This window comes from Balaenoptera musculus, chromosome 11 (assembly GCF_009873245.2).
Source record: "Balaenoptera musculus isolate JJ_BM4_2016_0621 chromosome 11, mBalMus1.pri.v3, whole genome shotgun sequence".
NCBI classification, from domain to species: Eukaryota; Metazoa; Chordata; class Mammalia; order Artiodactyla; family Balaenopteridae; genus Balaenoptera; species Balaenoptera musculus.
This window is the reverse complement of record NC_045795.1, coordinates 49,236,563-50,330,294: the sequence shown is the minus strand read 5'-3', so window position 1 is coordinate 50,330,294 and position 1,093,732 is coordinate 49,236,563. Positions and strand designations below refer to the sequence as shown.

At 38.8% G+C, this 1,093,732-nt stretch overlaps 1 protein-coding gene, 1 non-coding gene and 4 pseudogenes across 11 annotated transcripts; 1 reads left to right on the top strand and 5 right to left on the bottom strand.

The window, feature by feature from the left end:
• The first annotated feature begins 6,398 nt into the window (after nt 1-6,398).
• Nucleotides 6,399-7,771, top strand: LOC118903137 (annotated as a pseudogene).
• Nucleotides 7,772-76,058: 68,287 nt separating this feature from the next.
• On the bottom strand, nt 76,059-76,131 carry TRNAR-UCU. The gene has a single exon. It is a non-coding gene; the product is annotated as a tRNA-Arg (tRNA).
• A 243,391-nt stretch (nt 76,132-319,522) lies between these two features.
• On the bottom strand, nt 319,523-319,885 carry LOC118904251 (annotated as a pseudogene).
• Nucleotides 319,886-357,805: 37,920 nt separating this feature from the next.
• Nucleotides 357,806-1,071,181, bottom strand: RBMS3 (RNA binding motif single stranded interacting protein 3). 10 transcript variants are annotated; one of them, XM_036869064.1, is made up of 15 exons: nt 1,070,641-1,071,181; nt 910,422-910,594; nt 836,883-836,941; nt 748,582-748,673; nt 592,067-592,224; nt 577,066-577,145; nt 494,916-495,022; nt 477,484-477,530; nt 464,664-464,760; nt 462,394-462,444; nt 428,978-429,088; nt 421,950-421,997; nt 386,277-386,357; nt 383,396-383,523; nt 357,806-364,382 (listed from the first exon to the last, which is right to left on the bottom strand). In XM_036869064.1, exons 1-15 carry the CDS (start codon nt 1,070,713-1,070,715, stop codon nt 364,376-364,378), a joined length of 1,314 nt encoding a protein of 437 aa, XP_036724959.1. In that variant the 5' UTR covers nt 1,070,716-1,071,181; the 3' UTR covers nt 357,806-364,375. The 10 variants fall into 10 exon arrangements, with proteins under 10 accessions (XP_036724959.1, XP_036724965.1, XP_036724961.1 ...); XM_036869062.1 differs by lacking the exon at nt 357,806-364,382 and adding an exon at nt 372,972-373,139; XM_036869063.1 differs by lacking the exon at nt 357,806-364,382 and adding an exon at nt 372,972-373,139 and having other exon boundaries at nt 910,422-910,591.
• On the bottom strand, nt 831,348-832,869 carry LOC118903713 (annotated as a pseudogene).
• LOC118903716 lies at nt 927,901-928,226 on the bottom strand (annotated as a pseudogene).
• Nucleotides 1,071,182-1,093,732: the final 22,551 nt, after the last annotated feature.

The following is a 1,093,732-nucleotide window of genomic DNA, read 5'->3' as shown; positions in this document are numbered from 1 at the left end:
TACCCTGACTTTAGACTTCCAGCCTCTAGAACTGTGAGAAGCAGATTTCTGTTGTTTAAGCCACCGAGTCTGTGGTATTTTGCAATGGCAGCCCTAGCAAACTAGCCCACCCCATTTCCTACATGCTTATCCAGATGTTCCTTCTCAGTATCTTTACAGGTTTGTTTTCTTCCACTCATTGGTCAGTGCTAGTTCTTACCAAGTTTGTTCTTTGCCCCTTCTCTCATTCCTCCTGGGGAACACAGCTATTTCTATGGCTTCACTAATCTATGATCATTTCCAAATCTAATTATCAAGCTCTGGTTTCTCACCTAAGCTACCATTATTCCAACTGCCTACTCAGCTCTCTTCATGGGTGTTCCACTGGTACCACATGCTCATTATTCTAAAATTGGATTCCAGAATACCCGCCCCTTGGTACATTCCTGACATCAAGAAAAGGCTCTATCTTCAATGGGTAACCCAAGGCAGAAACATAAAAATCAGCTAAGAGTTTGCCTCTATTTTACCCTCCAGAACTAACTGGGAATTAGGATCTATCTCTTTACTCTCTAAATATCGCTTGAGTCTGCTCTGTTCTCATCCTCAACACTGACATTATTTTAGTTCTAGCTCTTGTTATTTCATATAGTCTTATGTCAGTTTCCTGATCTTCTTGCCTCTCTAGTCTCACCCCTTCTACTACACCCTTCACTGCTACCAAAATGTTCCCCTCCAAAAATACAAAAATAACAATCACATTTAAAATTATCCAGTGGCTTCCCATTGCCTTCAGGATAGAATGTCAAGCTACTGCCCAGCCATTTATTTAGTCAACCAGCATTTGATTCTCTACTGTGACCCAAATACTCTTTAAGTGCTGAAGATATGAGGACTCAGAAAATGTACTCCTAGCCTTAATTGCAGGGCATTAGGCTGTCCTTATGATCTGATGTGAAACATATATAAGTAAACAAATAATATTAACAAATCTGATAATACAATTATCACAGTAGTGATGAGCTCAGAGTACCACGCGAGAAGGCAGGCAACAGAGGCCATGAACCCAGCCTGAGAATAAGAGAAGGCCCAGGGGAAGAAATGCCTTTTGAGCTGAATCTTGAAGGATGGTCAGGTGAAGGCATGAGGAAGGATGCTACAGGTACACAGATCAGCAGTTTAAAGACAAGACGTGCGAGCTTGAAGTGGGTAAGGAAATGCAAAGGTTTCAGAATGCCTGGAGTATAAATTTGAGGGGATTTTAGATGGAATGTTTTGGCCCCAATTCTGCACCCCTCCCTGAATTCACGCTCTTTGCCTCATGTCTATGTAGTTTCTCCCACTAGAGGCAAAGGGTTCTCATGGTCAAATACTAGCATGGGGTTTGTTATGCGGACAGTAGATGGTAAATATCTAATTTGGATATTTCAGTGTTATCTGAAATTATATACAATTACATAATTGTTCTACAATTTTGGTTATATATGCAGTTACAGAACATGGCCAGCATCGTTACTTGCTTGCACAAAATCTATTCTCCCCTTTCCATATTGCTCTCAGAAGTCCAATTTTGTTTAGGATGTAAATTTAACTACATCTTAGGGAAAGGACCCATCCTTTTAAGGGTAGATATACGATCCAATTCTGCACAAAGAAATATAAGAAGAAATCTGATCGGGGCTCGTGAGAAAGATTTTTTTCTCTACGTGGTTAGAAAGAAGCGACCAAGGAAAGCCACTGTGCCCCTCACTACTTCTGTTTCCTACCTTTGAACATGATTAGGGGAGGCTGAAACAGAGGAGATGCAATAAACTTTCAACAACGAGAGGGAAGCCAAAAGTATCAGAGTAGACCCACTGAATCAGTACAGTAACTATCTCCATGCGGACGTTATCTGGGGTAGAAAGTCCTCAAAGATGGCTGCGATCCCTTCCTCCCCTCACCGTACTCACACGTTGCTTCCCGCATCCAGAGGTGGGATGGGATCTATTTTCTATTTTCCCTCTCCTTGAACGGGCTGGCTTTGTAACTTACTTTCACCAACAGAATATGATGGAAATGACACAGCGCCCGTTCTAGGACTAGTCTCAAAGAGTGACTTCCTCTGTCAGAAACCAGTTACCAGGTAAGAAGTCTACATGCCCTGAGATCTTCATGCTGTGAGGGAGCCCAAGCTAGCCACATGAAACCACATGGAGAAGGAGACAGCTGGTCAGCCACCAGATACCCCAGCCCCCCAGCTGAAGAACCAAACATGTGAGTAACGAAGCTATCTTGGATGTTCCAGCCCCAGCAAATGCAGAGGGAAAAGATTCAGCAAGGTGAGTCCAATCCAGATGGCAGAATCAAGGGACGTAATAAACTGATACTGCGCAACTCATTAGTTCCAGTCAAAAATCATTTCTAACTAATACAAAGAAGTTCACCGATCATATGGAAAGAGGAAGGTGCTCCAGTCACCAATGGCTGTCAACCTGTGTACCAAATATGAACCACATCAACTATCAATTAAGATCTGTAAGGTTTTTCCAATTATCTTGTGAATTACACAATTGTATGTTTATGCATTTGTTGTCATAAATAAATAGATATTCATTTGTATTTGTTTACTATATGTTGCAAACATGTAAATGTACCAAAATTTTGAGATTTTATTTTAGCAGTTCTCCATTTTTACACATGAATAAGGCATCTCAAAACCCAAGAGGGACCCAGGATAACTTGAGCTCTGGGAGGCCCTGTTTTTCATGTCAGACTGAAGAGTCTGTATTTTATACTCAAGATGATGACAGACATTGAAGGAGATTTTGATCAGGGGAGGGAGATGATCAGAGATAATCATATAAGATTTTCAAATAAGTGACTGGGAAGTCTGAAAGATACATCTGAGGGCATAAGACTCTGTGAGGAAAAGAAGTGTGAAATAACAACTCTTACCAGAGTCATGACCAGGAATGAAGGGAAATCCTAGATAAGAAAGGTAATGAGTTCAGTTTGGAGGGAATTGGTGTCTGAATTGACTTGGATGAACCAAAGGGACTCTTGCGGAAGCAGATCCCCAAGTACCCTACACTTAATAATAACCGTAGCCAACACGTGTTGTCCACACATTCATTATTATGTGACAGATCCTGTTCTGAGTTTTTAACATGAATAACTGCCTTTAGTCCTGACAACAGCCCTATGCAGGTGATAGTATTATCATACCCAGTTTACAGGTGGGGATACTGAACCCCAGGGAGGTTAGGTCATGACAGAGTCAGAATTCCAGCCCAGCAAGAGGGCTGCAGAGCCCAGGCTCTTAGCAACTTTGTCATCTACTGCCATCACACCAGCTACCTCCCAGTCTCCCCACTAGACTGTGACATTCTTGAGGCAGGGACTGTGTTTCACATAGCTTTATCTTCCTGTGCCTGATCCATATTTGTTGCTTAATAAATACCTGTGAATGAGAGGATGATTCATTGAATAAACTCCATAATATATAATATTCAAGAACTGAGAGTCTGCAGATTGTGAATTTGGGAAATAAAATCTGTGGTGCCCTCAATGCCTGATGACCAAATGAGGCCAGAAATGCTTGTCAAGGGATCTAAACACCAGCATAAACTTCCTCTTAAAATGCTGAAAAATGCTTCCCAAAGTAAAAATGGTACAAATGAGGATAGATTTCACCCAGGGAAAGGATTTATGTGTTTGACAATTATGTTAATCAGTTTTATCCTAGTAAAACATCCATCTCTAATTCTTAAGTTTTTGAGAAGGTAAAATTAAAACAAAACGGCTTTAAATCTTTTTGTCTAACAATACAGTTGTCTTTGGTATCCACAGGGGATTGGTTCCAGGACCCCCTCAGATACAAAATCCTCAGATGCTCAAGTCCCTTATATAATATGGCTTAATATTTGCTTATAACCTGTGCACATCATCCCTTATACTTTAAATCATATTTAGATTACTTATAATACCTAATATGATGTAAATGCTATGTAAATGGCTGTAAATACAATGTAAATGCTATGTAAATAGTTGTCCACAGCTCAGGAAAATCAAGTTTTGCTTTTTAGAACTTTCAGGAATTTTTTTTCAAGTCTCTTTCATCTGTGGTTGGTTGAAATCTGTAGATTTGGAACCTGTGGATACAGAGGGCTGACTATACTTGCTTCCTAAGAAATGCTGGACAACTTCCCTCTCATTTTGACATTATTTTCCAATCTTCAAAATCACTCAACTGAATAGTTATTAACTAAAATACATTGCAAGACTTGAAAGTTGGAAACTTAATCAAACAAAAGTTATTACTTTAATTACAACAAACTGTTCTAACTGTTCATTTCACAAAAGTACAAAATCACTTCACAGTACAGGTTCAATGACTTAAAAAATATAAGTATCCTAAGGTGGATTTATTTAGCTGGTGTCAGAGAAATGATTAGTAACCATTTTAAGAGCTACATTTAATTTGTACTTCAAATTCATGCTATTACACAGCTCAGAGCATAAAACATGCATGTGTGCTAATTAGATTCAATGACTATTTGAGATTTTCTGGTAAAAATTTTGTACCCTAGTTAAAGATAAGTATTTGGAGGGTAATGGTAGCTTTTAGGAAGCCCTTATCAAAAGACTGTACCCCCTAAGCAGCTTCTGCCATTATTTAAGCCATCTTTTTTTTTTTTTGCTGCACCACATGGCTTGTGGGATCTTAGTTCCCAGGCCCCCAGCAATGGAAGCACAGAGTCCTAACCACTGGATGGCCAGGGAATTCCCAAGCCATCTTTATCTCTGATTAACTCCAGAGGGTTTGTCAATTGACAAAAAGAAGATCAGAAGTGAATTTTCATTGGTGAAATAATTGGTGCTCAGGATATGGAGATTGGCTTAAAGGAGTGGTGCCCTGGACCTCACCCAGTATCCTGTGTTCAGCCGCTTTGGGGAGAGTCTGACCCCTGATCTCAGATTAACTGAATTCCACTGCTAGAAAATGGTCACATTTTCCTGGAGTGACCATTTCCTGCAAAATACTTTCAGAATATATGAAAGGACTGAGAGCAGAGTCTTCGCCTTCCCACAGAGGAAGCCAATGCTGATTTGCTGACAAATATTTGTACACGTAGCAGAATTCAGTCTGAGACCCACTTTTATTGTGAAGCGTTACCTGGTAGTGAGGACGTGGCAAGACCTGGAGTTCTGATCCATTTCCAACTTCTCTCATCAACCGAAGGTAACCAAATATTTGTCAATGACAAATTGGTCCGTTCACAGCAGTTCTACAAACACAGAAACTTTAGATTAATGGCTAAGAATGATTGCAGAGAGTATTTGGTAACAAAACACTCGGCCCGAGTGTATCAGGGGTGAAGAATTCATAGTGGGACGCAGTGCTCTTGTGTAATCATTTGCACAAGACTCAGATGTTATTAATTATTAACCTGCTGAATCATTGGGAAAGCATGGGTCACTTGCGCTGCAGGCATTTCAAAGGGCTGCCTCCTTCCTGAAGTTGACAGCAGACTCATTGGTTCTTGTTTAGAGTTGCCAAGGCATATGCTTATCTCCAAGTCATAATAACATTCAACCACCTGCTCTGCGTCCTCATTTCTCACCTAGAGACTATCAGAATGCTACCAGTTCTGTAGGATTTCAGAGGAAGTCGTTCAGAGAGGCTGCCTTTGAAATTTGCCGTTATCATTTTGCCTGCACACCCAGAACAAACTCCTGAAAGACAATTAAAACGCTGAGCTCTTTTTCCAGCACTTGATGTTTTACTTGACTGATTTTATAGGCACCTTTTATTATGCTTGCCTTTCTTCCATCTCAGCCAACTGCTCCAACGAAACATATTGCTTCTCTTATAGGGAACACCCATAAGACATTTTTCTCCAGCTAGAGAAAATGAGATTATCGTTTTACCACAGAACTTTTTAAAGTTTTCAAATCACATCTTCTACATGAATATTTTACAGAAAAATAACAATTCTGTACATAAAATTCTACTTCTGGGCGAAGTGTACAATCTTTAGTCAGACCTCAAAATAAAATTGGGGTAGCATTCGCCAATTTGCCAAGAGTCTCTACACACGTGATCTTATTTCTCATCAAAACCACATGATGCTGGGGGGAGGGATAAATCAGGAGTTTGGGATTAACATATACACACTACGATATATAAAATAATCAACAGGGACCTACTGTATGGCACAGGAAACTATACTCAATATCTTGTAATAACCTAAATAGGAAAAAAATTTGAAAAAGAACATAAATATATATGCATAACTGAATCACTCTGCTGTACACCTGAAACTAACACAACGTTGTACATCAACTATACTCCAATATAAGATAAAAATTAACAAACAGAAAAAAACAAAAAATAAACCCACATGAGGCAGCATTTCCTTCCTGCTGCGGCCAGGATGGCGACGCCCCTGTTGCGGTGCATTTCCTGGGGCCGGTGGTTTGGGAGCCCAGGCCGGTCAGGGGTCTTGCCCCGGGGCTGTGTAAAGCCCACTTGGGCGCCCAGGGGTTGCTGGCGGTGCAGAAGGCTCGGGGTCGGTTCAAGGAATTCTCCCCAGAGAGAGAGAAACGAAGACAGAGCTCCCCCAGCTTTTTGACCGCGGCCTGGCAAGCAGTTTTCCCCAGGCCATCCACGGCGGCTTCGACCCCGCGGCGGACTGGCTTCCTGTAGGGCACCTGCTGGCGCTTTGGGGCCTCCCTTCCAGCGAGCGCGCACCCACGTGACCACGCTGGTGGGAGGAGCCATGGCGCGCCCGCGAGACCAAAGCTGCGGCACCGCAGAGCACTAGGCGCTGGACGCGGAGCCTGTGTGAAGCGGTGCGCGCGCGCCTGCTCCGAGGACTAGAGGCTCATCCCCAGCGGCTGTTCACTAATGGGCAGACCTGGGGCAGCTTCATGGTGCTGCACAACCCCGCCTGGTACCGGAAGCAGCCCCTGGTGGACTCCCTAGCGGCATTGCGCGGCCACTTCCGCATGGGCGCGCGGCTGAACCTCAAGCGCCTCGAAGGCAGGAGTTTGGCCGAGTTTTAATACCAGGTGCTACAGGCCTCTGATTTCTACTACATGTTCCATCGTTATGGATGCCGGGTCCAGCTGGGTGGATCTGATCAACTAAACAATATCATGTCCGAATCTGAGTTCATCCACAAGTTGACTGGAGAAGATGTATTATATTTGGAATCTCTGTTCCTCTAATTACAGCTGGAGCAAAACTGGGAAAGTCTGCTGGTAACGCTGTTTTTGGCTCATGGTATCGATTTTTTGTCAGGCAGCAAGATGATTGGGTAGAAAGGTCCCTGAAGCTCTTCACTTTTCTGCCCCTTGCAGAGATTGACCACATAATGCAGCTACATGTCAAAGAGCCAGAAAAGCGGGGTCCTCAAAAACGACTTGCTGCATAAGTCACAAAGCTCGTTGAGGAACGAGAAGGGCTGGACTCTGCTAAAAGGTGCACACAAACCCTTTAGCAGCATAGATGCACTGGAGGTCATGTGCGATCGAGGGTTATAAGAGTTGTTGAAAGAAGCTTCGTTTCTGAATTACTTCTTGACCCTGGAACAAGCATCCTAGATTTGCTGCAAAGTAAATGCCATTCCAGATGGTCCCTGAGGGTATCAGGTGATCACAGAAGGCAGAGTCAGTATAAATCACAGACAAGTAACAAATCCTGAGAGTGTGTTAGTTGTCGGACCACGTATTCTTAAGAATGGCCTTTCGTTACGTAAAATAGGAAAAAGGGAATTTCTACATGATAAAATGGCTTCAGCTATGATGAAAAACCCTTCTGATGGTTCAAACTTATGCATCATTCATTCCCAAGACACACGAACTTATACCTTCGCTTTTGCAAATCCAAAACAGAGAATGGAGTATGCTCTCGGCCTCACAGTGTGAGTAATTTCATTATTTATATAGGTTGGTTATGTTTGTGGAGTAGTGGGCTCTTTTATTTCCTGATCCATAAACATTAAGGACTACCATAGAAAAGCATAATTTCCAGGATTAATCTCTTTTAATAATTACACTTCATGAAAAACTAAATGCTGTCTTTCCTATCCTGTCCTTGCTCTTTTGGAGATGAGTAGGAACACTGAAAAAGAGGTACTGTAAGGACTTGTGGATACTTTTATATCAGGTGTGTATCTCACTGGATTTTTTTGTTGTTTGGGAAGCAAATACAGTTCTCTGTAAAAAAGGAGAAAAGTTAGAGGAAGCCATAGTTGGCATTAGAAATTGCAGTAGAAATAGTTTATTTATTTATTTATTTATTGGTTGTGTTGGGTCTTCCTTGCTGCGGGCGGGCTTTCTCTAGTTGCGGCGAGTGGGGACTACTCTTCGTTGCGGTGCACGGGCTTCTCATTGTGGTGGCTTCTCTTGTTGCGGAGCACGGGCTCTAGGCGCGCCAGCTTAAGTAGTCATGGCACGTGGGCTCAGTAATTGTGGCTCGTGGGCTCTAGAGCGCACGCTCAGTAGCTGTGGCGCACGGCATGTGGGATCTTCCTGGACCAGGGCTCGAACCCGTGTTCCCTGCATTGGCAGGCGGATTCTTAAGCACTGCGCCACCAGGGAAGTCCCCGAAATAGTTTCTTTTCAAGGAAAAGAAAAATCAGTACTTGACTTTTCGGAAAGTTTCTAATCAATTTTCCAGTCCCTTGCCTGTGTTTCCATATAATTAAATTTACTCAGTCTTGTTTTTATACTCAGTAAAAAGGTAGCAATGTCTTAAAACTGATTTAAAAGTTGATAAATGTACAAGTTCCAGCTTCTGTCCCCAATCAGATTGCAACTTGAGATGAACCAAAAAGTTAAGTAACCAACAAAATGAAATAGAGGCAAATATTATACTAAATATGCAACCATATGAGAATACCAAAAGATATTCCAGTAAGGGAAGTTTTCAGGTCAAATTTAAAGGATTTGGAATCAAGACAGTTCAATTAAGCTCTGCATTCATCAGGCAAGTTGATTCTCCAGAATTATTTCCAACATCTGAAAAATCAAAGTATTAACACCCTTATTTCCCCTGAGGATCAAGTAAAACACAAACATACACACAAAATAGTCTACAATCAGATTTGTTCTAGAAGAATCTTACAGGCAGTAAAGCATGGATTTAACAGTTCAAATTCTAGCCATTTACTACCTGCGTTACTTGGAGCAAGTCATTTATCTTCATATGCAAAAATGGAGATGTAATAATTCTTCAGTCAATTACAAAAATCTAAAAGGAAAAAAGTCATAAGACTTTCATACAGTATAAGCTGTATTGCTATGTTCCAAAGTAGATTTATATGTTAAAAAGCTATAGCTTATCTAAACTTCCTTCTGGGAGTAAAGTTAGGAAGAATTCATTTACTTACAAACTTTAATGTCACTTCATACCAGCAATTTTATTTACATAGTAAGAACATGCAGGTATCCATTAGAAATGTCAGAGATCATCTCTACATTTCAAAACTTCACTCATCCTAAGGGCCAACAAAAGGAGGTTTTCGGCTGTTGAAAGTCATCTGTGTTATTTCCAGTTTGGGGCTTATGATGAGTAAATCTATACATTCTTGTTCATTTTTTGATGTGAACAAGTATCTTCATTTTTCTGGGATAAAATGTCTAGGAGTTGAATTGCTCAGTTATATGATAGTTGTATGTTTAGTTATTTAACAAACTGCCAAACTTTTCTAAAGTGGCCACACCATTTTATATTTTTACCAGTAACGTATGAGTGACCCAAGTTCTCTACATCGTCACCAGGATTTGGTGTTGTCATTATTTTTTATTTTAACCCCACTCATAGGTATGCAGTGATATCTCTTTGTGGCTTTACTTTAATTCTCCAATGAACATTGATGTTGGACATCTTTTATGTGCTTATTTGCCACCCGTATGTCTTCCTTCGTGAAACATCTTCTCATATTGTTGGCCCATGTCCTAATTGCTTTGTACTGTTGAATTTTGTGAATTCTTTATGTGATCTAGACACTAGTTCTTTATCAGATATGTGGATTGCAAATAATTTTACTCACCTGTAGCTTGTCTTTTCATCTTCTTAAAGTGTCTTTCACAGAGCAAAGATTTTAATTTTGATGAAGTCTAATTTATCAATTTTTTCTTCTGTTGACTTTCTCAAGACTAAGAACTCTAATCTACAGCTAGATCCCAAAGATTTCTCCTCCTAGGTTTACTTTTCTAAAATCCTTGTAGTTTTGCTTTCTACATTTAAGTTTGTGATCCATTTTGAGTTAATTTTCTTATAAAATAAGAGAATTAGGTCAAAGTTTTGTTTTGTTTTTGTTTTTTGCATGTGGAAGTCCAAATGCTTTTGCACCATTTTTTGAAAAGGCTATGTTCCCTGTGTCTGGGAACATCTGTGCTTTATCTCAATTTATTTAGTGCATCGTTATCAAGATGTGTCCTCAGGTAATCACTTCTTTGCTTCACACCATTTCGGCTTATGAAGGTTTCATAGGAACGCTCTACTTTCGGAGAACGGGAAACCTGTCAATAACATGCCTAAAACGACAGAAGTATTAAAATGGAGAACAGATTAGTGGTTGCCAGGTGTCAAGGAGGGCGGAAGGCAGTGGGGAATGGGTGTGGCTACAGGAGAAGGCAACATGAATGTCAATGTCATGGTTGAAATATTGTACTATAGTTTTGCAGTGTTACCACTAATGGAAAAGTGGGTTTGGAGTACATGGAATCTCTCTGCTTTATTTCTTGTATCTGTATGTGAATCTATAATTACCTTAAAACCAGAGTTTAATTAAAAATCATGTATAACTATATTTCCTTGAGAATCGAACGTGCTCGTGTTTATGAAAGCTCTTTATAACATATATATATATATACATATGTACAGGTGTGTGTGTGTATATATATATATAATTTATTATCAAAGTAGCATCAATATTAAGTGTTTCTTTACAGGCATATGAATGTGGTATTTCGTCAGTGTATTGCACTCAGTGCATTTTCAAGCATTTAACTTTCAGGTTCTTGAGGGTATATGAAATGAGAAATAGTTAATGAGCATGCAGGTCAGATTCTAATGATAATTAGAGATAGATAACCTCACTCCTGAGTTTGCATGCACGTGTCTTTTTAGCGCTTGAGGATGCTGCTACCAATGGTGTAATTAACTACCAATGATGTACCAGTGATCCTGGGGAACTGATTCAACTTCTCTGAATGTTACTTCCAATATATGAAAAAATATTTCTCCTGCTAAGATAGGGATAATGTAACATAATGAATCAATGGATATAAAAGTGCCTTATGAAGTATATGCTCACATATTTTATGATTTATTTATTATAGTATGATTACAACAGGGAATTGATTTGGGGGATTCTGATCTACAATATTTCTGGAGATTAATATTACAGGTGTGAGGCTGATGCTTTTAAATATAGCATGTTTTAAGTACAGTACCTATGTGTCCTCCCCTTGAGTCTGAGAGAGCAGGGCATGTTCCGACCCACAGAGCTCAGTGAAAATAACACTGTGTGATTTCCAAGGCTAGGTCCTAAAAGACCATCCAGCTTCCACCTTGTTTGCTGGAACACTTGCTGTTGGAATTCTGAGCTGCCGTGTGGGAAATCTGACCATCCTAAGGTCGCCATGGTGATAAGGCCTTTTGGAGAAATCACTTGGAGAGGCCCTAGTGCTACACCGAGAGAGATCCGGTGAGCCCCAGCCATCCATATCATCTCAGCTCAGGCACCAAACATGCAAGGGAACAAGTCTTAGGTAATCCCAGGCCTCATCTGCTCAAGTCAGCCCCAGCCATTTGAGTCTCCCCAGCCGAGTCTCCAGGCAGAACAGTGCAGACAAGCCACATTGGCTATTCCCTGTCCAAATTCCTGAGCCACAAAGTTCATAAGCAAAATAACATGGTCATTGATATATCACGAAATTCTGGAGTGGTGCATTATACAGTAATAAATAATCAGAACAGTTTGTTAATCAGTTTCCACAAAACCTTGCATAATCCCCATTTTTATAAAATGGAAACTGAGAGTCAGAGATCTTAAGTTACTTGCAGATCTACCTTTGATAATGGCAGATCTAGGATTGGAACCCAGATCTGCCTGAAGGCAGATTCTTTGTTCTTCTACCCACAATCAGGCTGACCTCCGAGTGCACATGTATGACCAGCTTGCTAAGTCCAAAGGATGAATGGGCAGGAGGAGAAACATGTATTCTTGCTCTGGTGCTTGTTTGTTTCTGGGATGTCTGCAGGGTGATCATTTGAGGAACCAAGTCCTTCATATTTGTTATTATCTGCCTCAGACATCTTAATTAAATGCTTTGGAGGCCAGTACTATACAATCAAAACTCGAAGCACTTTTCTCTCTCAGGGAAAAAAAAAATGTAAACTAAAATTTCTGTTCACTGTTCAGATTCCAGCTATTGATTTCTGCTCTTGTTTTTAATCTATTTTCTCTCTGAGAGTGCAAGTCCCCCAACACGATAAGAATAAATAAAAGCAAGTTGGTGTCATTTGGGTGAAAGGTGTGGGTGTGGGGGGGTGGATCAGACACCTGATAAGAGCTTGGGCTGATGGTTCAATAGCAGAAGGGTTAAGAGACCTTCAGTTAAAACTTGTTTGAACTTGAAAAATCCTTTCCTGAAACCCCAGTACAAGATCTTTTCACTTTCATAGTCGCGTTCGCTCTACATATGCTCTCACAATGAGAATAAGAAAAAGGCAAACCAAGAAAGCAAAGGGATGGTGTATCAGTGAACATTTCACCAACTAATGTTTTACATGGAAAAAGAATTCACTCCCTCAGTTTTATTAGATAAAGAGCCCAAGGTCTGGAGGGCCACAGGCTGTTTCCGAGGTGGCAGAGAAACATGGAAGCACTGTCTGGAGGAGAATTCTCCATTCTCCACTCTTGCTCCCTGAGAGCTGTCCATATTTATTTTTATATTGTTCATATTTATTTTTATTCGATGCAGTTGCTATGACTGATGCTTGTTTTGCGTAAAATTGGGCATGTTGGTTCTATGAGGCTGTATTTAGAATAAGAATGGTCAACAGATTTTTAGAGAGAGTGAGAAGTGCAGAAAGAAAGAATAGGGTTTGTTTAAAAAGTGAAACCATCAACACCATTGTAGCAGCTGACTGAGCACCTAAATAATTTATGGAAGGCTCCTACTGGGAGATCTGCATATGTTTTTCATTTAATCGTCACAATTCTGTGAGGTTAGTTTCCTTACTCCGTATGTATGTGAGGAATTACCTTTTAATGACATTAAGTTACCTTGGAAATGGCAAAGCTATGTCTTGAACACCCGTTCATCTTATCCCAAAGCCTATGTTCATTCTGCTGTGCTGGTATCTAGATCTTAGTTCTAAGATGGACAGGATATGTTTCGATATTTATGTGCTTATTTAAGAGTGCATTAGAAAAATAACATAAGAGGCACATAAAGCTGAAATATACATGGGTATTATTTCTTATAACAGAATTAAAGTATTAAGATAAGTTTTAAAAAAGCAAAAAGCAGAACTAAACAAAAATATTTACTAAATAATCACATAAAATAGTTTGGGCAAAAAGATGAAGTAGTATGCAATAAAGTTGAAGTCTGAGAAACTCTGCGCTATGTTAGGCTGCCATATCATTGATTGGCTATGGGCTTTTAAGGATTTCAAAGAATTTGTTCAGATTTACTGATACTTAACACAAGTGAGGTGTAGTTTTAAAGTGATATCAATGATATTAGGGTTAGCGTATGCTCTTAAAGAAAAAGTATCACTCCTTTCAGAAGTATCTGTTTAATTTAGTAGGAATGTAAATCTCATATATTTGCAAAGTGTTGTTCTTCAATGAGATAGTACTCATCTATCCATCCATCCATCCATCCTTCCATCCATCCATCCATCCATCCATCCTTCCATCCATCCATCCATCCTTCCATCCTTCCATCCTTCCATCCTTCCATCCATCCATCCATCCATCCATTCATCCATCCATCCATCCTTCTGTCCATCGATCCATTCATCTGTCTACTCATTCAGTGGAGTTTATTAGGTGCCTGAAATGTCATAGAAATAGTATAATTAATGCATGTTCCCTTTGTTATAAGAGCTCATGTCTGCTGGGGGAGATGGTCACGCAAACATTTATTCATGACATATATATTTGTGAGCAAAGTGCTGTGGAATCAACTGAGGAGTAAACTGCTCTCCAAGTCTCCAGATCTCTGAGAAAATTTCACATTGCAGCGAATTCTACTGTAGATAATAAGCTGGCACTAAATCCAGTCCACATGCAGGACAGGTGAAAACCTGCCACCTACATCTGAGAAGTCATGGGAATCTAGTTTGGGGTAAAGGTGGAACATGGCACTTCAAAATGGGAAAACTCTGGCATAGTCATGACCCAGAGTTCATGCTATTTGAACACTACCCTTCTTTATTAGATAAAATTATGATCAGTAATAATACTCATAATAATAATGGTCAGAAAAGAAACACAGAGTAATGGTTTAAAACTTTTAATTATATTAATGTATTCTTTGAACAAAGGGGAAGATGTAAGCCATCATATTGTTCACTCATAGTAATGAATAATAACATTACAGTTGGCTTTTGAGGCTTCATTTCTGCCAATTTGTTGATAACCTCATCAAAATTAATCTTAACACATTCCTTAAAAAAAGAAGATAGCTAGATTTTTAAAATCAGTTTCACTCACAGTTGATCAGAGAACATGTTTTATTCATTTTAATTTCAAAATGTTTCACATTAAGCAACGTATACAAAATAGTTATGCAAAATCTTAAACATGAGGATAAATTTGGCAGAGATTATAAAAATTCCATTTTATAATGAATCTCCCCAAACGCAACTACCCATGTATTTGTTTCTTCAAGATAGTGTGATTGATTGTAGGGGCTTTAAATAAAGGTTTTTGCAGTTAAAGGATTGTAAACACAAATTAAAACACCATACAATGACAGAATTCATTACTCAGGTTCTGTTTCTTGTCTCTGCAATCACTGTGCCATCATTGTTTATTTCCAAGCTACTGTTTAAACACAGGAAGATGTAGTACAGCAGGGGTTAGAAACAGAAACTTAGCCTGAAGTCAGCTCAAAGGATTTCAAACTGTCACAAAACTTACTGTCAAAGTGAATTCACATAGCTGGGTCTAGGTGTTCTGGGCCAGGATGTCTAACTGAGGATTTTATGAGTTTCATGTAGAAATAATATGCTATTTTTCTGCTTCTGTATTTAAAAAAAATTCAGTTATAACCACAGCAATTGCTTAGAACTTAACAACATACTTTTTTAGAGAGGAGCATCTCAGTATCACTGGCATCATTCAGATTTGCTAGCATGTGCTATTAATAAAAAGTAGGCTGACTTTTAGTCAGTTTTATTACTGTTTTAGCATTGTCTACATGCACTACTTCCCTGTCTTACTGACTGCAGTGGGGGCCAGCCACTCCTGGGCTTCCCTTGGTATGCCCTGGGTCTTGGGCAATCTTTGCTAGATGGTAGAACTAAATCATGTCTAATCAGGTCCCAGGAATTGGGCCTCGCCTTTCCAGCAAGGTTAATGTTGTTAGTAACAGTAACAATAAACCTCTAATCCCTGGTATGAGACTCTAAGTTTACTGGGAGAAAGCAGAAGCATATCCAGGTGTAAGGAATTCTGCCCACACACCTGTCCTCTGGGGTTCCCACTCACTGGTGTCTGGAATGACGCTCCATCACCTGCTCAGCACAGGGGAGTTTGACTCACTGTGTTCTGCTCCTCTTTACCCCACTGAGGGATAAGCTGGCTTCAACTGAACTTGCAACTTCAGTCAAGGCTTTCAATTCTTACGATCGTGTCTCCTCACCTGGAAAAGTGCAGATGCTGAGCTGAATCAGGAGACTCAAATTCAGATGTCAATAGAGGCCAGGCAGACAGTAGCTGTGGGTGAAGTGGGCAGGCCATGGGCAAGAGGTGGGGGTGGAGACTGAAAACTGGAAGGAGGGCACCCCTTCTGTCCAAAGGGGGGAGTAGCATCTACTTTGTTCTTGCCAATCACTGCCACGCACAGGCTTGGTGCTGCCAGATATCTTAGTTTTTCAAAAAATATCAATTATCTTGCTTTTCTATGTTAAATCTCATGTTTTTAAATGCTGGCAATGAATTTAAAATATTAAAAACCTATATGAGCCAAACAACATATATCTGCAGGCCAGTTGATGGTCTCCAAACTTGGTGAGCTTTCTGATCCTTGGGTTTCCTTAATGATTCCACCTTGCCAGAGAAGAAGAGGAGTGACTGTATTTCCTGGGTCGGGCATCCAAAGAATGGTTTCTGGTGTGATACCAAGGTCACAGCTTGGACTTTCATAAATCAGGGAGTGCACTGTTGGTTTGGTCCAAATCTGTTTAATCTATCCAGATCTCATCCACCAGGCTGGGAGCAAAGGGGATTACCTTTTATCAGTGATCTCTATTCTACATCATGGCTGTGAGCTCCATTTGGGATCAGGTTGACTTTTGCTATTAAGACATAAATACAAATAGAAATGGAAATGAAGCAAATGGAAACTCCCAAAGTAGACAGAATGAAGGGACAGAATCATTTCATGCTAATAAGGCTCTTTATTTTCATGATGAAAGGTAGGGTCATACCCTTTTTAAAAGGGCACATTAAGTAAGAACTATCTTTACTCTTTGCTTTTAATATACTCGTGTGTGTGCGTGTGCTTTTGTGTGTGCGCATTGTGTGTGAGCGCGCTTGTGTGTGTGCGCATTGTGTGCGTTAACATTTCCAACTTGAGCAGTCAATTATTAGGGACCCTTTTTTGAACTTGCGATTTACTGCAGCTCACTCTCCCTGCTCATTTCAGTTCTTCATCTTCTCTTATTGCCTTGGTATTTTTCTAAAATATACAAAATATAATTTTGAAGAAACCCTACAAAGAACTTTTAAAGATGAACAAGAGATGAGTAGTCACTGAAATTAAGAAGGGGAAAAGGGAAGCAGGGAATCAGAAGGCAAAGGCAAGGAAATAAAGCCTGGACAGAATTATTACTCATTTTAGTCATTAATCAAAGCTGTCACTCTTTATTACTGTGCTGGGTCCTGGTGTGCTTGCCTTTGCGACACAAACCTGTGCTCTCTCTCGTTCTTTGGGTCCATGTTTCCATTGTGATTGAAGAGGGCACTTATTCAAATATAATGCCATTTCTGGAGAAATTAGAAAAACATATTGAAAGTCAACATGTGAGAATTCTCTTATCCCCCATTTTCCATGCTGTAAAGGACATTTCCATTTGCATTGTTGTGAACAATTAAAGTGGAGGAGAGAGCATGCTCAATTGTAAATTAAACCTTTTCAGAAGAGGATTAAAAATGATCCTATAAACAGGCTTTTAAGTGTGAAAGCATAAGCTTAACTCTGAATTGAAAACCACCGTACAGAAACTGAAGCAAGAGCATTTAAGTAGTCTACAGTTGATCCTGTCATACTGGGATAAACAAAAAGAAACTAATTTTCTTAGGACCTTTCTGTTTGATTTTTAGGAACAATTGCATTAACTGAGAAGGGTAATTATTAGTGCAAAGGAATGCCTGTGGACGCTTTGCAATCACAAGAACAATATTGAAAGTCTCCATACTTGAAATTTAATCTGTCTCTTGCTGCTGTGATGTAATGAAAGGGTACCTGAATTTCAGCCATTCACAAAGCACTGCTTGCATTTGTCTGTACTTGCCTGTTTTGATTTAACTCCTGGAAAAGAAAAAGTCTGCATTTAAAACAATTACTCTAAAATATTGCCTCATTGATGAAATGAACAAAGCATTCCTGGCAGGAGCCAAAAAGTGACTTATATATAACACTTTCAATGAATATTTCACTTTTTAATTTGCATACATAGACACAAGCCAAGAGAAACCAGGAATGTAATTTCAGAATCTGTATGAGAATTTCAAGGCTGAATGTCAAACACAAGAATTTAGGAAAGAAGAAAAAAAAAAATCAACTTCAAAGACAAGGGGATCATCATCTTTGTAACTTAATCTTTGCTCACATCCCTAATTATTGAAATAGGTGTCTTTTTAGGGCATTATTGGTTATAGGGAATCTCGGTGGGTTTCCAACTTTAGATTTTGCTTGAAATACAGAAACTTTGTCCCTGCCCCAAATCAGTGAATCAGAATATCTAATTTATGGGCCTGGAATAGGATCTGGGAAACTGAATTTTAGACAAGCAGGCCTAGGGGATTCTGGTGCAGACCACATTTTGAGAAACCCTAGTCTACAGCTGCAACAAATTACCCGTGTTTATCAGACATTTTGTGAGCCTCTAAATGCTTTTTAAACTCTGTGTAGAAAGATAACAAATACAGAGCTGCTCTGACAAAGGCAGGTGGTCATTCTAAGAACCCGCAGCCTTGACCTGCCCTTCAACCTCCAGAGGTGACCCAGGAAGCATCCCCGGGGCTGCTGACAACCAGCTTACCTCTCTCCTCAAGCTTGATTCCACAAAAGCCCTTCTAGCTCTTTCCTGGGAAGAACTACACAGTTAACACGAACATTCTTGTGAGAATTTCGCTAATGTTTTGGGGGACTTGTATCTAGTCGAGACTAATATGTAAAGGGCAACCCCATTTCAGTCTAACCTGCTGTTCAAGGCCACCTCTGTTCTGATCACTCATTGCCCAAGGCCATCCCCTTTAGTAAATATTCTATATAATCAGTGTTTTTTATTGAATTCTTGTGGCAGACAGCAATGTTTGGCTTCTGAACAACTGTTCCCAGCCCCATTTCTGCTTTCTTGCTTTCCACTCTGAAGGATGGAAAGCTCCACATTGCCTTTCCCAGCTTCCCTCGCAGCTGAGAATGCCCGTGTCAGATAGTTTTGAACAAGGAGATGGAAGAGGCCGTCTTCTGGAGTCCTTCTTAGAAGCGTTGCTCCTCCGTGATGAAAACAGGAGGGTATCCAAGGAGAGGTTTCTTGCCATCCTGGCTTGCCCTGAGAAGCAGTCACCCGAGGAAGTGATGGAGGAAGTGACAGAAGCCACCTTGCCACCTCAGGGCAGAGTCCAAGAGAACATCCGACACCAGTCCCCCACGCATTCATGGAGGAGCTGATGAAATGACTCTGGAAGGGCTGCTCCAGACTTCTTGGTAAATAAAAATCAATGGGCTTCAACTTTGTGTCTCCTTGTAGTTTAGGATTTTCGTTTCGTTTACCTGAGAGCATTCTAACTGATGTCTGCAGCAAACCTCTTTCTTCTTCTCTGGCCCAGAACTTTTTTTTTTAGTAATATTCCAGAGTTTCTAACTGGGTGACGTATGGTATAATTTATACACACACACACACACACACACTTCAGATTCAAGATGAAAATATTAGAGCATCCTAAGTTAAATTCTGTAACTTACACAAGTACTCAAAACTGTCCTCTCACCCATCATTTTATTAATGGATTGATATCTACCTTGTCTTACTCTAAAATGTGTTTAGAAAAACTTACAAGCATTCACAAATTGCAGACACATGAAATAAAAAGAATTAGGACGAAATCTAACCAGAAACAAGGGTTAGGGCATCCAACAGAGCCTGGAGAGAGGAAGAGAGAAAATGCATAGCCTGAGATCCTCTATTGTCGGGACGTATATTTGTTTTTAAACCAAGTAGTCGTTATTCAAAGCCAACCAATTGTTCAGAACAATTGTAACTATTCCTGATCCTAATGTCAGGAAGAATATTGTTTTCAAGGATCTTTGTAAATGGAGCATTGTAATGGGGTCAGGCTGTTCGCAGAGGCTCCCTTTGACAGTGGCCATCGCACCAGCCTGCCCAGTCCTTCCTGGAGCTGGTCAGCTTGGCCCAAAGCAAAGTAGAGGGGAACAGATGGTCTGCCTACACAGACCGCCTAAGAAGGATTTAGGGCGTACATTCCCATAGTCCTTGCTTAGCTCAAATAAATGGAATCTAATTTTCAAAAAAGAAGTGTTGTGATTTTAGTATAAATGTTAAGAGCACAAACTCTGAAGCCAGGCTGCCTGGCTTTGAACCCTCGCCTTGCTGCTCTTAGCGGAGTAACCACGGACAAGTCCTGTAATCCTTCTGTGTCTCAGTTTCCTCGTAGGGGTGATAACACTTGGTTCATAAGGTTTTTTGAGAACGGCATGTGTTACAGTGCCAGGCACATAGTAAGTATTATGTAAATGTCATTATCCTATGTAGGGCTTTGAACTAAACCATCTAAAATGTTCTACACCCAATTCCAGTGTAGATGGGTAGGGGGAAGGTGTTTCCCACCCTAAGCAGTTGTCCTACAGCAGCCAGGTGTCCTAAAATTCACCTCAATTCCGACACTATCTACCTGGAGGTAATGTCAGATCCCACAGGTGAAGGGCTCAGTCCTCCAAGACTGCCCTCAGCATCAGGTACCAACTGCAAGTCCAGGTTGTCACCTGTGCTTCTGACTCTTGGCGAGAGATCAGAGGTTCCCATGACCCCCTCCTCGGGTTCAATTAATTTGCTAGTGGCTCAGAGAACTCAAAGGAACATTTTACTTACTGGATCACCAGGTTATTATGAAAAAGATAGGACTCAGGAACAGCCAGATGGAAGAGATGCGTAGGGCACAGTATGGGAAAGAGCTGGGAGCTTCCCTGCCCTCTGCGAGTCACTCTCCCAGAATCTCCATGTGTTCACCCACCTGGAAGTTCTCCAAACCCTGTCCTTTTGGGTTTTTGTGGAGGCCTCATTACATAGGCATGGCTGATTAAATCACTGGCCACTGATAATTTATTCAACCTCCAACCCCCATTCCCCTCCTCAGAGATCAGGGGATTTCAACCCTCTCCTCATTGTTCGTTCCCCTGGAAACCAGCCCCCATCCTCAGGTGCTTTCCTAAAGTCACCTCATTAGCATAAACCCCGTCTTCATGGAAAGGGCTTGTTATGAATAATAAGATACCCACTTTGCCTTTATGGCTGTGAAAAGATTTCAGGAACTAAGGACAAGACACCAAATATTATAATGAAAGATGTTCCCATAGTTCTCATTGGTAAGGAAATTGCAAGGGTGTGGGGAACTCTGATCCAGGAAACATGGATGAAGACCAAATATATGAGAAATATATTTGGTCGTCTAAATGATCAAATATATTTCTTATCAATTACAATATCACACCATGGTACGTATTTTTTTAGGGTTCAGTTTATCTATTCCTCATAAAAAAATTCACCCAAAAGTTAGTGACTTTAAAAAGCAAACATTTTAAGTTGGGAGATTGGGATCGACATATATACACTATTGATACTATGTATAAAATAGACAACTAGTGAGAACCTACTATATAGCACAGGGAACTCTATTCAATGCTCTGTGGTGACCTAAATGGGAAGGAAATCCAGAAAAGAGGGGATATATGTATACGTATAGCTGATTCACTTTTCAATACAGTAGAAACTAACACAACATTGTAAAGCAACTATACTCCAATAAAAATTTTCTAAAAAGCATTTTATTACGTCTCACAATTATATAGGACAGAAGTTTGGTAGGGCTCACATGGGTAATTTCTCTGCTGCTCTAGGCATTGACTGAGATCACTCAGTGGGACTCAACTGGTGGCTGTGCTAAGTTGACCAAGGGCCCAGGATGGCTTTATTCATGTGTTTTGCACCTGGGGGTAGTGACTGGAAGTCTGGGACTGTCCTGCAGAGAGCTTACACGTGACTTATCCAAATTAGCAGCCCCTGTACAATCAGAGTCCTCACATGGTGGCCCAAGTTTCTCAGAGCGGGTAGTCCAAGAGACCCAGGTGGAAGCTGCAAGACATCTTAAGAACGTGCCTTACAAGTTCCAGAATATAACTTCCACTGCATTCTGTTGTTCAAGCAAACAGAGAGACCAATGGAGATTCAAGGGGAAAAGGATCAGACTCCATGTCCCAATGGGAAAAAAGTAAAGAATTTGCTGTCATCTTTATCTCATCAAGTACCTACCCTCCTGCTCCAGCCCAGGACATGTCCGCTTCATCACTGCCTGGAAACACATTTCCACTTCAGCCTCACCAGTGCTGCTGATGCAACACAGTTTAAACAGCGTTAGGAAAAATTTGTGTTTGGGGACTTTTAAAGGCCACACAAACCATTGAGCTGTTAATCCTTTAATATTTTTGTAGTATCAATAAAGCTATTATATTTTGTACTATAAAGCATGTGCAGGATTTCTTGATTTTAAGGTGGGCTATCTCGACTTTGTCTTCTGTGAATTGAGCCACAAGAGAATTCAAGCCCTTAGAACTTGGCAGTTATGTGCTTAGACATCTGTCACGTCCGTGAAGCTATTGGATGCTGCCGGAGGTCCTCGCTCAGCATCCAAACTGCAAGACTCATCCATCAGCCAATTTTCAGGCTGAGTAGGTCAATTGAAAGGTGAATCAACTGCCTTAGAGATGAATAATCAAATATCGAGGTTTAACTTATTGCAAAATGCTTATGAATGGAAGAAACCATGAGGAAGGCAGAAAATTGGCTTTCAGCTTTGCAATAAAGGAAAAGTGGAGAGTGTTGGAAGAACACAACTGGTCTCATATTTGCCTTTTACTCAGAAGTCTCATAGTGGAGCACCCCAGATTGAATTTGTCCCTCACTATCCAGGGAGCATATCATTGTGCTTGTGTTTGTTTTCTTTGTTTGTTGTATTTTTATTGTGTTTTTGAACGTGCCCTGGTAGGGTATCCATGCTACCTTTAGGCACGGTCCTCACTACTCCTTATGGGAATGCACTGATCTGCTTCCCTTGGGGATGTTACTTGTGTAGGGGCTGAAACCTGAGAAGGCATTATTAGCTCTATGGCCTTCTCTGGTCTTTCAAGTCTTTTGGTTCAGAAGGTCACCTCTATCATGAAGGGAAATGAGTACATAAAATATGTATCACCCACCCTTAGCTGCTAATGGTAAGTCCTAGAACTGAGGCCCAGGTGAGCTGGGGGAGGGTTGAATGCCACAGGCATCACTCCATCTTGAGGGAGCTGCCACATAACAATGGTATCACCCTCTGGTTACTCTCGCTGGCTCTCTGGTAGTTTGAACACTAAGGTTTCAACCCAGTATTGAGTCGATTGACCCTTATTTTCTCACTGCTTACTCTGATGTCTTACATCATCCATCTAAACCTCCATCACAACCTCAAAAATGGTGGAAAAGGCAGCATTTTAAGAGGATGTGCTCAGGAGAGTAAACTGCTTTCCCCGTTGCTCTTTCTTTACTTGGGTGGGGTCATTCTCCTCAGAGTCTGAGCAGCCTGTTGCTAATTATATTAGCTGTGGTTGCAGCAGACCCCTCATAGCTAATAGTTACAGGGAGGACAAGTCTTGTCTAAGTCATTAGAATGTCCCCAAGTTGCCTTTGTTTGTCACCAATCAACCACATCACATCAAGCTTGCCCTTGTTTTGACGAAGCAAGTGCAATCAAAGTGCACTCAATAAACGATCCTATTTTATTAGATACATTTGTACTTTCTGGAAGATAATTTTTTCCTACTATGAATGTGCAAATTCTCTACATGTTTCTTCATATTCTATCCTCATTATTGGCACTTTAAGAACTTGCATGTTAGTCAACAAGATTGAATGTTCCTCAGGTCCCGTGATAATCAAATTGCTGGATTTCACTTAGGAAATTCTGGAATTGAACAGCAAATAATGGTTGGTTCTCTAGTTAAGAGGTCACCCTTACTCCCAGCTCCCTGTCCAAACATAATGCAATTTGAGAACCTATTGGTTTTTCATTTCCCTATACTTGTTGCCTTTTGGTCTTGTGTCAAGGAATTATTCTCATTAGAACAATAACAACAAAAACCCTTTGTACTTTCATTGGTCTCTTGGGTGGTTTTAGTGGTATTGAACTCAGACATATATTTTCTGTTTCTTGAAACCATGAATTCCACATCTCAATGGGGTCATTACAGCCCTACAGCATGAGATAAATCAAATTGAATGGCATTTGTTTGAGAGATTTCTAAAGAACAAAAGGAGTGTATGTGTCAGGAGGAAGGATGGGGGTGGACAGAATCTATTCATACCTCCAAGATCATGGAAAACTCCATCTGCTTAAAATAGCTGCCCTTTGTGGCAGGTATTGCTTGCTGCCTACCCCAAATCCATTTCCCTTCTTCCTTCCTAGCAGGATCCCTGATTTTGTTCAGGGCTGCAATGTATGTAGTTTAAAAGACCCATCTCCTGGAGTTCCTTTGTGTTTGGGAACTTTTCCATATCTTGATTGTGACCATAGTTAATATGAGTCTACACAGGTGATAACATGTCACAGAACTACATACACAGACAGAAAAAACAAAAACAGAGTTCATGAAAAAAACTGGTGAAACCTTAATGGGGTCAGTAGTCTAGTCTCATTAATTGCAATCTGTCAATGTAAATTTCTTAACTTTGATAACGTACTATAGTCATGGAAGGTGTTAACACTGGGGGAAGCAGTGTAATGGCTACACGGGATCTCTTGGTAAGATTTTTGCGACTTCTTGAGACTATACTTCCAGATAGAAACTTAAAAAAATAAAGATACTGACCCAGACTTCTTTGCAAATATGAATAACTCTGTGACCCAATTTTGACCAATGACATATAAGCAGAATTGCACAGGTCAAGTTACACAGTTGTCGTCTCCAAAATAGGATAATAAACAGGATTGAACTCATTGGTTGGTATACAAGGCTGCTTGATTAAATGTATGAAATGTATGAATACACAGTACTTCAGTGTTTTGTCTCTATTACACATTCAATATTTAGCTGGTATTAATGTGAGAACCCAGCCACCCACCCATTAGGCCACATTACTCTGCTTTTGGCGAAGACAGTAAGAAAATTACCAGAGCTGTGAACATAAGCACAGACCAATAAATGAAGGTCTAGAAGGAATTGGGGCAAGACAAATGAAATCAGAAAAATGAGTTCAATGGGAAATGCTTTATCTTTCTCTCCATTCATCTATCTGCCTACTCTTCCTTTCTGTTTCCCTGTGGATTGGCCTCTAATTAAAAATGTATTTACCAAAGGCAAAGGCAGACTTTTGTTTTTTAGCTGAATGCTATTATTTTATTACTGGAAAAATTTAAGCATACATAAAACCGGGGAGAAATATACAAAAGCCCCCATGGATCCAGCACCTAAGTATAAAAATCATCAACTCGTGACCATTCTTGGTTCATCTCTGCCCTCTCTTCCCCTGCCCCACTAGATTATTACGAAGAGAATCCCAGATGTCATAAGCATTTGGTGGAATAACTTTGAGAAATCGTTTGCAATTAATCTTTTTCTAATAAAGCATGGCCTGTTTGGGCTGTTAGAGTATTCTCATTCTGAGTTACGTAGCATCAGAAAATTAGAGTATAATAATTAACTGGTGGGTGGTTTATCAGCTCGTTAAAATACAAAGTGTGGGCTGTGATCATGGTCTGGAGCCAAGAGTCTGCCGAACATGCTTCCCACATGGTTTCAGGGCACTTCTTTTTGTAGGGCAGTGGTCTGAGAGAGATTTGTAAAAGTGGTGCTTTATAAACCTTAAGAACAAATCAATGCAAAACATCAATTCACTTTATTGCGATATATATTTAAAGACCACCAAGAATGCAATATGCTTTAGTATTTAGGAAAATAGGTGATTCAAGAAGAGCCCTGCCATTCCAATTTAGTGAGGATTAGACACATGTATAGTAAATTGTAACCCAAGGCCACTTGGGGAGGGAGTGCGAGTAATGTTGTATTTGAGGAGATGAGACCAAGAGGGACAGTTTCATAGAGGAAGCAAATTTTAAATTTAGCTTTTAAAGAAAAAAAATTAGCATTTTGACAAGTGGACTAGGAGGTGGGTAGGTGAAAGCCACTCCCCCCAAAAAAAAGTAAGAAAAGAAAGAAATTTTTAAAAGAAAATTTAAAAGGTGTGAAAATATACACATGCCTTAACCCAGAGGCATGTGACATTTGGGATCCCAATTCTGGAACTCTCCTTCCAGCATTACATAAGTCCAGTCAGTATTCTAGAAATTTGTTTTTTAATAGATGTCATTTGCTGACATAAAACATTTTCTGCATACTGATGAAATTTAATGGGCAAATCACATAATATAACATTTATATTAATTTTAAATTTTCCCATAAAACTGCAGTCAGCAAACTAGAGCCCTCAGGTCAGATCTGGTCCAGTGCCTGTTTTTGTCAATAAAGTTTAATTGGAACGCAGCCACGCCCATTCATGTGGCATTGTCTATGGTGTGATGGTGGGACAATGGCAGAGTTGGGTAGATGCAGGAGCCCATCTGGCCTGCAAAGCATAACAGATTGACTTGGGATCAGGACGAGGGTGAGGTGAGGAGGGGGCCTGGGGTGTAAAATTTAAGTAGGTACTCATTCCCAGGGGCACCTGCATGACCCTGAATGAGAGAGAGCTTCCTTAAATTTGTGCCTTAGAAGCCTCACTTGCCTTACCCTAGTCCTGGCTGTGTATTTACGCTCTACAGCAAAGTTTTTCCAATCCTTGTTATAAAATAAAAGGCTTTGCAGCACACTATATTCTTAAATTATTTAGCAGTTTTCCTGGGATGAAATGAAGTCTGTTCATTCTCCAATAGACATGAAGAGTGGGAAGTGATGGATTTCACCTTCATTAATTTGTGGTAATATGTCCCTGAAGGGAACCAGAATAGGGCACCCCGAAATATGCCACTTTGCTGTTAGGAATATTTTGAGCAAAAGGCAATTGAGAGCCAGCAGACACTGGGAAAGCTCTTCACCTCCCCCTAATTGTCTACAAATAAAGTAAATATAAATGTCCCTTTTTATAAATTAAATAAATTTACTTATTATAAATGGAAATTTCCATTGTAGAGATGTCTCTGTATCAGAGAAAAGACTCTTATCACCTGAAAGACTCTAGTCTACATAGCAAGACTACCCTTACTGATCATGCTTTTCTTCCCGTGGACGTCCCAAAACTTGCCTCCCCTGCCCAGGAGCCCAGAGGCCCTTCTCCTTTGTTTAGCCTGACATGGTATATGGCAAACCTCAATCACCTGGCTGCCTCCTAGAGCCTCATTTTGCATTGTGAAGTCTAGTGCACACATTTATAATTAGAACTGTGTTTTCTCTTGTTAGTCTGTCTGTTACCAGTTTAATTTGCAGGCCACAGTCACTGAACCTAGAAATGCAGAAGGAAAAAGATTTTTCTTCCACTACGTTACTACATGGAAACTATTCCACCATTTCTGCAAAGTTTCCTGGGGCCAGGACTGTTGATTGGAGCATGGATGATTCAGTTAAACAGGATTCATTTGTTGGTCTTTTCCTTTTCTTGTTTATCTCATCTGTTATAATTTTCTTTTCTGGATATTTCCCCAAGTTGTTTGCATTATTATAAATTTCAGGTTATATGGGAAGATTACTTTGTATTTTATGCATTTTGAATCAGTGCATGCATTGAGTTTAATAAAATTACTTCTCATAAAATGAAAATAATAAAATTTTTTAAAAACAAATTTATAGAACCAGACAATAGGAGATGGGTCAGAATAAGTGAAAGCTCAATGGAATGTGAATGGCTCTTGCCCTTTCATCCTCTACTGATTTTTCATCTACCCCGTGGGCTGCTCGGAATACACCCCAGTTCCTAGTGCTTCTAATGGAGCATTTTCCCATATGAGTTCTATTGTCGCTTTGGTGAGGGCATTCCTTTCAGAGCAAATTGCTTTCGAATAATGTTTCCTGTGAGTTTTTATCCATCTTCTTGTAGCTCTTACCATATAAAAAAGATTTCAAGTTGTATAGTTTGAGGGCATCACATCACTAGTGCTACAGTGGACAGAACCAGGGACCCTGATATAATGAGGATGTATTCTGAGACTTTTATGTTTCTTGTTATAAGAATACACAGCTACTCAGTTAAGAAATGAAAATTGTTGGCATATTTTGAAACTTCATGAATAGATATAAAATATTATATAATAAAAAATTCACTGAGTAAACATTAGATTCTAAAAAAATAAGGCAAGTAGTAGGAAATGCAAGGATGCATTTGGGATTTTCAAAGCATTCCAGAGTGAAAACAGTATTTTTTTAACAGCTGTGTAAATAAACAAACATCGAGTAGAGATAAATAGAATAATTGTCTTGATGCTCCAGGTAAAGTTAGAGATCATACATTTTTAATGGATCTAATCAATATGGATTTCTAGAAGTTATTAGTATTCCATAGGCAAGAGTGGAAAATTGAATATGTAACATTTACCCAAGGTCAAAATAAAAAGCTTAGAAAAGGTGGCAGTGTGACCCTCTTAGAGATCAAAGAAGGTGAGGCACGGAGAAACCAAGGAGTGATTGAAAAGAATAAAATATATAGTGGTGTGTGTGTTATCACTATTCATAGTATATTTCTTGCAGCTCAGAAATCCTGCTCACCAAGGTCCCTAGAAATCCAAACTAGGAGGACAGATGATTGGATACTGTTTATACATCCCATATATGCTTCAGGAAGAAAACCACCCTTCACATACTCCCCAGAACGCCCCTCCGCACTCGAGCAAGTGGTACACACTACGTGCTTATGCGGTGTTTAGCCTTTCCTCAAAACAACCTGGCATAAGTCTCAGTAGGAGACAGGATATCAGAATAAATAAGTCATTGTTCTGTTCCATTAGGGTAATTCTGGTGTTCCTGTCGCTTGACAAAGACTCAAGTGCCGGGAAGCAGGTTGATTATTCCATGGAGCTCACATTTTAAAGTTCTCAGTTGCTTGTTTGGAATAGTTCCTCTGCTACAAACCCATCTAGGAAAAAGGTCTTGGTAACAGTGCCATGGGGAGATAGCTTTTTCTTTTATTCTACTTCTCCTATTCACCATCTGTTATTAATTACTTAGTCCATTTGCTAAGCATTTTAAAAGTAGAAAAATGAGCACGCAGCCTCAGGTTTGGGGAGGATCTGTGTTTAAAAGTGGAGTGAGAAAGTCTTGGCTTCAGCACCAGTAGACCAGTAGAAGTCAGATCTTGGGTTGATGGTATTTCTTCTTTTCCTAGCGTGAATGAAAAACATTGTCTGCCATATCAGCAAACAAAGGATACAGCGGCCATCAGCCCATCAGCCACTATAGCCACCCTGATGAGCCCTGAGGGGATTCAGGATGGGAATGAACAGGACACTGGATGTAGGTAGCTAAGGTGCATATCTAAGGAAAGATTTCAGTGAGCTCAGATTTTTGCATCTTCTCATACATAGAGAAGTGCTAAAATTCATTAACTTGAGATGTCTGGTTTTCTTTAGTTAACAGTTTTGATGTTCAGACTACTGGTTTTTGTTGCAAAACCCCCTGTATATCCCAGCTCCTCCCTTACCTCTTCAGAGCTGTCCCTCAGAGCTGAGAGCCTGCCTCCTGCCTGGGCTTGAGTCCTCAGAAAGTCCAAGGAATAAAACATAATTCTCAACTTGAAGGTTGTGCTTTTTTTTAAATTTTTTCAGTCGACAGTGATAAGGAAACATTTTAACTACTCTTCTATGTGTAATCTGATCTAGGCACCAACTGGATTTAGAAATTTTGAAAAGGTGCCTATATAGTTTGCCAGGGCTGCCGTAACAGATTGGGTGGCTTAAACAGCAGAAATTTATTTTCTCACAGTCTGGAGGCTAGAAGTCCAAGATCAAGGTGTTGGCAGGTTTGGTTTCTTCTAAGGCCTCTCTCCTTGGTTTGTGTCCTCAAACGGTCTTCATTCGGTATCTTCATTTTGTGTCTTCAAACGGTCTTCCCTCCATGTGTGTTTGTGTCCTAATCTCCTTTTCCTATAAGGATACCAGTCATGTTAGATAAGGGCTCACCCTAGTGACCAAAATCCACAGGCCCAAAATGGTGTCGCTTGGGCTAAAAGCAAACCTAGATTTAATACCTTACTTAATTGCAGTTTCGACCTTCCCTAGAAATGTAATCTTAATCAAACAGTTTGGAATTTTCTGGCCCAGAACAATGCCTTTTCCACTTCTTACTGGCAGAGAGTCCCTTTTTGGCTCTGATTAGACGAACATGTATCTGGTTTGTAAATCTCACCTATGCTGCTGAGGGCTCACCTCATGCAAGAGAAACATGGTTAACTTGGAGGTCAGAGGTTTCCTTCCTCCTGAGATCAAGGCTCTAAAATGGAATTTTTCCAAGTTCCCTCAGAATGAGGTTGGGGCCTGAAGGGTTGGTCTCTGTGTAAAGTGCTAGTGAGACTGGACAATTTTTTATGTTAAAAATTGAAAAAGTTGGCACATAGCTTACAATCTTACGTATACTTTACTTTTTTGACATCATCATTTTCTACTTCCCCCTCCCTACGTAACTTGTCCCTTTTCATCTTTCTTTTGACATCAATTTAGAAAAAAAGATTTAATTGCACTTCTTGCTATCTTTTATTATATCACCTCAATCTAATTAAGGCAGTGACTTGTATCAAAATTCATTTCTCTGTTAATATTAAGTTTATCAAAATGTGGCCTTCATTTTAATTCTCACTGTTGGTGTCCCATGAATATTAAAAGGGATTTAAAATATCCCTCTCAGGTGTATATATCAAGCATTAATTTTCTATTAATCCTAAGAATTTTATTTAAAAATTTTAAGTACATAAGTTTGAAAAGAATTTAGAATACAGACAACTGATAGTATAACATGGCAGCCAGTGAGTGGCAGCAAGGTGTCTGAGTTATAGCTACCCTGGGAGTTAAGCCAGGTCTGGTGGGAGCCACAGAGAATGCTCCTTATTCTTTGATAAAGGCATGCAGCTCCCTCTCTCCCCAGGCTGGACTCTGGCTGGAGAAGTCACTTTCCCACGTCAGGCTGTGATGACTCTGTGTAGGGTCTACCTGTAGGAAAAGCAGTGATGTAGCTAAGAAGGGCGTTGAAGGAGGTGGGCCAGTTCTTTCCAATTCCTTCTTGAAATATAACAGTCTCTCTAAAACATAAATGTGATCACCGGATGAAAATCAATGCTACGTGGTGGACAGCACATTCTACTCTTTAAAACTCTTTAGAAGACAGTCATCTTTTCCTCTTGATGCCAAAAACTCAGCCTCTGTACACCGGTGTTGGTGCCGAATTGAATCTCAGAGATGGAGCTTTGAGTGAAGTAGAAAGTAATAGCTTTATTGCTTTGCCAGGCAAAGGCGGACACAGCGAGCTAATGCCCTCCAAACTGTGTGTCCCAACCCAGGGCGACTTGGTGAGGAGTTTTATAGCAACGGTTCAAGTGCCGGGTTGCTGATAAGGATCAGGGTGTGCCAAGGCCTGCGCTCCTTTAATCTGGCCTCAGGTGGTCTCCTGATGAGCTTTGAGGTTATCAAACTGTGACCCTCTCTCTGCAAGGGTTTTAGTTCTGTAAAGAGCTCAAAGATATTGTTAATGTTTATCCCTTGAGGGGGAACCAGGACGCTGCCCCAAGGCTGCTCTATTGTTTCCTGGCTGCTCCTCCCTTGTCTCTGCATCCCCTCCCTTCCCTGATTAGCAGCTGTTTGAAAGTCTTTTGTGCCCAGGAGCCTACAGTATCCTGCTCGCTTTCATTCTCACAACTGCCCAGTGACACCAGGCAGTGTATCCCCTGAGTTCTGAGTCATGGGGACGCCCCTCACATGTTTTATCTCCATTGGAGAGGAGGAAACTAAAACTCAGAAAACAAAAGAAAATAATTTCCTCATGTATGAGTCAGGAAACTCATTGACAAGATTTTGTTTTGGTGGCCGATTTGTGAGATTTACTCACTTTAGTCATTGATGGAGTTGACGTGATTTTTTCTCGCATTATCCCAATAGATAGGCACAGGCCTTTACTTAAGAAAAGTTAAAAAAAGTCCAGGGTTATATAAATCTTTCCATTTTACAGATTTTCTAGAAAGTCCTTTTATTAGAGAGTCAGTCTTGTCTTGCTACTTTTTTGTCTGCTTTTATAGAATAACACTTTCATTGTGTCTAATAACTTGGACATCTAAGGATTATACACATGAAACCGTGCAACTCAGATTGGGACTTGAACCCATGTGCCGGGACTCAAACCCAGCCAAAACCCAGTTTGGGACTTGAACCCATGTTCTTTTAACTGAGATCACACACCTGGTCTCAGGACTTAATGAAGCTCAGGTTCTTGATGTCTTATCGAAGAAAGTATTCAGTGAGAGACAAAGTGATAGGTAAGAAGTGGATTTATTTAGAGAGAAACACACTCCACAGACAGAGTGTGGGCCATCTCAGAAGGTGAGAGAGGCCCCAGGCTATGGGGTTGTCAGTTTTTATACGGATGGGTAATTTCATAGGCTAATGAGTGGGAGGAGTATTCCAGCTATTCTGGGAAAAGGGTGGGGATTTCCAGAAATTGGGTCACCCCCCACTTTTTGACCTTTATGGTCGGCCTTGGAACTATCATGGCGCCTGTGGGTATGTCATTTAGCTGATGTGTTACAATGAGTGTATACTGAGGCTCAAGGTCTAGTGGAAGTGGACTCGTCCACCATCTTGGACCTATTTGGTTCTAATCAGTTTATGTCGTGTCCTCGGGCTATGTCATTCTTTTGAAGGTTGTGCCCTGCCCCCTTCCCTCCTGTTTCACATGTACACAAACAAAATTGGAATCATGCTAGATAATCAGATATTTACCAAGATGATGTTATAAGGATTTCCCACAATTTCTAAGTGAATTTTTCAATCTTAACCTTAATGATTAATTTTTTTCTTAAAAATTTGTAGTATTTATCTCTGGACAAAACTGACTAAAAAAGTCTTTGGGGGGAAGACACTGTATCAGTACTTTCTGCTTTGTAATTTTTTGCTGAGTTAATGAATTAGAGAAGTGATTGGAAGAAAAGAATTTCAGAAATGGGACACGGGATAAGTATGTTTTGAAGGATGAGAGGTAGTGAGAGGTACAGAATGTAGTGGATCATATCCGGCAGGTTTCCTACAATGTTAGGAAACATCTTCTAGCTATAATCCATCAATGTCACTTACAGAAAACATCCCCAGCCTTCCTCTTTGCTCTGAAGATAATCTGAAACCTATTTGATATAGAACCTGTGATTCCAGTGTGGTAACTGTTAGCCACGTGTGGTTATGTAAACATAAATTTAAATTAATTTAGATGGAACAAAATAAAAAATTCAGTTCCTCAGTGCATTAGCCACCTTCCAAGCCCTCAGGAACCACGGGTGGCAAGGGGCGACCATGTGGGCAGTGCAGATATGGGACATTTCCAACATCGCAGTACTGGCCTTGGCCAGGGGAGGAAAGAACTCCACAAGAAGGTAGATAGGTGCTAAAAGAGGAGCAGGACCGGGATTGAAAACAGCCTATGACTGCTTCAAATCTGACCTTGGCCAAGGCCTGAGATTTTATGGGACATGAACTTCTCTGCCCCTCCAGGATGCTAAGGATTGAACACAACACGCCCAGACTTCCCCAAATGAGTCATTTCCTTTCCCATCACTACCTGCGCTCAACTCGAAGTCTCCTTGCAGGGGGGCCCAGCAGTTACTACCTTTCATTTTACGAGTCACTTTTTAGTATTTCTTTATAAGGTGTCAACTCAGTCCACCTCTTCTCAAATTACATTTTATAGACGATTGCAATTAAATTTAATCAAATATATTAACTAGGTATATTTCCCATATTCTATAGAAGGAATTTCTTTCCACTAAACTCTGAATATCATTTGGGTTAACATTTAGTGTATTACCGTATCACAGCATTTTAGTTTCAAGGCTGAAATCTTTTAACCATGTGCTTAAAGTAAATGGAAAATAGGTTATAGGATACGTGAGTCTCATTTTGTTTTGCTTTGCTCTTCTCGCACATTATTAATTTTCATATGTGACAACCATGAATATTACACATTAATTGAATCGCATTTTTACTTCCCTTTTTATCGTCAATGTTAGTGATTAAAAGACCCTTGAATTTACTTGTCCTGGCATCCAAAAGTAGGACATTTTAGTTCTCATAATAATTGCATATATAAGAGATGAAATCATCTGTTGGTTTTAATGCTTTTAAGTTGAAAATAATTTCCATGTGGTTGAATTAGGCACAGTCTCCACACTCGTAAAGATCCATATGGCTGAAATGATATATCCATGCCTTTAGAGAAAATGGAGAAATAGGTAAATTTTACCACCACCAACATGTAAATTAGCAAGGATGGATTGCTCTTCCAGAGCATCTAAAAGCAAGCTGCCAATCACAAAGACATTAGTAATCCAGATTTGGCCTTTAGAGGTAAAAATAAAAACATCTATAAATCATCAGCACTAACTATGTGCTAGATTACTGTATTAAGTGCTTTGTATATATTATCAGATTAGGGCTTGGCCAACCTTCTCTGTAAATAGCCAGGTAATAAACATTTTAGACTGTGCAGGCCATACGGTCTGCATCACAACTACTCAGCTCTGCTGCTGTAGCACCCAAGTAGTCAGAGATAATCCTAAAGGAAGGGCATGTTTTAGTGAAACTTTGTTAAAAAAAGGGGAAGTGGGTCCGTTCTGGCCCCTTGGGCTCCAGTTTACCAACGTTTGATCTAAACGGGTCCTCATAAGTAACTGGTTTATCTACTGAGGACATATCTCCAAGCCACTGAAGGTGGCTGCTCATGGGATAGAGAAATTAGAAGATCCCTCCCTCTACCCCCTGGACAGGTAGGATGCACCCCTGCAAACATTTCCACATCTTAGGAAGTCTCAGACTTACCCCTTGTCCTGGCTTCCCTTGAAGCACTGAGCACAGGCAGAAGACTGTGGTCCAGGACCTCAGACTGTGGGGTCCTTAGGCCTCTGCTGCTGCTTGGATTTAGGACACAGGTTTACCTATGCAAAAGCCATGGTTTGAGAAATCACTGGAGAAAACCCTTTTCCTAAAGCATTAGCAGCTGCCAGGACTCAGGGAAGAGACAAGGCCTCCCGCCATGACATCTGAGCCTCTGTCCTCAGCTGCCCATCATCATGTGGCCTATCCAGCCACCTCTTCTGAATAAACCCTTCTTCACCCACAGACTCCATAGAATCTCTTTTCTACCTGTTCTTTTTTTAAAATTATGCAACATGCTTTTATTTGTCTGTCTTTACTATGCTTCCTGTTTCCATACGTGTCCTTCCCAGCTTGTGTGAGGGTCTAGAGTCATCCCAGCGCTCAGAGTGGCCACGTGGGGTCTGTCACAGCCGGAGCCTTTACCAGCCACATCCCTCATCCTTCGAGGCCATAATTAGGGAAGGAAGGTGGAGCCCATGCTGTCTCACCCACTATCTTGTCCTTAACCACCTTCTATACCAATGACTCTGTATGACCAGCTGGAATGAATCCTCCGAGCTCCTCAAATTTCAATACAACTGTTCAGATATATTTTCCATTTGGTTGTCCCACAAATATCTCAAGCTTAATATGCTCAAAGATGAATACATGATTTTCCGTACAAACTAGTTTTTCCTTAGATCAGTGGATTTTCCTATCTATCCTTTCACAAAACCCAGAAACCTGGGGCACTGCTGACTGTGCCCATTACACGAAGCTGGTCCTATAAGATCTAGCTTTCTGACATCCCCAATAGCTATTGCCAAATGGTGGTAGCTGCTAATTGTCCCCTAAAGTTACCTTTCTCTTTTCACCCAATAATAAGATATTTTAAATTACATGTTCACTTGGAATTAAGATCACATTTCCCAGACTCCTTTGCAGCTCGGGAAACCACGTGACTGAGCTCAGCTAAAGGAAGTAAGCAGAAGTCTCATGTGTAACTTCCAGGGAGTATTCTTAAAGGAAGAATGCACAGCCTTCCTTTCTTTGTCCTTTCCTGATGCCTGGAATGAAGACATAATGCCTGCGTCTTGAATACTCATCCTGAATCTCGAAGTGCAGTCCACATTTTTGAGGATGGAGAGGAAGCAGGACAGAGCAGTCTTGGTCATAGATGAGTTTGAGAATTTGCCTTACCAGCCTCCAGCTTGGGACTGGGCACATCTCATTCGCATGGAAAAAAGGAGAGAAAGAGAGGGAGAAAGAGAGGAAGGGAGGAAGAGAAAGAACTATACACACACCCACACATCCCAGAACACACACACAAACTTTTATCTTGTTTAGGCCACTCTTAGTTTGTGTTTTTTCTCTCGCTTTAACAAATCTCTATCTACAAAAAATCCTTCTAAAAGCCAACTCTAGTCATTTTATTCTTCTCATTACAACCTTCCAGTGGTTCTGTTTGTCTCTGGGATAAAGTTCCAACTCCTTAGTGAAGCATACAAGGCTGGTTCATTCTGACCATGTCTACCATGTTGCCCCTGGCATCTTCCACTAGGAATGGGGTCAGGAAGAATTATGGTGGTAATGGCTCCTTTCGGTGTGAATTTCCTGTCAAATCTCCTAATAAAGAATGCAGGTAAATCTGTGTCTCAAGGCATCATCCAGAGAGGAGTTAAAATCAAGCCTAACATTTATTAAACTTGTGTTATTGTCCAGGTCTCTATAGATTAACTCCTTTGACCCTCAAAACAAATCTGTGAGATAGGATTACTATCCTCACTCTACAGAAAGAGAGACTGAGGCACATAGAGACTAAGTTGAATACCCAAATGTTGCTACTAATATGTAATAGGGCCAGGGTTTAGCTCTGAGCAATCTGATGCCACAGCCTGCTTAACTACTATGTGATGTGTCACCCACCAGTGCGGTGGAAGGCTAATTCTAACAGCCCCAGAGATTTTCCAGCGCTCCATCTTTCCTTTCCATATCTGTTATCGGAAGCAGAGGCCTGTGCTGTTTCCATCTTTCCCAAGATGACATCAGTAAAAGTGGGGGAGGGGGTTGTTTCATGATCCACTCGTTAACTCCTAAGTCATTAGAATTATGAGCTCATCTCTGGCAGACTCAGATACTTTATATAGTTCTAGGAAATATCCAGCACTAATTATAATATACTCTTACAGTTAATACCTACTACAAAATGCAAATTCATCTGTAGTGTATTAACTCCAAGCTTCTAAATATTTTCAGTTTAACTTTTACTTTCCCAAGGTGAACGAAGACATGGCAACAAACATGTATTGGGAATTTCCTCATGCCATAGCAGAGTGTAATACATGCATTTCAGCTAGGTGAAAAGAGGGAATTTGCTCTGTGTAAAACCTCAGAGAACCAGAAATATTTTACTCAAATCTTGGGGTTCTGTAACCTTTGTATTATTTTTATGCCTACACGTGCATAAGCAAACAAGATTGGGGTGAAGGAAAGAGAATTAAAATTGTAGGACATTTTCTAAATTCCTTCCTCAGTAATTCTTTGGAAATGTACAAGGTGTATTATTTCTATGTCCCCTGATGTACCAAGTCGCAGAATGTTGTTAGACCAGTTCTTGGTGTCAAAAGTTGAAATTCTATTCAATTAATTGGCTACAGCTTTACTAGAATAACTTCACACAGTTTTCTGTGCAGAAACACTTAGAATATACTGGCAGGGAATACTTTACTGTTAAGATGTTTCACTGATGTATTGGATTTGTCCAGTGTGTGTCCAACTGTTAATAATTGGAAAACATTTGATTATTTATACCCATCCTTTTTCCAGAAAGGATTTAAAACAACTTACTAAGATACATATGAAATAGCAAATAAATGAGAAAAATGAATCAGGAAAGTCCAGTAGAAGCAGAGGTGAGTCAGGACACAAAAATCACACTATGAAGTCATGCATATTTTCTAGAAGTGTGTCAAAAACTTGATTTTAAGTTTCTGCTAGCCAACGAAAGGAAGGAAACATTATAAATGTGTGATTCACACCATTTATAATGTCAAAACTATCTAGTTTCTCAAGAGATGACCAATTCTGTCTGATTCTGAGATCAGAATTTTCTCCCATGAGTCTTTATAGAGAGGGCACCATGAAATGTCATAAACGTCATCTCATCAGTAAACACAGACATAGTTGTACAGAGGAGTTTCATACAACACGCCATACTACGGGCTTCTGGTGAAACAGAGCAGGACCCTGGGGGCCCTGGTACAAATCCTTTCCATGTCCCCTGTTTCTTATTTGTAGGAAATAGGCTTCATTCAGCTTCCTTGGCCTTCCCTGAGATCCAAGGGCAGATTCAAACAGTTGCTAATCAGGGAGGGAAAGGAATGCAGAAACAAAGGAGGAACAGGCAAGAACCACTAGTGCAGCCACCCTGGGGCAGGGTCCTGGTTCCTCCTCAAGGGATATACAGAACAACATATCTCTGGAGTTCTTCTGCAGAAACTAAGGCTCCCACCCAGGTGGAGGACGGTAACTTCAGGCTGAACACAGATTCCTGTTACCTCACCACCAACCTGTCAGAAGAAATTCTCCACACCGTAGAAGGTAACGAAGACTCTGACCCCCTCCCCAAATGATTCTCCCTTTAAAAACTTTCGTGGTTGAGCAGTCTTTTGAGTTGGTTTTTGGACATGAGTCCACCTTCTCCCCCAGTTGCTGGCCTCCTGAATAAAGTAGCCTTTCCTTTCCAGCCAACACTCAACTTTCCAGCAGCGAGCAGCCCAACCTGAGTTTGGTAACCCTGGCATCTGGCCAAAGTGCAATTAAGTAAAAGGAGGGCTACTGAAGCCAATATGATGGACCATAAGCCCATGACTCCCTAATTATCTGCTTAAACTAGGATAGGTTTGAGAACTCCTAAGAGCAGTTCTCCAATGTTTATATCCACAAGAATCATAAAGTACAAAAGATGGATTGCTGTGCTTCTTCCGCGGAGATTCTGGTACAGATCATCTGGAGGGGCACCAGAAATCTCTAGTTTTAGCTATTGCCCCTCACCCCTTTGAAATGACTCCACTGTAGAAGGTGGGCTTGTTACGGAGCCCAGGCTCGCTCTGCGCGCCACACGACAGACCAGTAAATTGGGAGACGAGGTGTTGAGGCAAGAAATATGACTTTATTCGGAAAGCGGGCGGACAGAGAAGATGGCAGACTAATGTCTCAAAATACCCATCTTATTGGAGTCTGGATGCCAGTTTCTTTTATAGAACAGAGAGGGAGAAGAGGTGAGGAAGTAAAGTAAAGAGGCCATTAGTTTTGCCTGGCTTGGCCAGCATCCCGGAAGGGATGTGTTAATTTCTTCTTTTCTGCAGCCATTCACAAGTGGGCAGGGTCAGATTATCTCCCTGTGGGCTGAACAAAGGCACTTTAGTTTAACATTCAGGCAGAGGGGCAGGGTTCCCTGAGGCAGGCCATTATGTATGATTATAATAACAAAAGCAACGAAAAGCAAAGGTTAAAGTCAAAGAAACAGATCCAACGTGGAGTCAAAATTGGCTCTTCCCTGTTAACAGGCTAACTCCAATGGAAGGAGCAGGGACCAAAAGCAAGTAGTGGCATTATTTGATGTAAATTAATGAAACTTCTGGGGATAGCAGCAAGAAACAATCATTTCAATTTGAGGATGATTAATCTGTAACAACTCTTTCTGAAGTAATGTTAATGCAAACTCTGTGGGCTAACTTTCTAGAGAGGGTTTCTCCTAGAAAGTAGACTTGTATTTTTCCTTTTCTTCACAAAGTGAAAACGCCTGCTGAATCAGAGTGCATGGGGATAGGAAATCTCTCAGTATCACTGAGTGCAGATTTCCTGAAGGTGATGTTCCTTTGATGTGTGAGTGTGGGAAGAGGTCTTACTGGAATGACCTCTGTGGGGTGTTGGGCACTTTTCAGAAAATCGCGGCCTAGGGTAGAGGATGCTCTGGTGTGGCCTCCCGATCCCCACTTCAGCACAGAGATATTGATCACCCAGCTTCCAGGAGCATTTCCTTCCTTTGGCTTACAGACAAGTCTGTCTGCAGGGGTTGTCCTCCTCAATCAAGGTTGCACATCTGGGGCAGCCAGCACCCCACGCTCGCTGGTGCAGAGGACCGGGGGCCGTGGACCACTCTCAAGGACAGGCAGCTCCAGGCTTCCTGCGGGATTGGCTAACATCTTTCTTGAGCCTGCATCGCAGCTCAGCTTCCTCCTCCATCCATCGTTTGTTCCGCACCCCTTACAGATGTGAATCCCTGGGGATTTCTGCCTGCAAATCTCATCTCTGAGTCTACTTCCCAGAGAACCCGACCTAAGACACATGAGTACAAGTCTCCTGGTCCCCATCTCATTAAATCATCCGTGTTACTTTGCAATTGAATTTTAGTCACCTACCCACCACTCCTTCCTGCATCTTTTGTCTTTTTCTCCTCTTGGTCTGTCCTTGATATTTAAGGGCTGCCTACTGTGGACTTTGCTGTCTCTCTCTTTGAGACTGGTTGAACGTACACACATACACATACAAAGCACTGAGTTTTCTGTGCTGCAAGGCACTTGAGAAATTCTCAGTTAAATCTAAGTCATTGCAGGAGTTCTCAGAGTCTTTAAAATGCTCACATAACATACAATTAATCATTTTAAACCATACAGCCCAGTGGCATTTAGTATATTTATAGTGTTGTCCAACCACCACCATTATCTAGTTGCACGTAGTTTTCATCACCCCAAAAGGAAATCCTGTATCCATTAAGCTATCACTTCCATTGCCCCTCCTCCCAGCCCCTGGCAACCACCAATCTGCTTTCTGTCTCTATGGATTTACCTAATTTAGATATTTCATATAAATGTAATCACACAATATAATACACAACATAATATGTAAACTTTTGTGTCTGGTTTTCACTTAGCATAATGTTTTTGAGGTTCAACCACATTGTAGCATGTATCAGTACTTCATTACTTTTTATGGCTCAGTAATATTCCATTGTATGGATAATACCACATTTTGTTTATCTATTCATCAGTTGACGGACATTTCAAGTTTTCATCTTTTGGTTATTGTGAAAAAACAAAAAAGCACAAAATATTGTGCTGTTTTGAACATGTGTGTACTAGTTTTTATTTGACTGCCTCATGCCTTTTGGGTGTATACCTAGGAGTAGAATTGCTGAATCAGATGATAATTCTATGTTTAATTTTTTGAGAAACCAAAACCCCTTTTAAAAATCATATTGATACTAGGACACTTAAGGATAATACAGTCTGAAAAGTGTATTCTGGACTAATTCACTTTGAGGTGTTAATGGTTAGTTGTGAGTTAATGTGTTAACCTTCCGAATTATTTGACGCTTCAGAAAATTTTAACCAAAAGCCTTGAATTTGCAATAATAGAATTTTAGGGCCTAGATCTGCAAAGGGGAGATAGTTTTGAGAAAAGATGTCTTTCATCAGTCCTTCTCGTATAATTTCATGCCAAGGACGACTTATTCCTCCTATGTTTTGTAATACTTTTCCTTTAAGAAGTTAAAGTGAGTCTGATGGTGGTCACTTGAGTAACATCTGTGTCATTCATATCTATTGAATAAGGGGTGACTGTTCTGATGTGACTAATTCAGCCTCGAAGAGGGGTTATTAAAACCAAATAGAAATAAAAGAATCAGAAATTTAATTTAAATTTTATCCATTTCTGAACTCTTAATTTTTCTTTATCTTATCCTTATTATGATAAAAATTTGTAGAGGGCGAGAAGACAATTTTGGCTTTATATTTTTCTGTAGTGTTTAGACATTGGTAGTAGTCTTTTGGGTACTTTAGAGGAACAAAAATATAAATATTGCCATGATACACAAAATTAGCTCTAATAACATAATAATATTTGTGTTTATTATTGAAATAATTTTATTATATATGTAACATATAACACATGTGGATATCCTGGCCTAGGCAAGCCTCTTGCAGGATAATGTGAGGATTAGGTGGACCTGAGCTGACATTGTCATGCGTGAATTTTCCCAGTGGTCGCTGTTCCGTAACCTATGCCGTGTGTGTCGTGCAATGTGACTTGAACTCTAGAATACAACAGTGGAGACCTGGATGGTCCCCAGCTTGCATCATGTGGGGAGGCATTGAAAGAGAGAGTATCCATGAACTATAAACGTACCACGTATTTTCAGTTTGTAAGAAATATAAGGAAATCAAGGAAAACATTAGTACTTGAGCAGAACACTTCACAGAGTAATGTGGACAAAAAATGTCACCTTCCATATCAGCTAACAAAGGATGTTGGGGCCATCAAGCCATCAGCCACTGCAGCTGCCTCTGGCTGTGCACCCTGAGGGGATTCAGGATGGAGAAAAAACGGGATACTGACCCTGGATAGTTAAGGTGCATATCAAAGGGGTGATTTCAATAAGCCCAGACTCTTGCATCTTCCCATACATAGAAAAGCACTAAATTCATTAACTTGAGATGTCTGGTTTTCTTTAATTAACAGTAATCTTTCGATGTTCAGATCACCTGGGTTTTTTGTTTCAAAACCCCCCATATATCCTGGCTCCTCTGTTACTTCTTCGGAGCTCTCCCTCAGAGCTATCTGAGAGGCTGCATCTCGGGTTCAAGAACTCAGAAAGTCCCTGGAGTAAAATATAACTCTCAACTTTTAGGTTGTGCTTATTTTTTTTTTTTAGTCAACCGTAAGATATTTTTTGATGTTCATGACAGCACAGCAGCCCTAGTGACCTGGCCATTTTGCTCCTCGGAAGTGTTTCCTTTGAGGCTCATACTTTATTGTCTCTGCCATTCCCCTGCCTCCCTCTGCTCTCGCTGTGACTAGATCTCAAGCTCAGAACTCCTGGAAAAGATGATCAATTAACTGCCATCCAATTAAAAACCCCTTGGGTGGTGTTCTCTCACCTGACCTGTGGGGATTCTCTGGGAGTGATTTCTAGTCCAAATAACTATTGTTAGAATCAAATGGCCTCAAGTATGGCAATTTTATACAAGGAGCAAGACTGGTTTTCTAGTAAAACCGATGGGTGTGGCAGCCTCTTCCAGTGTCATGTGTTCTACTCTAGTACAGGCAGCACGAGAGGGTTCAGATGCTATATTATCCAAACCAGGATGCATTTGAGAGTGAAAGGAGGGAGATATTAAGAATAGACTGAAGACAGACATAGAAAAAAAACGTGTGGTTACCAAAGGGAGGAGGGAAGGGAACAGAGACAAATTAGGGGTATGGGATTAACACACACTACTATATATAAAATAGATAAGCAACAAGGACCTACTGTATAGCACAGTGTTTCATAATAACCTGTAATGGAATATAATCTGCAAAAATACTGAATCACTTTGCTGTGCACCTGAAACTAACACACTATTGTAAACCAACTATACTTCAATTTAAAAACAAAAACAGAAACAATAGAGTGAAGGGATAAGCCAGCACTGTCCTGGCCAAACTGGGTTGTATGTCACCTTATCTACAGCAAAAACTTGATAAATAGCGGATTGAGGTTCGTATACTGAGGCCACCATAAACCAGTGGTGTGCTTGGAGTTAGCCATATTTTCTCTGTAAGGTGCATTCTCCTGTCTATAAACATGAGTGTCATGGTCTCCTCTAGTATTCTACGGTTCTAACATTTTTCTGCATCTTTATAATTATTTCTTCAATGTCTGGCTTCCCCGTTAGCAGCGTGAGGGCAGGATTCTGCCTGTCTTTTCAGCCATGTGTCTTTGTATTTATCTCAGTGTTTGGCTTATGGTAGGCACTCAGTCACTCTTTTTGCATGAGAGAATAAAGGGATATACCCAAGAGCATCCGGTAATGCCAGTATCTGCTTTATAGTTAGAATATTCTGGAGAAAGTCATTCCATATTTAGCTTGCTCTTATTGACGGCCAGTAGTAATAACATCCAGCCCATGTTTGGAAGAGACAGTGTCTCTAAACTTATGACGTTAATTCTCAGATTGCTGGAAATGTTGAGATCAATCATTTCTGTGCTTTAGCTTCAGGAAACACACCCACACACATATTGCTTATCTTACACAAATTGGGACTTAAAAAAATTATTTACTAGGGAGGTTGAATCTTATAGACACATTCATTCATTAACTCATTCATCAAGTATTTATATAGTGCCCACTACAATACTATATCAGGCACTTTTCAAGCACTGAGGATACATAGGTGATACAAAAATGCTCCCTACTAACACGGTGGGGAGAAACAAGAATAATAGTAAACTAATGAAAATTGGTATATATCATTTTTGTAGTGATAGCGTTTTCAAGAAAAATAGAGCAGATTATAGAAGGCAAAAAGTTTGGGTGGTGAGGAAAGGCCTCTTTGAGGAAGTAACATTTAATTCAAAACCTGAGGGACGATAACAACTAAGCTTTGTAAAGAATTTCAGGAAGAGAATGAATACCAGGGAGAGGAGTGGCATGTGCAAAGGCCCTGGGTGGGACGTGCTCGGATACGGATATGCAGGAACTGCAAGAAAGTGGGTGTGTTCAGAGCAGAGCAAGAAACATAGGGTGTCAAGAGGTAAGATCAGAGGAGAACTTGTGACGATCATGGCGTGGAGTTTGGATTTTATTCTAAGAGGAGTCACATGATTTCATTTCGATTTTTAACAGGTAACTTTTTCAGGAGGAGGGGTGATAGACTTAGGGAGACAAGAGAGGAAGCAGGGAATCAGTTGCAAAGTGACTGCAACAATTCATGTGAGAGATGATGGAGCTCAGGAGGAGAGGTTGGCTTTGGGATGTCTCATGAAAGGAGAGCAGGGGTGGGGGGGGTTTGCCGATGGGTTGGGTGTGGGATGATAGAGAATTAGGTGAATCAAGGGTGATTCCGAGGGTTTTGCCCTAAACCACTGGAAGACGGCGATGTGGTGACATCGCTTGCAGAGGTGGGGAGGCAGGGGATGTGAGGGGACGTGAGCTTCAGGGTAAGAGTGAGTGGGTGATCAAAGTCTGTCTGTGCGTGAGTTTAAGATGCTGGTAGATGCCAAAGTGCAGATGTCAGGTTGCCTGTTGGTTATACCAATATAGATTTTATAGGAAAGATCAGGGCCAGTGAAGTGATTTGGGAATTCATCAGGATAGAGGTTACAAAGCATGGAATTGGATAAGGTCACTGGGGTCTGAGTAGGAAAGAGAGGAAAGAAAGACAGAGTTGTGAGACTTGCTAGCAACAACAGGAGGAGGGGCAGGACCCAATAAAGGCTTTTTACAAGGGGCACGCAGGAAAGAGGAAAACCTGGAGGAGGTGGTGTCCAGGATATCAAGAGAAAAAAGCACTTAGGAAGGAGGGGTCCGGCTCAGTTGTGTCAAATGCTGAACTTGACACAACTCAATTTCAAATGCTTCAGTTTGAAATTGAAGATGTATTGAATGACAACACCTGCTCCCAAGGCTAAGCTTAACTGTGCAAATAAATCAGAGTATTTTTCTCTTTTCAATGAGAGAAGAATCATGATACATTTTTCTCCACCTGTTTGAATACTGTGTGAGGAGACATTTCCCTCAATTCTAGCCAATAAGCATAGGAGGAAGATGTGGATTCATGAAATTTACGAAAGCTAAGCTAACATTTATAGATTTTCCAACTGTGTGCAGCGCTGTCTTCTGAGAAGCTGCAAAGGACATTGCATTCTGCGCTGTCTAATTTATAATTGAGTTTTTAAGTAACTTTATTTTCTCTTCCAGAGCCCTATTTAGAGTACTAAGAAAAGCTGTCCTTTGTCTAGGCAAGAGAGAGTTTGATATCCCTAATTTGGCTTCTTTTCTTCAGGCTTCCGTCATTCTCTGTTTATTTTGGAGCTTTCTGAATCGAATGTCCAGGGTCAGTGTCTGTCACTTGACCTGAGGGCAACAGCAGCTTTTCTGTGTTTTGCTTTCCGCTTTCCACAGAAAAGGAAAAGATGACAATAGATTTGCCTCTTCCTCTTCAGCTTCAGGTCTTAGGATGACAAATGGGGGGGGCAATATTTCAGATACTTCTAAGGTAATGGGTCATGCGAGCCTCAGGAATGTCAAGGCCTTACTAGCTGAACATCATTTCAGGCAACTCAAATAAGACCTTCAAGTTTCCACTGATGTGGCCTGGGGACCTGATGGGGAAACTGCCCGACAAAACTAGAGGCTGGAGGCAGCTCTCCCAGTGTCAATGGCAGGAATATCTCTAGAGGAAAAGGAAAATGCTCTATAGGTGTTCAGTCTGTCCTTCCATTTTTGCTCTAGGACTGAGAGACAATTTGACTCTTTGTCCCACCTCTGCTGCAGCTGTGTGACCTCGAACATGCCCCTCCATCCCTCTGAATTCCATTTACTGTATTTGTAACACCAGGTTTGTATGTGCATGTAAGGGTCAGCATCAAAGTGAGGTTTTGTAAACTGATAATTACTGCAAGAATACATGATGTTATTTTTGATCACATCCTAAATCCTAGACGTCTCAACATACTTTATAAAGTAATCCTTGCTGCTGTTGTACTTTGCTCATTATGTTTCCCAGGGTTTAGTTAAATTTAATTAACTTTCTTACAGTTCTGACTCTCTACTCAAGCCACTGCCCCCTTCATCACTGTTCAGTAAGTACCTGCCCTGCCCCTCACCCCTAACAAGACAACTGGGAGGCAACTTAAACCGTTCTTCACCCTACATCAAAATGGTGACAAAGTGCAGATAATTCTATCATCTCCTTACAATTTTTTAGTTCCTTCCCCTGCTTTGTCCATCCGCATTATTAGGATGACTCCAAGGTCAATGGCATCATCAGAGCCCACTACTCTGTTTTTCTAACTGCCTTTATCACCCCGGCTTCTTATCTCCAGATCCGTTCTTCATACAGCAACCTTAGAGTGAGCCTTCAAACCAAACCCAAACAGAATCCAGGAATGATCCACGCACTCCCCAGTTAAACACCCACAAGTGGCTCCTCAACCCCAACACCCTGGCACGCTCTTCCAGATTTTCCATGGGAAGTTTTCTCCCAGCATCTTCACACATGGCATGCCCTTTCAACTCTCGTCCCAGATCTCCAGGCAGGCTCAGGGCCTTGCGCCGCCTTGACCAACACGTGGGTTTCCGCCTGTCCCCGCTCACACCGTCTACACACTGCCCTGCACCCCTGGTCATCAGGCTTCTCCCCTTTTGAGTTTCTGTGTTATGACTCTACACAATCTGGTTTTTTTTTTTTTTTTAAATGAAGTATAGTTGATATACAATGTTGTTAGTTTCAGGTGTACAGCAAAGTGATTCAGTTATACATACATATATATATACACACATATATATTCTTTTTCAGATACTTTTCCATTATAGGTTGTTGTAAGATATTGAGTGTAGCTTCCTGTGCTAAACAGTAGATCCTTGTTGTTTATCTATTTTATGTACAGTAGCGTGTATCTGCTAATCCCAAACTCCCAATACACAATCTGCTTTGATTGCCCTTCTCTGGCCCCTTGCTCCAGCCAGAATTTACGCTTCTTCCATGGTTGTATCTGGCTCACCCTTCTCTCTCAGCCCCTGAAACATAGCACTTCAGGTAAGTGTTCACGTGAGTGTCTCCTTCAATGTAGACACCACGTCCTATTTGTCTGATTCATTGTTTTATGCAAGCATCTAGTGTAGAACCTTGTGATCACTCAGTGTGAAGGAAGGAAGGAAGAGAGGGAGGGAGGGAGGGAGGGAGAGAAGGGGGGGAGGGAGGGAGGAAGGAAATTTCTTAAAAACATTTATATTGCAAGTTACATGTACTCCTGATATATAAATAAATGAAGTCTACCCATCAATCAACCAACATTTTTTCTTCGAAACATTTATTTAACCATATTCTACCCAAATTCAACTATATTTGAAGCAGCCCTTGGTAAAGGTGGCACCATTCTTGTAATGTCTGTGCTTTTCCCCGAGCTTGAGCCTCTGCCTCCGGAACCACTGCTTCTGAGGCTGCAGCTGCTGAGAGCAGAGCTTGATAAGCAGGATGCCAGGACCCCATCTGGAGTCCACAAAACCCAGGCCAGCCCTGCTCCCAGGTCTGCCTCTCCTTTAGTCCAGCAGCATTCACTCAAGAGCGTGTGGGCCCCGACATCCTCACTCTGTGTATTATTGCAGGTGCTGGAGGCAAAGCCGAGCACCTGCTTCTCACATTTGAGAGGATTTGAAATAAAAGGTCTGTTCTGGGAGTGCCCCCAGGAAGCCTCAACCAGACCACAGAAAATTTACATCCAGAGATCTCTCTTGCCGTGGGTCTCAGTGACCTGCAGGAACTGGTTGGACCCGTATCTTCCCAGCTCCGCATCAGTGATGGCAGATCAGTGGACTGGAATGGGCCATAGTGAGAGTGTTTTTAGCACAGACACTGCATAGACATCGGGGCTTTTCTCTTTTCTGCAGAGTGAGTTTGACAGTACAGCACATTCCTGACCCCATCGTTCCCTTCCAACGCCCCTCCGCACTCCCACCCCCCTCCCCCGTCCACTCTTGAAGAGCTGTGTTCCAAACGAAACACTTGTGAGAAACACAGAGAACGTGTGTGTCCACAGGAAGATTTATTTTTTCCTTCACCTTCATGCAGGAAGTTCCTCAGCAGAGTTTTTTAGACAGAAGTGCTGAAAGACCACATCCTCCTGGCTGCTCACTTCAGGTTTACATGGCCATTGTTTGCTAAGAAGGTGTTGAAATCTTCCTAGAACACAGTCTATTAAAAGTGATCATGAAAAAAATCTCCCTTAGCAGACCACAGTTATAAGAACACACACACACACACACACACACACACACACAGAGTCTTTACCTCTTTCCTCTTCTCTCTTTCCCATCTATGAACTCCCTGAGACCACTCAAATAGGAAAAGTTTTGAAATTAAGAACATAAGTAGTTCACAGGCCTGCAACCCAGCCCTGTGTTTGAGGAGTTTTATGATTGCTTTAGGCTCTCTTCTCTCTCTGAAGTGGTGCCTTTAGAAGGGGCTTTATTAAGATGCTAATGAGGCTTAAACTTAAAGACCCTTCATTTTCACAAGACCCATCCCAAATTACAGTGTGTTCACGTACTCACAGGTCTTTCAAAAAAGTACAAAGGTAAGATTTTTTTTGCGACATTTTTCTTAAAAAATGTCTGCCATGTTATATGAATTTCAGCCCCCCCAAAACTGGAGCCACCCCTGAGGGTTATTTGACATTGGTTTTGCCTAATTTATTTGAAGTCACAATCTCGCTTCCAACCCCATCCTTCTCATTAATTAATTTCCCGTCCTCTGTCCCTCCTTCAAATAAATTCACACGGAAACCTCTATGTTATAAAGTTGCTGTTTTTAAAGGTCTGTGTTATTATCAAGAAAAAGAAAATGGATATTTATTTAACTTCTAAAGGAAAAACATAAACTTAGTGGCAAAAAAGCTTAGAGCTCAGCCATCTACGGGTTTCACTGGATCTAAAACCTACCTCCCCAACCTCCCCAGCCCATCGCCTACAAGTCAGTCTCCTTCCTTAGCCTGGGTACCTTTTCCTTGTCCTGAAGTTCATCTCATCTCAGGGGCCATTCGCAGATTAAGGGCCCCTCCTGTGAACTACCACTGAACTTGAGTTTCACCCTACACAGCACTTACCACCCATTAGAAATGGACTTTTCACACCATTAGGGCATGAGTTCTAAGGACCAGCACAGGTTGTGTACATCCCTCCTGTGTGGCTGGCACAAAACCAGCCCTCCGTACATGTTTATTGAATAGATACACGAATGAACAAAATAATACTTTTCTGAATTAGGAGTCAGGGTATCCAAACTCTGGTTGCACCTCTGCTGCTAAAAACCTTGAGAACACTGAACAAACCCATAATTTCCCTGGACCACATTTTCCACATACAGATGTCAAAAGCAGGGATCCCAGGTGGGCTCCAAACTGAGATTATCTTTAGCATCTCATATATCTGGAGCCAGTCCTCAGAAGAAGGAATGAGATTCCTCCTAAGAAAGACCACATCCTAGGGAAAGACAAGGTAGCTGCAGACAACTCGGTTCAGTGGTGGGCTGGTGTTGAGGAGGGCTGGGGGTCTTGAGCATCCTTGGGGCCTGTCTCTCCAATGATTCTCTAGCCCAGGCCCCGTGGACGTGCATTATGAACAAGTAAAGAAAGTTTGTTTTCCATTTTTTAAATACTAATTGCTTCAGTGGGCTTTGGGGTCTCAATGTCTTGGCAGCATTAATATCAGGAGTTTGGGCAGAGACAGAGTCTGGCACTGGTGGCCTTGGGAGGTGATGGCTTGGCAGCATTAACAGCAATGAGGGCATCTTGGTGGGCACTGGAGTCGGGCAGCCTCTCTTGATAATGTAAAGAGCCAAAGACACAGTCACAGTGAGATGGAGCAAAAGAGAAGGAAAACAGCAGACACTTAGTATCATAAGAAGACAATTCACAGAGTGTGTATCTCAAACACCCTAGACATTCGCAGAACTCTACGGAAGGAATGTAAAGAGGGCTCTGTGTCTCCCCAAAGCAGAGACATGTGCATTTATTGTTATTGTGTGAACCTCTTTTTACTCCAAGGTTTGGACTGGAATATGATTGGGGCCTTTATCTGGAATTCACAATTATAAAATATTATCGTGACCCAAAGAATGTGATACATGTTCACTCCTCAGATATTAGTAAACTGAACAAAATTAATAAGTCTCATCATGGCTGTGAAATTGGGAAGTTAAGTTCAGGCCTATTTTTTCTTTTCCCAATGCAGTAGAAAGGCTTTGGAATTGTCTGGCATCCTAACTCTCATACATGGTTGAATGAGTCAAGTTACCTAGCTTATCTGATCCTCAGTTTCTTCACCTGGAAGATGGGATAATAACATCTACTCTGCAGGGGTGTTGGGGAAGGGACTCGATATACAGACCACCTGGGTGAGTGCCTGACCCTCAGTGGGTGCTTAATAAACATTACTTCTCTCTCTCTGGCTTCATCTTCATTCATTCATAAAGCTTCTTCCCCAATTCCAAGCTAATAGAGGTTCAAAAGAGAGAGGACATAAGGGCAAAAGGAAATAAACTTCATGTGGTTCCAGAAGTTTTCTTTTGATGCCCATGACATTTTAAGGGACTGAAGAGCCTATGAAGTGTAGAAGAAAAGGAAAGGTTTGGCTTCTGCTTACTGAAAACAATTCTGTGTTCCGTTTAACTTCAACCTCATTCTACCTCCCTTTCCATCAAGACCTTGTGCTCACCCTTCAGTTGCTGGCAGTTTGAGCCTGTGGTCATCTTCGCCAACATATCAAGACTATAGGTCCTACCAGAATCATCTCAGAGCCTGTGAAGAGCTCACTGGTGTCTTTTCTTTCTTTTTCTGGGTTTTGGAAGTATAATATTCATGTATATGTATAGGCTCTTGACTATCAGTTGATTTTATTGACTTATTAAAATTAGTAACTGTGCCACACACATACCAGAGAAGTTCCCAATAGAAGTATAAGTCTAGGGCCATAGTGTTCCATTTCCAGTGAACCCTTGCAAAGCATATTCCTACATGCAAATATTTCTATAATTATGCACATCTTCCTTTATCAGCAGTTGCTTGATTGTGTCCTGGTGAGTGGTCTGGAGCAGGTATGAGCTTGTGTGTGTACACACACAATAAGGTATATAACACATTGTAGTGAATAGAATATGATTTTTGGACTGTGGGAGACCTGTGTTTAAATTCCATGTCCACTACTCACTAACTCTGTGACCTTGATCAATTTACTTAACTGCTCTAAGCTTCAGTATTTTTAATTTAAAAATGGGATTTGGAGGATTTATGCACAAACAGAGCACCCCAAAGATGGTAGCTATGCTATTAATATTCCAAATATAATGAATAATGAAGCAGTATATAAATATTACATACAACATTGTTAACAAACAGGTTTTATGAGAAACTTTTCAAAAATACTTGTTGAGATCTGTTGATAATAAAGGCCACAGAGACAGCCAAAAAGTTTTCACAAACTTTCCAATTATCAAGGGAAAAGTGAGGCAGCTCAGTAAAAAAGTTATTGCTTTATCAGTCCTTTCCAATTCAGTCATTGGGAGTTAACAGTTAAAACAATATTGATTCATCATATTTACTGAAACTCACCAGCAGAGATCCTCCTGGGCCTTTTATCTTTCCAGGAGGAGCTCTGTCTTAGCACTGTTGCCTCTTCCAAAAAAATGATCTGGCAAAAAAACAATAGCCTACCTAGAATTCACAACATTTCTTCATTTGTGAAAACAAATAAACAAAAATGTTCATTTCCTCCCAAATTTTCTTAGGATGCTTTCTCCTGATTTATCTCCTAGGAGTCAATTTTCCCATGCCTTCTCTACTCTTCCACGAGGGAGCTGGCCAATCCTTCCCCAGATGGGAGTGAAGCCTTTGAGGGGCATTGTAATGTCACCTGGATGTCTCATGATCAAGTCTGAAAGGATTTGATCAAACTCTCCATGGGAATTATTTCTGGAAGATGATTCTATAAGTGATTAAACAATTCTCATTAAAAAAAAAGTATCTATATTTTCCAGTTTTTTTACAACAAATATTTATTACTCATGAGATAAAACACAATGAAAGTTAAAACAAAAAGTGTGGTGATGTCAAGGTTGCAGCCAGATACACTTTTCTCAAAGTTTGTTACTGTTTTCATCTTGAGTTGCTCTTATGGGCTTTTCACTTGCCATATACTTAATTTTCCCAAGCATATCCACTCATTCTGCCCATTTACCATTGAGAAAGCAAAGTCCAGAGAGTTTAACAAGCTGACCTAAGTCTCAGAGCTAGGAAGAAGCAGTGCCATGATTTGACTGTTATTGAATTAAGAGCCTTATCATTTTTTTTTTTGGCTGAGCCACACGACACGTAGGATCTTAGCTCCCCGACCAGAGATCAAACCTGCGCCCCCTGCATTGGCAGTGCGGAGTCTTAACCACTGGACCACCAGGGAAGTCCCAAGATCCTTATCTTTTAACATCTACAAGTAGGTAGCAATGCAGGAATTTGAACTCGGGTCTGTCTGAACAAAGTCTATATTTTTCACTACTATTACTCCTTCAGACATCTTCCCAAGGTGAAAAACCCAGAGTCTGATCAATGTGGTTTCTTTTTGTAGACACAGTTAACAGGAAAACAAAAATGGATTTTTTCCCTGACAATCGAACGTCCATTTCTTTTTCCCGAAACTGATGGATTTATAAGATCCTTGGCTATGTTCATGACTCTTTACTGAAAGGGCCCATTCTAAACCCAGAACATCGATAAAGTGTATCTTCATTTTGAAATTTGTAAGGAAGCTTCCAAAGATACTAAATGACAAGATAATATGAGGGAGATGTGGCAGACAGGTAACACAGAGAGGCAAAAATAAGGCAAATTAACACAAGCATGAAATAATACATTTGCCACTAGCAAGTAACTAAAGAAGAAATGACTTAAAATAACTTTTAGTAGTGCTTAATATTCTAAATTTTTGTAAGCAGAATTTGAAACTCCTAATTTTCATTGGGTTACAATTTAATGACCATTAAGTACCTTCTAAGTCAGTTACATTTTGACTTCCTTTGAGTTTTAAAAACTTGTCCCCCAAACCTTTCCTTTCCATGCTTGTATTTCCCCTCCTCAAACTTTGGTTTTGCATTAAAAAAAATCTTCTGTTTATTTTCATTCAGTTCAGGGTGAGAGACAAGGGATTATTTCTGTCTCGTGAGGTTACAGCACCAGTGTCAAGTTTAATTGAATGACTGAGGAATGAATCGAATGGCAGCAAATATGAATTAGCCCAACTGCCAAGGAGCAGATTATAAAACTAGTCATGTGATTTTAAAGCAGTCCCAGGTTTCAATTTTGGAAAGCTGGATTTAAGAGTAACTGAAATCAATGCCTAAGGACAGATGGAGGAAGAATAAAGTCTTACCTGTTCTGCCTTCATCATATTAAATTTCAAACCCACCAGCCCCAGCCTCAATTTCAGGCAAAATTAGCTAGAAAGCTTGAGAATGCGACATTCAGGGGTCTGGAGGAATTGACAAAGAAGGGAGAACCAAACTCATTGGGTCAAACTGTGCAGAGATGGATGGAGAGTCCACACCGCCAACTTGAGGAGTGTCCCTGTTCCCCTCTGAAACCCATCAGACCTTGACAGAGAGATGCTGGATTTTATTATTGTTTATTCCTGACCTAGAGCCAAAATAAGCCCCCAAACTGAATATCCAGCTTTGCATCTAAGGCATTTTGGTGTCTCCACTGTGGCAAAGGAAAACACGTTTTTTTCCCGTTGCTATGTATATTGGCAATTATCCTATCCAAAGAATTGTGCTCCAAGAACTCTGGAAACACCTGCCAGCAGAAAACTTGGGAGCTTTGTTTAAACAAGTGGACCTGCCAACTTTCCAGTACTGTTGACTTTGCAGGACTGAAAAACGTGGACTATTTTAAAACCTACTTGATGGATAACAGGAACTGGGTCATGGAGATGAGGCACGGAATGTGCCTAGAATGATGTTTATCTTTTTTTTTTTTTTTAATTTAAATATTGCGTAGTCTGAGCCTTCTGCAAGGACACACAGAGTTCATCTCCCTTCAGAACTGAACCCACCATATGCCTGTGAATGGGAAGAATGCTTGGGCCGAATTCAAGATACTTGGCAAAACAGAGTTTCCAGGAAACACTGTGGTAATCCAAAGCACCAGGCTCTCTGACATGTACAGGCATCAAAATGATGTCCTTTAGGTTATCATGAATTTGTAGATTTCTTTTGTAGTATCTTCTGTAACGTATTATCAGTCACCCAGTGTGGACACTCTTAAGTCTTAGTGAGCAATTTAATTCCAAGTCTGAGTCCTAATTGGACTCTCATATGACAAACGGTTCCACTCTCCTCTCCCCCTGTCAAGTTGACTACTATAGGTGCTTGCCCAGTAGGCAAGATGCTTTCTTGAGTAGAAGATAAAGGCATTTGGATGTATGCATCTTAATGGTTGGCAAAAAAATGCCATGCTCAGGACAATAGCATTTAGTGGCATTTGTTTTCATTCCAACAGGCAGTGCATGATTGTTTGAGAGTAACCGAGGTGAGCAGAAGAGGTGGAAAGGATGCCAAGTCCTCACCTTGCAGGGTGTAAGGTGGTCCCATTGAACTTCAGCTGTTTCCCTGGCTAAGCATGACATGGTGAAGTTTTTTGGAGGGACCAATGCTGCTACTCCAAAGGTTCATCGACCTGAGGATTCTGGTCTGCCTTTGTGTAATTGGAAGAGTGTTGAAAACCTTCTTCTCAATGTGTCCATCTTCTGACCTGCCATGAAAGTCCTACCATTTTGAGTTATTCCTTCAGATTAAGTTTCCTTAGGAAAGTCACTTTGCATCTTAGATCCTCAGTTTTCTCATCTACAAAATTAGGGAATGAGACTATGTATCATTTAGCTATCACCATGGTAAGACTTTATACCGAGGGTCCACAGGTCAATTCTGCCCCACCTGCCATTGGCTAAAGCAAGTCACATAAGCAACCCCAGAGTCATGGAGTGTGGAAATATGCCCCATCCATGAAGAGGCCATGGCAAGGGTATGGGACACGGAGGGAATTGGGGTCAATAATTCAACCTACCACAGACTGGCTTGGTGGGTTCTAAACGTTTGGGTTCTTATAGCTGTAAAAGAGAGTTCTCAAATACATTCTGTTACAGGATCCCCGAATTTAAAACATAAAGCTACAACCATTCTGCATGGCCTCTAGGGAATTCCTCGGGCATTGGATTTAAAACTTAGTTCATATAAGGCTCATGTTATGAGCTTGTACAAATTAAGGTCCTGTGGCCTCCTATAAGATATTCTGATATAGGAGAACTGAGATGGGGGTCTAGGAAATTTCATTTTTAATTAAAAAACTCCAGATGATTTGGATGCCAGGGCTTTGTGGAACCTGACTACTTGAGGATCCCAGGGTTCTAAGTAGCACCTCTGTTTTGACAGCACATGTGAGTATCAAGTACCAGCACTAATTTACTGACTACCAGCAATGCTTTACTGAATCGGGTGATATATGTCAGTGAAATATATTGCTGTTCCAATCCCAGTTGATGCATTTGGCAGGGACAACAGGTCCACAAGCCAGTAGAGGATGTGGAAGTGGAAAAGGAGCAAAGGCATCTTGTCAAGGTATGAATGTCTCAGATTTTGTTTTCAACAACAATCCTAAACAGTAAAGGCAAGTGAGGGTCTTAAGCATTGTTTCCAGAAGGTCAGAGTTAATATGCAGTTATCCCTGGCAGTGGGAAACTCAAGTAAAAACTCAGTCATTTGATGTATCATTCAGCATCCCACCAGAGAACAGGAAAACAGAACCAGTAGGATGGGATCCTTTTCTTTTTTCTCTCTCTTTATCACTCTATCTTTCTATCTATCTATCTCTGTCTATTTCTATCTCTATCTACTTTCCCAATTGGCAGATGTGGGGCTTGGCTATACATATCTGAAATCCATAGGGCAGGCTGGAACTCGGGCAGGATCTGACACTGTAGTGTACAGGCAGAATTTCTTCCCTGCCAGGGCAACCTCACTTCTGCCCTTAGAGCCTTTCAACTGATTGAATCAGGCCCAACCAGATTATGGAGGATGATCTCCTTTACTTAAGTCAACTGATTGTAGATGTGAATCATATCTACAAAACACCCTCATAGCAACACCTGGATTTGTGTTTGATTGAAAACTGGGTACAGTAGCTGATCCAGACTGATACTTAATATGGACCATCAAGGTTGAGGATTCTTCTTGATTTTTGTCACATTTTTATGTTACTTATATTCCTACTTAATATTTTTTATTAAGGTAACTCATTTCCTTCTAATTTTAGCCTCCTCCTAAGCAATAATAACTATGAAATTCCTGATGTGATCTGCTAGTTACGTAGATTATAAAAATACTAAAATTAATTATAACTATTAAAATGCCACCTTAAATAATTCACCATACCCTCTTGGAAATGCTAGACTAGTTCATCAAATCACCTGCCACAGAGCTGGGTTGAAGAGTTTGCTACGAAAAAAGAAGGAATTTTGATGAGCAAAGGAAAGTCTTCAGTCAGTTGCTCAACCTTGGCATGCATGGCAAAGTCCAAGAAGATATTTTCTGTTAGAGAAAGCCTTGGTCAAAGCGCATGTGTGAGTGTCTGGGGAGTGGGACTGAGACACCTCTGCTGAGGAAGAAGGATAGAAGGATGCTGAGGGCTTTCTGACAGTTTCATAGATTTTTGAAGAATGACTTTAGCTACTTAGTATAACTTTTAGAAAGGCTATGTCGCAGAGAGCTTGAAATAATTTATTTCATCAAGCTGAAGTGACAGAAGATGAAAAAGAAATAATCCTTGCCCTTAAAACCCTTATAATCTAGTGGTAAAGAGGAATATCAAAAGGTGACTGCAGACCAGTGTAGAATATGCTGCTGGAGGCCTGCAGGGGTGATGAGGAAGGGGGTGAGGCAGTCAGGAGGGCTGCCTGGAGGAGAGGCTGTCTAGTTGAGGCTCAAAGAATGACTGGAATTAGCCTGGTGAACAGGACCTGGGTGTTGGGGGTGGGAGGAGCATTCCACATAATGTGGAAGCATGAACAGAATCACAGACTTGAACTTGAATAGTATTTGTGTGTGTGTGTGTGTGTGTGTGTTTGTGTATTTAGAGGATAGGGCTAGGGGTGGATACGATACAGAATCTGCATGACCACTGGTGCCTGAAGCACAAAGCATGGGGGTGGGATGGTGGGAGGGGAGGGTAGAGAGGTAGGTGGAAACCAGGTCTTCATGAGGAAGTCCATGATGAAGAGCTTTCTCTTTAGCTGCAGGGAAGTGCTAGATTTCCCAATGGTCAGATCAGGCACATGCTTTAGATACCAAGGAGTCAGAAGAAGGACAATTATTTTATTTTGAAACAGTTTGTACATTTTTAAAGTAAAAAGTAGTTATTTTAGGAAAAAATATAAAACATTGGATTTTCTTATACTTTACTATTCTGGCATTGCTTTTGTTTTTGAATTACATCTGGCAGAATGGGAGTAGGTGGGAGAGTGTAAGTCGGCTGTCACGACTGCAACGTTATAGCTTTCCTGGACGGGTTTTATGTATTTATTTATTTTGAAAATTTTAATTGAAGTATAGTTAATTTACAATGTTATGTTAGTTTCAAGTGTACAGCAAAGTGATTCAGTTATACATATATATGTGTGTATATATGTACACATTCAGATTTGGATGTGTTTTCTCATATAGTGAACAAAGCCATCCTATTTTAGCAACCTCTCCCATTGTCTTAAGGTTTTTGTTTGCTTTTATTTAGTGGATCTCTGCTGAGAGCATTAGGAAATGTGTGTCAGTGTTTCAGTTTGTCACAGTGATTGGGATTACTGATGGTTTTTAGTGGGTGCAAACCAGGGGTGTTCCTATGGACTCAATTCTGTGCCCCCCCATTCATATGTTGAAGCCCTAGTCTTCAGTGTGAGGGTATTTGGAGATGGGGCCTTTGGGAGAGAACTGGGTTTAGGAAAGGTCTGAGCCCCCATGTGGATTAGCGTCCTTATAAGAAGAGGAAGACACCAGATCTTACTCTCGCCCCCGTGTGAGGACACAGCAAGAAGGCAGCTGTCTACAAGCGAGGAAGACGCCTCTTACCAGATGCTGACATCTTGGTCTTGGACCTCCCAGCCTCCAGAGCTATGAGAAATAAATGTTTGTTATTTAAGCCACCCAGTCTGTAGCATTTTGCTGGAACAGCCCAAGTAGACTAAGACAGGTGTTATAATCTTCCAGTGTAATGTGCAGGACAGTCCCACATGACTGAGACTTTTTCTGCCCCAAATGCCCGAAGTGAGCCCATTTAAACACTGGTTGTTGGATCTGTACATTTGAACCTGGGGAATGGTCCCACAGGTCAAAGTGTCCGATAAAGCTGAGATCCTTCAGTGCTTGTGGAAGGCTTCTGAAAAATCTTAAGGTTCTACAAGGAAGGAAGAGATGGATAAGGGGTAAGTCTGAGACAGAGGTCAGAGCTCACAGCACCTTGCTGAGTATCTTTACTACCCTCTCACATAGGATGGATATGGAGTTGTTGTGGGAGGACCTGGTATTAGAATACTGGGCAGAGCTGGCTTGAGAAAAGTGATTTTTTTAGGCTCATATAAGTTGCAGTCAAAAAAGAAAACAAAACACCTTGGAGATAAGATGGATGCACTGTCCCACATGTGCCCCATATACTCATAGTGTCCCAAGGATACTGAAATCTTCCTGGTTACAGTTGGTCACATTTGTCTTCAGGAAACTGGGACCTCCAAGTGGTTCCAGTGCAGGAAAGAGGGTCCTTGTAATGGTAACAGAATATCTGTGAATGGGTGGGTGAGAGGAGGGAGGCCAGAGTCCACGCCGGGGGACGTGGTGGGTCCAGTGAACTCTGTCCCCTTTGTGCCCTCAGCCAGGCTTCCTCAGGTCTGCACACACTGTAGGCCTCGCTGGACAGGAGGTATTTTGATTCCCTTGGGTAAATCATGTGTTTTAAAGCAAGGAGGGGAGACACTGTCCCTTTGTCAGTCACGCCCTTTCCTTTGGTGACTCAACACGTTACTGAGCAAGGGAGATGGGAAAGGTCCCAAGACATGCGTGCCTTCAGGAGTAGTGATCCTGGCTGACACCCTGCCCCTAGAAACAGCCCCTGGAATTTACAGACCAGAGACTAAAGAAGGGGGCAGAGCAATGGAAGTTTCTTTAAAGTTGCTCTCACCGCGTACACCTCGGGGAAAGTAGAAACGTTTTCTAAGGTAAAAAGAGGGAAAAAGGGACTACGCATCATCAGGCGTGTTGCTAGAGAACTCCACATCCTGCCGGCCCCAGTTGCCCCCTTGTCAGTGCTGATAAGAGTAACCCATGCTTTTATTTTCTCAAATATCCACAGTAGTTCAAGTGCCCCAGCATCACGTCAAGTTTATTTTGAAAATGCCGCGGTCTCCACGGAGACTTGGGGCAAAGAAACATAATTAAAGGCCTTTATCAATTTTCATATCATCTTGTCCTGGTTTTACATAATGCTCTTGATGAAAGTAGAAAATAGCAGCAAGTAATTAGTTTCTTCACATAGAGAATTCTGTGGGGCTAGGAAATTGCACGGCAGCAAGTTTGAGGAGCCATCTGTCCTATGGTCTCTAAGTCCTGAAAGCTCAGAGAAGAGGTTGGCCACTCAGTCCTTTTCCGGTATGTCTCTGCTTGTGGAGGGGGAGGAATGAGGCCAGTTATGCTGTAAAAGGGCCACATCAGTCCTTGCCACTTTTTTCTGCTTCCAGCCCATGTACACTTCTGGTGTTTCTTGGCTTCGTTATTCGGATGAGGTACCAGCATCCAAGTGAGCTGAGGGCATCATTTTCAAAGCTGCCCTTTGAGAACAGGGAGGGGGGGATGGTGGCCCAGCCCACAGGAAATGAAGAAACTGATAGGCCAGGTCTTTGGGCTCCACGCTGAGGCCGAAATCAGGACACTTGTTCTTGAGGACAAGAACTACTTTGTAAAGAATAACCAATGTACCCGCAGCCCACAAGGTCTGTGCTTGAGCACAGCCAAGCCCCGAAACTCATTTTTCCATAAATAAGCCTCGGCCTCAAACATAACTCTCTTTCGACGCTCTGGTGACTTCATGGACCAGGCATGCGGGGCGCCCAGATGTATGACTCGCTCAGCCTCATTCACTGGAGAAACTGACCTTGTCCTTTGATTTCGTCTTAGCACAGATGTCATTTGTCAAAGATGCTCAAGGAGGTTGCTTGTCTGTAATTTATCTCTTAGGACCCTGGCTCATTTTGGGGGTGACTGTCCCTTCCCCCCATCACAGTCACACCCTCTCGGGCTCCTTCTCAGGAACCGGGTGTTTCTTTAATAAAAACTCAGACTGCCCCTTCGGGCTCTTGGATATTTCCATACCTAAATGGCTTGGGGGTTTTTATGACTTGTTATGAAAAAAAAAAAAAGGAAAAGACTTGCTGTCTTCACTGTAATCTTTTTAATGGAAGATAATTCCAAAGACACACAGCAGTAAAACAAGCTTATTTTCCTGCCAAACATGATTCACGTTTGACGGGCATGTCTCATCTCTCCTGCTGTTTGAGAGAAAATGGGGTGGCCGCTCAGGAGAAAAGCTGGATCTGAGAAGAAGTGCTTCATGAAATTCAAGGAGTGGAGGGAGGTGCTGAGGCAAGACAGATGTGAGGAAACGACACACTTCCCTAAATTTGACTTGGCTCAGCTCTTTTTGCAGTGGTTTCAGACAGATGGCAGAGGTCAGTCTCATCTTCCATCAGCTGTCAGCCTCTGAGACCATCGTGAATTCCCTTCTAGATGGTCTGCTAGGTTTTCTATAACTCTGGGCACCAGATCTTTTGAATTTTTTTAGGCCATCCTAATTCTCAGTTGCTCTATCCCGTAGTTTCTGTAAATATCTTGACTTTTTATGTTTCAATGTTTGTTCAGTTCCGATTCTTTATTAAAGGAAAACGTGCATCTAAGAACACAAACCTTAAGTGTACATCTTGAGATTTGTACACACGTACACACATACACAGAACATTTTAAGCCTTCAGTGAGGTTCCCTTTTGCCTCTTCCCAGTTCCAGAAACAGCCATACTTCTGGCTTTTATTATCATCATTTTGCTTAGCCTGTTTTGAACTTCATATAAATGGGACCACACAGTGTGGAGTCTTTTGGATCTGGCTTCTTTCACCATGAGACTCACCCATTGTGTTGGAAGCAGCAGTAGCTTGTTCCCTTTGACATCAGTGTAGTATCCTAATTTATAAATATGCCAGGACTTTTGATGGGGAAACACCTTGGCTTTAATGATGGACAGTTTGGTCACCATACCTACAGGATATCAGACATTATCAAAGAGTGGGACGAAAAGAACAGGGGCATTCAAATATGATAGCGGGGTTCAAACACCCATTGTCTCTGCCATATATTACCTTTGAGCCCTTGGCAAGTTATTTAATTTATCTGAGCTTGCCTTACATGGCAGGGTATGTTTAGTATCTGCTATTACAGAGAATACTCTGAATGGGATTCTGGGAATTGATTCCAAGGATAAGGGCCCCAAAGATTTCTTATTTCCAGAGACACATACTAATTATTCACTGTTCATCCAACAAATGATTGTGAAGCAACCACCATATTCCAGGTGCTGTTCTAGAAGCGGATCGGACAGTTTGTCCTCATGACAATTAAGGAAGCTAGATACCAAAGAAGTAGACATTTAATGAACAAGATCATTTTGCTATCAATAAATGTCAGTGTAGAAAATAAAGCAGACAAAGAGGTAGTGTAGTGGGTGTCAGGTGCTGTTCTAGATCAGGAGGCTGAGGAGACCATGTGGAGGAAGTCATATTTAAGTAAAGAGCTGACAGTGTATATAATTCACTTATCTAAGTCTCTGGGAAAAGAGACTTGCTGAGGGAAAAGCAAGTAAAAGTCCTCGAGGCAAAAATGAGTTTGGCATATTTGAGGAACAGCCCAGGAACCCCAAGTGCCTAAAGAGAATGGGAGTGGGGTAGGGGGAGTGAAATTGCTTGAGATGAGAGAGGTAGGCAGGGACCAGACCCTGTGGATCTCCCCCCTCACCGGTAGTGTCTGAAGCTTCTGTAGGTGCCTTCTGGGCTGCTGGGGTGTTAAATGATGTCATCAGGGTCACTCAGAACCAGAACTGAACACAAGTCCAGGTCTTCTGTGACCTAACTAAATAATATATGTCTCCACTCCATTACCAAAGCTGGGAAATGAATGATTACATGTGAATGACATTTGACAGCATGCACGTGAATGATTTCTGAGGCTAAAGTTAGTGTGGCCTGTTCTTTGCAGCAGGGGAAGCCATATCAGCCCCTGGGCCGGATCTGGCCTGCTGCCTGTTTTTATAAGGTCCACGAGCTAAAATAGTTTTTACATATTTATATATTTGAAAACATATCAAAAGAGGAATAATATTTTGAGACATGTAAAATTATATGAAATTCAAGCTTGTGTCCACACAGTTTTATTGGAATACAGCTATGCTCACGTGTTTATGAACTTTCTCCGGCTGCTTTAGGTGCTCTGATGGTGGAGTTGAGTAGTTGTAACGAAGACCGTTGACCCCAGAAGCCTAAAATTTTTACTATCTGGCCCTTTACAGAAAGTTTCCTGACCTGTTCTCTGTAGTATAAAACCTGACAGTTCAATAACTGACATACCTACCCTCAAAATATCCAACTTTAAATAATGCAAGGTTTTTGGAAAAATCTTCGGGACAAATAAGTTGCAAAATATACTCCTAGACACCCGAGTTCACCTTCTTTGTAGCTTGGCTGGCTTTAAGGCATTATAGGCACAATAACGATTTTGATTATAGAATATTTGATCTGCACGCCTTCTCTCTATGGGCAATTAGACAGCAGGTCCAGACTCCTGTAGTTTATTAAGGCTACTACTCATATATCACAAAAAATTCCTGTTAGTCTATACAATCTTGCTCATCTTTCTTTTTTCTATAACAATGGTATTTGCTAGCTAAATGGATCTCAAACGTTGAGAAAGACCAAGCAAGGGTGGATGGTGGGGGAGGAAAGAGGGTGCCATGGACCGAATGTTTTGTGTCCCCTGTCAGTTCAGAAGCCCTAACCCCCATGTGGTGGTATTAGGAGATGGGGCCTTTGGAGGCAGTTGTGTTTAGAGGTCATGAAGGTGGGGCCCCATGAGGGGATTAGTGCCCTTACAAGAAGAGTCGGGGACCAAAGCTTGCTGTCTCTGTCGTGTGAGGATACAGCAAAAAGGTGGCCTAGAGATGATCACACTAAGCAAAGTAAGTTAGAGAAAGACGAATGGTATATGATATCACTTATATGTGGAATCTAAAAAATTATACAAATGAACTTACAAAACAGAAATGGACTCACAGACATAGAGGACAAACTTATGGTTACCAAAGGGAAAGCAAGGGAGGGATAAATTAGGAGTTTGGGATTAGCAGATACACACTACTATATAAAATAGATAATCAAGAAGGACCTACTGTATAGCACAGGGAACTATACTCAGTATCTTGTAATAGCCTACAATGGAATAGAATTTGAAAAAGAAAATACATACATACATACACATATATATATATATACACACACACACACACACATATATATATATACACACACATATATATATATGTAACTGAAATCACTTTGGTGTATGCCTGAAACTAATGCAATATTATAACTCAGTTATAGTTCAATTAAAAAAAAAACAAAGGTGGCCTATCCACAAGCCAAGAAGAGGGCCCTCACCAAGAACCACATCTGTCGGCACCTTGATCTTGGGCTTCCCAGCCTCTAGAAGTGTGAGATATAAATGTTTGTTGTTTACGCCACCCAGTGTATGGTATTTTGTTAAAGCAGCCTGAGCTAGCAAAGACAGAGGAAGAGTAGGAGAAAGAAACTAAAGAGAAACAGACAGAACCCATTCCTATTAACTCACTGGTAATTATTTCTAATCTTTCAAGAGACTTCTCACCAACCTTGACTCTTTGATAGTATTCATATGTAGGTTTTATATAAACATTACTGCCCTAAGTCCATATTGACTCCTTATGGTTCATCCTTTTACTCGTATCTGTTAAATAAATCCTGAGAACCATCTCATATATTCCTGACAGATGATAGAGTTTGACAAAGTATCCTCATCCACAGAGAAAGGAAGAAATAAGTAATTTATTGAGAGCCTGAACTGGGCTTATCTTTTTCATACGTTATCTCTGTAATGTCATTAACAATATTATAAGGTTGGTACCATTATGATTCTCATTTTACACCAAATGGAATTGAGGCGTGAGTACACTAGATAAGTGATGCTCAAGGTCACATAGCTAGTAGGTAGCGGCACTGAACTGGCAGCTCAGCTCCCCCTAAAATGAGAGATGCCACCTTCGAGCAGTCCCTGGGTCCTCAAGAAAATCTTTCTGCTTTAAGTGCCAGGGAAGAGAAGAGACTTCCCTAAAGTATGCAAGTGCATCTGCTACAAGAAAGACTAAAAAACTTTAGACTGAGGGCAAGAAATCCCCTACAGAAACAACAACTTTATTTTAGGATCCTAAAAGTCCCTCCTTTGTCTGGAACACTAATGCGTCAGAACAATGGGATGCCTGCAGGGGTCCCTCGAACTGGAGAAAGAACTGAAGGACCAGACTTTCTCCAATGCCTGGACCCCGCTGCTGGTGGGCACCAACTCTGTATACTTCAGAGTCTGTCGTACAACTGAAAGTCAATGTGAAAGGACCATTTTCTGATCTTTTATTCATCTTCTTTTTTTTTTTGAATTTTATTTAATTAATTTTTTTATATAGCAGGTTATTCATCTTCTTTAGGGGACATCTTCTTTAAGAAATGAGTTATTCTCAAAGCTCTGCCACAATCCTTCTTTGTAAGGCATTGGGAAATCTATCTGCAGTTTGTCTCTCTAGAGAGTAAAGTGTTTTAAGTTCTTTTTTTTTTTAAATGTCTTCCCCCTTAACTCCTGACCCTTGTCATATTTTTCAGCTGTTTTTTGTCGAGCGCCTATTAAGTACATGGCATTGTACTTTGTGCATCACTAAAAACATGAATGTGAATTAACGAATGGCCACTCCCACCCTCCAACCCCAGTCAGGAGTTGATAATGCAGTGAAATAATCTGACCACAGTATAAGTCTCTTACCAATGTCCTCTCCTCTTCCTTAAACTTATTACCCATCTTGAATCTTAGTCCTAGCTTTCCAAGTTGGGTAAGTTGCTGCATTAATCACTGAGCTTGGAGTTCATCTGTCAAATATAGCAGAGACCTAGAAATTACTTACAGACCTAGTGTCTGCCTGGCTGCAGAGCTGGATGTGGCTTTTCTGTTTCTCTGCATATGGCTTACTTTACCTAGTTATTTACTCTGTAGTGAGGTGGTCCCTTTGACTATATTTTGCTCGGAATGCATTGTATCAGTGATCCACTGACCGCATGCATCAGTGTGTCTTGATCAGGAGCTGCAGGTTCTTGTCTAACTTCCATATCTGATGAAGTGGGGGATGGGCAGGGATTGCTATTTAAAAATGGAAGGATTGTGAATAATCACCTGATTTTGTATGAATGTGTCTTGGGAGACACTTCATGACTGGAGCATCTGAAGAGCAAGGCTACATTCTTTCCCTTAAGAAGTTCACATGCTCTCCTTTTTACAGAGGGAGAGTAGTTTATCAGGAGGATAAGCGTCAGCATTGGAGCAACTCTGACTTGGGTTCAGATGATCCCATGTATTACTGTGTCACTTTGGACAGGGCATTTAAGCTCCGTGAGTCTAAAATACCTCTTTTAAAATGAACACGTGGAACCTAACTACTTTACAGAATCGCCATGAGCTGAGATGATATCTGTGTTTGGTGCTCGGTGAAGAGTAAGTGCTGAGTAAGTGTTGTCAGCAATCTCTATCTTTCTAAACTTTTCTTTCTTTTTTTTTAATTTTAATTTTTGGCTGCACTGGGTCTTCGTTGCTGCACGCGGGCTTTCTCTAGTTGTGGAGAGTGGGGGCTACTCTTCACTGCGGTGTGTGGGCTTCTCATTGCGGTGGCTTCTCTTGTTGTGAAGCACGGGCTCTAAGCACTCGGGCTTCAGTAGTTGTGGCACATGGGCTCAGTAGTTGTGGCTCACGGGCTCTTGAGCAGAGGCTCAGTAGTTGTGGCTCACAGGCCTAGTTGCTCCGTGGCATGTTGGACCTTCCCAGACCAGGGCTCGAACCCGTGTCCCCTGCATTGGCAGGAGGATTCTTTTTTTTTTTTTTGAACTTTATTTAATTTATTTTTTTATACAGCAAGCTCTTATTAGTCGTCCTTACACTTATTACATCAGTGTATACATGTCAATCCCAATCTCCCAATTCATCACACCACCACCCACACCCGCCGCGGCAGGCAGATTCTTAACCTCTGCGCCACCAGGGAAGTCCCTGTCTTTCTAATCTTGATGTGAGTTAATTAACTCCTCCAGCAAAGCATGTGTACTCCTCAGTGAAAGATCCATTTGGTGTTATTTCCCTCTTCTCTTTCCTTTGTGGAAGAATGCCTAATGCTAAACTTGGTGGAATTCTGGCTGGGTTTTGTGTTCTTCCTTAAACTTTCTTACCTTTTCTAAAAACCCAAACTTTTAGAAAAATAACCCATGAATTTGCCTTTCTGACCCTGAATTATATCCTGAATGGTAAGGAAGGAAGCAGGAATCTCCCAAACACCCCACAAATGCCTGACAGTCCACTTACACATATAGTGGACTGATTGATAAGCAAATAAAATGTCTTTTCCAAGCTCAGCTAGTCAGCTGATAAATAAGTTCCTATCTTGGGTTATGAGAACCATCTAGAGAAGAACGGGGAATGAAGGAAAGAGACAAGGAAAGGAAAGTTGTGATTCTGGGCATCCCAAGAACTAGGGTTACCACGGAGGATGCAGAATGCTGGCGAGCATACGTGCTATAAATTCAAAGAACTATCCTGACACTCCTGTGATGAGAACCATCCGCTATCATTCTTCCTGGCAAAACAGGAACTAGCCAAAGTCACAATGTACTGGGGCGTTTGGGTTATGCTAATGAATTTTATAAATAATGAGCTTTAATCTGTAATGATAACCCCACATCAAGCCCATGATATTTAACAGGTGCCTAGACTATTCACGTTTCTGCTCTGGATCCCATATAAGTAGAACATAGAAATTGCAAACACTCACTGAGCTCCTTTCATAGGTACAGGGCGTGAACACCAAAAACCTATCCTTCTAGTGTTTCAAATTGTGGGTTTTGTTTTTGTTTTTATTTGTTCATTTTGCAATGCATTCTGCCAAGACATGAGTACTCCATTAGAATTAAATATATATAAGGTAAATCAAGCCGTTATAAAAACAGGCAACATCCTGGTAACTTTCTTATCCTTTCTCTGTCCTGGATGTTTCTGGGGCAGCCCAGTATCTCCTGAGTCTACTCTGTGTGTTTCTCTCTGCCTCTGGGTCTTGTCAAGGGGACAGAACTTCTGGAGGACATTTATCTGGCTTTCTCTACATTCCACGAGCCATCCTCCTCTCTGAGAACCACCTCCTTCCGTACAGGCCTGTGCCCCAGGCAGCCATGATTCTACTATATGCCCCCAGCCTTTTCCTATAACGTCCTGGGGGGGTGAGGGGGTGGGGAGATCTGACCCCAAGTGAGCCAAAGAGAATCTCCCACCTGGGAAATTGAAACTAAGACCTAGAGACAGGGAATCTGCTGGAACAGTTAACAGGGAAACTCAGATGCTAAGAGGCCACACAGACAAGAAAGCAGAGAAGGCCAATTTGTAATTCGAAAGTAGAATGAAGTTTTTGAGAGGAAAAAAAGACAGAAATGAGAAACTTTCTGGATTTTTGCAACGTTCCCTCTCTTAATTTCAGTTCCTTCTTAAAACTTAGCTGTAGTTTGACTTTGGGGTTCTGTGAAGTACCCCTGCATATTTTTGAGAGGTAATCCTACCCTTCTTCCATTTTTTTTTTTTTTTTAAATAAAGGGAGTTTAAATTAACTCCAGTTATTTGGCAGCCAGGAGGCTTAACTAATATAAACTTTTACCAAAGACATTTTATTCATCTTATCTCCTTTAGGCCGCCCTGACAAACCTGCCCTCCTTTGGGGCTGCTTCCTTGATTAACTTAAACTTGCACTGTATTGACATCATTTATAACATGCTCTTGTATCAGGTTGTTTGAGCTCCTCTGGAGTAGTATCGGTCTATTGTGTAAACACAGCGTCGATGTGATTTATACAACTTGCATTATTTACCCAGCAGACTGTGTAACTGCTCTGAATGAACCATTATGACTGTCATGGGGCGTAAATCCATCTTCAGGCACTTTTGAAAGCATGACTCACTGTGGTCTTTTGTGTAAGAGAATTTATGAAATGTGCATTATCCATTCGGTAGGCTCTAATGTCTGCTTGGTGAGGTGTAAAGCTAAATTAATCTACTGGAAAAAAAATGAAACCTGTGAATAAAGAAGAAATAGTCCCTTATATGAACTGATTCTAGCACCCCTACACTAAGAAAGAGGGAACCTCGAATATTAGCATCTACTTCATCTCTTGACAAACAATTCTTGAGCAGGTGTTCATTAATGTCTCATATATTCAAAAGATCATGTTTATTTATCTGTTTCCTTCACTAGGTTAAAACCTAGGGCCATCTTGGTTTCCTCTGCAGCCCTGGCAATAGATAGGCACTCAATACACTTCGCTGAATGAATGCCCAAGTAAACTCGTATAAATTATCTCATTTAATTCCAGAAACAACCCGATTTTACAGAGGAGGATCTATGACTCAGGGGTGGTAAATAATTTCTTCAAAGTTGCATACATTTGTACGTGGTAAAACTGGAATCCAGTCTGTCCAACCCCAAAGCCATAGTTATTTCAACTAAGTCAGAAAGCAGAAAAATATGCAGAGATAATAACACACTGCTGCAGTAACCCACATAAAATAATATTGTGGATTCCAAATAAGTCAAAAACAAGCAGGTAAAGCCCTCCAGCCTGGAAGTCAGGAGATCTGTGTTTTATACCATCTCTCCTTTCAGTCTGCTGCATGCATCACATAAATCCCTTTATTTTTCTCATGGTTCCTTTCCTACCTGGTATCTCAATTCATTTTCTAAAAAGTGCTGTTTTGGATGTTTATTCTCTCTTCCTCAGTCAGCCTCCTTAAATTTTACCCCGTGGGCCCCTGGCTTGCCTCATGCCGTCCCTGGCTCTGCTCCCTCCGGAAGACCAGGAATCTCCTATCCCTGATTCTAACTGAGTAAATCAGTCATTAACCAAATCTACCAGAGGACATAGCCTACCTCTCCAAGGAGGCTGAGAACTGGAAGGAATACATTTTATTAGTGAAATTTCAGAGGTCTTTACTTAATACTCTTTCATTAGTGAAATTTTAGAGGTCTTTAATTAATGCTCTTTTCCTCTGTTTTTCCTTTCTTTTTCAGTTTTGCTGCGTGTGGGAATCTTCCCAGGCCTTTGACATCATATCAGGTTGATATCCATTAGGATGCCCTTGCATGGCCCATGGTAAGAACAAGAATACCATCTCTCCTCTCACATGACATTCTCAGATGTGACCACTTTACCCTCCATGAACACTGCTCTGATGAGCATTCCCACCCTTGATCTGACCTTTGTATCCTCTCCAGTGATTTTCGTGTGATCTTCCATTCATATCACCTTCTCCTGAGAACAAAAATGTGTAATGGCCACAGTTTGGGGAAATTTGGGCCTGTGGCATGCAGAGGGTATGGCCATGTGACACACATCTTTTGTTCTTGAATCCACCCGGGTCTGGGACCAGCATAGCTGACTGATTGCTCACAGCTTTTGGTTACAAGAGCAGGGGAAACCCACAGCTGCTGGAGATGGAGGCTCTTTGTGGCTAAGCTGGGATGGGTTGAACTCAAAGCCCCACTTGGGGTCACAAGAAATGTCTCCCAAGCATTTGAATTGCCCTCCAGAGAGTTTTAAGGTAGTCAGGTGGGACAACTCTGGGGAAGAAAACCTGGGGGCAAACCCAATAGCTTTCCTCTCCCTGAAGAGCTGGTGGGTTCCATTATTAGCTATCAAGCAGTGTTCTGAATTTCAAGACTAAAAGTTGAGTATATGTGCTGTGTCTTAAAGTCAACTCTGAGTAGACTAATCAGCTATTGAGAGGTGTGAGTTATTTTTGGATGAATACAAACCCTGGGTATTATTCAGGGAAAAAAAACACCTTGAAGATTAAATTGAAAAAAAAAAAAAAAAAAAGGAAACAACCAAACAAATGAAACATAACAGCAGCAAAAACAAATTCTACACAAAGGAACTCAGAAAAGAAACAAAATGAAAGCCCCTGAATGGCATTTGAGTAATGGTGAAAGACAGACTCAACACATTGCCTTGTCCTTATAATTCATTGAAATAGCAGAGAATGATGAATAATACACACGCAGGGAGGAAAACAAAAATCACTTGCATTGCCATGCTCTCTGGAGTTTAACTGAAATAAGTCCCCGTTCCTATTTGAATGTGGCCTTGCAGGACTTTGAAATCAGCAGAACAATCCCTGCACGTGGAATTGGATGCTCCCTAGCTAGAATTTAAAAATAGGAAATGAAATGAGTGACAAACTAGGCCACTGCAGAAGATGGGTGGAAAAAATATCACTTTCCTATCCTGCTCCTTCACGATCCGTTCCATCCCACAGGCATGGGGGAAATGCCTTTGCTTATGGGTTTCCACTACCAGTTACTGAAAAGTCAAATCAAGGTTTTTAGATCCTTGTAATTACAGAGCTAAAACGCAATTGGAAAAATATATTCTGTGCCTTCAGAGGTTTGACATGACTTTCTGGTGACAGAGAGCAGGGCTGCTCTGCTGAGGGATGATTTTCCTATTCAGTTCCTCAACCCTTTCTGAAAGCAAAAGAAGTCCTAGCACCATCTTTCGATTAAGTGAATTCAGTTAATTAGCTTCACAAACAGAGCCCATGCATTATTTAGCAGCAGCCAGTTCCTCAAAATTGTCTCTCTGTGAATCTCAGCCAGCCCTTCCCATCACCTCCCCAGGGAAGAAGGACTGGTGCCTTCCTGTAGGATCAGCATTTGAGTCAAAGCTTGTCCTGGGGTAGGGGTTTGGGTGGGAAGACAAAGGACATCTTGACCTGTATTGGGGGAGGGGGATGAGTTGGAGGGTGGATGAGTGCATCAGTTATGAAAAAGGGTAAAAGAATCTGCCCGTATAATGATCTCATTATTTGGAAAAAAAATAAAAATGAAGTGGTTCATTTGTGGCCTCTCTGAAGTATGTGCCTGGAGAGATGTTCCTGCCTCATCACATTCGCTTCCTTGCAACCCAGTCACCCTGGTTCATAGTTTTATCACAGCGGGGCTGCATTACTGGCCCCACACATGCAAGCGAAGTAAGTCAGAAAGAGAAAGACAAATACTATATGATATCACTTATATGTGGAATCTAAAATACGACACAAATGAACCTATCTAGGAAACAGAAAGAGACTCACAGACTTAGAAAACAAACATATTTACCAAAGCGGAAAGGGCATGGGGGAGGGATAAATTAGGAGTTTGGGATTCGCAGACACAAACTAGTATATATAAAAGAGATAAACAACAAGGTCCTACTGAATAGCACAGGGAACTGTATTCAATATCCTGTAATAAACCATACCAGAAAAGAATATGAAAAAGAATATATATATATATATATGTATATATGTATAACTGAATCACTTTGCTGTACAGCAGAAATTAAACACAACATTTTAAATCAACTATACCCAATAAAAAATACCCCCAAATTGAATACCCTTTACTACCTCCCTTTGGGTGACCTTGGTCCAAATTACCATCATTTCTCATCTGTGCCCCTACTTCTAACTGGTCCCCCTACTTCCTCCCTTGCCCTATATTCTCTTCTTACACAGCAGACACAAAGATTTCTACAAACGTAATTCAGATTATGAAGCCCTTGGATGATCTCCCTCTCACTCAGGCAAATCTGCACAATTTTAACAGGTCTCTATATTATTTTTTCTCCCTCACACCTCCCCTACCTCTCCAACACTCTCTCCTCTTTGCTCACTCTGTCCTGGCGTCACTGGCCTCCTTGCAATACATTATTTTTTTTTTAAGCCATTTCCTATGGCTGAAATGCTCTTCTATTCCCCTTCCCTCATAGCTACCTGGCTGAATCCATCACTTCCCTCAAGTCTCTAATATAATCTTTTAATGTCGCCTAGCCTGACCAAGTCGTTTTACATTGGAAACCCTCCTCCAACCCTTGGAATTCCTAATCCCCCCATCTTCCTTTATTCTTTGTTCTCTGGTGGATTCCAACAATTTAGTGTTTGGTTTTTTTTTTTTTTTTTTTTTTTTTAAACATAGAATGGCTTTTGGGCAGGTCACTACCATTTCTTTTCTTTTTTTCTTTTTAATTAATTAATTAATTTTATTTTTGTTTGCATTGGGTCTTCATTGCTGCATGCGGACTTTCTCTAGTCGCAGCGAGCAGGGGCTACTTTTCACTGTGGTGCGCACGCTTCTCATTGCGGTGGCTTCTCTTGTTGCGGAGCACGGGCTCTAGGTGCGCGGGCTTCAGTAGTTGTGGCTCATGGGCTCTAGAGCGCAGGCTCAGTAGTTGTGGCTCATGGGATTAGTTGCTCTGTGACATGTGGGATCTTCCTGGACCAGGGCTCAAACCCATGTCCCCTGCATTGGCAGGTGGATAGTTAACCACTGCGCCACCAGGGAAGTCCTGAATGAAAAAATGTTGTTATAATCCCTGCTAAAGACAATCTGTGCCCATGAGAACAATTCAAGGTAATTTGCAGAGGCCCCCACAGCCCATGCCTGTTAAAAAGTAGCTGTATAATCACCATAAAAACTGCCACAAATTACCACCATCAAAAACCAGAAAGCCTTCCGTTTATGAAACACTGAAGCTTGAAGCCTCATCTTCCTGCCCTGATTGAGCCAGTAACATTTGTGTCTCCATGGATTTCATGGATTATTTCTGCCTCTGAATATCAGTGCTTAAAACTATCTATCAAAGTTCCCAGTTGATTCACTAATTGGGAGTTTTATAAAATAATAAATGGCATTTCTCTCTTGCCTTTCTGAGTTCAGGAATAAGGAATAGAGAAATGAATTAATTAGATGAACATCAAAATATCAACTTTATTTATGGTGGAGGAGAAAGCACCTTAGATCTATGGCCACAATCACATTCCCTGAGATAGATATATATGTATATACATATGTATATATATATATATATGTGTGTGTGTGTATATATATATATATATATATATGTCCTTCTTTCCTTTCTGTTTGTTCATGAATACACCCACCACATCTCTGTGTGGCAGTTTAAGACTCTAAAGGACTGAATCCTGGGAAAACAGGTTTTATGTCCGGGTGTGTGGTGAGGGAGAGTGGTTGAAAATAAAGATACATTTTATCTATTACCAGCTTTCACTATGGGGGCCATTGTAGGTAAAGAATGGGTCCTTCAGAATTCAAGTTGCCATCATTTCCTCGGATGGCATGAGCCAGCATATTCCATCCAATAAGAGAAGCTTGTAAAAACTCTCTGTGGTCTTGATTTCTTATTTTTCTACTTTTATTTAGCCTCCAAAAGGGAGAGGAGGAAAGAAAAGATAGAAATCCTGGCAGTTCTACTAGTTAATTACTCTCTCCTCCTCCTCCATCTTTCTCTCCTTCTCCTCCTCCAGCTTTTCATTCCCTTTTCCGATTGCAGTCATCTTCTTTCATGACTAGCAGAGAAGAAAAGGGAGGCTGAAACTTCTTGAGTTTCTCTTCCTCTCCCTCCTCTTCCCTCCCCTCCCCTCTTCTCTCCTCTTCCCTTTCTTTCTTTTTTTTGGGGAGGGGTTCTTTTTCTTTTTGAATTTTTGAATTTTATTCCCTTTCTTTCCATTCCTTTCCCCTCCCTCTCTTTCCCTCTCCTCTTATCCTCCCCCCCCCCGCCACCTCTTTCTCTCTTTGAATTTTGGGTAGCTTTCTTTCATTTATTCCACACCCCATGAGCCAGATGTTTTAAAGTTAGTTGCAAAAGATTATGTTTTCTTGTTTCCCATCATCCTTTCCTAGGACGATAAATCCTGAAATTCTCAAGCCCACAAACCACTAACTTACGTAAACAAAGACTAGGGAAAGCACACCATGATGGAGGAGTTTTAATGGCCGTGGTTATCCCAGCAACAAATGTTTTCTGTCATCTTCTTGGTAGCTGACTGTTGCTTCAGATGCCATTGGTCCATGAAATCATTTAAGATTCAGTTCCAAAGCACAAGCCCAGCAGATGTTTCCAGACATGTTCCTAATATAAAACATTCAAGGTTATTCATTTAAATGTTCATGAAATTTCCAAACATGTTGGCATTTTTATGGTATGAGTGGTGATAGCTATAATGTTACCAATGTTCACAGATTGAGGAAATGTGTATCATAAAATGTAAAGCACTCTATTGAATATCTATATGACTTAGCAAGAGAAATGATTCTTACCCCTTCTTCCACCTTTTCCTCAGCCTGAGTTTACATCCCCATTCCCACCACAGGCTTAAAGGTATGCATTAAACCACCCCTTTCTCAATAACCTTTTAAAACTATGGGACAGGACTGATAAACTCAACTACCTACAGAAATCAGGGAAGTAAATGAGAGAGGTGTTTGGAGATAAGAAAACCAGTAGAGCAAAGTTGATGGTACATAGTAAGTCAGCTGCAGTGTCAGAGATACAATAGGGAGATGTAGAGATTGCGGCCCATTGGAATGCATGCCCTGTCTAAGGGAACAGATGCTCTGTTCATTGTTGCCTGGTGAGAATATAGCCATGCATTGCCAGATCTTCCAAATTTCTGGAGAAGCTGGAATTTGGATATTGATACGGCATCTTCAGTTACCCCAAATGCTAGCAACTTATTCAGATCTCTTTAGCACTATGTGGAACAAAGATCATCTGGAAAGTAGAATTGACTCAAAACAGCTACAGTTTTCTTATGGAACTATTGAAGCCCAGCATCTCTGACAATTCTGTTACTTTGCCATGGATTCCAAGTCATCAGTTAGCTAATGAAGGAGAAACACAAAATGAAGGAAATAAGATTAAATGGTTCAGACAGAGTGCAAATAACTTCAATACTATTTAACAAATATTGGTTGACTACCTGCTTCATGCCAGACACTGGGTGAAGTGCTTGGGTCATACCAGTGAACAGCACAGACAAAATCTCTAATCTCATTGAACTCATTAACCCTGGAGGGAAGATGTATCATTAATGTTAATTTTAGATGAGCCCCCAAATTATGGAAAACATGTTTGAACCCAAGTCTGTGGGATTCCAAATCCTCATCTATTCCCACTGTGCCATATTCCATGCTAGTTCCCAGGAGAAATGGAATGAGGAGATGAAGAGGTGGCCTTCACGGTAAGGTCGTTGTGTGTGTATTAAGGGAATGCGGTCTGACTGAGTGACAAATCACATCTCACAGTTGTAATATTCATAGCAATATCATCGCACAGCCATTAGGTTTATTCTTTGTTGTTTGTTTTGGCCATGTAGCATGCGGGATCTTAGTTTCCTGACCAGGGATCGAACCCGTGCCCCCTGCAGTAGAAGCACAGAGTCCTAACCACTGGACCACCAGGGAATTCCCTAGGTTTATTCTTAACTAGGCACTGTGCTAAGTACTTTTCATATATTGAGTCTAACTATAGTGGTATTGTTAGGTAACAGCTAGTATTCTCATTTTAAAGGTAAGGTGACTGAGGTTTAAAAAGGAGTAAAATATATACGCTACCGAATGTAAAATAGATAGCTAGTGGGAAGCAGCCACGTAGCACAGGGAGATCAGCTCCATGCTTTGTGACCACCTAGAGGGGTGGGATGGGGAGGGTGGGAGGGAGACGCAAGAGGGAGGAGATATGGGGATATATGTATATGTATAGCTGATTCACTTTGTTATAAAGCAGAAACTAACACACCATTGTAAAGCAGTTATACTCCAATAAAGATGTTAAAAAATATTTTAAAAATTTAAAAAAATAAAAAGGAGTTAAAAAGTAACTCAAGATCACACAGATAATCAGTGGTAGATACACAATTCAAGGTCAGTCTGTCCTAATTTAAAGCTTGTGCTCTAAAGCCCAGCCCTGCTCCGAGTCCCACACTTCAGTTCTTTCGAGATCAGCAGAGACAAGGGAGTGAAAAGCTAGACACCAGGCAGCATGTTTGATACCCTGGTTCCATCATTGCCCGTTGGCAGGAAGCCCACGGCAAAGGTCCTTTCTGCAGGAGTGTGGTCAGGGGTTTGAACTCAACCCTGCTCAGATATGAAAAGCATAACAGAAGGAAAACAAAACCCTTCATACCCCTACTCCCAGTCCTTAGCTGACAGGCAGCTGCAGGGGATTTGGCTGTTGTCCACCACTGCATTCTCTTACTGATGGAGCCAGCTGTCTAAGGAAATTCAGTAGCCCACGTAGATATCAAAATAAGAAACCCACTAAACCATTGTACGTGGAAGAAGTCATGTTCTAGGCTAGTCACATTAGAGCCATCTGTTCTTAGTATAATATACACTGCAGTAATAATTATTAACAAATACTTTATCTCTCTAATTTGAGGTAAACTGAAAAAATATTAGGGCTATTTATAAATAAATGTCTTCTCCTATTCAAGTATTTATGCACAAGTATTGAGTTCTATAGTTTATATAATAAACTATCTTCTCCCACAAATCTGTTCCTTGTTTTCTGTTTTTTCCTTGGTAAATTCATCTAGTGACACAAGTTAGAAATTTGAATTGTTTTAACTTTTCCCTCTATTTTAGTCTTTATATTAATCATCAAGGCCTATCTATTTGCACCTCTGAAATTTCTCAGAATCTCTTGTTCTTCATTTCTGCTGCCTTTGCTAAGATTATTCTTGTAATCAACTGCTTGGTCAGTTATGATTGCCTCCATACTTGTTTTCCGGCTTTCTTTTTTTTTTTTTTAACATTGTTGGTTTTAAAACATCTTAGAATATGATTCTGTTCTATCAACATCCTTCATGAGTGCTTTATTATGGTCTACAGAGTAAAGTTTGAACTCTTTTGTCATGCATAATGTTTAAGGCCTTTATTCATTCAAAGTTTTCATTAAGCTTCTACTGTTTATTCCCTGGCAGTAAAATAATAAACAAGGACCATTTCCTATCGTTGAAGGAAACTACCTAGAATCTAGTGGAGGAGTTGTAGGTGTGAAGACAAATACAATAAGTATAATAGGTGTTAGTTAGAAGTTCATTTGAGATGGTATGTGTTCAGTGAAGGAGTGGTTAATTAATTCCTGTGGGTATATCTGTTGGTTGACTTCTTAGCATGTGTGCTGTACTTTCCCATAATCCCAGATTGTGCCATTCTTGGTTTTGGGCACAAAAGGTATGACATAGGCTAAGCTAATTAATGTTTTCCTCGCCCCTGGTCTCAATCAGTGGTTGAGGGATGGATTTGTGAATGAGGCAGGTCAATCAAAAAGAAGTCTCAGGACTTCTGCAGGGACATCTGGGTCAGGGATGCTCCCAATTTCTTTCTGGACAAGGAAACCCAGGAGCTGGTGGCAGCCCTTTGAAAAATAAGAGGAAAGGCAAGGTCAGGATGAAGCCAGCACTATGAAAAACAAGGCAAAAAGATGACAGGAAATGCATCTTTGCTGTATTGAGCTGAGGGATCAAGTCTTGCTTAAATTTTGCCCTAATTCTGACCTTTTTATTTAGGTGAGCCAAAGTATCCTCTATTGTTTCAGCAAGATTGTATGTGGTTTTGGTCCCAATCTTCATTCCTCTTCTCTTAGAAGCTGCTGGGAACCTTACTTCTGGGGGCTAAAGAAAGGCCTCTTCCTTGGTCTAGAGTCGTCCTTGTGGGACCTACATTACTTTTGTCAACTGTATTCTTCTGAGTTGAAATGTCTGCTTTTTGCTTCAGGACTCTCATTATTAAGTCTTGCTCTCTCTCTCTCTCTCTTTTTTTTTTTTTTTTTTGCTTAAGCACATACTCTTTCAGATGGACTGTGCCGTTGGTGCCTCCCCCAAATCCATTCCTGACAATTTATCTTAAGGAAACCATCCTGCTCCTACTCCCAGCCCCTGTGGTGTAGGAGTCTCTGACTGTGGCCCATGGATCTAGGAGAGGATGCAGACCCATGCTTGGCTAATGAGCTCCCTGGATTTCTCTGGTAATAAGTATGAGGTTAGCCGTTGATCTGTGGCCAAGCCTGGTCAATGTCAGTGCCTAAGCACCATCTCTGGGATATTGATCAGGGTCCAATCAGGAAACAGATCTACATGGTAATTTGAACAGGAAGATTTACTATAAAAGATTATTGATGATTTACAGGGAATTAACTAAAAATGGATAAAAGAGAAATCTAAAGAATATTCTAGGGCTGAGGGAGGATACCCAAGGAAGGACCAAACTTAGGTGGGACATTCTCCCTCAGGCCATGATTCAGACCCCATGGGAGAGGATATGATTGTAGCCAATAGATGGTGGGGAGGTTTCTGGGGATGCTCAGACCAGAGCTGGTCCAACATCAGTGGGACATGGCCAGTAAGCAGAGAACCACCTGCTGGGGTGCTTATCAGATTCCCCAGAAAGCTGCCTATAGGAGTCACCATGGAAACTGCTGGGAATCAAGTTGGAGTTGAGTGGGGGTGGGGTTTTGGAGCCTGTGGTGGGGACACTGGGAAGCTATCACCAGGAAGCAGATGATAAGTGAGCGATGGCCCTTGTGGAACCCACTCCTAGGAAGCCTGCTGTATTACCCCCAGAGCTTGCCAGGAAGCTGACCACAGGGGTTTGTTCTATGGATCTCACTGCTGGGAAGCCACTTGAGGGGGTGATCTCCACTGAGTGTCCTGTGTGTCAGCCCAACACAACAGGAGCCAGGAAAAGCCAAGCATGCTGGAACCAGGAAGAGAAGCCCTTTACCTCTCCGGGTCCCCCGGCACCTTCTGCTGACAAAGCTTCACATCATTCCAGCTGGCAAGAGGAACGTGTTCCAACATCACAAGAACAGCAGTGGAGGCTGGACTTGTAGCTGAGAGGCAATAAATTGCTAACCGGCACATTTGAGATTTTTATTATAATACTAAGAAAGAGACGCTCTCGGGAATCTACTGATGAGGTCTCAGAGCGAGATGGTGGCTATCTTACCAACAGGAGGGGAAAGGCTACCATAGAATCAAGCCAGCGCAGAAGAAAACAGGGCTCGCAGATGGAGAGAGGCAAGGTGCTGACAACATTGTTAGGGTTCTTGGATCCAGCCATTTCTTCAACCCAGACACGCTTGGACTTTTTAGTATAAAAGCCAGTAAGTCCCTTCTCCTCCCTGACTAAACCAGTTTGAGCTGTATTTAAGGGTCTTAACAGTCTAAAGAGTGCTGATCAAATCTTAATAAACCTTTAGGTGTTAAGCTGAGGTCAGTGTTCTTTATCTAATCTGCATGTACTGTTTCCCAGTCTTTGACCCTGGTTCCTGGATACATCACCCCAGGTGATCTGGGATCTGAAAGCTCCATTAGTGCAGGAAGTTTTCTTGAACTTGAAATGGAGGCCACCTTTGCACAGTCCCATAAAACTTCTTATGGAACATCCTTAGGCTTCCTGTGTAATTCCCTTTGCAGGTGTACTGTAGGCTGTTATGGTTTAATCATTTCATTCTCAGTAACATATTAGTTACAGTGAAACTAAAGAGATTGGGAGGGGCAGTGATGGGCAGAGTTCTTAATGAGAGAATCCAGGTTTGGGAGCCTTAGCATTTGCTTCCCAGATTTAAGGTAATTCCTGACTGGATGAAGTCTTTACAGTGAGCCAAGATACTAAACAAAACCCAAGGTATTACCTGCCCTTTTTTGAACTGAACGATTTCAACGTGAAAGACGAATGAATAGCTGTAATATGGTCCTGTAAACTTAAATGGTAGCAATTTAAGAAATTGAATTGGTTTTGATGGGTACTTTTTCCTCCTGCTGTTGAAAGGTAATTTGCCTGAAAGTCAAAGACAAGAGGAGAGCATTTTGTTGAAGGCACAGTAGAATGGTTTCCAGGTGAACCATTTGCTGCTCCATGATCTCAGGGCCCTCGACTGAGGCCAAGTTGTATCCAGAGCAGTCACTCAAGCAACCTGACAGGGGAGAACATTTCCAAACACGTGATAGCCCAGAAACTGCTGTCAAATAAACTGGCACTGTTCCCAGAGATGACAGCCTCTTTTATATATATATCTTGGTAAAAAAAGATTTCTGCATTTCCTGTATTCCCACAAATTTCGTCCAAGTTAGAAGGTTTGCAGCAGAACAGAGCTTGATTGGAAAAAGAGATAGAATCAATATACCCATCTCATTGATCTTGACAATTTTTAACCTTCTTCATCTTATTCTAAAGGAAACTTCGACCCAAAGTAGAGTTTAAATGTAAAAAAGGAGTATGAAAAAGAGAAAAAAAGAAGAGGTGTGGCAGAAATGAGGAAGAGCTATTAGATCATCTTCATTCAAAGTGGGGAATTTGACACAGTAAAGATAATTGGAGAATCTCTTCTTCCCTAATATCCTTCTACTTTTAGAGGGAGAATCAGGGTATGGATCTAAGCTAAATATTTACCTGGAGATTCTGAAACATCCAGGTAGGTTATTGGGAATCCCTTCATGAAGGGACCATAGACCTTCAAGGACAAACAATGAGTATTCTAAGATTTGAGCCCAAAACTCTCTAGTAGGGGAAACATGGTTTCTCCAATCTTTGGGAAGAGAAAGTTCACATTTTCTTAGTGGGCAGAGAATCTTCCTGAGGAGAGAGTGGTTTAAAGATATGCAGTGAACAACACTTCAGTGCTGTGCTAGCTGATGTTTCATATAAGCACAGGCCTTTGGGGCACTTACTATAAGTTCTTGTGAAAGGAGGATCTTTAAAGGAATCAGTGGGCCCTAGGAAGACCTCAGAGAACCATAATCATTGATAAGCCTATCCATCTAAGATAGATTTAAAAAAACTCTGCTCACTTGTTTTTTTTTTTTTTTTGGTAACATTCAAAATGTGGGAGCAGCCCAATTGTCTAGACTAGATGCGTGGTTAAAAAATTATGGTATATCCATCTAATAGAATACTATCCAGCAACAAAACAAATGAGATAGTGACAGATATAACAATATGGATGAACTTCTGAATAATTATTCTGAGTGGAAGAAGGCAGACAAAAAGAGAGTACATACTACATGATTCCACTTATATAAAGCTCTACAAATGCGAATAAAACTATAGTGACAGAAAGCAGATTGAGTGGCTTGAGTATTTGGGGAGGGCAAGGAAGGATGGGAAGGAGGAATTACAAACGGACACAAGGAAATTTGGAGGGATGATGCATATTTTTGCTCTCCTGATTGTGGTGATTGCTTTATAGGTATACATATGTCAGACATATCAAATTGTACACTTTAAATATCATGTGCCAATTATGCCTTGGTGACACTGTTAAACAAACATAGAAAGAAACAACTCTGCCCAATCAGTGGCCAGAACAATTAAGTTTGACCTTGAGACCTTCTGGAAAAGAAAACTGCCTTCCAACTTGAGGAACAGGATGTGTTTCATGGAGATGCTGAGAACGTCGTTGTGATATGTCAACCATGCGATAGCCATGGGAAAGGTACAATAGTTTCCAAGGTGTCAGAACTACTGGATTTGGAATCTTCATAGTGAGACCAAATGAGAGGTCGGAGTGAAATGAATTAGCTTTGCTATGGACATCCAAGTCCTTGGTTATAATAAATAAGACTTGAATTGCAGTCAGGAGTAGGAAAAGACTACACAGTGAATACTTCAAAGGGTGAATGTGGACTTGGCATTTATCACCATGAGACCGGGATGCTGGTAAGAGCCTGGAAGGCAGGAAGATCAGTCTCATCAGCCTGGACCAATACCTAAGCTTGTTCTGGTTCAGTCCACAAACAGCAATACCTACCTCTTTGTATTCATTTTTATCAAGAAGGCGTTTACCAACTAGGGTTGTATTGGCCCAGGATAGAGAAAGCAAATAAAGTGGTTCCATGATGGTTTTCATACCATGCTATGTGCAGAAGAAACACGACTTTTCTGTAGTTCCAGAGGACTGATCTTAGAGTCAATGGGTAAAATTTATTGAGGGGTAGCCTTGATTTAATATGAAGAAGTCATTAATAATATTGGGTAATGTTTTAAAAATGAAAAGGGCCGCTTTGTGAGACAGCAGTCTCCTTGTCAGCAAGAGCACTGGAGCGGAAGCTAATTACAGATATTGTTTCTACAGTTTGTGCTCCCTTAAGCTAAATTATGTGTAATTTAATTGATTAATTCAGGAACACAATTTTTATTATGCAGACCACTATTAGTTATAACATGATACCATAGGGAAAACAATGTTGCAGGAAGCATAGTAATACACAGATGTTTCAAGTGGCTGCTTGCTTACTTTGCATCCATTCCTTTGTTCAGTATCAGCAGTCATGAACTGTGTTGCAATTTTGTGCATTTTTGCAATCTAATTTGATTTATGTCCATTTAAAAAATAGTATGCAATATAGGTGACATGGAGGTATATGTGAAACTGTGGTTTGCTTAGTTAATCACTTCTGTGACACGATTTTGTTTTAGTAAAGTGAGATTTCTTATGTTCACAGCTCTAACAACTATAGGGTCACAGCCCCTATGGAAGGGCTGATTACAATGGGCAATATTAGACTAGAACTTCTAAGGCAATTGTCAGTTCTCCATTGTCTGATTCTAATAATCCTAGAAAGGTTAACTGATCCATTTTTGTCTGGATTCCTCCTTCTTATTGTTCAGGTCTCAACTCAGAGTCTCTGGTAGTAAATTTTGGAGCGAAAGGGTCAATAGTTTGGTTTCAGCCCTCTTTCAATTTTAGATGCTTTGACATCCAAAGAAAGATGTGAGTTGGAGGTTGGGTACATGAGTCTGGAGCATAGGGAAGAGAGAGCATAGTCTGGGTGGTACCTAGCTCCATGAGATTAGAGAAGACAACCCAGAGAGGGTGTGGATGGAGGAGGGAGGGGAACAGAGGGCACACTCGGGCTTCTCTGCCATTTTGGGATCTAATAGAGAAGACAGGGATGGAACAGCAAGTGAGACAGGAGGAAATTCAGGTGAGCATCGTGTCACAAAAGCCTGGGGAATAACGTATTTCCAAAGGGAGGGAAGGCTACAACATCATTTCTGTGCTCTTTTTACCAGAGATGCATAACTGAACCAAATCATGGAGACACATCAGACAAAGTCAAATTGAGGGACTGTTTAAAAACTAATAAGTGGCCCAGAGTGTTCAACTATATCAAGGACCCTGTGTGATAAGAAAGAACGAGAAACTATTCCAGATTTAAAAAGACTGAAGAGGCACAATAATGAAATGCAATGTGTAACTTTGGATTGGACCCTGATATAGAAATAACTATTTTTTCTTTTTGCTATTAAAGACATTATTAGGACAATCAGTGAAATTCGGGTAAGGTCTGTAGATTTGCTAATATTATTATATCAATATTTTTTTTTAATTTTATTTATTTATTTATTTTATTTTTGGCTGTGTTGGGTCTTCGTTTCTGTGCGAGGGCTTTCTCTAGTTGCGGCAAGCGGGGGCCACTCTTCATCGCGGTGCGTGGGCCTGTCACTATCGTGGCCTCTCTTGTTGCGGAACACAGGCTCCAGACTCGCAGGCTCAGTTAAGTTGTGGCTCACGGGCCTAGTTGCTCCGTGGCATGTGGGATCCTCCCACACCAGGGCTCAAACCCGTGTCCCCTGCATTAGCAGGCAGACTCTCAACCACTGCGCCACCAGGGAAGCCCCTATATCAATATTAATTTCATGATTTTGATACCTCTGCTGCAGTTATGTAAGATAATGTCTTCTGCTGTAAAGAAATTCACAGGGAAGTTTTTAAAGATAAAAGGACCTAATGTCTGCAGTGTGTTCCCAGATAGTTCAGGAAAATATCTGTTAATCTATCTATCACCTATTTATCTCTATCATCTCTCTTATCTATGTATCTGTCTAATTATCTATCATCTGTCTATATCTATCTCTAGAGAAAGATAAAGCTAATGTTAATTTTGGGGGGAGAATATGAGTGAAGGATATATGAGAATTATTTGCACTATTTTTACAACTTTAAAATTATTTCCAAAAAAATCTGAAAACTTTAGAAAACTAGAGGAGAAAATGAAAATAGAGGCACATGTTTCTGTCAATCATCATTTTATAGATTGAAAAATGTGGCCCTCTTGGCCCCTAAAACCCACCATATGTTGTATAGGGGGCTTTTAACCTCACACCTGACTTTTAATATTCTTTCTGCTTCAGAAATTTAGAACAAGTTCTCCAGATTCAAGGTGTCTTTGACCATTTTTTCCCATGGAAAGATTTCTGATGATCTTGGCTAGAATTAAGCCCTGATGAAAGAGGGCTTCAGTACAGTTTATGGGCCTATTCTGCTTGACGTGTAAGTCTATTGAAATGGCTTTTCTCATGAAGGGATGCTTTGATACATTAGAACAACAATGATATTATTGTCACCCAACCATCTTATTCCAAGAGCTAGAGCTATATATAAGTCATAAGAATGCATTCTTAAGAGTTGGAAAACACAGCTTTATGAGATTGACAAGAAGACGTTTTAGTATCAGAACAAGCGAGCTTTCTGAAGGGCATTTCCTTGGGGTCAAGAAAATGGCAGCTGGGTTGGCAGGACATTCACATCAGCACTTTTCCCCTTTAACATTTGTAGCTCCATGGAGGCCAAAAACTCTATCTTTGTTTCCCTCAGATTTTCTTGGCTTCTCAGACATCTGAATGATTCCTTAGTTTTCACTCACCAACAAAGACTTAACATTCACCAGAGGACTTAAGAGCAAATTCCTCAGACCTTCAAACGATGGATGATTAGAAAAGCCAGCACTTAGTAATTAAGCCATCAGATGAACTTGAACCGTGAAATATTTGGAAGGTTATCACAGAATGTGCCCAGCAGCTGTCGAACATGAAGGACTTCTCTTCCAGGAGAAGCCCTTCCGTCTTCAAGATGTCCAGGGGACCCCTCAAGCTATGGTACAGTTTTTCCCTAGCTGGAGATTTTCTAGTACTTCTTAATAGCTAATATAAATCACAAAATTTCATAATGGTAGACAGGCCTCTTAGGGTTGGATTAATATGTATCATCCAGCAATTTGCAGTACAACCTACTGGGTAACTCTGCATACATTATTTTGATCAGTTTATGCAGCATAATGATAATGGCTTTTGCAAATTGCTTGTTTTTCCTTTTGTGTGATAGATTTACTGCTCAGGATTGGGAGGGGGCTCAGGGACCCATAAATTTGGAGAAATAGCAAGGCTTCACCCCTCTGTGTTAAAAGGTGAAAAATCTCACGAATCAAGGAAATGTTCTTTCTTTCTTTCTTCCTTCCTTCCTTCCCTCCTTCCTTCTGAACTGAGTGGCTTGTGGGTTGTCAGTTCCCTGACCAGGGACTGAACCCAGGCCACGGCAGTGAAAGCCCAGAATCCTAACCATTAGGCCACCAAGGAACTCCCAAGAAAATGTACTTTATATTTCCAGAGTTTACACAATCACAGGACACCCATCAAAATATCTGTCTGCTGAGCATATTGACTAGTATTTGCTTCCTTAGTGGCGTTTCCTAACAGGGTCCCCATGTTGAATGATTATCAGTTTCGTTTGTGAAGAGTAATTTTTTTTCAGTCAAATTAGTGATCAGATTTTTCTAGATGGGTGCTCTTCTATCAACTCAGAAAACATGTACCAAAATTAAAGGAAAAATAAATGAAAATAACAGTATGGTAAGCCTTTGTTTAACCTTGCCCAGGGCAAATGAATGAAAAGTATTCCACTTAACTCTGCTTTCCTCAAAGGTATCAATAAATATTCAGCAGATAGTCCCTACACAGAGGAAAGCTGACACCCAAGTAGCTTAATTCTATCACCCAAGTCAGGATTCCATGAATAACAGAGCAAGAATTTGGACTCTGGTGTTTCTACTCTGAAGAACGTCCGGCTCCCTTTTGTGGCTGATTTCATCAGTGTTGAGTTTTAGAAAGTTAAATGCAAGAGAGTTGATGAAGCGGGTTGAGGCTGCTTCCTGTCAATTGGAAGCCACCCCTTGTGCTCTTGTGAGGACGGAGTGAGATGGTTTAGGGGCCGAGTGCTGTACCACAGGCAGGATCTTGGGAGATTACATGTTATCCTTGGTAGCTGAGCCTTAGAATCTTCGTTGCCCTCATCTCTGCAGCCTGTGCTTACGTAACCCAGTGTCTCTATGGGCTCTTTTCCCTTCTAATACTCAAATATCAGCTATGTGAGTTGTCATCCTGACAGACTGCGGAAAGTCTGGTCTGTTATTTTATCCCCTCTCCAAGCATATCTGAGAATGCAAGGGGATTGTTTACAGGTTGGACAATTTCCACATGGTTTTCACTTGTCAATTTCACCAGCCATCTGTTTCATATCTCCTTCCTCAGTGCTGTTTCGCCTTAACAATGGGGACCAGCATCTCTACTAATTTCCCAAAAGGACAGTTAAGGTCAAGGTTTGGGAACAAGAGCAGGAAAGTACAGTGCAGAAAATATCATTGGATCCTGAACAACTTTTTGGTTTCTGCCACGAGGAGCTTTCCTTGGTTTCAGTTTGCCTTGGTGTATCGGGGCCAACCTCACTTCTCTCTACAAAGGTATTTTGGTCAGTCCTACTCTGCCTTGAAGACAGGCTCCCAGCTTTCCCTTAGGCTCAGCAAGAGGGAAAGAGGTTCTTACCTCCCTCAATTCAAGATATCAACATTTGTGGGTGCTTTTCTTCCCCAGGATTTGTGAAAATGGGAATGTTCACTTCCTTTAGAGGAAATATCCATCTCTACCCCAAGGGGGTAAATTGGCCTCTGTGTCTAAATTAGGCAGTTGCAGTCCTCAGCATTTCATTTCCTGTTTGGCTGATTCAAGTTAAAATAACACCATGGGGAGATACCAAACTATGAAGATACTAACCCTCCAGCATTTCATTCCTCCTGATGAGCCTTGGTATCCCAATTATTAAGAAGATACTTTTCAAAACACACATACATATTAAGAACAGTCAGTTTTCTTGCAAAGAGAAGTCTAAAGTCTAAACAACATTTAATAGCTTGGGCTGCATTAGGCCTTCCCAAGGACAATGTGTATATATTTAAATGACATCTGCATTGCTCCATGGGCTTGGTAAGCCCATCCTACCCTATCCAGTAGGACTGGCATGTGTTTATGAGTGTGTGTGTGTGTGTGTGTGTGTGTGTGTGTGTGAGTGAAGGAGGAACTATAAGATTATAGAAAAAGCAAATTCATCCAACTACTACATTCTTTGACACCAAGTTGACACAATCTATCACAGAAACTGGCAGTATCCCCAAACACTTATTCATAGCTCTTGCTGGATTTAAAGGTCATTTAATTAGAAGCACTCTATATTAAGGCTTGGAGAGTGGTCTCCAAAGAGGGTGCACATACCCCAAAGACAAATTTCTCATCTACCTCAAAAGCAAAAACTTTCGGCAATCCATCAAATGGTATTACAAGCTTCAACAGTTTCAATTTTTTTCCTCCATGCCCAGTTGTTTGCCTTGGACACAAGATGAAGACTTTGCATTTATACCTCTGAATATTATTTGGGTCAGGTTTCACCACAGAATAAGCTTTGCTGCCTCCACTCGATAGAGATTGAAGGAGCAGGGAGAAAGAAGAAAATGCTACATTATTGAGCATGCTGCTTTTGAAGACACACACCCTTATGATGTACCTTGAAGCTCTGGGCCTTAGACCAAGAAGTGCACTCACAGATAACATTGAGAATAGAATTTAAAAGTCTGATGTATTATGTCAAAGCTTTCAAGGACCCCCTCTGTGAAGACTCTTGGTTTAAGATTATTTTAGAGAAACAGGGATGGGTAATATCTTGGTGTCTTTCAGTGGAGGAAAATGTTAATACCTTTTAGAAAGAGGAAGATTTTATACCTGTAAAGAGTAATCTCAGCATCATCTTCTTGCTTCATTCTGAAGCTCCCATGATGGTTTTCCTGAGGCCAACCAAGTTGTTGACCAGATTTATCCCTGCAGTAGTAAATGCTGTACGCCTGCCGCTTGAATGGCTTTGGAAAGTGGGTAGGAGCTATAAATCAGTGGTTGGATATTGCTAGCTCCTGTGGTTTATTCTTCAAAATGGAGCCAAAGACAGTAGCAATTTAGAGGATTTAGTTTCTTTAGTGACCAGGTATTTCCTTTTTCACACATGCACTTACAGGCTGTGCGATAGTGTGTGACAGTCACTCCTGCGCTTTGAACACTTGCAAAGTGTTCTGTCACAGTAACCGACGGAGGTTCTTTAGTGGACCTTTCCTCATGATGGATCTTTTTTCTCCTGGAGAAGGGGTCTTTTGTGGATGTTTTCCAAACCAGAGAGAGACAGAGACAAAGAGAGAATATCACGTACATGAGTCAAACTAGGATTGTTGATTTGTGGCTTGTAGGAGATTCTGTGTTTCTCAAAGTGAGGAAAGGCAGGCAGGACGAGATTAGCATCATTTAGATGTTCAATATAAGACAAAAACAATGCTAAATCTTAGTGCCTAAGAAGCTTAGATTGCAAAAGGTGCTTCTCCGAGGTGTAGGTTTTTGGGGAGTAAAATTTTAAGAATCTCGAAGGGCATTTAACTCTTGATTACATATCACCTCATTTCAAACCTTGAAGACTCCAGTATCACTTTATCTTTGATGTAGAAATACCACTCTATACATTATTCAAGTAAAGTCTCAAATGTTAAATGTTAATGCAAGGTAATTGCTTTCATTCACTGAAAACTTGAAAACTCGGCTATTCCGGTCCAAGTCCCCGGCGTGTCTAACCAGGACTATCTCAGCCACCTCCCAGCTGGGTCTTCCTTTTTCTACTCTTGCCCTTCTGTAGCCCATTCTCCACAAAGCAGTCAAGACAACTTTAAAAAATGTGATTCTCATCAAGCTTAAACGTTTCCAGGACGTTGCATTACACTTGGGATAAACTCCAGTCTTTCTCCTGGGGCCCGAATGACCCTTCTCAGTGGAGCTCATACTTCCTGCGAATCTCATTGGGTACCACTGTCTCACCAGCTCATGATGTCCCCACCCCACAAGCGGCACACTGTCCCTTGAACAAGCCAAGTTCGTATTTCTGTGCATCTGCTATTTCCTTTTTTGAGGACGGCTTGCTCTCTACAAATGTAAGTGTCTGGTTCCATTGTCTCATTTAAGTCTCTGTTCAAAGTCATCCCCTCTGAGAGACCTTTTCAGTAACGCCCCCACCCTCACTCTGCATCTTGTCATCCTGCTTTATGTTATTTATAGCACCATTCCACACTTTAAAATACGGAATAGGGACTTCCCTGGTGGCACAATGGTTAAGAGTCCGCCTGCCAATGCAAGGGACACAGGTTCGAGCCCTAGTCCGGGAAGATCCCACATGCCGCAAAGCAACTAAGCCCGCGTGCCACAACTACTGAGCCTGTGTTCTATAGCCCATGAGCCACAACTATTGAGCCTGTGAGCCACAACTACTGAAGCCCGTGCGCCTACAGCCCATGCTCCACAACAAGAGAAACCACCGCAATGAGAAGCCCGTGCTCAGAGTAGCCCCAGCTCCCTGCAGCTAGAGAAAGCCCATGTACAGCAACGAAGACCCAACACAGCCATAAATAAATTTATATTAAAAAAATACAGAATAGATTTGTTTACATGTTCATGTTTTACCACCTCAATAGGAACTAAGCTCCCCAAGGGCAAGGGCTTTATCTTACTCGGAGTCCACGATCTTTAACAGTGCCTGTCACAAAAGTTAAGTCCTCAAAGAAAGCTGTGTGGACTAATGAATGAATGAAAGAACTCTTTTTCAGTGAGATTTCACATGCCCAGTCTCATTACGGACTAAGGAATGTGGACGGAGGAAAGAAACACTTGCTGTTCTGACTCACCAGATCTGCCCTAGACACAATCTCAAATCTTGCTCTTTTGCGAGCAGATGAAGACATAGTCTGTAATATTTGGGAACTCCTGTAGCCCCCGAGAAGCTTCCACACCAATGATAAATGCAGAGAGAAAACTCTGGAGCACAGCAATGCGTCTCTCCGGATAGAGCAATTGATTGAGTCACTTTAATCTTCCTCTTCATCGTGCACAGGGAAGGGCTTTGGGCTCAGAATCACATATGAACTCAAGTCCGGTTCTTGCTACCCATAGTCCCCTGCGCAGGCTGGGCCTGTTTTCTCATCTGTGAAGTGGGGATGGTAATAGAAAGAGCTAATGATTTTGTTGAGTCCTTACTGTTGCAAGCCCTATGTAAACATTGGCAGGTACTATTTTGCTTTGTTCTTACAATCACCTCCATGACATAGGTGTTATTGCTACACCCTTCTCCACCCCCATATCACAGACACAGATACTGAAGATCAAGAGGGATTTGGTAATTAAGGAAGGGCACACATGTATCCAGTGTCAGGGCCAGGACGGAGGCCTTATGAACTTGAAACTCAGGGTCTTAATGGATAGATGGTGTTTCCAATATGACTGGGAGGACAGAATGAAGTCACTATGTAGCTCTAACTGAATTGATCACGCTCTTGTAATTGTCATGAACATGTATTGCCTCCACCATTAGACTGGAGGGTAGATCTCAAGGTTATACACATGCCTTTTTTCCATCTTTGTGTGTCTCTAGGATCTAACATGGAGCCTGGCTGATGAAAGATTTCTTTAAATAGCTCTCTCTTCTTGCTCCCTCCCTTCCTCGCTTTCTTTCTCCTCTGACGATAGAAGTTACTTTTGACCCACAGGGTCATAACAAAGACATGCCTGTGGAAGGAGTGAGAAGCAGGGCATGTCCTGGGCACACTCTCCACTTTTCCCTCTCTCAACCTGCTGATAATCCACACTGCTGCTCTGACTCCCACAAACCAGTTCTGCCAAGGACTCTGTGTGATTCCTAGGCATGTTAGGGTGAGTGCTATGTTTAGAACAAACTGCAAGTAGGCAGGAGTTTTAAAATTCTAAGAAGTATCATTAGCTCTGTCTGAAGCCTAGGGCTTGGCCTCATTAACTGCACAGACAAGGGACCAAGACCCCTGTCCCTTGTTGTATTTAGTCAATGGTGTTAATTTCACATAAGGAGGCGATGGCTCTGTGATTCAGGACCAAGCGGTGGCGTTGCAACAAATCCTATAGAATACACAAGGTTTAGAAAACATAGATTTTTTAGTGCCTCCTACTGTTGAAGTTATGGAGAAATCATTGAGTTCTTATTTATTTGCTGGGTTCAATGTCAGGGCCCCAAAGGGAATTGTAAACAGCTGCTCTCAGCTGTGTGCTTTTTGTTTATTAACGTTGCAAGTTTATGATTTGTGCAATATGTAATTTCTCTTTGGACACTTTTATTTATATAGACGGTAAATAATAATGCAAGAGTCCACATACCAGGATGTGTTCATCCTTCTTGGCAGATAGAGAATTGCTACTCATTTTGCAGATAGAAGGGAATAACATTTCAAGAACATTAAATGGCATGCCTTGGACCAGAGGATCGGACAGTCCTGAGCAAGATTGATGAACAAAGGCCAAACCTCAAAACTCCCTCATTAATTTAGTAATCAGAATCAGATTATGTGGACGCACATTGGAAAGAAAACAAGAAAGTAGGCTGATACTTCAAACTAAAAATAAGCTTAGGGAGTTTTGAATTGTTTACCTTGGCTGGCCTCTGCCCTTTCAATGACCTTGACTGGATAGCCAGTTGGGATCCTTAAGGCTGATCTCCTAATCCCTAAGCAAATATGACTTTCACTGCCGTTAGCGGAAGTTGAGTATTAGGAAAAGAGAGAGTGTGCCAAACTATCTGCTTTTTTGCTCATTTCACTTCTTGATCTATAAATGGCCATTACTTGGGAAATGAAAATGGAGACACTCCATTGTGAACAGGTACAGATGATAGGAAGAAGTAAATGGATTCACTTTTTATGTTGAGAGTTGCTTAGGTGATTTAAGATGCTTAAAATGCCACAAATCAATATGGAGGGGACCTCTCCCCCTCAATACTCTGCACAGAATCCTAGGGACACACAGAGTGCTAGATTACCCAGAACTGTGTTCTAACTGAAAGGACAAGGAAATGGGCCTCTTGAAAGATAAAAAGAAGAGCTTTAGGTAACATTCCTAACCAGTAGCACTACTGTGACTTGAACCCACTTCCCTTGGTTCTTTTTTTTTTTTTTTCCCCTTGGTTCTTAGTATTCTTCTCAAGTCTTCTCCTCCACTTCCACCACCACCACCATTGATGTTCAATTCCGCACATGGAGTCCTTCGACCAGCGTATTGCAGAACACAGATTTTTGGGCTCTTAATCCACTGGTCTTTCCACCTTCCACCATCATACTTTGTGTTGGACTTTTTTTTAAAACAATAAATAAGGAAATGTATGAAGTAAAATTGTGCTATTATACCTTCTTGCCTCTAGACGCTATTCTACAAAATGACATCCTAATTTCTGGCCGTAGAATGGAAATATTTCATGGAAATAGTAAGATGCAAGGTGAACTACAGTAAGATTCCCAAGGCATTCCACTGATGGAATTTATTTTTCAGTATTTTTTTTTTTTTCTGAAAGAAAACAATTGGGCAACAGTCCCATTGGACCATATTAACTATTAAGTTATAACCATTTACACAAAGAAGTAACAAAAGCAGGTTTGGACATGTTTATTAATTGCCAAAACTATTTTTTAGTACCTGACTTATTATTATCCTATAGTCACTGTAGGAAATCAGAGAAAAAAATACTTCCCTTCAAGATATACTCAGAAAGTGTTGTTTTAAAATATCTACCAATTCAGAAAGATAACAATAGTATTTTATTTTAAAATCACATCTAGATCTCTTGGCATTTTTTTCTTAATTGTTCTTTAGTGACAACAACTAGAATATTGAAGAAAGGAAAGCAGAGGGAGATTCCTGGGGGGAAAAGAAACAGGAAGTTGTTTCTAAAATGAAGCTTCCTTTTTATTGCAAGAGAGAACATCATTGGTGGTGTGAAACTTTTTCTTATAGTTTTGTTGAACTCTCTGTGCTCCAGAAAGTGACCAGCACTCTGCAAGGACCCATGGGGTCATTACCAAGTAGGGAAGAGCTGGTCACACGGCTGTGAGGTCAAGAGGCACCCATGCTGAGTTGAGTTGGTGATATTAGGGTGTAATAATTGAATCTGTTGACTTATGATCTTCCTATTTTCAAAAGGAATGTGAGGTGACATGTAATAAAAGACAGATTCATTAAGAGAATCATACAAGAAACAAAGTTAAACCTCATGTGGAGGGTTCTCTGCGGACAGGCTCCCTGGCTGACAGTGCCTGAGGCTGCCTCTCCCATCTGGTCCCTGTGATGACTCTGAAGAAAGTTCCTGATTCTCTATCTCAGTAAATGGCAACTGTTGTTCATGCCAGAACTGGAGTCTTTTTTCCTTCCCTCCCCTCACCTCCTTTTAAATTCGAAGTACAATTTATATACAGTGAAATGTACAGATCATAAGTATAGAATTTGATGAGCTTGGACAAATGTATGCAGCCGTTTTGACCCACACCCCAATTAAAATATAGACCATTTCCAGAAAATTCTCTTGTACCCCCTGCCTCCTAAGGGATAAATTGTGGCTGTAAAAATAATTTATTTGCTTTCCTTCGTTACATGACAACAGTTTTGTGGCCTCCTTTGACAGATACCAGAGTCAAGAGTACGGAAACCATAGCGCTTTCCGTAACCTTGGCTGATTGAGTGTTCAGTGAATTTCTAGGTGGTAATTATCACTGATCATATTATATAAGCTCTGAAAATAAGATGACATGGTCAGAATACCTAGGTTCTCAACATAAAACCTTTGTTTGGCTTGCTGTAGGAGCGATGGGTTGCTATCCATTAAACAGAATGGATTCTAATGCCAGGGGAGTTCCCAGGCTGTAGGGCAGGAAGTATTGGGATGTGCCTTTTTATGACTCTCCTGCTGGTTAAGCAAATTCCAGTATCTCTCAAAGGAGTGAACTTAATTTCAGGAAGAAAAAGCACTGGGGAAATAAAGTTTCACATGGGTAACCAGGCAGAATTCTGCGAGCTTTTATAGCTGGCCCTTGAAAAGTCTTTGAGCTGAATATATCATTCACACCCTGGGGTAGCCTGGTCACGTGATGGCCAGGCTGAAAGTCGCTCAACCAACGTTCTGTTGAGAGGCTCCCAAATGCCTGGTAGAGCCTGTGTGGACTTATCAGCAAACAGTTACTGAATACGCTTAGACTTTGGGGACCAAAGCCATGTGCAGACACTGCCTACAGAATTCCACTCCCACCACCAGGTTTGTGGAAGCACTTGTTAAGGAAAGGGAGAGATAGAGATTTATCCTCCTTTTTAAAATTAAAGATGCCTTTCCTATACTAGGGCCTCCTGAGGAACATGAACTTCCTTTAACTGCAGTTAGTGCTAGCAGCAGAAGTAGCAGCAGGGGAGTTGTTTAGCTGACACTGGGCTGAGGTGCTACAGTTTATTTTAGATTAATGGGCTTCTCTGGTTTCATTCCCAAAGTCCCCACCAATAGATGTGGATGTTTCTCCAGCCCTGGAACCATTCTACCTGCCCTGGGTTGCTAGCATGATTCTGCTTACAGATGTCATCATTTATTTACCTGGGGCACAGGGGGTGTTTTTATTTAGGGCTAAAACCTGAAGGATGAAAGCATGATCATTTCCTACTGGGAGACTGGTCTGACTAAAATTTGTCAGTATATTTGTAGAAACTCCTTGTATAACTTCAAGAATACATTTATTCTCAAGTCACTGCAACTTAACCCTGCCGAAGGAATTTTGAAAGGATGTAGTTATGAGGATGTAGTTATTGAGAATGTGCTGGCATTATTCATGAGGCACTGTGGTATAGGAACCCATACTGGACTCAGAGGCTGGGGACCAGTGTTCTAGCCCCAACTTCATCACTAAGTTGATAGGTTGCTTGCAAAACAGGGAAATTATAAAGAGATATGTTCTTAGGCCTTTTCCAGCTATAAATTTCCATGTAGATAGATAGCATCAAATCAGATTCAGTTTTATGGGGGTCAAGTTAAAATTTCAGGATGGGCAATAATGATGACCTGAAACTCATCTAAAATTTTCCATCAGCAAATGTTTAATAGATAATACTTCTGATTTTTGTAATGATCAAGTAGCTTATACAGGTGAATCACTCTGCTTAGAAATCTCTAAAAGCTGGGTAAACTACAAACAAAACAAAACAACACCCCCCCCCCCCCCACCCCAGCTGCTTGAAGGCCTTGGGAAGCAACCGTGATTTTGAAGAAAAATGCATCATGGTGAGCCCAGTACTCCTGGTTACTTTTCTCCTTGACATATTTACTAATTTGTAAGAGGTGTAGGGCTAAGAACCAAGCAGAAAAATGACAGCTCAAGCCTACTGTAGTCTCACTAGCTTGAGGAGACAACATTGGTGCTCAAGGTTATTAAATAGCTGGAATTTGGGGGTCTGTTGTCTCAGAGGAAAGGGAAATAGAGAGAAGCTGTTCTAAAATTTTATTCAGGTTTTACCCTCAAAGCACTTGCAGAATCGTAAACTGCACGTAGTAAAATCATGCAAGGAAAGCAGAGAACAGCAGCGAAAAGCTAAATGTTAATTAAGCACAGCATTGTAGCAAACCCATGGTGCTGGTGAGACAGAATTTGAATTTCAGGGCACTTCAAAAAGAGTTCCTGGTGTATATGCTGGGATCTCATTTCAGAGGCCTGGGAAGCAATATCCTAGGAGTAAATAAAAAATTAGAACTAGACCAGCCCTCACACAGACAAAATCTCAAGCTGGAAACATTTCAGTTCTTGATTGGATCAGGTGATCTGTCCCTAATCTACCTGCCTGTCAGAAGAAAATGAAATTTTCTCTGAAAAAAATAACTTCCCACAAAGCCTCTGTAGTATTTCATTCACAATGCCCAGCATTTATTCAAAGCTACCAGATATGTCAGGAGACAGGGCAAAATAAATGTAACTTAAAAAGAAAAAATAAAAACAGTCAAGAGAAACAGGCCCATAGGTGATCCATGTATCAAAATTATTAGTCATGAAATTTAAAATAAATGCAGTTTATTCTTGGAGTGATAAAAATGTTCAGGGGCTTCCCTGGTGGCGCAGTGGTTGAGAATCTGCCTGCCAATGCAGGGGACACGGGTTCGAGCCCTGGTCTGGGAGGATCCCACATGCCGCGGAGCAACTAGGCCCGTGAGCCACAATTACTGAGCCTGCGCGTCTGGAGCCTCTGCTCCACAACAAGAGAGGCCACGATAGTGAGAGGCCCGCGCACTGCGATGAAGAGTGGCCCCCGCTTGCCACAACTGGAGAAAGCCCTCGCACAGAAACGAGGACCCAACACAGCCAAAAATAAATAAATAAATAAATAAATAATTTTTTAAAAAGTTCAAAAATTGATTGTAGTGACATTGTACAATATGAATATACTTAAATCCATTGTATTTTACATTTTAAATGAGTGAATTATACTATCTGTACATATCCTCAATAAAGCTGGCAAAAAAACCCTAAAAAAACTGACACCAGAAAAATATAACTATACTGAATTTGCATAACACAAAAAGAAAACATCAAAATACAGAATGCAAAAATTAAGAAAATTTAAAAAAAATAGACAAATCATAATGACAGACTAATAAACAGATAAAAAGTAAAATTTAAAAAGTTGATTTATTAATTGACCTAATTGACACATATATAAAACCAGCCAAAACTAAGCTACAGTGTTAGAAGTCAGAAGAGTTGTGTTCTTTGGTTGGTGATGATGGGAGGGCACCATGAAGGTGGCTTTGGGGTGCTGCAATATTCTATTTCCTGTTCTGGGCAGTGGTTGCACAAGTGAGTTCATTTTTTGAAAAATCACTGAGCTCTATTGATTCATGCACTTCTCTTAATCTGTGCTATACTTCTGTAAAATGTTGACTAAGAACATTCTTCTTAAATCTCATAATTTTTCTTGTCAAGGTACATATATTAAGCCCAGAGACAGTAAGCTCAGAATGCACTGTGCCAAGCTGGTAAAATGAAGAAACAAGTGGGCAGGGAGCTCTGTCCAGGGCTAGTCACTCCAGCTCAGCCCATGGTGACCATCTGGGAACAAGGCTTGCCTTGACACACACCTTCTGTTTTTTTCAAGGAAAGTCAGAAATTCACCTTCATATGTGAAATCTCCTGACATTTAATGTTGGCATCAAGTTAGAATTCTTTAAACCACTGCAGACTAAATAAGACATCTTTAAACTAGATCTAGTCAGTTTGCAAACTCTGATCTATAGTGTCAGCATAAAATTGTGGAATTGGAAAGCAAATATTATCATCTCCAATATCAGGTTATATCAAATAATTGCTCATTCTCATCCCTGATATGACTCATTGTTCTTAGAAAATTCCACACACGTTCACATCAGCTAACTTTTCAAGCAGTTTCCACTTTAGAAATGTCCTGCTTCCCTCTCTGGTTGTCACTGTTATCTGTCAAAGCCTTACCCAAGTGTCACCGCTCTGCTACTTTCTTTGCTGCCTTACTCTCACGAGAATGAATTGCCCCATAATCTGGAGAGAGGGCCTCTATGAAGGTAATTAAGGTTAAACAAGATCATAAGGGTGGGTCCCTATCCCAATGGGGCTGTTGTCCTTGCAAGAAGAGAGAGAGACACAAACACAGTGGATGCACATGCTCAGGGGAAAGACCAGGTGAGGACACAGTGAGAAGGCCACCATCTACCAGGAGTGAGGCCTCGGGAGAAACTAAACCTGCCTGTACCTCGAGTGGGGGTTAGGAACGCAACCTGTGAATGGGGTCGGGGGAGGTGCAATTCAGTCCCTAACACCCGCGTTTACCTCTGGCACGTCCATCCTCTCGTTGTGTGAGTCTCTGGCTCAGTTCCACAGTGAGATAGAGCATCATTTATATTCTACGTGGATTGGCCGCACCAGGGCACTAAAGAGGAGGTGGGCAGAATGTTTAGTTAGATGTAAATGGCTCTGCAAAGACTCTATGCTGAATCCAGAGGACGGAAATGGGTAATATGTTCTTTTCTTGAAAAACAACAATTATATCAGGAAACACTTTGATATTCCCACCATCCACTCCAGAACATTGGCTTTTTCTCCAAAGATGTGAAAATTCAAACATGAAATTCTGTGATTAAAGACCACATTGTACCTCTTCAAATAGTACATAAGACCTGGAAATATAGTTTAGTTATTTAAAGGGGCCATGTTATAAGTAATGATTGGTACATTCCCTGGTTAGAAAATGAAATCCTATAGGTGTGTTTAATTCTGTGGTGTAGTGAGCAGTGACTGCATTTTGATTAATGGTTTCACGTGACACACTTTTAATTTTGGTCTCTGAAACAATAAAGATTAGGTACAATTAGAATAACCTTAACATTTTAACTTGGAGAACACTCTTGGCCTGCTTGTAGCTTCATTATTTAACTGAAAAAAACGCGTCAAACAAAGGCATGACATTGAAAAAACAAGACACTGCAATTTTGCCAGGGATTCTTGGATGAAAACAGAAATGATGCATTTTCCTTTTAGCACCATGCAAGGATTGATCATGAAACAGAAGTTCCTGGCATTGCCTGAAACTACTGGTTACAACAAAATGCACCAGCCTTATGGGAGAACCAACAGTGTCTTGAATACCACAAACTTGAAGTGTCCATGCTGGCTCTGGGGTGGGGATTTTAGGTTGTGTTGGTCTGGGGCCTCTCAATGTGCTGTTCAGAGAGGATGTTGGACCAAGTTTGAGACTCACTGTGAAAAAACAAAAATTTTTAAAGCATCGAATTGATTTTTGCAGAAGTTTTCTCATCAGACTTAGACTGTTGAAAGGACACTCTGCTTCTAGAAAGTCATAAAGTCATCCTTGCCTCAGTCCCTGGTGACACACCAATATCCTTCCGATCTGGGGTCCTGAGCTTTCCTTGTGAGCTCAAGTTCATCTGGGTGTAATGGGCTTTCCTGCTGCCATCTGACTCTAGTGTCGCTTCGAAGACATCCAGACCTGAAAGGGAAATTTTTAAAGAAGGCAGAATATATTTTTGCTCCTTTGGAGTTGGTTTTCAGCTTCTCCTGCCACAGAACTTTGGTCTGAATAGCTAGTTTTCTATGGGAAGGTGGGGATTTCTTCATTAACAGCAGAGTCAGGAAGACCAGGCAGCAGAAAGAATTCATCCAATGTCCCTTGAATTCACATAATCAGTAGAATCCTCCCGATCCTTCAATTCTCAGATCACTCCAGCTGTCTCTCTTATCTCTAGGTCAGCCATGACTCAAAGCTCAATTTTCCAACTGTTTTCAAGATACCCCACTCATGAACACTGTGGAGTCTGCAGAAGACTTTAGACGTTTCCTTCTCACCCTCCTGCATTCTCCCTCCCAGAATCAAGACAGATCCCTTTTCTTGTTCATCATGTCCTTGGCATCCCATCATGAACCAAGGGTCCTATTAGAAAACAGGGTGGGGGGGGGGGGCTTATCAAAGAATTTCTCCCATGTGAACACAGTGTTCTCTCTTTCCAAGAATACTTCTGATGAGTAGAATTTTGGCTGATCCTAGCCCAAATATTTATTTCCTCTGAGTCATCTCAAACTTTAGGATAGCGGAAAAATCATGAGCTTTAGAATTAAACATATCTGCATTCCAATTCCAAAGTACTAGCTGGTAAAAATTAGTTGTCCCCTGTAACTCAGTTTAGCGGAGAGTAAATGGTACACCAACAAAGTAAGATATACAGCTCCCAGAAAGAGGCTGGTAGTTTCCCCTTCCCCTTTCCCTTGTTTATATTACGTGCAGTGCTCAGCATATCTCCTGGCGCCTAGGACATGTTTACACTGAAACCAGTTCGCAGTGAACTTCAGAAGAGTGACTTCTTTATCCTGGAAGGGCTTTACAGAAAGACAAGTCTGGTATGCAAAAGGAGTTAACTTGAGTTTTAAGTGGCCATTTCAGTGCTGTTTTTTAGAGATAAGATTCTGCAGTGCTTGGGTACACTTATGATTATATCATATTTGCTGCTTCTGGACATTCGGCAGTAGCCTTAACATCATCAGGCTGCAGAGTGAGATATTTTGAAAAGCCAGCTCTTTAGAGAAGAGCTATGAAACTGAGGGGGAATCAGGTGGGGGATGGAGTCTATTAGTGGTGGGGAGACAGGATGCGGTGATGGTGAGATCACATTAAGGTTATTATTTGGGGGTTTGAAGAAAATAAAATATCTGTCTAACCTCAGTCTTCTCAGATAAATATGCTCATCTCTCTATAGATGCAGAGTCTCTCCAAAGTCCAGTCACACCAGGGTACTTTCTATACTTAGCTCCTGTTTGCCTTAATGTCTACAAGCTTGGAGTGCTCCCTATTGTAAAATCCAATGAAAACAAAGGGCTTGTTTTCCATCTAGGTTGTTTTCCTAAAGAAATTTCTCCCAGTGAGTTTAATGAGTGTTGATTGAATTTATAGACAGTGTGATGTCTTCAACAGCCCCCAAGTCTATAAAGACCATGAGAGGAAAACATGCTTACTCCAGGTGGTAAAATGTAAATGCAGCTCCCTATCCCACCTGTTTTCATTTAATCTTAGATTGTTTGCCTCATTTTGTTCTTCCCATGTGGAATGGAAGTGCCTGGTTGTGTGGAGAGGAGCCAGCCAAATTGCAACATTTCAACTTCAAAATCTCTCCTGAGTCAGTTAGAAAATAAATTCAAACTTATTTTTCTCTTGTTTGGAATTAGATTCATTCCTGCCACTCCCCACCCTGCTCCACCCTGGTCTATGCCAAATATATTTTGCAGGTCGAATTTTGCAGTTCTTGACCTCTTCTTTGGCTGTGTAGAATGTGATTTGTATGATAATTTTTCTTTCTCTGAGGTTTTCCAGCTCTAAGTCCAAAGATTGCCATTCCCCACCCCACTCCCACCCCCCTGGTGTCAGGAGTTTCAAAGCTTGAAAGGAAGCAGTGCGAGAAAGGAAAAGGGTGATGATTTAGAAGCAGAACCCAGGGCATCTTAAGACTCTTGCTCTGGGTTTCTCTGGCCCTGCCCATCCTAGTCCATTTTTTGTTGAGCACATAAGGCTTTTCAAATAAATGAAGCAGACATCTAAATCCAGAAGATGCTTCTGATATGATTCCAGAACTGATGGAACGTGGATCAAATAGGAAAGGGGACAACTATAAGTAAAAGCGCAATGAGAAGGGAGAGTGGAAGCTGGGGGCAGCTGCTCCCCTCTCCTCTCTGGTTCTCTGACAGCAGGTGGGCACACTGGGGGTCCTCTGCACCATCTCCTGTGAGATACTGTCCATTATTCCCTGTAACACTATTATACAATGAAGCGGAAGTTCAGAAAACTTGAGTAAATTGCCCCAAATCACATGCTCCTTAGGAGGTAGATGGATTTCAACCCGAGTCTGCTGTTTCCATGGCAATGTCCTGTTTCTTGGGTAGGATTAAAAAGGATTAAAAGATAAAGGGGAACAAAGACTAAAAAAATAAAATTCCACCAGATAATTACTATATTTGAGATACTTAACACTTGAAAAAATGTGTCTGTATGTATAGGGTCAAAAAATTGGAAAATCCAGTAAGGTATAAAAGAGGAACTAGAAGTGATCTGTAATCTCAGTACCCCAAAATAATCTCTGATAGTTTTCAGTACATTTCCTTCCAAGACTTAAACATTTCTTTTGGTATTCAGCTATGTGTTTATATATATAAAACAAAATTGAGATCATCTATCTGTAATCTGCTTTTTTTCACTTAATATATCATGAACATTTCCCTTTTTCTATACATACTCTCCTTAAATATGATTTTTAAATAATTGAGTAATTCATTCAATTGGAAAAGTTTTATCAAACACATCTTATGTCCCAGGCACCATGCTAGGAAATAGGGATTCACAAAATTAAAAAAAAAAAAACTAATGATGTCCAGGCCCAGGAAGTTCTCATTCAGTGAGAAGAGGCACATGATGAACAGTGAACAAGTAAAGATGATAAATACAGAATTTGATTTACAAAGTATGAAGAAAGTACATTAGGGATATAATAGAAAAAAACTCTATCTTAGGAAAGTCAGAACATTCTGAGGATGTGACATTGGAATTGAGAATTCAAGAATAAAAAGGAAGTTAAAAGAAAATTGCGTTCCAAGCAATGGAATAGCAGTCCAGACAAAGGACCCAGAAGGTAAAAAGACTTCAGATGGGAGAGGTCTTGCTCTGTTCAAGGGGAGGAAAGGTCTGTGCTGCTGGGATGTCTGGAAGGAAGGGAGGGCGATGGTGAGATGAGCCAGGAGGGGGAAGCAAGCAGGGAGGGGCTCACTGGGGTCTGGTGGCCACCAACTTGGGTTTCATTCCCAGCACACCTGGGAAGCTGTCGAGGATTGCCAAGCCAGGAGAGACCCGACTTGATGAAGGTATCACAGGCATGAATGTCTCAGTCACAGGCATGTAAAAATAGAATCTATTTCATAACCCTCTTTAATTTCTGATTTTTAGCTTCAAGCTGCCCAGCAGCAGACATTCAAATCTCTCCAACTGCATGTTTCTCTCGCTTCAATCCAGTGATTTTTCAGTAAATCCAGAGGTATAATTCAATCTCATTCTGCCCTTCACCCCTTCCTTTTCCAGGAAGTAGGGCCTTGGGTGCGCCCTGCTGAGATGTGCCTGGTGTGTATGCAGGGGTGATGTCGTCTGTGATGGTGGTGGGATGGTTGGACCATTGCTCCTTCTATGGCCTTTGCCGCCAGTGCTCAGGCACGCTCCCCATCCCCGTGGACCCCTGGGAATTGTCCAGTCGTCTTGTGCTGGATGTGGGTCCTCAGTTCTGGCCCCACTGACGTGGCTCTGGCCCCACCAGACCTCCAGCTGCCAGGCCCAGGCAGGCTGCCCCTCTCAGCAGTAGGCAAAGGCCACCGAGCTGGCCTCCCTCGAACATTCCACGGCCTCCTTCTGGGATAGGACAGGGTTGGGGATTCTCCTGTGCCTTTGTGAAGCTGGGGGAGGGGCTGTAAAGCTGCTCTCAGGCCCTCAGAAGACAACCAATCCTCTCAGTCTCTTTTCCAGGCGTCTAGTGACCTAGAGTTCCGACAAGCAGGGGTACAAGTTCGCTCTGTCCTCGGATCCCAAATGTAAAGGAAGATTTCCACTGAACACGGGCCCCAGGACAGAGGTGACTAGACATTAGGGGATTGTCTGTTGCCCTTGTTTCATCTTTCTGTCCCTGCTGGAGCACTTTTGTCTGTGGAGAGTGTGGGAAGGTGGCAGAGTGATAGCCAGAACCCTCGACTTCACCGTGGACCCACATTCAGCACTGAGGGCAGCTTCCAGGGTATGGGGCAGTGGTGCCCACCATGGACCTTTTCACAAATCTTTCAGGGCTGCCCCCCAGCCAGTCCTTCTACCCAGCTCTTACTCCGAGCTTAGGGAAGTAAGAATTCTGTAGAATGTGTTTCCTTAGGTGTGTCCCCCAGTTACTCTTTAGGTGACTTTAGCTTTGCTCGCTGGGAAATGAAAATTTTGTTGCCCTTCCTGTAATCTATTCTCACGTACACTTAAAGTTTTGGGTGTATGGTTATACATTTTCCTTGTTTCCAGCACTGATCTATTTCTGTTATTTTTTAACTATTTATTTTCTTTTTATATATTTTTGACCATTTCAGTTAGAATTTGTAAGAGAAGGGCTTAAATATCTACTCTTTGATCAACCTGCTTATCTGTAGGCTTTGATTGAAGATGTTTACCTACTTAATATATCTGGAATCCATTTAGATGTTTTGTATAAGGTAGGCATCAAAAATTTCCCCCCCAAATAATTCACCAATGGTCCAATTACTATTTATTGGTACAAAAATGTCACCTTTGAAATTCTTCTTTTAGTATATATAAAAAACATTTTTTTCTGGGATTTAAATTACTTTCACTTAATTACTGTCTATGTGTATTTTCATATTTGGTTGGGAAGTTTCTTTTTAATACTCCATGTTTATTCAAAATATTCTTGGCAAGTATCATCCCTATATTTTTCAAAATGAACTTTCATCATCAATTTGCCAGATTTAAAAAAAACAAACACCTTGAGATTTTTTTAAGGACATGTTGTATTGATTTTTAAATTTACTTGGTGAGAGTTTATTTTCATTCCAGAATATTGTACAAATCAACATATTTTATTTCTCTTATAGAATCGTTTTACACATTCTTTTCTATTGAGCATATTCCTAGATATTAAATATTTTATTTTCTATTGTGAAAGTAATCATTTTTCCACTGCAGCTATTGGTTTTTACATATTTTTCTTTGGGCATTTTATTAGTTGTATAAAATTTTCCATCCGATTCTCTTCAGTTTTCAAGTCAAATGATAGCAACTACAAATAGTAATTGTATCTCCTCCTCTGCAATTGTTAAATATCTTACTTACACCTTTTTTATGTTATTGATTGAATCTTTCAAAACAAGGTTTAAGAAAAGGTAGTGGCAATGGTTCAAATCTTTGTCTCTTATTTTACTTTTACATGCTAAACTAGCCTTAGATATTTTTTTTTTACCATGTTAACTGTTCTTTCTATTTCTATTTCAAGATTTTGTGTATATTTATATTCACTAAGTGACTTTTTAACTTACTATGTGTTTTTTTATTTGATGTGATAAATTATATTATTATATATTTTTTACTAAGAAATCATAATGTGAGGATAAGATTTTTAGGCAATGTCCCACTTGCTCCTGATGTATCCCTTTTTAATAAACTACTGAATTCAACTGTTACTTAAAAGCTTAAGGTTTATATCATTAAGGGAGATTTATATTTTTATATTTTATTGAAGTATAGCATTTATTTAGAAAAGTTCACATCATAAATTATTGTGAAACAATCACATGAAATTTGTTTTTATTTTGTATTTTACTTCAACTTTAAATTTTATGTTTTGGTCTTCTCTGTTAGATTTCAGCCTTAGCATTAGGCTCATTACATAAATGAACTGTGAAGCTTTCCATCATTTTCAGTGATGGAAAAGTTTATATGATATGAGAATTTTCTGTCCCTTCATACTTTGAAATAACTAATCTATAAAACCATATCTGAGCATTGGTCTTTCTCATGAACCTTATTCTTTGGTTAACATTTTCCATTTCTTCCATAGCTATTCATTTCCTATTTTATCTGTGTACAATTTTGTACTATTTTGTGTAAGAGTTGGTGATATAATTTTTTTAAACTTTGAAAACAATATCCATTTCTCTGGTTATATGATATTTTTCAATTTAATTTTGTGAATTTACATTCTCTAATTTGTTTTTGAGATTACATTTGCCAGAAAAATTCATTGTCTTCCTCAAGAACGTGTCCTTTGATTTATGCAGTCTGTTTCTCTTAACTATTTATTTTCTGCTTTTAACTTTATTAATTCCCTACATTTCATTAGATTTGCTTTATTCTCTTCATATAACTTCTTGAATTGAATTCTTACTCATGTGTGCTATTTTTCTTGTTTAATAGTTATAGCATTTATAACAATGAAATACTTTTTAGAACAGGCCACAAGTTCACATATGAATTTTCTACAATTGCTTTTGATATTCTCTCTGAATCAAGAGTGCAGTAAGCTTTAAAGTGTCTAAGTTGGATTTTAGTTGTCTTTAAACATTAAAAAAAAAAAAGGTAGAAGTGTAATTCCATTCCACATAATAAGAGTTCTAAGATGATCCATAGTCAGTAAGGTGGTTCCTCCCATGGTTGTCCAAGGTCCCAAGATTCATCTCAGGTTTTGCACCAACATCCCTTGGACTTGACCTTTGTCCACGTAATTACTACAAAGGTGATGATGAGTCTTTCTCAGGGCATCACATCTGCAAGCACATTGATGTCTGAGATTAATTGTGATCACCTGCTTGAGGGCTTGTCCAATTTCTCTACTGTATATTTAGGATTTTTTTCTTCTGGCAACTAAGAAATCCTCTATGTGGAGACACTGTGAGACCGTGCAAATATCTTCTTCTGCATCATAAATTTCCTTCTAGATTTAGTATCCATTGATGATTCTTGCCTGGGAACCAATCTTTACTACAGTCATCACAAGCTGACTTTTAACCTGCACATTAAAGGGAACACATGAGCCAGAGTCTAGGCCTCAATGTCTCCTTTGCTCTGCTTCCAGAAGAATCTTATAACCTGACCCTTTCCATTGCTTTGCTCCAACCCAACATGACATAAATTCCTCTTCCGTTGTAGTCTTTCCTTTTAAGTACTAATTTAACATTTTAGTAGGATCATATTTCAGTCTCAAATTTAGAGAGGATCATACAATGAGCTCCATTTACCTGTCACTTCAACAGTTACTGTGATTTTGCCACATTTGCCTCATTTATTTTATCTGGCTGAAGTACTTTAATGCAAATTCTAGCCCTCCTGTCGCTTTCCCTCCTACACACTTTAGTACATATTACTTAAAAATGTGGACATTTTCTTAAAGGAGAAAAGCAAAAAATTACCTTGATGAAAAGAATGAGCAAAGTCCCTTGTTTTCCTGATGAAAACTCTTTCAAGAGTTCCTTTACCAGACTCATTAAACTGGGCATAGATGATACACATTGTATCCTCCCAAGGAAGGTGCTTGACCAGATAGCCATTCCCCCTACATTTGGCTCAGGTTCTTTTGATGGAGAAAAGACCAGCTGTATTTTAAACACATGTTCTGCATGGGAAAGGAAATAGTCAATCAAGTCCAGGAAGTGCAGAGAGTCCCACACAGGATAAACCCAAGGAGAAACATGCCAAGACACATATTAATCAAACTATCAAAAATTAAATACAAAGAAAAATATTAAAAGCAGCAAGGGAAAAGCAATAAATAACATACAAGGGAATCCCCATAAGGTTATCAGCTTATTTTTCAGCAGAAACTTTGTAGGCCAGAAGGGAGTGGCAGGATATAATTAAAGTGATGAAAGGGAAAAACCTACACCAGGATTACTCTGCCCAGCAAGGATCTTATTCAGATTCCACAGAGAAATCAAAAGCTTTACAGACAAGCAAAAGCCAAGAGAATTCAGCACCACCACACCAGCTCTACAACAAATGCTAAAGGAACTTCTCTAAGCGGGAAACACAAGAGAAGAAAAGGACGTACAATAACAAACCCAAAACAATTTAAGAAAATGGTAATAGGGACATACATATTGATAATTACCTTAAATGTGAATGGATTAGATGCTCCAACCAAAAGACACAGACTGGCTGAGTGGATACAAAAACAAGACATGTATATATGCTGTCTACAAGAGACCCACTTCAGACCTAGGGACACATACAGACTGAAAGTGAGGGGATGGAAAAAGTTATTCCATGCAAATGGAAATCAAAAGAAAGCTGGAGTAACAATATTCATATCAGATAAAATCGACTTTAAAATAAAAACTATTACAAGAGACAAAGAAGGACACTACATAATGATCAAGGGATCAATCCAAGAAGAAGATATAACAATTGTAAATATTTATGCACCCAACATAGGAGCACCTCAATACATAAGGCAAATGCTAACAGCCATAAAAAGGGAAATCGACAGTAACACAATAATAGTAGGGGACTTTAACACCCCACTTACACCAATGGACAGATCATCTAGACAGAAAATAAGGAGACACAAGCTTTAAATGACACAATAGACCAGAAAGATTTAATCAATATTTATAGGACATTCCATCCAAAAACAAGAGAATACACTTTCTTCTCAAGTGCACACGGAACTTTCTCCAGGATAGATCACATCTTGGGTCAAAAATCAAGCCTCAGTAAATTTAAGAAAATTGAAATCGTATCAAGCATCTTTTCAGACCACAATGCTGTGAGATTAGAAATCAATTACAGGAAAGAAACTGTAAAAAACACAAACACAAATGGAGGCTAAGCAATACGCTACTGAATAACCAAGAGATCACTGAAGAAATCAAAGAGGAAATCAAAAAATACTGAGAGACAAATAACAATGAAAACACAACGATCCAAAACCTATGGGATGCAGCAAAAGCAGTTCTAAGAGGGAAGTATATAGCTATACAAGCCTACCAAAAGAAACAAGAAAAATCTCAAGTAAACAATCTAACCTTACACCTAAAGGAACCAGAGAAAGAAGAACAAAGAAAACCCAAAGTTAGTGGAAGGAGAGAAATCATAAAGATCAGAGCAGAAATAAATGAAACAGAAACAAAGAAAACAATAGCAAAGATCAATAAAACTAAAAGCTGGTTCTTTGAGAAAATAAACAAAATTTATAAACCTTTAGCCAGACTCACCAAAAAGAGGGAGAGGGCTCAAAGCAATAAAATTAGAAATTAAAAAGCAGAAGTTACAATGGACACCACAGAAATACAAAGCATCAAAAGAGAATACTACAAGCAACTATATGCCAATAAAATGGACAACCTCAAAAAAATGGACAAATTCTTGGAAAGGTACAATTTCCCAAGACTGAACCAGGAAGAAATAGAAAATATGAACAGACCATCCAAGGAATGAAATTGAAACTGTGATTAAAAATCTTCCAACAAACAGAAGTCCAGTACCAGATGGCTTCACGGGTGAATTCTATCAAACATTTAGAGGACAGCTAACACCCATTCTCAAACTCTTCCAAAAAGTCTCAAAGGAACACTCCCAAACTCATTCTATGAGGCTACCATCACCCTGATACCAAAACCAGACAAAGACATCACAAAAAAAGAAAATTGCAGACCAATATCAGTGATGAAAATAGACACAAAAATCCTCAACAAAATACTAACAAACAGAATCCAACAACACATTAAAAACACGATACACCATGATCAAGTGGGATTTGTTCCAAGGATGCAAGGATTCTTTGATATATGCAAATCAATTAATGTGATACACCATATTAACAAATTGAAGAATAAAAACCATATGATCATCTCAATAGATGCAGAAAAAGCTTTTGACAAAATTCAACACCCATTTATGATAAAAACTCTCCAGAAAGTGGGCATAGAGGGAACCTACCTCAACATAATAAAGGCCATATATGACAAACCCACAGCAAACATCAATCTCAATGGTGCAAAACTGAAAGGATTTCCTCTGTGATGAGGAACAAGACACAGATGTCCACTCTTGCCACTATTAAACATAGTTTTGGAAGTCCTAGCCATGGCAATCAGAGAAGGAAAAGAAATAAAAGGAATACAAATTGGAAAAGAAGAAGTAAAACTGTCACTGTTTGCAGATGACATTATACTATACATAGAAAATCCTAGATGCCACCAGAAAACTACTAGAGCTAATCAATGTATTTGGTAAGGTTGCAGGGAAAACAAAATTAATGCACAGAAATCTCTTGCATTCCTATACACTAACAACGAAAGATCAGAAAGAGAAATTAAGGAAACAATCCCATTTACCATTGCAACAAAAAGAATAAAATACCTAGGAATAAACCTACCTAAGGAGGTAAAAACCTGTACTCAGAAAACTATAAGACACTGATGAAAGAAATCAAAGATGACACAAACAGATGGAGAGATATACCATGTTCTTGGATTGGAAGAAACAATATTGTGAAAATGACTATACTACCCAAAGCAATCTACAAGTTCAATGGAATCCCTGTCAAATTACCAATGACATTTTTCACAGAACTAGAACAAAAAATCTTAAAGTTTGTATGGAGACACAAAAGAACCCAAATAGCTGAAGCAATCTTGAGAAAGAAAAATGGAGCTGGAGGAATCAAGCGCCCTGACTTCAGACTATACTACAAAGCTACAGTAATCAAGACAGTATGGTACTGGCACCAAAACAGAAATATAGATCAGTAGAACAGGATAGAAAGCCCAGAGATAAACCCATGCACCTATGGTCAACTAATCTATGACAAAGGAGGTAAGGATATACAATGGAGAAAAGACAGTCTCTTCAGTAAGTGGTGCTGGGAAAACTGAACAGCTACATGTAAAAGAATGAAATTAGAACACTAACACCATACACAAAAATAACTCAAATGGATTAAAGACATAAATGTAAGACCAGACACTATAAAACTCTTAGAGGAAAAAATAGGAAAAACACTCTTTGACATAAACCACAGCAAGATCTTTTTTGACCCACCTCCTAGAGTAATGAAAATAAAAACAAAAATAAACAAATGGGACCTAATTAAACTTAAAATCTTTTGCACAGCAAAGGAAACCATAAACAAGACGATCAGACAACCCTCAGAATGGGAGAAAATATTTGCAAATGAAACGACAGACAAAAGAGTAATCTCCAAAATATACAAACAGCTCATGGAGCTCAATGTCAAAAAAACAAGCAACCCAATTAAAACATGGGCAGAAGACCCAAATAGACATTTCACCAAAGAAGACATACAGATGGCCAAGAGGCACGTGAAAAGATGCTCAACATCACTAATTATTAGAGAAATGCAAATCAAAACTACAATGAGGTATCACCTTACACCAGTTAGAATGGCCATTATCAAAAAGTCTAGAAACAATAAATGCAGGAGAAGGTGTGGAGTAAAGGGAACCCTCTTGCACTGTTGGTAGGAATGTAAATTGATACATCCACTGTGAAGAACAGTATGGAGGTTCCTTAAAAAACTAAAAATAGAATTCCCATATGACCCAGCAATCCCACTACTGGGCATATACCCAGAGAAAACCATAATTCAAAAAGACACACATACCCCATTTTTCATTGCAGCACTGTTTACAATAGCCAGGTCATGGAAACAACCTAAATGTCTATAGACAGATGAATGGATAAAGAAGATATGGTACATATATACAATGGAATATCACTCAACCATAAAAAGGAATGAAATTGGGTCATTTGTCGAGACGTGGATGGACCTAGAGACTGTCCTACAGAGTGAAGTAAGTCAGAAAGAAAAAAACAAATATCGTATATTAACACATATTTGTGGAATCTAGAAAGATGGTACAGATGAACAAGTTTGCAAGGCAGAAATAGAGATACATGTAGAGAACAGATGTATGGACACCAAGGAGGGAAAGGGGGCGGTGGGATGAATTGGGGAGATTGGGATTAATATATATACACTAATATGTATAAAATAGAGAACTAATGAGAACCTGTTGTATAGCACAGGGAACTCCACTTCGCCGTACAGTAGAAACTAACACAACATTGTAAAACAACACCGCAATAAAAATAAATAAATAAATACATACATGTTCTGCTTAGCAGAGAGATAAAGAAACACTTTTAAAAATATGGGCCAATAATTTATCTGAATTACTGTAATTGTTTATAGTAAGACACTTGGCCCAATAAATGTGTTTTAGCTCATTCTTGTGCACCCACGTGTACAAACCTGTCAACCTGATAATTCAAGAATTACACAAAGTGTCATTAGAACATGAATTCTTATAAACCTATCAGGGGAGACCATTGCCAAACTATTTAGCTACTTAAAAAATTTATGCAATTCAGATACAAACCAGAAGCTTCAGTGCTCAAAATTGCAACATCTGAAGCCTGTCAAGATTCCTGCCCAGGAGACAAAAGCTCTTCCAGGGGGATCCCTGAAATGTTTTTTCCCTAATATCCATACTCGGAATAGAGTGGGACCAGCATGGAGCTTTCCCAAGCCTGGAGATGTCAACCTGGAGGAGAATTAGAACCATGTTGATCAGTTCTTATAAACCAACATATAGTCAGTTGGAAGGAGAGATTCAAATGTCCTTCCTTTTGAAAATAGTGACACTAACAAGTCACTGATAAGTGGTATTTGTTTGTAGGTTGGGTTTTCATAATCTGTTCACTAGGTGAAATTAAAAGGTTGCAAGTCTTATGCCACATCACCCAGTTTTTAATTGTTAACTTTCCCTCTCTTAGATTCCTAGTCTGGGAGCCTCCATGTCAGGGATGTGTCTGTTTCAGTGTCTAGATTCTGGCTCTGTGGCACCAACCCACAAATGTCTCTTGTGTGTCACTCTATTGACTTTTCCTCTCTGAGGACATCTCCACGGAAATGATCACGGCTTCGTCAAAGGTCACACACAGATGGAAGTACAGGTCCCCCCCCCTGCGCCCCTGGGCTTGTCCTGCCAGGAGGGGTCTGAGTCCTTGTACTGCTCCCCTTGCCTTCAGGACCACACCTGGAAAACTGACAGTGGATCAGCAATGCATCAATGACAGGAGGCCAGAGAGAAGTGAGGACACTTAGGATACAAAGAAGTGAAAATATAAGACAACTAAAATATGACACAAAAAACTGAGAACTTTTTTTTCCTTTGGACGTAAATGTGTGTGTCTTTTCACTAGAAAATAAGATCACTCTCACTCTCCCGCGTGTGTTACGACTACAGCCTGTGGGCTGCTCTGCAGTGATGACAGTTAACACAGGTCCCCTGCTCTCCTTCTCACAGTCCCCCTGGCATCATTCTTATCTAAGGTTTGGTTTGATTTCTGACTTTTACAATAATAAGCCACATCAATCCTCTTAAATGAAAGGGCTTTAAAATATTTTATAACCGAGTTCTGGTTTCTGGACAGGATTGAATAGGAATTCTTTTACTCTTGTTCTGGTTTTCCTTTTAAAATCTCTTTATATTTACTTTCTTCCTAAAGGGAAGAAAACATTTTGTCCATAAGGAGTGAATTTAGTTGTATTTTACATTGTCCTATAAAATATATGCTACCGAATTGTGGGCTCTCACACTTCCTAGTGTCAAAATATTTCCAGTGGTTGGGACTTCCCTGGTGGTTCAGTGGTTAAAGAATCCACCTGCCAATGCAGGGGACATAGGTACGAGCCCTGGTCCGGGAAGATCCCACATGCTGCAGAGCAACTAAGCCCGTGTGCCACAACTGCTGAGCCCGCGTGCCACAACTACAGAAGCCCATGTGCCTAGAGCCTGTGCTCCGCAACAAGAGGAGCCACCGCGATGAGAAGCCCGTGCACCACAACAAAGTGTAGCCCCTGCTCCCCAAAACTAGAGAAAGCCCGCTCACAACAATGAAGACCCAACGCAGCCAAACATAAATAAGTTAAATAAATAAATTTATATTAAAAAAAATATTTCCAGCGGTAGAATGATGGGTATCAAACTGGCTCCTGGGGGGGGCGGGGTTGCAATTTAGAAAGATCCTGTTTTAGTCTTTTTCTGGTTTTTTTTTTTTTTTTAATTTTTGGTCCAAAAAAAGAAAACTAAATTATCTTGTCTCTGCTTTAGTTTGTATGCATGGAGAGAGTTTTTTGTGTATGCATGAGACCTATTAGATGCAGGACAGCACTGGTGAGGTGATTTTTGGGGACGGGGAATGCTTTGTGATATGGGGCAGGGGGAAGCGGGGAGGGAGAGACACAGAGAAGGTCGGGGATGCACCTGCTTTCAGCATCTCCGTGTGGTACAGATGGCCTCAGAGCTGCAGGCAGGGAGCATATGTGCCTATAAAGGAATTCCCGTGTAAACACCCTGAGGCCCTGTGACAGGCAGGTAGTAAAATCTGTTTAGAGTAAACAACCGCTCTTGCTTCCTGTGGTCCAGAAGTGGAAGAAAATAGTCTATTACAGGAGTCCTTATCACTTCTGGGAAACAGTGTTCCTGGTTGAGCAAGAGATGAACAGATCTGCGGACAGACACGTGGAGACGACGGGCGGGTCCATTGTCAGGCTGGAATTTCTGGCAGAGACAGCTAACTACCGCCCAAAGCCATTCTTCTCTTCTGGGCAGATTGTATCATTGCTCTAAATATTTTCTGTCCTTCTATCCTAGTTTGGATTCCCAGAAGGCGACCTCGAAGCAAGGATTCAAGTGCAAGTAGTTTATTTGGGAAGCAATCACAGGAAAAACAAACTTGGGAATGAAAAGCAAGACAGAAACAGGACAGACGCCAACAAAGGGCATGTTATAAAGCAGGTTACCACGGAGGGCAACTGGACTCCATCCCACTCCCATGTATCTGAGGGATGAGGGAACTGGAATGGTCATTGGTGGAGGGCTGCCCAAGGGGGCAGTGGGAAGAGGCATTGATTTCCTGGCATTATGGGCCTGTTCTAAACATGGACGAGGAAGGCTCCGTGCTAGCAGCTGGACATGAGGCTGATTTGTACCGAAATAGCCAGGCCAAGGGGAATATTCATGGGGGGCTCACTGCATCTGCCTTACCCTCCTCCATGGGAAGGGAGTGCACATCTGCCCCATTGGCTTTAAGCTTGAATATGTAATGCATCATCTTCTCTATCAGAGTATTATGTTTCTCTACTCCACTGCCATGGGAATTTGGCCAACGAAATGTGAGCAGAAATAATGAGTTCAGCTTTTTCTAACAAAAGCTTTAAGAACTGTCACCTTCTCTTTTTTTCTTTTACCTTGTACCCAGCAACATCCGGAAGAAGTGCTCACTTAGTCTGAGTCTTGAGATGCAGAAAATATGTAGCTGAATCTCAGCAAGGTGAGAATGAAAAAGAAATAAAATCTGTGATTATACGCCTCAGAATCTTTGAGGTTGTTTATGACAGAAGCACAGCCAGCCCATCTCAACAAATACCTGTGTCTAAAAGTAAGTTGTTGAGGGAAAACAAACAATATATGTGGTATTGACTCTGGGTCTGGCCAGAGAACGACAAGGAAACATATGAGACCAGAAAGATGGCATCCCGTTTATGCTGTAGTGAAATGTTTGATAAAACTCTCAGCGCTAATTTGGAAGCCAGATAATGAGCTAAATGAGCTTGTGGTCTTAGGAGTTGCAAACAGAATATCAGTGCTATTGGCTGAATTTCACATTAAAGAGGTGAACTCAGAAAAATCATTGGGCTTTTTGCAAGTAGGAATAGAAGGGAAAAGAGAAAATCCAGAAATTTGGGGACTTGCAGTGCTGAAAAACTTTGGTTTATAATGACAGAAAGTCAGGAGGGCCCTGGTCCTCCAATGGGATGCTGAAGCCACTGTTACTTCCTAATATACTCTCTCATTCAGAGTTATTTTACACCGAAAAGAAAAGCAAACTTTTATCTTTTTAAAGCCACTGGAATTTCTGGCCTCGATTACAAATATGTGAATGCAATTTTAAGCTGATGTGATATAGTCATAAGACTCAGAGGAGTGTTTGCTCCAGGAAACTCTGATGACTCTGGGAAGCATGGTCTGGTTTGGTCAATGTGTAGTCACCTGGAAGGGCCTAGCTTTGGGGACCGCACTGGGGCGAGAGGGGAAGAGCATGCACACGAGGGTTGTGGATGGAGGAGAATGGGCACCACGGTTGTGCATGGAGGAGCAGGGACAGTAAGCTGCCAGCTCAGCTGCTGATGGCCTGACACGTCCGCCGTTCGTTGCCTGAGAGCGTCACGTAGTAGGGCTCTGGCAGAGGAAGCCTAAAGTGTCTGCCAGATCCTTCAGGACTAAAGGGTCATGCTCCTCATTATTTGTATAGCAGCCCTCCCCGTAATTATCTGCAGCAAAATGTGAGCTAAAAGCTCCCTTTTGTCATTATCTACTCCTTCCTCCTGGTCTCCCCCACATGGATGGAGTCATCTTGAGTGCATTGTACAGAATTCTGATGGAAAGCCCGGAACCCCAGGGCCTGAAGAACTTGGGGACAATTAGCTTCATGTTCTTGACAAACAAAGGAATGCTTGTTCAGCAAACAGATGGGCTGATCCAGGGCAGGTATGGATTCTTTGTTGATGCTGGACTTCACCTTTCCTTTCCTGAACACAGCCTGCAGCTGTTGGGCTGCCAGGACTGTAAAAGCCTTAACATGATTGTCCAAATGTAAAATAAACCTCCTTTTCCAGGGCCTATTAATCATTTGCCAAAAATGACCATGTTTGGCTAGTAAAGAAAACCTCAATAATTCCAAAAAGTGGATATTATGAAATCTAGCTTGTCTGACTGTTCAGCAGTCAGACTTTAAAATGTTTGAATTCAATTTTTGCAACAAGTAAATGTCATGGAAAAAAAAGTGAGGGATCTACTTCTTTAGATTAAAAAGACTTAAGTGACTTAATATATAAAATGTTGCTCTTATTTAGATTCTGATTCAAACAAACCAACTGGAAAATATTTTTGAAACAGTTGGGTCAAATAAATTATGGACTAAGTATTAGATGACACCAGGGAATTGTCGATTTTGTTAGGGTAATGATGGCACTAATTATTTCTCCCATAACTTCAGTGCTCCTAATAAAAGAAAGCTCGTTGAGTGAGAATATTCGGCCACCGTAGACAACGGTCTGGCCCTGTCATGACTCCAGTGCCACCTGTAACCGTCATGATAGTATATGTTCCAGCCAGGCAGCTGTACTTGAAATTCCTCAAACACACTTTCCTCTTTCAGAATTCAGTGCCTTTCAGAAGCTGTTCCCAGGGGTTTGCCCGCAACCCTTCAACCCTTCCCCTAGCAAAACTATCCTGGAAGACTCAGCTCAAAACTGCCTGCCTGTATCCCTTCTTCAGCAAATGTGGCACACAAGTCCTGTGTTATCATGTTTTTGTAACACTTACTTCATTAGACTGTATTTATTTCTTAGAACATCTGTCTTTTCCCACTGTGCCCAGTATATCCCTCCAGCTGTCACCCCAGTCTGCCTGTTTCCTTCAAAATAGAGTAGTCTCCATTTACTGACTCCATTTTCTTACCTTCCTTTACTCTGTAATCTATTTTATTTTATTTTTTCAAAATAATGAAGTATAGTTGACTTACAATGTTGTGTTAGTTTTAGGTGTACAGCAGAGTGATTCAGTTATACATATATACATATTCTTTTTCATAATCTTTTCCATTATGGTTTATTACAGGGTATTGAATCTAGTTCCCTGTGCTAACAGTAGGTCCTTGTTGTTTATCTACTTTATATATAATAGTGTGTATCTGTTAATCCCAAACTCCTAATTTATCCCTCCCCTTTGGTAACCATAAGTTTGTTTTCTATGTCTGTGAGTCTGTTTCTGTTTCATAAATAAATTCATTTGTGTCATATGTTAGATTCCACACATAAGTGATATCATATGGTTTTGTCTGTCTCTGTCTGACTTCACTTAGTATGATCATCTCTAGGTCCATCCATGTTGCTGCAAATAGCATTATTTCATTCTTTTTGTTGGCTGAGTAATATTCCATTGTATATATGTACCACATCTTCTTTATCCATTCATCTGTCGATGGACATTCAGGTTGCTTCTGTGTCTTGGTTATTGTAAATAGTGCTGCTATGAACATTGGCGTGTGTGTATCTTTTTGAATTAGAGTTTTCTCTGGATATATGCCCAGGAGTGGGATTGCTGGATCATATGGTAATTCTATTTTTAGTTTTTTGAGGAACCTCCATAGTGGCTGCACCAACTTACATTCCCACCAACAGTGTAGGAGGGTTCTCTTTTCTCCACACCCTCTCCAGCATTTATTGTTTGTAGACTTTTTGATGGTGGCCATTCTGACCAGTGTGAGGTGGTACCTCATTGTAGTCTTTTACTACTGCTTCCCCACCCAGCTCTCTGGTGCACTAAGAGTGTTCTCCAAATTCCACTTGATCTTAGCCAAAAGGCCGAGGAGCAATGGTCTGCAAATTTCCTAATCTCACTTGACTCTGTGTAGCATTTGAAAGTGTTTTCATCAACACTTTTTGATTATCTGTGGGTTCATTTTTTATTAATGGTCTCACTTTGACATGTCTCAACATAGCTTTCTCCTGAAAGCAGATGACGAAACAAAGGCTGTGTGCCAGGAGTTCATTTTTGAAAGTGATTTCTGTCTAAACATGAGTTCAGAGGTAGTTGGAACTGTAAAGCAGGGAAGGAGAACAAGCTGGTCTGAGGGCATGTCCCTTGGCTAACTAAGAACATCACCACTGCGTCCATGGGACTCCGTCTTGCTAGGCACTGTGTAGGGAGGTATGAAGATGCACCTGAGAATGTTCCCCCTGAGGTTCAGAGGAGGGGAGTATTCACCCACCAGTTCCCATCCCCCACTGGTCAAGGGTTGCTCTCCAGGCTGTTAAAAGCATTTCACTCCAACCTTTGCATGAGCGGGAGAAGAGTCCACTGGGTTCCTACAGGTGCCCTTCCTGCCGATGGCAGCAAATCCCTGTAGCAAAAATTCCCAGTCACTTGGTATAGCTGAGACAAGATACTTTCAGATTACAGTTGAGCTCAGCTGGTTGCTCTTCCAAAAACGGCAAGATTAAGAAAGTGGGCCAGTAGGATGTGAAGTAGGGCACAGGAGATATTAAGTACTCCATTTTTTTTTTCTGGATCCTTTTCCTCTAGCAGTCACTTAAATATGGAGTTCCCTAAGGCTGGTCCTCAGCCATCTTCTACATATTCATTTATTCATTTAGGAAGTATTTCTTGAGCACCAGTTATTTTCCAAGCACTTGGGATTCAACAAGAAACAACAGATAAAAGATTTTTGCCCTTATGGGTTCAACATTATGTGTTATGTAATAAATAAGTAATTTAACTAGTATATTAGAACTGTTATAGAAAAACAAATAAAATAAGATAAAAGAAATCAGGAGTTCTGGGGACAGGGGTGGTTTTGCCAGGGTAGAATGCATTAAGGACGTGATATTTGAGTGAAGTCTTAAAGGAAGTTAGTGCATCAACAATACAGAAATCTGGAGGAAGAACTTTCCCGACGGAAGGAAGAGCCAGTTCAAAGGCCCTGGGGCAGCAGCATGACCAGCATGTTTAAAGAACAGAGAGGAGGCCAGTGTGTCTGGAGTAGATTGGGGAACGCAGCAGACACCCAGAACACATGACAGATTCTAAAGTAGAGGAGCCTGCTAAGCCACACCTGGATTCCTGATCTACAGAAGCTGTGAGGTAATGAATGTTGCTGTTTCAAGCCACTAAGGTTTGGGAGAAACGTGATATACAGCAATAGATAACTAATACAGAGGTTATTGCTATGTTCTAAGAGACGATCATGGCTTAAATCAGGGGGTAGCAGTGGAGGTGATGGGAAGTGGTCAGCTACGACTTTGAAAAAAGGGTCAGGAGGATATGAGATATGAGAATAAGAAAGGGCCAAGGGTGATGTGCATATGGCTCAAGTGGCATCAGTGACAGATGGCCATTGGGTGTGCAGTTCCCTGTTGTCTGTGAAGGAATGTGCTTGGATCAGGAAGCAGCTGGATTAGCTCTAAGGGAAGGACTTGGTCCCCTCTTGCTCTCCCTTTTACAGGCAAGAGTGAGAACAATCTTGCCAGAGAGGATAAACAGATCTCTTAGGCATCAGGCAGTCTGAGCCTAGGACAGAGATGTTTACAAAAACTCACTAGGAGGCCAGCAGCCAATGCCTGACAACGTAAAGGGGAGCTTTGTTTTGGTGCAATCCCTCTTACTCTAAGAAAGTGGATGAGGAGGAGTTATTTTTAAGATGGAAGAAATGGCAACAGGTTTTTATGCCAATGGGAATGATCCAGTAGAGAGGGAAAATCCAACGAGAAAAGGGAGAATTGTTGGAATGAGGTCTGCGACTAGGGCATGGAATGGAATCTGGCACACGAGTTTGGTTTAAGCCGGGCACGCACCATGTTCCCTCATTCTCGGTCTGCATGATCTCCCGTTAAGGCAGGAGCAATAAAACCAAACTAAGTGTTTCCATTAGACTGTGGGACGCAGGGGAGCACCCACCTTGTCCAGAAAGAGTCACTTTTCAGACAGCTCATGCTCTAGCCAATTGTTGATGGGTCAGGAATATGTACCGAGCATTGCCACATCTCCTAATTTTCAGAAGAAGCCTGTAACCCTGATTTTACGTGAGAGCTCCCAATTTTTAGACGCCCACAATTAATTCAGAATGAAATTTTAAAAAGCAGTCTGCAGGCCAAAGCACATCATCAGGTTGAATGGAACTGTTGTCTGTACCCTGGGTAATCACATCCAGGCTCTGTACTGTAATTAATCCCTCATTCTCCACACAGTGGGTGGAGTGAGTTTTTAAAATACAAATCTGATTGTCTCAGTGCCCTGCTAAAATTCCTCGAGTGGCTTTCTCTTGCACAGTGGATGCAGTTTCAGCTCTGCAAAGGAGCTTTGCCACCTCTTGCCTGAGCTAACTTTCCCAGCCTCCCCCAGGGCCGTTCCCCTCTGAGGCTGGATGCTCCAGCCAGTGGGACTGCTCCCTGTCCTCAAGAGGGCCACCTTCATGCTTGCTTCCTGGTCACTGTGCCTGCAGCCTCCCCCACTTGGCAAGGTCTTTGCTTCCTCCTTTCCACCGACTCTTCAATTTCTAGTAACTCTTGGGGTTTCTTCTGCATTTTCTTTTTTTCCTAGGCAGCCTGTCCCACTCCCCTCCCCCCACAGCACCCAAGGCCAAGTCTCTGCTGTGAACCCTCTGTATGTTCTCATCAACCCTTGTCTTTCCTCTAACAATGCTGGGTACCCTCTGCTACACCCGCCTTCTTTGTAAAGCCCCTAGACAGGGGGACTGCATTTGGGGCCAGAGGCATTTTCCATTTGCCCACTGAGTCCAGCTTAGTGGCTCCTATGTGACAGGCATCATCAGGTCACAAGTGATAACAGGTGGTGTTCTCCAGAGCTTGACACCAGCCTTCTCTCTTGAGCTCCTTACAGCTCTTTCCGATCATCTCCTGATATCTGGATCGACATTTGGCCCCTGAAATTAATTCCACATGCCCCCTTCTCATTTTCCTTCTCAATCGATGACCCCAAACCCCACTCAGTTATGTGCGCTAGAGGATTGAGGTCACTCTCAGCCCTCGCATCAGGCATCAGATTCTATTGAGTGTTTCATGACCATCTCCCAAGTTAAGCTGTTGTTTTCCTTCCCATTACTACTGTCTTAGATAAAGCCCTCTTTACATCTCACTTGTACTATTTCTGTACACTCAAAAACATCCCCCTGAGGCTACCTTTCACTGCCTTCCAGTCTACTTCCAACCCTGCCGGCAAACCCAGTCCTGTTTTCCTCTGCTTCAAAGGCTTCACCGACTCCTCACGAGCATGTAGGTCTAGCTCAAATGCCATAACATATTCCTGCCCTTCAATTCCTACCCATTCACGATCTACCTGAGCTTACATTTCTTCTGGCCTCCCACGGCACTGCCCCATCGTACATCTTGTGCTCTAAAAATATCAAGACTCTAGAGTATCTAAGAGTCTACACTATCTTCTAAATATATTCACACATACTGTTATGTCTCCCAAAATGTGTAATATCACCAGAGGAAGTGCTCTTCACCCTTGGAATTCAGCTCAAATCTCCCCTTATGCAGGAATCACTTCTTCAATATTTCCCTCTAAGAGTTACTCACTTGCTCTGAGCTGATGCATATTTCTCCTTCTGTTGTACTTACTTATACAGCTGTTCCTTCCTCTAGACTCTGAGGTCTCTGAGAACAGAGATGGGACTTCAATAATCTCTGTTGTCCCACTGATGGACACAGCACGTGAGGCACCGTAGTTGTTTGTAGACATCGTTCCACTGAATGAATCGTGTCCATTCTTTGTCACACGCAGCTTGAATATACCAGCGATTCTGAGAGCACTCCGTACCCCCATTTGTATTTAAAGCATGTACCAAAACATTTAGTTTCTAACTAACAAGGAAATGATTACACAGAAAGGACGTATTGCCCCAGTCTTGAAGTCAACAAGCTCATGTCTGCTGCAGGGTAGCCAGGAAAGTCTGAGCAAAATTGTGAGGAAATTGAAGTAGCCTTGGTACATTCCCAGCTTCCCATTCTGAGCTCACTGCTTCCCTCCTGAAATGTTTCGCCTTCCAGCTTTTTCCCTTACTCACTCTATTTCCTTCTCCCAAGGCATTTTATTTTCCGTTCTCTAACAGAATCATAGAAACTTTGATCAGCTATAATCTTGAAAGTAAATTGAGATGCTTTTTTGAACTCTGGGTCTAAAAGGAATGAACCTACTGATGAGAACAAAGGGAAAGAATCTTTGAAATTGAATATGTTTCAAAAATGTATGATATATGCTCCATGTAACCAGAGGTGACTTAACTTCACACTTCTTTTTATCAATGAGAAAGACAAAGCCCTCAGACACGGCCCAAGGCCCCAGTGCTGGGCAGTTCTGGAACAGTCTTCCAGGCTGCCACTCACAAATCACCATAAGATGTGAGGCAAGGAAGAGCAGATAGTTATTCCACCACCTTTCAAGAGGGAACTCTTGACATTGGAAGACCATATAGGACTTAGAAGAATAAATCTCTAATGATGACATTTTGAACACAAAGTGAGGGAAAATTACATGATGTTTAACTACAGGCACATTATTGAATCAGGAAGGCCATTTGGTAGGCAGAAGAAAACAAAGTCAGGCTGACTGCCCATACATTTTTCTGTTCAGAATCTCATAAGGACTAAAAGAATGAGCACACAAAACCAGTTCTTGTTTTCACATGGGTTAATACATGGTGGAGCATTGTGGGAAATACCTGTTATCACAGGGTAGACATGGGAGGTTTTCTTCTTCCCTTCAGATGAACAACACATATTGTGGGTGTCCTTTGGAGGAGATCACCAGGGTACGGTCTTGCACAGCTGATGCCCAGGGTGCTGCAAATGGGGATGAAAAAGGCTGATAAGAGCTTGGACTCCTGGCTAATCAACAGGCCTGGCCTTGCTAACTGGAGTGAGACCCAAACTGCAAATTTTGCTGTTCATGGTCCCTGTCCGGGAGCTGCACACCCAGTCTCATAATTAGTAGTAACAGCATTAATAATCTTCCAACAGACCTTCCCCCAGTTCTTTGTTTTCTTTTTAATATCTGTAGCCACCTTCCCCATGTTTTCTCCCTGGAGTTAGAGTTAGGAAATGAAACGATCAACACTGAATACTAATTAGGTGCTCGGCGCTGGGAAACACACAGTATTTCATTTCATTATCAAACAAGCTGCAATAAAGTCCGCACTCCCATCTACAAATATGGAGACTGAGGCAAAGAGAGTTTGAATCATTTGCCAGAGGTCATAACAATTGGTATGTTCCAACATAACACATTGCCACATCTTCAACAAGCATTGTTTTCAATTGGGAGATGCAGGTGTGTAGTAGGTAGAAAGTTCATTTCACAAACCCGGGTATGCAAGAAACGTGACTTCAGGATTCCATAGAGAACACAATTTCCACTATAAACCCTCCATCTGGCCAGTTGGTGAAAACTTTCGGACAGTCAGTTCTACATTCCTCCTTCTTGCCCATTTCTTGGCGTGGCATCTGAGTTCTGGTGGGCTTTATGGTCATGTCAGGGCCCTGGGGGAAGCAGGCAAGCCTGGGCCATCAGCTCTCCATGCTGGACCCACCGAGGTGTCCTCATTCCTTTCTGTCTTTAGGTGGTGATCCAGGCTGTTCCTTCCTGAGTTGGTCCCAGTAACCAGGCTCCAACCCCACAACTAGTTCTCTCTCACTTAACTCTCGGGCAACTCCTAGGATTTGGAGTCATTCTCCAAATCTGGGCCACACTGTGACTGGAAAAGTTCGCTTGACCCCTTGTGACCCTCTGTTGGTCATTTTCCAGGCTCATCTTGTATGCACACTGTACCACATCGATGCCACCCTGGGGCAGTGGGCAATGAGAGGCTCTCTCAATGCCATCTGCCTGAACAGACCACACATGCACTTCTGATTGGACATCTTGCCATTTCCCTGGGGTCTGTCTGCAAAAGAGAGCATAGGTTTCCCCTGCACTGGAATCTCCAGAATTATCTAAGTTTCCTGTTATATCTGTATCCCCAAAGTATCCCAGAGGAGGGGCACATTTCAGCCTATTCCTCCTCGAAGTGTCTACACTGCCTCTCCACCACATCATGGTTGATATGAACCATATCAACTTATGAACCATATCACTGTTCAGTGTTTCAACCCTGTCTTCCACCTTATCGAGGTGGTTTGCGTTTGGGGAGGATAGTGTGTCTTGAGTCTTATTCTAACAAAATCTATCTTTTTTCCCAATTCTGGTGTATATTTTATGCTTATAACTATTTTTTCCTCTTGAAAATGTAGATTTTTGAAAGAAAAAAGTAATATACTCATTTATTTAAATACACTTTATTTATTAAAAAAAGTAATATACTCATTTACTTCTTTCAGCATTTCCGTTCCTTCCTGGATGTCAGGATCATGGAGCTCTCTGAACATCTGCCCAAAGTGGAGAAGGATCATGAGGTAACAGGAGATAAATGAGATGGGGAGGACATTGTTAATTTTTCAAAAACGTCATTCTGCCGCGTTCCAACGTAAAGGAGTTAGCCACAAGGAGTCGAGAATGGGCTGTGGCTGACAAGGAAGGGAGCGACAGGTGTAGTGACACAAATGAAATGGAAGTAAATGCTGGAGAAGTAGCAACAGCATAATGTAAACCTTGAGTGTAGTGGTGGAGGGGGGGCAGGTCCACAAAGGCAAGGAAGCCCAAGGAAGTTGGGTCAAGCTCAATGCTTTGTACTTTAACAGCGTTACCATTTATCCTCTCCACAAACCTGCCAGACAGGTTTCATTATCTCCATTTCACAAAGGAGGAAAACTGAAGTCTAGAGAGTTAAAATGACTTGTTCAAACTCACCCCACATAATGTGTTTCAGAGCTAGAAAGATTTACAGGGGTAGATACCCATCCTATACAAATCCTTCCAAAAAGTTAGAATCAAAGGGAAATTATCCCTTTCCTTTTCAGAAGCTAGAATTCCAGAACTGGATGAGGGCTATAAAAGAAAGAAAATGATCAGCTCACTTAACTGATGATAATAGATGCAAAAATTTTAAATACCATATTAACTAACTGAATCTAAAAGAGTATTAAAAATGCATCATGATCAATTAGGGCTTCTTCAAGGAATGGAAAGAAAGTTTAACATTAGAAGATCTATCTATGTTAATCACTTCTAGGGGTGGCATCTAGGGTATAATATTTCAGAGGCATGCAAGTTAGGGCTGAGTGCCTCCTTACATTTTGTGCCATAAATGCCTCACTTGCCTTCCTTAGTCCTGGCTCTGAGGACCCCATTAGGAATTAAAGAAAAAATTCACATGAATATCTCATCTGCTTTATAAACAGACTTAAACTTCAACACCTATTTATAGGAGAAACTCTCAGAAAATTATGATCAAAAGGGAAGTATTTTTCATTCATAAGAACATTTCCAAACCTTGACAAACATAAAACATAAGAGAAAAAATTTAGATGTATTTTCCTTTAGACCAGAAAAAGACAAGAAACCCTTTCATTGCCGCTACTGTTCAACATAAGTTTGGAGATTCTGTCCAATTAAAGTACTAATGTTATAAGCATAGGAGAAGGAAAGACAAAAATATTATTATTTTCAGATGACTTAACCATCTGCATAGAACTGTACAAAATCAAGAAATTATTAGAATTAATAAGAGAGTTAGCATGGTTGAAGATAGCTAGAAACTAATAGTGTTCGTCTCACAATGATAATCAAGAAATTATAAGCAAAAGTAAGATATTCTCAGTACTAACAAAAGTGCTACAATATTCAGGAAATAACAAAGACAATAAAAGAACCATTCATGGAATAGTATAGAAAGCCCAGAGATAAACCCACGCACATATGGTCACCTTATTTTTGATAAAGGAGGCAAGAATATACAATGGAGAAAAGACAGCCTCTTCAATAAGTGGTGCTGGGAAAACTGGACAGCTACATGTAAAAGAATGAAATTAGAACACTCCCTAACACCATACACAAAAATAAACTCAAAATGGATTAAAGACCTAAATGTAAGGCCAGACACTATAAAACTCTTAGAGGAAAACATAGGCAGAACACTCTATGACATAAATCACAGCAAGATCCTTTTTGACCCACATCCTAGAGAAATGGAAATAAAAACAAAAATAAACAAATGGGACCTATTAAAAGCTTTTGCACAGCAAAGGAAACCATAAACAAGACAAAAAGACATCCCTCAGAATGGGAGAAAATATTTGCAAATGAAGCAACTGACAGAGGATTAATCTCCAAAATTTACAAGCAGCTCATGCAGCTCAATATAAAAAAAACAAACAAAGCAATCCAAAAATGGGCAGAAGACCTAAACAGACATTTCTCCAAAGAAGATATACAGATTGCCAACAAACACATGAAAGAATGCTCAACATCACTAATCATTAGAGAAATGAAAATCAAAACTACAATGAGGTATCACCTCACACCAGTCAGAATGGCCATCATCAAAAAATCTACAAACAATAAATGCTGGAGAGGGTGTGGAGGAAAGGGAACCCTCTTGCACTGTTGGTGGGAATGTAAATTGATACAGCCACTATGGAGAACAGTATGGAGGTTCCTTAAAAAACTAAAATAGAACTACCATATGACCCAGCAATCCCACTACTGAGCATATACCCTGAGAGAACCATCATTCAAAAAGAGTCATGTACCACAATGTTCATTGCACCTCTACTTAAAATAGCCAGGACATGGAAGCAACCTAAGTGTCCATTGACAGATGAATGGATAAAGAAGATGTGGCACATATATACAATGGAATATTACTCAGCCATAAAAAGAAATGAAATTGAGTTATTTGTAGTGAGGTGGATGGACCTAGAGACTGTCATAGAGAGTGAAGTAAGTCATAAAGAGAAAAACAAATACCGAATGTTAAAACATATATATGGAATCTAAAAACAAAACCAAAAAAAATGGTCATGAAGAACCTAAGGGCAGGATGGGAATAAAGACGCAGACCTACTAGAGAATGGACTTGAGGACACGGGGAGGGGGAAGGGTAAGCTGGGACAAAGTGAGAGAGTGGCATGTACCTATATACACTACCAAATGTAAAACCGATAGCTAGTGGGAAGCAGCCTCATAGCACAGGGAGATCAGCTCGGTGCTTTGTGACTGCCTAGAGGGGTGGGATGGGGAGGGTGGGAGGGAGGGAGACGCAAGAGGGAAGAGATATGGGGATATATGTATATGTATAGCTGATTCACTTTGTTATAAAGCAGAAACTAACACACCATTGTAAAGCAATTATACTCCAATAAAGAAAAAAAAAAAGAACCATTGGTAGGACATTTGTAAGCTCTATTGTAGGATACTGATGAGGAATTGAATGAATGGAGAGCTAAATATTGTTTATATTTGCAATGATCTAACACTTTAAAGATGTCAGTGCTCCCCAAATTAGTCTATAAATTCAGTAAAATTCCAGGAAGATTTTTTTGAAGAAAATGACAAGCTTATTTTGCATTCATACCGAAGAATTGAGGCCTAGCTAATTTGAAAAATAAGAACAAAGAATATGGATTTGTCTTTGTGACAATGTGGTGGGAAGGATTTTATAAATAAGCTCTGTTCCCTCTATCACAAACCAGATGGGAAATGTCAGTGAACTTGACTACATCAGAATTCAAAGTTTATGTTCAATGAGGGGCACCATAAACAAAGTTGACAGACAGATGACACACTGGGTGATATTTGCAAAAAATGGCAGTTAATAGCCAGAATATTTCAAGGATGTCTCTAATAAACAGGAGGAAGAAAAGAAACACTGGTAGAGATCTGAGCAAAAAATTAGAATCGTCAAGTGCCCAGAGGGTCAATAAGGATACAGTATTGGAAGAGAGCTTTGCATTTGGAGCAAAAGCCAAGGATAGTAGGATCTAGAGGGACAAATGTAATTTGTCTTGAAACTCTGACATGTCGCTGGCATGTCAATGTTTTAATGATGAATGTTTGCAGCTGTTTCCCCATGGCATGTGCTACTGGGACAGAATTTGAAAGCAACCCCACCACGACAGGAGGGTCTAACTTGAAATGCATAGACCGGGCACTCAGCAGCCAGCACTCTTCACCACCTGGGGTCCACTTAGATTCTGCTTACATTTGTGCTTCCCATTTGGATGAAGGATTTCATTAGGGTGGGGACTACCAATTGCCATTATAATTCTCATAAGAACCTGGCTTAGCATTTGGCACTTTATGTTTGTGTTTGTAATAATCATTTGAAAAACAACAAAATTCAGTATTGGCTAAAGATGAAGAAAGGAGCTCTTTAGAGTGCCCTTTGATTCTGTGATTATTCTATACCACTTATCAACAAAAGAAATAATTTTGCAATTTGCCCTTAAGTCAAAACATTCCCTAGTCCACTGTTTTTTTGAATTGACATATACAAGGTTAAAAACTATATGAAATAGGCATGTAACACATTCTCTAAATAATCTAACAGTACCACCTGCCTCATATTTATTTAGTGTCCAAAGCTGTGTAAGAGTGTGTTAATATTACCGGGGCTATTTTAAATAAAAATGTAAGCAAAATGTACCTGCATTTAAAATAGTTTTATATTTTTTTATTTCATCAACTTTTTTTATAAATTGTAAACCGCCTGAAGATAGAATGTCACATTAATATGTATGTGTACATATATGTTAACATATATAATATAAATTATTAAATTATAAGAATTGTTATATATAATAATATATATTACTAAATAGTAAACTATATATAAATACATATGTATTTTTCTCTTTTTTTCCTTCAGCTCCCAACATAATAATGATCTTGGAATTGGTGAATATATTGACTGATTTCCTCTGGTGGGAAGCAGTAACCAAGTAGAAACTCCTTTTATGGCCTAAGTCTTTTATTTTTATTTTATTTTTATTTTATTTATTTATTTTTTAAAAATTATTTATTTATTTATTTTTGGCTGTGTTGGGTCTTCGTTTCTGTGCAAGGGCTTTCTCCAGTTGCGGCAAGTGGGGGCCACTCTTCATCGTGGTGCGCAGGCCTCTCACTGTCGTGGCCTCTCTTGTTGCGGAGCACAGGCTCCAGACGCGAAGGCTCAGTAGTTGTGGCTCACGGGCCTAGTTGCTCCGTGGCATGTGGGATCTTCCCAGACCAGGGCTCGAACCCGTGTCCCCTGCATTAGCAGGCAGATTCTCAACCACTGCGCCACCAGGGAAGCCCCTATTTTTATTTTTTAAGGTTAAGTGCCTGATATTCTCTGCCCATGAAACTATAGAATGTCTAGAGTAAAAGGTGAAGCCATGCTCACAGGAAATATTTTTATGTTCAAGTCTAAGCCAGTTCATGTGATAAACAGTGTGAGGAGAACATAATTAACATTCTTGGTTAAGGTCTGAGTCATTGTCCTGGGAAGGAAGATGGTATATGTGGCAAGATCTTTATGCAAGTACTTTTGAAAAGTTGAAAAGACTAAGAAGTAATATCACAAGGAGGAAAAAGCAATATTTCAGTGGTTAGCAGGGTTTGAAAATGAATTTGCGTCAGCACAGCCCCATGTGGCTTGCTGAATAGTGAACATCTGAAGAATGATATTAACACTTTCCCATCTATATTAACCAAATAGCCTAACAAATGCAAATTTATAACTGAAATAGCTAAAGCCATACCAAGGTGTGAAGCAAACAAGCATCTCATCTTAAAAGAATCTTGTGATTTTTAGAGACAATCAAGGCCTAGTTCCAGCCCTGCAATCTGAAAGGGCTGGAACCCCTTAGATGTGGCTTATACCCTTCCATATTAGAGAAAACAAAAACTTAAAATATAATTTAAAACAAATAGGCCATCTTTTCTCCTCACATGTAATTCATCAACCTCATTTCATATTATTTGCAAATGGTTTCACTTTTCTTCAAAGACAAATTGCATTTAATGTCAACTTGGGATATCACGAACCAAGTGAGAAGTATTTCCTAACAATTCTGCATTTTTTGTTTCCCAAATAATTTTTAAAAAATATTTCTTGGGGGACTTCCCTGGTGGTGCAGTGGTTGGGAATCCGCCTGCCAATGCAGGGGACACGGGTACAATCCCTGGTCCGGGAGGATCCTGCATGCCGCGGAGCAACTAGGCCCGTGAGCCACAACTACTGAGCCTGCGCGTCTGGAGCCCGTGCTCTGCAACAAGAGAAGCCACCGCAATGAGAAGTGCGCACACCGCAACGAAGAGTAGCCCCCGCTCGCCGCAACTAGAGAAAGCCTGTGCGCAGCAACAAAGACCCAATGCAGCCAAAAATAAATAAATAAATAAATTTATTTAAAAAAACTTTATAAAATAAAGTTTTTTTAATAAAAAAAAGACTTCTCTCTGGAAAACCACACTGAGAATAAACATGTAGAAAGCTTGGTACAATCCAAACCAAAACAGAGGGATCCTGACTCTCCACAAATTTATTGCACTAAATGACATTTGTCACTTGTTATCCAGAAATAATTTTAAATCATGTCCCTTTGTGGTCATTGGATTGTCCAAGATAAAGTGATTGGCTTACTTGCTGCATCTTTATGATGAATATTTTTGCCAGAATCATAATGAGAAATCCGATACTGGGTAATGCTTTTCTATTTGTAGTACAGGATTTCCAGTCAATTTCCAAAAAACAAATTCCTTATCAAATAATGCAAATAGTTCTTCTACCTTTTCACTCGTTGTACCTGTAAGTAAAAAAGCATCATTTTGATTTGTAGCCCAAATATCAGTGCTACAAAATCGGGCTTTTCTCATGGGGAAAAGAAGAGTAATTTGGATAATTAGACTTGAATGTTACCCTGGCTTGGCCCCTTGGTAGCTGTGTGAACTTGACCCAAACAGTTACCTCTGTGAGCCTTCTCTGTATGATGCCCATGTCATGGGGAATTTGTGAGGAGCGAATAAAATCACGCTTGTGGAAGGCTCACACTGGCTATGCCTGAGCTGAGTCCCATCGTAGATATGGTTTGCTTGGCTTATACCAAATGAAATTTTCAAAATTTGTTGACAACATTTAAAAATTGGACAATTCAGATTTCTGACTTTCTGTTTTTACTGCAAAACTTACAACTGGCTGTAACAGTATCGGCTTAGACACATCCTGAACCATCACCATTGTCTTCACGCATCCTGCCCAGTAGATTTTGTACTTGTAATCCCCATTATAAAAAAAACATTTGTTGACTTGATTACCTTGGTGACATCTTGTTAAAGGAAATTTTCTTAGACAAAGTGATTCTGAGCACAAATCAAAATTCAGTGCTCATCAACAGGGAACTAGAGACTATTCAAAAAAAGGAGAGGAAATGGATCTAGATAATATGTAGTGTATCTAGATGATAGAAAGTTTATCCCAGTAACTGGACAGTTAAACACAGATCCTGGTTTATTTCACAGAGCTGTGAAACTACCGTCTCTTTTACAATGGACATGGATGAATATTTAGGACATGGGTGTTTGGATCCATCCACAGATATGCATGAACCATTAATCAGAAGAAATACTTAATCTGTGTGAGAAGTAATGGTAAGTCAATTTATCTGTGGCCAGTGATTAGTAATTGCAAGCAACAAGGATTTATCCCTGACACAGTGAGTGAGCATGTGAGGGCCAAGTGGCATTAAATAAAGCTCAGCTGACAACAGCATGGGGCCCTGATTCTTCTCAACCAGCTATCAAATTTTTCTCCAGCAGCCAATTAAAGATGCTGAGCCCAGTTTGATTAATTCTCAGTTTAGATTCAAATGTTATTTTTTTAACACCTCCTATCACCCCAGAGATCCATCTATATTTCTACTTTTTTCATATTTTTATTAAAGTTATTATTATTCAGCAAAGTGCACAAATAAATATAGAATTCTCGAATACACTCATGTAACCAGTACCTGGATTAAAAGACAGGTTACTTGTACTGTCTTAGAAGCCCTGCTACCTCTGTGTTCCCCTTCCGACAACATCCACCCACCCCCTGCCAGGGTAACAGCTGTCATGACTTTTAACACTTTTGATTGCTTATGCTTGTTTTTGAACTTCATATATGGAATCATAAAATATGTGCTTTTTTATGTCTTGTTTCCCTCACGTATCATTATGTTTATAAGATTCAACCATCTTTTCAAGTGTAGTTGGAAGTCTTCTGTTTACATTGGTGAATAGTACTTCACTGTGTAAAAGTGCCATCATTTATTTATATATCCTGATGTTAATGGACGTTTGGGTAGTTTGCAGTGTAGAGCTCTTATTAAGTTTCTATAAATATTCTTGGAATTGCTTTTGGTGCACAGTTGAATGCTGCATATCTATTGAGTTTCCTGTATTCCGAAGGTCCACACTGAGAGATTCCCCAGATGCTAGAGTTACGGATCCAATCACAGGGGCTGCCCTGATGATCCTGTTTGAGGCAGAGCTTGGCCTGGGCTTCACGCATCCTTCCCTCCAGCTGTGCTCCTGCTCTTCTGAGCCCCCGCCCCCACCTCCCACCGCTCAGGCCCTCTTCACTGTCTTCATCTCTGTCATCTGACTCGTATGACCTCTCTCATCAGACTGCCTCTTGGCTCTGATGGACTGATGACATTCCTTGGGTCCAGATTACTCCTGCTATTGTCTTGCCCTTCTTGTCTCTCCTACCCGTGTTTACCATCTTTAGCTAAAGCACTCCTGTGCAGTCAGTGGTCCCCTACACAGTTCTTTAGTCTTTGATGTGTTGGAAGAACTTGCGCATCCAAACAATTGTGGGTCATGTCACAGCCATATGGGACACTGGAGAGCAAAGAGGCTAAGAGCACAGGCTGGGACGCTGGACTTCCTGGGTGCAAATTCTGGTTGCCATTTACCACCTGTGTAATGGCACGTTTTCTCTGCACCTCAAATTTTCATATTGGGACAGTCTGAGAACTTTTTTGTTTTTAATTGGAGTATAATTGCTTTACAATGTTGTGTTAGTTTCTGCCATACATTGAAGTGAATCAGCTATATGTATACATTTATCCCCTCCCTTGTGGACCTCCCTCCCCCCCATCCCACCCATCTAGGTCGTCACAGAGCACCAAGCTGAGCTCCCTGTGCTATACAGCAGGTTCCCACTAGCTATCTATTTTACACATGGTAGCATATTTATGTCAAACCTAATCTCCCATTTCATCCCATGCTCCCTTTCCCCTGCTGTGTCCACACGTCTGTTCTCTACATCTGCATTTCTATTCCTGCCCTGCAAATAGGTTCATTTGTACCATTTCCCTAGATTCCACATATATGCGTTAATATACGATATTTGTTTTCCTCTTTCTGACTTACTTCACTCTGTGTGACAGACTGTAGGTCCATCCACATCTCTATAATTGACCCAATTTCATTTCTTTTTATGGCTGAGTAATATTCCATTATATATATGTACCACATCTTCTTTATCCATTTATCTGTTGATGGACATTTAGGTTGTTTCCATGTCCTGGCTATTGTAAATAGTGTTGCAGTGAATATTGGTGTACGTGTGTCTTTTTGAATTATGGTTTTCTCAGGGTATATGCCCAGTAGTGGGATTGCTGGGTCATATGGTAGTTCTATTTATAGTTTTTTAAGGAATCTCCATACTGTTCTCCACAGTGGCTGTAATCAATTTACATTCCTACCAACAGTGCAAGAGGGTTCCCTTTTCTCCACACCCTCTCCAACATTTGTTGTTTGTAGATTTTCTGATGATGCCCATTCTAACTGGTGTGAGGTGATACCTCATTGTAGTTTTGATTTGCATTTCTCTAATAATTAGTGATGTTAAGCAGCTTTTCATGTGCCTCTTGGCCATCTGTATGTCTTCTTTAGAGAAATGTCTCATTAGGTCTTCCGCTCATTTTTTGATTGCATTGTTTGTTTTTTTGATATTGAGCTGCCTGAGCTGTTTGTATATTTTGGAGATTAATCCTTTGTCCATTGCTTCATTTGCAAATATTTCCTCCCATTCTGATGGTTGTCTTTTCGTCTTGTTTATGGTTTCCTTTGCTGTGCAAAAGCTTTTAAGTTTAATTAGGTCCCATTTGCTTATTTTTGTTTTTATTTTCATTACTCTAGGAGGTAGGTCATAAAAGATCTTGCTGTGACTTATGTCAAAGAGTGTTTTTCCTATGTTTTCCTCTAAGAGTTTTATAGTGTCTGGTCTTACATTTAGGTCTTTAATCTATTCTGAGCTTATTTTTGTGTATGGTGTTAGGGAGTGCTCTAACTTCATTCTTTTACATGTAGTTGTCCAGTTTTCTCAGCACCACTTATTGAAGAGGCTGTCTTTTCTCCACTGTATATTCTTGCCTCCTTTGTCATAGATTAGGTGACCATATGTGCGTGGGTTTATCTCTGGGCTTTCTATCCTGTACCATTGATCTATATTTCTGTTTTTGTGCCAGTACCATACTCTCTTGATTACTGTAGCTTTGTAGTATAGTCTGAAGTCGGGGAGCTTGATTCCTCCAGCTCCGTTTTTCTTTCTCAAGATTGCTTTGGCTATTTGGGGTCTTTTTTGTCTCCATACAAATTTTAAGATTTTTTTGTTCTAGTTCTGTGAAAAATGCCATTGGTAATTTGATAGGGATTGCATTAAATGTGTAGATTGCTTTGGGTAGTGTAGTCATTTTCACAATATTGATTCTTCCAGTGCAGGAGCATGGTATGTCTCTCTATCTGTTTGTGTCATCTTTGATTTCTTCCATCAGTGTGTTATAGTTTTTTGAGTACAGGTCTTTTGCCTCCTTAGGTAGGTTTATTCCTAGGTATTTTATTCTTTTCGTTGCAATGGTAAGTGGGATTGTTTCCTTAATTTCTCTTTCTGATCTTTCGTTGTTAGTGTATAGGAATGCAAGAGATTTCTGTGCATTAATTTTGTTTCCTGCAACCTTACCAAATACATTGATTAGTTATAGTAGTTTTTTGTTGGCATCTTTAGGATTTTCTATATATAGTATCATGTCATCTGCTAACAGTGACAGTTTTACTTCTTCTTTTCCAATTTGTATTCCTTTTATTTCTTTTCCTTCTCTGATTGCCGTGGCTAGGACTTCCAATACTATGTTGAATAATAGTGGCAAGAGTGGACATCCTTTTCTTGTTCCTGATCATAGAGGAAATCCCTTCAGTTTTTTTTACCGTTATGCTCTTTATGCCCACTTTCTGGAGAGTTTTTTTCATAAATGGATGTTGAATTTTGCCAGAAGCTTTTTCTGCATCTATTGAGATGATCGTATGGTTTTTATTCTTCAATTTGTTAATATGGTGTATCACATTGATTGATTTGCCTGTATTGAAGAATTCTTGCATCCCTGGGATAAATCCCACTTGATCATGGTGAATGATCTTTTTAATTTGCTGCTGGGTTCTGTTTGCTAGTATTTTGTTGAGGATTTTTGCATCTATCTTCATCAGTGATATTAGTCTGTGATTTTCTTTTTTTGTTATATCTTTGTCTCGTTTTGGTATCAGGGTGATGGTGGCCACATAGAATGAGTTTGGGAATGTTCCTCCCTCTGCAATTTTTTGGAAAAGTTTGAGAAGGGTAGTGTTAACTCTTCTCTAGGGCTTCCCTGGTGGCGCAGTGGTTGAGAGTCTGCCTGCTAATGCAGGGGACACGGGGCTAATGCAGGGGACACGGGTTCGAGCCCTGGTCTGGGAAGATCCCACATGCTGCGGAGCGGCTAGGCCCGTGAGCCACGACTGCTGAGCCTGCGCGTCTGGAGCCTGTGCCCCGCGGCGGGAGGGGCCGCGGTGGTGAGGGGCCCGCGCACCGCGATGAAGAGTGGCCCCCGCACCGCGATGAGGAGTGGCCCCTGCTTGCCGTGGCTGGAGAAGGCCCTCGCACGAAAACTAAGAGACCCAACACAGTCATAAATAAATGGATAAAATAAATAAATAAAGTATTAAAAAAAAAAAACCAAAACAAAACTCTTCTCTAAATGTTTGATAGAATTCACCTGTGAAGCCATCTGGTCCTGGTCTTTTGTTTGTTGGACGATTTTTAAGTACAGTTTCAATTTCATTACTTGTAACTGGTCTGTTTATATTTTCTGATTCTTCATGGTTCAGTCTTGGAAAGTTGTACCTTTCCAAAAATTTGTCAATTTCTTCCAGGTTGTCCATTTTATTGGCATATTGTTGCTTGTAGTAGTCTCTTATGATCCTTTCTATTTCTGCGCTGTCTGTTGTAATTTCTCCTTTTTCATTTCTTTTTTTTTTTTCTTTATTTATTTTTGGCTCTGTTGGGTCTTCGTTGCTGCACACGGGCTTTCTCTTGTTGTGCTGAGCAGGGGCTACTCTTTGTTGCGGTGCACGGGCTTCTCATTGCAGTGGCTTCTCGTTGTGGAGCACAGGCTCTTTGCGCGCTGGCTTCAGTAGTTGCAGCCTGCTGGCCGTAGAGCACATGGGCTTCAGTAGTTGCGGTGTGTGGGCTCAGTAATGGCAGCGCATGGGCTCTAGGGCACGCGGGCCTCAGCAGTCGTGGCACGCAGGCTCAGTAGTTGTGGCTCGTGAGCTCTAGAGCACAGGCTAAGTAATTGTGGCGTATGGGCTTAGTTGCTTTTTAGCATGTGGGATCTTCCCGGATCAGGATTCGAACCTGTGTCCCCTGCGTTGGCAGGCGGATTCTTAACCACTGCACCACCAGGGAAGTCCCGCCTTTTTCATTTCTAATTTTATTGATTTGAGTCCTCTACCTTCTTTTCCTTGATGAGTCTGGCTAAAGGTTTATCAGTTTTGTTTATCTTCTCAAAGAACCAAGTTTTAGTTTTATTGATCTTTGCTATTGTTTTCTTCATTTGTATTTCATTTATTTCTGCTCTGATCTTTATGATATCTTACCTTCTACTAACTTTGGGTTTTCTTTGTTCTTCTATCTCTAGTTGCTTTAGGTGTAAAGTTACATTGTTTATTTTAGATTTTTCTTGTTTTTTGAGGTGAGATTGAATTGTTGTAAACTTCCCTCTTAGAACTGCTTTTGCTGTATCCTATAGGTTTTGGGTCATTGTGTTTTAGTTGTCATTTTTTTCTAGGTATTTTTTAATTTCCTCTTTGATTTCTTCAGTGATCTCTTGGTTATTTAGCAGTGCACTGTTTAGCCTCCATGTGTTTGTGTTTTTTACAGTTTTTTCCCCATAATTGATTTCTAATCACAGAACGTTGTGGTTGGGAAAGATGCTTGATATGATTTCAATTTTCTTAAATTTACCGAGGCTTGATTTGTGACCCAAGATGTGATCCATCCTGGAAAGTGTTACATGTGCACTTGAGAAGAAAGTGTATTCTGCTTTCGGGTGGAACGTCCTATAAATATCAATTAAATCTGTCTTGTCTATTGTGTCATTTAAAGCTTTTGTTTCCTTATTTATTTTCTGTCTGGATGATCTGTCCATTGGGGTAAGTGGTGTGTTAAAGTCCCCCACTATTATTGTGTTACTGTCAATTTCCCCTTTTATGGCTTTTAATATTTGCCTTATGTATTGAGGTGCTCCTATGTTGGGTGCATAAATATTTATAATTGCTATGTTTTCTTCTTGGATTGATCCGTTGATCATTATGTAGTGTCCTTCCTTATATCTTGTCACAGTCTTTATTTTGAAGTCTGTTTTACCTGATATGAGTACTGCTACTTCAGCTTTCTTTTGATTTCCATTTGCATGGAATATCTTTTTCCATCCCCTCACTTTCAGTCTGTATGTGTCCCTAGGTCTGATCTGAGTTTCTTGTAGACCACATATATACAGGTCTTGTTTTTGTATCCATTCACCAGTCTGTGTCTTTTGGTTGGAGCATTTAATCCATTTACATTCGAGGTGATTATTGATATGTCTGTTCCTATTACCATTTTCTTAATTGATTTGGGTTTGTCTTTGTAAGTCTTTTTCTTCTCTTGTGTTTCCTGCCTAGAGAAGTTCCTTTAGCATTTGCTGTAAAGCTGGTTTGGTGGTGCTGAATTCTCTTAGCTTTTGCTTGTCTGTAAAGCTTTTGATTTCTCTGTCGAATCTGAATGAGATCCTTGCTGGGTAGAGTAATCTTGGTTGTAGGTTTTTCCCTTTCATCACTTTAAATATATCCTGCCACTCCCTTCTGGCCTGCAAAGTTTCTGCTGAAAAATCAGCTGATAACCTTATGCGGATTCTCTTGTATGTTATTTGTTGCTTTTTCCTTGCTGCTTTCAATATTTTTTCTTTGAATTTAATTTTTGTTTGATTAGTATGTGTCTTGGTGTGTTTCTCCTAGGGTTTATCCTGTGTGGGACGCTCTGCGCTTCCTGGACTTGGATGGCTATTTCCTTTCCCATGTTAGGGAAGTTTTCAACTATAATCTCTTCAAATATTTTCTCAGACCCTTTCTCTTTCTCTTCTTCTGGGACCCCAGTAATTCGAATGTTGGTGCATTTAATGTTGTCCCAGAGGTCTCTGAGACTCTCCTCAATTCTTTACATTCTTTTTTCTTTATTCTGCTCCTCAGCAGTTATTTCCACCATTCTATCTTCCAGGTCACTTATTCACTCTCCTGCCTCAGTTATTCTACTGTTGATTCCTTCTAGTGTATTTTTCATTTCAGTTATTGTGTTGTTCATCACTGTTTGTTCTTTAGTTCTTCTAGGTCTTTGTTAAACACTTCTTGTATTTTCTCGATCTGTGCCTCCATTCTGTTTCCGAGACTTTGGATCATCTTTACTATCATTACTCTGAATTCTTTTTCAGAGTAGTTTGCCTATTTCCTCTTCATTTATTTGGTCTTGTAGGTTTTAACCTTGCTCCTTTGTCTGTAACATAATTTTTGTGGTCTCATTTTTTTCATGGGTGGGGCTGTATTCCTGTCTTACTGGTTATTTGGCCTGAAGTGTCCAGCACTGGAGTTTGCAGGCAGTTGGGTAGAGCCAGGTGTTGGTGCCGAGATGAGGGCCTCACTCTGATTAATAATCTCTAGGGTCTGAGGTTCTCTGTTAGTCCAGCGGTTTGGACTCAGCACTCCTACCACAGGAGCTCAGGCCCAACCCCCAGCCTGGGAACCAAGATCCCTCAAGCCACACGGTACAACAAAGAAAAGAAAAAAAAAAAGGAGCAGTACAATAACAAAGAATAAAATAAAATTAGAAAAGTAAAAAATATATTAGGAAAAATAAAAATATAAGTGAAACAACTACAACAAGATGAAACAGAACCACAACCTAAAAATAAAAAAGCTCTTGGCTGTGGGGGGCGGGGCTTAGGCTGGGGGCGGGGTTTAGCGTGGGAAGCGGAGCCTAGGCTTAGGACCCGCATGGCCGGAAAAGGCCTTGGGGGATGGGGCCTAGGTAGGGGCGGGGTTTAGACGTGGCTGGCAAAGGCAGCACGGCCGGAGGGGGACCTTGGAGTGCAGAGTGCGGAGGTAAGGCCCTGGGTGGGAGTGTGCGGGCGGGGTTTAGGCCCAGCGCAGTGGAGGGGTCCTTGGAGTGCAAAGTGTAGCAGTGAGGCCCTGGGTGGGGGTGTGGGGGCAGGGCTTAGGCTCAGTGTAGGGAGCCTCGCAGGGTGGAGGATTAGGCCTGGGACCTCAGCAGGCTCTCCAGGGTTCCCAGGTGGGCAGGGGAAATGCTGGCTGTGTTCCCTTCCAACCACCTGCTCTCCCGAGGTCCCCACTGATCCCCTAACCATGGGTGGGCCACTCTGGGCATGGGAACCCCTCCCCAACCCCAGCTGCCCCTCAGGGGCACTGGTCCCATCTGTCTGGCCTCTACTTTTCCTCCCCGCTCCCTGCCTCCCACTCTCTCAGGACCCACGCAGCAGGAGGGAGCCTCGGTAGGCAGGGGGTCAGGCTCAGGACCTCAGCAGGCTCCCCGGGCCAAAGTGGGCAGGGGAAACACTGGCCGCATTCCGTTCCAATCCTCTGTTCTCCCAAGGGTCTCCCCCCCGTCCCTGTTGATCCCCTAACTGTGTGTGGGCACCTCCGGGTGTGGGAACCCCTCCCCTCCCCCAGCCACCCCCAGGGGCACCGGTCCCGTCCCACCTCCACTTCTCCTCCCCCCTCCTCTCCCCCACGTCCTACCTGGTCGCTTGAGGGTTCCTCCCATCCCCTTAGGTGTCCGTGGTCCCCCACCAGTGCCTGGTGGTTGCCCTAGTTGTGAGGAGATGCAAACTCCGCGTCCCCCTAGTTCGCCATCTTGACTCCACCCCCTGGCACAGTTTGAGAACTTCTATCCAATAATGCTTGTAATAAACTTTTCTCTAACCTACTTTTATCCTTGTTGGCCCTTTCTTGTCTTTCTGGTTGTTGTATGTTAATAACTCTTCCTCTGTTTGCTTACCTAGTGCTGTGTTCACCTCACTTCTTTCTACAAGCATACCTCAGTTATCATCACCTGCAGAACAATGATTCTTTTTTTTTTTTTTTTAGAACAATGATTCTTTCTAAGACTTGTAAACCAAAACAGCATCTGTCTTGTGAACAATAACATGCCACACCATGTGCTTCTCAATTTAAGGCACGTTGGCTATATTAGTTTCCTGTTGCTGCTGTAGCAAATTCCCACAAATGTGATGGCTTAAAACTATGTAATTTATGATCTGATAGTTTGGGAGGTAAGATGTTCAAATTAGGTACGCTGGCCCTAAAATCAAGGTGTCAGCAGGGGTGTATTCCTTCTGGAATCTCTTGGGAGGAATCTATTTCCTTGCCTTTTCCAGCTTTTAGAGGCATCCCGTATTCTTTGGCTTGTGATCTTTCCCTTCATCTTCAAATGTTCATCATTCTAACCTCTACTTTGGGCATTAAGTCTCTTCTCTATGACCTTGATACTCTTGACTCCCTCTTATAAGGACCCATGTGATTACATTAGCCCCACCTGAATCATGCAGGGTACTCTCACATGTTATGTTTTTAACTTAATCATGTAGGCAAAGTCCTATTCACAGGTTTTGGAGACTAGAACATGACATCTTTAGGGGACCATTCTTCAGTCTATTATGGTGGCCAGACCATTTGCTTTACTTCCCTAAGGCGGTCTCTATGTTATATCCTGTCCCTTAGGACAGTCTTAGATTTACAGCAAATGATTTGCTTTCCAAAGGACCAAAACCCAGAAACCGTGATAGTATTCCAATGAATAAAGTGCTTGCAAGGTACTAAAATTTTAACTACTGCTACACTCTGACAGGTAAATATCAGGAGAATGTGGGTTAGCTCCAGGCCTGGCTGTGCCGACCACTCGAATAATACCAAGGATGCCCAGATGATAAGCCATCAGCCAACAAGCACCTAATTATATTTGTAATAGAGCCAGCATGTAGGAATGCATCTATATAAGGATTACATCATAATTGCTCTTATAATCTTCCTTCAGTCAGCCCTGAACAAGTCCCCAGGGCTGCATGAGATGGGCCTGTGTCTTTTTGTTCCAACCTGTTTACTATATACGATCATAACTCTTAGGAACATGACTCAGGACACCTGACTGCCCTCGGAGACCAGGGTGAGGTCTTCTCCCCACGTTTTCCCATTTGTGCTGTCTGCCCCTTTCCAGATTTTAAACCATCTTTTTGACTGCAGCACCAAAAAAGAAGAATACATTTAATTCCTTCCTAAATTCATCTCTGCTTCACCTAAGACTAGGCTTTTGCTTGGTTCCTACTATTCAGTAAAGCTCCAGACAATCCCTGAGGTCCCTGACCTGACCCAGGTACTGGATGGATATCTGGTGGCCTCCAGGGAATGTATTATCATAGATAAAGTGTCCAACAAATTCATTAATTATTGAAATATGGGCTGTGGACACACAGTAACCTCTTGCTCCATTTTTCTCCTTGGACTTATTTGCTGCCTGAGCATACAAATTTTCTCTGAATTTGTGGAGACAATTTTTTTTCAGGTTCTGACACAGAGAAGCCCATCTCATGGAAAATGGTGCTAGGTTATGGATAGTGACCTGGTTCTGGGTTTGGAGTTTGAGACATGCGATTGGGATGTAAGAGAACATGTAGAAATGGCAGTTATTGAGAAATGGCAATTATTGTTCATGACAGGGACTGTGCTTCTGACCCATGACTTAGATATGAAACAAGTCCAGGGAGGTCATAGCAATACATTGTTTGAATTACAAATGGCTTGTTTAACTAAGGAAGTCTGGGAAGCAACAAAATACCTCCTTCTGCCATAGGCCAACCAGCTTATCTACATGGACAAGAACAAAATAGAAAGACTTCAGCAGTTAATAAGATAATTCAGTTGCAAAACTTGATGATCAAAACTCTAAAAAATGTGCATAGATACAGAGAACAGATTGGTGGTTGCCAGAGGTGGGGTGGGGAGTGGACAAAACAGATGAAGGGGGAAAAAATGTACAAACCTCCAGTTATAAATTAAATGTCATTGGATGTAATGCACAGCACGGTGACTTTAGTTAATAAAACTGTAGTGTGTATTTGAAAGTTGCTAAGAGAGGCGATCTTAAAAATTCTCACCACAAGAAAAATATTTGTAACTATGGATGGTGATAGATATTAACTAGACTTACTGTGGTGATCATTTCACTATATATAAATATATATAACTGTATATTGTATAACTGAAACTAATATGTCAATTATATCTCAATTTTTAAAAACTGAATTTTTTAGATTTGTTTTTCTGCTCTTTCCTCTTCAGAATAATTGTTGTGAAGTTTGAGGTCTGGGCAGCTCCATAATAAGAACGATATGGGGGTACTTGTTAAAAATGCAGACTCTTGGCTCATGACACACCTCTAGGGGGCAGGTTCTGGCAATCTTAGGTTATCCGGATGCAAACTGAAGCTTGAGATTCATTGGTTTAGGGGAAGGTGTATAGTTGTGAAGGTGGACAACTGAGTTTGAACTTTTCATTAAATGATGATTTCCTCACTTGTAGTTTCAATGAAATATTTGTGAAATGCCTACACAGAAGACAGCTGTTAAAATAATGGTACAGTTTCCACTTCAGGTAAAATCTTTGATGGCAACAGTTTGTGTCAGCATCACAGATTATTTTCCCAGTTTGAAACGCCCTCACTAACTCTCTGCGAACATATCAAATCAAGCTACTTGTTTCTACTGAATGTGTACCCTGTAGGTGGTATGTGATAACCACTATGGGAATTATAAAGAAACATAAGATAATTTAAAAAGCACTTTATTATAATTCATTATTATTTATACAGTACGACCATTAATGATAACAGTAACGTTAATAATGGTATCTATTTGCCTGTAGACTAATCATCTTCTATCTTTATCTTATTTAGTTCTGTCAAGCCCAGGAGTTATATCGATATCAACATTTTATGAGGAAATTAAATCTAAAGAATTGCAACTAAACTTGTAAATGTCACATAACTGGTGATTCATGGAACTGATATTGAAATCCAGTATATCTGCCTCTGGAGTCTACAGTGTAAAGCAGTGCCTTATACTGTTTCCAGAAAAATTTCCACTTTGGGGTCTGCACAACAAATATTAAGTCTCTACCCTTGGCTGGGGCAGTTTTAGGAACAGTAGTCCTGGTGGTCAAATAATGAGGACCCAAAGTAGCCTGAGGCCACATGCTTTGGAACGGAGAATGGTATATTTGATAGTGATTAAGCCAAACCTATAGTTATGATGTCTTTATAATATGTCAAGTTGAAAGCTTGAGGTAAGGACAGAAACAGGAGCAAAGACGAGATCAGAAGTCAGGAGGATAAAAATAACAATAGGGTGGTAGTCAGATGTGAGGGATGGGTGAGTGAGTGCTAAGGGCTCAGATCAGAGGCTGTGATGGAGGGAAAGTGTGGAAGGGAGTGGAAGGGAATAGCCCTGGGCTGGACCATTGGGCCCACGTAACTGATGAAAAATCTTTAGCTTCAGAGCTATTACAGAAAGAGGATGGTTCTATCTGGGCGTTTACTGGTTCTCACTGTACTTGCTGGGGTGATTGATAAAAGGAGAAGAGAGATCTTTTTTGAAAACCCTGATTATTGTCAAATTGTATCTTTCCTTCTCATTTTAAACCTTCCTGCTTTTCAAGTGATCCCTTGAGCATGAATGTCCTGCAGTTTGGAGGGCTCTCTCCACATAACTGGAAAGAAACAAGCCAGTTTGGAGAAATTTATTAAGTATGGCAAATAGCGAATCCATCTGCACGTAAGTGATTGAACTATGCAGGGAGACAAAGCCCAGTTCATGAAGGCTGCATTTGAAAAGTGAAGACAATTAGCAAACTTGCCATTGTTCACATTACCAACAAATATGTTATTCAGTAGATTATCAGCTGAAAATTAAACAGCTCTGTGTCTGTTCTGCTGCAAATGCATGTGAAGCGGTTGGAAGTGATGGATAACTCAGAGTGCTCAGGGCCTGGGATCTGCCTCGGGAGGCGTGGCCAAAGGCACATCTTAGATCATCAGTGAGCGTCAGGTTGATTGCCAGTAAAAAGCATCACTGGAAATAAAGAGGGATAAAATGAATTTTTCCTGGGTTATATAAGTAGTGCAAAACAAGTAAAAAGGACACAATATGGAAATGGCACATATCCAGATGCAGAAAAATAGAGATTTGTAGCGCTTATACCCAGCAGCTTATTCCAAATTACTTGCCACTTTTATGCAAAGATTTAAGAATTTGTCTTTACATCTTAAACCTGTACACAAGCAGGTAGAGAATCCAATAACAAATAGAAACAACAACAGTGTTGGACCTGAAAAGGGGACTTCATCCACTCTGCTTTCTTGGCTTGGAAAAACCCCCTCCTCGCTTTACCCCAACTGTGTCCACCAGGCGCTCGCTCTCCATTTAGATGTCTCTTCCTCCAGGAAGGCTTCTGGACCTTAAGCATTGATGGGTTCTTCCGTCATTTATAACCCATGTAATTATATACTTATGGATATATATAATGTATATATATGTAATATAAACATAAGTTGGGCTTATCTCCCTCCCACTAGACCATGTGAGGCAGGCGGCCCCAGGGGCTTCTGCAGTGAGTTTGGGTCTGTCTGTCACTACCTCACTCTTTAACACTCAGTGCAGAACCTGGAATATAGGAGCTGCTCCAGAAATATCTGATGAACGTGGGAATGAAACCAGGTCATTCCCCTCTTATCAACTGAAGAAGATGCAATAAGAAGTCAAGTGCTTTAACCGAAGACAGTAGAAAAGACTCGGAGCTGATAAAGGAACAGAAGTACACATTTTTGAGAAAAGAGTAAAAGGAAACCAACTAATAGGATAACCTGTTGGTGCCATTAGTGCTTTTCCCATCGTGCAAAACCCGTCAGCTCACTCAGTGACACCGCTGCCGCCAATGGCTGCTGCCACACATGTCACCCTGGGTCAGGGGACCATCTTGAGAGAGACTCTGTCCTTGCTCCTGCCATTCCTCAGCGTGGAGGGACAGAGGAAACTGTCCACAGCTCCCGGGCATGCTGAGGTCCAGCAGGGCTCCTCTGAGCCCAGAACATCCTCCCCGTCTTCCAGGGATACTGTTTTCCTCCCCTGGAGCTTACAAACATGCTCTAGATTTCAGGCAGGTCAGTTTGAAAATTGTTTAAATATAACCACACTAACATCTAAAAATAATACGTCTAAAGCTGGGCAATATTGGAATGACTGAAAGGAAGTAGAAACCTGAGACTTAAGAGCACAGAATGGCTTGGGGACATCACATTATGCATCTGATATCTGGCCCTCGGCTTGCCTGCTTGACTATGTGACTGGATCTAGGAATTTACATTTACATTTCATGGTTTTGAACCATTACAGCTTTTATTTTCTCTAACTTACCTCCCATGAATTCAGTTACTAGAAGACTTGGTATTTGATTTAGAAAAAACGTAAACTAACAACTTTGTGGTAGTTTGTTTTAAACTGTCTGCAATTTTTTTCACTCTTCTCTCATCAAGAATTAGGATGCATGTTCCCTCTCCTTAAATCTGCCAGCCTTGGCTGGGTCTCTTAACCTCGGCACTGTTGATGTTTTGGGCCACAGAGTCTTTGCTGCGGGGGTGCTGCCCTGTGCATTGCTGAATATTTACCAGCATCCCTGGGCCGGAGCCGCTCAGTCCCAGTCGTGCAAACCAGAAGTATATTCAGACATTGCCGAAAGTTCTCTGGGGGCAAATGCAGCCCTGGTTTGAGAACCACTGCAATGGCAGAAATAAGGTTATGGGACTTCTGAAGCCAGGCCATAAAAGGCCACGAAGAATTCTGGTTCTCTTGGGACACTCATTCTGGGAGAAACCAACCACAACGGAAATCCAACTTCCCTGAAGCTGCCATTTGGAGAGGCTACGTGTATACATTGTAGGTGACAATCCCAGCTGAGCCCAGGTGACTGCCCTGGCTGAGCCCTACCCAAAATCTTGGCCCAGAAATCTGTGAAATAAGAAGATTGTTGTTGTATTACCTAAGTTTGGTGTGGCATGTTAATCAGCACTGGTAATTGAAACAGAATCACTGGAAAATGGGAAGAATTTAGTTTACTAAAGAAACAGGCTTTCCTTCAGTTCTGCGTGTCGCTTATCAGAGCAGTAGCAGGTACACGAGCACCCACAGCCTGAATTCTCCTCTCGGTCATCTGGGCGTGCGCTCATGGTATGCTGAGAAAATAAGAATTGGCATCCCAAGTTTGTTCTAATCCTTTTTTTTTTTTTTTCTCAAGAGAAAATATTTTAAAGATACAAGAGTTAAAGAAAACATCTGGTTTATGGGAAAATTATAAGAACATGCTTCTCCCTCCCCCTTCCACTCCCACAGGGGAGCATCAGGGATTCTCAGACCTTAGCAACAGAATCAATAACAACAGCTAACAAGATTACTCCCTGGAGAGGGCGGGCAGTGTCGGCTCTGACTTTATTAAGAACGAACAACACGTGTGAAAGGATGGAGTCCTGCAAGGACGCAAGAATTGGGAGAATGCAGGAAAGAGGGCAAGGCAGCTCACAAATATGCTGAATTGAAGGAATTAGGATCACACCCTGAAATGGCAGGAAAATGAATGTTTGCTTTTTCTGGCTTATTATTTGCTTAGTGATACTTCAGCATTTCTAAAAGATAAATGCCTTGGCTGGGCTTCTATCCATCTCTCTGCTCTATTTAATTTTACAGAGAGGAATGCTCAGATGTTAACATATTTGTTCTCTTTTCACTTATGATTGACTTCATTTTCTACTCAAAATGGAATGACCCACTAAGGTAAGATTTGAAGCCCAGAAATTACTCCATGTTTATCTGGCACGGATTCTGTGATAAGTTCTTGGCAGATTTTCATTATTTTACGAAACACCCCTGGGAGGTGTTTTGAAACCAAATGATTCGTCCCCATTCACCTTGCTCAGGAAGGCCAGAATATAAAATTTAGAACCTCAGACCTTCCACACCAGCCCATTTGCCCTTCAGTTTTCCACAGCTGAAGGCAAAGAAGCATCTCATACTGGGACTGGTCATTTACCTGTTTGCCCTGAGGTCCACCTCCTGGCCTTCCCTGGCCTTCCCCGAAGGGGCTGAGCCTGCCCGGCTGCCTGGCACTGGAGAGGTGGCAGCTGGGAGAATCTTCCCCAGGTCTGTGCTTGAGCAGCATCTCCTGCCTGGTCCCGACCTTCCCCTGCAACTCTAGCCCTGGATCCAGTTTCAATCTAGCTCTGCTACGGCCTCTCCCCCTGCTGTCCTTCCCGCCCTAGGGCTAGTAACAGCTAATATTTCCAATGTTAAATTTCATCTAATAAACAACATGACACAGACTGCATTTTTCTCCCCGGACCCTGAATACATACAGGGAGGATCTAGTTCCAAATGAAGCCCAGCTTGAGACCAAGATATTACATGCGATGGTTTCATACGTTGGTGTTTTTTCTTTAGAGTGTGTTGATTGACTGTACAGTCCAGGTCAGAAAGCTTTTAGAATAATATGATACAAAATTCTAGAAAAAGCAACACTAATTTACATAGTGAAAGAAAGCCAACAGTGGATATCTTTGGCCATGAATGAGAGAGGTTAACTGCCCAGGGGCAGGCAGGAACTTTTTCATGTGATAGAAATACTCCAGATCATGAGTTTTGTGATGGCCACATAGGGGTATATATTTGTCAAAAGCCATCGAACTGTGTACATAGAATAGGGCATTTTATTGTATGCAAATTACACTAGGGCTCACAGCAGCTAATATTTACAAGATCTTGCCGCATCCTTTACTTCTATGGTATTTCCCTAATGATGATTCTTTCCTTCTTCCCTTCTACGTTTATTAATATGAATACAGCTCTGCAGAAGAACTATCTTTTCTCCTGTATGTATATATTTATTTATTCCATTATTTATCTACATCAGTTTGGACTCATGGATGTTTATTCCCGAGTTAAAGTCCAATCTTGTTGTTACAGTTCTGTTGCTTACACTTTTCCAGTTTGGCCATGAAGTGCTCCATCGGGTGGGCTCCTGTGTTCTTTTACCAAGACTCCCCTGACTTTTTGAGCATCCCCTTACTTTCTGGCACCGCATGATGTTTGTGGCTCATTTTATATTTATGTTGGCCCAGCCCTGGAATTAGTCACTTCTCCGAGGAGCCCTGGTTCCTTTCATTTGAATACAGAATCTAGGTGTTAGCTGTTCTCATGGTTACTGGGGCATCATCCCTCTGACCTCCAAGCAAGCAGAGCTAGTTACTTCATGCCTGTATACTAATCCACACTTATGCACATATCTACGTGGATTAGAGGAAAACTCTTGAATTCATACTGCTCTCTCTGGTTCTAATGTGATACCATGTGGTTTATTTTAGGCTTCCCTTTTTCCTTACTTATAAATTCTTCTTCTAACACTAAGAAACCCTGACTCTCATTGTCAATGATCTATTCACTTTTTTGTTCAAGTCTAGTATAAACAGAAAGTAGTTTCACGATTGCTAGACTTAACCACTGTGTAAAAACAAACCCAAAAGCTTTTACTAACTGGATTATAATTTTTACAGTTTTTGTTGTTAGCCTACAGTATCCAGTCAAGGTACAGTTTTCCAAAGTTCCATGGATAGTTCTTTTCCTCTCATACCCTTCAGTGTAGTCATTATTTATTTGTAATACAGTTAAGTTCCTTTGCTAGTGTTTGTATTCCATTTTGAGTTACCCTCATGTTCAGGGTGTGTTTAATTCTTTGTTTAATTTGGGGTTATGGGAAGGATGTGTGAACAGTACTATGGTTCTGAGAGTCAGTTATATGGAAATTGGGGTTATGGGAAGGATGTGTGAACAGTACTATGGTTCTAAGAGTCAGTTATATGGAAAGTTACGTTCAAGGAAGTGCCCCCGCTTTTCATGCCTGCTGCCCTATCCCCTCATCCCGTTACTCCTAACCCTTTCCCACAGACCCCTGGAGGTAATCAACCTCTTTAGTTTCTAGTTTCTCTCTGCTGAATTCCTTCTTCAGGAACAAAGAAAAATAGAGAATCATTATTAGGCAAATGATCAGATACTGGTATATTATATTATTTTCTTATATAAAACGTTAACACACTATGGACAATTTCTGTGAGCTTTGCATTTTTTCACTTAAGAGTATGTCCTGGAAATCAACCCCATATTAGTTCGATGATATCTTCCTTACCTTACATCTTTTCCATAGCTGCATAGTACTCCATTATGGCACACCTGGCAAATTTTTTTCTTTAACTTTCAGCTGCTGTGAAATTTACCTTTTTAGAGCTGGATATTTTTGCATCTCTATAAATATTCTTAAGCTTTGTATTGGGGGCAGTTAAATGTCTTGGAAACAGTTTGGTCCTTTGGAATCTTGACTTCAAGTTTTGCTGGGCAGGGAGACTAAAGGCACAGCTGGGACCAGACCCCCTGGGCATCCACCCAATGCCCTGGGAATCATAAGGTTTTTCCACTCTGGTGGGTGGGGACTGGCACCTCCCTAAACCTGCGTGGGAGCTGGGAACTCTTATCTCTAATTCTTCCTGTGGTTCTTTCCTGGGTTCTGGTAGTTTCCTCACAAGCACACACTGACCAGGATTCTACTGTGTGCCCAGGGGAGCCCTCTGCAGGAATCCTGTGCTCTGTCTTTGTGTGGTCACCTCCTCTCCAGTACGCGGTCCCGAAGAGTCTGTCTGCCTCGGTGTTCCGAGATGCCTATACCCATCCTCTCAGCTCAGGGAGTCACCAAGCTTCGCCTGGGTTTCCTCTCCCTTACCACAGCCTGCAAACTCTCTCTTGGCAGTAAGATGAAGCCATTGTATGGCTCACCTCCTTTGTTCCACCTCTCAGGAATCCTCGTCCTTATTTAGCTGATGTCTAATATCTTGAAAACTTTTGTTTCATATTTTGTCCATTTAAAAAAAATTTTTCAGGCAGGTCAAATCTGGTTCCTGTTATTCCATCTTGGCTGAAACTAAATGCCTCTGCTATTAGAAATGGATTCGCTTTGTTTTTCAGTGTCAATTTCCAGTTGTTATTTCTAATATATATAAATACATAAATATATAAAATGTATTAATCTGTGAATTAACTTTTTATTTTGAAAACTTGCTAAACTCAGTTAGTTGTAGCAGCTTTTTTTTTTTTTTGTAGATTTTGGGGGCTTTCTATCCGGACCACTTATTGTCTCTGAATAAAGACAATCTTCCTTATTCCTTTTGTTTCTTTTTCTTGCCTTATCTATGATCTCTAGTACAATAAGGAATAGACATGGCGAGAGAAGATATCCTTGCCTTGTTCTTGATCTTAGAAAGAAGGCATTCTGCATTTTACCGTCAAGTACAATATTATCTGTAGTTTCTTTTCTTAGATTTTCTTTATCAGGTTGAGCTTCTAATTGTAGTTTTCTGAGATTTTTCATGAGATGAACTTCGTTAAATAATTCTTATTCATCTTTTATGATAATCACTTGAATTTTCTTTCTTTTTCAGTTAATTTGATGATTTACACCAGTTGAACTTTTTATAATAGCTTTATTGAGGTATAATTCACATACCATTAAAGTTCATCATTTTCAAGTATACAATTCAGTGGTACAACCATTACCAAAATCTAATTCTAAAACATTTTCCGTTAATTGGTTTTGGAATGTTAATCCAACTTTGCATTCCTGAGAAAAATTCCCTCCGTCATGATACATTATTCTATTTATAAATTGATTCAATATATTAATATTTTCTTAAGAGTATCTGAATTTCTGTTCATGAGGGAAAGTTTGTGGCTTTCTTTTCTTTTACTGTCTTTCCTGGATGTGGTATCTGAGTTATGCTGACCTTGTCAAGTGAGTTTGGAAGTGTTTATTCCTCCTCTTTTTCTGAAAGAGAGTTTGTGGAAATGGTATAATTTTTTAAACTTTGAGAGAATTCAACAGTTAAGTAAGTCATCAGAGCCTGGAATTTCTTTGTGGGAACATTTTAATTACACATTCAATTTCTTTAATAAATCACAGGCTCTTCAGGTATCCAGTCTTTCTTGCGTCAGTTGTGATTATTTGTATTTTTTATTTTTTAAAATATTTATTTATTTATTTGGCTGCGTCAGGTCTTAGTTGGCATGTGGGATCTTCGTTGCAGCATGCAGGATCTTTAGTTGCGGCATGTGAGATCTTTTAGTTGCGGCATGGGGGATCTAGTTCCCTGACCAGGGATCGAACCCCAGGCCCCCTGCATTGGGAGTGCAGAGTCTTAGCCATTGGACCACCAGGGAAGTCTCTATTTGTATTTTTTAAGGAATTTGTGTTTTTAGATTTAGGTTGTCAAATTTGTTGTCGTAAAATAATTCCTAATTGTGTTAGTTAATGAATACTGTGATTAAAAAAATTACCTCAAAACACGTTGGCTTTAAATAATAGCAATAATATATTATTTACACCTCTCGTGGCTTCTGTGGTCCAGGGATTCAGGAGTGGCATGGCTGTTTCTGGTTCAGGGTTTCACCAGGCTGCGGTTGGTTGTGGCTGGTGCTGCAGTCGCGTGATGGCACAGCTGGGCTTGGAGGATCTATTGCCCACAAGCTTGCCCTCAGGACTGACCAGCTGGGGCTGGCTTTTGTGGGAGGCCTCAGTTACTTTCCAGCTCAGCCTCTTCACAGGGTGGCTCGAGAGTTACCCAGCCTTGAATCTGGCTTCTCTTAGAGAAGTTCAAGGGACTAAGGAGGCAGCTCCAATGCCTTTTTGGTCCAGCCTTGGAGGTCAAACACCGTCACTGGCACAGTCTGCTGTTGGTCATAGGGAAGCCTTGATTTCATATTTATTATGTTTGTTTAAGGAGTGTTAGACTTTATTCTCAAAGGTAATTGAGTTACTTTAGAATCAGCTTGATCCTTTTGAAGTTTGTTTTCAAGTTTTTTAAAGTTGCTATGGTGAGTCTGAAGCTAACATGTGGCCATTTCAATTTAAGTTAGTTAACATTAAATACAATGAAAAATTAACTTCCTCAGTCACACTAGCCATACTCTGAGTACTCGAAAGGCATATGCTGCTCGTGGCTACTGTATTGCACGACACAAATGTAAGGCATTTCCGTAATTGCAGCGAGTTCTGTTGGACAGAGCTGACCTAAAGTAGCCTTTACTCTAGGACTAGTTTGGTCTTGTTACTACACCATCACCCTCACCCTTCTTGGGCATCTATGGAACGCCCTGCACTCATTTAGGACTCTCCCCCCTGGCTCACACCTCTCCCAGCTCTGTTAGATCTCTGGAAATGGGTCAGGTGACAGACCTCCCATCTTTCTTGCCTGGCCTCATGGATTTCAGCCTATATATATATGGCTTAGAATTCAGCCACAGACTCCTGACCCTAACGTAGATCTGGAGCGATTTCTCTGCATAGCTTCCTCCTTTGTAGAATTCTGCTCCCAAATTCCAGCTGCCTCAGCCTCCCTGAGCTCTGAGCTCTGTTTCCTTAGCTCAGCCCAAATGCCATGATACACTTGTATTTCCCTCCTCTGCACTGTGGTCTGGAATGTGCTTTTAGGCAGAAAGTGGGGTGATTCTAGGGCTTCCGTCGTTAGTTCCCTTATCTCAAAAATCATGACCTGTTTTTTCCCGTTGCCCAATGTTTGAAAGAAGTTTTATGTATATTTTCCAGTTTTCTAGTTTTTATGGTGAGCAGACAAGTCCAGCCCCACTTCCTCCATTGCAGTCAACAGCAAAAGTTTGTTCCCTTTTGAAGATTATGGTAAAATAATCTATTTATTTTATTTACTCTATTTTTAGATTTTTGGCATGTTGACATAATTGTACCTGGTTTATTTCTCAACTCTCATAGTGTGACTATATAAAAATACTACTATATAAAAATACACTTAATGGTAATTGTTTTTGTTTTATTGGGGTAAAGGTTCTTTCATTTTGAGGACTTTTTAATGTGTGATTTGTTTGTTTGTTTGTTTGTTTATTTAAGTTTTGGAATTTGTGACATGTTAACCTGTGCCAAACCTGATACATTTTAAAAGGAATTCAGTGAAATCTTTACCTTATGTGCTGGCCATTCATCCCCATCCACCAACCCCCAACCAAGTAACCACTGTTACTTTCTAGAGATACTTTATGTTTATTCAAGGCAACAAAAATATAGGGTCCTATTTTTCCTTTTTAAATGGAATATCTTGGAGACCTTTCTGTATCAGACAATATTATGGGATGATAGTCAGAAGCATTAAAATGTTTCTAGGAAAAATGGTTTTCAGTCATTTTTCCTATGTTATTCAAGTCATCCCTAAAAGGGGAAAAATGGAATTTTAAAACTTGAAAGATTGTGATAAATTCAGGAAATAATGATAGCATCTTTTAAACTCAGAAGACCATGATAAGTTTGACGAATAGAATGTGTTCTCCCTTCCTCACTTGTGCTGTTGTTTTAACATGCTGCCAGCTACAGCGATCTGCCACTCAGCAAGGGCAGCAGGGCTCTAAAACAGAGGGCAAGAGTGGATGACATTTGGAAACCACAGATGCGACCCCTTTTCAGGTGGAAGCATGTTTCAAATCAACCTGAACTATTCCCTATGGCATAGGAAGAGGCTATTGAGAAGTGTGGGATGAGGTGGTGAAGGGGGTTTACTGTGTTTAGGGAAAATGATTGATTATCTAGGGTAGTTAAAACGCAGACACACAAACACACCATGCTTTCATGAATTCGGCCTAAGCACAGAGGCATAATTGACACTCTAGAGTCCAGAGGCTCACTCTTCGATTGAGGTAATCAGGAGACCAGAATATGAGTGAAATAATGAAACCTTGTCTTCATGTAGATAGTGAGTTTGAAGGAGGAATTAATTCTATATGATTAGTGTCAGGGTGAAGCAGAAAATTTCAGTAAGAGTAGAATCAATAAATTAATTGTGATATATTCATACAATGGCACACTGTACAGCTACATACCACTATATGGACAAATATCTCAAACACCATGTTCAGTGAAAGAAAGCCAGACATGAAAGAACACAGATTTTTAAATTCCGTTTATATGAAGTTCAAAAAATAAGTAAAACTAAACAAGGGTACTAGAAGTTAGGATCATGGCTCTCTGTGGGAAGAAGGATAGGTGTTTTGACTGATAAATGCATAAGCAGTATTTTGGGGGTTATCGGTATATTCTTTTTCTGTATCTGGGTGGTGGTTACACAGGTGTTTGCTTTGGGAAATTCACTATGCGATTCATTGAACGGCATAATTATGTTTTGTGTACTTTTCTGTATGTGCATTTTATTAACAGACTAACAAGAAAACTTTAAAAAATTGAGTGGTCAAAAATATTCTAAAACTTAGTTTTTTTAATCAAAACATTTTTTTTTAGTTAAAAATAATGTGTACAATTATCCTAGAGACAATGGGAAGCAATATTAACCGCTCCACTAGAACTGTGAGGAATGTTCTACACCTTCTTCCCTTAAAAAAGACATTCTGAACAGAATGACAACTACAAATGGTTTCTGGCTTTTTTTTTTTTTTTTTTAAAGGAATTCCTTTTTTTTTTTTTAATTATTTATTTATATTTATTTATTTATTTATTTTTGGCTGTGTTGGGTCTTCGTTTCCGTGCGAGGGCCCTCTCCAGTTGCGGCAAGCGGGGGCCACTCTTCATTGCGTTGCACGGGCCTCCCACTATCGCGGCCTCTCTTGTTGCGGAGCACAGGCTCCAGAAGCGCAGGCTCAGTAGCTGTGGCTCACGGGCCCAGCCGCTCCGCGGCACGTGGGATCCTCCCAGACCAGGGCTTGAACCCGCGTCCCCTGCATTGGCAGGCAGACTCCCAACCACTGCGCCACCAGGGAAGTCCCTGGTTTCTGGCTATTGAGTAATTTCAGGTTAATTGTGTAATTTTATACATTTTTAGTGTTATAATGGGAAATCTGATGCCTTTCTCAGAGTAAAACAGTAAGAAATTTATTTAGGATCCTTAGGGGTTTTAGGTTTTTGTTTACTGCCCTGTCTCTAGTGCTTAGAACAATGCCTAGAACATAACAGATGCTATGTAGATATATGTTGGTGACTGTCTGGGAGAAATATTTGGCTCTCTGAGAAGGTGATGATCTTATTAGGGTGCGGCCAACATTCTTACTTCATGTCTATTAAATGCAGCGTTACAATTGTAAATAAGTCTTAGGCTATTTGGTATTTTTGTCACTCTAGTTGCCTTGGGAACTGAGATGAGGCAGGAAAAATAATACGGCCAAAGGCAAGGGAGTGGGACAGCCTGGGAATGTGTGGGGAAGAGTGAGTAAGGGGCTCCCTTGGCTGAAGGGGGTGGGGACGGAGTTAATGATGGACCAGGGTAGAAATCACGGAGTTGGGGTAAGACAGACGGTTGATATGGAACATCAACTATGACTACAGCCTTCCATCAGCTCCCCCGGCCTGCGTTTCATAGTACCACTTCATAAGGCCACAGTGAAGGCCATTGAAATGATCTGGCCCCATGGCAGTGCCTATACAGTTTTCCCCAAACCTGCAAAGTTTTCTCTAAAATGTATCTGAGTATCTAGAGAACATCAATATATCTGGGGAAAGCAGGATCCAGTTGCTATTGTGTGGTCAAGCCTGAGGTCATACATGCTTGAAAGCATGGTCCAGTCATTTTCATTCAAAGTGGATCTCCTTTTCATGGGTTGTGGGCGCCCTGGAGCTTCAGCCTTAGCCTGGTCATTACTCCACATGCCAAGGCTTTAGAGGCAGCCCGGCCGAGTGCTGGCTGGCTTGGCACAGCCTTCTCCGTGAGTTGCAACAATGATCAAAAACAGCACGTAATCATACAGTGCCTCCTGGAACGCCTTGATTGTATGCAGCATAAAGAAATGAATTCTGTACGCTTAAGCAAAGGATTTTCAAAATGTAAAGCAAACAGTACAAGCTCACATGGTCTCCCTTCCATCGAGCAGTGGTGAACGTGCAGTTACCTTTTGAACAACAGGTATTCATGGATCAGGCAGCGTGCTCATGAGACAACAGTCCTCTAATTAAATAAAAGGAGAATCAGTGTTCCTCCCTGCAGGGCTTGTTGGTGGGATTAAAGGATTGTTCTGGAGCCCAGCACACATAATGAGAGCCCTGGCTGCCTGCCTTAAAGTTCTGCAGACCCCACCTGCTAAGACGACCCAAACCCTGGGGCCAGCTCAGTTTCACAAAGTGAGAGGATTAAGGCAGACCTAGACCATCACACTCCCTCTGGTGCAACTCTCATCCTCGGGGCCACTGTGTAGGCTGTGCAGCTTGAGTGCTGGACAAAGGTTCCAGGCTGGGAGAGTGGGCGGGGGCAGAAATCCAATCCACCAGCTGGTGCCAAGCTGCACCCCTTGGTGCAGGGCTGTCTGTCAAAGGAGTGCCTTCTGCTAATTCACTTAAACATGCTCTCTGGACCCACAGGGGCCTGCTCACCTCTCCTGCCATTGTCCTCTGAGGTTAAGGACCCTCCCACTCTACCCTGGTCCCTGCGTCACAGCTTCTAATAGCCAGTTCCAGATCCTCTGAGAGATAATGTGTGCTCCCTGGAAGCTTGAGCCAAGCGCCCATCACTGATTAGCTCCTGCCTGAAACCTCCTTTGTCCTGCTCTTGGAACCTACCTCACTGTGAAGGTTCCACCCCCTGCACACATCACCTTCCATGTATCGACCCTGGTTAAGCTGGATGTTGGTTTTCCATAGGTGCCGGGGAGTGCCATAATGTGAACATTTACCACAAAAATCTAACTCTCAGTGGTCAGCAAAGAAAAAGAAAAAATGAGGAAAACAGCTTATTTTTCACTTGCTATTCCACTGACTACGCGTAAGACTCAGGGTGGGCACACTTCCCGTAGTGGAATATCTTGTGGTGCTAATTATGATTCTGGTTTTAAAAATAATATACATATTTATATATAATGTGGTCCACTAAATGTAAGCCAGTTATCTCCTCTGGCATTTAACTAAAGAAAGAATGATTTTTTCCAAAGCTGAGGGAAAAAAATGGCAGGGGAGGGGCATCTGTTGAATATATACCATACTAGAAGTTTGGAGTGTTTTCTAATGTTGTTTTGACTGCATATGATTTTTTTGGTCTTACAGTTTAGAGCCTACTCCTTGGTATAAAGCATGAATCTGTTGTAAATATTTCTAGGTTTTTACTGACCCATCCTTCCTGAAGGTTCTTATGCAGACCATGCCCCTAACGGTTGTAGGTGTGATGTGGGCAGAGACTCACACTCCCATCCTCCTCCCAGGACCCTCTAGGTTGCCAGTTGTTTGTGTGATGCAGCTCTGCACAGCAGGGCATGGAGTGTGTGTGTAGGTTCCTTGTAAGAGGCTGGGGAGTGATTTCCTCAATGCACTTTCTTTAGGCTCGAGATTGTGGCCTCTGCAATGGGTCAGAAGCCAACCACAGAGGGGCAAGTAAGCCAGAGAAGCAGAGAGTTGACTGCAGCAGGCCATGCATGGTGGTTAGCTAAGAGGAAGTCTAGTTTAGCCTAAGTTATTCTGGGTGCAAATAAATGACCAATCATAGAAAATTAGAGGTGGATTAAATTCAACAAACTAAATTGACAGTCCATGAAATGTAATAGTTGAGTGCCTCCTGTATACCCGGTACTCTTCTAGCTTCCAGAAACTTGTCCACTAAAGACCAAAGTGGCCAGAACTTACCCAATAATTACACACAGGACACCAGTGTACAATTGAAGACAAAGACTTTGTTTCCTAGAGAGATTTTTTTATACTTCTATCTGGAAGCATCTTTTTATATTTCTTCAGTTCAGTATCATCAGGTGTTCTCCCTTACCCCCATTTTTTACCTTTTCCTTTTTTTTTTTTAAACAGAAGCTTTAGGTTCACAGCATAATGGAGAGGAAGGTACAGAGATTTCCCATATGCCTCCTGCCCCAACACATGCACAGCCCCCCCCCACTAGGAACATCTCCCACCAGAGTGGTCCATGTGTTATCACTGATGAACCTACATTGACTCACCACTATCACCCGAGTCCACAGTCGACGTGACGATTCACTCTTGGTGTTGTATTTACAATCTATGGTCCTGAAGAAATGTAAAATGACACCTCTCCACCATTATAGTGTCATGCAGATTTTTTCACTGCCCTAAAAATATTCTGTACTCTGCCTATTCATCTTTCTCTCCTCCCTAACCCTGGCAACCACTGATCTTTTTATTGTCTCCATAGTTTTCTAAAATGTCACGACCACATCTTTTTAAAAATTCTTAAGTAAGATAAAATGCTTCCAGTATTTTGAAGGATATTCAAGTGACAGAATTCTTACTCCAGTTCACCAGAAATACAGCTTTCCTGCACCTTTAGAGCAGAGCTCTGCGAATCAGGTTTCAGGTTTAATAGCCAAAAATGGTGGAAAGTAATCAAAGAACATTTACGTGAGTTCTGGTACACCATGCTGCCTCATATGGAACTACTTTTTTCTTTCTTTGTTTTTTAAAACACTATTCCTTAGGAGGCACTATTGAGAACATTTGTGATATACACAGAGTGTCATCAGTGGCTGTTTCGGAGACCACTCCTCATGCCTAGTGAGTCCTATCAGAAAGGAATCAAACTCCAGCTTCGTGTCCCAAGATCCCCTAAGACACCCAAGGAAAATACACTTTTAGACAGATCGGAGGAATGCTTGGTTCTCACAAAGTAGGTCAGCAGCTGAGTGGCAGAGAGGCTGCTTCCATAGCTGTGCAGAGGAGGTGTCCTGATGCCCTGGGGCCTGGGCTGGGTCCTCTCTTGGGAAAGCAGGCCCTGCACATGCTTGACTCAGAGGCACATGTGCTGGGGCAGGCTGGCATGTTCTTCAGCTGCCACGAAAGGCCTGGGAAGTGGAGCCAAGAATAGTTAGATGCTGTTCCCCTGGGAGCCCAGGTCCCCAGAGAAGGCTATTCTGGGAGGGAATGCATAGCTGACAGCATCCAGGCAATGGGGGCCAGAGTGTTGGCTGACGAGATCGCAAGTGCCAGGGCAGGATCTGTGTCCTATTTATCTCAGTATTCTCAGCGTCTCACCGAGCACCTAGTACGGTTAGGCTCTCAGTGGATGCTTTTTGAGTGAATGAATAAATAGAACTTAGTTAATGTCCAAATAAAAGATATCCTCGAAATGCTCAAAATCTTTGTTCATACAGCGTTCTTAATATAGTCAGTCACAGAGATTACTTCTCTGCTCTAGCTGTCAGCAAAACTGGCCTATTATTAGCGTGGCTTTGTATGGTTTCACCTGGCCCGGAGTTGGCTCACTGCGAGCCTTTAACTCACGTCAGATGATAGCCACAGGAAACGTGCCCCTGGGGCACACAGAAGGCTGCTCAGGGCTGTGGTTGCTGTGTGTGTGCACATGGGGGTTTTTTCCCATGTAGAATTTTAAAATTCAAAAAACATGTGACTTGAATTAGAAACATAATAAATAATATTAGCTCTCTTTCTTGCCCTGTTGCATTTAAGGATGATGCTCTGGGATTATTTTCAGCTGGGAATAGAGTTACTATATTGCTATTGGAGTTAAAGCCAAAAAAGCTATTTTGTGTTTTTGTAGGTAATTCCACAAATAGATGACAGGGCATTAAGCATGGAAGCCTCTTCCAGTCGCTCACAGACTGCAGTTACATTTACAATTATGAGGTCATTTTTAGCTCACAGCTCTACAAAAAACAGGTGGCAGCTTGACTGAGCCCCTGCATTAGACCCCCTCAACCTCACTTCCAATGACTCTCATTCACTTGCTTTTTGTCCGTGGCTGACATTCCATTCAGACCATGGCGAGTCCCACCACTGGGGTCAAGCACCTATTCTGCTGCCCTTGGCTGCCAGCACACAGCCAGCCCCACCAGTCGCACACCTGGGATTTCTGTCTCCTCTTCCCATTTTTAGAAGTAGGGTAGAACCACCACACCTTGGGGCATGAGTCTGGCATCATAAAGCCCGTCAAGGGGACCAGGTCATACAATCCAGAAGCATAGAGAGATTAATTTCCAATGAGGCAAACTTGGACCAATGGGAAAAGGTAGATCGGAGGGAGCACATCCCTCTCTTCGTCCTGTCCATGGTAACAAAGTTTCTTGTACAAACTGTTCTGAGACATCCCACCTGGCTGAATGTTTGCACCTATTAAGTGGGATGCAATGCCCAGAAATGTTATACAGATCCCGACAGTTGCTTCCTATGATTTCCTGTCTCACTTTCCTTTTTCTGTACTCTTGTTGCCCTAGGTTTGGACTTCCCTCATAATGCACTTAATCCTTTCCTCAGGCTCTATTCTCTGGGGAACCCGGCTAAGACATTCTTAAGAAGATAAATACTAAAACTTTCCCAGTCCAACAAAATAAAAGTAAAAAGTCTACCATACAGGGATTCCACATTCAGCCAGGGCCAGTCAGCTCGTGTAAACATATGAGCCAATGAGGAGGGGTGCCTACTGGGGACGAGGCTTCATCTAAAGAGGGGTTCAATCTAGCTTTGGCAATGACAGTACCGAGCAGGAAAGTGGGCTCAGGAGTTCCAGATCTTTCTATTCTTCAAGACTAGTTGCCAATCTCAAATTCTGTGTGAATTTTCCTTAGTTTTAAATGTGGAAACTAATTTTAAAACTTTAAACTCCACGTAGGCTTACGCCTGTGGGCTGGAAGTGGTCCACGCAACCTCTGGCTTATAGTCTAGCCAGGGAGAGCCTGCATTGGAAGGGTTATAAAGTGTGGGAGGAGCAACCAAGGAGAACCGGGAGGGCATCACTGAGTAACAGGTGTGTCTCAGGTGTGGCCACTTTTCTGGGGAAATAGTCAGTTCCCCAGGAAGAAGGACAAAGCTCTCACCTGTCACATTTAGGGCTCTGTTCTGTTTCTTAAACTGCAAGGATTTGGCCTATGATTTTTGGGAAAAGCATGTACTACCAGTCCTGGGGTAGTGTTTATGATAGGGATCAAGACAGGAAATGACAGCTGACAGCTTTTTTCAGTCTCACACCCGGGTTTGCCTCTTCTTTGTGACATCCCTGGCAAGGAGGAGTCTTACTTGCTTGAAGACCTCTGCTCAAAACCCTCAAAGCCTTTGATTTCATGTTTACGTTTGTGTAAATGTGAATACTGCATTCAGCTTATGTTTATTTCCTTTACCCTTAGCCTGACTTTATATTTATCTCCAGGTAATACATTCACATTTGTCCTGTTCTACTGAGGAGTCCTTTACACTGAAAGCAGTTATTCTATCTCATAAAAACTTCCTTCTTTCAGGTTAAACCTGTCAGCTCCTTCAGCCACTCTTCCCAGGGCATTATTTCAAGTCTTTTCACTATTTTCTTAGTCTTGACTGAACATGTTTCTGATTGCCTAAATCTTTTAGGACCTGGAACCATAAATTGAATAAACCTTATAGGAAAGACCTGATCAGTATAGAGTAAAATTAAATGATCAGTTTCCACACACAGGATACTAAATCTTGATTGACTTAGTCTAATATTGCCTTCGTTTTTCAGGTCTCTGGGCCCCACTGCAGATACGTATTATACTCAACTGCACAGGAATTAATTATATGCATTCTTTTGAATTTGTACATGTTTCTGAATTCATTTCAAACCTGCTCTGTTGTATATTTATAGCCATAGTTTTCCTTTGCTCCACTTTCATCATCGACTTATTTTTCTTTAGTGTACATATTTCGCAAGCTGCCTCAAATACTTTTGGAAATGAGATGGAGTATAAGGAAGTAATATAGAAGACACTATAACCAATCATTTTTATTTCTCAAACTTACAGAAAGCAATGTTATTTTCTCCAAACCAGCCTGAATTAAGGATTCACATTTCAGTATTCCTTTGGCAGCCTGTCAATTCATATTTGTTTACAGAAATGAGTCCCATGGAGATGTGTGCTGGGTAACATGTTGTTTGTCTTAACTCTGTGTGTGTGTGTGTGTGTGTATGTATATATACACACATATATGTGTATATATTTATATATAGGTCTGTACATATAAAATGCACATACATTTATTGAAATATTCTCTAATTCAGAATTCTCAAGATTTCCAACCGTCATTTTCGTTGCTTTAGAATGGGCGTTTATTGCCATCTGCTCCTGTCCCATTTTTCAGTTCCACAATTATATTTTCATGACTTAATTTTATCAGAAATCTCAAGAGCTCCGGCTTGCCTATATCAAATCATCTGCTTAATAACAAGGTTAACCCCAGCACCAAGGACATGGGCAGACTGTCTTCTGGACTTTAGATAGTACCAGGCGAGGTTTGACCAGTGAAACAGAATCACTAGGAATGGTATAGAATAAACTATTTTTTCACTGAGATTCGACCATTCACAGTTAAGGGAGGTAAGAAGTTATGTATGGGTGTTGATTCTAACTCTGGCACAGGAGTCTGAAGTCAGCAGGGCAGGCAGGCAAGAAGGAAAGATAGATGTGAAGTGGGAGAGAAAAAAGACAAGCAAATCCAGGAGGAGGGGCTGGAAGCCCCATCAGCCTCCGTCTGGAAGCTTCCAACCTCAGTGATGCGAGTGGCCTGCAGGAGAAAGCGCTGCTTCACAGGGTGGCTGAGCCTGCACCTGGCGTGGGAGCTGGACCCTGAAGGAGGGCACCTGGGGGAGAGGAGGAGCCGAGTGCCTGGCTCCGCCCACACCCACCAGGTGAGTCCGGAGCAGCCATCACACAGGTGAGCCGTGATGGCGCCCGGGTGCCTGCACTGGCCTTCAGAACTTGAGAAGAGTATGGTTTAAGCCTAACTTCCAAATCCCACCATATATGTTTCTTATGGCCCAGGATAAGCTGGAATTACGCAGTGGAGGGAATCCTGACAAACAATGCTCCGCTCGGCTAAATTGACACGGCAGCGATCTGCCATACAGATTATCCACTCGAACCCATTTTTCCCTGGAGACAATCTGAATGAATAGTTTTGTGGGTTTCCTTCCTGTCCTTGTCAGGTACCTCCGGCCCACTTCCCTGTCGTGCCCTGGGCAGGGCAGGTGTGACGGCCGATCCCCTGGCTTTGTGGTCTCAGGCTCAGAAGCAGATCACGCTCTGGGGGTTGGAGAAGGACGCTGTGTGGGAATCACGGCCTTTCCCAGGTTCGGTTGTTTCTCCCCCGCCCTCCTCGGGGTCGGGGCTGCTGCACGGTTCTCATGGTGGTTCCCAAATAAACAGCCTACTTCCTGGCTTTCTGTAATCAGGGTGGCAGGGGGATGTAGCCACCTCTGCGGCAGCCTTCCTGTGCTGACAACACTGTTTGTTCTTCCCATCTCCCTGGGGAGAAGTCCTCTTATCTTTTCTGTGCAACATATTTGGGAAAAACATATTTTTCTCTCTTATAGGGATGGATTATTGTGTTTCTTGAGACTAAAAAGGAAAGCCTTTCTGGACCCGAACACTGACTTAAAAAATCATCTGAATTCCTCTTACATAGCAGGAGAAAGGGCTATTTTAGTGGTGATGGGTGGTACTTTTTTTTTTTTTTAATTTATTTATTTATGGCTGTGTTGGGTCTTCGTTTCTGTGCGAGGGCTTTCTCTAGTTGCGGCGAGCGGGGGCCACTCTTCATCGCGGTGCGCGGGCCTCTCACTATCGCGGCCTCTCTTGTTGCGGAGCACAGGCTCCAGACGCGCAGGCTCAGCAATTGTGGCTCACGGGCCCAGTTGCTCCGCGGCATGTGGGATCTTCCCAGACCAGGGCTCGAACCCGCGTCCCCTGCATTGGCAGGCAGACTCTCAACCACTGCGCCACCAGGGAAGCCCGGGTGGTACATTTTGAGTCACTCTGTGCATTCAAAATATTTTGTGTGTGTGTATGTGTGTGAAAGCGAGAGAGAGAATTTGAACTATTTTCCAAGCACCTGCCCTACATTGATTGTTTTAAATAGCCTGGGAATTTGTAGGTATTGGTTGAGGTGTGCAGGGTTTTGATGATAAACTTGAATGGGCAGTTAAATGCAATTTAATTAAAAATTATCTCTGCACAGGAATTATTTGTGTGAGGGGGCCCTAGGCTCAGGCAATGACCTTTGTGAGAAAGAAGTTTACATATATATATGCAATTGCAAGGAAATTTGTCATTAACTCTGTGTTTCAACTGTCTTTTTCAGGCCTTTAGATGGCTTCCCATCTTCCCTTTCATTCATAACAGAGGGCAACAAAGAGCTGTGGGCATTTCCTCTCAATAATACAATTCTATATTCAGGACTATGGGTCTCTTTCCTTCCTTGATCTTTTCTGTGAGGCTAATGAAGGCTACAAAATTGTGGAGAGGGTGGAGCTGCTCTGTGTCTTTCACTGATTAGAATCATGTATTGTTTCTTTCCAAAAATTGCATTGTACAGTGAGGCTATGTGTACATTTTCATTTTTAAGACAAAGTTGGTGAACCACAATCAGTTGTGTGTGTGTGTTTTCAGTGTCTTATTGTCCATGAAAATATTTTCTGGTATTAATAGAATTATTTCCTATGCTGAAAGCATGAGGCTCTATTTGGAATCAGAAATGAGTCCTCAAGAATTTGCTAAATTAGCTGGTGAGAGGGACATGCAATTACCAGGGTACCAAACAGAAAGAACTAACTGCAACAAGTAAGAGTCAATACAGTGAGTTTTGGGAATTTAAAGAAAGGAGGAATTAATGCTCTAATTTTGGGGATTGGAGATTTATAGAGGTCAAGTTGAGTTGAACTGAGCCTTGAAGGATAAATAGAAAGGAGATAAGAGATGAAAAAACTGGTTTAGAGAAACATATTAGCATTGACTGGACTGAGAGCTCTCATTTCATTTTTTATAGACATTCCATCATCTTTTTCTTGTATTGGAACATGTTAGAACACTGCTTCAGGGTGTATTTATAAGCCAAGTTATATAGATCAGAGTGTAGGGTGATAATGATGTCCACGATCTATTACACAGAGCTAACGTTTACAACCAACCTGCAAAGGAGATACTGTTACTATATCTACTTGAAGCTTCAAGGGATCAGATAATTTGCAAAAGACATGATGGTCAGTAGGTGATGCAACAAGGATTAAAATGCTGGCAGTCTTAAGTCTGGAGACTGAACTCTTTTTAAAATTAAAAAAAAAATTTATACAATCCTTAAAGGTTACTTTCCGTTTACAGTTAGTACAAAATATTGGCTCTATTCCCCGTGTTGTACAATACATCCTTGAGCCTGTCTTACATCCAATAGTTTCTGCCTCCCACTCCCCCACCCCTATACTGCCCCTCCTGCCTCCCACCACTGGTAACCACTAGTTCTCTATATCTGTGAGTCACATCTTGTACAATATGTTATATATACTAGCTTGTTGTATTTTTTAGATTCTGCATGTAAGCGATATCATACAGTATTTATCTCTCTCCGACTTATTTCACTTAGCATAATGCCCTCTAGGTCCATCCATGTTGCTGCAAATGGCAAAATTTCATCCTTTTTTATGGCTGAGTAATATTCCATTGTCTATATATCCCACATCTTCTTTATCCATTCATCTGTCGACGGACACTAAGGTTGCTTCTATGTCTTGGCTATTGTAAATAATGCTGCTATGTATAGACTGAACTCTTAAATATGCTCCTCTCCTGCCTTAACAGAGCATGCAATGCCTGCCATTCCATTGCAGGTAGATCTGAAATTTGCTCTGGCCAAGCTATGGCTTCTCATTTATCCTCTAGAACACTCATGTTTCCTGGGTGTGGAATCGAGTGACTCACTTTATCGTCTCTCCTCCCTCCATGCTCCTCATCAGCACCAGACCCCCTTTCTCCCCTCTTGCTACTACACCATAAGAACTTAATTCTTGCCCCATCTCTTCACCTCAAGGCCTCCTGCTTTTTTATTTACCTGATTCACATTAGGAATCATCTGAGATTAATATTCCAGTGATTTTTAGTTCAAGTTTGATTTTCCAACTAACAGAAGCATGAACTTTCACAAGCCACAAGTCATAATGGACATGCTTCATGTGGCACCTGAGATTGATGTCTCAGGGTACATCCTAATCCCAGAAAGATCTCCTAAGATGCTATTTCAAAATAACATAACCTGCCTTTATAAACCTGTGTTTTCTAAAAGGTTAATTGAAACCGGCCAAGGTCTCAATTATTAATTTCCTGGGACATGACATTTACTCATTTCATTGTGTGTCCTGGATCCTGAGTTACACTAAAAAAAAAAAAGAAAGGGATTAGCATCAAGCAATCCATGTCCAAATCCTGACTCAGCTACTCATTGGTGGGCTAACACCTTCAAGATATGATTAGAATGTAGGTCAGTCTTACTCCAAAGCCTGTGTTCTTTCCACTAAACTGCAAACACGTTTCTTTGGAAGGACCACTCACTGTATTTTTCAGAAGTTTCAAGGAAGAATAGGGGTTTCTCTTTCTGTTGAGAAAAAGCTTTGTTAATGAGTCCAGGATGATCCAACTCCATCTAAACGTAGTGGACTGAGGCTTGAATACTTTTCTGTACAAACTAGCATTGGCTGCATGGCCTAGGCTGACCATACATTTCACTTCCTTTGGCATAAGTTGTCCATTTTTCTTGCAGGTAAAAAGCCACTAGTATTAATACCATCTTGGACGAGCTAATGAGGTGCACTTGATCCCTCCCAGGGAGAACAGGGCCTAATTGCATTTGCAGGCAGCCACCTGTAGGCATAAATTGTCAGTTCAGCACTGCACACGGAGCGGGTCAGCAGAGCTTCTAATACTGCTCATCTGTCCCTGTGGACATGCAATTCAGTTCAGAATGTTAAACATGTGTAGGGGTGTGTGTGAGCACTTGATTTGTACGTACAAGACGGGGATTGGGGAAGAATAGAAGGCAAAGAAAGGCAGAGAAGGGCAATCATCCTTACCGCGGCCTTGCCAGAACATTCAAAACCTTTGAATATATATCTTTAAAGCCATTACCAATGTACACTCCCACTATATATCCTAGTTATAATCTCTTCCTTGGAGAAGTCTGGACCAAGTTAGACAGCTAAAGATTGCCGCAGGCTCACACAGGCCTGGACACGCCAGGGCTGGTCTAAGCAGTGTGCTTGCCTGTTTAGTTTCTTGGGAAGTCATTCAAAATGAAGCTAGTTTAGTAAATATGAAATGAGACTAAATAAAGCAACTGGTAAGATTGTTCCTTTATTTGGATATCTTCCTGTGCTCTACCTTTTAAAAAAAATTGCCCCACTTTGTAAAAAAGAAAAAAGTGAACCTTCCTTGATTTTATTTTTATGAACTGAATTGTAATACTAACTAGAGATTTTAGGAGTTTTTTTGTTTGTTTTGTTTTTTGTTTGTTTTTTTGGGGGGGGGGTAAAACATCTTGGGAAAGAACAGAACTGGAATTATAAATGAGCAGGGTGAAATAATGGTGACCCAATTAGCTGAACACGTTAGAAGTGATCTATAACCCTAAGAATAGAAACTCATCTCCTATCAGAATTGACTTACTTGTAAATAATAATTTTAAAAATTCTCTAGCAACCTGAACTTGGCATGAGAAGTTATTTATTACAATGCACGGAGAAAGAGAGAGAGTCTGTTTCATAATTTTAGTTTGGTTTGATAGTAATTGAATTCTACTGGGTCTCCAGGGAGGAGAAAGCATTTTATAAGGGCTCATCGCAGGAAATCAATACCATTCTTTTCTACCTTTGCCCTTTTCTTCCTTTCTTGGTTTACATTTTAATAACCTTCCGCTACCTAACAGTTCCGTCTTCTTGCTTTTGGCAAGATAGGCATCCTGCAGAACTCTGAACACAGTCCAAGGAAACCTCCTTCACCTGCCATGTAGGCTGGAACTTGCTGGAATTAAACAAAAACCCCTGGGTCTGTGGCTGACACTGCAGCTGGCTAGGCTGTGACACTGGGCAGAATATGCCCCCTTATTGATGGACACTTGAGTTATTTCTATTGCTGTTTGTACTTTAAAGCACTTCAATCGAGGTGGCATGGTAGATATACATTTACATTAGTGGGGTTTATTCTACACCTTAGAGTACGTGGCATTCTAAAGGCTTTTGCAACCTTATGTGAACAGGGAACAAGAATCCAATAAATCTAGATTGTATGCTTCAGAATGGAACTTTAGATTCTAAAAGATAGATGGATAGATAGATAGATAGATAGATAGATAGATAGATAGATAGATAGATAGACAGACAAACAGGTAGAAAACAAAACAGTCTATGTACAGACACAGATTTCTGGGGTTCTTTGTTGCCTTATTCCTGCCAGTAAAACCTCATTGCATTTGTCCTGAGCAGACCTTTCCTGGAGTGAGCTGTCAGAGCACTTAGAAGAACAGAGAGCTGGTGTTTCTTGAGTTTACTTGCTAGTTTATAAACTGTTGTCATACCTGTTTGGTAATAAATGTTTGTACGTGCAAAAAAACTTGGTTTCAGACTTGTTTTCATTGCAACCTAGTCATGATAGTAGGGAAGAGAGGCCAATAGCCCACATGTACCACCAACAAATGGAAGTTACTTTATTTACTAAAAAGGTAGGGTGGTTGTGAATGACACAATTGACTTAACACAAAAACAATCTATTTCAGGAAATTTAACTGTAAAGCAGAATGATAAAGCAAATGCCGCTTTTCCATTGACCTGAGCATCTTCCAATGGTGTGAGGTGAGAGTTTTTATTTTTTAGCAAGTGTTTGTGGTTTATACTAATGGATGTACACTGAAATTCAACTTCCCCTTTCCGATTCAAAGGAATCCGATAGAGTCACGGTCAGTATGTATCCAGCGAGGCTCGCATCTTGCTGATGCTCTTACAGATCTGATCTTGTAGGTCTCAGACCTCTTTCCTGCTTCCAGGTACTTGTTTCTTCATTTCCTGCCTGAAGAAAGTCTTGAGGGTTATTTGATCCTGCTGTGTTTAGTAGCATGCCCTTACAAGGTTTGTTTTGTTTTTTGTTTGTTTGGTGGGTATTTTGCTTGCTTATTTTTACTGTTTCATTTCTTTGAACATTTAAGAACCAGGGGGATTGTAGGTTGAATTATATGGGGCTTCCCTGGCCCACCCCTTCCCTACCTTTCCTTCAAATGAAAGTTTGCCATTCCTATGCCCTTACTGCCCAGTGAGCTCATTCAGACCAAAATTGGAGTTGGAATCTGAGGCCTGGAGTTTTCTCTGACTCAGTTTCCTGTGTTCTGAAAGAAACTCCTTTTCCCTATATTAATTGTCATTCTTCTTTTGTTAAGACTTAAGTGGTGTGAAGGTAAATTCTCATGTTCTCTTCGAATGCCAACTTGAGCCTTTTAAAATACTGGAAGCACTCCCAACCAATGAATTGTGTCCTGGCCATTTCCGAGCATCATTCACTGCTCTCATTTCACAGATGGCAAACACAAAAACACATCCTTTTGTACATAGCACTCATAAATACTTTCCCAAGGTCAGGAATATTTGTGTCAGGAAAGCCTTATTTTACCAAAGAACAGGATGTTCTGATAAACTCAGTATTCTGAGAATTATCATATGTACCTATCAAGGTTCCCACTGTGAAGCCTTCTACCCTCCACTGAGAAAGGAGTAAACCCTTCATCTGTCCTCACTGCTTTCTAAACTGTCCTCATCCAAGGGATCCAAGTATTGGCTCGATGTTTCACAAATTGTGAGAGATGGAGATTTAAATTATAAGGGAGAAGAAGGAAGCTTTCATGAATGAGAATTTTCCAAGTTGTTCCAGTGTATTCGTCGTAGGGCTGTTTCTGCATTGAGCCTAGTCTTGTTTTGTTTTTGCTTTTGACTTTCATCTTGACGTCAACTTCTGGCAGCTCTAGAATTTCTGGTTTTCATTACTGGCTGGACTCCTGTGCTAGTCAGGTTTTGGTTGGCCTCATTGTCATTATTATATTTTTGGTGGGGAGCAAGGTGTACTGCCTTGTTTCAGCCAAAAGCTGATCCTGACCCAAAGAATTGATCTCGGGAGCCTGAGTCTAGGTCACTTTATTTGCATATGTTTAACTAAGAGTGCTCTTACTTTGTGAGATGTTAATAGATATTCTGTGAACAAAAAACAATGGCTTTTATTCTACTACAGTAATCTAAATATATATATACACACACACACACACACACACACACACACACACACCACATATATGAGAAAAATATTACGCACATGTGTATGGTTATTATTACATAGTAATTTGACTTTCAAAATGATAAGAAAACCAGGAAGTTGCAAACAGTTGATGCAGTTATGACAGTATTATTCCATTATGCCCAGGAGAGACTGCCTGTAAAAGGCTGGATTTTCCATAATTCAGAATCTGGTTCAGATACCTGGTCTTTTCACCTCTCAAGAGTGACCCTTTAGTGGCTTTTAGACTCAGAAGACTCTAGCACGCAAGGGTTGAGCACCACAGACTTTGGAGTCAAACATATTCTTTCTTCGGTTTTTGTCCAGCTGAGGTCTCCGGAGCTGAACGTATTCCTTACATATTTGAGATCTGGTTATTTCCTCTATAAATGAGGATCCAAATATCTACCTCATAACATTGTTGTAAAGATCTAAGAGTCTCATGTATATACACACACATATAGCAGGTAAGATGGAGTAAAAATGATAATTATGATTATTCTAAGAATGATTATAAAGCAGAGTTTATAGAAAGAGATATATTTGCTAAGAGGCTCAGATACTTGTAGCTCACAGAAGTTTCTAAATTATATTTAGAAACTTTCTTGTGCAAACCCAGAAGACGAGGAGAGACGGTCAAATCTAGTGTGGAAATTTTAAATGAGCCAGGTTATGACAACCTAATGTTCCCGTCTCAGGAGATGAACATAGCTGCCTCCAGGCCCACGCAGGTGGATTTAGGAAGAAAGGCATCCGTGATCTGAGGTGAGCATCATTAGTAATTCCTTTCAGATCCCTCAGCACCCCTTCTCCCTGACACAGTCTTTAATTACTCTAAGACCTTCAGTCTGCATTTAGGCATGTCTTCCTGGTCTTTGAATTATGCTCTCTCATTAAGATAGTGGTATATTTCTTTTCAATCTATTTTTGGGGACGAACAGCTCTGTTCGCTTGTATGTGCTAAGATAGTTGGGAGACTCGGGTTGGCAATTAGATTTCCCTTTACTCACATACCCAAAAGTGCACTGACCTTGGGGTGACTGAGAAGGTTCTAGTCACATCCACTGAAGAAGGGAGCAGCAGCATGGTTGATAAGTGAAGGATGGGTGAGGAGGGGGCAGGGCTCAGGGACAAATATTTGTTGACATTGCTTTAGACCCTACACAATAGCCAGGGCTCTTAAAGTAAAGGATTGTATATACCTGATCAATGTTTGTCTAAACCTTTTTCTTATGGAAGTAGGAAGCAGAATACGAAACCTCTCCAGTTTTTAGATCCTCCCTCCTAACTCATCCATCATCAGCTTTCTTTGCACGTCCAGAAGCAGGCCAGCTCCTAGAAGCTGACTGACTGATTGCATGGTTGATTGATTGATTGATTTTTTTAATTAGTTCTCAAAAAAAATTTTTTTTATTGACATGTAGTTGATTTACAATATCGTGTAAGTCTCAGGTGTACAGCACAGCGATTCAGGTATATATATATTCTAGAAGCTGATTTATTAAATGACCATTTTGCCAAAGGCAAGTGTGTTCAATGACCAATTTACCTAACTTACGTTTTAAAAAACTCTTTTCATTTTTGCATGGGTAACAGCATGCTAAGAATCTTCAGTACGTTTCTGCCCCCACTTCCTGTTACTGCCAGCTGGAGAGTGAGAGAATGAGGGTCAGAGACCCTAGAGATGGGGACACAAGGAAGATGTTTCCCATGGATAATTACTGAATATGAAAATTGAGTATAAGAATGTATTATTATGCATGAGGAGATTATATTGATAAGAATTCTTCACATAGTCAATTAATATGCATTCTGGAGTACTTTCTCGAATATCAGGAACTATTACAATTGTCTGCTTGCATGACCAATAATCATCTTGAAAAATGCATTGCTAAGACTGCTCCCTATTTGAGATCATAGTTTGTCCTCACACTCTTCTCACCCTCTGTGGTGTCTCTCTCCTCTCCACCCCGCAGCTTCCCCTTTTCAGGTCTCCTTTCTCTGCTCTTTCTTCAACCTCTTCCTCTCTTGGCCCTTTTGCTTCAGCTGGAACAGTAGGGGACTCTGACAGAAACAAATTAAACGTTCCTTAAAATGCTGTAATGAGGACATGATCACAACCCACGAACGACAACGAAATAGTCAAAATAAATAAATGTGATGAATCAGTGGTTTGGTGAATTGGCCTTTCCACTAATTGGCTTTAGGCAAATTGCCCACTCAGCGAATTGACTTCTGGAGAATTCACCTGACCCAGTGTATTCTGGGAAGAGGTGGACCAGTGAAAACATGGAGCTCGGAAGAGATACATTTTTTGTATATACATTATTTTGGGAACCTGCAGTAAAATGTAGTTCTGTGCGAGCAACACTGACATGAATCAGCTGACCTGCAAGTGTAGGTTCCGTAATTCCATCCAACACTGATGACTGAATGTGACTTCATGTCTTTAGGCTCACTGGGAACCTCATCAATTTTATTGAATTTAGAAAATTAGGAGAATGAGTTGGTTTATGTGATGTGTAAGACCAACATCCGTTTTAAAGTATTGATAGTTGGCAACAAAGATTATTAAAGTGCCTGATTACTATGCCTGGCATATTTTTAAAATATGAGGCATCAAATGATTTTTGTTTAGTGGTCCTTGTTGAAATCCCAGTGCTATAGTTCAGCTTCAAAGAGTTACCATGTGTTAAGTGCTTTATTTTCTTTCTCTTATTTAATCATCACAACAACCCTAGGAAGGGAACACTTTCATTAACCCCAGTTTACAAGGGAAGACTGAACTTAATGAAGTTAATTTACCCATTGTCTTTCTGCTAGTAAGTGGGGATTCAGGATTTAAACTAAGTAACATCACTTAATCTAGACCAGCATTGTCCAATAAAAATATAATGTGAGGGGGGACCTTCAAGATGGCAGAGGAGTAAGATGTGGAGATCACCTTCCTTCCCACAAGTACATCAAAAATACATATATATGTGGAACAACTCCTACAGAACACCTACTGAATGCTGGCAGAAGACCTCAGACTTCCCAAAAGGCAAGAAACTCCCCACATACCTGGGTAGGGCAAAAGAAAAAAGAAAAAACAGAGACAAAAGAATAGGGATGGGACCTGCACCTCTGGGAGGAAGCTGTGAAGGAGGAAAAGCTTCCACACACTAGGAAGCCCCTTCACTGGTGGAGATGGGGGGTGGCGGGGGGGAAGCTTTGGAGCCACGGAGGAGAGTGCAGCAACAGTGGTGCAGAGGGCAAAGCGGAGAGATTCCCTCAGAGGATTGGTGCTGACAAGCTCTCACCAGCCCGAGAGGCTTGTCTGCTCACCCGCCGGGATGGGTGGAGGCTGGGAGTTGAGGCTCAGACTTCGGAGGTCAGATCCCAGGGAGAGGACTGGGGTTGGCTGCATGAACACAGCCTGAAGGGGCTAGTGAGCCACAGCTAGCCGGGAGGGAGTCCGGGAAAAAGTCTGGACCTTCCTAAGAGGCAAGAGACCATTGTTTCGGGGTCCGTGAGGAGAGGGGATTCAGAGCACCGCCTAAACAAGATCCAGAGACAGGCGCGAGCTGTGGCTATCAGTGTAGACACCAGAGACACTAAGGCTGCTGCTGCAGCCACCAAGAAGCCTGTGTGCGAGCACAGATCACTCTCCACACCTCCCCTCCTGGTAGCCTGTGCAGCCCGCCACTGCCAGGGTCTCGAGATCCAGTGACAACTTGCCCGGGAGAACACACGGCGCGCCTCAGGCTGGTGCAACGTCACACTGGGCTCTGCCGCTGCAGGCCTGCCCGGCATTCTGTACCCCTCCCTCCTCCCGGCCTGAGTGAGCCAGAGCCCCCAAATCAGCTGCTCCTTTAACCCCATCCTGTCTGCGTGAAGAACAGATGCCCTCAGGCGACCTACGTACAGAGGCGGGGCCAGATCCAAACCTGAACACCAGGAGCTGTGCGAACAAAGAAGAGAAAGGGAAATCTCTCCCAGCAGCCTCAGGGGCAGCAGATTAAATCTCCACAATCAACTTGATGTACCCTGCATCTGTGGAATACCTGAGTAGACAACGAATCATCCCAAAATTGAGGTGGTGGACTTTGGGAGCAACTGTAGACTTGGGGTTTGCTTTCTGCATCTAATTTGTTCCGGGCTTTATGTTTATCTTAGTTTAGTATCTAGAGCTTATTATCATTGGTAGATTTGGTTATTGATTTGGTTGCTCTCTTCCTTTTTTTTTTAAGATATGTATATATTTTCCTTTTCCTCTTTTTGTGAGTGTGTATGTGTATGCTGCTTTGTGTGATTTCATCTGTATAGGTTTGCTTTTACCATTTGTCCTAGGGTTCTGTCTGTCCTTCTTTTTTCTTTTTTTAGTATAGTTTTTACTGCTTGTTATCATTAGTGGATTTGTTTATTGGTTTGGTTTGGTTGCTCTTTTCTTTCATTTTTTTAAATTATTTTTTATTTTTTTATTTTTAATAATTAAAATTTTTTTATTTTAAAAACTTTACTTTACTTTCTTTTCTTTTCTTTTTTATCTTTCTTTCTTTTCTTTCCCTCCCTGTTCTTTTCTTTTTTTCACAAAGCTGTTAATATTCTTATCAGTCCAACTTCTCTTTCTGTACAACAATTTTTAACTTTTTTTTAAAAAAAGTCTTCATTTTCCTATCTTTGCTTTTCTTTTTTAACATCCTTATTGAAGTATAATTGCTTTACAATGGTGTGTTAGTTTCTGCTGTATAACAAAGTGACTCAGCTATACATACACATGCATACCCATATCACCTCCCTCTTACGTCTCCCTCCACCTTGCCTAGCCCACCCCTCTAGGTGGACACAAAGCACCAAGCTGATCTCATTCTGCTATGCGGCTGCTTCCAAGTACCTATCTGTTTTACATTTGGTAGTGTATATATGTCCATGCCACTCTATCACTTCATCCCAGCTTACCTTTCCCCTTCCCCATGTCCTCAAGTCCATTCTCTCTGTCTGCGTCTTTATTCCTGTCCTGCCCCTTGGTTCTTCAGACACTTTTTTTTTTTAGATTCCATATATATGTGTTAGCATATGCTATTTATTTTTCTCTTTCTGACTTACATCACTCTATATGATAGTCTCTAGGTCCATCCACCTCCCTACAAATAACTCAGTTTTGTTTCTTTCTATGGCTGAGTAATATTCCATTGTATATATGTGCCACATCTTCTTTATCCATTCATCTGTCGATGGACACTGAGGTTGCTTCCATGTCCTGGCTATTGTAAATAGACATGCAATGAACATAGTGGTACATGACTCTTTTTGAATGATGGTTTTCTCAGGGTATATGACCAGTAGTGGGATTGCTGGGTCATACGGTAGTTCTATTTTTAGTTTTTTAAGGAACCTCCATACTGTTCTCCATAGTGGCTGTATCAATTTACATTCCCACCAACAGTGCAAGAGGGCTCCCTTTTCTCCACACCCTCTCCAGCATTTATTGTTTATAGATTTTTTGATGGTGGCCATTCTGACCGGTGTGAGGTGATAACTCATTGTAGTTTTGATTTGCATTTCTCTAATAATTAGTGATGCTGAGCATCCTTTCATGTGTTTGTTGGCCATCTGTATGTCTTCTATGGAGAAATGTCTATTTAGGTCTTCTGCCCAATTTGGATTAGGTGGTTTGTTTTTTTGATATTGAGCTGCATAAGCTGTTTGTATATTTTGGAGATTAATACTTTGTCAGTTGCTTCACTTGCAAATATTTTCTCCCGTTCTGAGGGTTGCCTTTTCGTCTTGTTTATGGTTTCCTTTGCTGTGTAAAAGCTTTTAAGTTTCATTAGGTCCCATTTGTTTATTTTGGTTTTTATTTCCATTTCTCTAGGAGGTGGGTCAAAAAGGATTTTGCTGTGGTTTATGTCATAGAGTGTTCTGCCTAGGTTTTCCTCTAAGAGTTTTATAGTGTCTGGCCTTACATTTAGATCTTTAATTCATTTTGAGCTTATTTTTGTTCATGGTGTTAGGGAGTGTTCTAATTTCATCCTTTACATGTAGCTGTCCAGTTTTCCCAGCACCACTTATTTAAGAGGCTGTCTTTTCTCCATTGTATATAGTCTTGCCTCCTTTATCAGTGATAAGGTGACCATATGTGCGTGTGTTTATCTCTGGGCTTTATATCCGGTTCCATTGATCTATATTTCTGTTCTTGTGCCAGTACCATACTGTCTTGATTACTTAGCTTTGTAGTATAGTCTGAAGTTAGGGAGCCTGATTTCTCCAGCTCCATTTTTCTTTCTCAAGATTGCTTTGGCTATTCAGGGTCTTTTGTGTTTCCATACAAATTTTTTGTTCTAGTTCTGTGAAAAATGCCATTGGTAGTTTTATAGGGATTTCACTGATTCTGTAGATTGCTTTGGGTAGTATAGTCATTTTCACAATGTTGATTCTTCCAATCGACGAACCTGGTATAACTCTCCATCTGTTTGTATCATCTTTAATTTCCTTCATCAGTGTCTTATAGTTTTCTGCATACAGGTCTTTTGCTTCCTTAGGTAGGTTTATTCCAAGGTATTGTATTTTTTTTGTTGTGGTGGTAAATGGGAGTGTTTCCTTAATTTCGCTTTCAGATTTTTCATCATTAGTGTATAGGAATGCAAGAGATTTCTGTGCATTAATTTTGTATCCTACTACCGTACCAAATTCATTGACTAGCTCTAGTAGTTTTCTGGTAGCGTCTTCAGGATTCTCTACGTATAGCATCATGTCATCTGCAAACAGTGACAGCTTTACTTCTTCTTTTCAATTTGGATTCCTTTTATTTCTTTTTCTTCTCTGAATGCTGTGGCTAAAACTTCCAAAACTATGTTGAATAATAGTGGTGAGAATGGGCAATCTTGTCTTGTTCCTGATGTTAGTGGAAACGTTTTCAGTATTTCACCATTGAGAACAATTTTGGCTGTGGGTATGTCATATATGGCCTTTATTATGTTGAGGTAAGTTCCTTCTATGCCTACTTTCTGGAGGGTTTTTATCATAAATGGGTGTTGAATTTGTCGAAAGCTTTTTCTGCATCTATTGAGATGATCACATGGATTTTCTCCTTCAGTTTGTAAATATGGTTTATCACATTGATTGATTTGCGTATATTGAAGAATCCTTGCATTCCTGGGATAAACCCCACTTGATCATGGCGTATGATCCTTTTAATGTGCTGTTGGATTCTGTTTGCTGGTATATTGTTGAGGATTTTTGCATCTATGCTCATCAGTGATATTGGCCTGTAGTTTTCTTTTTTCGTGGCATCTTTCTCTGGCTTTGGTAGCAGGGTGATGGTGGCCTCGTAGAATGACTTTGGGAGTGTTCCTCCCTCTGCTATATTTTGGAAGAGTTTGAGAAGGATAGACGTTAGCTCTTCTCTAAATGTTTGATAGAATTCACCTGTGAAGCCATCTGGTCCTGGGCCTTTGTTTGTTGGAAGATTTTAAATCACAGTTTCAATTTCAGTTCTTGTGATTGGTCTGTTTATATTTTCTATTTCTTCCTGGTTCAGTCTCGGGAGGTTGTGCTTTTCTAAGAATTTGTCCATTTCTTCCAGGTTGTCCATTTTATTAGCATATGGTTGCTTGTAGTAATCTCTCATGATCCTTTGTATTTCTGCAGTGTCAGTTGTTACTTCTCCTTTTTCATTTCTAATTCTATTGATTTGAGTCTTCTCACTTTTTTTCTTGATGAGTCTGGCTAATGGTTTATCAACTTTGTTTATCTTCTCAAAGAACCAGCTTTTAGTTTTATTGATCTTTGCTATTGTTTCTTCCATTTTTTTCCATTTATTTCTGATCTGATCTTTATGATTTCTTTCCTTCTGCTGACTTTGGGGGTTTTTTTGTTGTTGTTCTTCTTTCTCTAATTGCTTTAGGTGTAAGGTTAGGTTGTTTATTTGAGATTTTTCTTGTGTCTTGAGGTAGGACTGTATTGCTATAAACTTCCCTCTTAGAATTGCTTTTGCTGCATCCCATAGGTTTTGGGTTGTCGTGTTTTCATTGTCATTTGTTTGTAGGTATTTTTTGATTTCTGCTTTGATTTCTTCAGTGATCTCTCGGTTATTTAGTAGTATATTGTTTAACCTCAATGTGTTTGTATTTTTTACAGATTTTTTCCTGTAATTGATATCTAGTCTCACAGTGTTGTGGTCGGAAAGGATACTTGATACGATTTCAATTTTCTTAAATTTACCAAGGCTTGATTTGTGACCCAAAATGTGAGCTATCCTGGAGAATGTTCCGTGCGCACTTGAGAAGAAAGTGTAATCTGCTCTTTTAGGATGGAATGTCCTATAAATATCAATTAAGTCCATCTTTTTTAATGTATCATTTAAAGCTTGTGTTTCCTTATTTATTTTCATTTGGAAGATCTGTCCATTGCTGAAAGTGGGGTGTTAAAGTCCCCTACTATTATTGTGTTACTGTCGATTTCCCTTTTCATGGCTGTTAGCATTTGCCTTATGTATTGAGGTGCTCCTATGTTGGGTGCCAAAATACTTACAATTGTTATGTCTTCTTCTTGGATTGATCCCTTGATCATTATGTAGTGTCCTTCTTTGTCTCTTGTAATAGTCTTTATTGTAAAGTCTATTTTGTCTGATATGAGGATTGGTACTCCAGCTTTCTTTTGATTTCCATTTGCATGGAATATCTTTTTCCATCCCCTCACTTTCAGTCTGTATGTGTCCCTAGGTCTGAAGTGGGTCTCTTGTAGATAGCATATGTATGGGTCTTGTTTTTGTATCCATTCAGCCAGTCTATGTCTTTTGGTTGGAGCATTTAATCCATTTACATTTAAGGTAGTTATCGATATGTATATTCCTATTACCATTTTCTTAATTGTTTTGGGTTTGCAATTGTAAGGGTTTTCCTTCTCTTGTGTTTCCAGCCTAGAGAAGTTCCTTTAGCATTTGTTGTAAAGCTGGTTTGGTGGTGCTGAATTTTCTTAGCTTTTGCTTATCTGTAAAGTTTTTAATTTCTCCACTGAATCTGAATGAGATCATTGCTGGACAGAGTAATCTTGGTTGTCGGTTTTTCTCTTTCATCACTTGAAATAGTTCCTGCCACTCGCTTCTGGCTTGCAGAGTTTCTGCTGAAAGATCAGCTGTTAACTTTATGGGGATTCCCTTGTTTGTTAATTGTTGCTTTTCCCCTGCTGCTTTTAATATTTTTTCTTTGTCTTTAATTTTTGATAGTTTGATTAATATGTGTCTTGGCGTGTCTCTCCTTGGATTTATCCTGTACGGGACTCTCTGTGCTTCCTGGAGTTGACTGACTATTTCCTTACCCATATTAGGGAAGTTTTCAACTATAATCTCTTCAAATATTTTCTCAGCCCCATTTTTTTTTTCTCTTCTTCTTCTGGGACTCCTATAATTCTAATGTTGGTGCATTTAATGTTGTCCCAGAGGTCTCTGAGACTGTCCTCAATTCTTTTCATTCTTTTTTCTTTATTCTGCTCTGCAGTAGTTATTTCCACTATTTCATCTTCCAGGTCACTTATCCGTTCTTCTGCCTCAGTTATTCTGGTATTGATTCCTTCTAGAGAATTTTTAATTTCATTTATTGTGTTGTTCATCATTGTTTGTTTGCTCTTTCGTTCTTCTAGGTCCTTGTTAAACCTTTCTTTTATTTTCTCCATTCTATTTCCAAGATTTTGGATCATCTTTACTATCATTACTCTGAATTCTTTTTCAGGTAGACTGCCTATTTCCTCTTCATTTGTTTGGTCTGGTGGGTTTTTAACTTGCTCCTTCATCTGCGGTATATTTCTCTCTGTATTCTCATTTTGCTTAACTTACTGTGTTTGGGGTCTCCGTTTCGCAGGCTGCAGGTTCATAGTTGCTGTTGTTTTCGGTGTCTGCTCCCAGTGGGTAAGGGTGGTTCAGTGGGTTGTGTAGGCTTCCTGGTGGAGGGGACTGGTCCCTGTGTTCTGGTGGATGAGGCTGGATCTTGTCTTTCTGGTGGGCAGGACCATGTCTGGTGATGTGTTTTGGGGTGTCTGTGAACTTATTATTATTTCAGGCAGCCTCTCTGCTAATGGGTGGGGTTGTGTTCCTGTCTTGCTAGTTGTCTGGCATAGTGTGTCCAGCACTGTAGCTTGCTGGTCGTTGAGTGGAGCTTGGTCTTAGCGTTCGGAAGGAGATTTCTGGGTGAGCTTTTGCCGTTAGATATTACGTGGGGCCGGGAGGTCTCTGGTGGACCAATGTCCTGAACTTGGCTCTCCCACCTCAGAAGCTCAAACCTGACACCCGGCCAGAGCACCAAGACCCTGTCAGCCACACAGCTCAGAAGACAAGGGAGGAAAAAAGGAAAGAAAGAAAGAAAGAGAGAAAGAAAGAAAGAAGGAAGGAAGGAAAATTAAAAAGTTATTAAAATATAAAAAATTATTAAAAATTGAAAAATTTAAAAGTACTAAACAAAAAAAAGGAAGAGAAATAAAGAAGAGAGCAACCAAACCAAAAAACAAATCCACCCATGATAAGAAGTGCTAAAAATTATACTAAAAAAAAAGAAAAAAATTGGCAGTCAGCACCCTATGACAAATGGCAAAAGCAAAGTTATACAGAAAAAACTCACACAAAGAGGCATACACATGAATACTCACAAAAAGAGAAAAGGGGGAAAAATATATATATATATATATATTTTTTTTTAATTTAAAAGAAGAGAGCAACCAAATCAATAAACAAATCTACCAATGATCTTAAGCTCTAAATACTAAACTAAGATAAACATTAAATCAGAAACAAATTAGATGCAGAAAGCAAACCTCAATTCTACATTTGCTCCCAAAGTCCACCACCTCAATTTTGGGATGATTCGTTGACTATTCAGGTATTCCACAGATACAGGTGCATCAAGTTGATTGTGGAGATTTAATCCGCTGCTCCTGAGGCGGCTCGGAGAAATTTCCCTTTCTCTTCTTTGTTCTCACAGCTCCTGGGGTTCAGCTTTGGATTTGGCCTCACCTCTGCGTTTAGGTCACCTGAGGGCATCTGTTCTTCCCTCAGACAGGAGGGGGTTAAAGTAACAGCTGATTCGAGGGCTCTGGCTCACTTAGACTGGGGGGGAGGGAGGGGTACGGAATGTGGGGCAAGCCTGCGGCGGCAGAGGCCACTGTGACATTGCAACAGCCTGAGGCGCACCGTGTGTTCTCCTGGGGAAGCTGTCCCTGGATTATGGCACCCTGGCAGTGGTGGGCTGCACAGGCTACCAGGAGGGGCAGTGTGGATAGTGACCTGTGCTTTCAGACAGGCTTCTTGGTGGCTGCAGTAGCAGCCTTAGCGTTTTATGCTGTCTCTGGTGTCTGCGCTGATCGCCGCGGCTCGCGCCCGTCTCTGGAGCTCGTTTAGGCGGTGCTCTGAATCCCCTCTCCTCACGCACCCCGAAACAATGGTCTCTTGCTTCTTAGGCAGGTCCAGAGTTTTTCCCAGACTCTCTCTTGGCTAGCCGTGGTGCACTAGCCCCATTCAGGCTGTGTTCACACAGGCAACCCCAGTCCTCTCCCTGTGAGCAAATGTAGAATTGAGGTTTGCTTTCTGCATCTAATTTGTTTCTGATTTAATGTTTATCTTAGTTTAGTATTTAGAGCTTAAGATCATTGGTAGATTTGTTTATTGATTTGGTTGCTCTCTTCTTTTTTTTTTTTTTTTTTTTTTTTTTTAATATATTTATTTATTTAGTTTTGGCTGTGTTGGGTCCTCGTTTCTGTGCGAGGGCTTTCTCCAGCTGTGGCAAGCGGGGGCCACTCTTCATCGCGGTGCGCGGGCCTCTCACTATCGCGGCCTCTCCTGCTGCGGAGCACAGGCTCCAGACGCGCAGGCTCAGTAGTTGTGGCTCACGGGCCCAGTTGCTCCGCGGCATGTGGGATCTTCCCAGACCAGGGCTCGAACCCGTGTCCCCTGCATTGGCAGGCAGATTCTCAACCACTGTGCCACCAGGGAAGCCCCATCTTCTTTTAAATTAAAAAAATATATATATATATATATATTTTTTCCCCCTTTTCTCTTTTTGTGAGTATTCATGTGTATGCCTCTTTGTGTGAGTTTTTTCTGTATAACTTTGCTTTTGCCATTTGTCATAGGGTGCTGACTGCCAATTTTTTTCTTTTTTTTTAGTATAATTTTTAGCACTTCTTATCATGGGTGGATTTGTTTTTTGGTTTGGTTGCTCTCTTCTTTATTTCTCTTCCTTTTTTTTGTTTAGTACTTTTAAATTTTTCAATTTTTAATAATTTTTTATATTTTAATAACTTTTTAATTTTCCTTCCTTCCTTCTTTCTTTCTTTCTCTCTTTCTTTCTTTCTTTCCTTTTTTCCTCCCTTGTCTTCTGAGCTGTGTGGCTGACAGGGTCTTGGTGCTCTGGCCGGGTGTCAGGTTTGAGCTTCTGAGGTGGGAGAGCCAAGTTCAGGACATTGGTCCACCAGAGACCTCCCGGCCCCACGTAATATCTAACGGCAAAAGCTCACCCAGAAATCTCCTTCCGAACGCTAAGACCAAGCTCCACTCAACGACCAGCAAGCTACAGTGCTGGACACACTATGCCAGACAACTAGCAAGACAGGAACACAACCCCACCCATTAGCAGAGAGGCTGCCTGAAATAATAATAAGTTCACAGACACCCCAAAACACATCACCGGACATGGTCCTGCCCACCAGAAAGACAAGATCCAGCCTCATCCACCAGAACACAGGGACCAGTCCCCTCCACCAGGAAGCCTACACAACCCACTGAACCACCCTTACCCACTGGGAGCAGACACCGAAAACAACAGCAACTATGAACCTGCAGCCTGCGAAACGGAGACCCCAAACACAGTAAGTTAAGCAAAATGAGAATACAGAGAGAAATATACCGCAGATGAAGGAGCAAGTTAAAAACCCACCAGACCAAACAAATGAAGAGGAAATAGGCAGTCTACCTGAAAAAGAATTCAGAGTAATGATAGTAAAGATGATCCAAAATCTTGGAAATAGAATGGAGAAAATAAAAGAAAGGTTTAACAAGGACCTAGAAGAACGAAAGAGCAAACAAACAATGATGAACAACACAATAAATGAAATTAAAAATTCTCTAGAAGGAATCAATACCAGAATAACTGAGGCAGAAGAACGGATAAGTGACCTGGAAGATGAAATAGTGGAAATAACTACTGCAGAGCAGAATAAAGAAAAAAGAATGAAAAGAATTGAGGACAGTCTCAGAGACCTCTGGGACAACATTAAATGCACCAACATTAGAATTATAGGAGTCCCAGAAGAAGAAGAGAAAAAAAAAATGGGGCTGAGAAAATATTTGAAGAGATTATAGTTGAAAACTTCCCTAATATGGGTAAGGAAATAGTCAGTCAACTCCAGGAAGCACAGAGAGTCCCGTACAGGATAAATCCAAGGAGAGACACGCCAAGACACATATTAATCAAACTATCAAAAATTAAAGACAAAGAAAAAATATTAAAAGCAGCAGGGGAAAAGCAACAATTAACAAACAAGGGAATCCCCATAAAGTTAACAGCTGATCTTTCAGCAGAAACTCTGCAAGCCAGAAGCGAGTGGCAGGAACTATTTCAAGTGATGAAAGAGAAAAACCGACAACCAAGATTACTCTGTCCAGCAATGATCTCATTCAGATTCAGTGGAGAAATTAAAAACTTTACAGATAAGCAAAAGCTAAGAAAATTCAGCACCACCAAACCAGCTTTACAACAAATGCTAAAGGAACTTCTCTAGGCTGGAAACACAAGAGAAGGAAAACCCTTACAATTGCAAACCCAAAACAATTAAGAAAATGGTAATAGGAATATACATATCGATAACTACCTTAAATGTAAATGGATTAAATGCTCCAACCAAAAGACATAGACTGGCTGAATGGATACAAAAACAAGACCCATACATATGCTATCTACAAGAGACCCACTTCAGACCTAGGGACACATACAGACTGAAAGTGAGGGGATGGAAAAAGATACTCCATGCAAATGGAAATCAAAAGAAAGCTGGAGTACCAATCCTCATATCAGACAAAATAGACTTTACAATAAAGACTATTACAAGAGACAAAGAAGGACACTACATAATGATCAAGGGATCAATCCAAGAAGAAGACATAACAATTGTAAGTATTTTGGCACCCAACATAGGAGCACCTCAATACATAAGGCAAATGCTAACAGCCATGAAAAGGGAAGTCGACAGTAACACAATAATAGTAGGGGACTTTAACACCCCACTTTCAGCAATGGACAGATCTTCCAAATGAAAATAAATAAGGAAACACAAGCTTTAAATGATACATTAAAAAAGATGGACTTAATTGATATTTATAGGACATTCCATCCTAAAAGAGCAGATTACACTTTCTTCTCAAGTGCGCACGGAACATTCTCCAGGATAGCTCATATTTTGGGTCACAAATCAAGCCTTGGTAAATTTAAGAAAATTGAAATCGTATCAAGTATCCTTTCCGACCACAACACTGTGAAACTAGATATCAATTACAGGAAAAAATCTGTAAAAAATACAAACACATTGAGGTTAAACAATATACTACTAAATAACCGAGAGATCACTGAAGAAATCAAAGCAGAAATCAAAAAATACCTACAAACAAATGACAATGAAAACACGACAACCCAAAACCTATGGGATGCAGCAAAAGCAATTCTAAGAGGGAAGTTTATAGCAATACAGTCCTACCTCAAGACACAAGAAAAATCTCAAATAAACAACCTAACCTTACACCTAAAGCAATTAGAGAAAGAAGAACAACAACAAAAAAACCCCCAAAGTCAGCAGAAGGAAAGAAATCATAAAGATCAGATCAGAAATAAATGGAAAAAAATGGAAGAAACAATAGCAAAGATCAATAAAACTAAAAGCTGGTTCTTTGAGAAGATAAACAAAGTTGATAAACCATTAGCCAGACTCATCAAGAAAAAAAGTGAGAAGACTCAAATCAATAGAATTAGAAATGAAAAAGGAGAAGTAACAACTGACACTGCAGAAATACAAAGGATCATGAGAGATTACTACAAGCAACCATATGCTAATAAAATGGACAACCTGGAAGAAATGGACAAATTCTTAGAAAAGCACAACCTCCCGAGACTGAACCAGGAAGAAATAGAAAATATAAACAGACCAATCACAAGAACTGAAATTGAAACTGTGATTTAAAATCTTCCAACAAACAAAGGCCCAGGACCAGATGGCTTCACAGGTGAATTCTATCAAACATTTAGAGAAGAGCTAACGTCTATCCTTCTCAAACTCTTCCAAAATATAGCAGAGGGAGGAACACTCCCAAAGTCATTCTACGAGGCCACCATCACCCTGCTACCAAAGCCAGAGAAAGATGCCACGAAAAAAGAAAACTACAGGCCAATATCACTGATGAGCATAGATGCAAAAATCCTCAACAATATACCAGCAAACAGAATCCAACAGCACATTAAAAGGATCATATGCCATGATCAAGTGGGGTTTATCCCAGGAATGCACGGATTCTTCAATATACGCAAATCAATCAATGTGATAAACCATATTTACAAACTGAAGGAGAAAATCCATGTGATCATCTCAATAGATGCAGAAAAAGCTTTCGACAAATTCAACACCCATTTATGATAAAAAACCCTCCAGAAAGTAGGCATAGAAGGAACTTACCTCAACATAATAAAGGCCATATATGACATACCCACAGCCAAAATTGTTCTCAATGGTGAAATACTGAAAACGTTTCCACTAACATCAGGAACAAGACAAGATTGCCCATTCTCACCACTACTATTCAACATAGTTTTGGAAGTTTTAGCCACAGCATTCAGAGAAGAAAAAGAAATAAAAGGAATCCAAATTGAAAAGAAGAAGTAAAGCTGTCACTGTTTGCAGATGACATGATGCTATACGTAGAGAATCCTGAAGACGCTACCAGAAAACTACTAGAGCTAGTCAATGAATTTGGTACGGTAGTAGGATACAAAATTAATGCACAGAAATCTCTTGCATTCCTATACACTAATGATGAAAAATCTGAAAGCGAAATTAAGGAAACACTCCCATTTACCATCACAACAAAAAAAATACAATACCTTGGAATAAACCTACCTAAGGAGGCAAAAGACCTGTATGCAGAAAACTATAAGACACTGATGAAGGAAATTAAAGATGATACAAACAGATGGAGAGATATACCAGGTTCGTCGATTGGAAGAATCAACATTGTGAAAATGACTATACTACCCAAAGCAATCTACAGAAGCAGTGAAATCCCTATAAAACTACCAATGGCATTTTTCACAGAACTAGAACAAAAAATTTGTATGGAAACACAAAAGACCCTGAATAGCCAAAGCAATCTTGAGAGAGAAAAACGGAGCTGGAGAAATCAGGCTCCCTAACTTCAGACTATACTACAAAGCTAAGTAATCAAGACAGTATGGTACTGGCACAAGAACAGAAATATAGATCAATGGAACCGGATATAAAGCCCAGAGATAAACACACGCACATACGGTCACCTTATCACTGATAAAGGAGGCAAGACTATATACAATGGAGAAAAGACAGCCTCTTAAATAAGTGGTGCTGGGAAAACTGGACAGCTACATGTAAAGGATGAAATTAGAACACTCCCTAACACCATGCACAAAAATAAGCTCAAAATGAATTAAAGATCTAAATGTAAGGCCAGACACTATAAAACTCTTAGAGGAAAACCTAGGCAGAACACTCTATGACATAAACCACAGCAAAATCCTTTTTGACCCACCTCCTAGAGAAATGGAAATAAAAACCAAAATAAACAAATGGGACCTAATGAAACTTAAAAGCTTTTACACAGCAAAGGAAACCATAAACAAGACGAAAAGGCAACCCTCAGAATGGGAGAAAATACTTGCAAATGAAGCAACTGACAAAGGATTAATCTCCAAAATATACAAGCAGCTTATGCAGCTCAATATCAAAAAGCAAACCACCTAATCCAAATTGGGCAGAAGACCTAAATAGAGATTTCTCCAAAGAAGATATACAGATTGCCAACAAACACATGAAAGGATGCTCAACATCACTAATCATTAGAGAAATGCAAATCAAAGCTACAACGAGGTATCACCTCACACTGGTTAGAATGGCCACCATCAAAAAATCTATAAACAATAAATGCTGGAGAGGGTGTGGAGAAAAGGGAGCCCTCTTGCACTGTTGGTGGGAATGTAAATTGATACAGCCACTGTGGAGAACAGTATGGAGGTTCCTTAAAAAACTAAAAATAGAACTACCGTATGACCCAGCAATCCCACTACTGGTCATATACCCTGAGAAAACCATCATTCAAAAAGAGTCATGTACCACTATGTTCATTGCATGTCTATTTACAATAGCCAGGACATGGAAGCAACCTCAGTGTCCATCGACAGATGAATGGATAAAGAAGATGTGGCACATATATGCAATGGAATATTACTCAGCCATAGAAAGAAACAAAATTGAGTTATTTGTAGTGAGGTGGATGGATCTAGAGATTGTCATACAGAGTGAAGTAAGTCAGAAAGAGAAAAACAAATACTGTATGCTAACATATATGCAATTAAAAAAAAAAAAAGAAATGGTTCTGAAGAACCTAGGGGCAGGACAGGAATAAAGACGTAGATGTAGAGAATGGACTTGAGGACACAGGGAGGGGGAAGGATAAGCGGGACGAAGTGAAATTGGCATGGAGATATATACTGTACCAAATGTAAAACAGATAGCTACTGGGAAGCAGCCGCATAGCACAGGGAGATCAGCTCGGTGCTTTGTGTCCACCTAGTGGGGTTGGATAGGGAGTGTGGGTGGGAGATGCAAGAGGGAGGAGATATGGAGTTGTATGTATATGTATAGCTGAGTCACTTTGTTATGCAGCAGAAACTAACACACCATTGTAAAGCAATTATACTCCAATAAAGATGTTAAAAAAAATAATGTGAGCAGTTTAAAATTTTCTACTAACCATATTTTAAAATTAAAAAGAAATAGGTGAAATTAATTTAATTTTAATAGTATATCTTATTTAATCAAGTATAACCGAAATACTATAATTTCAATATGAAATCTATGTAAAATATTAATGAGATACTTTGTATTTTTCTTCTTACTAAATCACTGAAATCCACTATGTATTTTATACGTACTACACAGTACATCTCAGTTCAGGAAAGCTACATTTCAAGTGCCCAAGAGCCATCCATGGTAATTGCCTATTTTATTGGATGGTGTGCTTCTCAAAGAGTGGTCCATGGTCCAGCAGCATAACTATTCCCTGCAAGTTTGTTGGAAATTCAGGCTCTCAGACCCACCCCATTTCTACTGAATCAGAATCTTCATTTTAACTAGATGCATAGGGGAATCACGTGCACATTAAAATTTGAGAAGCACTGCTCAAGAGCCCATGTTCTTCACCATTTTACTGCTGCTGGTCCAGGGTGCCCATTTGCTGTCTCACTGCAGGAAACTGGTATGGATGCCTGTTACGTGGCAGCCCTCTGTGAGGTAACACTGATGGCAGTACTACATCGTGAAGAGTTCACACTTTGGGATGAGGTAGGTGACTGACTGTAATATCTTATGATTGCGCACATCCTTGACCAAAATCAGCCTTAATGTCTGCATCTGTAACATGGAGTTGACAGCTGTATAAATTGCCTATTAAATATTCTTCCCTTCCTTGGTTACAGACTCCGAACGTTTAGGTGAGGACATTGTCTCCAGAAATACATGTGATGCTCAGTCTTCTTGTGATTAAGTTCTCACCAGTGAGAGGTTAGACTAAGTGTTCTTTCTAACTTCTAAATAAATGTTGTGGTTTTTTATTATAGATATCAGAGACATGGCACTGGCCCTCAACTTAAAATAGAGTGTAGACAATAAAGGAAATAAAAATGTATAATAAACATTTATCTGGCTTGCTGTGAATTATTTCTTGCCTTGGGCATACACATAACAAGTGCACATCTTCTGACCTAAAATTCATAATAGTATAATGCTGTAGCTAATGCTAAATATGTTTATGTCTAGGTGAGACTGCTTCCTTGAATTGGTAATGCGATGTCACCAGTGACAATGATGCTTCTTAGTTAAATCTGTCTCTGTTGAGTTGCTTTAAAGTTTTTGTGTAGTGTCTGCTACCTTGAAAACACTGCCAAGATCTTAAGACTTTGGAATCACTCACTCTGGATTGTTTCTGGTCATTTAGGAGGAATGTTAATATATATGTATATATATCTATATCTGTCTATCTATCTATCTATGTATGTTTGTATATTTTTTTAATGGTGTTTGGCCATAGAACAGGCATGCAGAGAATTTACTCAGGTATACATGTCATTGAGTTGTTTATTTTGAGATGAAGGATAGAACTGGGAAGAAATCAACATTTGCATTTATAAAAAACATTAAAAAAGGCTTTTAGGTCATGAAGGAACCATATATTAAGCTTACCAACCATGTTGTATTATGGATGAGGAAACCGAGATCCACAGATGAAAAAGGGCTTATTTGTGTCCATGGCAAGCTGCTTACAAGGAGTAGAGCTGGCAGTATATTGGTCCCTAGAGCAACGTGCTTTCCAGTGCACTAGACTCTACATACATGCGTACATGCATACATACATGCATGCGGTGGTGATGATTATTATTATTATTATTTTTTTAAAGGTCAAGTTTTTTGTTTTTTGTTTTTTTTAAATTTATTTATGGCTGTGTCGGGTCTTCGTTTCTATGCGAGGGCTTTCTCTAGTTGTGGCAAGCGGGAGCCACTCTTCATTGCGGTGCGCGGGCCTCTCACCATCGCGGCCTCTCTTGTTGCGGAGCACAGGCTCCAGACGCGCAGGCTCAGTAATTGTGGCTCACGGGCCCAGTTGCTCCGCGGCATGTGGGATCTTCCCAGACCAGGGCTCGAACCCGTGTCCCCTGCATTGGCAGGCAGACTCTCAACCACTGCGCCACCAGGGAAGCCCTGGTGATGATTATTTTAAATGAAGGCAGTGAATTACAGTATAACAATGTGCTTTCACCAGCATGATCTCATGGAGCTCTTTCAAGAATCCTGAGACATAGACATTATTTCCTCATTCTACAAATAAGGAAACTAAGATATAGGTCATTTGAATATGAAAGTACATTTATTATTTCAAGCATAAAATACTACAGTAATTAACAATGGTTTTTGAAATTGTTAATGTTGTATAACAAATATTAAGAACCTTTAAATAATTAAATGAAGGGGAAGCGATTGACAGAAAATACGAGAGAATGTTTTAGCAAGATAACATAGAAAGAATATTATATTCTTGTATCAACATATATTTACAAAAGTTAAATAATAATACAAGGCAGAAAAATACAGTTTAAATTATGTCATACTTCTAATCCTTATAGGATTATTTGGCATACTAGTATTCTCAACATAAAACAAGATAGCTTTTAAGAACTATGTTTAATTTTCACTTATTTAATTCCAGTGAAGCCATGAATCTGTCAAGGAAAGGTCCCATTAAGGAATTCTTCCCATTTTGTGAGCATGAGTCAAAAGAAGAATGTCAACTTTCCCAACTTTGTATAGAATGGAAAATCAGAAAAAATGTCAGGCAATTGTCCTTGTCAATGGAACAAACAGGACGGCTCTGAATGATTCAGGCATCACAGCATTCAATTTCTTCACACTCTCAGCTGTGTTGTTTGGAAAGTAATTATAGCAATGGGAAATATAGCAGATTTACTGGATGTGAGCAGAAAAATAGTCACCATTTTCCTTATTCTCTTTAAGCCATAGAAAAGCTCCATGACATGCTAGAAATGTTGAAACTTCTTGTCTGCACTTTTATAAACTGCTCAAACAAGATGGAATAACAACTACTGCATGTTTAAAACAAAAACTGCTTGAAATAAAGAAAACCTTAATACTGAACTTGGGAAATAAAAAAACAAATTAACAACAGATGACTGCTTGACAAGAGCGTAGTTTATTGATTGGAATCTACTAAAGAATAAAACCAACTCGTGTTTCCTCAGAGTGGAAGCATTTCTTACGTGTATCACATAAGAATAAAGAAAAGTCACTCCATTTTTCTGTTGAAAGAATGACTTCATGGAGAACAAGTGTAGTTTTTACCAAGCAATATGGTGGGCTTGACTCCATCACCTCCCTGAAAGCACAGCAGCTTCCGGCCAGCTTTCATCCCTCCAGCCTCACAAAGCTACCCCTTATCATCATCTATGTATTGACCTGTCCAATTAGTTATTCTGCATGGGAATAAACTTATTTCTGATTGAGCAACAGTAATTATTTTAGCTCATTAGGAAGGGACACTGGGAAATTTTAGAGCAGGCAACAGTGTTATTTGCATAAATAGGTTCTTACCATAAAAGATGTTTCCACAAGGGTCCAGAAATGCCCTGCACCTATTTCTTCACTGACACTGCTTCCGAGAAGCTTCACAAGACAACAGAGACCCCAAGGAAAGTCAGTTACCTGAAGTTCTCATTTTTAGTCAAATGAAAAGAATTTCTTCTTCTTAAACATCCTGAATTTTAGCAAATTTCAACTGGTTACAGTTGAACCCTTCCCTTTCAGAATGAGCAAGAACAGAAAAGCAAGGAATGGGGTGTCCACAGGGATATATGGTGAAACATGTCAGATTTTGAATTCTTAGACATTTGGGTTTGGAATCCTAGCTCTGCTACTTCAGGGCTCTGTGACCTTAAAACTCTCTAAACCTCAGTTTTCTCTTCTATAAAATGGTAATAGTAATAGAATCTACTAAGATTATTATGAGGATTAAATAAACTATTCTTTACAAAATGTTTGTCCAGTTAGTTATTATTGCATGACACACACCCCAATACTCATGGCTTAAAATGAAAACCAACTATTATTTCTCCAGTGTCTGTGGGTGGCTCGACATTGCTGTGCCTGTCACTTGGTTCACTCACATCTCTGCAGTCAGATGTGGGCTGGCTGGTCTAGGACGGTCTCCCCCACAAGCCTGGGGATTTACCAGATGTTGGCTGGTGTTAAGGTAACTCCGGTAACGCGGCCACATTCTCTCACTTTCCAGGTGTCTAATTCAGGCTTGCACTCAGAGCAGAGACAGAGGTCCAAGAGGCAAAGTGAATATATTCAAGCCTTCTTGAAGCCTAGGCTTGAAAATGGCCCGTCATTACTTATACCATATACTTGTAGCTGAAGCAAATAACATGACCAAGCTCAATATCAATGGAGCAGGAAGTAGGAAGTAGGAAGTTCTGCCTCCATGAGAGGAACTGCAAAGTCACATGGCAAGGATCATGGAAACCTGGAGGTGTGAACAGCTGTGATTGTTTATGCAACCTACCACCATGGACCAACAATGGGTCAACAGTGGACCAACAATGGACTACCATGGACCAACAATGCACGTGGTAAGCATTCAATAAGAGATGACCCGTATTTTTATCGTGGAGTAGGCTGGAGGGATGGGGGAGAGGGGAGTGGTCCATGGGATGCTGACTTTGGAGAGGACCACTTTGGAGTGGTCCGTGGGATGCTGACTTTGGAGAGGACCACTTCGGAGTGGTCCGTGGGATGCTGACTTTGGAGAGGACCACTTTGGAGTGGTCCGTGGGATGCTGACTTTGGAGAGGACCACTTTGGAGTGGTCCGTGGGATGCTGACTTTGGAATGAGGGGGCAGTTGAGGACACATGATGGGGTCCTGATCTTTTAGGGGACGCTCTGAGCTCTGAGGGGGTGCTGAACACTGGCTTCCCCTGTGTCTCTAACCAATTAAGGTCACCAAAGAGGTTGTTTTTATCATTCTTTTCAACTACAGGGCATTGTTCATATATCAAGAAATCATCAAATTCTCACTTTGCAGCTGAGCAGAGAATGAATATTCCCATATTCCCTGAGGAGCCTTCTTTGTCACAGTGGCAAAGCAATTCATCCACCCAAGGTCACTGGTAAATTGAAATCTGAGCCAGGACTTTGCAGGAGTTATTAAGTGTTTTGACAAGGTGGGATGAGCCAGGTTAATAGAAGAAGCCACTTAGAAAGGGGATATTTTTTATTCACACTTTGCTGGAAACCTTACATGAAGATTGATAGTAAGTTAGAAAAATTGCAGAGGAAAAGAGAGAAGCATTACTGAATGTAAGGGGTATGATTTGGTTTTAAAACACCTCATAAGCTACCAATGGGAGCTACTGAAAAGGCCAGAGGGCAGTGGAGTGGAATTGAAAACATGGAAGAGTTATTTCAGGAAAAGGGGAACAGGGACCAAAATTTGGGCTAGGAAAATTCATTACAAACATGTCAGTTGTTATAAATGAAGAGAAATATTGCAGTCTTCCACCAGCCAAGCCCAAAGCAGGCTTGTCTTTAACCTCTGGTCACACACACATAAGGGACATGCCCAGGTTTATCTTTTAATGCCAAACAGACCCTTCCTCTCTCCATCATATCCCTTGAAGACTTATTTTACGGACCTTTATTTTCTTGCCCATAATTATATTGTATTTAACAAGGCAGAGGAGGGTCCCTTTATAGGGGCAGGTCAAAGTCTTGGGAATAGAAACCCAAAGCACAGGTAATACAAATGGTAAACAGATCTCGGTGGCCATTTATGATCTGAAAGCTTAGGTTAAAAATCGTTAGCAACACCTAGAAACAAAATGCTGTGGGGAGCCTGATTCTGGGTGGTGGTGGACAGTCAGAGAAAGGAAATCTTCTACATCCTGTCCATTCAGGGGCAGCGTGTCTGAGCCCTTCAGCACGTGAGAAATGAAAAAGGGGCCTGGCTGTGGAAAGGGACAGGTTTCAGTGGCTTACAGGTGTGTCCTGACATCTTGAAACCCTTAGAAGAAGGGCTATTGGAACCAACAGTTTATTCCCTGTGGCTTTAAATGACTAAACCATTCTACCTGCAATGCCAAGCTGACTGATTACACAGAAGTAGTAATGATGGGTGATATAACTCTGATTATTAGGGAAATTTTTTAATTTACTAGTCTCATAATTTCTCCTAGTTGTTACTTTTCTGGATGAGAAGAAATGCTTCAAAATTAAAATAGAGCTTTCCTCACCCAGTGAAGGGTTTACCATGGCCGGGTCATAAGGGCAAGTGTCAACAGAGTGAGCAAGGGACAAAGGATGAACACAGCTGGTGCCCTAGCTCTGATTCTAATGATTTACTCAGCATTTGAAACATCCAGCTCTCTGTTCAAATATTCATTCCAATTCCTGGTTGCTTTCAGGCCTTTAATAGGTCTGAATAAATCTGTAAGTACTGAAAATTTGTCAACAAAAAGTCAACTTTATTTTGGCTCAAGCAAAATATTGCAATCTCATCAGCAGTTTAAAAGAGTTTGCCTCTCAATTTAATTAGAGGATCCCTCTTTAATTACGTGATAAAATCAGTTGCTGAGATGGTCCTGCTGTCAACTCAGCAAAGTACCAGAGACAGTTGTTTCATCCTTTCTTCTGAATTCTTCAGGTGTGTTTTGCATATTTAATTGCTTAGGACGGTAATTCAAAATTAAGATTGTAGACAGGATATTTGGACATTTGAACCTTCTTATACCAATGAACACAAAATGAGCCCTGCAAACAAGCAACATATATAATGCATCCCCACGCTGCACTTCCAGCAGGAATACGTTCCTTCCCTGAGTGCCTCCTGGATTCACCGCTCTGGGGCTGTGCTGCTTCTCTTCATGCCTGGAGACCCTTCCCAGTACCCTCCATCTGCTGATCCTATTTTCCCTTCTAGAGGAGCAGGAGTGCAGCATTGCATTCTCTAGTGCTTATTTCCTGACCACTTTTCTTCCCCCCATGAGCTGAGTTAGATCCCTCTAAGGTTCCCCAGCACCTGAGACACATTTCTATCTCACTATTTCCTAAGCTGTGTCCTCTCCAAATATTTAGCCATCTGTTTCCTGGCGCACTCCCTAAGGACGGAAATAAATCAACCTTGTATATAAAATCCTTCCGCATAGTGGGCCCTGAATTAGTGTGCTCAGTGAGTGAAGAAATGATGACTAGATCCCTGGGATGACCACTTCCTACCTTGTCAAAGCTCTTCGAACTCAAACTCCCTTTTCTTCATCACAAAATGATGAATCCATGTCTTTGGTGCCCTCTCCCCAAGCCACATTTTAATTTTTAAAAAATATTTTAAGTGATATTTTGAGAGAGTTCATAAATGTCCAGAAATAATTTCAAAGGCTATCAGTTTATGGAAAAATAAAAGGTTTATGGTACTGCTTCGATTTTGAACATTTCTATGGGGAAATACATTGCATTCATACTCATCCTATTGTCCTCACCTGATCACTTTATACTGTTCCTTCTCTGAACAAGGCAGCCTTTTATGTCCATCATAACAGATAATTTTTAGTTCTTTAAATTCCAATGTAAACTTAAGATTTTAAATATGGGGGATTTTCAGGGGTTTTTTTTTTGTCATGTTTACAATTTACAGAAATATAGGGTAGCTTCAATCTTCAATGCAATCTCATTTTGATCTTTCAGGTATTATAGAACATGGAATGTCCAAGAAAATATAACTCACCAAACTTGAGATTTGCCTTTCTCTTGATACATAAGACACAGTTTTTGTTGGTTGGAGTTGACCAGAAATCACTTACAGTAATTTGTTCATGGTCTAAAATTTTTGAGTAGACAGTGAGAGTGATAATTCATAGTGAATAAATCCAGCCAAGACATATTTTACTCTCAGCAAGTGCCTCAAGCCAGTTTGAGGATGTGGCCTGTCTCAGAATGTCCCAGGCACAGTTAGATCGCCACCTTCCTGCATTCTGAAGCCCAGGTGTGGTCCAGGGATATTCAGGACATACAATTCAGTTGTTTTTACACTGAAATAACAAACATGTCACTTGAGAACGTGTTCTCCAAAACTAGGATCGTTCATGAGGAAGTTCTGAGATGATTTCATGCCCTTTGTTAAAATAGGAAGTAATGATTTCTTTAAAGAGTAAGGAAAAAAAAAAAAAACTCGAGGCGGAGTATTGGGTTGAAACTTAGAACCTGTACAGTTACCATGGGGTAGGAATTTGAAATCTGGAAACGCCGTCTGCTGTTGCCAAGATGTTTGAAAGAGAAGACCATGCTTTCTTTGTGCCCTCAAAAATGCAATTCGAGTGCCGGGTCTCCTGAAAAGTCTCCAGTAGAATTTGTCATGTACTCCTATGGACTTCTGGAGCCCTGATAGTAAGAACAAACCCTACTTGATGCAGATGTTCTTCTAAGCATTTTACATGTATTACCTCATTTAATCATCAAAGCAGTCCTTTGAGGTAGATACAGTATTATCATCATCCTTATTTTTCAGATGAGGAAACTGAGGCCCAGAGAGGGTAAGTCACTTGTCCAAGGTCACACAACTAGTAAGTGATAGAATAGGACCAAACACAGGAATTGTGGCCCCAGAACACCTGTTCTTAACCACCATGTTATGCTGCTTCCCATTCCAACATGTGCCTCTACCAGAGTGCTGAATCTGCTAGATTATAGTTCAGGTCTGTGGCTATCTCCTTTGCTATCTGCAAAGCCTTTATCCTGCTAATTCCTATATTCCAAATGCCAACAAAATACTGCCCCTTATTGGCCACATAAGGAGTTGTTGAATTAATAAATGCCCTTTTTGTTGATTCAATTTTTTGAATCATCAGTAAGACTTAAATACAGGTACAGTAAAAGAAATTAGGAAAAAATGAATAAAGCATTATTGTGTGCAACAGAGAACAGCATATGCAAAGGTCCTGTGGCAGAAAGGAGCAAGAAGAAAGGAGTAAAAGGAGGATTCAGATTAACCTTGGAATTTCACTGGCTCTGTCCTCTCTGTCCCTGATGTTCATGGATAATTTGGAATTGACTGCAATTGATAGGTTTTTGGGTGAATGTATTCTTTGGAATAAATTGCATTCTCTTCATGACACTAAAATTGTATTCCAAATGATACCAGCTTCCCTCCTCAAAAGGCGTCCCTTCCATACAGTCAGGCAATGAAGAGAGTTTGAAAGGTCATATATCCTGTCTTTTTTATTTTCAAAACTTTCAGAAAATTAAGGAATCTCAGAAATATAGTGATTCTACCAATAGTATTCCAGTCCAAGGTATGACAGCTGCTGTCAACACTGAGCTAATGAAAGAGAATATTTTTTGAGAGGTAAAGAACAATTTTAATCTTTTCTTTTGGAAATTTAAAAAGCTGAACTTCCCTTCCAGGAATAGAGAGAGTTGCTCTACATTACCACTGCACTGAGAGAATTCCCATGGAGCTACTTAGGAGGAGAAACAGAATTTGTTCTTTCCTTAGCTTTTGAAAATAGGTCAGGATATCAGAATTGAAGTACATGTTTATCTCAGCATCCCAATTTATCCTATGCTATTTTACAGTCTTCCTGTTTGTGTGTGGAAAATACGTGGAAAACAAATGTCTAGTTAGTAGTGTCTCCTCAGAAATAAAAATGTAAAGGTAAAATATATTCCTCAGTAAGCCTATTGCCAGGGGACATGGGGGAGGAAAGCAACTTGCAAACAGATTTTTCCAGAAACTTAGATAAACTGTGAGAATAATTGGGATTGTCTCTCGAGGGAAGTCATAAAGCGCCATGATGTTGAAATGAGTGAAGGACCAAGAGACTTAGCAGAGGTCACACTCATATCCCCTGCACGTCCCTGTGTGATGCCATGTTCACAGTTGCAAATGACCCTGGTGACCAGGGAGAGTTGTGAGTGGACGGCTGAGCTGCTGGTGGGTGGTGGATGCCTGATGGGTTTCCCCTCTACAGCTGACCTCACGAAAATGCCCAGTAACTAGGAAAAAATCATTGATCATGAGTATGACATGGATGAGACTGCCAATTTGTGGCTTGCAAATTGGGTTGCTTTTCTTTGATTTGCTCTTTTGATAATGGTAAGCAAGAATATTTGATACTGGCTGGAATTGTGTTCAAAGCAAAATTCATTTGAAAGCCTACCTATTTTATTTTCTTTTGCATTTTCTTTTATTTTGCTGGTGATGACTTGGAAGATGGGTGTTGGATTTTGGAGTTATTTGGATCTTAACCAGGATTTACTCCTCAGAGATAAGTGTGTTTTACAGTTGGCTGAGCTTTGGTCTGGGATGTTGTCTAATGGGTTTGTATTGGGCACTTTATCTGGGGGTCTCATTAATCACCCCCTGTTCCTCAAAAATCACACCACGTAGTCACCATCTTAAATGGCCTGGGATCATCGTCATTTAAAATCTTACCCGTTTTTAAAAAAAACTTTCTATATTTTAAAATAATTTCAGACAAGCCACAAAATGTCAATAATCGCACAAAGAATTACTGTTTCCTCTTTAATCAGGCTCCCAAATGTCAACCTTTTTCACATTTACTACTTATTTTCCCTCTTTCTTTGAATTATAGACACATTGTTGATCTCTCATGACACATTAATATTAGCTTTTTAAACTGCTTCTAAAAATCTTAGTTGCCATTTAATTTTCATGGTCTAAAGTGTCATGACAAGAATGATGTAATTTATCTATGTTCAGAGAACTAAATATAATGCAATCATCATTTGCTTATACCACAAAGGTAAATTAAGAACTAGGGTAGATCCAAGAATTTCAGGAGCAGGTCTAATGAGAAACAGGGACAAGAAAAATGAGCCTATTTCCTGCTGCTTTGTGTTTGGGTTTCACAGACATTTTATTTCAAAGGGGAGCCCTGAGCATACAGGTACACACGCTCTCTTAGCCCAAGGAAGTGAGAGGCAGGCAAGTATAGAGGCAGAAGATAAATTTGATAAGTGTAGGTGAAATCAATAACGGTGTAGGAGAATAAATATTGTTTTGATTAATGTAATTATTTTTTGAAATCCATTTGCAAAATAACCTCTTGTGAAGCTAGGGCTAAAATATGAAGTCCCAGCCCCACACCCTGCCACCTTTGTGTTTTGTGTGTTCTGATACGTTTAGACAAGCGTGTGTTTGTGTGTGTGTATGTGTGTGTGTGAAACAAACTTCTTCATTTCATGGAAAGAATGGAGACGTGAGGAAATATATTTTTAAATAAAAGCAGTTGTAGTATTTGCTGAAGTGTAAAAAGATGGGTGGACATTTCTATGTGCATGGTCTATATCAACTTCTGGATTGAGTATATTTTGCATTTTTTATGACCAGTCCAGGTCACTTCATGAATAGGGACAATTTGTTATATCTTTTGGTGTTGTCAAAGTTCAGTAAAGAGCTGCCATTCATTGTGTCAAGATTATTTGTTCATAATTAAGTATTCAAGAAAGTGTTTTAACTTAATTATTTGAAAAGTTGATGTACTGCCACCAATTGTTAGAGTTGTGTGGGGCATGGCTTGATCTGTGTGGTTTTACTCAGATTGAGATAAGCATCCTTCCTTTTAAAAAGCCTCCTTGTTGACCCTCCTACACTGTTGGTGGGAATGCAAATTGGTGCAGCCACTATGGAGAATAGTATAGAGATTCCCTAAAAAACTAAAAATAGACCTACCATATTATGTAACAATCCCACTCCTGGGCATATATCCAGACAAAACCATAATTCAGAAAGATATTATACATGCACCCCAATGTTCATTGCAGCACTGTTTACAATAGCCAAGACATGGAAGCAACCTAAATGTCCATTGAGAGATGAATGGATAAAGAAGATGTGACATACACACACACACACACACACACACACACACACACACAATGGTATAGTGCTCAGCCATAAAAAGAATGAAATAATGCCATTGGCAGCAACGTGGATGGACCTAGAGATGATCATACTAAGTGAAGTAAGTCGGACAGGGAAAGACCAATATCATATGATATTGCTTACGTGTGGAATCGAAAAAATGATACAAATGAATTTCTTTACAAAACAGAAACAGACTTACAGACTCAGAAAACAAATTTATGGTTACCAAAGCAGAAAGGGGGGGGTGGGGAGGATAAATAAGGAGTTTGGGATTAACATATACACAAATAGATAACCAACAAAGACCTACTGTATAGCACAGGGAACTATACTCAATAGTTTGTAATAACTTAGAAAAGAATCTGAAAAGGAATATACATATATAAATATACACACACAATACATATATATATATATACATACGTACATATATATATATATGCAAGACAGTACCAAACCTCATGAAATGTACAGACTACTAGGAGGAAACAACATCAAACAAATAATTAGAAAACTAAATAATTAAAATAATTAATGATCGTGATGCTGCTACTAAGGAAAGTACGAGTTGTGTGGTAGGTAGGAAATTGTATTCAGTTTGAGGTCAGTCTTCCACACAGCAGTGGCTTCCTCACAGGTGTTTGGAGTATACCCAGTTATATTTCAGAAAGTTCAGAAATGAAGTGAAAATGTCATTTGTGAGTATGGAATATTGTGCATGAAAATTAGAAAGCTGAAGTATGTTTGTAGTCATCAGAATAACACACCCTGCACACACAATCATTTCTGTAAACTATTTAGAGTAATGACAGGAGGGCATTGACTCAGAATGCTGGGCATACGTGCCCCGGGTGTCACTGCTCACAGAAGGAGCCCAGCACACAGAGCCCTGCGGGGAGACCTTGCGGGCAGCAGGGGCCGGTGTTGCCTGAATGGAGGAGTCTCATGGACCACTTCCCTGCTGTGGTTCATGGAGAGCACCTCAGTCATCCGCAGACAAGCCCAGGAAAATTGTTGGATTTGCTGACTCGTCTGTGGCCGGCTCCATCCTTGGAGGCTTTGGCTCTTTCAGTACTTGTTTCTTTGAGTTCATTCTCTGGGGACCCAGAATTGGGAAAAGGACACAAAAAACATCTAAGGAATCCAAATGTTTCTGCTCTTCTGCTCTTTATTCTTGGTTCCCACCAGCCTGGGGACAGAACTGTCCATGGCTAAGGGAAAAATTAGAATCCTTAATTAGACTTTCAGAATTTAAACCTAAAATACATGGCCCTTTGGAAAATACACATGTGTTCTGGGAGGTCGGGATGAAATGCTACTTAAGTAGAAACTTATGAGCTGGTGGGCATCAGCCAGGTGAAGGAGGGGAGGGGAAAGAATTCCAGGCAGGAGGAATAGATGCGTGAACATACTGTGTGCTAAATAGTGGGAAGCAGGGTGTGTTCATTAGAGAAACTGGCAGGTGTGGCTGCAGCGTGGCAGGGATGGGGGAGAGGGATGCAGATGTGTCCCTGGAGTTAGGCAGAGGCTGGAATCTGCAGGTCCTTGAGGGCAACCTTAAGCAGATTGGACTATATTCTAGAGTAACTGGAAGCTCTACAAAGGCTTTACTAAAAAAGTAATCAGAAGAAAAGCAACAGACTAATTAGAGCATGATTTGCAATGCATGACAGGAGAGTCATGCCTCCCATTTCATACAAAAGAAATTCTGACATCCCAATGAATGTTTCAGCACATTTAGCCCTTGAACTTCCTACACTCACGTACAGATAAACCCTGGGTATCTTTAAATCACCTATGTGTCCTCATTACTCATCCACAATTCATGGCATTCCTGGAAGACAGTTTTCAACCCACCGGCAAAAGGACAAGAAACAGAAACTCAGGTTCCAAGCCATGAATAATTGGGTGAGACACCCCGTAATTTCAGCCAAAATAATGATGTGCTTATTTCTTGTGGGGCAAAATATAAAATTCAGTTAGAATTTCAAAATCAGACTCTATTTACAGAAAAGTCTTCAACAGTCATTACGAATCTCCTCTAGATAGGGAAATGTAAATTGGCATTGAGATTGAAGTGATTTTCCATCAAAATATATAATGACCTTGACTGAGGTTATTTCAGACATCAGTTTGAACATAATTAATACATGGAAATATATGAGAAATGATCATGAGAAGAATAGAATTAAATAATGGAAACTCATGCAAGGCAGGTTGCAAGAGCTTAACATTCATAATATTCCTCATTTTCAAGGCAACAATATCATTAAATATGAAAACGATTTAATATAACCTTGCAACTTTAGATGAAAAAACTGAGAAAATGTCATCATTTGCACATTTTAAATAAAGTGAATACCTATTCTCAGAATACTCATCTGCACAGGACTTAGAACACTAACACAAGCAGTGCTAAATCTGAGTATGGACTCCAAATGTGATTAGTCTGTAAATCTTTTCAATGATATACGTTAACAAGTACTTTTTATTTTTTATTTTATTTTTTTTACAGGTACTTTTTAAACAAGTGCTGTTGACACAGGACTATGCCCAGCCCTTTGCTAGGTGCCCTGAGAACACAAAAGATGCAGAAAATACTGTTCTTCCTTTCCAGGAGCTTACATTCCATTTGAAAACAGTGCCTGGGGAAAGTGGCCACAGTGTTTGTGTGTGTGTGTGTGTGTGTGTTGGGGGGTGTGGAGTTCTAAAATCACAAGCCCTGGTAAGGAAAATGTTAAAGATCAAAGTTATATTAATATTAGGAGGATGGAGGTAAGAAAGAAGTACAGGCAACCCAACAGCATATATATATATATATATATATTATATATATATATATATATACTAGATATATATATATATATATATATATATGAATTGGAGCTAGTTGTTTCTGGGACTAGTTCTTTCTACTCTTCCCCATGACTTGCTTATGGGAATTAATACATTCCCTATTTTTGCTTAAACTAATTTGAATTATACATCCTGGCTCATGTATCATTGGGAATCAGCAGGTAACATGGACAGCCTTTGGAGCCCCCAGACTGGGTTAGAATTCTGGCCTAGATGCTTACCAGCTGATTAAACTTGGGGAAGTTAACTTAGATTCTGAGAACCTCAGTTTTCTCCTCTGCTAGCAGGGTTAAAATGTTTCTGTCCTATGTTATTGAAAAGATCACACAGTGTAATACTCATGATATATTTGGTAAAATGCCTAGCAAAAAAAAGAATACTTAAATCAATGATCTCTTTTTTTTTCTTTGTAACTGTGTCTTTTTTTCTGTATCCCTCAGAGCCTTCTATAATCATTGTCAGCTGGCACTCTTGAGAAATGTCTGTTCGGCTAGACCTTGCCTTGAGTGACTTTAAAAGTTTCTGTTCCAGTGGTACTGGGTTGCTTTCCTTAATTCAGACCACAAGCAGCAGTAGTGAGCTGTACACATGAAACCACACCATGGTATTTCCTCCACGCCATTTTTCCTGTTTGCCTCTACTCTCTGATTACCTGTGAAAATTTTACAGGAAAACCAACTGAGTATTACAAAAATATTTCTTACAAGGGGAATTAACTACCACAGAACTAAAGGTTGGAAGAAAACTTAGAGAAAACATTGACAACCAAAGAAGAAAGGACAAGAATGAAGGGGGGAAAAATTAAGCTGAACATATATATGCTTCCTCATTCAACTCATTGCTGCCTTTAGAAGTAAATATTACGACCTGATTTGGTAGGTGTGGAAACTGAGGGTCAGAGAAGGTGAGTGACCTGCCTGAGAACACAGTAGTATATCTTGCTCCAGAGACCATACCTTCAACTAGACTATGTGCTTTTCCAATAACAAAATAGCTGATGAGTAGGAGTAAATCAGCATCAGTGGTAAGTCTTAGGAAAAAAAATTTTGCTCACAAAAAAGGGCTTCTTGGGAAGTTTTCAGGGCAAGAATAAAATCTGAAATTTCATTTGGGATAAATTTCTTAGCTAAAGAATTGAATTCTATTTTGCCCTTGTTACAATTTCCCCTCTGTTTTAAGGCTATACTTTAAAAAAAAAATCCACTTAAGTTTAAAGAATACTACTCTCTCAGTATTCTTGTAAAGACCTTAAAATGTGTCTGGATCTTTCAAGGGTGCCAAGTGAAATGTTGCCACACAGGGAATGTCACGTCTCCTAGAAATGGAAAAGATCTGTGCTAAGTTCATGCTTTCTGAACCATGGACTTGCTTTCCACATTCAGGAGTTTCTTTTCTTCTCTTTTTCTGTTTTAGTTGCTGATGTCCTATTGTAATGCCAACTTTCTATGAAAAGAATTCCTTCATGCTGTCAGTTGGAACGGAGGAGGGAAGTGGAGATGCTTACAACACAGAACCTGAATTTTCTCTTTTAGTCTTTCCAGTTTCTCCCTTTTTTGTCTCCTTTCACCACCCCCATTACCCCCCAACACATACTCACACTTTTCTATCAATGATAACTTCTAACAACAAGTGTGGTATGCAAATTCTCCAACATGTCTCAATATTTTCCTTGGAATCTATTTTTCAACTTTGTACTATCTGGAGACAGTCCATTTTCCATATATAGACCCATAGCTGGGATTGCTATGCATGTATCCCAAGTGGAAATTGCATCTTGATTTGCAAACTTAAATGCCCAGTCCATTTATTTAATCTTGTTAACAGCAATCGTGATCATCACCATTTAGATGCTTTTAGAATGCATATGATATATTTGGTAAAGTGCCTACCAATAAAAAGAATAGTTAAATCAATGATCTTTTTTTTCCTATTTTGTTTATGTACTTTTGGAACAGATTTTTTTTTAACTGGCATAGTACTTTAAAAGCTTTGGCTCTAGAGTTAGATTTTCCTGGGTTTAAATCCTAGCTTTCCCTCTTCTAGCTGTGAGTCCTCGAGCTAATTTCTTAACTGCTTTAATCATCAGTTTCCTCATCTGTAAATCAGAAAAACAATAATACTTATCTCATAGGACTATTGGGAGAGTTCAATGTATGGAAAATACTTAGCAAAACAGATAGAACATCGTACACACTCAATAAAGTTAGCTATCCCCTGTCATCTTCTCCGTCTTCATTATAAGGTGGGATATTAATACAAGAGCCAGATAAAATAGAAGAATGACAGGTACAATTCATTTTAAGGACAGTTTTCTGATATTGACTTTTCAAGGAATTTGAAGTCGTCCCAGGGATCTGTGCCACTACAAAAAGCTGCAAACATGTCTGCAAACTGTCACCCAGTACTTCTGATTCAACTGACGTCACAGTGAAAATGCCCTCCTTGATGGAAACCTTTGGAAATAGAGCATGTCAAACAATGGCTGAGCCAACACATTCCTTGGACATTTGAACAGGACATATCCACACTGTAAGTTCAACTTGGAATCATCCTTTTTTTTTTTTAAGATTACAAGAAATTTTTATTTCCTTTTTTTTTTTTCAAACAAATTAGTCTTTATTTGGCTATTTTGGTAGAAATAAGGGTGATTTTGGAGAGAAAAATTGTTTCAATAGAAACTAGAATACACACTTGTAGATACTAGATTGGAGTCATCCCTTCTTTGGTTGTTGCAGATGGAATCAAAATTCATGAAACACCATCTCATCAAATATAGGTGCTGAAAGAGTGGGAAGGAATCAAAGCTTCTTTGTATGGCACAACGGGTGTAAAAGTTGTGAGTAGGGCTGAGAGGCCATGATCTCCTCAAAGCTGTTGAACAAACTTCTTAGCGTCCACTGCGTTGCAGTACTGCGCCTGGTCCTAAGGGGGCGGTGGAGAGCAAGACAGTTGTCCCAGCTCTTAAGATGCTTTTAGCCACGACTGGAGTGGGAGAAGGGTTTACAAAGGGGGATGAGTCAGCTCTTGCTGCAATAATGCTGGGCAGCAAACTATTCTAAATCAGTGATTTGAAACAAGCTAAATAGTAGGCATAGGGGTAGTCAAAGGAGCACGTAGCCTGGGGTTTCTCAAAATTATTTTCACTAATACCCACTTAAGGAGACTTTTAAATATTTTCTTCTAATCACTGCCCCTGAAGTGAAAATTTCATATTACAGATACATTGTATGTCTATATATGTACTATATTAACGTCTGTGTTTTATACATAAAAAGAGTAAGAATTTTTTTGCCTTCCAAGAGCCAATTTTCATCCCCTTGTGGGCAATATCCCCCCATTAAGAATGAGGATCTAATCCACCTTGGAGGGTTTATGAGAAGCTTCTAGGGACGTAATACTTGGGTTGCACGTTGGAGAAAAGAGGAGGTTCTCAAACAAAGAAGAGGGAAGAGCATTCCAGCCAGTGGCAATAGCAGTGGGACCAGTGGGTGAAAGAAACTTCCGTATTTTGGAAACTGGCAGAGTGTTTGGAACGTGGGGCTCACGTCTGGGTGTGGTGGGAGAGAAAGCTGGGAGGGGGGCAGGTTATGATTCAGAGCCATGGGGGAGCATCTCACCCTAAAATCAACATTTCACTTTCTTCTGGACCTTTCTTGCCTGGTTACACTCTCAGCATGGAAACGACTTTGTTTCCCAGGACGACCGACCCTCAACTGTAGCCTTTAAAATGCTCCCACAGTTGAAGGGGAGGGAGGTCCTTGCAACCATGAGGCTGGTAACTAGGGCTTAAAGCCTGCTATTCTCCCGAATGGGTCAGCTGGGAAATCAGGGGAAATGAATCACTGAAAACAGCTGCGTGGATTGACCCTGCTTTTTGGCAGTTGGCCACTGTTTGCCAGTAAAAACAGCAGCAGAAACCAACCTGTACTGATTGTTACTCACATTTGACTCATCTTATGGTGAATTTATTAAAAGCCAATTTAAAGATTCTTCCTGAATTTCACTATTAACAAGAATGCTTTTGGTACATACTTGGAATTCTATTTTTTAGTTGTTACTAATAAAAGTATGTGTTCCCCAGTTAGAATTATGAATGGAATAAGGCATACATTACAATGATATATGCGATTCTTACCTCCTTGAAACTTATGGTTTAGTAGGAAAATCAGACAATTAAGCAACAAAACTAATAAAGGTTAATAAATATTGTGATAGACCAAGTATAGATTTCCTTGAAAATAAATAACAGAAGCAAGCTATCCAACATAATGGCTACTTCTCTTTTTGTACTGAAGTTCTTGTATGCACACAGTTTAAGTGCCATAAGAGAGATACTGGGATGCCTATAAGTTTGCAGTATTGATGTCAACTTTTCTGTCTTTCACCTTTGCAGCTTTAGCAATTAAGAAAATGAAGTAAAGCAAGATTCTCTTTTGCCTAATATTTTCTAAACCAAGGATACGGTCACCATGAAGTGACAATCATGAGCCTCCCTAGTGGGGAAATAACACAGTAAATTTGAAACCAGGACTGTTGAAAAAACTTCTGGTCACCACATTTTAGGCTAACGTGGGACTTAGTAAAACCAATCGTGCTACAAAATATTGAAGTAATTCCCTGACCTACACCTAATTTTGTTGGTTTCCACTGAGCTATTTTTTTAACCTCCGTGAACAGAAAAAAATCTCTCCACTGAATATTTGCAGAATTGAATTCCAAAGCCTGCCTTTAGGTTTGGTTCCTATAATCTAACATGGATTGGAGTTGTGACTCTATCTCTATACTGTATGGAGAAACAGGAAGCCCAGGACTGCTAAGTGCAGGCATTGTGCAGATGTTATTGTGCTCAGATGTGATATGTGGTCTTCTGGGTCTTATTAGGGGCATTCTCATTAATTAAAGTATGAAAGATGTCATTGCTGAATTCTTTGTCCTTTACAGTTAAGGCTTCGTTTGGGGAGCATGGTACCATCTGAGTGAAAATGATCCACGCACACCATGTTAAACAGAGATAAATAATCCAAATCAAATTAAGCAGGAAGAACTGAGTCCAGCTATGATTCAGAGCAGAAACTAAGTCCGCTATAGTTTGTGATGCACAAGTTTCCCTGTGTGGGAGGCCCCCTCTGGGTGGGCACACCAGCTTTCCCCTCCCAGGCGCCCCCTCCCCAGCCCCCACCACTATCCTTGCTTTGTTATCAGCACTGGAGCCAACTTCCCTTTCTCTATCAATGATCTTTTAACAGTGGGAACCTTCCTCCAGTTCTGGCTCAAGTGGGCAATCTGTCTCCACTAGCCTTTCTGAGACACTGGATGCGCCAAAGATACTTTCAAAGACAGTCACAGAATCCCGGGAACTGGAGGAGACTGGAGAACAGGCTGATCCAGATCCTAGTTCTTTCCCTCAGAAAAGATGAGGCCACCCAGTGACAACATTTTTAATCAAGAATAACTTCAATATCTATTGAAATCTGAAAATGGAAAGATCTGCTCTGTATAGAACTACATATACTACATGTGGGCTTTTCCCCCCTTTGGCTTGTTTTTGTCGATAAATGAGGTGGATTTATGAAGAAACCGATGAAGACTTTTTAAAAAGACTTTGTTCAAAACAATGGAAAAGGCTTTGGAGAAGCCATGTATTCATCATAGTTGGGGTTTTGTCACATGGCTCTGAAAGTACTCTATTTTCCCTAGAGCTAGACCATGGTCTCTTTCCACTCTGAGGTCCCCTCCATCATACTGTCCCTTATATCAAGTGGCCACATATATTTTGGGGTTTCAGCAGAAAGGTAGTTTAGTAAAGCATATTTATATAATTTGCTGACACTGCTGTGTGTTTACTGATTGTTGTCTCCTTGTAGGAATAGCTTCTAGAAATACTCCTACTTCAACTGTGCCAACTCCCCCAGAGCTGGGGCACACAGGTGCCTGGGATCCAGAGGTTGTATTACAAAATAAAGGTATCTCACAGCACCTGACACAAGGAGTACATAAGTAGTGGAGGAGAAACAGGCTCAAAATATCCAGAGACAGAAATTAGTCCTTATAAAGAAAAGTCCTACAAATTTTACAGCTCATACAAGAAAGAACCTCCATGGACATTTTCTCAAATTTGACATCCTAAAATGTTATGAGGTTCCCAATAAAATTTTATAAAGCAGGAAAAAAACTTTTCTAAACTATATAAGTATATGCAATAGTATGAATTATATATGTCTCTATTTGATCATTCACTTAAATATGGCTAGCCCATCAACACAACACCCAGAAACACACTTAATAATTAAATCAGTAATGTTTGGTATTTTCTGTCATATAAAAGCCATAACTTTATACATAATTTTCAAGTTTGTCATTATGAAGATATATGTCAAGCTAAGAGAACAGAATGTATTCTAATTAGCAGTATTTTTTATTTATAATTTTAGAATATTTAGTATGTGGACCCCACTGGTATTCTTGATCCAGGTCCTGCAAATATTAGGGGCAATTGTGCCTTTTCTGATAACCCTATTTAAAATTTCAACATCATTGTTTTGTCAATGGTTTCCTTTGCTGTGCAGAGGCTTTAAACTGTCCCATTTGTTTATTTTCGCTTTTATTTCCTTTGCCTTAGGAGACAGACCCAAAAAAATATTGCTACCAGTACGTAAAAGAATGTTCTGCCTGTTTTCTTCTAAGAGTCTTATTGTTTCCATAGGCCATTTTACATTTAGGTCTTTATTCCATTTTGAGTTTATTTTTGTGTATGGTGATAGAACATGTTCTAATTTCATTTTTAACATGTCCAGTCTTCCCAAAACCACTTATTGAAGAGACTATCTTTTTCCCACTGTATATTCTTGTCTCTTTTGTCGTATATTAATTAACCATAAGTGTGTAGGTTTATTTCTGGGCTCTCTATTCTGTTCCATTGATCTATATGTCTGTTTTTGTGCCAGTACTATACTGTTTTGATTACTGTAGCTTTTTAGTATAGTATGAAGTCAGGGAGCTTGATATGTCCAGCTTTATTCTTCTTTCTCAAAATTGTTTTAGCTATTTGGGGTCTTTCATGTTTCCATACAAATTTTAAAATTATTTGTACATGAAAAGACAACCTACTGAATGGGGGAAAATATTTGCAAATGATATGACTGATAAGGGGTTGATATCCAAAACAGCTCATACAACTCAACATCACAAAAACCAAACAACTCAATTAAAAAAGGGCAGAAAATCTGAATAGACATTTTTCCAAAGAAGACATACAGATGGCCAACAGGCACATGAAAAGATGCTCAACATCGTTAATCATCAGAGAAATGCAAGTTAAAACTACAATGAGATATCACCTCACACCTGTCAGAATGGTTATCATCAAAAAGACCACAAATAATAAATGTTGGCGAGGATGTGGAGAAAAGGGAACCTCCTACACTGTTGGTGGGAATGTAAATTGGTGCAGCCACTGTGGAAAACAGTATGGAGGTTCCTCAAAAAACTAAAAATAGAACTACCAAATGATCCAGCATTTCCACTCTTGGGTATATATCCGAAGAAAACAAAAACATTAATTTGAAAAGATATATGTACCCCAATGTTCACAGCAGCATTATTTCCAGTAGCCAAGACGTGGAAGCAACCTAAGTGTCCATCAGTAGATGAATGGATAAAGAAGATGCGGTATATATGTACAATAGAATACTACTCAGACATAAAAAGAATGAAATTTTGCCATTTGCAGCAACATGGATGGACTCGGGGGGGTATTATGCCTAGTGAAATAAGTCAGACAGAGAAAGACAAATACTGTATGATATCACCTATATGTGGAATCTAAAAAATACAACAAACAAGCGAATATAACAAAAAAGAAGAAGATTCACAGATATAGAGAAAAAACTAGTGGTTACCAGTGAGGAGAGTAGAGGGGTAATATAGGGGTAGGGGATGTATAAACTACTATGTATAAAATGAATAAGCCACAGGGATATATTGTATACCACAGGGAATATAACCAATATTTTATGATACTATAAATGGAGTATAACCTTTACAAATTGTGAATCACTATGTTGTACACCTGAAACGTATATAATATTGTAAATCAACTATACCTCAATTAAAAGAAAAGATTAAATTTTTTAAAATAAATAAATAAAATTTCAACTTCATCACCACCTTCCATACACGTCTTCCCCTTCCCAGGCTTTTCTTTAAAGCCCTTATCCATATACATTTTGCTATACATTTTACTTTTTATTCATGTATAGCCCTTTTTTCTTTACTAGGATGTCAGCTTACTAAGAGCAGGGATTGTTGTTTGTTCTTTTCACTGTTGTGTTCCCAGTGCCTAAGACAATGTCTGCAAACACTTGGTACTCAATAATTCATTTATTCATTCATTCTTCAATCACAGAAATATTTATTGAACACCTCTTATGTTCCAGATAGTGTAGAATTCTATAAATTGGTACTTAAATAGTAAAGATTAAAAAAGGAAATGAGAAGGTCAACCAGATTTTCAATTAGAGAAAGAAATTAATGAGTTCATGGCATCCTAGGTCCACGGAGTTTCCTGAAAGGGGAGTGACAGAATGCAAGTCACCAGCTCCTCCCACTTCCCTCCAGGGGAGTCCATTCAACCACTGGTTTCAATTAAAAAATCACATTACTTCTTTGTCACCTATTTTAGGATACTTTTTTATGACCCGTAACTTCTTTAATCCCTCCTGGCAGCAAGGTTAACTCTGGGTTTACATAGTGAGTTGTTGCCTCGGGAATCATCCCAGAATAAAGATATTTATAATTTATATTGCATATGTCATATATTTAAGACGTTATAATTCAATATATTTATAATTTATACTCAATATATTTATTTTACATAGATATTTACTTTTGTTGGATTTTTATGCGGAGAAAGGTTGAGAGAGAATACATAAAGAAAGCAAAGTCTGCCTAAAAATGAGAATCGACTGTTTAATCCACATTGATTGATAGTAAATCAAACAGATGAGAGGAAAAAGGCAATCTAATTCTGAATTTAATTGGCCATTTGGTTTAGTCAAATACCATGTGACCGCACGTGTGGACACGTAAAAGACATCTGCTCTGTCTGCTGGATTCCCTGATTGCCAGCAGTGCCAGGCAACAGCCTCTGTCTGAGGGCAGAAATACATGCAAAGAAGAGCCCCAAAATGCTGATATTTAATCAAAGGCCCAGGTGGGTGTGCAAAGGTTTTCAATCCAGAAAGGATTTGAAACAGGAAATAAACTAAATAACCTATTGAAAAGAATTAGTTAAATACAACGTGATAATAAGATCCATTCATATTAGGTGACTATTAAAATGATGTGGTAGAAATAAATGTGTTTATGTGGAAAGATGCCTATGACATATCAGATGAAAATTAATGTTAACGAGTATAGCTGACATGATCCAGTCTTCATAGTAAAATAGATGATATATGAATACAAGCAGATGTATTTCCTTTCTCTCTTCTCTCTCTCTCTCCACCCCTCCCCCTTGTGTGTACATATGGGCACACATACACATCTATACAGATACACCAAAATCTTTATAGCAGTTATCTTTGGGTGGTAGGATTATGGGTGATTTTAATAATCTTCCTTATGCCTATGCTTATTTTAAGACTTTTATGTAATAAACATTATCATTTATGCACTAATATTTAAATAATAAACAATTAAATAGTTAAAGGAGTCAATTGCTCTGCACTTAAGCTTTGAAACTTAAGAGATCTTTAGAGTTTTCTAGGTCACAACTTGCACCCCTAACAGAAAATAGATGATTCTCCCTTTTTGCCAACAGGTTTGACTTAGGGAATCTCCTGGCAGTCTAGTTATTGGAGCCATTCCATACTGGCTTATATACTAATTATCTCTTAGCTTGATGTCTTGCTGAATAATTCAAAATACTCATTCATGCCTCATTCCCTGAACCAGCCAACAAATATTATTAAACACCAAGCATATATTTTACTTACTATTAATAATTATATGTTATACATTAATAGTATGTTCTAATTATTATTCTATTATTATATATGAAACACCTAGCATTTATTAAACACAAGTGTGGCTCTGTGGTATGCAACAGGGTTACAAGGGGGAAGAAGAAGAAGAAGAAGAAGAGGAAGAAAGAAGAAGAAGAAGAAGAAGAAGAAGAAGAAGAAGGAGAGGAGGAGGAGGAGGGGGAGGAGGGGGAGGGGGGGGAGGGGGAGGGGGAGGGGAGGAGGGGGGGGGGGGGGGGGGGGGGGGGGGGGGGGGGGGGGGAGGGGGAGGAGGGGGAGGGGGAGGGAGAGGAGAGGAGGACTCGAGTCCTCCTTTCCTTTCCATGGGAAGCTATAATAAAATAAAATGTCATTTCTCCATTTGGAAAATGATTAAACTCCAGCACAGAGCATTTATATGACTTGCCCCTGAGTTGCTGAGCAGTGACTGGATTCCTCTTCCCAATCTTATGCAAGGGCATTTTCCCATACACGACACTTAACACAAACACAACCAAAATAAAACTCCAATGTTAATTTTCTCCTACTGTAAACTGGAATGAAATTAAGAAAATACAAAAAAGAAGAATTCTCATGCAGATGTTCACCTCCTAAGATAACTACTGGTAGCAAGGTAGCATTTCAGAGATATTCTGTACTTCTACATGGACAGTGGTCTTTTGTAAAAAACAATCAATATAAATGATAAATAAAATGTACACTCATTCACCCTGTTCCCATTAATATGCTGTTTTTATCACAGACAATCCACTTAATTTTAAAAACTTAATAACTTATTAATAGTTTAATGAGCAGTGATACTTAGTGCTCAGACATAATGGGACTTCATATATAAGCTAGTAAATATGCAATCACAGCACTCATATTTTTATAAGATGAAACAGGTAAGTATTACCTGTAAGCAATACAACATCTTCATGAAAATTGGCATCATACTGGCAACTAGGTTTCTCTCTAGACTCTTAATGTTGACAGGGTCATGGTGTCTTCATTCGTTATGGGAATAAGGAACCCACAACAGTTTAAAAAGTTAAAGCAGACCAGGGGCCATCTCCTCTCTTCCTCCTCTTATCCAGTGTTACCCCAGTGCTGTTGATCGACAAATGAGTTTGCCTCACATCAAATACTAAAAGCCAAAGGTAGATGCATGATAATTCAAGAAAAGAGACAAAAATACAACCTTGACTATACAGGAGTGTATAAAATACATATGTATTTAAATGCAATCAATATATGGTATGAATTTTTGCAGAGGTTTCTTAAAGATAAAGGAAGACTGGCCATGATGTTCTAAGATGTCTGGTAAGCAGCACACACACGTACAAACACGCATGTCAGATTTCAGTTGAGGGTCACTTGGACCTTTAATTAGTAGGTGTGACTAGCTTAACCCCATCCCGTTGCCTTGGTTGAGAAGGTAGAGTCCTCACGGCATTGTTGCTGCAGGCTCCTAGGGTGGGCTTATGTTCTCAGAGCAACTAGAGCCTTCAGGTCCTTGGACCTCTTATGGAGTCTCTGCCCCCGCCACATGCATCTTGACTCAAATCCCAGTTCAGTTCATTTTTTTTCCGTCTTGAAAAAATTATACACATCAATTTATTCATGAGAGTAATGGACTTTCCTAAACCAGGAAAGAAGAAGAAAGTGTAGAACAGAAGAGTAGGAATTTGCTTTTCATAGACAAAAACAACTTTTCAAGGAACAAGTAGGCATTGCTCCTCCGCAGTGGAATTTTACTGGCCACACCCAGTCCTAGCGTCTGTTCATCCCTTTGCTTCCTCTCTTTCTTTCTGCTCCTTTTGGCTTTGCTCCTCAGCCCCTCCTTTCTGCGTTGCTAAGGAGATCACATTTCACCTGCCGTTATACACAGCATCCCCAGCCCCAGCCCACCGCTGTGGTCTTGGTATCTGGATATAATCCACACCCACACCCAGTCTCCTACTTCACTCAGGGTTATCAAAGCATTTCCCAGATGAAGACAATTCTCTCCCAAAAGACTTCTGCTGTGCACTATTAAAAAATTATTTATCTCTCTGCGTAGCTTCCCCCCCCCCCTTTTTATTCTAAGATGTACATCTCTCCTCATATTTTAGCATTCCTGAAACCCAACTGAGTGTGTATATACAGTAATAGTGAACTATTTTGACAATCAAACAAATATGGGTCTGGGGCTGGAAGGTAGCCAGGCTAGTTTCCTCCTATACAGAAGGGTAGTTACCTCTGGTTTGGGAGGGTTCTCAATGACCGTCTTGTCAACTGCTGGGTTTGTAGTTCTGAGTCTTACGCGGCATTGCATCTGCACATACGCTCCCAGACACTACAGCTCGATGAAAATACGGCACCACTGCTGAAGCGTTCCAGCTGCCTGATAACACAGGTTTTGACACTCACCTCAACGTGGCAGTTTCAGAGAAGAAAAGTCAATCCACATGTGGATGAATCTTCTGTGAAACAACCAGAAATCAGTGTTGCAGAAACTCATGTTGAAAATGCCGAAGTGGAACGCGCAATTCTTTTGGGGCAGGTCGTGGAGAGAACATGACCACTGGTTGACTTGAGAGCTGACCCAGGACACCTGGATGCTCCTCACCACCTGCCCTGACCTTGGAATGTACATTTCATCCATTGTTCTCACTAAGGGAGCCAGTCTCAAGGGCGCAGCCTTGAGAGAGTAATGCGGTGTTGAGACCTCGTGGACAGCTTATGTGACTGAACCCCATTAAGGCATCCATATAACTGTTTGAGATTCTGGCAAGCAGGTGTGGGGATCCGCTTGGCTTGCGGCACTCCAGACCAGCCTGGTATGTGAGTTCCCTTGCTTGTGACGCCTGCCACCTACCCATCTGGAGTGGTCTGCCGCTTTCTCTGCTTCCTCTTTGCCCTCTGTGTATGGGGCCAGTTTGTACACCAACAAATCCAAATCTGTCAGAGCTGCTACAAGGAGAATTTGAATCTTTATTTCCAGAAGTGGCTTCCAGGATACTGACTAGGGATACTGACTAGTGGTGATGTGACTGTTTGGAGTAAGGAGATGGAAGACCTAGAGATGAAGGCTGTAAGAAATGTATACACTGTGACAAGAAACTTGACTATATTCCAGGAGCTGAGGGTGAAGGAACTGACCTTATGGACCTGCCATGGGAAAGGCTCTCAGGGCTGCGGCCACATCCCTCAGACCGTTCAGTCTGCTCCTGCCCTCAGCCATCAGCTGGTCTCTGCACATTGTGCCTCAAAACCACAGAAGACTGCTGCTCTCTCCAGAAGCCTGAGGAGCAAGCCTGAAATGCCAGGAAATTAACAAGGCCTGGGAGCAGGGCTCAACCAGTAGCTGAGTAAATGGACAAATACACAAGCTCTCTCACCCTCACCCATCGGATGGGCTCATTCCAAGGTACGTGCTCTCTGCTCCTCAATATTTCCCCATGGACTTGAGCTCCACCCGCCCACAGGAGAGGTGTCTCAATACACACCCCTTCCTCTCTCACTGCCCCCCTCCCACTAACATTCCCTGCAACTCCCAGGTAATTGCTTGCCCCGAATCATTGTCTCAAGTCTGCTTCTGGGGAGCCAAACTAGGGCACCCACCACCAGACTTTGCAAATTTTCATCTCTGTCCATAAAATACTCTTTTTTTTTAAAAAAAAAAAAGCACACATGAACATTATCATTATTGAGATCCTTTGTCGATGGTTTTGGCTACTAAAAGTGATTTGTCATTAGTTTTTGCAATACCCATGTACAATACCCAACAGCCACGTTTTGAAGCAGTACAGTGGAAAGTAGCTTAGCAGGTCATTTTTCGGTTGTTTCATTATTTGTACTTGACATTTGGTTTGGTTTGTAACATTGCTGAGAAACTTCAGTGCTTAAACCATACTCATTTTTTGGTTATTTATTTCAGTGTCTGTGAAGTTACAACTTTGGCAAGGGATTTGTGTTTACTTTTAATGGCAGATGTCCATCTCAGTGTTAAAATTTTTAAATGTTGACACATCCATGTTGTGTATAATATAAAGGGTAACCAAGGTATGATCTAATATTATTACTTTTCCCTTTTATTGAAAAAAAAGCTAAGTTTTTATTATTTCCCTCCATGAACAAGTCAGACATTTCGTTGAGATAAAAAATAATGTATAGTAATAAGGTAATAGTGAATTTTTAAACTGAAAAGCTGTTAATTCTATGGTACTTTTATAATCAATTGTCTTAAAACTAAGGAAATGCGTGCATCATTATACTAGCAAGATGTGCTTATTATAAAGTTTCCTTTTAAAAAAATCAAAAAAGTATAAAGAAAAAATCAACCATAATCCTAACATTCAAATACAAGTACTATTAATATTTTAACACATTTCCAAACATCTCTTTCTCTGTATACTCATATACATATTGGCATAAATAAGATCATATAATACATTTTGTTTTATAAGCTACTATTTTTACATGGTAATGCTTCATGAATATATTTTCCATATTGCCTTCTCTTATTCAGAACACCAGCATCTTCCTTGACTAGAGCAGATGCTGTGCAGAGGTTGGGCAGATGTTCAGTGTATTATACTGATCAAAAGTACCTCCTGCTTTAAAGTAGCATCTTCTGCCAACAGCATCTGAAATGTCCACTATGGTATTAATTATTTTTAGTTGCTACCTTTTTGGAGAAGGAGAATATCCATGGATGTTTATGCAAATAGTACCCCGAAAGGTGTATTAAATTAATTCTCTAATGCACCTACTCGGAAGAACAGAGGAAGATTGCAGAGAGATGAAACAAACTAGTTCTGAACTTTGAGGTTTGTCTTAGTAAGACAGGCTCAGGTAGGTCCCCTAAAGTGGAGGACCTAGAACAGTTACAGAGCATGAAAAATACAAACGTGGGAGCATTCTTCCTCTAACTTACTGTGCAAACCTGGGCAAGTTTCTTAAGTTCTCTGTGCATTAGTTTCATTCACTGCACCTAGAAGAGGCTGTGTCTTCTTCAGGATCATTTTGCTTGTCAAGATCTTATAGGTGGGCTTCTCTGGTGGCGCAGTGGTTAAGAATCCGCCTGCCAATGCAGGGGACACGGGTTCGAGCCCTGGTCCAGGAAGATCCCACATGCTGCAGAGCAACTAAGCCCGTGCACCACAACTACTGAGCCTGCGCTCCAGAGCCCGCAAGTCACAACTAGTGAGCCTGCATGCCTAGAGCCCATGCTCCACAACAAGAGAAGCCAATGCAACGAGCAGCCCGTGCACCACTAGGAAGAGTAGCCCCGGCTTGCCACAACTAGAGAAAGCCCGCGTGTAACAACGAAGACCCAACACAGCCAAAAATAAATAAATAAAACAAATACATTTATTAAGAAAAAAAAAAAAAGATCTTATAGGTGACCCATCTATGAGTTCTGGCACCCTGCAATGGGCATGCGTGCTTTCTCTCTGCCCATACAGCCCATCTCTTCCTTTTGAGGAAACTACACCTTTCTCACTGTCCACCAGGCAACGTGTGTGGGGCTGTCCCACTTCTAGTCCCAGGGCTGGGCGTGTCAACCAGGACTGGCCAATCAGAACACCAAATCCCTTTGATCACATTGATTGGTTCAGGGTTGACATGTGACTCAAGGCAGCCAATGAGAACCCTGTTTGGGAAAAAGTCTCTTTCCACTCAGGCTGCAAACTGGTAGAAAGTCAGTCTGGATTTGCAGAATGGCTCTCTTTGCCATCACTTGGGGAGAGTTAGTGGAGAATAAAGTAAACAGTAAGTTAAACACGCAGGAAAGCAGAGCCCCATAGATTCAGATCCTTTCTGTCTGTAGTTATTTATGGTAGTTTTTCAACAGAAAGAAATTGAGGGGCTCCAAGAGCAACAGTGGCTCATGAAGGCTGGCTGCAGGGGGCGAGACCCTGGGTGTGAAGTTTCCAGACTAAGCAATGATTCCTTTGGTTCCAGCCTGTGGTGGAAGCAGAGATCCACCACTGTGCGCTTGGAGGATGAGATTGTCAGCGCACTTGGGAACTGTCCATTACAAGCCCTGCCTTGCTTTCCAGTCGCTACCTGAACCTCCTGGATTCTGGTGTGAGCCTGAGACGAGGGGACAGCTCTCAAGTGACTTCATTTACATTTCCTACCAGCCTAATTCAGTAAAGGCCTGGCGTTAGACTTCAATTAACATGTAAAAGCAGAAATGTGATATTTCCTGCACACCTGAATTATTCAACAGAGACCATGCCAACGGCAGAGCAGACTCCTTGCTCTTTTCCCTCCATGGCTTTTTCACCGCCACATGGCCTGACACGTTGTCCCACATAAAGTAGGCATCCATGCAGGTGGTGCGGTTTTGTTAATTAAATGAGAAGAGCTTTGCTATAGGTAGGAGCCAACTGCTAAGAGAGTAGGGTCACGAGGGTGACAAAACCAGGGTTTCTGCTGGGTAGGGAAAGAGGTGGGGTGCTGAATCTCTTTGTAAATGCATTTGTAGGACTCAGCTCAGACAAAGGTGGTGGAAGAAGATGCTGCATGAAAGGTCCCAATGTTCTGGGGGACAGAGAGTAGCCTTGTAACTGAGTGTGAGTGAAGCTTGGAAAGAAGTGGTGGGAAATGGGTCTATTTTGAAGAGTCTTGAAAGTTGGACTGAGATTATGAACTTTATTCAACAGGTAAATGGGGTCCAGGGAAGGTTCCTAAGGTGGGGGGGATGTTACATGAATAATAATCTTTTTAAACCAATTAAACCATTAACTCTGATCATACTGTTTAGGATAAAGGTTCTTTTACTTTTCCCCTTATTTATTTATTTTTAATTGAACTAGATTTGGTTTATAATGTTGTGTTAGTTTCAGGTGTACAGCAAAGTGATTCAGATATATACATATATGTATATATCTATGTTCTTTATATATACATATATTCTTTTTCAGATTCTTTTCCATTATAGATTATTGCAAGATATTGAATATTGAATATAGTTCCCTGTGCTATACAGTGGGCCCTTGTTGATTATCTATTTTTTATGTAGTATAATGGTTCTTAAAGAGGGATCATCCCAGGCCAGCGGCGTCAGCATCACCTGGGAACACGTGTGAAATGCAGATTCCGGGGCTCCACCCAGACCTATGAAGTGAGAAACACAGCGTCCGTGTAATCCACCCTCCAGGTGATTAAGATGATCACTCAGGAACTAGTGGGGGTGAAGGGAAGGGGGTTGTGCTTTTCCTATGAGTCACCTGATGAAGCCTGGATGTTTTATGGCCTTCAGATGCTTTAAGCCAAAGGTCATGCAGCCTGCACTGTGTTAACAGGTTGCCCACCTCGTAAACAGAGAAAGCAGAATTTATTCCTTTGTGTAAGGAACATATTAAAACACTGCCTTTTTCCCTTCTTTGCTGAATTCCACATGATCTATACAAAACACACCCCAACCTCAACTATTTTCCAGAGAAATGAGCTAGAGGAAAGTGGCAGAGGGCTGAAATTAAGCCACGGGCTCCTCCCAACAGCCAGACTCCTGATTTCTAACTGGCAAAGGCTTTCATTCCAATAGCCCCTGTGCTGGAGGCAGGAAGAGACCTTCAGGAGAGAGTTTCTTCGTGTGACTGTCACACTCAGAGACACGTCGACTTTACTTTGGATTTCTTCGGGGCTGGTTTCAAAGCTATGTCTCAAACATTCTTGATTTAATACCCAAGCGATATTGGCCAGGAGTGAGGGTGGGATGTACAGGAATGTCGGGGTGGGCAGGGTTAGCAGACAACTGTTCCTTTAGTCCTGCCAAGCCTTACACGTGCTCACGGGGGCACAGTGCTGCAGCTTTAGACCCAGGAGCCCAGAAACCCTCCCAGGACTAGGGGGCCCTAGGGGAACAGCCCACATGGTGAGGGCAGGTCTGAGGGAGTGAGAGGCTCTATGGCCCCAGCAAGAGCCACCAACACTCTGGTCTCAGTAAAAAAATACTGCCAGCAACCACTGGTTTTCCAGCTCATGGACTGACTCACATTTTGTTCCAGAGACCTCTTCTGAGTGCAGTCAGATATCCCTGGGGTTTGGAGGGAACCCTCTAGGCTGCAAAGAGCTCCCCTCACTTTCTTCCCTGACAGATGCTCCTGGGGTCTCTTGAACATTTCCAGAGATGGACCACGCATCATTTTGAAGACTGTAAAGCATCAGAGTATGAACCTGTCAGATAACGCCCATGTTCCAAGAGTAGGGTTAGACACCAAAGCAGAACTGCAACCAAGTTACCTCTGATCCAGTCTTGAGACAGAATCTCAAGACTCTCACCCTATAAACGGGATCAGTCATGGCAAGAATGAGGTTAGCATGATGGGAAACGTTTCTGTTTTTTTAAATAAATTTATTTATTTATTTGTTTGTTTGTTTTTGGCTGCGTTGGGTCTTCGTTGCTGCATGTGGGCTTTCTCTAGTTGCAGCGGGCAGGGCTACTCTTCGTTGTGGGTGCGTGGTCCTTCTTCATTGCAGTGGCTTCTCTTGTTGCAGAGCACGGGCTTTAGGCACATGGGGCTCAGTAGTTGTGGTTCGTGGGCTCCAGAGCACAGGCTCAGTAATTGCGGCGTACGGGCTTAGTTGCTCCGTGGCATGTGGGATCTTCCCAGACCAGGGCTCGAACCCATGTTCCCTGCATTGGCAGGTGGATTCTTAACCACTGCGCCACCAGGGAAGTGCTGGGGGAACATTTCTTTAGAGAGGATTTGGTGTGGCTATGCTGTAAGGCCCAGGCTCCTTCTGTGAAATAAAATAAAACCCTGGTGTCATTGTGGAGAGTCGATTCTATGATGTATCTAGACCTCAAACATTAATGACATTTGGGCTGAATAATTCCTTGTTGTTTGGGCCTGTGGGTGCATTGTGGGATGTCTAACATCATCCCTGGCCTCTGCTCTAGAGGCCAATATCACCTGTCCTCCACTGTGATGGTGAAAAATATCTCTGGACATTGCCTTATTATATGTGAAACTTTTGTGTGTGTGTGTGTGGTGTGGTGTGTTGTGTACTGGTATAAAATGCTTTTTCAAAAATTGTGGGTCTGGAATAAAAGAAAAGAGCAGGAAAAGGGAGGCCTGCCATTAGGGATTCATGTAAAACATGAGACGTGTGTGTTTTTTAATTCCAAGAAGATTGATCTGGCAAACGTCTATACAATTACTCAGTCTTAAGGGCTCTTCATTCATGGAAAGGGCTCCCAGTAGGAAAAATCCTAGGGCTCCCTCAAACCTGAGAAAATGGAGGGTCCAGGAAGGTGTGAGCACCCATGACCAGGCAGCGGCCCCCTGAACCCTGCCTGCCGTCTGTTACAGGCGTTGCCGGCTTTACTGTTCTCTCCCATTCTTGCTCTACATTGGAACACTCATGCCTTCATCCCTCCCTGCTCACTAAAATGCATGTGGGGTCAGAATCTACCACCTCACTTGAAGCAAAATTATACCAGCTTTTCAACTTAGAAACATGTCATTAAAATGTATTAGGCCCTTTGTTAATTATTTTAGGACTTGACTCAATGCAATGTTTCCTGGACTTCGGGGATTAGTTTTCTCTTTCTAAAATTCTCTCTATCCCTACTAACCACACATACACACACACACACACACACACACACACACACACACACACACACACACACACACACACACACACACACACCCTTAATTACAATCCCAGGTGACCGGGGTCTGAGGTTAGGAGGCTGGTGACCTCAGACACCAGCCCCAGCTGGGCAGCATCCCCTCATCCCAGGAATCTGTGTCTCATCTAAAATGTCTGCTCATGGACTAGCCATGTTTGCACAGGAAACTGAGAGGGAAATCCTTGATTAAGAACAAAAGGGCCTAGATCACCTTGAACATTGAAAATGAGCCATTCTTCCGGAGGTTATTTTAAAAGAATATTCCTATTACAAAAAGGAGTATTATCTACTTCTCAGGATCCAGGTTCTGCTGTTGTGCAATTTTTCACCAAAAATCTCCTCCCCTGGGCCACTTACCGTAGCTTTCCAGCATCTGGCCCTGTGATTATACTACGAATTCCTTGGAGTGCTTCAGCAACTCCTCAGCATTCAATCACGCAGATTTCATTTGAGGTCCAAGCTCTACATTGCTGAGATTTTAGAAGCTCTCTCCTGCTAGGGAAAAGAAAGGAAATGGTTGCCTTAAGTGTAATTAATGAAGGGCCTAGGAGATTCCATTCACGAAAGAATGCAGGAGGGGAAAGATATTATTTGGCTGTGAATTCGCTTTGTTCTTCCAGACTCTATAAATCTTCGGTACCATTTAAAATTCCAAGTCTGTGCTTGGATGAGATGCATAGAGATTACTTGATCTAACATTGCAGGCAAGAAAAATAAGCACCAAGGAATTTAAATAACTTATCTGAGCTCCTTTAACCTGTTATCAGAAAAGTTATTGGACATGGCATTGATTTCCAATAGATAATTTGTCTTAGGAACATCAAATACAATCCATTATGAAGCAGCACACTTTATGTCAGGAGGACTACAATTTCACAAGCCTTTACTTGGCATTGATCTTTTAATTTAAAAGTGTGCATCAAGTAGAAAGCCCATAATGGAATATCTGGTTCAATTTTCATGTGGCTTACCCCCATATTATACCAGGCTAATGCCAAGGGGCGCTGTTACCCAAGCAGGGAGAGACACATAGCATCATTCCCTTGCTTACGTGGGTACACAGGCAATTGTTGATACAATTGTATTTGTACCAAAACTGGGATTTTCAAGAAGTGAAGATAAAATTATAGCCCTTAAGCCTGTATAATATCTTAAGGAATGGCATAATGTCAGCTTCCCTGTTGGTATTCAATACACATGATTTCAAATGCCATCACGTGGTAATATATTGTTCAGTTGGAGACAGGACATGCTGTACTTGTGAGTCACTTGTAGGATGATTAGGCACTTGTAGGATGATTAGACCTAACAAGGTCTCCAGTTGAACCTTAATGTCAACTGGAGACCTTGTTCGAAATTCAGGTTCAGATTCAGTAGGTCTGGATGGGGCCTGGGACTCTGCCTTTCTAACAAGTGCCCAGGTGATGGGGATGCTGCTGGTCCACAGACTACACTTTGAGTAGCAAAGGTCTAGTGGGTTTGTATATGGAGATGAGGAGTGGAAAGATGGAGGCAGAACTACAGACACCCTGATTCCCCCACTCACTAGATGACAAATCTTAGCAAAATCCTCGAACCATGTTGAGCAGTAGTTTTCTAATAAATAAAATGAGATAATAATGAGACTTGTTCCAAGCAAATGAAAAAATACATGGGCAAGTGATTTTGAAAAGCCAGGCCGTGTAAATAATTGCTAGCTATGGATATAAGAGATATATATATATATATATATATATATATATATATATATACACACATGTATGTAGGATATATATACACATACACAGGATATATACATAGGCTATATTGTATACATGTACACACACACACATACATAGGATTACTATGTACCCTAATCTGAATTCTTATGGGAAAATATTTTACGGTTACTAGTTAGGGAAAAGTTCCTCAATAAAGCTCAGAGAGTGAATTTCTCCCTATCTGCAGTTTATAATCAAATTTCCAGTAGCCTGGTGGAGAGGAAATATTTTGCAGGAAGTAGCTAAGGTGCCCACAGGTATGAGAACATATTTACCTATCATGCATGGTGTTTGGTCTTGAGATTTAGTTCAACCAGTGATATTCAGAGGCTGTGCAATAAAACCAGAGCCTGACAGTAATGACTGTGCAAGCTGTTTGCTTTATTACAGACTCAGGACTTTGGAAGGCTCTCCAGACAACAGTGGGTCTTGAGAAGATGCCACCATGGGCTGAGCAAATACACGGTGTGCCCAGACGAACTTTTGGGTGGTTAATGGAAATCTCACAGCTGAGCAAACCCAAGGGCTCTGTTTGTAAGGCCCTCCTTCTCTTCCATGGCAAACTGAGCAGGAAAGTGAATTCCTCTGGGATGACCACAAGATGCTTCTCTCAGGTAAACAGCAGAATTGTAAAAAGTCTTCTGTCCAAACCTAGTCCAACCTAGATGGCTTTCCTGCAGTGCTTTCAGCCGCCAGCGTTGCGAAAATAAGGGATAGATTTATCTGTTAGACTATGGCTCCCTTTCTCTCCCTCTTCCTTCCCCACCCTATCACCCAACCCCCACTAAACACTGGGATATTGTCTAAGTAGAGACAGTGAGATCACTCAAATTTACAGTCTGTCCTATTTAAATGGAGTGGGGATGATTTCATAATAACAGCTTCCAACAATCCATATAACTAATGGAAATAGGGCCATACTTTATTCTGAGTGTCCAGGTAATAGTTTTTCACTCATATGATAATATCTCAGTGATATGAGATAATACTCAGTGTTTATTTTATAGAACTACATTAAGACTAAAAGCAAGAATAATAATCTCTCTTGAATTAGTAACGAGAGATTACATCTAGCAAATGCTTTACAAGTGTTTGTTCTTATACCTCATTGGTGAAGAGGTCAGCCACAGAGTTAGACCTTTGTTCAGATCTGAGCTCCACCTCTTTCTAGTCCTGTGATCTTGGGCAATTTACTTAATTTATTATACCTCAGTCTCATTACCTGTGAAGCGGGATAACACTAGCACTCCTGGGGTCATTGGGAGGCACATGTGCAGCCACTATGGAGAACAGTATGGAGCTTCCTTAAAAAAACTAAAAATAGAGTTACCAAATGATCCAGCAATCCCGCTCCTAGGCGTATCTTCAGAAAAGATGAAAACTTTACTTTGAAAAGATACATGCACCCCGATGTTCAGAGCAGCACTATATACAACAGCCAAGACATGGAAACAACCTAAATGTCCATCGACAGATGATTGGCTTAAGAAGATGTGATATATGTGTGTGTGTGTGTGTGTGTGTGTGTGTGTGTGTGTTGTGTGTATAATATATAAAATGGAATAATACTCATCCATAAAAAAGAACGAAATATTGCCATTTGCAGCAACATGGATGGACGTAGAGATTATCATACTAAGTGAAGTAAGTCAGATAAAGAAAGACATATATTAGATGATATCACTTATATGTGGAATCTAAAGAACAGTACAAATGAATCTATATACAGAACAGAAACAAACTCACTGACATAGATAACAAACATTGTTACCAAAGGGGAAGTGTTGGGGAGGGATAAATTAGGAGTTTGAGATTAACAAACTACTATACATAAAATAGATAAGCAACAAGTATTTACTGTACAGAACAGGGAAACTATATTCACATCCTGTAATAACCTACAGTGGAAATAATGTGAAAAAATGTGTGTATGTAACTGAATCCCTTTGCTGTACACCTGAAACTAACACAATATGGTCAATCAACTATACTTCAATGAAAAAGATATTGCACATGTGTAATGTTTAGCACAGGACTTGGTACTTAGTAAATGCTCTAAAAACCCTAATAATTCTTACTATTATTGTCTCCATGCTAACCTACTGACATCACAGTATTACCTACCATCTAGTAGGACACATTTTCTGGTCCAAGAGTTTATAGAAGTGATTTCTAGGATCTTGTAGATGCCTGGGTTCAGTAGATATTGATATTCATAATCTTAGCAGCTACCATTAATTGGACAAGACAGAAACAAGTGTTTAACATGTGTGAATTCTCAGGGCCACCCTAAAATATATTATCTCTATATAAATGAGGCAACCATATATAATGGTAGGTTGTAGAATTGGGATTTGAACCTGTGAATGGCTCATCCTTGTGCCCCATGATCTAACATGCTAATTAGCACACACGCTAAAGCCCAGGTAGTTCATCTGTGTAGACTGACTCACACCCCACAGCTGTATACTGCTGGAGAATTTGGGAGCTTTCTGGGGGAGGCACCCTTTTTTCTAGAAAACAGTAGAATTGTGGGGAGGTTACAACACTTAGATTTATGCAAACAATTCCTTCTTTCTAAAAGGGAGGTTTCTAGCAGTTTCTCAGGTACACTTTTGAAACGGAGCAGGACCCTATGGTCCTTGCCCCCCCGTGTCCTCAGCCTGCCTTTTTGTCTGTAGAAAAACTTTAGCCAAATACTAAGTTTACAGAGAAGTGAGAAAATGCAGAAACAAAATGGTCAAACAGGACACAACAATAACAGTTTAGTCAGTAAGCAAAGTCAAGGACTTTTAGTTCCTCTTCATGGGCTATAGATATTCTGAGCCATATCCTGTGAGCTGTCTTGTAGATATTGAAACCCACACCAGGTGGAAGAAGTTAACTCCATGATGACCAGACTGTAGCCATGACATAAGCTGCCACAATTCCAAGAACTGGCCTCAGAGAAATGGGACCAAACCAACCCTGGAACTGAAGATTAACTGTACTTAAAACAATCAAGATGATGGTGGTCAGACCATTGGTGGATGACCAGTTTCAGGATGAGCGTCAGAGCTGACTGTGCTGTTTCTGCATGTAGCCCCCCCTCTCCGTCTATAAAAGCTCCTGCCCACTGATTGTCAGTGTGTGTGTGGGAGTCGGCCTTTGGACAGGAGTCTGCCCTCCCCTCCAGGTTGCTGGCCTTTGAAATAAAGCAAGCTTTCCTTTCCACCAAACTTGCCTCTTTATTGGCTTTTGAGCGGCGAGCAGCTGGACCCACTTTCGCTAACAGATTTAGGCTCCCAACGTGAGGCTGGGCTCTCGCGATATCTGGCTCCCCGGGGTTTTCCAAGCAGAGCCGCTGTCTTGACGACACACCGCCGGGATGGCTGCGAGAAGCTTGCTGCAGTGGCTTGCTGGCCCCGAGAGGGGGATTTAGGGGGATGTTCCTAGGAGCTGCCGAAACCATTTGTTTCGGGGCTCCTCCCTGTTTCTCCCCGGCTCGACACTGGCTGCCAACGTATGCTTTCCTTGGTGGAACGGAAAGTTGCCTCTGGAAGAGCTGACGAGCTCCAAGACCAAGTAAGTCCACCGGTGTGCGCCCGGCAAATTTCTCTTTAGAGCACGAAGTTCTGTTTGGACATTTTGCCAATTGGTTCTGATGTGTGTCTGATGTTCAGGACACTTTGTGAGTACTGAGTGCATTTGGGCATTTTGCCAGTTGGTTCTGACATGTGTCTGACGTTGAGGATCCTTCGTTCGTTTGGGGCTCCATATCAGTCATCCTCTGGAGGGTTTGTAACAGTTCTGTCTTCTGGTGTGTGTGTATATTCCATTTGTGTGATTGGTATTCTTGTTGCCTTTTGTAAAATGGGAAATTCAGGTTCAATTCATTAAGAAAACTTTTAGCTTTAAAACTATGACTAAAGAAAAAGAAAGACGATTTTAAAAAAACAAAACCAAAAACACTGTGTGGCCACCAATAATATTCTTCACACTCCAGAGAAAATTGGTTAAGATGAAACTCTTTTGAAACTCCAAAACTAGTTCTTTTTACATATGCAGTTAGAGAAAGCTAGCTTGATAAAATACTGTTTTCAGAATTCTGACCCTGAGAGAACAAAAAAAACACCTAGGAGAAAGCTTGAAGTTAACTTATCATGTCCGTGAAATACAAACACAGCCCACTTTGCTTGAGACTTCAGCCTTGGGTTAATTAGTAAAACTTCAAGTGTGGGGGGGGGGAAGGGGGAAGAGGGTTTGGGTTTATTAAACCTGTGAATGTGATCTTATTTGGAAAAAGGATCTTTGCAGATATAGTTAAGGGTTTTTGAGATGAGATCACCCTGGATTACTGAGTGGGCCCTGAATCTGATGACAAGTGTCCCAATAAAAGCCCAAATTAAAAAAAGAAATACAGAGAGAAAAGACATGTGAAGACAGAGGCAGAGTCTGGAGTGATGTGGCCACAAGCCAAGGAATGCCTAGAGCCACCAGAAGCTGGAAGAGGCAGAGGACAGATTCTCCCCTAGGGTCCTAGAGAGAGTGCAGCCTTATTGACACCTTAATTTTGGACTTCATAAATCTCTGTTGTTTGAAGCCACCCATCTGTGGTAATTTGCTATGGCAGTCCTAGAAACTGATATACCTAGTGTATACAGATTTCACCTGGTAGCTTGTTAATGATCTGAAAGCAAAGAGGAAGAGGCAAGATACTGTAAGAATACCTTCTCTAAAGATCAGGAGAGGGTAAGAGTGGAAATGAGAGAAAGACACTCTTTCATCCTCAAAGCAATCCTGGCTTGAGGTATATCACCTCTGTATGTCTATGACCTATCTCTGCTCTGCACCACAGACAGTATTTGTGTATTATTATGGGTAATCCCTCCAGGAATAATCTTAGCTTTTAACTTTTAAACTAGAATAAAACGTACATTGAAGGACTAACTCCACCGTAAAGACCATCGGTATTATTTATCCCTAAAGAGTACAAATCACGGTGGAAGACACTACATAAACATCATGCCTGTGAGGTGGCCCCAGTGAACGAGGACATTGCCTGCCAAGTCTCACAAGAATTAGTTTTTGTCAATAAGTATTAAAATTGTTAGTCCACATGTCACTTCTATAGGGTTATCACTGCAATTGTGCTTTCACACCAGCTGTCTGATTTGGTCCTCACAACAGCCCTGTGTGGTGGTTAGGGTATTAGGATTCCTACTTTTTTTCCTTTTGATCCCTACTTCTTAAAGGAAGAATCTGGGCATTGAGTGACTTCCCCAGGTCATAAACATGGTCATGGATGGAGGATTGCTGATGTTAATTCTATATTGATCATTCATCAACTGTATTTATTTATAAACGGACACTTATTGAGTATCTACTATAATTAATGCTATATTTAATGCATTGGGAAGAAGAGGCCAGGTAGAATCCCTGATCTCAGACACTTCATAGTCTCAGAAAGACAGCACAAGGGCAACTTAACTTCTAAAGGAACATGATATATATATAGCAAAGTCCTGTGAGAATGCCCCATAATAACAAAATTTGTATACAATATAACTGATGATTGGCCTCTTTTCTCCAAGTAGCACCTATTCTCACACCTGGGGATGGGCAAAAGTGGACATAGAGGGGCAGGTAAGTCTGGGCAAGGAAATGGTCAGGCGGGTATGGAAGTGCTGGTAACTCCTGCATCCCAGGTATTCTTCCAGGTGATAACTGGGAGCTATTAATTGGAAATTTGTAGTACTGCTGTTAACTGTCCTGGATGTGCCAGTCTGCTGTATGACCCAGAATTTTCCCCATTGAGATTTAGGCCGGAACCTACAGCCACACTCACAGGCACCCAGGCCCAGGATGGATCCCGGCCTCACACTAGGACTCCTATTCCAACTCTGCCCACACCTAGGCAAATTCTGTCTTTTTTTTTTACTACTTAAAGCAAAATGATTCTGTAGTCCAAATAAGATGTATGACAGATGAAAGAAAATGAAATTAAAATGCAAACAAATGCTGTTAGATGATTGAATGTCCTTTATTAACATGGTTTTAAGATTGTTTTCCAGTTAATGAATTTTTGAGTTAAAATAATTCAAAATGTACTACACTTGAATTATTCATCTTGAAATTTGAGTTCAAGCCAAGTTTTCTTGTATCTGTGTACGAGAGGCAGATGTTTCTCAGAGATATAGTGGAGCGTGATTGCTTTCTTCTCTCGTGGGATTTGGATCTAGATGACAGGAAGCCAAAGTAGATCCCATCAGTGAGACACATTAGGGACCATTTCCTCTATTTTATTCACTTTAAAGTTAACATCGTTATCCTGTTTTTCTTTTAACACATTGAACCTGTGTGCATTAATACTCTTTCTACTCTATAGTTATTGTTTACATGCAGGTCACACACAAAAAGCTTTTTAGGGTTCAGAAAAGTAAAAGAAATGAGAGATAAACCAGGGTAAAAATTGTAGAAAACAGTAGACTTTTGGCTAATTGAAGATCAAATGTCCTTCCAAAAGCACTCAAATCTAAATTACAAAACAGTGTGTATGCCAAAAAAAACCCCAAAACATAGGCAAAGACAAATAAGTCTGTTAATTCAGTTGCCAGCTTGCAACCCCTGCTTTACTTATCCTGACTACCCCAAAAGCCCTTAGATACACCAACTATGTGTTACTTGTAGTGGGATAGCCAGAAATTAGCCTCGAACCTGGCAAGAATTGGTCTTTAATAAATATCCAAGGAATGAGTGAATGAATAATGAATAAATGAATGAATGAATGAATGAATAAACTGTCAAACTTTTAGGGCAGGGAAAGTGTTTTGGGGAAAGTATTTAGGGGAAAGTAAAATAAGTTGTACTGTGTTCTTATCAATATTATGTAAAAATGGATATATTTTTATTTATTTATATTACTTAATTCTTACAATTCTTATGTGAATGTACATAAGCATTTCCATTTGTCGACTGAGGAAACTGATCCTCAGAGATGCTAAATGATATGGCCAAGGTCATATCGTTATCAGTGAGTGAAAACAGATTTCTTTTGGAGTCCAAAGTCCTCCCGTGCTCATTTTACGATATCAGTGTACTTTTTCTTGACTCAGCTAAAATGCCACATATAGCCTGACAGTTAAAAAATAGGAAATTTTGATTCTTTTGACAGACTGTCAATATTTTATTTCATGGCCAGAGTGTTTATGGCACCACACACTAAATGGAAGCCTCATTCTCCTGGGTATTGGACTGTGCCAGAAAGCTTAGCCCTGGGATGCTAATAATCTTGGAAAGGTGGAGGTGCGGGTACAGTGTCCTTAATTCAGTGCCGACCGGATTTTGGAATATGCTTCATTGCTCTTTGATACACACCCTATCACCGGTGCCATATTTTCCATCTCTTTCTCTTTCAGCTCTTAGACATGTCTTGGCAAATTATCAGTGCTCCAGAGGAAAGAGGAGATTCAAGTACAATGATGAATATTTAAGGAATCTAAAATGGCAACCACAGAGAACATTCTTCTGATAGTTTTTGAAGCTCTGTAGTTCTTTAGCAAAATGTCCTTCTTGTAGCCTTTGAGAGACTTAAAGAAGTATTAAAATCAAAGAGGCTTCCTTGATTTTGATAGGCACTTATGTAGAATGTGTTTTTAGAATGGTAGTGATGGACTTTTCCATTGGTTCAAAGGAAATGAGATATTCCCATGTCACATGGGAAGCTGGGAAGACAAATTAGAGCAGGCAGCAAACTCACTCTCCGCCTCCTCTACAAGCCTGAGCAGTGCTGAGCTAGATGGGCAGGAAGTCATGGTAGAAACTCCAGAAGGCCCCTGTCATACCTTTTCTTCCTACCTGTTATCAATGAATAGGACACATTTTATCAATTCAGACTAAAGAGAACATTACTTTCCCCCCAAACTTCAGATAATGTTTTCATCTTTTTTCTGCATAGTTCTCTGCAAATGATAGTATATTCTAAAGACACACTTGTTCACCACTCCTCATCCAATGCTAAAAAACCTCAGTGCCCTTAAATGACCAGGGAGGTGATCTAAATCCTTCTACTGCAGCACAAGTGAGATTCTTCTCATCTGATCTTTCGTGAAAACAGAGACTAGCTGGCCCACCACGCCTCTCTAATCTGGCACCCCCCTGGTCCCCACACCTCTCTGACCTGGCATTCCCTCTAGTCTCCATGCCTTTCTAACAGTGCAGCTCCTCTGGTTCCCACGCCTCTCTGACCCAGCACCCCCTCTGGTCCCCACGCCTCTCTGACCTAGCATCTCCTCTGGTCCCCATGCCTCTCTAACATAACACCCCATTTAAGTAAATGAAATATTATCTGTCAAGTCTCTGTTTTTCTTCAGTGTATTCTAGATAAGTTACCTAATTTCCCCCCTACCATGGTTCTAAAATCCCAAGAAGTCTTTTAGCTACTTTGAAAGGTCTTCCTGCTCTCCCATGTCTCCCAATCAGATAAAGGAACTGCAGTTGCTTTGATCTTCCTTTCTACTTTCTGCTTTCTAGCACTTTCATGGTCACCATTGCCTCCCTCCTGAACCCACTCTAGTATTTCTGTTCTGAATATCTAACCAATTTAAAAATCTGATGTTGGTCTCTCTCATGGAGGATCATTCAATGCCAATAAATTTAAATGTTACCTTCCTGAGGAGATGATTAAGTAACAATTTAATTACCACTCTTGTCCTCCAACCAGAAAATATTTCAACTCTGAGGAGAAACTGTGGGAGAAATATGCATGTAATCACCATCGTTTAAAAAATATATTGAGTAACAAAACTAGCACAGTGTTCATAGAGGTTCAAACTCTTTAGGGCATTTGCAAAATCACCTACAGAGAAAACTCCTTAAGATAACTGACTTTATAGCATGTTTCTCTTGTTGTATGGGTGGCTTTTTTTCCTGCCACCCAGTAATTTGATTCTGACAGTTAAGTGACATACTTTACAGAGTTGGTTTGTGGAAATAAATGAATAGGAGTGGAGAAGGAAAGAAATAGCAACACAGGAAGATCCCAGAATGTCGTATGTATGGAGGTAGGTTTGGTGTGGGTCACGTAACCATGTGATGTCTGTAGATTAGTCAACAGGATGGAGTACTCATATCACAACACGTGATTATAAAATTTCCAAGCTTTCTTACTGAGATGAAGATAAAATAGGAAGGGACACCCCTTACTCAGTTTTCTTTTCTTCTTTCTGTGAACTCTGGGTTAACAAGAGTTAAACCAGGGGCTTCAAATATGGAAATTCCATGAACTGTCCCCACTAGGAGAGAAATTTGTGACAAACACAGGACACTGTAAATCCAAAATGGGTGCTTTAGTTTCTTTGTCTCAAGTAAGTTCGTCCCTCATCTATGGGACTCTTATCTATGACTACAGAGAAAAATAATAAGCAAAACCATCCAGGTAATAATAATCTGATCATGTTTTTGTCTCCAAAATTCTCCATGCCTATCTACACATGGAGCCCAGCCATCTTTGGGGAAAATAAATCATGTTTGAGGGTCCAGCAAAATTTTTTTATCTAGCAATGTCAGGCAGAGAATGAAAAATCACTGCTCAGATGTCCTTGTACAGGCACATACTTTCACACATTTTCATTATGTTAATAATGATACAGATCTTTATTTCACGTAGCTGTGGGCATGCCAACATTGTCGCATTCTATTCTAAGCCATCTTTTTCAGTTAGTTAAAAAAGAGAGAGAGAAAATAAATTAAAATATCAATCAGCCACTTAAGGGACATTGAGAGGTGCCTCATATGTTCCAGGCACTGTGCTAGAATCTGAGAATGAGCTGAATAGAACCCAATCCAGGTGCTTCAGTGGCTTAGGGTTTAGAGGAGGGGTCCCATAGACAGGGAAAGCCCACGTAGCATCGTGATAAGAGTTACAGGGATGTTTTGAACAAGACCTGAACATGAGGGAAAAAACACAATTTTCCTTTGCAAAAAGAGCCAAGCCTTTTTACCAAGAATCTCTTAACACAGAGATTTGAATTTTAAGCAGATGAGGGGGGTGGGCGACATTCCAGGCAAAGGGAATAGTCTGGGCAAAGGTATAAATGATCATAAGGACACAGGGCACCTGGGGAAATGTGAGCAGTTTGAGCTGAGAGAGGAAGACATGATGAGAAAGGCCAGATTACCAGGGGTTTTAGATGCTCCATTAAGGGAGGGTCTTTAACTGCAGGCCATAGAGAACCATGAAAGATTTTAGCAGCGTTCTGCCCCAATCGGAGAATATAGTGTAGAGGACCTTGGGCCCACCTGCAGGGTGGCAGGACATGATGCTTGGATTGAGGCTGTGGTAAAAGAGATTTGAGTTACTAAGGATCTGGCCACTGGATGAGAGGAGAAGGCATGGATGAATCATTTTAATTGTTGAAAACAGGTACCCTTACCCAGGCACTCCTAAATTGATTATAGCTGAAAACTTCCCTAACATGTGAAAGGAAACAGTCACCCAAGTCCAGGAAACACAGAGAGTCCCATATAGGACAAACCCATAGAGGAACGTGCAGAGACACACGGTAATCAAACTGACAAAAATTAAATACAAAGAAAAATATTAAAAACAGCAAGGGGAAAGCAACAAATAACATACAAGGGAATCCCCATAAGGTTATCAGCTGATTTTTCAGTAGAAACTCTGCAGGCCAGAAGGGAGTGGCACAATATATTCAAAGTGATAAAAGGGAAAAACCTACAACCAAGAATACTCTACCCAGCAAGGCTCTCATTCAGATTTGACAGAGAAATCAAAAGCTTTACAGACAAGCAAAAGTTAAGAGAATTCAGCACCACCAAACCAGCTCTACAACAAATCCTAAAGGAACTTCTCTAGGTGTTGGGGGTGGGGAAGAAGAGGCCACAGCTAGAAACAAGAAAATCTCAAATGGGAAATCTCACTGGGAAAGGCAAACATACAGTAAAAGTAGGAAATAATCCACACACAAATATGATATCAAAACCAGCAATCATGAGGAGAGTACAAAAGCAGGAAATGGAAATTGCTTTTGAAATTAAGAGACCAGCAACTTTTTAACACCTTTATTAGAATATAATTGCTTTACAATGGTGTGTTAGTTTCTGCTTTATAACAAAGAGAATCAGCTATACATATACATATATCCCCATTATCTCCTCCCTCTTGCGTCTCCCCCCCACCCTCCCTATGCCACCCCTCTAGGTGGTCACAAAGCACTGAGCTGATCTAAGAGACCAGCAACTTAAAACAACCTTGTATATTATAGAGACGGCTATATCAAAACCTCATGGGAACTACAAACCAAAAAACTACAATAGAAACACGCACACAAAAGAAAAAGCAACCCAAACACAACACTAAAGACAGTCATCAAACCATAAGAGAAAAGAACAAAAGAGGAAGGGAAGAAAAAAGACCTACAGAAACAAATCTAAAACAATTAAGAAAATGGTAATAGAAACATACATATAGATAATTACGTTAAATGTAAATGGATTAAGTGCTCCAACCAAAAGATGTAGACTGGCTGAATGGATACAAAAATAAGACCCATTTATATGCTGTCTACAAGAGACTCACTCAGACCTAGGGACACATACAGACTGAAAGTAAGGGGATGGAAAAACATATTCCATGCAAGTGGAAATCAAAAGAAAGCTGGAGTAACAATACTCATATCAGACAAAGTAGACTTTAAAACAAAGACTGTTACAAGAGACGAGGAAGGACACTACATAATGATCAAGGCATTAATCCAAGAAGAAGATATAACAATTATAAATATACATGCACCCAACATAGGAGCACCTCAATATATAAGGCAAATGCTAACAGCCATAAAAGAGGAAATCAACAGTAACACAATAATAGTTGGGTACTTTAACACCCCATTTACACCAATGGACAGATCATACAGACAGAAAATCAGTAAGGAAATGCAGGTCTAAAATGACACATTAGACCAGATGGACTTAATTGACATTTATAGGGCATTCCATCCAAAAGCAGCAGAATGCACTTTCTTCTAAGGTGCACATGGAACATTCTCCAGGATAGATCACATCTTGGGTCACAAATCAAACCTCAATAAATTTAAGAAAATTGAAGTCATATCAAGCATCTTTTCTGACCACAATGCTATGAGATTAGAAATAAATTACAGGAAAAAATAAACTATAAAAAACCACAAACACATGGAGGCTAAACAATATGTTACTAAACAACCAATGGATGACTGAAGAAATCAAAGAGGAAATCAAAAAATACCTAGAGACAAATGACAATGAAAACAAGGGTCAAGGGTAAAGGCTAGACCTCTCTTTGGCTAGGGGAAATTCTTTCCTACACAGTCATGATTTATTACACTTTTCATATTTTTCAGTTTGATTTGCTAAATCGTTTTTAACAGTTTTTGTATTTATGGTAGCAAGTGCTATTTGTCTATATTTTTCTTTTCCTGTAATATCTTTGCCTAGTTTGGATATCAGAGTAATATTTTTATTCTCAGTAAAATGAGTTGGGAAGAATGCTCAACTCCCCAATTTTCTGGGAGGAATTTGTGCACGATTGATATCATTTCTTCATTAAATATTTGAAAGAATTCCCAGGGAAGCCATCTGGGCCTGAAGTTTTCTTTGTGAGAAGTTTTTAATGTACAAATTCAATTCTTTATATAGTACATTCCAGGTGTCTGTTTTTTATTAAGTGTGCTTGGTAGTTTTTGCCTTGTATGGAATCCACCCATTTCACCAAAGATGTTGAGTGTATTGGCATAAAGGTGCTCACAATATTTCTTTATTATCCTTTTTAATAGTTGTAGAATCTATCTGGTAATTTTACCTCTCTCATTCCTGATGCTTATAAGTTGTGTTTGCTGTCTTTTTTCCTAATCAATTTGCCTAGAATTTTGTTAAAAAATAAATTTATTTATTTATTTATTTTTGGCTGTGTTGGGTCTTCGTTGCTGTGTGTGGGCTTTCTCTAGTCATGGCTAGTGGAGGCTACTCTTTGTTGTGGTGCGCGGGCTTCTCATTGAGGTGGCTTTTCTTGTTGCAGAGCATGGGCTCTAGGCACACGGGCTTCAGTAGTTGTGGTGCACAGGCCTAGTTGCTCCGTGGCATGAGGGATCCTCCCGGACCAGGGCTTGAACCTGTGTCCCCTGCTCTGGCAGGCAGACTCTTAACCACTGTGCCAGCAGGGAAGCCCTGCCTAGAATTTTTTAAAATCAATTTTATTGATGCTCTCAGAGAAACTGCTGTTCTTTTCATTGATTTACTCTACTATTTTTCTGTTTTCTATTTCAGTGATATATTCTCTGCTCTTTCTTACTTCCTTTCTTTTCCTTACTTTGGGTTTAATTTGTTTTTCTTATTCCTTGTTCTTAAGGTAGAAAATAGGTCATTGATTTGAGGCTTTCTTATTTTCAAATATAGGAATTTAGTGCTATCAACTTCTTTCTATTACTGCCTTTACTACAGCCCACATATTTGGAAATGTCTTGTTTTTATTTGCATTCAGTTCATTTATCTTCTAATTTCTTTTATTGACTTCTTATTTGACCTGTGAGTTAATTAGTATTTTGTTGTTTTGTTTCAAAATATTTGAAGATTTTTCCAAGATCCTCCATTATTTATTTCTTTTATTTTTATGGTTATGCAAGAAAATGTCTTCGTTCTTGGGAGAGGCATGCCAAAGTCTTTAAGAGTAAAATGTTATGATGTTTGCAATTTACTTTTTTTAACCTATAAATTTTTTTAATTAATTTTTATTGGAGTATGGTTTCTTTACAATGTTGTGTTAGCCTCCACTGCACAACAAAATTAATCAGCCATACACATACAGATATCCCCTCCCTTTTGGACTTTCCTCCCATTTAGGTTACCACAGTGCTTTGGGTAGAGTTCCCTGTGCTATACAGAATGTTCCCATCAGTTGTCTATTTTATACATAGTATCAATAATGTATATGTGTCAATCTCAGTCTCCCAATTCCTCCCACCCAACCCATTTTCCCCTTGGTATCCATATATTTGTTTTCTACGTCTGTGTCTCTATTTCTGCTTTGCAAATAAGGTCATCTATACCATTTTTCTAGATTCCACATATATACATTATTGTGTCAATATTTGCTTTTCTCTTTCTAACTTCACTCTGTATGACACTCTGTAGGTCCATTCACGTCTCTACAAATGACCCAATTTCATTCCTTTTTATCGCTGAGTAATATTCCATTGTATATGTGTACCACATCTTCTTTATCCATTCCTCTGTTGATGGACATCTAGGTTGCTTCCATGTCCTGGCTATTGTAAATAGTGCTGCAATGAATATTGGGGTGCATGTGTTTTTTTGAATTATGGTCTTCTCTGGGTATATGCCCAGTAGTGGGATTGTTGGGTCATATGGTAATTCTGTTTTTAGTTTTCTAAGGAACCTCCATACTGTTCTCCACAGTGGCTGTATCAAATTACATTCCCACCAACAGTGTATGAGGGTTCCCTTTTCTCCACACCCTCTCCAGCATTTATTGTTTGTAGATTTTTTATGATGGCCATTTTGACTGGTATGAGGTGGTACCTCACTGTGGTTTTGATTTGCATTTCTCTAATAAGTAGTGATGTTGAGCATCTTTTCATGTGCCTCTTGGCCATCTGTATGTCTTCTTTGGAGAAATGTCTATTTAGGTCTTCCACCCATTTTTTGATTGGGTGGTTTGTTTTTTTGATATTGAGCTGTATGAGCTGTTTATATATTTTGGAGATTAATCCTTTGGTAGTTGCTTCATTTGCAAATATTTTCTCCCATTCTGAGGGATGTCTTTTCGTCTTGTTTATGGTTTCCTTTGCTGTGCAGAAGGTTTTAAGTTTAATTGGGTCCCATTTGTTTATTTTTGTTTTAATTTACATTACTCTAGGAGGAGGGTCAAAAAAGATGTTGCTGTGATTTATGTCAAAGATTGTTCTGCCTACGTTTTCCTCTAAGAGTTTTATAGTGTCTGGCCTTACATTTAGGTCTTTAATCCATGTGGAGTTTATTTTTGTGTATGGTGTTAGGGAGTGTTCTAATTTCATTCTTTTACATGTAGCTGTCCAGTTTTCCCAGCACTGCTTATTGAAGAGGCTGTCTTTTCTCCATGTATATTTTTGCCTCCTTTGTCATAGATTAGGTGACCATAGGTTTGTGGGCTATTATTTATTCTAATTTAAATCTACTGCAGTAAAGAGTACACTTTGTATGGTTAGAATACTTTTACATTTATTGAGACTCTTTTTATGACCTAGAATATGGTCTGTCATGGTAAATATTTGACGTACAGTTGCAAAAAATGTGTATTTTGTGGTTTCAGGGTGGAGTGATCTATAATATCAAATAGGTCATGATGGTTGGTAATTTTATTAACATCTCTAGTCTTGCTGATTTTCTGACTACTTTTTCTATCAGTAGTCGAGAAAGTGTTTTTGAAATTGCCAACTACAATTACGGATTTATCTATATATCTGCAGTTTTGTCAGTTTCTGTTTCATGTATGTAGAAATAGCTCTGATATTAATTGCATAAACATCTAAGATTTTTATGTTCTATTCATGAATTGATACCTTTAACATGTGAAATGAATCTCTTTATCCTTATAATATCCTTTGTTCTGAAATATTCATCGATATTAATGTAGAAGCTACTCCTGGTTTCTTCTGAAAGTGCGGTCTATCTTTTTTCCATCATTTTATTGGAGAATTGCTGTGTCTTTTTATTTAATGTGAAGTTCATGTGGCAGCATAGAGTTGAATCTTGCTTTTTATCCAATCTGACAATTTCCACCTTTAATTGAGATACTTAGACCATTTGTATTTAATGTTATCATTGATGTGAATGCATTAAAATATATCAACTTTTTATTCATTTTCTTTTGGTCCAACCTATTCTTTGTCAATTTTTAAAAAATGTTCTGACTTCTTTTTGATTAATTATGTTTCTATTTCATCTCTGGCTTATTGATTTCAGTTTATGTTATTATAGTGTTTGCTTCAGGGTTTACAATATCCATCCTTAACTTATCAGGGTCTGTCTTTATGTAATATTACAACACATCATCTTTTGTACTAGAACCTTTTATACCTATTTTTCCTTTCCTGGATTTTGTGCTATTGTTGTCAGACATTTTACTTTTACAAATATTATAAACCCTACAATACATTATTATTTTGCTTCAACAGTTGATTATCTTTTACAGAAAATTAAATAACAACAAAAAATATTTGTATTTACCCACATAGTTGACATTTATGGTGCTCTGTATTCTTTTATACAGATCCAGATTTCTGTCTGGTATCACTTTTCTTCTGCTTGAAGGGCTTCCTTTAGCATTTTTTATAGTTTAGATCTGCTAGAAATAAATTTTTTCAGCTTTGATATGTTTGAAAAAGTCCTTAATTTCACTTTCATTTTTGAAACGTATTTTTGGTGGGAAAAGATTTCAAAATTGGCGTTTTTTTCTTTCAGTACTTTAAAAATGTTGCTAAAACAAAGTCTTCTATCTTGCATTGTCTTCAACAGGAAAGTTGCTGTCATTCTTATCTTTATTTTTCCCTCTGTATATAGTGTTTCTTTATTCTACAGCAACTTTTAAGAGTTTTCTCTTTAGCACTGGTCGTAAGCAAATAAATCATGATATGCCTTGATGAAGTTTTCTTCAGATTTCTTGTCCTGGTAGTTCATTGAGCTTCTTGGCTCTGTGGATTTATAATTTTTTTCAAATTTAGAATGTTTTCAGTCTCTATGTCATCAACTGTTTTTTCTGTCCCTCTCCCATTGTGAACACAAATTACATGTATGTTAGGCCACTGAGGTTTTCCCACAGCTCACTGATACTCTATTCATTCTTTTTTCAGTACTTTTTTCTTAGAGTTTCATTGTGGATAGTTTCTGAGTCTAGGTTCTCATGTTCACTAATATATTCTTTCATAATTTCTAATCTGCCTTTAATGCAACTTTCATCTTTAGAAGTTTGATTTTGGGTCTTTAAAAAAATACATATTCTAATGTCTCTACTTAACATATTAAATTCTTCCTCTAGTTCTTGAACATATGGATTATAGTTATAATGACTGTTTTAATGTTCTTGTTGATTATCATCTGTGTCATCTCTGTTAGTTTTAATTGATTTATTTTTCCCCTCATTACAGTTGCATTATTGTTTCTTTACATACATGGTAAGTTTTTGTTAGATGCAGACATTGTGAGTTTTACCTTTATAGGTGTTGGATATTTTTGTATTCGTATAAATATTTCAGGACTTGTTCTTGGATGCAATTAAGTTACTTAAAAACAGTTTGATCTATTTAGGTCTTGCTTTCAAGCCTTGGTAGGCAAAATTAGAGGCAAAACTTTTCTTGGTATTCTACCCAATGCTTCATTAACTATGAATTCTATACTCCAGTTGGGGGTAACAGGCGGGGAATTCAGAAGTTTAGGAATTTCAACAAAGCCACCCTCAATTACTCATTTGCCTATGGCACTAGTGGGTAATTTCTTGTAAGACGTCTGAAAGCCACAGGCAAATCCCCTTCTGTTTTTGCATCTCATGTAAGTGCCTCTCACTGGTGGAATCTAACCAGACTCACGCTGGCAGGGGACATCCGAAAAATGTAGTTTCCATTCTTTATACCTACACACAACAGGGGCAGCCCAGAAAAACAGTGATGGTTTTAAGAATCAGCAAATAGTATAACCTTAAAGTCAACAGTTTTTTTTTAATTGAAGTATAGTTGATTTACAATGTTGTATTAATTTCTGCTATACGGCAAAGTGATTCAGTTATACATACAGATACTCCCACTCCATTCTTCCCCCAACCCCCTTCCCCTTGGCAACCACAAGAAAGTCCACAGTATTAACTGCCAAGTGCAATGGATACTCATGGGAGGAAGATCAGGAACTCAAATTTACACATATGCCCATCATCCCAGTAGCTCATCCGTTAACTCATCTGTCCATGCATCCATCCAACCAATCTTTACTCATACCACAAACATGTCATGAGAATTCAGTGGTTGTCAAGCCCTGGTATACGGCACAGGGGTAACAATGATGTCATCTGTTCTATCCAGGGACCAGAGCACTGGTAAGAGCTAAAATTGCACGTATTACGTGTGATATGTCTCACCACTGATTTTGGTGTACCAGAGAATCACCACATTGCAGAGGAGTTTAGCCAGTGTAGAGCACGCAAAATTTTTCTCTGCTTTCCAACTGTTTGTATACTTAGGATGCAAAGGAGACAGGCCTTGAGTGAAATTACAGTGGACACCATTTATGGCTAATCTTTGCATCTCTAGTATTTAGTGCAGTGGTAGATTCATGGTTAACCTTCAGTGAACATTTGTGGAACTGTACCTGATAAGAATTTGAACTGCTAAAAAAAATCTATCAGGATCTTTCTATTAGAAACTCACTGTCTATGTAAGGAAGACTAATGTGCTAGTGGGGTTATAACACAGTGAACTTCAGGCTATAATACATATAAGTAATAAGGAAACAGAGTACGAGGACACAGGGCAGAGAAGCACCCTGCCTGAAAACTTTAGAGAAGGCTCTTCAGTGGCAGTGATAATAGAAATGGACCTTGAAGGATGAGTAGGAATTTGCCCAGTGATGAGAGTGAAAGACATGACAGGCTGGAGGAGTGGACTGTCAATACAGACAGAGATGCTGGATTCAGACAATTGTGTGGCAAAAGGGAGCTGAATTTTTTAGGGAAAATTGGAGGTGTTGAGCCAGAAAATAAGATTGAACAGAAAGTTTGAGCCAAACTGGGAAGTCTTATATGCCGTGTTAAGAAGCTTGAATTTTGGGACTACCCTGGTAGTCCAGCGGCTAAGACTCTGCCCTCCCAATGCAGGGGGTCTGGGTTCGATCCCTGGTCAAGTAACTAGATCCCACATGCTGCAACTAAGAGTTTGCATGCTGCAACTAAAGATTCTGCATGCCGCAACTAAAGATCGAAGATCCTGCATGCCGCAACTAAGACCTGGCACAGCCAAATAAATATTAAAAAAGAAAAAAGAAGAAGAAGAAGCTTGAATTTTGTCCCTGCTCAATGGCTTCAAGTAAGGAGAGACTAGATTCAATTTGCATTTCAGATGGATTAGCTGGTGACAGTATGGAAAATGGAGTTGAGGGGAAGGGGATTAGTTTGGAGGGAGCTGCAGGGCAATATGTCACAGGTGCCAAGGAGTGATGGTGCGAATGGAGGGGGAGGGGCAGATTCAGATATTTTGGAAGTGGTGCGAATGATAAAGGTTCAAGGGGAGGGAAGATTATTGACAACCCTCAGCCTTCTGGTTTGGGCAATGAACCGAATGGGGAATAGCTTGGGAATCCATACATGTTTCCAATATCAAGTCCTTAGGGCCACTTTGCAGGCCCTAAGGCAGCATTCAGCTGATCCAATTTGATGCAATCTGCTTTCCTCTCCTCCCTAAAGCCTCCCTCCTCATCACCATGTACCCTCAAAACCGACCAGGAAGCAAGACCTCGTCTCGCAAGGTCTCTTCCTCCCTGCTGCTCTCAGGAAGGGAGTGTAAGCATTATTTCTCTTTAAGGAATGTGCTGTTAATTACTAATTATTTTTTTTTGAATAAGGAATAGAGGTAACTTTCTTTACATTTGGAAGACTACAAAGTCCTAAAAATTAGAGATCCTGGTAGATATTTCCTGACTTCTGTCCAAGATGGTGCTTATGAGACCTTACTGGTCTTTGATCACCGAGGATGGCATTCACTAACCTTTCTCCCTGATGCATCCTGTCAGTGCTTTGATGACCCATTTCCCAATTGAGTTTCCATCCCCTTTGGATGGACCTGAAGATGTGGTCGCGATAGGAGAGTAAGGAGAGAATTGTCTCGTCATTGGACTTGGTTGTCTCAAGTGAGTCATTAGCATCCCAGGGAAACACAACCTAGGAGTCATAAGTCTCATGGGAAACACAGCCCCTCATCAGGCACCATAAACTCAGTGGGAAGAAAATGAATGTATTGCTGAGAAGGATGAAGGAGAAGGAAAGAAGTTGTTCCGTGGTAAGTTTTGATTCTGTAAGCACCACAATACATAGTGGATGTTTTTGACCAGGAGCTTGAAATAGGGGTTATTATTGAGATTGCTTCCTGAATGGTGTAAATTTAAGTAAGTAAGTAATATTGTGAGAACTGCCTCTGGTTCTCAATAGCATGCTATTAAAAATAGAGAATATAAAGATCTCTAAAAATGAATTTTCTTTTTTTAAAGGTAAAATTAAAACATTTTTCTTTAGTTGATATAAAAATAATAATTTGTCCACAATGTATTTATGTATGCTTATGTGTAAGTGAAATAAATGACAGCAATGATAAAAGAGACTGGAGGGAGAAATTAGGATTATTTTGTTATTATAAAGTACTACCCATGAAGTAACATAGTGTTATTTGAAAGTGGACTTGGATTATGAAAATGAATTTTCTTAAAGAAAGTCAACCATAAAGAACTAAACATCTGAAGAGTGAGTTCTGGTCCTGGTACCCACACTCCTGAGCTCTGTGGCTCTGAAATATATAATGTCCTAGAAGCTTCGTTTTCTCATCTCCACAATGAATAGGTTACACTATTATTTAAAGGCTTATCCAGTTCTGAAATCCTATCATTCTATCTCTTCATTTTTCTCTAGTGCTTCATCAAAAATAAAGTGAATGAAAATCAGCAGTTATCACATGGCCATCTAGAATTAAGATGCGCCACCCATTTTCTAGGGACATGCTTTTTCTTTTCAACTGTAAGTGAGTTTAACTAGTATTTGACCTTCACATAACCTGCCCCCTTGTTTTGTATTTTGGAGATCAGTTCTGTTTCTCTTCTGAAAGTTTAGGACTCTGTGGTGATTTTAACACAGCAGCCAACAGGTGGGGCTGCAGGCCTGTGCAATTTAACTCCAGTCGCTGACTTTCCTGCTCTTTTTATGATAATAGAATATCTGCACCTCTGCATATTTTCAATTTGAAATACGAAGTGCCCAGTGAAATAGCCTAATAGGCTCCAATCTTTATAAACCCTAAGGATCAATAATATGTGTTAGCTGCTTGCAAATGAATCTGACTGTGTTGGAGAAGATGTTTCCCACTACCCCACACCCACAAGAAGTTCTACAGCAAGTTTGACTTATATGCATCATGTGTGTATTGAAAGGCAAAATCTGTGTACCTGAAAAGGCAGCATCCCAACCCCAGAACATAGAGCATGATTCCATACATGACATGATGGGGATCAGGAAAGGTGTTACGACTATGTAATCATCACCATTCACCCAACTTTGCAAAGCTACCATTAAAAAAAATTTTTTTATTGCAATATAGTTGATTTACAATGTTGTGTTAATTTCTGCTGTACAGAAAAGTGATTCAGTTATACATATATATACACTGTTTTGTGTTTTTTCTAACAAACCAAAATTTTTGTTAGATTCTGCAGATATATAATTACCCTATCAAATTACTATGAAAATTTCTTACCTCTTACTCTCAATTTCTTATCTCATTGCAGACCAGTAACAAACAGTTCAGGAACTAGCACTGGCTCATGAAACACACACATTACATTGAGTAATACACAGAAAAAATTTAAATCTATGTCAGATTCTTAGAATTAATAAGAGGATTTAGTATACACTCTTTTTAAAATATTCTTTTCCATTATGGTTTATCATAGAATATTGAATATAGTTCCTTGTGCTATATAGTCGGTAAAGCTACCAGTTTTAATCAAAGCTACCATTTGCATCTGGCAAATGGCATCCATTTTTGCATCTGGCAAAGCTACCATTTTTAATCAAAGAATCATGATATTTAGATCTGGTACTGTCCTTGGTGATGTGTGAATCCAGATAAACTAATATGACACATGGGGTAGCAAAGACTTAGAAATGCAGTGGGACCTCCAGGGAGCCATGACTATTTAATAGCAGATCCCAAATTATAACTGAGGTCTGGCCCAAGTCCATGTGATCTCTGGAGAACATTAGCTCTTTCAAGGGTAAGTTCTGGACTCAGGCAAATCCCCAAACCTCAGTTTTCCCACCCATTGAAATAAATAAATAAATCTATCTATCTGTCTTTCTGTCTATCTATCTGTGTCTGTCTGTTTGTAATTTACGTGACTCTTGCATTTCATATTCACTGGGATAGGTTTCAAGCATTGGAAACTCTTATTCTATAGTTGTCAGAATAAGAAATCAGCTTGGTTTACAATTCAGTGAAACAATCTGGCAGACACCCTTTTATGACATACCGTATACCTCTTGGACAAGTTGTACTGAATAAAGAACTTGTCTAGAATTCCTTTATTCAAGATCAGTAAACTAACAAAGAGTGCAGCTGTGTAAGCCTTTAATCTACAGAGGAGCTAGCAGTGCGGGGAGAGGATGAATGAACATCTGCTTTCCCTCTCTGTGTCATTGCGAATAGGGCCTCTTTAGGGAACTGCTGGGCTTTTACTTACTCCAGTGGATCTGTAGCCCAGACTTCCAAACAGGACTGGTTCTGACCTCCCATCTACCTCTGACTTTCAGCCTTGCCAACAGTGAGGGCCTTGGAGAGAGGGTAACACAGACCATCTTCACTCAGATGAATCTGTCTGTTTATTAAGGTGAACTTGGTCTACATGGCTTAAGCAGCTGCTCAGGAATGTTGCAGAGCATGAACTGAACATCTAAGTAGTGGGTCAGGTTATCAAAGCGACTCTGTGGGAAGTTCCTGCAGAGGGTTGTACCAGGGGGGAGGATCTTTACCCGTCACGTGCTGGTTTATAATCATAATAGCTGATACTGTAGGTCAGGTGTATTTCTTCACTTCTTCCCACAACCTGGGTGACAGGTAGTAATAATTTCTTTTCCAGGTGAGAACACTGAGATTCAGGTAGACTAAATGACTTGTCCAAAGTGATAATCTTAATAAGTAAATAGTGTGCTAACTGCAGGTCCCTCTACCACTATAGATGGTGGAACTAGGATTCAAGTTCAAGTTCATTTGACTCCAGTGCTGGTGTTCTTTGCTTGTAAGCTGACTCAAATATATAACCACAGCCTGGAAGCGTAATGATCTAGAAGAATATGAAAATTTTTAATGCTAAGCCCAGCTGTCTTAGGCTAAGCCATAACTCCTTAAGATGTATTCTTTCATTAATGTATTTCTTTTTTGGTAAATTTCTTGTGTTCTTACTGAAGACATATATAACAATTTAAACACATTAAAGAGGTAGCATGCATAGCTCTATTGTTCCAACACAAAGAGGCTTTTCAAAATCAGGCATGTGGGCTTATGAAACCTGAGTGGGGAGTCCAGCTTCAGGCTTGGGGTACTGGGTACAGAGGAAAGTCGGCACTGGAAATTTGAATCCTGGCTCTTTCTTCTCTATGGAGAGTCATTTTTCTATATTTGTTCCCAAACACAAGTAAAAAACCAGAGCAACCTGCCTTTCCATCTTCCCTGCCTTGTGCACCTGGGGAAAGTATCACGCAGATGTGGATCGTAAATGTTTATACCGCAAAAAGAAAAATGGTGATTATTTTTCAACTCAGATGTGAATTTCCATTTAGGTGATTTCGTTTCAAGATTTTTTTCTGCTTTCTTACCAGATACATTCTGTAACAGTCAAGGATGTTCATGGCCCCATGTGATTGAAAACTCCTATTAACTTAAGCTACAAGGGGTTTATTTTTCTCATGTGGCATGTGGGTTAGGTGCAGGCAGTTGCTGGTATGGGTTCAGTGGCTTGAAGGTGCCAGTGCTGACTGTTGTCACTCTCTCAGCCTCGTCTTCAGATTTGCGCATTAGATGGCTGCCCACGTACTAGACTAATGTCTGCATTCAGGGCAGGAAGAAGTGGAGGGACTTATGCTTGTCCTTTTTATTAGTAGAGTAAAAACTTTTCAGAATGATGGCAGCAGTCTTCTGCTTACCCCGTCTTTGTACTGGTGTTTGGAAGAGAAACAGATTTCCCATTAGTCAACTGAAGAATAGATTTAAAGAAATCTGGATTGTCCCCACCTTCACTAAAATTACCTTCCTTCTCTTAGAGTAAAGGAGAATATGAAGATGATTTAAAGAAATCAGCAGCCTATCTTACTAATCACCCCAAAGAGAAATGGACAAAGCCTCCTTTGACCTTTTGGGAGCTTTGAATTTTAGTTCAGTAGATCTTATAGACAGGGTCCTGACAAAAGGAGAAAGTCACCTCCCTTTAAGGCAGGCCTTCTCAACCTTAGGACTATTGGCAGTTCACGCTAGAAAGCTCTTTGTTGCAGGAGGCCGTCCTGTGCACTGGAGGCTGTGTAGCATCTTTGTCCTCTACCCACTAGATGCCAGCAGCACCCCCTTCCCCTTCTGTGACAATCAAAGATGTCTTCAGACGTTACCAAATGTCTGCAGCCAAAACACCCCTGGTGGAAAACCACTGCTTTACTATGTCATGCTGGGATTTCGCAGATTCACTCTGCTTCTTCATCTCAGTAGATAGTCCAGCATTTGAAAAGGCAGTGAGACCTGTGCATTGTGACCATTTACAACTGTAGAACATTGGTTTTCAGTAGCTCTGGGCTCAGTCTCGAAGATTCTGACTTAACTGATCTACGATGTCACCTAGGCAGGATTTTATTGTTCTTATTGTTATTGTTGTTTGCTGTCTTGTTTTTAGCTGCCGAGGTGAGTCTAATACTCCACCAGAGATAAGAAACCTTTCTTTAGAAAAAAGTGAGCCTCTCACTCTGAGCCCACCTAGGTTGGTGGGCATGTGACAGCCACCAAGGTCCTGAGCAAGGGCAGGATTTAACAGACTTCTAGTCTTTTCAGACCAGCAATAGTCACTCCCAGCCAGTTTTAGGAGTCATCTGGCCAATGTTCCCAACAGGGAAGGGTACAACTAGAAAGACAGAATCTGTGGATTCAGAGATCAAACCCTAGATCTGGGGCAGAAAAATGGAAAGAGATCTTTATAATTAATCTGACAGAAAGAACTAATGAATGGATTGAAATGCGTGACAAGTAAATGACGAAGATAAATGCTTGCAATGGTTGTTCTTTGTGTGAGAAGCTGCTGTTACTGACAGTGATGCTATTATCTATTGTTATGGGCAAAGTGAAGAAGGCAGGTGCAGTGTGTGCTTAGTAGCAGGGATTACTTTCAGTGATGCTAGTAATACCCTGGGCGTCTGTATGCCCATTATAAGCAGGTAAGACTAACATGGATTTGACAAGAAATGGCCTGGGAAAACCTCACAGCTTTCCTAGTATTTAACTTTCAAAACAAGCACTGTATTGGTCGTAGATACTGGTAAGAATTTTTCAAGTGCAAATCCACAAAAGGACATGTCTTTCACCATGTTCTATGTGACTATGCCAGTTCTCCCACCAGGTGGAAAATTCTAAGAACTGGCTGGATTCCAGCTCCCAGGAGCCATGAAGAAGGGGGCATTTTTGACATTTAGAATTCCAGAAATCCTTGGGTTGAGAAGTGGATTGTTTACCAAAAGTTATGGAGGGAAATGGATCACAGTGGCAGGAATAGCAGCGTTCCAGAGGGAGAAAGGAGCCAGGGCTTTCTTTAAAATAAGTTGCTTCGTATTGGCCTTACGCTATCTGAAGTTCAAGGGGATGGGTCTGTCCTAAGCAGCAATCCCATATTCTCCTCGACACTCTCCCCAGCCTCTTACTGCATCCGTTCCCACACAGTGACAGCAACACCAGATACATTTTTTCAGAAAACCCTGAAATTCTTCCATTCCTCAAAGAAACAGAAATCTGTGTGGTAATGAAGCAGGTGGAAACATCTCACCTCTCCACACTTCCCTAAAGCAACACCCGGCTCAGACCCCATCATCATCCCTGACCAGAACAAGTAAGTACCTTCATGTTTGTGTCATGGGGAAGACCAATAAGGCAGACAAAGGCTATCCCTGAAGTGAGGATTCTAAAAATCCCACTAGTTATTGTAAACGGTATACTTTAGTTACTATTAGGTAGACATCAAAATTAAATGGCATGAGAAAATGGAGACAGAAGTTGTATGGAGTTCAAGTTGGTCCTCCAAAAATGGCAGGGTCACAATTTTTGTACCAAACTCAAGGAATGCTCTACCTCTTGGTGAAAGAAATTGCACAGACCTGAAGAGGAACTTCTCTGCCCTGTATCAAGTTGATTTGTTCTATGAACTGCCCTTCCCACTGCCCTGAGATGGAGAAAAGTGTGATCCTTCAACACTGTGGTCTGGAAAGCAGAAAACACTTCCTCCTCATCCTGCCTGGCGCTGGTTGTCTGCATGCCATCATCTAATTAGCTTCATCTCAACACCCTTCAGTTACTAAACTGGGATTGGCAAGACCCTCAGCGATGTGCTGTCTCTAAGGGTATTGAGTTTCTAGGGCTGGAAGGAGTATTTTTAAATTCAAAAGGCTATACATCCAGGTTATAATGAGAGTTGAAAATCCTGATGGTAGTAAATATGTTCCAAGGAATTTTTGCCACAGTAGGTGTGATTTCACTACTCTAATCAGATTGTAGTGTTAAATGATGCTTTGGATGGCAACTAGTTATCATTTCTGATAGGGCATTTTAATAATAGCTAATATTCAGATGGTCATTTCTGTACACAAAGCACTTTTAGAGCTATCTGATCCTTGAAGTCACATATAAGAGGGCAAGAACAGACTTTATGGTAAATCACATCTGTGGTATTTGCCAGCTGGGGACCTCTACCTGAGAATAAGGCATCACAGGGGAAAATTAGAGCCAATAAATCAAGAGATTGATATCATTTGTTTACCCAAATCCAGCTGTACCTGAAGGTGTACTTATTTTGTTACTCTTTAAATTAGATGAGATTAAAAAGTCCCTTTCTGCTTAATCCAAAGTAAATCATATTTCTGTGCATTGCAACCCAAAGTATCGTGACCAATTCATTATTATTTTTATCTAAAATATAAAGAGGAAACTGGAGGTCAGAAAGGTGTAATAATTTAAACACCACCACGAAAACAGAGGACGAGACAAGACTTGAATATACTGACTTGTGTTCTTTTCACACTACCCACCTGAACTAATAATATCTGATAGTTCTTCCATCCTCTTGCTGTTGTAACAAATTAACACAAAAAGAATTACTTGAAACAACACTGTTATCTTACAGTTCAGGAGGTCAGGATTCTGAACTGTGTCAGCCGGGTTGCATTTTTTTCTGGAGTTTCTAGGGAACATTTCCTTGTCTTTTCTAGTGTCTAGAGGCTGCCTGTATCCCTTGGCTCATGGCCCCAGCATCTTCAATCTCTCCTCTGACCTCTGCTTCTTGCACTTCCTTCTCTGAATCTGGTCCTCCTCCTCCCCTTTCCCTTATAATGACCCTTGTATACATTGGACCCACGTGGATAATCTAGGATAATCTCCCCATCTCAAGATCCTTAATTTAATGACATCTGCTAAGTTCCTTTTGCCATATAGGTAAAATATTCACCTGTTCTGAAGATTAGGATATGAACATCTTTGGGGAGGACATTGGTCTTTCTACCATGCCATTCAATTTTTTTAAAGTGCCTATTCTACTTATTCCAGTGAAGAGACCTATAGTTTCATTAATTAAAAAAAAAATCCATGTGATTAAAGAAAGTTTGTTATGATACTGGGAAGGTCCTGCATTCTCATAAGCTGCTGGTTTGGGGTCATGACTCTGAGGAGAGGGTGGAGTTGGGGGGATGTCTAGAGGTATTGGTTCTGTTTTGCTGGGGTTTCCTAGATCAGAATGAAGGAGGGAAGAGACTCCTTTTTCTTCCTGTCTCCCTCCCATCTTGGAGGGGCCCCTGATAGTGCCCTTGCATTTCTTCATCCCCATACAATAAAGCTGAATTTTTTTTAACATCTTTATTGAAGTATAATTGCTTTACAATGGTGTGTTAGTTTCTGCTTTAAAACAAAGTGAATCAGTTATACATATACATATGTTCCCATATCTCTTCCCTCTTGCATCTCCCTCCCTCCCACCCTCCCTATCCCACCCCTCTAGGCGGTCACAAAGCACCGAGCTGATCTCCCTGTGCTATGCGGCTGCTTCCCACTAGCTATCTATTTTACATTTGGTAGTGTATATATGTCCATGACACTCTCTCACCCTGTCACATCTCACCCCTCCCCCTCCCCATATCCTCAAGTCCATTCTTTAGTAGGTCTGTGTCTTTATTCCCATCTTGCCACTAGGTTCCTCATGTCCTTTTGTTTTTTTTTTTCTCCTTAGATTCCATATATATGTGTTAGCATACTGTATTTGTTTTTCTCTTTCTGACTTACTTCACTCTGTATGACAGACTCTAACTCCATCCACCTCATTACAAATACCTCCATTTCATTTCTTTTTATGGCTGAGTAATATTCCATTGTATATATGTGCCACATCTTCTTTATCCATTCATCCGATGATGGACACTTTGGTTGCTTCCATGTCCTGGCTATTGTAAATAGAGCTGCAATGAATATTTTGGTACATGACTCTTTTTGAATTATGGTTTTCTCAGGGTATATGCCCAGTAGTGGGATTGCTGGGTCATATGGTAGTTCTATTTTTAGTTTTTTAAGGAACCTCCATACTGTTCTCCATAGTGGCTGTATCAATTTACGTTCCCACCAACAGTGCAAGAGTGTTCCCTTTTCTCCACACCCTCTCCAGCATTTATTGTTTCTAGATTTTTTGATGATGGCCATTCTGACCGGTGTGAGATGATACCTCATTGTAGTTTTGATTTGCATTTCTCTAATGATTAAGGATGTTGAGCATTCTTTCATGTGTCTGTTGGTCATCTGTATATCTTCTTTGGAGAAATGTCTGTTTAGGTCTTCTGCCCATTTTTGGATTGGGTTATTTGTTTTTTTGTTATTGAGCTGCATGAGCTGCTTGTAAATCTTGGAGATTAATCCTTTGACAGTTGCTTCATTTGCAAATATTTTCTCCCATTCTGAGGGCTGTCTTTTGGTCTTGTTTATGGTTTCCTTTGCTGTGCAAAAGCTTTTAAGTTTCATTAGGTCCCATTTGTTTATTTGTGTTTTTCTTTCCATTTCTCTAGGAGCTGGGTCAAAAAGGATCTTGCTGCGATTTATGTCATAGAGTGTTCTGCCTATGTTTTCCTCTAAGAGTTTGATAGTGTCTGGCTTAACATTTAGGTCTTTAATCCATTTTGAGTTTATTTTTGTGTATGGTGTCAGGGAGTGTTCTAATTTCATACTTTTACATGTACCTGTCCAATTTTCCCAGCACCACTTATTGAAGAGACTGTCTTTTCTCCACTGTATATGCTTGCCTCCTTTATCAAAGATAAGGTGACCATATGTGTGTGGGTTTATCTCTGGGCTTTCTATCCTGCTCCATTGATCTATATTTCTGTTTTTGTGCCAGTACCAAACTGTCTTGATTACTGTAGCTTTGTAATATAGTCTGAAGTCAGGGAGCCTGATTCCTCCAGCTCCATTTTTCGTTCTCAAGATTGCTTTGGCTATTCGGGGTCTTTTGTGTCTCCATACAAATTGTGAAATTTTTTGTTCTAGTTCTGTGAAAAATGCCTGTGGTAGTTTGATGGGGATTGCATTGAATCTGTAGATTGCTTTGGGTAGTAGAGTCATTTTCACAATGTTGATTCTTCCAATCCAAGAACATGGTATATCTCTCCATCTATTTGTATCATCTTTAATTTCTTTCATCAGTGTCCTATAATTTTCTGCATACAGGTCTTTTGTCTCCTTAAGTAGGTTTATTCCTAGATATTTTATTCTTTTTGTTGCAGTGGTAAACGGGAGTGTTTTCTTAATTTCACTTTCATATTTTTCATCATTAGTATATAGGAATGCAAGAGATTTCTGTGCATTAATTTTGTATCCTGCTACTTTACCAAATTCATTGATTAGCTCTAGTAGTTTTCTAGTGGCAGTTTTAGGATTCTCTATGTATAGTATCATGCCATCTGCAAACAGTGACAGCTTTACTTCTTCTTTTCCGATTTGGATTCCTTTTATTTCTTTGTCTTCTCTGATTGCTGTGGCTAACACTTCCAAAACTATGTTGAATAATAGTGGTGAGAGTGGGCAACCTTGTCTTGTTCCTGATCTTAGTGGAAATGGTTTCAGTTTTTCACCATTGAGGACAATGTTGGCTGTGGGTTTGTCATATATGGCCTTTATTATGTTGAGGAAAGTTCCCTCTATGCCTACTTTCTGCAGGGCTTTTATCATAAATGGGTGTTGAATTTTGTCGAAAGCTTTCTCTGCATCTATTGAGATGATCATATGGTTTTTCTCCTTCAGTTTGTTAATATGATGTATCACGTTGATTGATTTGCGTATATTGAAGAATCCTTGCATTCCTGGAATAAACCCCACTTGATCATGGTGTATGATCCTTTTAATGTGCTGTTGGATTCTGTTTGGTAGTATTTTGTTGAGGATTTTTGCATCTATGTTCATCAGTGATATTGGCCTGTAGTTTTCTTTCTTTGTGACATCTTTGTCTGGTTTTGGTATCAGGGTGATGGTGGCCTCGTAGAATGAGTTGGGAAGTGTTCCTCCCTCTGCAATATTTTGGAAGAATTTGAGAAGGATAGGTGTTAGCTCTTCTCTAAATGTTTGATAGAATTCGCCTGTGAAGCCATCTGGTCCTGGGCTTTTGTTTGTTGGAAGATTTTTAATCACAGTTTCAATTTCAGTGCTTGTGATTGGTCTGTTCATATTTTCTATTTCTTCCTGGTTCAGTCTCGGTAGGTTGTGCATTTATAAGAATCTGTCCATTTCTTCCAAGTTGTCCATTTTATTGGCATAGAGTTGCTTGTAGTAATCTCTCATGATCGTTTGTATTTCTGCAGTGTCAGTGGTTACTTCTCCTTTTTCATTTCTAATTCTATTGATTTGAGTCTTCTCCCTTTTTCTCTTGATGAGTCTGGCTAATGGTTTGTCAATTTTGTTTATCTTCTCAAAGAACCAGCTTTTAGTTTCATTGATTTTTGCTATTGTTTCCTTCATTTCTTTTTCATTTATTTCTGATCTGATCTTTATGATTTCTTTCCTTCTGCTAGCTTTGGGGTTTTTTTGCTCTTCTTTCTCTAATTGCTTTAGGTGCAAGGTTAGGTTGTTTATTCGAGATATTTCCTGTTCTTGAGGTAGGCTTGTATTGCTATAAACTTCCTTCTTAGAACTGCTTTTGCTGCATCCCATAGGTTTTGGGTCGTCGTGTCTCCATTGTCATTTGTTTCTAGGTATTTTTTGATTTCCCCTTTGATTTCTTCAATGATCACTTCGTTATTAAGTAGTGTATTGCGTAGCCTCCATGTGTTTGTATTTTTTACAGATCTTTTCCTGTAATTGATATCTAGTCTCATAGCGTTGTGGTCGGAAAAGATACTTGATACGATTTCAATTTTCTTAAATTTACCAAGGCTTGATTTGTGACCCAAGATATGATCTATCCTGGAGAATGTTCCATGAGCACTTGAGAAAAATGTGTATTCTGTTGTTTTGGGGTGGAATGTCCTATAAATATCAATTAAGTCCATCTTGTTTAATGTATCATTTAAAGCTTGTGTTTCCTTATTTATTTTCATTTTGGATGATCTGTCCATTGGTGAAAGTGGGGTGTTAAAGTCCCCTACTATGATTGTGTTGCTGTCGATTTTCCCTTTTATGGCTGTTAGTGTTTGCCTTATGTATTGCGGTGCTCCTATGTTGGGTGCATAAATATTTACAATTGTTATACCTTCCTCTTGGATCGATCCCTTGATCATTATATAGTGTCCTTCTTTGTCTCTTGTAATAGTCTTTATTTTAAAGTCTATTTTGTCTGATATGAGAATTGCGACTCCAGCTTTCTTTTGATTTCCATTTGCATGGAATATCTTTTTCCATCCCCTCACTTTCAGTCTGTATGTGTCTCTAGGTCTGAAGTGGGTCTCTTGTAGACAGCATATATATGGGTCTTGTTTTTGTATCCATTCAGCCAGCCTGTGTCTTTTGGTGGGAGCATTTAATCCATTTACATTCAAGGTAATTATCGATATGTATGTTCCTATTCCCATTTTCTTAAATGTTTTGGGTTTGTTATTGTAGGTGTTTTCCTTCTCTTGTGTTTCTTGCCTAGAGAAGTTCCTTTAGCATTTGTTGTAAAGCTGGTTTGGTGGTGCTGAACTCTCTCAGCTTTTGCTTGTCTGTAAAGGTTTTAATTTCTCCATCACATCTGAATGAGATCCTTGCTGGGTAGAGTAATCTTGGTTGTAGGTTTTTCTCCTTCATCACTTTAAGTATATCCTGCCACTCCCTTCTGGCTTGCAGAGTTTCTGCTGAAAGGTCAGCTGTTAACCTTATGGGGATTCCCTTGTGTGTTATTTGTTGTTTTTCCCTTGCTGCTTTTAATATGTTTTCTTTATATTTAAGTTTTGATAGTTTGATTAATATGTGTCTTGGTGTGTTTCTCCTTGGATTTATCCTGTATGGGACTCTCTGTGCTTCCAGGACTTGATTAACTATTTCCTTTCCCACATTAGGGAAGTTTTCAACTATAATCTCTTCAAATATTTTCTCAGTCCCTTTCTTTTTCTCTTCTTCTTCTGGGACCCCTATAATTCGAATGTTGGTGCGTTTAATGTTGTCCCAGAGGTCTCTGAGACTGTCCTCAGCTCTTTTCATTCTTTTTTCTTTATTCTGCTCTGCAGTAGTTATTTCCACTATTTTATCTTCCAGGTCACTTATCCGTTCTTCTGCCTCAGTTATTCTGCTATTGATTCCTTCTAGAGAATTTTAAATTTCATTTATTGTGTTTTTCATCGTTGCTTGGTTCCTCTTTAGTTCTTCTACATCCTTGTTAAATGTTTCTTGCATTTTGTCTATTCTATTTCCAAGATTTTGGATCATCTTTACTATCATTATTCTTAATTCTTTTTCAGGTAGATTGCCTGTTTCCTCTTCATTTGTTAGGTCTGGTGTGTTTTGACCCTGCTCCTTCACCTGCTGTGTGTTTTTTTGTTTTCTCATTTTGCTTATCTTACTGTGTTTGGGGTCTCCTTTTCACAGGCTGCAGGTTCGTAGTTCCCGTTGTTTTTGGTATCTGTCCCCAGTGGCTAAGGTTGGTTCAGTGGGTTGTGTAGGCTTCTTGGTGGAGGGGACTAGTGCCTGTGTTCTGGTGGATGAGGTTGGATCTTGTCTTTCTGGTGGGCACGTCCACGTCTGGTGGTGTGTTTTGGGGTGTCTGTGGCCTTATTATGATTTTAGGCAGCCTCTCTGCTAATGGATGGGGCTATGTTCCTGTCTTGCTAGTTGTTTGGCATAGGGTGTCCAGCACTGTAGCTTGCTGGTCGTTGAGTGAAGCTGGGTCTTGATGTTGAGATGGAGATCTCTGAGAGATTTTTGCCGTTTGGTATTACGTGGAGCTGGGAATTCTCTTGTGGACCAGTGTCCTGAAGTTGGCTCTCCCACCTCAGAGGCACAGCCCTGATGCCTAGCTGGAGCACCAAGAGCCTTTTGGGAGGTCTGACGTCTTCTGCCAGCGTTCAGTAGGTGTTCTGTAGGAGCAGTTCCACGTGTAGATGTGTTTCTACTGTATCTGTGGGAAGGAAGGTGATCTCCGCGTCTTACTCTTCCGCCATCTTGCTCCTCCCCACAAGCTGAATTTTTAAAGTGATTTCTTTGGATAGTTTCAATCAGCACTTAAAATTCACTAGGGCAGGAATCAGTTGGGTTTCTGCTTTTATGACTGAAAGTGTGTGCTGAATTTCTTAAGAGACACAAACTTGGCAGTGTCTAAGCCAGTATAATTCCACAGTGAAAGAAGGAAATGTATTAACCAACAGGAGTGGGAAAAAATGCTCACACCTCTCTGCATCTATAGGCAACTGATTACTCCATGTTGGAAATTCAGAGCCTGGGTCAATTGGTGGGCCTCTGCATGCCTCAGGTTCTGTACCATCAGGAGGTCAATGTGGTGATCATTGTTTAATATTTCTTGCCTAAGGAACATTTAAAAAACACAGTCCTAGTGCTAACAGGAGCTCAAATGCTTCCTCTACAGCTGTTGACCTTGAGCAAGATACTGCAATCGTGCATCTGCTTTCCTATCTGCAGAAAATGGCAATGCTCACTGCCCGTGCCCCTGGAGCCCTCTGAAACTCTTACACTTAAATCACCAGTATTTTTGTTGCTCTCACAATAAATAGAATCATCTTAGAGTCCCAAAGTCCTGTGCTAGGTGTTACAACAACAAATATTAACAAATAATTGGTTTTCATAGTTAGTTTTCACCTGCCTAGGTGGATAGTTTAAAACAAACAAGTCTCATGATTAGCTGGGGAAGCCAAGTACCTCTGGTAGTGTGATGAGGACAGCAAAGCCCATCATTCAGCAGCCCTGGAGGAATTAAAACCTATTTGATGAGGGCTTATAGGTAATTATGGCAAGTTGAGGTCAGATCTGAGACTCCCCCCACCCAAAATTATCTAATGAAATGAATAAAAATAAAAATAAATTTTTAAGAAAGAAAGGAAGGCAAAAATTCAACCATGGTCACCGCCCCATATTGTAAACATCAAAAAGTTTGGCAAGGAAAGAAAAAGATTCTGAAATGATTCAGCCTTGTTCGTAAAACTCCACTGGAAGTGGTGTTAAGGGCCAGACAAACCTCGACAGTATCATTGATGTCCCAGGATTGGAAGTGAAGGTGAGATGAGGTGATGTCCATCATTCTCTCTATTATGATATGAGGAATGGCAAAGGAAATAGCAATGTCTACTGGATAAAAGTGGGATAAAATTAGAAAACAAATAACCACAGAGGACTCTGACGTAAGTACAGACTCTGGAATTCCATGTTCAGTTGGTCGAATCATCTGAATCTTCAGATAACTATCAACTATGGAAATGAGACCTTTTACTTCACCTCCATTATTGTTGGGTAGAAAACTAGTTAACTTTTCATTAAAGCAGACTAGTTCTAGCTGATCTTCTCTTTTTACTCCTGTATCTTCAGAATATGACCGATGAACTGAAACCCAACCTAACACCCAACCTTCCAGCTATAGATTAGAGGAGAAGATAAACATGTCTTGATAAGGAATAAAGGAGGGCCAAGAAAATCCAAGCACACTGCATAAAAACAAATAAAATACCTGGAGAGCAGAGTCTGTATTAAATTGGAAAGATGAAAAGTGACCTAATAGCAACCTTACAAGTATTTAGCAGAAATATTGAAGAAAGGGAGAAAAAACAGAAGAGAAGAAGGAATAAATGGATAAAGAAATTATTCTAGAAGGAAAAAGAAATCCAAAGAACAGAAGTAAATTTTCCATGAAGGTTTTCTGGTTTAGAATAATAAGAACATGAATTCAATAAAGACTTAGATGACAAAACAACGGAATGAAATAAAAATGAAGGTTGCAGAATTGAGGCAATTCATTGGGAAGAAAAATGATTATACTATAGATACAATAAATTAATCAAACATAACAGGAAACACAATAGACATAATCAACAATAGAATTACTGACGTAAGAAAAGTATTGAGATAATCACATAAAAAATGACAGAATGAGTAAACCAATTCTAGAAAGAAAATATTGTGTAAAAGTGGAGAAACTAACTCAACACAAGGAAAATTGCTACCCCTGAATGTTCTCAGTAAGGTTAGGAACATAATAAATGAAAAAGTGAGGCATTCAAAGAACTGCCTTGAAAAGTGAGGAGAACTTGATTTGTAAATTGGGAAAAAGCAATTTGTTTTAGAAAAACCAGATTCAGAGTGATTGACACTCAGACTCACCTAAGCTTTGAAAATTCATTGAAAAAAATAAATTCTTCAGGCATTCAGACAGCAAGGAGGGAGATGTTATTCTGGCTGTAAACTTTTCAACATCAACATTCAAAGCTAGAATACAGGAGCAAAGTCTGAGAGGAAAAAAATGCAAGCCATGAATACGATACCCAATCACATTGTCATTGTACAGTAAAGGTCATATGAATACATTCTTAAACATGCAAGAACTATAGCCACACAGTACTCATGAATTCTTTATGGAATAAAAGTACTTTCCAGTCACTAAGAAAAAAATTTTAATGAACTTGGAAATACAGAAGATGAAAGAAAAAGACTGTTGGTAAATATTAAATTCACAGAAAAATGGAACTAAGAAACAGTGGGAATTATGGTCCAGGAATGGAATGCATATGTAATTCTCACTGCGAGAACTCACGAATCTGTGTACGCATATGCCCATAACAAAAATTAAGTGTTGAGAACAGGAATTAAGAGGAATTATAAGAGCCTAATCTCATCATCATTCATAACAAGGAATCTAAAAGAGAAGCATGAATTGTAAAAATACAATAATGACACCAAAATTTTAATTGTTTTTATAATCTAAATTTTTTATAAAGTTTAAGAAATATTTTAGGAAATAATATATGTTGAGTTTAAGCAATATCGATTCTAAGTTTTAAATGAGTTTATTGCGTTTATGGTTTTTTTCTGCTACATTAAGTATAGTATAATTGCATCATTTAATTTATGGATGACTATAAAACTTCACATCTTTGTAAAATCCCATTCCATTAGACCAATGCCTTGGGGCATAAGAGAGACAGTTATTCAATAAGACTCCAATGCAAAATGCCAAATTGGGAAGACAGGTGGCCATTCTTCTGTGATTTTTCAAAAAACAATATACTTGTGGCTCTGATTAAGTAAAATTTAGATTTACTTCAACAAATATTTAGTGAGTATCCACTCTGAGTAGCTATTATAGTTCTCTGCTAGGTGCTGTCATATATATTATTTGGTTTAATAATCAAAACAATAAACCAACTTATAAACTTGTAGAGACCATATTAAACAGGCAGAAATGACCCTTGCAAGCAAGTAGGAGCGCTTCATAATTTTTCACCCTTTCTTTTACATCTATTGAATGGCTTAAATGACTAAGTATACACAATAGGTTTTCCTTTTTTTTTCTTTCCTTTAGTCTAGCTTAAAGGATCTCAAGTATAATGTTCCTAGGAAGTAGCAAACAGCATGTAGACACGAAAAGTATACTGTATAGGTGATTTAAAAATCTATAGGAAAAATAGTAACCTTATGCACTAGTTTTAGAATCAACTGCAAGGTAAAATATCGCACCACTAAAAATTCAAATTATTTAATTAAAACAAAGTTATATACTATGAATCCATTTACATAGATTGGAATCTATTCACCTCATTTTCAGTCTGTCAAGCTAGTGATTCATCCAAATGATTGGAGAGATGTGTGTAATAATGTTTACCTAAAGCTAAAGTTGTTATTTTTGAGTGATGTTTAAAAATTCACTCTCTTTTTCATACTTTGATATTTGTTGGAGTGCTCTATCATGATCAAGCATTGTTATGGACTGAACTGTGTTCTCCCAAAATTTATATGTTGAAGCCCTAACCCCCAATGTGGCTGTATTTGAAGATAGAGACTTTAAAGAAGTAATTAGGGGTAAATGAGGTCATAAGAATGGGCCTTAATCCTATGAGAACAGGAAGAGACACCAGAGATGCGTGTGCACAGGGCAAAGACCACATGAAGACACAGAAAGAAGGCAGCCATCTCCAAGGAGAGGCCTCAGGAGAAACCAACCCTGCCGGCACCTTGATCATGGACTTCCAGACTCCAGAATTGTGCTAAAATTAATTCCTGTTGTTTAAGCCACCCAGGCTGTGGTGTTTTGTTATGGCGGCCCTAATGGACTAATACATGTATTATGTTTACAAAAGCTCATTTTCTCTCTCTCTCAGAATTGATAAAAATGCCTGAAGCCCTTTAAAAATGCTCTATAAATGTACAGACATAACCATGAGAAAGCCCTAAAAGGTCTGAAAGGGACTTGACTTTATCCACACTTAGGAAGACTGCACAATTCATCTCGAAGTTTCATAAGAACAGGCTCTCTCCCGAGTTCCAGTCACGTCAGAGAATCACCAGAAGAGCTTCTTCTTCTACAGGAGGGCGGCACCTGGCTTTTGTCCTCTCAGGACCCAGAGTGTGCAGTGATCTGTTTCTTACTTTTCAAACTTAAAAATGTTTTGGGCTGTGTGAAGGTGGTGGTCCAGCTTTGTATGGAACTGGCTTTCCCCCAGACCTTGAGAAAACAACCCCAGGCCAGGCTGCTTCTCCAGTTAGCTGTTCTATCATGGGAGTGACACCAATGAACAGAATTTGACTCTTCCATGAATCCCATCCTATACAAAATGCGTTTCTACTGCATTTGCTCCGCAAATACATGGTTTTAAAGTCAAATGCATTTCTGGAATTCCCCGGCGGTCCAGTGGTTAGGACTTTCACTGCCAAGGGCTCCGGTTCAATCCCTGGTCGGGGAACTAACATCTCGCAAGACATGCAGCACAGCCAAAAATAAAATAAATAAAGTCAAATGCATTTGAAAAATATTGCCTATTGACTCTTTTCAAATGGATTCCTCAGCATCCTTGGACATAATCTCAGTGCTCTGGGAGTTCTCTGTAAGACTTTTTAAAGTTTCTGTTTCTGTATTTTTAGTTTAATAATCATCAAAAAATTCACATTTCCTGGATCGTGTATATGACCTCCTTATAATGAAACTGTGTCACAGTATTCCAGTGTCGAAGTTTCCATTTGTGTTTATTAATTCAGGCCTCTGCTAAAATTACATGATACTCTGGAATCAAAACAAATTACGTTTCAGCAGCATTTCCAAAACAGAAAAATGATCAGAGAATTGAGGCATGATGAGACACAGGGTAGACGTGCTAACCTCAGAAGTAGATGATCCTAACCTCAGAAGAACTGGCTTTGCAGCAAAGTGTCCAGTACTCACCCTGAGAGGCGATTTGGTTGGCTTCTCATTTTAGTGTACCACCCTTGAACAGTTTATTAGCTGTATAAATATGGTTTGGTTCATATTAAATATGCTGCATAGTAATGATATTAAATACGCAATGAAGAATTTTCCGTTCCTGATTCCAGCAATAATTGGATTGGATACCCAGAATAGAAATAAGTAATTAAGGCCTTGCATTTTGAGAATAACCTTGTCAGTTTTCCCCTATAATGTCATTGATCTTTTTAAGACATCTGCTATTTTTGCTGCTCACACATGCCCTCATTTGCTCTTGCACTCTTCTTTTATTTATTTTTTTCTTGTCTGGGCATTATAAACTTCGAAAAAGAACTGCAGAAATATGACTTGCAGCCATCTTTGAAACCTAAGTCCTTTGCACTTCAGAAGAGAAAAGGTGAATTTTTGGAGAGGACACTCTTTGGTGATTGCTTCATGCTTCTGCTTCTGGCCGTTGCTCAATTCATTCATGCTATGAAACTCAGATGCTGATGTAATGAAATTATAGGCAGGGGCACCACTGGTGCCCTTCCAGGGTTGGCTTGGTTCCTCTTCAACATCTCTTTCCATTGGTAATTTCTTTTTAATCAGAATCTAGGGAAAATACAATGAATATCTTCTGCTGGGACCAAAGGTTCTGCCTCATTCCTTTAAATTCCAAGATTCTTACTTGGATCAACCCAACGTGTTTTACCCACCTTTGTTGTTGTTCTGAAGGTGTCCTAAGATCTCTTTTCTCAAAACAGCTTCTCATCTTTGTGAAAGGCCTGATTTCTTTCCCTGAAAATACAGATTTCTTTCATTTATTTAGGCCAAGTGTTGGCAAACCCTTTCTCTAAATAGGCAGATAGTAAATATTTTCAAGTCTGTGGGCCATAGGGCCTCAGTCACAGCTGTTTAACTCCGATGTAGCATAAAATCAGATAATCTGTAAATATTATAGACATAGATACATATAAATAATATAGACATTGAGACTATGTAAGTGAATAGGCCTGGCTGTGTTCCAAAAAAACTTTGTTTACAAAAATGGGTAGAGGGAGATTTGGCCCAAGGGTCATAGTTTTCAATCCCTGTTCTGAACTTAAGAAAGTAATGAAGAAAATGTTGGTAATGCAGACGATACTTAAAAGTGTGCTGTGTCTATAGCTGCTACATTATCAATAACAGAGAAACTGAGTAAATATTTTTCTAATATTTGAAAATTATTATCCAGTTTGGCAACGAAGTCACATTATTGATGAGTAAATAAGGTTCCATCACTTTTATTGTTTTGCTACCATCTCAGTGGTTAACAGAAATGAAAATATCAGCTTGCATTCATGTCAGAGCTACTCGTTTGTCAGTTACAACTGTAGTCTGGTTATGAATACGGGAGTTTGGTAAAAATCAAAGGAAGCAATCAGTGGGAATCAATTGGCTGTGTAGAATTTACAATAAAGAGAACTATATATTTATTATTTGACAACTGTGTGCTATTCTTCCTTTTTATTAGTAAATTTTATTGTAAATATATGTATATATAGATTAGATATAGTTATGTATATGTTCTCTTTTTTTTCTGAGGAGCCATATTAGTGACATGAGATCTACCTGTTTTAGAAATCTGTAAGAGTCCAATGGTTGACCTCATGTGAATTTTATGCTCAAGATTTTGGTCTATGGGCTGGCAAAATCTTGGTAAAAATCATGTCTTATAGAGTGCTCCGGGGTGGGCAGTATTACAAGGCCATTAAGCTCATGGTTCTAATCTGAGTTCAAATCCTATCTCTACCTCATAGCTGTGTAATCTAGCAACATTCATTTTACCTATTTTTGCCTACATTTCCCCATATATCAAATACAGAATAATGATAATATCTAACTCACGTATTTTTGGAAGGATTACATGAGAAAATTTATAAGAAGGATTTGGCACAGTGCCTGATAAATAAAGGCAGCCCAACAATATTAGCTATGAATTTATAACAACTATACTTATCTAAATGTTTCAGAGAGTTCTAGTTGTCTCCCAATATCCATTCCTTATTTCTTCATTAGTAATAAATTTCCCTATATTTAGCTGGGCATCTGACTTCCAGGAATAACGACTATGTTTTCCAGCCTCTCCTGTGTGTAGGTATGGCGACATACCAGCAGAATTGAGGTATGCAACTTTGAGGAAGAGTCATTATGGGATAAGGATGCTCCCCTTTTCACCTCTTCTTCCCTTCTGTTGACTTTAATGTGACTGTGATGGCTGGAGCTCAAGCAGCCACCTTGGTCCAGAAAGTTCTAGCAACATTTTGAGGATGGTAATACAATCGAGTAGAAGGAGTCTAGGTCCCTGATGATCAAGAGGCTGTCGTACAAGTCCCGAACTACTTACCTCTCATCTTCTTTTGCCTTTCTGTGTTTTCTGTCACTCACAGCTGAACTTAATCCTAACTGATAGACTGGGCATGTTACATATTTCATAAACCAAACTCACCCTGTGAACTTTGACCATGATGGTTCTTCAAATGTTCATACTTGATTTCATCTCCAAATGGGGCTTTATGTCTCTGTTCTCAAGTTTCTGACTTGCTTTCTCATGACTTTGCTCTGATCATTATGCAGATTAGGGTGATCAACTGTCCCAGTTTGCACAGGACTAAAGGATTTCCTGGAACATGGGATATTCAGTGCTAAAACCAAGAAAAATCTGGGCAAACCAGGATGATTGGGTCATGCTTGCTCATACTGAGTAGACTAGCAAAACCTCCTTTCTTCCTCTGTACTTTCACAAGTCTGGGATCTAGATTTTTCTCACTAATAGTGCTAGCCAACCTAAAATAACTAAGAATATCTTCTTCTAGAGTAGGCTGGCAAAGTTTTTCTGTCAAGGGTTAGATAGTAAATATTTTAGGCTTACGGACCATATGGTCTCTAAAGCAACTACTCGCCTCTGCATTTAGAAAGATCCATCTTTCTAAAGTATAGCTGGAATTAGGTCACTATTCTATCAAAAAAAAAAAATCTTTGATGAATCACCCACTATCTATAAAATAAAGCATGTGGCTCTCAGATAGATCATACCTATCTTGCCACATAATCTCCCTCATCACTCTCACGGTCTCACACTGTACCAAGTCAAACTTCCTGCATTTCTCAAACATACTGTGGGTTTCCATACCTCTGTGCACAGGGAGGTGAGCCTGTGCTGTGAGGAGGCAAGACTCAGAACAATGGTTCCACTACTTAGAAGTGGATGGAGTTCGGGAAGTTTGCTTCACTGCTGTAGTGTCAGTTTCCTAACCTATAAATTGGTGATGATATCTCACAGGGTGGTGGTAAGGATGAAATGCTGTCACTGATTGATTCATACATTCAGTCATACAGTTACTTATTAGTTAATTCAACAAATAAGGGATGGGCATCCCCTGTGTGACACAGTGCAAAGTTCAGGGCTACAACGTCCAATTTACCAAGGTCCCTGGGGCCAGGTTCAAGATATGTATTGTTTTCATGAAAATAGTTTAGCATAGAAAGAATGATATTCTCTGAATGTTGGTTGGATAAAACTACAACCCAGGTACAGACTGCATAGTACTCAAGAATGCTTACCCCAGGGCTGTTCAGCTAGCAGGCTAATCTGAGAGCCTATCAGCAGAAGCCATTAGTTCACATGTTTCTGCTATCTTTACCTCAACCAACACCAAAGGTTTTGAAATTTGCGTGTAACTATGGCAAGTTCGTTTTTATTTGTGAAACTGGTATCTTGATGCCATGAGAAATGCTGGGAATAGGTTTGCATTGGTGAAATAAAAGGTATTCGGGATCAATGGATTGGCTGTTGAGAGCTGGTCCCTCCCCATCCTTATGTGAACAGGATATAGGAATACAGTGAGGTGTGTAGCCTTTACAGGAGGGATGATGCCATGAGTTAACCTCTAAATGGTTCTGTGAAATTGGAGGATTCAAGTTGCCAGACATCCTTGAAAAGGATAACACCCCCTTGTGTGAGACACGTTGGCAGAGCTGCCTCATTTGAATCTTACCACATCTTCTTTATCCATTCATCTGTTGATGGAAAAAAAGTAAAAATTCTTTTTAAAAAAATTTTATTTTATGTTGGAGCATAGTTGACTAACAATGTTGTGGTTGTTTCAGGTGCACAGCAAAGTGATTCAGTTATACGTATACATGTGTCTATTCTTTTTCAAATTCTTTTCCCATTTAGGTTATTACAGAATACTAAGCAGCGTTCCCTGTGCTATACAGTAGGTCCTTGTTGGTTATCTATTTTAAATATAGCAGTGCTTAATGATACCAAGTTAACTACTTTAAAAGTGAAGAGAAATGGGGCAGTGCTGCGTGTTTATTCTGTGGTTTTGTGCACCTGAGAAGCAAGAACGTGGGTTCATGAAACATGACTTAGGGTAGTCCCTGCTTAAATACCCTGGTTCTCATGGTATCATCTTTTAAAGTCAACTGAGGCATCTGTTTAAAATTAAAGTTTCAGGCAGGGCCCCACCTTTGACATTCTAATTCAGGATGTCTGAAGGGGGCCCCTTAATTTGTACTTACAATACACAATTTAGGTGATTCTGGTATAAGTTTATGTTTTTACATGTGTCTTTCTGCAAAGGGAGACTCCCAGTCAATTAACACACAAATTATCAGGCATAGATTGAATGATTTTTTCGTACGTGTTTGGCTCTTTGAGAAATAGACCCCAAGGTGTAATTTTGCAGTGAGCTTTAAGTAATTTTGCACAGACTCATGTCTTCTCGGAAACACATGGGTCTTAAAACTTTGATGAAATCAAACATATACTCTGAGCTCAGGTAGATTACAAATGTTATGGCTCAAATTTCTCTAAAAATTCTAAATAATTGTCCATTTAAGTCACTTTCTTCTCATTTTTTATGATGAAAAAATGACTCCAAGAAGTTGTGACATTTGCCCAGTGTAACACTGTGTGTCAGGGTGAGAGCACAGATAGGTCAGAGAACTAATTATACTCTTTCCGGGAATCCCCTCACTGCCCTCTCACCAAAGGACTGTCATCTATACAATTTCAATGACTCACTGCCCTAGAAGCTGCCCCTCTGTGGCCAGTCAAGCTCCTTTATCCCTGCACTTTATTCAACCTTGGTTCTGACACCGTAAATCCCATAGGATCTTACTGGGACTGTGGCAGCTTTTCTATTTAAAATCACCCTGAGACCACCGGCTCATTTCAGCATTTGAAGAACTCTCATCCCCTCTGTACACGTCTGAAACTGCCAGTGAACTGAATTTGTGCCTTCTCCTGCTTATTACAAATCTCCTAAACCACTCGGCAGGCAAAGCCACTGCAAGAAATCAAGGGGAGGCTTTTGTTCCATTTATAGAACAATATGGGCTTCCTCTAGAGCCAAAGTCACACCTGGGTACTTGCTTGATGAAAATGGCTTATAACCAAAGAGTCAGTGGTGCCTAAAAATGCATCGTGATTTCACATGTTTTCTCCATTATGTTGAACAGTAAGTAGAGAGAGACATAATTAGCCTTATAAGATGATTAAAAAGTCAAGGCCTAGAGAGATCAAGAGATTTGCAAAGCTCACACAGTAAGTGCCAGGGAAATGATTAGGGTATATTATTCTACCTCCTCATCCGCTGTTCTTTGCATTATTTGTGATCCTTCTCCTTCCACCTATTTTCAGAAGATATTTGCGAATCTTGCAACAAAAAGCATGAAGAGAATAAGGTGGATACATATAAAGATGTAAAAAAAGCTGTAGTCCTGCAGAGAGAGGATAAACATGGAAGGAACCTGGAATAGCATGGTTGTCTCCACCGAGCAATACTGTTGGCATCAAGCTTCCTGGTTACCAACGTGAAAAGACATCAAGGTGAATCACGGATTTCTGATGGTCTGATGAAATCAACTACACTTTTTTTTTTTTTCCCAGAAAACAGAGTGTGAATGTCTGGTCTAAATTCTAAGAATTTATAGTGAGGATCCTCATAATTGAAACACTAAATTAAAAAACAAATCTTCAACATAAATAATGCAGAAAAAGTAAAAATGATCTTCATATGACCGCTGCTTCTTACCACCCTTAAAGAAGCAAGGGGCATGCATTCAATTGTAGCTCAGTAAAGAGCCTTCTGTAAGGTTGGATTATTGTTCCAACACTTCACTTCTGCATTTTCCAGATAGTTCTTCCCACTTGCGGTGTTTTCTTCCCGATGCCTTGAATCTGGGCTGTCACATGACTTGCTTTTCCCAAAGGCATTTTAGCAGATGGAACACAGGCAAATACTTGGAATGTCCTTCTGTGTTTGGACTTGCTCTGTTGCGCCTCCATTATCAGCACGAGAAGAATGTGGCCCAGCCATCCTGCAGGCTCCAGGGAGACGAGAAGCTTGTAGGTCAGACCCAGACCTATAGGCCTCCAGAAAGCAGAGCTCTGCCAGAGCTGTGTCCAGCCAGGTCAACTGTCCACCCCCACAGACAACCCACAGAGCCTTGACCATGAATGGTATTTTTAAGCCACTGAGTCTTAGAGTGGTTTGCTGTATAGCACTTTAAGATGGACATTTATTGAGATATAATTTCCATGCAATGCCAGTCAACCTTTCTAGGTCTGGCATTCTGTGAATTCTGAAAAACGCACACAGGCATGAAACCGTGACCACAGTCGAGACATAAGACATTTTCGTCTCCCCCAAAGTTCCTTCATTCCTCTTGGCAGTCATCCCCCTCCAACCCTCCCTGCTCCTGTTAATCACCGGTCTGTTCTGTCTCTGTAGTTTTGCCATTTCCAGATTGTCATATAAACAGAGTCACAGAGTACATAGTAGTTTGTGTCTGTCCCTGCTTAGCACAGAGCATTTGAGATCCATCCATGGTGTTGCCTATATCAGTAATTTGTCCTCAGACCTCCAGGACCCATGGCATGAAACCTGAGGTGGGGTGGAGGGCATCTTCTCTGTTCCAGTATTAATTTCTCCTTCACCATTCCAGGGAAAAAAGGTTTCAGAAATGTGTTCTTTTCAGCTAAAACTGTCATACAGGTAAGGTAGGTGGTGTTTCAGTAGCCTCTCTGCTGCATGTATTGTTTTAAATGAAAACTCTAAGTACCAACCACAGGATACCATTTAACATAGTGTCTGTTTTAATTATCATCAATTCTAAAGGAAATCAACCTAGGAAAAAATGAAATGGGATGTATGTGCTACCAATGCTTTTCTGGTTTAGTAATTGCAGAAGTCAGGTTACCAGTCCCGGGAATCACAGCTGTGCCGTGAAGCTACACATCCTTCCTGCTGAAAGTCTGTCCCAGACACGTGATCTTTTCTTTTTCATTCATGTGATAGACTCCGACAAGCCTTGCCACTTTTTAACACGGCATTAGTCTGACTTTAAGCAAACATTCTTTCTACCAACCCTGTTGACTCTCGAGTATCCTAAAGTTTCTCTCTCGGTACTGTTTAATGGAATGTTTCTGGTAGACATGTCTGTCCCAAGAAAGAAAAGACTTACAAGGAAATAAAAACTGTTCAAATATTTTAATCCTCTCCTGTGAATAGGAAGGAGACTAGTAGTTTTCCTGAGGGAAGGACTAGAAATGATGAGGGAACACTTTGCTAAGTCAGATTTGCTCAAATAACTGTCTTCATCAGTAGAGCTATTGCCCAACTCAGAAGAAATGGCTTCCCAGTGTTCAACAGGCAAAGTCTGAAACCATATCATCTGAATAAAATCTGGGAGGCAATTCTCAGCTCTGGGACTCTGTGATTCTGTGATCTGCATGCTTGGGCTGTAGAAATAACCCTAGGTGTCTTTTTAAAATGACTCTTCAGGTGTCTTTTTAAAATGACTCTTTATCATCCCCATACCTCACGATATCTCTTTCTCTTTCTCTCTCTCTCTCTCTCTCTCTCTCTCTCTCCATATATATATATATATGGAGAGGGGAAGTGTAGAAGCACAGAGAATTGTATTTTCCGGTAAATGTTGGTCTTTATCCACTAAATTTTGGTTTGTTGTTGTTGTGACAGAAGCCCAATTTGAAGTGATTATTCCCTTCCTCCTGTCCCAGAAAAGGGAACATCTTGATTCATGTAAGCAAACTGCAGGAAGGCATGTGTATGGCTGGCTTAGAAACCAATGAACCTGGGACTGGACACAGCTTAGGACTCTCCATCTCTTGTCTCTGCTTCCCTCTGTGCTGGATTCATCTCTCTTATTGCTAATCAGCTTTGTCAACAGAGTAGGTCACAAGGCCTCTGGAAGCATCTAGATTTATAACTCAGAGCCTTACCCTTAATAGAGAAACTGACCATCTTTCCTTTGTACCCATTAAAAAAATCCTCAGGAAGAATATGGACTGGATATGCATCCATTCCTGTGGCCTGAGGGGGAAGAAAGTTCCCATAATTGGCAACCCCAATGAACAACCTGGGAAGACAAATCAATTCTTGTCTACTGCTGGCTTGAGTTTCTTTATATAAAAACTTATAGCACTTATTATATGGTAGGCACTGTCACAAATATTAATTCATTTAATGCTCATATCAATCCTAGGCCATCCTCTTATTATTTTTATTTTAGAGATGAGGAAACTGAGGCATAGATCGTTTAAGGAATTGCCCAGGGAGGAACTGGACAGAATAGAAATATGTTCACAGGGCATAGTCTCCTCCACACTCACAAATCTGAGATCACTGGACTCAGTGCTACTTTCTCAATCCTTTCCCCACCTCCCCCCTCTTTCCCTTCATGTATGTTTATACTTTTACTGTGTATTTCCCATATAATGTCTAGCCTGGCAGTCTGTTGGCCTGTTTTCCTGTCCTCCCCCAACTGACAGAGGAATACTATCTATCTGGCTGAGATGTCAAGCACTGAAAAATATTGGCATTTCTTAAAGAATCAATTTGTTTTCTCTTCTCAAACGTATCACATGCAGTTAAGTGGCACTGACTTGTGCCCCCACTGGCCAAATCTCACAGAGATGGCCTGTCAGAGGCTAGAGAATCTTTTGAGGAATGGGTATCTTCTCTATGGAAATATCCCAATTACCATTTCTTGTGGGAAACACAGCATCACCCTCAGAGATCGCAGCCATCAGGAAAAGTAACGAGGCTGAAGGGACATCCATCTCCATTCCCAGTGGGGACACCACCATCTCTAACTTGCTCATCTCGAGCGGTAGAAAACTCTAACTAAATAAATGAAAAAGGATGGCAGAAAATAATCCACGGTGACTTATGTATCTTTCTCCATCCATAAATAACTTTATACTTCACTTCTGGCAACAGAGCCGAGCCAGGAGGTAATGAGCCATTGTGAAAAACCCATCTGTTGCTCATAAGGGGAAAGGCCGGATTTATTGAGGAAGAATCTGGAGCCCAAGTCCTGTTATTGTTCATGGGAGTTGCACATCTAATTGGTCATGCTGAAAATATGCCCTATTATATTCTTTCACCAGCCAGATGGGTGTGCTCAGCTTCAACGCTGAGAAGAAAAATGTACCTAAAGAATCTGAGAGCTACAGTGGACACCATGGCCAGCAGGAAACAGACAGTTCTAATGAGGATAGATGGTGCTTGTATGCGGGCCTGATTTAAAGATGTTTTCAAAAGAACCCATAAGGCCCAATACAGGTATTTCTAAATGGTGGTCACACAGTCCAGTCCCCTGGAGTGAATGTTGTGGAATCACTTCAACTCAGCCCCACCAGCCCCATCATGTGAAACACCTCTGCCTCTCATTCCTTTGTAACTTGGCCCATTGATACTTAATCATTGCTTTGAGACTTCCTTACAATGGCACTGGGTGATGGCAATTGAAAGCCATTCCTCCCAGGGTCCTCTTTACCACTGTGGTGAGAAGAAAGATGGAGAAATCAAAGGCAGGTTATGCTTTGCACACTGAGTCCCCCACAATCATGTTTGAATTAGGTTTGGGGCTGAGGCTCCTGACAGAGACAAGGAACTAGATCATAACACGATTTCTGGTACATCACAGGTGCTTAATAAATGCTGAATAAAGGAGAATAAAATAAACTAACAATGATCAGGAAAATCTTAGCACATTGTGGCTGAAGGGGTCTGCGAGATTTTATTAGCCAGGGTAGGTAACTGCAGTAACTATCAATCCCCAATTCTCAGTCACGTGATGAAGGTTCAGTGTGTTCATGTCCTTGTTCAGGTAGAGGATGTGAGGAAGGTGGAAGCGTAATGCTCTGCAGGGTCATTCTCCTTCTTGTAAGCCCATCAACATACGTGGGGGCCTCAAGGTCACCACAAAGTGGAAGAAGAGTGATGAGGGGGATCTTGACCAAGGTTGGAGTGAGACACCCCACTTCCAACCCTTCGTGAACTCAGTCCTCTGTTCAAAATGATGGAGCAGAGGCCGGAAAACGTAGTCTTCCCCTATGCCCAGAAGGAAAACAAGCTGGATTTGGTGAACACATGGGATTGTCACGAGGCCCTTTAATCGGATCCTTCATTTCACAGATGGGCGAACAGAAGGCCTGGGGCTGGGTGGTTTTCAGCAAGTCATATGGTGGTTTGGTGACAGGACAAGAACTCTGATTTCCCACTTTGTGACACCATTGCTTGGGGGAGAGAAGGGAGCAGAGGGGAGAAGGCAGCGGGACACCCTACGAAGAGCCCTGGAGAGGGGACAGGATGCCCAGACTCCTGCTCCTGGCTCTGTCATCAGCTCCACTAGTCACTCACATGCCTCAGTTTCCCCGTCTATAAAGTGAGAAATTGGCAGAGATGGTTGCTGAAATCCTTTCAAACTCTAACAATCTCTACTTCTATTGAGATCTTAGGAAGGAGAAGTAAAAATTATACGAAGAGAAAGGTTGTCCAAGACCAGGAAACCAGTGTGGATGAGGGGTGATGATAAAGTAGAAGAAAGACAGGGAGATGCAGCCTCCTAGGCACCTCAGCTCATGAGACTGCAGACATGAGCGTCCTCTGCAGTGATCGGGGATCGGGAGCATCTTCCTGGAGTCCATTCTCCCTCCTGTTGCCTCTCCCCGCCCCCACCCAAGCTAAACGAGTCTCCATCCCATCTGAGCCCCAGGGTGCGGGCACTCACCCTGATTATCTCAGTCTGGAAAGCAGCCTGACCAAAGGTGGGGCAGAGGAGCTGACAGTGGGCAGCTGGGCAGGTGCCCCCTTTCCTCCTGTTCAGGAGCTCTTCTCTCACCCACCTTCAAGTGTGCCAGCTGCAGAAGCAAAGAGACTGAGGTGACTCTCCAGGGGCCTTCATTAACTGCTGGAGGCCAGCCAAGCCCCGGAGACTGTCCCCACAAGGGGGTGATAACAGCCTCCACAGCAAAGCCACCAGCAGCAGCCTGAAATCCCTTTTCAATTCTGCCCACTTCGGCTTGCTCAAAGGGTAAAGAGATCAATTTCTGAAATCAGTCTTTCTCTTCAACACGACCAAGTGGCAGCCAAAACATAAACAGAGGTAATCCTTCAAGGAGCGGCACTTCAGGCTCACGGAGCGCTTTCATCTCAGGATGCTCAAGTCCTTTTCAATCATGAAGCGCTTTCTCTAAGCCCCCTGCTCTCAGCACCGGGCAGAAACAACGTGAGAGCTCTGCACGGAAGGGCGGGGGCCGGGCTCTAAAAGGCACCCGGGAGGCACCCTTGCATTTCTATCTTCCACCTGGTTTCCATAAATATCACAAGCAGAAATAAAATCTTGCTTGAAATAATGGATATCGTATTGAGACAGCATTCCTCAAACCTGAAGAGGGAGCAATTAGGAGCTAGGAAATCGAGAATTATGGATTTCCCTCACCTGGACCCATCTGGATCAATCACTTAATACTCTGAGGTTCCCTTGGTCCTCACCTTTGACTGGGTTAATGAGGCAACACTTTCTAATCATAATGAGAGACCCAGATGCTATGACCTTAGATTGAAACTCTCAAACGGCTTTATTTTTGTGGAAGGTTAAACTTGCCCTACAAAATCAGTTGTGGCGGAAATAATCACAATTCCTTCCTTTTTACGGATCAACCTAAATCAGACTCCAGACTCCCGAGGCTGATGGAAGATTTGCTCTCTGCCCTTCTGGCTGCTGCCCTCCCCACATTAGTGTTCAGGAATTTCCAGGGAGGCAGGGCTGGGTCCTGGGTCACTGGCTCTCCCCAGTTCACAGTGAGATGCCCACTGCCTTGGTTCCTCTGGCCTGCTGACTGCTGCATCTGCTCATGGTGACGTCGGCTGATTTAGGAAACCTCAGCTCCCCACGTTCTCTGCGTCCACCAGGCAGTACCCTCTGAGGTCTCACTGTCTCCCCAGGGCTGCTCCCAGCAGAGGGGCTGGTATGTCTTCCCTGCTCACAGGATGGAGGGCTTCGAACCCCTTCCTGGACTGAGACACATCGTTCTTCTTTCCTTTATTACCTCCAAAACCATTCCACCAGGTCCCTCCCTCCTTCACGTTACCTTTGCTCAGCAAAAGTCAAAGGAAAGAAAAGGTAAAGGCCCTGGCTCCTGGTTTGAAAAGGAGAAAGGAAAGTTTTAGAATGAACAGAAGGTCTTAAAAATTATTTTAATAAAGCATCATCCTCAATGCTGTCATGGAGAAAACCAACACAAACCACCACCACCTCAAACTGCAGAGGAAACAAGGCTTTGCCAGAAGCACACCAGTGAGCAGGACCTGTGAGGCTCTGATGCATCTTCCCATCGCTGTTGTTGGCCGTAAACAAGCTTAACGGATCCTAAGATTTACTAAGATCTGTTTGTGGCGTGAGTGTTCTCAAGGGAATTTTCTGAAAGGCTGTGTGAACATTTTCTTGGTTCCATAGTAGTTGAAGGACTAAAGGTCAAATAGTTCACTAGCCCACCCCTCTTCTGAAATACTTAGCAACTTCCACTGCGAGCCAGCACTTTCTCTTGAGGAAGCCCATTTAGATAATGATTTTTGGACCACATCGAAACTTCCTCTGGTAGATCACAATTCCATCCTCTAGTCTTGAGTCACAGAGGTTGTTGAGAAGAAAATTAACCTCTGCAAGGTTTCCATTATGTGCCAGACATCTTTAGGGCACTTTTTACCTGTCTTTCATAAGAATTCTGAAAGGTAGTAATTATTGTCTCCATCACTGACATGCAGAAAGAGATTCAGGGTGGTTAAGTGATTTGCCAAAAGTCAGTTATAAAAAGAAACAGCAGTGCCCTGGTTCTAAAGCAATGAATGCCCTTCCCAAGATGCCATGCTGTCTGCCATCTTACACATCACCACCCACAGGAAGTTACTTCTAAGACCACTGCCGTGTCCTCACTAAATTCTCCAGGTTAATCACTCTTTCACTACCATTCTGTTCATAGTAATAGTAGCCAACATTTATGGAGGGCTTTATTACGGTCAAGACCTCAGGTGAGCCCTGTACATGGTCATCTCGCTTAAATGGCTCACGGACCCTATGAGGCAGGGGTGAGCCTATCCCCTCTGCGTGCCATAGGGTCCTTTAGTGACAAGTCACGTGGTGTGCTGCTCTGAGCACTGACCCTGGAGTCAGACCACTTAAGGTTCAAAGCCAGCTCTACCGGCTCTGTGACTCTGGCAGATCTCTCTGAGTCTCATTTTCCTGGGTGTGAAAATGCAGGCATAGTAGTAGTGACCACCCTGGGGGCTCTCGGGAGGTTCAGATGCCATCGCATCCGTGGAGAAGTTCTGGCATGCTGAGTGCATGATAAATGCTAATGGCCATTATTGAGTGCCTCAAGGCCTCTCACTGTTGTGGTTGGTTACTCATAAAGCTACTCAGTTTAACTGTCTTACAAAGGGCACCAACAATGAAACCCAGTGTACCAGGGGCAGTTTGACCAACACGAAAAGGAGCAGTTCAGTCCCCTCCTTGCCTTATAGCTCCCGCTGTTAAACTAGCCCCAGCATGCTCTAGCTTTTCAGAACCTCATAGCAGACTCTAGATACATACAGAGGCTACAGTTGTCTGGGGTGTCCTTGCAAAAACAATTTAGGAATGCAGGGAGACAAGAAACATGGCCCGAGCTGTTGGCCTGTGCTCTTACCCATTTGTTATTAAACTAAGGTCTTGCTCACACCTCATGGGTGACGGTTACCCACTTCCTGGAGGAATTGCTTTTGCAATTTCAATTGTCTGCGCATTTTAAATAGTTTATTTCCTCTTTGGAGGCATGTGCAACCCAGCATGCTGCTGCTCTCTGAGCAAGGAAGATGAAGGTTCTACAGTTTTACTGCAGTGTCGTAGAACTTAGCAATAAAATCACTAGGTTAAGATTATCTTTCTATATATATATATATATATATATATATATATATATATATATATATATATATATATATATAATTTATACATATATACTTTTTTAGGCACTGACATGTTTCATACTAGAAAGGAATTTTCCCATACTTTTGGCTCCAAATTGCCAGCCCTAAAAGAGACAGTGAACCCAAACTATGATAATGTAAGCAAATAAATATCACTGGTGACACTTTGAACTTAAAATGTAACTTTTACACTTGTAATATGGAGTCATGCACAGAGAGCGTGTAACAGCATTAATCCTACCTTACAATGGGAATTGTTCAACCTCCAAATCAGGACATCTGAGGACAAAATCCTCTGAATGACTAATATAGTCCGCTTCCCACGCCCTTGCCAAACTTTCAGAGGAAACACTAACTCATGCAGTGTGTTTCAGAAAGTTCTTTTTTCTATTTTTTTCTTGCTAATAAAGGCTTTCCTCAGTTGGAAGCAGAATGTCAGGATGTCAGATGATAACCATGAACCTCCTGTTTTTTTTTTCCAGTAACAGAAAAATTTAACAAATAGCAGTTAAAATCAAACAATCAAAATAAACAACTATACAAAAGATAGATGAATTTCACTAAAGTAATGCTGAGTCAAAAAGAAGGGCGACCCAGGCCAGTACACACAGTATGATTCCTTCCATAAAGCGCTTAAAGCAGGGAAAACTAGTCTGTGTCAGAAATTAGGGGAGTGATTACCTCTGGGGGCATTGTTTCTGGAGGTGCTGGGTTATATTCTGTTTATTCTTACTCACCTGGGTGTTGGTTACATGAGTGTGTACATTTGTAAAAGTCATCGAGCTAAAATGATTTGTGTACTTCTCTGTATGTTATACTCAAATGAAAAGTTCACTAAGAGTCAAGAAATCAAAAACACTAGGAAATGTATTCACACAGAGATGACACAGAGAAGGGTTTGTTCAGCATCATGGAAATTGTCAGAAAAATTGGGTGAGTAGGGGGTCAGACATTTAGTTTAAAAAAGCAGTGTTTAACAAAGCCATCATATTCAGATGGAAAGCCAAAGGATAATGATATTTTAAAATTTCCCCTTCTCTATCTTCATTTTGGAAAATGATATCTTCTTGAATTAAGTAGGAATTTACAGAATATCAATATGAAAGAGCATATTTTCTTCACTTACCGAAACAGCAAAGGTATCCCTCCCGGTCTTAAGGATAGGCAGGTCATTAAATCAGTTTTGTCCACCCTGAGACCTTATTCTCTTAGAAAGGGAAGCCAACAGTGATCATATATTTAATTGTAACCTACGAGGGTTTCAGTTTTTGGCCAACACAATGCTATCCCCCCAAACAGATGTCTTTGTAAATGTTTTTCTCCAGAGAGTTTTGTCATATTGGAGAGGTTTCCAATTTTTAGCCTTGGAGGCTAAACTGCTCACTTAACTGTTCTTCTGGGAAACCTTCCTGGTCCTCAGTGGCCTGGAGTAGAGGGTCTCCTTGGAGCTGCAGAGCGCCCTGCGCTAACTCTGTCATTGGATTTAGCATATTCCAGCCTTTCAGCTTACCTGTTCATCTTTCACCTGCTGTGTGAGCCATTTGACCAGAGGTGGTGTTGCTCAGCCCCTGAGCCCTGGGTCCACTCAGCACTCACCTGTAACTGCAGGGGCAGGGACAGTACAGCTAGCAGCTCCCACTTTGAGTGTCATTCTCTGCCTGTGGGCTTTCCACAAGGCTGCAGGAACTTGCTTGGCCATGCAGGGCAGCCTGAGTGTGTTGGGGACCTAGCGCATCACATCTGACAAGGGCTGGATGTTGATGGATGAGTGCCCCAGTGTCTGGTTATCAACCGCCGCATAGCACACCACCCCAAACTCAGAGCCAAAGGACCACATGGATCTTACCTGGGAGCTCACCAGTCTGGGCATGAGGGGTTGGAAAGAGCATAGAGCATCTGCTCTATGATGTTTGGGCCACATTTGGGAAGATGCAAAGGCTCAGAGTGACTTGACTGAAGTTGGGAACCATCAGAAGAACTGCCCACTCCCATTTCTGGCAGTAGGTGCTGGCTGTAGCTGGGTCCTCAGCTGGGTCTGATGGCTGGAACACCATATAATTTCTCTGTGAGGGCTCTTTAGGGCTTCCCACAAGCATGAGTATCCCAAGAGAAACAGGAAGAAACTGTATCGCCCTTTAAGTCCAAGCTTCTGGTATCATACAGAACCACCTCCACCAAAGTCACAAATCCACCCAAGCCCTTGAATAAAGGAACCTCAAGGTCACATTGCAAGAAGAGGTTATGGCCCGGGGGATATTGTTGTGGGCATATTTGGAAGGGAAATATGCCACACCCCACTTCCTTGTCCCTCACTGGGACAATTTGAGGTGTGTTCTACATGATTCTTTTAAGTGTCCCCAGTAGGACTGAGTCCTGGCTACCCACAGCAAGGACCCGTTCATAAATATGCATGTACAAATTCCTCACCTCACTTCCCCCACCCCTCTGCTTGTGCTTCCTGGGATCACCTTCAAAATATTGCCTGCACCCAAATCCTTTCCTTACAGACTGTTTCTGGGAAAATTCAAGTAAAAGGCATTGAGTGTTTTTACTCTGTATAGCTGGAGCCTAACACTGACTACGATTACGTAGTTAGTGCTTAATAAAAGCAGATTGGATGAATGGATATTCTCAGTTCATGGATTGGGATAGTGATGCAGGGAAAACAGTGAAAAAGGGAAGCTTCCATAAACAAGAGTCATGTGTGGACCCAGGTGCCTGTAAGAGTCAAGCACAATATGGAACATTGGAAGGGAGAACAGAGACAATCTTCTAAATGTGGTTTCTCTGCACTATAAACATACATTCTTGAGCAGCTTGAATGCAAAGGCTGAAAAGAAAATCGTTTGGCCTAGGACCTGGCCAATTTGAATTTCCCCCAAATGCCTCATTCAGATATATGAAAGTAATAAATTTAAACATTACTTGAAAAAAATGTCTATTTATCCAATCCTCAGGTAGTTCTCAAGTTAAATTTTACTATTAACATCTTTTCAAAGCCTTTGACTGATTTCTCTTTATTTTCTCTATTAATGTGAGTCACATATAACCTGAAATGTGCGGCAAAGAGGACAGAAAAAAGAGAAAGCGAGGATAGAGATACAGGAAGTAAGAAAGAAACAAGAAACTGACTTGGGCCTAGGTGGTTGAGTCAAAGCATCACTAATTACATAGGAGGGTACATCTCAGAAAAGGGCCAGACCAAGCATGAACTTCCCTGTTCCAAGGGGATGAAACATTTAGCAGGTCATTAATGACCATGGTATTTGCATTTCATTGTTTAAACAGAAAAAAAAAAATACTGAAATAAAAAAAATTTTTAATGGATAGCTAAGACTCCCTCAATCAGACTAAGAAAGGATTGTGCAAATTCTGAATTTGCTTTGTTCTTTATCGCTAGATAATTTTCTAAGCATTGATTTGTGAATTCAACTTGCTTTTGTGTTCCGGGATCAGGTAGTAAGTATTACAGGAAAAGAATAAACCACTTGAGGATGGCTTAGGTTAAGAAGTTTCCTGGAGGGCTGTATGAGCATTTTAATGAATTCATAGATGCAGTAATTTGTCATCATGACCTTGGGATAACAGACTAAGCTTGAAGGTCACTCCAGAAAATTAGAATACTCCAAGCTTTGTTCTTTCCTCTTTTATTTCTCTCTTCAAGGACTTAGAGTTGCAGCCTTCCAAGAAGTGATCTCCAAAAATTTCTGTTCATGTATTTCTGTCTATTAAAAAAAGTCTATAAATATAACCCCAATAATAATAGATATGTACTACTATAATGATATAATAAGTTATAAAATATATACATATTATTGAATTGGTAAGAGTATGAGATAAACAACAATAAATAAAAGTTCTATTATTTTAATTTTGTACTCCACTTTGGAGGCCATTTCTTACACTTTAATGTGTACACAGATTATCTGGGGATATTATTAAAATGCATATTTTGATCCAGTGGGCCAGAGATGTGGCCTGAGAACTTGCATTTTTAACAAGCAAGCAAGAGATGTTGAAGATGTCGATCCACAGACCACATTTTTAGTAGCAAGGCTCAAAATCCAATATCACATTTTATAAACTATTAACACATTTCAGAAAATTTAAGAGCACATTTTTGGCCCAGGGAAACCTACCGAAAGCTTCATAGACATGCCGCTGTCGTTAGGTGGGCTTTGTTTGAAAGATGATGTCCCAAAATAGGTCTGTGGTTCTTCTGACACTCTGCAAGTGAGTCTGGCTCCCCCAAATCTGGGCTTATAGGCTGATCAGCAGATGGAGAAACTCTTTTTTTTCCCTCAATCTTCCTGCCCATAGTTTCCCTCCTGAATCCAATGCTCTGAGCTTGTATTTGGTAACAAACTCCTGTTGGCTTAGTACCATCTAAATGGGACTAAATTGAGGCATTATCCTTGGGCCAAACAAAAAAAAACTTAAGAAGGTGACAAAAAACTCAGGAATCTAGATAGATGTTATAATTTAATATTAAAAAATGACTACATCTGCCCATCTGTTTTTGTAAATAAAGTTTTATTGGCCCCAGTATTCTTCCTTGCCTACCCTGTGGGCACTGCAGCACCTGTGGGCTCTATCTGTCACTTCCTACGTGCCCTCTTCCAGGTAATTGTTAAAAGCAGCCTTCAATAAACTAACATTAAAAGATCTTTAAATCATAGTATATATTATTTTGAGAAAAATCAAATATTTATAACATCAATACTGTGAATTACTAAAAGCTGAAAAGTAATATTTAAACTTTGATTACTTTTAGTAGAATTAGCGTGAAGAATTGACTAAATGGCCCTGCTGATAAAAACATTACCCTAGTTTCAATCTTGAACGTTGCCTAAAATCTGTTCACAATTTCTCTGCTATGAGTGGAATGCAAGAGGTATTAGATTTGTTGGTATTTCTACCTAGGGGATAGAAAAACTACTTTAAAATATCTGCAAGGAAAGAACGCATTCAAACTCACTACTTTGAGCTGTCTCAGCATATCAGTGAATGACCTTAAAATCCACTCTGTCTTCCAAACTGGAAACATCTGTGCTGTCTTTCACTTTTCCTTTTTCTTCATTTGTCCACATTCAGTTGGTTGCTAAGTTATTCCAATTATATTCCTCAGAGGCCTTTGCGATCTGCTTTTTATCCTTTCTAATGCTTCTGCCAGTACCCCCTCACCTTCTGCTGCCTGCACTCCTTTTCTAGAATCTAGTTTTCTCCAATTCTGAGTCATTTCTCACATTGGTGACAGAGCAATCCTTCTAAAACAAAGATTTGGTCTTTTATTTTCCAGCTTTAAAACTTTAGCAAACTTCCGGTTGTAGGCTAAATGCAAGGCATTCAGTCTGGCTCCAATCAGAGTGCCTAGTCACAATTTCCTCCACATATACCACTTTGTACTAAGTTTGCTAAAATCACTGTGAAAGATATACTCTCCTCCACTGGGAAATCATGGATCCCAAGGAATATATATGTCTGGAGCCACTGGGGCTTTGTTTTTATAGAAAGAGAACATAACTGAGAATAAAACCAAGGAAAAAAGTAGAATCAAGAGATATAGGTAAGGAAGGCCGCGATAGTGAGAGGCCCGTGCACCGCGATGAAGAGTGGCCCCCACTTGCCACAACTAGAGAAAGCCCTCGCACAGAAACGAAGACCCAACACAGCCAAAAATAAAAATAAATAAATAAATTAATTAATTAAAAAAAAGAGATATAGGTAGGGAGAAAGAGAGAGAGAATATAGGAGAGGACTATTTGAGACTTGGATGCAGTCTTGCCTGAACCAGTGCATAGATAGATAGATAGATAGATAGATAGATAGATAGATAGATAGATAGATAGATAGATAGATAGATAGACAGACAGATGCCTGGGTAGATAGATAGATAGCTGGATGGATAGATAATAGGTAGATAATAATAGATAATAGGTAGATGACTAGATAGGATAGATAGATACATACATACATACATACATAGATGGATGGATGGATAGATAGATAGGTAGATAGATAGATTTACATAAGACAATAAATTTCTTCTCTTTACATAGACTAGTTTGAGTTGGGTTTCTGAGGTTTGCAATTAAAAGACTTCTGGCCAATTAAATAAATTTAATTGATAAATTTATAAAATAGATAAAATGATAAAATAGAATTCTAATGCTGCTCATTGTCATAACATTGTTGTATGTATGTGGTTCCTGGTTTCTGGTTGAGTTTGGCCAAAATGAAGAACAGGAAACAAACATTTTTGGGGGGTAGGAGATGGGGGAAAGGAAGTCATTAAAGACAGGTAAATAGTATTTATTCCTATGAAGGTTTTTCATTTTTTTGGTTTGCCCACACTTTAGAACTGTCTAAAACCAACCACATTCCTATACTTACAAATATCTGGGTTCAGTATATACACATTATATGGACACAGTACAATTGGGAATGAAACAAAAGAATAAACATTTTTCAGAACTGGTGGCTTTTCTTGCTCTACTGTTCCTGATATTATTCAGAGGGGGAAAAAAAGGACAAGAAAGAATTTATCTTCATTATCGTCTTCTACTAGGCATCTCTGCTGAGCGGCCCCGTGACCGTCCTCCTGCAGATGCTCACAAGCCACCAGCCTCCCAACATCTGCTACTGTTGCCACTTGAAAGCTCAGAGACTCAACGTACAGCTGGACTTTCCATTTATTATGGTCACAAATGGAATATCCAAAGCCATGAGATTTATCATCTCAAATGATTCGGCTGAAAGAAGTATTAAATGCCCTTCAGCCATTTGCTCCAGCCTGAGCTCTTAGGGAGTCTGGGATCATCTTTGAGTTTTGACCCCCTCCAACTTACAGGCCACAGCAAAAGCACTTATAGAAATCAGTGGTCACCATTTAAACAATACATTTGTCTTTATCCTAATTACTTTACTCTTTTATATGCATCATAGCCACTGCTTTAAAACCATACCTTGTCCTCTGAAAAACCCTTTCCAAATATAACCTGTAAATTAACCACAGCTTACTTACTAAGTCAGAGACCATGGTGTACTCTTTAATTCTCCAAACACTAAGCCTTGAAGACTGTTTGATTTTGTGCTATTGTTTAAGACTTCCATTGTGTTTATAAACTTTCTATCCCTAGTAACATTTCATCAGGAAAGGAAATAAAGTATTGCATGTTGGACATCCCCAAATCAAAACAGAGATCCTTGAAAAGCAGTATGTGGTTCCTTTCATGAACAGAACATTCTTCCCTCATCAGCAAATGGATAACGCATCATCGTGTAGGCTGTCCTTGTTCTGTTGAGACATGGAATTTGGTGGCAGTTGTCAGCAAGCGAGCCTGCAGACTTGCTGGGGGTCACCTCCTACAGGTCTTCTCTTAATTTCATTCCTATATCTCTCACTAAGATGAGAAGTCTCACCTCCCCTACGCTTGGCTTTCTCAGCAGCTTGCTGGCCTGTTCACTAGTTGGGTTGATTTATGATTTAATTTTATGCATGATATCACACAATTATCTCCAGATGGAATAATCAGGATGAAGAGCTGCCAACCAACATTAGGAATGAAGTGGGTTCATCCAGCACCAGCCATTTCTGCACTGTAATTATTTTTTGTTTTGACTTCATAAATTTGTTCAGAGACCCTGGGTGTTCCTTTCCAGCAGGGCCTCATTTGTCTAATTCAAATGAGATTATCACACCCTGGTTCCCATATTTCCCTATTTCTCTCCTCACTCTGCATCCAACAGTGGGAGTCATAAATGATGATTTGTGGAGCTAAAGATACATAAAATCTAATCTGCCCAATTTATCATGCACTCAGAGTCATCTTGATGAATTGTGAATCTTAAAGTTTTGATTTAGGCCAGCACTTGGATGAGGGGAAGAAGCAGGGAACAAGCAGAGGTGGTGATCTGCAGATTCTCTCATCACTGAAATCACCTAAATAACCATTACCATGTCAAAGCCAGACATATGATACCAGCTGGAGTTATTGTGTCTACTGAATTCACCGAGCCTTCCATTGTTATGTGATCCTGTGATCCTAAAAGACTTTTTAAAAAAAAATCCTACACTGCAGAATTCTGAGGGGTCAGTAGAGCCAGATGTCCTTCATCTTCCCTATTTGTCCCCAAGCATAAGAACATTACATGTTTATTCTATCCAAAGAGCATCACAGTAGCCCATAAGAGCAAGAGGTCCAACTTAGTCTCGGGAGGAGTAGAGCATCCTTGCGTTAATCCATCTTCTCAGGTTTGAACATCATTGCCTTTCTTGCTGTTTCTTGGTGACTAGATACAGATGAGGGTAAAGGAGAAGGAGAAAAAGAAAACAATGTCAGTGGATATAAATGATAGAAGTTAAGCTTCAAGTGACGCATCGTCTTAAAAAAAAAACCTGACCTAACTCAGTTTTAATATTCCTTATCACTAAATAAGGCATTTAAAAATTCACTTCAATAATTAATTGGTTTAATAAATTCATGTCCAGTACATTTGTGGGCAAAAAGAATGGGCTTATTTGTCCTTTATCTTTAAAGGAAGAAACATTTGACATATGGAATTAGTTTCTGCCTTCTGCATTTTGTGAGAACAGAATAGCAGAAATGTTTCCATTCTGCTAATAGTAAAGTGGAAAGTTCCCTGGTCTAGTATGTTCATCACAGGTAGGGCCAACCGGCCTGATGGGATCATTAGTGAAACATCCTCTAGCTAACTGTTCAGAGTAGCTGGTACAAGAAAATTAGCTGTTGCAGAAATGACTTTGTAGGCCCAACCAGAAAAAAAAAAAAAAGTTACATCTCCTCATTCCCAAATCACAAAACTGTGAGGCAAATTCATGCCATTACGGTCAGTAGAATTTCTCAACCTCAGTTCTTGGGCTAGATCATTCTCTGTTCTGGAGGAGGGGGACCGTTCTGTGCACTGTAGGATGTCTCACAGTATCCATAGCCTCTATTCACTATATGTCAGTAGACCCTGCCCCCACCCCCCCATGTGACAATCAAAATGTCCCCAGACATTGCCCAATGTCCCTTAGGGGGCGAAGAATTTCCTGTTTGAGAACAACTTTTCTATACCAAGAGGAGCATCAAACTTATTTGTTTAAATTACACATTTCACTTTTTTCTCCCTGTATTAGTTTGCTCGGGCTGCCATAACAAAATACCACAGAAGGGGTGGTTTAAACAACTACTTATTTATTTCTCATACTTCTGGAGGCCAAATCTAAGATCACAGTGTTGGCAGGCTTGGATTCTCCTGAAAGCTCTCTCCTTGGTTTGCAGATGGTGTCATTCCCACTGTGTTCTCACTTGGCCTTCTCTGTACATAAGCCTCCCTGGAGGCTGACTCTGCTTCCTAATCTCTTCTTTTTTTTTTCATTTTTTATTTTTATTTATTTATTTTTAACATCTTTATTGGAGTTTAATTGCTTTACAATGGTGTGTTAGTTTCTGCTTTATAACAAAGTGAATCAGTTATACATATACATATGTTCCCATATCTCTTCCCTCTTGCATCTTCCTAATCTCTTCTTATAAGGGCAGCAGTCATATTGGATTAGGGCCCAGCCTAACAACCTCATTTCAACTTAATTACATCTTTAAAGGCCCCATCTCCAAATATAGTCACATTCTAAGGTCCTGGGGTTTAGAATTTCAACATACAAATTTGGAGGGTGTAGGGGCACAAGTTTCAGTCCCTAACACTCCCCTACCCTGAAAAACCAAGTATTGTTTGGGGATTCTGGTGACAAGCAGTTCCATTCCTGGAAAAAACAAAAAACAAAAAACACCTATCCTGAGAGAGTTTGAGAGAGCTGGTATCACAGGCTCGGCTTTCTCAGCCCACCCCACCGCCTCCACCCTACCCCTCTGCCCCTGTGGTACAGCCAGCTAATGAATGTTTCATTGTGTCAATGCATTTTAATTATAGATCAGATTTTTCTCATTGATTATGGCAGAATCACTGTGAGACTTGATTATCCAGAGGTATTACCTCATGCTAGGTTCTTTACAAATATTCTTTCTCTTGCAGTTCATACTGGTGAAATAGGAACATTTATTTGTTTTCACAAATATTTGCAGCAAGTTTGGAATATCAATCAAAAGTTTAGGAGGTTGGGTTTGGTTATGATGAAATTCTTGAATTCTACTTTTTACAGTTTATTTTAATCACCTCTCCTTTAGGCAACAGACTTTTATTATTTTTTTCAATATGTCACACACTGTTCATTATATATGTTAATCAAAATATACAATACTATATAGATCATTTAATATTTTTCTGTATTTTGTAGCACTTTGCAAAGCAAATTTAAAGTGTTAGGTTATGAATCTAATCCACTGTGGAAATAAAAGTAGTTGATGACCATTTGGGTATAGTTGCTCTGACTTACATCAGAGACTCCAGGTGAATTGAAAATTGAAGTTTTTTTTCTAAGTGACATTTTGAAATACAATGTGGATTGATTGGAAATAGGCACTAAAATCATTTTTCCCTCCGTAACAGAAATCCCCAAAAGGCAAAGGCCTTAAAAACAACAAATAAATATAAGAGCCTTTAATGACAAAGTTTTAGAAAAATTCTACATGAAAAAATATATATTAACATGTTCTCAGTATAAGTAGAGATTTATTTTTTCTTCTTTATACTTTTCTCAGTTTATCATTGTTAAATAAGACCGTATTACTTTTGCAATCAGGAAAAAAATGTCCTCCATAAATGCTTGTGATGGCTATGGTGGATTAGCTTTCAACAAGAATCTTATCCTCCTTCTAGAATGCCCCAGTGTACTACAGAGCCTGACTAGCCAATAATTACATTTCTCTGCTCCTTTATAGCTAGAGTTCCAAATCTTTAGTTTCAATGAATCAGACTCACTTCCATGAGATTTGGAACACAAAAAGTGAGGCTGAGATGTAGCTGGAATGAGGTATTTTTTCCTGTAACAGCATTGAAATTCACCATTGTTATGCATGCCAAGAGGCCAGGTGGCATCCATTATTTTCCCAGTAGATATCTAGTAGGCATGACATGGCTCTAGGGACATGGCAGGGGATTTGCTTTTGGAGCTCACACTCCCATGAGTGCCTTCCTGGTAGAAGTTACAGCTGCCCTAATGAACTAATTCCACAATGTTTTTCTGAGAGAGATTAATGGCACAGCCCAAGATCCAAGTCCTTCTACTAATTTCTGATTCAACGTAATTCTCTGTATTAAATTTCTTTCTGCTTAACATATCTACAGAGGCTTGTGCTTTGTGTAATTGAAGCCTGACATGACCAAAGCTATAGGATACCACTTAAACTCAGCAGTTTATAACTTCTTGTTGGGTTTCTGATTCATAAGTAAACTATACTGAAGAGGAAAAAATACATATAAGTCCCTATTTTTTTTTTTTTTTGACCCACAGAGCTAATAATCTAGCTGTCTTCTAAGTAGCTAAAATGCAAGGAATGATGTATGTCCGCAGTTAGAACAAATCAGATTCTGACCACAGTTATCAAGAGGGCTGCACTGGTCTAAGTGGAATATAAGGTCAACACTTAGCAATTTTCATAGTTGGAAGTGGGGATAGAGGGCATCAGAAGTTAGAAAAATAACAGTTTTACATACCGCTTAATGTCAGAGGACATTCTCAACTGAGAGAATTCTTGTTTTTCTTTCACTATTTAAGATTTACTCTCAGAATTTACTGCCCAGCATGCAGTTCAGTGAAAGGGTTAGCGGTTTCAATGCAACTTGCCCTGGCCATGGAGAAAATCAGTGTGGTTTCTTATTGTTGCTGTTTTTCCAACTGGATTAAAGTCATGCTGATGAAGAAAATACATGTAGATCCATAGAACAGTAGAGCTAAAATGGTTAATAGAACTTCCATTTGGGGGATTTGGAAACACAGTCAATGCAAAGGGATTTTGCCAAAGTTACTTAGTGGGAACACACAAAAAACTATCATCATAATTAAGATGTCCTCATAACAACCCTACTATGTGCATACTATTATTCTATGCTTTCTACAGACAGAGAGGTTAAGTAACTTAGCAAAGACATACAATGAGTAAGTGCTTTAGGTAACATTTAAGCCTTGGCAGTCTGCTCTGAAGTTTCCAGACTTAACCATTATGCTATTCCTGAGAGGCAGGTTCCAGAAAGGTTTCTTTTCACTATTTCCCCTGACTTTTCTGAACACTAAGTCAAAATAATAATCTACATTCACTTAGTGGAATCACCACTTTAGCTTAAGTTCTGCCCAAGGGTGGGATGGACGTGTCTAACCACACAGTGCAACTGATGCAGATCCTCTGAGTACAGTCACCATGCATGGTAGCTTCCAAGAGTAGAGGAATCGCGTGGGGGGAGATCTGCTCAAGAGAGAGGGTCGAGAATACAGTGTTGGGTTTCCATACATGTTGAGCCCACAAAAGTGATGAACAGCAGACAGAAGTCGAAGTTGATATTATCATGAGTGACTCTAAGAAACACTGGACATAGGCAGGGTTTAGGAGTTGATGTTTGATGTTGAATTGGATGTTTGTGTTGAAGTTTGACCCTAAATGGGGGAACCGTGGCATTCTCCCACTTCTACCCAAATTGTGATTTAACTTGGGCATTCCTTAGATTTTCAGGATGTCATTCTCAGCAGTTTAGAGCTATCTGGAGATGGTCAACTTTGCATGGGCATCATTGGGGTCCAGGGACATACTCATGGGCACTGGCAATCTTGGACGTGATGGAGTAATCTTAAGAGAAGAGCAACATGGCAGGTGCCATGTGGCAGAGAATATTTTTCAGTGAATTCAGTTGGAGTACTTGATGAGGACTTGTGGATATATTTGGGATACTATTTTCAAGGTGTTGAAAGTCTTTGTATCAGTTAGGGTTCAGTCAAGAAAACAGAATGACTCTATGTATTCCAGGCATAGCAGATTTAATACAGAATGAGGGATTTATGTGGCAGTTAGAAGAGTGACAGCAAAGCTGCTATAGAAGGACAGGGGAGCTACTAACAGAAGTCAGAGGAATTGATGCTGAAGATTTCAGCATGAAAGACCGAATTTGGTGATTTTTCAACATTTTCCTGGAGGCTGTTATAACTTTTGAGAATCACTGAGAAGCTCCCACCATTTGCTTTATCTGAAAAGTGGGTCATGTTCTGGAGTCAGCAGGAAGCTGCTGTAAACTCTCATCTCTCTGCACATCTGGCCGTACCAGCCTCCAGAGGCAGAGAAGGCAATGCCTTCTGCTTTGCTTCTACCTTTCAAATCAGACATGAGTTCCTTTCATTGGCAAATGCCAGCCTGGAACCGTATGTTGAAGAGGATTCCAGGAAATATATTTCCTACCCTTAGAGTGTAGTGGTGATAGTACCAAATTGACAATAGATAATCTAGTTTAGTCTTGGAATTCTAATTGGAGCAAGAATCTACAAAATGGTTAATTGTTGTTAACATCATGCCAATTCTAAAATGTGTTCTTACCTAGCAATGATAGCAGTATAGATGAGTAGGATATAAAGTTTATAAGTTGGGAAAATTCACAGATAATTTTGAAATTGATCAGCATTTTAGAAAAAGAAATGCCATGTTAAAACCAAAAAGACCACCAAGGATTAGGCATGAGGTTCATTATGTAAAATACAAGTAGAAATTTACCTTTAATTTTCAAAATATGCATGAAATCAGGGCATACATTTGACTGGACAGATGCCAAAGAAAATATAAAATAAAATCTTTAAATTCATTGACTGAACCATGTGATGAGAATAAACTACATTTTTTCATAGTTTTTGATGGATACTGAAAAGAACAACTTATTTTGGGGAAACAAATCCCGAATTTAAAAACAAAACTTCTCAGAACCAGGAGGGAAATATTTAATTTGGGGGCTACATGTCTTGCATTATAAACTTTAGGAATTCCAATATGAGTGGGAAAATCCATATTTTGAGGCACCATTGTTGTTGGTATTGTTCTCATCCTAGCTCATAATAGTATCTATATTTAATCTTTTACTAACTTTATATCTCCACTCTGATTTCTATTGCAAACCAATTCTACTTTTTGTACCAAGCTGAGATCTCAGATAGGTGTCTATTACATCGTTCTAATAAGCCAAAAATGGTATTTCATGGGCAAAATAAGATTGGAAACAAGCTTCCCTTGGAAAAAAATACAAAAAGCATCCAACTATATTGCATCACTTCCCTGTGTATAAAAGTGATCGAAATTCCGGGTTCTGATTTCTCTTAATCGATAGACCTTTAACATGTGGATTTGGGAAACATCTTCCTAATGATAATTGTAAGAGAATATTCAGAATTAAATATTAGAAAACCCCTAGTACGTTTAGACTTCTTACCAGGTATTAGGAACTGTTCCTCAGGCTCCCATGTTGATTGACTTAATCCTTCTAACTTCCGTTTGAGTTGGGGGCTGTTATTATTATTCCCATTCAGACTCTATCCTGCTTCTCAAAAGAAATGAAATCAAATAAACTGTTGTCAAGAGACAGGGAAGTGACGTACATTACACAACATAAAATAGAAGAATAATTTTGCTTTTCCCAAGGACTGATATGTTTACATTTTGCCTTTAAGTTCATGATCTTTTTTTTTTTTTTTTTTGCCTATGGATGTTTGATTGTTCCTGCATCATTTGTTGAAAAGGGTATTCTTTCTTCACTTAATTTCTCTTTCACTTTGGTATAAAATCAACTGGGCATTTTTGTTTGGGTCTATTTCTGGGTTCTCTCTTTGGTTCTATACGTCTATATGCCTGTTCCTCCACCAATACCACACACTCTTGGTTACTTTAGCTGTACAGTAAGCCTTAACATCAGGGAAAGGGATTCCTTCCACTGTATTCTTCTTTGTCAAGATTGTTTCAGCTACTCTAAGACCTGTGCCTTTCTGTATAAATTGTACAATAACGTTGACTATCTCTAGAAAAAAATTTCGCTAGGATGTTGAGAGGAATTGTACTTAATCTACAGATCACCTTGGAGAATTAACATCTTTGATACGTTGGGTCTTTCTATCCATGAACAGTTATGTTCTCTTCTTTGACTTAACAGCATTTTGTAATGTTCAACATACAAAACCTGGACTTTTTTTAAGGTATACACTTTTTAGAGTGTATATCTAAGTATTAAAATAATTGTAATGATAATTGTGTTTTAATTTCAACTCCTGCATTTCATCGTTAGTATATGGAATGATTATTTTTTGTGATATTAGCAATTATGCCTCATAAAAAACACTGGGAAATGTTTCCTCCTCATCTGTTTTCTGGAGGACATCGTGTAAAATTGTTTTTAGTACTTCTTTAAATGTGTTCTAGAATTCTCCAGTGAAAACAACTGACCTGGAGACTTATTTTTCAGGGGGTTATGAATTAATTTTTTCCAGCTTTATTGAGCTATAACTGACTATTGAATTTTAGTTTGGGGACTTGATATAAATGTAGGCATGAACATGGATTGTGATATATGAGTAGCAATTTTTTGCTAATAGGTGGGCATAACAGGCAGATCAGTCCTCCACCCCTTTCATTTTGGGTCTTCTTACCATTTCTGTGCTTGGCAGAAGAAATGGCCAGAACTTGCATCTTTGTTGGAGGGCTTCACATGCAAGGCTTATGGGAAGGGCTGAGAATTAAGAATTAAGATCGCACAGGACTAAGCTCCAGTCTATATGGGAGCCTACTTTATAATATACACTTTATTGTCTGCTTATCTTCACTGTATTTCTTTGCCCCTCACCTACCCATGTTACCTGTACTTCCCGAGAAGGTGCTTGCACTCAAATCTTCGTCTCAGAGTCTGTTTGGGGGGAAAGCCCCTTATAAGACATTTAATATATATGAATGTCTTATGCTTATGGAATGTAGTGATTGCAAATTGACACTATAAATTGAGAATCAGAAAATTTTATAAGGGAAAAGTATGGAATTTACACTTACATTTAGGCCCTAGATGCCTGTGTGTGTGTGTGTGTATTATGCAAAAATGATCACTCTGTGAGATGCACTTAAAGTAAATTTAGTGGAAATAAGTGTGCTATTTCAAACCACATTTAAATGGAATAACATTTCAGGGATCCAGCTATGCTCTTGGATGCCTATAGAAACCTCAAGTCCTAGAGCGGAAATTTACTGAACATAAACTAAAATTTTTCCTGGCTTTTTCCCTCCTTAAATAACATAGGAAAACAAAAACAGCAACAAAAATGCCTGCAAGGAACACTAGTGGAAAGGCAAATGGGACTACTTTTTAAAAGTATGAGATAATTTTTTTTTTTTTTTACAATACAATTACATGAATTACAGGTTAAAAATTTGGTATGGAACTTGGTTATTTTCCATCACGGAAAGAATAAAATTTGCACTGTAAGTGAAAGTGTGTGTAAAAATGAAAACTCTTTGGATGATTCTTTCCAGAATATCCTTATATACACAGAGATCATGAGGTACTTGTTGGAATAGTATGGGTTATTGAATGTTGGGTTAGGGATATAGGTGTAGCTGCAATTTTTGGAGCCAATGAGATAATTCTTAGGAAGATACCAATCAGTAGCATGGATTAACATTGCAAATAGTTGTTCATCTGAAGGGTCAGTGCTGGGAAGGTAAAAATAGGTATGAAAGCAAATGAAAAGAGACTTTGGAAACAAGGTGAGGAGAGATGAGGAGTGTAAGGCAGGAAATATGGAGGTTGGAGTAATACCTGGCCTATGTGCAGGGCACCACAGTGCCTTCACCTAGAAAGATAACCTCATCCCCTTGCAAACCTGATTCTTTCTCAAGAATCTTTTGGACTTCTCAACTTATTTATTTAAAGGCAGAAATTTATATCCTCAATATAAAAAGAACTTACTTGTAGAGAACTTAGAGTTCACACATGATTGCACATGTATTAACTAAATGATCCTCCCAACAGTTTTGTGAAGTAAGTCCAATGGGTTCCCATTACTACTATATTAGACTGAAGAAAGGTAACGTATCAAGGGAGTTCGTGTCAAAATGCAAATGTCCATGGGAATCAGTAGCTATATAATACCTCAGAAGAAAAAAAAAAATACTGAGCAGGTGCCTGCTTGAAATGCAAGTGAGAAGAGATTAAGGCCTTGGACCATCCCTGGGTAAAATCTAGTGCCTCGAGGCAGGACCACACTCAAAACTCAAACATTTCATTGTGAACTGCTCAAGAATTCTCCAGACATCTCTCCAGATACCCTGTTCATGCTGTCTGAAGTTCTAAAGAAGAGGAAGGAAAAACAAAAACTTTCCCTTAAATGTCTGCAGTATTTTGGTCAGGATGATTTGGCCTTGTGTTTAATTCAAATACTGTAGAAAGCTTGCTTTCTCCACCTAGTGGCCAAGAAAAGAAGATTTTCATCTCTACAGAGACAGAAAATGGCAGGAAAGAAAGGGCAACAGAACACATGGAGTAACAACTATGAATTGTTGAGTGTGCAGATACTGTGCTAAGTGCTTCACATGCATTGCCAATCCCCACACCTGGGAGGCAGGAATTATCATTCCCATCATCCCCATTTTACTGAAGCAAAGAGAAGTTAAGTCACGTATCTAAACTATGTGACTTGACCAAGCTCACATAGTGAGTGTGGCATAGCCAGAATTTTAACCCAAGTGTGTGACTCCATAGCCAGCACTCTCCTCCCTTAATACATTTGCTTCTTGAACACATGGATGCCAGACATTCTGGGATCTTTTTTGAAATCAAGTCATATGATACATTGTCAGCCACCAAGCTTAACAATAAGACCAAGTAAAGTGAAAAGAGGACCTGGGAGTCAGCACTGAGGAACTCTGATGTGTGTGTGTGTGTGTGTGTGTGTGTGTGTTTGTGTGTGTGCACGTGCGCACGTGCTTGTGCATGTGTGCGTGATGGTCTAAGGGGAGTCTAACTCTTTATTTCAGAAAGACCCTATGTCGATTTTCATTATCAAGCAGGTATGGTATTGGTTCCTCTTTCTTTTATTTGTCTCCCAAACAGAATACCTTAAAAGTGAGTTTATTTCAAGCCAGTAAACTACATGACACACACCTAACAGATTCCATAGAAATCTCACCAAATAAAAGGGTTGGATGTGAAGAAAGGAATTATAAAATATGCAGCCTGTAGACTGCAGAGAATGAGAGAGACAGACAGGGAGAGCGAGAGAGCACTCATAGCCAAATGGGGTGGCCAGTATTCCCCACCTTGAAAGAAGCAAAGTTCCAAAAGTATATGTAATTAAAAATGATTTTGTTCCTAGACTGTTCAAGATTTCTCCAGCAGTTGCATATACAAAGCAAAATGAGATGACACATTTGGTGGTGGTTGTTTCAGATTCAGGAAAGGGTAATGAGATGGATTTCATTTATTCAAATCATTGGAAAAACCTATATTTTTTCTTAATGGGATGGGACATGTGATCCATCCTGTGAGTAGGGAGATAGAGAGAAAAGCTTTGTTTCTCTTTGTCTATCCAGGTCACATTTTAATTTTTTGTTTGATAGCTTCTGAAACTAATATATAGCAAATGATTGAAAGAATGAAAGAATAAATGACAAGGTTTATTAAAGCTAAAATCCTGAAATGCACTTACCCCTCTCTCTGAAATCCTTCTGGAATCACCTTTCGCATTTGGTTGGTGTGTGATACAGAGCAATGGGGTTTCTTGTAGAGAAGGCTTTCCTAAGATAAGTTAGGCTCTCAGTAAAGTAGGCAGATCTGACTTTTTCATCTTAAGGTCAGTGGACATCAAAGTGTAGTCCAGAATCACTAGCATCAGCATCCTCTGGAAACTTATTAGAAAGGCAAATCCTCAGGCCATGCAGATCTATTGAATCAGAAATTCTGGGGGTGGGCCCCAAGGATCTGTGTCTTAACAAGCTTCCAGGTGATTCTGATGCCCACTAAAGTTTAAGAATCACTGCATTTTAGGCAGTAAAGTCACTTTCCAAAAGTGAGATACAAGGTCTATCAACCACAGATGACATAAAGGAACACATTACTCTCCCAGTATTTTAAGATGACAGAAGTAATACAGAAATTAGATGCAATCCTGAATGGGGGGAAAGCACAAACTGACTGTGATTAACTTTCCACCATCACATGCAGGGTAGAATGAGGGCTCAAAATAAAAATTAAATTGAGTGAGAGAAAAAGAAAAGACTGCTTCTTGCACATCTAATTTTGTAGATTGAGATTAAACCTGCCACACTATATTTTTAACTCCTATTTATTGGTCACTAAGGCTGCTGAGCCCTGTAAATTGTTCTTAAATTGTTGCTTATCCCTTCTTCTACTTAAAAAAAATAAAAAATAAAAGCAATGTATGAATGTGATGGCAAGTGATCTGATCATTAAGAATGAATATCATTGTGACATGCTGATATTCCATGAAAAACACATCCAATCTTCAATCACGAATCTTTGCTGGGCTCCCAATACAAATGAAGTTACATGCCCCTATCTTTCCACTCCTACATGTTACTGACATTTTCCTTAGTATGGAGATTGTGATTTTACACGCCATTGCATTTATTTAGAAAAAAACACTTAAATACAATAAAATATTAAGATATTAATTTGATTACATGGACAGAAGTATCTGCCCTTCCCGCAAACCTCAACTACCCAACAGAGATAGCCTCGGCCAAGTTTTTGAAAACCCCTCAGCAAACTCACTCATGGGAAATGCTACTCATCATGAAAATTTCACTAACAACTCACAACTTTATGTTGTGTTTTGCAGTACCTAGAGCTCCCCCAGATTTTTTCTCACTTAACAGGAAAGCCCTGCTTACAGGGTATCGTCATTCACATTTTACAAATGGGAAATCTGAGATTTGAAGAATTTGTTAAAGTATCTTCCCTAAGATTGAGAAGTTAATGGGGGCAGAGCCAAGACCTCCTTACAGAGAACTAATTTCCATGGCTATGTCTTCACAGGTTGAGTACTTGGACCAACACTGTAAGTGTTCTAGTTACCTACTATTACGTAACAAACCACCCCCAACTTAGTGCCGCAAAACAGCCTCAATTATTAGTATTATTTCTCAGGTTTCTGGAGGTTGCTTTGGCTCAGATAGGAGGATCTACTTAAAGTCTTGTGTTTGCCACACAGCTGCTGGTGCTGGAGTAATCTTGAAGGCTTCCTCACTTGGATATCACCAGAGAGGTACACACATACATAGTGCCTGAGCTGAGAAGTCATAAAGAGATGGAGCCCCAGTAGCTGGGGCTCCTTCAGAATCTCTCTTTATCTCTATTTTGTCTTCCCTTGTGATCTGTTACACATGGCTTCTTCAGGGTAGCCAGACTTCTTACACGATAGTTCCACACTCCAAATGTGCATGTCCCAGTGAGAAAGTGAGTCAGGCAGACCAAGAATCACCTTTTATAACCCAGCCTCTGAAGTCACCGTGTGTCATTTCTTCCATCTTACATTTGTTAGAAGCATGTCAGAAATGTCAATCTATATTCAAGGGGAGGATAATTATATACCACCTCTCAATGGGATGAGTGTCAAAGACTTCACAAACAAATAAAACCACCATAACACAAAATTCACCCAAGTAAAGGACCACCATAAAGAGGTCTCTGACTTCCCTGGTGGCCCAGTGGTTAAGAATCCGTCTGCCAATGCAGGGGACACGGGTTCGAGCCCTGGTCCGGGAAGATCCCACATGCCGCAGAGCAACTAAGCCCTCGTGCCACAACTACTGAGCCCTCGCACCACAACTACTGAAGCCTGCATGCCTAGAGCCCATGCTCCACAACAAGGGAAGCCACCTCAATGAGAAGCCCGTGCACCACAATGAAGAGTAGGCCCCGCTCACCGTGACTAGAGAAAGCCCGCGTGCAGCAACGAAGACCCAACGCAGCCAAAATTAAATAAATAAATAAATTTATAAAAAAAAAAGAGGTCTCTTCATGAAAAAACATAATAATAATGGATTTTGAGAGTGCATCTACTTAGATCCTGGCCTAAAGTAAAAACACTTTCCAAATTTCTACACATGTTTTTGAGCTAATCTCTAATTCTTTTTATTTTTCCATAGATACTGGAAATCATGCTTCCTCTCACCTCCCCCATACCAAAATTATAAAAATTATATGCAATTATGAGAATCTAGACCAGAATTTTCTTAAAATAGTAAATATGAGGAAAATAATAATTATAGCATTTCCCACGTGTGAAAGCAAGCTAGTTGAATGCCTGAATCAAAATTGGACCAAATCATTAGCTAAGACTTTATATAAATTATTTATAAACTTGGGTACATTTCTGACCCCAGTTAGCCAGATTATCACTCTTCTTTTCCCCCAAAAGAGACCCCAAATTTGTTCTCTGGAGCAGATGCCCTGAAGTTGAGAAATATGGAAAAATGGAGGATGGACATGGAACCTAAGATGAAAAACATGAGGATTAAGTCTCCTGAGCCCACATTACTAGCTGCTAGGCATCTGCCACCTCCCACTCTGATTCAGGCAGGACCTTTGAGCGTCTCTCAGCCAAAAGATGGTCCAAAGCTATCACCTTGTTCTGAAGCCAGCTTTGCACACAGTGCTTTCAGGCAGTACCTTTGAGCGTCTCTCGGCCAAAAGATGGTCCAAAGCTATCACCTTGTTCTGAAGCCAGCTTTGCACACAGTGTTTCCAGACAGCTTTTGGGTGTCTGGGTCTGAAATAGAAATGACAATCAACCATTTGAATAAAGTCTTTGACAGAGAATAAAGAATCCAAAGCAAACAGAGATGGAGAACTATAAACAAACCAGAACTCAAATCTCCTACATGCTAGACAGTTTTCAAAGTACTATCAAAAGCTGTGTATATCTTATTTTTGTGATAAACCTGAAAGTGGTCACTATACCATCCCTATCTAGAAATAAGGAGACTGAGCCACAGAGTTTTAAATGACTTGCCCATAGTCACCCAGCCAGGAAAGGGGCAAAGTCATTTCTGACACTTACAGTTCCCTTGCCCAATGCTCAATGAATTCTAGCTTTATGACTCTATCCCATGCCCACCCCGCCTTCACGAATTTTCTTGTAAAGATTATATTTTTGAAAGAATTAACACATTATGGAGTGTCCTGTCTCTTAATTGCCTGTGCAGAACTATTTAGTACTTTGTCATGTCTGCAAACAATGTTGGGGTGCAAGTAGTGTATTTCCAGTTTAATTAGCTCTTCTGTTGCAATAGAGTCCATCACTTTACTTCTTTAACTGATGATCCAGGTTGCAAAAGATATCATTTTCTCAGCTTTCCAGGGAAATCTGGCCATGAAGTTTTATTTAATAAAACTCAGCCATTATATGCAGATTAAACCTCCCACTTTTCTAAGATTATATCAAGAAAAGTTCTCTTGGGGGTTTTTGAAGATAGGTAAGGGGCTTTTATTGTTTCAGAGGCAAAGCAAGTGTAATTTTTTCCCCCTAGAAAGAAAACAGACCTTATTCTTCACTGGTTGGAGGGAAAAAATAAAATGAGAGAGAAAAAAATCTTTGTGGCTGCAAGTTCATTTTGGTTTAGCAGCGAGCAGATGTCTCTCTTCTGAATAATCTCAGAGACTAAGAGGAGAAGGACCCCCTGCAGGAAGTAATTAAAACTTGGCAGTAGGGACATGAGCAGACTTTTAAAACTCCAGACCAGAATTATGGGCCAAATCTCTTGGAAATAATTTGAGACAGAGTTTAAGATTCACTACAAGTTGGAGACAGTCAATAATGCACTTGATTCTCTATGGAATTACTAAGAAAAGATATACATGTGTCTTTGAGAAATTTTAATTATTTTATTAGCTCTGAGGAAAAGTCACTTCAGTTATGATGATTTTAAATCTTATATGTGTGCTCAATTCTATTTATCTCCTAATTCTCAGGAAAAGGAAGTGCCTTCCAGTTTAGAATTGTGTGATCATGGTACATGATTGTCTCACAGTAGCACCAAGATTGAAATAAAAACCTTAGGAGTCTAGCCCAGAGAAAATAATAATTTCTTATGCTTCTATAGCACTTTAAAATTTACTAAATGCTTTGCCACTATTACCTTGATTGAATAGCAAAAGAATCTAGTAAGCTTGATCTAGAATGATGCCAAATTAGGTTGGAATCAATGAAGAGAGCTTTGAGCTGGTTTGGCATTGACAGTGAAATACAGGAAGGAAAATAAAGCAAATGCAGTAACCAAGATGGCAGAGTAGGAAGACTCTGAGCTCATCTCCACCCATGGGCACACCAAAATTACAACTGTCTACAGAGGAATTATCAATGAGAACTATCTGAAGACCAGCAGAGAAGAGTTTCCAAAACTAAATATATAAAGAAGGAACCACACGAGTTGGGTGGAAAGGCAGCAACACAGTAGATTCAAGACCCACACCCCTGGGAAGGTGACCCACAAATGAGAGGATAATCACAATGGCAGAGGTTCTCCCCAAGAAGCAAATGGTCCAAGCCCCACATCAGGATCCCCAGCCTGGGGGTCCAGCACTGGGAAGATAAGCCCCCAGAATATCTGGTTTTGAACACCAGCACGGCTTGTGTACAGAAGAGCTGGAGAACTGTAGGACACAGAGTATCTGTTCTTAAAGGGCTCACACAAAATCTCACACATTTCAAGTTCCAGCATAGCAGGCAGTACTTTGAAAGAACCCTGGGTCAGACCCACTTACTGATCTTGGAGAGACTCCCAGAGAGGCAGGAGGCAACTGGGACACAGACACTGGCAGTAGCCATTTGGGGAAGCTTTCTGCCACAAGAACACTGGTGCAGGCAAGCATTACTTTGCATTCCTTTCTCCAGGCTATTAGCAAGAGGGGCTCACCAGCCAACACAAACTCAAGCTCCCCTGGACTTACAGCCAGTTGCACCAGGACCTGGCCCTACGCACCAGCAGGCTGGCAGCTAACCAGGCCAGGGGCTGGCCCCTCCCACCAGAACACCCACAGGAGTTGGCCTCATCACAACACAAAGGCCCACACAGACTACATGGAGGGCTCCCCTAAGGCATGTAGCTGTGGTGACAAGAGGAAAGCATGCTGCTGAATTCCACAGAACATCTCCTCCATAAGGCCCCTTCTCTGAGGTTGAGAAATGTAACTGACCTCCCCAATACATAGAAATAAACAAGAGAATTAGGCACAAAGTAACAGAGGACTATTTTCCAAATGAAGGAACAAACAAAACCCCAGAAAAGCTAAGTGAAGTGGAGATAAGCCATCTATCCAATAAAGAGTTCAAAATCATAATCATAAATCAAAATCGAATCATAACCAGTAGCTCAATGAACTTGGGAGAATAATGGATGAACACAGTCAGAAGTTTCACAAGGAGCTGGAAAATATAAAGAAGAACTAAACAGAGCTGGAACAAAAAATACACTAGAAGGAATCAACAGTAGATTAGATGATTCCGAGGAACAGATCAGCAAACTGGAGTAAAAATTAGTAGAAATTACCCAAGCAGAACAAAAAATTTTTTAAATGAATTTTAAAAATGAGGCTAGGGCTTCCCTGATGGCGCAGTGGTTTAGAGTCTGCCTGCTAATGCAGGGGACACGGGTTCGAGCCCTGGTCTGGGAAGATCCCACATGCCACGGAGCAACTAGGCCCGTGCGCCACAACTACTGAGCCTGCGCGTCTGGAGCCTGTGCTCCGCAACAAGAGAGGCCGCGATAGTGAAGAGGCCCGCGCACCGCGATGAAGAGTGGCCCCCACTTGCCGCAACTAGAGGAAGCCCTCGCACAGAAACGAAGACCCAACACAGCCAAAAATAAATATAAATAAATATATAAAAGATTACTATTAAAAAAAAATACTGTGCAGCTATTAAAAAAGTTAAAAAAAAAATGAGGCTAGTTTAAGAAGCTCTAGGACAATATTAAGAACATTAATATTCATATTATATGGGTCCCAGAAGGAGAAGAGAGAAAAAGGTCGAGAACATATTTGAATACAATAGCTGAAAACATTTCTAACCTGGGAAAAGCAACAGACACCCAGATCCAGGAAGCACCTGTTTGCATAGTACTCCTATTTGCTTGAACTTCCTGATAAATTAGGGGCGAATATTTCAATAGAGAAAAGGAAGTTGTAATTCTACTTTACTGTAGTTCCTATAATTTCTGCTAGAAACAGGCTGTCCCTTTGCTGGAAAGGATGACTCTATGGGGTTCCATAGTCTGCTTTGGGCACAGTCTCATGATTTCTGTTCCTGATCACAGAATGGGAAGTGCCAGCCCTGGGCTTTAGGTCACATAGAGAGTTGAAGCGACCCCCTTGAAGCCAAGTGCTGCAGGCAGAACAACTAATATATGGATATTGCTTTTCACTGCATTTAATAGGAACTAAAAGCCATGGGAAAGACTGCTCTCTGCTCTTTGTTTTCCCACAATTTCCATCTTATTAAGATTAAAGGAAACAAAGCACAGTCCAAAAGCATCCTATTTGGCAACTGCTAACTGCTAAATCTCTCATGAGAGCATGGCTAGTACTTTGCATAGGAGAAGCCATATCCTGTCTCTGCAGTTTACAAATCTCATTAGGATGTCAGCATTTAAAGTCTCTCCATATGGAGTCGACCCTTACTCATTTGTGGTCTGTTGGAGAAGCACCAACACGCCTTGTGTAGACAATAGGAATTATCCACAGCCCATTAGGGGCACTGGAGGTATCACCATTAGCTAGTGGAAACCTCTTGGGTCTCTTTTAAGTTTTCTTCTTCCCTCTCACTCTAGCACTGACATTTTCAGCTTCTCCTCACTTTATGTTGAACTTTCATGTTCTCTTCTCTCAAAGGGACTATAGCAGACTGAGAACTATTCATAGAAAGTGGGTTGAGAAAACAGACTTGTACAGAGAGGGGCAGGCATATGAAATCAGATCATGTCTTATCTCTAAAAGAAGGGCATTTTCTTAAGACGAAGACTGTGAACACGTCCAAAGCTGCTCCTCTCTGAGGACCTATTTTAAGATTTGTAGTTAGCATTTCCTCATTGAGCATAAATAAACACGGCTGTATAGAAATCAACATAGGGTCACATACAAGCTCTATCAGATTTCTTGTAAAGTCTGGCTTATAGATTTACTCAATGCAAAGTCTTGCATCTTGATGAAATTTAGAATTGATAGACTGGATTACAACTCAGAAAAATATTCTAATAAAAAAGCCTCTTGCCAGTTAATTTCAGATTTGACAAGTGTGAACTTGTCTAGAACTTCCCCGATTCCTGTCTATTTTTATTAACTCTTGATACGGTATTGCCTGAGCCAGGATTTTAGAGAAAAAGAGCGTGGATGAAGGTATAAAATGATCTTTTCTGAAGGTTCCCAACTGTCCAATCTTCTCTGATATAAAGACTTCAGGAGTCGAGGGTCCAGATCAATTTTGTAAATTCACAACCTATATGATATGATTTATAGGAGACCAAAGCCCTCCCTCTTCCCAGGACCAAAGCTGTTTCCCTGACAATATTACCAAACTACTCCATTGGACATATCTTGTGGTCCAAGCATTACACCCAGGGAGTTCTTATATGCAAATTGTCACTTGGGAGGCATGAGGGACTGTGGAAAAATTCTTTAAAAATTTTTGAAAAGAGAAGTAGAGAGAAATCTAAAATTTGGGAAGCAGTCAGGAAGCAGCGTGAGGTCAAAAGGGGACTTGGTCAGGGTTTAGGTGAAAGTGGAATGCAAAAATTGGTTAGAGGTGTTGAAAACATACTCTACTCAAATTTTGCTTAAGGTCCCTTCTTACTTGGGTTGTTAATTAGAACCAGCAAGGGAAGGATACCGCTGGGTCTCCTAGGTCTAAATTAACATTAAGGCAGTTCTAGTGTTCTGCCTAAGGGCATACAAACCTTGGAGATTCCCTATGGAATTGTTTCTCCAGTCCTTTCTGGGCAGGACTGAGCTGGGATACAGACGACTCCATACCAGATAACAGGCTTACATTGCCTCATTTAGTGGTGTCTTGTTTAGAGGCCGCCTGGTGACAAAGGCTCTCCTTGATCAAACTTCAGTCAGGTTCTGGGCCCTCTTTTCAACTTGGCCCGACCTTGCCTCTGTCCTGCCTTTGGTCTGTCCAGCACAGTCTTTGCAAAGAGTCCCCTAAGTCTTCCCCACCCTTGTCACTGGATCAAGTTCTTCTTCTATGGCAGTTGTCCCCAACTTTTTTGGCACCAGGGACTGGCTTCATGGAAGACAATTTTTCCACGGACCGGGGAGTAGGGGTGTGGGGGATGGGACAGTTCAGGCGGTAACACAAGCGATGGGTAGCGGCAGATGAAGCTTAGCTCCCTTGCCCACCACTCACATCCTGCTGTGCAGCCCGGTTCCTAACAGGCCAGGACCAGCACAGGTCCGCGGCCCGGGGTGTTGTGGACCTCTGTGCTATGGGATCTCCCTCATTAGATGTCTATGTCCTTGACCTGTCAGGACAAGGTCAGAATCCTGTGAGGTCAGTTTAACAGGGACCCCCCACCACCACCACCACCAACACTTACATCTCTTCTTAGTAATTTTCCATCCACTGATCCCCTCACCCTTCTTCTCGGCTATAAACACCCATCTGTCTTTGTTGTATTCAGAGTTGAACTCGGTTTCTCTCCTCTAATGCAATACTCTTATCACAATAGTTTTGGACAAAGTCTTACTTACTGCTTTAACAAGAGTCTGTGATTTTTCTTTGACACTTGAATCAGGTATCCCAGCAAACAAACAGAAACCAGCATGAAAGGTAAATAAAAGAGTGAATTTTAGGGCCACAACCCAGGATGGACAGACTACCCTCTATCACACTCTGTGCCCTCTGCTGTCGCTTGAAAATAACACACTTTCCTTGGGATCTATCCTTGGGAGGTTGCTCATCTATGCCGCAATTTTATAGTACACTAATTTATTTTAATAGTCAGTCTAAAGTGACTATTAAAACACAGTAGCACATTAAGATTATTGCTGCACTGCTACAGGAAAAACAAAGAAAAAGAAAGAAGATAAAGAGAAACATCTCTGGCAGCTGGCACAAAAGTGGGTCAACCCAGTAACAGAAGCCATGACCTGGCACAAGTGAAATAATATCTGCTTAAATCAAGGGATAACAGGTAAAAAGAGTGGTCTTCTAAAGCATACACATCAAGAAACAGATGGCTCTGGTCCCACCAGAAAAATTTCACCTAGATACTCACACTTAGAACTGAAATACCAAGAAATGTTTAGGGGGAAGAAATACATGAGAGAAAGATAAAAATAAAACAAACTGATAACAAAATTCTCCCCTGCTCATTCTATTATTAGATCTGATTTCAGGAAAACCCCTCAATATTCAGCTTTGGTTCCTGTAGTCCTTCATTCCAGTTTGAATACATGCTCTGAAAGCGATGCCTTCTGTTAGGAACAAACCACTCATCTGCCCAGAAACGCCAACCCCTTTCACAAATCTCTAAGTTTTGATAACTTAGGATAACTAGGCCTTCTCTAGTCTACACCACAACCCCCGCTGGAACAGCACATACAAAGAAAGGAACTAGGGCGAGAGAAAACAGGTCTGTTCATGGGATTGAACAGGCAGGAGCCCAGAGAGTCAGCAAGTCCCAGAGATAAGATTGCAGCCTGCTTCCTCCTGCACTTGCTTCTCTGAATCCTTACAGACCTCTTTAGGCCACATTAAGGCTTTAGGTATTCCTCCTAATACAGTGAGAAGTTATTGAAGATTTTAAGTAGTGACAATGGCTTCATTCCATATGTCTTTAAAAGTCTGGAGTGAAGGACAGGACTTCAGAAGAGGAGAGAGGAGTTTAGGAAAACAATAATAGTGACTACCTCGTACTTAACATTTCAGGCATTTTTCTGAGAGCTTTTCACATATTACTTTCTTCAGTCATTGTCAAGCTATGTGATCGGAACTATGAAGCTTCTCTACATAGGGCAACTGAGAGGTACTGAGTTCTATTTAATATTTCAGGTCTAATTATGAGTGAAGACAGAGAGTAGCAACAAAGATAATTAAGCTTCACTGAGCATACTTCTGGTTGGATGTTATGATCTCATGTAATTGGACATAAACTCTCTGAGTTAAGTACTAGCACCACCGTGACACAGATGAGGAAACAGTAGTTCTGAGAACTTAAATGACTTCTGGATCACTTACCTCTTAACTGGCAGTGCCAACATTTTTGTGTTCTCTCTGAAACCAGGGCACATGTTTTGGGGGCAATCTTTTATCACCATGAAAACATATGGCTTGGGACTTCCCTGGTGGTCCAGTGGTAAAGAATCCGCCTTCCAATGCAGGGGACTCAGGTTCAGTCCCTGGTCAGGGAACTAAGATCCCACATGCCGCAGGGCAACTAATCCCATGTGCCGCAACTACTGAGCTCGTGGGCCTCAGATAGGGAGTCCGTGTGTCACAACTACAGAGCCCATGCTCTCTGGAGCCCATGTGCCACAACTAGAGAAGAGAAAAACCTCATGCCACAACTAGAGAGAAGCCCGTGCACTGCAACGAGGAGCCCACGCACTGCAACAAAACATCCCACATGCCTCAACAAAAATCCCGAGTACCACAACTAAGACCTGATGCAACCATAAAAAAAAAATTAAAATAAATAAATAAAATAAATATTAAAAAAACATGGTTTAAGTAAACAAGGAAAACTATTGACTCATATAACCGTACAGTCTGGGGGTTTTACTGGTTTTAGCTGTGGTTTAAGGGGCGCTGTCTTTCCTCTTGTTCAATGCTACTTTCACCATCAGAACTTTTGATCTCACCCCCTCCTATATTTTCTGGAAATTTAATCCACAAAATTTCCTTAAACTGTATTGTAACTACTAGTTTTTTTTTTTCCCAGAAACTTAAAAATCCATGCAAATATATTTTACTATGAATGATAAAAATAATAATAAAATAATAGATAGTTCACAATTCCATGCTGTCTGCTTGTTTCTGCCTCTATCATGACAAAATTGCCATGTTCAACTTTGAACTTACCTCCGATTTCCCATGGTTCCAAAATGTTTTAACTCTTCTATTTCTAAATTCATTTTATGTCATCATCATCTAACAATCGCCCAACTTGAAAAACATCATTGGCTTTTTCTTCTAGCCCACCTATGTCTTCCAATCATGAAATCTGGCAGATTTTACCATCCAAATATATCTTTATCATATTTCCTACTCTCTTGCTCAGTTTCCACAACCCCATTTCAAGCCTTAATCATCTCCCTCTGAGGCTATGGGAATATCTTCTGGGTAAGACCTTGTTGTATGGCTAATCCAACAGCCATTTCCAACCTTTTCTACTGTACCCAATGCCTATGACCTGTGTTTTAAAAAAAAGCCAGATATTCACTTTCCCACTTCTACTTGCAATTATAGGGTGATCTCAGGATGAGAGCTGAGCAGTGGTCATCATGGGGGCTTCTGAGAAATATGTTTGTCTCTCTGAATTCTTAGTCTTTTTCTTACATAATTGGGAGAACTAATTTGGCATAACTGGATCTTTAAAAATACAACTTTATTAAGGTATATTTTACATACCATAGAATGTGCCCATTTGAAGGTACCCATTCTAGAAAATTTTATGTATGTGGAATCAAGGATATATATTCTTTCGAGTCTGTCTTCATTACCTTAACAAAATCATATATACTTTGTTGCATTTTTCAGTGGTTTGTTCATCTTTATTACTGAGTAGTGCTCCATGTATGGATATACTATCATTTGTTTATCCATCCACATGTGGTGGATATTTGAGTTGTTTTCATTTTTTCAGGCTATTATGAATAAACCTGCTATGAACATTCGGGCACAAGTCTTTATATGGGCATATGTTTTCATTTCTTTTGGATAAATAACTAGGAGAGGAATTTCTGGATCATAGGGTAAGTGTATGTTTAACTTTCAAAGAAATGGCTAATTTTCCAAACACTGGCAGAGATGGTCTTGTAAGTTACTTTATAATGGGTTGCTTAGCTCCTATGACTCTTACTTTGGGGGCTCTTAGCTGATACTCTGAAACAACAGGAACATTCATATATTTTTTTTAAATTTTATTTTATTTATTTATTTTTTAACATCTTTATTGGAGTATAATTGCTTTACAATGGTGTGTTAGTTTCTGCTTTATAACAAAGTGAATCAGCTATACATATACATATATCCCCATATCTCCTCCCTCTTGCGTCTCCCTCCCACCCTTCCTGTCCCACCCCTCTAGGTGGTCACAAAGCACCAAGCTGATCTCCCTGTGCTATGAGGCTGCTTCCCACTAGCTATCTATTTTACATTTGGTAGTGTATATATGGAACATTCATATTTAACTAACATATAAGATACTCAATTTAACATTCTTCCCTTAACTACCAGACTGAAATATTTGAGAGGACAGGAACCGTGTCTCATTTATCCTTCTTTCCTCCAGGTATAGTATTTGGCCATATGTTAGTACTCAAAAAAAAAAAAAAAAAAAAAAAGACCAATCTAACGAAAATTTAGTACCTTTAAAAGCACTGCCTATATACTACAAATGTAATTATTCTAATTATTTCTTCGGTTGTCTAAAATTTAATCATTGAAACTTGAAGTAGCAAAATCCATAAACACAAATAAATGGTAACACTATATATTCACCATTTCCTCTGTGGTTAGTTGTAAGAAATCATTTCCTAAATAGAATAAAATAATAAGGAAAAAAGGAAAAAGAAGAACAGTCATCAAAAGTACTTTTTTTTTCTTTCTATCTTCTGGCCCTCTGAGGCTGCACCTTGAGTCTCAACGTGTATTAGGATTGGTGAGAAGCCATTTTCCTCCCAGGCTATAATTTCAGAAAGCCTTGTGTAGGAAGAAATAACCTTTCAGCTACTTCAAGAGCACCTCCTCCCTCATACCCTGTGATGTCAGGACTTACTGGGACTATGGCAGGGCTCTCAGTTAGAAGGATGACTTCCAAATGGTGTCTCATCAGGTCACCTCAGACTTATGTGGGTGACCTCTGTGACCAGAGGGAGAATTGTAGCCACACAAGAATCAAAAGTTAAGAGTCATAAGGCTGGACATGAACAGAAAAATGAAAATGAGAATTCCACCGCTTTTTAGAGAACATTTTCTGACTAACAAGGAGAGGCAGCTCTGAGTATACCTGGAGTGGTCCACCTGGTCCCACACCAGTGGCAGCTGGTTTGTCTGGGCTTTGTTTCTGAAGCCTTGCCCTCCAGCTCTCTGATCCAGAGGACACTTAAGCTTCTCAAACATCAAAGGCATCCTTGGGAATATGTCTTAATTTTTCCCCTCAGCCTACCTTCCCTCAATTTTTCTTCCTTGATTATTTCCCATCCACCAATCTAATGCATCCCTTGGGCTTTAGAATGGAGGAAAGAAAGGTAGTTAATGGGGAGACAGGAAATCTTACCACAGTTTGATCTGTCCAAATAAGCCATCCATTATCTTGTTTTGACAGTTCTAGTCAAATGCAGCTAGTGTTCTATTTCATGTAACCTTGACAGATAAAAAAGCAAGGGATGTTTTTAATCTTACAAATGTGGAATGGAGGATCCTGAGCAGTGATATACCTGCCTAAAGTCCCTTAGGAGAAACACTGGAAGGTTATATTACTCTACTTGGATTTCTGATTTCCAAATGTATGGCCAATTTAATATATGTCCATACAAAGACATGTACAAAAAATATTTCATTCAGAAAATTGAGTAAGGACAGTTGGCTGATAAATTAATTTTTTAAATCTTAATTTTTACCTTGCACCATGCTCTACATTCTAGAAGTATGAAAGGATTAGGGGTCAAAAATGAAACTGTTTTAAAAGGAATAAAATACAGTTGTGTATCTAACCTCAGGATGGGGAGGGGGAAGTAAAATTAAAAGCAATAGAAATAAGCACAGAAAAACAGATTAATGTATACGTATGGCTTTCACTTTGCTGTACAGCAGAAATTAACACAACATTGTAAATCAACTATACTCCAATAAAAAATTAATTTAAAAAGCAGATTAAATAAGATAAACAACTGTAAAACTTCTCTTCATGAAAAACTGTAAGGAATTCTAGGAAAAACTGTAAGGAATTCTATTAGGAAAGAATGTGGTAAATGTAAATGTACTAAATGACAGAGTATCCTATTTAATTTTAAAAAACAATTTACATATAGTATGATTGTACTCTAAAAATTACATACATGCCTAAGTGTGTGTGTTATTGGTGATATATGCCACTTACAGCCTGGACTTTTGTATGTTAATGCAAACACAGTAGTTGTAACTTTTCCTAATTTAATTATTTATATGTAAGATTCTAGAATAAATTTAAATTGATAAAATGATTCTGATTGATTTAACAGACCTCGATTTTTGCCAAATTTATCTTAAGATTTTCATTATTATAATAAAGACCTTCAGGACATTCTCTTCACACTTATCCCAAGTATTTTCATAGAATAAATTTCTAGAAGTGAAATTGCTTGTCAGAAACTTATGCAGATTATAAAAAGCTTCCATGTACTCCCCAAAACAATTTTCACCAACATTAAACCAAATTATATTCCCAACACAGGCATGGCTATAATTCTCCAAGACACACCCCAACTATCAATACATCAATACAGGCTATTTTCTCATTTTATTATAAATTTGAATTTGTCTTTATGAAGACAAATGTGTCTACTGATACACTTCACCCACTTTAGCTTAGTGTTTTAAATTTCTTTCTTTCTGACGTGTGTATCTGTTAAGAATTATATTTGGCTTCTTTTATTTTTATTTTTTTAGCATTACAAACACACACTTGATATTTTATTTAATTTGGGGTGAAATTATACTTACAACATCTACAAGAATTCTTTCAAAAGTAGACATTATAGAGATATTAAGAAAGATTGGTTGAAAATGAATAGCACAACATTCTGTAATAAGAACTAGGAATAATTTACTCCAAAATTTATGTAAACATAACTATAGGAAATGACTTATAAAGGATAAATAGTGGGGTCCTCATATAAACTTCTAGTTTAAGCTCCTTTAAGGACCAGAGAAACACCTTTGACAGTTATAACTTGGCTTCTTTTGAAAGACTATTTATCATACAGCACCTTTAGTAATGAGAGATTTTATTTTAATCACCTAAAAAGAAGTCCACATCTAGGCTCCTTCTGTCTTTCCACCCATTCATCCTTAACTCACAGCTTTTAGCCTCTTGCTTATTTCCCTATTGTCACAAATGGCTGTGCCATCTCCAGCATCATAGATATGCTCCAGGTAAGAGGAAGGGAAAGGACAAAAAGCAAAAAGCTTGTGTCTGCTGGAGTTTGTGCCATTCTCCTGAGGCCCCCCCCCCAGTGACTTCCAGTCACTTCCTATTGGTCAGAACTATGTCACATGGCAACTTTTGCCTGAAAAAGGGGCTGGGAAATAAAACTAGATGTACACATTTCCCAGGACCCCCAAAATAAACAAATAAAGAAAACCAAGTTTCTTATAAGGAAGAACAATTGATACAGGATGGCCATCAGTAATGGCCATAATTTCAAAATGTTTTTACATATTGAAGATAATTAGCTTTTATCTTTTATAAATGTTATTTATAGTTTTATTAAAATATATTTATTAATAATTAGGCTTCTACTTTTTTAACTTTTACTATTGCTATCAAATTTATAAACCTTTTCATTTAGACATTTATTTTCTTTTCCTCTGCATCCTTTTATCTCTGTGTAGGTATATTAGTATTTTTCACCTCCTTACTGGTTCTCCCCACTTTCAGGGGCATAGTAGGATTGTACCTCCTGTTACTCCTGAGTGGGGCCTGTGACTAGGTCTGCTTAATAAATTGTGGGTGGAAGTGTGTTTGCAATGTTAATTATATGTCTGTCTATTTTCCCAACTGTATCATTACTTATGTATTCAGTCATAATCTATCTGGTATGCTAGACTAGATTATGCTGCAGTAACAAATAATCCCCAGATTTTAGTGGTTTAAATCCACAAAAGTTTATTTCCTCCTCATACTAATTGTTTTAGGCGGGTTCATTGGGGTTTCTACTCTGTCAGATTGTTCACTGGCTCTTAGCACTTTCCCACTGGAAGTGACTCAGATCCCTGCCACTGTCATTTTCTTAGCCAAAGCAGGCAGCATGGTCACACCCAGCTTCTTCAGTAGGTAGGGAACCACAATCCTATCATACCCCAAAGACAGAGTAGGGTTGCCAGAAATTAACAAATAAACCAACAGAATGCCCAGTTAAATATGAATTTCATATAAGTAGATAAACTTTAATATAAATATGCCCCCATGCGATATTTCAGACATATTTATATTTTTAAAAGTTCATCATTTAACTGTAATTCAAGTTTAACTGGCTGTTCTTGATTTTATCTTGGAACCCGAGCACCATTGGAGCAAAGAATTAAATATTTAGAAAAGAGCACTAATGACTGCTATAGGCTCCCTTTCTCCTTATGACTTAGAGAAGAGGTGTTGTGCTTTTTTTCTTCTTCACTGATTCAAATTTCTAAATATTCCAATATGTTTTCCTTTGCCTCCATCATAGTTTTTAATTTGTCAGTCATATTCATGTAGCAGTTATCACCATGAACATTTTTAACTCCTTTTTTTTCCCTTTTTGTGTTCAAATTTCATAGATATAATATCTATGAATACTTATTAGAGATTTTTCTCAAATTTGTCTCATTTTTCTTACAGTACTTTTTAAAAAATTTTATTGAACTATAGTTGATTTACAATGTTGTGTTTATTTCTGCTGTATAGCAAAGTAACTCAGTTATACATATATATCCTTTTACATATTCTTTTCCATTATGGTTTATTATAGGATATTGAATATACTTCCCTGTGCTATACAGTAGGACCTTGTTGTTTATCCATCCTATGTATAATAGTTTGCATCTGCTAATCCCAAACTCCCAACCCATCCCTTCCCCACCCCCTCCCCCTTGGCAACCACAAGTCTGTTCTCTATATCTTCTTCAGTACTTCTTAATGATAGTAATAAATTTGCTTTGATTCATTATCTTAATTAATTATCATTAATTAAAGTATTTATTAATTTAAGCATAGTTTTTAAATGTCTGACCTTTCCTTCTATTTGTTCATTTTTACTGAGAGAGATTTTTTTCAGCACTGGGATTAGAGATGGATTCTAGGAAAGGTGATAAATGATGGGGGCCATTTGTTCAATCATTGCCTAAATGTGGAGGAAGAAGAGAAAGTTTATTTTTACTGGACTTTTTGATTTGGTTCAGCAGCCAGAAAGCAGAGGAAAGGATAAGAGAGGTATTTTGTTTTTGTTTGCTTGAATTGTTTTGGTTTGGTCGTAGGAAATTTTTTTGTGTCTGTAAAAGACTTTTCCATTGTGTGTTGGCAGCCTTGAGGTAGGTAGGCAGGGCAACCCCTTTCGCCTGCATGCTGTCCTTTCCTGGAGGCTGTCTAGGCAGCTCCTATGGTGCCATATGCAAATGCACAGTGTGTGACACACCAGGTCCCAACTTCCTCCAGCCCTAAGGCACCTGTAATATGTCCCCAGGACCTGGTGCGATTGAAAGGCGCCTCACTGTCCTCCCCTTCATGCTCCGCCTCACTTCCACGCATGTTTGCCTCAAATTAGGAAAGACAAGAGCTTTTAGATGAGTAATTTTCCAATTGCTTGCTGTTGGCAAGCAGCGAGATGGGGCACAGATGGTATTTTCTTTCAAATTAGTGTCCTTTGGATCAGAGGTGGATTGAGGGAATCACCAAGCTCAGAAAAGAGCTGGGGGTGCATCACTGTGGAAGAAAAATATTACTGGAAACATGAAAAAGAAGAAAACTGTATTTACCCACGCTCCTTTGGGGAGACAGTACTGCTCACCAGAAATGTAGTAAACAGTACTAATCTAACTACTCAGAGATAGAAGGATACAGCAGGAAAGACCAACTCTATGTGGTGAGAAGGAATACTTGGCTTGAAGTGGGGTTAAACCCATGAGAAACCTGCTTGTGTAACAAGAGATTATCATTGAAGAGCTTTGGGGAGGGGAAGGCTTTGGGGGGAGGCTCCTATTAATTGCTGAGTGGGAAGCACAAGTTAGGGAACATTAAGACCCTGCATGGGCACTGATTAGCCCCCCCTGCCCCCAGCTCAGGCAATCCTTCATGTCATGTATGAATAAATGCTTACCAGAAGGTAGAGAACATGCATTTGAAGGGGCACCAAATTACCAGCCTGTCCATGGTTATCATGTGCCCAGGTCTGCCCTTGATCTGTGTTCTGTGTTGTAGAAATTCCTTGAAGTTTCTATTCTGTGGCTGAGATCACTTTTCTAGATTCCAGGGCTGATTAAATACCTCTCCTCTTCCATGTTTATATTCACTTGGACTTTTCAGTGGCTAGCTAAAGAATTAATCATATGATTTTTCAAGTTGCCACGCTATTTGGATCTATCTATTTACAGGCTTGAAAAATCTTGGCTTTCAAAAAAAAAAAACCCTGGCTTTCATATATAAACCTTGACATACATTTCCGACCCCAAGATGAATTTGTTTCCCAAGTTGATTAAGCTATGCTGTTAAAGGTGTGATGTTATATCTGAAAACTTTCATGCAGGTTCTCAGCATCCCAGGAAGAAGTTCTAAGCGTGGCTTGACTTTGATGTTCCCAGGTGTTTTATGCTCACTACAAAGGTTAAAATCACCCAAACTTGTTTTTTTTAGAAATGTAAGAATCAGGAAGACAAATCAAAGAACAATTGTAGCCAGACAATAAGTCCCAGCTCCAGTATTTTATTGTATGATAGAAACAGAACACTTGGACAACTTCCTCATCCTCTAGCAGCTCCATTTTCTAATTTTCAAAACTGTTGTAACCATACATAACTTACAGTATTCTTAGGTGAATTAATTAGAATCTGACATGTAATAACTCCCTGTAAGTGGAAACGATCATTCTCATCAGAATTTTCATGTAGTGGTAGATTTCCAAGTTGGTTTTAGAACATCAGATGCACGCAAAGTCACCCAGAAAGCATAAATGCTATAAATAGCAACAATAACACAAAACTCCATTGGAATGGATCTGTGACAATTACATGATTAATACAAATGCTGGAGGTTTTCCATCCTTATAGCATTTAACCAATTTTCAAATCAAACAAACCAAACCATGTTCAAATTTTCCCAGATGTTGCAGAAATCTAAGAGCTGCACTGCTTGAATTTTTGTCAGAGCTTTTAATTCTCAGAACTGCACTCAGAAGAGCTTCTTCTGTGGCTTCATTCCGTCACCCCTCTTTAAGTTGCTGTCACTCTTCTGTCATGCTGACCCTATCACCGTTTTCCTCGACATCCTCTCTTCTTCTGGGGAGTGATGCTCTGCCTTGGGTACCAGGGGCCCAGCAGGCTCAGCCTCACCACTGCTTCCCAGGCAGTCTGCTCCCCGTGATGCTGGATGGTGACTTCACACTGCCTGCTCCTCTGCTTGCAAGAGGCTGCTGTTTCTTTCACATCTGAGCGCTTGCATAATGGGGGTCACTGATTCAACCCAGTGGGAAGACACAGAGAACAGCCTTGGGGGGAGGTCAATGAGATAGAACACAAGAGGCTTCTGGCTTCATTTAACCTTCTCTCAAAAGCCAGGGGCAAGTGTCTTCCTACTAGAAGCAAGGTGATTGAGGTGATACTTTTAGATCTGATAAGTTTGCCTTTTGAAGGATAACACATCAAATGGTCATGGTTGAAGGTTTCCTAAAACAGGAAGATGTGTGTGTGTGTGTGTGTGTGACAGAGATAATGAAAGAAACACATATTCTAGCCAAGTTAAAAGACATATGACTAATAGAGTCTTTAAGAAGTTATTTAACTGCTCTCGTCAATATTTCTAGCATTAAAGACCTGGAATTATCAGATTATTAGCACCTCATGGGAATGAGTTATGCCTCAGGAAATTCAATTAATAAGCAAGCCCTCTGGATATATTTAGAATTTAATACAAATATACGTACATATATTAGGTGTCAAGTACAAAATAAAATAGTTGCTCAGATCTAATATATTAGGGAAAATGTACACTGCTTTTGGAGAAAAGGAATTAAAACACACATGCACACACGCACACACACACACACAGCTCATTTGGGAGCTTTCATTTGACATTAAGTCCTTGATGGGTGTGCTTGTTTTCTTTACCATCTCCCCTAACCCGCCTCTTTTCCAGCATTCCTCATCTTGGAGGGAAACCATCCTGGAATGCAACCATTTTACCCAATCATACAACCCAGGAATGTAGGAATTGTTCTAGATTCCAAGCTCTCACTTCCTTCTCTATCCAAGAGAAGATGTCACATCCATCATTTTAGTCCCTGAACTGCCCTCAGTTCCTCCCATCCTGCTCTCTTCCTTCTCTCTCACTTTGTCTGGTTCTGTCTCAGCCTTTGCCTGAATGATCAACAGAACCCTAACTGACAACCTTGCTTTCAGTGTTTTCATCCAAACTCAACATCATTTACACATGATATCTAGTCACTTTTCTAAACCAAAATGTGGTCAAGTCTTTTCCCTGCTTTAAGCCCTTAAATAGCATATTAATGACAAATTGAGGTAACAGACTGCCTAGGATGGTAGCATAAGATTTGGCACATAAGGGGGTATGTATAAAGATTTTCTTTTTAGGATTATTGGTCGTCATGGAGAACTGGAAGCAATCTGAGCCTCCATCCTTGGGAGAAAGGAAACAAACCCAATGGTGGATACAAACCTCTAAGTACTATATAGCAATGAGAAGCAATGGATAATAGGTATGCACGGTAACATGAATGAGTGTAATTAGAGAATTAATGAGTGCAAAAATAAGGAATAAAATGAGATCTATAACACAGTACTACTTACATAATTTAAAAATACAATAGCACAAAACTATCAATACACACTTTGAAAGAACACATACAAACAGAAAGATACACGGTTGCCCCTCTGTATCCAGGGGTTCCACATCCAAGTGTTCAACCGACAATCAAAAATATTCAGGAAAAAAAAAATTCAGAAAGCTCCAAAAAGCAAAACTTGAATTTGCCATTCACTGGCAACTACTTACATAGCATTTACACTGTATTAGCTATTATAGGAAATCTAGAGATGATTTAAAGTATTCAGGAGGATGTGCCTAGGTTATATATAAATACTGTGCCATTTTATATAAGGGACTTGAGCATCCTCAGAATTTAGTATCTGAAGGGGGCTCCTGGAACCTGCAGATACCAAAGGACAACTACACATTTAAAGATTCAGAATTACTGCCAAAGGTAGAGAAGGGGAACAGAAGCAGACTAGGTTATGAGGATTAAAGAGAAAAAATTTTTTAAAAAATACGAAAAAAAGGGACTTACATGGACTCATGATAAATATGTGGCCCAAACTGAGGATAATCACTAACTCAACTCTGAACCCAAGGTTTGAAAAAGGAAAAAAGTGGGCCAAATCACATTCCAGCCATCTTAACCACCCCCCCCAACACACACATAAAAAATTACAGTGGATACAATGAAGACACAGTAAAATCAGATGATCACTTGGTGTGATGCTTCATTTTAGGTGTTAACTTGAGTGGGCTAAGGGATGCCCATATAGCTGGAAAAACATTGTGGGTGTGTCTGTGTTTTGGAAGACATTAGCGTTTGATTTCATAGACTAAGGAAGATCACCCTCACCAATGCAGGTGGGCATCATCCAATCCACTGAGGGCCTGGATAGAACAAAAAGGCAAAGGAAGGGCAAATTTGCTCTCTGCTTGAGCTGGGACACCATCTTTTCCTGTCCTTGGACTTTGGGGCTCCTGGTCCTTGGGCCTTTGGACTCTGACTCGTTCTACCATTGGCTCTCCCAGGTCCTCAGGCCTTTTGGTTTGGACTGGATGTACACCACTTGGTTTCCTGGACCTCCAGCTTGTAGACAGCCAACTGTGGGACTTCTCATCCTCCATAATTGTGTGAGCCAATCCCTTGTAATGACTCTCCTTCTATATATCTATATATGGTCTATTGGTTCTATCTCTGGAAAACCCTGACTTGTATACTTGGCTGACATGAAATTAATAATAGTAGATTGAGTAGAAGTTCAATATATAGAAAAGTTAACTTTAAGAAAGAAAGAAAACCATTGATTTCCTCTGGTGGCAAAAATATATACTCTCCACTTTTTTTTTTTTTTTTTTTGACACAAAGATTTTTAATCCAGTTTAAAAAAAGAAATAAAGTAAACTGCCCTTCAAATATGAGGTTATTTTAGGGTTTTTCTATGATTATAACGAATTAGGTATAATTGAATCTCAGAATTGTTAACTAAAAAAAACAATGTACAAGTTTTTCTGTTAAAATTCAAAGTCTTGATTGTAACTGTCCTCTTTATCCCTCACATCGAAGTACCCACTGCCGTCCAGGATGTAGCGAATCTCGTCATCCAGGTGTAAATACTCCTCATAAAACATCTTAATCTTTTCTTCGTAATTTGGTAGTTTGTCGTGGCATATGGTTATTATGTCCATCCAGGACTAGTTTCTCTCTTTTCGGATCTTTTCTAATTCTGGATCATTCTCGTACTTGTCAGCATCCAGCTTCCAGTAAAGGACCCCAAGCCCGTGCAGCTGCTGCAGGGCGACCGGGCGCCCGGGCTCCCCGCGGTGGGGCCGCTGCGGGTTGTCGCCCGACTTGTCCGTGTACCAGGCCTGCACCATGGCCTGGCCCAGGGGCACCGCCGCCTGACCCCGGACCTGCTCCGGCCGGTCTGCTCACCACTCTTAAAACTTTTCACAATATTTGGTGCTTCTCCTTTAGAATCACCTGGGAACGCACTTTTTTTTTTTTTGGCTGCCTTGGGTCTTCGTTGCTGTGTGCAGTCTTTCTCTAGTTGCGGCGAGCAGGGGCTACTCTTCGTTGCAGTGCACGGGCTTCTAATTGCGGTGGCTTCTCTTGTTGCGGAGCACCGGCTCTAGGCGCACGGGCTTCAGTAGTTGTGGCTCGCGGGCTCTCAAGTGCAGGCTCAGTAGTTGTGATGCAGGGCTTAGTTGCTCCGTTGCACGTGGGATCTTCCTGGGCCAGGGATCAAACCCGTGTCCCCTGCATTGGCAGGCGGATTCCTACCCACGGGGCCACCAGGGAAGCCCTGGGAATGCACTTTTAAAATATACTTTCTAAAAATAAACTTTTAGCTCTGGACTCAATGGTGGATTGGATTATTGTCTAGAACTATTCATTCACTCCACCCCACACCATCTCCATGAGAGGGACATTCTTCTTCACACTTTGATTTTGGGCTTGGCCATTTTTCTGCTAATGGATGCCAGCAAACATGACACAAAAGATTAAAACTTGCTTACATGATTGGGCATGTTCTCTCACATCTCCACCTGTGTCATGAGCAGAGGTTCCCTTCTGTGGCTGCTGTCTCCTCAGCTTGGGCCCCAAGATGAATACACATAAAGCTGTCTGAGCCAAGTGGCAGTAAGAAGCCAAGCCCAGCTGCATCCTTTGCTTGAAATACCCCTATACAATCAAGGGCATTGCAAATCAGCAAAACCCCACCAATCAGGATGCACATGCTACTTTAAATCATTGAATTGATTTGTCACACAGCAGTAGCTAGCTGGTACAGTGAACTGACATTCATTGGCCTTTAATGAACGTACTTCCTCTGAAATTAATTCAAGTTTCTCACAGTTCAGAGTATGAGTCCCAAAATTAGATGACTCCCAGAAAGAAAACCAAGAGCATGTACACACATTTAGGAACTGACTCTCAGAATTAACCAATTTCTGACTTAAATAACCTTAGAATCTTCCACAAGGAAAACTTCCGGAAGTACATATCCCCATTCATTAAAACAAACACAACCCTCTATTATACAATTCTCTCATGGCCTCATCAGGTAGGTTTCCTTTTTGCACATTTAATGTTTTATAATTATTGGTTAATTAGTCATACCATTTCTTTTTCTCCTTTCTGTAATTCAAAAGCCTAACACAGCCCACATCTTAGAGAAGGAATGACTCACCGGCATTGCTCATAGGCTCCTTGAGGCAAATTCCAAAACTGAGAGCACAGAGAACCTCCCTGTGTCCCGCTCCCAAATCTTATGGATATCACAGTGTCATCTGACAAACACCAACATACATATGCTTCCAACCAGTAGATTAAATCATATATATTAGAGAAGAGAAGGGGTTGGGAGATAAAGTCCAGATTCAAGTCATAGTTCCTCCACTTAGGAGTTGCATGACCTTGAACAAATCACTGCCCTGCTCTAAATCTGTTTTATCACCTACATATTGCAAATGTTAAAGGATTCAATGAGATTTCACTGTGGACACCTTTTGTTTTGTCTGCTCCAAACCCTATTTCTTCTGAGAACAGCACTCAGTCTCTGTACAGTAACTATCTGATTCTCATGGGAGTGCTGGGTTTTCTTACTCTTCCCATCTTCCTTCTCACCCTAACCATATCAAAGCCCCTCTCCTGGATCTATTAGGTGTTTTTTTTTTTTTTTAAATTAGGAATTAGACATAAGTCAGCAGTGTAGCAGTGTGGCCTAAAAGGAGAGAAAATGAAATTGGAACTCAAAGAAAAGCTAAAATGAGAGGCAGAGTGAAAGACCTGTTGGCTTTCAAGTTCCTAGTTTCAGATGTTTCTGAGCTCAGTTACATCTTTTCCCTGCCTGCAGCTTGATTTTAACCCAACTATATCCCTCCCTTTGCACTTAAGCCATATAAAATTGACTTTCATTCATTGGAATCAAAATAATACAGGTCTCAAACAAGACTTCTTCAAATTTTCTAGATTTTCCACTCCTTAATGTTTTAAAAGATGAACCTAAGACTTGGAGAGCCCTAGATGGTTCTTAGCATACAGAAGTCACTTTGAAAAAAAAAAACACAAATATACCTTTATCTGGAAAAACTGCTGTAAAAAATGGGTCTTTGGTCTCTGACTTTGGAATCAGCAGAGTATGAAAACATTTCTAAGTGTAAAGGGTAAGCATTTTCTGGTTTACCTAGCAGCTATAGTCAATCACTGAAATGCATTATTTTTTCTAGTGCTCTTAAGTTGCTTCCTATAATTGGTAAGGCAGGCTGTAGTTAACTCATCTAGACATAAGAAAGAGAAAAATGCTCTAAAACAAAGTCATAGTTTTGGGGGGGGTGGGCGGTGGGTACCAGCATGATCAGGGTTAGGGAGGCCCCCAGGACTGTTGCCTCAGTGCCCTGGCACTGTCTACAGACTTTAGGTAATAGCTCTAAAGATGTTGGGGAGTGATGCTTTGAAATCTGGGTGCAGTGTTTCATTCTTTTCCAAGTCCTTAACCATTCTTTTCTTTACCAAAGGGCAGATTTTATACATCTTCCTGAGTCACTAGAATATTTCTAGGGCAGACTAACTATGGTTCTGGAAATTGTCTTTTCTAGATACAAATTAGCTAATAAAGAAACTTATCATTCTCCTTAGTCACAACTCACATGACATCCTGGGGATCCATCCTGAAACTTCAGATGTATCAATGTTTCTTTATGTGGGTTGTAGATAGTACCTGTTTCCAGTCCCACCAGTGAAATAGCTAAAAATCTGCTACAGTAATGACTTGAAGGTTTTATCATGCTATTCATCGTGTGTACAGTTCACTGCCAACAATGATTATGCCTCACAATTCCTTCCCCAGAATTTCAAAACTCAGTAAAAACATTCATCATCTAACACTTAATAAGCAGACAGCACCTAATTAGTTTTAGAATCTGGAATGCTTTGGAAGAAGGGCAGCTTATTAGTAGAAATTTCTAAACATCTAGTAAGACTTACTCTACTTTGTGAGTGCTGTAAATCTTTTAGCAGTTTAGTATGTAAAGCCAAGAGATTCGGAGTTACTTACCACAAGACAGTGAGTTAGTAAAACCTGGAGTGAATTCAAGACCTCTAATTTCAGCGCATTGCTTTCACTGCAGAACTGCATAGAATCCCTTTTAATGGTGGACAGAGTAACACACAGGAACCCCTAGCATTGTGATGAGATCTGGAGCTTGACATACTCCCTTTAATCTTGTGTGCCTGTTGCCCTTCTTCTATCATCACAGTGGAAATATTGACAGTCCAAGGCAGAGATGTGTTCAATCCAAAATGAAACACACGCAGAAAAATCAGGACTGAATTAGAAATTATGTTAATAAACATCACTGGCAGAGTACCTTAGCTTAATTAGCAAGTCAAACTCCTACAACATTAAAGTGGGTGCAAATCTGGAAAAGCTTTCAGCATTTCCATACAAGTCTGCAAGATTTGCTGTCACAGAAGGCTGAAATGTTCTGAAGGTATTTCCCAGTTATAATGACAGAATAACATATTCAAAGCTCATTTTTCTAGTCAAGTATTTAATTGCTGTTTCATGTACTTTTAGGCATAAAGTTCCCTTGAGTCAAAATGAAATTGCCTATTAGCCAGGAGACGCAGTCCCAAAATACCACTCAAACGCAGCACCTCTAATCTCTAAGAGAAGTTTAGAGAGAAGGAAGAAAATCAAGCCCTTTCCTTTCTGTTCTGTCAAATAACATTATTTTTACGATCCTGTTTCTGGAAAATCATTCAACGGGGACCCTACAACTTATGAATCATCCACTTTCTACACACTCAAAAGTCAAAACAAATATGCTCTCCTACAACTTATTTGACTCCAGTTTTTTCATGTATTATGAAACATTTCAGATAAAGAGGAATAAATAGTATAAAGTAGTCACCATGCTCATTTCAGAAGAAAATGCTAATACGGTGATAGTCCTCTGTGTATTCCTACCCCATCACTTCCCCAACACTTTCTCCCAGGAATAATTAGTATATTGAAATTGACGTTTTATCATTTCCTGGCATCTGTTATATGAGATTCATCCATATAGATAAGCACTTTGATAATCTCACTGCAGTACTGCAGTCCACTGCATGAATACATGATAATTCATGTATCCATTGTCCTCTTGATGTACATCAGAACTATTGCCCTCAGGAGCTATTAAGAACAGTGCTGCAGGGCTTCCGTGGTGGCGCAGTGGTTGAGAGTCTGCCTGCCAATGCAGGGGACACGGGTTCGAGCCCCGGTCTGGGAAGATCCCACATGCCGCGGAGCGGCTGGGCCCGTGCACCACAATTACTGAGCCTGCGCGTCTGGAGCCTGTGCTCCGCAACAGGAGAGGCCGCGAGAGTGGGAGGCCCGCGCACCGCGATGAAGAGTGGCCCCCGCTCGCCGCAGCTGGAGAAAGCCCTCGCACAGAAACGAAGACCCAACACGGCCAAAAATAAATAAATAAATAATATAAAAAAAAAAAAAAAAAAAAAAAAAAGAACAGTGCTGCAAAATGCATAAGTGTACACATCCACTCATGTATGTGAGTAAAAGTTACTTTAGGGTATGTGACTTCTAGTGAACTGCTGTGTTGTATGTCACGCATGTCTGCAACTTCATTAGATTATGACACACTTTCCCAAAAGGTACCATTTTAACTTTTTAATAAACTTAGAATCATCAAGCATTTTAATTTTGCCAGTACCCATGATATGGAACCACTTTTCACATGTTTAATGGCCATTGTTTTCCTCATTCGTGACTAGCCTTTTCGCATCTTTTTTCCCCATTTTTTCTCATTTTTAAAATTTTTTTGACTTTTAAGCATTATTTATATATTTTGGTTACTAAAATATAGTCCAGATTGGAACATGAATGTGGAGAGCTTTCATGGGGAAAGTGACCCCAGATGTATTTAACTGAATGTCTAATGTGTTTTTATGTAGGAAAAAGCATATTGGATTCTTTTGAGAATATGAAGATATATTTGTGATAGATAGAGAAAACTAAGAAGACAATAAATAAAGGCAATTACTAAACTCCAGAAAAAAGGAACTTGAACAGGAAAAGAAATACGAGGTTTAATTTTAAATAATATTTGCAGAGTAATAATTATGTAAATACCATTATTGTTTAACCAAAAGGGTGGCATAATTTTATTATCAAATAGAAAGTTTGTGTGGATGTAAAACTTAATCTTCATTTTCGATAGTACCAAAGTCAGTTGATAACATATATAATTTAGAAATCAAGGAATAGCAGTACAACAATGTCATTTAAAATTATGGAGAAAAACCCCTGAATAAATCACTAAACTATTTGAAAGCATTTTCTTCTGAGGGGTGGAGTTGGAAATTGAGAGGATGGAGACAGGGAGCTGCTGTTTTTCACTATATATGTATGTGCGGGAAGAAAAACAATTTTCTCTTTACCCTTCTAGGCTCTTGACTGAGACCACCCTATAATAATTCCCCTTATAAATGTAAATGTCTCTTACAAAAGGGCAACTTCTCCTTGGTTCTCAGAGCTTCTCCTGTGTCTTCTGTTGCATAAAAATAATTAGCCTAAAATAATTCTATGCCAAAGAGGTAAATTTTGGGTTGATATATTCTGCTCCCCTTCATGTAGTATTAGTAAGCAACCTTTAAAATGCATATATGTACTGCTTTGATAAAGATAAAAATTAAGTTTAAAATACTATGGATAATAATTATAAACACACACATAAAAAATGACATAGGAAACCTGTGAACCAAATGTTTAACAGTGTTTGTATTGGGGTAATGAAATTGTAATTGACATTTATTTTCTATTTAATACTTTTCTGAGTTTTCCAAAATTTCTAAAAAAATATATATATATTCATTTATGAGCAGAAAATTGGTGTCATTCATTTTTAAGATGAAAAAGATCATCCTTCAAAGGGTGTGGGCAACCAGCTGGAAAGGATGGGAGGAGACAAACAGAGAACAATTAGGAGACAGTTGTAATTGTGTGCACTGGGAGCCACGAGGGGCTGAACCAGAGTGTCTAGTCCATGGATATGTGAAAGAGGTCAAGTGAACAAGGCCTGGGGAGAGACTGGATGTGGGATAAGGTCGGAGGATAACTTCTGGGAGACTTAAAATTCCTGGTTTGGGTGAGATGGGGTCCCATTTACTGAGATGGGGAATTTGTTTTGTGGAACAAGCTGAGTTTCCTTTTGGAGGTACCAAGGAGATACCGGTGTACCTTCATTACACCATAATAACCAGGACAACCTAACTGCTGTAACTGACAACCCCAATTCTCAGGGGTCTAAGACAACAGTATTCTTCATTTCAGCAAAACATGGATTGAATGTTCTTGGCTGGTGGACCTCATGCCCTACCATCCTCCAACATTGTCAGGGAAGAGAAAGAGCTTAGAGGACCATGCAGGGCATCACAGGGACCAGAAATGGAAGCGATGTGTGTCAAGTTCACCCATATTCCATTGGCCATAAGCCTATCGCATGGCCCCACATAAATGCAGAGAAGGCTGGCAACTATGTGGCTGGTAACACAAAAAAAGAAAGCAACAGTTTGGGTGGACACGTAGTACTGTCTCCATGCCAGTCACCCAGGTGGGGAAGCTCAGGAGACAGAAATGAGAGGCTGGATCTTAGAAGTCTAAACCAGAGAAAAGACTAAAAAATTATCATTGTATAAATGGTAGTTGAATTCAGGATGAGGAGACTTAGGGGAAGTAGAGACCAAGAAAGAAGGAAGATGAATGAAAACTGAGAGAGTGTGTAAGGGGAGACAGAAGAACAGGATAGAGGCAGAGAGGAAATGGCTAGAGATGGAGTTAAATCAGACAGGAGACCATGTGAGTAAAGAAGGAAGTCAGAAAGGGGAATCACTTAAGGGCATTAAAGCTTCTGTTGACTAGGCAAAGAGAAAGACATCAATAAATTTAACACAAGCAGTTTCTGTAAAGGTTTGAAGGCAGGAAACAATAATTGGGGGTTGTGGAGGAAATGGGAAATGAGAAGAATGAATAACAATATCTCTTTGGATTCCTTAAGTGCTTTGAAGGGAAGGAGAGAAAGGAGGCAGTGATTGGAGCAGGGGTACTGGGTGATGGAGAACTCCATGTCTTTATTCAGAAACCATTTTATTTCCTATTTTTATTAGTCAGAAATACCAAATTGCCAAATAAGTTCTGGTTCATGTAACCACACTGGGTTGGTGTAATTCCGGTGAAAAAGAATATACTGCTTTACTCAGACTGAATGTCCCTAGCAAGAGTTTTAAACGATTGATTACAATTTGTCCATTCTCCTTACTATTTATATTAAACTGTGTTAAAGTGGGGCCCCCAGTTTGAAAGTCCACATTTCCCAGTAAATTGCTCAAACCTGTGGCTGTAATGAATTCTCCTAATTAAATTCTGTAGGGGGACGATTTATGCTTTGCAGGGGACATAAAATAGTCTAGGATTAGAAAAAGGAAACCATGATATTATGGGGTAGGGGAAGGAAGCTACAAGAAAAGTTACATTTGCTAACAAAATGATTCATGCTATGTGAAATTATTTATTTAAAAAATTTTAGTTTTTAAATGGTTTAGTAATGCCTTAATTCCTATATGAAAATAGAAACAATTACAGTCACTATCCAGAGTCCTGGGAAGGTAGGCATGTCCTTTAGGCCTCAAATGCCCGCTCAGCTGTCATGCTGTGCTATCTCCATCAGGTACAATTGTCAGATACAAAGTGATTGTGGAAACTGTACTAAAATCGGGAAGTGGCTTAAGCTGTTCAGAAACATCTGCTTTTTCCCCATTTAGGAGTCATCATTCCATAAGCCTAAAAGCCATCCCCTTGTCAGTCTAAGTTTCTGGAAACCTGGTGCCTTTGTTACTCTGAATTGTGCCCCCCAAGCAATGCTGTGGCAGAAGTCCCTTGTCACAGGCTGGGAAACTCATTTAAAGCTTCTCAGCAGAGTAACCAGAGGAAACAGGGGTAGGGAAATCACATTTTCACATGAGGAATTATGATGGGCTGTGATCTCGGCCAGCCCATGAATTTCCAATGGTTCTCCATTTCCACATGCACTATTTCAGTCCTAATCAGCTGATAGAACGCAGCCATGGGGGTGATACTTCACAAGCACTTTGCCTTATTGAACACTCACAGGAGACTGCCAGTCAGCTTTCAGCTTATAAAATTTGCCCCTCAAAGTACAAAAGGAGTACAAGTAAATCTGTCTTTACAGGCCCAGCATTTGAAGCAACTAGAGGGCAGCTTGCAAGCATGAGAGTGTCAGAGACTCAGGACAAAGCTTGGGTTTTCAATAGATGGTAAATCAGAGCTGGAGCATCTTCTATGTGGAGCAGGGCGGGGATTGCACTACTGGGCTGGAAGTGAATGGACGCACACAACTGCAAGAACTAGAGAAACACCTGGAGGCCAGGGCCTTGCATCCTTGTAGCTTTCTTGGAAATCAGAACCTAGGACAATTCCACAGGATGCACAAATTCCAAGTACTTGTCCCAGATGAATCCCAACAGGCAAAATGTAGGTGGACTTCATCCTTAGGTTCCTGAAGCAAAAAGTTTTCCATCAGCCAATTTCTAAGTAAATAAACCTGTGGAAGTACATAAAAGATGAAGCCTCTGCTTTTTTTTTTTTTTCATTCTGGAGGGTAAAAATGTCAGAAGGGTATAGAGTCAAATCATAAATCCTACCTTATTGAAAATTAATAGTGATTATTTGATCTTAAAAAAACCTTTCTATGATAATAAAATATGAAACCTAAAAGGAACTACTTTATTTTTTTCTCCAATTAAAAAAAAATTTTTTCTTGTAGTATAGTTGATTTACGATGTTGTGTTAGTTTCAGGTGTATAGTTATACACACACACATGCACACACACACATATATATATATCTCCATTCTTTTTCAGATTCTCTTCCCATATAGGTTATCACAGAATACTGAGTAGAGCATCCTGTGCTATACAGTAGGTCCTTATTAATTATCTATCTTGTATATAGTAGTGTGTATATGTTAATGCCAATCTCCTAATTGATCACTTCCCCCGACATTTCCCCTTTGGTAACCATAAGTTTGATTTCAAGATCTGTGAGACGTTTACTGTTTTGTAAACAAGTTGATTTTTATTATATTCCACATATAAGTGATATCATATGATATTTGTCTTTCTCCATCTGACTTACTTCACTTAGTATGATAATCTCTAGGTCCATCCATGTTGCTACAAATGGCATTATTTGGTACTTTTTATGGCTGAATAGTATTCCATTGTATATATGTACCACATCTGCTATATCCATTCATCTGTTGATGGACATTTAGGTTGCTCCCATGTCTTGGCAATTGTAAATAGTGCTGCAATCAACATTGGGGTGCATGTATTGTTAGAAATTATGGTTTTCTCTGAATATATGCCCAGGAGTGGGATTGCTGGATCATACGGTAGCTCTATTTTTTAAGGAGCCTCCATATGATTCTCCATAATGGTTTACCAATTTACATTCCCACCAACAGTGTGGGAGGGTTCCCTTTTCTCCACACCCTCTCCAGCATTTATTGTTTGTAAATTTTTAGATGATGGTCATTCTGACTGGTGTGAGGTGATACCTCATGGCAGTTTTGATTTGCATTTCTCTGATAATTAGTGATGTGGAGCATCTTTTCATGTGCTTTTTGGCCATCTGTATGTCTTCTTTGGAGAAATGTCTATTTAGGTCTTCTGCCCATTTTTGGATTGGGTTGTTCAGTATTCACAGCACCACTAATTGAAGAAACAGTCTTCTCCATTGTATATCCTTGCCTCCGTTGCCATAGATTAGTTGACCATATGTGCATGGGTTTATCTCTGGACTTTCTATCCTGTTCCACTGATCTATACTTCTGTTTTTGTGCCAGTACCATACTGTTTTGATTACTGTAGCTTTGTAGTATAGTCTGAGGTCAGGGAGTCTAATTCCTCCAGCTTCATTTTTTTTTTTTCTTCTCAAGATTACTTTGGCTATTCTGGGTCTTTTGTGTTTCAATACAAATTGTTTTATTGAAAAATTTTGTGTTCTACTTCTAAATGCCATTGGTAATTTGATAGGGATTGCATTGAATCTGTAGATTGCTTTGGGTAGTATAGTCATTTTGACAATATTGATTCTTCCAATCCAAGAACATGGTATATCTTTCCATCTGTTTGTGTCATCTTTGATTTCTTATCAGCATCTTATTGTTTTCTGAGTACAGATCTTTTGCCTCCTTAGGTAGGTTTATTCCTAGGTGTTTTATTCTTTTGGATGAGATGGTAAATGGGATCATTTCCTTAATTACTCTTTCTGATCTTTTATTGTTAGTGTATAAGGATGCAAGACATTTCTGTGTATTAATTTTGTGTCCTGTAACTTTACCGAATTCATTCATGAGCTCTAGTAGTTTTCTGGTAGCATCTTTAGAATTTTCTATGTCTAGTATCATGTCATCTGCAAACAGTAACAATTTTACTTCTTTTCCAATTTGGATTCCATTTGTTTCCTTTTCTTCTCTGATTGCTGTGGCTAGGACTTCCAAAACTATGTTGAATAATAGTGGCGAGAGTGGACATCCTTGTCTTATTCCTGATCATAGAGGAAATGCTTTCAGTTTTATACCATTGAGAATGATGTTTACTGTGGGTTCGTCATATATGGCCTTTATTATGTTGAGGTAGGTTCCCTCTATGCCCACTTTTTGGAGAGTTTTTATCATAAATGGGTGTTGAATTTTGTCAAAAGCTATTTCTGAATCTATTGAGATGATCATAGAGTTTTTATTCTTCAACTTGTTAATGTGTATCATATTGATTGATTTGCATATATTGAAGAATCCTTGCATCCCTGGGTAAATCCCAGTTGATCATCATGTATGATCCTTTAATGTGTTTTTGGATTCAGTTTGCTAGTATTTTTTTGAGGATTTTTGCATCTGTATTCATCAGTGATACTGGTCTGTAATTTTCCTTTTTTTGTGGTATCTTTGTCTGGTTTTGGTATCAGGGTGATGGTGGCCTTGTAGAATGAGCTTGGGAGTTTTCCTTCCTCTGCAATTTTTTGGCATAGTTTCAGAAGGATTGGTGTTGACTCTTCTTAGATGTTTCATAGCATTTGCCTGTGAAGCCATCTGGTCCTGGACTTCTGTTTGATGCAAGTTTTAAAGTCACAGTTTCAATTTCAGTACTTGTGATTGGTCTGCTCATATTTTCTATTTGTTTTTGGTTCAGTCTTGGGAGATTGTACCTTTCTAAGAATTTGTCCATTTCTTCTACGTTATCCATTTTATTGGTGTATAGTTGGTTGTAGTTGTCTCTTATGATCCTTTGTATTTCTGTGGTGTCCATTGTAACTTCTCCTTTTTCATTTCTAATGTTACTGATTTTAGTCCTCTCCCTTTTTTTCTTGATGAGTCTGGCTAAAGGTTTGTCAATTTTGTTTATCTTTTCAAAGAACCAGCTTTTAGTTTCATTGATCTTTGCTATTGTTTTCCTCATCTCTATTTCATTTATTATTGTTCTGATCTTTATAATTCCTTTCCTTCTACTACCTTTTTGGTTTTTTTGTTCTCTTTTCTCTAGTTGCTTTAAGTGTAAGGTTAATTTGTTTATTTGAGATTTTTTAGTCATCCATTGATTGTTTAGTAACATACTGTTTAGTCTCCAAGTGATTGGGTTTTTGCCTTTTTTTCCTCAGTAATTTATAATCTCATAGCATTGTGCTCAGAAAAGATGTTTGATATAATTTTAATTTTCTGAAATTTACTGAGGTGGGCTTCCATGGTGGCGCTAGTGGTTAAGAATCTGCCTGTCAATGCAGGGGACACGGGTTCAAGCCCTGGTCTGGGAAGAACCCACATGCCGCGGAGCCCCTAAGCCCGTGCACCACAACTACTGAGCCTGCGCTCTAGAGCCCACGAGCCACAGCTACTGAGCCCGTGTGCCACAACTACTGAAGCCGTGCACCTAGAGTCCATGCTCCACAACAAGAGGAGCCACTGCAACGAGAAGCCCATGCACCACAACAAAGAGTAGCCCCTGCTCGCCGCAACTAGAGAAAGCCCACACGCAGCAACGAGGACCCCATGCAGCCAAAAAGAATAAATTAATTAATTAAAATAAATAAATTTTCAAAAAATTTACTGAGGCTTAATTTTTGGCACAGTATGTGACCTATCCTGGAGAATGTTCCATGTGCACTTGAGAAGAATGTGTATTCTGCTGCTTTTGAATGGAATGCTCTAAAAATATCAATTAAGTCCGTCTGGTCTAACGTATAATTTAAGGCCTGTGTTTCCTTACTGATTTTCTGTCTGGATGATCTGTCCATTGGTTTAAGTGGGGTGTTAAAGTCCCCCACTATTATTGTGTTACTGTTGATTTCCCCTTTTATAGCTGTTAGCATTTGCCTTATATATTGAGGTGCTCCTATGTTTGGTGCATATATTTTTTACAGTTGCTATATTTCCTTCTTGGATTGATCCCTTGATCATCATGTAGTGTCATCCCTCGTCTCTTGCAACAGTCTTTATTTTAAAGTCTATTTTGGGGACTTCCCCGGTGGTCCAGTGGTAAAGAATCCGCCTTCCAATATAGGGGATGTGGGTTCGATCCCTGGTTGGGGAACTAAGATCTCACATGCTGCGAGGCCACTAAGCCCATGTGCCACAACTACTGAGCCCGTGCGCCTCAACTAGAGAGCCACGTGCCACCAACTACAGAGCCCACACACTCTGGAGCCCACGTGCCACAAGTAGAAAGAGAAAACCCACATGCCACAACTAGAAAGAAGCCTGCGCTCCACAACTAGAGAGAAGCCTGCATGCCACAATGAAAGATCCCACATGCCGCAATGAAGATCCCGCGTACCGCAGCTATGACCCAACGCAGCCAAAATATAGAAAAATAAAATAGATATTAAAAAAAAAATCTATTTTGTCTGATATGAGAATTGCTACTCCAGCTTTCTTTTGATTTCCATTTGCATGGAATAACTTTTCCATCCCCTCACTTTCAGTCTGTATGTGTCCCTACGTCTGAAGTAGGTCTCTTGTAGACAGAATATATATGGGTCTTGTTTTTGTATCCATTCAGCCAGTCTGTGTCTTTTGGTTGGAGCATTTAATCCATTTATTTTTAAGGTAATTATTGATATGTATATTCTTATTGTCATTTTCTTAATTGTTTTGACTTTGTTTTTGTAGGTCTTTTTCTTCCCTTTTTTGTTCTCTTCTCTTGTGATTTGATGACTATACTTAGCATTGTGTTTGGTTTGCTTTTTCTTTTGTGTGTGTGTTTCTATTGTAGTTTTTTGGTTTTGCAGTTCCCATGAGGTTTTGATATAGCAGTCTATACACACACAAACACACACACACACACACAAACACACAAGGTTGTTTTAAGTTGCTTGTCTCTTTCCCACCTAGAGAAGTTCCTTTAGTATTTGTTGTAAAGCTCATTTGGTGGTGCTGAATTCTCTTAGCTTTTGCTTGTCTGTAAAGCTTTTGATTTCTCTGTCAAATCTGAATGGAAGCCTTGCTGGTTAGAGTATTCTTGGTTGTAGGTCTTTCCCTTTCATTACTTTAAATATATCATTGCCACTCCCTTCTGGCCTGCAGAGTTTCTGCTGAGAAATAAGCTGATAACCTTATGGGGATTCTCTTGTATGTTATTTGTTGCTTTTCCCTTGTTGCTTTTAATATTTTTTCTTTGTCTTTAATTTTTATCAGTTTGATTACTATGTGTCTCTGAGTGTTCCTCCTTGGGTTTATTCTGTGTGGGACTCTCTGTGCTTCCTGGACTTGAGTGTTTCCTTTCACAAAATTTAGGAAAGTTTTCAGCTATAATCTCTTCAAATATTTTCTCAGGCCCTTTCTCTTTCTTTTTTAATCAGTCATCAATTTTATACACATCAGTGTATACATGTCAATCCCAATCGCCCAATTCAGCACACCACCATTCTCACCCCACCATGGTTTCCCCCCCTTTCTCTTTCCTTTCTCCTTCTGGGACCCCTATAATGCAAATATTGGTGCATTTAATGCTGTCCTAGAGATCTCTGAGACTGTCTTCTTTTCATTCTTTTTTCTTTATTCTGTTCTGTGGCAGTGATTTCCTTCACTTTGTCTTCCAGCTCACTTATTCATTCTTCTGCCTCAGTTATTCTGCTATTGATTTTTTTGAGTGTCCTTTTCATTTCAGTTATTGTATTGTCCCTCTCTGGTTGTTTGTTCTCTAAATATTCTAGCTCCTTGTTAAACATTTCTTATATTTTCTCAGTCTGTGCCTCCATTCTTTTTCTGAGATTTTGCATCATCTTTACTTTTATTACTCTGAATTCTTTTTTGGGTAGATTGCCTATCTCCTCTTCACTTAGTTGTTCTCATCTTGTTCCTTCATTTGCAGCATATTACTCTGTCATCTCATTTGTCTAACTTTCTGTGTTTGTGGTCTCCTTTCCTCAGGCTGAAGGACTGTAGTCCCTCTTGCTTCTGGTGTCTGCCCCATGGTGTGTGAGTTTGGTCCAGGGGCTTGTGTAAGGCTTCCTGGTGGAATGGACTGGTTCCTGCCCTCTGGTAGGTGGCATTGGGTCTGGTGGACAAGGCCATGTCAAAGGGTGTGTTTTGATGTGGCTATGAGCTCAGCATGACTTTAGGCAGCCTGTCTGCTGATGGGTGAGGCTGTGTTCCTGTCCGGCTGGTTTTTGGCCTGAGGTGTTCTAGCTCTGGAGCCTGTAGGCTGTTGGTTGGGGCCAGGTCTTGGTGCCCAAATGGGGACCTCCAGCAGGGGTCACGCTGATCCCTAGGGCCTCTGCTACCAGTGTCTTTGCCCCCACAGTGAGCTACAGCTGACCCCTCGCCTCCCCACAAGAACCTCCAAGACCCTTAGGTTGGTCTAGCCCAGGTTTCTATAGAGGTACTGCTATGTTTTGGGTCCCAGTGCTTATGAGAACATATGTGCACCCTCCAAGAGTAAAGTCTCTGTTTCCCTTATCCTGTGGAGCTCCTGCCCTCAAGCCCCACTGGCCTTCGAAGCTAAATGCTCTGGGGGTTCTTCCTTCTGATGCCAGACCCTCAGACTATCTTGGAGGGCTGTGCTATGTGGGAATTTCCCTGTGTAGCCTGCATGGGTTTAATTTTCTTTTTTTCTTGGTGCATGGGCTGCCACCTCTTTCCTCAGTGTATGGTGGCCATTATCACCTTGATAGGAGGTTTAACTGGTGTTGTGATGACCAGAGCCTGCCCTGGATATTGAACAGGGGGCCCCCCCTTTGCTCTATGGTTGTCACTGCCCTGTCAGGTATAGGGTCTGCTCCCTAGTTGTTGGAGTAGAGGCCCCCAGATCTGTTTCTTAGCTGTGTTTCGGATCTGTGGTGTGAGGTAGGCAGGATTGGAGCATTCCCACTGGGAGAGAAGCCACTGAGTATTCCTCCTCTGGAGTTGTTCACCTGGTAATGTGCTCAGTTGTGTCCCCTTTCACCCATTGTGCAGGCTCACAAAGTGCACTGTTGTTGGAACTTCTCTCAGTACCGCCTAAACTGTGGGTATACTGGCAGTTGGCCCTGGTGTCTCTCAGGCATTGTTTTCACCAGGTCACCAGCACAGATCCACTGAAATCAGGTTCCAGGACTGCAGTAGTCACGCACCTGGACCTGCCGTGGGTGTTATGGAGGCAGCTCAGATTCTGGCCCAGCCCAGTCCCTGTGTGTACATGCCCACAAAGCCCACAGCTGCTGGAGCCAGACCCACTCCAGCTGCGGGGGCACTCATCTGTTCAGATATTCCACAGACACTGAGTTTACAAAGCCAGCAGCGGGAGTGTAAATCCGTGGTTCCCGCAGCCATGAGGAGAGATTTCAGCTCTTCTTCCTTAGTCCACGGTCCCTGGGGCTCAACTGTGGTTTCAGCCCCATTTCCATGTGTGGGCCACTCACAGGCGTTTGCTCCTGAAGCTGCCCTGGAGCACACACACCAGCCCAAGTGGGAGGAGTGGAGGCAGTGGTGGGCAGGGTGCAGGAGCTTGCTCAGGTAGGAGCCCCTCCTAGTGCCTGCGGATGCAGGGGCCAGAGTGTGGGGAGAGAGGCTGCAATGGCGGGCCCACCCCTCATGCGTCACTCAACAATGGCACTTTGCTTCTATGGTGGCCCAGGCTTGTTCTACAAACATTCCCGGTTGTGGAGCTCCTCACTCCCATCCCCTCAGGCTGATTGCTCATAGCCAACAGCAGTCCCTTCCCCGGATCTGCTCTTCAAACCCCACATTCCAGCACCCAGCCCCCATCTGCACCAGCAGACACACGTCTCAGGCTGGGGCGTGCAGGGCTGTGGCTCAGACCATCTGTGTAGGTCTCACTCTATCCGACCTGCCACAGACCAGTTGCTGTGCTCTCCTCTGAGCCCCTGAAACTCCCCTTCTGTCCCACCGGTGAGGGGGCTTCCCTGAGTGCGAGAACCTCTCATCTCCTTCGGCTCCCCCCAAGGGGTGCACATCCCACCCCACTTCCTTTTTTCTTTTTTTTTTTCTTTCTTTCATCTACCCAGTTGCGAGGGGATTTTTCTTGTCCTTTAACTTGTCCAAGATCCTCTGCTAGAGTTCAGCAGGTGCTCTGTGAGAACTGTTCCACTTGTAGATGTATTCTTGATGGATTTGTGGAGGGAGGTGAACTCCACATCTTCCTACTCCTCCACCATCTTGACTTAAAAGGAGCTGCTTTAGATTATTGTTTTTGTGTGCCCAGAAGCACAGGCACGGTTGCTGAGTCATAGTCTGTGGCTCCCTCTGGTGGAAAGAAATCAATATCATGATCCCTAGTTCTTAAAATCAAGTGTGTTTTCATGAAAGTTTAGATTCAGGTCACATGCCTGCCCCATGATTTGAAAGACTGCCAGGAGGTAGAAAGCAAACGGTTTTTGGTTCCTTTCTTTTTTTCTCCAATGGCCAGAAAGTCCCTTACTTTTTTAATTTTAATTGGGGTATAGTTGTTTTACAATGTTGTGTTAGTTTCTACTGTACAGTGAAGTGGAGTTCCCTGTGCTATACAGCAGGTTCTCATTAGTTATCTGTTTTATACATATTAGTGTATATATGTAGAAAGTACCTTACTTTTGAATACACTTTTCTTTTTCTATGTTGATTTGTGTAGAATTCAAGACAGATTGATTGTTCTGTCATAGAAAGATTGTTGAGATGCTCCCCCCTTTTTTATTCCATTGAAAAGAATTCCCATAATCTCAAATATCATAGTTTGAAAAGTGATTTTTGGTAATTTAGCCTTATGATTTCTTTTGGTACATTAACCAGCTAACTAAAATCACTACCAATAAAAGAAATGTTTAATTAAATGGAACCTTAAGAAATGATGGTGTACAAGGAAACAAATAGAACAGTGACAACAAAAGCATGCCCATGAGTGTTTGCAGCCTTGATTTGCAATGTGTTTTCCCATGTTCACGGTAATTGTAGGTTTGGGGTCCATCAATAAATAATACTTTCTTTTTCTTTCTCCCTTTCTTTCTTCCTTTCCTTCTTTCTCCCTTTCTTTCTTTCTTTCTTTCTTTCTTTCTTTCTTTCTTTCTTTCTTTCTTTCTTTCTTTCTTTCTTTCCTTCCTTCCTTCCTTCCTTCCTTCCTTCCTTCCTTCCTTCCTTCCTTCTTTCTTTCTTTCTTTCTTTCTTTCTTTCTTTCTTTCTTTCTTTCTTTCTTTCTTTCTTTCTTTCTTTCTTTCTTTCTTTCTTGTCTTTCTCTCTTACTCTCTTTCTCTCTTTCTTTCTAACTTTTATTTTCAGGAGCAAAGACATGCTTTAGAAAAATAGAATACTCATTTATTCACCCCAAACCAGCCATTTTTCTTTACAGAATGACACCTCTGAAACACTATTAAAGAAAACATACTCCATTATACTGCCTAGCTTAAGAGAAAATTGTCTACTTTCTAAAATCTTTCAATCTGATCAGAAAGGATTCAACAGAATATGACATCCTGAATGACCTCAGAAATGCAAATGTCTTTGAGAGTTTATGAGAATAAGGAAGTTTGACCAAACACACTTGGAAATATTTGAAGTCAATAATACAAAAAACGGTCACCTCCTAAAACAAAGGTGTTAATAAGAAAATGTTGAAAGAAAAATTCAGAATTGTCATAAGGGTCTGGACAAATAACTTGAGATTCAGAGAAGTAAAGATCTTGGGGAAGGTCTCTCTGCAGAGAGCCCACTGTGGGATACAGCACCCAGGGGTGATACTGATGTTTGAGTACTCCTCACTTTGCCAGTATTCCTCTCAATAAGACCCCAGGCTGAGCATATTTGAATAAGCAGGTGCATAAGCCTCTCTCTGCAAGGGTGAATATATATCTCGGCAGACATGTGCTCCATCTCCATTGTTTATTTCCTGGTGTGTGTGCGTGAAAAGACAATCATACTTCTAACTAATATGAGCGTTTGAGATTGTATAACACAATGCAGAGAAGGCTGAGGACACTGGCTTACTCACTCAACAAGCTATAGTTTTACTTGCTTACAAGCCCACCATGCCAGGCTGCCATCATGCCAACCACAGGTCACAGGAGGTCGTATGCCACTAAACTTTCCAGTTTTACAACTGATTCCACTTTTACACATTCTGTTCTTACCCAAGAACACTTCAGTTATAACACCAGCCCCTATTTTCTCCAGAAACAAAATAGTCTGACAATATGGTCATGAAAATCCAGTCTCCATGATGGATGATCAGTGTCATTTCATTCAATAAATCAGCCCTCTGGTTTCATATCAATTTATTCATTCATTCTCACATTCAAAAATTATTTATTGGGAAATTTCCTGTTTCCTTTAGGATAATGCTGCCTGAATACAAATTGTTCTACTTTACCTCCAAAATCCATATAGATCATCTAGGAAGGAAAAAAGAAAAAGCAAAATTATAATGCATCCCTATAGTATCATATAACTTCATAAGGAGATTAAAAGAAATTACAACTTTCAATTTACATATAAGTACTTCAGGAGCAGTTATTACAAAGAAAAGAGGAGGATGCAGTGGGAAAGCAATGGTTTTAGAACAAGGTAACATCCTCCTTTCCTTGTCTCTCTCTCTCTCTCTCTCAGATCACTCTGAGAAAGCCAGCTGCCATGCTGTGAGGATACTCAAGCAGCTCTGCAAAGAGGTGAGGGCTCCAGTCAATACCAGGAGAGGAACAGAAGCCTCCTGCCAATGGCCACAATAATGAGCTGCAATCAAGGCTTCAGGCCCCTGCAGCCCTACCTGACACCACTGCCACCTTTTGAAAGGCCCTGCGCAAGAATAACCCAAGTAAGCCACTCGAATCCCTGACGCACTGGAACAGTAATATAATACATGTTTGTTGTTTTAAGCCATTAAGTTTTGAGCAATTTGTTATATAGAAATAAGCAACAAATATATGGCAGATCAATTGGAAAGGATTTGAGAGTGCATGTAATCAAAAGTATCAGTCTTGAGAAGTACTGCTTCTGGAAGGCAGAGCTGTGACAGGGAAAGCTTGATGGTGAAGGGAAACAAGGAAACACGTTTATAAATTTTCTTACTGAAACAAAGGAGAAGTACAGAATCTACTCTTTGGTTTACAAAACTTAAATAATGTGCTTTGGCTCCCACATGTTACCCATTAGCAATCAAGACATTTATTCAAATTTTCCCTTCTTTCTTCTTTTAGTTTGTTTTTTCTATGTCATTGTGACAAATAATGTTTATGCACTATTCTTTCATCCTTGTCCCCAACCCTTTCTTTATTCTTTAGAAATATTTTTTTAAGAGGGAATGGGGGAGGGGCAAGATAGAGCTGGGGGATTAAGAGGTACAAACTACTATGTATAAAATAAATTAGCTACAAGGATATATTGTACAGCACAGAGAATATAACCAATATTTTATAATAACTATAAACAGAGTATAATCTTTCCAGATTGTGAAACACTATGTTGTACATCTGAAACTTATATAATATCATAAATCAACCATATCTCAATAAAAATATTGTGATAAATACAGATAAGATTTACCCTCTTAACTATTTTAAGAATATAGTTCAGTGTTATTAAATACATTCATAGCATTGTGCAGCCATCATAATTCTTTTCATCATATAAAGCTAGCCCCCCACCCCAGCCTCTCCCAGCCCTGGAAACCACCATTCCACTTTCTGTCTCTATGATTTTGGCTACTCATATAAATGCCTCATATAAGTCGAATCATACAGTATTTGTCTTTCTGTGTCTGGCTTATTTCACTCCACATGAGGTTCTTTTATGTTATAGCAGAATTTCCTAACTCTTTAAGACTAAAAAATATTCCATTGTATTTTGGTTATCCATTTTTTTCATTCTGTGAGTTGCCTTTTTATTCTTTTATTTCTAGTGTATTTTGATGCACATATTTTAAAATATTTCATGAAATCCAATTTGTCTATTTTTTTGGTTGTTGCTTTCTGATGGCAAAAGAGAGTAACAAAATCATGATAAATCATTTTTTAAGCAAAAAATTATAGACGACCTAACCCATTACTTAAAAAAGGAAAACATGCTAAAGTCTATACATCAGCGCAAATAACAGGTTAAATGGAACATGCACCAACCAGAGAAATATGTGATTTGCTTTGAGAGGAGGGTGACGATGTGTGCTGCAAATAAGTTGAATAAGTTTAAATAGTTCATTAAAAGGAATCTTGCTGCCGAATGTGTCAGCTTCCTCCTGCATCCCTTCCATGCCCACTCTCAGCCTCTCTCTGATTCCAGTTGTGGCCTTTACCCCAGTTGCATATGAAATTCAACTAAACTTGGTTCTGCCGCTAGCTCAGCCCAAGTATGTAAACACATATTTCACTTTCTGCCCCAGGATTTCTCTGTTTGGCATGTCTGAAAGGAGGTAACATGCCCTAGGGCCAACTTCAACCCCTGGCATACAGGAGCTGAGAAATGCGTCTCCTTGGAGGTCATCTGGAGGGCATTTATGAAAGTTGTCTTAGGGGCTCCTCAGAATGTCTGGTTGGATGGAGTTGACATGCTGGTTATCAACTCAACTGCACACTTTTTCTTTCCTTCCTTTTTTGTACTTTTCCCGGTCCATAGCTTCCTGGAATCAACTCCAAATAAACTACCTGCACAAAAGGCTTTTCTACAGATTCTGTTTTAGGTGTGGGGGGCAGGCAACCTAGATTAGAACAGTCATCTATCAGAAAGTCCCATCCCTCCTTTTAAATGGTGGAGAAGAGTGTCCTTTGCTTTGCTCCGGTGGTATCTCTGCTGAAACCCCTAGGGTTTTTTTTTTTTTTTGCTTAATTCTTTTTTTTTTTTTTTAAAGATTATTATTAGTTTCTTTTAAATGGTGGAGGAGAGCTTCCTTTGCTTTGCTCTGGTAGTATCTCTGCTGAAAACCCCTAGGGTTTTTTTTTGCTTAATTCTTTTTTTTTTTTTTTAAGATTATTATTAGTTTCTTTATTGAATAAGGTAAAAGCAATGGAAAATTCATTGTTTACTTAAAATTTTTATTTTATATTAGAGTATAGTTGATTAACAATGTTGTATTAGTTTCAGGTATACAGTAGAGTGATTCAGTTATATATATACATGTATCTATTCTCTTTCAAATTCTTTTCCCATTTAGGATATTACAGAGTATTGAGGAGAGTTCCCTATGCTATACAGTAGGTCCTTGTTGGTTATCTGTTTTAAATATAGCAGTGTGTATAGTCTGTCTCTCCCCCCAAATCTTCTCCCCTGGTAACTATTTTGTTCTCTAAGTCTGTGAGTCTATTTCTATTTTGTAATTAAGTTCATTTCTATCTTTTTTTTTTTTAAAGATTTTGCACGTAAGCGATATCATATGATATTGTCTTTCTCTGTCTGACTTACTTCACTTAGTATGATAATCTCCAGGTCCATCCATATTGCTGCAAATGGCATTATTTCATTCTATTTAATGACTGAATAATATTCCATTGTATAACATGTACCACATCTTTTTATCCATTCATCTGTCAATGGACATTTAGGTTGCTTCCATATCTTGGCTATTGTAAACAGCATTGCAATGAATATTGGGGGGCATGTATCCTTTTGAACCATGATTTTCTCTGGATATATGCCCAGGAGTGGGATTGTTGGATCATATGGTAGCTCTATTTTTAGTTTCTTAAGGAACCTCCGTAGTGGCTGCACCAATTTACATTCCCACCAACAGTGTAGGAAGGTTCCCTTTTCTCCACACCCTCTCCAGCATTTATTATTTGTAATAAATCATCATCTTTTTGATGATGGCCATTCTGACTGGTGTGAGGTGATATCTCATTGTAGTTTTGATTTGCATTTCTCTAATGATTAGAGCATCTTTTGGTGTTGAGCATCTTTTCATGTGGTTTTTGGCCATCTGTATGTCTTTTTTGAAGAAATGTCTATTTAGGTCTTCTGCCCATTTTTTGATTGGGTTGTTGCTTTTTTGATATTGAGCCACATGAGCTCTTTGTAAATTTTGGAGATTAATCCCTTCTTGGTTGCATTGTTTGCAAATATTTTCTCCCATTCTGTGGGTTGTCTTTTCATTTTGATTATGGTTTCCTTTGCTGTGCAAAAGCTTTTGAGTTTAATGAGACCCATTTGTTTATTTTTATTTTTATTGCCATTACTCTAGGAGACAAATTGAAAAAGGTATTGCTGTGATTTATGTCAGAGAGTGTTCTGCCTATATTTTCCTCTAAGACTTTTATAGTATATGGTCTTACATTTAGGTCTTTAAGCCCTTTTTAGTTTATTTTTGTGTATGGTGTTAAAGAATGTTCAAATTCCTTTTTTTTTTTTTACATGTATCTGTCCAGTTTTCCCACCATCAGTTATTTAAGAGACTGTCTTTTTTCCATTGTATACTCTTGCTTCCTTTGTTGTAGATTAATTGACCATAGGTGTGTGGGTTTATTTCTGGGCTTTCTATCCTGTTCCATTGATCTATATTTCTGTTTTGGGGCCAGTACCATACTGTTTTGATGACTGTAGCTTTATAGTATAGTCTGAAGTCAGGGAGCCTGATTCCTCCAGCTCCATTTTTCTTACTCAAGATTGGAAATATTGGATATGGTTTGCTGGTATTTTGTTGAGGATTTTTGCGTCTATATTCATCAGTGTGTATTGGCCTGTAATTTTCTTTTTTTGTGGTATCTTTGTCTGGTTTTGGTATCAGGGTGATGGGGGCCTCATAGAATGAGTTTGATAGTATTCCTTCCTCTGTGATTTTTTGGCATAGTCTCAGAAGGATGGGTGTTGACTCTTCTTAAATGTTTGATAGCATTAGCCTCTGAAGCCAGCTGGTCCTGGACTTGTGTTTGATGGAAGTTTTTAAATCGCAGTTTCAATTTCAGTACTTGTGATTGGTCTGTTCATATTTTCTATTTCTTCCTGGTTCAGTCTTGGGAGATTGTACCTTTCTAAGAATTTGTCCATTTTTTTCTAGGTTGTCCATTTTATTAGCATATAGTTTGCTTGCTGTGCACTCTTATGATCCTTTGTATTTCTGTGGTGTCTGTTGTAACTTCTCTTTTTTCATTTCTAATCTTATTGATTTGAGCCCTCTCCCTTTTTTTCTTGATGAGTCTGGCTAAAGGTTTATCAATTTTGTTTATCTTTTCAAAGAACCAGATTTTAGTTTCATTGATCTTTTCTAATGTTTTCTTTGTGTCTAATTCATTTATTTCTGCTCTGATCTTTATGATTTCTTTCCTTCTACTGACTGGGTTGTTTGTTCTTCTTTCTCTAGTTGTGTTAGGTTTAAGGTTAGATTGTTTATTTGAGATTTTTCTTGTTTCCTGAGGTAAGATTCATTGCTATAGACTTCCCTCTTAGAACTGCTTTTGCTACATCCCATAAGTCTTGGATTGTCGTGTTTTCATTGTCATTTTTAGGTATTTTAGGTATTTTTTGATTTCCCCTTTGATTTTTTTAGTGATCCATTGGTTGTTTAGTAGCATATTGTTAAGTCTCCATGTATTTGTGTTTTTTACACGTTTTTTCCTTGTAGTCAGTTTCTAATCTCATAGCATAGTGGTCAGAAAAGATGCTTCACCTGAGTTCAATTTTCTTAAATTTACTGAGGCTCGCTTTGTGGCCCAGCATGTGATTGACCCCGGAGAATGTTCCATGTGCACTTCAGAAGAATGTGTATTCTGCTGCTTTTGGATGGAAAGTCCTATTAATATCAAATATGTCCGTCTGGTCTAATGTGTCATTTAAGGCTTGTGTTTCCTTATTGATTTTCTGTCTCAATGATCTGTCCATTAGTGCAAGTGGGGTGTAGAAGTCCACCACTATTGTTGTGTTACTGTCGATTTCCCCTTTTATGGCTGTTAGTATTTGCCTTATATATTTAGGTGCTCCTATGTTGGGTGCATATATATTTACAATTGTTATATCTTCTTCTTGGATTGATCCCTTTATCATTATGTAGTGTCCTTCCTTGTCTCTTGTAGCAGACTTTATTTTGAAGTCTATTTTGTCTGAGATGAGAATTGCTACTCCCACTTTTTTTGATTTCCATTTGCATGGAATACATTTTTCCATCCCCTCACTTTCAGTCTGTATGTGTCCCTGGGTCTGAAGTGGGTCTCTTGTAGACAGCATATATACCATTCTTCTTTTTGGTATCCATTTAGCCAGTCTATGTCTTTTAGTTGGAGCATTTAATCCATTTATGTTTAAGGTAATTATCTATATGTATTTTCTTACTGCCATTTTGTTTATTGTTTTTGTAGATCTTTTTTCTTCCCTTCCTTTTTTTGTTCTCTTCTCTTGCAATTTGTTGATTAACTTAGTGTTGTGTTTGGATTCCTTTTTCTTTTTTGTGTGTGTATCTATTGTAGATTTTTGGTTTGCACTTACCATGAGGTTTTGATATAGCAGTCTATATATAAACTAGATTGTTTTAAGTTGCTGGTCTCATAATTTCAAATGCATTTCCAATATCCTGCATTTATGCTCTCCTCTTCTCACAATTGCTGGTTTTGATATCATATTTGTGTGCAGATGATTTCCTACTTTTACTGTATGTTTGCCTTTCCTGGTGAGCCTTTCCATTTGTAATTTTCTTGCTTCTAGTTGTGGCCTTTTCTTTTCCACCTAGAGAAATTCCTTTAGCATTTGTTGCAAAGTTGGTCTGGTGGTGCTGAATTCTCTTAGCTTTTGCTTGTCTGTAAAGCTTTTGATTTCTCTGTCAAATCTGAATGAGAGCCTTGTTGGGTAAAATATCATTGGTTGTAGGTTCTTCCCTTTCATTACTTTAAATATATAGTGCTACTCCCTTCTGGCCTGCAGAGGTTCTGCTGAGAAATCAGCTGATAACTTTATGGGAGTTCCCTTGTACCTCAGTTTTTGCTTTTCCCTTGTTGCTTTTAATAATTTTGTCTTTATCTTTAATATTTGTCAATTTTATTATTATGTGTTTTGGCGTACTCCACCTTGGGTTTATCCTGCTTGGGACTCTCTGTGCTTCCTGGACTTGGGTAACTGTTTCCTTTCCCATGTTAGGGAAATTTCAGCTATAATCTCTTCAAATATTTTCTCAGGTCCTTCCTCTTTCTCTTCTGCTTCTGCAGCCCTGCAATGCAAACATTGGTGCCAAGGTTGCCCCAGAGGTCTCTTAGACTGTCCTCATTTCTTTTCATTCTTTTTTCTTTATTCTGTTCCATGGCAGTGATTTCCACCATTCTGTCTTACAGCTCACTTGTCCTTTCTTCTGCCTCACTTATTCTGCTATTGTTTCCTTCTAGTGTATTTTTCATTTCTGTTATTGTATTGTTCACTCTGTTTGTTTGTTCTTTACATCTTCTAGGTCTTTGTTAAACATTTCTTGTATCTTCTTGACTTGTGTGTCCATTCTTTTTCTGAGATCATGGATCATTTTTACTATCATGACTCTGAATTATTTTTCAGGTAGATTGCCTATCTCCACTTCACTTAGTTGTTCTTCTGGGGTTTTATCTTGTTCCTTCATCTGGGACATATTCCTCTGCCATCTCATTTTGTCTACCTTTCTGTGATTGCAGTTTCCATTCTGCAGGCTACAGGGTTGTAGTTCTTCTTGCTTCTGCTGTCTGCCCCCTGGTCGATGAGACTGTCTAAGAGGCTTGTGCAGGCTTCCTGGTGGGAGGGACTGGTACCTGACCACTGCTGGGTGGAGCTGGATATTTCCATCTGGTGAGCAGGGCCGTGTCAAGGAGTGTATTTACAAGTGGCTGTGTGCTCAGGCAGACTTTAAGCAGTCTGTTTGCTGATGGGTGGGGCATCAGCAAATGAGAGAGCAAACAAACAACAGGTGTTTTCCCACCCTGTTGTTTGTTTATCCTGAGGCATCCCAACACTGGAACCTACAGGCTGTTGGGTGGGGCCAGGTCTTGGTGAGAAAATGGCAGCCTCCAAGAGGGCTCATGCCAATGAGCACTCCCCAGAACTACCACCACCAGTGTCCTTGTCCCCACAGTGAGCCACAGCTGCCCCCCACCTCCACAGGAGACCCTCCAACACCAGCAGGTAAGTACGGCCCAATCTCTTACGAGGTCACCGCTTTTTTCTCTGAGTACTGGTATGCACGAGACCCTGTGTGTGCCCTCCAAGAGTGGAGTTTGTGTTTACCCCAGGCCTGTGGAATTCCTGCAATCAAACCCTGCTGACCTTCAAAGCCATACTCCCTGGGGGCTCCTCCTCCGGTTGCCAGACCCGCAGGCTCTGGATCTTGATGTAAGGCTCAGAACTCTCACTCCTGTGGGAGAACTTCTGTGGTACAATTGCTCTCCAGTTTGCAGCTTGCCCACCTGGCGGGTATGGGATTTGATTTTATTGCAGTTGCACCCCTTCTATCATCTCATTGTGGCTTCTTCTTTGTCTTTCTATGTAGCGTTTCATTTTTGATACATTCCTGCTTTTTTTTTTTTTTTTGTCGGTGGTTGTTCAGCAGTTAGTTGTGATTTTGGTGTTTCTGTAAGAAGGGATGAGCTCACATCCTTCTACTCCGCCATCTTGGCTTCTCCTTACTTATGTCTTAATTATCTGCTGATAACAAGCCATCTTGTGTTACTGGGCCTCAACACATACAATCCCCCCTTTCAAACATGGATAACAGAATTGTTTGTGAAGATTTATAAAAATGAATTGTCCCTTACCCCATCCGCAAAGTATGGTGTCAGAAACTCCTGTGGTCATTCTATTTTTTTTTTTTTTGCCACACTGTGTGGCATGTGGGATCTGAGTTCCCAGACCAGGGATCAAACCCACACCTCCTGCATTGGAAGCATGGAGTCTTGACCACTGGACCACCAGGGAAGTCCCTCCTATGGTCATTCTAATGCTCAACCATGATTGAAAACGTTGTTCTCAAGAGTTCAATTTCCTCTCCTGTCCTTGCCCTCCACCTTCATGTATCCATTTATTCTCAAATTTATTAACTATGAACTACATACCAGGCAATGTGCTAGATACTGGGGATGTGACAATGAACAGGATGAGGTCCATTTGGAGGTCCTAAATTTATCTTGAATGCCCCTGCCTCTAGAGAGCCCTTCTTGACTACTTCTATTGCCATTAGCTTTAACATTGCATTTTCTTGCCCAGAATTAAGAGTCACCATTGATTCTCCTCCAATAACTTGGACTTACCCTTGACACAGAACTTATCACATTGCACTGAAATGGTTTACAATTCTTTTTCTTCTTCTCCACTATGAGCTCTTCAAGCCCAGGAATTATGTTCATTATTGTGATTTGCTCAATAATGTTGCAAGCAAAGGGAAAGAGGGAGGGAGGGACCTAGCAAAGCAGATGGACCACCTTGAATGTCTCAGACATCATCCTTAACTGTGGCCTTCTGCAGCATGCTTATTTCAGGTAGAAAGAAAGAAAAACAAGTATTATATATTTATGAGGTGGGCATTCTCATATTTAATTCTCCCAACATCCTTCACTTATACATATTATCATTTCCATTTTGAAGGCCAATAACGAGTGGTTCAAAGAAGTGAAGTATCTGGCCAAAGGTCATGCTTTTTTCTCCTAAGTAGAGCATCTGGAGTCAAAACTCAGAGGTCTTGATGAGAAAAAGGCCCAGAGGTTTTCTGAAGTTGTATACACAACTGCTGGAGTGTGTGCTCATGTGTGTGTAGACTTTCCATTCTATGGAAACTTCTCAAAGGCAGAAATAATCTTTGTTTCATCATTTCTAGTGAAAGAGTCAGTGTTTAACAAAGTTACCATCAGGAGAGGAATATATTCTTCAAGGGACTCTTCATCTGTTCCTTTTGATTTTGGGCATTAAAGGTCTCTGTAGTGCTGCTAGAAATTTTCCATCAAGGTTATTCTACAAGTTCTTGTGGGTGACTTTGAAATTTAAATTTTTTCGTTACCTTCCAGAATGAAGGCTGAGGTTAAAAAGGCATATTTCACTTTTTTCTCCTTTTCCCCATGGCCTCCAGTGTCTCCTTTTTCTCACCATTGTCTTTTCCTTTGCCTGTGATATATCTGAAAAATATTTTCCTTGTATCTTCAGCTGACTCTCTTCCTCTAATTTCTCAGTTCTTTTTGTTTCTAAAGCTGCATCTTCCCCGTGGAACTTATGCCAGATATAATTGCCCTGCACCATTTGGGAAAGGCTTAGATTTGTTTCATAGGTGGTTTCTTTAGCCTTAATAAGTACTGACACTTATTAGCGGTCCACAATTTTATTCTCTCCTTTGTGGGTTGCATTGCCTTGTTTGTTAATGTGTAAATCATAGATTTCTCTAATTACATACTGTTGCCTTTTCCTTTCCCCTAAGAGGTTGAAAATTAGCAAAGCGCTGGGACTCTGATAGAAATGTCTACAACGGTTTCTTCACACACGTTTGGGGATGCTGTTGGCTCAGAGTAAATTTACTTCAGTGTGTGTGTGTGTGTGTGTGTGTGTGTGTGTGTGTTTCTGTGTGGTTGGCTGCTCTGAATGTTCAGTTTGTCTCTGATTCTAAGGTTAAGAACATGCCGGCCAGTGTGTAAGGAGAAGACATAGATCAGGAAACTTAGACTTGCCAACTCGTAACTATGCATTCAAATGAAAGAATCAAATATTGGTAAACGCTATACTCAGTGTGCCACTTCTCATTAATTTCACTTACCCCACATCTCCTTGTAATCTCTCTCAATATTGTCAATCTTTGTGTTTCTAGTAAAAGACTGGAAGGTTTTAACTTGATCATAAATTGACTTTATTTGAATTGACTGATAGTAGTTATCTGAACAAATTTGTGTGTGGAAAAACATTATGTAAAGCCAATTATAATTAGTAACTTTTTAAAAAAATTCTTCCTATGAATATATTGTGTCTTCCTGTCCTGGCACTGCAAAGTGTACTCCTGGGACCAGCAGTGTTGATGTCAGAGTCTCAGGCCACCCTCAACCCACACCCTAATCTGGACCCACTGAATAAAGTACAGATAGTACATTTTATTAAGAGCTCCTGGGGTGGTTCCTGGTCTTCAAATCCTCTTGGCCCAGGTGCTTGACATCTTCGAGTTCCCAGAAAATGAGAGAGCAAGACAAACCATTCCTGCTGGGCTTGCTGAATTCCCAACCCACGTGACTGTGACCACGAGCAAAATAAAGTGGTTGCTCTAGGCCACTAATTTTAAGGTGGTTTGTTTTACAACAATAGTAAGCCAAGCCCTGTCTCTTTTGTGTTTCTACTCATTTTCCCATGGCCCAGCATTCTTCTATGATATATATTATGCTCCAAAACAATTGCTGAAAATATACAGAATTTTGACAGAGAATAAATTATATTGAAATTAAATTAAATTATATTGAATCCAGAGTTCTCCCAGATTGAGTGGTGTCCCTAGAGCTATATTTGCAAAGCATCTATGCAGTTATTAATTATTTTCTTTCAACTCTCTTTACTACATAGCCTTAAGTGATGCTAGTCATGATTTCAGAATTTTGATGCTTAGTTTGATTTTTCTAATATCATGAATATTCATACATATAAAAATAAAAACATACTTATCTAAGTATCACCAAATAACATGTTGCTTACTATCAGTGTTACATGTTGGAAAACATGCTACAGTTTGGAAAACAATGATTGGGTGAAAACGTTTTATGAAATAGACAACTCTCTCTGGTCATAGACTGTGTTCTTGGCCCTTCTCATTTCTGAGTTCGAAGAATGGAAACCATTATACTCTTTTGCCAGCTTCTCCTCCTTGTTTTGGCTGTCTCTCCAAAAGCACCCATTGATTTTGACACTTTGTCCAAATTTCTGTATTTTACTTATTTTATTTCTACTAACTAAATCTCATACCTTGCCCACCTCCAATGTAATAGAGTCCATCTCCAATGATAACTGCTCCCTTGACTCCGGTCTTTACAAAACTTGTCCCTGCCTAGAGCCAATAAGAAGGAAATAAGGCAAAAGTGACAAGTGAAACAAATTTTGATAACTATGAACAGTGGAATAAGGTATATCAAATGTCGTACATGATGTTGTAAAGTCAGGCTACTCAGAGTGTGGTCTAGGGATATGCACCAGCTGATGAACTGTTTATTACTGGCTTATCATAAGTACAAAATGTGAGAATCAGATTTTAAAACTTTTGTAGTAATTTGAGGGTAATTTAATATCAGTTGAATTAACAATTTAAAATTAGGATTGGCATTTTGTGTGTCCTTTTAATCTTATTTCTTCTTATAATAAGTCTTTCTTGTGTTTTTTAAAGTATTGATTTTCAGTAGACTAAAAAATTTTTAAAAACCAAAAATTTGGTTCTTTGCTGCAGATAATTTGAGAAGCACTTGTGTAAAAACACTAAATAGAGTAGAAAATGTTCTCTTAAATGTAACTCAGAAAATAAATTTTCTGTATTAAAATTTTTTATTATATATGAATATTCTAAAAAAAAAAAAAGGAAAGGACATACACCAACATGTACCAGTATTTTAGCATTAGTTGTCATAGAGTGGTGGGTCATGACCAGAAAATAATGTCATAACCAGAAAGTTATTAGAAAAAGAAGTGAAAATATTCCTTTTCCTACTCTGGACTTTCCTACTCTTTGCTCTCCAAACTCTCTGTCAGAATTTCGGCACTTATAAATGCAAACACCATGGTCTCTCAACAACTTTTACAAATTGTTTTTGACTGGATTAATTTTATTAGAGAATTTTCAATTAGAGCCAATGTTGCCAGAACATCACATTTTTCAACATTTAGGCAAAGCATAAGAAAGCTTCACACAGAGTTGGAAACACGTTTTGCCATGCGTCAATACTGAATTACCTAAACTTCAGCTTAACAGACGCCATAAAAGAGAGTTACTGCCAAGAGTCTCTTATTTTCCTTCAATAACATCTGAAGTGATTCTCATAGATCAAATGGGCTCATTTGATACTGAGACATGGAAACACATTCACACATAATTGATATTCTGCTTTGTAGCTGTTACCAATATGATGTAACGTAGCTAAAGGAATGATAGGATTTGATGCCAAATTTGAAGTCGGAGCTTGAAGGCCAATTCATCTGCTTCTATGTTCATGACTGTTTTAAGAATGAGATATTAGGTATGTAAGGGGATCTGAAAACAGACTTTATTTCATATATAGGGTGTTAAAGTAATCTATAAGATTTTGTTTAAAGAAAATTATAAATGACTCTAATAGAGGAAACTAATCTCCATTATACATGCTACTCCATTAATTAGGAAACTAATCTTCATTAAGTATGCATTAAGGCCTGCATATTCCATTAAGGTCTGCTCGTGGTTGAGATACATGAATGTAATTATTAGCTTAAGGATAAATTTCTGACAAAAATAAGAGTTTCCTCTCAAATTCACCACTCAACTGGCTTGCAACCCAGCTTGGACACCACCCACCCTCCCCCACTCCCCGCCACAGCAGTATTCATTAGCATCGTTCTGTCTCTTCTTGAAACTCATTTCTCTCTTATTGTCTCAATACATGTTTCTCCATCTAGCCACACGTAATTTCTTCTCTGCTTCCTTACTTGCTCCTTTCATTCTGTCTGGACTTTGTGTGAGTGACCACTGTTCTTTCTTTGCCCAGGTTTATGTTCGTTACTCATCCTCTCCTGAGCCATCTCATCCACTCCCATGCTCTTAGCTGCCAATTGCCACCTCATGAGTTACTCTGTTCTACCTTCAGCTTTGATATCCTCTCAAGCTTTGAGCTGTGTGGAAGTTGACCTTGTTTTTTTGTGCTTCACATTTATTGCATTTTTACAAACTGAAGCTTTGTGGCAACTTTGATTAGAGCAAGTCTGTCAGCTCCACTTTTCCAGCAGTGTCTCTGTGTCACATTTTGGTAGTAATTTTTGCATTTCTATTTTTTTCATTATTATTATATTTATTATGGTGGTCTGTGATCCATGATCTTTGCAGTTCTATTGTAATTGTTTTGGGCATCACAAACCATGCCCATATAAGATGGCAAAATTTAAATGTTGTGTGTGCTCTGACTACTCCACCAGCCAGCTATTCCCCCATCTCTCAAACTCTCCTTGGGCCTCCCTATTCCCTGAGACACAACAATAAAAATATTAGGCTGATTAATAATCCCACAAGGCCTCTAGTGTACAAGTGAAATGAAGAGTTGCATGCCTCTCATTTTAAATCAAAAGCTAGAAATGATTAAGCTTAGTGAGGAAGCTAGGTCAAAAGCCATAACAGGCTGAAAGCTAGCCCTCTTGGGCCAAACAGTTTGCCAAGTTGTAAATGCAAAGGAAAAGTACTTGAAGAAAATTAAAAGTGCTAAGCCAGTGAACACAAGAATGATAAGAAAGCCAAACAGCCTTATTGCTGATACGACATGGAGAAAGTTTTAATGGTTTGGATAGATAGAAGATCAAACCAGCCACAATAGTCCCTTAGCCAAAATGTAATCCAGAGCCAGTCCCTAACTCTCTTCAATTCTGTGAAGGCTGAGAGGGCTGAAGAAGATGTAGAAGAAAAGTTTGAAGCTAGCAAAGATTGGTTCATGAGATTTAAGGAAAGAAGCCATCTCCATAACATCAAAGTGCAAGGTGAAGCAGCAAGTGCTTATGTAGAAGCTGCAGCAAGTTCTCCAGAAGGTCTAGCTAAGATAATTCATGAAGATGTCTACACTAAACAACAGATTTTTCAGTGTAGACAAAACAGCCTTCTATTGGAAGAAGATGCCATCTGGGACTTCCATAGCTAGAGAGGAGAAGTCAATGCCTGGCTTCAAAGCTTCAAACGAAAGGCTCTCTTGTTAGGGACTAATGTAGCTGGTGACTTCAAGTTGAATCCAATGCTCATTTAACATCTGAAAATTCTAGGGCCCTTAAGAGCTATGCTAAATGTACCCTTCCTGTGCTCTATAAATGGAACAACAAAGTCTAAATGACAGCACATCTGTTGACAACATGATTTACTGAACATTTTAAGCCCACTGTTGAGACCTACTGCTCAGGAAAAAAAAAAAAAAAGATTCCTTACAAAATACTACTGCTCATTGACAAGGCACCTCTTACCCAAGAGCTGTGATAGAGATGTACAAAAAATGTGAATGATGTTTTCATGCCTGGTAATACAAAATCCATTCTGCAGCCCATGGATGGAGCCATTTTGACTTTCAAGTTTTATTATTTAAGAAATATATTTTTGTAAGGCTATAGCTGCCATAGATAGTGATTCCTCTGATGGATCTGGGCAAAGTCAATTGAAAACATTTTGGAAAGGATTCATCATTCTAGATGTCATGAAGAATATTTGTGATTCATGGGAAGAGGTCAAAATATCATCATTAACAGGAGTTGGGAAGAAACAGATTCCATCTCTCATGGATGACTTGGAGGGGTTCAATACTTCAGTGGAGGAAGTCACTGCAGATGTGGTGGAAATAGAACTAGAATTAGAAATGGAGCCTGAAGATGGGAATGAATTGCTGCAATCTCATGATAAACTAACAGATAAGGAGTTGCTTCTTATGAGGTTTTAATATGGCAGTCAATATATAAAGATTTAAGTTGTTGATCTTTTATTTTCAAATGCATTTCCAATATCCTGTACTTGTACTATCTTCTCATGATTGCTGCTACCTTTACTGTATGTTTGCCTTTACTGGTGAGCTTTTCCATTCATAATTTTCTTGTTTCTAATTATGGCCTTTTCCTTTCCGCCTAGAGAAATTCCTTTAGCATTTGTTGCAAAGCTGGTCTGGTGGTGCTGAATTCTCTTAGCTTTTGCTTGTATGTAAAGCTTTTGATTTCTCTGTTGAATCTGAATGAGAGCCTTGCTGGGTAGAAAGTTCTTGGTTGTAGGTTCTTCCCTTTCATCACTTTAAATATATTGTGGAACTCCCTTCTGGCCTGCAGAGTTTCTGCTGAGAAATCAGCTGATAACCTTATGGGAGTTCCCTTGTACCTCATTTGTTGCTTTTCCCTTGTTGTTTTTAATATTTTTTCTTTGTCTTTAATTTCTGTCAATTTAAGTACTATGTGTCTCTGTGTGTTCCTCCTTGGGTTTATCCTGCCTGAGGCTCTTTGTGCTTCCTGGACTTGGGTGACAGTTTCCTTTCCCATGTTAAGGAAGTTTTCAGCTATTATCTCTTCAAATATTTTCTCAGGTCCTTTCTCTCTCTCTTCTCCTTCTGAGACCCCTATAATGTGAATGTTGGTGCCTTTAATGTTGCCCCAGAGGTCTCTGAGACTGTCCTCATTTCTTTTCATTCTTTTTTCTTTATTCTGTTCCACAGCAGTGATTTCCACCATTCTGTCTTCCAGCTCACTTATCTGTTCTTCTGCCTCACTTATTCTGCTATTGATTCCATCTAACGTATTTTTCATTTCAGTTATTGTATTGTTCATCTCTGTTTGTTCCTTTTTTCTTCTAGGTCTTTGTTAAACATTTCTTCTGTCTTCTTGATCTGTGCCTCTATCCTTTTTCTAAGATCATGGATCATCTTTACTATCATTACTCTGAATTCTTTTTCAGGTGGATTGCCTATCTCCACTTCATTTAGTTGTTCTTCTAGGGTTTTGTCTTGTTTCTTCATCAGGGACATATTCCTCTGCTGTCTCATTTTGTCTACCTTTCTGTGATTGTGGTTTCTGTTCTACAGGCTGCAGGGTTGTAGTTCTTCTTGCTTCTGCTGTCTTCCCCCTGGTCGATGAGACTGTCTAAGAGGCTTGTGCAGGCTTCCTGGTGGGAGGGACTGGTACCTGCCCACTGGTGGGTGGAGCTGGGTCTTGTCCCTCTGGTGGGCAGGGCCATGTCAAGGGGTGTGTTTAGTGGGGAGCCGTGTGCTCAGGAAGACTTTAAGCTGCCTGTTTGTTGATGGGTGGGGCTGTGTTCCCACCCTGTTGGTTGTTTGACCTGAAGTGTCCCAGCACTGGAGCCTACAGGCTGTTGGGAGGGGCCAGGTCTTGGTGAGAAAATGGTGGCCTCCGAAAGGGCACATGCCCCTGAGTACTCCCCAGAACTACTCCTGCCAGTGTCTTTGGCTCAGCAGTGAGCCCCAGCCATCCCCCGCCTCCACAGGAGATGCTCCAATACCAGCAGGTAGGTCTGGCCCAGGCTCTCATGAGGCCATTGCTTTTTTCCCCTGGGTCCTGGTACACACGGGTAGAGTGGAGTTACTGTTTCCCCCAGTCATATGGGGTTCCTGGGATCAAACCCCATGGGCCTTCAAAGCTAGATTCTCTGGGGGCTCCTCCTTTTGTTGCCAGGCCCCCAGGCTGGGGAGCCTGATGTGGGGCTCAGAACTGTCCCTCCTGTGGGAGAACCTCTGTGATATAATTATTTTCCAGTTTGTGGGTTGCCCACCTGGCAGGTATGGGATTTGATTTTATCATGATTACTCCCCTCCTACCATCTCATTGTGGCGTCTTTGTTTTTGGATGTGGAGTATCTTTTTTGGTAGGTTCCAGTGGTGTGTTTTTTGTTTTTGTTTTGTCAATGTTTGTTCAGCAGTTAGTTGTGATTTTGGTGTTTTTGTAAGAAGAGGTGAGGTCACGTCCTTCTACTCTGCCATCTCAGGAGTTGCTTCTTATGATGCGTGAAGAAAGTGGTTTCTTGAGATGGAATCTATTCCTTGTGAAGATGCTGTGAAGATTGCTGAAATGGCAACACAGGATTTAGACTACTAACAGCTGCTACTAGAATTAGAACAATTTCAGAATGGCCAATCCCACCCTCCTTGCTGTCAATAGAGTTAAATGTCCCAGATGATTTGGGGAAAGGGTGACAGTGAAATATCCGGCTGCTCTGCTAAGGTTCTGAATTAGGAAAAGGCGACATTGAAGGGTCTGAAGGTCCTCCCTGTGTGTGGATGAGAGAAGACATGATTGCATTCAGACCAGGTAGTCTCTCCATCCACTTTGCATCAAGCCATGGAAGGGTTAAGTGTATTGCTCACAAAATCTCCTGATCTTATTTCATGCTAAAATGTTATAAACCAGTGCTGACTAGAATATGACATCCTTGTAAATGAGAAGCGTCTATCTTTCTATCATTAGAATGTTTACAGGGTGTCCATGTGCTGGGCACTGTTAAATGAAATAGTCAATGAAAAGTCATGCTTATTTGGTAAATAGGTCCTTTCCTTCCAGAACAAATCACAGGGGTGATGGAAACAGCAAGTTATTTCTGGGATGGAAAATGTGAATTGTGACCAAGTGATCAGAATGACTGTCCAGTGCCCTCTTCTACAGAAACCACAAAATCTCAGGCCAAATGAACTTTTGGAAAAAAAAATATTGAAAAAAAAAAAAAGGTGCCTTCCACATTGGCATTTCTCAAAGCCCTCGCAGAAGAAAAAACCTTAGAATCTAGGGGTTGAGATTTTGAATCTGTTTTGAGAAGCATACTCTAGCCCTTCTAAGAAGTAGGTCCATGGGTGGGTAGCCGTACTTTCCAAGCCTCATCTGGAAAATGTGGGCAATGGCAGGACCCACCTGAGAGCATGTGTGTGGGGGTTGTGTGAACTCAAGTGTGGGGGCACCTGACACACTTTCTGGCAAAGGCTCAGCTCCGTTAGTTGTGACTCTTGCTATTACAGCCATCCCTCACACTACTGCTTCTGTTTAAGACCTGGGATTTGGGTTTGGAATCATCTGGAGACTAATACAGCAGTGCCACCTGGTGACCACTTTGTAACAGAAGTAACCTGCAACTTCCTAAGGGCAGGAGAAAGAACCTGGGAGAGAAGACTGCTCCATTTCTAAGGATTTAAACGAAAAGACAGCCTTTTTGATAGCTGAGAGACTTTTTCATCTTTATTGTAAATGACGCTCCTTTATAAAAAATCCAGAATAAAAACCCTCTGAGATTAAGTTTGAGCTATATTACTTTTCACTTTACTAATGTTGGACTGCAGCTAAAAGAGTTATCTTTGTCAGCACCCCTTTAAATACAGCATTATTGGTAGATGTTGGGCGTGTTTGTTAGACAGGAGGTGGATGATCTCTGAATCCTTAAGCATAAAAATTGGGAAGAGTATGTGAGGTCGTAGGGACACCTAAGTGGTCCATACCCCCAAAGCTCCTAAACAATGGCTTTTCCAGGCCCCCTTGCATGAATACAGTGGTCCCTCCTCTCTCACGTTTTGTTATCAGGGATGGTTCTTTTTTTGAGAAATTTTGTAGGAAGTCAATTAAATACAGACACTGTTCCTTCCACTATGCCCTCCCTCAATCCATCTCTGGTAGAGTGAAGAAAAACACAACGGCCCTACTTGGTTGATTTTATTTTCATTTTTTATTGAAAGCTTCATCAAAGAAAACAGAAGTTTAAACCTAACATCCACTGATCTACAGAAAGCCCAAGGAATGGGGAAAATGGTAGCTAATTTGACTGTGGTACAGATGAAAAAATTAAAAATAAAGCCAGAAACACTGTAGAATTACAGAATTTTCCATGACAGAGACAGCAGTACAAAATGCTCTTAAATAAAATTCAAAATTGAATGATGTTTTGGAAATTGTATGAAGTCATATATGACCTGAAACAAGGGTTTTAAAAGAAGCTGTGTCCCTTTTTCTTTTTTAGAAACTATTTCATAGCAAGTACACTTTTATATATATATTTTTAAAATTAAGATTCCAATTACATTCTTCTTTTTAAATAAATGGAAGCAATAATTCCCAGAATGGTGAAAACTTTTTCAAGTGTCTCTTTTGAAATAGTTTTTATAGTTCTTGAAAACTATGGAATAACTCCTTTTTTATATATGAGGAAATAACATATTTTGGGGAGGAGGACAGAGCATCTTTCTTAATAATGTAAGACCAGAGAGTTTAAAATATACGGTATAATCCTAAAATTACACTTTGGATACTATTTAAACTTGAAATAATTATTAAAAAAAAAAATCCACCGGAGTGTCAAGGTCATTAAAGCCTTAATACAGTAATGCAAAGTCAAAAAATAAACAATGCAATTTTTTGGTCCAAGATTTAAGATAGGGATAAGAGTGCATATTTAGCCAAGGGCTGTTACTATATTCCCATAACTCAATTTTGAGTTGACCTGTTCTACTGGTTCAAATTTCAATAGTGAACAAATCCAAAATACCTTTCTTTTGAGGGAAGCCAAATTCTTTGCTACAGTTTTTTCCTTTATATTCTGCAAGAATACAGCCAACTCTCAACTGTTTGTGGTGGATGGGAAAGGGACATTATGGATATTAAAATCCCACAGAATATAATGCACTGACATTAATTTTACCAATGATTTCAAACTGCTTCAATAAGTGAATACCTAAGGAACAAAACAGACAGATTTGAATATTATTTCGAAATGTTTCTTTTTCCATACTCAGGGTGAAATGCTAATAGGAGGAAATAGAGCCCAAGTCCTAATAGTTGAAAAGAGAAGACAAAACAGGTGCACAAAGTAGATGATTAGCCCTTCAAAATTTGGGAGTATTGTATTTCTGCAGGACTGGGGCTTCAGGGCAGTCACTAACTGGAGGGAATACAGTGGAAGAAAAGCATGACCCAGTGGCCTAGTGGTTCTTCCTGCAGACTCCAAGATCCATCTCACCCCTGCTTCAACTTTAGAGCTTCTGTGTAGAAGATGCTTTTCTAAAAAGTTTATTTTCCCTCCCAGAAATATAAAGAAATAAATATGGAGAAGCCACCCATCCTTTTTTATGTGACAGCATAGGTAATGAGGTATAAAACCAGAGATAAAAGAAATCACCAATCTGGGCTGAGCTACCCTGCCTTATATCAACATAGATCATTTGGGGCACTCACGGATTTTGTTCTTAGCTTTTGTACTTTCCTGAACTCTATGTTCTCCACAGAGGAGAGTCATGAACAAGAGCATTTGGATTAAGGGACCAATTTCAAATTTCAGAATATTTTGTAAGAAATGTTCAACGGAAGTCAGACTCAGCTGTCTTCCAATGCCACAGTAGGTGCCATTTGCAAAACAAATTGATTCACTAATGAAATCCCATTATTACTCTGTCACAGAAGGGGTATCATACACAGAATCAACGAGCCTGTTTCAAGCCCGTCAGTCCTCAAATTGGAATGAGGGGAGGTCAGTCCCAGCAAGCTCAGAAGTTTGAAGCATGCCAGTCACAATAACATGAAAAACAAAATCTCATCCTTACTCCCTACTGTGGACAAGAGAATATAGATCAAGGCTCTATGACATGTTTAAACTTGATTATGAAGTGTGATTCTTCCAATGTGCTGAATGTTGTTATATACCTACATAAATATTATACTTTCATTTGGTTTTATATCATATAAAAACATTTATCACTGAAACCCACTTAAAAATTTCTCTCGGCTGATCAGCTCATCTTGCAGTGGTTCCTGCACTCAGATTAAGTATGAGACTGAATTGTCAAATGTATTTTCAGTCTCCTACTAAGATTATCATCTGTCTAGACAGTCCATTGAAACGTTTCCTCAAGCTTAAAGAAGACTGCAAAGGTCGTAATCACATCTCAACTTTCATTAATTGGAATTTTAGGCCACTGTGAAAGACTCATAGGTGGGCATGGGTGTGTGTGTATGTGTGTGTGTGTGTGTGTGTGTGTGTGTGTATATATATATATATATAATAGACACCCCAATTATTCAAAGTTAAAAAAACTAAGTACTTTTAGTACTTTTATTTTCTCATACATGGATTGAAAATGATTATAAAACAGTTTTGCAAGGGGTTGATGGACTCTGTAGGTACAGCAAACCTCCTGCTCCACCTAGCCTTCTCCTGCCCTGGGCTTTCCATCTCTGATACAGACGCTTTTAACACCATATAGTTTTTCATTAGTAGGGATGGAAGTGAGTCTCATATGCTGTCAAATGTGGCAGATGTTAAGGTCACAGGAGAATTGATTCAAGTGAAGCATGGCAACAACATCTGAATGATTGAAATCTACCAAGGAAACAAACTAACCCTGACCAAACTGCAGTCAGGTAGATTATTTTTAGAATAGCATGTGACTTGCAATATTCAAGACATGCCCGTGTTGAAGGACAAACAGGCGCCCACCCTGCAAGTATTACCTTTAGTTCACCTAGGTTCCGTGATGTCTTCAGAAGACATGGCCATGCTCTGAGGAGCTCCCAGTCACTATACAGACTTCCTTCCTGACAATACCTCCTCGTTATTAAGAATACCTACTCCTCCACTGACCATGGAACTAGAGTTTGGAGGAGATGATTTTTATCCCATTTGGATTGTGGTTTTAGTTTGTTTCCTGACATTTAGGCTAAGTCTTGGCAATTACAATTGAAAGGAAAAATGGAAACATCTGAATAAATGCTCGAAGTATTGTGAAACGAAAAATGATTGTAGTCCTAAATTGGGTTAAAGTCACCATAATCTATATTGCTGATTAAATTAGGACTCTGATGTCTGTATGTACTGAACACACGTTTTGGTTTGTTTTACTTTTCATACAATGTAAAATATGAAAAGTAAAGTTTGTTTTACTTTTCATACAATGCTTACCTGTTGATGCTTTTATTTTTTCCCCAGACTTGATTCTTAAAAACAATTTTTAGGTGAGATGATGTGTAAATTTGAACATGTGCCACTTTGCCACTTTTTCCTTCTTTTTTTTTCCTTTTAGATTTAAAATATTTTATAGAATGGCCTAATATAAAAAAATCCAAACACAAAGCACACATGGACACATAAAATGACACAGGCAAAATGATAAAATTTGCCTGAAGTGGTTTAAAAAAATTGAGATTATTGAAATTTTATAGTTGAAAAAAATGTTGCTGAACATATAAATAAAGCAGTAGTTTTGAATAGAAACAGGAAGTTACCTAGGCACATTCATCAGCCACATGGTAGCTACCTCTTAGTCTCATTGTTGATTGTGTAAATGAGACTTTCTTTGTATCACATTGTTTTGTTTTGTTTTCTTTTTTTACAGAAGAAAAAGAAAGCATGTTGATTTCATATTCAAATGAATTATGCCCAGGATAATCCTTATTTATACAAAGAGTTCAGAGACTGAAAAAGAGAAACAAAAAGCACAGTTCCTATACAGGTGTGTTCATCCCCCAGTAACTTGGGGGCCCATTTCTCAAAGAGAAAACTTAAGTGCCACCCTTAAAATACATGAGAAGCTGAAAAATGGAACAGAAGAAAGCTGAAAAATGGAACAGAAGAAAGTATAAATTTAGGATTCTCTCTAAAGTATGGAAAACCATAAGGATGGCTGTGACCAGTTGAAACTTTTTTGTAGCACATGCTACATTGCCTTAGCTATATTTTTGCCTCTAATTGGACCACAAAGATATGGAATCACTCTCTAGATAATGAGCTTTCAATTCATGGGGTTTTTCAAATAAGAGAATTGGATTTATTTCAACACTAGGCCTTTGTTTACAGGTCATAAATAGTAGAATATTGATTATTTTTTTATGAGTCAAACTCATTACTCATGTTGACCTAATGGGAATATGCTTTACTTTTTAATATTTCAGTTTTTAAACACCTACCCTGTTTTCTTTTACAGTGCACTGTATGCATTACCCTCTTCCTTCTGGACTAAGACAGGTTCCTGTGACTTTGTGAGAAGAATTTCACCTATTGATTCTAATGATACATTAGAAAGCCATTCCAGCACATGGTTCAATTGACAAAGTTCCACTGTCCTTCATTTCAGGTAAAACTGTATAGGCTGAACATGGATTTCATGACTCAAATGTGCAGAGATGTTTGGTTAAGTCAATTTAATTCATTTTAGACAATGTTTTGCATCATTCTCAATGCAAATATATCGCCTTTGGCTTTAATAATTGATCAAATCTAATTATTTGGGTTCTTATTCATATAAATCATACAATTTCTTGATTGTCAACTAGCATTAAAAGCTTACCTAAATTCCACTAATAGAATCCTCAATCTTATTGGTCCTATTTGCCTCAGGGAGCTACACTGAAATTAAAAAGTCTGTTTTCTCTTTCTTCTGACACCACCAGGATATGAAAATACAATGAAAAGAGGCAAAAAAGATTAAAAAAAAAAAAGATATCCCCTCCCCAATTGCGGAGTCAAGGTGGCTATTCACGGTAGATGATGACAAAGACTGAGGCGAGAAGACAAAATCTAGAAGTGCGGGTATTTAGAAGGAAGACTATTGTTACAAGTACAGTGAGACCTTTTCAGGAGACCACTCACCACTCAACAGAGCATCACTGAGCTTTTCTGACAAGTGATCTTTCAGACCAGTTCAGGGAGTATCTTGAGTTCAAAATTCATATGAAGAAGTTTCAACCTGTTAAACAAGTGTTTTAGCTCATTGGTGGCCATCAATACAGGCTTCACAATTCAAGAGAGCTAGGAAGGAACCAGAAAAGCACATGGAATTTAAAGCCATTTGGCTGTATTGGTTGGAATCCAGAACTCTTGGTGCTGAAATTGCTGACCACACAGGAACAAGCTTCTACTATCAACAAAAATACATTTAAAATAAAAACAACTTTTTTTTTTTTTTGCAGTATGTAAAACACCAGTGGAAGGTAGTTTAAACAAACAACAAAGTAAGAACTGGTCCGGCCATGTAGGTCAAATAAAATTTTAAAAAAGAAAAGAGAAGAAAAGAAAAACAACCTCTATCTTCTGGACTGCAATAGGGTGCCACTTCATCTTTGGTATAAAATAGGCCATCCATAGGCTGAATTTGATCACAACTAGGAAAGACTACAGAAATTGTCAACAATTTCTCTATCTATTGCTTTTTTTGTTTTTTTGTGGTTTTTTTTTTTTTTCACTTTTTGACCATAAGCTCCTATCTACTTTTTTTTTTTTAAATGCTCTTAAGCTAGGTTTTGCAATGTGACAAGCAAAGCTGACTAAAAAGTTTGTAAAGCTCATAAAAAAGACTGCAGATAAAAAGCACTAAAGCTTTTGCTAGCCATCACGCTTCAGAAATAAAAAAAATCTGCATTCTGCCCCCCAAACACGCATTATTTCTAATGCAGTTGTTTTGAAACCAACGTTAATAACTTTACTGTAAAATGTTTTAGCCTTCTAGAATGATTCAACACTTAAGACAAAGTTCATGAGAAGTCCCAGCATTTTCCCAATTCTTGCAGTTGCCATGGTTTCTTTTATCAACAAATTTTCTTCAAATGAAGAAAAACATTTTCTTTTAAACTGTACAGTTTTTTTTCACCCTAAAAACTCATAGTCTTAAACTTCTGTACCAGTGAGAGCTGGCACAATATTTCAATTCTTTCTTTTTTTAAACAAGACGTTGAGAGCTTGCCTCGAGAGCCTTTGACGTCCTTAAAATTAAGGCAATTAAGATTCAAGATAAACCTTACCTAAATATTTCTAAGAAAAAATAAAAAATAAAAAAACCAACCCACTAGATTTAAACAAGAAGGGAAAAAGAAAGAGTAGCTTAATGACTGAGGAAGACAATTTGTTTCCATTTCTGCTTGCCCACCTCTTGACATCAGATTTTCCGTTTAAAAAAAAAAATCTATCTACACCTTCAGATAAATTCTGAATTCAAATGTTCTTCCAGATAAATGTCAACCTTCCATGTTTTGCTTTGTTTGCTTCTTGTTGTCCTCTTCTGGGATATTTTATTTCTTTAAAAAGAATGATGGCAAAAATTAACTGTCAGACCACATGAAGGAACCACTTGCACAGCACATAAAAACATGTTGTTTTCATTGGGTAAAGTAGAAAATTAAAAAAAAAAAAAAAGCATTCCATTGACGCCTGTGCAAAACTGGAAGCCAACTTCTTGTTCAATGAAGTTTCTTCATTCAAGGCAGAGTTTCAGACGGACATTCTTCGTTCGGTCTTGTTTATGGTCTGTGAAAACAATGGAATAAGAGGGGTCATTACACCAGAACAACTTTGAAATCACCTTCTGTGCTCTTTTCCAGTGAGCGCTCTTTAAAAGCTACCAAGCTCTTTCAGTATAACAGTTGTAAAAGCACATTGGGCTTAGGAGAGTGTCAAATTCTGCCACTTTCACACAAATATATATTTGAGCTGGAGTTTGTTTATATTAAATAGCATGGCTAATGGATCAAGAATATCTTTCAATCATAAAGTTGTAAATATACAAATATATCTAGACAAGCAATATTTCCTATGTTCATGGAATATGTTCTTCAATGCTTGGCTTATGTTTTAGCTCCCCCAGAAATTCCTTGAGTAATTCTGTCCTTTCAGAACTCCCATGAGATTCATCACAAACTCAGTCAAACATTCTGTGATTCCCTGCTATGTACCCAGGATATAGCAATGGGTTGTATGTTTTTTTTTTTTAATTGAAGTATAGTTGATTTAGAATGTTGTGTTGATTTCTGCACAGCAGAAATCAAAGTGATTCAGTTATACATATACACATACTTCTTTTTAATATTCTTTTCCATTGTGCTTTATCACAGGATATTGAATATACTTCCCTGTGCTATACAGTAGGACCCTGTTGTTTATCCATCCTATATATAAGAGCTTACATCTGCAGCAATTGATTCTTTGTTACCTCACGGAGCTCACCAAGTGTACCCACATAGGCAGAAGGCTTATGTAAATAGGACAGGTAAGAGGGCAATGCAGTTTTGTTCACTTTCCAATTTCTTTTCTTCTTCCTTGCTTCTCTATCTCAACAAGGTTTTAAATTCTTGAGAGCAGGGACTATATTCTACTTCTACTTTTTACTCTCCAGGAGTCTGGCAGACTGGTAGGCATATTGTAGGTGTTTAGCAAGACAAATGCTATTTTTATTATATGTCACTTTGCCAGCCCAGCCCACATAATCTCTTCTGATTCTGCCCCATCTATATGGCAGGGCTGAGCTAATAGTGGGTTGATCTTTACTCTTATCTCTTCCACCCACAGATCAGAATTTAGCTCAAGAATTTCAGGGGTATCTTTTAAAATGAAGATGCTTCAAACTATCTGTAGGTCCTATTTAGATGAAGCCTTCTTCCCTCAGTGTTCCGTGGGTTCTTCTGATGCCCAGTTGCTTAATTTAGTAAAGAAACCTCCGTGTTGCTGGGTAGAGTTTTCCAGGTGTTTCACTGCACAGGATGCTTGGCCGAAGGAGTGCCTGGGGACTAATTTTAGCCCATGGTCTATTCCCCAAACTGTGTACTCTGGTGCAGGGCTGCATTTGCCCTGAGCAAGTGGCCCTTATTCAAATTCACAAAAAGCCCTCAACAATGTTTTGAACGAGCCTGGGATGTTTTGACAGTTAGCCTGAGGGTTTCCTTTTCCTAATTTGCAAAAAGCCCTCATATGTCTCAGCTATAGCTGTTAGAAACCTGGGTAATTTGTTCCTAGAATCATGTAAGGAAAGCAACTCATTGATAGAGTGAATATTTCCATTTTTAACCAAGAGTTTAAGTCTCTAGAAATACATATTATTTCTGTGTTATGCAAGAAAGTGGGGTTCCTTTTAAGAACAAAAGCAATCAAAATTTTCATAATAGCAGCAACAGTAAGGGAGATTTTAGTAGTAGTAGTCATGGGAACCATGGTATATATTTGATCTCTCTGTACATCTTTGCAAAATTTAGGTTTACTCCATTTACTTCTAAAAATCTATCTTGTTATGGGAACAACATTTTGTGTGTGTTTTTATGTTTGTTTTTTTGTGGTCTATTCTTTGCTCCCACTCCCATCTTCTACCCTGGTATTATTGTGCCTTGAACAGAAAATGCCTAATACAGTATGAATCTCCAACAGAGCTGCTCAGTGAATGCTGTCTCAGTCAATGGACACAGAACCCCCTCACTGCTCAGGTGTGTCACATGGGCTGGTATCTAAGCATCCTTATTTATGAGTGAGGCTGGAGCTACTTTCAAGTTTTATAACCTTACACAAATGTTTGCAATATCCTCCTACCATCACTTGCTTCATCCTTCAAGTGGTCTCGTTGCTACATGAAAACAAATGAGGAGAAATAAATGGTTGTACTTTACATTTTCATGATGGCTAGCTGAAGTTTGAAGGGAAAAGGTGTTGCTATTTAATAGAACTGAATTCACTCCTGTGCACCTTCTCTGTCCTAATGAAGTGTGAAAGTGCACATTTACATAATGCTTATGTCATGCACTGGCATTCATAAAAACAGTAGGCTTTCAAAGTGTCAAGGCTGTGATCAGGAGCAACAAGAACATTTTAAGTTGTGCAGTGAGATGATTTTAAAAATAAAATGAATTGCAACGTAAAAAGAGAAATTTGTGTGAATGAGAGCATGATTATGAAAATCATTTGCAAACTGTAAAGTACTGTGCAAATAGAAATATTATTATTCACAAGCTTAAAGGGCATGTAAGGATGGTAATCAAGGGCATATAATTTGCTCATTACCGTACTGACGATTTATAGGCAATTGGTGTCATGACAGTTCAGTTAGACAGAGAAGACCTGAAGAATTAAAAAGACCAGCAATATTGGGGTTGAGATAAAGGCCTTCTAAGGTCAGCGTGAAGGTTAGAAGACCGAGAGTTTGACCGAATTTAAGATCAGAGTCATTCTGAATACTCTCATCCTCCATTCTCCCCGTGCCTACTCCCCCCAAAAGCAGAGTGAATATATTAAAAAGTAGCAAATCATCATCTTAGAATTCTAGACTTTTAGGCTAGAAGAAGTCTTAAAGATGATCTAAGTGTGCAATATTCCCCAGAGTCATTTCTAACAGATTAGCTTCACAAATTTTCATGTGAAAAGAGGGATTCTGTGATCCAGAGTGTGGAAAACCTGCACACTATACTCCCACTACTGGATTACCCATAGGAAACTAAACGTGCGGTTAGGGCACCAACAAGGAAAGGTATCAGTAGAAAAAACATTGTTTCTGAAAAAATGTAATCTTTTAAATTAGTATCAAAATAATCATCATGCTGACAATAAACATTTTGTTATAGTTCTTTGTTAATTTTTTGTTTGTTTGTTTAGCATTCCAAAGGAGGAGGGCAGCACACACTCAAATCTTTCAGGAAGTAAGTATCTATCTATCTGGCCCTCTAGGAGGTCACGGCCACTAGCATATTAACGGCTTTGAAGAGAGCTGCAATTAAGCAAGCATTTCACTTAGCTTAAAGCAGTGTTTCTTAAAACCACTTTTGACCACCCTCCCCACCCCAACTCCAGGGCAGGGTGGTAAATCCTAGCTCAGCACTGGAGACCTAATTTATACTTTCTGGAGAACACTGATCTAATCTCTCACTTTAAAGATGTGAGGGAGGCTCCTTGAGGGACAAGTAAGTGGCAAAGATGGAATTTGAACCAAGGACTTCTGATTTTGCTTATTAGAATGTAACTTTGCTTGAAGACTCATGCTTTTAAAGTCCTAGTTATTTTTAAGATCTCCTAAATAGCACAAAGAAAAACTGAGAATAACCTGAGCAGGAACAGGAATTTCCAAAGAACTTCCAAAATAAAACACAGGTATCATTTCCCCCATTTGGGCTAAGAGTAATCAGAGTCTCTTGCATTAATAGCCTCTTTTAACAATAGGAGGAAAAAAAAGCATGAATACAAAATGGGAAGTAATGTTTTTTTAGCTTGGAAAGTGTAATTTGGAATATTAAAATTATGCTGACCCATGATTCCAAATATAACCTTTCTGTTCATATGCACATTTTAAATATTTCTCTAACTTTTGTCCTATAACCTTCTGTTGTGTTGTCTGTAATTTATTGATTTATTTATTTTTTATTGGAGTATAGTTGATTTATATTGTTGTGTTAGTTTCAGGTGTAAAGTGAATCAGTTATACGTATACATATACCCACTTTTTTTTAGATTCTTTTCCCATATAGGCCATTACAGAGTAGAGAGTAGAGTTCCCTGTGCTACACAGTAGGTCCTTATTAGTTATCTATTTTATATATAGTAGTGTGTATGCGCCAATCGTGTTCTCCCAATTTATCTCCTCCCTCTTTCCCCCCTGGTAACCATAAGTTTATTTTCTACATCTGTGACTTCATTCTTGTTTTGTAAATAAGTTCATTTGTACCATTTTTTTAGATTCCACACATAAGAGATATCATGATAGCTGTCTTTCTCAGTCTGACTTACTTCACTCAGTATGACAATCTCTAGGTCCATCCATGTTGCTGCAAATGGAATTATTTTGTTCTTTTTTATGGCTGAGTGATATTCCATTGTATATATATGTACCACTTCTTTATCCACTCCTCTGTTGATGGACATTTAGGTTGCTTTGATGTCTTGGCTATTGTAAGTAGTGCAGCGATGAACATTGGGGTGCATGTATCTTTTTGAATTATGGTTTTCACAAGATATGTGCCCAAGAGTGGGACTGCTGGATAATATGGCAACTCTACTTTTAGTTTTTTGAGGAACCTCCATACTATTTTCCATAGTGGCTGTACCAATTTACATTCCCACCAACAGTGTAGGAGGGTTCCCTTTTCTTCATACCATCTCTAGCATTTATTGTTTGTAGATTTTTTGATGTTGGCCATTCTGACTGGTGGGAGGTGATACCTCACTGCAGTTTTGATTTGCATTTGTCTGATCATTAGTGATGTTGAGCATCTTTTCATGTGTGTTTTGGTCATGTGTATGTCTTTTCTGGAGAAATGTCTATTTAGATCTTCTGCCCATTTTTTGATTGGGTTGTTTGTTTTTTTGATATTAAGCTGTATGAGTTATTTGTATATTTTGGAGATTAATCCCTTGTCAGTTGCTTCATTTGCAAATATTTTCTCCCATTCTGTGGGCTGTCTTTTCATTTTGTTTATGGTTTCCTTTGCTGTGCAAAAGCTGTTAAGTTTAATTAGGTCCCATTTGTTTATCTTTGTTTTTATTTTCATTACCCTAGGAGGTGGATCAAAAAAGATATTGCTGCAAATTATGTCAGAGAGTGTTCTTCCTATGTTTTCCTCTAAGAGTTTTATACCATCCAGCTTTACATTTAGGTCTTTAATACATTTTTTGTGTGTGTATGGTGTCAGAGAGTGTTCTAATTTCATTCTCTTACATGTTGCTGTCCAGTTTTCCCAGCACCAGTTACTGAAGAGACTGTCTTTTCTCCACGGTATATTCTTGCATCCTTTGTCATAGATTAGTTGACCATAGGTATGTGGGTTTATCTCTGCACTCTTTATCCTGTTCTGTTGATCTGTATTTCTGTTTTTGTGTTAGTACCATACTGTTTTGATAACTGTAGCTTTGTAGTATAGTCTGAAGTCAGGGAGCCTGTTCCTCTGGCTCCATTTTTCTTTATCAAGATTGCTTTGGCTATTCAGGGTCTTTTGTGTCTCATACAAACTTTAAGATTTTTTTGTTCTAATTCTGTGAAAAATGCCATTGGTAACTTGATAGGTATTGCATAGAATCTGTAGATTGCTTTGGGTAGTATAGTCATTTTGACAATATTGATTCTTCCAATCCAAAAATATGGTTTATCTTTCCATCTGTTTGTGTTATCTTAGATTTCTTTCATCAACATCTTATAGTTTTCTTTTTTATAAATTTATTTATTTATTTATGTATTTTTGGCTGTGTTGGGTCTTTGTTGCTGTGTGCAGGCTTTCTCTAGTTGCAGCGAGCAGGGGCTACTCTTTGTGGCAGTTCTTGGGCTTCTCATTGTGGTGGCTTCTCTAGTTGCAGAGCACGGGCTCTAGGTGCGCGGGCTTCAGTAGTTGTGGCACGTGGGCTCAGTAGTTGTGGCTCACAGGCTCTAGAGCACAGGCTCAATAGTTGTGGCGCATGGGCGTAGTTGCTCCATGGCCTGTGGGATCTTCCCAGACCAGGGATTGAATCGTGTCCCCTGCATTGGCAGGCAGATTCTTAACCACTGTGCCACCAGGGAAGTCCCAACCTCTTATAGTTTTCTGAGAAGAGGTCTTTCGCCTTCTTTGATGGGTTTCTTCCTAGATATTTTATTTTTTTCATGTGATGGTAAGTGGAATTGTTTCCTTAATTTCTCTTTCTGATCTTTCATTGTTAGTGTATAGGAATGCAACAGATTTCTGTGCATTTATTTTGTATCAAGCAACTTTACCAAATTCATTGATGAGCTCTAGTAGTTTTCTGTTAACATGTTTAGGATTTTCTATGTATAGTATCATGTTATCTGCAAACAGTGACAGTTTTACTACTTCTTTTCCAATTTGGATTCCTTTTATTTCTTTTTCTTCTGTGATAGCCGGGGCTAGAACTTCCAAAACTCTGTTGAATAAAAGTGGCGAGAGTGGACATTCTTGTCTTGTTCCTGATCTTACAGGAAATGCTTTCAGTTTTTCACCATTAAGCATGATGTTAGCTATGGGTTTGTCATATATGGCCTTTATTTTGTTGAGGTAGGGTCCTTCTAGGACCACTTTCTGGAGAGTTTTTAATCATAAATGTGTATTGAACTTTGTTAAAAGCTTTTTCTCCATCTATTGAGATGATCATATGGTTTTTATTCTTCAATTTGTTAATGTGGTGTATCACATTGATTGATTTGCATATACTGAAGAATACTTGCATCCCTGGGATAAATCCCACTTGATCAGGGTGTATGATCCTTTTACTGTGTTGCTGGATTTCATCTGCTAGTATTTTGTTGCAGATTTTTGCATCTATGTTCATCAGTGCTATTGGCCTGTAATTTTCTTTTTTGTGGTATCCTTGTCTGATTTTGGTATCAGGGTGATTGTGGCCTTGTAAAATAAGTGTAGGAGTGTTCCTTGCTCTGAAATTTTTGGAAGAGTTTCAGAAGGATAGTTGTTACCGCTTCTCTAAATTTCTGATAGAATTTGCCTGTGAAGCTGTCTGGTCCTGGACTTTTGTTTGTTGGGAGTTTTTAAATCATAGTTTCATTTTCAGTGCTTCTGATTGGTCTGTTCATATTTTCTATTTCTTCCTGTTTCAGTCTTGGAAGGTTGTACCTTTCTACGAATTTGTCCATTTCTTCTAGGTTGTCCATATTATTGGCATATAGTTGCTTGTAGTAGTCTCTTATGATCTCCACTGGTGGATGGAGCTGGATCTTGTCCCTCTGGTGGGCAGGGCCTTGTCTGGGGGTGTGTTTAGCTGGCTGCTGTGTGCTCAGGAAGACTTTAAATAGCCTGTCTGCTGATGGGTGGGGCTGTGTTCCTGGCCTTTTGGTTGTTCTGCCTGAGGTGTCCCAGAACTGGAACCTACGGGCTGTTGGGAGGGGCCAGGTCTTGGTGAGAAAACGGCAGCCTCCTGGAGGACTCACGCCAATGAGTACTCACCAGAACTGCCACCACCAGTGTCTTGTCCCCACAGTGAGCTACAGCCATCCCCTGCCTCTGCAGGAGACCCTCCAATACCTGCAGGTAGGTCTGCCCCAGGTTCTTATGAAGCCATTGCATTTTTTCCCTGGGTCCTAATGAACATGAGATGTTGTGTGTGGCTTCCTAGAGGAGAGTTTCTTTCTTTTCCCCCCAGTCCTGTGGAATTCCTGCAAACCCCATTGGCCTTCAAAGCCAGATGATTCTCTGGGGGCTCCTCTTCCCATTGTCAGACTCCCAGGGTGGTGAGCCTGACGTGGGGCTCTGAACTTTCACTCCTGTGGGAGAACTTCTGTGGTATAATTATTTTCCAGTTTGTGGCTTGCCCACCTGGCTGTATGGGATTCGATTTTGTCACGATTGCACCCCTCCTACCATCTCATTGTGGCTTCTTCTTTGTCTTCGGATGTAGGATAACTTTTCTGGTAGGTTCCAGCATTTTTTTGTTGATGGTTGTTCAGCAGTTAGTTATGATTTTGGTGTTTTTGTAAGAAGTGAGCTCACGTCCTTCTATTTCACCATCTTGTCTCCACCTCCTCTGTTTTTTGTTTTTTTAAATTTAGCTAAAAGCCTATGTGAATCCCATCAGATGATCATATGGTAGTCTCTGGCACTCTCTTCCAAGCAGATTGGAATTTTTTAAATATGCTCAGTGAGTTGTTAGTTAATAATATATGAGAAGGGAACAGAGATTAGCTATGTGGGAACACAGTGAAAGACACTGGTAGGAGATGAGAGATACTGTGTGTCCAGAAGCGTCTGTCAAGGCTTTGTGAGTAGGTGAAACTGATTTTGGTTGTTTCAAAGCATAATGAGGAAATAAGTGATTCAAGACCGTCCTTGTTAACAGTTTAATGATGTCTGGATAAATGAAAGTGACACCTTTATTCATCCAATCAGCAATTATTGACTTGAGTGCCTACTATGAGAAAGGCAGTATTCCAGATGCTAAGGAAAGACCAATGAAAGAGGCAGATGCCTCCCCTACTCTCTTGGATTTTACTTCCCACAAGGAGTAGACATACAATCAATGGATCAATCAGCAATCAAAAAGAAAAAGAATCTCAAAATAGAATATTTAAGTATATTCTGTGATTGATAGAAAGTGGCTGGATAAATACCTAAGACTTGGTATCAGGGAAGGTCTCTCATGTAGGTCTGGATGTGAAAGATAATTATAAGCTAATCTTGGAAAGACTTAGAGGAAAAGCATTCTAGGTAGAGGAAACAGGAAGCTCAAAAATCTGGAGGTGGGAACCTGAGGCTGGAGTCATCTAAGGTAAATCAAATCCCATCATTCCTTCTCTTCAAGCCCTCCAAAGGTTTTGCAGCTCCCCTAGAATAAAAGTGAGAATACTTAGTCTACACAAAGCTAAGAATCCAAGGACCAAAGGCTCTATAAAAGCTGGTCTGTTCTCCTACAACTTTCCCGCCTAGTTAACCACACTCCAGCCTCAGTTTCCCATATTAGACTGAAAATCCTTGAGGGCAGGGGTATGTGTCCTAGCATAGATCCTGGCATGATTCTGGGTACTGCAAGTGAAACTGGGTCTAGGTGTAAAGGTGGATGGGGACACTCTTGCTAGAATCTATCAGAGGCAGAGATGCTCCCTCTGGGTCAGGCAGAGACCCCCATCCCTGTCACATTATACAGTGACCATGAAAGGTGGGGACAACCCTGAGAAAGAAGAGAGCATCTCACCGTGGGCTTACAAGTGGAGGCAGCTGAAGCTGACTTAATCAGGCAGGGAGAAGAGGAGGTTCTGGACAGTTGCAAGGAAGGGGGTTTGTATCCTGACCATTTTCTAGAGATGGGACTACGTTTCCCTTATAGAGAAATCTACTTTACAACAGTCTTGTTTTGAGAATAAGCCACAAGCAACATCCCTAAAGTTATAGGCTACAAGTTTCCCTACAGTCTTATTCTATCTTTCCTGTGTAGAGTGGAGAGTATCTCTAAAATACTTTAGCCAATTCATGCTATCTTGAATACTCCAAATTACACAAATGGGAGCTCATTTCCAGTTTCATTATGCTAATTAACATGGCACTGCTTTCATCAGGCAACTCATTTCTAACAATCATTATGCTAATTGAAATATGGATAGTTTAAAATACTTGTACAAACCTCTGGCCTTCTCATTAAATGAGAGCTGACCTCCTGTGGGGTGTGAAATTCTGATTAGGGTCACTGAGTGCCCCTGAAAAGTAGTTTAACCCATCACACATACATTTAATATCATAATGTCTATTTATAGCTATACTAAAGGTATTTTAAATTAAATTACAGGGGGAGTCAAGATGGTGGAGGAGTAAGAGGACGTGGAGTTCAACTCTCCCCACAGATGCATTAAGAATACATCTACAAATGGAACAGTTCTCACAGAGCACCTGCTGAACACTAGCAGAGGACTTCAGACAACTAAGAGGACCAGAAAGATCCCCACATAACAGAGTAGGATGAAAGAAAGAAGAAGGGAAAAGGAAGAGGAGAAGTGGGATGGGACCTGTGCCCCTTGGGGGGAGCTGAAGGAGAGGAGAATTTCCCACGTCCAGGGAAGCCCCCTTACCGGTGGGGAGATCAGCTGGGACAGAGGGGAGCTTTGGGGGCTCGAAAGAGAGTGCAGCAACTGGTCTGTGGCAGGCTGGACAGAGTGAGACCTACACAGATGGTCCATGCCACAGCCCTGCATGCCCAAGCCTGAGAGGTGTGTCCATTGGTGCATACAGGGGCAGGGTGCTGGAATGTTGGGTTTGGAGAGCAGACCTGTGGAAAGGACTGCTGTTGGCTGTGAGAAGACAGTCTGAGGTGATGGGAGGAGTGAGGAGCTCCACAATGGAGAATGCTCGTGGAGAAAGCCCAGATTGCCACAGAAGCGAAGTGCCATTGTTGAGTGATGTGCAAAGGGCAGGCCACCTATGCAGCCTCTCTCCCCATGCACCAGCCCCTGCCCCCCCAGGCACTAGGAAGGGCTCCCGCTGGGGTAGGCTCTCACGCTCCTGGCTGCCGCCTACTCCACCCCCTCCTGCCAGGGTAGGTTTGTGTGCTCCAGGGAAGCTTCAGGAGCAGATGCCTGTGGGTGGCCGACACACAGAGGTGGGGCTGAAACCATAGTTGAGCCCCAGGGGCCATGAGAGATGGGAGAAGAGCTGAAATCTCTCCTCACAGCTGCACAAACTGTGGATTTACACCCTGCGACTGGCTTTGTAAACTCAGAACCTGCAGAACATCTGATCCGACAATGAGTGCTCCCACAGCCAAGATGGGTCAAGCTTTAGCAGCTGTGGACTTTGTGGGCAGGTACATGCGGGGGTTGGGCAAGGCCAGAGTCTGAGATGCTTCCATAGTGCCCATAGCATGTCCAGATCCATGATTACTGCAATCATGGGACCTGACTTCAGTGGATCTGTGCTGGTGGCTTGGTGAAAACAATGCCTGAGAGACACCAGGGCCAACTGCTGGCATACCTAAGGTTAAGGTGGAGCTGACAGCAGTGCCAATAACAGTGTAATCTGAGGGCTCCCACAACGGGTGAGAGGTGACAAAACAGAGCACACTCACAGGTGAACAGTTCCAGAGGAGGAATACTCAGTGGCTTCTCTCCCAGTGGGAATGCTCCAATCCTGCCTACCTCACACCACAGATCAGAAACACAGCTAAGAAACAGATCTGGGGCCTCTATTCCAACAACTAGGGAGCAGACCGCGATCCAAACAGGGCAGTGACAACCACAGAGCAAAGGGGAGTCCCCACTAAATATGCAGGGCAGGCTCTGGTCACCACAACACCAATCACATCTCCTATATCAAGGGGATAACTACCAGCATACACTGAGAAAGGAGGTGGCAGACATCTATAATAAAAACAGCTCTTGCACCAAAAAATATTAAACCACTGCAGGCTACGCAGGGACATTCCCACATAAAAATAGCCCTCCAAGACAGTCTGAGCGTCTGGTGTCTGGAGGAAGAACCCCCAGAGCATTTAGCCTTGGCACCCAGTGGGGCTTGAGTGCAGGAGTTCTGCAAGGCTGGGGGAAACAGAAATTCCACTCCTGGAAGGCATACAAGATCCCACATGCACTGGAACCCAGTACAAAGCAGTAGCTCCATTGGAACCTGGGATAGACCTACCTAGGGGTCTAGGAGGGTCTTCTGGGGAGGCCAGGTCAGCTGTAGCTCACTGTGGGAGCACCAGTAGCAGAGGTCCCAGGTAATACTGATCAGCGTGCGCTCTCTGGGAAGTCCCCATTATGCCACAAAGACCTGGCTTCACCCAATAGCCTGCAGGCTCCAGTGCTGTAAATCCTCAGGCCAAACAACCAACAAGATAGGAACATAGCCCCACCCATCAGAAGACAGGCTGACTAAAGACATACTGAGCTCACAGCCACCTCAAAACACAGCCCTTGACACGGCTCTGCCCAGCAGAGGGACAAGTGCCAGCTCTACCCACCTGAGGGCAGGCAGCAGTCCCCTCCCACCAGGATGCCTACACAAACCCCTGGACCAACTTCACCCACCAGGGGGGCAGACACCAGAAGCAAGAGGAACTGTGATCCTGCAGCCTGTGGGAAGGAGACCACATACACAAACAGTTAGACAAATGAGATGACAGAGAAATATGTTGCAAACAAAGGAACAAGAGAAGAAGAACCCACAAGAACAACTGAATGAAGAGGAGATAGGCAATCTCCCTGAAAAAAGTATTCAGAGTAATGATAGTAAATGATCCAAAACCTCAGAAGAAGAATGGAGGTATAGACCAAGAAGATACAAAAAATTTTCAACAGAGATAGAAGATTTAAAGAATAAAGAAAAAAACAGAGATGAACAACATAATAACTGAAATGAAAAAATACGCTAGAAGGAATCAATAGCAGAATAACTGAGGCAGAAGAACAGATAAGTGAACTGGAAGACAGAGTGGTGGAAATCAATGTCACAGAACAGAATAAAGAAAGAAAAAAAAAATGGGGACTTCCCTCATGGTGTAGTGGTTAAGAATCTGCCTGTCAATTCAGGGAACATGGGTTCGAGCCCTGGTCTGGGAAGATCCCACATGCCACAGAGCAACTAAGCCCGTGCACCACAACTACTGAGCCTGTGCTCTAGAGCCTGTGAGCCACAACTACTGAGCCTGCATGCCTAGAGCCCATGCTCTGCAACAAGAGAAGGCACCACAATGAGAAGCCCATGCACTGCAACGAACAGTAGCCCCCACTCTCTGCAACTAGAGAAAGCCCGCGCAGAGCAACGAAGACCCAATGCAGCCAAAAATAAATAAATAAATAAATTTATTTATTTAAAAAAAGAAAAAAGAATGAAAAGCAATGCTGAAAGTCTCAGAGAGAGACCTCTGGGACAATGTTAAATGCACCAACATTCACAGAAGAAGAAAAAGGGAAAGGGCCTGAGAAAATATTTGAAGATACTATAGCCGAAAATTTCCCCAACACAGGAAAGGAAACAGTCAACCAAGTCCAGGAAGTGCAGAGTCTGATACAGGATAAACCCAAGGTGGAACACACTGAGACACATAGTAATCAAACTAACAAAAATTAAAGACAAAGAAAAAATTTTAAAAGCAACAAGGGAAAACAACAAATAACATAAAAGGGAATCCTCATAAGGCTATCAGCTGATTTTTCATCAGAAACTCTGCAGGCCAAAAGGGAGTGGCATTATATATTTACAATTATGAAAGGGAAATACCTACAACCACGAATATTCTACCCAGCAAGGCTCTTGTTCAGAATCAATGGAGAAATCCAAAGCATTACAGACAAGCAAAAGCTAAAAGAATTCAGTGCCACCAAACCAGCCTTACAACAAATGCTAAAGGAACTTCTCTACATGGGAGGAAAAAAAAGAGGTCACAGCTAGAAACAAGAAAATCACAAATGGGAAAGCTCACTGGTAAAGGCAAACATAAAGTAACAGTAGGAAATCAGCCACAAACAAATATGATATCAAAACCAGCAACTGTGAGAAGAGTATAAATGTAGGAAATGGGAATTGCATTTGAAATGAAAAGACCAGCAACTTAAAATAATCTTGTTTATATATAGACTCCTATATCAAAACCTCATGGGAGCTGCAAACCAAAAAACTACAATAGATACACACACACAAAAGAAAAAGTACCCCAAACACAACACTAGAGTCATCAAATCACAAGAGAACAAAAGAGGAAGGGAAGAAGACTGACAAAAACAGATCCAAAACTGTTAGGACAATGGCAATAGGACTATAAATACTGATAATTACCTTAAATGTAAATGGATTAAATGCTCCAAACAAAAGACATAGACTGGCTGAATGAATACAGAAACAAGACACATATATATGCTGTCTACAGGAGACCCACTTTGGACTAGGGACACATACAGACTGAAAGTGAGGGGATGGAAAAAGATATTCCATGCAAATGGAAATCAAAAGAAACCTGGAGTAGAAATACTCATATCAGAAAAAATAGACTTTAATACAAAGACTGTTACAAGAGACAAAGAAGGACACTACATAATGATCAAGGGATCAATCCAAGAAGAAGATATAACAATTATAAATATATATGCACCCAACATAGGAGCACCTCATGTATAAGGCAAATGCTAACAGCCATAAAAGGGGAAGTCAACAGTAACACAATAATAGTGGGGGATTTTAACACCCCACTTACACCAATGGACACATCATACAGACAGAAAATCAATAAGGAAACACAAGCCTTAAACGACACATTAGACCAGATGGACTAAATTGATATTTATAAGGCAGTCCATCCAAAAGAAGCAGAATACACTTTCTTCTCAACTCCACATAGAACATTCTCCAGGATAGATCACATCTTGGGCCACAGATCAAACCTCGGTAAATTTAAGAAAATTGAAATCATATCAGGCATCTTTTCCAACCACAACACTATGAGATTATAAATAAATTACAGTCAAAACTGTAAAAAAACACAAACATGTAGAGGCTAAACAATATGCTACTAAACAACCAATGGATCACTGAAGAAGTCAAAGAGGCAATCAAAAAATACCTAGAGACAAGTGACAATGAAAACATGTTGATCCAAAAACTATGGGACAGAGCAAAAGCAGTTCTAAGAGGGATGTTTATAGCAATACAATCTTACCTCAAGAAACAAGAAATATCTCAAATAAACAACCTAACCTTACACCTAAAGCAACTAGAGTAAAAGAACAAATGAAACCCAAAGTTAGTAGAAGGAAAGAAATCATAAAGATCAGAGCAGAAATAAATGAAATAATAGAGATGAAGAAAACAATAGAAAAGATCAATGAAACTTAAAGCTAGTTCTTTGAAAAGATAAACAAAATTGAAAACCTTTTGCCAGACTCATTAAGAAAAAATAGAAGAGGGCTCAAATCAATAATATTAGAAATGAAAAGGGAGAAATTAAAGTGGACACCACAGAAATACAAAGGATCATAAGAGACAACTATGAGCAACTATATGCCAATAAAATGAACGACCTAGAAGAAATGGACAAATTCTTAGAAAGGTAAAATCTCCCAAGATAGAATCAGGAAGAAATTGAAAATATGAACAGGTCAATTACAAGTACTGAAATTGAAACTGTGATTAAAAATCTTCCAACAAACAAAAGCCCAGGACGAGACAGCTTCACAAATGAATTCTATTAAACATATATAGAAGACTTAATACCTATCCTTCTGAAACTATTCCAAAAATGACAGAGGAAGGAACACTCTCAAGTTCATTCTACAAGGCCACCATCACCCTGATACCAAAACCAAAAAACAATATCACAAAAAAAGAAAATTACAGGCCAATATCACTGATGAACATAGATGCAAAAATCCTCAACAAAATACTAGAAAACAGAATCCAACAACACATTAAATGGATCATACACCATGATCAAGTGGGATTTATCCTAGGGATGCAAGGATTCTTCAGTATATGCAAATCAATCAATGTGATACAGCACATTAACAAACTGGAGAGTAAAAACCATATGATCATCTCAATAGATGCAGAAAAACTTTTGACAAAATTCAACACACATTTATGATAAAAACTCTCCAGAAAGTGGGGCTAGAGGGAACATACATCATCATAATAAATGCCATATATGACAAACCTACAGTTAACATCATACTCAGAGGAAATACTTTCAGCTTTTCACCATTAAGATCAGGAACAAGACAAGAATGTCCACTCTTGCCACTTTTTTTCAACATAGTTTTGCAAGTTCTAGCCACAGAAATCATAGAAGTAAAAGAAATAAAAGGAATCTAAATTAGAAAAGAAGTAGTAAAACTATCACTGTTTGCAGATGACATGATCCAATACATAGAAAATCCCAACGATGTTAACAGGAAACTTCTAGAGCTCATCAATGAATTTGGTAAAGTTGCAGGCTACAAAATTAATACACAGAAATCTGTTGCATTCCTATACATTAACAATAAAAGATCAGAAAGAGAAATTAAGGAAACAATTCCATTTACCACCACATCCTAAAGAATAAAATACCTAGGAATAAACTTAACTAAGGAGTCAAAAGACCTGTACTCAGACTATAAGATGCTGATGAAAGAAATCAAAGATGACACAAACAGATGGAAAGATATACCATGTTCTTGGACTGGAAGAATCAATATTGTCAAAATGACTATACTACCCAAGGCAATCTACAGATTCAGTGAAATCCTTATCAAGCTACCAATGGCATTTTTTACAGAAGTAGAACAAAAAAATCTTAAAATTTGTATGAGACACAAAAGACTTTGAATAGCCAAAGCAATCTTGAGAAAGAAAAATGAAGCTGGAGGAATCAGCCTCCCTGGCTTCAGACTATGCTATCAATACAAAGCTACAAGTCATCAAAACAGTATGGTACTGGCACAAAAAGAGAAATATAGAAACCCAGGCAGCTATGGTCAATCTACAACAAAGGAGGCAAGACTATACAATGGAGAAAAGACAGTCTCTTCAGTAACTGGTGCTGGGGAAACTGGACAGCTACATGTAAAAGAATAAAATAGAACATTCTTTAACACCATATACAAAAATAAATTCAAAATTGAGTAAAGACCCAAATATAAGACTGTATACTATAAAACTCTTAGAGGAAGACATAGGAAGAACACTCTCTGACATAAATTGCATCAATATCTTTTTTGATCTGTCTCCTAGAGTAATGGAAATAAAAATAAATGTAAGCAAATGGGACCCAATTAAACTCAAAAGCTTTTGCACAGCAAAGGAAACCATAAACAAAATGAAAAGATAATCCACACAATGGGAGAAAATATTTGCAAATGATGCAACTGATAAGGGATTTATCTAGAAAATATAAAAACAGCTCATGCAACTCAATATAAAAAGAAAACCCAATCAAAAAATGTGCAGAAGACCTAAATACACGTTTCTCCAAAGAATAAAAGATGCTCAACATCACTAATTATTAGAGAAATGCAAATCAAAACTACAATGAGATATCACCTCACACCAGTCAGAATGGCCATCATCAAAAGTCTACTAACAATAAATGCTGGAGAAGGTGTGGAGAAAAAGGGAACCCTCCTACACTGTTGGTGGGAATGTAAATTGCTAAAGCCACTATGGAAAGCAATATGGAAGTTCCTTAAAAAACTAATAGCGATCCAGCAATCCCAGTCCTGAGCATATATCTGGAGATATATGGTTCAAAATGATACATGCACCCCAGTGTTCATTGCAGCACTATTTCCAATAGCCAAGACATGGAAGCAACCTAAATGTCCATAAACAGATGAATGATTTAAGAAGACGATGTACATATATACAACAGAATATTACTCAGCCATTAAAGAGAATGAAATAATTGCAGCAACATGGATGGACCTAGAGAATATCATACTAAGTGAAGTAAGACAGAGAAAGACAAATATCATATGATATGGCTTATATGTGGAATCTAAAAAATGATACAAATGATACAAATGAACTTATTTACAAAACAGAAACAGACTCACAGACTTAGAAAACAAACCTATGGTTACCAAAGGGGAAAAGTGGGGGGGCAGGGTTAAATTGGGGGTTTGGGATTGACATATACACACTATTATATTTAAAATAGGAACAAACAAGGACCTACTGTATAGCACCAGGGAACTCTGCTCAATATTCTATAATAACCTAAATGGAAAAGAATTTGAAAAAAGAATAGATACATGTATATGTATAAGTGAATCATTTTGCTGTACACCTGAAACTAACACATTTTTAATCAACCACACTCCAATATAAAATAAAAATTAAAAAACTTACAAACAAAAACCAAAAATGCCTTATTCACTACAGATATTTCCTGAAAGTTATTGTGTAATAGTAATAATGATAGTAGTAGTAGTAGTAATGATAATAATAATAGTAATAATAATACCTTGTATTTGTAAGGTTAAGTCATGTTCTAGCATATTTAATTTGGAGGACTGACTTTAGAAGTTAAAGCACATACTGAAGACTGCATTACCATTATTAATCTTTCAACGACAAACAAATCTCTAAATGTGTATTGAGATGAAAGAAAACTGATGATCAAGAAATGGAACAGCAGTCTGCAAACAGGAAGAGTCTTTTGGGAATTTTCTATTCACCAGGGCTTTGACTGTTACCTATAAAGTAAAATAGTTAGCATGACAAAACATCTGTGTATAGACTGAACTTTTGTTAATTCCTTTGGTTTCAATCAAAACCTTTCAAATTTTAATCTCCATAATTACTCAACACAAAGCTAACTGAACTTTGCTCTCTAAGTGATTTAAGGATTTTTCAGTAGTAATTCTTATTCCCTGATTTTTGCTTTGCCACTTAATTCCTGAATAAGGCCGTACTCCATGTTGTTTTATATTTAACAATACTCTTTTTCATAAACTGTTTTACTGGGTGAGTTTGAAGCACCCTTGCCAGGGGAGTGTTACTGTCTTCATTTAAGAATGAAGTCACTGAGACCAAAATGCAGGCACACTATCCAGTTTCAAGTGTGAATATTGGAGTTTTTCAAAAAATATGTGTGGTAGAATTTTTTTTGGTAACAATGTCTATGATGCCCCTCTCTGTATCCAAGCATTTTGGTAGTGAATTCCTACATTAACTCTGGGCTTGGACACATGACTTGCGATTGACCTATGGGACAATAGCAAATGAGTCATAAACAGAATTGAAAAAATGCTGGTCATTTGGGCATCCTCTCTTGCTGTTCTCTGAATTCTGAGACTTCCACGGGAATAAGCCTGCTAGAGGGTCAGCAATACATGGCTCATTGGTGTCCACCACTCAACCATCAGACAACTAACGCCCAGAAGCAGAACTGTGAAGATGCCCAGCAGCTATGCCCAGATGCTCAAGCAAGTCCAGTCAATATCAGAAGAACCATTCACCTGAAGTCAGCCCAAATTCTAACCCACAGAATAATGAACTAAATATATGTTTGTCACTGAGTTAGGGACGGTCTGTACTGCAGCAAAAGATAGCAGATGCCACATAAGAGAGTAATGTCCAGATGGCTGACCTGGAGGGAAAGAGTTTAGTATGGCTTGAACTTACTTAGACTGTTGGTAAGAATATGCAGATGCATGCTCGTTGGATGTGTCCACTGCTATCTGCTGCTGCTGACCACTTGTGTCCTGGGATGAAGGTGCCACTGTCTGGGGAGAGGTATCAGCAACAACACCCTACGGAGGCAATAAGAACACAAAAGTCTTATTGGCTTTAGCAAAAGGGCTTCTTGCAGATGGACTGTAGGGCATACCCATCTTCTACATGGCTTGAGTAGAGCTGCACTCAGCTATATAAAGCCACAGTAAGAACCCAAAGAAAAAACACAGAGCACATTTGGATGAGGGCTGAGGAATTTACCTCAATGTGTCACCAAGAAGCCTTGCCATCAGAAGACCCTGTAGCAGTCAAATGATGAGGAAAGCATTTTGCCCATAGTTAGAACTTTTAAATCATGGTTGCATAGAGCCACACTAAATAATGATTCCTTAATCAAAAAATTCATGCAGAATTCCTATAAAAACATGTCTATTTGAGCATTTTCCTGGGAATAAAGTAGTCTACCCTGTCTCTATGATCTGGCAAAACAATGGACTTTGACCTTCATAAAAATCTAACTCCAAGTTTGGAATTCTTTTAAAAGGATACTGTTAAGTAGGGTCTCCCTTAAGCAATTTGATTTGTTTTATTTATTTATTTTCATTTTCCTTGATGTGAACTGGAATTCATTTAGAAGTTTCAAAAAAGAAAGAAACAAGCATCCTTAATTTTGATTCCCTCCTCCCCTTACCATTTGAATGGCTTTTGTTTCTCACAGATGCCAACAAGAATGGATTTCTTGAGTTGGTCATCATTCAGAATGTGTTTGGTTCTGAGAGAGGTTTGGTAGTTAGTAGTCCTAAGGAGGGAATCTATCTGAATACATTCTCCTGGTTTTACTTATATTATAGCCTTGGGCTTCTGCAGGGATATAGGTTTTTGGTCAACTCCCTATCCCTAACAAAAGCTCCCTGAAATTGTTCCTCAGAATCTGAAAATTCTCCCTTTATGAATTCAATTTTTTTTTTCCTAATATACTATTTGGTGTTATGCATTTTGATGAACCTCCCACCCACATTGATTTGTGTGGATACTGGTGAATTTTCAATGAGTGTTTTTACATAGAAAATGAATCAGTGCTTTCCTTTATAAGCACAAATTCAAGGCAATATATCAGGGTATACTTATATAATTCTTAGTGAAATATTTCTTTTTAAATCCCAGATTTAACTATAATTAGACTGTTCCCAATAAGCAACACTGTCAAATGTGTCTCCTTATTTTATAGTCCTCAAATACCTCAGATTCTGTAGATAAGCACACACATTTGGTCCAGAGATAGAGAAATGCGGATATGTGGCAGAGATTTATGCTTAAAGTCACCTACAATGTCTAGATTCATAATTTTCTTATGGCCTAGATGGGTTTTGATAGCTAAATATAGCAAAGAACATACATTTTAATCACATATTCTTGAAATTCTGAAAAGCCAATTAAAACCTCTTTAATACTGAAACATTCCTTGGGGACCATAGGTCTGGAACACATAAAAGATTTAAAAATTGGATCTCCTTGGTTTCCTAAGTGACAGGACACTGTCCTCTTAAATGTCTGTGCTTCCCAAACCTTGGTACGAGCAAATATTTGTCACACACTAAAAACAAGCAAACAAACAAACATTTCAAAAGATCTAATTTGGTCTGTAAAGATCTCACCCAATCTCTGTGGCTCCAGAGGTTGGAAGAGTCATGGTGGTCTCCGACAATGAGTGGTACCAACATGAGTTGGTTGGCCAACTCATGCAATGGCAATGGCGTGAACTCCAGAGGAGTCCCAACTAATGGAAGAAATGCACTGTGACCATAATGGCAAATGCACATCAGGAGAAAGGGAAGGGGGGGGCAAGAAACGATAACGGTTAGAACCAGAGAGAAGTATACACCTCTAAGTGTTTTACCACCATCCACATAGCCCTATGCCCTGCTCCTTTCCTATGTATCTTGCTGGCTCTGTCCAGTAAAATAATGTGTAGAGGAAATGGATTCAGCCCAATGGAAAGAGAGAAGGAAGGGACAAAGCTTCCAGTAAGGAAAATATGACTTTATCTTTCACAGTATCCATAGCAATATGAGTGGTACAAGTTTTTCTCTCTTGTCTGTAGGATGCCACAGTTCTGTCAAGGTTCATTGGCGAGAGCAGTGGTTCTTCATCTTTGGTACACATTAGAATCACCTAGCATCTTTTAAAAATCCTGGTGTCCAGTCCACACCCTAGACCCCATCAGACTCTCTGGCAATAGGACCTAGGCATCACTATTTTTTAAAGCTCTTGAAATAATTTTGATATGCAGAAAAGTTTGACAACCAGTTCTCTAATCCAGTCCCTCTCAACTTTTAATGTGCACCTTGATCCTTAAGGGATCTTGTTAAAAGGCAGACTCTGAGTCAGTAGATCCGGGTGGGGTCTGAAAGTCTGCATTGCTAACAAGCTCTCAGGTGATGCTGATAATGCTGGTCCAGGGACCACTACTGGAGAAACAAGGCATCAGAGAACTAGCTCATTCAAATAGCTGCACATGTTTGCCTTCCTCTTCCTGAGTGTTTGTGGCTAACATTTGATAAGGTAGTTATTTGATCTCTTATCTTTTCTCTAAACATAAAAATGGCACTCCTCTCAGACCTGGATACCAAATTTTGCTTATGTCATATGCAAAGCAAAACATAGGTATGTTCAAGTAAAGTACATACGTTCACAGAGTGAGTTTGCAACTTCAAATTTTCAAGCAGCACAAAAATCACAAATAAGGATTTTGGGGGTTATGGTGGACCCCAGTGCATGTGGCTGAGATTTATCTGCCCTAACCTTGTTCTGTAAGAAGAGACAGACTTACTTCAATGGAAACAGCTGTCGGAGGCACAGGCGTGTACTGGGGAATGTAGGTCCCTTGCATAGGAGCGGCGGCAGTCATATACTAGAGGGAATCAAAGAAAAATGCAGGTGAACTTGGGCGTGTAACCAGTGAGAAAAGTGATATCACATAAGACTGTTTTCGATGTGTGGCCCCCCACCAATGCACGATGAAACTTAAACTTTATTTTGACCAAAAATAATGCAGTTCCTATCAACATAGAATAGTCATCGCTTACTGATTCAGTACCAACAGCAGCACACCTCCCCGATGTCAGTAAAAGTTCACTCACCCCATCCCCTCACTTTGTACTTTTGAATATTCTATATCAGCTCCCAAACATTTCACTTTCACATCTAAAACACAAATGCCAGGAGGGCAGGGATGACATCTGTTTTTTTCTCCATTTTATTGCTAGCACATAGTAGGCTCTCAACAGATTATTTGTTGAATGAATGAATCATTATATTGTGAATAATAATTTCTTTTCTAACTAAAGTAAAAGAGAGGAATAATGTACGAAATACTTATCTAGCAACAATCAGAATTGGTAAATGTTATCATTTTTGTCATTTGATCGCTTTTTTATATATAAAGGAAATAGAGTGTTCCAGATAATGTTGAAGTTGCTTTTCTTCCTTCCCCCCATTCCATGTTCATTTCACTGTATTTCCTTTTCCACTCCTTTAATTCTCCAAATTTTCTTCATCCAGATGAACAATACAACAGTCCAATCATTCTTCACTACATTGTAGTAGTCAGTAAAATATGTGTTGGAGATAACATGTATTTTGGCAACGAAAAACAGAAGCCCCAGAAAAATTATATGCCCACCTCCATAAGCAAAAAGCATGACCCATATTCCTATTTCTAATACACATACCCCTGGAAAAGTCAACGTTCTACTCTTTGAGAATGGAATCTTCTATGAAATCAACTGTATTTCTGAGTTTCTAAACTTGAACATCACAAAATTCCAGAACCAGAACCATCTAATGAAAACAAGGTTTCTCAATACACAAAGCTTTAGAGGAACACTTTTTATGGAAAACTACAAGCCCATGATTCTTTATTCTTCTAAATTTGCTGAGTTCATGTATTAAGGCCATGCATAAATATACAAAACCTAAATTACAATGTTGTGTATTGATCGGTACTTTCAGTATCCAAGAGGCATGATAATTCTGAATCGAGGGAAATATCTGAATGGAGATTGATTCATCAGATGTTGTTGTTGTTGTTTACTATTCATAGAGAAATATAGCAATAAAGCAACTCTGGGATAAGTGCTTCTCCATCCTAAACTAAGCACTGTCTTACTACATCTATTTGCTAAAAACAGAGACAGCCTTAGTGAAACAACGCTAAATCAAACAAACAAAACTGCTGCCTGTAATCCACGTGTTACTGCTGATAACAACTGTGTGCAATTCCTATGTGTACAAAAACAACCTTGTAATGTGTACCAAGGGCAGTTGTTTGCAGGGATTGGGGATATTACTAACTTAGCTTCATAGTTGAAAATTAGCAGAGGTTTCTGTGCCCCATCCTCTGTGTTCCCAGAGTGTTCATCACTCTTCTATTAAAATTGTCCAGACTCTCATCTCTCTAAAGGCATGGACCAAGTGTTACATGTCTCTGCATCTTCCAACACTCCACCCAATGCCTGGTACCTAGTAAATAATTATTCAATGGCTGAATAAAAGGACACAAGAAGAAAGCCTTCCATTTCCAATTACAAATCTTGTATGCCTCTTAGCTGTCAATAATTCTGAGTTCTCTATAGATATCAATTTCCCCACCCCTATAAAGTGTTTGTATAACCTTTAAACAAATATTTTAGCCCCCTCTGCTCGTCATTATTCTGTGTCCTTAAGCAGACAATGATTATTCAGGTATCCGACTGCTATCAATTTTTCAAATAAGTACAGAACTCTGGAGTCACATTTCAGCAAATATTATTTCATATCTAGTACCCATGGCAGGTGTCTGCTTTGCCAACAAAATTGCTCCAGAAAGTATGTTGGAGATAACCGTTTCTTGGCCATTTCAGATAGGTGGTTTGCTTATGTCATATAGGTTTTAAACACCCCTTAATTTAGTATTACCTACAATGTATTTTTTTAGAATGTTAGCTCAACTGAGAAAAAAAGCTTTCTGTGTTCCAGAGCAATGCTGCACAATGTATCCTCTTTGCTATAGAGATAGAATTTTAAAACTCTGAGAAGTCAGGTTTTACAGAAGCCTATTTAAAGGAGATTTTAAATCAGTGTTTCTAAAACTGTTTCTGGTAGCACCTACTGATTTTGCTTAAAACTAGTACTCTCAAGAATATACTTTGAAAAAGGTTTCTTTAATTGAATATCAAAAATCCTAGCAGATCTGTAGCAAGTGGGAATGTGTTTTCACCAACAGAGTTAATGCTCTGGTGGCTCACGTTCTCCCCTTTGGTCATGGCTTTTCAAGATGTATAATAAATACACCAGTAAAAGGATGCTCCCTCACTGATCTGAGTATTTTCTATTCCTGAGTTAGTAATTCCAAACTTTGCAATTGTCATCAGTGAGTGTGCGTGTCCTCGACATAAGACAATGTCACTGGACATGGCTCGACCCACCCCTGCTCCACGGTCTGCATCGCTAAGGAGACCTTTCTGTGAACTAGATTTAGGGATGTGGGCTGGGGCCACACGTAGCACGGTTCACAACTTCTCATGAGAATCCACCTCAGTTTTAGACCTCCCTTGCCAAACTAGAGTTCTCAAGCAGTGTAGTTAATGAAAAGCATTTTGTGTCATTCCTGGCTAAGCTTCTTGAATTGACTCTGAGTTATTCAAAACCCCATCTGTGTTCTGTTCAGTAAAATCAGTAAATCTTCATACCTTTTGTGGCATTCAATGAAGTTGTGAAAGTGGCCCACACTGACCTGCTTATAGCATAAATTCAGAGTTATCTCTTCAGAACAATGCTGTGAGTTAGGCAGGATGGCTCACCCATTTTACAGACTGAGAAACTGAGATATACTGGAATAACTCCAGTTCTGTTGACACAAGATTCAGCCCACTTTTCAGTCTACTTCAGTACTCTTGAAATAAAATAACTAAGGCCCTAAGAGTTTTTATGATCATTACCATGCAAAATAATATCAACTTTAAAAAAAATAATAGACTTTAATAATTGGAGTTGCAATTAAGAAATATAGGATAATAATGCCTTGGCTTTAACATTTTATTGTCATTTCATTTTCATAGATTTTTAAATTTTCACTATGTACTCAGAATACCTAATTTTCTTCTAGAAAGGCTACCCTTGTGCTTAACTTATTTTATAATTTAATTTTTTGCTACGCTTCAGAACTAATAGAGATTTTATAGTATAAATGAGATCAGCTCAGTTCAATGCGTTGTGTATGTGTATTTTTAATTTAAAAAAAAACGCCCTTCTGGCTGCTCTTCTTTTTTTCTTTTTTTGGTGTCACAGAAAATCTAATAGAGCTGGAGAACATTGTTTTAAAATTAGGGATAGGCTTATTTTAAACAAATCAATGCTATGGAGTTTTATATCCCGTAAGGCTATTCTCTCTCGATAAACGTTTGCAATGAAACTTTTCTGTGGTAGACATATATTTTCTAGGGTAAAGCCTCAAGAAGTGACAGCCTTGTAAAATAAGGCACAAGAACTTACAGGAAATGGCTACAGCTATGTGTAAGATCAACTCTCAGCTTTAGGTAATTGGTGACAAATAACTCTGAACTTTCTTTAAGCATACAGTATGATTTCCTTAAGAGCAAAGATAAACTACAGTCAGACTTAATAATGCAGGCTGTACAAACATGGTTTAGATCTCAGTGCCTAAGATTGCTTTCTTTTCATTCAGCTAATAAATGACAAAAACCTAAAGAAGTACCTGTGATATAAAAAAAATCTGCCCTTTGACTTGATGAATTTCTGTGAATTACTTATTAAAACCAAAACAAGAATGGATGTCTATCCTTTAAGCTAATTTATTTTACTGGTTTTTCTCAAAAGCTAGAAAATGTCTTCCATAATTCTTTCATGAGTACACATTATTTTGCATTTTGGGGGGATATAACGGCTGATGGGACCCATATTACAATGAGATGATGTAGATAAAATGGATAAATCCGTATAATATTTCCCCGTTGGTGGCAGCTTAAAGTTTTGACATTCATGGATAAGTTTTCTTTTTTGGTAAACAGTTCAATGATTTTTACATATTCTGAAAGCACTGGATTTTCACATAGAAGTATGTAGGAGATGCAAATAGCCATTTTCAAACCCACAGAATAAATTCCAGACTCCATCACTTCTTCCAAGAAGTCTAGACACTGCATCACCAAGACAGTTACATGAAGAGAGAAAAAAAATGGTGAAGTTGGAGAGGAATTGTGTTTTTGTCTATTTAATTTAGAACAAACTGTTTCTGTTACTGTGGACTCATTGATTATTTCTGAAGAAACAGAAAGTGAAAACTCCAAATTTTTAGTTCCTGATTTACTTTCTCTTCCCCCACCAAAGCAAAACAAATAAAAAACATTTTATATATTTCCCTTGAGCAAACTTTTCCTTTTATTTATCTGTAGAGCAAAGGAGTGGCAAGGAAATCCCCACATTTCAATTTTTGGAATTTCATAAAATAAAATAATTGATCAAACTTGCTCATTTGGAGTTATTGTTATACTATATATATACTATACTATGTTATACTATGTAGGTTTTAAATTGGTGCGTCTAGTCCTTGCTATAACATTCAAAAATCGGCTTAACAAATCTCAGCAAGAGTAGTTGTCCAGGTCCTATCAAACCCAGAAAGTCACTGAGAAGGATACAGGAAAGGAAGTTGAGCAGAGAAAGCAGAAATTGTGTTGGATGCTGCTAATAGCGTGCAGTGTGAATTACTGTGAGTTCCATCTAATACAAAGTTTCCTTTCATAAAGGAAGCTTGTGGGTATAGGGAACAACCTGAATTATGATTCATCAGTATCTGGTGAGCGGCTCAGGGGGAGGCCACAGAGTTACCTTAGGTAGAGGTATTCTGGGGTTTTGAGGATTATATTTCTTGGATTTGCAAAATTCTGTCATCTCAGAGCTAGGGAGAGGTTGGTGTACTTGGGGTGGCAAATTAGTATCATTTCACATGTTTACATTGGCTAAGTAGTAACAGCTGCCTGGAGTATAATTCTAAGAATGCCTTCTAAGTCTCCATGTCACTCGGTGGATGAGAGACCATCCATAGCGAAGAATAGAGCTGAAGAGGGTCTCCTTGAAAGGAAAGAGTGCCCCCACTAGGGCACTAGGGCTGGACTTCTATTTGGAACACTACTGCTCAGTTCTTCCTATATTCTTCCACTCCTGCCAATGAAATGTTGGAGAGTAAAGTGGATACCCCCATAATAGTAATAGTGTAGGCTTTCATAATGTTTTATGTTAGTGTTAATTTATAGCCTATTTACTTTTTAAGGTACTAATGCAGAAATAACAAAGTAGACATCTATGAGTGATGAAATAATTATCCCTAAAGTGTAGGTAGATGTGAATACAGATAGCAGCATAAACTTCACCTACTAGAAGTAAAAGCACCTGAAGAGGGAAGAAGACCAGTTAGTAGGCTTGATAGAAAGGGGAGCCCAGAATTTTTAGGAGTATGTTAGCCTATGTTATCCTATACAGTTCACCAGAATAGTGCTAAACACAGCCCAGAGAGGTGTGCATTAAACTATTAAACAAAAAATACAGATTGTCGTCATTGTATTCTGGGGTGAGGCCTATTTGTTGCTGCCATACAGCAAAGAGAGGAACAAAGAAGAATCTTGGAGGTTGTTCTTAGATTGGAAATTTACAAAACCTCACCCACTGCAATACAGGGAGAAGTAGTCATTCCCACGGGATCACAGTCTATGGAGGTCTTCAACTGTGCAGAAAAAGCAATTTTCACGAATGTATGGGAAAAAACCAAAGCCCATTAAGTTTGAGCATGTGCACAGATCATGTGGTAGCAATAAAAAAAAAGATAATGCTATGGAAATTTAGCTTATTAAGAAACTATGTCTTAAAATTTGAACTTGAAACAACTCCATATAGATATCATGAATTCCTTCCTCCCCTCTCCTCAATTTTTCTGTGATGGGTAACATGAAATACAGAGAGAGATAAGAGAGATTCCATGAACCACAAAGACCACTCAGGAGATAAAGAAAAGTAAGTCAGGTAAAACTGGGAACTAGAATGGAGGCAATTATGAAAGCATATTCACAGTGGAGTAGCAGGAATGAAAGACTCCTTGGGCTTAGTAGAGAGGGGAGGTAAGTAGAAAAGATAGTAAAAGAATATTATGAGTAAACTTATGTCAATATATTTGACAACTTAGATAAAATACACAAATTTGCTGAACAGCACAATTTAGTAAAATGGATGCAAAAAGAAGTAAAAAATCTGCATAGTCTACATTTACTAAAAAAAAATAAATTCAGAATCCAAAACCTTCCCAAAATAAAATCTTCAGCTTCAACTGGCTTCTCTAGTGAATTTTCCAAACATTTAAGGAGTAAATAATAGCAATCTTGTATAAATTCTTCCAGAGAGTACTAAAGAAGGAACACTTCTCAACTCATTTTATGAAATAGCATATTCTTTATATCAAAATTTGAAAGGGACATTACGAGAAGAAAAAACTATAAAAACTACAGCCCAATGTCTCTCATGAATATTTATAAAAACTTCCTAAGTAAAATTTATCAACTCAGTGAGATATATATATATAATATATATAATGTTCAAGTGGAATTTATTTCAGGATTGCAAGGTAGGTTTAACATTTGAAAGTCAATCAACATAATTCACCATACTGACAGAATAAAGAAAATTATATGATCATTGTAATGACTTAAAATATATTTTATAAAATCTAACGTCTGCATATGAGGAAATGTCTTGGCACACTAGGAGTAGATGGAAACTAGGAATATAAGTCTGTAAACAAAAAATTTACAGCTAACCTCACAGTTAATGGTGACACACTGAATGCTTTCTATTTGAATTTTGGAATAAGATAAAGATGTTCAGTATCATCTCTTCTAACATTGTTTAGAGATTCTAGGCAATGCACTAAGACAAGAAAAAGAAATGGAAGGCATAAAGAGAAAAGATCACCAGAAGTGAGAAATTAAGGAAACTGAGAGGTGAAGGTGCTCTATTGTAAAATTCCAATAATTAGCAACATTCAGTAAAATTGTATTGAGCCCCTAGTATGTGCCAAATACTAAGTAAGCATAAACTATAGTCTTAAAGCATGGGTTAGGCAATAGGACCTGATAGAGCCCAGAAAAAACAGATTTCATTACCAACCCATTGGATGTCCTGGATAGTTCCTTTCTCCTTTATTATCTGACATATATAAAACTATTTAATTTTATATATTATTCATTATTGCCAATTTTACATTTACCCCAGTATCCAGGAACAGATTAAGTTGGTCTACTGTATTATTACTTTCTTGTTAGTCTTCCCTTGTATTTAAATTTCCTGTCTGTTTATACCATCCTTTTTGTTTCTTAACATTCTCTATTATTTTTGCTTATTATTATGGTTTATTAATTGCAAAGAATTAAGAGTATCTGTAAAGTAATGACCTCTTCAAATGAGAGAGGCTGTTGAGGTCAAATCAACATTTACTTAAATCTGCCTCTAAATCTGCAAGCTTCAAGAAGAAAAAATCACTTTAACAAATGACCTGACTGACCTATTACCTGGATAGCTCTTTCAGAAACTTACATGAACACACAGGCTAACAACTAACACCCTCAGCCTCTCAAGGCTCGCTTGATCTTTCCTCTAGGAAAACGGAGTTTGCTTCTTTGTTTTGGAAATGAAAGAATGGAGGGACTTTGTCAAGAAGATAGACAGGTCCTCAATGTGCCTCAAAGCTTTGTTGTTTTCTACTTAAGTCTGTGACTAAAGCATTAAATTGGGCTAGGTGAGGACACTTTAGACAAACTGAAAAAGCACTCATTCAGGCCGACACACACACACAGTAAATTCCATTTCCACACAAAAGATTTCCTCTCAACCATCTCAGACCCACTCTTCATAAATTCTAGCCATTCCAGTGAACTAGAGTAGACAATGAAAGTCAACAAGAGGAAATGTTGAGGGTGTCCTTTAAATTGTCCTTTAAAACAAAGTTCAGTCTCTACAAGAGTCAACAAACATATGCTTTTTGTGTGCGTTTGGTTTTGAGTCAAGAGACTTTAAGGTGTGGAACCTGACCTACTCGACTAGATAGAATATTCACATTAGAGATTGATCTAAGACGGGTGGGGAACAAGTGAAGGTAAGAAGGAAGTGGGGAGAAGCAGGGAAGATGGGGTAATGTTCTAAATAAGGAGGAAAAAATATATAAAGCAACAACAAGTTGAAAACTGCAAAAGTAGAGCATAAAGCTATTTGAGAAAAGTAATTCTAGGAACTGTAGATATTTAGGGGGATAAAAACCAGATTGGAACAATATTACCCTATCCATGTGAGCATATATAACTTTGGCAACACAAAAGCATAATAGAGGAGTTTCTGCTGAGCTACAGATATTACCATTCTTGCCTCCAAGGATGTGTTCAAAGTAAAGAGTTAAGGGCAAGGGATAGGAGAACTAGCAGGAAAGAGACCTTCTGGTACCAGAGTCCAGATTCCACTTTTTGCCACAAAAATTGAAGAAAAACTTGTTTGATAACAGCTGTCAAACAATGGATAGACAAAGAACATCATCTTAGGGTAAATTTCAACCCACTCCCATTGAGGTCTTAAGAATCATCGTGAACTGCACCATCTCACTTATGTTCAGCTTTACCCCAATCCACCTGCTCGCGGTTTACTTGAGTTGTTTAGCATGATGGTTAAGAAAAATCTCAATTTGTAGCTATAAATTTCTTAGTGCGTTGTAAAATGGAGTCAAATATTCATACGCGAAAGCTTTTTTTTTGAGAAATATTAGTCAAATAATGCATACAAGGCTCTTAGCATAGAGCTGGGTATATACTAACAACCTAATAGATAGGAACAGTCATTACTATTGGTTTTATTTTTATTGATATTATTATTATGACAAGATGGAAATGTCACTATCTTCATAGTTTGGCAGGATCAGAAATCAGCTTAGGCAGGAAATGTTCATTTCTTTCTCTTGGAAATTACATTGATAAGACACTTCGTATCAACAGAGGCTCCTAAGGCATGGGTGACAGACACTTAATGTACATGAAGAGATAGTTATAAATGGAGAGAACTTGTGTTTCTGAGAAAGAGGGAGAGGGAGGAAGCCTGGAGGAGCTAGAGGAAAGTGGGAGGAGAGAGGTGGCCAGGAGCACGTGGAGGGGAAGGGCTGGTGGAATCCCATGGTGGGGCAGGGGGGCGCTGAAGGGCATTTTAAGCACAGGGATGAATCTTTATATTCAGTTTGAAATTGCTTACATGTCCATCACATGTCCATTACTGAACATGACCCAAGCCTTCCCTAATGTTATTCTGAGTAGGAGTTTTGTGGGAAAACTGAAAAGAGGGTGAATTTCACATCTGAATCAGTGTGGAGTAGACAGAGCAGACACAGGTGACTATATGGTCTCAAAAACATAAATACATAATTCAGAAAGCCTTGGACTTCTAAAGGGCATGGGATTGGGGGTTCCAGACAATCTTATCTAGTTTCATAGTATTTCAGGATCCAGTGACATATGGGTTACATTCTTAAACAGAGAAAATAGACTTGGATACAGTTGACTCAAAAAGACTGAAAAGTTGCCCCAAATCTTAGTATTTTCTACCTACTGGAGAAATAAATAAAGGGTTGGATCATTGAGAGAAGCATCTAAGAAGCAGTTACAAAAAGAAATAAAAGCAACAGTTATTAAAAAATATAAACAGGAAGACCAGAAGTGCACTTTTTAGGGTGGTGGTATAGAAGAAGTTAGGCAGTAAAGGTCAAACAGAAAGAAAAATCAGTATAGATACAGACTATTCTTAATTTCATTTCCATATTTTCCTTGGCCTGGTCCTACCATCTGACCTTGATTTCTATATCCCAGGAAACGTTAGCTTCTGTTTAGGACCTGGGAACACTCCTTCACAAACTCACAGGTTACTGTGGACGCTGCTTTCCTAGAATGTTAACTATAGATTTTTCTAGAGTTTAGGTCCTGTTTTTCTTTCTCATGACCAAGGCACTGTGTTTCCCACATATCATTAAAAAATATTTATGAAAGCCAACTATGTTTAAGATGTTATGAGTCTTATTTCTCCAAAGAAGACATACAGATTAGGCACATGAAAAGATGCTCAACATTGCTAATTGTTAGAGAAATGAAAATCAAAACTACAATGAGGTACCACCTCACACCAGTCAGAATGGACATCATTAAAAAGTGTACAAATAAGAAATGCTGGAGAGGGTGTGGAGAAAATGGAACCCTCCTACACTGTTGGTGGGAATGTAAGTTGGTGCAGCCACTATGGAAAACAGTATGGAAGTTCCTCATAAAACTAAAAATAGAGTTGCCATATGATCCAACAATCCCACTCCTGGGCATATATCTGCACAAAACTATAATTCAAAAAGATACATGCACATATATGTTTGTAGCAGCACTATTTACAATAGCCAAGACATGGAAACAACCTAAATGTCCATCAACAGATGAATGGATAAAGAAGATGTGGTATGTATATACAATGGAAAGAAGGAAATAATGCCATTTGCAGTAACATGGATGCAACTAGAGATTAGCATACAAAGTGAAGTAAGTCAGAAAGAGAAAGACAAATACCATATGATATCACTTATATGTGGAATCTAAAATATGACACAAGTGAACCTATCTATGAAACAGAAACAGACACACAGACATAGAGAACAGACTTGTGGTTGCTAAGGGTGGCGAGGGGGGGCGTTCGGGGAGGAATGAAGTGGGAGGTTGGGGTTAGCAGAGTCCTACTGTGTGGCACAGAGAACTATCAATATGTTCAATATCCTATGATAAACCGTAATGGGAAAGAATATTTAAAAAAAAGGAATGGGGCTTCCCTGGTGGCTCAGTGGTTGGGAGTCCGCCTGCCCATGCAGGGGTATGTGGGTTTGGGCCCTGGTCCGGGGGCATCCCGCATGCCGTGGAGTGGCTGGGCCCATGAGGCACAACTGCTGAGCCCACGCACCTGGAGCCCGTACTCCAGGGCAGGACAGGCCACTGCGATGAGAAGCCCGCGCACCGCAACCGAGAGTGGTCCCCGCTCGCCGCAACTAGAGGGGGCCTGTGCGCAGCAGCAAAGGCCCAACACAGCCAAAAATAAATAAATAAATAAGTACATTTATTTAAAAAAAAAGGGAATGTAAAAAAAAAGGTATTATGAGTCTTATAGTGGCAGATATAAACCAATCTCCTCGACGAATTTCAGGCACTCTTATAGAAAATAAAAATACATGGGTTTTAATTTACTAACAAATATGCTTAATTCTTATCTAAAGGATATTTATAAAACAAGAAAAGAAACTTAAAAAGAGGGATCAATGACTAAACCGTGACCCCAGATCAAAAGTGAAAAATCGAAGTCTATAGTAAGTGTAGATTCTAGACAGCAGGGCAGGAAGAATGATAAGAGGGCAGGTGCAGTGACCAGTTATTTTCAACCACTCAACATCCATTTTCCCTTCCCAATGCAACCTGTATTTCTTTTGGGAATTCTTATGCCCGCCCCCCTCTTCCCCAATCATATAATTAGAATGTGACTGACTCCACAGTTAGTATACCCTGATCCCTTGTCCAGAAATGGATGAAAATAACCCTCGCAGAACCAATGAAACTAGAGAAGATGTTTATTAGAAATTCTGGGAGAGGAAAATATTCTTTTGTGTGTGTAGAAACTTCTAGAAATTACCTTTTCTCTTCCTTTGGCATGTAAGTGTGAGCATGTAAGGGCATCATTGCTACCTTGACAATGACGGGGAGGAACGGGTAGGCTGGGTTCATCAGACGTGAGGCTGTGAAGATGATACACAGCTTAGTAGAAAGAAAACAGGTCTTCAGAGACATCATTTGAGCCAGTTCTTTCTATGGCTTTTCAGGTACATGAATCAATGCATTTATTTTTAAATTAAATCTTTTTGAGCTGAGTGTTTAATTATTCCTGTAGTTGAGGAGGTCATATGAATTTGAAAGGGGAAATTAGGCAAATGAGAAAATGAGTTTAAAAAATACACAACCTCCTCAGCTCTGATAGAACTGCCCAGAACAGCGGGTCAGGGGTAGCACAGGCCTCTGTTACCTTGCCTACTAGGCATTTGGTCCTCTCATTCTGTCAATAAAACTCAACTGCTTACAGAGCCTTCTCTGACATTGAGAGTTGGCTCTCCCTTTCCAATGTTTATCCGAATCCAATTTGCCTAATTACTTTAAATATTTTTCATTACTATTTACAGCATCTCAAGAACTTTTCCTAATTAGAAGACACTAATTAGCAGAATTTTTTGAGATTTCTGAGGAAACTCATATGGAGAATGCCCACCATCATTCTGCAACGGCCCTGCAACTAAAATGGAAACAATCTACCACAGTGCCTAAAATTCCACCCTGGGATTAAATGTTAACTCAGTCAGAAACTGGTATTTTACCATATAACTGGCCCTCAAGAAGGAGCTGGGAGAATCCTGAGAAACAGACTGAGGCTAGTTTTGATGAAGGGAAGAAGAAACTATAGGATTAGAGTTGATGGGACAGGCCCCAGGGGTATAAAGTTCTGAGGTTTTTAGAAAAGCCTAGGAGAAGAGAATATCAAATGGAGTGTGGGGATCTGGAAGAGTCCCAAACTATCCCTTTATTTGTATTGACCCTGAACGGGCCACCAAGTACTAGATCTCAGGTATCCTGGCATATTTCTGCTATCCTATCACTCCATTTTCTTACCTGATTGGATTCCCCAAACTTTTCCAGTGTTTACTACATGTGGGATCTCTCCAGGTACCATTCATCGAACTTGTTTGTTCTGTGGATTTTGGGGAGATTGACTTTCCTAAACTAAATCTTGTTTACTGCCTGTGACCCAAGTATCCTGTTTCTATCAGACACCTTGTGTAAATTCTGAACTTGTATGCTAAACTCAGTAAGTTACTTTAAATACAAATACCTCATGAGGGTGAAACAAATCTGGATATCTGCAGGATTTTAGTGAGCATTGCAAGAAAAGACTTTGCACTGGATTTCTTTTATTCAGTATCTTCCAAATAATATTCCACGGAAGGCTCTTCCAAGGAATTTTTTACAGCTGTTCCACAGTCTTGTTTACTCTGAGTCAAAAAATTTGAAAAATGATGGAATAAACCAAGCTAAGCAGGTATTTTCATTTTTCTTGCAAATGAGGTTTCCTTTCTCTCTTTTTCCTCCTTCCTTCTTTATATCCACTGTTTTTTCCCCGGCAGTATTTCTCCATCTTTAGTTTGCAAATATTTATTGTGAACCTACAAGCGTCTCTAAGAAGACAAATGCAGTTTGTTATACTTCCCAGAAGTGCTGGACCTCAGCACTTTTAATTTTTTAAGTACAGTAACATCTCATGAGATGGAGGCGCAGTCTCTAGGACCCTGGTTCTCAACTTTGGCTTTACATTGGAACCACCTGAGCCATTTGAAGAAAATACTGATGCCTGGGGCCCATCTACAGAGAACCTGATTGAATTGGCCTGGAGTGTGGCCTGGGCATTAATATTTAATGCTCACCTGGTAATTCCAATAAGCTACAAAATTTAAATCTGCTACCCTAGGGGCTGTTTGGAAAATTATGCTTAAATATGTTCCCCAAGGAAATCTATAATTCACATAAATGATCAAAAGATTAATTAAGTATAAGTGATAGATTTATGTTGCATACTCTGAACTTCTATCATTCTTCCTTGGAGGATCTTGCATTAAGAAAAGGAAAATAAAACAGAAAAATATATATATCCCCAAAGGAACTGAAAACAATTGTGAAAGGCGTGGGGGGTAAGTAAATATATGCCAAAAAAAATTTCTTCCCAGTTCCACCCAGGATTCTGCAGGCACTGGCAAAGGGTTGGGGGGAGGGTGAAGAGGAGGAGAGAAAAGTACAACTGTCCTCATTAGCCATAAGTCACAGTGAGTCTGTAGACAACCAAGGTCAACTTGGGTGTGAAATTAGGGGCTCAGTTGAAAGCTTTGTTTCTAGTTTTATGTATTTTAGAAATACAAACAGTGAATAATCAGGATTAGATGCTGCCAGTTACAAAAAGAGCTTTAATATCCAAGTATGGAGTAATCCTCTTAGCTGTATTTCATACCAGTGGAAAATAAAAAAGACCAATTTAGTTACTGTCCTAATTACTAGAGGCTCAAAGGAATGTGCTGGGGAAGAAGATGCTTGTTGACAATATATGAGTCCTTTCCTGGACTCATGGGCTGCCATGAGTCCTTTAAAAAGGACCAAGACTCTTATTATAATATATATGTGTCCTTGGTCCTTTTAAAAATGGAGTGAAAACTCTTGACATTAGTAAGATGTCCCTGAAGTATGAAGTATGAGTATGAATATAATAGAAAGGGGAAAAGAAGACCATAAGCACTTCACACCCAGGAATTACTGCTGTTATGTTTGTAAACAGTGTTGGTTCCCTCCCCTCCAGATTAAGAGAGAGGATTGAGCTCCCATTCTGGTTTGGGGTCTTAATAATCCTAAAAGTATCTCCTGGGAAATAACCGTGCCCTAGTGAATACATACACTACACCCATGTGCCAGTTCACACGGTTTCTTTGTCCCGGGAGTTGCTAAATATATCATTACGGGCCATGAGCCCTGATAGTTTTGAGTGTACTGCATAAATTCAATTCGGGATTTATCTCTTTCTCCCCAAGGACCCATTCTACTCAGATTCCAACCTAAGTCCAGTTCTGTTGGTCTTTAAAAACACATCATGAAGAAGGAAGGAAATCATACAAGACAACAACAATATATGATAGAATTCTGGAAGGAAGGAAAAAGTTGGAATAATAGAGGATAATAAGCATTTCTACTTTTATTCTATCATAAATTTAATCCTCCATTGTCTTAAGTGGTTTTTCCTTCCCCCATTCACACGCATGCCTGTGATTGGCTGCTTGGCTGGCAGCTGTGTTTCTCAAACTTGATTGTGCCTCAGAACCACCTGGAGGGCTGTTAAAGACGACAGTGCTGGGTCCATGGCCAGTTTTGGATTCAGTATGTCTGGTGTGGGGCCTGGGAATTGTATTTCTAAGGTTCTCTCGTCTTCTCATTCTGTCCCTGGGAGTGGATTGTGGTGCGGAAGAGATGATGAAGGTCACCCACTGCCCTTCCCCAGGCTTCAATGCATCGGTTGTATCACATGCTTCAATACTCATCTTCGTAACACATAACTTAGCGATTGTAGTAAAAGGCCCGTGGGGCTGATGTCCTTTGCTTTGGCTGAGTGGTTGCATTCCACTCTTCATGAGATTCCTAAGGAAAGGTATTTTAGGAACTGGGCTGTATACACACGTGTGCGCTTTAGCATTGTGTGGAATTAGCCCTTCAAATAAACTTGAAGTCTAAGTGGCTTGGGTGATAAGTACGAATGCCAGGGGTGTAAGCTTTAAAGCAAGCAGACACCTTATAAAGTATCAGCAAAGGGCAAAATAATTCAATTGAGTTTAGGGGATTAAAAAACCCTCAAGTGTGGCCTGAACTAGCTGAGTTCAAGGCCATCAATCAAACAATTTCCTAAAGGAATGAAAATAACAGGGGGGTTTTACTACATGACTGCTAAAAGAATGATAATAATAATTTTTTTAAAAAACAGAAGGGCTACATATCTTACATTTATATCCAGTTTTATAATGAAAAAAAATCAAGGGGAAAACATCTCTTTAAGAGTAAGAAATTCAAGAAGCTAAAATCCACAGACAGAAACAACCAAACAGAAAGGTTTTCAAAAGACGAATTGATTTTTTTTCTTTATGAAACTGTTAATCTGCAAGAATTTTCAATGTCATTTAGAAAACAGTTAAATTCCTTATGGACTGTCAGGACAAATTGGGCCAAAACAAAATGAGAAAGAGAAAGGGGAGGAGAGCACAAACTTTCCTGCTAGATGAAAGGGTGCCTTGTTTGATCCTGGTTGAAAATCCTACTTAAGGGAAAACAGCCTTATGTCCACTGGCTGGCTGCCTTTTTTCAGTAAGCTCTCAATATAATAGTGCGTCACTAATGGATTGGGTATGGTGCTTTTCCATTTCATTAATGAAAAAAAGCTAAAGGCCATTACTTGTCCTGATTACCATTCGCAATGATGGTGGGGCACTTGGATGCATGTCTTCCAGAGAATCTGCAAAAGGCATGACACACGCCACTGAAGAACTGATTTAAGAGATGACACACACATACAAATGAGGCAAAAATGCTACATCACTGAGACCAGTATGTTTGCAGTGGTGTCCATATGAGAGACCTGGACAATGAAAAGGGTATAAAAGTACTTTCAGAAGGTGACTGGGGAATCCATTATAATGATGTTGGTAAGATAAATAAATGTGATGACTATCTAGGGAAAACAACTAACAAAAATGAAACCTTCCAGATAAGTGGCAGTGATAAAGGGTAGTTATAGTTCTAACAGACACATTGTAGATTTCCACCAATATTTTAAATTATTTCATATAAAGATCCTCTCAGTAATTTTGCTTTCTCCAAATCCTTTCACTTTTTCTCTTACTTTCTTGTTCATGAGATTTTTCTATCCCATTCAGAAAGCCCTCTACACTTATTCATTCAAATTTCCAAACTTCTTGGGAATTCAGAATCTGTTTTCCTCTTGCTATTTTCATCTTTTGAAGTTAAGGTTAGGATTATACACAATGTGTTTCTTGCCATTCAGCATTCTTACAAGTAGGTATTATTTATTCAATAAACAAATATTTGTTAAACACCTACCCTGATACTACTGGGTCATAGAGAAATAAGGTAAATAGAAGTAGTCCCTGCTCTAAAGGAGTTTACAGTCTTGACTCTAGAGAGAAAGAAAGATAATTTAGCAGAAAATGATGATTTAGTGCATTAAATTTTATGATGGAGATATTCCCAGGGATCTGAGGGAATAAGAAAAATGGGCAACTCTAGGACAAGATGGAAGGATGAGGGAGACTTCTAAGGAGAAGGAAACATCGAGACAAGCTCTGCAAAACCAGCTACAGATCCCTGCTGAGAAAGCATCAAGTTGAAGCATGGAGGAAACAGCATTCTAGCCAGAGGGACTGCTCATAGTTACCATACTCTCACTTATATGAAGACCCTGGTGGCTTGGTCCATCCTGGGAGCTGAGAGGAGTGCCCTCTGCCTGGAGCACAGGAGGAGTAAGAGGTGAGTCTGCAGCTGCAGGCACCAGGCTCAGGAAGGGCTGTGTACACGGGCTAAGGACTGAGGCTGATGTTTGGAAGGCTGTGGAAGGATGGGAGGCAGGTCATGTGTGTGGTAGAAAGATGGCTCTGGTGGCTATAGAGAGAATGGATTAGGATGGGTGAAGACTTGGATCTGCAAAACCCATCAGATGGATGCTGCACTAAGCCTGCAATGGATGACCCTTAATTACAGTAACTTTCTGGGGGAGAATGTCCAAACATTTAGACCTTTTAGAGAAAATGCAGGCATCTGACGAGCTTAGTATTGTCTCCCCATTTTGTCTTCCACGTTGATTTGGAGTGAAAGCCAATGCTGAATTCTTTAATTGAGGGTGAGTCTTTATTTAAGGACTGTTTTAGACTCACAGACATAGAGAACAGACTTGTGGTTGCCAAGGGGAAAGGGGAGTGGGGGAAGGAAGGATTGGGAGTTTGGGACTAGCAGATGCAAACTAATGTATAGAGAATGGATAAACAACAAGGTCCTACTGTATAGCACAGGGAACTATATTCAATACCCTGTGATAAACCATAATGGAAAAGAATATAAAGAATGTATATCTATGTATAACTGAATCACTTTGCTGTACAGCAGAGATTAATACAACATTGTAAATCAACTAGACTTCAATTAAAAAATACTGTTTTATTTTCATCAAAAATTTGAGCTTTAGTGCCACCAGAAATGATAGGAATAGCACAGTCCTTGACCTCCAACCTCCATGGACCTACAATCTAAAAATGGGGTAGAGAGTGGTGAGGAATGTACAAGTACCTATACAACAGGAGCCTACAGAGGGCTTTGAGAGTTTTCCAAATAAAGTGAGGTCACATCTGGCTGTGCAAATCAGAAAGAGATTGGTGGAAGAGATACACCATTACTGATAGGTAAGATTTGACCAACAGAAACTGCAGGTGTGACGGGGAAGAAATTCCAGGTTGAAAGTCAGCAAGAGCAAGGCAAGAAAGAAAGTTCTCACAGCTAAACACATACTACAAATAATTATGACCAGTGAAAGAACAGAGTTATGGAGGTAGACAGTAGGAATAACAGTTGGTTAAAGTAGCTTGAGGATTATACAGCGGCAGACTCAAACACAGGCTGATGAGTCTTTAATTTTTGCGGTCTTTGTGTTGTGGCTTTTGACTGGGAAAATAATATATTAGGAGTCTCCCTTCGCAGAATTTAAGTATAGCTCACCTTGCTCCCCAAAAGGATTTTAGGCAGCTTCCAAACTTGTATAAAGTGTTGTAGTACCAATAAGTGAGAAAAATGAGACAAAGGGAAAGAAAGTACAGCGAGGCTAATAAAATAAATGCCATTAAAATTTATCAGAGGAAAAAAAAAAGGTTCTGAAGAACCTAGGGGCAGGACAGGAATAAAGACGTAGACGTAGAGAATGGACTTGAGGACATGGGGAGGGGGAAGGGTAAGCTGGGACGAAGTGAGAGAGTGGCATGGACATATATACACTACCAAACGTAAAATAGATAGCTAGTGGGAAGCAGCCACACAGCACCTGGAGATCAGCTCAGTGCTTTGTGTCCACCTAGAGGGGTGGGGTAGGGAGGGTGGGAGGGATTCGCAAGATGGGGGAGATATGGAGATATATGTATATGTATAGCTGATTCACTTTGTTATAAAGCAGAAACTAACACACCATTGTAAAGCAATTATACTCCAATAAAGATGTTAAAAAAATTTATCAGAGTTATTTAGCAATAAATTACATGATTCCCTGTGTTCATTAGGTAAGAAAATAAACCAGATGCGTGGAAAAATAATTCCCAATATGGAGGCAAGAGAGATATTTCTCCCATAAGTCTGAAAGGAGAAGATACTATGTAATCTTAATGAACAACAGCTTTAAAGTAAGCAAGCAAGTTTCCAAGGGCTATTTATCATACATTCCGTCAAATGTAAGTGAATGGCATTATGCCAATGCATACTTTAGGAAAAGCTATTTTTCAGGGGGTCAGTGGGACACAGTCATCCAAGTAAGACGGCTTTCGCAGGTTAATCCAGGGATATAATTTAGATGAACCAAGGAGAATGGATATACTGCACATTATCCAAATGCTCCTCCCCAAATTTTATTTTCTCTTAGCCAAGGTTCTGAAAGGTAGGAATAGCAGTGACTTCGGAATTGTTATACTTCTTGACAAGGACTTGGAATGTAGCTTTCTTTGCTGCTGGTTACACATGGACCCCTATGTTTTAACCATCAGCCACATTTGGCATTGGATGGATAGTGTCAAATTAAGGAAGCTAAAAAGAATTTAAGAGAACCTACTCACTCCATATGAAATAAACCCCCTCTATTTGGAAGTTAAATTCTTCTCAGAAAAATTTTAGGTCTGTATACACACAGAGACATCATCACACTGTGGGTCTACAGTATGACATCTTCGTAGAACAATCTACTTAAGCCATCCACAGCTTTGAGTAGTGAAGTAGTTCTGGTATATCCTGGGCAGGAAAGGTTGAGTCTTGCTATTAAAAAAATGACTTCAGATTCAGAGATCTAATATGTACCCTCTTTCTGGCAATAATCATATGGTAGGAATAGTTACCTACTAAGGTACTCCCAATTGTTATATTAAGACCATATCCTTGCAAATAAAGTTTAAAAAATGTTAATCTCAAATTTTATTCATGTATTTGGGGGAAGGCTAAACAAGAAAGGCAAGGGCCAGGTGTTGACACTAGGAAAACACTGCAATAATAAAACTAAAAGGTAACAAGGGTGCAACCTGGATGGAGGTAAGGGAATGGAATGGGTAGGACAGAGTAGAAGTATATTGTAGAAGTAGAATTTACAAGAAAAAGGAAGCTTGCGTGTGGGGTAGACTGAGCCAAAACGTCTCGGAGGTTTTGAGCACAATTGCCTGGAATAAAAATCACCTGTCAATGAATAAGAGATTTTTCTATCCTTTCTACTCCAAGCTCAGTTGAATATTAAATCATATAGCTCTCACCCAGAAAGAAGAGCTATACTCCAAGCCACTGTCAAAGACCATAACAATCCTAAACTCATAGCTACACTTTCCTTGCAAGATCTTGGCTTAGAGAAATAATATTTATAGAGGTTTGCTCGAACCCTAGGGAGGTCTGGAAAAGAAACTGGATTGGGAGGAAACATTATGAAACAAATTGTGAATATGAAGTTTGAACTTCCATGGGGCTATCCAAGGGTGGGGACACCTACAAGGTGGCTGGAAACACAGGCCTGGAACTCAAAACAGAGGCAGGATGAGCGATATAGATAAGGAGGTCATCTCTATGACAGCTAGAGCTGAGGAAGTAGATGGCTTCACTGAGGGAGAAAACAGAGAAAAGTAAAGTTCTCTGAGACCAGCACCCTGAGAAACACGAAAACAAGATAGAAAGGATCTACACTTTTTTTTTAAGCAGAGTAAAGTCACCAATGGATAAGTACATAATGAAGAAGACGCATGTGGGTTAGAGAATAATCAATGCTGTAAACCAAAAGAAAAAAAAAAGGTAAAAATAGATGAAATCAAGAATATAGGAGGAAGGGTTAACATTGACAAAGAGAGGGCCATGACCTGACAAACTATAGGAGGATAGGAAGAGAGGAGGAATGAAGAAACAGACATTTGAAGTAAAGAGAACACCTTTGTGGGAGATCAGATCAATTATGGTTTCCATCTTCTCATCAAGGAGGAGGTCGCCATTTTCTGAGAATAAAAAGCAGGGCTTGTTTTTGGCATTTGAGAAGAGCAAAATGTCTTAAACAGCCAAAGGAGCATAAATGTAAGTGAGGGTCTAGCTAGGCTTATAAAGAATCAATTTGTAGAGGACATAGAAACTTCCTTACTGGGTGGTTGTGACTACTGTATGTATCAAATGGACCCACTTGAAGCCCTCAGCTCAGTGCCCTGAACATAGCATGTTCTGTGAGTACATATATTCACCTTTGCATTCACAATAAATTCCATATACACTCAATGTATGTGATTAATAAACCATATTTGGCCTATCCCCCATTTGTGTTTACATTTGATCAAGGCCACTCAATGTTCAGTTATATTTTTGTCAGGCAACATGATAATTGCCCTTTAGATAAGGAAATAATTTATGGAAATCTTCCAAACTATCTTTAATTAGCTGGTAGCTATTAGCCAGGTCATAGTATTCGCAATTAAACTATTTTAAGATTATCAACAATTATCAGACAAGAACACACCGTGAGTAGGGTAGATATAAGACAGAGGGAAGGACATTTTACAAACCTAAAAACAATGAAACACCTCCCTTTTCAGTCTAACGTGACTGCTGCATCTTTACCAATGAAGCTCTGCTTCGTTCCTCTCACCTACTAGACGATGCTTAAGAAGACGCCCAATCTTTCAAGCCCCCCACGACTTCCTGATAGCACCCAATGCAGAAAAGACCATCACTTAAGCTTTTACCAAAGTCACACTGCATGCTCAAATCCTACAATAAGACCCTCCAAATTTCCTCTTCTTAGATGTTCCATTGTTCACCTGATGTAACTTCTCCCTCGTTTCTGCAGGCTAGTAAACCTAACTTTGCTTGACTATAGTTGGTTCTTGGTCTTTTTTGGCTACTAGGTTTTACCCTTCCAAAACGAGCATCTCAAAAATCTCAATAACTTTTTTTTTTATTAATTCTGCATATTTAATTTGCTAAAGTAACTGCTCAGTTATGAATGCAATTCCCATTCTCTGAATCTGGAGTCCTATGCTTTCCCAGATTTGACTCTCCTGGGCAGACAGCTGGACTCATAAAGTAATTAAATTTATGTCTTATAGGGACCCACAATCCATTACTCTGAATCCAACATGGTTTTGCTGCCAACAGAAATATGCCCACTGCATGTAAATTAAAGAGCATCATTGGTTTGAAGTCTTTTCACCTTTTTGTTTTCCATTTTTAAGGAAATTTGATTGGAAGTGATTTTAGTTTTTATATGTCATATTCGGGCCAGGTAGCTGATGGCCTTTCAATCAATATTTTATCAAAGCTAAATCACAGTGATGACACCAGAGTGCATGGTTCAGACAAGTGGGGAAAAAAAAGACTGGCCTGATAAGAAATAATATACTGTTTGTAATATAGTCCACATTATCAAAATGAATAAAAGTTAGTGGTAGAAAAGAAAGAAGAATAAGCAATATCTTGGGTGGCAAATGGACTTTGAAATGATATTATAATTTTGGTAGGAATAAATATTTTGTGATCTACAGCTTGGGAAAATGAATTATCTCCAATATTAGGAGATTTCATATATACACACACACACATGAATACACCCATATAATTATATATACATATACATATATAGATATAAAACTTGTGGAAGTTAGACTTAATGTCATACGTAATTAAAGTATATTATATATGATACCAATTTCAAATGTATGACATCAATCCCATTAAACACAAGAGAATGGAAGTCTCACTTTAAAAAAACTGGGAAGGGGACTTCCCTGGTGGCGCAGTGGTTAAGAATCCGCCTGCCAATGCAGGGTACATGGGTTCGAGCCCTGGTCCAGGAAGATCCCACATGCCACGGAGCAATAAGCCTGTGGGCCACAACTACGGAGCCTGCGCTCTAAAGCCCACGAGCCACAACTAATGAGGCTGCGTGCTACAACTATTGAAGCCCATGCGCCTAGAGCCCATGCTCCGCCATAAGAGAAGCCACTGCAATGAGAAATGAGAAGCCCATGCACCGCAACGAAGAGTAGCCCCCGCTCGCCACAACTAGAGAAAGTCCCGTGTGCAGCAATAAAGACCTGACGCAGCCAAAAAAATAAATAAATAAATTTATTAAAAAAACCAAAAAAACTGGGAAGATTTTAGGTTATTCCAAGTGCTATATGCAAGGAACAGAATATATATCACTTGAAATGTGATTTCAATAAGAAAAATGTTAAAGGCGGCAGTCACTTGGTTGTGGAGATGCACCTTCTGATAGGTGGATAATTAATTCACATAAAAATAACAGTGTCTTAAAAATAAACTCAAAATGGATTAAAGACCTAAATGTAAGTCCAGACACCATCAAACTCTTAGAGGAAAACATAGGCAGAACACTCTATGACACAAATCACACCAAGATCCGTTTTGACCCACCTCCTACAGAAATGGAAATAAAAACAAACAAATGGGACCTAATGAAACTTAAAAGCTTTTGCACAGCAAAGGAAACCATAAACAAGATGAAAAGACAACCCTCAGAATGGGAGAAAATATTTGCAAATGAAGCAACTGACAAAGGCTTAGTCTCCAAAATTTACAAGCAGCTCATGCAGCTCAATATCAAAAAAACAAACAACCCAATCCAAAAATGGGCAGAAGACCTAAATAGACATTTCTCCAAAGAAGATATACAGATTGCCAACAGACACATAAAAGAATGCTCAACATCATTAATCATTAGAGAAATGCAAATCAAAACTACAATGAGATATCATCTCACACCGGTCAGAATGGCCATCATCAAAAAATCTACAAACAGTAAATGCTGGAGAGGGTGTGGAGAAAAGGGAACCCTCTTGCACTGTTGGTGGGAATGTAAATTGATACAGCCACTATGGAGAACAGTATGGAGGTTCCTTAAAAAACTAAAACTAGAACTACCATACGACCCAGCCATCCCACTACTGGGCATATACCCTGAGAAAACCATAATTCAAAAAGAGTCATGTACCAACATGTTCATTGCAGCTCTATTTACAATAGCCAGGACATGGAAGCAACCTAAGTGTCCATCAACAGATGAATGGATAAAGAAGATGTGGCACATATATATACAATGGAATATTACTCAGCCATAGAAAGAAATGAAATTGAGTTATTTGTAGTGAGGTGGATGGACCTAGACTCTGTCATACAGAGTGAAGTAAGTCAGAAAGAGAAAAACAAATACCGTATGCTAACACATATATATGGAATCTAAAAAAAAAAAAAAAAATGGTCATGAAGAACCTAGTGGCAAGATGGGAATAAAGACGCAGACCTACTAGAGAATGGACTTGAGGATACAGGGAGGGGGAAGGGTAAGCTGTGACAAAGTGAGAGAGTGGCAAGGACATATATACACTACCAAACGTAAAATAGATAGCTAGCAGGAAGCAGCCGCATAGCACAGGGAGATCAGCTCGGTGCTTTGTGACCACCTAGAGGGGTGGGATAGGGAGGGTGAGAGGGAAGAGATATGGGGACGTAGGTATATGTATAACTGACTCACTTTGTTACAAAGCAGAAACTAACACACCATTGTAAAGCAATTATACTCCTATAAAGATGTTTAAAAATATATATATATCCCCCCCCCAAAAAAATAGTCTTTATTATTTTTTAATTTTTTTTTTTATTGAAGTATAGTTGATTCAAACAGTGACTTTAGACAACAGAATTGCTCAAAAATTCTATGCCACCTCTATAGAAAGATATGTTTCTTGTAATTCTGCCTTAAATGCCATAGGGTTGAGATATAATGAATGGAAGTGGGGACATTTTTAGAGGTCACCACTGCTACCACTACCACCAATATAATCATCACAATCACCATAATCCTCATCTTCACAGTAATATATTCATGTTTCCCCGGTATATAAATTGTGCATTTTAATACAGTGCTTAATTTTATAAACCCCTCACAAATTCTACTTGGAAACACAAAAGCTCTAATTCCTATGGTAAAAAATAAATGAAAGAAAATTATGTATATTTGAAGACTGTGCTGTTAAAATTAGGTATGTATACATACATAAAATTATGTATATTAAAAGACTAAAATTATGTATATTCAGAGACTGTGCTGTTAAAATTCTAGTAAATTATACAAGCTGCAAAGCAACATGTCTAGAAGTTTAGAAAAAAAATTAAAAGCACTTATGATAATCATTTTATGCATTCTCTTCTAGCTTCTGTTCATATGTATGTTTTAGGACCCAGAATCCTAATGATTATTTACTTTTGTCACCTTTTTTCACCTTCCATTAAGAAGATTATTTTTCATCTTGTTAAAAAAGCTTTATAATTTATTTATTATATTAATTCAGCTAATAATATTATAATAGTTCAGCCAATAGAGAAGATACACATTTAAACCCCTTAATATTTCTTCTATTTTTAGATACTGAGTTTGGAAAGTCTATTTTAAAATACTATTTTGGTTCAGTCCATCTATCATGTAAATGTAAGGTTAGTGACACTTCAAAATTCCTAACACACTTCCCTGAATGTGAGGAAAGGAAGAGGAAAAGAAGGCTCAATAATAATTTAATATCTATTATGAGTCAGGCACTTACTAGGTACTTTATCTGTGTCATCTCAATAAATCCTTCTATTAATACACATATAGAGATGCTAATGCATTATTATCTACACGTAAAGAGAGGAAAAGTTAGCTTCAGAAAATTTAAGTGGCTGTCATTGCTAAATAATTATTAACTAGTTAGACCAGGAATCACATACATACTCTTGACTCTAAAAGCCATTTCCAATTATTATACCATACTTATTCCTATCCAGAGTTGCATGTGTAATGAACAAAAACAGTGCCTGCTGGCAATTTTTTCTGTCAGATCAACGCATAATCATGATCATCTTTCATTTTATCTTTCCACCGAGACTTTAGAGCACACAAACTTCCCTGAGCCCATTAGCATTTGTTTCCTTTATTTTTTACCACAGGAATTAGAGCTTTCGTGCTTCCAAGTGGAATTTGTGAGGGATTTATAAAATTAAGCACTGTATTAAAAAGTACAATGAAAAACACCAGCAAATCAACAAACAGTTGAGGGCAAGAGAGAGAACATGGTATACCAGGAAAGTTTGCAATGTAGTACATCTGATTCCCACTGTCCTGACAACCAAGGCCAAAGGGAAATAGACTAAGTTATGCATTTTACATTGCCAGTTCAAAAGAAGTATATCCGCTCATATGGAGAGAGATACTTGCCGAGGCACTGAACTCAAGGAGCGATTCATCATTTGTTTCTTTATAAAGGATGCTGGGTAAAATAATGGATAATTACATCCACTGTGGCATCTTAAAAAAGCTAGATGTTGCTTAAATGTGTGTGTCATATATCACCTGTCTAAGAAAGAAGAGGTTAAAATGTTAAAATTCACCCTGAGAAAGCATTTCTACAGGGATGTGCAATTATATGGTTCAGGTATTTTGCTATCTGATAAACCAATTTAACATAGAGTCTAGAGAAATGTTAGCGTGTCTGCAAGGCAGTCTCTCTCCAGTGTCAGGGGTCTCAAGCATGCCTTTGGCAAGGGCTGCATCGTAGTCAACTCATGGTTGGATTCTCCGACAGGAACCTCAAGTGCCCACTTTGTGCAGTTGATTTAAAAAGGGAACAATGTGGTGTTAGCGCCAGATGGGCTGATGCCTGCACATGCAGTTAGCTTCCTTTAAAATCTGCTGTTGTCTTGAAAATGCTCTCTTTCTCTGTCACCCTTACGTAGGTACTGCCTTTTACAGATGACTGAAGTACTCAGGACACGTGTGTGGCGGCCGTGGCTGCCCTAAGCCCATTGCTGCCACCCACTGAAGGATTCCACCACGGAGAAGACACTGTGGATGTTGCCTTTCCATTGGATGTGTGCGCCAAGCAGAACACAATGCTCAGAGGACGCAGTCACCCGGCAACACAGTCACTAGCGCCGACAGATCAAGCACAACTTCAGTAGACTCAAACCAACCAGAGCAGCAACAACAGTACCAGCCCAGGTGGAGGAACAAAGATGCAAAATACATTTTTACTACAAATCTACTGAGATGAGGTATCTTTTACCTTTTCCCTAAATTGCTAAAAGTACAGAATTCTAAAGGCTGCCAAGGGGATATTAACAGAATATCTATTGATTTTCCTGGTAGATAATCCTCTGTTGCTGGCACATACAGATACATCCCAGAAAACGAAGATAGGCTGAGCACATGAAAAATATAAATATACTGAAAGTGTTTTCATACTTCGGAACTACAATCAATCATGCTGTGCAAAGTAAAACGCTAAGAAGTGTCTCTCTCAGTCCTCATTTCCATCTCTCCACCTCTGCCTTTCTGACATTTCATCTGCCTTTCATGAAATTAAAAACACACACACCACTGCTAGCTTTAAAGGAAAAGAACTTCATGCTCTTATTATAAGGAATGTCAGGAATAGTATTTAATTTGGAATACTTAGGAAAATGCATTGATGAGAGCAGAGGTGGGCAAACCGTAGCCCACAGGCCAATCTTGGTTGCTGCCTTGTTTTATAAATAAAGTTTTATTGGGATGTGGCCATGCTCATCCATTTACACATGGTCTGTGGCTGCTTTCATCCTGAAAGGCAAGAGTAGTTGTGACATGAGCCAATGTCTGGCAAAGCCTAAAATATTTACTTCTGGACCTTTACAGAAAGAAAAAAACTCGCTGGATTAGAAGGTAAGGCATAGGATTTTGTATCCTCCTATCCCATGCTCCGCTCCCCCTCCACCCCAGAAAAAAGAAACTGGGCTAAGTAACAGTGATGTTTATATATCAGAAAAGACTATTTGCATAAGTTCTCTTTAGTTAACAGTTTCTTGAATAGAGCACTAAAAACTGTGGTCCCACAGGAAAAGTCTTTTAAAACTTCATTTCTGGAATGTAGTGAACAATACAAATGTACCAGCAGGATGACAGTAACAGCATGCACAGGCCTGTGTGTCAAATGCTTGTACAAAGTCCCGCTCTCTGTACTGCTCTTAGGATATCTGTCACATGCTGTGTTTTGTGACAGTTCTTTGTAACTCTGTCCTTTGCTGTTAGAATCTATGTTCTTTGAAGGCAAGGGATGTATCTCTATTTTATACCGTCTAGCCTTGGTTCCTTGTAGCACTCTAGGAGCTCAGTGAATATTAGTCGAATGAATGAATAATAAGTAGAACAAAGTCTCCTTATTGAACTTATTAAAAAGAAAAAAAATCAATTAATTAGTACATTTAAACAAACGCAGTTTGGTAATCAAAGTAGATGCACAGAATCTGAGCAAAGAAATGAAACTGATTTTCATGCATGGCTTGTGGGAGCACATATAACTCTGTGTCAGGTCTTTTACAGTAAATACAACTTAATGGCTAATTGTAGCTAATTGGAGGTACTAATGGACCTAATTTTTAATTAAGAGATGGAGATCATTTGTAATTAGCTCATGGTATCCACGAAAACCAATGTTTAGAGCTTAAAAAATGGTTTGAAGTAGCTTAAACACCCCCCCGTTTGAAAAATGGTTTTGCTCTTCGAAGTAGCTTAAACATCACCCCTCGTCCCTGCCAAATTATGGAAGAGTTTTATAAAGTAATACCCACTCAAGAAGGGTTAGTACAAAGATGGGTTTCAACCAAATCTTTGGTAGAGCATCACCGATTTCCAAATTAGGGAGGCTTTCCAACGCAAACTGGTATTATTGACTAGCAAAACAATGTGGAAAAAACTGCATAAGTTTAACAGTGAATTTTGTCTGAATCAGGGCAAGTACCATGGTGAAGACTTCATTCTTGTCCTAAAGTTGTACTGATGATAAGATTGACTCTTTTCAACCTATTTTAGCCAGTATGTAGAAGGAATATGGCAGAGGATGAAAGTATGTTCAGAAGTTCTATGGGTTGCTGTCAATGTATTTTTGGTCCTTTGTTTCATTTTTTCCAAACACAGATTCAAATTCTGAATTCTAAGGTTTTCAGAAAAGGAGAATGAATTTTGGTTCTACTTCAGTTCGTTCTCTGTCCATGGTGGTCTTTTGCTTGATTTCATCATGATGCCCATCTAGGAAATTAAGTTCAAAGCAACTGAGATAAACATTTGACAACATTTATCTGTAGTTTTCATATGTTTCTCATAAAATCCAACTATGAACAGAAAAAAAAATGATGTTTTACTTTTCATTTTCAAATAGGAGGATCTTCTAAAGAGTTATCATTGTATGGAAAAGAAACACTAAAAAGAGAATAGACTCGTGATTTTGCATGAAAATGTGGAGGGTAGTTCCGGACTTCCTGTTTTCTGTCCTTGAAATGAGCTGGATAAGGTGTAGCAGAGACTTGGAGAGGAGAGAGGAAATAAATCAGAGACCCCCATCTCCCAAACCTCAACCACTTTCTCTGGACATCACCACTCTGGCCTTAGCTCTATCCTTCCTGAATTATTATCATTATTATTTTTTTAATGTATTCACTGTTTAACTATTCACCTTAGACTTTTCCTAAGCAAAGAGATCTTCAGCCATGCATTTGACGAACTTAATTCAAATTCACATTAAAGTAACTCTACAGCTGCTGAAGTCAAAATAAAAGGTTTTGGTTCCTATACTTCTAAAATCACTTCAAGTATCATGGTGATACCCAAATCACACTCTGAAAAATACTCTGATATACTTTCCTGCCTTTAATTAGATGTATATTCCAAACGTTCCAGAAAAAAAACTTGATTCTTAAACATTCTGTGAGGTCAAGTCTTCAGTGTCTTTGTAACATGTTCCAGAAATATGTTCTATCAGTGATCCCCTCTATTGGGGACATTCTTCCTGATGATTAGCCCACATCTTATTAGTGTCAAAAACCAAATCAACAAAACAAAATCTAGATGTACAAAAATACCCCACTGAAATAGCACCTTCTTATGCTCATATTGATGAACTTCCTTAACCTCCGTCACCTTCACCTCAAGTCCACTTTGGCCGTCTGCTCCCATGACCTTGACTTTGCTGAGAAATATTAGTTCATTATCCACATTCTTAAATCTAAGTATTGTACTTCTGACCATTTCGTACACCTTGTTGAGATCTCTAGTCTCTATCTTCCTTGCTTTCTCCTTTTCTCCCACACTCTACTGCCTTCTTTTCTTTTTCTATCCATCCTGGAAACTAGTTTGTCACTCAGTAACTCTCTTGCCAATGTCAGCACACATTGCCCCTTTTCTCACTCCACTCAGTGAAACCTTAGCCCTGGATTAATCCACCTGTCTGCCTTCTTGGCTACTGATCACTACAGTGAAAAATCAAACATCCTCACAGACTGGTATAACAAAAATCCATAGTCTGTAGCTTCCAATGGCCCCCCAGGGCTGCCCCTCAAGCTTCCTGTGTATTGCTAGTTGGCTTTCTTTTTCCAAATCTCTGTTCTCCTTCAGTCCCTTACCATGCCATTCCCACTCACTCTCAGAAGATGGCACTTAATACTTCACACACACACACAAAAAAACAAGTAGTATCATAGAGATGATCATACTAAGCGAAGTAAGTCAGACAGAGAAAGACAAATATCATATGATATCACTTAAATGTGGAATCTAAAATAAGACACAAATGAACGTATCTATGAAACAGAAACAGACTTACAGACATAGAGAACAGACTTGTAGCTGCCAAGGGAGAGGGGGTTGGGGGCAGGGATGGAGTGGGAGGTTGGGATTAGCAGAGGCAAACTATTATATATAGGATGGATAAACAGCAAGGTCCTACTGTATAGCACAGGGAACTATATTCAATATACTGTGATGTTTTATCACAGGATATACATGTATATATACATGAATATATACATGTATATATATATATATGTATAACTGAATCACTATACTGTACAGCAGAAATTAACACAACATTGTAAATCAACTATACTTCAATTAAAAAAATTAAAACAAACAAACAAAAAAAGTATTTATCATGTAGGAAACCCTACATTTGACTTCCTACTCGTATGCTTACAAATTTACATGCAGGCGCACTGTCCTTTCCTCCTGTCCTCCTGCATTCCTAGAGGAGATGTCTGGCTTCCTCAATGACCTTGTTCTATCAGTCATCCCCTGTATGAATTACATCTTCAACCATTAGAACTCTTTCCTGGCTTCTTCCTATCATGACCAAACATTTCCCATCTTAAAAAAAAAATTAGTCAATCGATCAGGTCCCTTCTCCATTCATTTTCTGTTATTATTGTCTCTCCTCTTCAAAGCCAATTTTGTTAGGTCTGACACTTTTTACATCCACTTTGTCATAGGACATTCACTGTCTTGCTCTTCTCCCTAAAACTGCCCTATCAGAGTGGCTAGTGACCTCTGTGTCACGAAATCCAATGGCTTCTTTTCAAAACTCATCTTAATAGACTGGCCTCTCTTGAAACCCTCTCTTGCTTTGGCGTCTTTGGAAACCTCACACTCTTGATTTTCCTTTTATGTCTATAGTTATCTTTTCCAATCTTTACTTTAGGTTCCTTTTTCTGCCCATTCTTTATTTTCAAGGATCGGCCTACTTCTCTTCAGTCGAAGCACATTTTCTGGGTGACATGAGTTAATTCCATGATGATGACTCCAAAATCCATTTCTACCTAAGAGCTGTCTTATGAGCTCCAGAAACAGACATCCAAATATTTATTGATTATCTCTATTTGGATGCCTCACAGACATCTCAAACTCAATGTGTACAACACTGCACTCAAACTCTTTCCTGCCAAATTTGATTCTCTTTCCTCTGGTTCAGAGCTCAGCAAATGATACCTCAGGCCATTGAGTGCTAGGAACTTAAGAGCTACCTTTAACTCTTTCCTCTCCTTCTACTGTGACATCCAGTGAGTTACTAAGTCCTGTGTATTCTACCTCTTTCAAATTTGTCAAATTTGTCAACTCTCCATTCTTATTTGCACACCTTGGGCACATGCCAACTTGATTTTGTGCTTGAACTCCTGAGTCCTGGTCCCCGTTTTCCAGTTCTGTCTCTCTCCAGTGCATTCTCCACCTATATCCAGAGTGATCATGTCACTCTCCAACTTAAACTTTTTAGTTTACATCTATTGCCAGCAGGATGGAGTCCCAGCTACCATAGCTGGTGACATTGCTCCACCTTATTTGTCCAGGATTGTTTTCTCTACTCTCATCTCTCTTTATGCATCCCTGTCCTATTGAACCATCTGTAGTTCCCCGAATTTGCCATATCCTGCTAACCATCAGCTTTGTACATGCTGCCCTGTTAGTCTGAAACTCCCCCCTCCAATTTACTTTTCACTTGGCTAATTCCCACGTGTCCTTATGTCTCCATTCAGAGGTTTCTTCCACTTTCTCTGACTCCTACCGTGGGTCAGTTTTCTCTTTGTGTCCCCAATAGCACCTTGTAACAAGGATGATTAGCATAGCTGTTGCTAATAACATTTGAGCACTTATTTGATGCCAGAACCTGTGCTAAGCAGGCTACATATCTTAACTCATCTATGCTCACAACAACCTTACGAGGTAATTAATATTTCCTCAGATAAATAATCCAAGCTACAGAGAAGTTACATAATTTTCCCAAGGTTCCACAACTAGCGAGTGACACAGTAGATTCTGAACTCAGGCATCTTATTGAAGATTTTACAAACTTGTAATCACTTGTTTGTGCCTAACTTCCTAATTGGACCCTAGGTTCTTAGAAGGAAGTTGTATCCCTGGCACCCAACACAGTGATTGTCACAAAGTGTGCTCCCAATAAATACTATTTGAATAACTAAAAGAACAAGGTGGCATGTGGCTCAAAGAGGAAAGAGTTCTTGCCTAAAATCAGATTTACCCTGACTACCCTGAGATCACCTTCAGTGTCTGCCATTGTGATGTTTTGCCCCAAGAATACCAAATAACTTGCTGTCATCTAATCACCCCATAGAATTTCATTTCCTGTCCCATTCACCTCATGTACATTTCCCACTCTTGTCCAACTGGTAAACTCATATTCATCCTTCCACATCAAGCTCAGAATTCACTTTATTCCTGAGGGTTCCCAATCTTCATCGTAGATTCTAAATTTTAGTTCCTCCATACTTTATACATTTCAACATCATCATCATCAACAACAACAACATTAATTTAGACCATCATATATATTTTTTAACCAATGGTCCATTTTCTATTCATCTTTGTATCTCTAGTACTTCAGTGTTGTGCCCAGCACTCAGAGGGTGGTCAAAAAATGTTTGATATATTGATCGAACAGAATTAGGTTGGGTTTTGTTTCTGTAGATTACCACGGAGATATCTCAAACTCCGATACATCATGGCAGTTTAGTTGGCTCCTACAATGGCCAAGAATCGATTACTATTGGAGTTGTCCAACACTGGCATATTGGGAGACATGAGAAGAGGATATCACAATACTTTATGCCTGTTTCACTTTCCTGATCTGATCAAGGGTTTGGCAAAGGATATGTTATTTTTTCAAATGTTATTCAAGTTGTGCCCACCAGATAAGTCACAAACATTTTAGGAAGGCAAGTCTATTTTCATTTAGAGATGGACTAAAGAGACCAAAGAAGTCTGTGCAAATTTATAACATGTCAAACCACCAACTCAATCTTGTAAGGGGAAAACAACTGTAAAATCTCCCAAAGTGTTATTTTTCCTGTCACTTCTATTTTAGTCCCTTTGTATTCCACTGGGGTCTTAGCACTTATTTTAGTTTAGTGATATCATATTTGAGCTTTCTAAATGTTCTACGTAATTACTGTGTCTTATTCCTCAAGCACACACCAAACTGCTAGATTAAGTTTCTCAAAGCACTGCTTTGATCAAGTCATTTCTCTGCTCAAGGACTCTCAGTGGCGCCTGACTAAGGAATTAGGTGGGAACTCTGAGTCCAGATTTGCCACCAGATGTTCTGCCACCATTGATTTGTGTAGAGCCTGACCCATGACACACATCTAGTAAGTGCTTTTAATGTTTTCATTGCTTTTTCCATTGTGTTCTTGAAAGTGAAATCAGAAAACCTAGTTGAAGGAAAGTTCCATTTTGTGTCTTTCATTATTATCAATATTGGCAAATTATTAAGAATAGATGCCTCTTGTTAAACAAAGATGCCACATGGTAAACAAAGTAAAGGCTACATACGTTAGAGAAAGCATCTTCCCAGGAGTCCCATATCCTAGATAAAACAGGCACATGAAGATATGACAGGTAATACACTTCGGGGAAAGATAAGTGGTATTTTCATTAATGACAACTTATAGAGATTTCCAGGAGGACCAAAGTAACTTCACAGCTGAAAGCTAACTCATTGCTTCTCAACTGAACTTCTAAGAGGAGTATTCAGCCATGAGCATAATTAAACAAGTCCACAAGACATGAGAAAAGGATTACCCTGAAGATGCTGGGTCAAGCAAACCAGGTGGCCCAAGAACACGATGTTCTCTGCTTGAAAACCATCATTCAGTTGCCAGACTCTGCTGCTCTCTGGGCTCTCCCATTCTGTTTCTGGCCTTTGTCTCTTGCTCTCTCTCCAGTGCCCTTTCTTGGTTTAGATTTTATGTCCTCATCATCTGACACATCAAAGGATTAAAGAGTTCAAAGCCCTTCATGCTGCCAGTATTTTATTTAGTTAAAATCAACAAAAATGAAAACTTGTGCCCATTTTCCTCTTTGCAAGAAACCAAAATGCAAAATCAAGACGAAAGCACAAGAAGATCCGTGCTGTTCAAAATTAAAACTCATGTCTTCACATATGTATACTCTGTGACAAACTGCACCACTGGATTTTATGAAACTACTTCAATATTGCTAATTAAAATGCTCGAGACACTAACGAATTCTCAAACCAACCTCTGCCACTTTGTTGTACAAATGGAACATTGGCAGATTTTCTTTCAATATCCAAAACACCATTTTTGGAACAAATTTGAAGTTTTGATTCATTCAACAATTATATCGAGTACCTACTATGTGTCAGACACTACGGTGGGTGCAGAGCAAGCAAAATGGGATGATTTTCTGATTTCAGAGGAATTCCGGTCTCTAAAGCAGTGCTTCTCAAACTACTTTTATTCATCTGTGCCCTCTTTCGATAAACACAAGTATTCTTCTCCAATTTCCCAGAAAGTCTAATGAACGCTTCCAACACTAAGAATTACTGATACACAGAACATAGACTCAATTTTCTGTGTATCCTTCATAGACCAAAAGTCTTTGAGCTTTTACTTTTTATTTCAAAAGCAACACATTTATTTTCCATACACAAAACTGGATTGGAATATTAAATATCCTTTTTTGAACCACATATGCTAAACCCCCACCCCGGAACTGAAATTGAAATGCCTGCTTAGAATCACTGTTTGAGAATCACTGCTTTAAAGAGTTTTGGAGAAAAACCAGGCAAGCTCCCTCTCTCCCATCCAATCAAGTCTTAAAGGAATTAGAATTTTCCTACCTGACACAACAGCTGGTGGAGTATCATAATCCTGTCTTGGGACTGAATCTTTGAATGAAAAGAGCATGAGAAAGAATGCAATGAAGTACAAAAGAAAATAAAATAGAATTTTAGCTCTAAAACTTGGAAGTGCCCACTGTATGTCACATGGTACCTAAGGCTCCTGCCTTCAAGCACTCAAGGAGGCACTATGACCCCTTGACAGTTGACAGTTGACACAACGGTCCCCACAACCACCACTCTGGACGTGTCGTTAGGCCCCGTGTGACCCGCAAGGACAGCATCATCTGTCCCAGAGTATTGTCATCTTCCTCATCTTTCATAACTTTGGTCCCTCCCTTGGGTCATCAACTTGCAATATGTACCCTCTTTGGCTGACACAAAAGTTCTACAAAGTGGCCCGTCAGGAAGGGGACCAAAGTGCAATATGAAACCCCAGTCCTGGAGAACAAAAGAAATAACTACAATTTCAAAAGAGATAAATGAAAAATTTGCACATTCCCAAATTCTATGGAGGCTGACATGTTTTGAAGCTAGAATTTTGTTATTGACCACTCATCTCGGGCTCTGTCCCCAGTGGTCGAGGCCAAGGAGCTTCGTGTGCTGGTATCGTGAGGACACAGATCAATAGAACAGAATCTATTCAACAGATGGCTGCTGTCTTTTTCCAAAGTGTCATAAAATCGGAGGTGGCAAATTGTAGATCGAGGTTAATTAAACAACATGACATCCATTTCAAAAGTTGGGGTGATGTGGGACCAAATATAACTGCTTTTTTAAAGATGAAAAAGAGGCTTTGGCTTAATATCATTTCTTTAGCCAGGGATCTAAAAAAGGAAAGTGGGACATGGACCGACTTCTAAAAATGGGAAGTTCTAATCGAGTTCCAGCTCCCCTTGGAGGGGTAAACTGTGTAAAAGGGACCGGGTATTGCTCATATTCAAATAAACTGCCCAAACATGGTTAAAAGGATGCTTTTGCATGACCCTCATTCCATTCGTATGATCATTATTCCATTTTAAAAACTAAAACCTCAAACTTCACTCTTCCACCTACTTGGTAACTTAATTTGGACTATCACAAATTTCTCCATTTCATCTCCTTGCCACAAAAGGACAATGTTGATCACTCTCCCATGAGTGAATGGTGTGTGAAAAGATAGATTAGAACTTGAACAATGCAAGGCCAGCCAAGCAAGCATTGATCAAAGATTCAAATGCAAGTAAACCTTAGGCATAAGTTATTCTGTTTCTCACAACCGGTATGTGCACTAGTGACTTGATTATAATCCCCAAATCTAGAATATATAAAATCATTTTCAAGGGGTCTCCAAATATTTCATTAATACTGGTAGTAATTCTGATTATCTTTTAAAAAACTAAGCACACATTATTACTACAAACAAACAAGACCGTGACACTAGTCATTTTCCAAGAATATATTTATAACATTTTAAAATTTATAAAAAAATCATGCTCATTGTTGAATTCTTGGAGAATGTAGAAAAGTACCATGATTAAAATAGAAATTATCCCTAATCCCATCATCTAGAAACCATCACATTTGTTTGTACTTGTTACAGCCTTATTTCATAAATATTTTTTCATAGTTGATACGATACTCCACACATGCAAATTTACATCCTGCTCTTTTGATTTAACATGATAGTTAATCCCTTCCTAATTATTTTATACACTTATAACTTCATGCTGCATTACATTCTAGTTTATGGATGGATTATGATTTATTTAATCTTCCTTATTAGACATTATAAAGAATACTGGGCTGAATATTTTTAAGATATATTTTCTGTTATTCTAGAATATTTCCAGAGAATAGGTCTTCAAAACTATAACTATTTGGTCGGGGAATAGAGCTATTTTTTAAATGTCTTGCAGGTCCACCCTGCTATCCAGTTGACACTTTCACAAATTTGGATTCCTACCATCACACTATCCATGCTTGAGAATGTATATCTCCCCACACCTTCATCAGCAATGTGTATTATTTTAATAACTTTATTTAATGGGTTATATGTGTGTGTCTGTGTGTGTATTAGATTAATTTACTGTTAAGTTGATCATTTTTCATATGTTTTTTGGCTTTCTATTTCCTCCTTTATCAACTATCTGTTCATGTTCTTTGGCATTTTATACATTGGGACTTTTGTATTTTTTGCTAATTTATTGGAATTCAGAATCTATTTTTTAAACAGCAAAAGCTTACTATTTGCAAATAAACTTTCATAATACTAGACTTTCACTTAATGCCTACTTGTTTATTGTTTATATTGTAAGACTAACTTCAAAAATTCACTTATCTTACAACAAGACTAAATAAATTTAAAAAAACTATTCCCTTTCATCTATATTTTGTTTCTTGTATTTAACCATTTTTAATTGATTGATACTTTTTCCTGAAAAAACATTTCAGGAGATGTACTCATGACCACTTATGAATTTATGATACTGTTTCCTAATCATGAGTCCATTTAACATCATGTATTGGTTTTTATCACTCTGCCTTAATACTTATATTCCTGGATAATAGCTGAAAATAGACAATCTCTAAGCAAAATGAATAATTCAGGATTTTCACCTGATACCATCAGAATTTCAAAGCAATACAGGAGGGATGGTGCTACTGAAAACTGTGAGAGAACTATGTTGAACAAGTCAAGAACAATTACAAGATTATCTCTGTGAGCGGCTATGGTTACACCACCAGAATCCAATGATGTCACAAATCACCAGTGGTCTGGAGACACAAACAGAACTGCAGATAAGGAGCCTGCAGAACAAAAACTTTTTATTTCTTTCAACAGAATCTGGTGACATTGTAAGCCACTGGTGACCACCAACTGAACAAATGAAAAGGAGATAAGAAACTTGTAAAACCAGATTGTCATGCAGTTTGGAGGTTCTCATAACACAGTAAAATCCCCAGTGGTTTCTGCTAAAGCTTACAATAGACTGATAAGAAATTATGCATAATAGGGCTTTGGTCCTTGAGGGAATCCTGTGACAAAAAATAAACAAAAGCAGAAAAGCTAGAAACTTCTTCAAGGTCAGCAGAGCCCTGGAATAAAACCGTTATACTGCTTGCATAAAATTCATTTCTTTTAAGCCCTGCAGATTCTGTCCAGCTTAAAAATAGGTAAAGAATTGAACGATAAACATTTGAGGTGGCAAAGAATGGTTAATTAACCTACAAGGCATCCCTTTCAAAATGTGGGGTCATGGGGGACCAAATACATCTAATTTTATGAAGATGAAAAAGAGGCTTTGGCTCTGTACACTTCCTTTACTCAGGGATCTTAGAAAAGAAAGCGGGACATAGCGTATGACCTAAGGCACCCCTTCTGAAGATGGAAAATTCTAATCTAGCTCCAGGACCCATTAGCCCTGAACCCTGCTTACTTTGGTTATTCCCTGGATCTCTCTGCTCTGCCCTTGGAAACTATTTCTGGACTTGAGGTTCCTGTCTTAATCTTGACTTGTTCACACCTTGTTTTGCAGAATTTCAGTGAGCTCAGATGTCTGAAAGCCTCTGGAAAATTATAGTAGGAGAGAGACATGGTCTGAGAGTTTTAGACTGGCTGTGGCAATATGGCGGGGAACAGACTGGAGTAAATTGAGGTGGGAAACAGGAAGAACAGTTAGGGGACTATTACAGTTAATCAAATGAGGCCCAGGGAAGAGACTCTAGAATATGAAGGAAGGGATGTATTTGCCAGATGTCTATGGGACTTGAATAGTAACTGTATGTGGTGGGAATTGAGAAGGAAAGGGTCTACACTGGGTCCTAAGTGTAGTGTTGGACTCCCCGGGTGAGTGGTCATGGGGTCAGCTTGAGAGGGAACAGGAGCAGGACCCTATAAGAGGAAGGGTCAGTGGGGAGAAAGCTTGGGAAGCTCATGAGATTAGTTTGGGTCGTGTTGACTTCGAGATGTCAGAGGGAGAGTCAACGTGGAAATATTTAGCAAGTGGTTGGACAAATGACTAAAATTCTAAAATGGTCTAAAATTCTAAGACAAGGTTGGCCCTGAGGACTCAGATATAAGAGTCTTCGGCATAGAAGGCAGAGTTCAAAACCATCGAAGTGGAGGAGCTTGTTAAGGAAATCATGTATGAATGAGAAGTACGTTTAAAAACTTATTTAGCAGCCTAAGAAAGAAAAGAAGCAATGGCCAGAGAGATCAGAGGAGGACCAGGAAAACCTTGGGCAGGAGTCACAAACTGACAGCTCTTAGGAAAATTGGGTCCAATATTCAAACATAGGGAGATTTCCCATTAAAATCCAAGTAGCTTATCTTGAAAAACTGGAAGGTTTCCATATCTCATGCCATTAACACTCACAACACCCCTGGGATATAAACATTACTTTTCCCACTTTGCAAAAGAGGAAATAAAAGTTCAGAGAGGTCAAGTAACCTGCCTAAACATGCACAGCTAATAAGGGAGCAGAACCAGGCTTTAAACTCAAATTCAACACCCACTGTTCTTTCCATGATACCAGGCCACCTTCCCAGCAATGGATAAAGTGTGTTGAAAAGATCTAATAAGGTGGTGAAATCTGATTAAAAGAATCAAAAGAATCAATAAGAGCCACTCCAAATGCCAATCAAAAATTCAGATAAAATGAATCTATGATATTATATCAAAGTGTAAGAGTGACAGTTTAAGAAAAAAGTATAACTTCCTGCTGGACACTCAACATTGTCAGTGATATTTTGTTGAATAAATCTACAAATTAATACTGTTTTCTCTCTGCCTTTTCAGAACCTTATGAAACTTTAAACCTTTGCAAAACATCAATTTACATAAAGCTTATAATGTTTTTAAGCATTAGTACAAATGTGAAGGAGGAAAATAATTTTTAAAAAAGCTAGAAGAAATTTGATGTTAAATATAAGCCACATGCTTAAAACTTTTGCTTTCTGAGAAAGAAAAGGGGATATATCATTATTGAATAATTTGGCTATTACCAGCTGGGCAAAATTTGTGGTCTTGTATAAATGTATCCTTTTTGAAAATGCTCAAACACTAGTCATAATAGACATTATTGAATCAATAAGTATTTCTTATTGATACTGTTCTATATAATTGAGCTTATTTTTCAATTTCTTAAAGGATTCAGTCATATTCTCAATTAACTTAGGTCATATTTTTCCTAGTTTCCTCCAAATTTGAATTCCAGTAAGTCAGCTGGCTTTGCTTTTGATTCAAATGAGTAGAATTTATAAAGTGTTTCTTTTTATGCTTTGCCTTAGAACTCCCTCCTTTATCAGATTACAAATTGTCATTCAATACAGTAAAAGTGCATTACTTCATTTATTCATAATTTGTGATCATTTAAGTAGGGGAAAGCAGATATAAAGGGAAATCAGTAGTGGGACATGAGAAACTTCAAGCCTTCCAATATTGTCCTGGGATCTGCTTTATTAATAAATGAGAAAAGTGACTACAGGTAATCTTCACACATTGCTAAAAGCTATAGAAATAGTATCTTCAAATTCTAATGAAAATTAGCTGTACCACACTGTAAAATTAAACATAGTCTTACACATGACTTTTAAAAGTCTAGTTCAGAGACCTAAAGAATCATTTGATCTAGTCTAAGCTTTCAGACACATAGGTATCACCAACTGCTTTTTATAGGTTCAGCAACTGAGGCCTTCTAGCTGGGTACTTTGTTTATGTTCATAAAACTAACTTTCTTTATTGAAACAATGGGACTCTTTCCATTAGGTATATAGACTTTCCTCCTATTTAGAGCAGATTACTGAGACCTCAGTGAACATGTCAGAAACTTCTTAAATCCTCAAAAGCCTGTGAGTCAACACATCTATGTAGCAAGCAAACCATTGCTTTAAGGTAAAATCTCCAATATACAGCTAATGTACCTAGTGTACTTAGATGTTTGGAGATGTTGCCAGCATAACTGAGAAGAATCACAGTAGTGGTGACTATGAGACATATAGGCATAAAGTCATAGAGGCATATGGTTGAAGGGGTCCCATAGATCTCCATGTTCATTACTTCAACTGGTTGGAGAGGGGCATTGAGACCAGGAGATGTTATCTTCCTAAGGACAGACAGAAGCAATAGGGCTCCATCAGGCTTTCTATAGTATCAAAGCTGTCTCACTCAGAAGAAGATACATGTTTTCCTCTCTCCATCTTTAAAAATGACAAAATTATCTACATTAACATTTATGAAAAATAAAAACTGTTACATGGGATATTGGTTTTGACATTTTTCATTGTTCTCTATAATTAATAAAGTTGCAGTATTCCATGTTGTATTAGACATTTGCCCTCCTGACCATTTGGGGAACTGTCTTTGAAAAGATTTTTTAAAAAACAAAGGTTTGCCAATGATTTCAACTGCCTTGTTGATATAAAAGCAAGGCTGCAATGGGCATTTCTGAATATACTTTTGTGCCCTAAGGAAAAATAATGGCTAATCAAAAACATCCCTACCTATAAAAAAAATCAGGTACATTAGATTCCTTTCCTTTTTTGAACATCATCTATGTTGACATATTCAAAAGAAAGATTAGAATAAGTTGATTATGTGAGGTTCTCAATTACTTTTTGTTGCTTTAAACATTGAAAGTAAATAAAAAGCCCTGAATATTAGTCATAATCAAGGTTGGACCCCTGTCTTGTGAATAACCTGGGGATGCTGTGAGCTGAAGTGGTAAATATCTGGGAAAGAAAAACTAGGCTCAAGTGTATTAATTTACAAGGTCTAAAATAGACACACCTGGTGCATTGCATCATAGGAACCAGAAGTAACACAAATTTAAATGCAATGCGGTAGAACCTTCAGCCTTGTCAATGCGAGTAAATGTGCCCTGGAACTGTGCATGCAGAGGGCAGTTTATTCACAGTGGGACCTAAAAGGCATGTTAGTCAGTGGTGCAGAACCAGTTCTGCTGATGATGCCAGTAAGAACAGCGAGTATTGCACCTTACATTGATGAAGTCCAAGAAAATAAAAGGAAACAAACTCTTCAACTCACCGTTCCTGTTGTGCCCAACGAAAGGTGATTCATCTGTTGTGTCAGGGGGCCCATCATGTTTGCTGGCTGCATTGACATAGGATGGTCCATTGTTGGCGTAATCACAGCACCCTATAAGCACACACAACGTCCATCTGAAAACATGTTCCACAATAAAGGAAACTTAAAAAAAATAAACACAGTAAACTGTGTCAACATCATACGTGCTTACTTCTCACTAAAAAGGCTAACGAGCCATGTGTGATTTTTACATCCATTCATGTCATTTTGTGCCTGTCTAAATATGTACATTAGCGACTTTTATCTCTGGTGTGATTTATCTGTCGTTGTCATTTATACTTCCAATATTCAATGTAGAATGTATTCTAAGACATCAGATATATCCTCTCTCACTGTTCTACATACAAACTTCTCTGACTGAAAAATATAAATACTATGGAAATTCTCTAATTGTTCTTGATATTGAGTAAAACTTCTGTTTTTGTCATTTACCCAGGATTTATACAGATAATTCTTGATCACCTCAATACAACCTTCCCCCAGGGGGATAATGCTGGTCCAGATGGGTTTCTTGACGGGATACCTTTAAAGGACATATTAAAATCTAACACAAATGTTATAAAAATCAAAGCTACTATTTCCCATATTTTTTCCTCCTAATCTTTTGACCTACCTTCTTTCTACCTGTGCTTTTGACACAAGCCTAGAGGATACTGAACTCTGCTAATTGCTGGTCAAATGAAACAGCACTGACATTTTTTTAAATGCAAAAATATCAAGTGTTTCATCATGGAAAGGCCTACTTCTAGAATATGCTTTTTGATTTATCATAACTGTTGGAAATGCAAGAAATAATAGACATAAAAAAAAAAATTCTGGGGCTTCCCTGGTGGCGCAGTGGTTGAGAATCTGCCTGCCAATGCAGGGGACACGGGTTCGAGCCCTGGTCTGGGAAGATCCCACATGCCGCGGAGCAACTGGGCCCGTGAGCCACAGCTACTGAGCCTGCGCGTCTGGAGCCTGTGCTCCGCAACAAGAGAGGCCGCGATAGTGAGAGGCCCGCGCACCGTGATGAAGAGTGGCCCCCACTTGCCACAACTGGAGAAAGCCCTCGCACAGAAATGAAGACCCAACACAGCTAAAATAAATAAATAAATTAATTAAAAAAAAAAAAAATTCTGTCCATATACAAAGTGTCACATGGCCCATGAAGCCTGGAACCAGGCCATACTACCCTTCCCTTCCTTTTCCTTTCCACTATCTTACTATTCCACCTTAATTGACTAACTTAGAGAATTGAAAGATCTTTTTTTTTTTTTTTTTAATTGAAAAGCTAGGGTTGGATGGAATCTTTGAGACTGTATAATTCCAATGTTTTATTTTAAAGATAGTAATAAAGGCAGAAGCTCATTTAAATACCCAGTGGTAGAAAAATGATTATGAATCTGAATGCTATTTTTTTCTGTAAACATTATTTTTCTATGTGACTTTTTTTCATATAAATAAACATTTTGAAGAAAAAAAAATAAGTCAGATTCATGTGGATGGAAGGATCTCAGCACCCAAACTAATTACCCACAAGCAAATATGTCCTAAAATGCCTTAGCTCAGGATAATGTTTCTCGTGCTATTATCCAAATCCAGCTCCCTGACTGTACCTGTTAAAAGATCAGGCTGTCACTCAGCCTTCCTTGTGGGCTCTTCCTCATCAATATGGAAGGAAAATAGAAACTGAACCATATATTTGTAAATGACTGATATACAGAGCTAGCTTTGTTCTCAAAGACATTTGGACTTTTGAGCTACAATCAATCAAAACATGTATGTTATTTTATAATCTGTAACTTGTAAATAGACATAGTTGTGCATTTGCATTGCTTGAATTTTTTGATGCTTCCATAAACTGTCATTCATCAGAATGCTTCTGAATGAGAGACATGATAAGCTTTTACTTAATTATAATTCAGAGACACAACACTTTTTCTTCCTGCTGCCTGAATTTAACAAAAGCATCTTTCCTTTTTCCTTAAAAAAAAAAAATTACTAGCCTTTATTTTAGGTATTTGTCATATCAAACTAGCAGTAAATACTTTGAGAATAACTGAGACGTTTCTTAAATCACTTAGGGATAAACTACAGAATAATCTCAGAGTTAAGACAGAAGTTCTGAAGCATTTTTTTTTTAGCCAAAATGTGGCACTTTCACAACATTCTAATCCTTAGCAGGTGCAACACTTCAATACTCTTCTTGAACTTGAGATTTAGGCTATCTTCTTAGAATATTTGCCCCTAGAGGTTCTGACACACAGCTAACTTGTGACAGTCTCGGAAACCCCACAATTCTAATCGGATTGCCCTAGTCACATAAAGAATTGTTCATCATATATCAGAGATAAAGACCAAATTGTGTTTGGCCAGGATACTTTCTTCGCAATGCCCTAGGGGTGACCTCACTCCCCAGCAGTATGATAGGTAGTCTTAAGTCTTTTTTGGGGGTGGCAATATGTAAATGAGATAAGGTGAGCCTGTGACAGACAGACAAATCAAAATCTATGCATGATAAGTATAGAAGGATTGAATGCCTGCATTTGGAATTAATTTCGGAAGGATCATCTGGTCTCTTTAGAGAATCTTTTCATGGAAAGTGCTTGGGGACTCATTTGATTACAGATGCCACAGAGTGAGCGCTGCTTCTGTGTATAAACCAGAAACCTGACAATCAAAGGGAAGAGTGTGTGTGTGTGTGTGTGTGTGTGTGTGTGTGTGATTGTGTGGTGGGGGGAGGGATGTGTCATCATTTAGCATTGGAAATAGCAGCGCTAGGCACGGAGTGGAAGACAATGTAAGAGAAACATTCCTAATCAGGCCAGCTATTGCAAATGAAATGAACAACGAAATAAGGCTTCTTGGGGGAGGACACATCAGGACATACATTCTTATTCAAATTTAGTAAAAATGTTCAAGAAACACAGGATTCCCACAAATGATTGAGATCATACATTTCTTAAGAATCTCAAGGGATGGAAGAAACTTACAAGCAGTGAGTAAGTTGGAAATAGCAGACAGGAACCCCTTGGGGAAACACATTGTCTTGATGGCACTTTACCAGGGACAGACAACTTCAGGAGTTTGAAGTGCTGGTTATCTATAACCGAGACTGGGCTTTGCCAGTCACTGTGTTCATCAATTGCAGTTCAGCCACAGAACCTCTTTTGTATTGTGTAAGACATGAAACAGTGTGGGGGAGAGGAAAAAGAAAGAAAAAGTAACAAAAAAGGAAGAGAAAAATCTATGGTTGTTAAGGCAAAATTATAATCGTGCCTCATTGAATACACTGTCAAAGCCCTTCCTATCCGATGCATTTAAGCCATAGACTGAAAAGTGTTTTGTGACAGATGTTGCCAACACATAGAGGATAATTTCATTTACTCAAAAGGTATAGAATGTGCTGTCTGACGGAGTTCGCTTGGCAAATGGCAAAGCAAGAGGAAACAGATTTTTCATTTTAGCATCTCCGGATATCTGGGTTTGCTCAATGTTTAAGCTGCAAAGAAAAATACTGTAACATGCTGTAATTCCGCTAAAAAGCACAATGACCAGGCAGCTGATGGGACTGTCTGGTCTGTTTTAGCCACGGCCTCTGCAAAACAAAGCTGTTCACACTCAAGAGTCATAGGGTGGAGCCGTTTGCCCTAATTCTGAAATAAACAATTTCAACAGGATTTTGGATAAAGTTTCCAAAGATCATTGATGTGGAATAAATATATCTGACCTAAGGCCACAAAAGCATCTGTGTTGTTAACCTCCTGCCAATATTTGAAAGAAATGTTAAGTCTAGGAGAGTTCATTGATATTTTAATTTTCTAACAGAAATACAGGGTCATTGACAAATTGAGGAAAACACCAGCAAGGCTCTCTCCCATCAAGAACACACATAGATGGTTTAAAACCTACATTAATGCCATGATATGGACCACAATGAGAATTACCTGTATGAATGTTCCTGTGAATGTCAATATTCTAGGCCAGTGCCACTCCAAATATGATCAAGAATTTAAATTAGACTCTCTGGGCTTCGGGCATTGGAATCTGTGTTTTAATAAACTCTCCAAATGATTCTGATGCCCCCTAAATTTGAGACATGTGCTCTGTCTATAAACGGCTATTGTATAAGTCAGTGTTACAAATACTTGGTCTTACTTTATTTATACTGTTTCTCAATTATTTGTTTTAAACCAATCTTGTGATAGGGTATGAGCCTTTGTGTAATAATTATATTACATTTTGTTTAAAAAGGCAAAGAGGTCAAGCCTGCATTTTTGATGAGCTGAAATGGGGTGATTATCTGAGTAATTCAGGCCTCAGTCTGATGATCTGACATGTTTCTTTTTGATCAGTGTGCTTGTGTTGGAGCACATTTAAAATTCCTTCCTGTTTGGAATCTAAGGGAGCCTTGAATCTGAAATCACAGAAATGTAAAAGTATTAATAAAAGGTAGGAAAATTATAACGTAAGTGAAAAAAAGGAAAAGAAATATCACCCTCTTTTTCCCTCTTGTCCAATCTAGATGCCTCAGGTCAAAATGTTTGCAGCCCAAACTGGTATATACAGGATGGATAAACAACAAGGTCCTGCTGTATAGCACAGGGAACTGTATTCAATATCTTGTGACAAACCATAATGGAAAAGAATATGAAAAAGAATGTATATATGTGTATAACTGAGTCACTTTGCTGTACAGCAGTAATTAACACAACATTGTAATTCAACTATACTTCAATAAAAAATAAATTAAAAAGAAGAAAAAAACAAAAAGAAATCTTTATGTTTCTTCCAAAAAGAAAAAAATGTTTGCAGCCCATACTGTGCTCTTTTGCTATGGTCACTTATGCAAAACCATGGGACTTGTTAGTAGTAATCATTCAACATGACTTAAAAAAATGTGGTTTAAGGTCATTTGTCTTTCTCATCTGTGTGTTTTCTGCTTCTCAGTTTTTAATATTTCTAGAATAAATATCTAGTGGAGTTTGTGTACACCAGGCTATTTTTAGCACATGTGACGTACAGAGAATGATACGCCCTTACAAGTAAACTAGTTAGTGTAACGGATTTTCCAGTAGCAGTGATGTTTTCATCATATAAATGGCATAAAGTTATTTCACTTAACTTGGGAAATAGCTAACCAAATGCAGTGCCCTGCTATATGAGTGTGTGACACTCCATGTTGTGTATGTAGAGATGTTTCACCTTTTCATTTGTTGATGTTGGCGTGGGTTTTGTTTTGTTTGCAGGGGTGCTTGGTGAGGTTTACATAGGGCTGCCTAGGGAGAGATAAAAAAGGATTGGGAAAGATTTCCCCATCCTCAGAAACACTCATTAATCCTCAACTACCTTGATCAATGTCCAACTTGCAGAGGATGGTCTGTCTTAAAAAATATATATATTTGAAACCCAGAAAGCTGTGGCAAAGCTGGAAGATATGACTTCCATTCTGGAAGCATTTTGGAATGATCTCCAACAAACACTGGAGGCTTGGGAGAATGGTGAATAACCAGGTGTGGAAGCCAGGTTGCCTTGAGGACCCCATGTTAGCCCCTATCCTTCCTTCCCTTTATTATTCTCCACTTGCTTCTTTCAATATACCTTCCAAGAGGGCGAGGGTAATGTTTACACATATTTGTAATCCCTATAATTATGAATTACATGCAGTAGATACTTGAAACAGTGTTTGTGAATTAATTTTATATATCGGCACCACAAATTGTTCAGTAAAATTAAAAATGGCTAACATTTACCAACTTTTAAAATTTCGATTGTTCATTCTAGAAGGGCTGAAATCACGTTTGCTTGTTCAAACTGTCTATTTACAGTGTCATGGTGTTGTCTACAGTAGGAGGCATGTAATATATGTTTCATAAATATTGGTTGGAAAATGATGAAAGAGAAAAACTCAAATCAAAAGGTTCTTACAAATGTTATTTTGAGATTAATAGTCAAAAGGAAGCAATCCAAAGATTCTGAAAAATCTTGTTCTCACAAAGGGCAGTTCAGTTTCAAAACCAAGGTTGTGCTCACGTATGTGTGCATTTATTAACATATTCAATCACCACACCCTTAGAGATGAGATCTGAAATTCACCTGATGTAAAAAGTTCTACTAATGCCACCATAGCATATTTATAGAAATTATCAAAATAAAAAGTATTTGTGTATGTGCATACACCAGTGGTCCTCACCAAGGGGTGATTCTGCAGTGGCTAAAAGGGCGATTTGGCAATGTCTGGAGACATTTTTAGTTGTCAAACTGGGGAAGGGGTGTCACTGACACCTCGTGTGTAGAGGCCATGGTTGCTGAATATCCTACAACACACAGGACAATTCTCCACAACAAAGAACTATCCAGCCAAAAACACTAGTGCTAGGGTTCAGAAATCCTGGTATACACAAATATATATTCATAAGCTCCAGTTACACAAAATGAGAAAGATTTGAAATTGCAGTACTTAGAAAATGGCACAAAGTAGCCATCCACTCTCTGCTCCCTACAACTAACAGCAGACCTTAGATTCTACACTGAGATTATATTTATGCTATAAACCAGTTTCTTAAACACCTGGCATATAAATCAATTGCCCAATTCGTATAATTTATCAACGAAAGGAAGCAAGACTATTATTGACTTTACATTATGTAACTTTATAGTGCCTATATGGTTAGTTTAGAGTTCAAATGTATATTGCTATTTATTTTGGAAACACAGCTAACTAGAGCTGGGTTTCTCTTTTCTAAGTTCAGACAAATTAGATTTGATTGGTATATTTGGACTGCTACCTAGAGGTGGGTACCTGTGGGTTTGGGGTATCATGTTTAGAAGCAGGGCATCTTCCATTGTTATGTGGTAAATTTAGAAGAGTTTTGTACGTAGTTTATCTAATGAGAGAATATCTATTAACTGTAAAAACGGAGGGTTTTTTCTTACAGTCTTATAAACATTCTTAATTTCATGTTGCTTTTGGGTTCAGTTGCCATTAATTGGAAGTGCTTTATTAAAAATATGTAATATTAAAAGTCACTAAAGCCAAATTCATTTTAACCATGGAGTCCCCTTTAAAAGAATCCTAATTATATACCATGCTTATTCAACTGTGAATAATGGTTTCAACTACTGGTTAAATGCTTATTTATACAAGAGTGTCATTTTGAATGAGAATTTAAGTAAATATGTCACATGGAAGTATTTTTTACCAAAGCAGGTACATAGATAATAGTATTCTCAACAATGCTTTATTGAATCCTTTAGAGTTTTGTGCTTAAAATTAAGAAATTTGTTTAGCAGTGACTTTTGATGTTTTAACAAGCTTCTTTAGAAATCTAATCGAGTACAATGGCTTTTAAATATATTACAGAATTGAGGAAGAGTTGACATTTTGAAGACCTTGGGGTCCAAGGCTCAAATGGTTTTGTTGACTGAATGTGTAGTAGACCAATTAGTTCTTTTATCATTAAACTCCTATACCTGGTTAAAACTATAAAAGGAATTTCATCATGCAGGTGGGTTACTATATAATCTTTTCTTTTCATATTTCTACTTAAAGAAATTATCATTGCTGAGACAATGGAAATATTAAGTGTGCACACAAGGATCCCAGGGCCTCCTCAGAGAGTCTCATGTCTTCATCAACAAAGGGTGGATTTGCGTTCATCACCTCCCATTTCAACCATGTAATCAATGTGTGGCTCTCGGCCACGAGATCCACCACACACAAACCTATGTGCCATAAAAACCCATGCAGTGTGAGGTAGACGATGTGAAGGAATCACATTATTTGTGTGGGAGAACTAATGGTGTAACCTAAGTCCTCTGTCTCCATTTGCAGGGCCCCTGTGGTATACGGCTTCCTCACCCAGGTGCATTGCACAGTTCCAAAATCAGTTTAAAGAGATTTGTAAGCTATTATATATGGAATGGATAAACAACAAGGTCCTACTGTATGACACAGAGAACTATATTCAGTATCCTATGATAAACAATAATGGAAAAGAATATGAAAAAAGAATGTATATATACATATAACTGAATCACTTTGCTGTACAGCAGAAATTAACACAACATTGTAAATCAACTATACTTCGATTAAAAAAAAAAGAAGTTCCATGAGCAGGGAAATGATGTAAAAGGCTCCATAATTTTTCTAATAAGAAAAAAATTTTTAAAAGAGATTTGAGAAAAATAAAAATAAATATTAAGGACCATTAAGCTGTGGCACTTATCAAATGAATGGGTTAGTCACGTTATATTTCACCATCTTCCCTATTTTTTAAGAACAAAAAAAGCCTCTGATATCTACTCATCACATATATTACATAATACAAAGTTATACTATCAATACGGATAACAGCTCCCGACCATTTTCCTACCTTAAAAAAAAAAAATACACTTGTCACTTTAAAGATGAGCAAAACCGATTTTCTTTAATGTTTGTTCCAAGACAGGATATAAAGGAAACTGTGTTAAACTATCTTCTCTACCAAAGTACAGCCTAGATTGCATGCTTACAACTGAGTTAGCATCTTGAAAAATATTGTCTTATAGCGGAAATGTCACATGTTTAGGACACTGGCACTGATAAGCCAATGGCTACTGTAAGTTATATTTGAGTATAAGGGTAGATAGGATCATCAATTATAAGATCAAAATAGTTTCCATTCCTGCTTGTCCCATCTAGATTGAATGAGCAGTAGGGTCACCCATGAGGTTGTGCCTTCCTACTCATTTCCACATTTTATCTCCAAAGAAGGTCCCTGCAGGTAGATCCAAGATGGCCCCTTGAGCACGGTACACATGTTCCATTAAGATCCCATGGCTTACAATTTACCCTTCTAATCTAAATCCCATCCACATGAAGCCTCTCCTCCAGCACACTGAACTACTCAACTGTCTCCGACCCATCTTGCTCTCCCATCCTTGGTGTCTTTGCCTGGGCATCTCCAGCAGATTTGCATGTGTGTGTTAAGATTCTTATCAAATGCTCCATTCTAGGGAACAGCTCGTGTGTCTGACCCAGGTTGTTGGTCATTTGCTCCTCTCTTGTCTCCTAGCTTTTGGCATATATCTGATCATGATTATACTTTATTCCTCCCCTGAATTCTAAGTTCATTGTGCCATTCATGATACTTTATTTTGTAAGGGTTTCAGAGCCCAGCACAGTGTCTGTCATGAAATGGGTCGTAGTGGTGCTGAATTTCTAAATGAGTGAAGGGCACTTGCTCATCTGACAGGGCTGCCATGACTTTAAAAAGATGAAAAACATAACAGCAACTCTATGTTCTAACTGGACAAGGTGATTCAATTGAAATCACAAAAGCACTTTCTTGATTGGACAACAGCATGGTCTTAAAAATCCATTCATTCAGTTGCGTTCCTTTAAAAGTGCTCATGTCCGACCACTGCCATTTTCACTGCTGGACAGTCTTGCCATTTACCAAGAGAATTTCTGGGCTTCTAATTCTAAGGGCTGCACACCACCCAAGGAACTCCAAGGTTGATCCACTGCACGATTTCCATTTTATGCAAGAATTACATGGACCCAATCAAATGCTGCAAAATTTCCTTTATATATCACAGTATAAGCTTTTTTTACGAGGTCTTTCACATGCCACACACTGCTTTAATAGCCATATATCTGCCTAAGATTCTTGTCAAACCTTGCCATGTGATGGAGAAGAAATGCTTTATTCACTTGTACAGCCATCACTTTGTATACCTCCAAGTAGATTTTTAACGTACAGAAAGTTTAAAATGCACATCAGAAGCAGGATTCCAGGCCAGTCTTCTTCCAAACGATAAGGCAAACAGGATTTCCAGCAGAGGTCTGAATATTTATGGGCAGCGTCTTTTGTCTGGTAAGATGTTTGTCTCGCTTTAACTAGCGCTCAGGATTGTGAGCTGTCATAAAACTTCTCGTTAAAAACTTCTCCTTGCTGACAAATAAGCCAAAAAACCCTGCTGCACATAATTTTCAAGGTCTTGCAGCATCCTACTGGTGAAGGGGCCTGGGAGATCATTTCTTAAATCACAGGGGTGATCAAGAAGAAAGGCTGTCTGTTACCCTACTTGTGGCCATTGTTTATAGAGCAAATTACCGAAATATGTTACAAGGCACCTTGATTCTGGATATTACTAGGAAAGCCACTATTCCTTGTCCTGCAATTTGCTACAAAATGTACTTTATTTTGTGGTCCCTCGGAGGACACTTCTGAGCTATCTGTCTTCTCCTTTAAGACATTTTTAGGAATTTGCCTGGTTAAAGCTGCCAACTTGAATAGACCTAAGATATAGGTATGAAGCCATGACCCTATTCAAAAAGGGATTTACTCCCTTTAAAGTGCGCTTTCTATCAGTACTACTGTCACTAACACGCCTCAAACTTAGTATATACACTGTTGGTGAAATGTTTTGTAACCTAACGCTGATATAAACTACGTCCTGGTGGCATGGCCATATCCTAAGGTAAAAAAGTTACATATTAGCAGCATCCAACCAAGATATATTCTGAGGGATGTGAGATGTTAGTTAATGTACCTAAAGTTGTCCAGTAGATGAGATGAAAGCCAACTTTATGTTTCTACTCTTCAGTATTCTACTTTTATATAGTTTGTGCTAGAAATTTAGTTACACTTAGATTTTATTGCCATTTCTCCTAAACAGGATTACTATATCAGTGGGTGTGACTTTTTCTTTGTTTAATAGAATGGTCTTAAACTCTCTAGTACCTTGCTCTTCATAGTGTGGTCCAGGCACAGATAGTGTCATCTGGGAGCCTAGTGTAGAATCTCTGGTCCAGCCCCAGCCCCACTGAATCAGAATCTGCAGTTCGATAAGATTTCCAGGTGAGTCATATTCAAGGTCAAGTATGAGAAACTTTGCTCTATTTTTTATATGTCTGCCATGGCTCTAGCTGAGTAATTATTCTACTGCATTGCTTCTAAAGAAATTCTTCATGTATTTCTTACTCATTTTGTTAATTCCCTTTTCGGTTCCTACTTGAGGGCCACACAGCTTCAAATAGTCTTTGTAACGTTAATATGCCTCCTGCAAATATGTTATAACCACGAACAGCCAGTAATATTTAGTTCATCTCCTCAGTAGTCTCCGTAAGGTTTCTGCCTTTATCCATACAATCTCCTCTCCAAAACAATTTCCTTTCTTTTCTTATGACATATTTGCATGGCAACCCTCAAACTGAAACCTCCATTTCTCTCCAAATAATGTCTTGTCCATTGATGAGTCTGAAATGGCTATTGCAGGCAAGTGTTGGAAGAGATGCTGAATGCCTTGCAAAGTAGTGAGTCAGCATCTATGTACATATCACAACTACATACAAGGGGTTCGGTGTCAGAAGTAAAATTCCAAAATATTACTACTTGCTAGATCCTTATGGAATTAGTCAAAAGTGTTAAAGATAGTTTAAAAATGAAAGTTTTTTTTAAAAGTTCTTTGTTGTCTTGGCCTTTTTTCTGAACTCTTAACCCAAATTTCCAGCTGCTCACTGAACCTAGAATCTCAGGCACCTCAAAACTACCATGTCCCATTTTGAACATTCTCTTTCTCTTTCTTTCCTCAGAGCATATTCTTTCTCCTCTGTTCCATTCTTGGAATAATACGTAAAATTTGAAGCCATCCTTGCCTTCTTTTCCCTCATCACACATAACAATACCACAGTCAAGTCTTGCCAATCCCACGTCATAAATGTCTCCAGATCCTCTCTCTTCTGTTCAGGGCTACTAGCTAGGTTATCCCTCATTGGCTTAATCCAGCTACTTCCTGTGGTGCCTCGTCAGTCACGGATGGAGACATTTTTTTTTTTTTTTTTAAAGATTGATTGATTGATTGATTGATTGATTGCTATGTTGGGTCTTCGTTTCTGTGCTAGGGCTTTCTCTAGTTGCGGCAAGTGGGGGCCACTCTTCATTGCAGTGTGTGGGCCTCTCACTATCGTGGCCTCTCGTTGCAGAGCACAGGCTCCAGACGCGCAGGCTCAGTAGTTGTGGCTCACGGGCTTAGTTGCTCCGCAGCATGTGGGATCCTCCCAGACCAGGGCTCGAACCCGTGTCCCCTGCATTAGCAGGCAGACTCTCAACCACTGCGCCACCAGGGAAGCCCAAGACATTTGTTTTTTAATACTCTCGTGGCATATTATTAGTTTCCCCCAAAGTGAATCCTGCCTTTTCAATATAGAATTGAAAAAAACCCCACAAAACCCTACATTTCCTAGACGCCCTCGCTGTAAGATGTAGATATATGACTAGTGTTAGACAGAAGTACCTGTGAAGGACTTAGATTTTGAAGATGATTACGAATGAGAAGTGGCCAGGGCCTGTGGCATCCGTTTTGCAATCCAGGCAGGGGCAGAAGCAGCATAAATTCATGGTTTGCAGCAATGTGGTTTTGGGGGATAGTGGCAGTAGCACCTCTTTGGGTCACGTTACAAGTGATCTAGAAATTTCTTATCTGCTAATCATCAGCATTTATTTGCTATCAGACTAATCTATTGTCAGAATTTTTCTTTCTATAGCAACTTTACTTAGGAAATTAAAACATGCTAATTTCATTGTATTTAATTTATTTTTGAAGGTAGCTGGGGTGAGAAAATAAACTAGTATTATTCTTTTAAAAATAGTTCACCAAGTTTTTTGTTTTATTATTTCCTACTGCTCCCTGAAGGAAAACAGATATGTCTTTATATATACTAACTGGTATTCAAATTTTGAAGTGTTATCATCTTAGGGCCTTGATGATATACCATCTTTATATTACTTTTCAAAACTTCTGTAAAAGATAACATGGGGCTGCAAATACATTAAAATAAACTTATAGCAAAAAGGATCTTTCTGACTTTTTGACCACCAGCTAAAATTATACTATTGTTTTAAAGTTATTCAAGAGAAAATATTCATAACCAGTTTTTCCTCCTAGATTTACTCCCACCTTTTTCTTTTGGCATGCCTTCTCTTTCTCATAGATTGTGTGTGCGATAGGTGGGGAAATAAATGTTTGGCAAAATCAGGCAATTTGACTACTCAGGGGTTTTCAACACGTACGTTTGCTTTATTTCATGCAAGAGCAGGCCCGAAGCCATCTGCCTGCCAACAACTACATCCTTCATTTCCACTACGGAGGCAGAGCCCCCACCTCATCATTCAAAGGCAATCTTCAAAGGGACCTTGTTTTTGCGCATTCCCGTTGCGACAGATGTTTTCTATCATCTACCTCCACATGCTAACTCATCTGTGAGGGTCTGCCCACCCCCTCTCTGCAGCCAGCTGTGGAAACAGCCCCAGTGTCATCTGTGGCAACACTCATTCCGTTCTTCTGACCTCACCAAAGACCACATCCAAGAGCAGGAAAAACAAACAGCCCTGATAACTTCCTTCAAAACATTTCCAGGACAGGAGATAGGCCGGCTCCAGATAAGAGCCCTTTACAAAGTTTGTAACAAAAGAGAGGAAAGCTTATTGGAAACACTCAAATGTCACCAGGCTAGCCAATTGGGGTAATCCCCAGATTAAGGAATAATGAAGCAATAGCATCTGTGGGCATGGTTCAGCTGAAAACATCTGGTTGACTCAGAACCACTTCAATTAGCCTAGGTACATATCAGTCATTCATTTCTTTTCTTTGATTGTATAAAGTTCCCATGAGCAAATGTTTACACCCCAACTCATCCAAGTCTTTGAAATGCTGTGAAAAGACGATATCATTTCTTAAATGGACAGACAATTAACTTGAATTGCTCTGTGGCAGAGTCACACTCCAATATTAGAATATATTTTAGGAACAAAAATTATTATGCTTTTTAAGAAGTCTGTCTTGGCTTGCTTGAAACTGACAAAGCAAAACTTTTAATATAAGAATCATATCACTTCCTGATATTAAGGGGACTGCTTAAATTACAGTATATATTGCCAAAATGTCTGCAGTGTTAGAGCCTTAATAACTTTTTGAAAGATATTTTGGTGATATTTAGAGTTTAGGAACAAGAACATTTATTAATCGATTCATTCACTAATACTTACTGAGGTACTCTTATGTCTTGCCCTGAAAAAACTTAGTGTTTAGTAGTTAAATAACTTTAATGAAATGTAAGAAAAACCAAGTTTCAAAAATGTAATGTGGACAAAGCGATCAAGGACATTACAATTTCCCAGAGAGGTAAGCAGCATTGGCAATACCATGTCAATTTCTGTCTTCAGTTTGTCTACAGTGTTGGCTGACTGATTGCTAACACTCAAGTCCTGGGGTCACAGGTGAGGCCCAGGATGTGTGTCTCCCCTATAAGTTAAGGCGTTACCCAGGTTGAGAAAGCCTGGAGGTTTTGCTACAGCAGGAGGCCATGGGCCCTTAGGAAACATCCTGAGATCACCAAGCACCAGGCTGAATGTGAGAAGGAAATAGCTCTAAAAAATGAGAGAATTATAGATTAGACACACAGTAGAGGGTGTCTAAAAATAACTCAATGTTTATCTTAGTTATCAGGGTCAAAAATGCCCTTAAAGGCTGAGGTTTCTCGGGATGGATGGCTCATCTCTGAAGAAGAGTTGGTGGTAATTTCAGATGTGTTCATTTCTATTGTCAATCATAGCTCACTTAGCTCTTTCATTCATGCCCGTCGTTAACTGACTGGTAATACTGTATTGTGTTATTCCTCCTAAGAATTTTGCCTGCACCCCAGAAACAACCATTCAATTGATAGCTTTTAGTATTTGCATGGTAATGGAATAGCAAGCATGACTACCCCACACCTACCTATTCTGACTATGGTGGGCATTTTATAAAATTTTTTCAAAAACCCAAATCTAATTATAATTCAGTGGTTTTCTCATAGGATAGGCCTAACAAATATTAATATCCAGTGGTCTTGGTGTAGGCCTTTTAAAAAATTATTTCTACACAATGTATAAAATTCAAACAAAAATCATTAAACATCGTTGGTTCATAATAGTTTCTGTGGCTTTTAAAACAACGATTCCTCTGACAAAACATTCATCTGGGGACTTTATGACTCAGGAAATCCATGATCAAAGCTAAAAATAAAAATTATATTCCAAGAATGTATCCAGATAAGAAGAGATTATTTCACCCCATACTACGTGCTATAGCTCTATTGTGGACTCAGATGGGTAAAATGACCTTTTAAAGGTACTTTTGGGATGAAGCTAGTCTGCAAGAAGGTAGCCTGCAAAAATTTCAGAAAAGGAGAGAGAACTGTTTTTGATTCACCACTCTTTTTGAAAACAACAGCAAAATGCAATGTTTAATTTGGCATTCTTTTAACACCTAAACTGTGAAGACCAGTAATCATATTTGTCAATTTACTCCTGGCATAAAATTTCAAAAGCCAAAGTATAAATGAGTCTGCTCAGACACAGAGAAGAAGGTCCACTTCAAATGCCAAAACTTATCAGCAAAAAGCAAAGGACAGTCCAACTTTCCTTCTTTCCTTCTTCCTTCCTTCCTTCCTTCCTTTCTTTTTTGGTCTCATTTACCTTTTTGGATCTGATTTGATTTTTTTAACCTATGTGGCTAATTTTCAGCAGGTCAGTGAAAATCTTGCTTCTTATTACTGCTATCAATGATCAAATTTCATGAATCAGACCCCCAGAGGTAGTGGGACATTTTCCATATAGGTATGCTAAAAAAATAAGTCAGTAATGGAAGAACCAAGCTTTCTGAGGAGTGCTAGGGCTAACACTCTAAAATCATGTCAAATCAACCAAATTAGTCCACAATCTTTTTCTTAGAATCTGCAGTGGGGAGAAGCAGGGAGGTCGTTGAGCGGAAAATGTGAGAACAAAATTCCCAGATGTAGTGGCAGAAAAGTTGGCAATCCGCAGAGTTTAAAAGAAGCCGGTACAGCTGTTTCAGGCAATGGCTTTGGCACTGTGCAGCGGGGCCTGCATGGAGCTTTCTAGAATACCTGAAGCTCTCTAGAATTGCTGGCCCCTGAATCTGGTTCTGGGAGGGATCCCCTAAGCCTGCTCCATAGAGGCACCCACAGTATTAAGATAAAATTGCATCCAAAACCTGAATATTGTGATTATAATGACGAAGAGACAGGGAATTACAATGAAAAGGTAGGTGGACAGTTGAAAAAGTTATTAAGTAGAATTAGCAACTGCAGAAATTATCGATGCCACAAACTTGCTTGCAGGCATCACACTCACTTGTGTAGGAGGGCGCTGTGATAGTTTGCATGAATTGAATTAGAGGTTCTACAGTTTTGAGAGCTGCATTCCCCACCCCTCCCCCTCTCCATGAAAGCTTCCTTCCTTTTTTTTCTTCTTTGAGAAATTCTGCCTTTCTCTGGTCCTTTACTTTAGCTGTCCCTGACTTCCTGGAAGAGAATTTGCAATCCCCATGCAAATCCAATATTGACTTTCTCTCCCCAAAGGAGTGAGCTGGTCCCCATCTTTGTCTTTCATCTTTGGTGAGTCAGAAAGAGGTCAATGAAACTTGCTGAGTTTGTTTCTGTAGTTTTAAAACTTCTGTGTTTGGCAAATTATTCTCAATGCCATTACATGAATGTAGGATTTTTAGCAAAACTTCCTAAGTCATTTTAAAAATGAATTAGGAAAAAACCTAAAAACTGTAGGAAATAGTCCATGTTTACTAATAATTACTTTTCTCATTTAAAAAAATGTGAGCTTATATGAAAAGACAAAAAAAAGGAACTTCTTTTTTGGTTTTATTTTTAATGATTTATTGTTTTTACTTTATGAAGTAGAACCTAATATAAGTAATTTAACAAAATATCATTACTTTAGAAGAAATTATTCGATTTGAGTTTAATTCAGAACTCCTTGATCTTTTTGAATTAATATGTGGGATTTTGAAAAAAGTAAGAGTCTGGTCTTCAAAACAAAATTAAAGCAAAATTATTATACAATTCTCAAATTACTTATGGTGCTTCAGTAATAAGCTATCTTCTGTGTGGAGAAATTATAAAGAATTTTAGCACATAGTTTCAGACAGTGCTCTAGTTAACATAGGCTTAAAGAAAATGCAATAACACATTTTTTGGTATTGTGTTTTCATGATATTTTCTCTATTTATTGTGTGCTTTATCTAATCTACCTCTTTTAAAATGCAAAAAGTATCTTGAAATTGATAAGCTGAAATATCTACAATATTTATGTTAATATGAGCCATTTCCAATGATTATGCAGACTAAAATTAAGATAAATTTACCTCAGACATATCATCTAGTATTATATAGTTTTAAGACAAAAAGAATTACATGATGATGATATGTATTTGGATGAAGGTGCCTGTCAAAATAAAAACTTTTAACTAAATTATATGAACTCTTTTCCACTTAAAATGTAATGATGGGACAGCTAAAAGATTAAAAATTTCTTACTTCTTATGCTAATCTATTTGGCATTAATGGACATAATTACTGGTATTTCATGTTCTATATAGAGAAGGAACCAATCACAATTTTTTTTATTAATCTGTCAACTTGATTTACTCTGGGTTAAATTATATAACCTGAAATATAAAAATTTAATGATGAATCAAGCCAGATGTAATGAAATAGAATTGGTGTTAACTGGATTGAAATATACCTGTCCCAGTTCTGCCAGCAACTTGTGTGATATTAGAAAAGTCAATTAACCTCTCTGAGCCTCACTTTCTTCATCCATAAAAACATTATTCTATAATATTCAGGTTTATCTTTTGTGATAACATGTAATATCATAAAAAACCTCATAAGAAGACAGAGCAAAGGACTTCTATGGAAACTGAACAGGGAGGGCATTATTTCAGAGATTGGAAATTCTAAATCCAAGGACCAATGCACCTGCATGCTGATGCCTGGAATTTTCTAGGGAGTTAAACTTTTCATTTATGTAGTGATAGAAAAAAATGCACATACCCAAGCCTACTGATAACCTCATCCACACTAAGATGCTAATAACCAAATTGAATTCTTCGGAAAAGGCTTTGAAAGCATACACTCTATTAGTTTAGTTGGCCTGAAAGGCTGTTTTATGTTTCCCATCGTCCCTCTCTTGGCTTCCACCAGACAGACACACATACACACACACACACACACACACACACACACACAGTCAGTGCCCACTGATAGATACAACCAGAATCTCATAAATCTTTCTTTAATAGGATTTATAACCAGCTTATTTTCATGTTCCTTAAGACACTCATTTGATTTCTCTCTTTCTTCCCAGACACACTTTAAGTTTCATGGGGGCGGGGACCACACCTGTTCACCCTGCATTGTAGGCATGAACTCACGTTCAGTGTAAAAACAGTAAACAGTGTCTGGAACATAGTCAGTTCTCTATAAATATTATTTAAATAAAAAAGCAAAAGAGAGAAAGAATGAGCTTTTGGAATATCTAAGTGTCTTGAAGAAAGGGCATCATGGTGGGGTTGGGGGTGGAGTGGGTGTTGAAAATAAATGGCTGAGATTCCCAAAGACAAATCATACCTTCTTGATAATTTCATCAAAATCTGGCCTCGAATATTTAACATCGTTGCTTAGCATATTCTTTGTTATTTAATTAATTTTTTCCTGCTAGAATGTATGTTCCATTTGGGAAAAAATCTCTTTTAGGTTCAGTTCTGCATTCCAAGTGCAAAGCAGACACCTGATAAATGTTTGTTGAATGAATGAATACATGGATGGATAAATGATTCTGGTTTGATTTTCCAATAAGTTTACTGCCTTAAAAGAAATCTAGCATCTTTAGTGTTACAAAAGGACAGACTGGGTAAGGAGTATCTACTTTTTCATTGCTGTTATTCTTCCAAGATACAGGCAACAGAAGTTTTCTTGATTCTACTGGAATTGTTCCAGAAGTTAATTAATTACACAATAATTATAATCTGAAGCCCTTGAACGTTTCTTTGGAGGATTCTTAAATATCAGGAGATTAATAAAATTTAAAACACACGTTCTTTCCCTAAGGAATCTCCTTAATTTTCAAATGCACAATATTTTTATGGAATTATAGTCTACATGTTTTTGATTCATTTGCACTTGTAGTATTCTATCACAATTTTAGTTAGACATGTGATAATGAAAAGCCTACTTTAAGACAAACGTGTTTCTCCTGAACAATCAATAAACAAGTTTTCAAAAATAAATAAATAAATAAATAAATAAACAAGTTTTCAAATGAAAGCAATACAAGGGATATCCAACCACTTTCAGATAGGTTCAAAAATCATGATTTTTGAGGAAGTTTAATCATTCAAAATGAAAAAAAGTACATGATCTCTAATGGATACTCACTGGAGTTTATTAAACTTAATAAAATCAAGAAGAGAAAATATACCTTAAACAAAAGTGTGGTGAGATTTAGTAATTGTCTAATGAATTTAATCTGTATCAGATCAAAAGTAAATGAAGAGAGAAGGAAGGAGAGAAAAAGATCAGAGAGTAAAGGAATGTAAGTAAAAGCAGGACTTTCCTTCTTACATAATTTTGACTCTGCTAGGAAATCAATGCTGAAACAATTTATTTCATTTTCTAGGACAGTTGTAAGAAGAAATTGTGTCAGCCAGAACACTTCTCATCATATGCCTGGCCATGTGTAATAGAAATGGACATGATCAAATGATTGCACCATTCTGATTTATGTGGTACTGTCTATATAACTTCATAAGCAAGGGTGATTGCAACTAACAGGGCAGCCTTGTTGAACCAGGCAAACCAGAATCATGAAGTACTGGAGATACATTCTAATCTATCTCAAGAGAAAAGGCTGAAGCTGCATGTTCTTGCATTAGATGTTTATTCCAGATGCAAAATTGAGAGTCTCTTGTTTTATTGTTGTTCTCATTAGAATTACAAAAGGAAAAAAAATTGACAAAATCTTAGACACCGGTTCCGATGTCAGTAATTAGACGGTACAGAGATGAAAGGTTTATATGTGAAACATTTAATCTTGCTGTATTTCGCATAATATTCCACTAAAGGACCCTCCTGCTGATTGGCTGCCAATGAATCATCACTCTTGCCAATTTCAGACTGAACCTTATTTTGAGAAAAAGACATGAAGGAAAGTTAAATCTTTGAGCCACAATCCGATATGTAAACACTGTCAAGCGATATGGACATATGCTAGGGATTCTTAAGAAATGTACTTTAAACTTTCTACTCTTTAAAATGTCAAATAGGGAGGAGAGAAAAGCCCAAGGAACAGCATGTATGAAATCCTCAGGGCATGGAAAAATCCCATAGGAAAATATGATGTTCTTCAATAACTTAGCTCTCACAACCCCCTTCTGTGTCCTTTCAAGTTGGCCATTTGGAATGCTGGAATTATTGAGTCACTCTGAGCTCATACTTTTATGATCAGTAAAAGTGGTTCTTATTACCAGCATCAAGCATAATGTCAGAGAAAACTACGGTTGAAAACCCCCAGGGCTAAGGATAGGATAATCCAGAAAAGCCTGAATTAATCTAATCTTGTCAATAAAGCAAAAGAAATGAAACATTTTCAGGAACATAAAGAAAGACCATCCTATGCTGAAAGTGGTAAGACCCTCCAATGGTAGTAGTTTAGAGTTTATAGATTTCCTACATTCACAATGACTAACAATGAGATAAATAAATCTAAATATACAGAGGCCCCTTTGAATGTTTGGCAAAGGGTTGATTGCTTCCTTGGTTTGTACCAGGCAGGGGATTGCTTCTGTGCTTTTCAAATTTTGTCGATTTTCCTCATGCTGGATTGGTGGCTACAGAAGAAAGGTGATTTAATGAAAAATACCTTCCCAAACTGTTACATGGAATTGGAATAAAACAGTCTTGTATGACGATTTTTCAAACCATTATATCAACTCCTAAATTTCAGTGGGGGTTGGATTAAATAGCCTCTAAGATTTCTTCTAATTGAAAGTATCTATCTCTATTTCCCAATTTATCACTGTAGTCAGTTCCCTAAGTGGAAACATCAGGTGCATATACTTTGGTTGACAAAAAGTCATATATGATATAACACATAATTAGCCTTAAAATTATAGCTGTAAGCAAAAGTATAAGTAAGTTGCTAAATACTCTTGCTTGCAAGGGGCATAAGCAAGCATTTGATTTAGTGCACATTAGACTAGTACACTAGATACTATGTCATCATATGTATATTATTTCATATTCCTACATCTAAGAGTTATTGCATAGATCAAGCGAGGTAATTATTAGTGAAAAGTAAATGGATTGCTAGAAATCCCATCTGTTCTCTCCAATGGGAATGAGCGACTCCCAAGTCTATCACTGCTACTTTTGTATGCCAAAAGCTACATATTGAAAACCTTTATCTGGTTCCACAAATTCAACATGCCCAAAAGGAACTCTGTGTCCCTGATCTTGAACTTAATCCTTTTCTTACATACACTAATTCAGTTTAAGGACATCACCTTCTACCTAGCCATCTAGGCTGAAATCAGCTAGAGTCAGATTTGACCTGTGTATCCTCCATATCTATTCTCTTTCTCTTCTTCAATTTTTCTATTTCATCTCCTTCATACCTTTCATTCTTTCTCCTCTCATTCTAGTTTATACCATGAATTTCAACAGTGTTTCGTCTTTCTTTTGTATCATGTAAGTGTGACTTTGAACATGCTCATATAAACATCTACCTATTTGCATTATATGTATAGGTCAGTGTTTTGGAAATAATATTTACAGTGGAGATCAGCATATGTGGACAGAAATATGTTCATGGTATTCACCCATCTATGCACCAGTCCATGCCATGTATAATATAAACTATTCTTTGAAGTAAACTTTGTGTATGCATCTCAGGAAGTTAGAGAAATAATTTTAGAGCGTGACAAGAATCTAAGGATTTCTGCATGTAGCATGTAACAGAAACTTAGCATTATAATGATTTTTTAGTATTGATTGAAAATATTCCAGATACAAGACTGAGAGATAGAAGGCTTTATAGGAAAGTAAGGATTGATTTTTAATATACACTATTGTTATGCAGAAGTGGTTCTAATGTGTATTGATTAAAAACGCTTTCAGGATAACTCTTTGATAAAAAGTCTCTCTTCTGAATAGAAGTTTTAAGATTACTGTTCAGAGCTCAACTTCACAATTAATCTGATTTCCTTTGCGCTAAATGAGAATTAAGAAGCCAAGAACACACTATTCTTTTTAACATGGATAAGGATGAATCCTCTTTCTTGAAATCTGCTTTCAGACTTCCCACCTTGTTCCTAGCTTCCATTATGTACAATGAAGTTATACTTATGTTAAGTGGTGTAAAAAGGAACAAGCGCCATACTAATATTTTTAAATGTCTTATGTAAACAGTGTGTTGCCAACTGAACTATTTGTGTGTCTTCCTGTCAAAGTCAGAAGGAAGGTACGTTTTGTCTTCTCTGCTGATAATCTGGTTTTGCTGTCATTTCTCAAGTGTAGTTTTCAGAGTCAGCTAAACTTGAGGAATGACTAAAATATAATGGCTTGATTTGGCTGAAGCTAAATCAATCTATGCATATACTCTAAAAATCTCATAATCCATACCAAATAATTCAATTCTGTTGGTTCAGTTTACTACATTTTACACCTCACTCATCTTGGCAACACATCAGGCCCTAGTACTACTAAAAATCATGAATACTACATAAGCCACTGAGTGATGATGGCCAGTGGTTCTCACACATACCATCAATATTTTAGGTGAAATTTGCCTCTAAAACACTCAAAGAAACAGAACCACAGGATCTTAATTGAGTGTATGTCCAGGCTATTCTAAAAGATGTTCTTGAGAATTATGGCACAAACTACAGATAATCTTGCAGCCCCCTTTAATGAGGAAGAAAAACAGCTTTATCTGGATGATACTCTGTCAGATGGCATAATTTTCATAAAATCCTGGCTGAGGTGAAGGAAATTTGAAAGACTAAACAAGCCCAATTCTAACCAATTAGATTTCCTAAGTGGCATGGTTGTATCAAGTTAGGTCATGAGAAACTTATATATCTGAAAAATCTTAATTTAGCTGCTCTAGACAGTTCATCACAAAATTGAAAGTTAACATTTGCTTGGTTTTTATTGAGAGTTAATAAACTAAATGGCCACATTTATTATCTCAGCATGTAAAACTGCTAAGACACTGAGTTGGGAGATAACATTATACCATTATAAATTTTTTTCTAGAATATAGTAGTAGCAGAAAAAGAAAAAAAAATTCTCTCCCTGGCCTTATGATATGTTTCCTTTTATCAGAGAAAGAAATAGTATAACCAGCTTTTGTTTTTTTTTTTCTTTTTAGCCATTTGGCCTTGGCTTCTAAAAACTCAAGATGAAATTTGAATACTCCATTATAGTAAATTACCCATAGACAGCCTAAAGTTTTAATAAATTTATTTCCTCTGCTATATGACATGTGTTCCTTTTTGCTTAACTGTCTTTTTCAGTGTGTCTTTAATTGTAAGTAACCTCAGCTCTTTTCTAAGAGTGGGCAAGGTAGAAATCCTTATTACTCATTCTCCTTGGTTATGGAAGGGGGTGGATATCTCATTTTTATTCAAATGAATCTCAATATCAAAAGAAAGAGATTTGCTAGTAGAAAATTAGGTCACACAGGAAGTAGAAGAACTAAACTTGCTCAGATATCAAACTGTACAAATTTTTCCAAATTCGTTCTTTTATTTGATCTGAGAAGTGTTTTCCTATATCATAGTGAAAATGAGGGTTGCTGCTTTTCCTAACAAGTAGATCTACTGATTTTTCAGGTTTTTAAGAAGGATAAGAAGATGGAGAATAGATTGGCAAGAATCACCTTCACTATATACAGCCTTTGCCTATAATGATCACTCATGGCCAACAACTGCATAAATATATTGCAAACACTGCATTCTGGAGCTTCATAATGGACAAACGAAATTTTACAAATCCTTTCCAAATTTCCCAGAAAGTGATGAGAGCAGAGATTAGGGAACAAATACACTTGGTGAATAACACAGTTTGCTTAAGCTCTTATAAGCAAAACTGTAACTGAAAAGCAATCAGACTTCTACATTATGAACACAGAAGTATTTTTCCTAAGTTGTTTTGAACAAACCTGTTGACTGTCAATGACAAGATTTAATAATCAAATATACAAAGACAAATTTGATAGCAGCATCAATTTCCCTTAAATGTTAGGCTTGGATTCAAAGAGGATACACCCTTTTGCTTTCCTCAGAAACTTTGTCAGCATCCTTGTCTAACAGAAGCTGGTTTCTTGTAATGTATCAATATTTGCCAAAGCAGAAATAGCCTATGCAGTGTAGTCCATCAACAAATATTTAGTTAGCACCTAATCTGTGCCAGAAAATAAATGAAAAGGGAGAGATACTGTGAATTATATGTGATAAGCTCTCAAATAGTAAAATTATACTCCAATTGAGAAAGAACTAGTCAAATGCCTCTGGATAAAGTATCGATTACCTATCTATGTATCTTCCTATCTATCTATATCTATCTATCTATCTAATCTATCATCACTATCTATCGATCTATTTTGTGAATATTACCTGATTAACTGGTTTTTCTTGTGTGATTAATAAATTACTCTGAAAATTATTCTCAAGAGGAAATTTAAAAAATTTTCTGTTCTAAGATGACATCATTAGAGAATGCCTCCCAAATTGATTCCACTGCAGAAAAAATGAAATGAAAAACAAAACAAAAGGCAAACAAAAACCCCTCATGTAGACATATAAGTCCTGCTATTTTATCTTAGCGCATCAACCCTCTCACTTTATCATTTGAATAACTAAACAATGAAGGATTTGGGACAGTCAAGTGATGAGACACTACGCACTCTCCGGGCTCTGAGGAGGGTGGGTATCCCACTTCCAATTGGGGTGCTCAGAGACTGGACCTAAGACAGCCCGATGCAGAAAGTACAGTGATTATTTTATGACACCCAAGTGATATTAAACACATGCCCTGCATATTTCACTCAACTCTGAGTGGAGAGCTTGTGAAAGGTCTGGTGTAAGGCTTTGTCTGGAGGTGTGGGCCCATCTCTAGGAGAAGATGCCGTGTTGAATGGGATGATATGACAGCCCTAATTCATGATTAAGTGACACTTTCTGTGTCATCACTGTTGAAGGTCACACAGATGCCATGTTCATGGCAGATGCAGCATTAGAGGCACCTGATAGCCTTTGGAAATTCCTTGCCATCTCAGTCGCTCACCAGCTGTAACATGTGGTATATAAACCAAAGCCTTGGCTGTGAGCTGGTGTTTGCTTAGAATACCCTTCCTGCCTGACATCCACAACTCTGCCTGAAAAACTCCTTTATTTTTCAAAAGCCAAGTTCAGGAGTTACCTCCTCTGTGAAGCCTGCTCTTACTCCTTTACTCCCTGGCACAATGAATAACTCCACCCTCTTTACCAGTTCTACACTTTGCACACATTTTCCCTGCTACCCATAGCTGAATATATTATAAGCATTTATTTTCTAACAGGGAGTTTGAACAAGAGAGAAGCAAACACTATTAAAACACGGAGAAAATGTGAGTGCAAGTCCTACCTTTGGTAAATATTCCTCTTAGGCAGTAGAAGAGAAAGATTTGAAGGCACTTTACTAGTATTTGTATTAGTATTTTGACAAATATTACTGTAAATTATGTAACTTCTTACATTTGTTACTGAAGCTAAAATGATGTCTCTTTTTTCAAAGCATACTTGATTAGATCATATGTGTCTCTGTATCTATTACATCCCCTCCCCCAACCTGGTGCATCTTAATTATCGGCTTAATAAAACCTAAGCTAGTCAACACAATAAACCATGACCCTAAATTGTAAACATACCACCTAGGTAGAAATACCTGGGCTCTCCAGGGCTAACCCAGCAAAGGTTAATCTTTAAAGCAAAATAAGGTGTCCCCATGACATTCTGAGGGGCAAGAAATAGTGAATAATATCTTTTAATATTTAGAAATACTCTCAATATTTGAACTTGCTCATTACCATTTGTTTAATGAATATCCACATACTTCACAAAACTGTTAAGGTCATATATAAAGATAAATAAAATAAACATTTTATTCCAGTGTGCTACAAAAGAACAAATAGTTCCATAGATTATCTGTACACTAATCCTCAATCCTTCACTGATTTCATAAGTAGTTTCTGTTGCCCTGGCAGCATTTATAAAATAAATGATTTACCCTATCTCAATATGATTGTGTTGCCCTGGTAACTGGCTGTTTTCTAGAAAGTCTGACATGGATTTTATTTTAGCTACATACTTGCTTTCTCTAGAGATAATCCATAGAAAAGAGGGCTTTAATAGATTCGATAAATTTGTATCCTATGTTTACAAAATATTTAATTATATTTCATACGCTAAGTAGCTCTTAAGGATGTAATGTTGTTAACACCTTTACAAAGGAACTCGCAAATTCTGCTTTACTGATGATGCCGTGACAAAGAAATTCTAAGTGCTATCTAAGGACACACTGGGGGTGATGTACCATTGGAACTTTATCTCTTAGTACCTTGTCAATCTTATGTTCAGAATGACGCACCTTCAGTATTAAAAAGTAATACACTATTCCTTGACCTATTCTTTCTCTTTAAAGGTCCATATTAAAATAACATAAAACTGCATGGCAAAAGGCAGGTGATATGCACACATTTGGATTTATAAAGACTCCACATTCACCGCTTATTCTCACCACTCCTGTGCTTAGAAGGCAGGGATCTTAGACATCGGGAAATGTTCTCTCCAAGAAACTTGCAGAAGCTCTACTTGAAAGATGACTGTTACCTCCAAAAATAATTCCATGGATATAAAAAGAGGCTGCGCACCGCAGTGAAGAGTAGCCCGCGCTCACCGCAACTAGAGAAAGCCCGCGCACAGCAACAAAGACCCAACACAGACAAAATAAATCAATAAATTAATTAATTTAAAAAAAAAAAAGAGGCTGTGCATGATGACATTTTCATAATGCAGCCAAATTGAAAAGTTTTGTCCATTCATGACTGATTCATCCATGACGCCCCCGGAAATTGTGACTTTTTCACACACATCAGTGACATAATTTAGCCTTTCTATTTTATATTTTCCAAAGTAAGCCTAAATTCTAGACAAAAGCATTGGGACCACCAAGCTAATAAAAAATGTATAGGAAAGTGTGCCAGATTTGATGAATAAAAGTTGTATTTCAATAGACCGCAATTTACCTTTCCAACCAAATCTCTCCCTAACACAAACAATTCACTTAATGCAGGCTACCTGCCTCGCTGCCCCCTGAAATAATCTGAGGACCCCCTCAGTACTTTTGGTGTATTATTTTCACTGAAAATGCCCTCCTTCTTTTTCTTTATCCCCATCAACACCACCCATCCTTTAAGTTCATGCTTTCATCTCGGTTCTTCCATGTCCTTAGCTGTCCATAGATACCTTGTCATTTTCAGTGTTATATAAATGCTAAGCATTTCACACCTTTTCTGCTGTAGATTTTTAATTGAATCATTCTACACATATAATAATTATCTCCACAGAGAGATTATGTGCCTTGAGGACAGACTGTTTCTTTCTTACTCTCTCTTATTTCCAACAATACCTAGAAGAATATTCCGTGCATATTTAATGCTCAAGAATATTTGTTTATTATTTGTTGATTTTTTTTTTTCATTGAACTCAATGTTCTCAGTTTCTTGAAATGAAGAGTCGACGTCTGGTATAACTAAGGGCCCAGGAAAAGACTTAATCAAGTGACCATTTCAAGGAGAAAAAGATACCTTCACTCTCATGTTCATTGCAGAATTATTCACAATAGCCAAGATATGGAACAATTTAAGTCTCCTTCAATGGATGAATGGAACAAGAAAGTGTGACATATATATGTGTGTGTGTGTGTGTTATGTGTGTATGTGTGTGTGTGTGTATACTGGAATATTATTCAGCTGCAAAAAGAAGGACTCCTACCATTTGTGACAACATGGATGACCTTGAGAGCATTATGCAAAGTGAAATAATCCAGATAGAGAAAGACAAATACTACATGGTACCACTTACATGTGGAATCTAGGGAAAGACAAAAATAGTCAGACTCATAGAAACAGAGAAGAAAGTGGTTGCTAAGGGCTGGGGGTGTGGTGGGGAGTACAAATTTTCAGCTATAAGATAAATAAGATGTGAGAAGCTAATGTAAATCATGGTGACTATAGTTGATAACACCATGTTGGATAATTGAAATTTGCTAAGAGAGTAGAATTTAAATGTTAAGGTATGGAAGAGACTTTCTGTGGAAGTGGTCTTCTTTGTATCTACTTTACCCCAGGAGTATATTTATAGGGAGGTGACACCCAAATGAAGTTGTTCCTTCTAAATTTACTCTCACATATTTTTTTTAATTCTCTTCTGGTAGAAATAGTATAAATGGGCTAGAGTTACTGTTTTGTGTTTGCTAGTTACTTAAAAAAGATTTGGCCTGTAGATCTATATCCACCAGGTAAACTCCTTACATAGCAAACACACTTTGCCTTTGTTTGGTACTTTGACAATGATACTTACAAAGAATTTTTGCTCAGTTCAGCAGCTGGAATAAAATGATAGTATCTGAAAACTTTGCTTTCTGAACCGAATTCTAATGACTTAAATGTTCTTTCCAAATTTGGTGATGTGTTTTAGGAAAAACATGCCTGCAACTTTGGAGAACAAGGCCCCTAAAATCAAGCCTTAGGTCTTACCTACCTGCAGGTAAAGAATGACCAAATCAAGTATTCTGGGGCTTTTTTGAACTTTTTCTTTTGTTGTAGAGGGAAAGTTTATATTGACTGTTTAGCTATAAATGTAAGGTTTATTCATCATAAGTTGTAATTTAGCCATGCATAGCAACAAATCATCCAATGATTCCATGAGAGCATCTTGCATTTCTTAGAATCCTGTAGTTAGATAACTTATTTGTAATTAAGTAAAAATGAAAGTTGACCTTTCTCCTTGAGAATAATTAATGCTAACCACATGAAGAACAGAAGATTTATGATTCACATGAGCCTAAATAAAATTTAAGAGAATTGAACTCTACTTCTTCTTGGGAACTATCATCTTTTCTCCCTGTCAGTACAGATGTAACAAAATACCTGACGTATCATAACATGGGGATTTCAATTGTGCATTCATATGAGATTCCAGTGTGACAAGCTGCCACACAGAGTAGATATTTAGTGCAATCCATCCTCTATTGAAATCCTGTCAGTCCCACCTTACTCTTCCCCCTCCCCATGTCCTCAAGTCCATTCTCGGATAGCTAGTGGGAAGCAGCCACATAGCACACGAGATCAGCTTGGTGCTTTGTAACCACATAGAAGGGTGGGATAGGGAGGGTGGGAGGGAGAAGCAAGAGGGAGGGGATATGGGGATATATGTATACATATAGCTGATTCACTTTGTTATAAAGCAGAAACTAACACACCATTGTAAAGCAATTATACTCCAATAAAGATGTTAAAAAAAAAAATCCTGTCTGTGTTGTGGTGAGATTTCAGGGTTTAGGACAGAACTCTGCACTGGGAAACAGCAACACGTACCCAATTGCATTGGCAACATCAGCAAAGAGTGAATTCCTGATTTAGTCTCACAGTGCTCTCTTTCAGTGAACAAAAAATAAAGTGCAAATAGAAACGCTCTTGCTGTCCTCAGTGGGGTTTGACCTGATAAAGTCCCAGAGTCAGACAATTGACAGAGAACGGTTTCCTTGCAGAAACACTAGTACGAGAGATATGACCAAGGCAGGGAGAATTTTATCCCCTCTTCCTTAAAAGTGAAAAGGCTCTCAGAGTTTTCTTCTAAGTTTACAAAAAAGTGCATTGCACACAACTCAGAAATTTCAATCTGCAAAGAAGCAAACCTAAACAACTAACTTCAGCTTTACGCTTATGCTGTTTTTCTCTCGTCCTTTTACTACTCCCCTCCCTTCTTTCCATCAGTTCATGTCTCTCTTATAGATCATTACCCCTCCCTAGTAGGGAAAGATTGGAGGCACTGTGCTCTACTTTAAGATTTGAATGAAGCACTGTTTTCTCTTCAGATAGAAGCCTGGTTGAGACCTTGGGGCCCTCGAGTCGAGCCTAAAAAGAACCTGAAGGGCTCTGGCTGCAGTGTAGGAGTCCGTGTGATTCACAGTGATGGGGGAAGCACGCTTTTGCACCCTATACACAGAGAGCTTATCTGTGCAATTTTCTCAAAATAGTGGAAGAGAAAATGTGAGAAAGGAGAAAAGTTGTAAGCAAATCATTATTATGGGCAATATATTGGAGATGTGTAGCTATGGACACCTTGAGTTTATTTGTAAAGTAGGTTCCAGTTACTGACATACAAGAGGTACCCAATGGGCCTTTATTTTTTATTTTCATTATTTTTATTATAGGTGTTGAAAGATTTAGGAAGTAAATGAGATAAACACCAATCTAAGCAATTTATCTTATTTATAGCCATAGAGGCTATCTCCACCAAACTCATTAGGGAAGTATGCTAAATAAGCAGTATGAATGTGGTAGAAATGGGTGATTATTGCTTTTTCTCAACTTCTTCCTATACCAACACTCATTTTATATAATTGGGTTAATCTCAAGCACAATGTGCAGTCATCTACTAATATAACTGAATAATGATAACAGTAATTTACTGAGTGTTTGCTATTTGTCTGGCATTATTTTAAGAGCTTTAAAGCCTTGCTTCATTTCATGAACCGAAACCATAATTATTTAGTCATGATTATATCCATATTACAGATGAGAAAACTGTGGCTCAGAAAGTTTAATTGCCCAAAGTCCTATAACAGAAAGGGTTTCCTCTCTCAAAGAGCCTAACCAAGAATCCATGCTATTGGGACTTCCCTGGTGGTGCAGTGGTTAAGAATCCACCTGCCAATGCAGGGGACATGGGTTTGATCCCTTGTCTGGGAAGATCCCACATGCTGCAGAGCAACTAAGCCCATGCACCACAACTACTGAGCCCACGTGCTACAACTACTGAAGCCCTGCTCAGTAACAAAAGAAGCCACTGCAATGAGAAGCCCGCACACCACAACGAAGAGTAGCCCCCACTCGCTGCAACTAGAGAAAGCCCACGTGCAGCAATGAAGACCCAAAGCAGCCAAAAAGAAAAAAAGAATCCACGCTATTAATCACCAAGTCATTCATTCCTTCCCTTCAGATCTAGGTATTTTATTTCTCCACCCGGCATTGCCTAACTATTTTTATGTTTTAGTATCACAGAGTGATTAATTTAACCAATCCCACTTTGATGATGAAACTAAGACCAGTTGGGTAAAGGTTCTTTATACAATAAAGACAACCAACAGAACTGTTAAAGGGAAACAATTGATGCTACAAATTGTGTTTCCACGATGCGGTTTAGCCAATTTTTTCATGTTAAAGATAAAAAGGTGGTGGGTGGCCCAGCCACTCCTTTCCCCAGGAATCTGTCCCAGCCACAAGCATTACATCTTAAGGGGGGTGACCTAAGCTCAAACATCATGCAGAGTCTAGTCAAGGGAAGTGAAAAGATATTAGGGAGCAGAAGCCATCGCAAGAAAGATCCTGGTGGGGGACAAATGAACACACACACACACACACACACACACAAAACTATTGCTAGGGGAAGATATACAAGAAATAATACATCCAAAAAATGGGTGAAGCTGGTCTGGGGAGGAGGAGGAGCTAATAAAACATTTAGCTAAGGCCCTGGTGACAGTCAGAAAAAAACACATACAAATATCTTCCCATCTCCTCACAGCTCCAGAAGTACTGTGGAATCTTACATACTTTGGTATCTGGAAAAATATTCAGATTTTGCCAGATATGCATTCCTTTAGGCCACGATGAGATGATGCTTGACCTCAGCGTGAGGACTAAGCTAGCCTCAATGCTCTTTAAACACACACATTATTTTTTTAGAAGGTAGTTGTTTCCATCTATTGAATTCTACCTCACAACTTAGACGGAAAAGAAGAGCCTGGATTCACTGCGTGTTGGTCTGATTTACACAACACAGATCAGATGAACTCAGGAAGCCCCCAAGGTATGTGAATAAGAGTAAATATGGGGATCTGCAGAATAGGGTCTAAAGTTCTGCTGTAGTAAGCTATATATATTTTATTCTTTAAATAAAAAGCAAACTATCAAAACACTAGGAGCAACATGGAGTGTTCCTTATTTTTTAAGAAAATGGACAAAGCTCAAATATGAAAGCCAGGTGCTGTGATCCTTTGAGTCCAAGAAATAGATGTCTGTGTATTTAACTCCCTGGTTTTTAATATGTGCTACCTTATTTATATTTAGCTTTGAAAAGGGTTAAAATGTAGCACTGTTTCTTCTTTGAACAACTAATATATTCAATAATAAGGATTAATGATAATAATAAGGTATAGTATGTCATACTTCAAACACTGTTTTCACATATTCTCTCTGTTTTGATCCTCCCCAAAGCCATGTTAAGTATAGTGACAGAAAAGGAAACAAAGTTACAGATTTGAACATACCCAGGAGAGTACACCAGAGACCTTGTCACACAACTTTCTGTTGGGGATCTTTCCCCTATCTCACACTCCCATGAGTATAGTGCTCTTGAAATCTCCCTGGCTAGTACATAGAGCTCAAAAACATGGAAGACCTCGACAAAGATACATGGAATCAATAGCCTTCAGCCTGGATTCTAATGGAATAGGTAATATTTTTCCCCTTGGGACTAACGTAATATTGTACCACAAAATGGGAAAGCTAGCTCGTAGAAAATAGAGTTTGAATATTTTGGGAAGAAATTTTCCACTAAAAGAAGAAGAGAATGGTTCTAGTTAGTTAACATAAAAGTCATCTACCAACCTTGCTATCTATTATCTATCCACATCTATTAGTAGACAAATATCTTCCTATTTCAAATATACTGCTTTGAGTCAACACCTAGCCATGATACGCAAAATCGTTCCCAAAGCACACCCAACTGCATCTGAAGAAAACAAAGCATAACAGGAGGAGAAGGACAACAGAAAGGCTTTCCTCCTATAATGGATTTAACTGTCCAGAGTTCACAATTCTGCATGAAGTAGACATTCCCCTTTCATAACAAATGGTAGACAGCAACATGAGAGTTTGATTGCTATTTCCTCCAATCAAGTTTGTTCTCTTCCTCTCTCTCTCTCTCTTCCTCTCTCAACTCTGTTTCTCTCCATCACTATCACTCTCTCTATCTACTGTACACACTTTTATAGAATTTCAGGAACAGCTTTGTATCTGGAAAATAGGGCTGCCAGAAAGAGGCATGGAATAGAACAAAAGCTTTACCCCAAAGCTTCTATGCATTACAAAAGCTTGCACTCGGATAATAGAAACATCGAGCCTCAGGTGACTGAGAACACTTACTGTTGGTTGCATAACGTATGGCGGATGAGGCATCCATGAAGTACTCTGGACCTATGCATCAAACAGCATTTATTAGAAGAAAGCAATCACAGAGAGAACTCGGTTCTTGCGTTCAGTGGAGTCACACTAGGTCATAAGAAAGTGGAGTCCACCTGACTTACAGCGAATCAGTGCTCAAAACTAAGGGTACAAAGGAAATTCTTGGACCTGATTCATTTGGTCCCTGAAACATGGTACAATGTAAAGCAAATTCCTACTTCCCTGGAGCTGGCTGTAGTGCCCACATGGGCCAGGCTGGGTCATGGAGCACATTTGGAGGCTTCAGGAATCTCCTGTTTGTAGGTCAACTTCTAGGAAGACCCGGGCGAATAAGGAAGGAGGCATTACTTAGCATGACTGCTAAGACTTCCTCTTTTTCTGTCATTGGTTCTAACTTCATATTCTCAAGTGATCCCATCTTGGAAATAAATCCAAGTGGTAAAAGTTGGGGAAAGAATTAGAGAGATCAACCAGAAATTTGGGGGAATGTTTTGGGTTAAACCCAAGTTAAGAAAGTCTGTGATTTTTCTCTCTCATGGTAATTGGTATGGCAAATAAAAATGACTATATGAGCCAGCCAAGTGTTCTGAATGTTGCCCATCAGCCAAATGAGAAAGTCAGCTTCTAAGAGCTGATTGTGACACTGAGAGCCCTGAAGATTTTGTTTTCAATATACTCACATCAATGAAATTGCCAATGAACTTTAGATTTAAAAAAAAAAAAAAAAGAAGTGGTGAAAAGCAAGAATCAACAACATAGGAAATTGCTCTAATTCCTTTTTTGAGAAAAGAGAGCCAGAGTTAAATTCCACTTATGAGCCCTCCCAAAAGAAATGACTGTTCTGTGGAGATTTTATTCATGTCACCAAAGTGCTCTACAATGGAGCTCAATGGGTGGTCTTGGCTGAAACAGAGGCCAAGATTAGAAAAAATGGGTAAAAAACCAAAAAACACACATTACAACCAGGCAGGCCTGTAGGAAGAACAAAAACTGAACAGCATCTGCACTTAGCCTCATGGGTCCCAAGGAAAGGCAATTAAGAAATCAGCCATTCTGAGACCCTCTAATGCAATTCACACAAAAGTCTATTCCGCTCACCTGACAGGTATCAAGAATCTAAGTGCAGACACAGAATGAGAATGATCTGCTTTGGGGGGAATCAGTTAAGGAAAAAAGTGCATAGTCTCAAGCATGATGCTCTGACAGCTGGGACCTCCTGATATGACGTATGTAGTGGATGAATAATGTGGAACTTCACTGAATTCCTAGCAATCAGCAACATTACAGTTTTCCCTGTTGTAAACCCCCCACCCACCCACCATCTGCACAATATAGGGAAACACACGCAGGCACACACTCGCACTCTTGCTCTTTCTTTCTCTCTCCAAAGCTTTAAACAGTGACACTCGACACTCTAGGTAGCGTTCATAGGCATTTTTTTCTAATTTGAATTAGAAGAATTCTCTGAAGAACTACATGAGATAAAGAGAAGCAGGGAGAAATATCATATCTTTGATGACTCAAAGGAGTAAGATAAGGAGCACTGTTTGAGGGAGAAGGATGGCTATTTCAATCCACCTGTGGACTTAGCATTACTAACTGGCTACAACATCTGGTTTAGGACACACACTGAGTCTCAGATTTTCTTGTGTTTCAACATGTGGAACCCCCGAGGTCTCTTTTGGCCTCTTTGGAACTGAGAATGAAGTAAGAGGAGGAAGTTAGGAATTACTTTTACCCCTTTGATAATCTTCCCTATTTCTTGGAGCAAATTATTTTGCATCTATCCATGTAGCTTTCCATGGATACACAGAACGATTGTGACAAAATGAGATGACAATGATATAATATCCTGGAGGGCGTGCAGGGAGTTGCCAGAAATGTGTTCTCAGAAAAGATACCCTAGGGAGCAACAACCAACATAACAGACAACACACAAAATAACCTCTCAGTGGTAAGAAAGCTGCACTAATGTTGGCTGGAAAGTAGCAAAATCATGAAAACTCAGCAGGAAGAATGGAAAGCTCGGTGGATTTTTATCATTCAGTGAAACAGATGCAAACAAGCCCTTGAAAGTGTAGGCTCAATGGATAGTTTGAGTATTATGACATTAAGATATGACTAAAGGGAAGACAACTTAAAACAAAAATCCTACTGTGTCCCTTTTGCCTTGATCTAGTCTGTTCCTGGCAAGGAAGATTTCCCGGGAGGTGCAGGTAAACCGGACATACCTGGTATGTGGAGACAGGGGAAGCAGCAATGAATGGCGTGATGGGTGTCTGTGGAATCATGCGGTTGGTTGCAATACTGTACGGTGAAGAATAAAATCTGCAAACAGAAAAACAAAAAGAAGATTCATAGATTTATGAAGCTGATGCACGCCTGGCTGCTAACCAAACGCTACCACGCACGTCTGGAGAAGACAGAGTTCCACCCTCATGTTGCCCATCAACTGTTAACAGGATCATGCAGGAGATTGATGGTCTTTGATTCCACAAGAAATAAGTTGTTCTGAATAAAATGACAATTTTGAGTCCCCTTATAAAATTGGCTGCACAAAAATCTCTTAGGCCAGGTGAGTGTAATAGTATGTTTAACCAATAGCAGAGAAAAGCCATGGGCATTGTTTCTAAAGATCCTTGAAAGAAAGGCAAAACCATAGCACCAAGCTTTATAAAGGTGGCTGGTGTTACACAGACAGAAATTGCATCTATCCCTTCATTCAAGAAAGAGGATCAGCTTCTAGAGAGTTCTGGATAATTTGTGCTAGGCATGAATCCATGCCCTCAGGCAGAAACCAAGCTAAGTACTTTCTTTTCTTTCTCCATGAAAAGAGAAGGACAATTTGTGGACAATTTAGGTCTAGGTGAGGAAAGGAATCTTTTCTGGATTCAGTCAGGGCACTGATGAAGATTCTGGACCTATGTGATATACCTCTGTACATGCTGTAAAAAGCACTGAGTTTTCTAGTCCTCCAGGGTCCTTCATTGAACAATTATAGAATAATACTGGGCAAGATCAGAGCTTCACAAATCAGAGGAGGGATGATCCTTCTGGAGATCTATTAAAGGACAGCTTTAATAGAGATCTATTAAAGGGTATCAAAAACACTTACAGGCCATCTCTGCTCAGACTATACCCTGGACTCCACAAGTTACCTAATGTTCAAATTCTTCAGCAGAATTTTAAATCATGTTTTTTTTCTTTATGTCTCACTGGTAAGGGAAAGGCTAGAGTGACCAGCCACACATCGTGCAGACAAAACCAGGTGGGCTGTGATGGAGTATTTCACTGATATCAGGATAGATTGGGAAAATGCCTCTCAGGGATCACGGAATCATTACTTCACTTTGCCATACTCTTAGCAAAAGTCAATTACTACTTTTAGTTTTCTTTCTTTCTTCCTTCCTTCCTTCCTTTTTCTTTCTTTCTTTCTTTCTTTTTTTAAAATAGTATGAGGTTGGAGTTTTGGAGACAAAAGCTTCATCATCTCTCAGGGGTCATTGATATTTTGAATAGAGGATCTCATGGGTCACCTTTCTAAAGAAGCATTCCATGAGAACCCCACTGAGTGTAGAGGGGCTGGATTTCAAGGTTGCCAGGTTTCAAAGAGTAAATTCTTTAAGCTTAGATCCTATACAAGTCTTCAAGCAAGGATTGGGGAACTAGAGTCTTAAACTGATCTAGCTCTCAACAAGGATTATAAGGTCATAGTCTTTTGGTTAAAAAAGACGTAGCTGAAAAAATTACACCATTACACATTGCATCCTCCTTACTATCCATACCTATACCTACAATACCTGTAAAATTTTAGAAAAAAAGAATATTGACTATATACTCATTAAAATGGCCAAATTAAAAAAAAAAAAGACAATCAGAGCTGTCAAGGATTCAGAGAAAGTGGAACTCTTTCATTGTTGGTGGAGATAAAGGATGATACAGCCCTTTTAGAAAAACAGTTTGGCAGTTTCTTATAAAGTTAAACATATACATAGCATATAACCCAAATATCCCACTGTTACATAGTAACTGAAGATAAATGAAAACTTGAGTTCACACAAAAACCTGAATGCAAATATTTATAGCAGCTTTATTTAATACTTGCTAAAAACTGGAAACAAGCCAAATATCCTTCAACTGAATTAATAAACTGTGGTCCATCCATACACTGGGATGCTACTAAACAATTAAAAGGAAAGAACTACTGATATATTTAACATGGTGAATCTTAAGTAAATTATGCTAAATGAAAGAAGTCGAACTCAAAAGACTCTATATTTTATATCCATTTATATAATACTATGGAAAATGCAAAACTTTAAAGACCGAAAATAAATAATGGATGCCAAAGGCTGGGATTGGGGGAAGAGTCTGAGTGCACAGACACCTGAGGGAATTCTGGAAAGTGATGTTACTGTTCTATATCTTCATTGCTTGGTGGTTCCACAACTGTGTGCTTGTCAGACCTCATAGAATTGTACATTCTTAAGAGTGAATATATACTCAGTATAAATTACAGTTAATAAATCTGACTTTAAAGTCAATTACTATGTAGGAAAACATCCATCCTTCCACTTTAAAAAATGTATTGAACATTTACTATGTATACCAAAGATGGGTAGGACATTCCTTTGAGTTTTTCTATTTAAGCATTTAAATTGAATCTTATCTATACATTAACCAGCCTAAAGCTGGTCAATGGCTTTCCGTTGCAATGAGAACAAAATTTGAATTCCTCATATTGACGAGCACAATCAGGCTATTGCCCACCTCTCTCCCCAGAGCCAACTAGGATCCAACCACACTGACCTTCTTCTGTCACATGAGCCTGTCATTCTCACTCTCATCTTGGGCCACGATGCTTACAATTCTCTCTGCCTGGAATGGTTATTTCCCCAAATCACCCTAGAACTATCATCTCTTTCTCATTATTGGTCTCACTCAACTTTCCGAACTTTTCAGAGGTCTGTAGCTAAAGTAGCAACCACCATCTCTGCCCCAATTGTTCTCTATTCCTTTCCTCTATTTTTTTTTCATTGTTCTTATCACTATCTGAACTAGTAATTTTTTAAAATGTCTTTATATATGCTATGGACTGAATGTTTGTGTCCCTTTAAAATTCATATATTTAAGTCCTAATTTCCAAAGTGGCTGTATGTGGAGATGGAGCCTCTAAGGAAGAAACTAAGGTTAAATGAGCTCATGAGGGTGGGGCCCTAACCTCATAGGGTTAGTGTCCATATAAGAAGAGGCATTAGAGTGCTTGCTCTCTCTCTATCCACATGCTCACATGCAGGAAAGGCCATGTGAGGACTTAATGAGAAAGAAGCCTTGTAAAAGTCAGGAACTAAATCCCAAACTAAATCAGCCAGACCCTGATCTTGGACTTCCAGCCTCCAGAACTGTGAGAAAATATATTTCTGTTGTTTAAAGCCACACAATCAATGGCATTTTGTTACAGCAGTCAAGTTGACTAATGGAATGTATTTATTGATTATTTCTCCCTCTAGAATGTCAGCTTCAAGAGAGTTGAGGACACCTTGACTTTGTTGTCTAGAACAGAGCCTGGGATGTAGTAAATACAGGCATACCTCATTTTATTGTGCTTTGCTGTATTACACTTCACAGATATTGCAACTTTTACAAATTGAAGGTTTGTGGCAACCCTGCATTGTCAGATGATGCTTAGCATTTTTTAGCAATGAAATATTTTTAATTGATGTATGTACATTGTTTTTTTAGACATAATGCTTTGCACACTTAACAGACTACAGTCTAGTCCAAACATAACTTCTATATGCACTGGGAAATTTTAAAAAATTGTGTGACTCATTTTATTGAGATATCTGCTTTATTGCAGTAGTCTGGAACTGAACCCACAATATCTCCAAGGTATGTTTTGCTTAATACCTGTAGGTTGAATGAATGAATAAATGAATGCAGAGCAGTTTAGAGAGATAAGTAGTGATTACAGTAGAGGCCGCCAGTGTCAAATCGGTGGGGGGCACAGAAGATGGCTTCTGTTCAAATAGGAAGCTGAGAGGTGAGAACCCAGAGAAAATTGGCTGGCATCACATATCTGTAAATGCTCAGTGGAAGCTTAAACTAATGCCTGTTTTCTAAGCATGCAAAGGTACTGACAACCAGGGAAAACAGACCTTTTCTACAAAAATCATGGTTTGCATTAAAAAAAAAAACACTTTAGGTCTTATGTTTGACAGATTTTATTTATGAGTCAGTGAACAGAAAGACTTATTTGGGGTTCATAATAACATAGCAGGTACTCATGACCACTCCACAAACGGCCCTCTTCATTCACCATGCAAGTTTCTTAGAAACCCAGTTTCAGCCTCTTGTACCAACAGAGCGAATCATGCGTCACATTTTAGAGTGGCTGGTTTATTTTGCGAAATGTAGCAATTGTCATATTAAAAATGAAAGCAGTAAGGATAGGATGGACTGGCAAAGTTTACAGGAAATTTTATGGGAAAAACAGCAGAAACATAAAGAAAACAGCCAAGTAAACGGATACTAACAAAGGGCACCCTTGGGGGAAATTTTCAGGCATTTTTATTCTGTCTGCTCTAATCCTATCCATCAAACAAGAATATTTCATACTTCCCAGCAAGTTCCAGTACTGCCCCTCAAATCAGAGAGTCATTTAGAACAGAAAATGTACTGAGAAGATCAGACTCAGCACACTGTCTTGATCCCCTAATTCTGGTATTCTGAAATAGGCTCTCCCCAAATCCAAACATAAACCGGATGAATTCACAGGAATTTGCTTAAACCATGACAGGAGGGGCTATTATTGAATCTGAGGCTTAAAGGCACCATATCTAAAGCAAATGCACCTAGCCAGACTCCAAAGAGAGAACTGCAGAATGAATTTCCCAATCTCTTCACTTTTTCTCAATCCCTGCCATGTATCCTTCATGGTTTAAGAACACTCTTACATGGCCATCACATTTAAAAAGAAGAAGAAAGAAAGAAAGAACATCCAAATAAATACTTCAAGAATAGGTGTCCTGTTTTGGGGGAACAGGAAAGATGAAATTGACAGCACTTTTTGGCCATAATAACAAAGCTAAGGTCATTCTAAACATGTGACTTTATGTTTTCCTATCTGGTTATTTATGCATTATGCCTTGCAAATGCTATTATAGAAAACTGGGAATGAATTTTTAGCTAACCATTTTTCTGGGAAGAGTTTACTCCCCTAAGGTATTTCTTTGCCAAAATGTACACAGTGAATCCCCAAGTGTATGACAAGTATTCCTTTTCTACCTTGTTCTAAACTAAAAGGGATTTTGCTCCCCAGGGGACATTTGGCAGGATCTGGAGATATTTTTGGTTGTCACAACTGGGTCAGGGGGCTGCTACTGGCATCTGTTTGGTAGAGGTCTGGGATGCTGCCAAATTCAGTACAGCTCCCACCCAAAAAATGATCTGGTCCAAAATGTCACTAGTGTCAAGATTGAGAAACTTTTGCAGGAATGTGAACTAGTCATCTCTGGAGAGGTTTCCCATGAACAAAATTCCAAATGCCAAAGGGGCTAAACGGGTTAATTAAGCATGATCTATCTGTAGAACTCTAAGCCAGCCTCTGAAAAAAGTAATATTTTTAAGGAACGCAAAAAGGGTTATTTGGTTTTCTGGCATGTAAAGCAAGTGGGCTCCAGAAGTCCAGAAAATGGAAGTCTAGGTCACTAATAGGACATTATTTTGCCTGCAGAAAAGTCATCTTCAGGGGATTTGGCAGTCAGTAGTAATATGGTGAAATCTTATTTCACTGACAATAAAAATAACATGAATATATCAATAACCCCAGGGTAGGATGTTTTTTAATGCAGAAAACCACACAAAATCCTATTTGCCCACTGAAATAAACAGCCCTGCCTTGTCTTTCATGTCCATAGGCAATTTTGTTGGAGTCAGAACCACAAATACTATCCTCAGGGCAACACTATAGCACAAGATTAATAAGTTATTGGTCATTTTTATTGTAATGCCAACGTATCCTTCACATTAGATTCCTTTCCTAGTGTAATAAGATAAGGTTTCTGTATCACTTAATATCAAATGCCCATATAAAACAGCTGGCAAACCAAGGCTACAGAAAACAATTTTTTTTCACATCTCTCCCAAGAATCCATTTTCTTCAAATAAAACAATCCAAAAGGCTTTTACACAGCAGCCCTTAGTGAAAAGAGCACAGGAAAGATGCGATTTTGACTATGGGGGAGGAATTATTTCCCATCTCCCATGCTCATAGTTGAAAGTGATGGAATTTCATATTGGACTGTTAAAAAAGCAATAGGGCAATAGTAATAACACATTATAGAGTTATGCCAGATAGCTCCAAAAGAAGAATGGACATTTTTATTTTCCTAAGTTAGCCTATAGTAAAAAGTACCAAGCGTTTTACTTTTCCATTGTGATCCAGAAATTTCTTCACTGTAACCTTCAAAGCCTTAGATAAAAGTGACATTGAATTAATTTTTTTAAAGTGATAATTTGGGTGGATTCAAGCAGATGACACAACTGACATATTTTACTGCCTACATGCAAACAGCTCAGATACACCATGGTCCATGTTTACAAGTGTTTGTTCTTCATTAGAGAAATATCAAGCTTAATTTGGGAGTACTTATTTCTGTTTTATGTTGCTGTATTCAGGTTGAGGTTATGGAATTCAGAACATTTAACTGTTGACACAGTTGAGCTACCAGCTATCCCCCAGACACATATTTGGATTTGATACTCAGAAACCCCTATGGCTGAGTGCAGTTAAGGGATGCCACAGGATCATAACATATGTTCTTTTTTTTTTTAATAGAAGTAGAGTTTATTTACAATGTTGTGTTAATATCTGCTGTACAGCAAAGTGATTCAGTTATAGATATATATATATACACACACATGCACACATTCTTTTTTATATTCTTTTCCATTATGGTTTATTGCAGGGTACTGAATATAGTTCCCTGTGCTATACAGTGGGACCTTGTTGTTTATCCCTTCTGTATATAATAGTTTTCATCTGCTCACCCCAAACTACATAGGGTTGCCATATGATCCAGCAATCCCACTTCTGGGTATATATCCAGACAAAACTATGATTCAAAAAGATAAAATATGATCTTTAGCAGTGACATGGCACATCTCCAAGAGGACAAGCTCATGTCACTGTTCCATCAAGAAGCCTTCCGAATCCCTCATTAGAATGTAATTGCCTTTTCTCTGTAGTCCTATGACATTAATTTTCTTTATTTTTCTTTGTGAAAAGAATAGAAAAATATAAACAGTGAAAAATAAGTCTCCCTCTCACCCCTACTTCTCGGTACTCTGTTGGCTCTCCCCAGAGGACCACTGTCACCATGTCTTGTGTATTCTTTCAGAAATATTTTATACATATAAAAGTTAATACATACATAAATCTCATAGCACTTTGTGCTTCTGTCACAATACTACTTGCATTGTATCTAGAATTTGCATGTGTGCCCATTGTTCCTGACAGGATGGGAAATATTTTTTTTCAAATTTGCATCACCAGAATGATTTTAAATGGTACAATAGATAAGTATTCAAATGATAAAATTTGTTGATCTGAGTCAGCATTAAGCGACCTTTAACAATATTAACTGGATTGGAGTCAGCTGCAACTGTATCTTTGGATACATTTGTTCTACATAAAATGGGACCAGTTTCTTCTCTACAGCAATAAATATTTATCTCTCTGTTAGGTTACCGCTCTCTGAGTTAGGTTTGCCTACTGGATCGAATACAGCAATGTAATTAGGAGTAAATACTTGACTCTGGACATTCATGTTCCATTCCTTCATATGCTAAGTGAATTTTCTAAATCAGCTTCCCCACTTCAAAGAGGTACATGCTGACAATAACTCAAGGAACAGTGTGTTGAGGAAACATTTGTGGTTATTTTGGCATCTTAACATCCATAGAAATGACTATTCTTCTACTCTCCATTATTTAAATGTTACCATATAAGGCAGTAAAACCAAAGATGAAAAAAACATTTTAAAAACCATCTACATGAAGAAATATCAAGTGAATAGGGTTAGTGAGCTACAATCTTCCGATCTCTTCCATTTCATGAAATAAAGTTTCTACCTTCTTGGTACCAACAACACAATGGATAGTCTAAGCCTTCCGAAATTCCATTCTTAACCCAGGACATGAGAAACTCATGTGCAGTTTGGCTCCTTTGGGTGAAACTGCAGGTTGCATTTAAGTAGGATCAAAGCAGAAATAGAGATACAGACGTTGAGAACAAACGTATGGATACCAAGGCGGGGGGGGGAGTGGTGGGATGAATTGGGAGATGGGGATTGACATATGTACACTATTGATACTATGTATAAAATAGATAACTAATGAGAACCTACTGTATAGCACAGGGAACTCTACTCCATGCTCTGCAGTGACCCAAATGAGAAGGAAATCCACAAAAGAGGGGATATATGTATACGTATAGCTCATTCAATTTGCTGTACTGTGTAAACTAACACAATATTGTAAAGCAACTATACTCCAATAAAGAAAATAATAAAGAGGATCAGATTTGGGTGTTACAGAGGGACAGAGTGGCTTGATGCCAGGAAGGGGAATGGTTTCCTTAATGCCACCTTGCTGGAGCCAAGCAGACGTCATCAGTCACATTTTCTGCTTCTGATTTGGCATTCACAGTACTAAGTTAAACAGTCTGTAAAGATGAATAAGACATGGAACCTGACTTCAGAGTTAATAGTCCATCAAAGAAATAAATATGATGTCAACAGCTACATGATAAAAAGACTGTCAGTGTATCATGGTCACATGAAATGTAGTGTAACAATAGTGTCAATATTGACAATGAAGATCACATTGTGCCATGCAGGGGTCCTTTGATCCTTACAAACTCTTATGAAAAGGTACTGTTACTATCATCTCCACAGAGGAGGAAACTAAAGCACAAACAACTTGCCCATGTCTGGTAAATGAAAGAATTTGGATGTGCAACTGGGCAGGCTGGTTTTGGAGTCTGAACTCCTAACCACTGCTTAAACTGTGTCTCTTACGATTAATTGTGTAATTAGCTCTGCCTGGTATGATTTAATGGTGTTCTTTACTTTATTTATTTATTATTTTATTTGGCTGCATAGGGTTTTCATTGCTGCGCGTGGGCTTTCTCTAGTCGCGTCGAGTGGGGGCTACTTTTCATTGTGGTGCGCGGGCTTCTCATTGCGGTGGCTTCCCTTGTTGCAGAGCATGGGCTCTAGGTGCACGGGCTTCAGTAGTTGTGGCATGCGGGCTCAGTAGCTGTGGCTCATGGGCTCTAGAGCACAGGTTCAGTAGTTGTGGCACGCGGGCTTAGTTGTTCCACAGCGTGTGGGATTTTCCCAGACCAGGGCTCGATTCTTAACCACTGCGCCACCAGGGAAGTCCCTAATGGTGTTCTTTAAATGAGAGCAGTGAAAGAAAGAAAGAAGGAAGGAAGGAAGAAAGGGACGGAGGGAGGGAGGGAGGAAAGAAGGGAGGAAGGAAGGAATTAGGAAGGAAGGAAGGAAGGAAGAATATCACCATTCTCTCCAGGCAGAGAGAATTCCATGAGCAACAAGACACAGGGTTAAAGTAGCTTGGGATGCTCTGAGAATCAAAGAAGTTCCAGTTCAGTTGCAGGAACCAAATCATGGAGTTCTTTTTGTGCCATTCTTGGAAGTTTGAGTTCTGTTCTGCAGTTAGTAAAGTCCACATAATACATTAAACCAGGCAGGTAGATGATTACTGATTGCTTTTTGCTTTAAAAAATTATTCAAAAAGCAATGTGAAAATGGTTTGGAGGTCAGTTATGTTAGCAGCAAGTAAAAGCTTAGTACAGGTAGGGAATGGTGATTGAATAAACTCAACCAGTGGCAGGGAGGCAGATACAGTTCAAAGACAGATGGAGTAAGTTTTAAGGACCAATTTTATTATAAAGAATGTTTTAGGAGAGAATACCCAGAGAACTTGGAATTTATGGCTTAAATGGCTTTAGAGTGTATTTTTTAAAAAGGAACAAGTCATTTGATATTGTTTTTCATTTGATTTGGTTTGTATGATGAAAGATTGATGAAGATAATGACCTCACTTTGGGACAAAGCTATCCAGGAGCAGCACCTAATGCAGTTAGACACAAAGGTGATTTTTTTTGCATCTAGTTATGAACTTGAAGTATGGACTTGGGAGTCTTCAGTTCCTAAAAGCAGGAGGAGTGGATGAGATCAACTGGAGAGAACACAGAGTGAGAAAAGACTAAACCCTGAGAAAGATTAATAAAAGTGGGCAGAAGAGGAAGAATCCACTGACACCAAGTAAGCAGTGCAAGGGGAGAGCAAGGAGGGTCAGCAAAGGATGGAGTCGTGAAATCTAAGAAATAAGAAATTTTCATGAAGCTGTAAATGGTAACAATAACAACAACAACAACAGAAAGTCAAATGATGCAAGATCTCAAACAGTATAAGGACTAAGAATGCATCAGTTACAACTGACAAATTTGGAGATCACTGGAGACACCAGCAGGGAAAATTCCAGTCAAGTCTGAGACCAGAATTCACACTTTAATAGGCTTAATTTAATAGAGACAATATGGGAAGACAGTGTGTATAGAAAACTGGGGTTGTTTACCAGTGAAAAGAAAGCTAAAATAGTGTGGTCACTAGAAGTGATCTCATGGGCAGAAAAGGATTGTTTTGCTTCTACCTTCTTTATAGGTGGGAGAGGCTCGAGTATTTTACAGGCTGAAAGGAATATTCAGTAGACAAGACAGTACTGAAGACAGGGACTGCTGGATGACACAAAGTTCTTTACCAGATGACAGGAGATAAAATAAAGAAGATGGTATTCTCAGCATCTTAACTACAATTTGTTTCCTGAGGGAAATATTCATTGTTGTAAATGTCTAAGTGGACAGTGGAGAGGATGAACCACTTTTGCAACTGTTGAAATAGTTCAAAGGATAGGACGTTATACTGTTACTACAAGGTACAGACAAAGACGTCACAGAAGGCAGAGGTACGTACTTGCGGTCGACCTCTATACAGTATAGACGGTGACCTGGGAAGGGAGACATGCTCCTTGCGTGCTAGGCAGTCCTCACTGCCTCTAATGCGGCATCACCCAAAGTTCACTTTGGGCTGCTCAGATTGCAGGCTGAAATCTCAATTTTCTTCTCTGTAGGTTTGTAATGGATCAGGATGAAAACTTGGAAAGTTAGGTCTTTGGGAAAACAAATTCAGATTTTAAATTGTGCACTGGAAAGATGACTAACTAAAGCAAAGCATTCACTCACTCCAGTCCAGACCTAGGTCACTGGGGCATCTCCAATCCTTGACCTAGAGTCTTGGTCAAGAAGATCTTTATAATAAACAGATAGATATATAGTACAAATAGGTAGATGATTCATATATTCATACACCCACATACATGTATGGAAACATGAACACTTGTTGAATCTAGTTAATAAACTTATAGGTATTCATTCAATTATTATTTCTACTTTCTAGTGTGCAAATAAATTTCTAATTGTAATTACATGTATTTTTACATGTATTAGACTCTGAAACCATGTGCCATTAAATTACAGATATAAAATACTTGGTACTTAGTATGTGTTCAACAAATGTCATTCCCTTACATTATAATACCTGTTTTCTGTCACTGTTGCTGAGCATATAATGCCTTATTCTGTGCCTTTTGAGTTAACTATTTTATCTTCCCAACTATACAGTACAATTCTAGAGGACTTTATTTCATGTCTTTACATCTTGTCTTTTGTTCTTCTGACCACCAAGTTTAAAGTGCCTTGTTGGAAATAAGAGAAGGCTTATTGGATAAATGAAAGGATATCCTTAAGTTTCACTCCTAGAGAAGTTTTAATCAACAAAGGACAAAGGACTAGACTCTTACGCTAGACTACCAACCGTGTTGACTCTTTCATGGAAGGATAGACCATGAGTTTCTTGAGGGCAAAGCCCTTGTCTCATACACTGTTGTTTTAAACCTATAGAGCATAGTACTGTGCTTGGCAGACTCATTGGATGTTTACTGAATGAGTAAATAAATGACCCCCTGAATGAATAACTATAAAAATAAGAGGGAGATAAACATTTTCTACATCTCACAGGTGTTCATTAGATGCAGCTGACTAAATAGAAAAATGGAGTTTAATTCCTTCTATCCTCTAAGTTGATCTTAAATGAGACCTTCATTCTGATTGATTCTTTAATGAGACTGAAAGACAGAAAACTGAAAGCCATGGAGAAATCTAAGATAAAAGATTGTGAAAATAAAAATAATACTTATTCTTTGGTTTGTTGGTCCATTGCAGGATGGCCAAAGTAAAGAAAAGAAATTGCGAAGTAAGAAGAAAGTTTCAACCAAAGAATATTCAGAATGACAGAATTTTAGAGAGGCCAGATCGTGTAGCTTAAGTTTGATTTTTCAGAGGAGAAGTTTAGGCTATGTGACTTGTTCTAAGTAAGAGGCTGCAAGTTTCCAGGTGCTTATTACAATGAAGAATGAAAATGCAATCACCAAGCTACTAACTTGACTCTGTCCGTTACCCTTCCCCTGATAGCCAGAAGGCAAAAGTGGAAGCATTACTAATGTCAAAATGAACCTGGGCACATGCTAAAATTACCGAAATCTAAACTCTAGAGTTATTAGTAGGAGCGACACTCTTACGGTAGAGATACACGGACACTTCTCCCAGACCAGTCTATCTACATACACCCCCCTTCAAGTCCTACTCCTTATTCTTTCTCAGATGAGAAAGGGAGAGACAGAATGTGGGCAGAAGCATTGTGAGAATGAGTGACATGGGGGGTGCCATGAAATAAGAGTCACTCACAGGAAGAAAAAAATACAATGATGAGAAAGGTTTAAAACAAAAAGACAGATTTGAATATTTTTCTTCAGTACTGATTTCAGAGTTCAAATATTTTTCTTCAGTACTGATTTCAGAGTTCAATTCACTTAGCAATTAAAATAGAGAAAATGTAGTCTACTTACCCATTCTGTATGGCAGCTGTGGGGTCATAGGTCAGAGCCATGCCAGCCTGTATATGGGGGGAAGAGGGGAGAAAATGGATCTTAACATTTTTACTGTGGCGTCCAAAGCATTCAGTACGCACAATGCTTTTATCTTTACTTTCTATGATTTAAGTTTACTTTATCCTATATATTTCTCCTCCCTTACTACAAAGACTAGCATTTTTACTATCTGAACACCAGAATCCACCAGTGAGTTAGGGAGTTTATATTATATATACAGACAAACCAAAGAACAATGCAGTTTGGATGATTTGCATTTCTAATTCATAAGCCATGTACTGTCTAATCTGGTATCCTTATAATTTCTCACTATTTTCAAGAATACCTATTGTATATCTCATGGCATGAAAAAAAGGAAATGATAGATGCTGGGGTCAGAGTAAAAATAAAAGCTACTTAAAACGCATTCGACCTTTTAGAAGAAAATGTTAAGAAACATTTATTTTAAAATATTGCATGCCTCAGGGGTGTCTAGGCAATGAATCACAGAGTGCTGTCCAGTACTTGCTAATACCTGTCCCACTAAGAGTGTAGAAAGGGAAGGATGTGATGGAAATTCTAGGCCTTGTGGCTAATAAGGAGGTGGTTTAGTTTTGTTTCTAAGAATAAAACCACCACTGAAAAACTATATTTCTGTAACTGGCAGTTGTGTAAAAGAATATCAACTTGATGATCGCTGACTGACATCCTACCTCCTTTCATACACATCATCATATTTCATCCTCACAAGGACCCTATGAGGTAGGCAGGAGAAATATTTCCTCCATTTGATAGATGCAGACACGGAAACTGGGAGGGATCAAGTGACTTGGTTAAGGTCACATGTGTGGAGGCAGAACCGGATTCCAACCCAGACCAGCCATGACATTGACTAGGATTTTGAATGAGCCCCGAAGATCATTTCTCTGTGGCCGCATGGGTCTACCACCCTTTGTTTTCCAGAACTTTCAGCCTGGTTATTGCTTGTGAGCAGAAACAGAAATAGAATGAAACAAAGCTGACTAGGTTGTCTTTAGGTTGGATTTCTTTTCTTTTTTGAAACTTAAAAATAAATTAGTCCAATGTCAACCTCCTGGCTCGATATTGCATTATTATTATATAAGATGTAACCATTGGGAGAGACGGGGTGCAGGGTAAATAGGACCTCCCTGTACCTGTCTTTTGCAATCTCCTGTGAATATATAATTATTTCAAAATAATAAGTAAGAAAAAATAAATTAGCTTTAGTAAGAAAAAAATAAGAAAAAAATAAATTGACTTTTGTAGAGGATAAGGAAAACCATAAAAACTTCAGAGACAATAAAAAAGAGCTTTCATGTTTGAGTTTTTTGCCAGTGTGATTGAAGGTGGTTTTCCTGATAAGCTCATTTAATTCCTCAGTTTTAACACATAACTGAAATGAAAATTCTCAGGCTTTCTAAGATAGGGCCTGAAGTCCAGGATGGCCTGCTACATTCAAGCTTACATGCATTGTTTTCCCTAAACAGTAATTTAAAAATTATTATTAAGATTGGTATGAGGAACAAAACTGTAGAGCCATCTATAAATGAAACTGGCATACAGGGAACACACATAATTGAAACGAAGTTTGCAAACAAAGCTGAGATGGAGATGCACTGAGAACACAGGCTTAATGATAACTGCCCATCACTCATGTTAAAGAAATACGATATGATAATGTGACAAGCTGGGGTCTGGAAAATGAGAATAGAAGAGTGGAAATGAAGACAGATTACCTTCCCCCCATGGGAGAAGCAAAGGTAGTGATGTCAAAGCACATAGATTCTAAGTCTAAATTCTTCCCTGGATGGGGTCTCTGCCATGTGACAAACGGGAGGCTGATCCGAGGCCAAAGACTCCCCAGGAGGGACCTGTCCAGGCGGGACTCCATGGTTCTGGGTCCTGGAGAGGGCAGCTGGAAAAGCTGTCCATCTGGGATGAGATTTCCCTCTTAGAAACCCTAAGCTTCTCTCCCCTAACTTATCCAAGATGTCACACCAAAGACAGGATGAAAAAAACAGGCTTTGTACTCAATAAAGATATTTTTAATAAGAGATTTAAATGATCATTGTATCTTCAGACCCCTGTTCACCCCCAAATTGTTTAAATCCCAGGGGACTTGTAGGAAGCCACGTTTAACTGTTTTCCTTGAACGTATTTTCCAATAGTGCTCAGAGACCAATGCCTTTCTTGAATTACAGGTCTTCAATATTCTCTTTTTATGCCATGTGTATTTGTTCGGGCAATGTCAGGTAAAGATTTTTTTCTTTCACATTTGAATTCCTCATGGATTATAGTTAAGCTCATGGATTATATTTAACCATGGATTATAGTTAACCAATCCTCATGGATTATAGTTAACCAATCAGGTCTAGCTAGGAATACGGTAATTATCACAAAAATTCTCTCTCTTTCTTGAACAGTATTTGATAATCAGAAAGCCTACGTTGGCCTCTTCCTCCATCTTAAACCTCCACTCATCTTTCAGAAGATGGAAAGAACTAAATAGATAATGATATGGTTTAGTGGAAAGAATATATGTTTTGGACCTGGGTCCAAGTCTTAGCTCTGTTGTTCTGTAGCACTGTGACCTCAGGCAAGTTATTTAATCTATTTGAGCCTCATGTTCCTTAATCGTCAAGTGGTATAGTAATACCTACCTCAGATGATTGTTGTGAAATTTAAAAGATATTACTTTTGTGAAATGCCCACCACAGTGCCTGGAGACAAGACACATACGTAAACATTATAACACAAAGCAACACGTGGTAAGTGCCCCATGAGGGTATGCATGAGGTGTAGGGGAGATGCCAGGGTGGTCGGGGAAGGCACTTGGAGGAGGTACAGGTGAGAGATTTCCACAGATGGAGATGAGAGGCGGAGGCCAGCTTAGGCAGAAGGAATAATAGCATGGAAAAGACGTGTGAATAAAAAGGGCAAGGCGGATGATCCACTTGCAGTAGAACATTGGAGGGAGCAGTTGACAATAAGATTTGGAAGGAAAGAAGGAAGGTCTTGATTGCTTGGCTCCTCTTTGGGAGCCACGGATCATTTTTCAAGGAGGAAAATGATATAGTCAAAGAGGGCTTTGGCAACAAGAAACAGCACGAGCCCCCCTGGAAAACAGAGGGAAGAACCAGAGTGATGGGTGAGTAGGGTAGGCACTGGGGGACAGGTGGGTGGAGAGAAACTAAGGTGAAGATGAAGCCAAGTTTCATCTACTTCATGATTTTGCCTGGGGCCAGTCGTGCCTCTGAGGACCTGTGGCAAGAGGAGACAACCAGAGATCTGCATTTGGGACACTGTGGTTTACAAAGCAAGGCATGGGTTAAACAAAGGGTGTTTGAACTTAACCCGCTGGCTGAATATCACAGCAAAACAACTAACACTGGGAGGCACCTGGTTTTCATTTCATGTGTAACAGATTGTTGAGTTATAATTCTAATATGGTCTTAATGCAGATTTCGTATTCCATTTCCTTTTGTTTCTTTCCACAAGGTAAAAAAGAAAATCGATTTTGCTGCTCTGTCTAGCCACCTTTATACTGAGCTAGAACCATGAAATCGTCATTATGTAATTAACAAATTTTATGGCATGTTTACAAACTCCAGAGTCACACAAAAAGTAAAGTAACTTGGAACAAAACGAAAATGTCACACCACATAAATAGAGAAGTGATGTTTAAGCCCGTCACTCCCTCTTGAAAGGGGTTTATTAAATTCACAAATATTTTCCACTTTTTAAATTCACATTATTTGTGGATTAAAGGCATTTATGATTTATTTAAAACAAAGAGGGGGCATTTTTGTCATTTTCCAGCAGCAGCTGAGTTTTGGCTTAATATTTCAGCCATAATGGGGTATTTCTAGTCCTTTCAGATAGAATCTATACTATAAGAGCTAAATAAAAACTTTAAAATATGGTTTATTGGAGTAATTAGGTGTCAGTGAAAAAATGTTGCCTGCCATATCAGTAAACAAAGATTTGCAGCCATCAAGCCATCACACTACAGCCACTCTGGTGAGCCCCGAGGGAACTCAGGATAGAAACAGGATGCCCACCGTCAAATCATCAGACACTGCAGCCACCGCCCACCCCACAGTGCACCCTGGAGAGAATCAGGATGAAAAAGCACAGGATACTGGCCCCAGATAGCTGAGGTGCATATCAAAGCAATGATTTCAATGAGCCCTGACTTTTGCATCTTCCCATATACAGGAAGATGCATCCTTAACTTGAGATGTCTGGTTTTCCTTAATTAACAGTAATCTTTTGATGTTCCAACTACCTGGTTTTTGTTGCAAAAACTCCTATATATCCTGGTTCCTCCCTTACCTCTTTGGAAGCAGTCTCTCAGAGTGATCTGAGATGCTGTGTCCCAGGCTTAAGTTCTCAGTTTTGTCCAACAAATAAAACGTAATTCTCAACTTCTAGGTTGTGCCTTTTTTTTTCAGTCGACATAGGGACCCAAAATTATTTCCCATAAACACAGAGGATTCATTGAGACACATCATTTTGACTTAGGGGCTACATATTTGATATCCATAACTTTAAATGAAGAAGTAATAATTATGGAAATATTGCTTAAAATGTTCTCGCTAGAGAAGGCATTACCACTTCAAGAAGACCTTCTGGACTGGAATGCTTGGTCTTATCTGAGGAGCAGAGTATCATTGACTCTAACAAAGCCACTGAAAAGATAGCTGATAGAACGGTTTCTATCATTTTTGAAACTGTTTGTACAGTGTAATGTGAATGGGAATCAAAACATTTGATTACATGGACAAATACACACTGTAATTCCTGGAAAACGGAAACACTGATGTTGTAGCCTAATGTTTCTCCTTTTTCTAAATTCTGCCCTGACACACAATACAATACATCATGATTGGATGAGTTACAAACGAATAACTACAAAAATTTCCAATCCTCTAAGATCAGATTTCAGGCAACACTTTAATAAATAGGTAGTAAATAGTGCATATTTTAGTAAATATCACATACTGGATTAGCACAAGATGAGTTCAGGAAGCCAACGAAGAAAAGGATAACTTGGTTTTCCGGATATTATTTTTAAAGAGTTTAATTCTTGCAACTAATTAAACAATCTTTATAACTGTTAGCTGGTTATGGTTAAACATTCAATAAATGAAATAAGATGACTTAAAAAATGATATGTGAAAAGGGCTTAAAAGTATAATGCGTTATAAATGTTTAGGTACTGCTATTGTCATGAAACCTCATTTAACTTTGTTTATATTTATTTACCAGCCTTTCTCTTTAGAAAACATGCTTTTTAGTGAAGAAATCATGATACAAAATTACGTGTACAATATGTGTGAACAAATAAAAATTTTAAAAATTAAAAAAATCTTCGACTACTAAGGAAAAATTACTGTCAACAATGTTCAATATTGGGATAAGTATTAACTATAAATGGCTTTTTTTTTCATATTTTTTTCTGGCTCTTTTAAGTTGTATATGATGAGAAATATTTTATAAAGGAGGAAAAACCAAAGAAACATACTATATCTTCTATTATTTGTTTTAAAATTATAAATTCAGGAGGGTAGAAAAAGGTATACTATTTGTAAAAGTCCTATAGATCAGAGGCCTGATTCAGAAGTAAGCTTGAAAATGTCAGGAGACATTTGGGTTTGCTGGGTCAGTAGAATACAGAAAGCTGGGAAGGATAGGGACTGTTACAGCCAGAAGGGTCAAGGTGAGAATGAGCAGGGGGTCAAGAATGAAGACCGAAAATCCAGGGTTAATGATTCAGGGTTTCTAGTGGTGGAAGCTAGTACCAATTTATAAATCCAAAGGCCAAACTGGCTGAGAAATTGAAGGTTTCATATGTGATCCCAGAAGTGTGGATATCCAAGACATTCAGAGGAATCAATAAAAATCACCAGAAAACCACAAAATGATCAATACCCCGTCAAGCTTTTGGCCAAAGAAAGGGCTTTTAACCTCTTTCCTGTTAAGAGAGTGTGCTTGCTGAAGAGGATGTGAGAGCCTGAACTCCTGGCCTTCAGAAGAGGCAAGTGGTAGGGTTTTACCGGGAATGGCTCTGGCATGGATACATGACCACTGAGTGGTCCGTGTCTCCTGGGAGAGGCAGTCAACCATGTAAGGCAGATCTCTGCTCTCACCTGCTGGAGGGATGCTCCTTGGGCTTTGTGCAGCCAGTCCCTCTTCTAAAGAGAGGATGAGGGACAAATGAGACGGGAGACAAGGAAATGTCCAAAGCCTACAAAAGGGAGCCAATACTGCATGGTCCTGAGATAAGACAGAAATCCTAGCTAACTGTCCCAAAAGATGCCAACCAAGCTGTGAACTGGCTTACAGTACACTCCCTGACTTTCATATTTTCTGAACCCCCAAATCACTGCTATTCCAAATCATATTTGATTAGTTTGCATCATTTGACCAGGGAATTTTTTTTTTCCCTTCTTCTTTCAAAACTCCTTTCCCTCTGCTTCTGTGAGGCTCTCCCCTAGTTTTCTTCTGACCTCTCAGAGGGCTTTTTCTTGCTCGATCTGCCTTTGAGGTGCCAATGCTCAGGACCAGGGTTTCCCTCCTTCTCTCTCCTTCTACACAGCGATGACACTCACTTTCTGATCCCAACTATTGTTTATTACCAAGTGATGCCCAAATCTTGGTCTCAAACTCAAGTATCCATACTGAGTTCCAGACACTTATTGCCAAGTTAAATTAGTAAGTTCATGTATCATCAGTATCTTTTTTTAGGTTATCATTTCTTGTTTGGGTGTTTACTACTATCCTTTGGTAAAAATATCCTCTCCAGCCTTTGCTTGCACCTTCCTTTCCATCCACCAGCCATACCACCATGCTGTGAAATGTGTTCTTATGATAGGCAGATCTGACCACATCGGTGGCATCTTATCACCTTTGAGATAAAACATGGCTTACAGAGCCCTTCATGATCAAATGTGTATGTACCTCCTGACCTCCACAACTTTCCTGTGCAATTCCAGACCCCACCCTTCACCAAACTCAGACATACACTCACCCTGCCCTATAGTGTTAACCTCTGGGCCTTTGCTGCTATAGGTTTTGGCTGGAAATTTTCTGTATCATTGTCTGAGGGAATATTGCAATGCTCTTCTCCCAGCCTCAGGCTAAATGTCATAGCCTCTAAAAGCCATTTCTCTCTCCATGAAGCATTAACCTCTGCCTTAGTTCTGTCCCCATGACGCAGGATGGGAGCTAACATGACCACACTTTGCCATGCGTATGCCTCTCTTAACCAGGCTCCTGGCTGTTTCCATCTTGGTATCTCTTCTTCCCGAACCAGTGCTTGGAATGTAACAGACTCAGTAAATGTTTGTTCAATGAATTAGTAAATGAATATATTTCCACTGCGGGGAATGGAAATTTTGTGCAGTGGAAATGTGGAGCCCCAACCGCTGGACTGTCAGGGAATTCCCAAATTTGTATTTAAAAATGGAATTGGAGTGTTTTAGATTTTCCTTATTAGCAAAATTTCCTTAAAAAAATTTCAAGTGAACTCACTCAAACGTCTAAGGGCAAGGTCTCAGCCCTTGATTGATTAGTAGAGATGGGGGGAAGCAAAATGATTGTTGGGGTCATTGGGAGACCTTCCCGATGTAACAGGGCAGCCTGTGCACATGAACCATATCATGAGCGGGAGCCCAGGAGGAACTCGAGGCCCCTCCTTACCCAGGTATCTGACCCCAAGTGCAGAGAAGAGGAGATCGTTAAAAGTCCTCTTGAAATCTCCAGGAGTTTGTCAGGAATCAAGCAAATGAAATGCAGGGGATTTATCACTTTAAAAAAAAATAGTAAAAACAGGCAGAGAATAGAGATAACTTCCCTCCTTGTGTTTGGGAAGAGAACATCAAGGAGAGTTATGCTATTGTTTATGAACTCTGTCATCTCGATATTTCTCCTTTTTTGGCTTTCGCTACAGCATTCTTGTCAGACAGAGATGCTCTCCCTTATCTTACAACAGAGAAGGACAAGATAAAAAGATGCAGACAGAATTAAGACTGGAAGGCTGAGGCCGTCTATGGTGGCACACACAAAAAAGCATTGTTAAAAAGGAAGCAGGGCTTCCCTGGTAGCGCAGTGGTTAAAGATCCGCCTGCCAATGCAAGGGACACGGGTTCGAACCCTGGTCCAGGAAGATCCCACATGCCACGGAGCAACTAAGTCCGTGCGCCACGACTACTGAGCCTGCACTCTAGAGCCTGCGAGCCACAACCACTGAAGCCTGTGCACCTAGAGCCCGTGCTCCGCGACAGAAGCCACCTCAATGAGAAGCCCAGGCACCACAACCAAGAGTAGCCCCTGCTCTCTGCAAGTAGAGAAAGCCCACGCGCAGCAATGAAGACCCAACACAGCCAAAAATAAAAATAAATAAATAAATAAAATTTTTTTAAAGAAAGAAGGAAGCAGAAGAAAAGGTATCATAGCATTATACCATGTAGCTAAAGGTCTCAAAGTCTCGGGGAAAAAAAGTGCTAGTCTAAGTTCGTCATTAAAACCAAAGTTAAATGAAGCCTTGATTGATAATCATAAAAGAGGTAAGAGAACATTGTCATATTTAATGTAAGTACTTGTTTTTATCTCTATCTAAATGACTGATCTTCATAGATTCCAAGACATAGTTTTGTTGTTTTTTTTTTTAATTTTTATTTTATATTGGAGTATAGCTGATTAACAATGTTGTGTTAGTTTCAGGCAAACAGCAATCCAAGACATAGCTTTGTTTCACTTTTTAATATCCATGAAATTGGGGCTCACAGTATACTTGATGGCATTTGAGAGTTTGGCAAGTTTCTCCTCTTTTTTAGTGGTATTTAATATAACACTTTATCTTTAATTGATGATGTCTTAGAGTCAATGATGTAGTGTATATACTATTAATCTCCACCATAACATGGGTAAATAGGGTAAAAAAATATCAGATGCTGAGGTTGCATCCAGGGCGAGCCTGTGCAGCTAGACAGCTGAAAGTCCCAGGTATCTAGCTAATTGATCCATATTCTGCCAGGTCCCAGCTATAGTTTGATGTTACCTTGAGGTCATAAGATGCAGCTTAAATATTGATGGGGATGATTCTGCATCTTGTGACAGGTGGGTTGCCAAGACAGTGTCAACAACTCCAGAAATCCCCCAGGTTGTTGATGCCCCACTTAGCTGCCCTGATCCGTGGAGACTGGGTCAAGGGCATACAGGAGACATGGAGATCAACCATCAGCCTTTCTCCTTGTAATTGCTTGAGGTAATCTTCCCAGCCTTCAGCCCCTCCTAATTCTCCCAACACTATCCCCTCCCCAAGAATATAAGTAAGTTTTCCCATTCTCCTCCTTGGGAATGGAGAGGAGACAGAGGACTAGAGCTTGTCATCAATCACATTTTATCCAAACTTACACTATTACAGGAATTTACAAGATTTACCTTTAGTGATCATAGGTTAGTAAATATTAGACCCAGCAGCTTTAAAATAAGAACACTTAACTAAGAAAGCATTCATGCTGAGTTACTAAGAATTCAAGTTCTTTTGCCAATGGGAAGATTTCTTTTGAGATTAGAAGGGTCATTCACCTTGAGTCTGCTTTCGAAATTGCAGGCAAAGCACATGAAATGAAAACACTACATCTGGTGGGCTGGCTAACACACTTAACTGCAAGTGCTGTCGTGTATCATAACAGCCAATTGCTCTTTTCAAGATCACATATGTAAAGATTCTCCTTCAGTTCAAAGTTCAAAGGACTATTTGCAGAACCTGATCATGTTGCTAGATACATTTTAACCTTTTTCCCAAGGTCTCATTAAAGAAAAGAATTGGACAACTAACTGCCAAGATTATGATGTATCCAATGGAAACAGTAGCAAACTATGTAGATGATGTTTCTACTTTCATGGAATATGTTTGAAGATAACCTGAATCTACATGCAACTATTACTAAGATTTTCAGATAATTCTTTAGCTATACAATTTCATAGGAAACTGTGCTTCAGTTTCTCCTCAAAGTATTACTTCTAATGGCTCATTGGGGCAGGACTTCAATTCTGTATCTCTGAAACAAATTTTCTAATGCTCAGTATTGTAAAATAAAATTGTAGTCAATATGGCTCCCAAGCTAACAGAAATGATGAATTCCCGGGCCTGTTGTCAGGTTCTTCTCATACTTAATACGAAGGACATTGACTGGTGACTGATCAAATAGTTTGGAAGCAGGATGCACTAGTCAGAAAAGATCCAACTGAAGACCAGGGGGCCACGTGTTTGAGTTGTTCCTTGTTTTCCTCACTGCTAAGAATGTCTCAAAGCATGTGCTTTACAGTAACATTGGTAACAACTACTGACAGCCAAATGCTTTCAAGAAACTCAACAAAATATTCTGTTGCTAGGATTCCCTATGAATTGTGACTGGAGTGATAGCTTCTTCTCTCCAGATTTTATGGAGCCTGTTTGCTGTTACTTCCACAGACATCTACATGCCCTTCAGCATCAATAATGTCCATATCAATGTGATCCAGTTTGGTTCCTAAAGAGCCAAAATGGCTTCTTCTCAGATGCAAAGAGGTGTGTAAATAAGAATGATATAAATGATAGTAGAAATAATTCAATGTATTAGGCTAATGACTTTTTCTTGCTAAGGAAGATACGTGAATCTTTACATTGGGTCAAATGTTTAAGAATTTTATGAAATAATTCCAAGTCTACTAGTCACTCATGGACTCATTAAATTAATGAAAACAGGATCAGAGCTTTTTCCAAATTCCTTAGAAAGTTTTACACATATTGGTTGAGTAGAGTAAGAACTAATGTCTTTAAATCCATAAAGACTGACAATAGACTGTAACACAACTCTTCAAATTAAGACAGTTGGCTCATACACTGGTAACAGTTACTTTTGATATCCATGCACATTATATTTTACATCAGTGGGAGAGACATAAACTTAACCAAGAGACTGGATCCCATTCAATGGCAGTGATCATAAAACAAGATAAAATTGATTCTTGTTATTTGAAGTAATTCTATTCTATTAAGTCACCATGAACACTGAATTAGGGAATACTGAATCACTGCTCCTAGAGGAAATATATGGTTAGGTTCCTGCAAGAGTCTGGTCACAACATTTTCACCAACTGATCAATAGATAACCTTGTTTTATATCTATTTTTCTCTAAAGACACCATATTTAATATATATTGTTGATTCATTAACATTGAACTCAAAACCAACAGCGCTCTAAGTCATGCCTGAACAAAGCTTATCTTCACTTTTCCATATTTTTTCCGTAAGGCACATTATAGATTTCTTTCACATAGAAACACCAGACAACACTTCAGCACTACACTTGAGGGCCATTTTAAAGAGTGAAAAGCACGAACAAACAAAACCTGTAACCCTAAATAAACCAAAGAAAGGACATTAGTTGATAGTGTAAGAACTGAAACAAGAAGGCAAAGCATCATGCGCTAAACCTCATCTGGGGGGTATGTGTTTGGTGACTCAAACTTTTTGCTGCTCTGCACATCTTCAAATGACCATAAAAACACCATGAGTATTGATCCTGGGTACCAAATAAATTTTAGCAAGTGGGATAAATTTATAAATCTGGTTCCCACGTATCTTTTTTCAAACTGATTATTTCGTGAGTCTGAGTCTTTCATTAAACAAAAGGAAATTTTATAAATTAATAGCACTATTTATAAGGATTCTAAAAATTCCTTACACAGAAGAATTTGGTAACTTCACCCTTGAATTAGATTAGGATGCAGAAGCTTAAAGATTATTTACATTCAGTACTATGAAGTCCGTAGAATATGCAAGAAAATTCATTTGCTAATTCTTTGTTAAATCCAGAAAGTCACCAGTTGTGGCATCAGAATGCTTCTTCTGTCAAAGATAATAGTTTTGAAAGATACTGGAAAGTACTTGACCATGAGGAGTACTTTTCATAGCCAGGGAGGATGTATAAGCACTTTTGTAAACATCATTATTTGCCAGAATAGGTAGGCTAATAATTCATCTTCTTTCCCTTTAAAAACACCAACCATGTAATTCATCAGTAGCTCAATCTTTTCCTTGGTATCTACAAGAGTTCATGTTTTTCTTTTACTTTTTTTTCTTTTTCTTTCATCTTCTCCATCCAAGTCCCCCTCTCCTTGCCAGCTCTTGGTTTTTCTGATTACATGACCTTCAAGGGAAAATTGGCTAGAAATCTGAAAATCACGTAATGTGCAGTGCCAAATAATGCTTGGAATGCAAATAACGATTGTGGATATGATCTTATAAAAACATTAACAAAACGTGGGTCAAAGTTTGTCATTCAGCTTGAAAGCTGTGGATTTGTGACTTAAACTCCAGTGTCTGACCCCGTTAGCCACTCAAGTAGAGTGCCTGGTAAATTACGATCAAAAGCAAACAATTCTGAGCCTATCACAGACGTTGACACACATGATTCCTTAAAGTTCAGAAAGAATTATTATTCTCAGTTGGGCACATTAGAGGACTCAGGATTTATTAAATAACAACTCAAAGCTCAAGTTACTTCTCTTAACTTTATCCTGTCAGAGCCACTCAGCACCCATGAGCATGTATGCCTCTACGGGATGGGTGACAAAGCAGAGCTTTCCAACTTTCAGGAGAATTGGGGGTGTCGGGGGGTTTAAATGTAGACAAATCAGCTACCTACCCTGAAAAACAAACAACCAATCAATCAAATGAACAGTTAATGGTTAGTAACATGACAAATGTGAGCCGATATTCGTGTGGCTGCTGTTTTTGTTGTTATTTTTGCTGTTATTTTGGCTTTGGCTTTCTTTAACTGTTGTGTAGGTACGAAGCCAGTAACAGTCAGTGATTTTATTTCTACAACCTAAATTGTATTAAATTCTACTTTTAATCTCCTACTTTGCCACTTTAGGTTCCAAGGGGGTAGGGAGTCTGTCTCTATGTTTCCATCATGTCTGTAGTATCCAGTCTTGGATACTTTGGCTTCAACTTCATGTCACCAGCTGCATTAGCCCCTAACAAAATTCAGCCTGTACTTTGAAACTTTGAAGCTGGGCACTGACTTCTCCCCTCCAGCTAGGAAAGTCCTAGATAACATATTCCTCCCAAAGAAGGCTGTTTCATCTACATTGAAAATCTGTTATTTAGTGTAGCCACTTTTATTATCTTATCTAGACCTTCTGGAGAACTTGCTGCAGGTTTTGCATCAGCACTTGCTGCTTCACTTTGCACTTTGATGTTACGGAGATGGAGTCTTTCCTTAAACCTCCTTAAACCTCTGCTAGCTTCAGACTCTTCTTCTGCAGCTTCCTCACCTCTTTCACCGTTCCTAGAATTGAAGAGAGTTAGGGCCTGGCTATGGATCAGGCTTTGGCCTAAGGGAATGTTGTGGCTGGTTTGGTCTTCTATCCAGACTATTAAAACTGTCTCTGTGTCAGCAATAAGGCTATTCTGCTTTTTTGTCATTCATGTGTTCACTGGAGTAGCGCTTTTAATTTCCTTCAAGAACTTCTCCTTTGCAGTGACTACTTGGCCAACTTTCAGCCTATCTGGGCTTTCAACATGCCTTCCTCACTAAGCTTAATTATTTCTAGCTTTTGATTTAAAATGAGGGACGTGGGACTCTTCCTTTCACTTGAACACTTAGAGACCATTAATTAGCCTAATTTCAGCATTGCCTCAGAAAACAGGGAGGCCCGAGAAGAGGGAGAGAGATGGGGGAATGGCCAGTGAGTGGCGCAGTCAGAACACACACACCATCTTATATGGACACAGTTCATGATGCCCCAAAACAATCACAATAATCACATCAAAGATCACTGATCACAGATCACCATAACAAATATAGTAATAATGAAAAATTTTGAAATAGTGCGAGAATTATGAAAATGTGACACAAAGACAGGAAGTACGGAAATGCTGCTGGAAAAATGGCACCAATAGACCTGCTCAATGCAGGGTTGCCACAAACGTCAATTTGTAAATGACACAACATCTGTCAAGTGCAGAAAAGGGAAGTGCAGTAAAACGAGGTCTGCCTGAATGCAAGTCCAGTCATCTGCTACTCAGCCAGACATTAAAGTGATGGGCAAAAATGTAAAACAGTGTCTTTCTTCTAAAAAAAAAAAAAAAAAAAGTCTTTAATTTGAAAAATATAGTACTTTCCATAAAAAAGTACTATTTTTGTTAACAGGTGATGGGTTTATTTTTTTAATGAACTAATAACTAATAATTTTTAAGAGTATAAAGGAAAACAAAGACCAAAGAATTTGAGGAAGGCTGCATTAAGAAATAAAATGGTAAGACTGTTAGAGCCCTTGGAAAGACAGGGCTCACAGCCCCAATCCCTGGCCCTTCTGCTGATAGCTTTGGGTGTCACTTGAGAGATTAGTTAATAACTTTAAAATATTCCAGTGTTCTTCACTTCTGCAAAAGTATGTCGGCCAGCATATACTTATATTTCAAAACCTGGCTAACTTACACTAATTTATGTGTATAACGTGTTCAGTAATAGCATTTCACCAAACTATGCTAGAAGAACGGTTATCAAAATGCCACCCAGAATAAAACAGCTTTACATAATAAATTAAAATTTTAATTAGCCTATCAATTTTCATGTTTAAGGTACTTCAAAGTTGCTTGCAAGCCACTGGTTTTGTATCTGAAGCATTGCCTCAGAAATCTTTTTCACACTATCATTTTTCACCTGACTCAAGAGAGAGGACAAGTAAACATTAGCCTCATTCTGGGCTATGATCTCAGGTTGTGAAGCAGCAGAATCTAAATGATTATTTTTTATTTTATCTAAGGCAACGATGATTGAAAGGTTTACCATTATTTTATATAACAAAACAAACAAGCAAAAACAAACCACCCAAATGATCTCCTTATAAAGCTGGAATGCCAAAGGGCTACAAGGTAAATAAAACACAAAACCACCCACCAGAAATGGACTTCAAGGGAAGATGCATGTCTCAATCTGGGTGAGGGAAGGAAGCAAAAAGTTCTCTCTAAGAAGATGACCCACAGTCCTTCTCTGGTTAGAGTTTCAATTGATAAGATCTATGCGGTCAAAGACCTAAAGCAGAGAATGTAGATAGTACCCCCAGGTGACTTAACAGGAGAAAATACAAACTGTCTTGCCATTGATTATAAGAGGAGAGTCCATTTCAGCAGTGTCAAAATGTGGAAAAACAACAACAACAAAAATGTGTGTCTTAGAAACAATGAAATACAGTAACTAAAACTGACTGGTTTATAAGAAATGATTAAATATTGCTTACATAGGATTAATTTGTATGATGTCATACCTTATACACCATACTAATATACATACTTTTATTTAGTCTAGCAAGTACTATGCAAGGGGAGATAGAAGAAAAAATATATGTAATAATGGGCAAAGTTATCCAATATTCTTGGTGTGTCTACTTCTAAGACCATAATCACATAATCACAGAGTAAAAATTAACATGCTCACCTCAAAACCAAGATATCTGATAAGTGTATTTTCAGTTCATGCCATTTCTTTTTCTGATGTCTTTCCTCTGAAATGTATCTGCATACTTGGGATATGTTTTTATTGGTCACAGATAAATTTATGATGGTCCCTTGATTTTCATATTCAACAAGAAAACCTATAGCTCTTAAAAAGCAACTTTTGAAAGCAAAGATTAAGAATATACTTTAAAACCTACATTTAAATTACAAGGTGCCTGGGTCCTAAATCTGACTCCACAATGCTTCCATGGCAATAGTACACGTGGTCTTTATCATGCTCTAAACCCAGAGCCCTGGATTCTGTATACAGTAGCAGGGTGGCCGCTCTTAAGTTTACATTTCTTTTATGTTTATTGGTTTGGTTTCTAAGAAATGTAGACTCAAGTGAGGTGTCTTGCTGCAATTGGTATCTATTCAGTGAATGTAATAATATAGGAACTGAAATTTCAGTCATCATTGCTCAGTTACCTAGTTAAATATTGAGGCTTTGGGGTTATGGTCTGTGATCCAGAAATCTCTAATCAGCGGGCATTTGACTCAAGAAAATTTTGAAAGATCAAATGAGTCTTTCTAGACCATGGATGACTGGCGTGGGACCATTGTGAAATCACCTTTCTTCTGGGGGCAGTGGGCTACCTGATGATCACAAACTGCCTACTAAAAACACACGGTCACACCCTACTCTCTTCTGTTCTGACTGCCTTTCTAAAATTGAAATATTGAAACTCTTGGTTTTTTTTTATTAGCTTCAAGTGTTCAATGGTGATTCTCTTTTTCCTTAAGGTAATGAGTTATAGATTATATAGTACTTAAACATAGCTATCTACTTTACAAGGGGTTTTGAGATCTGCATGGAAATACTCAAAACAGACTACAGTCTTAGAAACTGAAAAATGGCTAAAGGTTTTGCTGAGAAAAAAATCCCACCCTCTTTTCTTTCCTTACAACTGTAATCTCAGTGTTGAAAGTACAAAATGCTGCATCAAGTAGGATGCCTCTTAAATGATAAATGGATGAAGTAGACGCTTTGAATAGAAATACGAAATAAAGCTCTTCTGTTGAAATGATGGCCTTGGTACAAAATGGCATTTATTCAAGGCATTCAAACAACTCAATTCTATTTCACAAAGAATAAAAAGATCTCTTGGAAGCCCAGACACCTTTTCCTTGTCTTCTCACAACAAATATAACCAACAGGAATCCATTCCCAAGTGGCACTGGAGCCATAAGCTTGCTTTTCTACTGTTCTGTGTTAGGAGAGTAAAGGGATAATTAACTGTTAAGTGCTTTTCTCCTTGTTGGGAAAAGCAAAACCTTGTGTGTGTCTGCTTTTCTTTCTCCTTGACCAACAGAAAATGTCATATTTTATATTGATATTACATATATAAGACACATATCAACATGTTTATGAGCACATGGGCATTTCATAACTACACATATATGTGCAAGTGGAACATCTCAACAGTAGAATGAAATAAGTCTAAATTTTTGTTTGTTTTTTTCAAACACAAACATTTAACTCTCACTACTGTTTTCACTGAAAATATTTTCTTAAGTAATCATACCCTCATTTTATAACTATGACACAATTATGGATCAATTCTTTGTGGCTAAGTCTTTCAGTGAGTATTATAGGGTTCAAGTTTGGTTAAAGACAGAAGACTTACTGTAGTGCAGAACTGAGGTCGATTTGGAAGTCCTATACTCCTCCTGAACTAATTTTATTCTGATTAAATCAATATAGGCCTGCTCATTTGCCATCTGGTTTTCTACAGGACCTGGTTCTCTCACAGCCCCGTGTGTCTGTCTTGCCACCCTCCTGAGGGATGTCTGCGGCCACATTTCTGAGCACAGGTCAGTCAGGACTCACCTCTCCTTCCCTGGGCCAAGGCCTTCCATTCTGGGTGTATTTACTTTGATTCTGTCGCTTCTTTTGTCCTCCATCAGCGAATTTGCACAGTAAAGGCTCACTAGGGGCTGGGAAGATAAGAAACCAATTTTACATTAGCAAATCCCCTTTAAAAATAAGTGATTATGTGAGTCACAGTAGTGCTTTGTAATGCATATCTTTTGAAGTCCTCTTGCTTCTGGAGAGACATTTGGCCCCCTTTTAGTTTCAACTCTGTTGGCGGCTGTTCTAACTAACTGGGCTTCAAAAAAGTACTGGCAGACCATAAAAGAATATTACAAATATTGTTGAAAAAATAATCAGTTGAAGCAGAATGTGAACTTGCCTTAGAAGTAAAGAGACAAGAATCAACCCCTTCCGATTATGTTGGTGTTAAAAACAAGACAACAAGCCCTAAATGGAGTCACTTATGCTAAGCCCCATGTCACCAAACAGAGACTTATAGTTTCAGCCCTCTGAGAAATGGAATCTGAAACCAGTCCATCAGGAAACCCTTGGTCAGCACTAGAGAGGTAGGTAACCTGCCTGACAGACCCCTGCATCCCCTAAAGGAAAGGGACCTTGTCACAACCAATTCACTTTTTGCTAGTATGCCTTTCTTGTCCCACTCTTTTCTGCCTATAAAAGTCTTTTATTTTGTACAGCTCCTGGGAGCTCCATTCTCTCTGCTGGCTGGGATGTTGCCCAATTCATGATCTCCCACATGTGGTCCTAATTCTTTACCCTTCCCTGTATCCTTGTCTTTTGCCATGAATGACTGCTGACTGAGGGGCTCAGTTTTTCTGAGTGCCTGCCATGTATATAGGAAGTATACATGTTATTAAACTCCTGTTTGTTTTTCTCTTGTTAATCTGTCATTTATTACAGGGGGTGCCTCAGTCAAGACTTAGAAGAGTAGAGAGAAAATTATTTTTCCTCTCCTACTATACATATGTGTATGTGTGTGTATGTGTATATATACATTTAAAAGTCTTTTTTTTTTTGTGAAACCTTGGAAGCTATAGAATTGGGGAGCAGCCCTGGCAGGAAAAGAAAAGACTGAATGAACGATTAACCTTAAGATTTCTTTTATCCACTAGCATAAAAAATTGTGCAGAAGCATCCTTGAAACAAATATTACCAGATAACAATAGTCTAGCTTGCCAAGGATCAAATATAGATAGACTAGGAGATTCTGGATTTTAAACCTATCTTGAAGTTTACCATTATTGAAAAGAGAACTTTCAAAAAATTGTTTTTAACACTAGGGGAAATTTAAAAAGTCATGGGGTGAGACTTTCTTAGCTTTCAACTGAGACATCTTTGCAAATTGTGTTTTACAGTGTCTTAGAGGCTTCAAATCTTAGCCACCCTGATATTCAAGGATCTTCATAAACTGTTAGGCTATGGATGTTGACAATGACCTATGTGTATTTATTGACATTGCTAAGTTGAAACATCTCCTGTTACTTTCTTAATTTGAAGATGATTATGATGGGAAAGAAGATAGGGCCACAATGTTTCGCTAAATGAATTAAAAAATAAAACCCCAGAAACAAATGTTCAAATGTGTCATTAAAATAAGATGGAATATCCATAATATTACCCTTGAATTGCAGGCATGTCATTCTGATTGTTAGTTTCCCAAGGGACTATTTTATTCAGAGTGGAAGAGAAAACATTAGTAAATTATATTAATTAGATTTATATAATCTTCTAGTCCTCATGTAATTTCTAAACACCTGCAAGATAAAATCTCAACTCCTCAATTAGAAGATAAGAATTTGTGCCCTTAATCTTACCTTTCATCTGTCTCCTCCTCTCCCCCAGTGGTTTACAGTGCCCTCACCTCTAAATGCCTTTCCTCCTGCCTGAAATTCCTTTTGCATCTCCCTCCTACCCTGCCCCCTGGACCCATACCCTCCATCTGGCAAACTACTAATCAACCTTCAGAATGTAGCTCAAACGTCACATTCTTCTGGAAGCTGTCTCTTACTACCCCATGTCACTTCAGAGTGAAATTCCCTAATGCTTACTTGGCAGATTTTTTTCACAGGTTCAATGATGTTTTGAAACCGAGAAGGACCCTGTGGGGCCCTCCTGGGTACAAATCCTTTCCGTGTCCCCCATTTCTTCTTTGTAGGAAATAGGCTTCATTCAGCCTCCTTGACCTTCCCTGAGTTCCAAAGGGTAGATTCAAAGAGTTGCTAATCAGGGAGAGGAGAGAATGCAGGAACAAAGGAGGAACAGGCAAGAACCACTAGTGCAGCCGCCCTGGCGCAGGGTCCTGGTTCCTCCTCAAGGAATATACAGAACAATATATCTCTGAGTTCTTCTGCAGGAACTAAGGCCCCCACCCAGGTGGAGGATGGTAACTTCAGGTCAAGCACAAAATTCCTGGATACCACCCTGCTACCTCACCACCAACCAATCAGAAGAAGGTCTATACACAGCGGAAGATAACAAAGACTCTGAACCCCTCCCCAAATGATTCTTCCTCTAAAAACTTTCATGGTTGAGCAGAAACTTCGGGGTTGGTTCTTGGACATGAGTCCACCTTCTCTCCAGGTTACTGGTCTCCTGAATAAAGCAATCTTTTCTTTTCAACCAACACTTGTCTCTTGAGTATTGGCTTTTGAGTGGTGAACAGCGGAAGCTGATTTTGGTAACACTTTCTGTTTGTGTTAAGTCTTCTAACAGTAATAAGTAATTTCCAGGCTTGAAGGTGGAAAGTGATTATAGCAGAGTTCTGGGTGAAGTTTGTGTGTGTGTGTGTGAAAATTGTTAACAGCATTTTGCACATAGATATACATAACACTTGACAGTGTTGCTATTCAAAGTGTGGCCCAAGCACCAGCAGCAGTGGTATCAGCACATGGGAGCCTGTTAGAAATGCAGAGTCGAGGGCTCTTTCCCAGATATACTAAATTAAAATCTGTATTTGCACCAGATCCCAAGGTGATTCCTGTATGCAATGAAGTTTGAGAAGCACTGATGTGATTATGACTGAATCCTTAAGGAAGGAGGAATATACCTTAGATGTTAAACATGAATCCTCTGAATAATGAGACGATTTCAGTAGCACAGAAATATTATATTGTCTACAATTTCCTTATTGCAGTATTATGATGCCAATTGATTTTGTTTAGTCTCTTTTAACAGTAGTTGAAATAGAGGCTAAATGAAGAAAAGGCCTTTGTGGAAGTGAGATGCAGTTATAAGCCACAGATTGTAATGTGCTAGAAGACATTATGGTCTCTCATGTAAATAGGGAATATTTAAAATATAATTATAACAATGCATGGCAATAAAGTTGCATGGTAATTATGAAGAAGTAATTACAATTTGCTTGCTTAGTGGAGTATTTCTAGTCTTCCAAACTCTGCATTAAACATAAAACATCGAATGCATAAACTGATAAAATAATCTAATGGTTTACAGGATTTGATATTTTAAGCAAATGAACAGACGACAAGTATTTTGCTTAGCAAAATTAATGTAAAACACTATATATTGATTTTTATTTAAACCTAACACAACTTCAGTTTTATGATTCATTAAAAATGTTTCTAACATTGTATCTTGTAAGTAGATATTGACATACATTTCAGTTAATATGTATTAATAGCAGAATTCCTGCTGTCCCTTAGAGAAGTTGAACAATTTTTAATTTTTAGCGTTCAGTTTATTTAAATTCGTCTAGTATTTATATTGGATTTGTGGTGATGCTTTTTTAAAAATATCTCTTTATTATCATAACTTACAAGTCTGATGTTTTAAATATTAAATTTAAAAATTTCTCACCTCAGATAGATTATAAATCTTACTTCAGAAAAAAAAAGTAGAGTGGGAGGAGCTGGTAGAGAGAGTAAGCTAATGACAACAGAAGCAGTTTACTGGGGGCGAGCTTAAAAAATCTTTGTGTTAGAGTAGAGGGATGAGATGAAAACAAATTAAAAAAAAATTTCAAGAACTAAGATAAAATATGATAAAATTTTAATCTAGAAACTATCTTTTTTTTTCAGGTATGGATATGAATTCGTTTTTAATTAAACTATCCCTGTGATATTCAGGGTGACTTGTACATTAAAAAGCTGTTCCTACTAATGAATTCAAAAACGATAGTAATAAAAGGCTGTTAAACTTAGAAACACTTTTAACACATTCATTCATTAAAAAAAGAAAACTGAAAGCTATTCAGTATACGTGTATGTTTCACTACCCTGGACTCTGTACCTGACAGAGTGGTCAGTCTAGAGGCAAAAAGACAAGTAAAAGGAATACTCAAATGGATGGCAATGGCTGTCATAATAGAAATATGGATCGGTATTTGGGGAACAGAGAATGGATGTCTGCCTCTAGCATGATAGCCATAGAACATCCTCTAGCTTAGAAATCACCCCCAATACCACAGAGTTTGGAAACTTCACCGTTCACGTGCATGGTTCTCTCTGTGCCAAGTGCCAGATCACGACCTGAGCACAGGAAGGACTAATACCAAGTCTGGCTAAAAGCAGGCTTCTATCAAATGTTCGCTAAATGAAAATATTAATAAATGAGATGGATGCAATGACAGGATGTAGTTGAAACACTTTTAGAATTCCAGATGAAAACTGCCAGCACTAGAACTGAGAGCAAAGAACAAAGAGCCTGGCTCAGCCCCCAGCCCTAGGTCCTTAGCCACTGCTGTCACCAACAGGGCACCGTCAGGGGAATTTGGGATGAAAAACAGGATGCAGCACTCTGTGCTTTGGACAAACAGGCCCCTTAGACAGTTAGATGTAGAGGTCAGGGAGAATTTTAATGAGCCCCGATTCTTGCTTCTTCCCATTGATAGAAAAGCACTAACATCATTAACTTAAGATATTTGTTCTTTGTGACTAGCAGTAATTTTTTATCAAGGTGTATGCTTGACTGCACATATTCCCAACCAAAAATCATATGTAAGCTAGTTTCTCCACTACCTTTTTTGGAATAATTCCCTCAGAGCTTCTGAGAGGCTGTCTCCCAGGCCACAGTCCTCAGTAAGGTCCCTGAATAAAACTTTAACAACTCCTATGTTGTGTGTTTTTCTTTAAGTTGACACAACAATGTATTTGGACTTTCAGCCCTTACTATAATTCTCCATAGTCCTTAAGCTTCCTGCTGTCTTCTACCTGATCAGGATCCCTAATTCCTTCATATGCAGACAGAAGTAGCCTGTACTGACATGGCATAAATAATAATGATGTACAAATTATGGATATAAGTCTGGTTCTAACTCTATGTTAGAACCCATGTCCTTATTTTTTTACTACTACCTTTAAAATACTTGCAGTTAGATGCAGAAAACAAACTTATGGTTACCAAGGGGGGAAGGGGGGACAGGGGTAAATTGAGAGATTGGGATTGACATATACCCACTACTATATATAAAATAGACAACTAATAAGGACCTACTGTATAGCACAGGGAACTCTACTCAATACTCTGTTATGACCTGTATGGGAAAAGAATCTAAAAAAGAGTGGATATATGTATATGTATAACTGATTCACTTTGCTGTATAGCAGAAACTAATACAACACTGTAAATCAACTATACTCCAATAAAAATTAATTAAAAAATAAATAAAGTGCTTTGCAGTAGAAAAATAAAATAAAATAAAATACTTGCTGTTATATCCAGGAAAGTTTGCAGATGAATTCCTCTGATTTGTATGCAAATGAGTTGCTATTTTCTCTCCCACATATGCTTTATAATGACAAAGTTCACATGCATATATGTATGTGTATATCTATAGCTACATATCTTCCTAGATGTAGAGACAGCAAGTCCCAAATCTAGACCACAACTGACATGACACACATTACTTGAAGGTTACAACACTGAATTATTATATTTTGGAGTTAGAAAGCCTTTTGCATATGGCAAAGTGGGCTATTTGGTTCCATTTCCTTTCAACTTCTACGGCCTGTTTACCATTTAACTATGTTTTGTATACTAAATGAGGTATAGTTATTTGGACAGTTCTTAGTTGTACTAAACTTCCATCCTGGAAGGCCTATAGTCCATGTCTGTCATTTGATCTTAAAATGTATTTAATTTAAACTCTTTATTTTGCCGATAAGGAAAATAAAAGTTCCATGAATTGCCAGCTAAATTGTGGTAGCTGATAGAAACATCATACCCAGAACCGTGTATTCTGGATTTCTAATCAAACACTCTCTCCAACTGCTTACCTTCCACCTTCCCCATCAGAGGTAAAAAGAAATGAGTTTTAGGCAGTTCTTGTGCTTGAGTCATAACTTTGGGATGGAGCAAAAAGACTGAATATTCACTAAGATATGATTACTGTGGTTCTCTGAGCACAGGTTAGAATTAGAAGTGAAAACCAAGCATTCAATGAGATCTGCTAAGATGATTTGTACTGCCATTCTAATAACAGTTTATTTTAACAGAATAAACAAATTACATGGGTAATATTTACAAATGTCAGACACATGTGTACTCCTATCATTTAGGCCAAAGAAATGTAAAATGGTGGAAACAAAAAGTTAATAACACTTAAAGAAAGTGTAATTTGCATGTACACTCCCAATTTTATCTTTCTGAAATGGATTAGTGCTTCTATTTAGTTGCAAACAAAATTCTCTACTATGGGAAGCAGGCTGACAGAAAAAGAAAATGCTCCAGAGTGACAACAAAAGCGGAACAGCTGTTTGCCTAAAAAAAAAGAGAGAAAAAACATAGTATGGTTTTTTTTTTTTTGATAAATCATATTATGGCTAAGTAATTATCTCAAGCTCACCTCTCTGTTTCAAGTATTAAAACAAACAGACTGGTGGTTGCCAATGGGGAGAGAGTTGGGGGAGGGATGGAGTGGGAGGCTGGGGTTAGCAGATGTAACCTTTTATATATAGAATGGATAAACAACAAGGTCCTAGTGTATAGCACAGGGAACTATATTCAATATCCTGTGATAAACCATCATGGAAAAGAATATGGAAAAAAAACATATATATATGCATAACCGAATCACTTTGCTGTACAGCAGAAATCAACACAACATTGTAAATCAACTGTACTTCAATTAAAAATTTTTTTAAAAATATAAAAAAAGGAAACAAACAAGCAAGGCACCATCTCTTTCTTATTTGTAACAATTCTCTGATAATTCTTTTCATATAGAAAAATTTATTCTTAGAAGAAAAACCAAACCTTGTTTAGGGGAATAACATAAGAGAGAAAGTTAATGATTCAAGTAGATGAGACACAATGTACATGTTGGAGGTACGACTTTTTCCTTATGACTGAAACCTCATCTGTGCTGAGTGAAGACACCAAGAAAGTGCACAAAGCACAGGTACTTCCAAGAAGCACCAACTGACTAATCTACAACTGGCTGACTTACCTGTCCAGCAACAGATTGGGGAAGCTTGTGTAGCTGGAAGGCAAAACATCAAAGGAAAATGTTTCTAAGATAAAGAGTCTTTAAAACAAGGAGAATCTTATTTACTGACCAAGATGGACCATATCTGGTCTTGTCTTCCTCTTCCCCTCCCTCATATTTCCATGGTGCTGTACTTGCCCCTGATAGACCTCTTTGCATACTATATGTAATCTTTATAGATTACTACACACTCTATGTAACATGGCACTTTTTATAAGAAAGAGGCACAAAGAAGAAAAAATACACAGCAATAATCTTATAGTACAGATATCCCTTTGATATTAAAAATCAATAAACACATAAACAAAAGAAGGACATTCTTGGTAGTAAATTCAAATTATACGAAGGTTAAAAACAAAAAGTATAAGACCCCTTCTCAACTCCCCCCATCCTCTTTCTTATAACTCCTTCCAGGAAAATGCATAAATATATACCTACTAATCCATCTTCCAGTTATCTGGTTCTTTTTTTTTTTTAATTCCAAAGGGAACACTCAGAATGTGGGTTTTATTGTTTGTTTAATCATATATGAAGAGTCAGCACATATCATCCTTTTGAAATGCTGCTCAGTATTGTAGCATAATTATCACGTACCATAATTTATCAATGTCCATCAATAGGGGACCAGCTAAATCTCATTAAATTTCCATAACGCGTGTCCATGTTCTTCTCCACTATTAGGAGAATTTGATTTGATTGGAGTCGGGAGCTGGGTCATATTCACCTTTGCCCAGCATCCACCCCAGTGGCCTAGCAAATTGTCTGAGAGAAGCACACAATTCATTATCTGCTGATCAAATTATTAAATACATGCAGACAGATAGACAAGAAAACTTCTTAAGATTCCTTACATTAATGAAATTCTAAAGGATTTAAGAGTGAGAGCACAACCTTTTCCTCTTTTAAGAGAGAACAGAGTCCCATAATTTCCATATTTAAATATAACTAGCCAGCCTGCTTGAAAAATCAAAAAACAAGAGAGAATTTAAAGTCCTAGTCCCAGGTATAACTCTAATTTCACATGGAGCTCATGTTACCTGCCCTAAAAACAAACGGAGAGGGAACCAGAGTGAGGAATCTTATAATGAAAAACATCAGGATTTTTCCCAGTATCCACTTACAATCCTCCACCAAGGAAGCAAACACATATGCACCCCCAAACTGAACCCAAACTCAGGTCAAGAAAACATAGGTCAGTTTCCTGTATGCTATTTCTAAGCATATATTACCTGGGCTAGAGACTGAAAGAATTCCCAAAATGCAGTGAACTGAGTTAGTAGAAATAAATATATTCCAGTTTCAAAGGGAAAGCTGTATATAACTGGGTAGGTATCTGTTTACAGGGCTCCAGGCATCAGCTGGGAGGAGAACATCCCTTCTGTGGATGAAGGATTTACAGGGGCAATGGCTTGGGACGGAGCTTTTTTTAACTCAAGATTCAAGGAACTAAAATTGTGACAATTTGAAGAGTGCTTTCATGGAGACTGAATCACTTACTAATCGATACTAAGTAAATTTAACCGAGACACTAGAAACTGTGTTCTTCAAAGATGTGTTAAAGACCATATGTGCCATAAACGTCTATAGATAAATCTATCTAAGGAGTCATACAAGGAATCAGTCCTCGCTATGGAGGAGTTGAGTGTAAAAACAATGCATACGAATGGCTCTAAAATAGAATACCCGTTTGTTCTTGCTACAGAAGCAGAGGGATAAAACAGTTTAGGGCTAGACCACCCCAGAGGAAGATTGAGTAACTATCCTAAATTCATTTTTCTTAGATAGGTATCAATTCTTCCATTGGGACTGGACATTAAAGGTATTTTATATGGATTTCTATTGCCTATAGATCTTCCTATAATGCAAACTTTTTCATGTTAATCTTCCATATGTCCACGTATAGGATAAAGTCCAAACTCCTTAGCACAAAATGCTATCCAAAATCATGACCTAAATATACACATCTCTATTTCCACTTACAGGACTACTCAGAAAGGGTTGAGACCTTTCACACCTTCCTAGATTTGCTTATACTGATCCTTCTGTCCTGACTGGCTTCCCATTTTTCCCACTTAATCATTTTCATAGAATCTTTCCTGACCTCTTTTTCCACGCCCCCCGCCCCAAGTTCCCATAGAGAGACCTTACCATTAATTAATGTTTTAATACATTCATTCAATTCATTCATCCAACCTTTCCTGAAATACTTTCAAAATCAATTTGAAACATAAGTGCTATCTACCTGATATTGTGCTATCCATGAAAGATTTAAACAGGGAATAAAATGGACACATTTATTCCCACACAGTTCTAGCCCTTAAAGAATTTTCTTTCTGATAGCAAAATAGACATTAAACAAGTGATAAAAAAATCGCAAGTCGATTCCAATCTCTTCCTGTGTGCATCTACCATATAGACATCTAATTTGGCATGTGTAAAACACTGCTGCTCGCTCAGGTTTATATGTCTTTCTCTACCAAATCAAAAACCTCTTGAGGGTAGGCTCCCTGCATTATTCATCTTTGTTTTCCCCAAGCATAATGTAGCTTCTGGAACATAGTCGATTACACACACACACAATTTTAGTAAGCATGCCTATTTTTCATTTTTAGGGCAGAAGACACCCAGAAAACTGTCCCATGACTTGACAACAGAAAGCATGGAGGATCATTCCTTCTGCATCCACTCAGCTGAATAAGCCAAGACTGTTCTTCAGTCTGGTTGGGCAGTGGATATATCTGTCAAGTTTTTAAAATATTTTTGCCTGAAGAGAGTCTCTAAATTTCTTCATAATACATTTGGTGTTTAATAAGCCTGCAAGGAAGGCTTTTTTATCTAAAGTAGGCATGGAAACCTTTTCCTGGTTTCCTAAAGATTATTGCAAATTTGGCTACTGTAAGCAACTGTGGTTTGATAATATGGTCTTTTTTAACTTAAAAATAATCATAATCAAAGAAGTAAACACTTTGTATTGAACACAGCATGTATTTCCTGGACATGGTGATAAGATAGAAAACCTGTAGCAGCAGTCACCAACCAGGGATATATAAAAGCTTTCCTGAAAGGAAAAAGCAATTGACACAGTTCTCACAAACTGAGGATAGTTGAAGGTATGATGTGTATGGTCATTTTGCTGATCATGAATTTTATTTTCACATCTCAGTTTTACCATTTATTCATTATAAAACCTTGGATGAGCTGCTTACGATTTCTGGAACTTACTTTTAAATTGTGGCTGCTCCCTGACTCATGGGATCATGTGACTTTACCTTCAGCACTTAACCCTAAATCTGGTATATAGTACCTCAGAGTAAATATTAGTTGAACGAATGAAAGATTGGGAGTAAATGTGTGACAATTACATAAGACAAGCAGAGAAATAGCTTTTTATGAACGATGAAGCATACAAATGTTAGGTGTTATTAATATCTTTGGGGCACACGTAAAAAATATGACTTTTAGAGCCATTTCCCTGGAGCCATTTCTCTCTTTTATTCCCACCATAGATAATATCGTCAATTGAAAATAGACCCCAAACTGCAGGCATCACAGTGACGAATTTCAAGTGATGAGTTCAAAGGTTCTGTTTTAGACTCTAAAATTTAAAGTGGTAAAAAAAAAAAAAAAGGAGAGCTTTCTTTTTATATGGATTATGATCTGTTTTACCAGGGTCAACTTTGGGAAAAGACCTCAATATGCTGAAGTACTATAAAACACTCTGCTTTGTTTCACTCTTGTAGATACAGCCCATGAGAGACCTTGTCCAACTTGCCAAATAATATCAATATAAAGGACAAAGTACTACTATTCTTTACTTTTTCCATTTTGGATGCTCTTAAAAAAAGTTAGCTAATGTCAAGCCACCATCTGTCTTCTTCTCTCTATGGGAATGAAATGAAACACACCTCTTACTAGGTCTGGTGAACTGCTCCTGTCTTGGTTTGGGCATCTCACATTGCAATCTTACTTGGCTAATACCCTGAGGCCTTCCGAGGAGTAGAGAGGAGTTCTTCTGAAGGGGGTCATATCTAGAATCCATCATGTGGTTGTTCATGTGGGAAGATGGTTCTAAGTAGAATGTCTGTATCTAAAGTCAATCCCCTGGTTTCTCATATGGGAAGCTGGTCCTGAGAAGACTGGTTTTAGATGGTCAGGAGGGTGAACCCCTTGCTTTTTACCAAAATACAATGAGAACAGATATATCAGAATATTCTCCTGTTGGAAGATATAAAAATGAAAAGAAAGTAAATTGTAATTTAAGATTTGATCAGAACTGTAGGTTCTAAAGAACAGATGAGCTTTTGTAAGATGAATTATATAGTTAACAATTTTGAAATGAAGCTTCTTATGTCTGATATTGTGCTACATGCTTTAGTGCATTATCACATTTAGTCCTCAAAATGAATCCTGTTTTTGAGGTAAAACCATTTTGAGATTAAAAAAACAAAACAAAACAAAACAAAACTAAAGGTCAGTGAGTTTAGGCAAACTGAACAAGTATCGCAGCTAACAGATGTCAGAACCGAGATTTAATCTCGTCTTTGATATTCTATCATTCACTCTGTTTCCTGTATCATATTATCCCCTCTTCCTTACTTCTCATCACAATTATCACAATCTTGATTGATTACAGCCTTTTCTCAACAGTAAGGGAAGAACATTCATTCATTCAACAATTATTTATTGAGCACTTACTATGTGCCAGGTATTATTCTAGAACCTACAGAACTAAACTAGTGAACAAAGTCCCTGCTATCACAGACAGTATACTGTAGCCAAGAGAGACAGCCATTAAGCAAGCACTTTTATAAATATTACTTCATTTGTGATAAGTACTAAAAAAAAAACAGTCAAGGCAATGTAAGGGGCAGAGAGTGACAGAAAAGAAAGTCATATCTTAGATACAGTAATCTGGAAAGATCTAGACAAAGACCTAAATGAAAGAAAGGAGAAAGTTTTGGAGGTATGAGGAAGGACAGTGTTCCAGGAAAAAGGACAGAAGTACAAATGCTCTGAGGGGAGTGCATGCTTGGCTCTTTGGAAGAATGACAATGAAGTGACAGATCCAAGTTGGGAAGAGGAAGGCGATGGGAGAGGAGACCAGAGAGCCACCAGGGTTCCAATCTTGACCTCTTCTGAGTCAAAGTAAAAGGGGATTTGCTGTCTCAAGAGGTTAGCAGGGTGATAGCACAGGAGCCTCAGGGGGTAAGATGCATCTCATGAGATAAGAATCCCATTTCCAGGTCTAGCTGTCCCTAGTTATGTGGAGATACTTCCATTGCCAAACCTGAAGGTTTGGGTTTTAGTTCTTTGTAAAGAGAGCAAATCCCATTATGGAATAAATGTTTCATATTTAAATGAGAGTGTGGAGGAGAGGCTATGGAAGGTCCCTCATTCTTGAATCTTGTCCTTCCTCCATCTGGTTCCCAATTCTTAGGGACGATGGGGAGCAGGATAGAAATTTCCTTCAGTTAGGTCCAAAGGAGTCCAGAAAGGTAGGAATGATATAATCTCAAAGGAACCAGAGTTTCAGTGGAAGAGAAGATGGAAGTGGAAGATGAGAAGATAGTTCCCTTTGTGGACATTCATTCTTGTACCTTCACTGAAGGTACAAGAATGCAGATCTGCTTTCTTAGCCAAGAAAGCAGATCACACACTGTATTTGTGAAAGGTTATATAACATGAATAAAGCTGGTCTCCTCACGGTCCAGTCTCAGCAGAGAATCAAGTGCAAAGAAAAACAGTTAAGAAACATCAGAAAGCATCAAATCTACCCTACTATCTTTAAAAAAATAGCAAGAAGATCGCCGTCTCTTTCTTTTCACCTTCTCTGAATATCCCATCTGCCCCAGGACTTCCTCTGTCTTCACAGACTCCTGTCTTTGCACCCTTTCCCCTTATCATCTAGGATCTAATCTTATTTCTTGCTAGTACTTTTCCAAAAGAAAATATTGCCAGTCTGCTCCTTTCAAATCTATGGCTCTGCCTACCCATTAATCAGAAGAACAAACAACAAACAAAAAAAACAGATATATAAAGTATTCTTTGGGAAGCAGAGGAGAATAAAGGCTGAAAATACTCAGGCATTCATAATTTTGTTCCCTACCATAATTGGTATGCTTACTGACTATCCCTCCAGTGTCTGAACTGCTACTGCCTGAAATTAAATGGAATCAAGTATTTTTCTATTAAATAGGTGGGATTCTCTCTAACTTAGCATCCTTATTACAATAGTTACAAAGTGGAAATGCATTATAAATTGCTTTCTGTTTAATTATATGTGTGTGTGTGTGTGTGTGTGTGTGTGTGTGTGTGTGTGTATGCAGGATCTTCGTGTCTGCTGGTTTTGCTTCTTTAATATTATTGGACCTTCCCAACTTCTTTGATAATGGAGCAGATACATATATAAACATCTAAATTTGAAAGAGAATTTTCAGCATTACCTGATTAACAAAAAAGCTATAATGATAAAACAACTCTTTAATTGACCTGCTTTTAAATGTGAAACACACACACACACTCATGCACATTTCACTAGTGGCAGGGGTGGAAGGAATTCTAGGAGTTGTGTGTGTGTGCGCGTGTGTGCATATATGTGAAAGAGAATATTTTTAAAAAGGAATAGATCGGAATATATTTTTCATCTATTCATGATGTATTATGACAAAGAAAAGAAATATCGGTCTCTAAGAGCCTGCAAATATGCTAACAATCACAAAAATATTTTGTGTGATTTTCTGATCAAATAAAATGATGCCAATTACACTCCAAGGAGTAAATTCCATCACTCACAACGGGAAACTGAAAAATGTTCTAAAATTGTAGCATTTTTTCCCCTTAATTTCCACTTAAGTTTTAGATTGTCCCCTTACATTTTTGAACCTTACGTATCAATGACATAAAACGCCTCAAAAGTTTGTCTAAAAAATGCTCAGTCATCCCTATATGCCTGTTATTTATTTATTTATAAATAACTCTCTTTACGAAAACTTTCAAACATACACAGAAGAGAGAAAATAGTATCCCCGTAACCCATTCCCTCCCCCAGTTTCAACATTCATTCATTGTGTACCAATACAGCTTTATCTAACATTCCTGCCCTTTTTTTGGCTGATGTACTTTTAGGCAATTCACAGACCATAAGAAGGCTCTTACATAAAAATCCTAGATTATTTTTTAGGTCCTTGGACTTTCCTTGGATTTCCTTGCTGGACAATAGTTGTTCTAGAACCTATAGTTATCCCTGAAGAAAACCTAAGTGCCTCATAAAAATATGCATAAGACACAAGAGAAACCACTGAGCTGCTATTAAATATGAGTTAAAACAGAGTAAGGTAACACTAGAACACTGCTACGTGGCTTAGTTTATGAAATATAGACATATGAAGAAAAGTGACAATGGCATATTGGAGGAAGAGCCTGTGAAGGCATTCCTGGTGTCTGTCTATGTGCTCTGGCTATCTTGCTCTGTAGGACCTCACTCAGCTGCCTTTGGAGGGTAGGACTTCTGGGAGCAGCCCTTCTCTCTCTCCTGAAATGGCCACCAGCACTGAGAAACTCTATGTTTGGTTCCTTCACTGCAGACATAGCGAGGCATCAAGGAAAGCGGTGAACAGAGTCGGCTCTGTTCTGTATTGAGAACAGGTGTCCCGACAATCTACACAATATGAGGGGAAAGCCACATCCCAGTCTGTGGATTCACAGTGTTTTATTTAAGATGCAAAACCAGAGTGGTCCAGATTTATCCCCTTTACTGGACTTAAGAGAATTACTAATCTGCTTCATGAGAAAAAGAATTTTAAATGAGTCACTGATACTTCACTTCACTGATTCAAGACTTAATATAGAAAATTATAGATCTTGGCCCAGGGAAATTTTCATCTCTGCCCATAATAACAGGCCTTCAGCTGCCAAAGGCAAGGGCTTTGTGCACTGAAATTGGAACTCTGACCCTGAGATACAAAGTTAAAACCAGTAAGCTCAAAGAGAGATTTCAGTACTTGCAGGACTTAACATGGAAGCAAACGTGGGTCAGATTATTTATCCACACAATGTGTATCTTGTACAACAGTATATCTTAGATCAGGGAGGTAGAACCTCCTGCTCAATATAAACTATTTTTTTGGACACGATTGAAAAGATAAAAGGCAGGTTTAATTCATCATTCTAAATGGCTTCTCCATTTATCTCTCTAAAACAGGCTTTCCCAAGATTATGTCAGGTAAGAGCTTCCCTGAAATGACAAATATATTTACCCTATGCTCCTTGTTATCATGTATGTCATACCATAAACCTCTTGTATCTCTCATTTCTTCCTGTATACAACATCAAATGGGCATGGCAGTAGATTACAGCAACCCATACTTAATTAACTCAAAATTTCAGCCTAATATTTTATTTCATTAGAAAAAAACCTGACCTAGTTATTTTTTAAATAAGGGAGCTATATAAGCCTGTTATGAGTAAAAACTACTCTTCCTGGCTTTTGGGCCATGTATGAATCCTCAAAAGAAAATGAATTTTCCCCGTTTCTGACCCTGAAGTAAAATGTATTTGCCTCCCTCAGTAAGTCATCTTTGTAAATTCTATCCGATGTTTCCTTGGAGGGCATTTATGAACTTCTAAGTTCATAAATCTAAGAGGTTTCCTTTCTTTACCTCCACATCTTTACCAACCTTTAGCTCTACTTTCAAAATGCATCCCAAATCTTTCCACTTTTGTCCATCTCCCCACCCATCTAATTTGTTCAAAAGTACCAGGGATTAGCAGATGTATGCTATTATACATAGGATGGATAAACAACAAGGTCCTAGCAGAGAGAGCTATATTCAATATCCTATGATAAACCATAATGGAAAAGAATATAAAAAAAAGAATGTGTATATATGTATAACTGAATCACTTCGCTGTACAGCAGAAATTAACACAACATTGTAAATCAACTATACTTCAATTAAAGAAAAAGTACCACTATCTCTTTCTGGGATTCTGCAATAGCCTCTATTACTGGTTTTCTTGTGAAGTAGTCAGTGAAATAAAGCAAAAATCAGGTTGAGTCCTTCTCTTGCTTGAAAACGTCTGATAGTTTTCCATCAAATTTAGAAAAATAAAAATCAAACTTTTTTCATAGCAAACATCCCTCCTTATCTCTATGACCTCATTTCTAACCACTCTGCCCATCGCTCACTCTGCTCTAATGACATTTAATGAGTCAAGGTGCTTTGTACTTGGAATTCTGCCAGGCAGGCTCTTCTACCAAATACCTTTGTGTCATTCGAATCTCAGCTGAAATGTTGCTTCTTCAGAGTCATCTCTGATCTTACAAAATGAAATATTCACCAGTCTTTACCAAATCTTCCTGGTTTTGTACATTCATAGGAATTATCATGATCTGAAATTACACAGTTCATTTACCATTGCTTGTTTGTTCCCTGTTTCCCTCGTCACTGTTCCAGAATCCAAATTCCATGAAGGTAAAGACCTTGCCTATCTTGTTTATTGCTCATCCCTAGCCTCTAGAATTCGGTGGACACTTAATAAACACCTGCTGAGTGTATCATTAATAATTGTATATATCTGTCACAAATGGAAAAATCAATATTTTATTAGCATATAAATGCTAAAATGAATCAAGGTATCTTAACACCATTGCATTAAAAACACACACAAATAGGCATTTAAATGGTTTGAATCAACTGGTAGATCCAATGAAGGGTAAAAATGTGTAGTGACAACAAAACCCCCATCTTTTTGGAGGGAGTACTACATGGCAGCACTTTATTTCAGTTAGTCCCTGTAACAATCTGATGAGGTGAACCAACTTTACAATGGAAGAAATGGAGGTTCAGAGAGTTTTAAAAGTTTGCCCGAAGTCATAGAGTTGGTGGTGGATTCTTAACTATAAACGTACTGCCTCTAAAGTAATCGTGATGATGATGATGATGATGATGGCAGCAAAGACAATCACTAACATTTATTGAGCTATTCTAATTATGTGTCAGGCATCTTGCTAAGCATTTCAGATGCTGTGGGAAAGACCATGCCTGTAAATATCCATATTCCCAATCTTCCTTATGTTTCCAAGTCTCTCTGGCCTATGTACCAACAAATGACACCTGTGTGCCTTCCGAGACAGCCTCCAGGGCTGGTGTGCCCCTCCCGTCTCTGATCCCCTGTCATCATGACCTTGGAGGCCAGGGGTTCTATTGGTGGTGCAGCCTCCTCTCACGATGCTTTCTGAGTCACTGTGCAGCAGGGTCCCCAACAGCTGACTTTATAACGTGAATAAGGAATAACACTTTTTAGGGGTTAAGCCACTGATATTTGAGAACTTATTCATTACCACTTTATGCTATATCCGACTTGGACCAATTCAGATACACTATCTCACTTAATTCCTAAAACAATTCAATGAACTACATGACTCCCTCCATTTTATGGATTATATAAGTAAGTCTTAGTGACAAATCAATCCATCAAAACCATATAATCAGTTAAGTGGATGGAAATGCCAGGCTATCTGAACCCAAAGTCTGAACCTTCCACTGAGGACATTCTTCTCTTTAGAGGAAGTAATTTTAAATTATTCAATGGTGATATTAATCATACTGGCTTACATTGCATAACCTCCTAGAGAAAGTTTGGATTAAAGGACAACTAAAATCTTATTTTCTTACCAAGAAATGTGACCAAATCACATATCAGTTAATGGTGACATTTCTGGACTCTAGCGTTTCCTAACAAACCTGAGACACAACGCTCTAATAACAGATTGTGAGATTGTATTGGCTAGCCCAGTCATAACTGCATTATAATTTATAACTCCCCCACAGCTTTCCACTTTATCAGAAATTGTGGATTTTGCAGGTCCCCATGGGAACCAATTATAAGCAAAGCAATTCAAAGAGCCTTCTTAGCCCATCAGTATAAATGGTCAGTTATTTTACAGTTAGAACAATATTTACATAACCAGGGAATTTGTACCACATCTATTTGCATTCCTCCTGATGTAGACATAATGACTACGAAGAGCAGAAAATGTAAAATGACATATTTTAAATATGAACCAAAGGAAGAATGCCTCCAATTGTTTTGGTCGCTAGTTTTCCCACGCCTCAGAGGTACCAATTATACTTGTGAGCAGACTAACTGAGACCGATTGTTAACATTTGGCTCTTTATAGTCCAATATGCATAAGATAAACAAAAGCAGATACAATTCATTTTCCATTAACGAAGAAATAAAACAAAACCCTAGTTAATGTCCATGGGTTTGATAAATTATGTTTACATTATAGCAAAAGGATTTTGGTTATAGATTGTGAACAATGAAATATACCTCAGTGGCTATTGGAATAAACACACATAAACTAAATATATACCTATGAACATCGTTTCAATAATTTCAATGTTTTAAGGTCACACCTATGCTGATAACATAAAAATCACTGGAGTCCTGCATTGCTTATCTTCATGACCCTGTATCTTTAAATAATTTAATGTTATTTTCCAATAAAGATATGAGGTTAAGTTCTGCAGGTGCAAAGTTAAAGGACAACTTGTTCTTCTAAAAGTGGGCAGTATACTTTGATTTGAATGTGTTTACATTCATGTGACAAAGACACGAAAGGCGTTTAAGCTGATAGAAGGCATAGTTCACTCATACAAACAAAGAATATCTGCTACGGCAAAAGGGTTGAACTAAAATGTGAACTTCACATATCACCAATCTAAGTGCTAAGCACTGCCGCAGATGTTTGGTTCTGGAGGCAACATCTAATGGCATGAAATATAGAAAGACATGGAAGCAAAAGGGGTGTATTAGATGGCCATTGCTGCTACAACAAATTTCCCCGAACTCAGTGGCTTAAACAATACAAATTTATTCTCTTACAGTTCTGAAGGTCAAAACTCTAAAATTAGCAGAACTAGGTTCCTTCTCGAGGCTTCTGGGGAACATCTGTTTTCTTGTCTTTTCAGCTTCTAGAAGCCGTCTGTATTCCTTGGCTTGTGGTCCCTCCGTCACATTTCCTAATCCTCAGATCCTCCTGCCTCTGTCTTATAAGGACCCTTGTGGTTACATGGGACCCATCAGAACAATCTAGGATAATCTCCCTATCCCAAGATACTAACTAATCACATCTGCAAAGTCCCTTTTACCAGGTAAGGTAATATGTTTATAAGTTCTCGAGAATGGGACATGGATATCTCTGAAGTGCTATTACTCAGCCTACTTCAGAGGAAAGTAAATGAAAGAAAAAGCAAAAGAGGTAGAGAATTTTCAAGTATTGGTGTAATAATAATAATAATATCACTAGTAGTAGTAGTAGTAATTATTATTCATTCATTCAGCAAATATCTATTTGAGCCATTAAATCACATCAAATAAGATCTGGTAGATGGTAGACACACTCTAAAATAGTTAGCCCACATTAGCAACACTGGTCACCTATTCAAATGCTTATGGCCTCTGAATGTCCAGAGTGAGTATGGAGAAATAAGTCATATTGTGAACAAAGCTTCAAAGACAAGTCTTAAAAGAAGTTTCATAACTTCTGAAAGAAGTTTCATAACTGAATTTCATAACTGAATAAAAACTTGCTTATTCAGTTTCTTCAAAATGTGATAAAAATATATTTTTAACTAGATTTGGTCCCACGATGCTTTCAATAATGACATAACATGGGTAGTGCACAGAAAAAACAGCAAATTCAAAATAATATGTTTTAAAAAGTTTTAACTGAGGAACATTCTTTTACTGTGAAAAGATGTGTAATATTGCAAAGAATGAGTTGAAGGCAAAGTACAACTGAAGTTCGAGAAGAACATTTTTTTTAAGGGGAATCTTCCTTTTTTGCATTCATTGGCAAAAACAAGAAAAGAAGACAGTAAGTGGTCTGATGCAAAGACAAGTAATTACTAAGGTCTTCTCTTTTATGCCTTGGAGAAAATTAGAGCTGGATTTCAGATTGTGTCTCTTCTTCCTAACAAGAAAATGGAAACACTTATGAAAGTAGAACAGATTTTGCCTCAGGACAATTTCAGGAATTATTAAAATTCTGGAATTCATCTATTTTGATACATTATTCCAATTATGGAAACTATCATTTTCTTATGAGTTTATCAAAACCACAGCACAGTCTTAAAAGATTTCTATATCTAAATGCATTATATTGGGAATTTCCAGTAGATGGAAATGGAGAAAAAGAGTGTTTGATTAACATCGCTATAGAAGCTCCCAAAATATTAAAAGCCATGGACGACTGACATCGTCTATAAAATTTAGACAGTACTGAAATTCCAAATCATCAGACTGAGGAAAGTCTATCAAAAATTGTGAATGTATTGATTGGGAAAAATATTTATGGGACATACACCTACAACATTTATTCTTTCTTAGTATTTCAAAGAGCTAGGAAACAAGAGTGTACATTGTTTTGCTTGAATTAAATATTTATGAAACCTTTTCCTTAGAGGGTCAACACATCGTACTTTAAAATATGCATAGGGTTTCCCTGGTGGCGCAGTGGTTGAGAGTCTGCCTGACAATGCAGGGGACACGGGTTCAAGCCCTGGTCTGGGAAGATCCCACATGCCGCAGAGTAACTGGGCCCGTGAGCCACAACTACTGAGCCTGCGCGTCTGGAGCCTGGGCTCCGCAACAAGAGAGGCCGCAATAGTGAGAGGCCCGCGCACCACGATGAAGAGTGGCCCCCGCTTGCTGCAACTAGAGAAAGCCCTCGCACAGAAACGAAGACCCAACACAGCCAAAAATAAAATTAAATAAATACATAAATTTAAAATATTCATAACTTTTAAAAAATTGAAGTGTAGTTGGTTTACAATGTTGTGTTAGTTTCAGTGTACAGAAAAGTGATTCAGAGATATCTATATATATCTATATATAGATATATATAGATATATGCTTTTTCAGATTCAGATATATATATATATATATATATATATATACTTTTTCAGATTCTTTTCCCTTATAGATTATTATAAGATACTGAGTATAGTTCCCTGTGCTATACAGTAGGACCTTGTTGGTTATCTATTTTATATTTAGTAATGTGTATATATTAATCCCAAACTCCAAATTTATCCCTCTCCTCACCCCTTTCCCCTTTGGAAACCAAAAGTTTGTTTTCTCTGTGGGTCTATTTCTGTTTTGTAAATAAGTTCATTTGTATCATTTTTTCAGTTTCCACATGTAAGCAATATCATATGATATTTGTCTTTCTCTGTCCGGCTTATGCACACCCCAATGTTCACAGCAGCACAATTCACAATAGCAAAGACAGGGAAACAACCTAAATGTCCATCGACAGATGAATGGATAAAGAAGACGTGGTACATATATACAATGGAATACTACTCAGCCATAAAAAAGAATGAAATAATGCCATTTGCAGCAACATGGATGGACCTAGAGATGATCATACTAAGTGAAGTAAGTATGCATAACTTTTAACAGAGTAATTCATTTTTAAATATCCATCCTTTACATATACCCATGCATGTGGACAAATATATCTTTATAAAGATATTCATTGCTGCATTGTTTGTAAGGAAAATAAAACCTCAAAGAGATACAAATACTCATCTGCAGACAATTTTATAAATAGGGTACATTCATTAAAATGGAATACTATACAGCTACAAAAATAAAATATGTCTATCCTAGGCTAGCAATTTTCAAATTGTTGTCTGTGTTTCAGAGACCTGTCAAGGAGTTTACAAGGTCAAAACTATTTCATAATACTAAGATGCTATTGGTACTTTTTCACTCTTTTTTTAGGCTTCATTCTCAACAGGTACAGTGTAGTTTTCTTACAGCTTACATGATGTGTAATATAGCAACTGCAGAAGTAGATATGAAAATTCAGCTATGTTCTATTAGATAAAACATTAAAGATAGTTTCAAAGATATAGAACAATTCCACCCTTCTTACTAGTTGTTTGCTTGTTTGGAAAATATGATTATTTTCATACATATCATTTAGATTAATATTTCAATAGTGTTATTATTATTCTAAACAAATTAAATAATTTCCAATATGGTAAATTATGATAAGTATAACCAACATACAATTTTTGGAATTCTTGATAGTTTTGAAGAGTGTAAAGGAGTCCTGAAACCAAAAGGCTTGAAAACCATTAAACTCTGTCAATATGCTATTTCCCAGTAGAATTCTCCACTCTATTCATTCTCTTACAGCTTCATATTAAAATACAGATATATAGGAGGAAGAGGAAGGGAGAAGGATATAAATAAGAAACACACACACACACACAGAAGAACTGAAGTCATGAAGAAGTAAAAAGTATTCTTATATAATTTTCAAAGTATATTGAATAGTAATAGGTAGGTGGTGTAAATGTCATAGAGAAAATTAGTATTACACTAACATTATATGGTAAAAATCTTTGAAAGATATTCTTTTTTGTAATAGTTTTCATTATGTTTATTATTCATGGATATAATCATTATTTTAGTATTTTAAAGATTTTTTTTCCAAAAATAATTGTTTTATAATATTTGCAATATGCAGAGCACAAAGAAGAAATCTGTAACTCCACTGCTAAGACCAATCATTGCCATCATGTTGGTGTATTCCATCTGAGTGTTTTCCTACTATGATTGAATTATTTATGAAATAAAAATGAGTTCATTTTTTTACTTTTCGGGTAACATTTTATAAACTTTTTCAGTGTCATTCCAATTATATCTTAAAATGTTTCCTCATTAATAATTTTGAGAATTGTGCCCCTATGAAATTTCATAAGAGTCTGACGTTATTTCCAGGAAAATGACCCAGCAGGGGGCCCTAAGAATGATGGGGATCCTATTTTTTAAGAGAAGTTGGGACACTTCAAGCAAAATACTGTTAGCAGATGTTGACAGCAGTGGCTCTTAAGACAACAGAAGCTTTCCAGACTCAGAGCCACTGCAGGGAGGCCTTATAACAGAGAATAAATGATTAGGCCAAATGTCACTGCTGACAGGAAATTCTTTGGGTAGTGACAGAAACCTCTCAGAAATTTAGAAGTGTTCCCTGCACCACACAGGAAGAAAGCCATCTGTGCGTTTCAGCATCAGGGGCCACTTAAAATAATTATTGTCTGTCACCAAATTAATGGCTACAGATGAAGGACTTGGGCTACCTGGAAGAAAGTATTTACAAATCTACTCACTACTGTTGACACTGTAGTTCTGGAATAAGGGATAATCATTCACTTTAGTAAAACCTTAGCCATTAATCAGGAGGACTCACAAAGTATATTTCCAATAGTAGCTGGCAGCCTTATAAGGATGTTCATAAACATAAACTAGTCAGTTTCAAATACTCTCCTCCTCTTTGATTACCCTATATTTGGAGAGCTACCTCATGAAACCCAATCTCACAGAACTTATGAACCTGTTTTTTAGAGTTTTTTATGTAACAAAAACATTCTAGTTGACAATAGAAATATAAACTTGAATCAAACCTAAGAGTTCTCAACACAAATAATTTTTTTCTTTTTTTGCTTTCTCTTTTTATTGTATTTATTTGAGATGATGGATGCTCACTAAACTTACTGCAGTAATCATTTCACAATATATGTCAAACCACTATGTTGTATACCTTAAATATATACAGTGATGTATGTCAATTATATCTCAATAAAATTGGGGAAATAAAGCTCCAAGTAACCCCAAATATTTCACTTGAGAACATATTAAAATGGTGAAATATCTGAAGCAATCTCATGTGTTACTGTATATTAGTTAAGATTTTCTATTGAAAAATTTCCTGTGCTAATATTGATAACTATTTTATCACATTTTTAAATGTTTAAAAAAGAAATATAAACTTGACACTAATGGGTACCTTTATTTGTACTAAATCTTTCTGGTTAGTTGATTTAATTACTGTGTAAAACCAGGACTAATAAATTGCCAATTTGAACTAAAAAATAATTGGCTATACTGGATTCTGCAAATACCCAGCATTTAAAACCCTCCAACGATAAACTGCATGAAAGTGACTGAGATAAAAATATGAGTACATGGCACAAAATAAATCAAAACACACTTTGAAAAAGTAAGTGGGAAATTCACAATGTAATATGTTTCTTACTATTATTAGTTAGCCTTCTTTTATGGTTTTCCACTTTAATATTTGTGTTTGAAATACCCTATTTAGGTGGGGCCAAAATCAATAAAACATTGAAGAACATATTATTTACTTAAGGGTCAAGTGGTATCACCATAATCAAAGTGTTAATCATAAATATTAGATAAATTATATTAGAAAGTGTTAGTTTTATTTCTACAAAGTGGCCTGTTTCAATATTCAAGTATTCAGAAGGAAGGAAGAGACTATCAAACACCTACTCTGTGACATAAACTTAGAAAAAGACAGTTTGGCATCTGTCGCACCTCACAGGGAAGCCTGTGGAGGATGCCTTCATCAGAGCACGATCGTACAGTCCTGTGTCTATGACTTGGAAGACCTCTGTCAGGATGAAGGAATGACAGAGGACGTCATTCAGTGGAAAATGCCTCACCAGATAGACCCAGAAGCATATATGACCATAGAGCCACAAAACGAAGGAATCACAAAAATGCTAATTTAACCTTTGGTGTCTCAGTCACTATCATCATGGCTTTAGATTTCACACTTCCTTGAAATTAAATGTCCATCGCTTTGTTGACAAAAGGTCCACAGACAATTTTGACGACCAGGGAATGAAATAACTATTCTATTTTGATTTCATAGAATATGTAAGCAGAAATCTCCATTGCAACAATTTTACTTACTTTCTTGGAACAAAAATACCATTCATTAGTGGCATTAATTAAATGCATGAATAGCTCATACCAGGCCAGGGCAAGTGGTACAGCATTGCATCCAACTTTGATTCAGATCTATATGTAAGAAGGACACAGGCCTAAAAACCTTGGAAACTTCGACAGTTTTAAGTGAATAAAATAGCAATCAGAGTTTAATGTTCCAAATGTACACCAGGTATATACATTTATAGTTTATAATTAAATTTTAATTAAAGTATAAAGAAGAAAAGCAAGGAAATTAAACCTGAACACCAAGGACACAAAAAGTACACACCCCACCATAAGGATTTAAGAAATACCAATAAGCAGCAACAGAAAACCAGTAAAAAAAAAAATATTACTCTATGCTCACTAGGATACAGCTTCTATTCAATAGACTCATAATCACTATGATTAAGGAGACGAATCACCTGTGCTGAAACTATCATTATAGCAGCGTTGGGATGAAAAATTGCTAAAGTGTCTGCGCTAATGATGATTGGCCCAATCTTCCAATGTAATGAAAACCATCATTTGAGGACAGCACTATTCAAGGATTAGATATCAAGGCAAAGGCAAGATTTGAAAGGTCATTTCTCTTGGTTCTACACCTACTCAAGGGCAAGGTCACAATTATCTGGAGATATTAGGAGGACAAAGATGAGGCCACTTGTTGAGATCAGAAAGTATAGGTTAGATCTTCATCTTATATGTAAGTTCATCATTAGAGTTTAATAAATTTACCACCTGACCATCTACTTGGTGTAAAAGAAATAACTCACATTAGGCAAAAATATATCACAAATCATATTTCTCTCTGTCTCAACTTACTGATAGCATTTCTTGAAGGCTTCTATACGCCAAGCGCAGTGTTTAATGCATTATTGGCATTATCGCATTTAGTCTTTACCAGCATCTTATGAGGAATATTTTACCATTACCTCTATTGTTCAGCTGAGGAAATAGAGACTTGTAGAGACTGAGGTTACACGGGGTCTTGTGTTTAGTAGGACCAATGTCATGGTTTATAACCCAGGTCTATCTGTCTCCAGAGCCTGAACTTGTCATCAATCTGTTAGATTCCTTTGCAGTGAAGTGTATCAATAGATTTCATATCTAAGCCAAAGAGATAGTACTTTAACTGTAGTCACCAGTTTCAATTTTAATATTATTTCAAGATGTGCAAAGATAAAAATTTCTCATTATATTCCTCTATTTTTCAATTAGTCCCTGTTCCACCATTTTGAAGGAATATATTCATTGAATTACTTTTAAGTGAGGTCTCAAGGATTATGAGTATGAATATTAATAAAGGAAAAGAAAGTAGTGGACGAGTGGTGGGGATGGAAGACATTTGAGTACAATCAGTTAATTATTCTCACTGGTGTTCATGCCAGTCCACAGATGTAAAAGCTGAAGATGGGAGAGATTAAGTAACCCACTTAAACTTATGGGTAAATATAAAAGTCAGGATTCTAAACTGGGTTAAAATCTAGTAATGCTTGTTCTACTCCACAAAACAAAGATCACATAGTCAGCCTATGAGTCTATAAGAAAAAAAGACATATTCATTTTAAGTATTTAACATGGCATTGAATAGAGAGACAACATAATTCCTTCAAATCTATCTATCTTCCTTGGTAAATATTTCTAAGAGATCAGGGTATTAATTTCCACGGCATTGTTCCTGGTGTAGAAAGTGATAGAAAAACACAAAGGAATATTATAGAAAACAAAAAGTGGATCATATAACAATTAAATAAGCCATTTAAGTCTTATTAAGTTTGTGATCACACACTAAAGTTTTAAATTAAAAATTGATTTTTTTTTCCCATCAAGAAATTTTGCACTTCAATGCAAAATTGGTACAAAATTGGTACTAAAAAGCTACTTGTTAATAAAGTCTAGAGATTTAGGTTAGGTACCAAAGCACTCATGCCATTAAAAATATATTTGCTGAGTATCCATTAGGAACAAATAAAAATCTGCTAGGTGTTAGGAATACAAAGGTGACCAAGGCAGGCATGGTCCTTTGTCTAGTAGAGATTACATTCTAATAGGTAAGAAAGACATAGAATAATTCATTACATAAATTATCATTTTGTTGAAATTGTGATATGTCGAAAATGCCAATGAAACGGTCTGATCTGATCATGGAAAGGCCAAGAAAGGCTTTAAGGAGGATGGGAGTTTCAGCTGAGCTCAAATTTCTGCTGAAGTTTGAGCAGAAATTAAAAGGATGAAAGAAGGGAAAGAAGATTCTAAGCAAATGGTTCAGCACATGAAAAGTTATGATGAAGGAAGAAACATACACTGTTCAAAGGGAGGGAAAATGATCCACCTGATTAAATGATGGGAAATGAGGGAGTAAGTTAAGACAGCAAAGTAAGGGCAACTAGATTTTATAGGGACTTTTAGACTCTGGTAAACAAAGTTGGTCCTACAACTAAATATTTGCAAAGTCTTTAAGGATTTTTAAGTATTTGAGTAAGAATCATATTTGTTTTTGTTTGTTTGTTTTTAAAGATTAGCCTGGTTCCAGTGGGGAAAATAAAGTAAGGCCAACTTGAGAGAAAGCTGGGGAGGGAGGAGGATAATTATTTCTATTTTAATGCAAGCTTTGAGGTACTTCTGAAATGTCTAAGAGGAGATATTAAATAAGTAGTTGCTCATACACATTTGGAGCTCAAAGCTGGACTGGAGCTGAAAAATGGGAGAGTCATATAAATCAACACTGAAGCCTGACCATGGATTCAGGTGTTTAGAAACAGAGTATATGGTAAGAAAAAAAAGAGTTTTGAGGGTTAACCTGGACAGATGCCATGATTTATAGGAAGAAGTAGAGAAGCCAGTAAAAGAGTATGGAGTTATAGAAACCTAGAAAAGAAGGAGGAAATGGATAATGTGATTGGATGCTAGTGAGAGGTTAAGTAAAATAAAAAACAAAAACTGAGCAATGAATTCAGTGCATGAGATCATTGATGATATTGACAAGAGATATCACGCAAACTGGTGGGGGTGGAAGGCAGGTGGCTGAGAGGTGCATAGGAGTTTCTTAACAACTTTCAAGAAGTTATGCTATAAAAGAGATGTAATAAATAGAGGAAAAAGAGATGGAGGGAGATGTTTGTTTTGCTTTGCCTGATTTTTAACTGGAGAAAATTGTTCCTGTATAGATATGGATGCTATTGAGAAAGATCCAATAGAGAGAGAAGAGCAAAGTAACAGGTGATCAAAGGGATATTCATTAATGAGAATTATAGAGAACAGGGAAGGGTGGATTCCAAGGCGTGAAGAAAAAGAAAACAGCCTCTGAGAGGAAGAGAGACACCTCTTTTATTGCAATAGGAAGAAAGGACACAGCTGTGTTCTGATGATAGATTTGTAAGTTTGATGGTGGCAGGTTAAGGGAGTTCCCATCACATAACTGCTACCTTCTAAATTAAGTGGAAAGGGATGTCATTTGCTGAGTGTCTGGAGAGGCATGGCAGCAGCAATTTCAGAAGGGTGAAGACGGTTTGCAATAGCCATTGTGAATTGGAGACTAAGTTAACCAGTGAAAGTAGGAGGATTTTAGAGGAATTCCAGAGATGCAGTTGAGGTTGACGATCATAGTGCAGCAATCTGTTTTTCTCTTCTGATTTATTTTATTTACAGTTTATCTGGAGACACAAAAAAAGCAGCCGGTTGAGTGCATCTAAGGTTGGGATTTAATCAGATAAGAACCACAAAGGATGACAAGTCCAAGTTAGGGGACAGGATAAAGAAAGAGGGACCAGTGGACCAGACATTCCCAAGAGGCTGGAGAAAGATCATTAACCGAACAACCACCCTGGAAAATAGAAGGTTACAAGATGAGAGTAGGAAGTTGACATCATGATTTTGGAGAGAGCAGTTTCCCAAGGTTGTGTGATCTTGAGTTTGAGAGTGAGTGGCTGAGAAGAAATTGAAGAGGAAGTTATGGCAGATGATGAGGTAAAAACATCGAGAGGCCAGGTTTTTAGGCAGGATGGTTCAATATAACAAATGACTGTGGACAACACTTAGAGTATTGGCAGGAACTTTGTTAGAAATGGAAACTTATCCAGATGCCAAAACTTCAGTGACAGAGCACATTATCTGAAGTCCCGTGGATGATGGGTGAAGAGGGTGGTCTTGTGTGAGCCTCAAACAAAGCAGAGTGTTTACAAATAGGAAGAGGAACCATCATCCAGAAGCCACAAAAGAGCGTGAAAACCACTACCCCAGTGAGAATAAGCAGAGCTCAGAAAGGTTGGGATGAAGTAGTTTCTTTGGGGAAGAGCCTGGATTTGATGCGGGCAGGGTGGTAGCAGAAACTCTGAGTGAATGCTGAGGGTATACTGTCTTTGCTGATGGTGAAACAGTGGATCCAGGGATAGATCAAAAAGGAAGAACACAATTTTATGGAATGGTAGATAATAGAGGCCAAACAACATGGAGAATGAATATTATACCTCAAGTACCGATGACTTCAAGATGAGACCTCAGGGAAGTCCTCTAGGATAAAGGCAACACTAGGTCTAAAATATGGAATTTCTGACCTATTGGGCTTTAAGCAGCACCAGTATATTCAGTCCTCGAATTCTAGAACAACAGAATCTTAACTGCTGAACTAGTGGTTTACCATCCCCACTATAGCTGATTCAGGATAACCTTTATCATCTATGAAAGACTACATCCTATGGTGTCAATTCTCCCACCTTAATTTGTTAATTAAGGTGAAGGTTTACTCTCAAGGTGAATCAAAAAAGCATTAATACTCTTAAAAATCTAAAAAAATGATACAAATGAACTTATTTACAAAACTCACAGACATAGAAAACAAACTTATAACCATAAGTTATAACCAAAGGGGAAAGGGGGATAGGGATAAATTGGAATTTGGAATTAACAGATACAGACTACTATATATAAAGTAGATAAACAACAAGGATATAGCACAGGGAACTATATTCAACAACTTGCAATAACATATAATGGAAAAGAATCAGAAAAAGAGCATATATAAATGTATGTATATATATGTAAATATAACTGAATCACTTTTCTGTACACCTGAAGCACTGTAAATCAACTATACTTCAATTAAAAAAAATTAAAAACAAAACTCAATATCAATTTACTCCCTAGAGAAACAAGAGGAAAAAACAAAATCAGTCAAGTGGCCTTTGGAAAATCAGGATCTTATATAGAATTTTTTTTAATAAATTAATTTTATTTATTTATTATTTTTGGCTGTGTTGGGTCTTCATTGCTGCACGTGGGCTTTCTCTGGTTGCAGCAAGCGGGGTTTATTCTTTGTTGCGGTGCGCAGGCTTTTCATTGTGGTGGCTTCTCTTGTTGCGAAGCTCGGGCTCTAGGTGCGTGGCTTCAGTAGTTGTGGCACATGGGCTCAGTAGTTGTGGCTCGTGGGCTCTAGAGCGCAGGCTCAGTAGTTGTAGCGTGCGGGCTTAGTTGCTCCACGGCATGTGGGATCTTCCCGGACCAGGGTTTGAACCCATGTCCCCTGCATTGGCAGGTGGATTCTTAACCACTGCACCACCAGGGAAGCTTGAGGATCTTATATAGAATTTTGAAGAGAATAATCCTCTAACAGATTTACTACACATTTCTACCTTTTCTTAGTCAAAGTATTTGAGGGATTTTGAAATATTTATTTTACCTTCTATGTCAGCAAGTTTTGAGTGAATTATAATAATTAATTACAGTAACTATGTGAACCTCAGATTATTCATCTATTTAATTTATATTCCTTTTCTATAGTTTTAAATGGCCTGTATTAAAGATCTTATTGTACATGTATCTTGAATTATGGATCATTTAAAAATCCTTTTTGAGATATAAATCCAGAATTTTTAAAGCTTAAAAAGACCTTGCACATCATTTTGTCCTCTACTTTTATTTTGTAGCCAAGAAAACCAAGGTATAGAGAGGTCCCACCAGGAGCGGCAGGGTCCAAGGTAACTTTAGAAGAAGAAAAGTGGGATGGGAACCCATGCCCTTAACATCTATCCAGCCTTCATAAGAGGTGAAAATTATGAGCAAAGAAACATATCTTGCTCTCAAGTGTTTCTTTTTTTCATTCATCTTTGCACCATTTCAGCCCGTAAATAAAGTAAAAGCACATAGCAGCCATGTTTTAGTTTCTTCATGTAGGAAGGTTGTTTAAAACACACTCTTGAGTCAATCCTTTGGCAGTCAAAAGCTTTCACAGAAGATCTGTGTTATTTTAAGAATGGTATTTTTTCACTGATCCCTGAAGAACTAGATACTTAAACGTTTATTGGTACAAGGTCATTGCTTTACTGAAATGGCTTTAACTTAACATAAATCAACTTAGCACCTCTGTATATCCCTACTTTAAGGAAGGATAGAGAAATCTGAAGTTGAAGGTCAATTTAATTCTTTCTGGTCCAGACTTATTGAGCTAATTTCTACCTCCCTGCACCTTTATTTTCTGCTGGGTGTTTAAGCACAAAGGCTATTGCAAACATTATTGGAAATGAATACACAAGTGACAGAGTCTGAACTGCAGTGTGTTAGCTAAACAAGTTGCGTTCTATTTGATGTGTTCACCAGAAATAAAAAATGAAAGAGTCCAAAAGCCATAATTTTAAGTTAAATACTAAAATTCTCAACAAGGGAAACTTTCCAGGGGGCTCTTGTGACCTGTGCATATATTACATACACAACCACTCTATGTATTATATTTTGTCAAAGCTTTAAGAACAAAGTGATCTATTGACCACAATCAAAAGTACTCGTGTTTTGAAATTTCTTTCTTTTGTTTTTCAGTGCTACAGCCTGCCCTGAATCTTCACTATCATCTCTTGCACTCTGTTGACTTTATCTGTGAGATAAGTGTTAAAAAGCATAGCATGTGGTCAAAGAAGGGCTGAAGGTGGATTAAGTGGGTTGTCCGCTTGATATCTGCTCGAGAACAAAGTTTTTCTATGTAAAAACTAAAACGCTCTCTTCTTGAAAGAAACCTTTGATTTTAGCTTCATGAGCACAACTTCATTGAGTCAAATTGTTTAAACAAGTTTTAATATAGAAAAACGATCCTTTTCAAGTTGCTCCCAGAAAAATTTCTCAAAAATGCCCCAAGACAGAAGTGACAAGTGAAGCAAAAGATTGTCAACTGCTAAAAATATCTGCACTATGTCGTTAGTGGATACGCGTATATAAATGTAGCCCAAAGAAATAGCACAGCTTGCTAACAAAATCGACTTCTAGTTAACTGAAATAAGGAGACTTTCACAAGCCGCTCAAAAATAAAGCAACTTTTAAAAATTAATTCCCTTGACTAAAGTATCGAAGAGAGACCGAGAGGCAGGAAGCCCTCTATTAATTCTGCAAGTTCTATCAGACATGTTAGAGATCTGAGCATGAGAAATGGGACCAGAATTCATGTAAACAGAAAATCCCTCTGAGCAGAGGCAGTTTCCTCTTACTCTTCCTTTCCAGTTTGTCCTCTGCTCTGATTCCTTTGGAAACCAATCTTGGATGCATATTCCATCTTAATGTCTGATACTGGAATAGGGGGTGCTATAGGAATTTGTATGAAATCTGTTGTAAATGGCTTTAAACCGAACCGCTTTGTCAAACTACAAGGTTTTGTCAGCATCAACTCTAAGCAGATGATAAAAATTAACAAAAAAAAGTACCACGCTCAATGCTTGGTTTAAACAATTTCTTTTTATTCCCCGCCATCTCCACTCTCACTCTGCCTTGGCTATCTTCACAGTACTCCAAAATACAATGAAGATGGAAAGAAGACTGTTGTGTCAGCAGCTCTGGAGAACTGAGATGGCAGATTGGAGTCAGTGGCCAAGGGAGAGGAAATTCCACCAGCGAGATGGGAAACATATCTATTTTATCTTAGCAGGATAGTCAGCAAGTTTGTATCACGAAATGAGAAAAGAAACTCCAATTAGCACTGTAGCCTAAGAAACGTGTGCGCTAACAGCAGGCTGATGCCAAAGGCACAGCATCTCTTGATCCTGCTCTCTACTACGTGGATTATTACTGAATAGACAATTATGTTTAGGATGGGAAGAAAAACAAATGCTTAAGCATGTAAACTGATTGCAGAGAATGCAAATATTTCCATTTTGCTTTGCTAAGGCCATTAAAAATACACACAGAAAAAAAAAAAGCTACTTTTTCACAAATTAATTTTCCTCCTCTAGACTCTGCAGGTTTCAATCCAACATGTTACCTTTGTTAGTCTGTGATCTGCCAGGGATTGTTCTTTTTAAGCCCTGTCTAGCACTATGTAAAATTCATAACTTTAATTCTTTGAATGTTATATAATTTTTAAACATATATCTTATTTAGGGAACGAGGTTATGTGGAAGACAATGTTGAAGGAAAGATACATATCCTGTGCTCTCGTATTACTTAGGGCTTGGGAAGAAATGATAATATACTATGTACTCGATGCACTATTTTCTATGTTCCAAGTCATTTAGTACTAAGCAACTTTCAGAAGAGTATGTGTGCATATCAATCTAGCAGCATATACAAAAGGTCTCACCGAATATAGTCAAATAATCTGTTTATATTAAAACAAAATAAACAACAGTAATAATAATAGTAAGCAGTTTGAGTTGAAGGCACGCAACTGGAAAGGGACAGGGAAAGAGGGGTCTACAGAATAGTGGCAAGTCGGAGCTCCTCAGGGTATAAGGACAGCGGAATTTCATGTGGCTGGAAAGTGATTTCTAGGAGAGTATGGCTAATAGATTTAGGTTGGCAGCTGAACTGTTGAGAACTGTTCAGACCTGAGCTACTCCTGAAAAGCAAGGGGAAAGGAGATAAATGACTCATAGTTTCTGGATGCTCTGAGGTTACCAGCAGGCAAAGTATTCACCAAAAGATTTAACAGAGACACAATCTAATTATGCCATTTCCATAGGCCTTTCCCTGTCATCTTTTTGGTCTGTATCTTTCAGCCTGCCAACTTGCTGACTAAGCTGTGGGTTACCCAGTGAACAGGCTGAGTTGGGATTCATTCATTGTTTTTCTTAGGTAATACACTTTGTTCCAACTATGCCCAAGATGCAATGCGATATTCAAATAATGTATCACCAATGGTTCTGGTTCTAAGAAACCTACTCCAGTAAGTTAACACAGTATTCAGTAACACAATATGGCATTGAGAGAAAGCCGCTGAATGTAAGTCAGAATTGAGAGTTCCAGCCCTGACTCAGCCACAAACAAAGGAGAATCTGTTAGCCTTCTTGGGTATCAGCATGCATATTTATACAACGAAGGGGAAAGATGGGATAAAACATCAGAACCCTGCAGCTCCCCCCAAAGAGTCTATGATTCCAGGATATTTATTCAAATAATATATTTCCAAGAGAAAGCAAGACAATAATTATCACAAGAAAACTACTGACCACAGACTCAGAAAAGAACCCGACAGTCACATGGCCTTGAAAGAACCACTGAATCCACAGATCCCATTCACTCTATGATTTTCACTACAAATTGTTCCTGCTGAACTTGACTGATGGTACTTCAAGTGAGAGTGCATCTATAAGAATCTTTAGAGGGAAATACAAGAGACCTCTGAGACTCAAGACTTTAAGGAAGATTCTCTAGCAATCATAAAAGCAGAACTAGGTTCTAATCCTCAACTTGGTAAAGATGGGTAAGCCAGTTTGGTACTCCAGAAGAACAACATGTGGTTTCACCAGATGTCATCATTTACCACTTTTCCCCAAGAAACTTCTCATCCTTGTGACTGTCTCTATTGCAATGCAGAAAAAAAAAAAAAATCTCAAAGAAGAGAAGTCACTGCACACTCAGATAAGTATCAAAGTAAGTAAGTTTCCCAAATGGGAAACACAGAAGTCTTCCAAGGAGAAATAGGCCAACCCATTCCTTTCTTTATCATGGTAACTTCACACCAATTTCAGCATCAGATAATCTATCCCTGGTTGAAGTTGCTACCAGTATATCTACGGTTAGTGTAGGCTGTATATGGGCAAACTTGGAAATTAGTTTGCAATTATAACCCTATGTAACAAATTCTGAAGAAATTCAGCTCAGAAGCCAAACAGGATAAAAACATCCTAGTTCACAGAAGAGGATGCTATACTTGTTTATACAGATATATCTACTGATTCCCGATGAACAAAGAAACCAAAAATTCACATCAAAAAATGTGTGATTAAATTGACAAAGAACATTTTTAATTTTCACTTAGTCTTTCCTGAAATTCAATTATGGTAGTGCAGCAAACACACTTGCATTATTCTCCATTTCCTTACTCTGTTCATTCTCAAATCAATACATTTCCACAGCACCTGCTATTCTTATAACATGGATTCTGAGAATAAGGTATGAGTCCAGTCTCTTTAAACATTTTTGTTTTGAATGGCTGTCCATTCTGATCCTTTTTTTTATTGTTTGTCAGTGATGTAATCGGTAGAACATCTTAAAGTAGTGATTCAAATTAGAGATAAATGGAAAGGTCAGAGTAAGATAGTTTATTCATTTATAGTATCATTTGCCGAAGAAGTAGGCCATTAAAATCTGGGTGTCTCATTCTAATGACAATGAACAAAATGAAAGCATAAATGAATTGAAGGACCCCATGAGGACTCATACTAGAAGGTCTGGCTGTGTTTCCTCAGACCTTGCTTGCCTTTTAAAACTCATGAGAACTCTCCCATTGTGTGTAACAATGCTATGCACTTACCCTGTCATTTTTGTTCTGACGTGTGTGTGTGTGTATATATATATATACACACATATAAATATAAATATATATAGAGAGAGGGAGTGTTTTATATAGAAGTGCTGTAATACACATATCTTTTAATTGAAGTCATTTCTTTTATGTTCTAAAATTTTATCTAAATATTTTACTTTCTTTTTAAGTCATTTTACCTTAGTGATGTACCAGAGTCATTTGGTCCTAACACTCACTTTTTCCCTGAGCTCTTGAAGTCAGTAATTTAAAAATTATAGAGTAAGACCTATGGCATCTCAGAGGCAATATGATAAAGCACAAGGAAATTTTAAGGATTAAACAACTGTGAAGTAGCTCTGTCTTCCAAGTATAATGGTAGCAACAGTTCTGTAAAACCCAAGGCTACCTTGGTTTCAACATGAATTTCCTCTATGCATATATTTTTACTTAGTTTAATCTTTCATTCATTTCATAATACTTCACTCAAAAGTAATAAATTGTTTTAACCATTGGTTTCTTAGGTATGCTAATCAGTGATTTCAAATATAATGTTAAAACCTCATATATAAATATATTTTCATCGTTCTGGCTATAAGCACACATATATAAGTTATACCACTTTTTAAATAAAATATACCTCTCCAATTGCTTGGAAGCTGCAAAAGTTTCCTTCTCAAACTTGTTAACTTTTCAAAACAATGTGTTTCTCAAGGAACAGAAATCTTGTCTCTGAAGAAACTGGTGTGAATCACTTCCTTAGATCTCGGTTGTCATCTTGAGAAGAGAATAAGTCCCAGCATAACATTTTCCTTAATGAATATCCCCCAATAATTCACACATTCTGTTATCATAAGAGGGTAAGAAAGAAAAGAGAGAGTGAAGGGAAAGAAAAAAGATACTAGTTTGCCTTTCTCCTCTGTGTTTTGAGTTAGGTTTTTAGTAACACCTTTTTATCACTGAAGAACAGACAAAAGCAAAGAACTTACTCCACAAGGACATTGCAGCAAGAATATGCAATCACTCATCCTTCCACTGATTCATCTGTTTATCCATCCAGCCAGCCAGCCAGCTTTCCAGCCATGCAGTCACTCATTTATTCATGTGTCCATTCTTTCAAGAGAGGAGGCTGGATCTTTTCTCTTTTACTCTGGCCAATGCACCTCCTTGAAGAAAAAATCACGTTGCTGCAGCATAATTTTAATTGTGAAGATTCCAGTCTCTGATTAGGGCCAGTGTTTCATGGGCAGAGTTTTCTGTTTCCTGTAACTTTGTTCCATAAGCCTGGGAACAGTTTGGCAATAATCTTTCTTACCATGTAAACAATTTTACTCAGAACTACTCAGTGAATCACACTAAATCCTAATAACAAGGTATAGAGAGGCAGTCAGGAAGCTGAGGGAAAAGGGCTGGACCAAAGGTCAGGAGACCGTTGATCCAGCTTCTCTCCATGAATTTCCAAAGTCCTCAGGTATCCAGATGCCACAGTGCCTTCCATAATGGTTTTTGCTAGAACTCCTCTGGTTTTATCTCTTTCCCAAAGTATTGTCTTCTTCTGAAGTGTGCTATGTCTCGTGAAGAGTGACATTAGAACAATGCAATACACTTTCTCTAGAACAAGTGAAAGAAACGAGGTCCTTCTCAAAAAAAAGTTTTATCTGGAAGTCATATGGGAAAACTATAGATATGTGACATTTCCTAGGAGCAGAGCAAGTGAATGCCCCCAAGTGAAACCTGTACAGAAATGAGGGTTGCAGGGCAGAGCAGGGGAGAAGCTAAGCAAGGATGCTATCTCAGGCTTGAGTCTAGCCTCAACCTGGTCCCTGGGGGAGCTGGAGAGCAGGAATGGCACCATCAAGGTGTCCTTCCTTGCAGCAAGATGGCTGGTCTTTTATATCCTATGTAGGTCAGTCATTGGCTGTTGACTTTTCCTAGGAGAAGAAAATAATCTCCAAGGAATTTCTGGTCAAGGTAGGTGCCTGCTGCCAAAGGTAATTCTTAAGAGAAGGGCACAGGTACAAGCTGTCAGCCCCCACAGAGGCTGGGGGTGGGGTGGGTTTGGGGGGCGATGATACAGCCTGATAACAGGGATCTGGGTTGGCGTACCAATAGGCTTCAGTCAGGACGTTTTTAGGTTCTCTTACAGTTTGTCATAGGGGTAATAAATGAATCTTATAGGGGAAAATTGTTTCTACTTGATATCTGAGCTATATTTCTCTAGCTTGTTCTGAAAAGGATGTCCTCTCAGGATCAACCACAGTATAAGTATCTTGAAGACAGGCCTGTGCACAGTGACCCTTGGCATTTAGCACAGCGTGATGGTAAGTGGGCATCCTGGGAAATCTTTTCACTCTTCCAGATACCATTTCTTCTTCTGCAAAATGTAAAACTCTTACTAAGCTGCTTCTAATTTATCCATTAAAGCAACTTGTCTTGAGATCTTAAATTGGCCTCTGAGGATGTAAATTTGGATCAAATTTGAAAACATGAAATGAACTTACATGATTCTAGATCCAATGTAAAATTTGGAAAATTTTGAAAGCTAAGGGCTTTTCTTCCATCTTGGTATCAGTCAATTGGGTCATTAAGACCCCAACTGGCTTGTCCATGGTGTATATTGATGGTGTCAACCTCAGTGATTAGATGGCTAGAATGATGACTTTTAGTTTTAGCTAGATACTTTAATTTGCAGTAATAACATTAGTTTAAGATGCTGGCTGCAACTTTAACCGTCACAAGCCATGAGTCTACTACAGCCGTTGTTCACCTTAATGCTTCATGGGTCCTTCTGTCTAATTACTGCACACACTGTATTTCTGGCTTAAAAGGTTCTTGCTACACTCTCTATAAGAGCAAATATAGCTCATCTCTCATGACCCATAAAACAGGTCTCTTTCCTGAAAACTTCTCTGTTCAGCCCATCTGTTAGGCTCTCTCCCTCATTACCTTTTAACTTTACATATTCTAGTTAGGCGTTTGTATTCGTTTTCTGTTGGTGTAATAAGTCCATAAACGTGGCGGCTTAAACCAATACAAATTTACTACCTTATACTGCCGTAGGTTAGAACTCTGACATGGGTCTCACCGGGCTAAAATTAAGGTGTCACCAGGGCTGCATTCTCTTCTGGAGGCTCTAGGAGAGAATCCACACTCCCTTGCCTTGTTTGCTTTCTAGAGTCACGCACATTCCTCGGCTCTGGTCTCCAGTCCTCCATGTTCAAAGCCAGCATCATTCGGTCAAGTCCTTCTCATAACATCACTTTGACCTTCTCTTTTTCCTTCCTCTTCTACTTTTTGGAACCCTTATGATTATACTGGGCCAAAACAGGTAACCCAGGATAATTTCACTAAGGTCAGCTGATTAGCACCCTTAATTCTGTCTGCAACCTTTATTCCCCTTTGCCACATAGCATAACATCTTCACAGGTTCTGGGGATTAGGATTTGGACATCTTTGGGGGGTGTGGGGGAGCATTATTCTGCCTGTCACAGTCATTAGCAGAGGAGGCGTGTCCTTACCATTATAGAATTATAATCTAGTGGGGTGAGGGGGAGATACAAGTAAGAAAAGTAAACAAATAACCCAATGAATGACAAGAAGTAGCGATAATATTTGGGAAAGAAATAAACCAGATGAACTGTTAGAACCTGTGAGAGGAGGACCTGTATAGATAGATAGTCAGGGCACGCATCACTAAAAAGGTGACACTGAAGCTGAGACTTGAAGGATATTGATGCTAATGTGAATGGCAGACAAAGTAGAGTCAGGAAAGGCTGGGAGGGGAATGAAGGATAGCTTTCCAGGCAGAAGGGACCACAGTACAAAGTTTAAAAGGCAAAAAGAGAGATTGGTCCATTTAATGAACCACAGAGAGTCCATGGAGCTAGAGTATAATAGGCTTGGGGGAGGGTAGGAGGCTTTAATCCTAGGAAAATAACCAGGATCACATCATTTTGATAAGAACCTGGCTTTTCTTGGAAATACAATGGGAAATGGGTAACGAACCTAAAGCAAGGAGTTACTGTAAACTGATTTGTATTTTTAAAAGGATCTGACTCTTTTGTGAAGAGTAGATTGGAAGGAGCCAAGAATGGAAGTGGGAAGACTATGCGGGCAGCTACAAAAGTCAATCTATTAATGGCTAATTTTATGTAATAAAAAATATCAAGGATGTGGAGAAACTAGAAGTATCATACATTTCTGGGAAGGCAAATTGGCTCATCTGAACACTACTGGTGGAGAAATACTAAAGCTGAACATTTGCATACCCTATGACTAAGCAATTCTACTCCTAGATATAATGGAAATAATTCCCAATAGAAATGAGTACATGCGTTTACCTAAAGGCATGTTCTAGAACTGAGCTATCCAATATGGTAGCCACTAGCCAAATGTGACTATTTAAATTTAAATTAATTAAAATTAGCTAAAATTAAAAGTTTATTTCCTCAATCACACTAGCCACATTTCAAGAGTTCAATAGCCACATGTGGCTAGTGGCTGCCATATTGGACACTGTAGATATAAGATGTTTCTATCATTGTAGGAAGTTCTATTGGACTGTGGAATCCTAGAAGGTTCATAGTGACACTGTTAGTAATGGACAAAAGTTTGAAGCTACCTAAAAGTCTGTCCACATTAGAATGGATAAATAAATTATGACATATTCACACAAAAGGATACTATGCAACAAATATAAAAAATAATCTACTCCTATAGGGAACAGGATGGGTGAATCTCACAAACATATTTGAGTAAAATGTCAGACACAAAAGAATATGGACTGTAAGATCCACTATAATGTACAAAAACAGGTAAAACTCATGCATTGTGTTAAAGGTTAGGACAGTGGTTATCCTTAGTAGGTGGAGGGGTAGTGAGTGGGAGGGAATATGAGGAGTCCTTTGTAGAACTGGTAACATTTTGCTCAGTGGTGTGGCTGTTTAGTTTGTGGAAATTTATCAAGCTATTTATAATACTCACATATATATATTATACTTTAATAAAAAGAATTTTTTCAAGTTAAGCTGTAACACAAATCTTAGTGTGAATTAAAAAATATAGATAATCAATGGGGACCTACTGTATAGCACAGGGAACTCTACTCAACACTCTGTAATAACCTATATGGGAAAAGAATCTGGAAAAGAATGGATATATGTATAACTGAATCACTTCGCTGTACACCTGAAACTAGCACATTATAAATCAACTATACTCCAATATAAAATAAAAAATTCAATTAAAAAATGTAAATATTCACCCTCTCTTCATTGCCAGAAAAAGTGAGCTGTTTAATTTCTTGAATTTATCAACAAAACACAATGGGTTCCTCCAGGTACCACACTTGACTAATCTGTCCTTCTTAATGTTTTCAAGTGGGGCATGCAAGGTGCCTCTGAGACAGTGGAGGATCTTAGAGTATTTCTTACCACCAAACCCACCACTTTGCACCAGAAAATATCTCAGATGTAATATGGCAGCCATGACACCTTCGCAGATAGGCAGGAATGGTGACACAAATGAAGGCCCACGGAGGTTACACAGTTTGCCCAATGTCACAGAGCAAATCAGTCATGGAAAATCAAATCAAATCCATATCTCCTTCATGTACCCTCTCCAGTATATTGCTTTACCTTTCTACTCTGAGTTTTGGGCCCCAAAGCCAATAATTTATGGCATACATTGTCACTGGATACACTGAAAAATGTAGACACATCACATAGAGAGTGGAGTGTTGGAGAGAAACTCAATCTAAAGCCAAAATTAATTGAAGTGTCTCAGAATCTGACATTGCTACAAGAAGCATTGTTGCGACTCTCAATTTATTCCACCAAAAAAGTGCAACGTAATATATTTTAATGCACTTTCTGTAGGTCTGCAATGCAAGTTTGATTTGTTTTCCCCAGAAGCAATTTACTTTTAAATTCCAAAGCCTCAGATGTCATTGAAGAATGTTTTGGACGACTTAATCATGGCAACAGGGATTAAACTGGGAAACTGGCAGAAATAGTTTGTTTAAAATTAGGCATTCACTAGTCTGAAGGAAGGGAGGAAGAAAACTCTCAAATACTTGCCGTCACACACTCAGACTGAGGAAGTGGCAAAGGGCACCAAACGCCCTGACAAATGAAGTATGTCTGAGCAAATGTGAAAAAGAGAAAAGCACCTACCAGCCTGACACAATGCACAGAAGAAAGCTTAAGGAGTATCATCCAGTGCAGTTGGTAAAAGGCCAATCATATATATGAATTTGAATTACTGACTCACAAAGGAACATCTAATGGGGCAATAATGTTCCCTAGGAGTCAAGTGACAGTTGAGTTTGGAGAAAATCAGTCAGACATCGTCTATTCCTGATCACTTGTTTTCAAGTTTCTATTTCCTGATGACAATTACAAAGGATCCACTTTCATCAAAATCTGATGTGGCCAGAAGCAACAAGAAAGAAAAAAAAATAAAGGCAAGAACTTAATGGTAACCGCAAACATCCCTGGTTGTATGGGTGGTTCAGTACTATATTGACTCTGGGAACAGTACTGAATGCGTCTACAATGACTCTATTTCTTTTAGTATTCGGTATACTTTAAAAAAAATCTTTCAAATGGTTTATTCTTGTTCCCCACTGGCCCACACAGACTTACTTCTCACTAGGATATCATGTTCCAAAATGGAAGATGACATTGCATTCATAAATCTACTTTCCTATACTAAGTATGTTATCCAAAAACATTTCTTGTTCCTGATGTTTTCTTTCCCAAATGCATGCTGACTTCTATTTTTAGATTCAATCGGAAATAAGGAAAACTTGACAGAACACACAATTACTAAACTCAATTTGTGTCTTTCAAAATGTGTCTCTTAAAAATTTTAAATGCAACACATTTTAATTCAAAAAATTGAGAGTAATAAAAAAAGATGGCTAATAGGAGATATGTGATATATGCTTCATTTTCCACTTACATAAAAAATATATATATATCTATTTAGATGTCACTTGAAACCAAACATGACTTAAGTACTCTGTGCCAATTTTAATGGCTCACAACAGTTTTGCGGGTGTAGAAATGACTATTTTCAAAGGTTCATTTTTTGTTAAAAATGAAAAGACCTGTAAATCACAAAGATTTATAATAATATCTTTGTATGAAATTGTTTCCAATCACTGCAAAAAAACTTTGATTTCAGGGCTGGGCTGGGTTAAATTCAACGAAGCAAGTCACCATCGGAGGAATGCTTAGAGGCTGTGCCAATTCACAGAAATATGTTGATTTTATCCCCAAATGATAATCACAGCAGAGGCTAGCTGAAATGTTCACCAGCATCTGTGTTCTCTTTCTCCTGGGCATACAAACAGACTACATCTCCCTGCTCTTCTGCATTTAGGGGGTCGAGTCACAGGACGGGGCTCTGTCCAGTGAAACGTGGGGAGGAATGTACATGAATTTGGGGTTTGCTACGCAGGCAATCTCCTGTGCTTTCTCCCTTCCTTTGCCTGCTTCTGAATAGAAGAGCACGCAGTGGAGGACTCCAAGGCCCTAAAAATGGTCAAGCCATATGATGACAGAGGCCTGAATGCCTGAATGTGGGCATGGGTTAGAATCTGCATACCCTACACTCTGACCACACTGCACCGTGACATAATGAAAGATTAACTTCTACTGAGTTATGACAGGGAACCAATAGTAGCTACAATAATAGCTAACACACTTATTTAATCCTCACAACACCCTGTTTTTCATTTGAATGTTAACCCTCTTGTAGCAAAGAACAAACTGAGACTTGGAGCAGTTAAATAATTGCCTTCAACTTCTAACCACACGTCAGTGTAAAGCCTGTATTGTTCAACATTGCCGTGTATTGTTCCCTAAGAAGAAATGTGGATGTGAGGAAGAAGAGAAAGGAGATACAACCATGGTTTCAGTGTTTAAATTTGTGAAAGAGGAGACTCTAATTAACAGCTGTGCAGGGCAGTTGAGGCAGGTGGTCTCAGGGTTGGGACATATAAGGGAAACAGTGCAGGGAGGCGGCTTAGGAACCTGGGAATTATCTTACATGACCAGGGGTGATGTTTCCCTGCATCTAAAGTAAAGTGACAATTAAATCTATTAGCTTGTGCTGCAGTTGGAGATGAGATGCCAGGGTCCCAGAGAAGTGCCTGGAAGATGGGAAATGGGGATGAGTGGATGTCTACTCAATCCTGCCTGGACCATCTCATTTGCCATTACGAGAGCTATTGTTACACTACTTCTCACCATGTCTTTTTCTCAACATCAATTCTCACAAAAAGATTCAACCAATGCTTTTAAAATCTTTTAAACAAGATATTCTCTGGCAACATGTGGATAGTAATTGCAATGAAGAAGAGATAAAGAGCCTTTAGGGTTATGATTAATACCTGACCAAACCCTCAAGGGCAAATATTCCCAGGAAGTCATTTTATTCTGCTTTATTGGGGAAGCATCAAAGCTAAAGGGTTCTTTTAGAAGGAATTTCTAATGATGGAAAAGACCCTGAAAAAATCATCTCTATGTTCGTCTGTAAAAGGAAAAAATTTCTCTGAAACTAAATATTCTAGTTTTAAATTTTCTATAAATTGGAGGGATAAATCAGCATATCTATCTACATGTTAGATGCACTTACCTCGTGATCCCAGTGCCCCAAATAGAAAATATATATCATCATATGTATGTAAAGAAGTCCTTTGAAGTATTGCTTCCTCCTCCTAGGGTTTAAATGAGATCATACAGTGGACCCTTGAACAATGCAGGGGTTGGAAGCATGGAATATCTGCCCGTATAACTTTACAGTCAGCCCTCAGTATACGTGGGTACGCATCTACGGATTCCACTAACCTCAGATTGTGTAGGACACCAGCATGTATTTAGTGGAAAAAATCCGCATATAAATGGAACTGCACAGTTCAAACCAGTGTTCTTCAAGGGTCAACTGTACATATAAAGAACATAAGCCCTCAATAAAGTTTTTAAAATACAAATTATTTTCATTATAGTAAAAAGAGGGAGATGGTCAAGTAAATTATGGTATATGCATGCAACTGAATACTATGAAACTATTTTAAAAAACGAATCGGATCTGTATTACACAATACCAATCAAAAATCAAGCTGCCAAAAATATTTATAATGTCTTTCCATTTATAACTCAAATCTATGTGCTTCATTTGGCATAGAAAATATTTGGGTATATATTTTATATATGACCGAAAGTTTTAATTTCTTACAGTGAGAATTATGTAAATAAAAGAGAATTCTTTAAAATTATAATATTAGGGCCTTATTTCCAAGCTCATCTTACTTTAATTTTATTTATGTTTTTTATAAATGTATTTATTTATTTATTTTTGGTTGCATTGGGTCTTCGTTGCTGCGGGTGGGCTTTCTCTAGCTGTGGCGAGCAGGGGCTACTCTTCGTTGCAGTGCATGGGCTTCTTATTGTGGTGGCTTCTCTTGTTGCGGAGCATGGGCTCTAGGTGTGTGGGCTTCAGTAGTTGTGGCACACGGGCTCAGTAGTTGTGGCTCACGGGCTGTAGAGCGCAGGCTCAGTAGTTGTGGCGCATGGGTCTAGTTGCTCTGCAGCATGTGGGATCTTCCCGGACCAGGGCTCGAACCCGTGTCCCCTGCATCGGCAGGCAGATTCTTAACCACTGCGCCACCAGGGAAGTCCCCTTGCTTTAATTTTAAACTGGCAACCAGGCAGACCTACTTTCCAAATAGCCACTTGGATTTTTCAAGGAAACACTCATTCTGAAACTCTCTCTTCTACAGGGAGGAGCACATAAACGAGGGCTTTCTAAACTAACATGAGAGATTTCTAAGCTCTTTTGGTTTATGGGAAACTGTTCCACAAAAGACAGAAAATGAGATATCAATTTTGAATTTCTGTATAGCACAACATGGTCTCCTGAGGGAACTTTCTAGGAAGATGTCCTAACTCATGCCATTTTTGGGCTGTTATGCCAAGAATCTTATGGAAATATTATGTTTCAACAACATAAATAAAGCTTTCCACAGTTGGTTGTAAAAGATTTACCACATTTTGAACTAGGTATCTATGATGACCCATAAAACATATTAAACTCAAAGAGTGACTCTGATAAAATTTCCCCAAGCAAATAATTGAGGATCTGTAGAAAGGGAGAACCACAAGTATGCTTATTGCAGCATTATTCATAATAATGAAAGCTGGAAACGGCATTCAGGTCCAATAACAGGGGAATTAGTCAAATGTTATGGCACATGAAACTATTAAGAAACATATTTATATGTAAAGGAGTTCATGATAAACTACCTCAAGAAGACAGCAGATAGTACAACAATATATAGTATATGAAACTATTTATACATATGCATATGTGTGTATATATGAAAAAATATTCACGATCAAATAAATGAGTTCAGGAAAATATACATGCACTAGAAAATAAGTAATATGTTTCTATGGGGAGAATTTGTTTTACTACTTAGGTATATTTTTTATTGGTATCTAAAATAAATAATTAAGATGTTATAAAAATCAAAAGGAACCAAAAATAAGGCTCAGTACACCATGACTCTGTTATTTGGGGGGAAAAAAACTTCCAAGAATGAGACGAGAAATATGAATTTGCTTACTTGAATCCTTATTACTGTCTTCTCTGAGAATAAAAAGTGATATATATATATATATATATATATATATATATATATATATATATACACACACATACATATGTGTGTATATACATATATATACACATACATATGTGTGTATATGTGTGTGTGTGTGTGTGTATATAGACACCTACCTGTGTGTGTGTGTATGTATATTTGAAATGTCACCTGAAGGAGACTTGTGAAATGCAAAAGAGCTCCAAGATTGTTTGTATATTTCAACCATTCACTTAAACAGAAATAACCTACTATGACACATAAATATCTAATGCTTCCTCGACAGCACAAAGGAAGCCCAGAAAGTTTTAATTTTAAGTTAGAAATAAAAGAATTATAACTGGAGATCCAGAGAATATTAGCGCTAAAGAGATCACCTGTCTTTAATTAGACATTACTCATCAAATCTCTTGTTCTTATCCACCCAAATCACCTTGTCAAGATGACTATCTTTATAAGGAAACATTGTGCTAATTATCACCAGGATGAAAAGAATTACTTCTATTAACTAAGTGTACACTACAATCTAGGAACTATGCTGTTTCTTTATATTTCTAACACAATGGCTTATCTGATACTGATAAAGAAATTGAAAATGAAGTTTCCTGGATTTAAAAAAAGCAGATTCCTTAAACACTATGTCAATACTACAGTAAAATGAAATAAAACAAAATTTGAACATGTCTAACCAATGGAAGAAAAGAACCAAGATGGGAGTGAGAGCAGTGATGGAATCTTGATTTTAAACAGATGTTACTGATGTACTTTTTTCTTCCTCCAAAACTCCTGAGGTTAAAGTTCTTTTCTTCATTTACTAGAAAGCATTTCAGCCTAACATTGCTGTCTTCACAGGAAATAGCAGTCCACTATATTAATCATCACAGTAAACAAACCTTAAAGAGGACTCTCCAGAAAGAGGGCACTCTCCCAATCCCTCAAAAATCTGTGAGAGACGGGAACACTCAGGGAAAAACAGAAAATGTGAGCTCTGAAATGAGCTGCTTCCCTGCTACCTTCTATTTAAAAAAAAATAAAAATAAAAAATCCGCAAAACTTTAATCAATCAAATGAGATAAATTTTTAACTTTAGTAGTGAAAACTGGCCAGAACTATTGACATAGTCAAAGACCTATATTCCTAGTAATAAATTGATAATTTATTGTCTTATCCCAGAATAAAAAGCTATGCACACACGTGCATATACAAATGTAAGCTGGTATAACACACACACACACAGTGTGTCCATGTGGATAAATGAAACAAATTTAACCCCTAGGTATTTTTAAAAGATGTTCTTATTACTGATACAATAAGAAGGATAACAAGAATGACATTCTCTAAAGTTAAAGAACCAAACCCATATTTTAAAAAAACAAAAGAATTTAAGTATGTATTGTCTTTAATACTTTAAAAAATATACATTTAATATTATTTTACATATCTTTTAAACACTAATTCCTCTGTCTGTTTCCAACTCAGGAGAAATAAGAGGAAAAATCATCAAAGTTAGGGTGTAGAAATGGAAATTTAAATACTTCTGTTATATCAGCACCATCATCATATACGTATTTTTTTATTTTGTGGAGAAAACAAGAAAATCAATTATGTGAAAAAAGATAAGTTTATTTTATACCTCCTATGACCCAAAAATATTATGAAAAAATAAAGCTAGTCAATTTCTGAACATTAACTGAAATTTTAAAAAGGATTTTTAGATAAATTCCTCATTTCTTTCATTGGTCCACAACAAAGACTTGGTTGGTTCTTTCTTTCTTTCAATATTATTTTATTCAACTTTGGAAGTCTGAGATAGTGGCAAATAACTATTTTCTGACCTTTAAGTTTTATTTTATCTTCTTCATTGACTGTTAGGAAATAAAAGTAAATCAGTACTAACTAGATCATTCCCATAGTTAAGGACAAATAAGAAGAATCTACATTTAGGTTCTTTTCTGTCACTGTAACAAATCACATTAAAAATCAATATTTCCTCACTGACCATTTAATTAATGTTCTTTATTCAGCAGAATTCAGCAGGAAATTTTTAAAAAATTATTTAATTAAAGTATATTTTATTTACAGTGTTGTATTAATTTCTACTGTACAGCAAAGTGATTCAGTTTTACATATATATGTATATATATATATATATATATATATATATATACACACACATATATTCTTTTTCATTTTCTTTTCTATTATGGTTTATCACAGGATATTGAATATAGTTCCCTGTGCTATATAGTAGGACCTTGTTGTTTATTCATTTTCTATACAATAGTTTGCATCTACTAATCCCAACTTCCACTCCATCCCTTCCCCATCCCCGCTCCCCCTTGGCAACCACAAGTCTGTTCTCTATGTCTGTGAGTCTGTTTCTGTTTCATAGATAAGTTCATTTGTGTCATATTTTAGATTCCACATATAAGTCATATCATATGGTATTTAAAATACCTTTTAAAATATTCTTCACTTCATGAAAATATCAGAATTGCTATTGTCATCATCATAATGCTTTTAATGCATGTTATCCAATGTACTGATCCTTCCCATTTCTCACATTTTTCTTATTCTTTTCTTCCTTTATAATTTAATTCTTTTCAAAATGAGTCAAACAGGTCTAAGTGATAGTTGAACAGGTAGAATGAGCCCCACTGTGATGTCTTTTTTTTGTTGTTGGCCGTGCCATGCGGCATGCAAGATCTTAGTTCCCCGACCAGGGATCAAACCCATGCCCACTGCAGTGGAAGCACAAGATCTTAACCACTGGACCGCCAGGGAAGTCCCTGTGATGTCTTATTATAAGGTATGGGGTCAAGCAGACATTAACTTATTTAACCCATCCTTATAGTGATGTGAGATTAGAGGATCAGTCGTACACTTGGCTGCTTTACTGAACAGCTGATCAGAAGATCTGCTCTAGGTACTGTATAAAATTCTTTCCTGGGGGGAAGTGATGTGTTACACTGTAACTTCAGCAATGCATTCTTATTTTACCCTCTGTGTTTCAAATTGCAAGCTCCTTTGGCATTTTCCTTTTCATTTGTCACTTGGGTTTAGAAGGCGAGAGATTTCCTGGAGCATATTCCATTGCATGGTTAACAATATCAATTCTACATTCGATACATCAGCAGGCAGAAGGAAAGAGAAGAAGCCAAATTGAGTATAAATAATTAAATTTGTAAAAGGTCAGTGAGCAATGGCAGGAAGGAGAAACCCTGGAGAAGTTGTGGGGCTTTGCTGCTTCACCACAGAGGTATTAAAATATGAATATTATCTGCTGACAGAGCCAACAAAAGGGATGAACAACAACAATGTTCCCAACTAGCACGAGATCCTGAACTGTGCTGAAAACAGAGTGGTGACCTGTTAATTGTGCTTTAAAGGAAAGTGACACAAACCACGGACTTCTATACTATAAACTAATGTGAGAGCAACTCATCCACTTACATTTAAAAATAAAATCAGTGTGATATGTATTATGCTTTGAGTCGAAATTTGGTGACACTAATTTGGGAAAAAACTGCATTTGCTTTGGCTTAAACAAAAACTGAAATTTGGTTAAGCTGTAGGGGAGAGGAAGAAAAGGATTAGAATTTGAAAATGGGAAAATATTATTTTTCCCATTGCCCAAAGCGATATATTTAGATATTACACACACACACACACACACACACACCTTCACATGGTATTTTATGTTTACAGTGGGACTGAGCTACACCTAGTGATCTTAAAACCTGCTTATTTCATGTAAAAATATACCATGGAACATCTTTACAAGTCATCACATCATCATCTTTTTTTTAATGTCTGCATAGTATTCCATTGTACATTGTAAGGTTTTCTAAATAATTTTTAAAAATCATTTTCTTGTTGAGAGACGTTTGAATTGTAATACCAGTTTTTTAAAAAAAATATTACTAGCAATGCGGCAATGAATATCTTTGTACAAATATCTGTATGCATATATGCTCCATGTAGGATTATGCATGCTTTATATTTTAATGCACAGTAGAAGATCACCCTCCAGTAAGGTTTTACGTCTGGCAGAGATCATAGAAAATATTTTATTTCATTTAATTTTGTTTATTTATTTATATATTTTTGGCCGTGCCACACGGCATGCGGGGTCCTAGCTCACCGACCAGGGATTGAACCCGTGCCCCCTGCAGTGGGAGCGCGGCGTCTTAACCACTGGACCACCGGGGAAGGCCCTAATTTTGTTTATTAATGTATTAGGCTCCCTGCTTCACTCTGAAAAGGATTTGGGGAAGCTGAGAGGCTAGATGTATGCAGAGCAGAAAAAGGCAGTGGCTTAGTGAGGCAGTGGCATTTTTGTCATGGTTTGATATGAAAAAGCAATCGATGCTGACAGTTTTATGTTCTTACTATTTCATTACAGGTGATTGTAGGTACTCCCTCCTTCAGACACTCTTTAACACTGTCCCTTAAAGAAGTAAGACGTCATTTATTTCTCTGCTTCTAAAGGTTTTCCTGCTTAATTGTCCATTAACAAATTAAAGCATATATTTTCACACACACCCAACTTATAGCTTAATAATGCCGATAGTCAAAATTGATTCATTGTGACATTTGAAAGTGAATACAGATGTTCATGACTCAGATATTTATAAAATTCAAAAAACAAATCCACTTCAATTGCACTGCAAAAGAATCCAAAGCCTTTTGGAAAAAGCAACTGCAAATACTTAATTTGTGAAAAGCAATAAGCTTAAAAAGCATGTAGATCCTTCAGGACTCAACGTAGAATAATCAGTAGGTGCTGAAAGAAATAGAATTCATGATGTACCTGAATCAAGTGAGAGATAATACACAGACGTCCAGAAATCTGACATTACCTTGTAATAATTATTAAAGATCCATGCCATTCTAGGCTGGATTCTACAAACTCATGTGGTGAAGGACTAAAGCAACCATGATTTCACTACTCTCTCTTTCTCCGTGACATTTCACGTTTACCTGTAAACTCTGTGTTAAGTCTTCGACCTGATGTGAGAATTACCCATGTAAGTCTGAAAATTGGGCTGGCTTCCTTCATTACCCACCAAAACTCTGCCAGCTTGTATGGTCAATAGAAAGTATAAAATAATTCTAGATTTGCAGGATAACCCTTCCACAAAACATCACACATCATACAGCACACTTCCTGGGTGACTTTTGGACTGTCTGTCCCAACAGACTCTCTGTGCCTATCTTCTTCCTCACTGACTTAGATTATCAGGAGGAGAGCATGTGGATGAAACACTGTCATTCGCCTGGTTTGAGACACTTGCACGGTGACAAGGTGATATCAAAGTGACAGGAAATAAACCAGCGGTAGAAAAAATAAATTCTGCTTTTTGAAAATATGGTGCTATTTCTTTCCCTAGGTTCTTTTTTTTGTGTCTGTAGGTTTCAATTCTCTGTTTGAGAAGAGAAATATGGCTCATGGATCAAAGCTTTAGTTTTTAAAAATCTATTATGCTGCAGAATGAAAAAGAACAGGCTATGTCTCAGAGTCATTCTTACTCCTCATACATTTTGAAGACAACTTTGTGCTAAAACCAGATATTAGATGGCAGTTAAAGTGACAGGGGGAGGACTTTTAGCCAAGTTTGAATACACGAGGGAACAAAAATCTCTATTTGTCCATTTTTAATGTACTTAGAAATCCAACAATCCAGTTACAGACCAGATAATAAACAAAAGGATTTAACACTACTAGTGGTTTTAGAATAGAGAATTAAACGGATTCAGGAGGTATTCCTGGAAATTTCAAAATTTCAACAGGATTTTGCCACAAACATCACACACACACACACACACACACATACACTTGTCTTTGCCAAGAAAGCCTGATACACTGTAGTAAGGTATGTTATTAATTAGACTAGTTAAAGCAATTGGCATCTTCATTCATATATGAGGAGAAAAACATCACAGATTCATCTTGTCCTTTCTTTAAGGTATAATGTAAATTGAGGTTTCATTACAGGCTCTGTAAGTGAACAAACTGGCTTTTGACAGGGAAGAAATCAGAAATGGAGGCTTTCTATGAAAAACATGGATTATCTCTAGTTTCTGGAAATAAACAGTAAGAAAAAAGAAGCATTTTAAAAAACATATCAAGTTCAGAGTGTTAGAAGAGCAGCCTTTGTATCACAAGTTTTACTATTTCTTAAAAGTAGTAAAATAGTAGACTTGCTTCTTAATTATTGGCCTATGGTTTATCTAATTTGGAGAGTTTCTGTGATGGATCTTAAAACGTAGGTTTCTTTACTAAGCTCTGGGTTGTCTTTGAATTACTTGGCATGTATTCAAAAAACATTAACCCAAATAGAATATATGTCTATATATTGTGAAGCTAATTATAAATTATTCAGGTCTGTTTTGTGATCTTGTTTTTTTCCTCTGTTAATTTCTCAAATCAAGTCAAAAGCAGATCTGAAACAAATGGCTTCCAGACTGATATCTACATAGGTATCTTTTCTGTCAGAATTTTCTTCTCAATTAGTTTTATATCAAACATGAATACAACCAAACTTCTCTGAATAGAAAGATCACATAAAGAATTTCAGTCTTGCTTTTTTTTTGAAAGCAGTGGTAAAAAGACCAGGTTTTCTCAAATCCAGCATAAAGAAATTTACATGGAACCTGGTGGTCCAGGGCAAATGAATTAACTGGATAGGGATTTCCTTATCTGTGATGATGGATTTGAGTTAGATGTTCCTTAAGGATTCTTATATGCTTTTATAAGAAATCAGAAGTAGTTTAGAAGAAAAACACACATGATTGAAGTTGCATTTTTTTAAGGGAGAAAATGGCTCTATTCTAGGTCACAACATTTATCTTTGAGAATATTTCCTAATAAAAAGAGCTAAAATGAAAAAAAAAAAAAAAAAGAACTTAACGTCTACTCTATGTATACAAATATTGCCATATTAAATGTTACTCTACTCAATAATAATTACTCATTTGATAATAATTACAATAATTACCAGTTATAGAGAATGTATCATGACAACACCTTATGCCCAGTTTAAAAATATATTCTTTGCTCTTTATTTGCAATTTCTCTGTAGCTTGAGATTGTTATATGTGTATACGTATATATATGTGTATGTATATATATATATATGAAATTGTCTCAACATGTTGATAAAATTCACTTTCTGGCTGTATGCTAATCACTTTGCAAACTATAAAGACCACATTAAGGTGGATGGATGCTCCTATCAATTGCAGCTTTCATCTTCAGCACTCCTTTGTCCTTAACTTCCACTCCATAGATATCATTCATATAACCCTACGATGAGGGATGGGTGGAGGTACTCTATGCTGCCATTGAAGACAATGTTTTACATTTATTCAGTAGTTTTTAGTTTTTTCTGAAGCATCTTTACAGTCATCATCAAATTTCAGTCTAAAAAAAGAATACAAGAAATTGAGATTAAGAGCAAAGGTCCTGTGGTACCTGTAACACAGATGAACCACAGTGGGGTCTCCAAATGATCTGTGCACTGACCTCCATTACCATTTAATGTAAGATACATGAAAGCTTCAGTTTTTAATTTGACTTCAAATAAATAATGTAAAACTGGCTTCTATTATCCTTCATTACCCACCTATTAGTTTACACTATTTTTCAACAGCAAGACTATAACTGCCTATTAATTGCTTTATTCTGGTTAGGTAAGGGGAGGAAGAGATTGGACAGGTAAGCAGGTGAACAGGGAGATGTTAGGTAGGTAGTTCTAGGACACTTTTCTCTTAACAAAAGGGTCCCAGGGACTGGGAATGTTTGACAAACCCTGTAAAAGATCAAAATATTGTGATGTGGAAGAATCTGTATGTTCTTCATGTAGTTTTCACAAAGTGTCAACTAGTCACTATTAAAACAATTTTTTAATATACTTTAACTTTACCATTATTAAAAAAATGGGCAGTATTGAATGCATACAAATTTTTCTGGCTCCTCAGAAATTATATTAGAGAATATTTAAATTGTATTATTATGATTAATTACTAATATAAAAATATGTTTTGTAGTGTAGTTCTGATATATAACCCTTGGGATCTGATGATCTGATGCTATAGAGACTCTTTTCAAATAAGCAGGAATAGTGATGATTGCCAAATATTGTGATAAAGTCTTATGTAGAAAACATCTCAGATTATTTTATTCTTTGTATTCTATATCACTGAAATTTTACCTGCTACACTTATAGGAGATAGTTTTTTTTTTTTTTAAATAAAAATTATAGAAAGCAAGTCCCTTGAAAGAGAAGACCCAACACTGGGTCTTTAACTGCTAAACTGTTTTTTTTCCTTCCCTTTCTTTTTTTATCTAAGTTTTCTAGGCTTAACACATAACCAGATGAATGGGGGAGGGACAAAATGCTATAATGGTGAAAAATATTATCCCCTCCCCCAAAACCATTCAGAGCATCAGTTAACAGAGTTCCAAAGAATGGGGAGTGGGGCTTCCCTGATGGTGCAGCGGTTGAGAATCCGCCTGCCAATGCAGGGGACACGGGTTCGAGCCCTGGTCTGGGAAGATCCCACATGCCGCAGAGCAGCTGGGCCCGTGAGCCACAACGACTGAGCCTGCGCGTCTAGAGCCTGTGCTCCGCAACAAGAGAGGCCGCGATAGTGAGAGGCCCGCGCACCGCGATGAAGAGTGGCCCCCGCTCGCCGCAACTAGAGAAAGCCCTCGCACAGAAACGAAGATCCAACACAGGCAAAAAAAAAAAAAAAAAAAAAATGGGGAGTGAATACAACTGAAGATTTTTTACTGCACTGCATGAGATGAGCTCCCATTGATTAATTTTCGAGAAGTTAAAGCTGATTAGTATTCTCTGTGTTGGCTTCGATTCCTAGATGTCATTCAGTGTACCTGGGCCATCTATCATGTGATGTGAGCAGAGAGAACTAAAAGGGACAAACAGTGACTACAAATATTGTTAAAGGTATTCACAAGGAAAGCAGGCTACGGGGGAAAAGGTATCAAAATATCCTGGCTAGCAATTTCCATATATTTGCTGATATAAATAAAGCTCTCAAGGGGCCCAGGGGTGTGGAGATGCTGCTACACCCCCCTTGTAGAGGCAAATGGAATCAGAGAATTCCAGGGCCAGCCTTCTACCAACTTTTACTTTTGTTTGCTCATTTGAATGAAGTATATACTTTAAATGTATTAACATGAATTATTCAAGGACACAGCAGGAAAGCAACAGATGTACCCAGCTGAGGGGGGTCATGCTTAGTTTCACTTGATGGAAGTTTGTTTTGTTGCTTTGAAAAATTAATGCAATAAAATATTTTAAGTGAATAAGGAGGTTTCAAATTGACTGGGAGAAAAAAGTCTTTCCTTCCAGGATTTTTTTTTGATGAGCCATTGGCATTAAGTAGGATAGTATTAACATAGTTTGTCGTGATGTGTTAAGAAAGTTGAAGAGAATATTTATTAAGTGTAGGTGTGTGAGCATCCATCATGCATTTAAGACAAATTTTGAAATGTGAGAAACTCAAGTGTATCATGTCACTCAGATAAGTCAGAAAAAAAAGTAAAAGGCTTAACAATTTGGAAACTGGTTATTTGGTGGAGGAAGACAGAGGGTTATATAAAATTTGAATCATTTAATCACCTGTGTTCAGAGTTTCTTCAGTGGTCTTCTAATCTTGGAACATAGTTTAGCATTAAGTCAACTCCATTTATGAATAGTTGACAGGAACTCATAATTATTTCCTTAATGAGAGTTGGCTGCTCTTATAGGTAAATCAAGGGCATTTCTTAAGAAAAACCTGTCTGAAACATTTGTTAAATAGTTTAAAAAGTTAAAGAAAAATATAACAACAGATAATAACTTTAAGGATCATACGATCCAATGTGTGCTTGGGGTAGTGTTACTGGTTTCTAGAGAGTTGCTCCTCACATGGCACTTTACCATCATCCCTGGAGGTGACAATAAATGACTGAGATGCCTGTGTTTTCCCCTTGCATCACCCTTCACTCAACCAAAGTAAATCAAAATAATTGATGTTTTAAACCTCTCATATATTCCCTCATCATTTAAAGGAGAAAATATTTTCTCCAAGTATTTATTTTTTCATTTTTTTAAAAAGAGCATCCTTAAGGGATTTAAAGGCTAATTTCCCTTCCATGTGGAAAGAGAAGCTTTTCTCAGAGAAAACTTTGCATATATCCTGAAATTCCCTTGGATACTGTCAGAGAGACGTTTCAAATGAGTACTGGGTAACAGCATCCGGGGCTTAGCGCCTGGTACAGTCAAGGGGCTTGGAGGAGCAGCTGCTGGACCTATGAGAGAAGTACTTGCCTGCATGTGTCTAGAGAAGGGGAAGACAAGAGTCAGTCCTCAAACATTAACTTGCAGGCTACTGTTTCCCCTCACTCTTCCCGATCTACATGTATTGCAAATCAACAGAGCCATGTGACTAGCTGTGAAATACAGTGGCTTGTATTAACTGTGCTCCCAACAGATGAGGCAAATTTACCTCTGCCATCGCAGTAAAGGGCCCCATTAAACCTCAAAACAAACAAAAACAGTGGACCGGAGAGTCTCTGATGCTAACAGGCCCTTCTATGTACCATGTCAAATATGCAAGCTCCCAGCCTAAATCTTATAGGTAAATAGTTAAGTTTTTACTGAGCACTTGCTATATGCAGGTATTTTACTGGTTCTTTATATGAATTATTTTATTTAATCCTTAGCAGGCATCTATACTGACTCCTGATCAGAAATGAACACAAGACTCTTCAGCCACTTTGAAAGCATTCTTCATCTTTTCTACCTTCATAGATGATGACGCCATCTATTTACATCTGTAATGTGAAGTAATGTTACTTACATCATTAATCTAAGAGTCATCTGGGATTCATCCTGGAAACCATCCTTTCCCCCCAAACTAACACTCAATCTCTTACCCAGGGCCTGCCTCTTCTACCTCCAAAATGTAACTGTAAATGTAATTAAAAATAAGTAAATGCAATTTGGGATAAGACCGTATCCAACCCCCACCCCCAGGCCATTTTTAGCTCTTTCCTGTGCATAGCAATAGTTTCTAATGGTCACCTGGTTTCCACTCAATTTTTTCTATAGTCCAATTTCTACACATGAACCAGTGCAATCTTTTAAAGATACAAATTGGACTATGTCACCCCACCCTGCTTAAAAACTTCCCAGTGTACTTAGAATCCAGTCCTGACCTTTAAGGAGGTCTCTGAGGCCCTGAGGGATCAGACCAGCCCCCCATCCTGGCCTAGGACTGAGCCCTGCTCTCTCCTTCCTGGGCTCCACAGGCATCAATTGTCCTGCAACTGCTCAGACCCCTCACTCCTTCTGCCTCAGGGTTTTTGCACATGGGTTCCTTCTGCCTGTAATGCCCCCTCTCTCTCTCCCACTCTTTACCTTCCTATGTCTATTTCAGGTCTCAAATTAAATAGTCAACTCCAGAAAGCGTTTTTTGATAACTAAAATAGGTCATATCTTATTCTTTTCATTGCATCCTGTTCTTTAATTTACAGGCATTACACATTTAGGGGTTATGTGATTACCAACTGTCTCCCACCCAAACATTAAGTTTCATGAGTTCAGGGCCTATAACTATTTTGGTTGCCACCATATTCCCAGGGCCTTGCACTCTGCCTGATTAATGGTAGAGATTCAATAAGTACTTGCTGAGTAAAGGAATAAATGCCAGGACAGACAGTTTCACTGAAGCAATTTCCCTAGATACTCTCTTCTTGTTCTTTGTTTTTGTTGTTGAATTGTGCTGCCACTCCAGAAAGTAATTAGGGCTGCTAACAAGAAAAGCTGTCTACCACTCCAAAACTCTTGATGGCAGAGTTTAGGATGTGCTAAAGCAAGGTGAAAGTGAATAAATAATATTGACCTCTATTTGTGTTGGTGATGATGATAAATATTATTACTGAGTACTTATTGGGAGGTGACTCTGCATTAAGGGCTTTACGTCTATAACCTCATTTAACTTAATAATCCTATGAGGTAGATGCTATTATTGTTCTCATTATACAGGTGAAGAAACTGAGTCACAGAGGGGGTTAAGTCACTTGCCCCTGGTCACACAACCAGTAGGCGGTGGAGCTGGGATTCTGATCTCTGGTTCAAGTTCAGTTCATGCAGCCCTTTTTTTCTGAGCAGCCATGGTGGTAGAGGACAAGGCTAGGAACCTTGGTAAGTGTCAGAGTGTGGAGCCAAAGCATAAGGGGCCCTATATTTGAAAGGAAGGTATTCAGCTGGAATATGAAAAACAATAAGACATATGGGAATTCCTGTCCTAGAAACTGAAGTGGAATTTGGATTGAGTACCTATTTTTTGAGAACTGGAATTGAGACTGTGAAAAATGAATGATAATTATGGATGAAGCAGGGAACCAAGGTTTGGATATTGCTCTAAATCCATTTTCTCTCCTCTTTTTAACCCTCTGTTACTTTTAGACTGAGAATAGCAGAGGCCCAAAAGAGAAATCATAGCATTATATGGTTAAGAGATAGCTATGATGATACAACACTGAATTCTGGTTAGTACACTAAAATTTACTTTAATAAGTCATCAGACTTTAGGTCACTCAAGAAAGAGCTCAGTGATGTTTCTAGTTAACTGAATATATTCAATAAACTACGATAGGATTTAAAACAAATTGGAAACTAAGGTGTGTCATTATCTTTAAATTAAAAAGTAGAATCTGGTCATTTTAGGGAGAAAATAAATTGGCGATGATTAAGTACAGGAATAACCATTACACGTTAGTGTCAATTCAAGTTTCCTATTTATGTGTCCAAGATATTGTCATATAAATGCAAAATGCATTGACATATCTGTCACTGCTTTGTTAATGGGAGTCTTTTCTGGGACATCCACCAACAAGTTGTTAGTGGATCCTACCATGGTTATCTTAGAAGAGGAGGAGGTTCTGTCTTGGTTCTCCTAGCTGAGTAGATGGAGTTTTGGACTAGAGGGCAGTTCTAGCCATTTAATGATGAACTCAACTGTGGTATCTCTAAGGTAAGAAAATCCTCCACCTTTAATGATAAACAGTAAGATCTATTCCTTATAGATTGGGCCTAGTTCAAAGCCATCTTCCAAAAATGGATTTTCTAGAAGGAAAGAAAAAAGAAAAAAAAGAAAAGAAACCACCGAGAAGCTATTTGAATAATGATGTCAGCTAAAGTACACAACCATTTGTTCCTTTTATCATTTATTTGTTTGGATTTTTTTTTTTAATGACATTCTGAAACTCCAAAGATGATAGGTAAGAGAATTTTAAGCATGATTTCAACATCTCTGGTCAGTCACTTTCATTTTGCAACATGGAATTTCTGTGAAAACAGCAGTACACCCAAAAAATAGGGTTGACTTCAAGGCTTTAAGATGAGATCAATGTAGGAAATGAAAATGCAATTCTACCAGGTGGCATTTACATAACACCCCTCTCGAAAGAAATTAATGTTATTCACCTACTCACCCCACTTAGGTATGAGAGGCTTTAAAGAATAAATAAAAGGCCTTCTGAAAGCAGGATTTCTTACATAATTTCACAAACACACAATTTCCTCTGTAAATTTCCTTACAGAGGAATAAGGTGCATATTCTACCAGGGGCTGGTGTGAGGGTTCCCTCTGATTTCCTTGACTGTCTCCCATCAAGTCCAACACTCACTTGGAAAGGAGGAGACAAAGTTAAACAAACAGAAGGTCTGCAGAGCTCAGTGTCAGGGGATGTTCACCAAAAAAGAATTAAAAGCTTTGAAAAGCAAATGTAAATCAAATTTGTATTTCAAAGATCATGCAATTGGGGAAATTTCACTCCATATCAAAGTATAAATATTTTACTGTGGAGGCTATAAAATAGCTCAGTATTTTCAACTTCAAAATCCCTAAAACTGACTCAAAAAGCAAGAAAATGGGGCAGGCACACAAAAAAAGCAGTTCTTTTGAAAATTAAGCAATTCTCCAGAAGGCTTAATCTCTTCCTGTAAAACACTTGGTAAATCACAATACCAGAGAGACGAAAGGGGGGGTAACACCTGGGTCATTCTGGAGAAGCTCCTACATCTGTGTAGGGTCATTCCCAGAGGCATACTTCTGAGAGCTTTGATATTCAATGAAAAATCATCAAGGCAGGCTTTTCTAATGATTATACAAGAAGTATGGGTTACAGATTACTCAGGAATGAATCACGCTCTTTGGAAAGTCACAGAGCCAAAATCCACAGAATACATTCGTTAAGTCCCATCTACACTAAGGTAAACTATGTAATGGAGTCCTCCTAGTGGCCTGCTGTACTTTACAAAAGATGCTTCAGAAACAAGTGGTATAATGCAAGCATTTTCATTCTTTAAATATGAGATCTAACCTTTACAGCACAATTATATTTTGTTTTGATACAATGTTTTAACTTTCATATATTGCTTTTCTTCCACCACTGTTTCCAGAGTGGATTTTTTAACTCTATTTGAAATATTGGGCAAGAAATATTTTTCTCAATATCAGTGTAGAAGAGAGCTATTCATTTCAGTAAAAATATGTTCACAAAAAAAAAAAAAATATGTTCACAGTCAAAGAAAATGGAAAAGGATCTCATCATGGTTGGTGTTTCTTAATCACTTGTAAATATGCAGAATTATAAGATACTGTAATACCTTCTGCCTTTAAAATTGTGAGTTGTAAGAGGCAGAAAATGGTTAGCATTGCCTATGGAGTGGAAGTGATTTATGTCACACCGTCTAGGACAGCAAGAAACCATTCTGGAACACATGGCTATAATTTGGAATGGCTGCCAGGTGATGTCATAGTTTTCCTTTGGTAACTAGCCTTCAAAGTTGAAAGTCTCCTCTTGAAAACAATAGGTTTGTCTCACAAATGAACAAGTCATAAAATGACCATATATTTTGGGGGGGAGCAGGTAAGAAATGAATTCTAAAGTTAGTGTCAAAAAAAAATCAGAAATATTATTAAAAAGAAGAAAATTGTCAAGGTGGTGATGGGCATAGCCCTTCCAGGTATTAAAACATCATAGAAATTACTCGTTATTAAAGTTGTAAGTTAACACCTGATTTGACAGAACAATAAAAATAGAAATTTCAAGGAAATTAAAAAATGTACATGGTAATTGAATAGATGAAAAATGTAGCATTTGAATTCGGTGGGAAGGAATGTATCATTCAATAAGTGGTGTTGGAACAATTGACTATCAGGACATAAAGAAAAATAAAGCTCATTTCTCCCTTTTTGCAACTTATGCTAAAATCAATTCTAGATGATTTCACAATTAGACTTTAAAAAATGAAATGATACCGTTAGTAGAGAAAACAATGATATTTTAATATTTTTAGAGTGGGCATTATATCTGTGTGTGTGTGTATAATCTTAAAAGAATCTGAAATGGAAAAAAAAAAAACCCCAACATTAATGAAGGCAAAAGATAAGTGACTGACGAACACCAGTTTTCTTTACTGTAATAAAGTACCTACAAATGAATAAGAAGAAGGCCAGCTGAAAACTGGACAAACAATATGAACAGAGAGTTCAAAAAGAGGAAATATCAAAGCTCTAAACACATGCAAAGATGCTCAACCTTCATTTACATTTCTTTTATTACTCTTAAGACTACAATATGGTAAAACATCACCTGTTATATTAGCTAAGAAAAAGATTCATAACCATTATACTGGCCGAGGTGTCAGGAGAAAGAACTTCTTATACTGACCGGTGTGAGTGAGACTCAGGATAACCTATGAGAGGAGCAATTTGGCAAAATTTATCAAAATCTAATAAGCAAGAAAGTATTACTTTACCTACCAAGTCCACTTTACATATTTTCCCTGTAGATATGTTGCATTTATGTGAAAAAAATGTACAAATATCAATGTTCATTTCTGTGCTATTTGTAATAGAAAAGACTTAAAAAAACAACCTAGATATTCATAAGTAAGGAACTTCGAACATTTTTATAAAAAGCACTGTGTATCAATAAAACGGGATACTATACAACCATCAAAAATAGTGAAACAGCTTTCCTTGCACTGTGAAGAATAAACCTGAAGGTACCTTGTTCAGTGAAAAATATCAAGGTTTAGAAGAGATTGTCTACTTGCTACCATTGGAGTGAAAATCTAAATGTTTGGTATTCATGAACAGCCTCTGGAAACACAAGAAATGTTGACACCAGTTCTTCTAGGGAGAAAACTAGGGTGACCACTGCAGGAAAGGGAGAGAAACTATTTTTCACTGTGAAGTTCTTTTGAATGTTGTAACTATTTGTACATATTACCAACTCAAAATATAACATAAACCAAATGTACATTGAAAAAAGAATCCATCATAGTCAAGTTTTAAATTTTCCAGGAAAATAAACAGCTTAGTATTTTAAAATTTAGCTACATAAGAGACAACAGGTCAAGGATTAGATAGTGATTACTCCACGTGTTAGGTAAAATCCAGGATCCACTCCCAATTAATAGTAACCCCCTCCCCCCCAAAAAAGACACCGATTTGGCATCAAAAATGGGTACTTTGTCATATCTAGTTTCAAAAAACTTATCTGCCTTTCAACTGAAGAATAAACAAAATGAGGCACAACAATTCAAAGAAATACTACACAGCAATAACAAGAAGTGAACTAATGATCATTCAACAGCATGCATGGACTTTAAATCCTTAGGCTAAGAGAAGGAAGGCAGATTTAGAAGATTTCACACTGTATGATTACATTTATATAACATTCTCCAAAAGGCAAAACTACGGGGATGGAAAACAAAGTCGTGGTTTCCAATGACTAAAGGTGAAAGGGAGGGTTTGACTACAAAGGGGCAGCGTAAGGGAGCTTTCAGGAACTATGTATGTCATTTTCATTTTGGAGACAGTGTGACAAAACTGATTTTAAAGTAGGTCTGGAAGCAAAATAGCTAAAACTAAAAAATAAAAATCTGATCTCCCTGTGCTATGTGGCTGCTTCCCACTGGCTGTCTATTTTACATTTGGTAGTGTATATATGTCCATGCCACTCTCTCACTTCGTCCCAGCTTCCCCTTCCCACTCCCTGTGTCCTCAAGTATGTGACCACCTAGAGGGGTGGGATAGGGAGGGTGGGAGGGAGACGCAAGAGAGAGGAGATATGGGGATATATGTATATATGTATAGCTGATTCACTTTGTTATAAAGCAGAAACTAACACACCATTGTAAAGCAATTATACTCCAATAAAGATGTTTAAAAAAGAAATGAATAAATAAAAATAAATAAAAAATAAAAATCTGAAAGTAAGATCTAGAGCAGGGACTAGCTCTGTGAGATAAAGTATAATGTCAGATACGTGTACTGTTGTGACTCTTGTGCAAAGTAAGCACACATATCACAGGTAATTAACCTAGTACAGGGAAAGGTAATATCAAATATGTGCAAGGGCTGCATTAATTTCTAAGTACTGATGAGATACCTTGTTAAATAATCAATTTAGATACTTAGTTGATACCAAATACACTAACAAGTTAAATGTAGAGGAAAAGTAAAAGATACAGAAGTGAATGCTAATGAAATCTCTTACATTCAAAGTTTTTTTCAAAAGGTATAGTGGAGAAGATTACTTTATTTCACATAAAAATTAAACTATTTTTTAAAACAATGGAAGTTAAACAGTAAACTAGGTAAAAACACTTGTAAGAAATGTGATAGACAAACGCTTAATATCTTTAATATAGAAGCACTTAGTTAAAAATAAAATTGATCAACTTCAGGTTTCTAAAAAATCTAACTGTATGGAACTTAACCCAAGTACCTAGTTTAAGCCCAACCAGACCAAACCAGCCCCAGCTAGTTCTATTCAATTCAAAGGATTCATCAAGATCTGATCTGGGCGTCTCTCCTCCAAGTGGAATTGCTCATTCCCTCCTTTTACCCCCATTCTCTGGCCCTTCATTACTCTTCTTCCACTGTATGTTTATTCCTCACCCTGGAAACGTATTCCTAGGTCTACTTGACACTCAAATTAAAAATATTTGCTTAATAAATAAAGAAAAAATATTAACTGTCTACTAGTGTAAAGGACATTGAATTACCATCAGATAAACCAGGCTTCAAAGTACCATCTTTTTGTGCCTCCAGTCATTAAACTATACAGATTTTCTAACATGTCATTGAGATTTTGATTTTTTGGTCTTAATCTAGGATTGCTAGAAATTTTTTCAATCCAGTAGATATTCTTTATGACTTTGAGATTCATAGCCCCTTTGTAACCACAAAAGGAATTCTAGTCAGTTCTTTGAATTAGGTACCTGTAGTAATTGCTTTTCTAAGTGGTACTTTTCAGCCTGGAAACAGTACTGAAAGCAAGATACTTTCTCCAGTATCTTTGGAATACAGGGAAAAAAAAGCATTATCAGGTCTCATTCAGTTTCCATGGCTTCTTTGGTCCATCCAATGAGAGGATACCATAGAGAAGGAGAAAAAAACAAGTCTGTAATTCCTCTAATTGAGGCTTTTAGGCAATCTGCCTTTTCTCCTGGACCCAGCTCTCAAACTTTATATACAACTCAAAACAGCAAAAATAAAAGAAAAAAATCATTCTACAGCTTAGTTTTTGAAGAAAGATGGTTTCTCCCAAGGAAGTTTCTATAAATAGGTTACCTATCCTTTATAAGAGAACCACTTATTAAACACTAGTATAAAAATGAAGTACATGGTTTGCTGAAAGTGATGGCCAAATATTTCTACTCCTCTAAAAGCTAGAATAAGTATTGAAGTGAGCAACTGAATCTCAAACAGGGAGGCTTCAAATGTACTAAAGGAATGAAACACTTAACCCAATACAGAATATTAATACTCATCTTATTTAGCAAATAAAGAAGAAACATGGTCCTCCAAGTTTGAGAATGGAGGGAAAACATACATAGAGGAAGAGTTATGGGATTTCCTCTCCTATAGTACTTCCTCTTTCCATCCAAGAAAAAACATTATGACAGTATAACTAAGTGCTACTTACACCTAAAAAGCACTTAGTATTTACCGGGAACATTCCAAGAGTTCAATATATAGGTGTTAACTTATTTAATCCACAGCCACCTCACGATGATAGTACAGAAAGGAACTATGATTATCTCCATTTTGCCGATGAGAAAATTGAGGCACAAAGAGGTTAAGTAACTTGTCCAAGTCACATATCCAGTAAGTGGCAGAAATTAATCCTGGGATCAATCAGCCCACTTACTATGTGTGAGTCTGAGCAATTTACATAAATTCTGTAAGTCTCAGCCTCCTCATCTGCAAAATGGAACAGTGCCTTTTTCTGAAGGGCACTTTGAGAATAAAACAGAATCATCCATAATGCACTAAGCAAAATGTTTGGCATATAGTAACCCCCCTTTATTCTCCTCATAAAAGAAGTGTTCATTGATAGAACGTGGGGACAAGGAAACAGAGGCATTTCTTGGCTCTACCTTTTCTTCCTCCAGCTTTATTGAGATTTAATTGACATGTAACATGTAAATTTAGCTTAGGTGTTCAAAGTGTCTGTTTGATACATGCATATATTGGTTTGATTACCTCCATAGTGTTAGCTAACACCTCCTCTAACTATATCTTTTAGGAGATGTTGGTATCAAAAAGTGAAATTGAAGTAATCACATACAAAGAATATCAAGAGAAATACTCCAAAGGCAGACAAGAAACAGAAAGACAAATATTCAGAAATTGGAAATGTTTATATCCTAAAGTTAAAACAGGAAACCCAAAGACAGAAATTATTTTCTTTGCAGAAGCTAAAAGAGTGTAAAATAATTCCACTAAATCCAGAATGAATATGTTTCTGTGCCAAACCTAAGGCAGCAAGGGATTAACAATGTAAACAAAACAGTTTGATAAAAATTTTCTGAACGAACCGGTGACAAAGGTCAAAGGGAGAAGCTCTTCGTGCTATTAATAAAGGACTTCATTAAGCCATCAGAGGAAAAGGGTATAAATATTTATTCAAACGACAGTTCAAATCAATGGAAAGGTTAATGAGTCCATTCTGCTGATGGCGTGGGGCACTGTGGCCCCTATGCACGACAAGGACAGAACCTGCAGGAACTTTAGGAAGAGAGAAACCTTTGAAAGGGCTAGAGCTGTGTTCTCAAAGGATTGTAAGTAAAAGACAGTAGGTCAGTTGCTAGTTGTAGAATTAATTGTAAAAACCAACTGGATGTTTGGTGTTCTAACACATTTATTTTATATTCTTTTTGCTTCTTTTATATTTCATAGCCCATTACTTTTTTGTTTTTTTAATCAGGAGACGGGAACGATGGAAAGTAGGGTATAGAATGGAGAGATAATTTAACCTTTATGAGAAAGAAAAGGATATTTGTATTTTTGAACACTGACTTCCATCCAATGAAAGCTTTTGAGATTTAAGTGTTTTAAAATTTACAAAAAGGAACATATTATGCAAAATATTTCTATATGGAATTGTCATAGTTGATAGCTTCTATATTCACTTTATAAGTATTTACTGATCAAATGTATTATTAAGACAGTATTAAGAAATCACACTGGAATAATGGGCTCAATGTTTTAAAATTCAATTCAGTGTATCTATATTAAGCATCTCCTATGTTTAAATGTTAGACATTGGAGGAGATATAAGGATTAAAAAAGGCATAATTCTGCCATCCAGTGGGATAAGGTAAGTAGACAGCAATTGTCACACGAGGCTTTATATCACAAATGGATACCCAGTATAGGAGAAAACAATTCAATGGGATGCAGTGAAATTTAAGAGCAGAGAAGTTGGAAATCAGGAAAATCTACATGAAAAATGTTATATTTACTTTTGAGCAGGATTTCTTTGGGAAATTAGGGTAGAGGGGGATCCTAGGACCTGTGAACTGGAGGTGCAAAGATATGCCGAGAAATCATTACAAGAGGTTTGAGGTCATTTGTGTTTTTACAGCTGTTTTACCTAAAATAATGACCCTCTGCATTAACACGACTGTCTTGGTTCTATCAGAAGTGTGACCAGTATTTATGAATTGGGGGTCACCACAGCAAATTTCAGGTAAATATATATCTGGTGCGCTACTCTTTCTAACCCTCCTAGAGAACTGTTGAGGTCCCGCTGAGACACTTAATTAATTGGACAGTATTCTAGAATGAGACGTGTGAAAAAGTTTGGAAATTGAAGGGTGGTTTTAACCTAGCTCTAAGAGAGGTATACCTTATACAGTTCATGTACTAGATAATGTCCATCAATGATTATAGTTCATAGATTTCAAAAGTGAAATTATATTTCCAGCCTAGAGAGTGGATGTTGATGAAGTGATTCTTATGATGCAAACAGATGTTACCTATAACGGGAATATCTACCATTTCCTGCCAGAACTTTTGTGGAGCTGCACAAAATCTCTCAGTTAATTCTAGCAACACTTCGGTAAAGAAGGCATTATAAACACCTAATGGAAACATTAGGTTCCTTGACGAAACTGGCAAGAGACTAAATAACTTGCCCATATTCAAAAGTAACAAGAGACAGAACCAAAAGTCAAACCAAGATCCATTAGTCTCCAAGGGAGTAGATGGTTTTCTCTATAGAATACGTTCTCCCGTCAATTAAGTTCACAGAGGAAAAAGACCATCCCAGCCAGGAGGCTCTCAAGTGAGTGGGTGTTGCACTTTTCTTTACCATCATACATGCAGCAAAAAGGAAAAACACTTGTCCTTGGGATGAGAAAAGTGATGGGGCTGTCAAAGGATGTAAACAAATATTAAGTTGTGTCTTTTCAAAATAAATTACAGGAGAAATTGTATCTTACATTCTTTTATCTCTTACATGAATTCATTGGGTTAAAATGATAACCAGTTAAAAAAAAAAATGATAACCAGTTACTAAAAATGACTAGGTAACTACTTTCCTTAGAGATCTTTCATATTAGGTTAAGAGGCAATAAGCTTAAAAGAATCATGATTTTGGGACTCTGGAACAGGAGACTACCATTTCTGAAAATTAAGAAAAAAATTATGTGAAAACTAAAAGTATACAGTGTTCAATTAGTTATGTGTTATTGTTTATTATTATTATACTACTGTTATTATTTACTTCAACTAGTAAACCTGGAAGTCTGTAAGATGCATCCCACATGGTGGGTAGAACTCCAAAGTACAGTCCAGCTGGAAGACAAGCACTATGTGAAATTAGCAGTTCTTATGATGATAACAGAACTCCTATGTCATATCTGTGGTTAGCCTTCTGGCTCTTAAATATTATCCTTAAACTCTCCCTAAGTCCTGACAGACTCATGTGCCACTCACAAATCACACCGTTCCATTCCCATAACCGTGCACACCACACATGCTGTGTATGCACATTGTTCCAACAAAACATTCATGTACTCGGTCAAACAATATACTATTTGCTAATAAAATGATGAAGCATATGTTTAGAAGCATAACCATTGCCTCTGCGTTTGAAAAAGACTCACTATAAATTAAGGAATCTTGCTTCCATTAAGTATTAAATTAAGTATGCTTGCTTCCAAAAAGTAATAGTGTAACTCATTTAATAGAAGTGTATTTCTTAATCATTCCACTTAAAATATCATTCCAGAACACATCCAGTTTTTCCATATAAGATCAGAAAGATGAGAGGATATTTTAAACTTCACCTTTATCATGGCTATCTTCCTTAGTCTTTTCTAATTCTGAGAAGATGAAAGGACTTGAAACTTGAGTTTCACTCTATATCAGGGACATTCAAAGTTGTTAAGTTTTGTTTGTTGATTGTTTATATATTTGCTTCAGGACTTCTTTACACTCTTAACAATTATTAAAGACTCCAAAGAGCTTTTGCTTACATAGGCTAAATCTATTTATATTTACCATTAAAAAACCCAGAACTTTAGATGTTTCCTTATTAATTTATTTTAAAATACAGACGTAGAAAACAAACTTATGGTTAACAGGGGGTAAGGGGTGGCAGGGATAAATTGGGAGATTGGGACTGACATATACACACTACTATATAAAATAGATAACTAATAAAGACCTACTGTATAGCACAGGGAACTCTACTCAATACTCTGTAATGGCCTATATGGGAAAAGAATCTAAAAAAAGAGTGGATATATGTATATGTATAACTGATTCACTTTGCTGTATACCTGAAACTGATTACAACATTGTAAATCAACTATACGCCAATAAAAAATTTTTAAAAATCACATGATACCACAAGTGATATATTTTTATAAAAAAAATTCAAAAACAAAATAAATAAACACAAGAGTGGCTTTGTTTTATATTTGTGCAAATCTCTGTAATTTTGGGCTTAATAGAAGACAGCTGGATTCTAATATCTGCTTCTGCATTCAATCTGTTGCCATATCATACATCACGTAGCCTCTGGGAAACTCAACTCTATGCTCATGAGAGAATCAGAGTGAAAAAGGCAAACAATATGCCAGTATTATGAAAATATGTTGACCTTGCAGACCACCAGAAAGGCAAAGAATCTCAGGGACCCCACAGGTCTCTGGACCACCATTTGGTTTAAATACACCACACCATCTTAAAGTGATTGCTCATAAAAAATAGTTTCAATATTTGATTTCTATGCTTTTGTGCTTTGTTAAGAATGCTTGTATTAAAACCCCATTATCTTTTATATCGGTACAATTTTGATTCTTTTGGATGTACCTTTATCAAGACACAGTGGGATCAGCTAAATCGTGCTACCCACCAGTAACCTACTCACTCACATTACACAGGATTGCAATTCTATCCACCACTACAAAGGTCTTATCAATAGTCAAACTGTCTTTGCTTTTTGCAGAGAAGCCTGATAACTATCAACAATTGCTACCTTACTTAGAATGTGTCTAGTATGTCTATGTCCAGGTAAGTCAGGGAAACTGTGGAGATAGTACAGGGTACATCAGGGTGTTCTCATCAGGAGCAAAAGAACTGGGATGCAGAGAGCCCAACTCCTGTCAATCATTGCTTAAGGGCTGCCCCCAAGTATCTAGGGACTTCCTAGATACTTCTAACTCTCATTGTGCATCAGCAAACCAGGCTCCCCCAGCCTGAGGGCAGCCCACATAGAAAGAGAGATGTAGGTGCTGGCTGATGGAAGTCAGGCAAGCACCCTGGGAGGGCTAACATCTGCTCTAACACCAAACAGCTAGAAATCAACTTAAATTGTTGAGTCTTTTACTTTAGGACATTTCAGTGACAGTACACTATTTGATCAACTTCCGGTCCAAAATAAGTCCCACTCTCAGTTCAAGAGAAAATGACCCTATTTACAGCCCCCTAATCTTGCTACAGAACTGTAATACCTCTTTGGCTGAGAAATATATTTTTGTAAATTCCCTGAAAGTATTTTAATCCTGTGAATAATAAGAAGCACTTAAATCAATACAAATTTAAGCACTTGAATAATAAGAATATACAGTTGATCCTTGAACAACACAGGTTTGAACTGGGCAGGTCCACTTATACTTGGAATTTTTTCAATAGTAAATTGAAATACTGTAGTACTACACAATCCGAGGTTGATTGAATCCATGGATGTAGGACTGCAGATATGGAGGAAATACATATGCAGAGAACAAACTATAAGTTATACAAGGATTTTCAACTGCGAGAAGGGTTAGTGCCCCAACCCTGGGGGTTGCTCAAGGGCCAACTGTATATCGTGTTAACACTTAATAAATATTGATAATTATCTCCCTGAACGTCTACTTATGTCTCAAAACTAAGCTTTCCTATGGGACTCACCTATTCAGAGCTTTAGGGCACTCTTCATTTCATGGGACAGTGAGCCAGAATGGGGCATCATATATGCTTTAGATATAATCACCTAAAACTCAAGGCTGATATCAGTTTTATAACCTCTTTGAGCTCTTCTAAACCCTAATGATTTTTTTTTTTAATAACAGCAATTACTGAAAGCAAATATTAGGGTTGAGAGTTAAGAGGTACACATTAACATGACTTTAGATTACAGTGGTATACTTTTCCTGCCACATTTTACGGAAACAATGGTTTGAAATGATATTTGATTTCTTTAGGTCAAAAATAATGTTCTCTATACCTGCACCCCTATGTTCACAGCAGCACCATTCACAATGGCCAAGACATGGAAACAACCTTAATGTCCATTGACAGATGAATGGACAAAGAAGATGTGGTACATATATACAATGGAATACTACTCAGCCATGAAAAAGAACGAAATAATGCCATTTGCAGCAACACGGATGCAACTAGAGATTATCATACTAAGTGAAGTAAGTCAGAAAGAGAAAGACAAATACCATATGATATCACTTATATGTGGAATCTAAAATATGACACAAATGAACCTATCTACAAAACGGAAACAGACTCGTGGATATAGAGGACAGACCTGTGGCTGCCAAGGGGGAGGGGGTTAGGGGAGGGATGGAGTGGGAGTTTGGGGTTAGCAGATACAAATTATTATACATAGGATGGATAAACAAAAAGGTCCTACTATATAGCACAGGGAACTATATCCAATCTCCTGGGATAAGCCATAATGGAAAAGAATATAAAAAAGAATGTATATATGTGTATAATTCAGTTGCTTTCCTGTACAACAGAAATTAACACAACATTGTAAATCAACTATACTTCAATAAAAAACGAAAATGTTCTCTGATACCTTATCACCCATCTCCAAAGACCCTCTTTTCGGATGTTTAATAGTCTTCCATTCTAATATATCTTTATGAGAAGGTATAAAGAAACTATAAAGTCAATAATTAACAAGATAGTTTTTCCTGTTTAACATACAAGCCACCAAATAATACAAAGAAAGTTAAAAATATGAGAAACTAAGAAATTTCTCCAGAGGCTGTTTATAATGTAATTTAGAAATAGTTTGGATGATATTCAGTTGAAATGAGTTCTATACTAGTCTATTAGTTTTATGTTACTGCTATAACAAATTAACAAAAAACAAGGGGGTATATAATAATACAAATTCACTACTTCATACTACTGTAGGTCAGAAGTTTGACACACATTCCACTGGGATAAAATCATGGTGTCAACAGGGCTGAGTTCCTTCCTGGAGGTTTTAGGGGAGAATCCAATTTCTTGCTTTTTTCATATTCCAGAGGCTAGCTGCCCACATTGCTTCATCTTTAAGGCCAGCAATGGTGGCTCAAGTCCTTCTACTGCATCCCTCTGAGCTCCTGTCCTATCCCCTCCTCCACTTTTAAGGACCCCTGTGATTACACTGGGCCCACTCAAATAATCCCGAATAATTTCCCTACTTTCAGGTCAGTTTATTAGCAACCTTAATTCCATCTGCAACCTTAATTCCTTTGCCATATTCACAGGGAATGGGGATTAGGACTTAGAGTACTTTGGGGGCGGAGGGGCATGATTCTGCCTATCACAAGTAGATATTGACTCATTTAACAAATAATTATTGGTACTCTTCTGTGACAGGCATTGGGTTAGATGCTTGAAACATGAACACCAAGGTGCAGTCTTTACATTCAAATAGTTTATGAGTTGTTTGAGGAAAAGGGAAAGATAAACATTAAAGTTTTTTCTTAGAAAAACGTACAGTCTAATTGGATAAATATGTCTTTGAAATATATGAATTCTAAAAATAGATCAAAAACATGCCAATATCCTTTGAAAGATTTCTTCTTCTGTAATGAAAAATGACTAAAATAATAAATAAACTAATTGATTCATCATTCATAGGCTTAAAGAGGCAAGAAATCAGAGGAAACAGTTATAAGATAAATGATGGCTGGTTCAGAGCTCTCTTAATGAGCGTTTTCATTTATATTCCTCTTAAAATATTTTCTTAAATTTTGCAGACTTTTCATTCTAAAAGATTAGATCATAAATAGTGAGCTGTGTACATGGCAGGCTTCTTGATAGTTACGAGGAGAGAGTGGCGAGAATTTAATTCAGGCTACTATCCATTTATCCAAAAATTGGTTAGAATGTATTTTTATATCAATCCTATTAAATGAAACTCTAGATGTGGAAATGCACTAAGCACTTAATTATTCAGAGCTTGGTTTCTATGGCTTGTGTCTTAATTGGTCTTAAGCTACTCAAACCTCTTTGCTTGCTAACAGGACTCATTTGGACAGACACTCATGGTTTAACTACCCATTAGCAATGCTGACAGAAGGCAAAGCCCAACATCATCTTAGGAATAAAATTAAGGCTTTGTAATTTATTTTGTAAGTTTTTTTTTTTTTTTGGCTGCGCTGTGTGGCATGTGGTATTCTAGTTCCCCAACCAGGGATGGAACCTGGGTGCCCTGCAGTGGAAGTGCAAAGTCCTAACCACTGGACCGCCAGGGAATTCCCTTGTAAGTCTTTACTGTGAAATCTTCAATGCAGAAATTTTTGAAGACCTGAATGGAGTTATTATTTTACATAAAAATAGATGAGGATGATTCGTGATTCTGGAGATGTATAGAAAACCTCTTCATCCCTCTTCTCAGTTCCATGAAGTTTTGATTGCTTAAAAAAAATCAGATTCTGGAGTCAAGTGCAGACTCTAGACAAATTCTGCTACTATTCATTGGTGCTTATATATAATTATAGAAAATATATGGCCAGCAAAACATATTGTCCATATCATATTGATTAAATACTACATATTGTATTATATATCATTATATTATAATAGGAATAATAAGCCAGTGCAGTACTTCCTATAGGCAGAGAGAAGTGACTTTATGCCAAAAGGAATAAAAGCAGAGACAAAGAAATTCTCTTTTCTGTTTATTCTCAAGATAGTCACAGTTTTATGTGAAAAAAGAAAAAAAAAAAAAAGTACAGCATAGTAATAGTGCCTAACTAGATCCAGTGGCAAGAAGTTAAGATCTAGACATTATTTCAATATAGATTAGGCAATATTATTTTCTGTGTTGGAAAGCAGAATTCATCATTGTCCCATTCAAGAATGAGTTCCTTAAAGAAATAACAATTTGATTACCAGCATAACACCTTGGAAAGCAGTCCTGGAAAAATGAGGCTTTTTAAAAAGCAACTAGAATCTTTCTCAATCAAATTAAGTTTCTTTTTCTTGTGAATATATAGCTCTCTCTCTCTCTCGGTATATTTAGATACACAAATGTGTTGTAGAGAATTTTTGTCAGAAATTAAGAAAAGACTTAAAGATTTCTCTCAATGTTTTCCTACAAGTTTGTTGATGACACAGAAGGTGGGCATCCCCCATACACCCTCAGGAATTCCATTAAAAGCAAATATAAGTATGAGGGTTATTCAATTCATGGAATTGTATATCAACTTCAAAGAACATTTACTGAGAATCTACACTGAGCTAAACAACAGCACTTGAAGCAACAACAATAATAAAAACAAATAAAACAACTAAACAAAACCCTGGTTTAGAAAACTCAGAATCAAATACATAAACAAACAAAAAATCACTCTAGCACTCTTCACCCTCCCTAACCTTCTCCTATGAAGATTAGAACTTTAGGGAAGATCAAGGGAAGAGTGAAGGTTAGTGAGGAAATCTACAACCTTGTTGAAAACCCTCGCAACATACTAATCAGAAGGCCCAGTTGTTCAACTAAAGATCATTTCACTTCTATCAACTCCAGATGTTCCCACACTGGACCCATTATCAATGGCCACTGTTCCACCTTTATCCAAGACCAAAATCTCACAAATTCTTTTCTCTGTGTCATGATTTTCTATGCCCGCCCCTCACCTTCACTTTGCTGGCATTATGACTATTTCCTGGGCCCTCATTCTCTCCCCATTTTCATCAACGACCCACCTCTTCATGTCTGCAGTTTTTCTAAGGTCAGCCACGTCACGGTGGCACTTCATCCTCATTGTCTTACACATCTCTCTTGCTAAATTTAAACTCTGACTACCATCTGTCTAGGATCACTAATATTCACCTTTATCATCCCTAATACATGGTTCATAAATGCTACTATAAATTTTTAAAATAAAGTAATGAAAACAATATATTTGGTCAATGCAATTCACTTCCCTACTTTAGCTGTATCTCCTTTCTTCCTCTATGGCCAGAAGTTTTAAATCAAAATATAATTCTCTACCACAATTGCTGGATCACCCCCCTTAATTTGAGTTCCCCCAAATCAGAGCCTGGAACAAGATAGTTTAATTGGGAGCTGATGCCAGGAAGCAGAAACATAACAGGAAAGGAAAAGAAAGTCAGGGAAGAAAGAAAAGCCAATAAAAGGTGCCTCACTGAGCTTGTTACCACTGTGGGAAACTCCTAGAATCTGCTGACTCTCATTTCCCATTGATTGAGAGTTGTACTAGGGAGTGATAACTCCCCCAAACTTTGCAGAAAACCCATATCAGGTTGAGTGAGGTTTTATAGATTTTTAGATTTTATACATTTTCCCTGAATTACAAAAGCGGAGAGATTTGCTGGATGCTTGATGTGGGATGCTTCCTGGATGCACCCCTCTTCCTCTGCTGTGATCACAGGCAGAGGAGGGTTATAGCACAGGACTCAAAACCCATTCCAATCATTTTTAATCTCCTGAAGATGATCCCCTGTACCTTCTGTATCTGGCCTCTCACTACCCAGATTTCAAAATGTAAAAATCTCTGTCTCCTTTCTTCCCTATCTAATTAGTTACCAACTCACAAACTACCTTCACCGTATCAGGTGTGGCTCCATAGAAAGGCTGAGAAATGATTGGCTAAGAACATAGACTTCACAGCCTCTAAGACTCTATTGGCTATGAAGTGGTCAGTTTGTTCTGTGAAATTCACTAATAATACTCCAGCAGGGTTTCATCATGAAGCAACCAACTATGTGTTTGGTAGATAGAAATAATCTAGAAAGCATCACTAACATTAAAGATGAAGAGCACAACAGAAAGTACCTCCTAAGTATTGCAAAAATCCTCTCATTAACGAGAAATCTAAGCCAACACCCAGTTGCGGATCAAGGTGTTTGCGAAGTTTATTATGCAAATGATGCTTTAGTTTTGCAAAGAGGAAAAACTCAGTTAGGCAGTGCTTCTCATGAGTAGAATCAGAGATATACTTTTACTAAACTGTACACAATAATATTTTTCTATTTGCTGCCTTTTACTCAACTATAGTTGCATTTGTGACTTATCAGACTGGTACCACTGAGGAAACACTGCTTGTGAGAGTTGGCAACGTTTTCCCTGACAAAAATGTGTCTGTTGCTCAGATATTCAGAATTGTAATCTAAATTTCATTTTAGTACATTGTTGATACTTTACTCTGAGGGAAGTTTTAAATTTATGCAAGCAACATTAATTTTTTCCATTTTCTTTAAAAAATTATCAGATTGTAAATATTTTTCCTTGAAGGCTCCCCTAAATACACATACACATCCAAAATCCTACACATTTTTTATTTACATAAACATACAATCGTAAAATTATATATCAAAGGATCAGGGACTTCCCTGGTGGCGCAGTGGTTAAGAATCTGCCTGCCAGAGCAGGGGACACGGGTTTGAGCCCTGGTCCGGGAAGATCCCACATGCTGCGGAGCAACTAAGCCCATGTGGCACAACTACTGAGCCTGCGCTCTAGAGCCCGCGAGCCACAACTACTGAAGCCCACGCACCTAGAGCCTGTGCTCCGCAACAAGAGAAGCCACTGCAATGAGAAGCCCGCGCACCGCAATGAAGAGTAGCCCCTGCTCACCGCAACTAGAGAAAGCCCACGCGCAGCAACGAAGACCCAACGCAGCCAAAAATGAATTAAAAAAAAAAAAAAAAAAAGGATCAAGAAGGCACACAGTTTTATTTTACTGATTAGGAAAACATGATTCCTCTGTCATGTAAGTATTTGTCCAAATTTCTGTTGATCAGAAGATTTGCTAAAATTGAAAAGATCCCCAAATAGGGTGAGGTCTCTCTCAACCCTACCCTACTTCTTGGAGTTCAACTGGGATTAGATATAATTATCCAAAGAGTAATAAAATCATACTAAAAGTGGGTTATTCCATTGTCTTCTGAAAAGACTGCTCCACTGATAAGAACGTGTGCTTACAGGCAAAAGCCTAGTTGAAGAGCAAAACGTGATTTCTTTTTCCTCAAACCAGTCTGAATGTTCTGCTCGTCAATACATGTTCTTAGATGCCGAAGCCTTTCCACGTGGTGCTCCCGGGCTCTTTGAATGTGAGCTTTTCTAGTTTACGCCCTACAGATCCCTGAAGTGCCCAGGAACTTACCCTTTCTGCTAGAGGTTTTAAAATGGAACGCTTTGGGGCTGCACAAGTTGCTGTGCAATTTGTTTTGGAACAAAGAAATGTCTGGGGTCAGGCAAGCAAGCAACTAATGATGCTTCATTTTGTCCAGAAAACATCAAGATCAATATGTACGACATGCGACATTTATGGAACAGTGTTTTCTTTTCCCTCTAGGGGAGGGAGAAAATACCAGATGATCCCTTTCTGCAGAGCAATGACATGACTGACGCTATTTAACATGTCTTTGGCTGCTGCTTCCCACCTGCTGGTAGCAACACGGACACATGGTCTTAGTTAATTTCCTGTACCTCACATACCAGAATTCAAATAATTAGATTTTCTTTGATGTATATCTAGCTTCAGTGATCCAGGTAGCCAAAATCTGGGGACAATGTTATAATTCAAAGTGAACAGAGCTAGTTCTGGGAGGCTGTAATAGGCATTAGCGATCCATGATGTATTCAATAAAATTAAATATGTTATAAACAAATAGGAGGAACTCAGAGAGAGAAAGCCTGATCAATGTCAAAGTTTTGGATTGATGTAGATTTTTATCTTGTTATTCTATAGAAATGACACAGGATGGGATTTGGAAACTAGATCATCATCTCAGAAAAATAATGAACTTTGCATTTACTTTAAGAGGAACCACTGTCAAGAGTGACAGAACAAAAATGGCACATTTCCCCAAGTCATCTCTAATGGAGACGGAAGGGATGTGAATATGGTACCGATTTCTCTCTGCTTGCTTAGAGGGAGGTTAGAAGCAAGGCTCACTCTTTTACACAGCTGTCTTAGGGTCTGAAAGATCTTAGGTCATTTTTGGATCCTTGTGGGTCTCTCGTTCACACAATCTTAAAGCACTGCATTGAAACCATCCATGTGCTGTTCTAAAAACCCACAAATTTCTGAATTCAAAATGTCAAATCTTGATAAAGTGAAACACTGAGGTTTATACAATTTTTTTAAAGTTCTATTTTAATTGCAAGTGGTCAGATCAATTATAGATGATTTTAATTAGCACCCACAAGCAAGGACCATCTCTCTAAAGCTACATTAGTATTTAAAAAGTTAGGAATTCGTCACTTCTTTTGAAAATATCAAAGGAATCACTAGATATCAGGGCTCACTGTGACATCCTACTCACATGCCTCAAGATGGAACAGAAAATAGGATTAAGATATGAGTTTCTGAAAATAAGACTTCAACCATCTACAAGAAATAAGCAATGAGGACCAAGAAAGGCAAACAGCATGCACGCAAATTTAATTATCCCTGTCATGATGGAGTAAATGAACCCAGCAGTCATTTTACTGCAGTGGTTTCCAAAATACCAGCCTCTTGCATTATGTCATTTTATTCCACATCAAACTTAAATATCAAAAATTATGTATCTTTAGGTTGCTTCCATGTCCTGGCTATTGTAAACAGTGCTGCAATGAATGTTGGGGTGCATGTGTCTTTTCGAATTATGGTTTCTCTGGATACAACCTAAATGTCCATTGAAAGATGAATGGATAAAGAAGATGTGGTACGTATATACAATGGAATACTACTCAGCCATAACAAAGGATGAAATAATGCCATTTGCAGCAACATGGATGGACCTAGAGATGATCATACTAAGTGAAGTAAGCCAGAGAGAGAAAGACAAATACAATATATCATTTATATGCGGAATCTAAAAAAAATGATATAAATGAACTTATTTACAAAACAGAAACAGACTCACAGACATAGAAAACAAACTTATGGTTACCAAAGGGGAAGGGGGGAGGGATAAATTAGGAGTTAGATTAACATATACACACTATATGCTATATCTATATGTTTTTATCTATATATAAAATAGATAACCAACAAGGACCTACTGTATAACACAGGGAACTATACTCAATATTTTGTAATAACCTATAAGGAGAAAGAATCTGAAAAAGAATATAAATATGTATGAATATATATATATGTAAAAGAATATTTATAACTGAATCACTTTGCTGTATACCTGAACTAATATAACATTGTAAATCCACTATACTTCACTAAAAAAATTATATGTCTTCTGTTAGCATTTGAAGCCTTTATTAAACTCTATTTGACTTCCAAAGTAAGAACACATAAGCAAATTCAAGTACTGATGATGATCGATATTGTATATTTAATTCTATTATGTTGAAGGCTTATCTCAGAAGCATAAAGTTGTATCTCTTAAGAGTTTTTTAACTGAGCATAATTATTCTGCCTCTCATGGTCCCACGAGATAAAAGCGAGAGAGAAACCCATAACAAAATTCTTGCTATTCACAATGTTTTCATTGGGTGTAGCTATGATATTAGATAGGTTAATATCACAGCCTTCTTATTCAAGGAAGGATGCTCAGGTCTTTGGGGGACTTGTAGTGACTTTATTTGTCTTTAGCATTAAATTCTATTAGTCAGCTGTATGTTCTATGGGTTAACCTAAAACAATTTCAAATCAATCAGGTCAAGAAGGATTTCACTGTCTTTTTCCAAAAAGGAAGAATCATAAAAAACTGAGACCTGTATTAAAACTTCAATCAACAATAATTTCCACCTATTTTGTTCATTCTTGAATTTTTTCTATAACCATGTAATTCACATCTAGTTTGAATGCCTTCTATATAGGTAGCCATCTGTTGGATTAAAATAAGATGAATAAGGGGAAAATCCTTTAACAATGCAATTCCTTTACTCAGTGATGGGTCTGAGCAGAGTGTCTTAAAATGTCCTTTATGCTAAAAGAAAAAAAAAGTATTTCTCTTAAAATGCAAGGGCAGCTGACATGCTGAGATGAAAACTGCTAACTCTTTTCTCAACAACACCATATGTCTCCAATTGGATCATAATGCAGCCGGTTCTCAAGGGAATGTCACACATGGAAACAAACCAAAATGAGGTACAACTTCACTGCCGGCTCGTGATTAACCAGGGGCCCTACTTTGGGATTTTCCAGATCATCCAAGTGTCAGTCTGAAGGGCCTTTCTCCTTTCCCAACATCCTCCCAAAACTGAGTGAGTCATAAAAGGAACCTGATCCCGCCACAAAAATATTTCTCTTTTTGTTCAGACTTCCTTTTCTATATAACCTCAATATATTTTAAGGAACCAAAATGCTCAACCCCTGAACTCTCTAGCCATTTTAAATAGTAGATACTTCATGTAGCAAACACTACAGATAGGCAGCTTAAAATCATCAAAAGGAAAAATATTGTAAGACTGAAGAATTTCACATTTTTTCTCCTGAGAATCACGGAAAATCGAAAAGCAACAAATAACCCAACGTGTATACTCAGATATTTCCTTACCTATTTGTTATAATGTTTTTTTAGGACTTCACTCAACCTTTAATATTTTTATGCATGAGTAAAATATATTTTTTCTTCCAGTTTTATTGACATATGAGTAAGATATATTTTTTTATTTACTCACTTAATATTCAATACTTTTCATATATACTACTTCCAAATTAATATCATGTTGAGGTATTTCTAGCTCACATCCTGATAGATGTGATATAGGCAATTCTTTTACACTGACCGTAATTTTTAATAGCATAAAGTTATATCATCTTAAGAATTTTGCCTTCGGAAATGTGAAATGCCCTGAGGTAGCCTAAATTGGTGCTTCCTAGACTATCTCTGATGCATGGACAGCTTAAAATAAATTCAATGTGCATTTGATATTTTTGTAAAATATGAAGTTATGCACTAAGATTTCATGATAATGTCATATTGCTATAAAAGTTTCTAAATGCTTACCCTCCTTTTCTGTACTCTTTTTGTCATGGACTGGTAAGAATTGTTTGTCAACTGGCCTCAATCTATGGATGCCACTGTCATTTTATTTATAATATATCACAGTTTAGATATGTTACAAATTAGAAATCAGGATACCAATATTAATGATAGGAGTCACAAACTTTCTTCACTTCGAGTGCATTTTAACCTATTCTTTGCTATGTTTTTCTTCTAATTCACTTTAGGGAATTAGCAGCAGAGATTCAAAAGACAGGCCAAAGAACAATCACCAAGAAGCTTTTGGTAGTTTTGAGAAAGATGCGTTGTTACATAGTATTAAAAAATACATATTTTTAAAGGCAAAAATTTCCCTCCCAGTGGCCAACCACGGGCTTTACTATATACTTATTCTGATAACAGTGATGAGCCTAGATATTATTTAATGATTACTTTATGGTATTTCTTACCTGGGATGCCTGGTGGTGTTTTCAGATATTTTCCATTAAAATGTTGAATTACCACTTCACATTTTTCAGTAGACTCCATTCTGGGAAAAGAAGTAAACAGGGGATCATATGCTTTCATGAAGTTGTACATACCCAGGAAAAATAAATTAAAAAGAAAAGGAAATTAAGAAAACCACAGAAAAGCTTGATTTCAGAATTTTACCAGAACCGTCAACTGTTGCCATGACTACCATGACCAGGTGGATAGAACATCACAAATTCATCACTACTAAGAGCATCACTTACTCTACTGAATGTTGCCACCGTGGACGGTGCTGTGCAGAGTCATCGCCCAGACGTAATCCTGACGCATTATCTTACTTAATCCACACAGCAATGCTTGGCACTTGAAAGTGATCAGTAAATGTGTGTTGAGTGTTTGAGTTAGCAAACCTGAGAGGCAGGTCTCGTTATTGCCCTTCACACTAGTGAGGGCAGCGAGGCTTAACGAGATGAACCAGCTTGGCAGTTAAGTGGTAGAGGCGGGCTTTTAGCTGAGGCCTGGGTGACACCAACCTGCACAGGAGCTACTAAGCTGTACCTCAAGGGTTTCCACAAAACAAGGGGAGGGGATGCATCGCGTTTAAACAACCGGCGGCCTACAGGAGAGATTCACACGGCGGTGTTGTCATCAGTATCGTGACGGCTTTATTGAAAACCCACTGGGCGAGAGATAGAAGGGAGTTATCTGGGGTCCCAAATGTGGGAGGAGAACATACATACACAAACCTCAGGTCCTGAACTTTCTTAATTTTCAATTTCAGACAATCTTCTATTTTTTCATACTAGGTATCAATATTCCTAGACTGGGTTTCTTGTGCCAAATTTTGGCACCTCAGATACAAGCTAATGAATAACATTTGGGGCCATAGCATCATACTGCCAACATTAGCAGTGTTGCTGTCTCCTAGGTAGAATAGTATCAGCAATGTTTTCTAAATAGTAACTATATCTGGACTTTATTATTTTGTAAAACAGGGTGTGGAAGATAAAGGGTCGGCTGTGATCAAAAGAAATTAATTCCCACAAAGGGTACACTAGAGGAAAAACGGACTTAAGAAATGGCACACATACATATAAAAGAATGTGTATGAAATGTGTGAAATTTTTTGTCTAAAAGGCAAAGTGTATAATTTTGGATTTTCTGTTCTGTTATTAATATGAACTTTCTTGGAATGGAGCCCTTTGACACAATTTGTAAAACTTTCCTACATCTAAATTTTATGTGTGTTTTCACATTCATATTATATGCAGAGAAAAAAAGAAAAGGAAAAAAAAATATATATATAAGCAAATGCCAAATAAGTTATATATTTATTACACCGAGAGGAATTCAAATGTGAGAGGAACTGCAGAAGCCAGGAAAACTCTGAGAAGTGGGCACAGGAGGCCTGAAAGGCCTTTGCAGAAATAACTAGGGTAGGGGTCAGGCTGGGAGGGGGCAGGCTGTGTCCTTGTAGATGGGGTAGAGTGAGCAGAGCACTGTGGCCCAGTGGAAGGTTCACTCAGGGAAACTCTTGGAGATAAGCTGAGGGGTGCAGGCAAGAGCATCTGAGTTATCAGGTTAAGAAATTTTTTTTTTTTATTGAAGTATAGTTGATATATGATGTGTTAGTTTCAGGTGTACAGCAAAGTGATTCAGTTATACATACATATATATCTATTTTTTTTCAGATTCTTTTCCCTTATAGGTTATTACAAAATATTGAGTAGAGTTCCCTGTGCTATACATTAGGTCCTTGTTGGTTACCTATTTTATATATAATAGTGTGTGTATGCCAATCCCAAGCTCCTGATTTATCCCTATCCCCATGTTTCTCCTTTGGTAACCATACGTCTGCTTTCTAAGTTCGTGAGTCTTTCTGTTTTGGAAATAAGTTCATTTGTGTAATTTTTTTTTTTTTAGATTCCACATACAAGTGATATCATATATTTGTCTTTCTCTGTCTGATTTACTTCAGTTAGTATGATAATCTCTAGGTCCATCTGTGTTGCTGCAAATGGCATTATTTCATTCCTTTTTATGGCTGAGTAATATTCCATTGTGTATGTATATACCACATCTTCTTTATCATCTGTCAATCGACATTTAGGTTGCTTCGATGTCTTGGCTACTGTAAATACTGCTATGAACATTGGGATATATGTATCTTTTCAAATTACGGTTTTCTCCAGATATATGCCCAGGAGTGGGATTGCAGAATCATATAGTAGCTCTATTTGAAGATGGTTTCAAAAGCACATTCCATCTGGGGAGCTGTAATTATTTTATGACTCAAATTAAAAAAAAACAAAACAAAATGTTTTCCAATGTACATTCCTAGGAAGCATGGGAAAGATGCACATTTTTTCTGCATTGATAAGATGGTGAAGCAGAGCAGGACCAATGTCAGGGGTACACATGCAGTACCAGAGCCCTGTGCTTAGAAAAACCTTGCACTTGATTTAAAGTTCTGCTGTCACCATCTTGACATTCTTAATACGTTTTAAACAAGGGGTCTTGTATTTTTAATTTTCACTAGATCCCACAAATTACATAGCTGGTCCTAATATGACAAGAAAGCACAGGAAACTAATCTGACATTAATAGGTTAATGTTCATTTATTAGATGCCCATTGGATCCACATAGTGTTATTTTGAAGAACATCTGAAGAGTGACTCACTTTTGTGTCCAAATGCAAAACTAAAACTCTTTAAGCTTAATAATACCCACTTTTAATAAATAAAAATAAAAACAAAAATAGCATTTTATTCACTGCTTAATCACAAATTCCCCCAAATCAGAGGATATTTGGATTAGAAAGATAAGATGAATCGTTCCCCATTCCAAATATTGAGGAGCAGCTAAGTATAATTTTGCTAACTCCTTCACATTTTCTTTCCAGAGGAATCTTTTACATCTTCCAACTTGTTATTTTTAAATTTTTTTAAAAAATAAATTTATTTATTTACTTCTGGCTGCATTGGGTCTTCGTTGTGGTGTGCGGGCTTCTCATTGTGGTGGCTTCTCTTGTTGTGGAGCATGGACTCTAGGCGCGTGGGCTTCAGTAGTTGTGGCACGCGGGCTCCAGTAGTTGTGGCACGCGGGCTCAGTAGTTGTGGCTCATGGGTTCTAGAGCACAGGCTCAGTAGTTGTGGCGCATGGGCTTCGTTGCTCCGCGGCTTGTGGGAATCTTCCTGGACCAGGGCGTGAACCCGTGTCCCCTGCATTGGCAGGTGGATTCTTAACCACTGTGCCACCAGGGAAATCCCTTATTTTTTTTTTAACTAGGAAACTTCCATTTCTAGGAACAAAAGAATTCAAATTCTGCTCTTTCTCTTTTCCCACAGGACCCACTATCCATTGTCTCTTAGGGAAGATAACCTTCCCTCCTAGCAGAGACATGAATGGGAGAGGAAATGTACACCCTTAATTGCTACAGATGTTGTTTTATGGAATTTTGATTCCAGGAGAGCTATGGAATGAAAAGCTTATGCCCCAGGGCCCCCTCCCTGTTCAGCTGCTCTCTAGGTACTCATCTAGATAAAAGGCAGTTAAGAATCTAAAGCTTGCTTGCCAGAGTCCTACAAATCAAATCCTTCCCCTTTGTCTTTAAAACAACACGGAATTCTAAACGCACACTGAAACTGGATGGGGGATAGTGTGCGTGTGCTTGGTGCCTTCATCTCGTCCACCCACCTAAAACATTTTCGTCCAGGTTTGAAAGCCTCATATCTTCCCTTTTGGATTCTTGTACAATCATCTTTTGTTAAGACTGCTTTACAGCCCCACCAAGCCCAGTGGGGGCCATTTCTGTGAACACCAGACAGCAGCGTAGAGTGTTCACTCTGGCTTCATTCAGATTTAACTAAGTATATGTCTGCAGGAGCCTTTAGAGACTCTCATCTCTGAAAGGATAAATGCAATAAAAGTCTGTTTTCTGTAGCTGCCAGTGGTTAGTGTCAAACCATGTTATGTGGCACCACCCAGCAGTGACAATTTCATTTTAATACACAGGGCACATTTTAACAAGGCCAAGCCATCCCAGCAAAGAGGGCAATCGAGGAGCTGCCAAGGGGAAAGGCTCAGAGTGAGACCCATGGAACTCTGGGGGAGAGACTGCATTTGAATGGCCACCTTAGCAAGAATGTGACCATTTTCTTCTCCAGTTTCACAATTAGCCTATTTGAAATGCCAGCCCAAGCTATCTGCAATCTGGCATGCGCTCCACTTGAAACTGACACTGATATTATCAAGTGGGTCTGAAAAGGCAGCGCGCCAGACAAAGCTGCCTTTCCATGGCCCCTTCAGATGGGCCACTGAATCCCTACAACTGCACCCATTCTTTCTAGGCGGTACCTGAACCCTCTCACATCCCTCAGAAGAGCTCGTGTGCCTGGCCAACCATTCACCCGACAATGCGATGCATTAATTAGGTTCCTACAAGGCTCCAATCATTGTATAAAGCCTCAGGGTTTTCTGTTAGGTCTCATGTTTAAATACAAATGTGCATTAAAGATCCTGTTTGACATTCTTTCTTGTCTCCGTGCCTAGGAACCTGGTTTCAGTCATTTGAAACGCACCACTGAATTGTGATTTAGAGAAAATTTCTTTTTTACAACAGCTACTAATAGGTGCTAGTTTCATAGCCAATACAATCCCCACGGGCAAATTACACCAGATGAGAGCCTGATCCAATACCAGGAGAATGTTCTGGGTCAGACTTAACACACAGAGGTGGCAAAGTATTGTGTACAACGATTTGCAGCCTACCTATCTCACCTCCATGGAGAACCTCTCAGTTTATGATCTTAAAGCAATAGCATGATTACGCACAGAGTTAAAACAAATCCACCCTGTCATTTATGATGCTTAATGAAAGGTTTCCACTATTGTGAAATTTTTGTGGTTTTGCAATCACAGGCTCCGTACAAATTATTGGCGACTTAGAACATACAGCTTTGCAAGCCATTCATCCTCGCTTCCGGTATGATTTGAGGAAAATGTCAACATGAAAAGATTTTGTAAAAAACAAATTATGTCATTGACTTCATAATCCATGGTAACAGAAGGAATAATAGTGAGTTTCAGGAAGAAAGAGGAGTGAAGGAGTTGAATTTTCTCAGTTTTTGCAATTTGTTTTCTTCCTTCGAGGTGCTTGACATCTTTAGGAGACAAGTGTCATAAATGCCTAACAGGGAAGCAGACTGGCCTTCCCACCACCTCCCTTTGCAGAAACTCTGACATTTTGGTGGCCCCTTGCTTAGCATTGAAGCACATTCCTCTTATGAAATGGAGCTATGGACAATATTTGGCTCATGAAAACCCACTCCAAAACTTTAGAATCACATATATTCAGGACTGGAAATACCAACTTCTACATGGTACAGAGGAAGAAAATAACACCAGAAAGCAGTGGCTTCTCTAAAGTTGAGTTGCTGGAGGAGCCTGCAATGGAACCTTTGTCCGTTGACACTCAGTTCGTTGGCTTGTTTGGAAGGGATGGGGCTCCACTGCTGGCCTCCTGTCATCACTCCTGATTTCCTGCCCTGATCTGCTTTCATCTGTGTTGAAGCTGGATGGGGCCGGCCATCTGCATTTCATTCAGCCATGATTAACTAGAGTAGGTGTTCTCAGAAATGGAGATTACACCCTGATATGATATAACAAGAAGGGCACTTCACCTGTGTGGTATTCTTTCCAAAACTTAGACATAACATGGATCCCATCATGAAATAAACATCGAAAAACACAGACCTGGAGACATTTTCCAGGATACCTGGCTGGGACTACTCATGGAAAACAAGGAAAGTCTGAGATACTGTCAGAAACCAGAGCAGACTGATGAGAAAAACAACCAAATGCAAAATGGTACCAGGGATTGGATTCTGGAACAAAAAGAGGATATCAATGGAAAAATTGGTGAAATTCCAATAAAGTCTGGAGTTTGGTTAATAATAATGTACCGATGTCAGTTTCTGAATTCTGACAAATATGCCGTGGTAATGCAAAGGGTTAACAATAGGGAAAATTGGATGTAGGGTGTACAAAACCTGTGTATTATCTTTGTAACTTTTCTGTAAAACTAAACTTATTCCAAAATAAAAAAGCTTATTTTAAAAATGATTGTACATTAAAATTATCAGGGAACTATTTTTTTAAAATACCAGTGTCTGGGCCCCAGCTCAGGAGATTATGACTTAATTGCTTTGGCATGAAGTCTAGGCACATATTTTTGAAAGCTGCCCAGGTGATGCCAGTGTGCAGTCAGGGTTGAAAACCACTGTTCTGGAGTTCTCTGTCAGGTGCCCCAAACTGGAAACCATGGGCCAAATCCAGCCTTCACGAATGTTTTGCTTGGGCTGCAAAGAGTTTTTGAAAAATTTGAAATGGTTGTCAACATTTAGAGCTTGGGAGACTTCACATGAAAATTTGAATTTCTGATTCTTCTTGAAAGATGAGATGAAAGACGAGATAAGGTGTTTTCTGCATGGCAACTATGGTATAACAAAAATAAATTTGGTCTCTGTCCTTGGTTCCTAGCACGGAACTCCTAAAACTCTGGGGATTTCCTGAGTGAAAGGAATGTCTTCTGTTATTTATAATGGATCACTTTTGACTATACCTGAGTTTATGTTAATGAGGTGATTCAAGGTGAGACCTCTAGATAGCTTCAGAATAGGGCTGGTCACCAGAAAGACCAAAGAATTAGAGGGCTGGAGCTGTCAGGCCCACTCTTCAGTGTCGGGGGATGGGGGAGGGGCTGGAGATTTGAGTGCAACCACCAAGAGCCAATGATTTAATCAATGGCGCCTATGTGATGAGACCTCCATTCAAACCACTGAACAACAGGGTTTGGAGAGCTGATGGGCAGGTGGGCATACTGATGTGCTGGGAGGGCCGGACACCTAGAGAGGGCAGAGAAGCTCTGAGCCATTTCTCCCACCCCCTTCCTTGCCCTATGCATCTCTTTCATTTGGCTGTTCCTGAGTTGTATCCTTTATGACATACAGGTAAATATTTAAGTGTTTTCCTGAGTTCTGTGGATAGTTCTAGGGAATTTTCAAGCCTGAGGGGTGTCAAGGGAACCCCTGAATTTGTAGTGGGCGGGGCAGAATTGTGGGTAGCCTGGTACCCCATTTGTGGTGGTGTCTGAAGTGAGGACAGTCTTGTGGGACTTAGCCCTTGAACCTGTGCAGTCTGATGACAACTCTGAGTAGCTAGTGTTAAAACTGAAATGAATTGTTGGACACCCAGTTGGAGTCAGAGAATTGGATAATTAGTATGGAAAAATGACACATATTCAATGTCACAAAAATCCACATATTTGGTGTCAGAAATGATGTCAGAAAAAAGACATCACAGCAAAGTTACTCTAGATTTGAGCAGTTGTTTTCTGTAAACAGAGCCAGTTTGCCATCATTCCAAGCTACCTGTATCCATTGCCAATCTGAAGGAGAAGTAGCAGGTGGTATTTATTGCTGACTTTGCACTGTTTTCTATTTCTAGTTTTTAATAGTGGAGTCAAGAGGAAAGAAAATTAGTTAACTCATCCATGTGTACTGATGTTTTCTGCTTAGCCCTCCTCCATATGCCTTCTCTGCTCTGCTCTATGCCCCAAAGAAGTGACCCTTCCATGGACTGTATCACCTTTGCTCTGTTACTTGATGGTTTTTATTGGTGTCACCACCGGAGGCTTGGTGGAAACAGAGAGAGATCTGGCTGGTCCTCCTCATCCTCTCTGTTTTGGCACCACGTCTGTTTGGCAAGGGTTACATCCCTCCCTGTCTACAGCGCCTCTAGGTGGCCCCTCCTCCAAGGCTCTGGGTCTCACTGGGCGCTGGGCACATGGCTTCACCTGCCGTCTGCTCTCAGGGGCAAAGGCTTCCTTCTGCTGCTCATCTCTGGGTATCTCAGCATCCCTTCATCAGTTCCCTTAACTCTGCCCACACTTCTGTAAATACTCCTCCATGCTAGCCTCTTCAGTTGGATAATTTGTGGTGAAACTATGTTTCTAGCCAGCACTTTGACGGCTACATCATAAAACTATCAATACCCAAGGAACAAAATTATCTCTGAAGCTGTGTATTTCAAGAAAAATGTAAGAAAAAATAAGTTTACTTACACTTAGTCTGGGAACTGCTTCTTTCAGACTACCTACCTACCCCCAGCTGACATCCTTGTCTGGATGCGTCATAATCTAAATCTAACTTTTAACCATAGATTAATTGTGTTCAAAGGGAATTTGGTAAAGAAATGGAAAAACATTCAATTCAAAAATTAAAACTGAGATAAAGAAGGAATCAAGAAGTATAATATGTTCAGGTCTAGAAAAAGCTCACCATTCAATGCAACTGGAACTCATTTGATCACTTTTAATCAGTCTCTTTGAGCTGCAGCCATATTTCATTCATTACTAGATATTACTATCTATTACATCTCTCTTCTTTTTTCTATAATATATCAACCTTGCCTTTTTTCTGTTTCCCAAGTATGAGGAACTGGCCCCAGCTTAGCTCTCCTTCTCTCTTTTTCTCTGCTGGAACAGCTCTCTTCCCTCTCCAGGCCCACCAGGGAGTCTCATCCTGGTTTCTTCTTATCATGTGCATCTTGGTTTAAATGCTCTCTCCTCAGAGGGCTTTCCTGTCCTTTACCTCAAACCTCTCATTTTGTCACATTCTCTATAGCACCCCTATGCTTTATTTTGTTTTTATAGTACTTTAGTTATTTGATATTAATTGTTGATACTCCTTATTTACTATTTTATGTTTGATGACATACTTACTGTGTCCCCAATCCAGTAGAACGCCAGTCAATGAAAGCAGATACTTTGTGTGTGTGTGTGTGTGCACATCTCTAATTATCACATGTAGAATAATCACTGGCATATTAGTAGTGCCCACATATTTACTGGGTGAACTGAATGAATGCATGGATGAATACATTTTACGGGACTTCCCTGGGGTGCAGTGGTTAAGAATCCGCCTATCAATGCAGAGGACACGGGTTTGAGCCCTGGTCCGGGAAGATCCCACATGCCATGGAGCAACTAAGCCCATGAGCCACAACTACTGAGCCTGCGCCCTAGAGCCCGCGAGCCACAACTACTGAAGCCCGGGCGCCTAGAGGCCGTGCTCCGCAACAAGAGAAGCCATCACAACGAGAAGCCCGCACACCACAAGAAGAGTAGCCCCCACTTGCCGTAACTAGAGAAAGCCTGCACGCAGCAACAAAGACCCAATGCAGCCAAAAATAAATAAATAAATAAACAAATAAATAAATAAATAAAATCAAGATGTCAATACTCTGTAATGACTTATATGGGAAAAGAATCTAAAAAAGAATAGATGTATGTATATGTATAACTGATTCACTTTGCTGTACACCTGAAACTAACACAACATTGTAAATCAACTATACTCCAATAAAAATTTTTAAAAAAATACATTTTACATATCAGGAAGGGAGGCTAAAAGAGTTTAAGTAACTAGTCCAAGAACACAGATAGGAAGAACAGAACTAAGATGAAAGCTAAGTTATTTCTGACCATAAAGCCATATTTATAACCACACGGATATAGATGGATGTTAGGTTGGTCCAATTCATAGAAAGCAGAGCATGTATGAAAGATATTAAATAAAAGAGGCTCACATGTGTCCTCCAAATGATATTTCGAAGTCTTTCTCTTTATTGGCTGGAAGCCAACAACCTACCTGAAATCCCCACAGCCTTCAGGACCCAAGAGTCCCTGTCATGGTTTGTACTTAGGGCAAGCACAGGGTAAAGAGATCTTACAGACCCTGAGCACAGGGAATGGCCTCTATTTCCAACTGCAAGGTAACAAAGTTCTCCAATTTCAGTTTCACAAGGATAAATAATATTCAGAACTCTCCTCCCATCCCACAGAGGGCTGACTTTGGAATAACGCCATTCCAATTTCAAAATAATAGAACAATAAACTGTATGTTTTTTCTCCTTTTCTAAGTTTTTATAAAAGCATGTATACAGAAAGATTGAAGGCCAGGAGATTTCAGAATAATAGGTTATTCAATGTAATTTAATTCATTTGTTTGTTTGGTTGATAGGTTGGTTGGTTGGTTTGGGTTTTGAAAACCAGGGCTCCTAATACACGGAAAAGAAAGTAGAGTGTTCTGCCTTCTCTAGCCATGACCGTGACTTTCTGATGTTAAAAGACAGAAAGACAAAGAGGCAACATAAAGAAACGATGAAGATAAACACATAAAACAAGAATAAAGATAAAGAAGCTACAGGGTGGACCAGGGTTTTTCTCTTTAGTGGATCACATCTGCTGGCAATTGAGAGAGGAATTAAAATTACTAAAAGGAATAACAGTCCACCTTCTTTTCAATCTCAGCAAACACAGTTGTAACCTGTTTCTGTGCAAACACAGCTGTAGTTTGGCGGTTACTAATCACTAAGTTTACATTTTAGAGATTTTCTTTGCTCACATTTGATTTCCTAGTTCCATGCATTTGAGACAGTAATGGCAAATGAATTGCTAAAACATCAAGGGAGAAAATATTAACACAACATTTCTTAAAGATGGATTTAAGGTAGATATGAATCGAAACACATTCCAAACAACAAAATCACATTTAGATAGGCTTGATGGTCATTTTAAAGCATCATATAGTTGCCTACAAAGAAAGTATTGGCATTTGCCTTATAATTTTAAAAATTTCTGTATTTTCTTTATGTTTATTCTGAATCTGAGTTCTCTATTTCGGGAGGTGGGAGAAGATAGGCAGCAAGAAACGTCAGGCAGTAGAAAGTAAAGAATAAAATTGTAATGATATTTAAAGTAATTAAAAGAAAATACAAAAATAATATTTTAATCTATTTATACTAATTTTTAATAATCAGGCTATTTGTCTTCCTATAACTGTGATTAATTTTTTTACTTAGTGCAAAGAGAGAAGAACTGAAATGATTTATTTGGAAAACTTGCCCATTTGGTAGGGAGTGGCAGAACACTGCCCAGATGTTAAAAGTCATTCAAACAAAACTCCATGAGAATCAAATTAAGAGTACTAAAGAGAGGTGAAAAAAACTACAGAATACAAAGGTCTCTGTGCTCAGCGGTCTCTCACGCCCTTTAGCTCACCAGGGGACAGTAAATGCATTGCTTAAAGAGGTTCTATGTTCCCAGATGTTGAAGCTGGAGTAATTGTGAACGCTTACCCTCATCCCTTCTCCACTTTGGGTCATTCTTTACCGGCCTCTCATAACACTCATTCAATGTGAGTTTTGTTAGACAAACGGTCTTATGTTTCTGGGAATGGGAAATGGATAACGTGAACATGCAGTCCTGTCCCTCCAGACTCAGGCTGATTTATGTTCTGATCCTCACGCTGGAAGGCAAGGTAGTCTGTTGGCACCCGCGAGCTCTGCAGTAGTGGGTCTGACTGTCTGACTGTCAGCATTCCCACCATAAACTTTTGTTTTTTTGGGGTTTATGACTTGGCTATAAAATGCTGCCTGCAGGGGTGTGGATGTTACAAAATTGTTTTATGTTCCAAGAGAGGAAAAAAATAATAATAAAATGAAAAGTCTGTAATTTCAGACACTATCTAGTGCTTCTGGAACGTTAAAAAGCCTGTAATTGTGCTGTCTCTGCACCCTACTGGCATTCAAATCAATGCTTTGAAGTTCAGTGGTTTAAATATAAAACGAAGATACCACCTTTACTGTGAAGAGGTGATTATCAAAGAAGATGAATATAGCTTACAAGTAAAATAATAATGGGGGTTTTCTTTTGAGTCATAGGAATTTCAGGATCTCTTGCACATGAACCAAGAACCACACCTGGGATTTTGTCCCAATATGGCAGTGCAGAAAGACGCTGAGCTCACCTCCTCTCACGAGCACACCAAAATTACAACTATTTACAGAACAACTATCAATGAAAAAGACTAACTTACCAGAAAAGATCTTCCACAACTAAAGATGTATCATTATTTGTTTGGCTATAATCCTTGTGATCTTGAGAACATGGGCTTATGTTCACCTATACCCGAACCTATAAGTGGGTTCTCCTGCTTATCTTCTGTGAGATATTGTACAGGATTTTAAACTTCTCTTGCCTTCATTTTTTCTATAATTGTAAAATGTGAATATAATAATATAACAAAAACAATAATAATTAACTCAAAAAGCCAAGAAGAAAAAAAAAGGAGGAACCACAATGAGACAGGTAGGAGGGGTAGAGTCATGGTATAGTCAAGACCCGTGCCCCCCAGCCCCCGCCAACCCCAGTGGGTGAATTACAAAGGGGAGGATAATTACAACTGTAGAGGTTCTCCCCAAGGAGCAAGGGGTCTGAAACCCACATCAGACTCCCCAGGCTGGAGGTCCTGCACTGGGAAGACAAGCCCCCAGAACGTTTGGCTTTGAAGGCCAGTGGGGCTCACTTTCAGGAGACCCAGAGGGCTGTCGGAAATAGAGACTCTACTCTTAAAGGAGGCACACAAAATTTCACACACTCCGTGAATGAGGGCAGAAGCAGTATTTTGAAAGGAGCCTGAGTCAGACCCACCTGCTAATCTTGGAGAGTCTCCTGGAGAGACAGGAGGCAACTGGGACACCCCCTGGGGACAGAGATGTTGGCAGCAGTCATTTCTGGGAGCTCGTTCTGCCATAATAACACTGGTACTGGAAAGTGCCGTCGTGGAATCCTCCCTCTAGTTTATTAGCCTCAGGACCCAGCTCCATCCCCACCCACCAGTCTGTTGGCACCAGTACTGGGACAGGCAAGAATGTGGAGAAAAGGGAACTCTTGTACACTATTGTGAGCATGTGAATTAGTGCAGCCACTGTGGAAAAGAGAATGGAGAGTCCTCAAAAAACTAAAAAGAGAAATACCATGTGATCTAGCAATTCCACTAGTGTATATATCAGAAGAAAACGAAAACATTAATTCAAAAAGATACATGTACCCCAATGTTCATAGCAGCATTGTTTACAATAGCCAAGACATGGAAACAACCTATGTGTCTAGCAACAGATGAATGAATAAAGAAGTTGTGTATATATGTTGATTTTTTTAATATTACATTCATTTATTTATTTTTTTATTGAAGTATAGTTGATTTACAATGTTGTACCAATCTCTGCTGTACAGCAAAGTGACTCAGTTTTACATATATATATTGATACATTCGTTTTTTAATATTCTTTTCCATTATGGTTTATCCCAGGAGTTTGGATTATAAATTGTGTGTATGTATAATGGGTGGATCCTAATCGAATCTGACTGACGCCCTTTTAAGAAGAGATTAGGAGCAAACACAAAGGGCAGACCATGTGAAGATATGGGAAAAGAAGGCCATCTACAAGACACAGAGAGGAAACCAAACCTACTGCCACCTTGATCTTGGACTTCTAGCCTCTAGAATTGGGAGGAAATAAATGCCTGTCGTTTACAGCCACCCAGTCTGTTGAATTCTGTTATGGCAGCCTGAGCAAACAAATATATCGATACTTTGTACCAAAAATCTTTTGTTTAAAAAACAAAACATAGATCTTCTTAGAAAATGTGTTCTCTTGATGAATTTGAAACATGTTCCTTTCTCAGCAGGAGCATAAATGAAGGAGAAACTAATTTGTTAGAGAGAGGTTTTGCGGGGCAGGAGGTGGGTGCTGAGACAAAGGCGTGTACACGCAGTGTGAAGTGGAGCACGGCAGGCATTTAGTGCCTCCTGCACTGGCTAGGCCTCCAATAGCAGGCTGTACAGTCTCCAAGAATGACTAAGTTGGCAAATTTCAGAGACCCAGGTGGTGCAATTAGCTCTGCCTTGACCATGACAATCAACAGTTAACAATGTTCTGAAAACTTGAATGCCTCATGCATACATTCAAGTCTGGGAGATGTTTTTCATTCTGCTGACTTCTCTTCAAATCTTCAGACCTGTATCCTGCATACGTCTCCCGGTCTAGTATGTGTAGAACATTGTGGGGAATAAAAAGAAATTTAAGACATGGTCCATGACCTCAAGGAAGTCAAGTTAGAAATCAGTTAATGACTGCATTTTCATATCTTTCCAAGTGGGTTCCCAGAGGTTGGTTTGGGATGGTTTTTCCAATGATGGCAGGGTTCCCCATAGGGGGAAACACCTGCCTGCAAGGGGCTGCCTTCCAGATGACATTAACATCCATCCATTCATTCATGTTGAGTCGGCTCAAGACCTCAAGACGCATAAACACACCCAGCCGTGGGGACACAGCTTTTCCTTTTCTTCTTTGTTATTGAGCAGTTTCGTTTTCCCTGTAGTTTCCTTAACTTTGTTTCTTCATGAAAGCACAGCAGGTACCACCATTTTAACTCCATTCCTGGCTGAGATCCTCTTTCATAAACATTCTCTTAAAGTTAAAAAGAAAACTACTCATCTTTTCCCAACAATGAGAAAAGTGCAATTTGTTCTTTTCTGTTTTGTTTAAAACATCAAAAACACACAGCCAGGGCCTCTTAAATGCAAATGCCCTCTTCACCTCCCCTTAGATTTCTGAGTTCCTTGCGACTACCCAACAGTTCCTGTTTCTCGAAATCTTTCCTCTCTTCTCTCTTGCCCTGACTGAGAAATATTACCATCTTGCTCTTTAGAAATCAATGCTAAAACATGTGGATGCTTCGTTCACCCCATGGGATCTTTAGCTCTGGGGTGCTGGGCATTTACTATCCCTAGTAGAAACTGACAGCATCTGATTTTGTTGATCTACAGGCATAGAGAGGACTGGGAAGGGGTTATGCATACCATTACAACTTGAGACAGATATAAACATTCTATGTACAGATTTTAGCAAGAACAACATATTTCTAGTTACACTGGAATTCTCTGACTCAAAGCAAAGATACAGTCAGTTTGATAAGCTACTTTTCTTTGAATATTCTATATTCCAGCACTATTGTAGTGTTAGAAAGGGATGGAATTAAAGGGAATACAAGGAAAGAGCAGGTGTTTTACCTGGCAAAGCCAACGCCTCTGCTGACTCCATTAGCATCTCTTAGTATCCTTGTGGAAATGACATGTCCAAATGGTTTCAACATAGTCTCAAGCTCCTGTTCATCCATAGAAATGGGGAGATTTGATATATATAGGTTTGTTGGGTCTTGCTCTTGTTGCTAAGGGAAAAAAGAAACACATGCACTAAGTTCTGAATATTGAGAAACATTGCACAAATTTATACATTTTGCTTACACTGCCATCTAGATTCCAATCTCTAGCATGCTCTTGGAAGTTCTTTCAGTAAGGGTGGTATTTCTTTTCACTGAATTCCTTCTTTCCAGAATGCTTCTCGTAGAAGCAATGTCATCAGTGAAAACCAAACTTTCTGTGTAGCCTTCCTTAGAAAAGTCTAATAAACTTTTATTGCAGTTGAACTAAGGTAAGTATGTATATTCTATGACCATAACTAGTGGTTCTATTACCACTCTAACTACTGTCACCACTAGTTACTAATGTTGCATTTAGTGAGTGTTCATAACATGCTAGGCATTGCTTTAAACACTTGATATACATTATTTCATTCAATAGTCCCAGTACATATAATTGTTACTACTTTACAGTGGACAAAATTGATCCCTAACTTGGTCTAAGTTATACAGCTCTTAAGCGTCAAAGCCAGGGCTGAAACCTGGGGGTATCACCAAAGTCCACGGGCTTCCCTGTCTTGCTATAGTGCCTTCCACTGCACCAATGGGGAGAAAAGAAGTGTGGTCCTAGGACAGCATTTATCATCAGCCTCAGCATCAATGGGGAACTTTCTAGAAATGCAAATTCTTAGGCCCCATCTTGGAATCAGAAACTTGAGGGTGGGCCAAGTGATCTGTGTTTTGACAAGCCCTCCAGGTGAGTCTGATGACCGCTCAAGTTTGGCAATCACTGCCATAGACCACAGTTAAATATTTATATATGAATGAGATTATGAAGCAGAAGTGCTTAAATAAGCTTTGCTTAATAGAATGGGAAATCAAACAACAACTGCTAGCATTATTTCTCAGTGCATGAATATCTTCTATTTCACACAATGAATTAATAAGTTGGAACTTAGTTGTATGCATGTCTCAAAATAAAGCACAGACAAAAGCCTGACATGATTAATCATTAATATCAAAATAGATCCCATATTTAAATGAACTATTATATTTTAACCAACACAACAACTTTAACTTCAAGAAGAAACATGATTAAATTGGAAAAAGCAATTCTGAAGTCTATAGGAAATGACATTATGTAATAGTAAAATATCTTTTGTGAAGAGATGATATATTCTGTAGCAAATTTGAGGTTTTAAGCAAAACGAAAAATACAATAAACAAAATTCCAAATATTATTACAGATCAAGAAATAGTTTTGGCATGAAACTAAGCTCCATTACTTTTAACAGCTCTAAATATTCAGACAGGCCATAATATTTTTATTAAGCTTTGAGATGAATAAGATCTATTATTAGGTTCTTTTTGAAACATAGTTTAGTTTTCAAACTTTTTGATCACCACGAAAAACAGTGCAAATAAACAGGTAATCAATCAGGAAAAGACAACACAGTTTTAGTATTTGGGAATAGTGTATATGTAGAAACGGTACAACTGTAGTCTCTCTCTCTGTCTCTCTCTCACACACACACACACACACACACACACACACACAAACACCCCGCTAATTAATGGCATGATCCTAGAGAGAAAACAGAGATGATATTATTTTTTTCCTAAGTGGACATGATCCCCTGCCCAACTGCTAGGGTGATGAAAAAAGAAAAAAAAAACCTAAAAGAAAAGAAAAAGTGGTGTTTCAGATACATAATAACAAACCTATGTATATATGACTTTTGACTTTATATTATTTTACTACCCATCCTTTAATTTTAATCTTCACATCATCATTCCAAAGGTAGCTAAGCAAATATCATCATACTTATTGGATAATGAGGAAGTGGAGGCATGAAAAATTCATCATCTCACCGAGGACAATCTAATAATTAGTGAAAGGGTTCAAATTAAATTTAGTCAGATTTTCTATCTTCCATCTCAGTGTATTTTTCCAGTAGCCCAATGTTTCCCAAGCTTCAATCATTTGCATATCATCTTAGAAAATTTGCCAGCCATGTACTATAATTTTATTTACTTAAAAGTTTTCTTTTTTATTAATTAATTAATTTTTATTTATTTATTTATTTTGGCTATGTTGGGTCTGTTGCTGTGTGCAGGTTTTCTCTAGTTGCAGCGAGTGGGGGCTACTCTTCTTTGTGATGCGCGGGCTTCTCAATGTGGTGGCTTCTCTTGTTGCGGAGCATGGGCTCTAGGTGGGCGGGCTTCAGTAGTTGTGGTGTGTGGGCTCTAGAGCACAGGATCAGTAGTTGTGCTGAGTACATGGGCTTAGTTGCTCCATGGCATGTGGGATCTTCCTGGACCAGGGATCTAACTGTGTCCCCTGCATTGGCACGCAGATTTTTAACCACTGTGCCACCAGGGAAGTCCTTAAAAGTTTGCTTTAAATCAAAATATCTTTGGGTTTAAGTAAATCCATTGTAAAAGATAACATTATGTTGCTACCATAGCTAAAAAGCCAGTATCACTTGGCATAAGTAGGTTACTATCAAAATTGGCAACAAATTCACGTGATTATATTATATTAGATACTGTTTGTTCGCAGAAGATTGTGATCCTGGTGGTTGACTCTCTCTTAGTTACAAATGAGATTCGTAATTAAGAGAGGTATTAAGCACACTAGGACCAGACAGAGTCTTTTTCCTGTGAAGAATCAGAATTGAGAAAGAGTTGAGAGAAGAAAAACTTTCCTATGATGTGATTTCTGGAGCTTATACCCTAGATCAACTCAAGTTCCAGTGGGAGTTCCTGCTTAACCCAGAGAGTGGGCTGCAGAACATGGCAGTCCCATGAATGGGTTGGCATTTGCCCAACATTCTGTATACCTTCATCCTTAATGAGGCTAAACAACCATAAGCAACCAATCTCACTAGTGAAGCATAGTGTACAGATCTAAGTAGCAGTACACCAGTGTATCCTGATTCAAATCCATTTCCAAATTCCACAAGTATAGAATGCACTGCAACTTCTCAAAATGGTGTGTAATTAACATACGGAGCTTAATAAACAAGAGATTGCCCAGTAGCTATTTTCTGAATCCAAATTCAAACAGCAAGGCCAACTCCTTAATCTGTATTCACAGAGACAGTACAGAATTGGAGAGTGTCATTCCTTAATTTGTATTTACAGAAAGAATACAGCGTTTGGGCAGTGTTATTCATTAAGTAATTCTCTCCTTTGAAATACAATATAAGTCTTGAACATATTTGTTGATGACAATAGAATTTAATTTCTGCATAGAATGAACTTTAAAATAATATATGCATTTATATTTTTACTTTCAGTTTTATATTTATGTACCAGATTTATGTAAATAGATGGGCTCTTTCAAAAGGTTCTTTGACACTATGAACCTAGAAGAATGTGCCTTTTAAATTTGCAGAAAAATAACTCATGTGATATCTGCAATCTAGAATCTTTTTTAAATCTTTTTTTTTTTTTAACTTAAATTTTCATGATCTTTTAGCTCCAGAATGGACCTAAAGGAGCATCTTGTCCAATCTGATATTTAACAGATGGGAAAAACAAAAATGAAAACAAGCTAAAATAGTGCTTATGACTTACTCAAGGCCACTCAGCTAAATAGTAACAGGCTAGAAATAGAACACATATCCTTTCATACCAGGTCCAATGTTCTTCCCAGTCCTTAACACTGCCTTTCCTCCTAAACATCAATGAATAACAGATGGCAAACTGTGGTTCAAAGGAATATTTGTACATGCAAGAATAAATATCTCTGAATCCCTTATTTTATTCACTTTTGCTTATTCATGAAGTAGCTTTAGTTACAGAGGTAAGGCTACAAAAAAATAAGGATTCCTAGCCTTAGTCAGCATTTCACACATCATCAACTGAGTGAATACTCTGCAGTGTATGCTAGTCTGTAAAAGTATATGACTACAATTCATACATCTATTACATTTAATTGACCATCTCACCATAAGTAACTCCTCCATTTTGCTCTGTTTCTGTATCTTTTCATCTGTATGGGGATTTCTTGATTTATTACTTAGTTTTGTCAAAAGATTGTGAAAAAGTTAGAACAGTACCCTCTCCATCGTTAATGGGAGCAGAGACCTTGTCATTTTACGTAAGAATATAAAATTTTTTTTTTCCTGAAATGACTTCATTTTTCTCAGATTTTTAGTGTTAGGTTTATTGGTACTCATTTGCTTTATTACAGTTGAAGACAATGTCAGAACATTTCAAGGAAGCTTAGCAAATAAATACAAATGGAGGGCAAAATTATTGCTCATATATATCTCATATATAGATCAAGGGTTATGTCTGGGGCTGTGTTTTTTGGATACACATTATGACTATTATATATGCATGATTCTGGAAAAGGTAACTACCTTTGAAGAAGATTTCAACACTCAATCTGACAACACTCATGCTTGATGAAATTATATTTAAATATTCAGGAAGTAGTTATTGGCATTAGGAATTTTAGAGCAATGTTTCTCAAGCCACCTGTGGTGGGGACCATTTTTATTTCCAATCTGTCACAAACCAATATTTGCAAAATATTTACATTTTTCAAAGTTGATAGAAAAAATTAAGAGACATACAAAATGCAAGTTGCAATTTTTTATTACTACATTAAACAAACCAAAATTACATTTGGATTAAATGTCATGCTAATGTGAACTTGTTATAAAAGGTTTTAAATGCTTACTCTCTATTTCTGTGTGTATTTCCTTGTGAACAAGTACCATTTGGTGGACCAAATTTTAACACTGTTTTAGGGGACTAGTTCCTATTTTTTTCCACGATAATATATTACACTATGGGTCTTTCTAAGTTATTAGTTTTTGCCTACTTTACATACTATCAAGTTTTTATTAAATCACAAAATTATGTGTAATCAATTTATAGTCACTTTTAACTGTTAGGTGGACAAAGCTGTCTCAAGATGAATTGTCCTGAGCAGTGGTGACAAAATATCCTGAAATATCCTGAAGATGTTTGAAACAACTCTAAAGCAACCTCATGACTATAATACTTTAAAAACAAATTGAAGGGGATGTTCATATAGACGGAAGATAATAATATTTCCTTACATGCAGCAGAGTTTTACAGCATTTAAGGTGTTTCAGGGACATTTATTTTATTTTGTATGGCCCTTTATCATAACTCTAGGCAGTAGATAGGGCAAGAGTTATTAACCCCCCCCTCTACCAATGAGAAAATTGGTTCTAAGATCTTAAGAGGGATACAAAAATCCCATGGCGAGTAAGTGAATAAATGACATCGGAAGTGATATTTTTTGACTCTTGATCTAATACCCTTTCTACTACAGTATACCAACTCTGGGGATTGCCTATAAATACTGCTGGTCCATGGATATCACCAGTAGAAAGGAAAATCAATGGGGAAACAAAGGCACAGTTGTTTTTTAATGGGATAGCCTATTTTAAATGCTGTAGCAATTTAAAAATTAATAATAATAAAAATGAAATGTTTTACTTCTCCCCGAAAACAGAAGCATGGAGTTAGAGCCTCCTGCATTAATAAGCTGCCCTAAAGGCATCGGAGGTTTTAGAATTAGTTGAACACTAACTTTGTACACAGATGTTCTTACTCTTCTAGTAACATCATCAGCACGCTTGTTGCATGGCTCTAGGAGTTACAGCTCCTCTAGGTGAGATCTGGAGGAAGCCGGCCATTCTGGACATACTTGCTTTAGTACCATACACGTGTGTGGTGATTAGTTTTATTTGCCACCTGGACTGAGCCACAGGATGCTCAGGATGCTGGTCAAGCATTATACTGGATCTACCTGTGAGGGTGTTTCCTGGATGACTTTAACATTTAAACTCATCCATTGACTGAGTAAAATAGATTGCCCTCTCTAATGTGAGTGGGCCTCATCCAGTCAGTTGAAGATCTGAAAAAGGCTGATCCTCCCCTGAGTTAAACCTGACGGCCTTCAAGCTGGGGCATTGTTTCTTTCCTGCCTTTGGACTCAAACTGAAACACTGGTTCTTCTTTGGTCTCTAGTTTGCTGACCTCAGATCTTGGGACTTGTCAGCCTGCATAATCTGGCAGATTCCAGGAAATAAAGCTCTTCACACACACACACACACACACACACACACACACACACACACACACCACACACACACACACACATACCCCTTACTGGTTGTTTCTCTGGAGAAACCTAACTAATACAGTGTGTTAATTTTTTTCAAATCTGTTTTGCCATAAATATATACGGGCATATGCTCAGCTCTGACCTTCACAGTTGGACCTCTGTGTTCCCTAGCTACAAAGTCATGGCCTTGGACCGGGTAAAAAGAGAGAGCCAGAGCCTTCCCTTATGATGGGGGCTCTAGAAGCATTCATTTGAGGTAATGCATTAAAGAGCATTAGAGGGAAAATAAAGAAAGACTGCCAAGAAGCAGGCTTTCACCCTTAAATGGTGCCCAATAAATGTGTCCTCTGTCTTATTTGCTAAGCAATGAAGGGGGTTGCCCCCTGTTTTCAACTGTCTTCTCCCTCCGCTAAAAGCGAGAAGGTGATTTCTCTTCCCCTGATTTCACATATTGATGGAGTCAGAGGAGAGCCTCTACCAGTTTTTCCTCCCACGGCACCAATAAGAACAATTTCCCTAAAATAAGAACCAATAAGAACAACTTCCCTAAGGAACACATGTTTTAAAAGAAGGATTTCATTGTTTCAGATTCCATGTAAGCACAGCACTGGCAACTGGCGTTCTCATCCCCAAGTTTAATCAGGGAGGGGGGGGGTAATTCTGTATAACACACTCAGCAAAGAAAGAGAAACTGTTTCTAGTGCTCAGGACAACCTGAACCCTGGGTTGTGTGTGTTATTCTTTAAGGCAGGGCTGGCTTAAAGCAGCGCTTGGGTTGAGATGAGCAGTGAAGTGTTATGAGCCCCTTGAGTCTCCATGACTGAATTAGAGTTACCTGTGGTCCTGGGCCAGGTGGCCAGGTGGGATCCTGGCTCTCCTTGACTTCTCCCTCCATATGACCTCATGAGCTCAGCCCAGTATCACCTGATGGGATGGTTTCTCCTGTGAGAAAATGCTAAATTAACATTTTACAATATTGAGATCTCTCTATAGTTTTATTGTAATGTACTGCTATAACACAAAGACATATGGTTTTGTACTCAGGGTCCTGATGGTCAAAAGTGCGAACAGGAAACAAAACTATAGAGAAACAAACTCAATATTGTAAACAAATCTCATCCCCTTTCCTCAGTCTCATTCACCTCTCCGAAGGGGCTCTCCCTGCCATGAGCTCTGGGATACAAAGTTGTCACTTGATTCGTTGACAATGACCACAATTCTCCCTCAAACAACTGGAATTCTGGAAACGGCATGAACATGGCCATACATTTGCTATGGCACCCTATTAACTTCTTCTGGAATAATCATCACAACACATACAAAGACAGAACAGATGCAAACCATTTCCATGTCTTCTGCCCAGAATATGACAGCATAGACTTGCTGAGGCTCACAGGCATATTGGGAACACACACAAATGTGTCACTGAGTGAGGTATAAAGATATTAGGGACAAAGAATTCCACTCAAGGGCAACCATTCCCATTGTGTTCTATGTCAATGATACACCAGAGCCCAGCATCAATGGTAACTCCTGGAGTTGTGCAACACAACTTGGGTGGCAAACACTATATCCCTTGAGAGTAAGGCAGCCTGATAAAATACAGAACATCCTGTTAAATTTGAATTTCTGTGTGAAACCACAAGAAATTTTTTAGTATAAGTGTAATAGCGAAGAACAAATCAGACTCCATATTGGATCTGTTTCTTTTACTTTGACCTTTGTATGCTATTGCTTTTGCTACAAGTTAAAAATGTTACCTGTAGCCTGATATATACAGGATAGTCCATTCTTAAGGTTCTGACCTTTAAAGGTATATCACTTTCCATTCATACAGAGATGAAAAGTTGCAGAACAGAGAATTACCTTGGTTTTATTGGAGGTTTACAGGAATATCATGACCAGATCAACGTGAACAGCAGCAAGAGCAAAGGATTCCGGCACCAAGAAGTTTGCAACAACCAACCACACCCCCTCCCCTTTTAGTATAAAAGAAGCCTGAATTCTAACTCAGGGATGGTTCTTTGGGACACAAGTGCACCGTCTTCTCAGTCCTCTGACTTTCCAAATAAAGTCACTATTCTTTGCTCCAACAACTCATCTCGATTTATTGGCCTGTCCTGAGGTGAGCAGTACAAGCTTGGACTTGGTAACAAAAGTATGTCCAAAATATTGCACAGGACATAGTCATACAAAAATATTCATTGCTACATAGGATTAGTATTATTATCAAGTCATATAACTTACTTGTTGTTATATAGGACTCATATTATTAGCACTGTATAGCACAATATTATCTAATATTTATTTTAAGCTTACTGTGTGCCACACACAAGGCTTTAAAATTATTTAAATTCATTATGGTTCTATTCCTTAAAACAGCCCTTGAGAAAGACATGGTCAATGTCCTTATTTTACATGTGAGAAAGCTGAGGTTATAAGAAGATATGCAATCGTCCAAGGTCACACAGCTGTTAAATCCAATGAGAATTCAAATCCCGATCTATTTGATTCGGAGACCTGAGATTTCAACATAACACAGTGTGTTTAATGGGTGGCTCACAACTTTTTCTGGTAGATCAAGGGGAAGCAGCCAACAGTGGCTGGATTCCTACAGGTGTTCAGCGTGTAAACCTACCTGGAAGCACAATTCACCTTTCGAAGAATGGAAATCCCTTCATCCTACTGAGGGAATGAGTTCGCAAAAGACCCAAAGTTAAGTTTTGTTTTCAAGGCTGGCACAATAAAAATTTCTCAAGTTGCTAAGAAAAACACACCTGGCTAGTTTTCCTCTAACCTCTATTACATAAGGATACACTTAAAACGCATATGCTGCATATACAGAAAGTGAAAAATTACAGCTTTATATATGAAGTTGCATTGCTGTTCTGCTTAAACCCACTTTTATTCCTAAATTGTCCAATGTCAATTTCACAGGAAACGGGCTTTGTAAAACCATGCATATTTCACATGGAATAGAGAAAGAGGACACAGTCAGCTCTACACCAGCACCTTTTTTTTAGAAAACAAATTCAGCTATACATTTAAATCCTGTCAGTCTAAGTGAAGGATGGCATATCCTAGGTTTATTTAATCCTAGCCTTTCTGAAGAGAGCTGGAAAAGGCTGCAGAACATGTGGTGGCCTATGATCCTTAACATTAGCTTGGAGAAAATGTGTGTGTGTGTGTGTTTGTGTGTGTGTGTTTGAGTACCATCATGAAAACTGATCTATCAATGCAGGAATGAAGCAGGTGGGAGAAGGAAGACAACTGGACAACTGGGTGCTACCAGTTTGCTTCACTTCTTGCATTTCTGGTATTAACATCATGACCTTGGTAGAGAAATAGCAAACAACAGGTGCACAGTAGGTTGTAGATGTTCAAATGAGATAAACCACTTTACCTTTGAAAAGCATAACTTCCATCATCAATGCCAGCTTTTATTTGGCATATGTATTAATTGCAATTTTCTTAAAACTCACCAGTAGGAAAGAGATAAGTCTTATTCTTTTTTTTTTTTTTTTTTAATTTTTATTTATTATTTATTTATTATGTTTATTTTTGGCTGTGTTGGGTCTTCGTTTCTGTGTGAGGGCTTTCTCCAGTTGCGGCGAGTGGGGGCCACTCTTCATCGCGGTGCGCGGGCCTCTCACTATATCGCGGCCTCTCTCGTTGCGGAGCACAGGCTCCAGACGCGCAGGCTCAGCAATTGTGGCTCACGGGCCTAGTTGCTCCGTGGCATGTGGGATCTTCCCAGACCAGGGCTCGAACCCGTGTCCCCTGCATTGGCAGGCAGATTCTCAACCACTGCGCCACCAGGGAAGCCCCCAAGTCTTATTCTTAATGTGACTCAACATCGAGTTAAATGATGTCACCAGGACTTCCTGGAAGATTGACGAGAAAAGCATGCATGCATCTCCATTTTCCCCCAGCTCTGTTTACAGGAGTCCTGGGCTCTTTGCCAGCCCACCTGAGCAACTGGGGGCCCACAGGGTCACAATACTGATCCCAGTCAAAGCCACTTGTGGATTTACATATCTTGACTCAAGCCACTATACTAAATGGATCATCCTCTTATTTTTTATACTATTGACCATTCATTCACTCACTCATCAAACATTTAATCCTCTAGTCTATACCAGCCACTGAGCTAAATCCTGACAACAGAGACATGATGGGCCATGATTCTCACCTGCCACAGAGAGTTTGGCCTCGTGGCTAGTTTACAACTAAATTTCACCAATAAAAGCTATTTCTCATTAGCAAACACATTAGTGCAGGCAAGGATGTAGACATCTGCCTCCTATGCTCTTACTGTCCATAACTTGAAATTCTATTTTCTTCAATGTGGTGATTAGACAGTCTAAATTATTTCTAAATGGTGTCTCAGCTATGTTATGAACACGAAAATTAATTCTTGAAATATATAACCCCTTAGGATATATTAAGCCTTAAGACAAACAAAATTTTCAATGTGGGTTCAACTATTTGTATATTTCAATTTTTAACAAAAAAAAACCAAAAAACAAATTTATTTATAAACCTCCAGAAAATGTTGGGTAGGAATAATCTGTAAACAGATAGTGACATGGTGACTCTGGCATTTACCAGTTCTATGACATTAACTAGTTACCATTTCTCAGCAAATTTCCTGAACTGTAAAGGGGAAATAATACTAATTACTTCAGAGACTTATTATGAGAATTCAATGACACAATATACTAAAAATTTAGTGGAGTTCCAGACACATAGGAGAAGCTCAGTAACTCATTATCTTTTCTATAATTATGAGTAATTATAGAAATAAAGAAATTTAGGATATTGCAGAAGGACAGTTACTAAGTAAATGTAAGTCATGTTCATAAAAGAGCAATTATTGCTATTTATTTATTTTAGATTTTTTAATGTGGACCATTTTTTTAAAAAATTTATTTATTATTTATGGGTGTGTTGGGTCTTCGTTTCTGTGCGAGGGCTTTCTCTAGTTGTGGCAAGTGGGGGCCACTCTTCATCGCGGTGCGCGGGCCTCTCACTATCGCGGCCTCTCTTGTTGCGGAGCACAGGCTCCAGACGCGCAGGCTCAGTAATTGTGGCTCACGGGCCTAGTTGCTCTGCGGCATATGGGATCTTCCCAGCTCGAACTCGTGTCCCCTGCATTGGCAGGCAGATTCTCAACCGCTGCGCCACCAGGGAAGCCCAATGTGGACCATTTTTAAAGTCTTTATTGAATTTGTTACAATATTGCTTCTGTTTTATTTGGTTTTTTGGCCCCAAGGCATATGGGATCTTAGCTCCCTGACCAGGGATCGAACCTGCACCTCCTATATTGTATGGCTAAGTCTTAACCACTGGACTGCCAGGGAAGTCCCGATTATTGCTATTTAGAATCTGTCCCATTGCATTCCTCATAGGTGCAAACTTACTAGATATTATATTAAATTACATGGAGGTGGACATATTAAACTGATGATAAGATCCTTAAAATGTGGCCATTGGATCAGCAGGAGAATCTAGAAATATATTGCAGGGGGGAAATCTAGAAATACATTGCAGAGCACTGTTCCTATCATTTATGAGCTAAAAAGATTAATGATTTATTACTAGGCTCATTAATCAAAACTGTGGTTTGTTTTTTTTTTAAGGCGCAATCCCATGGTTGAAGTCAATTAGCCCACCAAAGCTATTACACCAAAGAAGCTGCAATGTTATTCAGACTTCCCCAGGAGTATTTAGAGTATAAAATAAATGTTATTATTCAGAAGATACCAAATTGCTAAGCTTCTTAAGTTCATACAATTGGGAACCTGCAGTACATTAACAGGCTGAAACTCATTAAGCGTCTTTTCCCCCAGCTTTAGAGTCACTGGCATTCTCAGCACAGTTAAGAACAATAACGTGCTCCAGGCTTCCAAGGAGAAAGTGACTTGTGCTCCTCCAGCTCCACTTCAATGAATCACTGAGGCAGAACTGTCACCCACCCTTTGAGACAGTGGCTGCTTCTGCTGGATGACCCTAACACCTGAACAGGACTGCAAAGTTAGCTCATATGGTGCGTGGAAGAGGAGAGAAAAGAGTAGCAAGTTTATAGCCACCATTTATCTTTACCTTGTTAGAGCTCTATTTAAAACATTCCGGAATAAATACTCAAAATGTTAGGATTTAACCCATAAAATAAGAATCTATGAGACTCTTTTTTTAATTGAAGTACAGGTGATTTACAATGTCGTGTTAGTTTCAGGTGTAGAGCAAAGTGATTCAGATATATATAACAGTTAGGGTTAGGGTTAGGGTTAGGGATACACACACACACACACACACACACACACACACACACATATATTCATTTTCAGATTCTTTTCCCATGTAGGTTATTACAGAGTATTGAGTAGAGGCCCCTGTGCTATACAGTAGGTCATTATTGATTATCTATTTTATATATAGTAGTGTGTATCTGTTAATCCCAGACTCCCAATTTATCCCTCCCCCTTTCCCCTTTGGTAACCATAAGTTTGTTTTCTGTGTCTGTGGGTCTATTTCTGTTTTGGATATAAGTTCGTTTGTATCATTTTTTTTAGATTCCACATATAAGCAGGATCATATGATACTTATCTTTCTCTGACTGGCTTACTTCACTTAGTATGATCATCTCTAGGTCCATCCATGTTGCTGCAAATGGCATTATTTCATTCCTTTCTATGGCTGAGTAACACTCCATTGCATATATGTACCACGTCTTCCTTATCCATTCATCTGTTGATGGACATTTTGGTTGCTTCCATGAGACTCTTCTTATGTAAGTGATTAACTAAATAAATGAGGTATCTTTAAAGTAGGATGCAAACTAAGACTGTGGAAGGAATGTTGGAATTACAAAATCACTACTTGGTAACAATAATAATAATAATTGACTTACGCAAGAACAATCAGTGTATGTCAAAACAAGTGAGTGAAAATTTGATGAGAACTAGGAACTGTACATAGTCTCAAAGAACTTTCCCCCAAAGGTTACTAATTACAAGAGGGAAACAGTAACTTTTCCATGGAGATACCTTGCTGACAACATCTTTTGATCAGAGTCGCATCACCAGCATGAAGCAGGTGGACATCAGGTCCTGCCCACCCCGCCCCCTGTGTGATGCACCAGAAGGACAGGACTGCTCTGTAGCCTCCCTTCCAACAGTGAAAAGTTGAACCCACTCATTGGGAAACATCAGACAGACCCAAATTGAGGGACATTCAATGTACAATAATCGGCCTTTAATCTTCAAAAATGAAGAAATGATGAAGAAATACTGAAGAAGCACCATAGCTTGAAGGACACTAAAAAGACGTGACAAGTCCATGTAGGGACTGATGCTGGATTGAATCCTAGCTCCTGCCCGGATAAAATGCTTGCTTATTATAAAGGACATTAGTGGGACGTTAGATTAGACATTTTTAGTGTATTGAGGTTAATTTTCTGATTTTGATCATTTTACTGTGTATGAATGTTCTTGTTATTAGGAAGTACAACTTAAGTATTTAAGGATAACAGGGCATCAAATCTGTAACTTTGTCTCAAATATTTTAGAATAATAATATTATTATGTATATATTTATAGAGAAAATGATAGAGCAAATGTGGAAAATGTTTAATATGTGGAAAATCTGGGTGGAAGGTGTTATGCGACTTTTGCAACTTTTTTTTTCTGGTAACTTTGAAATTATTTGAAAATGAAAGTTAAGTGGCTGTAAAAATAAAATAAACAAGCTATTAATCTTGATAGCTAAAATCCAAAAAAATAAATATCTATCATAAGTACTTCACCTTACAAAAGAAATATAAGACAGTATACATTCTTTGTCTTGCATTCAAACTGCACTCCCTGAAGGTAGAAAGAACAAAAAACGTGGAATTCAGCATTTGTTTCCCCTAATACAATGTGATTCTTATAATTAACAACACCCTGTACAATGCCCATCTGTTTGGCTCACATGTATACTCCTAGCTCCTGGTCTCCAAGAAAAGGATTTTGTAAAATGTTTGCCTAGGTGATTGAACAGAGAGAATGAAGATGGAGATTCAAACTGGATCTCAAGAATCTAGAAACAATAGAGCATAAAAGAAGAGCTAGATAAAATCTCTTTCAAGGCAGACATAATTCTTTGCCAACACCACCATCTCTCCATGACCCTGGTAGGTTTCCTCCCCATAGTGTAGCCCACATATGCACCATCAGGACCCTTCCCTCATTCGCAGAAACGGAGTCGATGCTGTTGAGAGTTTGTAACCTCAGACACAGCATGGGACAAGGCAGTGGTCACTGTAGATGAGTAATGCATGGATCACTGATTCTGAAACGAGGCGATGTTGCCCGTCAGAAGACATCTGGCAATATCTGGAAACATTTTTATTTGCCACAACTGCAGTGAGGAAGCTGATATTGGTATCCCATCACACAGAGGAAAGCCCTCCGCAACAAAGAATGGTCTGTGAAAGACAGTATCTGTCATGCCAAACTTGAGATACCCTGGTATCAACCCCTTTAAAGTGGAAAAAACAATTATATATATATATGTGTGTGTGTGTGTGTGTGTGTGTGTGTGTGTGTGTGGTGTAAAAATACTGTTATTACATATCTATCACTATGTATCATTATATGGTTTATATAAATATACCTAATAGACTCCCAGTGTTGATTTGGTTATATTTATTAAGGAGAACTTAAATATGTGCAAACATTTAATCAATGAGGTATATTGATATACCTCTGTTTATAGCTCCAATACAACTAGTAAATCAAGTGCACTTTAAAATTGCATAAAAGCAAAGTTGCATGACCACTACAATTAAAACATTAATGTGATACCATGGAGGATGTTATGTTGCCAAATCTAACTTGCCACTTGCCACATGAACATGCTACTGACTGCAGCAGGTATTTTTGAAGTTCATGGGCTGTTATTTTTGCCATGCGACATTCTGATTCTCCCGTCAATTTCTCTATTTGAATTGCTATGAAACCTTCATCTGAGCACAGCTTGCTAGGCTAACTGCTTTCATTTGGCCTAAAAGCATCATTTACTTGTTATGTCTGCCTTGTTTTCTCCTCATTAGCCCCAGACAGTGACAGTAGGTCTCCTTGGCACCATGTGATTATAGACACAAACACAGACACAGGCAGTGACATCAGCTGGTCAACCAGATGACCTCAAATATGCTTTCATAATCATTTCAAAGATTATCATAGAATGGAAAGTCCCAAATTTATAAATTCTCATAGGAAAGTCATGAAGACCTAAAAATATTTCCACAAACTCCAGTGAGAAAGATGCCAATATAATGAAACACCACCAGGGATTTCCAAGGCTGAACTAGTTTCAAATCCAGAAGCAGTTACATATTATATTACATATAAGTTTATGTGTATACACACACACACACACACACACATGCACATGCAAACACACACACTCTATAATTCTGGACTAGTGAGTTCACTTCCTTGATTGTCTCCTCGCCATTTAAAAGAAGGATACTGCTATCACAGGCTATCACAGTAAGGATTAAATGACACTTCATAGAGGTTAATATCTGTATCTTTTCCCCATCTAAGCTGCTGTACACATTCACTTGGTGCCTGCCTCTGTTTTCTTCTTAAGTAAATGAGAAACAAAATAAAATAAAGCACTTGAGGGAACAGGTAACTGGATGAATTTCAGAAGCTTACATTAAAGAATACACTAAATCAAAATGTGTCTATTTACAGGTAATGGCATTTCACTTATTAGCTATTCAGTGAAAACTGCCTGCTTTAGCATAGAGGAAATCAGAAATCAAAGAAGACAGGTAGGAAGGGCAAGGAGGACAGAAATCAAGGCTTTCTTTGATTTTTTTTCTTTCCCTCACTGTTTCCTTATGAACCTTTAAAAGAGTGGCAGATTAAGACTTACAATAGTTAAATAGATTAAGATTTACATAGAGAAAGGATTGGTGCATATCAGATTAACTGAAAAAAAAAAATTACAAAATTCATAGAATTCAAAACATTTTCCAGGCAGGCAGAAAGGCCAAGTTCCTCAGCAGGAAAGCACTTCCTGTGCACAAGGAAAAGGGCCAGTGTGGCTGGGACACAGTGAGCCAGGAGACAGGGGCAGGAAATCACGCTGGAAAGGTAGGCAGGGCCCAGACCCCTGAGGGCACTGTAGCCCTGCTGGGTCTATGCATTGGGAACCAGGATTTTGTTCTTTTTTAAAAAGTTACTTTATATTATAGTTGATTTACAATGTTGTGTTAGTTTCTGCTGTGCAGCAAAAGTGATTCAGTTAAACGTATACATATATCCACGCTTTTTTAGATTTTATTCCCATGTAGGTTATTACAGAATATTGAGTAGAATTAGGATTTTGTTCTTAATATGCAATGGGAAGGAATTGAAGTGTTCAAGTGGGGAAAAACATGATCTGATTTGTTGAGAAAATCAATTTGTTTCTAAGAGAATGGGGAGCTAAGACATAGGGGAGGGTTCCCATAGGCTGGGAAGCTTGTGCAGTAGATCATGAGAGTGATGGAGATGACAGTGGAGGTGGTGGAGAAAAGTGGACTTCAAAAAACCCATTTTTCAGGTACAGTCTACATACTTCCTCATGGCTGGGAGATGAGGAATTTGAGAAGGGATTCAAGGATTATGTCAGGGTTTTGATTTGCATCTTCACCCACACAGTTACCAGTTATTTTAACAGAAGACATGGAGGACCAAATTTGAAGGGAAAAATCTAAAACTCTCTTTTGGATCCTTTAAGTTGATTTATCTGTAAGACATTCAGGTTTGTGATCTGATAAGAGTAGCGACGATGTGTAAATGTAAACACTCAGGAACCCTGGAATATTCCAAATCCAGTTTTATAGGCCATCTTGGCCAAACACATTTATAGAGCTGAGCAGATGAGAAACCTGTTCTCTTTGCAAGCAAAGGAATGCACACATTGGACTATAAATTCTACACCAGAACCAAGGCACCTGCACGATAACCGTGTCCACAGCAAGTTCCCAGCCGGAAATTAGAGTCTCCCTTCTCCTAGTTCAATACGTCTATCCTTATGCAAATTCTCCAGACTCTTATAAGAAGTACTTTTACAATGTACAAGTTCCCTTCAAGTTATCTGGTTGTAAAACCTTGAACTCAAAGCATGGTTTGTGGATCAGTATCACTCAGGAACTTGTTATAAATGGAGCATCTCAAGCCCCACCCCAAACCTGCTAAATCAGATGTGTATTTGAACAAGATCCCCAGGTAATTCATGTGTACAGAAGAATTTGAGATGCACTGTTTTAGAAGTTAAATCACTCCTGGTTTTAGGGAGGATTATTTGGCACACCTCTAGGTTCACAAGGTAAAATGAGGACAAAAACTGGCATTGTTCTCACTCAAGTGATTAGCTGGCCCGCATTCAGTGAGAAATGCTGCCATTAAAAACAAAAGGTATGAACCACACTCTGTATCTTGTAATAACCTATAATGGAAAAGAATCTGAAAAAAGAGTATATATATATATATGAATAACTGAATCACTTTGCTGCACACTTGAAATTAACACAACATTGTAAATTAACTATACTTCAATATAAATAAATAAAAAAAAAACAAAGGGTATGTAAATATGTGTGCATGTGCTGACTTGGGGATGTATCCAAGATCCATTGCTGAATTTTTTAAAAGCTAGTTGAAGAACAACATGCAGGACAGGGTTGGAGATGGTGCTCGGTGCTGGCAGTGCACACAGCATCCTTGGCCCATCTGATTAGCACACGACTGCGGTAGACACTCACAGGCACCACGGCCAGTCCCAGGTAAGGTGCGTGCAGGGTTTCTCTGCTCTGCCTTTTCCAGATCTGCAGAAGGATGCTCGTCCGGGCACAGGCGCAAGCCAAGCTGCAGGGGAGTTTACACCCTGGGGGCAAACGTCAGACAATGGGGTATGGACATTGACAATAAATGCTATAGCCCCCTCATCTGATGTGCATTGTGCTTGGTTCCTGGGAGGTTTCCTAGCAAACGTGAGCTCCAACCGCCCACAGCCCAAATCTGCCTGTTAGAACATCCTTGTTGGACTTTCCTCCTGTCTCTATCTCATTTTCCCCACTCCTTAACTGCTGTTTTCCAGGATCACTTCCCAAATAAACTAAATACACTCAAATTCTTGCCTCAGGGTCTGCTTTGGGGGGGGGAAGAAAACTAATGCTATTTTTTAAAGTGTATGTAATACAGATAAGTGAAATACACAAGGATGTAGACTTGAATGAGTGTATGTGCATGGACAAAGATAAGGTTTATATACAAAAATGATAATGTGTGACTCTGGGGCAGATGTTCATGAGAATTTTATCCCGGATATTTCTGTGTTATCATTATTATTATTTTACATTGAATGTTATTTTTTTAACTAAAGGAAAAATTTTTTTTAATCAGAAAAGGAGATCTTTTTTTAAAAAATTGAAGTATAGTTATTAACAATGTTGTATTAGTTTCTGGTGTACAGCAAAGTGAACATATATATATGCTTGTTATATATATGTTTGTTTTCTATGTCTGTGAGTCTATTTCTGTTTTGTAAATAAGCTCTTTTGTATCATTTTTTCAGATTCCACATATAAGTGATATCATGTGATATTTGTCTTTCTCTGAGAAGAGGAGATCTTTTCCTCTCTATACTAAAGACAGGGCAGAAAACGTCGGTGTATACAAAATTACATAAAAAGAACTGTCAGTCATGATTGTCCTCCCCGGCTTCCATTTCCCACAAGAATCTAACTGAGTATGACAATGGGTCCCTTCCAAAAGGGTGACTCTTCATGATTTTTATGATTTTTTTTCCCCTGAGACATCCAAAATGCTTACGGCAATATCCCAAGTCAAGGATCCAGAAAAGTCCCAGGGCATAATGAAGAGATCTGAACAGGATATCATCAACTGGCCCTGCCACTAAATCATTTTTCTGCTTCTCCTCCTTTATTCTGAAGCCTGCACTAAATTCCCCGAGCGCCATGTCTTGTGTTCATGAGGTGAGTGAGAGGATTATAAGAGTTCAAGCCCCACATTTATCTGCAGTCCTAATAGGTCAACAGCCCCATTCCTGTACACAAATTGTGTTCGTTGTACAAAAATGTTAAAAGATTTTTAAAAATCAGCAATTTAGTAGTTCCGATTTAAAAGCTACCAACCCATAGAGACACCCAAAAAACCGTAGCTCATGATTTTATCATCAGTTTCATTTTCATGCTAGTAATTGACAATTCATATTTTAGCGATACTTGGTGTGAGGAGAGGGGCAGAGGAGACAGGAAAAGAGGAAATGTGATTATTACAGAGATGGACACATAAGCCTAACGCAACGCAGAGCTGAGGAAAAGATCCCCGACTGGAAGTGAAGAGAAAGTGTGTGGCAAAAGCTGAACAAAAACTACAATAATATCAAAAGAACAGAGCGAAGGACGAGCAGCAGGTACCAGGGGTGATGATGGCTGTCTTTCATCAAGCATGTGCTGCGTGTTAAGCCCTGCCCTGCATTGCCTCCAACACTCATATTTAGCCTTCAAGGTGGATCTTATTGTCACCACTATTTTGCAGATGAGTAAACAGTGGATAAAGGACTGGTCTAAAACCACACAGCCACCAGAGTCAAGGTTTAAACCCAGGCTGGTGACTCCAGAGCCCAGGCTCTTTAAAAACACCAGACTACCACCAATGACATAACTGTACCACCCCAAATCCAAAAATATGTGCGTGTTAAAATCAAATGCTGTGGCTGAAATTAAAAGAATAATGTGTTATAGATGTGAGATATAGATATATATACACACACATATATACATATATTATATACATATAGTAACTTCTTGAGTTATTATACCAGCCATAAAAGTGATTTACCAAGAGAGAAGCAAATTAGAATATACATACTGGCCCAGACTATGTCAACAAAGCTTCAGCAAAACCAGAATCAATGAGGATAACATGGGGCAAATAAATCAACTAATAAAAAAGGAACGTGTAGGTACTTTCTGACCTGCTACTATCAGAGTACTTCAAAGCAAAACTGGAAACAACTAAATTTCCTGCACAATGGGAAAGTTTAATTTACAATGTTTCCATAAAATGGGGAATCTTGTGGTTATTAAAATGGATTCTTGTAGAAAGTTCTTATAAAAGAAAGTATCAATGTTATCAAGCTATATGGGGAAAGTAGAAAAAAAGCCATGTTGGCACATAACATATTTGCACAAAAAAGAACTAGAGGGAAATACATTCACTTTCTAATGATGGTTACCCGGTGGTACCCTGAATATAATTTCCTTCTTTTTTCTTACTTATCCATGATTTCAAAATTTTTATATAGAAAGGATAAGATTTGTTACATTACCAAAATAATAAACTTAATATAGATTCAGAGCTAAATTTGTTTTGGTTTTTAGAAAGTCATCGACAAGTCTCTGCTTTTCAAGAATAGTGCAATAAGCAAATATTTCGGTCCAGTTATCTCTGCCCAGGTATCTTAACTCCAGCAGCTGTGTGACTATATCTAGAAGATACATTTCCAGAAGTAGAATTTCTATATCAAAATAAATACTAATTTATTATGTTCTAGGTACTCCATAAAATTTGTACCAATTTTTACAACTGCCAAGAGTGTATATAAGTTCCATTTTCCTTATACGTCTACTATAGTAGTGTGACCCATCTGTTTAATCTTTGCCAATTTATTTGCTAAATTTAGGGGCCACTTATGCCTTCTGTCCTTACAGTCATTGAAATTCAAACTTTATATTTTGGGATTTTTTTTTTTTTTTTACTTCCTAGGAATAATAAGGCAGAACAAAAGATGAAAAAGCATCAAAGGGTAACAGACTGGTTTGGGATTTGTGCAGGACAAATGAGCATGCATGGAAGCAATGTGCAGAAATGTGATAAGGCAATTTGATGCACCAAGTGGAACGGCCCCTTCATCAAACACGTACAACGCCCCAGCAGGTAGTCTACTCCCAAAAGAAATGATTTGCTACTAGAAAACTGGACCCGTGGTTTCACCTCTGACCTTAAGATTGGTTATTCATCTCTCAGTTACCAAGACTATGAATAAAGCTAATAATAGAAACAGCCATTTGATGGGCAGTGAGGATTAGGGCAGTTGCACATTGAACATCCAGGGGAATTCTCTAAGGGAAGATGCTGTTAACACAGATCACTTGTGAATGTGCTTAGTCACATGATTGGAAGAGAATAAGCACTGACTCCAGGGAAGTAATAGCAGGTACACTTTCAACTTGAGAAAGATCTGCTTGGTTTAGGCTTAGGTGGAAATTTTGGTAGAGGTGTAAAAAGATGCAGTATGATATACAGAGTAAAGAGCACAGGATTTGAGTTACAACACTCATTTTACTACTTGACCAGTTGCTTAGTTTCTCTGAATCTCACTTTTCTTGGACATAGATGGAGCTCACTATACCATTATCACAGGGCTGCTAGGCAAATAAGGTGAGAACATTTATGAAACATCCAGCACATGGTTAGGCATAGATAGGCACTCTCAACCAGCCCCTGGATTTCACACAGGTTCATGAAAGGAAAATTTCACTTGACTGCAGGACATCATTTTACAATTCACAAAGGACAGTGAAATCACTTTCCAGAAAATATTCTTCAAACCAAAGTTTCAAAACAAAACAATAATTGGGCAGAAGTTGGGGAGAGGGGGGGAACAACACAGAGGAATGAACTTATCTTCAAGAAGTACTACTCTTATTTTTTCCCCAAAAATTAAAACAGTTCTCAATTATCTAGCTGATAAAATGACACTAGTTCCCTTTGTGCTCTGTAACATGGAAAACAGACAGCACACTCCCCAAGTAATCAGACTTAGGCCCAGGAAGGAAGATTTGCCTCAAGGCCTGTAACTGCTGTTATCTTCATCATGGGCCAAGTTTCAAAAAGAGCCCATTCAACGTTGCCCCCATTTCTTCTGAGCTATCATCTGAGTGCATGTGTGCATGCCTTTGTGCATGTGCATGCCTAAATGTCTAAACTTACTTACTTACTAACCCTAATCCTAACTTTCAACAACCTAATTCTACCTTGCATGTTAAGAAAATAATTCTACCTTCCATGTGAAATGAAAATAAAATAATTAAAGTTACTTACTATATATACCTGATCTTTGTGCTTCTAGGGAGAAGAGAGCTGAATATTCGCTCTCACTTAAATCTTGTGTTCCCTCCCCTACATGCAATCCCCACCAGGCTATCTTACCAAGTCTCATGAGTTTAAATTCCACCTCTAAGCCATCTCTCCAATTCTGTCCTTTCCTTTCATCTCCAGACTTGTGTGCCCAACTGCCTGTACTCAGCATTTCCAGCTGCACATTCCACAGCCACTGCCCCCCACCACAAATCACCCCTTCCCAGTCTTCTCCATCTTGTAAACGGTAACTCTTCGGTGGCTCAGGTCATGAGACTTGAAGTCACCCTGGACTCCTCTCTTTCTTTTTCCTTCTGCATTCAGTCATTAAATCCCGTTAATCCTGCCTTCAAAATCATTCAGAATTCATAGACTTCTCCTCACCTCTGTGTGTGAAGCCCAGTGTGTAGCCCAGGGGCATCTCTCTCCTGGGTTATTGTAACAGCCCCCTCATTGGTCCCCCTGCTTCCACACTTGCCCAAATATAGAACCTTCTCAACTCAGCCCATCGGCAGACTGAGATATCCTTGCAAAGCTGTAAAGATGGTCAGGTCATGGTCCTGCTCAAAATTGAAATGGTTTCCCATCTCACCCAGAATAAAAGCAAACCCCCATAGAATGACCTACAACTCCGCCCCACTCTGTTTCCTCTTCCTTGCTCTCTCTCTGCTCTGCTCACTCAGCTTCCTTGCTGTTCCTCAAACACCGCAGGCGTGATTCTGACTCAGGGCTTCTGCCCTTGCCCTTCCTTCTGCTTAGAATCATCTTTTTCCAGAAAATCACATAGATTTCTTCCTCTTCTCCTTCACATCTCTGTACAATATCACCTTCTCAGAGAGGCCACCCCTTACAACATTGTTTAGAATTGCACAAACCTGCCTTTACTTCCCTCCCTTTCCATGCCTTGTCTTTCTCCAGAACAACATGGTTCCCTCTCCCCCATGAAACTGCAGGTTTTGTGGAGCAGGATATTGTTTACCTTGTTCATTCATGTGGTTCCAGCTCCTAGAAGACATCCTAGCACACAGTAGGTGCTCAATAAATGTTTGTTGAAAGAAAGAGTAGATTTTTAGCAAAGTTTTGGAGCATTGGCTGGTTGCACTGCTCTCAAGAAGGCGTACATACTTGGAGGAAGCAAGGATCCTGTATATGAACATGCATTAAGGTGGGGAGCATTTTCTTACTCATGCTGTGGCTAGCAGGGTTAAAGAGAATGTGAGGTGCAATAGCCAAGATATGGAAACAGCCTAAATGCCCATCGACAGATGAGTGGATAAAGAAGATGTGGTACATATATACAATGGAATATTACTCAGCCATAAAAAACAATGAAATAATGCCATTTATAGCAACATGGATGGACCTAGAGATGATCATACTGAGTGAAGTCAGAAAGAGAAAGACAAATATCATATAACTTATATGTGATCTAAAATATGACACAAACGAACTTATCTGTGAAACAGACTCACAGACACAGAGAAAAGACTTGTGGTTGCCAAGGTGGGGGAGTGGGGGTGGGGGAGGGATGGATTGGGAGGTTGGGATTAGCAGATACAAACTATTATATATAGAATGGATAAACAACAAGGTCCTACTGTATAGCACAGGGAACTATATTCAATATCCTGTGATAGACCATAGTGGAAAAGAATATGAAAAAATAACATATAAAACTGAATCACTTTGCTGTACACCAGAAACTAAGACAACATTGTAAATCAACTATACATCAGTAATAATAGAAAAAGAACACAGTGACTCTGTAATTTACAAACCACCCAAAGATATATAAATTTTTAACTCCTTTAATAGTTTTGCTACTGTTCACTTTTACATTGTAAATAACGTAGTTGCTTTGCTTTATTATTTTCCTTTTCTTTAGTCCCTAACTTGAGCCAGATATTTGTTCAGTCACAAAAGACAATAGCTAATCTTTATTTTAAACCCATCCAAACTTTACAAATGGTCCATCCTATTCATTGGATTAAGACCAAGGCAAGCCAAAAATTAGAGCCTGTGTACGGAGCCATGGGAAGACGGTGATCTTTGGAGGAGAGAACTGGATTCTGGTCTGGCTTTTGCTACGAGTTCATTCTGAGACCCTGGGTTAGTCACTTGACCCTCTTGGCTCTAGTTTCTGCGTCTGTTTGAAATAGTTGGAGTAGGTGGTCTCTAAGACCTCTTTCAATTGCAAATTCCATGATCATATTCATCAGGCAACCTCATAGGCCAGGCTCCAAGTTCCTTTGAGGCCAGGAACATGACCCAGTTATTCACACTCAGGCTAGATCCACAGACCCAAAACAGAAACTCTCTTCCCAAACATATTCAGGACAGCCCAGAGATCCAGCAAACATAGAGAAAATCATTTCCAGGAACAGTCTCAGGGGTGTATTCAACAAGGGGCCAAAATTACATGTCAAGATGGTAGGGGTAGCGGTCATGAATCCAATCCAACTCCAATAAATAGGAAGGATGACACTGAGATTTGGACAAGGTTCTAATGAGAATTTGTTCTTTGCAGACCTGGCAGGAATCCGAGCTAATATGCTGAGGAGGATGATCCAATATTTGGGAACAGTTATGCAAAAGCTTAGGGCTTAAGGCTTCTAGGTCTTTGTGGATCTTAGTTATATCAATTGGGTTAAACACATGGAGGTCCAAAGTTCTGGGGAAAAAAGGGTGGACTATAAAGGGGAATATAATCACTTGTGTATCTTGGAATACAATCATTTGTGTACACAACATCATTTGTGTATCTTAGAACTTTATATAAAATATATGCAATAATCACTGCTATTTACAACAATTAAAAGTTTTAGGCCATGTTAATAGGCAAATACATGCCTCAAATCCTATTATTTGCATAGTACTTTATACTGACTCATGCATTTAAAAAAAAATAACATATTTCATTGTTTTCAAAGCAGAGATGGGGAAAATATTTTCCTTAAAAGTAAATCCCTTCTATTTCAAAATGTGCTCAGGTTAAGAATGTTAACAGCTCATGGATGAATTCATTAGAGCAAATTATAATGAACTGGCTTCTAGAACTCATATTGCTTGCCTCTTTTCCAATAAGGAAGTAACATCATGAAAGTGGACACAATATCTATTTTCTTTACTGTTCTATATTCAGTGCCTGGCACAGAGTCTAACACACAGTAGGTGTTCCAATATTTTTGGGTGATGAACTAGTGTTCCTTGGCATATATTAGAATGGTTACATAAGCAATTGTTTATACTGAAACAGAGAAATTAAGGCATTCCCATAAAGCATAGCATTAACTCATGCCAAGAAATAAAAACCAAGCAACGGGCAGGCTGATACTTCTTAGAAGCCTCCAAAAGAGAACAGTAACTCCTTAAACTCAGACTCAGAGGGTCTAGAAACAAAAGTGGTGACTTGCATGGTCTGACAGTTAAACTGGATGAAGAGAATTCACTGAAATGAGACAGATGACGGTTTTCCATCTTTGAGCTAACACACTGTGCTTTTACTTGAAGCGGATCCTATTCCTTTTGAGGACACAGAGCTGACATCCACCGCTGTTCAGTATTTTGGAAAAAGTATGGATGATAGAGTCAGGCTGTCTGACCCTGAACACTAAGTCTATTCCTTTCTAGCTCTGTGACCTTTGGTGACTTATTCAAACTTTCTGAGCCTTAGCATCTCATTGGGTTAATGTGAGCTTCCCAAGATTTCTGGAGAAACAAAGAGAAAATATATGTACATACATGGGTATAGTGCCTCAAAAGCAAAATATGCAATGAAACTTAGCTCTTATTATCACAGAGATATCATTATTTACTGCTGACAGAGCAAAGAAAAAGAATATTTAAATTTAGCTTCCCTTCAATTAAAAAAAAAGTCCATATAAATTTATATGGCCTGAGTCCTTTTTATTCACAAGTCTTAAAAGGCAAATAAATAAAAATTCCAATAGAAGATAGGTGAACTTTTAAAATCAAAATGGCTTAAAGGGTTGCTTTGTTAAAATTTTTCATACATGTAACAACCAAGTAAGGTCAGTTTCTCACACAAATCATCTCCTTCCATTCTGTTTGCAACTGCTAAGGAAATTCTGAATGCAATCTGAAAAATGGCAACCTGCTTTCCCCCACAAGTATCTTTCCACTACCTATTCACTCAACTGACCCCATTACCCCTCTACTGCCTTTTAGTATCCTTTGTGACTGATAAAATACCAAGAATGACTTTTATGCAATGTAATGCTTCATCTTTATTACTATATTTGATTATAACTTTCTTAGAGAAAGAATCAAATATAAATATAGTTTTTTTTTTCAATTGTCCACAGGCAGATTATTTAAAACTATAAGGTATTTGTATTCAAATGTAAGAAAAAGTAGTTAGGGGAAAACATAAATGATTATGGATAATGCATTGTTTTCGTTTATCTTGGCCACCGCTGCCCTCCACTATAGATAATTGAATTGGCAGCATCACTGAGTCCTGATAATGAAGGCAATAATTCTTCAAAATCTTAAATCAAAAGGGTGGAAGTTTTTTAAAAGGGAAAAATTCATAGGGCCATGCACATAACTCAAAAACTGTAAAAACTTCTTCATAGACTGAAACCAATATACTTCTCACGAAACGGAATAGAATCTTTTGATTTTCTCCAATTCTGTCAGGAGCTGATGCTTGATCCTAGATGTAAAGATAAAGCCTTGAGACCTTCTTTCCATAAACTCACAACACATTTCTATCCTCTTAGTATTAGCTGTGAAGCTGCTTGTATTGCTAACAGGACCCATCACACATAAAACAGGGTTACAATCCTACAAAGTCACTTGTAACTGTAATTGCAGATCATGCAGTAAGAATCTGCAGTGTGTCTGGTTGTCTGTTGACTGAAGCTTGGGCTCCCTGGGAAGCTGACCCTGAGATGGAATTTTAGAGCATCCTGTGTATTAAGGACAGACTTTGGAACGGTCTCCTTTGCAAAGGAGTGGACAGAGGGGTAAGTTGAGCCATGATGCAGGCTTGACCTTGGCTGGTCCCAGAGCTAGAATGGCCCGTAGTTGTTCTGATTTGGGCCTAGATGGCCAGGCACTCATACCAGCACATGGGTCAGTCCTTGGATGTGGCCTTCCCAAGAAAGGCAAAACCTTGGACCCAGTGGTCCTCTGCAGCTGCAACCATTCCTGTCAACCCTGTCGTCTGTCCACAGCCCTCCCAGTAGTTGGGGCAACAAGTTCTTCATTGACGGGGCATTCGGGTGGCATGTCACAATGTCACCGCACCCTTCAGTGCTTCCAAGGTTAGTTAGTTCCCTAATTATGATTCCTGATAGATCTAGAAAAAATGGGGTGGGGATGCCACCCATAGTCTCTGCTTCCCATCAGAGATGACTGGCTTGGATCCGTCCATCCCACCACTGACGGAACACTGGCCACTGCTAGAATCATCCCCATCTCCTGAGGCTTCTCTTGACAGCCCAGTGGGAGTATCAAATCCAGATAATGACAATGAAGAAGAAATTAAATTTGCACAGCTTTTAATATGTAAACAAGGAAAATTATTCCTTTCCCACAAGATCTAATTTCAACTCTATAGGGATTACACTGTTTATGATTCCATTTTTTCTCTGAAAGAACACCTATTGCAGTCAAAACTGTGATTAAATTCTTATTTTTTTTGTATACATTTAGAGCCAGAAATAGCCATGCCTCTAAAGTGGTGGCTACTTTATCTCTTGAGACTTAGGTCAGTGACTATTTAGTAACGTAATCAGCAGGCTTCAAAACTTTCCATCTGCAACGAAATAATGCCATTTGCAGCAACATGGATAGACCTAGAGATGATCATACTAAGCAAAGTAAGTCAGACACAGAAAGACAAATACCATGTGATATTAGTTATATGTGGAATCTAAAATATGATACAAATGAACTTATCTAGGAAACAGAAAGAGACTCAGACATAGAGAACAGACTTGTAGGTTGCCAAGGGGGAAGGGGCTGAGGGAGGTAAGGACTGAGAGGCTGGGGTTAGCAGATGCAAACTAGTATATAGAGAATGGATAAACAACAAGGTCCTACTGTATAGCACAGGGAACTATATCCAATACCCTGTGACTAAACCATAATGGAAAAGAACATGAAAAAGAATAGATATATTTATAACTGAGTCACTTTGCTGTACAGCAGAAATTAACAGAACATTGTAAATCAGCTATACTTAAAATAAAAACAAAACAAAACAAAAAAACTTTCCATCTGCTATTAAAATGGAGAGTAGTGATAATCAGTAAGTTCATCTTCAGTCGATCCTCTTGCCTCTTGACTTCTAAAGAAGGTTGCTTTGGAATCTGACTTCCTTGGATAAACTACCCTCTAAGGGTGTTGAGTGTTAAAGAATGCAAAACAAAAGCAGCTCACAGGGCTGTCAGTCAGTAGGGGCTTTGCTCTGCTCTTCATTGCAAAAGGCTGATGCTCTCTCAATGGAAGGAGCCATTAGCCCCCGTCAAGCCTGCCACCAGGAGCATTTGACACTGTCATACTTGAGGGCCATCCCACAGGCTGGGCCCTTCAGTGGAACTTAATAAAATAGATCACAATAAAAGTGTCAGCTGGAAGCATCCCAGCACATATCTGTAAGCTGTTCTGTATTTTGTAGGCTTTCTAAAATGAAAAACCTTGACCTGTCTTTTCTCAAATGGGCTTACTGGCTCCTGACAGCCTTTCCATTCCTACCATCATTTGGCAAGAAATCCAGTAAGAAATTGTACCATGGAGGAGAGAAAAAAAAAAAGTGTCTGATTTCTGTAAACATGAATTGTGTCTAGTTTAGCCTTATGTGAGTTTGAAGGAATAGACAACAAAAAACCAAGGCATACTTTTTTTGTGTGGGAAAAATAGAAAAAAACAATCTGCTTTTTTTTGGAGGGGGGTAGGGGAAGACTGATTTAGCAGCTTTTCTTGTTGGATGTTTCTTTTAGTTTTAGTGAAGACGGTGATTATTAACTCATTGCTATACTTATGAAAAAGCATTTTCACACTGAACTGAAAAAAACATTTAACACTGTTTTCCAAAATAAACAGGTCCAGAAAAGATGGCTCTTTGATTAAAAAGTTATAGAAATGTCATTCATCCCTGATATTCCATCCAAATGCTCTAGCTCTAAGGATGAAGGTGTTTATTAACCCAATTGGCACAATCTACCCAGGCACAAAAGTAGACTCTTATTTCATACAACTTACTTCATTGCAATAATAATAAAAATCTTGCAATAATAATCTTTAAAAGAGACTCTAAATAGGCATTTCCATAATTTGTTTAAAATATGCATGATAAAACTTTATGGTGATTTGGAGACAGAAACATTAATATAGAGCAATATTTTCCAGATGTAAAAAAACTAACCTTTTGAAAGACATTAACTTCAAGGCAGAGACAGCTCATGTAACATCCCCACCTTGGATTTTACAAGTACACAATGTACCCTTCACTATTCATTTGCCATGGTAAAGAGATGCATCAGTGAACTCTCTGAGGCCTCAGGTTTATGTCAAGAACAGATAAATAGCAAACCATCTCTGAAAAAGTCTGCATTTTCTTCCCTTCCTATCCAAGAAACTGGATATAACTCTGGGGACTTCAGCTCTCCTAATGCGATCTTCTGTTCTAGGGGTGATTTGGAAAAGCAGTCCTGGAAATGTCTTGCATGCAGAAGTTTCTGGGAGCCATACGTGAGCCACTGTGGTTTTCCTAAGACAGCTCTCTCTCAGATCCAGAGCATCTAAATGATGGTGATTGAGGGTGTGATCGTCCTTTCTGCTCATGGCTCCATCCCTGAAGATCTGTAAATGCTTCAAGATGTCACTGGTTGTTCTGCTTGGAGAATTTCTTGTGGGAGAGTGGTGGAGTGGGGTACATGTCTTCACACTGGATGAGTTCTGCCAAATCCTGAGTCTCAACTTCACTCAAAGGCATCCTTGGAGATGCTTTTGTAGACAGCTCCCCCATCACCCCTGTCCCACTGCTGCCTGTGCCATAAACAATAAAGCAGAACAATGGAGGCTACTCAGACCTGAACATCTTCATTACATGTCACTCTTGCTAGATGTCATGACAATATCACAGCACCCTTGGCAGAACAGAGCAAATCAGGGTTATAGATGTTTCAGTATTTTTAGAGATTTTACTAGAGGCCGGGGAACCACAGGTATCAATGCAGGAAAATACAGCACTGGGATTATGCTACAGAAGGCAAGCAATTATAAATGTTAGGACTAGAATGGTTCATGGAGAGGAATCTTCATGGCAATTTTAGGCATACAGTGGATTCACCACTGTTGATGACTTCTCTTCCTGACATCAAGTGGCAGAGTTCTCACAATCAACAGCATATGCTTCTTTTGTACCAGGGACCAATTATTCTGTCACAACAGACTGGAAGTCTTCAGCAGGTGACATCATGTCCTTGGAGCATCAGTGGCTCACAATTGCTAGAACCAGCCTGATGGGAATGACAGCCACGAAGCGAAGGCAGAGCCCTTGCTGGCACACCTGCTGCTTTGTTCAAGGATCAGTGAAAACTCAACCAGGAGCCCTCCCTCTCTTGTTTTCCAGTAGTAAACAAACCTGAAATTACCACCATTCCTTATGCTAATAGCAACATCAACTGTGTGGTGTTACCATCACCCTTGTTCTCAAATCTAAATTACAACACTAATTCCTGAATCTCAGTCCATCCTTCCCACAACCTTGTGACATAACTGTGCTATGATAATGCTTCTCTGTGAATTAAGGTTTGCATAGGGATTACAAGTAAAAGGAAATGAATGGGAGGATGTGGAGTGATTCAACGTAGGAGATGGCTAAAGAAAACGCAAAGGGTAAAACAAACTATAATTATTCACAAGAAAAATAAATTCTGCTAAATTTTTATGTTAGTGAAATTCCATTTTTTAAAGCTTATGGGCAATTTCATATGCTTTCACTCTTTGTGCTACACTCTCTTATCCTCTGGAGGAACTTCTTTGATTCTGGCTTCAAAGCAAATGTAGTGCTCCTACAACATGTGACTGCTTGTTACAAGAGTCAAGAAACAGGAGAAAGTGAACTTTATTTGCATAATGGGCTAGTCTTAAAAACCATGCCCTGGTGGGATTAACATATACACACTACTATATATGAAACAGATAACCTACAAGGACCTACTATATAGCACAGGGAACTATACTTAATATTTTGGAATAACCAATAAGGGAAAAGAATCTGAAAAAAGAATACATACGTGTGTAACTCTGCTGTACACCTGAAACTAAAACAACACTGTAAATGAACTACACTTCAATTAAAATAAATAAATAAATAAAATTCTAAAAAATGCCCTGATCCAAAGGAAAAATGGGGGGATTTACCCCATATAGTTTTTTGTCCTCATGAAAATTATTTTTTAAGCTTTATACAAAATACTAGATTTAAATAACCCACTGTGATTTAAATGATCACAGCTGCCAGGAGATCTCTCACCTCCTTACCCTTCAGCTGACTCAAAGGCAACAGGACTGCCATTCACTCTGGATATGACTGAGAAAGCTGTATCTTTATTTGCTGAGTCGAAATGCCCCTAGTCACAACCTACTGTCTAGTAGCAAACACATGAGACTTGACACCAGGAAACATGTCTCCTTGGAAAACTGTGGGGGTCACGTTTTAATTAAACCAACAGTCATGTGACAAGAGTCTTGCTCACTTTTTTTTTTTAAACATCTTTATTGGAGTATAATTGCTTTACAATGGTGTGTTAGTTTCTGCTTTATAACAAAGTGAATCAGCTATACATATATCCCCATATCTCCTCCCTCTTGCGTCTCCCTCCCTCCCACCCTCCCTATCCCACCCCTCTAGGTCATCACAAACCACCGAGCTGATCTCCCTGTGCTATGCGGCTGCTTCCCACTAGCTAGCTATTTTACATATGGTAGTGTAGATATGTCCATACCACTCTCTCACTTCGTCCCAGCTTACCCATCCCCCTCCCCGTGTCCTCAAGTCCATTCTCTATGTCTGCATCTTTATTCCTATCCTGCCCCTATGTTCTTCAGAACCTTTTTTTTTAGATTCCATATATATATGTGTTAGCATACAGTATTTGTTTTTCTCTTTCTGACTTACTTCACTCTGTATGACAGTCTCTAGGTCCATCCACCTCACTACAAATAACTCAATTTTGTTTCTTTTTATGGCTGAGTAATATTCCATTGTATAAATGTGCCACATCTTCTTTATTCATTCATCTGTCGATGGACACTTAGGTTGCTTCCATGTCCTGGCTATTGTAAATAGAGCTGCAATGAACACTGTGGTACATGAAGAGTCTTTCTAACTTTCTAAATTTAGAATTAGGACCTAGCGTTGCCAAGCAATGGTCAAAGCTAATAAATGCCAAGTTGGCCTCTTTTATGAAAAAGACATATTTCATCTTAACAGGTAAACTCTGGTAACTCTTGAGTAGAGATAAAGTATAGTGGCATATTTGTTTATTCCTCTCAAAAATCTAAATTCTTCACTGAGATCTGTTTTTTTAGTAATTATTTCCTTCAGAAAGCTTGTAATCAGCACAGCAATTTGAAAAGTAATCTCAGCATTTTAAAATAATGACAATGCAACTCTACTGCCAAGGAAGAAAAAAAAAGTACCAATCTTAAATTGGTTGGATACCCACTAGGTGCCAACCACTTTACATGTATTTTCTCACAATATTCCTGCAAAATAGGCATAATTATTGCCATTTTACAGATGAGGAAATGGGGACTTTAAGTGGATAAGTCACTTGCCCAAGCTGGCAGAAATGGGTTGCTTCTGTCGCTCTTGGCGACATGTTTTTACCTTTTGAAAAATGGTGAGGCATTTAAAAGAAAATGTGGTAAGTGCCAAAATGCATCTGTATTTCTATACTGGGAACACTTAGTCAATAAATAGCTCTATATATGCCAATTCTTTCCTGGAACATACACACGTATTTTATTTTATTTTAATGTTTAAAGGTTATACAAGTCTTTCAGGCTCTGACTGGGAATATGGAATCTTGACTCTCAATCTTCTAAATGTATCCTAATGAGGTGAGTTTCTACTTTAATATTGATTAACTTGCTAGACATGGAATGATGAAAAATAATACCTTTCTATAACATGGCACTACCTGGGTAGAAGTTTAAGCCAACCACGTGTACACATATTCTGGGCATGGTGGAAATGTTAGCATACATGTACCTACCTACATGAACCAAGACAGAAAGTTCCTACTCATAATACTTCCCAGGTGACAACCAGATGCCACTCTTAAATAGCATTCATTAAGTATCTGATCTCTTCAGAATGTTTGCTATAGTCAATGTTTTTTATAATTTCACCAGCCTTTGTGTCAAGTCCCTTCTCCCCCACTGAATTAGAATAATATGTACACATATTAACCAACTTCAAGCAATAGAGCTATGCTTGCTTACTTCATCTTAGTCTCCATGGAGGTGCGTACAACCCAGTAGTGAAGTGAGTGAACCTTGGGACCAAACCACCTGAGTTCAGGTCATGCTTCTAGAACTGTGTCGTTCTACGGCTGCAGAAGTGTAATTCAACCACATTTTGACGCAGCGTACTTAATTGTAAGTGGGGATGATGATAGTAAACATATACACCTCAACAGGTTGTTTGGAGTGTTAAATAATACATTTAAAATGTCTCAAAATAGTGCTTGTGTCTAGTGCTGGCCTCTAGCACTGACATAAACACTCATAAATGTTACTCATTATTAAACTCTCCAGGGCTCTGAATCAGTCTTTTCATCCTTCACATGTGCTAATCAGGAATTCATTCTTCAAGTTGCAGTGAGTGGCTTTTGTTTAAGGTTTTTGTGTCTTTTGGTGGCGGTTGGGGGGGGGGGGGTTGACATTCCCTACCTAAAACTTTTTAACAGTTCTCCATAGCCTTAAGAATTAAGTTCAAAGGTTTTAGCTGGCCCTGACTTACCTCTACAACTTCTTCATCCTCCTCAACAACATGATGCCTCCATTCCCAGCACATGAGTGCACACAGACACACACATTCATAATCTCCCCTGGCATCCTCAAGACCAGATTACTTGAAGTTCCCAATTTGCCTTTTCCCCCTTCTTTCTCTTTTGAACCTTTAAACCTTCCTACAAGATATTCCCTCCTTCCAGGACCCCCTCTCTTTTTCCCCCTTGGCTAATTATACCTTGTCTTCACTTTTCCTGGAAAAAAAATCTACAATAGTGAATTATGATTCCCTCCTCTGTGCCTACTTATAACTTACTATGACATTTACCATCCATAAAGCTCTATAATTACCAAGTATCTCGCCTGTCTGACCTCCTAAACTCTAAGATCCTTTAGAACAGGTATATTTGCTATTCACAGTTGTATTCCTAGAACCAGCCAGCCAAATATTAGGATAATAAAAATCTGGGAGCATGGGCCTTGCAAGAGATGTAGAAAACATGTATTCTGGGGAAATTCTGAAGTCTTATCAGATCTTGTCCCACCACCTGCCTCACTGGAAGGGCCTCAAACACAACACAGTTTGGGGTTAACTCAACAACACATGAACAGAATGAGAAAGCAGTCCTTACTATCCCTGCCTTCAAAGGGAGAGGTTACCCCCTAGCTTATCACAGCAAAGAACCTCCATATTTTTATGTTGAACTATAACACATCTAAAATAGCCCTAAGGGCAGAAAAGGCAGACAATAGTGTCCCTGGGGTTAAAGGTCTCAGAAGGAAGAAAGAACATCCAGAGGTTACACTGTCCAGTAGTATGACTTTATTTAGGATTTGGCTAAAATACCCTAAAATGAATTTTTACCTTGAAGGTATCTTAGAAACTCAATAAATATAAGTACTAGGGTGTCTATTCATCTGCTCTAATTACACCTGCTAAGTCCAGCCCCCTTGTTCAGTCTTAGAGGAAGTACAATAAATAAATTACTGGGCCATCATCATCCTTTTTACAAGTGCTGTTTGAAATACTATTCAAGGGCCAGCAGCATTGGTTCACCTGGGCATTTGTTAGGAATGTAGAATCTCAGGTTCTGTCCCAGATCTACTGAATTACAATCAGAGTTACAGTCTCCTGGACAGGTACAGCAATACGTATCAGAAGGTGTCATGTGTCTACATATTATGGAAAAGTTGTTAAGGTAATTACAATCTGATACCATGCAGACATTAAGATAATGTTTATGGAGAATTGTTTTTGACACAGGTAATACTTAAACCACAATGTTGACTGAAAAAAAGGCTACAGGAATCTATATATATCTTAGTCTCCTGTGCTCTTAGGGTTGTGGGTCTTTGAAAACAGAACAAAAGCTGGAAGGACGAGGTTAATAGTAATTATCTCTGGGTGTTTTTAATACACAGTAATTTGGCTATAAATCTCCATTGGGGTATATACCTTAGGGAAAATAAAAAAGAACTGCAAACGTTATTTTAAACTTTCAATATCATAGCAAGACTTTATTGTTATTTCAAGGCTCATTTTACAAATGAGTAGTAAGCTAATGGTCACCTTAAAAACAAAGATTTTTGATATAAAGAAAAGGAATACAGATATAAGATCAACGAGGCTAAAAAAAAAAGCCAATAATCCTGAATTTGAGTTGCAAGTGTATTTATAAAATCATAATATATTTTATCTTGGAAAAAAAATCCTGTTTCTGTCCATGAAAATGCCTAGAAATAAGGACCAAAACAAAAGCAATGAGCACTCTTAGTGCCTAGATTTTGGCTTTTAATGACCATTTCCCACTAAAAGGAGCCAGAGCTCCTTGAAAAATTAGCTGACTCCAGTGCTGGGATAGGAAAAGTGTAAAATGAGCTTGGATTATCTTATCCTACCTGAAAGCAAAGAAACTGAGACTCCTAAGATTGTGTCAAAATGACTGCTATGCACTAAACTGTGTCCTAACCCCCACATGATGGAATTTGGAAAAGAGGCCTTTGTGAGGTAACTAGGTTCAGATGAGGTCACGAGGGTGGAGCTCTTGTGTTTTTCTCTGCCCCTGCCACATGAGGACATAGCGTGAAAAGTAGTCATCAACAAGCCAGGAAGAGGGCTCTCACCAGAACCCAACCATGTTGGCACCCAGATCTCAGACTTCAAGCCTCCAGAACTGTGAGAACCAAATGTCATGTAAGTCACCCAGGCTATACTGTTTTGTTATGTCAGCCTGAGCCGACTAAGATGAAGACTCAGAAGCCAATTTGCAGAGGTTCTCGCTGATCTCTCAAGTGGGACAATTTAAGCATCATTAAGAAAATATAACTAGAATGGATAGAAATATAGTAAATTTAGTTATTTCTGTAAGTTCATAATGATCTTTAAAACAAAATAAAACAAAACATAACCAAAAGAACCTTTACTGGTCACCATTACAAAATGTTAGGGAAGGAAATTGTTATATCTGATTACAAAGGAAAAGAATTAAGCCTTTATCTTGCCTTTCCTATACAAACGATCTTGATCTTACAGAGTCACTGAATAGTGGAAACATGGCCTTTATACAAGCATCCCAGCTAATAAACAAGACAGGAATGACAGAACTGGAATATCACCATTTTGCCATTCCTAATGGATTAATGGAACTTGACAATAATCATCAGACTGTCACTTCACAAGAAATTCAGATAAAGAAATTACATCCCTCCTGACACCACTTATGAAGGAATCTTTCCAAACCACAAAGTCTACTTAACAATCCACAGGAAACACAGGGTCAGAGGAGCATGTTAAATGTCACCACATGGATGCTATAGCAAAATCCAGCTTATTGCAAACTCTACAGGACAAATAACTTGGTTTCTTCTAAAAAAAATTCAGGGGGAAAAAAAGAGAGATGAGATAACCTACAAGTAAAACAAGATTTAAGAAATATTTCATCTAATCACATGTAGAGACATTCTTTGGATGCTGATTCAAACAAACTGAAACTTTTAAGAGATGATCTGAATGTTGAACATTTAATTGTTATTAATGGACTATTAATTTAGGCTTTAATTTTGGCATTGGGGCTTTATATTTTAGAAGTACATGCAGAAATATTTACAGATGTTATAATAAATTTCTAATTTGCTTCAAAATAACTTGGAAGGAACAGGAATGATTGGAATTATAAATGAAACTTGTCGGGTGATGGAGACCAAAGTCTTCATTATACTACACTCACTGCCTTTGAATGTTTGCCATTTTTATAATAAAAATGGAAGACACGTAAAAAACCAATAGAAAAGTGAACAAAGCACATGAGCAGATAACTCATGGAATCAAAATGGCTAATTCACATATTTTAAAAGATTAATACCAGTATACAGAAAAGTATAAATTAAAACCAGAACTTATTTTTCACCTTTAAGATTAATATAAATAAAAAAGGAGAAAGGTTTCAAAGCTAGGTTCTGTGTTACTTAATCTACTAGCCTAAGATATGAAAACAAAACAAAATCTCAGTTTTTTCTATGACACACGTGCTGTAGCAAGCTGCTTCTGAATGAAGACCTAAAGGCCGCATTGGGATGGAAATAACCAGTATCATGAATATGGTTCTGAGTGACTGTCCACTCCACCACAAATATGAGTCCTGAAATAGCCACCAAGTTCCTCTCCAGGGTCCCCTTTTTAAGTGTTACTTTACATAATTTGCCAGCTTTAACTCAAACTTGCTGAAAATGGGATATTTTTCTGTTTGTTGCTTCATGAGGAATGACTTGATTCTGAAGGCTTCTAAGATGATGTAATGAACAGAAATATGAACTAGCCATACTATGATATTGGAGAGAGAGAGTGAGAGACAAAGAGAAATTTAAATAATGTTGAACCCTTAATCTTTCTCAAAGAGCTATCAGAGCACAGACAGCCCAGCCACAGACCCATGGACCAATGGGATTCAAAGAATCAATCACAATCATTCTTGTGAATGATGTAGTTTTTTCATTGGTTGGTTGCATTTATAGGTATGTCAAGGTCATTTCATTATATTCTATCAGGCTCCATCCCATTGTATAGCGTATCTTGAAAGTTCAACTCTTATTAACCCTAAGCCAAATACAGTAGCAACTGAAGACAGAAGTTTCATAATATTCTTTAATATGGTTATGTAATTCTATAAATTTTTCTTACAACAAAGATATGTAATTACATTAAAACGGTCAAAACAATAATTAAGCGTAGGTTCTATATATTAAGCAAAATGTCCCCTCCTTAATAAGCCTTAAGAACAGCATAGTCCATATGGAGTACTTCTAAAGTTCTTAATATGGTGAAAAAAATGAATGGGAACACAGTAACAGTAAATGTTTGTACTCATTTTTCCTTAATGTTTGGGTAGACATACACAAATTCTCTTCCCACTCACATGAAATACTGTTCCATTTAAGCCCACATCTTGACCAACCATCCATAAAAACAGGCATATTTCAATGAGTAAACAAAGAAGGAAAGAGTGTTGAGAAGAAGTCAAGTTTTCTCCGAAAAACTGTAATTCTCTGTTTGCCAATTTCATGACAATGACCATTATATCCTGGCTATGGAATTTACATGAAAAAAAATCTAGTTTACAGCACTTTCAGACACAAACTGCTCCAGTTTTATTATTCCAGTAAAAGCAACGGACTGTTGATTCTCTGTTTTTCTCTCTCACCAGGGATTACATTTTGCCAAGGTTGCATTTGCTGTGTATGTAGAATTCTGTGCATTACTCAGAACTTTCTGGACACTTATAAAACTGAAGCCCTGTGGCTATAAATAGAATAAGAGGTGTCTGAAGAAGGAACATTAATTTCACAGGAATGTGGACACAGCCACAAGCCTGTCACTTCAGGTAGCCCACATAAAATGAAGCACCAGGTATGATGATTTCTGTGTTGCTTTTCTTCCGTAGTTTTTAGGACTGAGGTGCACATGGTACATGTCAGAGGAATAACAATTATCAGCAATATAACAAAAGGACAGAAACTGGAAGAAGCTGCAAGTGAATGCACTACCAGGTGGATCAGGTAGCAGAGTAGTTATCTAAGTTTTTGTGTTAATAAGTTTCCTCCTTTGTGAAGCAGAATAATAGATGAAATAAACTGTACCCTGCCAGTTCATGGATAACATATTGATATGCAAAGTATTTAAGAAGGGTAGAAAAGAGAATGAAAAGAAAGGGAACTTGTATGAAGCTCTGGCCATGTTCCCCCAAAGTTTCAGAGAGATCAAGCATGTGAAGTAAAACTGATAAAGATGATGGTGCAGTGGGTCCATGGAGGAGCAAGTGCTCAAGGATTGATGGTTTGGAAGAAATTGTCTAAAATTCTGTAGGCATGTTATAGCTTTTCTTTATGCTAACTACATGTGTTTCTAAATCAAACTTCAATATAAACCTACTGTATCCTCAAAAATATATATTCAGGAAGGTTCTCATTAAAACCTTATACAAATAAGTAATTGAAACAGATGCTTTTGGTGCCCATTTATATGCCCTTGTTTTTCTCACCACAGGGCACACAGACCCTGCATTTCTTTATGTAAGGACTTCCCTGGCTGGCCAGAGCTACATTGTCCCCCTTTGTAGCAACCTAGAAGAGCTGGAGAACTAACAAACCACTAGGTGTGACCCTTAATTGGTGACTCTCACGGGTTGGTGTATAAATACCCCAGCTCCCTCGCCCCTAAATGTGATGACGATGAGACGTGTCATGGAGTTGCCCTAGTGGGATTAAGCTCCCATCACGCACGGTGGTGGCTAGCTTGATGAGGTATTCTTCCTTGTCACATTCCCCCACTCCATCTCTAATGTTTCCTTTACTTCCCAGATGAATACTTGTTTTTGAATTTTTATTCAGGGTCTGCTTCTTGGGGAGCCCAAGATAACAAAATAAAACCATCAACTCTCAAGTATTATTAATGAAGTTGTTTTATGAACATCTAACTTTCCATCTTCTCCCGGCTTCTGTTCAGAAAGGAGGAGCTGGCAGTCACCTGTGATGCAGTGTGGCTGATATAACAAAAGATCCCTCCTTCCATGCTCTGATACCATGTGTAACATGCTTCGTAAGGGCCTTTCCACAATGAAAGCTTAACTGCTGAATAGTTTCAATGATTGCCATAAATCAGCTCCCAATAGCAGGTATCATCTATCTAGTACTTACTATGCTCCATTCTGTATACTAAGATAGTTTATTTTACTTATAAGACAGGAATTATTATAGTCCTATTTTAAAGATGAAAAAAAGTGAGAGCCTAAGTCATGGGAAGACACACAGCCAGTAAGGGGCAGAGCTGTGCCTATAGGCAGGACTGCTTGAGTTGGATGCCTACAAGCTTCCATAATCAAGGATCACCATCAGTCACTGTTGGGTCAAGATTCTAAGGGACTTGTTTAATGGAGAACAAGGAGAATTCTAAAAACACCAGTGCCTAGGGGATCTTTATCTAAGGCAAATAGGAGGAAAGAAACATTGAAATCCTAGAGACTGGTCTTGGTTTAGGGGAAACACCGCAGCGAATGACCCCTGGACCCTACTGTTCATCCCATGACCATCTTGCTGCTCAATCTGATGAGCTCAATCAACAGAGAAATGGACAATAAATAAAAATCAAGTTGGAAATCAGTAAAGTTTTTGCTATGGGAACTGGCTTATATTTTGGGGTAAAATTAAGTTTGGGTTTGTTTGGGAAACTAAATTAAGCAAGAGCTGGCAATGTATACAAGCAGAGTTTGTTCTCTACTGTTGCCTACAAACAATTTCCTAATAATAAAAAGAAAATTAATCATCTGTCAGTAACAGTGAAGTTTCATAACTTCCTGGCATTACTCTGATATGACATTATTGTTAATTTTTCACATGAAATTGTTACCTGAAGACTGAGAGTTTGCTTAAAATTTTGCACTGGGGAAAAAAGGGAGAAGGGAAGAAAGGGAATCCAGCAGAATAAAAACTCTGGAAGAGAAGGACTAATATTCAAGAGTCAAAATAATAATAAAGGGTAAGCTCTACACATGGAGTAAAATGCTCCCTACTTAATGGACATTAGGAATAGCATAGATGACATAGGGTTCTAAGAAGTCAGACAAGAACATGCATTTATAGAATGCCTTCTATGTGTCCAGCCAATTGCCCACATTATTTTACTGAACCACTGTGGGAATCCACTAAAGTCGGTCGGACTAACCATCTTTTATAATAAAGAAAAGGCCACATATCTAAGTGCTGGAGCTGTGTTATTTTTGACTTCTACAAGCTTGTTTTATTTACTCTTTTTTACACTAAACTTTTGCACAGCTGGAGTAAGAATTCATTCCTCCTATACCATCCAGGAACCCAATATGAACAAATTCTACTTTGGCACTAGTCATAGTAAAACTCAAAAAAGGAATTTTCCATTTCCTTTGAGCAAAGGTACGTTTCAAACAAACTGCCAAACTTGCTCTCGAAGTGAAGGGGTGAGTGAGCAGGTGGCAAAAATCACTGTGGGCAAAGAGAGGCTCCCAACCACTGAAAGGCAGGGACAAACAGCAGGCGTGCTTAGGTTATGACAACCACACCAGGTAGTGCTACCCATATACTCTATGTGTCCAACGATTGTTACAAGAATATAAAGTCATCTGCTGTTTTCTTTTTTTGTTTGTTTTGTTTTTTTTTAATTGAGTTATTTGTTTTTATTTTTTAATTTTATTTATTTATTTATTTTTGGCTGTGTTGGGTCTTCGTTTCTGTGCAAGGGCTTTCTCTAGTTGCGGCAAGTGGGGGCCACTCTTCATGGCGATGCGTGGGTCTCTCACTATCGCGGCCTCTCTTGTTGCAGAGCACAGGCTCCAGACGCGCAGGCTCAGTAATTGTGGCTCATGGGCCTAGTTGCTCCGTGGCGTGCGAGATCTTCCCAGACCAGGGCTTGAACCCGTGTTCCCTGCATTGGCAGGCAGATTCTCAACCACTGCACCACCAGGGAAGCCCTTGTTTGTTTTTGTATGCATCTTTTTCACTTTACTAGATATTTTTAATTCAGGGGTTTGGGGTGGGCAGAAACTTATTTTTTTTTAATACTTCCTCTTCTGTAGCCACAGCATCTAGGCCAGTGACTTGCATAGAGAATTAGTTTGAAAGACAACTGAACTGTAACCTCATGCAAATCCTGCATTGCCTAGAAATTCAGAAACCACCCATATTCATTAGAATTTTAAAAACTCAAGCAGGAAAATACTTTGGCCACTTGCATTTATACACAGATTTCCAGCCTTTGCTAACAATGCGTCCCAATTAACCCAGAACAGAGTACCTCTCTCTAACTAGTTCTACAGTCATAACTTCTTAATAAGATTAACTAAGTCAGCCCTATAAAATATTTCTAAGGCAGTTTTTTTTTTTCTCATGGATTAATAGTGGTAAGAAATTTGCCTACTTATGGTATGAAGCTGTCTCCCCCAATCTGTAGAAGTTTGTTATAAAGATGAAGGCTTCTGTGAATAATTTTGGGGGATGAGAGTTAGAAATGAAAGACAAACATAGTTTTACATTTGAGTTAAAATGTATGTGACAAACAGGTGAAACAATTAATCAAAATTTATTGAAAACTGGATATCAGAAGCAGAGGTTACCCGGACAGCTATGACAACCCAAGGACATTTTCTCTACTCTCCAAAGGCTGTCTTGGCTTACTAAGTCATTGATTTCACCTTTTTCTCCACCAAGAAGGGAAGATTTGTAAAACGAAGTGAATATACAAGTGAAGTATGTTAGGCTTCCATATATGTTAATATCAGTTAATCCTTGCGCTAATCTTGTGAAGTAACATGGTCTATTCTATACATAAGGAAACACAGATCCAAGAAAACAAAGTCATTTGTATAAGATCACAGTCAATAAATGACTCAACAGAAAAAAATCTGTCTTTTTCTTGTCCGCCACCCTTATTACTGGACACTTATTTGCTCATGACTTGGGCTATCCGTTAGATTTAGGACTGCAAATGGTGGTTATATACAACCTGATCATAGATGAAGGACCAAGGATTCAACCATTTGAAGCACATGAATGAATTGACTAAAAATTCTTTTTTGACCTAAATACTCCTGGATATACTTTTGAAACAAAAGTAATTAGACTATTCTGTGTAGACCATCTCTAATAGTTTCAACATCTCATGTCAAAAAGCTAACATTTGTACTCATTTATATAAAGCTACACATAGATAAGCATCCCCACAGAGGCACTCACGTGTGTATATGTGAACATGCAATCAATAAATGCCATTATTCCTCAGGCATTAAGCCACCTTAAAATATCTAACTATCCAGAGAAAATTATATTCATGAATCTGAGATCCATGTATTAGTCTGAATTTGCCATCAAACATTACCATCATGCATTCTTAATAAACGTTTTCTGGTGAATAGATGTCTTTAATTCATTCTAAATTTGGGGAAAATGGAAAAGAAGGGCCTTGTGTTTTTATCAGATAACAGAATGCTGATTTGTCATGGAGGAAAGCGTCTCAGTAGAAGATCACTTTAGTCTCAAGATGATTATAGGGAAGTGTTTTAGCCATTAAACAGAATGAGTTATGGTATATGCTTATGAAAATATACAGGTAAATCATGATCTCTAGTCGGTGATTTTAAAAATATTGAATGAAGTGATCTTCTAAAGCATCCTTCCATGCCAAAAAAATAAATGAGCACAATGCACTTTTTATAAAGCAAATATTAAGTATTGAATCTGAACATTCATCCCTTACCCTAAAGAAAAGAGAGCATAATTACTCTCAGTGTTATATTATGTTGTCTGCTTTGCAAAAGATCCATCTTAACATTTGTCCCCTTTGGAGTTACTAGCATATTAGTTTCTATTATGCAGAAGCAATATAGCTATTTGCATTTGCATGTGCTTCGCAACAGTATTACTAGGTGGTCTGTGTAGAAGATCAGAGAAATTATATTATTATATACTGTCTTCTCTCCTCCTGTCTCCCCACTGAGGGAAGGATTGAAAAAGAGGCTAAGGATCACATTGATTAATGTCTAAGAAATGATAGGAGGGGAGCACAAATAGCCAGTTCTTTAATTAGGCTACCAAACAAGTTCTCTTAGTGTAGAGGTTTCATGAATACTTGAGATGGTTCTGGTATAATTCCTCTGTTCTGTTGTTCCATTTTTAATGTCAGCAAGTCAGGACATTCAAACATATTCATATTTGATTCATTAAAGCTTTTAATGCTTATTGCTATACCTCATTGCAAATGAGACCCAGACAATAAATACTGGCAAGAGGTACCAGAGAGTAAAAGTTATACCTTTTTAAGTTTTAGTAAAGTTAAAATAGAAACATGGAATTTTAAAGAGTATAACTAAGGGTCACACATAAATAAGACTTTTTTTTAACTTGTTTGATCACTACCAGCATCTGATGGCTATCCACAGAAACTCCTAGGAGAAAATCCACACTGATTTGTGTTGGGGAGAAGACAGTTTCTACATATAAAAACAAGCCATTTACTTTCTCTTTTTAAAAATTTATTTATTTATTTATTTTTGGCTGCGTTGGGTCTTCGTTGCTGCACTCAGTTTTTCTCTAGTTGTGGCGAGCAGGGGCTACTCTTCATTGCGGTGCGTGTGCTTCTCATTGCCGTGGCTTCTCTTGTGGAGCATGGGCTCTAGGCACGCGGGCTTCAATAGTTGTGGCTCACAGGCTCTAGAGCGCAGGCTCAGTAGTTGTGGTGCACAGGCTTAGTTGCTCCGCAGCATGTGGGATCTTCCCGGACCAGGGCTCGAACCCGTGTCCCCTGCACTGGCAGGCAGATTCTTAACCACTGAACCACCAGGGAAATCCCAAGCCATTTACTTTCAATAAGTGTCTTTTCCATTAGATTTAACTCTAGGGCAGAAGTATGAGTCTCTGTCAGAGAAACCAGACCAGAAATAAAAATTTAACCTGGCACTTATCCTTGTTACATGACAGATGAAAGGAGACTCTCCTTTCATCACAAGTGACACAAATTCTTGATACTTAAATCACAAGTGTCAAGAATTCAGTCATTTTGTTTGGTTTTGTTTTTTTCCTTTTGGGTATTTCTGCAGGACTTCTAGACTTTTCTTCCCTAGATGAGTAGAAATAAAGAACCCACTAAATAAATGGTTGGCTATTATAAAGAACTGCTTGATTGGTGTTGCCAGAAACCCACAAACAAGTTATGAGAAGTAACAAGGGCAGGTGTGATTATTTCTTAACAAGAGAGCAGATAGAGAGGTCACCTTCGAGCTGTATTTTGGGCCGATCTTACAAGGCGAGAAAGTCATTCCTCAGGTCAAGGGCAGGTGTTTTGGGAGGAGGTACAGAACCCCTAACCATCTGGTCCATTTTCTTCTTGGTGCTTTTGTGACCTAGAACACTCCGTCTAAATACAAGAGAAAACTTTTGCTCTGCACAACACTTACAGGAACTTATGTGTCAAGATTAATGTTTTATTGTCTCATGTTTTGATGGAAGTGTCAACACAAGACTCTGATGTCAAAATATGATTGGCTTATTTGTGTAATGTCTCTTCCTGCCTGCAATTCTGTAGAGTTAAACTTGCCTTTCAAACCACAAGATAACAGAACACCCTCTGGTAGACTGTATTTTCTGGTACCCAATCCTCTACACATATATAAACCTTGCTAAACATTGCACATGAAGAACACAGAAGCCCTTTAAAGTAGATGCAAATTCTGAAATTTAAAAAACTATATATTCCCATGTTTTTGGATTGAGAAATGAGAGAGATGTTTAGTTTAATGAGTTATAGGGACATAAAAATACCTAAAAGAACATCATTTTCTAGTCAATGTTCATGGGTTAAAATTAGCCCAGATACTCAAACTGTAGCAAAGAGGCAGAAAAACATACACAGAAATTTAATGACAGGGCACAAAAGTCAAAGTTCTTAGATGAAACAAAAACACAAAATTCAAATACTGGTATGGAAAGTACAGAAACTGAAAGAGGATTCTGGGCTTCTAACATTTCTGATCAGGATAGCACTAACTAATGGCAATGACTTTTAAAACTTTTTGGCGATGTGAATAGAGATGATTTGGTACTTGAATATTGTAAAAAATGAGCCATAAATATACATAATCAATTTCAAAGATAGAGTAAACAAACAAAAAAATCAATTCATTAAAGAGTCCTAGGAGGTGAAAGGCAATTTGAATCAAAATTTATAAAAAACAGGGGCTTCCCTGGTGGCGCAGTGGTTGGGAGTCTGCCTGCCAATGCAGGGGACACGGGTTCGAGCCCTGGTCTGGGAGGATCCCACATGCCGCGGAGCAACTAGGCCCGCGAGCCACGACCACTGAGCCTGCGCGTCCGGAGCCTGTGCTCCGCAACAAGAGAGGCCACCATAGTGAGAGGCCCGCGCACTGCGATGAAGAGTGGACCCCGCTCGCCACAACTAGAGAAAGCCCTCGCACAGAAACGAAGACCCAACACAGCCATAAATAAATAAATAAATAAATAACTTAAAAAAAAATAATTTATAAAAACAAAATTAACAAAATAAAAAAAACATGTCATTTTACTTTCCCTTAAACATCTCTACTAATATCTTATAAATATATCACTTATATTGTTCTATATATAGTGAGAGACATGAAAAATAAAATTTATACTCTCAAAATGTACCATAAAATCAACATCTTAAGCAATGTGTCATTTCTTTTGGGTAGCTAGTGGCTAGATTGTCAAAGAAGCAGTCATCTTGAACCACTTCCCTTTAAAGAGATTCTTATAAACATGTAAAATGTGCATGCAAAGATTGCTCTGTAATAAAAGTGATTTTCTGTCTCTTTCTTGGTCTAATAACCCAGAAAATAAAATCATTTGCATAGTGTTTCCTGACAAGGTAGGCAATCAAGTTAATCAGGATGTGTAAACAAACTCTATTGAGGGCTCCATTTTGCCAGTGCAGGATAAACCTTGTATATATTCCACCCTGCTTCCCTGGTAAAATTTCCCTAATGAAATGTTGTAAAACTCATAAACCATCAACTCTCACCATATGAGTAAAATTAAACCCCTGAGAATATCTATTGCTTTTTTTTATTAGCTCGATTTTGAATATTCAAAATGTATGGGTCATAAAATTAAGCTTAAGGCTATGTTTTCACATAAGTTAATTTGTGTATTTTAAAACCATTAAAAAAAGAATCCTAAATAATATCCACCTAAATCCTTCTCTGTAGTCATGGAGAGCACAGAAGCAATGACAGAAATAAGATGTCGGTTCTCCTTCAAAATTATGCATTTTGCTGTAAGACAACAAGAATATCCAAGGGGGATTCTAATATATAAGTTTAAATAACTAAAGCAATTCATCCTTTAAAAAAATATTCCTTTACCAAGCTCACAAACTCTAAGAGAGACAGGAAACCAATATAAATAAAAACAAAAAGATCAGCTCTAGGAATTTTGGTATAGGGTTCACAGACCACAGAGCTGTGAGTCTGTCCCATGTAAAGACTGAATCATGATCTCCTCTTCACAAATTCTCAGTCCTCTGATTTCCCTTTAAAGAGCAGATCTTCCTATAAATCTTCATTGAGAAACATCCTGTGACTTCCTGTGCCTGACTTGACTATCTCCATTAATCCATATGGAAAAATGTAAATATATCAAACTAAAGATTAAATTTAAAATGTGGAAACATGTACTCTTCCAGAGTGTAAGCTGCCTTTTAAAGCATTACAATTTGAAGACAGGAAAACGTCTCCTCTGTCCTCTTCCAAACTGACAAAAGAACTCTTATCAACAAGAATGCATTATACCCTTCACATTGCAGTAAGAATTTTAGGAAACTACCAAAGAAGCAAATGATTTCTCTATCCTCAAGAAAATGGGGAAATGAAATGAATGCATATGAAATCATTGGAAGACTATTCATTGTTTGAGAATGTGGTACTGCCTAAGTATAATGGGAGATGGGAGAAGAAAAGAAAAAAAACAAAAGCAAAAAAAACAAAAAACAAGTGAAGCCTGAAGAAACCATCTTATTAAATGGAAAGATGGTCCTTGTTCTGGGAAAAGCACTGCATAGCAACGGTGGAGCTGAGTGAAAACCAAATCCATTTGGATGTTCCATGAAACTGACTGTACTTATTTTTTCTACTCCATGCAGTTTTCTCAAGTACCATTAAATAGTAATGTGACTGTTGTCTTTTCTGGCAAGAAAATATTAAAACACCTTTAATCTGGAAATGTTCTAATATGCATAATTACTAATCAACATTCTACAGACTTGACTTCAGTCCACGGAGCTAATAAGCCCTTCAAGGCTAGTTGTCACCACAATTAAAAAGGTAGCATATCATTTTATCATTTTTCACAACTTATTTCTAGCAAATCACAATTGTGAAAAATTGGTATTTTTTTCCTGCAGCCCAAAAAATGGGAATGCAAAGTGTGATAGCCTCATTTTTTTCCCTCAAATCCCTTATAATGTTTTACATTTAAAAAGAAGAAACATTTTCCCACAAGTGCCAACACAGTATTCTTCCAAAGCATTTGTGTCTAATTGTCAGTTGTTATTTATCGTTTATTTCTCAAAAAATAATTAGCTCAGTGCCTTTATAATGAAGTAAAATGGGGATTAAATTGAGACACTTCATGTCACATAGGAAACAGACATTCTTTGCTCTACAAATCTGAACTAAATGTCTCTATGTTGAAAGAAAAAGAATTCCTGTAGATGATAATGTTCAAATGCCTAGATGACTTTGTCAAAGCTCACTAAATAACATAATACATATTGCCTATGGACTGGATTCTTGAAAGATTCTACCCTTTTGATTACTTGCAGATGATTGTATGGCTTTAAATATCAGGGGCATGAGATACATTCTGAAGGGACTGAATTAAACAGAAAGCTAGCTGTTCTGGGAACTTAGAAAAATCCCTTTATGTTTGGTGGCTTTTAAAATCACTTATATTATCTGTAACCATGTCCTCAATTGATGCAATTTATAAGATTCTGCATAAAGGTATAAGTGAGACCTAAAAAGGAAAAGAAAAAAATCAGACTCAAAAAGAAGCCATGCATAAAGAAAACCCACAAAATATGCTGCACTTTCAAAACGCATGACCTCATTCTTTCCTAGTACTACGCGGAATGCAAAACAAAACCGATGACATATATTGGTAGAGGGGAACACCTAGGCAGAGCCTGCCATTTTATCTCAGAGAAGGAAAGATAATAACCAGTTTTACTAAGGGCAGCAGGCCCCTACTCCTTAAACAAAAGAATGAGTCCATTTCTCCTAAACCCTAGAATTTTGTTGCACACAGAAATTGAAGAAAAAATAAAGAAACTGAAGAAAAAAGTAAATAATAAACATTACAAATTAAGCGGCTTAAAGTTACAGCCTATTATTTTGGAGTTTGTATGTACCAAGAAGGCTGCGTAAAATAAAAGGAAGGTATATGTACTAATGTAAGCAATCATGTTTTTATATTTAATTTGTTATCTATTCTTTTTCATATTTTTACTTAAAATATTAGAATTGTCCATAATATTCTATCCAAGAATAGATATGTATACCAGCCCACTCACAGACACAAGGAACTTGCAAAGATGGAATGAAATATTTCTTGATATGGAGGGACTCAAGGAAATATTTTCATTGGGAGACATGCAAAGAATTGGATTAAAATGTGCTCTTCAAAGTAACAGAAATATAGTCAAGATGAGAGCTCAAAGGAAAAATCTCTTTTGTCTGCCTAAGTACCCAGAGAAAGGCTTGGGATGAGAGCCCTCCTGAATATGTACTAAGTCCCAGTTGGTGATCACCTTTCAGATCTGCCTATCTGAGGGCAAGAGTGCTTGCCATGGCATAGTGCCTGCCTCCACCTCCAAATGAAGCTCCAGACAGGGACAGCAATGCCATCCAGTTCAAAGTTGGGATCACTAAACCCCTTTGGAAGGACTGTCAGTAAAGTACATTGGACGGAAAACCCACCTTAGAAGTCTTCCTGAGTCACCCAGCTGCAGAAGTGGGGTGATGGTGATGATGCTAGTGGTGCAAGTGGGGGTAACCGTGCCCACTGAAGACTGCCAGGAAAGGTCACTGGAGTTCTTATCAAAATGAAGATGCAGGCAAGACTTAGATAAGTCTTAAAATAATGCATAAAACCTCTTAAAGAAAGCTCACTTAAGGAACCTAAATTTTTCCTAGCCATTATGCCTGCTTGTTCAAGATCCAGTCCTGTGGTTCATGCCTGTTTTTGTGAACTATTTCTTTCTAAATATATGTATATACCTCTTGCTCTGTCTCCTTATCTATTTCCATGACTGAGATGGCTAAAATAATGGCTAAAGAATGGTTGCAACTAATGCTTTTTCCTTTTTTAGAGAATAGAATAAAAAAACCTGGGTTTTGTTTGTGTGAACTCCCATGGGGGTGGGGAAAGTAAACTTGGAATAGAGTTTAAGTAGTTGAGTATTTTATCAAACGTATAGAAGAAAAACAACAGAAAAACTCATATCAAACATATTAAACCTCCCTTTACAAAAAAATGACAGAAGTTGCTTTTACCACTGAAAGATATAAACAGTTAGATGAACACATATACACACATGCAATAAAAGAAAAATTGAAGTCTAAGAAAATAAAACTTGCAAAATAAATGAAAGAGAATTGTATTTGGTTTTATCAGGAAACAGTATGAAAAAGAAGTGTTATTCCTCAAAGTACATAAAAACCAGCCTACTCACCTCATTGGGTGTGTGTGTGTGTGTGTGTGTGTGTGTGTGTGTGTGTGTGTGTGTGTAATGAACCCTGAATTTTAGCTGTTCGAATTTTGGTCCACAGCTGTACCTATCTAAATTTTTCTGATATCCTCTGATATCAGAAGCCATGTAGGATAATGACATTCAAATTTTGGATAACAGGCAATATTTAAAAAAATGTTACCCTATGATAATAAAAATAGAAGGGAGAAATCATATGTGAAAAGAATCTAATATCCCAGAATTTATGAGGAAAACTTTTGTTCAAAGTGCCTTTATCTAATACTAGAAAACAGAAAGCTAACAATGCATTCCAGGAAAAATGGCCATCCTACAACTCTCTAATGTAATTTTATACATAGTTAAAGAAATCTACTAGAAGTGATCTTTTACCAGGCACAGTTAGTTTTATTTGATTCTATAATGCTTTAACCATGTGATAAAACTTATCATACAGCTACTCACAAAAATACATTGATATACCTCACTTCACAGAGCTGTATGTTTTTGAAAACCTCTCTTATTTTAAAACATTAAAGTGCATTCTAATATGGCACTTGAAATTCTTCAAGGTGTCAAGAAAACAGAATATCAACAGTCAAAATTTAAACACTGGGACTCATCTTCTAGGAATGAGGATTGCATTTATTTTATTTTATTTTTGAGTTTTACTTTGCAGACTACCCAGCAGAGCACGCTACTATTAGAATGTTTGTTTGACATGTTACTAAGTGTATCTTTGAATGCATTGAGAAAATTCTATGTCGTGCACTATTCAAAACAGAAAATGAACCATACTTTGACCATGTTGATATGGATAATTAATTGGCTTCTCATAAGAATATACTGTGTGGCTCCTTTTGTTTATTACACTATTCACACCTTTCCTGGAACAAAGAGTCCTCTGCTTACAGAGCCACTTATATCTAGAGAGGAACAAATAGCCTCCATCTGTGATAGACAAGGAAACTGTCAAGCCAGCAGCTCTGGGGATAGTCATTTTCCAGAACTGCTTAGTCATCCCTGTCTAGCCCTGGGATGCCCACGTATCAGCTGCTGAGAAGCCATATCATGAAATGTTAATTTGGCTCTTAAAGATAACATGCTTTTAAGAAGTGATAAGAAAGAAAAGTTGAGCTGGGTTCAGACAGACTGTCTCTGTTCCCAAGTTCTGAAAATGCACTCCCAGAAATATTTTCTGTAGCCTTATCATCAGCAACATTCCTCAGCAATCCTGATGAAATAAGAATGTTCTCCCTTCAAGGAGGTGGGGTGTGTGTGTGTTTCCCCTCCTGTGTATTTCTGGTCAGGCATTCACAGGAGACTTGGTAAGAAAACCTACCCTCCAGGCATGCCTCTTAAACTTCACACCTTGCTAAAATGGTTCTTTTAACTTTGCTCTCATCTGAGCCCTCCCTCCCCAGCCCCGCATCCCTTCCCCTCTGCTGTTGTTCAGTTTGGTAGTGCACTATGGATGTAATCTTTATGAGACCTGCCATTCAACATAAGCTCACACTCTGTCTCAGCATCCTCCATTCTCTCATCTATCCCCCTTGGAAAAATGTGATAACCTTTGTTTTCGGAAGTACTACTGACTTATGTGGGTGTATTTGCTTTGAAAATTGAGTCTTCGAATAATGCTTCTGAGCCAAGCAACTCACACGTGGGGAACACTGCAGTGAAGAGGGATAGCACGGAGGCTACGAGCAACAAAACACATTGTCTTGACATCTGCTGAGGTGTTACAAATAAAGCTGGTGAGTAAAAAGATGAAAGCAAAGCTGGATTCCTCACCTTACTTTCCTGACCCCCACGCACAAAGAATAATCTTGACTGACCCCATATCTATTTGCTTCTTAGAGAAAAAAGCAGAAAAGTTGAACTGGGCATTATGATCCCACAGTAGCAGTGATTCAAATAGTTCACTACTTAGAATTTTATACTTTGCATAAGAAGGGTGACTCCTGGAGTATATCAGCCTTAAGGCAAATAGTGACACATTTGCATGGTTAGAATGATAGAACACATCAGTTCCTGCCTTTCTCTCTCTTTTTCCCCTGCCTTGTTTGTTTTTTTGGCTGCACCACAGGGCTTGTGGGATCTTAATTCCCCAACCAGGGATCAAACCCAGCAGTGAGAGCTTGGAGTCTTAACCCCTGGACCGCCAGGGAATTCCCCCTGCCTTGTATTTTTAAACCCGATTTAGACATCCTGTTTGTGGGTAGAAATGTTGCAAAGTGATACTGATTATTTTAATAGGATACAAATATGAACTAGGACAGATGTTTTAGACTGGCATTCAGTGTCCTTCTGCCCTTTTCAGTTGCCTGGTTCAATCTAGACGTGTTTTCGGATGGTTACATGGAATAGTCCAGGAGCTCACACAAGTCTAGTATGTAAAAGAGATGACATGCCTGCTGTTGCTTCCCAGCCCCAGCTTCTACCTGAGGCAGACAGCACTAAGCAATTGTGGTACTTTCTCACTAAGTACAGACAGAGCCTCAGGATCCTTCCTAACACAGCACTCCCAGCAACCAGCAGTCATTAACAATGAGCCAGAATTGGTTTAAAAAATAACATCAGATTGCCTTCCTGCATCTGGCCATCCTTCCTGAGGAGCAATGAGCATGGAGAAAGTTGTGGATCAATTAGCATGCATCTATTTACTTTTACTGGAGGTGGTTGGTGAGGGGAGGAAGCTGAATAAAGTTCACTCATGTATCTTGGCATTCTTCTATTAATTCTGATGAACATTAGAAAATTAAATCATGAGCTAAGTGTAGGATATGTAGGATGGCAATTAGACTGAGTAGCATGTCATTTTCATTAAGTAAGAGAGTAGAGAAAGATAGCAGAGAAGATAAACACATCAGCCCCCAGAGTTTCCATGTGAAGCCCTAGGGGAGCCTCATTAAATTAAGAAAAGTGTCAGAGGTCTAGCAATATGTATACATCAATTCAGAACACATACATTAATTAATTTTTAGGGTAATGAGCAATATTCTATACGTGGATAGGGTTTGGATTACGCAGATGGATACATTTGGCAAAGCACTTTGAATGACATACTTAAGGTCAGTGTATTTCATTTTATGAAAGTTTCACCCCAAAACCAAAAAAACAAGTATTGAACTCTAGTTAATGACATGCATGCTGAGCATTTAGAATTAAAGTGTACTGCTGTCTGCAACTGATGTCTTACTGAAAAACATAAGATAGATTGATGACTGAATAGAGGGATGAGTGTACAGTATAGCAAGTTCAGTAAAAGATAAATTGTAGAATCTAGATAGTGAGTTCACTATAAGCTGATTTCCATTTTTCCATATGTTTGAACATTTTCGTAATAAAATGTTGGTGAAAAACTACAACACATACCTTATCTTATTCTGAATAGTGTGCAATCTAGCTGTCCTTTCTCCTGCTTCTTTCTGATTAGAAGCAAGAAACAGCCCAGTCTGCACAAGATGCAATTACATGGAATGATGTGTTACTGAAATGTCTTGACTGTCTTCATAAAGAAGAATTTGGATGTACCCATGTAACTCTAGCCAGGGGAGAAGAAGACACACAATTTTACTTAGACTCTGCTACCCTCATCACACCTAGCGCAATGGAAGTGGTCCACTACACTGCATCCTAATCCAGCATTTGTGATAGGCAAAGCATCACTGAAATGCAAATTTCCCACCTTGATTAGAACATTGCCAACCTTTTCCATTCATCTTTTTCTCAGAGCGAGCATTGATGCTGACTTGGCAAACTATAGTTGATAAACCTGCTGCTCTGTCAAACCTAGCCTGGAGATTTCAGGGTCTAAAAGATGGACATCGTGGGGCACAAAGTATTCAGAGCTCGGGCTTGTGTAAAACAAGTGCAAAGAGCTCAGTGAAAACCTATCACCACTGGTAGAATGGAGGGGGCAACAAAAATGGTCCTTCACCAGCTGTGGTCATCATCAAATTTATATGAAATGTCTTCCAATTCTCAATCACACTTCTCCCCAGTTTAGTGGTTTGAGGGCAGCTGGACATGGCATGCTAAAACGGCACTTTTTAACAAACAGAATCAAGAACAGGATGTTTAACCTATTCTATTAATTCTCATAGCAATGTGTACGCTAATATGCCTGGCAATAATTTATAACCCTTGACCGAAAAAAGATATTGCTATCCTTTTTTCCCCCACTTGTTCTAGTCTAGTTTTGGGAACTACAAGTCCCAGGGAACAGGATGATATTGAGATAATACAGCTAATGAGAATAAGTGGGCACACTGCAATATGCTTCAAAGGGTCACTGCTCAGTCTATGATTCCATACTTTTAAATTTCTTTGTACAAGCAGGGAACTGAAAAATAGGAAAATCCATTTGGCTGGTCTGAGCTACAAATTAAATCCTTGATTAAATTTAGGCAATTATATCTCCAGGTTGTTTCCATTTAAACATTTTAAATACATTTGAATAAGCTTCTTAATCATGATCTTGCCGATCTATCGTATGGCAAAATGGACTCTAAGAAATACTATTAAAAGGTTAGCTGACAAATAAAACAATGTAAGGATCCTGCAAAGAAATACTTTACCCTGCTTTTAACTTGTTTGCATGTGGGCATGTGTTGCCAAGAGGTGGAAAATAAACACAAGAAGCTCATGTGGGTTCTTAACCAGTAAAGAACAATCAAATTCAGTCATTCTCAAATTTTATCATGTATAAAAATCACCCAAAGGGCTTGTTAAAACACCGAATCCTGGGACTCCAACCCTAGAGACACTGATTGAGCAGGTCTGGGCGGTGCCCATGAATCTGCACTTCTCACCAGCTCCCAGGCAATGCTGATGCTGTGACCACAGGACCACTTGGAGCAGAGCTTAATGTGTGCAAGCACAGTGAAGTGGCTGTCAGAAAGTTCAGGGAATACCGTAAGGTAACCATAAATCATTTGTCCAGCTTTTAAAGATATCCAGAAGGTGACTTCATCACCCCACCCAAAAGTCAATGGCTAATAGCTCCTGTGGAGGGTCGGGTCGCAATAAAATGGAGAGGCAGGTGGGCCCCCAGACTCCCCTAGGAGGTAATGTAAATTTCTTCCCACTTGAAGAACCCAGTATCCTATTGCCTCTCCAGTAGCCATTCCCAGTCTCCCCATATCCCAAGGGGGTGGTCCCTCCCTACAAGGAAGCCTAACCTTGCTTTCACTGTCTGGAGATTATCATCATGCAACTAAAATCAATTTTCATCTGCCCCATTATCACTGGAGACAAAGAATCTCAGTTGGCTATTAATCTCACCTGTATCACAAGTGGTAGAGTATGAAATCTCCCCGCTGACTTTCTTCTCCAAGAAAAATCCTATTAGCTTCTTTAGTGTTGGGTAAAAGAATGGCTTCCTAACCCCTAGTGATATTTATAAATCACCTTTGAATCCTCTCAGAATTGATTGCATCCAAGTACTTGAAAGTCAAGTTCCAATGTGATATATTTTGTAAAACCTTCCTCTCTACCTCTCTCCCACCATCGCCAATCCAACAGAATACTTTCTATCAACTAGAGCTGCAATGAATCATGTTTTGGCAGGGGATGAAGAACGGGAAAAGAGAACTTCCAAACTAGACCTAAAAAGAGCTGAGCACACTGGAAGGATTGCTGTCTGGTCCTGCATGGATGGATCTTACTTTCTATAGCCTGATGGTTGCTTTTCAATAAATACAATAATAGTAGCTTGCACTTCTATTTATAGCGGGTATACAGGTAACGTCCTCATAACTTCAAGTAGGTTGCTTATTTAATCCTCAAGACAACCTTGTATGGAAGCAGAGATTCAGAGAGTTTTGGTTGTCTAATGGGGGCCACAGAGCTGGTGTGTGACAGACAGAGCCCTGGTTCAACCTGGGCCTGACTCCCACTCTGGGGCTGGGCTATTCTCCACACTAACCCAAAAGTGTGACAACTCTTACAGGATTACCCTTCATTAGATCTAATTTTCAGGAAAATCATCCCAGACTGCCTGTAGAAAAATAAGCATGTTTTCCAGAAAACCCAATGAAATGAAAATAATAAAAAAAAATCTGAGAAGCTGAGGATATACAACAAGACTGGGAAAACACTAAAACTCCAGACAACAGATGTTGAGGTGTATCTGCCAAATACAGAGAAATTTGGAATGAGAGGTGGAGTAGATATTTCTGAAAACCAAGTCACAGATTTGGTGGAAAGGCTTTGGGGAAATCCACCTAACACAAATATTCAAGGTTTAACTAAATGTTTCTAAAAAACTAATAAAGACTTTCATAAACCTACATCAAAATGGAATATCACATTTTAGGAAAAATTTGTTACAAAACAAGCAATAACAAATGAATTTCAGGGATAGAAAGAATCCTTGAGGCATCCATACTGAAAAAGAAATTTAGTTATCAGGTAGAAAATCAGGATTACTTTAGCAACACCAATACTGGGGGAAAAAACAAACAACAAAGCAAATGAAAACAAAACAAAGAATTGCAGTGCAATGAGTTTTGAAGGCGGAAAGTGACATGAATTTTATACCCTATGTATCTGTGTCATTTACATATGAATGTAAAATATAGACATTGTGATATATGCACAGACATTGTACTATAACACTCACAATGGCTTCTCTAAAAACTACCAGTTTATGAAATTCAGAAAATTGTGATATAAATAAAAATGAAATTTCAAGAATTGCATAGCCATATTATAAAATGATTGAAAATGAATACTGATTTCGTTTAAATGCAAACCTAAAGTTGAATAATTTTGATTATGTTATATAACAAAATGTAAATATTATGAAGCTGGATATAAAAACAGTAATATGAATAAACAAATTTGGAAACTGGAGAAGAGAGGTAACAGCTAGAAAAGTAAGTTTGCTAATTTTTCAACTCTCTAGATAACAAATATATCTGTATTATTTAATTTTAAAAAGCAATGTATAGAAGAGTTAAAAAAAAACTTACAAATGATCAGAATAAGCAAGAATAACAACAAAAATTAAAAAAAATACATAATACAAAATAAATCAAACAAAGGCATTTAAAAACAGGATACATAAGCATGAAGACATACATAAAAATTGAGATGTTCTATTGAAAAACAACATCCTGGAGTAGAACTTTACTAAATAAAATGAGTTTCATATATGATGTAGGTAGGAGGAGAGATGAATTCAGGCCTCTTTTTTTTTTTTTTTAACATCTTTATTGGAGTATAATTGCTTTACAATGGTGTGTTAGTTTCTGCTGTATAACAAAGTGAATCAGCTATACATAAACATATATCCCCATATCTCTTCCCTCTTGAGAATCCCTCCCACACTCCCTATCCCACCCCTCTAGGCAGACACAGAGCACCGAGCTGATCTCCAGGTGCTATGTGGCTGCTTCCCACTAGCTATCTATTTTACATTTGGTAGTCTGTGTATATGTTCATGCCACTCTCTCACTTTGTCCCATTTGACCCTTCCCCCTCCCCGTGTCTTCAAGCCCATTCTCTGGGTCTGTGACTTTATTCCTGTCCTGCCCCTAGCTTCTTCAGAACCTTTTTTTTTTTTTAGATTCCATATATATGTGTTAGCATACGGTTTTTGTTTTTCTCTTTCTGACTTCACTCTGTATGACAGTCCATACAGTCTATTTGTAGTGAGGTGGATGAGGTCCATCCACCTCACTATAAATGATTCACTTTTGTTTCTTTTTATGGCTGAGTAATATTCCATTGTATATATGTGCCACATCTTCTTTATCCATTCATCTGTTGATGGACACTTAGGTTGCTTCCATGTCCTGGCTATTGTAAATAGAGCTGCAATGAACATTGTGGTACATGACTCTTTTTGAATTACGGTTTTCTCAGGGTATGTGCCAAGTAGTGGGATTGCTGGGTCATATGGTAGTTCTATTTTTAGTTTTTTAAGGAACCTCCATACTGTTCTCCATAGTGGCTGTATCAATTTACATTCTCACCAACAGTGCAAGAGGGTTCCCTTTTCTCCACACCCTCTCCAGCATTTATTGTTTGTAGACTTTTTGATGATGGCCATTCTGACCAGTGTGAGGTGATACCTCATTGTAGTTTTGAATTGCATTTCTCTAATGATTAATGATGTTGAGCATTCTTTCATGTGTTTGTTGGCAATCTCTATATCTTCACTGGAGAAATGTCTATTTAGATCTTCTGCCCATTTTTGGATTGGGTTGTTTGTTTTTTTGATATTGAGCTGCATGAGCCGCTTGTATGTTTTGGAGATTAATCCTTTGTCACTTGCTATGTTTGTAAATATTTTCTCCCATTCTGAGGGTTGTCTTTTCGTCTTGTTTATGGTTTCCTTTGCTGTGCAAAAGTTTTTAAGTTTCATTAGGTCCCATTTGTTTATTTTTGTTTTTACTTCCATTTCTCTAGGAGGTGGGTCAAAAAGGATCTTGCTTTGATGTATGTCATACAGTGTTCTGCCTATGTTTTCTTCTAAGAGTTTTATAGTGTCTGGCCTTACATTTAAGTCTTTAATCCATTTTGAGTTTATTTTTGTGTATAGTGTTCGGGAGTGTTCTAATTTCATTCTTTAAAATGTAGCTGTCCAGTTTTCCCAGCACCACTTACTAAAGAGGCTGTCTTTTCCCCATTGTACATTCTTGCCTCCTTTATCAAAGATAAGGTGACCATATGTGTGTGGGTTTATCTCTGGGCTTTCTATCCTGTTCCAGGGATCTATATTTCTGTTTTTGTGCCAGTACCAGACTGTCTTGATTACTGTAGCTTTGTAGTATAGTCTGAAGTCCAGGAGCCTGAATCCTCCAGCTCCGTTTTTCTTTCTCAAGACTGCTTTGGCTACTTGGGGTCTTCTGTGTTTCCATACAAATTGTGAAATTTATGGTTGTAGTTCTGTGATAAATGCCGCTGGTAGTTTGATAGGGATTGCAATGAATCTGTAGATTGCTTGGGTAGTACAGTCTTTTTCACAATGTTGATTCTTCCAGTCCAAGAACATGGTATATCTCTCCATCAGTTTGTATCGGCTTTAATTTCTTTCATCAGTGTCTTATGGTTTTCTGCATACAGGTCTTTTGTCTCCTTAGGTAGGTTTATTCCCAGGTATTTTATTCTTTTTGTTGCAATGGTAAATGGGAGTGTTTCCTTATTTTCTCTTTCAGATTTTTCATCATTAGTATATAGGAATGCAAGAGATTTCTGTGCATTAATTTTGTATCCTGCTACTTTACCAAATTCATTAATTAGCTCTAGCAGTTTTCTGGTAGCATCTTTAGGATTCTCTATGTATAGTATCATGTCATCTACAAACAGTGACAGCTTTATTTCTTCTTTTCCAATTTGGATTCCTTTTATTTCTTTTTCTCCTCTGATTGCTGTGGCTAAAACTTCCAAAACTATGTTGAATAATCTGGTGCAAGTGGACAAGCTTGTCTTGTTCCTGATCGTAGAGGAAACAGTTTCAGTTTTTAACCGTTGAGAACAATTTTGGCTGTAGGTTTGTCATATATAGCCTTTATCATGTTCAGGTAAGTTCCCTCTATGCTTACTTTCTGGAGGGTTTTTATAATAAAAGTGTGTTGAATTTTGTCAAAAGCTTTTTCTGCATCTATTGAGATGATCATCTGGTTTTTCTCCTTCAATTTGTTAATACGTTTTATCACACTGATTGATTTGCGTATATTGAAGAATCCTTGCATTCCTGGGATAAACCCCACTTCATCATGGTGCATGATCCTTTTTATGTGCTGTTGGATTCTGTTTGCTAGTATTTTGTTGAGGATTTTTGCATCTATATCATCAGTGATACTGGCCTATAGTTTTCTTTCTTTGTGACATCTTTGTCTGGTTTTGGTATCAGGGTGATGGTGGCCTCGCAGAATGAGTTTGGGAGTGTTCCTTCCTCTGCTATATTTTGGAAGAGTTTGAGAAGAATAGGTGTTAGCTGTTCTCTAAATGTTTGATAGATTTTGCCTGTGAAGCCATCTGGTCCTGGGCTTTTGTTTGCTGGAAGATTTTTAATCACAGTTTCAATTTCAGTGCTTCTGATTGGTCTTTTTATATTTTGTATTTCTTCCTGGTTCAGAGTCAGAAGGTTGTGCTTTTCTAAGAATTTGTCCATTTCTTCCAGGTTGTCCAATTTATTGGCATATAGTTGCTTGTTGTAATCTCTCATGATCCTTTGTATTTCTGCAGTGTCAGTTCTTACTTCTCCTTTTTCATTTCTAATTCTATTGATTAGAGTCTTCTCCCTTTTTTTCTTGATCAGTCTGGCTAATGGTTTATCAATTTTGTTTATCTACTCAAAGAACCAACTTTTAATTTTATTGATCTTTGCTATTGTTTCCTTCACTTCTTTTTCATTTATTTCTGGTCTGATCTTTATGATTTCTTTCCTTCTGCTAACTTCGGGTTTTTTTTGTTCTTCTTTCTCTAATTGCTTGAGGTGTAAGGTTAGGTTGTTTATTTGAGATGTTTCTTATTTCTTGAGATACGACTGTATTGCTATAAACTTCCCTCTTAGAACTGCTTTTGCTGCATCCCGTAGGTTTTGGGTCATCGTGTTTTCATTGTCATTTGTTTCTGGGTATTTTTTGATTTCCCCTTTGATTTCTTCAGTGATCTCCTGGTTATTTAGTAGTGTATTGTTTAGCCTCCATGGGTTTGTATTTTTTACAGATTTTTTCCTGTAATAGATATCTAGTCTCATAGCCTTGTGGTTGGAAAAGGTACTTGATACGATTTCAATTTTCTTAAATTTACCAAGGCTTGATTTGTGACCCAAGATATTATCTAACCTGGAGAATGTTGTATGAGCACTTGAGAAGAAAGTGCATTCTGTTTTTTTGGATGGAACATCCTATAAATATCAATTAAGTCCATCTTGTTTAATGTATCATTTAAAGCTTGTGTTTCCTTATTTATTTTCATTTTGGATGATATGTCCATTGGTGAAAGTGGGGTGTTAAAGTCCCCTAGTATGATTGTGTTACTGTCGATTTCCCCTTTTGTGGCTGTTAGCATTTGCCTTATGTATTGAGGTGTTCCTATGTTGGATGCATAAATATTTACAATTGTTATATCTTCTTCTTTGATTGATCCCTGATCCTTATGTAGTGTCCTTCTTTGTCTCTTGTAATAGTCTTTATTTTAAAGTCTATTTTGTCTGATATGAGAATTGCTACTCCAGCTTTCTTTTGATTTCCATTTGCATGGAATATCTTTTTCCATCCCTTCACTTTCAGTCTGTATGTGTCCCTAAGTCTGAAGTGGGTCTCTTTTAGACAGCATATATACGGGTCTTGTTTCTGTATCCATTCAGCCAGTCTATGTCTTTTTGTTGGAGCATTTAATCCATTTACATTTAAGGTAGTTATCCATATGTGTGTTCCTATTAACAAACCCAAAACAATTAAGAAAATGGTATTGTAAGTGTTTTCCTTCTCTTGTGTTCCCTGCTTAGAGAAGTTCCTTTAGCATTTGTTGTAAAGCTGGTTTGGTGGTGCTGAATTCTCTTAGCTTTTGCTTGTCTGTAATGGTTTTAATTACTCTGTTGAATCTGAATGAGAGCCTTGCTGAGTAGAGTAATCTTGGTTGTAGGTTTTTCTCTTTCATTAGTTTAAATATGTCCTGCCATTCCCTCTTGGCTTGCAGAGTTTCTGCTGAAAGATCAGCTGTTAACCTTATGGGGATTCCCTTATATGTTATTTGTTGCTTTTCCCTTGCTGCTTTTAATGTTTTTCCTTTGTAGTTAATTTTTGATAGTTTGATTAGCAGGTGTCTTGGCGTGTTTCTCCTTGGATTTATCCTTTATGGGACTCTCTGTGCTTCCTGGACTTGACTGACTATTTCCATTCTCGTATTAGGGAAGTTTTCAACTATAATCTCTTCAAATGTTTTCTCAGTCCGTTTCTTTTTCTCTTCTTCTGGGACCCCTATAATTCAAATGTTGGTGTGTTTAATGTTGTCCCAGAGGTCTCTGAGACTGTCCTCAATTCTCTTCATTGTTTTTTCTTTATTCTGCTCTGCAGTGGTTATTTCCACTATTTTATCTTCCAGGTCACTTTTCCGTTCTTCTGCCTCAGTTATTCTGCTATTGATTCCTTCTAGAGAATTTTTAATTTCATTTATTGTGTTGTTCATCATTGTTTGTTTGCTCTTTAGTTCTTCTAGGTCCTTGTTAAACATTTTTTGTATTTTCTCCATTCTATTTTCAAGATTTTGGATCAACTTTACCATCATTACTCTGAATTCTTTTTCAGGTAGACTGCCTATTTCCTCTTCATTTGTTTGGTCTGGTGGGTTTTTACCTTGCTCCTTCATCTGCTGTGTGTTTCTCTGTCTTCTCATTTTGCTTAACTTACTGTGTTTGGGTTCTCCTTTTCACAGGCTGCAGGTTCATAGTTCCTGTTGTTTTTGGTGACTGCCCCCAGTGGGTAAGGTTGGTTCAGTGGGTTGTGTAGGCTTCCTGGTGGAGGGGACTGGTGCCTGTGTTCTGGTGGATGAGGCTGGATCTTGTCTTTCTGGTGGGCAGCACCACGTCCGGTGGTGTGTTTTGGGGTGTCTGTGAGCTTATTATGATTTCAGGCAGTCTCTCTGCTAATGGGTGGGGTTGTGTTCCTGTCTTGCTAGTTGTTTGGCACAGGGTGTCCTGCACTGTAGCTTGCTGGTCATTGAGTGGAGCTGGGTCTTCGTGTTGAGATGGAGATCTCTGAGAGCTTTTGCTCTTTGATATTACATGGGGCTGGGAGGTCTCTGGTGGACCAATGTCCTGAACTCGGCTCTCCCACCTCAGAGACTCAGGCCTGCCACCCAGCCGGAGTACCAAGACCCTGTCAGCCACATGGCTCACAAGAAAAGGGAGAAAAATGAAAGAAGGAAAGAAAGAAAGAAAAATAAAATAAAATAAAGTTATTAAAATAAAAAATATATTATTTAAAATAAAAAACATGTAATAAAAAAAAAGAAAGAAAGAAGAGAGCAACCAAACCAAAAAACAAATCCACCAATGAAAACAAGCACCAAAAACTATACTAAAACAAACAAACAAAAAGTACAGACAGCACCCTAGGACAAATGGTAAAATCAAAGCTTTTGGGAAGTCTGATGTCTTCTGCCAGCATTCAGTAGGTGTTCTGTAGGAGTTGTTCCAAATGTAGATGTATTTTTGATGTATTTGTGGGGAGGACGGTGATCTCCATGTCTTACTCCTCCGCCATCTTGAAGCCCTGTTTTCTAGGGCTATCATAATGATGTATCACAAATTGTATGGCTTAAACAACAGGAATGTATTGTTATGGAGGCTAGAAGTTAAAGATCAAGGTGTCAGCAGGGTTGGCTCTTCCTGAGGGTTCTGAGGGCAAATCTGTTCCCTGCCTCTGCTCTTGGGTGCTGCTGGAAACCTTTGCCATTCCTTGGGTTTGTAGAAGTATCACCCCAATCTCTGCCTTCGTTTTCACATGGTGTTTTCCCTGTGTGCATGGCTGTTTCCAAATGCCCCCCTTTTATAAAAACATCAGTCATGTTGGATTAGGGGCCTGCCCTATTCCAGCACGACCTCACACTAACTTAACTAATTATGTCTGTAACAACCCTATTCACAAGTAAGGTCACATTCTGAGATACTGGGAAGTCAGAATTTCAACATATGAATTTTAAGGTGACACAAGTCACCCATAATAAGGTCCCTTTCAGTCTTTTATGCAGTTGGAAATATATTAAATACTATTTATTGTGAATGAAAGATTTTGGCCATCACCAGAGACCAAGGAGCAGCTGCCATCAATGACTGTATGGTCCTTCTATGTTAGAAAAGGTCAGAAGCTGACAAAACAAAACAAAAAAACCCTGACAAATGGCAGGTTAAAGGGCCTTTTATAAGACCCTGTAATTTGAAGCTTGGCAAGGAAAACCCTTGCAGAATGTCTTCAGAAAGATGGTGAGACATGATACTATGAAGAAGCCCTCGCCATCTGACTCCATGTGAAAGTGCTGGACGAAAGGAGACTGATGTGTCCAGTCAGCTTCAGGAAGAAGTCTGCTCTCCGTTCTTTGGCACAGGTGGTTTAAAAAATAAAAAGAAAAAACTAACACTGAGTGTGGGAAGAAAATAAAAAGGAGGAAGAAAGTGGAATGAGGGGAGAATCTAGAATCATGTCAAGGCTTAATAAATCACCCACAGAACCCTGGAAATGGTCTGGGAGTCACTAATACCCTAGTGAGATCTCTGTTCTTAAATTGTTAGTTTTTATCTACCAGCTGCTCTGGACTCCCACTTTGGTGGGGCCTAAGGGAAATTACAAAAATAGTCAAAGTGGTTGTGAATTGTTTAATTTTTCTGAAAGCAGTAACAGGGACTACTGGGTCAGTCACTACAGTGACCCCAGGGTCAGAACATCAGGTTTATTCCCACTCAGATAGATGGCTTCTTGGGATTCACTCTGCCAACTCAAGTGCGGCTCAAAGATGAGGGTGAAGAGAAGAGTATGGGCAATGTCTTAGGGTAGGGTTAGGGTTAAGGTTAGGTTGTATCCCTAGACACAGTCCTGAGGCAGGAATCCAGGTGCACATGATTTACTGAGAGGCCGATGCAAAGAAAGTGAAACAGGAGAGGAGATAAGGAGGAGCCGGGCACAGCCGTGGGCTCAGGCAAAGTCCGGCCCCGGTCTCTTCCATGGTGGGCTCTGGAGCATCTTCCACACCTCTGGGCTTGTCCTGCCTTGAGACGATTGGATGGCTTTTTGTACACCTTATCAACTGGTCACAGTAGTAGGCTCCCCTAGTAGTAGGCGGGAGGCCACACTCTGGCCCAGGGCAATGCTCCAGAGAACAGGGCAGTCCTGAGCCAGTAGCAAGCAGCACTGCCAGCCACAAGAGGAGGGTGTCCTAGCCTGGCAGAGAGATGGAGAACAACCCATTGCAGGTAGGGAGCTCATCTTCCAACACCATCTTTTGCCACAGCTTTGCCTTTGCTTTGCAATGAACAAGTCCGCAGATTTCCTTTCAAACCCTCAGTTCTGTAGCTAAAAATTATTTGAAAAAAAACCACATGCAAAAGAATGCCAAGGGTCCCTGAAGCTCTGAAACTCCGTGATTCCATGAGTTCCAAGTGATTGTTTTAACATGCATCCTCATGTCTGGGCAGGACATTTGCCCCCTTTCTTTAAGCTTCATGCCCCCCTTTTGTATATTATTCAGTATCCCAGATACTAGGACCTTGAAAACTACATTTCCTGGATTTTCCAGCTGACTTCTGGTTAGGTCGGCCCATAGGAGGGACTGGTGGGAGACTGGAGGAGAGGAGAAAGGGAAAGTGCACTTTCTCTTGGCTTTAGGAGGTGTCACCAGTGTTGGCAGGCAGCTACATATTCCAGCAACCTTCAGAAGTTCTGGTTCAGCTGCTGGCTCCAGCACTATTGCTGGAAATGGCATGGCCGGCCAGGCTAGCAGTAGTGTCTGGCAGCTCTCGCAGTGGGATTGGTGGCCCTTTCAACAAAAGTAGAGTCTTCTAGCAATGCTAGGGACCAGTGTGCCCTGTCATCTGCTGACACCACTCCTCCGTTTTGTTTGGCCAGCCTGAGGGGTATCAGCAGTTTCTTGTTATCATTAATCTCTGTGTTACTATATCCTCCTCCTCTAGTTTCTTCTTCAGTCCTTCTAACATTTTGTAAACAATTCCTGTATTAAAGGCCCTCAGTCAGAAATACCTAGAGTGGTTTCTGTTTTTCTTGTCTGGATAAACAGGATAGGATTCCCTATCCACAAAGAAGCTAATGTGGTTTACAATAAGAATGACATCAAAGACACTGAGTAGGTGGTTAGTTGCAGAGCTCAGAAACAAGAAAGGGAGTGTCTTGGGAGGGGTGGCATCTGCTATCCTCATTCTAATAGGTTACTCCTTGCCCCACTTCCTGAGTCAAAACTTATACAGATGTCATTCAAAACGAATACTGCTTTTGTTTTGAGTTACAATTTTCCATGAATATAATTTGCTATCCGTAGAAGATTACTTAAACTTTTCTATTTAATTTAACACTCTTTCACTATACAAATTAAAAATTACAAATGTGGATTTAATTTCTGCAGGTAAAAACGAAACCAAATATCAGAGAAAGACCATGTCAAGCTGCGGATCTCCACCAAGACCTTCCATATGTGCCAGTCCAGACACTTCAGAAGACTTTCGTCAGAGGCTTGCCAGTTAGTGTCTTCAGCATAATTTCCTCTGTGGGAGAATGTGCGTTTTGCATCTTTATTGCCCCACCACACACAGGGTATTATTTTTTTCTTTTCCATAACGGTTTTTACAGGATATTGAATCAGTGTTTTCTATATAATAAAGGCTCTATACATATTAACCAAATAGGATCAATTAGCATTTCTCAAACTAGCTGCATCAGAATCACCTCAAAGAAAAAACTGATTTTGAGTGATTGGGGCCCACACTCAGAGGTCTGGGATGGGGCCTGAGAATTGACACTTCAAACAAGTTCACAGGAATACTGACGCTGTTGGTCCACACATCACTTTGGGAACCACTAGGACAGATTATAGAACCCTCTGAGAGTTAAACATATCCAAGTGATGAGTTCTTACCCAAGACAAATGGATATTTCCAGCCTATGTCAGTGCCAACCTGATAATAGGCAGAAGCTCTATTATTTCAAAACTATATTCCATCATACACAGGTTGCCAGACCTCAGCCATTTATCACTGATGTTTTCTACTTGTTTTACCTTCTCAATTCCTTTGAGAGTGGGGAGGGACAAGCACATTATTTCCCTGAGTTTTTGAGGCAAGGGAAATGTTTGGTTAAATATTAAACATTAATTTACATGTTCATATAATTTCAAAAACTGACTTACTGAGTGCAAGATGGGGCATAAAATCTTTTTTGTTCTTATTTGTTCTGTTCGATGCAAGCAGGATAATCCTTGATCTTAGCAGATTATTAAATTGGACAGGTCAGTAGAGTTTAGGTGAAATATTGAACTTCAAAGCTAAAGAATGTTTTGAGGGCTAATAATTAATAATTATAATGGATTAATTTCTACTTATACAAGAATGCTAAATATTAAAAGTATTTTTATACAAAGTAACTAACTTGAAAAAGTATTCTCTTGGCAGATTTATATAGCTATTAATAAAAAGTTATGAAATTAATGCCAGTGAGGTAAATAATACTGTATTCAATTATATTAATATTCAACAAATAGAGAATGATTAAAAGATAGTATTGGCTTTACAGAATCATATACTTGCTTATGTGACATTCCTCTCCATTCAAGTTATAAAAAGGAGTTAACCTTTTTCTCTAGTCCACCTATTTGCCATGTAAGATTCTAGAACTCAAAAATACACATTTCTACTGACATGCTGAATAAGTTCAAGAGCCCTGTGGAAATATAAAATGCAGTAAATATAAATTTATTCATTCATTGAAGAAATATCTAAACAAATACTGGATACCCACTAGATTCCAGGCACTGTTCTGTCCCCTGGGCATACAGTAGTGATAATCACAAATGCCCTCAGCAAGGTTTCATTCTAGTAGGTGGAAATAAACAAGTAAAAAGTAAATTAGTTAATATATTACAAATGCTTTGAAGAAAAATAAAGTGGAGGTAAGGATGGGGAGTAGGGAATTATAATTTCCAAAAGGGCATTCAGCGAACACCTTATTAAGAAGGTGACATGTGAACAAAACACTTGATAGAGAAAAGGAAGGCAAAGGAATATTTGGGAGAATACAGGTCCAGGAAGAGGAAGTGCTGTGTATTCAGGCCCTGATGCCAGCATATATTTATGGAGCAACCAAAACAGCAGAGAACCCAGAGTGACTGTATCAGAGTAAGTGAGGGAAGACAGTGGGAGAGATGAGGAGAGGGTTAACTATGGACCAGCGATATTCCAAGGTCTTGTAGATTATTCTAAAGACTGGCTTTTACTCTGAGTGAGATGGAGAGCCATTGAAGGGAATTTTATTAACCATGAGATATAACTGGTAGTTTCAGATAATGGCATTGGTATTTAATTAAGATTAGAAACTTTATCTGTGCCGTACAGTTGGAAAGTTTCGTATAGACTCCCTACCACAGTACCAGATGTGAATGATAATTAATTAATAATTTTTTTCTTCTTTGAGCATACAAAACATACAAAATGAAAAAGATCAGACTGTTTATAACTGGTTACCAACAAGTTGTACTCAAAATGAAATATGTTCTAAGATATAAAACCTAAAAGAGAAACGTTGATGAACTTCAATGCTTACTTATTTAGAGCAACTGTTTACATTGCCATCAGTTCTGTTTGTGAAGAAGATGGCTATTATCAGAAAGTTTATGTTCACGATATCATTCCTGAAAAACTGACTAATTTAGGCTGGGAGGGGAAGAAAGGGATAGAGGATGGAAAGGGGAGGAAGAAAAGGAATCCTAAGATACTGAAATATTTCTTTGGCATAAAATAATAGAATCATCAAATCTAGCTAAGGCTAAAATATGCAAACTATTTCACTTTCAAAATATATTAATGTTTTACAAAGAACAAATGAGAGAATTCAGTTATTACATGAGTCAGTGATATATAATGGGTTGTGTTTTTCTTGGGGGCAATATAGAATTTATTTATTCTTCAGTGGCCTCATGTTTAAAAAGCACCAGTAAAAATAGTAAAGAAGAGGTCCAATCTACCTAGATTCTCACACATGAAATAATATCACTAAATATTTATCTTTCGGAAATCTGGTAACAACTGGTTTCCAAAAGTCTGGATATGCCTAATTTCAGCCACTAGCATCTTCATCATTTATTCTATGCATTTCCTTAGCTGGTACAACCTGGGGAACTGGAATGTTATTTTCACTAAGCATTATTCCTCAAAATTATTTTCACTCTTCCTACTTAAACTGGGGCTTTGAATAGTATTCCCTTCTTTTTCCTCTAGCCATCTCAAATAGCAATTTCTTTTCTTTTTTCTTTCTTATTCTTCCTACCCAGTTAGTTCTTACATTGTACAGAAATCTGGAATGATTGTCAATGCAGCCTCTATGAACTCTTTCTTATTTGGTGCTCAGAAATGAACCCCATTAACCTGGAAGTGTTCTAAAGGATGCTTCAATCCACATATACAGCTCGGCTTCAATTAGCAAGATTATTGTTCAAAATATTTAAGTATCTTCTAAAGATGCTTTTAGCTTAAAGTCTGGCTCCGAAGAAACATAAAGTATTTTCTTCTCATCTGAGCCTATTATTTGTTGATATTTGGTAAGAGAGTCTTTCCTGGCTGGATTCTATTTCTCTGGATAATGCTGTATCATCCCAATTCCACTGGACTGCTAACATATTTATAAAGAATCATTGCCTCAACTTCAGAAAAAAATGATAAGTTATAATAAACATATAGGCTAAGAATGACCTTGATGAACAAATGCAGCTGGCATCCAGTCCCCTTAAATATCAAATTTCTGAATCCGAATTAGAGACATTATCCTCTTTCTGTCTTAAAAGTGGTGCAATTCATGGTCAAAGAGAGTTCTAGATAATTTCATCATTTTCAAGGTGATTTATGTTTACTTATAGATCAATTCAATTGCAGTATTTAGTAGAAAACAATTTTAACAGATTTTAAAAGTTTATCAAAATTAGGAAGATGAAGCCATAGAAATTATCCAATTGAGTAATTAATTCATTAATTCATCCAAAATATGTATTGAGCTCCTACTTTTCCGAGTACATTCTAGGCACTGGGAACACAGCCTTAAACCAATTAAGACTTTCCTCCCAAGGAACTAACCAAAACCTTAATATTCTCTTTATCTGAAATACCAGTTTTTAAAAAGAAATAACCTATGACTATCACTGACCATAAACTATTGTGAGGAGCTCCCCATGGTGTTGTCAGACTAATCACAAGAGTTCTTAGGTAGTATTGACCTCTTGAGGCCACTGGACCTTAGGTAGTATTGACCTCTTGAGGCCACTGGACCCCTTACATCTCCCAAGATTGCCTCTGGTGACTACCCAACCTTTAATCCATCAATTGACTGCTCAGGGCTGTTGCATTATTCCAGGCCCCAAGAGAGAGGGAATTTTTGTTGTTGTTGTTCCCTTTTGGAAAAATGCCATAACATTATTAGGAGAATCAGAAAAAATGTTTCATTAAAGGCAGCAAAAATATCTTCATAGCCACTCTACTAACCAAAACTATAGAAAAATTACTTTTCTTCATATACCCCCCAAAATGGCACTACTGATAATCCAGAGTAGAAATCTTCAATGTGCAAAAAATTAATTACAGTTTTTGGAATATGTTATCTTTGGCTACTAAGGAATTTTAGAAGTCATCAGCCATTTGTGTACTTCATAGGGATGATAGGCATTAAATCTATCTCCCTCTTTCTCTTTCTCTCTCTCTCTCTCTCATGAAATGTTCACGGACACGATTCAAAACTAGAGACTATTTTTTATTTATTACATTATAAATCACAGGGAAAAGTGTGGTGAGACAACATTAATTCAATCCACATTTTTTTGAGTTCCTACTCTATGAGAGGCATTGTATGACCAAGGCTGTTAAAATAAGGCACAGCTTTTGTCTCCAAAGAACTATCCATCAGGCAGGAACCTCTGCTCAGAAAGACCCCACTGTCTTCCATCTTGGTAGATAGCAAACTTATACCAACAAAAACCCCAGACATTTATTAAAACTAGGTCAGATTTATAGTCACAGCTAAAGATATTCTTGGAAGGATCAGATGTTTTATATCATTTATATTAATAAATAAAGTATAAAGCTGGTGTCTCAGCAGCACAAGCTTTGTATGGCCAACCCATTGGTGGATTACCCCTTTTCTTGAAATATCTTATCATTGCCATGTCTTTCATTCCTGGCTTCCCAAGGAGAGGAAACCTCAAGATGAGCAGTTTGAGAAGTGAGAAGAATCATATGGGTAGAAGTCAGAGATAACAATCATTTAGAGATGGGCAGGGACATCAAAAAAACTAGTGTGGTCAGAGAACTGTGGGGGAAGAAAATTTTACTTACAACCCCAGTTTTCTCCTGGTGTTGGAATTCAGCCTGTTCGCAGTTTATGTTGACAGCTTGGACCCATCATCAACTTTTGGTCACTTGGGGAACGCCTGCTTTTCATTGTCAAATTTTGTACCCCAAGGATCTGGGTTTCCTTTACTATATACATTTGAAATGGGCTAAGTTAATATATATAAGGCATTGCCTGTTACTCCAGAAAAATAAAACATTTATTTATTGTCAGTTAATCTTAATGTTCTCTGTTTCTTTCCAATACTTAGACATAGGTAATATAAATTGGTACTATTGTTGAAAACACAAGAACATGTCAAAGTATATAATTAGGCTCTCTTTCAATGTTTTCAATTAAAAAAAAGTCACAACTCATAAATCTATCCATACATGGCTAATTCTAATCACATTTATCACGTGTCTTTTCTTTTTTTCCATATGTTGTATTTTTAACAGAACAATCCCACGTAATAAACCCTTAAGTATAGAAGGATGCAAATGCTGTTGCAAGATGTGTAGACCACTCAGTTGATAATTATTTAAAGTAATAAATACAACAGTTGGCTGTAAAGACAGAAAATATGTACATTGAGGGTGCACAGTGGCCACAGGGCCTTGTGACAGGCAGTAGGGACTGAGATTTTTATCAGATGAGTGCTCTGGGTTCCTAGTTCCTGGGAGCTTCCTTGTTCATCTCTGAGTTATAGGCTTGTACCATTTGACACGGAAATATGGCAGAAGGACAGATGCAAGGAGAACAAAGGGAAAAGTGGAAATTCAACCCTCTGTATAGGGTCTTCAAAGCCCAGCAGCAGGCCATTGCCAACATCACCAAAAATCTTGACTCAGCTGTACAATTCAATTAAAATAATGATAAAGGGAGAGAGGAAAAATGGAATATCTAGAAAGATGACCAACAGATATGAAAAAGTTCAGAATCTGAATAAAGGAGAACCCTTAACAATGACATACATGAAGCAGGATAATGCATTACTAAGTGGACAATTAAGGGAAAAAGATGATATTAATGGAAAGAGTAGTGATCTAAATTAAGTAATCTAGCAGGAATCCCAAGACACTGCTCTGAAAAAGAATGTAACAAACTTTACCAGAAACAAGAGCCAAAAAAGACTAGACAAACTTAGAAGTCAATTATTGTCTTCCATTTAAATTTTTAGTCTTTTCTTTAGCATACTGAAGAAATGATAATGCCAGATCAGCCAATGGTAGACAATAGCCCAAGGGAATCATGTTTAAAAAACCCAACAAATCAGAATAGCAAAAAGTCTCATCAACGTTGAAGTCCATCAACCCTGTATCACTGACTCTTAAGACAACATTTCTGGGCCATAAAAATTCCTGACACAAAATGTGACATATGTGAAATTTTGGATTACTTCTTTTGCTCCTCAGGCATCTCATTCAACAGCATCTCCTGTGCATTTATGGATGTTTTTCAGATATTTTACACCATGAAGAGCAATTTCTCTTTCTCATCATATACCAGGAATCAATTTATCACATTCCTAGATAAACAACAGACAACTCAAAATTTAGATAAGGATATAACTATAAAGTTTAATTCTTTATATTTAAAGCATAGTCCATGGACGAGCAAAGTCAATGTAATTTAGAAACTTGTAAAAAAATACATCATCTCAGGCTCCTTGACAGACCTAATGAACCAGAATCTCCATAGTAACTTGATATTTAGGTACTGGTATGCCCATGACATTTTGAGCAGTATTGTTTTAAACCATTTTTCTCTGTAAGAAGATGCTTTTTTTTCTCTGTGTGCTTAGAACAACTAACTTTAACAAGGGCTTCCTACTTGCCGTAATCTCTTCACAAACATCCTCTTATAGATCCTTGCTAAGGCATCATGAGTTCCATTTTTGTTATCTTCATTTTACAGAAGAAGAAACAGAGTTTTCTGCAGAGAAATTCAGATAGGATCTGGTATCCCTAGGATTGAAACCTGGGGAGTCTGTTTCTAGAGCTCTTAACCCCTATACTCAACTGCCTACAGATATATAATTACTAGAGGATATTTTCTGTCGCTTATTTACCTTTCAGTATCTTGAAGCTTTCCATTTTCATGAACTTTGAAGAGAAGCTCTGTCAAAGGTTAATTAAACCTATGTTTTTCATAGATAATTAGATTCTCAATCCTCATAACATTCACCAGCTTGGATGAATATGTGTCTATCTTCTTTTCCCTTATCATTTATCAACCATTAACAGCTGCATTGTGCTAAAAGAGCAAGACCATTTGTATTGTTTTGTGTGCATTGATCAGTATTGACTGCTTACACTAATCAAAGTCACTGTATAATTCCACAATATTCAATCATTTTATTTTTACATTACACATCACTCAAAATAGAACCCTGCCTCCCATGACAGTCTCAGAATCAAACACTAAAAATAACAAACATGTATTTTTATTTCTACCCAAGAATCAACAACTTCCACCAGGAGCCATAGCTAAGGACGGAGCAGACAGTAGCAGGCTATGTGAGTGGCTGCCAACGCTTCCTGACAACACAGGTATTCAAATTCAACACTCAACTCGCAATGGAGAAGAAACCTCCCTCTTAAGCAATAAGATGAAGAAAGAAGTTAGTAGATGGAAAGAACAGAAGGGTTAAAACAGAACAAAACAAAAGTCTACACAACAGTGTACAAAAAGTGTTTAGTTTAACAGAAAACCAAGAAGCCAGTATGCTAGCTGCAGAACTGCAACAGAATAAAGGGAAGAACAGACTCTATCTCCAGTGTCTTGTGTTAAAGGAATCAACAGTATATTCAGCAGGTGATAAAATGGGAGGACAAATGTCTGAAAACATTTCAAGCTTGGCAGTGACTGTGGACAGTCACAAAAATTTCCTCTTCTTTGGGGGAATGTGACATTTCCCAACCTTGTGCGGCAATGTGACTGAGTTCTAGCCAAGGGGATGTGAGCCGAAATGGCACGTGCTCTTTTCAGGTGTGGCTCATAATCATCATCCACATGTAACACACTGCACTCTGACCCCATTTGCCAGCTAGTGGGGAAGCCCAGAGAATGGAGAGCCATAGGATGGAAGGGCATTGGTTTTCTGAATCATTATGTGAAATGCCACCCACTAACTGGGAGTATCTCAGAGAAACATCTGCTATCATTGGGTTAATACAGTGATATGCTGGGGCTTGTTTCAGTAGTTAGTCTACCTTAGCTACGTACAAGGGAGGGAGAGAGCAATAAAAAGACAATTTGATTAGAACATAAAGAAGGACTGTGAGCGAGAGCCTTCGGTAGACAGTTCATCCACATTTGCTCACACTTTTCCAACAGATACAAAGTCACAAACTCACATAGTGAGAGTTTTGCTCTCTTCAGCTTACACTGCATTGTCTACAGTACCATGCGGACAAAGTCTCAGCATCCCCAATGCCATTTCGTAGTTCACCCCAGGAGGTAGTCATGAAGAAGTGTTTCCAGCCTCTTCCTCCCTGGTTTCCTCTCTTATAACTCCCTGCAGAGGGGGAGCTAAATGGTCCAACTCTCTTTCCATGAAAGCTCACATAATTCAAATGCTGTTAGTATTCATAAGCCATCCTTCTTCCACCCAGCAAGGAGCGCTTAACCAAATGACCTCATTCATCTTCCCAGGTGCCGTGGTCCTTGATTTTTTTGGAGGCAGAAAAACAAATGCTCTTACCCCTATTTCACAGATCAAGACACTGAGGAAGGAGTGTGAGGCAAAGGCTCAGAATAAAACAAAAGGGCTGCAGTTTAGTGGCTACATGAAGTAAAGCAGGTGGAGCTAGAGGCAAAATGCCAATCTTCTGAGTCCACAGTCAATGAGGTCAGGTTTGGGGGGACTAGTACTGCCTTAACAAAATGGTTGTTAATGTTTAGAAATCACACATACACACACACACACACACACACACACACACACACACCCCAGTTTATGTATTTTGACTTCTCTTAGAAAATCAGAAGATGGGGTCACACCCAACCCATATTCCTACATCTCAGGGCCCCTTACAGTAGAGGTGCCCCCCTGTCCTCCAGGTATACTCTCTTTGATTTGCTGCAGTGTCCACATGACAACCTGTGGCCCATAATTACTGGTGACCCTGAAGACATATGAGTCTGTGCCCCTATATTTACTACACGTCATTAAAAAAGTAAGAAATCTCGATTCTTCCATCACTATTTCCCTCCCTTACTACATGCAAGTTTTATCATTTGAAAAATGGGTTTAAAATTATCAGAAGTGGGGTTATGTGCAGTGTCTCTTCTGTCAATCTTTCTTCTCTTTTTTAAAAATTTTTTATTGGAGTATAGTTGACTGAAAATGTTGTGTTAGTTTCAGGTGTACAGTAAAATGATTCAGTTATAGATATACACATATCCACTCTTTTTTAGATTCCTTTCCCATGTAGGTCCTTAAAGAGTATTGAGTTTCCTGTGCTATACGGTAGGTTCTTATTATTTATCTATTTTATATATATTATAGTAGTGTGTATGTGTCAATGCCAATCTTACACTTTATCCCTTCCCCCCTACCCGCTGGTAACCATAAGTTTGTTTTCTACATCTGTAACTCTATTTCTGTTTTGTAGATAAGTTCATGTGTACCTTTTTTTAAGATTCCACATATAAGCAATATCATATGATATTTGTCTTTGTCTGACTTAGTGTCTACACTAGGCAGAGGTAGCAGCTAAGTGGTACCTGCAAATGGACTAAATGTCAATCTTTCTTTCTTGCAGAGAAGGAGCGGGGAGGAAGGCCACTCACAAAGGATGCAAAACACTACAGGAATTCTTTAGCACAGAACAGTAAACATGCACCAAATAAGTGAACACATAACAAGGTTTATGAAGACACTGAAAATGGGGCTTGACCAAGCATACCTTACAGTTGAAGACTGAACAACTTCTGTTTTATGGAAAACATTAGACCTTCCCAAGCATGGTACTGTGGTCAAGAAATTTGACTCATGGCCAAGTCACAACAGGTAGAATTATAACAGGATGATTACCAGACATACATAATGGCGTTTGATATTGGTGGTTTGGAGAAGTAGCTACCAGGCTTCTTAGGTGAAAAAATATACCCTCAAATGATATGTGCAAATACCACAATGAAAGTGTTATCACTATGAAAGGATGATTATGTTAATTAAGATTTAGGCACAAAGACTGTTATCACCTAGAAACCCATAAACACATCCTCATCCTGGTCCATGGCTTGGAATCCTTTAGCTACAGGGAAACAACACTGTCCTGAAATTACTGCATCTCTGGCCTTGAGTAGTAAAACATGCTTAGAGATGTTTGCCTTCAGCTCTGTAACATCTTTTAGATTTTAAACAGAATTATGCCTCTCCAGTGATGATGAAGAGGAGGATAAGCTATAACTTAGTCTTTTCCAGGTTTTACATTAAAATTTGCTATTCGATATCAGCAGTCTTCAGAATAACCATGAAATGTAAGTATACTTTTCCCAATTTTACAGATGGGGACATGTCGCTTCAGAGAGTTTAAGTAGCTTATCTGAGATCTCATAGCTAATAAGCAACAGATCTGGAATTAAACGTCAGGTCTGTAGGGATCTAAAGATTTGCCACGATGTTGCTATCACAAAGATCTCTAAGCGAATTTGAACAAGTAATTTTTATGAGGGTTTTTATTTTTCTTTTTCCAGTTAATGACCCTTTTCTAACCAATATCTCCAAATATCTGTCCTCTTCTTAATCCACTCCTTCCTATGGAATTTGACTATAGAGGCTGTTTCTAGTCCACATGCCCACCTACATGAATCCTGCTGCTATCCATTTCCTTGCTTCCCACAAATTCACTCTTCTAACCTTCACATATGTTCAGACCAAAGGGAATAAAATAGCCTTTGGGATTTAGAGGTCAGCCTCTAGGAGCAGAAAATATGATGAAGTTTGCATGTCCATTGAGTTCAGAAATTCACAAGAGAGCATGTGACTTGGTAAAGAGGTTCCCTTGACACCTCTGAGATAAGAGGGCACCATCACAGGACAAACACTGGAAATATCTGAGAAACAAATTCCAAATATTTTGCTTGTTAAACACCATTAACCTCCTTTTTGTTCACCTGTATTAATCTAGACACTTCCCAAAAAACCTTCCTTTGAGAAATTTTAATTTTGTCTCTTGTTCCATGTATGTGAGCAATAAAATTCTGCCACACCTTCTTAGTGAATTCCTCCTCAAATGCACGTCAGGCATGTAATTATAAGATCATTAACAGGAGAGCCAAAAACCACTGATTGGTGATTAAATATTAAATGGCTGAAGGAAGTCATAGACATTTAAAATACTTTTTGATTTCTTACTTCATCTTCAGTGTTTATCTGGGCTCCATATACTTTGACAAGCACCCTAGGTGATATTTTAGGTAATTGCCATTTATATGTGTTTTTGGCTTTCTCTTTACGTCATCTCCCAACTCCCTACAAGGATACAAAATTGTGGGAAAATCTACAGGTTGGGGTAAAAAAAAATTTACAATGAGAATTTATATTTATAAAAACTAAACAGGATAGGATTACAGCAAGGAAATTATGGCCACGTCCATCCCTATGTGTGTCACATGTTTAGGAAGACGGGAATTTGCCAATACATTGAAATTTCTATATTTCTCGACTGTTTGGAATCAAGGATGTCCAAGTTAGCTAAAGTAAAACAAGAATGTGCTTATATGAATTAAAAATTCCATGTGTTAGAATTTGGTGACATAGTTTGATTTGTTAACATGGCCTTTGCGTAACTCCAAATGGAGATAAGCCATATAACAAGATTCCTTGGACCTCAGGAGGGAAATTATCTTAATGATGGTCAGGATGAGAAGGAGATACTTATTTACGTTTACTGCCATGTGAACATGTTACCTATTCAAAAAGTAAATAAAATATCAATTCAAAATTAATTAAAAGTAAAGAAAAAATAACGTGGCAACAGAAGGGAGGAAGGAAAGGAGAGAATGAGGGAGGAACAAACTTTGAGAACCTTGGACCAAAGAAGTTATGTTTATTTAAAATCACAATTAGTTCTGAAGTTGGAAATGAGGATAAGTCACCATGTTAGTTGCGCCAAAAGACCTCAGGGCACCTTTTAATACTCTCAAAACAAGTGGTGAAGTTCCATGGTTCCTAGGGGATTTTCCGAAAGCTGAGAAGAATGAGACTGTTTGTTCTTCTGTACTGGGTGTTTCAGTGACATGAATTAACTCATATGCAATTGAAAAATAAGAGACTGATGTAAGGACAACATGGAAGTGTGTTGGTTCCTCTGAGATTCTTCCAAGCATGCTAATGTTCTGAAGTGAGCAGAGGTAAGCTTTCTTACAAGTAAAAAAATAAAAGAAAACAAAACAAAGCAAAACAAGCAACCAAAAATATATAGTAGACATTTCCAGATGTTTAGGGAAAAGCTTAAGAATTCTGCAAAATTGCCTTCCTTTCATGCAGGATGGTTTAGAAGCTTCAAGAGCCTCTCTGCTTTCTACTCCGCTAATATATCTGACAAAGCTGTGAATGCAGGCCAAGAAGCTGCAAAGACATTTCTCTCATGTTAAAACAATTGATTAATAAAATGCAGCTGAATTTAGTTTTTAAAATTCTATCATAAAGAGTCTCTAGGAGAACTGAATGCCCTCCCACACCTACATCCAGAAGGAGCAAGTACTTACCTCAGGGTGTAAACTTGCATTGCTAGTATTTTTTGTAAGTGTTGGGGTTATGAATTTTCATAGGTTTTGTGGAGTCTGTACTATCTCTATTTTTTCCCCAAGTTTCATTATTTTTAGTGCGTGATTTTGCAGAGCATGAAAACCTTAAGGAACTCATATGTGCTGTTAGAGTAGAAAACCCTCTGTATGACTTTCCATTCAGTAGATCCAGTGGATTTCAGCCATCCTTATATAAATCCTCACAGTGGAGACTGACTCATTCATTCAGTCTTCAACTAGTATTCGCATCCCTCTCCCCATGTAGCCACTGCAACAAAGATTTGAAAACCAGTAAGACACGGAAACTGGTCATTGGAACTGAATGGGGAAGTGCAGTCATAGGTAGTATCAGGACTCAATGCTTAGCGTGTCTGGGATTGGCTGGGCCAGGGGTGTGTCTGGTAAGGAGCTTCTGACACGACTGCCAAAGTCCCCTCCCTCTCGCTGTTTGTGTAATGCCCTCCCCGTGAGTGTGGGCTAGAACTAGTGACTTGTTTCTAATGAATAGAATGCAGCAGAGATAGGATGTCCTTGTCAAGATCAGGTTATAAAAGGCTGTGATCCTGTCTTCTTTACATTTTCTCTGGCTCTGCACACTTGCAATGCTGTAAGCTGCCCTATGGACAAGCCCATGTGCCAAGAATCTGAGGCCTCGGTAAAACAGCCCATGAGGAACTGAGTCCTTCCAACAACTGGCTGTGTGATTTTGGATGCAGCTCCTCCCCTGAGTGCAGTCCTGGACAACACTCTGAGTACTGCCTTGTGAGACACCCTAAGCCAGAGGGCCTAGCCAAGCCACCCGAGGATTCCTGACCCAGTGAGACCGTGAGATCAAAAATGTTGTTGTAAGCCCCTAAGTGTTGGGGTCATTTGTCATGGAGCAATGCACAGCTAATCCAGGGGTGGTGGCACTTCACTAAAGATGGAGCATCTGAGCAAAGGTAAGTGATGAGTCCATGTTCTCCAGGTAGCTGATGGGTAGGAGTGCATTCTACTGGTATTTATAGTGAAAGCAGGTACACAACTTGCTCCGGGAGCTGCAGTAGGCTAAATATCACTAAAAGATGAGGTGCTTATGGAGACAGGTAGCAGATAAGACAGTAAAGGTAAGCAGTAGGACATTCACAAAAGACTTGAGGATTTAAAAAACATATGTAAAAACCTTTATATTTTCAGAGAAATGGGTGTGATCAGTTAAAAAACTATGGCAAGAATTCAGTTTAAAAACTCATATATCTATATCAGAGAGCTATGAATTCCCCAAATCTTACCCTTTTAGGATTGTCAAAGCATGTTTCTGGAAGAGGTTACCTCCAGCAATGAATACACAGTCTGGTCCAAATATAATATACTCCTAATCATCTCAAGTTCTTCAAAATCCTAAGCTTCTGAAGACACCAGGGAGTAACATAACTTCTTTTATTTTATGCATTTATTCCACACTGAATTACTGTTATGAATTTCCCCTTCTACTTAGAAACCTGACAATGGAACATTTAGTCTTCTTTCTTGTGATCATCTCATGGGAAAACTTTGACCAGTTTTTTGGAGTTTGATGAGTCCCAGCTTTCAAGGAGACCAAGTGTCCACAGAGAGTGAGGACACTTCGGGGCAGGGGCCACTACAACCCCACAGGCATTCAGGGTCTAGCACTTGATAGAAGAGAAGAAGGATATTTCAGAAGCCTAATGTTTGCTCCCAGATAATCCTACCTATGTACACACACATTCAGAAGGAGGATGGGAGCGCAAAAGATAGTTGACTTGCCTCAAAGCCTTTTCCACTTAAACCAAGTGGGAGATTCCAAAACCAGAATATCTACTTTAAAAGACACATTTAAGTCTCCTCCCTTTCTTCCCTCTGATAACTAAACATCATCAAGGCAGAATTGCGGGAACAGGGCAAGACCAGGGAAGGGGAAGAAGAGGAAAAATGAGCCCTTGGCTGGTGTGGGATAGAGGTGACTTTGAAAGAACAGAAAACAAAAGCATCTCTAAGAAGCCTTAACCAGTATTTGAAAGTGGACATATTTGTAAGAGTCCTTAGGTGACAGGCTAACAGTAGTGAAATAAAAAGACAAAGCTGTCAAGTGGCTGTTGGCCCTGTTCCTTTTAAAGAATGAATAAAACCAACATTTGAATGATTTCATATAATTGCAGTGAGAACTCATGATGAGGTGTAATTACATGTGTGTTCCTTTGAGAGTCTCAGCTACTTGTATTGACTTTGCTGCTTCTGGTATTGAACCTGGAATTGTCTGGCCACACTTGCTCTCTGCCTCTGAGTCAATGTAGGCCTCTCCTCTGTAAGTCTGTCAACCACAATGATGGAAATATTCTAGTCGGGAAGCCACTACTTACACAGAGTTCTTGAGCACTTGAAATGTGACTAGTGCAACTGAGAAACTGAATTTTTAATTTTCTAAAATTGAAATTAATTTAATTTCAATTTAAAGAGGCACATGTGGCAAACTGCTACTCTATTGGACAGCACAGATATAAGGGAACGTCATGAAGACAGCAGAATTGTGTGTTACCAACATAAAGTGTGAGGCACACCCAGCAAATTGTACCCAGCATACTCAACAGATGAAAAGTAATGTAGGGCTTTGCAAGAATCCCCAAATGTAAGCCATGCCAAGGTGCACATAAGTAGACAATATACATTTAAAAGACTATATTTTGGGGAGGAGGTGAAGGGCTTGGATAACGGCCAGCAATAATTCACCCAAACTGCAAATTTTTAAAATCTCATCAAAGTCATTGAACGATTCCTATACGGGTAGTATGCCTTTCATGTTGCAAAACACCAAATATCACCTTGGAAATTTCTAATTGTGTAAGGAAGTACAACAATCACCAGCTTGAAGTAGATTTTGACTCAAAGCAAAAACATGTTAAATGAATTGACTTCTAAAAAAAGAAACCAAAATAAATGTGATGGGGAATAAACAGTATTAAAAATGATACAGTGAAATGTAAGATCCCTGTACATGGGATCAAAACGTGAAATAATTGCCTCATCTTGATTTAACTAAAGTTCAAAATCTAACTTGATTGAGGGCAGGCTGATAATTCATATACGGTAATAAAGGAATTTATTATTGTTCTTTATATAAAGACCCTTCTGTCCTGGGACATTCCTTAGACAGCATCAGACACCCTAGCAAGGAATGAATAAAACACAAAGCTGAACTTTTACAAAGCCAAACTCATTCAGCAGATATTAATTTGAACAGAGGAATCAACAATGTATACTGATTTCCAGATAACAATCACTTGTGTAATTCAAGATCTAGTGTTTAAAGCAGAGAAAAGAGTGCCACATTAGCAAATACCTAGAGGTTCCATTGCTCAGATAAGCTCTTAATATGCAGTCTCCTTTGTGAGTCTCCTGCATTCCCGAGTCATTTTAACTTGTACTGAGAAATAGCCTTCAGAAAAAGAACCACTGTTTTTTTATTTGTGCCAATTATACACTGAGATATGGGATCATTACAAGTCATCGCTATAACATATTTTTTTTTTCTCATTTTGATTCTGTAAGAAGTAAGCAACATTTCTGTAAGGATTAACCACCATGGCATTAATTTCTCATGAATGCTTTCACATTTTCAGATGAAAGTTGTTATACAAAGTAATACAGAATTGACATGTTTAAATTATTGCGTAAACATTTCAATTAGTGACCTAGAAAATACATTTCATCGGGATGGAAACACACATTCTGACTCATGGAAGTATTGATATAAACGCCTGGCATGAACTACTCTTCAGATGTAGTAACCCTACTTTCATCTGTACTTTGGAGTCAAACAATTATAGCACTTGCAATCAGAGACTAAAATGTGCATATTATATTAGATAAGAGTCCCAAACTAGGGTTTATTTATAGTTTGACTGAACTCTTTAGATAAACTCACAGTGACAGTTTCTGTGGAATCTACACCCAAAACTAAAGGAGAGATGGCATCCTTAGGAGCAGAATGATGGGTACCGAGATCGGTCTGCATGCTCCAGCCCAGACACACCAGCCTCCAGGCCCACACGCTTCAGACTCTAGGCCCAAATATACCTGTGATTCAGCAACAGTTTCTGTGTGTACATAGAGGCACATCCAAAAAACTGACCCTTAGGGGCCTATACCTCCTACAATTACAGGAATAAAAACACTTTTAAGTCCATAAAAAATTGAAAGCGAGAAAGTACAAACTGTGGTTTGAAACCTGTTCAAAATTACAACCAACAACTGAACACAGCATTTTACATTTCCTCTTTTTCGTGTCCACATAATACGTTGTGTTATGACTGCTAGAGGCTTTTTGGGAAGCCCATTTATCATGGATAACTTGGGGGAAATTACTACATTATAAACCTATTAGTGCCTGGAATTACCCTCTATTAGACTCAAATGTTTGGATTCAGAATGACCAAGCAGTGATTATGCAAAGTTGGAGAAATGTTCAAAACACAGGAGTAGAAGAAAAGAGGTCTGGTGCTGGTATAATGATTTTTCAGAGACACCTCAGTTTTTAGAGTGTCAGAAGGCCATGCACTGGAAAAACATTCTGATTTACAGGAATAATATGAAATTATCCTAACTGAGGGTTTTCAGAGAAAGAAAATGGCAGGGTATTAATTACTGTGGCGACACAAGTTCCCCTGCTCAGTGGGTGTGTTTTCTTCTCTCCCTTTTCTTCAATCTTCACATTCTGTATTAAAATTGTGATGATGGAAATGATTCATGATCGATATTGCCTAGAGCTTGACATTCAGAGTCACTGACATACTAAATATCTGCTCACTGTCTCTTTTCTCCATAAAACCTCTCTCCAAAATTGCCCACATCAATAGAGAAATGACATGCAAAAGAGTTCACAAGCCACAGTGCTTTCCTTGTAGAAAAATAACTTTTTCATCTTTCTTTTTCTCCTCTGAAAATTGCATAGCATCCTTCATTTATCCCCGCACAAGGAAAGAAGCAAGTGGACCTGAGAGTCAGCCCCCTTCCCTATGACATTCAGAAAGGAAGGTCTTGTCCAACTTAGAACTTGAGGCTGAACTAAGACCATCTTAGCCATGAAGGGGAGGAGTAAGGAGGAGAAAAACAGCAACAACAACAACAATAGCAACCAACCTGAAGAACCCAGTTTCGGGGAGGCTGACAAAGAAATCTCACCACAGTGAAGCCCATGAAGGCCCCAAACCTTGTTCCTGAAAGCTCCCCATGAGTGGCTGCCAACGCCTGGGCAATGTGATTAGCTGCCTGAGAAAGGCCTAGAATTACTCCCGTCCTGACTAGATTACTGCGTAATTAGATTGGGAGCACTCTTCCCTGACTGGAGCTGTCAGATTAACTCTGGCTGGTTCTCTTCAGATAACTGTCATGTCCCACGAAAACAAACAAGAGGCTGACACAGTGAGGATCTTTTTTTAAAATGGTCAAAGAATCCAAGTGTCTCTGTTTTCTCCATAATAAAATATGAGAAATGTTCCCTGGACATAACGGTTTATTCAAATCGTCATTATATTTGATGAAGAAAATGCTACCAGACAAAGCCTGGCCAGACAGGCTTAACCTGTGCTGGTAACTGCAAGTCACCATGCTGGACCAGCCACGTCTGGGATCTATGGATGGAAAGAAGCCTGAATTACCCAGAGAACGAAGCCACTGGTTCTGTTTTGATGCTCTGAGTCTCTAGGCCTTTGTTCAAATGAAGTTAAACAGGGTGTGTTGAGCACCTTCTCTGAGCAGGAGCAGAGCCTCTGGGGCCCTTCATTCTTCTCCTCTGAGACAAGCACACTCACCCTTCACACTGTAAAGATGTCTCCCCAGTTCCTCCCGGACCACACGGAATAGAACAAGAACAAAGAAACCAGTAGCAGAAAGGCAAGGTCCCCGGTCTTGTCCTGCCATCTATAGAGACTGCGTTTTTTCCTGTTAGGGAAGCAGGGCATGGAGTGGTGTCCCCTGATGTGATCACCTCTGGTCTCCAGCAGGAGGACGAGGAGGGGATGGAGGGGTAAGATGATTTTAGGTAATACACATGAAAGCATATATTTTTATTTATGTTATTTATATGCAGTAAAAATTATTAATATTCCCTTTATGATAGAAATAGAAAGTTTCTTTTAAAAACACTTTCAAAAATAAATATGAGATCAACTTAAGGAAGAGAAGCATACAGCTACAGCAAAACTCACAAATGTACCAAAGACTGAAGGTTGAGAACCCAGGTGTAAATGAGAGTGGAGAGCTGGGAGTCACAGCTGATGGTGAACCCAGCATATCCACTTGACATTGCAAGCTCTTGGGCAAGTTAACTCACTTCACTGGCAGCTCCCAGGCATTATCCCCCACACATTATCCCCATTCTGATTACAGGTGGTAGTAAAACATCAGCAGTATGCCTGTCACAGTACGCACGTTCAACAGATGAAAGCAGTTATGGTTTTAGCAAGGGAAACTGGATGTTTTCTCTCTATGAAAAATGCTCTAGAAATGTCAGTTCCCTTTGACCCCCCTACACTGTTGGTGGGAATTTAAACTGTTTCAGCCACTGTGGAAAACAGTACGGAGGTTCCTCAAAAAACTAAAAATAGAGCTACCGTATGATCCTACAATCCCACTCCTGGGCATATATCCAGAGAAAACTCTAATTAGAGAAGATACATGCACCCCAATGTTCATAGAAGCACTACTGACAATAGCCAAAACATGGAAGCAACCTAAGTGTCCATCGACAGATGAATGGATAAAGAAAATGTGGTACATATATACAATGGACTATTACTCAGCCATGAAAGAGAATGAAATCATGCCATTTGCAGAAACATGGATGGACCTAGAGATTATCATACAAAGTGAAGGAAGTCAGACAGATAAAGACAAATATCATATGCTATCACTTATATGTGGAAATTAAAAAACCGATACAAATGAATTTATTTACAAAACAGAAACAGACTCACAGACATAGAAAACAATCTTATGGTTACCAAAGGGGAAGGGGGAGGGATAAATCAGGAGCTTGGGATGAACATACACACTCTACTATATACAAGACAGATAACCAACAAAGACCTACTGTATAGCACAGGGAACTCTACTCAGTATTCTGGGATAACCTATATGAGAAAAGAATCTGAAAAAGAATGAATGTATGTATATGTATAACTGAATCACTTTGCTGTACACCTGAAACTAACATTACATTGTAAATCAACTCTACTTCAATTAAAAAAAAGTCAGTTCCCTTTGGGTGGGACTTGTCAAACTTCCCTGTTCTAGATTCTCCAAGAGGGATCCCTTCGCTTCTAAAGGCTGATACGCATCTCCAAGGCCGCAGAGGTCCCAGGCATGGTGCAGTGAGCCCTCGCTCCCCTTAGATACCATGACTCAGCACTAGCATCCTGGTGTGTCAGCTGCCTATCCCGCAGAGCGCCCACTTTCAGTGGGTGCTCAACTAGTGTCTCCTTGGTGAGTGCGACAATTTAGGAAGTAAAATATTTTAAAAGGCTCAAATATTCGTGTATATTCGCGAAAGTCTGGCACAGACTTTCTGGAAGGCATGTTAGCAATATATAATAAACATGTATTAAACACATATTAAAAATATACCATTTTGTTCAGTAATTCTAATTCTAGAAATTGATTCTAAGGTAATAATCATGGATAGGCACAAGTAGTTAGTTTTGAGGAGAGTCAGTGCAGCTTTCTTAAAATATCAATGAAACAGCCATTATGTCCAACAATATGATATTTAAATAAAGTATAATGCTTCCTTACAAATGGAAAATAATGTTTTGGAAGCATATTTAATAAGACAGAAAATGAGTTAGTTTATATTAAGTTAGCAATCAGATTATATTATAATATATATGAGGGTCCATTTTTGTATTTTTTGTTTAAACAAAGGAGGACGATAAAAAGTCACTAAAATGATGGTACCTCTTGCCTTGGATTTAAGAATTTAGATCATATTTATTTCCTTCTTAATGTTTTTCCTCCTAAAGTTTCTCTTATGAGCAAACATCAATTCTAATTAATTTATTTTGCACAGTTGGCTGCAGAGTATGGTCAGCCCTTTACATGCATTAACTCATGTGATCCTCACAAATGTCCTATGAAGTAAGAGGCATCATTATTTCTATTCACAGGTAAACAGAGCTGCAGAGAGAGGAAACAACTCATCCAAGGTCACACAGGAGTAGGGGTAGAGGTAGCTTTCAAACTCAGTTTAACTGACAGCACAAACTACATGCTTATGGGCTATATACAATATTGTTTCATAAGCATCATTTTCTAAATGGAGAAAAAGTTATCTAAAAGAAGGAAAAGGAGCCACGCATCACTGTATGATTGACAGCAAAAAGAACTGTACAGATGAATATAAAATCATTAAAATGTTTTCCCCACTTTGAACCAGTGGAATCCATGCATGATGCAATAGTTCAGTGTAAATTATTTTGTGTAGCACATCAGATTTTGAGAACTCAGGAGTTTGATTTTATTTATGACAGACAGACCAATGTAGGTCGTTCTAAAATGTTAGCTAGTGTAGCATAGCTCTTGGTACTGCAGGATTTTAAATTAGGTATTAGATTTGGCTGGTTTTCTATCACATTTAGAACTTTTTTGTTGAAAGACTTCTAAAAATTATCGGTATTTACCAAAGTTTAACCACTTTTCCCTTTGTTATATAGATCATAGATCATATATGTCCAGTGGAGGACAGCAACAAAACAAGATATGAAGCAATTTTAATCTCAACATGCAGATAACACTTCTACCTTATGCTGTCTGTTGTTTAGTTCTTTCTCGTGTGTGTGTGTGTGTGTGTGTGTGTGTGTGTGTGTAACCAATATGTCAACTTCATGGGACTAACCAGGTCTTCCAGATTTCTGGTGTCACTCTTATACTTGGGGAAATCATTGAGATGCCTAACATTTCTGCATCTATCCCTGTGTCATCCTGATTTGTCAGTGTTCTCTTCCTCCTGCCTTTCATCCACATGTCTGCGGGTCATAGCAGTGCCTTTTCTCTTAAATCTCCCCAGTGCATGCTTCCCGAAGGTCAGGGTATAGGAGGGGATTCCATGAAGGTTCAGGACAGTGCTGTACAGCAAAGACTTTAAATTGCAGTAATGGGCATCCCTGGCGCTGTGTCTTGGTTATCCTCAAAAATCTGGAATAACTCATTGACCCATTAACGCATCTGTCTCTTCAGTCTTTAATCTCTTGTTCAGCCTCCCTTTCTTTTCCTTTTAGACATATCTGTTCTTGCCCCAAGGTGAAATCCAAGGAACTAAAAATCCCTGCCCCTTTTCTGCAACCTTTTCAGTTGTGCTTTGTCTCATGCTGGTCCTTCTCTCAAGCACATTCACATCTGGGCATCCTTCTGAATGAAAAGCGGACACCTGAGGCCAACTTTTACAATTACACTTTTTATTTACTCTGGGCTGCATTCTGATCATAATCTCTATATAGTTTTATATATAGACTAGTTTATTTTTTTGTCATTATGTATCTTATCGTGAATATTTCCTCATCTTCTTACAAATTCTTTGGAAGTAGAATCTAGTGGTCAAATAATATTCTACCTTACAAACGTAATGCTGTGATGTTTCCAAAGTTTGCAGAAATGTAAGAATAACCAGGGGTATTTATAAAAATGACAATTTCCAGAAACTTCCCTTGGGATACTTTTATTTGGTAGTCTGAAATAGAATCTAGGAGTTTGCACTTTTCAATAAGTGCCTCCAAATTATCTTTCCTGTGTATGACCATTTCCTTTCTTTTAGACATGAAGATCGTTTCCAATTTTTTGCAAAAGTAGATAAATAATAATGAATTCTATAGCCTTTCATGCAGAGATTAAGATAAATCACTTTGGAATTCAGCTGAGGTAGACCATCTAAACATGTCCCAAGTCTCACCCAGGCCCCTTTTCCCAAATTGGACTATTCCTTACAATGGCACTTTTGCATCTTTATAAATCAACTGGAGTAAATAACTTGAAAGGAAATCTGTAAGACTTCAGAATAAAAGACAATAAAATAAAATTTTAACTCTTGGGCCAGAGGTTGTTCTGATCATACAGAAATCTGAAAGTGTTTTCCAATTTCTGAAATTAAAAAAATGTGGTCTTATTTTATACTGATATACATTAAGAAAATTTCCAAGTTTGAAGCAACAAACTTGGGGTTAATTTGTAACAAGAAAGATGAACAACCAAATAGTCTAGCCTTATTCAGCTCAAAACTGACCTAATTTAGAAATGTCTAAAAAATGGCACAGTTTTCAACTTTTCTTACCATATTTCAAGTCAAGAAACGTCAAGAAATTTTAGAGTAGGAGAAACTATGGAATGTATTGGCCTGTCTCTTCCTTGCAGATTTTTGCAGATTTCAAGTGCTTCACAAATCGTTCACTTGAAAGGCGATTGAATATTTAAGGATTGATGCTATCTTTTGGTAGTTCCAGGATGAGGAACAAATTGGGAATTATAGTCCAGTAGTGACTATGAGACACCCATCAACAGCTTCTGAGATGTGTTAGGTAACAGAGGATGATGACAGATAAACTAACAAGTAATTTTGCAGCTGTGTGGGAAAATCTTATAAGCCACATGATCCAGAGAGATTACAAGACATTCTCAGGATAATATCAGAGTACAAAAATTATGAGTTACAGCCTTGGTGGATTAGTGATTTTAAATAGGTATCCATCACGTACTATAAGATAGGCTCATAGTCTATTGTTAACTTGGATTTAATCTTAATACGTGGTTTTATTCCAGGAGAATCACATGCTTCACAATACTGTCCTGGCAAGTTTTCCAAGAAGTTACAACATGCAGGAAATTGACTACTGTGAAACTTAGCAGCATACTGTTTGTAGTCATATTAAAACCATGTTTAGGCTCTGGTATCTTTTTGTTTGGTAGGAGTGGAAGGTGGCTACTCTATCTCCCTGTGCTTTCCAAGAACACAATCCCAAGCTGCTTACATACCCATATGCACCTTTCCCTATGGGTCCTAATAAAATAAACCCAGCTCTCTAAGAAAAGGTATCCTTCCGAAACTCACAATTCCTCTGAATGGTATGAATGTTTCAAATAGTTGGTTTTTTCCTAGTGGCAAAGCACAAAGAAGATGGCATCTAACTATCACCAGTGGTTTCTTAGGGGCCTTTAAATACTTGCAGAGTTTGGCATTGTTAGGAAAGTTTCTGTATGGCTCTTAAAGCTATTCCATTTTTTGAAGAGAGAAATGGTCCACTCCGGTGCCCATGTTGTTAAGAGTACTAAATGCTTTATAAATGTATTCCAGTAATAAATACTGCATAGTGAGGAAATGAGGGACTTTTAAAAATAATCCTAAACTTAGTGTTTTTAAGTCTAAGATGCATCATACTCATTCATACAAGAGGAGCCTTGTTCAACTTGCCTTGATGGTAAGAACAACCAGAAATACTTGTTAGAAGTATACCACCCAGGCCTTAATGAACAGAATTTCCAAGGGAAGAATTTTTTTTTAAAGTATTTACACATCCATTTCACATTTATTTATCATAACAACTCTGTAAGAAAGTATTATTATGCACTTTTTACAGTGCGGAAACTGAGGCTCATAAAAGAGGTATCATGGCTCATCACATTATATCTTCCATTTGGAATCCCATTTCTTTAATTTTGTTTTTGTCCCATTCCCTCAAGATCTAGCTGAAGTACCACCTGCCCCAGAAGCTTCTCCTTTTCTCCCCAAGTCCTAATAGTATCATTTTCTTCTTCATCTCTAATCCACAGCACATTTTATATACCTCCCTAATGGTTTCTATTTATTTATTTATTTTTATTTTTTAACATCTTTATTGGAGTATAATTGCTTTACAGTGGTGTGTTAGTTTCTGCTGTATAACAAAGTGAATCAGTTATACGTATACATTTATCCCCATTTCTCCTCCTTCTTGCGTCTCCCTCTCACCCTCCCTATCCCACCCCTCTAGGTGGACACAAAGCATTGAGCTGATCTCCCTGTGCTATGCGGCTGCTTCCCACTAGCTATCTACTTTACATTTGGTAGTGTATATATGTACATGCCACTCTCTCACTTCGTCCCAGCTTACGCTTCCCCCTCCCCGTGTCTTCAAGTCCATTCTCTACATCTGCCTCTTTATTCCTGTCCTGCCCCTAGGTTCTTCAGAACGATTTTTTTTTTTTTTCTAGATTCCAAGGGAAGAATCTTAAATGTACATTTTTTTTACCAAGCATGTATCTCTTATAATCAGGCAACTTTAGAAGCACTGAGTTATAGAAAAAATTGAGGTCCTGAAAACGTTGTATTTGAGAAAGGCACAGTGAAAAAGAATCCTTTAATATCTTCTAACCAACCTTAATGAAATTAACTTGACTGCTTTGTCAAGTTTTGGGGGTGGTGGTGAGCAGAAGGTACCAACCAAGGTTTCAGGAGGGTTTTTAAATTTCTGCCTCCAGAAACCTAAAGTTACCAAGAATTCCAGCAAACACAGAGCTCCTGCTTGCTGCCTTCATCTGCCAGGCACCAATAGGAAACTGCAGTCCCCAGGGATGTCAATCTGGGATCTCTTTGGATCAGCAAATTAAGTAGGAATAAACCCACAAATGAGCAACAAGAAGAAAAAGTGCTACTTCCTGCTGAAACAGACTTTGATTTGTAAATGAAAGGCAGGAATGCACCAATGAGAGAAAGCTTCCCCATACTCGCTGTAACCTCCTCACTGCTTTAAGTTGGGACTGAAATGAGTTACATTTTACACATACACACTATGTCACTTGATACTTCCTTGTAATGACTTGTTTGCTGCTTTACATAAGTTGGACAGGAGGTGCCTGCTATTTCTGCACAGATGAATCGTTCGTGCTTGGTTTGGCCAGTAACTTTACTCATTAAAGAAAATAAAAGCTACTTAAAATGAGGATCCATATACCAATTCAGAAAATCGCCTGCCAGGGCAGAAAGACTGAAGTAAGAAAGTTGTGTTTATTTACCTGGTGAGGCCCTGCTGTACTGATACATGGGAGGTGACACTCACATTTTAAGTATTTCCAACACAAATGTTCACACAAAATATCTTTGCTTCTAATATTCCACCTGACAACCAGAAGAAACCCATTAAATGCTTTACATTTTATTTCCAAGGTGAAAACTTGTTAGACATTCTATAACTCAAAAGCCAAAACAAAACCAGACCAAAAAACAACGAAATTCTAAACACGCCCCAATCCCTCGCACCCACCCGTTCACATACACTTTAGTAGTTCTAGTGACAGAGTATTCATTTACGAGTCTTAGTGAGTTTGATTTCCTTTAGGAAAATTTTTATTTGCACTTTACAACTATCATTAACTTCAAAGGATACGGACAGTTCTCAAGTTATTAAGTTAAAAGGCAGCCAACTTTCCGCTGGAGTCACTGAAAATTAATTCTGTCTTACAAGGCCACATTGGGTCATTTCCTGAGCTGATGGTAATAAATAGCCCTTATTCTAATATAAAAGCAAGTGAGTGTAGTAATGCTTTTCTGATTAAAATGTTCAGAAGTGGGCAGGACCTAGACCCAGTGTAAACCACAGGTAATTTTACACCAGCTATGGTAGAAAGTACTTAGTTATCTACACAGTATACATTCTCCCTTTCTTCTTTTTTTTTCCCCCCTCTCCCTTTCTTCTTAACTGACAAAAAAAGAAAAAAAAAACCCAAAAACACCTGATTTTCTTCATGGCAGCAACATACCTTTCTAAACACTTGCATTTCCCAGCATCCTTTACAGCTAGGGTGGCCAAATGACAGTGTTTAGCCAATGAGGAGCAAGCCAAAAGGTTATGGAATTTTTCCAAGAGTTGTCTCTCTAGCTTTGGGAATGACTTTTCTTTGCTTTTCCTTTTTTTTTTCCCAGCCTGAACCACAGGTAGGAGGTTTGATACACAGGATAGTGGAGAAAAAAGCTGAGATATATAATTAATTAGGATAATACCATAAAAACACTACACTTTAAAAGCTACTAGAACCTAAGTTTCAAGAGGATAGGAACCATATGTTTCTTGCTCAATATTCATCCCCAAGGCCTAGAACATTGCAGACACAGACCAAATGCTTAGAAATATCTGTTGAGTGAACACAATGATTGATTAATTAATTCATGTGACAGTAGTGACGTGAAAGACAGGAAAAGTAGTAAAGATGAGGGTCAGGGAGATATGAGCGACTCCTCAAGTCAGCCCTTATGGCCCCTGTAAGGACGCTGGCTTTTATCCTGAGTGAGAGGGGGATCCCTTGATTGGCTTTTTGCAGTTGGAGGCCATGATCTGACCCAACAGTTTTAAAGGAACTCTGTCTCCTGTATTGAGAAAACAGAGAAGAAGGAAGAGCAAGAAGCAAGGGGAACAACCAGGAGGCGTAGCAATCTGGGTCAACATAAGGTTGGCTCATGCCAGAATTTTACCTGTAGAGAGGGTGAGAAGTGGTCACATTTGGAATATATTTTGAAGTTAGGGACATGAGGACTTCCTAATGGACTAGAGGTGAATTGTGAGGGGGAAAATTGATAAATCAAGGATATTTCCAAAGTGTTGGGTCTAAGAAATAAAAAGAATGGAGCTACCATCACTGAAATGGGAAAGGCTGCAGAATGAGCAGGTTTGTAGGGGGAGACCAGGGGTTCAGCTCTGACATTTTGAACTTGAAATGTCTGACAGACATCCAAATGCAGATGTCAAGTAAGCAGTGGTGCCCAAAAGACTGGCATTTGAGACAGGTTCCATATGGAGATATAATTATTGGGTGTCAGTGGCATACAGATATTGAAAGCCATAAACCTGGATCATATCACTATAGTAGTGAGTGTAGGAACCTCTGAAGATTCTCAAATGCTGGGACCATGCAACTAATAGATGATTAGTAAAACCTGTCTGGCAGTGGTTTTCAAGACTATCTGAAAGGTATAAAAGCTGGAAGTAGAAACTCCGGTTAGAATACTGCTGCAGTAATCCAGACATACATGGAAGAAGACCATAACTGGTGTACTGTGGCAAGGTGAGCTCACCATGCAAATACCAGTGATGAGCTGAATAGGGAGCACGGGGAAGGAAGGAAATGGTGAGGTCTTGGAAGAACTCTCATTCTTTCACCTAAATGAACAGGTTGTATTAGAAAAGGCTATTATCTTGTATAGAGTTCCCCCAGAAACAGAGTCTGAGACAAGGATGTAAGTACAAGTAGATGAATTGGGAGGTGAAACCAGGAAACACCTATCAGAGATAGGGGATGAAAATCAGGCAAGGAAAGGAAGTCAATAAAAAGTACATTATCAAGTGAGTCACCGCTGTGAGAAGCTGGGGAGCTCTGGGACTTGGTATAGAACACACGTCTGAGAATAGTCCCAAAGTAGGTCTGAGTCTTTACTTACCTGTTCCCCATTTGTTAGTGACTGAGGGTTACTGATTCCAGAGGGAAAGTCTGCAGGTGGAGATGTATGTGCAGAAAGCTGCCTATGGTGTACAGAGAAAAAAGACAAGGTATAGCTAAAGCACCAGCAGTGCCTGCTAAGTTGCTAAACTGCAGGAAAAGAAGGGAAATTTGGTTGATGAAGGTACCTCATGATCTCTCTTCTAGGTGAGAAAAGTGTCTGCGTTAACAAGGGCAATTACACATAATATGCTTCTGCATATTAAAGCAATTCCATTAGTGGGACAAACTGCTATCTACCCAAATGTCAGCTAGTAAAAAGCCACCTCAAGAAGAGCAGCATCAAAGAAAGAATGTATCTCTCTCCCTCTTTTGTACCCCGACAATGACTAAGACACTGTTGGTGATTATCTATTAGACCATTTGATATTAGTTATTCTGGTGATATAGACATCTTCCTTTGTCAGAGACAACAATTAATACTGTAGGTATTACAACATTGCTATGAAATTTACTTATGAGATATTAGCAGGTTAGTTGTCTCCATTTTGCCAATGCTCTTGTAGGAAAAACAAATGAGATTATTGAGTGGGAAAATTGATATCTTTGGATCCTGAGAGCTATTAATATTCAGCAGATAAAATGTGCATTGGGAGTCAGAAACCATTGTGCCCAATCTCCATTCAGCCAGGAAATCAGCCAGAAGTTCAAGCTGGATTTTTCGTCTGATTATACGAATGTGGCAGGGACTTGGGGTACTCATCTGTGGATTCATCTTTCTCCCTCTGCTCCAGGGAACTCGATAAGAGAAAGAATTCTCCCTCGACTTGCACTCTGAGTAGGAGATCTATGGCTCAAGGCACTTTTCGGGTCAGAATCAAGTTTCTGCATTGGCCAATCCAACAACTGCTCAAGAAAAAACAATTTGGAAACCCAAAAAATATCGTTCGGTGGTTTACAACACTGAGCAAAAATAGCAAAATGGTATCCAGATGCCCAAGATAGTAGTAAACTTGTATTTAGCACTAATTTTATTTTCTGGATTTCAAAATACAAGACATTGGAAAGGAAACAGTAATATTATATTATGTAAAAATAATTTAGTATGCTATAATCCTACCATCCGAACTCTACCACTATTATCTAGAGGAGATATGAAGTATAATGCCTTCTGCCTACTTTATTTATTTTCCTTCTATTGTCCAACTGCATTTTTCCCCATAGAACAGATAACTCCCTTGAGAAGGTTATCTGTAGGTTAAGTAGAAAACTGGAATAAAGGCGTATTTCTAAATCTGACCACGAGTTTCAAGGAGAAAACTGACTTTTATTTCTTCCATCTTGAACCTTCAAATTTTTAGACAGTCACATAGAAATTTCACTTTTTGGTGATTTGACACAAGGGGGTGAAAGTAGCTGCTATTGTCTGAATGTCTGTGACCTCCCCGCCCTCAAATTCATATGTTGAAATACTAATGCCCCATGTGATGGTATTAGGAGGAGTGGCCTTTGGAAAGTGCTTTGGTCATGAGGGTGGAGCCCTCCTGAATAGGATTAGTGCCCTTATAAAAGAGACCCCACGGGGCTCTCTAGCCTCCTCTGCACAGGCTATGAACAAGGAAGAGAGCCTGCACTGGAATGAGACCATGCCTTGGTCTCAGAACTCCAAGCCTCCAGAATTGTGAGACATTAATTTCTATTTTTTATCAGCTAACCAGTCTGTGGTGTTTTGTTATAGCAGCTCAAATGGACTGAAACAATAGCTATGGATAAGTGGATATCATGAATATGGATAAGTAGCAGAGGCAGAGATCATGCTTTAGCAAGATGAGTACAGTGAAAACCTGTAATATTTCCCTGGAATGTCTTCAAGTATGATTTATGGAAACACAGTATAAGATTTGCTTGGAGATCTTTATAAAATTGCTTTTAGCACACCGTAAATCTCATTGGAATAAAAATAAAAACAGTTACGTCAGTTATTCATAAGAAAATAAAAAGTGTCATTAGAAACTACATAAGGTATTGGGGAATCAGCAGAAGAGAAAAATCCACAGCTTTGCTCTTATATTGTCCAGAGAAAACCTCTTAAATTCAATGTTGGGAAGAATGCACATAAAGATCCTTTCTTTGCTTATTAAGCTTTATACATTCATAAATCTCATATTAGAGAAGTTACCTTGCAATGTCTTGAAAATGAGCAAAGACCCACTTAATCATTTCCCCTGGCTTTTGGATAGCAAAATGCTATTTACAGCACTGAGTATTTTCAAAGCCATGACAAAATCCTCTTAACAATTATCATCAAAAATCCTAGCCACACTCCACAAGGGAAGAATAGAATTCTCAAATTCCAAGATACTCAAGTGCCCAAGTGTCTAGCAGTTCTCAGTTTTGAAATGAAAGATAGAATTCGAAGACTCTATATTATGTCAGTTAAAAAAGATAACTTGTCATCATCAACCAATAAATCTTAAAAAAACTATAAGCATATTCCGTTGCAAACATTAAGACCTTCTCCATTTTTCTTAGTCTCTTCTCCCACTAAGACTATTAAGGAAATTTACTAACATGAAAACAAGAAGCAATGCAGAACAAAGGTAATTCCATGAAAGACCAAAATTTGTATTTCTCATACTGGGTGAATTCTCATACTATTAAATGATCAATAGTCTTGGGAAAGCTGCTAACTCCTTGGATCCTCAGTGCCTCCATCTATGCAAAATTTGGCTAATGTGGAATTTTAATCTACTGGAATTATTTTGGGAAAAATCTCGTCAAAGCACATGCTCAGGGTCTGAACTGAAGCAGCTCCAGAGAGAAACAGAACAGACACCAGGCTGTACAGGATCAAGAAAGCATCTTATCTAATTGCTAGTCTTTTGCAAGGAGGTATTGTGAACAGACTTTCCTTCTCACCCACTTGCTCTTCTGGGTGGCATGTGCATGCGTGTGTCTGTGTCTGTTGTTCTTCTCTGTGGCTCAGAAGTTTTCTTGTGGGGTGGTGGGGAGTGGGAATGATGTTGGTGGGGACGGAGGAGCGTCATAGGATGATTGCTTCTTGCTTACCACTCACCCAGTGTAAAGAAGTTTTGAAAAGCTAACCTTGCCTCTCCTCTCCTTTACTGTTTAATTTGCACAGATCATTAGCAAGTAAAAGGTGCTCGGCAAACAGAACAAAATAGGTTTTCAGATAGACAAATAGTGATTTACAAGGACTAGAAAAATGACGCTCAAACTGGGCTATTCATTGCAGAAAACCTCATTATAAATGAATCAATGAGCCACTCATGATACAGGACACGTGTGATTATTTTGGTTATGATCAATTTTTGTCCTAGTGGGATTCTGGTGTTTGACCTATGGTGGATCAGCACGCCTTACTGAGAGAAAGTAATAATATTCCAAAACTACCGGAAAAGATCTCTACTTATATTTATACAAATGTTAATCAAAATCTTACGTGGGAATCTGAACCTCTTATTTCCTCTGTGATTGAGCAATCAGGTCACTCAATAATGTTTATAATACTATTTATAGTAGTATTTATAATGCTATTTATAAGCGTATTTATAGTGCTTTATCTGATGCAGACCCTAATAATAACAGAGAGAAGCAGTTAGAGATGAAATGGTGGTACCAAAGTTGTATGTGTCTGGAGACAGAAACGTACACAAATAGAGCTTGGCAAGGTGACTATGCCTGTCTATCACACGGCAAGGAAGAGCTGCTACCAAGTAGAGCCTTAAGGAATGTTCTCATTTTTATGTGATCATATCTACTTATGTTATTTTAAAATAATTTCTTATTATTTATTATCTGTACAGTAATAGGCATAATATGATTAGCATATAGAAAAAGTTTTTGACTTTCTGAATCACTTCTCTGAATCAATAACCATTTAACTCCTTTTAAAAATACTCAGGTTCTGAGCACTGGAGAATATTAGGTCCTCAGATAAGGATAAAATTGAATGTTTTTCTGCTGCCCAATGAGAAAGAATAGACAACTCAGGAAGAAGAGTAAAATGATGGTTTGGGAACCAAACTTAAAACAAGGAAACTCCCTCCCCAATCATTTTGCTGCCCAGTACCACATTTCCATACCCCTAGTTCTACACTGGTCTGAAATGAATCATAACTTATTTTATCAACTTAAGCAAATAAAAAAAAATATGATCATCCTTCAGTATTTAAAAAAATTGCCTCAGCATTAAGAGTGATGATTATAAGTTACAGATTTCCAAGGCTTAATCTTGAGGATTTGGATTCAGTGGGCCTGGGGTGGGGCTCAAGAATCATTTCTAACCATAAATTCAGGTGATGGTACATATGATTAAGCAGTTGCTGTGCCCTATTGGTGAGATTCAGAAAGAATTCAAGAATATTCTCTGAATAGCTAATTTCCTCTCTCTTCCATTTCCCATCCTATTCTTACTAATTTTCTTGACAGGGAATAAGAATTACTGAATGCCTGATGCATGGCAGGCCTGAACTAGGCGCTGGGGGGAAGCTGACAGTGAGTTTGTATCCAACCCTTGCTTCTAGATTGCTCATTGCCTATTCTAGGAATGATAAAAACTGAGAGCACAATAAAATGCATGTGAATCAATGATGCTAAAGTCCATTTCTCCAAAATTCTCTCAACTTGAACAGTAGCTGTTAGTGATATAAGGACATTCACCAGCTTGTCTATCCCAGGAGACAGAAGACCAACAAAACGAAGATGGTGCTCAACGTAAGTCTGACTTTATATTTTATGAAGGAAACCAGAACCTGTGTCTTGCTCTATGGAAAATGAGATGCTTTTTCCAGATTCTTCAGGTGTTGGCAAGATGAAGAAGCAACAGAAATCAGGAAGAAAAATAAAAACACCAAGGTTAGCCAGGGGCTCCCAAGTTTTAGTCACCTCCTGGGAGAAGCCATATACTGCTTTTAGTTTCTGCCTTCCTATCCTTTTCTGTTTCATAAAATGAGAAAGATGATTTCCTGCAACCTACTATGAATTTAATACAGAATTATCACCAGGAATGAGAATACTAATTCTTCGATTTGAATTTTCAAGCTGTGTACTGGAGGTAACATGTATCTCCTAGCATTGCACTAGGGGATACATGTTAGTGTCAAACAGATAACAGCCTTAGCAGGTCAACTGGATATTAAACCATGTCTCTGAGTTAACATTTAACAGCTGGACGGGAAATGGGTAGAGGAGAAAGAATAAAATCAAGTCTTTGATCTATTGCTGATTCAACATTTGACCTCAGCCAAAATTCAAATTCTTGATAGGAGGAATTTAAAAAATTGACAACACAACCGTGGATGGGTTCTCTGTTAAGTGAAATATATTACAAACCGAGCTATCTGAATATGCCCTTCATCTTCAAAAAGTAACCAATTCATTATTTCTTTTTTTTTAATTTTTAACTTTTTAAATTAATTAATTTATTTATTGATTTTTGGCTGCGTTGGGTCTTCGTTGCTGCACACGGGCTTTCTCTAGTTGTGGTGAGCAGGGGCTACTCTTCGTTGCGGTGCGCAGGCTTCTCATTGTGGTGGCATCTCTTGTTTTACAGCATGGGCTCTAGGCGTGCGGGCTTCAGTAGTTGTGACGCGCAGGCTCAGTAGTTGTGACTCGCGGGCTCTAGAGCACAGGCTCAGTAGCTGCGGCACATGGGCTTAGTCGCTCCGCGGCATGTGGGATCTTCCCACACCAGGTATCGAACCCGTGTCCCCTGCATTGGCCGGCGGATTCTTAACCACTGCGCCACCAGGGAAGTCCCCCAACTCATTATTAAGACATAACTACTTTACCCATTTTAGCAATTTCAATCTGGAAACATCACATACAAAAGGTTCAAATGCAGTGAAAACACCAGTTTAAGCTCTTGTTTCACAGAAAGAAGAGAATATATTTTTGTATAACTACTTAGGGCAAGGAGGTCTATTTATATTTATTATCTCCAATAAATATAATCCTTTAAGACAAGGTTTACAGACGAGGAGACAGACTTGGAGAAGTTAAATAATTTGCCCTCATTACAACAGCCAGTAGACAGAGGAATATGAACCCAGCTCTGCCTGGCTCTAACACCTATGTACTTTCCACTCTGAATTTTGTCACGTTTTTAAAGTAGAAAGAAGACAGTTCTCATCATTAAGGTGTGAATTACTTATTTCATCAATTCTAAAATGCACATTTTTTCATATTTTAATGGCTCTGAAATTAGGATCCTTCTTAAAGTAGTTGTCAGCCATGTACAATCAGGACACAACCATTTCTGCCCATGTGTGAACTTCGAAAGGTGCAGGATTGGTGACTTAGAAGAGAGGACATCAGTGGAGCATCCTTCTAAGCAATGCTATGTCACCAATGCTCTTGATGGCAGAGAGGAGCATGCTGTGTGGGGCAAAACATGGCATATGACAATTCTCAGCCACAAAGTCATTCAGAGTTAGATGAGGATTGTGAACCACTGTTTAAAATAACTTAAACAGTTTAATTTACTTATATTTTCCTTTTTATGAATGCACAAGAATGATTTTTTTTAAAAATCTACATTTAAATAAGCCTGAAGAGTTATATGAAAATAATCTATATTATAAGATAGCGTTGTCACCTTAAAAGGTATGCTTGTTCTTTCCTTGTGTTATATGAAATAATGATCTCTATTAAATTAGATGAAATACATTAATCAGACTCTTTAAGTCCTTAAATACAGAGGGTTTAGGGAAAGATGCTAGTGCATTTAAGTTCTCGGTACCCTTTGATGGCTGGGATATGAAAGCACCATCTCCCTAGAGAGACCACAGGCCCCTCTCAAGTTCATCCCCACTGAGGTCCATTCTGAAAGGCAGGTGGAGACACTAGTCTGAGGAAAGAATCACTAACATACCCAGCTCTGTGTGAGGAGAACCTCAGTCCTTCCCTTTCTCTGGGAAGAAATGTTCCAATTCCATCGACAATGGACTGTGGACTTCAGTACATTTTTTAAAATTGTTGTTTTGATAGAAACATGGACTCATGGAATAGCTGAGGCAGCCCCTGCATTTCATCTTGCCGGTGAGCATTAATCCAGCAACGACGGTTGAGCTATGCTGGGAGTTCCCTCATAAAATATGTGCTACTCCCTGAACATCCCTCCAAAACAAGGGCTGCTTCCAGGTTCTGCTCTGTCCTATCCAGGGATGGGACGTGTCTCAGAGGACTGATGCTCATGTAACAACAATGGGCTAGGTTTCTTGCAGAAGTTAGGCCTCTCCTGGGAGTAAATGGAGGGCTTGGCTCTGCACATTAACTCCTCAGGAACCTAGTTACCCCTGCATCTCTGGCACAGCAGTGGGCCCGGAAAGGTATGCAATGGATGTTAGACAATGTCAGGACCAACATCCCATTTTCCAGATGAAAAAATAGAGACCAGATAGACTAAGTGACTCCTTCAGGAATCCTAATTAGTGCCATGGCCAGATCATATACCTGTCATCCATCCTTCCTCCCCTCCTCTCCTTTCCCCTCCCTCCCCCTCCCCCTCCCTCCCTCCCTCCCTTTCTGACTTCCTTCAACAAATATGCGATAGTACCTACTATGTAGAACCAATGGTAAGAAAGACACAATTCCTGGCCAAAATAAACTTCCAGTCCATAGGGGGATATGGATAAGTAAATGGGTAATTTTGATACAAAGTCAACAATTATCTGGAGATGGACATTCATGAGCACGACAGGAGAGACCATAATGGATGCCCAGGAATGCTTTCTGGAGGCAGTGGCATCTGAACAATGCTTGAGAGCAGTGATTCTCAGTTGGGGGTGATTTTGCCTCACAGGGGATACTCAGGAAAGTCCAGACACATTTTTACAGGTGAGACGTGTATACGTGGGGAGGGGTGGCTAACACTGAAGGGAGCACTTTACTAAAAGTTACTGCAGTAAATGTTAAAAAAAAAAATTAATCCAAAAATGGGCAGAAGACCTAAATAGACATTTCTCCAAAGAAGATATACAGATGGCCTACAGACACATGAAAGAATGCTCAACATCATTAATCATTAGAGAAATGCAAATCAAAACTACAATGAGATATCATCTCACACCGGTCAGAATGGCCATCATCAAAAAATCTAGAAACAATAAATGCTGGAGAGGGTGTGGAGGAAAGGGAACACTCTTGCACTGTTGGTGGGAATGTAAATTGATACAGCCACTATGGAGAACAGTATGGAGGTTCCTTAAAAAACTAAAATAGAACTACCATACGACCCAGCAATCCCACTACTGGGTATATACCCTGAGAAAACCATAGGTCAAAAAGTGTCATGTACCACAATGTTCATTGCAGCTCTATTTACAATAGCCAGGACCTGGAAGCAACCTAAATGTCCATCGACAGATGAATGGATAAAGAAGATGTGGCACATATATACAATGGAATATTACTCAGCCATAAAAAGAAATGAAATGGAGGTATTTGTAATGAGGTGGATGGAGTTAGAGTCTGTCATACAGAGTGAAGTAAGTCAGAAAGAGAAAAACAAATACAGTATGCTAACACATATATACGGAATCTAAGGAAAAAAAAAAAAGGCCATGAAGAACCTAGTGGCAAGACGGGAATAAAGACACAGACCTACTAGAGAATGGACTTGAGGATATGGGGAGGGGGTGGGGTGAGATGGGACAGGGTAAGAGAGTGTCATGGACATATATACACTACCAAATGTAAAATAGATAGCTAGTGGGAAGCAGCCACATAGCACAGGGAGATCAGCTCGGTGCTTTGTGACCACCTAGAGGGGTGGGATGGGGAGGGTGGGAGGGAGGGAGATACAAGAGGGAAGAGAAATGGGAACATATTGTATATGTATAACTGATTCACTTTGTTATAAAGCAGAAGCTAACACACTATTGTAAGGCAATTATACTTCAATAAAGATGTTTAAAAAAAAAAAAAAAAAAAAAAAAAAAAAATTAAAATTAAAAAACAACAACAACTCCTGACACGTGATTAGTTCCTGAAAACTCTAATGCAATTGAGGGTACATTATCCCATTCAATTTTTCAGAATGAGAGAGGTAAATCTTCTTATTACCATTTTTTTCAGATAAAGAGGTTGAGACTCAGAGAAAGAAGTGGCAGAACTAGGGTAGCAGCCCGGGCTTTTTTATTCTCTACAATAGCAGTGAGACGGCCAACTCTTTCCTGTGTGTTAGGAACTGTTTTGGGCACTTTGCATGCATTAACTTACAAAGTCCCATTAGTGTTCCCATTTATACACATAAAGACACTGAGACACAGAAAGATAAGTAGCATGATCCCTGGTTCAGTTAGTGGTGAAGCCGGTGTATCAGATGCTCTGGCTCCAGGGTTATGCCTTCCTCTCAATACCACACCCTTGCTCTGGTCACTGTATTCCCCTTGGTGACATTTATTAAACATTGGCATTGACATCCAGATCTACTGATACTGCAGGTGCTTTGTGTTTTATACTCCTCATACTGATGTTACTATTAGGATGTTTGTATCTTCACGTCTTACTGCTCAGTGATTACCAAACAAGAATGGTCAAAATACCATTCATAACTAGCAGTAAATCTGCTTGACCACTACTTTGGGTAAAGGATTATTTTCTAATGTTTTAGATGTAGGTCACCTGCACGACTCACACTTCAAAATTGTATCTCCCGTGGGCTAATACAGGTTTCCCCCTCTATCTCAAGGTAGAGCATTCCTATGAAACCATTCATAAGCCAAAATGACATAAAGCGGAGAAGCAATTACCTTAGGACACATCTTGCTAAGGGTGCACAATATCGACTGAGATAAAGCACAGATGCTTGGAGACACAGTTCAAAGCTATGGTAGTCTGATGCTGACACGCTGAGTGTGGATCCCAGGAAGGAGCTCAGTGGGGCCATTCTCACTGCTAGGGGAGTGGGTGGGTGGCTGCCTCTGTAAAAGCTCCCTGCAAAACAAACGCTGAAGGATATTTTTGCTTTTTGCCCTTTTCCATAAAAGCAAAAATCCTCTTTGGATTTCTTTTGGTTAGCAAAAAGTAGGTATTAATGTAGGTCTTTCGTAAAAGCCAAGAGGCATAAAGAGAATTTTTGAAAAGTGGGGGAGACCTGTATTGATGTCTAGGCTTCAGAGAGCTTGATCACTTTTTGTCAAAATCCAAACGTTTTTACTTTCAAGCAGAAGTTACTGACTTTTATGTCTTCTGTGATTTTTACCCTCACGTTTTCTTCTTGGAACTACACACAAATTTTTGAGAGGGGAGTAGGCCAAACGTTAGTCTTTTCATTTTACCAATATCCTGAAACTCAGAGTTTGACTTATCCAAGAGCAAACAGCTAGCTGATGGAAGGGCTGCTCAGCCTGGTTTACATTGCACCACCCCAAGATATACATGCAAAGTGCCCGGAACAGTTCCTAACGCACAGGAACGAGTTGGCTGTCTCATTGCTATTGTAGAGAATAAATCATCATGTGATTTAGCACAGGCGTATGAAGGCACCCAATACACGTACACTATTTTTAAGGGCTTTCTGTTGCTGCTTATCACTAAAATCTGTAATTAAATGATTCTCTTCCCAATGACTTGGGGTGGGGGAACATATCCCAGGATGGCTGTCTTCTTGTATCTCAGCAAATGAACTGGTTTGGTGACCTTCTTAACACCTGGGTAGCATATTTGCAGTTCTGGAAGAGTTTACACTCTATAGATTAAGAAGAGATTATTGGCCATAGATCACAGAAAGCTGTCAAAGCTGATGAACGGTGGGTCTACGGAGGTGTCACCAAGAAAACGTCTTGCATCAAATGGTCTTCCCCAAGGATCAAAGGTTTTGCTTACACTTGTTTTAAGTTGGTTCCATGGGGTCCGTTACACAAATACCACAAAAATTTTGAAAAAAAAAAGAAAACCAAAAACCACTGTGTTCAGTAGTGCCACAGTTTGCCTTAAGTGCTGAGAAATTTACATAACCTGTAGTCAATATTCTAAGCCAAGGGAATTCCTGATGGGACCAGGAAATATATTCTTTTCCGTCAAAAGATACCACCATACACTGAACATTTTTGGGGAATCAAGAGAATATGTTCCTATTTATTTATGCTCATATATGTGCTCCTTTTATTTTTCTAAGTTTTTCTATTTATCTTTAAGTTTTTAAATGAAGATAAGAGATATGAAACCATCAGAAACAAAAATGGATGGTAGCCCATTGGATCTCTCGGCTTCTTATATTGTCCCTTTCTCTCACCTCCCTCCTCTTCCCAGTAGTCAGAGTAAGAATTTAAAACATAATACTAAAACCTAGTAAGAGGAAGAGAAAGGAAATCTGGCCAGTCAAGGTTAATGGATGTTTACAGGCTCTATTTTCAGAATATTCAAAAGCAAATTTTCAGTAACTACCTTCCGCGAAATTAATTTACCAGGCGTATCACATAAAAGCATCCATTTGTTCCAGCAGTAACATCCTTCATTCTCACTGTACAGTCCACTCTCCTCCATCCATCCATCTGTCACACCACTGGCACCCACCACCAAGCAAGCATTCCATTTTCCAATAAGGTGATGAAGGGCATTTGGGTTATTTTTCCTCTAGGTGGAGTTTTCATTGTTTTCTCCAGCATAATTCATTTGCTTTGAACACAGCCTTTCAAAAAATGACTTGTGTTAACGTAGAAGGTCATTGTGGAAGGAGGGAAAAAGAGAACTGACTTCTATAATGTTTATTCATTGTCTAGTATTCAGTGCATAATTAAGGGTAGTGATTTTATTATGTTAGGACCAGCTTAAAATTAAATATATTAAAATAGGATAATAATAATAAAAGATTCCCTAAAATAGTAGATTACCCTATTAATCCCCATAGCAACTTTATAGACTAGGGGCTACTCTTTAACTCCGTTTTACACATGAGGATACTGAAACACAGGAAAATGAAGTAATTTGCCTAAGTTTCCACGGTAAATGGTAGACCTGGAATGTGAACTTGGATGTTCTGGCTCCATAATCGGTACTCTACGTCACGATCCATGGATTCTCTGTGGTCAGTGATGCTTTGATGGTACGTTTTATTTATTTAAGCTTTAGGTTCCATCCTAGGCACTTGCTAATTTTTTTACACTTTGGATGCTTCTGTGATGTGGGACAGAGAGGTTAACAGGTCAATTTCACTGCACACTGCAGCTGATAGAAGATTGTTCTACTGGATAATATTTGTGAGCCCAATATTTAAAGCTGTCTCCCAATATGTCTTGATGCGTTTATTGTATGAACGGTATTTAGATTCATATTATGAAACTAACTGCATATGCACACTCTCAACATCACCTTGCCTTCTGAGCTCTGTTCTAATACTACACATAGCTCTCCCAGGCACTACCATGTCATTCTATGTGCTTCTGTTACTTCACTGAGTTATTACTCCCTGGAATTATACTTTATTATTTGTTTACTTTTTTCAGGTTCTGTCTCCTTCCTCAGATGTAAGCCATTCTCTGTCTTGTTCACCCCATCACCAGTACCTACAGCACAATTGCTAAATCATAATAAACATTTGTAGAAAGAATAAATGAATATATTCATTGATTTTTACATAGAACATCAGAGCTGGAAGCATGTAGAGATCATCAGATTCTTTCATTTTATGAATGAAGGAACTACGTTCTGGTAAATAAAGAACATGAAAGGTGTATCTTAGTTTTTACTTTATCTCTAGGATCTTGTACAGTGCCTGGCACAAGATAGGTGTTCTATAAATGTATTTACATTTAACTATGGCAAAGCCAAAGCTAAATCAAGGGTCCCAACTTCAAGACTGGAACTAATTCCATAAAGTACATTTTCTATTTTTCACAGGTACGTGATGTTTTTTCAGTCAGGATTTCCTCTGTTATCTGAGAGATTTTCTTTCTTTCTTTTAAAAATGGCACAGGGCATACTTTTTACTGCCACAACAAAGTAAAATGCTTGAATCAGGCAACCTTAATCTTGGCCAAAACAAATATTATTCTCACTCCAGAACTAGATGGTAAGTTGTCAGAAGACTTTTCTGATAGGTTAAAATTTGTCCTTCCTAATGAATGGAGGTAAAACTCTAGTCAAGTTTACTAAAGAGTTTAACACAAAATACTGTAGGCTCTCTATAGATACAACCTTTCTGTTTATTATTTTACTAATGACATAAAGACCATCAAAATGAATCTACAGCCTTCACGACAATCAGTAGCCTCCATCTTTCCCACTGATGCCTGAGCATCCTTCTGAAATGGAGACTATTTAAATTTTCTGAAGTTCAGCATTTATAACTACATGAGTACCTACAGATTTATGTTTCCCTTCCAGCCTCTGCAATGAGTTTGGAGCACGCGAGGGTTTAAAATTCCACTCCACTATGTGTTACATCAGTTACATTTTAAAGAGACAGAATTAACGTGCTCTCTTTCACCCAACAGAAGCATAAAGAAGCAGGCATTTGGAGTAAGGTGACATGAATAAGTAACCACAGGAGGCTTACCAGGGCAAGGACCAGAGTTTCACGGACATGATACTGGACTCTCATGTGGGCCGGCATTTTCCAGCAGCCCATAACAGCTGTGGGTCCCTGGGTATATTTGTGGGGTATCGGAGGGAGCACTTCATTTAAAAATAAGTACTATTAGATTTCTTAGACTTAATAGACACATTCGGATATTTTAGAAAATTGATATGTGTTTTACCACAATTAAAAATAATAATAAAACTGAAATAACTGGTTCATTGCAGTATTTCAATTATCAGTAAAGCCACCCAATTTAATTCCCTAAAATAGCGGTCCCCAACCTTTTTGGCACCAGGGACCGGTTTCATGGAAGACAATTTTTCCACAGACCAGGGGTGGGGTGATGGTTTCGGGATGATTCAAGTGCGTTACATTTATTGTGCACTTTATTTCTATTATTATTACATCACCTCCTCCTCAGATCATCAGGCATTAGATCCTGGAGTCCGGGGATCCCTGCCCTAAAACAATGACCTTTTTAAAAAGGGTAAACTGGTGGCTTTAGATTACTGAGAAAAAGCAATTCAAAATAGCCAGGGACTGGGTCCTAGGATGACCTGTTAACAAACATCTCTAGGAAAAATGTTAATTAAGGACCTTTATTCCTCCTAAATGAAAGTCCTTTTAAGAATGTTAAAGTTTGGAGAGGACCTTCAAGATGGTGGAGGGGTAAAGATGTGGAGGATCACCTTCCTCCCCACAAATACAGCAGAAATACATCTACATGTGGAACAACTCCTACAGAACCACCTACTGAACACAGACAGAAGACCTCGGACTTCCCAAAAGGCAAGAAACTCCCACGCACCTGGGTAGGGTAAAAGAAAAAAAGAAAAAACAGAGACAAAAGAATAGGGATGGGGCCAGCAACCCTGGGAGGGAGCTGTTGAAGGAGTAAAAGTTTCCACACATTAGGAAAGCCCCTTCACTGGCGGAGACGAGGGGTGGCGGGGGGAAGCTTTGGAGCCACGGAGGAGAGCGCAGCAATAGGGGTGCAGAGGGCAAAGCGGAGAGATTCCCGCACAGAGGATCGGTGCCGACCAGCACTCACCAGCCTGAGAGCCTTGTCTGCTCACCCGCTGGGGAGGGTGAGGGCTGGAAGCTGAGGCTCGGGCTTTGGAGGTCAGATCCCAGGGAGAGGACTGGGGTTGGCTGCATGAACACAGTCTGAAGGGGGCGAGTGCACCACAGTTAAAAGGGAGGGAGCCTGGGAAAAAGGCTGGACCTGCCTAAGAGGCAAGAGACTATTGTTTCCGGGAGAACAAGGAGAGGGGATTCAGAGCACCGCCTAAACGAGCTCCAGAGACGGGCATGAGCCGTGGCTATCAGCGTGGACACCAGAGACAGGCATGAGACGCTAAGGCTGCTGCTGCCGCCACCAAGAAGCCTGTGTGAGAGCACAGGTCACTATCCACACCGCCCCTCCTGGTAGCCTGTGCAGCCCACTACTGCCAGGGTCCTGCGATCTAGGGACAACCTCCCCAGGAGAACACACGGCGTGCTTCAGGCTGTTGCAACATCATGCCAGCCTCTGCCACCGCAGGCTCGCCCCGCATCCGTACGTCTCCCTCCCACAGGCCTGAGTGAGCAAGAGCCCCCGAATCAGCTGCTCCTTTAACCCCGTCCTGTCTGAGCGAAGAACAGACACCCTCAGGCGACCTACACACAGAGGCGGGGCAAAATCCAAAGCAGAACCCCAGGAGCTGTGCGAACAAAGAAGAGAAAGGAAATCTCTCCCAGCAGCCTCAGGAGCAGCGGATTAAATCTCCACAATTAACTTGATGTACCCTGCATCTGTGGAATACCCAAATAGACAATGAATCATTCCAAAATTGAGGCGGTAAACTTTGGGAGCAACTGTAGACTTGGGGTTTGATCTCTGCATCTAATTTGTTTCTGGTCTTATGTTTATCTTGGTTTAGTATTTAGAGTTTATCATCATTGGTAGATTTGTTTATTGATTGGTTGCTCTCTTCCTTTTTTTTTTAATATATATATATACATATATATATTTTTTTCCTTTTCCTCTTTTTGTGAGTATGTATGTGTATGCTTCTTTGGGTGATTTTGTCTGTATAGCTTTGCTTTTACCACTTGTCCTAGGGTTCTGTCTGTCACTTTTTTTGTTTGTTTTGGTTATGTTTAGTATAGTTTTTAGGGCTTATTATCATTGGTGGATTTGTTTTTGGTTTGGTTGCTCTCTTCTTTCTTTCTTTTCTTAAATTACTTTTTAATTTTTTAATTTAATTTTTTTTATGCTTTTAACATTTTTTATTAGATTTGTTTCTAATTACATACTTAGTACAGACAACTTGGAAAATATTTTTAAGAAAGGAAAATTTGTATAATTCTATCACCAAATATACATTTAACTCCAGTTGCTTTCCAGTTTTTTTATATACATAAATATTTTGTTTATAAAAGTATAGAACACTGTTTTGTAGCATAATTTTTAACTACATATTTTTTTAATAACTTTATTTTATTTTCTTTCTTTCTTTTTTTCTTTTTCTTCCGGGCTGTGTGGCTGACAGGGTCTTCGTGCTCCGGCCGGGTGTCAGGTCACTCTGAGGTGGGAGAGCCGAGTTCAGGACATTGGTCCACCAGAGACATCCTGGCCCCACGTAATATCAAATGGCGAAAGCTCTCCCAGAGATCTCCATCTCAACGTTAAGACGCAGCTCCACTCAATGACCAGCAAGCTACAATGCTGGACACCCTATGACAAACAACTAGCAAGACAGGAACACAACCACACCCATTAGCAGAGAGGCGGCCGAAATCATAATAAGTTCACAGACCCCCCCCAAACACACCACCGGACACGGTCCTGCCCACCAGAAAGACAAGATCAGCCTCATCCAACAGAAAACAGGCACTAGTCCCCTCCACCAGGAAGCCTACAACAAACCACTGAACGAACCTTACCACTGGGGGCAGACACCAAAACCACAGGAACTACAAACCTGCAGGCGGGTGAAAAGGAGAACCCAAACACAGTAAGTTAAGCAAAATGAGAAGACAGAGAAAACACACAGTAGATGAAGGAGCAAGGTAAAAACCCACCAGACCTAACAAAATGAAGAGGAAATAGGCAGTCTACCTGAAAAAGAATTCAAAATAATGATAGTAAAGATGATCCAAAATCTTGGAATAGAATGGAGAAAATACAAGAAACATTTAACAAGGACCTAGGAGAACTAAAGAACAAACAACATGATGAAACAACACAATAGATGAGCCTAATATTCCTCTAGAAGGAATCAATAGCAGAATAACTGAGGTAGAAGAACGGATAAGTGACCTGGAAGATAAAGAGGGGAAATAACTAACCCACAGAGCAGAAAAAAGAAAAAAAGAATGAAAGAATTGAGGACAGTCCTCAGAGACCCCTCTGGGACAACATTAACGCACCAACATTCCGAATTACAGGGGTCCCAGAAGAAGAAGAGAAAAAGAAACAGATTGAGAAAATATTTGAAGAGATTATAGCTGAAAATTACCCTAGTATGGGAAAGGAAACAGTCAGTCAAGTCCAGAAGCACAGAGAGCCCCAGAAAGGATAAATCCAAGGAGAAACATGCAAGCCAATATTGATCAAACTATCAAAATTAGATACGAACAAAAAATATTAAAGCAGCAAGGGAAAAACAACAAACAACATACAAGGGAATCCCCATAAGGTTAGCAGCTGATCTTTCAGCAGAAACTCTGCAAGCCAGAAGGGACTGGCAGAACATATTTAAAGTGATGAAAGGGAAAAACCTGCAACCAAGATTACTCTACCCAGCAACGATCTCATGCAGATTCGACGGAGAAATTAAAACCTTATAGAGAAGCAAAAGCTAAGAGAGTTCAGCACCACCAAACCAGCTTTACAACAAATGCTAAAGAAACTTCTCTAGGCAGGAAACACAAGAGAAGGAAAATACCTACAATAACAAACCCAAAACAATTAAGAAAATGGTAATAGGAACACACATATCAATAACTACCTTAAATGTAAATGGATTAAATGCTCCAACCAAAAGACATAGACAGGCTGAATGGATACAAAAACAAGACCCATATATATGCTGTCTACAAGAGACCCACTTCAGACTTAGGGACACATACAGACTGAAGGGAGGGAGGGAAAAAGATATTCCACGTAAAGGGAAAACAAAAGAAAGCTAGAGTAGCAATTCTCGTATCAGACAAAATAGACTTTAAGATAAAGAGTATTACAAGAGACAAAGAAGGACACTACATAATGATCAGGGACCAATCCAAGAAAAAGATATAACAATTGTAAATATTTATGCACCCAACACAGGAGCACCTCAATACACAAGATAAATGCTAACCGCCATAAAAGGGGAAATCAACAGTAACACAATCATAGTAGGGGACTTTAACACCCAACTTTCACCAATGGACAGATCATCCAAGATGAAAATAAATAAGGAAGCATAAGCTTTAAATGATACATTAAACAAGATGGACTTAATTTATATTTATAGGACATTCCATCCAAAAACAACAGAATACACTTTCTTCTCAAGTGCTCACGGAACATACTCCAGGATATGATCTATCCTGGGTCACAAATCAAGCCTTGTAAATTTAAGAAAATTGAAATCATATCAAATACCTTTTCTGACCACAATGCTATGGGACTAGATATCAATTACAAGAAAAATCTGTACAAATACAATACATGGAGGCGAAACAATACACTACCAAATAACCAAGAGATCACTGAAGAAATCAAAGAGGAAAAAAAAAATTACCTAGAAACAAATGACAATGAAAATACGATGATCCAAAACCTACGGGATGCAGCAAAAGCAGTTCTAAGAGGGAAGTTTATAGCAATACAATCCTACCTCAAGAAACAACAAACATCTCAAATAAACAACCTAACCTTACACATAAAGCAATTAGAGAAAGAAGAACAAAAAATCCCCAAAGTTAGCAGAAGGAAAGAAATCGTAAATATCAGATCAGAAATAAATGAAAAAGAAATGAAGGAAACAATAGCAAAGATCAATAAAAGTAAAAGCTGGTTCTTTGAGAAGATAAACAAAATTGATAAACCATTAGCCAGACTGATCAAGAAAAATAGGGAGATGACTCAAATCAATAGAGTTAGAAATGAAAAAGGAGAAGTAACAACTGACACTGCAGAAATACAAACGATCATGAGAGATTACTCTAAGCACGATATGCAATAAAATGGACAGCCTGGAAGAAATGGACAAATTCTTAGAAAAGCACAACCTTCTGAGACTGAACCAGGAAGAAATAGAAAATATAACACACCAATCAGAAGCCCTGAAATTGAAACTGCTATTAAAAATCTTCCAACAAACAAAAGCCCAGGACCAGATGGCTTCATAGGCGAATTCTATCAAACATTTAGAGAACAGCTAACACCTATCCTTCTCAAACTCTTCCAAAATATAGCAGAGGGAGGAACACTAACAAACTCATTCTATGAGGCCACCATCACCCTGATACCAAAACCAGACAAAGATGTCACAAAGAAAGAAAAGTACAAGTCAATATCACTGATGAACATAGATGCAAAAATCCTTAACAAAATACTAGCAAACAGAGTCTAACAGCACAATAAAAGGATCATACACCATGATCAAGTGGGGTTTATCCCAGGAATGCAAGGATTCTTCAATACACGCAAATCAATCAATGTGATAAAACGTATTAACAAATTGAAGGAGAAAAACCAGATGATCATCTCAATAGATGCAGAAAAAGCTTTTGACAAAATTTAACATCCATTTATGACATAAACCCTCCAGAAGGTAGGCACAGAGGGAACTTACCTCAACATAATAAAGGGCATATATGACAAACTCACAGCCAACATCATTCTCAATGGTGAAAAACTGAAATCATTTCCTCTAATATCAGGAACAAGACAAAGTTGCCCACTCTCACCACTATTATTCAACATAGTTTTGGAAGTCTTAGCCACAGCAAACAGAGAAGAAAACGAAATATAAGGAATCCAAACCAGAAAAGAAGAGGTAAAGCTGTCACTGTTTGTAGATGACATGATACTATACATAGAGAATCCTAAAGATGCTACCAGAAAACTACTAGAGCTAATCAATGAATTTGGTAAAGTAGCAGGATACAAAATTAATGCACAGAAATCTCTTGCATTCCTATACACTAATGATGAAAAATCTGAAAGAGAATTAAGGAAACACTCCCATTTACCATTGCAACAAAAAGAATAAAATACCTAGGAATAAACCTACCTAAGGAGACAGAAGACCTGTATGCAGAAAACCATAAGACACTAATGAAAGAAATTAAAGATGATACAAACAGATGGAGAGATATACCATGTTCTTGGATTGGAAGAATCAACATTGTGAAAATAACTATACTACCCAAAGCAATCTACAGATTCAATGCAATCCCTATCAAACTACCAATGGCATTTTTCACAGAACTAGAACAAAAAATTTCACAATTTGTATGGAAACACAAAAGACCCCGAATAGCCAAAGCAATCTTGATAAAGAAAAACGGAGCTAGAGGAATCAGGACCCCAGACTTCAGAGTATACTACAAAGCTACAGTAATCAAGACATTATGGTACTGGCACAAAAACAGAAATATAGATCAATGGAACAGGATAGAAAGCCCAGAGATAAAGCCACGCACATATGGTCACCTTATCTTTGATAAACGAGGCAAGAATATACAGTGGAGAAAAGACAGCCTCTTCAATAAGTGGTGCTGGGAAAAGTGGACAGCTACATTTAAAAGAATGAAATTAGAACACTCCCTAACACCATACACAAAAATAAGCTCAAAATGGATTAAAGACCTAAATGTAGGACCAGACACTATAAAACTCTTAGAGGAAAACATAGGCAGAACACTGTATGACATACATCACAGCAAGATCCTTTTTGACCCACCTCCTAGAGAAATCAAAATAAAAACAAAAATAAACAAATGGGACCTAATGAAACTTAAAAGCTTTTGCACAGCAAAGGAAACCATAAACAAGACGAAAAGACAACCCTCAGAATGGGAGAAAATACTTGCAAATGAAGCAACTGACAAAGGATTAATCTCTTAAATATACAGGCAGCTCATGCAGCTCAATATCAAAAAAACAAACAACCCAATCCAAAAATGGGCAGAAGATCTAAACAGACATTTCTCCAAAGAAGATATACAGGTTGCCAAGAAACACATGAAAGGATGCTCAACATCACTAATCATTAGAGAAATGCAAATCAAAACTACAATGAGGTATCACCTCACACCGGTCAGAATGGACATCATCAAAAAATCTACAAACAATAAATGCTGGAGAGGGTGTGGAGAAAAGGGAACCCTCTTGCACTGTTGGTGAGAATGTAAATTGATACAGCCATTATGGAGAACAGTCTGGAGGTTCCTTAAAAACTAAAATGAAACTACCATATGACCCAGAAATCCCACTACTGGGCATATACCCTGAGAAAAGCATAATTCTAGAAGAGTCATGTACCACAATGTTCATTGCAGCTCTATTTACAATAGCCAGGACATAGAAGCAACCTAAGTGTCCGTTGACAGATGAATGGATTAAGAAGATGTGGCATATATATACAATGGAATATTACTCAGCCATAAAAAGAAACAAAATTGAGTTATTTGTAGTGAGGCCGATGGACCTAGAGACTGTCATACACAGTGAAATAAGTCAGAAAGAGAAAAACAAATACCATATGCTAACACATATATATGGAATCTAAAAAAAAAAAAAATGGTTTTGAGCAACATAGGGGCAGGACAGGAATAAAGATGCAGACATAGAGAATGGACTTGAGCATACAGGGAGGGGGAAGGGTAAGCTGGGACGAAGTGAGAGAGTGGTATGGACATGTATACACTACCAAATGTAAAATAGATAGCTAGTGGGAAGCAGCTGCATAGCACAGCGAGATTAGCTCGGTGCTCTGTGACCACCTAGGGGGATGGGGTATGGAGGATGGAAGAGAGACACAAGACGGAGGAGATATGGGGATATATGTGTATGTATAGCTAATTCACTTTGTTATAAAGCAGAAACTAACACACCATTGTAAAGCAATTATACTCCACTAAAGATGTTAAAAAAAAAATAGAATGCTAAAGTTTACTTACACATTTGTCAAAAAATTTTTTGACTCACACTGTGTTTTAAATGCAGATATGGAAATCAAGTACACAAAGATAATACACTTACAATTTTTTTCTGTTAATTGACTTTTTACAGCATTTATACTGTAGGCAGGCCACCGCAGTTAAAGAACAAAGGCCTATGTCACATGAACTTTATCCTAATGACAGCCTCTAAAATTGTTTTTTACTATGACTCAGGGTAACTGGTGACCCCCACCTGGCTTCAGTGGAAAGTGAGATGTAAGCTGTAAACTTGAATATATGAAAGAGAAATCATTCGTAGCAAAAGTAAAAAATTTTTCAAAAATAATACAAAGAAGTCAATGGAAGATAGCTGTTCACATGAAATAGGAAATTCTGAATGTATGAAAACACTTGCTTTACACCCTAGAGTTCTTAATAAGGGGCATGTATATGAATATCAATAAAAATAAGAATGATGACCTGCAAATCTTACTACTAAATGGTCCAATTTAGGAGATAAAATTTCATGGTGTCGAAAAAAGTTATAAAATTCACTCTTGCCATTAGCATACTCAGCATTTTCATTTTTTTTTTTTGGAATCACTAAATCTCTCTTCACCATTATTCAGCCTTATTTTAACTTACAGCAAAATTTTCTCAGGGTTCCAAGCATTTGTAAGTTTATTTTCCTATGTTCAGTTTTCATTTTCTAAGATCCAGTGTTCACAGGCTTTTAATAAATACGACTCAATATACCACAGTTCTTGGGAGTTTAAAACATTCAACAGATGATACTCAGGAAGGCAATCAGGAAGGCAAGAATAAATAGTCTCAAGTGCAAAAACACTTCACTGTACCAGAACATACTACATTTAGCAATTTAACCTTAAATTGGATACATAATCCAAAGGGGTCTGTGAAAGGTGGTATCAAACGTTAAACTTTGCTTTATTAATAATATCATCCAGGAGCAAAATTCCCTTTTACCAAATCTTCCAGCATGGAAATTTTGGAGTATTCAACTGAATCAAGTGAGTTGTATTTTATAATTGGCAGAGGTTAATTAGAGCAATGTGCCCATTATATGGATGGGTAAACTGAGGCCTGATGAGATGAGAAACTGGCCCAGGTCAGCACAAAGAGGTTCCTTCTTCACCCCCTGCTTTCTTCTTTGCCGCACAGCCCATCTGGTCTTCATAGGGATCTCCCTACTACATGCCTCTGTCTGTACTAGCAGGTACATAAAAGAAATAAAAAACATGGTCCTCACCATCACAAAGTGAGAATATCGTGTCTGTCATTGTGATTGTAAGCAATTGACAACTATCCCCCATCTTAATAAGTATGTCACAATTTTTTGAAGGAATTTTTTTCCCTGAAAACTATGTTTGTGTTTTCAGACTCTTGCTTCCCTATCCTTTTCAAAGTATAATGAAAAAAATTATTTACATGTGCATTTTCCTTCTCACGTACTTTCCTACACACTTTACAATAAGATCTTGAAAAATGTTTTCTCCTCATAATTCTTTCCCTATCTAATTTTGTTTGGGCTTGGAAGGAATCACCACTCCTCTAGCAGACACTACTCTGTCGTTGTTGTCATGTTCTTGCTGGGAAAGGAGGGAAAGAAAGCAACTTCAAGCAGCATCCAGCTGCTGGCTATAGACTGCAATGGTAGGTAATCGCTAAAATTATTGTGGTATTTTAAAATGCTTGGTAAGTTAACTGATGTGAATAGAAATTCCTAGAAATCAACATATTTCTGGTAATAGTATGTATCACAGGAAAAAAAGCCTTTATTTTATGGCTAAAAGTTGACTTTTTGGACTAGAGCATCTTAGATGTCTCATCATCTTGCTATCACCCAATCCCTTATCACCAAGGACCTACAGAGAAATGACAAGGTGGGGAAACGGGCTTAAATCTGTGATATTTTTTAAAATGTATTTAGTTTCCTAAATAGCTAACACATTTATATACTTTAAAAATTAATAATTGGAGATGCTGTATGGCAGAAATTAACGCAACATTGTAAATCAGCTATACTCTAATAAAATTTTTTAAAAATAAGTAATAGGAGATATTCTGTGTAAAGCCCTCCACCCTCATCTTCCATCTCCCCACCCCAAACAGTAACCAGTACATTTTTAAAAAAAACATTTCTGAGGCGGTTTTACAGCATCCTACAAGAAAATGTGAATATCTCCTTCCTGCCCTTACTAACATAAAAGAGTGGCTTGTATCATTTAAGTAATGAATCCACACACACACACACACATGCACAGATACACAGACACACATACACACACACACACACGACTACCCCCCTGATAAAAAACAGGACATTATCAGTGACCCAGAAGCCTCGGTGCTCCTTCCTACTTACCACGCTCCACCCAAAGGTGGCACCTATTCTGACTGTCATCATCATAGTTCAGTGTTAGCTGTTTTTCAGCTTAATATAGACAGAAATCATAATGTATATTCTTTTTTGTGTCTGACTTATTCTAACTTCTTAAAGTGTATGATCTCGTTTAATTCTTAAACCAACCCCACAACATTGATAATATCATTCCCATTTTAAAAACACAGAAATGAAGTCCAACAAGGTTGAAAAAAGGGACCATGTCATGATACACCAGTGTTGGAGCTGGCACTAAAATCTGGGTTTCCCCAGCTCTAAACCTATGTCATTACCAGGCAGCATAGTCATACAAGAACATTCTCCAGCCCCTCAGTTTTGAAATTACTACCTGTGGGTGACCTTGATGTGGTCTCCCCTGACCTTCTACCTTCCTTCTTTCCGCCATCTACCCATCTTTCCTTCCATTTAGTGATCCACGCGCCCCCCCCCCACCCCTCCCTCCACCCTTGGACATGCACTACAGGGAAAATGAAAATGACTTTTACTCCTGACAGACCTGCAGGAATCCGAGAGCTATCGTTTAAAAATTGGTCTTCCTGGGACTTCTCCATCTGTATATTTTCCCCATATTTCAGCTTGGATTTTGCAGAGTAAACCTAGTTTCTTGGCTTTACTACTGCACGTTCAAAATTTTGAATATTGTTTCTTGTACATAATTGTTTTTAATTATTAAATAAAGTTGGCTAATTAACTATAAAATATATTCTATCTATTTTTCCAGGAATATAGAGAGCAAATACAGTTATTTAAACTAACACACCACTGTAAAACAATTATACTCCAATAAAGATGTTAAAAAAAAAAAAAAGCAAACGTATTAAAAAATAAAGTAAACCATGATAAATGTCCAAAAAAAACTCTCTAGGGAAACATAGCAGACAAGCTTATTTGGGGATATAGGAAGAGGTATGATCAGGTTGCAAGGCTCCAGTCCTGGTGGGCAGCTGTGGCCCCTCAGGGAGGCGGATGGGCTGCAGAAGCCCATCTGGGAGTGAGAGAAAGCCCTGAGCCCTGCATGACTGTGGGGCTGCCTCACAGTTGTACACTGTGTACACACCTATCAAAACACATGGCTTTGTACATTTCCAATGGATGCAGTTTGTTGTACATAAATTATACTTCACAAAAGTTGACTTTAAGAAAGAAACTGACTGTAACTTCGTCAAGCACTTTCTGTCCTGAAGCTTTTACCAGTATCTGCTGTCTTTTGTAATTACGCATCCTATAGCTAAGGCACAGAAGACTGAATGAAGGCAAGGATTCATTAACTCTTCGAATTTGTTAAATGCTAACAGTTAACCATTAGAAGTGGTTCAATGATGTAAGAGTCACACTGCTTCAACCTCTTCTTTGTTGTAGTTTTTAAATTGTCAATTTTTAGCTATTTGACAGATTAAAAGCAAAATAATCATGCCATATTTAGTCCTGGAGTTCAAGTCTAAATGTTTATGTGAAAATTATTGTAGTAAACTTTTAATATGGCAAAGCAACCTTATGCTCTATTTTAGCCAAATGAAACATAATCTGAGATTATATTAGAACATTTCCCTTGTCTTCAAACTGTTTGGTGTAACAGAATATTGATATGCAGCTTGGTGGATTTCACCAGTTAAGGCACATTCTTCTCCCCTCCTTCCCCCAATAATATGTATACTGAAAAATGTGCATTTGTCTGAGGAATTATTTTGTTTGCTACCATTTAATGAATCTCAAAATTTTGAGTAATGTACCTCAGTCTAATCAGACTTTTTATGACCTTTATAACTACATTTAAAACCCTTAATTCCTATTTCTGGGTGTTTGCGAGCCTGATTGCTATCATGAAGTAAAAAATTTATTACTCTAGGTATTCACTAGCTAAATAAACATAGTTCTTGTTTAGCAAGCATATATTGTTCCTCAGCTCCTTTCTCCAGCTTTTGCAGTGTCCTGGCATCCTTAAAATATTTGAAAATATGGCCTTGATCCATGGATTAAATCAGTATCTAAGTGAATGTGTTGATGTTTTATTGATCAGATCTATATAAATGGGAATACAGCATATATCTGGGTATTCTTATAGTTATCTTTCTAACATCTTATTTTTTTCATTAATTACATATCAACATTAATTTTGTATCTTGAAACAAATTGATTCTGTATAATTATGTGTCAAGCATCTGTATTAACTGATTTGATGGCACATGGTTATGAAATAATGTACTGCCCCTTATATTACTGTTCCAAAAGGAGAAATCTATGTAGAAAGATATGTTAAGGATGAAAATAGCAATACAGTAGATTTGAATACCTTGATGTTTTGCATTACTCCACTTATGTTTACATCATGTTTAGAAATGTTTTCATTTACTATGGTTTTTGGTCACTTCGATTCAAAAATTTAGTGACAGATATTTCTTTGAGGCTTTCATTTATATGATTTTTTTTTGTACAATATTTTCTTAAAATGTACAAATACTGTATTCAAGTGAAAACCAATACAGTATTTGTAGCTAAATTGTAGCTACTTCACAGTGCTTTGGTAGTCCCAGGATAGTTATCAGTGTTTACTGAAAGGAACATCAAAATGTTAATAGTATATTACAAAATAAAGACTTTCTTAAAGGAAAATTGCACCTATTTTACCTTTTTTTAAGAGTAAGCCATGAAATCTTGTAACATGTCTTGTAACTATTTGTAATGAAAATTGGCATTTGGGTATAGTCATCACAGCAACGTTCTACATCCCTAGGATTATATAGGTAGGACATGTCAGAGAGGACCACTGTCACTCTGGAGGTCCTGTTAGAGAAAACTGTACAGGGGTGACCTTGTGGAAAGGATCTGAGTCTTCTCTCTGAGGTTCTCTTCTTCTTGGTGCTTTATAAGCAACTCCGAATGTTTTTATAAAACTAGTTACATTATACACGGATTGAAACTTGTTTAATTTACATTAGGTTTCTGTGTAAGAGATGTCACGGAAACACTCAGCAAGAAGGCTGATTGCAATAGCACACTCAGAAATGTCAAATGTAACTCAGCAGTCTACTCATGGTGAGGAGTATATCCCAGTGCCCTTAACCTGGATTTCTAATATTAAGTGAAATGGGTGCAGCGTTCCTTTGGGGAAAAAAACCAAGACAAAACAAAACTTTTCAATTGGTAAACTTCTTTTTTTCCTCATTTAAATTTTCTTCAGAGTGCCTACTCTCTCTCCCTCCTTGGTCTGTCAGTGTACAGCAAAATGTTTTTCCTCTAAATGAGATGATCAGAGGTTGTCTCAGTAGCACAACTAATGGAAGGTTTCTTAACTGTAGGGACCAAGAGAGAGAGAAACTGGGCTCTAGAGCAGGAGACTGATCCAGTGTTTTGAGTAATCACAAATTAAGACATTATTGGCCCAGTAAATTTCTTGCTTAATGTTTTTCCAAGATCTGGTTTGAATGTTTCTTAATTAAAGTTATCTTATGTGGGTGTTTTATTTTGAAAGGTATTATATAGTTTGTATATTTAACAGTAAGGGGGAAAATGTAACCAAAATTAATATTCTTTCTCTATACATATTGGTACTTGAAGATTCCTTTCAGAAGAAACACCAGCCTTTTCCTAAGTTCAATCCTTGTTTTAACTTAAGTGATCTTTCTAACTCAAAAGCTGTGTTCTTTTTGAATACCATGCATGGGGGTTAAGCTGATGTTAAAACAGTTTGCAATAAAAAAAGAATCAGCTTAAGTCATTTAATCATTTCAAGTGCATTCTGCATCCTATAAAAATAAGTTTGAGAACTTTAAGAGAATTGTGTTTCATTAAGTTTTGCATATCTTTTGTTATGCCATGTAAATTCCCTTCTTTTTCATATGATTAAAGAAAGGTTATGATAAAATGATTAGTTCATTTACATTCACTTGTAGCAATTACATGAGAATTTAAATTTTGTCATGTTTGGGTTTGTTCACTCCTGTGAATGATGGTACAGTTAGGTGAGATTTTCTGTTATGGTACCCAAACTCACCATTTGGTCCTCTTTAATCTTTGAGGGTTTCAATAAAAATTGTTCACTCAAAAAAAAAAAAAAAAGAAATTGGAAGAGCAGAGAACAAGTTCAATTTTCCTACACTTCCCTCCTTTAAAGGCCTCTTGTTTTCTCCTTGCCTGGTCAACTCATCCTGAACACTGAAAAGAACCAGGGCTCCTACAGCTGCTCCATCTCTCTTTCCTTCAGCCAAAGCTGCTTTAGTTCCCTAAACCCCCACTTTGAAAATCCCCAAAGCAAGTACTCCTATTGCTCATTTTGAACATTATTGTTTTCTCCCATCATTCTACTGCTCTTAAAATTCTAACAAGCCAAAATTAAAGACACAAGACAGACTTCTCATTTATATGAGGAAGTGGTAAAAGAAAATAAGAATTGATTTTTGTTCTCATGAGTTTTCCTGTTGCCCATCGCTGGGTCAAGTAGGATGGAATTCAGAAAGACGGAACTCTGTGTTCATTGCTAAAGATGACAATGAACTCAATGTAGTCCAAATACCTACTTTACAACAATGCCACGGTTTTTGAATAAAAATTCTCATAACCTTCCTGGGTGATCCAATATTCAACACTTGGACAATCACTCTGGGACTCAGTTTTCTCACTTATAAATGAAGATTCTGGAATAAATAATCTATACTGTCTTTTACTGTAATAAAAAAGCATCCTAAAGAAAATGCTGTGACCCCCTAAGCATAGGTTCTTTGTCCAGCAGCTCAAGGTCATGTGAGTTGACTGATATTCTGTTCACTCAACATAATATTGGTGTAGGGAAGTTAATATATTACACATATTCTAAAATGTCAATCAAACACGGTAATTTAAAGCTAATTCAGTTGTGTATATTTTATAGTATCTTAACATTATTAATCCAAATGCACCCACTATTATACACTGTGATAAAACCAGAAATTTATAATTCAGTGCATCTTTTCATTTCTGTTTACCCCAGACTTACCAGATATGTTATTAAAAACATAAAATTTTATTTAAAATACATCTGTCCTACTGTATTGTACCAATAAAATGTATGAAAATCCATTTATATGAAACATCATTTTTTTGGCTTCTTTATTATTATTATTATTTTTTTGCTCTGACCATGGTTCAGGTTCTTCATAGATAATCTCATTTAGTCTTAAAAATGTTCTATAACATAGGTTTTATTATCATTTTACCATCAAGAAAGTCAAACTCAGAGATGCTCTCAAGGGCTGAAGCTCACAGAGTTCAGGCTTTGAAGCCAAGTAGTCTAATTCCAGGATTTGAGCAGGTCTCCTCTTCCACAGTTATTTAGAAAATCCATTTTTAATTGGTTTTGATTTCTCTATCAGGTGGAGAACCCAATCATGGACTATTATCGTGGCAATTGCCTGCAATTAGAACCATTTATCAAAATGTGGAAGAAAAATCTGGACTGGGGAAGGAGGAGAAGGTGGGAACACCAACTCAACAGTTCAAGTTCAGGATCGGTTAGTGAGGTCAGTGTCATTGAACACAAGTATTAAACTTGCCTGAGCTTCAGTTTTGTTGTGAAATTGGGGTTATCAGGCAATTAGATCTCTAAAGTATACATCATCAGCACAAAATGAGCAACTTCCCATTTGACCTAACACTTCGCATGGGAAGATACTTCTGTCTGTGTTTAGTGAAATTCTACCACAGCCTTACAGGATATGTATTTATATAAATGCAAGGCATTTTTATTGTTCGGAAAATAAGATCCCTTTGAATTAGACCTGTATCAAAGTCTCATTCATAATTATTTTCTCAGAGCTCTATATCAGACATTTGGCTGACATCCTGCTAGACACTGCATCTTCTCGGAAATAAGGCATGAGCAAAACTGTGAGGCATTTCCCAACAGATAAACAAATATACTGTGTTTCAACTCAGCCAGCCTAATTAACAGAGAATTTAATTATTGCTCACCAAGACCAGCTATATAATTTGTGGGGCCTAGTGCAAAATGAACATAAGTGGTCCCTTGTTCAAAAACTGTGAAGAATTTCAAGATGGAGACAATAGAGTGTCAACCTTGCATGGGGACCTACTGAGCATGGGGTCCTGTGTGTTTCTACAGGTCTACACAGCCATGGAGGGGGCTTTGGTGCTAATAAGGTTAATAAGAGGAGGACATGAAATTGACTTGGCTCAAATTTCATATTAATTACAATAATTACATTGTGAAACTAATCTGATCATTTACTATATAATTTCAAAATAAGATTATAAAAATTGTTTGCAATATTTCTTTTAGAATTCAATAAAGTTGTATTTTTGGACAGTAATTCTTTATTTCAGCTTTGGTTTATGATATGTGACTACTGGTCAAAAAAGCAAAAGCTACCTGCTACCAATTAAACCATTTTTGTCAACTCCAGTGTAGTGTCTTTTATCTTGGTGTCTCTTTCATGGGCTTTTTTTTTTTTTTTTTAAAGATTCGGCCCTAAATAGAGAGTCTTCAAAACATCTCCCTTACAATGACAACTTCCTTATCTTGCTAGTAGAAGAAAAGCTTGGCAAAAATTTTGCAGTATATTTGTCATTGACTACCAATATTTTAAACGTAAATGTTCTCAGGCCAACCTTCATCCACTTATCCTATAGATAATGTTTTATAAGAACACAATCATACACAAACAAATCTGCTATGACAACATTGTTCATAGCACAGGATTGGAATAAATCTGAATCTCTATCAATAGGGGACTCATAAATTAATTACAGTATATCCATAAAATAGAATTCTATACAGTGATTACAAACAAACCTTCATATATATATTAACATGACAATGTGTCCAAGATATATGCCAACCAGTGTGTACAGGAAGACATTGTATAGATGTGAAAAAATATATGCAAGTATCTGTTTACATACATATATGTCATGCTCATTCTTTTGATTTAAATAGATATTAAATTTTTGTTCATAATAACAAACATAATCAACAGTTAAATTTGAAAGCTTCTTCAATAAGACAGATGCTCTTCTAAGCTTAAAATACCAGTTAATCCTCAAGTGTATGACACAGGTACTATAATCATCCTAAAATTACAAGGGAGGAAATGAGGAAATGAGGAAATTGAGGGGAAGAAAGCTACACTGCCTCTCAGGTGTATACACCACAGAGGGTAGAGGGTACACCTGTGCTTGAATACACACAGGAAATGTCTGGATGTATATATGGGACCTCTTAAGAGTGATCACCTCTCGGGATGGATGAGGAATCAGAGCTTACTTTATATTTCACACCTTACGGAACTTCAATTTTTTTATGTTGAAAACACACTCCCTAAAAATATACTTTAATGTACAATATGTGTAACACTTCTGGTTTTCGACCCTGAAACCTCAATTGCAGAAATTTAAAAGTTGCCCAAGAGTGTAGAGCTTTCTAATGCCAGCCTGGAAAGATTAACATGTGAAGATTCTTTGATTTACTCAATCCTTAGATTCTTCTAGTACAAAAGACTGACTTTTTACTGCTTTGTAGAGTATGCAATTTCATAAAATACATAGCAAACTCATCCAAATAGCCAGTCATTTAGCTGTCTATGTGGTGTACTTATGCATTCTGTCATATACTGTGAACAAAATACAGCCGAATTTGATCAGCCTGTTTATAGTTTAAGACAGGGACCTCTAAATGACTCCTCTTTGGTATGTTTCTGGAAAGGTCAGGCACCAATGTGTTTTACCAAATAAAACTCAGGTTTGAAGAATATGCCTTCTAAACTGATTTTTACTACCTGAACTATAAGTTTTACAGGGCTTCTTTGTTAAACTGCCCTGACAATTTCCATTTCCAGTTGCTTCAATCATATTAACAGAAGGTAAAGTTCACAAATAGTAAAATACGTCATTGCACTGCACTTGGTTTTCGGAAATAGATCACACAACTGACGAACACACAAGACATCATATTTGGTGTTCCAATTCATGTTTGGGTTGGCATATCTCACATGGGGCAGGACAAGATGTCCTACCACAAATGGAAGCATCTCATTACTCAGGAAATAAAACATGTCTGCACCCAAGACTTGACCAATCCCATTAAATATACAAAAAGAATAATGGATTTTTTTTTTTTTCCTGAAAGATCAACAGGTCAGGGAGGTAGGGTAGAAAATATCTGCATAAGAACATTAGTTCTTAAAAAGGTTTAAAAATATATGTGTAGAATTCCACCAGAATGCAGGAATTCTTTACAGAATCATTTCTCCTTCTAAAATACGATGCCATGCTCTATTGCAGGGAATGTTTTCTAGGAAATTAAAATAAGACTGCTTGGTTTCTGAATTTTCATTAAGAGATCGACAATCTATTGTTTATGAGTCAGCATCTATTTCTTGAGCCCCTACATGCCAGACATGAGGCTAATACTATGGGAGAGATCAGAAGTAAAGAGCCAGTGTCCAATGTTTTAGTCATTTGACAGGATAATTATAGGAGGCTGGAAAGACTCGAGGAAGGGACATATAACTAAAGATGGGTGGAGGCACTGTCCATCAAAGTGGTTCTGAAAGAAGTGTCATCTACCCTGAGATCTGAAAAACGGTTTTGTATTACTTCACCAAGGAGGGGTGGGTGGTAAGGGTGGATGGTGAGAGCAAATCTCATGCATAACCCAGGACTTGAGAAAGAACATGACAAATTGTGGTGACTGCTGTATAAAATCTAATTCTTGTGGGCATTTAGCCTTATATTACTTTGTCCCTGTTCTCTAGCTGATGTGTATGCATTAATCTGTCATTTCCATTCTAGAATGTACATGTGTTAATGATTGAGTCCTCACGTATTTTGTACCCACCTTCATCAGTTAACATTCCATACCCACCTCGGTGGTTGTTCTCAAATAAAGAAAATAAATCATCTAGAAAATACTTCAAGTTTTAAAAATAACTTCTTTTAGAATAGGTCTTGATTCAAAGTCAACGTGATTTTTTACAATGAAAATTTCTACTTATGAGAAGAAAGCCAAATTGTTACAGCTGCAAACATGCAACTAGGATGAGGTCATGTAAAGAGAAAAGCTCCATGTGAGCTCAAACCAAAAGTGCACTAAGGATTCTTTGACTTGGACATGGGTTCCCAAATGATCCATGCCCCTTTTATTGCGTGTGCTTAGGCCCTGATACGTCTAATTAGAAAGAAATTAGATGTCCCTGCATGTCCTGAAATTGACATACACACATCTTATCTTGGTGTCTGAATTACCATTAATACAAACTTTAAAGGAGAAGTGTTTCTTCTACAAACCTCATTCAATCAGTCACCCATTCACTGAACACATATGTACCATCATCTACTATGTGATGATGGGACCAATAGGTACTGGCAAGGTTTGTGTTTGGTTATACTGGTTGTTAAAGTATTGGAATACTGCCATGACTTCCGGAAAACAGTTTCTTACTGAACCACCCCACCCTATCCTTGACACGTTTTACCCAGACTCCCTGGTTACCCTGACTCTTCTTCCAGGATCCTTAGAATAATCTTGCAATCCAGTTAAAACCTGGCACAGATAAGGGGGCATCCAGGACCCCTCTCCAGGCCTTTGGCTGGGGTCTGGGCTTGCTGGTCAGTGACAGTGCCATACTGGCAGTTCAGTACTATGACTGTCACAATCCAGTCCAGTCTGCAGACTAGGGCCACAACACAAAATGTTTGCTACTTGTCTGAGAAGAGGTAAAGAACAAAAATGTAGACTAAGCTTTTAAAAACTTATAGCAATTTATCCCACTCATGGGCATATACCTGGACAAAACTATAAGTCAAAAAGATACATGCACCCCAGCGTTCATAGCAGCACTATTCACAATAGCCAAAACATGGAAACAACCTAAATGTCCATTGACAGATGAATGGATAAAGAAAAGGTGGTACATATATACAATGGAATACTACTCAGCCATAAAAAAGAACAAAATAATGCCATTTGCAGCAACATGGAAGCAACTAGAGATTATCAGACTAAGTGAAGTAAGTCAGAAAGAGAAAGACAAATATCATATGGTATCACTTATATATGGAATCTAAAATCTGACACAAATGAACCTATCTACAAACAGAAACAGACTCATAGACATAGAGAACAGACTTGTGGTTGTCAAGGGTGAGGGGGAAAAGTGAGAGGGACCGACTGGGAATTTGGGGTTGGTAGATGCAAACTATTACATTTAGAAAGGATAAACACCATGGTCTTACTGTATAACACAGGGAACTATATCCAGTCTCCTGGGATAAACCATAATGGAAAAGAATATTTTAAAAAGGATGTATATATATGTAAAACTGAGTCACTTTGCTGTACAGCAGAGATTGTCACAACACTGTAAATCAACTATACGTCAATAAAATTTTTTAAAAAAGGGAAAAAACTTAGAGCAATTTGACAAACTAGTTTTATATATGTTAAAACTAATTAATAATAATAATAATAAAATGGGGTTTGTATTTTGTCTCTGCTTTCTTTTATTTCATTTTTCTGAATTCATTTTTATTATATTTTACAAAAGCATCAATCCACAGCAGGTTTGAAATAAAAACCATGGGTCCTGAAATATACAGAGTACTTTTGAGAAGCAAGTACTCTGCTACTACCAACACTGCAGTGAATGTTACATGTAAAGAATATGAATGAAACATATAAAAACACACAATCCAAGCACTCTATTAGCATACGAGAAGAATCCTGGCTGCTCTCTAACGCTCTCCCCAAGCCAAGCAAGGAAGACCAAAGAGAGACATGTACACACTGAATCTCTACATTGGTTCAGGAAACATTTGGACCTTCTGCCTCTCAGCTGTTCTGGTTAAAGTGTAATTAAGCACTTTAATCTCCCTAAACAGTTTTGGTGAATATATTCAACCATTCTTGCCTTGACCACATTCTTCTAGTCTTAGCAGTTTATATATATATAAAAACATGTATACAACTTAGGTGAGTGATACATGTAAGTGACAGAGAACATCCTCTCATCTAAACAATAGCACAGAAGAACTAAAACACCCACCCCAAGGGGATTAGCCTGGGAAGTTTTCTGCAAAATTGTATAGTCTTGACAGTTAAGCAGCATATGACTCAGAAACAATGAAGCTAAGAATTTAAGACGGAATATATCCTGCCTTATCCTTTAACATTCCGTTAGCATTATTACACTTAGTTTTAAGTCATTTCTTTCCAGATAATTCTCAATTATTTTGTTGGAAAGATTTAAAATTGATTTTAACTGAGAGCACCCTATCAAACGTATTAAAATATTTCCACAAAAATTAAAACAGCTTTTAAAAAATAGCTCATTCAGGAGTAGTTTCATGAGTATATACAAATCCTCAGCTGGCAGAGGTAAATGGTGAAATATTTAGAGATAACCTGATATGATGTCTGGGATGTGATCTAGTGGTGTGAGGAAACTGAGAAAGAGCTTGGATAGAATAGGACTGACAGTAGGAGAAGTGTTGTAGTTAGGGGGTGGACACGTTAAAGCTCCTTATACCAAATTATTATACTATTTTCTCTGCATTTGTGTATCTTTTTAGGAATTCTAAAATAAAGGTGAAAAATACATAAAATATTTGTAGCCATATTTTTTCAACAAAGTTTATTTTTCCTATGAAACCAGCAGCAAGGAATTAATATCATAAATAAATGATAAACTAAAATTTATGAGTACAATATTTAAAACCATTAATGAATTTTTACAAATTTCAGTTTTAATATAATGTGATTGGTAACCTCAGGCACAGAAAGATGTGAAAAATACAAGAGTAAGATATGAATTTTCTGAAAGTGGAGTAAAAATGTAAAGTGCTTAAATTTTCTTTATTTCTTTACGAAAAGGTGTTTGGGAAAAACTTCAAGATCCAGAAAACTAAAAATAGTCAATATTTTTTGCCAATTGTATAGCAAATAAAAGGGGACCTTGAAATTAAATTTAAATTTAATGAAAATTTTAATGGTTTACCATTTACATCTTCTACTCATAAATATCTCATGAATATCTAAAACTTGTAATAAATTGACAAGTTAAATTTACAGTATCTTGAAAATGTATCGAATACAGCAATTCTGGAATCCCAAATAGGATGGCTGCTGTTTTCCAAAACCTCTTACCACACAGACTTTAACAGAATACTTAATGTTGAGTCCAGCTGTGAAAAAAAATGTTCTTTTTTTCTTTCAGATTTTTTAAAATTATTGTATCTTGTATTATTTGTCATTGCTTGGATTGAATATTATGGAAAAGTTGTGTTTGATGTGAAAGAATTCTGCCCTCCATTGATATAGTGAAGATTATTTTCCCAATTTAAAGAAAAGTAGTACAATTTAAAGAAAAAATGGATAGAACGTTTCTGCCCATGTATTTTTCTTAAACATTGGCGTTAGCAACATTTGTCTGCAAGTGAGCTCTAGAATATGAAAGAATAAATAAACAAGTAGAAAAGGAATAGTAAAGAAAAAGTCAGAAACAGATGTGAATGTTTAATCTGGCTGCTGGTTTTTCTCACGTCCACTTATGCCGAGTTGTGATTTTAGATTGCATACATACAACATAGTCGTATGTTCTACTTATAAAATCAACCTTAGTTATAAGAAATTACACATGGCAGCTTCTCATAGATGCTTTGTACTTTGAGAGTCTGAGGAAAGATTCTTATGATATGAGCAAACCATCCCCTGCTCTAGCTCTGATGCAAGAGTCTATGGGTTACTGAATACTCTGGGTACTCAGGGCTCCAGGAAGATTTACGTTGATGATCTAAGGAAGTTAAACACACTTAAACACCCCTGGGAAGAAAACTCTTTGGTGTGAAAAATGACCTGGCCAGAATGTCTATCAACTTGTAAGCCAAGTCCTGATACTTTTTTTTTTTTTTTTTGATGTGGACAATATTTTTTAAAGTCTTTATTGAATATGTTACAATATTGCTTCTTTTCTATGTTTTGGTTTTTTGGCCATGAGGCACATGGGATCTTAGCTCTCCAACCAGGGATTGAACCTGCACCCCCTGCATTGGAAGGCGAAGTCTTAACCACTAGACTGCCAGGGAAGTCCCTGGAAATGTTTTGTATCTTGAATATTTTTGTTTATATCTGGGTGGTGGTCGCACGGGTTTCCTTTTCACTGTGGGTTCTTCCCTGACTTTGGACTTTGGCATGATTTTTTTTTTTAATTTATTTGTTTATTTATTTTTGGCTGTGTTGCGTCTTCGTTGCTGTGCATGGGCTTTCTCTAGTTGCGGCGAGCAGGAGCTATTCTTCGTTGAGGTGCACAGGCTTCTCACTGTGGTGGCTTCTCTTGTTGCGGAGCATGGGCTCTAGGCACGCGGGCTTCAGTAGTTGTGGCATACAGGCTTCAGTAGTTGTGGTTCGCAGGGTCTAGAGTGCAGGCTCAGTAGCTGTGGCGCATGGGCTTAGTTGCTCCGTGGCATGTGGGATCTTCCCAGACCAGGGCTTGAACCCGTGTCCCCTGCATTGGCAGGCGGATTCTTAACCACTGCACCACCAGGGGAGTCCCTGATCCATTTATATTTGCACACACCTTGTTGTGAGTCAGATCCCAACAATACAGTCTTTAACCATCAATTACACAGCCACCCAAAAGGAGTGTTATAAGACCAATGAGTTTGTGTTGAACAAAAACTAGTAGTGAGAAAGGACAGTCATCTGTGATCTAATTTATCATTGTACAACTCAAAGATAGTAGAGACAGGTAACTCACAACTTCATAGTATTGATGCACGAATCAACAAAATTCCTACTTAGCAATAGCTTTAGTAAGTCGGAAACTGAAAATTGTGAGTTTCACCAAAGCTAGTATCTTAACTCCTAAGATACCTACAAGCAGCAAAAAGGAAACCTGCCTTGTTTCACACCTTAACAAAACCAAAAAGAGAGGCAAACAGCAAAAAGACCATATAACACACTTAACTAGCTATAGCAGACCAGCTCCTAACTAGTTATTACAAAATCTTTGGAAGTGCAATGAACATGTTAGCTGTATTAGTGTGAAAGGACATAAATCACTGGAGTCTGCAGGAGACACACACATTATGTCTACTCATTAAAATCAAATTAGGGAGAATATGGAAAAGGAATCAGAAAGCTGCACTGTTTTTTCCCCTTGCAGAATTTGAACTGCCAAGACCAAGGCTAATAGACATCCATGATTTATTTTTGTTAGTTCATCAACTTGTGAAGCAATGTTATATCTTATCTCACTTCTATTTTCTCTATATTCTTCTTGGATAACCCTTGCTATCTGCATCCCATCTCAACCCCACTTCCTCTTCTACGAGGGTCTGCCATGAAGTACACGAGGTACAATGATGATTCCCCAATCCATGCTATAATTAGGAATCATCAGTGTTAAGAGGAACTCAGAGCTTTTATGAATTCATTTAGAATTCTGGAAAATGCAAAGGAACCCCTATAAAATTACACATTATTATTCTGTCGATTGAAATGTACAACAGTCTAGAGGTGGGGACTTGCCTATATTAAAAACTCTGCATCCTTACACTGGTGCATTGACCTTTTTACCATCACATCAATGTCATCAACAATAAACATTTGTAGTGCTTTTTTTTTCCTTCAGCTTAAATATTTATATCCTGTATAGCTGCCCCACTTAATCCACAATGTGTTTTTCAGGTTGTATTTTAAAGAAGAAAAAGTAAATGAGGATAAACAATTTACAAAAATATAAGCAGAATGTAAATATTACACTAAAAATATTTAGAGAAGAAATAGAATCATCATCTTCAATGCAAGTTATAAAAACCAGCTATGGGAAAGTTGTAGTGCCTGCACAGAGGGGAAAAAAATCTCAAAATCAAGTTATCAACATGAAAGTAAAAAGGAAATAAAATCATTATACCATTTATTTTTGCTTTATTTGGGGAGAGTATGTCAGCATAGCCGATATATCAAAATATATCTGAAAGCACCTGAATTTTAATTAATCATCATTTTCTATCCTTTTTAAAAGGACATGCTGATAGGCAAATGCCAATCAAATTTCAACTATTCTAGTGGCCTACCCATGAAGGAAAATGAATGATCTCCAACAACTAAGATGGATCTTAAAAAATAAAGAAACAGAGGCATTTCCTGAAAAAAATTCTAACATTCAGAGCAAATTATCCAGAAGAAGCTTAATCATATGTGACTTCAGAACCCTAATTGAAAGAATTTTTAGTGATCAAAAATTATGTGGGCCCATTTGCAGGTACTACAGTATAATAAGTATTCTAATCCATTGATCTCTACTTTTTAGTAGACTTAATTGTTCAGCCTCTCCAAGAGAATTAACTTGCATGCAGTTTTCCAATAAAAAATTTGAAAGCCCACCATGAAGGAAATATGAAGATTGAATCAAACATGGACTCTGGCCTCAAGAAAGAGTGTGGTCATAGAACTAGACTAAAAATGGAAGTACCATAGAGGATTAAGATTGGACTGTGATAGAAGTTAAAAAGGAAGGGGGTATGATAAATTATTATTAAGTATGATATATCATTAAAGATATTAAAATTTTAATTTGTTTCCATTAAGTAATCACATAGTTTCCCATCACTTATAAGATGAAAAGTCATAGATGATGAATAGATAGATAGATAGATAGATACTATTTTACTGCCAATTGCAACTTAGAAAAATATTAATTGAGGACAACAAAATTAAGTTGGATTTTTAAAATGTGGTGATGACATCACAATGAGCTGGCATTATCATTCTAAAAGAGGATTTCTCAACCTCAACCCTATTGATATCTTGGACCAAATAATTCCTTGTTGTGTGTATGTATTGGGGGGGGGTGGTGAGGTAATGTTCCACTCACTGTAGCATGTTTAGCAGCAACCCTGGCCTATATCTACCCTTTAGATACTATAGCAACCCCTCACTACAATTGTGACACCCAAAAATATTTCTAGAAATTGCCGTTGAGGACCATTTCTCTAAATCATCCTTTAGACATTAGCTTAGATGTTACTTTTTCCAGGAGAGCAATGTTGTCTCCACTAGGTGCCACTGTATGTACCTCTAGATAACTGTTTACCACATATGATAATTACCTATTCACTTATCTGCAATTCTCTATAGACTGTTAAGTTTACTTTCATCTGGAACTGTGTTTTACTCACCATTGGTTCTTCACATACCAATAAGCCTAGGCAAATATGTTGAGTAAATCAATGAAGAAGGAAGAAAGGAAGAAGGTAGGTAGCTGAAGAGGCCAGTGCAGGGTCGAGGGGCCCTTTCTTGCACCATAGGACACCAGTAGATCCTGGCAGCACCCTTGCCCTGAGTTGTGACAACTGGCAACATCTTCAGACATCACCAGATGGTCCCTGTGGGTGAAAAGTTGTCTCTGGCTGAGACTCAGTGCTCTAAAAGACTATACAAAGAAGTGGTAAATATTTAATAAAGTTCAGTTTTGATATAAAAAGCAAATAGATTTTGCAGTGCTTTCAGTGTCCTATTCAATCAAAAAAACTCTGATGCAGTAATGGTTGTATGACTTTGGTTAGGTTAAATTTTTGAGCTTTAATTTCTTCACTTGTAAAACCCAAATAATGATAACTCCACATAGTTCTTTCATTCAACAAATGTTGACTATTCTGTGCTATCTGCTGGACAGATGCTGTGCAACGGTGGCACTGTTATGGTCTTTTCCCCCATGAATTTTATACTCTGGGTGGCAGAGGGACTGTATCCAACTATCTCCCATATAAGATTTAAATTACAAATTGTGAACATAGGGTCTATGAAGCTGAACACGGTTCTATGAAAACATATAAAAAGACTAGGGTGTCATTAGGATTTCCCAAGGAGCTAGCCCTTGAACTGTGGCTTGAGGGAAATGTGAATGCTGACTATGAAAAGGGGGCAGGAGGAGAAGGGTAGGAAGATTAAATGAGATAATATGAACATGAAAACATAGGTCATGAGGCTGGCCTGATGCTCTGTAGAAAATCAATGAATGCAAACAACGGATTATAAATAATCAGCACCATCACTGACGAAACAAACATACAGGAATAGGACATTAAGCAAAGTGACATCTGATTTAATACCTTTCTCACAACTAAAAAATATTCATGATTCATTTTACAGAATTTTAAACTAATTAAGAAAACCATGTTATGAGAAAACTATGATAATAGTAGGGTTAAAATAAAAAGGTCCTTTCTGAGTATAGAATGTTGGCGCCTTTAACACCTTGACTGTCTGGGTATACAGTTTCCCATTGTGTTGTATATGATGGTAAAATTCTTCAGTCAGGGAAAAACAAGGATTAGCACATAGGCCGGTTAATAAACCCCTACTATTCCACTTTGCTAACAGTTCCTATGAGAACTCCAGCCATCAGTTAAACAAATCATTTGGCTGGGAACAGAGCGTTTACCATATGCACGAGTAACTAATTTCCTGGACATTATCAGCCATTAGCTGGTTTCCTGTGTCCCAGCAAAGGCTGAGGTGAGCCTTGATTGCCAAAATTGCACACTGCAGACATTAATCCATGGACCATTTCCTCCACCTAAGATATAATAACACTCTCTATCTGTAGTTCTTTTGTCAAATACATATGAGAAAGGGCCAGAAAGTTCAAGTGAAGGGAAATGTGTAAAAAAGGAAAGCTAACAGTGTACTAGTGTAATTATGCTGGTGAAACTATTAAAATTTTGGGAACTTAGAGCAGTATGGAACAGAACAAATCACCAAAGAGCTTTTACACAGCATTTTGGGATTTCTTTAGAACTCAGAGTGTGTTTCTCTTAAGATTAAATATGCTTCAAAAATACCATTTTAGTAGATGAATTACAGGTTTGCTATAACCTATCAAACCACTATTCTACAAAGACTATGTCTACCACAATTATTCTTGGCTATTTGATATCATCCAAATTTTTCACACTTAAAATTATTTCCACAATAGGACTTGGCCTGCATGTTGTATTATTTTAAAGCTAGATTTCTAGAAGGAAATGAATAGGTCAAACTCAACAAAGTAATTTCTGGAAAAGTCAGACCAATCTGCATTTCAACAATTAGTAACTTTGCCAAAATATGATACTTTTATTTGTTTTAATCATTGCAAATTTGATAATAAAAATATCTTATTTTTGTTTATATTTCTTTTATTACTGGTAATATTTATGATTATTTTTAACATTATTGGCCATGTATATTTCATCTGTGACTTGTCAGCTCATGTCTTTTCTTATTTACTAAATTTGAATTTAAGAATATTTACTAAGTGAGGTAACCACTATGTATATTAAGATCAGCTTTACACTTCAACTAGATAGTGTTTCTGTGGCTTCATTTAGAAGGCTGAATACATAATTTTGTGGTCTTACCTCCAACAATAAGTAATCATTACTCCATTGTCTCCTGATTTTTAGCCTCATAGTAAATATGTAAAAAGAGCTAATTTTTAAAAAAATTTACTTATTTTTTTTAAAATTTTTGGCTGCATTGGGTCTTCGTTGCTGTGCGTGGGCTTTCTCTAGTTGCAGCGAGTTGGGGCTACTCTTGCTTGTGGTGCGCGGGTTTCTCATTGTGGTGGCTTCTCTTGTTGCGGAGCATGGGATCTAGGCACATGGGCTTCAGTAGTTGTGGCACGCGGGCTCTAGAGCGCAGGCTCAGTAGTTGTGGCGCACGGGCTTAGGTGCTCCGCGGCATGTGGGATCTTCCCAGACCAGGGCTCTAACCCGTGTCCCCTGCATTGGCAGGCGGATCCTTAACCACTGCGCCACCAGGGAAGCCCAAAAGGAGCTAATTTTTGTGCCCTTTGTAGGTAACCAAGTTTTCCCCCCTGCATGGATGTATGTACATTTAAAATTTTTTTATTTAACTGTTTAAATAATACCAAAATATCTATAGCTATTATGTCTTTTCATTTTGCTTGGAATTTTTTCAATTCTTTCAATCTCCATGAAAGGATGCATCAGCTCTGGAAAGATGGCTTCAATTGACATATTGGGTTATTGCTTCTGTTTCAGCTTATTTCTCCTTCTGTATGATATGCTGGTTGTTATGTTGGATCTCCACCCTCTACCCTCCATGTACATCATATTCTCTCTCATTTTTCTAAAAATTTGACAATTTTGTTTTTCTGCATACTGGGAGAGCTTCTTTAATCAAATCTTCAAGACAGATTTAATTTTCTATGGTGTCAACTCTGTCCCTAACTACCACCAGTATGTAATCTAGTTCTGTTAATGCACCCTTTTCTTTGTAATATTTCTTCAGTTCACTAAGTTCCTTTTTCTCCTTAGCTTAATGTTTCTGGATTTTGTCCTATTGAATTTGGACTCAAACTTTTCCCATCCTTGTAGGTTTTTGTTCCTTTCAATGCACATTTTGCATCTTCTAGAGAAGTTGATCACAAATATGGTTAACCTTCAGAATCACTGAAGAAAATTTTTAAAAATACACATTCCCAGATTCTGCTTTTAGATACTCTTTATTGAAAACATAAAAAGAATGAAAAAAATCTCCTCAGATGAATATGATGCTCAGCAAGGACAATCACAATAGAAGATGCCGGTATTTGACAACATGCTGTGTGTGATGTGGGCTTGTTTGTGTGTTTGCATGTAATACCTTCTTCTAGAAGCTAAGCAAGGAGAGAACCACGGAAAACTAGACTTAGTTGTATAAACTAATTAATAATAAGGTAGTGGGGTGTTAAGAATCTCAGTTCTGCTCCAAGGTGTCAGTATTGAATATGGTATTCTTGAGTGTTTCTAGAAATTTGTTTTCTGTTAATCTTGGTTTTTCGAAGTTATGTATTGGTTATTTTTTCTTCTATCTTGTATATTTCATGGGGGAATTTGGAGTAGCTACTTCAGGGATTATGAAACCAGAACTGGGTAGATACTTTGAATGACTTCCACATTAGTAAATCAGAATTTTTATTTTCTGGGAGTTTAGAATACAGACTTTTGTGTGCTGTATTCAACACCAAAGTATTCTCCAATAAAAATACTCTTATTTTGTTTGATATTGTATCTTTAAAAATTGGTGTAATTTCTTACACAAATAACTGACCAGGGTTCCTTCTAAAGCCAGATCCCTAAGAATACATATGTGAATGTCAGTACCCCTACAATATGCCATTATTCTTACAGAATATGAATTATACTTTTGAATAATAACGATTTCAGCAAAGTCTATCACTTCTCGAGCAATTTACATTCGAATTAGTAAATATCTTTATGTAAAATTCCTTTTGCACTGGGCTTATCAAGCAGTTCTCTTCAATTATCTTAAATGTAAATAACAGGGAAGACAGTCTATGTCTGACATAAAAATATTATTCCCAAAAGTCTAAAGTCTTTCATCAGTATGAGAAAAAAAAGGATAAAAGTTATTTATCAGTATGAGAAAATAAGCCCTTAGTATCGCTTCACCTAAAAGTTTCTTTTATTGAAAGGCACAAGAAGTTGCTTAAGTCACTTTTCCAGAGATATTAAGAAAAAAAAAAAATTTCAGTAGGGAAAGAAAGTCTGTATTTGTTTTGAATTTCACTATTTTCCTGCAGTTGAACATTTCCTTTTTGTTTGGAATACTTCTTAGATATATATGGAGCATGAGCAGATGTGCTCACGTAGTTGGAATGTCAACCCCAACTGATTTGGCCAGGAGACCCTGAGTTTCATGGTGTGGTTGATTAATTCAAGTAGTGGGTAAAACGTGTGTCCTGGAGTTGGGGCGGAAGGAGTCCAGCTGGGTATGATGCTAGCTCATTCACAACACTCAAATTTCTATCTCTCCCCTGTGTAATGCATTCATGAATAGTTCCCATAAATACTGAAGTGACTCAAATCATGTGATGCACAGAAAATCAGAGACTGCAGAGGCCTATTATTTAATTTTGTTATTACTTAACTTTAAGCTCCATTTTCAAGCAAAGGGTAGACAGGCTGTGAAGCTGTCAAATATTTTTGTATTTATTGAGTAATTGCATGGGAAAATGATGTTAATTAAACACCTTTAAGATCAGCTCAGTGCTTTGTGACCAGCTAGAGGGGTGGGATAGGGAGGGTAGGAGGGAGACGCAAGAGGGAGGAGATTTATGTGTATGTATAGCTGATGCACTTTGTTATAAAGCAGAAACTAACACACCATTGTAAAGCAATTATACTCCAATAAAGATGTTAAAAAAATAAAAATAAATATTTTGTAGATGTATGTGTGTGCATGCATGTATGCATATGCAATTGCATACCCAATTTCCTTAAGGTTTTTAAAATGTAAGAGCTACTCATCTTCATTTTCAAATCCCTGGCATATATCTTCTTAAGAAACAAAGATGTCCATCGTATCCAATAACCACCATCACCCCCAATCCATAGTTGGAATGATTACCTTGAACCATTTTTGGTGAACTCAGGAATTACATCCTCCCAGATAACTGGTTGGGAAATGAATTAAAGGAATATTGCAGAGTAAAAGTTAGTTCAAGGTCACAAGGATTTATCAGAGTTGAAAATTATTATAATAAACAACACTGGTTATTCATTTGTTCATTCATTCTTTCATTCAAAAAAATTCATTAAGTTACTACTATGTAAGTCAGAAACTCTAAAAGATTCAGAAGTCCACTGCATTAATGATTTTTGTCCAGTCTGCTTTTTCACTTTAGAAATTAAATAGCCAGAGAGTGACGTCACAACATGACCAAGTAAGATATCCCTCACCCATATCACCCTCTCAACAACAATTTGGCATCCATCCACAGACAAAAGTGCCTGTGAGATCCAGCTTTGCAAGAGCTGTGAGATCCAGCAAAGGACCTGGAAGGAGTCTCACCCAGCTCTGCATCAGGTAAAAGGAATACAGAGCCCAATCCCAGCTGTAGATGCTGCAGGGGCTCATGAACTGGCACCAGTCCCTCTCAGCTATAGTCCTGGAGCCCCTGAGAACAATGTCTTAGTCAATCACTCACAAATGAGAGAGCCTTTATTGAAGTCCAGGTTTCCAGTCGAAAAGTTCCAGTACACAGTTGGAGCCAAAGAATACAAGTTTGGATGTACTGGACAGGGTGAGAGAAAAAGTTTGACTTTACTCATGCCAGCCTTCCCCCAAGGTGGCACAGTTTAGTGCCAAGAGAGACCATCTTGCCCTGTGATTTCACCCAAGAAGGAGGATGAGCATGTGTGTGAATGCCCAGCTTCCCCAGCTGTGTGGGACACTAAATTTCTCCCTTGTCACATCCAGATTATTGAGCTCCATGACTGGGGTGTGAAAGAGGCTGGGAGAGTGGCAGATAGGAATTTCAAAGGGTGTTAAAGGGATGAGGATCCTACTAACGGCACTGTGAACTCCATCAAAAGTCCACTTGCAAGGCACTAGGGACACCCTGCCTGACCCATAACTCTGAGTATCTCATCCACACCCACCCCCAAACTGTGCACTCCTGGTGGTGATAAGAGTGAGTTTTGGAAGATGGCTAGTGAGCACACATGGAAAGTAAACCTGAACCTGCAGGCCAGGAAGACACCACAGACTTGAGCTTTAGCCTCACCCTGGAGAAAGCAAAAGAGAGGATGTCAGCACCCAGGTAGTGTGTTGTAGGATCAAAAGAAGGCAACAAGCTTGAGAGCTCTGCCAAAAGAGGGAGCAAGAAGCATGGGCAGCTATATCCACAGAAAGTCCAAGAAAGCCTCAGAATCCCTAGCAGGGCTGAGGGAATGTAGTTCTCTCCCATAATCAGATAGTAAAGACTAGAGGAGGTGACTGCCACTTCAAATGCAAAGACAGCAATAGACAACGTCAAGGAACATGAGAAATCCAGGAAACATGACGTCACTAAAGGGTCACAATAATCTCCAATCCCAACAATATGGACATCTGCAATTTACCCAATAAAAAATTCAAAATAGCTCTTTTAAAGGAGATCACTGATCCAAAAGAAAACACAGAAAGACAATAAAGTGAAACCTGGAAAATAATACATGAACAAAGTGAGAAAACAAAGGTATAAAAACCACTTAAAAAGAACCAAACAGAAATTCTGGAGTTGAAGAATACAATAAATGAAATGAAATGCAGTAGAGACTACCAGCAGCAGAATGTGTCAAGCAGAAGAAAGAATCTGTGAAACTGAACTGTGAATTAGACAGGGCTTGTGAAATTATCCAGAAGAAAGAAAAAAGACTAAAAAGTAAAGACAGAATAAGTGAACAATGGATTACCATCAAGAAAAACAATCTGCAAGTTATTGAAGTCCCAGAAGGAGAAGAGAAGGAGAAGGAGGCAGAATGCTTATTCAAAGAAATAATGATGGAGAGATTGGTTCAAGATGGTGGAGTAGAAGGATGTGCTCTCACTCCCTACTGTGAGAGCACCGGAATCACAACTAACTGCTGAACAATCATCAACAGGAAGACACTGGAAGTCACCAAAAAAAGATACCCCACATCCAAAGACGAAGGAGAAGCCACAATGAGACAGTAGGAAGGGCACAATCATAATAAAATCAAATCCTATAACTGCTGGGTGGGTGACTCACAAACTGGAGAACACTATACTACAGAAGGCCACCCACTGGAGTGAAGGTTCTGAGCCCCACGTCAGGCTTCCCAACCTGGGGTCCAGCAACAGGAGGAGGAATTCCTAGAGAATCAGAATTTGAAGTTTGGCGGGATTTGACTGCAGGACTTAGACAGAACTGGGGGAAACAGAGACTCCACTCTTGGAGGGCACACGCAAAGTAGTGTGCACATCGGGACCCAGGGGAAGGAGCAGTGAGCCCATAGGAGACTGAACCAGACCTACCTGCTAGTGTTAGAGGGTCTCCTGCAGAGGCGGGGGGTGGCTGTGGCTCACCGTGAGGACAAGGACACTGGCAGCAACACTTCTGGGAAGTACTCCTTGGTGTGAGCCCTCCCAGAGTCCGCCATTAGCCCCACCAAAGAGCCCAGGTAGGCTCCAGTGTTGGGTCACCTCAGGCCAAACAACCAACAGGGAGGGAACCCAGCCCCACCCATCAGCAGACAAGCGGATTAAAGTTTTACTGAGCTCTGTCCACCAGAGCAACAGTCAGCTCTACCCACCACCAGTCCCTCCCATCAGGAAACTTTCACAAGCCTCTTAGAAAGCTTCAGCCACCAGAGGGCAGACAGCAAAAGCAAGAAGAATGACAATCCTGCAGCCTGTGGCACAAAAACCACATTCACAGAAAGATAGACAATATGAAAAGGCAGAGGTCTATGTAACAGATGAAGGAAAAAGACAAAACCCCAGAAAAACAACTAAATGAAGTGGAGATAGGCAACCTTCCAGAAAAAGAATTCAGAATAATGATAGTGAAGATGATCCAGGAGCTCGGAAATATAATGGAGGCAAAGATCGAGAAGATGCAAGAAATATTTAACAAAGACCTACAAGAATTAAAGGACAAACAGAGATGAACAATACAATAACTGAAATGAAAAATACACTAGAAGGAATCAATAGCAGAATAACTGAGGCAGAAGAACGGATAAGTGACCTGGAAGACAGAATGGTGGAATTCACTGCCACGGAACAGAATAAAGAAAAAACAATGAAAAGAAAGGAAGACAGCCTAAGACAACTCTGGGACAACATTAAACACTCCAACATTTGCATTACAGGGGTCCCAGAAGGAGAAGAGGGAGAGAAAGGACCAGAGAAAATATTTGAAGAGAGTATAGTCAAAAACTTCCCAAACATGGGAAAGGAAATAGCCACCCAAGTCCAGGAAGCTCAGAGTCCCATACAGGATAAACCAAAGGAGAAACACACCAAGACACATAGTAATCAAACTAGCAAAAATTAAAGAAAAAGAAAAATTACTGAAAGCAGCAAGGGAAAAACAACAAATAACATACAAGGGAACTCCCATAAGGTTAACAGCTGATTTCTCAGCAGAAACTCTACAAGCCAGAAGCGAGTGGCGTGATATATTTAAAGTGATGAAAGGCAAGAACCTACAACCAAAATTACTCTACCCGGCAAGGATCTCATTCAGATTTGATGCAGAAATCAAAAGCTTTACAGACAAGCAAAAGCTAAGAGAATTCAGCACCCACAAACCAGCTCTACAACAACTGCTAAAGGAACTTCTCTAAGTGGGAAACACAAGAGAAGAAAAGGATCTACAAAAACAAACCCAAAACGATTAAGAAAATTGTAATAGGAATACACATATCGATAATTACCTTAAATGTGAATGGATTAAATGCTCCAACCAAAAGACACAGGCTCTCTGAATTGATACAAAACCAAGACCCACACATATGCTGTCTACAAGAGACCCACTTCAGACCTAGGGACACATACAGACTGAAAGTGAGGGGATGGAAAAAGATATTCCATGCAAATGGAAATCAAAAGAAAGCTGGAGTAGCAATACTCGTATCAGATAAAATAGACTTTAAAATAAAGAATGTTACAAGAGACAAGGAAGCACACTACATAATGATCAAGGGATCAATCCGAGAAAAAGATATAAGAATTGTAAATATTTATGCACCCAACATAGGAGCACCTCAATTCATAAGGCAACTGCTAACAAATATAAAAGAGGAAATTGACAGTAACACAATAATAGTGGGGGACTTTAACACCTCACTTACACCAATGGACAGATCACCCAGACAGAAAATTAATAAGGAAACACAAGTTTTAAATGATACAATAGACCAGATAGATTTAATTGACAGTTATAGGACATCCCATCCAAAACAACAGATTACACTTTCTTCTCAAGTGTGCATGGAACATTCTCCAAGATAGATCACATCTTGGGTCACAAATCAAGCCTTAGTAAATTTTAGAAAATTGAAATCATATCAAGCATCTTTTCTGACCACAACTCTATGAGATTAGAAAACAATTATAGGGAAAAAAAAGTAAAAAACACAAACACATGGAGGCTAAACAATATGTTACAAAATAACCAAGAGATCACTGAAGAAATCAAAGAGGAAATCAAAAAATACCTAGAGACAAGTGACAATGAAAACACGATGATCCAAAACCTATGGGATGCAGCAACAGCAGTTCTAAGAGGGAAGTTTATAGCAATACAATCCTACCTCAAGAAACAACAAACATCTCAAATAAACCATCTAACCTTACACCTAAAAGAACTAGAGAAAGAAGAACAAACAAAACACAAAGTTAGTAGAAGGAAGGAAATAATAAAGACCACAGCAAAAATAAATGAAATAGAAACAAAGAAAACAATAGCAAAGATCAATAAAACTAAAAGCTGGTGCTTTGAGAAGATAAACAAAATAGATAAACCATTACAGACTCATCAAGAAAAAGAAAGAGAGGACTCAAATCAATAAAATTAGAAATGAAAAAGGAGAAGTTACAACGGACACCACAGAAATACAAAGCATCCTAAGACATTACTACAAGCAACTCTATGCCAATAAAATGGATGCCCTGGAAGAAATGGACAAATTCTTGGAAAGGTATAACCTTACAAGACTGAACCAGGAAGAAATAGAAAATATGAACAGACCAATCACAAGTAACGAAATTGAAACTGTGATTAAAAATCTTCCAACAAACAAAAGTCCATGACCAGATGGCTTCACAGGTGAATTCTGTCAAACATTTAGAGAAGAGTTAACACCCATCCTTCTCAAACTCTTCCAAAAAAATTGCAGAGGAAGGAACACTCCCAAACTCATTCTATGAGGCCACCATCACCCTGATACCAAAACCAGACAAAGATACTACAAAAAAAGAAAATTACAGCCAATATCACTCATGAATATAGATGTAAAAATCCTCAACAAAATACTAGCAAACAGAATTCAACAACACATTAAAAGGATCATATACCATGAGCAAGTGGGATTTATCCCAAGGATGCAAGGATTCTTCAATATACCCAAATCCATCAATGTGATACACCATATTAATAAACTGAAGAAGAAAAACCACATGATTATCTCAATACATGCAGAAAAAGCTTTTGACAAAATTCAACATCCCATTATGATAAAAACTCTCTAGAAAGTGGGCATAGAGGGAACCTACCTCAAGAAAATAAAGGCCATGTATGACAAACCCACAGCAAACATAATTCTCAATGGTGAAAAACTGAAAGCATTTCCTCTAAGATCAGGAACAAGACAAGGATGTCCACTCTCACCACTATTATTCAACATAGTTTTGGAAGTCCTAGCCATGGCAATCAGAGAAGAAAAAGAAATAAAAGGAATCCAAATTGGAAAAGAAAAAGTTAAAGTGTCACTGTTTGCAGATGACATGATACTATACATAGAGAATTGTAAAGACGCCACCAGAAAACTACTAGAGCTAATCAATGAATTTGGTAAAGTTGCAGGATACAAAATTAATGCACAGAAATCTCTTGCATTCCTATACACTAATGATGAAAAATCTGAAAGAGAAATTAAGGAAATGCTCCCATTTACCATTGCAACAAAAAGAATAAAATACCTAGGAATAAACCTACCTAGGGAGACAAAAGACCTGTAGGCAGGTAACTATAAGACACTGATGAAAGAAATTAAAGATGATACAAACAGATGGAGAGATATACCATGTTCTTGGATTGGAAGAATCAACATTGTGAAAATGACTATACTACCCAAAGCAATCTACAGATTCAATGCAATCCCTATCAAATTACCAATGGCATTTTTTACAGAACTAGAACAAAAAATCTTAAAATTTGTGTGGAGACACAAAAGACCCCGAATAGCCAAAGCAATCTTGAGGGAAAAAAACAGAGCTGGAGGAATCAGACTCCCTGACTTCAGATTATACTACAAAGCTACAGTAATCAAGACAATATGGTAATGGCACAAAAACAGAAATATAGATAAATGGAACAGGATAGAAAGCCCAGAGATAAACCCATGCACCTATGGTCAACTAATCTATGACAAAGGAGGAAAGGATATGCAATGGAGAAAAGACAGTCTCTTCAATAAGTGGTGCTGGGAAAACTGGACAGCTACATGTAAAAGAATGAAATTAGAACTCTCCCTAACACCATACACAAAAATAAACTCAAAATGGATTAGAGACCTTAATGAGAGACAAAGACATTATAAAACTCTTAAAGGAAAACATAGGAAGAACACTCTTTCACATAAATCACAGCAAGATCTTTTTTGATCCACCTCCTAGAGTAAAGGAAATAAAAACAAAAATAAACCAATGGGACCTAATGAAACTTAAAAGCTTTTGCACAGCAAAGGAAACTACAAACTAGACGAAAAGACAGCCCTCATAATGGGAGAAAATATTTGCAAACAAATCAACGGACAAAGGGTTAATCCCCAAAATATATAAACAGCTCACGCAGCTCAATATTAAAAAAACAAACAACCCAACAATGGACAGAACACCTAAATAGACATTTCTCCAAGGAAGACACACAGATGGCCAAGAAGCACATGAAAAGCTGCTCAACATCACTAATTATTAGAGAAATGCAAATCAAAACTACAATGAGGTATCACCTCATACCAGTTAGAATGGGCATCATCAAAAAATCTACAAACAACAAATGCTGGAGAGGGTGTGGAGTAAAGGGAACCTTCTTGCACTGTTGGTGGGAATGTAAATTGATACAGCTGCTATGGAGAACAGTATGGAGGTTCCTTAAAAAACTAAAAATAGAATTACCATATGACCCAGCAATCCCACTACTGGGCATATACCCAGAGAAAAGCATAATTCAAAAAGACACATGCACCCCAATGTTCATTGCAGCACTATTTACAATAGCCAGGACATAGAAACAACCTAAATGCCCAGTGACAGATGAATGGTTAAAGATATGGTACATATATATAATAGAATATTACTCAGCCATAAAAAGGAACAAAATTGAGTCATTTGTAGAGATGTGGATGGATCTAAAGACTGACATACAGAGTGAAGTAAGTCAGAAAGAGAAAAACAAATATTGTATATTAATACATATATGTGGAACCTAGAAAAATGGTACAGATGAAATGGTTTGCAGGGCAGAAATTGAGACACAGATGTAGAGAACAAAAGTATGGACACCAAGGGGGGAAAGTGGTGGGGGTGGTGGTGGTGTGATGAATTGGGAGTTTGGGATTGACATATACATACTAATATGTATAAAATGGATAACTAATAAGAACCTGCTGTATAAAAAAATAAAATTCAAAAAGAAAAGAAAAAAAAAAAAGAAAGAATGATGGAGACCTCCCCAAATCTGAGGAAAGATTTGGATACTCAAGTTCATGAAGCTCACAGTCACCTAACAAACTTACATTAAAAGATCTTCTTTAAGACACATTATAATGAAACTGTCAAAAATCAAAGACAAAGAGAATCTTAAGAGCAGAAAGAGAAAAGAATCTTGTAATTTACAGGGTAACCCTGATAAGGCTATCAGCAAATTTCTCAGTAGGAATCTTACAGGCCAGGAGAGAGAAGGAAAATATATTCAAAGTAGTAAAAGAAATAAAAACCTGCCAGTCAAGAATACTCTATACTGGCAAAGTTGTCTTTTGGAAATGAAGGAGAGATAAAGATTTCCTCACAAAATAAAGCTGAGGGAGTTCATCACTACTAGACTTGTCTTTCAATAAATGCACAAAGGGGTTCTTCAAGCTGAAATGAAAGTAGCATGAAAACATATGAATATATACACTGCACTGGTAAAAGTAAGCATATAGTCAAATTTAGAATAATACTATAATATGGTGGTGTGTTAACCACTTCACTCTAGTATAAAAGTTAAAGAACAAAGATATTAAAAACATCTATATCTATAGTAATTTGTTAATGAATACACCACATAAAAAGAGGTAAATTGTGACATCAAAAATATAAAAGGAAGGGAGAAAAAGTTTTTGTGTGCGAGTGAGGTTAAGTTTTTATCAGGATAAAATAGACTATTATAAGATATTTTATGTAAGCTTCAAAGCAAAGCAAAACCTACAGTAGATATACAAAAGATAAAGAAAAGGGAAAGAAAACATACCAATACAGGTAATCATCAATTCACAAAGGAAGGCAACAAGAGAAGAAGAAAGGAACAAGGGCACTACAAAACAGCTAGAACAATTAATAAGATGACAGTAAGTCCTTACCTATCAATAATTACTATAAATGTAAGTGGTTTAAATTCTCTAATCAAAGGGCATAGAGTGGCTGGATGGATTAAAAGACCTAGCTAACTGCTGCCTACAAGAGATTCATTTCAATTTTAAGGACACACATATTCTCAAAGTGCAGGGATGGAAAAATATATTTGATGCAAGTGAAATCAAGAGAACAGGAATACCTATACTTATGCCAGACAAAGTAAACTTTAAGTCAAAAATAGTAACAGGAGACAAAGAAGGTCATTGTATAATGATAAATAGGGGTCAATTCATCAAGAATATGTAACAATCATGAATATATATGCATTGACATCAAAGCACCAACATTATATTAAGCAAATGCTAATTTCTGAAGGGAGAAATAGGTACAATACCATAATAGTAGGGGACTATATTATCCCACTTTCAACAACAAATAGATCATCCAGACAGAAAATCAATAAGGAAACACTGACTTAAAGTATACCTTAGTCCAAATGGACCTAACAGACAAATATAGAACAAATACATTCCATCTGACAATAGCAGAATACACATTCTTCTCGAGCACACAAGAAACATTCTCTAGGATAGGTCAGATAAATAAATAAATCTAAGTAAATTTAAGAAAACTGAAATCATATCAAGTATATTTTTCAACTACAGTGTTATGAAACTAGAAGTCAGTAATGGAAGGAAAACTGAAAAATTCACAAATATGTGGAAATTAAACAACATACTCCTGAAAAATCAATGGGTCAAAGAAGAAATCAAAAGTAGAATGAAAAAATATATCTTGAAAAAAACAGGAAGAGAAACACAGCATGCCAAAACTCAATGTATGCAAAAAAGCAGTTCTAAGAGAAGTTTATAGCAATAATAAAATACACATCCTTTCATGGCAAACTCTAAACAAATTAGGTATAGGAGGAACATACTTCAACATAATAAAGGTCATATATGACAAGCCCACTGCTAACATCATACTCAATGATAAAGGTTCAAAGTTTTTCCTTTAAGATCAGGAAAAAGACACAGGTGGGCACACTCGCCACTCTTCTTGAACACAGTGCTGGAAGTCCTAGACAGAGCAATTAGGCAAGAAAAAGAAAAGGCATCCAAATTGGAAAGGAACGAGTAAAACTGTCTTTGTTTACAGATGATATGATGTTATATACAGAAATCCCTAAGACTCCACTAAAAAACTGTTTGAACTAATAAATGACTTCAGTAAAGTTGCAGGATACAAAATCAACATACAGAAATCAGTTGTTTTTCTATACACTAACAACAAAATAGCTGAAAAAGAAATAAGGAAAACAATCCCATTCACATTAGCATCGAAAAGAATGCAATACTTAGGAATAAATAAAATGTATTGATTGACTTTTCCACCCAGTCACAGGAAGCAACATCTTCCATGGTTACTGAAATTTCCCCTGAACAATGCCTCTCTCCTTCCTACATGAAAGCCTTTGAGAAACTTCCTTGTTTGGCTGGTTTACCAGCAGGCCCCACCCATGTAGTGACCCCTGGACACCAAATAGCCTGCTTACCCTCATATACCTGGAAATGATAAAAGCCAAGCAATAAAAACAGAGTAAAAGCAATATTAATATTGTCATAGGCCGAAAGAGTATGGCTGAGGAAGTCTGGTATGTGCCTCTACATTCAGAAGAATAGCTTTGATAGACAACATCATGAGGCTAGTGGTTGAACTTCAGAAAAAAAGTCTAGAGTATTCTATGGAATAGGTCCTTCCTTCATTAGCTAAAATTCTCCTACTGGAATATAACTGTTAGGACTCCACAGAGGTGATGCATTTTTAAAAATTAATTGTATGCATACACATATTTGAATTTACAGAATTTATTTTCCTATATTCATTGATTTTTTAATGATCTCAAAATAAATGATTTTTTTCCCCAAAAGAACTATTATTAAGGTCATTGATTTATAAAAAAGAATTCCTTTCCTCTGGTACCAATCTGGTTCTCTACAATGGTTGACATGGTATTATTTTATTATCCTAATGGTTGACACAATATCTTTATATTATTCCCGATGGTCTGAAATCCTCTTGGATACTTGGTCTCTTTGGTGATCACTTGACTTTGATTTCTTCTACATATCCCACAGTGGGGTGAACCGCCTTTAGTGACTGGAATGGTGGTCTTTGTTGTAGACCTGATAAAGCCTTATCTAATGGCCCTGAGGAGGGGGTGACTCCTTCCCTGTGGGGGAAAGAGATGTATTCTGTTTTTTCATGCTTGGAATTGACAGAAAGCAAATAAGAAAGAGGCCTGCTAAGCTTGAGGTTACTCAAGGCTTGGCTGGTGATAATTTGTGACTGTAGAGCCATTCCAGAGCCTCCAAATTTACATCCAGAAAAATTCAGTTTCTAAAACTATGCGGCCCTCCAGGGAGGCCACCATGAGACCCTGGGGAATAGTGGGCAAGGAAGACCCATCTGGATGGCAGACATGGGTGATGCAACTGGTTAACCAAGGAACATCCTACACTGACAAACCAAGAATTCTACTCCTGCCCAGCAGAATTTGATATGTATTAGTAACAGTGATTTCTGTTTGTTTTCCATTCTCTCTATTCCCAAGTGGTAGTTTTCCCTTGGATTCATGCTTCCTGTTGTTTCTCTGTCGTTCTATATCGTGGGAGTACAGACAGATAACTTGTTTTTTAAAGCTATGAGTTGCTAAGCCAAGAGGAGCAGCTGAGTCTGGGTCTGTTGGAGATGGTGTCATCCCCAGATGTGATTACAGGGTGAGGCTTTGAGGTGGGCTCCCTTCAGGAAAGAATGAATGCATGCCACCCAAAATGTATAAATGGGAAGAACGTGTTTGTGTATGTTGGAGAGCAAGGGAGATAAACGACTCTTAATTTTCTCTACTATAGGCCAAGAAGCTAAAATGCTCATCATCCTAGAATCTCTTGCAGCTAAGGGGGAAACCATATGACTCAGTTTTGGCCATTGAGATGTAAACATAAGTTCCTGAGCTAGGATTCTGGAAAAGCTTTTAAAACTTCAGAATCAGCCTTATGATCCTTCAGCCTTTTGCCCTTTTCTTCTTCCTGGCTTAAGTGTGGATATAATAAGTGGCACTTTAGAAAAGAACATGTAAATTGTATGGATGAAAGCCACATATAAAGAATCACAGAGCAGCCTTGACCCTTGATGGCACCCAAAACATTTGCCTTTCATTGCTTATCTACAGTTTTCTTATTAATGAGTAACATAAACACCTACAAGGTAAGCTATCGTTAGTTGGTTTTTCTCAGCTCTTTTCCCTTTATGCTTGAGACATATTCCTTGGCAAATGACTATCTTTTAAATTCCCTAAAATTGGCAAGAGTAGCAACAACCAATATTTTTAATCCAGAGCCGTAGCAATCCCAGGAGATAAATCATATGCTGAAAATCCAGAATAAGAAAGAAGTTTTATTCAATGTTGATTCTCCAACACCTAGCACAGTGCCTGGCACTTAGCAAGCAATAAAAATGTTTGTTGATTGATCCTATTGATTGTATTTCTCAGAAAACTTTTTAAATAAAGTAACACTTAAAGCATACATCAGGATTTACAGAAAGTTCAGTAACAAATTTGAATTTAATGCATAACAATATTTATTGAATAATTAACATGTATTGAATTGTAATCTAAACACTATACTAAATTCTTTGTGTTTATTTTTAGTTAATTTTCACAGCAGTCCTATAAACTAAGTATTATTATTGGAGAATTTCAGAGGTATTTAAATAACTTAGACAAGGTCTCACAGCCAGGTGGTATGAGAGCCAGGATTCAAGGTCAAGTTTATCTCCCTCCAAACCTATGCTCTTAATCACTATGTATTAATAAAATATTTTAAATCTGCTCTCCTAAAAGAAACATCCTTTGATCCCTAAAAACCCTTTCTGGCAGAACAGCAAGTACACAGAAAATGTTAGTCTGTGTTAATGGTTATACATTATTAATCAATTACCACTTACTGGATGATTTATTGTTTAGTTCCTCCTGGTTGACAAATCAGTTGAATTTTTCATATGCACACATTGGAGTAAGTTAGCTAAATAAAGTGATTCACTTGGAGCGTTTCATGTTTACCCCAGGTTGCTACTGGGAACCTAGGTTATTTGTGGCATTTTTGCTCGAAAATCCTGGAGTCATCAAAATCTGGCCCCACAGACTGCATAGTAGGATATTGATAAGAACAAGGATGCAGGCGGCAATTCAGTAGATACTTAAATGGCAAAAAATATAGTGCAAGTTTCCCACACCTTGCAGTCTGCAGGTTTATATGATAATAAACAATTATCACCAGGACAAAGGGAAAAAGGCCATGAAATCCAATGGCGCAGTGAGAAATCTACTAATACAGGTGGTCAAGCTTGTTCCATTTCATTGTCAAAGGGAGGCTATTTATTTGCTTCTGAGTAGTTCAATTACAGAGTCATTTACTGCTGAAAGTTTTCCAGTAGGCAGATATGGATCTACAGCTCTGGGCTTTAGATTCAAAATCAGTGAGGAAAAAGGGAATAAGAATCTCCTCCACAGACAGCATAATTGATAAGGCAGAGATCTGTAAGCAACTCCAGAAATAAAATAAGTGCCTTTAAGCATCCCAGTTGGAATCTCCTTACTGTGTATAGTGGGCATGGGCAAGGGTCAAGATGCTGACTATAATTAATGATTTTTTAGAAGCTCTTTAAAATATTTTCCCTTTGATAGTTTCCTGTCTAAATGAGATGTCAGTGGTTGGTGTGTGTGTGTGTGTATGTGAAAAATAAAGAGAAAGAGAGAGAGAGAAAGAGATTCCTTGTGTACCAAAATGCTCAGAAACAGAGGGAAAATATTCACAATGGATACTAAGTAGTTATAAAATCAAAGACAACTTTCTTTTCCTCTTGCGCAAGATAAAAGTGGTTTTTATCCAACAAATAACACTGTGTGTGTGTTCTGAGGACATTTGAAACAGTGGAGATTGTACAGACTGTAATCATTATTTCTAAACTGCCACAATCTAGTGTTTTCCAAATTTGGCAGTGTATCCATAGACTAGATCAAAGATATGTCAATAACAAGGGTTTTTCTTGAGCATGTTTTTCATCATTTTCTTGTCAATAGGTTCTGCCTTCCAGTTGAAATTCAATTTATATTTTGCATACACCTAACCACTGTATTTCATCACTTGTTTGCTGGGCGTAAGAAGCCACTACTTAAGTGGCCAAGTAACTTGACTCTTGTCAAGTAACCTTTAAACCAAGACATGTATGTAATTCCCTTATTAATTACAAAGATTAACTTCATCAATCTTAGTTCATGACCAAATTCAAAACTTCCAGGCACAATCATGATGAGAAATACACAGCTGAAAGATTTCAAATTCTAATTTATCCCACCTTGAAAAACAATTAAGGTGTCATGAAGGGCAATGAGTCCACCAAAGTAATCTCTATGGGAAGTGACCCACAACAAAAGGTTAACAGATAGGGGAGGTATCAGCTTGCTAGAAGACAACTGAAGATGAAGAAAACCAAATATACCACCTCTAGTTATTGGATGCTGAAACTGGAAAATGTCATCAGAGAATTTCAGCAATGATAACAAAATCCAAATGACCAAAAATTTGACAACTTAGTCAATATAACTCAGCTCTCTGTGGGAACAGTTAAGAGTAAGTGTATATATAAATATGGCATAAAAGCATTAGATGAGGATTTCAAGATCTATTGGCTTTTCTACCCAACTTTTGAGAATCCAAAGATCAACACATTCACTGATAGTAATTAGAAACTTAAGTTGCATGTGAATAATTAATGGTCCAAAATGACCATTATTTTAAAACAAATATGTACCAAGCATCCCTATGTTATAGCTAATTTTTTAAACTTTTTATTTGGAAATAATCATAGATTTACAGGAGGATAGTATAGAGAGATCCCCTGTACCCTCCACCCAGTTTCCTCAAAGGTTATATCTTACATAATTTTAGTACAATATCAAAACCAGGAAGTTGACATTGTGTGCACAATATGTGTGCATGTCACTTTATCATATGTGTAGATTCTTGTAATTATCACTGCAATCAGGATACAAAACTATTATAAATGATTTTGTTTTCTTGAATATAAAAATGCATTATAATTTCAGGTAGAAAGTTCCAGACTACTTGTTTTACAAAACAATCACAGCATATTGAAAATTATTAATATTTAGGAAATTATTATCTAAGAAAACTCTATTTATAAAGGCCAAAGTGAAATTCTAGCAATACAGACAACATACATTTGTGTTAAACTTATTTCCCTGCACAGATTAGACCACCCCATCATTCAGTGATTGGCTCTCCGCAGCATGAGAGTGAGCGAGTTTTCAACACGTAATTTATCAAAGACATCTTACTGAGAACTGTACTCCTCCAAAACCGTTTACTGGTGAAAGCCCCAGATACAGACATGCGCATACACACACCGCTCTGGTCTGGGGTAAAACAGAGCACTTCACAAGTGCCTTTAAATCACTAATGAGGTTACCATAATAAAGGAGAACATTAATAAATATACACAAAGAATTAATGAAATAAACTAGCCAGATCTTCCAAGCCAAGTCTATCATGGGGTTTCTTATTTTCCCTAACAAGTAAACATAATCCAAATTGTTGCAAACTCCAATTCGATTCAGCTCATGGCAGTGGAAAAATATATGATCACAAAAGAAAAATAAAATCAGAATCGAAACACCATTCTTACCTTGGCCATTTGTGCCTGCACGCCATTTGCCTTGAGAGATGCTACCGCTTTCTGTGCAGCTGCCGGACTGTCAAAATCTACAAAACCATACCCTGTGAAAACACAAAGGCCCTGGTTAGTACTCACAAATAGCTGCATCTCTGTCACACCAATAGAATGTGTGTTTGTGGTCAGACGTGCACTCATGACCCTGCTTGAACCGTAGACCTCAATCTATGGCCCTTAACATGTCAGGAAAGATACCACAATATCATTCAACATAAAATAGTAACTCACTTATTTTCTAGAGGTTGCTTTTGAGATTGGCTATGTAATCAGCAAGCTGATTTAGACTAATTTGGTGAGTAAGGTAATATATTATTTAACCATGTTCTTCTTTCTTCAGTGGATTTGCTGCAAGAACGAGGAACACAAAATGCTGAAAAATACAGAAAAGTTTATCTCAAAAGTTAATTTTCTAAACCTCAAAAAAAACTGATAGTAATAAAAGCCATGATAGAATCAGCATGAAGTTAGTACAAGCAACCTCAACAGTTTCTGGTATTCAGTAGGCATTCAATAAATGCATGTTGACTACATGAATGAATGAAGGTTGTGAATGAGTCCAGGGAGGTTTGAAACTAGTTGCAGTTGATTTCCAAGCCTGTGTCAATTCATTACAGACCTCATCTCTCTCAAACATAACATCCTAAATAAATGATTTGACTGTTAAGGAACCTGTGATAAAGAGTGAGTAAATAGATAAATATTCAAGCATCTTTTAAAAATAAGAAACAAAGACCCATGTCACTTATTTGTTACTTAAGTATAATCTGAAAAGGGTACAAGAGTTGCCTATACTGTTCTCTGATTGTGTGCCTGTGTGCCTGTGTGTGTGTGTGTGTGTGTATGTGTGTACAGAGTGAGGTCAAAGAAACAGCCAGTAAAACAGAATAAATGAAAAGGGGATTTTGCATACCCATAAAATAGCTGATATTAGTTCAGGGCTTAGCCTAACAGTAATTTCAGCTGCCAAGAATATTTCAAAATAAACATGCTCAAGAATGAGTGTTTGGCACTCAATGCCCACCATACGTATTCTGCTCCTCTCCTCAGCTGTCAGGCAGGGATTTGCTCTGTATTCCAATATTTTTCTCATTTAGAAGTTTTGAGGGGAACTGCTAAGGCAACCCTACTAACCATGCACTGTGACCACGCCCCCCCCTACTAAAATAACCAGAGTGAAAGGGAATTCAATTACCAAGTTGTTTCTTGTAATTAACTTTTTAATTTTCTCCCCTTGAATCTCTTCTTCTTTTTCTCCCTCCCAGCATGTTAACCTAAAATGAACTTGTTACACATCAGTGTAACATCAAATGCTCTTGAAAAGCTAGGCAGAGAAGCTGGGAAGTTTGTATTTCGAATCCAAAAGGAAGCCTGCTCTGTCAGTATTGCTAATTCCTTTCTTCGACAAAATTCAAACTATGTGACTAGTATGAGTATTACCACCCACTAAGATGGGTTTGTTTGTTAACAAACAAACCCAGTTCCCACCCTTATGCAGCTTATAGTTGAGTTGGGAGATGGACATAAAACAAATAACCATACAAATGAATCTATAATTACAAACTGGTATGCCTTCCCTGAAAGTAAATGAGATCATATACCACAGAATCTGATGACTGATTGTTCACTATTGAAAGTTTTAAGGAAGCAGTGGCATGGGATGACCTGCATTTCTTAAAATATCACTCTAGCTGGCTTGTCTTAAAGATGGTATTGGTTTTGGGGGAGGCAGGGAGCAAGAGTGGAATCAGGGAGATAACTTAGGGGCTACTACAGCAATCTGGACAAATGACAGCTGGCCATGAAACGGACAGGATGCAATGGATGGTCTGAGTTACATTCTGGAGGCAGAATTAACAGGACCCAGTGATGGATGGACTGGTTGGGAGTAGGGGAGATACAGGTGACAAGGGTTACTACTGCTTTTTCAGCATAAGCCAATGGGTGGGTGGAGATGTGATTTACAGAAATGGGGAGCTGGGAGGAGGAGCCAACAGGGGAGAGGGAAAATTAAAATATTGGTTTGAGGCATGGTGAACCAGAAATGCCTGTGAGACATCTAAGTAAAAATGTCAAATAGCAGCTGGATATATTAGGCTGGTGCTCAGAAAAGGGAATAAGATTGGAAATATAAACTAGGAGATCAACAGCATGAAGATATGATTTACAGAAACAGAAAAAGACAAAAGTGCCTGGTGTAAGTAGAAACAAAGAGCCCAGGTTTGGAGCCTGAACTTCACCACTGAAGTGTCAGATAGGAAAATGAGATTGCAAAGGAGGCTGAAGGAGAATCAGAGGGAAAGAAGGAAATACAAAGGGAATAAGAAGTCTCATAGCCAAGGTAAGAAAGTTTCCCAAGCAGGAGAGAGAGACTGATGGTGTCAAATGCCACTGAGAGTGAGAGCAAGATCGGAGCTTGAGAGACCCAATGCTTTAGGAGCATGGACTTCTTTATTTAACTAGAATTGATTTATAATATTGTGTTAGTTTCAGGTGTACAGCTTCAGATTCTTTTCCATTATAAGCCATTACAAGACACTGTAATGTATAGTTCCCTGTGCTATAGATAGGCCTTTGTTATTTATTTTATATACAGTAGTGTATATCATGGACTTCTTTTCATGCTTGGCTACAGGCCAGTGGAGGCGACTGAAGTCTGCTTGAGTAGTTGAAGAGCGAGACTAAGACAGGGAGGTAAAGAGAGTATTTACAGTCTTCTTTGCCATTATGCTGCTGGGAAGGAGAATTAATAGCCAGCTTTAGCTCGAGGGGGATATGAGGTCAAAGGAGCTATTTGTGTTTGTTGCTTGTGACATAGGAGATGCTATGGTTTTCAACCTTAGCTGCATGCTAGATGCACTTTGGGAGCTAAAAAAATGACCAATGCTCATTCCTCACCCCCAGGAAAATGAAATCAGTGTCTTTGGGAATGTGGCCAAGGTGTCTGCACACACACGTGTGTGTCTATTCCCCGGCTGGTTTCAGTGTGAAGCCAGGGTACAGTACTGCTGAATATTCATTCAAGTTATTCAACAAATATTTATTTGTTGCCCCTACTATGAGATAGATACTGTTCTTGGCACTTTTGAATGTTGATAAGAAAGATCAAGCAGAAGTCAAGAGATTAAAGCTTCAGGCAGATAAGGGGATAATTTATAGGGCAATGTTCCTGAGAAGGTGGAAGTGTGAGGGGTTCTAGAACATGAATGAAGTGCTGTCCTTTGCTAAAAGAGGGACTTTGCCCTTTGCCCATTGTAACTGGAAGGAAGAAAAAAAGAGCAGTCTCGGTTACCAGGCGTTATTTCTTTGTATATCTTTGTTTCTGGGACATAGCCTGAGCTTAAATAGACATTTGTCGAAATTAATTGAAACCCTGTTTAAAAGATGCTAAGTTACTTCATGGGACTACAGTGGAGATTAACTAATAAAAATGTCTGTTAATACATTTTGACTCTAAAGAACAATATAAATGCCAAGCAGCCACGGTTCTGGCTTAGCCACGTTGCCACCCAGTGACGCCACCAAGGATTTCATGACTCTCGGCCTCTATCACAGTGTGGCTTCCTCCATTTTTTCCACTACGCACATCACACAGGATATTACAAAATCAAGATGCTGTTCTCCAGGGCAGAACTCCAATCCAAACAGAAGAAATCCTTGTGAGGGCAGGAGACACCCTGAGCCTTGACTGAATTGGGGAAGTTATGGGTGAACTTCGAGAAGAGTGTCTTTCCAAAGAGCCATCATGCCAGCAAGGAGAGCGGCCCCTAAGTACAAAATATCTCCTCTCCTGAAGGCTCCTGGGAAGCAAAGTTATAAATAAAGAATCAACGTTTCACTGACTTCTGTGTTTTTCATACAAACTTACTTTCACCAATTAAAATGAATGAGCAGAGGTAAAATGTCTCAAGCACCCCCCCCCAAAAAAACACCACAATTCTGGAAATAAACATTGCATTCTTGAGTTTTATGTGACAGCATAGACTACATCGCAATCAGAAAGAGACAAAATTAAATATGAAGCTGCCCCTAGAGAATAATGATGCCTTTACAAAGGAATAAAGCAACTCCAATTTGGTTTCAATTTGCTTTCCTTAACTACAAATCATCAAGCCTGGGAGCAGAAACCTCTGTACCTACATCTGGTGAAGGGCAAGGTAGGGAGATTAGTTCAGCTCCAGCTAATAATGCTTTATGGTAACTGCTAAAATCCTCCATAAAATGGGACCCATTGGAAACACCAGCCCGAGTGACTGAAAGGCCATTGGTCTGCCTCAATTACATAATTAAGCTTGGCAGCAGGTTCAAATGAATGAAAACTGAATGTCACTGTTTTCTCCATACACCCCTGTCCTTGTTTTCCTTCCTTGTCAGGGGGATAAGGCCAGCAGTTCTGCAATTAGCGGGAAGCAGAGAGCAGCAAGAAAGAACCATCTCCATGCTAATTAGGTCATTCGCCAAATGCACTCACTCCATTGGCAGAGCTAATCAATACTTTCCTGAAATGCTTTAAACTTGGTGTGTTAATTTAAAGTTTTGTTATTTTTATTGCACTACAAGCCTGGTGACTTTATAAAAAGAAGAAAAAATATATATATTAAGAAATTATGACAGAGTTCTACAAACAATGGTACTGCCAGAGCGTTTTGTTTTTGTTTTCTTCAGTGTTATCTGTAGGCAGCTTCTCTGTGACCTTTGCCATTCAGCTGGACCCCTGTGTGACAATTCGTTTGAATTTTGTTAAAAGTCTCTTTATCATCTTTTTTAAAATTTAATTTTTATTTTACATTGGAGTATAGTTGATTTACAATGTTGTGTTAGTTTCAGGTGTATAGCAAAGTGATTCAGTTATACATATACGTATACCCATTTTCTTTCAGATTCTTTTCCCATATAGATTATCACAGAATATTGCATAGAGTTCCCTGTGCTATACAGTAGGTCCTTCTTGGTTATCTACTTTATATATATTAGTGTGTGTAGGTTAATCCCAAATGCCTAATTTATCCCTCCCCCACATTTCCCCTTTGGTATCATCTTTATCATCTTTAACAGTTAATTTTATACTTCTGTGTTGCAACTGGATCCTTAAATTCTCTATGTAAACTGCTTACATATTTACCAACTTTGGATGGTTCTTTATGTGGGGGAAATGATACAAACCAGAATTCCTGGTTCAGATGTGTGGTGGCATGAGCCGAGTGAGACTCGCTCTCAGAGTGTAATCTCACACGACATTTCATATTTCTGCAGAATGACTGTCATAAAAGCCCACTTGAAACACAGACGGCTTGATGTTAACACCCAACTTCTTTCAAAGATGATCCAGATGTGAGTCAAATACGATTTTTAAACAGAAGTGAACACTTTGTCTAGGAACCACAAGTTCCACTGAAGTTCCACTCAGATTTAACAGTTGAAGATGTTTAAGAATCGCCCTTCCATAAATCCCCCCTCTTTCTACTTAGGCTTAAGAATATTCTGCGGCTGTCATCTGAGCCCAGAGCACGGAGAGAAGGTGGCCTGCAGGAAGGAAAGAGTGATTTGCAGGCTTCCTGGAAGTCTGCTGGACTCAAGGCTGCCTCCAGGCATCTGTATTTCGATTTTTTTGTACATCCCTAAACTGTTGAATGACTGCCAAATGTCTGCTCTTATTATTGGATTTCCTAGTTCTCTGCATTATGTTGATCAAAGGAGGTAGTTGAAGGACAGCACTGATAAATTCTTTGCTACATGTATGCTTGTAGAACCAGACTAACAAGGAAACCCAATCATTTCTTCAGTATTTCCTTTTGCACTGATGTCCTGTGACTGACCATTACAATGAAGCAAGGATGCTACAATACAATAGTCCTACAGCCTAACTTACATGTGTGGGAAAAAAAAAAAAAAAAAGGCAAAAGACAAATCCTGCTAGAATGCAGAGGCCAAAGACAAGAGTGCTCATTTTGAGGGAAAAGAATCCAAACCATTAAAATCTGAAATGACCTCCACTTTGAAGCATCTTTGGAGAAAGGATGGAACGGTTTTATACAGAAAAGAACAGTGTCTGTACTTATGCAAAGGGCTGCAGCCTTCAGACACTTAGCAAACGGAGGCAAATAAGGTGGGTAACAGGGTCCACCATACAGGAAGCAGATTGCTTCATTCTCTTCCCCTGACTTCTGAGCTTAATTACCTAAACATTCTGATATTCTAGTGCCAGAGACACTAAAATAAGACATCAGTTTTTGGAATAGAATTGACCTGTTATGAGGGACACTTCTGAACCATGATGTGACTTTCCTATTATTATTATTTAATCTTAATTTTATTTTATTTTTTATTTTAAAATTTTTATTATTTTTAAATTGAAATATAGTTGATTTACAATGTTATGTTAGTTTCAGGTGTACAGCAAAGTAATTCAGAATACAGATATTCTGAATATATATATATATATCTATACACACACATATATATATACCTTTATAGTTTATTACAGAATACTGAATATAGTTCCCTGTGCTATACAATAGGTCCTTGTTGTTTACCTATTTTATATCTACTAGTTTGTATCTGCTAATCCCAAACTCCTGATTTATCCCTCCTCCATTCCTTTCTCCTTTGGTAACTATAAGTTTGTTTTCTATGTCTGTGAGTCTATTTCTCTTTTGTAAATAAGTTCATTTGTATCATTTTTTTTAGATTCCACATATAAGTGATATCATATGACATTTGTCTTTCTCTGTCTTTCTTCACTTAGTATGACCATCTCTAGGTCCATCCATGTTGCTGCCAATGGCATTATTTCATTCTTTTTTATGGCTGAGTAATAGTCCATTGTATAAAGACGATGTGGTATATATTACTATTACTTAATTTACTAAACATCTACTATGTGCAAAGAAGATAGTGTGTTCGATGCTGCAGGGAAAACCAAGATACTCTGACATGGCCCTTCCTGTCAGGGAGTTTATGGTCTAGTTGGATAGATAAAGACATTTAAATACAGTGGAGGGTCCTCTTATGCATGGGGTTACGTCAGTGAGCATATGCAAAATGGCATGTTTTCACTGAGTATAATATGCATGGTTTTGTGTGCACAGCTCTGTTCATCAGAGCTGAATACCTGAGTCAGGTCCCTTCTCATTGAGCAGCATGATGGTAAAACTAACCGCATTCTACATTTATGTGTGCATTAGTCTTTCTGTTTTCCTGTTTTTGTGCATAATAGAAACGCATTAAGTTAAATACAAAATATAGGGAGGAATTAGTATCACATAAAAGGTGAAAAGGAAGTGCTAGCGTTCTAAGATAGCAAATATTTCTTCCAGGTGGGGGCAAACTCAGTACATTTTGAGAGCAAACGACAAAAGTGAGGACTAGGGAAAAGAAATTAGGTCCCAAGTGGCATTTCCCTGCAGAATAAGACAATTACAAAAGACAGACGAATTTAGGGAGCAACATACTTAGTGGCATGCCGCTTGAAAATGGGACACTTCTTATTCCAGTTATGGTGCACAGAGAGTCTTATTAAACCAAATTCAAATCCCAAAACTCACTTCCCTTCTCACCCTGTTCAAATGATTTTTAAATGAGAGAAATTGCTTCTTTCTACTGAATAAAGTCAAAATTCGGATCAGGATCATTACTTAATGGGCTTAGAGAGATCATTATGCTTTATTGAGATTAAAGAAATTCACTGATTTGTCAAGGTTTTCGACTAAACCAGCCATGATTTTATTATAATATTGTAGAGATTTAGGGAGCAGTCTGCTTGGCTGTAAATGGATAGATTAACCTCTTTGAATCATCTTGCAAAGTTTTCCTTTCCCTTGTTCAAGGACACATATAAAATATATGTCTCATGTGAACCTTTGGCCCTAAGTGTCTCTGCCATCAACAGCAGTGGGATGTGTAAGTGTATAATGCATTGTGGCCGCAGGAGCAGGCCAGGGTATTGATAAAACAATTCCACTGAGTCTGTAAGTATGATGGAAGCAAGCTGTAACTGAATACTCTAATTATAGCTCTGCAATCCTAGCCCACAGTAGGCAAAACTATGGTTTTATTCCTGGGTGCCCATCTTTCCCCCCCCCCCCCTTTGCTCTGGCCTTACAGGCAGGTGGAACTGTAAACTATTCCTCCATCAGAAGAGCAGAGTTGATGGCCTCAGTGTGTGAGGATCAATGGAAGGACAATCTCCCCTTCCCCACCCCCACCCCCAAGTATTTTAATCCACACTCACTCAATGCCTCCAGCCAATGGCCTGGAAAGCATGCTTGTAGTCTTACACATCCTTCTACAGCAGAGACATCTCCTGCCCTATGGCACGAGGCACGAGGTGAATACCTTTAGAGGGTGGACACTGTAGGGCAACTAGGTAACCACCCAAAAGGATGCATTAAGCAGCTCACTGCAAGAAGGAAGGAAGAGAAAGTGAATCCTACATACAGGTAACCCTTTGAAGAGGTATGCACCTGTGTGCCTTCATTTTTGTTACAGTCTACAATCTAGCTAGTCCCTCCACAGACTTGTCAATCCATCTCTATTTCTGTACCAAGCCCTGGGTCCCTTTGAACACCATTATTTTCCTGGGAAAGGGTTCCATCCATGATTTCCTACTTCCAAATCTTTGACAAAACTCACTTTGAAACCCTCGGGAAGCTTCTGTCTAATAAGTCATGCATTTCCTAACATATACCCATGTTTTACTGGAAACAGTCTTCAGTCATGTATTTATATGCCAAATTCCAAATATTTAAAATAAATGTCCACAAGTACTGTCTCTGTCACTATAAGTGGTGGCTTTGACATCCTCTTGGACCCTAAATTACTTCTCTCCAATCCACCTGATATACCAAATACAATTCTAGTTTTGTATTCAAATCTAGAAAACAAAGAAACTTAAGTGTACATGTAGGCAACTGAAAATAACACATGCATGTGATTAAAAATAAAATATAAAAATCATGCCAAACAAAACATTATTTAATGAAATGAAATTTCTTTTCTACCTAGACCTTAATGCTCTGGTCCAACTCCCCAAGAAATTGTCCAATGAGTCTGTCTGTGTTCTAACTTGAAAAAACAACTAGAACTAATTCTTGAGCTCTTACTTTTGTATGTATTAGAAGCACTTAGGGATTTATATAGAAATAAAATAATTTCTGCTATTAAAAATCATGAAATGAAAAACATTTGTAAGATTTTGTAAATGGCTCCACAATTGTCCATTTTCCCCTTAAAATAAATAGGAGTGTTGTTTTCTTTTCATTTTAAAAGTCATACAATTTTATTGGAAATTTCAGTTGATATGGAGAAAAATTAGCCATGATGCCACTTCCTAAAGCTAAGTAAATTGTTACCTTATTTTTTCCTTTATTTTTACCCAAAATGGTACCACTTTATACACACATTTTTATGTTTTTTTTTCTCTTAATAACATATGTGACTACATTTCCTGGTCGATAAATGTGAATCTCTAAAATACCATTAATCTCTCATTTTCAGCATCCCAATTGACCAACTCTTTCTTAAAGATTTCTGAGCTCTACATTATGCCTTAGCCAAATGTTTCCTACTTTGCAAAACTGATTTTATTCCAATATTTTGAAAGATTTTTTAAATTAATAAAATAGTAATAGGCAATATATTCAAAGCCTCCTAGACTTTAGAGAGTGGTTTTTCTTAAGTTTTTTGATTCTTTCAAAGATGTTTCAAAGAAAGACCCTTAGGCATTACAAACCAAAGATATCAGAAACCAGTCAAATCAAATTCAAACGATACCCTCTTGAAATATAGGGATTGGAAGCCCGTTTTCTTTCTCATTGCAATTAAGTTGGATCTACCTCAAAGGAATTTTGGAAATATATCAGAATCTTATGAGGCAAAATTACAGCTCTGTGATTCAGAAAGGATGCCAAGAGTTTGAATAGTCATGCCATTATACTTATGACTGCACATTCATTTATAAGTTGAAAGTGAAATCTTTTTCAACAATCAAAGACATGTTTTTCCCAAGGTAATTTGACCGTAATTTGTAAATTGGTACAGTAGCTGATTGCACCAACTCTTTTGAGTCCCTCTGATAGCTGGTGATCCATGACTTACAGCTGAGGTCTTTCCTCTTCCAGGCAGAGCCTGCTTGAAGAATCCTGGTTGTCTACAGAAACTAGGATTTCATGATCCTAGAAGATGCTGGTTGAGATGCAATTTAGGGAACAATGACTAGGATATAAAATGGTCCTAAGTAGGATCAGGACCTGGATCACTAGGGAAGTGGCTCTACAAGCAGAACCCAGAGTAGTCTCCCCTGAGAGGTTTTCTTTATTTTTTTTTAATTTATTTTTTTTATACAGCAGGTTCTTATTAGTTACCTATATTATACATATTACTGTATATATGTCAATCCCAATCTCCTAATTCATCCCACCACCACCACCACCCTTTCCCCTCTTGGGGTCCATACATTTGTTCTCTTCATCTGTGTCTCTATTTCTGCCTTGCAAACCGGTTCATCTGTACCATTTTTCTAGATTCCACATATATGCGCTAATATATGATATTTGTTTTTCTCTTTCTGACTTACTTCACTCTGTATGACAGTCTCTAGCTCCATCCATGTCTCTACAAGTGACCCAGTTTCGTTCCTTTTTATGGCTGCGTAATATTGCATTGTATATATGTACCACATCTTCTTTATCCATTCGTCAATGAACATTTAGGTCGCTTCCATGACCTGGCTATTGTAAATAGTGCTGCAATGAACGTTCGGGTGCATGTGTCTTTTTGAATTATGCTTTTCTCTGGACATATGCCCAGTAGTGGGATTGCTGGGTCATATGGTAATTCTATTTTTAGTTTTTTAAGGAACTTCCATACTGTTCTCCATAGTGGCTGTATCAATTTACATTCCCACCAACAGTGCAAGAATGTTCCCTTTTCTCCACACCCTCTCCAGCTTTGTTGTTTATAGATTTTCTGATGATGCCCATTCTAACTGGTGTGAGGTGATACCTCATTGTGGTTTTCACTTGCATGAAATAATTAATTTCTCTAATAATTAGTGATGTTGAGCAGCTTTTCATGTGCCCCTTGACCATCTGTATGTCTTCTTTGGAGAAATGTCTATTTAGGTCTTCTGACCTTTTTTGATTAGGTTTTTTTTAAATATTGAGCTGCATGAGCTGTTTATATATTTTGGAGATTAATCCTTTGTCCGTTGATTTGCTTGCAAATATTTTCTCCCATTCTGAGTGTTGTCTTTTCATCTTGTTTATGTTTTCCTTTGCTATGCAAAAGCTATTAAGTTTCATTAGGTCCCAGTTGTTTATTTTTGTTTCTACTTCCATTACTCTAGGAGGTGGGTCAAAAAAGATCTTGCTGTGATGTATGTCAAAGAGTGTTCTTCCTATGTTTTCCCCTAAGAGTTTTATAGTGTCCAGTCTTACATTTAGGTCTTTAATCCATTTTGAGTTGATTTTTGTGTATGGTGTTAGGGATTTCATTCTAATTTCATTCTTTTACATGTAGCTGTCCAGTTTTCCCAGCGCCACTTATTGAAGAGACTGTCTTTTCTCCATTGTATATCCTTGCCTCCTTTGTCATAGATTAGTTGACCATAGGTGCATAGGTTTATCTCTGGGCTTTCTATCCTGTTCCATTTATCTATATTTCTGTTTTTGTGCCAGTATCATATTGTCTTGATTACTGTAGCTTTGTAGTATAGTCTGAGGTCAGGGAGTCTGATTCCTCCAGCTCCATTTATTTCCATCAAGATTGCTTTGGTTATTCGGGGTCTTTTCTGTTCCATACAAATTTTAAGATTTTTTTGTTCTAGTTCTATGAAAAATGGCACTGGTAATTTGATAGGGATTGCACTGAATCTATAGATTGCTTTGGGTAGAATAGTAATTTTCATGGTACTGATTCTTCCAACCCGAGAACATGGTATATCTCTCCATGTGTCTGTGTCATCTTTGGTTTCTTTCATCAGTGTCTTATACTATTCTGGTTACAGGTCTTTTACCTACTTTGGTAGGTTTATTCCTAAGTATTTTATTCTTTTTGTTGCAATGATGAATGGCATTGTTTCCTTAACTTCTCTTTCTGATCTTTTGTTGTTAGTGCATAGGAATGCAAGAGATTTCTGTGCATTAATTTTGTATCTTGCAATTTTATCAAATTCATTGATTAGATCTAGTAGTTTTCTGGTGGCATCTTTAGGATTCTCTATGTATAGTATCATGTCATCTGCAAACAGTGACACTTTAACTTTTTCTTTTCCAATTTGGATTCCTTTTATTTCTTTTTCTTCTCTGATTGCCATGGCTAGGACTTCCAAAACTATGTTGAATAATAGTGGTGAGAGTGGACATCCTTGTCTTGTTCCTGATCTTAGAGGAAATGCTTTCAGTTTTTCACCATTGAGAATGATGTTGGCTGTGAGTTTGTCATATATGCCCTTTATTATGTTGAGGTAGGTTCCCTCTATGTCCACTTTCTGGAGAGTCTTTATCATAAATGGGTGTTGAATTCTGTCAAAAGCTTTTTCTGCATCGAGATGATCATATGGTTTTTCCTCTTCAATTTGTTAATATGGTGTATCACATTGATTGATTTGCGTATATTGAAGAATCCTTGCATCCCTGGGATAAATCCCACTTGATCATGGTGTATGATCCTTTTAAAGTGTTTTTGGATTCTGTTTGCTAGTATCTTGCTGACGATTTTTGCATCAGTGATATTGGTTTGTAATTTTCTTTTTTTGTAGTATCTTTGTCAGGTTTGGGTATCATGGTGATGGTGGCCTCATAGAATGAGTTTGGGACTGTTCCTTCCTCTGCAATTTTTTGGAAGAGTTTGAGAAGGATGGGTGTTAGTTCTTCCCTAAATGTTTGATAGAATTCACCTGTGAAGCCATCTGGCCCTGGACTTTTGTTTGCTGGAAGATTTTTAATCACAGTTTCAATTTCATTACTTGTGATTGGTCTGTTCATATTTTCTATTTCTTCCTGGTTCAGTCTTGGAAGGTTATACCTTTCTAAGAATTTGTCCATTTCTTCCAGGTTGTCCATTTTATTGGCATAGAGTTGCTTGCAGTAGTCTCTTACGATGCTTTGTATTTCTGCGCTGTGTGTTGCACCTTCTCCTTTTTCATTTCTAATTTTATTGATTTGAGTCCTTTCCCTCTTTTTCTTGATGAGTCTGGCTACAGGTTTATCAATTTTGTCTATCTTCTCAAAGAAGCAACTTTTATTGATCTTTGGTGTTGTTTTCTTTGTTTCCATTTCATTTATTTCTGCTCTGATCTTTATGATTTCTTTCCCTCTACTAACTTTGGGTTTTGTTTGTTCTTCTTTCTCTAGTTCTTCTAAGGTGTAAGGTTAGATTGTTTACTTGAGATTTTTCTTGTTTCTTGAGGTAGGATTGTATTGCTATAAACTTCCCTCTTAGAACTGCTTTTGCTGCATCCCATAGGTTTTGGATTGTCGTGTTTTCATTGCCATTTCTCTCTAGGTATTTTTTGATTTCCTCTTTGATTTCTTCAGTGATCTCTTGGTTATTTAATAATGCATTGTTTAGCCTCCATGTATTTCTGTTTTTTACATTTTTTTTCCTGTAATTTATTTCTAATCTCATAGCGTTGTAGTTGGAAAAGATGCTTGATATGATTTCAATTTTCTTGAATTTACCGAGTCTTGATATGTGATCTATCCTGGAGAATGTTCCATGTGCACTTGAGAAGAAAGTGTAATATGCTGTTTTTGGATGGAATGTCCTATAAATATCAATTAAATTTATCTGGTCTATTGTGTCATTTAAAGCTTGTGTTTCCTTATTAATTTTCTATCTGGATGATCTGTCCATTGGTGTAAGTGAGGTGTTGAAGTCCCTCACTATTATTGTGTTATTATCGATTTCCTCTTTTATAGCAGTTAACATTTGCTTTATGTATTGAGGTGTTCCTATGCTGGGTGCATATATATTTATAATTGCTATATCTTTCCTTGGATTGATCCCCTGATCATTATGTAGTGTCCTTCCTTGTCTCTTGTAACATTTTTATTTTAACGTCTATTTTATCTGATATGAGTATTGCTACTCCAGCTTTCTTGTGATTTCCATTTGCATGGAATATCTTTTTCCATTCCCTCACTTTCAGTCTGTATGTGTCCCTAGGTCCGAAATGGGTCTCTTGTAGACAGTCTATATATAGGTCTTGTTTTTGTACCTATTCAGCGAGCTTGTGTCTTTTGGTTGGAGCATTTAATCCAGCCACATTTAAGGTAATTGTTGATATGTGTGTTCCTATTACCATTTTCTTAATTGTTTTGGGCTTGTTTTTGCAGGTCCTTTTCTTCTCTTGTGTTTCCCACTTAGAGAAGTTCCTTTAGCATTTATTGTAGAGCTGGTTGGGTGGTGCTGAATTCTCTTAGCTTTTGCTTGTCTGTAAAGCTTTTGATTTCTCCATCGAATCTGAATGAGATCCTTGCCAGGTGGAGTAATTTTGGTTGTAGTTTCTCCCCTTTCATCACTTTAAATATATCGTGCCGCTCCCTTCTGGCTTGTACAGTTTCTGCTGAGAAATCAGCTGTTAACTTTGTGGAAGTTCCCTTGTATGTTATTGGTTGTTTTTCCCTTGTTGCTCTTAATAACTTTTCTTTGTCTTTAATTTTTGTCAATTTGATTACTATGTGTCTAGGTGTGTTTCTCCTTGGGTTTATCCTGCCTAGGACTCTCTACGCTTCCTGAACTTGGGTGGCTATTTCCTTTCCCATTTTAGGGAAGTTTCGACTATAATCTCTTCATATATTTTCTCAGGTCCTTTCTCTCTCTCTTCTCCTTCTGGGACCCCTATAATGCAAATGTTGGTGCGTTTAATGTTGTCCCAGAGGTCTCTTAGGCTGTCTTCCTTTCGTTTCATTCTTTTTTCTTTATTCTCTTTCACAGTAGTGAATTCCACCATTCTGTCTTCTAGGTCACTTATCCGTTCTTCTGCCTCTGTGATTCTGCTATTGATTCCTTCTAGTTTATTTTTCATTTCAGTTATTGTATTGTTCATGTCTGTTTGTTTGTTCTTTAATTCTTCTAGGTGTTTGTCTTTAATTCTTCTAGGTCTTTGTTAAACATTTCTTGCATCTTCTCGATATTTGCCTCCATTCTTTTTCTGAAGTCCTGGATCATCTTCACTATCATTATTCTGAATTCTTTTTCTGGAAGGTTGCCTATCTCCACTTCATTTAGTTGTTTTTCTGGGGTTTTATCTTGTTCCTTCATCTGGTATATAGTCCTCTGCCTTTTCATTTTGTCTGTCTTTCTGTGAATGTGGTTTTTGTTCCACAGGCTGCAGAATTGTGGTTATTTTTGCTTCTGCTGTCTGCCCTCTGGTGGATGAGGCTATCTAAGAGGTTTGCCCAAGCTCTCTGATGGGAGGGACTGGTGGTGGGTAGAGGTGGGTGTTGCTCTGGTGGGCAGAGCTCAGTAAAACTTTAATTCATTTGTCTGTTGAAGGGTGGGGCTGAGTTCCCTCCTTGTTGGCTGTTTGGCCTGAGGCGACCCAGCCCTGGAGCCTACAGGCCCTTTGGTGGGGCTAATGGCAGACCCCAGGAGGGCTCACACCAAGGAGTACTTCCTAGAACTTCTGTTGCCAGTGTCCTTGTCCCTGTGGTTAGCCACAGCCACCCCCCGCCTCTGCAGGAGACCCTCTAACACTAGCAGGTAGGTCTGGTTCAGTCTCCTATGGGGTCACTGCTCCTTCCCCCTGGGCCCTGATGCACACATTACTTTGTGTGTGCCCTCCAAGCGTGGAGTCTGTGTTTCCCCCAGCCCTGTCCAAGTCCTGCAATCAAATCCTACTAGCCTTTAAAATCCAATTCTCTGGGAATTCCTCCTCCTGTTGCTGGACCCCCAGGTTGGGAAGCCTGATAAGGGGCTCAGAACTTTCACTCCAGTGGGTGGACTTCTGTGGTATAATTGTTCTCCAGTTTGTGAGTCACCCACCCTGCAGTTATGGGATTTGATTTTATTGTGATTGCGCCCTTCCTACCATCTCACTGTGGCTTCCCTTTGTCTTTGGATGTGGGGTATCTTTTTTGGTGAGTTCCAATGTCTTCCTGTCAATGACTGTTCAGCAGTTGGTTGTGATTCTGCTGCTCTCACAACAGGGAGTGAGCGCACGTCCTTCTACTCCGCCATCTTCAACCTGCCCCCTAAGAGGTTTTCTACTTTGCTACTCTACATGGGATCTGAGGACCACCAGCAACGACATCACTTAGGAGTTTGTCAGAAATCAGAATGTCAGGCCCATCCTGGAGCTACTAAATCAGGCTTTACATGTTGACAAGATCTCCAGGTACCTGAATGAACATTAAAGACTGAGATACCCAGGACTTCCCTGGCGGTCCAGTAGTTAAGACTCCGTGCTTCCAATGCGAGGGGCATGGGTTCGATCTCTGGTTGGGGAACTAAGATTCCATGTGCTCTGTGGCGCAGCAAAAAAAAAAAAGGACAAAGAAAAAACGACTGAGACACCCTGGTCTGCAACCAGTCACTGGTCAAGTCAGGACTGCACACACCATTCTCATAAAATGGAAGAAAATGGGGATCATCTCATCCAACCTCTACCTAATCTTCAAATATGCTATGTGATAGCATTGAGTCCAAAGGCACAGAGCACACAACCAAAATTATGGTTAATAATAATATTACCTTAATTATACGTTGGCTCTGGGAACTGAATAAATTTAAATGCCTTTAAAGCATCTGGCCTACTGCCTAAGCATCCTCTCTCTCCAACGGCCTTACCTTCTCAGACTGTGCTGAAATCTGCACACTGATTTAATCCACTCGCCTTTAATACATTCTAAGACGACACAAGCCCGGCAGGTGTATTACATTTTCCACATAACATTTTTTTATATTTTTAAAGACAGCAATGCTGCCCCTGCTTATATTTGCAAAATGAATATTTGAAAATATAGGATTGGGGCTATTTTTATATAATAACCAAGTTCAGGACAACTGCATGCCCTCCCTCTCTCTCCCATATATTTGTCCTTCAGAGATACACTTAATTCTGTTCAGTTACAAAGTTCAAATTGGCCCTACATTAATATATTCCCTTAAAAAAGTACTGTTCATTTGAAGAAGCAGGTAACCAATGTGAAGAGTGATTATACAATAAATGTATTATGCAAATTCCAGTGAACATTTTATGCACACTGGATAAAGAATCAAATTAAAGTCTCATAACCCTTGGAAAATTAGAGTTAGCAAGCACAGAGGTTGATTTGCCCTTGAACACTGCTAAGAGCAGACATTCCTCCATCATTTCCACAAAACTGAACCATTTTGGAAGGTTTCAGATTAAAATAAGAAATCCCCCAGGAGTCATAAAGATCAGCTATTTTTACAGGAATAATTTGGAGTCACAATTTTAAAGTGTTATGAGTTGGAAGAATGGGTGAACTTCTGTGTCACATTTTGAAAAGCTAATATTCCAGGTTATCAGCCAGTTTGGAACACCAAAAATTGCATAGGGAGAGGGGAAGTGGGAAGGGGAAAAGATTTCTGAAGAACAAGCAAAGGAGGGCTGATTTAAGAGCTTTCCCCATAACAACCCAAGTGGCAGCTCTGTGACAGACCACATGCTCCTTCAATTACCCTTCACTCGATGTAATAATGGGACATAATAGCTCTCTTCCTATTATACTGTCGTGTCCACTCTGTGCCGCTTGCCAACACTGATTCTACCACTGGACTCTCCGCAGAGGAATAATGGACCATTAAGAAGCATAATGCAGACAGTCAACACAGCATTTACCTACTGGAGGACAGAGAAGCCATCACAAGCATCTTACTAAATCAATAAGCAAGTATGGGTGTGAAGATGAGTCGAATACCCACTCTGCCCCCAATTTTTACACATGGAGCCAGGATGTGGGCTCCAGCCCATCCACTCATCAACCCCTGGAAATCAGTTTTGTTTTCTGTTCATCCTTTTTGGGAACCAGGCAGGACTTAAATATGAAAATTTTGCTATTGATTGACCAAGTGTTCAGTGAGGTCCTCTTCTGAGTTCCAAGGAAGGTGATATGAGGAGAAAAAGACAAACAAGATGCAGATTCTCTCCTAAGGGGACAAGCAAGCCCAAAGGAGAACCAGCCTGTGTGACACCCCCATACTCCTTAAGGGCTGTACGTGGTGTGTGTATCAAAGCACAAAAACCTATGGCACACAGCACAATGCTGGAGGGAAAGGAAAGCTTATTTCTGAGGGGGAGACAAGGGAGATAGAATTGGAGCTTTTTAATACCTTCCTTTTTCTTATTTTATAACTTCTTACTCAACTTTATTGAAGTATAATTTACATATGATAAATGCCCATTTCAGTGTACAGTTTGATGAGTTTTGACAAATACTTTCACCTGTATAACCACCGTAACAATCAAGATTCAGCACTTTCCTCATCCCCCAAAGTTCCCCTTTCCCCCTTATAGTCACCCCTCCCCAGCTGCCAGCCTCCCAAACACTGATCTGCTTCCTGTCATTAGAGATGAATGGTGCCTGTCCCAGCATCTCATACAAACAGAGTCACAAGTGTGTACCCTTTTTTCTGTTTTTGTTTTTTGCTCAGCATAATGAAAACATTTAGAGATGAGAAGGAAAGGGCATTCTAGTTTGAGCAAAGATTTGGAGACAGGTAAGTAAAGGGTGAGTTCAAAAACTTTTCTGGGACTGCTAACGCAGACCAAAGGGGAGGGGCTGGGGAAGGAGCTGCATGAACGAACGATCTGACCTTGCACAGCCTGGAACCTCTGAACAATTTTACACCAACCTCATGCCCTCTCATGATAGTCGGGCCATGCTGCCTCAGGGCCTTTGCACCTGCTGTTCCTGCTGGCTGGAATGCTCCTCTCCTAGACTGTACATACCTGGATTCTCCCTCTCCTCCATGAGCCTCTATCACCACATGCTGTTAAAGCCCTTCGCTGTGCTGGACACAATCTGTGGATTACTTTATTTGTGTATTTTATCCTAACAGACTGTTAGGGACAAGATAATAGAAAACAGGATGGTTCTGCTCATAACTGGACAAATCACCAAGACTTGGGACACTTTCTGGTTCAGATTAGCCACCGAAAAAATGAGGAAATGAGTGAGTGAAAAAATGAATGGTAAATTCATACAAATTAAATACCTCTGCTTTCACCAGTCACCGCAATGAGAAGCCCACGTACTGCAATGCAGGGTAGCCCCCGCTCGCCGCAACTAGAGAAGGCCCACGCAGCAACAAAGATCCAACACAGCCAAAATAAATAAATAAATAAATAAATTTATTAAAAATAAATAAAATGCCCTTTCATCATTATATAAGTTAAAAGCAACAGAGTCTTGTAAATTTGCCACACCAATCCCCAAATGGCAGCACTGGCCTGATCTGTGTTTATGCATTTTGGGGCAACAAGGCAAAATATTTAACTTCCAGAAAGACCTGGAAGATGCTGGATGTCAAAGTCACCATGACTAAAAAGAGTTATTATTATCATAATAAGGCAGGGTTCTCTTTTCTAATTATGCCAAAGTGCCCTGAAAACAGGACTGAAGTGTTTTGGTGTTAATGCTTTGGCTGTTTTTCAGGAACTGAAGTTTTGTGCTCTAGGATTTTAAGGTGAGGTGAGACAAGTGCTGTTTTCAAATCAATAAATGACTTTGTGTCACGGGCCTGCTGGTTGCTCACCTCATTTACTGTGACTTAACAAAAGGGCCCAGGAAAAATACTGCTCAGCAGAAGGAAAAAAAGTGAACTGATGGCTCATCTGAAGGGACCAAGAAACACCAAGACCAGTGATGTCCACAAAGAAGTGCAGCTGAGAGGCTTTCAGAACCCACAGTGAAGCAGGACCATGGTGGAGGTAGTGAGATAACCGTTTTCAAGTCCTGCTCTTAGAAACTTGACCTTGAAAATGTTCTCAAAAATTCACAAACTGTGGCACAAGCCAGAAACGTTTTTATTTTTTCTTTCTGACACAGTAATACTACAATAAGAACTAATTTTCTATAAGCTTCTAAAAGCTTTCCTTTCCCTGTACCCTAAGGTCCTCTAGCCATTCAACAAATACCACATACGAGGTAAATAAATGTTTGGGGACATAATTTAAGTTTTCTTTTCCAAACTGCTGGTGAGGGGAGAATACATTTCCCTCTTCTTCGTTTTGTAACAATTTCTTCTGCAAATGAACAGGAAGCTTTGAATTCCTTCTGGGCTTCAAATGCACATGGAAAAAACACACAAAGATTGACCTAAGAGAGCTTGCTTTCTATCTGTATGAAGAAGGAAAGGATGAAAAAAAAAAAACTACAGGAAATTCCTGTTGCCCAAAGCTCCCTCTTCTAGGAAGTGAAGCACTGACAGTTTCAGAACATCAGATATTTTAAGATTGATTTTTGAAAGATATTCTTTTCTTGGAAATGATAAAGTTGACTTGTATCTAGATCCAAGCTGATAGCACTGTCTTTCTAGAAGCTGACTTGCCCAGCTGACACTACATTACAGAGGGCGACTTCCATCCTAGAATATAAAAAGTGGGGCTGGAGAGTAGTAGTGAGGCAGGTGATAGCTGGGTCCCAGGCTGAGCAGCTGCAGTCTCCTGTTGACACTCAAGATAAAGATAACGACAGGAGCAGGGCTCTGCTTGAATAAAAGATAAGGAGACCACATTTTTCTCATTCTTGTGGTCAAGGAGACCTCCCAGACCACACATGTACAAAAGAGATCCTGGGGGTTCAGCACCGGCCCCTAATATGTCCTGCCAACCTCCCAGAAACCCTCGTGCTGGAATCCATCTTGGCTGAAAGATGCACCTGCACATGGGAGAGGGCCCTGCGTCAGACCAAATGTGGGCACAAGCAGGATGACTGGCCAGAGGGCACCCAGAAAACTGCCACCATATAAGCAATTTTAGCCACCCCTATTGGAGCGACTCACTCTGAGTCTGCCTGTGTGTTCTTCCATGAGCACCTCGTCTCTAATAAATGCTTTATTTGCTTCATACTCTGTCTCTTTGCTGAATTCTTTCTTGAAAGAAGACAAGGACTAAGGTCCTGTTTCAAGCTGCCACATCCCACAGACCTCCGAGAGCAGTGGTCTACCTCTTTCCTCTGGCAAGTTCTGCAGGGTGGTTTAAACCTCCTGAATTAAAGAAACACTCCAATGTCCAAAATATACATATCAAAATTTACATAATAATAAAAATAAAAGCTGCATACTCTGTGCTGTGCACAGCATTAAGTTTTTTTCACAGTTTACCTCAGGAAAATCTCCCAACACTTTCTAAGTTCAGTATTACTGCTCCTATTTTGCACACGAGGTGACCTAGTCTCAGTGAGCAGGAATGTTCTCATTGTCACATAAATAAGTTGCATTAGAATCCTGAAGTTGTGCAGCAGGGCTTCTGTGTAATAGATATATTTTTTTAAAGTAACAACCATAAAGTCAGAAACATTTTATAGGAAATGTGCTTCAATTATAATACTTATACATGACATAGTCAAGGATTTTTTTAAAAATTCATCCATTGGTCAACAATGTCTAGTTTGGGATTAACATATACACACTACTATATGTAAAATAAATAACCAACAAGGACCTACTGTACAGCACAGGGAACTATACTCAATATTTTGTAATAACCTATAAGGGAAAATAATCTGAAAAAGAATAGATATGCACATATGTATAATTGAATCACTTTGCTGTACACCTGAAACTAACACAACATTGTAAACCAACTATACTTTGATAATATATATATAAATTGAAAAAATGAGTGAAAATATGACATGAAAATATTTTTTTCTTGTGTAATTGTGCCAGAGGCTCCCCCTGTAGTAATGAAGATTAAAGATGTGAGAATTTCCTACTGATATATCCTGGCTGAGGGTTCAGCTAGGTGTGGGTTCCCTACAATATCCTCACCCCTGCAGGGATGTGACAGTCACTCGAGAAACACTGATTACATAAATGAATTAATGAATGATCCTTGAAAGGGTAAAAGAGACAGACACAGGATGGTCACCAGGCATTCTAGATAATTGGCAGTAGGTTAAAGCATGGAATCTGAGAGTTTTAAGAGGGCATTTTATCATTTGATATGTCTCTTTCCTCCTCTACATCTTTCAAAGTAATAGGCATAGTCCTGGCTCAGATGTACAAATCGACAGCATTCCTTCCTGTAGACCTGTAGGTTCCTTTCCAAGAAGGCTCTCAGGAATGGGAAAGAGGAGAGATTATTAATGGAAAAAGGGGTCCTCTACAAGGATCTGCTCTTCTAGAGGTTTATCTGATCATCTCCTATAGGAGACCTGGTGCTGTACTATCTCTCTTGGATCAAACTGTAAAATCAACAACCTTACGAACCCCTTGATTTGTTTCTTCTGGCTCTTTTTTCTCCCTCTCGTCTAGGTTTTTCTTCAAGAAATGTCTCCATCCTCCAGTTCTTTAAGTCACATCTTTAAGTCCAACTCACAAATGAAACTATCTAGGTAAGTTGTAGAAATCTCAAGAGTGGCTTCCCTGAAGGAACGCTATTGTAACATGGGATGATTTTCCCTAGAAAATGATTTGGTGTTTTATTCAAAGGTGGCCCATGCTCATGATGGGGGAGCATGGGTTAGCAGAGGATAGAGCTGAGCTGGAATATTTGTACAAAGTAAAATCTATGGAGAAAGAGGGATGGAGAAAGAGGGACGGAGAAAGACCCTCTTTGCATTGAGATTAACAACCAAAGGTAGATCCTCAGAAGTTCTAACATTATATGTGAAATTCTGTACCCAAAGCAACCTTACACCAAGTAGTATAAGGTAGATTGAAGGGGGAAAATAGTTCCTTGGTTGTGTGGAGAGGGATAGAGAAGTGGTTCAGGGAAGCTTCTGGAACATCCCCACAGGGAACAAGTCATCACTTCACACACTTGGCTCCACAATCAACATCATAACTTCCTCCGTACTGACTAGTGCCTGTCCAGGGAAGTGATTTCTTTGAGTTGCTCTGTTTCTAATGTTTTTTTTTAATTCATTTAGTTCGTTGCAGTATGTTTTCCAATTTGAGTTATTTCAGATAAGAATCAGATTTTTCAGCTTCTCTTTAATAATCAGAAGATTGGGCAGCACCGGGTTTGCGTGAAAACAGTTAACTGCAAGCTTCTTTAGTTTGGTCACGATTGTATCCATTTTCCACAGTACCCATCTAGCCACACTTCCTTCCACTTACTGTACTTCCATGTCTTGCCTGGAATACTCCTGGCTGATGCCAACAAACAAAAATTAGTCCAAAAGTTGGATTTCTGATATTCAAATGCCGCCAGCTCATAAAATTAAGAATAATTGAATCATGTTCAAGAAGAAAAGGAACTTTAAACAGACTTCTCTTTATTATCAGTTGATACTACACCATCCTCCCCATGCACTGGGTCAATCTATTTTATAGGAATAGTATTCATGGATTTCAATTTCTTGCCCGAATACATATATATCACCGTTTGAGAAACAACCAGCAGAGCAGCCCAGTTAAGCACTGGCACTCAGTCCAGAAGGTGTGGCATCAAATCCTCATTATCAATCTCTGAATCTCCATTTCCTCATCAGAAAATGAAGATAATCACAGTACCTATTTACAATTCACTACACTGTTGTGAAGATTAAATGAATTAATATATGTAAGTCACCTAAAATAGTGCCTGACATGTTGTTAAAGTAAGCAATCAATTATTATTTTTGTCAGTAAAGACCTCAAATGTTGTTGATTAAAAGCCATATTTTTAATGACTTTCTCAACTACAAAGAGGTGTGGCCCAAGGATAAGTCACAGTGATGCTTGTGTTGACGTAACAACATATCAAGACCAGTATTTATGCACATGAGCAGACAGTCAGCTCAACTGTACTCTCTTCTCTTCTAATTCACTGAGTGATCTTGATCTTCACTCTAAACCTACTGGGGCTATGTTTTATTTTTTACATTTATTAAAGGAAGATAGTCATGTTCTAAAAGTGTCTGATTATTTTAAGCATGGCATTCCATATTAAAACATTTGGCTTTCCTCATCTCATTATAGGGGAAGTGTTTGTACTCACTAAGACATTTTAAATAGGGTTGGCCAAAAAAGTTCATTTGGGTTTTCCCATAAGATGTTACAGAATAGATACATTAAATATATATATATAATATATATAATAAAATGCCATCTTTAATTCCAGTCACCCCCCGCTAGATTCTCCTTCCCTTTCAAAATCACAACATCTTTTAATTCTGAGCATGAACAAACTATTCTGGGGCATTTGCCATATATGCAGCATTGAGGGAAAGCATTCTGCAATCCTCACATGAAAATAACAAATTTAAATTTTATGATTGATTTTTCCCTTCTTTCAGATATTTTTGTTTCCACTTTTTGTTTTTGGTGATATGTGTATGTGTGCTGGGAAGCTTACTGTTTATACATGAGTACATTTCATACTATTTTCATTGCTAAGTTACCAAGTATTTCCAAACATTTTTGCATATTTTTATATAACTCATATAATTGCAAAACATAAAGAGCTATAAAATATCCCATAATCTAAGGTACTAATAGGATGGAATGTAGCCAATGCAGAAGAAAAAAAATTCTTAGGCACAGAAGATAATTAATTATAAAATACAGATGGGCTCTTATTTTTGGCATACGATATTTGTTTGGAAAGACAGTGTCATCCACTTTCAAAAAGCAGGAAACTCCATCTGGTATTTGTACTTTTCTTTGAGAGGATGCTTGGATTCTCCCATTGTAGTTTTAACTCATATTGAATGAAATTCTCACTGTTGGTTAAATTTAAATAATAATCATGTAGATATACAATCAACTATGAAAAGTGATTTAAATATTTTTGAAGGCTGGGATATGTGAAGAAATAGTGAATTAATACTGGGCTGAGATCTGACCATGTAAAATATACCTTTGCATGTCACAGGGTTCCTTGCACCCATTAGGCAATTTATAAAGTTTGTTGAGTTAAGTACCTAGGGAATTCGAAGTTTAAGTACATATAAATTAAAATGCTAATGGCCTTTGAAAGAACGCTCTGAGTTTAGGTTCACCCCTTGGAGAAATATTAATAAGTAACACATTAGCCAATAATCCATTGATTCATTGATTTCATCCATTTATTCAATAAATGTCAAAGAGTTGCTAATGCCACTGTGTGGACCATTTATTCTTGAGAACAGTAATAGATGTTCTGCACTGTTCTATGGACAAATATGTTTGGAAAATCCTGAAGTAAATGATATTAAGTTTTTTTTTAAACATTGAGACTTTTCAGAGCCTTTAAAAATGCTAATGTGCATAGCCAGTTTTTAATGAATGACATAAAAGGTGATGAATGCTTTCAGGAGGTGCTGACAGAAGAACTCATAGATGGCATTCAGATGAGGGCTGGTGGGAGCTTTACCAAGAAGACAACATTTGAACTAGGACTTTGGGGGGAGTTATTTTCCTTTTTCTCAACATAAAATTAATGTATATTCATTTAGAAAATACAGAAAGCTATAAAGATGAAAATAAAAATTAACTATTAAGGACATGGCCCAGAGAGAATCTCTATTAACTAGTTTTGAAATTCCTGACAATCTGTTTGACACCTACCTCTTCCATTTTAACTGTATCCTTTATATAAAGAACATGGTATATGCATTTTTTATGCTGACTTTATGCAGAACTGTAATGTTGGGATTTTTCGACAGCATTGAATAATCTTCAAAAACTATTTCATCAACTACAACTATGTAATCATTCCAAGGCAGCTGAACGTTTTTGTTATTTTCCTTCCCAAATTCCAGTTAATATAAATCAGTGGTTCTTGATGTGTGGTTCCTGGACCAGCTACATCAGCATCTAGTAGGAACTTCATAGAAATGCAAATTATTGGGACTTACCTGTGACCTACTGAATCAGAAACTCCAGGGGGAGAGCCCAGTGTAAAAATCATTTTGAAGATTATAGCTTTACACAAGCCTTTGAATGTAATTGTGATGATCAATTATTTTTAATTCCATACAAGGATCATCATTTCAGGTTATAAACATAAATTGTATTTTCAGTATCTAACACAATGCTAGACACATAGTAGGAGCATACTATTTTCTAAATAAGTGAATTAAAGGACAGCTTCCCTAAATTTGTTTCATCATCCTTTGAAATTCTGTGATGCAAATAACTCTATGGGGCCAAATTAATATTAATTCCTTTAGAGATAACCTGCATTTTTCTTCTGGTTGTTTGTCAGTTTTTCTCTTTGTAATTTAAAAATATATTAGAAGGAGGAGGAGGTTGGGGGAGGGAAAGAGTAGGAGTTTGGGATTAGCAGAGGCAAACTATTGTACATAGGATGAATAAACAACAAGGTCCTACTGTATAGCACAGGGAACTATATTCAATATCCTGTAATAAACCATAATGGAAAATTAAAAAAAAATATATCAGGATATGTGTCTAATTATTTAAGTTTTGCCTGGATTATGACAAACTTCTGTCATCTGCATCTCTAGCCACCCACCCTTTCCTCCCAACCTCCCAGCTTTGAGGAGGGTCCTTTAATTGTGACTTTTCCAAATAATCTAGTTTGCTTCCAGAGCACTTATTCTGAGTTTGTATCTTCTCCTTTATCCTGTATAACTTTCGCTTCATCTAATATCATTTTCTTCCGTTCTTCTCTATGCTGTGATGGGCTCCGTGTGTGTGGCGTGCTGACTCCAGCGTGGTTTTAATTTTGAAGTTCTTGTTCTGGCCTCCACGTGCTCCTCCTTCATCTCACCGGGCTCCCATCCCATCCCGGCTTGTTTCCTTGCCCTCACATCCTGTCCTCTCTTCATTTCATCCTGTTGTCCCTTCATCTCAGCTTATTCTATTTTGTGGCTTTCTTTTCCTGTTTACCAAAGGCGATGTCTTCTGAAATCAGATTAAGTAAGGCAAATAGTCTTCTAAAGTTTTTCTGGTTCCTGTTATAAACGGTGCTCAGAGGTCTGCCCTTCCTCTGGTTTTCAGGGTCATTTCTGCCACAGGATCATTTTTGTAGGTTACATTTTTGCTACTGACCCAAAAGAAGGAGACAATTACCCATATTTTGTGTTTATAAATAGAGTTAGTGGATTTCCCTTGCTTCATGGTTATTTTTAAAATATCTGGGTTAAAATCCCAATCAGATCTGCAGTTGGACTCCAGCTGGACAACCCTGGTGTCTAACAGTCAGTCTGTGTAGGTGCTCTGGGCAGAGGAGGGCTCATCCACCCTCTGCTGTTCATCAGGGTCTCTGAACTCATCAAACACACTAAAATCTTCAGTTCCCAGGATGCCTTGTACGACTGCTCCCTTTCTTCTTCCTACCTACAGCATCCTACTTATGGGAACTGGCTTCCAGCCAGAGCTTGGTCTCAGCAGCTCTTTCTGCATTTTGGAATTACAACCATTGTCTGGATGTAGAAAGAACAAGGTTGGTAGAAATAGTCACAGTGTGTTGGGTACCACAAAAAGCAAATTCCACATAGGCAACTGTTTTTTTTTTTTATTCCTGTAAATCCTGGTTACTGAATCTATACACCATTTCAGATGGTAGGGAATGCTCTGTTTCATTATACTTAACTTTGTCAGGGTTATATGCACAACTGAGAGGATGTATTAACCCAGAATACATCTCTAAAAGGTGGACTATAGGAAGAGATGCTTTATACAGAAGCACTATCTTCAACTTCCCTAGAATATGCTCTAGGACAAGTCTTTATAGGACAGCTGTTTATTAAGGAAGCGCTCCCAGGCAATCCTGTTTTGGAGTGATAGAAGCAGACAGAGGAGAAGAAACCGAGCAAGTATACGATTTCAGACAAAGTTTTATGAAAGGTAACATCAGCCTAACCCTGCAGGGGAGTTCTGGAGCGTAAGTTACACCTCGGAGTTGTCCTAACCCAAGCAAGGGAGCTGGGCTTTCATATTCAGACAGCAGATAGGCATTGGGTATGAGCCCCTGGTGGGGAAGGGGGCCTCTCAGATGTCGAAGCACTTGGCTTGTGCACCTGCAGGCAAAGCAGCTCAAGTAGCCTCAGGGCCACACCAGCGAGGAGAGTCAGAGACACTAGCAGTTGGAAATAAGCACACCCAAGTCTGGGGAGAGGTGTGAGAACAGACAAAAGGGAGCCAGGGGGATGGGCCAAGCACTGACAGTGTCCTGTCTAAACACCTTGCCAATTTCAATTTGCTCCTTACCTACACCCACCCCGCCCCACCAGGGGTATAGGAAGCTAACCATACCAACCGAAAGGTTGCTAACTCCTGCCTCAAACCATCAAGTAACAGTTCATTGATTAAAGGATGGTACCCGAGATATAATTTTGTCCTCTGAAAGCAGATGTTTTACCTGGTGATAAGCTTTTTCTTGATTTAAGTTTATATTAGCTGACAGACAACTTCTGATTGTGGAAGAATCATAAAATGCCTATTTGGAAATCTCTAATGTAAGTAATGACTTTCAACATGTCTTCAAATTAAAACATGTTTTCACAAATGATACATTTCAAGTGTAATCTGGTTTGATCTTTCTTATATTTTATCAAGCACTCAATGGAGCCGTAATAGGTAATGTATAAATAACACTTAATTACTATGATTACATTAGTTCTGAAAAAGGTTTTGGAAAATATGTCTTGTCCTTTTAAACAAAGCATTTTTCTTTAGAGTAGTGGCTCATCTGTCAGTATGAAATCTAAATGATGCAGTAACCACAGCCTTGTATCACGGTGTGTGCCTGATTAGAGCAAGGTTGAGGGCAACCCGCAGAGGGGAGGGGCGGGGAAGGACCAAATCATTCCTGCTATGTGCAACAGCAGTGTTAAAATGCAGGGTGGCATCTCAAAGCCCTGGATTTTTCACAGAAGTGAGAATGTCCTCAAAACTCAGGAAACTAACATAAAATATTTCAAGGTATTCTAATTCCTCCTGACCCCCAAAGAGCCAGATGACTTGGCCTGTGTATTGTTTTGTTTGAGTTTGGATTTTGCTTCTCTGTGTGTAGACTGAGGAGAAAATATGGGAGAACAGAGTGATCCGTTGTCTCTTCAAGAGTCAGGATGAAGCATCATTTAGAGAGTCCATCTCATCTCCTCTGTGGAATGGTACTTGGTGAGAACTTCAGAGTTCTCTTCATATTGCTAATATGACAGCCTATAATCACCAAATGTGATGCCCTATTCACAACCCAGCTGAGAACTCAAGTTTAAGGTTGGAGATGAATTCAGCTCTGACTACCCCTTTTCCACAAAGTAGGCTCTCAAGTCATATTTGTTGGGTGAATGTATAATTTCAAATAGATCTTGATCTTTATTCTAACAGTCCCAGCCCTAACAGCCTGGAAGATGATTACATATTCATGAATTACGAATGAATGAAGGAAAGAAAAAAAAATGCAAGAAGTTAGTAAACTTTCCTTGAATTAGTGCAATATCGTCCCACCTGGGATGTGAGTCTCCTGTCAACATCTCCCACTAGTTCTTACTTCCTGTTAGCGTCATGTACCTGGAATACATGACTCTAAATGATCCTTTCCATCACATTTTCATCTTTTAAAAGTCACCTTCCCAGATGACTCACAGTTCCTTATATTCATAAATTACTTTCACATCTTTCCTTCCTGTTACTTTTCTTTTGACTTAAAACATCCTAATGATTTTTTCCCCTTGTCTAAATTTTACTTTTCCTGCAAAGCCTAGCTTAAAATCCTCCTCTTCAATGAATCTTTCCCTCCTACACAGTTAGAAATCATCACTCCTGTCTCTTCTCCACTGCGTCACTGGCTACGTTTTATTCTGTGCCTACTCCTTTATATGACTGGACCACACTTTCATCCCTAAACTGTTTCCAGGTGCAGATTGAGTATCGTCATTGCTATATCTGCCCTTTAACGCAAGCCAGCATCGACCGTGACTGTTTACTTAATTGAAATGATTTGCTAAGTTCAGAATTTTATTCAATTTATAGATTTGAATGATTTAATGATTTGAAAGGGAAAACCTGGAATAAAGCTGAAAGCCAAACAATTTACAATACAGCGACTTGCAGTATAGTGTTTCTCATTACTATGTACTTCTCATTACTAAACCTACAGTATGGTTTCTCATTAGAAACCTGTGTTTCTATTACATTATATTTGTGAAAATGAGTAGCTACATGAAGATATTTATAATGCAATGTTAAGTTAAAGAAAAAAAAGATAATGAAAAATATAGACCTACCATAAATAGGCTGATGTAAAATACATTTGCATATTAGGAAGGGTAATATGGCAATTCGAAAAAAATAAATACAGCTGATATCTTCGTACGGAATAATGATGGGTACATTTAAGATCTCCTTCATTTTTCTTATAATGCGATTAATGCCATGGAAATGAAAACAAAAAGTGCATAGTGAACTAGGCTTGCAAGAAGATTATAATAATTCTAAAATGTTCAAACATTACTTACAAACTCAACTGTATCTATACTCTAACAAGATGACAAGTTGAAACATCGAAATTCACAGGGTGAATTTCAGGTTATAAAGAAACAAGTGCCTGGGGGAAATGTTATTTTTCATTAAATTAGTCAGTTACTTGGTATTCTAAGAAAATTACTTTCCATTATTCTCAATCTGAGCATGCAAGATCTATATTCAAGCAAATTAAGACACTGGTGACATGAAAATATGAATGTTACAATGCACACATGGTGGCTATAGTGGTGTCACTTGATGGCGCTTCAAGACTGCGGGGGCCCCCCTCTTTTGGTGACTGCCAGCTACCAGGTGAGTCACTCTCAGCCCAAAAGAGCCACCTGGCTCGAGATGAGGTCATGTCCCCTCCCCCACAGAGCAGCAGTCCTCGAGGACTCCTCGGTGTGAAGGGATGTACAAGGGCCTGGTCCCCTCTCTGCAAACTGGGACAACCTAGAGGACCATTCCAGCTCTAGAACTTCCCTGAGACCCAGGTGCTGGCCAGGTCCTGTGACCTGCTCTTCTGCCTGTTCCTGCTTCCTTCACTCCCCACTATCATTGATCCCCAGGCCACCCCTTAACAACCTTATGCCTGCAAATCTCCACCTCATAACCTCTTTTCCAGGAAACTTGGCCTGCCTGTGTAATTAAATCAGCATAAAACCTAGAACACTGTTAATAGTTAGATATAAACAAAATATATTCTGTGAGATGTTCTTTAGTCTTTTGTAAATAAAAGCAATATTCTTTCATATTTTCTAAGAACTTACAAGCTAGGTACAGTGAGTGCCACACATTTTACAGATATTAACATATTAAATGCCCACAATAACCCTATGAGGTTGATCCTATTCCCTATCAGGCCTATTTGCAGATGAGAAAGTGAGTCCTAGAATCGTGAGTTAACCTGCCTAAGAGATAGTTAGTGGAAGAACTCAGGGGCATGTAAGCTTGAGCTTCTACCCTGTGCTATGCATTGAGCGTGGTGCCCTAAGAAACTGAACACGCAAAAGAAATCATAGATTTCCCTTTCCCATTTGGTGTCACGACCACCTAGAAATAAACAAGATCCTTCAGCTCTGAGATGCTGAGCAGTGGAATTTTTTATTCTTTTCTTCAGACAATATAGAATAAAAATTGTAAGGGAGGAAAGATTCAAAGCAAAACCATTAGAACAACACTACTGCTATTCACTTTTTGCTTAGAGATGACTATTGTTGCATTTTATTACCAGCTGACTTTATTCTTGGCATGCTTTTAAAAGAAATAAAACAGTTCCTCTGCCGGCTTCAGGGATTGCAAAAATCAGGTAAAAAGAAGACCAGGCCATTTTCAGAGTCATGCTGCAAGGAAGATTCTAGGGTACAAAGATTCTAGAGTACAAATCGTTTCATTAACATATGTCTTTTTTTTTTTTTTAATGCATGCACTGACTATGGATGCCTAGTTAGGAAGGGTGAGTAGAGCAATTTAGAGTTTATAGTAAACCTCTTGAGACTTTGGAATAATAACTCTAGCTTCCAAAAAGGACAGGAATGTGAAACATTGAGATAACATGGTCCTGAATAGAGAAATATGTTTTCTCATGATGTTCTGACCAGACTTGTCCACTAACCTTAGCAAGAGTAAACATTCCTTTCCTTCCCCAAAGCCATGGTGTGCTGTGTCAAGATTCTGATTTTCAGTTCTGATATTCAGAATCTCAAAAATTTACCCCTGGGCTTCCCTGGTGGCACAGTGGTTGAGAGTCTGCCTGCCAGTGCAGGGGACACGGGTTCGAGCCCTGGTCTGGGAGGATCCCACATGCCATGGAGCAACTGGGCCCGTGAGCCACAATTACTGAGCCTGCGCATCTGGAGCTTGTGCTCCGCAACAAGAGAGGCCGTGATAGTGAGAGGCCGGCACACTGCGATGAAGAGTGGTCCCCACTTGCCATAACTGGAGAGAGCCCTCGCACAGAGACGAAGACCCAACACAGCCATAAATAAATAAATAAATAAATAAATAAATGGATTATCACGTTAAAAAAAAAAATTTACCCCTGAAATGTACTCACCATTACAATTTGGCTCCCAAAGCTAGAAGCAAATCTGTCATACAGTGGTTCATTTTTTTTTTTCTTTATGGACTTGAACAATTTTTTATTTGAGGATATTACAAATATATCTCATTAAAGCAAACTAACAGTTTTAAGTACTGAGTCTGCAATAGTGAATGGGAATCAAAATCTTTCTGTCTTTTCCAGAAGCAAAGAGCTTATTTTTTATCATAAAGATAAAAATCTTTATGATTTTTAAAGCATCTATCCAAAACTTCCAGAAGCTTTAGATTTCTTAATCTGACAAGATCTTCTCTTGTTCTTATAGATAGAACTATAAGCTAATCATGTAATTTGAGGATTTACCATCTAATTTTATTTGTTATGTAGGACCACTCTCTAAGCAAATGTGCCCATGATCCACATCCCTCTTTCTGCCCAGTTTTTCTGATCATCTTCATAGGATATCATATATCAATTTAAAATTAAATCCTCTTTTTAATAAGGTAAGAATAGGGATGATGGACAAACTTGAAAGATCTATATGCTAATCAAAGTGTAACCAGTAGAACAATGTCAGCTTCATCTCCTTTACGCTCTGGCTTTCTTACCTCCATGGTAATGTTTATGCTGTTTTGCTCATAAAATGCCCTTTTACTTCTCTCTACGTGCCCATCAAGACTCAGGTTAGATTCCATCTCCAACATGGCACTCCCAGGTAAAAGAGATCGTTCATTCCGTTAACTGCCCACAGTACTTCCAGAGTTCTCTACTGCTATGTAATCATCCTTTTGGCTTCGCTGATGCACAAGTATCATTGGGTGAATACAACAGAGCCCTTAGTGGTCATCAATTATCCATGAGCCATCCTCGACTCCCAGTCTCCATTGCAGTCAAATTGACACATGTGATGGGTTCTGGCCAATAGACTGTGAGCAGAAATGATGTGTGTTACTTCCAGGCCAAGAAGATAAAGCTCCAGGGATGCCCTCCATTTATTTCTTCTCCTGGCTGCTATCACCTTGGATGGCGTTTGCTGAAATGTGTAGGGTTGCCAGATAATGTACAGGACTCTCATTTAAACTTAAATTTCAGAAAAATTGTTAACAATTTTTCATGTATGTCCCAAATATTGCATGAGACATATTTATACTAAAATTATTATACAAAATTATTATTCTATTGAATATTATACTGTAAATTATCTACTCTATACATCCATAGTACTATAATACCATACGAAAGATGTTATACACTATATGCTAAATTATTATACTATTATGTTATTTCTGTTTGGATACTGAAAACATATACTATTATTATACTAATTTTTTTCTAAAATATTGAACTTCAGATAAAAAGAAAATACTTTTTAGTATAACTATGTGCCAAGTATTGCATGGGACATACTTATACGAAAGGAAGGAAGGAAGGAAGGAAGGGAGGGAGGGAGGGAGGGAGGGAGGGAGGGGAGAATGAAAGAAAGAACACATCTTAAGTAATGCATAGCAGCATTTTCTGTGACAAGGCAGACATTTAACTAAGTGTTTTAGGGACCTTTTACTTCTTTGATAAATATAAATTGTCATAGCATATGTGATTTTTTTTCCAAAAGACATTCTAAACTGTTTAAGGATTGTGGATTTTGTTAGCCCTTTTATATTGCTTCATAGTTTTCTTTTCTGTTTTTACTTCAAACTGAGTTCAGAAAATGTCAACTTTTGCCCAGTACGTGCAGCAGGACTTTGGTTTATCTTTTGATAGTAACCCTCAGCTCTAATCCAGAGCTTGACAGACACGCCTCTCAGAGATCCAGGAAAAACGTGGTTTTAAACCTGTTTGTTCCCCTCCTGCCACGTGGTGGATTATCTCAGAAACTCTCCAACACCCAGAGGGGGGACACTGCCCAGAGGATTCTTTCTCACCATGACCATACTGAAGCTTTATCATTTTTCTTAAACTTAAATCATTTAAAAATATTTTTATTGCTTCTGAAAATTCTTATTGACTATTAAATTTTACCTTTACCAAAGATGGTGAATGGTATTTTATAGATGACTTAAGAGATTCTCTGATCTTTTTATAAAAGGCAAGAAAAGAAGCTAGTCTTTGACATAAATGCCCCTCAGGAATGGTAAAATAAGAGGAAGAGAGAATTATTCAAACATTAAAACTAACTGTCAGCCAACCTAGAAATGGCTCAACACTTATTAGAGGGAACAGAGTGGTTACCAGGGAGAAAACTGTCACCTCTCTTGCCATGTAAAAATCGGGTATGTTAATTCCTGATTTTGGGCAAAGAATACCACCTACTTATTAGAGTAAGTGACAGGCAGTTGTCTAGGTGAGGCTGCACTTTTAGGGATCTGAGCTGAGAATACATTTTTGCAAGTTTTTCACATTTGGGTTGTACTTAAAGCCACATTTTATATTCATTTGGTGCTTAGCAGTATGAAATTTAAGCCCACCCACTTAAAGCAGGTACAGGTAAACTTGGAGGTAAACATGGGGGTAAACTTGGTCAGGCAATGTTCATGTCCCTGCAAGCACAAAACTATGTAGTTTTCTATCTGTTTCCCAGCTCATTTCCCTGAGATCATGGGCAAGAGCAGGCAACTGAGGGAAGATTAGTTGCTGGAATTTGCATGAGAGTAATAATGCAATTTGGCATAGTAGGGAAACACTTCCGAGAAACTTCACAGATTGTGAAGAAACTGATCCCTATGGCAAATGGAGATGAGCCCAAGTCTGCATGTCTACTGCTTCTGAAAGAAATATTATGGGTGTGGATAGAAGTTTTCTGCTCCCAGGCATCAACCCAGACCATGGCCCTGTGTAAGTGTACTGCCATGAAAAGTGCTGTTGGTGGGAATGTAAACTGGTGCAGCCACTATGGAGAACAGTACATGGAGGTTCCTCAAAAAAATAAAAATAGAGCTACCATATGACCCAGCAATCCCACTCCTGGGCATATACCTGAAGAAAACCATAACTCAAAAAGATACATGTACCCCAGTGTTCACAGCAGCACTATTTACAATAGCCAAGACATGGAAGCAACCTAAATATCCATCAAAAAAGGAATGGATAAAGAAGATGTGGTATATATATATACAATGGAATATTACTCAGCCATCAAAAAGAATGAAATAATGACATTTGTGGCAACATAGATGGACCTAGAGATTATCATACTAAGTGAAGTAGGCCAAAGACAGATATCATATGATATTGCTTATATGTGGAATCTAAAATTAGAAAATGATACAAATGGACTTATATACAAAACAAAAATAGACCCACAGACATAGAAAATAAACTTATGGTTACCAAAAGGGAAAGCGGGGAGGAGAAGGGATAAATTAGGAGTTTGGGATTAACATATACACACTACTATATATAAAATAGATAACCAACAAGGACCTATTGTATGCCACAGGGAACTCTATTCAATATTTTGTAATAACCTATAAGGGAAAAGAATCTGAAAAAAATAGATATATAGGTATGTATAACTGAATCACTTTGCTGTACACCTGCAACTAACACAACATTGTAAGTCAACTACACTTCAAATAAAAAAAAGTCCACCCTGCCTGCATACAATTCTGGTTCACAGGTCTACCAGCTCAGCAGTCTCCAACCTTTTTGGCACCAGGGACCGGTTTCATGGAAGACAATTTTCCCACGGACCGGGGTGGGGGGATGGTTTTGGGATGATTCAAGCACATTACATTTATTGTGCACTTTATTTCTATTGTTATTACATTGTAATATATAATGAAATAATTATACAACTCACCATAATGCAGAGTCAGTGGGAGCCCTGAGCTTGTTTTCACTTGCCACTCACTGATAGGGGTTTGAGATGAGTCTGCAAGCAATTGATTTATTATGGTCTCTGTGCAGTCCAACCTCTCTGCTAATGATAATCTGTATTCGCAGCCGCCCCCCAGCGCTAGCATCACCGCCTCAGCTCCACCTCAGATCATCAGGCATTAGATAGATTCTCATAAGGAGCGTGCAACCTAGATCACTCACATGTGCAGTTCACAGTAGGGTTCCTGCTCCTATGAGAGTAACGCCGCGGCTGATTTGACAGGAGGTGGAGCTCAGGTGGTAATGTGAGTGACAGGGAGTGGCTGTAAATACAGATGAAACTTTGCTCGCTAGCCCACCGCTCACCTCCTGCTGTGCGGCCCGGTTCCTAACAGGGGGTTGGGGACGCCTGTACTAGCTGACTGAGGCAAGTAACTTAACTTCCTCAACCTCGGTTTTCTCATCTGTAAAGTGGGGATTATAACTTTATGTGTCAAAGAGTTATGATGGAGCTATACGAGATCATGTGTGTGAAGTCTTGATCCTAGAAGTCAGGGCAGATTAGGAGCACAATAAATGTCAGCTAGTAGATCTGATAGAAGCATTCTAGATACTACTCAACGTGTTACAAACACAACAGAAAGATTAGGTGGAACTATTGATTGTTAACAAACAAATGTGGTGCAGAATACAGAGTCATATAGTGGAGTCAAAGGAAAAGAAGTAAATTAACTGCCTAATGGGAACTTCAATAAAGGTGGTACCTAACCAAATTAAAGAAAGAGAAAATTCTGTAGTCATATATATCAGAGAAAGTATAAAGCAATGCTCTCCTTCCAGTTTGTCATGTGGGAAGCACTTATTCCTGATTCTAGTCACTTTATCTTTAAGGAATAATGGAAATAAAAATATCCCCTTTGTTGGGGCTTCCTTGGTGGCGCAGTGGTTGAGAGTCTGCCTGCTAATGCAGGAGACACGGGTTCGAGCCCTGGTCTGGGAGGATCCCACATGCCGCGGGGCAACTGGGCCCGTGAGCCACAACTACTGAGCCTGAGCGTCTGCAGGCTGTGCTCTGCAACGGGAGAGGCCACGATAGTGAGAGGCTCGCGCACCGCGATGAAGAGTGGCCCCCGCTCGCTGCAACTAGAGAAAGCGCTCGCACAGAAACGAAGACCCAACACAGCCAAGAATAAATAAATAAATAAATAAATAAATAAATAAAAATTAAAAAAAAAAGTCAACACCAAAAAAAATTAAAAAAAAAAAATATCCCCTTTGCAATGTACTAGGAACTATGGCCTATGGAAAAGGAAATATTTAAATGTAATTTAGTTGAAATGAAGACTCAAACTTTAAGGTATTTAAAAGTTAATTTAAAATACTTGAGTAGTTGTTTTAGAATGTTTTTTCTTTTCACTGTGAATGAAACCCAAAGAAAAAAGACAGAGGCATGCAGGTGAGACAAAGGGAGTCTGCTTGAAGGATGAGTGTGGCTAAACCTTGGACCACACCTACAGAGAAGTAGATGAAGTTTCCCTCCCTCAAACTCTTTAAGGAATAAACAATTACCTCTTGTGAATAATTCCAAAGGAAACCTGAGAAAAGGTCTGTGATTCTCCATTAGCAAATATAACTGAACATTCAAGTATTCAAGAATTTTAATGACTTTGAACTTTGGGCATGTGCGGCATTCCCAAGGTCTTGTCATTTTTGATAACACTTGGAGAAAACAGAGTAACATTTCACTTTCCAGAACACAGTGTAAACCAGCAATTAAATAAAAAGGAGCTCCAAGGAACTAAAAGACAAGGCACAGAGTTCATGTATAAAAACCCAGGTACTTGATACCTAGACGACCAGATTCTATTTATTCTTATTCTACTCAAAGTTAAAATGAGCTTTGATTATCTGATTTTCAAATCCTGAGCAGATTAGATGTCATGAATTAGAAGGAGATCAAGGGGCCACAAGGCTGGTAAAAGGAACAGATTCCAAATGCCCAGGAGGCTGGAGCTCCTTGTGTAGGACAAACATTCCAATGACCACAAAGCCCCCCAGAGTTAGCACTGTATTAAAGCAGAATAAAGTCTAATAATCCTAAATCGCTCTGAGAGTTTATTTTTATTTGGCATATCCACCTTTAAAAAGCAATCCAATTTGAGAAAGATTTTCATTATGAATAGTTAACTTTATTGTTTGAAACAGCAGTATGTTTTGTTCCCAAAAGGGTAGACCCATAGCTTTGGAAGCCCACGTATCCATAATAATTCATTTCCTGCAAGTCCCAAGTAACTATAGCATTGACTGCAGAATAGAACTACCCGAGTCAGTTATAATTTCTGTAACTATACTCATTTTTTTGTGTAACATATTCCTCAATTATGGAAGTGAAAATTATTGACCAGTGGGAAAGCACAAAAAATGAGGAAAATATATACTTTTATCTTTAGCATCAATGTTTGAGACAGTACTATGGCAATCTTAGATTTTTTAGATCTATTTTCTCATGAATCTCAATAATCATGCAATTTAACATTTTTATTTTATAGATGGAAAAAAACCCGGAAGGTTAACAGAGGTCACAGAACTTGACCAAGGATACAAAGCCGGGTACGAATCCAGGTTGGCAGGAACTGCTCTGCCTCCCAGTCAGCCTGCGCCTCTACTGACCACAGGGACAAAGTCGACCAGAGAGAACCACCTGCTACTTATTTTCCTCTTTCTAATATGACATTTATCAAAGTAATACTGAAAAAACCCAAAGCTTGTAATTTGGAAATATAAATCTACCCAGAGTACTGTTTTTAACCACCAAATTCAAACTTGCTGGCTTCTACGCAATTCTTAAGTAAATTAAGAACATTTCTTTTAGAATTTTCTGCCAGAAAAAACTCTGGCCTCTCCCAAGGAGCTTCCTCAGTTGGAATAAGGATAAGGACGCAAATAAGCATCCCTTTCTGTTTGGGTTACCAGGAGGCTTAGCATTCAATAGTAGTCTACACTTCTTTCCACTTCCTGTCAATGCTCTTGGTTTTCTATTTCTAGTTCAAGTTTATTCTATTCATCGTAAAGCATTTTTTTTTTTTTTGCAAGTCACCTCAAATCTTTTATGGGAAAATCCTGGGTACATCATTGTACAGAGGTTGAGACACTTTATGTGTTCGTGTACTTGACTGAACATAAATGCTCCAGTACCTGGTTGACTATCTATGAATTCACATTTATCTGTATTCACCTTCCTCAAGTAACACCCAAGCATTTATAAGGGGTAAACATCATAAGTACAGCCTATTTCCTAAGTATCATAGATCTTAAGTATCACAGATCCTAAGTATCCTAAGTATCACAGATATCATAATTATCTGCCCCCTGATTTTCAAATGCTGTAAAACTCTGATGCATACACACAAATACACAAACCAAACAGAAGACTTGAAACACTTGCCAATGTGATGTGTTCACAGCCAGTCATGATTCGTGATGTGAAGACGAAATAGAAAAAGATTCAAACTCATAGTATGAGAGGCAGAATTTGTTTTTATGAGGGCTCCTGAGTGTTCCTGAGAAGATGGTACAAGACTTTCTGGAAACAACTTTCATCCAAGAAATTTAGTTTAAGGTATTTTGGTAACTTCTTAGGATTTCACTGTATTCACTAGCATACACTGACTTGAAATTGCTGTTGCCAAGGGGTCAGATTTGGAAGCCAGAATGTTCTTCTATTAAAATACTTATTCTTTCCAAGTACAATAAAATAGTATTTCACCTAGTAAACAGCCTTTGGGGCCAAAGTAAAGGTCCCGATAAACCATTTCAAATTCCACTTGAAATGAAAACATGCCAGTGGTCCATTCCGCCAACTTAAATATATTTTCAAATTGGGAAAAAGGGAAATTATTTACAAATGTTATAGGGATAGTGGTTCAGTGATGAATAATCTAGACACTTCATCTTTTTACTAGAAAAGCTGTCACTTTCCGCCTGTGTCAGTTTTGTCTTTCTTACCTCTTATCCTGTTCTTCCCTCAGCAAAAGATCTAGAAACACTTTTTTAAATTAATACAATACCTAATCCAAATCTATTTGGAAAAATAAATTTGAAAAATTTAGGAAAGCTGTCATTCCTTGTGTTTCCAAGAAAGGAAGTACATATTATAACAAGTATGAAATAAGAATTATTTTCCTTTTCCCTGCCTTATAATAGTGTTACGGACTGCATGTTTGTATCCCCCCCAAAATTCCTATGTGATAGCCCTAAGCCCCAATGGGATGGTATTAGGAGATAGTGTCTTTGGGGTATAATTAGGTCACGATGAGGTCATGAGGGTGGAGCCCCCATGATGGGAATTAGCATCCTTTTAAGAAGAGAAAGAGGCTAGAGCCAGCTCTCTCTGCCACATGAGGACATACCAGAAGACAGCCACCTGCAAGCCAGGAAGAGTTCTCTCACCAGACACCAAATCCCCCAGTACCCTGACCTTGGGCTTTATAGCCTCTAGAAATGTGAGAAATGTTTGTTGTTTAAGCCACCCAGTCTATGGTATTTTTGTTATAGTAGCCCAATCTGACAAAGACAAATACTCTTTCAGGAACCTACAGGTTGTGAAAGTGTTGGTACAATACCTTTAAAGTCATTTCAAACTGAATCTCTGAGATAGACTGACCAATACCTTTGAGTCCAGCCCAATCCTCATATTTCTGATGAACACCTGGACCCAGGGGAGAAACTGCTTTTCTCATTCTAAGTGGTAAGAGAGACAGGTGCAGAACACGACGATTCATTTTCTCTCTCGTTCTATGGCAATTCAGGGTGGCATCACAGTGAGGTTAACAAATTGACCTGGCCAGAGAGCACATCACTCACACACTCTGGGCTGCTTGGAGTGTGCAGCTTACTTCTGCAGCACAGCTGGGCGGCCCCTAATGTATGAGGCTGGGAAGCTCTTCTGACACAGCTCCAAGGCTTCCTAAGCCCTTGCAAGGTCACAGTGGTGAAATATGACAGAGATCGTGGCACAGTTAAACCAACATATGTTCCAAATCAGTGACTATCAGAACAGAACATGTAACTACAACAAAACTGACACAACATGTGGTGCAAATGCTGAGAAAAGTAAAGAGAAGCAATATTAATAATCAGTCAGTAATCCTGGAAGAGATTCTTTTTTGGTGGCTAGTCTGAAAAAATTAAATATGCCGATCTAGCATATTGTAAATGTTAGTGTCACTCGGTTATTGAAACACACACACACACACACACACACACACACACACACACACAACTTCTTTCCCTTAAATGCCATACTTCTTATTAATGAGATTACCATAATGCCTGCCTAGATCCTACTCTGTGTGTGTGCATGCCTACCAAGAGATTTGTGGCATTGCCAGTTGCAGATATTCTCTATTTGGGAAAGTAATACAAATCAGAAAGAAATTTGAGACTACCAATGATGTTAACTGTTCAGGTCTTTTGTTCCCACTTGTTAAGAGGTTCGGAGGTCATTCCTTGGCAGGACTATTTATGTCTAGCTAATTCTGTAGTAATTCCAAACTTCAGATGAGAATTAAAGAGGAATAAGATTAGTACACTTTGGAAACTATTAGAGCAACTATTTGTTGCTTATTATCAAAGGTTTATAATCAAACGTTGCTGATACGTCAAACCAATAGACTATGTATAAACCAGAAGTAGATCACTTTGCTAATCCAAGAGAAATAACTCAGTAGAATCCTTCTTTGGATTTTAAATCAGCTCATGAGATGAGTCATGCAATCCAAACCCACCACACTGGATACCTCTTGATCAGTTGCAATTCAACTGCTATTTACTAGCAATAAAAAAAAAAAAAAAAGAGCAATGACATCAACCATTAATCTTATATCTAAATGCCTTATTAGATATGCATCTGTTTTATGGGGTCACAAATGCTTCTGCCTAGAGCATCAAGGGAAAGCTTGTGGAAGGAACAAGGATACAGACTAGGTTTGTCAAAGTTCAGCTCTGAGGACTCCAGATCTGAAGAAATGCCATTATCCTGAATCTTCAGAGATCTCCAGAGGATAGAAAAAGCTAACCAGAAGAACTGCATATTCAAAGGGCAAAATGAACTTACTGGAGATGGCATTTAGTTCCTCTTTAACCATTGCCAAAGAATTTTAACAGTGTCATGCAATGAAAAGCTTTTAATGGAAGTGATCTTAAGATTCAGCAAATGAGATTACAGACTGATACATTTACAGTCATGAGAACAAATTGTCAAGATGAAAACAATCATTCAGTGACACTTGTAAAATCAGGATATTCTCATCGTCATCTAGAAAACAAATATCTTTGCTATATAAAGAGGGTGTGTTTTACTGCTTAAATTCAAAATTGCTCTGAAAGCCCCTAAGGAAAGTTAGCAAAATGTATGAACCCCTTTGCCTGACAATGAAATGTCCTTAATAGGGAATTGCTAGGTAAATGATCTTGTATGTTGTGTGCTAAATTGCTTCATTATTTGCAGTTGGTTTCATTCATAGGAATAAAATACACCTTTGATATTTAGTTTGGCAGTTTCCATAAAATCAGCTGCCAACATACATCATCATGTTGACTGGATTTTTATTTTCTCGATTTGTGCTGGGCTTTCTTTTCTTCAAACACTTCCACTGAATCAATAATCCCTCTCATCAAAAAACTTTTAAACTAATTTAAAGTATTATAGTTATAATTCTTCACCAAGTTTGCCTGATGACATATAATATGAATGAATAATATGTCAACTGTACTGCTAAAAGCCCTGGAACCATACTCAAAGGGTGATGGATAATCAAGTCTTTTTAAAGTATAATTAATTTGTCACCACCTAGAAGATTTGAAATAAATTCTTCTAAATTCCCAGTGCTAAATATCTTCATGATCCAAGAGGTTAAACTCATTCCAGCAAAATCTATAAAACTGAAATTAGTCATCTAAAATCTCTTAATGCTAATTCAAGGCGCAGAGAATCTTTAGAAAACATGTTCTCACATTGAACAGATGTGGGTCATCTCCCACCTATGACATGTCTATAAGAAAGACAACATTTACATTGTTTTTTCCCTATTACGGAGTATGAACTTATATGTAATTACAAAATGAGATATTTCGTAAAAAGAGGTGAACTCGTGGCCTTGTTTCACTCCAATCACTTCTTAGTTGCCCACTTTGTGAGACACAGGGATCCAGCCAGACTTTCCTTTCTGTCTGCAGAAACTTCAGATTTCTTGTTTAAAGATAATCAGTTGGGTTCAAAAGTAGAATGTGCTGCTATTTACAATAGCCAAGACATGGAAGCAACCTAAATGCCCATCAACAGCTAAATGGATAAAGAAGATGTGGTACACATATACAAGGAATATTACTCAGCCATAAAAAAGAATGAAATAATGCCACTGGCAGCAACATGGACAAACCTAGAGATTATCATACTAAGTGAAGTAAGTCAGACAGAAAAAGACAAATATCATATATCACTTATATGTGGAATCTAAAAATTGATACAAATGAACTTATTTACAAAACAAAAACATACTCACAGACTTAGAAAACACATTTATGGTTACCAAAGGGGAAAGGTAGGTGAGAAGGATAAATTAGGAGTTTGGGATTAACAGATACACACTACTATATATAAAATAGATCATCAACAAGCACCTACTGTATAGAACAGGGAACTCTACTCAATATTCTGTAATAAACCTAAATGGGAAAAGAATTTGAAAAAAGAATAGATATACATATATGTATAACTGAATCACTTTGCATACACCTGAAATTAACACAACATTGTAAATCAACTATACTTCAATGTAAAATAAAAATTAAAAAGTAGAATGTGCTGGCGTGTAAAAGCTTGCTCAGGGTGTGGATGGGCCATGACCTTTGTCCCCAGACAGGGCAACATGTGCTGCATCTACAGTTGAAGGTGATATTATGTGAAGATGGATCATAATCATGGTAAGATAGGAAACAAACTCCAAGGTCCAAGGACAGTGGCCCAGTCTCTTTTCTTAATTTAAGACCTGGAGTTAACTGCTCTTCCATTTATATCCCCACCAATAAAAAATAAAAAACATGAAAGTATAGCACGTATGAGAGACCTAAAGAATGACCCATAATGTTTATCAAGAAACCCTTGGTAAATACTTGCTTGGCTTTTAATCACAGGACATCGAATGCTCGACAGAACGAATAGATTAGAACAGATTTTCTTAATCTCCATAGTGAGAACTGAGCAAAAGTAGAAACTCCAAAAGGGGTATTTAATAGATGATAGTAGTTTAAAAAAAAAAACTGCATAAAATGATACTGGCATGAGGATATCTCATCCAACCACATGGGTCTAAATGTTTCCAGCATGGGGTGACTTCATGATTAACTGGCATAAAATACAACCATTTAAAAACTCAAAATCAGACAAAGTCACCTGAGAGAAAAGTAATCATCAGAAGCCTTCAAGGTAGTAACTTTTAAATAAAATCTAAATAGAAGTCCCCAAATCCAGAGAGTAAACTTGTATAGGTAACCAGTGACTTAACTCACACAAAATATTTTTAGGAGCCATGCTTCTCTGGTTTTTGTCATGGCACAAAGTGAATCTAGAAGGTCATAGACAAAATGCACTTATTACTTCCCATTAGAGTGACATTGATGTGCTGTGCACTATCAATTATTTTTATTTCTTACAGGATCACACTCATTTTTTAAGAGCTTCGAAATTTTCTCAATAAAAAATTTTATGAAGAAATATAGTACATACAGTAGGTGCGGGGGTCCCAGTGCCAAAAACAGGGAGTCTGGACCCCCTACCCTCAGCTTCCCTGGATGAAGAATGGCACTAAGGCACCTCCATCAAAGCGGGAGCCCAAGGGATGCTTCTCTCAGGACGGATCAACCTGAAAAGCATGAACTTTCTGTATAGAGATGGTCTTTCAGTCTAAATCTTATTTTGTAGATAAGGAAAATGCAAGCTGAAAGAGCTAAGTAGTACCTCAAAGTCCTATATCTGACTATTAATAATAAGAGAAAGAGGGAAATGATCTAACATTTATTGAAAGCCTGCAATATTAGCAGGCACGGTACCAGCAGGCCTCCTGAGACTCAGAATGGTACTCTTTCTGCTATTCCAAGGAATATAGTAAACAGATTGGAGACCAAAATAGTCTGTGGACCAAGCTTCTACAAGAATGGACAAGCAATAGAAAAAGAGGAAAAATAGTAGGGAATTGCTGCGTGACCAGAGACAGTTTACAATGATCCCCCAATGAGCTCACCAGGCTGAGTTCAGACTCTAGTGGTCCAAGTTCTATTTTTGTTCCTAAAGTTTGTGTCCAAATTTGATAAATGCTGAGAGGCACAGAGACTTAGCATCATTTTCATTACCAGGACGACATCCTGCACAAGCACAGAATTGCATTTTCCTTGCTGCCTCAGCAAGAACACTTGAGATGCTCAAACACCAAGGGAAGGGCACTTATTAACAACAAAAACATCAGAAGCTGAAACAGAGGATGTGTGGAACACTGGCATCCCTTATTCTATAAATATCCTGGTAAAGAAAATTCAGCTCCAAGAGACATCACAGGTTTTCTTTTCAAATTACATTATGTCTTAAATGAAGTGGAAAAGAGAACAAATGAGGAACAAAAGACGTATCCCTTTGTACAAGCATAAAGGTGAGTGGTGTCACCATGCAGTCTGTAGTTTTAAACAAACAAATGAAAACAATCCAGGTAGAGCCCATAGTTGAAGCCTGTCTGATGAAGCATTAGAACAGATTAGTGCTTCTCAAATTTTAACATGCATGTGCATCATATAGGGACCTGGTTAAAATGCAGATTCTGATTCTGGAGCTTTAGTTTGGTACTAAGATTTTGCATTTCTGGCAAGCCCCCGGATGATGCCATGGCTGCTGGTTTTTAGACCACACTTTGAGTAGCAAGAGAATGGAACACATTCCCCAGATAATGGACACAAAATACTCAGCGTTCATCTCTTAGTGGGATGGTGATGAAGGTTAAATTTTCATTTTGTTAAATTCTTAAAATTTAAACTTTGAATTCCACAAAAATAGTAGGCCAATAAAATGGAAACCTAGAAGAAATGGATAAATTCTTAGGAATGTACCATCTCTCAAGACTGAATCAGGTAGAACAGAAAATATGAACAGACCAATTACTACAAATGAAATTGAATCAGTAATCAAAAACTCCCAACACACAAAAGTTCAGGACTGGCCAGCTTCACAGGTGGATTCTACCAAATATTTAAACAGTTAACACCTATATACTCAAACTATTCCAAAAAATTGAATAGGAAGGAATGCTTCCAAACTTCATTCTACAAAGTCAGCATTATCTTGATACCAAAAGCAGGCAAAGACACCACACCCACCCACACCCACCCTCCACCCCCCCCCACACACACAAATTACAGGCCAATATCACTGAGGAACATAGATGCAAAAATTCTCAATGAAATATTAGCAAACCAAATTCAACAATACATTAAAAGGATCATACACCATGATCAACTGGGATTTATCCCAGGGATGCATGGATGTTTCAATATCTGTAAATCAATCAATGTAATATATTATATTAACAAATTGAAGAATAGAAATCACATTATCATCTCAATAGATGCAGAAAAAGCTTTTGACAAAAGTCAACATCCATTTATGATTAAAAACTCTTTACAAAATTGGTACACAGGAATATACCTCAACATAATAAAGCCCATATACAAAAAGCTCACAGGTAACACCACACTCAACAGTGAAAAGCTGAAAGAATTTCTTTGAGATCAGGACAAGACAAGGATGACTGTTCTTGCCACCTTTATTGAACATAGTACTGGAAGTCCTAGCCACAGCAATCAGACAAGAAAAAGAAATAAAAGGATCCAAATTGAAAAGGAAGAAGTTACTGTTTGCAGATGACATGATACTGTATATAGAAAATCCTAAAGACAACACCAAAAACTATTAGAAATAGTAAATAATTTCAGTAATTGCAGGATGAAAAATTAACACATATATAAATCTGTTGTGTTTCTGTATGCTAACAATGAACTATCAGAAAGAGAAATGAAGAAAACAGTCCCATTTACAACTGCATCAAGAAGAATTGAACACCTAGGAATAAATGTAACCAAAGAGGTAAAAGACTTGTACTCTGAAACTATAAGAAATTGATGACAGAAACTGGAAGTGACACAAACAAATGGAAATATCTATCGTGCTCATGTATTATCATGGAATTATATATCAAGATCATGGAAGAATTAATATTGTTAAAATGACCATACTACCCAAGGCAATCCACAGATTCAATGTAATACTCATTAAAATACCAAAGACATTTTTTCACAGAACTAGAACAAATAATTCTAAAGTTTGTATGGAAACACAAAGACCCTGTATAGCCAAAGCAACCTTGAGAAAGAAGAACAAATCTGGAGGTATGATGTGCCCTGATTTCAAACTATATAACAAAGCTACAGTAATAACAACAGTATGGTACTGGCACAAAAATAGACATATAGATCAACAGAACAGAATAGAGAACCCAGAAATAAACCCATGCACCTATGGTCAATTAGTTTAGGACAAAGGAGGCAAGAGTATACAGTGGGGAAAAGACAACTTCTTTAATAAATGGTGTTGGGAAAACTGGACAGCTATATGCAAAAGAATCAAACTGGAGAACCTTCTCACACCATATACAAAAATAAACCCAAAATGGATTAAAGACTTAAATGTAATCCTGAAACCATACATCAAACATAGATAGTATGTGCTTTGATATTGGTCTCAGCAATATTTTTTTAGATATTTCTTCTCAGGTAAAGGAAACAGAAGCAAAAATAATCAAATGGGACTACATCAGACTAAAAAGCTTTTGCACTGTGAACAAAACTAGCAGCAATACATAAAGGCCACCTACTGAATGGGGAGAAGATATTTTCAAATGATATATCTGATAAGGGGATACTATCCAAAATATACAAAGAATTCATAAAACTCCACACTGAAAAAACAAACAACTTGATTTAAAAAATGGGGAGAGGGCCTGATAGACATTTTTCCAAAACAGACATACAGATGGCTACCAGGCACCTAAAAAGATGCTCAACATCACTAATCATCAGGGGTATACAAATTAAATCCCACAAAGAGTTACAACCCTCACGGCCTGTCAGAATGGCTATTATCAAAACAATAACAAATAACATGTGGGTGAGGATTCAGGGAAAGGGAAGCACTCCTGCACTGCTTGTGCGATTGTAAATTGGTGCATCTACTATGGAAAACAGTATGGAGCTTCCTTAAAAAATTAAAAATTGAACTACCATAGGATCCAACAAAATCACTTCTGATATGTACCTGAATAAAATAAAAACAACTAATTAGAAAGATATATGCAGACTGATGCTCATTGTAACGTTATTCACAACAGCCAAGATCTGGAAGCAACCTAAGTGTCTCACTGATAGATGAATGGATAAAGAAGATGTGCTATATACACATAAAGGAATATTACTCAGCCATAAATATGAGATATTGCCATTTGTGACAACATGAACGGTCCTTGAGGATATTATGCTAAGTGAAGTAAGTCAGAAAGAGAAAGACAAATACTGTAAGATCTCACTTACATGTGGAATCTAACAAAACAAAGAAACAAACAAAACAAAATGAAAGCAGACTCATAGACACAGAGAATGCTGATACTCCTCACACCCACTGAGCCCCCTTTTTTAACTCCACCTACTGATGACTGTGTGGAACAATAATGCCACTCTCTGGATCCTCCTGGATGTGGTGGCCAGGTAGCCTCCAGGAGGGTGCTGGAAACAGTTCAGAGTCAGCAGTTGCATCTTTGTCTTTGTTCCACAGTCCAAAAAAAAAAAAAATCCCCTGTACTTCTCTACAAACACACACAGTAAATATACTTACTGATACATCTCATGGAATGTTATATATATATTATATCCCATTTTAACACACACATCTTCAGAGAAACTGGACATCCAAGTCCATTAGTGAAAACAGTAATAATTATTGTTGACAAATATGGAAAGCAGGCAAGGTTAGGAACAGTAGAAAATCTACTTAGCATGAAAAGAGGTAAAGGGGAGGGATACAGAGCAAGTGGGTAGAAGCCAATAAAAGAGAGAGGATGAGAGACAGAGAGAGAGAGACAAAGAAAATGGATGAGAAACAGTGTTAGTTATCTTCAACTATTTAAAGGTCAGATTAGACCTATTCTGTCTGCTCTAAAGAGAAGAAATAAGGTCTAAGTGTGGAAATCACAAGGAGGCAGAGTTCAGTTCTCCAATAATTCTTTGCGAAAGTGGACATCCCTATTATTGGAAGTGATCAAAAGAGACTGGAAAACCCCTCACAGGACTGCTTACAAGATGCGTTGGTAGTGTGGATCTGGGCCAAACTTTAAAGATTTTCAAACTTTAATTTGCATAGGAAGCACTGGGGGGTCGTGAGAAAAATGCAGATTCTGAGCAGCAGATCTGGGGTGATGCTAAGATTGAATATTTCTACCAAGCCCTGGGAGATGCCTCACGCTGCTTCTTTGTGGACACATATTGAGTCACTAGAGAACAGATGATCCTTAAGGTGCCTTCTCACTGAAACTACTGTGTTTCCTGGTCAGGTAGTGACATAAAAGAAATCAAGAAAATCACAAGTCAAGTGTTAGCGACACTACATGCTCAAATTTCATTGATAAAATAGCTAAATGACCCTGTCTTTTAGAGGCAGAAAATAGCTGAAAAACAACACTTCCAGAGATAATAACATAAGCACTGAGATGATACTAAAATGCCCCTCAAAGAAAATTGGCAGCAGTGTCAGATCATACGCAGCGTAGACAACTGTGAGGACCTTGAAACTGAATAGAACTGCTAATATTGAAATTGGACCCTGCCAGCTAATAGCATGTTCACACAAGCCGGTGTTTAGGGGATGAAGATGGGAGATTGAAGGACTCCTTGAGGAGATGGGCATGGGAACAGATTGCATTACTGAGCCCTCATGAGCGTGGAATTACCAACCAACACACTGCACTGCTCTGTCTTCCTTTTGACCTTTGGACTCAAGCAAACCCAGAAAGGAAAGAGAATTGGCATTTTGGTTGCATCTCATGCTCCTTTTTATCAGCTGGATGATCTTGCTGCCCTGGAGAACACTGCTCCCTATTCTGTGCGGACAGCTTGACCATGGGCCAGCGGAAGGGCTGTCACGGGGTCAATAGGAAGTGAGCCTGGACAAAAGGTCCAAGTTTAGGAATGCCTCTCTGGATTTTCTTTGGATTCAGAACCTAGTCAAACTCAGTTCCTGCAGCCAGAGTCTGAATAAAAATGTGCTCACAGGCTAACTGTGGGCTTTTTAAAATATATTTTTAAAGTCACAGTTCTCCATAATAGTCATACACAGAAATCCAACTGGAAGAAAGGCCAGAAGAAAGACAAGCATGCGAATGCCTCAATTAAAGCGCTTGCCCATTATTAAAACAGATGCTTATTTAGGTTTTTGCTCACTGAAAGAAATCCATTCTTCAGGTACTTTCTTCTGTGGCTGGTGGTCACAAGAGGTCATTCTTAAGAAGTAAAGGCCGGGACTTCCATGTTGGTCCAGTGGTTAAGGACTCTGCGCTTCCACCACAGGGGTCACGGGTTCAATCCCTGGTTGGGGAACTAAGATCCCGCATGCCACGCGGCACGGCCAAGAAAAAAATTTTTTTTAAGTTAAATTTTTTTTAAAAAGTGAAAAAGAATTCCCTTAAAAAAATAAAAGTAAAGGACCATCTTTTCCAGGCCTAAATGTTTTATGAAATCAGCGTACAGCATGTGCTTTCTAAAGGTTGCATCCACATTCCTCAGGCATCAGAAGGAGCATCTGCATTTTCCTTCAGCCCCTTCATCTCTGTATGCTTTCATTTTGTATGGGATTGTGTGTCATCCACTGAAACCTTTGGAAGCTCTGTACTGGACGGATACAGTTCAAATCCACTTTCTGCTGCTCTAACTGTGTGTGACCCATGATTCTGAGTTTCCTCATCTTGAAAATGTCCTCATATTGAAACGGACATGATTATAGTGGAAAAAGAGAGGTAACAAATAAGGAAGCAAAAACAAAGGCAATGGAAAATTTTATCAGAACGCTCACAGGGTTGCCGTGTGCATTAAAGACGATCATGTATGTGAAGCGTCTTAAGTTACAGTAAGCCAGCAATGGCAGACTGATAAATAGAAGCAGCTGTTGTAAGAATTTTGCCTCATCCAAGTTCACTTTCCAGGAATCAAACTGATTATGTTTCCCAAGAATGTGGTTTCTAACACTGGAGAACTCTAAAGAAGATATCTCTGGATATCTGACCCCAGGAATTTGGCTTTCCTGAAAATAACATTGCAGTTGTGGAGGTGAAAAAGCACAGGACAGGTTAGACTATGGGAGATGAGACTACTGAAATGTAAAAACAAAGGAAATAACAATTTGAACAACCAACCAACCCATGTGATTATAAAAGTTAAGAATCTAAGTGATTACTATGTCGTAGTAAAATCAGGAAATTATTTTTTCAAATGAGTATTTATGAGTCCCTGCTTCATGCAGAGCCCTGCACTAGATGCTCAGGAACTAGACAGCAGGGACCTTGAGAGGCAAGAGGAGTGCGGTGTTAAGAGAATGGACATCGGAGCTGGACAGCCTGGAGTGGAATCCAGGTTCTGTCACTTACTATGCGATGCTGGGGAGTTACTGTGCCTCAGTTTCCCCATCTGGAAAATGGGGATAATAGTTTGCTTACTCTGTAGGGCTCTTTTTGAGGGTAGAGCGGAGTTTGCTGTGTGAACAGCACTTAACAACAGGTGCTGTAATAATAATACATAATATATAGTAACACAGTGTACAACAGTGCGGTACTAAGCTAACATCTATTAATGCCTCTACAACAAAGAGGAAAGGTTTTATTACCTTATTACCTTATTGGGGGGCCGTGGGAGCTCTGACGTCAGAGGACACCTAATGTGTCCGGGTCAATTACCCGTCAGCCGGCAGATTATCCTTCTGCTCTGTATCCTTGGAAACTACATTTCCCAGGCTCCTTTGCCAACTACGTTCCAGTAGGCTTGGCCAATGGGAGGCCCTGGCAGAAGAATAGCAGCAGAGGAGAATACAATGTATTTCTTGTCTGCTACAGGTGTCTCCTCCTGGCTCAGCTCCCACCAGGTAGCCCTTCTGGGGTCCTAGTTTTCACCGGATGGCCGTATTTCTGGTTATGGTAACACCAGCTTCCCCCTCTCTCCCTCCAGACCTCTGGGTTCCCCTGTAGGCTGTGTTCAGCTTCTTGGCTCTTCCATCTCTATGCAAACAATCCCTCTTTCGAACGCCTAGAGGCATGGCCGTTTTCCTGACTGGGCCAGATTTACAGTATGCTTAGTCTTGTAAAATGGGTAAGACTGGGTTACGCTAAAATGGAGATGAAGAAGCATTCCAAGCTAAACATCGTGCCCAAACCAGAATAAACAACTCGGGATCTTAAACTTCACGGAAGAGGTCAACAGTAGTTTTATTTTGGTTAGCTGCATCGACCTTAGGTATACGGGTTGTTAAAACATCCTGGAGCCAGCCTGTCTCACTGACTGTGTGCCTTTCCTTGCCTCAGTGTCCTCATCTGAAAAAAATGAGGGTAATGATAGCAACTGGTGTTACAGTGAGGATAACTGAGTTCATCACAGGAAGAGCTGAGAACTGGCCACCCCCGTGCAAAGTAAGTGACCCATATTTTGTTGATTCCATTAAAAATTAGCAAACAAATTTGTCAGCATACATTGATACATCATGACTCAATTTTCTGGCACTTCAGTTCAAAAAGGAGGCTTAAAACCATTGAAAATGAGATTGTTCCTAGGAAGCAAGCTTGCTGAGGGGTGGAGCTCTGGCTCCAACGAATTCTACTGTATTCTGGGCAGCTATTATGTGCCTGACTCAGTGTAGGAGCCCCATAGGAGGAAGTGAGGGAGCAGAGATCCGGAGCTGTTTTGGCTGACTTCCAAAGTGGCGGAAGACCAATTCAAACTTGGTTTTGACATATCAAACAAGTTATTAAATAACAAGGAACAAGAAGAAATAAACGTACTAGGAAATATCAGAAAGCCACAGGATCACAGCCCCCCCTGCTAACGACCCAGGCACTATTTCTAGGTTCTGCGGATACTGCAGTAACAATTTTGCCATCATGAAGCTTTATGCTAGTTGGGAAGACAGAAAGTAATATATACTACTTAAAACAATTTAAAATCTTCAGTACTATGAGGGATGGGATGAAATAAAATAGAATGCAGTGTTACAAACAAAATAAAGTGTGTAAGCCACGAGAAAGTGAAAGGGTACATCTCCATCTCAGATAATACTGTTATGGGAGGCCCTCTTGAACAGATGACATTTGAGCAGAGACCTAACACAGTAAGGACTGACCCAGGGGCTCTCTGCAAAGTACGTTACAGGCAGATGGAACAGTTAATATTAGTTTTGACATGAACCCTTGACCTCAGTAGGTAATACCTTGTGATCCCTTCCAAATTTTGATGTCTGTGTTATGAGTCTCTAACTTCACTGGATAGAATTAAACACCAATGAGTTATAGCGAACTCCCTGGGGGAAGACTGCATTGTATCATTGAAGTTACAGAGAAATCAGCACTTTCAGTGTTTTGCTGAGAAACAGCGATAAAGGATAACACTCTTTCTATTAATTTGTGCAGAGTACGTATGCATCCACTGATATGGAGTGTTTATCAAATCCAACTACTTTCACCAACATGAAGATATATTCTCATTTTTCTCACTTGACTTTGGCTAGGTGTGTTTTGCATAAATCTTGTACTACTTTCATTCAGCCTACTCTGCTGATGGTATTTATTTGGCTTCTTGGAAATATCTTCTGCAAAACAGCTAAAAACAGAATTTCCTCCAGGCCTAGAAAATCAGTACTGTCCAACTGAAATCTAATGTATGTCACAAGTATAATTGGTAAACTTTTTTAGTAGCCACATTATAAAAGTAAAGAAACAGGTGAAATTAATTTTATATATTTTATCCCAACCTATCCAAAATGTATCATCTCCACATTTAATCAATATTGAAATTAGTAATGAGTATTTTCATTCTTTTTAATGCTAGCTCTTCACAACCTAGTGTGTATTTTACACTCACAGCATATCTCCATTGTGGACGAGCCACATTTCAAGTGCTCAGGTATCACATCTGGCCCGTGGCTGTTGCCACTAGGTCCTCCACATTAGAATGAAAGTACCTTCTTAATATTGAGGACTGAAGCCTGCCAGATTTAGCAAAGAAAACACCACGAGGTCCAATTCAATTTGAATTTCAGATAAAGAGTGAAAAATTATATCGGACATATACTAAAAATATGCATATACTAAAAAAATGCATATACTAAACATATTTATATTAAATGTATTTGTTGGTTATTTGAAATTCAAATTTAGCTGGAGCTGCTATATTTTATCTGGCAACTCTGATTAGAACAGAAGGGTCAAACAAATGAACCCATCTATGAAACAGAAACAGACCCACAACCAGAGAAACAGACTTTGTTGTTGCCAACGGGAGGGGTGGGGAAGGAGGGATGAATTGGGAAGTTTGGGATGAGCAGTATGCAAACTATTAGGATAGATGGATAACTAACAAGGTTCCACTACTGTCCCTATAGCACAGGGGACTATATTCAATATCCTGTGATAAACCATAAGAGAAAGGATATAAAAAATATGTATAATATGTAATAACTGATCACTCTGCTATACAGCAGAAATTAACACAACAACATTGTAAATCAACTACACTTCAATTAAATAGAAAAAGAACAGAAGGGTCAAAGCTTTTGGCCATTCACTCAATAAATCACAGAAAAGTTTCATTAAATACACACCAAAAAACAACAACAACAAGAACAACAACAACAAAAAAACATACCTTAGAATGCATTGTAAAACTTCCATTGTAATAACAATACAGCAGTTTGATGGCATTTGGGGGATAAATTAGGTCCAAGTTTGGGATTGCAGCAGTAAATCTACCCCATAAACTCATCCTAACTGATCTGGCTGACAGAAAGTGTGAAGGCAAAGGAGGAAATTTTAAGATAGAAACCAAAGTGCCAAAAAACTGCCAGCCTCACAGTTCAACTGATTTGATTTGAGTTCTGTTGGTTGACCTCTGAGTTTCACACCATCATCTGAGGAGAAAAGCATAGACTGAGTGGTTTTCCAACTGTGGTCCCTCACCTAAGGGATAAGGGAAGTACTTGGGATGGGGTTGGGGGGGGGGGGGGGGGAGGGGGTGGGAAGCTGGGAAGAAAAAGGCATATAGATTCTCCGCAAAGCTTCAAGTAATGGTGTTCCATTTCTATTTGTTTCAGATATGCTCTGTCTGTCCATCTAAACTTTTACTTTATTAAATACAAAGATTTAAAAATCACTAGCTTCTAAGAACATTCCTCAACTTCATAACTCTACAGCAACATGCACGTTAAATGTATGAATGCTTTCAAGTTACTCTTGTTTGCACAAATACAGTAAAAACAGTATTAACAGGCAAATGAAAGAAAGCATTTACATCATCCTACCACCTATTCAAATTACAATATTTTCATTTTTTATCTCCATCTAGTCCTTGTCCTTATGCATATAAACTATAATCATGGCGGTGATGTATTTCATTCTCATTTTTTACTTAATTTTACGAGAATTTTCCCAAGATGCAACACAGTCCTCACAATGATTACTATGTATTAGTATTCCACTCTAAATATATTTTTACTTCTTTGTTGGGTTGCTTCCCAATGACCACTTATGACTTCCAAATCTATGTCTCTAGCCTGGATATCTTCTAATCCCAGACCTGTTTTCTTTTTGTTTGTTCGTTTTTTCTGTCTACTTAGCATCTTTGTCACACAGACCTTTCAAATGCAACAGTACTCAATGCAAACCCTGGGTAACCCTTCTAGTATGTTTTTCTGCTTGTGTATTTTGTTTCTAAATGGTGAGCTAAGACAGCTGACCGAGTCTGAAACCTCCAAGATCATTCTAGGCTCTCTCTTCCTTCTTCACCTTCTACCCTCCACTCATCCCCTCCATCACCCGACTAGGTCAAACTGACCTTCTAACACTTCCTGAATCTCTTACATCTTCTCCATTCGCACAGCCCTTGCCTGATTCAGCCTTCATAATTTCTCATTTTTAGTTTTCAGGTGACTTTCTTCTTCTCTGGATTAAGTTTCTGTCCCAAGATTAGTTCCCCAGTAGTATAAATGCTGAGGTAATTATACATAGGGCCTGAAACTTACGACAATTGCTTTTCTAGAAGAGTTTGTACCGATGTACTTTGCAACTATCGATAAAAAGCTATGGCAATTTCCCTACAACATTGCCAGTGTTAGGCTATTATTTAGGGAACATAGAAATATAGGTAAGGCGTATGTAAGGCAACCTCTCCATTCCCACCTCTCTACCCCAGTCCCCCCATCAACCTTGCTCACATAGGTTAGGTACCCCCTAACATTCTCTGTTGGTTTGTGTGTTTTGTAAATATCATAATAAATTCCTTAAGGAAGAATTGAATACTTTATTAGTTGAGACACCAAATTAAAATGTCATCTTTTCCACCTTGTAACACACAGTGTATAAATGGACCCCTGCCTTCAGCGATTACGAACTGTGAATGAGCTTACAAACTCTTACTGATTTTGAAAGATGAAACAAACCAAGTGGTATGAAGTGTTGCTGATGAGATGAAAATGGTCACTTAAACTTTAGACATTTCCTGCCAAGGTGAAAAGCGAGTTGCTAATTGACCCTGAAAACTATAAATGTTTTCAATACTCGTCTCTGTTAAAGGATACATCGTTAATCATGGCCTTCTCTTGCGATGGAAGAGGTCATACACATTATTTACAATAGAATCTTCCTGTATTTTTCCTGAGGTATTTTCATTACTTTCATGTGTCCATGCAGGAGGTGGCTACTTTATAGCCTAAAACAAGAAATGGATACAGCAGTTTGATAGCCAGGAGATGCATGAGATTGTGCCCAATATCATGATATGATAACTCATAAGACAATGGTTGTTCTGTCTTTAAATTCAAAGAAGAACTCATTTCTAAGCGGCTGTGGGTCCACGTAAGAAAAGTAGACATGTGTCTAGTATTTCTCAGAAATGATCTACAATGAGTCTGACTGAGTCATCCATACTGTTGGTGCAGGGCAGACACAGGATGGTCACTCAGCATACACCGTGGATGCATGGATGAAAAGCCCTGCATTCAGAAAGAGATAAGAGGGCAAGCACTATTAAAATGTAAGCATTGCAAGTTACTTTGACTTATGCACAACAGGCTTGCTTTCTGCCCTTTTTAGTTACCGGCAAATATTCTACAAGTCACAGTTTTCAAAAGCTGGCAAAAATGGGTGTTTAGCAGCTCATTCAACTCAACAACAGCAAAAAAAAACCCAGTCAAAAGAATGGGCAGAAGACCAAAAAAGACATTTCTCCAAAGAAGAAATACAGATGACCAATAGGCACATGAAAAGATGCTCAACATTGCTAATTATTAGAGAAATGCAAATCAAAACTACAATGAGGTTCCACCTCATGCCAATCAGAATGCCCATCATTAAAAAGTCTACAAATAACAAATGCTGGAGAGGGTGTGGAGAAAAGGGAACCCTCCTACACTGTTGGTGGGAATGTAAGTTGTGTGCAGCCACTGTGGAAAACAGTATGGAGCTTCCTCAGAAAACTAAAAATACAATTACCATATGACCCAGCAATCCCACTCCTGGACAAAACTCTAATTAAAAAGATACATGCACCCAATGCTCACAGCAGTGCTATTCACAACAGCCAAAACATGGGAACAACCTAAATGTCCATTGACAGACAAAGGAATAAAGAAGATGTGGTACATATATACAATGGAGTATTACTCAGCCATAAAAAAGAATGAAATAATGCCATTTGCAGAAACATGGATGGACCTAGAGATTATCATACTAAGTGAAGTAAGAGTCAGAAAGAGAAAGACAAATACCATATGATATCATTTATATGTAGAATCTAAAATATGACACAAATGAACCTATCGATAAAACAGAAACATAATCAGGGACATAGAGAATAGACTGGTGGTTGCTAAGGAAGAGGGGGGTGGGAGAGGGATGGATTGAGAGTTTGGGATTAGCAGATGCAAATTGGTATACACAGAATGGATAACAACAAGGTTCCTACTGTATAGCACAGGGAACTATATTCAATACCCTGTGAAAAACCATAATTGGAAAAGAATATGAAAAAGAAAGTATATGTATGTATGTATGCATATATATATGACTGTACAGCAGTAATTAACACATTGTAAATCAACTATACTTCAACAAAAAATAAATTTTAAAAAATGGGTGTTTAGAAAAAAACTGGGGCACGTAGGATTCTAAGAAAGAAATAAAGTATCAAAATTAAATGTTTTCACTTGAACTTGACTTGTGGAAGGTGCCCATATTTCCTGATGTTTCTTATCCCCTAACACCATTTTGGATCTGCCTTGACTTCTGTGTGTTTTTCTTCTCTAAACACAGCTAGTCCCTGAAAGAATATGAAATCAAGCTACATACAAAGTTAAGAAGTGTATGTGTTAATATACTTATTTTTTCAACATCTGTTGAACACTAATAATGACCTAATTGCTGACCCAATATCTTCTTTGCAATCTGGCATCTTCAAGGTACTCAACACCTTTGAGCATCTCTTTTTAGAAATGCTATTCTTCACTTTATGGCATTACACCCCTGTCTGTTTCCCTGACTTTTTCTGCTTGCCCTTAAAGAGTCCCTCCCCTTGGTCCTGTGCTATCTGCCATCCTATTCAGTCTGCTAGGTGACTTAATCAGCTGCTGTGGTTTAGATGACCTGACACCCATATCGTCATCTCCTGAACTTTAGGTCCGTTTACAGCAACTTACCAAATTTTTCATGAGATGTCCCAGTGCTATATCCAACTCAATATATCTGAATCACATATATTACTTTGTCCATAAAACTAATCTTTCTTTATTCTCCCCATCTCGGTTAAAAACCATCATTACTGACCCAGTTGCCAAAGTCAGAAACTACAGCATCTTCCTTGATGCCTTCCGGTCCCCAGACTGCCTCATCTTATTAGTACCCTTGGCTCTTCTGGATTCTCACCTATAAAATTTGTCTCCACTTAACCTTTTCTAATCCCAAAGCTCCTCACCCATCCTTCTCAAATTACTTCAAAAAATTGAAGAGGAATGAATGCTTCTGAACTTATTCTATGAGGCCAGCAACAACCCTAATATCAAAACTAGACAAAGGGGACTTCCTTGGAGGTCCAGTGGCTAAGATTTCGCCTTCCAATGCAGGGGGTTGCAGGTTCAATCCCTGATCAGGGAGCTAAGATCCCACGTGCCTCAGGGCCAAAAAATCGAAACATAAAGCAGAAGCAATATTGTAACAAATTCAATAAAGACTTAAAAATGGTCCACATCAAAAAAAAAAAAAATTAAAAAAAAAACTAGACAAAGACATCACAGAAAAAGAAAAATAAAGGCCAATATCACTGATGAATATGATGCAAAATTCCTCAACAAATATTGATATTAGAAACCAAATTCAACAATACATTAAAATAATCATACACAATGGTCAAATCTGCAAATCAATCTATGTGATACACTACATTAACAAATTGAAAAATAAAATCATATGAACATCTCAATAAATGCAGAGAAAGCTTTGACAAAATTCAATATCCACTTATGATAAAAAAAAAAAAAAGGGTCTCAACAAAGTGGGTATAAAGAAACATATTAAAAAAAAAAAAAACTCTCACAGAGACAACTGTAATATCCACTCTGAAAGAATTCTCTTCCTACCAGCACTCTATTTATCAATGGCTGACAATGTGCCTAGCTATAGAACTACAATTTCCAGCCTCACCTGAGTATCCTGCACCCATGACTGTGTTACAGTCTGGGTCAATGACACATAAGGGAAAGCTCTTGAACAAAGACACACTCAGCTGTCACTTATCCTTTGCCCTTTGGCCCTGTCATTCTTCCTGTCTGAAATGCAAATATACTGATAAAGTGGAAGGGGGGAGGTCTGCAAACCACAGGCGAAAGGCTTGAAGATAAGAGTCACAAGCCAAGGACAGGTTCCTAATGATGGAGTCTCCATATTGGCTCTGGGTTCCCATCTTCCTTCAACCTTTGCCTTATGCTGTGGAGAAACACAGCTTACATCCCTGTTCAGCCATGTTTTCTGTTGCTAGGAGATGAACGGCAAGGGAAAGGATCCATCCTCCTGTGCTCCTGCATGTAGCTGTCCTCACCTTCTCTCATCTCCAATTCTTTTGCTAGAACTAACTTTCCAAAAGATAGCTCTGACCACATTATTTTCCTCTACCTATAAATCTCTTTGGTCCCCACTGCCTTTGTAATAGCTTCTTCACTCAAGCTTTTACAAAAAAAAAACCTTCCAAATAAGACTTGAGCTTGCATTTCAGGTTATATCACTTCCTGTTTTCATACATGCAAGCACTGAACTTTTAAAGCCATCAGAATACACCATGCTCTTCTACAGCTTTCGGCCTTTGCCAGGTCCTTCCTGTTCCAGGTAAATCTCTCTGCCATTTCTGCTGCATAAACTCCCAATCACACTTTGGAGTCAAGCTCAACTATCACGTCCTCCCTGAAGCTTTCCTGTTTCCTGTGTGCCTTTTCTAAACTGAGGGGAAATGTAACCATTTCCTCATTTTTGCCTAAGAGCACTCTAGTTGTAGCACTATTGTGTGGCAGGTGAGAGCATATATTTTGGAACTATCTGGGCTCAGGCTCTGTGGGTAGGAGGTTGAGTGATCTTGAGAAGAGTGCCGGGCTATCCTCACCTGTGAAATGCTAATGACCCTTACACCTACCTTATGGAGTCATTGGGAGGATTAAATGAACTCAGATAAGTGGATTTATTAGAAGATCTGACATGTATAAAGCACTCACTGGCCATTACATATTATTATCAGCTATTGTGTTCATCTTATCTTTAGTTTTATATATATATGTATATAGCATCTGTCTTTCCTACCCTCTGAGTACTTGACTATAGGCAGTACACCTTCCCTATTTCTTACCCCAGTGCCAAGCACAGTATCTTCAAAAATACGTACTTGAAGTATAGTCAGCCACAAAAAGAATGAAATAATGCCACTGGCAGCAACACGGATGGACCTAGAGATGATCATACTAAGTGAAGTAAGCCAGACAGAGAAAGGCATATATATGATATTGCTTATATGTGGAATCTAAAAACATGATATGAATGAACTTATTTACAAAACAGAAATAGGCCCACAGACTTAGGAAACAAATTTATGTTTATTAAAGGGGAAAGGGAGGGAGGGATAAATTAGGAGTTTGAGATTAACATATACACACTACTATATATAAAACAGATAAACAACAAGGACCTACTGTATAGCACAGGGAACCATAGTCGTATTATATAATAACTTATAAGGGAAAATAATCTGAAAAAGAATATATATATATATATAAACTGAATCACTAGTTACTGTACACCTGAAACTAACACAACATTGTAAATCAACTATACTTCAAGGAAAAATGCAAAAGAAAACCATATTTGACAAATTTTGGTTCAAATCAAATTAGACTGAGTAACTAGCATGTATAAACCCCATTTAATACTAAATGCCAGTCTACTAAAGTTCATTTTAATAAAGTATCATGTATGCTAAATAAGAACTACCATAGTCCCCATCAAATCCGAAGACTTCTTAGGAAAAGAACTACTGCAATGAGGAACAACTACCTCCGTGAAGGTCTGAGTGGTTTTAAGTTGGTACAAAGTTGTCTAGGCTGGCAAGGAGTGTCTGCCATATAGCTTCCCATAGAGTAGATAAGATACAGGGAAGAACTAAGCATTTTTAGAAGAACAGAGAAGTTGTATCCACTGCTATTCCCTCAGCACAGTTTTTAATTCAGAGAACAGTTCCTGACTTTGTAAAGTAATGTCATAAATCCCTCTTTTACCTGCTCTATGCATCCTGATGCCGATTACACACTGCCACTCGAGCCTACTTTGTAAATATGTCTGAACGCTTAGAACATGTCAGCACTATGCTGGTCACCAGAAGTGCCAAATATGAGTCAGATCCCAGGACTGGGTAGAGAGGCTGAGGGTACAGCATATTTTATAGAGTGATGAATACCTTTCTCTTTCCCCGGGGCAGGATCGTGTCAAAGGAAGTTATGGGTGTTGAATTTGAAGCCTCATCCAGCATTGCCTTATTTTCAGATATGGAAAAGCAAAGCAAGAAGAAAAGTGTAGAATGACGATCAGGGAAGGAAGAAAGCACATTTTATAAGCTTGACTGTGGCCTGGCAATATTTTATTTCAAATGGAAGACAAGGGAAATGGGCAAAACGTGTGGTGTCTCACAAAGAGAAATTTTACAGACACCCTGCACTTCTCTCACAAAGTCAGCTTCCTCCTCCCAAAAGAAATGGAAAAAAAAAAATGATAGAGGTTACTAAAAGAACTGCAGAAATCCTGGCAAGGTAATTAACAAATACAGGTCAGTTACCCATGTGAAAAAATAAAATGTGGCAAGAAATCATGGCTTTGTCAAGAACTTTGAGGTTTTGTAGACTGGAAGCAATTTGTCCAAGGACTATTTTGACCATACCGCTTCCTAATCTCAGTACCCATAAAGTCTGGGTGGGGGCCAACTAGAAAGGTTTGTCTCAGCTGCACAGATATCGTCCACAGAGGAAATAAAAGGATTTTCAGCACTGGAGTCATTTCCTTTGGTTCTCAGCTCTTCGAGAAAAAAAAAAAAAAAAATTCCTTTTGGTTAGTGATATCTTCAGCTCAATTCCTACAGCCTGGCTTAGAAAAATAACAAAATCTGTTCCCCGAGACACTTTCCAATCAGACAAGGACAGGTTTCAACTCAAAGCATAAAGTCCAATAAAAGACTTTCCTGGTCCAGAATGTTCTAGGAAGACACACACCTTTTTAAGGTTCAGACTGCTTCCTAACGAGTTCCATAAAAATCTGCAACCAGTGTAAAATGTCAGATGTGAAGATGTGTTCAGGAGAGAGACCTGGATAATCAAATCTCGAGCCTGCTCCTTTGGAACTGCTGCTAAGGGGTCTCGTGGAAATAATAGGGTCCATTTATGAATCACAGCACACATGGTAATGTTACCAAAAGTGGGGTCTGGCTGCTCGCCACTCTGAAGCCAATAAAGAGGCAAGGCTGGTGGAAAGGAGAATTTGCTTTATGTCAGAGGCCAGCAACTGGGGGAAGGGGGAGATGCTATGTTTTTATTTCAAAGCCATGATAAGAGTTAACTTCAAGCTTTCTCCTAGAAAATATTTTTCTTCTCTCAGGGTCAGAATTCTGAAAAAAGCATTTTGTCAAGCTAGCTTTCCCTAACTGCATATGAAAAAAGAACCAGTTTTGGTGTTTTAAAAGAGTTTCATCTTAACCAATTTTTCAGAGTTTGAAGAAGAACTAGAGTTTCTCATTTTACAAAGGCAACAAGAATACCAATCACACAAATGGAATACACACTCACACACCAGAAGACAGAACTGTCACAAACCCTCTGAGAGGATGACCTATACGGAGTCCCAAACAAACACTCCCCAACACAAACGGGCCTCGATGTCAGACACAGGTCAGAACCAGTTGGCAAAATGCCCAAATGACACTCAGTGCTCATAAAGGGTCCTCAACGTCAGACACACATCAGAACCAGTTGGCAAAATGCCCAAATAGCACTTCGTGCTCAAAGAGAAGTTTGCCGGGTGCACACTGGTGGACTTACTTGGTCTTGGAGCTCATCACCTCTTCCAGAGGCATCTTTCCGTTCCACCAAGGAAAAGCGTACGTTGGCAGCCAGTGCCTTGCAGGGGAGAAACAGGGAGAACCCCGAAACAAATGGTTTTTGGGCAGCTGTTAGGAATGTCCCCGCCAAATCCCCTCCCGGGGCCAGCGAGCCACGAGCAGCAGTCCTCCTTGCAGCCATCCCAGCGTGTCCATCAAGGCGGAGACTCTGCTCCGGAAAACCCACCCCCGGGAGCCAGATATCGCGAGATCACAGCCTCACGTTGGGAGCCAAAATCTGTTTGCGAAAGTGGGTCCAGGTGCTCACTGCTCAAGAGGCAAGGTGGGTGGAAAGGAAAGTTTAATCTATTTTGGAGGCCAGCAACTGGGGGCGGGGGGGAGGGGCAGATTCCTGTCCAAAGTGCCAATTCCCCCCCCTGATAACCAGTGGGCAAGAGCTTTTATAGGCGGAGGGCGGGGGCTACATGCAGAAACAGCACAGTCAGCTCTGACGCTCATCTTGAATTGGTCATGTGGTGGTCTGACTAGCGTCATCTTGATTTTTATTAAATGCTGTTAATCTTCAGTTCCAGGGTCGGTTTGTTCCCATTTCATTCAGGCCAATTCTTGGAACTTGGCAGTTTACGTCATGGCTACAGTCTGGTCATTGTGTAGTTAAACTTCCTCCACCTGGTGGGAGTTTTAGTCTCTATAAGACAGCTCACAGGATATGGGTCATAGTGTTATCTATAGCCCATGAAGAGGAACTAAAGGCCCTTGACTATGCTTAATGACTAAACTATTATTATTTAGTCTTGTTGAATTGTTTTCATTTGTTTCTGCATTTTCTCACTTCTCTGATTAAACTATTCTTTGGCTAAAATTTTTCTACAGACAAAAGGCAGGCGGAGTACGTTGTGGAGATGGACCCACAGGGTCCTGCTCCGTTTCAGTAATAGCAAGTTGCCTCTGAAGTGGTACCTTGGCAGCTTTGGAATGGTACCCGAATGTGTCGAGAGCAGAAAAGCAGCACTTTCCAATCTGTCCTCCAGCTAAGGACGTTTGGAACTGCTGCAGAGATTATAAAGAAAAGATAGTCAGGATACCCTTCTGTTCGTATACATGCATTCTAAATGCTAAAGTTGAAAGCCCATGCATGCAGGATGGTTCACATGCCACACCATTTGAAATATTAGACAGCCTTTGTCCAAGATGGATCTGCAAGGGAGTATTACAGCTCTCCTCACCACCGCCTGTTGTTTTGTTTAGTGTGTTCTCTTTTTTATTTCCCCTACAAGGTCCTTGGTGTTAATTCTCAAGTCTTTGGGTCAGTTTCTTGGTGAAACCATAAAGCAGTTGGATCAAATATCAAATGGAAAATGTAAAGAAATGCAATTACTTTTATATCTTGACATCAAATCTTAAAGTTTTAAGACTAAGTTCCTTATTCCAGGAATTCTCATGGACAGTCTTATAAATTTTAATTATCAGCTTTAAGAAGGAATCATGCAATATTTATAGTCTCTAGATAATAATTTAATTCTAACTGTAATGTCAGGTTGAATCAAAATCCCCTTTCCGCACTCATCACCATTCTACAGCTAAAGAATTAATTATTTTTCTTACTTTTTTCAAATGCTCATATCCCAAACTTAGAAATATTGTGAGGTATTTATTTACTATCCAGCATAATGTAAAGTGACAGGGCAATCCTCCACTTGCTAAAAAATTCTAATGACTATCTCTTGAGAGATAGGGAAGGTGTAGACTTTTCCATTTTTTTCTTTCTCTTGCCTTTATATTTTAATTATCTTAATGAATTGTTAGAAATTATAGCAAGAAGGGAGGCTTTTGCTACATGTATCTAAAACTGCTAATGTTTCTGAAACCAAAAAAAAGAAAAATATTAGTACCATAACATAAGAATTTTAATTGCAGGTAAATTTAAACCAAATGTTACTGGAAAAGCTCGCCATTTCCTTTCCAACTTCTGCTCTCCAAGGAATTCCAAGCTCAGGAGGCACAGTGTCAGTGAAGTGACTGAACATGACCAGATATGAAATTTCTGTTTTCAGTTAGTCTTGTGACACATGTGTTTTCATTCTTTCCTAAGACACAGTGGGACCCCTCAACTTTTAAGTCATAATATGAAAATCCCATTTTGTTATTACTCTTATAAACAGTGAAATGATGGAGGCATATTCCCCAAATAAAGGCAAAAGGGTGTTATTCTTTATATATGATGGTCTTATGAGGAGGGCCCATGCTTTCTTTCATTTTTTGCCTACCCATTCAAACTCGTTTCCCAGGTTTCCCTTTATAACCAACAGTAGACATTGGCCAAATATTGGGCTAAATATAGGGTTGAGGTCTTTTGACATGGGGTGGTCAGTAGACCAAACATAGCAACTCACAGAGGCACCAACAGCTATCAGAGGAGAGTAAAAACTGTTCTCCACATATGTTACATACTAAATATTAAAGTCACACAAGACACCCAAGCACAAAACTAGTTTCATGATCTCATCTGTTCACATACAACAGTGTATCATTAGAATCCCTCTCAAATCACAAAGTTGAGAGTCAAACTTATTTTTAGAACCCAACTTTTGACTTTAATCAATTCTCTCTGTCTATTGAAAGACTTTCTCCTTTGTCATTAACCAAAGGGAAACTCAAATCTTTTCCTAATAAAATGTTCATAAAGCGTGCAAAATAGATTCTAGCCCATAGTGGGAACTGAATATGGCATGTATGGTAGTTTGAAACAACAGAAGAAATACATGGTATCTGTTACTAATTTTGCAGGGACAACAATGCTGGCATAACTAAAGCATTCTGAAAATAGCCAGTGATATTATTAAGTGGTAAATTATCTGACAGAAGCAAAGAGAATTCGTAGAAAAGAGACTTTACCAAGAGCTAAAGTAGATAGGAAAGCTTCCATCTAGTAAGTAGAATTTTAATTTACCAATAATCTAAGTCTGGTTTAGAATCGAAGAAGATTCCAGAAAGACGTACTCTGGAGAGGGGGGATGAGTTGAGTAAAGACCCCAAGGTGGTATAAACATGATGTGTTGGGAGAGGAAAGTGACTGGCCTGCTTAGCCTGACAGGTATATGTTGAAACAGAATGAAAAATACTGTGAGTTGATTCATATTAGGAGGCCCTTTAAAGCCATCCTGAGGAATTCAGACTTGATAGGGAATGAAATAACAAGTCATGGACAGGTTTTAACCAGGCAAGGGGCATGATTAAAGCACTGTTTAAAGAACGCAATGAATCTGCAAAAGTACTCTGAGTCCAAATGTTCTTAACAAGACCCTGAGCTTAGTGCAGCTGAGTGATAAATGGCTACAATTTTATCCCGGTTTCTAATCACAACCAAAATCGCATGCATGATGATTTCTTGGTGTTACATCCATGTATTAAGAACCTAAGATGTGGTTCAGCCATTCATTATCTTATTCTTCCAACCATTCTTGGGATAACTACTTCATGTGTCAAGCATGTGCTAAGTACAAGTGAACAAGAAATGAACAAGATACAGTTGGTTTTTTGGGTTTTTTTTTTTCCTGAATAAGTGTAAAATACTTGCTCATGATAATCCCACCATGTAAGAGGTACCAAAAAAAAAAAAAAAAATCACTGATTATATCCAGTTTTCTAAGTGCTGGGGAGACTTTTGGAAAAACAAAGAGCTTTATTAAGGGAGACAGAGGAAGGGTGTCTAGGTTGGCTCGGGCATGGGTGGAGGGAGAAAGAAAGCTTTGAAGACTTGGTTCTTATCAGCTGAGTCACCCAAGTCAAGGAAGAGCACAGGCAGCACAGGAGAGGGATGTGAGAGATTAAGTGGCTGGGCTTTAGAACAAAGCAGCCCTGAATTTACATCCCACATCTGCTATTTCGTGGTTGTGGAGATGTGGGCAAGTTCCTTGTCTCTCACACCTATAAAATAGAGATAATAATTATAACAATTTGGAAAACACTGCCATCATGTGTATAAAGCACTCAGTATAATTTCTGTACATAGTAAGTGCTCAATAAGTACAAGACTTTCTTATTAAATAAGAGGTATAATGATTGTTCCGAGGTATAATGATTGTTCCAAGCAAAGGGAATAGGCACCAAAGTGCCTTTACATATGGCGTGTTAGTAGTTGGGGATGATTAGATACATGGTAAGAGATAAGAACTGACCAGGGTCATCAGTATGGCCGCCTAAGTTGCTCATTACACCAGTGGGGCTGTTCACGGGAATTACAATGTGAGTGCTCCCCAGTCCCATAGCTTGGCAGGACTCACATTTTACAAAAAGTGCAGTAGCCCTAGTGTTAGAGAGTACAGTCCAGACCATGAAAGGCTGTGTATTCTATGATAAGTAGTTAGAAGTTTATCATTTATGACATCTCATTCAAATGACAGAGATTCAAAAATGTACACATATAACTGAATTTTAATGAAGATGCATATCTTTAAACTCTCTCATTATCGAATAAATGAACGTTTTCTTCTTGTGGCATTTCAATACTGTTAAGTTATGCTGACACTAGTTGACTCATTTTTTTTTTCTAGATAGCACATTAAAAAAAAAAAAAATATATATATATATATATATATATATAATGGAGATTTGAAAATCAATATATCACCATACAGAGAATACTTGTAATCACTGCTCCATGATATCTTCAAGTTCTTAGCCTTTTGAATGTATTATTTTTAAGAATTATATTCAGATTTTAGATACAATTTTATAATTTGCTTTTCCTGGCTATCTTTTAATGGATTAACTGAGAAATACTGATTAGCCCTTATTATATGCTAGGTCTTGGTTTTGCAGATATAGGAAAATGTGATCCCTCCCTCAAAGAATTCACAATTCAGAGAAGACATAAATGCCAACCAATACTTAAAACTACCAAGCAAAACTATCTTCAATAATCACCATGCATCATCTTTTGACCTAGTTATTAGCAGAGCATACAGAGACTTTTCTATTTTTTCTTTTTCCCACTTTACGTCATACTATAGCTAGTTTCCCAAGTGGCCTCAAAGTCTTAAAAATTATCTTTTTAAATGGTTGTAAAATACTCCATTGCTTTAACCAGAGTTTAGTCATTCTCCGTTTTTGCGTATTTAGATTATTTCCAAATTTTCAGTAATACAATGCAAAGATTACATCTTTAGGAAAAAATGACAAGACTGAGTTTATTTTGCTGAAAGGGTTGGAAAGTTTAGTGATTCTTGAAATGTAGCCATCAAAGAATAAAACAAACAACTTTTGCTTTTAAACAAGGCTGATAAAAATGAGACATCTCTATGGCCCCTTTAAATTAATTTTTTTTCTTGGTTAGCTTTTCACAGATAAATTATCAATAATTTCACCAATTATCAGTCATTTCCACTTTGTTTGGGTCCATGTTTTATGACTTAAAATAATCCTACAGGTTTACGCGTTTTAAGTGAGCTACTGTCCACTGGATCAAGGACATGGTCAAGTCGTAATGACGCACGTATTACCCGGGAGGTCATTTTTTTCCCTGCTGGCTGGGACAGCTCAGACGTCTATGTGACCTGGGCAGAGCATCAGTCCCAGTTCCTGGCTAGAGAGAGGGAAGCATTTCCTCTCTAAACTTAGAGGCCACGTTTGTATTTCCGGAGTGGATCTGAAGGTCACAGCCTCTGTGTTTCCACATGTGTGCAGTTAGCTAATGAGGGCTGGGAATTCAGAACACAACCATCTATCTACAAATTGTTCAGAGAACAAAGCCTGAATAAAACCACTGGCAGCACAGAGCTTCAGGCAATGCTTTAATTCTTGAGTTAAATCCAAATGAGAAAGCTTTTCCTTTTTCTCCCATTGTCCAAAAAATTCAAGGAACTCTGGCGATGTCCAGGCTGACTGGTTATTATGGAAGAACACAGATGCCATGCCAAGGTAGGACGTTATAGTTTCCAGTGCATGGGGACTTCCTGTTTGCCTATTATAACAATCTTCAGCTTGACAAGAAACCCCACAAAACACATTCATGCCCTGCCTCAGAATGATTTAATTTTGGTTACAAATAGGAAAGGACTACCCTTCCTGCAAAAGATCCCAGCAGCAAAAACAGACTAAATGCAGATGATGGTGTTAGAGAAGTAAAATAATTCTCTCAACAGTTCCAGTAAGTAGGATCTAGTTATAAAGTCAGCAACTGGAAGGAGAACCTCAGGCCTGAGACATGTAACCCTCAAGGACTAGACCAGAAAGAAACAGAGTTACAATCCAAACATTATAAAAATTCAGACTCAAATTTGGGCAGGGGATTCTAAAGTGAGGTTAAAAGCGTACCAGAAGAGAGCTGTTGACAAAACTGGGCGATGCTCAAGACGAAGCCTCTGGGTGGAGGTGGAGACTTGAAGGCAACTTAAGACAATAGGAAACTATGTGGATGGGGGAAGAATCTTGGAGAAAAACCAGCTTGAAAAAGGAAAGACTGACGTGAGCAGGCATTTGGGTATTTTGCTGCGAGAGTTGGTTCATGGATAAATTCAAAATATTAATAGTCTTTTTGATTAAACTTGATCGTACCTTTAGAATCCAAACAGAAAATAGTTGTTTATCCCTGGGTTCATCCATCAAAGAGATAATGACACCAAAACGCTCTCTACAACTAAGTGCAAGCTATTTAAAGAAAAGAAGAGAGGCTGGGTAAGTAATTGGGATGGAGTGGCCTCTTCAGAGGTCTTAACCTTATCCCCACGAGCAAACATGGGAGGCCAGCCAAACAGAACTTAAACAAGATGAAAGAGAATGTTTGCCATGAAACTCTACCACATGGGCCCTTTAAGGAAGCACATGCCTCATTCTGAATCCTGAGAGTAAAAGAAATTATCAACAGCACTGTGCCTGCCTACCACCATCCATAATTCTGTGATATTTCCCCACTTAAAATTGATTAAACTGCTACTCGCATTGAAGTCAACACAGATGAAAGGCTAGATGTTGGTCAATATCACTTAAGTGCAAAATTGAAGTGAACAGAAAATGGTTCCCAAAATATATTTAAAAAAAGAAAATAGCTCTAAATGAAACAAAATGATCAAAATATTTTCAAAAGGTACTATGCTTTCAAGGCACAACCTGCAGGTTCTTTTACATCTATATTAGGCGACATAACAGAGCTATAATCCCCATCAATACTGTTATAATGGGATGCAAGGGGGCGGGTGAGAACCACGACGGCATGCTTCTTTCAAACTGTTCGCCTCACGCAAACTTAAAGCACTGGGCTTGCGTCTGCTTGTCATTACTACCATCCAGGATCTGTCCTGCTAGTCTTACTTATGGGGATTATTTTGAGGGAGGAATTGCAAATAATGGGGAGCAAAGCTTTGACAGACTATGACTGGATGCTGGCAATAGTGGTCGACAAGTTGTCCACCATCTCCAGGTTCATTTCCTCTGCAGTAAAACGGAGATAATAATAACTCTCTGAGTTACTTGATATCCACTCAACAAGCTATTAAAAATTGAAGCCATGCGTGCCTTCTGGGGCCAAGCAGGTACACAAGTGAGTGAAGTGGGCTGCTTTTATGAAAACAGCAGAGTGGTTTAGGCACCACTAAAAAGTATTCACATCTAAATACTTTTAAGCAGTATTGTAGCCAAACAACAATCCTTCACTAGACAGATTTGCCCTGTTGATGACTTACAGGAATGTTCTAAGAGATTTCTACACTCCGGGCTGCTGAACAACTATTTGACCAAGGCTGAGCTGCACAGCATATTAGTACAAATACATCTCCTGCCCCATAGCCACTGTTTACCGTACTTATGATCCCACAGGGCATCGTCAACTCATTCGCCAGCTCACTCTGTAAAGCAGGGTTTCTTTCCTGGACAGACAAACCAAAGACGCCATTCCTGACCCTTGTCACTGGGATTCACTTTTCACTTTCTTTTTTTTTTTCTGTCTTAGTCTTTTAGTCTGTTTTATTTGGTTTACTCATTGATTGGTTGGTGGGAAATAGGTTGAAGACTTTACTTCCTACCCTTAAGGGAATTCAGATGGGATACACAAGATAAAAATGTTGGTGAATGCTGATAGGTCTGATAGCCCTTGGCACTACAAGAGACCATGGGTTCATAGAGAAACCATCTGTCTTCCTCACCGCACAGACCAACTACCCTTCAGTTTGCCATCATGGCTGATGTTTTCACCCATGCATGGACAATACTGGCTTTTGATTTTCCACAGAAGGTCACTTATAAATTGGAACTGTCTTATCTGGAAAGTTATACTTCATATAATTTTAAAAAATAATTTCCCTAACAAGAAGCAGAGCCAAAGGACTGGCTCCAGACTAGTAACTTTAAAAAGACATAGAGAGAGGAAAGATAGGCTGACTTGGACAACATAATAGGATGTGTTATTTGCATTAACAGTCCATGTTAATAGGACATAATAGGTGGAAATACAATGATGCAAGTAGAAATGTTAAATTTTTACACAGATTTCACCCTAACCCTAACATATACACATTGTATCAATGCTTGATCAAGATTTTTGATCATTGTATAAGCAATGTTAATATCTTATTACTTGTCTTATATTATCTTCTCACAATAAAAGAAAATCTCAAAGCACCTGATCACTATCTAAGACATAACAACTTCCCCTGGACTTCTTTGGTTTATGTAACACAGCAGATGCTTAGTTACAAAGAATGGTGAGGATTTCGCTTCAAGCTTCTTTTAAGAAAATTATGTTTTACTAAACTACAACAAACTTTGATGTAAATCTTTATAGAATGATTTTTAAAACTCTCTTAGGATACAAGTGTCTCATAAATATTTTTCCCTGTCTTACACACACACACACACACACACACACACACTCTAACATACACATAATATGTATAATAAATATATAAATAAATATATGAATACATATAAAAGTTATATGTGTACATACATATTTCAATTGTAGTTATTCTCATTTGGTTTAAAACAATGGTTAAAATTGAGTAACACTGAAGGAAATTCCACTTTTCATATGGGAATCTTTGGTTTGTTAAGTTTTCCTTTAATTGGCAGAAAATATTTGCAAACCATATATCTGATAAAGTTGGTTAATATCCCAATTATATAAGGGACTCATACAACTAAATAGCAAACAAACAAACAAAAACAACCCTATTAACAAATGGGTGAAGGACCAAAGGATATGAATAAATATTTTCCCAAAGAAGATACACAAATGGCCAAGGATAATGAAAAGATGCTCAACATCACTAATCATCAGGGAAATGCAAACCAAAACCACAATGAGGTATCACCTCATACCTGTTAGGACAACTATTAACAAAAAGATATGAAATGTTGGCAAGGATGTAGAAAAAAGGGATCCCTAGCGCACTGCTGGTGGGAACGCAAATTGGTGCAGCCACTGTGGGAAAACAGTATGAGGGTTTCTCAAAAACCTAAAAATATAACTACCATATGATTCAGCAATACCTCTTCTGGGTATTTATCTGAAGGAAAAGAAATCAGTACCTCAAAGAGTTACCTGCACCCCCTTGTTCATTGCAGTATTATTCACAATAGCCAAGACATGTAAACAACCTAAGTGTCTGTCAACAAATGAATAAGGAAAATGTGGTATATATATGTACATATATATACAATGGAATAATATTCAGCCTTAAAAAAGGAGATCCTGCCATTTGCAACAACATAGATGAATCTGGAGAACATTTTGCTAAATGAAATAAGTAGGACACAGAAAGACAAATACTGCATGATATCACTTATATGTGGAACTTAAAAAATCAAATATACAGGAGCAGAGAGTAGAAAGGTGGGGGAAATGGGGAGATGCTGGTCTAAGGGTACAAAATTGCTGCTACGTAGGTTGACCATGTCTAGAGATCTAATGGGCAGCATGGTGAGTATAGTTAATACTGCAGAACTGAATCCAGGAAATGTGCTAAGAGAGTGGATTTCAGGCACCCTCATCACACACACACACACATACACACACACACAAATGGTAATTCTGTGAGGTAACATGTTAATTAGCTTGACTACAGTAATCATTTCACTGCATACATGTGTATCAAATCACCATGCTGTCCACCTTAAACACATGCACTTTTTATTTAAAAAACAAAATTTTAAGTTTTCCCCTACTCAAACTATTCTCAATTTCATCACCTGCTTCTCTATGAAAAATAGAGTATTAGCCATAATTTCTTTATATTGTATATATGAAATTAGAGATTTTCTGATTTTTAACCCCTTGTTACTCAAAACTATCTCATGAGAACCTCTGAGAAACTCTTTAATCACAGTTTTTTAACAGTATTTTTTTAATGAGCTTCTAAATTCTACCTCACATAATTCTCTTTTTTAAGAAAAACATTTCTTTTCTTTCACTCTTCAATAAAAAGCTACAATTTTCACTTTAATTATCTATTATAATAAAAGTACTCCAAAGACATAAACTCCAATGCCTTGTAGTCTATGTCTCATGGAATTTTGCCGCTTGGTTTCATTTAGTACAATCTCAAACATGGTTACTTTTCACATCGCCTTTAAGCCCAAAGCCTAGTGTGTTTCTGAGCAGTTGCTTCCCTAAAATCTTTTGTTTCAGCTCCCGCTTTTCCCAGAGTGGACAAGCCCCAGGGATGTGAAAAGCTGTTATATCTGCAGCTTAAGCATTTTATTATCTCTTCTTGAGAGAAACTATATCTTTAAAAGCGGCACAGAGAAGGTGTCCCAAAGATACTGCAGGAATACAGGTTTCTTCCAACTCAGGGCTGATGTCAGCTTAATGACCAATAGGTCTATTCAGATGCCTAGTAATTAAAATAAACTGACCTTTTAAGAGAAGTAGTACAAATTAAATGTGAACCTTGCTATTTTCTCTTATTTCACAACACAGTGGGGAAAGCAAGCTGGTTTTTAAAATGATCATATGAAATAGAGACCTTATATCACTAATATTTTATGGATGAAGAGACATGTGAGCCCACTTACAGCCACTTACAATCATAACAAATGATACATTCATCCTTCAAATTCAATTTTGGTTTTTATAGTTTGGGTTTTTTTTTTTTTTTTTTTGTCATGTGCATGAGTTTTTCTCTTTCATACTCCAGAGTTCTCATTTCTTAACTAAAGGAAAGGAAAAATAGCTATTTTAAGAGCAGCATGAATAACCAATAAGTCAGTAAGAACAAGCATCAAATCATATGACTTTTCACTATCTCTTAAACAAAATACTTTTACTTTTTCATGCTAAGCTAAGAAGCAGAATCTTTAGGCTTTTTTTCCTTTTACCTTTGAACTTGTAAAACAATGTTATGGAGTGAACATCATGACAAAGGGTGAACAAAGGAGCGCTTTTTTTTTTCTTTCAGAACCTACCCAACTCAGAATGAATTCCACCACCTGCCACTGTGATGGAATGCACTTTTCTTCAAAGACATCAAGTTTATAGGCCTTGAAAAATCCTGAGGGCTATCGTATAGCCAACACAAAAACGTATGAAAAAAAGTCCTTTAAATACTTTTTGCTATTAACAAAGCCAGTCTCATGAATAAACAACAAGGTCCTACTGTATAGCATAGGAAACTAAATTCAATATCCTAGGATAAACCATAATGGAAAAGAATATAAAAAAGAATGTATATATGTGTATAACTGAGTCATTTTGCTGTACAGCAGAAATTAATACAACATTGTAAATCAACTATACTTCAATTAAATAAGTAAGTAAATAAAATTAAATAAAAAACAAAGCCAGTCTCAATAAACACATGTCAATTCATGAAATACACATTCCTTGAACACTTCAAAAGTACTCATAACTGTATTAAATTGTGTAAGATATAATGGTGCTCTAGACAAGATGGTTCCTACAAGAAGAAATCCAAGTGCAAGACCACAGAAAAATTTACCAGATAGACGTGCCAGACACATTACAAACAGGGTTCCGTGTAATTTTGAAAATACTTTTTTCATTGTACGTATAAATAACCTCATTTGACAGTTAAGGAAACAGATGTTTAGAGACATTATGTAACTTGTCCAAGAAAACTAAGATTATTACTTAGAAATTGTCTCAGTGTAGACTTCATCTGAAAACTCCTTGAAGGACTAAGAGGGTTATCTAGGGGGTAAAAGTCTATATTTTTTTGAAGTCCTATATTTGAAAGGACATGTATTTACATGGTGTTGCAAGTTTACATGAATTTTAGTAAACCGGACACACACATATCATATTTATCCATTCTATGTCATTACAGTTCATATATTATTTAAAAGAAATATTGCTATATTAGATTTCCCATATATTTATGAAATCATTGATGAATGAAGATAGATAACTTCAAACAAGTCAAAGGGATAATTACACACTAATAAATATTCTCAGTTATAAGTGCTTACCTTTAAAGAATAACTGGGAAATGTATGTATGCTATGTCTCTGGTACCCTCGGTGGTTTTACAGGCCTTTGGAACATATACCCAGCCATGTTTGTTCTTTCTACTGATGTGACATCAAAGGCTCCCAGAGAGAAAGATAAAGCCCCTGGAATCTAAGACCCCTTTGAACCGTCCTGCTTCCTCAACACTCTGGCAGTAGAAAATAAGGTCCATGAGAAGCCTGAGGAGTTTATCATCTAGACGAAGACACACACTAATCACAAAAGCCCAAGAGATAAGGGGGTGTAAGATCTTTGCTCCCAGATGACGCTCAGAGGAGGTGGTGGTGTAAAGTGTGTAAATAGGATGAGGAGAGTCTACCGAGGACTTCTTGGGAAGGTGAATTCTGGAAGAAATCATTAACAGACTAGCAGAGGTAAGAAGAGTGAGCATTTTATATATATTTTAACAAACTCTAAACATAGGGAATTGAAGGACAGGAGGAGGAGAACAAACAGGATGTCTGGACAAAAGGATTTCTGTGAAGTTAGAAGACATGGGTTAGCAAAAGTCACATTCAGATTATGGCAGAGAGCAATATAACTCTACCATTTTATTTTTTAATTTTTATTTTATATTGGAGTATAGTTGATTAACAATGCTGTGTTAGTTTCAGGTGTACAGCAAGGTGATTCAGTTATACATATACATGTATCTATTCTTTTTCAAATTCTTTTTCTTTAGATTTTTTGGGATGTGGACCATTTTTAAAGTCTTTATTGAATTTGTTACAACATTTCTTCTGTTCTATGTTTTGGTTTTTTTGGCCACGAGGCATGTGGGATCTTAGTTCCCTGACCAGGGATCAAACCTGCACCCCCTGCACTGGAAGGCAAAGTCTTAACCACTGGACTGCCAGGGAAGTCCCCTCTTTTTCAAATTCTTTTCACATTTAGGCTACCATTTTATTTTTAAACCATTTTGAACTCCACACAAATTATTTATATTTTTTTCCAATAAAATAATCTCTTCACATGCAAAAGAGATAGGGAGATAGGTTATAGTATTAAGTGATGTCAAATATACATTTATGCTTTAAAACAGCAATGTTGGGACTTCCCTGGCAGTCCAGTGGTTAAGACTTCACCTTCCAATGCAGGGGGTGCAGGTTCAATCCCTGGTCGGGGAGCTAAGAGCCCACATGCATCGTGTTCAAAAAACTAAAACATAAAACAAAAGCAATATTGTAACAAATTCAATAAAGACTTTAAAAATGGTCCACATCAAAAAAAAAAAAAAAAAAAACCTTAAAGAAAAAAAGCACTGTTACCTGTTAAATTTAATGTTGGTGGAGAGCTTTACTTTTGCCTAATGTTTATATTCACAGTGATTACAAGCAAATACTGAGTAAATATAGAGCTATAAGACACTCTTGAAGAAAAATGTGCAGTTGAATGACTCCCAGAACATGAGTAGATATTTTGTTTTACATTTATCTCAAAGTCTTCTCAAAGTTAACTCAGCACCATCACATCATCATCATCATCTTCATAAAAGAACCCTCTAAAATACTGAATATACTGAACTGAGAAAAACAGTTTCGAAAGGATTATCTTTGACAGGAGAAGTGTCTTTAACTGAAGTTGTATGGCTGAGTTGGAGACAACACATGGCGACCATTTACCTCCAAAGTAAGTGTTCTTTCCTAACTCTGGCTATAAGACTATAAACACTGGAGTTTTCTCAAAAGAGGCCCAGTATGAAACTTTCATGTAAAAGGTACCTACAGGACAATTCTGACTGAAGTTATCAAACTTCCTACACAAACTAACTGTTTCTGAAATGAAAACAAAACTCAGTATCAATACCAAAGGAAGCAAATATATGTTTATATATTGATCACCTGTGCCTAGCTGCAAAATTAATACTGTACCAGATTAGAGAAAAATTCACAAAAGAAGTTCAGGGAAAAAATCACACACTTCATACCGCAAAGGGAAATGGGAAATTTAGTTGTCTAAACAGAACTGTTTTCATCTATTTTTTTTTTTTGGTAACGTAATTCCAGTATTTGAAAACTAAATAAATGTGTTTTTCAAGTCTCGTTGCCTCTTGGGCTCCTTGCTCTAGAGGCTGTGAGCCCAGCCGGGGGAGGAGCCTATTCCTCTCAAAATGTAATTCCTCAGACTCATAAACTTCACAGAATATTTATTTTAGTTTTCACTGATTTGGGGAAATAACAGGTATTGAAAAGAGGCTTTTCATGGTGTTTAGTTTCTTCCTTTACTTGCTTAGTTTCCTTGTGGACTAGGCCCGGGGAGGTATGCTATTTTCTGGAAACCAAATGGTTCTACTTGCACACACGTTCTGCCCGGGTGCATGTCAGTGTCACTTACTAGGATTGGTCTGTAGGTAGGGGCTACTGCATACCCTGCAAAGACTACAGAAAAATATGACAAAATAGAGTATCGGGCTTCCCTGGTGGCGCAGTGGTTGAGAATCTGCCTGCCAATGCAGGGGACACGGGTTCGAGCCCTGGTCTGGGAAGATCCCACGTGCCGCGGAGCAACTGGGCCCGTGAGCCACAACTACTGAACCTGCGCGTCTGGAGCCTGTGCTCCGCAACGGGAGAGGCCGCGATGGTGAGAGGCCCACGTGCCGCGATGAGGAGTGGCCCCCACTTGCCACAACTGGAGAAAGCCCTCGTACAGAAACAAAGACCCAACACAGCCAAAAATAAAAAACTAACTAAATAAATAAATAAATAAAAATTAAAAAAAGAGTTTCTAAAAAAAAAAAAAAAAAAAAAAAATAGAGTATCCATCCCTCCCTCCAGGTTCATGGGATTTAATACAGAAATCCACACTTTCCTCACTTGCTATTTAAATACTCCCAGTTAGTGACTAAAGGAGAAAATTAAATAATAAATAAAATGGATTAATTCCAAATTTGTCCAAGTGTACCGCCTCCTACTTAGTTACCCAGAAATACTTTAAAAAAGCATATAACAGGGCCATGAATCTAGAACTGCTAAATGGATTCATTCACACCCCTCCATGAAACAATCTAGGTGGGTTCTATCCCTCTCTATAAAAATGAATCTAGTATGCAGAATTATTTCTCTTAAAGAAGAATAACAATTTATGGTTTCATTTAATAAAGAATTAATGATACCCTACATGGATGATCTCAGAACTTTTGGATCCTTGTCTTCAACTTTGATTTTAGGGGTCCAATGAAATGGTAAGGGCAACATAATCTTCCATAAATATAATTCAAGCAGCCTGTGACAACAAAGGCAAGAAGGGAGTATTTCAAGATCTTAGAAGTCGGTATGCTTGGCACACTCTAATGGCTCTTATATCCTTTGGCTGTTAAGCATGGAAACTTTCTATGGAATATCCATTACTCATTCCCTCTGCTCTAAACTCATAGCCTGTCAGAAAAAAATGGCTGGCGGGGGTGGGGGGTGGTACAGAGGAAGCCAAACTTAAAAAGCAGGAAAAGGCAGAGACAAGTCAGTTCATCGAAGATTTACACCTTGTTTTCAATGGCTTCTTTCATTTCATTTCCCCTGACTTTTTAAAATTAGCAAATACACTGGACCCAGGAGGAAAACACATGGGGAAAAACAAAACAACAAAAACAAAGCAGTGCAAATCTCTGTGACTTGTACAATAGCTCTTACTGGGTCCTGGTGTTTGAGTGGCTGAATGAACTGCGGTCTGTTTTTCATTACTCTCCATCTGGAGCTGCGGCCTGCTTTGTTCAGCAATTTCTGGTCATTCGGGCCTGCTGGTGACTGTTTTGTTTTATGTTGCCATATTATACAGAATGAAAGCTGCCGCAGCCACCACCCAAGAAAGAACAATCCTGAAAACGAGAGGTTATGTTGAAAGGGCTCCCCACGACCCCTTCCGGAATAGAGAGTGAGTGTGTTTATCCGGGCCTGCCTACCGTACAGACTTAGAGGCCTGCGGGTGGGGTGGGGTGCAGGAGGGAACAAAAGCCTTTCCTTCAGATGCTAAGACCCAGGAAGTGTCCAGAGCTGGGTTAATTCTGACGCCTTTTCTTTTCACCTCTAAGGAGACTAGTGCATGTACTTTCTCATACCTCACTTGCAAAACAGCTCATGAAAAACTGAACTCATATCATGTCTTTAAAAACAAAATCAAGGGCTTCCCTGGTGGCGCAGTGGTTGAGAATCTGCCTGCCAATGCAGGGGACACGGGTTCCAGCCCTGGTCTGGGAAGATCCCACATGCCGCGGAGCAACTAGGCCCGTGAGCCAAAACTACTGAGCCTGCGCGTCTGGAGCCTGTGCTCCGCAACAAGAGAGGCCGCAATAGTGAGAGGCCCGCGCACCGCGATGAAGAGTGGCCCCCGCTCGCCGCAACTAGAGAAAGCCCTCGCACAGAAACGAAGACCCAACGCAGCCAAAAAAATAAAGTAAATAAATAAATAAGTCAGGAGCTCTTAAAAAAAAAAAATCAATAAATCCTCTCTTCATAATATTTGGTTTTAATTGCATAGCCTTAGTCCAGAGGCCACACTGCAAATGATTCAAAAGCAAGTGTCTCCAAGAAGACCGAATCCAATTTTCATTCTTTAATGACAGGCTCAATGCCCTTAGTGATTTTGTTTAAAAAAGCCACCTCAGACACCCTTTCCATTTCCCTCCTTAAGAAAGCAATGGTCAAGAAGAACTCTCTTCTACCTTTTCGTTAAAGAAGCAAAGGGTAACATTCTCTCTTAATTCATTGCTATTTTCAGCTAACATTAATTTACAAAAACAAAGAAACATAGGCAGGTGCTACTAAGGTTTAACAGAAAGAACAACCAAAATATAAATATAATTGAAACCACTTTAGTTTTTCCAAGAGCTGTTTTTGCCTTTTTTTTTTTTTTAAAAGACAATATAACAAGTTTGGAGAAATGTAAAGTTAATAATAATCTATCACCTTAACACAAAGATTTTCTCTGCTTAATATTGCCATTTTATACAGTCAGCACGAGGTACTGTTGAGCATTACCTATGTATTAACTCATTTAATTATCAAGTCAGGCCCTATTATTATTATCATCTTATAGATGGGGAAACTGAGGCACCCAGCAACGTTAAGGGATTGACCACAGGTCACACATCTATGAAGTGGAAAGGCAGTGTTTGCACCAAGCATCCTGGCCACCCACAGACATAACCATGAGCACTACTGACTTTCAAATATTTCCATAGCTCCATGTTTATGGTACACATGATTTTATATTCTTCCAGACTCACTGAACTTCCTCTAATAAACGATTCCATGGTTTGTCGTAGTTTAGTCCTCTCGACTATAATGGTAATGGCTGTATAACAGTGGTACCCATATAGAGAATAAAGTGGTGCTAAGCGTGAGCATATAAAACACTTTAAAAATATGTCTAAATAAAATCTCTCAGTAGAATTAGTAGCATCATAGTACATTCCCGATTGCTCTTTTCATATTGACTTTTTTTCTTTTTTCATTTTTGATATTTATTACAAAAATGGTCCAGAAAAGTCCTGGGTCAACATTACAGTGATAAGCGTAATAAAATAAAGCTGTTCTTAGTCGTACTGTTTCTAGGGGACTGTAAGCAGTCCAGAAAGCTGTTTTATCTCTGAAACGGGGCTTAAATCCACACCATTCAAGCGTTAAGATTTCAAAAAGAAATTATTCCTCTTCTCTTTTGTCAAAGCAAAATATACCAGAGGTCTTTGTTTTTACCTGCAAGGCTGCCTATCCCGAGAAGCGCATGCATGTGTGGATGGATGAAGGGGGTCGGGGTGGAGGGAGAAGGCAGGCAAAAAGAAAAAGATAAAATCGTATAAAGTAGGAAATAAAAGCTAGTGAGGAAGACAGGCTACCAACTGCCCAGGAATCGTTAACTGAAGCAATCCTCTAGTCCCTCCAGATCTATTTCCAGAGAGGAGTTGAGTGAGGCCAGAGCAGATGACGCATCCTTGCTTCTCTGGACACTCGGTTTGGGTTGGGGCGTTTCTGGTTGGACGGATTTCCTTCTTGATGTCTTTACCCTCCACTGAGGATCCGCTGGCTCTCAAAAAAGAAATGGTTGGATGACTCAAAGAAAGCCACAATCATCTACATTATGTGTCATCTTGAAGAACTTCTGACAGGCTACTGGTAATGTGTCCCTTTTACTAATCCAAAATCTGGTTGATCCCTGAGGGAGGAATCTTGTACGCTTGCAGCTTCTGCCTCAGCATTTCAGGATCACTGTGCCAGAAAGGGCACCCATGATAATCCCCTTGGCTTGGTGGATTGGTTAGGATAATCTTCAGGCAACTGTAAAGTGTGTAGTCTGTCCTCTTGCCTTCCTTTCCAAAGCTATGACGGATATTGTAAGAGTAGCCTTTATCAAACTTATCTGGATCCATCTTTCCTCTGATAAATGTCTGCTTCCAGAACTGCCATGCCTGTTCCAAGGTTAGGCCAATGTCCTTCAGGAAGAGGCCGTACTGCATGCGGCCCCCATGACGAAGATGGTGATTTTCCCGCAGGGCTTTATGTAGCTGATCTATGCAAGGTGGGAAGGATTTGGTAGAAAGTGAATCGATGTGATCTAAAGAAAGCTTCCCAACATTTGCCTGTGTACTGTAGTCTTGACCAGTGTACGAATGACTGAGGTGGTTGAGCAGAGGCTGGAGTCTCTCATCCGACTGCACAGCAGGCAAGGACCTGGCTGTTAAAGCCAAAACCTTGGACAGTTTGGTTCTAAATTCATTCAGGATGATCGCCACAATGTCCTTGAGTTGTACATAAGCAAAGCCATTTTCCAAATAGACTTTCCTTCCTCGGAACAAATCCAGAGCATCAGCAAAAGGGCTCTTAAAAACTGACTCCAACTGAACCCCACCTAAACTGTGTGATGAACCCATAATATCCCGTTCTCGGAGAGTCTTCTCTTCAACACTTATAGCCTCAACTGCAAATGGCTATCCTTTAAGAAAACTGTGAATTTTGTCCTTGGGTAAAATACTGAATTGAAATAGAAGGAGATTCATTTCTTGTTGAATGAACCAGTGCCTAAGCTCTTCAGACTGGCAGTAAGCAAGGTGTAAAATAAAGTGGGAAACGTGATCTCTTCTTCGGGGTTCATATTCATCTTCCAAGTTTTCTCTGTAGGAAAACTTAAGCTTCCGAAGCTCAGCCTCCAGCTTACTCTGGTACTGCTCGGTTCCTTTCACATAGCTCACACCAAGATTCTTAACTGCTTTTAGCAATTTAACTCTATCGATAGCCAAGTTTTCAAATTCTATCAAAGATATGTTTCCAGAAGGCGGCTGCAAGTAAAACAGAAGGCTATGTGGGTAGCAAGCATTCCTCTGGTCATCTGCCAACCTCAGTTTCCTCCGAGTTCCTCCAAGAAACTGCATCTTGTTACCTCCAGCCACACCAGACGTGAAAACACACAAACCCTGGCAAGCGTTTTCCCCAGGGCGGGGTGGGAAAGTTTGTACAGGACCCCATATTGGCTTTTAAAAGGCTCTACCAAATTAGCATGGTCCTAATGAAGAGGCGGTGAATTAGTTTCACAGTAACCAGCCTTGGAAGGCCCACATGTTACGTTTGCATCCTGAGTGGATATAAACTATCACTGCAAGTTGCTTCCATTTGCATGTTTCCAATCATTAACTGATTTTCCTGGGACACTGGGCCTTTGTAGCCCTCCCAAGTGTGTTTTTCCCCCTACCATCCCTTCTCCCACTGGACGTGTAAGTGGGAGTCCTCCTTGCTCCTAACTCCATATGGCTTCCCTCGTACCTAAAATCTCCAATGTAAATCTCACCTCACAACATTTTATAACCAATGCACCTTCATTTTCACCATGGTCTACAGACTCCTGGTATCATTCCTCCTATTTCCCCACAAATACCTTCTGCATCAGTCCATTTTTCCAATACTACTCCTGCTCCAATTCTTGGCTATTTAAATCAATACTTCAGTGCTGCTCTGGTGCCTGGTCCCATCAGCTCCTTGAATTCACAGTGACCTTTTCAACCTCAGCAACTTGCTCACACACTCATCAATGACTATAAACAACTTTCCATAAATGGAATTGCTCTCTCTTCCCAATTGTATGGAGTTACTACCTGTAACTATTTCAGGGGCCGTTTTTCTGAAGAAAATAATAATGATAATAATACTCTAAATAGGACTTAAAGTATCATTAAAGTAGTATTTTTCCCCAGACATGGAAGTGGCAGTAGTACCTCTCTGACCACGAGGGCTTACTTTTAGGGTACCCACCCCACATGTTTGGTGAAAGATGTGATTCAGTCACCACTGCCATCCACAGGCTCCAAACGCTGAGGCCAGAAAATGCCACTCGAGGCTTTTACTAGTGTGAAATGACCATGTGATCACCTGCCTCTTTGACATGAGCCTCAAGGCAAAAGGTCTAACAGCCCTCTGCCCTCCCATAAAATCATCCTTAACTGCCCTTCCTTCAATGATGTCCCGAGGGGGTTCTATGGTCCCTCCCTCCCTTTATTTCTCCTTATCTTTCTTCCTTCCTTCCCTCCCTCCACTTTCTCCTTCCAAATTTATCAGTGCTTATTATGTTTGAGACCAGTAGTCTCCAAACTACTTTTTACATCCATATTATTATGAATAAAAATATCTTGGAGCAGCAAACTCAATATTTATACATTTATGTGTTTAAAACATGAGCATTTATAAAACTATACCAACAGGTACATTATAAAACACACACATAAAACACACAGAAACTTGACATCAAAACAGAGATATGTTCTAATATTTTCTTCGAGTATTTCCAATAGACAGTCAAGCATTCCCCTGCAACTCCCTTCTCTGAAGATACATTTTCTGGATTACACAGGTCCTGTCTTCACTGAGTCTAAAGGTTTCTTTGGAGAGAGAGAGGAAATTAAATAAGCAGTTACAAGAAGATGTGGACAGGAGTGTTAGGGGTTGAGGTAAGTATACCCATCACATCTGTCCAGATCAGCACCCCACTGTTAAGAGATAATTGCTTATGGAAACTCTGACAATCTGTTTCAGCTACATCCCCTTCCTCTTCAAACCTTATGATTATAGTCTAAGAGTACAGCTTTTCCAGGTTAGCAATGGACCCTTTTGGTTTCACCAGTGTTGTACAGTGACAAGAGGTACTTGCATTCCCGAGCAAACCTTTGCCTAGTGGAGGGTCCCTCCATATGGAGCACTCCAAGGATCAGGAAGGTCATGGGATCCACTGAGGTTCACAGGGCTTGCTTGTCTGTGAAGCATCTGCCTTTGTGACTGGGGCTCAATCAATATTACTGACTGCCTGAGTTGGGTGCCTCAATTGTCTCTGGCTGCTCCTGTAGATATTTTTACCCCAAACTTTGGGAATCGGTCAGGCGTGTCTGGAAGTGATAAAATTAATAGTCTAAAGCTTCTCACACACCACATGCTTCCCACGGGCTGAGAGTGAAGAATATCTCACAGTCATGGCCCAATGTTGTTCGTATATGTCCTCCAAGGTTCAGTTTTCAGCTGCCTACCCTAATGGACCCCACTCCACCACCTCCCCTACAAGTTATCCTTAGTGTTATTAACTGCTCCCTTGGTTACGGTCATCATCGTAGCTCTGAGCTTTCTTGTAGCTCCGCCTTGACCTCACCCACAGGGATGCTACACTAGGCCCTCTAGCTCAGGATGTCCGATACATAACTCACCACCTCTCCCCAAAACCCACTACTACTACTTCTGGACTTCCTACTTCAGTCAATGACACAGCCCTCTTCCCCAACAATGACACCATGTTGATGTGGGTTTCATTGCCCGCGTCCTTTCACCTTTATAGAAAATATCTAATTCTACCTTTGAAAACTCACGTGACCCCCTTTCCATTTTTCTAACAGTGCCTGAGGGACTTTCCTCATTTTCCTTTTGATCTATGGATTTCATACGTGCATTGCTTTTTTTCTGCCTCCAGTTTCTTCCCCCTTGTGACTCAGTTTCACCCACTTTGGCAAAATAACTTTTCTAAAACACAGGTAGAATCATATCGTTTCTGCTCAAAAAAACATATAAGGGTTGTGTACAGAATTAAGTTCAAAATATCCAGGATAACTTTATAAATGCCTCCAAAATCTTGGCCCCTTCCTTCTTTCTACCGATATTCTTACCTGGGCATTTTTTCTATTCGAGTTATATGGGTCTGCTCAATTACATTCTGAAATTCTTTCTCCTGAACACCAGCCTTTCCCAAGCCCATCCATTCTGCCTTGCCTTTACAAACTTCATTCCCCAAAAGGGAATCTCCATATTCTCCTCCCATAGTATTTTGTGGATCCCTGTATTATAGACATCACTATTACACTCTCACATATATTAGGCTGATATACTGATCCTAACACATATATTAAGGTTAGTTTCTTGGTTTTCTTGGTGGTTTCCTTTTCAACTAGAAATTGAACTATTAGATGATAGAAATGATGTCTTATTAATTTTTGTCTTGTAGTAGCTAAACACCTGGGGCATTTGTGAGTTTATAGGACACAAGGAATGTTGCTTTTTTCTTTAGTTGCTGAATTGAATCTGACCATTACCCAATTAAGCCAGGATATACTCTCAGTGTATAAATGTTCCGAAAACGTGTACACATTATATTTGTACATGAAATACGGGCAGTGTTTAGAATGATCTTGGCTCTACCATATTTCTTGATGTTGGTATTATAAAAATGACTGGATTAGAGAAACAACAAATAACACACGTTACAAAAAGCATTTCAATTTTCCAGTATGAACTCAGTCATGCAAGAGAGCCCATATAGATTTCACAAATAAATGAATGCAGCCCTTAGAAGAGTACTGGATTCCCAGACATGAAAAAAACATGAGCCACAGATATAGTCAAATAACTTCAGAAATATTTCCAGGAAAAAAAAAAGAAGCCTTGATAAGATACAAATTCTGAGATCCTGTGAGATGCTTATAGCTGAAACAGACACAATGGGCCCATCAGTAAATTCATTCCTAGTCAACCAATGTAGCTAAAGCTTTAAACAACAGACAAATGAAAACGTGTTTTGCATGGGAAAGTTTTCCCCAGAGTTCCTCATTTTTATATAGGAAATCAATTTGCATCACTGATGATATCATTCAAATCAGACAACCCAAAGTTGTTAGGAGGTAATTTAGTCTTATGCTGAAGCAATTTGATACTTGTTCTGATTTGTGATTTTCATTTTGTTTGTTAATGAAAAAAAATTAATGAGCAATGTTACTAGAAATACAACTCATCCAAGCCTCGGCGTGCTTAAAAAGGTTGCCATATACTGTACATTGGGATCGTTGTGCAGCTGGTGCCTGGGCCTCGCCTAGGAGGAGCCATCAGTGGAACACACAGGCGCAAGCTCAGGTATCAAGGCCCTGACACATACCTTTGCATTGATTTGTGTTTTTGTCAAGGATTGCCTTTGTGGATACGATTTTTCCATACCTGAAAGAGAGAGAGAGAGAGGAAAAAAAAAAAAATCCATGTTATTGTAGCCCAATGAAGATACTTAAAACACCGTAATAAACATCGGTGCACACACAATTGAGCAGGAATAAACCAAGAAAACAAGCTCTGAATCCCCATTTCACAGCTGGATGACCTCTTTTCACCAGCTCCTCTTTATAACTAGAGAATGGGCTTCCTTCCCTACATAATTACTGGGTTGAGCCTTCGAAAATAAACCCGTCAGGCTGTCATAGGTGGCTAAGAGGGGATTGTGTGTGATTGTGATCAAAGTAAATCACACTCTGTGGATTCTTGGAAAAATGCACAGGCCTTGGAGCCAGGCTGATCAGGGCCTGCGTCTAGCTCGGGCGCTTACCTAGCGCTGTAACTCTGAGCAGTTCAGCACGACTTATCTAAGCCCATTTTCTCATTTGTAAAAATGAGAATTGGAACAATCACTTTTCATGATATGGGAGAGGGTTAAATTGAAATGTTGCGATTTCCTAGCAGGTTGTAGGATAAATAGGACTTTTCTTTTTTGCTACTAAAAAGGTATTAGTTATACTGTAAGTTAATTGAGGATAAGGACTGAGTTTTGTACTCTCCATGCCTAACACCACCAGTAATAGAAGCTAAATAAAGGTTTGCGGTAAATAATCAATGATGTAGGTTATCCATGGTGCTTCCTTTACAATAAAATTTCTACCATAATATAGCTATATATTTACATCATAAATGTTTTAATTACTTTATCATCTCTTGCAGAAGACCTAGTCTAGGTTTTTTTTTCAGAGATTGGTAATATGGGGAATGAAATAATCTTGTTGAGCCTGTTTATGAGGTATAAATGATAGGACTGAAGAAGATAAGTCCTAAGACCTTGTCCTTCTTTAGGATTCCATGAAGGATGCTTCTAGATCAACATAAGAACATGGAGAAGTTATAATGCAAATTTAAATACCAACTTTATTAACGACTCATCTTATGTTCAATATTTCAGCTATGGTCACAAAATATTTGGCAAGTTTTCCTTTAATTCTATGTTCCTAAGGAAGTATAAGAACATAGGATAAATACTAAACATTCTGAGAATTAATGAACTAGGTTCCCTACCACCAATGTTTCTTTTCCATTTGTAATCACCTTTTACTATACCATTAATTCTTTGGAGCATTAAATTCTTGGAGTGGTCATTTATTAAAATTCTAGTGTTGAAAATAGCACAGTACTAGAAATGCCTTTGCCTCTTTTTTTTCCCCAATGGAATTGCTATCATTATACTAATATCACCTACAGCCTTGAAAATCATTCCAATAGGAGCTGAGCTATTGCTAGGTCACAACAGAAATAGGAATAATTGTATGAGATCAGTGGAAGGAGTCTGAGATGATTTCCCACCTATAAGCTCCACCCTTCTTAAGTCAGCCAGAACTGGGCTGGAGCTGTCCAAAGCTGAACTGGGCAGATTTCACCAGCATAAACCTGACGCTTCAGCTACTTGCATCTTTAGTACCCCTGCCCTTCCTGCACCATTACAATGATAACCCTATAGTAAACAAAATCGAAGAGAGCTAGGGTTGAAAGTGTCTCTTACTATTTTGCAGATGAAGAAAGTATGTTCTAAAAGATCAGTAACTTGATCAAAATCACATAATTTGTGAAACTTCCGATAGGGACTTGAATATGGGATTTTTGAGTTTGGTGCAGTGCTTAACTAATATAGCATGCAGCCTCTAAAATAGAAAAGCTACATATATCAAGTCGTCTTGTTCAATCAACCTTCACGTCTTTGGGGATCCACGTATTTGATCTCCAGGGCAATGCAATGTAGTCATTAAAAGAATATATTGTGGCAATAAACTTCCATGACTCAAATCTCAGTTCAGCCAGGGTATACTTGATTAACTAAGTCTTATGTGCTCTTTGCATCATTTCACCATCTATAATGATATAAATCTATTTTTATATTGATTTAGATGATATTTATTTAAAATTGTGTACATCTATTTGTAAACCTATAAAATGATGATAACAGTCTCTACCTCATAAGGTTGTGGGGTTCACCTAGAGTGCTGATAACACTGGCTGGCATAGAGAAAGTGCTCATTTAATATTAGCTTTTCTTACAATCACTTTCTTGCTGTTATCTGCTACATAAAACTGTCTCCAGTCCTTGGCATTCTCTGAGGTAGATAAGAAGTGGAAGGGGGTTAAGGTTCTGTCCCAAATCCCAGCTTAAAACACTACTACTTAGACTGTCAAAATCTTCCACTAAGAAACTTGGCAGGTAACGTTATTTGCTAAAAGGATAATTTGCATTTATAATTTATATTGTTATTTTTAATGTTTGGGATTTTATTAACTATATTCTCACTGTACTTAATCATACAATTACCCATAGGTTCAAATATTTTCATGGTTTATTTAGTATGACAAACTGTCTGTTGCCTCATTTTTTTTTAACTTGTAGATTTTTATTGAGCAGAGATGCAAATAATTTCTGTCCAGTGGAAAAGATAACTCTAAAGTTACAGCTTATTGCCATGTTCAACATTAATTAGTTTTGTATCTAAACCGACATTCTTATCCTAATGTTCCTTTATAAGTTGCCTATAGATATCTAGCTTTTCAAATGCTCTTTGAACTGGTTTTAACACCTTGTATATACAAGCCCACTCTCCCCAAAATTCTTCCTCCTTCCACCTTCCCCAACCCGCAAGACATACATACAGCCTCTCTTTAGAGCTCTATTTCATCCCAAGAGTTTCTCTTTTAGGAAAATAACCAGTACAATAATATATTTGAACAGTGTGTTCAGTAGACAATGTTTAAAGGTACCTATAACCGTACCCATTAACTACGGTGATGTTTGCTAGGTTTGGACTATTCAGGCAAGAAAACATTTGCAAAATTATATGGATCTTAGAGAAGAAAACAAAAAGGGAGAAAAAAGGGAACATTTGCTGAAACATTTTTCCCCACACAAAGCACCCATCAATACAATATGGAAGAAGCAAAAACCAGAGGAAGAAAAAGAATTTAGAACATTTATAACCATCTCACATCAGGCACATAAACCCTTAAGACAAAAATCCTTCTTCTTTTGTTTCTAAAGCCACTCCTGAAATTTTTCCATAAGTACCTTCTAAATTAAAATTTAGCTCTGTCTCTTAAAGAGGAAATTGAAAATTACTGTATCTCATAGTGATTCTGTCTCACAGTGGGACTCAACCTATGGTGTCCATGGTGTCCTACTGTATCACTGTTATGAGGATTTCTTCTTCATAAAATGCAGTATATGGAAAAGATCACTGTCAGTCTTTTACAGCCAAAAAAGTGAAATGCTTTCTTGTAGAAAACATTTGTGACTATTTTAGCAAGCAACATTTTTCTTAAAAAAATAATTTTATTATTCAGAAAGTATTACAATACTACTATACATGGAAAAAACATACACACACACACACACATGCCAAAAAGCAAAGTATGCTGTTTCTTGACTTCCCTATTCCTAATTACTCTCTAGGTGAGAATTTCCAATGGTCCAGAATCACAAAACCATAGAACACAACTTGTTAATTCAGCCTCTACTCTGGCTGGAGTTACAGAAATTTCAGCCCTTGGCTCAGTTACAAGATTCTGCCTTAACAATTATTTCACAAAGCTAGAATATGCTTTAACCAACAAGAGAAGGTATTTAATGGGCCATTAGTTCTAGTTCATGTCTGAACTCTCACGATGACAAACAGGGACTTTCTGCATGACTGGTGCTGTATCCTCCTTGCCCTGCAAAGTCAGCCACTGATGTAGGTAAATCAAGTTTAGACGTTTTTTTTGAAAAGACCTAAAACCACCATAAAGACAAAAACCACCCATATAATGTACCTGCGAATAATTGTATTAAATTTCTCTTATGTCTTGTCAAAGTAGAGTAAAAACTACTGACTAAAGATATTTTTTTTTATATATTCTAAAGAAAAAAAATTTCTCAGGTAAAATTATTCCTAAACTTACATTATATTACTTATTTACTCTTCTCCTTTTTGGAGTTTAGATCAAGACCTTAAGTGTTCAGAAAGCTTTTTTTCTTTTTTTTATGCCACCCACAAGTGGAAAGCAAAATCTGATATTAGAGGAAAATATGTGACCCAATTACTGAACAATGCCTGGAAATAGACACCTCAGCGGGGTCCCCAATTCTCTCTTCTATGTTTTCACTTCCTGAAGCTAGAAGAGATAAAATATCACCCACAGTCAACTTCCTGGGGGGTTTCAACTTCTTGGGGGAAACAAATAAATGAACACATTTTTTTTAACCATAATTCTTTCCATCTGGGCTCAGTGCCTTCTCTAGACAGTATGAGAAGCACCTAAGACAGCACTGCTAGGGCACTTTTCTATATAAAGATATCCAACTCCATGTCATATCTACAAAGTCACCAACTATCCTGAGTGCCCATAAATTCTCCAAACACAACCCGGTTCCAAATAACAGTGTCTTTATAGTCTAAGAGGACTTTGTGATCACAAACAGAAGCCAATGCACAATAACATTTTGAGTTTTCACAACTGAGTTTTATAATTCATGTGTTGTCTATCAACTCTAAAAAATACATTTACCTGAGCTTGTCAATAAAATATTTACATTTAATTTTTTAAAGAAATAGTCAATTCTTTCTGACATTTATTCTTAAATAGCATCTGAGTCATTTGTTGATACCCTTGATTATTCCACATACAAGCCTCATTTAAACTAATGGAATCTTTTATTTTCCAAAATTGAGGAGAAAATAGAGAATTATGGGTCTACTGTTCATCAATTATGAAGACATCAATCCGGTGGGATCTTTCTATAAAGAATTTATTTTTAAAGCCTTTTACTGAATCACTCACTGTGTATATTAATTCAAGTAATACAGGCAGAGACTGAAAATAGTTTCCGCAGTCAATCAACTCCCAGCTAACTCATTTTTCACATGCCTTCTACACTGATACCAAGACAAGAACAAAGGTATTACATTTATTTAATGGATGGAATATTATCCTTTTAGCCAATGTGGTTGTTTGCCTACTTCTAGAAGGCTCATTCATTCTTTGGCGCTTGGGGATGCTAATGGGGTATATCTATGGCTTTTGAGATCCAGCAGGAATGTGGTGGGACTATCTCTTTGAGGGACCACATCAGCCAGGTTCCATCTACAAGAGAACAAGTCTACAGCCCATTAACATTCTGAGTCATTAACAAATTCATTCTACAAACAAGTGGTCAAAGCCAGGAATAACTATTGTGGGCAGAACTATGTCCCCTCAAATTTCATATGTTGAAGGCTTAACACCAACACCTCAAAATGTAACCATATTTGGGCAGATAGCCTTTAAAGAGGTAAGGTATACTTTATAGTAGCACAGGGAACTCTGCTCAATATTATATAACAATCTAAGTGGGAAAAGAATTTGATAAAGAATGGATATATGAAAAAAAAATAAAGAGGTAAGGTAAAACCAAGTCCTATGCATGGGCCCTAATCCAATATGACTGGCATCCTTATAAATTAGGACAAAGGCACAGAGGAAAGACCACAAGGCACAGAGGGAAGAGATGGCCATTTACAAGGCGAGGAGAGAGGCCTCAGAAGAAATCACACTTCTGACACCTTCATCTCATATTTCTAGCTTCCAGAACTGTGAGAAAATAAATTTCTGTTGCTTAAGTGGTACTTGGTTATGGCAGCCCTAGCAAACTAACACAATAACCTCTTATCCAAGGTCTGGTGAGCTTTGATAAAGGGAATGAAGGTGAGACTTCCTTAAATTCTTGACACAGTGATTTGGCAGTGGGTCCCACCAAGCCCTCACCTAACACCTCCAAGTTCTCTGTCACCCACATGTGTGTGTGACAACAGAGGCCAATAAGTATCACAGTGTCACCCAGAGCAGACAACTAATACTCTAGAACCTGGTTCTTGGCCTTGTAGTTTGGGCATTCTTTTTATCCCCCCAGAGATAATCATACTCTTGAATCCACACCAAGTAAATGTCACAAGTTTATTGCACAAACCAAAATGTCCTTTTTAATTTACAACTTCGGACTCGCACACTCCAAAAAAAACAAAATAAGAGTTTCTAGCTGGGAGAATTGAAGAAAATTTCAAGGAGGAGGAAGTGTTTAAAGAAGGGGTAACATTTTGACAATCAGAAATGTTTTTTATACTTCTTAGGGATAAGAAAAACAATTCTAAAAAAAAAATTTTCTTTTTTAGACCGATGTATTACTATTTAGTAAATTACTGTTTTCACACTACAAATAGGTTCACCACGATCCTAGGGCTGTCATGCTGCATTTACAATCTGACCAACTCTAAGACAATGGTTCTCAGACTTTGATGTGCCCCAGAATCTCTTGGAGGGCTTATTAACACACGGATTGCTGGGCCCAACTCCCAGAAATACAGACTCTGCAGGTAAGAGGTGGGCCTGAAGGATTTGCAGCTCTAATAAGATCCCAGGTGATGCTGATGTTGCTGATAGTGTTATGAGAACCACCACTTCAAGAAAGAGAATGACATACAGACACCAAAACATGTGTGGTTTGTTATCTGCAAAATTCACAGTCTGAGGGAACTTTCTACAGCCACGGAGAACTACTTTCAAAACTGCAAACAGCATTTGCTTTTGTTCAAATGATATTCTACGTTGAAAAAGATGGACTACAAATTTTTTCAGAGTTTTTGCTTAATAATATTTTTTCATTTAGCTAATATAATGACAACTTATAACTCAAAAGACAGCTGCGCTGCTTTGAAATTTTTGTCAGAGACTTTTTAGAAAGTCCAAAGAAAACACATGGGCAATGTCTATGTAACTCTCTTCCTTCATCTGAAATAACTAGTTGCTAATTCTTAATTTGATTGAATTAGAATACTAATATGAAAAAAATAACTGGCAGGCAAATAATGATTAGTAACTGGTTAGTGTCTTTGCTGGTTCTTTAATGAGAAATGGATGTAAAGCTGGAATGAATATACTAGACTGAAAATGAATACTTTCAAATTCTGAAACAAAACAAAACAAAAATCACTAACTTGCTAACTCTTGGGTTACATTTTAGGTTATGTATTTATGTTATGTATTTAGGGTATATAGCCTGTCATCTTAGAGAAAGCTTGCGAGAAAGAGATTTCCATGCAAACAAATGGGATGGCAAATCACATCCTTTTGGGTACTTTCTACAACCAATCATAGCACATTTCAGCATGCTTAACATCCTTTAATATTTGTTCTGCTAATGAGGAAAGAGAATAGGGTTTGGAACCAATTAATATGGACTTGAGAATTTGAAAAAGAATAGATACATGTATATGTATGACTGAAGCACTTTGCTGTACACCCGAAACTAACATAACCTTGTTAATCAACTATAGTCCAATATAAAATAAGTTTAAAAAAATATGGACTTGAATCTGACCTGTACCACCCATAGGATGTGAAACAAACAAACTACTCAACACCTTGGTACCTCAGTTTGCTGATCTGTATAGTGTAATCACTAGGCCTGCTTTTTTAGTGGCTGTAAAGATGAAATAAAATAGTGTGTGCTAAACTTCCTAGTACAATGGGTGACATGTTGAAATTTCTTCCATTGTCTTTCTAAAGCCTGCCTTATGCTTTATTACCTATACATTTACTGTGTAGCATACAAATGTCCATGCATAACTTGGACAACAATATCTCTTGACTATTTGATAGAGCCAGTCTCCATGCTGGCAGAGGCCCCTTAGGAAGCATATGCTTTGACACTCATATGGCCTCTCATTTATACTCCAAGTCAATTCACAGTTTCTCCTCCACTCACCCAGTCTCCTCCTGGCAACACCTAACTCCTTGCTCAGTCTGATCTCAAAGTTCAGCCCCTTCCATGCAGCCCCCACTACCTTTCCATATGCATCTGCCTTCTAACCTCCCACCAGTACCCACTGCTCCAGTTACTACCACAGGCCCACTCATTCTCAAGTTCCCCCTTTCCCAGCCAGCAGCCAACAAGTCATGGTACTTGGTGGACCACATCTTGACCCTGGCCCTCCTTGGTTCTCCCTGCTGTCCACTCCTAGTTCATCCACGCATGGTTGACTGTCAATAGCATCCCACCCCAAGGCCATTTGGTCTTCAAGGGCCCAATCCTGGTCTTCTGTAAGTGGATTTGAGATTTCAGAGATTTTAAATACCTCCCTTACCAGAAGCAAAGGATCCTGTCAGGATTCATGGGTCCTCCCTTCAAAACCACTCTAATGTCCATCCCTATTTGTTTTATTTAGTTGACACTTTTATACCACTTTCTATGGGCCAGCCCCTCTTCTAGGCTCTCTATGTATATCCGCTCTTGTTAGTCATCACAACAAGCCCTGGATGTGGTCACTAGCTGTGTTACAAACAAGAACACTGAGACAGAAACACCTGAAGTAACTTTCTCAAGGTCACATGACTAGGAAGTAGCAAAAGCAGAATCCCGGGCCGTCTGGCTTCAGAGCATGAGGTCTGCCTCTCAGCTCTAGTGCCTCCTGCCAACCTCCTGTCTCAAAAAGAAGTCATTGCTTCTCCTTTTCTCCCTTTCAACTCCCATTCATCCCTGCCACGTCTGTGCCCTTGTTTCCCTATATATCACCTATGTTTTCTGAAACTTAATCTTTTTTCCCCAGCACCAGGGCTCTTTCCCCTCTGCCTGCCCTTGAACATTTGTAGATCATTTCTTCCTCTACATTGGCTATCATCAAGTTTCTCTCTTTTCATTCCTTGACAGAGTGTTCTTGAATGATTGCTCTGCTCATGCTACTTCTTTCTTCTTAATTTCTAATTACATCCTAAATACTGACTTCTATTATTGGAAATAACTGAAAATTAACTAGTAACTTCTTAATAAGTAAAAAAATCAGTTATCATCATCCTTGACGTCTCACTAAACCCCTGGAAAACCTTCATTTTGAAACATTCTTCCCTTGGGTTCCACACAGCACACTAACCTGGTCCTTATCTTCCTTTCTTGCAGACAAGTTATCCCTTTATCTCTTTCACTTCGCTTTTCTCCTCCTCTAGATTCCTAAAAGTGGGTGTACCTCAAGCGTAATCCTTAGCCCACTTTTGTTTTAGTGCTACAATATCCATGAGACTGGTAATTCTCAGAAGGAACATGTATCAGAATCAGCTGGATGGCTTCTTACAACTCTGGGCCCCAACCTCAGAGTTTTGATTGTTTGGGATGAGGTACAAGAAAGTGAATGTCTAACAAGCTCACAAGTTAGAACCAAGAACCACACTGTGAGAACGATTGATTAGAAATCTCCTTCATTATCACATTTTGAATTTCCATTTCTTTGTGTTTCCCTCTCATATTTCTTTCTCTAGATCTGCCTTCACCCTCAAACCTCAGTCTGGAATCTCCAATTAGAGTTATTGGATATTTAGAGTTATTAATTATTTCCCTTTGGAAAAATTAGAATTATCGGATATTTCCCTTTGGATGCAATGGTCATCTCAAAAATGCAACAAAGTTGAACTTGTCGTTTTCCCCTTTCTCCCTTCTCTGAAAACATCTCTGGGGCAGAAGCTAGTTGGGTAGTAATGTGTGTACAGGGTGGAGACTCTGACGACCTGGACAACTCAAGCCCCAGCTGGAGGGGCTCATCCTCTCTCTGGCCATTGTTACCACAAAGGAATGGGATCCAAATGTTGCAAGGCCTTCTGATTGTTTCTGAAAGAAATCTGGATTTTCAGGCAATATTTCTCAATTTTTCAAGATTGTCTTAGAGTCTTTATAAAACAATGTGAAAACACTCTTCTAGGCAGACTGAGCTTGATGGCTGCCAGTTTGTGACGTTGCCCTGATGTCCTCCAGCTGCCCCGTCTCATTCTAAATAATATAGATCCTTCCAGGGCAAATTGCATGTTCTGACCCATTGTCCGCCACTATTTCTCCCAAATCTGCATAGCTGTTGTGCTCATGACCTGCATAAAATCATCTAGCATTATTATTATTTTTTCCTGTTTTATGGTATTATTTGTTTGTTTCCCACGATCTTCAACCAGACCTTGATTTTTCAGGGGTCCATATAATGCTTTATGCTTCTGTGGACATCCCTGAAATATCCAGGACAGAGTTGGATGAATAATAAATGTCTATGAAAATCTGCTGATTTTTAAGTAAATTTTATGGACCTGACAACTTTTTCCACATCAGAAACACCTACTAATGACTGAACTGCACTTATACACAAACAAATATGTATATACCATTAATTGAGCACTTGCTGTATGCTGGTCACTACACAGAGTGCATTAGGTATTTTATTCCAAATTCTCACAACTACCTAATAAGCTGATATTATTATTCTCATTTTTTAAGGATGAAAAATTAAACTTAGATACCTTAAGTGACTTGCCCAAGTTGACACAGCTATTGAATTACATTGCTTATATTTGAACTCAGGTGCATTTGGCTACAAAATCCCTACTCTTTCCTTGATAATCACACTGTCCTTAAAGCATAATGAATAAACTTGGGTAAAAGTCAGTCCCCTGGCCAGTCCTGGGGTCACAAAAACATTTGCAAGTCTTTTATACATGTTGGACATGACTTCAGTTCCAAAAGGCACAAAAATGACCAAAAGTCATTGGACATAGTATAGCTGGACATTCATCATAGATTGTTATAACTCACTTCTAGAGAAACTTCTTTCTTAAAGAAGCTTCTGATTTCACAACATGTAGCCCATTCTAGTACAACTGTGACTCTAATGTGAACTGTATGCATAATGTAAAACATAGCTTCACAGCAGAATTGACATTTGCTATTTGGGGAAGACATCAAACCTCAGATTCTGAAAATCCTGACATCATCTATTGACTCAACACTATTAAAAAAAAAAACAAAACTGCATCAAATATGTAGCATATGTGACCATTTTGAGAGCCGTGTTTTAGTAGCAGTGGAATCAGCTGTTCAGAGCACATGCTCAGTTTCCATGATATCCCTCAGTACCAAAGCACATAATCAGGTTCTCAGGAAAATTTTGTGATGGAGTTGTTACTAATAAAGTAGTAGCTCCCAATCCTCGCTTAGGCTACTTAGCTTCTTTCTAATTCCCACCCAGATTTTCTTTGTCACTACCCTTCCTCCTCCAGCTCAACTGGCATCTTCTCTCTGATGCCTTTTCTCTCTTCCCCAAGTAGCTCATTTCAGTTCTGGTTATGACCCAACATGGCATTGAGCATATCTCTATTAGAAGGTGCATTGTATCATCAATTGTGTCAATGACAAAAATGCAATACTTTATCAATACTGCATTGTACTGTGCTGTACTATACCTTTAACCATCCTAATACTGAAGATGAGTTCTTCAAGGGTAGGGCACAGGTGTTATTTATTTTATACCCCTAGCATTACATGCAGGGCTCACTCAATAATTGTTTGTTGGATGAATGGATAAATGAGTGAATACCGTATATCACATCCCCAACATCAGAACGTAAATTCTGATGCGAAGCTATTTTTGCATTATGCATACAGTTCACATTAGAGTCACAGTTGTACAAGAATGGGCTAAAGGTTGTGAAATCAGATAAGGCAATCCGAGTGTCAATGAGAGTAAGTATATCTAGGCACAGATATATCTTCCACTTTGCAATGTGACAAAGTGCATATCCTACTGACAGTGATACATCACGTTTTAGATCTTATATTGAGCACATTCACTTCATTTCATTCAAAAAGAGAGTGAGTTATAACATCATTCAAGAGCCAAAATATGAAATAGTTTTAAAGTCTTTGCTGTAAAATGTTTTATGGCATTATGTTATTTTAAATTGACAAAGACACTCAAGAAAAAGAACTGACATAATATACTGAATGAGGAATTTCGTATAGTAGAGCAGCTACTCTAAGCTTTTTTGAATACAAGAATGCCACTGCTTCATTTGAAAGAATCAGAACTCACAGTGGGAAAAATAGACAAAACGATATCATGTAGAGAGAAGTGGTCCCATGAAGCTCACACATACCAGAAGCAGAAAAGATGAAAATCAAGCCCAACTTTTAAATAATTCTCATATCCTTAATTTCAAAACTTATAAAACAAGGTACCCAAGTGGATGAGAACACAGCCATTTTTGTCAACACATCAATCTCTCCACATAAAATTTTGAGAAAGTTATAAACTTTCTAATATAAATATAAAATATTGGATAAAGCTCTTCTGTATCACTCCAAAAGATTCAGTCCTTGTGTTACCATAGCAGAAAGCTCACTGTCCAATGGATATTCAAATAATTCATGATAATATAAATCAATGATGCAGTCCACTTACCTCTGTGAAGATTATTTGTTTTATAGATTGTCTGTATTAGTCATAGTATTTTAAAAATTATATGTAAAAATATATAACTCTCACACCAGGTAAGTGACAAGACAATAAAAGAATGCATGTTAAGCATTCCAGCTTAGTAATAAGCTTATAGCAGTTGATTCTCCAAAACAGTAGTTGCTGGAGTGATGCTCAATATTTCAATCACTTAATAGTCAGACGATTTAAGCTGATATTATAAATACATTCTGAAAAACATAATTAAGAAAGTGAGTAGACTGCAAAATGTGTGCAATGCTGTCTCCATTCAGTTATCAGTGGTTGCTTGTTCATTTGTCTTAACCTTTCCCACTATCACTGCAGGTGTACACACACCTCTGAGTGCTTTCCTTTCTTTCCACTGGGAAAATGTTTTGCATGACAAGGTACACATCTCTGAGACTTTTTTAGTCCATTCCACTTGGGGAGGTCCAGGGCTAAAGGAAAAATGCAAGGAAAATTCAGCTGCTCCCCATGTCAGGAACACCATCATGTCTTCTTATAGATTCTTTTTACCTGATCAACTCTTATTTAATAAAGCTTGAATATGTGGTCTCTAATGTCCACTATAAGGTCCCTTAAGATGCCCTCAGTGTAACATAATATCTATACTATCACAACCAAAGCCTTGTTTGCATACTTTCTTGAAAAACCTATGACTATGAATTTTGTGTGTAAGCACAGATCATGTCCCATAATACTGAAGGGGAGACTCCATGTTTTATACATACTCATGGTGCAGACCATCTACACCTAGGAGAAACACAGTAAACATCTGATGATGTGGTAATGTTCCTCCAGGAATGATAAAAGCAGCTGTTCTAAACTGTGGTGTAAATTAAAAAAGGAAAACCTTATCAAAGTTAATCACTTACTGGCAAATGCATTGTGCTTGATTAACTATTCTCCTTACTCCCTGTGTTTACTTGTGCCTTAAGAATCCATTACAGACACTACTCACACCAAAATAAACTCTCCACTTTCATTATATTATATGTATAATGTTACTCAACTGGGTTGCAGTATCACCTCAGTAAAAAAATCCAAGAATAATTTTGCGCTCAACAGTTCTTTGCCCCACAGTGCTTTACATATCTCATTTCTACTACATCCGTCAGGGAAGACAGCCAGCTCAGTTTCTCTTTCTGGTCTCCAATCTCATCATCTCCCAGTGTGAGCCCCCATATCCAACCAATGTTGACTCCTGGAAGGTTCTAGAATGTTCACTGCTAGAATGCAATTCCGCCAGCCAAGAATTGTCTTCCTTTCCCCATGCCTCTCTACTCACAACTTCCTTCGCCTCCTATCGGTGTGTCTCCTCCAGAAAGATTTCCCTCATGATCTGTTCTTTTAGCTGAATTAGGAGCATCCCCTCTCCCAGGGGGCCTGGTGTTTTCTCCTTGTAGCTCTGTTCCCACTGCACGTAAGCACAGGCTTATTCCTGAGAGTTACTTGAGAACAGAAGCCATCTTCCTTGTTTGTATCACCCAACCATCATACGGAAGACAGCAGAGAATAGATGTTCAAGAAAAGCGGTTGAATAGACAATGATGAGGATATTAATTCCTATGTAAAAAATCAGCTTACAAGAAAACAAACTTGAAACTTTTTTTTTGTTAGACCTACAACGTATGAAATTACTAGAGAAGCTGTGTTTCTTTTTCCTAGTATTAAAAATGGTTTATAACAACGTTCATCAGCAGCCCCAAACTGGAGACAATGCAAATAGCCAATGATAATATAATGGATAAATATATTGGATTTATTCAAACAATAAAATACTACACCGTGATGCGAATGACAAACAATGGCCATAAGCAACAATGTGTAGGAATCTCCAACGATGAGCAAAATGAAGCAGACAGACAAAAGCACATATTAAAAGATTCTATTTATATAAGTTTATGTATTAGAAATCAGGATGGGGGTTATCCTTGGAAGGAGTTAGTAACTAGAAGGGGCGTGTGGGTTTGCAGTGCTGGTCACATCCTGCTCTGTGAGTTGGCTGCTGGTGACATGGGTGTGTTCAGTTTGTGAAAACACACCAAGAAGCTGTACACTGACAATTAGTGCACTTTTCTACTAGAGAGCGTTTTTCAATAAAACATTCAGAAAATAATAGCATGGTGGCAGAAGTTAATGATATTTCTAATGAAAAGGAGCCACACAGACATGGAGCAGCAAAAAAATACTTCCCATCCATCCATTTTCTGAGGGAATTTTACTGTTTTCTTTCAAGTCTCTAAGAGCCTTAGTTTAGAACTATTTGGCACAGGCTGAATAAAGAAGAAATATACAAACAGAATACAAATAGAGGTGCTAATAAATTGTCAGCAACATATTGGTTTTTATTGTGTAAAGAGACTTTTACCTATATCATAGCATAGTAATTTGGAAAAAAACAAAACAAAACACAAACTAAGGCCCCTGACATAAAATTCATCATAGCAATAAAAATAATAGTTTTGAGAAGAAAATATTATAACATATGCCCTGTATCCCCACATACATATATTTATGTCTTGCGAATAAGCCTGATTCTATTGCCAGGTGGATTCCTTTTGAAGCTACATGATTTTTCCCAATTGGATTAGCGTGGGTTTCATTGTACTGTGCTTACAGATGTGTGTTACACAATAGAAATTCACCCACAAAGAGGAAGTAATATATTCTGCTCAGGAGGTGGCATCTTGTCCCCTTTGTCTTAATGTTAACCACTGGTAAACCAAAGTAAAAGTTGATGTGTTCAGATGGTATGAACTTTCATGTGCCATGGGAACATAATTGGTTCCACTTTCCTTAACGTTAAATGTAATGAAAAGCCACATTTCATGCCCATTAAGATTAAAATTCTACTAACAGTCTTCAGCCCACTCCTCACTTGAGCACTGACATTTTAATAAGTGATCACTTTTTCCATTATAGAGGGGCTATATCTCATAAAATCAGATTTGGAAAATGTAGAAAAAAGTAGAAAGACAGAAATTATTCATAATCTCACCGCACAAACTCTTGCTAGGTAGGTTAATTTCCTTTCCTACCTATGGGTTTTCTTGTTTATGGGTTTCACATATCACACCACTTACATAATTCCTTATCCAGCACTAACACTTTCAAAGACTTTCTACATGACTATTAAGTATAAGCAATGCCAAAATCAATGTAGTATATAACATAAAAATTATTTCAGTACTGTTAGAATAGTGTAAGCCACACACACAAACAAGCAAGTATGTAAAAGTAGTGATTTTCATTAGGTGGTTTACAATGTACACACTTACAAAGGCATCTTTATTATTATTATTACTATTATTATTATTGTTATTACTATTAAATTAATTAACTAATTATCTAATTTTTAGTGAATGTTACCAAGTACCAAAGGATGTCCTCAGGCATGTAAGGGTCATAGTTCATCTACTGCATTTCTACTGCCTTTTTATTTCAAGTATATCACCATTTCAGGGTATGTCATCATATCAAGGAACTTCAAAAGAATAAAGGTGTGGATGGCTGACACCTGCCAATATATGTGTCTCCTGGCTATTTTATTTTATTTATTTTTCATTTTTAAATTTTTTGGCTGCGCCACGTGGCACGTGCGATCTTAGTTCCCTGATCAAGGATCAAACACGTGCCCCCTGCATTGGATCTCCTGCCCATTTTAGAACTGATTTTCCTACATGTATCTTTTGAGCTAACATTTACTGCTTCCTCCTGGAAATTACATGTTTCTCAAAAAAATAGCAGCATTAGAAAGCATACAGATCTGTGTGTTTGTATGTGTGTCTTTGTGCACATGCGCTTATAGAGAGGTCTCTTCCTACAGCCCCCACAGCGGAGTCCCTAAGAGAAAAGATTTAATCTCGTTTGAGCAATAGCTAATATTTCTACTCCAAGTTGTCGCTATGCTGAGAAAATTCATTCACTGCACATAAGGGACAGGCCTTCCAAACACTCAAAGGAATCTTTGAAACCATGAAGCTTCAATTTCCTATTCTATGGTAGCTGAGTATTTTAAAGTATTTACTATCAAACTGCAGTTTAAAGACAAACAGACATTTTAAACACTTAAAATATGCATTGCTTTTTGACATTTTCTATATTGTACTCAAAAGGTAAAAGTTTGGGAATAGTCATGGGTTTTTTTTTTTAATATTAGTTTATTTATAACCCTGTCTTGTTTTGTTTGTGTTAGAATTCAGAATACTGAACTTTTAATAAGTCAGATTGAAAATAATAAATGCGTTTATTATAATTATACATTGAATTACATAATATTATATATATATACTGTTATTATATTAAATTATGTATTACTTTATATAAATAAATATATTAATTATATATTAATTTATATAAATAAATTAATAAGTATTTATATATAAATGAGTATTGAATATGTGAAAGATTATTTATAACATACGGAAAAGATGTAAAACCTTTTTAGATAAACATATATCACAGAGCTGAAGAAATAAATTATTGCTTATAATTGTCAAATACTTTGTTTCCCTCTTTCTAACTGCATTTCCTGCACTTACTTCTATAGATAACCACTCCCCTGTATTCTCTAATAAAGTACCCCTTGTTTTTCTCTACTGTTTTATCATATTATATGATATATATTGGTTGTTTTACTCATGTTAGAACTTTACTTCAATGAATCATAGCTTACACGTTTTACTTCACCTCATTTATTTCACATTTTAAATCATCAATTCAACCAAGCTGGTGCAAGGGACTGGGATTCTTTTATTTTCACTGTGGTAGAGTGTTCCTTTGAACAAATAATTCACAATTGTTTATCACAGTTCCTATCTATTTTCACTTAGGTTTATCCATACCCATCCCTTCATTTTTGACACTATGAACACTGCTATCATTAGTATTTTCATATTCACTTGTGCAGATGTTCGGGAGGGGAACAGCTGAGGCATGTAGAACACATGTTTTTTCCCAAAGTGGTGTATCGCCCGCAGAATACTGGTTTATCCACAACCCTACCAATGTTTCATGTTGCAGGCTTCTCTAATATTTCTCAAACTATTGATTTTAAAATATTATCATTCTTTGTGAGTAAAATGTCTAAGTTTTACAGATTAGTAAACAGTGCCTTAATGAAACGTGATGGACTAAATTAGGCCAGGTTTCCAGGCATGCCTTCCCGCTATTTATGAGAAATCAATATACTGTAACTTTATTGTGTCATGAACTACGTCCAACTCACGGTCTGATTTTTAGAAGAGGTAAATGTAATGTTCTGTCTCACTATGTCTCTATAATTCACCACAATTTGAAGTAGGATCTTGAATCTGTGTGTATGTGTGTGTGTATGTATGTATATGTGTTTGTGTGTCTTTGAATATAAAACAGGCAATGTCAGCAACTCAAAATGACATTATCTAGAGAGCATCCATGTTTCCAAATACTCCATAGAAGGTTCTGTCTCCACGAGACTTTGGCCAATTTGAGGCAGTTTACATTAGGTCTGGAGAAGACTCTTGTAGCTTAGAAAACTGATGCCCTACAAAATAAACTACTTAAGAGGGTTTTCAAATAATCCCAGTAGTAAGTAGTTGACAGTCAAAATAAAACTAAGTCTTCTGGTGTTACCACAGAGACAAAACTAAGAGCTGAAGTAAATGTTCCTCTTATTTCCAGTCATCTCTCAAATATTACATAAGCTATTAGAGTACTTTCTATACTGAAAAGCCCAAAACCCAAGTCCTACAAAGTTACTGTATTTCACCAAGTACTCAGGATCAGCCACTTAGGTTATTCCAGATTAGGTTAATGCCGCATGATGTTTTCCAAGTGTAATGCCATATAAAAAGCCAAGGCTTTCGGGAGGTAACACATGGGTCTTGTGTGTGGTTATCTAAACGAGCTTACGTTTTATCAAGCCACAAGCCTTCTGGGGGATCCGGCACCACAGAAGCCAAAGAACATGCAGATTTCTGGTCCACCCCTCCTTTCTGAAGGATGGAAAATTTCAAGAACATCAACAACGTAGCATGCAGACTGCTGGCCGACTCAAGTTCATTTGAAAATAAAAAACTCAGCAAAAGCAACCCAATTTATGGGATCTTCTATGACCCTCAAGTCACTTCCACTGTCGCACCTATTTCTGTATTATACAGGTACGAGACCACATTAATGTAGAGAAACAAAATAGCTGAAGGTATGCATAGCATTCCTTGAAAGGTTAAACTTCAGCTAAAAGGCAAAGAGGTTAAACAATATTTATTCCTCTCCCTTGATAAAAGCCCTACTAGACTCTCAGTTCCTTAAGTTAATAGTCTCACACCTGTACATATTTTTGAAGCCTAATTCTTCACCTACAAAAGATGTCACATGCTTAATTCTCCTGATTTGTGACCTTGCTGTTCAAAGTACAGTCTATGGAACACAGCACAGACATCACCTTGAGCTTCTTAAAAATGCAGAACGTGAGGCCCAGCTCCAGACCTACTGAATCAGAATCTGCATTTTAACTAGATCCCCAAGGATTTCATATACACATCACTGTGGTAAACACACAGTTTAATGACATCCACACACAAAAGTCATGAAATTCCATGCATTTTTTGTTGAACCTAGGAGCTAAAAGAAATTAACTTTCTATTAAGAGTCAAGGTAACTTTTCCAGTTACCAAAACTCTGCCTTTGCCAAAGCTGACTAGTTGAAAAAGGTAGATTTGAACTTTATTTGAGGCTCTTGTTTTCTTCTCCTTTTGCAAGATTTTGTACACTGTCATCTGCCATGTACTCATAGTCTATAGCTAATACATGCAGACAACTCATGTCAAAATTGCAGCAAAAGGCACTTTGGTCTCATCTGGGGAAATTCGTAAAACTTGTAAAGAAAAGAAAATCCCGGCTTAGAGAATGTGAAAACTCTTCAGAAATTTAATAATATTTCACTTGGCCTAAAATGTCCCCATAGCCTTTGGTCAAACAATTTGAGAGTAATCTAGTAGCACTGGGATCTGTGTTATCAAGTCTAAATCAATGCCAGCCTTATGTAAATAAAGACTTAGGGATACAGAGCCAAATTCTGCTGGCACCCTGCATTAGTATCACTAAATACAATGGTAATAAAACAATTAAGCAACATTCAAACTGCACAGAGAGTTAAAATTACAGTGCCATTATTACCTAAATCACAGATTACGAAAAAAATAAGGCCAACACTGTCTGTGTATAAACAGTGCTTAATTTGTCATTGTGTGAGCTCCGTGTGTGTGTGTGTGTGTGTGTGTGTGTGTGTGTGTATGTCTGACAAGCTGTTCAGCCTCCTGCCTTCCTAAGTAGGTTTTACTGTTAAATTATGGCTAGAATTAACCAACATGCCAGTACACCATGATATTAATCTCCCAAGTATTCAATCACCTAACAATAGCACCATTATTCTGGAGAACTCTGCTTGTTCACTGTTCATGTTTTCAGATGTTTCATTAAGAGTAATTTTATTTCCAAAGAATTCAAAAGTTGTGCAAATGCATGATCTAAAAAAAAAAAAAAAAATAGTCAAATATTTTTCATCTTCCAAAAGGAAGCCAAAAAAAAGAAAAAAAGAAAATCAAATAATCACTAGGTTGGTGAATTCAAAACAATGATTGAAAATAAAAGCATCTGGAGAGTTCATGGAAAGGACACTTGAAAAGGGTGTCATGGAGCATGGGAGGCTGCACTCTGCTTTTCACGGAGAAAACACCCACTTCCAGGTGTGTTTTCTGTCAGTCGCTATAATTCAGCTGTGGTTGCAACAGCTGTGTCCCCTTCTTGTCATATACCTATGGCCTGTAATTGGCATCGGTGTGAGGAAACGTGTGTCATTGCTGTATCAGAACTGGCCTTCTCTTCAGACGACTGACTTGTATAGTTCATTAAAAGCATTTCTCAAGTGGCCTTCCTATTGAATTCTGACTTCCAGAGTGCCCACAGAGGAACAGTTACAGGCAGTGAGTGAGATCCTGCCATGCAGTCACACTGCTTCTTGAATGACATCCAAAAGTCAGTGAGCCCAGTGTTTCCAGGACCTGCTGCTGACACAGCTGTTCAAATGGCCCAGGGCAAACCAGAGTGACCAAATCTTTCTCTCCCAGTCAACTCCACCAAAATATGCCCAGACCTGAATTAGGACGGAATTCAAGAAGTAAAATCACAAAGCATATATGTACAGCACTCTTCCTGTGATTTCAGAATCTGCAGGGCTGAACAAACACTTAGGGAATCTTCACTTTAAAAAGTCAATAATATGAATGAGTCTCTTTGGAAAAGTCAATCCTCTGAATAGCAAGGCTTTCTGTCCTTGAACACACCTTTTTGAGGACTTTACATAAAGTATTCCAATTAAAGAACATTTTCACCATATAGATACCTGAACCTATAAATACAAAGTGTGTGTTTCTGAAAGGCCTCCAGGCTCGGGGTCTCACTAGATATGCAGGAAAAAAAAATGTTTCAAAGGAAGTGCACATTTCCCTCTATTCTGGTCCCAAATCATAAAGCATTTTGTTTTTGTTTTTTTATAAATTTATTTGTTTGTTTGTTTGTTTGTTTTTTGGCTGCATTGGGTCTTCACTGCTGGGCGCAGGCTTTCTCTCGTTGTGAGTTGGGGCTGCTCTTCATTGTGGTGCGCGTGCTTCTCATTGCAGTGGCTTCTCTTGTTGCGGAGCATGGGCTCTAGGCGCATGAGCTCAGTAGTTGTGGCACGCAGGCTCAGGAGTTGAACGCAGGCTCAGCAGTTGCGGTGCGCTGGCTTAGTTGCTCTGCGGCATGTGGGATCTTCCCAGACCAGAGCTCAAACCCGTGTCCCCTGCAGAGGCAGGTGGATTCTTAAGTCCCATAAAGCCTTTTGAAAAGATAAATGGAGTCCACCAATATGGCAGAAATAATAGAAGAAATCTCTCTGGAGTAATATATTAATTATTTATTATTAATGATTTAAGTGCTATTGTGTTCCCATCTCTAAATATACACTTGTATGCTAGAAGCAGTCATTGAAATATATTGCCCAACTACTAATGCTGGCGCATTGCACTGAGAAGCTGGAATGCTTACCACCAATAAATCCATTCGCTGACATTTATGTCTTTTATTCGCGTGACTTGTGCTGTGGCTTTTCAGAAAGCAGGAAAAGAAGAAGCCAGACTTTCATTTTCCATTTCCTGTCTTGAAAACCCTTCATTGTTATCTGCCTTGTTTTGTGGACCTGGCACACCCTTTTAGAGAAATGAGATTGAGCTAGACAGGTAAATGAAGGTGTTTATCACTGTCATGTTTATTATTTACTATTCAGGGATGGATTTTTTAACTATATATCTGGCTGCTTCTGTGTTCCAATCACTGTCCTGGGACTAGAGAGATGGATCAAGTGTAAGCTCTGGCTCCAAAGTGCTCACTGACTAATGCGGCATCAGAGACATGAAAATAAATCCATCCAATACAGTGTCAGTGGTACCAAGTGGCTGTGATTCAAGCATCCACACTAAGACATCACGAGGAATGTGGATGAGAGAGGACACACCTCTGCTGTGAGCCACGGATGGGTGGAGTGAGCAGTGGGAGATGAGCCCCACAGGCTTCCTTCCCGGAGGAAGTAAACTTGAGCTGAACCTCAGAGCTGTGTTTGTTTTTGCTTGTTCATTTGTTTTTCTGACAAACAACATTCAACCCGTGATATTCACTGAAAGCCTTGTGGACTCCGGCAGTCACAGAGAGCTCAATCCATCAGCCAGACATTTACTTGGTGCCTGTTAAGTACAACAAGTGCCATAGAAAACATTCGGGGAAAAAAATTTTTTTTAAAGGTTCAAGGTCCTGGCTTTAACTTGCTTCTAGTTCAGCTGAGAGTTAACCATGGCTTGAACAACTCATTTGAAAGCCTAGGCAGGCTGATAAAGACCAAATTTGATCATTTAAAGGAGGCGTTGGGGGTACGGCAAAGCAGAGGAGGAGAGCGACCCTCAGTCTCAACTCAGCTGTCTTGAGCAAATGGCCCTTGTGACAATCTTGAACCAGACAAACGCCCTGCACGTGGCCACTCACCCTGATAGACGGGGCCTCCCCTCCTGTCCCCCATCCTCACTGGCTGCAACCACAGATGTACTTGGCTTCCTTCATCTTAGAGTTCTTTATATCTGAGAAACCCTTAGAGCCCCAGGTAGTGGCCAGGCTGACTTTCCACTGAGCCGTGGTCCATTTTCACATTAAATTGTTTCAGGACTGCAGGTGTCGAAGGAAAAACAAGATCACGACAGATGCGGAAGGTCTCAAAGACAACAATGCATTATGTCGGAAATGCGTCACAGTCAGCGAGGGGACCTGGCTGGCTGCACTTTGTACTTTGATGGGTGGAATGTAGGTGTGGCTGCATCTAGCCTCCTAAGAATACATAAGCCAACAGGATATACGCTGTCTTCTTATTTTACTCATCCAAGTTCCACAAGATAGTTTAATGTAATATGTGAATAAAAGAACACTTGGGAGCTGGGTTAGGGAGCAAAGGAGGCAGATGTACAGAGTCCTTACCACAGAGGATTTCTAGGTAATGAGGTGTCCACTCCACATACTTTGCCCTGGAATAAGGCTCGGTGTTCTGGCTGCAATGGCCAAGACTAGTGCCCAGAGGTCCCTCTGTGAACCAAGAGCACTTCTTCTTTCAGGCTGCTCTTTAACTAACTACAAACACAGAATCCTGGAATTTGGGTCTTTTGACAAGTGGTCCTGTAACCTTTCTGTGACCAAAGGTCCCTGAGAGAATTGTGCTCATAGGACCCAGCACTATTTCCAAGGGGGCAACGGTGAGATTCCAGGCCTGGGAAGAAACTGGTCTATGAAGAACGATTCTAGAATTCCAACATGTTAACCCCGACCACATCAAAGCTACATTCCTACACATTTAAGCTCCATGTTGGAAAGGCATTTCCCAGGCAGGCAGGGCTATGGAAAAGTGGCACATTCACCATTTGACTTTGCTAATCTTAAGTGATACGGATTAAGTACATGTGTTCCTTGGTTCTTGATCAAAATACCAAAGATGCCCAAACGTTTACCTAAAAGCAGGTGAAAATGTTAACACGCTGTGATTTACCACATAGGAGCTCTGGAAACACAAATCACCCAAATGTCACCTTGTTCTGAAAGCCTTTCCTTGAGGTTCCTCTCCTCTGCAGCTTAAATCAAGTCCCTTTAACATCGACTCTCACAATACCCTGTACTTTTCTTCTACAGCTTTTGGTGGTTTCATGTTCACTCCCTTCATTACACTTACAGATTCATAAGGACATCATCATATCTATTCTGCTGCCCTTTGATATCCCAATACCTAGCACAGCACCAGTCACATAATGAGCACTTACTAAGATTTTGTTGAATCAGTGACTGAGCTCTGTATCTAAAACACTGTAGCTATCTGAAAAAACAAAAAATAGGTTGAATTTTGCAATTCCACTCTTAGTTATCTTAAGTCATTTTGTGTTTCTAAGAAAAAGCCATAAGTAAGAGCCCTGATGGGCACAGTCCCTTAGCTTACGGATTTATCATTCCTAACAGCCTAGCCATGGCTGCAATCTATGAATACACATTTGGCACAGCATCAAAAAATAGCTTCATTGAAACTGCTAAAATAGGAGAAGCTGGGGTAAAGTAAGTGCTACATTCACTGTAAGGGCTGAGTATATTCGGGAAAGCAGAGCCAGTGACTTTGTCCCAGAACTGACATTTAAGAATCAAGGAGGGACTTCCCTGGTGGTGCAGTGGTTAAGAATCTGCCTGCCAATGTAGGGGACACGGGTTCGAGCCCTGGTCCGGGAAGATCCCACATGCCGTGGAGCAACTAAGCCCGTGAGCCACAACTACTGAGCCTGCGCTCTAGAGCCCGTGAGCCACAACTACTGAGCCCGTGTGCCACAACTACCAAAGCAAGCACACCTAGAGCCCGTGGTCCGCAACAAGAGAAGCCCGCACACCACAACGAACAGTAGCCTCCACTCGGCACAACGAGAGAAAGCCCGCGTGCAGCAATGAAGACCCAACACAGCCAAAAATTAATAAAATTAAATCTTTAAAAAAACAAACAAACAAAAAAGAACCAAGGAAAGTGAGGTGCAGCTCTGAGGCTGAAGACAGGTAACTGCCAACAATGTAGCCCCGACTGCCCAGAAAGCTGAATAAATGGACAATAGAAGTAAATGAGAATATGTAATGCCATCCAGTTAGGAGGTGATATATAATAGTATACATGCAAGGAAGTAACCAGTGATTTATCACTAAATATCTGGAAAAGACAAAAACTATAATTCAAAAAGATACATGCACCCCAATGTTCACTGCAGCACTGTTAACAATAACCAAAACATGGAAGTAACCAAAATGTCCATCGACAGATGAATGGATAAAGACGATGTGGTACATATAGACAATGGAATATTACTCAGCCATAAATGAATGAAATAATGCCATTTGCACAAACATGGATACCACTAGAGATGATCATACTAAGTGAAGTAAGTCAGACAGAGAAAGACATGTCATATGATATCACTTATATGTGGAATCTAAAAAATAATACAACTGTACAAAACAGGAACAGACTCACAGACGTAGAAAACAAACTTGTGGTAACCAAAGGCGAAAGGAGGTGGGATAAATTAGGAGTTTGGGATTAACAGATACAAACTACTATACATAAAATAGGTAAACACAAAGGATCTACTGTAGAGCACAGATAACTGTACTCGATATTTTGTAACAACCTGTAGTGAAAAAGAATCTGAATATATATAAAACTGAATCACTTTGCTATATACCTGAAACTAACACAGCATTGTAAATCAACTATATTTTAATTAAAAAAAATATTTGAATTGACAAACAATAGGAAATGAAGAAATGTCATAGCCTCAAGACAGCCTCTCCTAAAAGGAGGCCCCACCTGACATTGACGTCATCACCCTTGAGAAAGGGTCTGTAGAGAAATGGGACTTAACAAATGAAGCTGTAACTCAGGAATCAGATTAACAGTGGTAATTAGGACAGAATCTTCCATGAGCGTAATTCTTTATTTTTGATCATGCATTTAAATCGCTCTACTTCATGATGTATTATCACCCACACTAAAGAGAAAGAAATAGAGACTCAGAAAATGAAGTAACTTGCCCAAAATTAACAAGGCTAAAAAGGGGCAGATTTAAACTCAAAATGTTAGACTCCCTTTTCATATTTAGACTTCTTGTTGTCAATGCAAAATATTAAAGACAAATGAGTATCTCACAGAGAGAAGATCACTTCCCACTCCTACCTGCACATTTCAAGAGGTCCTCACACACAATGTTGCAATATTACCAAGATGTACACTCTTCCAATCTGTGTGTATCAAAGCTTCTTTTTGCAATTGTTAGACTTTTTCAACACTTTTTTGGAATTGTGTGAAACTAGGGGTGCCATTTTGTTGTTGTTGTTGCCGTTATTGTCTGCATGATAGGAGAGGCTTGGAGAGAGGGGCCACAGCAACAGGTAAAGCCAAGTGAGGCTCTGGGTTTCAGGAAGGGAGACAAGAAGACAGTAAAAAGAAAGGCATAGGCATGGTGCTGAAGCATGAGTCTCTGAAGACAGAGACAGCTTTAGAGGGTGGGGAAATCCCTCAAGACTGAAAAACTATATGATGAATGTTCTCAAAGGGAGTCTTCAGATAATTCTAAGATACAACAAGAAATGCAAGAAAGGAAGAAAAAAAAAAACTGCATGTTCAGCTGAAACAGCAACAAAAGGAGAAAATCAAGACAGGACATCCACTTGAAACTTCGTGTCCAGTTGGAAATGACAAATAAGAAGCACAATTTCTGGCTACTTTGCACTGGGGATTTCTATTAAGGAAAATCACTTTTGGACTGGAAAAGTAGAACCAATGTTGAGATCATAAAAGAAGGCTGAGCCCACTGAACCCATCTTTCTCCCCAGACGATGTGAGGACAGTTCAGGGAAGATGTGTTAAGGGAACTAAGATGGGTCTGACCCTTGCTGAGCTCAGCCAGTATAAATGAGTTGACTGCTCGGAATCAGACACGCTTCTCTCTAAGTCCTTCTTGAGTTTATGTCTCTAACCCTGGTCTCCCCTGCAAGCACTATTCCCAATTCTCCAACTGTCTCCAAAGTGGGCTGTGAGAAGAAACTATTAATAATTAATAATTATTAATAATTCCTATTTAGTTTGATTTTAAAATATAAAAGAAATTAAGCACTATTCCCAATTCTCCAACTGCAAGCACTATTCCCAATTCTCCAACTGTCTCCAAAGTGGGCTGTGAGAAGAAACTATTAATAATTTCTATTTAGTTTGATTTTAAAATATAAAAGAAATTAAGTGCTACTGCACATTGACTCTATAGATTGACACACTCAGACCCTCACTTAGTTCTCCTGTAAGTTAGTTAAGTGCCACTAAGGGCAGTGGGACTGAGGGTGGTCTCCATAGATCAGCAGTGGCAGAACCCAGGAGCTTATAAAAATGGAATTCATATTAAAATTGCAATCCAACTCATCCCACCCCAAGACACTTCAACTCAGAATCTGGAGAAGAGGGAGGAGGGGAATGGAACATAATCTGTTTTTAACGAACTTTCCCGGTGAGTCTTATGCACATTGACTTCCAGAAATCCTTATTTAAAGTATGTGAAGCTAGTGGGAAGCAGCTGCATAGCACAGGGAGATCAGCTCGGTGCTTTGTGACCACCTAGAGGGGTGGCATAGGGAGGGTGGGAGGGAGACGCAAGAGGGAGGGGATATGGGGATATATGTATATGTATAGCTGATTCACTTTGTTATACAGCAGAAACGAATGCAACATTGTAAAGCAATTATACTCCAATAAAGATGTTAAAAAAATAAATAAATAAAGTATGTGAAGTCTCCTGAGGTGATGCATCAATGGTTTTATTTTAATTTAATTCAATTTACTTATTGTGATTCACATTAAGAAATAATTTTACTACCATATGATATCACTTATATGTGGAATCTAAACTATGACACAAATGAGCTTATCTACAAAACAGAAACAGACTCACGGACATAGAAAACAGACTGGTGGTTGACAAGGGGGAGAGGGGAGGGGGAGGGAAGGATTGGGAGTTTGGGATTAGCAGATGCAAACTAGTATATACAGGATGAATAAATAACAAGGTCCTACTGTACAGCACAGGAAACTATATTCAATATCCTGTAATAAACCATAATGGAAAAGAATATGAAAAAGAATGTACATATATAACTGAATCGCTTTGCTGTACAGCAGAAATTAATACAACATTGTAAATCAACTGTACTTCAGTTAAAAAAAGAAATAATTTTAATCTGGGATTCAATATATATACAAACACTGGCATACAGAAACACAGACATGCACACACACCTGAAATAAACCTTCCACGAAACAATAGTTAGGCTTACTATGTGTAAAACACTCTGACATTTTGTATTTTATTCTATTCTACTCTAATTCTTACCCGCCAGACTGATCTCAACAGCCACGAATTGTAACTGGCACACTGAAAAATACTATTCTACCTTTTATACTCAGAAAAGACTTTGGGATGGTTAACAGACTTCTACCAATAGTGTATTGATTTTATTTAGCCTGGAGAAAAGACCCAAGGGCACTGACAGTTACCTTGTTATATTTTCAAGGCTGTTACCCTGAAGAAGAATTAGCTTTGCTCTGTATGGCAAGATATATTTTGAGTTGTTACAAAAAAATACCTTATAAGCAATGAGCGCTGATCAACAGTGACATGAAATACATCAAAAGGTGGGGAGTCCATCTCATTATAAATATTCAAAGTAAGCTAGTGAACCTCTTGGCACCTGGGTTTTAGATGGAACTCAAGCCTTAGAACATAATTTGAACTTGTGTTTTAGTGCCCACTCTAACCCTATGATTCTATGGTTCTCTTAATTCTGGATCCTTGCTTCACACTAGCACATTTATGGTCTAATTTTTCTATTTGCACTTTCTCAAAGGGCCTGCATAACAGAAATGCACCAAAAGCCGAAATGTTTTAAGTTAGAAGTCATGCACTTAGCAGTTAGCACACTGCTGTAATCATTTCCTCTCCTGGTCCCCCCACTCACCTGTAAGGTCCTTATGGACTGAGTCTTTGCTCTAAAGGCTTTTTATTCTCAGCACCTATCACAGCAGCTTAAACATAGCTGGCGATTAGTCAGAGTTTGCTAAATGAGTTAAAGACTGAAGGAATGAATATCTTTCATGATAATAAGCACCGATTCCTAAGAAGCAAGAGGATGGTTTAAAAGAAGAATATAATTTGTCTTTATGACATTAAGCAGGTAGATGACAAATAATGCCATCATTATTGTAGACGAATGTTATATGCTTATGTGATTGTTCAGCAGGCAGTAGGACAAAAAGACAGTACAAATCAAGTCTTCAAATTCTAGACATGCTCTGCCTGATGGCACTGCTGATGAGAAGTACTCCTCCTGCTAATAGTATCTTATGATACCGTGTGCTTTGGGTCTGGAAAACCAAGGTGGGGAGGGACAGTAGTGAAGTTTTCAGCCAAGCAAACTAACCCTGTCAATTTTACTTCCTCAAGAAAAGATGATGTGTGTTTATCACTGGACTTTGGAAAGTGCCCTTCACATAAAAGAGTGTTAATAACTCACTTGTCTGTGGGAATAAATGACTTGCAAGTTCTGATCAACTCATGCCAGCAGCTCTTTTCCCCCAGAGAGTCCAAATAACTTATCCAAGGCAACAGGCTCAGGAACACAATCTCCTGATTGTGTCGCTCTGTTCACTTCACCAGGATCCCTCACATCATGATGTAATAGGGAAATTAATTAATTACAGAGAAACATTTTAAGGAAGTTGAATAAAAGAAAACATAGCCCTAACTATTTGAGATGTTATAAAATATGCTATGCTTAGCTTAGAGTATGGTGCTAATATTCATCCCACCTAACCCCTTTCCACCCAAGGACTCAAAAAAGACAGTCAATACTCAATGTATATATTTGGAAAAACCATTTAAACGAAAGCTCTTCTGCCTTTGTCCTGTCAAGATTTTAAATCGGTTTTTCATTACTTCTATATAATTTTTTCTATATAATTGAAAGACTTAACCATGAGTAACCATGAACCATGAGTGTATAAGTATACATTACACAGATAAATATGTTTATCTCTGGCTGTGTATCTGTCCTTCCTCCAAAAATCTTCCCTAGCCTGTGTACCTATTACTGTACTCATTCAATTTACACTGGAAAATATAGAATGGTAAGTAAGATGTAGTCCTTATCTATGAGGAGCTTATAATCTAGTTGGAGGGTAGGCCAAAGATTTTTAAATGTAATTATAATACACTGTGTATTCATTCTATGTAAGCACAGCGTGCTCTGTGAGAAATTCAGAAGGCCATCTGGTCTAATCTGAGAGGAGTTGGGAAGGGCTTCCTAGAAGAACTGGCATAGACTGACGCCTGAACAGGTGCCTAGGAGTTACCCAGGCAGGAGAAAGGGAGAGTGCTCCAGGCAGAGGTAATAGCAGGTATAAAAGCCTGGAGGCGGGCTTCCCTGGTGACGCAGTGGTTGAGAATCTGCCTGCTAATGCGGGGAACACGGGTTCGAGCCCTGGTCTGGGAGGATCCCACATGCCGCAGAGCGGCTGGGCCCGTGAGCCACAGCTACTGAGCCTGCGCGTCTGGAGCCTGTGCTCCGCAACAAGAGAGGCCGCGATAGTGAAGAGGCCCGCGCACCGCGATGATGAGTGGCCCTCGCTTGCCGCAACTGGAGAAAGCCCTCGCACAGAAAGGAAGACCCAACACAGCCAAAAATAAATATAAAAATAAATAAATAAATAAATAAGACCTGGTGCAAACAAATAAATATTAAAAAAAAAAAAAAAAAAAAAAAAAAAGCCTGGAGGGCAGTCTTAGCGACTTGAGGCGAGCTCATTAATATTGACATAGAGAGTGAAGGTGCCAAGTGGTCAGAAGTGAGGCTGAGGCAGGAAATGGGGGCTCCTTGACCTTGAGAAGACTTGATGGCAGGCAAGGGCGGTGGGAATGCTTGAGGGCTCTGGGCTGAGACGGGACCTTATCTGGGTCACCTAATGTGAAGCTGATTCTAGTTGCAATGCAGAGGACAGGCCAAAGGGCCTTTGTTAGGGCCCTTCAGGAAAGCCTTTCCATAAGAGACAGCAGGACCTGGATGAGAGCAGTGTTAGGAAGGATGCAGGAGCAAAGGATGAACAAACTCAGGAGAAATCCAGGAGGCAGACGTGGCAGGACCTGGCAACTGACTGCATGTGGAGGTAGAGAAAGACAGAGCCAAGGATGGCTCCCAGATTCTGGGGTTGAGTGACTTAAATTTACCTCTGTGGGAACTCATGCCCTGTGCTCCGCACGCATGGGTCAGCCTGGACGGAGGGGTGACTCCATGTGTGCTCTGTGCCGTCCCACTCACAGCACTGTCCATGCAAGGTCCGTCTCAAAAGAGACTTTCTAGGTCCTGTCGTGTGGTGGCGTCTTTATCACACCCTAAAGCTCATTACCCTCATATGAAAGTTATTTCTATACTTGTCTTTGGTCTGAGTGTGTGATGAAAACTTTAAAGATTTACTCTCTGAACAACTTTCAAACATACAATACAGTGTTATTAAATGCTGTGTTATTAAATGCTAAAGTTAAATGCTGTGCACCTTCAGGACTTTTTGTTTTGGTGGGTGTATACATTTTATTTTTATTTTTATTTATTTATTTATTATTTATTTATTTATTTATTTATTTATTTAACATCTTTATGACAGTATAATTGCTTTACAATGGTGTGTCAGTTTCTGCTTTATAACAAAGTGAATCAGTTATACATATACATATGTCCCCATATCTCTTCCCTCTTGCATCTCCCTCCCTCCCACCCTCCTTATCTCACCCCTCTAGGTGGTCACAAAGCACCGAGCTGATCTCCCTGTGCTATGTGGCTTCTTCCCACTAGCTATCTATTTTGGTACTGCATATATATGTCCATGCCACTCTTTCACTTTGTCCCAGCTTACCCTTCCCCCTCCCCGTGTCCTCAGTTCCATTCTCTATGTCTGCATCTTTATTCCCATCTTGCCCCTAGGTTCTTCTGACCATTTTCTTTTTTTTTTTTTTCAGATTCCATATATATATGTTAGCATACGGTATTTGTTTTCCTCTTTCTGACTTACTTCACTCTGTATGACAGACTCTAGGTCCATCCACCTCACTACAAATAACTCAGTTTCATTCCTTTTTATGGCTGAGTAATATTCCATTGTATATATATGCAACATCTTCTTTATCCATTCATCTGTTGATGGGCGCTTCGGTTGCTTCCATGTCCTGGCTATTGTAAACAGAGCTACAATGAATATTTTGGTACATGACTCTTTTTGAATTATGGTTTCCTCAGGGTATATGCCCAGTACTGGGATTCTGGGTCATACGGTAGTTCTATTTATACTTTTTTAAGGAACCTCCATACTGTTCTCCATAGTGGCTGTATCAGTTTACATTCCCACCAACAGTGCAAGAGGGTTCCCTTTTCTCCACACACTCTCCAGTATTTATTGTTGGTAGATTTTTTGATAATGGCCATTCTGACCAGTGTGAGATGACATCTCATTGTAGTTTTGATTTGCATTTCTCTAATGATTAATGATGTTGAGCATTCTTTCATGTGTTTGTTGGCAATCTGTATATCTTCTTTGAAGAAATGGGGGCCTGATTCTTCCAGCTCCATTTTTCTTTCTCAAGATTGCTTTGGCTATTCGGGGTCTTTTGTGTTTCCATACAAATTGTGAATTTTTTTGTTCTAGTTCTGTGAAAAAAGCCAGTGGTAGTTTGATCAGGATTGCACTGAATCCGTAGATTGCTTTGGGTAGTAGATTCATTTTCACAATGTTGATTCTTCCAATCCAAGAACATGGTATATCTCTCCATCTATTTGTATCATCTTTAATTTCTTTCATCAGTGTCTTATAATTTTCTGCATACAGGTCTTTTGTCTCCTTAGATAGGTTTATTACTAGATATTTTATTCTTTTTGTTGCAATGGTAAATGGGAGTGTTTTCTTAATTTCACTTTCAGATTTTTCATCATTAGTGTATAGGAATGCAAGAGATTTCTGTGCATTAATTTTGTATCCTGCTACTTTACCAAATTCATTGATTAGCTCTAGTAGTTTTCTGGTAGCATCTTTAGGATTCTCTCTGTATAGTATTATGTCATCTTCAAACAGTGACAGCTTCTTCTTTTCCAATTTGGATTCCTTTCATTTCTTTTTCTTCTCTGATTTCTGTGGCCAAAACTTCCAAAACTATGTTGAATAATAGTGGTGAGAGTGGGCAACCTTGTCTTGTTCCTGATCTTAGTGGAAATGGTTTCAGTTTTTCACCACTGACAACGAGGTTGGCTCTCGGTTTGTCATATATGGCCTTTATTATGTTGAGGTAAGTTCCCTCTATGCCTCCTTTCTGGAGGGTTTTTATCATAAATGGGTGTTGAATTTTGTCAAAAGCTTTCTCTGCATCTATTGAGATGATCCTATGGTTTTTCTCCTTCAATTTTTTAATATGGTGTATCACGTTGATTGATTTGCATATATCAAAGAATCCTTGCATTCCTGGGATAAACCCCACTTGATCATGGTGTATGATCCTTTTAATGTGCTGTTGGATTCTGTTTGCTAGTATTTTGTTGAGGATTTTTGCATCTATGTTCGTCAGTGATATTGGCCTGTAGTTTTCTTTCTTTGTGACATCTCTGTCTGGTTTGGTATCAGAGTGATGGTGGCCTCGTAGAATGAGTTTGGGAGTGTTCCTCCCTCTGCTATATTTTGGAAGAGTTTGAGAAGGATAGGTGTTAGCTCTTCTCTAAATGTTTGACAGAATTCGCCTGTGAAGCCATCTGGTCCTGGGCTTTTGTTTGCTGGAAGATTTTTAATCACAGTTTCAATTTCAGTGCTTACGATTGGTCCCTTCAGGACTTATTTATTTTATAACAAGGAGTCTTTTGATGCCCTTCACACATTGTACCCATATATATTTGTTTAATTCCTGTGCTCATAGAGCAGGCAGATGTCTTTTCATGTATTTCTTATACCACCTTCCATACACAAACACTTGGTTCTTTAAGTGAACGTATTTATTTAAAGATGTCAAAGTTTAAATTTTTTGAGTTTCTTCAAATATTTACACATGCAAACATATTTGAATAATGCCTTGGAAGTATAATATCCATTTTTTTCTATTAGAAAAAGATCTATTACTGTGAAAATGGTCATTACTTTCCTATGAGTCTTAATGAACACATCCTTCCAGTGCTGTTCATAATCCCACACAAGATGAATAAAAAGATGCATGTACTGTAGCCAGTGGTACATAGTGGATCAGATACATTGCAGACGGAAGTTCCCCAGAGTGAATTATCATCAGTAATACATGCATATCTATATTCTATTCTGAGTTAAACTCATTGCTGCTACTGAAAATCCATTGTGCAGATATTTGTGCTCGGGATGGGTCCTTATGCATTCGATACTTTATTTTCAGTTAATATTGCATTCACTTCTAGATTAGAGCAAATTATAGGGGGTATGGAGTGTCTTCTGGAAAACACATGTTTTTACATGTTCTCAGTTTTCTTTTGGAATTAAACACTCCGATAAAAACGAGTGCCTTATTTAAAAATAAAATATGGGAATTCCCTGGCGGACCAGTGGTTAGGAGTCCACACTTCCACTGCAGAGGACACGGGTTCAGGGAACTAAGATCCCGCAAGCCACATGGCACGGCCAAAAAGAAATAAATTAATAAATATTAATTATAAAATTTTTTAAAAATTTAAAATCTACTTCACAGAAACAGGCTTACAGCCATAGAGAATAGACTTGTGGTTGCCAACAGGGAGAGGGTGTGTGGGAGGGAAGGATTGGGAGTTTGGGATTAGCAGATGCAAACCATTATATATATATATGTATGTATAACTGAATCACTTTGTTGTATAGCAGAAATTAACAACATTGTAAATCAACTATACTTCAATAAACATTTTTTAAAAAAAATAAAGTTTCGTGGAGGAGAACTGCTATCATACTGAACACTCAGAAGAAGGAAAGGGTTCTTTCACAGACTAACAGGCCGGGGACTGGTACTGGTCCGCAGCCTGGGGCTTGGGGACCCCTGAATAGAGAACAGATAAACTACAAGTTCCTACTGTATAGCATAGGGAACTATATTCAATATCCTGGCATAAACCATAATGGAAAAGAATATGAAAATGAATGTATATATATATGTATAACTGAATCACTCTGCTGTACTGGAGAAATTAACACAACACTGTTAATCAACTAAACTTCAATAAAAGATAAATAAATAAAAAATAAAACCTACTTGGAATGAAAGTTTCCTAATCAGTACTTATAAAACACCCACAGTTTTCTAATTCTACACCCCACCACACACCCAATTTGGATTAAACAAAATGGTGACTATCAGATTAAACAGTAGTGATATATAATACAGTCCATCCTCACTCTTCACAGATTCAGTATTTGTGAATTTACTTACTCACTAAGATGTATTGGTAACTCCTATACAGTGGTTTCCTGGTTGTTTGTGGAAATGTGCAATGAGGTGAGAAAATGGAGTCTCCTGACCCACATGTTCTCAGCTGAAGCTGAACAGGGCCACACTCTGCCTTCTTGCTTAAGCTTATCCTGGAAACAGGTGTCCTTTTGGCTGTCTGTTTAGCGCACATTTTTCACACGTTTGTGTCTCTTTTTCCTTCTATTTAAAATGGCCCCCAAGCCTAGTGCTGAAGTGGTCTCTAGTGTTCCTGAGTGCAAGAAGGCTACCACGTGCTGTTAAAATAAAGTGGAGACAGGGATTGAAAATCTTCCAAGCAGACAAAACCATTTAAGCCATAGACACAAGCTAAATCTAGCTTATTTCATGAATACGAGTGAAACATCACTAAGGTGATTTCTTGGAAATGATTCTGATAATCATAAAAGACACTTAAGTCATCTTCCTAGAAGTGGTATAAGATCATCACTGTTAACTAACCCCTGCCTCTGGAAACGCTCCTTCATAATAACCCATCATTGTAAAGGTTACACAACATCCTCATTGTGACTTTATAAGCCATCTTGTCATGTCAGGGCTCAGAGCTTCCTACCAGTTTTGAATTTGAAAGTTCCCAATTCATAAACTGATCTTACTTGCACAATCAACTCTTCCTAAATACTGTTTCACTGATTGGGTAGTTTTAATTTTGCTACTTCTGGATTTTGACAGTGACTCAGGGAGAAAATATGTGTTAGGTGGATTTGTTCAGGCCTGAGTTATAGTGCTTTAGCCACCAGTTTAATGCTAATGAATTAACAATATATATTAAACAGGTGTCTTGAAACACACAAAACAAGGTTATGTATTGACTGGTTGATAAAAATGTTGTAGTCAGAGTTTTGCAGAAACCTAACTCTCTATTAGGAGCAATGGTTCACTATTTGTTAATTCAGTGTTTACAGTAACTTTATAGAATAACTACTGCAAATAACAAGAATCAACTGTACTTCTGTATCTGGAGAATAAAGAAAGTCTTGCTGTAAACGGCAGTCATTTCACTTCCCCATATAATTTAATGTCGCTGAAATTAAAATGCATACAAATATGGATAAGGGACAGTTCACCCCTCAGCATGCTCACCATCTAGTGGGAGAGATGATAGGAAGCAATGAATTACAACACAGGGCAATAAACGTGACAATCAACATATAAATAAGGTGAAATAGAGTTACCATATGATCCAGCAATCCCATTCCTGGGCATATATCCAGACAAAACTCTAATTCAAAAAGATACATGCACCCCTGCATTCACAACAGCACTATTCACAGTAGCCAAGACATGGAAACAACCTAAATGCCCATTAACAGAGGAATGGATAAAGAAGATGTGGTACATATGGAATATTACTCAGCCATAAAAAAGAATGAAATAATACCATTTGCAGAAACAAGGATGCAACTATAGATTATCATATCAAGTGAAATAAGTCAGACAGAGAAGGACAAATACCATATGATACCACTTATATACGGAATCTAAAAATTGACACAAATGAACTTATCTATGAAACAGAAATAGACTCACAGACATACAGAACAGACTTGTGGTTGCCAAGGGGGCGGGGGTGATGGACGGATGGATTGGGAGACTGGGATTAGCAGATACAAACTATTATATATAGGATGGATAAACAACAAGTTCCTACTGTATAGCACAGGGAACTATATTCAATATCCTGTGATAAACCATAAGAGAAAAGAATATGAGGTGGAGGAGCTTTAAGATGGCGGAAGACTAAGAAGCGGAGATCACCTTCTTCCCCACAAATACATCAGAAATACATCTACATGAGGAACAACTCGTACAGAACACCTACTGAATGCTGGCAGAAGACCTCAGACCTCCCAAAAGGCAAGAAACTCCCCACGTACCTGGGTAAGGAAAAAGAAAAAAGAAACAACAGAGACAAAACAATAGGGATGGGACCTGCACCAGTGGGAGGGAGCTGTGAAGGAGGAAAGGTTTCCACACACTAGGAAGCCCCTTCGCGGGCGGAGACTGTGGGTGGCGGAGGCGGGAAGCTTCGGAGCCATGGAGGAGAGCACAGCAACAGGGGTGCGGAGGGCAAAGTGGAGAGGTTCCTGCACAGAGGCTCGGTGCTAACCAGCACTCACGAGCCCGAGAGGCTTGTCTGCTCACCCACCAGGACGGGTGGGGGCTGGGAGCTGAGGCTCGGGCTTTGGAGGTCAGATCCCGGGAGAGGACTGGGGTTGGCGGCGTGAACACAGCCTGAAGGGGGCTAGTGAGCCACAGCTAGCTGGGAGGGAGTCCGGGAAAAAGTGGAGCTGCCGAAGAGGCAAGAGACCTTTTCTTGCCTCTTTGTTTACTGGTGCGCAAGGAAAGAGGATTAAGAGCGCCACTTAAAGGAGCTCCAGAGACGGGCGTGAGCTGCAGCTGTCAGCACAGACCCCAGAGACGGGCATGAGATGCTAAGGCTGCTGCTGCAGCCACCAAGAAGCCTGTGTGCGAGCACAGGTCACTATCCACACCTCCCCTCCTGGGAGCCTGTGCAGCCTGCCACTGCCAGGGTCCCGTGATCCAGGGACAACTTCCCCGGGAGAACACACGGCATGCCTCAGGCTGGTGCAACATCACACAGGCCTCTGCTGCCGCAGGCTCACCCCGCATCCGTACCCCTCCCTCCCCCCGGCCTGAGTGAGCCAGAGCCCCCGAATCAGCTGCTCCTTTAACCCCGTCCTCTCTGAGCAAAGAACAGACGCCCTCAGGCGACCTACACGCAGAGGCGGGGCCAAATCCAAAGCAGAAGCCCAGAAGCTGTGCGAACAAAGAAGAGAAAGGGAAATCTCTCCCAGCAGCCTCAGAAGCAGTGGATTAAATCTCCACAATCAACTTCATGTACCCTGCATCTGTGGAATACCTGAAGAGACAACGAATCACCCCAAATTGAGAAGGAGGACTTTGGGAGCAATGACATATAATTTTTTCCCCCTTTTTCTCTTTTGGTGAGTGTGTATGTGTATGCATCTGTGTGATTTTGTCTGTAGAGCTTTGCTTTTACCATTTGTCCTAGGGTTCTGTGTGTCCATTTTTGTTTGTTTGTTTGTTTGTTTTTAGTATAGTTTTTAGTGCTTATTATCATTGGTGGAATTGTTTTTTGGTTTGGTTGCTCTCTTTTTTCTTTATTACTTTAAAAAACTTTTTTTAATAATTATTTTTTATTTTTTATTTTACTGAATTTATTTTATTTTATTTTATCTTCTTCTTTCTTTCTTTCTTTTTTTCTCCCTTTTTTTCTGAGCCGTGTGGATGAAAGGCTCTTGGTGCTCTAGCCAGGCGTCAGGGCTGTGCCTCTGAGGTGGGAGAGCCAAGTTCAGGACATTGGTCCACAAGAGACCTCCCAGTTCATAATATCAAATGGCAAAAATCTCCCAGAGATCTCCATCTCAATGCCAAGACCCAGCTCTACTCAACAACAAGCAAGCTCCAGTGCTGGACACCCTATGCCAAACAACTAGCAAGACAGGAACACAACCCCACCCATTAGCAGAGAGGCTGCCGAAAATCATAATAAGTTCACAGACACCCCAAAACACACCACTGGACACAGTCCTGCCCACCAGAAAGACAAGATCCAGCCTCATCCACCAGAACACAGGCACTAGTCCCCTCCACCAGGAAGCCTACACAACCCACTGAACCAACCTTACCCACTGGGGGCAGACACCAAAAACAACGGTAACTACAAACATGCAGCGTGCGAAAAGGAGACCCCAAACAAAGTAAGTTAAGCAAAATGAGAAGACAGAGAAACACACAGCAGGTGAAGGAGCAAGGTAAAAACCCACCAGACCTAACAAATGAAGAGGAAATAGGCAGTCTATCCGAAAAAAATTCAGAATAATGATAGTAAAGATGATCCAAAATTTTGGAAATAGAATGGAGAAAATACAAGAAACGTTTAACAAGGACCTGGAAGAACTAAAGAGCAAACAAACAGTGATGAACAAGAGAATAAATGAAATTAAAAATTCTCTACAAGGGATCAATAGCAGAATAGAGGCAGAAGAACAGATAAGTGACCTGCAAGATAAAATAGTGGAAATAACTACTGCAGAGCAGAATAAAGAAAAAAAAAAATGAAAAGAATTGAAGACAGTCTCAGAGATCTCTGGGACAACATTAAACGCACCAACATTCAAATTATAGGGGTCCCAGAAGAAGAAGAGAAAAAGAAAGGGACTGAGAAAATATTTGAAGAGATTACAGTTGAAAACTTCCCTAATATGGGAAAGGGAATAGTTAATCAAGTCCAGGAAGCACAGAGAGTCCCATAAAGGATAAATCCAAGCAGAAACATGCCAAGACACATAGTAATCAAAGTATCAAAAATTAAATACAAAGAAAAAATGTTAAAAGCAACAAGGGAAAAACAACAAATAACATACAAGGGAATCCCCATAAGGTTAACAGCTGACCTTTCAGCAGAAACTCTGCAAGCCAGAAGGGTGTGCCAGGACATATTAAAAGTGGTGAAGGGGAAAAACCTACAACCAAGATGACTCTACCCAGCAAGGATCTCATTCAGATTTGACAGAGAAATTGAAACCTGTACAGACAAGCAAAAGCTAAGAGAATTCAGCACCACCAAACCAGCTTTACAACAAATGCTAAAGAAACTTCTCTAAGCAGCAAACACAAGAGAAGGAAAAGACCTACAATAACAAACCCAAAACAATTAAGAAAATGGGAATAGGAACATACATATTGATAATTACCTTAAATGTAAATGGATTAAATGCTCCCACCAAAAGACATAGACTGGCTGAATGGATACAAAAACAAGACCCGTATATATGCTGTCTACAAGAGACCCACTTCAGACCTAGGGACACATACAGACTGAAAGTGAGGGGATGGAAAAAGATATTCCATGAAAATGGAAATCAAAAGAAAGCTGGAGTAGCAATTCTCATATCAGACAAAATAGACTTTAAAACAAAGACTATTACAAGAGACAAAGAAGGACACTACATAATGATCAAGGGATCAAATCAAGAGGAAGATATAACAATTGTAAATATTTATGCACCCAACATAGGAGCACCTCAATACATAAGGCAAATACTAAGAGCCATAAAAGGGGAAATCGACAGTAACACAATCATAAGGGGGCTTTAACACCCCACTTTCACCAATGGACAGATCATCCAAAATGAAAATAAATAAGGAAACACAAGCTTTAAATGATACATTAAAAAAGATGGACTTAATTGATATTTATAGGACATTCCATCCAAAAACAATAGAATACATATTCTTCTCAAGTGCTCATGGAACATTCTCCAGGATAGAGCATATCATGGGTCACAAATCAAGCCCTGGTAAATTTAAGAAAATTGAAATCATACCAAGTATCTTTTCCGACCACAATGCTAGGAGACTACATATCAATTACAGGAAAAAATCTGTAAAAAATACAAACATATGGAGGCTAAACAATACACTACTTAATAACCAAGAGATCACTGAAGAAATCAAAGAGGAAATCAAAAACTACCTAGAAAGAAATGACAATGAAAACACGACAACCCAAAACCTACGGGATGCAGCAAAAGCAGTTCTAAGAGGGAAGTTTATAGCAATACAATCCTACCTCAAGAAACAAGAAACATCTCAAATAAACAACCTAACCTTACACATAAAGCAATTAGAGAAAGAAGAACAAAAAAGCCCAGAGTTAGCAGAAGGAAAGAAATCATAAAGATCAGATCAGAAATTAATGAAAAAGAAATGAAGGAAACTATGGCAAAGATCAATAAAACTAAAAGCTGGTTCTTTGAGAAGATAAACAAAATTGATAAACCATTAGCCAGACTGATCAAGAAAAAAAGGGAGAAGGCTCAAATCAATAGAATTAGAAATGAAAAAGGAGAAGTAACCACTGACACTGCAGAAATACAAAGGATCATGAGAGATTACTACAAGCAACTATATGCCAATAAAATGGACAACCTGGAAGAAATGGACAAATTCTTAGAAATGCACAACCTTCTGAGACTGAACCAGGAAGAAATAGAAAATATGAACAAACCAATCACAAGTGCTGAAATTGAAACTGTGATTAAAAATCTTCCAGCAAACAAAAGCCCAGGACCAGATGGCTTCACAGGCGAATTCTGTCAAACATTTAGAGAAGAGCTAACACCTATCCTTCTCAAACTCTTCCAAAATATAGCAGAGGGAGGAACACTCCCAAACTCATTCTACGAGGCCACCATCACTCTGATACCAAACCAGACAGAGATGTCACAAAGAAAGAAAACTACAGGCCAATATCACTGACGAACATAGATGCAAAAATCCTCAACAAAATACTAGCAAACAGAATCCAACAGCACATTAAAAGGATCATACACCATGATCAAGTGGGGTTTATCCCAGGAATGCAAGGATTCTTTGATATATGCAAATCAATCAACGTGATACACCATATTAAAAAATTGAAGGAGAAAAACCATAGGATCATCTCAATAGATGCAGAGAAAGCTTTTGACAAAATTCAACACCCATTTATGATAAAAACCCTCCAGAAAGGAGGCATAGAGGGAACTTACCTCAACATAATAAAGGCCATATATGACAAACCGAGAGCCAACCTCGTTGTCAGTGGTGAAAAACTGAAACCATTTCCACTAAGATCAGGAACAAGACAAGGTTGCCCACTCTCACCACTATTATTCAACATAGTTTTGGAAGTTTTGGCCACAGAAATCAGAGAAGAAAAAGAAATGAAAGGAATCCAAACTGGAAAAGAAGAAGCTGTCACTGTTTGAAGATGACATAATACTATACAGAGAGAATCCTAAAGATGCTACCAGAAAACTACTAGAGCTAATCAATGAATTTGGTAAAGTAGCAGGATACAAAATTAATGCACAGAAATCTCTTGCATTCCTATACAGAGAAAAATCTGAAAAATCTGAAAAGTGAAATTAAGAAAACACTCCCATTTACCATTGCAACAAAAAGAATAAAATATCTAGGAATAAACCTACCTAAGGAGACAAAAGACCTGTATGCAGAAAATTATAAGGCACTGATGAAAGAAATTAAAGATGATACAAATAGATGGAGAGATATACCATGTTCTTGGATTGGAAGAATCAACATTGTGAAAATGACTCTATTACCCAAAGCAATCTACGGATTCAGTGCAATCCTGATCAAACTACCACTGGCTTTTTTCACAGAACTAGAACAAAAAAATTCACAATTTGTATGGAAACACAAAAGACCCCGAATAGCCAAAGCAATCTTGAGAAAGAAAAACGGAGCTGGAGGAATCAGGCCCCTGGACTTCAGACTATACTACAAAGCTACAGTAATCAAGACGGTATAGTACTGGCACAAAAACAGAAATATAGATCAATGGAACAGGATAGAAAGCCCAGAGGTAAACCCACGCACATATGGTCACCTTATCTTTGATAAAGGAGGCAAGAATATCCAGTGGAGAAAAGACAGCCTCTTCAATAAATGGTGCTGGGAAAACTGGACAGCTACATGTAAAAGAATGAAATTAGAACAGTCCCTAACACCATACACAAAAATAAACTCAAAATGGATTAAAGACCTAAATGTAAGGCCAGACACTATTAAACTCTTAGAGGAAAACATAGGCAGAACACTCCGTGACATAATTCACAGCAAGATCCTTTTTGACCCACCTCCTAGAGAAATGGAAATAAAAACAAAAATAAACAAATGGGACCTAATGCAACTTAAAAGCTTTTGCACAGCAAAGGAAACCATAAACAAGATGAAAAGACGACCCTCAGAATGGGAGAAAATATTTGCAAATGAAGCAACTGACAAAGGATTAATCTCCAAATCATACAAGGAACACATGCAGCTCAATATCAAAAAAACAAACAACCCAATCCAAAAATGGGCAGAAGACCTAAATAGACATTTCTCCAAAGAAGATATACAGATTGCCAACAAACACATGAAAGAATGCTCAACATCATTAATGATTAGAGAAATGCAAATCAAAACTACAATGAGATGTCATCTCACACCGGTCAGAATGGCCATCATCAAAAAATCTACCAACAATAAATATTGGAGAGTGTGTGGAGAAAAGGGAACCCTCTTGCACTGTTGGTGGGAATGTAACTTGATACAGCCACTATGGAGAACAGTATGGAGGTTCCTTAAAAAACTAAAAATAGAACTACCATATGACCCAACAATCCCACTACTGGGCATATACCCAGTGAAGACCATAATTCAAAAAAACACATGCACCCCAATATTCATTGCAGTTCTATTTGCAATAGTCAGGACATGGAAGCAACCTAAGTGTCCATCGACAGATGAATGGATAAAGAAGATGTGGCATATATATACAATGGAATATTACTCAGCCATAAAAAGAAATGAAATTGAGTTATTTGTAGTGAGGTGGATTGACCTAGAGTCTGTCATACAGAGTGAAGTAAGTCAGAAAGAGAAAAACAAATACCGTATGCTAACATATATATATGGAATCTGAAAAAAATAAAAAAATGGTCATGAAGAACCTAGGGGCAAGACCGGAATAAAGACGCAGACCTACTAGAGAATGGACTTGAGGATATGGGTAGGGGGAATGGTAAGCTGGGACAAAGTCAGAGAGTGGCATGGATATATATACACTACCAAATGTAAAATAGATAGCTAGTGGGAAGCAGCCACATAGCACAGGGAGATCAGCTCGGTGCTTTGTGACTACCTACAGGGGTGGAATAGGAAGTTGGGAGGGAGGGAGACGCAAGAGGAAAGAGATATGGGGACATATGTATATGTATAACTGATTCACTTTGTTATAAAGCAGAAACTAATACACCATTGTAAAGCAATTATACTCGAATAAAGATGTTAACAAAAAAAGAATATGAAAAATAATGTATATATATATATATGTGTGTGTGTATATATATGTGTATATATATATATACACATATATAACTGAATCACTTTGCTGTACAGCAGAAATTAACACAACATTGTACATCATCTATACTTCAATTAAAAAAGTAAATAAATGAGATTGGGATTGAATATATACACTAATATGTATAAAATGGATAACTAATAAGAACCTGCTGTATAAAAAAATAAATAAAATTGAAAAATCAAAAAAAAAAAGTAAACAAATGAAATAAAGTGATAGACATACTAGTCATATGCCTGGCTCCAGAAAGTGATCAAATATTACGAATAAAAGACAAGTTTCATAGAAATTATCCCGTGTGTACTTGTCCTATGTGGTGGGGCGGGAATCCCGGAAATTAAACACAATGGAGTCTTTGGTCCTCTGTGCCATCATTTTTAGTAATTCCAACCATTGTAGTATACTTCAACTTTCCCCAGGAGAAATCACAGGCATCCTTTGCAAGATACTGAGAATTACCCAATATCTATGTTCCAATTGTCAGGCTTCATCCTGAACCATTCTGAATAGTTCTCTGAGTTCCAGGGAATCACCATGGAGGGCACAGTGCTCCAAACAGTATAATGGTGTTGGTTAGAGAACAATGGGAAAAACGTCTTACCAAAGTCCTTTCTCTGCACTCTCACCCCAACAAAAAAAAAGAGGGATGAGTGCTTTCCAGATATGCCAAGCCCAGCTCAATCAGTTTAAATTCATCAGCAGCTGCAGCAAACTTACAGATGGTGCCAGACCCCAGGAGAGAAACACCTACCGGGAGCCGGAGCCTCCTGAAAGGCTGTCCTTTCTCCCTTCCAAAAGCTTAAGATCAAACCAGTCTCAAGGTCCGGAAGTTCTGGCAGAAAGAGGGAGTTCAAAAGCCCAAGTAATAAGGTATTTTTTTTCCACTTTAGTAACTCAGAGAAAATTTAGTAAGATCCTGCTCACCCATGGCTAATGTCACTCTATGCCTTGATCATGGCTGTGTCTCCTGGGCTAATTTCTCTTCCCTTTCCTCCTCCTGGAAACTTCCTCTTGACAAATTTGCTCACTAGGTCCCTTAGTCTTAGCACTTTTCACAAAAATCAGCGCAAAATAGATGCTAGCAGGGCCAAAGGCAGATGCCAGCAGGCTGTCACCTCTTTGCCCCTGGCTAGAGTGGAATGCCAGCAGCTCACATTGACTCTGCCCTCTCCTTGCCAGCCTCTAGTGAAATCATGCTCTGGCCAGTCCCGCCCGCAGAGCCAGCCCCGGCTGCCCAGTGTTCCCTCAGCCTTCGGGAGTCTGTAAGCATCTTCTCCAGCCAGACGCCCCAGCTCAGGACCAGGCAGGGGCAAACTGCTGGAGACTCCCCTTGCCAGGGCAAAGCCCATCCCAAGACGAGATGGGAAGGGAGTCAGAAAAAGCCTCCAGGGTTCAGTTGTTAACTGGGTTGGAGGGTATGGCACCAGAGTCAGGGCCCCATGCATGCTGCTCAGATTCACTGCAATAACCAGCTGCTTGTCTGGTCGCTTGTTGCCAAATAGCAGTCTTGGCGTCTAGCCATCCATCGAGCTGGCACCGTGATGGAAATGCTGCAGTTCAACGATTTTCGCCAGGCTCTGCCAACCCAGAGATATAGAGACCTGCCCTGTCTGCAAGCCAGCCCAGTGCTTATCTACTTCCTGGGGAAGCTTTAAGTCTGAGTGTTCCCTAACTAAGTGGAGTAAAAGTATTTCAGAGAAAATGGCTGAAAAGCCAGTGCTACCTACTAAAACTTCTCTTCCAAATGGGCTGAAAGTAAAACATGTGAGATGAGCTAAATTTGGTGTACCTGCAAGAGCTGCCATAGTCCCAAGGCTTCTGTTTTAGCAAGCAAGAGAAGCAGGAGGAATTCAAAGAGCTTTCAGTGGAACCCGCATGAATATGAAGATTTCTTCCCATCTATAAACATATTAACAGCAAGATTACATGTATGGGGTTGCTATATATCCAAGAACCTATTAAACTGCCTAACAATTTTTAAACATTTTCAGGCTATGTAAATTTCACCCAGAATAATGTACACTCAAGCCTATTTTCAAAATTTTGCATGCATTTTAGTGGCTTCTTAGAACCCTAATTAAGAACCCAGCTTTATTTCTTCTGTTCAATATTAAATCCTTGGTTTGAACTTCTTGAAAAGGAGAGTGCCAGTGTACGTTTCTCTCTTTTTCATCCCATATTTACTACCTGTTTTTGTAAACTGTAACCTAGATCCCCTCCAGAAAATCAAGCAAAGGTCAAATAATTTGGTGGGACATCAACGATGATTTTGGCTCAACAGCTGGAACTGTTCCTTCTCTCTGGCTCTCCGAGACTGCTTTCAATTCTCTGCACAACACTTGAAGTTTACTCATCCGTTGTGTTACTGACACTGGCTAAGGGCATTCTAGGTGTCAGAAAAACTTAATTGTTCATCATGCTGATACTTAGAACCATAGAGCTCCCTTTTTCCAGTTGCTTCAAGAAATCTGAACTTTGATGTCAGTTTTACAGAAATGGTTGATTCTAGATCACAGAGTAAACTCTAGGAGGCTGTCCATCATAAAGGCATGTCCAGGACTCTAAAAACAGGAGGCAGCTGATAAGCCACTGGCCTGTCTCATTTGAGTTTGTTTCCATTGGTACAGATTGCAAGAAAGCAGATCTATGCTTTGTCTGTTTAGGACTAACACACACACCCCTGAGGGTTACAGTAAATGAGAGATGCAACAGAGAGGGAAATAAGTTAAGATTCAACTAAGAGGTACGCTTCCTCTTAGGGAGCTAAATATTCTACACATCGCAGTTAAAGGCTATTAGCTCCCTACAAAGGAAAATCCCCGCATTGGTCTGAGGTCTCGCCTACATGTATAACTTGACATCCTGTAAACATAATGAACACATCTGGATCCAGAAAACATCTCCTCTGAAAGACTCATGGGCCAATTTGTCCTTGTTTGCCCAAAATATCCTTAACACTCATTATGCAATTAATTTTTTTCCTTTTTCAGGATAAACAAAGGGGATTAGCACATGATGCTCTTGCACTTGAGTTACACCGTGATTTGTTCACGCCATTGTCATATCCTGTGTGACAGCCTGACTGTGGTATGCTTGCAGACTCTCCAGGAGAAACTTTCTGAAAAACAGTTGTGTATGGGACTTCCCTGGTGGCACAGTGGTTAAGAATCTGCCTGTCAGTACAGGAGACACGGGTTCGACCCCAGGTTTGGGAAGATCCCACGTGCCGTGGAGCAACTAAGCCCATGCGCCACAACTACTGAAGCTCGCACGCCCTAAGGCCCATGTCCCGCAACTACTGAGCCTGTGTGCTGCAACTACTGAAGCCCGCATGCCTAGAGCCCGTGCTCCACAACAAGAGAAGCCACTGCAGTGAGAAGCCCACGCACCGCAACGAAGAGTAGCCCCTGCTCGCCGCAACTAGAGAAAGCCTGTGTGCAGCTATGAAGACCCAACACAGCCAAAACAAAAAACAAAAGACAGTTGTGTATTTCTTGTCTAAACTGCCTAGAAAAGAACAGCCAGGTTCTAATAGTCCATCTCAAATGAGGCTGTAGATTGGCACGCTGCCAATCACTTTCCATCCAAGGAGGAAAAAGCATGGAAATGCCAGCAACCTTCCTCTCAGAGAATTTTTGTGCAAAACCTGCTGTGTCTGCCTTCTCAAAAAGTGAGGAATCCTGATGTCCTTGACAATCCAGAGAAAACAAAACAAAACCCGTCATAAGCTGGGAGCTGAGGCCATTGTGGGTAATATTGAATGTTGTTTCAATATTCAATATGGAGAGTGACTAAAAAGCTGGTGGAGGTGTCCTTTGTCTATTTATTCTCTTCTGATGTCATGAAATGTTTGCCTTTACTGTCTTTTTATTTTAAAGAGCCCAGAGAGGGGAGCTGGCACTGATTTTCAAAAGTATCTATGACAACATCCTATAAGAATATTGCTCAGCCATAAAAATGAATGAAATAATGCCATTTGCAGCAACATGTATGGACCTAGAGATTATCATACTAAGTGAAGTAAGACAGAGAAAGACAAATATCATATGATATCACTTATATGTGAAATCTAATAAAAAATGATACAAATCAACTTATTTACAAAACAGAAACAGACTCACAGATCTTGAAATCAAACTTATCGTTACTAAAGGGGAAACTTGGGGGGAAGTGATAATTTAGGAGATTGGGATTAACAAACACACACTACTATATATAAAATAGATAGCTAACAAGGACTGTATAGCACAGGGAACTCTACTCAATATTCTGTAATAATCTATATGGGAAAAGAATCTGAAAAAGAATGGATACATATACATATGTAATAACTGATTCACTTTGCTGTACACTTAAAACTAACACGACATTGTAAATCAATTTTACTCCAATAAAAATTTAAAATAAAAATAAAAAATAAAAAGAATTTCTTTCTTGTTCTACCCTCACCTACATCCTTCCAACTACCTACTCAGTATTTTGCAGGTATAAAAATGTTGGTCCTATAGTTTTAATACCCATAGGGATATTAACAAATATTATTCTGTGAAGTCTGGTTCTGGAGAAAGCCATTTTTTCCCACTCTGCCCTAAGGAGTAAAAATAAGAATGTAAGATGTAAAAGCATTCACAGGACCTGGAAATTAGTCCCCAGCAGATAACATTTCATGCCACAAATTGTGACTAGGCCCTGGGAATGTGGCAGTCACTGAGCTAAATGTTGGGGATTGGAAAAAGAAACCATCCCTGCTCTCAAGGAAATTATCTCCAAATATAAAAGTGCTCATAAGCGTACAGACACTGTGTGTGTGTGTGTGTGTGTGTGTGTGTTATGTGCTGATACATTCTGGCCATAGTACTTGCTTTGGAAAACCAGCCACAAGTTTCCAATCTGCCCCACTATTTTTTGGCATACAGTATTTAGTACATGCTTTCCTTATTCGCTCGACATTTGATTTGCTTGTTTGTTTTCTATTTATCACCATGGTTTAGGCTTAGGGCATCTGTGTTCCATCAGGTTGCAAAATGACCTCTATGAACAAGGCTGATTAATGCTTTAGGACGTACTGTTCATTAGCAGAAAGCGGGGATCTCGGAGAACTGGAAATCAAACAGCTGTGCATTTTATAACAGAAGGATTCTGGAAGGCCATACAATTATAGGGGCACCTGAGGCTTAGTGGGTAAAGGGAGTTGCCAGGGCCATGGAGCTCTTTGGCTGCAGAGCTAGGAAGTGACTCGGGTCTCCCAATCCCCAGTCACCACACTAGTGGACAATCCTCGACAACGTTTTCCGGACCCAACCTATGCCTTTCACATCCATCCCCAACTGCTCCTTCCTGGTGAGTTGGGAGCTCTGGGTGGGGGGTAAGCGCCCTGAGCTGAGACCACCCCCGCCTGGGATGTGCCATGCTAGCCTGTCACAGCTTCTTCCATTCTTGGCGCTGGCTTGGGGGCTGTGGTTCCTCAGCATCTCTGTTTGCCCAGAAAACTCTCAATTGAGTGAAACAGCATGAAATACGCTGCTCCCATTTCTGTCAACACAGGGATGTGAAACTCGAATTCTACAATGACTGTGGTACAAAAGGGAATTCTGGAGCAGTTGGTGTCATGTTGCACTGAACACAGTGGCACTGAACGCTGACACTCTGGTACCCAAAACAAGTGCCTGGGATGCTACAGCACAGTCAAGTTGTTTTTCCAACATAACACCTATTTTTGTAATATGTTGAGATAAACTTTCTTGTCTTAAACTAAGATGATGGCCCGTCTGGTATTAAAATGAAATTTTGAAAAACAAATGTGCTAGTGATAGTCAATTTGTGCCACTAGATCTATATGCTTGTAATTATCATTTACCAGTAGTAGGTGTTTTATTTAGCATCATTGTTTAATAAATTTAAAAGTTGGTAATACCACATTGCCTGTCTCCCTTTTTTATTATTTGATCACTTTTCTAAATTTGAAGATCTGGGAACTATTATACTACTCTCCTCAGAACATTTAGCAATTCATATAGGTAGTGAATGATAGAAGGAATAAAACTCTATCAAAGGGCATTTATATCACAATAATATCCAGGAAATAGTAACTTCCATTCGAAACACGGTTTGCTGTTTTCAGATATTTTATCATAATTTGTCTAAAGAGTTCTTCATGCTTTTTTAAGAAGGGGAAAAGGACCTTAATGTAAACAAAACACATTTTGCTGAAGTGTTTTTTTCCCCAAACTAGACACTCAACACTGTTCCTTAAGTAGTTACTATGCAAGGCACTACAGGATTGTACAGTACAGGTGTGTTGTTTTGGCAGAATTTTGCAAGTCATTAATCAATTTTCTATGGTGGCTCAGAAAGTCCTTCCTTCATGCCCATTGACAGGCATTTCTGAGATTGAGTCTGCAATATGGTTTGGTGTCACCAAAGAATGGCATAGAAATAATTGTCTTCCTCTCCCTACACCCACAGGCATTGAAGTACCCAAGTTCTAGGCCAAGTTTTGGTGAAAAGGGTCTGTTTCAGCAACTTATGTGCTTATTCCAATACCTAAACCTAGGTGAAGAATGAGAGTCAGCTCTACTGTCTGGGTTTGAATTCCCACTCCGCCACTGGTAGGATGTGTCAGTGATTCTAGAACCTTCAAAAAATGACTTTACCTCTCTGGATCTCAGTTCCCTTAGTGGCAAAAGAGAGTAACAGTTGCTCATCGGTAATGGAAGAGGTTGGTAATTAAGTGAAATAATACCTGTAAGCAGAGTCCACTTTGCCTGGAATCGGGGGGTTCCCAGGATGTGTGTCTTTCATGCTGAAACCTGGAAAGTCTTGACAAGCCAGAAAGAGCTGACCATTCTGATAACGACCAGGGTTCTTGGCTTTCCCCAATCAATAGAAATTGACTAGAGGCCAGACAAGAAATTCAGGCAAGGCTTTATTGGGGTCCCTGCTGCAGCAGGGGGGAGCAAGAACAAACAACGGGTTCCCTTACTTGCTCACTCCCTGGGGGGGTTGGCAAGCTTGCTCCTTATATGGGGTGAGGGTAGGGGTGTGTCCAGGGGTTGGGCCAGAGGGGTAGCTTAGGTCGTCTGCCCACCCCTCTGGTGGTGTTAAGTGCAGGGGGCATGCTCAGTACCCTGCTTTTGCTCCTGGCTCTTCAGAAGTGGCAGTTGAGTTTTTTGGTCTTTTGTATCTTTTTGTCCATAATTTGCCCCAACTGCACATGCAAGCAATTATTTTTAGTCCCATATAGTTTCTTCGTATTTTGTTGCTGGAGGAGAGGTTTGTCCAGGTGCAAGCATTGCAGCATTACAGCAAAGGGTCCCAGGTCCCAGCCTGTCTCAACTCTACCTGCAAAGTGCTTGCAGCAGCACCTGGTACACAGCACTCAATTTCACTGTCATTGTTGTTCATTTCATTGGAATTCTAACATGAAATGAATGTGAACAAATTCACGGTCCACAGGATTAGCGTGACGTTGTAACCTCATAAATACTACCTTTTTGCTTTAGATTAAAGCAAACCGAGTCACATACAGAGGCAGAGACCCAGGAACTATTTATGTAAAGGCCCGCAGCAAATCACTTTCCGCTCAGACAAAATGATCCTGACATGAAAGCATTCCCTGGAAATATGCCTCCTTCCCTCTCTCAGAGGTGTCATTCATTATTAGTGCCAGATGACTCTTTTAAAATTTGAAACTGGGGGGAGCCTTTTACAGTTCTCTGATAACCTCATTTCTAGTTCTTTCTTGAACTGCTCATGGCCTTTTTCTGGTTTGTGGTCATGAAAGTATCCTAAAGACCCTATATCCAATAAAGCATGCAGGTAATTGTAGTGCTCAGGGAGTTCTCTGTGTGATCGTGCCCTGGTTCTGTGTTGAGACACGCAGATCACCCAGAGATTATGTCTCTGCCTTGCCCTGGGATGTTGAAGCATGAATCAGTGAAACAGGTCAGCTTTTTGTCTTAAACTTGGTTGCCTTCCCAAGATTCCTGTGCAAGAATCAGCAAGGCTCAATCCTGCAGGTAACAAATCAATGTTAGGCACAGTGCCTTTGAAAACTCTGGTATGGAGGGCAATAATTACCAACAACCAAGGCCTGTGTCCTGAATAATGAAGGCAATTGTGTTCACAGAGATAAAGGCTGCAAGTGAAGAATTACAGGGCTCCAGAGCTGAAAGGACTTGGGGTAGTATGTTCTCATATGCAGTCTCAATACAGAGCTAGAAATCATGACCACTCACTTCACAAGGAATGTTTAGATTAGGATCAAACTTATTTCAGTTTATATTGGTAAGTTCTTGTAAGCGTTAATACCCATACCAGGCCCTATTTTAGTGCTTCTCATGTATTAACTCATTTAATTCTCTTAACAACCCCAAAAGGGAGGTATCATTACTGTGCCCATTTTTTAGAAAGAGAAACCGAGGAACAAAGAGGTAGTGTAACTTGTCCAAGAACACAGAGCTGATAAAGTTAGATTGAGACTTGAAACCAGAGTGGTCCTCATAATGATGTTCAGAGAAAAAGGCGACCTGTCACAGGTTCTGGATTTTCTGAGAAAGAACTCAACCTAAACCATATTTGAAATGCATCTGAATTTATATGGTTACAATGAATATTTCAATAATTGATATTATTTAAGATCTGTCTCCCTAATTCTAAATTTAGTATAATTGTTTCAATAAATAGAAGTTTCTAGTAAACACAAAAGAGCTTTCTATAACATTGTTTAATAGAAGCAGAGGAAACACTTTTTAAATATATACTTTGGAAGAAAATTTAGTTGGTAAGAACTAATTCAAGCTAAAACCAACTCAACCTATTGATTCAGAAATAAACTCTAAGTGAGATCATAATATCATCAATATACACACATTGACTAAGACTATGAAATATGTTTTAAACCACTTAATTATATTGAAGAGCTAAGATGCTTGGCATCAATTTGATTCAAAAACTTCCATTTTATTTGTTAAAACATATCATTATGCCATACTGAAGCACTATGGTGTTTTAAAATTTATTTTGCACTGTTTTAATTTTAATCTTTTAGATCAATCCTAAATTGTATGTATTTATCCTGATACTGTGACTGTTTATAACATGACTGTACCACTGAACAACGGATAGCAACAATCATACAAAATACTACAAGTTAATACAAGAATTTATGATTACATAGAGATAAATAAGACAGGAATAATGCAAAAACCAAAATATGTGCTCTGTTTGAATACAGAACCCTTAAAATTACAGGTGAGCTCTACTTAATTTAGTATGTATAAATGACAAAAAAGATTTTTCCATTGCATAAGTGAATAACAATAACTAGAATTTATTTAGGGTTTAATATGTATCAGTCACTAATATACTCAGATGGGCTACATAACTTTATCAAGCTTACACCACTTCTAAGTGATTAATGAGAACACAAAACCGATTAAAATTCTCTGATACTCTCATGGTCTGATGCCACGCCCTTGCTTTCTTAGGTAGGATGGCTTTATATTGCTAACTTCTTAGCACACTGACTATATTGTTAAGAAGCCTTAGGGGGGCTTCCCTGGTGGCGCAGCGGTTGAGAATCTGCCTGCTAATGCAGGGGACATGGGTTCGAGCCCTGGTCCGGGAAGATCCCACATGCCACGGAGCAGCTAGGCCCGTGAGCCACAATTACTGAGCCTGCGCGTCTGGAACCTGTGCTCCACAACAAGAGAGGCCGCGATAGTGAGAGGCCTGCGCACCGCAATGAAGAGTGGCCCCCGCTTGCCGCAAATGGAGGAAGCCCTCGTACAGAAACGAAGACCCAACACAGCCATAAGTAAATAAATAAATAAATAAAATTAAAAAAAAAAAAAAAAAGAAGCCTTAGGAATGATGGAAATTTTTTATATCTTGATTATTGTGGTGCCTACATAGGTGCATATATTTGTCAAAACTCATCAAACACTACACTTAAAATGAATATATTTAATTTTACTCCTAAATAATGTTGATTTAAAACTAAAACAACAAACATATGTACACAAACACATGTACGCATATTTAAACCATAGAATGAAGTCCTCATTTGTCAAGAGACACCACATTGTTAGAGATACAATGAATATGATAACAGATAAACACTAAAGCAAAATTTTTTTAAAAATTTTCTTTTTAAGAATAAATTGTAACCTATCCCCTCTATAACAATCAACAAGTATTAACACATTAACAAACTGAAGGACAAAAATCACATAAACATCTCAATAGGCACAGAAAAAGCCTTTGACAAAATTCAACATCCATTCATGATGAAAATTCTCATCAAAGTTGGTAAAGAGGGACTATATCTCTATATAATACAGGCAGTTTATGACAAACTCACTGCTAACATCATACTCAATGATGAAAAGCTAAAAGCTTTTCCTCTAAAATCAGGAACAAGACAAGACTCAATATCAAAAAACAAACAATTTGATTAAAAAATGGGCAGAAGACCTGAATAGACATTTTCCAAAGAAGACATACAGATGGCCCACTGGCACATGAGAAGATGCTCAACATCGATAATCATCATGAAAATGTAAATCAAAACCACAATGAGATATCACCTCACACCTGTCAGAATGGCTATTGTCGAAAACACCACAAATAACAAATGCTGGAAAGGGTGTGGAGAAAAGGGAACCCTAGTACACTGCTGGCAGAAATGCAAATTGGTGCAGCCACTGTGGAAAACAGTATGCAGGTTCCTCAGAAAACTAAAAGTAGAACTACCAATTAACCAGCAATTTCACTCCTGGGTATATATCAAAAGAAAACAAAAACACTAATTTGGAAAGACATATGCACCCCAATGTTCATAAGAGCATTATTTGCAATAGCCAAGATATGGAAGCAACTAAGTGTCCATCGACAGATGAATGGATTAGGAAGATGTAATATATACACAATGGAATATTACTCAGCCATAAAAAAGAATGAAATTTTGCCATTTTTAACAAGAGGAATGGACTGGGAGAATATTAGGCTGAGTGAGATAAGATAGACAGAGAAAGACAAATACTCTGTGTTCTCACTTACATGTGAAACCTAAAAAACAAAATGAATGAATATAACAAGGCAGAATGAATATAACAAGGCAGACTCACAAGTATAGAGAACAATCTAGTGGTTAGCAGTGGAGAGAGGGATGGAGGGAGGGGCAAAGGGTTAAGAGGTACAAACTACTATGTATAAAATAAGTAATATACAAGGCTATATTGTACAGCATAGGGAATATAGCCAATATTTTATAATAACTTTAAATTTAGTATACTCTTTAAAAATAATGAATTATTATGTTGTATGCTTGAAATTAATATAATATTGTAAATCAACTATAATTTAATAAAAAAGAATAAATTTTAACTATAACATTCACAATCGTGATTAAATAATGTATACAAATCATACTCTTGCCAATTTTCAGATTAAAAGCTGTGATTTTTAATATGGCAAATACACAGATTTGCTTCGTGTGTTTTTTTCATCAATAGTCTGTAATATGGTAGCCTCAGAAGTCACTGGTTGCAAAGATCAATCTGTAGAAAAATTCCAGAGCCAAAAATTTTCAGCAAACACCATTCTATGAGCCCAAATTACTTTGCACTAGCTATGGAACTAGCAGTCAGTTGGCACACTGTGATCTGTTTGACAGCTGAGACCTGATAGTTCAGGCCAGAATAAATGGTTATTTCCTGTCTCAGTAGCAATATTGAGTGAGTAATCAAAGTATCGATCCTTACTTGGTTACTTCCATACATGTGCCTCAGGTTATCCTGAGGCTTCCCTCTAGAAATCTCCTTGGGATCTACAGTGTAAAAAAACTTCATATCCAAAACATTTCTTCTTTCATTCCAGTAGTACAGCTTTTTCTATTTTTTAACATCTTTATTGGAGTATAATTGCTTTACAATGTTCTGTTAGTTGCTGCTGTATAACAAAGCAAATCAGCTATATGTATACATATATCCCCATATCTCCTCCCTCTTGTCTCTCCCTCGCACTCTCCCTATCCCACCCCACTAGGTGGACACAGAGCACTGACCTTATCTCCCCGTGCCATGCAGCTGCTTCCCACTAGCTATCTATTTTACATTTGGTAGTGTATATATGTCCATGCCACTTTCTCACTTTGTCCCAGCTTACCCTTCCCCCTCCCCGTGTCCTCAGTTCCATTCTCTATGTCTGCATCTTTATTCCTGTCCTGCCCCTAGGTTCTTCAGAACCATTGGATTTTTTTTTTTTTTTAGATTCCATATATATGTGTTAGCATATGGTATACGTTTTTCTCTTTCTGACTTACTTTGTTCTTTATGATAGTCTCTAGGTCCATCCACTTCACTACAAATAACTCAATTTCATTTCTTTTTATGGCTGAGTAATATTCCATTGTATATATGTGCCACATCTTCTTTATCCATTCATCTGTCGATGGACACTTAGGTTGCTTCCATGTCCTGGCTATTGTAAATAGTACTGCAATGAACATTGTGGTACATGACTCTTTTTGAATTACGGTTTTCTCAGGGTATATGCCCAGTAGTGGGATTGCTGGGTCATATGGTAGTTCTATTTTTAGTTTTTTAAGGATCCTCCATACTATTCTCCATAGTGGCTGTATCAATTTACATTCCCACCAACAGTGCAAGAGTGTTCCCTTTTCTCCACACCCTCTCCAGCATTTATTGTTTCTAGATCTTTTGATGATGGCCATTCTGACCAGTGTGAGGTGATACCTCATTGTAGTTTTGATTTGCATTTCTCTAATGATTAGTGATGTTGAGCATTCTTTCATGTGTTTGTTGGCAATCTGTATATCTTCTTTGGAGAAATGTCTATTTAGGTCTTCTGCCCATTTTTGGATTGGGTTGTTTGTTTTTTTGATATTGAGCTGCATAAGCTGCTTGTAAATTTTGGAGATTAATCCTTTATCAGTTGCTTCATTTGCAAATATTTTCTCCCATTCTGAGGGTTGTCATTTCGTCTTGTTTATGGTTTCCTTTGCTGTGCAAAAGCTTTTAAGTTTCATTAGGTCCAATTTGTTTATTTTTATTTCCATTTCTCTAGGAGGTGGGTCAAAAAGGATCTTGCTGTGATGTATGTCATACAGTGTTCTGCCTATGTTTTCCTCTAAGAGTTTTACAGTGTCTGGCCTCACATTTAGGTCTTTAATCCATTTTGAGTTTATTTTTGTGTATGGTGTTAAGGAGTGTTCTAATTTCATTCTTTTACATGTAGCTGTCCAATTTTCCCAGCACCACTTATTATAATTTTTTTTTAAACATCTTTATTGGAGTATAATTGCTTTACAATGGTGTGTTAGTTTCTGCTCTATAACAAAGTGAATCAGTCATACATATACATATGTTCCCACATCTCCTCCCTCCTGCATCTCCCTCCCTCCCACCCTCCCCATCCCACCCCCCAAGGCGGTCACAAAGCACAGAGCTGATCTCCCTGCACTATGCGGTTGCTTCCCACTAGCTATCTATTTTACGTTTGGTAGTGTATATATGTCCATGCTACTCTCTCACTTTGTCACATCTTACCCTTCCCCCTCCCCATATACTCAAGTCCGTTCTCTAGTAGGTCTGTGTCTTTATTCCCATCCTGCCACTAGGTTCTTCATGACCTTTTTTTTTTTTTTCATCCCTTAGATTCCATATATATGTGTTAGCATACTGTATTTGTTTTTCTCTTTCTGACTTACTTCACTCTGTATGACAGACTCTAACTCCATCCACCTCACTACAAATAACTCCATTTCGTTTCTTTTTATGTCTGAGTAATATTCCATTGTATATATGTGCCACATCTTCTTTATCCATTCATCCGATGATGGACATTTAGGTTGCTTCCATGTCCTGGCTATTGTAAATAGAGCTGCAAAGAACATTTTGGTACATGACTCTTTTTGAATTATGGTTTTCTCAGGGTATATGCCCAGTAGTGGGATTGCTGGGTCATATGGTAGTTCTATTTTTAGTTTTTTAAGGAACCTCCATTCTGTTCTCCACAGTGGCTGTATCCATTTACATTCCCACCAACAGTGCAAGAGTGTTCCCTTTTCTCCACACCCTGTCCAGCATTTATTGTTTCTAGATTTTTTGATGATGGCCATTCTCACCAGCCCAGCACCACTTATTGAAGAGGGTGTCTTCTACATTGTATGTTCTTGCCTTCTTTATCAAAGTTAAGGTGACCATATGTGTGTGGGTTTATCTCTGGGCTTTCTATCCTGTTCCATTGATCTATATTTCTGTTTTGGTGCCAGTACCATAATGTCTTGATTACTGTAGCTTTGTAGTATAGTCTGAAGTCAGGGAGCCTGATTCCTCCAGGTCAGTTTTTCTCCCTCTGATTGCTTTGGCTATTCGGGGTCTTTTGAGTCTCCATAAAAATTTTAAGATTTTTGGTTCTAGTTCTGTAAAAAATGCCACTGGTAATTTGATAGGGATTGCACTGAATCTGTAGATTGCTTTGGGTAGAATAGTAATTTTCACAATACTGATCCTTCCAATCCAAGAATATGGTATATCTCTCCATCTGTTTGTGTCATCTTTGATTTCTTTCATCAGTGTCTTATAGTTTTCTGAGTACAGGTCTTTTACCTCCTTAGGTAGGTTTATTCCTAGGTATTTCAATCTTTCTGTTGCAACGGTGAATGGGATTGTTTCCTTAACTTCTATTTCTGATCTTTCATTGTTAGTGTATAGGAATGCAAGAGACTTCTGTGCATTAATTGTGTATCTTGCAACTTTATCAGATTCATTGATTAGCTCTAGTAGTTTTCTGGTGGCATCTTTAGGATACTCTATGTATAGTAACATGTCATCTGCAAACAGTGACAGCTTTACTTCTTCTTTTCCAATTTGGATTCCTTTTATTTCTTTTTCTTCTCTGATTGATGTGGCTAAAACTTCCAAACCTATGTTGAATAATAGTGGTGAGAGTGGGCAACCTTGTCTTGTTCCTTATCTTAGTGGAAAAGTTTTCAGATATTCACCATTGAGAATGATGTTGCCTGTGGGTTTGTCATATATGGCCTTTTTTATGTTGAGGTAGGTTCCCTCTATGCGTACTTTCTGGAGAGTTTTTTATCAGAAATGGCTGTTGAATTTTGTCAAAAGCTTTTTCTGCATCTACTGAGATTATCATATGGTTTTTATCCTTCAATTTGTTAATATGGTGTATCACATTGATTGATCTGCATATATTGAAGAATCCTTGCATTCCTGGGATAAACCCCACTTGATCATGGTGTATGATCCTTTTAATGTGCTGTTGGATTCTGTTTGCTCGTACTTTGTTGAGGATTTTTGCTTCTATGTTCATCAGTGATATTAGCCTGCAGTTTTCGTTTTTTGTGATATCTTTGGTGTTCGTATAAGGGTGATGGTTGCCTTGTAGAATGAGTTTGGGAGTGTTCCTCACTCTGCTATATATTGAAAGAGCTTGGGAAGGAAGTGTGTTAACTCTTCTCTAAATGTTTGACAGAATTCGCCTCTGAAGGCTAATGGTCCTGGGCTTTTGTTTGTTAGAAGATTTTTAATCACAGTTTCAATTTCAGTGCTTGTCATTGGTCTGTTTATATTTTCTATTTCTTCCTGGTTCAGTCTCCAAAGGTTGTGCATTTCTAAGAATTTGTCCATTTCTTCCAGGTTGTCCATTTTATTGGCATATGGTTGCTTGTAGTAATCTCTCATGATCTTTCATATTTCTGCAGTGTCAGTTGTTACTGCTCCTTTTTCATTTCTAATTCAATTGAATTGAGTCTTCTCCCTTTTTCTCTTGATGAGTCTGGCTAATGGTTTATCAATATTGCTTATCTTTTCAAAGAACCAGCTTTTAGTTTTATTGATCTTTGCTATTGTTTCCTTCATTTCTTTTTCTTTTATTTCTGATCTGATCTTTATGATTCCTTTCATTCTGCTAACTTTGGGCTTTTTTTGTTCTTCTTTCTCTAATTGCTTTAGATGTAAGGTTAGGTTGTTTATTTGAGATGTTTCTTGTTTCTTAAGGTAGGATTGTATTGCTATAAACTTCCCTCTTAGAACTGCTTTTGCTGCATCCCATAGGTTTTGGGTCGTCGTGTTTTCATTGTCATTTCTTTCTAGGCAGTTTTTGAATTCCTCTTTGATTTCTTCAGTGATCTCCTGGTTATTTAGTAGTGTATTGTTTAGCCTCCATGTGTTTGCATTTTTTACAGATTTTTTCCTGTAATTGGTATCTAGTCTCATAGCATTGTGGTCAGAAAAGATACCTGATATGATTTCAGTTTTCTTAAATTTACCAAGTCTTGATTTGTGACCCATCATATGATCTATCCTGGAGAATGTTGCATAAGCACTTGAGAAGAAAGTGTATTCTGTTGTTTTTGGATGGAATGTCCTATAAATATCAATTAAGTCCATCTTGTTTAATGTATCATTTAAAGCTTGTGTTTCCTTATTTATTTTCACTTTGGATGATCTGTCCATTGGTGAAAGTGGGGTGTTAAAGTCCCCTACTATGACTGTGTTACTGTTGATTTCCCCTTTTATGGCTGTTAGCATTTGCCTTATGTATTGAGGTGCTCCTGTGTTGGGTACATAAATATTTACAATTGTTATATCTTCTTCTTGGATTGATTCCTTGATCATTATGTAGTGTCCTTCTTTGTCTCTTGTAATACTCTTTATGTTAAAGTTTATTTTGTCTGATATGAGAATTGCTACTCCAGCTTTATTTTGATTTCCTTTTGCATGGAATATGTTTTTCCATCCCCTCACTTTCAGTCTATGTGTGTCCCTAGGTCTGATGTGGGTCTCTTGTAGACAGCGTATATACAGGTCTTGTTTTTGTATCCATTCAGCCAGTCTATGTCTTTTGGTTGGAGCAGTTAATCCATTTACATTTAAAGTAATTATTGACATGTATGTTCCTATTACCATTATCTTAATTGTTTTGGGTTTGTTATTGTAGGTGTTTTCTTTTTCTTGTGTTTGCTGCTTAGAGAAGTTTCTTTAGCATTTGTCGTAAAGCTGGTTTGGTGGTACTGAATTCTTTCAGCTTTTGCTTGTCTGTACAGGTTTCAATTTCTCTGTCAAATCTGAATGAGATCCTTGCTGGGTAGCATCATCTTGGATGAAGGTTTTTCCCTTTCATCACTTTAAATATGTCCTGCCACTCCCTTCTGGCTTGTAGAGTTTCTGTTGAAAGATCAGCTGTTAACCTTATGGGGATTCCCTTTTTGTTATTTGTTGCTTTTCCCTTGCTGCTTTTAATATTTTTTCTTTGTATTTAATTTTTGATAGTTTGATTAATATGTGTCTTGGCATGTTTCTGCTTGGATTTATCCTGTAAGGGACTTTCTGTGCTTCCTGGACTTGATTGACTATTCCCTTTCCCATATTAGGGAAGTTTTCAACTATAATCTCTTCAAATATTTTCTCAGTCCCTTTCTTTTTCTCTTCTTTTTTCTGGGACTCCTATAATTTGAATGTTGGTGCATTTAACGTTGTCCCAGAGGTCTCTGAGATGTCCCCAATTCTTTTCATTCTTTTCTTTAGAATTCTGCTCTGCAGTAGTTATTTCCACTATTTTGTCTTCCAGGTCACTTATCCGTTCTTCTGCCTCAGTTATTCTGCTATTGATTCCTTCTAGAGAATTTTTAATTTCATTTATTGTGTTGTTCATCATTGTTTGTTTGCTCTTTCGTTCTTCTAGGTCCTTGTTAAACCTTTCTTGTATTTTCTCCATTCTATTTCCAAGATTTTGGGTCATCTTTACTATCATTACTCTGAATTATTTTTCAGGTAGATTGCCTATTTCCTCTTCATTTGTTTGGTCTGGTGGGTTTTTAACTTGCTCCTTCATCTGCTGTGTATTTCTCTGTCTTCTCATTTTGCTTAACTTACAGTGTTTGGGGTCTCCTTTTCGCAGGCTACAGGTTTGTAGTTCCTGTTGTTTTTGGTGTCTGCTCCCAGGCACCAAAGGTTGGTTCAATGGGTTGTGTAGGCTTCCTGGTGGAGGGGACTGGTGCCCGTGTTCTGGTGGATGGGACTGGATCTTGTCTTTCTGGTGGGCAGGACCACGTCCGGTGGTGTGTTTTGGTGTGTCTGTGAACTTACGATTTTAGGCAGCCTCTCTGCTAATGGGTGGGGTTGTGTTCCTGTCTTGCTAGTTGTTTGGCATAGGGTGTGCAGCACTGTAGCTTGCTGGTTGTTGAGTGGAGCTGGGTCTTAGTGTTGAGATGGAGATCTCTGGTAGTGTTTTCGCTGTTTGATATTATGTGGGGCCAGGAGGCCTCTGGTGGACAAATGTCCTGAACTCACCTCTCCCACCTCAGAGGCTCAGGCCTGACACCCGGCCGGAGCACCAAGACCCTGTCAGCCACATAGCTTTTCTTGTTCCTTGGTCTATGCAAATACGGTCAGATATGAAGCCCCAGTCAATTAACTGAAGCCAGGTACTTCCTTGTTTCCTGCTTCCAGTAGTTCAACTTTAAATGCAGTGACTAAGAAAAAACCCTACTTCTTATATCTCGCATTATAAACTCAAAGTCTACCCTGAAACAAGTTTTATGATTAAATCCAATAAAATCATTTTTATATCACTGATGCATTCAGGCTTTATTCAATCAATAAATATTTATCAGTTACCACTTAAATACCGGAAACTGTACTATGCACCGGGAGTGAAAAAATGAGCAAGATAAATCTACTGACATCAAAAGCTTATAGTGAAAGAAGGTAAGGGGAAAATGAGAAAGAGTTAAAGAGACAGAAATAGAGATAGAGATAAAGAAAGATAAAGAGAGAATAACCAGAAGATCAGTGGAGAAAATGACTATTTAGGCATAGTTCAAGCACAAAGGAGAGAGAGGCATTTTCACTTGGAAGCACTGTCAAGTGATGACCCTAAAGAAAGGCTCACCAAATGGCTTTCAGCTTTTACCCCATACAAAGACAGCCCTGGTCAAGCTTGCCAATGACCTTGGCAATGCCAAAACCAAATGTAACTTCTCTATATCTCTTTCTTCTACATTTCTTAACTTTTCAACAGTATTTCACACCCTCGATCATTCTGACTTCTTGAGATACTGTCTTTTCCCAGCTTCTATAATATCACTCTCTTGCTTTCCTGATTTCCTCTATCTCATTGGTTCCTTTATAAACTCCTTTCTTGGCTTCTCCTCCTCTCAGAATGTTGAGTTTATGACCACTTTTCTTTTCATGCTTTGCGCACACCCTATGTATGAATCATGGTTAAGAGAGGGCATTCAAACCACACTCCTTATTTTAAATCCTGGACTTGCCAATTACCACCTGTGTAAGTATGAAGTACTTAACATGTAAAATACTTAGAATAATATCTAACACATATTAGTCATGATAGTATTATCAGTACAATGTGTTTAAATGCTATTTATAATGCTTAGGACTTGCATTCTGTATCTTTTACTCTAACCTCTGCTTTGAAAACTAGTCATGTATTAAGCTATGAACTTGTATCTCATTTTAGATGTCTAATAGCATCTCAAAAATAACAAAACTAAGAAGAACACTTGATTTCTCTCCACTCAAAACTGTTCCTTCCACAATCCTCCCCATTGTATTAAGTGACTCTATACCTGGATACTAAAGCCAAAACCTAAGAATTATCCCTAATTTCTCTTTCCCTTAACCCTCCTGCCAGATCCAATTCATCAGTAACTTCTATCAAAACTCTCTCCAAAATATACTGTGAAGCCATCCCATCTAACCTCCTCCACTATTATAATACTAATCCAAGCCATCACCATCTCCTTCCTGGAATCCACAATGGCATCTTTGCTCATTTACTTGCTTCTTCTCTCACACTCCCTAAAATCTATTCTTTACAGAGTAGTCAAAATAACTTTTCTAATAAAAGTAAATTTGGATAAAATCCAATCTCCATGCTCTGACTTAGAAAACTCTATTGATTTGGCCCTGGTATACTTTCTTTTACTTCACCTTTTACCGCCCCCACCTCCCCTATTCACTATTCTTTTGCAATTCCAACCTTCTTTATGTTACTTGAAAACATGGAGCTCATTTCCACCTTTGGGATTTTGTACAAGCTCCCACATTCATCTGTAATGCCATTCTTCCTGAATATCATACGCCTGGTTGCTTCTTGAAATTGACATCTCACCTCAAAGAGGTTCCTCAGTTCATAGTAACCTCCCTGTCATTACTTACAACCTCCTTTTCATGGTTTTTCAACCTCCTTTCCATGGCATATTCTGATGTTTTCTTCTTTATTCATTCATTCTTGTATTATCTCTCTCTATTAGAATGCAAGTTCTATGCAGAGACCTACCAGGTCTTCAGGTATCTGCAATGCTTGGCACATAGATGACATTCCATAAATACTTTGGAATTAATAAGTAAATAAACTATGACAGTAGTGAAACAAAAGAGACCAGCAGTTGAAATCTATTTGCCTTGGAAACTAGTTCTAGGTTGGGGAAAGGAGTGATCCTAAGATTATTTATTTGCATGACCAGATGGGTGATGCTGTCATTCAGAGAGAAAGAGAACACTGAAGAAGGGAAAAGTCTAGGAGTAATCCTTTTTGGGCAATGACTTTGATAGCTCTTGGGATACAAATTTGGAATTTTACAAGGAATAATGAGATACAGATCTAGGGCTAAAAAAATGTATACCTCCATGGGCTGGACATATAAATTTAATAATCATCAGAATAGCTGACATTTAAGTAGAGGAGAGCAGAGAGTTTATGGAGTGAGAAGAGAGGAGGTCTAAACTTTTAAAACACCAAAATATTCAAGAGGCAGATAGTGGAGAAGCTGGAAGACAAAATCCTAGGAGGAGACCCAGGAAGGAGGAGTATGCCAGCCAAGGAGAAAGTAAGTTTCTAGAATAAAGGTGAAGTCAACAGGATCAAGTAACAGAGAGATCGAATAAAATAAGTACTAAAAACAGTCAGCTGTATTTAGCAAATAGAAGATCATTGAGCAAATTGAAAACCAAGATGCCATCTGAACTTGCCAGAGTCCTGCCCTTGAATTCCAAGTCCCTCAAATTTTCAAGCACTATCAAAATATCTGTCTGGAATTCCACCTCTCCCAGACCTCTAAGACTTGATTTGGCACCTCCAACATTTTTGTTCTGCCACCAACATAGTAACCTAAGTGAACTGGTGCTTTCAATGGTTTAATCATTGTTTTTTCTCTTCTCTATCTGTAGAATAAATAAGAAAGTATTATCAGCTATCTGCAATTTAAATAAATATATTTTCAAATAAATCTCAAAAATTCAGCAGAATCTTCTTCATCCAAAGTAATTAAAACAATAATGCATGGATAGTCAATGAATCAGTGGGACAATAATTTCCAGGATGCCCCCAAAATGCTGGAACATGCTGATTGCTTTTTAAGATTCAGTAGACTTACATTTAGCAGACTATGGGGCAGCAAGAAAAAGTAAATATATATAGAAGTTTAATAACACGAGTCAAAAATAGGAAGAATTTATTGCTAAATTATCAATTAAATGCAAACATTATTAAAAACTGAAATGTTGAAGAAATTTTTGACTTGTGAAAATTATGAGGAGAGTATATTCTTTAAAACACTTTTAGGTACCTATTCCAGACCTTGATTTTTCATGTGCCTAATTTAAAACTCCCATTTTGTCATCAAAATCCAACTCATCCTCCAATTATCTTAATAGAATTTTTTATATAAATTTATTTATATTTTATTTATTTATTTTTGGCTGCATTGGGTCTTCGTTGCTGTGCACAGGCTTTCTCTAGTTGCTGCAAGCAGGGGCTACTCTTTGTTGTGGCATGCGTGCTTCTCATCACAGTGGCTTCTCTCCCTGCAGAGCACGGGCTCTAGGTGCACAGGCTTCTGTAGTTGTGGCATACGGGCTCAGTAGTTGTGGCTCGTGGGCTCTAGAGCACAGGATCAGTAGCTGTGGTGCACAGCCTTAGTTGCTCCGCAGCATGTGGGATCTTCCTCGACCAGGGATCAAACCCATGTCTCCTGCATTGGCAAGAGGATTCTTAACCACTGTGCCACCAGGGAAGTCCCTAGAATTTATTTTTAAGTCTCTTGGTTAACTGAAAGAAAATTGTTAGGTCCTATGAAATTTCTAGATTCTCCAAAAGTCAAAGTAAGGAAGTTAAAACAGAGGATTCACTTATGTTTTGTGGTTAGTGTGGCATTATTTACTCCAATGATTCTCAAGCTTTGCTACATAGAGAATTGCCTAAGCAGGCTTTTAAAAAATCTTAGTGTCTAAGCTGACCCCATACTAGATAAATCAGAATCCCTGGGGGGTGAGACCCAGGCATCAGTATTTTTTAAACCTCTTCAAGGATTCTCCTGGACAGCCATGGATTTGAGAACTCAGGACTTATGCTACCCTTCTCATTAAATGAATGTTTTAGTGGTTATGAATAAGGGCTTTGAAGTCAGAGCTGGATTTGGAATCCTGGTGGCTGTATAGACTTGGACAAACCCCTTAATATGTTTGAGACTCAGTTTACTCAACTATTATTCAATAATTTTTGTTCCCACTCTGTAGAGTTGTTTTGAGCATTAAATAAGGTAATATAAAAACTCAACAGAGCACATGGTATATAATGCACAATAAATGTTAATAATCTATATAAATATAACTGTGTTATTAATGATAATTATTTATGAATTTCAAACCAAATACTCTGTGTGGTTTCTAATACATACTTTGCAAATATAACTGTACTTAAACCTGAATTATTATGTGTAACAAAGTATCACATCTATGCTGACTCACTGAATTCAGGCAACCAATTTGGGCCTTAGAAGCACTCTCTCATTTAAACGACACAAAGGCAGAGTTCAAAGAGCCTCAAATTCACCTCCTCCTCATACCTGCCACCACACAGATACATGACACCTCCAAAGCAGCTGCATCATTTGAGCCTGACTTGCAGGTGAAAGCTACTCATAAATTTCCTCAGGTTTTATTAGAGGGAATTTTTAAATCTTCATTGACATGGGAAGAAAGAACTCAACAAAAATTCCAGTCACATTTTTTTCTTATTTACTCGGTTCCTCTGGAGTGTGTGACGACTTGTTTTCCTTTAGTTGTATCTGAACAGTTTGACATATTACTGTGACAAGGTTACTTTTTAAATTGATAAAAGGTTTGATTGTGTCAGTGCATTTGTCAAAACTGTCTGACACCATGTATAATGGACTCTGCACTCAGAGCCCGGATGGCACTTGAGTCTCCTCTTACTATTCTGCGTTCAGCCCACACCTAACCAGACATCCAGCAGGGTTGGGTCAAAGTCGGGGAGATGAGCGTGGGTACAAACACTCCTACTTTGTTCCCCTGGCTTCTCACTGTGGGAGCTTCTCCTCTCTCGTTAAATGTTAAAGTGACATTTACAGCTTCCTTTTAAAGGGAGCGATGTTAGGATGTAAGAGCCTGAGCGAGGAAAACATTTACCCAGAAAAATGAAGGCTGGGGCAGCTGACTTCCTGGTCTTCAGGTGATGATTGGAAGTATGTGTGCACCTACCCTAGAGTTCCCCTGTTTTTCCTTTATTCTGCTTAAAGCGGCCTTGTCAGCAGCGCATTCACTGTATAACAGAACAATTCACTCTGTACCTGCGTGGTGCTGGCCTTAATTCCAGATTAATCACTTGGAAGTGAGCGCAATCTGGCTGGGGCTTTCTGAAAGCATTACATTAATTAAAATTTATAAGTTATGAGAATGGTTAGATAAAAGGTAGATGTAGAAAACATAAACACATTAATGATTTTACTTTCCATTAAAAATTCTGTCCATTATGTTAAATACGTGCCTTTACTTTTCAAGACTAATCTCAGTGTGTTTCAAGGGGATGTTTAGAATCACGTAATAGAGGTTATCAATTTCTCTGAGGAAACAGAGCTTAATATGTGAAAAATCATTACACCACCAAAATTTTATTTGGTCCAAAGAAGTTGCAATGCTCTCTCTCTCTCTCTTTATTAAGCTAAATTTATCTTCCCTCACTTCCATATCCCCCTTTTGAGATATGCATAAATGGTGCATAACTCAAGTATTCCACCCAGAGTCTCCAACTGATAACCCATCTTATGAATATAATTGTATAATCAATTGGATTTTCAGTTTTCACTATATTAGCCTTGCATGTTTTAAATACTGCAGCCGCTAAATATTTAATAGTATATTGATGACCCATTCATGACAGGGTAAGAAAAAGAAATTAACTAAAAATCAACTAACTTGGGTCCTCTTTTGTGCTACTTTGTTGTTTCTTTTGGAGTTTGTTTGGTTAATTGTCTCTAACGTCCTTGTTTTTTAATAGAAAAATAAATGCATATGAAAAAAGACATCTTTCACCACACATAATTGTTCCCCCACCACAAATATTAATTCTCACACCCTCTTCTCTGACCATTAGTTATTCTGCTTCCAGCTCGCTCTTCAACTGTCCTGCTCTGTTCCTTGATCTCGTACAGTCTTTTCTACTTGGCAGTCGGAATTATCTTTTTGAAACAAAAATCTGACTCTGTCACCTTCCCGTTTGTTACAATTCAATGATTTCCTTCATTGAAACAAAGCTCCTAATGTGACATACAAAGGGATCACCATACCCCCTCCATGTTTCCAGGTCACGTTGCCCCAGGCTCCACCTCCTGTCTCTGCTATAACAACTTGACCCTCCCTCAGCCCCTTGTCTTTGCCATGTTCCCTCCAGCCATTGGTTCTGCACACATGGAGTTCCTTCTGCCTAGAATGCTCTTCCCTTCCTTCCTCATTTAGTTAAACCTATTTCTTAGCTCAGAGATTCCTTTGCCCATTGCCTTAACAAGGTCTCATCCCATGTTACAAATCCTCTTATTTCCATTCTCCTCTCTTTTTTTTGCATTTGTAGTTTCAATTTTATATCAAAGCACATGATCATTTCATTGATTTCCATTTTCCCTATCAAAATATAATTTCTGCTAAAGCAAGACCTTTATCTAAATGTACTCACCACTGAATCTTTAGCACACTATCTGGCATGCAGTATAGGTGCTCGGTGAAAATTTCTTGATTTTCCTTGAAATTTTTCAAGATAAAGACATTACAAGGTCTTGTTTGCAGGGCAGAAATAGAGACACAGATGTAGAGGACAAATGTATGGACACCAAGGGGGGAAAGTGGCGGGGGGAGGTGGTGGTGGTGGGATGAATTGGGAGATTGGGATTGACAGATATACACTAATATGTATAAAATGGATAACTAATAAGAACCTGCTGTTTAAAAAAATAAATAAAATTAAATTAAAAAAAAAGACATTACGAGGTCTTTAACACTAGTATTTCCTACAAGACACACAGTGCCATGTATTCATCCAAAACATAGGTATAACTAGAGAGATTTGCCATAGAGTAAAATCATTCTTCATGTCTATTCTTTACTCTTGCCTTCTTTCCTTGACTTTACTTGTGATCCAACCATAGGAGCTTTGATGATAAATGTGAATGGAATCCCTTAATAAGAATTTGCTTTCAGATAATACATTGAGAAATAATGCAATTTCTTTCCTTTAATATCATTTTCTTGCTGTTCATTAGTATTCATATGGATATTGTATTCTAATACCAGATAATTTGCTATGTCTGTGCCTTTTTAATATCTCTCTGTTTTCTATTATTTTATTACTATGGATATTAGCAAATATTGCATTTCTTATAATATAAGGGAATAGTAACTCTGAAAGTTCTTATAATTTCATAGGAATAACCATGGAAAATTGATCCTGATGGCAAGATAATTGAAACCTACAAATATTATCTGTTTTGTAGGTAACATTATTTTAAAGTGTTGGATGAGTCATAGGAATGCAAGATGATTTGAATCTTTAGAAGAATGCTAATTTAAAAGAGCAAGGAGCCCTCTAAGACATCACCACTACAAGAGAGGAAACCAGGATTTTACAAAGGACTTACAATGGTCTCTAACAAAGGCGTCCCCAGCTCTCAGGTCATACTCATGCAGCTGAATCAGCTCAGGCAGTGGCCCTGCCAACACTGTAAAAGGGGATTGGTGAAAGGTGACCAGCGTAGGTTTTACTGCTAACTAGTGAGGGCCTCAATGAACTATCAGACTTTTAAAGTAAAAAATATTTAAAAGATTATCATGTATAAACAAATTATTTTAAACATGGGGAAAACCAAAATTAAGAGGGGACAAGTCACTTGTCTAGGGCCACATACCCAGTTGATGGCACAGCCAGGAGTGAAACCCCAAACTCTCAGCGCATGGTTATTTCCTCTACATTATGCTGCCCGGTCATATTAGTTCTCTCAGTTTCCCGGAAAGCAAATCTCAGCAATAAACCTCAGGTCCAGACCACTTCAATAACTGAAGAACCCACAAACATTTTTACAGTAACAATAACATGGGCCAGATCTTATTAGCCAGCAAAAATTAATATGAACAAGTAACCACTACCCTCTGTGCCCTTGGCATTCTTTAAATTTCTCAAATAAACAGAAGAAACACAAACAAAACTTTTTTTCCCCTCAAACATAATGTTCTTGTGCCACTAAATCTCTTTCCTGAGTTAAAAATGCCAGTGCAGACTTTAGGTAACCCTTTCCATTTATAAATTTCTGGCAATATTCTTTGCAGAAATGGACACTGATACAGAAATTCATAGTATAATGCTACATCAGTGGTATGGTCATAAACCAGCTCTCAAAAAACAAAACTACATAGAATTTTAAAAGCCCTCATTTATAGGGCTTGCTGATTCCTGTGATATAAATACTCCCACCATGGCCGATTTCAAGATACTGAGTCTGTAACAAATCACTCAAGAATTCCTGAATATTTAACCATTGGCTCTGGTGCCTCAGTCAGAGGCAGCTGCAGTACACCACTGGTACTACAGGAAACCTAGAAATAATCAAACCCAGACCACTCTTTTATACGAGGAGATGGAGGCTCAAAGACAGTAAATGATTTGCCACAAGATCACACGGTGGCCGAGCAGGTTATAATACACCACCTCAAATACCTTCACATATTTAGTGAGACTTTCTGCGTTAGGAATAGTCAGTGGACTTTATATTAATGTAGAGACATGTGGATGAAAAAGGTCACCTGTTACATCAGTTAACAAAGGAGGTTGCGGACACCAAGCCGTCAGCCACTGCAGCCACCCTAGACAGTTAAGCAGGATACAGCAGGATACTGGCCCTAGACAGTTAAGGTGCATCTCCAAGGGATGATTTCAATGAGCCCAGACTCTTGAATCTGCCCATACACAGAAAAACTCTAAATTCATTAACTTGAGATGCCTGGTTTTCCTTAATTAACAGTAATCTTTTGATGTTCCTACTACCTGGTTTTTGTTGCAAAAACTCCTGTATCTCCTGGTTCCTCCCTTACCTCTTCAGATCTGTTCCTCAGAGCTGTCTGAGAAGCTGCCTCCCAGGCTTAAGCCCTCAGCAAGTCTGCCCAATAAAACCTAATTCTCAACTTTTAGGTTGTGCCTTTTTTTTTTTTTTTTTTAAAGAAGTGTTTCTCAAAAAACCAGCAGCATCGTGACAACACCAGGGAACCTGCTGAAATTTACATTCTCCAGCTCCACCCCAGACCTAGTGAAATCGCAATCTCAGGGGCCCAGAAATCTGTGTTTCAACAAGCTCTCTGAGTAGTAGAGAGCAGTGGGAAAGAATCTTTCCTTAAAACCCAGCAATATTTTTTATGAATAAGATTCACACACAAAGATAATAGCTGGCTTTCTTTTTCACATCAGTATCCATTGCAAGAGATTATTCATCTGAAGCTTCTAACATAAAGTCCGTCATCGTTCACATTTTCAAAGCCCTTATTTATCAAAATAGTTTAGAATTTTCTAACACTAGCAAAAAAATTAAAAAATGTTGAGTGATTTACCTTCCAGTTCTCAACCTCAACATTTTATAGACCAAAACCTAACATATTTGTATATCTTAGCACTGGCACCTTTCTTTCTTTTTCTTAAACTGCTTTCAAATAAATATTTATTTTTCAATGTTCTGTCTTACCTCTTTCACAAATCAAGGCAGTTGATACGAGCAGGGTGCCCTTACCCTAGTCTACATACTGCCTTGTCAACTGATTATATAGTTATTTATGTATTTGTGTTTTGTTTAATCTGCCACTTCCTGTTGTTTTGATACTTGTTCCCAATCTTCAAAACCAGAACAAAGGCAAATAAATACTATCTGCCTTGTTTTCCTCTTCCAATATTTTAGAGGTTGGAAAATTTACAAAATAAATATCCTCTCAACCTTCTTATAAAAGCATTGCAAAACAGCAAAAGAAAAACTGAGTAATAGTTTCCCCCAACTTAAAAATACCCAGCTAATGCACAGTCAAGTGACAAATAGCTGCACTGATATTACTTTGAAAATAATCAGACAGCAATCTAAAAATCCAGGCCTATGGTTCTTAATTTGTTATTCACTATTCTTTAATTTGGAGGGTAAACTTAAATATGTTTAATTGATTTGCACAGAAATAAGAGAGTTAATAACATAAGTGTTGGTAGATAGTAGATGAATGAAAACGTTTGGAAGGGCATTTAATCACTACCGTATTTCCTGGGAAATATAAAGCTAGGTGAGTACGGTTCTTGGCTTTGGTGGGAATAGCTTCACTGGACTTGGAAATAGATGTTTTCGAGGAAACAAAAGGATTAGCCTTCTAATTTTCCAATTACCTGGTTCCGGCTGAACTTACATTTACCAAGCAAGAACTGACCAGAACAGCTTTGCAACACAGCAGGTGACCATCCTGAAATCTACCACTTCTGAGTTTTTGCAATCCCCATCACTAATACCTCTCCAAAAAAAGAGCTCAGTTTCTTTCATGAGATTCATCATTGATTCCACCAACCACAGGTGTGAGAACCTATCAGCCACAAGGTGTGGGAACCCACCAACCACAAGGTGTGAGAACCCACCGGCCACAAGGTGTGGGAACCCACCAACCACAAGGTGTGAGAAGCCACCGGCCACAAGGTGTGAGAAGCCACCGGCCACAAGGTGTGAGAACCCACCAACCACAAGGTGTGAGAACCCACCGGCCATAAGGTGTGAGAACCCACCGGCCACAAGGTGTGAGGACCCAACTCCATGACTGCTCCTCATCTTCCTGGTCAATACATGCACATCAGCCAGCATCCCTATGTCTCTCTGTTCAAGAACCTTCTCTTTCAAAGCAAAAGGCAAACAAACTCCATTCCCAAAATAAGCTGGACTCAGATCTTAAATTTAAGTCCGGTTTCTACAGCAGAGTCTTCCTCACCGGGTACACTGGGTGCAAAACCCAACCCCATATGGACGAGCCCACGTGGGCAAGGATGCGGTTGGAAACGGCGCAGGGTGGGGGGGCACTTACGGTTGGCACAGCTTGATTAGGTCCTGGTCAGTGGTGCCTGGCGGGAGGCCTCGAATGTACAGGTTGGTTTTACTCAACTGTTCCCCGCTGCTGTTGCTGCTGCTGTGGTTGCTGCTGCTGTTTGTGCTGGGGCTGGGAGGAGCCATGGGGTGGGGAGCTGGTGCATAGGACTGCTGGAAACAGAAAAGGCTGTTACTGGAAAAACAAAGCCAGCAACCTATTCCCAGGCCAGCAGAGCAACTCGAAAGCAATGCAAGCTTCTCAGCCTCTCCAGTCCACACATGCACACTCGTGTTCGTGTCCCTACTCTGGGGTACTTCCGGGAACATCATTCGCTCTCCCCACATCGGGCCCTGCATTTGGATCAGCCTAGCACAGTTCTCTCCTGGGTGCACCGAAGCTCTGGCCCAGCTCACCTGTGACAGCCAAGCACCTTTGCCTTGCCTCTACTCCATCTTCTCTCCTTTTCTCCAAAGAAACTTCCTCATAATTGCTTTCCTCACCATTACTCTCCAGCGTGATCACTCTATAAATAGCAATGCTATGAATGAAGCAGTGAGTGAATGACTCCATCTTATCTCGTTCTCCCATTCCAAAATCTGCTCCTTCATGGTGAATGCCCTTTATCTGCAAACTGAGCTACTATTCTCTCCTCTTTGAATCACTCTGATTGAAAGTCTCAGCTGAGGCACTACTGACATACCAGACAGGATAATTCTTTGCCGCTGGGGCTGTTCTGTTCATTGTAGGCTGGTGGTAGCATCCTTGGCCTATACCCACCAGATTCTAGTAGCACCCATCCCCCAGTTGTGGGACCAAAAAATGTGTCCACACACTGCCAAGTGTCTCCTAGGGTGGGGAACTCTCTCCCAGTAAAGAACCACTGGTCTAACCTGTCACACTGTGTTATTACAAAATGTAAATGACAAGATGACCCCCAGTGACTTGGAGTATGCAATGTGAGAATCTTTATAATTATACATGCCAGAATTAGGAGATATATTACACTTTATCCTTTATTTCCTTTTCATACAGGCATATCTTCAAAAGTTCTAAAATGACACTGATTGTCTGGGTTTGAGTCCATAATGTGTTTATTATTGGCTGTGTGACCTTTGGGGTGCCTGAACCTCTCTGAGATGCAGCATTCTCATTAATACGAGGAGGGTAAAATTAGTACTCCCCTACATCATAGGGTCTTTACAAAAACTCAATGAGTTAATGCAAACACAATGGTTCCTGGACGTAAGTAAGTGCACAATAAGAGTTAGCAATAACAAAAACACAAGAAATAATGGTGATAATGGGAATTCCCTGGCGGTCCAGTGGTTAAGACTCTGCACTTCCACTGCAGGGGGCGTGGGTTCATTCCCTGGTTGGGGAACTAGGATCCTGCATACCATGCGGCACGGCCAAGAAATAATAATAATAATGATAATATTTGTGATTCATATCTGTCTTGCAAGTGATATTAGTCTTTAAATCTATCCCAGATTTTCTCAACTATAATCTGGAATGTTACGTAAATACACAGTGAATGCATCCATCATGATTCCAGTGGGGACACTTTGGCCGAGTTCTAACCTGAAGATTCATTAGCTGTTTTATCAGGGGTAGAAGGTGAGTACTTATCTAATAGCAAGTGGATGCTTCGTAAACACTCAAGCTACATCCCACACAATAAAAACTGAGTGATCACAGCAGTTAGCTCATAAAGACAGGAGGCTGTGTCCAGTTTTGTTTCTTGCTATAATAATCCATTTTATACCATCCAGGATTTCAGATTTGCCCCAGTCCATATTCCCAACTGGCTATAATGCAAGGCCTCTTGGATGCAATATGTGAAAATGTAACTCATTCCCTCTGGCCTCTTCTCTCCCATTCCCCACACAGCCACCCACCCATCACAAAGACCCACTGCTTTCCGTCTTGCTGTCATTCTTGCAGCCTCCATGCTAGAAACCTTGGTGTTAGCTGCATTCAACCACTTATTCAGTATTACTTAATCTATGACCAACATTTTTAACGTACAATTTGAAAATGAATTACATGGGAGAATACCTTCCACTCTCAATACTTGAATACAATAACGAGTATTCATTGCCTTTTGGAATGTCATATCTGCATAAAGCTGAATAAAGTTTCTTGGCTGAGATTAAAAAAATATTCCTTCTTGACCTATGAATTCTACTTCGCTCCTCCGACACCCCAGAACACTTAAGCTCTACCTCTTTACGAGTCTTGCACTTAGTAGGTGTTCAATACAGCCTTGCTGAAGCAGTGTCCTGGTCTGTGTATCTCACAACAGAACAGATGGGATTTATCTTTGACTTCCCTCCTGTGCGTTATTCTTTTAAATTTCCCAGGGCTTTTTTCAAGCTGTTTCTTACCACTTTCACCTCCCCTCTCTCCAAATTCTTTGAATTCCATTCTGTACTCAGGCTTCTTTTAAAATGAGGCTTTGTTTAAAGCAGTTTTCCCCACTGCATAGCCTTTAAAACCACCAGGGAGCCAGAAAAATGCGTCTAGCTTTATGTGTCACAGATCAGATGGACCAGTTCAGACCGAGTGAGCCCTTGACTGATCAAATAAGAAAACACCAACTACAGGATGATCAATCTGTGTTGACTTAATTCTTTTTTTGCCCCAGGGGTCTTTGCAAGCATTTCCATAACCGGACACCATTTAGTAAATTGCATGGTGCCTAAAACAATAAATGTGCCCTCCAGAGGGCCCAGTGGGAAAAATTAAAACAAAACGGTCAAAGCGAATCGAAGCTAGGATGAGTATAGGGAACTTGTATGCATGGAAATGAGGTATATAATTTAAAAATAGGAGTGGAAGCACCAGATTCTTGTAGAGAAGGATGTATTCAAAAGCCCTTTGAAAAATACATACAATGAAAAGTGGTTTTCTATGCCCTATTCTTGTTTGTGAGTTCTAGAAATTCTACTGAAAGATGTAGACATTCTCAGTCTTATTGAACCAATCACTTCACAGGTTTTAAGAGTCAGTGCCAACACTCTTGCTAATCCTTAATATTTTCATTTATCTGTTGATGATACACTGAACAATTCAGGTAGCAGTCTACATTGTAAATCATTCTTTTGTTTTAAGAATTATAAATTCCTTCCTTTCTACTCATTTTCAAAATGCACATTCTTTAATCAACAAAATGTTGGCAGAAGGTTCCTAGAATGTCTGATAAATGCATAGGCTTGAGTTAATTTGTGAAAAGCAAAAGCAGTTTTGCATACTCTGGCTGCCAAAGACAAATGACCGAACTATGGCATCTCTAAAAAAAAAAAAAAAAAGGAGCGGCAGTAACCTTTAAGGGTCAGTGGGTCACAGCAGCCACTTTCCTGATTAAAAGTGGCTCTGATTGCTTTCTCAATTCTTTGTTTTTAGATGGATTTGCAATTTTATCGTTGATTAACGTTTAAATCATTTTGAGGGACTAAGAAAGACATTTGAAAATGTTAGTTAAAAATATTATTTCCCTCAGATAACATTGGCTTTGCTATATTGATCAAAGTCACACTTTATAAATCCTATTTAGGAAAGGTGAGGACTTAAGAGTCTGGGGATACAGAACGCTGTAATGCTGGACTGTACCAGGGCAGGGCATCGCTGTGAACTTGCAGTGTCAGCTTGTTAAAACCAGTAGGAGCAGCAGACTTTCAGAAGAGGGTCTTCAGATGGTACTGGATTGAGGAGGGGGATAGAGGGCTTGTCCTGAAGCTGCATATGCTTGGCAAGTATGCAGATTTTTCTTAGATGTTTATTCATGGTGGTAATGCTGGGAGGGTCTGTTAGGGATTCTTACATGGGGGCTAAAGCCCTCTTAGCCACATGTCGGGGCTGTTAAAATCAGCCAATCAAATAAAATGACTTAGCATCCGTTTTGGAAGATGCTATTCTTAAAATAACTATTCAAATAATTAGAGGTAACATTTGCCATCTGCTTGCTAAGCATGTTATATGTTATCTTCACAACAGCCCGATGAGGCAAATCATTTTCTTCTGGGTTTACAAATGAGAAAACTGAGGCACAGAAAGGGCAAATGACCTTCTCAAGGTCACGCAGCTGGAGCCCCAGTTTGAACCTAGGGAATCTGACCCCAGAAGCCACACAGCCCCACACAACACTACATACATAACCTCGCCTCTTCATGATATGGGCACCAATAAACACAAAAGGCTTCCTTGCAATGAACTCTGCAGGACGACACCCTGGCGGGAGCTCTGGCCCATCCAAGTATAAAGGGGGAGGAAAAGAATGAAGATGATAAACAGCATACAGTCACAAGGAAGGTTAACAAGCCCTTTTCCTCTATCAGAATTTAAATGAAGTCCATCTTAAATTTAATTTCAAAGGGGAAGTCACCATCAGAAGCGAGTGTGTTATGAGTTTTTCAAATAATGTCAAACAAGGGGGTTCATTTGTCAAGATTCATGGTTTGTTATTTAATAACAGGAAAATGAAGTGGCTTGTAGATCATCCTAAGCAGCTGATTCATTTAGTGTGCTTTGTTAATATGCCTCATTTTTCAAGTTTGAAAAGTGAATCAACCAGCTCCTCCTACATTCTTGGAAAATGTGTGGTTTGGAGGGCGGCCCGTTTGTGTTTTTAACCCTTAGGTACTTTGGAGATAAACTGGAGAGGGATGTGAGTTGTGTTTTTGTTTGTTTGCTTGTTTTCCTGTTTATTTTTTTAAACAGAAAGCATTTGGTACATCAAATAAATGTTCACACATCAATAAAATAAATCATTAAAAATCGTCTTTTATACAATGTCAGGCTACATTGGATGAACACCTGTCTGAAGGCCGTGTTGTAATGCACAGACATTAACCAGGTCCTTTTAAACCAGGGTCCCCCCTCCTTGGCCTTACTGACATTTTGGACAGGATAGTTCTTTGTTGGGGAGGGCTGTCTTGTGTAGGATATTTAACAGTACCCCTATCTTCTACCACTAGATGCCCGTTGTGCTACGCTCCCCCCAAGCTGTGACAACCCAAAATGTCCCAGATATTGTCAAATGTGCCCTGGGGTTATGACATCGTCCCTGGTTGGGAGCCACTGCTTTATAGAGATCCAACACCTCTCCTTGAAAGGCCAATACAGTCCCCGTTGTGGAATAATGACAATAACTCAACGGCCCAAAACTATTCATTGAAACACCCCTCACCTCACCGAAGTTCAACTTCTTGCCCCCAGTACCTTCACCCTTTGTAACTAACCCTCTGCCACATTTCCTTTGCAGCAGACTAGGTCTGAAACATGCTTCTCCCTCTGATTGAAAACATAACTCTTTTACAAAGAGAATTTTAAATATTTTCTGCATGCAATTCCTCTTGTCTGGGAATCACAGGGCCTTGATGTCAAACTGCAGTCAATTCTCTTCCCAGCGTCTGGTTGCTGGCAGGATCCTGAAGCAGTTGGTCTGGTGGTTTTGGGTAGCCTTGGACTCCATCATGCAGCAGTCTGCTCTGCTGATGGTCTCCCCAATTTGTTTTTATTCATCTCCAGTGCAAGAGAATTTGTACTCTTTTATCCACTCAAGGGTAAAGCCCTGGATAAAGTCTCCCGTGAGACTGACATGCCAACTCTTTTACTCTCCAAAAATGAATACAGACCACATTCCTGTCTCGCATCATACATTATTTAGCCTGCACGTACGCATGCAATCCTTTGCTCGGTGGATGCTGCTGTGAAAGGCTGTGGGATTCCTCTCCCAGGCAGGGTAATTTCCACGTAACCTTGTTTCTGCAGACCTGTTCTCTGAAAGAGTGGACGTGACAGGAATCATGGCAATCACTGTGGTGTCTGTAATAGCCTCAAATGAGGGTGAAGAAGAATATTGTCCATGCAAGCAATAAGAAATGCAGCTAAATTAATATCTAAGGCAAGCCATGCGACTGTAGCCAGAGTTTCATGAGCCACATACAGGATGGCTTTGTAATTTTATGCTAGGCAATTGCCTCTCCATTCTGGAGACTATGACTGTAGAAAACAATCGTTTCAGTTACACGTTTTGTAACAGTTTGGCGAAAACCTGCCCCCCTTCACTTTGCCTATCCAGAGCTCAGATATGGAAATGAGTACTAAAGGACAAAATTCCCCACAAAAGGCATTCATTTGCACATTCTGGTCACTGGCCTATGTAATAGCTGCTGTCAACAATGGTAACAGGATGCTTAAGAGCTCCAGATTGCCCGCTGAGAATCCACACCACCACTAACTAGGCACTTAAGCCTCTAGTCATGAGTAAAAGACGGATTATGATGATCTTACCTCAGAGGTCAGTTGTGAGGCCTTACCTTGTAAATTGCACATAAAATATTTAACACAGTGCCTGGCACAGAGTCAATACTAAATAAATTATTTTTTGTTCTTAACATTTGCATCATCATCATGAGGCAGATCCTTAAAATGAACACGGATTTCTCAGTCCCAGTTGGAGTAATTTACCTTTAAGGGGGAGCTACAAGAGTCAATCTTCTTTTTATAGGTATGGCAGCCACTATTCTTGAGATGAAACTATGTCATTAGAACTGGGGTTTGCCGTTTTTATCAAGAACCAAAAATCACTAAGCACTGATGAAACAATCATTGTGGATGGAATGGATGATTAATTTCAAGGTATTTACACATCACTACTGCGGTCTGATTAAAATTCTGTTAGGATGAGATTCACTTTTGCACTAAATATTAGTATTTGAAAACCCCAGCAGTTGCATCATCATACATTGCTCTGTGCTATTTACAAATAGGCTTAATCTGAAGTCACTGAACTCCATTCAGAGGTTTCAATATTAAATGACATTTTAAAATTCACAGTACTTGGAAACACAAGTAAAGTGGTTATTGTTCATTTCAAGCAGCTATAACCCAGTTTCATTAATAAATTTACAAGCTTGAGAGGAGTGACTACTATAAATGATGGAATGACTTTTTATAAAGATTGCTCAATTCTCCAAATGTCAATGACATCTGGTCTCTGCCCCAACCCTTCTTTTAATGTGGCCAACTCTTGATCTTTTTAAGGAAAAATAAACAAAATTCAGACAGACTTTGAAATTTGAGGTGCTTACTTAGTTTAAAAAGTCAAGTCTAGGGCTTCCCTGGTGGCGCAATGGTTGAGAATCTGCCTGCCAATGCAGGGGACACGGGTTCGAGCCCTGGTCTGGGAAGATCACACATATCGCGGAGCAACTAGGCCTGTGAGCCACAACTACTGAGCCTGTGCGTCTGGAGCCTGTGCTCCGCAACAGGAGAGGCCGCGACAGTGAGAGGCCCGCTCACTGCGATGAAGAGTGGCCCCCGCTCGCCGCAACTAGAGAAAGCCCTTGCACAGAAATGAAGACCCAACACAGCCAAAAATAAATAAAATAAATAAATAAATTTTAAAAAAAAAGAAAGAAAGCATATTAACAAGTTTTAAAAAAAGAGATTTAAAAATAAGGAAAAAAAAAAAGTCAAGTCTACGCTTTGCAAATAACCTAAACAGCTCATGATTCCTATATTGATAATGATTGGTTCCTCCTGCAAAAATTGAGCCATGACTGGTTCCCCAGGTGGAGATGACAAAGTCCACTACAGTATAAAAATAATTGTTAGAATTCCCCAGAAATCCTGAGAGCAACTAATCCCTGTATGGTACCTCCGTTCTGTCTGGGGAATACTTCAGAGATAAACTCAAATGTCTGCTTTCATGATGGGCTAGAATCACTGGGAGAAGAGTGAAAATCCAAAACAGGTCCCCATCAGCTATTGATGGAGACCTCCAGGAGAGCCAATGGTCAGCACCTTGATTCAGAATGCCATCAGAGATGAAGAGTAAGGGAGGGACTTGCGGAGAGTCAAACAATTACAGTTGAGTCACATTCTTGTACCTTATATGTTTACTTAAATTTTTAGTTTAGTTCTCCCCCCATAGTCTCTAATTTTGAAGCTTTTCCTCATTTTTTTACAATATTCTATGTTTCACAGTTTAATACACTGTTTCCCTAAAATCACAGTTAGCAATATTACCAACAATTAACTCTCTAGCTTTCTAATATATGCTGCCCTAAATAGAATAGAGACCAATAGACATAGCTTAAAGAACACCCACCATAAGTTATGTCAACCTGGTACTTTATTGCAACTCAGTAAACACTTTCAAAGTTTTCAGTCATGAAAACAGATAGAATGAGGCAGCTAATCAGTGATAAAAAGAAAGCAGTTTGTTTCAAACTTTGTTTTTGTGTAACAAAAATTGCTATCGATAACAGAAGGCCAATCGGAACCTCAAATAACATAAGGCTTTTTTGACACAGCAAATCATTTTGTCCAATTAAATCAGAATTTAGTTTTTCTGGAAGTAGATCTATGATGACTTGGGAGCAATGTAATAACAGCATAAATACCACATAAAATAACATCTACTTTCCTTGTCCAAGCTCCCATCCCACCTATATAATGTCCCTCCAGCCCACACCTTCATAGTCACATGTGCATGCATCCTTTTCCTTCCACTTGGAATAACTGGGCTGCATGCCTATGTCTTACTCTAGGGTGACTCTAAAAATGTACCTTACAACACCTTTGGGATACTTTTGAGAACAAAAGAGTAGATATTAATAATTAAACCAGGACACAAGGTATAAATTGAAACCGTCCAAAGTAAATTGGAATATACAGTCACCCTATAATTAATTTCTCTATATCTCTATCTCACATATTCCTCCAGTATAACCTAAAATTCTATCCCATGTCATGGACTTTTTTGTTTATTACTTTAGACCTATTTCACTTTTATCTCTTGTTCAGTTTCTACATTCTTAAAATCTATAAAAGGTCACAAAATAATGAACAAGAATAGCACAGGCTAATGTTTGTTGAGCATATATTTTATGCCAGGCACAGTTCAAAGAGCTTTATACTCACTGCTTTATTTCATGATATCAGAACTTTTAGAGGTAGATCCTATTATTATGCCCATCTTGGAGCTGGGAATACTGAGGCTTGGGCAGGTTACAGGGTTTTCCAAGGCTGTTTAGCTACTCTGCAGCAAGTCCAGGACCTGAAGCTGGGCGGTCTTCATTCCAGTTAATCGCAGATTTAACCTTAGATATGTGCAGTCCAAGACAGTAGCTACTAGTCACATGTAGCTATTTAAATGTAAAGATAATTAATTCAAATAAAGAATTCAATCCCTCAGTCACACTAGCCACATTTCCAATGTTCAAGACCACTGGCTACTAAGTGCTATGTCGAACAGGCGGGCACAGAACATGGCGATCTTGGCAGGAAGTCCTACTGCACGTGCTGACGGAGATCATTCTGGCAATTCCAAGGCCCTGCCTCCCACAATACCCTACGCATATATAGCACCTCAACGCACTGAGCAGAATAATTGTCGCAATGTCTATGCTGTTCCTCATACATTTTTAAGTGCAACTGATCTCCTTTCAGTAGAGACCTCATTTCAGTTTTTTCTCCCTCCTGAGCGGGTCTAGATTTTGGTGTCTAAAATCTCTCTCTCAACTGATACCTCCCCTGACCCAAAGTAGTCATCATTAAAAGAGATTTCCAGGAAGTCAAATATAATCTGTGGGAAGGACAAGATGTATTTTATCTGTTTTTAACTAATAACCAAAGTTTCATGTGTAGTGCAAAATTGCTGAATACCAAGAAACGAAAGCAACTGAGGTAAACTGCTGGTACAGAATAATTGTGTCTGTTTTTGGCAGACGAGCTTCACGTCTGAGAAGGAAGTTTTGCATTTTCAGTACGACATCATCTACTTCACCTGCACATCCCCCAAAAAGAACACCCCGACCCCATGCTGTCTGCTATTCTACCAACCTTATTTCTCTCTAAACTAGACCAAGGTGAAAAACAAGAATGCTTTCGTATAGTGAACTACTGGGGCAATTCAGCAAATTCATAAACAATAACCCATATTCCATGACATAAAATAATTGTGTTATTTTATTAGCCAATTCATTCATATTTTATTGTTGCAGCAAAGTTAAATGTGAACAGAACCAACACTTTGAAAGTCCTAAATCTAAGAAATTTAGACTATAAAACACAATAATTTCCTCAAGAAGACAAAGAGCACAGATCAATTAGTTGTGACAGCAATTAATACCTACAAAGTAATTGCTTCATTATAAAAACTGGAAGGAACACTTGTGGATAATTTTCTATGAATACATTTTCAACATTTATGGTATTTTGGGCTGAGATGGTAACTATGAGAATAAATTAATGCTCAAGTTCAAGAAAAAAAATGATCTGATAATAAAATGAATATTACACATTTATATTGTTATCAAATTTATGATAATTTTAAAATCAGAAACATATGAGATATTTACAACTTGTGCTTTAGAGAGTTTCCGAAACCAAATCCAATTTCTGATGCATGTTCTTTTTTGTATGATTATTGGAGATTTTTTTTGCACAGGGATATTCTCCATAATCAACAGAATGAACTATCCCCAATAATAAGACAGTCCTGCTTTTCCTTCTCCAAATTACTCTTGTCCTTTTAAAATAAGTGATTAAGGCTTCAGAGACTGGCAAAAAAAAGGGTATTTGCCCTTAATTGGGAGACTCTCCAAAGACTCAAGATGAAGAAGGAAGTGTTATTGTCACTGTACAACCACTAAGACCCTAGATCCTGAAGCCACACCACCCAGGTTTCAATCCTGCTGTACCACTCATTGTCTGTATGATCTTGGGCAAATTACCTAACTGCCTTTGCCTCAGTCTCCTCATCTGAAAACGGGATAATAACTACCTTAGAAGATTGTAAACATTTCAAATGAGTAATTATGTGGAAAGTACTGAGAATAAAACCTGGAACACAGTAAGCCTTCTACAGGGGCTAGCTACTATTATTACATCAATCTTAAAGCATTTTTACAATACTCATTATAAACAAGCATGATCTGTTGAGTAAGACGTGTATTGGTTCGTCTCTTGAATGGTTTAGTGAACTTGGGTTTGCCTGGTTTAAAATCTTCCAATGCAAAGTAAACAATCCATTGATGCTTGCCAAACTGAAATTCTCTCCATTAGAAACCAAGAAATGTCATTCTTCAATGAGAAATTAGGTTCAGTTCGTACTATTTCAGCTACTGATACTAATTGCCTTCAGATAAACTGATGACAAGACCCTCAAAAGAATTTTTAAGATAAACATAAACTTTCACAAGGGAAGTCATTTTTAGAATATACAAATTTTGAGAAAATATCTACAAATTGTGAAAGTGCTCATTAAAATAAGATCTATCTTATCTCCTGTGGAAAAACGCTTATGGGTTAAATAACACACTAACTACTAAATGTCTACCCTCTTACAAGGAATTTTATATACACAAAATAAACTGTACCAATTTCATAGCTTCCAACTCTAAAAATAATTAGGTTTTTTAAAAATTGTTGCCCTACAAGAAGACTTTGTGGGTAAACAATTGCTTAAACTGCTTATTTCTGTTTAATTATCTCCTTCATTTCTAACAAGTATGATATGTGTCCTAGGGTAACTCTAGCAAATAGTTTATTGTATACAAATGGGATAGTCATACATATTTACGTTCCGAAGTACTTACTACACATCTCCAATATTCCAGAGAATGATTTTATTTTGTTTTGTTTTGCTTTGGTTTGGAGAATCCTATGTGTTACTTGGCAAACAGAGATATGAGCCTTTTTCTAAAGGATAATCACTAAAAGAGTTTTTGAAGAGTGGCCATTGCTTTGCTTCTCCAAAAGAAGCCACAGTTCTTGCTCTATTCCGTAGAAGGCAAATTGGCCAGAGTGAGGATCAAAACAGAAAAACTAACTCAGAAGTAGTACTATGCTGGTATTCCAGGTCTCTAAGGAAAAAACAAAAACAAAAAACAAAACCAAAAAAGCCCTGATTTGCTGATTTTTGTCATATACGCAATTGTATTTGGCTGATTTTAACCTACTAACAGTTCAACAACTGGCTGACAAAATTTCTGAAAACTTAGCCCTCAGCTTTCACAAATGGTACCAGCCAACGCCAGGGCCCCACTGCATCACAAACAGATGTGACCACAGATGAAACGCCCAACATCCTAGAAGACATAAACAAAGGAAAGGGTTTATATGCATATAAAGAAGGAGCTAGAATATCCTGAGAAGACAGAATAACAATTTCTTGGTGGTTTTGTCTCAGCTTCTAGGACTAGAGGGCACCCTGTGAGGGTGCGAGGGCAGAATGTGCAGACGGATTTAGTGAATCTCCATGATCTAATGATGTAACAGTACAGGAAACATAAGAATCCCTTGAAGAATGATGGACTCAAAGAAAACCTGCCTCTCATTAGCCAACAGAGAACTCCTTGAAAAGAAAATATTTTTATGTCATCACCCCTTGATGTACAAACACTGGAGACCCACTTAAACTCTTTAAGGGCAGACCGTTAACTCCATGAATCTGATCACATCTTAAGCAGAATCAAAACAGAGACAACCAAATGTAAGAAGCTAAACTATGACAACATCCATCACCAAAGCAAAAAGTATAGTACTAACAATTGCAGTAGTGATAAAAGCTGCCTCCTTGAAATCATAATATCTGTAATTTTATAAGGATTCTGTAATTCAGTAAATGGGTCTAATGAACAGTGTGTGGAGTTAAACATTTTAATAAGCCAGCTTTACATATTAAGTTATGTATGTAACATAAAACACATGTGTATCACAGCACCCCTTCTGCTTATAACCAACATCATACAGAACCCAACACTACGGCAGATAATGGGTAAGCAACTTGTTCAAGTTTATAAGACATGGACAGGAAAGCAGCCTAGAATTACACTTCCTTATAGTTTTGCAAATAAACTATTTCTTTCCGATATGTAGAATTCCTGAAGTTGCTAGCTTTAAAATTTCTGTCCAGAATTTTGACTTGAAGAGGGAGTCTATTTAGAGAAAATTTATATTATACCAAAGAAAGACCAAAGAGTTCTAATTCTCAGATAACCAATACAAATTTAATCTGTGCTACATATGTAAAATGGAACATATGAGAATTCATCGTGTAAGTGCAACAATAATATATAAAAGTAAATATTATTATGAGAAGATATTTTAAAAGATAAAATATAACCAGTGACAATTACTCTTTAAGTGTTAAAGAGACAAAAATAGAGAAACGGTTCAGGCAGGTAAAGTCAGCATAGAGTTCTGAGCACATATAATTGCAGGATAGAAAGTAAATAAAAGATAGGAAAATTGATATACACCAAAATGTGGTCAATATTTACATCTATTAAAGGATAAGAGAAACAGTGCCAATGATAATTCTTATGAGAACATCTATTTCTTTTATTGTAAGTTACACTTCTCATAACAATTTTAAAAAATGTATTTTACTACTCAGGTTATTGTTTTAAGTATGGGAATGAATAGAACTGTGAAATAGTCAACTTTTATAACCAGAGTTCTCAAAGACAATAAATGCAATTAATTTGATTGCTTTTTCTAGTGGTTTACAGAAATCAGAGAAAATTACTTTCATAATAATAGAGATAAAATAAAATGAGAGAAGGTACTTAACCACATGGAATTTTCTCTACCACTGTGGTGACTTTTACTCAAATGAGTTATGGCCATATTTAAGACATTTTTTGGCAAAGGAATATTTTTTAACTAGTAGAATCCAGCATCCTCTGGTGTTGGGTTCTGATTTCAACAGAGGAAAGTAAAGATGCCCAAAGTGCAGACTACACCACAGTGGCAGAACTCCTTCTTAATGCCTAAAGTCCTCCAGTTTAGGCAAACAGAAGAATGAGACCCTAATACACCCACCACTAGCCGAGAAGCACTGTTTGGGGTACAGTCTACTTTCCATGTCCAAGGCTGCCGAACTCTCAGACACGGAGGCCGACTGTACCACCCTATTTCCATTTCATACAAGGGATTTGAGCATCTGTGGATTCTAGTATCTGAGGGAGGCTCTGGAACCAATCCTGGCAGGTAACAAGGGATGACTGTACTACAATATTCTACATTGTTGACTGTCGACTCACCTCAAGGCTGGCTGTGCTATGTGCAAAGACAGGTTTCCTTTTATTTACTTAGATTCCACTATTCATTAATTTCAATCAGTACTAAGGTGTCTCGCAAGGCCAGTTAGTGCCATATGTTAGCAGTTTGAGAATGACAGACAGACACACCTCTAATCTTGGCCACCAGTTCCTATTGTGGACACACTCTACCATCTTGTGTGAGCACAGAGATAACGACAAAAAGATGCATGCTTTGCATTTGCTTCCTCATGATGAGAAGACTGAAAGTGGGGTGACCCGATGTGTTCCATCTACTTTGAGCTACTTATCATACCCTGGCTGGTCAAATAAAGATAAGACTTGTTTATGAATGGAAGAAAATGAAAATTAGGTCTGTAGCTGATACTTTACTTCTAGTGACCAAGCAATATCCTCTTGTCTTATCCCTACCTAATCTTACAGATTCTTTTTCAGAAAAGACACAGAGGGATTGGGAAAATTCAGAAAAATGATCACTGACATTCCAAATTTGTTCATTATATAAACTTCAATTTCAGTGGGTGGTCTTCCTGTGGGCTAGAATATATCTTATATATTCATTGTAAAATGACTCCATTATTATTTAGCGTTTAATATTTAATTATATAACATTTGTTTTAACGGAGTAATGATAGGTGGTAGATAATCTCTCTCCATTCAAGATCATTTGTGTACTTCTGACAATACTTTACTAAATAAACTAGTTCTAATTCCTGAAATCCTCTACATGGAATAATGTTACAGGTCAAGATCTTAACTTTGGTTTATATTCTGCAGTTTTGATTTGAACCACTTATCTATGATTTGAACCAGTATTAAAGTTCTGTTTAAATATATTTCTCAAATACTATGTTATGCCGAGAGTGGAACTCTTTTTAAACTGCATTGGGATATAGAGTATTAGGGAATAGTAATGTATTCCACTAATATACAAACCACTAAGACATTCTGTAATTATAAGAATTAGAGGATGAGGATATTATAGAGTAGAGCTAGATGACAGAACGTAAAAAGGGTGAACACACAAAAGCTGAAAGCAACAGATGCCGCTAGTTCCTTCCTGCTGCTATAACAAGTTACCATAGGCTGGGTGGCTTATAAACAACAGAATTTTATATTTCTCACAGTTTTGAAGGCTGGAGGTTCAAGATCCGAGGCCAGCATGGTTGGGTGAGGACCCTCTCCCAGCTCCCAGATTACCCTGTATCCTCACAGGGCAAAGGGGCAAAGGGTGTTCTGTGGGGTCTTTATAAGAGCACTAATCCCATTCACCAGGGCTCCACCCTCGTGATCTAAGCATCTCCCTAAGGCTCCCCCATCTTAATACCGTCACATTGGGCATTAGGATTTTAACACAGGAATTTGGTGGGGGGAGGGGACACAAACATTCAGATCACAGCAGGTGTTTAATTCCAAAATGGTCTGCATGGTTGGGCCAGACATTAAGATTATGTACTTCATTATGAAATTAAGATCAACCCCCCAGTGCAGGGAGAGATCCAGGTTTTGTAGTACCTAAAACTACAAACTGGGGGCAGGAGGATTCATTAAAAAAAGAATAAAATTTATAAGTATAAAATTGGTTACAAAAATGAATATTCATTTAGAATGAAAAAATGTTGCAACAAATCACCAATTTTAAAAAGCTGATAAATTTTTTTAAAAACATAAGCATTGAAAGTGTTGAAATAACAATGTTAACACCCTGACACACTTCAAAAATAATTCTCCTTCTTTTTTGTCTGCATACTCTTTCTCTCATAATATGACAGTAATTTCATAATATTTTCTGTAGAGAGAATAAAAAAGTAATTCTGTCTGTCCTCTAGTGGCTGATAGAGAGGCTTTTTTTTAGGAATAGATTTTATTTTTATTTTATTTTATGTTTTATTTTTTATTGGAGCATAGCTGATTTACAATGTTGTATTAGTTTCACGTGTACAGCAAAGTGAATGAGTTATACATATTTTTAATTGATAGTTTAGAATATTTTTTTTTCTTCCGCCTCACAACTCATTAATGGTAATGGCTTATAAATGGTTGGGTTGACAAATTTGGGGACAAAAAATTGGGAAGAATTTTGCATAGACTTATCTTTTGGCTTTAGATCTTGCAAATAAATCTTTTTCTCCTCCTTCCCATATAGTTGCAGTGTTAGGGGCCGGAGGCAACACACCTAACACACTAGGATCTCGTGGCCGGGTATGACTGCCACAATGCCCAGAAGATCACACAGTGGGCAGTTTGAGATTCTTGGAAACCATTCTTACCACAGGACAGCTAGTGTTAACACAAACATGCATGTATCCAGACTAAGTTCATCTCTACCAGCCTCCCCTCAGCGGAATTCCAAAATACCACCACCACTTGGGAAAAGTGAGGATGGGGCAGCTGACATGGAAAAGGACAGGGTCTTAACCAGCTGTTATCAAAATATCTTTTGCAAATTTTCCAAGCCCATATGACCATGTGAACACACTTCTAGGCAACGGAAGAATGTGGCTTTTGTGGGGCTAAAGTTTATGTGTCCAATTTGGATGGTCACTGGACTTTTTAAGAAGAAGAATACAGAATGAAGATATAAGATTAGATATAGGACTATTGAAAAGGGCGGAGAAGAGGAGGGACCCTAAAGCTTAAATTTCAACAGCTTCTAAGCAAACCTGCTGCCATCTCTTCTCCACCAGCCTCCCCAGCCTCCCCTCCACCCCTCCCCATACCAGTCAGGGATTTCCACTTTCAGATGTGAGTCCTCTGTGGTCATTTGCACCCATGCTTTCTCACATGTTGTTTTTTTCCACCCACAGCCTGCTTTCAGCCTGCATCCCCTGGTGTCCTTTTCCAGATACCTGCTGTGCTTCCGGGCATCTCCACGTGTTGCCCCAAATCACGGCAGCAACGTTTCATAACACATTATGTCTTGAATGTTCAACTTTCACTTAGCAGCCATTTTTCACAGATCAACTGTGCTTTGGTGACTTAACATCTGGATACATCTGTTTTTGATCTTCATGGCTCTGTCTCATCCGGGCAACCAAGTCCTGCTTATGCTTCCTTCGCTGTGCCTCTCACATCTGTCTTTCTCCATTCACTCCCTTGCCTCTGCTCTTGTCTGGGAGCACTTCATTTCACATATGGATCAATGTTCCTGTCTCCAAATTGTGTTTCCTGTTCCCAGGCTCCAAGTATTGATACTGTAATCTGTCCTGCACACAACCTTAAGCTTTATCTTCCTAAAACAAAACTTAATTTTCACACTTTATCCAAATGTTAAAAAAAAAAAAGAAAGAAAATCATGAAATGCTAAAGAGTATCTTCCTTCAACTGATATTCAAGGGCTCTGGACCTTTTTTTTTTTTTAGAGCTCAGCTTTTTATTGAATATGTTACTAAGGAGGTTTAGTCAAAAAGACCAAAGCCCATGCCACCATCAGACTCTTCAGATTCTTGTTTCTTTGCTTCTACTTTCTTATTCTCAGCTGGGGCATCAGTGGCGGAGGGGCAGGACCTCCTGCTGGGCAGGTCCACCAGCCCCCACATTGCAGATGAGGATCCTGATGTTGACATTGGCCAAAGCCTTTGCAAACAAGTGTGGCCAGAAAGGTTCAACATTTATACTGGCTGCTTTAATGAGGGCATTGATTTTATCCTCAGTGCCCATCACCTCATCGTGTTGCAGGATGAGGGCTGAGTAAGATGCAGGCGAGCTCCAAGACGGAGGCCATAGTGCAGGCAAGTGCTAGGCGGGGGCTGCCAGACTCAGTGCTAGTCGCAGGATGAAGCGAGGGCCTCACGCCAAGGACCAAGCACCTTAGCGGCAGCTGAGGAAAGCTGGACCATCTTCACACAGTCTCCGTGATCATTAGCATATAAAAAAAAATTCTTATTTGCAAATGTTCATAAATTTTACTCTCTTCTGTCTGCAAGTGATTCTAATTTTTTTTTTTTTTGCAAATTTAGAATAATGCAATGCCTTTGCTAAAAAAAAGAAATGATTGCTTTTTGATGCACGTCTGAGTACCTATGACTCAATAAAGGATGCCAGTTTCTACAGTTTGCTGGTTTTCCACCAAAAAATCCAACACAACCAGGCACTTATGAGGGCTCCCTTGAGTGATATCATCTCAAAGGGCAGAAGCGTATTTGCATATTTCACATTTACAAAGATGTGAGTCATACAGATCTTCTTTAAGCAGGGAGACTGCTCCGTTGAGATGGCTCCCATAGAAATGACCTGGGATTGTCCTTCACAGCATTCATCAGGCATGTCCTCATTTTATTCTATTAGGAGAGAAGAGAGAGCAATGCCAGGCTGATCGATGTGCCGGTGAGTCTTACGGCTGTATTTTAGCATGACCTATATTACAGGAGTTAGGCAAACGTAAGAGAATTTACTACTCACAGGGTAATGGCTCACTGCGGCGTAAGGGTGTCCCAAACACGGCCTGTTCTTGGTTTATTTGCTCCCCAGTGCTTGACTGATAGTCTTTTTCCTATTTTGCCTTACTTTTTTTTTTTTTTTTTTGCCTTACTTTTGAAAGCATGGATTCTCTTGCCTTACTGATCTCTTTATAGCCTTATCATTTTCCCCTGAGTTATTTGGCGCGATGGCAGCAGTGCGACGCCGAGGCTGATTTAACATCATCCCCCAAGTATGCAGCCCTGAGCTCAGAGTCGAATATTTTAAGACTGAAACATGTAACACATCTGTCAGGCAATGATACAAATACAGTCCCCTGTCAGAATGAATGAATGAGGTAATCCAGAGTATGGATAAATTGCAGGGAGATGGAAGATGCTAGAAACTGTGTTTTGCCAAAAAGCACTTCTGAGTAATTAAGTTATTTGAGGGAGAATGATATTCCTTTGTTTGGGGTTCGAACTCATTTTTTTTTTAACCAAGAGACCCTGGTGGTAATTCCTAAAGAATGAAAGTGAGGTGAGAAACAGATTCAGCTATACACACATAATGGAAAAAGTGTGTGGTCCTTTTCTGGGCTATCTCATGAGAAGGATATATTTTTTTCTGTAATATTTTGTAAAATTTGCTTAACCAGGTAATTCCTCTTTACGTGATTACAGTCCCGTTTTTGTATGTATTTATTACAAAAACCAGACACGAGGATAAACCCAGAAACCACTAAAAATGCTTCAACATTGATAGAAATGGACCTCATCATAAAACCTGAAAAAATTCTCAACAAAGAGAAAGTAATATCCCCAAGTCGGTTGTTTATGCTGAAGGTATATAAGCTCCTTCCCACAGGGGAAGGGTGTGAAAGGATAGATATGTCAGATACGTGATTAGAAACGAGAGGACAAGTAAGTCAGGCAGAGAAAGACAAACACCATATGACATCGCTTACATGTGGAATCTAAAAAAATGGTACAAGTGAACTTAATTACAAAACAGAAGTAGAGTCACAGATGTAGAAAGCAAACTTATGGTTACCGGGGGAAAGGCAGGGTGGATAAATTGGTAGATTGTGATTGACATATACACAGTACAATATATAAAATAGATAACTAATAAGGACCTACTGTATAGCAAAGGGAACTCTAGTCAATACTCTGTAATGACCTATATGAGAAAAGAATCTAAAAAAGAGTGGATACATGTCAACTATACTCCAATAAAAATTAATTTAAAAACGAAAGAAATGAGAGGACAGAGTGCAGCCTGTACGGGGAAGCTTAAGTGAAAGGAAGGAGGAGACCAGGAGGACTACGTCCCTGGTTCCTCATTGATCATTCAACTGGGAAGGAAGTTCCCAACTTTACACACGATTGGCTCAGTTATTTATAACTTGGGATGTGCCATTTGAAGCAGCAATTCAGTTCTGTGAATGGTCCACGCACACTCAATTCTCTTCATCTGGAAACAGAGGTGAAAATCTCACACTGAAGATCTAAGATAACAATGACCTGGCAGTGCCATGTGAGTAGGAGTTATCACTAATCTCATTTAACCCTGCACGCACCTAGAATCCTAGTGTCCTGATACCATCTTCAATAATATCTCAATGTGACTCTTACATACAACTAGAACTATATTTATAAGTACATGAGTTATTAGATCTTTATTAGGATAGGACTGTACATCATAGTCTAGTATCTTCTCGAGACTATACTGGATTGTTCCTTATTTTTCAGCTGCAACTTCGAAGAGGAGAGAAATGATGTCAATGTTCAAACAGGCCACTTATCCTTTTTCGTGCCATCTCACCTAATCGTGGTGTTCGAGAGTTTGGCAAAGCGGAATCTACTGCCTCCACATCAGTGCTCTTGTTCTATGTGGGATGCCCTCCTCCTGGCTCCCCCTGGTAGGAGAAAACCTACATATCCTGACTCAAATTCCACCTCCTCTGAGAAACCTGTATCACAGGCAGATTTATCTCCTCCCTGCTTAAGGCTCTATTTAGGGGCCCTTTTCCTCCTGCCTCTGCTGGTGATAAATATTCTGTGCAGTATTTCATCCTTTAGTAGCTCTCCCTGACTTGGCACACTGGAGAGTTGAGGACAGGGCGTGGGGCCCTGACCCTCAACACTTTATATACAGTAAGTCCCCTACATACGAACCTTCAATTTGTGACCTTTCAAAGAGGCGAATGTGCAGCTGGTTCCAGCAAGGAACCAGAACCGGTGCCATCAACGTCAGGCATGAGTGAAATTGCAGCTTGCCCTCCATCTCCTATTGCTGATGATCCTTCAGCTCTACCATCTCCCACCTCCTCTCCCTCCTCCAGTCAGTAACTCTTCTTGCCTGTTCACTCAGTGCCAGGCCCTGTATGCCAGGTGTTGTACTATACTACTGTGCTTTTCAAGGTACTATACTGTAAGATTAAAAATGTTTTATTTTTTGTTTGTTTTTTATGTATTATTTGTGTGAACTTAAACAGCTGATTGTGTTAGTTGGGTACCTAAGCTAACTTTCTTGGACTTACGAACCAATTGGACTTAATGTGCTCTCTGAACAGAACTCGTTCATATGTAGGAGACTTACTGTACTGAGGACCAGTCTTCCAGTTGGTACTTAGTCATTTGCTAGATGTTGAATTTTACCATAAAAATCTTGTCAATAGTGATTGTTCTTGGTAGATCTTGGGATAATCCAGAAACCTAACCCCCAATTACTTTCTTAGTTTTATGAGATAAATGTATGCTGTGCTATATGGTTGTGAAAACATGGCATCTTGAGGAGAGGCTGTGCCTGCCTTTCTACTGATGGGGGCCTGTGTGAAGAGCAGAAAAAAGGAGATATGGAAAATAGATCTCCTCCTTTCTTCTCCTTCTGCAACTCTCTGCCAAACACCTGCTAGCCTGCTGCTTATAGACAGAGTTATAGCAGCTGGGCTGAGCCAAGAGAAGTTACGGAAATATATTTACTCATCACTGGCCAAGAATACACTCATCTTTTCAAACATAGGACAGTCACACATGTCTGTCAAAACTGTGAGGGAAGTGAACTCCATATTCTAGGTCTCACTATATATGTATCAACTAAATTTTGCCTGTTACAAAAATACAGAGATAGAGAGAGCTCGTAAGATCTTTGTAAATATCAATCAATACATGTAAATAAAGGTCTATTCCATTATAAACTGAACTTGTGTATACTTGAATTAAAAATTCATTTGCCTATCAACATTGAGACGTAATTTTTAAAATTTTATTTTAATAAGGATATTGAAATAATTGTTACAATGTATTTTTCCAACTAGTTTGGTAAATAACTTTCTTCGTATCACATCCTCTGATGGCTATGGGACATGAACATAAATTTCTTTCTGCTTCATATCAGATTTGCGTGTGTGTTTAAAACAATAGAAACTCAATTCAGTGGCTATTTGTGAGTGATGATGGAAAAGATCCATTCTTTGTTGGAAAAGAAATATATTTGTCACAAATAGCCACCAACTTCAGTGGAGAAAATTATTTGCACACTGAACAGGGAAACTGCCAAAGCAAAGAACAGAGCATCTGCTGTGGACAAGGGTATAATTATCTTGCTCATCCAAACACTGTTGGGCGTAAAAGTTTTACTCTTTCTCTGGCAAGATGCTCTGCTCAGACTTTTAACACAACATTATTAGCAAATAATAACTAGTTTGGTAGTCCTGTCAATAACAACAGTCCGTTTTTTGGACCATTTCCTGAAAAATGGAAAGCAGACTCTAAATCTGATGAAATTAACCATTTAGGTGCCAAAATGATCAAAAGCATCAGTCCTGTCCCATCATAAACCTTTCATATACCTGCATATATCGTTTAACATAGAGTTGTGAATTTTTCAAAAAGAGGAAACATTTTATCTTCCTGGTTCTAGATTATAATTTACTGTACATTTCTATGAACTATTTTCTGATCCTTAATGTTTTCTTTCCCAGCTTGGTGAGGCCAACATTACTTTTATGCCACTCTACCTTCATTTAGAAAGAAACATGAGTGGACCATTCTGGTAGACCAGATGGATAAAAGAAGTTTGTTTATAATGAACAGATATCAATGATCATAGTTATAGGTGCTTTTCTGAATCTGCTGTTGCCAATTCTAACTTTTCTCTTGGGATTTCAACTTGAGATGGGCAAGAGACTTGAGTATGCTCATAAAACCATTGGAACAAGGAGGTTAGACTTCCTTTTCCAATTGCTTACATGTAATTGTTGTCTTTTTTAAAAAAGAAGAAAGAGGGGATAGGAATCATGAGGCCATTTCCAATCAATGCCTTTAATAGGCAGGCCTGTTGAAATAATGTCATGCCACTGTTTTTCCCCAAAACTTCCAACCTCTATCAGCAACAGCTGACAAGTTCCAGCTAATTTGAAATTGTGTGTTCTCTCCTGTGAAGATCAGACCACACACACAGTATTGGAAAACACCCAGTAATACCATGATTTCCCAAACAGAGGGCTCATCATGTTCCTTCTTCTGTGCATAAAATAATAATGTGTCCTTTTTATTTAGAATAGAAAACTTTTCCATCCATTTAAATTTTATTCTTTATTAGCAGAGGGAAGAGGCGATCAAATATTAAAGTCAATAAAAAAAAAAGTAGAAGTGACAATTTCCTCCAAGGTTGGTGATTCCAGACACTGGCACAAATTCATCCATCTGGGTGTCTCAAGAACATATTCCCACATGAGGATCCAAAAGGGAAAGTGTCACGGAACTGACAGATGGGCTTCCCTTGCCTAGATCAGCCTAATGGAGCTTTTAGGCAATTTGCATACTAGCTGTCAGTGACAAGGTGTGTGTCAAGGACTTGAGAGCGGCCAAGAGAAGCCTCATGGAAGACATGCCTTCATGACTGATGTGTGTGAGTGCTGATGGGCAAAATTTGTTAGGAGGCTGCCAGTTTAATGGAAGCACTTTTGTTTTTTCCTTTCTGAGTTACTGGCTGCAGCAGTTCACTATAGGGTCAAGGCCAGAATAATCTTCATCCCAAATAAAAGACACACTGAAGTCTCATTCTTTCTTTTGGTAAATCACACCCAAATTTGTGTTCTCATGCCTTCACTTTTTTATTACATATGCATTGGAAATATTTTTTCTAGTGTTATGGTTGAATATTTAAATGTTGAAATATTGACAGCTGCCTGGTTTATCGAATCTCACTATCTGAAATAAAGAAACAGTGGCTAACAAATTGGACAAACTACAAGAAGTAAATAAATTTGTAGAAACAAACAACCTGCTAAGACTGAATCAAGAAGAAACAGACAATTTGAATAGACCAATCACTAGTAGTGAAATTGAATTTGTAATAAAAAAAAACTCCAAGCAAACAAAGGTTTAGGACTGCATGGATTCACAAGGGAATTCTACCAAACATATAAAGAAAAGCTAATACCCCCCCTTCTCAAACTGCTTTTAAAAAATTGAAGATGACAGAACACTCCCAAATTCATTCTACAAGGCCACCATTACCATGATACCAAACCCAAAGACACTACAAAAAACAAAATTACAGGCCAATATCTTTAATTTTGTATAGATGCAAAAATCCTCAACAAAATATTAGCAAATCAAATCCAACAACATATAAAAAGGATCATACACCATGATCAAGTTGGAATTATTCCAGGAATGCAAGGATGGTTCAATATTCTCAAATAAATCCATGAGATACAACACATTAACAAAAGGAAGGGTAAAAATCACATGATCATCTCAATAGCTCTAGAAAAAGCATTGGACAAAATTCAATATCCATTCATGATTAAAAAAAACTCTCATCATACTGAATATAGAGAGAACTTATCTCAGTATAACAAAAGCCATTTATGAAAAAACCCACAGCTAATATCATACTCCATGGTGAAAAGCTGAAATTCTTTCCTCTAAATTCAGGAAAAAGACAAGGATGCTCACTCTTGCCACTTTTACTTAACATAGTATTGGAAGTCCTAGCCACAGCAATCAGACAGGAAAAATAAATAAAAGGCATCCAACTTAAAAGGGAAAAAGTAAAACTGTCACTATTTACAGATGACATGACGCATTATATAGAAAACCCTAAAGTCTCCATCAAGAAAACTATTAGAACAAATAAATGAATTTAGCAAAGTTTCAGGATACAAGATGAAGTATACAGAAATCTTTTGCTTTTCTATACACTAATAATGAATTATCAGAAAGAGAATGTTTAAAAAATCCCATTCAAAATCACATCAAAAAGAATAAAATACCTGGGAATGAACTTAACTAAGGAGGTGAAAGACCTATATTCTGAAAACTATAAAACACTGATGAAGGAAATTGAAGAGATACAAAGAAGTGGAGAGATGCCCCATGGTCTTGGCCTGGAAGAATTAATATTGATAAAATGTCCATGCTACCCAAAGCAATCTATAGATTTAATGCAATCACTATCAAAATACCCATGAATTTTTTTCACAGAACTAGAACAAAAATCTCCTAAAATTCATGTGTAACCACAAAAGACTCTGAATTGCCAAGCAATCTTGAGAAAAAAGCAAAAAGCTGGTGTTATCACCCGCCCAAACTTCAGACTATACTACAAAGCTACAGTAATTAAAACAGTATAGTACTGGCACAAAAATAGACAAATCAATGGAACAGAACAGAGAGCCCATAATTAAACCCACACAGCTACAATAATTAATCTTTGACAAAGGAAGCAAGAATATACAATGGGGAAAACACAGTCTCTTCAATAAGTGATGTTGGGAAAACTGGACAACTACATGTAAAACAATGAGATAAGAACATATCCTCACACTACATATAAAACAAACTCAAAATGGATTAAAAACCTGTGTTAAGACCCGAAATCATAAAACTCCTAGAAGAGAATATAGGCAGAACACTCTTTGCTGTAAATTGTAGCAATATTTTCTTGAATCATCCTCCTATGGCAAAAGAAATAAAAGCAAAAATAAGCAAATGGGACTTAAAACCTTTTTCACAGCTAAAAAAAAATAAATCAACAAAACAAAAAGACAAACTACTGAATGGGAGGAAAATATTTGCAAATGATATGTCCAACAAGGGGTTAATATCCACAATATATAAACAGCTCACACAACTCAATATCAAAAAAATGAACAATCCAATCAAAAATGGGCAGAAGACCTGAATAGACATTTTTCCAAAGAAGACATATAGATGGCTAACAGGTATGATAAAAGATGCACAACATTGTTAATTATTAGAGAAATGCAAATCAATGAGATATCATTGAGATATCACCTCACATGAGATATCACATCACACCTGTCAAAATGGTCATCATCAAAAAGTCTACAAATAACAAATGCTGTTGAGAATGTGGAGAAAAGGGAATGCTCATATGCTGTTGGTGGAAATGTAAATTGATGCAGCCACTATGGAAAACAGTATGGAGATTCCTCAAAAAACTAAAAATAGAACTACTATATGATCCAGCAAATCCACCCCTGGGTATATATCTGGAAGAAAATGAAAACACTAATTTGAAAAGATACATGCACCCTGATGTTCACAGCAGCATTATTCACAATAGCCAAGATTTGGAAGCAACCCACATGCCCATCAACAGATGAATGGGTAAAGGAGATGTGGTACACATATACAATGGAATATTACTCAGCCATAAAAATTAATGAAATTCTGCCATTTGCAGCAATGTGGATGGACTTAGAGAATATTATGCTCAGTGAAAGAAGTCAGAGAAAGACAAATACTGTATATCATTTATATGTGTAATCTAAAAAAATAAAACAATTGGATGTATATAGCAAAACAGAAAGACTCATGGATATAGAGAACAAACTAGTGGTTACCAGAGGGGCGAGGGAAGGGAGGAGGGGCAAGATACAGGTATGGGATTAAGAGATACAGATTACTATATATAAAATAGATAGGGGCTTCCCTGGTGGTGCAGTGGTTGAGAATCTGCCTGCCAATGCAGGGGACACGGGTTCGAACCCTGGTCTGGGAAGATCCCACATGCCGCGGAGCAACTAGGCCCGTGAGTCACAACTACTGAGCCTGTGCGTCTGGAGCCTGTGCTCTGCAACAAGAGAGGCCGCGATAGTGAGAGACCCGCGCACCGCGATGAAGAGTGGTCCCCGCTCACCGCAACTAGAGAAAGCCCTCGCACAGAAACGAAGACCCAACACAGCCATAAATAAATAAATAAATAAATTTTAAAAATGACTGTTGTTTAAAAAAAAAATAGATAGGCAGCAAGGATATATTGCATAGCACAGGGAAATACAGCCATTATCTGGTAATAACTTTTAATGGAGTATAATCTATAAAAATACTGAACCACTATGCTAGACACCTGAAACTAATATAATACTGTAAATCAACTATACTTCAATTAAAAAAAGAAACAGTAGCTGCCAAAACCAATGTGAATATTCCTGTTGCTTATCATATTCTGGAAAGTTTCATCCTAATCCTACAGTCTACTGTAGGATTGTTTCACTGAAGCAAGGCAAGAAATTAATTAGAGAAGCATCAGTTCTATGTGTTAATATATTGTGTTCTCCCAACTTGCTCTTTTAGTTATTGTTTATTTATTTATTTATTTTTGGTTGTGTTGGGTCTTCGTTTCTGTGTGAGGGCCTTCTCCAGTTGTGGCAAGCGGGGGCCACTCTTCATCGCGGTGTGCGGGCCTCTCACTATCGCGGCCTCTCTTGTCGTGGAGCACAGGTTCCAGACGCGCAGGCTCAGTAGTTGTGGCTCACGGGCCTAGTTGCTCCGCGGCATGTGGGATCTTCCCAGACCAGGGCTCGAACCCATGTCCCCTGCATTGGCAGGCAGATTCTCAACCACTGCACCACCAGGGAAGCCCACAACTTGCTCTTTTGACTTTGACCACATGAATTATCTGCCACCATGGTCAGAAGGCACATGGGTAGCTCCAAATGAACACATCTTCCATAATTTACACTCTATTATAATGCCCTCTCATATTATGCTGGCCTGGACCATAATACTTTTCTTTGACCAATGGTTATCCGCAAGTTTGACACAAGTCGTTTTGATAACCACTTATACATTGGGATTTATTCTCTTGAGATGCATTGTCTTGTAACACAGCCACTATCCTGTAAGGAAATTATTCCAACAGCATAATTTCTTGAAATGGGTTTTTACAGATAAGCTTTAAAGACAATAATGTGTAGTCATTGAAAGGAAGACTATGTTAAGAGTTAAGGCTAAAACATGTGCCATTTCAGTCACAGAATATTCTGCAGGAGAGAGAGGCTCCACGGAGATTCCCTGGAGGCCAAGACAGCATATGGAGAAAGAGGCCATGGAAAGGAGAACTGAGGTGCCCCAACTGAGGGTTCTCCACAGAGCTCTCTGATAAACAGATCTGTGTACGTGACCCTAGGTGGCACCACATGGAGCAGAAAGCCTACCAGGTCAATGCAGAGAATCACAAACTTATTCAAAAAAATCAACAATTTAATAAGCAATATATCATACTTGTTTTTAGCCACTTTGTTATCTATTGCTAATTTTTATGCAGAAACAGATAACTGAAATAACCACTTAAAAATGCAACTTTTTTCCGAGATCCTGATAGACAGCTAACTAACTTGCCAGGTGACATTTAATCTGCCAGAGGCTGTTTTCTCATCTATAATATGAGCAAGCTGAACTAGGTGACCTCAAGGTTCCTTCCAGCTCTGAGAGTCTATTTCATTCTGCACTGGGATTAGAATAAAGGTTGTTAGCCATCTGACTGCAACAGCAAACTAATTATGCAACATTGCAACCTTCAAGGGAAGGGACTTTAGTTGGCAATCCTGGTCCAATATAAATCCACCAGATAACAAAACATCCTTTGTGAAAAGGGCTTCAATCTCAGCCTCATCATAGCTGAACATTTTTGATGTAGATTCTTCAACTCTGTATTATATATATTCTGAAGAAAACAATTGTTTTGTGTTAGTGATTACACAATATGAGATGTGTGCTTTCCAAAAGAGCTAGGATCTGCTGCTGTAAGTTCATTCCACTATTTAGAAAGAAAAGGAATAAAAATATAATGTATATGATGACATTAGAGAGTCAGAAATCTGTACCTATTTACACATATAATTTCCCTAAGGGTAATTTAAACACCATTATCAAATGGCTTACTTTGTACCAATTTAGTACCAAGAATGAGATTATGATCGCTTTTTAAACTTGAGGACCTTTTTTTCCCCTTAACCATCATTTTTATAGTGTTTGTGGTGTGTCATACATTGTTCCAAACATTATACAGATGAGGAAACTGAAGCATATAAACATTAGGTACACAGTTGACATGTTAGAGCTGGTCTTATATCCTGGGAAGTCTGGCTCCGGATTCTGTATCCTTACACATAAATGTACTGTTTTGACCCATATGAGAAGGAAACCCAAGATCATGTTGTTATCTGAACCAAATTCTGACCGAGTGAGCTAATTAACATGATAGTTATATTTAAAACGTTGAAGAATTATGTCAGAACTGTTTAGAGATATGAAGGTATTACAGAAAAGTCAAAGACCAACTTAAGTCAAAACAAATCTGTAATTTGGATGCAAACTAAACCGAAATATTTTATTTACTCAGTTTTCAAAAAGGCACCTATTTTTAGAAATGCTTTCTCTAAGTTCTGCAATGTCTCTTAAAGACATTAATATTTATTCACTAATTTTATTTCCATTCATAATGTGAATTATCCTATTATTACCCAAGTGAGAATATTTACACACATGCCAGAAAATCTCAACAACCTAATTTCATGATGTTGATTTATCCAGATTAGCTTTGGGGACACTGATTTGTACCCACTGTAAACAGGACTGTGCTAAGAGTCATTTCAGCCACAGAAGCAAGCGTGATGCCCGAGTCTAACTCAGTTATCTCTTAGGGAGAAAAGGGAGGAGGCTGTAGGAGTGCTTAAGTGCCTGGTTAAATGGAGACCCTGGAAGCATCTTCCCAGATTGAGATCTTTGACTCTGTGTAACCTAATCACACTCAGATATCGCAGCGGCCTATATTATAATTCTTTAAATCTGCATACTTGAATCAAATTATAATTAGTATATAGTATCTGCCTGTACTAACATCCTTTGACTATTCATGTTTTAATCAAATTATGCTGAGTATATTGATGAGCAAAATTGCCCCTACTGTTCAGCCATAGAGCACAGTAGCAGAGAATGGGACCCTGAAAACTGCTGAGGTTTGCATACAAGCTTCCTCAAGGTCATGCTACCTTGGAGAGGTTATTGAACCTCTCTGAGCCTCAGTTTCCACATCTGAGAACTAAGGTTAAAAATAGTACACCCCTCTTAGAGCTGCTAGGATGATTCAGTGAATGGAGCAGATGTGAACGACTTAGAACAGCCTCTGGTTCTGAGTAAGCACGTGTAGTTGTTAGTTATCATGATCATTTGTATTGTTCTTGCTCATAAATTTATTACTGAACTGCACTGGCATCTACATTGGCTCTACAGAGTGTACCAGGCAGTTCTCCATGCGAGAGCTTCCATTCAGGACACTATGAGAACAGCATGTGTCTGATTTTCATAAATATGATTTTTATGGTGATCACACTTAACATTAAGATCACTTCTTCCTTGGCATTAGAAACCTGCATATAGGTAAGTGACTATAACACGCAGACAGCAAATCTGAGCATTTAAAAATTCTGCCGATTTTAGCTATAGCTCTACAAGTTAAATAAAAAGAAGTGAACTTTCAATAGAATGACATTTTGCTAATCCTGTCAACAAAAAGTAAAAATAAAACAAAATGATTAAGCCAAAAAAGTGTGCATGTCTGCGTGTGTGAATACACAAAGATGTGACATTTTTATTTTTTAATTTTTATTTTATATTGGAGTATAGTTGATTTACAATGTTGTGTTAGTATCAGGTGTACAGCAAACTGATTCAGTTATACATATACATATATCTATTCTTTTTCAGATTCTTTTCCCATATAGGTTATTACAGAATATTGAGTAGAATTCCCTCTGTTATATGGTAGGTCCTTGTTGTTTATCTATTTTATATATAGTAGTGTGTATATGTTAATCCCAAACTCCTAATTTATTCCTCTGCCCCACCTTTCCCGTTTGGTAACCATAAATTCTAAACACAGTTAGATGTCTAGTTAAGGGTTATCAACAACATTTTTGAATGCAAAGCCCAGTTTTGGTTTCTGATGCATGCACTATAAATGTTTGCTAAAATATTGAATGACAAGGCAAAGGGGTTGAATTCAACAAATCATGTGTAAGAAATGTTTGGCTTGATTATACAGGGGGAGTCGTGATGTGGTTTAATGAGCCAGACCACCTTTCATTAGGACACAGAAAGGGGCTAGGAGTGCCATTTAGGGAGTGTAGCTGTCTGAAAAGAAGGTATTGCTCTGTGCCACCTTTAAAGATAACAATAGCAGCTTTTAGCTCAGATTTCATTTTTAATAATCTCCTTAAAAATCACTAAAAATATCACCCCACTGTGTAATTTGTTTCCTTCATGCTGATGGCACTCCCACTGTTTAAAACTAATTGCTTTTTTACATTCTCTTAAGGTCAGGCTCAACAGAATGAATTTGAAGACAGCATAACTATGAGCCTCAACTGTTTAACACATCGAGGGCAGATCATGACGCTGATTGAATGTCTCCTTCAGAAACGTGCTGAAGATATTTACTTTAATTTGCCTCTAGGCAGACATCACAGTGACTGACAGTGTAACTTGAAGGTTTGTTAAACATAGTCTGGTGTTTATTTGCCTCTCTCTGGAAAATAGTCTAGAAATTACATCCTTTTTAAAAATTCAACAACTAGGATATGCAGCAGGAAAAAAATTTATGTCTACATTCAGTTGGAATTTTTGTGAGGACATTCAAGTACTGTTTTAATCTATCTAATCTATCTCTTTCAAGATGGCATATAAATTCCAAAGTTATGCAATCTCTTCACCTTTTCCTAAGAGTGGAAACTCGGAAAACCAAAACAACACAGTATGTTGTCCAGATCAATCAGTAGCTGACCAGGTACACCTTGAGTGATTGCAAATATAGCTGAAAGGGCTGAATTTTCCTCACTGCTGTCAGTGACAAATGAAGCAGACAGTTGAAAAATAGCCATACAATTTGCAGATTGAGTTAAGCAAGATGTGTTTTAGCAAATCTGTGTGTGTGTGTGTGTTCCTGCATGACTCATTCATCTAAATAGTACACACTCCCCCGTTCCTACCTTACCCAGCATACATGATGACCACATGTGTGGCCAAGTGTACTTGCAATATATCAAAAATCAGTGAGGCTCAGTATGAAAGTCATGTACCCTGATTTGCCACAAAACCAATTTAAAAAAAACAAATGAGAGGATTTATGGATTAAGAAGTATTGGTGGTTTTTTTCTTTTCTTAGAGATACTTAAGAATAAAGAATTTTTAAGAGCATGACCTGACATATATATTTTCTGTGATTTTTTTTTTTAACATGGGCGCAGGACCATATACAAAGTCTGGAAGTCAGTAACCAAAAGCACCAACAGTGGTTTGCCTATCTGCAGTATCTATTTTCTCACAGAAAGTTGTGACCATCTTGAATTCTTAGAAACAGCATGGAGCCTTCCAAATAACTTGCTCATGAAGAATCACCAACTTTCCCATTATGATCTAATTTTCTTTTGAAAAAGACTTTAAAATCCATGAAAACTTAGATTTTGGTCCTAGCATTTAAAACACATCCTAAAAACATAAACTCTAGACACAAAGTGACTAAGCACAATCATTCACCCATGGTGATTGTGACTTTTAAGTCTAGATAAATGTCTTCTTCCATTCCTCCTTTTATTATCATTCATTAAAATTCAGAGAGGGTGAGGGAACAGTCTAGCATTAAAATTATCCCACAGTTGAACATTTATCCAAGACTACAACAGTTAACAGCTTTTATAGTGATGGTTTTGTTGCCACCTTTGGGTGTGTATTTTTCACTACAGGTTTTGGGAGAGAAGAAGGAGCCAGTGACCTCAGGCTGTAGGTGCTTTGTCATCTTCAGAACTGACCTACTTGTAACTCAGTACTCTCACTTCGGTTAGTGAAGCAAATGGAAGTTTCATCACTCAGGGCTGACCTGCCAAGGCACCATCCTTATGCCACCTGGAGCCCTCAGGGGACAGCAGGGGGCAAAAGGGGGTGTCCCTAGAAAGTCCAGAGCTACTCAGGCAGTCATGTCCTCCCTCAAAGTAGCTGGTCCAAAGAGCCACTACCCTGCAGATGGTGTGACAATTAAGTGACAACTCTGCAAAAATAGAGCCTGTAAACCCTCAACTAAAATATGCTCTTTGCTCATTTGTTTACATGGGGCCTAACAGAGACCATGTAGATAATAGGCTGGATGGCACAACTAGTAAAAAGAAAATTCTATCAAAAAGGATAGAATCGTAGGATTTCAATATATACCCACTTCATTTTATAAATAAGGAAAAGAATTTCAGGGAGGGAAAATCACCGTCCCAAAAACAAACCACAGAGCACTCTAAATGAGTTAGGCTCCAAGTGTGGTCCGTGGGCAGGTGCCAGTCTACAAGCCAAGTCCAGTCTGCCACAAGTTCAATTAAAGAAATCGAGAGAGAACGCTTACAAATGTGGATGCCAGTCACAACATCCAAATGTCTGGTTTCATCCTTTACAAAAGCATCAGGCTGCAATGGATTAGAAATAAACAAAAACTCTATCTTCATTGTGGGTCGTTGAAGAAGTGCCCCTGGGAATAAGCATCTCCTAACTTCTGGGATGTTAGTGTCTCCACCACACCTTCTTGGTCTTTACTGCAATCTGGGCTATGATGATACTGCATAGTCCAGTTGAGAAGAATGCTGATATCAGATATAACTTTATGTCAATAGGAAAAGAACACAAAACTAATCCAAATGTCTATTACCAAGAAGTTTCAGGTGGGAGAAAGGAGAAATCACTGAGCAGTTTGGGAACTACATCACGCTGTCTTTGGGGTCAGATTTGTATACATTTTTAAATGTGTTTGATTAGTTATTGTTTTCCTAGGTTAGAAGCAGAGATAAGGAACTTATTTCTTTACCAATTAAGATCTTTAATCGTATATCTGCAATCATATTTTATTAATGACAGAAAAGGAGAAAAGTAAAAATGATTGATTTTCCCCAACCTCAATTGCATTTCATTGTTTCAGCCACTTCACCACAGGCTTTCCAGAGAATTTCCAGCGACCATCATACTGCCCGGGAAAAAGTTTTCAAGAGCCCTGGAATGTCCTCCTAGAAATCCCATTGCTTCCTCAAGTCTGACCTTTCTTGTGAACCTCACAATGGATTGGGCCTCGAGTTGGAGGTACCGTTTTTACAAGTCCTAGATCAGCTTTCTCCAGCTCAGGTAACCAGGTAAAGCTGACCCCTAGAGCCATTCCACTGCTTCTACCTAGAGCCAGATCTGGTCGGATACACACAATATTCGCTTCCTTCAGCCACCCTTCAACTTAAACTGACAGCAGATGCTCCACATGTTTTGCTCTAAACAAGTACCTTAAATATATGAGACCAATAGCTTTTGGGAAAGAACTGAATCCATTCATGTCATGTCATTTATTTCCTTGACTTTTCCTCCCAAAACTTCAGCTTTGGCACAGCTGGGCACTTCCCTGTCAGGATAAGGAAATACATACAAATACAGCTATGATTCTGAAAGAATGATAGGAAAGTAGGAGATTAGGTATGCTTCTTTGCTTGTTTGTTTGAATTTGTAACTTTGTAATCTTTTACTTTGCTTGAGAATAGGACATATCTGATTGATTTATGATCAACAGCTCAATCCCCCCTCCCTTTTATTCTCCTATTTTAAAACATTAAAGGATCCTCTTATACTTTTCTTCACTGTTCCAGGGCCTTGTACAAATTAAATGCTCAGTAAATAAAGTATAAATAGCTATTGTAGGAGATCATAGTGACTTTTGTCTCCCTCTGTTTGGAACCGTGGAGTTACTTGTCAATAAATTCAAATTCATTTTCATAGCCCTCCATCTGAATTCTTTATTGACCCAGCTTGAATAGCCTCTGCTGTAAAGTTCTGTGCCACAAACTGCAAACTGTGTATGTAGAGCACTGCCCCCACCCCCCCACCCCGTGAAAAATATAAAATTTAGTCTCACTTCCAAATCCATAAATATGCTTCTTTTTGGAGTCAGTACAGGTTATACAGGGGGGCCTCCAAAATCTTCTGATCTCTGACCAATTATACTTCTATTCAAGACTACTTTGCCATCAAATGGGAAAACAGTTCCAAGATCTCTTTGAAAAGATCAATATAGTTAACCCACGGCTAGCATGATTAGAAAATAAAAAAGATAGTCAAAGCATATCTCACAACTACTTTATTATGTTAGTCACAGTTTTGGTTTTTGGTGTTATAAAAACCTACATCATTGCTTAATCTGTTCACTCGTGGAACATTTATTGAACAAAACTCTCTGCATGGAATTCAAAAATAAATAAGATGCAATGCCTTGAAATATTTTGACTGATTTCGAACACAGGCAGTTGAGCTGTTTGTGCATTTGGCTACATACAATTCTGCTGGACTCTTCAGTCCTAACTTGAATTCTTGATTGTAGACATTCCAGATAACCTCTTCCTTCATTAGAATAATTTATCCTGCACCCCTGTCTTTAATGATTGGAGGGCCGTATAGCATCTACTATTTTTTCAGATGTATATCCAAAAGCCTAGTCTTCAGTATATTACTAAGAGCTCTTTTCATCATTGTCACTGTAAAGTCATCACTGCGGCATAAAGTGGAGCACACTGAAAGTGGCTATCATCCAACAAGTAACACACACCAGCCGGATGTCTGTGCTGTTATTGAAATTACAGTATCGGCAGCTACACTAACGTGCTTGACGTTTAAAATGCTTCACTCTGGGGCAACTTGTTCAAAGCTGTCTTTCTTTAATTTGAAGCAATTTCCCCTTTTCCAGGTTAAAAAAATTAATCGTCATACCATGACCACGAGAGAGAAAAGAACTGTAGCAGCTGTCTGAACGCTGAGAAGAATAAAACCACAGCGCAGAAGTTTTTCTGGAAAGGGAGTTTCTCTGTTTAAAGGATAAGTTCAAGTTCAGTCTTACTTATAAGCAGTCTCTGAAAGAAGGAAAGATTTCTATCCCTCAGTTCATTAGAACTTCCCACGATGTCATTATTACACATCTATGCTCCTTTATGACACTAAAGTGATTATCACTGTTTAAGTTAAAAGCCAACCTAGTTTGGTTATAACTTTTCTTCTTAAACTCTTCCCGGGGTTTAAATAAGCAGTAGTAAACATAAGCAATCTTCCTTCCTGAAGCTCTGCATCCATGAGGGCATCACATACCCTCTCATGATGAACAGGTGCTTTGCTCTGCAACCCTCCACCCTGCCTGACAAATGTTAGGCTGAAGATGCACACACTGTAAAGGCAGAGGCCTGAGTTAAATTTCATGTCTCTTTCACAGAAGTACACATAATAGTTTATAACTTAACTTTACCCGTGATATGGTGGAATCTTGCTCAAATATTTGTTGAACCAATGTTAAATACAGAACATAACATTTTTAATAATTTGTAATTAATATGGGCTATTTTTAACAATGAATGATAGATGTTTCTGGAAACTCTATTTGACTTATTTATATCCAGTACTATGTATTATTTATAATAGATTTTATTTTTAGAGCATTTTAGTTTCACAGCAAAACTGACCAGAAAGTACAGAGAGTCCCACATACCCCCTGCCCTACACACACACACCCTCCCCCATTATCAGCATCCTACACCCCAGTGAGAGACCTGTTACAATCAGTAACCTGAATTGACAAGTCATTGTCACTCAAAGTCCATAGTTTACATTTGGGTTCACCCTTGGTCTACATTCTATGAGTTTTGACAAATATTTAATGATGTATATCCACCATTGTAATATCACAGAATAGTTTCACTGCCCTAGAAATTCTGTGTTCCACCTATTCATCCCTCCTTCCCCTCAACCCCTGATCTTTTTACTATCTTCATAGTTTGCCTTTTCCAAAATATCCTATAGTTGGAATCATACACTATAATTGGTTTCTCAGATTGGCTTCTTTCACTTAGTAATATGCATTTAACGTTCCCCCATGTCTTTTCCTGACTTGATGGTTCATTTTTTTTAAGCACCAAATAATATTCCATTGTCTGGATGGATCAGTTTATTTATCCATTCACCTATCAAACAACACATTGATTGCTTCCAAGTTTTGACAATTATGGATAAAGTTGCTATAGACATTTATGCATTTTCTTTATTCACTTATTTGTTTGTTTAAGTTTTTTTTCAGCTAGGATTCAGTCATGGATTCTTTCATTTTTCTTGGCAGTTCTTATTGAGATTTCAGAGTTTCTTTAACTGTAATTAATGAAATGATTAAAACATTGAGAACATTTACCTTCCACTGCATTTAAAGAGATGGAAAAACTGTTAGAACTAACAAACAAATTCAGTAAAACTGCAGGATACAAAGTCAATACACAAAACTCAGTTGCATTTTTATACATCAGCAATGAAACATCTGAATGAGAAACAGAGAAAATAATCTGGTTTGTAATAGTACTAAAAATAATAAAATACTTAGGAATACGTGTAGCCAAGGAGGTGAAAGATCTGTGCACCAAAAACTATAAGATATTGATTGAAAAAGACACAAATAAATGGAAAGATTTTCTGTGCTGTGGATTGGAAAAATTAATATTGTTAAAAAGTCCATACTACCCAAAGGAATCTACAGATTTGTTGCAATCCCTATCAACATTCCGATGGCATTTTTCACAGAAATAGAAAAAACAATCCTAAAATTTATATGGAACCAAAAAAGACCCTAATTAGCCAAAGCAAGCTTGAGAAATAAGAACAAATTTAGAGGCATCACACTTCCTGATATCAAATTATACTGTAAAGGTATAGTAATCAGAACAGTATGGTACTGGAATTAAAACAGACACATAGATCAATGGAAATGAATAGAATCAAGAGCCCAGAAGAAAGAAACCCATGCACATACTGTCAACTAATATTGACAAAGGATCCAAGAATACTCAGTGGGAAAAAGATAGTCTTTTCAATAAATGGTGTCAATAAAGCTGGATATTCACATGCAAAAGAATGAAATCTTACATCACTCACAAAAATTAACACAAAATGGATTAAAGACTTAAAGGTAAGACCTGAAACTATAAAACTCCTGGAAGAAAATATAGGGGAAAAGCTCCTAGACACTGGTCTTGAGAACAACAGTTTGAATATGACACCAAAAGCACAAGCAACAAAAGCAAAAATAAACAAGTGGGACTACATCAAACTAAAAAGCTCTGCACAGCCAAAGAAATGATCAAGTGATCAACAAAATGAAAATGCAACCTAAGGAATGGCAGAAAATATTTGCAAACCACATATCAGATAAGGGTTAATATTCAAAATATATAAGAAATTCACACAACTCAATAGCAACAAAACTCTGATTTTTAAAAGGGCAAATGACCTAAATACAAATTTTTCCAAACAAGACATGCAAATGGTGCTCAAGTACATGAAAAGGTGCTCAGCATCACTAACCATAAGGGAAATAGAAATCAAAACCACAATAAGATATCACCTCACACTTTTTAGGATAGTTGTTTATCAAAAAGACAAAGATAACAAAGTTGGCGAAAGGGATGAATGAGTTCTGGGATGTAATATTCAGCATGGTGACTACAGTCAACAACACTACATCATATACCTGCACCTTGCTAAGAGAGTAGAACTTAAATGTTCTCGCACGATATACACACAAAAATTGTAATTATGTGAGGTGATGGATGTGTTAACTAATTTTATTGTGGTAATCATTTAGGAATATATACGTGTATCAAATCATCATGTTCCACATCTTAAATTTACACAATGTTACATGTCAGTTATATCTCAATAAAGCTGGAAAAATAAAAAAGATGGCAGAAACCCAGTGACACAAGCATTGGAAGATAAATGGTGAAAGTTATTATCCTTCCTCATATTATCTTCTATGGGTTTTCCTTGTTTGTTTTTACTCTGCTGTTTTCACCTAGGTTTTAAAGCAATCTCTTCAGCCATTATGACATTTACTCTTCCACCTGCAACTCCTAACTCTTCCTCTGATTTTCCCTGGTCCCTTCCAACCTTGGTCAGTGTAGGGCTATAAGGGTCTCCTCTCATGCTCCCACAAATATTCCTGCCCCTTCTGACTGCCCTCCTTCTCTCTTGTAATTTTTTAATCTCTCGCTTTTCCTACATTGGCTCCTGGCAAAATGCTCAGGTCTCTCCAGTGTTTAATATCCTTCACTGGATCCTGCTTTCCTCCCAAGGCTCTGTTTTCATCTTCTCTCTTTAACTTTTGAGCTTCCTTAAAGGGTCGTCCCCATGTGTTTCTTCTATTCCCTCAATCTGCTCCCCTTCTCAAACTCCTCTCATCTGAGTTGTGCTGTAAGCACTCTAGGATCACCCTGCCCTGTACGGTGAGATCTGAGATCTCTGATCACCCAAGCCAGTGGGATTTTCTCGGTTGTCATCTTTCTCAGATTTTGGAAGTGGTTGCACTCCATATCACTCGACATTCTGGAAACTACATCTGTGGCTTCCAACATTCCATTCTTCTATCTTCTGTCCACAATGTGTTTGACTGCCCAACTCTGTCCTTTTGGGGATGCTTGTTCCTCACCTCCCTCACTGCCATATGATCCAGGAAGGCATATCTCAAAGGCTCCCTTCTCAATTCTCTCTCTCCTGCTTGTAGTGCTTGGGACAATGATTCCCAATACCAAATCCAGAGCAGATCGGTATTTCCTGTTACTTGTTTGCCATGTTACTGAAATAAATAGAATTTAACACATTATCTTCCTCAGGTATGACTAGTGGGGGGGGGGTGGGGGGAGAGAACAAGACCACTCCCAGTCAACTGGACTCAAATCTGAATCACCACTGAATTTCACTGTCTGACCCCATATGACATCAGCAGACAAAATCAAGAGCTGTAACTGCATCTTGCTCTCCTTCCCTCACTCTATGTGCCCTGTTTCTTCTCTAATTGAGTGCAGAGCAATACTGATTACATCAATATCCTACCCCAAAAGCTTCAGTGGTTTCTAATGACACAAAGACTTGCATAGATCATTTTACTTTAGTATTCACCTATTCTCCAAAATGAACTTTCCAGTCCAAAGTCTTCTATTTATAGTCCATACCCCATGCTCCGGGCAAATGTATCTACTAATTCTCCCTTAGAAATGTCATGGTCTTCTTTGTATTTTTCACCATGATTCCTACCATTTTTCCCCATAAAACTTGAACACATCCATGGAGAAACATCTTAAATGACGGAAGGTCATAGGAATGGAGAAGAATGATCTCATTTGGCTGACCAAATAGGATCTTTCAACCTGTTGATCCCTACAGACATTGGTTCCATTTTGGGCTATTTATTACTCTCCATCTGGTCTAAAGTTAAGTGGCGTACTTCTCCTACTTGCCATGCAATTGTAAGGTCCTTGACAGCAGGTAATTTGCTTTTGTTTTGTTTTTTTCTGGTTTTCTGTCTTAATTTTTTATGGTAAAATATGCATAGAATAAAATTTACCATTCTACCCATTTTAAGTGTATACTCACATTGTTGTGAGTACACAGAAGCATTTGTCTCTAAAATATTTTCATCATCCCAAATTGGAACCCTGTACCCATTGTACAATAACTCCTCATCCTCCTTCCTCCCAGCCCCTGGTAACCAGTATTCTACTTTTTGTCTCTATAAATTTGATTACTGTAGGTACCTTATATAAATGGAATCACAATATTTGCCTTTTTGTGGCTGGCTTATTTCACTTAGCATAACATCTTCAAGGTTCATCTATGTTGTAGCACGTGTCAGAATTCCTATGGCATCAGCACAGTGTTTTGAACTTAGTAGATACCCAATAAATATTCCTTGAATTCACTATTTGTCTCAGAAATAATTACAGACAACAGCATTTCATTGACTTCGTAGGTTTATCAAGCTTTTCTCCCCAGAAGAGATGGCAACTAGACTTTTAAACATTTTAATTATTGCTAATAGCTGAGTGTTCTGCTTGGACAACTTTTCTGTTTCTGAGTTGACAAACATTGGGCTATCCTTTTGTTCTATTTCTTTAAAACCTGAATACAATAACCTGGTGCATATATAGGGACCCCCACAGATTCCTTTCCCTTTTATAATCTTTCCACCTAACCATTCTTTAAAAAAAAAAAAAAAAAAAATATATATATATATATATATATATATGTATGTATGTATATAAAATTCGCTATTCTCTTGGGATATCTGGCAAACACAGTTGGTTCCCTGATGCAGCCTCTATCCTCCATTCTACCTCTTTCCTTGTCTAGCAGCCTTCCAGCTGGGAGTGGCTTCAGGATATTTCTGGCCAAAAAGGTATAAGTGGAAGTCGGCTGAGCAAGTATTCAGGAAAATTCTTACTTCTCTAATCAAGATAATAGACTCATCTGGCACAAGTCTTTGGCTTTTGTTCCTCTCTTCTCGGCTTAAGTGGGGCCTTGAACATGGTCATTTTGAGATACTGATGTCATCAGGGTATGATGGCTGGAGATTCTTTAGCTGTTTTGAGACCATGAGGCTAAAGCCAAGGTGCTATGGGTGTCTGAAACTTTTGAGCATCTCCTCACTCCTGGAGTGCTTCTCTCAGCTTCCTTTTATAAAAGACAAACAAACCACAATTTTTTTTTTTTTTTAAGAGCACCTCATTCAAGCTGCTCCACTGAGAATCAGCTGAGACTTTAGAATCACTGGGAAAGAGGCACTTTTTTTTTTTTTTTGAAAGTCTTTTACTTATTTATTTATGGCTGTGTTGGGTCTTCATTTCTGCGCGAGGGCTTTCTCTAGTTGTGGCAAGTGGGGGCCACTCTTCATCGCGGTGCGCAGGCCTCTCACTATCGCGGCCTCTCTTGTTGCGGAGCACAGGCTCCAGACGCGCAGGCTCAGTAGTTGTGGCTCACGGGCCTAGTTGCTCCGCGGCATGTGGGATCTTCCCAGACCAGGGCTGGAACCCGTGTCCCCTGCATTGGCAGGCAGACTCTCAACCACTGCGCCACCAGGGAAGCCCAAACCACAATTTTTAAAGCTCCTGATAAACATTCTTTTACTTAAAAGCAAGAGCATTTACTTCTTAAGCAGGATGCTCAGTTAAATTGCATCTAAGCCGACCTTCAAATTCAAGTGCTTTACTACTAAATTATTACTCATCTGAGCTTGTGAGATGAGAACATATATAGCAATGTGTGTGCATATTTATGTGTATATGTACATAACATATTCATATATGTATATGAATGGGGCCACAGCTGTTTGAGATTTGGGCTTTGTCTGTTTATTTGTTCCAAATGATCATGCCCTGTAATTTATGAAAGGAAGTTCAAATTTCTGGGGACAAGAAAAGGAGATGAGGCAGGTCTAGAAGGAGCGAGGAGGCTTGATCTAGAAAGAAGTGAATTTCCAAGGCTGGCAGTCAGCCAGAAATACTGCCTTAGCACTGGCAGCCTGGGAGCACAGAAAACAGAAACGCCTTTCTGAGATCTACACAGTGATTCACACTCTCAACAAACATTTCCCAGATGTACAGCAGAAAATTGTCACAAAAACACCAAAGCCCTTCTCTTCAAAGCTGAGTTCTAAGAGCCTAAATCACATTCTCTCCTTTATAAGTGTCTTCCTGCACGGTGACACGCCATAAAAAAATAGACTGGTGGAGATTCACAGTGCCTGGCTTTATTCATGCTATGTAAACATTTCTCGGGTCACTTGACACTTGCAGCACATGATGGTCTTGGAAGGCGAGGGTCTTTAAAGCACTCTTTTACTGTGTACCCATCTAACAGCGTTTCCAGAATCCTAGTCACAAACTGTCATATGGGCAACGGCCATGTGTTCTCTCTGGAATTCTGCCAACAGGGAAGAGCTGAGAAAGATTTTTTCATCTCTAATTCAGAAGAATTTTCAAGTCACAAAAATAATTCTGGCTTTTGCCAGCCTAAGATCTGGTTATTGTCAGTTACGAGACGATTTTGTTTACTCCCATAGCTGTCACATGGTTCTAGGTAGTACAGTTGATGAGATGTTGGCCACTGACATCTCGAGGACTGCAGAGATGGGAGAGGGATGTGCCTCACTGGTCCATAAGCTCCTTCTCTAACCCAAAAAAGCTCTGGACAGACGTCTTAGAGCTGGAGAGTGAAGTCTCCAAAAATTAAAGAAATAACACTGCTGAATAAAATAATAGCACGCCAGCCATGGCAGGAGTTGTTGTATCTGTGTCATCTCATTTCATCCCCACAAGAATCCTCTGAATGGTATTGTCATGACCTCCATTTGACAGACGAGGAGTCTAGGGTTCAGAGGTTGGCTTATGACGCTCACCCAGCTAACAGGGGGTAAAGAAGAGACAAACTCAGGTCCATTTGGGTCTACAGACTTTCTACTCTCATTGATGGCGCTGAGAGTAGCTGCGTGTGTAATTCCCCAAAGGCCACGAGGAGATTTCAAAGCCTCTCCCACATCCTTCCTTTCTCACCACACTTCCAGGACTTGGTCATCATAGAGGCATTTCTTCTATTTATTCTGTCACTGATCCCAGAGCAAGACCCTGCGGTTATGGGATTGCCTGCCTGTAACTCTCTGGTGGCTAAAATGGAGAAATGCCTGGAAGAGAAGAGTTGTAAGTGGGGAGCTTAGAGGGTGTGAAGGAAGGAGGGAGAAAGGCAGCCAGTGAGGGAGAGGACTCTAGGGGCACAGCTCTCTTAGGTGAGCTCATGCTTCTCTTGAAGACTAAAGCTAGGCTGCCTCCCTCCTTCCAAACTAGCCCAAGCCAATGATTGCACTGCACATGCTGAGCAGAAATGGTAAAAAGTTGTGGGCAAACATTCAACACAGGAACCACTTAAGATCAAGGTCAATTTTCATGATAGCACCACCACAAATTGAGAACTAATTGACTCTAATTTATGCAAAGAACCCTGGGATATTAAGGAAGAATATAATCAGTATTTGAAAGTGAATAAATTTAAGTGTGGACCACGGGAAACATGTTACCAAATCATGCTATAGTATGAGCCTATAAGTGGATGTCTTAGACCACATAACCAAAAGCTCAGTGAATGAATGGGCACTTTGTGTATAGCAGGCAAACTCATAAGGTGCCTAGGCAACCCGGACATTGTGTACGTAAACAGGCATTTACAAAGCATCAGTTGGTTTACTCTGCCTGCAGTCCTCCCCTTATAAAGTGGTTTGAAGCGCATATTGCATTTGTGTTCCTAGCACATATGGGACACAGACATTCGAAAATGAACTTTGTACAATTTCATTATTAAACACTCAGCAGGCTTCAAAGACAACTGCATTTCATTAATAATAAATAATAAAAATGAAGACACAGTAAAATATTAACATATCAAACACCTCCATGGTGCTATTTTTATGCACGAAACATCTTCCCTTCCCAAAAGACCAAGTCCCTGCCTGACTGTAAGTTAGGTATTTAGAAAAGAAAAAAAACTCCTTCAGAGGAGTCAAGAAGTCTCCACTGCGGCCCTAGGTGGTAAGTGAGTGCCTCATTATTTTTTTAATTGTTTTTTTAGAAATAATTTCAAATATAGAAAAGTTGCAAAAATAGTACAAAGAATATCCAAGATACCCCTGCCTTTTCCTCGTTCTCACCTGTCACACTCTACCGCACTTACCTTAAATTTGCTTTTCTCTCTATCTAGACCTCTCTATTCATCCAACCATCTCTCTTTCTCAGACATGTTTTTCTGAGCCAGCTAAGGGTAAATTGGTAAATTGTGGCCTCAGTGTGAGTTGGGATTGAGGGAAGGCGCAGGAGGGGCAATTCATAAATCAAAACAGGGTGGTCTGGATAGATTTAATTAATAAGTTAACATTTAAACAAAGTCTTGAAGGAGGTATGACTACCTAAAGGAAGAGCATTTCAGAGAGAAGGAATAGACAGTGCGAGAAAACTGCAGCCAGGCCATGTTTGAGGCTCAGCAAGGAGGCCACTATTGCTGGAGCAGCAGGGTGGATGGGCCAGAAAAGTACCAGGAGATGCAAAGAGGTGAGGGATGGAGAGCTCACGGGCCTGTGGGGGTGGTGTCTCAGAGGCCAATGTGAGGGTGATAGGGAATCATTAAAGGGTTTGGGGCACCAAAGCCACACGATCTGATGACTTACATTTTAGTAGGACCAGTAGGGTTGATATTTTCATTCTATACGGTAAACCTGGTTTTGCTAAACCTGATACTATTAAATGGTATCTGGGTAGCTAATTGTTATTCTCTCTTTACCTTGACGGTTTTGCATTCCATAATTAATTTAATTTAATTTATTGTATGTGTGTGTACGTATGTAAAACTTGGGATATATGCCTCTTAAATCATCTCCACTTGAATTATTTCATTCTTCAAGCTTCTCCTTTGTTCACCAACAATAATTTGAAAAGGTCCACTCCTTTTCCTTCCTACCTTATACTGTGTATATTTACATATTGGTGTTATATCTGGGATCATAATTTCCTTGAAGGAAGTCCCATTCATCTTTTAATTCTTAGTTTCTAGGTCACAGAATGGGTCTCTATAATGTTGATTGAATGACTACACATAGAAATAGGATATATCATATGATCCAGCAATCCCTCTCCTGGGCATATATCCAGACAAAACTATAATTCAAAAACATACATGCACCCCTGTGTTCATAGCAGCACTATTCACAATAGCCAAGACATGGAAACAACCTAAATGTCCATTGACAGATGAATGGATAAAGAAGATGTGGTACATATAGACAATGGAATACTACTTAGCCATAAAAAAAGAATGAAATAATGCCATTTGCAGCAACATGGATGCAACTAGAGATGATCATACTAAGTGAAGTAAGTCAGAAAGAGAAAGACATTTACCATATGATATCACTTACATGTGGAATCTAAAATATGACACAATTTAACTTATCTACAAAACAGTAACAGACTTACAGACATAGAGATCAGACTTGTGGTTGCCAAGGAGGAAGGGGTAAGGGAGAGGAATGGATTGGGAGTTTGGGGTTGGTAGATGCAAACTATCATACTATTACATTTAGGATGGATAAACAGCAAGGTCCTACTGTATAGCACAGGGAACTATATGCAATATCCTGTAATAAACCACAATGGAAAAGAATATAAAAAAGATTGTCTGTATGTGTGTAACTGAGTCACTTTGCTATATAGCGGAGACTGGCACAACATTGTAAATCAACTAGACTTCAATAAAAAAGAAATAGGATATATCTGTACATATGATCACATGGTATATTATATTACAATCCATGGAAAAGATTCTGTCCTGCTAAGTGTTAAATAAAAACATCAATATTCAAAAAAATATATATTATTTTGAGGATCGTTCCTGAAAAATGCTAAATTTCAAATCAACTTTCAGGTTTTGTAAAAAGGAAGGAAAACTCTTAAAAGGCTCACCTCTTCTGGGGCAGCATTAGAATGCAAAGTGACAGAGATCTCAATATATCCCCTTATATGTGTTCTCACATAGGTACGTATTAGAAGTTTACAATTCAAAGTCTAATGATAAAAAAAGTGGCTCCTATCCTTGGGAGGCCAAGACATCATTTCACGTCCATCAAAGATTTTGCTTCACCTTTGTGGTGTAGTTTTCACTCATAAACCAGCAAAAGTTTACTCTTTGTTAAAGGAATCTGTGAAAATAGTGGCTCTTTCAAAAAAAAGAGGAAAAATGTCATCAGGGTGAATTTAAAGCTAAGCTTTGGAAGGAAAGTTCTAACAGGGAAAAGAGAAGGTTCCTTTGTGGTTTCTCTGCAGACACTGTGCCATTTTGCAATGCTGATGCCTGGCATGACTTCTTTCCACCTGAGGAAAGGTCACAGAAAGATCCTTCTCTGTTACCTACCCTTGCCAGCATAGACATGTAGTAATGACCGATCACGTTAAGCCAATTAATATACACATGTAATATTTCCCCTACTGTGGCAGTCATGGTTTGTTGTCTAAAATATTTTATTATCTGAAATTTTAATAAATTACCTAGAAGACTATTATCCACTAGGCAAAGGTTTAAAAGCTTTAAAGATGATACACTATTTAATTAGTAGGAGTGAATATAATGGATTAAATTACATTCTGTTTATTCATCCACTTTGTAAATATTTTGTAAATATTTACTGAGTGACTCCTATAATCCAGGCACTAACATAAGAGCCAGGATACAATGATGAAAAAGATAGTCTACTCTCATGAGTGATACCTTCCAAATGGATGAAACAGAGAAGGAACAAGTAAGCCAAAATAAGGTAATTCCAGATATGGTAATACACATTTCCACTTGGTTATGTCTCATGGTCCACCTAATCTTTTCTTTATTTTTCTCTATATTCTCTTAATTTAATTGTATTTGTCGTAGGTGTAACTCATTTATTCTGCTAAACATCAGTCTCATAGTTATACTTCTCATTTAGTGGTCAGCGAATTGCATAATTCCATTACTTTAGATTTCTGTAGATAGTTTTACAAACTCCAGAACGACAGACTATGACAATATGAAGTGTGTTAAGTCACTGAGCAGTTACACACTGAGGTCCTCAGTTACTTGATTTTGTTCATCCCTCCCTCTTGACTGTTGAGGAAGCAGTGACTGCAAAGTTGAACATCTTTTTCTAAGGATCTGAACCGTACCTCTTTCTCCCCCAAACCTGCCCATATAATGTTCACAAGTATAATTGGGTCACCAACTGGCATCAGATTTAAATAGCATTTCAAGAAAAGTTCTATGATCATAACTAAGATTATATCAATGGCAATAAGAGCATTTGTACCTGTGTCTCTCCCCATACACTCTCACCAATCACAAGCTCAGACGACCTTCTTTCTGTCCCTTTTCTAGTTGAACTCCTCTTAGTAAAATCAAAGACAGCTTTTTGCTCAGATTCAACAGCTTGTTCGAAATATTTTCTTTCATTTTTTTCTATATACTTAACAATTGCTCTACTGGACTTGTTGCATCTATTTTCTTTCAAGGTCACCTTTCATTTCCTCTTTTATTTTTCTCACTATTTCTTCAAATCTTTCAATAGATCACCTGTCTTTGCCATGCTTGTATTGGATAATACTCCACCAAATAATTTTTAACAAATATAAAGTTGAGTGGTGTGATAGAGACTCAGATGGTTTAAAAGAATTTCAGCAGAGAATTTTACTGCGGTATCTCTCATCTATGGTACACTAGTGTACTCCGTGACTCTCCAAAAATGTTGTACGCATTGTATTTCATAAACTTGAAGACATGCATTTTTTTCCTACAAAAAAAAACCTTTGTGATGGAGATGTTTCTATAATCAAATCATAGTTTAATTGGCAGCAATTTTTTTCTTGGCTGTACATTAAAAAGTGGTCGATATTATGGTCAACAGCATCTTAGATTTAATAAAACATAGTAATAGGCAGTGTCTTCCAAGCTTATTTGACCAGGAAATTGTATTACATCACAACATATTGGGTTGGCCAAAAAATAATATCACACAGAAAAACCCAAACGAACTTTTGGGCCAACCCAGTATCTCTTTGAATATGTAGCAACAGAACGTATTTTGGGAAATATTGTGTAAAAGCCATATTTCCTAAATCTATTTATTTTGGAGCAGTGAAATTTTATCCTGAATTTGGAAATCGCCAACCTATCTACCAAGGCAAGGGAAACAGTGGCAGAGGGATTTTTGTAATCTTCAATTTTCAAAAGAATTTTAAAAATCTCCATAGCTTTATTACTCATTCAGAATGGAATCTGAGAGAAAGCTGTGCTAACATAAATTAAAACTTTAGTTTTTAGCAGGGGTGGAACCGAGGGGACTTTTTATAGGAGTCCCTTAAAATCTCTCCATCTCCATCACACTCTCACCAAAGCCACGAGAAAGTAAGCAAAGAGAGTGAGCCAGCCACTTTCACCAGCAATCCCCCACCCCTCCTTCCACTCCAGTTCCCACTCCCACCTCCAGGGAGCAGTTCTGGAGCCTGTAATGAAGGATCTACTTACCCCTGGTGCCCCAAAAGCAGGAAACAAAACTACACTACAGCCTCCATTTGTTGACAAGAACGAAGGTTGCAACTACTCAAAACTCAGGATTATGGCTCTTATTTTATTTGGGACGCACTTCTCTGGTCCTACCCAGTGTCTGTCACTACAGAGAACCATAGAAGCAAGAAAGACGCTTTCACTAAACATGTTTATCACCATCCAACTCGATGTGAAATTTAAACATTGACTTGACCAGTGATGCTGAAATAAGACCTGCAATGCCTGCTAATCTGACCTTCAAATTGGAATGTCCTTAAGGGTGTCAGCCCACAATTAAATTATGCCTGAGGACATTCAGAGGGTTGCGCACACCCCACCACAGTTCAGTTTCTATGACAAAACACTCGTTCAGGTATTTAAACACCAATGTACAGGCAGCCGTCACAGAGCCAAGCAGCTCTGTAGCTCAAGAGTGGCCTTTTCCCCCATTTTTTTCTTATTAAATTGTGAACTTGTCTTATCAGAGATTCGAATCACTGTTCCAGCAATCTCAAAAGTAGGCTGTTTTAACAGAAAATAAAAAGCTAAGCTAAAGGCAAGGAGGGGAAATAAGAAGCCATGCTAGGGGCATACCTGGGCACTGGGGGGAAAGAAAGCAGAGAGTTGATCTTTTTGTACATTTTAATTTTTTCTTATCCAGAGGGAGAGTCAAACTGATTCCGTTGTGATCACATCACTATTCTCCATGAGGTAGAATAATTCCACAAAGGGATTCAATTAAACAACACTTTAAAATTTTTTAAAAATTGAGAGGATTTAAGTTTTATGTAAGTGTTATCCCCCTCTACCCAATTCCTCTCAAATGCTCAGACCAACCAGCACTGCAGGAAATTGCCTAATGATGTGTCCATATTAAAAGGAAGGGAGACATCCAGTCTGCAAGCTCTTTCTATAGGAAAAAAAAATGGTATCTTGTTGCAGCAGTAAAATTTCACCACTCTACAGATTGGGGAGGGGACAGGGGTAACAAAATGGTGTTTACTCGAAATGGTGTTTCTTTAATTGGCCTTCCTGGAAAGCAAATAGGGGTTAAATATTGAAGTGTTTTAAAGACAAAAATCAAAGCTATGCACAAATGTTTGTTATTCATTCAACAAATATTTATTGTGCACCTGCTCTGTGCCATGCACTCTTCTAGGTGCTAGAAATCCAGCAAGGAGCAAAGCACACATTCCTGAAGTTTGCATTCTATCGTCGAGAGTCAGATAATAAACAATCTATCTACCTACTACTTAGGAGAAAGGTATATGGGAAGCTAGGAGTAGAGAGAAAGGTGACATATGTGTTATATATGTATGTGTGTATACATACACACACATACAAAAACATATATGTATATATGTATACCTATACCTATGTATTGTATAAAGTTCGGTTGGGGAAGCTCTCTCTGAAGGGTGACATTTTGTTAGAAACCTGAAGAGATAAACAAGCATAACTGGAAGTGGGGGTGGCAAGAGGGTGGGATTGGGGTCCTCTTAGCACAAGGAATAGGTAAGAGGCCAGCGTAGCTAAGCTAAGAGAAGAAGAAGGCAAGGCAGAAACGTAACAGAGCCTCATAGATGTTTATAAAAGAAAAAAAAACTTCTGCTTTTACCTTGATTGAGATGAGAAACTTTTGAAAGCTTTGGGGCAGAAAAATGACATGAACTGATATATGTTTTAAAAAGTTTACTCTAGCTGTAGGGTGAAGAACAGACCTTAGGGAAGCAGGAACGAAACAAAGTCATTAGTTAAAAAGTTATTGTGATAATATAGGCAAAGAATTGGTTTGGACTGGGCTTATAGAGGTGAAAATGGTGAGAAATGATCAAATAGAGCCATTAATATTTGCTCATGTGATATATGAGAGAAAAAGAGAAGTCAAGGTTGTACCTGGGTCAGATAGAAGTACAGAGTTCCCCTTTATGGAAGTTGTAAGTACTAAAGATAAACCAAGTTTGAGAGGCAAAGAATGACTTGTTTGGAACATGTTAACTGTGGAATTTCTATTTAATATCCACAATGGAAATGCTGGTTTTCAGTTTTCTACAAAGTCTGGTGTTTAGTGGAGAAGCCAAGCTTAGCAATATACATTTGGGAATCATCGAGATATAGGTGATGTTTAAAGACGCAAATTTTGATAAGCTCACTAAGGACATGATCAAGACATTCAGAAATTCCAGGGCTGAGCTCTGGAGTCCTCCAGTATGGAAGTAAGGGGAAACCAGCCAGGAAGACACAGAAGAAGCAGATAGTGAGTTAGTAGGGGCACAAAGGAGAACAGTGTCAAACAATCCTCATTTTAAGAAGGAAGAGTGGGTCGAGTGTGTCAAATGTTGCCCAGTATTAACAGTACAATAAGATGGAAATGGCCCATTGGACTGGGCAACAAGACATCCTTGGTGACCCTCACAAAGTAGGGGTGATTAGGACATGATGAGAGTGGCCTTAAGAGAGCAGGAGGAGGGCGAGTGGAAACAGTGAAGAGATTTGTCTCTTATGGAGTTCTACTTTATAATTGGGCAGAGAAAAGAAATAAAAAATAAAAATTAAAAATTACTTGAAACTTGACAATATATAAATAAATAAAAATTAAAAATAAATTAAAATTAAAAATTAAAAAATAAAATTTAAAAGTTAAAAATTAAATAAAAATTATAAATAAATAAATAATTGGGTAGAGAGATTAGGAAGTCACTGAAAAGAAAGTGAAGTTGAGAAATTTCCATTTTTTTTTTCTCTTAAAATGAGAAACCTTACAGCATGTTTGTGTGCTGAGAGGAATAACTCCATTGGAAGGTATGGTGGTGGGAGCAATTAAAAATTTTTCCTTTGTTTGCTTGTTTGTTTCTATGTTTCAATGAAATAGCAAGCAAGGAAGAAAGAGAAGAGAAAATGTACCAACTAGTCATCCAGGAGGAGTGGGAGCATTGAATACAACAGGGAAATCCAATATTGCACGGTAGTAATAAAGGATGGTTTGAGGGCAGGGGTTGTGAATTTCAGCTGAGACCAGGTAGCAGGTAGAGTGTTTTTCTCCTGTCAGGTTCATGAGAGTTAAAAGAGAGAAAGAGAGAGAGCTGGATACAGCCAGGATTAGAATTTTACCAGAGTCGTTCAAAGGAGGGAGTATGGGATAAGGAAGTTTATATAATTATATATAAGAGAGTCATCATGGTCTTCCATGAAGCCTAAGCAGAGGATGGAGGGATGAGGGGGAATGAGGAAATGAGTGACAAAGAAAAAACTACTGAAGCAATGGCTCATTGTTCCTAATGAGATTTTCTTTTAAGGGTTAGAATCAGAATCCCCAAAGTAGTGAGCTAGAAAAATAGGAAGAAATTACCCAAGTGTAGGACCCCTGGAATTGGGATTACAGATGGGTTTTAGTAATTGGTAATGACAAGGTCTGGGATATGGCCATTGGATGAATGGCTGAGGGAGAAGAGAGATGAAACTCATTGGAGAAGAGGTCAGGGTCCTAAAATCACCAAGAATATGGCAGGATCGATGTGGGATACATGAGTGACCTGGAAGGGAAGGGGTATGGGTGAAGGATGGAGGGGAGGTAGGTGATATGGTTTGAAGACTCATGAGACTCAAAAATGGAGGTGTTTACAGAAAAGAGAGTGAGAAGGATCTGAAGATGGCACCTGGGAAGGCCCTCTGGCACCAGTGGGGTGCAGTCTCCCAATCTGAGGTGGTTTGAAGGGAAGCAGTGTCTTCTGGGATATCAGGTTTGAGTTTGAGTGAGAAAGTGAAAGAAAGAGACCAAGAAGAGTTTGAGGATAAAAGAGATGTTGTCTACAACTCTGGAGTTCTGGAGAACCCAGGAAAAGGAGTTGGATCTGGGTCAGAAGGAGGAGTGGACAAAGCTATGAGGGATCAGGGTGTGAGTGTGAACCAGACAGCCTGGGGCAGCGTGTGGCATGGCATTAGCCCTGAAGGTCTGCTGGGTGTTACAAACAACTGAGGTCATTGCAACATGTGCTCAGGGATAGCACGTCAAACACTCTGGCTCATTTTTCTCCTTAAGGAGCCTGTCTTCTGATCCTGTCCTTCTGAATGGCAGTGCTCTGTGCCCTCAGCTGGGCTGGGCTGAGCACACACTGAAGACCATCTGTTATTAGGACTTTCCCTCTTTACCTTCCTGTTCTACACAGGAGGCAGGAAGCCCTGTGTCAGAGATGGGAAGGTCTATCCTGCAACATATTTTTTAAAAATTTTATTTATTTCTTATTGAAGTATCGTTGATTTACAATGCTGGGTTAATTTTTGCTGTACAGCAAAGTGAATCAGTTATACATAAATATACATTCTTTTCATATTCTTTTCCATTATGGTTTATCACAGGAGACTGACTACAGTTCCCTGTGCTATATGGTAGCACCTTGTTGTCCATCCATTCTATATGTAATAGTTTGCATCTACTAACCCCAGACTCCCAATCCTTCCCCCCTCCACCCCTCCCCCCCTTGGCACAACCACAACATTTCTTTTTTCTAACCTCAGGAGTTACCAGATCGTATATCTCTGCTCCAAGAGCACTGCCTGGGACAGCTGGAATTGTGGTGACAAGGAACGTATGCTCATACTTTTTCATTTAACCAGAACAAGGTAATCTGAGCCAGCTAGAAAGCATGTCTCTCCTGCCGGCTCACAACACTGAGGAATGTCCGAGGCCCTCGGGAGCAGGCTGGTGATGCGGAGCAGCGTGGGGAGGAAGGAGACTGCCTGCTGGTCGCCAGCGCTACCCTCTGAAGTGCCCATCTCCTTCTAGACTTTCCAACGTAGACTCCAGACACCGGCACAGAATCACACTTATATATTAATACGGTTAAGACGTCAGATGATTGTCCTTGATAGCAAAACTTCCCTCCTAGTTTTATGGCCTGGGTGGTTTAATAAAACTTTCCAGACCAGAAAGCAGTAGCTGTTGGCCTCTGTCTCACTCACGACCCTCCTTCAAATCCCGTCAGGGGTTATTGAATACGTCTTGGAATCTTTCTGGCTTATGTGTTTTCACTTTTCAAGCAAAGTTAGAATTCCATCTCACATTTAGATTCTTTTCCATTGTAATTTCATAGTTACCAACCACCTCAGGGTAATGGCTCACCTCAAAGTTCGGTGGGTATAATACGTATTATATGGTTAAATTAACATGTATTAGTTGTTCACTATGGGCTAAGTACCTTACATGCATTACCCCATTCGATCTTTATAATAATTCTAGGAGGTAAGGGGTAATATTGCCTACAATTTACAGTTGAGACACTAAAATATTGAAAACTTATGACCCCAGGATCCTAGTAAGTAGCAGAGCCAGGATTTGAACTTGGGTGTTGATTCCTGATTATACATATTCTTAGCTACTGCAATACACTGCCAGATACTGTGTTAGGCGCTGGGTGGGGAAGCTGATTAAGACGACGGACCTAAAGGAGCTCACAGCCCAGTATGGAATTAGATATTTTATGCTAACAATATCATGCTATCATCTGACGCCTAGGTGCTTACCCACACACAACATTTTGAATCACCATAAATGTAACTAGCCACCAACATTGATTTTTAAAGCATGCTTGTAGGCTGAGAGGAATCCTTCTTGGCAAATCAATTTATGAGTGCCATAGAAGAAAGGTTAGTGTTAGAGAAATAACCTCCTGCAGCCTTTTCCCCATCTTAAAGGAGTCAGCAGCATCAGCAAACACGGAGAGCCAAGAGATGGGTGTCCAGAGCCAGAGCTGGACAGAGCAGGTTGTCTTCTACAGGGAACCATGAGCTGCGAGAGGACCACGTGCTATTCTCAAAAAAGGACTATTTCCATGTAAGTCTCAATTCTTACTGAAACACACTAAACCAAAAGCAAAACACAACCTTGACTTATTTATGAAATCAGAATGTTAACAGCTGCCATGGCAGAGATCAGCTTCCCTTCGTAAGTAGCATCTTTTTATAAGTAGCATCCCCCAATTAAAGGCATTGTTACTTTGACAGAATATATTATCTATGATACTGCAGCCTAGAGGCCTGAGTACAGGTGAAGATCGGCTTCACTAAGCCATTCTCTCTTCGACACCTTGTACCTTAAACATTCTGTTTTGTTTTCTCATCATAAGGATCATCTAATAATGTGTGTCAATGAATGTGTGTGTGTTATTTTTTTCTTTAATCAACCCTAGATTTTGTTTATTTGCTTAAAGAGGTTTACTAAAAGAAATAGGAGAAAAATATCAAAATTCAGAATGCTATCTATCTAAACTCTATGTTAAATTGTAAATGATTGTATTAGTTTGTTTGAGTGATGATAGAACAGAAAGGGGGTATAATTTTTTTTTTAAAAAAAACCTGTATCACCACATATCTAGAGTCTATAGTAAAATTGGAAAGGTATTTCAGTGGATCATACTTTAGGTGTTGCCACCTCAAGTCAAAAGACTGTGTTGTTTCCAGGACCTCAATGAACAGAGCAGTCATCTGATGAAACCTGTCTGAGTTTTAGTGCTCTCAACAGTTAACTGAAGAACTTTTAATACTTCAGAGCACATACACCCCATATACCCCTTCCCCACCCCCATACATAGTGGGCAAATTTCTTAAGCGAGGCAATTTGGATAACGCAACAGATAACTTGCAACCTTGAAGATGCAGGAAGTAATACACATTAAGGAAGAGATCAATAAAGTACAGGTCTATGCTTCTCCATGTACATTATCATATGTGTGAGGCCATTCATGTCTCCGTGCACCATACAGCGACTGCTTCCCTGTTCCCATTTACTATCCATGAAGCAAACCAGTCAAGGCAAACGTTCTGTCCTCTATTGGCATAAGTAGGTGATTTACTTGAAATGAAATTGGCATTGTTTTTTGACTAAGACAACATGAGAACTAAATGTCTTCTAAAAATCCCACATCTCTCTTTGTGTGTGAGTTGTTTGTGGAGGCATCTGTACATTGCGAGTATTGTGAGCCTTCAGACGTCTTTACCACGGCTCTGATTTTATTCAAAACTGCAGAGAAATGCCCGTGTAATGGCAACATTCACTTAACAATTTTTTTATCATAAGTTTTTCTAATTCTCCAGTAGAAAGAGAAAGAAAGAAAGAAAGGGAGAGAGGAAGAGAGGAAGAAAGAGAGGAAGGAAGGAAGAGAGAAAAAGAGAAGGAGAGAAGGAAGGAAGGAAGGAAGGAAGGGAGGGAGGGAGGGAGGGAGGGAGTGAGGGAAGATGGACAAGAGTCTCCCCACATAGGCTGTGTGCACTGTTTTGTTTCTTTCAGGAAAGAGAAAGGAATCTGATTCCACAGCCAACACAGAATACCAAACACATAAGGTAACATTAATAACAACAACAACTAAGACTAAAGTGGAACATATCCCTTCCACCCAGGTACCACATGTTTGATATCTGACCCAGAGAGTCATTAGCTCAGGAACAAAATGAACCTCTGCAGTTAAAGCCGGCGGGGTGGGGGGGGGGGGTGGTGAGATATGACTTAAGGGTTATCACGTGGATTAAAAGATAAAGATTTCTGGGCAATGTGCTGCTGGCACTGATTTGCTGTATAAGGTTAAGAACATCACTACTTCAGTTCCTTTTCTACTATTTTCAAAACAACGCATCCTCCTGCCCCTCACCACATGGAGGTGATGTTACAGGAATCCATCCAAATTTCATAACCAATCCCATTTAACCAGGCTGGTAGGTTGTGGCTGCTTCCGGTTATTGCCTTAGTAGAGAAAAAAGGCAGCACAGACCATTGGTCCACTTAACACCAATCTCCCGGACCACGTGACCAGAGATAACATTGATAAGCACCCAGCACTTAGACCACCTTGCTCCTCCCATAGGCTCACAATTTCCGGAGGTGCTGCAGGATGGCTGTAGTAAGGTGACAGTCATACTAAAGAGTGCAAAGTGTTCCTTAGCAGTTAACAGTGAAGAGCAGGAGGTCACATGACCTCTTCCCCTTCTGGACCTTTCTCTCACACTTCCTCAGAGGCCCAAGGGGCAGGAAGGAAATAAGACAAGCTTCCACAAGGTAAATGACAAATGACACTTTTGCACATGATGTATCGCGTGCGCTACCAAGAGACACAAAAGAGGAGATTTACCACCATATTTCATCTAGGGCAGGACAGTGTACACTTCAGACCTGTGCTTTTGGAACTACCTGAAGGACCGTTTTCCTCCCAATCCATCATGGAAACATAATGTGGACTGTACTCAGGTCAGATGCAAGCCCACACAACTTTCACAACACTTTGTTCAAGGGGACAAGACCACTGATCACACACTTGCTCCCAATTCCATACTCATTGCAGACCTAGGACAAGCAGTTCACAGACTGGCATCGCGCTATGTGGAGTATGGGATTTGGAGTCTCACTGCCCGGCCTTGACCTTGGCTCTGCGGCTTACTTACCAATGTGTGTGACGTGGAAAATCTACTTAATCCTCTGTGCCTCAGCCTCCTCATCTGTGCAATGGGGACGAAAACAATAGCCACCTCATGGGCTTGTGGTGAGGACTGAAATAAGTTAACATACACAAAGCCGCCAGGACAGCTACAACAATACCAGGCACACAGGAGCCCCTCTGTGTGAGATTTTATTTCTCTTGTGTGTTTTCATCCATAGCCCAGCTGGCTTTGCCACCTGTACACCTCAAAAGGGGTAGAGCCACAAATAAGATGGTGGAATATTAGTAGCCCTTGCCACTTGTCAGAACAAGCCATATTTATCACACACACGCACACACACACACACACACACACACGCACACACACGGGGTGGGTGTCTTTCCCCAGTCCATCCCCACTGTCTGTCCTTTGTAACCTGCCTGAGAGGCCCTGAGGCCGGATTCCAACCACTGGTTGGAGGTCTCCTGTTCCCTCCTTCCCTCTTCTTTCTGGTCCCCTTACTTTCTTGCTCCTTCTCTCTGTCGGAAATGCGCCCCCCTGGGTCCCTGTAAAACTGACTCCTCCTGTTTCCACAGGTCTCAGATGAAAGGCTGTCTCTTCCGTGTCCTTTCTTGACCACACTGAATCAAGTCTCCTCCATTCTGAAATTATTTATCATGTGTTTGTCTACCTTGGTGTGGATCACACCATATCTGCAGTCTTCACTGCTAACCCTCATCTGCACCCTGATATTTGACATGTAGTAAATATTCAGTAAAAACCTGTTGAATCGATGAAGTATATTTCTCTATGAATCTGAAATAAAATTTAGTAGTTTCCCTTTGATCTTGTTTCCTTGTTACTCTAACTTCTCTCCACCTTCAAAAACTGTATTCTCATTCAATCACTCATTCAGTATTTACTAGGTTACAGGTACACATCAGCACTCTTAGGTGCAAAGGGGATGGAATAATACACTGGGTTGCTGCTTTTAAGGATTAGAGAAAAATGATGAACAAATAAACCTTATAAAAACTGACATGTGCTCTATATGTGACCTTGTGTCTGTGTTTGTGTGTGTGTCTGTGTGTGTTAGTGTGATGCTCAGAAAAGTGCGAGAAAAACACAGAGAATGGCACAAGGAATTTTATCACAGTGGATTCACAAAAGGCTACAAATTTGAGGCTGACCTTGAGAGAAAGTCTCTAGGCATGCAAGACAAAGATGATACTTTGAAGGTGAGAAATAGTTAAACCAGGAAACCCATTTCAAAGAAATTATAAAATAAATGAGTGATCTTATTCCAAATCCCGATCGAGCTTATTTGGAAAATAAATTCTGTCTATTCCTATATGCCTGCATTTTGATTTTACACATTTTTGTTTTAATTTTGATGTCATACTTAACAGTTAAGAATGATAAGACTAGAAAAAATCATTCTAAGAGTTTCAGTAAAATTCTGTCTTAGCAAAGACAGCATCTGCAACCAAATCAGAGCTGCAACTAAAAGAATATATATCAGGAGAAAACTTACTTATGTTACAAATAATCAGCTGAACACACGCATTTGCATGTTTATCATCTTTACTTGTAACAGCTAACACCACTTGGCTAGCCAGTAAATATGAATAATACTTTACAACTGTAGGATGAGACTTTTTTCAAAATTATCTCATCAACATGATCTCATTTAATCCCCATAATACCCCTGTGAGATACAATGACAGGTATTTTAATCTCTATTTCACAGACAAGTCAGCTGATAGAGAAGTGTTAAGGGACTCGTCCAAGGCTGCAAAGTGACCTAGAGGCAGATCAGAGATGAGATCTCAGGAGTTATTCCACTATAACTTTTGGCTTTCCCTGGCCACCAAAGCCCAAAGCAGAATCAAGACTTCTGCGTGTTAAGGTTACAGTATTTGAAATTATATCAATCTATATATGCTGATCAAAAATATACGCAACAAGAGTCACTTTTATTCTAGTAAAATCCTTGCAGAAAGACCAGACTTGAAATAAATTGGTAATAATTTTAGGACTACCATCACTTTTTTGCTGCTGATTAGAATGAAGCCTTTAACACATGATTCCAACAAGGGCCATCCAAGCCAGTGAAGCAGACATACATCAGTGTGCTCGACACCTGTCTTGGTGGGGTTGGCCATGGTATAGTAGCATCACTGGGCAGGGAGGTGACCATCCAGCCTACAGAGATTGGTTGGGAGGTGGACACACATGCTCCAAGCCACACCCATTCAAGTTCTCCTGGGGTTTTTAATGGAACTTTTGGGAAAGAGTCACTCTCTGGTTTGGTGATGGGCAGCTCTGGGGCTTCTGCAATCCTGAAGCTACTCCATCAACACAGAGGTGAGGGAAGAATTACTAAGAGAGTGGACACAGGTGAGTCACGTAGGCAGCAGCGGAACTGGGGGAAGGAGAAATCCATAGGAAGGAGAAAAGCAAAAATAAATGTTAGTTTTCCCTGGACCAGTAGTTCTCAACCTTGCCTCCATATGAGTATCACCGGGGAGTCTTACACTCCCACTGTCCAAACCTCACCCCAGATCAGCTAAACCAGGACTTTGGTTCTGCCCATGTCCACCTTCCTGTCCAAGGTCAGCACATCTGACCACCAGTGGTGCCCGAGGTCTTCTGGCTTTGGCAGAGGTTTTGCGGCGGTAGTAGACGTTGGTTCTTAAACACTAAGAAATGGAGCCACTAAGAAAGAAGCCAGCAGAGGGTTGATCAAGAGGCGGACTTTACCAGATAGCACTGCATTTTTTTTTTTTTAATTGAAGTATAGCTGTCCACAATGTTGTGTTAATTTCTGCTGGGCAGCAAAGTGACCCAGCTATACTTATATACACTCTTTTTCATATTCTATTCCAGTATGGTTTATCCCGGGAGATTGGATATAGTTCCCTGTGCTATAGAGTAGGACCTTATTGTCCATCCATTCTATATGTAATAGTTTGCATCTACTAACCCGGGTCCATCCCTCCCCCACCCCCACCTCGGCAACCACAAGTCTGTTCTCTCTGTCTGTGAGTCTGCTGCCACAACTCCACAACAACAGCAACAAAGAACAACCCAATCAAAAAATGGGCAGAAGACCTAAGTAGCATGGCATTTAACACACTGTATCTTTTCAACTGCTCCTGTGAAGCCTTCAGAATCACTGCCCTGCTGCTGCTTTCCTGTGGGTGGGAGTAAGCCCAGTTGAAGCCAGTTTCAAGCTACCAACATCACATCACAAAATGCAGAGTTGGGAGAAATGAGCAGTTGCACCCCATTTTATGATATTTTTACCATATGGATATAATAAATGTTAAGAACGTCAAGAGCACAGATAATAGCAAAACCCAGTAAAATCATTACGAAGTGGTGAATTTTGAGTATTGCCTTTCTAAAATATAATTTATTTAATTACAAGTTTCTATAGTGTGATTTCAAATAATGACTGTGTTTAAAAACCATCTTGCGAGGGCTTCCCTGGGGGCGCAGTGGTTGAGAATCTGCCTGCCAATGCAGGGGACACGGGTTCGAGCCCTGGCCTGGGAAGATCCCACATGCCACGGAGCAACTAGGCCCATGAGCCACAACGACTGAGCCTGCGCGTCTGGAGCCTGTGCTCTGCAACAAGAGAGGCCACGATAGTGAGAGGCCCGCGCACCGCGATGAAGAGTGGCCCCCTCTTGCCGCAACTAGAGAAAGCCCTCGCACAGAAACGAAGACCCAACACAGCCATAAATAAATAAATAAATAAATAAAATTAAAAAAAAAAAAACCATCTTGTGGAATTCCTAGAAAATTTAAAAATTGGTTTTCACAAGTGTCAACTTAAAAAAATGCACAATGTGAGAGTGAGAGTTAAGTTTTACTGGGGGTAAAATGAGGACTGGAACCCGGGAGACAGCATTTCAGATAGCTCTGAGAAACCGCTCCAAAGGGGTAGGGGGGTAAGGTCAGTATATATGTGATTTTGGTGAAGTGGAAATACATCCGATCAAGAACAAACTTTTTGTAGAAGTTTTCTGCTAGTCTCGTGAAGGTTACTTCTCGTCAGGAGGAGCAGACGTCACCATGAAAGATTTTAGTGTTCTTCTAGATATGAGGAGACACAAGAAATGGGCTCATAAAATTGGCTCCTGAAAATATCTAACTATCTGAAGACCTGTTTTCCCAGAGCACAGAGTGTCTCATTTCAGCTCTCCACCCTGAACTCTTTTCAGGGCGGTGTTGAAAATCAGCAGCTGCAGAAGCACATGATTTAATCCTTGTAGAGGTAGATGGCAAGTGGCCATGGCGAGTGCCAACTGTAGTTGACACAAGCCAGGTGGAGCTCTCTGTAGGATACCATCCATACCTTTTACAACTTCAGGGATGTATTCTCATTATAAAGCAACTCACCAGATGCAAACTAATATATATGGGATGGATAAACAACAAGGTCCTACTGCATAGCACAGGGAACTATATTCAATATCCTGTGGTAAACCATAATGGAAAAGAATATGCAAAAGAATATATATATATATATATATATATATATATATATATACACACACACACATATATATATACGTATAACTGAGTCACTTTGCTGTACAGCAGGAATCAAACACAGCACTGTAAATCAACTACACTTCAATAAAATGTAAAAAAATAAAAACTAAAAAAATAAAATATCAGATGGGAAAAAAATAAAACAAATAAAGCAACTCACATTGACTGAAGGGCTCTTGATTCAGGTCGGGAAAGACCCACCTTCACAAGTTTATGGTCTTGTTCTTGCTGACCTCTGCCATTTTGGACTGGTTGCTACACTCAGACGGAGGTGAGTCAAAAGGGCCCTAGTCCACCCTCATTCATCCTCTCTTCCCTGTAAGCACTTGGTGTCCCACCGCCCCAGCACTAAACTCTCTTTCTATGCAAACTGCACAGCACCCTGGGTTTCCTTGCCTCAGTGCATTGAGTCTAATGCTCTGATGCTAACCACCTACTTCCAAGCAGAATTTTTAAGGTTTCCAGGGTCACCAGGCAGGATACTAATACAGCATTTGATTTGCATCATTGTGCCTCCAGCTCCAAACATTCCTCAGTCATTTTTAATGCTAAAAAGGCTTTGATTACTTCTGAGAACACTACCCACCCTTCTCCTCCCCTTTTCAAACAGCAAAGTCTAGAATTTCATTTCCTGCAAACAGGCACTCTGAAACCAGCTAGATGAATATCAAAAGTGCATTCCCCTAAGTGATAGCTGCTTTCCAAAGGATCCCTCAAGGCTCAATTACTTGCCACTTCTTTGCTTGGTTTCATATGTTAGCATTCCTTCGCAGTCTCCAGCAAAAATCATAAGGGCCTTAACCACTGATAACAGTCTGCAAACAGGGAAAGTCATCATTACCATTCCTTTAACCAACACCGAGGGTTTCCTACCCACAAGGTCCGGGGGCCAAGTCTGACTCTTGTTTCCCTTTTACATCTTTTAGTTAATTGCTTCAATTTGTTCCATTCCCATTCACTTTCTTTTGCTAAATCACAATTATTCATCACATATGTGCAGCCAGGAGGTTAGGGAGAACACCCAGCTGGTATTATCGGGAAGCCAGAATTTCTTTTAGGGGGAAGATTATCCTTGGTGTGACCCAACATTATCCTTTTCTTTTTTTTTTCTTTTTTTTAACTTTTTGCCTAGTTTCAGAAGCTGCTTATACCCAGAATAGCAGTGCTGTGATTCACTGGGTTAAACAGACAGAACAAATTCAATATTAACCCACAAGGGGCCATGACATCACCACTACAGGCATGTGGCCTCCAGAAGACACTCTAACATGAGAAACCCCAGACACTAATTCAGAAAATAAGTCCAAGCATCCTGCCTTATGGAATTAAACATTCAGAGGAAGTTATGTGTGACTATATCTTAGAATTTTGCCTGCTGGTTTTTTAAAATTTAGAATTAGGTTTACTAATGTATAAGCACAAAATAGAAGGAACATAATTGAGCTCTTACTATATTCCGAGCACTGTTCTAATGGCTTCAAGTGAATTATTTTTTTCTCATTGAAACATCACAGTAAGGCTGTGAGGTAGCTCCTGTTATCATTCCCATTTTACAGATGGGTAAACTTGAAGACAAATCTCTTTTGTTTTTATGTTTTTGCAATAGTAATTCTAGGCCAATTAATAGTTTCTCTTTTCTCATTGGGAAGACGGATGTGCTTGATCTCCCCAAGACATTTATTACTAGAGGAACCACAGTACAACTGGGAGTAAGAAACAGAAATCCAATACTTGAGAAACACTACAATTAAAAGAAGCAAGTAGAATTATTTTGTTGCTTATCAGTTTATGGAGACATTGGAAACTCTGGCTCCCAAGGAAGGCATTATAAATTTTTTTCTCACAATAGTTTCCAACTTAAATTTCTGAAATATTCCTGATTGATTATTCACTAGAATATTTTCTTATTTGTCAGAAAAGGAAAATAAGGGCACTTTAGCTAGCTTATCTTATTACAAACACATACAACCAAGAATTAATAAAGTTTTTTTAAACAACATATTTAATCTTTTCTCTCAAAATGAAAGCGTCGTTTTGGCTAACTTTCATACTTCAACTGTTTAATACATTGTGATTACTAGTGGTGATCATTGGAAGATTACAACTGCTTCCCTGGTGCCCCCCACCTCACCCCCACTGTATGCTTTTGGGCAGTGTTTTTTATTCTATGATTTTGTATACTTTTCTTTGAATCCCTCACACCTAAGAGAATACTGATATATGACTGTTATATAAAAAATGTTTAAAGGATTTATGAATGAAAGAAGCAAGAAATCTTTTAAAGGTGATGAGGCAATGGGAAAATAATTCAGAAAGACCTTTTGTACTTAGAACTGATTGAAACACAGCCTGATTCTCCAAACTCTAGATTAGTCAAGTTTTCTGGTCTTCTCTCCTTCAGAACATCGTCTCCATCTTCACGCTGGATCTTTCCTGCAAAGCCTAGATCAAATGTAGATCCTTCCTTGAATCTACCATGGCAAAATGATCTGTGCTGTCTCCTGCCCCTGTTTTGTATGATGCTCTCTCTCTCACACACACGTACACACACACACACAGATACACACAGAATTAATAAAATCACTGTCATATTTTAATGTAATGGCATTAATTTGTGTATATTACCTCTCAGTTCCTTGATAGCAGTGACCACGTTTGCTCACTCAATAATGCTGTGTGTATGTGTTTCCAACATAATTCTACAGAGAGATATTTAAACCAGAACCTTGTGAATAAATTTGCCTGGCAAATTTTTTGGCTTTCTAACACCAAAGATTGCCCCACCCCACTGGCAAAACCAATCAAATATCTGTTTCCATCTCAAAGATGAACTATTTAAACTTATCACGTTGTGCCTGCCTTTCTCCAGTCCACATCCCTGCACCATACAAGTAAACCCTCCCAATCCCCAAACACTAAGCATGCTGAGATGATTCTTAGGGTGGTTGAAAGGAACACGGGTGTAGGTGAACCACTATGTCAGAGAAGATACTTCCTGTTCCACGTACAAAATACCAGCGTTTGCTCAAGGAACCATGAGGACACAGCATCTTGGGAAGCCCCATTCAACTCACTGCTGGAGCTCTCAGCCAACAAAGGTAGCATAAAAACCAACACACAAAAATGGTATCAGCGATCGTGACACACAGACATTTTTATTCCTCTCTTCAAAATGTCAGCTCCTCCTGACAGCTGGATCCAGCCACTGGACGTAAGAAATGTTTCGATTTGTGAACCCCTTCCGTCTTTGCCACGGAGGACGACTTCAAACAGCCATCAGTAAACAGCTTTCTCATCACTCCAGCCCAGACTGAATTCTAATCAAGGTCTTTTAAATGCCATTGAACAAATCTATATACTATGGATTGTTTTCTTGTATGCCTCTAGCCAAACGCTATTCACTGGGTCATTTATTATTTTTAGAAAACCAAAACAATCCACACTAATAGTATAAATTATAGCACATCTAGAAGCAGCAACCAGGCATCCTTGGTAACTTAATAATAGAACTGAAAGAAGCTTTTAATTATTCCTCCTCCGGTAATTTATTAGACAGTCGGAATCTAGGAATTGCATGAGTGGAAGATCCAGGTTTATATCACCATGAATCAACAGAAACGTTCTGGTCTGCAAATGCGCTAAAAACCAAGTACTAAAATCCAAGGAGTACGCATAGTTGAGTTCAAAGAGAAATAAAATATGGAAATTTTAAAAAGTCCAACAGATTATCCAAAGCAATATATCTAGCAGGAGTCAGGAATTCTTAAATAGGTTATCTAACATAAAAATGAATGTCCAACTTGCAGGGAACTTTTGATAAAATGTTTATGTAAGTTGTAATTTTAATCTAAGACATGAGATGCAGGGTCAACTACGACTATACTCCAACCTGACTCAATGATGCCCAGGTGAAATCAACAAATGACGTCATGATTTACTCACTTTCTCTTGAGAAAAGCCCATCAGGAAAGCAGTAGATTAAACAGCAGACCACTTAGCTGCTCAAGTTCTTTACATCTGTAAACAAATCAATTAAAAAGACTTCCCAGAATCGCATGTCATAAGGCCTGTCTGTCCATCATCTCCAAATGTATGAAAGGAAAACCACAAAGCCATTTCTCTGGGCTATTTGTTAGAGAGATGTAATTGTAGGCTTCAAGAAAATGACATCTGAAAGAAGAGCTGGGCCTGCATTGTATCCTCAGATTAATTAAGCCAGAGCCTCGGAGGTTTGGCATTGAAGTTTCAGAAAGAGCTGCCTTTTTACTGAGCAAAGTTATTTCTGTAAATCAGGGTTGGAATTGGGGAGTCCTCACTGTCACCATTTGCGGACCTTTTTACTGGACAGAAAGAATAATTTCAGCTACATTCATTTCTAGGTCCAATAATCCATTCTACACTAGTTTCCCATATTTCACTCTTTCTTGCCCCTTAGCTCTGGAGGCTGGGACACGTTTCTGCTGGTTATGCCAATATTCCCTCCTTCCTTGACCCTGTCCCAACCATCAACAAAACAAGCCGGAAGGACATTTCAACAGTTTTCTTAATTTACACACCATCATTTTCTTCATTGCCCGCTCTCTCTTCCCCATCTTCAAACTGTGTGTGGGTATGTCAGGGACAGTGGCTTAAGAAGTTTCATCTGAACTACTGCAAACACTTGTGAGATTGGAAAAGAGAAAAACAAATTGGGGATATCTCTGATTCAAGAAATTTAGAACAGTTCTTGTATTTTTTTCTGTTCCGTTTACATTTCAATGAAGCTTTACTTTTTAACAGCCTCTACTGAACTCCTGTTTTTCATTAGTGATGCGAAAGATAGCTCAGATTGAAGCTGTAGAATTCATTAATTCATTCAACAATATTTATTGAGCACTTACTAAGTGCCAGGCAATGTACTAGGCATTGTGTGAAAAGTGATGACAAATTTGCTCCCTAGCCGTCACTCCAATGAACATAGATCAATCTGCTCTTTTGGCTTTCCACATATCAGTATAGACACTTCCATCTCTCTGGGTGATCAGGCCAAGTACCAACAATAGGGTTTGCTGAACCAGCTTCACTCCATACATCCCTCCATGGACCTTGGTGGTCTTTTTTACTAAATGATACAATGTTAGACTCCTTTCTAACTTCTAATGGCAAGCTAGTTCAGGCTGAAACTTCTCTATTTTAATAAAAAGTTAACTCAATTGATGGCCACGTAAGTATCTGGAATCCGCATACAAAGAGACATTTTGCAATTCTATGACTAGCACAGGGTCTGAAGAATTAGTTACAGTTTCAATGAATTCCATGCACAAAGTAGTCTCAGTGTCTAAAAGAGAGATGCCACAGTGATTCTCTTATTTTCATCCAAGGTGACATCTTGATCATTGGTTTATGGATGTTTCAACATATCACCCTCAATATTTCTTTTCATTTACTGGCTTAGAACACAGGAAGAAACATAATAAAATCAAGTGCACTTTTGTCCTTCCTGATTAGTTATAATCTAGTTGTAGAGAAAGTGCATTACTGTCCTTTATTTTTCTAGTTTCACCAAAATATTTGATTAAGAATGGGGAAATATTATTTGCCTCTTTTGTAAAAAACAAAACAAAAACTTATCTTTTCTTCCAAGAACAGTACATGTTCTTTATAGGAAAAAATGGAAAATATAGACAGTCAGAAAGAAATAAAAAGTAATTATATTCCTATCAAGCAAATACAACCACAAGTTTTAAAAGCTGTATATCCTTTAAATTTTGCTAAGCTTTGTTGGTGATTAAATAATATTTATGGTGTTTTCCTGATTATAAGGGTAATACATGTTAATAACAGAAAATTTGGAATATACAGAATTCTATTAAAGATAAATTATTTGATTCTAGCAGTGTTCTTGTTTTGACACATTACCTTTCTGCATCAACTAAAATATTCTTCTGTCTTGTTTCCCCTCTGTCTCTCTGTCTCTCTGTTTCTTCTCTCTCTCTCTCTCACACACATTGTATGTTGCTTTCTTAACATATCACAATTGTTTTTCAGGTTATTAAGTGATTTTCTTAAAGGTAAGTTTTAGTGGAGACAATATTTCACCATATAGATGTAAAGTAATGGAATGCTTACATATTAGAACTAAATTATTTTTCTCTTGTAATTATTGATGGGATAAACATCAATTTTTTAAAAATTACACTATAACTTTATCCATAAAATGGAATACCACATCAAATTATTAAGCATGTTGAAGACTTCTCATAAATATCACATATTTCACCGGAAAGTTTTTACACAATTTTCACCAGAAAGTACATACAAATATATAGTATTTTTCTCTTTCAGCTTTTCCATGTATTTCCAAATATCATTTTATTTTTTACAAAATAGTTCCACCACTGTTGGACATCTGGGTTGCTAATTAACCTTTACAATTGTTTTTGATTCCTTGATCAAGGATGAACATGCTTTTCTAGTAAAGACTGACTTTCATTTTCATTTTTAAAGCTGTAGATACAGAAACAATGGCAAAGAAGTCATCGACAAGTGTCACAGCTCAACTAGATAAAGGATAAAAGACTGTAAAGAGATGAGCTTAATTTTATTTGTGTCAAAGTAGTTGCTTTGCTCTTTGGGGTGTTTAGAAAATTCTTGTCCCGCAAAATAAAAAATTCCCTCTAGTTAGGCCAGAAAAACAAATTTGGAGGAATCTTTCATTAGAACCCTAAGTTGTTTTTTTTTTTTTTTAATATTTCTCAAATAGATCAATATAGATATGTGTGGTTAGGTAATGTCTGCATATCACTAATAACAGAACTGTCACCTAAGTAATCCTATTTTACTTTTTATATTAAAAGAAATAAACCTGACTTCAGTTACATTTTTACAAAGAGTGATTTCTTTACCTGTCCCAAATTTAGATGCATATGACAGTGAGGAGTATTCTTAAAGCTGAAACTTGGTTCAACCCTTATTTCAGCCTAGCATTATTTTTTTTCTCTTTTTTTTAAAGATTTATTTATTATTTATTTACTTTATTTATTTTTTTTGGCTGTGTCGGGTCTTAGTTGCGGCAGGCGGGGTCTTCATTGAGGAGTGTGGGATCTTTTGTTGTGGTGCACAGGCTTCTCTCTAGTTGTGGTGTGCCGGTTTTCTCTCTCTAGTTGTGGCACGCGGGCTCCAGAGTGTGTGGGCTCTGTAGTTTGCGGCACACGGGCTCTAGCTGAGGCGCGAGAGCTCAGTAGTTGTGGCGCGAGAGCTCAGTATTGTGGCGCGAGAGCTCAGTATTGTGGCGCAAGAGCTCAGTAGTTGTGGTGCATGGGCTTAGCTGCCCTGCAGCATGTGCGATCCTAGTTCCCTGAACAGGGATCAAACCCACGTCCCCTGCATTGTAAGGCGGATTCTTTACCACTAGACCACCAGGGAAGTCCCAGCCTAGCATTATTTTTGGAGATCCAAATGTTTATTGCCACTTATACGTATTATTTTTTTTTCCTTGTTTGATACAGACAGGAGGATTAACCAGTTCTAACAATATTTGAATTATGGGAAAATGCTGTTATGCTAAATTTCGAAACTGAATGGCAATTGCTTACAATTTTAAAAGGAATATCTACTATATAGTATACTTTTCCTAAATCTTTTTGATATCCTTACTTTGAAAAAGCAAAGCTTAATGGTGAATTTACATGTTATTGCTTTCTGCAGCCTTCCTCACCTATAGAAATTGCCATTGTCTCACCCATAGAAATTGCCATTTAGTGTGGCAAGGCCTTTTCCGGAATCTCTCTGTTTGAAAACTGCAATTTAATGCAATAATTTCCATCCATATAAATAGATGCTATCGGATGCTCTTCCTAGTGGTATTAATGGAAGCTGGGGTCAGACTCTAATACAAAATATCAAAGAGTATTTTATGGGGTCTTCCTTAATAGCCCTTGTGAAGTCTATTTTCATTAATTAGGTCTTATTTTTCACTGAGTTCTTCAACATAGAGAATAAAGAGGACTGTGTAGGGCTATGGCAATCTGAACTCCACAAATTATTTTAGGCATCAGTGACTCCACGAACTCATGATGCTGGCAAAACTTTGCAGGAAGGGATAGGTTGGCAATCCCAATACTTCAAGCTACAGGAAAATGGAAAAAGCATAAAAGGCATATGCACCTGAAGCTCAGAAAGCCAGCGCACAGAGAAGTTAAATTTATTATTCTAATGACTTTCCCAGCATGAGACTCTCACCAGGAGACACATGTCTGTGCATCTAATAAGGCCATAGAGATCGGGGATTCCTGAAGGACTCCCGTGGCTCTTTCCAAAGCAGCCTTTTATAGATGGGAAAATACAAAGTATGTGAAAAGGGTGCAAGACTGCTACTATCTACACTGCTTTGCTGCTAGCTACCCTCACATGTATTCCTTGGAAATGAAGCCAATTTTGGCCAGCAAGCTCCAATTAAAATACTTAGGTTGTTTTAAATGCTTATTCATATTTTGTTCTTGAAGCATGAGAAATCCTAGATCCGGCTCGCTGGAATGTCTCACTTCCATGGCATATATAACTGGGTCTACAACATCTAGGTCCCTCCAAGTTCATCCTTCTCCACTTTATTAGCCCTTTTATGCAATTATAAATGTTTATGGACATATACCCATAAATCTATTTTTATATAATAATGTGATTATTCTACATGCATTGTTTTGCCAGGTTAGTACTTTTTTTTTCAGTAAATGATATACCTGAGGGTTTCCAGTGTCATATATGTAGCTGTATCATATTTAACCAAACCCCCTCCACTTTGGGCCTTTAGTAGGTTCCAATGTGTCTACACAGGCCATCCCTGTGCATATATCATTTTGTCCACGTGCACATAATTCCTCGAAGTAGAAATTCTGGACCTAAGATATTCTGATGGACATTTCCAAGTGGCCATCCAAGTGGCTTTTCAGATTTAGTCTGCGAAAGTAACCATTCCTGGACATGATAATTATCCATGTGAGGTGATACAGGTCTTATATTTTTAATCCATTTGATAGCAAAAAAGCTTTCTCATTGTTGTTTTAAATTAGAACTTAACCTCAATCATTCCTTTTACGTCTTGATGTTTCACGAAACCTTGGGTTAGAAAGCCTCAGTAGGAATTACTTTATATAGTCATCAGGTCTCGCTAATGTGTTTGTGATTATTCACAGTGAAGATCCTGGCCCACAAAGTAGGAAAACCCAAATAAGAAACAGTCTACTCCTAATTCTTTCCAGGCTCGTGTCTGCCCAAATGTACTCCAAATTAAATGCATCATGTCCCACTCCTTCTTTTTTTTTTTTTTTTTCTTATGGTGTGTTAGTTTCTGTTTTATAACAAAGTGAATCAGCTATACATATTCATATATCCCCATATCTCCTCCCTCTTGTCCCACTGCTTCTGAATTAAGTAGTAAACTGCCTCAGGGATTATAATGAGGCAGTCCCAGATTTAGGCCAGAGCATAAGGACATACCAAATTCAACCAAAAGTCCTAGCAGGTAAGAACATAAATCAGAATTAGAAGCTGAAGCTATTGTCAGGTGTTTGGAACAGACTTGTCTCCAGGGCAGATGGGAGAGAGGCAGAGTTTCTACGTGGCCCAGGATGTAAAAGAATGGGAACCACTTATTTATTCCTTTGCATGCAGGAAGATCTCAGAAAGTATTGATATTGGAATGACATTCCAAACAGGACACTACCCAAAGGACGAAAGAACTGCAATGGGGTGGAGTTGCTCCTTACCTGGAAGTAGGTTCTAAAGTCAGTATTAAGGCCCAATTATAGTCAAAACTACATGTTAAAAATACCTGATGTTCTTTGTACAGTACACTGTACATGGTCCAACATGGAAAATAGCTGTAGCATTTGGGAAGTAACAATATAGGTTAAAATTGTCACTATATCCACTATTTTCCCCTTTGGAAACTGGACATTTGTATGCAACCACTCGTGTAAGATCTTGTAAAGGCTGTACCCAATGTAAGACCATCCCTCTTTATACATTTCCAACCAAACAATACCCAACTTTTCTTGAGTATATTATCTCATTTGGTCCTCCAAGGAGCTTGATGTCATAAGTGCTATCATTAACTCTCTATTTTTGGGGGAAAATGGTCTCTTTTCACATAGGAGGTAGTAGGTGTGTGAACGCATATACACACTCACTGAAACACACACATATATTTCCCAGTAAATATTATTCACTATGTAAACTTCAGACTGATCACAGGACTGTGTACAAATTACCTACTGTTTAAAGCAATACAGTCTTAAAGAAAAATCGATACACTTAACAATGACAGTTATTTGTAAATATTTTCATATGCATATTTAGCAATAATGGCCAGAACACTCATGAATACTTATTTAATAGAATGAAGGTCATTAAGATCACATTTTGGATGGAGGTTAACCAAGCTCTCTGAAACTAAGAAATACTGTTATTTCTCCAGAGGACTTTTTGGCCCAATAAATTGCCTTAAGAAAATATCCTCTTGAGGGATAATTATGATCTAATTGCTTGAGATCTGAGCACCACAAAATTTGCCACTAGGGCAACAAAACAGAGTAAATGGATTTTCCCATCACTACTTTGAGAGAGTTGTGAAATAAAAAGCCAACGCGACAGAGCTGAGAGGAACTGTCAGTGTGAAGCCCGCTTCTCAAGAATGATCTTGAAACACCCTTAAACGTCTGTGTTCAACATCATCTGACTTGTGAATTCAACTAGCACTGGTCCTACTTCATCAGCGTGTTTCTCTGGATGACGCACCTACCATGCAACCAATGAGTGGCCCTTACAAAAATAAAAGTGACCATGATTACAGTTCTTTTTAGTAACTTTTGTTTTTACAGGGTTCACATAAAGTTCTAGAAAGAACAGACAAAATTACGATATCTTGATAGAAATCATATCAGGGCCTGCTGAAAGGTGAGAGTGCAGAGCACTGGCTGGAAGGAGGAATATGGGAAATTTCTGGACCCACAGAACTGTTCTATATCTTGATTGGGGTGATAGTTAAGGGTATGTACTTTTACAAAAGTCATTGAACTGTAGACTTAAGATCTGTGCTTTTTGTTTTACATAAATTTTTCTTCAGTGTAATTTCCGTCAGGATTTCTTCTTCGGAAAAAAAAGCAATTGCCAGTTATCCAAAGCTTTCCCTTTGATTTTGGAAACAAAGGAGCACACTGTGTAGTCACTGATGTTTTGGAAGACTAAATGTTGCTGTAATGAGGGGCATGTCTTTTCTGGGATGTGACATCAGAAGATGAACAGAGTGTCTACTTTTTTTTTTTTAACGTGCAGATTTCCCCAAAAGAGTTACCTTGTTTGGCTAAAGAGTGAGGTGTTAGGAAGCTCCAAGTTATGAGAATGGCCAGTTGTAATGAACATTCTAAGTGCACTGATGACAAATGTGAATTAAGCAGTAGGCCAAATGAAGCATGTGTTAGAAAAACATACAGTAGTTTTTCTATATTGCTTTTTCTTAACCAAATTTCATCTTTTCAGAGTTTATTATGAAGGCTGTTTATGAAGAGGCATAAGAGCAGGGGTATTATAGAGACAAATTTTTATTTTAATTCAATTTAAAACAAAATAAGTTATGTACTCCCTATACATGGCGGGCGTTGTGATGACACCAGGAACGGAAAGGTAGACAAGACTGTGTGTTTCCTTAGTCAGAGAATATCCAGTCTGGCAGGAGCCCAGGCCCTGAAATGAATAATTACAACACAGATAAAAACTGAGGCAGGGCTGCTATGGATAAAAGTATGGGCTCTGGAACCAAACTGTTCAAATTCTGGTTTGCACTTCCTAGGTGAATAATCTTAGACAAGTTGTTTAAATACCTTGTGCCTCAATGTTACATCTGAAAATGGAATGGATAAAGAGTATCTATCTCACAAGGTTTTGAAGGATTAAGTAAATTCACAGATGTAAAGTTCTTAGAACACAACCTGGCAGAGAGTGAGTGCTATGTAAGTAACAGGGAAACACGTGGCCGCCAAGGGCACTTCCTCTTGGTCAGTGTCCGCTCTGCCAGGTGTCCTGAGGTTGGCAATGAATGCATCATGATTGCAGAGCCTGATACTGCTCAACAGAAGCACAATCTATCTCCTCTTGCGTTAACTCCATGGAAATCCATGAAAATCTGAATCACTGTGTAGCTGATATATACAGAGAGAGAGAGAGAGAGAGAGAGACAGAATGAGAGGAAGAGACAGAGACAGAGAGACACACAGAGAGAAACACAGACACCGAGAGAGAGACAAACAGAGATGGTGTGACTGTGAGAACCAAGGCTATGGTCTGCTTGAGAGTTATATTTCACACCATAAATGAACAAAGTTGTACTATGGCATGAATATCTGGCAAAAATATTGTGGAAATTAACATGCACACACATGTAAACAGGTACATACACCTTTCACAAACATCTATGTGGAATGAAAGAAAGAGAGCAAGGGGATGTTCAAATGTGTGAGTATTTCCTAATTCTAGAGTTGGGATAATAACTCTAAGAAAAGTGGAAAATGTCAATGACTAATCAACAAATTGTAAGAGCAATTTTAAGGCATATTTCTTAAGAAAACTTACCATTAAGTAAAAACCAGAAACAAAAAGAAACCAAAAACAAACGAAAACCCCTCTCACTTTTACTGGAGACTAGGATTGCTGCCAAAGCATCTGGATCTCATACTAATCTGGGTCAGGTAACAGGATTTCAAATGTTGTAGAGTCCAGATGAAGAACTCATCTACTTCTAAAGGACTTTGGTTCACACCTAAAATAGCTCTGCATACGTTTATCAATGAGATTTGCTAATAAGAAACTGAATATGTATTAAAATACAACTGTTAATCTCTTTTTTCTGGTTTATAATTTTAGCTCATCAAAGTCCACATGGCCTTTGGTAGAAACTTCCAGGCAATAATTAATTATGTTGTTTAAAACATTATTGCCTGTTTTGGGTGTCTTAAGTTGTGAAGATTAGAATCCCATTAGCAAAATCACCAAGTGAAAAATACATAACTCTATTTGATTTGCTATACAGAGATTCCATGATGAATAATTAAAGCATCCCCACCAGGACTTCTGGTTTCAGATGGCAGAATGAAGCATGATTTCAAAATCTTCCTTCCCGCAAGCCTAATTATAGTAAGTAAAGGAAGAAAAAAAATGCCCAGCTGCAGTCAAGCAAAAAAAGAAGCTGGTGGCCACTTAAGAAATAAATGCCCCTATGAATCTATACTCCTTAATCAACACAAAAAAGGCACAGTTCAAGTCCAATACTGATGCTAAAATAACCTGAACAATAGAAATATCTGCTTTCTTTATACCAACTCAAATGCGCACACGCGTGTGCACGCGCGCACACACACACACACACAGAGTCGAACGCTGTCATCACTGTTGATAGGGTAAAAAGAATCAGTCGCATTTAATCGAGAATATAACAAGAATGTGCTATAATTTTAAACCGCTTTGTAGGTATTAGATAATACAATTAGATAAGAGCAAGAAAAAATTATAAAAATAGGATATCAAGAGACATGCTTATCATTAATCTTAGGTAATGTGATTATGCTTCAAGGAAATACTAATTTAAAAATATATTAGGAACACTAGGAGAATTCTGTAAGAGAGTGATATGTAAAGTTATAATCTAAATGTAGAAAATATAATGAAGAGATAAATCAATTTTTAATAGTAAACAAAAATATTAAATACTTGGTATAAATCTAAAAGAAATCCACATTGCTTACATGAAGAAAATTTAAAATTCTACTACAAACCATGGCATAATTTGATGAGTGAATAGATATGCCATGAACTGTAAAAGGAAGACAGGATAGTATAAAAAGGTCAAATTGTTCAAAATTAATCTATGAATACAAATGAGTCCCCCAAAATACCCATAAAACACTGTGACACATGTTTGTGAAAATGAACAAAATGTTTATCTCAAAGAAAAGACATAAAAACTTGAAGAAAATTTTTGAAAATGAAGATTAAAGAAAGGAGAATAGACCTAAATGGTATACAATTAATTACAAAATAATAATTACTAAAATTGTTTTGGGGAGAAAAAATGGACTTATAGTATATGGAATAAAATTAGAAGAATTCAGAAATATAGCAAAAATATATGGAAATTAAATCCATGGTACAACTAAATTTCAAATCCCTGTGGAAAGAAGAATTATTCAATAATTAATGTTGGGACTGTAGATACAGTTGATTGGATTTTTAAAATTACATATATGAACTATAATATATATATGTGTATATATATCATAAACATGAATGTATGTGTGTATATGCATATGTGTTTGTGTATTTTACCCCTTACACTAGAATTTAAAAATAAATTCAAAAGGTCTAGAAGAAAGTATGGATGAATTTATTCATAATATTTTAGTGGGAAAGCTATTTTAAGGAGGTCTAAAAACCTAGAAGGCTCAAAAGAAAAACATGTTAGATTTTATACACACGTATTTTAAACTTTTGTAATGCAACAATATCATGAAATCAAAATGCAGAAAAGAAATTGGGGAGAATATATGTGCTACGTCAGACAGAATGTTATTTTCTTAATTTATACAGAACTCAAAAAAGTCAGTAAAAAGATATACAATCTAAAATAAAAATCTGTAAAACAAAGAGTAAGTTTCTAGAAAAATATACAAATGATGGATAAAGGCGATCTAAGCTCCTTCATAATGAAAGAAATGTATAAAAAAATGAGGTTGCATATTTCACAGTTCAGATTGGCAAAAAATTTGGAAGTTCAGCAGTCCAAATGCTGGAGAGGTTATGAGAAAAAGCAGATGCTACTGGTTAAAATATAAATGTATGGATCATTTCTTACAGGCAAGTAGGCAATCTCTGAAATAGCAGAAACCTCAGGGTTCCTTTGATCTAGTGTTGAGACTTAGGAATTTATTACAAGGTTCATAAAGATATATGTATAATAATGTTCATCACATCACTGTTTGTATTAGCAATGAAAGCAGTCATCAAGAATGCACTGATTGATGACATTCTGGTACCCAGATTACAAGGAATGTACTATTGCTATTAACAAGGATGAGGTAGAGCTGTAAGAGAGATAGAAAAGGTGAAGAAATGAGGGAAAGAAGAAGCAGCTGGTATCTACATATCTCTAATGATAACTTTATATACATATATGCAAATATAAATAGGTACACATTAAATTCTCTAGAAGAACAGGCAAGAACTCTTAGAAGTGCAAGTTAGATTTGGAAAGAGGAAACAGGACACAGGATAGAAGATGTTCACTTTTCCTTTCATAGCTTTCCATCCTATTAAAATTTTCTTAACATGCACTTATATTTTGGTTTTATTTTGTTTGGTTTTCTTTGTCAAAAGGCATTATCTGTGCAGTAGATTATGGACAATTTTTTGTTTTCTCTTTAAATTCCTTAATATTAAACACACTACTTAATATTATGTTTGAAGTTAATTCTCCAAATAATCAATAACCATCTGAATGAAACTAAGCTGCTCCACATGTGTGATGTTGATTAAGGCTCATCCTAGGCAACCACCTTGTCCTAGAGCAGACCGTGAGATTTGTTCTATGCGTCTTCATGGCCTCTGTACCATCTACTACACTGCCTTGCAGATATAAGATGCTCATTGCAATTTTGTCAAATGAAGACATTTTAAGAATGTATTAAGTTTTCATTTATTCTGTATGTGGTCAATTAACTGAAATCTACCTATAGAATTTTCTGTTCCATGAATTCAGACCTGGAAACATCTGTAAGTAAATTGGTAATCTCCAGAGTGAATCAGTCCTAAAACAATCTGTTCAATTTATAAAAACAAAACAAATAATCAACAGTGTTAATGAATAGGAACACACATCCCTTAATTCTCAGCCACAGTTTTATAATGACAATTTTTAAAATTCCTTTACTTTCAAAAATGTTTAAAATGAACTGTTAGAATTATATGAGTAAATAGGGATTCATTGGATGGCTTCACAAAGAGAGAATGGAATAAGAAGTTTTGAAAGCTATTAGAATTTAAATTATTTGTAATGGTATGTTAAATTATATTTTTTTAGAATCTGAAAAAGAGCAGATATATATATACATATAACTGAATCACATTGCTGTACAGGAGAAACTAACACAACACTGTAAATCAACTATACTCCAATATAAAATAAAAATTAAATTAAAAAAAAAAACTACCACAAAAAAATAAGGTACAAGGATATAGTGTACAACATGGGGGCTATAGCAAATATCTTATAATAACTATAAATGGAACATAACCTTTAAAAATTGTGAATCACTATATTGTACACCTGTTACATATGATATTATACATCAACTATACTTCAGTAAAAAATAAATTTAAAGAGAAAAATTATATTCTTGTAAAACCGAGGTACGAAGATAAAATAGATAGCAGACCGCTGAGCAAGTTGTGATAACATTTGTAAAATGCCAGAGCAGGGCATCCCCGGTGGCACAGTGGTTAAGAATCCGCCTGCCAATGCAGGGGACATGGGTTCAAGCCCTGGTCCGGGAAGATCTCACATGCCGCGGAGCAGCTAAGCCCGTGTGCCACAACTACTGAGCCTGTGCTCTAGAGCTCATGAGCCACAACTGCTGAGCCCATGTGCCAAAAGTACTGAAGCCCATGTGCCTAGAGCCCATGCTCTGCAACAAGAGAAGCCACCTCAACGAGAAACCTGCGCACCGCAACAAAAGAGTAGCCCCCGCTGCCACAACTAGAGAAAGCCCGTGCACAGCAATGAAGACCCAACGCAGCCAAAAATAAATAAATAAATAAATAAATTTATATAAAAAAAGAAATGTCAGAGCAGAATGACAGGAAGCTGGTTAGATGGGCTTAAATGTACATTGAGTGTTAAAAAATGGTGCGGGCCAAGGAAACCGAGATGGAAGAAGGACATGTGAGAAGATGTGTTTGGAGAAAGTAGCTCTGTGCTAACCCCTCAACTCAGGCAGAGAGAGGAGCCTCAGAAGCACCCATCGAGGGCTGAGTGCGTTGGCTCTGAGTTACCAGGGCCAGAAGGACTGTGCGTGGTCCCTACTTAGAAAATGGAGAAAGTGAACAGCTGGTAAGCTGCTTTGGGTGCAGATTAAAGGTGGGGGAGGTCTGGGGGTGGCCTTGCATACTCAGACTTTGTTGGGGTCAAGGATGCCTGTCTTCCCTGGACAAGATATGGGTTACAGAGGAGAGGGGAACAGAGCCAGGTGCAAGCATTTCTGTCTCCTGTCCAAGCTGGGCAGGCTGCACCTCCAGGGGCTGAGCTGGGAGCACAGGGCTGGAGAATAATGATCATCAGTGTCACAGTCGGGCTTTCAGACATTCATGGTAGAGGCCTCTGAAGATACTAAGAATGTTCCCAAGAAAGAAAGAGACTTGGGAAGAGAATGCAGAGCCACCTCACGACAGAGGTCAAGTGAGAACTTCTCTGTCTTTCTCACCCACCTTTCCCTCTCACGCTGACACCACCAGGGTCAGGGCAGCAAGGATCTGCTGGAGGGAAAGACAGACAGAAACACGGTGCCTCCTTATTTACTCTGAAGCGTCCATTCCCCTACAGACTTGAGCTGGAGGAAGGGATGCAATCAAATGTGAATCTACATTTTTATTAAAGATTAATTATTGGGTGGGAACTATATATTCTAATTTCTGAATCAAGCCTCAATTTGCTAAAATCCATCCCACATCCCTGTGACCTCACTGAATAAGGAGGAAACTGGAGCTCAGAGAGTTTAAGATTTTTTTGCCAATTACTCTTCAACTGACTAATAAAAAGCTGAGACTCTCAACTGCATTTCCATTATTGTACGGAACCCCTTTTAAAAAATAAAGAGTGATTTGATTTGACCTTTTTTTTTAGCTTTTTTTTAAACCAATCTGTATCTTTTTCTTTTTTTTAATTTAATTTTTATTTTATATTGGAGTATAGTTGATTTACAACGTTGTGTTAGTTTCAGGTGTACAGCTAAGTGATTCAGTTATACATATACATATATCCATTCTTTTTAAGAATCTGACCTTTTTTTTAAATGAGTGGAGTCAAGAGTGAAAAGTTCCCATGGCCTGAGGGCCACCACAAATATGTGGCGCTGTAATAAAGCCTGTTGATGAAGTGCATAAATTAACTTTCATTTTCTGGAGACAGTAAATGCAGTGTTTTGTCTGAATATATGCACCATGAACAATGCAGCGTTTTATAGCATTCCTTTTATGCATAACCCCACTTGCATATTATTAATATTTCCTGACTAGATTAAAAGTCTTAGAGATGATTTTGCCTGAAATGATTTAGTTCAATGCCCCCTTGGGGGAATTATTTTCAGCCTTAATTAACTTAATTGACAAGGCAACCAAGAGAATTAAAATGAGAGAAAAACAAGAATATTGAGAAAAAAAAATAAAGTTTCCCACTTTATTTATAAAGAGCCCCTGAAACTCAGCGTGTAGCAAGAACGTGCAAATCTGGAACGTTCACTTATTACTGAATTCATTATCATTTCATGTACTTGGTCAACCTTACCCTGTGCAGTTATGTTCTTTCCTGAAATGTTTTGAATAGGCTATTATTACGACCACCAATCTAAACTTTTTTTAAAGCCAGTATCATCTAAAATAAATGCCTCTGTGCTTCACATTGCTAGCAATTTTTATCATAAAAGTATGCATTCCCTCCCTCTTAAGGGTGGCCGTCACAATGGGTTTTGTTTGGAGAAATAAACTGAAAATTTAATTCTGTCCCCACCCTGCACTCCTCCCAAAGTAAAGCATCTGAATTGTAATTCCAGCCAGTCTCCCTTCAGACCTTGGTTCATGAATTTCAGAGGTAAAATGGTCACAGCCTTGGGAACTGTGTGGAATCCGCATAATTTACTATTTCCTGTGATTCATCAAAATGCCATTCTTCCCAAGAGGCCATTTTTTTCCCCCATCGTGAACACACACGTACACTCACACACAAACATACCATAGATAACTTTAATTATCAAGAATATACAAATAGACTATAATTTAAAAGGATTACAAGTGTGTTTAGTTACATTAAATTAAAACAAACAGATCCCTAAACCACTCTTTCTCCTATGAATTTTTGTCTGCATTCTGCGAGTAACATATAGAACCCATTTATTAAGTATCTTTAAAAATTACAGACCTGGAGTGAGTGGACTTACCTACACTTACTTGTCACTTGGAGAACACGAACTTGTATTCAACTTGAAAGTGCTAGAAAGTTGACCTATGCTTTATAAAAATTCTCAAACACTTTTAGATCTTACTTTAAAAAGAAAACAAAGTAAACTACAGGAGTCAGCATGATGATTACGGCCTCCATCCTCATTTTCCATTCTCTCATTGGTGCCCAGAGTCCTCATATTTCCTCTTGGGCACCAAAGGAATTCCCGACATTCTTGGAGGAACTCCTTTTTCATGTAGCCTAAGGCATTCACTGAAAATCCACCACTAGGCTTTACAGAACCCAAAGAGCAGGAAAGCCTGAATTCTAGCAAGAACTTACTTCTCATGTACTTCTAGTTAGAAAGTTCCAGTCAACAGCTACTGAGATGTTATGTTTGAAGCCCCAAAATTCTTTCTGGTAATATTTTCTTCCTGCACGAAGAGCACCATCCCCACAGTGTCAAATATCAGCTTTTCTAGAAGCTAAGAATTTTAACTAAGCTATGTGTGCAAAGAGGCCTGAAAATATGGTTCCATTAATGCTTATTAGCAATCCACACACCAATGGGTCTATGATAATTCAGGAGTTCCAAACCCATAAGACTGAACTGCCTTCACCAGAATTCACAGAACAGAAAAGGCCGATAAAACCAAAGTGTGAACAGAAAGCAAAACTTCATAGTCTTTTCACTTTGCCGTATTCAGAAGCACTGCTCCGGCTGCCTCAACACACACACAAATATTGAGCTCCTACTCTGTGTCTTCTGCTGGTGTTTCTGTATTCCACGTACTCCTCTAAAGTAGCAGCAAATAAATATGTGGTCCTTTTGATTGAGAATTAATTTATATTAACATGGGCCAACTCCAGGTTTACAAATATTCTCTCTGTTTTTGTACCTGTCATCCCAGGCAGCAAATCTGCAAAATGGGCTTGGATGAGAGACCCAAAGACTCACAGAAAAATCACCAGGATAAAAATAACTTATACCTTTTCACTTTGTAGCATCCTTTCCATAAAAGAATAACCCAAGTCGAACATGCACCTTCATATTCCCCTCTCTGTATCAAAAAGTTGGTTTCCCCTGGCCACGTGTACAGTCTGCGGGTATGCCCAAACCATGTTTCTCATTAGTTTGAAACACTTCTCTTACTCCAAATTAATCATTTGATTTTGCTGTCAACGCCTGTGTCAAGACTTCCATCAAACCTGTTTCCTTAATGGTCCCCTCTGGCCATGGGCTGCCAGCACGTCCCTTAAAACGTCAGACCCACACATATGCCGGATAACATGCATTTTCAGGGATATTCTAGTAAGTTGCATTACAGCGTGATGAGCTTTATAACTGGATGAGAAAATCATGCAAGCCAAAAAATGTACAGACAGAAAGGGCTGTCTCTGATGAAAGGGCTTCCTATGGGGAGAGGCATTTTATTCTTTTAGCGGAATCCCCATCAAAGCAAGAGGAGAAACCAAGGTTTTAGATCAAGCAAGAAAGAGTGAAAGAGGATGCATGGGAGATAAAATATACTTCTTCCTCCAAAAATGTTAGAATATAGTACTTCCTGTTACTAAACATTCCTCAGTCAAGAAAATTTAAATCTATAGCTTTCTGTGATAGAATTAGATAAAGCCATGATTTTCAGGAGACAATTTATCATTCTCAGTCCTTCTGTTCCTCTCACAAGGAAAATTATAGACAGGACTCTCAGGTAGAATTCATTGAATGAAGAATGGAAATTGCTGTCCCTCAGTACATGAGATCATTTACAATCATAAAGGAAGCCTAGATGGATGGGAAGGCCCCAGTCAATAGCTCACTTCCACCATAACTAAGAGGCTATCCTGGAAGGAAAATAGTGCACCAATGATTTCACTTCAGGTTTTTAACAAGACAAATATCGCTGACATCACATTTGGCTAGATGGTGTTTGCAGGAGGGTTGAAATTCGACACTGGATAACTAACAATCCTACAGCCCTTTGTGAAAAGACTTCTGGTTGGGTTTGAAGTTCTCAAAGAGAAATCTTCAGGTCCTGGGCTGGGAGTCAGAGACAACAGTCACTGGCGAAGCCTGTATTCTCTTTTCTGGAGAAGCCCCTTATGGGGAGATGGGAAAATAATCTATTTTGTTCATTTCCTCTGTGATTACATGTTGAAAATTTTAAATTATCCTTTTTGGGAAGAGAGAAAGGGAACCGCATACATAAAAATTGTTGGCTTGAACTAGTTCCAGAAAAGGTACCAAATACTGGTAGCATACACAAAACAGAAATTTTACCTTTCTAATCAGTAGCCTGCTTGCACATAACAGCTAATTGATTTTGGACTGCATTTAAGACATTGGCCTCAACAAAGGGAATACAGTTTATAGACATGATAGTCCTTATGAAACTAAAAATAGTAGCTCTGGGAACTTGCTCTCTACCAGCAATTCCCAAAAGAAGATTCAGAACTGGTGAACCCAAGCAAAACCAAGGACAATTTCCAGTTGCCCTTGTTTAGTGAAGGGAAAGTTTTTAGGAGACAGTGTCTGTTATACTTTCCAGGAATCAAGCAACCGCTATTGTGTGATAAAATTCTACTGACCACATTGTATGGTCGAAACTGTTTAGCCTCTGTGGGGCTCAGCACAGCACCTGGTCTACAGCATGCCATCAAAAATAATGGATGGATACCATAAAAAAGAATGAAATAATGCCATTTGCAGCAACATGGATAGGCCCAGAGATTATCATACTAAGTGAAGTAATTCAAACAAAGACAAATATCATCTGATATCACTTATATGTGGAATCTAAAAAATTATACAAATGAACTTATTTACAAAACAGAAGTAGGCTCACAGATAGAAAACAAACTTGTGGTTACCAAAGGAGATAGCAGGGGGCGGAGGAGGGGAGAGGGAGGGAGGGATAAATTAGGAGTTTAGGAATAACATATACACACTACTATATATAAAATAGGTAAACAATAAGGTCCTGCTATATAGCACAGGGAAATCTATTCAATACCTTGTAATGACGTATAACGGAAAAGAATCTGAAAAAGAATACACATATGTATACATTATATATATATATGTATATATACCTGAACCGCTTTGCTATACACTTGAAACTAACACATTGTAAATTAACTGTACTTCAATAAAAAAAAATGGATGGATAAAAATAAGAAAGGCTTATCTTTACAAATATGACTGAGTTTAGTTTCTTTGCTTTAATAGAAGGAAGGTAGGGAAAGAAGGAGGGAGGGAAGTGGGGAGGAGGGAGGGAGGAGAGACAAATGTGATCTTCTGTCTGGGATCAGTATAGGCGATATCAATCCCAGCTTTGCCACCCATCCTTTGGGCAAGTCCCTTAGACACGTGCCTTCACCATACACACCCCCAGTGAAATGGGAACACTGTTGCCTATGCCTGCAGTTCAGTTCTGAAGCACTGCATCCTCGTTTAGTAAAGAACAAGAACAGTGGAGACAAAGGGACCCACTGCTAGTACACCCAACTGGGGATGGGGAGGTGGTCCCAGTTCAAATCTGGGCTCTGCCGCTTACCAGCCATGACCTTTGGATCAAAGGCAGCAGAGAAATTACATTTATGCCTCTATAACGGATTCTTTGTTTTGTGAAGGAACCATTAAAATAGAGGTGTTTTCTGAGGGGCAGAGAGTTAGAATCAGCTTTCCTGGTGCTTTCAATTCACCAACATTCCTACCAAGACCTAAGTGCTATTCCAGTGCAGGAAACATCATCTTCTACCTTTGAAGTGATGAAAATTTGTCTGCAATTTGGTATTATATACAAAAGAAAAACTTGCTCATAAGTAAGCGGAACATATGAGCCATCTACTTGAGAGAAACTACAAAATATTAATTATACTGATGTGTAAAATAATTTTCAAGTCTTAAGTTTTATTTTGAAAGTTTCTCAAATTATTCACTCAGACTAAAACACTTAAGATTTTAAATATCATTGTCCTTCTTTGCCTATTAAAGTGGTTTATTTAGACTTAGCTACATTTATCAATGTTGGTATTAGTAGACTTAAGTAGAAAACACATGGTTTCCTCAGGTAATTGGTTGCATTTTTTAAGAGAAACGGAAGTCTCAATACAGCATTATTTATGTCCATTTCTATAAGATAGTTCACTCAGACCAGAAATCATAACCTCTACTGAATGGACTCACACGTGCTCTTTTTAAGTTGTTTATATATATTATTCAATACGTTATTAGATAAAAATATCAATGCAAGCACATAATTGAATCTAGCTACATATACAGATACAAACTTTTCACCTTTTCAGAAATTGTTCTTCTACTGAATAGCAACTATATAAGAAACCAGTATATGTTTAAACATATACATATATGTTTATGTTTAAACATAAACATATACAGCTTAAACATATACTATATGACATTCCTCTGATTAGAATTTCAGTCTCCACTTTACACATACCAATAAATCAATTTTTCCACCAGTAAATTAGCCCAACAGAAATTTGTTACTGGCTTCTCAACATTTTCTTCATCTTACAAATTTAGAATCATTGCAGTAAAATTTTATAGCGAGAAGGGTCTTTGGGGGATCATCTCCAACTCTTCCTCAAATGCATGAGCTGTTTCTACAATGTGTGGAAACCTTCCTGATTTAATCACAATTTGTAAATTTTTAATGTACATTTACCTAACTAAGCAATTGGTCAAATTATGAGTAGAACATAAGGTTCAATGCTATATTTTTGACAACGATGGAAATAAATTCCTCACACACTTGGTAATACTGAGGCATGGTTAACTGATCCATTATGGTTTTGTAATCTAAATCTTAAATTATTTATTTATTGTACTCTGATCCTTAAAGATAAACTTGAAGAGACATTTTTTTTTCATTGATTCTTAACTTTCAATACCTCAGGCAAATAGACATGAGACAAAAGTGCAGATTAGCAGACAACATTGGGTAATGCACAGGAAAATTAATTTTTGCATATTCAAAATATTCACTATTTTCTATCCATTGGAAATTGCCTTCAAAGTTGATTTTAAAATTGGTCAGCTTTTCAGTATACCAGTGAGTGGTAAAAAGAACTAGGTCTCAAATCCCCATGGATGAGCCACTAAGTCCTTTGTAAAGAGCACAAGTATCTATTTTCTGTTCACATTTGAAGCCTCCTTTCTAGGAAACAACTCAGAACTCAGCAGAATCTCTTCTCGATTTTTACACGTTATTATTGTGGAAATGCATTCCCCTATCACACTGGAATCCTTCAGCTTTCAGCCTTCTCTAGACCCCAGCTACCCCAACTGTATCCCCAGGGATGCAATCTTACCAAACACATGATGTTTTATGAAAATTAAACCAAAGAGGTGAGGTTCCACAGACAAGAAAAAAAATGCCTCTTTGGTTTTAATCCAATTAGCAGTGTTTGGCATGGTCCCTTAAATGAAGAGCTGAGTTCTACGTTCTCAGAATGAAAATGACTAGTTTACTTCCTTATTTAAGGGTAATTATTATTTTAGATGGTCAGAGATGGAAAAATCATAATTCTACACTTGTTAAGTAGGTAGAGATTTATAAAGGATCATAAACTACTGAGATAAATGTATCTTGTTACTTGAGAGTAGTGACCACAGGAGAAGCCAGGCTGGTCCAGGGACAAGAAACAAGACCCAGGTCACTGGTGCAGTGTCCTGGTCTCTGATGGGCTCCTGAACTGAGCAAGTCGCCCTAGCTTCTTGCGCTGTAATAATCTTGTTGATCAAATCAAATAGTTATTATATGGCTTACTTCATATAAAAGACTAGTAATAAAGAGAGATCATAGAATAAACATACTTAGAAAAATTCAAAATGTTTTGTTGAGACTGCAGGGTAACATGGAAAGAACATGGATTTTAAAATTAATACAGATCTGTGCTTTGAACCCTCCAGTGTGTGAAAATGGGCAACATAACTGAATTTTCCTGAATTTTCCTTTACTTGAATGAAGGGTGATAAATCTACAGAGTTGTTAACAATTAAAGGAGAGAATATTTGAAACATTTTGATTGTTCGGTATTTCTTAATATCGCTCTTATGTAATTATTAGTTATCAATTTAATTACACATATTATTAATGAAAGATTTTACTGTTTATTTTTTTACTTTATGTATGCATATGTATAAAAGTGTTGTAGATGGATGGATGGATGCATGATGCATGCATGGAGCGATAGGTAATTTATTTATCTTTCTCTAACAAGCCAATAGGAGTATTGCCAGTGGTCAGCTCTTCCTATTCACTGCAAGAGTGCTGTAGAGCTTATGACAATATCTCACAGGGTGCAAACTAATAAAACATAGAAGAATATGATTAAAAAGCATCAAATAAAGATCACCTTTTATCTATTCAGAAAGGATTTAGCTTAATCTAATTTGTAAAGGATATATATATAAAGGAACAGGATGATCAAAAACACAAAATATACTTTATTTGCTACCATTTTTGTTATATCACTGAAACACTGGGATATAATTATCTTGCCAAACCAAAACAACAACAAAACAAAAGCACATAGCAGAAACTGAGATACTTGATATCTCCTAAAAAGTAGAATTGCTTACAAGAGATTTTGTGATAAGACCAGCTTTGCTTTTGATATGATGGATTCAGACAAAAGCCATTCTCTCTTCTAAGGACACAGTTTTGGAACAGAAGAAAATAATTGGTGTTTTGCCAAATCTCCCTAGTATAAACTTGGAATTAATGTTAGAAAGACTATGAAGAAAGGGTAGATTTTGAGACACGTTCAACTTTCAATTTATTTGGCCGTTAAAGAAGGTATTACTCCATTCTCAAAATCCTCCATTAAGTCAAGAGGGAACTTTCAATACACAATGTTGAAAAAAGACTTTACAAAATTGCATTTTGTCATAAGATGGCAGTCCAGTGGTGATGCACATTGGTCAAAAAAGAGGGCAAATACTTTGAAAAAATTAATAAAGGAAGACAGTCTCCATGGGCACAAGACTTGTGCACAGGGCTATGACTTTAAAGGACACTGCCTTTGGTTTAATTTTCTGCTGCTGCCATCTAGAAATTCCTAATAACTTCTTAACAAGGGGACTCATATTATCTTTTGCACTGCACCCTTCAAATTATTTAACCAGTCCTGAGGGAAGACAGAGAAACTGCTAAAATCTCTCCTTAGATGAGGCTGAAGTTTCTCTGATCTAGGATTGTTGGAGAACACTGCCTTGATAGAAAAAATCTGTCAGTAAAGACCAGTCCTCAACAAAAACGCAAGACTATGTTTACATCCAGCTCTATCTCATCTTTTTGCACCATTCCCCTGGTGCATCTTCTTAGGGGCTCTTATTTCCCTCCTTCCTGCAACCAACACAATATGCCCCTCACCCCACCCCAGAGCATCACCTGAAATCAGAACTCGGCACCATTTTGTGCTTTGCTGTCAATAGTTTGTCTCTTCTCGAGGCATTTCTACTTCAGGTCTTCCTCGAATTTATTAAAAGTTCTTTCCTCTGAAAGGGAACACTCCTACACTATTGGTGGGAATGTAAATTGGTGCAGCCACTATGGAAACAGTATGGAGGTTCCTCAAAAAACTAAAAATAGAGCTACCATATGATCCGGCAATCCCACTCCTGGGCATATATCCAGACAAAACTATAATTGAAAAAGATACATGCACCCCAATGTTCACAGCAGCACTATTTACAATAGCCAAGACATGGAAACAACCTAAATGTCCATTGACAGATGAATGGATAAAGACGATATGGTATATGTATACAATGGAATATTACTCACCCATAAAAAAGAATGGCATAATGCCATTTGCAGCTACATGGATGAACCTAGAGATTATCATACTAAGTGAAGTAAATCAGAAAAAAGAAAGACAAATACCATAGGATATCACTTATATGTGGAATCCAAAACAGGACACAAATGAACATATCTATGAAACAGAAACAGACTCACAGACAGAGAGGACAGACTTGTGGTTGCCAAAGGGTGGGGGGTGGGGGAAGGAAGGACTGGGAGTTTGGAGTGAGCTAGCAGATGCAAACTATTATATATAGAATGGATAAACAACAAGGTCCTACTGTATAGCACAGGGAACTATATTCAATACCCTGTGATAAACCAGAATGGAAAAGAATATGAAAAAGAATATACATATGTGTATAACTGAATCACTTTGCTGTACAGCAGACATTAACACAATATTGTAAATCAACTATATTTCAATAAAAGTTTTTTTTAAAAGTTATTTTCTCTGTAAAAGAAATTTCTGGCACCTGTGATGTATCAGGAACGTATTATTCTAGATAGGGATTCTTGCGAGAACGCTTGGAATTGTAGTTGCAAGGCAACTTCTTACTTAATACCACTGGCCCCCTCACTCGAGACATGTGACTTTCCTGATAACGTCTTGCTGTTCTTTTTTAAAAAGTGATAAGGTTTACTTAAAGCCCATCTATTTCACAGCGCTGCCAGGAGTTAAATAACAGTCACGCAGCTTCCCCCCACCCCCCGCCCCATTGCTTAATAATCATGATTCATGATTCTGCTCTCCAGCCATTTTTGAACAACAAAAGGTCAGAAATTCTGCATCTGTGAGGACCTGCAGTCACTTCCAGGTGCCCCCATCAGCACCTGAAACCAGACAGAACCACAGATCTCTTATCAGGCATGCTCCAGAGCCCTTGCCCCCAAGATGGTTTCATTTGCAAATGCCATTTGTCTTAGTCTTGACTTCTGCCAGACAGAGATAATGAAGTAAATCTAGGGTTGGCAAAAAGGGAATCCAGGTCTAGATCTAGAGGAATGAGGCTTCCCTACTCATCTCCAGAAGAATTATGACCTGGGCTCTAGAGAAAGCAGGTGTTTCCAACCAACTAACCCCACTCCACACTCCTGCCCAGGAGGGGTCTCAGGCAGAATGAGAGGGCAACAAGAGAGAGGATCTCGGAGTCTCCGGGCTTGCAATGGTTGGCCTTGCAGGGGGGCTTGCCAAAAGAGATGCCAGTTAGCGACAAACATGGCAGAGACACAGGAGACACAATCATTTGAAATTTGCAAGGGAAGCACTGGCCAAGAATCGTATTGAAATTGATAATGCTGGTCCACTTATCCACAAAGGGTTGACAAAACTGGCTCTAAACTGCATTGGAAGTCCAGCATAATGGCTGATATGGTGGTTGCTTAATAACTCTAGATTTAAAAGGTAGTAATTTATGAAAAAATGAAAACTAAAGTACTTATGTAATAAGAAAGAAAAAAAGGAAGGGAGGGAAGGAGGGAGGGAGGAAAGAAGTAAAAAAGGAAGGAAGGGAAGAAGGCAAGAAGGCAGGAAGGCAGGAAGGACGGAAGTTAGACCTGTATAATCTGAATAAGTAGACCAGTAGTTTTTAAACATTAACCTGCATAAGCATTACCTGGAGACCTTTTAAAATAGGTTGCTGGGCGCCCCTCCCCCCCGACACTTCCTGATTCAGTAGGTCTGAGGAGGAGTCTGAGAATTTGCTTTTCTAACCAGTTCCCAGGGTGATGCTGAAGCTCCTGGTCCAGGGACCACACTTTGAGAACCACCACTCTACACCTTTATAGGAAAGATTCTATTCTAGTTTACAAAGGACATATTGTTGGCTGGAAGGCAAGCCAATTACTCTTTTTCTGTGCCTCAGTTGATGTCAATCTGCAGAGTACCAAACATTTTATTTGCTTTTATATAACTCACAGATGAAGTATAAAATGTGCTAAGCCTTATTTATGATATTTAAGATGCTGGAATTGATATTTTATAGCTGGACCATAAAAATGAATGCAAATGAAAGACAAAATAGATGTGAAGACTGCTCAAAAAAGCCTAAGGAGGGCCAATCAGAACTCAAAGAAAAGAACACAGACAATGCACGTGGATTTTGTTCCACTCCATCCATCGTTAACTGGCCTTAGGTCTTGGGCCTGTCACTTAGTGCTGTTGGCCTCAGTTTTCTCATCTAAAAAATGGGAAGGCCAGAGCAGAAGAACTAAGTTCCCTCCACGTGCACCATTCTAACCTGGGACACCGGCCGTCACTGGAGCTGTTTGTTTTTTCAAATTGCTTGCTCTTTCCTAAAGCACAATGACCAGATACTATTTTGTATCATAAATGTAATTTGGAAAGATCAGTCTTGCCAGACCTGTCCCTTAACTATGCTCCTTGGAACACAAAGCACCAGTAGAGACAAGCAGTGTTGTGAGGTCATTTCGTAATTGTGTCCTAGGTTTATAACGTGGTTTTAGCATCACATCAGTCCTTGGTTCTGTGCAGCTACATATGACATCAGAACACATGTGGAAATCTGAAACAGAATTTTCCCTAGCATGTCCCTAAAGACTATGGATAACTTGGGCCTCACAGCAACCATTTCTCTAAGAAATAATGTTGATCATCTGGGAGAAGTTTTCAACATTTTTTATCAGATATTCCTAAAATCATATGCCGGATTGCTAGAATTTAATCCTGAGGTAGCAATGTTTTCATTAATTTATAAACACCTCTGTAAATGTCTATCAACTTTAGATTGAAGTATTTTCCTTAATCATCTCCACAAAATAATGAAAAGGATAGGTGTGGGGGGTTAAGAATAATCAAAGATATTATCTATACTATTGTTCCAGGGTTAATTTTAGAATTTTAAGCATGTTGCCATGAAATTATCGTGACAGCACTTTTTAAAAACAGTTTCAGATTTTTCTGAAACTCTGTACATTAAAACACCAAATAGTGTTAGAAGGCTTGGAAAAAGAAGGTACACAGAACTTGAGCTTCATTTTTTTCAAATTATTTAAATATGAATTTGACCAAAAATATCAAGATTTTGCCATTTTTTCCTCTTCTAAGGGTGAACACAAAGGCAAAGTAGAAGGTGTCTGGCCTGGGTTTGAATGTCTGTTAGTATTTATTGACCAGTTTACCTTTGGTAATTTGCTAAACTTTCTGAGTTTCCGTTTTCTCAAGTTAGAGTAACTGATTACTCGGATATACTAATCCTATAATTTAATCTTTATAGGATTAAATGAGAAGATATATATAAAGTCCCTTTCCTGACGCCTAACTTGTGGTAGCCAATTACTAAATTAGAGGCAAGGTTATTGTTCTTACAAGGGCTCAGCTTTCCTAGAAGGCAAACCTTTGGTTTGGCACCAAAGTCACTGCCATCCAGGACTGTTTGCAGATCAGGCTGTGAACAGAACCTTACAGGCTGGCTGTGTAAAACTACGTAAGAAAAGTCAGCATTGGCATAGGTCAGCAGACCTCGATTGATCATTTTCACTCCTTGAATTAGAGTTTTATGTGAAGGTTGACTTATGGTAACATAAGTGGGGCCTTGATAACAAACATATTTACTATATAATATTTCAGATCAGAAAGCATCCTTGAGCAGAATAAGTTGTACACAAAAGTACATCAACTCTTAATCCTGTGAAAATTAACAGAAAGCCTGTTTCCAACTGTGCTTACCCCACAAGACATGAAGAAAATGTCAAAATATTTTTTCCTACTTGTTGGAGCACTATTTTTAGATGGTTTTTGAATAGAGAACACATATTTGTTAAAGACGCCGAATTCATTCCAGATGGAGGCTTCACTGTGAAGTGATGGGCTGCAAAGAGCTGGTTTTCCTTTGTTAAGAAAAACCAGAAAGCCTGATCAGCTGAAAAATTCAGGTTGGCCAACCCAGGACTGAGAATGTCCATGAATATTTTATAATCATTTTTCATACGTTTAGAACAGAGCTCCCTTCAAAAAGAAAACACAAAATCAAAGACAGGGAGGGAGGAGTTAGAGGAAGGGAGAAAGGAAGGGGGAGTCGAAGGCAGGAGAAAGGGAGGGAGAGGGAGAGGGAGGGAGAGAGGGGGAGAGAGAGAGAGAGGGAGGGAGAGAGGGGGAGAGGGAGAGAGAGAGGGAGAGGAAGAGAGAGAGGGAGGGAGAGAGGGAGGGGAGAGAGAGACAGAGAGAGAGAGACAGAGAGAGAGAGAGGGAGAGAAACAGAGAGAGAGAGGGAGGGAGGGAGAGAGATAGGGAGAAAGAGAGAGAGGGATGGAGGGAGGGAGAGAGAGAGGGGGAGAGAGAGAGAGGGAGAAAGAGAGAGAGAGGGATGGAGAGAGAGAGGGAGGAAGGGAGGGAGAAAGAGAGGGAGGGAGAGAGAGAGGGAGGGAGAGAGATGGAGGGAGGGAGAGAGAGAGAAGGAGGGAGAAAGAGAGGGAGAGAGAGAGAGATAGAGGGAGGAAGGGAGAGAAGGAGAGAGGGAGGGAGAGAAGGAGAGAGAGAGAGGGAGGGAAAGGGAGAGAGAGAGAGAGAAGGAGAGAGGGAGAGAGGGAGAGAGGGAGGGAGAGAGAGAGAGAACTTCAGGGCTTTGTGGTCTAATCTACCTTCATTTAAACCCTTCCCGGTGAAAACGCATCTCTCTGTCGATCTCTGGGTTGGTGACTGCCCCACTGGGGCTTTGGAATGCTCACACTTCAGACGTGACAGGCGCAGTACAATGGGCAGTCCCAGAGTTACGAGTTTCTCCCACATACCAAATACATGAAGTAGCCCTGGAGTGCTTGGAAGAGCTTTGGCTCGGGGCCACCCTGTAACAGGAACTTGCTTGGCAAAGAGCTGCTTGAAACACATTTGCCGTGTGTATATCTGGAGCCATTTCTTTCCCTTCCAGCCCCTTGAAACTGACATGGGTGGGGCCAGTTCTCTGAGGACGTCCACCACTGAACAAAAAAGCAAAAGCCTGACTTTCTAGAATTGCCCCATGGGCTGTGTCCACAATTTCTGCTAACCGATTCTCCTGCTTTCCATGCCCACATGCCTTATAGGTGTACATCCCACATTTTCCACCATGGGGAGCTGAGCCTTGAAATATTATATTAGTAAGCATTCTCGTAGGTAATTAAATCAAAACCAGGAAGGAGGCAAATACTGTCGGCTCTATCACAAACCTGGCAAAAAAGGAAGAATGAAAACACCTACGACACCCATAGTGGAGAACCCTTTAAAAAATGCCAAACATAACTTAGAAGCTGACTCACTCTCCAGTACGTTAACAGCAAGAAAGGCGGACCTACAGTCAGGAGGATAATGCCTGCTATTAAAACATAACTGATGAATGTTACAAAAAGAGTATTTGTCATCAAACAATGCTTCCATTGTAAAACAATTTCACCCTATGCATGAAAGATTCCAAACGCTAGTACAGCATTCAATTTGATACTGGAGCTTTATCATATTATTTCATGCGAAGAAGACTTATATACTCAATCTGTCTGACAGCTTTGCATATAAAGAACAGTTTCTGCATGACAAATGTGGCAAGCTTATTAAGTTACCAACACACTGCCAAGCCATATTGTCTCAGCGACAGCAGACCCCAAATATTTTCAAATGATTTTTTAAAGGGGCAATGTGGGAAAGCCAGGACAACCACATGTTCTGACTTTAATATAAGTCACATTTGCAAGAACATTTACCTTATATCTAATTAGAACAAATCATCCATAAGCCTCATTGAGCCCATATTTATTCTGTCACAGACTTTAATTTTTTGAGGTAGTTGGAAATATTAGTTTTTGATTTATCATTTACTGCCTCACAGTTGCAAAACAAAAAAAGCTATTAAACTGGATATAAAAACAGACCACTTTTTCTTAAAAATATAGAGACATAAGGGACTTTACAAACATTCTTGTATGATGGGAAAAAACAAACTATTAAATAATGCAAAAGATTACTTTAAGAGTGTACGTAATCAAAATTGGGAATAGAAAGTAATTCAAGCATCGCTTCTTGCCCTTTTGGCTAAGATCAAGTATAGAAAGTAATTTAAGCAGACTAGCCTCCTAATTTCCTCATATTCTTGAAGACACATTTACGCTCAATCTGGATATGAACTAAAAACACTAAGTTATATTTGTATTGCAAACAGGAATTGTAAAAAGCTTAATCATGTATAATGAAAACAAAAAGATAACAACTAGGACTCTACTATTAATATCATTAACTAGTTCCACTAATAAGCATTTGCTAGGTGTCAGGTACTAAGCTAAGAAATTTAGACACAATTTTTTTTTTCATTCTCATATCAACTCTCTAATTCAGTGCCATTGTACAGATGAGGGGAAAAAAAAAAACCCATAAACTATACAGCTTGCCTAAGGCCATCAGGCTACAAGCAAACCCGAGTCCCTCTGATTCCCGAAGCACTGACCTCGTAACTACTCTTTTACTGTATTTCCTCACACAAATGAAAACTAGATGGGGTTGTCAGACTATCAAAGATCATAACCTAGTCATACTAAAATAACGAAGACAACTTTGCATCTCTGCTCTTATTCTACAATGACCCAGAGGAGACACAGCTAGTCAATTATCCAACAGATTGAAAGTCATTTTGTTTTGTTTTGATTTCCCTCTATCCAATATGGTCTAGAGTTCAAGAAGAATGGGTTCATGTAGTGGAATTTTCAAATGCACGTTTTTCATGTAGCCCCATGACTTTAGGCCACCACCCCAGCATTGAATGTTACATGTGTTGATTTCCACCTGGGCAGAAAACCTTGAGAGCATCTTGGATGCCAGTGGCCACTGACTATCTCACCTCTGGTCATAAGAATAAGGGACAGAATCTACCAGGTAGTATCATGCCATGAAAGGGACAGACAAGTGATTGAAGATAGTCCAAGTTGCAATTTTAGACCATTTTTACCAAGACCATTTTCCTTAATTTCTCTCTGACATAAAAGCAGCATATGTAAATATTACTATACACATTGACTTCATATTCATACACATATACAAATTTAATAGGATATCAACCAAATGAAAAAAATACATAGTCACTGAGTAAAAGGTTAGGTTTTCCTGCTACTAAAATTTTTCAATATTTATTTTCCGTTACTGAAATTTTTTCATATTTAAAAGAGTAGCCGAGAAAATAATAACAAGCAAAATCATATGCTAGTCTACAGCAAGGGTATGAAGCCATCCTAGAACAATGTCATGATTTAATTATACTTTGAATTCTCATTTCAGTGTCAGCCTGCTAATGATTGCAGGAACATGCAACGTAAGTACAACCTCCTTATTTATTTTTCAGTGTTATCAATTATGGGTTCGGAAAATAGCTTTTTGCACTTACAAGAAATACGGTCCCAAGTTCATTTGCTCCTTGCTTTATTTATTCAATATTAATTTGAAAAATATTTATGGAGCTCCAACTGTGTGCAAGACACACATAGAAGGAGGGTGGTTAACTGGCTGTTTCAGATAGGGCTAGGGTTAGTGAGTTGAGAACAGTAGGAGACGTTTAAAGAGTTGAGAACAGAAGGAGACATTGACACCACAATGAATGTGTTGTTCTCAGTTGCAGCAAAAACTTCTGGAACATTCATGAACAGACAAGCTATCCTTGGTGCCTCCAGGCTAATTCAACACTGCAGTCAGGTCAGCTCTCGTTCTCAGAAAGATACTCATTTCTAAGATAAAGCATGTTTCTCAGTTAATATTCCTAAAGTATTTGAGAGAGAGAGAGAGAGAGAGAGAGGAGAATAGGCTGAAAAAAAAAGTTCTATTTGTGGATAAAGACCCACAGGAAAGAGCAAAGGAGGTGAGTGAATGATCATGACTGGTTCTTGTTGTTTTGTCCCCAAATGCATCACTTCTTCCTACCTTGCCATTGACCCTTGATATTCTGATATGTATTTATTGGGGATATAAAATTTTATTGGACTTAGAAGAGATAAGTCAGACAGTGTTGCAGGAGCTGAGCTAAGTAAACTGAAACAAAAGTGGCAAATCAGTGACCCAGCCGTGGGGACTCTATCATCAATATGGATACACTTAAGTCCTTTCATCAGTAGAAGGCAACAAACAACTATTGGGCAGCTTTGGAGTAGAAGACACCATATGTATGAGTTGCTTGTCATGGTTCTGACAAGCTGGTACCCCCTAGGAATTCACAGTCGAGTTTGAGGACAAATCTTGTAGCTGTAGGCAGCACGTAGCTTGTGCTCTAATAGGTGGACGAGCTGCTTTCAGAAGGAGCACGAGAGATGCAGCACTTGAGGAGAACTCCAGGAAAGGGGACCCACTTTGGGTTTGAATACCAAGTAAGCTTTGTTATTTCAAAACATGCAAAGCAATATTATGGACAAGCCCCTTTCAATCTTGGAACAAAACTTGTGATTTCCGTGGGCAGGATCAGATGGGTTTATCACGAAAAAGCATGCATGGAAATCACCTCATTTACCACATGAGGTGGAAAAGCCTGACTTCCCATTCTCAGTGGATCACAGAGTAACGACTTGAGCCTAGTTTGCGGGAGCAAAATCCAAGACGAGGATGGGCACGATTTACTGAAGAAGTGTTCCCAGGATAAACTGGTAAGGGAGTCGGGGAAACCTGCCAGGGAAGGGAAAGAAACCAAGCAAGGGTACTTTTCTAGTGAAATGCTACAAGGGGTAACTTCAGTTTGATCTCACTGAAGACCTAAGGACTGCAGGCTGCATGTTAGGGCTTGTCCCAACTAAAAGCAAGGGAGCTGGGCTTTCATACACACCAGGGAGGACATGAACCCCATGGCACCTCAGCTTTTCAGCAGCCCAAAGGCAGCACTCTAAAGAAAGTCCCAAATGCTGGCCAGCAGAAGCAAAGCATCCAGGGCCTGGGTGATGGGAGCTCAGAAATGGCAAAAGGAAATCAAGGAGATGTGGGTAGGGTGTCAATGCTGGGTAGCACAGGTGGATGAAAAAATGGGCGAGGAAGCTCCTTATCCAGTCTCCATAGCCAGTTCTTTTCTGGGACAATTCCTGAGCCACACTCTCCTAGGGCCTGTCCAGCCAATGTCCTTGTCCCAACACTACCACAAGCATACCAGGATAGCCCCTAAATCATTGTGTTAATGTAATGCTACAGTTAGAACACATAGGTAGGGAGGAACATAACTGGCTGTGAAATTCACACATCTGCGAAGTAATTTCATGCCAGTGGCACTACCAATTCAATCACCACCCTGGGCGGCAGATTTAATAGCTTAATTTTCTAAGGACTGACAGCATCCATCCTAGCAGGCTCAGGACAAGGCTGCATAACACAGCATTTGGTGCTGTTTGCTCCCGTAATTACCCCCCTTCTAGAAGCATTCCACAGGGTGGGTAGGGAGGAAAAAGTTAGCAGGGGAAACTTCAGCACAGCTTCAATATTTAGAAGACAGAAGGTATCATTACAGGATTAATAAGCAAGGCTAGTTCAGCAATAGGGAAGATAGCCAAGGAGGCTGTGGGATTATTACACTGGAGATAATGAAGGCTGAGAATAAACACCCACCCAGAATGGATTTCATGAACAATAAAAATCTATCCCGCTCTTCTCAGAAAGGAGATGAGCTATGTGTTTCACTCAAGGTCTCTTCTAGCCCAGATGATTTCATAAATTAGATAAAGTCATTTAGTTTAAAATAGCACTTATTAAGTATGACTTATTCCAAAGTGTATCCAGTACAGGGGTGGTGGAAGGCAGAAGCTATTGAGTGACACATATAGCTGGAACGATAAACCCCGGCTGGCACCTATAAACAAACACCCACTCTGAAAACAGGACCAGGAGAATCCAGGAAGGCAGGTTTCTACAGTGGAGAAATAGAGACCAAAATACCACATCATGGTGTATTTGAACTTCAGGTATTTGGATCCTGAAGTAACAGTTTCAAGTGTTGAGTCTGTGCTTTGTTCAAACACTGTCTGATGTCTATCATGCAGATGTAGAGCTCTGAAGGCCTAGTCTATCCTGGCGACTGAGCCTAGTAATGTCATAGAGGGCTAGCTAAATTTCACAAAGATCAGAAGGGTTGCATGGGACAGATGGTTCTGGAAGTTGGAGGAATGAATACACTTTTACAGCATTCTGGGAACGTGAGAAGAGGTTCAAGTTTCCAGATTTGATCATGGTCTTTTTAGGTCAGGAACAAAATTTTAAAATTCCATCAGGGAATAGAAGACCAGCTCTCCACTTAGACGCTGGGTCTGGTTAATTAGGCATCTTGTCTGGCTTGGAGCTCGGCACACTGAAGCACTCGATTTTCTTTGAATGAGTGAATTGAGACAATGATAAATCTACCTATTTAACTCTCTGCGGTGACCTCTGGCCAAACGAGGTACAGAGACTAAGAGATTCTCTACCCTTTATCCACTTTTTCTATGATGCTCTTCTACGATTCAACTCAATAAATTATTTCTTTCAGTTTCATTCTAAATCTTTCGCTAAATCCTCTTGCTGGGGAACTAATTCTGTGGCTTTCATTGTATATGCATCGGACACAAGCTAAGTATAGAATCTGCTGTGATTTAAAAATTTTCGATTCTGATCTTAGAGCAACACAATAAATTACTGAAACCTCTCAGCCACCTGCCCTTCCAAATTTTAATTACACCATGAGCTCCGGAGAATTGTATATACATTTTAAAGTCCATATGCTTACACTGGTAATTGGTTCATGAAGATGTGGATGTGGTTATGCCCTGAAACCAAAAGGGTTACCTTCAAAAACATGGAGAAATATTAATTTTATTATAGGGAGAAAAGAGATAATATATTGTGGAATTAAAACCCTGAAATACCTAGAATGGCTAAACAAGGTCCTACTGTATAGCACAGGGAACTATATTCAATATCCCGTGATAAACCATGGTGGAAAAGAATATGAAAAGGAATATACATATGAATAACAGAATCCCTTTGTTGTACAGCAGAACTTAACACAACATTGTAAATTAACTATACTTCAATAAAATAAAAATTTTAAAAATACCTATATTACCTACAAACTTGAAAACATTAATTTACTTTTCAGAATAAAGAAATTCTTTTGGTTTAAATTTCAGAAAATTAATAAAATCATAAAATCATAACTCAGTATACATTTGATAAAGATACCCCAAATGATAAACCAAAAATGAGTATTTTTAGATCTGAACAGTCTTTCATTTTTCAAAAATATTGATTCAACACCTATTATGTGTAAAGCCCTAGACTAGGGACAAATGATACAATAGAGTCGAACACTGTCCTCAGCTTCACAGGCTTTAGACTAATGAGGAATCAAATAATCATGTAAATGAATGTGAACTTGAAGTTGTGAACTTGAAGTTGTGAACTTGAAGTTGTGACAAGTTTTAGGAAGGAAGTGGTGCTCTGAACACCACACAGGAGAGTCTGACCAAGCCAAGGAGGGGAGGGAAGGCTTGTAGGAGCACGGGAGACCCGAACTGAGATTAGGATAGAGATGCTAACAAGTGAAGGAAGGAGAGATTACTTTCTAGGCCGTGAACATACTGGTGGCATTAGCTGCCAAAACACTTACCTAGAGGTTGGGGGAAAGGAAGACAGATCCTAGAGTTCTTAAGTCATCTACCTATTGCATGGAATCTGTGGAAAGCAACAGATCACCCTAATTCTGGGGTGAAGAATTGGGTGGTAGGGGATGATGGAATTTAAAAAGAAGTGAATAATACCAAATATCCATTTTGTGTTAATCTTGCAAGCTTTCAGTTTTCATTTCCACTTATTCACATTTACAGTAAACACTTCTAACAAATCACAGTAACTACTTCTAATAAACAATCATGATCTCACTGTTCTTATAGACTTTTCATTTCAACAAAGTCATGCCTGCTCTCATATACTCCTGGGTTCAATAGAAAATTTGCTAATTTAAAAAATCTTACAGCCAATAAGCCAAAGATTTTATAGTACGATGAAACCATTTGAATGTGCTCATTGTTTAACTGGAGAGGCACTCTGAAAACAGTTGAAGGGCGATTGCAGTATAAGGGGCCATGGGCAAGCCATACTGATGCTATAATAGACGAGATCAGAGTAGGTCCCACTAAGTGAGCACACTGCAGAATGATGCCATTCTCTTTTCTTTCTTTGTTCGTGAATAATCATTTATTGATCAAAGAAGAAGGAAAGCACCCAACAACCAAGATGCAGGGACTAATATTGCTTTCTCTCATACTCTAAAAAACACTCCAGAGTGATGAATGATAGTTCTTTGGTGCTAATTTTGATTAACTGAAAAGGCAATAGTGAGTTACACATAAATACTAGCTTTTATTATCAGCTACAAAACAGGGAGCCCAATCCTCAGGTGAGATAAAGATACAATGACTAGAACACCCTCTTGTGATAAAACTCTCCAACCCTGAGTACCGGTTAGTAATATATTGGGTTGGCCAAAAAGTTTGTTCCGTTAGTGAATACGTTGTTCAATAAAGTTCTTGGTGAAAATGAAAAATGTCTTTTATTTTTACTTAAAACCGAACAAACTTTCTGGCCAAGCCAATATCTGTGTGATCAACAGTACCCACACACCAACAAAGAATTCACATCCCAGGATGAGTATTTACTCCACTGGGACAATTTAATATTTTTCAACAAAGGTAAAAGTCCCACTTAGATAGTCTACGCTAACAGGCTACTATTTTTCCAGATTAGAGGAAATAATAAAAATAGCAATAATATTAAGTAAACAGGAAGGGAAGGAAAAGGAGGAGGGGGAGAAGTAGGAGGAACAAAACCTCTCATTTATCCTCCACTCCAAAGTTTTAGATTTATTTTTTGGAGAACACTCAATTCTGTCTATGGTCTTGAGATAGCCTGAATTTTTACAATTAAATATGAACACAGACCTTCAAAACTACAGGAAAGATCAATTAACATAAAGGCATAATTAACAAAAAGACTCAACACAACTCATATGAGTCTATTGTTTTCATCATCATCAAAATCAACACAAATATCAAGCAAAGGAGATGATCAAAGAGAACCTGTAGACTACATTCAAGACTAAATCTTGACCTTATTGCAAATAGTAAAGAAATTGGAGAGTTTGCTTTAGACTTTCAACTTTCAGGTCATAGTGGATAAGCACTTCTTTCCCCACTCTCAAGATCTTCCTGAACATTAGTCTCCCATCTTTTTAAAAAAGATTTATAAAAAACTTCTTCCATACAGAAAAGGAGTCCAAGAGTAAGACTGAAGCATTGCTAAATATGACAATATTTACTAAGCATAAAACTACAGACCAGACACTGGGCTAAGGAGAGTGAGTACAGGGTGACCAGGACCTGGGTTTCTGATGTCAAGTGCTCACGAGTTGGTAGCAGGACAGTCACATAAACAAATATCTGGAATACACTATAATAAGTACCTTTAAAATAGGAGTAGGTATACGGGACCGTGGAAACATAAATAGGAGAAAATTAATTTTGGATGGCTGGGGTCAGAGCTACAGAGGGAAGACTTACTTGTGTGGAAATTTACTTGGTAACAAGATGTCTGAAAGTTACGGAGGTTGAAGAAGGTCCTTCTTGGTAAACAGAATGTAATTCTCAAAGCCGTGACCTACGGGGGAGGGCAATTTGGGCAAAGTACAGGTATAGAGCATTTGTGAAAAAAACTCAGTGACTGGAGGTGAATGGCATGCCTTGCTAAGGAGTTCAGTCTGTATTTATTCTATAAGCAGTGAAGAGATGGGCTCTGTGATGGTTAATGTTATAGGTCAAGTTACGTGGAGGAAGGGATGCCCAGAGAGCTGGTAAAAGGTTATTTCTTGGTGTGTCTGTGCAGATGTTTCTAGAAGAGATTAGCATTTGACTCAGTGGACTGAGTAAAGAAGATCCAACCTCACCAATGCAGGTGGACATCATTCCATCCTTTGAGGGCCCGAATAGAGCAAAAAGGTGGAAAAGGGTGAGTTCTCTCTTTCTCTACTTGACCTACATGTCTCTCCCCCGACTCCATTACAGGCCTTTGGAACTCTGACTTGGAATTACATCATGGACTTCCCTGATTCTCAGGCTTTTGGATTCGGACTGAATCATACCACAGGCTTTCCTGTATCTCCAAGACTTCTAGGCCTCCAAAACTGCTTGAGCTAATTCCTGTAATAAACTTCCTCTTATGTCTCTCTCTATATATACTATTGGTTCTATTTCTCCAGGGAACGCTGATTAACACAGGATGAATATACTCAGGAGAAACATGATCTAAACTGCCTTGTAGGAAGATAAATTTGGTGGCAGTGAGAACATTAGACCCACAAGGAAAGTCTGGAATTCAGAGTGACTTTTCAGAAGAAGGCTATAATCCCAGATTAGATCATGAGGGCTTAACCTACAGCTGTGCACAAAGTTCATAAAGCTTGGATGGAAAGGTAATTCCAGAGAGAAATGCCCCACTGCACAGTACTACCCAGGTGGCCCAGCAAAGTGAATGAAATAAGACTCCAAGGGTGTCTAGAGCACAAAAGAGAAATAAAATAATACTTTAAGGGCATCATAGCACAGGCAGCTTTTTGATGTCTTAACTAAGATAAACATTCTATTGAAATATATGAAATTGCCAATGTTCAAAAGCGTTTTTGTCTATGAAAATGACAATTTTACATGATTCAAGCCATAAGCAACTAAGAGGCTAGAAGGGCACCCATGAGTTTGGACAAATGTCCCAGTCATGGCAATGCTTTGTATTTTTTTTTAGCACTTAATGGGTCAGTAGTTTTCTTTCAACGGAATCTTACTTTGGCTTTTGAGGTTTACATTTTTAGATTTAATTTTTGGAATAGATAATATATTAACATGTTTTTAAAATTTAATAATTACAAAAAGGTATAACAATGAAATCCCTCCTCCCATTATTCTTCAGCTCACCCATCTCCTGTCATTTATGAGTAGCTTCCTGGGTTTCCTATACAGATTTCTTTGTATGTTTACTAGTTACAATAAAAGCAAAAATAGAATCTGATTCCCCACCACTTTTTTCACAAAAGGAAATATAAAATTCAAATTGTTCTGCACTTTGCTTTTTTCACTTAACAAAATGTCTTGGAGATATTTCCAAATTAATACACAGAGCACCTTCTGATTCCTTCCTAGAATTGCATAATGTTTCACTATATGGATATTTATTGTTTACTCAACGTATCCTCTGCTGATGGACCTTTGAGTTGTTTGCAATCTTTCTTATTACAAACCATGCTCCCATTCATAATCACCAGCATGCAACCTTTCACCTGTGTGCAAATAGATCTGTGGGATAAATTTCCATAAGTTGGGATCTCATTTTCATAACAAAAAAGATATAAAAGTAGAAGAAAGATCATAACAGAGAGAAAAGAAGAAAACAAAAGAAATAATGAGAGAAGGAAAGAAGGAAGACAGGCAGATGAGGAAAATCAAAAAGAAGGAAGGAGGGCTTCCCTGGTGGCGCAGTGGTTGAGAGTCTGCCTGCCAATGCAGGGCACACGGGTTCGAGCCCCGGTCCGGGAAGATCCCACATGCCGCAGAGCAACTGGGCCCGTGAGCCACAATTGCTGAGCCTGCGCGTCTGGAGCCTGTGCTCCGCAACAAGAGAGGCTTCCATAGTGAGAGGCCCGCGCGCTGTGATGAAGAGTGGCCCCCACTTGCCGCAACTGGAGAAGGCCCTCGCGCAGAAACGAAGACCCAACACAGCCATAAATAAATTAAATAAATAAATAAATAAATAATTTAAAAAAAAAAAAAGAAGGAAGGAATGAGAAAGGAGAAAAAGGAGAGAAGAAAAGAATGAAGAGAGGGGAAAGCTGTTGACTTCTGCAAGATTCTAGGAGGAGAATGATTCAACTGTAGTGCAGGGGGTGGAGGGCTTAATGGGAAACGTCAGGGAGTCCTTCAATGCTGGGAGAACAGAACAAGGAAGCCACTCTTCCTGTCTAAACAACCCACCCACTACGGCAACACAGGGGAAATACACTCCAAGGCTAAAAAAATACAGCCCACAGAACCCGAGATGTGGCCACTCCAGGTTATACAGCAATAAGAGTGAGCCTTCCAGACCAAAGCCAAATGCTTTGAAAAAGAACCAACTACATGTAAAGACCTGGCTCTTGAGGCCATTGTAAATCATATGAGTCAAAATGGTGCATAATTTATAAATAGTTAAGAGGTTTTAAAAGAAGCTCACAAGTATCTATTCTTTAGATACATGTACATGTATATTTGAATCACTTTCTCTATACCTGAATCTAAAACAACATTGTAAATCAACTATACTCCAATATAAAAGAAAACTTAAAAAATAACAGTAATAATTTTTTTTAAAGTATGGAATATGGAAACAGAATTTTAAGTTCCAGTCTCTCAAGTTCTACTACTTCTGTTGGTTCCAAACCCACTAATATGTTCACATTCTACTAGTAACTTTCACTTACAAGCTATGCAGCCTTTGAAAAGTTACTCACTGCTTCAATTTTCTAAAAAAATAAAAATAAAAAATAAAAGAAGCTCGCAAGAACAGTGCACATAGAAAGGGACAAAGAAAAAGCTGAAGAAGAAAAGAAGAACCCAGACCAGGACAAAATGCTGTGCCTCTTTGTTCAGCATCAGTGGCTAATGCTCTCAACTGGGTCCCCCCAGAGGCAATGAGAGGGTAGAGGCAGTGCTCATGACTTGCTTTACAGAAGTGAGTACATTTAAGTTCCGCACACAGTAACATCTACATCATCCTACTCCACTGAGTTTCTCTGTCCTCTTAATAAAGTCCAGAGTTAAAAATAAAAACAAAATTTTAAAGAAATCTATAGGTATTGTTACAGATAGTAATTTGTCTTGCAGTGAATGTATTTCCAGCAGACTGGGTAAATCCTAGGAAACAAGCCCCATATCAGAATCCTGTTGGAACAAGGGGAATATCTGACCAGCTGTGCCATTTTGTTGGCTTCATTCACATTTTCCCAAAATGCCTCCAACAGCCTAATGCCTTAAAAAGTTTATTTCATGCCTGAGACTGCAAATATCCTTAAAAGAAAGCCATGAGGGAAGTGCCAAGGAAGGATGTGGATGATATTAAGAGATACTAAATAGCTGATTTAAAAAATTTCCTCTCAAACTCATTCATCTAAGAAGAGATACATTTCAGAAAAGAGAAGAAGGGATCCAAATGTATAACAGACATGTTACACGTGGCCTCTGACTTTCATTTCTTTCTATTGTTAATTTGACTTCAGTACTGGAGTTAAGCATGCATTTTAGGTCATGTAAAGATGAGAATAATGGAAAAAACATAGAAGATTCGAATCTCAGCATTTCCCAACTTTCAGTCATGACAGTCCCCAGTTCACCGAATGATCAACACTGCTCTGTCCAAAAATTCAAAAGATCAAGGCCATAACATGAGCTAGCGTACGGCTTTGATTTGTTCACTATGGTAATTGCACATAATTCTGCAATTATGGTAAATTCCATTGTGTCACGCAGGCCTATTACAAAAGTCAACTTTACATGAAAAAATAAACTGAAGTATATTTCTATTTTTCTTTAGAAAAATAATTTATATATATATATATGTGTATATTTGTTATTTTGACCATCATTGACATTTATATATGACATTTGCACATTCAAACCCAGATATTTCATGAGTGACATTCAGTTTGAGCCTCAGTCCTTCTTAACTTGCCAGCACCAACTCCTGCTTGGTTCTGAAAAATGAAACTAGAATTTGACGGTCTCCATGGCAATACCAAGTCTACATCTTGGCACAATGTATGCTCTTAAATAATACTTATTAGATGAATGAATGACTTTTAGCAAGAAACATCAGAAATATAATCTTCAAACAATGGGCTGCTCCAGAGTTCCAAGCAGTCCCAACAATTCTGCACACTATTCATTCAGTGGCAAAGAGGTGCTACTCTATTTAACTGAAGTCGCTAAAGAGCTTATGGCAATCATTTATAAACCCTCTCCCTGGCATGGGGTTTAAGTACCTCCTAATGCTCATGAAAATTAACTCCAAGGAACTATCTACAAATCCTTTGCATAGAGTGGGGTTTCCTTATATGACATATTTCCTGAAATACAAAGACCAGTAGCTGGAGTGTGGCCATTTCCGCCCCCCCACATATGAAAAATGATTAACAAGGCAACTGCCTTAGTTTGGACTAGGTGGTTTAAGAGAACTGCAATCAAGAAATTGCAAGACTCAGATTTTCTACTCATAAAATGTACCTCTTATATTCACCAGATCTATTTGAATGTTAAAGGATGAACTTTTTAAGTTGTTGTTGTTGTTGTCTTTTACTTTTATTTTTTAAGAATGAACTTTCTAATTTTCTCTACGGCATGTGGAGGCTTATGTTAATTGATAAAGTTTCCAGAATATTGTATTGTAATGTATCCAATATGATTATAGCTTAATTAGAATTTATATCTTTATATGTAAATAAAGACAACTTCTGGGTAAATTCAAAGCAAAGAAACAGAAAATACTTTCACTAGATTAGAAATTCTAACTTTTCATTTCCCTGGTGCCTTGTATGATGTCTGGCTCTTGGTAGGGATACAGTAAATATTGGTTGACTCAAAGAAGAAAGGCGGTAGGAAAGAAGGGAAGGAAGGAAGGAAAGGAAAGGGAAGGAAAGAAAAGAAAAGAAGAAAAGGAAGGAGAAGAACTCTTCACAAAGGGAGTATCCCATAGAAAAGTCTATAAAACACTAACTATAGTACCTGGCAAAATCACTGTTAACTCTCTTTCCACGTTTTATCATGGACAATCTTGTAATTAAAAACCACTACTGGAGAGGTGGAGTCAAGATGGCGGTGTGGGAAGACACGAGTTAGCGTCTCCCCACACCTAGGGTGCCTGCCGGCAGCTGGTGGGGGACTCTCATGCCCAAGGAGACGGGAGGAACCCTAAAGTGAACCGGTAGGATGTAGGGGGACTGAGGGGGGAGGAGAAGTGGAGGACAGACAGGATCCACGTCCCTGAGGCTGGGGAGATCAGGAGAGGCAGGCAGGAGGAGCCATTCGGGAGGAGTGGGAGAGGAGTGGAAGGTGATTGCCTCATCCACTTGGCCACGGGGAAACTGCTGAGTTCCCAGGCCAGTCCCCTGCCCTCCAAACCCCCTCCAGGCTGCGTGGGTCCTTGGGGGCATAGGAGGGAGGCCAGGTAGACCAGGAGAGGCAGGTGGGACGGGCCCTTCCAGACCCCAGACCAGAGGAGCAGGAGAGAAGAGGAGGGTGTTTGCCCCACCCACTTGTGCTCAGGAAGCCTGCTGGGCTCCCAGATGGGGTCCCCTGCCCTCTGAGACCAGGGATTGGGGGCACACCTGGGCCCCTTCTGTTCCTTGAGCCTAAGCACCACCCCCCACAGCCTGGTGGTTCCTGAGCATTGGTACACCCACCACCCAAACCTCGCCCTTGCCTAGGCCCTGCCCTCCACAGCCAAGGTCTTTCTCCCACCCCGCCTTTTTTTTCTCTTCCTTCCTCCTCTTTTTTTAATATTCTGGTACTGATGTACCTTCTGGTTATTGATTCATCTATATTTTTATTTTTACATTCTTTCTAACATATCTGTTAGTTTCCTAGTCTAATTTTATTTTTTACTTTGTTATTGTTCTGTTTTTTTTTTTTTGGCCACCCCACGAGGCTTGTGGGATCTTGGTTCGCAAGCCCAGGGTCGGGCGGAAGCTCCTGCAGTGGGAGCTCTGAGTCCAAACCACTGGACTAACAGAGAACCTCAGACCCCAGGGAATATTCATAGGAGTGAGGTCTCACAGAGGTCCTCATCTCAGCACAAAGACCCAGCTCTACCCAATAGTCTACAAACTCCAGTGTTGGAAGCCTCAGGTCAAACAACCAATAAGACAGGAAAACAATCTCACTCAAAAAAAAAAAAAAAAAATGAGACGGCCAAAAAAAATGTCACAGATGAAGGAGCAAGGTAAAAATCTACAAGACCAAATAAATGAAGAGGAAATAAGCAATCTACCTGAAAAAGAAGTCAGAATAATGATAGTAAAGATGATCCAGAATCTCGGAAATAGAATGGAGGCATGGACTGAGAAAATATAAGAAATGTGTAACAAATATCTAGAAGAACTAAAGAACAAACAAACAGAAATGAACAAAACAATAACTGAAATGAAAAACACACTAGAAGGAATCAATAACAAAATAAGTGAGGCAGAAGAATGAATAAGTAAGCTGGAAGACAAAATGGTGGAAATAACTGCCAAGGAGCAGAATAAAGAAAAAAGAATGAAAAGAATTGAGGACAATCTCAGAGACCTCTGGGGCAACACTAAATGCACCAACATTCGAATTATAGGGGTCCAAGAAAAAGAAAGGGTCTGAGAAAAAGAAAGTGTCTGAGAAAATATTTGAAGAGATAATAGTTGAAAACTTCCCTAACATGGGAAAGGAAATTGTCACCCAAGTCCAGGAAGCACAGAGAGTCCCATACAGGATAAACCCTAGGAAAACACACCAAGACACATATTAATCAAACTAACAAAAATTAAATTCAAAGAAAAAATATTTTAAAAGGAAAAACAAAAAATAACAAACAAAGGAACCCCCATAAGATTATCAGCTGATTTTTCAGGGGAAGCTCTGCAGGCCAGAAGGGAGTGGCAGGATATACTTAAAGTGATGAAAGAGAAAAGCCTACAACCAAGATTACTCTATGCAGCAAGGATCTCATTCAGATTCTATGGAGAAGTCAAAAGCTTTTCAGACAAGCAAAAGCTAAGAGAATTCAGCATCACCAAATCAGCTTTACAACAAATGCTAAAGAAACTTCTCTAAGCAGGAAACACAAGAGAAGAAAAAGACCCACAAAAACAAATGCAAAACAATTAAGAAAATGATAATAGGAACATACATATCGATAATAACCTTGAATGTAAATGGATTAAATCCCCCAACCAAAAGACACAGACTGGCTGAATGGATACAAAAACAAGACCCATATATATGCTGTCTACAAGAGACCCACTTCAGACCTAGGGACACATACAGACTGAAAGTGAAGATATGGAAAAAGATATACTATGCAAATGGAAATCAAAAGAAAGCTGGAGTAGCAATACGCGTATCAGATAAAATAGACTTTAAAATAAAGACTGTTACAAGAGATAAGGAGAGACACTACTTAATGATCAAAGGATCAATCCAGGAAGAAGATATAACAATTATAAATGTTTATGCATGCAACATAGGAGCACCTCAATACATAAGGCAAATGCTAACAACCATGAAAGGAGAAATCGACAGTAACACAATAATAGTAGGGGACTTTAACACCCCAATTACCCCAATGGACAGATCATCCAAACAGAAAATAAATAAGGAAACTCAAGCTTTAAATGACACAATAGACAAGATAGATCTAATTGATATTTATAGAACATTCCACCCAAAAGTGGCAGAATACACTTTCTTCTCAAGTGCACATGGAACATTCTCCAGGATAGATCACATCTTGGGTCACAAATCAAGCCTCGGAAAATTTAAGAAAATTGAAATCATATCAAGCATCTTTTCTGACCACAACGCTATGAGACTGGCAATCAGTTACAGGAGAAAAAAACTGTAAAAAACACAAATACATGGAGGCTAAACAAGGAGCTTCTAAATAACCAAGAGATCACTAAAGAAATCAGAGAAGAAATAAAAAAATACATAGAAACAAATGACAACAAAGACACGACGACCCCAAACCTATGGGATGCAGCAAAAGCAGTTCTAAGAGGGAAGTTTATAGGAATTCAATCTCACCTCAAGAAACAAGAAAAATCCCAAATAAACAATCTAACCCTATACTTAAAACAACTAGAGAAAGAAGAACAAAGAGAACCCAAAGGCAGTAGGAGGAAAGAAATCATAAAGATCAGAGAAGAAATAAATGAAATAGAAACAAAATAAACAATAGCAAAGATCAATAAAACTAAAAGCTGGTTCTTTGAGAAGATAAACAAAATTGATAAACCATTAGCCAGATTCATCAAGAAAGGTAGGGAGAGGACTCAAATCAGTAAAATTAGAAATGAAAAAGGAGAAATCACAACTGACACTGCAGAAATACAAAGGATTATAAGAGACTACTACAAACAGCTATATGCCAATAAAATGGACAACCATGAAGAAATGGACAAATTCTTGGAAAGGTACAATTTTCCAAGACTGAACCAATAAGAATTAGAAAATATAAACAGACCTATCACAAGTAATGAAGCTGAAACCATAATTAAAAATCTTCCAACAAACAAAAGTCCAGGGTCACATGGTTTCAGTGAATTCTATCAAACATTTAGAAAAGAGCTAACACTGATCCTTCTCAAACTCTTCCAAAAAAATTGCAGAGGGAGAAACACTCCCAAATTCATTCTACAAAGCCTCCATCACCCTGATACCAAAACCAGAAAAAAGATATCACAAAAAAAGAAAATTATAGACCAATATCACTGATGAACATAGATGCAAAAATCCTGAACAAAATACTAGCAAACAGAATCCAACAGCACATAAAAAGGATCATATACCATGATCAAGTGGGATTTATCCCAGGGATGCAAGGATTCTTCAATATACACAAATCAATCAAGGTGATACACCATATTAACAAATTAAGGAATAAAAATCATATGATCATCTCAAGAGATGCAGAAAAAGCTTTTGACAAAATTCAACACCCATTTATGATAAAAACTCTCCAGAAAGTAGGCATAGAGGGAACCTACCTAAACACAATAAAGGCCAAATATGACAAACCCACAACAAGCACCATATTCAATGGTGAAAAACTGAAAGCATTTCCACTAAGATCAGGAATAAGACAAGGATGTCCACTCTCACCACTCTTATTCAACATAGTTTTGGAAGTCCTAGCCACAACAATCAGAGAAGAAAAAGAAATAAAAGGAATACAAATTGGAAAAGAAGAAGTAAAACTGTCATTGTTTGCAGATGACATGATACTATACATAGAGAATCCTAAAGATGCCACTAGTAAACTACTAGAACTAATCAATGAATTTGGTAAGGTTGCTGGATACAAAATTAATGCACAGAAATCTCTGGCATTCCTATACTCCAACAATGAAAAATCAGAAAAAGAAATTAAGGAAACACTCCCATCTACCATTTCAACAAAAAGAACAAAATACCTAGAAATAAACCTGCCTAAGGAGGAGAAAGACTTGTACTCAGAAAACTATAAAACACCGATGAAAGAAATCAAAGATGACATAAACAGATGGAGAAATATACTGTGTTCTTGGATTAGAAGGAACAATATTGTGAAAATGAGTATACTACCCCAAAAAATCTACAGATTCAACGCAATCCCTATCAAACTACCAATGGCATTCTTCACAGAATTAGAACAAAAAGTCTTACAATTCGTATGGAAACACAAAAGATCCCGAATAGCCAAAGCAATCTTGAGAAAGAAAAACGGAGCTGGAGGAATCAGGCTCCCCGACTTTAAACTACACCACAAAGCTACAGTAATCAAGACAGTATGGTACTGGCACAACAATAGAAATATAGATCAATGGTACAGGATAGAATGCCCAGAGATAAACCCACACACATATGGGCACCTAATTCATGATAAAGGAGGCAAGAACATACAATGGAGAAAAGACAGCCTCTTCAATAATTGGTGCTGGGAAAACTGGACAGCTACATGTAAAAGAATGAAATTAGAACACTACCTAACACCATACAGAAAAATAAACTCAAAATGGACTAAAGACTTAAATGTAAGACCAGATACTATAAAACTTTTAGAGGAAAACTTGGGAAAAACACTCTGACAAAAACCACAGCAAGGGCTTCCCTGGTGGCACAGTGGTTGAGAATCTGCCTGCCAATGCAGGGGACACGGGTTCGAGCCCTGATCTGGGAAGATCCCACATGCCACGGAGCAACTAGGCCCGTGAGCCACAATTACTGAGCCTGCGTGTCTGGAGCCTGTGCTCCCAACAAGAGAGGCCACGATAGTGAGAGGCCCGTGCACTGCGATGAAGAGTGGCCTCCGCTCACCACAACTAGAGAAAGCCCTCGCACAGAAACGAAGACCCAACACAGCCAAAAATAAATAAATAAATAAATAAGTAAAATTAAAAAAAAAAAAAAAAAACACAGCAAGATCTTTTCCAACCCACCTCCTAGAGTAACAGAAATAAAAACAAAAATAAACAAATGGGACTTAATTAAACTTAAAAGCTTTTGCACAGCAAAGGAAACCATAAACAAGAAAAAAGACAACCCTCAGAATGGGAGAAAATGTTGCAAATGAAACAACAAAGGATTAACCTCTAAAATATACAAACAGCTAATGGAGCTCAATATCAAAAAAAACAAACAATCCAGTTAAAAAATGGGTGGAAGACCTAAATAGACATCTCACCAAGGAAGACATATAGATGGCCAAGAGGCACATGGAAAGATGCTCAACATCACTAATTATTAGAGAAATGCAAATCAAAACTACCATGAGGTATCACCTCATGCCAGTCAGAATGGCCATTATTAAAAAACCTAGAAGCAATAAATGCTGGAAAGGGTGTGGTGAAAAGGGAACTCTCCTATACTGTTGGTGTGAATGTAAATTAATACAACCACTATGGAAAACGGTATGGAGGTTCCTTAAAAAAATAAAAATAGAGCTACCATATGACCCAGCAATCCCACTACTGGGCATATACCCTGAGAAAACCATAAGTCAAAAAGAGACATGCACCACAATGTTCACTGCAGCACTATTTACAGTAGCCTGGACATGGAACCAACCTAAGTGTCCATTGACAGATGAATAGATAAAGAAGATGCGGTGCATATATACAATGGAATATTACTCAGCCATAAAAAGAAACGAAATTGAGTTATTTGTAGTGAGGTGGATGGACCTAGAGTCTGTCATACAGAGTGAAGTCAGAAAGAGAGAAACAAATACTGTATCCTAATGCTAATGCATATATATATGGAATTAAAAAAAAAAAAAGGTACTGATGAACCTAGTTGCAGGGCAGGAATAAAGAGGTAGACATAGATAATGGATTTGATGACATGGGGTGGGAGGGCGAAGCTGGGGCAAAGTGAGAGTAGTATCGACATATACACACTACCAAATGTAAAATAGTTGGCTGGTGGGAAGCAGAACCATAGCACAGGAAGATCGGCTTGGTGCTTTGCAATGACCTAGAGGGGTGGGATAGGGAGGATGGGAGGGAGGCTCAAGAGGGAGTGGATATGGGGACATGTGTATGCATATGGCTGATTTGCTTTGTTGTACAACAGAAACTAACACAGTATTGTGAAGCAATTATATTCCAACAAAGAGCTATTAAAAAAAAATAGATAACTAATAAGGACCTACTGTATAGCACAGGGAACTCTACTCAATACTCTGTAATGACCTATATGGGAAAAGAATCTAAAAAAGAGTGGATATATGTATCTGTATAACTGATTCACTTTGCTGTACAGCAGAAACTAACATGACATTGTAAATCAACTATACTCCAATAAAAAAAAAAAGGAAAAAATAATACCACTACTGGGATCCATCATAATATCTAATTTTTAAAAGTCAATAAATAAAATAAGGCATTAAACATGTTTCGTTTTCTTCTTAAAAGGAAACCATGCAAAGCCACTTAGAGTTACTGAGAGGAGCAGAGCAGTTAACAGAGGAGGGAGGAAGCTGCCAGGACTCAGACTGCAGTAGTTGTAGCCCTAAGCTGAACACCTCTAGCCAGCTGGGTGGCTTTGACCTTTATAAATTTGTAAGTTGCTTTCATTTTTAGCCATGTAACTGATTATTGTATCCATGATGGCAGTAAGTATATGGAATCAGTACTGGTGTTGAGCTACAATTTGCTATCATGTTACATAATACATCAAGATGATCTTAGTAGTTCATAGTCAACCATAAGAAGAAAAAATACAGGTTGATATACTGCTATTTCCAATTTGGATCTTCATTTGTAAGGAATAAAAAACTACACATGCCAGTAATATTTCACAAGTTGAAAAAAGCTCACAAACTAAAATGTATCCCTTATCTCATCATTTAGAAACAATTTGTGAAAATTATAGAATTTAGCCACACAAAACACGCTACCATTGGGAATCTCTTGTGGTCAAATTATTCCTATATTTTCTTATTTTCTGTAAGTTTAAAAAATTTTTAACTTTGAGGTAACTGAACAGGGTACATCATTGGTTAAATGGGAAACAGTAAAAAATTGTCTGGTTATTTCACTTTATTTTGCCCCAGATAATAATGTCAAAATGATTATTTTTAATTCATAAGGAAGTTCCTAGGATCATTTATTCAAGGAAATGGGCTATTGTATTAAAAAGTTTGGGAAACCTTTATCTGGTACAATAAAACACTTAATTCAAGTGACTGCTAGGTGTCTAGCAACCTGTCTATTCAGGTTGTAAATGAGGGAAAGCTCAAGGGAATTCTCTCTTCAGATTCTTGCCCTATGACATGAATAGGACATCTAGGGGTCATTTGGCACCTGCATTGGCTAAATATTTTACATCTTAACTCAATCTATTCCTCAAAACATACTGGTAGTGCAGGATAGAGGACAAAGCTCAAAGATTTTCCCTAAGTCTTAGAAATAAAGAACACCAGAGCCTTGGTTCATATTCTATCCTCTCTGCTTCAAAGTCTATTCTTTTCACTATGTCACATTATATTTACCTCACCTTTCTATGAAAGGCTATTTTTATCTGGCATTTCAGAAACTCTTATAAGGCTCCCACTTAAAAAAAAAAAACTAGTTATTTATTCAAAGTCTTAATTCATAACTAAAACTAATATCCTTTCTCCAGTTCATTTCGGGTGACTCCGAGGTGCCCAAGTAGCAAAATCATGACTGAGAAGAAGAAGCTAATAAAATAGAAAATCCACCTGTTAGCAAGAGTTTCTTTTAAAAATATTCCTCCATAAGTGAATAAAACTCTCTCTGATTATTATTCCCAGGGATTAAGCATCTTGAAGTGATGTATGTCATGACTGTAAATTTTTCTCTGTGATAGTATAAATGCCTCCATTTATATGCCACAGAATATTTCTAAGAAGGAAGATGATCCAGTTTATTAAGCAATGAATGGCTACTTTCACCTCTGGAAAGAACATTTTTCATGACATACCTGGAAGACATTTTTAAGGAGTTTGATATTTAAGAGTTAAAACAAAACCAGGCATTTTGAACCTTTCAGAGAACCCTGAATTTACGAAGTCCTCTTATTTGGTGGAACCCCCGTCCCTTCCAATCCACAGTCAACTGAATTCTAATCCAAGCACGAGATTATCTCCTTGCTATCTAAAAGTAACTCAGAATCTTGTGCAAAGGTCATCTAGATAGACAATTAGATGTCTCATCTGAGAAAACAAAATCCATGGACTTAATGAGGTAAGTCAGATCCTTTTACACAGTAGGGATTGAATCGAGTCCAATCTCAGAGATTGTCATGGGCAGGGTCAGATTTAAAACCTGAGTCTTCAGAATCTCAAAGCTGCTTTTTCCGACGGTGTGCCTACCTGAGTATTTGTGGAGGAGGTTTCAGAGGGCAGGGTTTGATGGGGACTGAGTCATTACCTCCTATACCTACCCTGATGGCATCTCTGCCCCTTTTCATATACAGTCAAACAAGTATCAATCAAGGGAAATTGACCACACAAGCCAGGCAGGCAGTGGAGGCCCCCAGAGCTCACTTCCAGAGGGGAGATACAAGCGAAATGAAAGGAAGAGATATCTCTCAGCAGTTGGCATGTGAATTCCGTTTAGGGAGAGGAGGACTGCCTTTACTTTGAAGGTCAGACCCCAAGGAAATGCCCTGAATGAGGCAAGGGAAGAGTTTTGCGGCTCTGGGGTCTGCATGATGCTCAGGAATGGGCAGAGTGGACTCTTCCCTTAACCTACGCACTTTGTTCCCAGTTAGGGCAGCGTCCCCTAGCTTAGCATCCCAACCTTTTGGGATCTGGCCTCTGGCATTGTCCGCAGCTCCCACACCTACCCCCTACCCTCAGCTCCCATGGCTCAAGTCCAGTGAAAGTGTTTGCCATTCCACAAATACCTGAAACACTTTACTGTCTCCTTGACTTTTTACAGGTTTCAGGGCTGTCTCATTGCCTCTTTAACTAGAAATTCCAGTTTTTCTTCAAAATTCAGTCTAAAGTTAGGTTTCTCCAAGGTAATTTCCTTGATTCCTGATTTTGATGCCCTTACGCTCTCCTAGTATTCTGATCATGCTTCTATTATAGCACTGATAAAACTGTAATCATTGATTTGCATATTTATTACTCACTCTAAGCCTCTGGAGGTTTGGGATCTTGTCTCACTCAACTTCATATCCCTGGCACATAACACCATACCTGGTCCACAGTTGGCACTCGATAAATGATGAATGTGTGAATGAATTAATGAAATGTCCAAAGGAAGGGGCTGGTCCATGATTGTCTACATTGGTTGTGATTTTGGGCAAGTCACAAACTCTATCCGATCATCCAAAGGTCATCATTCAGAATTAATCATGAATCAGTGCCAGAGGATGACATATTTCATGGTAAGGGGCTCTTGTATTTGAGGAGTTAAAACAATGAGGACCTGCCTTTTGAGGGCTTTTAAAAAGTGTGATGTTGGCCAGCCAGCTGACACACAGGGTCATCCATCTTTCTTGCACAGTGCATCTCCCTCTCCTAATGGTGCTGTTTCTGGTACCCATGTTAGGACCTTCTGCATCTTTAGGCATCTTCATTTCAACTTGCAACTGATGCCTAAGTGACCTCAGTTCCTATAGTCCTAATTCACAGGATTCCTGACTACCTATTTTACTAACCTAAGAAAAAGTTAGTGAAATTAATCAGGAGGGATGGGTACGGCATAAAATATAAGCTTTGCTTACAATCTCGTAAAGACACCAAATATTTATGAATGTCACAAATGCCTGCTTTTTCTAGTTGGATTGACATATACAGAAGAAAAAACAGGAAATTAATGCTGAAGATTCTCAGGACAAAAGAAAAGTGTTTAACAGGATCCCAAACAGGGTAATTTGATCTTTCCCATTATTATCTTGTATGTACCTACAAATCAGAACAGGAAAAGGAATTCTTGAAAAAAAAATTAACTAAGATGAAATAAGATACTGCATTCATCACTGAAATTCAACTATAAAGAGGTTAAAGCTGTCTTGTAAACTCCGGATAAAAGGTACATAACTCATTTCCATTGGAGAGTAATAAGACAAGCTGTTCTTTCCATGAGGGGAGGGAACAAGTGTAGTCTTGTAAGAAGAAAACTAAAGGTGAATATAAAACGTAGTCCCACTACCACTGGAAGAATTCTGTAGTTTAACTGATATGACATCACTGTGTTCTTGACCTTTTATAGTCATTAGGGAGAAGTATTCCTTCTCAAATCTTTAGTACATAAACACAAAATCCCTTTCACATTTCCTAATTTCTTAAATACCTTAATTATTTGTGTTTAGTTTCCTTTATTTTCATGTATTTCTGTGTGTGTGTGTATGTGTTTATTACATGTATTTATTGATTCTTTTTTTTTCTATCCCATTAACCTTAGCTTTTATGTGTTGTCTCTGTGGCTTCTGAATGGCTGCAAATTCATTACACATTCCTCAGCTTGTCACACTAGGGATACAACGGGTGAGATTTTTCCACTATAGATGATTTAAAGCTTTCAGGTTCAGATAAAACCTAAAACCAGAGAGACAGAATGAATAAAACTCAACATGCTACTGTAGCTCTCCTAATGGACATCCCATTTTACTCTTTGAAATATAAGGATAAAAAAATAATTTTATTCATTATATTGCATTTGCTTTCTGAATATATCATTGTTCAGATCTATCATAGCTTAGTTTAGATAAGCCAAAAACATATTAGCAACTGACATAAACCTTTCTAAACAAGAATAAATGTCACCATACTCAAACTGAATAGGCTGTCTTTTAGACCTATTGTATTTTGATTTAGGGCTTTTCTCAAATGTTGAACTGAGTCTTTTCTAAACTCCTTTTATCTCTAAAAACGTTTTGAAAAAAGAGTGAATCTCAAAGAATAAACTAAATCTGGTACATGACCAAAAGAGCAATGAAAGTATAAAACTGAACACCAAGTTAGAGTCTTAGACAAACTTTACTTTGGTGTGTCAATATATCAATATTCATTGTTCACATTAGAATCACTAACATTTCTACAGATGAGTAATAATGGTATTAGTATTTTTCACTCATTCAATAAACGTCTCTTGAGTGCATAGGAATTAAAGTTTTATCCACATAGCCATTTACACAAGGCTCATTTCCAAGAAGTGTATAGTTCAGAATAGAAGATAATACTGTACTGTATACTTGAAATTTGCTGGGATAGATCCTAAATGTTCTTAACATACACACACAAATATAACTCTGTGAGGTGATGGATATGTTAAATAGCTTGATTGTGGTAATTAATTCATTATATATATATATATATATATATATATCACATTTATATATATATATATCACATTGTATATACAACTTTATATATACCTCAATAAACCTGGGGAAAAAAAAGAGTGGTTGAATTTTGGGTAGTAGAATTGGAGTAAGGAGCATTTTGATATTTTATTCTATACATTTCTGTTTGACTACTTTTCAACCAGAATATTATTGCTTAGTAAGATAGATAGATAGATAGAAAGAAAATAGACAGATAGATAGAAAATAGATAGATAGAAATTAGATAGATAGAAAATAGATAAAGATAGATAGTAGATAGATAGAAAGAAAATAGAAAATAGATAGAAAATACATAGATAAATAGATAGAAAATAGACAGATAGATAGAAAATAGATAGATAGAAAATAGATACACAGATGGATAGACAATTGATAGGTAGCTAGATAGAAAATAGACAGATAGATAGAAACTAGATAGATAGATAGACCATAGAAAATAGATAGAAGATAGAGATATAGATAGATAGATAGATAGATAGATAGATAGATAGATAGATAGATAGATAGACAGACAGACAGATAGAATATAAATGCCTCCTCCTTCTCTACTTACAGGATAATTAGATAAAAGCTTATGAACATTTTAAGGTTATTAATAAATATTGCCACATTGCTTTGTAATAGTGCCAATAGAGTCTAATTTGTATGTTTTCTTTTCCAAGTTAAATTTCAAGTTAGATTTTAGCAAGAGCTATGATTAGACCAGAGATGGCCCTGCTCCTAGGCCTAAAAGCTTCCAACTGTAAACATTCAAGCTCTATATTTCTGACTGAAGGCATTTAGAATTTTTCCCAGTCCTGGATTCCCCAAAGTCAAATCCAGATAGAGGATACAATGCTATTTTGGTATATTTCTTACTGATCTCATATGCCAGCTACTGGAATCACTTTACCAAGAAAAGCACATGCCTTTTGTGGCACTTTAGAAAAGAAAGACTCTAATTCAGAAAAATGCAATATAAGACACCATTCATGGTTGATACATGAAGTTAGGTTTAATATAACCCCTCCAATTCATAAAACTCATTTTGAGATAAAATTTGAAACTTGAATTCAAAGTGGAGGTCCCTCAACGAGCCAGCTACCAGCCTTATGCACACCTGGCTCCCTCCACCCCCAGGCACCTGGGGAAAAGCAGAACACAAGGCTGAAACACAGGGTACCTGGAACTGAAACAAGGTCAGGGCCATGGTCTCCTGACTCTTAGGCAACAACTTTATCCCCTAGACACCTTTTATAAACCTCAGGCTGTACCGGACTGGGCTCAGAAGCCACACCGACTCAATAGGCCTCCTGCCTTCTAGCTCTGTGGTCTTGGAAAACTACTTAAACACTCTATACTTCAGTCTCCTCATTTGTAAGCTAAGGATACTAACAGGATAGTAAACCCCTGTCGTACCCTTTTAAATGGGATCTAAATATCCAATCCAATAAAATATGAGCATGCATTTTTGTGAGAGTCATGGGATGACCACAGTTAGCTAGCTGGCTGAAAGCTCCAGGGATCCTGGAGCTAATTCCCCATTACACAAGGTCCAAATTTGTAGGGTACAGTGTCATGGCAATGAGCTTGCTGTGAGGACAAAGTTAATATGTCAAATACCTAGAGTGGGGCCTGTCATGGAGTCAGTGATATAGACAATGCTTGCTATTATCGCTATGTATGCTTCTTCCATGACTATGACCCTACACAGCCGCTGCTGCAGCACCACCAAGTAGAGAAAACCAAAGAAAGAGAATTTGCCGATGACCAAGCAGCAAGAGGATGGCAAGAAAGAGCAGAAAGGAGATTTCCATGTATCTGTTCAAGGGTAACCCCTCTAGGTTTTACTGACTATTCTCCACTCATCCTGAATTTTCCGTTTTGCCAAAAACTATAAACAAACTCTGGGAGGGAGTAGGGCCAAGACTTGAGGCTGGCATTTAAGAGAGAGTCTCTATAAAAGAGACTGGGTGGATATTAAGCACACTGTCCATCTATAAACTCATCTCCTGCTTGGTACCCACTGCTTGCTCTGGAGACAGAAGCTCTCCTTCCAATGGGCATCGTGCCTTTCTAACAAAATACTGTCCACCTGATGTCTATGTACCAGCAGCTATAGATGTTCCCATGAGAGAGTTGTAGGATCCTTGAGGGGGAAAGTATTGCTTTGTAGCTAGGAAATTTGGGAGGTGGTGGTGGTTTACATCTCCCTTATTAACATCATGACATTTAATGTGACACTGCTGCAAGTAAACCACATCCCCACAGACACCCATGACCTGTACCCCAACCTTCCTCGCTCCAGGCAGGGGTCCCAGACTGGAGTCTGGAAAAGCTGGCCACACAGAGCTTTCAGGCCCACAGACGTGAAAATGAGTCTTGGTAAATGTAATGGTCATAGACTTAACTTCTTTTCTCTTCTGGAGGCAGTAAGTTTCATAATACAATTGCAGAAAGAGAAAGACATCAGTGCTGAGGACAGTGAGAGCCTTTACATGCTTCCTACCTCTTTCTTGTCATGCACTAAACAGGACCAGATGTTTCAACAAAGAAATGAAGCCAGTCACCCTGCATTTGATTTGTGGGACCACCCTTACGTGAAATGCCAGCTCATCGTTCCAAGGTTTTAAAAATGATGTGCGTAACAAGCGAGATAAGAAATGTGGACATTCCTTCAAAAATGTCATTAATTATATGATCCACAGATGGTGAGAAAATGCCTTCCAGGTCAGCATTGAGAAATGTGGAGATTATTTGCAAAGGGGTTGGAACAAGGGGGGACTCTCGTCCCTCTGATGCCTCTGTCATGAAATGGGAGAATGACACGGTGGGAGTGAGGGTCCAGGAAAGCAGAGCCAGGGAGAGGGGCAGATCAAAGGCACCTAGAGTATTCCATGGTTTCCAGGGAATAGAAGTTTAGCAAAACATAAGTGCAGGGAGACACAGCACATGCACATTTAATTCATGGGAACTCAACTCTATGCTTGTCAATGTGCTGGTTTGGGAGAAAGATAAAGAAGGAGAGAGAGAGAAAGGGGTCAAGAGATGAAGATAAAGAGACAGAAATAAACCAGGACATGCAAATATACAGGACACAAGACAGAAAAGACACACAAACACAAATGCAGAGAGTTAGAGAGGAAGCAGGAAGAATGAGAAGGGATTAGTGATCTACATTTGTGGCCACTTGCTATGACCAGGAACTTATAACAGAGGATGAGCTCGGGTCCTGAAAGAGGAATTTCTCTTCCCCTGGTCATCCTTGGTTCCCTTATGTCTCTGTGTAAGTTGAACAGTTCAGGTTTTTAAAAATAGAGCATATATTGTTCAAAAATCGGGTTCCCTAAATGCAAATTAATCACTTTATCTTATGCTCAACCAAAGAAATAGAATTCTAGAGGAAAAAAAGTAGCTGGTTGTTTAGGATGTTAAATTTCTGATCATTGCCTTATAATTTAGAATGTGACTCCACTGTTAGACTATAACCCTGGAGGTGTTATTCGGCACAAGATGATGTGGACAAAAAGTTTAGGAAATGGTGGGTTCACCCAACTGAAACAGGCTCCCTCCATTCAGCCCTTCTCAGAGCCTGGTATACACTGATGGACACTGAGCTCTCCATGATGTCAATGGATGGTGCAGCCTTGCCCAAGCAGACTTGGAGAGTCCTTTCTCTTACAAAGTACACCTCAGAGTACAAGTGCATTGTGGAGCACACTTTAGGAATCTCTGATCCAATGCAAGCCCTCTCATGTCCCCTTTTCTTGCCTTCTGCTAGCCAAGTATATACGCCATCATCAAGCAAATCTTCCTAAATGGACATTTCATTGCATGTTCCCGTGCTTCATACCCTATTGTGGTTTCCAGTTGCCTAAAACTATAAATCTCAAACTTTCCCCAAACACCTGGAATAACGGACAACCCAGGAACATATTCCATATTTATTCCCTGGCTTCACAAATCTTCTGGCTCAATACCAGCTTCCTTTGATGGTTTGTATATCGTGATAGGAGAGACACATTCAGAATAACAAGTACCTATTCCTCAGTCAATCTGGCAGCCAGTGCCCATCACATTCAGACTTCAGCCCAATTTTCTTTTTTTTTAAACTTTTTAAAATTTATTTTTTATACAGTAGGTTCTTATTCATTATCTATTTTATACAAATTAGTGTATATATGTCAATCCCAATCTCCTAGTTCATCCCCCCACCCCCACTTTCCCTCCTTGGTATCCATATGTTTGTTCTCTACATCTGTGTCTCTATTTCTGCCTTGCAAACTGGCAAGTATCATTTGTATCATTTTTCTAGATTCCACATATATGCGTTAACATACGATATTTGTTTTTCTCTTTCTGACTTACTTCACTCAGTATGACAGTCTCTAGAGTCAACCACATCTCTACAAATGACCCAATTTCGTTCCTTTTTATGGCTGAGTAATGTTCCATTGTATATATGCACCACATCTTCTTTATCCATTCGTTGGTCGATGGGCATTTAGGTTGCTTCCATGACCTGTCAGCTACCTGTGTCTTTCCTTCCTGAGGCCTGGCTATAGAGCATAAAGTAGTCTACAGAAACTGTTATTACATTCTTCCAACCCGGATTGATCGGTGGTCTCAATTTCAATTAAGAGGAGTGCCATATTAGAGAACAGGCCAGGCTCTGTAAAGATAATAAGAGAACCCAACAAAGAAACGCAGCTCGAGTCTGTTTGCACATAACAGATAATGTCTAGTTTTGCTTATTAGCTCTGTTTATCAACCAGGACCACACTCGGCAGCCTTCTTAACCTACAGAATCAGGGATAGGATTGAAAAGTGCCTATGGCGTGGACCACAGAAAAGGCAGCACTCAGGTGTACTAACACAGGGGCACTGTCGATATATAACATCAGACATGGATTTGGACACACTGAGAGTTGCATAACACAAAGTAAAAGGTTTTATATATTGTTTTGCTTTGCTTCACTCTTATTTAATAACAGAAAAACTCAGTGGAGATAAAACACTAGTTTATATAAAACAAATAGAATAACACATGACCATCAGAGCCATAAACACGAGCAAATATGCCAGATGCTGCTTCTCAAAATGTCACATGACAGTAAATTTTCATCGCATGAAGTCACCCCAAGGAGTCTACCTTGAGGGATTTTTCCCTCCAGCTTTAGCCTAGTAGCAATGAGAGAAGATGGGGCTGGAAGAGATGGGTCCTGTGACTTTCCTTTATTTCACTTCCCCAGGAAGAGAAAAATCTTCCTACAAAACAAACAAAAAAAAAGAATCTTTTTCTTTAAATAAATTTATTTTATTTATTTATTTTTGGCTGTGTTGGGTCTTTGTTGCTGTGCACAGGCTTTCTCTAGTTGTGGAGAGCGGGGGCTACTCTTCATTGCAGTGTGCAGGATTCTTCTTGCAGTGGCTTCTCTTGTTGCAGAGCACGGGCTCTAGGTGTGCAGCCTTCAGTGGTTGTGGCACGAGGGCTCTAGAGCGCAGGCTCAGTAGTTGAGGCACACTGGCTTAGCTGCTCCGCGGCATGTGGGATCTTCCCGGACCATGGTTCGAACCCCTGTCCCCTGTATTGGCAGGTGGATTCTTAACCACTGCACAACCAGGGAAGTCCCCAAAACGAATCTTAATATTAACATGTTCAGGAGATTGGTTCAAGATGGCGAAGTAGAGGGATGTGCTCTCACTCCCTCTTGCGAGAACACCAGAATCACAACTAACTGCTGAACAATCATCGACAGGAAGACACTGGAACTCACCAAAAAAGATACCCCACATCCAAAGACAAAGGAGAAGTCACAATGAGACGGTAGGAGGGGTGCAATCACAATAAAATCAAATCCCATAACTGCTGGGTGGGTGACTCACAAACTGGAGAACACTTACACCACGGAAGTCCACCCACTGGAGTGAAGGTTCTGAGTCCCACCACAGGCTTCCCAATCTGAGGATCCAGCAACGGCAGGAGGAATTGCTAGATAATCAGACTTTGAAGGCTAGCAGGGTTTGATTGCAGGACTTCGACAGGTCTGGGGAGAACAGAGACTTCACTCTTGCAGGGCACACACAAAGTAGTGGGTGCATTGTGACCCAGGGGAAGGAGCAGTGACCCCAGGGGAGACTGAACCAGACCTACCTGCTAGTGTTGGAGGGTCTCCTGCAGAGACAGGGGGTGGCTGTGTCTCACTGTGAGGACAAGGACACTGGCAGCAGAAGTTCTGGGAAGTACTCCTTGGTGTGAGCCCTCCCAGAGTCCGCCATTAGCCCCACCAAAGAGCTCAGGTAGGCTCCAGTGTTGTGTCGCCTCAGGCCAAACAACCAACAGGGAGGGAACCCAGCACCACGTGGCATCAGCAGACAAGTGGATTAAAGTTTTACTGAGCTCTGCTCACCAGAGCAACAGCCAGCTCTACCCACCACCAGTCGCTCCCATCAGGAAACTTGCTCAAGCCTCTTAGATAGCCTCATCCACCAGAGGGCAGATAGCAGAAGCAAGAAGAATTACAATCCTGCAGCCGATGGCACAAAAACCACATTCACAGAAAGATAGACAAGATGAAAAGGCAGACGGCTATGTACCAGATGAAGGAACAAGATAAAACCCAAGAAAAACAACTAAATGAAGTGGAGATAGGCAACCATCCAGGAAAAGAATTCAGAATAATGATAGTGAAGATGATCCAGGACCTCGGAAATAGAATGGAGGCAAAGAGCGAGAAGATGCAAGAAATGTTTAACAAAGTCCTAGAAGACTTAAAGAAAAAACAAACAGAGATGAACAATACAATAACTGAAATGAAAAATACACTAGAAGGAATCAATAGCAGAATAACTGAGGCAGAAGAACGGATAAGTGACCTGGAAGACAGAATGGTGGAATTCACTGCCGTGGAACAGAATAAAGAAAAAAGAGTGAAAAGAAATGAAGACAGCTTAAGACACCTCTGGGACAACGTTAAATACAACAACAATTGCATTATAGGGGTCCCAGAAGGAGAAGAGAGACAGAAGGACCGGAGAAAATATTTGAAGAGATTATAGTCAAAAACTTCCCTAACATGGGAAAGGAAATAGCCACCTAAGTCCAAGAAGTGCAGAGAGCCCCATACAGGATAAACCCAAGGAGAAACACGCCAAGACACATAGCAATCAAACTGGTAAAAATTAAAGACAAAGAAAGATTATTGAGAGCAGCAAGGGAAAAACGACAAATAACATACAAGGGAACTCCCATAAGGTTAACAGCTGATTTCTCAGCAGAAACTCCACAAGCCAGAAGGGAGTGGCACGATATGTTTAAAGTGATATGAAAGGGAAGAACCGAAAACCAAGATTACTCTACCCGGCAAGGATCTCTTTCAGATTTCATGGAGAAATCAAAAGCTTTACAGACAAGCAAAAGCTAAGAGAATGCAGCACCACCAAACCAGCTCTACAACAAATGTTAAAGGAACTTCTCTAAGTGGGAAACACAAGAGAAGAAAAGGACCTACAAAAACAAACCCAAAACAATTAAGAAAATGGTAATAGGAACATACATACTGATAATTACCTTAAACGTGAATGGATTAAATGCTTCAACCAAAAGACACAGGCTCACTGAATGGATATAAAAACAAGACCCATTATATGCTGTCTACAAGAGATCCACTTCAGACCTAGGGACACATACAGACTGAAAGTGAGGGGATGGAAAAAGATATTCCATGCAAATGGAAATCAAAAGAAAGCTGCAGGAGCAATACTCATATCAGATAAAATAGACTTTAAAATAAAGAATGTTACAAGAGACAAGGAAGGACACTACATAATGATCAAGGGATCAATCCAAGAAGAAGATATAACAATTATAAATATATATGCACCAAACATAGGAGCACCTCAATACATAAGGCAACTGCTAACAGCTCTAAAAGAGGAAATCAACAGTAACAAAATAATAGTGGGAGACTTTAACCTCACTTACACCAATGGACAGATCATCCAAACAGAAAACTAATAAGGAAACACAAGCTTTAAGTGACACAATAGACCAGATAGATTTAATTAATATTAATAGGACATTCCATCCAAAAACAGCAGATTACACTTTCTTCTCAAGTGCACATGGAACATTCTCGAGGATAGATCACATCTTGGGTCACAAATCAAGCCTCAGTAAATTTAAGAAAATTGAAATCCTATCAAGCATCTTTTCTGACCACAATGCTATGAGATTAGAAATCAATTACAGGGGAAAAAACGTAAAAAACACAAACACATGGAGGCTAAACAATACGTTACTAAATAACCAACAGATCAATGAAGAAATCAAAGAGGAAATAAGAAAATGCCTAGAGACAAATGACAATGAAAATACGACGATCCAAAACTTATGGGATGCAGCAAAAGCAGTTCTAGAAGGGAAGTTTATAGCAATAAAATCTTACCTCAAGAAACAACAGACATCTCAAATAAACAACCTAACCTTACACCTGAAGGAACTAGAGAAAGAAGAACAAACAAAACCCAAAGTTAGTAGAAGGAAAGAAATCATAAAGATCAGAGCAGAAATAAATGAAATAGAAACAAAGAAAACAATAGCAAAGATCAATAAAACTAAAAGCTGGTTCTTTGAGAAGATAGACAAAATTGATAAACCATCAACCAGACTCATCAAGAAAAAGAGGGAGGGATTCGCTGGTGGCACAGTGGTTGAGAATATGCCTGCTAATGCAGGGGACACGGGTTCGAGCCCTGGTCTGGGAAGATCCCACATGCCGCAGAGCAACTAGGCCCATGAGCCACAACTACTGAGCCTGTGCATCTGGAGCCTGTGCTCCGCAACAAGAGAGGCCGTGACAGTGAGAGGCCCGCGCACCACGATAAAGAGTGGACCCTGCTTGCTGCAACTAGAGAAAGGCCTCACACAGAAACGAAGACCCAACACAGCCAAAAATAACTATAAATAAATAAATAAATAAATAAATAAAAGATTACTTAAAAAAAAAAAAAAGAAAAAGAGGGAGAGGACTCAAATCAATAAAACTAGAAATGAAAAAGGAGAAGTTACAACGGACACCGCAGAAATACAAAGCATCCTAAGAGACTACTATAAGCAACTCTATGCCAATAAAATGGACAACCTGGAAGAAATGGACAAATTCTGGGAAAGGTATGACCTTCCAAGACTGAACCAAGAAGAAATCCAAAATATGAACAGACCAATCACAAGTAATGAAACTGAAACTGATTAAAAATCTTCCAACAAACAAAAGTCCAGGACCAGATGGCTTCACGGGTGAATTCTATCAAACATTTAGAGAAGAGTTAACATCCATCCTTCTCAAACTCTTCCAAAAAATTGCAGAAGAAGGAACACTTCCAAACTCATTCTATGAGGCCACCATCACCCTGATACCAAAACCAGACAAAGATACTACAAATAAAAGAAAATTACAGACCAATATCACTGATGAATATAGATGCAAAAATCCTCAACAAAATAATAGCAAACAGAATCCAACAACACATTAAAAGGATCCTACAACATGATCAAGTGGGATTTATCCCAGCGATGCAAGGATTCTTCAATATACACAAATCAATCAATGTGATACACCATATTAACAAACTGAAGAATAAAAATCATATGATAATCTCAATAGATGCAGAAAAAGCTTCTGACAAAATTCAGCATCCATTTATGATAAAAACTCCCCAGAAAGTGGGCATAGAGGGAAACTACCTCAACATAATAAAGGCCATATACAACAAACCCACAGCAAACATCATTCCCAATGGTGAAAAACTGAAAGCATTTCCTCTAAGATCAGGAACAAGACAAGGATGTCCACTCTCACCACTGTTATTCAACATAGTTTTGGAAATCTTAGCCACGGCAATCAGAGAAGAAGAAATAAAAGGAATACAAATTGGAAAAGAAGAAGTAAAACTGCCACTGTTTGCAGATGACATGATACTATACATAGAGAATCCTAAAGATGCCACCAGAAAACTCCTAGAGCTAATCAATGAATTTGGTAAAGTTGCAGGAACTTAATGCACAGAAATCTCTTGAATTCCTATACACTAATGATGAAAAATATGAAAGAGAAATTAAGGAAACATTCCCATTTACCACTGCAACAAACAGAATAAAATACCTAGGAATAAACCTACCTAGGGAGACAAACAACCTGTATGCACAAATCTATAAGACACTGATGGAAGAAATTAAAGATGATACAAACAGATGGAGAGATATACCATGTTCTTGGATTGGAAGAATAAACATTGTGAAAATGACTATACTACCCAAAGCAATCTACCAATTCAATGCAATCCCTATCAAACTACCAATGGCATTTTTCACAGAACTAGAACAAAAAATTTCACAATTCATATGGAAACACAAAAGACCCTGAATAGCCAAAGCAATATTGAGAAAGAAAAACGGAGCTGGAGTAATTAGGCTCCCTGACTTCAGACTATACTACAAAGCTACAGTAATCAAGACAATATGGTACTGGCACAAAAACAGAAATATAGATCAATGGAACAGGATAGAAAGCCCAGAGTTAAACCCACGCACCTATGGTCAACTAATCTATGACAAAGGAGGCAAGGATATACAATACAGAAAAGACAGTCTCTTCAATAAGTGGTGCTGGGAAAACTGGACAGCTACATGTAAAAGAATGAAATTAGAACACTCCCTAACACCATACACAAAAATAAACTCAAAATGTATTAGAGACCTAAATGAGAGACCAGACACTATAAAACCCTTAGAAGAAAACATAGGAAGAACACTCTTTGACATAAATCAGAGCAAAATCTTTTTTGATCCACCTCCTAGAGTGATGGAAATAAAAACAAAGATAAAAAAATGGGACCTGATGAAACTTAAAAGCTTTTGCAAAGCAAAGGAAACTACAAACAAGACAAAAAGACAACCCTCAGAATGGGAGAAAATATTTGCAAATGAATCAACAGACAAAGGATTAATCTCTTAAATATATAAACAGCTCATGCAGCTCAAAATTAATAAAAAACAACACAATCCAAAAATGGGCAGAAGACCTAAATATACATTTCTCCAAAGAAGACATACAGATGACCAAGAAGCACATGAAAAGCTGTCTACATCATTAATTATTAGAGAAATGCAAATCAAAACTACAATGAGGTATCACCTCACACCAGTTAGAATGGGCATCATCAGAAAATCTACAAACAACAAATGCTGGAGAGGGTGTGGAGAAAAGGGAACCCTCTTGCACTCTTGGTGGGAATGTAAATTGATACAGCCACTATGGAGAACGGTATGGAGGTTCCTTAAAAAACTAAAAATAGAATTACCATATGACCCAGCAGTCCCACTACTGGGCATATACCCAGAGAAAACCATAATTCAAAAAGACACATGCACCCCAATGTTCACTGCAGCTCTATTTACAATAGGCAGGTCACGGAAGCAACCTAAATGCCCATCGGCAGACGAATGGATAAAGAAGAAGTGGTACATATATACAATGGAATATTACTCAGCCATAAACAGGAATGAAATTGGGTCACTTGTAGAGACATGGATGAATCTAGAGACTGTCATACAGAGTGAAGTAAGTCAGAAAGAGAAAAACAAATATCGTATATTAACGCATGTATGTGGAACCTAGAAAAATGGTACAGATGAACCAGTTTGCAGGACAGAAATTGAGACATAGATGTAGAGAACAAACGTACAGACACCAAGGGAGGAGAGCAGTGGGGGCAGGGTTGGTGGTGGTGGTGGTGGTGTGATGAATTGAGGGATTGGGATTGACATATATACACTAATATGTATAAAATGTATAACTAATAAGAATCTGCTGTATAAAAAAATAAAACAAAATTCAAAAAAAAAAAAACTTGTTCACACATAAATATGGTTTCTAAGCCTCTCAATCGTGGTCTTGAGAATTTCACTAAAAATAAAGGCTTTTAAAAAAATACAGAAGCCTAAATTCTTGGATTCAAGTATTTTTAAGAATTCCAATGGAAAGCATCCAATTCCACCACACGTGTTTCTTGTACACTTAGTAATAGTTTCCTCTGTTTGAAAATTCCTCAATTATTGGAACTGTAAAGCAAGAAGTTCTACTAAGAAGAAAAATTTGCCTTTGCTTCTGCAGATATGACCTCTCCCAGGCCCTCCTGGCTCTTTCACAGAAGATGACCTACTTTTCAGAGATTAAAGTTTTCAGACATGATCTATTTCTACTTTGTCCCAATGCAAAATTTATCTCTGTCCTCATCTACCCTTTCTTTCCTCCTTTCTTGGAGGAAGAAGTGATTATAGATTAGGTTTCTAAGGCCAACTGTCCCACTGGTGCCCCTGATCTGTTCATTATCTGCCCCCTGGATTCAGGATGTGTGTTTAATGGCATCTCTTACCTGCTTCCTCACACCTCCAATCCATCACGGCCACCTCCTCCCTTCACTGAAATCACAAATACTCTCAAGCCTCTTGATTTCAAAAACACCTTCCATTAATTACATGATTCCAGTTTAGGGTTTGCCCATCTCCCGATTTTCAGTCTCAAACTTCTAGAAAGCATGGACTACAATAACGCCTCCCACTAAATTTTCAAAGCCTTCTTCACCTGCCCTCCAGCTGAAACTATTTTCCCGAAAGTCAACAATGACCTCAAATTACTAAATGCAGTGCATTGTTCTCTGTCTTCAAATATAGTCGGCCCTCCATATTCAATCAAGGCTTGGGTGGAAGACATTAAGAAAAAATATTGGATCCATGGTTGGTTGAACCCTCAGATGTGGAAGCTGCAGATACGGAGGACCAACTGTAAGAACCTTGAGCATCCCGGGTATCCACCCCCAGCGGGGAAGGGGTGAGGTGTACTGGAACATATATCCCTTGGATACAGAGGGATAATCATACCTTAAACTCTTTCTAATACATGAACTAACTAAATACTTTTCTTGTTATGACATTTCCTCTTCCCTTTGCTATCATAATACTCAATTCTGTTTCTTCAATCTCTCTGACCAATTCTTTTTTAAAATTTATTTTATTGAAGTATAGTTGATTTACAATGTTGTGTTAATTTCTGCTGTATAGCAAAGTGATTCAGTTATACACATATATATATATACATTCTTTTTAAAATTCTTTTCTATTATGGTTTATCACAGGATATTTAATATAGTTCCCTGTGCTATACAGTAGGACCATGTTGTTTATACATCCTATATATAATAGTTTGCATCTGCTCATCCCAAACTCTCAGTCCATTCCTCCCCACCGCCACCCTCCTTGGCAACTACAAGTCTTTTCTCCATGTCTCTGACCAATTCTTGCTCCTTCACTGACTAGCTCCTTAATATTCCCTAGGATTCTGACCTTGAATTGTTTTTCTATTTCCATTTTAATCTTGTTTGCTCTAAAAGCTCTGCTGATGACTCCCAAATATCAGTAAAATGATAACTCTGGTGCCTACCTCATAGGTTGTTGTAGGGATTTAATGAGTCAATGCAATACAACACAAAACCCTTGAAAAAGTGTTAGCTGTTGCTGGTATTATTCTTAATTTTATTAAATCTGAATCTTTATTCCAGATCTTTATTATAAGCTTCAGTACATTTTTTTTTCTTGTCTCTGTACAAATTTCTAACAGACTTGGAGGCAGCTCCAGGTAGCCGACAAACCGACAAACACTTCCATGCTCGCATGTCCAAAACTCAGCTCACTGTCACCTCCCCAGGACTTGCTCTTCCTCCTAAGCCTCCTCCTCAGGTGAGAATGTCCCATCTTCAGGGTCACACCAGCATAAAGCAATAGATTCACCTTTGAAACCTCTCTACCCCTTACCCCCATTCCTCGAACCCAATGTCTGCCAACACTCCCTCGACAACTCTTCACTTTCAACAGAACTTTCTGAAGCCAGAAGTTCATAATCTGTTACCTGGGTTAATTTGATAACATCCAACCTGACCTCTTGCCTCCAAGCTCTCTTTAGCATCTCCATCCTAATCAATTATAGAGTAACTGTTCACAACGATTATTGTCTGATAATATAGTCCCACACTGAAAACAAAACTACAGCTCATGATCTTCATGAGAATATACAGATTCCTTACCGTAGCGTTCAAGGTCTTCCTGATTTCCAACCAAACTTTCTTTTCCAGTTTTTTCTCCCTGTTTTCCACCACTATCCTCTATTCCTCTCAAGTGCATCCTTTCCAACTCTAGACCTCCAACAATGCCAGCCCTACAGACACTGCCACAGGAGTCTAGGCATTCTTCAAGACACATCTCAAATAACACATCCTCCATGATGTTTTCACCAATGGTTCTGGATTGACATAATCATAAACTCTGGCCCTGGCAGGTTTCTGTACCTACTGTAGGACTGAACCCGTTTTATGTCACATACTAGGAAATATGCTCCTGTCTTAAATCCCTTCCCAAATTATAGACTGAGATCTTATTTAGTAATTTCATCCTCCTTATTCATTCAGTGTTGACAGAGTGCTTTCCATGACAGACTCTGGAAATGCAATATAAAAATCTCTCTATCTCCTCCAATGAGCCAACTCTTTCAACCAAGCAGAGTATCTGGGAGATGGCAGGTGCTCAGTAAATATGTGTAGAATGGAATTGTCCCTAACCTCACAGGTGAAATAAAGGTACTGTGAATTCAAAGACTTCTCCAAATCTCCTGACAAGCTAGTAACTAGTGCAACTCTGCATTTATCAGTTTTATCTATTCATTTCAATTGCCAGAGCATGCCATCCCACAACTGTTAAAAAAGACTTTTATAAAAAGTTTTATACTACTTTACTGGTCTACAAAAATGTTATTACACAAAAACTTGGGTTTCCTATATATAGGCTTACATTTTTAAAGCAGTGAAGAATCTGGTATATTTTTAGTAAATCTAACTCAAAAGCAAAGTATGAGTTGTAATTTTCTTGATCCATATAATTTACCTATTTATACATTTAACGATTTATTAATTCACTTATTCTTCTACCCTGTAGGTGGCCTGCTCCCCTTAATGTTCTCTTAAAATTTCACCACCAAAGACAGACACTATCTATGTCTTCAGTGCTCTACCCGAGGCATCTCATTTGTTCTGCTCAGGCTTCACCTTTGCACTGAACAACATCACCATCCCAGGAAACACAAACAGTGCAGTGATGAGTCACCCCAATTCTTCCGGGTTTCCCTGTTCATTCCCAGCACAATCCTGACCTCCAGAAAACCCTTCTCCCAATATAGACCACCACTTCGAGCCAAGCTAGCACGGGAAGGGACTGTGTGCTACTTTATAAATAGAGAATCACATGCTTATTCATTGCAGCCACAGCTGTAAATGAATTACTCAAAATACGACCAACGCACATGCATAACTGCTTATAAGCAATGCAAAAATATTGACACTGGAGAGAGCTCGACCTTCCTGCAATCCTCCACTTATGATTTCTTTAGATAAAGCACAATGCATCACTTAGCTCTGTGACCAGTCATGGAAAGGACACGAATGCAGGTGGGGACATTTGTGGAGGGGAGTAGAGTCAGAGAGAGAGGAGAGGATGCTCTCGGGCTGCCGGAGTTTGACGAATGAAATGGAAATGGTGGCAGCGTCACTAGCAGCTATTTTAAACAAGGTCACCACATGTAGTGGTGAATATATTTTTAAAAGATGAGTTTCCTCTTAATTGTGTGTTTTCTTCATTTAACGATTAAGTTAATATATGGCTTTTTGTCTAGCAGCAAGACACAAGGCCCGTGGTTATGTACTGTACCCGCTATAAAACCAACAAGACTCAGTGAAGGGCAGGGGGAAGAAAGAAGGGGAAGGGAAAAGGAGATTCATTTTTATCCTAGGAGGTAGGATGTAAGCGGGACTTAGAAGATGAAGCTGAGGCAGGAAGGCCTAAGGAAGACTCCAAACAAAGGTGACAGTGCAGCAAAAGTCAAGCAGATAGAACCCCAACTTGATCAACTGAAAGGACCTTTCTGGTAAGGGAGACACTGCATTCTTTGGAAGTAATGACTGCTTCTTCCTTATATAAACATTCACATCACAAGGAAGGGAGGGATAAATCTGAGGTTCTGCTCTATTTCCCCATAATATGAAATATCAATTCTTTGTCTTATTAGTTGACATTTATTAAATACTTACTCTGTATGAGTTAGGGTTCCATGGTTGCAGGTAACAGTGATTGATTCTTATTGTCAAAGCAGAAACATCTGACGACTAGAGCAAAAGCAAACCTAAAGAAGCAAGCATCTAAGACAGGAACCAGAGAAGCTGCGGGAATCTAAGCTGAAGAAGCTGATGGACAGTTAGCTAAAGTCAACATGGACAAATCAAGACACATCTTCTTGGGAAAGAACATCTGCTTTCTTAGATTTGGTCAAGAGTCTTCCTTATGTCCAGATGCCTTGCCCCATGATAAGTAATTTAACCAAAACCATATCCAATAGATTAGTTTCCCAACAAGAAACTAGGGTACAATTATAAAAACAAGGAAGAATGGGTGCTGCGCTAGAGAAATCCAATGTTCACAGCATGCAGATTTCAGCATAGAGAAGAGAAAAGAAGTGTCAAACAACACACTGGCATGGAGTGTGCACACACATGTGTGCTATTGCTCTCTCATGTGTTTTTAGACCAGCTGGTGAACACCCTCTGTTCTGTTGAGGTTCTTGCTTCCTTTGGACCACTCTGACCACTGAGTTCTAATGGGACCCAAACTCTGCATCTCTGCATTTTATCTTTTGCTAAGTACCTTCAGGTGTTTTTAAAAAGAAGAGCAAACTTTCCCTAAACAATTTCCTCTGAAAAGCCAGTTTAGTTAAAAGGAATGTGGATAATCCACTGTAGGTACCATCAATCCAGTTCTGGTAGAATGGAAATTCAGAAACAACTTGAAGAATCAAAGAGGACATGCTGCTTTGATTTCATGCTCTGGTCAGCTGGTGGAGCCTCCTGGAAAACTAGGAGGGTCCCAAGGAGGTGGCAGGCACCACTATCAATTATCTGTATCTTTCTAGCTGAGAGGGATGGGATGGTGAAGCTGGCCAATGTATCTGAGGTACGTAGGTTCATTATTGTTATCAGACAAAGGAAGCATGATCTTGGCCTATAATCTAGCACAGGCACTGGGAAAACAGAGCCAGATACAGAAAGAAACTTGACCGGCAGCCGGTTACTCACTCAGCGAATGTTTATTGAGCACGTACTTTGTGCCAACCCTTGTTCTGGGCTCTGGGGATACAGCAGAGAACAAGAGAGACTAGATCTCTGTTCTTGCAGAGGTTACATATTAATAGGGAAGGCAGATAGTAAACAAAGAAGGAAAGAAAAATATCCAGTAACGGTAAGAGCTCTGTGTGTTGCAGGGAATGAAAATATGGTGAAGCAATGGAGCTTGACTGGGGGATGCTTTTAAACTGGGTGGTTTAAGCTAGGATCTGACCAGCAAGAAGAAACCATTCCTGTTCAGATTGGGCAGAGTAAGGGAGGAATTGGGGCAAAGGGAACAGCTCTTGCCAAGGTCTCGGTGTGTTAGAGTAACAGAAAGAAGGCCATTGTGGCTGGAATAGGAAAGGGTGAGGGAGAGAGGGGTAGGCGATGAGTTCATAGAGGTGGGCAGGGGCCAGGTGGGTGGTTGGTCATAAGGGCGGTTTCTAAAGGGAAAACTCAGAGGATGTTTCCAGAAGCAGTCACTGTGGATGTTCATTAGGATGGTGGGGAAACCAGGAAGGCAGTCAAGTCAGTAAAGAGCCATATCTGGGAATTTGGGAAGTGACGTAAGGGAGGGCTCAGGTCCCTGGGATGCAGCAAAAGATTAGATTTCCGTAAGGAGGAAGAGGATGGATCTGAATCTTGCTGGGGATCCAGAACATCCCCATGAAACCGCATGGTGCACCATCAGGGCAGGAAGGTCCCGTAGAATAACTGAACAGTTAGTGAGGAGGGGGTGAGGGAGAAGCACGGCTCTGCATTCTACCCAGAGGTGGTCTTATGCAAAAATGCCAGGCATTGGCAGTACTGTGGTCAGGTTACCACATCCCATACTTGGGTGGGCAATTTATTCCCAGGATCCTCCAAGTGGTGAGGTGAGAGCTATGATAGCCCTCTTACATGAGCCAAGATTGGGTTAGGCTTTGTCTGCAGGGTTATGACCTCAGTGGATCCAACTGTGAGAAGCTGAAGAAGGCAGAGAAAGCACTAAAGGGTGGTGGTGAGTCCAAACATTCTCGCAGTGCCTTTGTTTGGAGTCTTACCACCCATTCTAAATACCAGTTTGATTTAAAATATTCCTTAAGAATAACTACCGTTACTCAAATACATACAAAGAACCACATACTGGGCAAGTTGCAAACATTATTCCTAATCCTTGATTCCAATTACAGAGAGGAAAAAAACTGAAACCCAAAAATGATAGTAAATGATTAGAATCAAGTGTTTATGATCACTTTTTCCCATTAGGACAGAACATAAAAGCAAACATATATGGAGTTCTCTATGAAAAGAAAAAGAAATTAGTCTATTCCCCTCTATCAACTAATGCATATTTGAAAGTATAATTTCAAATGTATGGACCTAGTACAATAGGCCCACAATCCATTCATCCTTATTTGGAACTCTGATGTATATTTTCCCTCTGGCACATTTTTAAGAATATATTCACATCACCAGGATTTATTCTTTGAGGTTTTTATAAAGAAGTGTCATCCTGTGCTACAAAGGTTAAAAAGAGAAATTCAGTGAAAGTGAAGTTCACTTTCAAAGGTAAGCAAAACAGACAGGTTTTCTAATGCAAATATGTGCTTCTTAAATTAAATTAAGGAAGGGGCCTCGAGGTTAAGGTTTGATCGATTCTCACTCTGACTTTAGCACCGGAACCCGATGCCAAGCACCACACTTCAGACTAAGACACCACAAAGGAGAAACACCCCACAGGCAGTGGAATATTTTGACAGTGAACCTTGCCTTTGGATCCCATCAACCGCCAGGTTCAAGAGATAATCAGACTCCAGTGGAAGGTTATAGTCTCAACTTTACAATGAAAGGGCTAGCCCTAATGCCTTCAAAGTTCCTTTCAGTTTTATAAAATTCTCTAGTTCTGTTTCCTAGTGAATGAACAAATGCACTGCAGGTAAAGTGCTCAGAAAAGCAGAGGAGTGTCCATTTAGGCCTGGTTGTTGGCTGTTCGTAGGACCCAGCATTTTGCTGTCTTGGTGAATTTATGGTGCATCATGGTTGTTCCCCAGCCTTGCAGATTCAGGAACTGGACTTTTTCAGCACACACCGAGATGATCAGAATCCTGGGGACAGATGCAACCTAACTCAACTCACATGAGACTAATGTATAAACCAGAAGGCCAATTTATCATAGATAACACACATATTATGATCAGCATATTCACATTTTGCAGAAATAGTAACATGGGGAGCTTGCTAATAAAATGCAGTTTAAAAACAGAGAAATAATGCCGCGGAGCAACTAAGCCCGTGCGCCACAACTACTGAAGCCTGCACACCTAGAGCCCGTGCTCCACAACAAGAGAAGCCACAACAATGAGAAGCCTGCGCACCACAACAAAGAGTAGCCCCCACTTGCCACAACTAGAGAAAGCCCGCGTGCAGCAACAAAGACCTAACACAGCCAAAAATAAAATAAATAATAAAAATAAATACATTTAAACAAAAAAACAGAGAAATAAACAGGCAAAAGTGATGTTTTTCCCCAGACCAGCTTGAGTCACATAGCAGAGACCCCTTCTTTATTGGCAAGAATGCTTGGATTTCAGGATTCAAAGTTTCTTCCCCTTGGGCAGGGCACCACACATGTGTTCAACTGTCAGTCCTTTCTGTAACATAGTTTTTTCTCTAGATAGCTTTAATAAATCACTGATTAAACTAGATTTTCATACATTATTGAATAAATATTGCTTTTCCATGTGTACTGGCAAAGTCAGTTAATTTTAACTATCAGAAGGCAAACTAGTCTTTCTTTTTGCCAAGATCCTGGGGATAACTCACTGTGTTCCCCTTGAAGTCTCTTTCCAATCGTATTATGAATGTATGAAGGTACCAGGGTCAGGAGAGGTAAACCACAAAAATAATTTTAATTACTTAAATTACAGGCAAATTTAAATCTGGATAAATGGCTGCAGAGTACATTATAATAACCAGGAAGTGCCACCGTCAGTACATTTCAACAGACTATTTGGTAATGTAGTTGGATGGTTCTTTGTGAAAGGATGGTTAAGTGAAAATGAAAGTGGGCTTCAAAATCATGTTTCCTAGAACAGTATTATTCAATGTGTGGTCTGCAGGCCAGCAGCATCAACTTCACTTAGGAGATCATGAGAAATATTTCTTAGGCCCTACCCCAAACCTACTGAGAAGGAAGGAAAGAAGGAAGGAAGGAAGGGAGGGAGGGAGAGAGGGAGAGAAGGAGGAAGGAAGATCCACCAGAGGATTATTTATGTATGCTAAAGTTTGAGAACCAGTACCCTAAAGTACAACTTGAGAAAGAAATCCCACAAAATAATCAGTTGGTCAAACAAATAAAATAAACAAGTAAATAAAAACTAATCATTTAAGCAAGCCCGCAAACAAATGAAACATCGCCAACTATCTCATGCTCTCTAAATAAAACTTTTCAAAAATAGGTCCACACAAAAGAATCACTGCAACAAAACAGGAAGTGAATGGCCAAGGACAATTGCATGTAAAGATAAAATTAAAACCTGGAAAAGACGATTTCAGACTTTAAGATAGGTTGAGTTTCCGCTAGCCCCATTTTCTAAACTCTCTGAGGTTTATCACTTAAATACTCTTGCTAGTAACGCATTCTTTTCTTAACCTTTGCAAGAGCTTTGCCATACTGAAGATGATCTTAAACCAGAAGTACATGCAGGGCACAAGTAGGGAGGAAGGAGCATGAACTCTCTTTAGTATCCCCTCTACAATCTCAGCTTTGTCCTCATTTCCGGTTATCTCACTCACACTTATCACATCAAATGTCACCTCTGTGTAGGTGACACCTAAATCTGTGTTTGCCATTGGACTCACTTCATGCTCAGATCTTCCTCCTTGCCTACAGCACATCTTCATCTGGGAGCCCCACTGTCACCCTGAAGTTACATTTCAAACTGGATCATAGTCTATTTTCAGATCATTCTCAGCCCCTCTCTCCAGCCTCCGTGCCACCTACCACACTGCCCTTTTTCCAGTCCCTGATACTTCGTGCTTTCCTGTCTATGCTCATCCAGGTTTAGCCTGATATCCTAAATGTTACCCTTCTGCACCACTACATCTTGCAACATACTAGTAATCAATCCAAAACACTCCTTTTATGAATGTTTCTTCCCTCCCAGTGAAACAATTTGTAAGCGCTTCCCTCTACTAACTGTGTGGCTCCCTCTTAACTTGTCATCATTATTTTTTGGAAACAACTTAATTTCCAGTGTTAATTGTTTGAGTGATCATCAACTCATACTTAAAAGTCTTAAAAAATGTGTCATCCAAAAACCCAAACAAAATCATTCCTGTTTTTTTAGGAACAGGTGAACACAGGACAAACATAAACATGCACACGCAGACATACAGGATTTTAAAAATAGGTTTGGAATCCGTATACCTTATTTTTAAAACCTAACAATATGTCATTTTCCCTGCTCAATATATCCATCTGCATAGATTTCATGGCTGCATAAGTGTTTTTTTGTAAAGGTATAACAACATTTATTTAATCTACACCATATATATGGACATCTAGATTGCTTACAATCTCCTCTATTAAATACAGTGCCACAATAAGCACCTTTATACACCCATACTTTTATCCCCTAGCAGGTATTTCTAGAATTGATCTTGCTGTATAACAAGGCATGCACATTCTTAAAGCTTTTGATACATTCTTTCAAACTGAGATCCAAAAGGTACCTATGTGTTAATATTCCCCTGAGTATGAACAGTGTGTTGGGAGCTGCTGCCTCCCTATAATTCAACGTACTCTGGCTGTTAAGAAATGTTTAACTTCTGAAAAATCTAGCCGGTAAAAATAATATCTCACTGTTATTTTAGTCACCATTTCTTCGATTATTAGTGACATACTTTTGAGCGCTTGTTAGCTATTTCTATTTTTTTCATTTGTGAATTTTTCTCCCTTTTATTATTGGAGTGTTTTCATTTTCTTTTTGTCCTGTTGAATAGTAGGAGCCTATTTTATACGCAGAGTATTCAACCTTAGTAATATTATACTGCAAACCTTTTTTATAACACTGTTTACTTGCTTTTTACTTTAAATTATGGTAGGGTTGTGCTAGATGAAGATGCATAAATATGTCTGTAGTCATAATGTGGGAATTGCATTAAAAATAAAGAATTTTAAGTCTATCACTCTTTTCATTTATAGTTTATGCCTTTGGAATGAATTGTATAAATCTACTCCCTCTACAAAGATTAAACAATAGTTCACTTTTTTCTTTTCTGACCTCGAAGGACTTTCAGTCATTGTTGTGTTCTGGGAACCCAACCAATGCCCTCTGCTACCCATTCTCTGTTCCGGCAAAGTCTGATTCCTCACTGTCTGGTATCCCCCCAGTTGTACCTCATGCCTATGTTATGTTCCTGCTCTAATTCCAGCAGGAGTGCCCACCCATCCTTCCCTGACTTCGCCAATATGCCAAATGTCCAATTCCTTTGTTCTCCTCCAGACTCACCCCAAACTCTCTTCTCCCTTCATGGCTCTTCTTGCCCAAACAGCCCTTGTCCCTTCTCTTTAAGTCAATGTCACACAATTTAGTATCTAATTACTCCCTTTTGTTCCATGTGTCACCTCTGTTTCCTCAAATAAATGGTCGTCTGAAGAGCAAGAATCATAGTATAACCTCCTTCTGTCTTGAACAAATTGTTACCAACCCCAGTCCTTAGACTCTCTAGTCAATAGAAACTGATGAGAGGACACCAGAGAATTGCGGGCAAAGCTTTATGTGGACTTGGGCCAAGGCTCAAGACAGCAGAAGCAAGAGTCAGGTGCCCACGCCCACTCCCCTGCTTGGGTCCTTAAGTGGGGTAACAACGGGGCAGATCGGTGGGTGGGGCAGCAGGTGTGGCTTAGATGGTCTGCCCACCGCCCCGGAGGTGCAGGGATCAGGTACAGGACCCTGCTTTGGCTCCCAGCAACTCACAAATGGCAGTTGGTTTGTGGCCGTTTGGTACCTTGTTTATAATTTGCCCCAACAGCACATGCATGCAATTATTTTTAATCACGTACAGTTTCTTTGTATGCTGTTGCTTAAGAAGACCTTTGTCCATGTGCAAGCACTGCTGTAAAGGGCCCCAAGGTCCCAGCCTGTCTCAAAACCCCCTATACAGGGCCAGCCTAAGGAAGAGCTCTATGAACGTGCATTGATTGACACCTTGGATTTCACATTCAGAAATTCCACGTTCCAAATCACTTCTTAATAACTATAGGATACGAAATAAATTGGCACAGCACTGGACTATAAGATATTATAATTCAACAGTGCACAAACACTGAAAAATCTTATTTCCTCCTTTTCCAAAGCATCTTCAAGCCAAACATACACGAAGGTGTGGGAGACAGCAGGTGTACACAGACACCTGTTTTTTGCTAAGTCAATGTTGACTTGAGAGTAAACATGAGAATGAGCAAGAATAAAGCAAATACTTTACAGAAAAGAAAAGCCAAACACCTTGAGGAGAATTTCACCTTTATATTTCCTTCCTAGTTCTATGTATCTTTGGAATTGAAAGTGCGGTATTATTTTGAAATTAAAAAGGAATAAAGAAAACTGTAGCAGAAGCACAGATAAATATGGAGTAGTTTCATTCAACTTTCCAGAAGATTCTACAATCAATTAAAGGATGTTTAGAGAGTTAGAGCATGGCCTACATGCAGGTCATTGTTGTAGGGTCTGAGAGCAAGACAAGGAAGAGGAGGACAAGGATTCTTTCCTCTGGGGGCTGAATTATTCGGAAAAAAACAAGGGGAAGAAAAAATGGTTAAGTGCCCAGAAAGCGTAAGTATTATCAATAAGTGTTACTAGAGTTCAGGATACGTAACAACTTCTATGTCATCAGTTGACATTTATCAAGCACCTACCAGATGCTGGGCAAGGACTGAGGGTCACACAGCTGGAAGACCTTTGAGATGGCCCTTGGGTTCTGAGCATGAAGATGTAGGTGAGGGAAGCCGTTACAGTTGGAAGAAGATTAACAAATAATTACAATTAAGTTCAGTGATGTTACATGTGAGCAAGTTTGATAATATTTGAAAACTCAGTGTAAGCTGGAGAAACTAAAAAACCTCAATTCCTTCATTCCCCAATGAACAAGTCTGGAAAATTATCTAGTTAAAACCCAATACCACACCCAGAGCCAGTGCTGGTCTCACTCAAATCATTTTTAAACACGAGCTCACTCAAAGCATTTTTAAACACGAGCTATAGCTCTAGGGAAGCAAGGGCTGACACCCTATAAGATGGCTACAAGAAAATGACACTCCTCCCTCCTCTAATTTAGTTACTTTTGGGGACAAAAAGCATCCTGGGAACTTAAATGAGGAAAGTGCAAGTATTGTGAAATATAGCAATGTAAAAACCAGACAATTTCTCAATAGATTCATCTCAGACTGCAGGGTGAGTTTTCTATGAAGCACTGAAACAGACCTGCATTGCTTTCCAAAACAAAACCACAATAAAAAAAATCATGGAAGAAGTATGAGAAATACTGAAAGCAAATCTCTCTACATGATTTCAATCCAACTGATGGCAGAGACGGAGGCCGGAGAAACATAATGGAAGTGCAAAGAAATGTTTCGGTGAAGGGCATTGATCTGAGCTCTTATAAGGATTTGTGGTCCATTATATTCATGTATCTAGTCAATTTTAGCCCTCTCAGTCCCCCTCTTCTTACTGTTATCACTTATAACAATCTCTTGGAGTTAATGGTTCTTATTTATATTTTATCATTTTCATAATATGTTAATATATTGGCATTCTTTACAGAACCCTGAAACACATTACTACTAGTCTAATATTGATCGTCAAGACATTCTTAACAAATAACTAAATATTCTTATGATGGGAAGAAGTGGCAGGAAACTGAAATACAAAAAGGTCAGGAAACCCTGGGGATATGGTATTAAAGCAAGTTCTAGAATCAAAAAATTTGGCCTCCCAGACCTCTCTCTCAGAGTCCTTTCACCTAACCAAAGCGCTGTTTTCATTTCTCATGATTAAATTCCTTTTCCAAACTTGGTTAAAATGTTTCAACTTGCATTAAATATATATGAAGTACGGTATACTGTTGCTTTTTAAGCATGGGTTAAAAAATGGTCGGTATTCTAGTTGTAAAAAGAGAAAATGCTAAAATGGCCTTCCTGTGTTGAACTAAGCTCTCCTTCTCATCTCATACACAAAATAAGAGAAAAAAGTCATCCTTGCAGGTCTATGTTTAGGATACTCCCTGAGTTTCCAAAGAAGCATGTGGAACTTGATCATCAAACTTTAAAAGGCTATGAAATATAAATACATTAAATAGAATTAAGTGTTATTAGAAATACATGTCCTTGATTTACCTTTTTTATAGGAAGAGCAAACAGTTGAGGTTTTATGATCTTACTGTCTTCTAGATGGATTTCAGTTGGTAAATATTTCTATATCAGCCCAGCATAGCATCTTCTGCATCTTTTGTTTTCTTCTTTTCATTGCCATGTTTTAACTTTAATTAAAATTTACATCGGAAGTGAGAAACAGGACAAGTACAGGGGGAAAAAAGAAACAAAATCAGATTTCACTGAGGTTCATTAGATTTTCCAGAGTCATTTTTCCAGCTCAGTTAATATACCCGGATATTCCTCCTATGGTCAAGGAGCACCAAACAAGTCCACCAGATGAGGGCTATCACAAAATATAATTTTGCAGTATTCCGAAGATAATAACATAAAAAGGAGAATCCTGATGTCCAAGCTCTTGGGACACGAATATTTGCTCTAGTACAAAAATGCCTCAGCTAGATTCCAACCGCTTAGGAAGATTTGGGCTGCCTGAAGCTGTCCTCGCCTGCTATTGCTCTTTCAACTTGGAATATGTGTGGCAGACAAAGCAGATCAACCTGGGACACAAGTGTGGCCCCATGGGATGGACAAGAAGCAAAGAAATGTTTGGTCCTGCTGACCCCAAGCACCGCTGGGATCCCCATGAGGGTGTCACACACACACACAAAGAGACATTTCTTCTTCTGCCAAATGTGAGAGTCTCCCTTTCAGCTCAAGCCTCAATCCGGAAGTTCGTCTTCTCATCCAAAGGAACAGACTTTAATAACCCTTATCACTCCAACACAAAGGGGCAGGTCAGTCCCACAGGACACAGAATCTTCAGGTTAAGAATCCAAGCACTTAACACATATCTATGGAACCTAAAAAAAAAAAAGGTTCTGAAGAACCTAGGGGCAGGACAGGAATAAAGATGCAGACATAGAGAATGGACTTGAGGACATGGGGAGGGGGAAGGGTAAGCTGGGACGAAGTGAGAGAGTGGCATGGACACATATACACTACCAAATGTAAAGTAGATAGCTAGTGGGAAGCAGCTGCATAGCACAGCGAGATCAGCTCGGTGCTTTGTGACCACCTAGAGGGGTGGGTTAGGGAGGGTGGGAGGGAGATGCAAGAGGGAGGGGATATGGGGATATATGTATATGTATAGCTGATACACTTTGATATAAAGCAGAAACTAACATACCATTGTAAAGCAATTATACTCCAATAAAGATGTTAAAAAAAAAAAAAGATCAAGGGTAGAGCAATGCCAAGAAATGAGGAAATGATGGCGGGTATTGCTTAATGAAAAAAAAAAAAAAAAGAATCCAAGCACTGATGTCAATCCTTGTGTAATAAGGAACTCATCAAGGCATTTTTCAGTGTTTAAAAGGAAGCAAACCTGCTTAGAAGATAAATGATTCACTTTTCAGTATTGAAATGAGTACCTTATACATTTATTGTAGCATTATTCATAATGGCAAAACGTTGGCAAAAAAAATCCATGCCCATCGATGGGCAACACCTGCATAAAATGTGATGCAAACACACTAGAAACAATTACCCTGACAATTAAGAAAAAGGACATGTCTAGTGAACTGGGGAGAATGCACAAAGTATGTTTTCCATTGAAAAAAGGAGTAAAATAACCTGCTCAGTTTGATCTCAGATACCATAGATCTGACTGTATGTTTGTATGAGCATAAAGAATGTTATAGAAGGGCACATATGATTTTTGTATTAACATATGTTATTTCTGAGAGTTCTTCACAGACCAGTGTGGTGTGCAGAAGAAGATTATTAATATTTTCAATATATATCTTGAGTTGTTTGGCTAGATACGATTAGTCTGGATTACTTTGCAGTAGAAAAATTTACTAAATGTTGAGGAATTACATATATAGAGACTATATTTTCTACAAATGGTAATAAGAGCCTTGATGCAAACAAAAGAACATGGTAGAGAAAAAAAAAATACAAAACTGCAGAACAAACATAAGAGATTCAACACAACTTGGAAAAATCAAGAGGCATCCAAACCAAAAACACAGTTTGCAGCCACAACTGGGCTATTGTTTCCATACATTCCTTAGTGAGGAAGCCTTTGAAGTTGACATCAGAATCCCATCTTATATCATCTATCGTTACTTCCGACATATCTTTATACCTGCTTAGTTAATTGTATAGGGAAACTAGAGCTTTCTTTTCCCAAAATAGGCATTTTGTCAGTCTTATTTGATCTTCGAAGTTGTCTTTTCAAAATTTTGAGTTAAAAAAATCCATATTGCTGTGGATATTTACATGGCATAGGGAGATAATATATGACTATTATACTCAAGATTCTCTGTCTCAAATAAGAAAAATAGACAAAAAGATGGGCCTAGCACTCAACCCATCTCCTAGCTGCGTCTTCTGAGTTCACCTCCTGATATGTCCAACTCTCCGCCAACCCAAGGAAGGAAGCTGCATATATAAGCTGACAGTCTTGGCAACTGCTCAGGAATGGCCTCTCCAGTCCCCTCAAACCACCACCACTGCCATTTAGTCCTGACCTCCTTGCTTATTCTCATCCCCAATTTCCAAATACTGGCTGTCTTTGAAATCCACTTCTGTCCTTCCAAGTTGGCATGCGTTCTGATGTTCTTGCCAGCATCTTGGGAAGCAACACTGTGTCAGTTTTTCTCTTCTCTCCTCTTCTCTTCTCTTTTCTCTTCCCTTCTTTTCCCTTCTCTTCTCTTCTCTTCCCTTCTCTCTCTTCTCTCTCTTCTCTTCCTATTGCAGTTTCAGACTGAGCTCACCTGCTATCACAGTGTGTCCCATTAGCTGCGTACATAACCTAACTCTAGCCAACAGTCCTGGGGTCCTAGTGGCCCACATGTTTCAGGGGAGAAAGGTGGGGTAGGGAGTGATATATCAGTTGGTATATGTAAAAGAATTTACTTTAGTAAGACTTATTTCTGCTACACAAAATGCCTTTTGACATAAAGCATCACAGAGGTGAAGGGAACATTCAGCAACTCTGGTTTTAAAAATCACTGCCTTCAGCAACAGAGGACTGCATGAGACACACTGAACAACACAGGTTAATACGCGTTAAAAACCTTCTGTTATGCACTCAGCCTGCACCAGGCACTCTACTGGATCCTGCGGGGCATTCAAAGATGAAGACCCTGTGGTCCTAGTCTTCAGGGGGTTCACAGACTAACTCTGAAACAAATCTGATCCTGATAAGTAAAGGTATATTTGAAAGCCAAAAATAGATTTACAACCAAGCAAGAAAAGAAAGTCAAAATCCAATCCACTCTACCTTGGAAGGAAATGGGAAAAAATAAAAAGCAATAACTAAAAAGATAAGAGGAAACTGAGAGCAAAGGGAACAAAAAGGAGGAAGAAGTTTAGGAGCTAAAGGCAGGGAGGCAAAGAAGGCAAATCCATAGCAGACAAGTTGAGGATAGGAGAAAAGGGGTGAGAGGGAAAGGGCAAGGGGAGTGGAAGCTGTGAAACAGAAAGAAAAGAGTTAGTTTCCCAGGAAGGACAATCTGGGAAAGGCAGGGAGATGGAGAGGATGCAGTGTAAATGTGAGGTCACTACAGACAGACATCCTAAATGGAATAAGGATGGAGAAGTGAGTAAAATGAACTTGGCAGAAAAGACAGACCATGAATAATAATAACAATAATAGCTAACTTTTCTTGGACCTCTATTGACCTAAACTGCAATGACCGTGTTGAAATCTAGACACTCTTTCACCAGGACCCACCCTCTAACATATGAATGTGCTGAGAGCCAGGGCATTTAAGCACGATTGCATTCACATCTTCAATTCAACAGTTCTGTGGATCCCTGGGCACATCGGTGGCCCTCAAACATCACTGCCATCTGGTTAGCATTGTACAATTTTTATGCCAATACAGCTTTGCTAGTTTCATAACTTATTCTATTGGATTACCCCACTCAAAGCTAGATCCTTTCTACATAGAACAACAGAGCTTCGCTCGTGATTATATTTTTGAGCAGATAAAAATTTTATATGAACATTTTATACATAGAAATTTCAAATACGTGTAAAAATTTTATTTCAATATCCTTCTAAAAAACACCCTTGTTTCCAGTCAAAAGCATCAATAAGGCTTTTATCCAGGTCATCGGTAGGAACGAGTGATGGGTAAACCAGAACAAGAAAAGCAGGTGCTGGAAGTTATCAAGTGCATTGATATGTGGAAGCAGAACAAAGCACTAAGCTGTGCTAGAACAAAGCACTAAGCTGTCCTCAGAAGCATTGAATTTTACTTTTTCACAAGACACCAAAAGTCTCAAATATATGACTCCTCCAAATCAAGTTCTATATTCACATCAAAGTTTTTCCCGAAGATGGTTCTTTGATTCCTAAACTATCACTTCCTTTGCAAACAGCTCTTATTCTTTGCCTTTGGAAAGGAAAATAGTCAAATTCCAGACATTTTCAAAAATAAATTAGAACTTGATAACATTAGCCTCTTATTTTCTCTTTCTTCTTTTCTTTGTTTTATCTTTCTTGGTGCTTCTCCTAAATCACTTGTAAAATTAAAATCATGGAACTGCCAGTTTTTTCTACCATGCTATTGACAGCCTCAACATTACAGGCTTTGAGGATCATTAGAATTTCCACAATATAAACAATAAACAATGAAATTGGGGAAAAATTAGAGTCACTCTATCAATAAGATTTCTAAAAAATTCTATCAAGAATAATGGAGGAAAAAGAATATATATCTAATTTGCATAATACATTATCAATATATCTCAGATCATGGGAAGATACTACATTTTTGAAAGAAAGTAAAAGTTATTAGTTATCTGTATTTTGGTGAGACTCATCCCTTTTTGCCATCAGCTAGCAGCAAAAAACTTATTAGACCTGAAAAGAATGAGTATATGTCTCCTTAAGACCACTTTGCCCCTCCATATTTCTCAGTGGTCCTTTAGCCTCAGAGAAAATCAGAACCATTGAAACAATTCTTAAAGTTTCCAGAAATGTGTGTGTGTGCTTGTGTGTGTGTGTTTTATGTTTGTGAAAGAGAAATCAAAGCTTATTCATTGAATCTGCTGATGAAATTTGGTGAGATCTGGCTAGAGGGCTGGGAAGGAAAACTGAGTAATTAGGAGGAGAATCAAAACATTGGGTGACTATGAGAATTTTCCCTTCAAGATTGTGGGAGGGGAGGGAGTTTTCCGGTGTGAGCATATGCAGGGGTCTAGAGAGACAGAGAAAAGTCCTTCTTGACTGAGGTGGGGGGAGAAGGCCATGCTCTGGACCTGGCATCCTTGTTTTCTTATATTACTGAAAATAATAAAAATCAGAATAAAAATGAAGGAAGCATCGTGCTTGGCTTAGGGCTAGAGAAGCAGTATCTTCAGGGTGCTCACCTACTGTGAGAGTCATGGTGGATCTGACTGGGGTGTGCATATGTGCAGACCTGTCTGCTTTCAGAGGCACACAGATGTTGCAGGGTTGACAGGGACCTCTGGAAACCAAGAGAAGTCATCCAAGGTGAATAATCATGGACTTGGGGAACAGGAGGAGGTGGCCGTTTTAATACATGTAAAAAACCCATGACCCTATTTAGAAACAGAAGAATTTAAAAGATTATGCCATAAAATAACTACTGTGCCAGGAACTTGCCTCCTACTTGGACCCTAAGCTGAGAGCCCAGGGAAACACCTGTTACAGTCAAGCTCTTTTTCTTTCCAATTGGTAAACAATTCTACCAATTGCACAATGAAAAAATTCTGTGAACCTGGCACCCAGATCTGGAACTCTCAATTGCTCTCACCACCAAAGGTCAATCCAATGTATCTGCTTGTGACATATTTTAGCCAAAGAATGTTAATGACATTTTCCAATACACTGTGCTGTTCTAACACATGTCCCGCCCTGGAAATTTGGGATTAGTAAAATACAGAGATATCTTGAATGCCAAAATGTCACAGTAGGTAGAGATATGGCCAGCTTTTCAGGCTCTCCGATCACTTTAGGGACCCACAAAAGCACTGACAAGATGAGAAAAATGTATTGCCTCCAAACGAAAAAGAAAACTGTGAAACCAAAATTAGCAAACATTTGTTTCTACAAAGCATAATACATTGCCAACTTTATTCATTGTTCTATTTAGTAGAGACCGAAATAATCTTTCTTTGTACCTCAAGAAGATCTGTAGATTAAATTTTTTTCATTTTGCAAGAACACTTACATATGCAAGATGGTAAGCGCACATAAATTCACAAGCACACATAAATGAATTTACTCGTACTCAGAGAGTTTTAGTGGCAAAATAATAAAAACTCTTTCCATATTTTATTGCAAAAAATATAATTTGATGTGGAATATGGGTACACTTTAATATGTTTAATATATTTGTTGAGAAGTGGGAGGCTCCTAAAGTGTTCAGAAAATATGGAGGTTTTAGAATGACCCTTTACTTCTCCCATTGTTAAAGGACATCACTAAATTTGGAGAAAACTTCTTCCCTGTTCATCGATAAACAACAAGGTCCTACTGTATAACACAGGGAACTATATTCAGTGTCCTGTAACAAACCATAATGGAAAAGAATGTGAAAAAGAATATATATATGTATAACTGAATCACTTTGCTGTACATGTTAAATTAACACAAACTTGTAAATCAACTATACTTCAATAAAATTATTTAAAAGATCAGAATTTTTCCCTGTTCACTGACCTATTCCCTTGCACTTTTTCCTCATCTTTTTCCAGCTTATCAACAAAGTAAAACACAAGAACAAGCCAGAAAGGGAAAATTCCCTGTTGCTAACATAAGTCCAGTTGTCCTAACAGATGAATAATAAAGTGTAAAGTCAATGGTTAACTTTTTGGAATAAATTGAGAAAAGAACATCAGAACTTTATTCTTTTCAGATTTCCCTGCCTACCTAGATTACGACACAACATCCTTACTTCTGAAGGCACAGTCTCGACTGATATGCCTGGCAATGAACAAGAGACCGAGGGGCTGAAAGCCAAGACCAAGGCTAACACAAGAGCTGTCACAACCTTTCAAGGGACTAGCATCAAGCTAAAAAAAATCTGCTTCTCTCATCTCTCAAGAAGAAATTCAACATCATGGGTATGTCATATGGTTTTCTTGTATGGTATCCCTGAAAACAGTCTGAAATTTTCTTCCAAGCTTTGTACACACTTCTTCAAATACTTCATCTACTCAAAACTATTTGGGGAACTTCCCTGGTGGTCCAGTGGCTAAGTCTCTGTGCTCCCAATGCAGGGGGCCCGGGTTCAACCCCTGGTCAGGTAACTAGATCCCGCATGCCACAACTAAAGATCCTGCATGCTGCAACTAAGAGATGCTGCATGCCACAACTAAGACCCGGCACAGCTAAGTAAAGAAAGAAAGAAAGAAAGATTTTAAAAAACTATTTGGGACTTTAAAAGTATATTTGCTTAAAAAAATGAAAAAATAAAGAAAGGGAGAAAAAATGTATATTTGCTTGAATTTTAAGTTACCTTAGTTCTAAGTTATATTCAGGATGCCACCATCCAATCTGTGTGAATAAGTTTTAAAAGGGGCAACCTAAGAGTTTACAGTCATCAGTAATAGCCTCAAATATGACTTGCATACGTAAGAAAACCTTTTAAGAAATCTTAAACAGTTCCAGAAAACCAGATAGCATTCTGTTTCCCATTTTCCTTTTCACTAAATTGTCATCAATCAGAAATCTGACTAAGATAAATAGCAGCCCCTAGGTAAAAATAGGAAGACTTCTCCAAAATTCTCATTAAATTCTATACATCATCCATATTCAGCTTGAAAACCACCAGTTAAGAATGAGATAAACAGAAGGTCACCTGCATCTGGCAATACATACCAATTTCTTAACCCTACGGTATAATGATAGGAAAACTAATTCTAGAACAAGTTAAAAATCAGTTCCCCAAAACACTTACTACCAATATTTAGAATATCATGAGATTTATTTTTCTTCGTATGCCTTACTTTCCACACAACAGGAAAGGATATTATCAGGGTTGCCTTGACTGTGTATGTAGTCTAGTTTATTTTCGGTATTTGTTAGTCATTCATAAAAACAAAATTCAGGGTTCCATTTACTTTCATTAACTCAGGTAACAGGGGCTTTGAGGGGGACCAAGAAGAATACCTAGCGAGAAAGAGAGGAAAAGAGAATGTTTTTGTTTATGCGTCCTGGAGAAGATATTATTTTTCTCCTACAATACCATGCACTCTGGTTGCTAGAGTATTTTTTCCCCGCGCTTTAAAGGTTACTATTCAGAAGTTCAGGGATTTGAAGGTTTTGCAAACTCCAGTCAAAATAGCATTTCATCTATCAATTGTTATTTCCACATGTACACGAGCTCTTAGATTCATTCATGAAACTAGGGCTGTCAGGATCTTAATGAGATCAACTGGTTTAGCCAAACACATGCATCACTATTCAGCTCTTTTGTCACCTGAAGAGAGCAAGTATTCGCATAAGGCCTAATTTTACCCACTCAAGGAAGAAAACTTGAACCACGACAAAGCCAGCAATGATGATTAAAGAGTGCCGGTCACTTGGCCTCATCCCTGGGAGCTGTTCTCCACCCACTCCTGGGTGATAGGGGTGTTTCTCTGGGTGCCCTGGATTTAGATGTGGTGAAGGATGCAGACAGTTTCCTGTGTCAAGCCTCCAGAGTCGGCAAAGCAGCGCTTGATCTGCTCTGTAGAAAGCGCTGAGGACCCAAACAAAAACTCATCAGTGACACAAATCCAAGGTCATCTCCCAAATATCCCTGATATATCAAAGCAGCCTCATCCATCTCAAAGCAAGAGTCACAAACGCTAAGCCTGGAAGGGATCTTAGGGAACTTGTCCTAGAAACTAACTCACTGACACACAAATCAGATAATTCTCCCAAAGAAAAGCAGAATGAATGTCTTATAATTTACTCTCCATCCTCTAGAAATTGGATGTATATTAGAGGTTGATGTTCTGAACAGCAAAACTTCATTCAGATATCTGATTCTACATGGTATATATTTCCTGACCAATAAACCTACATGGAAAAATAAAGTTATGTGAACAAATTCTCTGCCAATATCAACTTGAAAAAGAAAAACTGAAAACCAAAACAAACACAATCCAATCCTACCTCGGTCCACACCTCTTCTTGCCTTTTGAAAATTGCTTTTGAATGTTTGAAATGTGAAAATAAATAGCCAATTCTATGGGTTTTTTCAAGGCCCTGAAAATGATCACTTAGTAATAAATCTTTTATTAGTATTAGTAATCCTATAGATTGATAATCTCTAGAAGATGAGAGGTTATAGTTTTCATGAAGTCTTTCAAAAACATTGTAGTTAAAGCCTCTTTACTATAACATCCCTGCTAAAGAAATAGAAACAAAAGTTGTCTCCTTGTGTGACTATGTAATTTTTAACACTAGCAACAAAATATTAATATTCATACCAAACTGAATATCATATTCTCAAACATCTTAAAAAAGAATCACACTGCTACCTATTTTGCTCTAAGTCGCTGATCCTTACTATGTATCACTCTTTTGTTTAGGGATAAATGGCCTGAAGGTTTTCTTACAATAGTTCCATAGATTAAAGTAGCAATGAAACAGAGAAGAAAACCATTTATAATTTCAAAACAGAAAGGAAAAACTTCACTTTTGCTTTTTGAATGTGTGCTTCATGGGAATAACTTTCATCTTTCCATCTGTATTTCTTTCAGATCCATTCAGTAACTATGTGTTTTGCAATGAAATGGCATTCCATATTTAAAATAAAAATTGGTATTTTATGTTGGTTTCCATTTTCAAAGAGCATATTTTTAATCACATCCAAAATAGTTCAGCATTTTTCCCACTACTGCCAAAAATAGCAACACGTACCCTCAACACAACGTATCATAACATATCCTCAACAACACACGTATCACCACACACATTTCTGCTCTTGGGCTCCCCTCAGCCCCATCTGTACTCTTGCTGCGAACAGCTATAGCATAAAAATGTCTCTTCTCACATGCTTTTGATATTACACTATTTAATCACATACAGCTGTGGCTTATGAGGCTGTTACAAAACACAATTTTAATGTAGTACTTGAAGTCAATTTTGGATAAACATCAACCATTTACTCTGAATAAGAAGTCCAACACTCCAAAGATCTTCTTTTAAAGGAAAACCCTGGTTTTCTTAGAATTTGGCATGGGCATCATTGTGACTGAGACTCCTCTCTGCCAAAAAGACTGATAATGTCAAAAAGGATCGTGTAAATCATATTGGTGCAAAAACGAAGCTTTCCAGAATTCCTGGAGCCAGAAAGACCTGGAATGATGTGCATCCTTCCTTCTCTAGGGCCTCTTCCTTCACGTGGCCCCTACCTCCAACCCTCAAATACATTTTATTACTTCATGGAAATAGGTTTGAGTTTTAATTCTGTTTTTCTTTTTCCAAATTGAGAGAAAATGAAAGGAAAATGTGTTGGAAAGATACTGTTCAAAGAAATATACATGGTGTTTCCCTTAAGTTTGGAATTATTCCAAAAAAAAAAAAAAACACCATGAACTTTTTACATTTCTACTCCTTTTAGTAGGCACCAAACTTAGTGTTTGAAAACAATGATGACATTAGAGAAAGAAAATCCCAACGCAAACAAAGATTTGGAGGAGTAAAGAAAAAAAAAAACCAAATTGAAAAGGCAAGGTAGGCTCTTGTTTCTATGTTTCTCTCATTTAAAACCAATTAAAATAGTATACATTCTAACACGAGACAAGATCGATCATCATTTCATGCTATCGTATAACCCCCCGGAAGTGAAAGAAATATGTGGAGCTATTCCTAAAAAATTATCTTGCTGGAAGATTTTTAGAAAACCAGTTTTATATGTTTCAGTCTTTTAAAGGAAAACAGTACCTGGGAGTTTTCAAGGCTGAAACATACAAAACTGGTTGGTAACTGGCAAGTTACCAACTCTGACTATCAATGCAAATCTGAGGCAGGAAGTACTAAGGAAATTCTAAACTCACTCCCTCCCTCTGCAAGATTTTCTACATTTTCATGTGTGAGAAATGTGTGAAGGGTTGTTTTGTTTTGCTTTTGTAGGACCTGTACATTCACATCTTTAAGAATATCCTTGGCCCCACGGGAGGCTCCCTCTTCCTTTGCAGGCCGCCCTGGCCTTGTGTTTTCAAGTGTCTGCTCTTTTCATGGCACAACTGGGGTCCAGCTAGACTTTCAGGGCCGGGCGGCTGTCCAGCTGCAGATGGCTGGAAATTCAGCCTGAAATCAGTGTGCTGGTGATGAATTACTCCTCCACCTGACCCCAACTTCACACCAGGCTCTGAACAGAATCTGAGTACCACCAGCCAGGGAGACCTGGTCAGGGTTCCATGATCTGAACCCCTTTCTTCAAGGTCTTCTGGGGAAGCAGATGGCCAAAGAAGGGCAGGTAGCAGACTGATGAAAAAGCAGAGTGATTAGAAACTGCACTGAACTGGGAGAAATAGAGTGATATGGCAAGGGCGTGGAAAGGAAGAAAAGACAAACTTGCTGTGTGTGCTTGGGTGAGTTTTAAAGTTTCATGAAGATGACTAAAGTTTTCTAAATATCACATATGAGAGAAATACCTATTTCTCAACTGCAAAATATCAACTCACCAGGCTGTTACCACGTTTTACTCTTTACCTTTCCCAGTTCAACTCATTTGTTTTTCCAAGAAAACCCCCTCAAAGTACCTCGAATTCAGATTGAAATTCACCCTGGGTCTCATAATGCAATAGCAACAGGTTGGTTATTTGGAATGGGCTGTAACAAAATTCTTGAGAAATATTATGTTACAACTTAAGCAAACATCATTGCATATATTATCATTAAGCTAAGAAACTATTTTTTGGTCTCCTTTCTCTAAAACTTGCTGATTATTATGGGTGGCTTTTCCAACAGCAAATTCGTTTTGATGAAAGTCTTTTTTTTAAATCCAGTTATGTCTCTTATTGAAATATTAGGACATGTCACCAAAATTTCTTCATTACTTCTAAATAAAAGTAATGTTCTTTTTAGAAATTGCTTCTTTGGCTAGGATAACAAAATTGGTCAAAAGGAAAATTGACAAGTGACAACTTTTAATGTGAGGTCTGGGAGAGTAAGCATGTTATACCCACATTACTACAAGGTACAACAGCTACAAGTCAGCCATGGGTTTTCCTTTTATTTGACTTACACATACATTTTTCTAATATAACATTTTAAGCATCTGGAAATTTATTCAAAGAAACAAAAGCATAAGTATCTTATTTCTATTTTTTTTTTTCTTTTTAAGCAACAAAATGAAGAGATTGGTTCTAATGTGATGGGTAATAAGGGGAGCAGAGAAAGCAGGGAAGTGTCACAAGTTTTTCTAAAACTTAAATTGCATTTGAGGAAATGGAAGACATTTGCATTTATTTCAAAATCCGTTTTCATTTTGTTTTATCATAAGAAAATAGCAGCTGCATTTAACACACATATTTAGGTAGAAAGAGAAGTCTCAGTATTTTGGCATTTTCTGAATGAATACAATAATAAATATCCCATGAAGATTTTCCAACCAAAACTAATGTCAGCAAATAGCTTTTGTGGGTTAGTTAAAAACACCTGAATTTAGAGAACAGTTTAAGGCACGGTATCACCAGAATATGATTTTTGTTGTCAACCACAGAATTCTATTTTTATCAACCATAAATGTTCTTTACATATCAGCATCATTTTAAAAAGCAATGATTTTAAAATTGGATTAAAACTACAAGCCAAGGCTGGAAGGACAGTGGATTTTATGGAATTCCACCTAGGCTTAGCAAATAAATCTAAGCAGCATGCATTTCCTTCAAAATTACTATAGGTTATATTTTGAGATATAAGTGTAAAAGGAGCAAAAAGTGCTACCGAAACAACCCGGTTGTTTTCACGCTATGCTGGGGTGTGATGGGACTTTATTATACAGTGCGAATGCTGTCAGAAAGTTCCCATATTTTAAAATATTGCACATTGACCCTTCCTCCCATTCCCTGAGTGCCTAAGTTCCCAAACAGGGCACATTTTCATATCTTCAGCTTCCAAGAATGTCATTAATGTCTGTCATTTCAGAGCCACTGTAATGATATTTGACAACTTCACAGCACTGTCAAAATTTTACAACGTAATAATCAATATGAACTACCATGATAGCCAAAGTAGCTGATCTTATACTCCCTACCACCCAGATCTGATTACCCAAATATCAGCTGAGGTCGCCTAATGGATCTAACTTCTTTAAAAATGTTCCAGAAGTTGATGGCTTTGACTAGCTTGAAAGTAACAAGATCCAGATGCTGCCTGTCTACACAACACTAAACTACATAGGACCCCAAAACAGATTTATTTTTAAATTCCCTCTCTATTTTTCTAGCTCTCTTTTCCCTCAACACCCCATGTTTCCTCTTTAGCCCAAACAACACACACACACACACACACACACACACACACACACACACACACACACTTCCCACCAGTGTAGCTGGTCCTGTGCCTTTAATATAATGTGCCCGACATTATTTCCTGCTAGCAATAGGTTAAAAGAAATCTCAAACCAAAAAGCAATTATTCCATTCATTTTGATCTAAAGTTTCTTCTCTGAATAGACTTCATCGGAGAAAACAAGAACCAAAAAGAAAGCATGAATTTTGAAACATTTGGAAAAATTTAGCCAAATGACTAAAGGGGATGGAATGTGCGATATTTTTCATGCAACCTTTGTTTGTTGTTTCTGTTTCTTTGGGGGATGAGAAATGACGATAAATGTCCCCTTTTAACTTGTCCTTGCTTTGCCATTTCTTTGAGGAAGGCAGGCAGCGTTCTCTTCCCAATCCCCCAAAGAGTTAAAACTCTAGCCACTGGAGCAGGCGGGCTGGTCTATTTATTTCAGCAGCAGCCCAAACTAAATGCTCACAAAGGCAAAAAGCAGTGTGAGTCGACCTTGGAGGGGCAGGGCAAATTGTAAAGCTACTGAGAAAGGAAGGGAAAAAAAGAACAATCTTTAATATAATACTGAAAGTCTGCTGCCTGATCTGGTTTACAAATCAGCATTGTTTGGTGAGAGAGAATAAATGAGAGCTAACTAAGGCATGAATTACCAAACCCTAATCACAGCACCCAGTCCTGGTGACAGCACAGATCACTCAGGCATGCCTTGTTCACTCCCGGCGTATTTATCAAGAACACGGTAGAGTCTGGCTAATGGAATATAAAATAATATCATCCATAAAGGAATACAATCCACGCATTCAAGGGGGAACAACCAACATTTTTCCCCCAAAATTAAGTCCGATGTAACTGACAAGGAGCAGTGATTTCACACCTGAGAGTCTTCCATGTCTGAACTGCAGGATAAAGTTCATGATTGGCATGACCCACTGTTCAGTGATGTGGTCTTGCCACTGGCCCCCTCATGATCATCTGAGCACACACATAAAGCCTAAAGTATTTAACCAATTCATGTCCAATTATCACCAGTATATTTCATTCTTTTTCAAGACCCAGCCAGGCCTCCTGATGGCAGCCAACGTCTAGCTTCTAAAAGTAAAGAACATCTATTGTAAAGCTCCTAAATTCACTCTCTAGCATCCTAATCATCCTCAGTATAAAATAAGGCCATAAAAAAACCAAAAATGCACCCAAGCAAACTCTAAGAGACTTGAATTAGTTACCGTGTACCTTCCCACACCCGTCTTTTCATTCTACACTCAGCGGTTAAAAGTTTGAGTCGCCCCCACCCCGGCGTGTCCTATCCAGTGGGAAAAAACCTTTTAGAGCCACAAACAAAGAAGAGCTCACCAGAAAAGCCCCTGAAATTGTATTCTTGTGCCTGACCATTACTGTTATGATCTCCTTTTTAACAACCCTGCCCATCTGCCAAGGACTTGACGGATATCAGGAACACCTAGGCAGCCAAATAACAACAAAGGAACTCAAGTAAAACTATTATCTCTCCTTAAAGAGAAAGCACCAGTTCCAGGCTTGCTTTCTTCTTATATCCTTCTCTGCTTCATTAACTCCATTGCTATGTTACTAATTTCAAAGAAGCAGGAAGAGGTGATGGGGTAAGGAGAGGGAGGCGGTAAATAATAATTCACATGCCTGTCTGTTTCCCATCCCAAGTGCAGAAGGACACCCCACTGCTGCCAGACTGTGGAGCGAGCCATACCTTGGTTTGGAGATAATGAGGATAGTAGTAAGTGTACTGGGGGTACATTTGTGGCTGATCCAGGCGTTTGCCCATGTAGCTGGAATCTCTATCTCCGAGGCAGGGAACTGGATGACAGGGTATGTGCCCCAGGCCGAGCTTCCTCTGGAACCACTATTCCTGACAGTCCCGATGACTGATGAGGCTTCCGAGAGTCTTCCACCACTCACTAGTTCCAACACAGCAAGAATTTTAAAAAGAAACACACCAAAAAAAGAGGGAGGTGGGGGATCTGTAGGAAAAACCCCACACAGCCTCCCCAGCTCTCGCCTGGGGTCCACTTGGGATGAGGCAGTTTGTTCTCTACCCGGCTGTCCGTAGTGATGTCAATTGCCAGCGTTTGTAAAGGAAGAAAAAAAAAAAAAATCAAAGTCCTTTTAGCACAACTCGGAAATCTTGCAGATCAGCTTCCTGTCTCCTGTGTGTCTCTTTCCCCACCTTAAAGAAAACGAAAAAAAAAAAAAAAGAGAGAGAGAAAAAAAAAAGGAAAAGAAAAGGGGGGGGGGGAGAGAAAGAAAAAGAAAGGGGAAAAGAAAAACTAAAAAAAAAAAAAAAAAAAAAAAAAACCTCTCACAGCTCAGTTGCTGCTGTGTCCCTCCCAGAGTGACATGGTGTTCGGTGCTTGTCCTGTCCTTTCATTCACGTCCCCTCCTTCCAGCCAGTGGGTGGGACCCGGAGAGCCCCTCCAGGGAGCAGCGTACGCAGTCCAGAAGGCTGCAGTCTTTCCTCCAAGAAAAAAAAAAAAAAGGCTGCTTCAACCCCTGCTGCAAGCAAAGTTCCGATTCCCTCTACTGGCTATCTCGAATAGCAAAGCGGTTTTTGCAGCAAAGCTGCTACCGCTGCCGCTGATTCTCGGGGAACTCAAATGTGGGCGGCGGATGATTCCTTATCCTTCCCTCCATCAACCCCGCACAAGAGCTGCCTTCTTTGCTTTGCTTGCCAAGTTTTCAGGTAAGCCACACTGCGAAACAAAACACAGCAGACCCCGGGAGGGACAGGAGGACGAAGGGAGGAAGGGGAGAGAGGAAAAAATCAAGGCAGACGGACTAAGCTGGCTGGTGAAAATGGAAAAAGTGTGTCCCGGATGCTTTCAAAACCTGTGAACGCACTAAAAGCCGAAGGAATCCAAGACCTGCTTTAAAAACGAACCTTTTACTTCTCGGAGGACGTGGAGGATGGTAAGTATTGAAGAAATGTTGTAGTCCACTCCAGGACTGCTCGTAACAAGCCAGGCATCATCAGATCACAATTAGCAACTTATCATAGCAGAAATAATCAATCTGATCATTACATCCATTTTGTAAAAATCAAAAGAGGTGTCCCCTTCGGTTTATGATCGTCCTGATAAATAAAATCACTGTTTCTCTCACTGTCTATCTCTTTATGATTCATGGAGGCTTTAATCACTTTCCTGATATCATCGTACACAAACACAAAGAACAAAAATCATAATCACTTGGCAGGGTGTTTCTCCACCAATAATAAGTAGTATTCTGACGTGTCTATCAGCTGCTACATTATAATACAGATTGTTTCAGAGGAAATATATTTCCTTAAAGGGTCCCTTTTCAAGGCAGGCGAGGCTAAAATTAGACGTGCCAGCTGTGTTTTGCTGAGGGCTCACGCATGCCCAGAGCGTGGGCAGACCAGCACTGAACTCCTCTCGACTTTGTCAAGTCGGCTGTATTCTCCCCAGCCCAGAGTCGCCTTTTCAGATAAAAGGTTCCTGGTACAAATCCAGCTTCCTAGGCAAGAAGACTAGAGAATGTGGTCCCATGTACAAGCCCTACCACCCCCGGGGCAATGGGCTTCCCACAGGGGTCTGGTTTCTGGGAGCCCTGTGAGTGCAGGTAGGTTCCTTGGAGACAGATCAGGATGGTGGGCACATAGTTTTATGTTTGACTTTTGACAAGAACGACGATCGGAAGGAAGGAAGGGGAGAGGGTGGAGAGTAGGAGGTAGAAGCCCTGTCACTGAGAAAATTAAATCAAGTCTTCCAATGTTTATGTGTTCTTCTGGGACTCAGAGGTCTCATCTAGAAAATGGAACTACTTCCAACTTACCTAGCTGGAGAGAGTCAACTGAATCAGATACTAAATAAAAATCCCATTGATTTCAAAATTCTTTGCAGCATCTCACTGCTCAGACAATAGAGTCCTGACTTTTGGTATACTTTTCAAGTCACTTAAAAACCTAACTTTCTTCTCCAGAGGCAGACAGTAGACCCTGCCCCCTACGTTTGATGCCTAGTGACACTGCCCTGCTTTCAGGACTCGGCTGTGCTCTCAGGACCTTTGGTCATCCCCTCTGCCAGGGGGGCTCTCCCAGACCCACCTTCAGCAGATCCTCCAGCCCACCCTTTGGTCTCAGCACCACCCACACCCAGTGGCTTCCTATGCACTCTGGCTTTCCCACAGCACCTTGTATTTACGCTAATATAACGCTCATCTTATGTCACTGCCTATGAATTGCTTGTTTTCTCTACGATGCTCTAAGAGCATCAGGAAAAGCAGGAAAGGAGGGGGGTCCCATCATTCTTGTTTACCTTCATCTTTTTTAAAACTGGCATGGCGTCTGGCACCAAATGGTTGCTCCGTAAATGTTTGAATAAGACATCTTAAATATGAGAAACAACTCTAACCCAACTCATATCCATCTTTCAGTACATTTCTGGGTGCAGGGGATATAGTGCTACACAGTTCAGAACAAGGCGCCTCATCCATCCGATGCCACTGCCCACTTCATACAGTTATTTTGAGAATTCACTGAGTTAAACATGTGAAGCATTGATAACACCTTGGATCTGCTCAATAAACACAAGCCTGCACCTGGGGAAGAGCATCCCAGGCTGAGGGACCAGTAAGAACAGAAAGCCTGGCAGCAAGCATGTGTCTTTGGAATGTGCCAGATATAGTGCAGGGGCTGGAAGGGAGCAAGTAAAGAGTAGAGGAGTAAAGAGTAGAGAATGAGGCTGGGACAAGATCTACAAGCCTTGGTGGAATTTGGTGGGGAAAGCTAAATTAGTGATGGTTAACAGTACAGCCAGGACTCTATCCAAATCATCTTCAACGACAGAATGCTGTCTTCCTAAATGAAAGATTGGGGTTCCTCCAAATTATAAGGCACCTAGGATCAGGATCCTAGATGGCTTCTGCCAATGCGGCCACTTTGGACAAAGGACATCAGTATTCTTTCATTCATAACTGCCAAGATGCTCCTTAAAGGGAAAGGACTACTGTCTTATTTACAAATAAAAGGCCAAATAAATAACTCCTCTCAGTGCATGCTATAGCCCACTTATACGCAAAGTTCCCAGTATGTGTCAATACTATTAGCAATTTCTACACAAATTGCCACTTCCCAAAATCTATTCTATTCCATTGGATTATCGGTATTTTCTCGGCATTAATTGTCATTAGCTTAAGAACATTCACTGACATTTAAAGCTTTTCTTAAATAATGTAAAGACAGTTTAGCCCTTGTGAGGATCATAAAACCTGTGTTTTATTCATTTTTTATTTTTTTTTCCCTCAGACATCCCAGTAGCCATGGAGATTCGGGGGGCAAGATAGTCATGTCAGAAATAGTTTTTATATCATGTCTGCTCTGTTGGAGCTGCAGCACTTTCCATTTAAATGATCAAGTTAAGGTAGGAGGGAACTAGTTTAAGGCACTCTCTAAATCAGAAGGCAGCTGTGTGCCATTTGCCAAATAAACAAATTTTGTACAAATCCAAAAGCAGCAAACTGCATGAAAGGGCATGGACTCTTATAGATTCACGTGATTCACAGCACAGACTGGAGAGGCACTCATTTAAGACAAGTTCTTGGCTAACAGAATTGAGAGGATGTTTCAGACATACATCCAGAGATGGGGAAGTGATGGTATTGAAATAAGGGTCAATTGGGTAGAGACAGAGACTCTTCTGGTTTGCTCTTGACCTAGCCACTCAGAGAAGAACTGGGTCCCCTCTCTGGATGATTTATTTATTTATTTATTTTAATTTTTTTTTTTTGGCTGCGTTGGGTCTTCATTGCTGCGCGCGGGCTTTCTCCAGTTGCGGTGAGCGGGGGCTACTCTTCGTTGTGGTGCACGGGCTTCTCACTGCGGTGGCCTCTCCTGTTGCAGAGCACAGGCTCTAGGCGTGCGGGTTTCAGTAGTTGCGACATGCAGGCTTCAGTAGTTGTGGGTCGCGGGCTCTAGAGCGCAGGCTCAGTAGTTGTGGCCCTGGGGCTTAGTTGCTCTGCGGCATGTGGGATCTTCTCGGACCAGCGCTCGAACCCGTGTCCCCTGCATTGGAAGGCGGATTCCCAACCACTGCACCACCAGGGAAGCCCTGGATGATTTATTTTTGTAAATTACAAAGACTTAGTCAAAAGTAAAAGAACAGTAGAGATATAAGGAAAAACCATAATCATATTATCTTCAAAAGGAGTATTCTATTTTACCTTTAAGAAAGACATGCATGACCTTGAGTAAAACATAAAAGGCAAAAATTGTGTCATTTCCTGCCCTCTTTATTCAAATTTGTGAAATCTCTTTCCAACCCAGCAGTTGCCAAATGAGTATGAAACATAAAAATTGTTTGTTTTCTTAAAGACAAGATGGTAGGTTGCAAATTCCAACATTAATGTTACAACTTTCCTTTCTCCTACTGAATCCTTACCAATGGTTTAAGAAAATGTCTGAGACAAATGAGAAGAAAGAGACTACCATTCAAGTATGTGTGGCCCAAACTTAAATGATAATTGAATGTAAAAATATTAATGTAGATAAAGACAATAAAAATTGGCCTTGGAAGAAAATTTCAAGCCTCAAGACAAAACTACAATGGACTATAGTTCAACACAGTTAAGTAGAAAAGCAAGAGCAGTTTAAAACAATGAACACTATTAACTTCAACAACAGTTTATTGAGCCTCTATTCTGGGCCTAAAAAATCGAGGGCACCAGTATAAATACGGTATCATCACCCACGTCCTCAAAGAGACGTACAAATCAATACGTCTCAAACTTCAACCATTCACAAATGACCTTAATGTTTTTTCTCATATCTGAGTACCAATTTGAAACAATAAAAATAATTTTCTTTAAGTTGGCTCAATTTTTTCTGAAATCCATGTGAACTTTATTAGAATTCTAAGCAATAATATACATAAAGCTCATGTTTATTTTGCTTCTATTATCTTTTTAAAAAATGCACACTATCCACCAACTCTCTATATACATTTTTCGTAGCACTCAATACTGTGGCGGGCGCATCTGGATCTCCTTTACCACTAGGATTAGCAAGACTCACACTTCTCCATTTCATTGAAAGGAGGAACGGCCACATGACTTGCTATGCCCAATAAAATATGAAGCTTTTACGAGCGACACCCACAAAAGCTTTAACTGCTGCTCTTTGATTCTCCAGTCCACTCTTCTCTGAGGCAAGCATGTGCTGATATGGAGTAAGCATCTCAGAGGGGTGAGAACAGCTGCCTTGAATAGGTCACCTGGACCAGCCACTGACTTGCCATGCATGAGAAGTAAACTTTGTTGGATTATGCTATTGAGATTTGGTGACTTACCACAGCATCATCTCGCCTACCCTGACTAATCCAACATTACTTCTCGTTTGATTCTGTATTCATTGGTTTCCTTGCTTGAGTAGCACCCCCGCTAATATCTAAGCTCCACAAGGGAAAGGAGCATATTTGTCTTATTCCCTGTTATATCCCCAGCACCTAGAGCAGTCCTTGGAATTTAATACACACTTAATAAATGTGCGTTAAATAAATGAATAAATAAAATGATTATCTAAAATCATCTCATTTATTTATCAGTGGTTAATGCATGCTACTTTAGGAAATCATGGAAGGTGAAACGAAACATACTCATAAAAAGTAAAAACTGAAGTTTCATAGGGAACCCTCCTACACTGCTGGTGGGAATGTAAATTGGTGCAGCCACTACGGAAAACAGCGTGGAGGTTCCTCAAAAAACTAAAAATAGAGCTACCATATGATCCAGCAATCCCACTTCCGGGCATATATCTGCACAAAACTCTAATTCAAAAAGATACATGCAACCCAATGTTCATAGCAGCACTCTTCACAATAGCCAAGATATGGAAACAACCTAAATGTCCATCGACAGATGAATGGATAAAGAAGATGTGGCACATATATACAATGGAATATTACTCAGCCATGAAAAGAAACGAAATTGAGTTATTTGTAGTGAGGAGGATGGACCTAGAGTCTCTCATACAGAGTGAAGTAAGTCAGAAAAAGTAAAACAAATACAGTATGCTAACACATATATATGGAATCTAAAAAAAAAAAAAAAAGTGATTCTGAAGAACCGAGAGGCAGGACAGGAATAAAGATGCAGATGTAGAGAATGGACTTGAGGACACGGGGAGGAGGAAGGGTAAGCTGGGACAAAGTGAGAGAGTGTCATGGACATATATACACTACCAAATGTAAAATAGAAAGCTAGTGGGAAGTAGCCGCATAGCACAGGGAGATCAGCTCTGTGCTTTGTGACCACCTAGAGGGGTGGGTTAGGGAGGGTGGGAGGGAGACACAAGAGGGAGGGAATATGGAGATATATGTATACATATAGCTGATTCGCTTTGTTATACAGCAGCAACTAACGCAACATTGTAAAGCAATTATACTCCAATAAAGATGTTAAAAAATTGTGTATTAATTAAAACACTAAGTATGAACAATTTGTAGCTGTTTTATAAGCCTCAGGAAATGAACAAGTCTTGTAAATTTTAGATTCATTTATTCAGGAGAACAAAATATACTGACTTTCTTTTCTCTATGCTATTTCCCACCTCTATCCTATTATATGTATGCATGTACGTTTATAACATTATGTTTTTCTGATTGCAAAAATAATGATTTACATTGTACTTTTGAAATGCAGAAAAGGGAAAATTTTTAAATACTACAATTCAAAGATAATCATTCCTCTTAAAATTTTGGTATATGTTCTTCCAGGTTAGATATGTATTCTCTTTTACAAAGCTGTGAAAATATTGTGGAAACTCTGTGTAACTTTTTTAATATAACAATTACCTTTCCATGTCCTTAAATATTTTTCCAAAACATGACTTTTAAATAACTCTGTGTATGTTTTTACTGTAACCTAACTCAAAAACGTTCTGAAAATTGGTAGAATATAAAATATAAATAAATATTAACCATCATAGCATAAAAACAAAATGTGGTACATATATATGATGGAATATTACTCAGCCATAAAAAAGAATGAAATAATGCCATTTGCAGCAACATGGATGGACCTAGAGATTATCATACTAAGTGAAATAAGTCAGACAGAGAAAGACCAGTGTCATATGATATCACTTATATGTGGAATCTAAAATATGACACAAATGATCATATCTACAAAACAGAAACAGACTCACAGACATAGAGAACAGACTTGTGGTTGCCAAGGGGGAGGGGGTGTATGGGAGGGAAGGATTGGGAGTTTGGGATTAGCAGATGCAAACCACTTTACAGAGAACGGATAAACAACAAGGTTCTACTGTAGAGCACAGGGAACTATATTCAGTATCCTGTGATAAACCATAATGGAAAAGAATATGAAAAAGGATATATATATATATATATATATATATATATATATATATAACTGAATCACTTTGTTGTACAGCAGAAATTAACACAACATTGTAAATCAACTATACTTCAATAAAATTAAAAAAAAAATTTTTTTCATGGGAGGAGAACTGCTATCATACTGAACACTCAGAAGAAGGAAAGTGTTCTTTCACTGACTATTTGGAGTTAGTACTGGGGTGTGGTGTTAACTAGTTAAGAGATAAAGAAGGCAAAGAAGTAAATGAACACAGATATAGATGGCCAACTACATACTGGACATTGGAGGAGATGCCTATAAATGTTTCCTCAGTGAAAACTCACAAGTACCTGGGAACTGGGTATGATTTTTCACACTTTACAAAATTGAGAAGGAGCAGGTTTAACTACCTGATCCACACTCACCCAGTTATCACGTAGTAGAGGAACACTCCTGCCTCATTTCTGTATAAGGTCCAAACTCAGGCTCTTTCCTCAGTGTCCTTGATTGAAATCTTAAATGCTTTACTCCAAAATCGGATGAGAAAACCTTTGTGTTTAAAACATAAAACTCACAGTATATAGAAACATCCTAAATAAGCCACTTACGTCTTCATAGCAAACTGGAAAGAAAGAGCGTGGCTGTCTGTCACACAGCATAAACTCTATTTGGATGACAGATGTGATGGTTAATACACAGTTACATGTGTCAACTTGGCAAGGTTATGGTGCCCAGTTGTACGGTCAGCACCAGTCTAGATGTTGTTGCCAGGTAATTTTTAGACATGATTTACACTTAAATCAGTAGACTTTAAGTAAAGCAGATTACCCTCCATTATGTGGGTAGGCCTCATCCAATCAGCTGAAGGCTTTAAGAGTTAAGACTGAGGTCCCTCGAGAAGGAAGGAAGTCTGTCTCCAGACTACAGCTGGACTAAAGACTCAACACTAGCTCTTCTCTGCATCTCCAGCTTGCCAGCCTGCCCTACAGTTTTGTGATTAGCCAGCTCCCACACTCATGTGAGCCAATCCATTAAAATAATTTGCTCTCTCTCTCTCTCTCTCTCTATATATATATGTGCAAATACACAACTGACTACTTGTGTTTCTCTGGAGAATGTATTAATAAAATGAAAGAAAATATGGCAGCAGTGGAGGTCAATGAAATGGGCACTCTTATACATTTCTATTAAATGTCTACTTAACAAAATACATAGCTTTAAAACTCTCCATCCTTTTCACCCAGTAACTTCAGTTCTAAGAATCTAAAAGAGATCATCATTAGCATTTTAATGGTAAATAACTAGAGAAACCTGAATGTCCAACTCTAGGTGATTAAATAAATTACAGTATAAAGTTAATTCAACCATTAAAATGATCCTTAGAAAACATTTTTAACAATATGGGAAATGCTTAACTTGAACAGCTAATGGAAAATATAAAAATTCAGAAAAAACAGAACATTGTACATGCAGTAGGTTTTCAACTATGAAATATAAACACGTAGACAATAGAAGAACTGCATCAAAATAGCAACAGTGAAACTTTCCCTTTCTGGTGGGGTTATTGGTGATTTTACTTTTCTTTTTGACAAATTTTGGCATTTTCCAATTTGTCTTAAAATCAGCATATGTTTCATTAAGTGAAATAAACATTGTTTAAAAATATATATATATATTTCTAAGTAAGATTTTTATTATTAGTTGAGAGGAAATTTAAACTCCCAGAAGTGACGATATCAAAATAAATTACATGTGTATTTTAAGTAGCCATTTACTCCTTACCTGAGACAGCAATTTAAGAAAAGTTTAAGTCTTTAAAGTCTGGAAGCATCAATTCTACATCAAAAAAAAAGTCAAAACTCTCATTTAAGACCTAAAGACTGGGATTTCCCTGGGGGTCCAGTGGTTAAGACTCTGTGCTCCCAATGCAAGGGGCCCAGGGTTCGATCCCTGGTCAGGGAACTAGATCCTGCACTCTGCAACTAAAGATCCCACATGCCGCAGTGAAGATCCCACATGCTGCAACTAAGACCCGGCACAGCCAAATAAATAAATAAATATTTAAAAAATAAATTAATTTAAAAATATTAAAAAGCCATTGTCTTAAAAAAAAAAAAAAAAGACCTAAAGACCTATTCTCTTATTCAATGAGGATAATGAAAAAATAACGGCAACCAATGGCAGAGGATATAGCTTCAAAAGGATGAAAATAAAACTGCATCGTGTCTAAGATTTTATTTTTATCTTCAACTAATTCTGCCTTTGTACTTCTAAGTTTCTCATTGAATTTATTTTTAAAAAATATTGATGCAGCTCTGCCAGCTTGTTTACAATATGTTGTAGAAACCAAGCATGTTTTTTTCTTTTGGTTTATCACTATGCCTCCCTGTATATTTCCATGCAAAGAATGTCACTATTTCCAGTCCATTGAGTCAATTTGGTCCTGATATAACTGGCAGATTCTAGTGGCCGTTCTTACAAGTACACCGTCTGCCATGACTTGTGCCATTAGTGGGACCAGAGCTTTGGAAAACCCCAAACTAAAAGCCTCAAAGTAGAGAAAGATGAATAGCTGCTTTGTTACATGGGAAACACATTTTTCTAAAAGGAAGATCATCAGTTTGTATCAACCGTCCAGCTTCCACCTGCCAATAGCTAAGCAAGTTGGGTTGATATGGCCAGATTTGATTGGCTAGACGGATTCCTCTTGCTGGAAAAATCCAGAGTTGCAGAAGTGTAAGCTGAAAGGATACTACTAACTGGAGTTACCATATAAAATACAGCACACCTAATTCAATTCGAATTTCAGAAAAATGGTATGTTTTTAATATAACTATATTCCAAATATTGCATATGATACGTCCTATGGAATATTTGGGTCATACTTAGAAAAATTATTCATTGCTTGTCTGAGATTCAAGTTTATCTGGGTGTTCTGTATTTTTAAGTTCCTAAATCTGGCCAAACATACTCCTAACCAATGCACTGACACAGTTCACAGGCCTTTCAGAGGACACAAGAATTGATAGAGTTTAAATTTAAGGACAACTGGCAACACCTAATATTTTCAATCGTCTTTACACTCAAACCAAGACAAACGTGCAACATTTGTCAAACCAAGACAATTTGTGCAACACTCAAACCAGACAAATGTGCAAAATACAAGGGAAAAGGTGGTCAGGAGCAGCGCTACCTGAGTGTGGTCCCCAGACAAATGGTGATGGGCAGACCCTACCATATCCACTGAGCACAGGGCTTGAGGCTGAGTGTCCATCAACTTCATAGGAAGAATCTTATGTCTCTTGTCTCTAAGTAATGAAAGTGTGGACTTGTAGTTTGAAAGTCTGCTTTTTGCATTTCATTTTTCTGGTAATTTACAGAAATATCAGCTAGACAGTTAGAAATAAACAAAAACAAGTCTTTCACTGGAGAGTTTGAAAAGTGCCCATCTAGGAAATACACAATTGTCTTATGTCCTCTCATTTCTATTTGCACATTTCTAGTGGTGAAAACATTGCATTGATGTCTTTTCCGATTGCAATACAAAGAATAATGAAACCCACATGAACTACAAAGGAAAATATTCATTCCTGCAAATTTCCTAACTCACTCTCTTTTCTTTGTCTATTCCTTACCCTCTACCCTATGCCACCTTCCTGACCCCAGGGATGACATTTAAGAGTACCAAACCCAGGTACGCAGGGCTTCTGACTGTGAGTGACTGACCCTGAAGAAATCAACTCCCTAGCTGGAGCCTCAGTTTTCCCAAGTGTAAAATGAAGGTTGTGATTAGGTCATTTAAGGTCCCCTTCTGACTCCAGTATCCCACGGTCCCAGGATACACTTGTTAAACCAAGTTGAGACTACATCTTTTTGGCTACAGGGGTACGCTGGCTGGCCCCAGAGTGGATGGGAGACTCACACCAGCATCACACCTGAGGTTGACACACCTGAGCCACAGGCTTTGTGTGACCCCCAGCCATTCCCAGCAGCTGTGTGCTGGGAGACACCAAATCCAAAAGCAGCCCGCCCTGTCATAGGGAAGAACAAATCTGACTCCATATTAGATCTGTTTCTTTTACTTTAACCTTTGTATTTGATTGACTTTGCTTCGCGTATAACCTGAAATATACAGGATAGCCCATTCTCAAGGCTCTGACCTTTAAGGGTTTAACTCTTTTCTATTCATACAGAGATAAATAGTTGCAGAACTGAAAATAACATTTTTCTTGTTGGAGGTTTACAGGAACCTCATGACCTGACCTACCTGGACCAATGCAAGAACAAAGGATTCTGACACCAAGAAGTTTGCAACAACTAACCACGCCCCTCCTTCACCTGGCCTTTAAAAGTGCTTTGCTGAAACGCTTCGGGGAGTTTGGGGTTTCCTTCCATTCTCCTTGCACGACCCTGCAATAAACTTTTCTCTGCTCCAAACATTTCGGTTCGTTTGGCCTCACTGTGTGGCGAGCATGAACTTGCATTCAGTAACAGCCTAGCACGGATTATGATTTGCCTTCTAGAGATGACATCCCTGAGCAGAACTAAAATAAGGCCAAACAGTTACCTGACTCTTTAGCCAATGCCTCGAAAATAGTTCAATCCCGGGAAGTCTTCACTATTCTGAATGTTTATGCTCATTCTGCAGTCAGGAAACGTAATTATTCATTTTTTCTGTAAGGAAGTTTATGACTGAAGGTAATGGGGGGAACATAAATGTACTGACTGTTTACTGAGACTCATAAATGCTAAGAACACAGGCAAATAATTGCTGCTTGGAGATTTGTTTTTGTCGTGTAGAATCTTCATTTTTAGCAATTTAACTACTAAAAGTTTCCCCACCTGGAGGAGAATTATTTAGTCGGAAATAAAACTTAGCACCTAATTCATTCCCGGCTCCGACAACTTTCATCCTTTCAGAAAAGCGGCTTTCACATAAAATGTGCAGAAGGTAGCTTGTTATATAGGGCTAGTAAAACTCAGAGGTAATTAGTATAAGCTAAACCTCTAGATAATAATGCCAAGTTTTTAACTTTTGCAGAGCCCTAGGTCAACATTTACTAATAAATTCTCTGTTTTCCTTTGTGAGAGATAAATGTTGTCACAAATTATCAAGAAATTTAAAAAAAAAGAAAGGATGAATGAAGTTAAGAAATCTGTTCTGGCCAATTAGTAAAGAAAAGTAGTTAAAGCACAGGTCAGAATTTAGCAAGAGCCGTCAAACACCTACACCTCTTCAGAGTTAGGAATTTAAGAACAGTGCTTATTCATGGCTGGGATGGGCCATGGGTCAGTCTGGGCTCATCTTAGGAGAATTTCTGGGAAGGTTTGGCATTGCAGGGTGGAGAAACCAGTGTGAAGACCCTGGGACTTTGGGACCCGGATCTCCTACCTTAACTGCCACTGTGACAGGTAAATGATGACATTGTGTGCTGTCACACAGTGGGTGCGAGGGTGGGTGGGGGGCGACACAGAGAGATGCTGCAAATAACTCAGCCTGTCAGGGCGCCCGTGGCACCTTCCCTCCCACGGTGGAAGCCGCGTGAAACATGACAGCTCATTGCCTCAGCCCCTCCAGCCCCGGCCACCTCTCAGGTTCCCCAGATCGCTGCCTTTGCAAGCAGAGTTAAAAGCGAACCACCCCAACAAAGGAAGTTTCTTTTTTCCAATGCTGAGTAAGATCCCTTACCAGCTCATCTCTTTTCCTTCCTCTCTACTTCCAGGGGGGAAGAGAAGGATCACCAGCATGGCATCGAACAGTCCCTTGAGGGAGGATACAGAGATGGCTTGTCGCACCTCACTTCGGGGAGCAGCACAGAGGAACCCGGGGACAGCACATCTCCACAAAGCAGCGGTTGGAAAAGGAGACATCTGGCCCAGTGATGCCTTCTGTTATTTCTCCCTTAGGTTGGAAATGCTGAGTTCTTGGTCCATAAAGAGGGCAGATTATTAAGAGGAAAATAGGAAAGCCAGTCTATTTCTCAGTGTGATGGATTCCCATCAAACCAGATCTGGTACAAGATGCCTCACTCTTCATCTCTACCTGACAAGGGGTGTGGGGGGCTTGTAGCAATATTTGGGTTCATATTGGCTTGGAGACTGAGACAGATTTTTCTGTTCTCTCCGGGAGAAAGATACACATGTTACTCAGGACGGGGACACAGGCAGGGGATCCATGCGCTGAAACAAACCTGTGGATTCCACGTTTCCGATGAGCAACCATCACACAACAGCTGTTAGAGGCTGCTGTCCAAGCCAGCTTATTTCTTTTTGCTGCAAAGTCTAAAAATTAGGTTTGTTTCTTGGTAAAAAACAATGCTGTGTCAAGACCCCTAGAAAAATCATACAGTGTTGTTCCATAAGCTGGTAATGGAAGGACCTGTCCATTACAACCAGGGATAAATGTATTGGATTCAATAAGTTTGGTTTGGGAAATCTCTTTCTGTCAGTTCCAGGATAACCAATTGTCCTTGTTAAGAGGAGGTGATGTAGAAATATTTCACCTCCCCATCCATAAACATTTCTTTCCTCCCAGAGCAAGAAGGGGCTGATCTTCTAGGTCTTAGTGTTATTTCTTTTTTTTTTTTTAATTATTTATTTATTTTTTTGGGGGGGGAAATGTCATCATTTTTTTTTTATGATATTTCTTTTCAAATGAAGAGGTATGATTTGCATACCAGGTGCAGTTTTCCTTTAGTCTTTGTGTAAGTGCCTGCCTTTTAAATGACTCCTAGAACTAAGATCCTGACCACTTGCCCTTGTTAAATATCTGGTGATCCTTCTCCTCAACAGATGGGAAGGGCCTCCTGATATGCCCCTGGCCTCATTTCAGTTTGGGTAATTGCATTCTGTTGACTTGAAATTTCCCCACCAGTTTCATCTGCCTGGGATATGATGCCTCATTCTCAGCCCTGAGCTGCCTGGCGTGCCGTCGGAGGCTGGGGAGCAGCTGGTGCATTCCACCCAGAAGTGGACGCATTTTAGTGGCAGGTGCAAAGGTTTTCTTTGGCTGAATACAAATTCTAACCTAGGAATAAGCTGCACGGTTGCTCTTTATTTATTTATTTTTAACATCCTTATTGGAGTATAATTGCTTTACAACGTTGTGTTAGTTTCTGCTTTATAACAAAGTGAATCAGCTGTATGTATACATATATCCCCATATCCCCTCCCTCTTTTGTCTCCCTCCCACCCTCCCTATCCCACCCCTCTAGGTGGTCACAAAGCACTGAGCTGATCTCCATGTGCTATGCAGCTGCTCCCCACTAGCTATCTATTTTACATTTGGTAATGCATATATGTCCATTCTACTCTCTCATTTCGTCCCAGCTTACCCTTCCCCCTCCCTGTGTCCTCAGGTCCATTCTCTACATCTGCGTCTTAAGTAACTACCGGGAAACCAAAAATATAAAAGTATCCAAAGCATAAATATGAATTGGGATGAAAATACACTTTCACTAAAACCAGTCTATTGTGTGATCATTTTGCACTCCATGAATCTTACCATTCTTCTAGATTTGAATTTTGACAATAAGAATAAATAATTCACAGAAAGCAGACAACTCTTCTGAAAGGAAGAATTTTATGCACACACACACACATACACACACACACACACACACACACACATATGTATGTCCCAGCTCTTACCTCCCTCTGGAGTCTTCCTCAGTTTGGAATAAAAGCAACTTTCCCCAGGAAACCACATTAGGTGCCTATGCATACCTCCTTTGAGTAGGTAACACATTTAATCGTAATGAGCTTATCTCCTGTACCAAACTGGAATCTCAAAAACTACCCCATCCATTTTTGTTACCCCAGCACCAAAAACATAATAGGTGCTTAATAAATGAATTAAATACAGACTGCATAGGCCAAATCTAATTAGTCTTAAGCTCTGATCCAGAAAGTACTATTTCTAAGGGCTGTGAATCAAGGTGTGTTTTTTTCAGGTTCACACACCTGGACGAAACCCTGGGAACTTGGTGGTCCATGTCACCATGTCACACAGTCGTGGCCACCTCAGCTCGAGGGAACAGTTCCTGCCAGCACAGGTTCTCTGCATGGAGGGCCCCTCCTCCAGCAAATGGCACCAATTGCTGGACCAGGGAAGCCGAGGGCCAGGGTGGTGGCACAAAGGCTGCGCTGAGCTACCAGCGGAGGACAGGTGCTAGTAGATAACATGTTCCTGCCTCTCAGCCTTCAGGCAGACAATCTGCAAGCCTTTCTGTCCCTTCCCAGGATGCCTCAGTGAAACTGATCCCCACTGACCAACCGCAGCTTTTTTTCCCCCTGTAAACGTTTTAGCGTGACCTTGATAACACTGTGGACTCTCCTCCTTCCACTCTCCTCTTACATCAGGAAATCACCTCCAGACACACTTTCTGCACACAAGCCCTTGCCTCAGTCTCTGAGATGGGGGGAACCTGAACGGTGACAGCTTGGGGCATCCCCACACTGACAATCACACCACTCACGTGTGCACATGTAATATACCTGTTCCTCCACCCTCCGTTTCCTTTCCCTGTCATAGGACAGAAAAATAATATGAGGAGCACCCAACACATATAGGCTGACAGATTATAGGTGATGCTGATGCCAGGAAATAGGGGGGACCACTAAGACTGTTCCTTGATATGTCTTCTGAAATATTAAAGATTTCAGCTCTAAATATCCTGTCTTACCAATGATGGAGGAGTCATTCCCAGAGTCTCATAATAGGGGAACAATCCAGATTCTGCCTCATTTTAGCCTCTGCAGGTCACCGTAAATTAGCTTAGAAGCCCCAAGCCTCCGTAATGACTCGAGCTGACTTGCATCCTAATTTGGACTATGCGGCAATCTTGCCGATGCCACCTGCATGCATGCGTTAGTCTCACACTGCCCTGGCCCATGGGGTGGAAGAAGGTTTATGTAGAAGGACCAGTCGCTGTCATCCCTGCTTTGTGTAGATCATCAGCCCTCACCAAAGAGGAGGGCTGGATGAAGCCCAGAGGCCACCATCGTACACACAGGCAGCTGCGGAAACCAAGGGCAGGGTGTCGCCCAAGTGGACTACCCTGGAGTTACCAGTGTCATACTTGCTGCAGGCCTGCCCCACTGGCCACGTGAGACAGAGGAAGGTAGCAGACAGGTGGATTGCAAGGAATTCTCATCAGTTTTGGAGACACTGGTGCTTAGACCCCTGCCTGCCGCAATGTATTCAAACTGAGGCAAGAGCCTGATGTAGCAGCCAGATTGAGGCAAAGCTGGACAGAGGGACGCAGAGGTTCTCAGTTCATGGGAAAGACTCTGACAGGTTAAAAGTTATGTTAGAGAAGGTCTATGAGGCACATGGATCATCCTTCGATTTTTGTAAAATTAGTAATTTTTCATCTGACTGTAAAAGCTCTACCTTTTCACTGTAAAATGTTGAAATGCAAAATCGTATAAAAACAAATTCACATATCTGATCTCATCTGATTCTACAACCCAGAGGTAATTGCTATTAGTATTTGGTCTATTTGCTTCTGGATTTTTTTTTTCTCTATGAATAATGAATATATATTTGTCTCTCTCTGTGTCTATCTCTCTGTCCATCTCTGTCTCTCTGACTCTCTGTCCATATATGTGACATCTGGAGAAAATACTGTATTTATACCTTCTTGTACTTGTTTCTTCCAACAATATATGGTGAGCATTTTCTTTGAAAACAACATATAATGGGGACATAAATTTTAATTATAACATTTTATGATTCTCTATTGATAGATATATAGGTTGTTTCATATGTTTGTTATCACAAGTATATATAATATATATTCTTGGGGTTTATTCCCTTTTGGTGTGGATTCTAGAACTCCTTTCTGTAGCAAGAGGCAAAGAAAATGCCCATCAGTGGATAGTGCCAGGGTCAATCACATAACAATGCAAGCCACCCTCAGCATGTTGATAGCTGTCCTCATGGTCACAAGATGGCTACAGATATCTTCACCCGCCAATATCTGGAATTAGCTACCTTTTCCTCCTGTACCTTTTAAATAACTTTTACTAGAAACTCCTGCCTCAAGCAGTCTTCTCCTCATGTCTTATTGGACAGAATTGGTCACATACTGTTTCCTAAGTCATTCACTAATGAGGAAAATGGAATTACAACGATTGGCTCAAACTACACAAGACATACTACCCTCCTGAGCCTGGGAGAAAGGTTGTTTTCTCAGAGCAAATGGCTGCATATGGCTTAAGAATGGAGCATGTACTATAGATCAAAATTAGAGCCCTCCAGAAAAGAAAGAGGGATTTAAGGGGAATTAATTTGGGTAGGCAAAACACAATTGTCTCCAATATCAAATAAACTTGTTTGTTACCCTCTCACCTACATTATAATGCTCTTTTCTCTGATAATATCATCCTTCCTTAATTCACCACCTAGGCACTTTGTTTTCCTTAAATCAGATCTTTGCTGGTTCTCCACGAATCTTCAAGAAGTTAACAGAAAAATGAACATGACAATGATAATGAGCTTGAGATCTTGCTCTCCTTGGGGGCATTTCTGTTCTAAAAGGAAGTTCTGGAAGGTAGAAACATCTTCAAGATCTACAAGAACAAAGAAATAATGGGGCCTGGCAGGCATAGAAGGGCTTGAGGTCCTCTTCACCTCATCTCTGCTCCCCTGCTCCCCCACTCACTGGCCTCCTGCCCTTCCACCAATAGGCCAGCTGACTCTCATCCTGGAGCCTCTGCACTTTGCTTCCCTCTGCCTAAAACAGGCTTTCTTTGGACGGTCACTTGACTTAATCCCTCAGTTCTAAAGCTCTCTGCACATATGCCACTTTATTAAAGAGGTTTTTCTTAATCATCTTACATAACATAGCACCTTCACTTCATTCTTTACCCTATTACCCTGCTTTATGCATGTTTATGGCACTACTAACCACCTGACATGGTATATGTGTGTTTATTGTCTTTCTCCTAAGTAGAGAGTAAATGCTATGAGGATGGAATTTACGTTTGTTGTGTTTTTTTGTTTGTTTGTTTGTTTGTTTTTACTGTTGGTTCCTCATACGCATTCCATAAAATTGTGGAGAAAGAATTGGTGGCTGGATGGATACTTTGGCAACACGAAACTTAAATGGTCATCTTCTTGCTTAACCTGGATCATAGCAGAAGTCAAGTAAGACCTAATTCTGCGCAGGCATCTTTCTCTGTCATAACCAGTGGTGTCCGTAAGTCCAAGTTAGTCAGTATTTCCCTTATTTAACCTACTTCCCTCTAGGCAAGGCTTTCATTTTCTAGGCTGATCTGTATATTTTGAAATCTACACAGTATCTATCTTTCTAACGTGAAATAAAAGGTGAGTTCCAACTTAGAGAAATGAGATACATCATACAATTGTAGTACTATCTAATTAATAAAACATGTTTTAATTCTGATTAAAATTTATTTTGCATGCCAGAAATAGTCATAAAACCATATCTCAAAGCCATGAGAAATATAAGTATGCAACAGTAATTTAAGAAGTAAGTTACTGTATGAGTTGGAGTTTCCATTTGATGTTGTATTTGATACACACACACACACACACACACACGCACACACACAATCTTTCAGAGACTTTCAGACAACATGTGCACATGGACATGATCGTCGACATGAAACTATGAAAAAGCCCATATTAGAGTTCAGAAAAGGATGTACTAGGAACTACAGCTACCTACCAAAGAGCAGAAGTGATTTCTGTTAGTTGTGGTATAAATATACCAGATGGACCTGAAGGCAACCAGACAGCACTGACAGACAGCTGAGGGGACAGCCTGTCTGAGATAAACATGGAAGAGATTCCAGCAGAACCTGGTAACACCCACTGTGCTGTGCATGGGGACAGTGGCGGTCAGTGTGTATATATTTAGAACCCGCAAGCATCTCTGGGGAGACCACGGGATACAGGCGAGCATGATGAACGGCCTCTCTAGGTCTGAATTAGGTGAGCAAAGCCCACGCAGGGTTGGAGGAAGATCGGGTAACCTCCAACTTAGAACAAGGGCACCCTTTCCTGACAACGAGCAGAGTTCTGCCCAGCTAACTCTTGGCTCCCACACCAAATTCAGAGAGGAAATTTTTTGGTGAGTCTCCCAAGCTAAGGAGCTCTGAAATGACAAGATGAAAAAACAGCAAACCCAAACAGGTCCCTTCCTGAAAGACTTCTGCCCACTGCTCCCCAATCTGTGACAGATCCCATCCCAATTCTCAATTCTGTACATTGGGTAATATATTCTATTTTTGGAATGCTATAAAACTTTTGTTCTAAATATCATATTCTCAACTAATATTTAAGAATGTAGAATATCCTTATGTCATAACATATATTAAGCGAAAAATTTATGCAGTAGTAGGTAGTATAGAATTACAACCTTAAAATATTTTATATAAATAGCACATACACTAATCCATACAAAAGTACTAGATAAATATACTCTATTATGGTAGAGTATATTTGAAGTGCCCCAAACTTGAAGTTATTTTTATTCTCCTACATCATATGTTGTATAAAAAAAAATTTAATTGGCTCTTTATTCCAAAATATATCCAGAATCCAAACACTATCCACCACTGTCCCCACCCTGGTCCGAACCACCATCATTTTCTCCTAGATCATCATCATCCTCGTCAGATCCCCTCATTCACCTCTTGATAGGGTGCCTGGCTTCCTTCTTGGCTACCCCGTGACCCATCGTCTATTCTCCACACAGCATCTAGTGAGACTGTGGAAAATATGTCAGATTCCCCTGCTCAGATTCTCCAGTGGCTGCATCTCACACTCCTTTCATAAGCCTCTCTAGTACTTTCCAGACATCATCTTCAGCTACTGTCCTCATCTGATTCTCGTCTGATCACACTGGCCTTCCTCCTGGGCCTCACGGTTGCTGAACACCCTCTCCTCTTTGCATAGGCTGGTCCCATGGCCTGGAACCCTCTTCCTTTAAATAGTACCCCTTCAAGATTTTCATGTCACCTTCTGGAGCAATCCTGCCATTGCCCCAAAACCCCACCTCATCTTTCTGTTCTCACCAAGAGTCTCCAGCCTTCCTTCCTAGGGCCAAGTGGCATCATTCCAGAAAATGAGATTCTCATAAAATAGAATGTGGATGGTATACTCTGAAGTTGTGTGCAGTGTGAAGACCTTCCTTTCCTTTTCTTCATCACTCTTATCACCTTCTAACACATTGTATCCTTTACTTTTGTTGTTGTCTATCTCCCCCTATGGGACTGCCAGCTCTGTGAGGGTAGGAATCACTTTACTGCTAGAGCCTCAGTTCCTAGACCAGTGCCTGGCACACAGTACGTGGAATGAATGAATGAATCACAGGGTAGTAGAAGTAAAAGTGATTTTTCTTTTATTCCATCAATGAGCTATATTTTCTCTATTATTTTTAAAACCAGAAAAAAATATAAAAAGTAAAAAAATGTATAACATTGACCCTTTCATTGCCCTTTTTCTTAGCTTGGAAAATAAATTTCCTGAACTCAAACTAAAGAACAACTAAAGAATAATACCGGTTTAAACTATTGTTGAGTTGAACTCCCAGTAAAATACATCTAAGCTCTGTGGTTATTTCCACAGGTTATCCCACTCCCACTGATTCTGGTGTAGTTTCTGATCAATCATGATGGTGGGAGATGACCCAGTTTCATAACTTCTGAAGCTATTCAATTTTTCTATGATACAATTCCATCTTGAGCCAAGTTGAATGGTCCAGCGGAGAGATGTTCTCACATTCTCTTAAAAGGTTATCCTTTTGGCTTTCTTTGAGATATTGTTTCTTAGATAGGAGAAAAATTGAAACTTATATCTGAGGACCAAACTATGAGATGAAAACTTTTTCTGTGTTACCTTCACCCAAGGGAGAAACAATTCTGAAGACTTATACTTTCAGTCCTAAAAATGTTAATGACTGCAAGTGAATTTGAACCTATCTTTAAATCCACTTTAAAATATTATTTTTATCAGTTTAGACACTAACCAATTGAAAATTTTGTTATTTTGTAAAATATCTCAAAGCTGACTGTCCGACAATGGTACATAAAGCCAAACCAACAAACAAAAAAACAATAAATGAGATTTGTTTTTTTGGCTGCTCTTAGCTTTCTTTAACATGGCAGCAATTTTCTCTGTAATAACAACTCAAAACCAAGCAAAGACATACCAACCGTAAAGGAGAAAATAAGTCTGGTCAACAGAGACTTGGGACCCACCATTAATCCTTTAATAATGGTCCAGAAATTGATTTATCTCTTGCTGTTATTTTGTATCTGGAAGTTCAACTGAAGACATCATTTTGTCCTCAGCAGAGACAGTAATTTTGATGCTAGCCTCTGTGAATAGCTTTGTATAATTTATATAGTTTTTAATTTTGGTAATAGCGACTAGCTGGCTAAGGCAATAAGCCCTTTCTATCACAGACTAAATAAAGAAATCTCTCATGTTTCAACTAACGAACTAAACTAAACCATAATGAGTATGACTGTTTCATTTCACTTGGCTGTTGCTCAAAGAACGTTCATTTAAAAATGATTCATTGTTAATATGTATAATGTTCACACTAATATTATGATGTTCACACTAATGCTGGAGAATTAGAAAAACATCAGTCTGTAATAGAATGACCCATTACATCAGCCAAAAAAGTCTTGTTTTCACTGAATTAATGGTTTTGTCCTTGGGTTTTTACCTCCTGAAGTGAGACAGGTGCTGAGGAAGCAATGGGCAGGGATTGAAGATGGTGCAGTGTACCAGGTCACATGGATGAGCCCCATCTTTTGAAGTTGTCAATAGCTTCACTAGCTTTATACTTTGTGCTGAAGATTAAAACATATATGCACATCTAAATATGCATTTCGCCAAAGAAGACACAAGGATAGCCAAAAGGCACATAAAAAGATGCTCCACATAGCTATTATTAGAGAAAAGAAAATTGAAACTACGATGAGGTATCACCTCACACCAGTCAGAATGGCCATCATCAAAAAGTCTACAGATAACAAATGCTGGAGAGGGTATGGGGAAAAGGGAACCCTCTTACACTGTTGCTGGGAATGTAAGTTTGTACATCCACTATGGACAACAGTATGGAAGCTCCTTAAAAAACTAAATGCAGAGCTACCATATGATTCAGCAATCCCACTCCTGGGCCTGTATCTGGAGAAAACCATAATTTGAAAAGATACATGCACCCCAATGTCCATTGCAGCACTATTTACAATAGCCAAGACATGGAAACAACCTAAATGTCCATCGACAGATGAATGGATAAAGAAGATGTGATACATACATTCAATGGAATATTACTCAGCCATAAAAAAGTATGCAATAATGCCATTTGCAGTAACATGGATGGACCTAGAGATTATCACACTAAATAAAGTAAGCCAGACACAGAAAGACAAATATCATAGGATATTGCTTATATGTA

Bases quoted from the DNA above. Each gene is read 5' to 3' on its own strand.
- RBMS3 (XM_036869062.1), bottom strand. From the start codon at position 1,070,715: ATGGGCAAACGCCTGGATCAGCCACAAATGTACCCCCAGTACACTTAC. The intron at 495,023-577,065 runs GTAAGAAATACC...TTATCTTCCCAG, and splicing joins AACACCACCAGGCATCCCAG to CCCCTAGTGAGCCTTTACTG. The intron at 462,445-464,663 runs GTATGTCCGGTT...TTTGATGCATAG, and splicing joins CCCCTGTCTCCACATACCAG to GTCCAGAGTACTTCATGGAT.